Genomic DNA, 1,153,433 nt, shown 5'->3' with positions numbered 1-1,153,433 from the left:
AATGTTTTCCTGACAACACTTAATGAGAAATTGAGTCTCTTGTAAATATTTCCTGAAATTCTGAAGAACTATACTATTCGGCTGCGCCAAGTAAAAACACTGTATGTATATGTCAAAAGGCAAAATATTCAAATTCAAAAACTATTTACTAAATGTATGTTCACTTATATCCTTCATAAATATTAAACTGGGTTTATAGCCAACGTAGAAGTTTAAATTCCAATTCAAATGGTGGTGTCGATACTATTATCAGGCATGTCCAACTTCAAATAGGCTGTGATCTACTATCCATTATCAAAACTGGCAGTGATCTACCGCACACACTTAAACAAAATGTATTATATTTGGCTGTGGTCACTGTGGAGAGCAACACTAATCTTTCAACATTACATAGTCTTCTTTTGGACACTCATTGCACTAAACGTCAAATCATTCTATTACTGTGCAAAGAGCCTACTGCGCGGTTATAACCAAACCATCATGTTTCAATTTGCCAACTTACAAAATTCTGGCTACCAAAACTACAACATTTAAAATGTCATTGTTTAAATACTAACGCTTTTCTTGTAATTAAAAAAATTTCTTACATTAATTTGAAAACACTTCTGAGAAAATATATAACCAAAAGAAAAAATATGACACCCAGCAGGAATCGAACCTGTCTTTTTTTTTAGGTTTCGCGCCCACACACATCTACCACAATGCTATAGGCTAAATCTAAATGCGATAAATTTTAACTACTGTCCAACAAGATCTTCTTGGCTACGTGTTAAAACTGTGAACTAACAAGCTCCTCCCATTGTTAACCACCGTCCGATTGAAGCGCCTTCCGGTTAGCGACTAGTTGTCGACGTGTTAAAACTGTGAACTAACAAGCTCCTCCCACTTTTAACCGCACTAGCGACTTTCGGTTATTGCCTAGATCTTCTTGTCGGACAGTAATGGCTCGTACAATTGAGTTACTTAAATTATTAGCAAGTTCAACTTAGTTACAACAAAAAATCATGGAGTGATCCATGACGCCGGTTAGTAAATAAAATAATTAATACCTACTTTCATTTAAAATACAAAAGCCGATTGCCAATAGTAAGTCAATTTGGAAAGCGCTTCAGAGAGTATTTTAAGAGCCATTAGTTAAATTTATCATAATTAGATAGGATACCTATACCATTGTAGTCGATGTGCGTGGGCGCGAAACCCGAGAGACGCAGGTTCAATTCCTGCTGGGTGTTGTATTTTATTCAATAAAGATTTTTTCTATTAATTATATTTTCTCAGTAATGTTTTCAAAATTATATATATGTTCAATTAAAGGAATGTTACATTCTTAAAATCTGGTGAATTATTCGTTGAATAAAAAAAATAAGTATTTAAAAAATGTTCCGTCAAAAATTACTAATACAGTGTTATATTATTTCGAACAGCCGAATTTATTGTTCTTTGTTAATGCTATTGTAAGGGACAATAGTTTGAGGTACATATTATAGCTAGTTTCAATTATATTAAGTAAACACCTAACAGAGCCATTATAAAACTGGAAATGTTTTAAAATAATATGAAAAGTTACGATTTTATTAAATAATATATTAGATATTTTTTTAGCATAACCTTATCATGTATAGGTAGTTATCGTCGTACGATAGGGTTTTTGTCATAAATTAAATTTCGTATTAACATCCATCCTTTTTCTTTATTTGTATCATTAGTAAATTTATTCCAAATGCATTCTTTATGCGTCCCTTTCATTTACTTTAATGAATATATACTATTGAGGTATTATCAACTTTAAGATGTTCGAAATGTTCCTCTGTCTCGTTTCGCATTGGTCGGAGCAATTGCCGAAAAGCTTCCTAAAATGTAACTGAGACAAATTTTGATTAAATATACATACGTAAACCAAACTCTGACAATTATATCATAAATCATAAAACTGTTATTTTCTCGTAGGGTGTCCAAAACTGATGTTTTTCGGTATCTTTGACCCAGTGGCGTAGGGTGGAGGAATCTTTATCAGTCATACTTATTTCTTTTCATCGAACAATGAATACGAATTGCAAATGGTTTTTAAAATTCATTTAAACCCTTCTTAACCAAACCATAAAAGATAAAAACTATCTACTGTGGTTTTGAACATACACAATTTGAAAACATTTCATACTAGAAATAATCTATTTTTAGAAAAAATATGACACCCGAGGACATGAACCTGTAACCTCTAGATTTGCACCAGTGTGCTTAAAAAATTTTTTTCTAGTGGGTATGTGCATGAGATTTCTTCAAATTATGTATGTTCAATATTTAGAATCTTACATTCTTAAATATTGTGCATTATTAGTTGAATAAAAGAAATAGTTTATTATGGTTTAGTTAGGCAGGGTTTAATTGAATTTAAAATCTAACTGCCGCCATCTGCAATTTTTATTTTTGGTTAAATGAAAACAAATAAGTATGTCTGACAAAATTTAGTGTGCACTATTTATGTCAGATCTCCACAGCCTATCTCCTCCACTCTTCACCTCTGCTTTGACCCCTTCACAGTGCTTGCAAGCCTTTCTGTATGCCATTAAACCACCGAATTTATGGTCTTCTCACACTCTGTTTTCCTTCTGTGAATGTGAGATGCTGCAGCACTTGATCATGCATACGTGTGATGTGGCCGACCTATCATGCAGCATTGGATTTTGATAATTAGCTCATTTGCAAAATTCTATTTTCTGTGAACAGCTGAAAGGTATTGTCTATGTCTATGACATGTAGCACAATACAGGTCTCAATAATGTTTCATACAGATGGGCTGTCATGTTTCTTGATAATCTAGAGGATTTCAGATGGCTGTAGAAACTACTTTAACACCTATTCGATTCTTTTTATGTTTAGATTATCTAGGGAATGGATTTCCCATCTGCCCTGGTAAATCGAGTCAATTCTACTTCATTATTGATGTTATATCTTCTTTTATTGATAGATCTTCCGTGTCTTATGCCATATTTTTTGATGTTTCACAGTTTTAAGTGTAAAGTATGAAAAGACAAAGATATTGTTTCGAGAATAATATTTTCACAAGGTATCAGTTCAGTGACCTGTGAGCTTAATGATAATCTTATTAATAAAACGTCGATGAACAAAAAGTAAATGAAAAAAAGACAGTCATGGCTGTATATTTACAATCAAATTCAATAATACATTATTATATCAATTAAACGCTTTATAGAATTTTAATCGGTATATTGTGTCTTTCAAAAATAGCACCGTTTTAGAAAATTATCTTTTAAAATGCCTGTATGTAGCAATAATGGTTACGCTTAACCTAAAACAATTTTGTGTACATGGCAGTCTCTGTTTTTCTGTTCAACTGCTGGTTTCGGTATTATTTGTCTCGGATATTGAATATGAATGTCGTAAAATAGTTTGTTAATAAACGTATTTTTATTATTAACCATTGAATAATTCAACTTGTACTTACTATTGACTAATAATAACATAATTACTGTCCTGTTAATACTGTATGTACATGTACGTTAATTCCATTGTACAAAATGTAATATGTTTGTTTTTAGATGAATATAAAATAATATTGTCTGTTAATAATTTTGTTAATCGTATTTTATTATGTAAATTAACAATTTTATTGAATAAATAAATCTTCCGAATTATTGCTATTCATTTATTACTTTTTCAGCCACACATATCAATTTATAGTTCTGAAAGACCCTGCACAGCAATTTATCTGTGGAGATTTATCGTATGTGTGGATGGTAAATAATATATTAATATTTATTAAATTGTTTACTAATACAATATCGTCAAACACCCCATCGTCGTCGAAGCCGTAGGTGTATTTTTTTTTATAATTTAAAGACTACCCAAGGGAGGTAATTCATGTCACACCTATGGCACCAAATGTACATAGCAAAGCTTAAATCCAGGAAAATGTTTATGGTGACAGATTTTGAGTTTTTTTGTCTTACACTGTTAACATTTTAATATATTAATAGTCATTTTATAAATAATTTAAATAAGTCTTAATTACATAGAATATTAATTGTGCCACCTTATTGTAAGTGAAATAAAGTGACTTTTAGTAAACATGTATGTCGAAAAAAGAGCTGCAAAGAAACCATTAAAATAATATAACAGACAACCTGATTTAATGTAGTAATTAAGATACAAAATTTGATTAAAGTGAATACTTTAGTATTACCAATACGCATAGAGCAATTCACTAATGTTTATGATAAAGCATGTAAATTGGCAACACAAGATTGGATGAACAGATTACAATTGAATCTATTATGATCAGCATCATGAAAATTGGAACCCTCAAATCAAATTACTTATATTATACCGAGGGTCGCACATACAAACTCATCTCGACTGCAATAATTGAATTTGTTTATGTCAATTTGCTGGCATACACGCACGGCATCCATTAAACGTTTTTGATAAAAAAAAAACATGCATGAATGACGCGTGCAGTTTTGACAGGTCGTGTCACTTTTCGAAACTTGCAACATTACAGGCAGTTATGATTTATGGCCATGTTGGTGTCGAGTCAAATTTCACTGTGCATTGCATTGCGCCTACGATTTATAATACCATTTGCTAGTAGAACTTTCAATTAAAATAGGAATAATTTCAATAGACAAAAATATTGATGGAAAATACTGAAATTATTTCCGATTGATTAATTTGTAAGCAGTCACTGATAATTAAACTATTTAATATATTTTCCTGAATGCAAAAAAAATGCAGCATGAATCCTCTTTTTCTATGAATGATGAACATAGTCTCAATTTCAATACATAGTATATAATATTCATATAGTAATCATGATTAGTCATATTTATGTAATATAATCTCATGAACTTAAAAAATAGCATAGCAGCTGCATTACGCTGCATACATAATATCAGTTAGGATAACATTTAGTAATTATTATAAGTAGTAGTGACAAAGTAAAAACTTTAATAACGTAAAAGCAAAGTTACGAGATTTGGTGAGATTTATTAAGTAATAGTTAATTCTAAATGAGAAAATGCATTATAAATAATAATATATTATAGTAAAAAAACTTGTCATGATTTTACAAAATATTAATGAATAAACATCGCATTTCGAATTTTTCATTCTTTGCAATACATAATTTAAATCAGTCGCACGGCGTAATTTTTGAAAATATAATATGCAACATAAAACAAATAAAAGCAAACAAAGAAGTCAAAACAGTCGGCGTGTGTGCACTTTTCAATCACACGTAAAATACAATGTGGGCAATAATATAAATATTTAAACAGAATTACATCAAAACCATAGCAAAGTCGGCATATCTCATAAATTTCATCAGTATAAAATAAAGACATAAATAATTTAAACACGACTCCAGAAGAGAAAATGCATATATTTTTTTAAATACACCAAGATGTATGTTCCGGTGGCGAAGCGTGGAGGTAGGCTGTTAAAATCCAATATAAATAGTGCACACTAAATTTGGTCAATTAAACGTATTTGTTTTAATTCAAAAATTCAATTAAACCCTGCCTAATCCAAGCCATAGTAGATAATAATCAAAAAATATTCGTTTATCTATAAAATATCTAAAATTATGTCTATATATTATGATATTTAATAGATATTTTTTATTGATTATGGTTTGGTTTAGGCAGGGCTTATTGAATTTAAAAAAAACTAACTATCTAAAATATTATGTACCTATTCTTAATTTAACGAAAACAAATAAGTATGACTGAAAAAAGTATGCACTATTTTATAGCATAACTAGAATATATTATGGTTTGGTTTAGGCAGGGTTTAATTGCATTTTAAAAACTAACCAGCACCACCTGCAAATTATATTCTTAGTTCAATGAAAACAAATAGGTATGACTGGCAGAGGTGCACTATTTATGTCTCTCATGAATCTCATCAGCCTACCTCCGCCCTTCGTCACTGGTATGTACGTACTAATTGAAAAATCCAAATGCTTATATAAATTACTAAGTTGAATGGTAAATTTATGGTACTATATTGAATTACCAGACACATATTAGTGCGGCGGTCTGAGGTGCATAACTTTATGGATTACTCACAAGCATGCTTTCATTTATACATATCAATTGTATAAGTAGTGTTGCCAAATGAAGATATTAGTGTGCTGCCACTGAACAATTTATATTTTATCCAATTTCAAAGTAGCTAGGTACTCTGTAGTAACAAGAAAACGATATATATAAAATGAGTCGCAAGTTGATGGTGGTAAAAATATGTGTGGTACATAAAAAGGATTAACTGGGCACATTTACAAGGCTAGAGAAATGTAAGGTGTTCTAAGCCTATGGTTATTTACCAGCAGATACTTGGTGAGAATTTTTTGAATCTATAAAGCGACTTGATCCAATTGTGTCAACGGAGAACTTCATTTGGAGCTTGTGAGCTTAATCATTAACAGTTTTTCTTCTTATTTAAGTAGATCTACTACATACATAATATTCTCGAGTTTGCCTCTTGGCCCTCGCCTGCAAAATTTACTACTTGGTCCTTTACAAACAATGTTTGCCGACCCCTGATGAGAGTACCGATTAATACTTATGCATGTTGTCAGTGCCGAGACGTGGGTAATTTTTAAATTCTGGACTATGTCTCGTTATTCAGTATAGACCCTGCGTCAATGTTTATTAGATAAGACAAATATTACACATCTTATTAACAAATTACTTTGACTATCATTTAAGTTTGAAGAAATTAAATAATTAGCAAAAGTCTAACTTTGATAAATATATATATTGGTTAGAGTGCCTATACACATGCATGGATTTACTAGCACCAAGAGTATGTAAATTAAACTGTCATGATAATAACTGTTTGGATGTAAAAGTGCTGACTGTCTCGTCAATCTCATTCTTCAAGCGTATGCGAGACACTTTGTAGTCGTTGTGTGGTGCTATTTGACAGGTCATGAAAATCAGTAAATGTCAAAAATGCTCTGCGCGGAGTAGTTCACATTTCTTCTGTCAGGTTCGCCACTAATTTCTACTGCGCATGCGCAGATATTGTGCAAGTTTCAACTATCGCATGAAAATTCAAAAGCTGCTGAACTTGTCCATGCATGCAGTCTTGCAACTTGCATGATAATACGTATTGACACTTGCATTTTGTTACGGCTGAGATAATACATCCAGCAGTAAATCCATTCACCTGTAAACGGGCTATTATATCGCGAGACATGAATTCAATTTATTGTAACTTCTGCCACTACTGGCTGCAAGACTGTAATATCAGATGTAAGAAAATATTTAGTTTCAATAATATGTTATAACAAACAAAGCCGAATTACACTTGAAGCTAATACATAATAATAATTTTTTCATAGTTTTATAAATTTATTTTTCGCCCTCGACAAAAGCCACTTTGGCCCCCCCATCTGAAATGATCTTATTATGGATCTATTATAGCAAATTTGTAAAAATCAAAACATGAAATACTTAAAAAATAACCTAAACGATCATTCTAACTCGACCCTTCACCCGAATACCTGAAATACATTATTATAATTTGTAAGATAAAGACTAAAATATGAATCTGATTCTAAAGCTTGCCATTGTTTATGTCATTATTTTATATCTCATGCATTAATGATATTGAAAATAAACCGTTTCGGTTTGTCAAGCTTTAAAATATGTATTCAGAATTCGTTTGCTTTTTATTTTTGGTTTTCAATAGTCATGGAGAAACAGCCAACGTTTGAAGTTCACGTAAGGTCAACCAAATGTCATATTATGATTACCCAAAACCGTCACCACCCCAAAATCACCAGTGAAGAATACCACAGAACAATCCTACCCAAATAGTATCATTTGCCTGGCATAAGAGAATAAATATCAAAATTTATTTGTACGAGATTACTGGATACATATTACAAAAATGATATCTGCATACAGAACAGAGAACAATCTTACCTTTTGTATGTACAAATTTATCAAAAGTAGGATAAAAGGATTAATAGCCTTTTCAGCGGAGCATCAGGGCCAGGCAAATAGAGGAAAGAATAGCTTTAAACCACAATAAATACAGTCAAAACCCTTTAATCTAATACACTAAAAACAAACAGTACACATTTAACTTTGTCTCGAAACTCTCAACCTATAATAACATGGTCAAATGCAAAGATGTCACAGTTAAATTAGCCTGATATTCTTATTAAAATATATTGTCTCCTTTTCTCAGTACACACAATTCTGTCGCCGATTGTGGCAGCGTAAAATTCAGCATCTCATAAAGCCATTTAAATATGACTATGCATTTGGCCAACAGTCATAAAGATGTAAATTTCGAATGTAGATAATTTTGTTATTAACATTACTCAGTATCTATGATTCATACCTTACTTTAAAAACAAATTAATCGTGTTGGTTAGTTAATGAGCATTTATTCATTAGTATAACCCTGTAACCCATGGCAGCTCATGGTCATAACAACAGGAGGGGCCGATTGAGTCTTATAGTTCCTATATACAACAAGTATACAATGATTCAAAACTATTGAGGTAATTATAATATTTTGTTCTACTGGTGGTTTCCCACACTAATATAATCTTGATCGCCCTTAAATTTGTATGAAGAGTGTTAAAATCAGGATGAATTCCAGACTGCGTTGAGTCCACAGTAAAGTGTATTCCAAATGTCAATTAAGTCCATCAGACTGTGTAGACAGCCAATCAGCGTCAGGCATTTGCAAAAATCGCCATGTCCACTCGACAGAAGTGAGAAACGAAGACCGGTAAGTCACAGGTTAGTGAGTTTCTAAATACGTTAATTAAGTACCTTAAATTTGACAGTTTCAAATTCCGATAAGTCGGTCAATGTTTTTTTAAATTGCTTCTTTACTACTACGAAAATGATGCATTTTATTGTGAATACACATACATTACAAACCATAAAAAATCAGTCATAGGTTTTCATAAGAAGTTAAATGAAAATATTTAGTTTGACAATATTTTATCAAAGCGGATCCATGATATACATATAGGTACTATACGACTCCATTTATTTAATTATTAATAACACATCAAGTTTCTTGATCTTTCTAATTTTGCTTCTGCTTTTAAAGGTATGGGTAGTTCAACCAATTATCCGCTTTATTCGTGATATCAGATGGGCAAAGTGTTGGTTCAATTCAATACACAAGCAGACATGCCCATCGCTGGCCCTCCCATCCACTTGTACTGTGAGGTCACAACCCAATTGCCATTATTAGTCAGGGTACAAGTAATAAATAGGTAAATATTTACATACTACGTTGACTATAAAAATGCAAGATTAATAAATTCGAAATTTTGAATTATATGGATGAAAATAAGCAGTCAACCGTGTTTTATACACATTAGCAAAAATATTGCAAGAGGATCAATGACTATAATATACATAATAGTCCAGTCATATTAGGTCAAAATACCCCTAACTCCAATATGACTGGACTATAATTATTTGGGTCATAAATAAAATATTTTTTCAAAGGTACATAACAAAATTAAAACAATATTTCTTGAAAGAAAAATTACATAATTTAATGCAAATGCTTGAACAATTAATGCTGCCATTGGGATCTTTAGTCATTATTTTGCTGCGGCAAATAATAGTGAACAATTAATTAGCTGGTCAAATACACATAAAGTAACTTCAACTTAACTACATTTAGTTGGGGCACCAGCAATTTTAGCCTATAGACAAACGTTCGGCAACCTTCGGATTACGGCTTAAAAAAAATACTCAAATAAATTTGTCTCATCAGCTTTTAGCTACCTGTATCATTTCTCTCTCACTCACCCTGCCTATAATGTATCTCAACATCAAAATTAATACCGGATGTTATAGACCTGTCAAAAGTGACCCATTTGAAAACCCACATGTGTTTAAAAGTTTTAAAGTGGAACCTTTACAAAAACCACTAATCAAAATTAGACAAATATAACAATTAGTATTACTTTATTTAAATAAATAAATCAATCTCACACACAAACAATAAATTATGAACAATTTCCCAAAGATCATAATAATTGATTAACATGTATGAATATTATTTATTGGCGTATTTTACAAAAATAATAGATTTGATTTGTCACTACGTTTAGTGTTTTTGATCTTATCATTGCTTTTGAATGCATACATACTATTGTATACTTATGCATATATACATACCATACTTAAGCAATAACATGTTGAAAATCGCGGAACGCAAGTCTATTTCTGAAATCACTTTTAAAAAATACACCCCCACACATTCAATTTAACCCTTTACTGCATAGTGTCGCAAATTTGCGACATTTCAAACTATTTCGATATAGCCAATGCCATCTGTGTAAATTATCAAATAATATCCTTTTTCGATGCCTAGAAAACTGTTTTACCATAAACATCCTACTTTACCGATTTTGTTTGGACATTTCAAGAAATAAAGCATTTCTGCATTATAGTCTCTGCATTTCTGCTTTGACAGTTGACGAATTCGTATGTACGCGAAAATCCGCATTTGTAAATAAATAAAAAAAAATATACAGAAGATCGAAATTGGTTGAATAAAAATATTTACGCATCAAATAAGGTGTGTACATTAGTTTTTTATAATTGTTTTCATTTGGTTTTGTATTTTGTCATACTAAAATGTAAGATTTCCAAATGTCGTAAAACTGCGACAACACGCAGTAGCATACAAAATTTAATGAAATTTTCGAAAAATATTTTTTTTATTATTTTTCCTTCATTCACAAGGCATTTTAACACCAAGAAAAAATAAAATTTTTCAAAAAAAAAAAATCATGCAGTAAAGGGTTAAGATACATTGAAAGTAGGTGCCAACTTTGACAAAGGATTCTTGTTAATTTTAATGAAATCAAAAGATTTCATATAATAGTAATAAATTATTACGAATAGCCATGAAAATTGTCGATGGATTTAAATTAGCAAAACGTTATCACATTCATTAGTTACATTTATATATTATATTTTCTACATGGCACAAAAGCGATTGGGATCAAGTGACTCAGTCCATTTTGGGAGAGGAGTCGTCCTTTTCGGCTTGGTTGTAGGTGGAAGGGCACCAGTGGAACGGAGATGGGCCGGGAGACTCCTGTTCCGTCGGCTGCACGGATGACGAGGCTCCGCCGAGATCATCAAGATGTAAACTATCCATTAGCTGATCAAACGTAGGATCCTGTAATAAATTTTTGTACAGAAATATTAAAACCAGATCTCGACATATATAAAAAATATTCTTGATGAATATTGTTATAGGTAAAAACGTTGAAGAAAACCTTCTTCACTATAATGGTGTTATGTTAAATTCATAAAATTGCCGAATCTGGGATTCAATTCTATATGGCATAATGTGACACAGCTATCCTGAAATCATTAGGTTACAGATGAATTGTCAAATTGCTTCTCAAAGTAGAATAAAGCGAATCATCATTGAAGTGCTCAAAATTAAATGAGCACAAGTGATATTATCATCATCATCAGCCGGGGTCGATCCACTGCTGGATGAAGGCCTCCCCTAGCTCACTCCACTCTCCTCGGTCAATACTTCTTTGCTGCCACGGACATGAAGCCCATTAAGAAATTACGTGTGCCACATGCCAGGAATTTTCATAATGAGTGGAATCAGATGTAGAATCGTTCTCGCTCACATATAATAGATTTAAGAGCGCAAGTGAAACAAAAGTAAGCCGATACATAGCAGACAGAGGCCAAGCAGGGTAAACTAGATTATTCCAAAGTTAACATTTATTTTATGCATGGTGTTTATTTCGTTATTTAGTTTATTAATAGTGTTTTCGTATTATAAATTGTTTTTTAAATCCCCCACTTGAAATTGCACTTATCGCAACTGTGTTGTAAACGTACCACCGAGATCAACATGTGGGGGGTAACCTGTATATTTTTGTATGCTGTCTGGAGTTGAAATGCTGAGAAAATATGCTACTGTAATAAAGGAATCTGAGCTCACTTGGTCGGAGTCACTCAAGGAGGATACGGTTGAATTGAGAAACATGGGAGAGTCTGAGAGGCGATTGGAAACGTAAGCCCGCGATGACAGCTCAAATCCTGGTGAGGAGAGAGGTCGGCTTCCGCTGCCACTTCCATAGATGCACCTCAGGGGTAGCTGCCCTTGCCCTTGTCCCTGACCCAGCCCATGATCGCCGCCCGATGGTATCTTTGACTTTTGAACAACTTTTCCATTGCGCTTGACTGGACGGTAGCTACGCATGGATGCTTGCACTGAAAGAATTGATTGTCGATCAGTACAAACTACATACTACTTCACGTAATTAATATTACTCATTAACGAGTTACATTGTACATGTGTGTACGAAAATATGTGTGTGATCATGAAATTAACTGTGGTATGGCATATCGACCGATATCTAAGTTAAAGGCAAACCCTTCGAGAGCTCCTTACCCTACCATGCCCACATCCGTCTCATTCTAACGACTTGAGCTCTACATGGAGAATGAACAATAGCCAATCATTGTATGAATCATGAAATGACGTATGTCTGAATGGAAGACTATTATTAATTAATTGATCGATTATTAGAAGGATAAAAATTTGTATGTGCCATCTATATATGAATTTCTAATCGCACAGAATACAATTGAAACTACAAACCTTTCGACGGATCAAAGCTGTTTGAGAAATTTTTGTTATGATCGGTTCCAAGAGGCACACTCGTGGCTTTCATGTTAGTTTTTGGAGGATTACTTGACGTCCCCGCATCCATTTGGAGGGCGTCCAGTACACTGGTCGCAGTAATTGGCTGAAGCCATTCTTTTTTGCCTGTCAAATAAATATTACTTTTTAATTATTTCAGAAAAGTCCAAAATTTACTTTTTAACGTAGCCTTCAACTATTTCCATTTCAAATTGTTTATTTTATGCATTATACTTATAAACACATATTTTTACTGGCACAAAAATCATCCCGATATCTAAATTATATTTTTTTAAGCCGTATGTATATTGAAAAAAATTGAGCCATACATCAAAATTGCACTATAATTAAAACAGGCCTGACATCAAATATTATGTGTATTCACAGAATTGACTATGTATAATGTATTACCTTTGGGAGGAAATTGGATCGGACAGATCCAGCCGTTCTTGTTAAAGACGCTCAAGAACAACACTTCGTTTGCGAGACCCATGTCATCCGAGTGGTCCAAGCTTCCCGAAGAGACGCTTGAGTTTGCCCGCTTTATGCTCCACGCTCTGTCCTCTTGTTTCATGGGGGCTTTCGAATAAGACGACGATGCACAATTTTCACCCAGATTACTACGATCTGATGCTTGCAACAAAGATAATTCTGCATATTCTATGTCATTTTCACCTAAAAACAATAATTAGTTTCATTCGTCTAAAACAAAATTATGAAATTTTAGTATTAAAACAGTTAAAAATTCTAAATGAAAAAAGGCCATATGACCCTCCACAGAGTGGAGGTTACAGGAGGGTAGTTGTTACCATTCCCCCAACTTTCACCGGATCAATCACACATTGGAGATACAACATGCACTTTTTTTAAAGCCAGCCGCGGAATTGAACCTTGGTGTCAGAGACGTCCGCTCTACCAATTAAGCCACTGTGGGTGCAAAGGTTCAATTGGTAGCCAAAGTAAAATTGATACTTTGTAATATTAATACTATCGACCGACGGTACTTGATGGAATTTGAATTTAAATCCATCAGAATTCGATATTTTGTAAGTAAGTTGGTGTATTGAAATTGAAACACTTTTGATGTTTTGAATTTTTATAACTGATAATTTACGTGCTTCAATTGTTATTTGGCAATATCTATATGTACAATATGTTCTGATGAATTCGTGAACTTGTCTAATATGTTGATAGGTTTCAATTCTATATTGAGAAGCTCTTTGAGAATCCACCTATTATCTGATCATTTCAGGGTAGCCTACATCACATTTTCACTCATCATAGGCCACGTACTGTCATATTATTCCTATGTACATAGATTCAGCAACTTTATGAATTGGATATATATTACATAAAATAATAATTTACTGTAAATCTAAAACGATTTCGATATTTGATGCGGGTAAAAATAGTTAAGTTTGCTTCCGAAATGATTCCACAATGCGAAGATCTTTCATATATTTAGGCTCTGTCTGATAGAGAAGGTTTTCTTCAATGTCATTGTTTTCACTATTCAATGAAACAGTGCAACTTTTGTTTTCAAAATTTCATTAGTTATTATTCATTTTCTTCTCAATTATTATTATTAAAAGTCTGAGTAAATTATAAAATCAGTGGTCATCGTTACCTGCCATTGTTTCATCGTCCACATCATTCTCTTCAAAAATATTGTCACCAACATTTATAGAACGGAGGTCGTCAACATAAGACTCGAGTACGCTGAGATCCTACAATGATAAATTGGAAAATTCAACATACACATAAAACGTATTTTTTATCGGCGCTACAATTCGACATTGATGTGGCCACCTTCCGAAAGAGTTTACATAACAGATGTTAGCTGTCACTTCCTCTAGATCTATGCTCTGGATCCATCAAAATACAACATGTGAATTTGTCACTCGGGATACGAAACTGCGACCCATGGGCTACGGAAGTGGACCATTGCGAGTACCAAGAAATTTAATATTGTAAAATAGGAAGAATTTTGAAAGTTATTTTTAATAATTATACTTTAATTGAGTCATTTACGTTGACAGTTGTCTCGGGCTATAAACCCACCCTCGAAACAGATGACTATAAAAGTTATAGTAGACCATTCCAAAGATGTTTCAAAACCATTATAATAGAGTTCTACCACGTAAACACCAATTAGTCATATATGATATATTAATATTAACTTGTAATGCTATTTTTTGCTAATTAGTGTTGGACATTGTGGACACATTTAGTTAATGTCAATTTGTAGTTAACCAAAGACTTTTTTCAATCATATCTTCAGCTACCATCTAATATACTAATATAGGCATCCACTATGGAGTTGAGGTTAAATTTCTAAAAAGCTGTCAATCAACTTACTCCGGTATCATTATTTGAGGATGATATAACCGGCAGGCTCAAATGAGTGTCTGCGTTGTGTGATTTGTCGACAGGTTCCACGGAATCCTCTCTGTCGGTGGGCTGAGAGTCAGGTGAGCTGGTGAAAGCTGGATGATACCGGCTGTCCTCTAAATGCTTCAAATGCTGCGCCGTATAAAGGGTACAGCTGGCGAGCTCAGGAGACGACAGCGAGCAGCTTAAGTGTCCGCGTCTTTTATCTTCGTTACGGAAATACTTGTTTTGATCACTTGCCCCTGTACGAAGTGCATTCAAAAAATATATAACAAGATTATCATAAGAATGTAACAAACACATGTCTCCCGTGAAATCTTGCATTAAATACAATATAATATTATGTGATAGCACTCAATGAACATAACGTATAAAAATGCATTCGATGTAGTACTTATAATAAAAACTGAAAGATATTTATTTCAAACTCAATGCCATATAATAATTGACGTGTAATCTTTACTTACGTTGTATCTCTTTTGGAGATTTCCCTTGCTTTTTGTGATTTCTCACACCAAAATTGGCCTGATGAGACGAACTGAATAAGGTATTAAGGCTAACCGGCAGAGGGGCCGCTCTTGAGCTTATCAAATCGAAACACGCTGAAATTGCCTGGTTTGATCTGTTGACAATGCAAATATGTATTTAGTTATGTACACTATACAGAAAAAGGAACACTTGCGAAATAATAAAACACAAATCACTAGATTCATCATAAATCATTATGTTAGACACAAATTTACATAACAACATGTTTTACCACATTGATTCAGTGTCTGTGCCATGTGCCAAACTTCCCATTAAATTTGCCTTAAGTTTTTGAAGCATCTTTTGTACTTTTGTTATAAGATCTGGCGTTATTGTGATAAACAATGAAATCTCTTCTGTTGACCAGGGTTGGCCTTTTTTCTTTAATCAATTGGCAGTCTATGGCACATACCCGAAGCGTAAGTCAAATAATTTAATGAAAATAAGTTTGAGAAACACTGTTAGAATTGTATATTTTAGTCCTGATGTATGTGACATTGTTTCAAAGGGTGTGAGGGGTTACTCAAACCATATTATTTCCATGCCTCATTCGCCCACTGGAACAAACTCACATGTTTCAGGACTAAAAAAAATACTAGTCTACATTATTATTGTCGATAATTTACCAACCTCGACGAAGCCGGAGCGCTGGCCACTCTCCCGTTAGCACTGTCTTTGGTGAGACGAGCACTTAGACACGTTTCGGGAGGCGTACTAAAACTTGAAACATCCAGAGGCATGGAGAACGCCGAACAATTCCGTAAGTTACTGTTCGGCCCGATCAACTCCTCCAGAGACTGACACTGAGCTGTGTCCGGGGGACCTGCATTTGGTGCACAGTCCTGATCACCGGGCGGCATCATCACTTGGGCAGAAATTCTCGACCAATGGGACACCCCGGGATTCTCTTGCGTTACGAGATCGTGATCGGGGATGGAGTTACTTTCGAATTGATTTAACACTGATTGGTTTTGAACACACTTATTACCGGCTGATTCAGCAGGTGAACATTTAGAGACTTTCGAGATTCCTCTATTGTGAGCTATCGAATTGCGGGATATTTCTAATGCCAGACGCTGTAAAATAAATTCATATTTATGTGGAATAGTCGGTTTTAATTCATATGGAATTATTTATGGAAACTTTGCTGGTTGCAAAAATTTTTATTATTATATTTTAAATTTTTGTAATCAATATGTAACTGTTTGTTTCCTTAATAAATAAAAAAAAAAAAAAATTTAAAAAAAAATGAACATTACAATATTCTATGTCTTGATCATAAAACAAATACCTCATTCAGACTGTTGATTTGAGCCATTCGCTGGCTCTGTATCGCAAGTAATTGATTAATGTACCATTGCTGATCTCGACACTTCTGGAAAAACGTCGGCGGCCGAACTTGGAATCTACGATAAAATTCATAAATCAATATACTATAATATTCATTACCTCTCGGCATAAACAAATTAAAACAAATAAATTTATTGCATACCTAAGAATGAGTGAATCGGTTTCTGAGTTGAAGTAGCCTTCGCTTGCCAACAGATCCAATCGGAAGAATCTGTTATAGCCCCAGCATTCTCCCATTTCAAAGTCCGATGCGAATTCTCTAACTATATTTTTACTCGAATCTCTGGAGCCTTGGTGTATCATTTCTACGCGATATTCATATCTAAAAAAAACCGAAGGAATGAGCTAAACAATTAATGCTACCTCTTTATCTACTTCAGAACTTTTAGAACCACTTTTACCAAAAGCAATGTAAAGAACGACAACTGAATATGTATATTATTTTTATTTGTATTTACTTTGAGGTCTCCGGCAAGCCAGCGCTGAGTTCCAAGAACACAGAGAGATAGTTTCCCCGAACGACACCGTTGCCATCGGGATAAACTTTAAGTCGCCAGCAAGAACCGCTCACGTGAAGAGGTGCAGAATACACCGGATCCGCTTTGTTCCTCAGTTGCGTGAACCCTGTCAGGGCAAACGTGCTGCTGTCGTAACCGGGAACTATTTCACTGTAACAAAATGGTATTAGATATTAAATGGATAATGGAGAAATCTCATACCGTCATAAAAAATTAAGTAAGAATATTATGACTACCTGTGAAAGTCAGCGGGCACCGGAGCAGTCACGAAGCTTCCCATCGGTTTTTTTCTAATTTGGTGAATCATTTTTGTTAATTCTCCGCTTTTTGAAATCAATTCCGATCTGAAAATAATAACATAAATTACTAAATTGCATCAAAACGTATTTGTATTCAGAAAAACAACAATGCGGTTACACAAAACTCCCGTGATACTTATACAGGGTTGAGACATGGACCCTGTGCTCCACTCATTATCAGTTTGTCAGGCCAATCTGTGAAAATGGTGTGAGACGGTGCCGATATAATCAGGTGCCTGCAATGAGCTGAATTTGGTGAAAAATATATAGATACAGACTACGTTGGATGGGATACATAGAAAAAATGGACAATACATAAGCGTCAAACGCATAACATCAACAATTCTGTAGGGATGAGAATACGCCGGGAGACCATGACCATGGAGTATAAATAATCTGACGAGCTTATGCATTTGCAGATCATATGACAAGAAATAAACTCTGAATGACAACAGCTAGTAAAATATTTAATTTAATTAATAAACATCTAATGCTGGATTGACAGTTTTGATCAAACATGACTCGAAATTTTACAGTCAATTATCTCAACTTGACAAAGGTGTCACTAAACTTGATCTATGCGTAATTGCACAATTATAATACTTAAAAATAAACTAGCATATAGTCTCTCAAATGTACTACATAATATTTATCATTACCTCGTGCAAGAATGCACTTGATGTTCAATTTCCTGCAATAGATGCTCTAGCTGTTCAGTCTCTTGGGTAAGTCCATTTTTTTGGCCCATCAGAGTGAGTAGTTTGGATTTGAGAGCCGAGTCAAGGCGGGCGATCATCAGTTCAACAGCATTCCTTATTTCACGAACGCGTTCATCTTTTGCAGCCCTCACCGACTCCACGTTTCTTTCCTATAAAAACTTATTAATTAAATTTAAGCACTTTAAAACTACAAATACAATAGTGTACTTTACAAAGCCACAAAATACCCTTGGCCCCTGGGGACCGTCTGCTTTGAAGACGACGGTGGTTGAGATCGGTCATCATTTGACTGATAAAACAGGTGAGTATCGTTCAATTGAGTACCTGAGACTGCGAATAAGCATAGTAATCCAAAGAGGTAATGCAGTCGGTTTTAAGTACTCTTGAGGTATACAAGGGACTGGAGGAGGTATTTTATATACTCGGGGAAACCTAGTATATCAATAATTTTACAAAAATCATTTTATTAGTTAATTTTACACCTTATTTGCCACTTATTTTATTTTACTCTTTTATATAATTCACAATGTGATAGACAATGTTGTAGACAGCAAATTACTCGGTAGCAGATGAGGAATATCAGTTTAATCGTAGTTTATAGTTAGTGAGAAGCAGGCGACATAAAACACCGAGACCTGATCCAAATTCTATTCAGGAAAGAAATCATAAAGGCAAAGAACAAAAAAAGACTCATTAACTCACAACATCTTGCACGAGGCTGATAAGTTCCATGAGTCGACGGCGTAATTGTGCCACTTCCTCTTTAATCTGCGTGACGTGTTGCTCGTAGACTTCTTCCAAGGGCTTGAAGGTGTGTCCCGAATGGGTCCCGCCCCACAACGCGCACTGATGACAGATACAGCAGCGACATGTCCAACAGTACACACTCAATTTCTCATGGTGACTACCGCATCTGTAGTATAACCAAAATAATTGGATTTATTAGACTCTAGATAGGTGTCTTATACGCTTTCAAAACGAAGAGTTTATCATGGCATAGACTTTTACAATAACTAGTTATAAGCTATCCGCTCAGTCCATTGTGTCCTTGCTTTGGGTGAATCTATGTGTGATTCTACACACTATGTGTGAATCTGACCATGGTACTGAATACACGATTGGCTTTGTAGGCAGACATTCTGCTATATGCAACCATATTCAACTTAATGTAATAATTTAATGGAGAAAATTACATCTCACAATGTATTATCTACAAATAATGATACAACCACTTGATAGTGTTCTTTTAAATGAGATATCATATTATAGAAGACTAGCATTTAGCTCATTTCGCATACATAGGTTTTATGGATTCATAGTTTTTAACATTCTAGAATAATTTTGGTCTTTCGAATAAGGCTTATGCCAGCTGGTGTCAGGAGGTTATAAGCTTGAAATGGACAATTTTCATGTGTAGGGCATCTCCAGTAGCAGCAGTGAAATAAAATCCACTATCTAATATAGATCAGAACACTTGTCCATTGATTTGATAATAGATAAAAGTGTACTTGATTTAAGATTATAAGCTACTCTAAAGAGCGGAAAACGTTTGATGTGGGACAGTGACCTATCTCTGTGAAAGTCTCTGTGGGACGCGTTGCCGCCCTGCTGCATGGTCTCGATCTGTTGGGTAACCTCCTCTACCCAGCGGCAGTTGACTAGCTCATGTAGATGCAACGACGCCCGGCAATGTGGACACTGCGACCTCTGTTCCGTCAGCCACCGCCGCACGCACCGATAGCAGCACAGCTTAGAGCAGTGTGGACACAGGTGAGCGTCCACCAACTTCTCCATGCAAATGAAGCATCGGAATACTTCAGCCAGGGTCTACAATCGTAAGGACAAAACAATAAAAAAACCATAGAAGATAGACTGTAGAAAGTATAACGTGAAGCATGGCCGTTTCGAAAATTACAATCCTCTCTATCCCTTCCCTCTCCGTTCCTCTCGCCATGCAATCATTTGACGTTCATTATTTGTGCATGCTGCAAGTTCGTGTAAAGTGTTTAAACGTGTTTATAATGCAAAAAGTGTTGAAAAATGGTAGCAGGAGGATTATAATATGTCGGGACTATAAATAAGGTTGATGATAGAGTCGCTGCAATCACAGCTAGATATTCTTTGACATTTCAGTATTACCATATAACTAAGAATATCCCGACAGATTGGAAAAATATTGTCGTCTGGTATTGTCTTTCATTGTAGGTAGGTAGCACATTCTGAACCAAAGTAGGGGAAAAAAGTCTCCTAATACTTGTAATCCTTTCATAATATATTGCAGTGCAACGATGGCGGCCATGACACTTCAAGTTATGTAATTTTCGCACTGTAACTGCCCTGGGGTGGATCGATGACTTGAGATCGGCCAGGGAAATTTTCTGGTCCATCAGCCCAAAATAATACGTACATACTTATATGAAAAATGAAGAACAAAATATATATCTTTTTCAAAACAAATTGTTGACATGAAACTGAATAAATTCTATTGTCAAACATCGGACAGCTCTAAAGATGATAAAAATGTAATAAACACACCTTGACAAGGTGCCAAGAACTATTGCATAATATGATCTTATTCAACAGTTTTGACGGGACTTGAACCTGTAACGACTGGATTCACACAGTGTGCGACGGGCATCCTACTTAATAACGACTATTTTAACTAGTGGTTCTTACATGAAATACTTGTCAAATTATGTTACAGTGTTGGTTATCAGTTTGTGTATATTAAATCAAGGTAGATCAATTAAATGCCTTAATATGCATAAGATGTTTTTGACATTATAAGGTGTCTATTTACTCTTTATACTATTTTTATGGGTAGCGTTTTTCTAATACTACTTACTATTTCTTTGTTTTCTCGAGTCATTTTGTGAACATCTTGAATTTGTAAAGTTCACTAAGTATAATATGTAAATAAATAAAATTGAATTTGAATCATCATACACATGTCATTCATTGTCGGTCTTGGGATCGATCCCGCGGCTGGGCAAATAAAAGTGCATGTTATCTTTATTTAATGTTTATCAGTAAAATACTGACAATGAAACAAAGTTAAACTTCAAGTTCAAAGTATAACTGTCCCAACCCATAGCCTACCTCACACTAACAGGGATTCTTCACCACTATAAAATCCATCGAAACATCACCAAAGTAGTGTCAGGATAAGTACTTAGTAATCATATATTTATTACATTACATCAAACAAAAGGGAAATAGGGCCAAACTCTAAAAAAAAAAATGGTCTGACAGGACAGCAGTAAAACCCAGAGATAAATTAGAGGGAGATGACTGGAGAAAGGAAGGAAATAAGAAATATTTCGCTTGATGATAATATTATGATTTAAAATGTCAATCATGCCCCCCAACCAGTGTTTTATGTCAGAGTAAGTACTACAAGAAGCTAACACATTCAATAACCAAATACACCCATTAAAGAGTGCGAAGATACGCCCCAAACAACTAGTTTGCCAGGGAATTGATTTGTTTTAATGGTGACAATTAATTAAAATTTTCTTCTATCCATGTCTATTTGCAGACTATGAATAGGTATATCAATATAAGTAACTATGTAAGATACACAAGTTGCGCAAGACAAGGTGTTATTTTCCTTGGAATTGTATTCAACACGAAAGTAGAATGTATGGTTGCTAGATCCCCATTACTAACCTCCACGATGTGTTCCTCATTACTACTACTGCCTTTGTCCCTGGAGGCCATCATATAACAAGACAAGTGCTCCGCGACACTCAAAAACTTTGGAGGATAAAATGCATTACAAGATAATACAACTATGGAAAATTTAGCATTTTCTGTAAATGTATAGAAAACGACGCCTCTTTTCTGCGGGATATAAATATTAGAAGACTTCCGCGTTCAAATAAAAACAACCCAAAGCAAAACAAGTAAACGTCAGCGCTAGCAATGTCACCAACTGTACAATGTAAAAATTAAAAATTAATAAAAAATGAATAGGTGTTGCAGCATTATTAATAATCAAAGCCAGTCTAAAATCCAATGAGATTGGTGGAGTCCAAGTGGAGTCCAAAAATAATCAAAATTGATGTGATTTTTTTCATAGACTTTATCAATTAATGTGTATTTTTGAATCCAGAGTAGATGAGCAAGTGGCTAATTATGATATAATTCGTAAAAACAATAATTAGCTGTTAATTCAACCTCCACTCTATGTAGGCATATGCTGCCCATGGTGAACATCAAAGACATTGCACGGTCTAATGTCTTTGGTGAACATTATGTTCGGAAATTTGTTTTTGTATTAAAATACAGGAGAATTAATTTGCCAGACCCGGGAAACGAACCTGGGACTCAGCCATCGCGGGAACAATATTAAGAATTAAGACTGACCACAGAGGTTGAGAGGACGTTGCAACGATCAAATCGTCAGACGGGGTAACTATGTGCCAATATCTACTCATTTATTATTTCTCACTAAAATGTACCTACAGCTGATATTAAGTTTGTATAATATTCTGTAGATTTTTTTTATTAGCTTTAGAATTATATTTTGACAATGATTTATTTTTGTATTAAAAATAATGGGACAATTTCATTTTATTGGTGCCATCGTTATGAGATTATCGCTCACCTCATAAAATTTGTAGTTCACAATATTTTGACAGTTACATAAGAAATTCATTGTCTATGTTCATTGCAAAGTCAAAAACATGGCAGCCTTCATCCGAAATTCTGCGATATTGAGACTGAAGAATATAGTAATTCCTCAGGCATCACGACACGTTCGACTTATATCGACTTCTAAGAAAAATAGTGAAACAGCAACAACAGTCACCCCGACAACAGTAGAGGACTTCGCCGATCCATCTAAACAGAACTGGGTTAGTTATGGATTCGAGGATAAAGATCAAGTGGCAGACAACAACATTACCCATGCCACAATGTTTGCAGCAGTCTCTCTCTGCTTGGTCGTTGGGGGAGTTGGATTTGCATACTTACCCGATGTCGCTTTGAGAGACTGGGCTTCTAGAGAAGGGTTCCTGGAACTGCGCCGCAGGGAGTCATTAGGATTACCACCCGTCGACCGCAACCTCATTGACCCAGCTAAGATTGTTTTGCCTACTGAAGAAGAATTAGGTGACACCAGGATTATTATTTAATTTATCATAGAGCCACATTCATCACTATATCATTTATATTATAGTCTAGGAGAATTTATAAATCTGAGAAGTAATATTATGTAATATAAACTTGATTTCAATAAACAAACACTTAATTTAAACAATAGCTGTACATATATTTATCATTATCCTGATTGTCCCATCTAAACTTAAAATATATATCCGTATTGAAGATTTGGGTAAAGATACAGGGGCCCTATGTTAGAACTTGCGAGTGCAAGCCGCCCGGTCGACATGACGTCATATGACATCATTGTGACGTACTACCGGAGTGATAATAGCATTCGAGAAAATAATGCTGGTCAGACAGTGGCGTTATTCATTGTCACCATACACATATAGGTGTTTCATCGTAATAATATCTATGGTGAGCACTGTGTGCTGGGCGGCATGCCTCGAGCGTGTATTGGCTGACGTCACAATTACATCATGTCGTCGGCTGACACACGTGCCGATAGTTAGGAAATCGCGTTGCAGTACCTACTCCATATCAAAAAAAAACATTGAAAAACAGCCTGTAATTTAATTTAGATCTAGCAATCACAATAAACATATCAGTTCATGCGATTTAAAAAAATAAATTTCATTATGTACCAATAATAAACACGATTCAATTCGAGCTATCGACAACAGAACCAAATGGGACAATGGCGGTCACCAGAATTTATTTTTTGCAACCTGCAGGTTGAATTCTAGGTAGCTCTATTTTTTTTTTTTTTTTTACCATGTCCGATCCTAAGATCATATGGAACTCCATAGAGTGGAGGTTTGTATTAACAGATTTCTGTTTCTTTACGAGTAATGGATGTTGGCCACTTGCTCAACCTATTAGGTCCATACTCTTGAATCAAACGCAAATTGAAAAACAATGTGTATTTGCCAGACCCAGGATTCGAACCTGGGACCCACGACGTCATAGAAGGCGTTATCTCAGGAAAATAAATGTAAAAGTACCGGTGTAAATATTGCTATGAATGAACTTGCGATGCGAAGTGACTTGCAGTTAATTTAATCATCGGCCTTGGTAAATATACTATCAGTTGTTTCACATTCATATTATGTAGACGTTCCATCTCCATAGAACAATTTTCTCTTGATTTTCATATTTTGTAATTATATAGATGGATGTCCATTGGCCAATTTTAGAGTTATAGCTACCAAAAACTATCAAAATAACTGTCAAACCTTACTACGAATGAATCTGTAATGCAAAATCCTTTTCCAGCATCAATTTCATATGTATAATATATGTGTCGCTAGATTTCAAAATCAGCCAAGTCCTCCTTTAGGTATTTTTGACTTTTTTGTGATTTGCGGAAGAATTAATGCTTTCTAACATTTCTGCATTATCACAACCATCCAAATCCGTCTGTATAATAAGTAAATGGAAGCCAAAGATTAACAGTTTTTTCAAACTCATCCATATCCACTGAAGTAATTATATCACACTCAACCATGTCCATTCAGGCCAATCACTGAAACCGATTACAACAACATGGCCGTCAGTTGTTTACGAACCATTGAGTGAGTGAGTGTCAATAGTGTCTTTTTCAACATTTTTTAATAAAAATACTGTTTCAAATATCAGAAATGACCCCCACTAAGGCGATAAAACGAATAATTAAGGCAGAATCGACAAAACGCTCCAAAGATAGGGATAATCGGTAATAAGTTTTATTCTGTCTAACCTGCATCCTAAAAAGGGTCCGGTGTCAAGCAGGGTCGCATTTGACATTTTTAGGCATAGTATTGAGAATATAAATTTGGTTTTATATAATTCTAATTTACGAGACTTATAGAACCCTTTGTACTTCTTAAAAAAACACACCACCGTACCACCTACTCCTTAATTAATTTAAAGATTTTAATAATAATAATTATTCGTGCATGTTTATAACAGCGTACTTCAGTGAAACGGCAAATAATTTTCAACAGCAGGTGCGACGAAATTTCTCACTAGTCGCCAATCGGAGATGGACAGCGAGGTGTTCGCAGATTGATTTGTTGTCATGGCGTCGAATGAAAATATTCTTAAATCATGTAAAGATGACTTTACTTAAACTTTACATATTTACTTAAAAAAGAAAACATGTCAATGAATATACTATTATTATTAGTAATATAACAATAAACATACCGTCAAACCCCCTAACTTCGCCCGGTTTTTTAGCAGAAAGTCGTTTTGCCACCAATATGAAGTCTTATAGACGTTATGTAATGCACAATGATAGTGTTTATTTTTATTGAAGTAACACCCTTTTCATACTAAATAATACAATAAATCACAATTTTTTTACCTAGTGTATTTTAGTAGGTCCAGTACAAAATTATTGTCTATGGATACTCATGAAATTCATTAAAAAATGACCTCAAGCAAATGTAGGTCTTATGCCAGAGATAATTGGACATATTTTAAAGAAATATCTACTTAGGTGAAGATAGGAATCACTTCAATGACTGTTTCATACAACCTACGAGTTTATGTTAGGGCTGCCAAAACCCAAAGCATTATAGTATCATTTTCATGTATTGATTTAGATCAGCGATTTAAGCTTTTATGTGTGGCCCGAAACACATTTATTATCAGGAATTTCGTATATCTTGAGATTCGTTTCGACTTTGACGCACAGATAGTGACACCCGAAGAGGATTGTCACATCAGATCTGGTTTAAGAGTGTTGCTATTGCACACGATTAATTTAAAAAACACTCATAATTTTTAAAATCTCAAAAATGTTTTGTAAAAAAGGGGGGGGGGGGTTTCATGATTTTTTTCATCACACCAGTAGTGATGCGGCCCGCGTTACTTTACAAATATATGTATTTGGCCCGAAGAAAAAAAAGGTTGAGTATCATTGATTTAGATAGTACATTTTTAATAAAAATATTAACTGGTGATTCAAAGTGATGAATAGTTTTTAGTCTAAAAACCATAAAAATAAAACACATCTATTTCAAGAAAAGCATTTTTTTGTGACAACCTTAAAGCCAGGGGAAGTTTAGGAACAAGTAATTCACAAAACATTGCATACTCAAATAATTGATGTTTTAATATAAATATTGGAAATCGAACGTTACATTTGGCAAGCAGACTATATCACTATATTATAGTAAAAATATGAAGAATCTACCTCTACAAGATTCGTAGAAATCAGCAAAAGTTCAGAGGTATTCCGAAAAAATCTCTTCAAACCGGACTCGGAAAAACGTTACTAACACAAACACGGCTAAAATAATGGCGGTTTGAAAATTGTGTGTTGATAGGACGAATATTATCATTAAATCGCCTTAGTGGCTTAAAGTGGTGCAATAACAGTAAAAACATGACTTTCTAGTGTTCAATTGATTTAGGTGAAGTTAGGGACACTTGGCGAAGTTAGGGGGTTTTACGGTAACATTAAATGGACGCATGTTGGATTTTTACGACAAATTATACTTAGTTCAGCACGCGTCATTTGCACAATCCGCGCATCGCCTAGCCAGGATCTTTTTAGACCATGTCTCAACTGAAGTATAGCCTAAACAGCCATGTCCATATAAAAAATCTATTTTTTGAAGAATCTACGAAAATTATATGAAAACGAATAATGTGGATCTTATTAATTTTAAACATTCTATAATTGCAATAATATAAGCTTTCACCTTCATGTGCGTATACATGAGGAAACAAAAAAGCTGTTTTTCTCCTTTTCATTCATTATGGACATGGCTGATTTTGAATATATCTGCAAAACAGTTTTTCTTCAACATCTTTCTTTGTGGCATATTTATATGTAGGTATACCAACCTACAGCAAAGAATAAGACATGTTTTGTAAAAAAGACTTTTTATTTTATAACAAGAATCATGTGAACAGATTTCTTTAGTAAAGTAACATAATATAAATTCAAAAAGCCAAATAATTATTGTGCTTATTTTTATTGAGTTTGTGAAAAAACAAAACGATTATAAATTTTAAGGAGATGATCATGACAAATTTTCTGATCTATAAAAACTGTGATCTATTATTTTACAAGCCCAATGAGAATACTGAATTAACAATATCCTGAATATTATCTCGCATTATTGTATATTCACACAAAATTATGTACTAGATCCAATTTTGTGAAATTACCAATATCTGTTCCCAAGCACAAAGAACTTCATAAGATAATTTTTAATCCAGCGTTCTCAATAAATGAACATAATTATATCGTAGTCGAATTAATTGGATCGATAATGTCGATTAAAGAATAGTTTAGTCATAAGCTATAATATATTGTAAAACTTATTGGGTTTTAATGGCTGCAAATATGACTTTGGGAAATTCTGCTTCAGAGCAGAGTTAAAGGTTAGAGGTTACGAAGACATACTTTTTGATATGTCTTGTATATTCATAGAAAAACAATAAAAAGCTGTTTTTAGAATAATTAATTCATGTATTTGCACTTCCTTAAGAATATGTAATTGGCGCCCAATTCAACAATGCTGTACACTCTTAACTAAAAAATAATAATTTGACAATCTTTGCACACTTATAATATAAAACCTCAATTGCTTATCCTCGACCGCTAGTTTCAATAGTTTAGAATAATACCAAACATGCGTAAATGCTTTCTGGGCTCTCCGACGTGTGGCAACAACAATTCATGTCGAATGGTAAATAGCTTAAAAAAATATTTTTGATTTTAAGAAGGCATCTGCGATTGATTGACAGACGTGTACTGTGGCATGGCTTCAAACGCAGCAGGCAACGAAGCGCTCACTGTGATAGGAGGCATTCCAGGTAACGATAATGAAGTCAACACGGGGGATATATAAGAAGGTTGAGAGTCAGCGATGCCAGAATGTGGCATATTTGAAGGAATCATCTGAGGGGGCAAATTGCTAGGTGGAAAGAAATTCGGGGGAGGCTGCGTGTAGCTCGGCATCATGGGAATATAAGGTTGCGGTTGATTCATTGGCAATCCTGGCAAACTCGGTAACGGAGTCGGTCCTTGCATATTCGTCGAGTAAATGGAACTCGGGGGTGGCATGCTTCCGATATTGGATAGTGTAGAATCAGCAATGCCTATGAAAAGAAAAAAGATTGTCATTATTTATACATCATCAGATATTTTAAACTCGATAACATTAATGATAAAAATAATCCTAACACTACATCCCAGCCAAAACTTGTGATGCAGTCACTGCGTTATCAGCACACATCGCAAACGTTTGCAAGAATTCGGAGGTGTCCGATTAGAAAACAGTAAGTGAAAATTTTTATGTTGGCGTTTATGTCAATTATCTCAGAAAATAAATCGACAGCACTCGTAACGTTTTTACATTTCTATCTAGAAACTAGACAAGATTTCAGACCTATATAAGCACTAACAAAAAAGTTAGTTATCTTGATAAAAAGGTTGAATGAATTAAATAATCGGATGACAACTACAGTAAAAAAAACAAACCATTTACATTTTCAAATAATGAATGCACGCATGTTATACTTAATTTGAATATGCTCATTTGATCCAAGTAGTTTTATTGTTGACGTCTTCCATATTACACGCATGGTACTACTCACGTGCAATGATAATCCGTCTTTTGTAAAAAAATTACGAGATAATAAATTCAAGTTACATATTAACACAATTAATTGTACTGTAGATAAACAAAAAAATTGATTAGCTCACTGTTGGACAATGACGTCGCAGCTCCGACAAATGATTGCATAACACCGGGCCCAGTGGTGCTGGGAACATTAGACTGGAGCGGAAGTTGAGGAACCATCGGAATCCCCGACAGGAATGGCGGTGGAGGGTAACTGATCCCAGAAGATACGTTGGCAGATGGGGTGACATTTGTGGTGGCGGCCAGGCTCGGCGGCTGCTGGCTCACTCCAAAGAGTCCATCACTTGGAGCTGAGGCGGGAGTGGGGACCGTGTAAAACAGTGGCTGCGCCGCTGTTTCAACTTTATTAGCATCAGCAGGATTGCTGGTGTATGTCGGCTGGGGGGCGGTTGATTGCGCAGTGGACACCTGCTAAATATAAATAATGTTAATAAATGTATGAAAACTACACTGGCCGAGATTGAATTAATAATATTGTATTACAGGTAACCCTCACGATAGATTTTCAATATTTATTTATCTGGTTTTTTAAATAGTAAGCCAATGTAATATTATTTCCCTGCCCCAGTATCAAAATAATTGAAAGGCCTTCTCTCTTCACAATCAATGCACGTCAATGCACGGAGTTATTAGAAGATTTTAAGTCAGTGAGTGCTGTAAAGTGTAGTTGCATCGGATTATTTGACAGATATTGACAAATATCGACAAATTTTACACAATAAACACAAAAAATGAATGCTATTTTTTCAGTATATTGCAATTACTTTTATTTTATGTATGACTTTTATTTTGTTATTTAATTTATTAATTTAGTGTTTTTATATTTTAAATTGATTTGTTTTATCACCGATTGATTGCGATATTTCGCTTTTCGTGACCGTGTAGAAAACGTATTCCCCGCAAAATACAGGGTTATGTACGTGTAGTGATACTGAATTAACATGTTCAATGACGATATTTACAAAACTTAGAGGTCATCTATGAATGACATACCACAATTTTCAGTATTTTATAACCCCCTTGCCCCTAAATGTATTATTTGATAATAATCAGTGATGATTTTAACGGTTTTATACAAATTTTCCCAAGAGCTATTGTATCGTTATATTCTGAATCCTCATTGGTCGATGTGCTCCAATATAGTGTCAACAGAAGTCAGTGCCGTGTTGAGCGATTGATGTTATATTCTTTTTCACTTGGATCCTCAATTGTCTTCTTTTTCAGGTTCACTGACGGTGGGAAACAAAAGTCTTCTACATTTGCCATCAGTTCACATATCACATGTACACACTATGCACGCATCTAGTTCTATGACAATTTTTATAAAAATATTAGCACTTTATTTATTTCATGCACAGATAATCTGCAAACCGGATTATCTACAACGACGATAATCCAGTAAAGAGTCAATTACATTGAGCTACTTTACAAGCTGTTTGTTGTCGAATTTAAAAGCGGGCGATTCAGCTACTGCGATTGTGATGATGATACACAAAACTTTCCATTCGCTGAGAAGCCAACAAGCTATTTTGACAGAACGTAGTTCTAGAACGCTCTACTACGCAGACGCAGTAGGCCCACACGCCGGCGTGTAGCGTGTAAAGCTGACCGGCCTTCAACTTTTCTCGGTAGATTGTTTACAATCCGCTTGTTAGCTTGTTCGATGATGACACTGGGCGACTTTACTGTATGTATTTGCATAAAAAATTGGAGGTGGGAATACGCATTACTAGGGTAAATGCACTGGTATCCGGACAGTTAACTATTTTCTCACCTTATTTTCGATTATCTTTTCCATTTTTAGAAGAAAACAAAATATGTTATGATTTATAAATGTTTACATATATATTCTTTTGGTTTATAAATATTTTAAAAATCTATATTTAGGTAAATTACTATTATATTTCTCATGTTAAGAAAAATGGTTGGTTTTTTTAGTCTCCGGACACACAATCTTAGTTTCTGGACGTACTATTTTTAGTGGTCGGACAGATTATTTCGTATAGAAAATAAGACAAGTATTGGTGTTAAAAAAATATTTTTTCACGTTTAAACAATTTTAGTTAATACAGTGATGCAATAAAAGCAGAAATAGTTCACAATGAGCACTCAAGCAACTGCTAATTTGAAAAAAAAACATATTTTTATTTATTCAATGTGTTTCTTTCATATAGTTCTGTCGAAGTAATTTTGAGTGCAAATTGAGCAAAGCAAAATGAAATAAAAAACTGAACTTCATAAATCAAATGGTAAAACTAATAAACATCTCAAGTGAGTTGACCAAATTTTGACATTAATTTTTATTACATCCAAAAAATCTCAAACTGTGTAACTTTTGTTTGTGTTCTATAATATGCAAAGCAGGCTTACAAAAAAAAAACATACTTGAGAACTGCTGGCAACTAAATTATTGCCATTGATAATTTTAAAAAGGTTCAACACTTCAGTCACCATAATTATATTTCCAAACACACTAAAATAAATTTCAATACTAATCCTAATCCCTTCTATGACGAAAAATAAATGTTTTCAAGTGCTATTTTCAATCATAAATATAAAAGAGAACTAAGTGTAAAAAATCCATGCTTGAATCAAGCACTCTTCAGTAGTTTTACAGAGAAAAAAATGCTTCAGTGCTATACCCCCAACCCAATAGCCTGGATATGTGACTTAATGTCTAATTTTACAGTGAAAAAAATGCTTCAGTGCTATACCCCCAACCCAATAGCCTGGATATGTGACTTAATGTCTAAACACCTACAAACCCGGAACCGGGGTTCAACGTAAAACGGGTGTCTGAGTGATTATACGGGTGATAAACATATTAATTTAGGTCTAAGTTTAAACAAAAATTACATACAAAATCTTTTAGTGATGCTTCACTATAAGATAACATAGACATTGTCCTGCATTTAAGGTGAAACCAATGAACACATCCATCACAGCCAATGTTCTTTAATAAACCATCCTCAACATCACTTTCTAATTCATCAGAACAATTTTGGCAAATCGCCTTTTTCGCTTTCCTTTTTTTTATTTTTTTATTTGTCTTCTCTTTTCTAAGGAAGACCTTTCATCTTTTATGAATTGCTGTACTTTTGTCATCATTCACTTTTTCTTCTATGATCTTCCTCCACGCTTCCGAAGAAATGGCGCTTGGTGCTTTGACAGTGTCTTATTATTCTATTTTTACTCCCAAATTGAGTAGGTTTGGGGTAAAAAAGATGAGATTTTAATGTTAAATTGCTCACACTTGATGAACTGGTGCTTGCATTTGACGTACTCGTACCAGCTATTGGAGATGATTGTGTAAATACATAATAATTAATTAGAAAATAGCTTTGTCCGGTCATTCAATATTGAATTTTAGTCGCCGGACAGCAGGATCAAAATTATAAAATCGTGTCCGAAAACTAAAAATATTTACAATTCTATGTTTGTCCTTTTCTAACGTGTATAAAACCAAGCAAGCCTCGATGTGATACTGTACACACACAAATACTCAATGTCTCTTATAAATTCAGTGCCCGGACACTGCGTCCGACAACTAAAAAAAGATAAAATTTTGCACTTTAGTTGCCGGACACCAAATATTTAACTAAATTTAACAAAATACATTATTTTTATCATTGAATAATATACAAGAACATATTACTGAATAATATGAAACATCTTTGAAGCGAATAAATGAAATAATCATAGTTTTAACGTACTTTTTGTATCCTTCGTTCACTAATTGTTTTTTAAGAAATCGAATATTTTTTTGTTGAGTTAGCATGTGCACCACTACTAATGTAATACTATAGAATGAATTCTTTTGTGCGTGACAAATATAATTTTATTGGTCAAGGAACAATACAGGCACAATATGCGAGTCATCCTTCATATGAAACTCTCATACTTTGCTTATTTTCGTTATATTTGTACAAAACTGTCCGTATACTGAAGCTATCCGGGGACTAATGCAGTTACCCTATATGCATATCAATGAGAGTAGCATAAAATTTGACACTTAACGTCACATGACAAGAACTAGGTACTTGGTCGAAAGTTAATCTCGAAGGATTTGTCAAGAGCGTTCTCGCATTTCGAACAAGGAATGAACATCCTACTCCAAATTGATAATGATGATTAGGGCCCGGATTTATATGCTAGTGCATGTTTTGTTAAGGTGTATGCACAGCTATGAGAGTTGCACAGAAATCTGTTTTGAAAGACACAGAATCCAAAAATAAAATTTTATTGTGCATATAAATGCACATTTGAGACGTTAGAGCATATTTGAGGCATTTCATATTTCATAAATAAATTCATATTTTAGAGCTTTTGGATTTATAATTTTAGTTTTTTTTAATTATTTTATCGAAATATAACTAAGTTAGGAAGGTAGATAGTTTAGATGCACTTGCATTTTTAATGCCATCTCCGAGCTGTGGATTTATCAGAAAAAGTGAAGTCAACTCCCCTGTGAACACCTCTGTGAACGTTGAGAGGTCGTTTTCCGCATATAAACAAAATACTGACAGATACCTATGCAGAAAAATTTAATGCCAGAGCATAATATTGAAAAAAAATATTGTAATTTTTTTTTCAGGCAAAAAACAGAAAATAGTATTTAGGAATAGTTAAGTGTGTCGTTTTTGTTTTTTAAGTTATGTTTGGTTTACATTGCATTTATTAATCAATTATTTGTACTTGTGAAAAAACTATTTTGAAAATTGTAATTGATTAACTTTATATTCATTGTTGGTGTTTTTTTGTTCTGCTATTGTATTATGTTGAAAAATTATTAACTAGTTATTCGATTTTTTGTCAGTAATATTGGGTAAAGTGGGTGGGTATTTACAATTTTTTCCCACAAAAAATGTCAATTTTTAACTGCATATTTCTTTGGTTTTAGTGCATATTTTATTGATTTTAAGTGCATACGTGCATGCATATAATCATGTTTTTTGTTGCATATAAATCCGCTCCCTAATGATGACGAATACATTTTTTTTGTAATAAAGATGTGATTTTTTTAATATGTATGTCAATTAAAAATCGAGATTTTTTTTGTGAAATTGAATGGAAATAAATGATTCGTTATACAGCATTTCGCCTTACGGCCAACTTCACCGAATCATAGCTGTGAAGTGAGGTTTTAGTGTACATTCTCACATATATTTGCATATATAACAAATTTGCAAATCTAAGGATATACCTCAAATCTGCACTTTTGCCATTCAGTAATAATATAAGTAGAAAGGGCCTCACCACATTTCCTGCCCTAGGGAATGGTATCATCGTGGGTTGTTCTGGCAAAGTCCTAACCGGTATCCTGTGAAGATATCCATAACCAATTCCACAACCGAGACTACCCTCCCCTCCCCAGGAGTTATTTGGTGTTATGACGACCTCCCGACAAGAGTCGTCGTTGGTGTTGTATACATAAAGCTTGAGCGGCCTGCCCTCGTGGGCTTCTATCAACGTGAACAGGTCTTCGCTTTCGTGCAGTATGGAATCGGCACCGATGATGTAGTCCGAGAACGGTTTCAGTCCGGCCAATTCGGCAGGAGAAGACGGATGGACTTCCTGTAAGGAATTAATTTTAATTAAATGTTGAAATAAGTAAAGATCCCACGCATATTATTATTATCGGCTTAAGTATGACTGTCCAAGTGTGCACAATTTTTTCGTTATGCATCAATTATATCTTTCCCACAGGTACTATTCGCCACTATTAAAGAAGAACCCTCAATGTAAATATAACACTGCTTGATAATCAGCATTGAATTTAAAAAACTTAAAAAAGGTAAAAATTATTATGTGACCTTGTCATAAAAATTCTTTAATATTTACATTGGGCCACCTGTAACATTTTTACGCCTTGTTTGTCATATTACATTGAATAAATTATGTTTCAAGTTTTATTTGACACAAAGATTGAACTGCAGTAGAATCTCATTAACCCAACACTTCAAAAATCTGGCAGTTGTTTCACGTGACTGTATTAACCGCGAGCTGTCAAATGTCGTTGAGTAACACAGTTGACATGTCTTGGAGATCCAATTGGAGATTCTAATCAGATGCATTTGGAATCAAGTAAGACGCAGTGCGATGTATTAATATTTATTGTAGATAACCACCTTGTTTATGGAATTTTTCCGAGTGATATCCGTTTTATTTTGGAGCAATAAAAATAATGGAAAACTGTTATCATGTTAACTATTTAAAATAGCACTGCAGCGGTTTTAACAGATGAAGGATGAAGTGTAGGGAATACATATTATTATCTTTATTAAAATGATTGTACAGTAGGAGTTCGGTAATCCGGCACCCATATTTTTGGATTTCTGTAGAAAATAATTCTATACACGTGTTTATCTGTCAAGGTCAGGCACCAAACTGCCGAGCGAACGGCTCTCCGCTCTGTAATCCGGCAGTTTAATATGAAACCTGCCGGATTATAGACCATGAGGGCTGAATTGCATAATGCCAGACTATTGGACGTGCCTGTTTGGTGAACGCCGGATTACCGAGTGCCTACTGTACTTAGAAATATTAATGTTTTTTTATTTTCCATTTTTCTGTAGGCCAGGTTTTATATAGCTCTGGATTAGTGAAATTCTACTGTACTTTAATAGAGGGAGCAATAGGAACTATACATATTACAACATTTTGCGTTCGCTTAGTGATTCCATAACGTTTTTCGTATGATTGAATTGATGATTTTTTTAAATTCTGTATTGGCAGTATTGAATGCATTGTTTGTAATTAAATAAAAAACGAAATAGCAGCCTGCTGCTAACATTTTTCTTTGGTTAATTATCTACGTTCCGGTATTTGAGATTTTACATGATTGTTCATCAAAATAATTATGTAAATATAAAACTACTTTTAAACTCGTAACACGGGTGAGCATGGCATTTTTCTCCAGTGTCACGTGTCTGGCTAGTTTTTAACCGGCTCGCACATTTAAAATCGCTTCGACTGCAACATGTTGAATATGTCCATGTGATTTTGTCGGTATCTACAAAACACATATAACCTAATGGACTTCCACACACTGTTGAAATGTGACATTTTATTTTGAAAAAAGACAGCTGATGTCTTGCTAGCAATAAATTTCACTCGACTCAGACCGCATGTGGCATGTCATGTCCTTGTTGTTGCAGTTTCACATGCGCAGATGCTACGGGTTGGCCATTTCTAATTTAAACGTCAAGCTCGCCAGTCACTTTCTACTTACCCATGATCAAAATGGCAGATGAGCGCAATATTTATTTCGACAATGGATGCACTGTCCATCGATATGTGCCTAATTGACGGATGAGCCCAATACTTTCACCTTAGATTTCTACGGTACCAATACATGATAACCGCTGATTCGGCGACTGATGGCATTATTGAGCAATGACGTTTAAATTTTGTTGATGATATTGATGTTTCGAGAGCTTGCGCACTCGATTTATGGCTATGTCGCAGATGAGACGACTTTTTATGTGAGACCCGGCTTAGCCTCTGTACTTGTTTTTAAACGATTAAATAATTACTGTTAAGTAATAACATATGCCCAGCTTTATTTTCATATATAAAAGCTACATCTACATAGGGAACAGTATTTTCTTTAACATCATTTGACATCAGCCAAGAAGTTAGCAGAAGGGTTACTCTGGCAAACAAATCTTACTACGGTTTACAGAGACACTTCAGATCAAGACTCCTCTCAAAGAAAACTAAGATAAAGTTATACAAAACCCTCATCAGACCCATATTAACCTATGGATCGGAATGCTGGGCTTTATCAAAAAAATATGAGAGGAAGTTGGATATCTTTGAAAGAGAGATATTAAGAAGAGTCTTTGGAGCTGTATGTGAGAAAGATGTCATGTGGCGAGGAAGGTACAACCATGAACTACATGCGCTGTATGAAGATCCCCCTGTAGTCTCACATGTGCGACTTCGTTGGGCAGGCCATGTCTCAAGAATGGAAGACACCCAACCATCAAAGAGGCTCCTCTTCAACAGACCAGAAGGGAAAAGGAGGGTCTGGAGACCTAGACTGCGGTGGCTGGACTGTATAGAAAGAGACACAGCATCCATGAGACTAAGGCGGTGGAGGGAGCTTGCAGCAGACAGAGGGGAGTGGAGACGTTTCCTGGAGGCGGCCAAGACCCACATTGGGTTGTAGTGCCGATGATGAATTTTCTTTAACATATTCAGCCTAGGGCAGTCATATCGAAACAAAAACTATTGATACTTAGTAACGGAATCGTATCAAATGAAAATATCAATACTTGCAAGTATCGAAACTGTTTAATATTACAAAAATGTGTATTTTCTTGAACAACAATAATCATGTCATACTAATTTTTAACAAAATTTAGGGCTTAAAACATTTCTGAAAATAGCAGTGGTCTAATCACACCCCATTCTACGTCAGGTACGTATTTATATTGTTAAACATTAAAAAATAATTCATGTTATTGATCACAATGCGGAGGTTCAAAACAGTGTACCTATTTATTGATCGATATTATATAATATATAACAAGGAAAATTAAAACAAAACATTTTCACATCTATATCCTCCAAAATAATGGCTAAAGTACTGCAAATTTTATACGGGAGTAGTATAGAATGATTCCATGTTGACAAAACAGTAGTGATACTCGTATCGTATCCCTATTGCCCTGTTTCAACAATATTCAATTCTGGTCGAAAATATGTACCTATTATTAATCATAATGTGTGCATTGTGTTATTAATTTATTTCAATCAAAATGAAAACAGCAATAGACAATCATGCTTTGGCAAATATTTATAGCGATTTTAGTTCCGCAAATAGTACCGGTAGTGTAAAAAATCTATGGCAATGTCAAATTATATAGGTAAATAAAAAGCTTCAAAGTTGAATAATTACCAATATGTGCCACACATTTTCGTTGGCACCTTCGAAGGAACAGAATCGGATGCTGACACCTAAATGTCCCTGTCCACCCCAGGTCGTACTAGGAATAATACTTATTTCTCTGACGATTTGTGTTTTGCTACTGTACACTGACATTTTGACATTCTTGTCGACTCCATTTTTCAACAGTTCTTTAAGCGTATCGTTATCCTGGTCTAGTCTTGTATTTTCTATAGCTACTATGAAGTCAAAAAATGCTTCCAACCCTGCATGTTGGCCAGGAGAACCGTCTTGGACCTAAAAACACATATTTATTAAAAGTCGAATTTAAGGTTAGACGAGTACAAAGACACCGCAAAACAGCAATTCAATTTACTCTTAAAACATGATAGCCTTCAGATCCTCCTCCCGGAACTTCGGTGCTATGGGAAGATCCCATTATTATGAAGACATGAAAATTTACAACAAATTAGACCACTGACAGCTAAAATTACGTGGCACAATACACGCCATCTATAATTTAGGATTTATTTCAACCAACCATAGCAAACTAATCTACCATAGACTAAAATATACAATTGGGTATTGCCAATTTTTCAATGACTACACTCCAAAATCTTACAAATTATGGTACAAACAAGGTACCTACAAAGACCTATAAATTTATATTCCTAACATATTGGATTTTATTTCAGTCTGATTCTCTTTATATTGTGTCATATTATTATAAAAATACTGCCCATAGACTGGTAATAATAATTATATGCTGAATGTGATATGTGAATAATTATTCAGATTCTGATTGATGATGGACAGGAACGTTGCAATAATATATTATTGTCCATGACATTAATCTTCACAGTCTATGGTCTGTAAATGTCAATATTTACGTATTATTTTGACATATTATATTTGTCGTTGTCGGGATTTGTTACGTTTAATTTAGCATTTCATTAAAATGACAGGTCATTAGCCTACGATATTTTAGATACTTACGCTCACTAGAATTTATTAATTTGTAAAATGAAAATTTGTAGACTCTGCCTTGTCAAATCTGCGAAATATATCAATATATTCGAGGATGATTCAACTTTATTACTAACTAACATAACAACATGTTGTAAATTACAGGTCAGTAATAAAGAACCGATTGAAATTTATTTTTGTAATAAAATTGTGTAATTTATAAGCTAGCCTCAAATAATTGTAATTTTGGTAATTTTTATAAGTGCATTTTTATTTAATTCCAGGTTTTGAAAAATGACAAATTACCAGAAAATATATGCGAGAGATGTGTTCGCAAACTGAATATTGTTGTAAAATTTATAACCCTATGTGAAGAGAATGATAAATTACTCCGTAAAAAAATAGAGACAAATATTGTTAAAAATGAACAGTCTGTTGTAAAAGAAGAGCCAACCGCAGAATATGATAAATACGGCATCAGCTGTTCAAGTGATGATGATTCAAATTTCAGTGATAAACTACTTCATTCTTCGCCAGATCTTACCACTAAAGAGACGACAATAACCAGGGAATGTTTAACATTTGCAGGCGTAAAAATATATGTCAATAGATCAAAGATAAAACAGAAACCGGTGCAAAAAAAGCCAAGAAGTTCCGATCGACTGTGTCCCGTTTGCGGGAAATACATTTCAAAGGGAGAAACTTTCAAAATGCACCTGGATTCACACGCTGAAAGAACGTATCCATGCCCCAAATGTCCTAAACTATTTCAGTCTCCGCAAAAAGTCGGGAAGCATTTGATCTATCACTCGGAAGACAGGAATTTCAAATGTGAGTTCTGTGAAAAGGCGTTCAAAACTAACAACCACGCTAAATTGCACATGGAATCCATGCACATCAAATCTAAAACGTATCCCTGTTCCATGTGTGATAAGAAATTTAGACGTGGACCAGCGCTTAAGGTTTGTATGTGACAATAATAGTATTACATATTGCTTAAACTGATGATAATATTATATCAGTCTATCCTATAAATCTCGTAATTTCCGTTTTATAATATTTTATGTAGGTACATAATTTGAAAACGACTCGCCTACTAAAAAAAATCTTTTAAATGATTCCCAGTGGGACTCAAACCCTCATTCCCTGGATTCACGCCAATATGCATCCTATCTAATTACGACGAAATTACCTAGTAGTATTTATATTTTAAAGCGCATCACAAATTTCGTTAAATTTGGCAATCGGCTTTTTGTGCCTTAGCAAAGTATCAAATATGTACTTGAATTATTAGCCAGTAGGATTTTCCCAAATTTTAGTTACAACATACTTGCACTGGCTAATGATTTAATAAACTATTTTTTCTAGTAGGTATATAATTATTATCTGAGGTGTTTTAAAATAATGTACTTATGTTCAATAAAGAATGTTATATTCTCAAATCTTGTGAATTATGTGTTGAATAAGAAAAAGTTGATAATACTATCCAAAGATTTTGAATAAAATTTTATTTTCTATGACAAAAACTTTGAAGCAAAATATTATTGTTTGCTAAGAGGGTCTTAGCCAGAGCTTCGAACCGGAACTGAACCTAAAACAAGAAAAAACCGTTATTTTTGTCGGAATAAAAACCGGAACCGAACCGAAAAAACCAAAATATTTTTGGAAACACCAATTCGACAAGCATAACACATATGTGTACGAAATAAATATGCTATCATTTTTCATTTGAAATATGTGTGTCAAATTTAAGGCACATAGAAATCATTCACAATCGTGTGATGCATGTCGACATATCCTTATTTATGTAAAAACATAGAGATAGACATACTGATTCACTATCTCTATCTCAGCATGACAGAACGTGGCGTGATAGTAATGTGTTCGGGCCATTATAACATGTCCGCTGACACGACATGATGGTAATTTGTTCCTAGTATGATAGTATTGCCATTCAGCCAAATAGAATTCGAAAATAACTTAGATGACAATAAAAATTGCTAGATTTTCTTAAAATAAAATAAATCACATATCCTTTCTGATTATAAATTTCTTTTTCAGAGGCACTACCTTACTATACACATGGGAGAAAAGGATTATGAATGTCACTATTGCCTCAAAAGATTTGCATATAAGAATTGTTTGGAACTTCATTTACGAACACATACCGGGGAGAGACCATTCGCGTGCCAATACTGTGAAAGTAAATTTGCTGTCATAAAATCACTCAAGGAGCATGAAAGAATACACACTGGAGATCGTCCCTTTGTTTGCCCAGTGTGCTCAAAAGCATTCTATCAAAAAGGGAACATGAAAAGCCACTTTCGGCACAATCATAAGGGATCTGAATTTGAATCATACAAACTGTAAAGGATTAGACTTTTAATATTCCTATTATGTATCGGAGAATGTTTGTGGAAATGAAACTCGTATCGTGATATAATCAATAATTCATTTGAAATTCGGATTGGATCCAAAGGATGCCACGTATTTCTTTTCATACAATTACAATATTCCCTCCTGTTAATATTATCAATAATAGTAAATAAACCAGCATTGTTATCCATTTACCTACTTGTTTTTTTATTATTTCAAAACTACAGCAAATTTTTAAAACCTTATCTCCATTAATAAACTTTTCGACCACAGCTGCGCTGCAATCAAAAATCTTGTGCCCATCAAAGGTTGTTAGCCACTATCCGGGCAATTTGCGCTATCAACAGTATTCATGGTGAAATTAGACATTTTCGATGTAGATATCATGTTATTCAATTTTGGTAATTAAAAAAAGATTGTACCTAGATTGCAATTATAGGTAGGTATTATAGGTACCTACCTAATTAATATAGAGACGGTTTTTTGGGAAAATAAATTTTGCTGTATAAAAATCTTAAAATAAAAATGAGTTTTCAGGAAAGAAAAATATGTACGTTTTGAGAAAAATTCGTAATATTACTTATTTAATGATATAATTTTTTCATAATAATAATTATAACATCGGATTTTTAGTAAGGATCAAGGTAAGATTCAAGTTAATTTCGTCATAATTAGGTCTGCCGCAGGTGGCTAAATTGGTAAATCACATTGGCTGGAATTCGATGGATGCAAGTTCATGTCGTGTTCGGCATATATTTATTATACTTTCATAAAATGTATGTTTTTGAGGTGTTTCCAAATATTATTATTTAGGTAGGTATATCAAAAATATTTAAACATGCAAAATATTTTTTTTTTTAAATCTGACTCTTTAAACCGGTTAGTTATTCGTAAAAAACCGCTAACTGTGTAGCATTTTTTCTCCGTTTAATTGGATCAATGCAAATTAGTTTAGCACATTGGAAGAACAGACATCAATTTATTATTTTACAACGTTTTTATTAGGTCGTATTCGCAATTGATTTTTAACTAACTTCCCGACTAGCTAAACATTTTAAACTTTTAGAATATATCAGAACATGATGTTAATGCATTTTTTTAATAGTTTTAGCCATTTTTAAGTAGAATTAAGTTCATTTTCAGTTAATTCTGTTTTGTTTGAAAAGTTATTTCGGAAGAAATCTGTAATCCAATCCACTATTATTGGTTGCTAGAGTCCTAACTTATCTGAACTTAACTGAATCTTCCCTTGTTCGGTTGAAAATGTCCCTCTGATGCGAACGAAACCGGTCCTAATTTATTGATTAAAAGTGGAGTACTACAAAAAAATGCGTTTTTTTAATTAAACAACAATAAATAATAACGTAATACAATCACTAAGTGAAAATCTGAAGTATTAAATGGGACGGCGGGACTTTTTTTTAACGTTACACACCTACAAACTTACCTGTAGAATGGCCAAAAATGGAACTACGAACTACCATAGGACGCCATTTTGAAAATTTCATTCGAATGTCAGATTTTGTCCAGTTACGAGTCTTGATTGGGTAGTTTTCGACAATGGCTCCATTTTTTTTGTAGTACTTATTCCACTTTTAATCAATAAATTAGGACCGGTTTCGTCCGCCTCAGAGGGACATTTTCAACTGAATCTTCCCTTGTTCAGTTGAAAATGTCCCTCTGATGCGAACGAAACCGGTCCTAATTTATTGATTAAAAGTGGAATAAGTACTACAAAAAAATGCGTTTAATTAAATTAAACAACAATAAATATTAACGTAATACAATGACTAAGTGAAAATCTGAAGCAATATTATATTGCAAAACCTTTAAAAGAATGCAATTACGGCTTACGCAATACATAATATTATAATAGTAGGTTCAAACGAATATTTTCTGTCTCGCATCTACAGATGTACGCCACTGGTATTTTGAAGATGAAACTTCTTACGATCGATTTGATGAAATTCTTCAATGTCAATAGTTTATAATCAAATAGACCAGTTTGGGCAGAGCATCCTCAAAATACTTAAATATCTAAAGAAATAAACAAGTATGTATGTGACTTTTTTATCGATATGTAGGTACGGTATTGTTGCTTGGTAATACTAATAGGTATCAATATGATACATTTAGAACATAAAACGGGTCAGCGGACAAAATCTTCCAATATTTGTATTTATATTAGTGGTAGGTACGCAAAAGCTATTCGATATTTAATTATGAAAAAACATATTCTACACGCATTTTATAAAAATGGTTTACCATTACTTACCTGCAATAAAACAAACCATCAATTTTGTAATGCGACCTTTTTAATTGCATTTTGCGAATTTGAATTCGTTTGTCGTGGCCGCAAGTCGCGTTATAATATTGGCAAGACGATTATTTTAAAAACAATAATTACCATCGCACCTGAGCTGCCATAAAAAAAAACTGACAAATTGTAGAAATCCATACTAAGAATCATTTGGGCAAAAGTCTCCTTAGGATATTGGATTCGTCCACCATTTTAATGTGTTTTTTTATGGGTTGACGGTTAAAAACTTGAAAAATCCGGCCTTTAATTATTATATACTTATAGTAAAATCTTGTTTTTATGTTGCCACCATTTAAAAATGTGTGTATTAATTTATAAAATAAGAGAGGAGGCGCCTGATAAGATTTTTTAAAAGGGGGGCGTAGTAACATAAAGTTTAGAAACCGCCATACTACTCTGGATTAGACCCACTTAACCATACAGTCTCAAGTGACTTGATAAACATCATAATTATTATCTCCTCTGTTGATAAATAAATACAAGAATCCTATATTATGTGAAATAACTAACATAAAGATGTAATATTAATTAATTCAACACAGATAGTATAATATTATTTGGATCCTATTATAAATTATTATAAATTTAATTTTAAAAACTCTTTGGGTAGGTAATAATATGAACAAAATTCTCAATTGCTATCAAAACGTTTTTGACATAACATCAAAATAAAACTAACATTCAAATAAATTGTACGCACTTATCTTATCAACATGTGTGCTATCTCTTGAGATAGCAAATAGAGCAATGTATTTCATTCAATATTTTTAGGATTTTTAACCTTTGATTGGAAGTGTAAAGTGAAAATGCCTGTTTCTACACCACATCTTCGGATTTTGGTATTGGGGTATGACATCATCTTTGCGGTGAGATAATGTCAAATTTAAAATGATTTTACTAGGCTAGGCAATGTTATAAAATCTTAAATCGCCTGTATACGTGCATGGATTTACTAGCAGCATTAAACTGTCGTGACAATAACTATTTACACATATAAGTGCTGACTGTCTCTCCAATCTCATGAATATATTAGATTCAATTACAATTCATGATGAAATATATGAAGTACCTATAACATGTTGTGTAACTCTGATGGGTGGCATGTCTTGCCAATGAACGGCAGATTGAAGAATGGATAGAAAATATATTTCTTCTCTTTAATCATATCCGCTCCTCAGTTGTTGCGTATGGATACCACACGACGCCTACAAGAATCTCTGTCACTCCCCAGTCTACTTGCATCTTTCCAAAAAATGCCAGCATCCCTTAGCTCTGCCGTGTACACTTCGTAGATGGTATTTAGCGGCCTCCCAGGGTGCCAGAAAACGGTTGGCCTGAGGAACTGGCAAGTCAGGTTGAAATTCTTTTGAGGTATTCGTTGCACGAGGCTGAGCCAGGTCCAATGTTGCCTCTTCACTTTCAGCATGATAATAGGCTACTTGGTCTGCTCTCTTATCTCTTTATCTTCTAAAGTTATGCCACCCCACCGCACACCTATATACACATACCACACATATACATATACACACCCCACCGCACACCTATACACACCATATACTATATAATATTATTCTGACAAGACGTGCAAGTCTGCGCTCTAAGTTTAAATTCAATAATTCACTTATAAAACTGCATTACAATGTCTAAAAACATCGTCAATACCGTGGAAAATGTGGATTTGTTGTGTATTATAAGAAAGCAGTCAGAAATGATTGCCATTTTGTTAAAAAAGGTAGAATCAATCGAAAAAATTCTAACCGATCACCAAATTTATAATAAAAATAAATCAGTGTCAATAAAAACTGCAATTAAGCCCAGTGTAATTAAGCCCAGTGCAATTGTAGTTGACGCACCATTGCCAGCAGCGCCACCGGCAGCGCGTGCACTAGCGAAAGACACTGTTTGCTTCTCGCTCTCGCCTCCTGTGCCGGCACCGCGAACAACACCGCCACCAACCTATGCAAGGACGACACGGTCGCAATCGAAAATTAAAACAAAAATACTATGTGAAGGATCATATATTAAACCAGGGTACAGTACCGTGCCAAATAATGTAGAAACATCTTCACAACCTCTAATAAAAAAACCGTGTGATAAGGCCTCAGATAAGACCTCAGCAGCAAAAACAAAAACAGACGACGGATGGGCTACCATTTCACGGAAACGCCGAGTCGCCGTACGTGGAAGTCTCGAAGGACGGGTTAAGCCAGTGATGAAACACTATCATTTTCACCCGTTTCACCGAGACACTACTAGCAATGATCTCCTGACATATTTAAAAAAGTTATGTACCGCTGAATTTACAGTAGTACGGATTAAATCAAGAGGGGACTACGCATCATTCAAGGTGGGTATCCCTTCTGACGTTACTGATACTGTTCTGAAGGCTGAAAATTGGCCACGTCACTCATTTATAAAGGAATGGGTGGCAAATGTGGAAACCCCGAGGTTACCAAGTAGCTGACTTCGGAATAGTAACCGCTCTAATGAGCTATTTTTCTACTACCAAAATGTCCGTGGCTTGAGAACTAAAACTGTGGAGTTTTCGAGTGGCGTTTTGGTTGATGATTATGATGTCATAGCATTAACAGAAACGTGGCTCAATAACAGTGTTTTCAGTCATGAATATTTTGGTAGTGAGTATACGGTCTTCAGAAGGGATCGAGACTCCGGAACAGGCCACCGGCAGGGTGGAGGCTGTCTTTTGGGAGTTAGAAATATGGAAGGGTTACGGGCCGAACGTTTTCATGTTTTGGAGACTCTTAATGAGGACCTTTGGGTAAAACTAACCTGTAACGGAGTGACCACGTATGTTTGTGTCGTGTATTTTCCTCCAGCGAGTGAATTGGAGATGTTTAAACTATTTGTTGGGAAAATGTTGTCTAGCGACATCTTAATTTAGGGATAGAAGGATTATTGTAATGGGAGATTTTAACCTGAATTCAGCGCGCAGCAGTGAAAGGGTCAAGAGCGAACTCGAATTTCTGTGTGCTGTTTTTGGATTTTCCCAGTACAATGATGTTCCTAACTCTGCTAATGGGTTTCTAGACAGGATTTTTAGCAACGTTAAAATATCGATTTCGAGTGGAGAACTACAGGCCGGTGGCTGTTCTCTCGGCACCCGCAAAAGTTCTTGAGATGATCATGCATAACATGATTTATCCAAAAATTGAGTCATTTATAATGAATGAGCAGCATGGATTTAGAGTTGGCCGATCAACGGAAACTAACCTGATGGTATTTGTAGATTATGTGTCGTCAGCACTAGATAGAGGCCATCAGGTTGACTGTTCCTACAATGACTTCTCAAAAGCGTTTGACAGAGTCGATCACGACATCCTGTTGGAAAAACTCCAACTAATTGGATTGTCCGATCGTTTTCTGAAGTTATTCGGGAGCTATTTTAGGAATCGTCAACAATACGTATCGTATGGCGTCTATCAGTCACAGATGTTCAATACAATTTCTGGTGTCCCTCAGGGCTCAAACTTGGGGCCATTGCTGTTTACGATTTTTATAAATGACATAGCAATGGTCATTAAAAATGCTATGTTTTTGTTGTTCGCTGATGACCTGAAACTCTTCATGGAAGTTGTCACCTTGGACGATTGTCGTCAACTCCAACTTGATATAGACAATATATTAGATTGGGGCAGGCGTAACAAACTGGACTTCAATATTGAAAAATGCAATATTTTATCATTTACCAGAGCCTCGCGAGTATTATTTTTCCAATATTCGATGAATGGCAGAGTTCTTTCGCGAATACCATCTGTAAGGGATCTTGGCATTACGTTTGACAGTAAGCTGTCATTTAGTGGTCATATAGCTATCATTTGTAAAAAGGCTCTACAAATGTTGGGCTTCGTCTTGCGTACTTCCCGGGTCTTTTCGGATGTTATTGTATTAAAAATTCTTTATAATTCCTTAGTGAGAAGCCGGCTTGAGAGTGGGTCGATTGTTTGGGCCCCGCATCAGTTGAAATATGACCTTATGGTGGAGCGAGTTCAAAAGAAATTTTTGAGACTCCTTTATTTGAGGTTATATGGATACTATCCGTGGCTTTATCCAACTGACTTTCTCTTAGGTATGCTAACATACTGTAGTTTAAGTGCTAGAAGATATCAATATTTGGCCACGTATTTTTTTCGACTAATACGTGGTGTGAATGAGAACTCTGCCATTCTTGGTAATATTGACTTGTGTGTCCCTGATAACTATCTTAGAAATCGGGAGCATCAGTTGTTTGTTCTCCCGAGGAGCAGAACTAACCTGCCATTGGTGATGCCAATTGGTAGAGCAATAACTCTGTTCAACCAAATTGCTTCGGATGTTGATATATTCCATCTACGTGAGAATGAGTATAGGTGGACGTTATTTTATAAATTCTTAAAATAGGGTCTGCTTAACTCATCCGGTGTACTTCCTTGTACCTATATACTTAATATTTTTTGTATTTACACATTTATACTATAGAATAACTTAATATTGCATAATTACAATATTACATAATATTTTTTTTAATAATATTTATTTGTTTCTAAATGTCATGTTGTGAACGTCTTAAACTTATAATTTGTAATGTCCACAATATGTAAAATAAATTGAAATTGAAATTGAACACCGCTCATCAAAATATTTATAATGTAACAAATTATGTTGTCATTTTTCACCGCAAGCAATTTTTTTGCTATCCATTTAACCAATTCATTATATTAATGCCCTACACATATCGTCGCTGTAGGATTGGTTTCCTGAATAGACCAAATGTTCAGGAGACGAAAAACAAATTTCATAATCCTATATTTAAATACATGGAGATATTTAAATTGTTATTTTTACAACATATGAATGATGTATTCATTACCATTACAAAGTAATTTAAAGAAAGGGATGGTTCTCGTCCAATTAGATACAAAAAAATATTCTGCATTAAGAGGTCGATTTCGACAAAAACGGATATTCGGTAAACCAATCCTATAGCGACGATATTATAGCTTAATGACTCAGTTAATATCTTGGATATTATGATTGGACACTGAATCATTCTATGAAGACTTTGAAAGGATGCTTTTCAGTATATTTTTATACATTTATGATGCATGTCATGAACTCATAAATATGGTTATTATTACATGCCTATGTTTATAGATATATATATAATATACATACAATTATATAATATAATGTGTTAATTCTGTCACCCTTTGCTAGGATACAACACACAGATATTTCATATAGTTCAATATCAGATTTAGTTTATGTATGTATGTAATTGTATTGAATATTATAATTTAATAATGAATATTAGGTATTATAAAATATATTTTCTGTGAATTTTGTCATTCCCTAAATCCGTGTGGCTCACATCCCCAACACACCCGCTTGGAGCGTCCCTGAACATGCAAAGAGTAAAAAAAACTTGAATTCCGCCCATGTAAAATCGAGGTTACACTGTATTGCAATAATTTTTCGTTTCTTTTATAAGTACCTATTTGATTTGTGCAGCAAATTTGTATTAGCACTACATTGGGTGAAATAAAATCCATATTCATAATATTATGTGTCAATAAGAGTTTTATGCGTTATTCTTATGCTTAATCATAACTACTTATATTTTTTAACAGATGTCAGGTATCGTGGTCCTTATCCTGAACTGCTATTTTTTAAATACTCTTTTACATTACAAACAATTCATCGGCATAGAAGACTGCGGACCCGCAATTACATTGATCATGATCGGATTAACTTCATGTTTTCTATCATGGCTGGGTTGGAGAGCAACATGGAAACAAAACCGGTTCTTCATAGGAATGGTACGAAACTATTATCATATTATATATTAAATTTGTAAGAGGTATTTTCCCATATACAATTATGTTTATATCATTACATATAATAATATGTAACCTTTGTAACCTCTCATTCTATACAAGATTTCTATACATGAAGGTCGCAAATACTGTCACTTGCATACTATCCACCAGTGGCGAAGGGTGGAGGTAGGCTTGGGTAGGCTGTTAAGATCCGACATAAATAATGCACACTAAACTTTATCAGTCAAACGTATTAAATTTGTGTTCTTTGAACTAAGACTACAATGTGTAGATAGTGCTTGTTAATTTTTAAAATTTAATTAATTTTTAAAATTTAATTAATTTTTAAAATTTAATTAATTTTTAAAATTTAATTAATTTTTAAAATTCAATTAATTTTTAAAATTCAATTAAACCCTGCGAAAACCAAACAATAATAGAGAATAGTCAAAAAATACTCGTCTATCTATAAAATATCTAAAATTATACAAATAAATCATAAATATAACTTTGGATATTTTATAGATAGAATAATATTTTTCTATCTATTATAGTTTGGTTCAATGAATTTAAAAAAATGAGCTAACAATATGTGCATTATGTATTCTTAATCCAACGGGGAAAAAAAGAAGTATGAATGAAGACTGTGCACAATTTTATTTTTAGTTTTTTTCAGTATTCCAAAACTATTATGGTTTGGTTCGGCTGGGTTTAATTGATTTTTAAAAACTAACCAATACCATCTGTAAATTGGACGCATATATGCAGAAAAGATCCAAAGCTCATTGGATCTTTTTTAAATTTATTCATTAATCCGATTGAGGATATCTCATTTATGTATATGCAAATAAAATCCAGCCCGTAAAGTTATTCCTTTCGCGTCAATCCATTTCTAAAATAATGCCAAAATGCAAATCTTCAATTTTCCATTTTGCGAAAAGAGTCCAGTGATAATTGGTCTTGATTCCAATGACATACATTTTTGTATAGAAGATCCAATTGGCTTTGGATCTTTCTTGAAACTAACTTTCGCAATGGCAACATTTTGTCTATGGCATTGGATCTCTAATAAAGGTTCAAATAGACTATATGACGATCTGGCACATATATGCTAAGAGCGTTTTAGTGTCTATGGTCAAATCTATGCCATTCCGACATATTATACATACATATTGTATGACAGCTGTGACATCCTATTTACACTCTGTGACACCCTATGACACAGGACGCCAACATAAGAAACGGGTTTTTCGACATATATATGACCGATCGTCATAGAGTGTATTTGAAGCATAACCAGAAAAAATTGTATAAAAAAAAGACCAACCCTTTTATATTTTCATAAAAATGAACGGTTCCGAAGCAGAAGTTTGCTTAAAGCGAATGGTGAAGGGCAGGCCGGTAAAAATCCATGTTTAGCATTTGATTCCACTGTGGCACAGGGAAAACGTATATTGTCTGCCAAACTTAACGATATTAAGGGGGTACATGCTCAGCGTAGGTCAAAATGGAGCTTTTGTTCTATTTTCAAAGCATGATCCTGGACATACCTTAAACGTTGTAGATAATCTATTTATATAATTTTGAAGCCTTATTATCCTTTATATTTATTTTAAACATTTAATGACTGCATAAAGTATTTTTATTACATAAAATAGTATTCTTTTAAACCTCTAATGTTTTAGAATATAGTCATATTTCAGTACATAAAATGTGCAGTGGTGTTAAGATTTTTTACATTTATTAATTTTTAAACGCATTTATAAAACCATCAGTATAATTTATATCGGCATTATTATAGTGAAATATTTACGATAAAAAATTATATTGATAATCTCTGTGATCCCAAATTTGACAAGAATTGGGCATTTTATTATTCAAAAAATGGGCAAGATTAACACATTTGAAGATAATTCTAAAGATACTCATTATAAGCTATGTGTTTGACCATTCAAGTGTGATAAACATCCTACGAATAATGATTGCTATATAATAATTATTGACCTATGAATAAGGTAGTGTTTTTTTGAAATACGCCATTTCTTTTGGCATTCCCAGTGATTAAGCTACAACATACGGCCGTAGCCATAAATTGACAAACTATAATTGAAGTAGGGAGTAAAATGATGTTAACGCGCGTGTTTGAACATGTACCGTTTAAAAAAAAAAAAAAAACTCTGTTAGGTGGTCCATTAGACTTTGTCCTAGAAGATGAAGCATTCTGATATTTTTTAAATAAAACATTTTCATAGTTTGTTTACCAAATAAGTTTCATATAAATAAACCTTTTTTATTTTTAAAGTTATACTTCTTTTAGGGCGTTTGGTAGAGAGTGAAATTGAGAGCTGCGCGCGCACACCATTACGAAAGTGCGCGACAGCATGAAGTTAGCTGCGAATCAGTCAGCTGTATACAAACGCAAGTTAGCAAGTAGAATTGTTCCGTTGCCTAGGCAACGAATTTATTATTGTCGGCCAGTTGCAATTCCTTACGTAAGCAAACGATTAAACGTCAGAGTGACAGTTGTTACTTGAAAAATAAAAACAAAGAGAAATAATTATATAATTTAGTAGGTAATATAAGTTAAAGTGTATAGAAATAAACCAACGGCGTTCCAATAAGCGGCCCTTTTTCTTGAGTGTGTAATTTAACAAGATAATATTAAGAGCTAGTCGAAGAATTTAGGTTATCACAAGTTTTGTTTGGTTACGCCAAAGAAATATAACTTCTAACGCGCGTACATAAGTACACACTGATTTTTTGTATTTTAATAATTGTTTTATTTAAAAATATCCTGTTAAAAAAATGTTGGATAACATCAAAACAACTTTTTTACATAATATTAAAAAAAATGATTGAGAATTTCTGTTGTTAGGTACTACATACAACAAAACGTAGGTTATGGATTGGATCTTTCACGCATGTTTCCAATCATAATAGAAATTCATAAAAGATCCAATTCTCATTGGATTCTTTCTACATTTTAAATTGTAAAAACACATTTAAGCAATAATGATCCAACCCCATAAATTACTATATAACTCATTAATGAAATGTAATTTTCGAATAAACTGTACATCATTAGCAAGATAGATATTTATTCCATTATTTACGATAACTTTTGAAAGCTGGCAGTTTACTGTGATTTTTTATTTATCCAATCTTCTATTAAATTTCCTCAATTATCTCAAAACTAGTAGGTTGTGGATTGGATCTTTTCTGCATATGTATGTCCAATTGTAGTCTTAGTTCAATAAAAACAAATACGTATGACTAACAAAGTTTAATGTTCACTATTTATGGCGAATTTTAACAGCCTACCTCCACCCTTCGCCACTACTTGCCACTCATTTTATTGAAGATTGAATGAAATGAAAAAATGAATACCTATTCCATCTACGGTCACTTGCATACTAGTTATGTTTAATAAAATATTCTCTAGTATAATGTCAGAAAGTGCCAGTTTTAAAAGGTATTTTACAACGTTTTTCTTAGCTCATATTCTTATTTGTCCGGTACAAATCTTGCAATCGATTTTTAACTAACTTCCCGACTAGCTAGACATTTGAAACTTTTAGAATATATCAGAACACGATGCCAATGCATTTTTTAAATACTTTTAGCCATCTTTAAGTAGAATTGATTTCATTTTCAGTTAATTCTGCTTTGTATGAAAAGTTATTTTGGAAGAAATCCGTAAAAAGTAAAACTATTATTGGTTGCTAAGTGGGTCCTAGCAACTAAATTATTAATATTAATATATATGTGCGTTACTATGGAAATCAATATGACATTTCAGTATTATTTCTATCAAGTACAAATTTTTTTGATCATTTAAGCTAGTCAAGTCATATGATTCAACAGAAAATTTAAAAACCTTGTATGTAAAAAGTTTTTTTTATCTTGTAATTATTTGTTTATTAATTGCTACAATTTTTAAAACCTATCGGAACAACTTGGGTGCACTGAAAATTTTTTAAATGTATTTTCTTTGTCTACTTGTGATGAATTTTCATTCAGTTTTTTCCGAACATAGTTAGATCTATAAATTATTGCTTATCTAACAGCATTGCATGTAGAGTGGGCAAAATAAAAAACAGACTGTTTCAAAGAAATTCAAATACTATACAGCAGCATATACATTCGCAATTACATCGAAGTGGTTCGACCGACCTGCAGGCATGTGATGGTATTATTGGTTCAGCAGAATATCTTGGGTGCCCTCAGATATATTTTTTTGGATTTTCTCTATCGTACACGTACACTCATGTGAAGTGACAAGCTAAATGTTATTAACTTATTTTAAAAATACTTTTAATAGATACCCATATTATATTATTAACTTTTATTTTTCATTAACATAATAGCAAATCTCACACCACATTTGCTCCCATATTGTAGTTATTCTGGGCAGCTAGTAATATATTAACATCGAACGAATTACAATAATATTTTCGTCATGTCAATATTGCAATTATGAAATATTACATTATTTCTACTGAATATTCAACAAGATTTTAAAACTAATTAATGTATCACTTGCTGTCATTGCTTGCATGTAGAATGAGTACCTAAACAAAATTTTATTGGCCGCACGGCTTAAGCGTTGGACTATCACGCTGTGGGTCTCAGGTTCGAATCCTGGGTCTGGCAAGTACACATATTGTTTTGCAGTTTGCGTGTGAGTCAGGGTATGGACCTAATAGGTTGAGCAAGTGGCTGACATCCATTTCTCGTAAGAAAACTAAATCTGTTAATACAAACCTCTACTCTGTGGAGGCCCATATGATCCTATTAGGATCGGACATGGTCGAAAAAAAAAATTTAGAAAATAGTTTGATTATAAGATTATTAAATTAACTAACAAATAGTACCTAAGTCCCAATCTACATCACATATTTTGCTCATATATGGAGCAGTACCTACCGAGTGCATGGTATTATTATCATTAAACTGATATCACTTTTGTAATATTAAAAACAATGTGAAGTTGTAGGGATACTCCGATGACTCCGAAGGAAACTGCAAAAATGTGATGGTCTGTCTAGTCTTTGCAATCAGCTGCATCGATGATGTTTAAAGCCAATGATTCGGCCATTACAGTGGCCAAGGCATGGTTGGGAAGGACTAGGCGCATCTCTAGCACTGACACAACAAAAGAAGAAGACTTTTAATTCATGTACCTATTTCTGTATATATAATACTCCTTTTAGATATGCATAATTATCTTATTATATAAACTAATGTTATTCATCACGTTAGTTGTACATTTTAGTTTTAAAAAACCAGCTGGGGTCACATGCAACAAATTTGATCATACATGCGGTGCAGGTGTAATAATATCAAAATGCCATCATTCATGACATGGCATCACCTATGCGCACGGCAGAAAATTGGAATGTTGCACACAGTATTAATTTATGAGTATATCCCTGTCGAGACGATTTTTAATATGCGACTGAGCTTACAGTAACCTTATATTATATACAGGCTGCGTAACGCCTCATAACTATGGGTATCCCCAATTGCAAGATATCAAAATCAGTCATCAATTTCAACGTGTCTTTTCGAAATTAGTAGATAGCGTCTCCTATACAATATGTATGATCTCAATGAGTATGATCCATTTCTTTTAAATAATTATTACTTAATTAAGTCTATTTAAGTTGGTCCATTCTTTAAAAAGGAAGAATACTGTAACAAAAAAATTCTCTATCATTGTAGGCAGATTTATACATAATGGATATAGCAATTTGTTAGGTTAGGTTAGATATTTTATAATATAGGTACATCAGTGTTTATCAACCATTTTGGGTATGTGATACACTTTAAAACTAATTAGGATTTAACGATACACCAATATTGTTGAATCAAAAGGATTTGTTTGAAATAACAAATAACAACACATATTATGCACTTACTCCATATGGTAAGCCTACCAAAGTAAATAACCTCTGAAACACTGACATAAATAAATAAAATAAAAAATCCAAAATATTACCAAAGTTGGTTACCTACTTTTGACGAATCAAAAAAAAAAAACATAATTTACAGCATTAATGCAATTTATTTTAACTTTTATTTGGTTCAATAATGTAAAATAATAATGTCTTTTTTTTATTTAATAAAATTATTTTTTATTCAACTTTCATTTCAGTTTGGAACTTTACTGTTGGCTGTGGTGGTAGTTGAAATAAGTTGCTGGGTGTGGTCATTATCAATATGGGATAACTTGCATGATCAACTAATGATGTCGACGGAGAAAGAATTCGCGTTGGCTAACAAAAACAAGACTGAAATATCTATACAAAATTGGGAAAGAACGCAATCAGAGGTAAAAGAGAAAACATTTACGCTAATAATTGACTGTTGGGGCAATTGTATGGATTATAGTAACGGATGGACTCACAAGATTATTCAAATCACTGTGATATCGAAGAAAGTTAAGGCAATGTGCAGAGACTGCTGGATCAGCCAAATGCATAGAATGCCGGAGGAATAACCAAGAAGGTGGGCTATGTATGAATTACCTGAGGGCAAGAGGAGGCCTGCACAGCAAAAACTGAGCTGGATGGACTGCATCACAGGAGATTTAATCATGCATGGCTAAAGCAACTGAAGTGTATATTGTCCAGGATGGAGGAAGTTTTTGAAGGAGGCCAAGACCCGCCAAGGGTTGTAGTATCATAAATGATAAATAATAACTAATAATTATTGTTAACCTTATCACTGCCAGCCAATTTTTACTAGGTGGACACTTGTAAGCCAGCTATTGTCGGAATAAAATAAATCCTTTAAAAATATGAAATAGGAATGGAATGATAAATATTTGTGAAAACTTACCAACACAACATGTTTATCGAGTTTATCGTGAATATTTTCACACTAAAATGATAAATATTGTTTAGAAAATATACACAGAATGTTTATTCAGAATTTATGACGTTTACAAGAACCCGCGAGTTAATTTGTCCGTGGCCTAACGCGACAATCATGCTTTAGCGAGTTAATTCGTCCATGGCACGAATCAGGTTATTAAAAGAAGGAAAAGAGTTACAAAGAAAATTGGCATAATGACAATTTATAATTTAATTAAATAAATTATAGAATATTTTGTTGTATTTTACTAACTCTGGCCCCACCTGTTTTATAACCATGAGTTGCCACTGCCTATAGGGCGTAAATATTACAATTTTTAACTCTTTCAGCTGAGTTGCTGTGGGATAGGAGGTCCTTCCGACTACCGCAGTTCCAGGACTCTTCCGTGGTCATGCTGTACGGGGTCTAAAAACAGTGCAGACTCTTCTGCAGCCGAATGTGGAACCATTCATCAGCGGGGATGCTTCACGCAAATATACGATGTAACGCGTAATATTATATTGAGTGCTGGAATGACTGGACTAGTTGCTGGGTTAATTCAGGTTAGGAACATTGTCATAGATAAGTAATAAGATAAATTTTTGAGCACAATCTTTGACCGGATCATATGTTGGTAAATACTAAAAGAGTTGAACTGTATACACGCGTTTAATTATAATCAATGATGGTTTGTGATCGCAACTTATAGAATGTTTCACGAATCTCAGTATCGTAGCTCAAGTCTACGGACTTTGACTCTGCCGACCAGGGTCTCTTGAATTTCAAACATGTTTAACACAGGACCAGTCGCAAAGGGTGGAAATAGGCTGTTAGGATCCGACATAAATAGTACACACTAAACTTTGTCAGTGATACGTATTTGTTTTCTTTGAACTAAGACTACAAAATTATTGATAATGTAGGTTAGTTTTTAAAATTCAATTAAGCTTTGCGTAAACCAGAAGTCATGTACACATCAAACCTATGCGAATTTAATAACTAAAAGACTATCTTATATACCCACGGTGGCCGTGTGGCTTAAGCTTTGGACTATCAGGCCGTGGGTCTCAGGTTCGAATCCTGGGTCTGACAAGTACACATATTGTTTTTCAATTTGTGTGTGAGTCAGGGTATGGACCTAATAGGTTGAGCAAGTGGCTGACATCCATTTCTCGTAAAAAAAAAACAAAATCTGTTAATACAAACCTCTACTCTGTGGAGGCCCATATGATCCTATTAGGATCGGACATGGTCGAAAAAAAAAAAATATGGTAAATCAATGTTTAGTAGGCATGAATATGGAATATATTTAGATGAACATTGCTTGCTTACTTTTCACTCTCTTGAATCTTGTAGGTCACTTCTGCTCTTGAAACATTTTTACCTGTTATAGCGAAGGATTGTTTCCAATCCTAGTGTCCTAAAGAATTTGAATTTGCATGCGCCTGTCAATAATTACTTACGTGGTCGCGGCCATGATTTATTTTGGATCGGAACCGTTTCCTCGTGTCAATCGTATCGGGCACCATTAGTGAGGGGTGCAAGACTAGTCAATGCGCTCTCCAAAGACGTAAACATTTTCAGTGATGTGTTATGTATTTTGTATTCGACATTTTATTTTTCTGTATAAAATTGTACTTATGTTTTTGTTATGTTATGTTATATATTGTCGTCTCCTCTCTTGTGAGTTTAATATTTGTTATAATGTAAATCTCATATTGTGAGCGTGTTGAATTTAGATTTGTTATATTCACAATGTTTCGTTTTCTTAAAAAATTCATAATATCTGGAATCGTTATAAAGTTTCCTACAAACTTAATTTAAAGCGTGTCCAGAAGAAATTTCTTCGATGCCTTCATTTTACCATGTAAAACTATTTTTTTTTGCGATAATTATTCTCTAAATGACTATCTTTCTTCAAGGCCTGCTCGGTTTTCACTGTCTTGAAGCTAACACGACCAATTCTGATATTCTGATAATGCTGAATTCAGTGGGTCAAAAGCAAAAGAGCTTCTCTCCACTTACTCTCACTTACTCTTTGAGATATGTGCATAAAAATAATAATAGATACCTACATAAGGTACTTACATAAGTTTTGTTATATTATATTAATAAAGTGTACTAATTGTTGTTTAAATTAAAAATATTAGTGTTATTTGGTCTAATTTGAACATTTCAAAAAGTGACTGTTGTGCATTTCAAAAATGGAGAGAAGCCCTATTACTTCTTATCTACTCAGTATGCACCTGTCAATTATCTGCGTGATCGTAGCGATGATTTTTCTTCTGGATCAAAACTATTTTATGGCATCAAACTTATCAGGCATCAATAGCGACGGCTGCAAAGCTAATTAATGCACTCCCTAGGGACGTAAAACTATTCAATAGTTTGCTGTGTATTTTGTTTTAATGTGCGAAATGAAAAAGGTGATAAGTTTAAAATCACTATTTCTCGGGAAAACCAAACGAATATTGATTTTTGGATCACTTTGCATGGGAACTCCAATATTTTTGTATGGAATTTAGTAATTCAGAGGCATTGATTGGACTCATCCTGTTTCTCATTTTTGCATTAAATAATATGTTTAATGGTTCATATTATTATGGTATATGTATTTATTATTAAACTCAATTTTTGAGACTTATCGCCCTTTATCTTTTACACTCAGAAGTTTGCTTTATGTTTATTATAAATTGCTTTAAATACTGTTATTTTTTAATCTCAATATCATGTTGTGAATGTCTTGAAATTGTAATAATTTGTTATGTACCTGTAAAATATGTTTTTTTTTTAATAAATGAATATGGTATTGTTGGTATCCCTAATGACTCAAACTTGTGGGTCATTCCTGTTCACGATTTTTATAAAGCAATGGTCATTAAAAATGCTTTGTTGATCGCTAATGACTTGAAATGAATGCTTTTTGCATATTAGATTGGGACAGGTGTGACGAACTACACTTTATATTGATAAATGCAATCTTTCGCATTCTCAAGAGTACTGTTTTTTACAATATTCGATGCATGGCAGAAATCTCTAGCAAATATCACGTGTAAAAGTCATCTTGACAATACGTTTGAGAGTAAACTGGCACTTGGTGACTATCCAGTGGATCTCATGAGCGGCCCTGGTGGCCACATACGGCTACCAGGGGATTTTGCTGCGGGCACCAGCGCTTTATAGAATAATATTTCAAAAAAAATATTTTTTAAATTATGAAGTTGATTGAATACACAAGACATGACTTGTCTTAAATTTTTTTCCACTCTCAAATGATCCATAATGTGTTCTTGTTATGAGACTATGTGTGAAATAGTCCATTTCTGACTTAACGAAATTTCTGCCGGTATACAATTTCATTCATTTGTGGGACCAAATATGGAAAGACTCATCACCATTTTATTTAATACTTATCGTATTCGTGTGTGAGATATGAGGTAATACTATTTTCAAATTTATTTTCTCCGGACTCTTCGGGATGCAGTACAATATTTCAGTCAGTTGCACGATAACCTACGCTTATTCATGTTGTAATCGTGTGATTATCTTCAGTAAGAGTTTATCTAAAGATGTTCAGTTTTACAGTGAGTCCTTTTTGTTTGTTTTTTTTTATATTTAGGAAAACATCTGTATATTAATTTATTCGTAAATAAAATTTAGCTTTAATTTTTTCAATCATAACAAAAGTGAAATTTGGTGCGGCCACCAGACGTTTCCATAGAACTGTCGATGTCAATTGTGCGGCCACAGTTAAATTTCATGTGATAACCACTGGGCTATACGCTTATTATTTGTAACAAGGTGCTACACATGTTAGAGTCCGTCTTGCATACTTTCCAGGTCTTTACGAATGTTATATTAAAACTCCTTTACAATTCCTTGAGAGTGGGTGTATTATTTGAGCCCTGCATTAAGTACAGCCTTATGGCGGAGAGGGTTCAAAAGAGTTGAGAACTCTACTCATGGCCCCCACAAGGGCATAATAACGGCATATAAACGCATATAACAAACTTCCTTAATAGCCTGCGCCGGCGCTATTTAACAATAACATTGTAAACTATGTGGTTGTGCGATGAAATTTTTGATTATCGTGTATTAAAAACAGAAAAAAATCGCTAAATATACACTGAATATCCTTGATTTTACGCCTGTCACACTGCCTTTAAGCTTAGCGATAGGTAGGGGGCTCGCTAAAGATCCTAGCCTGGGGTCCCGCTTCAGGATGTGGGGGCTATGACTCTGCTACATATTTATGATGGTATTGGTCCCAGATAACCATCATAGAAATCGCAAGCATCGGTTGTTTGTTCTCCCAAGGTGCAAAACTAACCTACCGTTGATAATACTAATTGCAAGGAAATTCACATCATAACAAAAAAATGTGGCATATTTAACATTCAGAATTCTAATGTGTAAATAGCGGTTTGAGCACCTTGTTGAGCACCTACAATTTATTAAAAAAATATCTAGTAGGTAAAAGACAATTGTGCCGCAAGAAATTTTTTTACTCTCCATGGAAAAAACTTATGAGATAAAGATCTGGCATTTCGCCATACAAAAAATATAAATATTATGTTTGCAGAAACACTTTATTTATTATGCTATATACAGCGCTCAAAATGGAAAATTTTACGAACCGGAGCACTTTTTCAATTTTACGAAAATATCAACATACTGTCGAACAAGAACTTCTTGTCCACGTGTTAAAACTGTGAAGTAACGATCCCCTCCAGTAAAGCTAATCGCACTTACGATTTCAAATGAAGAACGCCCCCAAATTTATCATTTCATTTTACGCTCCCGTGGTGTATGGATCTATCAATTTACGTAATTTGAAGCTTTTTATAATAAAAATATGACTAAAACGATCATGAGAATCATGTTAAAATTATTAATTATTAGTAAATTTTTTGTTTATTGCTAAGAAGAAAAGGAGTCGCATCTGAAAAGAGAGCCGATACATTATTTAAACATACCTCTAGCACGCGTTGCCACCATGACAGGTACGGCACTGAGATGTCTACTATATACGACTACAGCGACTTCCTGTTATCGCCGATTTCTTGTTGTTGGACAGTAGTTATCTAATTTTATATGTATTGTAGCGGCGTGACTTTGAAAAGAAACCCATAGATGGCGCGGCCCATTGACTGCACGCCGCAAGCATTATGTAGACGGATTAGGATTTAATTATATGTTAACTCCGTAATTATTATCTCTCACAGTCTTATAGCCAGTCAGCTTTGTCTGATTAGCTCTGACCCTTTTAATCATACAGGTCCTCTATTTTGAAACTAAGCACCTTACACTATCGAGATACGTTTCTAGAGATAAGTGTGGTTTCTAGTTGTCAAATGTGATACCTAAATGAACTGAACTAATCCTTTGGCAAGTTCATCTGGTTATTTGGTCGTTTTCGTGTACCGTTTGAAGTATTTACTGTTATTGTTGATTAACGTCTGTGAACTCTGAATAAATACTAAAACTGGAAATGTTTCTATTTTTATAACTAAAACTACTATAGTATTTTATAAATGAGGCATCTAACTACAAAAAGCGACAAGTCCACAATTCAATATTTTCGGGAATTTTTTTCATAGGGTTATGTCGCGTTTTGGAATTTATAGATCAATACATATTGTGTAAAATTATACAAAGAATAAGTGCGTATTTTTTTCTCGATTTTGACCAAATGTGGATTTATCGCTTTTTGGAATTAGACGCCTCAAATATAAGTGTGTTAGATTTGTTGTTACATGGCCTATCTAGCTCAGACGGGAATTTTATGAACCGGAACGGTCCATTTCAAGCGCTGGCTATATAACACTGACCCATCCTATTGAGACTTTGTATAAATGCTTTTTGGTAGTTCTCGACAAAATTGAGATGAATTAGTTCCATATCAGAGATGTTTATAAGAATCGGAATAAAGTAATATTTTTATATTTTACTCTTCGATTTTCCGCCCTGTGGGAAGCGCCGCCCTTTGGAAGTAGGCAGCATATCTACGGATGTTTTTCATAATATATCTCATCGTAAGATTCAGTTTATTTAATTGAATAAAATATACTTTTACTACAATCATTTAGTAATGTGTTTTTTCGGTGTTTCATAGCCCCTTAATCCTGGCACACCCCAACACCCTCGCTTGGCGCGTACCTGTATTCCACTTGCATGAGTGTCAGTTTAAGTGGACGTTGTTTTTTAGGATTATTATAAATATGCTCTTGTCTTATTACACAGTTTTTGTTTGAATATTGTTAATATATTATTTCTATACATTTTTCATGTCTCATTGTGAATGTCTTGAATTTATAATTTGTAATGTAATATTGTATATAAAATATTTTAATTTTAATATGTATGAGAAGGCTAGAGCTTAGAAATATCTTTGAATGTAAAGGAGTGCAGTAAGGCAGTGGATAATGATGAGCTACATTCTGATCATATTCCAATGTATGTTAGTTTCATCTGTTATTCAAAATGTCATTGGATGGCCTAGTTTTCAGGTCATCACATCACACTCATCAAATATCCAGTAATTACTATCATAATAATCCAATTAAAGACATGAATAATATTATATGACATCATTTTGAGCTTCCAAGAATATAGGTAAGTAACTTTATACAGATACATACCTACTATGCATTTGAGGCAGTGGCGTAGCCAAAAAAATTTGAAGGAGTTGACTTAATTTGACCGAGCTTAGAATTAATCTAAATTGGGTTTGGAAAGAGTTATGTAAACTTTTTGTTGACTCCTTCATGGCGAGTTTATGTTTTTATTGTATTTAATTAGTAGCCAGATCAATGGAATGATGAGCTTGGAAAAGTATGGTGCCGTCAATGGCAGGCATCATAGGTGAGGAACTTCTATTTGGTGATAGAAACCAATGGTAGAACTCTCAGGAACCCAACTCCATCACAAATACCCCACTTTTATATGTGTGCGAAGAAATTGAAACTACTGCGCATGTTGTCCTGCATGCATTCTTCGAGGGGCTTTCTCCCATCCAAACTGACGAAAACGCACAGATATGGATTGAGGCTTCACCGGTGCCTCTCTAGAGATAACGGTTTTTGATAATGCGATTTTGTGTAAGTGGCTGTGGTTTTGTTTCTGTGAGTATATCTATTGTCACACCTTTCCGTCGGTGATGCATCGCAGTGATTTGTTCATCATAGTTTAATTAAGTTATCATCATAATCTATTTAAGTACCTTAGAACCCATGTTACATTGTAAGAAACCTAGTTGCTAGACAATCATCAAGTTTCGCTACATTTCAAAATCAGCCAAGTCCACCTTTAGGTATTTTTGCGAATTGCTGAAGAACTACTGCTTTCTAACATTTCTGCATTATCAAAATGTGGAATTTATTAATTTTAAATATTCTATACTCGAAATAATATAAATTTTCACCATTGTGACTGTGTATTTGAGAAAACAAAAAGCTGTTTTTCTCCTATTCATCTATTATGGACGTGGCTGATTTTGAAATCTAGCGACACAAATATCAATATTGAAAGGTGACGGCCTGTTTTTGACGTTTTGTTGCAATGTACACATTGTGTTATACTATTGCTTACAATATACAACATGGTAAAACGTTTTCATCTATTAATTGGGGCTGTTAGTTTTTGAGACAATCACAAAAAATCGTCAAGCACATTTGGGGCTGCAAATAGAACATTTTTTTGCAAAAATATTATTCAACAATTAGGGAAAGCAAACGACAAAATAAAATGTTCTTAACATCATTAAAATTAATATAAAAACATGTTTAAACTTAGTTGTAATTAATACCTATATAAAATTATGACGGCTGATGAATGACTTTGCAATCAACCTCCAGTTTAATTATATTTAATTAAACTAACGAACGGAGCTGGGTTTGATATTTTATGAATATTCCTACATACGATGCACACATAGATGCCTAAGAAATCACTTACAGAATTAGAATCAAGAAAAATATCAAAAAAATTTAATCTGAAGGTAATCGAATTTCGAATTAATAGCCTCAATTATAAATTGTAAAGTTTGTTATGTTGCAAAAGATATTGATATGTGTACGACGTATGTTACAGCTTAGTGTGTGGCACTTATAACATGTGCATCAATTGAAAATTTACAAAATACACAGTTACTATTCAGTTCCTATCTGTTCAATTAGGGATTGCAATACAAATACCGGTATTTCGGTATTTTCTATTTAATACCGGTATTCGAAAAATAATTAGAAAAAACTGAAGTATCTACCAACAAATTAATATAATATATGTAAACATCTCTTTAAAATGTTATGTGTCATAGGGCCACGGAAGTAAACTAGACATCGCGTAACTTGACAAAAATGCAGTCCTGTTAAGCCTTTTATGTTAATTAATACACTTTGTTTCCACTGTCAATTCCGAATATATCGGTATTGTCTGATTATTAAAACCGGTATTTCGGTATCGAAAAATACTGGGGGTTTTGAAATACCGGTATTGCAATCCCTATGTTCAATGTCAGCAATCTCTAAAATAAATGAAATAAAATAGCTATTGCTATTTGTTACGACAACAAAATATTTCCGAAATGGTTATATTACTCATGGCCCCCACATCCTGAAGCGGGCCCCCAGGTTATGATGTTTTGCGGGGCCCCCTACCTATCGCTAAGGGTAAAGGCAGTGTGACACGCTGCAGTAGCGTTTTCCAAGGTGTATATTTAGCGATTTTTTGTATTTTTAATATATACTACATCCAGTGGCGCACCCATGATTTAATATTGGGGGGGGGCCCAAGGAGGAGAATGTAAATTAGTCCCATAGGATCTTTTTCTTCTTCACAGCCTAATTTCTCGTTTATCGGTCTTTTGTCTATTGCACTCGATGTACCTACACCATGGTCCCCACACCTTGAAACGGGCCCTCAGGCTACGATATTTGGCGGGCCCCCTATCTACCGCTAAGATTAAAGGCAGTGTGAAACACTACATTAACGTTCTTCAAATTGTGTTTCAGTTCAAATTAAGGGTACTTATACAATGAATTATTGGCGATTTTTAATACATTTACTTTAATAATGGAGCTGTCGAGTATCGACACTTAATAATCAAAAAATATATTGCACAATTATATAAGTAATTGAAAATGTTCATGGCTATGAAGTATAATAGCGCCGCAGGCGACTTTTTTTACTATTAAAGCTAATTTATTATGTGTGTTTATCTCACTTATCTGGTCAACCCGACACGCCGGGCCCCCCACAGCCCGGGCCCCCAGGCTAGAGCTCTGTCAACCCTCCCCAGCCATGACCTACACCACTCCGGAATTCGGGTGGACACCGAGAATTTTTTGACAGTTCCATTAGGGATTGTGTTTCTAAAAAAACCTGACATTAGTGTTTCGGGTGCTGGAGAATTATTACAAATCATTTTTTTGCCGTGTCTTTATTTGTCTAAGCCCAAAGGTATAGTTTATTGGCTTTCAATTTCAATGTTTAAAATCATTCTGATAATTTTCATTTTTGGGGGGTGCCAGGGCCCCTTGCCCCCCCCCCCCCCTGGGTGCGCCACTGACTACATCCATTTGAATTATAGAGTTGTCGAGTATCGGCAAACAATTAAAAATTGCATCGTACAACCAAATATATTGAATTATTTATATCACTGAAGTAAAATAGCGCCGCGACTTTTTTTTACCATTAAATCAAATTTGTGATCTGTGTTTATCTCACTTATCTGGTCGACTCGTCACGCCGGGCCCTTCCTGAGCCCGGGCCCCCAGGCTAGAGCCCTGTCAGCACCCCTTCCATGATATTACCTACTTCATTTTCGGCATTTCTCTGGACTTCTCCAATTTCTTCCAAAATGGTTCTTAAATCTACTTATATTCTTTGTGTCCAAATCGAACTGGATTGAAATTCCACCAATTATGCATTAATTCAAAATCATCTATCAAACATTGTCAAGTTTACTTACTGTTGGTACGTTGTAGTTTCTTTAAATTGCCGAAAATTGTTATAATGTTGCTTCTAAAGCATTTTCAAATTTGTTCTGTTATTTTTGCTACATCCGACTTTTCATTCATTTCTAGATCTGATAAGTATTTGTTTAGGTTAGGAAAATTCTTAAAATTACTGTTTATTATACCTATCACGTATAAAATCTGTAACTCAGCTTCAAATGCTCTAAACAAAGTAAGCAAACTTAGCCTTTTTGCTCTGCATGAAACATAATATGCAGTGACATGGCGATGGGGATAGGTAGGTCATGCATTGCTTAGGGGCGGTAAAATATAAGGAGCAGCAAATGAAGGAACGTATCTATACGATCATTACAAGTTTTAGAAGCAGTGGCGGTTTTCCATGAAGCGGACAAAGAGGTTTTATAAAATCATAGGTTTTAAAACATCACAAGGGAGCTCCATACTAATTGTCAGCACCTCAGAACTACGCGTACCTGAAGCCACCGCTATTATTTGAGAGTAGTAATTCTGGAATATTATGACATGTAAGCAAGATGCCAAACACGATATGTCCGTTTTTTTATTGCAAATTGAAGTATGTACCTTCAGACTCTAGGTACAAGATATCAAAATATGGTATGTCTATATTTAATAGGTTTGGAGAAATAAGCTGTGGTATGATATTATGTCCATTGTTTGAATGTCTTTCGAAGTTTAATTGCTCTCCTAAACAATTTAGAAAAACAGACTTATCGTGTTTTGCCATACAGATATTATGTAATTTTAACGCACCTAACAATTTTACATACAATTTTAAACATTAATTAAATAAAGGGAGACGGCATTTTTCATCTAATTAAGGACGTCGCTGATAAGAAAATTGTAACAAAATATGACTTTTTATCAGAATATTCAAGATGGATAACCTCTTGGCTATAGCATGTTGTGACATTTAACAATACTAACAGAGCCAGCTGGCGATGCTCTAATACTAATGCAATACTTCTCAAACTGGGGCCGCGAAATATTTCGGTACATATTTAAAAAAAAAACATAAAAACGTGGACGTGAACGTCACTGGACGATACCTGATACAAATCAGTAAAATTCTCGGGGTCGAATTTTCACACGATCACAATACTTTATCGGCTTTATCCGATATGGATAAATAATCTACTAATATCATTTGTAAATTATTTTGATTTTTAGTTAAAAAATAGTGTTTTCATTATTACTGATGTTACTGATCACATGTCGTCTCTTTCAACGGAGACTTTAGAGCAAATCCTGCGAATTAGCATTTCAAGCATTGTACCGGATATTGATTTATTATGTAAAAATATGCAATTACACCCCTCTTATTAAATTGTTTTATATGCTGTAGCTGTAATAAATTTTAAGTTATTTTTTTTTTTAAATTTTTGCTTTATAAGCAAGTAGGCACCTATGTTATATTATTTTTAACTCATTCGCTGCTGACTAGATAATGATTTTTTAATTACCACATTTAAAATGCACGTTAATTATATCGATCGGCCGCCTGGTCACTACGCGCCAGGTGCGTCTTCAGCGTCCAAAGTATTAATAAAAATGTACCTATAATAATAATTATTAATGGTAAATAAAGACGGTTCGACACCCACGGTGGCCGCGCGGCTTAAGCGTTGGACTATCACGCCGTGGGTCTCAGGTTCGAATCCTGGGTCTGGCAAGTACACATATTGTTTTTTAATTTGTGTGTGAGTCAGGGTATGGACCTAATAGGTTGAGCAAGTGGCTGACATCCATTTCTCGTAAAAAAAACAACAAAATCTGTTAATACAAACCTCTACTCTGTGGAGGCCCATATGATCCTACTAGGGATCGGATATGGTCGAAAAAAAAGTACTGTTGGTCACTAAAGAATAATATTTTTGAGGGGCCTTGGATTTTTTCTGATTTAGGGGGCCGTGGTTTGAAAAGGTTTGAGAAGCACTGTTTTAATGCACCTAGCATTTATGTTTACATATTATTGTAGGTATAATAGATTCTTCCACAACCACCTTGTACGAAAACGCAAGGACATGTTTATTAATAATTCTAAAAAAAAATAGATTCTTACGAATGTCTATTTTTTTACTTTTCAAAGCCTCTCCCCCCAAATACGCAATGTAGTTCCGCCACTGTTATAATAATATCATTTGTACACGTGGCGATGCTTTTTGTGCTTTCAGACGTAGTCACGTCACAAGCGACGTCGCGACGCCACTTTCCAATCGTATCTATTGCGTCTTAATGGCGCCAAACAAGGTCGCACACGGGGGAGGAATTCGCCCTTCCATTGGAATTAATCCATGGCTAATTTCCTACGCAGTTAACTTAAAGTACTTATATGTAGATATTCTTCAATTCAATTACTTAATTATTTTTTTTTTTTTTTTTTTTTACATATTGTGAACATTACAAATTATAAGTTTAAGACGTTCACAACATGACATTTAGAAACAAAGAAATATTTTTAAAACAGTATTATGTAGGTACATAACAAAAGAGATAGATCAGTATTAAGTTATTCTACAGTATAAATGTGTAAATACAAAAAATATTAAGTAGTATATAGGTACAAGGAAGTACACCGGATGAGTTAAGCACACCCTATTTTAAGAATTTATAAAATAACGTCCACCTATACTCATCCTCACGTAGATGGAATATATCAACATCCGAAGCGATTTGGTTGAACACAGTTATTGTCCTCCCAATTGGCATCAGAAATGGCAGGTTAGTTCTGCTCCTCGGGAGAACAAACAACTTATGCTCCCGATCTCTAAGATAGTTATCAGGGACACACAAGTCGATACTACCAAGAATGGCAGAGTTCTCATTCACACCACGTGTAAGTCGAAAAAAATACGTGGCCAAATATTGATATTATCTTCTAGCACTTCTCGTGTCCGATATTCCGATCTTGTGTCTTATGAATAATAATATTTTTACCATTGTACTAAAATGACATATTAATTACTTACGTTCTCTAAATTAAATTTTTTACTTACTTTCGTAATAATATTAAGTCGAAATGAAAAGAATGTCGTTTATTTGACTTGTTGAATTCCACATTCATTATCAGTAATAGTTTGAGATAAAAAAGCAGCTGACGTTCTTTTAAAAATTACCCATAAAAAAAATACAAAGATATCACTATCTATGGACCACATGTTTTATCAGACCAATCTGTCATTAACTCATAAGTCATTAAAAATATTATATATAAATAATTATTTTTTGATTATTTTAATTATTTTAATTTGTAATATTCCATAGAATTGGTGGGAATAATATAATCATTATACTTAGTAAGCGTTATTAGTAATTACTTTAATAATAATAGAACAGACGTAGATTGACATATGTATATATTTATAACTTATGAGTTTGTTTATGAGATAGACCCGCCGAACAAACTTAGGCCCGTTTCAGACAGGACACCGGTGTCGCGATCGATATAATATAGGAGGCCTTTGTATTCGAATAAAAGGGCCTTTGTATTATGTTTATGAACGCCCCTAGCTAATGAGTTAAAGCGTGTCCGGTACACTTTTCTATCGGCCGCTACATTCTCAAGCCGCCGATACACATGTTTTTATGACCGCAGCCAGTTTTATGTTCTAATTTATATCGCGAAATTATGCGTTGACTCATTAGCTCTGGGCGTTCATAAACATAATACAAAGGCCCCTTTATTAGAATACAAATGCCTCCTTATTATATATGAGCGCGACACCGGTGTCCCGTCTGAAAGACTCGTACGGCATACTCTCTATCACTATTTACTCTACTCATATTCCTTACCTGCGTGCTCACACGTGTTGCGTGTGTCGTGAAAAAAAAGCACATTTAATATAAATGTAGGTACTTAATTTTGGAAAACCTCAGATCTCAAATCTTCGGTCATATCCGCCGCTTAGTTGGAGCATACGGACAACACGCGGCGCCTCCAAGAATACCTGTCGCTCGCCAGTCTCCTTGCATCGTTCCAGGTCAAATCAGCATCTCGTAGCTCCGCCGTACCTATACCTATACTCTATATCTCCTCGTTACTCATAGAGTCATACCGCACACCCAGTATCGGTTGCAAACATCATTGTTCTCGAAACTCAGTATGCGGTTGTTCTGGACCTTCGTAAGGTGCCATGATTCGCTACCATAAAGCAGCGCGGTCGAAATACAAGCGTCGAATAGGCGGCATTTGGTTTTGACCGAGTATAATCGTGAGTCCCAGACACTCCGCATCGAGTTGAATGTTGCTCCACCCATTACCATCCGGATAGCGAGCTCTCTCTGCAAAATGCCATCTCACGTGATGTGTACCTCCAGATATTTGAAGCTGTCAACGATCTCGATGTTTTTCCCGTCGCTAATCAGAGGGAAATCTGGATCAGGACAGGTGCTATTACACAAAACGTTGGTTTTCTTCGCGTTTATTTTCAGACCAAGGCGAGACTGTCATGCAACCTGTCGATTGTCTCTTGAATACCCTCGATCGAGTTGTCGAATATAACAGCGTCATCGGCGTATTCCAGGTCGCATAGCACAGAGTCAGTAACGTCCCATGGAGGTGGGCAGATTGAGCATCGCTTGGGGCGGCAAATCGAAAAGAATCATTAGGTATATATAGAAATAGGTACCTACATAAACTTAGTAATAACGGAAATATCTTTCCATTAAAAAAACCACCTCACTAGTTGGAAACACAATATATTAATTAACATAAAAGGTTTAGCATAACTGTAATTTTTGTCGGGTTTGCGATGTCTAGTTTACTTTCGTTGTCCTTGGACGTAACTTCCTTGATGACCAGCAATGACACATGCAGATTTACGAAATATATTTGAATTATAGGTAGACACATACTTACTTAATTAATTTATCTGAATATTTTTGCCAGTCACTCTCGAGTTTTGAAAGTTATCATATTGTGTATTTTTTAATGTATCTGAAACCGTGAACTCGTAAAATTGTCAATTGAAGTGGTGATGGCATATCAATTACGTTGAGTGACATATATTTTGTTAGTAATGTATCCACACAACACATTTCTTAGATATTGATATCATGAAAGGGTGATAAAAAAAAATACTGAATAGAAAAATGGGGCGGCATTTAGGCGCTGCCAAGGGGCGGCATTTTGTGTAAGGACGTCACTGCACAAAGTGGAGGATTTATTAACAGGGTTTTATTTGTGTATAGAAACCATTTACTGAGCTGGGGTTTAATAGCTTACATATTATTAATAGGCCATCCATGGACTAAAACCGTATGCGGTTATGAACCGTGTGCTATACTAAGCTTATCTTTTCTGGTCATGGAAATATATTTCCACAAAATATATTATAAGCATCTGATCGTATCCGTTATACCATACACTTACACTTACAAATTTAGTGAAAATATATTTTCATGAACAAAAATCATAAGTTCAGTATGGCACACGGATGTAAACCGCATACGGTTTTAGTCCATGGATGGCCTCTAAGTTCAATGTGCATAAAATACTCCAGGATATGGGTAAAACATAAATGATAGGTAATATGATTCACTAAAACAATGCAGTATTTATCATTGGTGATTTATTATGAACTTATTACGATAACGTGAGTCATTATCTCATTAATTTTGGTAAATTTCAAATTTGTAACATTTGAAGGGAGACAGTTTTGGTAAAACACCTGAAAGAATACACCTTTAATGAAATAACGATTGAGAATTTTGTTAAAACGTTAGCAGGCCGTGTTCGTTGTTTTTATTAGGTCAGAATTTTATATCGAGGACATTACGCGGGAAACCAAGAACAGTGTTGTTTTCGTCACATAACACGCCACTGAATTATAATAAAAAAATGACGTGTGGTTGATTTCACCGAAATATTGGGTAACCTCTGTGACAAACCAATTAAAATAAATTGTTTCACATGATTGCAATGTCGCGAATTAAGGCTACGCAACTCAGTTCAACGAGGTAAAGGGCGCTTCTTTATATTTAAAAAATAGAATTGAACGTTCAACAGGTTATGTAATATGCCCATATGCCGGATTTACTTTTCAAGAGGCCCTGGGCTAATATGTATTAGGAGACACAAAAACCCAACTAATTTTAATTGCAATATGTGAATTTTATTGTGTTAATGACAGAATGATTTCATTGATGAATGCCGCTAAGCTATTAATTTAGTTAGTAATACATAATAGTTTTTAAATACATAAACTATACGGTCATCTCTATAGCACCGAGATGAAAAAATACTCGTTCGTGGAGCATTGCAGACAATAATGTTCCTTCAAGAATGAAAACCTAACCTAACTTAACCAAACCTAAGAAAATATAATCCAGTATATCGGCTATTTCAAAAAAAATGTTTGTCATTTGCTTACCGTCAAGTGTAAACCAACAAGAACCGTGTTTTATTTAGACATCTCAGCAGGTACTATACGACCCAAAGAGGTTGGACGGTCTTTAATATACGACCATATATTTCCGATACAACATTTCACGGTGAAGTCTGATACGGCGAACTGCATACGTACAAATTTCCGGACACGGGTCTACCTATGGAAATTTCGAATGTCACCTGTAATAAGGTGTATAAGAAAAAAATAACTTCAAGACTCGCGACGTTCATATTAAATATTTGCGTATTATTACAATTATTCACTTATATTACCTACGTCAGGGTTTGCGAACCTTTTTACGTACGCGTGCCAAAATTTCCCAAAATATATTTTTCGACTGTCTGACGTGCCAAAAAATGGCGAATTTTTTTTTAAGTTTTCTAAAAAAATAGTTTTTAAAAAGTCTATTAAAAAAGTTTAAAAATTACAAATTGAGTTCTTGATATTCTATCTTTCATCGTATTTCTAGCTGGAGGCATATCTTTTATTATTTGAATATTTTTTTCGTTGTTTTCAAAATTCTCAAAGAGATCGGGGAACCATTTAAAACGACTGTTCTTTCATATTATATTCTCCATCACCGAACGGTTTTCCATTTTTAGAGATTATGTTTGAGGCAAAATAACAAGCAGTTAGTAGAGGTACTTTCCTATATGTATTTAAAAGACTGTCGATAAATATTAATTTCATAAGGAATTTGATTGAATATTTTTATTTTAATAGCCCGATACGAAGGAACGACCTATGCAATTGTATATTTACATTAATCGTAATGATTATTCTTGAAAAGGATTTGCCTGCTTTTATTTTTACAATGCGACTTGTTGTTTATGCTTGAATTTCTTCGTTTCGTTTGCGCATCGATTGGTAAACATAATATGAAAAACCGAAGAAAATACTCATGGCTATGTCGTCATTATTTTTTAAATATTATATAATATAAGGAAGTACTTATTATGTATTTATTTGTAAAAAAAAATATAAAAAAACACTTTAAATATAAAATAGTAATTTCTTTTCTCTTCAAAATGAAACATTCGCGTGCCACTAGTAGCACGCGTGCCATAGGTTCGCTATCCCTGACCTACGTGATAATAATTTTATGTTTTACAATATTATAATTCAGACTGCAGCGTCCGTTTTTTTAAAATTCGACCTTGCCTCACGCTTGGCGGCACAGTGGAAAACTCAGATTCGTCAGCTGATGACCCTGTATTCCTTTCATGGGCTGACATTTCTATTCTTACCGACGTGATGCCCTACACAAGAATGGCAAACACCAGAAACACCAACGGTGAAGGTTTGGCCCACTCTTTGTAAAATATCGTAGTTTTTTCATATGCAGAATCATCATTGCTCCCTGTGCTATCTTATAACATTTTAGTTGGCATAAAAGTTTTTTTTTTACTATTTAGGTAGTTACCTATCTACTTACTTTTAAATTCTATAGATTGAACCTTTACCATCCTTCTTTCGCGATTGTACTTCATTTATAATAATTAAGGGTATCTACTGTTAAGGCGATACTTCAGTGAAACGGAAAATAATTTTCAACTATAGGCGCGACGAAATTTTGGACTCGCTGGGCGAGTGTTGCCATGTCTACTGAAATTTTAGTAGATCTACTGATATTTTTAGATATTTTTGGCAATATACTGATTCTACTGATATTTTATGAAATCTACTGATATTTCCTCGTTCCACAAAATTCCCACCATCCGGGAAAAAAACCAGCCGTCTTTGAAAATTTGGTAACTACGTAAAAAAAACGAGCCAACTATGAAAAATTGGGAACCTGCTGCCCGCGGCGATATTTCTCTTTTAAAAAAAACGTGCCAACTATGAAAAATAGGGAACCTGCGGCCCGCGGTGAAATTTTTCTCGTCAAAATTGAGAAATAGAAATCTACTGATATTTTGTCGAATCTACTGATTTTTTTTTCCATATTCTACTGAAATTTCAAATTTTGACTTGGCAACACTGTCGCTGGCTCTCGGAGACCGAACGTCGAGGTGTTAATACGTCAATTTGTTTCGTGATGGCGACGGGGGTATTAATTCTTAAATCGTGTAAAGATGACTAAAAACGTCACCCATTTACTTGAAAAAGAAAACATGTCAATGAATATATTATTATTGTTACTAATAGAACAATAAACAGAACATTAAATGGATGCATGTTGGATTTATATGACAAATTATATTTTGGCATGCGTCATTTGCACCCGCGACGCGCAATCCGCGCATCGCCTAGCCACGATCTTTTTAGACCATGCCTCAACTGAGGTATAGTATTAATAGCTTCTCGTCGCTTTAATCGTGGATCCCTGCATGTTTCGGGTACATCCTACATATCCAGACACTTCGAATTTTGAGTCTAGAGTGATAACTATCTGCTACACGTGGTTATCGAATGCGCGTGGCTCAACAATCATAATTATTAGGCTCGTTAATGTCCGTTTGCGTCGTGGGAAGGAGTGGGACCAACTCGTTGGGAAGACTTTTCGACAGCCAAATTATCCGGGACACTATACGCAGTCACGTGGTCCGGACGAAGAGGAATAAATAAAATTCCATTCGTCCCTGGGATGGGGTTCGGACTCGAAACGGCCGAAACCACCCTCACCCCCATGTGCGCACGCACTATAACGAACAGTAGAACCTCAATTTTATTATCATTACCTTAACTATGAAACGTTAAACATCATGTTGCTTCACAATACAGCTACCAAATTTAAACGTAGTTAACAATACTTTCTACTAAATTAACTCAAAATAATTACCACTAACTTTATATTTAACACATAAACAATAAATTTCAGCAATACGTGCTCGCAGTTTTTAAATTACTGTAGTCATAAAAAACAGTAGGTATTTACCGGCGAAGTCTACAAAAATATTTAATTCAGCCGTAGACAGTAAATCTTACTCTAACGCATATTGCGTATATATAAGGGGGCCGAATGCTTTCTCGCTAGCGCTTATGGTTCATTTTTGTTCAGTCCTTGGTCGCTGGATTAATACATATCATATAAAAAAAACAAGTTAATTAAATAATAATCTTCTTGATTTTTGTTGGACAGGTACTTAGTCCCTGTCCCATAATATCACGAGTGAAACTCAATCGGGACGCGCAATGTCCCGAAATTTTAAAGGCCACGGCTCAAAAAAATACCAAAAAAAAAATTATATTTGTCCCGGAATATTTTCAGGAAATAGTTGTCAACCCTGCTTAGATCTGGAAAATATACCTATGCTATTTGTTCCAGATGGTGGGGGTACTTTGCTCGTTGCACCTAGTTGTAAAATTGGGTCGCAGGAATGACGAAGAAGGAGCCGACACAGAGATGACGTCCCAGACAGTCACCATTAATCATCAAGACAGATTGGAAACATTCAATCCATTGCTAGACACACCACTGTACGCTGAGCCAAATATAACCAAGTCTGCTTTTGCAAATAGAACCTAGCGAAGGACATTCTAAAGCCGCATTTAGACCAAGCGAGCTAATGTTTGTTCTTCCCCCACTCCAGTGAAATTCTCTTGACGTAAACGCTTTTTGTTGAGCGAGCACAAGAATATCAGAAATGGACAGGAATGCACCGGGGCGCAGTTCCTGTTTGTGAAATTCCCGAGATTATCGCTCCGTCTCGTGGAAAAATGGAAAATTGCATTACGATTCGTGAATTATTAAAAATTAATATAATCATTTACTCACATATTCAATTTTTTTAAAGTTTATTTACACCCACGAAACTTATCGGAATTATATTAAAAAATAATGTTTCATCTGCGGCGCCAACAATATTATACCCAAATCTTGCATGTCATAAAACTTCCCCACTAGTTTTATACTTAGATACTTAATTAATAGGTATTTACATATAATTATTACATAAATATGTCGATCCTTTCGGAGAATTATCGAGCGCTCCGGTTCGTAAAATTGTCCATTTCGAACGCTGCCTCCAAGACACGCCCTGATACGCATGGACACAATTTCATAGCGCTCTCTCATTACTTTCTCTATGTTATAAAACACCTCTGAATTATTGTAGAATTACATAACATTATATAGGTATTTATATTTTTGTTTCGGAAAATTTGTCCCGGAATTTTCAAAATAAAATTGACAACCCTAATTTATGACTACCGTATGAATCTACTATGTGCCTACAATAAAAACACCAATGCATAATTAATATTCAAACAAAACCAAGTTTGTACCAAATGAATAATAATTATCATGTAAATATGCAGTGTGAAGACGAGATTGTTAAGATATTTATTAAATAAATTAATTTTACTAGGTACCTATCAAAAAATTTGGACTATAAATAAAAGGAGTCTTGTTATTTCTGTTGTGGCATTTGAAATTATTTTGCAACAGTGTTGCCAACCGTACTATAATTATAGTATTTGTACTATAATTTTGGCCCGCGTACTACGTACGATATAAAACAGGTATAGTACGCCCAAAATACTATAATTTTGAATATCGGAAAAAATACAAAAAAATACTACAATTCCGATATATCCGTACCATAAATTGGTGCAAAGGACTATAATTTCGGAATATCCTGGAAAAATGCTCGAAAAACGTAAAAAAAATCCGTTAAATTTGGTTTAAAATGAAATATCTTGAATTCATCGGTAAGCGCTTTTTTGTCAAAAGTCCTTTTGTCTAAAAAAAAAAAGAGGTGAAGTTAATCACCTTTCATTTCAATTTCGTCTAAAAAACGAGACGTTAATAACTTTACATCCGTATTTTGTCTAAAAAAAGCTCTCCTTAACCACTTTACGCGGAATTTTTTACTCATTTAATGCGTACTATATTTTTTGCCGAAATACTATAACTTTGGAGGCAAAGTACTATAATTCCACTTTAAAAATATGGCAACACTGTTTTGCAAGCGCATGGAAACTCAGTTGCCATTCCGATTTTCGTACATATGGACGTAACGGCGTCCATTTCTTTATGTTCATCGTGATTACCAGTGACGTCCCTAGACAAAATACCGCTCCTAGGCAGCGCCAAATTGCCGCCTCATTTTTTATAAAGTACCTATTTGTCATTATCCTTTCATGACTAAAATATCTAAGAAATGTGTTGTATAGATTACATTACCGAATACCGACAAAATATATACCACTAAATTTAATTTAAATGCTATCTGCTTCAATAGAAATATTGCGAGTCCACGGTTTCAGATACATCTAAAAATACACGTGGCAACTTCCGAAACTCGTGAGTGACTGGCAAAAATATTTGGATAAATTTTAAATTAGGCAAGTATGTACCTACCTAATTAAAAAATCTGCACGTGTCATTGCTGGTCATCAAGGACGTGACCTCCAAAGACAACGGAAGTAAACTAGGCATCGCGAACCCAACAAAAAATACAGTACTGTTAAACATTGTATGTTAATTAATACATTTTGTTTCCAACTAGTGTGCTGATTTTTTAATGGAAATTTATTTCCGTTAATACTAAGTTTAGGTAGCTATTTCTATATAATACCTACTTAATGATTCTCCTCGATTTGCCGCCCTTTGAGTAACTGCCACCCCCAAGCGACCATCAATCTGCCTACCCCCATGGGACGTCACTGGTGATTATGCCGAAGTGTAGATTATTGACTGCATATCAACTTAATATGACGGCTTGTCTTTTTATATGCCCTGCAAATTGGCAATTATTTTTTTTTCGTTTTTCCAATGAAAAACTGCTCGGCACGTCAGACAGTCGAAAAACAACATTTCGGAAATTTTGTCATGCATACGTAAAAAGGTTCGCAATCCTCTTTTTATGAACAAAATCAGTGGCGCACTTAGGATTTAATATGGGGGGGGGGCAAGGAGGAGAATATAAATTAGTCCCATAGGATCTTTTACTTCTTCATATAATTATTTTTACATATTTTCACAATACACGGCGGTATATTTGTACAGTTTCTCTTAGATTTTATTAAATTGGAGGCATAGTGGCGGTAACCGTTGAGCGTGTCATCAGCGACTGGCGGATTGGAAGTGACTAACAGCGACCATGCTGGACATGTGCGCATAGTGTGCTAAAACATACAACAACTCAAATAATATCGGCTGTGCTACCCGCTTGGCCTAGAGCAGTGTTTCTCAAAGTGTGGTACCCCCCTGGGGTACCAGAAGAGATTGGTGGGGGTGCGCGCTGCACCGGGCTACAAGCATTAATACAACATCCATGCTAGAAGGTTTATCGCATGCGGAAGAAGAGCAATTGTTGGAATTAGCTTCAGACGGATTCTTGCAAAATAAATATAAGGAGTGTACTTTAACATCATTCAGGTTGCAAATGCAACATGTGTATCCAGTTTTAACAGAGAAATTCCTGAAATACATCTTGCCTTTTCCAACTTCATAATATCTATGTGAAGTTACTTTTTCAGCATCTGTAGACATTAAGTCAAAAAAAGGAACAGCTTTTTGGGTGTGGAACCGCATCTCAGATTAAAATTAATAACCAGGGAACCAAATTACGATGATCTGTCGTTTCAACATAAACAATTTCATCCTTCTCATTGATTATAATGAATGTTATTTTTCGTTTATTATTTTGTTTATGTACTACAAAAGGAAAATATAAATATATTTTGATTGTTATTAAAGTACTTTTTTGACGAGGGGTACTCGGTGTTACGAAAATTATAGAAGGGGTACACAGATGTCGAAAGTTTGGGAAACACTGGTCGAGAGAGCTACAATATTTACGCCGAATTTCACTGAAAAAAATGTTCTTGATTTACACCACCACCGACTGTGGTGGGCGTAGTCGTTCTTTTTGCCGAATGTTTATCGTCGATTTTTGTTTTTATAATATTGAGGTCCCAAAATATTACCTAATTGAAAATGGACAAAAAAAAGTATTATTGCATTTAACTTGTACACAAACCTACTCAACACAACACAGCCAAATTTCTCGTTGATCGGTTTTTTGTCTATTGCACTCGGTGTACCTACACCATGGCCCCCACATCTTGAAACGGGCCCTCAGGTTAGGATATTTGGCGGGTCCCCTACCTACCGCTTAGATTAAAGGCAGTGTGAAACACTACATTAACGTTTTTCAAATTGTGTTTCAGTTCAAATTGAGGGTACTTATACAGTGAATTATTTGCGATTTTCAAAACATCTACTTTAATAATGGAGCTGTCGAGTATCGACACATAATAATCAGAAAATTTGCACAATTATAGAATTTAAAATGTTCATCGTCATGAAGTAGTGTCTTAGCTTATTGACACGGCAGCTTCGGTGATTAAGGTAATCATGGAGAGACGCTTTACGACCTTTACGTGGCTAGGACAAGTGTTCCTGATGCCGCCAAAGAGTGTGACACTGCGTACCCTTATGGCACAGCTTCAAGGGTTCCGTTTCCATGGCCGGCCCTCTCTCACCCTGCAGCGGTGCTACAAAAGCGACCTACGTGCTGCAGGTCTGACATGGCGGGAGGCGTAAGAGTTGGCGTTGAACCGAGGGAAGTGGCGTGAACTTGTGCTTGCCCTATGTTCCAATGCTGGGTATAGAAGGTAAACCATTGCGCACTACCAGAAAATGCTATTCTGAAGACCACCGGCCGCCACTGGTCCTAAGCACACATTAAATTATACCTGATTTGCTGATACAATTATATCAATATCACTATATAGCCATGTATGCTCCTGTTGTTTCATTGTGTTATTTAATTCCTCAGGCACCGGCATACATTCGATACATTGGTACATATAGGTACACACCTATATACCTATATGATGGTCAGAAATTTGATTTCCTTAAATTATATAAACTACAATAAATATCTAAAGTATTTTCAGCTGTTGGAGGCAACAAAAAATGCTAGTAAAAACGCCACAAGCTAGATGCGTTTTTGCTAGTTATATATTATTTATAGAAAATGCTAGATCTGGCAAGAAAAACTAAGTTGGCAACGCTGCTGTATTTCAGGTAATATACCCAGCGAAAATATTGTTTACGGTTGGCAGCGCTGGTCGTGTATAAGGATGGGTATTTGAAGTATTGATTCATGGTATCGGTAAAGTATTTAAAAATAAAGTAACATTATCCGTATTGGTTCGTCCATCGGATATAAATGTTTTATAGGTAAAAGTAGAAAGGATCGCCTTTTATTGTGTACTATCCTTCCAATCTCTGGGGTAATGCTCTTTCTCCCACACTTCGCATAGAAGGTAACACAAGGATGGCAATATGGTGTTCAGTCCGCAAAACAGACATTCTGCATGGCTGCCGTCGTCACCGAGTGCTTTCTTGTGCTTCAGTCCCTTGGTTGCCATTTCAAGTTCATCAATTTTACTACTACTAAATACCCTATTACCGATGAAAGAAAAGTATCATCACAGATATAAAATAATATGACCTATTTCTGGCATAGTTCTTATGGTTAAGGAGATAACCTTTCGTGGGAGGTAGTTAAATAAACTTGATACATTAAATTAACAATAATCACAATGAAAATATTTTTCTCACTTAAAAGTATTGATACTACAAAAACTACCGAATATCTACCTATTTATATCGTCACTTCTCTAATATGTCCCTGCTCGTGTGTTGCCAACCGTACTATAACTATAGTATTTGTACTATAATTTTGGTCCGCGTACTATGGTTCGACATTAAAAAGGCGCGCGAATTTCATCACTTATTAGGTATACGAAATAAAAATAATTTGTTATGTTCATTATATGTAAAATAAATTTGATTTGATTTGAAAAAATGTATTTTTTATTTTTGCGTCACAATATTATTGAATCACTTAGGTATTTAATTTTGGTACCTACGCATATTCTGTATAATATTCGGTATCACAAAAAAAGTTTTTTTGAAGGAAAATACAGGTAGGTATATTATCGTAAAAACAGTTTTTATTGAGAAATTTGTACTGGCAACTTACGGTTTTTTATGATTAAAATCAATTAGGTATGTATTAAATTATAGGTACATATTAATTATGAACTAAGTTTATTAACTACATAGATAATAAACAGTATTGTTGTTTTTTTTTTAAATATTGTTGGAAGATTGTGTCGTCTCGTAATTAATGCAACATGGCGAATGTCTTGACGGTAGCATTATTTTCCTCTGCCCATTTAATGGTAACGCATGGGTAACGCGTCAGTCTCGGCTAGTGCATCTTCTGATTTAACTGTATGAGCTGCGATCGGTTGACAATTATTGCCTTCATCCTCAGAATCCAAGCCTCTTGATGTATTTATGCAATGACATTATTAATGGACAACGCACTCAATATAGTAGCTAGCAAGTAAATTCGTGCATAGCGACATTCGCACATGTCACGCAATTATGCGATATCACGCATCGGGAATTTATAGCAATATAACCTTTATTGCAATGGCGTTAGAATAGTGTTTCTAGTGTCAATTTTCATTTGAGCGAACCCGTTTGAACCGAATCGTTCGGTAGTCCCGACAAAAAGCATCGGGAATTTATAGCAATATCACTTTTATTGTAATGGCGTTAGAACAGATTATGCCATTCGGCAGACCCGAAAAAAAAGTGAGTGTCATTTTTTTTTCAGATGCTTCGTCCATATTAATGTCATTGTATTTATGAGCTCGACTTCAGTCGGAAGTGGCGCATACTCTTCAGAACATTCCGTTATCTAAACAGTTCGCGTTAGCTCTGAGTTTTCAGTCGCCCTTTGAATCAATTCTTCTAATGAATCTAATGGAACTAGTCTTCCGGTTCCCGGTTTTCATCATCTTGTTTCATAGAGGGCCACAGCTTTTTTCACTGTTATATTATTGCTCGTACCGGTAGGTTGTTATATGCCTCGGCGACGGCAGACAGCTGATATAGGCACACGGCAGACTACTGAATTTTACATACATACCGGCGAATTATAGAACTTGATTTTGTGATTTTAACTAGTAAAAATAACGGCGGATTATAGTAGGTGTCAGCAGTGACGTCTCTAGACAAAATGCCGCCCCTAGGCAGAGCCAAAATGCCGCCACATTTTCTTATACAGTACTTTATAATATCATCCTTTCATGTCTCCGATATCTAAGAAATACGTGTTGCATGGATACATTACTAACAATATAAATCTAATTTAAATGCCATCTCTGCTGCAATAGACAATATTGCGAGTCTACAGTTTCAGATAGGTACCTACATTTAAAAATACACTTGACAACTTCCAAAACTCGCGAGTGACTGGCAAACATATTTGAATCAATTTTGAATTAGGTATGCACGTGTCATTGGTGTTCACCAAGAACGTGACGTCCAAGGACAACGGAAGTAAACTAGACATCGCGAACCCGACAAAAAAATCCCTATTCGTACCTAATTAATACATTTTGTTTCCAACCGGTAAGCTGAATTTTTTAATGGAAAGATATTTCCGTTATTACTAAGTTTAGGTATCTATTTATATATATATACCTAGTGATTCTCCTCGATTTGCCGCCCTTTGGGTAACTGCCGCCCCCAAGCGACGCTCAATCTGCCTACCCCCACGGGACGTCACTGGCTGTCGGATAATCAAGCGACGGACTACTGAGAGAGTACTGTACTATAATTTCTAGAAGAAAACTTGGCGAGCCTATAAAAAGTTCTTCGAAAGAGGTAAAAAAACGTTCTCGTTCTTGAATGAAATTTCTCAAATTCACATATAAACATTTTTTGGCTGGAAGAGGTAATTGAAAGAAAGCTACGGAATTTTTCAAATTCCCTGTTATTTTTTTTTTTTTTTTAAGAAACAAAACACCTTTAACACCAAGATTTTTAACTGAATTCAACGCGTACTAAATTTTTTGCCAGAATATTAGAATTTCTAGACCGCGTACTATACTTTGGTGACAAAAGATAGCAGCACTGTGTTTGAGTTCTTTTATTTCGTTCGAGTATTTTTTTGAATACATTTACATACCTAGTTGAGTTTTAGGCGCACCGATTGTCGGTTGTCCGCTTGTTGTGTTTGAGCCAATCCGAAATTTTATAAACCCAAAGCTTCGCTTTGAATCTTTCAGTGATTAAATTTATCGTATAGATAAAATAACGTCAGTTAAAAATGGGGTGTGGAACAACTTTTGTGAAATACGTGCTGTTCTTCTTCAATCTCTTCTTCGCGGTAAGTTCTTTCAATGTTGTTTTAGTTTTGTCAGAATGTTGTGAATGGAATGCCAACAGTCGTACATACTGTACCTAGTTGTAGTCGATGACTAAAGTATATAAAATATTTTATTATTTGCCGACTAATTTAACGTGGTTTAAGGTATTTGAAAGGTAAACTTTAAAAGTGCGGCAAGAACGCCACATAAGTTATATAGAAGAAATATGGGCGTGTTATACGAAAGTTTGCTAGTTCGTCGCCTCGCTTACCTGTTTGGCGCTAAAGAAACATTCACTTTTGAGCAAATCTATGTTTCGCAGGAATTCCAAATTTTTTTTAACTATATTCTCAGCATGGAATGAAGAAAAAGACAACTTCACATAATAATGAAACTCCCAAAAACATTTTACACACCTAATAATAGAAACAGATAATGCGAAGCGAATAGGATAGGAAGTGTGTCTTCGCACGAAAATAAATGTGTGCCTAATACTTTTACAGTTTTTGTTACACAGTATTTTGGTCTTATTTCGTATGTCGATAGTGCCATACAAAACAAGATTAATATTAGGTACTAGGTACTTCAATTTGTAATAATTAATAATACAGCAGCATGTAGCTCTAAAATGCAACAGGTGCCAATTTCCTTGTCAACAACGGATTCATTGTTATTTTGACAATAAATTGTTCATGTTCTCAGGAATGTGACTAATTATCTTTTAATTTAAACTAAATTATTATTGTTCCTGTTTTACCATAATATACAAATGACCGTAGTGCGAAATTCCGAAGGAAAGTAATAAAATAATAATAAACAATTACATAGCTTTTATTATTTCACCTGTTTTAACTACATACTCACTTCCAATAACATTATTATCTACCAATGTGTACATTGTATGTAGGATTCTTTTCTTTTCAAAGACGCTTGATTGTATTATTAATCAAATACCCGACTACCTATATAAAACCCACATTGTGCTGAATGTAAAAACTAAATTAAATATGACATAACACAATCATCATAGATTTGGGTTATTATTAAATTTCGTCATTTTTGATACTTCCTTCTACAGAATATTTTACGATGACATCATAACAGTTTCAAGTAGTAACCCAGCAACTGCCAACCGCTATTTTGAATAACATTATTTCTGTATTCATTTGTCTGTCTGTTTTTGTTGCTTCGTCCAGTTGGTATACCTAGTTCTAGTACCTCCACTTTTTTTATAATATCACGGCGTGGCGGGCTTTGTTTTGTTTTATTTGGAAGCAGACCCTCCCAATAGTTCGACCTTGGAATTCAACTAGTGAATAAAACAAACGTAAATAGCGAAGAAGATTATGATATTGATAATATTATTATGAATGTACTTAATTTCCTAAAATATTATTGTAATAACAATAAATTATACTTCTGTATATCAGTGGCGAAGGGTGGATGTAGGCTGTTAAGATCCGACATAATTAGTGTACACTTATCTTTGTCAGTCAAACATAGATTATTTTATAGAAAGAACATTTTTTATCGATTATGGTTTGGATGGGCAGGGCAATGAATTTAAAAGATACTAACCTACACCATTTCACTGTAATAATATGTACTTATTCTTAATTCATCGAAAACTAATAAGTACGATTGAAAAGGTGTGCACTATTTTTGTCTGATTTCCTAAGCCGTAAGGCTTGAGCTTAAAGCATACCTAAACCATTGTGGTTTGGTTTAGGCAGGGGTTTAATTGAATTTCAAAAACTAACCAGCACCATCTGTAAATTGTATTATTAGTTCAATGAAAACAAATAAGTATTGCTGACAAAGTTTAGTGTGCACTATTTAAGTATGTCTAACCTTAACAGTCTACTTCCACCCCACGCTACTGCCGTATTTACGTAAAAAAATGTCTTATTATAAAAAGTTTTCATATTTTTTAGGTGCAAGTGTTTAATTATTTTCCGATTTGGAATAAAAATGCGCCAAAATAACATTTTTTTAAATTTTTTAATGTTTATGTTGCACTGAGAGAAGAACAATGCAATATTATTCAGGAAGTATGAGACGCATGACGTAAGAGAGTTAGTATGCGAGAGTGCTTATTAATGTGATTACAAGTAAATTGATAATTCACCTGAGAAATGAAGTGACTCACATGAGTCATTGAAGTCTCATTCAATTACTCAGTTAATTGTCAAAGGCTATGCTACTGGCTTAACACTGATCAACTCCTGTTGGGCTGTTGTGCAACTATTGTCAAGAATCTGCTGAATAACATGGAAGAATGTCACTGAACTGTCAGTAATTATTACGCCTATAGTATGAAAATAATACCTATCATCAGCCGGGGTCGATCTATTGCTGAATGAAGGCCCCAAGGAACTGAAATACCTAACGGGTAAGAAGTAGCTGGCAACCGAACTCGAGTAAGGAAGAACCCGGGATAAACTTAAACACGTCATACGTCGAGTACCTACCGACAACTCGTCAGCTGAATGCAGAACTATTCTAACTTACAATTGAAATATTTTGCAGAAGAGTTTTTTGAAACAGCCTACTTCAGTTATTTATTGTTTATATGGACAGTACGCACCATTTTTTCATCAATAATCCTACTAAAATATGATGCATCCATTTATCCATAAAGATAAGTAAGTTAGAATAGTTCTGCATTCAGCTGACGAACTGCTCTCAATGTATGCATTGACGCTCATTTAATATTGTGTACTACACACACTATTGTAACGTGCACAATGCGTGTTTCATTTTCGTAGGACACTCACATTCAAAACACTGCATCAAAATGTAGTGTATTGAATATAGCCAATCGGAATTCTATTTATTAATCTGTACTGTGGAAGGCCCCTAGCTACCACCACTCTTCTCGGTATCTAGTTCTTCGCTGCCACGTACATCCATCGAACTATCCAGGGGTTTTTTTTTGTCCTGCGTACATACTATTGTGGTCGTTTAGTTGTATAGTATACTTGGGTACAACTTACTGTACGACGGCAATGATAAAGTGTCCTGTGGTTGTCCACTCGCCCAGTGACTGATTAGTGATTAGCGACCACTTTTTTTGGATTCGTTTTCCCTGTTTAATTGCCACAGCCGCCGAGTATTTTTCCTTCAATATATTTTGAAATACCTCTCTTTTAATCGTGTAAATATTTGTCGAGAATAACCAAATGGCCCGCGAAATATTCAATTTGTAAAGTTTATTTAACATGGCAACATTTATTTTAGTTACCTACGTTGCGTCAATAAATCAAACAGACTGCGTTACGTCTTGTTTTCATATCAAAATATAGGGCACTTGTGGATAGATTTATTTCTTGGTCCTAAATGGTGGAAATTGTGTTACGTTTCGCCGATCTCCGCCACACTTGACATACCAGACCACTAGAAGTGTGTTATTATTATTCTAAATGTATAGTTGGGTTTATGTAATTTTCAGAATATGTACCTACTTAGAATTTATATCTGTGTGAAACCAGTAGTCGGTATCGACATGCCAAATTTATCATTTTCTCTTATTTTTATCTTATTATCTCTCAATTTTTTCCTGCAGACTTACCGGAAGAAATTTTGTCCATTAAGTTGTGATTATATTGAGATCCACGTCGCGTACTGTCACGCTGTCACGGTGACAAATTTAGTCTATGGTTGTGTCATTTTGCAGAATATTTTGAACGATAACCATCTCTAAATTCTATGATGGAGAGTGCCAACTCTAATGTATAGGTGTTTTGAATTATTTTTCATTATTCATGTTAATTTCAATTAATTTAAACAGTTCCTACGTGTGCGTACGTTAAAATTACTTGCGATATTACATCCATAGATAATATTTTGTACAGAACCTAACCTGGATATGTCTGGACCATGGATAATAGACAACATTATTATGAAAAAATACATTGTTCCAACCGCTAAAAACAAAAAAACACGCGATTTTGACATGAGTCGAAAATGTGTAGGCATGTAGAAAATTATAAAAAAAACGTTCATTGAGTCATGCAGGTGTCGATACAGTGCGGTACAATATGAGGTGACCTCATTCTTCTGGAGATTTCGGCAGATTTTGCTAACTGACAATGTTCGTTTAAAAAGGTTCAAAATGTGCTGCGTGATGGGAGCATCAGTCTGATAACATTTTAAACATCAAGAAAACGACATTGCACACTTTCCCCCCGTAGCCGCAGCTTACTGTGAGACGTTCTAGACGTGACATACATTTTATTATTTTAAATTTAATTTCTACATATGTATTATTATTATTTCTACCTACCTACTTAATAGGTATATTGAAATAGTGAAAACAAACCTATCGGACGTTAAATATTATGATTATGAATCATATGACCATATCATAAAAATGTCATCCTATTGTGGATGTTATTCTCCTTCCATTGTTGTTATTTATAAGATGTACCTAGGTATCATTGATTATTTTCTAAACGGTGAATATATTATCAGCTGTATTATGCATATCCAATCCGGGCAACACTGACGTGTCACCCCTTTGATACCTAAATTGCCGTTATTGACGGTCCGCCATCGTGCATGATACTATATTGATAGGCACAGTACAGTTAACAGATACAGGGCATGTTGTATAGGTACACAACTATGTCAGTGCACGAGAACACAGTGAAAACAGTAGGGTCCGACCTGGTTTAACAAAAGTGACATAACGATCCGTTTGAGGGCAATAGCCGCCCTACTAGTGCGTAGGGATGTATTATTATTTCTTCTCATTGACGAAACAATAATTTCTAAGCACGTTTTAAAATAATACTTCGGCGTTCATCACTGTTTGTTTAAAATACTTAGTGTCTAGCTACGATGGCACTGCAGGCGAAATCTTTTCATGTTTTGAAAGGAATTGGTTTATTTTGGCGCCATAAATGCCGCTTGGTTTCTGCTGGATACTAAATGAAAGTCGGAGGCAAGACTGTTTTCAACCGGTTTCGTCCGCTTCAATAGGACATCCTCTGCTGATCCTAATAATTGACAGGCACGCTGTTGCCATCATTAAAGTGATTATTATTGAAACACTTATTTGATTGCCTAATATATAATATGTACACCACGCGGCGCCTCGAAGCATCCCTGTCGTTCTTCATCTACCAGCAACCCGTATCTCTGCCATATTATACACTTGTGGAAACAGCTTTTCATGACACTTATCCGGTTGGCTTGACGACGAGGCATAACAGGTTAATAGTTTTGAGGGATCCGTAGCATGTGACCGAGCCAAGTCCAATGTCGCTTCTTCACTTTTGATGTGCCACGATACTTCATGGTTCATCATGTTAATTTTATACATTTCATCATTGCGGTTTCATTTTTTGTAGGTACTTAAAAGAAAGAATTAAACCACCAAACTCTTAGCCGGCTCGCACATCACAAATCGCCTCGTGTGCCTTACCGCCATAAATCAAAGCTTCCGAGAACAGGCGGCCAGTGTTGCATGACACAACCTCGCACATCTATCTACCGACAGTCGCGCGTAGCCTTCGAAACGTATTGATATTTCAATGCGGCGATCGGCGAGCCGGTATAGGAATGACCAATTTGCATGTGTTTCTTTGTGACTTCGACCCACCGACTCGGAGCCCGAGAAGGATGCAACATGTCGAATGCAACAGCCAGATGTTTTTTTCAGACGAAACAGTTGCATTCGATCGATCTGCGAAGCTCCATTTGGCAACACGTGTTATGTTGTTTCGTTAAATGACGATGACGTCACATCGACGTATTCGATGCGTTTTTAGGCGAGACGAGTTCCAATGTGCGAGCCGACTTAGAGTAACTGTAAAAATATATGTAGACTGTAAAATATATGTAGGAGCGCAAATGTATGAAATTGAAGCAAAATGCTTGTTGGTCCATTGATTAATTCAGCTACAAGTTAAACTTCCTTGCAGGTTCATTTGAAGCTTATTTTTTTACTATTAAATTCCTCTATAATTTCAGATTCACCCAATAAGCCTTGAATTCATAGGGTGTCTACTGTATCTATATATAATTATATTTGACTTCAATTTGACATTTCACTCCTCTCACATATTGCCAGAGCAAACATTTCAGATCTAAACATCTGTGGAAGAAGAAGGATACTCCCTAGTCAAATTAATGCAGCCAAAAGCAATACATAGGTAAATTCACCATTATTAATTTGTAAGATGCATAATCATAATATAAACACTAAGAAATGCTTACGCACATCATGTAAACAAAGCAACATAGTACCTACTTAAAGCCAGAACGTGAACCGCAATTTTGATATTGGTACTACCAATAATAGAAAAAGAAAGTAAATAACTTCTCAGGTACCAATCCAACTATATGCAATATTCAAAAATCTTAATATGGAATGCGAATTAGAACTCCTTTCATTGGTATACTTATGGATATATAGATAATATGGTAACTATTATTTTTTTGTTTTCCTTATATACGGAAGTTATTATGGAGAGATTCAAGGATGCAATGATTGCATGATTGTTATTCATTTTATTCTCATGACCAGAAATACGAAATCTAAAACAACCTAGTGAAGATAATTTAATAATAATAATATATGCCTAATAATTATTGTTTTTTTTGCAAATTGTTTGTAATAAATTAATAATATTATTCTTTTACAAAGACGAATCCAAAAGGTGAGCGCTGTAGATTTGTGGACACGTCTTATCTCGTTAGTTTTGGGCAGTTTTATAATGATATAATCGAGTATTTTTTTTAAATAGTTGGGACCTAATACGAGTAGATGGCATATTATAAACGTTCAAATCGCACGTTTGGAATATTGTAGTAGCATCGGAATTTGTGCAAGTATATGTGTGGCTATTAAATTAAATATAGCATCAGAAAGTGTAGTAATACGTAATAATGCGTGAGAGCTAGCGTGAGATTTTTTTCAGCTGTAGCTTACTACAACACTCTGCTGTGCCGTATATTATTAATCGGTTTATAGACCTACGCATAAAATATGTAAGCTATGCACAACGTATTATGTATTATCACTAGGGAAGACCCCACTATGTGATTATTTAGTGTTTCCTGAAAATCAATAATCGTGAAGCATCAGTAGCAAACGTTTATCTCGACTTTTGATATTGTTTAAAAATTAACGTTCATGTTTAGACATATTATGCTAGCGTGTCAACTTTAATATTATGACTTTCCATCCGAGCGTGTGTCCTGATATAACCCAATTACATGCAGACATGACTTTGCTATAATATTATAATTTTGAATTCTCGAGTTTCGGGATTTCCAGAAAAGAATTCTCGAGATATCGGGAAATTGAAAAAAAACCTGTAAAAATCCTAAAATCAGGTAAAAACAGACAAATTCGAAAAAAATATGATTTTTTATTATTTATGTAAGAAGACAAACAAAATAAATGTAGGAAAACAAAAATAATTCAAAACATTACTTATTAAAATAGACTTTCAAAAAACACAGACTGTCAATCGCTGCGTCTGACAATCGCGTACGCTTTTGAGACACAAAATTCCCTGATGTTGCAAAAATTGCGCTCATTTTGAGTCGACGTTAGCTTCATTGTGTTGAATGCCCCGCCCCGATCAGCCTTTGAACGTTTTGTGTTTTCTGGTCCCTTTTCCATATAGAAAATCGTTTTTCAATTAATATTTGATAATGAAGAAATCTCGAATCCCGAGAAAAGATTCTCGAGATCCGGGATTTCCCGAAGTGTTAAAAATTTCAATTCTAGAGATTCGGGATGGAAAATCTCGAGAATTCCCGTCGGGAATTTCCCGAAACCAAATGATTTATATGGTATATAATGCATAAATGTCGCCCGGGCATATGATAAATATATTTTATATTTTGACTGACTATTTATTATAATATTTGAATACTTCTTTTACGCAACTGATCGAAAATACATTTTAGTATAATACTAATGGCGGCGAGGGGGTGTCCGTTAAAGCCGAACGTCCGTTATATAAAAACAAAGTCCTGTTTATTCGCCTTCTGATGGATAATGTCGACGCGTTCGCTTTCGGTAATCCTGCTCTGAAAAAATAATAAAGTTTTGTTTGAATTTTTGAAATCTGCTGTTTTTATTATCAACTCTCTAAAATTACGAAAATGCGTGTAAATATAGTTGAATTTCGTTATCTGACCAATAGTCAATATATGTTATTAGATCGTCGAGATACGATCTTATCACTGATGGCTCTGTTTTTAGGCGTGTTGTTTCTCCTTTCTCGCTATCTTTCTCCATCCTCATTTTCTAAGATCATAACTTTATCTGCTATTTCACTTTCAGCCATGATGTGATACTCAGTGTCACCTTTATCTACTTTACCATTGTAAATTTATTATATATATGTTAAATGCATCCATTCATTTCGAGTAAACAAATTCGAGTGCAAGGGGCATGGCGTGATTATAATGCCTGGTAAATCAATACATTTATAATTTCTACTGAAAATATAATACATTATTATAATAATCGACAGCCAAAAACAACGGTTTCGTTTTCTCTGGGCGGTGCAAGGTATTATGAAATCGACTTTGATTTTGCAAATCCGCAATCGAGGTTTTGTAATATTATAAATTATAACATATTATTAAATCCGGCGTTGGTTGTGACCCTCGACGAGAGTGACAACATCATGCCATTACGTTGGCGGGAGGGCCAATTGGCAGTTCAACACTCCTTGCTACTGAGGATTTCTATAATCTATCCTAAATGGGATGAATTGTGTCAGCCAATTGAGGCGTCTAATTACAAAAAGCGACAAGTCCACAATTCAATATTTTCTGGATACAACGTTTTTATGTTTCTAGCTTCAATTATTTGTTTTAACGTGAGATTTTTTCCGTTGTATTCTATGTCGAAATTAAAACCAAATGGCAATTTGTTTCAGCCAATAAACTCTTAAATGTAATAAATATAGGCAAAATAAAATTGGACTTAGCGCTACTTGTACCTCACTTTTTAATGTATCCCGCATAAGGCACATATTTCCGTGGCACTGTCATAAGTTTACCAGATGCTACAGCATGGGAGACGCCCTTTTCAATATTGAACGTTCCCTTATTGGTTGACTTAAACACGCGCGAAATCAACCAAGCTTTAAATAATATGAAAAACGGACTTGGCGCTTTTTGTAATAAATCGAGACTTAAAATATTTTTTTCCGTAGGGTTATGTCGCGTTTTAGAATTTATAGATCAATACATATTGTGTAAAATTATACAAAGAATACGTGCGTATTTTTTTCTCGATTTTGACCAAATGTGGACTTATCGCTTTTTGGAATTAGACGCCTCAATTAACATCCACAGTTTACATCAGTATAATTATTATGAAGTGAAAAATTGATATTTTTATTGGATATAATAATATGCATCATAATATGAAGCCGCCGAGAATAGATAGGCGTTAATAATATTCTTGATAACGTACACATACTATTACACGAAACACGTGTTGTATATAAATAAAGTGATCGTGTTAAAAATGCATTATTTTTTTATTAAAATATCTTACATATTGTTAGTTTGACTAAAAAAAATTGTGGAATCGAACGTCAATTTGGTAGTGATGCACGCCATTCTTTTAATATTTATTAAGTACTTGATACTTACTTTCTAAGTAAATATTAAAATACATTTTTTTTTATTTACTTGCTAAATTCATATTCAATATATTCTGAACAGGTAACAATTTAATTAATATCCACGATATATTCTAACAACCTGTTGGTTACTATGTTGTCTAATATGTGCACCTACTATGATATATTTTATATTAGTTTGTAGATTTTGAGTTTCGGTTTAGGATACGGTACGGTGTTCATGACAACTTTACTGTCAATGTTCATATAATATGTTGAAAATAAATTAACGATATGTACTTGATTGAAAAAAAAATTCTAATGGAATCAACATTGTCATTCATCGTGACTTGTAAATTAAGTATATAGGTAAGTGATGAATGATGATTCATGTATAATAAATACGTACTGGATCGTTTTATCTCTCTCTGTTGACCATGTGATGTTCAAAATAAAATAATATAAAAAGTTTCGCGTCCAAGGTCGAGTGACATTACTGACACGCCATCTTCTGGATTTTTTTTGAACGTTAGTAAATTAAACCACGTGTTATTATTTTCATTCTAATCTCGAATCGACATTGAGCCGGCCATGTTTCCTGGCAAATGTGAGATTGGCACGCGAATTGCCGAAAAACCACTGATGGGGGACAGCGTCAGAGTATTCACTACTATTTCGCTTTTAGCTGCCATCACAAAACAGCACAAGTAAACGCTCTCCAAAGAAAATGCTTTATAGGTAAACTTCAATCGGTAAAGTTAGTTAGCATTTTTCTTTATTATGTTTATCTGTATTGTTAAACTTACATAGGTATTTGGTTATCATTTTTTTTTTGGAAAAATGAGTGTGTTGAACATATCAATACAAGGGACCACAGATGTTAAAAAGACAAAGTGAAAGCATTCATAAAAATAGAGATATGGAAATCACAATTACAAAAAAATAAATTCGACATGTTTCCAAGGGCCACAGATGTTCAAAAAGACAAAGTGACAGCATTCATAAACAATTACAAGATAAAAAGAACTTTATATATTTTCCGAGCATGTCCGATCCTAATAGGATGGGCCTCCACAGAGTAGAGGTTTGTATTAACAGATTTTGTTTTTTTTTTACGAGAAATGGATGTCAGCCACTTGCTCCACCTATTAGGTCCATACCTTGACTCACACACAAATTGAAAAACAATATGTGTACTTGCCAGACCCACGGCGTGATAGTCCAACGCTTAAGCCGCGCGGCCACCGTGGGTGTTTTTACCACGTTTTTAAATTTTCTATTGAATCATATAAACTTGACAATTCTATGTATTAATAAATACTTTTTTTTCTACTTAATTTATTTATTTATTTAGAAAAAAGAGTATTACGGCATTACAGCGATTGGTCAATGCGCCATAATACATAATAAATACAAAATTATAAAAATGTCTTAATTACAAATAACAACTAATAGGTATAACAAGAAAGTAGAAAAGACAGCATGTGTTTATGTAAATATTAAAGAAACATCAAATATCAAAAATATTGATGGGAGTGCAAGTTATTGCTCATACTTCTAATGAATCTAATGCAATATGGTAAACTGTTCAAAATGATGATTTTTGCATTTTTAAATAAATGGTAATAACTTAAACGAATTATGCAATTGATAATCTTAATTGATTGCGAACCGATTACTACATGGCATTCGAAGGTAATCAATAAATATAGCACTACCATCGTAATTCAGTGCCTCGGCCTGAATATAATCGGCCTTTGGCTCTTGGTAGTCAATAGCGGAATGTTGCAGATGTCGTATATAATAATATGTATTGTATTGAATGACTTCTTAGGCTCGATTGAATTATTTCAATTATTAGTGTTATTATTACCTATTTTCAGTATTTATTATGTCAGCAAAAGTCATGTGGTTTATTATTTTGTGGTGAAACCGCAGTTTCACACTCGATTACTGTTGTATTATACTCAATGACAATCGGATATGACTCGTTTCCACGAGTTCTAATTTTTTGTTTTTTCCTGCGAAGGCGTTTTTTAATCATCGTGAAATATGGCAAATCATTAATCTTGTACAAATAAATATGTACCTACGATGACTCAGCCTCGCTCCTTCGTGATTATTTTTGAATGAGACTTTTACACTTCTGGTCTCGAATGCGGTACAAATAATGTAGATTTTAGGGCATCAGCTGACCTACGCAATCATCAATTATGTAAAAGCGAGTATGCAGTAAATCAGTTGTAATCTACGATTATAATATGAAATTGAAGCAAAAAAAAAAAAAACCACCTTGTTCTTCTGATTTAAGTGATTTTGCACTGCAGTTTCATTGGAAAATTACTTCACACTTCCAGTGTATGTGATTTATTTGCCAATTTGTTGGGTGTATGCAAAAAACCATCTGTCATGATGAGTTGACAAGTAGATAATAATACAACATTATTGCACGATGCCTGCAACTGCACGCCAGTAAATGAACAGCGTAATATACCGAATATCAAAAAATTACAATTTTGAACACATTACACTGCCCGCTCTTTTTATGTGACAAACCGTCCTACGACCGTGCCGAATGGCATGGTAAAATTAATTGCATTTTTAATCGATCCGTGATTCGGTCTTGGTTTTATTGAAGAACTCGGAACAATTTTCGGTGGGTTTAAAAAAAATTGAAACCTCAATAAAAAAAAATTACCACTAATATCGCCCGGCAACATCGACATTATATATCTTTAAGACTCCTATATTAATTGTCAGAATGCGTTCCGCATATTATGTATACGAGATATCGCTAAGATCCTGGACGTTGTTTACCTATAGGGCGTGTGAATTAATATTATTTCTGAGTTCCCTAATTAATGCTCACCGTAGATTACATACGTTACTTCCGTTACTTCAGTATGTAGTATGGCTGATATTATGGTAGTTTAGCTGTGTACATTGAATAGGTATGCGATTTACTCGTCATTTGCAACTTAGGTATAAGTTGATTAATATAGATAATTATTATTCCAGTCGTATTCAATGGGCTGTATCGTTGGTCTTCTCGTACCTATATCAAATAATGTTATGTTTGCACCACAATGAAATAATTCATGATTAAAAGAATATATTGTTGTAAAGACAATTTATTATAATTTGTAGTTTGAATACGCACAGACTCGTACCTTTAGGATGTAATAATGTTATTGTTTATTTTCCCACATATCCGAGTTGATAGTTGTAACCACAGAACAGATAATAAATAGAATACCGATAGGCTATATTCACAGAAAAGAAAAATAAATTATTTCTGAGTTCCCTGGCTATATTCAATACGCCGCATCTTGATGCAGGGTTTTCAGTGTGTGAGTGTCCTACAAAAATGAAGCACGCATTATGCACGTGCAATAGTGTGTGTAATACACCAACATTAAATGAACGTAAATGCATAAACCGAGAGCAGTTTTCAGTATTCGACGTAAAACGTATTCTTGACACGTGTGTAAGTTTAACCCGGGTTCTTCCTTACTCGAGTCGGTTACCTGCTATCGCCTTACCCGTTATGTATTTCAGTTCCCATTATTTCTGAGTTCCCTGGTTGTGACGCATTCTAATCTTTACGGCATGTGGCATATTAGGTATATATAGGTAAATCGTTTTACAGTGGCACCATGGGTATGGCAAATGCGGCTTGCAGTTGTAGTGGTATTGTTTGCTAGCATTGAAACAGGCATTGTCGCAAGCAATTCAATACACGCGCGAATCGCCTATGGTGCCACTGTAGAATGATTTACCTCTACCTACTAACAAACCGCCTTCTGACTCCAGTCGAATATGCTAGGGGAATCGCGGGAGCGAAGGGGTGTAATTTTCTAATTCGTACACGGGATCAAAATTATATTACAATACTGTAATTATAGTGCGGTTTGGCAACACTTGTGATCGATTGATTATTTACTTTTGAGTGAAATCTTTTTGGCGCTAACTTTGTCAGTTTTTGTCTCATTGTTACTGGGTCGTGCAATAAATTTTAATAATAATTAGTAATGACCACACGGGCATATTTATGCAGAAAGCGACCAACTCACAATATTGTGTCAAGGAAATTGAGAACAGGTATGAAATACCGATACTATCTATTTCCGTTTCAATAATTGAGATGAACAACGTCTGGTTTATTGGGATGCTGCAGATTTAATATTGCAGTATATTAAAACGTACAATTTGTAGATAAAGATTAAAAAAAAAACTTCTGAGTCTGATGCTTTCTGTAACAATGGGTTCATAATATAATGGCTCACTTGTTGGATCTTTAACGGCCGGTTCCTAATATAACTCGAGTCTAAATCAATTGACCTTTGAGTTTTCGCTTGCAGCGGTAAATTCTGAATTGAAAATGTGTCTTGTCACAAAAAACGTTAATTTTATATTACCTACATATATGTAGGTATAATTTAAACAGAGTGACTGCAGAATTGACACAGTTAAATTATAATATTATAAGGGTAGGTAACAACACTTACCCTTTTATTTCAATACCAGTAGAGTTTCGCTCCGCTCACCATCATCGGCGGCATGACCCTCATTAGGGGATCAGTTTTTCATTAGAGAGCTCCACCACCTCCCCAAAAGGCTTCGTACCCTGGCCGTCATCGACACCCCGCCCCGACCCCATGCAAGAGCCTACTCGCTACTAACTACAATGCGCACTAATGCAATGTTTAAGTTCCATTATCTTGAAAAGTAAATCGAGGATACGGCGAGATGTATTAGTGACAGTTTTAGATCGATAATGTAAATAACCGAAGAGTTCGTTTTTTAATAACAATATAATTATTATATTAACGTGTTAAGACTACCGAACTGCCACCAAATTTTAATCGAATACTATTACCGCATTAGCATAATACGCCCGATCCTCTTTTTGCACGGCATTTTTTGCACGGTTTCGAAATAACACGGTTTCAAAAAAGTAGCGATTAATTTTTATTTACACTGATTTTTTTTGCTTTAACACGGTTTAAAAAAACTAAAAATAATAAAATACGTATGTATGTACATATTTATCAAAAAAAAAAAAATGTTGCAATGGACCGCACGCCACCGGTGCATACATATGTTGTCACCGGATGCCGCCCAGATATACATACGTACATACATGGCGCCACTAGTCAGTCACTTCGGGTTCAATACGAGAGACGCGACGTGTGCTTCGGCGTCGACGTCATTAAATATTTCCAGCGATGAGAGTGATTTTTCGCCAGGGAAAGACAGCAGTAAACGGGCATGTTTATTGTCAAGTACCGACACTGAATGAATATTTTCTCTATGCTAAATTTAATTTAAATCGAAAACTATGTATTTTTTTGTATAAATATTTTTATGTATAAGTAATAAATAAATTCGATTTATTTTTGAGTTCAAGAATTTCATATTTTGAGTTGATTTTGTAATGGAACCTATCTACCATTTTTGTATGGCCACCTTATCTTTTTTTACACGGTTTTGTATTGCACGGTAGTCTTTGGAACGTATCCCCCGTGCAAAAAGAGGATCGGGTGTATGTGTACGTCTCTTGGTAGGTATACTAACTGGAAACCAGGTCAGTATGACCTAGGGAATCTGTTCTGTGAGATGAACGTTGGAATTTTTTAAAACATCTTTTTAAATGATACAATTACGATAGATATACTGATATACATAATATGTGTATATTTTGATTCGATTATAAATAATATATTATAACAACGCAAAGGATTTTTTTTGTATCAATCTTATCACTTTTTTAAAAATTGTATCTTATCAGTTATCAGTGTTATCACCTTGTGTCTAATTTTTGAATTCATATTATAATTTATTATTAATTGACTGCGGCGTAAACGTATCGTAAATAGAGGTTATTTATGCATACAGAATATAAATTCATATATAAATAAAAAATACATAATAAGTATGTAACAATCTACCAATTTTTAAATATTTGTATGTCTTTACACTTGTCCGACACAGCCGTATCACGTGTATTTTCAGTTTTATCCAACCAATTTAAGATTGTGGGCCTCACCTAATATTTTAACCTATTGAACAAGACTGATAATATTATTGAAGTTCTACTTTCTTCACCAACCAGTTTATTTGCCACTTATAGTGCTAGAGCATTATTATCACCTTATGACTGTGTCACACGGCTTAAATTTTACAATATTAACACCATGCGTTGTGGAACAGGGGGATCATTCGTAACATAAACACTTATATTTAGTATTTAACACTTTATTAACAATCAATACAAATATATACATATCGACTTTGTTTATGAAAAAGGGCGTGGCCCTCGATTTTTCAAAAAGTGCTTTTATTAGATATTAACCATGTACCTATACAACTAAATACACGTTCTATTAAAAGGAAGTAAGCCGCAAATGTCGAATTATTATCTAAATTCAGGTTTTAATTGAGATTAATTAAGTTTTAATTTAAAGAAAAAAGCATTTACCCTCAATTTTAATGATGTTTCTGTAATAACCTTTAATTATTATTAGATAGAAAATATATTATACCAAATCATCAATCATCATGCACCCAATGTCTGTGCCTATTTAAAAAAAATATCAAACTAAAATCATTCAAAAAACGTTTTTTGCCCCTCCTGTAAAATTTGTTCTGTGAGGTTACCCGCTTTTTCCTAAATTTTATAACCTAACTGATTTAGATAACCTATTATGTAATATACGGACATCAATACTTATATTGAGTATTTAACACTTCATTAAAATCAATACAAATAAAGACATTGGTATATTTTGAGAGATTTGGATATGTAATACATATATGGACAATAGTAAACTCTCTATAATGAGTAGGTATAAACGTCAGAATGACGTTCAAACAACAACTGACTTACCGTGATGGAAGGGATGAATATAATATAGTCGGTCTATGACAATAATAGAAAGCGACCCTTGGTGCATTTCATGTTCTGCATGTGATGTTACGGTTAGTTAGTGGACTTTAATACAGTCAGTGTTCAAAACACGCCTAGCGTGTGGCCATTAGAAACATATACATTCACTGCCGACCAGTTAATTTCCACATTTATTGTTTTTATCATGCTAATTGCTACACGCCAGGCGTGTCTTGGGCACTGACCGAGTTGTGGTAATTAACTGGTCAGCAGTGACTGTATTAACAAAGAGAAATTAGTGTTTACTATATCACTTTGAATGTGTATTTAGTTATCATTAACAAATGAACAATTACTTAAATTCAGTCGTCTCTTGACTACTTATCAATAAAAAGTATTGACAAGAGTTTGATATTGGTAATAACTTAATAAGCTAATAATTATAGAGAGGCAGAGGCGTACAACTGTGGCGCTATAACACATTAAGTATTAAGATATTTTGTAAATTTTCGATCTTTCATTATGCTGAAAATGTCAGGTGGAGGGTTTTGGTTTTAATAATAAGTGCCTTGCTAACAGATTTACTGTTCAGGAAACGTAGAAAGTGCTTGTTTTTCTGATACACAACGTTTATCGCATACGAAGCTGTCATTTTTTGAGTAAGCACATAACATGTAATGCGTTCAATAACAAATAATAACTGCCCTGTAAATTATTCAAGTCATTTGGTGAAAAAATACTTTTTTGATAAACTTATTGGAATACAATATTTTATATTGCATACTTTAATAATCGAATGCTTAATAATATTTTTACTATTCTGTATCATTTGTGTTCATATTTTGATAACTAATCGATATCATTTTTTGGTGTTTCATACATTGTATCTGTATTAATACACGAGCGCGTTGGTAGATAATCGGCTTTATCTCCCCCACTTGGATTTTTGTACATAGTATATTGTATAGGTACCTACTTGTATACGAGAGGTCGACACATTTCGTCTTATTCGTTATCCCAATATCGATTGCGGAGCGTCGGTTGCTCGTTCCTTTGTCCGGCTCGGCCGTCAGTTTGACGTAGGCTACATTCAAATTGACTGAAAGCACCTAAGTACATATATTGCGTGAGAGTATTCATGTAGGGTTGTCAACATGTTTGTAATGACCCAATAACCACACACCACTTTGAACCCTTCAGTGCATCATGTAGCATAATATAATATGCTACAGATTGAATTTTAATTCTGTACTTTTAGTGACACGGAATTTTTAGAAGTAACTTATATTAGTTAATGACTTATGATATTTTTTTAGTACTTAATACATTTTTAAACTAACATAGATGATACTGGGCCCGAATTATGTTGGTACTTATCAATTTTACATGTGAGAAAATTGAATTTTACACGTTTTCGCCTGAATAAATCATTGTTATTTTTGTTATTATAAAACTAATTGCAGCAAAGAAAAAAATATTTTCACTGTCATATAGGTAAGAACCCACTTTCATATTATAAACTTATATTTTCACGAAATATACTTTAAGGAACGGAATGCACAATGTATCATATGAAACGACTCGTTTTTTTTTTAAATTATTTTTCCCATTGTTAAAATACGTATTGGAATGACAAAATATGTATTATAACTAAAAACAAAAATTCATGCATTTAATTTAAGGGTTAAACCACTCGCACACTTCTGTAAACCTTATTACAAGACTATTACTAGAATCTATCAGAATGTCAAGTTTCTTATTTTAAATTTTGATAATTATACCTGACTGTTTAAATTTTAAACTTGTAAATATGGAGGTAACAGAAATATCAAGCTGTTGATCAGTGTTATATAAATGTGTAGGACGTGTAGGTACATTAGAGATAAAAGTCTGGAAGTCACAGTTGGAAATATTTTTTAGGTCTAAATAGTAATAAATTGGACAGTTGTTTTACAATGCTGCATATTTATAACCAATCAGCTCATTTTTTATAGATGTCAGAAATCACTAGATCTGTATAGATAGGGTCTGATTTGTCTTATTCTTCCATTATTCAGGTCATCCTAGTGCTTTATAATGAATGTCTTGCAATATTATTAACGATAGGCTTTATACAATCACCAAGTCAACATCCGGTCTTTATTTGAATAAAATGAATTCAAATAAATTGCTTACATTTCAATTTATGGGTACACTGCTGCTGCAGGACACTGCATTTTTGTTGCAGCCTACGGTATGCGTGGGCCAACCAGTTGGTCATATAATATACAAGTGGATGGATTATTACACGTCATATTATAATATTATGTGCGATGAAAAAATCTAGATTTGGAATGTAACCGAGATACGAATCGAGTTGCACTTCTTCCTTAGTGATAACTGATAATAGTGATAATATAATACATAAAGGATATAGATTCAAGACGGATAACAAAATGCTTGTGTTATGAGTCGTTATAAGTATTTTGATACAGGTACCTATTTGTAATGATTTCATTATTGTTAATATCGTTAATGTGAAAAACAAATCACTGATTAGGTTGTCGGAAAAATTCTTTTGTCAAATAAGATAGTACATAAACATTTCTATTTATTTTAGATGATTTTAATCGTTGTCTTAGGAGTGTTATGCCGACGTACTAGTGGGTGTGTACTGTGTATTAAGTTAATATATTAAATTCGTAGGGGGTATTTTCCGATATAATATATTTATAATGTAACCATTCCAAATTCAAAACGAAGTCTTCTGATATCCACTCATTTTACACAAGATTAAAAAATATAAAGGGACATCCCGTTTTATGCCATCTAATATACCAACTATCCAGTGGGATAGTATGTAGTATGGATAGTATACACTCATTTTATACAAGGTTTTAAAAAAGAAAACAAACTAATACCTATTCCATCTTCTGTCACTTGCATACAGACTATGTTTATATGACAATTTATTGTCTAATGTCTGAAAGAGTCATTTTTACAACGTATTTTTGTTTATTGATTGCTACGAATTTAAAAACCTATCGGAACAACGTGGGTGCCCTCACAATTTTTAAAATGTGTTTCATCTGTTTACTTGTGATTAATTTTCGTGGACGCCCATATGATCATAATACTAGGATCGGGCATGGTCGGAAAAAAAAATTCATTGATTTTTTTCCCGGGCGTTCAGTTAAATCTAAGAATTATTGCCATAAGAAAAATTGCACGTGGAGTGAGCAAGATTAACAAGCTGGTTCAAATAAATTCAAATGCACCACAGCAGAATTTTGTAATTATATCGAGGTGATTGGGCATACCTCCTCCAGGTAAGTGATGGTATTATTGGTACAGCAGAATATCTTGGGAACCCTCAGATTTTTTTAATGGATTTTCGCTGTGGTCTTTTTTACGTTTTATTCAGTTTTTTCAAAGTGTGTGTGCTCACTTGCAAGCTAAGTGTTATTAACTTATTTAAAAAAACATTTTTAACAGTTACCTATGTATTATTCCACTTTTATGTAATTTAAAACCTAACTTGAAATTTCCGCTAAGTATACCAATTTTATTTTTCATTAGTAAATAGAAAATTTTACACCGCACCATATTTGCTCCCGTAGGGAAATTGTTCCGGGCAATTAGTATTGTATTATAAATTATATTATAACTTGCGAGGTACACACTTCAGACACCAATCCATTATTAAAACTTAAAGTAGTTACGAAGAGTGTTGTTACTTACTAAGATCTTGTCTGAAGGGATAGGTCGACAAATGCTTTAATAATTGCCATCCGGGAAGTATTAATTAAAAAAAAAACACTTCTGTGGGTCTATTCTATACTTATCGAACACTAAATTGATAAATAGTATCAAACTTAGGGTAGGTTTGTATCAAAATATTAGCACTTATTGTAACAATTACACGAAGCCGGTTTTTATTGTTGCAATAAGTGCGATATTTTAACAGCAGCAAGATAGGTGCTGTTAAAATATAGCACTTATTGCAACAATAAAAACCGGCTTCGTGTAATTGTTACAATAAGTGCTAATATTTTGATACAAACCTACCCTAAGTTTGATAATATTTTTCACTTTATCACTTTAGCGGTCGATAAGCATAGAATAGACCCACAGGTCTCCCCAGGGTCGTGCACCCAATATTATATTTATTGTTATCGCTTTCGTTTTATAAAAGCAACACCCCTAACCTACACAGATTGTAATTTTGAAATGTAACATAATTTGTAACTAATTTAATCATTAGTAACTTAACCCCCTTTAAAGTTTCACCGTCATATAGATAGTTAGTCCCCGCCTATAGATTGCAGTGGCAAAGACTCTATACTAGGCGATTATTTAAAACCTATCTTCAGACAAATATTTGTTAATTGCATATTAACGTTTTTAAATAATCAGTTATATTCTATAAACATAATTTAATTTGCCAATGACATCTGTCGTATATATAGGTAGGAATGTATTATTAATAAATACACTTTACAGCATCACCTCTTAAAGGTTTTACAAAATATTCCACATCGCGCCATCTGCCATTAACTAACGTGCGGATTATTCGCCGTAAATGATGACTTTTTTTGTCTGGATTTTGTGTCACGTGACATAAGCATGTCTATCGCGATGTATGCAAAACGATAGGCTCTGATGCGTAAAGGTTCAAATAGGCTATACGACGATCGGGCACATACATGCTAATAGTGTTTTAGTGTCTATGATCAAATCTATGCCATTCCGACATTTATACATACATATTGTATGACAGCTATGACATCGTATTTCCACTCTGTGACACCCTGTGACACAGGACGCCAACATAAGAAACGGGTTTTTCGACATATATATGACGGATCGTCATAGAGTGTATTTGAAGCATAAGCCTAAAATCTTTGCGTTTAATATCATTGTCTATGACTGCAGTTTTGACCAAAAATAATTGATAATAGAATAATAAAAAAAATATCTATGCCATTATAAAAATATAACATTTTTATCTAGTGATGTTTGATGTGTATACATTATTCATCGGTCGTAATATAGTATCTTCTTATTTTCTGTAGGTAAGTATATGTACCTGACAACTGTGTTCTTTTTCTCTGATATCCACAGCCTACCTCTTTCCAAAAGGTTCCCTTCGCCACAGATAGATCGATACGGTTGTCTTCAACATTTTGTCATTTATTGTAAACGAGATTACTAGAATAGGTCCAGAGATATTTCTCAGAATAATTAATAAGGCATCTTGTATAGTTGTCATTTTAATATCAATTTCTATCAGATGACTACGCTAACATTTCACTCGCCACTGGAGAGTAACAAAATCACTTGACGAAATTATACATTTATCAAGTGCGTCGTATCTTTGGGGTCTTTCTTGACCTGCTCGCTCACATACTGGTGCAATTATGTTGTAATTTTGCTTCTATGTAGACACTTCCATGGGATGATCGACTTCTAGAAGGTGAAATAGATATCAGTGAATATTTGTTTATGGTACCAGTGATTCGAATTAAAGTACGTTTTACTAACGAATTTGGACTCTGGCATCTTATACCTACATACACAGTCCATATTAGGAATTTTGAAGGCAGATCGATTTTCGAATCGAATGATTGCATGTGTGCTTCTATTGGTAATAAGTTCATTATTTTCTTATTCTGTTGGCAGCCCCGAAAATAAAATGGCGGTTCGCCATCGCGTGGTATGATGTATGTTGCTTTGTTTGCATTTCTCGATGTTTTACGTGATTATTCATCTTAGAAATAATGGTTTTGGCTGCCGACATAAAATTTACGAGGAAGTATCTTTCCACGAGGCGTTTTTATGCCAGCCCTGCTAATTATACATATTAATATATTATTAATAACACAGTAGAAGTGTGAATTTCTCTTCAAATGAAACTGCAGTGCGAAGTCACTTGTCCAGACCAAATGTCATTTTTTGGTTAAATTTTATACAATAAGGTTTTTTTCTAACATCATTGGATTTAGCCCATTACTTGGTGGGTTAGAAAAAATGTGGAAACTGCAAGTTTCATCTGACGAGTGTTCTTTGTACTGATTTTTAGAGGGCACCGTCAGTTGGTATGTTTTTCGTTGTTCCGATACGTTTTAGTTTAAATCGCCTGCAAAACTATGATACAATCTTTTTTACCATTGTAAATATGATAAATTATCTGCTGACAGCGTGAGAATTTTGTGCGTGGTGTGTGTGTACGACTGACGACTTGTAGTGATCGCTCGCATATCGTTATGTAACGGATTGATGAGAAATTATTCCGACTATGTTTATCGTACCTACGTAACATCCATTGACTATAAAGTTCTCTCGGTTTCTTGATTGAAGGAAATGAACTAATCTGCCAGTGGGTCAGTCGGTTACTTACGCCTTCTTTGGATGACGCTCTGAAAACATCGTCCCACGCAAAAATGGCGGACGCGATCGTCAGATACTGGACAAGACAATGTCGAACATAACATCATAATTATGCACGAACAATTAAGGAAGAAATATATAAAATACCAATTATGAGGAATTAACAACTCGGGAATATAAATGTTGTTAAAATGACTTATCGATATGCGCGAAAAAGGAATGATTCATATTATATCAACGTATAAAAAATCCTCATTTTGAAGACAACTGAGATGACATTGCGTTAGTTTAGTGCTTTGATTATTATTTTCATAGCTACGTATAGGGAACAATTATTTAGCCTTGAGATTGTGCAAAATGCGATTTTTTGTAAATTATTGTTACAGATGCTTATTTACGACTGTTTTTACATTTGTAACTTATTGTATCGTTTTCTCTCGCTCGGCGCCGGTCCAAAAACGTCTCATTTTCTGCCAAAACTATCGAACTTCACGAGTACCTATGTGGTGTGTTTATAAATTGCGTGAATTTTTGACTGAATCTTGTCTACCATTAAAAATTAATAAACTGCGCAAAGTGGTAATTTGTCTTTTTACCAAAAATAGTGTATATAGATTTTAAATGAGTGTGTTATTGTTATTACTAAATAATATTATATATAGTCAATTAATATAAAATACTTATATATATATTATTAGTCATTATTTTTTTTATGAAAATTGGAATCCCAAATACCACGAAAATTTTGTACAAACATTTTTAACAACGTATGTGCTAAGTATAATTAGCTCAAATTCTATTGAAATACTCAGGCCAAATTTAAATATAATTGCTGTTTTCACTGTTATAGATTAACAGTTAAGTACGAATAGTAAATACCAACCAACATACTACACACTATCAATGAGTAACACTCGATTACAATATAATATGTTGGTACCTACATAACGTTATAAATCGCGTTGATTCATAGATTACAATAGTAACTGATACATACCCACAATCAATATTTTATTCTAATCTTACTAAGGGGAATGCCGCGGGTTTATTTGATTGTTTGGATACACAAAGAAATCCAAAAATCAATCTCGAATTCTTGAGAATTATTATATTCTTGAATTCTAGAATTCTCTATTGCTGAGGATCAAAAAAGTAGAAAAATCACTAGCCCCTAAATGGAGATATGGTTGATTGGCGAATTCTGTGGTTGGTGGAACTGTCGTTCGCAAAATATGGCAGATGGGGCAGAAAAAATCCTAGATTTTCTCAAAATATTAAAAGTGTTAACTAGCATTTAAAAAAATATTGTAATTATTATTATCATTGTTTTTACAAGAAAAAAGATCGAAGAAGAATTTAGTATTTCACATCTCATAGAATAAGCCATAAAATTAAAATTGAATAAAGGTAAGAAATTTAGTTATCATTTTGTATTTAACATTTATTTTATTTATATGATATATTTAAGGTACAAATGACCAGAATGTTGATGTTAAATAACTATAAAACGTTGTAAGCGGTTTGCGTTGTCGAAAAACGCTAGATTTAACGCCATACGCCAGATGCGAATTTTGCAAGCTAGATGCCTATTCAAAGATGGTAGATCTGGCCAATGACATGTCATTGGATCTGGCTATAAAACGCTAAGTTGGTAACGCTGCCAGTGACTATAGTAAGAAGATTTGTGTATAATTCTTTTATCTCGCGAAGGCGTGTTCCCACCCCATCGACCGCGTGCGCAGACCAATTTAATATTATTTCTCCTTTGAATATTGCTATGCATCCGGTCCAGCGGAGTCGGATGGGCTTTTGTGAAGTAGATTTAAAAAAATGTATTTTATCGATAAGTCATAATGTTAAAAGAATAACAGATATTGAATAACTACTTACGGCCATTCAATTAAATATAACATGTCCTCATAATAGGGGGGTTAGTCGTGCATTAGACAACATTGGTCTGAGATGTAAGTGTATGAGAAGAGCTTGTTATTTATAGACTTTTTCGTATCTCGAGATCTTGAGATTTCTCAAAAAATATCTTCTTCATTTATATCTTCATTTTCTTCAGGATTTTCCGTCCACAATTCCGACCACAGCTTTGTTATAACAGCTAATTTAACTACCTACTTACTTAATTCCGTTTGTTTCAGTATATTTTTTTCTGCTGTCAATTTCTCGAATTCTCGTAATTCCATATTGATATTTTAGAGAAACTTATGAGAATCTCAAGATTTATGAAAAATTATTTCTCAAGATTCATCTTTTCTTATTATTTCCTGAGAATATTCTCGAGACAAGAAAATATGACGATCACAACAGATGCATGAGTAGGGGTCGCGACAAAAGGAGCAAAATCACATAATGTTGTCATCACACGCACGCAAATACAGAAATCGTTGCGTTATGTGTCATTTATTAAATATTTAGAATACACTTTATTATTATAATGCAATTTTAATATTGTAATTGCTCATATCCGGGAAGATTCGCAGTATTATAAATATTATTTTAATATCTTCAATTCGATTTTGTATAAGCGATCATAGTATTGCGTAATATTTATTATAATATTGGAATCCATTTATTTTTGTTATAAAACCTAGTATCAAAATTCATTCGAAGTCAATTTATTACCATTCTTATAGTGCCAAATATTACAATATGTATGTAATTATTTTAAATAAATAAATTATTTGCCAACTGGTGGTTTAATTTGCTGGAAAACGCGATATGGAATGTAATATCAAAGCCAGCCGCAGCGGGGTACAATATTAACGTATCCTGTCCATCTGCTGGTGTACGCCGATGATATCTTCATCATTCATCGGAATCGGCGCTGAAAAAGGCATTCACAATACCGGAAGCTTTGGTCAAAAAATGTGCTTGGAGAATAGTGTTATAAGTTATAAGCTACGCAAACATTTAAATGTATATAGCCCGTCTGTCTATGAAAACCGTACCTAAATTGGACATTGGTGCTTACGTGTAGTACGTATTTGATATACATACAACGTATTCGTATATTATCGTGAAATAGGTACCTAAATCGCTTGTCAAATAAGAAATAGGTATTTAATCCGCCTATATGGTGATGACTGATGACTGATGGTGCATGAGTTTCAACAATGAATGTGATAAGTATTATAGTCTTTGAACAAAAATAATATTATTTGGCCAAGGGCACTGCGGTGTTTCAAATTAACCAACACTAAACTTGTCTTTAATGTTTGTCGTGAAGATGACGTTTGGGTCTTCTTTTGGGCACTCATTGCACTCATTGCACTCATCGTCGAACTTTTCTACTGCGCGACGGTAAAAGGGACTACGCCTGAAGCGCGTGATTCACATATTCTATTTCTCTCACTCCTGTGGGGCAGTGAGGTCACGCGGGCTTTCTCGCGATTAATTTGAAAATTACGTTTCACGTAGGCTGGTTACAGACAATCAATACTACCGGTTAATTAACGCATTTCCTTCGAAATTTCAATGAAACACAATATTACAAATGAATGAATACGCGTGTAACATTTTAATTGTTTATACATTCCGCGATCGACGTGTTGGACATGCCTGGTCTATATTATTATAATAATATTCACATCGATAGATTTTTTTCGAATAATAAAGAAAACAATGAACAATTAAATACCTAACCAAACGATATCTTCTTTATTGTTGCAATATGTAATTTATTATGGTTTTTTGTGGATTGTTATAAATGCAAGTGCGGATGTTATCATAGTAAGCATTAATAAATGAACAATCATAAAATAAGAGACGTATTCAACTGTTTAAACACGACAATAAATTATTGTACAGTAGTAGTGAAAATAACAATAATCATTATGTACCTCAAAAAAAAATTTTTAACACGCATGTTTGTTACCTGGGTTGGCGACGAATTGCCTTTTCAATGAGTGTGTGACACGCAATTCCAGGTGATGGTCTGTGTCATACAGGTACCCCGTTCACAACAATTACCGTCGTTTGGGGTGAATAGAGACTGTGGGGTGAAAAGAGACAAAAACATGGTATGAATTTCAACACAACTTTAATAAGTATCCTACGTATTTATCATGAGTATGTGAATATTTTTTGACTGCTGGTAATCTCATATTTTGGATGACAACACCAAACCAAAGCAACTCTATAATCTGTCAAAATTTAAACAACTGCGTTAGACTTCGGTGTCCGTGAATCGTTACTTTTCGACTGCTCAAAAACTTTGATATTATTCCAGAAAACGTAAGTATAACTGTGTTAACATAATAATTTACATTTACTGCAAGTGTTTTTTATACTATAAACACAAGTTTGTATAGTATTTCATCGAATTTCGGCATTATTGGGCTCTTTTTACAGAACTTGAAATTTTCACATATTTTGGGGTGAATAGAGACGAGAAGGGGGTGAATAGAGACGCCATAAGGGGTGAATAGAGACGCAATACGGGGTGAATAAGGACAGCCTGTGGGTGAATAGAGACAGTGATGATACAGAAAACTTAAATTTAAATAGTTTGAAAAGTGACTATGTTTGGTATAATATTTCTTCTTTTTCTTTTTTTAGAAAGATCACTGTACAATATAAACATGCCAAGTGTTTTAAACCAGATCCCCGAAGCACCAAAAGACACCTCAAACACAACCCATAGGTTTTGAAGAATGCTGTACAAGCTATTATATTGGGAAAACTTCCAATAATACTAATTAATGTTAATAACTAAATAATAATGATTTTATTCATTGATAAATATCTTTTTAAATAGTGCACATGTAAAATTAATAATTTCATTTAATACCTAAACTCCATAGATTTGAGCATTTTTAATTTTCAGTTACCTACTCATCTACTTAATAAACTCACAATATTAATTTTATGTAACTAGATACCTACCTATTTTATAATATTTTCATAATTGATTGATAATTATCTTTCAAAAAGAAACCTAGTGCAATAATTGTAAAATAAATATTTTGATTTTATAAATTCCATAAATGTATGTAAAGTTAGTGTAAGGAAACCAAATGCTTATATATTTTATATATTGATAAATATTATGTTTTATAAAATTGCACTTGTAACATTATAATTCGATTTAATAATCTCAAATGTATGAATGTTTATAAATGACCTACATCTACCTACCTTCCTATACATTTTGTCTCTATTCACCTTCCAAGTTTCTATTCACCCCCCTCTCGTCTCTATTCACCCCCCTCTCGTCTCTATTCACCCCAATTCAAGTTAAATAGAGACATCGAACAAAATTGGCTGTTCTTTAATAACCTTAAAGGATATTTGAAAAATATGTCCATAAACATGTAGAAGGACTATAAAAACAAGTTTTAAGCTAATCGTGTTGATATAATTTGGAATAAGTATGCAGATACAGTCAAGGGAAAAAAGTGTCTCTATCCACCCCAAACGACGGTACATCATTACACCTGAATTATCGCTCAGCAGAAAACTATTTTACTATTGTGGGGGGTATAGACAATAAGGCCATGATGGAAGGTCAACAGCTACTTCACAATCAGTGCATGTGCGGACGTGAACATACCCAAAATTACACCGAATCTATTCGTAACATGAAATGCATACGTCATAGAGGTTGTGACAGAGAAATCTGTTCTCGAGAAATAATCAGAAAACAGCAATCTTGGACTCTCGAGAAAACAGATATTCTTGATTTCGAGAATTCTTGATTCTCGAGAAATCACAGGCTTTGATACGTCTACATTACCTCTAACCGTTTTTTTCATTTGTAGGTCTTACGGTCAAATTTTTGTACCGGGAAATTTAAAAAAAATCATGCGTTTTTTTTAAATTCCGGTTGCGGTATGTAGTTGCCTAGACTAGCTTTAATTTTCGATTTCTCGAGAAATGAGAATAATTCTCGATCGGCCTTAATTTTACCACCTGACACATGACATGTAACGTGTCATCGCTCGATACTAAAGTGTCATCGCCGTCATCGGTATTCAAGATTTAATAATGATATTTGGCTGATCACAACAAATTATTAGTGTATGACTCGACTGATTTCCCAGAACTGATTTACAAACGGTTAAACTGGCGGTAAAACTGGTGGTATTGCGATAACACTGATTACGCACTTTTTCCGGGTAGAAGGGTCCTAAAAATTGTATTATGACTAAATACATTATATTTTAATTTTATTCCGGCTACAAATTATTTAATATTACAACGTTATTTTATTAGACTCTTCACTAAAATTTACGTCAATTATACCATCATTCCGGCGTGTATGGCATGGCATGTGACAATTAATCAGAACAATGCTACAAATATCCTGGGAGATAAATTTAAAATAAATGAATTATTTAAACATTGTGTACTTACTAATTCTATTAGTTTTTAACCCGAGATAAGACTGGAATTTATTATTTTATTACCTCATATTTTCAATCGATTATCAATATAATCTATTCCACAGACTCCGAACCTTTTTCGATATTTAGCATAAAAAGTAGTTTTTAATAATAAATGGTGAAGAAAACACAAAATTTTACATCTGGATTATCAATCATTCATGTTTTCATGACGTGAATAATCATCACATTATTTTGTTACGTTACGTTACAGTTTTTTCATTGATATCAGATTTATATTGTTTGTCGGTTTACTGTAAAAAAATTTCCAAAAAAACATTTTTTTTTATCTTTTCCACCTGTATTATAACTCGTGGTTTTTATTTGTATTTACATGTAGGTATGTATTGTTTGTACAATTATATTGTACTTTAATTAAATTAAACTAAAACTGTTTATTCTCACTTCAGCCGAATTATTAGATTTCCAAATAGGTATATTCTCTAACTAATTCTGACATTACATAATATCCGAAGGGGGTCATATTTGGCCTACGAAACTGTCCATATTCGTCCGTGATATCATAATATTTTGAGATATTTGAAATCAAAGTTAATTGTTCGATTGCTAATATAGAAATAATTTCGTGTTAGGTATTACCATTTTTGATATTTTTTAATACTAATAATCGCAATAATATAATGGCGCCTGTACACGTACATAGATTTACTGGCACGAATAGTGTGTAAATTAAACTATCGCGTTAATAACACTGTTTACACGTATCTACATTAGTATTTTTTCAGTTTACTAGTTAGCTGATGATGAGTGATGGACTCACTTGGAACATCTTTGGTACATTCCATGAGCAAGGAATCCTTGATCCGCTCAGTGGATTTATTAGTAATCATTAATTTGTAATGTTCCTTTGTCATTGTATTGAATGCTATGGGTAAAAAACCTAGCCATATAAGATTACCGCCAATGGCGTAATAATTTATTATTATTGATTGACTCACTCCAGTCATTGGTATTTTATTTGTTAACACTTTTGTCATTGAATAATAAAATATAGAAAATGCGGCCTTTAACACGTAGTGGGGTATATAATAAGTATTATTATATTATAGCCAGAGTGTAGGTGGCAAGTGTTGCACTGAATATCGTACCTACATTATTGGTAATAATATCGCAGGTGCGTTACCATTTCTATTGAACAATACAATATTGCAAATTGCAACAACAAAAACATTGATACGTGGTGTTTCGTTTTCAAATTCACGCGCTCTTATTGTTTTCTGTGGTTTTTTGTTGTTGTTAAATGGCTGCAAGTGCTACGCTATAGACCAGTGTTGGCAAACCTTTCGTGCCAAAATTACCAAAATATTATTTTTCGACTGTCTGACGTGCCGAACAGTTTTTCATAGGGAAAAAATGAAAAAAAAAACGTTTTTTTAACAGTTGACAAACAACCTCCAATGATAACAAAAATGCTAGTGTTGCTAGCTTCAAAATATATAAGATGTACGGAATGACGAAATATAAACAGTGGCGGCTCGTAGATAAGAGGATTATATTTTACTATTAACATCAAAATTAAATAATTACCTAATTAAAATAAAGAACTTTGCATAAATTTCTTGCAGAAATAAAATTTTAATAAATCATTAAGGCTATATTTCTTTCCTCCGCCGTCGCGCGCGTGCTCACGTACAATCGCAGAAACGGCGATACACTGTCGGGTCTGCAGTACCGATCAAGCTCCCAGCTGCATGCCCCGCCCTCCCCCCCGCACCCCTCCTGCGCCCTTTCGAGCATCTTCGTTTGAAAATGGTACTGCAGTACCGCGGTGTGTGATAATTATTGGATGTATCGGTGCGCGAGCGAGCTTAATTCACGCTTAAATAATATTGATATTTTCATATAATATACATTAATTTTTGTATAAGTATTATAATATTCCATTTGCTTGGGGGTGCTGCAGTTCTACAGTGCATGTGGACGAGCCGCCACTGAATATAAATGAAGAGTCCGGAAATACTATCCATAAAAAAATTGTAATTTGGAAATCGTTCACGTTGCCAGCTAAATTTTCGTACGTGCCATCTCTGGCACGCATGTCATAGGTTCACCAACCCTACTATAGACTCATAGAGTCCTCATTATTTATGTGTATAAACAAATGCGCCTGTCGAAAATAGTATGACCCTGGTTGGAATAGAATAATGGAAGTCTAATTTGCTTGCTGACAAAAAGACGTTGCAATTTGCAAGGTCAGCAATAGATGGTCATTTATTAATTATTCTGGCTATCCCTTCCATCGACAAAAGTTCTTTCACATAAATTATAACTGACAGTTAGTAGGTACTAGGTAGGTATCTGTAGGTTGTTTTAGTATAAAAAATATAAATAAAAGTCGTATCCAAGCATTGCATAATAATTAGTTTTGCATCCTTTTCACAATTATTTTCTCTTCGATACAGGAATTTGAGAACAGGTTTCAAGATTTCCGAAAAATCACATCAATATTTTAGCATCATCTACTGTGACTCCATTTTCAGATTATATTATTAAATTCATGAAATTTTAAATGTAGGTATCTCATAAAGTCGTAAAAATAACACATTCAAATGGGGGGATGGAGGGATTCACGGGATGGAATGTCCGTGAGGGGTTATGAACGGCTTACGCGATAGTTAAATTAGAGGCACAGACCTATAAACTTATCTGAAGAATGGGATGGGGGAGCCACTGTCGAAAACTACCCAATCAGGACTCTATAACTGGACAAAGTCTGACATTCGAACGAAATTTTCACAATGGCGTCCCACGGTAGTTCGTAGTTCCATTTTTGGCCATTCTACAGATAAGTTTGTAGGTCTGTAACGTTGGCCAGTATTTAAATGAATCATTATCTAAGTAGCTGTGTATATTTTTTTTAAAATTAGTATTTTAGTAGAATATCAAACACACTTGTATTTTTTTAAAACTTAAGTACAATTTAGTTTATAATAGATATTAAACGTACCTTACCTACTCTTCGTCTCACTTAGCGGCTCAAGTGTGAAATTATTTATACCTAAACAATATTTTTGACAGCCGATCACGCACCAATGGACGCAAGAAGTCAACCGACACCGGCATCCAGGCCGCAGGGCTTTGATCGCCTAGATAAAAATACGATCATATTATCTCAATTTGATTACTGTTTAAAGAAAATCTATCATTTTCGTTGGTCGAGCGAATTTCAATATTATCTTTATATTATATTATTACACCATTTTTTATTCTTTCTTTAGGTGCCTACTTGAATTAATTAACATGATATTTTCATTATGTCGATTGTGTACGTATTAGGGCCAAGACACATGGCACACTGCAATTTGCAAGCAAATTGACGCACAGTTGTTCTTGGTTGATTCCAATTAGGTAGGTAGATGCTTGGGCACTTCGGTTCGCGCCGATTTGAAGTGCCATGTGTTTGGCCCTTGGCTGTTTACATTGTCATTTTTAATAATGTATGAGTATATTTTTGATAACAAACGCTGAAAAAATAATATTTTAAATGAGTGATATACCTACACCTTTATGTCACCCGTTATTTCACATACGTCACCCTTCCTGTCAAAAGTCATTATTTCTGAAAAATATATAATTATTAATATCATTATCTATTTCCATGTAGGTATACGATTTAAGTCTGTAAATATTATAACGTTAATGTTTACTTTATGTAGTAACTCTTTGCATTAGTCGGTATTACAAAAATTGTTGTATTAATAATTAATACAATGAGTAATGTGAACATTGATGTGTCACATATTATTGAAGTATGTAAGTATGTGAATAAAACACTAACATAATATAAAAAAAAAATTATCTGTCCCGAAGTAAAGTCTATATTTTATTATTATTTTGTAATATGTGATCACTGATCAGATAAATACAGATGCAAGTAAAAGAAACAACTCAACCTGCTTTAGCCGCAAAACCGTAAAGTACCGAGAGTTATAATTACATTAGGTATGTATAACTGAGTTCTACCTACACTGCAACTGCAATAAAGGTGATTTTTACCACGTTTTTCTTAGCTCGTATTCTTGTTTGTCCGGTGGTTGTTTATCCAGTACAAATCTTGCAATCGATTTTTGACTAACTTCCCGACTAGCTAGACATTTGAAACTTTAAGAATATATTAGAACACAGTGTCAATGCATTCTTTTAATACTTTTAGCCATCTAGAATTGAATTCATTTTCAGTTAATTCTGTTTTGTATGAAAAGTTATTTCGGAAGAAATCCGTAATCCAATCCACTATTATTGGTTGCTAAGGGGGTGGTCCTAGCAGCTAAATTATTAATATATACGTGCGTTACTATGGAAATCAAAATGAAATTTCAGTAAGTATTCTATATTTTTGTTTGTTGCAAAATAGCAAAAAAATGATTTGTTGACAATGCCTTATTTGTCCTAAATTATTAATACATAGAATTATCAAGTGTATATGATTAACAGAAAATTTAAAAACGTGGTATATAAAAAGTTCTTTTTATCTTGTAATTATTACAGATTTTTGTCGGGCCATAACCTTTCTGTTGGATATTGTTTGCAATGATTATTCTGTATGTGAATGTGAATGGCAATAACCATTTTTTATTTTGACACGAACGATAGCCCGCGACTCCGTCTGCGTGACAGACGGAAATAAAAAGTAGATGGATATATTAAGCTTGGCAAGTTTCATCAATAGTTTTCGAGTTCTCACAGAACAGACGGACAACAAAACATCTGCGTAATTATCATGAAAATAATTCGAATTCACACACATCTTTATAATAACACCTATTCCGACGGGATGAATACATCCATGAAGATGTTTTGTTTTTATCTTATAATTGACAAAATTTTTCGAGCTCTATACATTAACGGGTGATTTAGGTATAATAGTATGCATATAATGCCGTTTATCTTCTTAAACACACGAAACAAATACAACAATATAATACTAATAACCTCTCATTATGCCTTAATGCACTTCTGCCAATTCCTATAAGATATTTCGCTTAACAAATTGAAATCAATCAAATTTGTGCAGACTCAGACCAGGGTCATTAATGTACCTACAATGTAATTTTTTTTATTTACCTTCCATATATACCGACTTACGCAATACGCATGACATATATTTTTTTTAAATAACATGGCAACACATAAACAGTTATCATTGGGTTTAGTGAGCTGTGAAAAAAAATCTTGATTTTTAGTTACATAATAATTTTGTAACTAATCACGGTTCTGCTGAATAATTAGCATTGGTTCTGTCTTATCATACAACTGCATTAGCTTTTTTTATCAAAATACAAATAGTATATTTTTATTATATTGTTTTTATTTTATTGGATTGAACAAATGATAAATAGTAATGTACATATTAATTATTTATTTTCAGAATTATTTATTCATCTCAGTATTTCACAATAGTGTAATGCCTTAGTTACCCGGTGTATCAATAAATAAATAGATTATTGTAGAAACAATAATGTAGCTTTTGAAACAGACTACCTTTTACAAATTTTACATTCTTACAATGTTTCATTTGTTTTATGAATAAGCAGTCTTTTTTTTAGTGATCCACAAAGCGCCGGCATTCTGTTTGTTGATGACGTGCCAACTAATTTTCTGCCGTGTTATATTATGTATGACTCACGACAGTTTTTAGTGCAACTAAGGAAAAATATTTTTGTCATATGACATCATTTTTGAACTGGACGAATGGTACTAGTACGACTTCATAATGCACTTACTTCTACGATGTTCTTCCATTGAATGGGTAATCATAATATTCGCAAGTTGTTGAACAGGTATTTTTTCTAAATGGTACGGTATCTACTAGATCTTCGGATTGCGCCCCTGCAATCTGTCAGGATGACTAATATGTTAGGTTAGGACAGTGATGGCGAACCTATGGCACGCGTGCTACCAGTGGCACGCAATTGCATGGCACGCGTTTGAAGGGGAAAAAAACCTATAGTAATAATAAATGACAGATCGCATTGTATAAAAAATAGCAGGCAAATCATTCAGGATTGCATAGGTCGGTCCTTAGACGTTATGCGTCACATATAATATTATCGCACTAACCTCACGAGGCGGCGGGGAATGCCGTGCCGCGAACTTCTAATTTTGATCAATTTACACTCAATTTACATTTGACCGGAGCAATTCTGGTATTAATTTGTGCGTAAAGAACCAGGCTAATTACATAATACATTAACTGACAATTTGATTTCTACCCACAAAATGACTAATGAGATGAGACGAATAAGAAATAAAAACTTGTGAAAGTAGTAGTAATTCTGGGAGACAGTTTCAAAATTGGTGGACAGAAATGTGTGGCGTAATTGAAACAAGGGATATAGCTATATGTGTGCTATGTTCTGTGAGTGGTATTTAGAATATCATCAGTATTTCAATAGAATTTTTAAAACTATTTTATAAAACATTGGTTTTCAAACGATGTATTTCGTTTCACAGCGCTCTTGGCATGTAAGAATTCTTTCGCGGTATCATAAATTTCTTTCCACCCAGAATCGAGAACGAGAGGTTTTATTGTCTCGTGTTTGTCCGCCTGTGTGCGCGGAAGAGAGTTGCAACATTGCCGATTTTATTTATGGCCATGTCGCTGTCGAGACGATTTTGTAACTTATGACCAGGCAAAGACAGCGTCCGGTTCGGTTGCACTTCTTGCACCGCCTTTGGACCGTCCCTGTATACAGTTAGTTGTACATGCAACGTAAATTGATTCAATTAAGGAAGTAGCCCACATCTCCCCAATGATCTTTGCCTTTGACATTATTATTGTGAACAACCCATATTTTGCACTTTTAATAATTCAGTCACCACTTAAAGTGTAAAGGCGTAAGGGTCTTATGCCGGGTCCACACTGGCAACATGTCGCGCGACAACCTCGATAAATTTTACGATAAGTATGATAATTATCGTAAAATTTCTTAAGCAATTATGATAATTATCGTAAAATTGAACGAGGTTGTCGCGCGACATGTTGCCAGTGTGGACCCGGCATTATGCTCATACATATATATGTACCTACATACATACTTCGTAAATACGCCCACGATGTCCGAGCGGCTTACGCGTCATGTTTTAGTGTCGTGGGTCCCGGGCTCGATTCCTGGGTCTGGAAAACACACATTGTTTTTCAATTTGTGTTTTCGGGATGGAAATTAATGTGTATTGAATGTTATTTGAACGCGTTATCCCACTATACATAAGGCACTAAGAAATTATTATGATGATTTTATTTATATTTATGTTAGTAAATTGTACAATCATGCGTGTCGTAACGTAAACTGTTGTGCAACTGTCACGTAAGCAGCGTTTTCCAAATTTGCTTCGTGCAATGTCAACATTATGATCTGGGAAAAAAATATGTCGGATCACTATAAGGTACGTGGATGAAATGTACATTAAATGAAATTTAAGTCTCCGTAACGTAACTTGACATCACAGAACAGACAAGGTTAATTTTATATCGTTACAGCAGAAAGGTGCTACTGTCACATTTTGGTATTGATGCACTCTCTATCTGCGAATAGGTAATTCCATTTCCATGCTATTTACTTCTAAAACTGATTTGGCATCTACAATCACCTGATGAAAATATCACATTGCATCCCTTGAATAATTTTAGTTATATCGAGTGAATCTGCCGAATAGTGTATTAAATTAAATTCAATATTTATTTATCTGTCTCATCAAAGAGATACTGTGCCGTGAAGTTATGTGACACTATTTATTTGTGCGATTCAAATTCATTCTAATTTTTCCGGATAAGGGTCTGTTGTGTGAATGGTTTTTGTAGCTTATTTCTTTTCAGCAGGCGTTCATGCACATCTCTTATAGAGGGGGTAGTAATTAAAATATTTGCCACAATGTGAACTGTTTATTCGTTTTTTTTTTTTTTAGAATTATTAATAACCATGTCCTTGCTTTTTCGTACAAGGTGGTTGTTAGTAATTTTTGAACAATCACAAACACCCAGGCTTTGAGAAAAACACATTAATGTTTTTGTCATGACCGGGAATCGAACCCAGAACTCTCGGGTGGAAGGCCAGCGCTTTACCCACTGCACCACGAGAGCCGCCATTTCGTTGCAATTAATTTTCGAATAAACGTGTGCTGTGCAGTCACTTTTCGTGTTGTTGTGGCGATCAAAGAGTTCGGTGAGGTCGCGGTTAATATTATTTAATTATTTTTATATACATTTTTCACCTATCGGTTAGTGCTCAGCTCACTCAATGAGAAACGCTGGCGGCGAAAATACGATTGTTTGGTACCTACATACATTTTTAGCATACAAATTTCAAACGAATCTAATTACCAATTGCAAATAAGAACTTTTACGTCAGTGATATTTATTATGTTAAAATGCATTTCTCACCGAAGGCATGGGATACTCAGTGTCAGCATATTATTCAATCGTGATGGGTTCAAAATAATTACAAGATAAAATAACTTTTTATACACGTTTTTAAATTTTCTGTTGAATCATATAAACTTGACTGACTAGCTTAAACGATCAAAAAAAAATTGTACTTGATAGAGATAATACTGAAATGTCATTTTGACATGTCATATTTATTTCCATAGTAATGCACGTATATATTAATAATTTGGTTGCTAGGACCCCAGACCCCTAGCAACCAATAATGGTGTCGAAATAACTTTTCATACAAAACAGAATTAACTGAAAATGAATTCAATTCTAATTAAAGATGACTAAGAGTATTACAAACATGCATTGACATCGTGTTCTGATACATTCTAAAAGTTTCAAATGTCTAGCTAGTCGGGAACTTATTTAAAAATCGTTTGGAAGATTTGTACCGGACAAATAAGAATACGAGCTAACAAAAACGTTGTAAAATAGGCTATCACGATTGAATGTATATCTCACTCCGCTTTTATCTTGATCGTGTAACAGTCACTCGGTATTGCCAAGTCTCGGGCTACAAATCTCACTAGTTTTTATATCTTATATTATTCATTATTGCCTTGTATCTGAGTAAACTGTACTTGCCAATCAGTAAATAAACCACGCAACCCAGACAGCAACCGTTCTTCACTCACTCCTCTATCATTCATCATACTGCACGCTTCATCACCTCAAAAGTTTTTAATAATCCATACCTCCAGATGGGCGGGCGGGAGGGGAATAGTAAACACTACATAGGTACTAAAATACAAAGTAATTTTGCTCAATATTTGTCATCAGTGTCATCACGCATTGAAAGTGGCTGTCTCCAGGTTGAATCTAATACGTCATTTCCCTCGGTTTGCGTACATTGTTTTATTAAAATATGTTACTTTTATCTTTTCTGATTACAATGAATTATGACGGATAATCACTTTCCATGTCATGAAACGATATATTGATCCACTCTTTGACTATATAGGACATGGACCACCTGTCGGTTTGCAGCGCGATATAGATATGAATAGTTTGTATGTACGCGGATGAAATAAAAAAGATTTAATTATTGTAATGTGTGCGGAATCTGCCTTTATACACACGCCTTAAAACTAAATGATGTCATTTCTAGCCGAGGAGTCTGAAGCGGTCCGGTGTATTTCTACACGTCCTCAACATATTATTACATTACGTCAGCGTTTATCAAAGTTTTTGTAAAGCCACCCCTCTAAATGAAAATAAACATCGCTCGCATAAATATTTCAAGTTTGGTACTTACGTCGACACAACACTAACAACACTTTTAAAATAATCGTCATTCTGATTATTAATTATATTAAACAAGACAGCAAATCGCCTCAATATTATTTGCCTCTTCTGTCAAAAAAGTGAAGTTATTTATCACTCGGTAGTGGTGCCATATCTCAAATAATTCCAAGTGTTTCAAAGTGTCAAAATATACCATTTTCATTGGATTTTAGGACGAAAATTTAATAATAAAAAAAAACATCCGGAGCAGTGGAGCACTACAAATTTTCGGTGCTCCGAGTAAAATCCCATTGCTCCAGTGCTCCGTGCTCCTGCTCCGAGCTCCGCTCCAACGCTCTGCTTTCAACGGTAATAGTAAGTTATGTAAAAGACAATAGATGAACAGCCGTCTACAATATTACGTACGAGATTAAACATCTGATATTAGCGAGTATTAATGAAAGTTTTTTAATTAATAATATTATGTCTTGTGCCCCGGCATCACCATAACCGTTTCTAGTGAAGAGCCGCGCTGCGTAGTTTGAGAGGCGTTGATTTACGCTATTTTAGCGTTTGCTGGAGTGTTGGCCAACACGCGAGTTCTCAATCGACTAATTTTTACTATTTGCAATCAAAATATCCCGCCATTTGGTTTGTGGGCGTTGTTTCATATTGTTTCGACCGAAAGCGAGTTCGTATGGGATGTCGATAGGTTTTTATTCAAAGTTAAACGACCAAATTGAAGTTATTCTAAATGGCGTCCGTGCTTTGTTATAATCTACAATTCATTATGAAGTATGTGTAATATTATGAATCCATATCTTAAGATACTATTTCTATTGCTCTTTGTCTCTTCTTCCCTCTGTCTTGTATGTCGTATGTCATCTTTTTGAGCCTTGTCGCTAGCCTTCAGGAAATACCATTCAAGACATTGCTGAGACCTGAATGTTGCTTCAATATTCATGCTAAATGCGGTATTATGACATGTTATTTACTTGGTTTTTATTTTGTACACTTTAAATCCGCCCTGATATAATATATCGTCACCTCAATACTAAAGATCTACCATCGTAAGTTGGCAGCCGGTCGAATTTGAAACTAAAATTGTCTATCGAGGATAAATTTGTTACAAATGCCATTTAATTTTACAACATGTTTCTCGAATTATGGATTGCATAATATTTGTACATTAATCTACTACCAATAAAAAAATATAAATTACCATTTTTTTGTTAGTTATGGTAATATTCTCAATGTCGCTAGTATGCCCTCGCTGAAATGCCAATTTATGATGGTAGATCTATAACGAGAGCGTTGGAGCGGATCTCGGAGCAGGAGCACGGAGCAGTGGAGCAATGGAGCAATGGGGTTTTACCCGGAGCAGGAGCGGAGCTGGAGCACCGAAAATTTGTAGTGCTCCACTGCTCCGGATGTTTTTTCTATTATTAAATTTTAGCCCTATAATCCGATGAAAATATTATATTTGACACTTTGTAACTCTGGAATTATTTTAAACACTGCCGAGTGATAAATAACCTCACTTTTTTGACAGAAGAGGCAGTTAATGAAAGACGATTTGCTGCCGGTTTTGTTAAAAGTACGAATAATAAACCTTGTCTCAATACTACTTATTTTTAAAATTGTTAGCATTTGCATACATATAACAAGTATTAAAACTTTTTACCCGGAGCGGAGTAGACCCTGGAGCGGAGCTGGAGCAAGTATTTGGTCCCGGAGCGGAGCAACTCAAAAAAGGCTCTGCTCGTATCTGTGGTCTGCTCCAACGCTCTGATACTAACACTAGATAACTCTGATTTGGTCATTGTTGGGAAAATGAAATTTAAACGTCACATGTACTTTATATATATACCTAGGCGTATTGTGGATATTTTAAATATATTAAATACAGTAACATGTCTATGCCGCTTCTTATTTTTTTTATAGATATAGTCCACGGAATTGTGAGTCATTGGTATTTGCTAGAAATATTACATATTATCTAGATTCTAGGATTATCTGTTTTCCCCGTTCAATAATTTTCCTTGTGAAATACTGATTGTACCGTTTGCGCAACTAGAAAAAGTATAATATAAATAGCTATTATCTATCTATATCAGTGGTACACAACCTATTTGAAAGAACGACTATTTATGTCGGATCTTAACAGCCTTCTCCACCCTTCGCTACTGGCATTATGTGCATATGTATTTCTATTTATACGATAGAACTTAGTATATAGGAAATTAGAATTTTGACGTATTCAATGAAAAATTTGGTGATAAAGTACTTGTTAATTTGGGCCCACTGGCCTATGTATAAGTATAAAGACTCTAATCTTTATGATTAGCAAATACATGTCATATTGATTTTGTGAATGATATCAATGTTATCGGCTAAAGGATGGGTGAGTTATAATCTACATTCTACAATAATACAGGCTCGACCACTCGTCGCTGCTTGGCAAACCTATTACATTTAATAGCTCGATATGTTTCTAGATTTTAGAGCCCAAACAGATAGGGCAGGGCGATCAGGCGTTCTGCGTTCCGCGTCCCGAATTCAGCGTTCTTTTTAGTGTATTGACTTCATCAAAACTGTGCACACAGCAAGCGATCAGATCGCGGCGGTCAATGAGAACGTATGCGTTCTAGAGTTATATTGTCGCCACTACAAAGAGCTCCGTACTTCTCGGAAATTGCAACATTTTTTGGCCAGTTCAAATTTCAAAATGATACAGCTACCCACCCGTACCAGTAAAGTATACCACAATATTGGAATACGTCGGATTCATCGAACTGTTCTTTGTCTGTATTATCAACCAAAACACAGCGGAGCACTTCAATTACCATCGATGTTTCAGTCAGTGGCAATCACCCAATCACACTTGATGATAATGTTAATACCTACTCATCGTTAACTTAGATAGTAAGTATTAAGGGAATATCATAAAACAATAAAAAATTGCTTTAAAAAAACTCAGTCTTTTGCAGGAATAGCCTTTCTCCAATTGCTATCTTCTTTTTCTGTGTCATATTTAATTAGATTATATAATTTATCGAAGCTTTGTATTAAAGTAAATAAAAATCGTTCTTCACCTTTAAGCAATCGCGGAATAAGAACATTGAATTCCCCTTCTTCTCGCTTTGTGTTAATCGGATGCACCCAGTGCATCTGGTTTGTCTGCGACGCCTTTAGGCTCCACAAAAGCAATGCTTCGTCTTCCGAAGATGAGCTTTATACTGTAGAGCAGGGGTTCCCAACCTTTTTGTACTCTAGAGCACATTCTAAAATATCGGTAGGGTGGCGGGCACCACCTATTTTTAATCGACAAACTCCTTCCATAACTTCTCATTTTCTCATATTGGTTTTCTTATATTCATAATTTATTAATAAATAATAAACAAAAATGTTTCAAAATAATAAAACTATTATTCACATTGCATACACACAGAGAAATGTATTTACAAAACGTAAACAAAGTAAACAAAAAACACAAATACAAAGAAAACATTTTATAAAAAAATAGAATATCAATATATCAATGTGATCTTTGGCATTGCATATCATTGGCCAGTGCCTCATAATTAGGAGAGTATGACGATAATCCTGTTAGCAAACAATCATAAAAATGCTCATCGGTGAGTCGAGATCTATATCTTGATTTTATTAAGTTCATGTTTGAAAACAATGATTCTCATAAATATGTCGAACCGAAAAATGATTCAATTTTATATGCCGCTTTTTTCAAAAATGGGAACTTTTCTCTGTCCACTGTATTCCAAAAGTCCTCTGATATTAAGGATTTAAGCAAAATATCATTCTTAAGCTCCAAAATTTCTAACTCTAGTTGTTCTGTCTTACCTTGAACAAAATCTGCAATACATGCGGCCATTTCCATTACATTTATTTGGCAGATAAAAGGATTGATACAGAAGGAAACAATTGGCTCGATATCTGTAAACTGCAAAAATCTCTCTTCAAATTGTTTATTTAACACTTGAAGATGCTTAATAAATAATGACCCGTTTAATTCATTGTTACCTAGCATTTTATTCATATGTGGGAAATGCACGAGAGAATTGATCTGCAGATGTGATATCAACAAATCCAATTTAGCTTTAAATGACTTTACAGAGCTTATCATTTCAGCTATGTTTTTGTCTTTCCCCTGCAACTCCAAATTTATAGAATTCAATTTTTCCATGATGTCTGTGAGAAATCCCAAATCTATCAGCCATCGAGAGTCAGCTAGTTCATCATAATTTTCCTTTTTATCGTTTATAAATGTTTTTATTTCTTCAATTAAACTCACAAATCTTGTAAGAACCTTTCCTTTACTGAGCCAACGTACTTCAGTATGCAGAATAAGATCATGTTTTTTTATCTTCAGTATCTTCTAACAGGGCCTTGAAAAGTCGGTGTTGCAAAGGAGCTGCTCGAATAGAATTGATTATGTTTGTAACTATTTTCATAACGTGTTCAAATGGCAATATTTTACAATACAGAGCTTCTGGTGGATAATACAGTGGTAGAACATAAAGTTTGAAAATGATTCATCCTTCTTGCAGAGGGCAATAAATCCTTTGTTTTTACGTACCATTGCTGGTGCCCCATCGGTGGTTATCGCAGACAGCTTGTGCAAAAGCATATTTATTGACTTGGCGTATGTTCTGAATGTATTATAAATATCCTCACCCCTTGTCTGTCCTTTCATAGGTAATATTTGCAACATATCCTCTTTTACTGTGAAGTTACTAAATAGCATTCTCACCATAACTGCGGTGTCTGATATATCTGTTAACTCGTCAAATTGTAGCGAGAACCAGTCACATATTTCCAAGGCAGTCTTTAACTGAGTTTGTATGTCTGTTAAAATTGCATGTATTCTTCTTGTGACGGTGTTATTTGACAACTGTAAGTATTGTATTGCTGAGACAATCTCACGTTTGTTAGAAAATCCATCAAACAAACAATCGGCACCAGTCAAAAATAGTTTTTTAAACAACTAATCAATGAAAGGTTTCTTCATTTTTGCGAGCATGTGAGAAATTTTGAAAGAAGCAATGGTGGCCTTTTTAGAATTTTCCATTTGTCTAGTGAAAACAGTCTGTTGTGCAGTTAGACTTGATTTTAGTTGACATATTTTTTTCATTCTTACTTCAGATTTACACATCAAAAGTGGCATGAATTGTCTGAAAGTGTCGTTCAACATTATGTTTTTTTGGCACTGCAATACTACTATCACACAACAAACAGACGCATTTATTTTTCACATTAAAGAAACAATATGATTCCTCCCAGTCAGTGTTAAAATTATAGGTTCGTTGTTTTTTACTCGGTCCACTTATTTTAGAACTACTATATAGAAGGAATATCAAAACTCCTAATTCGTGTTTCGTCAGGCAAAGATGTCTCCTAGCTAACTGTCGCGACCCGAACGGGGTAACAATCGCAATGACAATGACAACAACGCGGTTCCAGGCGGGGAATGCTATTTGCACATCACTCCTTGTACACGCCGAAAACCCGAACTGAGCCGATGATCGCCGAAGCAATCGAGTCGGTACGAGCACGTTCTGTCACGTGCTTCGGCGTTCATCGGCTCAGTTTGTGGCGTTCGTTCACTTCGGGTTTTCTGCGTGTGTCAGACTAGCGTGAAAATTCTGTCTCTGTCGAATAGTGGCGGACACATACGAATCGATCCGCGGGCGCCATGGTGCCCGCGGGCACGGGGTTGGGAACCCCTGCTGTAGAGCGACATGTTACACGTTCAACTTTGTTTAAAAATGGAACGCATGTTTATTGACCGCCACCTGTGTGTCGGAACTCGTATTGAACGCTACCGGTCGACCGTCGGTTGAACGCAGAACGCTTGACCGCTCTCTGTCTGCTCGTTGCCCTATACTTATTGGCTGTAGAATATAATGTGGAAAGCGTTTAATTTTTTGTAATTTTTTATGCAACGAATGATACAATTATCTCAAGCAGGAAGAAAGTATCAATTGCCAAAAAACAAAGTGTCAGCTGTAGCCTGTGGACCTCACGCAAAGTGACAATCTCCAACGCACGACTGAATCGAGCAGGTTTGTGTCATGCCCACTTTCTTCATTCGGAAGCCTACTTTTGACAGTTTTTGAAGTGTTTTGCGCACTTTGATTTAGGTACTGCAGTGGTAGGCAACGCGGACGATTCTCGCGCATTATAGACATTATATTACATCCAAACCCCAATTTTAGTAATTGTTTTTGAAAGGTACCTACCTACATTTTAAAGCAATATATCAGAAGTAATTAATGCAGGTTAAATTTACATGACTAAATAAACATACATATTACATATTTTTCATTTTTGTGAGGTTATATGATTTATTAAGATAATAATTATCATTTGTGGTTAATGGACAATATTACAATTACTTAATAGTAAATATATTTAGTTTAGTTTGTGGTGAGGACTGTTTTATTATTATGTTCCTCCGTGTATTTGTGTATGTGGTAAGCAGCTTTCCAAATTACCTGTATTTTAATAAGGAGGAATAAGAGTTCATAATTACAGATTCACATTCTTATGTAGGTATTTGAAATATTTTGATAACGTAGGTATGCATTTTGATTTTGACTTGGGTATATATTTTGACCTACAAACCCTGTGCAGAATGGGGTTGCCATTTGGTAGCTTGAAATTTATTTTTTTCCAATGTTATACGTAAATCGAGTGAATCTTTGTCAACAGAAAGAACATGGTTGTTGAAGAATCGGTGGCGCGTGAATTTCCAGACTCGTTTCTGTGTCAATGGTATCACTCTTGGGAGCATGGGAAAACCGTACAGTCCAGTTACACAACATAATGTTATATGTTACATTTTACCCGAATCAAGTGTGATATTTCCATATGATTAAGACATAAGCAAAACTTTAAACTTCGTTTGTCTATAATAACAGAAAAATTCTAATTTTAAATTGGGTGTTCCAGCTAAACGTTGGTTCACCCAATGTTGAAATTTGAACTTTTTTTGTGCGTTCGTTTGTGCACGCACATTAAGGAGGTTATTCGAATTTCAATTTGGGTGACCCAGCTAAATGCTGGATACTTCTGACACTACACTTGGGTTTTCTTAAAATGTTTAATTGTAATTACACTTGTGCGTCGGTAGTGAACGTTGGTGCACGATTCTTTTTTGCTTTTTCACCTATATTCAGCGCGCTATTTGAATTTTAGTTCTCTCCGTCACTTCATATTGGGATATGCGCATTAAAATAATACTGGCACAGTTTCGAGGGGTTTTTGGTTAACTTATAAGTTTTTTTTATATTATATTAATAGCGAATAGTGTACTTTTGAGAATTTCAAAGAGTGACCTTTGTACATTTCAAAAAATGAGTGAAACTTTTTATATTGAGAAGGTTAACATCAAACAGTCACTCTCCATTTTTTTACATGCACAACAGCAACTTTCTGCAATGTTCGAATTAAACCGAGTAATGTTAATATTTTTAATTTAAACAATGGTTGAAGTAGCTCAGTACACTCTCTTAGTAGATATATTATCTCCTATATATTATTATCCTACAGCTGTGCCCGTTTTTGCGAGCGATTGTGTGACTTATTCGTCATGTCCAATAGGTTTAAATGAAAAATTCAGTAGAGAAACGTTCTTTATTCAAGTATAAAAGTATGGAATTTGATAAATTTCGTTGCGTTTTAGGGGTTTTTAGGGTTATTTTGACTGTTTTACAATAGATTTTCGATCGGCACGTGACTTTTTTTACAACACATATTAATTAGGGAATTTATTTTTTCGATGTGTTTGCAACACTGAAAATATTATATTTCAAAATGGCGGCTACTCCGTCAATCGTAATGACAATATGATAAATAATGCCTTTGTATTAGAAACAAAAGATGTTTATTTAGGTTTTGGTGACTTTTAGAAACGGATACTACTCTCAATCAAGTGATTTGGCGAATTGTTTATGTTTTAGTGAATTTTTAATCCGGATATTATTCTCAATCAAGCGATTTGGTGCGATCTTAATTAACATAATATTACCCTTTCAGTAGAGGTTAAATAAAACTACCTAATACATGTGTACCTATATTATATTAAAACACTATACTTATCCTAATAATACATTCAATCGTTTGAAGTTGTTATTATAATATTAGATTCATATTACCGGCGAAGTATACCATGTCACATCAATCTGACAGCTGCTGTATGTTTATGATGTGTCACCGTCACCATTCTAATTTAAGTTGTGAAGCAAATACCTATTGTGTATCTACTGTTGATGAAGTTATACGCCAGGTAAGTGCATATGCTCCTGGTTTAAAACATCATTCTGGTTTTCTGGTCATTATGACATTATTTTAATGCAACACTTGACGTATATTATTTACGGTCACATTCATAACTGATATTATATTTTTAGACCGTGAAAAACAATATATGTATTTGTCAGGTCCACGACATTATAAGCCGACATGTTAGCCACTCAGTCATTGTGGGTTTCAAAAACCTGAATCAATCCAAACCTTCATCAAACTGTTCAAGCAAAGTAATTCCATTCCTTTCGTTCACAAATTATGTTATCAAATTTGTGATAATATTTACCTAGGTACCTATTCAATTCATTATTATTATCACCATCATCCTCGATCAATCTACTGTTAGATGAAGTTCTCTCCAACCTAATTCTATTTATCTGGTAATATAGTAATTACGGTGAGTACGTAGATATGTATATATTAATGTATAACGATGGTATTTGAATTTAAATTGTAATGGATTTAATATATAACATATTTTGTGATAGGTACGTTGTCTTGACTTTGACTTGAATTATTAAGTTATTTAAAATAATAATATTATGCACTATTCTGCTCACGTTTTTCAATTATGGTTGATAGTACCGATCAGTGTTACATTTTTCAAACTGTTTGAAATTGGACCCACTGAAGTAAATTTATTTATTATAAGTATTGAGGTCAATTATTCTCTTTCCCCAATTATGAAATGTGGTGATAAAACTAACTATTTTCACTCTCCAGGTTAGGTTTGGTTTGGTCTAAAAAGAAAGTTGTAAAATCTCATGTCCACCTCTGCGGCACATTTACTACAGATTTTTTTATGTTTACGATAAATGGATGTTAGCCACTCGGTTAACCTATTATGTCCATACTGGTACAGTTCGGTTATGAGGAATACAGCGAAAAACACATTTTGAAAATAGCTGAGATACTGGATTATTTGTTAGGTTAACCTAACCAAACCTAACATATCGGCTATTTTCAAAATGTGTTTTCCGCTGAATACCTCATAACAGAACTGTACCGCAGAATCTTATTAATTGCATTTTTCGACATTTATCCGACTGTCATTTATTTTATCAGCTTCACAATAATTCACAATAACAAACATAGACTAAAATATTTTTATTCGAACTTTTATATTCAAAGACAACGTAAACATAATTATTTTTAGGGAGGTAAATTATTAAAAATGACATTTACTATAGGTAATTATTACACAACGTATATAATATTATTTCATTTTATATTGTAAATATTTTATTACATAATATAAGTAAAATGCATGCGTGCGTATAAGCAAATAAAATAGTGAATTATGTTAATTTCATACCCTAATCACACTATGAGTCGTCTACGTCGTATTATCCATTATTTCCATTCGCGTGGTTATATAGAAGAATTAATATGTATCACTATGCTTATTCGCATTCCACTACTGGATGAAGGTTTTATCAATAATCCTATTGGTCATATGAACTGCTATATCTATTAAAATTGGTGATATTAAAATTTACCTACCCATTTATATCGTCATTATTATCATGAACCAGGATCAATCCACTGCTCGATGAAGGCCTCTCAAAACTAATTCCATTCCTGTTTCATATATACATTGCTGCATTTATCAAATATTTCAATATAATATATTCATTTCATCGTTATCATCATTAGACCAGGTCAATCCACTGCTGGATGAAGGCTTCTCTAAGCCGATTCTACTCTTTTTGGTCCTATGAATAATCGCTATATAATATACATAATCTACCTATTTATAATGCCATTATCATAATCAGTTTATATCAATACACTGCTGGACGAATTCTTTTCCAACCTAATAATTACTTCCTCTCAGATCTATATGTTTCTTCTTTTATCAACATTTGTTTCGATATGAACGTCCCGCAGCGTGAAACATATTATCGCTAAAATTTTAATTCAAATTTTATTTTTTTTAAATATTATTCTATGGCTGCAAGCATTTTTTTAGACAATGAAACAAAACAACTTAATAGTTTAAATTTATTTTTTATATGGCTAACCTTCTTCTATTACATTATATTCAATCGCAATCAAATTGTCAGGTATTATGCTAGGTCTAGCAGCCTGGGATGGTATCAGATGACATCCTGAAGGCCAAAATCCATAATAGACTATACATATGACGCTAAATTTATATCGACAGTAACGACTTGCAAATTGTAAAAGTAACAAATCAGCGACATGCCAAACGGCGCCGTCTCTGCATACTTCACAATTTTATTAAAATCCAATATCATTTCATTAGGACGCCAAGCTGTCTGCAAGACCTAGCGAGACAGACTGGCGAGAGCCAGCTGGCTCAGCTAGTTATAATCAAACTTACAATGTTACTAAAATCCCCTCAAAACTGTATGCACATTTCTCAGTGTGTAGGTAGGTGATGGAAGTCGTTCTTTTGCTTCTCATATAATTTGAAATAATTACAAGATAAAAAGAACTTTTTATATATAACGTTTTTAAATTTTCTGTTGAATCTCATATAAACTTGACTTGACTAACTTATTTATTATTAACATGTCATATTGATTTCCATAGTAACGCACGTATATATTAATAATTTGGTTGCTAGGACCTAGGACCCCAGAAATGTGTCGCTACATTTCAAAATCAGCCAAGTCCACCTTTAGGTATTTTTGACTTTTTTGTGAATTGCTGAAGAACTACTGCTTTCTAACATTTCTGCATTATCAAAATGTGGAATTTATTAATTTTAAATATTCTATACTCGAAATAATATAAACTTTCACCATTGTGACTGTGTATTTTGAGAAAACAAAAAGCTGTCTTTCTCCTATTCATCTATACTTGGCTGATTTTGAAATCTAGCTACACAAATGGTGTCGAAATAACTTTTTATACAGAACAGAATTAACTGAAAATGAATTCAAATCTACTTAAAAATGGCTAAAAGTATTTAAAAAATGCATTGGCATCGTGTTCTGATATATTCTAAAAGTTTCAAATGTCTAGCTAGTCGGGAAGCTAGTTAAAAATCGATTGCAAGATTTGTACCGGACAAAGAACCACCGGAGAAATAAGAATGCGAGTTAAGAAAAACGTTGTAATATACAAAAAAACTCCCGGTGTGGAAGATACAGAGTAAAATTTTCTTATTAAAGAAATCCGTGTTTTGTTGACTTGACGTTTGAAATTTAAATATAACCGGTCATTTATGCAGTTTTTCCAATGTTAAAATGCGCATTCGATTACAATAATATTTCCTTTTCCTAATCTACTTACTGACTACGATTTGCAAGGATGTTTTTAAATATGATATCTGCATCGTGCTAGAACGGTGTAACATAGGTTTGTTTTAATTATTTTATTTATAATAACTAGATGCGACGTCGCAAACAGGTTTTAGTGCGGTGTGCATACATATTTACACCTCATTTGTTAGCCACCAGCTCTGACAACCGTGTCAGCAATGGTATATCACTGAAAAGTTGTAAGTAGCTATACGCTATAATATTATAGTATACTAGTTTAAAAGGCGTAAGTACGAATGATATTATATTATGTACTCTTTATTGTTATAAAATCTCCGTAACAAAAGATTAACGTTTTGTATTCAAGGACAAGCGACTTCGCATCTGCGTCTTTTCTTTCTTCGCATTGTAATAGGATTGTTAATGGTTGGATAAGGTGATCAGTAGTGATTTTGAACCTTTTTTGGTTGGTTGACACACTTTAAAGTCCAGGTGATGGATTAAAAAAATGGCCGTGCTAAGTGCATCCGTAAGCAGACTCAAAATGCCGTTCTTTACTGATTTACTCTCAAATCTAAATTTATTAACTACATACCTATTACAATTTCTGTGTTGCTTGCTATCCAACAGTTATACCTATGCATAGATAATCTACTACAAACAGATAGGTATTAACACCGCCGTTTCACATTTTACAAGTTTTAATTTAGGTATTTTATACTGATTTGAGTTTTGTACTATTCCATTTGAGTGTTTTTTTGGGACCCGGGTTTCGCCTTTCGGCATCTACAGCCACTGTGCGCACTCACTCGCCAATGGAAAATACACACAGACAACGATTGAAACTAATTCTAGTTTGTATAGCAATTTAATACAATAAAAGAAGGTATAGTCTTACTACCTAAGTAAAGAATGACGTATAAAAACATTTTTTTAATATTTCGATTATTTAAAGTGTTTGTAAAATCCGTATAATTTATATAAAAACATTCTGTATGTAAGCACACTTGAAACTTACGTTACTTGCAATCTTTGTAGTTATCCAACACACTAAAATAATGTAGTAAATGAATTGACCTACAATTGAAGACATGTGTATAAAAATATGCTTATGCAAAAACAAAAAAAATCGGGATAGATGAAAAACACTAAGCGAAATAAATCAGAGAGTTGGAGCGGACCCTTTTTGAGTTGCTCCGCTCCGGGACCTAATACTTGCTCCAGCTCCGCTCCGGGTAAAAAGTTTTAATATGCATTATATTATAAGATATGTAGCGAAATAAATCAGAGGGTTGGAGCGGACCCTTTTTCAGTTGCTCTGCTCGGGGACCTAATACTTGCTCCAGCTCCGCTCCGAGTAAAAAGTTTTAATATGTATTATATTATAAGATATTATGTAAGTATACAAATGTTCAAAAATTAAATAAAAGAAGTAGGTTTAAATAAGGTCTATTATTCGTCCTTTTCATTATTAATTATATTAAAGAATTATTTAACAAAATTGTCGACTGTAGATCGTAAATTATCTGCCTCTTCTGTCAAAAAAATGAGGTTATTTATCTCTCGATAGTGATCTATTTCCGTATTTCATATAATTCCAGTGTTGCAAAGAGTCTAATATAATATTTTATTGGATTTCAGGACGAAAATTTTAATAAAAAAAACTTCCGGAGCAGTGGAGCACTACAAATTTTCGGTGCACCGGGTAAAATCCCATTGCTCCACTGCTCCGTACACCTGCTCCGAGCTCCGCTCCAACACACGCTCTGGAATAAATAAGAATAGTTTCAATGTTTTATCGGTATATTTTGAAAGATAAGCACTACATATCTTATCTTAAAAGTTATATTTTAAGATAGTGAATGTATTATATAGATACCTTTTATACGTCTTCAAATATCGCCACATGATGTATTTATCTCCCCACATGGGATATAAAAAAATGCCAAATATTGGTGTCAAAAGTTTTGACGGCCCTACGTGCATTTATGAGTTCTCACTAAAGTAGGTAACCATAATTGAATGTCAATATTATTGTAATTAATCTTTCATGCGAACGAAAACTGCTAAATTGCCAGAGGGAAGCCTTGACATTTCGAAAAGGGGTTGCCTTTGTTATTTTATAGTGTTTATTAGCAGGTCAATGTCTTCCTAATCGTCGGAGGTGATACTAGTACACGAAAACGGGTAACATATTACTCGAAACTCAGATCACACACACATGGGCAGATCTCAGATTTCTTACACTCGAGATTCACTCTACCGCGTGTAAAAAAAACGGTTAAATACAGTTGGTACGTTCTACAAACCTAACGGTTGGGATTTTACCACGTTTTTATTAGCTCGTATTCTTGTTTGTCCGGTACAATTTTTTTCTTGTTTGTCCAAGATGTTTAACTAACTTCCCGACTAGCTAGACATTTGAAACTTTTAGAATATATCAGAACACAACGATAATGCATTCTTTTAATACTTTTGGCCATCTTTAAGCAGAATTGAATTCATTTTCAGTTAATTCTGTTTTGTATGTTTCGGAAAAAAATCGTGAAAAGTAATTTTTACTACTCACTATTATTAGTTGCTAAGTGGGTCCTAGCAACTAAATTATTAATATATACGTGCGTTACTATGGAAATCAATATGAAATGTCAAAATGACATTTCAGTATTCTATATTTATTAATTGTCATTGATTAATACATAGAATTGTCAAGTTTATATGATTCAACAGAAAATTTAAAAACGTGCTATATAAGAAGTTATTTTTGTCTTGTAATTATTTAATTCCTTTATTTATATTCATTGTTCATCATTTCACAAAAAAAATATTTCGATCTGTACGTTTTGACAGGTTTGGTTTGCATGTACCCTAACGAATATGCATAAGAGATAAACTGCCAATAATATGTTGTTTAAAACATAGCAAAATAGTAAAGTTATGTTACCATTATTTTTTCATTGATTGATTTTTATACTAGGATTGTGCACATGTTTGGCACTTTTTGGTAAAGCAACCGCCTTATCCGATAACTAGAGTAAATAAACTAGATAAAGCAGGCGTAATCTGTTAATTATGCTTAGACGCGATTTTGACTAAAAAAATGTTTTTTCACTTCACCTACACACGTTTTTACACACGTAGACCGGTAAAATGTGAGAAATATTTCGAGGACCGTTAACGCAGAAAGACTATTGTTAATACAGTATTATATATCAGTGGATACCAGAAAACCTGGATTGGAATGAGGCTATAAAGAAAATGGGCCAAAGTATGTGGATAGATTTTCACCATAGGGCATCATTAGAAAAGGGGAAATGGAGTACGTCTATTCTACCATCACCACGAGAGGTGCCTTGGTTTGTAGTCTCCTTTGACGACGAATGAGCTTAAGTTAATACTGAGGCTAAGAACAGGGCACACAATGGGCAAAAGATTTGATGTCCTCGTGGGAAGAAGCGAATCGCAACTCTGCGATGTATGTCATGTTTTAGAGGACATTGTACATATAGCACTACAATGCCCTAAATATGAACTTCACAGAGTACACCTGCGAATTGCGGATATCTATGAGAATGTCGACGAATTGAAGGATGTCCTGGCGGTGGGTAAGACGGAAGAGCTATGAAAAATTGTAAAGTTTTTTAACAGAATAGGAGTGAGGACCTGATCGACGGATCCCCTTCTAGAAGAGAAGAGGCGATATGTCAGCGAGTCGCAGTCAAAGCCAAAGCCTCGGTAAAATCAAAAAAAAAACAGTATTATGTTTATTAGTTTTTAAAACTTATATTATAACAGATATGATAATCATTAATGACAGTCAGTCTGATGGCGAATGGTGGATAATAACCGTGTCGTGGAGAGACCAAGCTCTGCATTGACATCAATTCGGTTTCTCTGTTTACTGTCTAAAAAGTCTTCTCAGATATTACATACCTATTCGAAAATATGGGCGATACCTTAGACTATAGATACATCTAGACGCCACCCGTTGCATTGCTAAATGAAGCTGCGTGCCTTGCGTTTGGTTTGTGAGCGAGCGAACGCATTCGTCTAAAAATGTTCGAGACCATAGACCATTTCGCTAGTGCTCGCCCAAAGTACTCGCACTAGACGCTCAGAATTAAAATATAATTTTCTATTTTTTTACGTTATATAGTATTTTTAAGCGGTCAAAATGCAACCATTAGATAAAGATATCTATAAGTTAAGTTATTTTAAAGAAACACTAGGTCACTGATATTATAATATATAATAAAATACAAATAAATTATCACGAACATGTATCAACTTACTTATGAAACGTAATACCATCTTCTTGCTTATCAGTACGGCTACCACATTTTAAGACAACACACAGAACCATCTTTTCTACTTAATCAACCAAAAATATTTACCACTGACTTTATGTTTAACACAAAAAATATCAATTTTAGCAACACGAGCTCGCAAGTTGTCGACGCTATGTGAAGCGTTTCGCCCCGATTTAATGGCGATACGTTTGGAAACTGGCTTGTAGCTAGTAGACCTTTTATCTTACTCAAGCACGTGTCGCAGAGATTGTAAGGGTGCCGAATACTTTCTCACTCGCACTCATGCATCGTTTTTGTTCTGGCCTTGGGCGATACTTAATTTGACCATGAAACTAACAATGTGTGTATTGTATGTCTGAATACCAAGGTCATGGCCTCCACAAGGGGGGGGGGGGGCTGACAGGGCTCTAGCCTGGGGACCCGGGCTCAGAAGGGCCCCGTCGTGGCGAGTCGCCAGATAATTGAGATAAACACATATCACAAATTTGCTTTAATGGTAAAAAAATCGATTATTTTACAATGGGTACACAACACTATTCTACACAGGCCTTCAATCGAATGTTCAAATAGGTACAATCTCAAATAATGGGAGGCGTCGGGTAATTTCTTTTTATAAAACTTCGTGGTCACAGAATAAACTGACATATTTTTTGGTGAGTACATAATAATACCTAATGTAATATTTTTCCATCTTCCAGTGTTTTGTAAATATGTATTTATTTTTCTATCGCTGTGAACTTATTATTTTTTTATTAGTGATAAAAATGTGAAAGTCTGCACTGGTGTATTATACAGCGAAAGCCGATTGCGATTATTAGGAGCGAAAGTTTTTTCGCGTCAAGATGACCGAGTCTTGTTTTTCTATTATTACAATAATATGTCGAGCCATCAATCCAGCTTCGTGCCATGTTTTAGGTATCGCCGAACCGCAGCACAGCTTTTGACTAGGCTGCTGTAATTATTATCCAAAATTAGTAATTAACGATTTTATATTATTAATATACTTTACTCGATTCAATTAATTGACAATTATAAAATCAGGTATTAACATAACTTATCGGTGTGGCGTCTGAAACAAGTGTCCACTATTCACTAGATGCATAATATACCTACCTATTATATGTTGAATACTGGATAGAGATTTATTGTGCTTGCGATATGTTTCCACGGACAAGGGCCAAACAAGCTGAGAATATCTAGGGATAATTATTATAATCTGAATAGGGGTACAGCAGATGTTCCACAAAAACATCATAAACTGAGGATTTTATGATGTGAACATTATCATTCATATTACTACACATTGTTGGAATATAGCTAGTTCACAATAAATCCTCATCTAGTTCGAATCGGTACGTAATCAAAAGGTACCCCTTATTTACTTATATAAACACATCCCTTGCTATAACTATTTAACAATATGACGTAATACTGTGAGAATTCGGTCAGTCATAAATTTATTTATTGACTCATGTCTTATATCTAATAATATTTATAACAGTATGTAGGTAGAGTAAGGAATTATTTTAGAACATCAGAAAGTATATTTAAAAAAAAAATACCATTTCCGATCCTAAAAAGATCATAAATATCACAGAACGGAGGTTGAATTCAACATTTTTTTTTGTTTTTACGAGAAATGGAAGATAGCCACTTGCCTAACTTTATATGTACATTCTGGGTCATACATTTCAAAACATGTGATTTTTTCGCCAGACCCGGAATCCGAACCCGGGATCCACTACATTACAGGCCGACATGTTATACGCACGGCCATTGTGGGCGTAATAACATATTTTTGACATACATTGTAATTGTAATTACGTGCAATTATTTACATGTAACATTTTCTCCACACTCGAGAATCGTACCGTCTTAAAACCATAACCAGAAGGTAACGTACCTCCCATTATTGTTAATAATATTAATATGTTCCCTGGTACTCATTTTTGAAGGCATAATTTAAAAGCTTAGCAGAGAATAGCGTATACATACATGTATGGGGAGCGTTTATTATGGTTGATAAAACAAAATCCCATTTGTATTGAGAAATAATACATTCTTTTTTCTTTTAATAGAATATACAATTCTTTCTTCAAATTCGTAGCTGGGGAGAGATTGACTATTTACTATTATTTATTCATGTGAAAAGTGAATGGCACATTATTGATTTGTGTCAACAGCCATTATTATTGGGAATAAATAATGCAGTAGCAGTCTTGTAGTTTAATAATTTATTAATTCCTATTATTTTTCTTATAGGTAATTTAATGAGTTTGGCTATGTACGTACAACGTAAAAGTGCGGCCACACCGAAAACAAGTCGCGCGACAACTCGTTAAATTTTACGATTAGCATGATAATTATCGTAAAATTTCTTAAGCAATTATGATAATAATCGTAAAATTTAACGAGTTGTCGCGCGACTTGTTGCCGGTGTGGACCAGGCATAACGTTTATATACGTATATGCGTTTAAATCCCACGTGGCCTGGCCCATCGACTACCTACAATAATTTGATTATCGTCATTCTTCGTCAGATCATATTATTATCAGCTTGACTTTTTCGGCTGCTTTTAAACGCAAACGACAGACAAGACCTTTAATGTAGGTACGCCTGACTAATAATAATATCTATTAATGCAATATTTATGTGAAATTTGGGATATGTTAAGTGCTGAAAAAAGATATTTGCATATCAATTGAAACTACGAGCGGTTATCAATTTAAATAAATATCGACTATGTATGCTATTTAAAATAAACAGTTTCACACCCACTATTTATTGTAGCTATATTAGGTAGGTATATATTACATATGGAAGTAGATTGTAGATGACTGTCTTGTACTAAAGCAGGTCGGTATTAGTATATTTTATATTGTATCATTTATATAAAATTAAATTAAAGATTGTGATTTTGCAGTAGGAAGATTATTCAATATTTTGAAACAAAATGATTTGTGTCGGCTGACACGATAATATGAATGTTTTGACATTTTTAGATGTGTTAATTTTGTTAATTTCTGGTCCGCCCCCTCCAGAAATGGATAAACTAATTACACTGATCTTTCACAGTATACAGTAGTAAAAAAAATCGACAATATTAATAAAGCAATTGTTGCCAATTCTTTGAATTGACTTGGTCAACGTATAACTTCGACCAAAATTTTTCAACCGTGGTCATAGAAGACCGTGGTATTATTAAAATGGTTTAAGTAAGTACTTGGTCATGACTCATTTCCAATAACGCATATTTAACGTCAGCCCAGTTAATTAAATTAAATACTGAAAATGATGTTAATCTCGTTTGCAGTCCTATGAAATTTTCATTTGTCATCATCTGAAAAGGCGAAGTTACGAAAGAAAGTTTTAAAAAAAATCTATTCTTTGAACCTTTTATCAAGTTCCAGATTTAGAGATAAAAGACACTCTTATTATTTTATTAAACTTTAATTTTGAATTAAAACCTGTGTTCGTAATTTTATCTATGAAATCGCTAAAAGAAGAAAAAATAGAAAACTTGGCATTTTTCACTTCTGACAAGAGACTTTTCACTGTGTTTTTTAATTTGTCTATGTCTATGATGAACACGGTTTCTATTATTGTTAAGTTACTTATATAAAGTTGTTTATTTATCGAACTAATACGCGGCAAAGATCCTTTAGGAATAAAATTGACCCTTTTATAATCACTTTAAAGCTTTTCACTTAAATCTTTATGGTTTACGCCCAAAGAAATTTAAGACAAGTCATGTGTATTCAACCAATATCATACATTTTTGAAATATTATTTTGTAAAGCGCTGGTGGCCGCACCAAAATCCTGTGGTGGCTTTAATATTCCGATGCGGCATATCTAAAAGTCAAAACAGAGCGGACGACACAAACAGACACTAACGATCCTGATAATTATAACCGTTAAGCCGCACGCATTTTATAACCACTTGCTGATGCAACAGTTCGTAATAACTACAAGCCAGGTTGTTTGTCGCTAGACTCGGAAATGTGGAGTGTTTGGGTATGGGAAATACACCTGAAAAAGTGTGGTATTTCGAGGTTGAAATAAAAATAATTCAAAATTATATTTTATAATAATGTAATAACTCAGAATAAGATACATTGGACACACTGTTGTCAGATAAAAATATTCACAATAAACAATAATAAAAAATGTATTGTTTTAATTGTCTATTTATTATCTGTGGTTGTTTATTATTATTCATTATTATACTAAATGCGCACAGTGTGTAGTGTCATATAGGCGTCATCGCATAATAATATTATTAATACATACCTACACCTATTTTTAATAGTGAGTTTTTTTTAATTTATGCACTATACGGTATGAGTGTTTCCTGTCCCATTGTTGTTGAATAATAATGGCCGCAACTCTATGATGGTAGGTTTTAATGCCCGTTATAATAGTGCATTGCGTCATGCAGGCATGCCGGTAGGTTGGTGTTCACTCCTGCTTTGGAAGCTCGACGAGGAAATCACGCGGCGTGACCGGCTGTCCAATAGACTGGTCTGCAGGAACCGTCTTGGCAGGCTGACTGGAAATGCGTCGGCGATTTTGTGCGTTACAATTTCATCAAGTATCAGTGTAATTTAAAAATATTTTCTAGAATGGTAACTGTTTTGCGATATCCGTTTCCGGCGTCTACAAATTCGATATTAAATTTGAATAATAATTTGACAATTATTATTATTACTAATAATAGACACTTGGCACTAGGATACCTATGCTTAGTATTTACCTATGTAAATCCAAGTTATGCACTAATATGGGAATGCATTTAATCTAATGCATATATGCTAGAACAATCAGAATATTTGTTTATAAAAAATCCACAAAAATATGTGTGTCAATTAAATGTCATTTGTAGCTCCCTTTCAATCCACTAAAAATGAATAATATACGTGAGAGCATGTGAGGTTGGTGGTGTGGCGTGATATGCATGAGGTGATAGTAGTGTGGTTATGATACTTTTGAGTAATATTGCCAACTGACACTATTCGTTTTCGCTTTAAAATGGGGATGGGAACATCATCTGTCTGTTAACATCATCTGTCTGTTAACAGTGATAACATTTTAAATAAGTACCAATTAAAAAAACGATATTGCACAGTTTTTGCTTGTGAGTGAGCTCACATGACGTGATCATAATGTGTTTCTAGCATTAGTAACGTAACGTTCCATAATAATTCCCATTCCAAGTTTCATACTAAACACGTAAATCCATGTATTTGTATTAGGATGACTATGCGTAGGGTCCTAAATATTGGCATATTGTTATTGTTTGGCTCTCCTTGGGAATAGCCGCAGTTTCAGTTATTTTTTATGGAGTTCATAGTGGCTACCAAATCTTTGAATGTGCCAATAATAAATCAGACCCAGCAGAGGATATACCAGGGGTTCTTAACCTATACGTCGTGACTCAAAATTGGGTCGCTTCGCAAATTGATTGGCAAGCGTAAATGTATGTTTTTAGAAGTAAAGCTAAATAAAGCTCTAGCTAGACTTTAGTTAAATTGGTTTTTTCTTGAGTTGCAAAACTAAAACTGTTACCTAAATTGTTGGCGTGCTTCATTCAGTTGTATGAGTAAGCCGATCTCTTGCCCTTCTGTTTATTTAATACCTCTATGGATCCACTGGTTTAGAGGCATGTAGATTGAAAAAGATACACAGTTGGACAGGAGATTAAGTGTGAAAGAAGCAATATTTTTATGTAGCCATCACATATTATCTAAGATTTTTTTAAAAATAATGTACTCATAATTTCCATTTTTTTTTTACAGATATGTGGCCTCGCCATCTTGGGTATCGGTATTGCGTTCAAGTTGAAGTTGAAGGAAATCACATCGCTGTTGGAAGGAAAGATTGACACACCGCCAGTACTCTTCATCATCATTGGTTCAATTGTCTTCATAGTAGCATTCTTCGGATGCTGCGGCGCGGTGCGGGAGAGTCATTGCATGACTGTCACGGTAAGACAACACTATAGCCATGTCAACATCTAATCACTTCATCATCCACTTTCACTTCAACTTTTAAATTCTGGTTTTAAACTGAGTAGTTTTGTACATGCCTCAAGCAGAGGCATTCGTCTCGCTGTCTACATTGTTCATCAAAGTTCTCATTTCGTCAAGTCATAGATAATACACGTAAATAGATTCGCAAGTCACAGACAAAATTATTCGGGTAATGCAGCGCCATCATGGAGTGTACTTGGAAAACTACTGAATAAAGTTGGAAATAAACGATAAGATTCTGAATAACAAACAATTATATTAGTTATTTTTTTTATTTATGTTTACAATCACATTTATAATACAGTCGAACTTGGTTATTACGAGATGGGACCGACTGAATTTGCTCTTATAAGCGCTACTCGTTATATCAGAGAATAGGTATTTTTAAATGAGCGGTCACATAACAAATAAAGTCGAAAAAAAGTCGAAAATAAAAAATCTGAAAACCATCATAAAAATCCCCGAAACAAGTATGGCCTTCATAAACTACAAAAGAAGTTGTTTATTGTAATGAACGGTCGAAAATAAAAAATCTGAAAACCATCATAAAAATCCCCGAAACAAGTATGGCCTTCATAAACTACAAAAGAAGTTGTTTATTGTAATGAACGCTGGTAGGTACTTACGGACTTCACAAACCTTGGATTTTTCAACCACGTGCGTGGATACTTTTTCATTATTGTCAGCGAAAAAACAACAATTAGGTAGGTACTTAGACACTTAGCTAGTGTCATAAACGTAATCAGTCCCCGGTGGCATCCTGTCCGATCGGATTTTATTGCTTAGGGTCGAAATGTTTTTAAACGATCGACACATTAACAGTATTTTAGCTCGGTATATCCGATAAGTTGCTCGTTATAACAGTGATGTAATGTATGGAGAATAGAGTATGGAGAAAATGTCAACGAATGTTTCCTCATTACATCCGAGATCTCGCTATGTCCGAGATCGTAATAACCGAGTTCGACTGTAATTAAGAATAATAATTGAGTGTGCTCTAATGACAAAATCTGTCTTGGAACTAGTTTACTGCCATCTAGTCAGTGTTCTTTGTATTACATGAATGATAGATATTGTTGTATGAATTATTCACCTTCGTAAATAGTCTTATGTCTAAATTGTTGACTTTGACTTTTGAGTATGGACTAAGAATATAGACTAGCAACTCCACATAGATCTTCCTGAAAAAATACGAAGTTGCCGGATTATTGAACAGAAATCCACAGGTGTTGATCTACCGGCGCTAGTAACATCACAAATAACGGCCATTTTGAAACTTTGAGGCACGCAATACACAGACAACGTATGCACTGTGATGAATTAATGAAACAAACGGAAAAATGGTATGTTGACAGGGCTTATCATTAGATTACTCATCTTTCACATTGAATCACTCATTAAAGTATTAAATTTGATATAATTGTAATAAAAAATCATGAAAATCACATTTCACTTACTGAGTGAATGCCTTTTAATAAATAACGTACCAACTCAAATATCCTCCTTGCAAATAATTGATAATAACTACGGCATCTAAGGTATTTTAAATTCCGTCACACAAAACGCTGCCATCTATGTAATTTAAATAAAGATACAACAAAAAACTGTATGTTTTGTGTGGGAGCTCGCACATTATACAGTCCATCAAATTGGGCCGCTTTAGATAGTTAGGCCATGTACACAGGATGGACACATCACATGTCGTGACAAATTGACATTCATTCAGAAGGCAGATCTGGTCGACCTTGTACGAGATGGAGGGATTTAAAGACCTTGGGCTTCCTAAACTGGAGCAAAGTGGATTTGGACAGACTTATATGGAGGCAAATGCTGGAGGAGGCCAAAACCCACTCAGGGTTGCAGCACTAAGAATAATGAATGTCCAATATAAGTTTCTACATCTAATTCTCTGTATTTCATCTTAATTATTGTATTTGTGCACTCTTAAATTTTGTTTTAATTGCCATTTCAGTATGCCATCTTGATGCTTGTGATAATCATCGTGCAAGTAGTCGCTGCCATCCTTGTGTTCGTGTACATCGGAGACATCGAGAAGGCCATCAGTGAATCTCTCAAAACCAGCTTCAAGGAGGTGCAAGCAGGGAACGAAGCGGCCACCGAGGCTTTCAACACCATGCAACACCAGGTCAGTGAATAGTTTTTACATGACGTCAGCTTATTTACATGAAGACAGTTCATTAAAGTGATATATATTAGTAAAGTAATACTCCAAAGTTACGCAATAGGTGGGTCCGATGAAAATCGCTCGAGTCGAATTTGCGTAAGTCGGGGTGCAACTTTGCATATAAATACATATAAATTTTGTTTAATTGAACTAAATGACTAATAACAACACTAGTTTAGAAGAAATTTATTTAATAAATTTGTAGTTCTTTGTCCATATTAATATGTACAATATATTTAAAAAAAAAATGAGTTATGTAAAAAAGTTATTTCCATGTTGATGGCTCCATAAAATTTTAACAAATTCGTCAAAATCCTTGATAATGTTAATAGGGTATCCATGGAATTAAGCAAAACCGAATGGTTTATGACGGTCTCACCTTACGCCGGAACCGTTTATTGCCGCAATAAAACTTGTCGAGTGTTCACCCACTTGTCTGCGGATTTGTATATATGGGTGCCGCCGTGTTCCATTATGCTCCATTCAAATAACGGTGTTTGTACATGCGCGTCTATTTGAAACAAGTATTCCTTATATTAAAACAGAAACATATTTTTTCTCTATGGTCAGTTTTTGATGTCTATGTGCACTTAAACTGTCAAATAAACGATATTTTTTCACATTTTGCCGCTAGGTAGCCCTAGTAGTCCACATATTTTCAACTCGCTATTCAATGACATTAATATGTCATTGTCGCTATTACATACTTTCATATTATTTCTTTTATTTTTCGATTAATACTATGTACATTATGGCCGGATAATCCGAATCCTAATGCCGAATAAACGTTATTGAATAAATATAATCATTACAATATAAACAAATGAAAGGAAATGGTTATCGTGATAGTATGCCTACCTACCATATAATTATTATGCATAAATCGATTCCAGCATAATCATGTGAATTGAGTTGTTAAAAATATTATATTATATTTATTTGATTTTCATGAATCTGCGTTTGATGTGTATTTACTAACGAGACTCTTAAATTCGAAAGCGTCGCCGCTTTTACGAAATCTTACGAAATCTGCGGCATTGTAGATTAGCTTCATCTACGAAAGCAAAGTTTAGTACCTATAAATAAAGCATTCATGATTGAATAAAATGAAGCACCAATTATAGGATCAATTGTAAAATAGATAATACCATTAGACAATAATCAAAATAATTCACTGAATCATAATGAAATACGGAAGAAAACAAGTACCTAGGTATGACAATTATCAACAAACGCGGGCTGTCAGTTGATCTGTCAAACATCGACTCTGACAAATTTAGCAATCGGTTCGCTAAACTTATGGTAGAGGGGCATTCGGTGTACGGATTCGGCGAGATGCTTATATTCAAAATTTGGATGAACGCAATTATACGGGCGTATTATATATCTGGCGTAAAATCGCATTCGAAAATATTGGATGAAAGGGGCCTAAGTTTACATTCCAAAGATATCGTTTTCCTTTCCTTACTAGGTGCAGGAGAATCAGATTTATAATTCTTTAAGGATATAGAAAACATAATGACACACGTCGAATGCATATTACAGCAAAAGAAACACTGAAGATAGCTGACGGCAGTGTTACAAAATGAAAAAATCAATAACTCCACAAGTCGGGGTATTACTGTATATTTAATTGACCGAGGCCATTGATGGTAACAAACCTCAATCTTTTTGATTTGATATTCGAGGGTAATGGAATTGCTCGTCTGACATATGTAATTTAGAGCTGACCTATTTTAAGGTTGGACTGGTTTTATCCAAAGTTCTTGGACTAATACAGAGGAAGCTTATCGAAAACGGATATTTTCTGCTATGGCAACATTGATTACATTGTTTGTAAATAAAAAAGGCAATGGCGGCCTACTATGGACGACTCATTTTCGTTACTTACATACTGCCATGAATTACATATTTTTTCATTGATAAAAAAATCTTCTAGGCTTGTTACAATAATGTGAGATATCTTTATTTAAGTGCGCGAAAATAAATATCAAAACACACCACAAAGACCCCTCCAAACCAACCCGCCCCACACCACACTCAGTCTTAATCGAACATATCACGAAGCACTACGTTTGGATATGAAACATCAGCAGTTTTTTACGCCTGGTACCCAATGTACCACGCTCTCAAGTGAGCTTTGATTGAGTTTACTGATTGACGCAATTTAATAAAAGTGCCATTGGAGAAAAGCGCGGAGAATTAACACAAATAAATGAATTTAATGGTATAAATTCAATACAAAAAAGAAAGCTAAAACAATACGGATATACAAAATCTATCTGAATAGATCTTCATGTCCGCAGTTAGACGCAGCAAATTTTTTAAATGCTATAAAGTTGGCCTTTGTGGCGACCAGGACTGACTTGGGCATCTCTTCCCTCTCGGAGCACATTCTCAGACATTCTCAGAGGATGTGGCTTGCAATATGATACTAAGTTGTGTTTAAGAATACCAATTTGAAATTAGTCTCATCCAAAATGATTTTATTAATAATATTTCTCTGACGTTTGGCTACAGCGTCGCACTGTCTTCTTAATGATGGTTGATTGAACTGTTTTGGTGTTTCAGTTGGAATGTTGTGGACTCACCAGCACAGCTGATTACTCAGGCAACCTTCCCTCGTCATGCTGTGCCGAAGTACCGGCGTTCGCGCAGACCTGCTCTCCCAACTGGGCTTACGGAAAAGGGTGCATCTCAGCTCTCAGCCGCTTCGTCAACACTGCCGGAAAGACAATTGGCGGTATTGCCATTGGAGTTGCTGTTGTTGAGGTACAGTGAAACCCCATTAATTAAAATTTTGAAAAAAAAATTTATTACAAATTAAATCTTGACATTGTAAGGTATATTTCGAGTGCTTAAAGTCAGACAACGTTATCTACAAAAAAGTGTTTTTTTTTGAGATAACGTTATTTTACATTTACGGCTACATGATAGTCAAACAATGTTATGTCAATCTTTTCTAATTTCTTATTAAATCGTCAGTAAAGTTTAACGCTAACTACATATAAGTAACCCTTGTTTTCATATTTTTTTAAAACTATCCCTATAAATTTTAACATCATCATAAGCAAGATAAATGTACAATACACGATAAATTATAAAATATTAACATTAGGTTTTAAATAAACATTTCCCTTGTTGAGTAACAAGAATCTAAAAAAACGATTTTTGGCTCTCCTGTAAAGTTGCACTTCTGTAGATAGTGTTGTTTGACACTAAGCCCTCGATTTAGCATAAAACAATAATAATTATTGTTGATACATAATATAACTTCAGTTTTAAATATATTTTTAGTAGGAAATTTAGTTATTGATTTTTGCTTAAAAGGAATATTTCTAATATTTTTAAATCATCTGGGATTCTTCGATTTTCCAATGAGAAACAGCGGGGTCTGTCTGTATACTGTATTGGTTCACACCATTATGGTGACACATTCTTTGCTGGTTTTGTACCCCGGTGCAGTATTTTCATGTTTTGACGCTAAAGGAGTTGTTGGGAAGTTCCAATTTAAACGTCTCATCAGCACTATAAATAAAATATACTTTCTCCAAAAACACCTTTTGCATGTCAGCTGAAGGCTTTTCCCTGTGAATTTTTAATTCTTTAATACCCTGTCGCCTTTTAAATTTTTCAACCCAATCCAAACATGCTCAGAAGTTTGAATCTCGATTCAATCTTGTGTAGACCTTTTCTATGCCTCACAATATTTCTATGGCAGTATCTGACAGGCCGCATATTTTTAACGACACGTTAATGTAGTAGAGCGAAGCTCTTACTTAAATTGCTGTAATACTGATAATTTATGGCTTAGTATTTCATAATTATTCAAACAAATGTCACTGTGTTTAATATTTGGATTATGCAAATCAATCGACAGTGGTTAGTAATTTAAAAAAATTTAAAAAAACCGGATAGTAGAGGTTCTATTGTATGGACAAAATTTTGAAGAAGGTGAAGCGATTCTGATTTAATATGTCCTGTTGTTATTTTTCAGGTGATCGGTGCCATCTTCGCGTTGTGCCTCGCCAATTCTATACGGAATGCAGACAGAAGGTCACATTACTAAATATATTTTCAATGGATTATTGTATTTATAAAAAAAACTCTGAAACAGATCCAATCTTGAACGATAGCAAAGTGGTGTTTATCGAAGTTATTTTTGCATTTAGACGTTTATACCTTCATAGGGTCGATAGTTTTTTATACTATACGAATATCTTCCGGAACTAGCGGATGCACAAAACATTTTGAATGAGTTTTTTTTTCGATCTGACTGAAAGTGAAATATGTACATGTTGCATAAATGGGTACAAATAAAACTATTGGATTTCACAGCACTCGGGTGTTATACACTTTTCACTCTAATTACTGTTATTATTACCATTTGTATACTAAATTTAATAATATCTGGTGATGTTTTTGTCGTAAATTGTAATAAACACTAATAATACTAACAATGTATGGCTTAAAAAACCGGGAAAATGATATCTTCTATGTGTATTTTGCAGTGGCGAAGGGTGGAGGTAGGCTGTTAAGATCCGCCATAAATAGTGCTCCTTAAACTTAGTCAGTCAAACGTGTATGTTTTTATTGAAATAAGACTACAATTTACAGATGGAATTGGTTAGTTTTGAAAAATAAATTAAACCCTGCCTTAACCAAACCATAATAGTTTTTGTATATTTTGGGCGATACGACAAAATTGTGCACACTTTTTCATTCATACTTATTTGTTTTCGTTGGATTAAGAATACATATTACACATATTGTTAGATCATTTTTTTAATCCATTAAGCCCTGCCTACGCCAAACTATAATAGATAAGAATTATTATTCTATCTATAAAATATCCAAAGTTATGTATGATTTAATTGCATAATTTTAGATATTTTATAGATAGATGAGTATTTTTTGACTATTATCTATTATGGCTTGGTTTCGCAGGGTTTAATTGAATTTTGAAAACTAACCAATACCATCTGTAAATTGTAGTCTTATTTCAATAAAAACATATACGTTTGACTGACAAAGTTTAGTGTGCATTATTTATGGCGGATTTTAACAGCCTACCTCCACCCTTCGCCACTGGTATTTTGTCTCTCCACAATTTTGTGTCCTTCAGCTTTTAAATCGTGTACATTTTGAATGAGTATTAAAAGTTTACATTCAAAATCGAGAGCAGCTTATTGTATAGTACATTTATACCGTAATGTTGTACGTTGTGTGGTCGATTTGTAAATATCTTTATTTTGCCAACATAATAATATTATTGCTTCGTTACATCAATGCATATATTTTATTAAAGATTTATGACCAGTTACGAATACTGTAAACATGTTAGGATATAAAGTGCCTTTACACATCTCAATGCTTATGAACATTTTCAAAAATACAATTTTTAATCCGTGATAGAAACATGCACGTATCAAAGTGCCTTATAATAATATAAATTATACAAATATATTTTAACAAATTTTATTGGCATACATGAAATGCCTTTGCTTATATTAAAACATTATAAATATTTATGTATTTTTAATTAAGTATATTCTAAATGTGAACTATATTTGTATCTGAAGCACTTTAAATAAATTAAAATATATTTAGTCATGTATTTAATTTATGGCAATCCCCTTTTTGCTTCATCACCCTTTATCATTTTACTATTTATGAAACCCCATTTACATTTGGGATATTAAATCGTAAATTTAATTTTAATTGCACTAAAAACTACATATACACTCATTTTATTAGACTGTGGAAGAGGGTAATGCTGCGTTCTCACGTGTCGATTTTTGTTGCTCAACGATGTTGAATGTTGAAAAAAAAATTAAAAGGAATGATCCCACGTGTCAATTTTAGTTGATCAAGATGGCGTCGAGTGAATCTGTTGGTTCGTTAATGTCATTTCATCCGACCACTTTAAAACTATTTTGGATGACAATAACAGTCAACTATGTAATCGCATGCCAATGTAAGCTGTTATCACTTGGTTACTGCAAATGACTGGTTGACTCCAATGATGATTCACTATTGAATCAACTAAAAGTAGAAAGGACCTCAACTTCGTTCAATTCAAATAATGAGTTGATTATCAATTAGCTTTCAACTTATATTCAACATACAGTCACAAAAACACGCCGCGAGAACTCACATAAATGTCTTCATTCAACTGGATGATGCATTATCAGACCAAGTGACATCTAATTTAATGCCAATTGCAAGTATCAAATAAGAAAAAAAATGCATATTGCATAAAATATCATTATGCCGTTAATTTCATATTTTTTTACAATATAAATTTTTTACAATGTGCTTCATTAAGCTATTCATTTGTATACTATAAAGTATAAATGTCATTGAAATAGTGTGAATTTCAAAATACATCACTTGAATTTTTTAATGTCATTAAAACATATTTTATGTACATAACAATTTATTGCAAATATCTCATTAAAATTCTAACTGTATTATTTAATTTCAATTAGATTATTAATTTCTTTTACTGTTATTTTTCGGTGGTATGACAAGACAGTTAAAAGATTTTACAATAGTATCTATACATATTATATTATGTTTGTTAAATATTTTAATTCATATATGAATTACAATGATTAAAAAATATTGAACAAAACTAATGATATTTGTGTCATTTCTTTTAACTAGAATTACATTATATTGCTTCAAATGATTTCATGAATATTATATTATATCTATAACAAATATTGAAAAATATACTGCTTTATGGGAGGATGCATGGCATATGAATGATGTAGGGATGTCCATAAATGACATGACAAGATTTTTGTTATTTTCGATCACCTCTTTCCTTTGATATCTAAATGATATCACATTTTTGAACCCCCTCCATTTGAATTTATTGAAAAACTCATTGAGAATTAAGAATACAAGAGTTGATACTAATTCTTTTATACAATTCTTATCACCTACGGCATAAATCGCCGCATTAAATCAGACTCCTTCCCCCCATTAAGGCGTGATGTCATATATGGACAACCCCTTGGCAGGTAGTGGTATATTATATTTTATTGTATTGCAACCCATAGTCATAAAGGAACTTTTTCTCAAATTTAATAATACCCAGCCCATTTGGAATTGGCAGGTAGAAAGCGTGTCCGGAAACTTGTACGTATGCAGTTCGCCGTGTCACACTTCACCGTGAAATGTTGTATTGGAAATATATGGCCGTATATTAAAGATCATCCAACCACTTTGGGTCATATAGTACTGGCAAAAAATTCATGTCTAAATAAAACACGGTTCTTGTCTGTTTACACTTTACAGGAAGCCAGCAGCAAATGAATTTTGAAAATAACCGGTATACTGGATTATTTGTTAGGTTAGGTTTTCATTTTTGAATTCATGAATGTTACCAAAATCAGCTATGAAAACTGAATTAATGTTCATATTGAATCTAATAAAATTGTAGACTTTATAGTATACGGTCATCGTTTTCCGATAAGAAAGCTTACGGCGAACTGTGCCACGGTGAGATGTTTTACGTACAATATACATGTAACCGGTAAAAAGATATGTCGTAGTCCATCGCAGTGAATTAAAAAAAGCAAAACACATTATTTCGAGACTGTTGAAGTGTAAATCAAATTGGTAGGCCACTGGATAATATTTTAAATTTCCTCTCTTAACGTGTTATGTGTTTTCAAACGAAACTCTGGAAGCGCTTTCATTGCAACTTTTCTTGTTAGACGATTTTTCAGAATGGTCCTTAAAGAATGTGAGCCCGATATTTATAACGTATATGTATATACCCATAATATTATGAAGCTAGCGGGTCATCAGTAATACTAAGTAGGTCCAGAAATTTTACAATTTATATCGTCTATTAGATGTTTAGATTATTCAGGAAAGTATTACAAGCTCTCACGGTGCGTATCCTTTACCTAAGTGATGAGGATGACGATCACTGTAATTATGTACGTCATGCTTTGCCGACAATCAATCTCGGAACATATTGACCGATCCTGAATTGATACGGTTGGTTCAACTATTTGTTGTCACATGTCACATCTGGAACCCGCATACCCTTGTGACCTCAGGCTACATAGTTGCACGTTGAAAGATTACTTGTGGTTGAGTGTTTCAGTGAATAAATTAAATTTAGTATTTTAAAGTACGTAGTAATTAGACATAATATGTTTAGTCATACAGTAATATCCGGAGTACAACTATGCATATAAATATATATAAATTTTGTTTAAGTGGGACCAAGGACTAACAAAAACACTAGTTTGGAAAAAAAATGTTTAATAAACTTGCAGTTCTTTGTACATATTTACGTAAAAAAGTTATTTCAATGCCGATGGCTTCATAAAATCTAACAAATTCGTCTGACGACATAGTGCCTCCTTTTTGTACACAGAATTTTTTCGTAGCAAGCTAACGCGTTCTTCATTGAAGTCTGTGTTTTCTAAAAATTTTAAGCCCTTATCAATTGAGCTTGACATTTTGTCACGCTTGCAATTGTCATGTGGTTTTCTGGCAGAACTGAGTCTGAAGTGTCGGATAAAAAACCGCATAATTCGAGTTCATGTAAGTCAGGGTATTACTGTATACAAAATAGGTACATTACATTTTAGTTTCCCTGTACTTTTTTTCCAAAAGGTGCATTAAGCGAAAACATAAAGTAAATTACGATTTTCCACTAAGCGGGGGTTTGTTTTATATTAACAAACTCTTACGAGGAATAATGTTAGGTTGCCACACCCATTGGACCCATACTCTTGATCAAAACACACGCTGAGTGCTCCACTGTGAATTATTGTTGGAAAAGTTACGGAGGCTATAATTAAATGATGTCAAGTGATTGAGAACCTATGGTTGAGTCAAACGGCATGTCTGAAAATGATGTCGGCATCCATCAATGAATAAAGTGGTGAGCCAATATTTAATTATAAATAACCACTTTAATGCAAACCGTAGTTTGATTGTAAAAAAGCATATTGCACTATGCTTTTTTACAGCTACAATAAAATGCATTTTATTGTCTATCTGTATGAGATGATTGTCGTTATGTGCGGGTAAAATATGCTAATTAAAAATCAGTCAAGATTATACCATTTATACGTCACGTCATTTCCTGCAAAGCAGGTGCTTACGGAAAAAAAAAACATTGTGCATTACTATATAGGAACTGTGTCATTTTATTTGAAGAGTGCAGTTTTTTAGTTTTGGTATTAACTTAATACCGGTCAATGCATTTATTCAGCGATATCTATTGGTACAAGAATTATTTAAGTATGCTAGATAACAGTGGTAAAGGGTGGAGGTAAGCTATTAAGATCTGACATAAATAGTTCACACTAAAATTTGTCAATCATACTTATTTGTTTTTATTGAACTATAAATACAAATTGCAGATGGTGTTAGATTTCAAAATACAAGTTACCCCCTACACCAAACCATAATAGATGTAAAATATTCTTCTATCTTTAAAATATTTACAATTATGTGTGATTGAATGGCATAATTTTAGATATTTTATAGATGCGTAAATATTTTTTTACCATTATCATCTATTAATGGGTCGGTTTGCGCAGGGTTTAATAGTATTTTAAAATCTAACCAACACTATCTGCAATTTGTAGTCTTATTTTAATGAAAACAAATATGTATGACTGACGAAAGTTTATTGTGTAATATTTATGTCAGATCTTAAAAGTCTACATTCACCATTTGCCACTGATGGATAATGAATATCGATTAATTGCGAATGTTTTTTAAATGAGATGATGTCTCTTTTTTGACATGATTTAAATAGTATTCCAACCTTCAATTAGCCTTTCAACTTATAGAGGTTTTTTAAAATATACAATTAATCAAATAATCTGAATAGTGATATAAAGATGTCTTGCCAATATGTACTATCTAAAATTATAGATATGGTTTGGTGGGCGATCGATGTCACACAATTATTGCAATTGGTCCTAGGTGCTCAATAAATACCCGTTACGGAAAAACAAATTTACCTTATCAAGAACATCGCGTATGCATTGTTATCTTCTTTTTATATAGTTACAATTAATATAGACCGAAATGTACAATTGAAAGTACAACAATTCAATATAATTGATAAATACATTCAATTGTGTTGGTCTCCTGTAAAGTTAGTTATTTTGTCGGAATGTTTTTTTTTTGGTTTGCATGGCAATCATTTCATATAATATATGACATTAATTGATACCAAAAAGTAATCCTGTTTCCACACACAAATACCATTTATAATATATTTATATGGCAGCACTTAATGAAAGGCAACATTTCGTTTGTATCCGTTTTCACGAAATCACGATGATAAAACGACCTGCGTATAATTCAAAGATGTAAGTATGCACTGATAAGATAACGGTAAGATTACGGACTGATTAATCTCATAAATGTACACATCCAGGGATTTAAGTGATAAGATATGCACGACATCAGAGTATAATCAGCTTTTTTAATAGTTTTTGCATATACCATGGATTAAAATAGCTTTGCATGATTTTGAACTTTGATCTCGGTATTGCCATTGTAAAGTGCATTTGGACAATAATCATAATATATTATGCTTTGCTTTTTATAAATGCTGTGGCTTCGTAGTATTATTTTAACACTTTTAATGTTTACTGGTTTTGGTTTTATTATTATTTTCTATTTGCTTGTGTAACATTTTTCTCAAGGTTAGGAAAGCTAAATTAAATTGACAACACTTGTGTGATATCATTATTTTTGACTGGCAAGACACTCAATATTTTAGTGGTACCAACTTGATTAATTAGGTTAATGCAAGCTTGTCTATTTTTTCATCTGACTGATACTCATGATAATTCAGCAAGCAACTGATCTGAGCAAAGTACGTATCTGACTGTGCTGTCATTGTAAAAAATCAATTCACTGATATTATTGTATAGTTTTGAGTTTGGGGGGGGGGGTAATATAAATTTAATTACTTGAATAAAACTTAATAATGAGTGAATAAGATATATTTTTTTGATTCAAAGATAACTTAAAAACTGTTTTGTAATAAGTGTTCGCTGTGAGTTTAAATGTTTGTAAGTTGTCTAAAAAAATGAGTATTAATTCTACGAAATAAAATTCTTTTTGATTATAATATTGATATAATTTATGTCCAATCGATAACGATGCCGAGCGGTAACATGTTAGCCTGCAATGTTTGGGTTCCGAGTTTGAATTCAAAATTTGCAAAAATTGCATATTTTTTTAAAATGTGTAAATGGCTGACATCTATTTCTCGTAAAGACAAAAATCTGATGATACAACCCCCACTCTAGAGGCCCATGTGATATTAGGATCGAACATGGTATTAAAAATAAATAAAAAAATAAATTAATGGTTTCTAATTATTTTAGATGTTTTTTAAATTACAATCTGGAATACTTAATAATAGTCCATCTGTTGGCTCTACTCTGAAACAATTTTGTAAGCAATCTAGTAATGTTGGGTCAAAGTTTGGAGTAAATTGTATTTAATTGGTGGTGTCGAAAATTGTTACTAGATGACTCCAGTAACTTATTTGTGTCAATTTTGCAACCAAGATAATCCTTCAATATACTCATATTTCGAGTACCTATATAATAATATATCTCGCAATGTGTTTTTGTATATAAGTAAAAGTGCCTGTGGTGGATTACGCATCCACCTGATTGGTTGAGTTAAAGGCTAAAGTTACCACATAGTAAAATTCGCAGAGTGGATATTGTAATTTCTCTTTGTGGGGTTTATAGTAATTTGGTTCAATCTTTTTTCTTATCTTGTATTGTGAATATTTTTGAGTTATCCTATTATGAAGACATCCTGTTATCATCCACAATATAAACTGATATAGCGTTATGTTAAAAAAATATTTTAACTCCCAGTCTCCATATCAATTTTTTTCCTACAGGTTATTAAATATTTGTCAAGTGACACTTGATATTGCAATTTTTTTTTTAAATATTTCCCGCCGGAATTGGTGTTTTCACAATACAACTCTTCTAAATAGTGTGGTAAAACATAAAAATAGTCGTAACTTCTTTGAACTGCGGTGGAAATACGTCTTTCAGAAAGAATCTCAACTGATTTCCATGACCTCGGATAAAAAAAAAGTTTTAAGGAACGAAAGGGTTAATGATGTCAACTATCATTATTCAACTTTAGTTTTGCTTTCGTAATTGACTTAGAATACTGATTAAATAAAATATGTGAGGTTTAACGTTTTACCCTAATTGACTAACCAACTTTTTCACATCTTGTATGTCTTGGGATGTCATTTCGAAAGAAAAATTATTGATACCGTGTGTTTCAAAAAAACTCCAAGAAAAGTATCAATATTTTACTATATTTATTATACTAATATTTTTAATGTCCAGTCCACCAAATAAATTATCCCAATGATAGCTAGTACAGTAAAACCCTGTTAATACGAACATAGTTAATTCGAAATTCACCTTAAATCGAAATACAATCGAACTCAGTTATTATGATCTGGGATGTAATGAGGAAACATTCGTTGACATTTTAGATTATGATTTTCTCCATACATTTATTCACTGTTATAATGAGCAACTTATCGGATATACCGAGCTAAAATATCGTCAAAAATTTTCTTAAAACTGTTAATGTGTCGGATCGTTTAAAAACATTTCGACCCTAAGCAATAAAATCCGACCAGACAGGATGCCGCCGGGATCGAATTACGTTTATGACACTAGTAAAGTGTCTAAATACTTACCTAATTGGTGTTTTCACCGACAATATTGAAAAAGTATCCACGCATATGGTTGAAATAAGTAAAAAATCCAAGGTTTGTGAAGTCAGTAGGTATCTACCAGCGTTCATTACAATAAACAACTTCTTTTGTAGTTTATGAATGCCATGCTTGTCTCGGGGAAAATTCTAATTTTGTATTTTTGTTTGATTTGCGACTTTTTGTGTTATGTGACCGCTCATTTAAAAATACTTGTTCTCTGATATAACGAATAACGCTTATAATGAGCAAATTCAGTCGGTCCCATCTTCTTCGTAATAACCAAGTTCGACTGTATTCGCTAAAATTCATAAAATTATAAATTCATAAATAATCGGAAACGGAAGTAATGTTACAAAATTGCAACAAAGAAAAGTTTTAATTTTTTTTGACATATATTTTGTATTTCGAAATTAGAATTATTTTTCAATTTTCGTTCTCATCGATTTCAAATTAACGAGGTTTTACTGTATCGGTATCGTATTGAAAGAAAATATCGATATTTTTCTGACATTCATATGTGTATTGTACTAAAATGCAAAAACATGTGTGCAAACTTTCTTGTAATGTTGATTTCATATGCACTTTAGTTTAATGTCTCAATTTTGCTATTGCGTTGAATGCATTCGATATACCTACATCAATAAACGCATCCGTATCTCTATGTACACGTGCGTCGACACGTATGTGTCAATATATATGTATGTATAGGTGCCTTACATACTCCATTTCAACTGTGTTTTTATTGTTTGCAGATATGCCTAAAGCAAGATCCGGCAGTGAGGCTCGCCGTGTTGTACAATTATTTTTATAACCATTACAGCATCTTCATGTTGTTATCTGATTCGTTTGTAAGATTTTTAAAGATTATTCAAAGTTGTATCTGTATCTAAGACAAGAAAGAAATAAAATATATTAATAAATAATGATTTTTACCTTTCACTAAAAGAATTACACCGGGTGGTTGCATGGTCTCACATTAATAATCCACATACTTACACAATACCTTTCTACCGGTAAGCATTTGGGGAATGCATCACAATTAACCCATTGGAGAGATCCCCAGCAATCTGTGGCAGGTTGCAGAAAGTGGTGAAAATCGACTACATACTAAGTATTTTTTAAGAATTCTTTCAGGTTTATAAGATCAATTCATATTTTTTCATTTATCAAAATGACGACCAGTTTGGTAAGCTGTTGAGAGAGTAAAAGACAAAATGGTCCTCCTCCTCCTCCGAATATCTAAACTCAATGTTTGCGGGGTGCAAAAAATTGTGTTTCTGCTAATTGATTTTCAAATGCAAATAATATGTTAATTAAAAGTGCCCACAAGCATTGTGTTAGGAGAATACCTAGGTACTGATTTATCCAGCATAATCTCTTTTACATTACGATTTTTATAATTTGGTCATTTTGATCCTACTACATAATAAATAGAAAAATTCGATACTGTGAAAAATTTTAAAGTACCTGAGAAAACATAGAAAGGTAGACCAAATGGAACTCGAACCTCACATTATTCAGTGTCCGGTTGAGTGCTCTTGAGCTATCAGTCCGATGACTCGTGCAAATTGAATCTAATATTTACAAGTTTGGAGGTATATCAAGGTTCATTGAGGTGAAGGGCTGGCTTTGTAATTAAATTGAAGCCTACATGGCCGAGCTAAAACTCATGGGTCTCGGGTTGGAATCCCGAATTTAGAAAAAACTTACATGTTTAATCAGTCTGTGTTTGGACCCAGAGCATGGACCTAATAGGTTGAGCAAGTGGCTAATGTCCATCTCTCAGAACAAAAATCTGTTAAATACAAACCTTTACCGTGGAGGCCCATATTATGTAATGTATTGCAAAATACATATTACATAATATATTATGCAAAATAGAACTTTTCAGTAGTACGATTTTAATAAATTTTAATGGCACCACAACGTTAATTTAAATGCTGGAATCGTAATTTTTTAGTTATGCATAATAAATATTGATTAAATTTTTGTTTTTTTTTCGGTGTCATCATTTTATTATCATTAAAATTATTCAATTAAAGTAATTAAGTAAGTCAAAATAGACAAAAATGCAGTTCCGACGTAAAAACGTATGAGGTGTCAACATGATATTATGATCAGATATGTTAAAAAAAAAAGTGATGTCAACTTACTTACAAGATGAGGGTAAATAATATTTAAATGTGTATTTGCCAAACCAAGGATTCAGACCTGGGACCCACGTTATAAGCTGACGCGTTAGCCACTCAGCCATTATGTGTGTGACATCACCACATTAAACCATTAATTGATAGCATCTGTGGCTGTTTCAATTTCCTGCCTGTACCTCCTTGAAGCTGTGTTTAATACATTGGACGCTAAAGACGCACCTAGCGCGTAATGATTAGGTGGCCATTCGATATAATTAGCATGCTATTTAAATGTGGTAATTAAAAAGTAATTATCTAGTCAGCAGTCAATGAGATTCGCTGACGGCTGCCTCGATGTCTCCGATTACCGCGAATGAAGCGAATATGCGCAAGGATAGCGGTCACCACAAGCATCATGATTGCATACTGTAACACCAATAAACAAAATTAAAGAATGCGCGACTGCAATAACTAGGGAGAGAGAAATAGAGGGAAGTATTTATTATTTATATATATATTTTTTTTTCTTCTATTAAAGAGTCTTGATTATCAATTTAAAATGTATACAATGTTTTGTTTATCAATAAATAAATAAATATAGAATGTTTTTGCGACAGTATGCTTAACCGGTTAAGTGCCCAAAGCTTCTTTGGACGCCCTAATTACACTAATTCTTATGTTAATTACTATCAATTAACTAATTGCGGCATAGAAAGGATTAAAATAAGAATTTAAGATGTTCCATAGATAAATGAATATTCAACAAAAACAAATATGTATGAATGACAAAGTTTAGTCTGTACTATTCGTATTGAATCTTAACAGCCTACCTCCGCCCCTCGCCACTGGTTTACGTATATGGTTGCTGCAAGCAGCCACACTTTCGGGTTATTGGAGACTAGTCGACAGTGCGTAAGGGGCCCAACAGGATATATTTTCGCCCTGAGCCTGAGCCTCTCGATCTGAGTGTTACAATTCGACTGCAGGTTGAAGTTTGGTGGATCGAGCCCACACGGGCAGGGTCGTGTTGACACTTTTATAGGCCTCGATCACCTCTACAATTTACAACATAAAATTTCCTCAGGTATTTAATTGCACACAATATGTCAATGATATCATTATGAGTGGCATATCAAGTATTAAGAAACAACACCTCGTGAGTGATAAAATAGCAACTTTACAGGAGAGAGAAAAAACTTGCCTGCATACTATGGTGTTTGATATTGTTACAAATTAATGTTTTTGTCATCTATAGTGAATGTATGTATGTAGTATGAGAATTACTTAAGTCCCGTTTACATGGTTCACTTTTGACGATCATCGCGGAGGAATCATCCGCAGTGACTCGTGTAAACATACATTCATCAACGAATCATCGAAAGTGATCATACGGAATCAAAAGTGAATGAAGTTGAACTTGTTCTACTTTGGATCATTTTTTGATCACTACGGACAATTCCGCGCATGCGCATATGACACGCGTTCGCACTGCGCCCCTGAGTACTGTCATAATATTTACATAGGTATGTTAACTGTCATTTTGAATAATTGAAAACAAATCGGTTAAATAGAAAGATATTTAGTAAAAATATTTTTTTTGAGTAATTTTTACTAGCAAATTATGGTATTATTTATAATGAAAATCTTGTATTTACTAAATTATACATATTTATAAACTAAGTTTATTAACTAAATATTATAGTAAATCACTTGACACAACCAGTTGTTCAGTGAGGCAGATATTCTTAATGGCTTAGGATTCCTGGTCTTCTCTATGACCAATAGCTTCAGTTTGTGTGTCAGCACGGCATAATTATTGTGATGCGGTCATTGGGCACTTTCCTCCCTGGTACATTACTTTCTTCGCGATGAACGTACGTTTTACGAAGTAGAAGTTTCCAAAATAAACCCGTGTCACCTGCGTTGTATACTTGTACGCGGCGAACTACTGAAATTGACAATCGAATTATAGAGTGACACGAACAGAAACGCCGACCTTCAGTTAGTGTTTGTGGCAGAGTATGGTTTAACGACATAACTATACAAATCTAGCCTTGTAGTCAATTCTACTTCTCAATAGCCGTGCGACAACCTCACGACAAGGTACAAACAGGATATATAAGTCCCATGGTTCTAAACTATGGAAGGAGCAGGAAAGAAATGGTCGAAAGAGACCATGAACAGGTAACCAGTAGCGTAATCGTTTAGTAATAGAAAGTAAATGTATACTGTTAACCTTTTCTTTTGTAAATGTAATAAAAATTTTACGTAAAAATTTTCGCCTCAGAAAATCGAGACTGCTCAAGTGTAATTGGAACACACACACAGGCCTCGAAATGTCACGTCGTGAAATTTCAACGCGATCTATTTTGAATATAAATTTCCGGGTAATCTCCATTAAACTTAGAAAATAAGTTATGGGAAAGATTGTTTACGTAAAATTTGACAAGTACATGCTTGAATAATTTTTATATGAGTAAGGGAAATGTATGAAAATTGGAAAAGAAAATTCAACATTTATAAATTTATGTACTGTGCAATTATGAGCGATGAATTTTAACACTAATTTTATTGAAACAAGATAGAAGCGAACTATCATTATAAAAATACTGTAAACGCGTACCTATATTTATAGACGCGTAATTATAACTATAGATTTTGTTAATACTATAACTCGCTAACTATAATAAATGTTATAAAAGTAACAATTGGAAAAACTTGAGATTCTGGTATAGATGGGTTTCTACCCATAAACAATAATAAATCTTAGTCGCATCCTAGGTAAATAAAGGAATCAAATATCGCAACTAAAAACACAAATTAACACGCAACCTTGAACTTTAAAGAAAATCTATTTCAATCAAATACGCGGCCCAGCTGTGTTGACTTGCGAGATAAAAATAGATTAAAGGTTGCATTCAAATTACTATGTAAAAGTTACCATGAAAGATTAAATAGGTTAGTAACTGCTCATAATTAACATCTTGTTAAGATCAAACATATATATACTTAAGTAGAAATGTTAAGTGTAATATTATAGTATTTTCACGTAATAATATTCGTCCGAAAGGTAAATATCGAATGAGAAAGTTTCTGCGGGACCAAATAGTTTTATTAAAACTTAGTAAAATTCTATTGGCCTAAAAAGGCCAAGAGTGGTGGAAAGGACCAGGACGTGGGTGTCACCCTTTCGTTCTGACGTTTTAAATTTAAAGACTGCCATCCCCTTATCTAGTACACGAATACCTATTCCGATACCTCATTGGAAAGCTAAAAACTTTCCCCTTCGTTTGAATACGAAAAATTATATAAAATCAACTATTTTGCTTACGTCATCGTAACTACGCATTTGAGAAACTTGTTCTAGAGGGTGTTTAAAACACCCCTATTGAGATTTAATTTTGCGGAAATAAAGTAGAGTAAATTTAACCCGACTAAAATAGAAGATATCTCTATTAGAAAGTTGTCAGGAACAGGAGATATACGTAAATTTATCTCGTGAGAGAAAGATATAGATCTGCTATCCTTTACGGACTGTTTCTTATTAAAACTTCATCCTGAGGGTATAAAAGGTGACACTTTTTCCCGAATATTCATTAGTTTTCTACACTTCTCACCAGCGATCTCCTACAAAGCAGCAGTCCTTCCGCGGATACGAGACATGGTTCTCAGTAGCATTCGTGAAATTTACATACAGTAAGTCCCCATCGGCGGGCAAAAAGTAACGCGAATACCACGTATCTGCCGGTAGTGACGTGTCGCGGAGTAATTTCTTTTTCATTACGCATCATACGAGGTGACGTAATCGGAATAAATTACGTGATCGGATTTGTTTTATAAAAACAAATTAATAAACTCAGTTTGTAATAATAAATTTTACAAATCATTTCGGAATTATAAAATAAATTTTTGAAACTTTATTAAGTAAACATAATTATAAAAACAAATTTTAGTAAATAAATTTGTAAACATAAAAACAAATTTTAGTAAATAAATTTGTAAACATTAACAAACCTTTTGTAAACAAGTTTGTAAACACAAATAAATATTTGTAAACATGCTGTGAACATAAATAAATTTTATAAACAACAATAAAATAAATTCTATTCTTTTTATAAACCCAATACTATGTGACTAAAGAATAATTTATATTTTTTTTCTTACGGGAAAATATTTCATGAAATAAAAATATTCAAAGAATATCTGCGTATACATTCCCCGAGTTAGGTGTGACTTTTTGGAAACTTGTGAAAGATTTCACAGAGATCCTATAGTGAACAAATAAATAGTTTACTGAAACTTTAATGAGATTTAATTACGGGATTAATGACAGTTAACTTTATTGTGAAACCGTGAACTCTAGAACCTGAATAAATTCGGTACCACACCAGCTGAGAGTTTTATTTGGGAATTCAAAAGTTGTGATACTACAAAGGAGATCCACCCTCCTAGTTCATCCCTAGTCTCCTTAGTGACAGCCCGGCCACATTTAAGAGCTAGCCGCGAGCCGGGTCATGTCAAGAGCTTGATTTTATGCTTTCCACTAGTAAAAATAACGGTGGATTATAGTAGTTGTTGGATAATCGAGCGGCGAATTACTGAGTGTCTGTACTTAGTTAAAAAAAGGTAAGACCTCTAAATCAAGTTAAAAAATGTGAGCAAATCATTGAAACGATAAAAGGGTATTGTCAACATGGAGTGTAATAACTGTACAAAAAAAAAATTAAACAATAATCAAAAACAATTAGTTAATAATAATAGTAAGATGGATCGATCGTTTTTCCAATATTTCATTTTTCTGCTTTCTATTCTTAAAATTTCCCGAGATGTGAGGACACTGCACTGATGTTTGGTGAATAATTTCCTACTAAATTATTACCTACAACAGCGATTTCCCAACTGGGGAGGCGCAAAAAGTTTAACACAATAACGTAGTCATAGGTTTGCAGTTTGCAAGTGCATAGTTTATAAAACGGCAAGTTGTTTGCAAACTTGTAGGAAGATATGGAGACTAATTTTATTATACCTCATTTCTATACTATTGTGCATGGCCTCCACAGGAGGGGAGCTGACAGGGCTCCAGCCTGGGGGCCCGGCGTTGCGGATTTACCAGCTCAGTGAGATAAACACACACCACAAATTTGTTCTCTTAATAAAATAAGTCGCCTGTGGGGCGCTATTTCGGTTACAGAATATTAAAATTTTATAATATAATATGTGTGTGTGTGATACAGTTTGATGTGATTGTGTGGTGTGTGTGATTGATGATAATTCACATGTAGAATTTTATAATTATTTGTAGTGTATCTATAATAAAAATGGCTGTATGAAAACAAAAACCTTTGTTCAATTTTGGTTGAATCGAACTCAAGAATAATATAATACTTTGTCAAGAAAAGCAATGCAAGTAGGTACTGCTACCATTTGTAACATCATATTATATGCAAAATGGAATTTTCTGCATTAGATGCAATGAAATCCATATATCAAGTCCGTTTAGTAGAAAAAAAGTACTGTGTAAAAATGTATTTAATGAAATAAAGGGGGGGGAGGGGAGGCGCCAAGATTAGATTGTTTAAAAGGAGTCGTAGTAATGTAAAGTTTGGAAACCACTGACCTACAAGCACATGTTAAATTCCTGTTTACATATTATTTTTTCTTTATACTAACCACAACTATAATAATTAACATGGTAAATTGGTAAGGCAGATGTTCAATAAAATTAAATAATATCTAGTTATTTAAAATATCTAAGTAGGGTGGGTACTGAAAAATTTGGTGCCCTATTATTTATTATTTAAAAGTAGTTTTTTCTGGGTTTTGCCGTCCCCTGAAATCTACCTCCTGGGTGCTGCGCACTCCCAACACCCTTGATTGGGGCGTCCTTATTATTTTGCATAAGATTTACTGCATAACATTAATATAATAATATGTAGTTAATAAAGCTCTAAAGCAGAGATTGCTAAACTTATTTGGCTCACCACCTCCTTTTCAGAAAAAAAACTTCTCGGCACCACCCTGGAAATTTACCTTCTTCAAATGAACAAACAAAAAGATGCCATGAAAAATGGACGGTTTTTTTATGTAGGTACTTATGTGCATGTATTTCTACTTACCGAACATAGTAAAGAAAGATGTAAATAAGATACCTGATGCTTAAATTATAAAGATATGTGTTTATTAAAATTAACCATATGTAATAACATTCACATTAAACAAAACTTTTGTAGGTACTGTAGCCCATAAACCAGGATAAAGTGTGGTATGTATTTATTTCGTTTTGCAGTCATAACTTTTTGTGGCCCTTGAAACCTTATTTCAATTCCTCTTTTTTGTCGCTATACTTCTTCAAATGCTTTATTTATAGTTTATACCTTCTTAAGTGTTTTTCAACATTGGGGTTTTACAAAGAGATTGGACAATCTCTTCTCCTCTTCTTTTCAATCCTTTTGGGGTTTTATAAAAAGGGAAAATGGGTTTTTAGGGGGAAATTATAGGTTTTTATCCTTTATTACGCAATTATAACCGCAATAATTATAACGGAAATATTACCGACATTATAGTATTTTTGGCGTACTATACCTTTTATCTTTTATCGTACCTACTTAAATAGAACGAAGACCAAAATTATTATAGTACAATAATTAATTACTAGAATTAAAGTACGGTTGACGTCACTGAAGAGTAATTTGAAGATTTTTTTTCTTGAGGTGGTAGTAGAGGTTAGAAGTCACGAGGGCGGCAGAAAATCCTCCTTCGGACCATCGACAAAAATATCTACAATTCTCGAGAAAATATCGGCCGCAAATTTATTTTTCAAAAAATATGCGTTTTTATGAAAACCAAAAAGTTAGTTGTGGGTAATTTAAAAAGGCACGTGATACATGCTATTTTAGCATTCTATTAGAAAAACATAATCAGTCTCCATGATTCAAAACTGGCAAGAAAATCAATTAGGCTACGACGCTATAATTGTTCATTTCTGCTCTATGGTCTTTTTTTTTAATTAGTAATCAGTGCTGCCATGTCTACTGAAATTTCAGTATATCTACTGATATTTTTTGCAATATACTGATATTTCTTCGTTCCACAAAATTCCCACCATCCGGGAAAAAAACCAGCGGCCCGCGGCAAAACATTTCTCGTCTAAATTGAGAAACAGAAATCTACTGATATTTTGTCGAATTTACTGATTTTTTTTCCACATTTTAGTGAAATTTCAAATTTTGACTTGGCAACACTGATTCGATTTCCGTTTGTGTTCGTCTGGCAAGGTGGACGTGTTGTGGGTTGCTGCTCAAATCTGTTAAATTCTTTGTGCAACTGTGAATTGTTTGTTAAAATGGGAGTGTGCACCGGTATTCTATCTGGCCTGCTGGTCTTAATAAATGTTATATTCCTGGTAAGTACCCACCGATTCATTTTATTACAATGTCCAAATGTGTCCATAACAAAGTACCTACACATTTCTTTACCAGACCCAAACAAGAAAAACATTTAAAACGGATCGATCGAAATATTTCCCTTACTGATTAATGAGACATTCAAGAATGGTTGTATTACTCTTAAATAATGCTTTTCTATGATTAAAAAGGCACGAAACACAACATGAAAAGTATTTTGTAATTATTGTTGATACTTGCTGATATATCAATCTACCACCATAATATTCACTTATTACTCACATGTCATTACAAAGAAATATGACTAATCAACGTATAATTCAAGTATAATATCAATAGTGAGTCTTTAGAACTTGCCATTACAGGCTTAAGTAATGAACGCCCTTCGAGAAAGTAGGTAGGTATCATTCAGTGCTGGAAACTGAACAGGAACCGAACCCATACTTGTTTTAGAACTGATCCCTTTGCCCGAACCGAAACCCATAAAAATTGCAAATTAAAATATTCCTTGGCTTTTTACAATATTATTCATTCATAATTATTAATATTCGCTGGTGGCAGTTATTCTAATTATTAATCCTACTATGTAAGTACAGTAAAAACAAAACAAAGATTCGGTTGGTCGATGGTGTGCGTGCGGATGTTTACCTCTACTAGTGCTACTAATTTACCTGGCAGCCGATGTACTCGCAGCGTTGACGACGGCATACGTATTCGTACGCATACAATCCACGAACCGAATCATTGTTTTGTTTTTACTGTACCTACATTAATATTATATTTTAGTTAATTTTATAATACCTACTCGATATCGTTTTTGTGATCGAAGTCTTTTGAGACGAAAAACTATAACAAAACCTCTCAACTCAAAAATAAAAAGGTTGTGTTAGGTTTATCTTGTTTTTCAGTAGATTATGTTAGGTTAGGTTTTTGGTCTAAAAACACATTAACCATAATGACGATATAGATATATGTATACTATAATATATTACCATATTTTGTTCTGTCCTAAAATTAAATAAACCGTAAAGTTTAATGCTTTTTGGACATGGATAATATTATTTTGTAGTTTATTTTGCAGTTTACATTTGACTTTGCAGAATATCCCCAGCATAATGTAATATATATTTTCATATATTGTGGAGTTTGAAAAAAACCACACCGATGACTATATAATATTCTTTTTAATTATGGAGCAGTAGGCGGCTCTCGTGGTGCAATTGGTAAGGCGCTCGCCTTCCACCCGAGAGTTCCTGGGTTCGATTCCCGGTCATGACAAAAACATTTATGTGTTTTTCTCAAAGCCTGGGTGTTTGTGATTGTTCAAAATTACTAACAACCACCTTGTACGAAAAAGCAAGGACATGGTTATTAATAATTCTAAGAAAAAAAAAAAAACAATTATGGAGCAGTGAAAAAAGTAGATAAATTATATCTTTTCTAGTGGGTATATACTATATACCTGTCTGAGGTGTTTTCAAGTTATGTATGTTCAATAACTGGTTTGATTGAAATGAGAGATTTTTGCCAATAACCTAAATAACAAATAAATAATTCGGAAAACCCGCAAAAGAAATGTGGAATGATGTAATTGAATGTGCAAAACTAATAAATTAAAAACCGGTTTGATAATGGCGCTGTAAGAAGTTCCTGAAATAATTAATTACTTAATAAAGAAACATTTCTCACTGTTATTATGAACAATATAATATCCATTGTCTAGCATTTAAAAAGAAAATATATTTATCACCCAATAATACTAGTATGGGTACATACATTATTGTAATCTAATATATAAAAATTAATATTTGTGTGTTTGTTTGTTCGTATTTAATGCGCAGCCATACCGTTCATCCGATTGCAATAAAACTTTGTAAACTTATTGCTTGCACTTGCGGGAAGAGTATAGGCTATACTAATATATAAAAATGAATGTCTGTCTGTCTGTGTGTCTGTCCCGTATGCGTTCCTATACCATTCATCCGATTGCAATGAAATTTTGGTAAGTGGTTGTATGTACACCCATAAAGGTTTCTAAATTAGAAAAATCATCATCTTCTTCTTCTTCATTCTATCTTCTTTTATTCGTATGGTCCCTATACCATTCATCCGATTGCAATGAAACCTTCGTCAGTTGTTGTGGTAACACCCTCAATGGTTTTTGAATTAGTACAACCATCTTCTTCTTCTTCTTCTATTCTATATTCTTCTATTCGTATGCGTTCCTATTCCATTCATCCGATTGCAATAAAATTTTCGTCAGTAATTGTGCCAACACCCGCGAAGGTTTCTGAATTAGTACAACCATCTTCTTCTTCTTCTTTTTCTTCTTCTTCATTCTATCTTCTTTTATTCGTATGGTCCCTATACCATTCATCCGATTGCGATGAAACCTTCGTCAGTTGTTGTGGTAACACCCGCAATGGTTTTTGAATTAGTACAATTATCTTCTTCTTCTTCTTCTTCTATTCGTATGCGTTTCTATTCCATTCATCCGATTGCAATAAAATTTTCGTCAGTAATTGTGTCAACACCCGCGAAGGTTTCTGAATTAGTACAACCATCTTCTTCTTCTATTCTATCTTCTATTCGTATGCGTTCCTATACCATTCATCCGATTGCAATGAAATTTTGATCAAGTGTTGTGCTCACGCCGCAAAGGTTTCTGAATTGTTACAACTATTTTCTTTTTCTTCTATTCTATCTTCTTCTATTTGTATGCGTTCTTATATCATTCATCCAATTGCGATGAAATTTTGACCAGTTGTTGTGAGTACGCCCGCAAAGAGTTCTGAATTAGTACAACCATCTTCTTCTTCTTCTATTCGTATGCGTTCCTATACCATTCATCCGATTGCAATGAAAATTTGACTAAGTGTTGTGTTCACGCCCGCAAAGGTTTCTGAATTGATACAACCATTTTCTTCTTCTTTTTCTTCTATTCGTATGCGTTCTTATACCATTCATCTAATTGCGATTAAATTTTGACCAGTTGTTGTGCGCAAGCCCGCAAAGGTTTTTGAATTAGTACAACTGCCTTCTTCTTCTTCTTATATTCGTATGCGTTCCTATACCATTCATCCGTTTTTTTGGATCCATCCGGAACTTTGGTGAGTTGTCGTGCGCACGCCTGCAAAGGTTTCTGAATTAGTACAACCATCATCTTCTTCTTCTATTCGAATGCCTACCTACACCATTCATCCGATTTCAATGAAACTTTGGTGAGTTGTCGTGCGCATGCCCACGAAGATTTCTGAATTAGAAAATCATCTTCTACTTCTATTCGTATGCGTTCCTATACCATTCATCCGATTGCAATGATATTTTGATCAAGTGTTGTGCCCTTGCCCGCGAAGGTTTTTGAATTAGTACAACCATCTTCTTCTTCTTCTATTCGTATGCGTTCCTATACCATTAATCCGAATGCAATGAAACTTTGGTGAGTTGTCATGCGCGTGCCCACGAAGATTTCTGATTTAGAAAATCATCTTCTTCTACTATTCGTATGCGTTCCTATACCATTCATCCGATTGCGATGAAACTTTTGTCAGTTGTTGTGCGCACACCTGCGAAGGTGTCTAAATTATTATTATATAAAATACAAAGTTTGTTGTTTGTTTGTTCCATCCAATTTTGATTTTTTTTTACTACATATTAATAACATTAATAACGTTTTCATATTTTGGATTCGATTTTAATTTAGTGTTCTTATGTTTGACCTTTACTCCTATTAGAATTATTTTCATATTGCCATATTGTATTACAAAGATATTTTAATATTAAAAAAATAATTACCTATTATTATTTTTCAAATATCTAAGATAAATATAACCACGAAGCGACCCTGTGCGAAGCCGGGTACTTCAGCTAGTTATTAATAAAAATCTAATTTATGTCTATTCACCTATTATAAATGTTACGTTGCGAGTAATGGTTGACATTTTTTTTACGAATGTGGTTACCTGCAAATTGTGGTGACCATATTCTCCACTTGAAAAGGATATGATGAAGAACATTTTTATGTATACCCTACTGATATGTTTATGAGGATAATTTATACATTACATATTATATTTGTACCTATTTATCAGCTATTAACTCTGAAATAATAAGTATTGATTTCAATTTGTTAAATTTGATGGCATTGAAACTAAACCCTGAATGGAACCTGTATGGTAAAAGAGCCGTTTCACACGGGACACTTGTATCAAGCCACCGGTGTGTCGAGCGGTTGCATTTACGCATAAATGAATGGGCGCGTTCAGACAGACACTCGTGCCACATTACACGTCCCGTCAGCGGCTTCATTCTCGGGTTGCCGAAACACTTTTACCGCAGCCAGTTTTTATGTGTCCATTGTTTGTATTTCTAATTTACGACACGAAAATATTATGCATTGACTCATTCGCTACTGAGGCGTTCATACAAATAAAACAATAAAGGGAATGTGACTCGTGCAAAACCGTGGACATGTAATTTTAGCTCTGACGCCAGAGACAAATTAGCTATTCGGTGGCTACATTAGCCACTGCGGTGTCGAGTGGTTGGATACTTTGGTGTCTAGACACCTGTGTCAAAACCACTGGTGTGTCGAGCGGCTGCATATACACATAACTGAACGGGTGCGTTTAGACAGGGACACACGAGTGTCGCATTCATTTATATGTAAATGCGGCATCCTAACACCGGTGGCTGGACACAGGTGTCCTGTGTTAAACGGCTCTTAAGGGTTCTAATAGCTGTAGTTTGCATCCACTGTCATGATAATAAATGGTATTATAGATAAAAGTACTGGCCACATCAGCACATCACAATGCATATTACTTAGTATTATTCTTATGACAGTTTGGTCTCATCTTTCATTACAAATTGATTTGTAAGAATGTCAGTACCTATCTAAATATTTTTTTCTTTAAATAATCATCATCAATCAGTTCATCAGTCATCATCACTGAATACTTAAACAAATATTATTTCTAACTGAAATATGAACTGCTGACAACATTATTTATTTATAAGCCTTTGTACTAGCAGTAAGGTATATTATTCTCCTTATAGGTACACTTGTTTATATTATCTTGATTTATTAATTTACATAATACCATGTTTAAAATAAAATGTCTCTTGTAAATGATCAATCATCTCACTCACTCAGCATCTGTTGCAAGCAAACCTCACAGAGGGAGTATAAATATGTGCTACCGAAGTCGCTTGTCACAACTAAGAATCATCTTGAATATGTCAATACCTACTTATCCAATCATATCGATCTTGAGAAAGATAATAGATAATAATAGAGAGAAAGATAATGAGTGTCATAAAGTCTCTCAGGACAGATACTGAGAGTCTCGACAGCTTCAAATACCTGGCGGGCACACTGCGGGAGATGGCATTTTGTGAAGAGAGCTCGATATCCAAATGGGAATGGCTGAAGCAATTTTTAATTCGATGCGGAATGTTTGGGTGTCACGACCAGCGGCGGCTGGTCTAACATCATACAAGTGCACTGCACTGCCTGCACTGCCTGCATTGCTATGAAACATCGTTCAACATCGTAAATTAGATTTTTTCTTCATAGGTTTTTAATATTATCGCTCACTTATTGTAATGCAAACCATAAACCGATGTGCCCATATTGCCAATAGGCGATAATACAGGCACTATGCACCGTATACATCATCCTCACTGAAATCATTTGCGGCCCGCCCCGCCCCGGCAATATATTTAGTTTACTTAAAATGAACACAAAGCTTAGTATGAACTAAAGCCATTATAAAACAACTTAAACCGTGCTAATCATTTTCGCCATGCGTAAGTTCCAGAATTACGTGAGGCCGACCGGGTAAAATGACAGATTGGTCTGAGTAGAGAGCAATTACAGATTTGAATTATGGTTTATTATTATAGACGCTGCAGCTTACTGTTCACAGTCAAATTATGTTTAGTATCATATTTAGCAATCTTGTATGTAAAATGCATGTAAAACTAAAAATAAAATTCATTATTTTCTAAATTTAAAATCGGTAAGAAATACAATGTTGGTAAGATATTTTGATTTATGTGTACTCCAATTTAAATCAGTGAAGATAAAAATAATTTTGCTACCTACCGCATATCTGGAAAATTAATATTTCATTATCATGTGTGTTGACTAAACGCGAAATGATGTCGGTTATTTATAATATAGAAAATTATTAATTCATGAATTCTAGTGATAAGCTAATAAATCTTAATACTATTTTCACAAAGTGCAGTTTCATAATAATCATTATTCATACAGTGTACTAATTGCTAAAGATACCTAATGTACTTATATTGAATAAGATGGCTTTTGTTAAAAGTAAGAGGTATTTATCTACTATAAGAGATACAATCGTTTCTTAAAACTAATCTAATAAAGATTTAAGTAACTCGCATCATGCTTTATTAAAAATATAAAATATACAGGTAATTTCCGAAATGTCAATAACGTTTTGTCAAATCAAAAATAACGCCGAATTGCTTCAATTTTGCAGGCGGTCGGAATAACAATTCTAGCGGTGGCTGGAATCCGTGGATACTTCTTCCAGCTGTCGATGTTCATATTCATTGCTGGAGGAGTTCTCCTCTCGGTCAACTGCATCGGAGGCTGCTGCCTTGGCTTCAGGAGGAAAGGGACAACGGCTTCTGTAAGTGTATTTAAAATCTAATTATTACAATGAATGGCGTTGCAGTCCTGTGTGGGTCTCGGCCACCTCTATCTATCGGTGTCTTCATCATAAATATCGAACGGAGAAGTTAAAGGGTAACCTGATGATTTACATTTAATCTATTTCAGTTTGATATAAATGTCAGTTGATCTCTTTATGATTTTGTGATTGTTATTTTATTAATTACATTACCATGTTCGATCCTGAATGGATCTTATGCGCCTTCACAGAGTGGAGGTTGTATTAACAGATTTTTGTTTTTATAAGAAATGGGTATTAGCCACTCGCTCAATCTATCTAGACCTGAGATTTGAATCTGCGACCCACCATATTATAAGACGACACGTTACCATTCGGCTATCGTGATGGTTTGTTTAGGTACCATTTAATGAGATACTGAATATATTTTTACAATTTCAACTATCAAATCATTCTACCGTATTCAAATGATAATGCGTAATTCACACAAATTGAAGTATTACCTTTTTGTCATAACATAACGGATGTGAGTATTACTGATAAGGATAAAAATACATGAAGAAACAGTACAGTTCGGTTATGAGGAATACAGCGGAAAACACATTTTGAAAATACCCGATATACTGGATTATTTGTTAGTTTGGGTTAAGTTTGGTTAGGTTAACCTAACAGTATATCGGCTATTTTCAAAATGTGTTTGCCGCTGTATTCCTCATAACCGAACTGTACCGAAGAAACTTGTATTTTTTCAACTTTGATATAATTTCAGGGAAATTATGAATGAATTTGAAGTTCTGGTTTGAGCGATTCACGGGGGAGGCGGTAGCCTCGGAAACAATCGGGGGGCGTTGCATATAAATAAGGGACTATGGAACCAAAAAAAAGCTAAAGAATGTTTTGAAAAACAGTTTGCACGTATCATGTGTTGTGTAACATTGTCATTACTATATTTTTCCAATAAACATGGTCACAAATCTGTTGTCTAAAAAACGAAACCGACTGCAAATAACTAATCAGGGTGATTTTAATGCCGCTGACACAATAGAGCCGAACATTAGTAAATTAGAAGTCACATACGAGATTCATTCTTCTTTTTATGATTATCTTTAATGATATTCGCAATGTTACTATGATTGATTTTAATAAATAATTTTACAAAATCTTATTTACATCTTTCTTTACTATGTTTTGTAAGTAGAAATATTAGATAGGAACCTAAATAAAAGAATACAAAGTTGTCATATGTATGTTGTATCATTCTGTTTGTTAGGTGGATTTCCAGGGAAGTTTGGGAATCAGAGTCAGACTGTTATATTCGGAATAATGTGACATTTTCGTGATAAATGCACACGGAACTATGGCATTTTTTTTTTCAAATATTCGTCAAGACATAAAGGCAGGGTCGGACTATGTGTCAGAACTTGTTGGCTGGGTTGTGCATTCAATACATTGTGATAACATTCTGCATAAAAAATCATTGGGTGTATTATGACAATACAGATCGATGTTATGGGTATCCAAAAAGAATCGAAGATGCATATCTAGGGTTGTCTGTAAAATAAGGTCTCCAATTTTTTTCACAAAGAAAAACACATTTATTTGCAATGAATTATATATTGTTGGAAAGCCTCGACTTTCTAGTATTTTACTACATAATCCCTGTTGCGATTGATGCATTTTTGCATGGGGTGTAGCATTATTTGTATACCTGTGTCATAGAACTCTCATGCCTCAGCGTGCAGGTAGCGTACGGCCTCTTCTTAAGACTCCTCGTGGGTCCTGAAATTTGTCCCACCCAGGTGTGACTTCAACACATGAAAGGGATGATAAAAACTTGGTGCTATATCCGGGCTGTAGGGGGGTGTGTGACGTTATCCCATCCAAATTAGTTGATGTGGTCGGATGTTGCACGTCAACTTGTTGCTGTTGGTGATCTTTGGTGAGCATTTTGGGGACCCTCTTGTGATAATGCAAATGTTCTGTCAAAATCTTGTCAATAGTAGTCTTACTGACATCAGGAATCAATTTGCACAGCTTCCGAATTATCACCCGTCGATCTTGAAGCATTACCTTCTCCACTTTTGCAATTGTTTCGTCCGAAACCGATGGCCGTCCGGCACGCTGTTCATCATGGACGTCTGTACATCCGTTTTTAAACTCTCTGCACCATTTTCGCATGTTTTTGATGTCCATACACTGTTGTCCACATACTTCATATAACTGTCAATGAATTTCTATAGGCTATATATCCTTAGCACACAAAAAACGAATAACAGAACGTAACTCATACCTGGTGGTAGCGGCGAGTGAAGGCTCCATCGCGAACGGTTACCAAACCAAAACTAAGCATTGTAGACAGCTCGGAGTGGTGGGGATTTGTAGGCGGAGAACCAAACTACACACCAGTGTTGCCGGATCTTGCGTTAAAGCGTTCCTCGCGACTCCAGTGCCTTGGAGACCTTATTTTAGGGACAACCCTCGTATATATATATATCTGCAGGATGCACCCTCACACGTTTTGCAGAATAGGTCAAAGACAGTTTAACTAAATTATATCAATATGTACATGAAACTCTAGAGGTGTGCCTAATTTCAGCTGTCTTTTATGTGGGATTTTGATTTATGTTGGACATTCCGTTACTACTCGGGCTAATATACCAGTTTTCTTAACTAGTTTGGATTACCACCTTATTTTAAAGCATATTATCTCAAGTACCTATCATAATATCAAAATAAAAGCCAGTTTAAAAACTATTTAACATAATATTATGTTAGTTCTTATAGAAGCAGAATGTATCTTTGCCGTCTTTGTTCTTTAACATGCACAAAGCCTCATAACTTCAAATACATAGCATCATTCGGCTATCAAAACATTCTATGTGATAATTTTGTCAATTTTTTTTTATATTAGACTGCAGCGTCTAAAACCATTACTGTTCTATAGACCGCCAAAATTAAATGTTACATGTCGCATTTTAATTAGACTATAATATCTACAATATCGTCTCTCTTCTGGCAGAACACACTAACTGGAGAATACTAGTTTTGAGTGATTTGACTTTGAAGTTGTTAAAATGTTTGAAATGGTCTATCATGTGAGTTTATTAAGTAATCGTAAAAAGGATGACTTTAAAATAAAGACTGTTTATTTATTAAGAAGGTTTCGAGACGGTAAAGTTTGAAATAAGGAACATTTTGGTATAACTAACTCAATATGTCATTTTTTCGAATTAGTGTCTTCTGCCAGAACAGTGACGACATACTAGTCATCACATTGGAGCAATAATTATTACAAACACTTGATTATGACGAGCCTCCCATTAATTGTTATTTTGAAAAATCAAGTCATTCAGAGACTTAACTTTTTGTGTTCATTAGCAGTTTTTTGTCTCGGTTGTAACATTTCAATATCTTTACATAAAAGGTTTTAACAGCATGATAAATAATTGGTACATATTGGTTTGTATTATTATTATTTTTATTATAATGTTTCTGCATGCTAAAACTGAGTTAAATGAAAATAATGTTGGTAGATGATAGTTATTATCCTAGAGGTATTTTGAGACATATACTAAAATTACTGGTGTCTTTTTTCAGTATGGCTTCCTAATGATATTAATGATCGTCGCTCAAGTGTCCCTGATCGTTTTCCTGATTAAAGAGTACGGAGACATGAACAACGTGCTGGACGAATTACTCAAGGTCACCTTCGAGAGCGCCAAGAAACATGACACCGGCTCAGTTGTGTTTGTCGACGACGTCCAATATATGGTAGGTGGCAAATTATATCTGATAATTTATTTCGAAATATTATTTTATGAAGGACTAGTGTGGCCCGTGAAATGATTCTTTATCTCTAGGCTACAGAAATGTATAGCTATAAAATTTTATAGGATTTCATAAACGTTGGTTTTTCATCTACCTACTAAATCAAAATTTATTTTGGTTTTCTTGTTTGCATGTTTTCTTTTTCGAGTGCAAGCTTAAAGTGTTTAAGTAATGTTTTAATAATTTTCTACTAAAGTTTTAACATGACAGTTTTGCTAGACTCTACTGACGTTTTGATAGACATCTCAAAACAGGTAAATTAATAGTTTAATAGTATTACGATACAGTAGGTAACTATAAATTTTTTTTTTAAAACGTTTTTTAAAATTTCTTAAAACTTTGAGAAACTTTTGATAAATAATCAAAAATTCGAAATATATTTATTAATTATTCACCAAAATATATCTACCAAATACATTATTTACATTTTTTAATCTCCTTCCAATTTATATAAAAAAAATTGTGATTGATTTCAATATAAATTTTATTATGCTTATAGAATTAACAAAAAGCTTCACTCTACCACCACGTAAATGCGGATTTAATTATAAAATTTTATTCTCTGAAAAATATGAGTTTACTTTTGGTTGGTTTTGCGTCTACAGATTTCCTACAACCCACTTATCACAAATCTGCACATTACATATTATGTCATTTGGACGTGACGTCAATTGATGTCGACTAAATTACATGGAAAATATTGTAAAGCTGTGGTTGTTTTTATATCGCAATGTGTTTATCTATATGTCCACTTATTTATTTTTTATTATCCAATCAATCACCTTATCATTATTCCTCATTTACACTGACCACATAAATTAACATATCAATATTATATTAAATTTATCAATATATTACAGTATTTTCCTTCTTTTGCATTGTTCAATCCGCAGTGTCCTAATTTGCTATATTGCGGTTAGGTTATCATTTCATTCACATGATTGTCGATATTTCAATACACCCACCCCTACACATATTCATTTTATCCATCATTTTTTTCCCCGACCATGTCCAAAGATAAGATAAGATCATATGGGCCTCCACAGAGTGGGGGTTTGCATTAACAGATTTTGTTTTTACGAGAAATGTATATCAGCCACTTGCTCAACCTATTAGGTCCATAATCTGACTCATACACAAATTGAAAAGCAATATGTGTATTTGCCAGACCCAGGATTCGAACCTGGGGCCCATGATGCTATTGGCCAGACGCTTAAGCATCATGCACCATGGGTGTTCATCATTTTTAGTGAAGACTAACTAATTTAAGCATAATTAGGTAGTGAGTGGCTCAATTGGTAAAGTACATTGGTCGGAATCCAATGGATCCGAGTTTAAGTCCTGCAATTTTTTTTAGTAGGTATATTATATCTGACGTGTCATATCCAGCGATTAGGTTACTAATCAGGGGTAGATGCTGATTTAGGACGGATCCAGTTAAAGGAAAATTGCGGAGAATGTTTGTTCATTTGGAAGAGCAATATTATGAGTGTGAGTACTGTATAATACTTGAGCAAGTGTCTTGGAGCTCTAGCGATCTCAAGCAACCTCGAGATCTCATTTATACCGTCCTGAGATGTTTGGATAAAAAACGTCTCCCATTGGGACATGTGGGTGAGAGGTACTAGTATTGGATGGGAGAGGTGCCGAGCGAGATAGATGGATGCCACGATACCGATTCAGATACTCCACACCGAGATTGGTTCTGTACATTGCAAACATAGATATTAGTTGTGCTCCTCTCCGGAATGGTAGCATTGCCCTAAAATTTTTTTTTTTTTGAGATAATAGCGTTTAAAACGATGCACAAGTTACGTATTGTATGTCACTACTCTTAATACCCCTAGTGCCATCTGTTGTCGATATTAAATAATGATTTTTGGCTGATATGTATGTCGTGTCATTTGCAATGATTTAACAAACGGAATGCTGGTTCTGGACTTATGTCTGGTGGTCCAAAGTGAGCTTTTGGAACATAAAATGCTCTCTTCTTCGTGGTTGATTCTTACAGCGGCTTCAAATGATGCTCTGATGTTTGTTAATTTTCCATATATTTGATGTAACATGAGTATCTTGGTGGTACCATAGGCCTGACCCAGCATTTACACTGATGCATTATTTTCTTGCAGTTTGAATGCTGCGGAGTGGAGACATCTCTGGAATACCCTCTGACCCAAGTGCCGGATTCGTGTTGCAGTGGCCGCAGCACTGTTAAGGATTTCATGGACCTGTTGACCAACGTCTGCACTGCCATCACATCACACAAGACTGGCTGCGGTGCTGCCATGTATCCCTACATGAAGTTTTTCGCCATTGGGATCTTCTCACTCGAGGTATAGTATAACAATCTGTTCTGTTATAGTACAACAGCTATAGACATGTTACTTTATCCACTTATTACTGTATGCATTCATTTAATTGGAGCCAAACTGGTGTGTTCGTTCAATAGGAATGGAAGTAAAATGAAAGTTTAAACTGTCTGGTTTGCTAAATCGTGATCTCTCTGTTGCACTCGCAGTGTGAGTAAGTTGAGTGAGGGGCCAACATCTACAATACGCATTGCGGACCAATGAACTACCATTTGTTTACTACAGTTCAAATGAGGTGGATTATGGCGTCGGTCCCTATTAAAAAATTCGGATCTGCAAAATGCTATTTTTCAGTATGAGCAATCAAAGATGTTTCATCAAATATCCTTTGTGACCTATTGCTTGCCATAATGAATAAAAATACGGGCTATAGAAACTTTTCTAAACGTTTATAAAAACATCTGTCTGTCCGGTGAACATAGCAGCAACTGTCAGATTCGACGCATCTTGCTCACCCACGCCCAGACTACAATGTCGGTTGGTAAGAACCGACATTGTTATTCGGACACTCTCGGTAGATCCGTCATTTTTAACTTAAGTATCTCGAAATTTTTCAAACAAACAAAAAAAACTGTGATTGTGGTATAAATGTTTAAAGCGTTTAAACAACTTTTACGTAATAATCCTAAAATGACAAAATTTCAGATCCGACTTTTTTAATAGGGACCGACGACGGGTAACTCAGTATTTACTAGATATTTATAATAATTATAATCAATGAGTTATAACATATTTTAGATATCATACACTGGTAATCTCATATTTAAATTGATGGCAAATGAATATTTCCTAATAGAATTTAATTTTCAATTATTATTCTTTATGACATGTATTAGTACATTTACCACTACATATCTGATGGTTACACTCTCCCATTTATATTTGTCGTGCTTTATTAATTAGCAACAATTGCATTACCAATGTCTAAATCAAGTACTTGCTACACAGCGAACTAAAAACCGGCATGGTCACTACCAATGTGTGTAATCAATACACCATTTTTTATTAAGTTTAGGAAATAGTTTTATTTTCACATTCAATATTACTGCCACATCTGACTGCTGACTCCTGGACTAGACCAAAAATAGTGCGACTTGTCTGTTCGTCTTATGTCAAGGATAAAAGACCATTTGAGAACAAGATCTCGTTTTACAGAATGTTAAAAACGGTTATGATGCATTTCCAATTGCATATGTAACCTTTAAGTCGATTCACTCAACATTCGTCACCTGTGTACAGTGGAACCCCGACCTTTTCCCACACGGATCGTTCTTTTTTGAAAGTCCCGCCATACACCCATAAGAACAATGTTAAATACTCCCGCATTAACTTTTCCCCGATTTATCGTTTTCCTCGATCTATTGTCTAAATATTATGGTCCCGTCACAAATATCCTGATTGAACGTTTTTGAGTATTTTTCATTTTGCTTTGGTAGAATTGTTTATGATTACAGACTATTACAGACCTTTCAGTCGCGTCGCTTTGTTTGCACAGATCGGTCGACGTTCAGGCTTGCCTCGCATCCTTGTATCACGAAGTTTTATAAGTCGCAACTAAAATGCCCCCCATGAAGAAAACTAGAATTCTAGCCAGGAAAAAACGAGCTTTTTTTTTTTAAATTTTTTATATATCCCGCATTTATCATTTTTTTTCTAAGGTCCCTTGAAAATCGTAGAATCGGGGTTTCACTGTACTTGTATTAATTCAAATCTCAACACTTAAATATTAATCTTCTCTACAGTTCTATAAATTTATATGTCAATGGTAAAAGTAATCTACTTCGGTATGTAATTAATTACATCTAATTCAAAATCATCTAAGCACCAATATGTAATAATACCTACTATGCTATATTATGCCGGGTCCACACTGGCAACATGTCCTGCGACAACCTCGTTAAATTTTACGATAATTATCATAATAGCTTAAGAAATTTTTTGTTGTTGCCAGTGTGGACCCGGCATTATATTTATTCAAGTCAATCCATACTGCTGTTTAATGAAATGCCTCATTGCATAAAATTATTTAAAGATAAAGACAATCCATTTTATAAATGAAACCATTGTTATTATTAGTAATTTGTATAAACATGGCATTGTGTTATTTTTAACAACATGATTAACCAAAGCATTTGCAGTTATTATTTCTAAGAATATATTATGCAAACAACATCTGGCAAGCTTCACTACCATAGAGGAGTGATTTCTAACCTTTTCTGCATCATTGCATACTATTCCAATTATATAAATTTCATGGCATAGTACTGAAGAATACATTTTTTTTTAATTCAAAGATATACTTTTATAAGTGAACTGAATTATTTTTGTCACTAAATGCAGTTTAATAAATTCTACATGCTAGCACTATTTTAGACAGTCCCACGATGGCCGTACGGCTACAGTGTCGACTTAGAATATTAACTTACCAAAGAAATGTTATTGATTAATTTAATAAAACGCAAAATTTTTTAGTAGTTAATTAATTAAATTAATCAATAATACGATGCAGTTCCACCATAAATTGACAGTTACCACAATAAAAGAAAAACAAAACAAATGTTACATGATTAAGTTGGTAAACTCTACAGATATTAGCTTCGCGCAGTTGGTATTTTGGATTTTTTTTTTTTTTTTTTTCCGACCATGTCCGATCCTAATAGGATCATATGGGCCTCCACAGGGTAGAGGTTTGTATTAACAGATTTTGTTTTTTTTTTACGAGAAATGGATGTCAGCCACTTGCTCAACCTATTAGGTCCATACCCTGACTCTCACACAAATTGAAAAACAATATGTGTACTTGCCAGACCCAGGATTCGAACCTGAGAATTTGGGATTTAGCTGACCGCAAATAAAACAATGGCTGCCAAGTAGTATCTGTAATGTTTTTTTTTATAGTGGAACAATTTAACCTTGAGCTTTGCTGCACAGATGCGATTCTAGTTTATTGTTTCCAATACTATTTCAAACATGAAGCCTATTGCATCGTTTTCTCTCATTCGGTGTTACTTTAACTGCGTCACATTTTCTGTCAAAAATATCTAATTTCACGTTTATGTGGTAGGTTTGTTTAAATTACACGCAAGCAGTTATATTATATTCACAACTGTTTGAGTATATCTAAAATTGTGTTACAAAGCTTTCATATTTTGACAGATGAGTTGCCAGGGTCGCACTATTCTTTTTGCTCCCAAAATGCTTTACACGCTTGCATCATAAATACAAAATAATATTTTAATGTATTTTATTTTTAAATTTCATTCAGGTTATTGCTGGAATTCTCGCCTTCACAGTGGCCATAATTCACAAGAGTGGCGGTGACAGGTAAATAAATCAAATTTTTTTTAATACTTCCTAGTTTGATTTGTGAAACAGTAAACAATTTGGGCCTTCTGTCCGTGTCGATTGTAAAATGTACGTACGTACCGATTTGTTAAAAGATACATGCGTAATTAATTTAGAACACGTCTCTGATACATTATTTATGAATTGATTTATTTTTAGATTTTAATGCGACGCGATCTGCAGCTATAATTAGACGAAACGGGACTATTTCAAATGAATCTCATCAAATCATCAGTATTAATTATTCGTTTAAATTCAAAACGAAAATAAAATACCGATGGAATGCAGCGGTCTTTAAATTATTATAAATTAATCTATGATTTTACTATCATTTTTTAATCATGTATAAGTTTTGTGTTAAAAAACATTAAAAGCCATTTTGAAATTCATAACAACTTCTGATTTCAAAAATGCTGAAAGTCCATTGTGTAAAATAGTTTTTAAATGTGTAATATCCTCATGTACCTACATTACACAACATGTATATAATGTAATTATGTAATATGCCATTAAATAAGTGCACATTGCTTTAATCATTCCTTAATTCAAGATATTTCAATGGTAAATGTTGTAGAATATTTTTAATTCTTTGAAACCAGATCAGTGACTCCCAACCATTTTCACGTCACGGCACACAGAAAAATACCTATAGGTATATGTAGATATCTACATCATCACATTGTTTAGTCTCTTAAATCATCATATTTGTGAGTAAGTAAAAATAAGTACCTAGGTACATAGTTTTGAACTATAACTAGAGGTTACCATTTAATTTCTGTTCCACAACATTTTTAGTGTGGATGAATAAAATTGGTAGTCATACAAAAATTAATATTCTTTACATTGGCACATTGAAAGATGGTGACTATAAACTTTTATTTTTCATCGTCATCTTTGACAACACATTTTGACATTATTTTAATAACATGCGGATGAAATACTATTGGTTGCAAATTATTGAGATCGTTCCATCAACATACACACTACACAAGTTAAACTCAGGCTGTCAATGTTGTCAAATGAAGTTTGTAAAATAATATCACAAAAATAGTAAATTTTCAACGTTAAGATGAAATGTGCTTGACTACAGTTAAAAAATAATTGAAAAATTAAAATAAAACAACATGTAGTACTTGTTCCATACTCTTTTATTACCATCGTTACCTACTTCGATGGGACATTGACTACTAATAAATAAAGTGTATTTCCACTAAGAATTGACTGCATCAAAAAAAAAGAATACTTAAAAAATACATACTATCGTGCATGCCCAATGTATTTTAGCCCGGTCGTATATACAAAATCGTCTCGACAGCAACATGGCCATAAATCATATGCCAGTAATGTTGCAACTTCCTCCCACGCACACAGCTGGGACAGTGACATGCTGACAACGATGAGCAGCATCTGCGCATGCTTCACTGCAAAACTTGCTATATTGAGCTGATTTCGTTGCATGCGACAGTAATGTTTTTTTTAAAGAAAAACTGTTTTACATTAAGTTAAATGTGTTTTGTGAATGCCGACAAAGTCACGAGCTTGTATGTGTAACCCGGCTTAATGTTAACACCAATACCAAATAAATTTGTACCATAGGCAAATTTGCGAGAAAATTATGTGAAAGTATTAATTTTACAGAATTATGAAGGAAATGAAATATGATCCTACAGCACACTGGTTGGGAATCACTGATTTAGACCCTATGTTAGTTTACTTTCACAATCTAATTGAATTAAGTGTCTTTCTATTTCCAAAGTGAAAGTGAGTTAGAAACAAAATTTTATTTAATAACTATACCTACTTTTGAGGCTCAGATGAACTACTATGTACTAAATTATGTAATTTTTAATGGGCTAGTTTCTGTTAAATTATATCATCTGTATATGTATATATTATGTCAATCTTAAATTCTATGAATAGGTAAGAGTTTGGGGTGTTTGAAATCGTTGTGAATATGTATGTATCATTCGTTTTATATTTTGTGAAAACAATAAAAAAATAATGACTGCTTGTCCGCACTGAACTCTACAAAACCAATTGCGTTTTTTAAGTCTCAGGTTTGCTGCCTGAATGGGATGGAGCCCAGAAACCGGTCTCAAAAGTAAAGACATTTTTTAAAAGACTTAAATGTTATATAATATATTTTTATAACTATAATTTATTTACTTCATCCCCAAAATTATTTTTCTGGATGCTGGTTTTTATTTGTCTATTTTAATTTAAAATAATACATATACTTAGACAGTTTATTAATTTATTTATGATATGTTTTTTTTTTTACTTCGCTAACTGTTTCATGTGAAATTTTATGTTTTTAATACTCTACGCATTAACATGAATGTGCGCTTGATTTGTAATTTTTTATGCTAGACACCCGCGGCGAAGAGCGGAGGTAGGCTGTTGGGATCCGACATAAATAGTTGTCACTAAACTTTATCAGTTATCCGTATTTGTTTTCATTGACTACAAATTACAAATGGTGTTATGTAGTCAGTTTTGAAAAAATAATTAAACCCTGCGAAAACCAAGCCATAATAGATAATAGTCAAAAAATACTTGTCTATCTATAAAACATCTAAAAATATTATGCAATTAAATCATACATAACTTTGGTTCATTTGTTTTCATTGAACTAAGATTACAATTTGGCAGATAGTGTTGATTAATTTTTAAAAACTAACTAACACTATCTGCATATTGTAGTCTTAGTTTAATGAATGAATTAAAGATTGATAAAGTTGTGTGCACTATTTATGTCGAATCTTAATAGCCTACCTCCATTCTTCGCCAGTACTACACACAAAAAAAATGCATGTTATCTTTTATAACCATTGCTTGCCTCCATACATATATGTACATTTCTCTATTTTATTACCAACTCCATAATCAATTTTAAAGGCTATACAATTTTAAATTAATGTAATTATATAGAACTCTCATCCGTACTATACTATACACTTCTTGTGATTGTCTTATAAGTTAGTTTTATTTTTAGTTAATCTAATGTCTATGGTTAGTTTTTTTATTATTTGCTTTTACCAATATGAATATTTTTCTGCACAGTTACTGAGAAAAATGTATTTACATACTATATTCGTTAGTTTACATTTGAACTGCCCAGCTGAAAATACTGGGTATAATCTCTAAGATGAAATATTTAACAAATGTTCATAGTAAGAATATATACATAATATTATGGAGTGCGACAAAATTGAATTTTATACATAATTTTAGTTAAAAGCCGCGTAACATATGTCATACGTCACGAGTAGTTGACGGGTTGAGAGACTCAGGACCCTATGCAACGTCATACTAATCTAAATAAGTGAGCTTAATATGTGTAATATGACTGATTCTCTGGCTCATAAGCACATACTGAGTGGGTGATGACAAATAACGATATGTTGTAATCAGAAGTCATAAATCAAAATTGTATTGGATACCAATTATCTACATAAACACGAAAGACTGGCAGCATTTGAAATGTCAAACTATTGAGCAATATGTCAGACTATTGAAACCAGTTTGATATAAATGCTAGGGACACTGTATCCGTGTTTTTCTTAATATCCATTCAAGTAAATTATTTTTGAATCCACTATTACGTTATTTAAAGTTTAGTTTTCATACTTTTCTCATTGTATTAAAAGTAACATTGCCATGTTATTTATTGTTTTGCTCAACTGACAACTATGCATAGGGTTCATAATTAGTAATGATGTTGACATCTTTGCATTTGACCCTTACTGATTAAAAAGTAAGTAGTCTTACAAGTTTGTGATAAAATAACGAAACAAAAACTAATTATCCCTACATTCTCTTTTAACACTCACATTACGAAGCTAAATGTCATAAGGCTAAGTGCCATTTTTTCGTCTCAACATAATTTTTAAAAGCAAATATGAAACCTAAATATTTATACTTATTATAATATATAGGCATAAAATAGAGTGTTCTCTTTTGCTTTCCATGTACTTGCCACTGACCACCGTAGTTGCCACTGAATGTTCATTCTGCCAATTTGTTAGAAACATATTTTAGTCCTCGGCAAAATAAATCCCTCTTTTCGACATTTATTATTTGGTTTATGTTGTCACTTCCATCCATTAAAATCTTTAATATATTCTCGCTATTATAGTTACTTCTAAATACCTTGCGTACCTCGCTTAACTTCAGAGCTGTTATACATTAGCGTTTTAGCGGTGCCGCTGTGTCAGGTTCCTTATCACCATTTGAGACATGTACATATACATAACTCGAGTGTTTCAATGAAACATCACACTTGCTGTGAGGTGTGACTACCCACAGTTGACAAAGATGTTTTTATTGCATTTCATTTATATAAAACTGTATCATTTTAACTAGCCCTTTATTTTAATTTTTTAATTTACTTTAATTTTTGACGTGTTGTTATCGATGTAGATATCGATAAAACAGTTGAATCTCACTAATCCGGTAATATATAAAACCTCATGTCGGATGAGTGAAGTATATCAAAATCATAATTCTTACATGTTAATCTTAAAAATCAGTCCAGTTTTATCAGTAGCAAAACATAAACCGGCACTCACATCTAAACTCGCCTCGTCTGCCGCACAGACATAAATCAAACCTTCCAAGAACGTCGATCCGGTGTTCCATATGAACACCACGCACATCTACCTAGCGACAGTCACACGTAACCTTCGAAACGCATAGATATTTGGATGCGGCGAGCCGGTATAGGAATGACCAATTTGTACGTGTTCGTATGCGTCCTGGCGTCTTCGACTCGCAGCCCGACAAGCATGCAATTTGTCGATTGCAACAGTAGATGTTTTTTTCAAACTAAAAAGTCGCATTCGTCTAATCTGCGGAACTCCATTTGGCAACGTGTGTTTTGTGTATAACGATGATGTCATATCGACGTAGGCGAGACGAGCTTTTATGTGAGAGCCGGCTAATGTTTACCAAAATAATCTATTATTGTATATTGTTCTCTCAGAATGTAACCTTGTTTAAAAACTCCCATAGTTTACGTAAAACAGGATGTGCTCGACCTCCGAATTGCCAGATCGTGGCGTATTCATTGAAATTCTTATTTTTGAAGATAAAATTTATGAGTTTTACAACATTATCATCTTTATGAGCTGTCAGTCATAAAAAATATCTCTGTGTTCAATATAGTAACGCATGAAGGCACTGTAGATTACACTTTGATTAAAATTCTATATTCAAATATCGCATGCCCGCTTCTGCCATCTTGTACTGAGTGTAATATCATCAATTTTTCATGTTGTATTCTTACGTATTTATTTTTTTTAAGTTTACCAAATTGATTTTTGATTATTTTTGCCCATATAGAGAGCAGCAACCAATCCAGCTGCAGTATAAATACCAACGTAGTTTTACGTCTCCAAGGTAAAGCACAATATTATATAATCAAAATGAAAACAACTTTTACGTACATTTTTATGAAAAGTAAACATAATAGATTACTAATTTATGTCAGCTAATATTAGGGCCAGAAAAATAACGCTCAATATTAAAAAAAGGTTGACAATTATTGTCATTTTATTTTTGTAATAAGGTTAAACCATTGCACTTATTATCTATTGAGGACTGCATAATATTTTCTCAAATGAAAGGAAAATAAGTAAGTCAAGCCCAGATGTTAAGTCTCTTCCCATGTTTCCGTATCTTTTGAATTTCACCATTGGTCCTTGTTAATAAGACTCAACAACTCATTGAAGACATTGGCGATAAATATGATGCCACAAGGTTTCCTAAAACTCGACAACTTTACCTACATATTTAAATAGACAATTATTATAAATTGAAATGATTCACATCTGCACCTGCACAATTTAAAAATATATGATGTAATTAAATATAATATAATATAATAAAAAAGTTATAGCATCTAAGCTATCGTAAAATTTACTACAACATTAAATCTGTCCATTTTTTCCCCTTTTAAATCCGTCTTCAATGGGTTAAAACATGACTCGAATCAATAATTCTAATTTTTAATAGTCAAGCTGATGATTATGTAGGAATGAATATACTTTTTTTTGACAATGTCCTATCCTAGAAATTTTTGTTTTTATGAGAATTGGATGTTAGCCACTTGCTCAACTTATTAAGTCCATACTCTGGACTCCGAACACAAATTAAAAAACCTTACATATGTGTATTTGCCAGACTCAGGATTCAAACCTGGGACCCATGAAATTATAAGCCGATGCGTAAGCCGCTCGGTTATCGTAGGCGTCGACTTCCTTGAAATTATGCTAAAACCACTGAAGTTATTTCAGTCTTTGATGTGATGTGAGTAATGAAAAACCTGAGTCCCAAGATGAGCGTAGAAAAAAGATTATTAAAACTAAAACTTACAAGGCCAAGATAGGAAGTACTCCTAGATTTAGGACTATTGTCCCAACAAGCCACTAATAATATATTATATTAATTTGAATAGTGTTCGATTTGCTACAATGCATCGTTTATAATATAACATCTACAGTTGAACTTGGTTATTACGAGGAAGATAGGACCGTCTGAATTTGTTCGTTATAAGCATTACTCGTTATATCGTTATATATAACATTTTTCGCGCCACGTTCTATTTAAGCATAGAACATAAAAAATCTGAAAACCATTGTAAAAATCCCCGAAACAAGCATGGCATTCATAAACTTCGAAAGAAGTTGTTTATTGTATGAGCCGCCGGCGCTGGTAGGTGCTACTGACAAAGCATGGATTTTTTACATACAATTTCAACCATATGCGTGGATACTTTTTCAATGTTGTCGGCGAAAACACCAATTAGGTAGTTAGACACTTAACTAGTGTCATAAACGTAATCCGATCCCGGCGGCATCCTGCCCGGTCGGATTTTATTGCTTAGGGTAGAAAATATTATTAAACGTAAAAACGTTTAAACGTAAACGTTTAAATTGACACATTAAAAGTTTTATGAAAATTTTTGACGATATTTTTGCTCGGTATACCCGATAAGTAGCTTGTTATAAAAGTTAATAAACGTATGGAGAAAATCATAAACTAAAATGTCAACGAATGTTTCCTCATTACATCCGAGATCTCGCTATTTCTGTGATCGTAATAACCGAGTTCGACTGTATTTGTTATTACAGACTAAGAGACAGGAGTATTTATGTTCATTCATCATTCATCATGCATAGTTTATAATATGCATTTTTTTTGATTTTCAGATACAGCCAAATTTGAAAAATCTGCATGTTTGCTAAATACGCTCAAGATTTTCAACTAAAGCATTTTATTGAATTCTTCAGGCGACAAATATAACTATTTTTCATTACTTATTTTAATAATATTAATGTGTAAGCAAACTGAATGATGCCGTATTGAAATAATATAATTATTATGTGTAATAGTTAATGTTCCCAGAGGGTTCACGAATCATGGTCACGAATCACGTCTTTTTGTCAATAGTTAATGTTCCCAGAGGGTTCACGAATCATGGTCACGAATCACGTCTTTTTGTCATGGCTTGTAATATTATTAACAGGGTGACGTGAGGCTTTTATTAATTCGGTTCCATTCTGTATGTCAGTGTTTTTACTAATTTTAACTACAGCATTTAAAAAGAATCTACGAAACGTTACAGTATTACGTACATTATTTTATGTTTATGTACATATCCATATATGACATGCGTATATTGATAAATCGAAAGTGATCAATGATAACAGCAGATTTTTTTCCCCAATGCATCTAAAATGAGCTATTATGTTTTTAAACTAATTGAATTGTCTCATTTAAAAAAATTTTGGTGCATAAATTTTTGAAAAATTGACATTTTGATTTATCAACGCATCACTTCTATAGTGTACATGGATATGTCTGGATTTTGCTTGAGCGTTTAATGCTCGAGTTCTGTGTTAGTGTCAATTTGCAATCTTATTTGATGTGTGAAATTTATACGAACATGTTCTCTCCAATGTGAAAATGCCTACACTTGATTAAATTGTATTATATTTGAGGCTTCTACTATCAATTTTCTAAAAATTTCAATACTTTATGGTGTTGTATAAGTTTTAATATTTAATACGTGGCCAAGTCAAATACATACGTCGAGTTATGATAACGGTCAAATCATGTTTGAAATTCAGTTATTCGTATGTCATTATTATTGCCTGACATGTAGTTAACTCATTTAGTGCTAACACCGCGTCTGGCGCGTTTGGAGCAGTTGGCCATTAGATATAATTAACCTGTTATTTAAAAGGTCAGCAGTGATTGTAATTGACATTTATTTTAGTACCTTTGTTTTTTATAGTTATTAAAGTTAATTATCATTAAAATTAAATCAATACTGCTGAAATCACTCCCGGTAAAGCGAGAGGACGTAATCACACTTTGATCTCAATTTAGTAAATAATTATGTGATAAATTTAATTCTTTCAACAACATACCCATGATTGACTAATATCTTGCTGTAAAACTTCTTTGTTTATATAAATAAATATGTAGAAAAAAAATTGTCATTTCAACTCATTTTAGTTTCGAAATTGACCAAGTAACTATTTACTTTAGTATCAAACGCGGACAAAACTGAGTACATAATTTCAGTTGTAATTTATTTTTTCATTAGTATCTATTAATTATTATTTAGAAACTGAGTTGGCGATGTTTGATAGTTGAAGCCTCACTTATATTTAATAAGGTTCTCTTGAATGCTTAACACACTGAGGTGTTTCACTCGAGCGGAATGCTGGATGGATTACTTTTATAACTTGACTATGACATAATTTTTGTGAAATTGTCAGCCTTTAGAGACTTCATGAATAATTGATCTTATAAAGTAATTATTTACTTATTATAACTATTTTTTAATAATGATAATAATTAATTTAAATAATGTTAAGCGATTGGCAAAAATTTATAAATGTATAATTGCTGTTGTAACTTGTTAGTATTATTTTTGATTGTTATTAAGGAATCTCAAAAGAAATTATATAAACCATGCTTTATAAAACTGTTTTAAAGATATTTTAATAAACAATTTACTAGTTATTTCTACATATTGTGATAGTCACTGCCTTCGAAATATTAAAAAAAAATACCCTTATATTTTATTTATAAATATATTTTTTGTACCTATTAAATGGAAAAATAATTATGTACCTATATAAAAATGGATTTTGTGAAAATTTAATTCTGTAGTTCTGTTCATTACTAGCACAATATTATCTAATAAGGGATCGTTCATATATGACGTTACATCTTAATAGCGCCTGTACACATGCATGGATTTACTGGCACCGATAGTGTGTGAATTACAAAATTGCTGACTGACTTGCCAATTTCATTCTTCAAGCGTTTGCAAACGCGTTTGTTGTCGTTGTATGGGGCTATTTGACAGGTTTAAACAGGTTGTGAAAATTGGTAAATTTCAAAGAGCTCTGCGCAGTGTAGTTGGTAGTTTTTCTCTCAGGTTCGCCACTATATTTCTAATGTGCATGTTCAGATATTGTGCAAGTTGCAACTACATATTGTATGAAAATTCACAAGCCGTTGACGTTTTTTGATCCATATAGTCACGATAATACGTGTACATATACATTTGCATTTTCTTGTTACGGCTGCGGGGCAATACGTACTGCCAGCAGTAAATTCATGCACATGCAAACGGACTATAACGGAGGGGTGGGGTTTGATATGATGTCATGGGGGTTCAAGAATGTTACGCAATGTAGACAGGAGTTAAAAGGTTTTGTAACAATGGGCGAGGGGGATCAAAAAATCTCGTAAGTCGTGTAATGTCTATGGGACGACCCCTAATGTTTTAAATGCAAAGTATTAATATTTAATTCAGAAAATTTTAAAAAATAAGCCTGATATATTTAGAAAAATAAAACTAATAATTTTGAACACTGGTGTCGTTTTTTGAAAAATACAAAAGACTGATCCTGGACTCATCTTTTACAATAATTCTTCCAAGTGCTAAATTTTCTATTAAGTGCGTCTGTCTCACTTTAAAATGTTCCAATTCTTTGAGATCGAGCTGTTTTTTGGCCAGATCTGACCGTATGATATTATATTACGCTGAAAAGCACTATTGTATTATGAATGTATGTATGTATTATAAATATAAGCTTTCGATGTACCGTTTAAGCATTTAATTTTTGATGGATCCGTGTTTAAAAAAATTCATGTATTTAATTTTTATACCTTGTACTTTATTTTGTCGCAAATAAAAAAAAATTATTAAAATTTTGGTGCCGTTTGTTATTTGAGAAACTAATTCCTCTTATCCTGCTGGAATATAAAGTTACCAGCCTATGTCAACTATGCCAGTATAGTAAATAGGTTATCTAGTTTGGCAATTTGTGAGGTAAAAGATTTTTGTCAATCTGGGACAATTAGCACTTGTATCTCACACTCTACGAGGAAATGAAGTTAGACTTTGTGGAGAAAATTAGCAACTTCAACGATCCTCGAGAAAAGGTACTGGTATAGATAGTTTTGTACATTTTGTCTTTGAATATGAATGTTAACACTATACGGTCTGCGAATTTTCGCGACGTACCTACACCAATATCCGGTATTTTTAAATGAAAATCAACAAATTTCGATCACGAAGTTAAAAATGATATAACTTTTGAACCTATTGATATATTTCAATAAAATTTTCAGAAAATACTCAAAATATATCAATGCATCAAATTGTGTCATTTAACACTTGTCAACCTCTGGCCCGCGTTCCATAAAGGTAAAGTATATAATTTGTAAATTTTCGTAATTTTTTTTTTATATGTTATTAGATTAGTTCAATTTGTTAAATATAACATAAAGGAAACAGCCTATTGATATAAAGCAATCACAATATATTATTTTTTAATTAAAAAATGTAATAAAATATTCAAATACAAAATGTTTTACACCGCTATAGAATACGTATCAATTCATTTTAAGCGCTACTACTCATATCTCTGATTATCAAATATAATAAAATAACAAAGACTTCACACAAACTGTGAGTGTTTAAAAATAAATGCACATTCATTCCCGAACGAACTGATTTATTGGTTTTACGAGTTTTATGGCTGAGGCCTAGCCGATAGAGGCAGTGCAGTGGCGTGCATATTTTCGCGTAAATTCAATTAAATAAAATGCACGCATATACATTCCCACCGCTTATTACAATTTGGTATTTTTGTAGGAATCGAGACAATCCAATAACAGTGCAGAGGCGTGCGTAAAAAAATCATATAACAAAATCTAAGAGCAATAAATTGTAAAACAAACATCCATATTCCACAAAAATATTTGAATCAACACTCAATCTTATGGATACCTTTAGATAACTGGCTAGGCATGAAATAATTATTGGCACATAATAAGTGTACGAGTAAATTTAAAACAAATTAAACACTAAAACTGAAATTATTTGAAATAGTTTATAAAACTATGAATGTAAATGAACTAACAACTAAAACACTTTTTTTAAATGATACGAAAAAAAGCAATTACCAATATGTAGATGTAGAGGTACTTTACACTCTTTGGACATGTAAATAGGTTCTTTTCGAAGTTTATGTGAGGAACACACTTTACACTTTCTTCTTAAACGTTTACTAGTTGCGGAAATCCCCGGAAATATTTGATTGTGACTGAAAATTGCGGAGGTATTTGATGTTGTTTTATACTGCCAGAGAGTCTTTGTAATGAAGTAGGTGAACTGGTTTTATGGGTTGAATCTGTATCAGAAGATGTAGAAGGTGCATGCGTTTCCGCAACATCAATTGATTCAGATGTCTGTATATCCTCGATCCAAACTATGTTCAACAAAAAATCGTGAAATTTCATTTTTCATTATTAGTGAAATGTAAATAACGCAATATTTGAAAACCGCTTACGTGGTATAGTTTTCGAAAATATGGGAGTCTCTATAAGTGGATTTGTCGACCAATAAGACTGAGTCGCTTTTCTGACAATGCCCATTATTATCACCAAACCGAACCACTTTTTTTAACTCCGACATGGTTATGTCCACTCATTTTTTAGATTTAGCTTCAAGACTTAAATTATCAGTGTCAAATGTTACTCCTGATAATCCAAATCAAATGGCTTGTTCTCTCTCGGCGGATCATCATCGTTCCATCATTGTCGGCCTCAGTTTCTGAATCCTCAGAATCACTCGCGAAATATGTTGTACGTGGGCGTGTTCTCAAAGGAGCAAATGAGTCTGTTTCAATATCACTAAAATCTCCGATATCTTCACAGTCACTGGGAATATCTGACATACAATCCGCATAGTTTTCCTCTAAAAACGATTGGTCCTCCATTTTAAAAAGTTTTTTTGGAGATACTAATAAAAAATATATATCCTAGCTAAAATATACTTAGATTAATTATTTTTTCAATGAAATTAGTGCAACAAATATAAATAATAATAGCTATTATTTATGCAGTTACACAAGCAATAATCTCCCGAAAAAAGCGAACGAAAATGACAACGCGATACAAGTTCACGTTTATAACTGTTCTCATTTTCAAGTTAAAATTTCTATCATGGATGATGAAGCATGGTGGACGTTTCATGGGTAGTAAACCATTAAAGACAAAATATCAAATAGCACGCAATTTCATAGCTAAAAATCGCGTTCATTTTTTTAAAAAAGAATGCAGGTTCATAAATGGTTGACTGCCACTGAAAAGGGTCGACAATTAAATTTCGAAGTTGAAGTGACGACACTGGAATATAACATTGAGTGTATATTACCTTTTTTGTTTATGTCTCGTGATTCACCCGCCTAGAAACGGGCTTGTAACTAATTAAAAAAATGGTATAGGTACAAAAAAATACTGAATGGTATTACGTCCGCCATCTCTGTAAAAACCCCGAAATATTTTTTTTCCATCGTGATTTTACTTCTTGCACATGTCATTCAACCATCTGTCGATAGATCTTGCAACCAAATATTAAATTTCATATTTATTTTTCACAGTAAAGATATGCGTAAGTCAAAACACCACGTTGGCGTCGCCGTATCGTAACGTTCGGCTCGATAAGGACGCCAATGTGGCGTTGCCGGACCGTAAAGTGTTAAAAACCTTCTTAACTATTGTCATTTTATGGTTTTCTGCATGGGAATTCACTAGGCAAATGAAAAGTAAGATTTCACATTAAAAAGGTGTCTTTAAGACAAAATAAAGTGATATTTCAGACGATCAATAATTCCACGTCTGTTTGGAGCAGATTTAGTGCTGGGTGTGACGATGAAAGGGAGCGAAGAATACGACATTTCAAAAAAATGCCTCATTCTATGGAGGTCGATAATTAACAATAACGTTTATACGATAATAACGCTTAAATGGTAAAGGACATAGCTTGTAATCAGTATCTTTAGAATTATCTTAAAACGTGTTAATCGTGCCTATTTTCTGAATAACAAAATGCCTAATTCTTGTCAGATTTGAGTCCACAGAGATTACAAATATAATTTTCTACCATAAATATTTTACTATATTACAATTTCAATAATAGTATTATGCATGCATTGAAAAATTAATAATTTAAAAAAGTTAAAAAATCATAGCACCATGGATGTACTGAAATATGACTACATAATATTCTAAACCAGGCCTGGGCAAACTGGCCTGCCAAGTGTTGTGGGGCCCGTGAGCTTTAATCATATTTCTGATTTTTTTTTTTAAATATACTTACATGAATTGCACTGTCGAGAAGAAAGTTGCAAATTTTACAACACTCTTATTCGGACAAAATCGAACAATTGGTTCTGCTCGAAAAATTTTTCGGATCAACCTACATAAACATTTTCAATTACGAATATCAATAAAACCTCTTTATGATCAAGCATCACCGATGAACATTTATAAACAGTTTTAAGAATCTCAACTACAAAGTTAACACCTGAAATAAAAAAAAATGTTGAAAAATGTAAAACATTCTTATCTTGGCTATTAGAGAATCATTTATTTTTTTATGTTCCATGTTTTATTGTAATACCATTTTTATGATGATAAATAATGTATGTTATTACCGCCTAAAGAACAGTGGTCCTCAAACTTATTTTGACCACCGCCCACTTTGAGATTTAAAAATAATTATAAGATAAAAAGAACTTTTTATATACAACGTTTTTAAATTTTCTGTTGAATTTATTATGCTTAATGTACTCAAACTTGTACTCGATATGAAGTAAATATAATACAAACAAATAAACAAATATAGAATACTGATTGACATTTCATTTTGATTTCCATAGTAACGCACGTATATATTAATAATTTACTTGCTAGGACCAACCAATAATAGTCTTTTACTTTTTACAGATTTTTCTGAAACAACTTTCCATACAAAACAGAATTAACTGAAAATAAATTCAATTCTGCTTAAAGATGGCTAAAAGTATTAAAAGAATGCATTGGCATCGTGTTCTGATATATTCTAAAAGTTTCAAATGTCTAGATAGTCAGGAAGTTATTTAAAAATCGATTGCAAGGTTTGTACTGGACATCAACCACCGGACAAACAAGAATACGAGCTAATAAAAACGTAATAATGTATGTTGTTACCACCTAAAGCACAGGTTCTCAAACTTATTTTGACCACCGCCCCTTTGAGATTTAAAAAAATCTAGTGCCCCCATATTTTTTAACTTAACTTTTTACATTACCATCTGTTCTTGATCTTGAAAACAGTTATTACAAATATAATTTTTAAGCATGCATTATTATATGGATAGGATCAATGACATTAATATGGACGAATCATCTGGAAAAGAAAATGACACTCACTTTATTGTCAGGTCTGCCGAATGGCATAATCTGTTCTAACGCCATTACAATAAAGGTGATATTGCTATAAATTCCTGATGCTTTTTGTTGGGTCTGCCGAATGGTTCGGTTCGAACGGGTTCGCTCAAATGAACATTGACATTAGAAACACTGCTCTAACGCCATTACAATAAGGGTCATATTGCTATAAATTCCCGATGCGTGATATCGCATAATTGAATTGGGTGACGTCTACCTATACATGCGAATTTACTTGCTAGCTACTGTATTGAGTGCGTCGTCCATTAATAATGTCATTGGATAGGATAGATAGGGTGTGGACCCATATCCTATTTCTGAGATCAAAGAATGTTTAAATGAGAGGAAATAAAACTCATACTTAACCATATTTAGAAGTATTTTTATAAGAAGGCTTTGAATTTAAAACTTATCTAATGTGAAGGATGAATCTGGTGCATTTCGACGAGTTTGTTAATATCTGGCTCGAATTCACTTAGAAACAGCCATAAGTCGCCGCGCGTTAAGTAACTTGCAGCCGATTTCTCTTTTTAGTTAGTAACGTTGCTACAGCACTAAATCCACGTTTCACACAAATATGGGAATTCTATCAGAAATCGTTAAACAACCGACCATAACTCAGGGTACAGTTGAGAGATTCACTTCTGCAGCCAAAATTCTTGGTAGCCTTTCTTGAATTTAATTTTTAATTCTTCGTTTGTTGTCAGTTCTATAAGTTCTCCTAACTGGGATAATCCTGCTGTGTTGACATTTGAAAAAGAATCCAACACCCAGTCTGGTATGTCCATGCATAAAATGTCCTGGAATCGTTCCTTAAAATCATCTTGGAGGTTCTTCAAGTGCTGACAGTAAATAAGCAAGTCATCGTTACTGAAGGGTACTGCTGATAAATTGCGGAAGTTATTAAATTCATGTCTACCGATATTCCTTTTGTACAGTAGCACAGGTTGGCTACGAAAGCAGCAACGATATTTTTTGTTTTGATTAAGTTTAAGTCGTCGCCTTGAAGCTGGAGATTCACACCATTAAACAATTTCAACATCATCAACTGTCAAGTACGCAATATCATTCTTTGATGTGATGAGGTTGCCACGCAATTCTGTATCTTTGTTTTCCAGGAACTCTATCACAGTCAAAACATAGTCAAACGACTCTTAGCATTCAAGTAGTAAATCGCATCTCAAGTGGTGCCGAGTCTATATTCCGTCGTATTTTTATAGATAGAATTTGTCTGCCGTCGCCCCTCTAGATTTCCTTAATGCCCCCTAATTTTCTTTACTGTCCCCCTGAAAGCCTCCAGCACCCACAAGGGGGCGTCATCGCCCACTTTGAGAAAGACTGGCCTAAAGCATGGCATCCTCAGAGGATCCAATTTCATGAGGCCAGAACGATAATCGAGCGGATTCACAGATATGAGCAAGTCGACTACGAGACAGAAATTTCTAGCCCGTAAGAAATTTTATAGACACCCTTTTGAAACTTAGCCAACAAAGCCTAAATTAAATAGGTATTATTTAATAAATACTTACGTATTCATGATAATTACTTTTCTCAGCCTTAATAATTTTATCAGCAGCCTTGTCATTAAATTCGTACCTACCTATCTAGCGTTACAATCATTGACCTAAACTCTAAAGCTTCATTAAATATAAATTCATACATCCCAAGCCATACAATGTAATATAATAGTATTTAGTCTTGTCTTAACTCTAAACTGTTTTCATATTATCTTGTAATAATTATGTCTGGTCGATTTTAAGTAACCAGGTATACCAGTGCGAAGCGCCTTTTTTGTGATTGTCAGGACAGAATTTGTTGTATTATTACATTTATTGCCTACTTTGTTTTTCGGAGACTTGACCCGAGCCCGTAGAAGATATTTTCATTCGGGTTTCGGGCTCTCGAGACGTCGGCCGCATCTGGCCAGCGTCTCCACGAAATTGAATTTATTTTATAAATATTTGCTGTAATCAATTTATTCTAGAAAATAATGTACGCCGTTATTCTTGAAATCCGCTTTGTCAATCAAGCATTGCATGTCCCCGAAAGAAGAAGCAAGACGATACCTACCTCATCTGCCACACTATCACAGGTCCGGGAAGGGTATCAGATCCTACGTCAGACCCCTCCCGCCTCTTTCGGAGGTCACAATGTCTAAAAATAGATTTTACTTGCGGCCCCCGCTCATTTTATATTCCTAATGTGACCCTACATCCAAAAACATTGCCCAGGCCTGTTCTAAACCGATCGAGAGGTTTAAAAGAATACTATTTTATGTAATAAAAATACTTAATGCAGTTTCACTTTCACATTTTTATCTATATGCCTTATAAAAGAGCTAAATGAAAATAAAAAAATGTCGAGGACGTAGTGACGTCCCAAAAGAAAATGCCGCCCAATTTTTTTATACCTACCGTATTTTTTATCATCATTTCATTTCACCAATATCTAATAAATGTGTTTTATGGATACATTACGAAAAGAGATATATAGGTAGGTACCACTAAATCTAATTTAAATGCCATCTCTACTTCAATAGACAATATTGCAAGTCCACGGTTTTAGATACATTTAAAAATACACTTGACAACTTCCAAAACTCGTGAGTGACTCTCAAAAATATTTGGATAAATTTTAAATCAAGTAAGTATGTACCTACCTATAACTCAATTGTAATTCGCAAATCACCACATGTTATTGCTGATCACCAAGGACGCGACGTCCAAGGACAATGGAAGTAAACTAGACATCGCGAAACCGACAAAAAATTACAGTCCTGTTAAACCTTTTTATAGTAATTAATACATTTTGGTTCCAACCAGTGAGCAGATATTTTTAATGGAAAGATATGTCTGTTATTACTAAGCTGTTTAGGTATCTATTTCTATATATACCTAACGATTCTCCTCGATTTGCCGCCCTTCGGGTAACTGCCGCCCCCAAGCGACGCTCAATCTGCCTACCCCCACGGGACGTCACTACAAGGACAAGAAGTTCTTTGAATTAAATTGTATTGTTTTCCACTATGAAGGTGGTTAAAAGTAAATATAGAAACAGACTCACAGATGTACATCTTGATAATTGCATTTGGATGGGAGTGACACGGTACTTACCGAGAATTAAAAAAATTTTGGAGGAAAGTGAATGCCATGCTTTTCACTAATTATTTTTACTTTTTTCTTTCGACCATGTCCGATCTTGATAGGATCATATGGGCCTACACAGAGTGGAGGTTTTGTATTAACAATTTTTTTTTTTTACGAGAAATGTATGTCAGCCACTTGCTCTACCTAGGTCTATACTCTGACTCATACACAAATCGAAAAACAATATGTGTACTTGCCAGACCCAGGATTCGAACCTGGGACCCTCGACACTATAGAGCTCAAGCCACGCAGCCATCGTGGGTGGGTTTTTACTTTTACTCATACTTATTTCAAGATAGTTTTCAATTATTATTTTGTTTATAAATAAATAATTAAAGTACTTACGCATTTTATGTTATATTGGAAGTCTGATGTCCTAATTTATTTTAAGTAATATAATAATATTATGTATGGTACAAATTTAGGACGATGATAAAAAAATATAAAGAAGGAATATGTATAAGTAGCTCACCAAACAATTTCAATTTCTAAAAGTAGCTCACGTTCTTACTGAGTTTTGGAGACCACTGGTATAGGGTAATCAGGCAAGATTGTGTTTAAGAAAAAGGGCGTAACCCTCACAGAACAAATTTTACAGGAGAGACAAAAAACGTTTTTTGAATGATTTTGGTTCAATATTAAAAAAAAAAACTAGCCACAGACACACATTGGGTGCAAGATGATTGATGATTTGGTGCAATATCTTTTCGATCTAATAATAATTAAAGAAATTATTACAGAAAATTATTAAAATTGAGGGTAAATGCTTTAAAGCTCAATTAAAACCGTAATTTAGATAATAATTTAGCATTTGTGGCTTACTTCCTTTTTACAGAACGTGTATTTAGTTGTATACATTGTTAATATCTAATAAAAGCACTTTTCGGAAAAATCGAGGGTTACGCCATTTTTCCCAAACACAGTCGAGATGATAGGGGGTAACGAAATGATGAAATAAAACAAGTTTGTTAGGAACAGAATACTTTTTTTATTTATGTACCTCTTCGAATAATAATTATTGTTATTATTAAGTATGATTAATTATTAATGTGAGGAAAGTAGAGTAATTTCTAAACATTTTGTACTATGAAGTACCTATATAGGTTTAATAGAATATATATATTTTAGTCCTATACAAAAATACATGACTATACCACAAACACAAAATGCACAAGAGTGTTGTAATACAATATTATTTTTATGGTAAACATTTTTTTGCAATAAGTCAGTGGAAAAAAATAGTTTGTAGGTATCAGAAAAATATATGGTACCAATCAAACTTATTAACATATTCAACAAAACATTACAGAACCTTGAACCGGAGTCGTCATGGAAATATATAATTATTTTTTTTTCATTACGTTTTCACTTCAATAATAAATGTATTTTAAAAACAGTTTACAGGTATTCCTCGACATATTATGATATTTCGTTCGACACACAGTAATATGTCGTAACAAACCAATTTGGATAAATTTACATTTTTGTCGATTCAAGTGAAGGAGTTGTTGTATGCAGAGTTGCCAATTTAGCGATTTGCCAGATCTAGCATTTTTCGCATCTGGCTTGTGGCGTTTTTACTAGCATTTTTTGATGCCTCCAATAGCTTTAAATGCGCTGAAAATACGCTAGATATTTAGTTTATTTATTTTCAAGCGCATCAAAGTTTTGACTATCAGATACTTACTTAATGCTGGTAGGTCGGTATCTATTTTAGTAACGTCAGAAATAAAATAACATATTAACATTTTAAACAATAGAGGCATTCATGAAATGGTATCATATAATTTAATGTGTTCTTACGTATGTGACATCAGTTTGACTATTATCGGAATGGCATGAAATGAAACTTGACCGCCATTGATACAAGATAGGCATTTGTCGTCTTTTTGTGTGGTTTTACACGTATAGACATTTTTTCGATTTTTTAACTTTTTTTCGATACAGGAAAGGTATTGACTTCGTTTTTGGTAGATTAAGTAAATTTACTTGCAATTTTATTTTCACAAAATCTAGCATTTTTTTCCTGCTACATAAATAGTGTACCCCGTTTGGCATGTTTTTGTCAACGACAGTTGGAAACGCTGGTCGTATGCTACAAAAATGTACAGAAGAAACTATTTACAGCTTCATCATACATTCCATTATATTATAAGTCTCCTGTAAAATTTGTGAACTGTGGGTTACGACATATTGCAGTTTGTCTAACGATTTCTCATTTGTGAGTAAAAAATAACTAAATAACATGTTACTAGGGCAGAAAAACTGATTTTATTATTTTCAATTAGATAATTTTGCATTTAAACTCGAATTGCGTAAGAACCAAAGCGTATGTCAAAAGAATACCTGTAAATCATTATGATTTATGAAATATGTGTACAGAGTCACGGTCTAAAATAGCCACCCATGAAATATCCAACACTATTATTTATTTTTCTAGATATGGACGTCCTGTCTCATAGAGCATAATTCCATGTGATATTTAAGTATACGTGTAGTGCTGGCTTAAGTTTAAATGGTGATCTGGTATTAAAATATAATGTATTAGCCACGTGTATATTTAATTTGCTGTATCAATGGTAAGCTTTGACCACAATATTATGTGTAAAATAGGAGTTGAAATACTATCTGTAGGTATGCGAGAGCTTGGAGAGGCCTTCATCCAGCAGTGGATGACTGATGGTGATGTGAGAAGACAAGGGAGATGTTTAAAATCACTATCACTAGAGGTGTTCATTCGACTTGTCTCTTTTCTCATCTATACATATTATGGATTATGATTAATTTGGCATAATGTAGTCATTTTTAAAATTTTCAGACTAATTCCACTTTTCCTTTTGCACATACAGTAGACTCCCCATTATCCGGGCTAATGGTGGGGAGAGGCGGCACGGATAAACGAAAAACACGGATAATCTAAACTATGGTTTTTTCTTTTTAAAATACTACATTATTAAACGTTTCTAAAGCAGACAATTATTTTAACATGTTTAATACTCGTTATTTATTAAGAAAATTTATGATTTTGGTTTGTTAGCAAGAATCTTTTAATGATTTTCTAAAATCAGTTCGAATTTTCTTAAGAGCTATTATATCGTTGTATACACCGTATCGTGCACAGATAATCCGCACACGGATAATCGGGAGTTTACTGTATATGTGTGAGCATGTTTTATTTATTGAATGTTAGTTGAAATTTACTTATAATCTTAAAGTATTCTGGTGAATCACATTATTTTTTACGTTAATGTTGTGGACAAGACTTTAATCATCGATTCTGCATCTTGCACAATGTTATTAACCCTGTTGCTATCATGTTTTTAAAATTCTAGCGAAAAATGCTATCATTTATAATTATTGTTCATAAAGAAAATGGTATTATTGTTTAACACTGAGCGTGCGGGAGACTAATAACAACTCGCGGTAGGTTGAATTGAGTATTGAGTAATTTGGCATTAAGACCCTTACCACCCTATTGACCACATTCGCATAACAAATATGATGTCTACTTTGAATTTTAGTGTGTGCTGCGCATCCTGTTTAGCAGAGTAAAGTAAATGAATTAGGTATACACCTTTACAAAATAAAATTATCCACATAATAAATATTTTACCTCATTATGACCGTGACCGTGACCAGTAGTGGTATCTTCATATTTCTTCATATAACAAGTTACTTGTTTATATTTCCTTGTAGTTTTAAAGAATAACAAACTCAACAATGCGGTATCCTCAATATTTTACATAAACATATCGATGAAAAGCGGTAACAACTACAAACTGAAATAAAAAGTGGCACAACTCATGGAAATGCCACCTTTTAGCTAATTAGCTTATGACGGTTCACAATGGCGGTTCAACGCATTTTTTGGAGTAACCACTTTCTGCATGGATGCATGGATGCAAGGATGGCAGACAATGTGAATATATCTATGTAAGAAAAGAAAAGAGAGATATGTCTAAAATCTTTGAATGGGTATAGAGACTTCTATGTAATATTTATCGTCGCCGTAGATATCAAGGGAGCCAGTCCACAAAATCATATTGTTGAGAAACAGGCACTCAAAGATTTTGTGTAACAAAGAAAAGTAACAATTTTTTGTTTTTAAAGATATAACGGTGAAACTTTCAACATAGAATATACTTCGTGGTGTAATCTTTTTATTATTTTGTACAAATAACTAAAAAAATTTGTATCTTAGAAGTTATGTGTGTTATATCTCTTGACCACTGAATATTGAAATGTACAGTTGGCACACGTGTGTGGTAGTCTAAAGAGTTTTGTGGCTTAAATCCATTGACCACTGCATCTTTGATGATTTAAAAATGCTTTTGTGTACTTTACTCATTGTCGCCAAATTTGTGGCTTGGCTCCCTTGACATCTACAGCGATGTAATATTAAGTTAGTGGTGTAGATTCAACCCGTCCTTTATGCAAGTATGAATTATGATGAATTTGGCATGTTTAAATGATTTTGCAATATTAAGATTTACCTCATTTCTTTTTGCACAAAAATTAAATTGATGAGATATATAAAGTATGTTATATAATGTGTATGGCAGTAGTAAAATATTTAATTCATAATAAAATGTTTAAATTCAAAGATGTTTAAACTTCTTCACTCTTCATAAATCACTCAAGCAATTTTTAGTTTAATACAAGATTAGAGGTACCACCAGCAGGTCTATTCCAACATGACACTTCATTTAAAAATCATGGAAAATTGTGATAAAAATGTTATGATTTGTTTAATATGAGATAACACTTCTAACGGCTGGGTGTATTGATTAGATACTGCTCGAGCTGTTATGTTATTGTAAAGTTGATGGCACACTGTGCAAGCGTGACATCGCAGTGCAGTCAACTTCAGGTGAAACACATAGATACGCCTTTTATTTAACCATTTTGCACACAGAATACGTCTATAACATATTGGGGTTATCTAATATCGTGGTAATGGTGTTATTGGATGTTATGTTATTACATAGTTGGAATAGACCCGCAGAAGTCCTTTTTGCCTAATTTTAATAATGCTTAGGTTCCATCTCTATAGAAGGTTTTCTTCAACAAATTTGCTTAAATCAAACTCAACTAAGCTGTGATGAACAAATGATGAGATCCTTCTAAGTGATTTATATAATTTTAAATGATTTAGGTACGGTAAGTATTTTTCCAAAGACACAATTAGAAGAAAATGTTTTTGTACACTATTTATTTTTGTTAAATAAATTCATGAATTTCATAGTGAACAGTAGTTTATTTTTAAAAAATGTTCATTCAGACATATTTATATTTTGGTCAGTACTGAAATATAACATAATCATCTGAAATCATTTAATTTTAAATACAGTAAAGTTGTGAAGCTATTTTCTATAAACCTTATCATGACAATGAATTTTGAAAATAGTGTTTTTCCTGTACTGATAGGTAATCTGTTAATCCAGCGTTTAGAAAGTGATTTTTAAATGTTTGGAGATTTTCATTTTAAAATAAAATTGCTATTACAAGGTTCTATGTTACTTTTTTAGCAATGATCAAAAAGGTCTACAAATCTTTAATAATGCAGATAGGACTTTTTTTTGAAGGAAAAGTAATGTTTGTTTCAGTATACAATAATATATAAAGATAAAATTATAAAAGTGTTACATATAACGTTGTTATTGAAGTAAAGAGTTACAGCTGGTGCAAGGAGACTCGACTAGTGAATAAATACAAAATAAAATCTGTACCTGAGAGACAGTGTATCTTAAATCAAAAAATAACACTTTCAGGAAACGCAATGTGAGGTTTTACAGTATGGATTTACCGCTTTATGGTTTCGCATTTTCACGTTTCTTTTCTGAATTGCTCAAAAAGTCAATTGGCTCTGAAAGTAATGATTATAAAAGAAAAGCAAAACCTGACTTAGGACACACTGGCTTGATGTACAGAAATAAAGATAGTTAGTTTACTGTGAAATTAAAATTACAATAAATACTCCAATGTATTCTATATATAAATATATCATTCTGGTGTGATTAAATATTATCATATTGTAAAATGTACAACTATCAAAAATTCTCGACAAGAAAGGACATATTATGTATTTATACAATTTGAGGATTTATTTTGTTAATCTACATAAAGTCATTATTGCATTTAACATATTACTTTATTCTAATATATCTATGGACAAAATTATTTCTTAATACACGGTTAAAACCATTCTATATTAAATATCACATATTGACAACTCGCGAGTGCAGAACAACAAAGTTCTATGTGTTTATTTTTTGAGAAACAAAAGTTAAAAAAAAGTGAGGCAGCTTAGAATAAATACTGCTTCATGGTTTGGTTTGTTTTGTTAAAAATAAACACTTAGAACCTTGTAGTACTTTAGGCTCGCGAACTCTTTTACCACATAATAAAGTAATATGATGAATATTTGGTGGACCCCATCGTAACTAGCTTATTTTTGTTGGCAAAAAATGGAGAACATTGGAAGGCACCACCGCGGATCCGGGGCAGCAAATAATCATCATATTATATCGAAATGACGGTCGTCGGTTTCGTTGAGAAAATAAAAAATATTCGTAAATATCTACAACGCTACTCCATGAAAAATGAGATTACAATATTAAGATTTAATAATTACTATAATATTTATTGATAAAGTGATCTTTTACAGTCTTACTACCTAAGCTCAAATTCCTGAAAAAATTCTAATGTATTAATTTGTTTTATTCATTGGAAGCCATTTTTGAATTGGACACTATTATTAACAAGGGGATTATAATAGTATTATAAAGTATAATGCGAAAAATATTCTGTCAAATGAAACAAAAATAATATTATCGTATGTAGTTATTTTTTATATTGTCATTAGGAATGCAATACTGCGATTGTGTAACATAAAATATTGTTCTGTAATTTGAAAATAAAACATACAGGCGGCCCTCCACTTCGTACGTTCAACTTTTGTACAATTCGCTATTTCGTATGTTTCTTAAACATAATAAACATAATCAACATAATGCAAAAACTATGCGCTTCCATGCAGTCACAATTGATAAAGACACAGCATGTTATACAACTCTTTAACGAGATAAGAAAAAAAAGGCGGTATATCAACTATCTCTTGACAAGTTTATAAAGAAAACACTTGATTGCTAATACGCCTCGTTAGCTTTATTATATCCATTGATAAATAAATATTTTAAAATACACTTTTTGATGTTTTTTTTTTTAAACATTGTTCTACATTCGTACATTCAACATTCGTCCACATTTTCAGGAACCAATTACATATGAAAGTCAAGGGCCGCCTGTACGTACTATTATTATTATGATCATGTTCAGAAATTTTAGATTTTATTCATTGCATACAAGTTTCGTGTATTTATGATAAACAAGATTAAGACTTGTAAAAACTTGTACGCACAAATGTTTACAACCTCCGCACACATAAATTTTGTAGAAATAAGTACGCAATACCAGATTTTCGATTTGCCTAAATGGACTAAACTATGATCAAAATTAAAAAGATATTTTTTTTTGTTAAATATAAATTATAATCGGTTGACCAACTAGACTCTGCTGGGATAAAGCACAGAAATCTGGTAAATAATAATATTCGTAAAAATAATTACTTACTCTCTTTCGCTACACAGTAATTTGACGAGTTCATTTATATACGCATTTTTTTTTTTGAATATCTATGTGGATATTTTTTTTTGTAAGAGATTTACTACTCTGACTAGTTTATGATTCAGACACGCAATAGAAAAATCAGAGAGAACGTTGGTCACAAAGAAAAGTAATATATTTGCACCTAAGCGGAGCATATTCCACAAAGTTGAGGTTATATTGCAGTTAGCCATCTGACCAACCTATTGGGTTTGTCCTCTGGATCAAACACAAATTGGAAAGAAAAATATTTTGCAATTTATTTTTTGGTAAATGCGAGATTCAAACCCCCACTCGTGGCTTCAGAGCTTTTTTATTTTAAAAAATTAGCAGTATTGCATGTGAAATGGATAAAATGAAGTGGTATGTCATTCAGGGTACTTCAAAATATTTTCTCAAATAAATATTTAAATATCTATCATTTATTTACACACGCATACATTCATAGTACAAATAAATATGTATAATATATTATATAGATCTATATAACGTATCAATTTACATTAAATTATAATGGTTCTTAAGACTAATGCAACGTTCATGGTGTATTTTCTTCGAAGCTTATATCTGACCCTGAAAAACTGACAGCGCACGAATCACTGAATGTCACTTGACTACTATTGTCACTGTCTAGGCCTTCCCTGCCGCCCGCGGTGGACCTCTGAGAGACTTTCCCAGAGTCCTGAGACACCTGATTCTCTAAAATGCTTTTGGTCTCTTCGATCGTCGGGATCAAGTTGACGCTGGTCGACATATCTTCGAGAAAATCGAAGCATGCGACCGCGTCTCGTTCTTGCTTTCCGTAACGCACAAAAAAGTCATTTCTGCCGATGATGCTGGGCCGGTGGAAGCACGAGAACCTCAGCACGGCCAGCCCGCGCTCCCTCAAGGCGGCAGCTATGGAATGAATGCATTCATTCGATCAGTCGGCTGTTCGTAACGAGCTACTCCACCCGACATGCACAAATGCGACACATAGTGAAGTGGCGTTGGCTTGAAGCGTGAGATTTATGAGATGGTTTCCGGCAAAGAAGGTGATAGTTACATTTAGAGTGCATGCAATGTTTGATTAATGGGCGCATCCCTCGGAACGATTGCGGACAACAGTGCACTTGATGATTCTTCTTCTTCTACGCGTCGGATGGGCTGACGGGGGAGTCTGTGTGATATACAAAATCTAAGTATTTCTGTCATAAAAATGCAAAATAAACTTTCTCTCAAAAAGCCATTGTCTTAAAGAGTTTAATAAAACAGGGTCAAACTTCAATGATAATAATTCTATTACGACTGAAAAAATGCCCATGATTCAATAATGTAGTTTCAGCAAATAAAAACAAAAATCTTCATATCTCAGTGAAGTTGATTTTCATTTTATTTAAAAAAAATCATTAGGTCATGAATCTCACTACTTAATTATCATGGTATGGTAGGTACCACAGTGCAATGACAAAAATTAAAAACAAAGATATGAGTAACTATTTCCAAATATTTGTGTGTCCACAAGCCTGAATAAGGGTTAAATTTGGTTTCTTTTTTTCCATTGTGTAGTATTTTCCAATTTGAACAATATGCCAGTTTTATTAACCAATACACACCTTCAATTGCAATAAATATAAGCAAAATGAAATTGGACATACGAGGCTATTAGTTTCAAAGTTGGTAACCTCCATATTATCTACTTTTGTTGATTTTTCTTGATTCTGATTCTGTAAGTATTTTTCCATCATTATTATGACTAAAAATATGAATAAAATATTAAATGGGTTTATTGGAGTGCTGCCATTTTTTTATGTTTCATGACTAACTTTAAAGATGTTTTTTTTACTAACATAAATTTTTGTAACGCAAAGAACATTCTATTTCGCTATTCGTTTTATCTAATCTGTCTAATATGTTTGCAAAAAGAAAATATTCTATTTGTAGTCTTAAAGGAGCTTGATAGTTTTCTATGATTATCTCAAAATGGGGGAATAATAATACGGGGGGTTACCTCCTTTTAAACTAATGGCGTCATATTATATCAGCATTGTGGTATTTTTTTGTATATCTTTGACGGGTTTACATATTGTACGAAATTACATTTAGAATAATATGTAAGTCTGTAGTTTTTGTTAGATTTTGATCATATTATGTGGACTTACTTATTGGATTTTGAAAATGGAACCCTCATAATATAATAATTACAATTGAAATCTATTACTTAGTATTCGACCGTTTGTCAAGTATTATTCTTGTCTATTCATTTTTATTAAAATCCTGTTCACTTAAATTGATTATTGCAGTATATTTTGAAGTGGTTTGCAAAATACTATGAAGATTGCAATGAACGGTATTTATGGAAATGTTGAGAAGCAAAAGCAAAAAGCGTGTTAAAAACAAAAAAGTGATTTGTACATATAGAGAATTAAGACATGAAGCCCACAGAAAGTAGCGAAGAATTAATATACAGTGTTGAAAATAATTGTGCAGATAGTCCACCGTGCCTGTAATCCAGAGTAAGAATCATATCTGTGCGTCCTCCAGCCATTTTCTGTGAGCTATACAGCTTAAATAATACATTTCTAAAACAGCACCATCTGGAACTGTATTATCGAAGCTGTCTCTATAGCTACAGTCGTAGGACTGTATAACTAAAAAAGTTATATACCCTTTTTTTGTCTCCTGTAGCGATGGAGGCGATGCAACTTGGAGTAGTCCGCTCTGTCGTCCCCAGAATCACTGCTGAACGATCCAGCGCACGATGAAGTGGGCGAGGGGGAACTGTCGCTTGATGCTAACATCACATCTAGTAAATTCGCTCGAGCCTGGAAATGAAATCCATTATTAGAATTATTAGACAGTAAAGATGCAACATTGAAGCCAAACTTTTAGACTATCAAAATTCCAGCACCCTGGTAGGGTGTTAAAAAGTATCCACAGGATATATTTGGCGGAGCTAACGGATGTTGTCAGGACTTGCGAGGAAGATAGGAATTGTAGGTATCGCATTCTGGCCCTCTGGTTGAGTTAGTAAAAGCTGAAAAAGACTGAGGGCTCTATGCATAGTCATACTTATGTAAATATGCATATGAGGTAAATGGAATGGGAATTATTATGGAACGTTATTTAGATGAGTTCCCATTCCAAGTTATGCATAATGCATAACCCCACTTATTTGACTATGCATAAGACCCTAAATATTTAACCCCATAGATAGATTGAAAAAAAAAATGGTTTTACTGTTTAAAGAATTTTGGGTTTCGGTTATCAATAGACTCAAAGACCCAAAAATATAGGTCTGTACATAATTATTGAGACACAATGATGTCTTTAATTATATTTTGAATAGTACCTTAGGATCGCTGAAATCGATTTCACGCTCGACATGTACCCAGCCAGTGGGGCACCACAGCGCATTGTCCAGGTTGGGATTTACTCCGGAAGCTTCATTGTCACTACCTCCAACACCGTCTTCCCCTTTCCGGATCATTCTACAATTAAACATGCAATTATAAACCAGGAATTTTTTATCAAATGATAACAACTGTATAACTAATAAAATATAATAATTATATGCATGCATTTTTTTCTGAAATTATCAAATTTATTTTTTGAAGAAATTGAGGGTTCAAAATGTGATGTAATTTAAACAGGGGGTTACAATTTTTATGACAAAATGTAACTTCCTGGGGTTAAAAAATACCCAAAATCATGTGATGCTTCATATTTTATTTAACCTTTCGAAAAGAAGTTGACTTATAATTTTTTATAAAAAAAAAATGGTGACCCCACCTATTCAATTCGTCAATGACATCCTTAGAAGTGGCCGCCTCATGAAAGCTGATCATCCTGGAGTGCGAAGGCCCCTGACTGACGATGATACTATCCTGTGAAACTCCGTTTGATTTCACAGAACACTCTCCGACATCATTACTCTTTAACATCTTATTAAGTCCAGGAATTGGTATTCTAGATTTTGATTTGAGAGGTATTTGTGATTTTCTAGCTGATGCTGAAATCGGTATTTTACTTTTCTCCGTTAGCTTTCTTTTGCTGTTGGAAATTTCCGTCGCTATCGTATCAGATGTCGATACGCTTGTCGTCATCGAGTCACTAGTTTGTGTCAACGAGTTATCCATGCTGGCTTCTTCTTCTTCGGGGACCGTGACCAGAGACCCACTGCTTCTTTTGCAAGCGTTTAAAACTTCTTCAAGTAATGAGCATTCTGCTTCACTAGAAACTATAATCGCCGATGTTGAAGATGCTTCGGAAATGCACGTCATATTTTGGATTGCTTTCACATCTTGTAATGTTCCATTGCAAGCGATTCGATTGTGTTCAACTATTGATTCACTTCTATCACTGTACTGGGAATTTGTATACATAAACTTAGAGCTATCAGATAACTTTGGACTAGAAGGTGTTATTAAAGTAAGGCGAACGTCTCTTTCGGCGGATACGGAACAGGCTACATTACCCACATTATTAACATCGATATTTTTGTTTATTTCATTCTTTTGGTGGACTTTCAGAAGGTGTTGTTCGTCTATTTCGTTCTCTGCACTTTGGATATCTCTAGCGTTTAAATAGTTATCGGAATCAGAGAAAAAGTCATCGTTCTGGTTGTCGATGATACGGGGAACTTTTTTCAAATCGGGAGAAATGTCACTATACATGGAATTAAAGTCATTACTTAAAATAATATCACAGGATTCATTTTCAGAATAAATCATTTCACTACCGAAGGAATTGCGACAACTTCCTTGAGAGAATTTTGTTTCATTTACTTGCTTAGAATGCTCATCAATGTTGAAATCCTGGTGATCGATGTACGGTGGAGGGAGTTCGCGTATCTCTGACGTAGGTCTGGACGGCAACGAGTCTAATTCTTCTCTATTGTGACAATATTTTTGTTGCTCGGCGATAAAATTCAAAACATTTTGCAAGGCTTGCTCCCTGTCTTGCTTCATGGGGTACTGCAAGTCGGGTATTCTCAGGATCGGTCCGGGGTTTTCTGTCCCGCCTCCTGCTCCCAGGCCTCGAGAAGAATTCGATGCTAGACTTTTCGTGCTCTCGAATTTTACCAGACGGTAAAAGTCTCTGGTGAAATCGGTTCCTACGGCTGAAGATTCCGGTTCATCACTACAACCGCTCAGAGCGGCGCTTGAACGCTTGGATGTGTCATTGTCGACTAGATTATCGGTATTGTAAAAACAGTCATTGTTCACGCAACAGTCTTCTGAGTTATCTATGCTCGACCAGCTTCCTCCGGGTGAAGCCAAACCTGAGTTACCGACGGGAGGGTATGGCCAATGACTGCCTTCCCGTTTAATATTTTCATCGTCATTTGACAACGGTGCAAATTTATCACTGCAATTATCCATCATATAACTAGAGTTATTCCATAAACATTCGCTGGCGTCTTCTTCTAATTCTAGTGCATTATTTTCTTGAATGCTGGGAAGTGTTGATAAAGATATTTGGCCTGGAGTGATTGCGTCTCCCAGGGTTGTTCTTTTCCACGTTCCGTCTTGAAGGTCTTCGCATGACAGGTTGAGACTCCAATCTTCGAGTTCGGCCTGGTCATACTCCAGTTCTAGTAGATCTCTGTGGTGCTGCTGAAGAGCTGACCTCGTGTCATCCAATTGCAGCCAGTGTTGAACATATTCAGCGTCATACTGACACCCGTCCACTTGCTCGTCGATGTTACTGACCCACGATGTTCTGCTCTGAGAAGCGTTTTCCGTTGCTTCCAAGGTTATCGTGGAGGGAGAAATGAGACTTGCGGTGCCTCTGGTTCTCCTGAGAGGATGATCTTTTTTCTCTCTGGGCAGAATGGAAGTGACGTCTAAGAGGAGCATGCTCGGAGAACTCGACAGTGGACTCGAAAATGAGAAACAGTTTTCGCCGCACGGAGTACTGCCAGCTGTCAGCTTGAGACATAAGTGTGAATCGGAGAAGCTTCTCATGATATGTTGGAAAGGGAACATAGCCTTTGTTGGCGGGTAACTATTCCTCGGGTTTAAACTAACGGCTAAATTTACAGGAATGTACAAAATGTCTGGCTCGGTGTTGTCTTCTAACAGTATTGCGTTGTTTATATTGAGAAGCACTTGGTTGTCGGTTTCGTCCGAGGCTTCTTTCAAGTCTTCCAGTTCCCTGTTGGGCTCTCCCTGTCTCAGAGGATCGGCTTGGACGTCACTGGACATGGTGGAGTAGCCTTCGTCTCTGTTGCCACTCTCGGGGGATTCCACGGCCGCTTCGTCTTCCGCCGACTGCTGAGGTATATGATCTGAAATAATATTACAGTGAATTAGACACAAGGTTCAACAGAGGGTCAAAAATAATTCAATGATTTTTCATTTACACTGAAAAAGACCACAGAATCTTAAATTATAAGAGTCAAAAATATTTCTATGGCTTGGATTGTAGGTATCTGCTTTTTTTATCAATTGTTATATTATTAATGAATCGAAGCCAACATTAATTTACTTACAAATAGAGAAAATATTTCAATTTAAAAATCATTTCAATGTAACAACAGAACAACGCAAAATTATGTATTAGATTAATATTATAAATGGGTTTAAAATACAGTCGAACTTGGTTATTACGAGGAAGATGGGACCGCCTGAATATGCTCGTTATAAGCATTACTCGTTATATTGTTATATAACATTTTTCAAGCCACGTTTTATTTAAGCTTAGAACATAAAAAATCTGAAAACCATCGTAAAATCCCCCGAAACAAGCATGGCATTCATAAACTACAAAAGAAGTTGTTTATTGTAATGAACGCTGGTAGGTACCTACTAACTTCACGGTTTCAATCATATGCGTGGATACTTTTCAATGTTGTCGGCGAAAACACCAATTAGGTACTTAGACACTTAACTAATGTCATAAACGTAATCCGATCCCGGCGGCATCCTGCCCGGTCGGATTTTATTGCCTAGGGTCGAAAATGTTGTTTTTAAACGATCGACACATTAACAGTTTTAAGAAAATTTTTGACGATATTTTTGCTCGGTATATCCGATAAGTAGCTCGTGATAGAAATGAATAAATGTATGGAGAAAATCATTAAAATGTCAACGAATGCTTCCTCATTAAATCCGAGATCTCGCTATTTCCGTGATCGTAATAACCGAGTTCGACCGTAGTATGGTACCTGGTAGAGTTTGTGATAGCCTATGTAAGCAATGTGACAGCAAATTGGGAGCCGTCATCTTGAGATTCAAGGTGAGGGGCCTCTCAGGCGGCGCCCAGAGAGCAGGATCGACGGCCCTCAAGGCCTGCAGCAGGCTCTGCGGAGTGACCTCGATGCCTTTCAGCTCCGTCCACAGATCGGTCAGGATCTGATGCCTCCTCTTGTCATCGGCCGACAGTTTGTATGCGTGATTCGACGAGACGCACACGCTCATAATATCGCCGAACGACTCGTCACGAAAGGACATAATCGATTTGGCGCAGCATAGTCTGTCTTCATAGACCGGGATGATGAGGTTCCCGGCCGAGAAGCGCTTCTTCGTGTCGTCATTGTCGACGGAGGCAGACGTGGTGATGTCGTCATTGCTCTTATATAATCTGCCCTTCCGCGAGCACTTCTTCCCGGAGAGAGCGATGCTGTCTGAAGTCAGCTCATTGGAGCTGTGGGTTGAAATCGTGGTAGATGTATAGCAGCTTCCGTTTATGGCAGCGTTGATATCTTGTGCTGAAAATAAATAATCAATATTCAATATACATAATTTGAAAACATTTCATGCATATCCATGCATTGTAGAAAAAAATACGACACCCGACGGGACTTGATCCTGTATCTGCTGGATTCGCGCCAGTATGTTTTTCCAATTAACCTACGGGCATTTTAGTTAATTACGACAATTTTAACTATTGTCGAACAAGAACTTCTTGTCCAGGGAGTGGGACAACTGGACGCCAGGACAATTGGATGTAAATAACAATTGGACGTATATACATAAACAGAACGTAGACGAGGAATTTTAATCAGTTTCTATCTACTATTTAGTAGTTTTAATTCATTTTACTCTTAAGATAATGTTTTTTATTGCAGGTTGAGAATTACCATGCCTAAGGCTTTATATAAAAATAAAAAAAACTCTTTTTATTGTTGGAACTTAAACATATCCACGATTAAATCATTATTTACGTGTGCATATTTAAATTCTCACCGACTATTAAATCATAATATATTAATTTAAAAATAAATAATAATATTAAATATTTTTTTAAAAAGTACCTATAAGTACATAACGTCTATTTATTTTCGAATTGCGTGCCGTCCAGTTGTCCGGCGCCAAAACGTCCTAGACACCCTTGTCCACACGTTAAAACCGGTAATTGCACATCCGCATCAAATGAGGAACGCCCCTAAATTTATCATTATATTTTACGCTTCCTATACCTGTACCTACGGATCTATCAATTTACGCAATTAGATGCTTTTTATAATAAATATAATATACTTATACATAATTTTGAAAAATATAACCAATAGAAAAAATCTATTTGAAAAAAGTGAGACTGTTCAATAATTAAAATTGTAGGAGTCGTCGATGTGAGGGTCGATAGTGTTGTAGATGAAGGATGATCATGGTTATTCGTGATGATGGAGGAGTGAGCGTTTATTTATGGTTACATAAGTACAAAGGTACAATCGGTATAATAATATAAATAAACTGACAGTACATAGACTGAGATAGTAACGGACCAGGTACTTAGATTCGAGTGAAATATCCGATGAATTATTATTCGCTATTTATACAATCAAAATAATATCTACGAAATAACTATATTAATCGAGTCAGCTACTTACTGTCATTCACGTCAATGGACATACGAATAGCTGACGATTGTATACAATATAGATATCGCGGAAATAACATTTGCCGTAAGCTATTTACTTATTGTACTATAATTTGAAGCTACGGAAATGCACATTAAAGAATTTTTAATTGCGGTACAGTATTTAATATCGCCGATCAATCTGCTGATACAGGTAATGAGTTGTTTATCGCCATATAATGTTACATTCTTAAATCTTGTGAATTATTCGTTGAATAAAAAAAGTAATTAAATATAAATATATATATAATATATATATAAAACGATCAGGAGTGATATTAAAATTATTATTAGTAAATTTATATGAATATTAATATATAATTAAATTGATTGCGAAGAAGAAAAGAAGTCACATCTAAAAAGATAGCCGATACATTATTTAAACACGCGTTGCCGCCATGACAGGTACGTCACTGAGAAGTCTTCCATATGCGACTATAGCGACTTCCGGTAATCGACGAGATCTTGTTGACGGACAGTATGTATATTCAGTATATAGAATGTTACATTCTGAAATCTTCTGTCTTATTCGTTGAATAAAAGAAATAGTTTATTAAAATCAATATTCAGTTAATGGTTGGTACAAAATTTGCTTAATACCCTATCCAATCGCTGATAGTTAGGTTAGGTTAGAGTAGGGTCCATTAATAAAACTTTTTTTTAATATAAATGGAATTTCTGAAGTCCCACTACACCCAAAGTGTTTTTTTATACGCATAGTACCTATTAATAATAAAACTATTACACCTAGATTTATTTAAACCGTGTCTATGAGTGTAGCTGTAGATTGTTGAAGAAGGAGAAAGATAATTCGATATGTATCTATTGCAAAAAGGATTAAAATCTTTCTACGATTTACAATGAGTCAAAAGCGATTAAATAGGCTGGCGAGATTGAACGTATTTTACAACGTTTTTATTAGCTCGTATTCTTATTTGTCCGGTACAAATATTGCAATCGATTTTTAAATAACTTCCCGACTAGCTAGACATTTGAAACTTTTAGAATATATCAGAACACGATGCCAATTCATTTTCAGTTAATTCTGTTTTGTATGAAAAGTTATTTCGACACCATTATTGGTTGCAAGGGGTCTGGGGTCCTAGCAACTAAATTATTAATATATACGTGCGTTACTATGGAAATCAATATGAAATGTCAAAATGACATTTCAGTATTATTTCTATCAAGTACAAATTTTTTTGATCGTTTAAGCTAGTCAAGTCAAGTTTATATGATTCAACAGAAAATTTAAAAACGTTGTATATAAAAGTTCTTTTTCTCTTGTAATTATTTGATTATTCCGACATACCTAATTACAAAAATTGCTGGTGCAAAATGTAAAATAATTTTTGAATATAAATAAATAGGATTAAATACCATGAACAAATTGAACATTTAGGGATATTTTCTTCCTCATAGTTTCGAATCCTAGATAGATCTTGTATCATCAACGTCATGACAATGATAGCCCGTGGTGGGTCTTCGCCTGGCCAAGCAGAGTTCTTCATTGTGCTAAGAAAACTAGAATCCGACATTAATAATTACCGTTGGGTGGCGAAGCAGGCGAGGGGGCAGCACGCGGTCTGAGCTGCCGCAGGAGCAGCGCCCCCAACGCCCTGTTCTGAGCTTCCAGGTCGCGCGCTCTGCCGCTTAGGCGACCCAACTCTTCACGAAGACCCTGTAACAACAAGACAACAATAAAATTAGTCATATTGTAAATTGAGTTTCATTCAAACAGAACATTTAATATGTTATGAATTATTTTATTATTATTTATACAATATTGAAATACTGGAAGTCAGAAAGGACAGGGATTATCAGCTGAACATATTAGCTAGCTGTTAGATGGATAATGTTGAGTTAGAAAACCTGGGTTTAATAAGTGGTTGAATATTATTAGATATTTGACTATTGATATTGGTACTATCTATACATGATTTTCCCTCCACCACACGCCACGTCTTCACACCCATCATGGAAACGTATACCGTGACGTAACGAGCGTTGGACGTCCATACAATTTTCTCTGATAGTGTCCGAAGAGCAAACTTCCAGGATTTTGGTTTGCGTGTACTGACAGTGTGCATGATTCCTATTATGATTGCTCGCAGTAAGACACCGCAAACTTTTTGAAAGTTGAAATTTTAAATAATTAATTACGTCACAATGGCCGATCGGCCCGACTGAGGATCGTACCGACTATCTGTGTCATCCGCAATATATGCGGTAAAGTTTTACCTACTTCTTATTAGTTACAAGTTTTAATAAAACTGTCAATATCTTTTGAATCTCCAATATTTTGGCGCCATCCGTTCTCTCATTGTCATAATATTATGTTGTGTATAAATGACACCAACGTCTCATTCATAAAATCATAACTAAATAAAACGTATTGTGAGCCTGTTACGTTGGCAACAGAGACAAACTGCGGAAACGTTCTTGTTTAAAACGAGAATCATGCACATTAAACATCTTAAGGCAATTCATTTTCTCATTTAGTTAAGCGAACCAGATTAAAGTTTCAGCGTAAGTGGTTGGCAGTCAGTAAAAGCGAATCAAACTAGTGTGTGGTTCATGAATATTTGCTATACAGTATACCTATACACCGATATATTTTAGCCTAAAGCTCAAATTACACTGGAAGATTCTCAGGCCAACCGTCTGGACCGAGTATCTGCCACGATCGCCCCCGATCGTGAAAAGTCACCTTCGAGTCGTTCCCATCGCAGCTATTCTTAACAGTTAATATTTGAGCACGTTTCCGTTATTTTCATTGGTCCAAATTAACACGGAAGCCATTCCATACATAATGCGGTTATCGCGGCGATCGGCGATCATTTAGAATAATTGGTAAATTCGTAATATGGCGAAAATTTTCTCGTCTCATATTCGGTCAAATTCGGGAATTTTCGTATTTATCTTGTTTCCGCCCGAACCTCGAAATGCTCGAAATTTTCTATTGAAACGTCAAACAACTAACATAACCTACAATTATATTAATCACGTCATTGCAGTATGACAATGTAGTAAAACAGATATTATGATTAACTACTAGTCACTCGATATTTGATAGCTCGCGGGAAACAATAAATTAAGGGGGCGGACGTGACCTATGACATAGATTATTTTTGATAAAAGTTAACACAGCCAAGAGAGGGGATGTTAAAAGAAAGCAGTTTTTGACAGTTTAGACTTATTACAACGTTTTTCTTAGCTCGTATTCTTATTTGTCCGATGGTTCTTTGTCCGGTACAAATCTTGCAATCCATTTTTAACTAACTTTCCGACTAGCTAGACATTTGCAAGTTTTAGAATATATCAGAACGTTATACGAACACTCATGTTTCACGTACAACGGCACACGAAGAAGTGTCCTGCGGTGAACTGCATACGTACAACTTACATGTAACCATGAAAATTGTAGGCATATGTTTTTCAGCTTAATAGAAAATAAGTGCGTAGTGATTAATTAAGTGTTAAGCCTACTCCAGACCAAAATGCCGGTTAGTTATATCGAAAATATATCCGCACATTTAGGGCAAAACACACTGCACACTTCCGCAGACTAAGTTGCCACAACGCAGATCTTGCTCGATTCCAAGTTGATTAATAATTATTGAAATCAAGCAAGAACCATCACATGTTGTGTCGATTTACTGCAAATTAAAGCGCCGTGTATCTTAGTCCTAACACGTCATTTGATTAAATGTTAATACGAACACTCATGTTTCACGTACAACAGCACACGAAGAAGTGTCCTGCGGTGAATTGTATACGTACACATTTCCGGACACGAATTTTCATACGGTGACATATACTTAGATTCTATAGGTACTTACCTATTTATGATTCTGTTCACTATTTCATCAAAATACCCTATATTACGTATAAGGGTATATTAATCTAGTTATATCGGCGTATATTCAACAAAGTATCGAATATCACATTATAACGATGCAAAATTACAATAGGTACGTAATAAAGTTGATAATTTTCACTTAGGCGATATCCAAAGCGAGGAAAATGTAATTAAATCCGAAAACCCCGAAACGACGGCAGTTGCCTCCCCAGTTAAGCCGTGTTTAACAGTTAATTAGACTAATTAATGGGCCGGCGGTATCTGAGGTTAAACTAAGATGCATTACCGCCTTTCTAAGATTGAAGACTCGCCCCGGGGATTCCAAGTTTTCGCTGAGCCGACACAGAGGACGCAAACAAGGCGAAAGGTATTATTTTGTCTATGGTTGTGTACCTATATGGAATGGTGATACCGAATTTTCCCGCAGGGGTGAAATTACTTATAATAGTCAGATTAACCATTTAAATTTGAGTTTTAGACATGAAAATTATGTTCTGAATGAGAGTGGAATGAAAAATTTTCAGCCTCGAAAAAATAAGTGGTGATATTACCTACATATAAAAGTTAAAATATATTTTGTTTGGTTTAATTTTCCCACTTGGCCCCAACTGAAATATACATAATATAACATATACAAAGTTTGTTTGTTCAATTTCCTGCCAATTCCAAAATTTGAATTTTCACGATAAAGATAATGTTTGCATTATTTTGGATTCGATTTCAATTTGATATTTGACCTAGCTGTCAGAATTATTTTCATTTTTACATGTTGTATGCCTAGATACAGATAACTTAATATTGAAGTACACATGTTATTGTTGTTGTTTTGTAAAGATAAAATATGTATGTCGATAAATAAAGCGACCTAGTGCGAAGCCGGGTACTCCAGCTAGTAACAAAAAAAACCAACTTTTCGATGTTCTAATTTTTTATGCACCTTTTCCACGATTAATTTAACCAATGAAAATATACGTGATGACGAAACTAGTCTTTTGATAAAATTATAAGTCAATTTGTAGAAATCGATAGCGGCGATCCAAACACTGTCAACGATAGCGACCATATACAATGCTTAAATACGTCATAATCTAACCTACTTTCTGAGCACAGGAAGATATCGGATCTATGCATCTTCATTGTTCAGATTCATCAAAATAATGATTAAGTTAGCTGCAAGTCATTTCGCATTGCCGATTTAATTGTAACAAACTATACATATATGCTTTGAGATGTATTACAAGACTTAGAGAAGCTTTTTTTATAGAGTGAACAATCACGTAAACTCGCAAATTGTATGTAAAAAACAGGCAATGTAGATAATATAAAATATTATACAGTAACCATTTAAAAAAATACTTTAGAGTTCGAATCAAATATTGGAAAACAAAAAGGTGCTCTAGGAGTCCAAATTATTTTATAAAGATGTATAAAAACCAGTAGCGCAGATTGCCTGTTGGATGGAGACCAACAACACTAAAACAGTATAACAATAAATACACAGTGATCAATAGTAGTTACATCTGCAGAAGATAGCAACGGTCGGCAATATGTTCTATAAAATTCAACTAAAATATTCCGTATTAGTTTATGTTTTTTCAAATATTAGTTACGATTACAGAATCAATAATGTATAACATTTAAAAGTGGTTCTGTTTCTCATGTTGTAATGGCAGTATTTAGAGTGGAATACTAAATAAATTTAAGTACCTAACTAGGTTTAGAAAATTCTCATAATTAAAATATTTTTACGTTTTATATTTTTACAAACGTTAAATTTTAATGATCTCACATCGAAAGTGATTCAAAGTGTGGGTGATTACAAATTGATACAGCAGATTTGAATTAAGAATATAAGGTATAGTCTGTCCGATTTGTCCTGAAAGCGATCCAAAAGTTAAATCCGGAATTATCGCTGGGCTTTCGGTCGGATTAATCTAGACCGGGCTTTTGGTTGACGCTAGTTATGTACTAGTCCCCAGTAGGTAGTGAAGGCAGACTTAACTTTAATACTGATAAAGGAGTTTGCGGAATTCAAAGCAAGTCCGCTCGTACTACGTACTAACAGATAAGATAGCATGAAATTTAGTGGTCCAACTTGTTATTGGTAATAATATTATTGACTGTTAAATTCTGATATTTAGTTGGATGTTTATGATTTATACTCGCATCGATTCAGAAATGAGAAACATTCTGTGGATTCTCTACATTGGATCAAGATGCGGAATAATAATTTGCCTGTGACTAACCGAAATTTATATTAAATATACGTAGTCCTACAAACTTATCTGAAGACCGGTCAAAAATGGAACTACGGACTATCATATGGACGCCATTTTGAAAACATCATTCGAATGTCAGATTCTGTCCAGTTGCGAATCTTGATTGGGTAGTTTTAGACTGTGGCTCCCCCATCCATTCTTTAGATAAGTTTGTAGATCTGTACCTAAAATTTTTCGGGCGCAATCTTGGTAAATTTCATGAGCTTCCAAATGAAAAATAAATTCAGTACAATAAAAATATATATACTGAAAATCAATCAAATTAGGTGATAATTATGGAAAATATAATGTTTGGTCACCATCTTGGTATGTTAAAAGCTTCCAATTGAAAAAATTCTATTCACCACAATACAATATATGCCTATATTGAAAATCAATAAAATTAGACAATAGTTATAGAATATTTAATTTTTCTGTCATCTTGGAATTTAGGAAGTGGGTTTAAAATGAACCATAATATGCCTATTTTTCATGACGTCAAAGTTTAATAATTATACTTTTACACAAAAATGCACAGTTTTTATCTAACCGCTGGACTACTTGGTATAGTCCAAAATGTTTTGAAATTACCAATAACAATTATGGCCCTAGATTGGAAGGGAGTTGTGACTCCTAAGAGTGTGCAGGCATCTTTACAGGTTACGACAAAATAATGGTTGCTAGCTGTTTACTAATTAGTTATATTATGATCTGTAATCAAGTACATAATATAGGTATTTATGACAAAGAAAGATAACATGCATATTTCACCCAATCAAGAATTTGGAGCTGATTTATCATAGTTAGTAATTTGAAATCTGCGGTAGAAAAACGGTAATTTATCAAAATAATAATATGCAAAGAAGAGTGGTGTCAGATTTTTCTGGCAGTGCAGGCGACTGACTTATTTAGGTGTTGGTATCGTTAGTTTCAAATGACATTAACACAGTTGCAACGTGATTTTGTCGTGGCCGCAATGCCAGAATAATATGTCCTTCAAGAGTGATGGATCAAAGCCTGAACAAAAACGAACCATAAATGCGCGTGAGAAAGCATTCACCACGCTTATATCTACGTAATATGCGCTAGATTCATAGATACATTCATTTAAAAACTGCGAGGACGTGTTGCTGGTTTTTGTCTTAAATATAAAGTTAGTGGTAATTATTTTTAGTAATTTAGTAGAAAATATGGTTAACTATGTTGTGTTTAAATTTGGTTGCCGCACTGAGAAGCAACACGATGCTATAACGTGTTTCATAGTTAAGTTAATAATAATAAACTGAAATTCTAATGGATTTAAATTCAAATTCCAAGCACCTTCGGTCGATAGTATTAATAAATAATATAATAAAATTGAGGTTCTACTGTCCGTTATACGTAAGAAACATGGCTTTATTTTGCCGAACAATACCTACTCTCTTTATATTATTACTCTGAGGTATGGTTAAATAACATATCTAAATTTTCCGCAATATTTGATTATTTATTTCACGTAACTGCCTACTTTGCATAAAAATAGCGCATATTTGTGTGTACGCTTACCTAATAATTGGATATTAAAAAATGTTATTCCTACCTTTTGGGAGAGCAGTGCTCTCACAACCTGGTTGGCCACATCATCAAGGCACCTCTCGTATTGTCTTCTCGTCGAGTCGCCTCCCTCCGGTAGGGTCTCTCCCTGGTCCTTAGCAGGTTGCTCTTCTGCGACAGCTTCTGCCTTTAGTTCTGCCACTTGCGCCCGCAGGGAGTCGTTTTCTGAGGATAGTTTGGAAATGCTCGTCTGGTAGTGGATGCTGCGAGCCTGGAAAGAAATCAGAAAAAAATATCTTAAGATTGTGAAACCACAATATAATAATATTATCATTTACATACATATTTTTTTTATGCAAAGAATATTTCACATGATTTTAAAAAGTAACATTTTTATTTGACAAACATTATTTTAAAACGCCTCAGAAACATACCTACCATTTTTTTAAAATGTGATTTACAAATTGAGCCACCTGCGTCCAATTTAATTACGACGAAATTGACTAGTAAGTATTCATACAGCCGAAGCTCTTCTCAAATTGCTGGCAGTCGGCTTTTGTGATCCTACCAATGCTATGTATTACAATATAACATTGATTTCTAGCCGACGCCAGGATCTCCAAAATTTTTAGTCTTAACGTACTTGCACATGCTAATAATTTAATAAACTATGTTTTATATTGGATGCAGGTTCGACTCCCGTATGTTTCTTAAGTGTTGTCAAATTATGTATAATTTACATGGCTAGAAGCAAGTGAGAACCACTCGCGACTAGATAAATAGCTTCATAACTCTGTATTGAATACTGAGATTAAATTCTATTAGTACTTATTGTATTTTATGATATTATGTTTTTCAGGTATGTTTTAAAACGGTATTACAGGTTACCAAGAATACGGAAGCTACATTTTAGGCATCGCTGATATAGTCTAATAAATCTGGTGATATGCGATACTTCCAAATTAAAAAAAAACGTTCCAACATTAGTTTATTTAATTTTGAATTGCCATGGCCAATCAAAATGTCGAATTGGAATTTAAAAAAAAACATGTCAACCGGAAGTCATATAAATATTTTTAAACGATGGAAACAGAAGATCTAAACCTTTTTTCATTAGAGAAAAATGTCAGTAAAAATGTAGCGCAGTTAAATTCGGAGGCATTTTATAATGCAAACAGACATAAATTAGGGGAGGCCATTAAACGACCGCCTATTTGCAGTTTTCCAAGCCAGATCGTGGAATATGCTTTTATGAGGGAGGATTATATTGTAGGGTTCGATGCCTTGGAGCTATCTCAAGAGGTAGATATTATACATGTAATTCGATGTAGGTATACTGCAATATAACTGTAGTGGTTGATCAATTCATCATTAAAATTTTATTCAACATTAGAAGAAATTAACTTTGCACATGCGCAGATGCGATTTCTTTTAGTGCGCACGAATTAGACAAGGCGAATATGATTATTTCTACGGTTTTTATTGTCTACTTCACATACAGGCATCACTTTCTCTTTGCTAGTTAGTTACTATGTTTTAACGTGTGTTTGGAGTAGTATGGACTCAATAGGTGGAGCAAGCGATTAACATCCATTTCTTGAAAAATGAAAAATCTGTTAATACAAACCTCCCTTTTGTAGAGGCCCATAATAATATTATAATCTTCTTAGGATCGGACATGGTCAAAAAAAATATGTATATATATATATATCTGTCTACTCTTTTCCGTATTTCACGAGGATGAAGTTACAGGCGATCTCAAATGATTATTATTTTACTTATTTGTTTTAAATGTTGCATTTTAATTGTATGAACCAACAGCATTAGTTATTATTATATATTTATTAAATATAATTATTATTATTAACCTTATTACTGGCAGGGATTTTTTACTAGGTTGACACCGGTCAGCTATTTTTGGAATAAAATAAATCCCTTGGAAATATGAAATAGGACCAGAATGGTAAATATTTGTAAATGTGAATATTTTCACACTAAAATGATAAATATTGTTTAGAAAGTATACACCAACAGTTTATTCAAAAGTTATGACGTTTACAAGAATGCACGAGTTAACTCGTCCATGGCCTGTCGCGACATACATACTTTGACGAGTTAACTCGGTTCTGGCAGTATTCAGGCAACTGATTCTACAATCCGATGTGAATCTCGGCCACTTCCCTAAAGAGGTTAAACAGGTTTTTTACAAGAAACGGAGGAAACTTTCTGAAAGTATTAGGTCCATGCATTGGACACACACGTTTAAAAATGCAACATGTGAAACTTGACACATGGTTTTAGAAGCGGATATTCTACCACGTCTTGTCCATCGCGGACACTATACACAAATTAATACATGGAAAAAATTCATGAAATTCTCGATATTAAAAAATATAATATATTATATTATATTAATTAGTAGACACAAATTTATTTAAAGTGTTTGAACGGATGTCAAAGCGGAGAATTTCCCTATTTACAGGGAGAAAACTAAGTTCAATCGGAGGGTCATTCGACACCCTAAATGGCGTATTGGTCGCGGGGATTTGTGTGTGCGGTTTTCTACAAGAAGGCTAAGGGGTAGTTGCGAAAGCTTTCTGCTTTCGCGACAATCGAAAGCTCCCTATCTACATTTTGGTCTGCAAATAGTGCAGCGGGTTTCTTCTGCAAACTTGGCCTGGCTTGACTCGGCTTCTCATGTTTGCTTTTTGGCGGAATGAGCCCGACGTCTGCAGTAGGCGGGAACCAATTTTATTAATGGATGCATGTAGATATACCACTAGGTAAGTGTATTTAGAAATTTAAGATTTATTTAAGCTTGAATGATCAATGGTATTTTAAACACAGTTATTTTTAATTACAGTTATTGACATAACAACGGCCAAATGTAAATATAGAGCTGAATAAAACAATAAACTTTAATCCATGACAATTCAAATTTATTAACATAATATATTGAATAACCCCCGTGCTGGAATAGTAGTAAAGTTCTCGTCACCATATTCACATATCATTCTTTCAATGGATCTGGGGATTAAGTAAGTATAAGTGACATATTATACCTAATTAAAAAATGTTTAAAGATAGGTTTTCATAACACTACATATTTTATTATGCACGAAACAAAATTAGATTCAAACATGTAATTGATTTGTGTGAAACGTTATTAGCATACCTATTAATTTTAATATTGGATTTTATAATATAAAATGTACCTATAATATTTAGTTATTATTATCCGTGTCCGGAAACTTGTACGTATGCAGTTCGCCGTATCATACTTCACCATGAAAATGTTGTATCGGAAATATATGGCTGTATATTAAAGACCGTCCAACCTCTTTGGGTCGTATTGATATAAACTGACACAAAATTCATGTCTAAATAAAATACGGTTCTTGCCGGTTTACACTTTACAGGAAGCCAGCAGCAAACAATTTTTGAAAATAGCCGATATCCTGGATTATTTGTTAGGTTAGGTTAGATTTTCATTCTTGAATTCATGATTTTTGCCAAAATCAGCTATGAAAATTGAATTAATGTTCATATTGAATCAAATAAAGTTGGCATATCCCATAGAAATCTCCCATCTCTTTCCGATAGAAAGCACACGGCTAACACCCGCCACACATCCACACCCGTTTTGCGGGCGCAACGAACGTTAGGTGACCTTCAAAGTTGTAAAAGTTGTGTGCGATTCATATTCTAATATAATATTACATTACGGTCAATTCTCAATGAAAAAAGACTTTCTCGCTCGCCGTAAAATGTCGATTTTTGAAAGTTGAGAAATTTTCATTCGTAGATACCAAGTAGCAATGGACGACTGGTCCAACTGAGGGTCGTACGGATTTGAGAAGCTCTTCTTTTTCAACCGACGTATGGGGACACTCTCTGAACATGTGATCGCCGTCCTGCAATTCGCCACATAGTTAAGACAGAGATTCTATTAGGGCTAGGGCAAGCCCCGCACAAGCTAACACAACTTGGAGGAAAAACGGACATATTAGTAATTTTCTGTGATACCAAAGACGTTTAAAAAGTGTCGTACCATTCAAAGTTCATAAGAAAAGGTTATCTCTTATTATAGTCAAAATTATTTGACTTTGGTGAGTTTTTAAATAAAAAATCTGCTCATGTAGGTATTTAGTTCGGTGGTGAATTCATTCATTAGCGACACTTTCATGTATGCCGAGTCTCGGTTTGTTGTGCACATCCTGCACCCTCACGCCCTGGCCTTCGCGACCCTCGAAGGGGGTTGAATTATTGTGCAGAGGGGGTGGTTATTGTGTTTAAAATGGAAAACCCCTGCGAGGATGTGGGGATGGGGAAGGTGCATGTGTTAAGCGTGAAGTACCGTGGACGAGGCTTGGACCCACTCGGGAAATCTTGGTGTAAATTAAAACACGGATTTTATAAACCTGAAATTAATAAGCTTCATGAATGAATTATATTATCGTTACATGTTTTAATATCGAAAATATCCTGAGCAAAATTCTGAACGAAAGAATGCTCATATTTTGAAAATGAACTAGGTAATAATTAATGAATGCTTTTATAAGGCGTATAATTTTAAAAGCTGATAAATCCACAATTTAATTATTTGTGGTAAACCGCGTGTCTGTGTTTCAAGCGTAAGTAGTTATTACAACGTTTTTAACCGACTAGCTAGACATTTGAAACTTTTAGAATATATCAGAACACGATGCCTATGTATTTTTTAATACTTTTAGCTATCTTTAAGTAGAATTGAATTCATTTCCAGTTAATTCTGTTTTGTATGAAAAGTTATTTCGACACCATTATTGGTTGCTAAGCGGATGGTCATAGCAACTAAATTATTAATATATACGTGCGTTACTATGGAAATCAAAATGAAATGTCAATATGACATTTCAGTATTCTATGATCGTTGCTAGTCAAGTCAAGTTTATATGATTCAACGGAAAATTTAAAAACGTTGTATATAAAAAGTTCTTTTTATCTTGTAATTATTTTTAATGTTAGTTTCTTTTCATTGTAATGGAATTTAAATTAGAAAAATATGCCCAGTGGCGTAGTACTCAATAAAAAAATGCCGGGTCGCAGTTTTTACATATCCTAATTTCCCCCACCCTCCCTGCCCCAAATTTTCTAATATTTCGAAGGATAAGTGCAGAAAATTTTATAACAGCAATGACAACGTTTAACGATAGACAAAAATCGAAGCGACGGAATGCTGAACATACTTTTCCCTATAATCACTTAATAATTGAACTGAATAATTGTTTATAAACCATTTCTTTTATTCAACGATTAATTTACAAGATTTTGAGAATATAACATTCCATATATTGAATATACACGTTGAATAAAAGAAATGGTCTATTAAACATTGTTCAGGTAGTCGTTATAATTAAAATATTTGGCGAGAGCCGTGCGTCGGTTAGTAATTAAGGTAATTAATATTCCTTGATGTAATACACAAAAAACCGATACTCAATAATAACGAAATATGATAATCATTCCATGTATGACTAGGTACTAATTTAAATTGTAGCAATTAGATAGGAGGCTCGTAGCATAATTGGTTAAAGCACAGTATAACTATACGGGTTCATATCCCGTCGAGCATTGTATTTTTTTCAAATATGTTTTTTTTCTAGTGAGTATCTGAGGTGTTTTCAAGTTATGTATGAATAATTATTATACTTTTTACGCCCAGTTAACTGGTTTTTGTCAAATATATCAAGGTTTTGTAAGGAAAGAATAAAACGTGTTCTGCTGTCAAAGACTTAAACGGAAGTGAATTATTTCTCTTCATAGACAAGTTTAGTTACAATCAATAAGTTTATATATCTATATCATAGATGTCGTCAGATATAAGAAATGACATTTTGAGCATATTTCAACAGTTTTCAACTAAAACATCATTTTATTTATTCACGTCACTCAAAATTATTTCGTGAAGCATAATACTGGTGAAAACTGTCTGGAGTAGTACAGGTTCTGTTAACGAAATAAACAGATCCTCTTTCGATATACCTAAAGAAGCGTTCGAATTCAAACATTTTAATATAAGAATGGCCTCTGAAACGAGTCTGAAACGAGTCCGAAACGTCATAATAACGAAATTTGAGAAACGCTTTAGTCTGTCTGTCTGTAATGTCTCTGAGGTGTTTCAGAAATGTGTAAAATTATTATAACTGCATACTAGCCATTACAAGGTTAGCAGAAACTAGAGAATTTATGTTTCAATAAAAACACAATACCACCCACCTCTCCATATTGCGGTGCTTGCAAATTTTACGTACGCGAAATTCGGTCACCACATTTTTATTTTATTTCAGCCATTGAAATTGCAGAAATAATGGCGGGGCCTTAAAAGGGGCCCCAGGGGCAAACCGGGGACTCCGGCAGGGGTGGCTTCGGGTAAAGGGGGCGCCAGGGTGGTTATATTTGTTAAGTGCAGCGCCACGGGGATGGATTAACAACTAAACACTGAAGGGTGTTTGTGTCTCTGTATTTAAAACGCGCATACAATTCATTTAGAATAGGCCGAGGGGTCGAAACTCAGTTAGACGTAAGCGATGTCCTCCTCTATAGCTATACAATAGGCACCTGTCGTTTTGACAATTAACTAATGCTACGATGGTTTCGATCTCAAATAAATACATATGTTTAAGGAGAAGTATTTTATAATGCTGACAGAAAATAAACATATCATCACTGTATAGGCCAATTGTCGTAACCCCCACTTTTTATCGAAGTGACATTTTGATGGCAATGGACTTATTACATACACACGAACTGGACAAGTCTCATAAAACCCAAAATATCAAAATAATTCAAAACTATTTTTTAAGGCATTTGTAATTTGACAAAACATATTCAAATTGAATGCTGTAACCCCTAAACGCAAGCCATTGTTGTGTCAATAAAAAAATTCTCAATTTGTAATAAAATAATAAATAAATATTTTATAAAATAATAAGTAAATCCAATGCCCACAGTTTTTTTTCACTTTTTTCACATTTGATATTTGAGGGTTACGCCAATTGGCTTGTACAGTGACGATGTAATGTCTTTATTTATAATGGGGTAGGTACGTAACAAGCGTAGTACTCTAATATTCTAAAGGAAACTTGAATAATAAAATTGGAAATAAATGTCCAATTTTCATTATTTGTGTGTGCATATTTAAATTTTCACCAAAAGTATTAAATAATAATATAATAATTTAAATAAAATTAATAATATCAAACGTATATTTTAAAAGTGGGTACCTATAATAATCACGAACGTCTATCAATTTTAGAATTTCATTCAATTGCGTGGTGTCCAGTTGTCCCGGCGCCGAATCGTCCTAGACCCGATAATTTAGTTCTAAATAGTCTAAGTTACCATTGATTTATAAATTATAAGTGTTCTTAATACGGCATAAAACTGATACACTTATTTCCGGTTCATTCACATTGGCACGCCCTTCTCGACTGAAGGGGAAATTAATGGATGGTAAATGACGTCGTACTTTTCACTAAATGTGAATTAATCGAGATATATACGAACGGAAAACGTGCGCGTTAAAAGTTATCATTATGTACACTGTTATAATGTTCTTAACAGTCTCCCAGGCGAGACAGTCATCAATCAACTTGTTTGAACGATTTCTCCATTCACGACCTCTCACCTCTCAGATTCTATAATTTGTTATCAATTATTATTAGTTACTAATATACTTTTCTATGCTCACATAAGTTCACATCTCACGGAAAACATACATGAGTGATTTTAATTAACTTTCATTAATATGGTTATTTTCGAATGGACGCCATAATAATATGTATCATACTATGATCTAGTCTAGTGAGATTTAAACGCGGGAGTTTGGTTTATTTAAAAACGTTCCTACGTGGTCAAAATGTTTTTTATTTATAGAATTAATTTATGTTAGAGGTTAAACAATATTAAACACTCAAATAGAAATTGACAACGTCATATAAAACGTTGATACACACCGGACAGATGCTTAGAATATAGTATTGGAAACACAAAATAATAAAATATTGTGATTACATACTTACTAAAAATAAACCTTAATTCTACTGTCCGACATCAAGAAATCGGCGATAACAGGAAGTCACTGTAGTCGCATATAGAAGACTTCTCAGTGACGTACCTGTCATGGCGGCAACGCGTGCACGGCATGCGTGTTTAAATAATGTACTCTTTTTTTAGATGTGACTCCTTTTCTTCATTGCAATAAACCAAAAGTTTACTAATAATAATTCTAAGATCACTACTGATCGTTTTAGACATATTTTTATTGTAAAAAGCTTCAAATTACGTAAATTGGTAGATCCGTACACCGCGGGAACGTAAAATGAAATGATAAATTTGGGGGCGATCCTCATTTGAGTTCGATTAGCTGCACTGGAGAGGGTTGTTAGCACACAGTTAGGACAATTGTTTAGTATATAACGAGCGTATTACGGATTCGGTGAACGCCATCGACACTTGACTAGATTTCCCAAATAAAAGTTCTCCCAAGGTTATCAAATAAGAGTGTAGAGCTAAGCCAAGCGTCTGCGATTAGAATGGCGTCTATTGGTAATTTTTTGAACCTTGTGCTCCTAAAATTGCGTGACTTTTAAAATAAAAAAATTGGCGCTCTTTTTTGGCCAAAACTTCAAAATACAATTACAGCACAACGCCTGACATGCTCTGACAATGCATGGGTTTTAGAGTCTATGCGATGTACGCATTTAGAGGCAGGCATTTTGTACACTACACTACTGTGTTCAAAAACATTCTAAGTACAAATCTTGTCGTTGGAAAAATAGTGTCAACTGACATTTTTTTACACTGACACATATTTTGCTTGAACAGTTTGAAAATACAAAAAATAGAATTATATAGTTTCATATGGATAATATACACGATGCCAAAACCATCGAGATAAGACGTCTCGCACGGCAAAAGAACTGAAATTTCGGAAACCAGATGACAGAAGAAGTATTGGCCGATGACATGTAAACTGTATGAACATTGTTGAGTGTAACCTCAGGGTACTGAAAATTAAAACTTGATGGAAGCTGCAAAGAAGAAGAAGCAGATTCTAGAGGAAACTGACACCCACATATGGATGTAGTATGGATGTAGGATTTATCGATTGGCTGAAATTTATTGATACAGATTCAATTAAATTTCACAAGCAGCTGGTATCTAAATAGTTTCATAAAGTAATCAATCTCGTAAGTAACTAGTTTATCTCCGTGGTTCTGACGTTGTAATCTAGTATTTATAATTTTATTACACGCTATAATAACACCAATAAACTTGTTTTTGTGTAGAAGTTTTGGGTGAATTACCTAGGTAGATATATTTTCGTATACTACCGTATAACCCAAAATTATGTTTAGTTTGGTTAAATTAATTTAAACATAAATTGAATTAACTAAAACATAAATCATCTCCATCGACACTTCAATGAACAATATTTTAATATTTAGAATGATGTGAGGTTAGCAGCTTATCGGAAATGTGCTGTCGAAAATGTATGTACTATTTATGAACACGATATTATAAAGTTGTAATGTATATCAAAGTTTTCCCGTCATTCCGTTCATTCAACCCTTGCCTTCTGTCATAGACTAGACTAGAGATTTAGATCATAGTGTGATTACATTATAGTCTAATTTCCCTTTGTTATACTTGAAACTTTCAATATATTATATGAGTAATGTATTTAGAACGATAGACAATAGAGGCGAAGACTCGATATTTAAAAAAATAGCGTTTTAGCTCAAAGAGATTGGACTCCTCTCTTTGTTTTAGCTTGTATTATTTAAAATAATTTTAATTCGAGAATTTCCTAAACACAATTCAGAAATTGAGCGAATAGATTTATTATTCCATCCGTAAGAAATTAAATTACAACGTGTGAAACTAGCGTCATCATCAAATATTATAAAATTATCGGTCTGTAATTGTAACGAATATTAATTATATGAAGATGACCAGCGACACACTTTGAGAGAAATACGAATGCTTCGAAGCATTATATACAACAGTGGTATTATATTAATGAGATCATCAAAGATGTAGTTGTGAAATTATCATTAATTATTCCTGGCGACGCAAAATTACGGTTATAAAAATACATTGTACCTACATAAGAAATTCTTAACATTTTCGAGTGTAAGCGTAGAGTTTTCAAATGTTGTTTTAATAATTTTATTATTATAATTACAACTATACGTATAAATGTGTGATGTCGACTTAACTAGATGCCGCATTGCTAGACGTCGCCCTTCTAACGAATGATTGAACAGACGTCTCGCGGAGTATATTTTTAATTACATGTCATTGTAAGTAGTCCCCGCCTTGTGCAACGATTTATATATCGATCTAATTTATAAATAAATCAAGATAACGAAATTATACACACAGTGTGATATTCTAATTATATAGTAGGCATAAACGTACGATTACCGCTTATATTTCTTCAATATTTCGACGAAAACTTTTGATATTTTATTTGAAATGAGTTTAAATAACTTCTGGACATTTGATAACTAAACGACAATTTCAAAAAATACTATTCACCGAAATATAACTACATATCTTTACAACGATTTATATTTTGTTTCAGCTATAGTCTTTAGATGTTTGGTATGCCAGAATGTTACTGGAAGCTCCGCGATTTTATTTAACTATATTATGTAAAAAAATAAATAATTTGAATTAGATATTTATGAATCTACATAATATTATATAGGTAGGGAATTATGAAATAAAATTCAAATTAATAATGAATGTATCACTAAATCAATGATTAATAAATATTTGTGTATTGTATATTTCCATCTGTATATGACTATATGTGAAAGTAGGTATTGTTATTTTTATAATGTGTATCAAAATTTAAAATGTTTTTTATTCAATACTGAATGTATAGAAAAAAATATGTGTTTCCAATAAGATGGGTATTAAATTATTCTTGAAAATAAATATTTATAAATCTATATTTAATTTGCATGGGACCGATAGCTCAAGAGACAAAAGCACTCACCAACAGGGACGGCTCTAGTAAAGGAGCAAAGTGTGCAGTGCACTCCCGTCATAGATTAAATAAAAATATATAGGTAATATAAAACCCCCATGTATTCAGAAAAATGCGATATCGAAAACTTATGCGAAATCACTCATTTTAAATTCCGCGCGTTTTCGAACAATGGTGACGCAAGCGTTTCAACACTTCGCCTCAGCCACCCATACACACAAATGTCGAAAAAACAATGTCGATGAGACGCGACCAATACACACGTAATAATTCCATCGATGCAGGAGCATTATTCGAAGTGTTCCTTGAATTTACGCACATTTTTCACGCATACATTTATAGCGGACAACCACAGCGACAAAAGAAATGAAGCTTGTAGAATCAAAATCACCAAAGTTCTATAAGACTACATGAGTCTTCGTTGGAAACGATGTTTTTCATATTCTTTTCATTTCAAGTACAGTGCACCGGCCGAAAGCACACACACATAAGCTAGTCATTTGGACTTTATACACAAACCTCACAAACCAATATGAATATTCCTACATATAACTCAGGCGACGCGTCGAGGTACAGTTGGAAGCCTAATTATTATAATGAAATGACGAACTTCATGTCGATGCATATTGTGTCAAAAATATAATCATATTCACGACTGTTAGTTTGGTTGATATAGTCTATGGGTTGATCGTTCGACAGTTGGGTTTATAATATAGATTTAATAGTATTTACAATGAGTACCGTGTATTCAGTTGCATATATTAAGGACAATCGTCACGATTTTTCCAAACGAATTGATATTAAAGTGGCAGGCCGTCCTTTGCCATGTATAAATTTAATTCAAAAGTGTACAGTGAAATCGAAGATTGTTAATCGGAAATTTAATGTGCAAATGTACTCAAAAACACAATGGCTTTGCGGATGTAATATTCTTAATACCCTATTTTGTTTTCCGTGTCTGTTGTTCGGCGGAGATGTTAACTGGACGGTCCATGGGATTCAAGACTTGGTCCACCTGTCAGTAAAAATCAAAAAACACAGTGGTTCAGAAAAACATATTTTAAATGAAATGCAACTTGCAGTCTTGGGAGAAATAGATATACGTTCACAATTGGATGCAGGGTACCGTTTATCTGTGAAACAATTTAACGAACGTGTTGACAAAAATCGTTATATTTTATCCAGATTGATTGACTGTGTGAAGTTATGTGGTGCATTTGAATTAGCTCTTAGAGGACATGATGAATCTGCAGATTCAAATAATCCAGGTGTTTACCGAGGGCTTATTGACTTTGTCTCGGAAATTCACATAGCCATGAAACAGCATTTGGAGAGCAATAGTGTTTTTAAGGGTACGTCAAAAACGATTCAAAATGACATTTTAGATTCGATTCTAGAGGTGTGCCGTAACGAAATTAAAAATGAAATATCACAAAGCAAGTTTGTAGCTATACAAACAGATGAAACAACGGACATATCTACTACAGAACAACTTGTTTTGGTCATAAGGTATGAACTACGCGGACAGATACATGAACGATTCTGGAAATTTATGACGCCGAAAAACCACTCTGCGGCAGGTATTGCATCTGAAATTTTGAAAGAACTAGAAGTTCTCGACATTAAACAAGCACAACTAATTGGCCAGAGTTATGACGGCGCATCCGTGATGAGTGGCCGATTAGGTGGTGTACAGGCTTTGATAAAAGCTTCGTATCCACACGCACACTTCATACATTGTTATGCACATCAATTGAATTTGATAATGGAAAGAAGTGTTTCAGCTAACACCATAGTCCGAAACTTTTTTGCTAATTTACGAGCGTTTCCAATTTTTTTTTCGAGGTCTGCGAAGCGAACTGATATCTTGAAAGAAATAGTTCATAGAAAAATACCAGCAGCACCAACAACGAGGTGGAATTTCAATATAAAAACAGTTACTGTTGTGCATACTTATCGCGATCAGTTAAAAGAGTGCATGGAACACATTTTAGAATCTGAAAATTTAGACGCCGATACCATTAATCAAGCTGGAATGTTGTTACGGTATTTAAACGAAGACAATTTTAACTATTGGTTAGATTTCTTTGCCAAAATTATGCCAAACTGTGATATACTTTTTAAACAACTTCAATCGAGGTCAAAGGACGTGTTGGAGATAAATATGGACATTGAACACTTTACGCGTGCTATACAATGTATTCGTCAAAATAATCATATGTCACAAATTCAACCATCAAAAAAACGTCGTCCCAATGATTTACCTCATTCTGTAATATGCAATGAAGTATGCGACATTATAGTGAACCAAGCGAAAGATCGTTTCGAATATAAAGGTCATTTAGTAATAGCCAAATTGTTTTTTAGTGAAAAGTTCCGGGATTATCATACAAATTTTCCAACTACAGATTTTAATACGGTAACCACATTATACGACATTATTGACAAATTTAAACTTAAAAATGAACTAATAGTCTTATACAGTAGAGAAGATTTCTACGTTACTGATGGAGCATTGTCGATACTTCAACTTTTCACTAATAATAATTTACTGGAAGTATTTAGTGAAAGTGTTACCCTATTAAAAATAATTTGTACAATTCCGATGACTTCAGTGGAAAGTGAGCGTTGTTTCTCAACTTTAAAGAGGGTTAAGTCATTTTTGAGAAATACCATGTCTCAAGGTAGGCTAAATGCTCTTGCGATGCTTAGTATAGAAAAACAATTGATATCGTCAATACCAGACTTTAATATTCGTGTTATTGACGTGTTTTCAAAATCCAAGGATCGGAGGATGGACTTCTTGCATAAATAGGTGAGTCTTTTTTGCACTCCCTCATATTCTTGTCACCGGCCGCCACTGCTCACCAACAGAGTGAAAGACGTTATGTTCGAGTCCCACTTGGTCTACCTTTTTATGTTTTTTTTTTTGTAATAGGTGTATTTTCTGACATATGTCAAAATTATGCATTTTCGTATATAAATTAATATAATTTATTAAAATATTGTCATAATGTAGTACTTGATTCTCACTTATTTAAAAGCGTATTAGCAAAAATATAGTAGTCTACAATCTGAGCCCTGCTTTCGAAATTCAAGAAGCGGGGAGGGTAGCCAGCTTTTAGATACGTGAAAGTTTAACCGGTTTCCGATGACCTTTTAGCCTTGAAGCCCGCAGAAGTCAGGAGAGGAGTACCGTTCTGCTATCCAATCGGCTACATAAATCAAAACTTCGCCATCGAGTTTCCTTCCTCTTCCTCCCCGAGGCTGACATTACGGGGGAAGTCTTCATTGGGTCAGAGGACATCCGGACGAGAGGGAAGTTGCGTAACTCTGGAGAAGTAGATGCTATTTTTTCAGCATTAACTTTTTCTTATTTCAACAAAAATTGTCATCATGGCGTATATACTGATTTTTATCATCATCATCGTAATCGGATGAAAGCCTCTTCTAGTTCCTTAAATTTAATCGGTCCCTAGTTTTTACTTAATGCGTTCGTCATTCCAGTGGATTTTAGGGAGTGGGTACCTATAATCTTGCCTTGAGTGCCTCTTGGGTAACACTTTATGATTACATATTTTGTCCAGTGGTTGTCCATGTCGGTCAAATGCCATTTAATCAGCTTGGCGACCTTTATTACATCGCGTACTCTTATCAGTCACCTTATCTATCGGTTTATTTTGTGTTCTCTACGCATTATACCCAACATGCACATTTTCACGCTACTCGTAGTTTTTGAATTTCTGTTTTATTAAGGTTTCGTGTTTTACATGTATACGTGATCACCGATAGCACACATTGGTTTATATAAAGGTGGCTCTCGTAGTGCAGTGCATACGACGCTGGCCTTTTATCCGGGAGCTTCGGGTTCGAATTTCGGTGAGGACACATTTTATATTTATGTGATTTTATCAAAGCCTTGGTGTTTGTGATTGTTTCACTTCTATTACTAAATACACTATTGTAAAACTACAATATTGTCATGGGGCCACTAGTTGGCTAGGGGGCATTAATAATTTAGTTGCTAGGACCCCAGACCCCTAGCAACCAATAATGGTGTCGAAATAACTTTTCATACAAAACAGAATTAACTGAAAATGAATTCAATTCTACGTAAAGATGGCTAAATGTATTAAAAAAATGCATTGGCATCGTGTTCTGATATATTCTAAAAGTTTCAAATGTCTAGCTAGTTGGGAAGTTAATTAAAAATCGATTGGAAGATTTGTACCGGACAAACAACCACCGGACAAATAAGAATACGATCTAATAAAAACGTTGTAAAATGGTAACACTTTCGATTTCCAAAAGCGACGTTAAAGTTTTATTTATTGCTATAAAATGTGCATACTATTCATAATTAATTAGTTATAACGTCGATATTTTTGCAGTTGGCTATAAGGCTCTCCATCAAGGGTTGCCGTGAATAATCCAAAATGCAGGATATACAAATACTGAATAACCATAATATAAGTAGACTGACATTCCCTAAAAGTTTGTATCATATTCCCTCAAATATTTTCCTCCGTGAAATATGGCCGCGGGCACGGGGTAAAATTAGGCGGTGGAAAGTCACGTAAGTCTGTCTACATTTAAATGGGTTGTCCACAATAATTCATGTTTGACGTCCCCTACATGTGACCGCGATGGATATAACATGTTTATATTAATACTAGTCATATGCCATGCAGTGTGGCAGTGGATGGAATTGAGGGCTGTAACAGTAGGGTTGTTATATCGGAAGAAAAAGGGTTTCGATATTTGGTATATTATTGTATCGACATCATGGCATATTCTTCACCCACAATATTCTTGGACCACAATTATTATTCTCTGACTGGAAAATTCTACGCTGTAGATAAAAAAAAATGATAAAAATGTCTTCATTTGTACTTAATGACATTTTATGAAATGTTTTATATTTTATTATTATTTTTTTGAAATGGTATCAGAATTTTGTTACATACATAATATATTTCGGATGGTTTTAATCATATTACGCCATATAATTATTATACATTACATTATCATATTAGATCCTAAGAGGATCATAATGGGCCTCCTGGGTTTTAACAGTTTTTTTTTGTTTTTACGAGAAATTGATATTACCCACCTGCGCGTCTCTTCTATACACAAGAATGCTATCGGCCGCTATCGGCGGCTATCGAGGGTAGTTTATCATATTTATGTATTGGCGTACTATAATTGTTACAATAAGTTAGCCTTCTAATGGCTCGATGACATTGAGATACTTTACAAGCTACAGGCCAGCAAATTTACAATCTGCTTGTAAACTCGCCCAGTGTCATCATCGAACCAGCTAACAAGCAGATTGTAAACAATCTACCTAGAAAAGTTGAAAGCTGGGCTACTTTACACGCTACACGCTGGCGTCTGGGCGATCTGCGTCTGCGCAGTAGAGCGATAGTGGCGACCTCCCGGTAAAAAAACGAACTACTCAATACGTCTTGTCAAAATAGTACCAAAAATGACGGTTTCAACTCGCTAGCTTATTGGCTTCTGAGCGAGTGGAAACTTTTGTTTGTCATCATTACAACCGCACTAGCTGACTCGCCCGCTTTTAAGCTCGCTGACAAGCAGCTTGTAAAGTAGCTCAATGTCATCGACGCATAAACAGTCAAAACTCACTCTAAAAGTTAGCACAGCCAAGAGAGGTGCTGTTAAAACATAACATTTATTGTAACAATTACAACTAACTTATTGTAAAAATTATAATCAATAAAACATATGAAAACTACCCTCGATAGCAGTCTTATGTATATAATAGATGCGGTGCTTGACCTATTAAACTGGGTCTAAGTCCATTGAAAAATATGTAAATATAAAGGTTTATAATATAATTGTGGGATCGAACAAAAATATTGTGAGTGGGAAAATTGTGGACGGAGAATGTTCATAGAGTCATTGATAACAGCGTATCTAAGTATCAGCAAAAAGGATGCTTTGTGACATGTCTAGTAATCGGTATAAAAGTATTCATTAATTTTATTATGTAAGCTAATGGATAGATTATTTTTATAGAAGGAGCATGATGAAAAAAGTGCATATTGTATGTAATAAGATTTAGAGGTCAAAATTAAATGATTCACGACGAAATGGAACGTTCTACTCTATGCTAATGTTGTATATACATACTTTAACATTATTGTATAGATTTGCTGAAAACCGAACACATTGAATTGTTACTAAACGGCATTCTGTACTTAGAGTGGCCATATTTATTTTAATACCAAAATTATGTTATTGAGCTTTCCTATAAGTGAATGATTTATAAATTTTTGCTTTCTGGATCACATAATGATTTGTTTTTCCTGGGCGGCCAATCGTTATGTTACCTGTTGGAATCATAATTGAAAGTTTCCATAACAGATAATAATATGTAACATAATTTTTGTTAGTGTCAACGTGTACGGAGTATTTTTTAGTTATAAAATTTATAGTATTTCAAACAGAAAATATAGTAAAACAAAATTTTTAAATGAAAGTACCGCGCTAAAACATAAGAAGAATGATCACCGTATATTATTATACTGATAATCAATAAACAATATAATATACGAGTGGGGAATTTCAACAGTTTTATATATTCGACTTTATCTTGTTTATACCTATATAGAATTTTCCCATTATGCTTGGTAAACGATGTAAATGCTTTTTATCGAGTTAAAGAATATAATTAAATATATTAATGCAAGTAAATTGTATTGATACTAGTGTTCATTGATAATTATTGTTTTATAGCTGTAACGTTTATTTGTATACGTTAATAACGACGTCATTTGAGAATAAACCCGTGTATCTTATTACGATCGAATAATATGTGTCGCTACATTTCAAAATCAGCCAAGTCCACCTTTAGGTATTTTGGACTTGTTTGTGAATTGCTGAAAAACTACTGCTTTCTAACATTTGTGCATTATCAAAATGTGGAAATATTAATTTTAAATATTCTATACTCGAAATAATATAAACTGTCACCCTTGTGAAACTGTGTATTTGAGAAAACAAATAGCTGTTTTCCTCCTATTCATCTATTATGGACTTGGCTGATTTTGAAATCTAGCGACACGTATAATGTCTTTATAAAAAGGAATTGACAGTTACCACTATTAAAATCATAAATTAAAAATATTTATTTTTATACAATACGATTTTGTCTGTTAGATGGGGTAGAAAAAAGCTATCAATGTCTCCAATTCCTTAGGTACCTACTAGTCTTTTTATAAAAACCTCGAGTCGGTTCTGTACCCTTGAAATCTCACTGACAGCAAGAAGGGGTGGTTTTTATGCGTAAAACCTGTCAGCCAGCCTTCAGGGGATAATAATACAGGCCGCAACTAACAGTCAAGTTTTCCAAAATTGGCAGCCATTTCGACTATAATACTCTAAATGTCTATAGTGCTTCTCCCTAAAAAAGGGACTCTAGGATGGGTAGTATGTGCAATATTCAACGAACATTGTTAGCAATGACTCGAACAAAACCATTATATTATACATACTTAACTTCCCTTTGAATATTATACATTATTATTTTGAAATTATATTATTTTAATGTGAGTTCACTAATTAGAATTGCTATACATATAATATAGTATCTATATAGGAATGCACATAATTTATATTCTCTCTCTCTCTCTTTTGTACTTCTAATGCGTTCTATGCATCAGGTATTTGCAGCAATGGCGTCGCGAGTGACAGGTGTGAAATTCAAAGTGCGGAACCAGAGACATTAATTGATTGTTACCGGCAGAGCAAACCGCAACTGACTGGTACATAAGCTCGGAGAGATGGAGAGAGAGAGAGAGAGAGAGAGAGAGAGAGAGATAGAGAGCTCAGGGAAATGCTTCCGACAATACAAAGACAGGAGACGGGAGTCAACATCCACATCTTTCCATACGATACACCTTTGAAATCCTACACCATCAATCTAATAATATGCAGTGAATATTGCCACTTGAAAACGGTAGTCTGGGAATGAGAAAGCATGCATTGGTGGTCCATTTATTTAAATTTGAATTTAATTTAAATAACATTGGCTATTAGCTTACAGTTATGAGATGCATTTTTTTGACATGCTATAATATAATGATTAACAGGAAATTTTTATCGGAACTCGGCAATTACAATAAAATAACTAAAAACGATAAGTTCCAAAAATGTAAAAATGTCAGTATTATGTTGTTACGGTTAATTATATTGTATATAAAAAAAGAATTAATATTTTGTTGGTTTTGTGGCGTGACATTTACTATAACTTCCCTATCCCCTTCCTTGTAAATGTTCACATTACACCAAAACTATGGCTATGGTCCAGTGGCAAAGGGTGGAGGTAGGCTTTTAAGATCTGCCATAAATAGTGCACACAAAGTTTAATGTGCACTATTTATGGCGGATCTTAACAGTCTACCTCCACCCTTCGCTACTGCTATGATCATACCTTTGTAGTGGCAGCTTACATATCAAATATAATTCGATATCTAAATACCATTCCTTCCCGTACACAAGAAGTAAGTGGAGCTAATTTATAATAAACGGTCGTTATCGTTGACAGTGTTTATATTATGACTATTGTATGCGCTTATCTCTCTATATAATTGGTTACAACAATGTTACAAAGAATATTAAAAAAAAGAACGGATGTTAATTTATTATTCTCCCAAACTATCAGGCCTGTGCTCTGAATCCAAATACTTACATATTGAAAAAATAATATTTCATTTTGAGCGTGTAAATAAAGGTCTCTTCATTTTAGTATTATGTAGGATGGTATAAATTTGTCGTATGTATTCACCTCATCACAATTGATTAATCAATGTTGGGAAAGGACAAGGTTAGGTATACTATTGTATCTATAAGAATGCATGCGATCACACAGTCGGTTTGCATGTTGATTGATGGTGGCGCCACGTCGCAATTGGCGACAGGGAGTGAAAGGTGACCGGCAACTGACTCGCAACCGCGTCGCCACCAGGTGAACCATGGAGACACCGAGGCTCTGTGGCGTTGGGGGAGGGAGGGTTAAAAGTGACACTCGTGGGATTTCCCAATTACAAGGACACTGCCAGTGGCACGGGGAGAATTTTATTTGGATGCAATAAAAATAATAAAGAGAGTTATTTTAGATAATATAATTCCGAACGCATGAGAATTTTAGCGTTCTACTGACGAACATAGCAGTACTATTACTAAAATGTTAGTAATTGGTAGTTTACTAATTATAAATTCTTGTAAAAAAAGTTTATTAATTATTAATAAATACCTACCCATAAAAATATCGTAGTTCAAGATGCAACGTTTTTTTATAAAATAAATGTTTTTTGGGCTAATGTTCACAGGACCCTCTTTTGTGAATATTGATGGAATTCTTCTTAAATTGTCAGACACAACTACCTATGCACAGTCCTACAAACTTATTTAAAGAACGCTCAAAAATGGAACTACGAACTACCACATGGACGCCATTTTGAAAACGTCATTCGAATATCAGATTCTGTCCAGCTGCGAGTCTTGATTGGGTAGTTTTCGACGGTGGCTCCTCCATCCATTATTTAGATAAGTTTGTAGGTCTGTACAGGAGTAATTGCCCCCCCCCTCCCCTTTTGACGTTGAAAGATAAGGGGCGGTTCGGAAGCGTTAGGCTGCTCAGAAAAATCAAATAATACGAATCGATATCTCAAAACCTCCTACGCATGTATTCGGATATGACGTGTAAGAAGTTAATCTGACAATAGTGTTTTAAAGTGGCGACGTGTCTGATTTCAAGTGTTGTGTGGGGGTGTGTCACATTCTCTAAAACGGGGCGGTAGGCCAAACAATTTTGAAAATTCTGGTATATATTGAATTTGATACTTAATATAAATGTGAGAAATCAGTCTAGGTTTATATATATTTCTCGGATGCAAGTCGGTTATGGGGAACCCAGCGGCAAACACATTTTGAAAATAGCCGATATACTGGATTATGAATTGTTAGGTTGGGTTAGTTTAGGTTAGGTTAGGTTTTCATTCTTGAATTCATGAATTTTGCCCAAAATCGGTTATGAACATTAGCGCGGTTCCCGCCTGGCTCCCCCATAACCGACTTGTACCATTTCTTGTTTTTATGCTGCTATCTTTTTTAAATACCGTACAAATAACAATAATTTTGTTGTAGATCTATTTTGCGTGTTCGAAAAACTGTATGCAATTGACTGTATTATAGTTTACCGTGAGCTAGGTACTGTATCGGAAACCGATGACCGTATAGCACTGAGTGATAAATTATGTATATATAATTCAGAATGATTGAAAAGTAAGCTATAAATTAGGTTATAGTAAATATCTAAGCGTACCTACCTATCATATACTTGATTATAATGTCAGATTTATTATCAGATATTTGATTCCAATCAATATTAAATGTAGATATGTTATTATTGAATACAATTGAAACATTACTGTGTGAAAATGCTTCATGAACAATGTCATTTTTAATATGAATATTATAAAATAATGTAATACATACAATTTACATGTTATCAGTATTTTGACAGTTCGTAGTTAAGAGTTTCCTCGTCGGAGGGCGCCACTGTGGTGCGCTTACTACGAAACACTTTCTAGAGAGCGTGGAAAATCAAATCAACAAACACGACGCTAACAATTCAACGGGAATTTTGTGAAACGCATAGTTGAAAGTTTTAATATGTATGCAACTTTACGCCGCGCCGCTCGAAGAAGCGCCGGGGAGGGAATTTTACTTAATTTGTCTGCGTCGAGAGTATTTGGAATAATTCCGGGAATTTGCGGGAAATATTTAACGAGTTGCGTGTAGTTTTGCGGAGGCTACGGCACCTATGTTTTCTCTATGGAAGAAAACTACGACCAATAGCGTATTAAACCTGCAAACATGGAACAGAATAAATAAAGAATTTTGAAAACAATCTTTCACATTGAATATCGATATTAGACTACAATCTACAAACGTTGTATGTGTTGTCTTTTAAGAGAATCGAATGCAAAATTAACGTAGGTACTTAGATTTTATAATGTACATATTTGAAAGACACTATATCTTTTCAAACAGGTACGCTATTTGGAGGTACAATGATGGTGGTACAGAGGTAATGGATCCAGTGACGTCCCTAGACAAAATGCCGCCCCTGGGCAGCGCCAAAATCTCGCCCCATCTTTTTTATACAGTATTTTGTATCATCCGTGCACGGTGTCGTTTCTTGTCACCATGGACGTCGAAGAGCAACGGAAGTAAACTAGATATCGCGAACTCGACAAAAAAATTACAGTCGTTAATTAATACATTTTGTATCCAACCAGTGAGTTGAATTTATTAATGGAAAGATATATTCGTTATTACTAAGTTTAGGTACCTAGCTATTTCTTTATAATTATACCAAATGATTCTCCTCGATTTGCCGCCTTTCGAGTAACTGCCGCCCACGAGCGACGCTCTATCTGCCTACTCCGACGGGACGTCACTGGATGGATCTACGTGCGCTAGAACTTTCATAACGAAAAGTCATAATTTTGAAACCGGTTTGAGGCAGGCAATGCGCAGGCTACGCATGCACTGCGATGCATTCGTCTAGCGCAGTGGTCGGCAAACTCATTAGTCAACAGAGCCAAATATCAACAGTACAACGATTGAGATTTTTTTTGAGAGCCAAATTTCCTAAACTTTCTATATAGGTAGATACACTGTTAACGTCATATCATTCTTAATACACAATGATCTTATTTATTGTTAAAAATTAAATTGTAGGTAAGGTATCTATAAAATTAAATCATGACAATGACTAACAAACACTTAATGTGAACAATGGTTTTGCATCTCCTTGAAAAGTTTGGATAAGTCAGGTTTGTATGTTGTTAGCATACTTAGCTCATACTTGCTGTTGAAATTGACACAATTTTATCGAGTGGAATATGATGTTTTTCTATACACTCAATTATAGCATTTGCAATATCCTCTCCACGTGTTTGATATTTGAATGGCAATAATCCTACAACTTTTTCCTTTGGACCTGTAAATGAAATAAATTGTACAAAACGTGAAACTTGTGGTGTATCATTTATGTCACAAGAGTCACGTTAACTACTATTGATAAAGTTGAAATCAATTTAAGATCTTCGACTTGCTGGTTGGTTATATTTGAAGACACGTTGACTGTTATATCTTTCACTGTTTTAGCCCGTACGTGGTCATTTGTGGCAGAGCCACACCAAAGGGGCCAAAGAGCCACATGTGGCTCGCGAGCCGTGGTTTGCCGACCACTGGTCTAGCGAATGAAAAAATGCCCGAATGTAGACAGGGTTATTAATATGTTTTGTGATTTTGTCAAATTATGCGGACTAATATAAAAGAATAGAAAACAGAAAATATATTTTAATAAAACTGTTAATAAAACATCTAAGGTAATAATATCTCAACGACGATTTGTTTTATGGTTTATAAAGAAAAAAAATACAAAATATATTCTGCTTGTGTATTTGAAACATAGAATGTTCAAAAAACCTTTACAGTGAGTTTTCTGAAAAAAAAATTACCTAATGAATGTTTTCAAAAGGCACTCGGTGTTCTTTGAACCGAGAAAAGAGAGCTATTGTAGTAACGAAGGTGAAAGAAACAATAGGAAAGAAACAAACAAAAAGGATGCATTTTTTTCCTTACCTCCAGAGCTGCCGAGAGTGAAGACTTTTCCAGCTTCAATGCCTCGACGCGAGTTTTGTACTGCAGCAGAGACCGGACTGTCTCTTCCATTCTGCAAACAACAAGAAAACAAAAGATTATTACCTTTGTCAAATAAAACTTTAGGTAGATGAACTATTAATATTTACGGCGCTCTATGTTAGCAAATTATTATCAATAAAGATAATGTTACTCTTTATTTTATATAATTCCTGTCCAGTGTATATCGTATGTATAAATATAACATTTTAAATTTCTGCTATGAATGTGAATACGAGTAGGTTCTGAAAAATATGAATCCGTACGCCGTAAACTATGCTATTACATTAAATGTTATAATTCTTTGTTATTGTGAAAATTATAAAAAATCAAACGACAAAAGAAACGCGATAGCAGCAGTTTTTTGATACTATCTTGAAACAAAATGTTGAATTTAATTCTACAAAAAAATTTAATGTTGACCAAACTGAATTTACTGTTTTCGGTATGTATGGTAAATAAGTAAGTTTTATTAATAAGATTGATTACTATGGGGTTTCTATGGCTTCATTAAATTATTTGATAGAGTTGCGGGGGGGGGGGATATTCCAACGAAATTCGTTCATTTTATTGTAATTATCGATAAAAAGACCGATTATCTTTAGGGTTACAAAGATCCCGTGACAAATCGTATTTTTTACTGTAAGAAAAAAATATAAAGGAATTAATTTAAAAAAGGTAATAAGCGAGAAGAACAGAACAAAAACATATGTCCTGAATCGAGGAGATGTCGTTAGTAGTGATAGATTTTATTAAGTAGTTTTTGTTTCACAATGCATTTTATGATTTGATATTCTGATCGTAAATGATGAGCTAACGGGATTTGAAAACTGACGCACAGAACATAAACGCAACGAATTAACCACTGCTTTAAGATTTTAACATCCCAATCAGAGATTTTTTTGAATAGTAGTTTAATTCTGTATCCATTAGTAGCAGAGCTTTTAAAAGTTGAAGATCATTATAAGTAGATATGCACAAAGATGGGTCTCTTCAATGTCCAACCACAAGAAAAATACTTCATGCAAATTAATGAGACACCCGAAGTTATTTAAATATAAAATTTACTTTTAAAAATAATACACAAGTAGAGACGTTTCAATGGAATATGTTAATGTCATACACTTTTAAAATGTAATTTAAATCTCATCCGATAAAACATATTATATTTTAATTTTTTTTGTGGTAAATATATCAGAAATTTTAAAACTAGCGAAGACAGGTAGGTACATAATTTCTATATTACTAGTAGAGTTTTCGGCAGCTACCTATTTTTCATGTATGTACATATTCATATTATAGTAAGGTATAGTTTCTATTGAAGATACATTATTTGAAAACACTTCATAAAAAAGAAGAATCTTCCAACGGAATTCGCGAAATGTGCTTTACCAATTGACCTACCTATCGTGTCCGGAAACTTGCACGTATGCAGTTCACCATATCACACTTTACTGTGAAATGTATCAGAAATATATGACCGTATATTAAAAACGGTCCAACCTCTTTGGGTCGTATAGTACTGACATACAATTCATGTCTAGATAAAACACGGTACTTGTCGGTTTACACTTAACAAGAAGCCAGCAGCAAATAAGTTTTGAAAATAGCCGATATAGGTACTGGATTATTTGTTATGTTAGGTTTTACTTCTTGGATTCATGAATTTTGCCAAAATCAGCTATGAAAATTGAATTAATGTTCATATTGAATCTAATAAAATTGGAGACCGTATAGTATACGGTCATCTCTTTCCGATAAGAAAGCTCAAGGCGAATTGTGCCGCGGTGAAATGTTTTACGTACAATTTACATGTAACCCCCCCCCTCCATCTATATCCTACATAATTACGACAAAATTAACCAGTAGACATAAAAATGAAGCGCTTAGTACCTAGGTATATTTCTGATGTGTTTTCAAATTATGTATATTCAATAAAGAATGTTACATTATTGAATCATGTGAATTACTTGTTGAATAAAAAAATGGATTCTTGTTTATACTGGTGTTTTTCCACTTAGGTACTAACAGAATCCTTGTGTTCATGTAATATAGTGAAAAATAAAGATACATTTGATTTACAACACTTCATTTATTTTAATATACTATGTAATATTTTTGTGAACTTATTTCCAGCAAAATATCGAAGAAGTTGTCACGCCCGTGTTTGCAATACGAGAGATGCTGTGTACAGTCTATATCAAAGTGTAAAATATCATCTCATTGAAGTTTTCTGAGAAGGCAGCCTTTCAATTTTCCTCATTTTCCTTTTCGCGCTAGCCTGTAAATGTTTTAATGAGTTGGAACATTATCTATGGCAACATAAAAGGTTGACGAGGAGGGGCGAGACGAGGGTGGGAGAGAACACGACAGCCCGAAGGGCGGAAAAGGTTTACCTAGCTCAGTGATAGCCAAGAAAAGATTTCAGAAAACAATTATTATCATCACATAAGTTTGAGTATTCTTTCATAGTTGATTTTATAATAATTGTAAATCATTGGAAAATTAAAATTTATCTAATACTGATGATTTTTCACGAGGTAAGTAAAAAATCAGAAGGTATATAAAATATGCATATTATTCACATTCTGGAAATATTATTGCTGTATTTTTTAACACGGTTTATATGCATTTTTCGCGAGGGGACTTCGGTCGGTCTTTCATCCAACATCGGCAGTGTCACTGCAGTAAAATAAATAAAATAAACCAAACATATATCCAATTTAAAATATTATTACATGTATTTTGAATATAAAATACAATTACATATAGAATGCTTGCTCACAAAGCTCAACAGCACAATCATAAACCTCTCCAAACCAAACCACCCCGCAAGATAACCGGTCTTAATCTAACAAGACTGCTTTCGGCCGCTACGGCAGCTATCTAAGGTAGGTTTGTATCGAAGTATTAGCACTTATTATAACACTTACAATAAGGTAGTTGTAATTCTTACAATAAGTGCTAAGTTTTAACAGCACCTCTTGGCTGTGTTAAATTTTAGAGCGATATACATAGTTTTGACTGTTTATAGGGGTAACTTATTGTAATTGTTACAATAAGTGCTAATACTTCTTATACTTCGATACAAACCTACCTAGAAAGCTGCCGTAGCGACCGAAAGCAGTCTTGTATATATAGAATATAATGCGCTAGCGTATTACGACGCCATACATTTAGATGATACGCATTGCCAATTATTTACGGATGGGAATGTCTCAAGAGTAGATACCCAAAACTGAGGTCACCAAGCATTCAAGTGTATTTTGAATGAATTTACATCGTTAAGTTAAGCACGAAGCATAAAACCTTTTGATAAGCCTACTAATAAAATAAGGTAACCGGATTGGATGTCTCGATTGGTCCAACAGCTAGATAAACAGGTCTTGCCATTCACAGAGGATATGGTTTGTATCCAAAGTCCAAACTGATAAACTTCACAACGCCCGGCCAGGAAATCAGGCTTAACCATGTAGTTATGGTAGATATTGAGTCTACTATATTAGTTAGTTAGTAGTTTTATTCTCTCTAGTCTAGAATAAAATTACTAAAATGTATGTACCTACCATAGAGGTATTAAATATCTACCAACATAAGATAATAGTGATTTTGCGAACATAACCAATATTTGTGGCTATGAGTTTAACATGACTGCTCGTGGTGTGTTCGCTACTGTCTTGTCTGCGAACATCCTCAGGATATTAAATTAATAATGCATTGTATTGACAGGATTTAAGAGGGCGCCCCACCCCCACCTATTCTCCGAATTGTTACGTCTAGCTTAAAATGTTCACAGGGAAGTATTATTAATTTTTAATTGCGAAGAAGGTAGTAGGTATACAATATTTGAAACTGAAATTGATATGGCTTCTTCAATATTAATAACTAAACTTATATTAATAAACTAATTCATAATATTATGTAATTTCAATTAATAATAACAAGTCACTTCAACAATACCTAGTGGTATATCGATTATACGTAGATATATACGTTAATGGCAATGATTGTTTTGGTAATACATGCATATGACAGCTAGTGTAAAGTCTACAAAGAACACTTTCGGAAAAATGCAATTTTAAGATTATTCAAGACTCAAGGTGAATTGGCTCTGAAAGATGGTTACGTCATGTATCGTCGAGGATGTACCGAAAACAGATGGTCATATAGCATTTAGATTGCGTTGCTAATTACATTGCCTAAGAATTTTATAAATTAAAATTATTTGTTGTAGAACACGTTTACATTCTAATGTATTAAAGTTTTTGACGTCTTGTGTGTGATATCCGGGGTGGGTCCATATTAATATGACCATCTGCTGGCCCACACTTGTGTTTATCATGTTAGAATACTTATGTAGGTATTGCATCATATGACATGGCTATTTTTTATTAACCTGCAAAGTTTGGTACGAGTAGATAATATAATAATTACAAGATAAAAAGAACTTTTTATATACAACGTTTTTAATTTCTCTGTTGAATCATATAAACTTGACTTAAACGATCAAAAATTTTCGTAAATTCGGTGTCAGTGAAAGAAAGGCGAAACACGGGTCGCAAAAAACGACTTAAATGGAATAGTACAGAGCTTGAATCCATTAGAGATTAAATTCAAATTCCATCAAGTACCTTCGGTCGATAGTATTAATATTTAAAAAAATTGTACTTCATAGAAATAATACTGAAATGTCATTTAGACATGTCACATTGATTTCCATAGTAACGCACGTATATATTAATAATTTAGTTATTAGGACCCCAGGCCCCTAGCAACCAATAATGGTGTCGAAATAACTTTTCACACAAAACAGAATTAACTGAAAATGAATTCAATTCTACTTAAAGATGGCAAGAAAATGCATTGGCATCGTGTTCTGGTATATTCTAAAAATTAAAATGTCTGGCTAGTGGGGAAGTTAGTTAAAAATTGATTGCGAGATTTGTACCGGACAAAGAACCACCGGAAAAATAAAAATACGAGCTAAGAAAAACGTTGTAAAATACTCTGAAACTAGGGACGTTATTTAACAGAACTAAATGCGTTATTTTCGAAGCTCTTTATTAGAATGTATTCATAAGTTGGAAAACATAATATATATAAATAATTATGTTTAATATCTATTCATAAAAAATAATAATGACAGCTTTGAAATCTAATAGATTCAATCATATTTTATAAATTGTTTACGTGGAAAAGTAAGTAAGGGTCCTACCCGATAATGGACTGAAATCTAATAGCACCTTTCTTCCAAAATAAACTCAATTACGACACATGACATGTCGAACAGTTTCAAAACATTCATATTATCACAACATAAGCACGCGCAGCTGTTAATAGGACGCCATTTTATTATTCTGTGTTTGGCAGCTATTCGAGGGGTGTGTCAAACGCAAGACTTGCTTAAAGCTAAAATGCCTAAATAAACACGATTTAAAAAACTCATCACGGTATTTTATAATATGTCATGTTTCTTTACGACGTGTACGGTCAATAATTGGATGTAAAATAATATTATATACGAAAGAACTTCCGCTCATGTTGGCCTAGTGTGGCTGTTCAAAAAAATGCTTGTTATTTTTTCATTAATATTTATTTAAAAAGACACATTGAGCACAACACAAATTATTAATTCAATACGTTCACAACATGATATTTATAATAAAAATTACAGGTATATCAACTTATTAAAGAAAACAAAACAACAATAATTCAAGAAAAATACAAATTAAACAATAAAATAGAATTTTGAAAACAAAATTGCTAAAAATGTCTACGTCTCTAGGGAGTGCATTGACCAGCCTCACAGCCCTCGTTATCGGTGCCTGATGAGTCTGGCACGAGGAAACAGCTTTCACCCAAAATAGGTCACGTTTGCGATCACGCATGTGATTGATGGGTGCATAAAAATTCATATTTTCCAGAATACCGGGATTGGAAACTATACCACGTGATAGTAGGGAAAGATGCTTTAAGAGCAGAAGTGACCTACGAGCTTCGAGAGAATGAAAGGCGAGCATGCCTTAAAGAAAGTTTGTCGGAAAATACTCATTTGAGAAACTGTCACATGTCTTTGATTCAGTGCAAGCATCCAATGGATTGGCCAAATAATAAAACAATCTAAAAATCAAATCATTACTTTTTACACTCCAACGTTAATTTTTATAATTTGATAAAACGTTCAACATTTTAGTGTGCATTATATCGACAATAAGATTGTATACAAAATAAACGAAATTATTGTTTTTTTATTGCAAGGCGCTGTGGGGCTTAATAATTTCGATCAATAAAATAATAATAAATATTGCAATGCAGCTGGCAGTTAAAACGAATCGTTTCTGCCATTACCGAATACTGCTATTTCTCTTTTTATTTCGTTCCGATCGCTCGCCATCTTGATGGCTTTTGATCGTAAACCATTTCCGCATATGTTCCTAAAATTTTCACTCATAAAATACACTGCACTATTTCAGAATTATTACGGATTTTCACCGCGTGGCGCGCGCGTGCCGCCAATTCCCTCCATATTTTAATGTATTTTTATTGGTTGATTACTCGAAACAAACCAAAGACAATATTGTATAAAGAAATAATTGCCATAAATTAATTATAAATGTAAAGCACAAATACGTAAGTTTAAACCTCTATGTTCCAAATTTAAATTAAAAATATAATTTATTACATTTTGTGGTTAAGAGGTATTCTATTCAACTTTATTTTACCTATAAATACTTTTAGATAAGTGTTTTATATACATTCTATAGCGCTTCGTAATATTTGTAAGCTTTGATGACTGTGTGTGTGAGTCATGGTAAATATTACTGACGACTGATGACACCGTTATAGTGACAAATATTTATAGCGTCAAAATCTAGTCCGAAATAAAATTCGGCGTACAAAAATATGGGATCGGTTCTTTTGCTATAAATTATTCTTTATTTTGAATGTGGAAAAGAGATTCAATTATACAAAAAAACCCGATATAAAAATACAATAATAAAATTAGGTTAGTGTAAATCAATTAATTATTAATTAATAATCATGGAAAATAATGCATTATATAACCATCTAATTGTGTAGTTTAATCAAAGTGGGATATCTTACAGAATCAATTTGAATCAGTACTTCTTGGATTAATGATTTATTCTTTATTCTAACCTAAACTATTATTTTAATTCATTATGTCATTTTACAAAAGTGAGAGATTAGAGAGGCAGAAGTTCCACACAGTTTAGAAAACGGCAATATGTACTTATTAATAACGTAACATAATATGAATGGTATATCCTCCCTCTCCAGTTAACAATAAAATGGCGAGAGGGCGTGATTCAAATTAGAAGTTAGGCATATTTAATAACAAACAAAATATCCACGTGGTCCTCTGAGATTTGATAATTGCAACAAAGCAAAGTATTATTTTTACAATATCTTTTATTTAATTTAATAAACAATTTAAGCGAGGCCAAATAGTTAATCGTTTTGCCTCAGAAATCTGACGGAATGAATTTACACGAATAGTAGAACTTGGTAAAACACGTTGTACGGAATTTTCAGAGGAGCGACTTGCCTTTGAGAAATGATCAGTAAAGAACGACACAGTTCGCACGGCTATTTCTGATAATTATGATTTTTTTAAAAATCAAACAAGTATGTATGTCACAAAATTAAACTCCTCTCCATAATAATGCATATCAGTGTTCATCAATTACCGATGCATTATTGTAAATTACTGGTGCTAAGTAACACGGTATGGAAAGATGCATGTTGGACTTTGCGCGGAAATATTATAAAAGTCGCTTACTAATACAGTTAGTACATAAATCCACTAGACAAATACAGTGATACAGTGGTAACCAAGTGATCACTAAATTGTCACTGGGTCATGCTAAAACCTATTGGTTCGACGATGACCTTGCAGTTTGACTTGCGTATATACCAATGAAACGAATTGAAAAGAGTAGAAGGAGATAGAGGAGGTCTTCATCATTTAGTTAGTGGAGCGATTTTGGCTCACGATGATGCCATAACATTAGTTTTGAATGAAAGCGTTATTCAATTTCCGATAAAGTTAGAAGCCTATCGAAGTGGTGGAAGGCACCAGCTTATTATATTAAATTCAATAATAATACGTATATTATCAGCACCCAATATCAAAATAAGCTTTACTGGGTATTTGATAGTAGGAATTACGACTCTTTATACGCACTTGGAACCAGTTCATCCATGAAAGTAGCCCATTCATATGCGCAGTATTTTTCATAAAGCAATCGTTATATTTCAACATATCCCCCTTCTGTTATACACGTTATACTGGTACCAAACCACCCTACGTAGAAATATGCAATAACTCGAGTCGTTTTATTTTACCTGTCTATTCCGGAGACACTCTCAAGGTAAGAAAATAGATCTGACGAAACGGAAACCCACTCTAGTTCGCCGTAGAGGATTCTGGACTCAAGTGGATACAGTTGACACCCGATTTACCGTGGTCATGAGCTAAGCTTTGTGTTTATGATAAGTAAGTATGAATAAGTGTAAAAAGTGCTAAGTGATCCACTATTATTGTAGTTTTTTTTTGCGGATAATCCATTTTTGTGCAAAATGTGCGGTCATATATTGGTGAAGATTTGAGTATTTTCGTATAACGTGTCTCTTATAAAGTTAATTGGGAAAACTACAAAAAAAAAAAAAAAAACAAAATAAGCTTAAGCAAAGCAAAGGAAGATGCAGTCCACCCCAATATTATTAAACAATAAAACAGGCAGTATTGAATTGATTATTAGTGAATATTAATAGTTAATTTAAAAAAAAAAGTTTCCGATAAAAAGGCATGAAATAGACAATCTCTAGCAAATAGTTTGGTGATACTATAAAAATGTCCGATAAATTGTTATAATACAGTTATGTAGCATTTTTTTTGACCATGTCCGATCCTAATAAGATCATATGGGCCTCTGCAGAGTGGATTGCAGGTGGATTGGAAAACAGATTTTGTTTTTACGAAAAATGGATGTCAGCCACTTGCTCAACCTATTGGGTCCATACTCTGACTCATAAACAAATCGAAAACAGTATGTGTACTTGCCAGACCCGAGATTCGAATCTGGCACCCACGACACCATAGGCAGACGCTTAAGCCGCGCGGCCCAGTGTGTCATGTTAAAAGCTTATGAAATTTTACAAAACTCCTAACTTTTAAAATAAAAATACTCGTAATTTAATAAATGGTAGAATGGTTTAGAATATTATTCTTTAATTTAGCTTTATGAAATTGGATAAAACTATGGATAAATTATCGTTGAAAAAAAGGAGCAAAATTATTATAACATTAATGTTATATCTTCATTGTGGTAATATACCAAGTTCGTCGTTTCAAGCCCACAAACGGGGCAAATATCCAATTTGCATCGTGTCAATATGGTATTCAATTACTTTCGTCGTGTCAATATCATATTACAGATCCATCTGTAATACCAGGTAATGTCCCGGCGGAGCTTTTTTTAGAAATATTTACATTGTGCGTGTTTGAAACTCGTGAGAAAGGCTTTCACTGCACCTAAGCTTTCGAGCCAACGTAATATTATGAACAAGATTACCGTAAACTTGTTATACTTAACAAAATATTTTATTTAACATATTTTTCACAAAAAAAATCACCCGATTTTTTAATAATTAAGTCAGCTTAGCGTAGGTATTATAATAAAATTCGTAGTGTTGTATTTTCAATTGTTATATAATTATTTATAGTGTAGCTCAAATGGAAAAGAAGGCACAATTTTATTCAGTTTAAGGGTTATTGTAGTATCATTAATATTCCTACTACGATTTTTATTCTCAATTAATAATTTATGTTTCTAGAAGAATCGTATGAACCATTACAATATAGAGTATCTATACTTAAAAAGAGAGGATTGCTTGTTAACTAAACCCCTATTCCGGAGATATTTTTGGAAGAGGAAGAAGTAGAAAGATCAATAAAAAAATCTAAGTATAGACAAAAAGGAAAATAAATTATTCTCACAATAAAATCAGTTTATTATCAAATTCAAAATGGAACAGTCGACAAATAAACATGTAGTTGCCTAATGGAATATTTTTTCAGATCATATCGCACTCGCTCACAATGATGTTATTTTTTAAATATATTTTTTTAATAACCATGCCCTTGCTTTTTGTAAAAGAAGGTTGGGAGGATTAGTTCATTGATGCGCAGTTAATTATGCTCCTCCATTAGACTGCAGATAGTATAACGTGAAGCGTGGCCGTTTGGAGAACTACAGTCCTCCTTGGTCATTTCGCGTGCAATCATTTGACGTTCGTTATTTGTACGTGTTGCAAGTTCGTGTAAAGTGTTTAAACGTGTTAATAATGCAAAAAGTGTTAGCAGGAGGATTATAAGTAGTGTTGTAACCTACTGCGAAAAAAAAACAAAATGAGCTCATTGGGCCTATAAAATTTATATTTATTTAACAAGGTCGATGATAAAGGTGCTGCAATGTCGTCAGGGAATCGAATTTAGAACTAAACTCAACACAGTATAAAAAGTATTGAATGATTTATGTCAAATGTTAGCATGTGGCGCCCTCACTCAGCGGACAACTTATAGGGTGAATCTATAGATTGGTAGATATTCTTTGATATTTCAGTATTACCATAATATAAATAAAAATATCCCAACAGATTGGAAAAATATTGCCGTGTGGTTATTGTATTCGATATTCACATTCTGAACCAAAGTAAGGAAAAAAGCCTCCTAATACTGGCAATCCTTTCATAATATATCGCAGAGCCACGACGGTGGCCATGACACTTCAAGTTGATATTTGTATTCAATCTTCAAATTCGAATAATTCTAAACTAACAAGTCGCACTACATAAAAGTTTAAATTAGGAAACAACTAAGTAAATTTAACAAAACGTAGTGTTTTCGAACAGCCTGTGGATTTTCCCATACCGTCAGTAAGCGGCTGAAAAAAATGCACGGGAAGTGTAATTTTCCTTTGAAGGGCTCGTTCATAATTCAAATGGCTATGGTCCCGCAGGTTTAAGGCTCCGGCTGATGCTTCCTACACATGAAAAACGAATGACGGAGCAACTTCGATCACATAATTGATGCATCCTAATTATTGAAAGCCGGGAACTTAAAGGCCTACCCGTTTTCGTATAATTACTGTTAATTTTGGTTATTTTCTCACATGGATATTTTGAAGTTAGAATTTATTACAAGGAAATTTAAATTCACTTAAAGTATTTTTTATAACTATCATGAATTAATAATATGGTACTTATACGTATAAGCCATTTTTATCCAATACGCATTTATAAAAAAGTGGTAATAAAACTTAAAACAAGAAACTAACTTGGTAAATGCTTTAATTGTATATTATAGTTTTAAAGTTAAACTGTCTAGTTCACAATCACTGCTAATCTTTTAATTACCACATTTAAATAACACGTTAATTATATCTAATGGCCAAGTACTCCAAACGCGCCAGTCGCGGTGTTAGCACTAAATGAGTTTTAATCTCCAAGTAGATTTTAATAGTAGGACGCCAAGCTGCTAAAATTAGTGTCACTGATATAAATTATTAAATAAGCTACCAGTAAGTCATTTCGCATAGAACATTAATTTATTGTATACTTTCCACTAGAACCAAAATGTTCACAATATACTATAGACAGACGTTACAATAACTGCTTATAAAAGGATAATTCTCGTCAATCGCTATAATATATAAATATATAGGCAACAAATACATCGAACCGTTATTATTTAGAACATTTAGATGAACAATCATAAAAAACGCGCATAGCATACGTACATAATAACAAAATGGGATAACAGGTAAAATAAACAATTTTATAGCCGCCTATAATGGGGAAAAGTACGGAATATTATTTTTATAGGACTAACAATTCAGACATACTTACTTACTAAATTGAAATCAAATGTTTATTCTTGTTATCCCACACAGTCGCAAAATGTAGGCGCCTCTAGGTGAACTGTGACTCTATCTAATTTTATGTGTTCCCAACTAAAACAATCTTCACCGAAACAATAGTGAAACCTCAAAAAACGGTCCATAAACTTAATATTTTAGATATGATGCTTCTGTTTAATGTAGAATATAATATATAATAATATGAAATAAAAGAGATTGCTAACAAATCTTGATGTCAAAATATTAATTATTCTTTGAAATTTACAAATATGTTGTGAAAACGAGTCATAAAGTAAAATGTTGCTATCTTGTAAGGAAGTCAGTTCTTCCACGTAAATACATTTTTTGTGTGAACTCTCCTACCTCTGATAGCGACCAGGTACCAGCCAACTGTAATGATAAAGTCCAGCATATTTGACTTTTACGGGATCCAGTCACGAAAACTTTGTAAATACAATGTTATCCTCTCGGTAAACCAAAATAATTTGTTTACCTCCCTTCCCTCTTTCTTTATAGTGTCTATGTATAGTCTAGTATATAATATGTAAACTGTCACTTTACTACGAAATGTATTTCTTTATTAAATATGTTTACAATTAAAATTAATTTTATTATGTTGAACAGAAGTAAATATTTGTTTAAAGACTAGAAATATCTAGGTACGTAAATACTATTATACCCATTGATTGAATGGTAGCACAAAATCAGAATATTATATTTATAATATTAATACTATCGACCGAAGGTACTCATTTAATGGAATTTGAAATCAAATTCTAATGGATTTAAGTTTTGTACTATTCCATTTGAGTCGTTTTTTGCGACCCGGGTTTCGCCTTTCGGCATCTTTAGGCACTGTGTACACGCACCAAAAGGCAAATAAACACTGACAACGAATACTGTTAACTCTAACTTACACAACCAATCAATGCAATAAAGTGGGTAAATACTCCATTACTTACCTATCAAGACAAGTGAATTTCCGTAATGATATTGAGTAGGAAGTATATGACGAGATAATAATAAATTATTATACTAATTTATATATATTGTGGTAAATAGAAATAAAGTAATCTTCCAAATTATTTGTAAATTACAAAGATCAATAGGAAGTTTTATCGAATATATTACAGTGAATAATTTTTAGTTAAAATTTAGTTTAATGTGTAATTAGCGTGTTAACAAAAGAATTATTTTTAAAAAAATCAATGGAAAATTCCAACAGAAGGTTTATCCAGGAAATCCAAAAAAAAGGGAACTGACTCACGCTATTACGTGTGGTATATATCAATGTTTCTTAACCTTTTTACATCCGCGGACAACAAAAAAATCAGTCAAATCACAAAAAAGTATTTATATTTTTGTTTTTATACTATTTTTGAAACACTTGTCGAAATATAATACAATCCCACTTCAAATATAGGGTTTCTAGGTAAACCACGCCCCCGTAGTTCTATGAAACGATTTATGACTATATTATTATACAATAGATTATTATACAAACGCCCACGGTGGCCGCGCGGCTTAAGCGTTGGACTATAACGCCGTGGGTCCCAGGTTCGAGTCCTGGGTCTGGCAAGTACACATATTTTTTTTCAATTCGTGTGTGTCAGGGTATGGGCCTAATATGTTGAGCAAGTGGCTGACATCCATTTCTCGTAAAAAAACAAAATCTGTCAATACAAACCTCCACACTGTGGAGGCCCATATGATCCTATTAGGATCGGACATGGTCGAAAGAAAAAGAAATAATTATACAATAATGTCATTCATTCCGTAAATGACTAACTTGTTAATTCATTGTGAACCCTTGTAGGTGCACGAGTTCTGAAAGATATTTATTACTTGAATTTTAATATACGCTTTTATAAATGGATACTAACTATTTTTGAACTGCAGACAATTTTTGCGGCCCACCCAAAAATCTTCGCGGACCACTGGTTAAGAAACTATGGTATATATAACATGCAATTGGTCTCGAATAGTAATACATGTAAGCACGTGTCAAGGAATATGAATTATAGGTTGTCACGTAAATGTAACGCGCATTCAATATTTGAAGGCAGTCGACGCACTTTGTTTCACTTGGGTTTCATGGCATGTCATAAAGTACCCTGCTATAAAATCTTTATACATGGCGGTAGATTTTACATTTCTATCGTATTAATCTGTTCCGTAGTGTTATTGAGTACAATATTTCACTGAATAATGTTTGGTGTTAATTAAGTTAAATGTATATTTAGGCGTTAACAAAAGAATAATTTAAAATGGTGCAATAACTCGAAACATAACAAACTATTAGGATTCCGTCAAAATTCACGCAGTAAAACATCGTTAGCAATAACGTCATATCATCAAAATTGCATACAGGAAATTCGATGGCTCCAGCACAAAAACCGTCAATCTAAAAGTTTCAGTCTTAACACAAAAAACGTGGTACTACGTGATAAGCGAAGGCATACGCAAGTGAGCAGGCAAGGCTTTTTCATGGCACTTTGTACTACGCCGTGGCGGAGCGGGCGGAGGGTGAGAAAGGCTCGAGTAATATATATGGCGCTGTAGGCTTTCCCTGTAAAGTGGCACTTCTGAAAATATTATATCGCTGAAAGAATAGAAAAAGATGCGAGTCAGCAACGAAGGGGTAGAAAAGTGGAGATGGGGTGCTATCTAGGAGAACGTTTCGTGCAATATGCCTGAAATGTTGGGTTTTTTTACTGTCATAATAATATCGAGTGGAGATAAATCACGGTACTGCGATATTGGAATTTGATAGAACCTGTGTACATTTTACATAGGCAAATCATTATAAAATGTTAAAAAGTATCTTGCCATTAATATCAAACAATCGCTGTTGGGAACAGTCAATTTTATTACTGATCAAACAATATATTATTCCAATCGACCTGATATTGTAATACATATATACATTTATATAAAAGTCAAAATATGTTTGATTTCCTTTTCTACTAACTTGGCCCCAACTGACATCTATCTATATATAAGAAATACAAAACTTGTTTGTTTAAATTACCTTTCCTGCAAATTCGAATTTTGAATATTTACGACAGATGAAGTTTGCATGTTTTGAATTCGATTTTAATTTCTTTTGTTTGACTGGGCTGTCAGAATTATTTTCATTTTGACATGTAGTATGCATCGATAAAATTATTTTAATATTGAAAAATGTAATTATTATTATTTTGTTAAGTAAGATAAATGCATATCAATCAATAAAACGACCTCGTGTGAAGACGGATAATTAGCTAGTAATAAATAATGAACAAAACCTCCAAAAGAGTGAATGAATTATTATAAATTTTCTATTCAATGATACTCTGTGTGGGTTGATAAAAAAACATGGTAGTAATGAGTGTATGAATATCATTTTAATATATATATGTTTTAAAATTTAAGCCATGTATGATTCTAAGAAGATAATATGGCATCCACAAGGTGGAGGTTGTATTAAAAGATTTAAGTTTTTACGAGAAATAGAGTGACGTCCATACTCTGGGTCCAAACATATATTGAGACACCACACGTGTTTTTGTTTTGTTGCCAGACCTGGGATTCAAACCTGGGGCCCACGACATTATAGGCTGACACGTTTCTCGCTCGGCTATCGTGAGCAAAATATATTAACTCAAATAATAAACAATCCTGTGTTGGTTTAGTTAAGTTATTCTGTCATGCTCAATTTTCACTAATTTTCCGTATATCAAGGAACTTAAAATTCGGTACACTTGTGCCAATGCGGCGATATTTTATTATACTAATCAACTTTGGAAAAGGTCTGGTACATACTGAGACCACAATGTATCCATACAACATTCTAAACAATTAACTAAATTTGAATCTGAAATCTTTATAACAGATTTCGGATAGACGGTTTTTAGTGGAAATGTCAAAAAAAGTTTGGGTGTCGCTGATTTATTTTTCGAGATAATGGAATTTAAATATTATATAAGGGTGTGTAGCGAAGGCATGGAATAGGCAGGAGGCCCCATTAGTAGTTCTATAAAAAAGAATAACAGTATATTACATAGTATTATGTTTATTTTTTAAGAATTGATTCGTAATAAAAAATGCTTCCTCTATATTTGTTAGAAGTAAAGTGTCAGAGTAATCTGTGCTTACCTGATAGAAAAGGGAAAAAAGTTTATAGGCCGGATTGAATCGAATTCTTTCTCAAATCCCATTCCGGCAGAATGCAGTTTTAATGGGAGATTCGGAAAGTTCCAAAGCGCCTAAATGGAAAAGAAGCATAAGACAATAATGGGCAGGGATCGAAGAACTTATCAGTCAGGCATCGTTAAAAACAATCTCGGTCCTTCCTTTTTAAAAAGGGAGTCGCAACTTTTGGAATTGGTTTTGGCGGGAAATGGATTTGCTAGGATAGGAAGGGTCCCTTCTCGTTTTCGTGAACTCTGCTGAAATTCAGTAACTGAGAGACGCTGAAGTTCAAAATAATTTCGTATAATAACGATAATCAAATGAATGATCGAAATTATATGTTTCGATATTTTTATGTGAATAAAATGATATATGTAATAATCTTTTTAAAATCAAATACCTACGTATGACTAACAAAGTTTAATGTGCACTATTTACCGCGGATCTTAACAGCCTACCTCCACCCTTCGCTACTGATGCCATACATATAATATTATCTTAGGACATAATATTTCAATCGATTTCAGAAAAGTAGTATGAAATAATAACAAGATAAAAAGAAATTTTTATATACAACGTTTTTAAATTTTATGTTGATGTATTATGCTCAATATGCTCAAACTTGTACTTGATATGAAGTAAATAAAAAACAAACAAACAAACAAATATAGAATACTGAAATGTCATTTTGACATTTCATTTTGATTTCCATAGTAACGCACGTATATGTTAATAATTTAGTTGCTAAGACCACCCCCTTAGCAACCAATAATAGTATTTTACTTTTACGGATTTTTCTGAAATAACTTTCCATACAAAACTGAATTAACTGAAAATGAATTAAATTCTACTTAAAGATGGCTAAAAATATTTAAAAATGCATTGGCATTGTGATCTGATATATTCTAAAAGTTTCAAATGTCTAGCTAGTCGGAAAGTTAGTTAAAAATCGATTGCAAGATTTGTACTGGAAAAAGAACCACCGGAAAAATAAGAATATGAGCTAAGAAAAACTTTGTAAAATACGACAACACATCGCGTCGCATAGTATTGTCATGCCTAAATACTTAGATTAAGAATGCTGAATTATTAATTGAACTTATTGAAAAATTAATAATGTTAGATATCTACCACGTAAAACAATTTATTTTCAAACAGACAAAGCTTCCCAGACGTAAAAAAATGGAATGAGCTTTTAAGTTAAGACCCACATTGTGTTTAAGTATTAATAATAAAAAATACATTGGACGTATTACTTAATTATAAAAACAAATAGAATATGTTTACTCTGGTATATATACGTTGTATTGTTACATGATTTGGCTGGCATATATTCCTACGCTGACTTGCAGAATTTCCTTTTAATCGAGAAAAAGCGTCGACAGGACGACACCCACTTATTTTCTGTGTTACAGTAACAATGAAAAATGCGCTCGGAAAATAATTTTTGATGAGTTGTCATATTCTTATTTGCCGGAAAAATAACGAATTTAAATTACATTTTAATAATAAAAAATAATATTAAATAGAGTATTTTATGGTTGATATAAAGCTTTATTATAGTATTTGGTAGGTAGGTCAATATGGGTTTTGAAAGAAATTGAATTGAATTTGTTTTATTCAAAACGTTAATATGAAAAAACTTCAGAAACATATCGAAAATCTTAGCAACGTCTTGAACCGAGTGGAATTTGACTCAGTTCGAGGGGTGGAGGTAGGCTCATTACACTTTGATAGTCATACGCATTTGTTTTTATTGAACAAGACCATAATTTACAGATGGTATTGGTTAGTTTTTAAGAATTAATTAAGCCCTGCCGCAACCAAACCATAATAGTTTTGGTATATTTTCGGCGATACGACAAAATTGTCCCCATTTTTTATTCATACTTATTTGTTTTCGTTGGATTAAGAATACATATTACACATATTGTTGGTTCATTTTTTTAAATTCATTAAGTCCTGCCTAAACCAAACTCTAAATGGATAAAAAAATATTCTATCTCTAAAATATTCAAAGTTATGTATGATTTATTTGCATAATTTTAGATTTTTTATAGTTAGACGAGTATTTTTTGACTATTATCTATTATGGCTTGGTTTGCGTAAGGTTTAATTGAATTGTAAAAACTAACTAACACCATCTGTGAATTGTAGTCTTATTTCAATAAAAACAAATACGTATGACTGACAACCTTTAGTGTGCACTATTTATGGCGGATCTTAAAAGCCTACCTCCACTCTTCGCTACTGAATTCAAGCAAACAACTTTAACTTCCTGTGTGAGAGCTATATCCATTAGTTTACCATGCCAAGTGTCCTATTTGCGGATAATTTATAATACCTACCTACATCACTGATAATATTAAAAAAATCTGACAATACGAATATCAACTTTTATGACTTGATTCAAGGTAAATTAACGGCAAAAAGAACATTTGACTCTTTCGCTCAATGATTTATCAACAAAATTTATTAGAATATATATGTAACCTATGTTTTATGTTGGTTAAATCACTGATAGAGTACGGAGGTAAATCAGTTATTAATTTGTGAATCTAACAAGTTGATAAGATCTCCTAGAGAGGTCACAGGGGTCATAATTTGTCTACGATGTATCAACCAGCGGCGTCCCGACGCCCCGGTCCCGCAGCGGGTAGGCGTCGCCGGGAAAAACGACCCAGCGACGCGCAGCCTTGCCGGAAATTAGACACTAAGTCTTGCGTTAACTTTGGCGCCGTCTTAAGTTCGCAGGATGTCCTTTCCAGTGACGGATTCGTTCAAAAGAAAAGGGATGGTAGGAAACTGCAAGGAGTAAACCGAGTCAGTATTTATAGTAGTTTTTAATGATTTCATATAGAAAATCACAAATGATTTGACACAAGATAATTATTCAAAAATTGTTTGTATTTACGTTATTAAACCAATTCTTTATTAAGAACTTGATAATAATATCACATATTTTGAAATTTAACTAGTTAAGCTCAGAAGCATTTCAGCGATCAAACGTATAAACTAATTGGGGAAGTTTTCACCATCCTATATGAGAGATATAGGAACGTGAATAGTGGAGTCTCTTGGTTTAAAAAAAATGAATATTCCAGAATAGTCTAGACTGAAAATTAGCTTATCTGTTTACATGCTAATATTTAATCCATATTTTTTTTTTGTAGAAAAATGATACATTAAGGCGAAGTCTTCACTGAGCGTTTTTTAAAGAGGCACCTAGCGGAAAAATACGAAGCTTGCAATTTGAGACATTTTTTTGATAATTTACAATTTTAAAATGCAATGTTTGCTCTTAAAAAGCAGAATGTTTAATCACTTAACAAAACATACACCACGCCACGTTTACACACCTGTTATGCAGGCCTATACCGTGAAGTAACGAATGTTAGACGCCCTTCAAAGTTATGCTGAGAGTGTCCCAGGAGCAATTTCCCATGACTATGGTTGTGCGTGCATTAGAGTGTGCGTGATTCCTGCTTTGATATAGTAAATGAATGTCAATTCTCGATGAGATAATGTTTTCACAGATTATGGAGAAAAACCATTTAAATGTGACGTTTGTCTTTTACATAAAGTGTTAGAACTTAAAATAACGTACGTCTTCTTTGTTTCTTTTAAGCATCCTAGCATTCCTCCATTTTTTTTAGAATCATTGATAACCAAGTCCTTGTTTTTTACAAGGTGCAAGGTACAATGTGGTTGTTAGTAATTTTAAACAATCACAAACATCCAGGCTTTGAGAAAATAACGTAAAAATTGTTTCCTCACTGGGAATCGAACCCAGAACTCTCGGGTGGAAGGCCAGCGACTTACGCATTCAACGCAGAATGCGCCATTTATTTTGGGAATCACTGCTTTACAAAAATTGAGAATATAAAAATAATCGTTTAATGCCATAATATTAGAAAGAAAATCATTCGTTCATAACCACAAAAATCAAATTCTTATTTAAATATTATTTGTGTAATATTACACATGTATGTATGTATGTATGTAATATTACACATAAATTAAATATCTCGTGATATATCGTAAGCATAAAACTGTGGCTATTAAATACTCAAGACTGACTCTGACGACAGGGTGCAAGGGCAAAAAGGAGAAAGTCATCACGCGCCGTAACCTGGACTACGGTACAATTAATTTAAACGATAACGGCACAATTAAACGTAATGAGAGTTTGCGAAGATGAGATATTGTAGCCGCTGTAGTTGTAATGTTTTGGTGTAAGCGACATTAACATAATAGATTCATCAAATTTATCAGCCACAAATGCCTAATAGAAAAGGAAGAAGAAAATTTGACATAGACAACGAAAATGTTTATATTATTCGTGAGCGCAACACTAGTGTTATTCTACAGTAGCTACATTGTAAACCAAATACTTTTGACTGAACATAACTAGTTTAGTGTCAAATTATGAACTTATTGTCACTCCATTTGTTGAACGATTTGAGTGCGGTAGAATTGGTTGAACTATTATTCTAAATAAGGGTCTAGGGCGATTTGGCGCCGGGACAATTGGACGCCACGCAATTTGAAATTAAATAGACGTTTAGGTTACCAGGTTGCTTGTTCAAACATATATAACAAAAAAACTATTCTTCAATAAAAATTGTCCATATAAAATAAAATCATACTTTGGTTCAACTTATTTATGCAAATCATTATTTTCAACATAATAAAATGACTGTTTAACAATAGGAATATCCACATACATTCCTAATTATGTAAAAATGATAGAAGAAATTCAATGTCAAATATCATACTAATGGTCATTCTTTTATGTAATATTATATCTATCGTCACCTCAATACTACAAATAGATAACTCTGATTTAGTAATTGTTGAGAAAATGAATTTTAAACTTTACTTGATTGATATCTAGGATATAATTATTATTTAAAATAAAAATGGAAAATTGTGCTCGTCTAATTGGAAACCATTGTATGGAGAAATGTAGTAGATCTATTATTTTAACAAATAAATAAAGTTCACATTAACGTATAACTTAACTAGTTTTATCATTTTGTAGAAAAGGAAACGTAGAATCATATTCAATAGCTATCTCATAAACAGTGAAAATCAAGTTATCTAATTCATTGTAGTATTGAGGTGACGATATATATATATATATATCATATTTTTTTCATACAACTTTCAAAGATATTTTTATCAATAAAAACCTAATTATATTTAATAATGTTTATAATATTTATAGCTTCATTAATACAAGGCTATTGACTAGGAATAGAACTATGACTGACTGGTAAAATTATGTGAGTTTTTGGTTGTAAATATGCTCCTGTCGAAAATAAGGTTAGAAACCCCTGCTCTAATGTATTAAGATTCATGATGTGGGCGATTGGGAGGAGAAAATATGCTAACATAATGATTATGTGCACCAATTAAACCAGTCAAGAATTAAACTAAAACGTTGTGGCAGGAATGTTCTATCATCAAACTAAAACATTATTAAATTATTGATGAAAATTAATAATTAGGTTTTTATAATTGAAAATGAAATTATGTTGATTTCGCTATAAAATTATTAGGAAACTGCCTAAAATTTTAATTAATCGTAAAAATGAATCCATAAAACACGAAAACGTTCATCCAAATAACGCCGGAGGTGGCAGGATACTCAATTCTCACGGTCTTCCCTGTTCTGCAATTTTAATAAAAGTGAAACGCGTAAGTGGGAATTTGTTTTCTACGCGCCTCAGCTGAGATGCCTTGCAAAGAAAATGCACGCCATGAAACGTTTGCGAAAGAAAAATTAGGCTGTGTAATTCAGTGAAGTACGAAAATTTTACAGCATATATGTTAGCAATAAACTTGCCTATAGCATTATTATTTAACTTTCTCGGCACTTCATCCCAGAAAGGGATTTGGCATAGTTTATTGCAAATGATTTTTGCCAAATATTCTTCACATTCTAGTCTACCCCATCCAGCTTCAGTTCTTCGCAATAAACACAATCTACCTCTTTCTTACCCCCGTTTTAGATGGGACACCGGTGTCGCACTCGTATATTATAATGAAGAGGCCTTTGTATTTGAATAAAGGGACATTTGTATTATGTTTATGAACGCCCAGAGCTAAGGAGTCGACGCATAATTTCGCGTTATAAAATAGAACATAAAACTGGCTGCGGTAATAAAAACATGTGTATCGGCGGCTTGAGAATGTAGCGGCCGACGGAAAAGTGTACCGGACACGCTTTGACTCATTAGCTCGGGGCGTTCATAAACATAATACAAAGGCCCCTTTATTCGAATACAAAGGCCTCCTTATTATATACGAGCACGACACCGGTGTCCCGTCTGAAACGGGCCTTAGTCTGTCTTTAGTTAAATACCGATTGGGTATCCACCTGGTCAGGATCTTTATTGTTCTATCGCCTGGCATTCTCTCATTTATGACCTACATATTTCAATCCTTGCGACTTACCGAATCCAGTAAGTAATTGGTCCAGCGCATATTTATTTTATAAGCCCTATTTTCTTGTATGCGTTCAGAGATTTAACTTAATATTGTTTTTCATAGACTATATACTTGTCAAAATAATATGTCGGTGAATTCATGTTATAAGCAATAAAGAATCCATCAAAGGTATTAACGAATGTATTAATATTATGCTGGAGAACCAGTTTTGGTAATACACCGTTAGATTTTTTTTAGTAATTATAGCTTCAAGCTCTAAAACAGTTATTACTTTGAGATATGCGGTATTTTTCTCTCTAGTTATTATTATCTAGCAGTTTTGCACTCCACCAGTAAGTACACCCTCTCTATTTATAGCTTGTTTTATTAATTTGTTAATTGCAATTATTGTAATATATGATACCGCCATTTTTTAAGGGAATAGATTTAAAATAAAATAATTTATTAGTCGAACCGTGTCATGTTAAAATATTATAAAAATTATCAATTACAGTTTTATATGAAGTATGTGCCTCCATTTATTTTTTAATCATTTTAACCGCCATAATTAGATATTTCGTGTAGTGTTATAATAGCCATTCGTCCCTTCTTCTAATATTGAGTAGTCGTTGATGACATGACACAGTATTTGAGATATGTAGCCGTCACATGGAAAGTAGTAATCATCCCTCAATTTAAATCTGATTAGATAGATTGTCAATGTTCCGTGGCTTGTTGTATGACATATTTGAGTATGGGTATATAGTTGACGTAGCTTGTTAGGGCATATAATTTTATTCCTTTCCTAGAATACGATTTTAGAAATTACATTATCAAGTAAGTAATGCTAATTATAAAATTGTTTGCATATTCAAACTAGTTTTTGTTTGCAAGTTGAAATCCCTGCTTGGCTCTCTCTTACCATCACTGTGGAATAATGAGGGTTGTTAACAGTACCTATTAAGTGTAATAATTTTGAATTTACTAGTTGCAAAATGGTAGTATCATAATTCTAACTGTTTGACTCAAATTCTGTTATATAGTGAACATATAACTAATCAGAATAAAATAATATAATTTCTGTTAGATTATTCAAATATTATAATGTTGTGAAAGAGAAAGAAGCCGATTGTAACAAATTCTCTATCACGTTAATTCCTATTGACACGAGAATCGATAGTTACGTACAATGCCAGTTTTGCAAAAGCTATTTAGGATGAATACATATACTGAATAAACAGAAAAATGTGACCGAATAACAGCTAACTAAGGCACGCCTTTGAAAGAAGACCTTTCGGTTATACCTGCCTTATAAACGAGGGTTAATCCAGGGGGTTAATTAACTAAATTGAAACAACAGGTAGAAAGGTTGGTACAGTACCTACTCTAACATCACTGTAATTTTCATCAAAGCTGTAATATTTAATGAAAATTATGGTGTAGCAAGATTTGGTACCTATGGGTTCTCTAGCTTCTTCTTAAATGGTCGATAACAATCATATATATAAACCAAATCAAATAGTAAAAAGAAATACCATAAAGTAGTATGTAGTTATAGTGCCGAACGCAGGTCAATTTGATAATACTGTACTAAAATAAATTATATTGCATTGTAATAGGTAGCAGTTTTCATCATAATTATATTTACCATATGTCTTGGTTTGTTTATTTTATTATATACGTATGCTTAAGTGGATCATTGATCACTGAAGGTTTTATATAATACGAAAAGATGCTATCAGCTATCGGAATAAAAAAGCATATAAAATATTGTCTATAATACGATAAAATAGAATTATTTGAAATTAATTTCTAATCCAACTTTTAAGTGGGACATGTTGCACTTTCGGGAAACATCCGGAACACATCATACGACCGTGTGGCACAGCTGTATGGATTTCGGCGTCGTGGCGGACCGCCAGAGTATGATGCATCGTTACAAGAACAATCTACGCACCGCGTTTTTACAAAGCGCTAAACCAAGAAAATTCCTGCTTTTTTACCGTAACAGAAGGGCTAAATATTTAAAAAATATATAACATATTAAAACACAGTTTTTAACACAGTGTGCATCCGTTTTATACAATTGAATCCACACAATATTAACAGTAGGTATTGTCGAAAAAGCTTTATTTATACAATAATATTATTTTTCCCTTAATAATTAAAATATGGTAAGAATTTTAGTAAACATAAACGATACTTATCTCCCTTCCCGTAATAATTTTGGTTGTAACGCGCGTTCCCTTTTGAAAGTAATATCAAAATTAATTATTACTAATTGGCTGTTTACATGACCAAACTTGAACAAGTCTGTGATAAGATTTATAATAAAATACCAATAATCATTAACTGAGATTTAACATGAAGTATCAATTATTGATACTAGATATTATAGGCACTTACCTAATTACTCAATATCAGAGTGAAATATAAGGTAAATTATTTAAGACATTTTGAGATATTATAATTATTCTCGGAAACAAGATAGATGTTATAATAACTAATTGTCTGTTTGCGAAGGTTACGTCTTTGTAATATAATAGGCTTGTGACAGAATTTCAAATGAAAATTACCAATTATATACGAGACAAAGTCGGGTGTTAAAAATTCAAAATGCTGTAAACATTATTGATCGACTGCTCAGAGAGGGTGACATATTTCAGAAGAGCTTGTGATTGAACATTTTCAATTGAGAAACCTCCCACGCCCCATATTATCCAACCCATCACAAGATGACAAAAACACAGGTGGTTTGTAACCCAGAAGGTATATAACCTTTATATCCCACCCCTTTCTTAGGGAAATTCACAAATGCGTTTGCAGCGTGTAAATGTTTATAAATTCCTTGTCTCACCTGAAGAAATTTACGAAATGAATGATAAGTCACGTTCCGCCAAGTGTAAATAGCGTACCCTAGTATTTGAATTATTTTACGAATTGAAAACATGCTTCTGAATGAATGGATGAATTCTTTTCGAAATGGCTTTAAGACACAAAAATATAAGTTAGTATCTACAATCAGTGTTTTCTTTCATGAGGAATCTATGCTAAAAAGCAAACCTTTTTTCTTCAAGAATCAACAAACTGTATTTTGTAGGATCAATTTAAAAAAAATGTACTCTTTTTTTATAAATATATACTAATGAGATTTTGAAGTTGATTATCACACAGGGTTTATTGAACTTTTGTGCAGATGCCCTATTTTTTTTTTGTGATTTTACCGAGGCTTTGACTGCGACTCGCTGTTATATCGCCTCTTCTCTTCTAGAAGGGGATCCGTCGATCAGGTCCTCACTCCTATTCTGTTAGATAGATTTACAATGTTGCCTAGCTCTTCTGTCTTACCCACCGCCAGGACACCATTCAATTCGTCGACATTCTCATAGATATCCGAAATTCGCAGCTGTACTCTGTGAAATTCATATTTAGGGCATTGTAGTGCTATAATTATGTACAATGTCCTCTAAAACATGACATTAATCGCAGAGCTGCGATTCGCTTCTTCCCATGAGGACATCAAATCTTTGGCCCATTGTGTGCCCTGTTCTTAGCCTCAGTATCAACTTAAGCTCATTCCTCGTCAAAGGAGACTCTACAAACCAGGGCTCTCGTGGTGATGGTAGAATAGACTTACTCTATTTCCCCTTTTCTAATGATGCCCTATGGTGAAAATCTATCCACATACTTTGGCCCATTTTCTTTATAGCCTCATTCCAGTCCAGGTTTTCTCGTATCCACTGATATGGTATCCCTAAATGGCGAGCTTCCTTTGCCAGATCATCCGCCCTTTCATTGCCCTAGATCATAAATTAATATATGATATAACGTAAATTTTAACAAAACTAATATGACAACGATCTAACTGAAACGTTGAACACATGATACACTGATATTGATCACATTACAAATAGTACAAGAATTAGCATCAAACATAAAACATGAGTAATAAAAGCTCTAAGTAGTATCTCAAAAGCTATTTCGAGAAGAAAATCAACATAATAGTATTATGATTACGTTATTAACTCTACGGTATAGCTTATTATATTTTCACAGTAATTGATCTCACAGAGCTTTGGTACAACTTTATTATTGAATTAGGTAATACATTTTTCTATTGACTGTTTATTATATCTCGGTAGCCTGAGATGAATTAGTTGACTGAAATTCCTGTTTGTAAATTCGTAAGTCACGGGTTCCAATCCCACGGTTAGGTCACATATAAATGTTATTTTCAAATCTTATGTGTTAGAACATAGGCCTAATGACCATTTTTTTATTATTATGAACCACACCTTTGTCTTTGCTTGGTGGTGCAAACAAGGTGGTTCTTTTTTCTACCGTTTTAATAATAATTTTCATTTAATATATTCTTGCGAGGTAATAAATAACTAATGAACAGGACTACTGTTACAACACAATATATATGGAGATTTTTTTTGGTAAAATAGTACACTAATAATGAATTAAGTGTAAAATACTAAAACTTTATTTTGATACAATTGTTGTTGAGGGTACATTTTTTCATAATGCGTGTGGAATAATAAAATTATAGTTATGTTTAAATACATAACACATATTTTGCATTTTTGATAAGTTATACATTTAGACATTATAAATGTTGGATTAATGAGTTGAGCCAGGGCCGGATTTTCAGTAAATGGAGCTTCAAAATTGGTGGGACACTGGATTAGAAAAAATTGAAAACTAAATTTATAATATATTAAAGCGGATAAAGCAGCCGACTACGCGCCGAACTCGACAACTTAAACGTAATTTCATTCAAATATAACATTGAAATCATAAAAAATACGACATCGGAAAAAATATTTTAAATGTAGGTATAAATATATTCCGCAACCACACGGTTAAACAAATATCATTTATATTGAGGAAATTTTGTATTAAATTTCAGGAGTTCTTTTTATAACGGAAGCAAGCGTAATATAAATACTATTAAGCAAATATATAAAAGTTTCCAGTACACGTGTAAACAAATATTAAAAAAAAATATAATTAAAAATAACGTTATAATTAGTTTGGTTTTTCTCCCCTACTCCCCAATAAGTATTAGCCCAGGACCCCTTCAATTTAGCCCCGTGTTGACCGAATAACTAGCAACCATTATTCATACAGATATCTATAAAATGGCAGCTCGATTCCACACGGGATTGAATTCCATAAAAATAAAAAAAATACCTCATTCACGTTAAAGATTTACAAATAGTTCATTCACTAATGACATTTATTCTGTGTACGTATAACTGTAATATAATCAAGTTAAATATTACGTATGTAGCAGCCAGTAGGTAGAGTTAATATAACTTTAAAATATGTCTACCCATACGTTATTCGAGCTTTTAAACAGCTTTTACATCGTCAAAAGTGGCAGAGAGCTTTGCGCCGAAGCTTCGAGAAAACTTCACGCGTAACATATTATTTTGCAAATTTAAATTAACAAGACGTGACGAAAATTTATTTAATTTCCTCGCATTTTAAGTGAGAGGCGTTTTATTATGAACACGAGATTCTCCACACTTGACAGATACTTATTGTCGTTTTATTAACTCGAGCGGTACGAGAGAATCTCCTCTGAAAGAGGGAATCGAGAGCAGATGGGAATTATATAAGAGCGCTCTCATCGTATTTGCGAAAGAGGAATGCACTCTTCAAGGGAGGAAATTATTTACGTTACTCTATATGAGAGGTTCAGAGAAAGATCAAACGAAGTCAGTAAATATTGCGAAAATAATGATATTATTTTATTACATTATTTACATAATAATATACATATTAATAATATAATAATATACTTATTATTATGTATTTTATTACTGTTATTTGTTGATGGAATGCGATAATTTTGAATGAAATACCAAAGAGTAATTACTACTAATTATGTTTGTTTTTGAACTGAAACTTTTTTGCGCGCGGAATAGTCAATTTCGCTGATTTGTGATGAAACGTCATCATGATTTAGTCGATATATATACCTTTCATTTAGTAAGTGCGTACAATGCGATTGCGCTATTTCGACAATCGGGTGAGTGAAATTTATGTTTTTTTTTAATATATTTTTTTATATAATTTTTTACCATGTCCGATTCTAAAAAGATCGTAATATGGGCCTTCACAGAGTGGAGGTATTAACAGATTTGTATTGTTACGAGAAATGGATGTTAGCCACTTGCTCAACCTATTAGATCCATACTCTGACTCCAAACACACATTTAAAAGCAATATGTGTATTTACCAGACCAAGAATTCGAACTTAGGATCTACAACGTTAAAATCTGACGCGTCAGCCGCTCGGCTAGGCTTAGTAAACGATTGTAAACCCAAATGCCAATTAAAATTTTTTAAACGATTTTATTTTGAATAAAAATATTAACTGCATTAAAACACGTCAATAAATAAATATAAGCGATTTATTATAAGTAGGTGCTACTGATGTGCATCAACCTGTCCTAGAATAACAAGATATCCATAAAGTTTCACTTTTGTTACTTGTGTTAAATAGTAATTCTAGTACTTGAAAATTTGTGAAAGTGTTGTCTTCTCGTCAACTAAAAATTAATGTTATACAATATATTGTTTCGTACTTTAAGATAGATTTTCTGAAAAACGTAGTTTCTAAATAATTATTTCCCATAATAATACTAATATAAATATGACTGAATACTTATTTTCATAATAATATTATGTTGGTGTAAATTATAAAATATAAAAATTAATGTATGCCCTTGAAATTTTAATTACACATTTTACTGTACTGAAAGATTAATCTTAAGTTGTAGTAGAAGCATTAGATACGTAATTAAGTAGACGTTTTCTACCCTACAAAGATTTCTAAGTAAAATTACAGCGAAGGAGAGTCGTCAGTGTCATATCGCTAACACAATTTGTTTCCAATTAAGGTGTTCTTTGCAGAAATTAAAATCAAAGTAAGTTTTAATATACATACTAGGTAAAAAGGTCATCGAAAGATACAAAATAGTTTTTTTTTTGTTAATTATTAAAAACCACCGGACAAATAAGAATACGAGCTAAGAAAAACGTTGTAAAATACTCGATTATATCATTATAAAACTATCCAAAACTAACGAGATAAGACGTGTCCACAAATCTACAACGCACACCTTTTAGACTCGTCTTTGTAAAAGAATAATAATATTATTATAAACAATTTGCAAAAAAAAACAATAATTATTAGGCGTATATTATTATTATTATTATTAAATTATCTTCACTAGGCTGTTTTAGATTTCGTATTTCTGGTCATGAGAATAAAATAAATAACAATCATGCAATCATTGCATCCTTGAATCTCTCCATAATAACTTCCGTATATAAGGAAAACAAAAAAATATCGTACATAAGGAATATAAAAAAATACCATATCTATATATCCATAAATGTATACCAATGAAAGGAGTTCTAATTCGCATTCCAAATTAAGATTTTTGAATATTGCATATGGTTGGATTGGTACCTAAGAAGTTATTTACTATCGTAGTATATTCTTGGGTTTCCACCGTGTCTCCTTCTTCCTTCTTTACTCGACGTTTAGGGCTCGTTGCAGAGGCGTGTGAGTGAACACGAGAGAGCATACCGACTTAGAGCGGAATGCACAATCTAAGATTTCGATCCTAAGGATAAGTCGCCGAAAAGCATGACTTAACTATGGACAATCCTGAGTATAGAGTTAAGGAATCCTTAACCATAGACTACTTTTGTTATGAACACGCCCCCTTCTGTATTACCATTTACCACTGACAGCTGCTGTCAAAATAAATTCGCATGTCTATAAAACAGTCCATACACTCAAATTCATTTAACAATGTATCTCAATATGGATATTGATAGTGTTAATTCGTTTGGCATGTACTTGCAGAATATTATTTTACTTTTATACGCCAGCCCGCAGAAATACAAGATGCCAGATGATAAAATGACACTTGACGCTAGTGTTACCATGTTAGAAAAATATCTTGCGATGCCTGTGGAATCACGTATAAGGACTTATAACGGAAACATAAGAGTATTATTATTAAATATTGATATGTATTTATAGTTATTGCATTTATAAAATGCGGTTGTCATATTGTTGTCATCGTTTAACAATTATAAAATAATTTACCTAAACTATAGGCAAGAGAATTTTTAAATATGGTATTATTTTCAATAGAAATGATCTTAACTAAGGACAATGTTTCTGCATAGTGTTTTCTGCTAAGGAAATTTTAGTTATGACAAATGTTTCTGCATTCCGCTTTTATATTGTAATCTATAATTTAGGAAAGTGACTCTAATATAAAAATATCCAAAGTCTTTTACTAATTTGGTACCAAATCCCACCATAATTTTTGCCACTGCCAAGAAAAACGTGTTGTATAATATAACATATAGTATAATTGCTGCTTCAAGTGATGTGGCTTAAGAGCGTACTTCAGTGAAAAGTCAAATAATTTTAAACAATAGGTGCGACAAAATTTCTCACCAGTCGCCAATTGGAGACTGAGAGTCAAGGTGTCCGCACGTCGATTTGTTTTGTCATGGCGTCAGATAAAAATATTCTTAAATCGTGTAAAGATGACTAAAAAACTTTACGTATGTACTTAAAAAGAAAACATGGCAATGAATATACTATTATTATTAGTAATATAACAATAAACATAACATTAAATGGACGCATGTTGGATTTTTATGACAAATTATATTTCGTTCGGCACGCGTCATTTGCACAATCCGCGCATCGCCTAGCCACGATCTATTTAGACCATGCCTCAACTGAAGTATAGCCTTAAAGAAAACGATGGAAAAATATCAATGGTATTTATATGATTTTTCTTTCTATTCAGAAATATTATCAGTGTTTTGGGAATATTTAAGACTGTCAAGAAAGTGTCTTATAAGTATTTTTTTTTGAAAAATATATAGAAACTTTACTTCTAATACAAAACCGGTACAAATAACAAGAACTAATGAATTTCTTTAACTAAAATTCCCTCCCTTTTTCTCTAAGTACATCTAAATAAATAGTATCCAAACAGGCGTGTCCTATACTTTTAGAAAAAAATTAAGTAACATATTAAAAAATCTTGTATTGATTGGAATTCCCAGTGTTTTACCAATAACAATAATAATAATGCTACCTACTGAAGTCCATGCAAATATTTTTCAAACAATAAGTATGCATCTGAAGAGGTTTCAAATTCTATGTAAGTATACAATAGCTGTGGGTCAGAATCCTACACGTTCCAAAATTTAATCAGAGGTTTTTAAATACTAGGTATATTTCTGAAACTGTTCGAAATTACATATTTTAAACGAATTTATAATTGAATAAACTAAATATTGTGTACACAGATAAGATTATTAATAGCAATTCCTAGCAGAATAGCCGGCAATCGCCAAATGTTTCTGCCAGTTAATATATACGTACATACCTACAAACTTATCTGTAGAATGGCCAAAAATCGATCTACGAACTACCATAAGACGCCATTTTACAACGTTTTTCTTAGGTCGTATTCTTATTTGTCCGGTGGTTCTTTGTCCGGTACAAATCTTGCAATCGACTTTTAACTAACTTCCCGACTAGCTAGCATTTGAAACTTTTAGAATATATCAGAACACGATGCCAATGCATTCTTTTAATACTTTTAGCCATCTTTAAGTAGAATTGAATTCATTTTCAGTTAATTCTGTTTTGTATGAAAAGTTATTTCCACACCATTATTGGTTGCTAGGGTCTGGGGTCCTAGCAACTAAATTATTAAATAATATATACGTGCGTTACTATGGAAATCATGCTAGTCAAGTCAAGTTTATATGGTTCAACAGAATTTAAGTTCTTTTTATCTTGTAATTATTTTGAAATTTCATTCGAATGTCAGATTTTGTCAGTTACGAGTTTTGATTGAGTAGTTTTCGACGGTGGCTCCCCATGCCATTCTTCAGATAAGTTTGTAGGTCTGTATGTATATCGATTCCATTTTCAAATAATTTCATGATGTTATCAAAATAATGTAGATTTGAAATTGGAACAAAACATTAATTTATAAAACAACAGACACGTTACTATAAATGATATAATTTTATTTTATTATGGGACATTATACTAAGTATTAAATCTGAGTGGAAATTCCCATTAAAATTACTATAAAGCTGTAATCAGACGTGGTTTACTGCCGCCGTGCTGATACAGCGAATGGTTACATTTTGTCAAAGATTCAGTGTGTTCGTAAAATAAATGCTGCGGTGTAATAGCAAGCAAGTTAGAAATTAATTCAACGATGCCATCATTAAACCGGCTTTTGGATATCGTAAAATTAATAATATCTCGGCCCAAAAATTATGAGCCATTACTACGAAAATAAAAGGCATCATAATTTGGATGTAAAATATAATAATAATTGAAATGGGAATTATAACTGAAAAGTGAAACCTTCGTCCTCTGGTTTCCTTTTGTCATTTATTATGAGAGATTTTAGAACAATTTATAAAAAAAATTTAAATGTGGCACTATTAAAGACCCCGGAAATAATGGCGAACTGGATTTACATATTGTTAAAAGTGTGAAAATATGTCTTTGTTGAGCAAAATTTAACAGAGCAGAACGAGCCGTCTACGATTTTTCAGAATGGTTGTGTTAGTTTTTTCAGTCGATCAAACGAGTAATCTAATATTAAGATTTTATATCTACTTCTGAATAGACTCAAGTCATTGAAAAAAAATCCAATCCATAATATTACATTAGTCGTTCGCTAATTTAAGTTTTTTTTTACCATGTCCGATCCTAATAGGATCATATGGCCTCCACAGAGTAGTGGTTTGTATTAACAGATTTTGTTTTTTACGAGAAATGGATGTCAGCCACTTGCTCAACCTATTAAGTCCATACCCTGACTCACACGCAAATTCAAAAACAATTATGATTACTTGAGACCTGAGACCCTGAGACCCACGGCGTGATAGTCCAACGCTTAAGAGTGTACATAAGTGAAACGGCAAATAAATTTCAACTGTATGTGCAATGAAATTACGGCCGCGTTGCCATTCCGAGAGCGATAGTCGAGGTGTCTGCACGTCGATTCGTTTTGTCATGGCGTCGGATGAAAATATTCTTAAATCGTGTAAAGATGACTAAATAATTTACGTATGTACTTAAAAAAGAAAACATGTCAATGAATATACTATTATTATTACGAATATAATAATAAACATAAGATAAAAAGGACGCATGTTGAACTTTTATGATAAATTATATTTCGTTCGTCTTGCGTCATTTGTACCCGCGACCCGCTCTGGTTTACCAAACTTTATTTTGTGTAAGTGGCATTATTGTATGGAAGAAAGACATCATAATAATGATATAGTAGAGAGCATTGAGATTTTGTATGAGAATTAGATGTCCCAGACGTTACATTTTTGTTCACTTTCATACTTTTAAACTCCATCTATAGAGACAAGAAAGATTTTTTCAGATACATTTTTTACAGTATAATTTTGTAAATTTATAACACTTAATTAACTTAATTTCATACATTTTATTATTATCTAAATAATTAGATAACTCTTGAAACGTGCTTTGAATAATTTATATTAGCTAGATAAAATTATTTTATTGCGAATAAATTTATTTTGAATATTTCTAAAATTCTATCGTAATTGAATTTTCGCTCCGTAGATTAAAAGTATTTTTTAATTTCAAAAGTATTCAAATATTCCACTGCGCCCCCCACCCTCGAACGGTGGGCTTTTCCTTAGAAATGAGTTATACAATGCCGCCCAAACCGCGTTATTAGGCTTCCTGCACAATGCAAGTCTTGGGTCTATCCACCTTCCGCCCTGGAATCCGCCCACCAGCCAACTGTTACGCTGATTACAGCCGCCCAAAATAAAGCAATCACACTGATGTCCCGCTGTTTGTTAAATTGTTTTAGCACTTCAAGTATTTCACTGTTTCGACGTTGGTAAAGCCGAATGGAGTGACTTATAGCTTCCGATTTATGCCGTTAATGAGTTATTTAATTGAAGTAGAACTCAATAATAACACGTGAAAACTCAAAATATAATTTTTTCGACGAAATATGCAATAATAGTACGGATATATGTTGTATTTCTTATGGACTAAAATACAGTTAATAAGTGCATCCTTTAATTAATTCTAGTGAATATAAATAGGGTCAGTGCCGGATTTACAGTAAGGCTATGATAAATACAATAAATTTCTAAAAAAACTCATAGTGAGTTTTAATAATATGTGATAGGTTCGTACAAGACAGTGGCGAAGGCTTTTTTTTAGAATTATTAATAACCATGTCCTTGTTTTTTCGTACAAGGTGATTGTCGTACAAGAAATCGAACCCAAAACTCCCGGGTGGAATGCCAGCGCCTTACGCACTGTACCACAAGAGCCGGAAGTGGCGAAGGTTGGAGGGAAGGTATGGTGTTAAGATCCGATAAAAATAAGGGACACTAAACTCAGTCAGTCATACATATTTGTTTTCATTAAACTAATATTACAAATTGCAGAAAGTAAATCCTGCGTAACCAAGCCATAATAGATAATAATCAAAAAATGTTCTTCCATAATTATATTATAGTTAGGTTTAGGCACAGCTCGCTATATGTATTCTTAACCCAACGAAAAAAAGTAAGTAAGACTGAAAAAGTGGGCACTATTTTTATCGGATCGCCCATAGCATACCTAAACTATTATGTTATGGTTTAGGCAAGGTTTAATTGAATTACAAAAAAAACTAACTAGCACCATTTGTATTCTTAGTTCAATGACAAGAAATAAGCTTGACTGAGAAAGTTTGGTGTGCACTATTTATTTCGAATCTTAACAGCCCACCTCCACCCATCGCCACGGGTAGTCACAATATATTATGGTTTGGTTTAGACAGGGTTTAATTGAATTTAAAAAAACCTAACTAGCACCGTTTGTATTCTTAATTCAATGAAAATAAATAAGCATGACTGACAAAGTTTGGTGTGCACTATTTATTTCAGATCTTAGCAGCCTACCTCCACTCCAATCCTTGCCACTGGTATAAGTATGTGACACGAAAATGTTGTTAAACATTTTTTTAATATGAATATAAACATAACTCAAAGACATATTAATAAGCTCGACATTAGAGCTCGGTCAATATAATATGCATTGTTTCATTGGAGTTGCATTATCAATTCTCTTATATTTTATAATTATAGTTTTAAAATTATTCATCGTATCGTATATGAACAAAAAAAACTATTAATACAAATTCTTGCAACACTGATTTAAAAAATGTCTTCTATGAGTACCTAATCAAACAATGAGCTTATTTTCATTAGACGTAAAAAGTGTGGCGCTTTCGAACGAATCCATCAGCGTAATAAAAAAACATGTAATGGAATGGGAATCCAATTTCTTCAGCTAATAAAGAAAATTGTAAACGCACACAAAGCATAATTGGACTAAAGAAGATCAAAACGTTATTTCCAGCCGCCCCCTTAGGTAGCAAAATATTCCACGATAATTCTATGGCAAACAAAAATATTTCTGAAAACAAGATTATTACTATGGCAACTCGGTGAATGGGCATCGCAGGAAAACATAATATCTCCACGTCCCACCCCATTCCACTTTTTAACGTTAACATCATGGGAGTACAACCTTTTTACTATTTATAAATTTGAATGATACATCACCTTTGAAAATAAATCACCGGTTTCTAAGATATATGCGCCAATATGCTTTACGGCATAGATAAAAATATACGATCCAATATGAATTGCCATAAGATTCGAACCTGCGACCGAATGCTGAGAAATTGATAGTTAACATTATCATTTTGCAAACGTAGCCATAATAACTACATAAACATACATAATTTTGAAAACACTTAAGAGAAAATATAGCCAATAGAAAAAATCTTTTGAAAAAAGTAAGACACCCGGCAGGAATCGAACCTGGGTTCTTGGGTATCGCGCCCTGTGCATTACCACTATGCTATGACTGCCATGCTTAATTTCAACCATTGGCCTTTTTAATACCTGCTCATATGCGCTCTCCAAATTGAATTACGCCGAATTATTATATATGTTCAATAATTAGAATGGTACATTTTTAAAATCTTGTGAATTATTCGCTGAATTAAAGATATAATTAATTAAAATTATTAGCAAGTTCAAGTAAGTTACAACAGAAAATATTGGGAGTGATCCGTGACGTCGGTTAGTAAGTAAAGTAACAAATACTTTAGTTTAGAATACAAAAACCAATCGCCTACCGTAACTCAATTTTGAGAGCGCTTATGAGCAGGTATTAAAAAGGCCAATAGTTAAAATGTGTCGCAATTAAGCATGGCAGTCGTAGCATAGTGGTTATTTTATTATTTTGTTTCTATAATAATAACCTGTAATTCAAACCGGTATAAGAAATTTCCCTACTTACAAATTAGGATGACAATTTTCTAATAATATCTTTTTATAATGATAATTTACATTTATTAAAACACAGTTTGCATGTATGTACAACGTATCCACGGGATTCTGACATAACCTAGGAGCGACAGAGATTTATGGACGTATTGTCCATATGTTTCACCGGAAGAGTGGACATGGATTAAAAAGAAAATAATGTATGTAAAGTCGTGTAAATTTAAGAATCTAATGAATATATCGAAATTGAAACATACAAATATAAATCTTCGTATTTGTGAATTGAAGCACTGCTTTCCACTGGTAACATTTTTAATACTGTTTTAATATCAATTGAAGATGATCACATGATCAACTGGTTGGACATCCATGGTTTACACCGAGAAAAAAGAGCCGGGAGAGCGAACGAATCAAATTCCATCGCAGGGAAACTTTACGCCGAACGAAGTATGTTGACGTTCGGTTGTTGCAACCGGACAGCGGCGGGAACGAAGCCAAGAAAAGTCGTTTCCCTAGTAAACAATATTTCTTAACATTAATTATCTACTAGACATGGCATTTATTAATTTTCGGCAAAATTTATTATTTTGGTATTTTTTATATCGTATAATCTATCAGAGACAAAATGACGCAAGTCCAATTTTTTAGAAAATAGATTTATCATTTAAATTATCATATAATATGTCGGACTGAATTCACACTTTGAGTACATTCATAACAAAAACTTGAAATTCGAATGTGATATTTTTGGATGAGATAGTCTAGGTTTAAGATACATACATTATTAAACACTAGCGATTACTTTTTCTACGTTAAAGATGGTAATAAAACATAAACAAAAGGATAGAATGATGAAATAGGGTGATTCTCTTTGATTCAAATCAATATTATAGAATATAGATGATGGTAGGGTAACCTGTACTGGATATACCTACAGTACGTTCCTAACCCGCGTTGACACGATTCGAGTACACTCGGACCGAGCGCACTCATACGAGACATCTTCATACTAATTACTCCTACACGAACTACTCGGACCGCGTCCTACTCTTCCGAGCTAGCTGGTATAAGACTTATAGGAATAATTAGTATGAAGCTGTATCGTATGAGTGCGCTCGGTCCGAGTGTACTCGGATCGTACTTGGATCGTGTTAACGCGGCTTTAGACAGAAACGTTAGTATCACAATGAATTAAGAACTCGACTGACATTGCGAGATCGAAAATGGTAGGAAATGGATCCATAATCAGAAAATTAACTTTTACTAAGTAATTTGGGGTTGATTCGTAGCACATACAGCTAGGCCACCATGTCACCAAAAGAGCCAAGAGCAGAATTTATTTGTCACTATCATATTAATGGAGTTTTATGAACAGGTGGTTTTAAAAAATATGTTAATGGTATATAATGTAGATACGTATATAGTTCAGTCATACAAAAAATATAAAGAATAATACAGTTTGTTGCTGAAAAGCAACACCATGCAATTAAGGGTTAAAAATATTATTTAAATATTGTACTTATTTTTTTCGGACATAATCGTGATTTGTCAAGATAACTTATTCAAAAAACTAGAATTTAATTTAAAAATAAATACCTATATATAAATTGATATGACGTTTATTTGTAAATATAAAATGAAAAACTGCGACGTCACGAGTCGTCAGGGAAATACAGGTATTCAAATTAATACTGCTCCTGTCATATTTGAAAGCTCAGGAAGGGGAAATTCCGCCGTGGCGTATGATGGATACATTTCGATCGTGGAACTAGGGTTATTATTTGTTACAATATAACATATTATATTATTCGACTTCAAAACGTGAAAGTTTTTGAAGTGAACGGCGTTATTAATCATTTGCCAAACGTATGCTTACAACGCATGAAGCATGACATTTTTGGAAAAATAAGGGATGCATTGAATTAGAAAGCTTTATTCAATATGTTTGGATACGACACAATGCTACATTGAGTACCACCTGTGTCAAATAATTCAATAAGCCGGAAGTTAATAATTCAATTCAATTTTTAGGTGCGTGAACAAAAAGCTTAGTTCACACTAAGATACACCGTGGACCGGTGGACATTGTATAAAAAAACTGTTAACAAAGATTTACTAAACAATTTCATGAAAAAAATACATAATTTTGAAAAACACTTTCTGAGAGAGATTTGCGACAAATTTTTAACTATTGGTCAATTTTAATACCTACTTATCAGCGCTCTTCCAAATCGTTAAATAATTGTAAAAAATCGTAAAATACTAATCGTAAAGGACCACTGGTCCACTGATTAAGTTAGCAGCAATTGACTTTGCAATGCAGAGAACTTCACACTACTGCGATTTGCATTTATTTGCCAATTTTCATGGCGTAAAAAAAAACAATCTGCCTCAATGAGTAGATAACCGGCCAATAATACGACACTTATTACGACTATTATTCAGTTGAAAAATCATGTAAAATTTGTATAAAACCGTTTTCACTCGAATAAGTAATAACATTGAACATAAAAATGGCCGCCATATTGTGTGGATAAGAAAATCGGAATGACAATTAAGCGATGTTCATATTTGTGGAGTTTACCAACCCAATCATGCTTTGTGCGCTTGCAAAATAGTTTCAATTGTCATAAAAAATAACGTACAAGGTTCATGTATTTATAGTCAAAATTATTTGACTAACATACATCATATTATTATTTAAAATGTTCCGTTATATTTAAAAAATGTTGAATGTAGGATCCGCGATAAAATTTTATTGAAAACTTAAAGGTTATTAGACATAAAATAAATCAAAATTTATGCACATATTTGTACACCGGCAATTTATTAAAGGTTGCAGATTTTTTAATCATTTCACTCCGGCCAAAGTAAACACGGGGGATATTTGTTTGACTTATACTAAAAGAGGATCGGTCAGCACACAAAACTGGACGGACTAATGTATACAGGTCGGTTCATGTACATGCATATACACAAAAAATCTGCTGGACTTAAAACCTTATTAATTCTAAAAAATAATTAACTTTTTGATCATAATTTGAGCATCAAATGAAGCAATGTTACTCACAAATTTTCATTTGAGTTGTATTATGAATAAGTGACTTATGATCTGAAATTATTTCTTAAGCACATAGTGTTGTGTATGTAGTGTATGCCAAACTGTGTGCCACGAGATGATCCAGGTATGTCGTGAAAGAATAAATCTGTTAATATTATTTCCAGCCGTAGACGCTTCTTCAAATAAATTTGTCTGAAGTGTAAAACACAGTAAAAAACCTATCTGAATCATTTACAAAGTATTTTCGATCATTTGATTATCAATGTACGAGTAAGTTATCAACCCTTTCGCAACGATATATACATGACATTAACAGTGGAAGAAATTTTTATAATTGAATAACGACCCTGTACACAAAACCCCATTTCCTGAGTTAGAGCTGTCAGAATTTTGGACTTTGGTTTGGAGTCAATATCCTGGATGTTATCATTTATAGTCATTACATTTCTGTTGCTGTTTGGATAATCGTATCTTTGCGAATTAGGTTATCAGCGCTCACGGAGATGAAATAAACGGGAACGATTGCAGATGCAGATGCATATGATAGATGCAGATGGTAGATTGCAGATGGTAGATGAGGAGCAACAGTTGCAACCTTCTCACTAATAAAATTATTATTTATATTACTTTAGTGTGTACATATATATATTATTGTTCTTATTGTTGTTATTATATATATATTGTTCTCTATACTAAGATTTTTTTTATTCATATTAACAAAGTAGATAATTTTTTTTTCTGGGGATTTTTGTTAAGTTTTTATTCTGGGTGTCCCAAAACACACACCCCCACAAAGTCCCCTCCCATAGTGTGTTGTCAGGTAAAAAACTTTTGACAGACATTGCACTAATGGACTAATGTGTGCATTTAATGGTTAAGTTAGTATCGGCTTGGATCAATCTATCTCTTCATGAAGGCTTTTTCAGCCCACAGTATTTTATTTTATTGCAATGTTTTTTTGTACATACTTATGATAATTTTGAAAATTCAAGAGAGTAAGTAAAGAACTGGACGTGAAGCATTCAAAGCAGTGAGTTTTACCATGAAGCTGATGATACAATTAATAATGACGCACAAATTTTACACATGCATTTGAGATGTTATGTAAATTTACTGTAGGTAGTTAAAATTATATAAGTTCAATAAAAATAATGTTGTTTTATTAAATCTTGAGTATTATTCATTGAATAAAATATATTTAAATTAGGGAATACAATTATTTAATGATGTGTTTTTATTTAGACATCTTTCAGTCTGTGGTTGGAATGGGGTGGCCACATACTACGCAACGGGGGTTGCAGCTTTGAAGCACATGAGCCACGAGCTACGAATGGCTGTGTAAATAATCCGGCTGCTTTGCCAAATTACTGTAATTAAAATAATGTATACTCACTGTCTCTTGGCGTAACATGCCTATAATACCGAGACTATTTCACTTTATATGGTACGCACTTCAATAATAGAATACCTATGCTATTGTAAGTTTAGCTTAAATGCCGGACTATAAAGAAGATTAATTAGGTACTAAAGGTAATGTGTGTATACTTAAGGTGATACAGGCGTAAGTCACTAAAAATCAATGAAAATGGAAAGAGTTTGAGGTAATACTATGCAAGGTATCTACATGGAGTTACGATAATCTGGAGAAATCTTTGAAGAATATTGTCCTCTCGTAAAATTTCGTATGGGGCATGCATGTCGACAGTGACTTCCCTAGACAAAATGCCGCCCCTTGGCAGCGCCAAAATGTCGCCCCATTTTTTTTATACAGTAGGTATTTTGTATCATTCGTGGATGGTGGCGTTTCTCATCACCATGGACGTCGAAGGGCAATGGAAGTAAACTAGACATCGCGAACTCGACAAAAAAATTACAGTCCTGTTAAACCTTTTATGTCAATTAATACATTTTGTTTCCAAACAGCGAGCTCATTTTTTAATGGAAAGATATTTTCGTTATTACTAAGTTTAGGTAGCTATTTCTATTTATACCAAATGATTCTCCTCGATTTGCCGTCCTTCGAGTAATTGCCGCCGTTAAGCGACGGTTAATCTGCCTACCCCTATGGGACGTCACTGCATGTCGATATCATAGTGAGAAGGTGGGCCTTTTCCTAACAAATAACGTAACGTACTGTTATACGATGTCCAAAGTTTCAGAGCATGTTATACCTACCAAACTTTGCAAGTAAATGAGGGTTAAAAAAATAATAGCCATGTAATATGGTGCAATACCTAATGAATTATTCTAACTCAGTGTTTCCCAACCTTATTTGAGCCATGCCTCACTTCAATGTTTTAAAAATCTCCATGTCCCCTATATTTTTTTTATAATTACCTAACTAATTCTGTAAAGAAATGAATTGCTTCAAAAAAATAGGCAACACTATTTTACAACGTTTTTCTTAGCTCGTATTATTATTTGTCCGGTACAAATCTTGCAATCGATTTTTAACTAACTTGCCGACTAGCTAGACATTTGAAACTTATAGAATATATCAGAACACGATGCCAATGCATTCTTTTAATACTTTTAGCCATCTTTAAGTAGAATTGAATTCATTTTCAGTTAATTCTCTTTTGTATGAAAAGTATATTCCATTGCCTCCCAAAACATTCATATTGCCCCCCCCGGTGGGGCGTAGGCCCCACGTTAGGAAACACTGCTCTAACTTGATAAACACAAGTGTGGGGCATCGCACCGTCATAAGACTATGTATTTACACAGGATATCACACACAAGACGTCAATAAACTAATTAAAATGTGTAAAAAAGACACGCACCTCGCGCTCTTTGTCTATTATTTTACCACGTTTTTCTTAGCTCGTATTCTTCTTTGTCCGGTGATTGTTGATCCAGTACAAATCTTGCAATCGATTTTTAACTAACTTCTCGACTAGCTAGACATTTAAAACTTTTAGAATATATCAGAACACGATGCTAATGCATTCTTTTAAGACTTTTAGCCATCTTTAAGTAGAATTAAATTAATTTTCAGTTAATTCTGTTTTGTATGAAAAGTTATTTCGGAAGAAATCCGTAATCCAATCCACTATTACTGGTTGCAAAGGAGGTGGTCCTAGCAACTAAATTATTAATATATACGTGCGTTACTATGGAAATCAAAATGACATTTCAGTATTCTATATTATTGTTTGTTTGTTTGTTGGAAAACAGCAAAAAAAATAATTTGTTGACAATAATTGCCTTATTTGTCCTAAATTATTAATATATAGACTTGTCAAGTTTATATGATTCAACAGGAAATTTAAAAACGTGGTATATAAAAAGTTCTTTTTATCTTGTAATTATTTAAATCTTTGTAACGCGTATAATCTTGTCCGTTGTATACGTACTCGCATTTTCGTTGAATAAGCTTTAATGTATAATGTTTTAAATTTTTGTAAACCGTATTTAAAAAAAACGTAGTAGATATACGAAAATAAAATATGTGGATACATTGTCTTCATATTAAAAAGTTTTGCTTCAAGTACCTATATATTATTATTATCATTTTGCATTTCAATGAAGAGAGTTTGCGTGAGTGGCACATAAAACGGAAAATAATAATAATATCGAATTTGCATAACCTAAAAAAAATCACGTTCAAAAAGATTGACGGGGACATAAATTCCCAAATGTCAGCTGATATATTTAAAAAGTAAACATAATATTATGCGGAGTATCCGAAAGCAGACTGCGGAGGAATTTCTTATTTTTCGCCGACATGTTTTATCCATGCGGAAAAAGAAACTTAAGAAACCGTAGGCATTGTCTACGAAAAAGGAGATTTTTTTCTTTGTCACAGAAGAAAAGTTTTTCGTGTTTTTCAAAGATGTGGGTCGGGAATAAAAGATTGCAAAAATCGTGCGGTATGTAACTCATAGCTTTTGTATTGCTATTTTTAAAAGGTGGGTAAGTAAGCAGGTTGGTAGCAAGATTCGAAATATGGTGTTATAAAATAAATATTAAAAATGAAATGGCGAATCAGTAGTAAAAAAAATATGCATTTTAATTCTATAGTCATTATTGTGTGCTGGTCTATGATTCATTCTGAATGACATATTATAACATAACGTTGCCTCGGTACAAACAAAAACCTGTTATGAGAAAATGGCTGTCAAAGTTTTTGAATACGAATAAGATAGTAAATAGATATTTTTATAAAGCAATTAAGTATATATTATTATTATGTAAATATCCTAAAAAATGAACATTTTATCTAAAATTATAAAGGACCACCGTAAATACCCTCCCATATTTAAATTAAATCAATTTATGTTATAAACTATAGTATTGCACTAAAACAATTATACTCCTTTGATAATTAATCATGTTGATGTCATTGGTTGATGTCATACAAATTTATCTGAAATAATATTGTAAAATAAATTTCTACAAAAATCAGTGCAGTCTCGCCCAGAAACTTCAACTGACTCTCCATATTTTGTAATTCCTAAGTGAAAACTGACGTTTTGTCAAATAGTGAACGCTTGTTAGTACTGAGACAGCGATGATATGATTTCTGTCATATTGCACCTATATTATTAGTGTATTTTATAGAATTTAAATGTTGTTACTAACATTATGCACAATTGAATTATTTAGATAGTTGTATTAACTTTAAAATGGTATTACAGATAAATTTATTGTCTACAGTAATTTAAACCGACAAACAAATGACTGGTTAGTTATATTGAAAATACTGTCAATTCAATAATAATTATTGACTGCTTCGAACTATTGAAAATTATCCAGATTCGTGTCTCCACTAGACAGGCGAGACAATTATTGTGATTCTTTTTTACGTTGCTATTTTGAAAACCCAATTTCTCTTATCATTTTTCAATAACAAGGATTCATTCTCCTTCGACTAGTTATTCTATTGACATGTTAAATACCTCCATTTAGGCTCTAGCAACGCAGTAAATTAACTTTTTTTTGTGCACCTAATCAACTTGTTTTTGATAAAATTATATAAATATTTCGTGATTTTATTACTTTGTTCTTAATTTTTTATTTCTAATTTAATGATAATTCATTTGTATTTTGTTATAAGAACAAATGTGTCGCTAGATTTAAAAATCAGCCGAGTCCATAATATATGAATAGGAGAAAACAGCTTTTTGTTTTCTCAAGTACACAGTCACAAGGGTGAAAGTTTATATTATTTCGAGTACAGAATATTTAAAATTAATAAGTTCCACATTCCGATAATGTAGAAATTTTAGAAAGTAGTGGTTCTTCAGCAATTCACAAAAAAAGTCAAAAATACCTAAAGGTGGACGAGGTGAATAATCTAATTCAAATAAATGTAATATTAATTTAATCTTTTACCATTTTATATTATAAAAATGTCTTTCTTAGGTGCATATTAATTGTGCCGTTTATAAATGAATAAATAAATTAAAATAACTCATTACTTTGTAAAGGCTACAACATACTATGTAGCAAAATTATTATCAGTTGAAAAATGTCGTGGTAGTACAAAACAGTAGTAGGAAAACAAACAAATTCATATAATTATACAACACAGTACAGTTCGTTAACTGTCAGATGAATCCATTCCTCTCGATACTATACGTTGCATTGCCATGTATTTTACAATTAATCTCCTACTCAGCTCACAGCTACACGTAACAAAATTTGTAGTATTAAACATTGCCTTTGTGAAATAAACTTGACACAAATATTTTATCGCTTAATTGAACATACGAGTATACAAATATCGAAAACCTTTTTTGTGACTGCTTACTTCAAAAGTAATCCAAACGTTGTTTACCTGTAAACAAAACGAAAAAAAATATTATTGACACAAGTTATTACGATTTATACTTACATCTCATTTATATTATGATCATGTTCGATTCTAAGAAGATCTTTTTTTTCGATATATGTATGTTAACCACTAGCTCAATCTATTTTGTGTATTTTTCAAACCCGGGAACCTGGGACGCACTACATTACAAGCCAACACGTTACACGCCATCGTGTGTATTCTTATTAAATTTCACATATTATTATATAATATGTTGTTCGTCTGAAATTGAGATTATAATTGTTGAAATCTATTGAAGCGGACAAAACTGGTCCAGTTAGTTAATAAATAATGTGAAATAGCGTAATAATACATTTTTTCCACTATAAATTGACATTAAATGCCACTAAAGAAAAATACACCATTCATCATGTTGGATTAAGGCTGAGTATAGTCAATAATAATAAATAAATCCCACCTATTCAATGTTTACGATCTGGCGGTGATTGTTTACAGTAGCGAGTCAAGGCACTGTATGAAGACTGAGCTTATATCTATAGCGTTAGGAGTAACTCAAAGATTTGCGAGTGGGTCAAGCAGCCGCTCACCACACTGTTTCTGGATTCCGGCATCCCGGAAGGCCACTAAATACCATCCATAGAGTGTATACGGCGGAGCTGCAGGATACTGGTATGACATGCAAAACAATGAAGACGCAAGGAGGCTTGGAAGCGCTGTATGGTGTCCATATGCTCCAACTAAGGGGAGGGCATCGTCAAAGAAGAAAAGGATGTCAGCCTCAAGCTAATTCCATTCCTTTCGGTATTACGTGTTGCGTTTTCACGCACTTCTACAACAGTAGTGAATAATTTGGACAGGCCTTTCATTCATTTCAATCACTTGGCCACCACTTGATGAAGTAGGTAGATTGTTATATTGGTTGTCTCCAATGACATTAATAGCCTTTTAGAAAATGTGAATAACATACCTCGTTTTTTGTATTACCTATACAACAGTGGCGAAGACTCCATACTAGGCGATTATTTAAAGCCTACCTTCTTAAGAAAAATATTTTTCAATTTTATATTGACATATTATCACAATGCTTACGGGCCCTTTTAATTAATTTTGTAATTAACGTGTTAATTTGCATTTGAAAAGTAATTAGCAAAAACACAATTTTGTGCGGCCCGTAAGCTATGGGTTAAATAATATAATCACATAATAATATATTCAATATGCCCAACGACATCTATCGTATAATTGTCATAATATTTTTACGATCTTTTCCACTATTTCAATAAGCACCATTTATGGCATGTCTCGAAGGTTTAAAAAAATAAGCGACATATCGTTTCGCTTCACATATTGTATGGATTACGTTCGCGTGAATCGAAAACTTTTCTTATATGAAGTTTGTTTCTCATAATTTCAAGACGTCTTCGGCGGCCCATATAAATTGGTAAGCTATTTAAGGAGCACTTAAATTTTACGTAAGTGCACATTTATTCAAAATAATTTATAAGATAATTTAAAAAAAATATTTCTAGGGATTCAATAACATATAAATATTGATTGTTGTTAAAAATAATAAATAATTTATCTCGTGATTTTTATTTGTCAGTTAGTTTATTCATAGACTAAGACAATTTATTCAGCCAATTACGTAAGTTGAAATCTGATATTGTACTAAGTCTGTATTTTAAATATAGAAGTATTTTAAAATGTCTAGTTTACGGGTTAAATTATAAATTGTTATGAAACAGATTCACAACAACGGATATTTTCGATATATTTTGAGCGTATCTTGCGTTTATATTTAAGAAAATACATAATTCAAATTAATTGCTTAATTTTATACCTTCAGTAAGCTTTTGAAATTTCATCGGTTTTTGTGTACCTACCTATTCATCAGTAGTTATGTCGGATTATCTTCTCGTTTCCCGTAAATATATCTAACAAGTGTGCTTTCTCCACAGCCTACCTGTTTCCAAAAGCCACCCTTCGCCACTGCTATACAATAATTAGACAGTTTTTTTTATCTTTGCTTAACATGTACCTTTTAACACCAAGATTTTTTACTATTTTTTGTGTGTTTCTGGACAGCTACTTTATTGAGGGTTAATGTTTCACATGTATATATCATAACGGGGAATACACATTGATGATACTCTGCATTGTAGCCATACAGAGAGGTCACTTTGAAAGACATCATTCGGGCGGGTAAAAGAAAGTAATACACCAAAGTCACATAATCGTGCACTTTTTGACACAGTAAAAAATATCGAAGACAAAGAGTAAGGCTTCGAGGTGGCTTCCGTTCTGTGCACGGCCTTTGTTTCAAGCCGGAAGTACAAGAGAGGCGATTGTATAATATTATTCCTGGAAAAATTATTCACCGCTCGGGGGTTTAGGGGGAAGAGGGTGCAGTCTCTTTAATCATTTAACCCACAGGAAGCCATCGTGGGTTGAAACCGGAAATGAAATCGAGGCACTCATTCCATTGGTCTGTTTGTATGATACGCTGTTTTTTTAATATGATTAGTTAATTAGTTTAAATAACATCATTGTAAATTACCGTGTTGCTACAGTTATATCTCATCTACGTATCTATGTACGTAGTGCTATCATATATTGATCGAATATACATTAATATCATGGTGTTACACATGACTTAGACAAATGTGTATCTTGAAGTTGTATGTACACACCATAATAATAAATTTACTTTGGTTGTGATCAGGCTATATCATTTGGGTATAGATGCAGTTTAGTTTATCATGATTTTAGGGTTACATGTAAATTGTACGTATTACATTTCACCGTAGCATAGTTAGCCGTGAGCTTTCTTATCGGAAAGAGATGACCGCATACTATACGGTCTTCTATACTAACTATAACTATAATGTCCCTCCGAGGCGGACGAACCCGGTCCAAATTTAATTATTGAAGTGGAATAAGTACTACAACTAAAATTGCGTTTTATTAAATCAAAAAACAATAAAATAAATCGTTTTATAATGAGACAAATACGAGTGTGCGATGTGATCGAGGTTGCTAAGCAAGTGAAATGGCAATAGGCTGGAAAGTCGCTCGGTGAGTGGACAACTGCTGGATAAATACAGTCAGACAGTAAATACATAAGGAGCATTAAATGAACTAATAAAGTTCGATGGATGTGAGTGGAAGAAGCTAGGTGTTGCCTTAATATAGGAGTGGATGATATCAGATATATTTGGATCAATCTATCAAAAAGAAAAATATTTTTAACATAGGTATGTATAATAATAATCTTATTTAGTTAAATATTAAATTTGATTTTTTTTAACAATCATGAATCTGACATTTGTGAATTAGAGGTATGTGCGAAAGACAATCTATTATAGATCTACCATCATAAATTGGCATTTCAGTGAGGGCGCTAGTATGACATTGGGAATTTTACCATAACTAACAAAAAAATGGTAATTAATAATTTTTATTGGTAGTAGATTTCAGTACAAATATTATGCAATCCATAATTCGAGAAACATGTTGTAAAATTAAATGGCATTTATAACAAATTTATCCTCGATAGACAATTTTAGTTTCAATTTCGACCGGCTGCCAACTTACGATGGTAGATCTTTACACGGATATTATAAAGAATAAAAGTCCAATTTAATCAACCTAAATGTTATCGCTAATTAAAATATTAAATTTATTTATACATTTGTATTAGTGTAATTCATCAAGAAAAGCTGCAAAGCTTTGTATTGGCCATATAAAAAAAAATCGAAAAAAATATACAGAAAAACTTTTGCCTACTCATCGTTACGAAATTAAATTACGTCTAAGAAAGAAAAAAAAATGCCTAATCAAATTCGCTTTGATGGCAACTGGAAAAGGGAGGAAAAAGAATGGACAAGTTTATTGCTTATTTCGTTACTTGCATATTTTAAAATATTAAATCCAACAAAAAAATCTACTCGAATTTCTTTTGGAAACGGGTGAAAAGAACGTGTCAATTTCTTCACATCGAAATACGAAACTTTGCTTCAGATATTTTTCCGCATAGTTTATATAACTACCCTTAATATAATAGGGTCAAAGTGTATTACGATACAAGTGAATAACTAAGAAATCCAAGTTTACTGTTACTTACTAAAGACGATGAATCATCGTTCTCATTTTCAGCTCTACAAGTCTATCTTGACTGATCATTTTGAACAAAGATATGTTTACTGAATAAGTTAACAATTATTGATTTTGCACTGTAGGTTAATTTGAAAAAAGATTTCACGTTATTCTACTATAATTTATCTCTTTTTGGTCGTACACTCATGGCTGAGAATCGTTCATTTAATTTTGCCATTCTATGAACAACCAAAACTTTCCATCTTTTTCGATCTTCCGCTTCTCTCAGGACAGAATGAATGGTGCCCCCAGTCAGCTTTTTCACTTGGTCGCTCCAGCGCGTAGACGCTCTTCCTCTGCTTCGCCTTCCCTGGAAGCCACTCAACATCACCAGTCTCTCCAGGTTGTCCGGTCCGCGCCGGACAATATGTCAAAAAAACTGCAGAATTCGTCACAGACACATTGTCGAGAGCCGTTCCTTTATCTGCAGTCTCTGGATAATTGACTGGTTTGTCCTGCACTCCGTCCAAGAAAGATGAAGCATTTGGCGCCAATACCACATTTAAAAGGCATCAATTGCCTTCCGATTCCTTGCCTCCAGGATCCATGACTCCGTATACAAATATATTGAACACTAATGTTTGCACAAGCATCATTTTTGTGGCAATCGAAATTCACCCAATTATTTTACAACATACACGATTATATAGGCAGAAATTGCCAAAATAACAGTGAAATTTATAGGATTGCACATAGTATAATTAAATTTAATTTGACATTTCACGCGTTTCACAATATATACCCGTATCAAAAAAGAGATTTAAATAGCTTTAAATATTTAATAGATTTAAATATTTAATTTAGAAATAAATAGCTGTAGAAAGATATTTCCTCGCCTAATGTATGTAGGAAGCCAAAAGCAATACATTGATCATTATTTTAAAGATAAATAATCACGTAAATATCGAGAAATACATACGTCGTTTATGTATATACAAAGTAATATACTTCAAACCAGAATGTAAGCCGCTATTTTATTATTGGGGTTGCCAATAAAAAGAGAAAAAAATAAGATTATTACCGATAAAACTTCACGTACAATGTTTCGATTCAAAAATCGTTATAATTTCACAGTCTTTTGGTTTTATAGAAACTTGATGGTTTCATTGTTAATTATATCGACTACCTCATGGAATAATACGCTTACTCTAAATTATCAACTTTTCAGGAGGGCAAAAAAACCAATCAAAAAAATGTGTAGCAAAATCCGTTTATTTTATGCAAATATTATTTAAATTATAATTTATATCTTCAAAAATAATAACAATAACTTGTGATACCAACTACATGTGGATTATTATTCCATGTTATTTAAGATATTACAAAAAAAAATAAATAATCATAACTCTAATTATTTTAAACAGTATTTTGGGTGTTTTTCGAGAAAACAATCCAAAAAAAAATTGGCTGGTGTGGTATTTTTCCTATGCAACAATAGCTCAAAAACATAAAACACACTATTTTGAGTTGGTGTGTTATTCCACGAGGTGGTCGATATTGTGATTTAAATTTAATATTTAATCACAATAGATACCCCATTATACCCGCCGGTATAGGTAACGGGACAATTTAAAATAGGTACGATCTCTGATCTCTGATATACGATATGAAGCTGTCTAGAGGGATGAATATTTAACGACCCTTGAACAGAGCGATGTAGAGATACATACACACACGGTGTTGCGATAAACCCATCCTAATCGAAGAATAATTCCACCCTTTGGTGTAGAAATGCCCCTGCCTAGTTGTTGCTGAACAGCGATTATTAACAATTTGTATTCGTGCATAAATTAATCACGCGTTTTTGATTCTTCAATACACACAACGAACATTTAGAAGAAGCAAACGGCGAAGTAAAATATTTATTAATGTCATTAAAATTAATAGATAATCATGTTTAAAGTTGGTTATAAAATAAAAAAAAAATGCCGGCACCCAGTACCTAAGTAGTTTAGCAATCAAACTACTGAAACATTTATACTTAGCAGATAACTTAAGTACTTAATATTTTGTTTGTAATTTCATACTATCTTAAAATACGCATTTATGCATAATAATATACATGTTTAAGTTTTATTATAATATTAAGTCGATAAAACGCTGAAATATAATGTTATTTTCATTCTAACATCTAACATTATTTTTAATATTTGTTGTAACTATAAATAAGTACCCATGTATAGACAATAAATTAATTGATTATGCACATCTTTAAGTTTTAACGAGGGAAGAATTATTTTCTTTTAATAAACATCATAAAGCATAATAATTATTCTCAATCTATATTAAAAATGTGTCAAGCGCGAAATGTATAAGGTACAACTACTGAGAAGATAGAAGCATATTAAACTGACTTGCTTATTTACTCCAACAAATCGTAACGTACGTCTATTCCTTTGCGCATTTAATTCAACTGTGCGGCGTCCAATCCTCCCGGAGGCCAATTGGGTCGGCGTCGAATTGGGTCGGCGTCCAATTGGGCCGGCGTCCGATTGTACCGGCGGCCAATTACCGGAGGCCAATCGCCGGAGGCCAGTTCGCCGTGTCAAATCGTCCTAGATCCCTCCCGTGATGTGTACGAATATACACGAGTTAGAAAAATACCTGAAGAATCAGACGGAGAAGAATATCAATAAAAAATAAAAGTAAAAACGGATGTGAACAAATTTGAAATAAATACCCTCAAATAATAATTCATAGGTAATTAGTATAAAGTGAGTATAGTTATTTATACGAAGTGTGGTGAATGGTTGTTGTTTCCTGATGAATAATTCGTTAACTGGACGTCAGTGGGTGGGAAAGAAGGGCGGGGCCTGCAATGTTGTTTCGTTAATTAAGGGGCCCCCGTCTAAGGCACTAAACCAGGCGATGGCTCATCCGCCGCCCATTGATGAGTTTCTAATGAAACCTGGAGGGCGGCTGGCTTTGGGATCGGACCAATATAAGGGAACTTTTTGTCACATGGCGTTGGGCGGAATACGTTAAAAGTGTGCGATTAGTAACTAATTGGAGAGTATAGGCGACTTTTTTTTTAAATTAAAAGGGATATGCGAAACATAATTATTTTAAGCTCAAATTATTTATTTTACTTATAATGAATATGACAAATTATAAATTTAAATTAAAAACGACATGACATAAAAATACGCAATATGAGTAAAAATTAAATAAAAAAGTACATGGAAGCACACTGAGTGAACTAAGTAGTCCTTCAAGTAGTTCGTGATATCCTGTCGTAGGACGGATGTGATGTTTCATGATGCTGTGTATCGTGCAATTAACTTATTTGATGGCACTATAAAGCTTGATTTATTTTTATTAACTATATCATGTTTGTGGACGTGTTAAATAGGATTAATAATTTATAATTGTATTTATCATTTTACTTTAAGGTTTGAAACGGCAAATAATTTTCACGACGAAATTTTGGACTCGCTTGCATTCTGAGAGAGAACGTCGAGCTGGAAACACGTCACATTGTTTCGTGATGGTGACGGGCGTATTAATTCTTAAATCGTGTAAAGATGACTAAAAACGTTACCCATTTACTTTAAAAAGAAAACATGTCAATGAATATATTATTATTGTTACTAATAGAACATACGTTAAAGTGCCCACCACCACCGGTTATATATGCAAAGCCGTGGATATGCACGGCCGTTTTCTATGACGCTTTAAACGTGTCTGAAAGAAGTGATTTTAAGTACGCATTCCGTATAAACAGAACATAAAATGGACGTATGTTGGATTTATATGACAAATTATATTTCGTTTGGCATGCGTCATTTGCACCCGCGACCCGCAATCCGCGCATCGCCTAGCCACGATATTTTTAGACCGTGCCTCAACTGAGGTACAACCTTAATATCTACATGAGCACATACTTTCTTGTTATATTAGTTGTTATTTGTAATTAAGTCATTTTTATAATTTGTATTTATTATGTATTATGACGCATTGGCTAATCGTGTGCAAATATGTGCAAACTTATTAGCAGAATAAATATTGTAAATACATAAACGTGAAATCTCTATATCTCCCTGCTCACACAAGAGTAAATATAGTGAAATTTTCAACCACATTCATCTGTATGAAAGAATGAAATTGATATAAGCATAAGTATATAATATTTATGAACATAGCCATCTATTCGTGAGATGTTGTGTTTAATAGTAAGTCAATGATATCAACACGTCTAAAACTACTTGCATAGTCTGTTCACCAAAAGTCCTTCCACCCGAGTTTAAGTGTATCTAACTTTACTATCAAAGGCGAGAAATGTCATCGGACCAATTCCAGTGCTTATGAGGCTGTCAGTAACGAGATTAGTTGGACGGGTAAGGTTAGAATGGCTCTCTGGGGACGCTGTATGTGACCGGAACACCTGTTAAACTCCGGTCAAATGAGGTATTATGACGTCATCCCGTGACGTCACTGCGACTAGTTTCTATGATGAAACTAGTTTGGAGTTTGTCGAGCTCGTTCATGGGGTAGGCGGGTTTAATTATTCTGGTATAAAAATAATTAAAAATTTAATTAACGTTAATCAACATAAGTGGGACTTGGGTACAATTACGTGTAATTTAATTTGCACGAATACATGATGCTCGAAAACCATTGAACCCGTGGAATATGGCAGAAGAGTGCTGAGAACGAGTGACATATTCATCGATAGATCAGCATTTCATCGAGTGGTGATTTGTAGGATTTTTAAAAACTCCATTTATTTGAAATATACAATTTAACATTAAATATCATAAATGTGAGTGCATTTTGATGCCTGAATAATACCTATCTTCAAAGTGACCTCGCATTGTGTCTTAAACGTTCAACCAATGTGTACTACCAACGCTCATGTATGCGTGTAAAACATGGACTCTTAACATATCTAAGAGAAATGCATGGTATTATATATATTATATTATATTATATATAGGTATATGACATGGCATGGAAAAGAGCAGATTGGGTATTACGCGGAAAGATCATAAAATAAACCAATAGATAAGGCAGCAGACAAGAGTACGCGATATTATATAGGTCGCTAAGTAGATGAAAATATAGCAATGAGCTGGATATGTCACTCGACGAGTGGACAACCTCTGGATAATTGTCGTCATACGGTGGTATCCAAGGAGCACTAATCGTCCACAGGGACGCCCTAAAACCCACTGGATGGACAAATTCAGTGGATTAACGTGGCAGTGAAGAACTAGGTACTGATAAGAGTGGAGGGAGATAGGGGAGGCCTTCAGCCAGCAGTGGATCGACCCAAGCTATGAAATATAATGTAATATGATAATAATAATTATGGTAGGTACATATCTACTAGGTACTTCTGAAGAAAATAAAAAATAAATAATTATCATGTTAGATTCTAAGCGGAGCATATGGGCCTCCTAAAACAGGAGGTTATATTAAAATATTTTTTTTATGAGGAATGGTTGTTGCCCAAGCGATTGGGATCTTGGACTGGATTTTCACCGGCCGCGGGATGGAACCTGCTACCCACGGATTGATAGATGGCCGCTGTATTAATCAGACCACTGTTTTTTATTATAATAACATATTTGAAGATATTGGAAAACCAAAGCAATTTATTGATTCGAAGAGTATGAATTTATAATAATGACAATATGAATATTATTTTTGGACTGACTCTTACAATGATAATATAGAGCGATTAAGTAGAGTGTAGACGTATATAATTTCTATTTGCGTTTTAACTAGGCTCTCCAGTGTTCTTGCAAGTATTCTAGTATAACATACCGAGCCGAGTTTGTTAATTTATTTTTTATTTGTCAAAGAGCAGGCTGGGTTGTAAGCCTACAGGAACATTTAGAGAAAATTAAACTCCTCCGGTGGCACTATTCGTAGGTTGTTGCCATTTTCATCTATGTCGTTTTCACTAGTCTCTCTCCTTCTCTCTTTGTTTTACATAGCAGATTCAACATGACGCCTCTCGAGATAACTGTGTCACAAAAACAGTGGCAGGACCGTTGATCTCACAGAAATCCTTCCATCAATGCAGATTGAGCTTTAATATAATATGAAAATGAAACTAAAAAAGAATATGCATGGTAAAGCTAATAAGAGATTAAGGGCATACTTATATCAATACGTGGGATTATTTATAATGTCCATGATTATAGCTATACAACTGTTCTAAAAAAGTGTACTTGGTAACGTCCTATTTATATTACAGATCAGGGGTTCTTAATCATATTGCGGTGGCGGGCCCATTTCAGATTTACGATAATAGTAGCGGATATAAACCGGATTTAAAAAAAAACCTATTATGTGTTACATTTATTAAATAATTTTAGGTCAAAAATATGTCACCAATCACTTTTTTGATTATTGAAAAATATACAAGAGAATTTTTCGTCAAATTATTTATCCAAAACTGTATTTTAGCTTTGAAATGTTATATAGAGGTAATAATTTCTGCTATTATGTTTATTTTTCTCTTGCCATTATGAAGGTAAAATCTAATTGTTCAAATGTTTGATCTTATGAAATGAGAACATGTTTAACCTATTCTAAAAGATCGAAAAATCGGACAACAGCTTTGCCCTTACTTAACCATCTTACGAGTATATCTGTATGTAAAATAAGGTCAGCTTGTGAGGATTTTTTTTTTCTATGAGAGGGTTTTAAACATTCAGTGTGATAAAGGACTTGTTGGAATAGTGTTGATTATTTTTAGAATGACATTCATCACATGTTTAAGGGGGGACATGCTCAGCGTAGGTCAAAATGGAGCTTTTGTTCTATTTTCAAAGCATGATCCTGGACATACCTTAAACGTTGTAGATAATCTATTTATATAATTTTGAAGCCTTATAATCCTTTATATTTATTTTAAATATTTGATGACTGCATAAAGTATTTTTATTACATAAAATAGTATTCTTTCAAACCTCTCGCTCTAATGTTTTAGAATATAGTCATATTTCAGTACATAAATGTGCAGTGGTGTTAAGATTTTTTACGTTTATTAATTTTTAAACGCATTTATAAAACCATCAGTATAATTTATATTGACATTATTATAGTGAAATATTTACGATAAAAAATTATATTGATAATCTCTGTGATCCCAAATTTGACAAGAATTAGGCATTTTATTATTCAAAAAATGGGCAAGATTAACACATTTGAATATAATTCTAATGATACTACTTATAAGCTATATCTTTGACCATTCAAGTGTGATAAACATCCTACGAATAATGATTGCTTTATAATAATTATTGAACTAAGAATAAGGTAGTGTTTTTTTGAAATACGCCATTTCTTTTGGCATTCCCCAGTGGTTAAACTACGCTGAAGACGTCCGCCCAGGATAATATTTTGATACATTACATTTCTTCATGAATAATACAATGATAACATATAAATAATTTATATGTTATCATTGTAATTATTACATGAAGGATTCATCTCTAGTGCAGTGGGAAATGAATCCCACCATTGCTGGAGCACCATCAGTTATTGTATTATTGGTGCTAGCTTGGGCGCATGAATATAGGTCAAAAACCCATGTTCTATAATCTATATTATGATCGACAGATATTATGTATGTCTGTCTCACACAATATATAATATATATATATACATACTTTGATAATTTTTGATAGTTGATATTGTATCAAAATTTATGTTCTTTAGATACAGTAAACTGACAGATATGGCACAAGAACGTCACTGAGTAAGTATTAGTGTCGCCGATTGTTTCCGCCTCTCCCCAATAATTCCGGTCTTTGTTTTAGGATTCGTGTTTAGTTTCGTTTTTTCCCGTTCGATTCCGGTCTTATTTGTTTTGGCTGCTTTCGATACGAGAGGCTTAGTTGTCTTATTTACTTTGTAGACTTCGGTATTAGCCGATCAAATCATGAGGGAGTCACGTGGCTAATCGTGCTATTTAATTATAATACACTAAAAAGACTGAATTGTTGAAATTGTCTATTGTATTTATTATTATCTAAACATACATAATTTGAAAACACTTCTGAGAATGTAACCAATAGAATCTAATTGCGATGAATTTTGACTAATTGTTCTTACAATACTCTCTATGGGCCTATACTATACATAAAGCGGCTATTGGAGGCTATAGACGGTAGTTTATCATATTTATGTATTGAGGGATTATAATTGTTATAATAAGTTAGCCGGTTAAACTGTCATAACTGTCTATCTTGCTCTAAAAGTTAATACAGCCAAGAGAGGGGGTGTTAAAACATAGCACTTTTTGACGATTTAGAGTCTAGTGACACTTTCCTAAACTTTTTCATGGCACAGCCCTCAAAATCTGAACAAATAATCCCCCGCCCTTCATGCGCCCAAAAATTACACAGAAAAACAATTCTAATATCAGTAGATTTATGGAGTTGAATTGCATAGAGCTTGTTTCGTACCAAAATATTGATTGACTTTTAATATTGTCTCAAATGAATTTAATTCTTTTGATATTATTTTCGGTCAATACAAAGGTTGTAATGAAAAGTGTGCAAAATGTGTTCATATTATATGACACATTTTATTATATACGTGAATAATTGTAAAAAAATAATCATAAATAAATACATGCAGTTCTACTAAAACATGTCGGTGACTTATGAGTTTAGGAAACTTAAAAGTGACCCTACACTACAATAATTCAATGAATAATGGTGACATATTAATCATTTTATTATTTTTTACGCACGTATTGTCTATAAGACACAATAGAAGAAGTATTTGGTGAAGTGATTTATTGAAGTGTGTGCTTTGACCGCTAAACTATATGTGTCCTATCTAATCGTGACAAAATTAACTAGTGGTTCTTAGAATTCTCACTTAAGCACTTCATTTATTCAACAAATATTTTAACAAAATGTATGAATGGTATAACAAAAAATTGGAGAGATTCTGACAACGGTGAAGTCGATGAGTGAGAAAATTCCTTTCGATTTTTGTTCAACATTTAAAAGACAGTTAGACGACAAAAATCGCAATGTGAGAACGCGGAATAAAATGATTGATCGGAAAAATTTCTCATTTAAATTTAGAACATTTTGCTAACATAAAAATAAAGCTCAACGCGGCAAGGTTTCGAAATAAATAATTTAATAAATAGCGCGCCGAAAAATTTGAATTCATCACTTTGCCGAAATAAAAGCTACGCCGGATATAAGCGCAAAATAACAATAATAAACAGGGGTGCAGAAACATTGCCTGAGGCTGCGTCTCACTTACAATAAGCAGAATGGCCGCCCCTCGCGGATTTTGTTTACTCGGTTTATCCCTTAAAATGTGACGCGGGGCGGAGGGCCGCCGGCCCGGAAACTGGGTCACATCGGATATATCTCTCAGACTAGGCGGGATTATTCCAGGGCGGATTATGCACGGAATCTCTGCTTCGGCACTGTTGGCTGCTTCAGTTCGTAAGGTGTAGGAACATTTGCAAAGCCTAATAAAGCCACCGTAGTGATTATTGCGTACCTTTGGTATAAATTAAATAAACACAAACAGAATAAAAAACGGCAAAGAAAATAAAGGGTCTAAAATTCAAAACGGAATTACATTTATATCTACACAATGCTACTTAGTAATCGAATTTAAAGAAATAATTGCTAACTCAATTAATGGATAGTTTAATTTATTTATGATTACTGTAAGAAATAAAAATCCACTTGTGTACTGGTTGCGCCAAAAACTGTCGCCGTCATCCTTATTCCTTACCTACTCAAATCTCCTTATTTATTATTGTCACAAGACCAAGTGACCGACAGTTACGGGTCATGAATCGACCCGTAATTGCGAAGAATATTGAGTCATCTCAAATGATATCCAGAAAGTGGACTTGGGCAAGTTTGTTATAACTTTACCGTCGCTACCTACAGCGTAACTCATACAAAACATATCTGTTCGACCTTCTTACGCTAAATCTGATACGGTTTGAGCAAACGTCGCATCTATAGCATCCATCCTGAACGTTATCAACCTCATATAATATCATCCATCTAAAAGTGTATCGCCCGTTTACTAGTCCGTGAGTGCGTGAACACCGAACCAGTTCCAGTGCGCGCCAGCTCTCTCAACATCAGATCAGTCAGAACGGTCAGTGTCTGATATTATCGTGTAACCCCCCCCTAGATCCGTAATCCTATAACTAATATAATAATGATACTATTTAAAGAAAATGATTGTACATAGCGGGTGGCGAACCCGCATGCATTGGATTCCGGTCTAAGTACTTTAAAAATTACGCTATCCATGCTATACCTAAATAATATGTATTTTTCAGTATTGGGCTGTCGTTATAGGTACGACACACTGAGAGGTGTTCCCGTCACATGGACAGCAATAATCTTCCCTTCATTTGAATATTTTTAGATAAGTGTTTAGTGCTCCGTGGCCTGTTGGTATCTGTGTGAGCTCGTGTGATGTTTTCGCTCCTAGCTAGAGTGGTGGCAGTGATTATGTATTTAAAAAAATCCGTGTTATTGATCCCGTGGCAAATACCTATTACTGCATTTAGTGTTTCATGATGAAAGGTTTTGTTTTAATATGATGAATTCAGATGATAAATTACATATAATCACAAATAACAGTACGTAAACACGCAACTATAACAAAATGTCACAATTTCTTTTTCTTCAACCATGTCCGATCCTAATAAGATCATATGGGCCTCCACATAGTGAAGGTTTGTAGTAACAGATTTTGTTTTTTATGAGAAATGGCTGTTAGCCACCTGCTCAACATATTAGGTCCATACTCTGACTTATACACAATTTGAAGAACAATATGTGTACTTGTCATAACTAGGATTTGAACCTGGGACCCACGACGCTATAGGCGGAAGCTTATGCTGCGTGGCCATCGTGGGACTGTCAAAACAATTTAATTTGACTAAAACATTTTGGAATCGCTGTTAATTATTAATTAATGTCGTAATACAACAAAATCATATAATTCCTTATACGTATGTTCCAACGTTTATAGAGTTGAATATATTATTATTATAAGCTTAGAATAAATAGTACAGCCCTTACAATACGTCACAACTGTGCAGAATTTAATAAAAAAAATAATTCCTTAAAATAGCTTTCGTATATTATTCCTGAGAGGAAGTACGGCGTAGGCTTTACGGGAATAATTCGAGTGTTTTTAACAAAGGAATATTATATTAATTCATATTACGGAATTGAATACAGCGTAGTCGAGGCTTAAACATCATTAATAGGATTCTGCGCAGGAAGTATTAATTTTATTGTTCTTACTGTGGTGGGATTTTCAGGCTGCGTCGGTGGAAGTTATAACAATTTTAATCTCAATAATAATATTATTGTTTCGTTTGAACGGTTCCTCGTATTTTCGTTCAGTTCACTGACACATGCTTTAAAGATAACCTCTAAATTTGCACACAGAATGATAATTATTTTAATATACTACACAAACATAGAAACCAAAACAAACCCGCCACGTGCCACTCCCGGTTGTCTTCAATTTCAATTTATTTTAAAACATATTATGCACATTACAAGTTATAAGTTTAAGACGTTCTCGACATGACATGAAACAAAGAAAAAAAGTAATAAAAACGATAAAAATTAAAATATAGAAAGAGAACATAATAAACATACAAAAGCAGTGAAAATACAATTATACATCTATAGAAGTTCAAAGAAGTGCACCGAGTTTGCTAAGGAGACCCTATTTTAAGAATTTATAAAATAGCGTCTACTTAAACTTACTTTCACGCAAGTGGAATAAATCAACATCCAAAGCAATTTGGTTGAACATAGTTATCACCCTCCCAATTGGTATTACCAGTGGCAGGTTGGTTCTGTACCTTGGGAGAATAAACAACTAATGCTCCCTATTTCTAAGATAGTTATCAGGGACATACAGGTCAACACTGAGGTAGAATCATGAAAATAACGTGACTTGAGCATCTTGAGTTTTTTTTTTAACTTAAAGTTTAACTGAATTACTCAACTTTAAGGTAATTCTGCCCATTGAGAAGAAAAGCACAAACAAACTAAATGAAAGCTTATTACATATTATACCAGAAAGCTAATACAAAATTACCGAGCAGACTAGATGCATAGAGGCTTGAGCGACAATTTATTTTACGTACACATCTGTAATTCCCAGTCCCATTTACACGTCGACCAAGCAATACGTCCAAGCTTATGAAGCTTGCCAGCGAAGCCACCATAACCACTAAAAAATTGTCTGGTGTGGTGGTTGGTAGAAGATTTATCTCCATTTGACACTTAATATCGGGAAAGAATGTATTGTATTAAGTAAGCTGCCTTTGGAAGCATCCTATCAGCTCTTTTAGGTGAAGAAAGTTCACCGATGATTCTATTATGTACATAAAATGCGGTGACGAAAGTCGTTAGTAGACGACACAAACATTAACTTATACATATCAATCCTCCCCACACCACACTAGGTCTTAATCGAGCGTATTACGAGAGCCTATATTTAGATGTGAAGCACCCACCAGTTTGTCACGCCTGGTAATGTATTAGGAGCAGATATCCCAGATTAAGGTTGCCACACACCCAAGTATGCTTTGACTGAGTTTAAACTAACCTAATACGGACATTCAAAGCTATGTGAAGAGATGTTCACATTCGCATCGTTTTTAAAAGCAACAAAATTGGCCTCTGCGGCGACCAAGTTCAACGGCCCGATAGATACAATAGCTGGTTGGACCAACACTTGAGCATTTATTCCCTTTCTGAGAAAATTCTCAGAGATTCTCAGAGGATGTGGTTTGAATCCTGTAGTACTCTGATGCTCGAAGAGCTTGGCAGCGAATCCACCGCGGCAAAAATTGGCTTTTAGTAGACAATAAGACAATATAAAAGAAAAGGTAGTTCTATATATTATTCCATAGTATCCGCGGAATTACAAAAAGAAAACACTGCAGTTGTTGGTAGCAGCTGAAGATGTTAAAGAAACCTTTAGTATTCCAAAATTGCATTCGGTCGTGTTCAATTTATCAAGCAAATTCCAGTTTGTTTGCAATATCAATTACTAAATGATGATATAATTGTTTAGAATGTGTATGCAAATTAGTATATGATTGCGGATATTTTTTTATTGTTCTTTTTTTGGTAAGAAAGTCAAAAGAAAGACGTAATAAAATGTACACAACTGAACAACTGGTAAATCTAACGTGATTATGCAAAATAAACACGTGCCACATACACGTAAAATACCTTAAATAAATACGAAACAATTTAAAAATAATATTATTAAACGTCGAATTCAATGAAAGAGACCAATATTATTATAAAGTGGAAACATTTTAATAACAGAAAGTTCTAAAACCTGTCTAGGGTTGCTGTGGAAGCAAAGATAATAATGCTTATAATAATATCATGTATAAGCTTACGTAGTTTGTCAGTATATTTACTAATTGAAACCTACAAAACACTTGATTCAGTATTTTGATAAAGTATTATTCTGTATAATATACTATGTTATATGTACGTCTTAATACAGGGGAATACTATTTTGAAAGACACGGGACACATCATACATTAAATTTAACGCTCAGCGTTCCCTGTTTGCATGTCACATTCGGGAAAATCCTCCAGCGACATTTCCCGCAAATAATATTCGTTCGAGGCGTTAGAAATGTCAATATTATTCCGAAACGGCGGGAAATTTTGGCGGGAAAGATAATGCTAGGCGCCGAAACACTGCCTGCAGGCTCTCTTTCTGTAGGTCCATTATAAAACGGTTCATCCCCTTGGATTATTCGCAATGATTTATTAAATTTTATTTATACTCCGGTAGGTAATCTTTAAGTGGGTTTTAAATTTTATTATGGTACTTATTAAATGGTTAACAATATTGTATTATTGTAAAAAAAGTATGACACCCAGTGGGATTCGTGCCCATGTGCTCTAATCACTAAGCTATGTGTGTCCTATTCAATTACGACGAAGTTTACTAGTGTGTTTAGAATTCTCACTGAAGCGTTTTGTAAGTTTAAATTATGAATATTTAATAAAGAATGAAAAAGAAGAATTACTTATTGTGAATTATTCGTTGAAAGAAAAACATAGTTTATTAATATTGTATTATCTTTAGAAATTTATTCTTTCTCTTTAAAAGAAAAATGATTTTATTAGAAATAAATTATTCACATATTGGAAAAGTTATTTTTGTTTCATGTATATAATAATAATAGTGGCGAAGACTCCATACTAGGCAATTATTTAAAACCTACCTTCTTAATAAAAATATTTTAAATTGCATATTGACGTACACTTTATTAGATAAAAATAATTTAATTCGCTAACGACATCTGTCGTACATGTAAGAAAGTAGGAATGTATTATAAATAAATACAGATTACCGAACAAAAGTTTAAAACAATATGCCTCGGTGCGACACGTCTTAAACACATTTGTCTAATTATTTGCTGAGAAAAGTGATGTTTTCTATATGGACTTTATGTCACTTGACCTCAGGATGTCCGGAGCATTGCATACAAAACGATAAGCTCTAATTGCGTAAGCCTAAATCTTTACGTACAATATGTTATTAAAATAATTATTAATCAGATAATTAACAAAAAATCTATGGCATTCAATCACAGATAAATAAATATAGATTATTTTTAAAAATGATTTTTCATGTGTATAAATGTTTAAGAAAATACATAATTTAAACTCATCGCTCAATATTATGTTGTCAGTGAGTTATTGGAATTTCATCGAATTAGTGTATAGTTATCATCAGTGTGTACTTATTCGGAAAGGGGGGACATGCTCGTCGAAGGTCAAAATTGAGTTTTTATTGTATTTTCAAACCATGATCCTGGACACTCCTTAAACGTTGTAGATAATCTATTTATATAATTTTGAAGCCTTATTATCCTTTATAGTTATTTTAAACATTTGATGACTGCATAAAGTATTTTTGTTACATAAAATAGTATTATTTTAAACCTCTCGCTCTAATGTTTTAGAATATAGTCATATTTCGGTACATAACTGTGCAGTGGCGTTAAGATTTTTTACATTTATTAATTTTTAAACGAATTTATAAAACCATTAGTATAATTTATTACGAGATAATTTTTGTAAAATATTCACGATAAAAAATTATATTGATAATCTCTGTGATCCCAAATTTGACAAGAATTAGGCATTTTATTATTCAAAAAATCGGCAAGATTAACACATTTGAAGATAATTCTAATGATACTACTTATAAGCTATATCTTTGACCATTCAAGTGTGATAAAGATCTTATGAATTATGATTGCTTTTTAATAATTATTGACCTAAGAATAAGGTGGTGTTTTTTTGAAATACGCCATTTCTTTCGGCATTCCCCGGTGGTTAAGCTACAACATACGGCCGTAGCCATAAATTGACAAACTATAATTAAAGTAGGGAGTAAAATTATGTTAACGCGCGTGTTTGAACATGTACCTAACCGATTTTTTTTTAATTTTTTTTTAAACGGCACATGTTCAAACATGCGCGTCAATATCATTTTACTCTCTACTTCAATTATAGTTTGTCAATTTATGGCTACGGCCGTATGTTGTAGCTTAACCACTGTGGAATGCCAAAAGAAATTGCGTATTTCAAAAAAACACTACCTTATTCTTAGGTCAATAATTATTATAAAGCAATCATTATTCGTAGGATGTTTATCACACTTGAATGGTCAAAGATATAGCTTATAAGTAGTATCATTAGAATTATCTTCAAATGTGTTAATCTTGCCGATTTTTTTAATAATAAAATGCCTAATTCTTGTCAAATTTGGGATCACAGAGATTATCAATATAATTTTTTATCGTGAATATTTTACAAAAATTATCTCGTAATAAATTATACTAATGGTTTTATAAATGCGTTTAAAAATTAATAAATGTAAAAAATCTTAACGCCACTGCACAGTTATGTACCGAAATATGACTATATTCTAAAACATTAGAGCGAGAGGTTTAAAATAATACTATTTTATGTAACAAAAATACTTTATGCAGTCATCAAATGTTTAAAATAACTATAAAGGATAATAAGGCTTCAAAATTATATAAATAGATTATCTACAACGTTTAAGGAGTGTCCAGGATCATGGTTTGAAAATACAATAAAAACTCAATTTTGACCTACGACGAGCACGTGGGCCGTTAACAAGTGTGTTTATTTTTCTCTGATCTCCGTAGACTACCTAGTTCCAAAAGACACCCTGCTCCATTGTAATAGAATCATTATAATATAGAAGAAACTGAAGAAAACTTATCATAAAATGGTAAATAAAAGTATGCTGATAACATAAAACTACGAGAAGAGTTTTCTAAAATACAATATGACCTAATTGATAACATGTATACAAAATGTGTTGTGCTTAACAGCTTTAAAAGATAAGATAAGACGTTAGCTGTCTAATAAGGTCTGCAGGAGTAAGTTCTCAAGACTTATTGCGGCAGTGTTGTGGCTCAGGCAAGCTGCAATAATTAAAGATAACGCCTCAGAATATTCGGGGAAGCTGGGAGAAATGAACGGTAAACACTAATACGTCATCAGGAGTTTATTGCCTGGAAGCATGCTTGCTTGTCTTATGACACCACGCTGTACTCCTGAAATATCAGTATCAACCGGTGCGTTAAAAAACAAAAGAGCACCATATATAAGATGGCGGAGAACTTTTTGCTCATTGAATTAATACAATTTAACATAAACTACTGAGTATGTCGTAGAATTTATATAATTGTCGTTGATGATCTTGTATTTTTGCTCATTGCATTGGTAATGGTAATACATTATAATACAGTTGTGGTACCTATGTAATATTCAATTTTAAATAATCAATATAGTCACAAAGACACCAGTTGCGTCCTCGCTGTTCAGGTTTCAGGCAGAATGTCAAAGGTAAAAAAAGCATTTGGAAGTCAAAACACAATGATGAACGATATTCACTTTATATGAGCGAATTGATCGCATGTGCGTATGTAAGTACTGTTACCACCGTAATAATACATCGTTAAGACTTGTGACCTGAGAAACAGAGCTAGTTTGATTTTTGTTTGAAATTCGCGCCGTTTTAACAAGACGAACTGCTTTACGGTGAAGGGGGGAAAACATTTAAACTTTTTCAATTCATATACCTCAGAAGGAACCAGAACCAAACACTTTCCCACTTGCTAACACAAACAAGCATTATATTCAAAACATAACTTCCCGAGGCTTGGACGAAATTGCGTATTGTAATCTCAAACCTCTACCAATATGTTAAAAATCAACCATAACCGTAGAAAACTATTATACAAATGTGGTTTGCCGAACGTGTAAATTAGTATCGAATAAATGTGTTTGATGTGTATGAATCCATAGCTCGTGAAACCAACATAAAAGGATGGGTAGATAACAGTACAACGCAGATGTGCGCTTCTGCTGACGACATAGTAATTACAAGCAGATCCAAACAGAGGATGATCGACCATGGTGGCACCATGAAAATAAAAGCAGAAAACGCTGGGCTGCAAATAAACCAGTCAAAAACTAAATATATGGTCAGCACACGCGATCAGGTACCGCTGCAGAATATAGACATATGACAGCATGCATATGAAGGGGTGGACAAATTCACGTATCTCGGATCCAGCCTAAATACCCAAAATAAGACAGCAGAGGAGATAAAAATTCGCCTTATCTGCGGGAATAAATGCTGGCATGCCTGCAAGCGACTGGTGGGGTCGAAAATTCTAGGCCGAAGAAGTAAACTTCTAATTTATAAAACGATTATTAGGCCAGTGGTCACTTATGGCTGTGAGACTTGGTGCCTAACTCAAAAAGAGGAAAACAAATTAGCTGTCTTCGAGCGCAAAATACTCCGCAAAATCTTTGGACCCACGTTGGAAAATGGGAACTATACAATTAAAATGAACCACGAGTTGGAAGAGCTGATTGAACAGCAAAAAATCATAAGATACTGTAAGTCCCAAAGACTACGATGGGCGGGACATGTGGAGAGAATGCCTGAAGTTAGAGCGCCAAGGATCATGACGAAGTGGCTACTCCAACGGAAGAGACCCAGAGGCCGTCCAAGAAGGAGATGGGCTGACGCCGTAGAAGTGGACTGGCTTCATATAGGAATACCCGGTAACTGGAGAAGTGTGGCGAGAGACCGGAGGGAGTGATAGCGGTTGTGGAGGAGGCCAAATCCCACCCCGGGATGTAGCGCCGTGGAAGAAGAAGAAGAAGAAATGTGTTTGATCGGGTTCGACGGTAAATAATGTACCTATTATCAATTACCTACCCCTCAAATCGAAAGCATGTCGAGTTTTCTGTAATTCACCGCAAACTATCACGCGACTAGGTCGACGGTTCAGACTATGAATGCATTCCCTGAGCGTAGAAGTGCTGGATAGTGGCGACTAAAATAGCTAGATGGTTTACTAAAAGAATGACTTGAGCGATGGATTGTCCAGGATGGAATATATTTCTAGAGTCAAAGTTCCAGAGCCATACATGACAACAATAAATAAGTCCCTATTTAGAGAAACTAATTAGTTGTTCTTTAAGGTTTTTTTTGCAGAGGGAACGGAAATCCATAACATAGCATGAATGAAAATGTAGAAAATTAACACTTAATAGTTTTTAATTAAAGTTAATAGCTTTTTTTATATATTTAAACCGTTTTTATATATTCAAAATAAACAAATAAAACTAAAAGTGTACATAGCTATTTTTATATATTTTTTATCAAGCAGTGCGGTGCATAGTTGTAAGTTTTATCAACCGACTCGCGCGAGCCCTTGAGGCACATCACCACTCCGACGTCACGATATACAATCTGGGTAAACAGACGCAGCACAAAGGAGGAAACGAAATAATTTTCCCGGCGCGCTTCCTCCGTTTCGCGTTGATAAGATATTCTGATGGAGGAAAAAGGATTTACCAGCAGAGGAGGACGACGAAAATTTTGAAATACGTTTTAATGAAAAAAGAAAACAACGTTAAAAAATATGTATCGTTTTAATTAAATTCTTTTCACGAATTTTTCAGCGAAATACTTAGGCGTACATATTTTTCAGCAACAATTTAGCTGAACATTCTTTTTGTAATATGCATACGAGATAAAAAAAGAAACTCGTCAGGAAGTTTGAGGTAATACAGAATAAATCAACATTTTATTGTACCTATATAACTATTTAGTTATAAACAGGGAACCAAGAAATATTATTGTTGTTTAATTTAATAAAACGCATTTTTTTGTAGTACTTTTTCCACTTTTAATCAATAAATTAGGACCGGTTTCGTCCGCCTCAGAGGAAAATTTTCAACTGAACTGAACTAGATTCAGTCTCATTCTCGGAATGGTAATAACAATATTTAATTCTAGAATGTTGTTAGAAAATAGTATATTATAATAAGACACAAATCAATAAAGTGAGTTAATAACTGACCCAATTCCCACAGTAATACTATTATGTTATATTGTTATAATATTACTGCAAGGGATGTTATTGTATAAATAAATAAGTTATAACTTTAGAATACGAGCAGGATCGAATAGACTAACTTAAGATTTATTGTGTAAATTTAAGGGGGGACATGCTCAACGTATGTCAAAATGGAACTTTTATTGCATTTTCAAACCATGATCCTAGACATTCCTTAAACGTTGTAGATAATCTATTTATATAATTTTGAAGCCTTGTTATCCTTTATATTTATTTTAAACATTTGATGACTGCAAAAAGTATTTTTATTACATAAAATAGTGTTCTTTTAAACCTTTCGCTCTAATGTTTTAGAATATAGTCATATTTCAGTACATGAATGTGCAGCAGTGTTAAGATTTTTTACATTTATTAATTTTAAACGCATTTATAAAACCATTAGTATAATTTATGACGAGATAATTTTTGTAAAATATTTACGATAAAAAATTATATTGATAATCTCTGTGATCCCAAATTTGACAAGAATTATGCATTTAATTATTCAAAAAATGGGCAAGATTAACACATTTGAAGATAATTATAAAGATACTAATTATAAGCAATGTTTTTGACCATTCAAGTGTGATAAAAATCCTAAGAATAATGATTGCTTTATAATAATTATTGACCTAAGAATAAGGTAGTGTTTTTTTGAAATACGCCATTTCTTTTGTCATTCCCCAGTGGTTAAGCTACAACATACGGCCGTAGCCATAAATTGACACACTAAAATTGAAGTAGGGAGTAAGATCATGTTAACGTTGAACATGTACCTAACCGAATTTTTTTTATTTCTTTTTAAACATGCTTTGAAAATAGAAAAAAAGTTCTATTTTGATCCACGCTGAGCACGCCCGCCCTTAAGAACTAGCAATATTCCTATAATAATAATAATATATTATCGATGAATTGTTACATTACAGGAATGTTTTTACATCAATAAATAAGAAATACCATTAGAGACAAATATTGTGTAGAATGTAATATCGACTATGAACTTAATGCGATGTACATATTTTATGATCGTTACATTGAACACCTGCTTATAGGTTATCTGGATATTTTCATGGTGACCCTAGTCCATGGGAACATCGCAAGTACAATAATATAATCCGGTTCAGTACTCAACCTATATATTGATCATGTAGTCAATGTAAAGAGGACTTTTGTACCAGACTCCATATCGCTAAGTTATGTTAAATATCTGATTTACAATTATTGTCAATTAATTGAATCCAATAAAGTATTTTAATAATATAAACACATTAATTACTAATTTTGAATAATTATAGCAGCCTGGGATAAGTGATAAAGAATATTTTATTTTCAATAGTTACGTCTGTATGTATTCATATTGGTGATATTATTTAAGGATATTCCAGATGATTTGTATTTAAAGCACTTTATAAATTCAGAAACCAAATTCGAGTTCGGAATCTTGGTCTATTCACTTTGTATTTCTATAGTTATACGTTGTAACAAGTGCACGTCAAATTTCCGCTTTCTGATTCTGATCTGGAGAAAGATCAAGGGTTTGTAACCCAAAGGCGAGTGTTTAATTCAAGTGTGGTTTTTCATCGTCCATACGTGTGATTTACTCAAGGATTGATCCAAGGGACCAACCATTAAAAACCTATTAAGATTTAAAAAAAAACATAACTAACCACGTTCACTCTTCAGTGGAGAAAATGAGGCTCCACATATTCTTATAAAGGTTATATTAACAATTATGTATGAGAAATGGTTTTTAGACTTGTACTGAATTAAAAAAACATTTTTATTCCATATTTATATTTATACTTACATGATACGCGATGTATGTCCGATCTTGGAATACATAAATGGAGAATGACTTTTGTAGTTAATTATTAGTGTAGTTAATTGAGAAAGTGGTAATTAAAAATTGATCCCCACAAATTTTAGAAGTCTTTATTATTAAAATCGTATAAACTACACGTTAGTCAAAGTGCTGAATGGTGAAAATAATTCCATTCGGGTAGTATGATTTCCTGCCATTTGAGAAACAGACTAATGGTTTCCGCCAATTCCTCTTCGTATACTCTTAAGTATTTTCGTATTTTTTTTTAATTCATTCTACAAAATTTCTAAATACTAAATAAAATAATAAGAAATCTTTAGCATAATGTTGATAATTTTCTTTCCTTTTGTCGCAGAAAATTCCCGCTCTTGATGTTTTGCGGGTCTGAGATGAAATATTACATTTTAATTACAAGGCGCATCAGCACTTTGACACAATGGTGCTAGCGGTAACCGTTCATCCCCGGAATAAGGGTTGAATTATAAAAGTGCCGAGCTCTGTCATTTTTACTACCAACTGCATAAAAAGCACAACGCCGTGGTTATTGTTCACCGCTTTAATACCCGCCAAAAGTCCCAGCGCGCGTTCCGGCGGCCATTTTCCCCGTTTCCCGACGTTGTTTTTACGACGCACCTGGCAATGGCGTCTTTCAGCTATTCATTTTATACCTTTATGATGCAATTTTACGGTCCCCACATAAATAGGCCGTGAAACCCCGGGAATGTCGTCTCGGAATCAAACATGATCGATACAGTTTGTCGGGCTCGCGTTTCTTGGCCCGGCTTTTATGGGACTGTAAAAACGGTCCCAGAAAACGGCCCGCGATTTGACATTTTTACTGGCGCAGTATATCAAAGTACTGATTTGTTTGTTTATGTGTGCTTAGAATGATTCTAACGTGTACTTTAGCCTTCATTTATACGTTATTTCTTTGTTCGATACTTCGACATGCAGCGTCTTATGGTCTCATTTACATTCAATACAGTTCGGCGCTCTGTTTCCTTTTATTAGGCAACAAAATGTGTAATTCAACCCTATTCAATAAAGCACAAAGCTCTATAGTCTTTATGGTTTCGATTGATTCAATTTAACGATACGACGTTACACCACTGACTTAAACCCGATACTATAAAACTATCTAACGTTTACCTTGCTTATAAATATAACTAGGCGGTGTTACCTGTTACCATTTTTATTCTTGTCGATTCACTCAATAATACTATATTTTTATATGATAACCAAAGCAATATAAAGAAAAAATATTCATAGCTAAAAAACGCGTCGATTTACATACCAACATAGATTGGTAGGCGTCTATTTCAATAAAACCGGTGTATATTTCATGATTTTTATTGTAAATGTTTTAAAATATTTTTTTAATGTGAGTCAATATAGTAATAATTACAAGATAAAAAGAACTTTTTATATACAACGTTTTTAAATTTTCTGTTGAATCATATAAACTTGACTTTATAGCTTAAACGATCAAAAAAAATGTACTTGATAGAAATAATACTGAAATGTTATATTGATTTCCATAGTAACGCACGTATATATTAATAATTTAGTAGACCCCCTAGCAATCAATAATAGTGGATTGGAATACGGATTTCTTCCGAAATAACTTTTCATACAAAACAGAATTAACTGAAAATAAATTCAATTCTACTTAAAGATAGCTAAAAGTATTAAAAAAATGTATTGGCATCTTGTTCTGATATATTCTAAAAGTTTCAAATGTCTAGCTAGTCGGGAAGTTAGTTAAAAATCGATTACAAGATTTGTACCGGACAAACAACCACCGGACAAATAAGAATACGAGCTAATAAAAACGTTATAAAATAGGCGGAGTGCATATACGTGGTTAAGCGTTTGAGTACAGTGCGCAGTAAAAGGATGCAACGCGGGCATTTTATTTGTGCGATCGCGCAACAAAGACGCAAAATATTTCGCATGTAAATTTACATGCATCAGAGAGACAGCGTATTGTTAGCTGTTCATACCTTTGGCACACAGAGACAGTGTGTAGGTGTGTTTGCGCTACGTTACATATAGATACATCAAGAGAAATATTTTATGTAATAATATTTAATAAGTGTAATAAATAAACACAATACTTATAACCAATAATTGTGAAGTTGAAAAAAAAGTATTATATATTAACAAGTGCAAGTAAGTACATAATTGAAATTCAGAGAGATCTTGATTATAATGCATTTGAATTAGATAGAAGACACGTGGCACTATTGGTAAAGCACATCGTATTTTAAAAAAAGTTTTTTTTCTAGTAGGTATATTACATCTGTGGTGTAATTATGTTAAATTAATAAGTGTAGGTACATATATTTAGATATACTGTGTAATGTGGGTACCTACATAAAGATATAGGTTCAAAAGAATCTTTAATAATATACCGTATCTTGAAAATAAATGTAAAATATTATATGTTAAGTTGGTACTGTTAAACTCGAATCCCAACATTTGCTTTGTTTGTCAACTTGGATAATATTTTGTAACTGAAATCTTTCTGAGATCCGTCAAGCAAAACTTTTCCGATAGAAAATTATCGACACGTCCCGGCGCGGGTAACTTAACTTTAAGTATACAGTTTAGCCGGGAGACTTTTAGGTCCCGGGTACCAAAGAATACAATTGGCCCAGTGCTGTGAGGTTCAACGGACTCATTTAGTTGAACTGGGTCAGATAATACGAATGCTCGGGGATGGTGCGACGCAGGCAGGGTGGTGGGACCATATGCAGCGTGCCAAAATACATTGTAACAGCTAGGCGAATGTACGGCATATTTACCGGTCGTTAGCGTCGCTTTTCTTTGGCTTTTTGATTTGGCATACAGGTGTTTGAATGGGTAATGGAACACAAAGAAAGTTCCAAATTCAAATTTGAATGAGTGATTCGAAATTCGAAACACTGATTTCGGAATCGATTATGTAATTTTGCTCGCTGATGTTTGAAGCTTGACGAATTGCTAACAACGAAAACTATACATTTACACTGTGCACTGATGGAAGTTATTATATATTATAACAATTCTTAGTGTGGTTGAAAATAATACTAAAGAAATAATATGCGTAGCAATATATATTGTGTTGCATAATTTACACAATATGAATATTGTTATTAACAAAATTATAGCCTGTTCTGTCATTCTACTTTGATTACTAATGTATTAGGCGTCTAATAAATAAACCGATAAGTCACACATATAGGCAAAATCAATGAAAAAAGTTCGAATATATATTTTGTATGAGAAATTTAACACAATATGTTTTGCTTACATAACTTATAAAATATGACAGAATACAGTAAAAATAATGATTATTTTACTATGCACAATTTTATTTTTAATATATTTAGCAAATATATTATGCATGTTGTACTAATTTGAAAAGAAAATACGCCAGAAAAATATACTAATGTTATATCGATCAGTTGTTGACGAACAAAAACGATGTTAACTAATACTACTGAATTGCGGATTTATCGGTTTTGTTGTTATTTTCGATTTCCTGTCATTGTTTATCCAAATATTCGAAATAATGATGGCTCATTGAACATACAACTTTTTCACGCTTGGAATACTAAAACGGTGCATTGATAATGCTACCCTTGAAAATAAATCTCTGAGTAAAAAGTGCGAATTTTATTACAGATAAATCCGATATACCTAGTTAATAACTTTCGTATGATAATTAGTTTTAGTAAGCTATTTTCAGCTTTAATTTTATATATTTAGTCTATGTTATGATAGAAAGATATTTTTTAAACATTTTTGGTAGTTAAATGGAAGTGAGCACATAATAAAAACCAGATATATGCAAAGAGTGAAGATTGGTTAGCGAAGGTTTGGAAATATGTCTTTAAAACCAGCTATATATATTTGCACAACTATACCAGCAAGACAAGGCTGCTATCAGCATACAACAATGTAGTTTATAATATTTATGTATTGAGGTATTATAATTGTTACAATAAGTGCTATATTTTAACAGCACATCTCTTGGCTGTGTTAACTTTTAGAGCGAGATATACAGTTGTGACAGTTCAGACGGCTAACTTATTGTAACAATTATAATACCTCAATACATAAATATGATAAACTACCTTCGATAGCCGCCGATAGCAGCCTTGTGTAGAGAATAGATGTGCTGGTATATTTTTGCAAAATACATATAGCTGGTTTTAAAGACATATGTATTTCCAAACCTTCCCTAACCAACCTTCACTCTTTGCCGTCAAGAATTTACTTGAAATGGTATTATGTTACTCAATGGATAAAAGAATTATTCCTCTCACTTAGTCCATGTCCGCTCTTGGACTGTTTGGACATCATGCGGCGCCTTTAATAAACCTTGTCGTTCTTCATACTTTATGCATCTTTTTTAACCGAATTTTAGTGACATGCACCGCGGAACATGGAAATATATTTTGTGTTTTAATTAAAAAATATTATTCACGTTCAAAGACACATTTATTAAAATTACTAATGTTTTTCTTCTCTTGGGTAATTTTGATAACATCACATAGCCGGCTTAGAGACTTTAAAGCGTGAAATATATTGAGGTGTATGTCGCGTAAAATTACGTGACGTCACAGGAAGCTACCGCTACGGGCAAAAAGTTTGTAATGTTATTTGTCATGGTGGTTAAAATGCCATCAGGCTGATGCTCCCATCCACATTTTGAACCTTTATAAGAACATTGTCAGTTAGAAAAATCTGCCGAAATCAACATAACAACAATGAGGTCACCTCACATTATACTGCACTGCAGCGACACCTGTATGACTCAATAAACGTTTTTTTTATCATTTTCTAATGCCTACACATTTAAGAATCATGTCAAAATCACGTGTTTTTTTGTTTTTAGCGGTTGGCACTATGTATTTTCTATAAGAATGTTATTTATTACCTATGGTCTGTGGGTTAGATTTTGTTCAAAATATTATTAAATATTATTGAAGGTATTCTAGGTTACTGTGCGAAAACATGCTTGAGCTTGTTAGTTTATAATGGAAGTGCGGTTAAAAATGGGCGAAGCATGTTAGTTCACAGTTTTAACATGTAGCAAAGAAGATGTTTTCGCACTATACTTTATCGTTGAATTTACAGATATAGTTTTCGTTCAAAATATTCTGCAAAATGACGAAATCATAGACTAAATTTGTCGCCTTGACAGCGTGACAGTACGCGACATGTATCTCAATATAATCACAACTTAAGAGTATGTACCAAATAAATTTGAGTAAATTCATTCAGAATTAAATTTATAATGGCTGCTACTTCTTAAGAAGCATTTGTATGGTCGTGTTGTATTGGTGTAATAGGTTTAACAATAAAACAGTAAAACGATAAGAACAGCAATAACTGTAGGAATTAAAAAAAAATACATACCCATTTTAAAGTTTAAGCAGAGATGCGCTAAAGAAAACTTAATGTCTAATCCAAAAACTACGAAAAACTTTCGAATGTCTTTTACTTCTGTGTACCTTTCCGCGGCCATATTGAAGTTTGGATTCCGTTGTTGGAAACGTCTAGAAAGTTACTAAAGCACAAAGGAAAAACGGGGCGGAAAGTTTTCCCACGAGTTTAAGAAGAGAATGACTGTTTAGAAAGAAAATAAAATAAAAAAAACGCTATAAACATTCGGAATCATTTGCATTCCGTCTTAAACTGTCACGGAGAAAACTTCGGTGGTGAATGCTGTTTGTCAAAAGATGGCCTCGGGAGGATAAGATATTATATTTTGAAACGATCTTTGAGACGTCGAAAAATGATACAAAATATATCAAAAGAGTTGTTTTTGTTTAAAATATAGACGGATTTTTTGGCGAAACATATTAATCATATATAAATGTGTGTGAAAATTATAAACGACAAATAAACCATTTTAAACTTGTTAGCAAACGATAAAAAAAATTTTGGGTTGTAATCAATCTGTTCATCTGACAGGAAAATTCATTTCACTTGTTTCAAATGTTCGTCATTGAGCTGGTAAAACCGCCAATGTGGAAACATTTTAATTCATGGGAGATACAAAAAACTGCTTTACACGCATAAAATTGTCAATAGAACATGGTTTATCTAATTATAACATAATATGGGACTTGTTATTAATGTTTTTAAGTGGACAGAATTCGGCTGTAACACCATTATTCAGACTTCTGTGAGTCCATTAAATGGAATTCCAAAAAGTAAATAAACGCTGATTTTATAATTAAAGGGCTCATTATCGATTGTATTGTGATTTATCCGATGTACCATGTAGATATAAGTTAATACAGTCTTATTAAAATGACATGTGTTGCTTTTGTTAAATTTGGTCGTACAGAGAAAATTGAGAGATTGACGTCTAAACGTCGTCGCAAAATACCTCCTTGCATATCTTTTGCCTCGTAATTTTGTGCGTAATATTGGTTTCATGTTATTTTACTTTACATAATTTTAGTCTACCACAGATAAAGTAGTTTAACTTTGAAAATATAATATATGACAGCAAATTTAAAAAAATACGGTTACCTACTGGTTACTCGAAGAAAAACTAGGTAATTTTAGGAGTTTTTTTGAAATAATTTTCTATTTTTTCCAGTGCTTGAATTTATTATTAACTTATGCTGAAAGCTCGCTACAGAAAGCTCGTGTAATTCGGAAACGATCGCATAATGGATAATAGATTGCTTTCCAGTTTTAAACGAAACAAGAATTCTTAATACAGTTGGCTTAAAGCTAAAGGAAAACTTTGCGCGGCAAAAATGTTTCGCGCAAATTTATCTGCATACAAAATGCAATATGACTCAATATATGAAAGCTGAACCATAAAACTGACAAAATATAACATACATAGTAGGAGTAAAAAATAATTACATACTTTACATATTTTTCATTGTAAGCAATGTATTTATTTACGTTAAAAAACTATTAAGACATTATTCTACAATATTACTAATTAATAATGTTGACGATAATGAATTTAAAGATGTTATATAATAATATTTACATATTATGATATTATTACACGTTACAAAATACAAGTTTAATAACTGAAAAACTGAAATGTGTAAAAAATAATATATATAATGATTTATATTATGTATCAATAAAAAAGATGAAGTAACTCCAAGCTATTAGGTGAATCTATAATTGGGTATGCTTGTAGTTTTCAATAAATACGAACGATAGCAGTGTGAAATTTGTTAAAAGTGAATATTATGCAGCTAATTTAATCATAAGCCTAAGTATTTTTTACGTTTCATGTTTATAAAAGATTGTGTAAGAACGATAGTAAAGAAATGATGAAATGAATGATAGTCACATTAATTTTTTTTAAATCTTGTGCGTATTAAGTATTGAACAAACAATGAAAGGATATAATTAATACATTTTGTTGTGACCGAGTAATAGTGATTGTTTAATTACAAAAATTGATTGCTTTTCTGTTGGTAAAATCAAAAACTATGAAATAACATAGTTGTTAGAATTAATTCGCATGATTTATTGACGAATTGCTAGCTTAAAGGATAAGAATACACACATAGTGAAAGGATTTTGTACTATACGCACATTTTTTAGGTTTTTCGATAATATGATATTTTTTCATAAGAATCAAACGGTCTAAAATATTGTGTATAAGTATTTAGTATTGAAAAATAAAAAATATTAAATAAATGATCACATTTAAAATGACAATTGTATTTCAGGGTCGTGTGTTAATTTAAATAAAGTTTTTTTTTATTCTGGTCATGCTATCTTCTAACGGAGGTAAGTCAACATAATGGAAATTTTTGCTTTATCATCTGCTACCCGTAATAGTTCGGTGGAGCTGCTATCGTAGCAATAACGAAGGTTATTATGTCACGAAATGCGGCGTCGTTCTCCGTAGTTTTCGATGCGTCCATACAACCACGTCTGCGTCTGTCAGCGTGACATCTCCTGGCTTAGCATCCATATATCCATTCTATAGAAAATGATTCAGAGAATATAATAGCAAACCATACGTAGTTTTAGATCTAATCAAATAAAGTTGAGGTTCCAATATGTGTTTGGTTCCAGAGCACGGATGTAATAATATACTAAGTGGCAGACAACAATTTATCGTAAACACAAATTAATAAATCTCTTCTTAAAGCTGTCAAGAACTTCGACAGATTGCAGAACAAATACATATACTGCATAATGTTTTAATAAGATTTTTTTTATTAAATAAACACTTTAAAGTCCCGTTCACATTTCAAAGTCAAACTTTGTCAGAAATATCGGCATGTATGTTTATTTGGTTGTTCGTGCTAGAGTTGAATAAGCAAAGTTGGTCTATTGAAACTTGGCCTGCCGCGGTGGGCCGTTACACTTACAATATCGTTAGACTGCGGTTTACGTTGCAGTCGGAGGAATTTCTTTATTGTATCTCGAGTTAAGCGGTTTTGAGGTTTTTAATGTTTACAGGTAATTGAGTAATAATTTAAGACTAACAAAGGCTTGCGTTTTCCGTGTTCATGAGTTATATTTGCAAGTAATATTTAGTAAATAATAACAAAGAAAATGATATTATTAATGTCTCGGAAATATTTATAGAGTTTAATATTAGTTTGTTATTTTGTAAGCGTATATCCAAAATGGTTTCATCAACGGCAAAGACTTCATACTAGCTATACTACTAAAAATATAAATTTAAATAACCTATATATTTCAAAGGAAAAAATACAAACAGAGCCACCCGTTTCTTATATATTGAATTTAGTATTCACATCCACACCAACATACACATATATATTGTATCCACGTCTATCGAATCTTCTACTAACATATGAAAACAAAAAGCTTGGTTTAATCCACAGTATTTTAGTATGAAGTTTGATGGTGTTTGTCCTTGAGATCTAAGAACTGTCTACTTCATTATATTATGAAATGACTAAGCTTTGCGCATATTGTGTAATGATTATGTTATTTTGCACATATTATACAAAGTCCAGGTGACTTACTGGACAAGAAGCTCAACTAACACAATAAACTGTAGATTTTTTTAATGCAAGTTCAATTCTCGGTTGGGTATCATTTTTTTGTTGTAAAATATCAATTTTAGTGCATGTTATCTTTTTTATAAAAAGTGAAATAGTAAAATACTGAAATAAATTCAAATTCAATTCCCGTAAATATGGCTGTTCTAGTACTTTTTACAGTTATCTATGATGCTTTTTCGTACAAGGTGGTTGTGAGTAATTTTGAACAATAACAAACACACAGGCTTTGAAAAAATTACATAAATATATCGTCGGTCCCTATTAAAAAAGTCGGATCTGAAATTTTGTCATTTTCGGATTATTACGTAAAAGTTATTTCATCATCATCAGCCGGGGTCAATCCACTGCTGGATGAAGGCCTCCCCAAGCTTTCTCCAACTCTCTCGGTCCTGTGTCGTTCGCTGCTACGTATTTCCGCCGAACTTTACTAGTTCGTCAATCCAGCGGCTTTTAAGGCGACCCTGTGGCCGTTTCGTACCCCTTGGGTACCATTGGAAGACGGCATTTGTCCAGCGGCCGTCCTTTCGGCGAGCAATGTGCCCCGCCCATCTCCATTTCAGCTGTTTGGCAACGTCTATTACATCGCGTACTCTTGTCTGCTTCCTAACCCATTCGTTTCTCTTACGGTCCTTTCGCGTGATGCCCAACATGCACCTCTCCATGCCTCGCTGTGTGACTCTTAAGTTTTGGACATCTCTCGTGTTGAGGGTCCACGTCTCGTAGTCATAAGTGAGCACGGGTAGCACACATTGGTTGAACACCCTACGCTTAAAACATAATGGTAGGTCACTCTTGAAGATACTATTTAGACGTCCGAAAGCTCTCCATCCCAGCTTTGTTCTTCGAGCAATTTCATCGTGCATGCTTCCGTCTATGGACACCTGCTGTCCGAGATAGATGTAGCTGCTGACTTGCTCGAGTTGGGTGCCAGAAATACAGATAATCGCAGGGTCCGAAAAACAGTTCCTCATCACTTTTGTCTTTGAGACATTTATCTTTAGACCGACCGTTTGACTGACATCCGCGAGTTCTTGCATTCTACCTTGGAGGTCTTTCGGGTCTTGTGAGAGTATAACAATATCATCTGCAAAGCGCAGGTGACTGAGGTGCTCCCCATTAATTGTAACACCTTTTTCCTGCCAATCAAGTTTCCTAAATAAGTCCTCAAGAGTAGCGGTGAATAGTTTAGGTGAAATGGTATCACCTTGCCGGACACCTTTGTTAATGGGGAATTTACACGACCGTTTGTGGAGTTTCACGCATGCTGTGGCATCACTGTATCATCATCATCATCATCAGCCTGAATCTATCCACTGCTGGATGAAGGCCTCTTCAAGTTGCTTCCACTTCTCTCGGTCCTCTGCATTGCGTTGCCACGTACTTCCGCAGAACTTTATCATTTCATCGATCCCGCGGCCTCTAGGTCTACCTTGTGGACGTTTTGTACTTCTTGGATACCACTGGATGACTAGATTTGTCCAACGATTGTCTCTTCTTCGAGCTATGTGTCCAGCCCATCTCCATTTAAGGCTTTTAATAAACTCTATTACATCGCAAACCCTTGTCTGCTTCCTTATCCACTCATTCCTCTTTTTGTCCTTTCGCGTTATGCCCAGCATGCACCTCTCCATACCACGTTGTGCTACTCTAAGTTTCTGGATCTCTCTTTTACTTAGGGTCCATGTTTCACACGCATATGTCATCACGGGAAGCACACACTGGTTGAACACTTTGCGCTTTAGGCACAGTGGAAGGTCACTTTTGAAGACATTATTCAGGCAGCCAAATGCACTCCAGCCTAGCTTTACTCTGCGAACAATTTCATCAAATATACATCCATCTATAGATACTTGTTGTCCCAGATAGATGTAGCTTTTCACCTGTTCGAGCTGAGTGCCATTGATGAGGATCTCTTTTTGGCCTGCAAAGCAGTTGAACATGACTTTCGTCTTTGTTACATTTATTTTCAAACCAACTTTGTTGCTTACTTCAGCGAGTTCCTGCATTCTGCTTTGGAGGTCTTCTGAGTCTTGCGAGAAAATTACTATGTCATCGGCAAAGCGCAGATGACTCAGGTATTCTCCATTTATGGGGATCCCTTTGTCATTCCAGTCAAGTTGCCTGAATAAGTCTTCAAGGGTAGCTGTAAATAGTTTAGGTGAGATTGTATCACCTTGTCGGACTCCTTTGCTGATAGGAAATCTGCGCGATGGTTTATGGAGATTTACAGATGCTGTTGCGCTACTGTATATATTATTGAAAATATTTATATAGCGTCCAGGGATTCCTTGTTTTCTGAGTGCGTCGAGCCTATAATTGAGAATTTTTTGATGGAATCAAATGCCTTTTCATAGTCTATAAAACCAAGATATAATGGCAGTTTGTATTCCTGGTAGCGCTCTATGATTTCCCTGACGACCTGTATATGATCCATAGTACTGGAGCCTCTTCTGAATCCGGCTTGCTCTCTTGGTTGGTTCTCGTCTAGAATTGTTTCGAGACGATTTGAGAGTATTTTCGTGAAAACCTTATACAGAATTGGCAGTAGACTAATAGGTCGATAGTTTTTCAGATCTTCAGTGTCTCCTTTCGTATGGAGAATAATAATGGAGGCATTTTTCCATGACTCTGGGATGTTCTCTTCGTGCAGACAAGACGTGAACAGACGTGCGAGCACTTCGCTCACCATCCTCCCGGCCCGTTTGAGAACATCGATAGTCAGCCCATCTTCTCCTGGGTCTTTCCCACTCTTCATGCACATTATAGCATATTCCACCTCTGTAGCATATTCCACCTCTGTGGTAGTAACCTCGGGAAGAGGATCTCCATATTCTCCGTTCACCGGAAGATCTGAATTGATGTCAGTGTCATCTTTGTATAGAGCGCTGTAAAACTCTACAACAGTGTCCAGTAGATGATCCCAGTTACGCACGATACTTCCATCTTGCGCTTTTAGTGTCGTGATCTGCCGTCTCCCTATTAACAGATGCTGCTTGTTCTTATGTAAGCTCCTTCCTGACGCAACAATTGATTCTACAAGGTTCATATTGAACTTACGAAGATCCTCTCGTACGTTTTTACGTAGAGTTTTGCACAGCGTGGAGTACTCGAGATCATTTGCAACTTGTTGCTCGCTTTTCGTACTCCTACGCAGCTTCATAAGATCCAATGTTTCCTTTGAAAGTTTGTTTACTCGTTCAACCACAGCAGCAACTGTCTCTTCCGAAGATTCTATAATGATTTTTGTTATTGCTTCGGTGTTTTGTAGGGAGATGGGGTCATTTTCAGCCTAGAAAGCCGCTAGCCTATTCTCCAGCTCTTGTTGTAATTCGACTCTGCTTCTCAAACCTCTGCGGACTCTGGGCTTCTGCATCAGTTTGGATCTCTCACGTTTGATGTTAAATCGTACTTTACACCTTACCATTCGGTGGTCGCTGCCAGTATTAAATCTGTTAATGACTGTGCAGTCTAGAAAAATATCCTTCTTGTCGGTGAGGATGTAGTCGATTTCGCTGGTTCGTTTTGCTGGGCTTCGCCATGTCCATTTTCGGGAAGGCTTCTTTTTGAAGAATGAGTTCATGATGTAGAGATTGTGGTTTTCCGCAAACTCCACTAACATGTCTCCTCGGCCATCCCTGGTGCCATGTCTGAAGTGCCCGACCGCTACATCATCCTGGTTAAGGATTCCAATCCCGGGATCCCGAGCTATTTTCGATACCTATGAATCCCGGGATTGATAAACATAATCCCGGGATTTCGGGATTGATTTTTTTATCAATTTTTATGGAAAATAAAATAAAAGCGAAAATATAACAGAAAAAATACTTTTAATAAAAAATAACTACATTAGAAATAAACTGAGTTTGAATGAAGTTTGATTTATACCCATGTGTAGGTTGCCGATTCATTTTATTTTTTCACATAAATTATTAAAAATGAGAAAGATTGGAAAAAAACAATACTTCGCACTTTTAACAAAGTAATTCCTCCATGATATCATACGTTTTACAGCAGTTTCATATTTGGCTGACTAATTAGATTTATGAAGCGGAAAGGCCATAAGTACGCCATGATTATTTGCTTTACTATTTTAAATCTCGCTAATCCATTCATTATGTCTTTACTGTCAGAAACAGCAATCTCATATTAAATTCACATTATTATTTATATTACAATATTATTTACTCCATTAAACTTGTGTATTTCCAAGATTGAACGTATACAATATTTACAATAAATGTCTTAAATAGTATAAATTATATTAGATTTATTTTTGACCGATTTTATCAATGTTATTTGTAAATATAAAATTTTTATATTAACAATGGAAAAAATGCCAATCCCGGGACCAGTCCCCGGATCCCGGGATTGTCAAATTGTAATCCCGAAATCCCGAGATCAGAATTTTGGGTCGGGATTGGATTCCCTAATCCTGGTGTTGAGATCCGATTCGTGCATTAAATCAAAGTTATTTAAACACTTTAAACATTTATACCACAATCACAGTTTTTTTTTGTTTGTTTGAAAAATTTCGAGTGACGGATCTACCGAGAGTGTCCGAATAACAATGTCGGTTCTTACCAACTGACATTGTTGGCTGGGCGTGGGTGAGCAAGATGCGTCGGATCTGACAGTTGCTGCTATGTTCACCGGACAGACGGATGTTTTTATAAACGTTTAGAAAAGTTTCTATAACCCGTATTTTTATTCATTATGACAAGCAATACGTCACAAAGGATACTTGATGAAACATCTTTGATTGCTCGTACTGAAAAATAGCATTTTACAGATCCGACTTTTTTAATAGGGACCGACGATATTGTGTCCTCACCGGGTCGATCCCAAAGCTCCCGAATGAAAAGCCAGTGCCTTACCCACTGCACCACGAGATCCGCCTACATAATATTATTACGACTAGACTAAAGCAAATAAATTATACAATTACTGAAATTTTCACGCTATACTTAATGGGCCTCATCAATAATATTAGTTTGAAACTCCATGTATGTCAACCGTAAGTTGGATAGTCCACGATGAACGAATTTACACAATTTGATTAAAAAAAACAACATTCCATCACACCACGAGCTACTTCCGGTCAATAGGTGTAAGTCGAGAGTAAATTTTGTCCGCAATGTGTCTACACTTCCTTGCTTGTCTAATACATGGGCATGCTCATAAAAACTTTTTGTTAAAAAATAACGTCTTATTTTTACCAGACGATTCGATCCTGCATACGATTTCAAAGAAGACACTCTCCAGCTACATTATTGTCAAGTGATACTTTGTTAAAATTTTAATAAAATAAAATATTATGTCTAAATTCTAAAAGGTACCGTACCGTCCATTTCGAAATGGACAGGCAGGTCAAAAAACGCATAATTTAAAACACTTTTCAAAGCACTAAGCAGGCGCATATGTTGTAATCACACGGCCAATATCCATGACTTTCGCCTTATCAGGACATTAATCCGCCAAAAAAGGGGTTGGGTCGGGCCATAAGTCATTTCCGGGACGTTATCACGAGGCGGAGCGCCCGGGGGACAGAGCTGGGGGGCGACGCACCCCCGGTAAGTGGCTCATATGAGAAGCTTTCCCGTAATGATGGAGTCAGTCGAAAGCAAATTACTGGAAGCGGGAATGGAGTAGGGGGTGAACGGTTCGATTAGGAATCGGTTTTTGGGGGGTGGGATTTTAAAATCAGATGCCGTAGAGGTGGAGTCTAAGCTGATTTGATCTAATTGGCTTTATGTTCCCGCTTTTTAGCTTTGATTAAATTGTCTCGCAAGCAAATCTTTATTTTTAAAGTACATATTCACAGTAGATGTGATGTTTATATGAAGTACTGTATTTATTATTGCTACCATGGTGCAGAAGACAGATCACTGACTTCAAATTTCATGGAATAAATTGATCAGAATCCTTTGTTATGATCCTCCGTACAAACTAAAGCAAAACGAGAAAGATTTTTTATGTGCAGTTAAATTATAAAATAATTAATAAACGGCGTAACGACGTGACCTACTTAAAATGTCACACGTTTTTAAAACACTTACATTGTAACTGAAAAGGATAAGGTACGGGTTCCGAACGAATCGGCCACCAACTACTAAATAGTAAAATGAAAAAAAACATTAAAAAAGTAGATGTTTGGTAAACGAATACAGACTTTATTTAAACGGATTTTCATTTATTTATTTGAGGGATGTATTTTCAAAGTTAACTTATTCCACTACTTGACGAAAATAATTTATGAATTCCAGAATTTAAGAGATAAGTTTTTAACAAGTATTTTTTGTATAGAAGAACCTAATAGCATTCAATCCAGTAGAAAAATCAACTTCAAAATCGGTGTTAGTTACAAATGTAACTTATTGCTATACAAAAAATCAACACCGTAAACAGATTTTTGGCTTTTGACAAGAATTTGTTGAAGTAGAATAAGTTCACTTTGAAAATGCACGCCTCATTTTTTGTCATTATGTGATGAAAATGAGAATCGACAGTTCCTGCTTTAAAAATAAATAAAATTACCTATGTACAACGGAAAATATATTAATAAAACAAAAACAGTCAGTTACAAGTGAACAATATGAAAACTAGCCGTTAAGACTTTTCAGTTTTTCAAGAAGGTAAGTAAATAAAAAATGTAATGATTGGTTAGTCATATGGAACAAAAAACAGTAATCTAATATCTGTACCTCAGAGCCAACTTGACCCAAGAGCATTTTTATCGAAATTGGGTTAAGCTCAGTTTGAATATCTACATACCTATATCCTCCAGTATCACTGATTCCCATCATTCTATTCGCAATAAAAAAAAAACCATTATGTATTAACTGACTTTCATTTACAGTGCATTCTTCGATGTATTATTTATACATTTTTTTAAATATTTAAATTAGTCCCAAGATATTTTTGGATGATCATTCCCTGCTACAGTGGCTCTTATAGCTCGGATATTTCTCAATGTAATATTTTGTAGAACATAAGATAATCTTAAACACTGGTTGATTATAGACGATATAATCGTAAGTAACATGTTAAGAAAATGTATTAGAGCCAAAACGTATCTTGTGAATTGAGGACAAGTTGGCTCTCTGGTACAGATATAATAAATAAACACAGTAAAAGAATATTTTATTTAATAATTATTTTTAATATAATATTATGTAAAATATCATTTGGCAATAATGTTTTTTTATATATAAAAGGGTCGCGATTGGGAATAGCTTGGTAACCCGTGAGACACAGCATACCTACTTATATTCAGTGTTTAGCATAATTTTATTAATCCAACGGGAAATGGAGTTAAGTATTTACTATTACGAATCTGATAATATAATATATCCGTTTTTTTATATTACAAGACCAAGCCCAAACGCCATAAACGGAGTGTGATTGTAAAGTAATGAACCTGTTTAGGAGTCACGAGAGCGCTAAAAGCTTTTACTTTTTACGCAACAACATTTATTTTAATTAAACGGCACTTTAATCACGCTAACTGCAATACAATGCGAGCCCTTATATTTTCGTTGAGGCCACAAATAAAACAAAAAACAAAAATGTTAACACTCAAATGCAACATTGTTTCAGTATTTCAAATACCATTTATTTAAATACAATTGTTTTACAAGATATCATGAACATACAAATATTAATAAATTTTAATTACCTAACTATTTTTTTTGTTCAACGAGTAATTCACAAGATTTAAGAATGTAACATTCTAATTAGGTATTGAATATACATAAGTACAACGTATTTTTACATCATGGTTCTGTTAAGTTTAATTCTAATTTAATCTAAATGACTAATTGTGAAAGAATTAACCTTACTAATATTTAACATACATAATTTTGAAAACACTTATGAGAAAATATAATCTTTTAAAATAAAATCTTTTTTGAAAAAAGTAAGACACCATGCAGGAATCGAACCTACATCTCTCAGGTATCGCGCCGACGCACATAGACCACTATGCTAAAGAAGCCATACTAAATTGCGAGATTTTTTAACTAATGGCTATTAATACTCTTTGAAGCGTTTTCCAAATTGAGCTACTATTTTGGCCATATTTTCTATGAAATGTTTTTGAAATTAAATGTATGTTTAATAATTAGAATGTTACATTCTTAAATGTTATGAATTATTCGTTGCATAAAAAATAGTTAATTAAAAATTATTAGCAAGTTCAAGTAAGTTACAACAAAAAGTCTTGGGGTGATCCGTGACGTCGATTAGTAATTAAAGTAATACCTATTTTGATTTAAAAAACTAAAGCCGATCGCCAATAGTAGCTCAATTTAGGAAAGCGCTTCAGAGAGTATTAAAAGCCATTAGTTAAAAATTTTCGCAATCGAGTATGACGCCTTTAGCATATTGGTATATGTGCATGGGCGCGATGCCCGAGAGATGCAGGTTCGATTCCTGCTGGGTGTCTTACTTTTTTCAAAAAGATTTTTTCTATCGGTTATAATAATATATTTTCTCAAAAGTGTTTTCAAAATTATGTATGTTAAATATTAGTAAGGTTAATTCTTTCACAATAAGCCATTTAGATTAAATTAGAATTAAACTTAACAGAACCATGATGTAAAAATACTTTGAGAAAACTGAGGAATTTACTAAGTAAGTTGTGTGTACATAATTTAATATACTTTTAAGTTAGTACAAATAGCTTCTAACTTTGGGATGTTAGTCACTTGCTGAACCTATTGGGTTCATACTTTAGATCAAAATACACCACGTGAATTCGCTAGATCCGAGATTCAAACTCACGACATTATAAGCCGACGCAGTAATCGCTTGGCCATCGTGGTAATAGTGTTTTATTACTATTTTGTTTGTTCAACGACTAATTCATAAGATTTGAGAATGTAATATTTTTTATTGAACATAATATGGTAACATACATAATTAGAAAAAAATACAAACAGCATCGGCAAAGATTCAAACCGACGTGCTTGTTTGAGGAAATTTGTAAAGCGCTTTAATTGCATGACTGTTAGTTAATTTTCACATTGACTGGACTTCCGAGTCTTGTCCGGCTCTATAATGTTTTAAAAATTATGTATGTCTATGGGGTGTTTCCAAATAGTCCATGTAGCATTGTTTAGTCATTAAAAAAAACAGAGCGTGGTGGTAGAGCATTAATATTTTATATTATAAAATACAGCAATAGTTAAAAAAATTTCTAGATCGAAAACTGAGCTATCGGTTGAAAGCGGAAAATCAATATTCTAAAGGAATTTGATAATAGATGTACTGAAAAGCCTCTCGTATTTCAGATATTTCAGTGTATTTACGAATTAATTAATTTTTTCACTGGAATAAGTATTTGTAAAAAAAAATATTTTGCTAAGCCATTAAAAAAGCCGGACATCGCAGGCACGGCTATTATTACAGGAGCAGTAAAAATTGTCTATTGTCATCGCTGTGGCTTCTTTCTATCTCGAGTGCATTCATGGTTACTTTTAGTGTGTTCGTGAGAGTACTTTACTTTAGTGAAGAAAGAGGAAATGCACCATTATCATCATTACTTAATGGCATGTGATGCATTTAGCATTAATGGCGGCCGCGGGGGCAAAAAGGGGGTGCCGGAGACGCCAAGGTGAATGCCGTGAAGCATTTTGTTAAATTTGTTACACTTACTTCAAGTGGAAACGTGATACTGACAATGGCAGAAGATGCGGTGGTATTTCTCCAAAGCACTTGTACTTAAAGGTTTTTATGTTTAACTAATAAGAAAAAAATACGAAAGAAAATAGTATATTGTAACTAATTAACTGGCTTAATTCACTTGGGCAATTGTTCAGGAAGGAGAAAAACTTAGTAATTTAAGAGCATACTTCAGTGAAACGGCAAATAATTTTCAGCAATAGGTGGGACTTAATTTCGGAAGCGTTTCCAGTGGTTATATGTAAGTTGTACGTATGCAGTTCATCATGGGACACTTATTTGTGCGCCGCAGTACGTGAAAAATGAGTTCGTATAACATTTTATCAAATGACGAGTTCTTCATTGAACATTTCACCGATGAATACATTTGTACGTATCTTACAAAATGCGGCGATAGTTTGCAAATAGTACTGTTCCAATTAGATTAACCCTAACCTAACCTAACCTAGTAAAGACATCTCATAAAATTTGCCACATGTTGTAGCATACGTACAAATATACTCCACGGTGAAACGTTCAACGAAGAACTCGTCATTTGATTAAATGTTACACGAACTCATGTTTCACGTACTACGGCACACGAATAAGTGTCCTACGGTGAACTGTTTACGTAAAAAATTCCGGATACGGTTGCCAGTCGAAGAGCGATATTCGACCTGATAGTAGGTGAATTTGTTTTGTGATGGCGTCGGAGGAATTAATTCTTAAATCGTGTGAAGATGACTAAAAATGTTACATATTTACTTGAAAAACAGAACATGTCAATGAATATATTATTATTATTACGTAAATAACAATAAACATAACATTACATGGACGCATGTTGAATTTTTATAACAAATTATGTTTTGTTCGTCAAACGTTGTTTGCACAATCTGCGCGTCGCGTAGTCACGATCGTTTTAGACGGTGCCTCAGCTGAAGTATAGCCTTAACTATCGAGCGGAATTTAACAATTCCAAAAATACACTAAGATTTTTTTTTACAAATAAGCTGCACTATGAATAATTGATACAATATTTTTACATAAAGAAAATTTATTTAAAGAGCGGAGTTCTGTTTCATTTATGATATTGTAAATTTGGCACCTGCAGTTGGTTGTTTTGTGTGAAGAACGATAACGCATTTACTTATAGGTTTAGGAATTTGAAATTTTATGTGAGCATAGAAAACATGCTTTATAACAAAATGCCATCAAGATCTCATTTTTGGTCAACAGTGTAGTTATCCGATTTGTGGATTAAGCAGTCGATATGTAGATTTGTTGGCAGTGGCAATTTTACTTAATTGTAGAAGGTGCTTGGTTTGTAAGCATGTTCCAAAAATTTGAACAGATACGTATTTTTTATAGTACATAGCAAGGGGAGTCATGGACCCTGAGAGCAAGCGCGGAATGTGGCACTGGATCAAGAGTATTAGGGCAACATTGTACTTGTCAGCTACATCGGGCAGAAGAAAGGATCCGCCAATACAGCTGCCTGATTAATAATAATATAACCAAATTAATATTTATTGATCGGGATAGCTTATGTCCTACAGTAACATCTATCGATATAAAATATAACTAACGATCTCAGTCGATAATGAAGTTCTCGTCACAAAAAAGCAGTTGACATAAACTTTATATATAATATTATATAGCTTATAAGGAGTAGTCAATATCAAACCTTTTAATCAAGCAGCTCACTAATAATCTATAATTGTGTAATCGTTCCTCACACACTGTGTTTAACTGTGTAAACTACCAACATAATAAAGCCATAGTATCATGTACTATTAAAATATATATACAACTATTTATAAACAACCATAAAACAATGTTGTGTTTTTTAATCAAATATATTATATCCATATAAAAAAAGTAAACGTAGTAATTGGACGTAATACCAAATTAAAATAACGAAAAACAACATGTCTGCCACCAGCAGAGCGTATATTCCGAGATATAGAAACAGTGGACGAGTTTGTATATCTGGGATCGATCATTAGTGGAAAAGGCGGATGTGAAGCAGAAATAAGAAGGTGCACACATATTGCGAAAAATGCAATGGCACGGATGTGAGCCGAAGGAAATTGTTACCTTTGAAATATGGTGTTGGCGCCGAATGCTTCGTATTTCTAGGGCAAAGTACAGAGAGAATCAGTTAGTCATACAGACTCCAATTAAAGCCTTTCAATAATATGTCTGAGTTTTAATTTTCATTAAAGTATTTAACAGTTGTTTTTTTTGACCCGGGTTACGGCTTTCGGGATCTATGGCACTATGCGCACTCACCAATGGTCAATGCATACTGAAAACGAATGCAGTTATTTCTCGCTTAAATAATATGCTGAGATTCATTATGCAGCTTATTATTCGGCTTGAACCAGATAGCCTGGAAAGACTGGTGGTTTTGAGTAGCCTCCAGCATAAAGGAGTTTACTGGGGGTAGTTTTCACTCTGCTGAAGCAAATAACTTTGAAAGTTGGTCATGGTCATGCATAAGATGACTATAATTCAGGGTGATCACGATCGGAATTAGCAATAAAATAGGTTTTAAGTGTCAAAAATTATTGCAACGGTATTAACAAATGTATAGATAGTATACGTACCGCACAGGTTATGTCAATTTTTTAATATTTCCTACCGTTATGCCTGATCATTTTTGTGATGTTGCTCTTACCTGAAACAAATAAAAAAAATATATATTAGAATATTGGAAGTAAAATAATAAAAAAAATATTTTTGACTTCAAGAATATTTCTTATGTTTACGACTATCATAGTATCTACTTTTTTAGTGGAAGTGGCTTGTTGTGACAAAAACTCTAATATAGATGTTATATTGTGAATTCTTATTATGGTACCTCTGTATATAAAAATTTATTAGTGTATGCAAAGGTTTTATCTTAGCCCTACTCGTTTGTTCATTATTTAGTTTTATTTTAATATACTTTTGCATTCATCTTGTGATCGAAGTCTTTCATTCGAGCCATCAAACATTGGAATAGGTTGGATGGTTTTCTATTAAATTATAATATGGAATTATATATATACTTATAATAATAATATATGTATGACGAGATTGCTTGCAGAACCAAACTGGCATGGAGTGCATTTGGGCGCATGAAAAGCATCTTCAAAAGCGACGTAAAATGTTCAACCAATATGTGCTACTAACGCTCACGTATGCATGTGAAACATGGACTATTAATATAAAAGAAATTCAAAAATTACGAATAGCGTGGTATGGAAAGGTGCATGCTGGACATAACGCATAAATATTGCAAAATACACCAATGGATAAGGAAGCAGAGTTGCACGATGTGATAGAGGTCGATAAGCAGATGAAATGGCAATGGGGCGGACAAGTGGACAACCGCTGGATTAATGCCATCATAAAATGGTAACCAAGAGACACTAAACGCTTACAGGGACGTCCTAAAACCCGCTGGATAGACGAGCGCATAAAGTTCGGTGGATGTACAAGGCAGCAAAGAACTAGGGATCTAAAAGATTTGATAGAGCTAGGTGAGGCCTTCATCTACTCATCTAGTAGTGGATTGACCCGGGCTGATGATATAATAATTAGAGTAACTTGTATTTAAGTTATCAAAGACTTGAAAGTTGAATCGAATAACAATCAGCAGATATCATTCTAACGAAACTATCTAATTAATGTAACCATGTATATTTGAAGCAGATACTAAGTTGTCAATATTCATGGAAATATCATTTTTGTCTACCAAAATACACACAATATATAATATAATATTGATCGTCCCTTTCGGCATGGTATATTATGGTATAGAAATTATTATTTCTACCAAATTTCGTACAAAGTCAGATAATACTTATCTTATTTATGTACAAAATATTGTCTACAATAAGAAAATTTTGTGAAAAAAAATTAATTGCCTATATTTTATTCACTATTATGCTCCACCAATTAAAGTGAAACATAAATAAGTATAATGGGTAGATCTAAAAGTATCAATTATTTAAAGAAAACTTTCTTTGAACGCAAACTGCGTAGGAAATGAAAACGGATTGCTAATGGTTGAAATCCCTTTAATTTATTCAATGTCTAATTGAATGATATTACCATCTGATCAGTCGCACTGAAAATACAAGCCAGGCTTGTATGTAGCAAAACGTATTATTTCCGCGAAATTAAAATGCAAATCCGGTCGCAGCGATGCACAGGGGTCTGTCCGGCCTGCCCTTCTCCCAAATAGCACTTTAGAATATAAAACAGATTTAAATTAATGAAATATTATTCAAAATATGAAAAATATAAACATGTAAAAAATTCAAGGCTTATATTTTGTAAAAATATGCTTACATAAAACCTAAACTGAACTTTGCTGAATATATGTGATGTGGGATGGGAAAATTCAATAATCTACAAGAAATTGACAGCGGAGTCGGAGTACTGGAGTAGTATTTATTAAAAAAAGACAATTATAGGCTATTGTAATAGTTATGATTATACATGTATGAACAAAATGCCATCTTACTAAGGGACAGGAGTCGATTGAATTCTTATATGCGCAACCTCAAGTGAGCGGCTAGTGACGAAAAAATGAATAATCACCTAATCTCATTTTAATTTGACAATATATTTAACTCAATGCCTTCGCTGACTGATGTCTGTGTAACCTTTCTCAGAAATGGCTTACTGCTAACATTACACTATGTTTCAATTTTACAGTAAAGTTAATGCACTTTGGATAGAAAGAAACATACAATAAAATATACAACTAAATCTTAACATTATAATTACTTGTTACATTTAAGCCAATTTCAGTTATAAGATCATCTGAAGACAGTTCCAACCTAACTGTCGAAAGGGAATCAATATAGTCGGTGTCAGTGAGTGTAAGGTTAACTAACAATCCCTGTAAAATAACCTGTTGAGGTAGGTACTTCTATTTTATAGATTTTTTATCGATCCAGTTGACATGGTGAAACTGATACATATTAATTATTTATAAGTTCGTAACTCCAGTAATGTTTAGTAACGTTTTGAATGTAAATTTTTCGTAGACGCCATAGTAATCGGTAAATGTATCAATCGTAATCAAAAGTTAATTACTAGAAATATCTTTCAGAATACGTATTGGTATCATGGGTAAAACAATTAGTGAATAAGAAATGGGATCTGGTTATTTTTTGTGAATACACTGTGAATACATTACGCCACTGTGGTAGTAATAAATAATTACAGGATAAAAAGAACTTTTTATATACCACGTTTTTAAATTTTCTGTTGAATCATATAAACTTGACAATTCTATGTATTAATAATTTAGGACAAATAAGGCAACTGTCAACTAATCATTTTTTTTGTTATTTTGCAACAAACAAACAAATATAGAATACTGAAGTGTCATTTTCATTTCCATTGTGACGCATGTATATATTAATAATTTAGTTGCTAGGACCACCCCCTTAGCAACAAATAATAGTGGATTGGATTACGGATTTCTTCCGAAGTAACTTTTCTTACAAAACAGAATTATCTGAAAATGAATTCAATTCTACTTAAAGATGGCTAAACGTATTAAAAGAATGCATTGGCATCGTGTTCTGATAAAATCTAAAAGTTTCAAATGTCTAGCTAGTCGGTAAGTTAGTTAAAAATCAATTGCAAGATTTGTATTGGATAAAGAACCACCGGACAAACAAAAATACGAGCTAAGAAAAACGTGGTAAAAAATAAAACAATGACAAAATAAATTGCGTTAGTTGTTATCCCCATAGAGTGGGAAAAAGGCTTCATTCATTGTTTTACAACGAAAAATATAGAAATCGTCCTTCATAATTATTTGTGTCTTCCGAAACGAATAAATTTGTCGATACAACGGGACATCCTTTACGCCACGGGATAGTATCAAAAATAAAATCGGCACTGTTGCAAGAATTTCAATCACTGCGAGCAGACAAACTAGCCAAATATTTCATAAAATTTGAAAACGTAACGAATTCGTGGGATGAGGCTGTTTGAGCCTTCGCCGGAAGTTCGCAATGAAATGAAACACATAGCATGTAGAAAGGGAAAGGGGTAGATTGCCATGCAGACGAGAATTGGATAGATTATAACAGTTTGGACTAGGAGTAATAATAAGAGAGTAATCATTCAGTGAGTTTCTACAGCTTTATTTAATTTAATTGTCGATTGGGGTAAGTAGTTTAAATATTGATAAATAACTTTATTTAACAAGATGAGTTACGCAAGATTTCATGGTGAAGAAGTCTATTTAGTATGACACAACACAACTACATAATATACGATATAATTATGAATATTACTTATTAGATGCCAGTCATATTACAACGCAGAGGTTTATAATGATTTGTGAAACCACGTACGCAAAAAAATGTGAAGGTGTGCAAAAAATTAAAAAAAATATCAATTTTAGTAGCAAAGCGTCGCCTTGTTTGTAAACTGCTTTACAGGAATGACTTTTATGAGCTATGCTTTGATATGAATTTCCACTCGCCATTTATAATATGCATTTGAAGGCCATCTTTCATGAAGCTATAAACGTATCTGAATGAAAGGATTTTAGTGCTACACTTCCTTATCCCGAGACGAAGCCACACGGACTGATTTAACAACAATGCACAGTATGAGCTATTAGTATTACATTCGTTTATTAAATTTGAATTATGCGCGAAATAGTTGGTCATTAAACTGTAGTTTGACACATGGTTGGCAATCTAATGTTTTGTTATTAGGTTATTACAATCGCGGTTTATGTCAAACGAATTTCAATAATGATGGTTTGGTCTACTTGGCTTGATTTTATGATAAATATTAACCGACGTTGCGGATTTCTTAGGCAATTATAACTTACTTTACTATTATCAAGTAACAATTCGCTAGTGTATGATATTAACGGTTAAAAAGACGTACAAATTATGGGTAAATCAAATTAAGCCCTGTGTTCATTTTCCTACAGTATTTAACCAAATTTAAGTTATTCTTTTTACAACTTATGCATGCATAAAAGGTTTAATAAAAATATCATTTACGTCATTAGACGAACGAAGATCTCCACGTTTTGGAGATATGCGATGCAGATAGATAATAGGGACTTAGTAAAATATTTTTATGTAAATATTAGCGTATTTATACGAATAGGTACCTACTTAGGAATTATTTAAAATATTTAAACCAAATTTATTTAGTCCGGCTTACCAGTTCTCGTCTGCTTGTAGGAGACTGAAGGGTAGTTTTGTTTATTTCAACATACGCAGGGCCATTTAATATGAGGTTTATTGGAATGGGACGATGCTGCCCAGGCTAGGTTTTGAGTGTGGGGATGAATTCGAGTTGAATATTAAATTGTGGCCAGATCGTATTTTAATGATTTTGAATTCTGATTACTAATAAGTTATATGATCTATAACCGTATGATAAAGGGGTAAACATAATATAATATGTCAAATAACGTTCACAAACAAGCGGAATAATTTATGTAATAATAAAACACACATAGTTACTAGATGTTGTTGTGACAAATAAAATACTTAGTTGAATCGATTTGAATATGTTTGGATAAAATCAGGCTCGCGCACAAAGGGGGCGGGGGTTTTGGGCTCAGACTCCCAACTCCCAGAAACGAAAAGAAATAAAATTATTTAAGTAAATCGATTATTAGTTTTTCTTATTTTTCATCAGGACCTCATGACTGAGGATTGTGACCTGGATGATTTGACTGTCTTCTCCACGGGTTGGCACCATTATTTTCGGCATTTCACGATACGCAAGACTTGTGGCCATTTGAAGAACCGCAGCACTTAAATTGTTGCAATTATCTGAGGCATCCTTGCAATACGTCGAAAAGACAAGACAGCGCAGACGACACAAATGAACGAAAAATGACATAGACAATAATAATAATTATGATTGTTAAGCCATGCGCATTCGATAACCACTTGTGGATGCGACAGCTAGTGATAACTCGTAGGTGAACACCCTTAGTTATACTTGAAGGCCAGGCGTTTATTGCTTGAATCAAAGTGGACAGTGTCTGGGTATGGGGAACGTACACGGAAAATGTGCTATATTTTACGATTGAAGCGACTAGAATCTAAGGGTAAATAAGCTTTAGATATGGATAATTGGAAAGCCTAGCTGAATCGTCTGGGGTGGAATACATTACTGGCTAAGAGTTATACAGTGAGAAGATGATAATAAATCATGTAGGTATAACAGTTATAGTTTAATTGTATAAAAAATACACCTATTCATGTAATCATACAAAAATATTTTAAAGCCCAATTTAGCAAATAGATTTGTATTAAAGCGACATTACCAACAATCCAAAGCTTTTACTTTATTCTAAGCGGTCGAATTTGAGAAATGTTTCAGTCACACGACTATTAGTTAATGTCATCGTAATTTGGCAGGGTACAAGTGGCTAAATTTGTAAAGCATATTTTCCGGAATCCGATGGTTGTGGGTTCGACTCCTGCCTGATACCCTGTTTTTTAAAGATAGTTTCTAATAATTATGATTCTGTTTTTAAAAAATTCTACTTTTAAAATAATATTTATATTCTTCAACACTATAACAGGCCATGCGGCCTAATAACAGCAGTGTAGTAAAACAGTCACTAAAACACACACACAAGAAAATTATATTGTGACCTCACCGGGTATCGAACATGGAGCCCCCAAATAAGAAGACAGTACCTTATGCACGAGTTTCCGAATTATGTACTTATATATTTGTTTTTTGAATTATTAATAACCATGTCCTTGCTTTTTCGTACAAGGTGGTTATTAGTAATTTTGAACAATCACAAGCTTTAAGAAAAACACATAAATATTGTGTCCTCACCGGGAATCGAACCCAGAACTCTTGGATGGAAGGTCAGTACCTTACGCATTGCATAACGAGAATCGCCTTATGTACTTATATTCAATAAAGAATGTTACATTCTTAAACTTGTAAATTATTTATTGAAAAAAATAATTAAGTATATAATCATATTATTTTAAAATCAATAAATATAAAAAATAATTTAAAAAAAGTAGCTGGAATGATCAATGTATTATCATTAACAACATTACACTCACGATGGCCGCGGCCTATAGAGTCGTGGGTCCCAGGTTCGAATCCTGGGTCTGGCAAGTACACAGATTGTTTTTTTAATTTGTGTATGAGTCACATTATGCACCAAATAGGTTGAGCAAATGGCTGATATCCATTTCTCGTAAAAACAAAAATCTGTTAATACAAACCTCCACTCTGTGGACGCACATATTATGATCTTATTAGGATCGGATATGGTCGGAAAAAATAATAAGTATCTACTATTTAACACATTGAATTGCTCATTATAGAAAATATTAAATTAATAAAACTCTCCGTGTACATAACATAAGGCGCACGCGTCTATAAAAAGGTAGTATGCAAAGCTGCCCTTACCAGAACCCTTCAGCATCCTACTACCCGTGTAGAATTTGCAAATATTTAGGATTTCCCGCCACCCTCAACTCGCCGCTCGTAGTCGGAGCCCCCCGCCCTACTCCGCCTCTCATCAGACTAGTATTAATTACTTCCCTGGATACACCGCTGTTGTTATGACTATCCTTCGTGAATTGTGCCGTGCCGAGGTAACCACACGTGCCACCGCCATGTCAACATTTACATAAAGTATCTATTGACACGTATAAGTTATACGATATTGACTTTGTAATCTCTTAGATGTCCAAACGAAATGAATCTTAGTCGATCGCAATAATAAAATATAAGCCCATTGATTTATACATTGATATTTTGAAGAGGAAGCGTTTACCATCCCTATTTTACCATGTTTTTAATAGCTCGAATTCTTGTTTGTCCGGTACAGATTTTTTCTTGTGTGTCCAGTATAAATTTTTTCTTGTTTGTCCAAGATTTGTATTAGACGATTGAAGATTTTTAACTAACTTCCCGACTAGCTAGACATTTGAAACTTTTAGAATATATCAGAACACGACGACAATGCATTCTTTTAATACTTTTAGACATTTTTAAGCAGAATTGAATTCATTTTCAGTTAATTCTGTTTTGTATAGAAAGTTATTATTGTTGGTTGCTAAGGGGATCCTAGCAAATAAATTATTAATATATACGTGCGTTACTATGGAAATCAATATAAAATGTAAAAATGACATTTCAGTATTCTATATTTATTCAGTATTTCTATCAAGTACAATAAAAAGTAGAATTGTTAAGTTTATATTATGATTTAACAGAAAATTTAAAAACGTGGTAAGTATATAAAAAGTTCTTTTTATCTTGTAATTATTATTTCTTAAACGAGCTTCCGCGAAAATTGTTTTAATGTCAATTTTTTGAATTATTTTATACATACGGTGAACATTACAATTTATAAATTTAAGACGTTCACAGCATGGCATTTAAAAACAAAGAAATAGTATTAAAAGAGTGTAAAAAATAAATAAATATATATGTAGTATCACAAAATGTAAAACAGTATGAAAAGTAGATATGTATGTACAAAAATTATAAAGCATGGAAGCACATCAAATGAGCTAAGTGTATTGTTTTTTTAAATTAACCACGAGGAAACTCATGTGACCTTTTAATATCACTTGGTTTGTATTTCGTCAGTTATGGACTACCGCAGCAGAAGTGAGAGAAAGCAAATATATGAAATCCCACGCTTTAAAATGAGGCATAATTTTCTTTTACCATCGCGCAATAGTATACTGGGTATGCGGTGGTATGACTTCAGGAGTAACGAGAAGATAACAGAACGCACCAAGTAGCCTCTCATCAAGCAGGCGACTTTAGATCTGGCTCGGACAAGTGCTACGGATGCCAGGAGATAACCTCAACCTGGCTTGCCTGTTCTTTAAGCTAAGGCTACTAAACGCTATCTGTACAGTGTATACATCGGAGCTATACGGGATGCTGGTATGACTTGGAACGATGCAAGAAAACTGGCTTACGACAAGGATTCTTGGAGGCGCCGTGGTGTCCATATGCTCCAACTAAGGGGCGGATATGGCTGAAGAAGAAGAAGATAATTTATTTATTTTACGTGATCTCTGAAAGTAAAATAAATGTGATGTTTCGGGTATATTATTATTTTAGTTGTAATACGTATATCGAAAATATCTATCTAGTTTTAGGACGAACCGATAAGCCAGGAAAACACGCACATCATATGAAAAATTAATTTTGTTTTATGGATAATAATTTTTAACGGCTTCAAAAGAATCTTTATGTAACAACGGTTCATTCTGGGTAATTATTTATTTATTCTTTACTAAGCTACAGTGTTTTAATTTATATTTTAATTAATAATTTATATACATTGGATCTAAAACATTTTATATAGGACAAAGTACTCGTAAAAAGCTTTATTGGCGCGTGTCTAGGGTTGTAAATGAACAATATTGGGTGAAAGACGACTTTCTAAGGTGAGCTCTGCGGATGAAAGAAAATGGATTATTTTCAGATAAATTATTTTTGAATAATTAAAGAGAATGTAAAAAAACTAATTTTGACAAGAATTTTGCTATAATATAAATTAAAAAAAAACAAAGACTATATAAATATTTATAATATGATTACATACAGCTTTATATTTTTTTGTAGCGTTCAGTTTATCAGAATTGGACTGCTATGGTACGTGTTAAGTTATGTGAAAAGCAATGCCAAAAATCGACATTATACAATTTGGGTAAAATGCGGGTAGATAATATAAGGTACCTACATATAATTAAAAATAAATATTTTTGAAAATATTAAAAATATACATGTTATTGGAAATTGGAGATTGACGGGTCAAATAAGAATCAAACTTCTGCCTCTCACTATTTTGGAGAGAACTTTTATCTATTAAGCTTTCAAGTATCGATCCGTATAATATGATTGATGCGAATTAATTCCAATAACTACGTTTGAGGTGTTTCAAATTCTGCCAATGAAAGAGCATCGCGTTTCATAATTAAATCAAGGTAGCTCTCCAAATTATTGACTCCGTTATGGCACATCACAACGTCTTAGATTTCTTAGATAAGCTATTAACGATATTGTGAAAAAGACCAAAGAAATAATGCGATACAAAGTTGGTATACTTTGGCCATATCATGAGGTATCTTGAAAGATATCAATTATTTATGGATCTTTTCATTTAGAAGAACGTCATGGTCAACGAGTTACATGTATGAACAAATAATTAAAACTATTATCTTCTTATGTGTTCATATTAGCTGTACGACCCACATCCTTTGGAAATGTCCTGAAATGTGTAAAGAAATAAGATGCTCAATTCGATCTAACTAGCTGTTGGGTCCATCAGGCCATCCGATCTATTTTATTGCAATAAAAAAATAAGACGTCTTACAGCGGACGTGAAGATTTCTTCACATTGAGTCTTCGAAAGTTTTGAATTACTTTATTAAATAACTTAATTTGAACTCAATTAAATCACACTTGAGTGCGTAGCATCTTCAGTCTTGAGTAACTATGCTTGATAGATTTCCAAGCGTAAAAAACTGCTAAGGCTTTACATCTAACATCTAAGAGTAGGCTCTTGCGATACGCTCGATTAAAAACGAGTGTTGGGTGGGGAGGTTTTTTTTACCACAAGGCGCTATCGAGAAACCTTAAGAATAATATTTTTTTGTCCATAATAGATAACATTTAATGTCTATAAAATATATTGCCAGTAGAAATTTCAAATAGCTAAACTTCGTAGATAAATAAATCGTGACTCAAACGTTCATTGTAGTTCTGTTCTAATTTTGAATTTTGAACTTCGAACATAAACCGGAAGACTCATCCCAAAATAAGTTATTTACGCACGTTTGAATTGCAGTTCTAAACATAGTCTAAGCACAGATATTCTGTTCCAAAACAATTGTTCAAGAACTAACTATGCATGTAAATCTTTGCTTAGGAATTCAACTCAGGATATTCTCAGTTGCTTGCCGTTTAAGCCGTGTATGAAAACTGAATACAAAGGCAAACACCACGTACAAAAATCTTGTAAGCTATTTCTATCTCTTTTGTTAGGCTTTTCGGCAAGGGAAACTAACAACAAAATACACGGGATGAAAACTCACAGCTTTAAACGACAGAGATGGAGCATTTGTAGTAAGTTATGTCCATAAAATAAGTAAGGACTGCTTTTGTTTTATGATCACTTTGTCTTAAGTTGTAAGAGCGAGCCAAATCTTTGAGAGTGACCTACTTCTTGGGAGTTTGTTTTGAACATTACTCTTATGTTTGTGTGCTTTTATGCAGTGTTTGCTTATTTTCCCCATGCGTTTGTTGACATACCATTACGAGCATGAATTATGCAATACATATTAAGGAATATCCATATAAAATTATAATGGGTTTCCTTTCTGTAAGATAAGAAAAATACATAAAAGGGTCATATCTCTTGACGGTTTTACTTAAAATGTTTATATTCAAATTCAAATTTTCAAATTAAATTTATTTATTTTACATATAATGAACATAACAAATTATAAATTCAAAGCGTTCATGACATGACATAAAATAAGTGTTTTTAAAAATAAAAATACAGAGAAGTGTGAGTTAATAATACAATAAGTAATAAAATAAGAAATAAAATAAGAAAATAAATAAAATAAATAACAAAATAAAAGTAGATGGAAGCACACAGAGTGAACTTTGATAGAACCTATCTTAAAAACTTATTAAACAACGTCCACCTAAATTCACCCTCACGTAAGTGGAATATATCAATATATCAATATCCGAAGCGATTTCATTAAACATGGTTACTGCCCTCCCAATTGGCATTACTAATGGCAGGTTAGTTCTGCACCGTGGGAGAACAAACAACGGATGCCCTAGATTCTTAAGGTAATTATCAGAGACACACAAGCCAACACCACCAAGAATGGCAGAGTTCACATGTACGCCGCGTATAAGTCTGAAAAAATATGTAGCTAAATAAAGATCCCTTCTAAATTTTAAGCTACAGTATGTAAGCATCCCTAAGAGAAAATTAGTCGGATATATTTAAGAGTCTGCAAATAAAGCATAGACAATGTAATTTGACATTTCTATAATTAGCCAATTTGATAATAAAATAAACATAAGAAATAAAGTCGTAATTAATCGAAATAAATTATCCACTATGTGAGTAGTTCGAAAATTTACGAAAAATATTCAGTACAATGTAGAATAATATAAGAATGTTGTCAATTTTGTTATCATTTACACAACTATATGTCATTATAGCTCATGCCAAGATGACATATGTATGTAAAATAATGATAATAGCTATATAAAGCTATGAGGTATTACTAACTATCACTATTAAATATATACAGAACACACTAAAAATATAAATATTAGAAATAAAATATAATATTAAAATGAACTTGACGCCAATTTTCTTATCTGAAGACTAGGAGAGATATTTAGGCATTCCCCAAGTTTGTATTTAAGTTTTAAAAGTATATATTATAGCCCTGTACAAAATAATATATTTGTAAGCTCGGAGCAGGACCACGGAGCAGTGGAGCAATGGGCTTTGAGCACCAAAACTATGTAGTGCTCCACTGATCCGGATGTTTTGTTTTATTATTAAATTTTCGTCCTAAAATCCAATGAAAATAATATATTTGATACTTTGCAACACTGGAATTATTTGAAATACAGAAACACTGACGAGTAATAAAAAACATCACTTTTTTGACAGAAGACGCAAATAACGAAAGACGATTTGCTGTCGGTTTTGTTTAATATAATAATTAATACCAAATCAAAACTAAGTACTTATTTTTATATTTTTTAACATTGTATACATTGTATTTTTACCCGAAGCAGAGCAGAACCCTGGAGCGGAACTGGAACAAGTATTAGGCCCCGGAGCAGAGCTGAAGCGTCGCAACTCAAAAATGAGTCCGCTCCAAGCCTCTGATTATAATAAATAAAAATTCTTCTCTTAAATAAAATCTCGTGGGTACTTCAAATACACCAAACTCCAACATTGAAATCTCGCATGACCCAAAGTCGTCAATGAAATGTAATCCAAAGTTCTAAAGCTAAGGTTACACTAACAACAATAAACAATACTATTTTTAAAGAATACACTGTGTCCATAACAAACGACCAGACATTAATACTACTACGTATTCATGTCACAGCTTACAAAGCAACACATATTGTAAAAATATTTTTCAAGAGATAATGGTGGAGAATTTTATTTTCCGGTCATAAATTATATTGTTGAAATGCTAAATATAATATTATGTGAAAATTTTACAGATAACCGTAAAATACTGTTTCGCAAAAAAAACCAACAATCAAGTTGTGATACGCTTCGCTGGAATAGCTGAACGAGACGAAAATTGTGCTATAAATTTACAAAATATTATGTGTTTAAGTATTTTTAACTGGCGTGCATTGGACGTACAAAACTGACAGTTTTATTCGGACAAATTGTAACGGGTAGTGCAGAAGTTAAAACTGTAACGATTATTATGAAGTTTTATGACTGGTAAGAGTGTTATTGTTATGGCTGTTACGTTGTTAGCTTTGGTAGTTTTCGGTTAGAGATGGGCCGTAAAATAACTATCAGCCGGTTCGCTAAAAGACATTCAGAAATCAAATAATGGTGTTATGTAAATATCAATGATGAAAATACTAAAGTCATTTAAAGCATTAAAAATAATGTAATGTTATAAAAGTTACGAAAAAACAATACGAATATTGATGACACATTTAATCATAGACAACGTAAGTAAGACATATTACGAACTAAACACAAATTTGTAAAAAAACGTGTTTAACGTCAAAAATGTGCACTATTACTCTGAGAGAAAACTTTTAAAGAAGGTAGATCACGTACAATGTTACGGTTATCGTATACAGGACAACTGCAGCTTAAACTAAGAGATCAGGGTTGAAATTAAGCTGTCAAGAAGTACTAAAAATGATACATTTATTCTGCTATGATGGCATACTGATTTACTTGGCCAAATATATTACCAAGGGTTGAGGGTGCGCTAATGAACTTATAACTATTATCAAGCGCAGAACAGCTGCATAAGTCGGCCGTATATTTCACAATAGATAGTATAATTTACTTTAGCTTATAATTCAATGAAGATATAAGGCAGAACGAGGTTTTCTTCAATCTTCATGTTAAAGGCATTGATAATCTGATATAATAATTAACAACCGATACTTACCTGAATTGAATTGACACCACTCGTTTTGGAGTAAGTAGTATTTTTGGCTGCCTATTTTAAGGGTGATATCAGTAGGTACTAATCATATTTATCCTAATATTACCCATATTGATAGTTTCGTATTTATTCAATAAACTCACTAAAATACAACCACAGCTCTCGAAATAGTGTTTAATCAAATTTATGAACTGAAGAGCACAGATTTTAATATTTAAAATAATGTTATTTATATGGACAAACCTTGACGTTCAAAACATGGTATGAAATTTCACAATAGATAGGTATATGTAGTGTGCACTAATACAATGACTGGAATATACTAGATATATTAGAATGTCTGGAATATATTAGATATTAACTGGTTTATAGAACGTATATAAAGCTATTGTTATATTATAATAAATTCAAACTCCTAGATAGGTTTTAATATTAGCCAGTTATAGAAACTAACCAGTGGCGAACATTGATGTATCCGTTACTGGAATCAAGTCATTATTTTAACAAATTTCGCAGTGGGCAGTAATAGAAATAACTGACATATAATAATAGTAAATATTAACTGGTTTATAGAACGGGTATAAAAAAGTGATATATTGTTATGTTGTAATAAATTCAATCACCTAGATAGATTTAAATCTTAGAACGTAATCAGTGGCGAATTGATATATCCAGTATTTGGATGAAATTGTTATTTTAAATACCACAAAGCATGCAAAACTTATTTTAAATACACATGATTTTTTTATATTAATTACTGGTATTTAGAATAGTTTCGTAGTGTCATAGTTTATTTTATCAACAGGCTCGCAAGAATCAATGGAAATGCTATAGCTAGATACAACTCAACTCTCTAGTTACATCAAGGAGTCGAAAGCACAGTGTGCCGAATTTTGCTAATGTGGCTTATGGTGTAGTGACCAGTTTAGCACGGCTGGCTGCGTAGGTCAGATAAGGTTATGTCCGGTAATTTATATTCCGGTGTGCCGGAGGTCAGGGGAGAGAGAGACCCACCCGACCCACTCTTTGTCGTCTGCGTTGTGAGGTGGAAGAAAGAAGCCGTGGTGAGAGTTTTAAAATATTAAATTTGTAATAAATTACTTTTCGATATTATGTTAAAACAGATAATGGATGTAGCATGGAAATTGAAATTGAAAAAGCAAATATAACTTTTAATAAATATGTTAAATTTAATTCACCCTTAATTAAAATTTAATCTATTGAGGGAATTAAATTCGATCGTTTCATTTACTGTATTCTTAAGCTCATTTATTTTTAATGTTCTACTCGTAGATAGTAAGACCAGCGCTCGAAATGGAAAAGTTTACGAACCGGAGCGCACGACAGTTTTCTGAAGAACAATACATAGTTAGCATAGTTAGAAGACGTAGTTATCATTTTTTTGTGTATTTCATAAAAATAAGTATGTTAGATTTTCTATTATATGGCCTATCTAGCTCAGACGGTCAAATTATTTTTTCCACGAGACGGAGCGATAATGTTACCGATTTCAGGAACAGGAACGGCGCTCCGGTGCGCTCCGGTCCATTTCGAGCCCTGAGTAAGACACTATAAGTAATGATACATCAGATACATCATGATTATATTCTTCTCTTGGTAACGTCTTCTGGCAAATATTGGCGATCAAATAACGGTATATTGAAGGCCCTACCAAACGACATCTGCCCTTCATCACGCTCGGTCTTAATATGACCTATCAGGGGACCTTACGTTTGATTGTAAAGCATTTTTTTTATAACTGGGAATGTCTCAGAAGTAGTTATCAAAGACTGAGGTCGCCATGCACGCAAATGTGCTTAGACTTAATTTATATCACTTTTTTAAGAGTGCCCATAATAGATGAGAGGACACGTAGAGGCAAAATTATAATAACTAAAGCTAATACAAAACTGTCGAACAATCTAAGTGAAGAGATCTTCACGTTAACAGTATGACGCCCCAAACTTTCTAAATCAAACAAAATTGCCCTTTATGGCCGGGAAGGTCGGACGGTACGACGGATCCAATGGATATGCTGAACGGGTAACAATACCAAGTTTTTAGAGCCTGCTAACAAAGCCACCATGTCCGGTAAAGAATTGACTGGCGTAATTGTCTGAAATCAAAACGGTTATCTCCATTTATCGTTTGATATTTGAATCCTGGGTCTGGCAAATACACATGTTTTTTGCATGTGTTTGCAGTGAGAGTATGGATCTAATAGGTTTAATAAGTGGCTAACATCTATTTCTCGTAAAAAAAAATCTTTTAATACAAATATTTACTCTGTGGAGGCCCATGCGATCTTCTCAGGATCGGAAATGGTTAAAAAAAACTCCTAATGTCTGTATCCGAATTTTTATATCATGAATGATTTTTTTAATTAAGGAAAGGTGAACCGGACTAAAACGGCGATATATTCTAATTTAAATTCTTACCAAATGCCACCTATTCGACGCTTGCATTCTGACGGTGCTACTTTACGGTAGCGAACCATGGCATCTTACGAAGGCTCAGAGCAACCGTATACTGAGCTTCGAAAATAGATGTTTGCGACGTATACTGGGTGTGCGGTGGGTACGAGGAACAACGAGGAGATAAGAAAACACATCAAGCAGCCTCTCATTAAGCTGAGAGTGAAGAGGCGACGTTGGACCTGGCTTGGCCACGTGCTGCCATAAGAGAACCTCAACCTAATTTGCCTGTTCTTCAAGCCGACCAGATTCCGGCATCCTAGAAGGCCGCTAAATACTATCTATAGAGTGTAGGTATACGGCGGAGTTACGGGATGCTAGTTTGACCAGGAACGAAGCAAGAAGACTGGCGAGTGACAGGGATTCTTGGAGGCGCCACGTAGTGTCCATATGCTCCAATTGAGGGGCTGATATGGCCAAAGAAGAATAAGAAATAAATATATTTATTATAATATTATATACCGTTATAATACTTTGACATTAAAATTTGAAATTTAATACTGCTCAACAAAAAAAAAACACAATTTCTAAAATCATTGCCAAAATATGTTTTATAGTAAATCTTTTGTTGCCAAAATTATACAAAGACAGCAAAAAAACCTCATATCACCATGTCCTACTCCGCGGCTCGAACAATGAAGCACGGTTCACCAATTAGCGCCGTGACGCTCTATTGTTTGGCGGAGTGTAGAGGGTTCTAGCGTAGACCGTGAAACGTAACTGCTACGGGCTACGGGCGGAGTTTTAACTACGCGACGGTATTCCGTAGCAAAAACAGCGTAGAGCTTACGCTACGCAGGATTACTACAATGTAGGTATATGAATGTTTGTATTCTGGGGAATTTGAAATTGGAACATAATACGGAACATGCGATATATATCTATTTAACAGCGTAATTTGTCTGCTGGGTAAGGGCGCAACTTGCTAAAATTCGGCACATCATTCAGTAATTTATATATTATGTACTATGGTAAGCTTTTTCAAATTTAAACAGCGGAAGATTTATGTTGGTATATAAACTTATTATTTTTATTAATGATGTAAAATACAATATGAAATAATTCTTTTGAATATCCATTAAATCTACAATTTACTAGACAGACTACGATTTCGCCCGGAAATAAAAAATATCTTTCAAATAAATGAGATAGGCAACTGTTGGATAGGGCCGCGCGCCCTTATAGCTGCATATAATCTCACCGCACCACCACCGTGATGTGATAGATTTAATCACGCGTGCTACAATTTTATTATTATCTACGACTACGCTCGTGCGATAGATAGACAACGGTTGAATGTAGGCACGCATCTCTGTTCACACCTCACCTCACCACTATGTCTTAGTTGTTTGACTAAATTACCTAATTTTGATAAATTGCAAACTTGGAGATATCGAAATTAAACCCTATAATGTAGGAGGATAATGAAAAAGGTGAATAATAAAAAATCGTACTATTATCCTTACCTTACTTATCTTATTTTGCTAACGTGTTCTGATGTGTCTAAATAACGAATTCCATTATTACTGCAAAAAAATGTTTAAAACCCACGAATTCTATCATGTAAATACCAGTTTGATTAATAAATAAAATCATCCCTATGTGATTATCAGCTCACCCCCCTCAACATACGTGCACATAAAATAGGAAGAGAGTAAAACCAGACAGCGGTTTTAAGGCACCTTTTCAAAATAAAGTAATCCGGGAAGACCGTTATATTGTGGAAAACAATGTGTTTTTAATGCCCGATGTCTTTGTGTTGTGTATAAAATTAATTTATAACGCGCAATAAAAAAAGAATTATGGGGTAGGGAGGTTTGAATCTTATCTTATAATGGAAACGTTAAATAATTTTAGCAAAGTTCTTTACCTGAACTACAGTTGGGTAGGGTGTTATCAGCTTTGTTGGGATTAATAAAATATACCACGTTTTTGTATGTCTTTAAACTATAGAATTAATGCTAATACTAAATTTATATTGATTAAATAAAGTAGGTATATTTTACCTAATTATGTAATTATTATACTTATTTTAATTATGAACAAAACCGGATTCGTCCGTTTATTCAAATGTTATAACTATCCGTTCACACAGCAATTTATACTAACAGTTTAAAGACAGATGTGTATTGTAGACATGAACACTAATTAAGGCGAAGTGCAGTGCTGCTGTAAATATACTTGATGCATCTGGCAACAGAATATGAAAGATATAATTTAGTATCCTATCCTAACCTAGCTAAATATTATATTTCAAATAATAAAGATTCAAACTGACGACTTATTACAAAATGCGCGTTTCATTATCAGCTTATGGTTATGTAATTTAATTGTATTTCTTGAATTTAAAAAGAAAATTATTTTAATATATTATTTATTTATTAAAAAAATAAAATATTATATAAAGAATGTTTATCTTTGACGCTTTAGTTTTATATGAATAAAGCGTTTGTATTAATTTGTCTGTTATCGCTCAAAAATAAATTATTTTTATTTTTATGATGGTTTGAAATTTCTTCGATTTCGTATGTCGTTAGGTTAGAATATTTCTTCAAATTGCACGTACCTATCGTTTACTCTTTTTCACTTCTGTACCTCTATATTATGTAATATTATTACACCGACTGAGTTAACAACTACGTCTATCTTGGACAAGAAATGACAATCGACGGTGGGGTATGTATAATGAGATTGCTTGCAGAAGTGCATTTGGGTGGCTGAATATTATTTTCAAATTGACATTAAGAAAGTGATATGATAGAGGTCGCTAAGCAGATAAAATGACGATGAGTGAGTGAACAACTGCTTGACAAATGCCGTCATATTATATTGGTACCCAAGAGGCACTAAACGACTACTGCGCATCTATTCTATACGCAAGACTGCTTTCGGTCCACTACGGCAGCTAAACAGGGTAGGAAAGTATCGAATTATTAACACTTATTGTAACAATTACAATAAGTAAGTTGTAATTTTTACAGTAAGTGTTATGTTTTATCAGCACCTCTCTTGACTGTGATAAATTTTAGACCGAGATAGAGAGTTTTGACAGTTCAGACGGCTAACTTATTGTAATTTTTACAGTAAGTGTCAATATTTCGATACTTTACTACTTTATTTAGCTGCTGTCAAGTCCAAGAGCAGTCTTGTGTATAGAATAGATGCGCTGGAATGCTCGAAAACTGCCTAGACATTCGAACTTATAAAGTACGGTGGATGTACATATTATAATAATTATGGCAGCAAGAACTAAACACCAAGAAGAGTGGAGAGAGCCAGGGGAGTTCTTCATCAAGCAGAGGATTGACCTCAGTTAATGATGACGATGATGATATAATATTAGTTAACACGTTGAATGCAAGTATTAACATTTTCAATACAAATTATTACTCCTCACCGAAATAATAAAAAAAGTCCGAAATGAACACGGAGAGTAAAAATTAGCATTTAATTTCGATAAACTGTGCCTTACGGCAAGTAACAGTGTGTCACAATAAAGTTTGCCGACCAGTTCGCGTGTCGTGTGGCTATTCCCGAACTAAATTCGAATATAATAATGCCAGGATGCTTTACAATAATTTATGGTGGGATACGACATTACCTCATATAAAAATATATTATTACAAACATTAATTAAGAAAAGTATCAGTATTTAAGTGTAATTTGGGATTATACATTATAACGTTAATGTTATCTCCGTTTTTTTCATATTATTTAGTTACATAACGCACGGAAATCTCGGTATCGTCAAGTAGTAACTAGTACGGTGATCCTACGATGCCTGAAAGCTTTGATCCTTTGGCACCTTTCAGACTCGCTGTATAATATGACTGCTAGACTGTAACGAACAATAAACGAAGGAAGTCTCAGGTTTGGTGTTCAATGCAGGGACAGTTTTGATATAAACAAATCGGGCGCGGTAACGCGCGGGTGTCGTATAGCTTTGCATATACGCAACTAGGGATTGCAATACCGAATGACTAATGAATATCACTACCGGTTTTTCGGTATTTCTTAATGAATACCGGTATTCGTTAAAATATAAGTACTTATCGGTAAATATAGCTATTACAATCTCTTTAAAAACATCATTTTATAGAAAAAAAAACCTACCTGCCCACATTTATTATGGTGACATTAAAAAATATATATTAATCATAATATTCTAGAATTGGTGATTTTTACAAATAATTTGAATATATTGATAATATCAACTAAAATCGTCAAAAAGGCTAGTTCATTAAGTGTAAATAAGCGCGGTCGCAGGAAAAGCTTCTTCAATTCAACACTTGTACAATCATCCATAATGTTATAATAAAATAATTGAACATTTGTCACGGATGTTTTTTATTTCGAAATAATATCAGTATGTTAATTTATCGAGACAATTTTATAAATGGATATATTTAATGAATTGTGTTTATTGTTATTTCACCAATGTTGGATTCAGTCAATATTTTGCATTTTATTAGAACATAACTTATACACTCAATTGGATAGGAAATACAATACAAAATAATGTAAGAAATAACATTAAATTCATCGTCAAAATCGTAAAAGAATGTGGTCTCTTAATACCGTAAATTTTGGTATTTTGGATTTTTAAAACCGGTATTTCGGTATTGATAAATACCGGTTTTGAAATACCTGTATTGCAATCCCTATACGCAACGCATGGTCGGAGTACACACACATAATGGGAAGTGGGTTGTTTTCTGAGTGAAGCATTGAGAAATAATGGTTAAACCAAGGCCCATCTTTTCGCATACGACTTCAACAGTGACGAAGTGGAGAGGCAGGCTTTTAAGATCCGATGTAAATAGTGCATAATAAACTTAGTCAGTTATACGTATTTGTTTTCATTGAACTAAGACAAAAAATTTCAGATAGTGTAACTTAGTTTTTAAAATTTAATTAAACCCTGTGTACACAGGTTACATGTAAATTGTACAATTCAATTTTATATAGCTGATTTTGGCAAAATTCATGAATTCAAGAATGAAAACCTAACCTAATATTATATCGGCTATTTTCAAAAATTGTTTGCTGCTGGCTTCCTGTAAAGTGTAAACCGACAAAAACCGTGTTTTATTTAGACATGAATTTTATGTCAGTAATATACGACCCAAAGAGGTTGGACGGTCTTTAATATACGGCCATATATTTCCGATACAACATTTTACGGTGAAGCGTAATACGGCAAACTGCATACGTACAAGTTTCCGGATACGGTGTAAACAAGTATGATTAACAAAGCTTAGTGTGCATCATTTATGTTGGATCTTAACAGCCTGCATCCACCCTTCTTCACTGGACTTTAATACCTCTAATCTTTCAAAGTGATCAATTTGAATATATTCGTGATGTAATATTATGTATTTGAGTAATAAGAGAATATTCCAATTGACATTACACATTAAAAAAAACCAAGTAACCCTGTATATTATTATTATAATGTTATGGCTACAAATTCTCTACTATCAATGCGTTATCTGCACTTTTAAATAAAGCGAACACACACTATAATATATCAAGTTTGTAACGCGTCGGGACATTTCGTACACCTGTGTTCGCGATATGCACTCCTGATACATTCGACCCCTTCCCCACTTAACGATTAGTCACAGGCAATTACTGTGACGGGGTCCGAAGGGTTTCCTTTGCCAAAAAAATGCAATAAATAACATATTAAAAGCGGACCAGCGAAAGTTTTAAATACTGCCCCCCTCAAGGGATAAAAAGTATAATTCTGTCTCGAAAACACGGCTCGGATATAAATATGACTTTTTATGATTGAGGTTATTATATTCATTTTTACTTTGAAAAACATCTGTACATATGCGAATGGAAAAAAAGAGATTTGTCTAAAATGACTACTTTTTAGGAAAACCGAAAGAAAATTGAGATTTGGGCATCTTTGTGTGTTCATTTTAATGTTTATATGTGCTATTTCATAATTCAGATGAGTTGATTCGACTCGTTACTCTTCTAATAATCCATAATAGCTAATTTAGCATTTTCAATTCATTTTTATTTTGAAAGGATATATCTCCCTTTTTATTTTGCACACAGTAGAGCGCAAAACCCACATAAAGCAGCGGGGTAATGGGGCATCCATATTTTTTTCGAGCTGTGTGACTACTCAACAAAAATACAATGCCTGCTAAGTACGGCGGGTCGTGATTCTATCGATCTGGAAATATTAATAACCAATTCCTAGTGGTTGGTTTCTAGGGTGAAATTTATAAAATAAATGCCGCCTATTTACTTTTCGAGATAATGAAAGACATATATTTAACAACATGGGCAGTTTATCTGATTATTGTGTGTGATGAGTAATACCTTGTAAACACCGCATGTAGAATTTCTGTAAATGACTTTCAGTGCTTGAAACGATTTGGCTATATAATATTATACGAAAATTATTAAAAATGGGTGCTCTAATTTAACTTAAAGTATTTTAATTAATTTGCGCAATTACAAACAACGGTCATCAGATACAAACATTAAAAATATTTAATTTAAAAAAACTTCGTTTATCTTTATAATGTTATAGTTCTCTCACACAGACGACTTAAAAGTAATTGTATCAAATAAGAGATCAGAATTTCAGTTAAAACGGTCATAATATGAGTTCGTATATAAACGTATCATTAAAGTTCTCCATCAAGAAATGATCGGTAATCTCTCGGCGACGCAAATGTATTAAGATAAAAAAATCAGATTGTAATAAATAGAAAAGCTTCTTAAATCGTGATTTTTCGACTTAGATTCGAACACTTTACTAACTAAAATAAACTGAATACTTTATTTTACGAGTGAAGGCATTTTAAATAATGTTCATTCATTTTAAATTCAATAGACGTCTTGACACTGCAATTTTTTGCATGTCTGTTTCATTCTAAGTTATCCTAACTGCTAGCTTTTTGTAAGAATACATACATAGCTATATCAACATTAACCTTGTTACTAGGCTAATGTTGGAAAAGCTTTGTATACCTTGTCATATAACATCTACGAAAATTGATTGAAAGTATGATAAAACTATAGAAATTTTATAACGCAAAGCTCTTTAAAAAAATTGATTATTTTTTAAATCATTCAACCAGTTTATTAAATTGAATATTGTCTTTGAAAGCTTTACATAGTTTTGGCGGTGGTTTTAATTTCCGGTATAATAAGGATTTTATATAAAAAGAACCAATTGAATAATTGAATAATTGAAAAGCAATTCCATTGTGCAATCGCACAACCGTTATGGTGACAGGAAATGATGTCTGAAAGATATTATATTACTTTTACAGTATCAAAAGTTTACAATAATTATAGTAATTTGTCAGATATTCTACCTTATATCTGTGAGTCGCGAGTTCAAATCCCACGTCAGACAAATTCGCGTCACGTATGTATTGGGATTGGAGCGTGAATTTAATAATATGTATTCTTCTGTCGTGTCGAGAGATGTGCTTAAACTTTACCTAACCGCGTCCTGGCTACTGCGATGGCCACAGCATTGGCTTTAAACATATCATCAATGGTAGAGCTGGATGCACGCTGGACGAGTGAATACGTAATCACGTGTTCCGCAGTTTCCGCCCGACCACATTTACAGTTTGAAGAATTATCGGAGTATCTCGACATATTTATATTGTTTTTGGTTCTAGTTACTCCAGTTCATATCCAATTCATGGCCGTTTAAACTGAGATGGTACCCAGGTGGTAGCTTCTAGTTAGACACCAGTGAGAAGGCTGTATATTTTCAATTCGCTATTCTTCTGTTGATCGAATGGCTATCAAACATGGATTATAAAACAACACTGATAAAAAACAATGGGTCTTAGAACGGAAATACTGAAATAAAGAAAGAAAAGTATATTCAAATATAACGTCATTACAATCAATATACTACAAAGATAACTTTGATTTGGTCATTGTTGGGAAAATGAAATTTAAACTTTACTTAATTATTATAAATAAAGACTATAATTATTAATTAAAATAAAAATGGAAAATTGTGCTTGTTGTTTTGGGTACAATTAAATAATTTTCAATTGTATGAAAAAATATTGTAAATATATTATTTTATTTATTAAATGCATGTATGGTTTTTAAGTAGGTAATAAAATATTTTCAAAAATAAAATTAATACAGTTTCCATTAACTTTTGATTTACGTAGTTTTATCATTCTGTAGAAAAGGAAAATTAATGTAGAATCATCATATTCAATAACAATCAAAAACAGTGAAAATAAAGTTATCTAGTTGCAGTATTGAGGCGACGATATAATATAACGAGATAGAACGTCCTAATACTTTAAAATAAAGAATAACGTTCATTGGCTATTTCAGATTAAACGGGAGAAAACGATAATCGAGTTGCGTAATGGATATCCGTTATATTAATTGAATCAATAAACATAATAATGAAATTTGAATCTCGGAAGTAATCCTAGATGGCGTAGAGCAGAGAAAGCTCTCCGAAGTTAAGTCGGAGCTTTAAGTTGGAGGTACTTTTCGAGAGTTTGTTATCTTGTTATCGAATCGGGAGGTAGCGCAAAAACAAAAGATCGGGAACGAAGAGCGGCGAGGATAATGAAATAAAAGAAAACGATCTAATCTTCGACTTCGATGAGAAAAAACGAAAGTATTTATGAAAAATAATTGGTTCATAAAATTTTAATACGTTTTAAGGATCTATGAACGAGCTTATAAGCTGGTTAATGTACGCTAAGAAATAATAAAGTATCAAAATATATTTACTTAGTATAAGTATCACACAATTGTAAAATTAAAAAACAAAAGGTAATATCATTATTTTCTTAGCAGATGTAGAATAGTATAAAAACTGTTTATAAATTAATTGTACGTTTTAATTCATTTCCACTACATTACGCAGGACTACACTGACGCTATCCAGTCTTTCCAGGACATGTCAACTTACCTGTAGTTAGCAGTCTTCAAGGTTGACAGAATTTGGTTTACTTTGAAGAAAAGGTAGACAAAGTCTAATAATATACCAGATGATGGGAGTTTGGATGGTCAGCTTTCTTATAATCTCGTTGCTAGCACGGCTTACGGTTACACTATTCATATTGTGTTCATAAAAAGTTAATTTAAAATCGAATCTAATTTGTAATTATTTTTTTTGGTGCCGTTTGCAATCGAATATTGGAGACCGAAATGCAGTTCATCTAGATATCATGGACTAATCGAATCAAATCACCAACGGTTGGAAAATTGAACCCACTCAGAAAGATTGCCTAGCCAAGAGAATATACATTATTTCTGCCTTCAATAATTTCCTAAATTATTATTCAATATAATATATATTGGTATACATACAAATTTGGTACGGTGGACAGTTTCATATACCTTGGTTTTCTTGTAACTCGACATAATGATATTACAGAAGAAATCAATAAGAGAATCATGTCTGCGAATAAATGCTACTTTGGCCTCTTAAGACATTTTAAGTCCCGCATACTATCTCGCCGAACTAAAAGCACTTTTTAAAAGACACTTGTAAAGCCAGTGCTCACCTACGCATCGGAAACCTGGACATTAACTCTGCGAAATGAACGAGCCCTGAACATTTTTGAAAGAAAAATTCTCCGCCGTATATATGGACCGATCAGGGACGGCACCAATTGGAGGAGAAGATATAATGCTGAGCTCTACGGGCTGTACGAAGATTGCAGCGCAGTTCAATCAATTAAGATTGGGAGACTGCGATGGCTAGGTCATGTGCACCGTATGCATGACAATGCACCGGCAAAGAGAGTGATGTCCAGCAATCCAATAGGGCGTAGAAGAAGAGGCAGGCCAAAGATTCGCTGGTCGGATGGAGCTGCCAGTGACTGCCGTATTTTGGGAGACAGAATTGGAAAGTAGCCACACTGGATAGGGACAGGTGGGGGGAGCTGTTGTAGGAGGCCAAGACCCACACCGGATTGTTGCGCCCCTGATGATGATGATGATGATGATAATAATAATATATATTGGTACTTTTAACAATCACCACCAGAATTTAGGTATTGAACAAGTAAACATAATAGAAAATAAGCAGAAAGAATTAATTGCTATTATCAAACAAAAACAGCTTTATCGCAATCAGAAATACTATGTTCACCAACTCATAATGTAATAAACGATAACATGAATATACACTCATCCAAACCAACCCGCCCGAGTGCGTTCGGATGGATCAATGAGGTCACATATGCCTGGAATGCGCGCGAGTTAAAACGCGCTATGTGGACGAAGAATAAGATAATGCACTGCGAATTAGTCATCATTCCAGCGGAACATTTGCGGATGATTTGAAATTTATGCACCAATTCGCATTGAGTTGGACTGTTGCATATTACAGCGAAATCTCTGTTTACTAGAAAGTTGGTCAAAAAAGAATAAATTAGAATTTAATACTGACAAATGTTTTTGTATTACTTTTTCTAGGTCAAGAACCCCGATTAAATATAATTATACTTATTATGTCAAAAAAATCATTAAAGCGTCAATCTGAGGCGAAAGATCTTGGGATAATTTTTGATTCTTCATTATATTTTCACTCGCATATAACTTATACGGCTCTACGTGCGAGTAAGCTTCTAGGATTCATCATGCGACAATCCAAACCATTCAAGAATCCAAATGAATTACGTATACTCTACGTCTCATTAGTGCGTAGCATTCTTGAATATGGGTCGGTTACCTGGTGTCCTTATGAGGTTTCCTATAAGCTTATTTTAAAACGCGTCCAGAAGAAATTTCGTCGATATCTTTATTTTAAAATATTTAACTATTTTCCTTTCGATAATTTGTCAGATGATTATTTTCCGACTGCCTTTCTACAAGGCATGCTTACTTTTCACTATCTTGAATCTCGTCGGTTTCTTCTGCTTTTGAAACACTTTTGCCTGTTATTGCGAGGGATGGTTTCCAATCCTGGTGTCCTAATGAATTTGAATTTACATGCGCCTGTCAATTACCTACGTGGTCGCAGCCATGATTTATTCTGGATTGGAACCGTTTCCTCGTGGCAAGCCTATCAGGCACCATTAGCGAGTGGTGCAAGATTAGTAAATGCGCTCCCTAAAGACATAGACATTTCCAATGATGTATTTTGCATTTTGTTTTAGAAACTGTATTTTTATGTATAGAATTGTATGTTTTTTGTTTTCAAAAATTATGTTTTTCTGTATTAAATTGTACTTAAGTATGTTTTGATTTTTTTTGGTATTATTATTATTATTATTATTGTTATTATATATTTTTTTCTATATTCTCTTCTCTCTTGTGAGGGTAATGTTTGACTTATAATGTAAATCTCATGTTGTGTACGTCTTGAATTTAGATTTGTTATGTCCACAATGTTTTGTATTCTTAAATAAATAAATAAAGAAGACGGCACCAAAAGAAGAAATAAACTAGTTAAAATCTTTAATACCTAGTGATTTAATACTTTTTGGGAAACAAAATAATGGTAGTACTATAATATTATACGAAGTAAAGTACCCCAGTATACTATGCATAAAGAGAAAACAAATAAAACACAGCGATTTGATTATGATTTCATTTGAATAGTAAAAAAAAAATACGTGTCGATATGCAATAAAATAACATTGCCTCAACTTATCAGTCAATAAAACTTGCAACGATATATTTCCAATGGTGGCAAGCTGCCATGAATCTCTCTGGAAGACCGTAAAAAGGATTATTGCCACGTTGGCCACGGGTTTATGGCCTCCCTGGCCATAAGTAACGTTATCGCTTACGACTCTGCCATAGGCCTGCCACGCGGCGTGAGAAAGCCTTCGGGAATCTATATACAAAAGAATTGAATGTTAGCCACGTTTCGACTTATCATTTTTCAAACCAGACTCCTGTAACCTGGAACTGCATGGTTTATTTATAACTACTTAAGTTTTAAAATGCTCATTTACTGTAAAACTGCATCACTGTACCCAAGAGGTAAATTAGATTTCAAAAGGACAGTATTAGATTTGGAATTTAAATCATAAAACGTAGTAAAATAATAGTGTTTAAAAGGCTATACAGTAGATATACAATATTAACAATAAATGTCTTAAATAGTATAAATTATACTAGATTCATTTTTGACCAATTTTATCAATGTTATTTCTAAATATAAAAAAATATATTAACAATGGGAAAAAATGCCAATCCCGGGATTGTCAAATTGTAATCTCGAAATCCCGGGATCAGAATTTTGGCTCGGGATTGGAGTTAGAAATACTGTAAGATATTGTGTATGGGAAACTGGTCTAGGGAAATAACTGGAAAGCTACATAGATTCTTTGACGCATGGTATTTTGATCATAGTATTGTATTGATAATGAGGCGAAAATATGATAATATTAATACATATAATTTTGCAATATTGATTTAATATCTGTAGGATTATGACCGGTGAAAATGATGACATTTAATAGTACACCATGATTGCATTATCTATTCCCTATACTAACCTAGTATCCATGTTATTTCCTTTTGTATCGTATAAAACTCGATCGATATTAAAGCGATCTCACGGTTTCAAAAATAAATTGTAGAGCTTTTATAAAGGTTAACCAAACAACGCCAAGGTTTCCTTTAAAAGCTTCCTAGAAATAGGTTTCCGTACATACGACTTTCAAGATTTCTTTCTATATAGGTATTACGTTATTTATTTTTAAACGAATTCGATTTGGCTGTTAAGTTGTTAAATATACCAGTGTTTCACAACCTTTTTACATCTTCGAACCGGGGAAAATAAAGGGCTAAATTAAAGGTCCGCCCTTTTAATACATTTTTTTATTAGTTTTTATTAGTATTTTTTATATTTTATATTATAACAGATAGCCATAACAGACAATTAACAGTCTAATTTAGAATTCAAATATTACATCTTAAATCTATTGTATTTGCTACAATAGTTGATAGTTTTAGTTTTGTTTCAGAGAGATGAAACGCTGCATTGACATCCATTCATTTTCTCTGTTTCAAAAGTCTTCTCTCATGAATCTCAAAAATACTGGCAATAATACAATGGCCTTGTAACTTAGAGATGTATATTATTCTTCCAGCGATATCCAAAACTGAGAAAAAGTTTGTATTTTATATTTGGATACCAAATTAAACTCAGTTTTCATTTTTCTTCAGGAATAAGTGCGCTTAAAATGTCGTCTTCGGTTCGATAAAGGATTTTATTATTATTAATATAATATTTAAAATCTTCATTTTTGAGATAATATCGATTAATCTATTGAACTTATACTTTTAAATGTTGACTTATTGTATTTTTAATGAATTTCCTCTTTACGTAAGCTGCATTTAAAAATTCTTGCAAATGTGGAAACATTTCTCTTTCTTACTGTTTTTACTGATTTTTGTTAAACGCATCCACTTATTTCTCAGTGTAAAAATATTTTTAAAAAATATCAGAAGAGAAATATTACAATGGTAATGCTTAATTTTTGGCATGGGCGTTTTAAAATTGCCATAACTATTTGCGGACCGGTGGTTGGGAAACACTGAACTAAACTGTCACACTGTAAAAATCTTGGTTGATGTTAGACTTGAAATAGCTCTTTGACATAATTTAGATAAATAATAATAGTCGATGACATTTTCTAGATGATAGTTTTATTAAAAGTACTACATTTACGTTTTATATTTTGCAGATAAAGAGGGTTATATGTAAATTATACGTAAAACATTTCACCGTAGCACAGTTCACTGTGAGCTTCCTTATCGGAAAGAGATGGCCGTATACTACATTCTCTAATTTTATTAGATTCAATAATGAACGTTAATTCAATTTACTTCGCTGAAAATAAAATTCACGAATTCAAAAATGAAAACCTAACCTAACTTAACAAATAATCCAGTATGTTGGCTATTTTCAAAATTTTGCTGCTGACTTCCGGTAAACCGACAAGAACCGTGTTTTATTTAGACATGTATTTTATGTCAGTACTATACGACCCAAAGAGGTTGGACGGTCTTTAATATACGGTCATATATTTCCGATATAACATTTCACGGTGAAGTGTGATACGGCGAACTGCATACGTACATGTTGCCGGACACGATAAAGAGTAGGGCGGGGGTCGCAGCTTGCTTGACTAATCTACTCCAAAATAGTGATTTCAATTCCATGAAAAACAACAAAAAGGTGACACCGGATGTACTGACAATTATTATTCAAGAAGAAATTCGAATTTCTTTGACAAGCATAATGGTTGAAAAAGCTTTCCTTGTGACATATATTATGGGGGTAAAATTTAAAATGTCTTAAATCCTCTTTTACCTTATCGCTTTCTGAAAGACAATGAAGATCGCATAAAGCAACGCTCAAAGGAGATAGCAGATGTTGGTAACGTAACAAGTTTTCAGCCAATAGCATTAGCGGTGCGGCACGAGAATTTTCCGTGAGGAAAAGCGTTCCAATAATTTTCCCAAGCCTGAAAGAGTTATTAAAACTTGAGTGTATCCGCCGAAGTTCTTAGGAATTAGCTCTCAAAGCATTTGGACTCCGAGTTTTGAGCACATACTCAAAAAGCGACGCCTTTTGATTACTGTGAACAGGAAGTAGCTGCTTAATAAAGTTTTGGACTGCAGTCGAGTGTATATTATAAATGATAATAATATTATTCAACTGAGTTTTAAGCTAAGAATTATTTTAATCCATGGACAAATAAAAGGATTATCAAAATCTTTGAAAATAATATTAAACGTATTATTAACAACCAAACTGGAATTAAGCGCATTTGAGCGCAAATATAAAAATTGCGAGTAGCGTAACGTAGTATGGAAAGGTGCATGTTGGATATAATCATTACCCACTAAAGAAGGAAGCCGATACATTAAACGACTGGTCCTATTTTTCGCCCCTCTCGTTGTCTATGGATGAGCTGTCATTGTTTATGGAGTGCTAATACTGACGCGTCTGTCGTGTTCACTTGTCGGAGTATTCTTAGTTTCAGATTTCTTTCAGATTATTTTAACGTATCTTGGAGACCTTGGAGTTCATCTGATTTAGTGGTTATGTGTTATTAATAATTGGAAGTGACGATCAAAGTAAGTAAACTTCTTCTGTGTATAATAATATCATAATACACTAGGTTATTATACAATGTGACAGTCGATTCTAAACGACAATAACTAATAACTAATCTATACTCTTCAGTCATTATAGAATACCAAACTCTGCTTGCAAGCACGTTATCAATGAATAGTATGGCAGTAGACTACTGGTTGCTTGCGCAAAAAGTTATGCTCAGGTTTCATTAATCTAAAGATGGCGGTGATATAATGCAAAAAAACACAAAATAAACCAATGAATGATGAAGGTAGACAGCTCGTTATATAGATGAATTGGCAATAGGTATACGTACCGGATATGTCGCTCGGTGAGTAGACAACCGCTGGACAATATGTCGTCGTGATTATAGGGCACTAAACCACCAAACAAACGAAGAAAAAAAATAATTAAAAGAATTAATTGTGGAAAGAGCTAGTGAAGATATTCATCGACCCCGGCTGATGATGATTATTAAAAAGCATAACTTTTTTTGAATATTATCATATTATTTAGCCAAACTGTATGATTTTACAATCTCCGACATCTTACGTAGTAGATCTTTAAGCTTACTAATCCATTGGTGTATATTTTGTCGATTAGAGAACGTCCAACGTGCATAAGAAGCAAGACTATTGACAACTATTTAAGGTACCCGGGAATGCACATCGGTAATACAACGTAAAAATTATAATGGATCAACTGTGAAAGGAGTTATGATTATTTTTTCTCATCAATGCTTTGGGCGAAAGCCATCTTGGTTTTAATGTCACAAAATCCACGTGCCATAATTTAAAAAAAATACTTAATTAATTATTACATATACCCCAGGATAGTAGGTTGGACATGTCACTCGGTGACATGCTGTCGCACAGCGGTATACATGGGGCATTAAACGCACACAGAGATGAACAAAAACCGGTTTGGTAGGTGTACGTGGCAGCTTAAAACTCGGGACCGAGAAGAGCGGAAGGAGCTAGAGGAGGTCTTCAGGCTGATGATAATATCCTACGACTATTATCATTTACAAAAAAGAAAAATAAATTCATAAACTATTTACAACCAAGGTAGAGTATTAACGTAGAATTCAATCCATCGTGAAGTGGTATTATTTTTTTATGTTGGCATTTAACACAGTGCCTTCAAAATGTGCGAAGCGTACAATTTCGGGGATTCCCGTTCGCAGGTGCGCCAAACTCACAAATACTCGCGCTGTGAATTTCTACGATCACATAATTTATTATTCATTGTGCCATCACAGACTATGTGCAGGTGTTTATTGAATATTTCAAGCAACGTGATCAATAACATATTTTTACCTTGGCTTATCTTCTTTGTAAAGTATAGAAGAATAACTTATTTTGTAGCTATTTTTTACACACAACCCCTTTGAAGTTGTTTGTTTCCATTTATAGTATCGTCATTAAGTTGTTGAAACGTCCGATGTGACATAATTGAATGTCAACAGGAGAAACAAGGCATTGTTTAATAAGCACACAAATGAACGTATACTAACATCATTTAAAAACATCTCGTGCATATTATACAAACTAGAAAAAATCCACCCGACGGGACTTGAACCTGTATCTGCTGGATTCGCGCCAGTATGATTTTCCAATTAAGGTACGGGCATCTTACTAAATTACGACCAAAATTATTTTTTCTAGTGTTATACACACTAGTGAATGAAATATTTTTAACGTACGTATCTTCAATATACAGAATGAAACATTCCCAAATCTTGTGTCTTATTCGTTGAATAAAAGACATAGTTTATTAACTTGATTTATTCAAATAGTAGCTAGGACATATTATCATCATTGAGTATTTGTAATACCGCCGTTGTGATGACTGATTACATTAGGGGTAACTTTATTAGGTGGGGGTAATTTAATTACTAATTAAATAAAACATGAAAATATCTATAATTAAGCACCTACATTTAAAATTTAAATTTTCCAAAATACACGTGACCGTCAAAACGCGGCATATATATGACACAATGCATACTACCGATGTAGCGAGTCAACAGCTTAGTATAATCTAGTGTAGTTTGATTTGCCAAATTTCCGCTAGCGGGAATGATGCCTCCCGAGGCGTTCCAACCGGCCTCTACATTTCTAATTATATACCTATGTGTATATTTAATGGCGCGGTCAGAAGCGGGTGATCTGGCTGTATAAATTGCCCCTAAGGCGGATCGATACCTAACATAGTAAGAGTACTCCCCATTGACATATAAAATATTTGAGGTTAAAATGTCGTATAGTTTTCATACTATAGTCCAAATAAAAATCGTTTCCAATTTATCGTTACCATCGATTTATATTTGTTAAACCTTGGATTGGTTTTAAGAACTACACTTTTTATGAAAAGTTTTACAGTTTTAAGTAAATATTAATGAAGTCGGTATAAACAAACTTTAAGTAGAGGTAATGGTCTGTAGTAATGAAAAACAATGACAAAGAAAAAATATATTATATTATTATACTCTAATAATAGACTTGTCTTGAAAATAAAACAAATTGGTTCGTAAAAAGAGACGTTTTACAGATCTATTTAATATGTAGCTTGTTTAAAATGTATTCTTTATATGTATAGTTGATATAATATCTTGCCTTATGTTTATGCAATGTCATGTCACAACACTGCTGTTATAGGCAATGGTAGTAATATTATTCTTTTGTTTTCTGGGACGCCTACCTAATTTGAATAGGGAAATATTCAAATCGTTACAGTTGCCATAAAAGAAAAATATCTCCTTTGATGGTTTATTTAGTCCGCCGATAACAAAACGTCTGTTTTTGTTATGGTACAAAAATAAAAGAAACATTTGAATTTAGAACCAAATTATTTATGGTCGAAAAACGAGAAGAAGAAAAAAACGAAAATGTACGTTTAAACATTCAACGGGAAAGATTTTTCTATTCTAACAAGCAATATTTTCATATTTATAGTGATTGCATTATGCAGATGGATAGTTTTATTATTCAAAAAATATACATAAAAGCTCATACTAAAGCCTCAATTACATTGAGCTTCTTTACGAGCTGTTTATTGGCGAATTTACAATCTGCCTGTAAAGTCGCCCAGTGTAATCATCGAATAAGCTAATAAGCAGGTTGTAAACACTCTACCGAGAAAAGTTGGAAGCCGGTCAACTTTACACGCTACACCCCGGCGTGTGGGCCTACTGCGTCTGCGCAGTAGAGCGCAGTACCAACCTCCCGGTAAAAAAACGAACTACGTTCTGTCAAAATAGTCACTGGCTTGTGGCTTCTCAGCGAATGGAAAGTTTTGTGTGTAATCATCAAATCGCAGTAGCTGAATCGCCCGCTTTTAAATTCGCCAATAAACAGCTCGTAAAGAAGCTCAATGTAATTGAGGCTTAAGAAATATTATCCACTCACTGCGGTATTGTAAAAACGAAAGAAATCGCCCATGATGGTTATTCAATTAAATTGAATAAGACATTATAAAATTGTGTTTTATTTTTTTATGAATATAATCTATATTTGACAAAACTGACAGTTAACTATATTAAAATAATTTGTTTGTTGATGATTCTATGAATAGCTAAAAGTATGTAGATGTAGTACAGCATATTGATATAAATATAATACCTCATTGTTTGCTGGGATTTTTTAAAGCGAATTCATCGAAATCATACTAGAATGATTAAGGTAAGTACTGATACATCTTAGCCTGGGCATTCATAAAGAGGACGGGTGAACCCCATTGTCAAAGTGTTAGCAAACATTTTGAGAACACGGTTTATTATGTAATGAAAACATGATATTTGGCGGCGCATCGTGGTTTATTGAGTCACTTGATGTAGTTATAGATACAAGAAATATTGTGCTAAGCTGTGAAAAACGCAGATTAGACACATTATTTATTTTATCTCCGTGAGCAGACATATATGTCAGAACCGAACCGCAGAGGAAGGATGCCCGACTGTCATGGGAAAATAAAGTCAATCTCTTCCACATTAAATAAAGAAAAGCAGCTAGCTTTCTGTGTGGACAAAGGCGGAGTGTTATAACGAAGGGAGAAAGCGTGTCACCGGGTGTAAACCTACGCGCTCTTTTATAAACAACAAGTTACTGTAAGCACATTGAAATAAATTACAAAATTTCACTGTATATTAAAACTGACTAAAATTAACATTGTATTATCGACGATATCATGGTGTATACATTTGGTGACAATACCTATACCAAAGAAGATATCCTTAACCTTGGCGATTCTGTGATGTCAACCCAGGTTACTCAAGTTCTTAAAATTGTTAAATAATTTAAATTGGCGGACGACATACATAACAAAAATATTAGATAAGTAACAAAAACTTTTATTTAAAACCAGTATAATTGAATCTATTATGGAAATGCCAGTTTAATTAAAAAAATAAGTATTTTTAATGAACCTGTGTAACGTGACGTGGTAACACAGAAGGCACAAGGTTAAAGTTGTTTCTTTTGGTAAAGGTATGCACTTACTTTAAAAAAAAACGGCATTATTTTGACGAATTCACTTCAACAAAGCCCAGCCGTCATTAATACGCGAAGAAGTACAGAATAACTGACACTTACATTTACGTCCAATAGCAATTCTTGAAAGAAAATCTCCCCAAGACGTGAAAACTTATTAGCCGGCGGCGTTAGCAGTATCACTCACTTTTCCAGCCGTAAAAAGTAAAACCATTAACGTGTTATCCGGCGGAATCTGCTCACGGTAGGAAAAAGTTGATACGAAAGTGAAAAAGTGCATAAAGAAAGTTACGCAATAACAGGCGTAGGAAAGTTTGAATTGCAGGAAAGCATAGGCTCTCCGCCTGGTCGAGAATTAATTTGCAATTTGTAGGATAATACTAAAAGCTCAAACGTCTAAAGACTATTAAAATGAGACAAGACTCTTGGCGGGAAAGATTCAATTTCAATTAATATATATCCATTCTAATAGCTTTCTGCATTTGAATCAGGTGTGTATAAGGTATACTTTCAGAAAGCGTGGTATTTTGCAACACTTTAATGCATTATGAATTATATATTATATAATTTAATTAGAAAACCATTGTTTATGAGTAATGACATTTCAATAAGGTTGATGAATGTATTTAACACTAGATTATATTATATTTAGTTCTTTACTTAGTTAATAAGAGTTTGAGGTTATTTTTATGTATTACTGTGATAAATTAACAAGAATTAAGTTAAACCTAACCATTTTTTTAAACGGTACAACAAACGGTAAACACGCGCGTTAACATCATTTTACTCCCTACTTCAATTATAGTTTGTCAATTTATGGCTACGGCCGTATGTTGTAACTTAACCACTGGGAAATGCCAAAAGAAATGGCGTATTTCAAAAAACACTACCTTATTCATAGGTCAATAATTATTATGAAGCAATCATTATTCATAGGATGTTTATCACACTTGAATGGTCAAAAACATAGCTTATAATTAGTATATTTAGAATTATTATCAAATGTGTTAATCTTGCCCATTTTTTGAATAATAAAATACCTTATTCTTGTCAAATTTGGGATCACAGAGATTATCGATATAAATTTTTATCGTAAATATTTCACTATAATCATGTCGATATAAATTATACTGATGGTTTTATAAATGCGTTTAAAAATTAATAAATGTAAAAAATCTTAACACCACTGCACATGTAATGTATTGAAATATGACTATATTCTAAAACATTAGAGCGAGAGGTTTAAAAGAATACTATTTTATGTAATAAAAATACTTTATGCAGTCATCAAATGTTTAAAATAAATATAAAGGATAATAAGGCTTCAAAATTATATAAATAGATTATCTACAACGTTTAAGGTATGTTCAGGACCATGCTTTGAAAATAGAATAAAAGCTCCATTTTGACCCACGCTGAGCACGTCCGCCCTTAATTATATTTTGCGACAGTGTATATTTTCCATTGGTAGTGTATATCGTGGATAAAGAATCCGAAAAGGTGAAGCACACAATTACTCAAATCGAATAGTAAAAAACTTAAATCAATTAGAATTTAAATTCAAATTTCATCAATTATATTCAGTCGATAGATGTTTTTAAATATATATCTATGGCATTACAGTCACCCGATATAATATTTTTACGACTTAAAATGGTCATGCCTTCAATTTTCATTTCTTCAACCCTGTGAATCTTTGTGATTACAAATTTAATTTAATTGATGAGAGTTTTATACTTTTCTGTAGGAATTGATTTTAGGAATGGGAATATAATGATAATATTATTGTAACTGTAAATGAGTCAAGGCTAGACCAGGATTTACAGCGAAACAAACAAAAAGAAAGTTACCGTTATCTGTTTCTGGGCGGACTAAGGGTCGAGAGTAGGTAGTACGGTCAGTCGGTTACCTACCCTTGAGCCTCTTACGTCGCCTTTAAATACGATTTGCTACTTTTTTCGTGCCAAAGCATGCGTTTATAAAATAATGTTGCTAATAGTTAATTGTTACTTGTCAAGCGAAATATACTGAAGTAATACTTAATGTCCCTGAATCAGTGTTTTTAATAAGTGAAAAGTATAAATCAACACCTTACACCCCTACCCATCAGTATGCATGATATATATATACGTCATATAGTCTGAACAAGCCCAGTTTATTGAAACCGAATTCAAATCAAATATTTATTTACTATTGGAATTTAAATTAAATACTAATCGAGCACACACAATAAAAATTGGACAAAATGTGTACGTACTTTGTTAATGTTATAAGAATTACATACCCTAATTAGCACACTGTAGTGAACGAAAATTAATATATAAGTTATTTTAATATATTATTATAAAGCCATTTCTCCCACATAATGATTTTTGACAGGCTCCGAGAATATTAAAATAATATATAATGTAGGTACATACTAATTTAACGTATTATTATGAATTTAGCAATAAAAAACATTGAAATACTGAGTAAAAATAAGACAGAAAGACAAATACATAAAAGTGCTACAATGCAAAGTGATAAAAATCGCTTTTTATCACAAATTTCATCCTTGAAACAAAATGACGCAGAAAATATTGCAGAAATATCCGGGATCAGATTTATCTAAATAGCGCCTCTTTATTCAGGAAAAATCCCTGTCACCCGTCCAGAAAATCAATGTAGGGAAAGGGAAAAGGACACGAAAAGGAAAGGACTGCGTTTGATAAGTTCCCATCATTCGGGCGGTGCCTCATTCCAATAATGGATTTATTCCGGGAAGGACGAGAGAAAGGGTAGAATTGGAGGGTGGTAGAGGACTGATAGTGCTACAGCCTGAGATAACGGGGTAGTAAACAAGCGAGACACCTATTTTACCCCTCCGTGCGGGAGGTATGTATCATTGGTATACGAACTGCGGAGAATTTTTTATGTTAGTTGTATAAAAGAGTTTCAATAATTAATTAAATACCTGCCACATATATCACACATTTCATCAACTTGTTTTGAATGGTGCAGGTAGATGTTATATCTATTTATATATTATCATACCATAAAATTATTTGTTCGTTTTGTATTTAATATAAGTTTTATCACTTATGATAGACATGTTTCATTAGGTATCTAATGTTTATACAGTTTCCTTTCTTGTGACTTTTCTATTGACAAGTGTGGGTAGTACATAGAGATGCCGAAAGTCAAAAATGACTTAAATGGAATAAGGCACTACTTAGATCTATTATAATTGAAATAATCATTTATGATCATACAACTTTAGTTAATAATCGTAATATTAATACTTTCGACCGAAGGTACATGATGGAATTTGAATTTAAATTCTAATGGATTCAAGCTCTGTACTATTCCATTTAAGTCGTTTTTTTTGCGACCCAGGTTTCGCCTTTCGGCATCTTCAGGCGTCGTGTATACTCACCAAAGGCAAACACACACTGACAACGAACACCCTTAACTCTACCTTATATAATAAATCAATACAATAAAGTAGGTAAAAACTCCATTACCTACCTATTTAGTCAAAAATTACAACAAAAAATACAATAAACAAATTATGAATAGCTGAAGTGTCAGTAAAAAACCTAATTAGTAAAAACCCTATCTTATTAATTACAATACACTAGACAGCATATTATTATAATAAATCGTCAAACCTAATAATAGGTCAAAATTCTTTATAACAATAAAAATACTACACTCAAGAGGTGTAAATCGTCAATTCTAAGAAAAATAATTAATCGAGTTAACTAATGAGATATTAGTCTTTAATAATACTCTTACAAGGTACCTACTTTTAAAACATTATTTTTTAACAAAAACAAAATTACACATATGAACTCGCTTAATATAATATAATATATAACTCGCCTAATATAATATATATATATATATATATATTATACAACTATACATACTTAAATCCTCATCCATAGACTCTCATACAAACATATATAATCTCATATAAACATATATACATTTGACCACAATGTAGTCTCATATGTAAAACATCATATAGGATTATAACAAAGGGCTACTAGGAAAGCTAAGTTGATCGTTCAATATAGGTAAGCTCTGCAACTGTGCTCTATTTATTTCTAATAATTCTACCAAGAAATATTGGTGTTAATTATATAATATAGTAATATAGTTATATATAACTATATTATATAACTAACAGATAGTTATATAGAAATATTGGTGTAGTGTTAATACACTTAAATGTGCCTTTAAAGGAATACGGTATGTTTTTATAGATAAAAAATATACTCATAATATGTCATAAATAAATATACGAGAAGAATATGAAATGTACTCAATTATTGTAAATGTCTACATTCAATTGTTGAGAAATATTATGATCTCTTTGCATATATAATATATTAAATACAAAGAGCGATGCTGAGGTCTACACCACAGTAAAATGTTGTCTACGCCGTAGCACTGCGTAGACACTTCCTCAGAGCCTAAACGGGCGAGAGATGGCACTGGCGAGTGATAAATAATGATGCTACGGCATTGTGTATCGCAGATTATCTTTTATGGGGATAAAGTTGTATCGAGACACGCGTTTCTGAGTTGTGTTTACGACTGGGATACACACAATTCCGAAATGTACTCGTTAAATGTGATATTTTTATGTTCAAACTTTTGCTATTATTCATTGAAACATAGCTACAACTCTTAGCTGTATAAAAACGACATAAATGGATTCGGCGTAGCTTAATAATGTTATATAAATAAACAAAAATAATAATATATTATATTCAACTAATGTTTTCACATAAAAATAATTAACCCTGAAAAGATTATTATATTCGATATATAGACCAAAATAAAGTAAGGTCAGTTGTGAAAAAAATTTCAGCACTGAAAATAATTTAGATATCGTAATGGTACAGGGTATTTCGTAAAGAGAGTAAAACATTTTCTAATTATTTGTGGAATATATATTTTGCAGTATCGATCAAATGTTACGGTATATTAGATTAGGTTATATTACATTAGATTTCAACTCCATTACTATATGCATTAACGCAGGCATACCCAACGCACTGGTGGCTCATAAGAATTGATTCGTGACAAATTGAAAAGCATAAAAAATATTCAGTTACTTTCAAATAGACCATGAGGAATCCCGGGTGGCCTCACTGTATTACTCATGCATATTATATCACTTACGGCCTACATAACAGCAGGAGTGAGAGCAAGAAAATGTGTGAATTACGGTAATAAAGTTTGATAAAAGTCCTAACTCCTTTCAGAGAAGGTAAAATATCTGAATTATATAGACTGTAAACACGGCACTGAGAGAAAAAAAAGTATGATGCGTGAATATAATTATATTATCCGAAGAGCATCGTATGGGCGTCCACTGAGAGGAGGATGTATCAACAGATTTTTGTTTTTACGAGAAATGGATGTTAGTCACGTGTTAACTTATTAGGTCTACATGTTTTCTATAAGTAAAAAGGCAGCTATTTGCCAAAGTCACATGTTGAGATATTGAGACATTCACGTTTTTGTTCAACTTTTCTCAAGAATTTTTCAATAATGTGGTTGAATCTTTTGATTTATGGTATAATTAAAAACCAGTATATTTTCAATCAATGCTGTGTTTTTTCTTATGAATCTCTTTATACTGTATTCTTGTTTAGAATAACTACAGTTTTCATGAAAAAAATCGAATTTTATACTGAAATAAATTTTATACTGCTTTTCACTTTATGTGAAATGGTTCAGAAATTCACGTAGTACATTATCTGTACACTAACTCAATTTGTGATTTTTATCGAAAAGCTGTCTTTTTCTGACACTCTCGAGTCCAAACACATATTGAAAAAATAACATGTGGGTTTTACAGACCTGGGATTAGAATCTGATACGTTGCTGCTCGGTCATCATGGCAAGGAGAATCCACTGCAAGGGTATTTATTTTACGATTCTTTTTTAATTTCCATCCGATCCGAAATCAAGTTTTATAATGATAATTAAATTATTTTTTGGAATGTTACAAATATTATATTCATTTAAAATACAATCATTTTTGGTTACCTATCATTCCGGACATAATATATCAGACCGTGTGACAAGATGTGGTCTCATAAATTTTCGCTCTGCTTTTGTGCGACTGATTTATTTCAGATAGAAAAGAAACGATTTCATAAATCAAACGTGCGGTTGACAGGTCGGCAGAAATGTCCGGGACTGGACTTCCAGTAATTGCGTACGTATAGTAATCTCTGTCCAACGGGCACGTATCGATATGGGCTACCTCGTACAAGTCCGGTTTTGAACGAAATATAATTGGATATTATATTTTACAAAAGCAGGCAGTATCTCACGAACCAGTTATCAATTATTTGAGCAAAAATATTACAAATAACAACATAATATATTATACACATACATAATTTTATAAATATACCTATACATACATTTTAAAAATGTATCTCCAGAATACAGTGGCGAAGGGTGTAGGTAGGCTGTTAAAATCCGCTATAAATAGTGTACACTAAACTTTGTCAGTAACACGTATTTATTTTGTTTTCATTAAAATAAGACTTTAATTTTAAAGTCAGTCAAACCCTGTGACAACCAAGTCATAATAGATAATATTCAAAAAATACTCGTTTATCTATAAAATATCTAAAATTATGCAATTAAATCATACATAATGTTTTATAGATATAATATGTTTTTATATATATTTATTAATATGGTTTAAGCAGGGCTTAATGAATATAAAAAAATGAAGCAAAAATATGTGTAGTATGTATTTTTAATCCAACGAAAATAAATAAATATGAATGAAAAAGTGTGCAAAATTTTATCGTATCACTCAAAGTATACTAAAACTATTATGGTATAGATTAGGCAGGGTTTAATTGATTTTTAAACACTAACCAACGATTTGGTTAAATACAGTTATTGTCTGTCCAATTGGCATTACATTATAAATATGACAGGTTAGTTTTACACCTTGAGAGAACAAATGACTGATGTTCCTGATTTTTAAAATATTTATAAAGACACACAGGTCAAAATTTCAGTAATGACACAGTCCGCATTGATATCCCGTATAAGTCCGCAATAAACAATAAGTAAATCAAGGAGACTCAATAAATGCAGATAAATTTAATACGTGTTCTTCTATTAGTGATGTACGAGTATAGCATTTAAAAAATAAAAATATATTTAGCTAATAAGCGCGAACGAAATGAAAACATGTCTACGTACAGCAAAATTTAGTTTGTTATATAATATATACGATTGATATTTGTTTATTCTAAACATGCTACAAAGCCATAAACCGTAGCGATAAGCGCGCAATGTTTCCCCGAAAGCCTCCGTCTTCCACCCGCGCCAGTCTCCTCGAAAGCCTCCGATGAAAATAATAAAAAGCGCAGCGCTTCTTCCGGAGGTTTAGGCAAGACTTCCCGTCGCTTTGGGGTAAATCTCGAACAAGGACTCCGCTGGTTGGAAGGATTTATGTGCATACTGTCACACTAGGATGTGAACGCACATAGTAAAGTGACGCGATTATGTTTGGTAAGGAGCGTGATAGGGTCACATATAATTGATTTGTCATTATGTAACCAACACTGTTGAGCCACGACTGGTTAATTAAGTAATAATATCTATTGGACATTTACTACATGTATTGACCCCTCTTCGAGGATTTGGTTGGAACCGTCTTCTGGCAGTCTCATAACCAGGAGTTAGCTCCAGTTAAGTAAATAATACTACTAAGTTACTGTATGTACAAATTAACTATACGATTTGTAAGAAAAAAATGCCTGCCTAGTCTAGTATGATCTGACAAATTTCATGAAGGTAAAAACAACCTGTTATCGTACACTACAATCGGTTAATACGCATCGTTACCTGGGTATTCAAATACTGCCAGCATGCTTGGATGTTTCTTCGAAACTGCTTGTAGATTGTTTAATTAAGTATCTTGAAGTTCAATTAAAAACCGTTCTCCGCCACAATTTCTAATTATTGCACTCACCCTACAGTATAAATGAAATAAACGTGAACTACCTCAATAATAATTTAAATAAATGAACGATATAAAGATATATTTTTATTTAAATAAAGTATTCATTAGTTATGTTATGTATAGAAGAGTTTATAAATTGCCGATAAAGCGTTGACCGAAGGAGCACCGCAAATATCGCTCTCCATTGCCGCTTCGATTCACTAGAAACGCACTCTACGCGAGTAGTGAAATATGTTTTTACTTAAGATAAGTGAAAAACACTGAAGAATGATTCTGTTTTGCGCGGGGAACGGTTGCATATGAATTCGTATGTTTGCTGAAATCGAATAAGTCATTTTGGGGTTTTTATGCGTTGGAAACTGGGATTGTACGAAAGATATGAATCATGTTAAAGGTACATAATCGAGCTTGATGTATGTACTCGTATATATTTTGTAGGCAATGAGCTGTTTCTTTAAGACTATATTATTTTATTTAAAGGCTTGCTGATGATTAATTAATGAAAATACATTCTCGATTTTTTTCTGTCTTTAATTTGTTGATATTAAATATGATATTATCTGATTTAGTAAAGTGATGAATTGTATTATACCGAGCCTTAATCTTCTGAAAGTATCTTCATTTTTAAATGAAAGAAAAGGAATTGTAAAGTTGGTCCGAAACTCAGTTGGACCGGTCGATTATTGCAATTAAAATTATACGTATTTCAGCTTTTCAAAAAGTCTCTTCTCATCATGGATTACACATAAACGATTACATAAAATCAGGAATCAGGCAAACTTAGGAGGTTGCCATTCAAATTTTGGCGCCATTTCTAAAAGCGCCTAACGTGCAATATGCTACAATGTAACCCATAATGGAAGTGGACATATTACAATTAGCAAAGGTAAAAGTAAATGTTAGATAAATTTGAAACAAAATATATTTACGAATTTCACGACTAGTTATTTTTATTTTCTACCTAATTTAGTTTGTTAGTAGTTTAGGTACGTGAAAGAATTACTTAAATCAAAATCGATGTCGATTTGTATTGTTATCAAGAGTATAATATCATTACTCACGACGATGTGTCATTACTAAAATATGTTATATAGATAAACTAGTAGAATTCAATAGCTCACAAATGTTTTTTTGATAATAAAAGCAAATATATGCATCTTCACACCAGCCTTTTTGAAAATATGTAAATCTTTATAACTGAATCATTATTAACGTGTCATATAAAATAATAAATAATGTCATTACATGACCTTTTAATATAGGAGAGTTTATTGAAAAACCTTTGAAAGTAGTAATCAAAGCTTTCGTTATATCCGTATGAAAGCTTAGTGTCGGAGTGGACTATGCTAGTTAAAAATAACTGAGTACTTTGTGGTACAATTTAATGTCACGGTGGTTCTTTGTGCGGTTTTTAACTGCTCTACTGAACCTGCTAATGAAATGAGGTTTTAATTACCTACCTACTATTTTTATATACAGTTTTGCTAGCAAACGCTTTCCACGATTATTTTTGAACGTATATGACGTGCGAAATATGTGACATTTCTATTTGTGGTGCCATTATCAATTTTATTATTTATATATATTATAGATATTTATCAACATCGAATGATATTCCATTGTTGTTGGATTTATCATTTAACGACATTTATTTAAAGTTTATTTCTTTGACAGTCACCGTATTTTTTGTGAATACATCGCATATTTGCAACAATATAATCTCATAAAGTCACTGTATTCCTGTATCACTGTATATCCCCATCACTGTATATCCGTTTGTTTTAAATAGTGGTAAGATAAAACTTACACTATGTTAACCGACGAACAAGTAGGTAGAGCACTTATCTTTGAAGCCACGGGTCGCGACTTAGATTTGGCGGATGGTAAAATTGTGATTTGTGTGTTTGATTAAAATCCAAATTTTACAAATAATAAATGCTAAATATTACAAATTCAAAGCGTTCACATGACATAAATTACACATAGTAACACGTAGTAACGAAAACATAGTTCTATAAGTCCTTGATAAATTATATTTTTTGTAATAATACATTAAAAAAATAACATAGATGGTACTGGACCCGAATTATATTGGTTTCAATTTGACATATGCGAAATTTGGATTTTACATGTTTTTGTCTAAATAAATTACAACAGAGAAAAAATATTTCCATCATCATAATGGTACCCACTTTTACATTATAAATATATGTTTTCACGAAATTTATATTTAAGACCTATATGAACTATGTCTCATATGAAACGAGTGTTTTTTTTAAATTATTTTTCCCATTGTTAAAATACGTATTGGAATGACAAAATGTTTATTATAACAAAAAAAAATATGCATTCAAAGGATAAAAGTCTTTTATTTTAGCCTTCACTATGTGGAGACCCGAATACCCTGTTTAAAAGCATAGGTGGTAGACAAATAATGTTTTTATTATATTATTACACTACTTATGGCTTCTGACCAAACTTAAAGGTATTTTTGAGAATCGATGGGAGTTCACAAAATTTTAGGAGTATGAATATTTATTTATTCGACCGCATTATAAACACGTATTGTTTACTTTACTTTGTTTATTTACATACAAGTAAACACGAGACATGTAAATAAAAACAATATAATACATATAAACAACATATATTTCAACGTAGTCGTAGATAATGATAACACTGTGCTATCGGGTTGTACAACAGTGCGTATGATATGATAGTAAAATACTAGGACCACAGTAAATAGTAGGAGGTAAACAAAATTCGGATCTTTTTCCCATCGGGCCCGCTAGAAGCAGGTGTGAGCGAACTTTTTAGGAGCAACTAGAAAAGTCTCAGCTCCTGTACGACAGGAAAGTGGACACAGAAAACACGCGACAATCTATCTACCCGGAGATTGATTACGGAGTGTTTTTCTGCTATCCGGGTAGTTTTTTTCTGTGCGGGGATTTCTTTACAAGATTTGAGGTGACAAATGTTTTTTGGATGGTATTTTAAGAGATTGATGATTATTTGTTTTGGGGTTTATATGCAATAAATAGTCCATAAATGATAATAATAAAATAAATAACATATTCTGCCAAATAAGAGAATCATAGTACGATATAATTAGTATTATAATATCATATACTGTGTAGATCTAGTAACTTTAACCAATCGGTAAAGAATTTAATTTAATGTTGCCATAATCAGCTGTTGATAAAGGTCGTGGTTAATTTTTTGAATAGGAAAGAATGAACATTGAAAATAATACCGTCATAAAATACATATTATATTATTGTAAATACAAAAGGCAGAAGTCAATTCCAAATTTAAATGGAAAATTTAGGTAACATATTTTACTATATAATATTACTAAAAATTAAATATGTACATATAATGCAAACTGCGAACATCTTATGTCCCAAAATATAGCTATATTTTAATAACCTATAAATATTATATAGGTACTGCAAAACATGATCAATAAAATAGTATAGTTATAAGAATGTAAGATGATTTTTTAATGATAGGCTATAGTTTTGTGGTAGGGGTAAGTTGTATATCGTCAATTTTGTTATAATCAGTTGATACAGTATAAACATTGTATACTAATAGAGTGATGTTTTATATTTCTGGTATTACACTTTGACGTATGTGCTAATTTAAATAATTCAAACATATATAAACATAGACTAATAAATATGTTTAATACGTCACACATGACAGTTTTCTCCTTGACCAATCTTTGGCAATGATTATTATTATACCTGCTATTATGAATGTTGTCGGATGACAGTCAAAGAGGCTTATCATAAAGCACGCGTGCACGAGACACTATTGTTTTTCTATTTCCATTATCCCTTTTGAATTCTCAGGGTTAGTGACTTTCCTGATAGAAAACGCACGTCAAAATTACATACTATACAAAGTCTGTGCAGTAGACAGAGGGTACATACGTACGTAGATACCGATGAAGACTTTAAAGTACTAGCTTATACTAGATAGTAAATGCAGTAGCGTTTAATGAAACAAATATATAAGTTATCTAATAAATAACTATAAAAATATTAGTGAAGTTCACAGTGCGCCCGTATCTGGACACATGGGGATAGGTTTGATCCTGTGTCTATTAAAAATACAATATGTTGTTTATCAATATATGGCGTCAAGCAGAAAGAAGGTAATGAAGCGGTCAAGCAGCGGACAATGCAACATTTTCTCAACAGGTTTTCAAGCATACGATTCAAAATGTAGCTTTTCCATGCTTGTTTGTAGGGCTAGAGAGCATTTTTAATAAGTCAAAATCAATTTTTCAATCGTTTATAACTATCATATTATTATAAACATGTTTTATTAAATCCTAAGTGTGTATAAAAATATGTCTCTGAAGGTCCTATGGCGTCAAGCAGAAAGAAGGTAAGAAAGCGGTCAAGCAGCGGACAATGCTACATTTTCTCTCAACAGGTTTTCAAGCATACGATTCAAAATGTACCTTTTTAATGCTTGTTTGTAGGGCTAGAGAGCATTTTTAATAAGTCAAAACATGTTTTATTAAATCCTAAGTGTGTATAAAAATATGTCTCCCAAGGTCCGACCGTAAATGAAACACCTGTTATCAGTCACGACTCTACTCTCTAGAAACAAATTCACGACGAATAATTTTCTGCCGTTGATTGTAAAATTATATAATGGACAACTATAATAACTACCAGTGGCAAAGGCTCCATACTAAGCGATTATTTAAAGCTTACCTTCTATTTTCAAGTATTTAATTTAAATAAATAAATATCTATATTAGGTTATCTAGGTTATAATAAAAATATTGTTTGTCATCTATCGTCGGTATTTAGAAGTAGAGCGTTTAATTTAGTCAAGCTTCGAATCAAAAATAAATGACGGAACGTCACAACGTGAGTGCTATTTTTAGAATTATGTCGATCATAATCCAAGCCGAATTTTCTACCGCAATTCAGTTGCCAACTTCATACATGTCTACGTTTTTGTTCCAGACTTGGAAGCGTTACAGGACAAGCTTATGCGCTATGTTGATTTTTTTATTGTCTATGATTATCTTTTTAAGCAAATAATAAATAATAAGGATGATTTAAAAAAAAATAACTATTGTGTTCGATCGCATATAATTTATAAATTGTTATTAAAAATAAATATTGTATTAATTCGCGATTATTATTTAGGTTACTTCAGTCATAGACACACATAACATGCTATTCACAGTTCATGTTATATTGATATTTCAAAGCGGTGATAAAGTTTTATTTTATAATACAAAATTCAGTGTGTTACTGTGTTTTGAATGTGGATAAATTATCTCATATTGTACCGAAATCAATCGCCAGTGCTTTAAATATATAAGCATTTATTAAATTGTGTAGTGTCCCGATCGAAGATGTGCGAACGATTGCATTTAAAAAAAAATCATTTCCGAGTTTGACGTTTCTTCAAAAATTAAAAATTAGCAAAGCTTGACCTTCCAAGGGTTCATTTAGAATTTATATGATAAATATTTGTTTTTAACTGGCAGTTATACATTAAACAAACTTTTTTCTTGGCAATGCGTATTGTTTGCTAAAGAAAAGTCTGCGTGAAATTCTACTGCCATAAGTGATTTAAATAATTTGACAAATTCAGCGGTGAAACCTATGACCAGTGTGTCGTTGTCATTGGTGTGCACTTATTCATCAGTAGTAATATTGTAAGTATTATCTTCTTATTTCCCGTAAGTTACCTGACAAGTGTGCTTTTTTTCTCTGATCTCCACAGCTTACCTCTTTCCAAAAGTCACCCTTCGCCACTGATAACTACACACCAATTAATAATATATACGCTCATATTTTAGTTCCTTGAATATGATCATCATAAATATACACAACGAAAATTTAGAACATACGCCAGTAGGTAAATGAATGATTTTTATAAAAAATAGAAAGTTAATAAACGTTTTCATTTATTACTTTATAATATTTCATGAGCCTATATGATTAATTATGTAGGTACATATTTACGATATTTACAAAATAATCGAACGCATTATGTACCCTTCCGTAGAGTAAGGCACTGGTGCAGACAGTTATGGTAGCCCTGTCAGGATGTTTCGCAGTTGGAAGGGTGACGCTGGGGTGTATTTGTCTGCACAATATCAAGAATAGACATCAAATGACACAAACCATGTGACACTATACAATACGAGAGAGGGAACACACTTGGAATCATTGAGTGATTTTTTGTTATGATTTCACTGATGTTGTTAATTTTATTCACTGTCATTTTTTGGTGAAATCAGCTTTAAGATTGTATAAATGTGGGTTGCTAAAAATAAACGTATAAGCATATTAAATATGTCATATTTTTCTTTGAGAATGGTTAGAGGATATGGACACCACGCGGCGCCTCAATTGGAACTTTAAAAAAAATCCAATTGATGATTCTAATCGGATGCATTTGGAATCAAGTCCGGCTTGTTAAAAATATGTTACATTACTACTTGACGTTTGACACGTCGCGGTTAACGCGGTCATGAACGGCCGTATTAAAAACATCACGTGTGACAGTTAATATCACGGGATAATTAACTCATATTGTCGACATAGTGGTTCTCGTGGTGCAATGCGCAAGGCGCTGGCCTTTCATCCGGAAGCTCCGGGTTCGATTTCCGGTGAGGTCACAATATATATATATGTGATTTTATCAAAGCATGGGTGCTTGTGATTGTTTCACTTCTGTTATTAAATACAATACTGTTTCACTGTAATATTATCATTGGGCCTTGGTGTTATAAAGAATATTTATCACTTTTTGAAGTTATACTTCTTTTGGCGCGTTTAGTAGAGGGTAAAATTGAGAGCTGCGTACGCAAACCGTTACGAAAGTGCGACATGATGAAGTTAGCCGTGATCGGGGTATACCCAAAGCGCATGTGCGAATCAGTCAGCTGTATATAAACGCAAGGTACTCAGCATAACACGTGGTTATTGTTATTTTGTTTAATTGTGTAACAATAATTTAACTGTGTATAAATAAATATCATTTTAATTTGATTATGCTTTTTAATCAAAACTTTATTCATTGCATTACATATTTTTTTTTAAATGATTTTGGATATAAGTGAAATGTTAGAATAGCCTTGCTGAAAAAGAGATTAAAAACAAGTAAAAAATTATGTATAAGAAAAATTTCTCGTAGGATGCAGGCGCATGAGAAGAAATAGTGATACATATTGGAAAATATCCTCAAGTTTAAGGAGACAAGGATAATATTATATTATCATGTTATTATGTCAATTTATTTATTAGGTTTCGGTTAATCTGGGTCACAGAATGTTTTTAATTTAATATTACAAAAGCCGAGTTTTATGCCAAGCCGTTAAAATAAGGTAGCTAAATTTTATTCAGATATTGAATAAGGGTAGATGCAAAGTACGTACTTAATGTTTAATGTAGTATAACGAAAGAATTTTTATAGAAGAAAATTTTCCGATAACGTTGAAAAAAAGCGTATAAAATTCTTTTACGAAGGCGGTTAAATAGAATGATTGGGATTGTTTAATTAAATTTAGTAAAAGATAAAATTATTTTATACTAAATAGATTTAAATTAGTTTCCGATGTGTATTAAATTGAAAAAAAATGTTTTATAATATTATTAACGGAACATCAGTTATATTTAGAGTATCGGATATAGAATTTTAATATCAATTGTTATGAATCTCTTACTCAGATCATCTCCAAATAAATTTGCAGATATAAACACATAGATATCGATACAATAATTAAACATATTATATATTAGATAGTTATTACGGTTACGACAATTATCACAACTAGAAATAAGTCGTAGAATGAGTCGAAAAGATCTCTCATATATAAGTTATACTATCATGTGTAAAACGAAATTCAATCAAGTAAATGTTCACTCATTTAATTAATAAAACATATTATTTAAAGAAATCATGTACCTTTTGTAGATGTTCAGAAGTTTTAAATAGTAATCCAAAAGTTGCTTACCTGTAAACAAACGAAAATAAATATTAGTGACATAAGTTTTAATAATTTACATAAATATTATTAATAAATAACGTTTGAATCTTTCTCAATTTTTGGACTTTCACACAATCTTATTCGATTAACTTCTTTCTTCGACATTATCTCTTGAGAATAGTTTCTGCAAAAAGCCTTAAACTTTGAGGCAGCAGTGAGAAAGAACAATAAACATTTATGGTCTAAGTACAGAAAAATCCAAACAACTACAATGGTAAGTTAATACATTTGAAATATAATGGTTTTGTACTAGCATACACTGAATTGTGTTGCTAGATTTCAAAATCAGCCAAGTCCATAATATATGAATAGGAGAAAAACAGCTTTTTGTTTTCTCAAATACACAGTCACAATGGTGAAAGTTTATATTATTTCTAGTATAGAATATTTAAAATTAATAAATTACACATTTTGATAATGCAGAAATGTTAGAAAACAGTAGTTCTTCAGCAATTCACAAAAAAAGTAAAAAATAGCTAAAGGTGGACTTAGCTGATTTTGAAATGTAGCGACACAATTATATTGTATAATTTTATTTTTGAGTTGATATCTTAATCAGCTGTCTTTTGTAAAATATGATTAGGGAGGCATAAATTGAAGATTCAGTGGACTGCAAAAGAACGAATGTGTCAGTACAGCAAAAAATAAAGGTGAGTGGATGGGTCTGTGACTTCAGAGGCTTCTGCAGTTAATTGGAGAATATAGGGTAAGAAAGAGGTATCGTACAAAAAATACGTTATTGGCCTATCGATACCTTTAGCCATGCATACAGCATATTGGTGGTATATAATAAGAAGATGCCTTTGAATGGAGATACAATAATAAATAATGTTGAAAGAATAAAAAGGATCGGAATGCTGGTATTATATTCTTCAGAATTATGCACTTAAAATGACATAAAACAAACCCGATATTTACGGATACATGTAAATTGTACGTAAAACATTTCACCGTGATACAGTTCGCTGTGAGCTTTCTTATCGGAAAGAGATTACCGTATTCTATAAGAATCCATTTTATTAGACTTAATATGAACATGAATTCAATTTTCATAGCTGATTTTGGTAAAATTCAAGAATTCAAGAATGAAAACCTAACCTAACAAATAATCCATTATATCGGCTATTTTCAAAATTTCTTTGCTGCTGACTTCCTGTAAAGTGTAAACCGACAAGAACCGTGTTTTATTTAGACATGCATTTTATATCAGTACTATACGACCCAAAGAGATTGGACGGTCTTTAATATATTATTTCATATATTTCCGATAAAACATTTGACCATGAAGTGTGACACGGCGGACTGCATACATACAAGTTTCCGGACACGATATTTTAGATGGTTGTGGAAAAGCTCACAGGTATACTGTGCAGTGTTGAAATTTTGAAAAATACAAACTCGATGACAGATTTTAAAAACAAATGAAAACAGATTCGCAATAAAAATTTATTATGTAATATTATATTAGAAGGTGAAAAACTTATATATTTTAATGTTGATTCAACTCATGTTTTAGTAAGTGACAAGTTGTAGACTATTGCTAGACGTATTTGGTTGGGTTTTCCAGCAAGTACTCGTAGTATGCAAGATAATGGAAAAAGTTTCATTAAATCTAAACAATGGCTACGTTCATTGGGGTAAATTTTTGAAATATAGTCTTAAAGTGTACGCGTTCTCTTTGTCAAAAAAAGAGAAGATACTTTACCATTAACATAACTTTTTACAGGCGACGAAAAACGGGCGAGTCGAAAAAGAAAAGAAAAGCAATAAGCCCAAAAGAAAATAGGATGAGCAGAACGAAGAAAAACTGTGTCAATTTCTACTTTATGGCGTCGTAGTCGTCACATCAAAATGTAAATTGTTTTACGTCGTCGAGAGTCTACGATCTCGTAGCACAGCGTAGCACTATCTACGACAAATGAACGGATCATATTTTCCATGCTGAGCAAACTTTCGAATGGAAACTTTGGTGAAATAAAAAGAAAATTAAGGGTATTGAAATATTTTTTTATATATAAAACATTTGATAAACAAAAAAAAAACATATTTTTTCCGAATTTTCGTGTATTTATTAAGTGTAGAAGGTTTTTTTATAAGCCATGTCAAACGCAATAGCAAAACTTTGTATCTATATTGAAGAAATAAAAGCGATTATTGTATGTTTTTTTTATTTATCGATATACCTGTTTGGTTTTTAAATTTATTATAAATTAGACATTATTGAATTTTACAAAATGATAATATAAATTATATTAAATTCTACGGGACCAAGTCGTACTATTAGTCTTGATAATGGTTTTGTAATGTAATATAATATAAATTATCGTTTTGAAAAATTAGATATGTGATGGTCAACAACTCCAGGTCGTACCAGCAAACACTGCGAGATCGCAGCAACGTGATAGTCAGAGCATTACCCAATTATCGTATATTACTTCATCAACAGTCAGCACATTCTTAAAGTGTGACATACGTCTGTAAGGATCAACAACCGTAAGTCTTGTCAGCAAACGCTGCGAGGTTGCAGCAATGCGACAGTCAGTGCATTACCAAATTGTAACATATATCAAAAATAGTTTACCGCAATTAGTGTGTTAGAGTGTTAATTTTCAGCATAAATCAATTGCGAGTACTTCAATAAATTACAACTGAGGGAATAGCACTCTCTATCATCGTGCCTCGGATTGAGCATCTCTCATCTTGTACCTCTAACTGTCGCACATGTTATTGTAGTTATTCATCCAGTAAATAAACTCTGGAGCTCAATCCACTCAAAAGCCACCAGTCTTTCATCAACAATACTATCACCCCAAAGATAGATATATGAATTATTGTAATTTGCCGGGACTACTTACAATTACAAAATTGCTCCGCAAGAAGTCTCTTCGATTTTTCAGCCTAGCATACAGGTATGACGTAAATACTGTATCAAATATTTTCACGCGCCTGATTGTACATAATTATAATATTTGTAACAAAATTACCAAAATATAACATAGCAACTACCAATACTATAACTTAAGTAGGTATGGAATGCAAAATTTATCACTGTTAACAACGAGCATGTCTCGTGGTTTAAGCTATAGGAAAACGTACTTTACTTAGTACCCACTCGTTGCTCTACGCCGTTCTGCATATTTTACATGATTGCTTTTTAAGTGTAAATAAATGAAACAGCACTCTAAGCATTAAACTTTAACGATATTGGTAGGAAATATAACGTAAAATAATTATTGGAATATACAGAATGATAGATAAATGAATCAACTGTGAAATTTTGGAGATTTTATAGTGCACAATTTAAAAATGTTATTTTATTAAATGGTCTTTCACGAATGAAAAAATCGGCAAGTTCAAAAGAATCGCAACTTATCATAATATAAAAAATAGAACGTTTGTAATTAAACATATTATTTTAATTTGACAGAATTTATTTATAAATATGCTGCCATTTTAATATACATCATATATATCAGACTACTTATTTGATACTTTACTTGATAAAGAAAGAGGCCAGTAAACGAGCATCAAAAATTGCAGATTGCCAAAAAGTGGTGAAACCATTATCCAGTTCGTCGCTATAGTACTTGTTTTCCGAATAGACCAAATGTCGATTGTTCAGGAAACGAAAAACAAAGTTCCCTGTCTTATATTTAAATATCAGTTTATATATCAAGCACTCTGTCTCCTTTTTATGATTGCCATATTATCCAAGAAGAGATTTGATGAATAACATATTAGTATAATTCATTAAACTAAGAGAAAATACGTTTTATTTACAAGTAAGCAATGTGGATATACGGATCATTCTCAGCGCTGGCTCCGAAAAGTGGATATTCGGAACAAAAAAAGGACATTCGGAATGTAAGACCGTAGCGTATCGTTGCATGGACCACGGTATACCGTGTGGTCAAAAAGTACAAACTTAAAAACTTAATATTTATTTACGTAATTTTTAATAAATTTACTGATAGGTACATGATTTTGTGTAAATAGGTGATCAAGTTGTATCAATGATCGTTTTTACCTAATTTCATAGGTAATTATAAAATATGCCATTCACCATTTTCTGTTTACAAAATTGGGAATCAACATAAAATTATATACCTAATTATAGTTATAAAAAATCTGTATCCATAGATTTACGTAATAATAATGTAGGTAGTAAAATTTTCCTAATTTCTATATTAAAACGGTGGCAATGATATTTTTATTGGTCACAAATAATGCTTCATTATGGATTTTAATCGAACTTGATACAATTAAACTTATTACAAACCATATATTGCATATTAGGTATTATGTTTTATTGGCATGGAACAAAAAATAGGGGCATGTGTTATTTAATAACCATTGATTGCGAATATATTATCCTGAGTATAATATTATTATATAAAATATTCACTCACGAAACCAGAATTAATCTTAATAGATCGTACATTTACTAAAATATCTATTGGATAGCCAATAGTATTATAATTATACTTAATGAAAATACAATCAAATGTACTATTCAATGGAAATCCACCAAAAAAAAAGGTATAAACATACATCTTATTAATAAATGAGATTAAATATTCGCGTACATTTTAGCATGAATAGATATAAAGTAAATTAAAAACAGAAAAAGTTTTGATTATAGACATTAATAATTATTATTTACCGAATCACACTGTACAATTCGTATGACCGTTGGGATATTATCTCTGTTTCTCAGTACAAAATACAGTAATTTAGGTTAAAATACTTACTTCCATAACTCTGCTGTAAGTTCAGAGCGAACTGGTGATGTACTAGACAAGATTGATAACTTTAAATTTGATAAATTCACTATTTAAACGATAGAAACTTAAAATAACACAATAGTAGTCAAAATCGCGCGCTTTGAAAGACGAAAAACAGATATCAGTCACATATGAAGTGAGCGACATTAGAAGTAGACAGCGCTATATGAAAGCGATATGCGAGAGTGAGACCGAGCTATTCTATTTGACATTCGGAAAATAAGCACAAAGCAATCGTTGCGAAACATGGCGTATTCGGAGTTTTTAAAAAAATATCTCTGTTTCTACATGAAAATATACAATTTTTATAAATGATTTCGGTGTAGTTAGACAAAAGAAATATAACTGCATTAAAATGTCGATTTTGACAAAAATGGATATTCGGAAAACAAGTACTATAGCGACGAGTTGCTGGGCAGTATATGACCCAACATCATTGCCGGGCAAGTGAGGCCGATGTATTTTGTGCGTACTTGTGACATCAATGGCCGACACTGAAGTTGTAGGTTCTCAGACAATTATTTTTTTTAAAAACTTCATCACTGTTTATATCAAAATTAATGGTAATGGCGGCCCATGTGTCTCTTTTCATACTAAGATTTTTATATAATACGCCTTTTACGTCTCATAACTAGATTTGTCTATGAATTATTGTCGTATTTTCAATTCCTTTCGATATATCGACCAACCATGCTGCCAGAAAGTATGGACAATAGATGGTAAATTTCGGCAGCGTAGACTACTATTTTCGAGTTTTGCGAAACTATTAACGGCAACACAACTGCGGTATCATATTGCCGTAAATAGTTGCTCGTTTACGAGCCCCTTTATATGCGAACGAGAAACTTGTCGTAAATACATTTTAGATGTATTAAATACAAAACTATCATGAGTAACCACCAAGTAAATTCTGATTAATTTGAAAAACTAACATGATAGCATATTATTATGATTAAAAAAAGTATTTTAATTATTTCAAAATTCAATTAAGTACCATTTAATTCTTTTTACCGTGCCATCCCCTAATGGAAGTTGGCCACCTTCAGGGCGAGCTTTGGTTTATCATTTATTAATCACGGAGGTTCTTCAGGCCTGTTAAGGGATATTGTAGTTTTATCCTGTCATAATGTGACCGAGGTACTGTGGTTTTCTGTATTTGATATTATGCATAACTTCTAGGTCCTTTCCAATTTAATTAAAAACATCAAAATTTGTCACATGGGCAATCCAAGGAATTTTCAGGATGCATTTATACAGTCACATCTCGAAAGCCTTAAATCTCGGTGAAATAAGATCATGCAAATAGTATACATAATTACTAAAATAATCAACACAAAATAATGCGTTCACGTCTGTATACAACTAATTATGATCTAAAATTCAAATTTACCGTTTCAATTTAAGTTATAAAGTATACTTAAACCCCAATAAAAGTTATTTTCTTCTACTCAACAAATATAATAAACTGCAAGGATCTTGGCGGTTATGCAAAACGATGCGAAACTATTAAAGTTCGAGGTAATGCATGGAGTTCATTTGGCAAACGAGAGGTTTCATTTGGGTAATATGGAATAGTGATATAAAACCATTTCAGATTTAAAAGATAGCTCAAATATTATTTTGAAAATTTCAATGGGCGCCTTATTCTAAAAAGTGACACATTCAACGGAAACGTACTTTTTAGCACTCCCGTTATTGTAATGTAACCTTAAGTTATCCAGCCCATTAATCTGCAAATATTTCGGTTAATTTGCATTTCGTCATCTTTATATTTCAGCTATTCATAGAATCATCAATATTAGGTACATTCAATTAAAATGACATTATTTTAAAAATCGATAGCTTTATCCATATCCGTCAGATTTCATTTACCTGTCATAAACTATAAATGCATGTTGCAAAGTTGGAAACAGAGGATTGCATTCCATTACGAACAAAATAGATAAATCTAAAATTGTATAAATGCGACAAAGAGAGACATACTTAATTGTGACAAAGAGATAAGCGATCAAGTATTACGACTAGCCTTCTTGTAGGCTGTATGCATATAAATACTCGTACGATTAATATAATGAAGTTTTGATGTCTTTATATCATTTTATACTGATGATAACCAATAATGATGATAAAATTATTAGACTTATCTATATTGCCAAAATAGGCATTTCTTGTTTACTTACCTCTCAATCTTGTAAAATCTCGCACAGTAACCCAAGATGACATCACAAAAATGGACGGAATTTATTAGCATCGTAAAGAGTAGGTTAAGGACACAAAACGATCCATCATTTTGTACTTTGCAAGATTACTGCGTAAGCAATTAACAAAGAAGCGTTCGACTAGAGAAAATAGTGGGAACTTGTATTTCTCCGTTTTGTTCGTAGGCTTAAACGTTATTCATGTAGTAAGTAATTTTATGTTTAAATGTATTATGCCGGCTCCTAGCACTTGGAAATGTCATGGAACTCTATTCATATAGTAATATCGTGGTCTCCAAATGATTGGTCCACTTTTAAGAGTACGAGATATGAGGTGTTCTGTACGTCACCATCCATCTGTGAATGATGTCTCTGATCCAACCAGTGCTGAGTTTTGATATGACTATGTATTTAATTGTAAAAAATCTTTCCTAAGTTAAAACTAATGGATACCACGCGACACCTTTAAGAATCTCTGTCACTCACAAGCCTTGTTCATTAATAATAATGTATAAGCCAGAATTATACATGTGTGGATAGTTGCTCGTATATTTACAGGATGCTGGAACAGGCAGACTAGGTTTATATTATATTTAGATATATGTTGTATATGGCCATATCAGGTCCAATGTCGCTGCTTCACTTTCAAAGTGACAATAGGTTGCATGAATTATTGTCTCCTGGTTACTCTCAGCTTTCATAAAGTAGCACTGTCAAAATTCAAGTGTCTAGTAGGCGGTATTTAGTATTAACAAAGTATAGCCGTGAGTACCAGATACTTTTCATTGAGTTAAATGTTGTATCAGGCATTTCTATTTGGGTAGCAATTTGGAGATGGCATTTGGAAAACTCTTTTTTTAAGAATACTTTACTGCTTGGGTAAATTTATTATTTTTTTTTAATTTGTAAAAATTTTTAACGTTATAAAATGGCATAACGGGCTACTGAGCACCATAAAGCCACCGATTATACATCACTGCTACGGAGTAATGGTTTCTTATATGATAGCAAACAGAGTGCAACATAACCGCGGGAATAAATAAATTGCTCTCCATGCATATTGACGCTTCCGTCTCGTATGAGAAATGTTGCGCGGTAAAGACGATAGATGGCCTCCCGGAAAATTTAAATTACACTAAACAAATAGAAAGGTTTGCGGGAATGGCGCCATTTTGTTTACATTCCGAAATAACTTGGAGAATCATGCATACAATAAGATCGAAGTAAATTACTTAGGATATAAGACACAGAATAGTTACGATGCCAAACATTTGCACATTTAACGATACGGGGTATAAGGGTTAATAATATTTATTATGTTGTGATATTTACACTACCAAAGGCGGTTTAAGCTACGCAAATATACTCGTGCGCATTTATTATATACAGAAGACTGCTATCGGTGGAAATCGATGGTAGTTTATCTATGCATTGAGGTGGTTAATTGTTACAATAAGTTAACTGCCACAACAATCAAAAAGTGCTATATTTTAACAGCATTTCTCTTGGGTTTGTTAACTTTTAGAGCGAGATAGACAGTTTAGACAGTTTAGATGGCTAACTTATTGTAACAATTATAATACCTCAATACATACATAATATGATAAACAATTCTCCATAGCCGCCGATAGCAGCTTTGTGTATAGAATAGATGCACTGGTGGTGACTAATTTTGAGCCATCCACAAAGTATATTAAACCAATAAACTTTTAGTAAAATAGTTTCATATATTGCATTTAAAATTATACATAATTTATAAGTACATAATATTTCGTCATACGTAGCAAAGAAAATATATTTTAAAAGTTTTCAGGGCACCCAAGTTGTTACGATAGGTTTTAAAACTCACTAGAATCAATAAACAAAAAAACGTTTTAAAAATGACATTTTCTCACATTAGAGAATAAACTGTCAAATAAACATAGTTTGTATGCAAGTGACAGAAGATGGAATACGTATCTATCGCTTATTTTACAACGTTTTTATTAGCTCGTATTCTGGTTTGTCCGGTGGTTGTTTGTCCAGTACAAATCTTGCAATCGATTTTTAACTAACTTCCCGACTAGCTAGACATTTGAAACTTTTAGAATATATAAGAACACGATACCAATGCATTCTTTTAATACATTTAGCCATCTTTAACGCATTCGCTGCTGACTATATAATGAGATTTTAATTATCACCTTTAAAATGCACGTTAATTACATCGATCGGCCGCCTGGTCATTACGCGCATGTGCGTCTTCAGCGTCCATAGTATTAAGCAGAATTGAATTCTGTTTTGTATGGAAAGTTATTTCAGAAAAATCCGTAAAAAGTAAAAGACTATTATTGGTTGCTAAGGCGGTGGTCCTAGCAACTAAATTATTAATATATACGTGCGTTACTATGGGAATCAAAATGAAATGACATTTCAGTATTCTATATTTTGTTTGTTTGTTTTTTTTATTTACGTCATATCAAGTACAAGTTTGAGCATATTGAGCATAATAATTCAACAGAAAATTTAAAAACGTTGTATATAAAAAGTTCTTTTTATCTTGTAATTATTTAATATTGGCTTAGGTATAATAAGAGCATTTAATTCGAACAAGTAATATTACAGAATCTGTTATGTAATATTATGTATTAGCTGACATAAACTCACAAAGAATATGACTCCACGGAAGGACTTCCTAGGACTTAGGGTCATTAGTAAAGAGAAGCTATTTTTATTTTGTATAAAATTAGTCGATAGTCTGCAGGTGACATAATATGGGAAGTATTTTGTTTTTTTAGGTCTTGTATAAAATGAGTGGCTATAATAAAATGCTTTTTGAATTTGGAATGGTTAAGAATTCAATATAGATATCAATAAAAAGCAAAAAATGCATGCAAATCCAAATAAGCCATGGAAAAGTATAATCCAACCGAAGTACGTGACAGTTTCAGCATGCGGTCTTGTTTTGGCGAAGTAAGTAAATGTTTGGTTAATATTTGGCGCGTGAAATTGCCACTGTCAAAAACAGTCGCCGGGTATTTGAGAGAAACGATTTTTCCGCGAAAACGTGCGACGAAAAAAAATACACCCTTTTTATATAAAATAATGTAAAGCGTTATTTCACTCGTCGCAGTTGGGCTTTGACGAATTGAATGCAGCTGAAATGTTAAAATTTAAAAAAAAAACGTTAAAGCAAAAAGTATTTCGGTTTTGTATGGAAAATCGTCTAAACACATAAAAAAGAAAATATCTCATTTAAGGCCTTGTCTAGATGGCGCGATTTGACTCGAGCGCACTCCAGATACACGTAACCTCATTGAGCCGTCAACATGTACTCGCGTCGTGTCATTTTTCGCGCTATAAGTGCAAGCATACGCCAAACTCTCGAGTACGCACGTAGTACGGGTGAGTCAAGGTGCTATAGGCGTGCGTGTAATTTTGAATACTATCTAGTATTTATAGTAAACTGACGCTTATGAAACGTGTTATATGGACACAAACCCACATTTATTTGATATTCGAGCCCAAAGTGCGGAGAGACACTCACCACCTGGATAAGGTCTACCATGGGCAGAAGCGATTTCTTCCATAACGCATGAATTATTGTTACGGTTGCAATTATAAAATCGCTTTTGGTCGCTAAGTGCCCCCCCCCCCTCTCGTTATGCCTAGTTTTTTCCCCTGTCAAAACTATCAAACGTCACACTAATGTGTTATATTTATGGTACTCTGAACCAATCATAACGGATGTCGAGATAATGCAAATGGTCTGAATTGTTGTGTGTAATAATAATTGATATATTTTAAGATGATTGGCGATTGTCGTAAGTTATGGGTCTGATCGTGTAGTTAAGTCATGCTGGGATTATGTCGTTAGCTGAAATATGTACACGTGTATGTGAAAATAAAGAAATAACCAGAGTCTAAAATGTTCAGACGTTTCTCTAAAGCATTTATATGTTAAGATGTTGGCATCTGCCTGGAGGCGGTATTAAGTTGTTACGCATATGAAAATGAAACATTAAAAGGATCCTGTGAGATGTAACGCATGAAAATTACGCCTAGTTTGCCATTCGAGATTTACTGCCTGTTTCACGTGACAAATTTGAGTCGTAATGAAATAAGCTTTCCGGCAATGCATTTACTCCACTCTCTCTCGCTGCCACATGTAAGAAAATTATGGCCGTGCCGGAAAGCTCGGAGGAAAGCGATTCTCTCGTAAAAAAGCGAAAAGAAAATAATAAAAGCCTCACAGGCGATGGTGTAATTTTATTTTTTAACAACCGGTTCACGCTTTAACTTAACCTAAGAAGTAAACAATTCCTTTGTTAAGAAATGTATCGAAAATTCTCTTAAAACACTATCGACTCTAGAGAAGGAATGCCGATAAGTTGTAAAAAAGCGATGGAGAAGCAGTCAAGCCGTACTGTCATTAAATAATAGATTACAGTTAGTCCGAATATCATGGTCGCGTTAAATTCTATTGTTATTTTATAATAATACAATATAATATGTACCTGTTTGGGTACAGGTAATAGACATAACGGTTTAAAAATGGCTAAAAATAAACTCCGTTATCGAGTAAGTTAAAGAATGTGTTACTAAATATTTATATTATTATCCTGCGATTAGGTTAAAATAAATAAATCAGATAGAAAATAGTTTATTTGATATATTTGAATATTATGTATTTAACAATGAGGTAACGTTACGGATATCTTCGAATATACAAACAAATTTTGCTAGTAGTAATAGCATAATAATAAAAAAATGACTCAATGTGAATAACCAAACAATAAACAATAAGAAAGTTAAAGAATATAAATCATTGATAATATGCTTGAATAATCCTCTTTATTTGTGAAAACTATTCAAATAGGTATACGTTGTTATTGTTAATAATACGAGTATGTTGGAATGATTCACTTGAATATTTGAATGCGTCCCGTATGGCTAACAAAGCTGGTGAAAATACGCTAGTGAAAATTAAGGTTCTGCCGGTTCTAGTGATAACTAATTATTGACAATGTAATGCTTGAATAACTGTGGATATATTATATAATTTATGATCTCGTGCGTATTTACCAGGTTTATAAATAAATGTTTAGAATAGTTTTATTAGTGCGTATTTACGGAGATATTTTCCAGTAATGTGCCATCGCGTCGGTCGTTAAATAAAATAATAATGTATTATTTGAAATATTTTTTGGTACGAGTCTGTTTATTGGAAGCCAGATGGGAAAAGCGGCAATTTTCATAGACGATTTCGGCAAAATTCATGAATAAAGAATGATAAACTAACCTAACATAACAAATAATCTAGTATACCGGCTATTTTCAAAATTTCTTTGCAGCTGGTTTCCACTAAATAGGTGAGAAATGGATTTTTACTGTGGTATGTCGTCAGCCACTCTGTAATGATGGTCAAAAAAATATTACATTAAAATTGCTTATAACTTTTGTAAAAATAAACAACGAAACAAAAATTATATCATTATGTAGTTGTATATAAAGGAGTCTGATGGCGGTAAATAACGGCCGTAAATCCCTCAAGATCGGCGAGACGGTTGTGGGAAACTAAGGTTAAACTAAGGCAGTCATTTTACCAGAAAATTTTCACTGACAAATGCAGTTTTACGCCAATAAACTCTCCGGCTCACTTTACTAGTAAATCTATTTTCTGATTATTAAACAATTGCAGTGGTTGGTATGAATTATTATTTCAATGCCAATTACAGTGGAAAGAATTGCAAGGAAAAACATAATAAGAAAAGTTTTGACGTATTTCTCGCATAGACACACCTGATAATAAGAATATATTATTTTATCGTGTATCATCGATATCAACAACCAGTACGGAAGCATTGCATAGTCCAACAAACGGCTCGAGAAAATCGTATAAGAGACGACATCACAACGCACAGGGAAACTTAAGAAAAGTGGAATATAAAAAATAAAGCCCGGCGGATTTGCTGATATAGCGTTCGCTCGCATCTCGTGGAATTTTTTTTAGCCTGCGGTAAGAAATAACGTATTAAATAATATTGTTAACTTTCTCCCTGCTGGGAATACGGCTCGTAAAAATACTTTTAAAGCAGTTTTGAGTGTCAATAATTATTTTTCCCGCCGTATAACTAAGCAACACTTCATGGCCATACTAATAAAGATGCTTTTCATACACTTGGTATATTTGAATACAATCAACTTGCAAAGAAAGATTGGAATATAATATATTATATTATCTGTTATAGTTAATTTCGATTTATCGGTTAAATAGTGTACTAAATTATTATATGCTTATTTATTTGATTTCGTTATATCAATACGTATAGTTCAGTAGACATATTTTAATTTAGTAAAAATTACTTAGCTCAACAGAATTGTACAGAATTAACAATATACTAACTATAATAATAATATAATACCAGCAATCACCATGTAGCACAATATAAAAAAATAGTATGTACGAGTATAACCATAATATAATTCATTAATATAAACATCTTTTTTATTTTGACGATGTCCGATCATAATATAGAGGAGGCCTATAAGTGGCTAACACCAATTTATCTTAAAAACGAAAATCTGTTAATTCAACCTCCATTATGTGGAGGCCCATATGATTATCTTAAGATCGAATATGGTTATGTAATGTAATCTTATATTACGCGGTTTTATATATGAAGTTTTTTAGTATCGTTGGCTTAGACGCAATAGCATTCAGCCAGAAAATCAAAGACGTGAGTTCGAGTCAGAGTAGGTTCAACATTTTTTCTAGATTTTCCAAATATGTAGGTATGTATGTTTCTGAAGTTTTTCAAAATTGTTTGAAAAATAAACCTTATTCACAAGTACAAGAACGTCGATAATAAAATACATGGCTCACGCCCAGACATATGTTACGATTAAGTTAGCAATGTAATTTAGCTGAATTGGTCACAAAGGATATTGCCTTTCTGTGTATTGTAATTTGAAATACATCACTTAAAACATAGCTATAAGAAATAATTCGTATGAGGCAATAGCAATCACCCGGAAAGTAAAAGACGTAAGGTCAAGTCATATTCGATCCAACCCCTTTTCTAGATTTTTTTTTTCAAATATGTGTTACTTTGGTTTTTAGAAATTATATTGTTAATGATAAAATATATTAATTAAACTGACATTTACAAGAGATTTTTTTTAATTGCTTTAAAACAAAGTTTTTTTTGTGATTTTACCGAGGCTTTGACTGCGACTCGCTGTCATATCGCCTCTTCTCTTCTAGAAGGGGATCCGCGCGATCAGTTCTTCACTCCAATTCTGTTAAAAAACTTTACAATTTTGCCAAGGCACCTTTCAATTCGTCGACATTCTCATAGATATTGAAACAAAGTTATTTTTGTTAATTCTAATTAAATTAAATAATACATAATATAACTTTGTTTCAAAACCATTTAAGTATATACATAGTTTTTCAGTATATTTAGAAGTAAATAAAATGTAAATAACAATATTATGTTACATATACATTATAATATAAGATCAAACCAGGTTATAAGAGTTAACAGTCACTAACGTTAAAGGTGGTCAAAAGAATGTATTTTTCTGTAGTTAAAAAACGTCGTCAAACCACTATCAAAAGTTATAATACTAAAATTTATATGAATCCTTCCAGTCCAAGGTTTATGGATTTAAATACCTACACATATGTTATACTAAATAGTGTGTAGTATGTATATTTAATGAAAGCAGCGAAGGGAACATTTCTATTTCGTAAGCATTACCGGTAAACGAATCGGGAGAGTCTTTTAGTTCTCGGAGTGCATAATGACAACTCTACTTTGAAGTGGCAAAGAGCTGCAAACAATTGTACGCCGAAGATTAGTTGTTAGACCCATTGTTCTTAACGCCAGCACTATTTCAAACATTGGGGACAAAGCGGCCAAAATCAAAACGATAACGACTTAAAGGAGACGCAAACCGCAGGGGAAAAACAACTTTAACGATACACCGGTTTCGGGACATTTTCACTTATTCACGCACAGAGTTGACTTCAATAAAACGCACTGTCGGCATATATTCTAGTAGAATACTGTTGCACCTGTGTTCAGTGGGATACCTTTTAAAATTTGAGAATATTTCGCCGTGGGATTTTAGGCTTAACGGTAGTCTGTATTGGTTGTATTATTGCGTGGGGTTCGGATACGCATTAGTGAGGGTTTTCTAGGAGCAGGTCTTGGGTGATTGATCGTCGTCCTACGGTTGCCGGCCTTTGTTTGGCGCTACGCCCCCTCTCCGCCCATCGACGGGGCTTCCCCACAAGGTTTGAAAAGAAAACCATTAGTTTGGGTTGTACTCTAGCTTTCAAATCGGTGACAACTGTATTGTTTCTAATGGAAAGAAAACTCCAAACGAGAGACGTGTATACAGCTCGTTAATAATATATTATATTGTATAAAAAGTAACAGTCACACTAAATATGACTTAAATTTATGACGTTGCATAAAAGTCGACGTAACTCTTTAAGGAAGGCGTCTAGAAACTTTCACAATTAAAAAAGCATTATCTCAAAGACAATAAACGGTGTTCGCGTGTGTTGCATAACATTAAGCTGAAATTCTAAATAATATATCACAAAATACATGAAGATACTATTAATAAATTTTGATTGACAGGTTATGTGTCTATTACACTATTAGATTAAAAAATGATTTAAATTATAAACAAGAATAGAACAACGTTGTATTATTATTATAGGTAAGAAAAAGGCGACTTACAGTAGTTATAGCAGTATTGTTAATTTGCTAGCATTAAAACAGGCATTATAGCAAGCAATGCCAATACACATGCGGATTGCATATGGTACTATTGTATAATGATTTACATATAGTTAGATTTATTTTATTATCTCCCAAAACAGGTTTTTCATTGATTTACTAATTAAGACTACTATATATTAATATTAGTTTATAGGCTAATAAAAACAAAAATATTTTCTAATTCCAAAATAAAAAACCACGTAAGACGAAAACACATAAAGCCGTTTATTAGAAATATCGACTTATTGACTTATCGGAAACTTACATACTATAATTATTTATCATTCATACTATAATTATTTATCACAACTCATTAAATTAATATACATAGTTTACCTGGAATACTAATTTTATGCATACTCCGCAAAAACATATTAAATATTGATGTGACTAAAGTAGTTTGATTCAGGATATATTATTATGTACATATGTATCTAATTAGGTTTATATTAGTCGTATATATTTAACTCAAAATATCGTATAAAAAATCATTAATAATGTTACATAATAAAACTTCATATTTTTGTGGTTTTGTACAAAAAAGGATCAGTTAAAAATGACATAATAATATTTAAAATTATTTAGGATACAATTAATATACTTGAGATTACTTAAAGTAGGATGTATTTCCCTTAAGACTATTTAACAGTTCATGGGTTTTCATTGAAACACATAAAAGAAACGACCCAACCATTATTTATAGTCCATTTTACCCTTAATTAAGTTGGAAGTATCGTACCTGGCAAGTGACGTGAGCAATCTGATCAAATAGCATTTGTAACCCTGTTAACTATCACCTCAGCCGTGATCCAACATGAGCTTTGACTTGATTTAGCTTTAATTCAGATTCATATCAGATTTATGCCAAGCACAAAGCATTAGCTACCCTCTAGTAAAGCTGACGGATTCATTGTTGGAACAGGAAGTGGAAAACGCGAAGGTTGGGGTGGAGCGGAAAATGCACAACACTGGAGTCGCGTGAAAAGCCACGTCGGGAAATTCAGAGAGACAATGGCCATTCTTAGACAAAGTGCGCGTTTCTCCTGTAATAATATAGATGTTTTCCCGACGACAATTGATTGTTTGTGCGATACGATTTGGCAAGGAAGCTTTTGTGGTATGAATAAAATTCGTTATAATAATATTATGACAGGAAATGAAATTTGCGATATGAAAAGAATTTTGCTCACACCACAAAAATAATGAAAATAATAAAGTTTTAACAATGAATTTGGTTTTAAAATATAATGATATAGTAATTTTTAACACTACAATCACAGTAAGATACACAGGTTTCTGAAAATTGCATAAGAATTTTTATTGTGATGTCGCCGAGAATCAAAACAGGAACCCTCGGTATGTTACTCATCGGACAATCAGGGAATAAATTAAACGAAATACGATTTATTCGTTTTAGCCAGAACTAGATAAAATTTACTATTAGTATAATAAATAACAAAAAAAAACAATGCATACAGTTTTTAACCGATTTAAGGTATTCTAATATATACGTTGTAATTCTTTGTAGTAATTCAAAGCTAGATTATCTTAAAACTTATTTTTTTTTGTGAACATCCATTTCTCGTAAAAAAACAAAGATCTGTTAAAATAACCTTCACTCTATGGAGACCCATTGGGTCATTGGGAGACTCTTTGGGTTGAACATAGAGTGTAAATATTATATACTTTTTATATAGAATTTAAATAGCAACGATTATGAAAATATTTTATTATAATGGAAAATACACGGTATGATTTTTAGTGTTAATAAATATGAAAGTAACTTTTTGAAATATAATAAATAATGTAAAAATAACTTAACAGTATAAATCTGGTTTTGATACGCAGATAATTAATATTAAGCTGTTTAGAAAAGTAAAAATACATGTATAATTATAATCTATATTATGATTTATATTTTTGAAATAATTTCTGTGAATTCATATTATTAAAATAGGGAAACCAAAAGTGGTTATAATAATATGACTGTAATAATAAAATTGGTCTCGTAACGCCCCACGTAAATCTAAAATAATACTCGAAACTTCAGACCGCCATAAACCGATTAGGAGTCAGCATTATAAGTCCTATAATAAAAAGCAGAGAAAACTTAGCTGAAGGCAGGTATGTACAGTAAGGAAAACCGAATTTGGAAAACCTCCTTTTCCAATCCGAGCGGGGAAATTAAGTCTATTAAGTGAATGGGTAAGGCAGGGTTATATGCTCAATTCAAAAGGTAAACTATCGTACCGATATGACTTGAAATGTATAAGTATCACGTTCATTAGAAATTTAGTGTTCAATTTTGATTCATGACAAGTGTGTAGTATGTTTTAAGTTTCGGTTTTACCAACTCGGGTACCACTTGAAAGTCAAAATATATTAGATAATTCATTGTATTGTATTTAATAAAGAATATATTTTGACGTAATATATATGAAATTTTAAAATTTAATATGAAAGTTTAAAATGTTTGCAGAATTAAATGAAAATAAATGTATATGTGATACATGAGAAATATCCCATTAATGGCAGCTGCACTTTTTGCAATGAGTGTGTTTGACAATACATTTTATCCATGATTTGCTGCCATAGTGTAGGTATCCACCTGTGGCGATGGTAAGCTGTTAAGATCCAACATAAATAACGCACACTGAACTTTCTCATTCAAACGTATTTTTTCATTGAATTAGGACTACAATGTGTAGACTGTATTTGTTAGTTATTAAAATTAATTTAAACCCCGCCTAATCCAAGTCATAGTAGATAATAGTAAAAAAATATTCGTTTATCTATAAAATATCTAAAATTATGCCATTAAGGCATTCATTTTTGATATATTTTTATAGATAGAAGAATATGTTTTATCGATTGGTTTAGACAGGGCTTTAAAAAAACTAACCAGCACTATCTGTAATAATATGTATTCTTAATTCAACGAAAACAAATAAATATGACAGAACAAGACAGTGTGCACAATTTTTATCGGATCGCCCATAGCATACCTAAATTGTAAAGGTTTGGTTTAGGCATAGTTTAATTGAATGTTAAAAACTAACCAGCACCATTTGCAAATTGTATTCTTAGTTCAATGAAAACAAATTAGTATGATTGACAATGTTCAGTGTCCACTATTTATTACCTTCGCTACAGGTACCCACAATATAATGAAATACAGGCGATTTAGAATATTTTGCTACATCTATACTGATAAATTATAATAGTATATACAGAGGCTATATGTTTTTGAAATGTGGTGCTAGAAACAGATATGTCGAGAATCTTCTAGATCAATGATACTCAACCTTTTTTTTCTTCGGGCCAAATACATATATTTGTAAAGTAACGCGGGCCGCATCACTACTGGTGTGACGAAAAAAATCATGAAATTTTACAAAACATTTTTGAGATTTTAAAAATTATGCGTGTTTTTTAAATTAATAGTGTTAATTAATCTCAAGATATTCGAAATTCCTGACAATAAATCTGTTTCGGGCCGCACATAAAAGCTTTAAGGGCCGCAGGTTGAGTATCGCTGTTCTAGATGGACAAACGTACCAATGATCATATAATCGGCAAACCCCAGATTCGAGAGAGACTTTCCTTAGCTTGCCTTTGCTAGACTTTTCAATTAGAACTAAAAAAAGCTCTTTCCAGATGGAAAGACAAAATCAAAAATGCTACAGGTTTCACAATGAAAAAAAACCTATGCAGGTAGCTGAATGCCGAGAAAGATGGCATCAAATTGTGGGAAACGCTGTCAGTTGGCTAAATCAATTTGATTATGATCCTGTCATGAATAAAAGATTATACTCCTTTTTTGACCAGACAAAATGGATATAACAAAAGTGGGGTAGACGTATCATTCGACGGATACCGTGACATATGAGAATTGACGAGAATAAAATAGCGGATGATCTCACATAATAAGCTGTTCAATCATAGACACTATGCCAATGAATCTCAGAATATATAAACTGTAAAATTATTCATAGATAAGGGGAATCTAGTAAATCCATTCTACCTTTTACACGCAAATAGCCATGGTTTATCAAGTCTAGTTGCCATTGAGTAGAAATGAGTCCAAGCTAATATTAAGACTAAGATCAGGCCTCACATAGATAAAAAAAATTGATGTTCTCATGGCAAGGAGTAATTTGAAGGATTGCGATGAATATGTACAAAGAGCGATAATATTCCAAATGAAGGGTTGGCGGAAAGAAAGATCGTTGTAATTCAGTTTTGAGATAAACTGAAAAAACTTAATTTTTAATTTTTGTGGACAATAATCTTTCTCTTCGCCTACTCTTCAAACATGAGAGACAGTAGAGTTGCGATTTGCAGATATATTTGAAAATGTCGAAGAACCAAAAACCGCGGGCATCGGAAATGAATAAGAAGTAGTGAGATTCGCGGCCATGTACTCTACCGTGTAAGCTATGTGCATCTTATCTAATTTAGAATAATAGTAATTATTAAGAACTAGTAATTTTTACAATACTTTCTGAAACGCTTTTTAGATTTTTTTTTATTTTTTGACAGTCGACTTTTGTATTTTAAAACAAAGTATTAATTACCTTATTTAGAGTAGGTATATGTTTTATAACTTTACATTCTTTACTATACTGATACACCTCGTTGCCTGATTACCTCGCAAAAAATTAGATACAATGATATTTACTAATATTAATACACGTAGTAATAAATAAATAGACAGATAATATATGTATAAAATACATTTTTAGAATTTATTGCATCATTTTTATCCTAGAGTCGAAGTGCAAATTTATGAAGCATGTACTCTACCAAATCAGGATCTGCAAATTAAAGTTATAACATATAACGTACTTGTTCTTGCTAATTGTTCTAATATATTTTTGAGGTATTTTGAAATGGTGTATGTTTAATGTAAATATAATTTTAAAAAAATCGTTATATTGTTGTGTTCAGTAATATTTACGATCGTTTACCAATTGAGAAGTGAACACAAGCACGCACCTTAGACCATTAAACGACCGTAACGTTTGATTCGGCCAATGTAGATAATGGCTCGAGCCAAGTTCAACTCGTGTATGGAGATAATGACTTACAAACAAAATGAATGGTAATGATTTATGGGGAGGCGTTGACGGAGAATGTCAAGGGGTGCCGGGGAAAAAATATTGTGGGGTCGTAACCGCACGAAATGTAAAACGTATTTAAAAAAAGAGTATACTTAGTGTTTTTCAAGGTTCAAAGTATTCGGTAGTTCTTATTTATTACCTAAATCTATGTATACATATTAATACCACTTAGAAATTTCCATTTTTGGAAAATTCCCAGTAATTTTATTTTGCGTTAGCTAGCTACGTTTGACAGGGGATGAAATTAGTAGTTTTAAATGTTGATATTTTAAAATTGCATTATTATTCAGAATATTTTTACTTTAACAGTAAACCTAATTATTGCGATCAGTGTTGCTGATAAAATATACCGGATAAAGTGGTTTATGGTTTAAAAATGAACCTCAAGAAAACAAAACTATTACTAGTATCAAAAACAGCGACACCAAACACCAACACAAATTTTGTCATTAACAGCGAACCAATCGAACGTGTGAACCATTATAAATATTTAGGTACATGGGTCAATGAGAAATGGGACCAGTCTCAGGAAATAAAAACTAGAATTGATATCGCAAGGAGTGCCTTTCTCAAAATGAGACGCCTCCTTAGCAATCGAGATCTTAACCTAGGTCTGAGACTACGTATGGTACGTTGTTATGTGCTCTCAATTCTTTTCTATGGTATGGAAGTATGGACGCTAAACCAAGAGATGTCACGGAGACTTGAAGCTTTCGAGATGTGGCTGTATAGACGCATCTTAGAAATTCCTTGGACTGACCGGGTGACAAATGTTGAAGTCCTCAATCGAATGGGGAAGGACCGAGAAGTTCTACGTAGTATCAAAACCAGGAAACTACAATACCTCGGCCACATTATGAGAGGACAAAAATACAGCATTCCCCAACTTGTCATTTAAGGAAAGATCAATGGGAAGCGTAGCAGAGGACGGCGCCGCATTTCGTGGCTTAAGAAACCTCCGTGATTGGTACGAGTGCAGCTCCACTGAACTGTTCCGGGTAGCAGACGGCAAAAATAAGATCGCCTTGATTATGGCCGACCTCCGCTAGGGGATGGCACAATAAGAAGAGAAGAAAGTTAGAAAATAAGCTAGATTGCAGAAAAAGATGTTCAAAATAAAAAAAAGAAATATCTAGAAGCTGCCACTAATTATAGGTAAATGAGAAAAAAGAAAAGTCAAATCGATAACTCTTGAGAAGTGGCGGTATTGGATTTGCTCACTTTTCCTATGACACATATAATTATAAAAAGTGTGTGAATGATATTAAATACTAAAAAAACAAAATATTGTTTCAAAACTAATAAAATTATAAGTCTGTCATACAATGAACATATTAGTACTCATATATCACATGTTTCTTCGATTTTAAAGTTAATATATATTATATAATGTAATTTTCAAGCAAAAGGGGTGTAATGACTTTTTAAGAGATATTGAACTGTTTACATCAGTTGCGTAATTCTACTTCTCCTAGATCGTTTTAAAAATATCCGTATCTGATAAATCAATGACACGACATGAAACGACATTAAATTACATAAGTAGTATGATCGGTGTTATTTAAAGTATTTTTGAACATTTTTATTTCGGCTAAGTTAAAAGTTTTTGGAGAAGGCTACCAACTATAGCAGTATCATAAATGAATTAAAAACTATATAGTTCACCAACCTTGGAGGCAAAATGGGACGACTAACTGAATAATAATTTGAAAATAATGAACCAAGGTAAAATTCTATTAATGCAAAGAAACATTGTTTTTAAATCCAAAGATTTTAAGCTCGACTTTGAAAGGGGCCTAATTTATGCATCAACATTCAACTGGACTGTGTTATTTGCCATAAATCATCGATAAGTACACTGGAAAATTACCGAACGATTCGAGAACCTACTGCTATAAGATGACACCATAAGTACTGGGCTCATGGGATTGCTATGGCTAAATCAACCTATACTTTATAAGAAATCAGGAACATCAGTTATTCGTCTTCCCAATGTCATGCGGACAGTCTTCAGTGAGACGGTTAGAAGTATTTATAGATGTTAAAATAAGCATAATTTATTGGATTTAATGTTTGTTTTGTACACGTTCTAATACACTTACTGCTGACTAGATAATTACTAATTAATAACCACATTTAAATAACATGGTAATTATATCTAATGGCCACCTAATCGTTACGCACTAGGCGCGCCTTTAGCGTCCAATGATGAGAACCCATGCATGAGGTAGTTTAGATCCTAATAATAACGCGATGTCATTAGTCTAAATTAAACACACATATATATATATATATATATATATATACATACATAATAATATATCACTGGAATTATTGTATCGCATCCGCACTATAACACTCAGAGCAAGTGTAGCATTAAATTCGATGAAATTCACGTGAACGTCGCCAGAGGGCGTTTCATTAATTCGTTGTTTCAACACAGGTCTACAACGTAAACGCCTCCCTAATAATACAGGTGTGGATTTTCATTAATGAAAATTGAACTGAAAATTGATTGTGAATTAAGTTGTTAACAATCGACATATAAAATAATTGATTTTTTAATATATATAAATATATATTCTATGGTTAGTAGAAAACAATGAAAGCTCTCAAAAAATTAATGTTTGTCAAGACTTAAATTTTTCTGACTGGTAGTGTGTATTATGAAATAGATTACTGAATCGTGGCCGAGATTAACTAATAGTGTAGCGATGATACAAAGATAATCTACGCGCTGCAGTGTTGAAATGTGCAATAAGCGCGTTATATCTATAAGTAACTAAACCAATATAAGTAGAGCAATTTTGTGCCTACGAGGCGTGATTTGATTAAAATATGTGTATATAAATTTACAGTTCCTGCATAAGATATGTTGATACGTTCAATTTAAATCATTTTCATCGTAATCACAATGTAAAAAAAAGGTTACCATGTACAAACGAAGCCGATTGAGTATATCAGTATGGTTACATGTAAATTGTACGTGTGGACCGTGAGCTCTTGTATTGAAAAGAGATGGCCGTATAGCATTGAGATCAAAATGACGCGTTGTTCTTGGAGCATTTCACCGTGAAGTAAGTTGTACATGATATGCTAAAACCACGCGACGTTTGTTTGTACCAATATTAATGTCCCAATTTATTAAAATACAATAAGAACGTTGAATTTATATTGATAGGTACAAAATTATACTTACGAGTACCTACATGAAAACCATCCTTTGAATCATCCAGAATTATATATAATTTTTAATATTTACCATTGAATTGTATTTATAATTTACTAATTTATTTTTTTAATTTAATTTAATTTACTCAAGGAAAGATCAATGGGAAGCGTAGCAGAGGACGGCGCCGCATTTTGTGGCTTAAGAACCTCCGTGATTGATACGAGTGCAGCTCCACTGAACTGTTCCGGGTAGCAGACGACAAAGATAAGATCGCCTTGATGGTGACCGAATGGCAGAATGGCACAATAAGAAGAAGAATAATCTTAGGAATATTGCAGCAGGTGTATCTAGCTGGCAGCGAAGATCTAGGAATCAAGAAGATTGGAAGGAGATAAGGAAGATCTTCATCCAGCAGTCAATCGACCCTGGCTGATAATGAGGTTGTCTCATGTGTTGCATACTATCGACATGTTTAGTCATATTTTTAACATAAAATATACATGTACTTGTGGTATAAATACTTTATTTAATAAAGTAAAGTTTCAAAATAATTATTTTTGAACAATATTGATTGTAGGAATCCAAAAAATAATATTATATCCAACCAATACGTTCCAGGTTCGTTTCCTTTAGCCCCCTTTGTGCAGGAAACCACCGCGCCCCGTCGGGGAATTATAAATTCACTCTGTTCAAACTGGAAAACCCGGGGTGTTAATTCCAAAAATAAATATTGCCACTCCTGATAATTCCCGTTATGGTGTAGCGAGATTTCGCAGATAGACGACGCACGACTGGCAATACCTTCTTGCCTGCAATCTGTTGCCACAGTGTTTTGCCACCGGTCCGCTTGTGCTAAATGCTGTTTTCAACTGTATGTCGTTTGGAATTTATACGGAAGAATGGTTTCAGATGATTTAACACAAATTTCCTGTTTTGAAACAACCAATATTGCACAACACTGAACGATTTGTACAAAAACCCCTGCGCATCTATTCTATCCACAAGACTGCTTTTGACCTTTACGGCAGCTAACTAGGGTAAGAAAGTATCGAAATATTAACACTTATTGTAACAATTACAATAAGTTAGCCGTGTATATTATCAAAACTGTCTATCTCACTTTAAAATTTATCACAACCAAGAGAGGTGCTGTTAAAACATAGCACTTATTGTAATTGTTATAATAAGTGCTAATACTTGGATACTTTCCTACCGTAGATAGCGGCCGAAAGCAGTATTGTGTATAGAATAAATGCGTTGCGACAGTAAAATTAAGTTAATATTTCTAGAATCTATTAAGTAAAAAGATGTAAATAATGTTTTATTATTTAAATTCAGAAGTATGTTATAAATTATTAACTCTCAAATAGACTTATAAAAGTATAATATAACTAGGATTATTCATTCATTATAATGGGAAAATTTCACTTTGAATCTGCGCAGATGCGATTTCTTATAGTACGCATGAATAACGCGGTGTAAAATTAATTATATCGCACTATGACTTATTTTCTATCAAAACTACCAACCTTTATACTACTATAGTATGTTTATTTATGTTGTCATTGGCTCTATACAATCCGGTGTGGATGACAGCCACCTCACGAAGAGGCTTCTTAATATTTTTTTATACGAGAAATGCATATTAGTCACATGATTGACCTATTAGGCTCGTACTCTAGGTTCAAACACACATTGGAAGTAACAATATGTGTATTTTTCCAGACCCAAGATTCGAACACGAGGCCCGAAAATTACAAATCCAATATGTTACCAATCGGCCATCGCGGGCGGGTATGTCTATAGTGTTATTATTTATTGAATATTTATATTTATTATGTAATTAAATATATATTAATATTCGATTACAGCTGTATTATAGTGTTTTTATTTCGTTCGATAACTGAATTTAATATCTTGAAGTTTGGCTAGAACTCAGCTACTATTTATCAAAGATTAGATCAGTAAAAGACTATAGAATCTTCTTCTTTCGACCATGTCCGATCCTAATAGGATCATATGGGCCTCCACAGAGTAGAGGTTTGTATTAACAGATTTTGTTTTTTACGAGAAATGGATGTCAGCCACTTGCTCAACCTATTATGTCCATACCCTAACAGATAGAAATTGTAAAACAATATCTGTACTTGCCACACCCAGGATTCAAACTTGAGACCCACGGCGTTATAGTCCAATGCTTAAGGCGTGCGGCCACCGTGGGTGTAAATCTTAACACAATGCTTACGGGCCCTTTTAAATAATTTTGTAATTAACGTGTTAATTTGCATTTGAAAAGTAATTAGCAACAACATAATTTTGTGCGGCCCGTAAGCTCTATTCGTGTAGTATTCAGGTACATACTAAAGATAGTTTAATAAAGTGTTTGTAGTTTATACTCTCCAAAAGCTTGTACATACTCATATTCAAGATATTCGCGTTACGAATATCGATTGAAACTATGACTATATTTTGAAGATAAAATAAATAGCGCAGGTGACATTGAAAATGCAAAGCTTCCGCGAGTTAATTGGACACAGCGAGGATAGGAGAAGCAGGTTTGGGTGGAATCGTCAGGAACATTATATCATCCCCCTTATCCACTATGAAGGGAGGCTGTATGCAAAAGCATTAGGGTAGGAATGCAACTAGGGAAAGATGAATGCTTTTTACGCGGGGTTGCTAGTTTCATTGTTTGCATTCACGGAAATGCAGACTGCTGACTTTTCAACAGTTTTCTTATTAATTTCCATAAAACATGTCGCGCAATAGAGGAAACTTAACGAGGATGGGAGGTATAAAAGATGATTCGAGTGTTTAATCCACTGCTATTTAAGAGACAGATGCAAGTAATTATTTCAGCATTTACTAAAAGCCTTATATCAACGTCATTATTACATATACCGAAGGAGTGTAAAAAGGGCGTATGTATAAAAATAAATTAAAAGAGAAATATATCAATTGGTTCGATTTATAAACGTTTAATTTCAATTAATATTGATAAAAAAATCTGTATCCGTTGATACATTCAGATAACACTGTCTTAATGTTAATACACTACAAGAAAATAAATGTTATTGAAAGAATATTAAAACATATATTATACAAATGAACACATATTATTTAAAAAAAAAACACTTTCTGATAGAGTATATAATAACCAATAGAAAAAATCCTTTTTGAAAAAAGTAAGTCACCCCGACGGGGAATCGAACCCTGTATCTCCCGAGTATACGCCTCATCCGTCGCATTAAGCCATTATACTACGGCGTGACATACTAATAGCGAACAAATTTTTACTATTGGTCAATTTCTATACCTACCCATCAGCGTTCCTTCCAAATCAGCTACTTTGGCAATCGATTTTTGTTTCTTAAATCAAAGTAGGTATATTACTATTACTATATTACGATGGATGAGGCGTATACTCGGGAGATACAGGGTTCGATTCCCCGTCGGGGTGACTTACTTTTTTTAAAAAGGATTTTTTCTATTGGTTATTATATACTCTATCAGAAAGTGTTTTTTTCAAAATAATATATGTTCAATAATCAGAATGATATATTCTTAAATCTTGTGAATTATTCGTTGAATAAAAGAAATAGTTAATTATATATACAAATATCTCATGTATGGACATAAAGACTACAAAACACATGTGGCAGTGACGAAGATGCCATAAAAAGTTCCATAATTTAAAGTATACCTTTTTAAGGTGATTCATCAGTGACACGGCAAATAATTTTCAACCATAGGCGCTACGAAATTTTGCACTCGCTCCCATTCGGAGAGAGAATGTAGAGCTGGAAACACGTCATTTTGCTTCGTGATGGCGACGGCCGTAATAATTCAAAGATGACTTAAAACGTTACCCATTTACTTTAAAAAGAAAACATGTCAATGAATATATTATTATTGTTACTGATAAAACAATAAACAGAACATTAAATGGACACATGTTGGATTTATAAGGCAAATTATATTTGGTTTGACATGCCTCATTTGCACCCGCGACCCGCAATCCGCGCATCGCCTAGCGACGATCTTTTTAGACCGTGTCTCAACTGAGGTTTGGCCTTAAGACAATAATTGTTCATCTAATAATGTATTTTAAACCTTATTAAGTAAAATACACCAACATAGCTTTTGCAAGACCTATGATTCGAACACAGGACCCACGACATTCTAAGCTATCGTCGGTGATTGTATATTAGAATAATAATGGATGTTTCTCTTATTTTCAATTAAATATTGCTAAAAAAAAATATTAAATTTTCACAACCAATATTCAATTGCACAATAACACCTTCCATATTATGGAAACATATACTAATTGAATAGATTATAAAATAAAATATGACTTTTAACATTGTATGTAAATTTTATGCGTTATACAACACTTTATAATATAATGTACATTCATTATTAATTAATACCATGAATTTTTCATTATAATGGTTCTCCATAGCTATATTAAATTAATTAAAAATGAAGCATTCGCCGACATAATATACAGACAAATTTTCAGCCATAAACAATATTTATATAATCGGATAAAAAGAGCGCTATTCGATTTTCAAACAGTGATAGTGTATAATGGATGAATTTTTAATGGCATATTAATTTTTCAGCATATTTCATCCAATTATTTTATACAACGCTTTGACTCGGCAATAATGGTATTTATTATACAGCCGTTTTACATAGAATATAATATTATTATAGTCGATACATAAATTTAAAAAAATGCTTTTTATGTAATAAAGAAAAAAATGCAAATTTAAAATTTGGCAACACTGTCAAATTGTATGCGAATCAAGCCATAAAGCAATGAATTAGATTCAGTGGTTGTGGCATAATTGTAAGAATAATTATTCTAAGTTACAAAAGATTTGTTTTTATTTCGGTTTAAATTTCTTTTTATAGTAAAATCAACCGCCACCAAATTACAAATCAACAAACAACAATAATACAAGGTGAACGCGCACGAAGGTAAATATGTAATTCAACCATATTATAACGCAATTCGATAAGCATTTCACGTAGCAACCACTATTTAAAATAGTCGTAATTAAGTAGGATGCCCGCAGCTTAATTGCAAAAGCACACTGTCGCAAAACCAGCGGATACAGGTTCAAGTCCTATCGGGTGCCGTAAGTATTTTTTTCTACAAAAAGATTTTTTCTAGTGTGTGGATCCAGGAGTGCTTCAAGAGTCCAGGAAGACTTCCTCTGCTCACCAAACCTTAAAGGTTAGTGCCTGGCAATTCTGGCATACCGAACTTCATCGTATCCATATAAACTCAACATTCAAATATACAGCCCATTATAAAATATCGCCACCTACAACGTGGTATTACTAACACAATTATTTAATAAAAAACTAGGCATGTTTTGATTTACAATAAAACACCCCAGTTGTTATTGATGTTTTTGACTTTTGGTAGAACTCTTGTTGTTCACGTTGCTTATGGGTACGGTAAATAAATAAATATTAAAATATACGGAATGCTTTTACAACTAAAATATAATTCGGAATAGTTATGTTAAATATGAAATGTGAGGCAATACTATAAATTGCCTGGGTTAAGATAACGTCTGTTAAATGCCACATTAAAAAGTAAAACTAAAATTAGCTGACAGTCGACCGCTAAAAGAGGCACGCTAGAATGAAAATTACTACCTACCGAATACCCACGCAACATAATCCGGGAACGGGAGATTTTATAAATTTATGAACAATTCAAATTGAGGGGCAGGGTAACATCAAGAGTCTATGGATTAGTCGCTTGGCAATTCGTCCAATAACATATTTATTTCAAAATATTTTTATGATTTCAATTTCGTTAATAAAAGTTTTTTAAATTAGAACTACGCAAAAGGCTACTATAGTTGTTTGTTATTTTTCAATTTGATGCGAATCAAAAAATCAATGTACACAGGTATAATTTAATAAATATATCGTCACTGTTCTGGCAGAAGACACTAATTCGAAAAAATGACATATTGAGTTAGTTATACCAAAATGTTCCTTATTTCAAACTTGACCTGGAAAACTTCTTAATAAATAAATAATCTTTAATTTAAAAGTATCCTTTTTACGATTACTTAATAAACTAGACCAATTCAAACATTTAACAACTTCAAAGTCAAATTACTCAAAACTAGTATTCTCCAGTTAGTGTGTTCTGCCAGAACAGAGACGATATTGTATGTGGAAAAAAACACTTACATTTGTTGTAACTACAGCTTTAAAATGAGATAATTTATTTTTTAATATTAGAATAATACTAAGTTCTTTGTAATGAAAAGATATCTGTCAGTATATCCGTTTTATTTATTATAGCTCAATAACTATTGGACCAACATTGATTAAACTTTTCCATCTTAAACACTTTATTATTCATGTTCACAGTGACCTATTGAATCGAATGAAACCGGTCCTAATCATTATGAAAATTATGTGGTGTAATAATTACATATAGTATTTTATTTTGATTAATACAATGTTATCTCACCAAGGATTGAGAGTTAAACGCATTAAAGAGATGTATCTTTATTAATAGCAGGCTACATATTGTAAATAGCTTTTTATCGAAAACATAATATTAGGAAAGGCAATAAAAAAACAAGTCGCAGATATGTAGCGTTATATTTTTAAATATAAAAGAAACATATTAGTAGTTTTGCTATAACTTGGTTAGAAAATATGTACTACGATTTTTGATTTCAAAGAGATTCACGAATTGTCCGCGGTTTATCATCTAGAGGGGTAGAGTATAGGTGGGGTCGGAAGTGCCCCTTCACGGGAGGAAGCTAACTAGTTTTAACTAGTTAGTTGGTGAGGGTGGTCCCCAGGTGCCCGCTTCGCCAAACTGGGTGGTGAAAGACTCACCCCTATTCTGAGAAAATTGCATAAACATGTGAAAAGTGATTTCCCTTGTATGGTAATGTAAACAACAAGGCAGAGACTGGAGGATGGATTTTTTATGCTAACTTGTTTAGCGTTCATTCAAGATAGAACCTTCGCGTTAGCAGTACTTTGATAATAATACCATATAAACGAAACTATTGGAACAATTGCGTATTGTAACTACAAATATTGGAAGAAGATAAAATGTTGAAATTTATATAACTTGTTTTATAATATTATATTAGTGGCATACGTTGATTCTTTCTTGTAGGCATGCTGTTTGAAAAATACATACTGTTTGTTACAAATTATGTAATTAAGGTTTTGTAAATAATTAGGTCATGGTCAGTAACCGGTGAAGTAGTATAAGTGAGTTATAGTAGAGTGGTATCACTGCATAAGTCATAAGATAAGCAATGTATAATTAATTATTGAACCATTTGAAGTAATATAGTTTAGTAAATATTCCATACAATACATAATATTATTAATAATCATTTATAGAATATTTCTGGGGATGCTCCGCATCTATGAATTGCACGCCACTGATACATAATATATTGGGCGGAAAACAGTATATAACAAAGATCAAGATAGACAGCGTACAATTTATAACTATTATAATAAGTATTATAAATTAGAAAATTAAAATGGCGACGAGCAAGCTCTTGACTGACTTTACCAGCATTAATTATCAGATGATAAAAGGTGACGATAATATCGAATCTTCAGTCCTTCCTGCTGCAGAGCGCTGGTGTGACCTTTACGGAAATGGCTCAATGACAGAGCATTCAGATAAAGGTTAGTTACAATCTTATGCCTAGTTATGGAAATTTATAAAACTGTCTACTTAAGTAATAATAAGTATACTATTGATATTTGTCCAAGTTGCAGCCAAGTCCTTGCTATTATATAGTCAGAAGCCAGTTTCGGACAAATCGCCAGATAAAGGTAAATTTAGTGGATGTTAATACAAAATACTAACATATTATTTTAATCCTAACAACTTCCATATTATGCTAGTTTTTAATTTAATAATAATTTTTCACACGTATTTCCACCTATAAATTAATTGTTTTACCAAACTCTAAACCAGATAATCTGTAAATATATTTTAATTCTATGTCAATTGTACTCCTGTTTCATGCCCAGTATCTCAATTAATGGTCAACAAAGTTTTGTAAATACTACATTATTTGAGTTGTTTATATTGACAGCTGTCTCAAGCTAAAATGCATTGTCATACCAACTGAAATACGATGTTTTGCCACGATCACTTGGCCAATTAATAAACAAATAATGAGTAAACTATTTCGATGACAACCGCTATCTTTATTTTTTAATAAATTATACATCACTTGAATTCGTTTAATCATCAGTACCTGAATTACTATTCGGGTGATATGGGATGAATGGGATATGACATGGTATAATAGCTGTTGAATAAAAACGAATTAATCTGACCGCATAATAATTCGCTCTAAATTCCTTTAATAACACCGTAAACATTACATAATCATATCGTCAGAAGGATCAGGGTAGTGGATACCAACCTCACTTGCATGGTTGAATATTGTATAAGGTACCGGAAACCACATTCTCCGGTCGCCATCTTTGGGGGAAGGGACCCAGAGGGGGGCCTTGCGGGCCTCCAGAGGGGAACACCGGGATATTTTGACGGGGGGACAGTGGGGCTGCGCCACTTTGCCGGGACGGAGGGCAGGACTTAATGCAACGGAAGTGGCGAGGATCGCATTGTTTGGAGTACGCCGCATCGTGATCTCGACAAATTTAGCTTTGTCCTTGTGTTTACCTACAAGGTACCTGGATAAAATATTCATACATTACATACCTTAACCTTAAACGGTCGCGTGTAGTAGCGGTCAAAATATCATACTTTTTCTCTGTACTTCAGAGCATTATGTCTTAAGTCCGATGTTTGTCGAAATCAAATTAGGTACGTAAGTACAAATTTTTTACCAAAATTATCATATCTTTCAGAACCATGTCATTTTTTGAATCTATTCATAACAGAAATCTGAAATAGTGCTGAAGCCTTAGACTATAGATACATCTAGACGCCACCCGTTGCATTGCTAAATAAAGCCGCGTGCCTTGCGTTTGGTTTGTTAGCGAGCGAACGCATTCGTCTACAAATGTTCGAGACCATAGACCATTTCGCTAGTGCTCGCCCAAAGTGCTCGCACTAGACGCTCAGAATAAAAATATAATTTTCTATTTTTTTACGTTATATAGTATTTTTAAGCTGTCAAAATGCAACCATTAGATAAAGATATCCATAATTTAAGTTATTTTAAAGAAACACTAGGTCACTGATATTAAAATATATAATAAAATACAAATAAATTATCACGAACATGTATCAACTTACTTATGAAACGTAATACCATCTTCTTGCTTATCAGTACGGCTACCATATTTTAAGACAACACACAGAACCATCTTTTCTACTTAATTAACCAAAAATATTTACCACTGACTTTATGTTTAACACAAAAAATATCAATTTTAGCAACACGAGCTCGCAAGTTATCGATGCTATGTGAAGCGTTTCGCCCCGATTTGATGGCGATACTTTTGGAAACTGGCTTGTAGCTAGTAGACCTTTTATCTTACTCTAGCGCGTGTCGCAGAGATTGTAAGGGTGCCGAATACTTTTTCACTCGCACGCATGCATCGTTTTTGTTCAGACCTTGGCTGAAGCTGTAAGTTCATGTATATTAAGCGCCTAACAATCTGATATAGCGTTTGTTAAAGTGTTTTAAATAACGACGCCTAGCGAGACTTGAACTCACATCCACTAGATTCGCGTCAATGTACTTTACCAATTGAGGCATGTGTGTACTATATAATTATGACGAAGTTAACTAAAAGTTGTTACATCTTGAAATATATACCTACTAAAACATACATAATATTATCGTAAATATATTTGGAATTCAATTTGTGGTAATTCACAATACAGCTTACGATGGCCAAGTGGTAATGTGTCGGCAAATTCACATGTTTGTTTACATCCAGAGTATAACCTAATTAGTTAGGCAAGTAACTAGCATCAATTTCTCATAAAAAACAAAATATGTTATTACAATCTCCACCCTGTGAAGGCCCATATGATTAGAATCGATTTAAAATCGGACATTTTAATGTCATGTAATGTTATATACACCCACAGTGGCCGCGCGGCTTAAGCGTTGGACTATCACGCCGTGGATCTCAGGTTTGAATCCTAGGTCTGGCAAGTACACATATTGCTTCTCAATTTGTGTGTGAGTCAGGGTATGGACCTGTCTGGAATGAATGGAAATCTGTCAATACAAACCTCCACTCTGTGGAGGCCCATATGATCCTATTAGGATCGGATATGGTCGAAGAAGAAGAATGTTATATTATCAGAAAAATTCTAATTAATTTACAAAATCTGACAATTTTCCTCCCAATATTATTAATTCGCTTTTAAGCGAACATGTAATTTGTATATAATTTGAATTTATAAATATTTTGTTCGAGTAAAGATTTGTCTCAAAAAGATTCAAGTCGTGTAAATTTATTTGCATAAAATGAATATTTTTATTTCTAGTAAAGTATTCCTTTAAAAGGGAGAAAAATACTTGAATAGTACTGAAAATAAAGAAATGAAGAGAATTTTCAGTTTCTTAATAAGCATAATAAAGCACTTCAGGCAAATAATAGTAAGCAAGGAGATTTTATTTTTAAGACTCCAGACATAATTATTCAAGTGCAACAGACAGTACAAAACATGGTCTCAATTTTCCTCAAGACGATTCGCTCATTTTTATCATAGTCCTAAGGAACACGCATTCTAATCACGTTTAAAATGAACTTAAACGTATTTATCTAAAAGACGTATTGTATTAGATTAGTAAAGATCTTTGACAAGAATATATATATTGGAGAATATTGGATATTCAATTCTAATAGATTCAGTACTAGTAGGTACTTATATAATTGTAATTTATTACATTAGTAATCTTCATGAAATTCCCAATACATTACCAAGTAATTACGATTTTACGCCTATTGATCGAGTTATTAGTGAGTATTTTGACAATTTCTATGCATCTAGAATGTAATATTAGTATATATATATATATATATATATATATATATACTAGCTGACCCGGCAAACGTTGTTCTGCCATATAAATTATTTCTAGTGAATATTTTGGTTGTTAAATAAAAAATAACGAATTTATCGTAAGTGTGTGGGGATGGGATCTATGACAGAAAGAGGAATGGAGCGCTGTAGACGATGACCGCCGATAAAAACAAAAAAACACCAACCATTCATTTTTTCAATTCAAAATGAGTAATGATGTTCATAATGAATGAACTACCTGTAACAGGATCTCATTGTTTAATGTTTATGCAATATCCGTCTTGTCCCTACCAGAAAATTAGCGGATATTGGAGAGCGTCGTATGAACGGTGTGTCAGCGATGAACTCCAGATTATTGTTTGTGGTTTTATTCCTTCGACGGCCTAAATGGCCCCCTTGCGTCTTGCTGGCATTATGCACTGTAATACTCGCACACAAAAATAGATAAATTAAAATAAATCGTACAAAATTTTGCACGCACTGCGTTGTGATATGCCGAATGAAATGTCAAAGTGACGCAACGCTTTTCTTGAATTCTTTTCGGACGTAGCGCCATCTGTCATTCAACAACATAAATAATTTCGTTCTGTTTGAAATACGAACGGCGGTTAAATTTGTTCATACAAAAATAATAAAATCGCAATTAAAAAAATGGGAGGGTGGGGGTAGGAGGGTGAAAATTTGGGGTTATAGGTATTTTCTGATGCCAAATAATAAAAAAAAATACAAAAAAAATGTCAAAAAAATAAAAGAAAATTTTTTCTGGATAGAGATACCCTAATCACCTAGCGGTATGAAATATACTTGTTGACCTATTCTCATACCTAACAAATATACATTAAAAAAATCATAAAAATCGGTCGAGCCATTTCGGAGGAGTGCGACCACAAACATCGTGACACGAGATTTTTATATATATAGAGATAGGTATTTTTACAAACACTTAAACTATTCATAATTTATGTGTTATATTTTTATTGTGATTCTTGACTTGATATGTATGTAATAAAGTTTTTAACTACTTTATAGTATTAATTTATTATATACGTTACAATTTACTGCGTTTTTCAGTTAAGTTTGCTGCTAAGTCAATGGTATATAGTATTTTGCAATGTTGCCAAATGAAATTCGAAATTCAATAGATTCACAGAATTGTACAAAAATCAACGATTTTGCTTAATGACAATTAGATAAGTGACCTTCAAAGCGAGCTATTGTTATGATCTGTCTAAGTGTCTTCTAAAAAATCATGTAATTCCAACATTTATACAAGTAGATTTACTTAGACACTGGTTACTGTGATGACAGTTTATTTTTAACTGGAAAACGGCAAGAAATTAATCAACAGACTTAGTATTTGTAGAACGTAACAAATATGAATTGTTATTTAATAAATGTCACTCAGAAAATAGTAATAAAAGACTGCAAACGTATAAATGTACAAGTGAACCGAGATTCGTTGTCCGGTTTTTAAGCTATATAAAAAACCTTTTATAGTCTAAAACTACTTTTATACATATTGAAATATACGACGAACACTAATATGCTGAAATCGTAATCATTAAATTATGTAGAATACGTAATAACATACTGCGTTTCATTTTATTTCGTTCATGTACATATTGTACTTAAATCGAAATAGATTAAAAGTAAACATACTATTATGTTACAGTTTACGTAACGTTTTATATGTGTTGTATATATACGTAAGTGAAAAACGTTGTAACCTTGACACAAGATAACGACGTGTAGACCAGTAACCTTCGTCGGATCGTGCGACTGTCGTAGACCCGCGTCGAGACGGCTTCGAAATCTATAAGACGCTACGCCGCGCTACGTGAGACGAAGTTTAATGATCTACGTCGGTTCTACGGTATCTATTCAGGAGACGTCCGCATATAATGGGCCTTCGTTCGGAGCTTTATGCTCACTTGAATGAAGTGGAAATAGATTCGGGTGGATTCAATAATATTAGTTGGTATTATTAGTTTCCTGACGTTTATTATTGAATTATATCTAATATTTTTATCTCGACAATCACAATTAAATACTTGCATTGTATTATAACTATATTTTAGCCACATATTATCAATAAAGCAGGTATTACATGCATTTCAGATATCCATAGGTGAAGCTAATAAAATCTTAACACTGAAATAAAATGATATGTAAATAAAGCTGTTGCACTTTCAGGATATCTGTGAGATATTGTTTGAAAAAAAAATAAGAATATAAAATTTCTACTAGGCTAATAATGCCATATGGGATCGAAGTCAAAGCAGACACAATTAAAACAAAATGTTAAGGAAATAACAGGTTCAAGTTTTTTGGCAAGTCGTAAATATGGTCAGATGAAGATAAAAGAAGAATATTTTTTGTCCATGTCCGTGTCCGATCCTCAGAAGATCATATAAGTCTCTCCAGAGAGTGGAGGTTGTATTAATAGATTTTTGTTTATACGAGAAATGGATGTTAGCAACTTGCTCAACCTAATAGATACATACTCTGGGACGAAATACACATTGATAAAACATCATATGGATTTTTTGTTACCAGACCCGGGATTCGAACCCAAAACCCACGATATTATATGCCTAAACGTTATCTGCTCGGCTATGATGGGGGAAGTTTTAAAGCATGGATAATATCTATTATTCTATTATATATTATGATATATATTATATATGAGACAAACGGCCTTTTATCCACCTCATCTGTAGTTCTCACATTTGTATACCCATTAGCGAAGAGTTCGTGGCCCTTCGTTATGGGTTTGAGGGATGAAAGAAAAAATAACAGAAAAATAGGGGTTATACAGTGGTTTCTCCTTCGAATTAACGGAGTCAGCACTGCAAAATATTTTATTTTTATATCTATGCAGATGGCGTGGGAACTAAATTGCTTCTTTTTTGTCTCCTAATGTATGAAAATATTAAAATATATATAGACTAAGGACGCTTTAAAAGCTATATTGCTTGTGATCTTGAAAATTCGATGGTGATGGCTGGATCGCAATTGTTAAGATCTTTGATCGACTGGTTCGGGAAATCTGCTATCACGAAGCACGGATAAAATTAGGATTCACATATCGTGATACGTGGTAAACCCGATTAACCCCTCCCTCATCTCCCTCATGTAGGTCTATGAAATATAGCAAAAATATAGGCACCTAAATAAAAACAGATCAAACGGTCTGTAAAATAAAATAACAAGATATAAAAAAGCTGTCACTCGATATGCATGTATATTATGAATTTAATTAGTAAGGCAAGGCACTTATGTATATTAATGAAAGTCAAAGGTAAAACTAAAAAGCTTGCGTTATCATTAACCTGGAAATTTAAGGCCACCGAAACATTGTGTTAATTTCAAAAGAACGCAATAAAAATAGACCATTTTCACCATAACAAATGGGCGTTAACGGTCTCTACTTTTTTCTAATTAACAAGGTTAAATAAATTTTAAAAGGACAAAATGAATTTCCAGCGTGACCCAAAAGGGGCTCCATAACTCGCCCCGTAAAATGAAACAAAATACTGCCGGACTCGATTAAAATGTACGGGAATTTATATTTTTATATTTAATTCTGTCGCATCGGTATATGTTCCGGTCAAATCCTGGAATTTTATTAGGCCAGGGTTAAACCTTTATGGGCTGGAACCGTCATCAAAGATTGAAATATATTTCTTTGGCGTTTTGTTGAAATTCGGAGCGTAAATTTTAATTTAAAAACATTTTCTAAAAGAGGAAAAGTATTTTACCTTTATGCTCAAGTACACATTAAATTGTGTGTGTAGTACATATTTAGGTGTACATACGTTTAAAATAAGCGACTCAATTGAAGTTTAGACTTTATTATATAATAATACTAAAATAATATATAATATACAAATAAAATCAATGGTAATATGGTTAAGGTAATATTATTAATAGTCATTAGGAATAAAAATATCAAATAAGTATGGGACTTCTTTTGAAAATAAAATATAATATATTCGTACAATATACTCTCTTAATAATACTAATTTATTAATAGAACTGGTGTTTACGTGGTAAACTCCATTATAATGATTTTGAAATAATCTACTTTAACTGAGTCATCTACGTCGACTACTGTTTCGGGCTATAAACCCATATTTGTTACAGTTCACTACAGTCGATATGAAAATAACTTAACTTTGTTCCAAATCCGGTAATATCAATTTAATAATCATTGGAATCATTTAAAATACTTTTAGTGACTCGTGTCAATGTTTAAGTTGGTTTTCATAATTAGGCTTTCATAAGATAACATATATATTGTTATATATAAGTTTTATATGAATACTTATAAATTGACACTAAGATTTATTTATTTATTATTGATAATATCTATCTTTATTATTACAGATATTGTTAAGTATATATAATGCTTTTTATTTACATGAATTCGAGCTTTTGTATTGTGACCCTATAAAAATCATTTCCATATACCTAAGTGAAAAATCAAGTTATATTTACTTTTTTTATAAAAAATGAAAAGAATTTATTAAGCTACAATTTAATGGTGAAAGTTAAGGTACCAAAGTTTATTTATTTACTAAAAAGTTAATTAAAAATATTTTAATGTTCTTAGAAGTTATCCTTAAAATGTATTAAATTATAGTTTTTGCTAAAACGTTATTCTCACTTTCAAGCAACGTGCGAGGTATATGGGTAATAATAGTGAAGCGATTAACTCACCATATACGTGGTGAATAGATAAATTATAGTAGAATGCTTGGAAACAGAAAGTTCAAAATAACACAATCGTTAGGATATAGGAAGGAATAGACAGTTAGTAGTATCATATATTAATATACACAATATAAACACGCCAAGTAATTAACAAATATATTAGATAGGGAGTTACATTTATCAATGAGTACTATATACACCAGACGACAGATAACGTCATGTATGATAATAGAAAAAGGTGTTCGCCTATAATAATAATTATTTTAGATTACGTTTAAATTCACGTGAAACCGCCGCGAAATATCATTAAGTTAATTAAACAATGACAATAAAAAAAGACATTGGGCGTTACGACTCTCTGTTCGGTTCTGGAAATTGGGTTGGGCGGAATGAGCCCAATTCTTAACCGTGAAATACGAGCGTTACGCATAGGTCACTCGTTTTTACACGTGTTGAAAAAAAGCCTTCGTCGAAATTGTGTAAATATGTACAAGTATTATTTTGTATTCATAATCTATGCAGATTTTAAATCAGAATAAGAAATAAAACTTACTGCAATTGCAAATACTAAATTAAAGTATCCATAAGATACAAGTATTTTATAATTATTTATTTTATAATAGGAAAATACACACAATGAGAAGATGTCAATATTTTTAGGTTGCCTTTGTAATTATTGTATCTATGATATGATTGAATATGCTTTATATTTAATAATATTGTGGCATTATTTATTGAAAATACAAAACCTGGAAGAATATGTTCAAAAAAGATATTAGAAAAAGTTAGGTCTGAGTAGGATTCTAATATTTCGAAATATTTCAAATTCCGAACACAATTTCTATACTTGATAAAGACGTTTTACTGTTTTTTTTAATTGTATTCATTCGTTATATAAACGAGAACTAATTATTGTATTATGTGTCAGTGTGCATTAAATGTGCTACTGGTGAGTGAACAAGTACATAGTGCAAGATGCTGGCAAAACTCAGGTAGCAAACAATTACTCAAACGGAATAATACAAAACATAAATCAATTCTAATTTATATTCAAACCCCATTAAGTATCCACAGTTGATAGTATTAGTTTATTAGTGTTATAAATTCCGAATTTAAGTCAAGGACATTATAACTATAATTGAAAGAATCATAGCTACATCAAATTTAGTAGTGAGACTATCTATTCTTGATTTAAATTATAAATATTATATGGTTTATTATTTCGACGGATTTTTAATGCATCCTTGGGTACGTAGCTATTAAAAATGATTTTAGTAGATTAATAGTTAAAATAATCGTCAAGTAATACAACGTTTTATGTTGAAAATTAAATCGGTTTAAGATATTTTTTGGGTTTTTTTATATACTACATTTGTGTGTTTTCAATTATGTAATAAATAGGCTGACGAATTATATTTTTTTACGATTGGATTACTATAAACTGATTAAAATGAAGACGGGTTTAGATTTAATCTCACAACTTACGTAACTCAACAAATTGTTATCAATATTCGTAAATTACAACTTTAACAAGTGTTGCCACATGCAAAATTTGATCAAATTTCGTACTTGTGAGAGAATAATATTGTATGCGTTCGTTGATAAAAAGATTGTTCGGGGTGATACTAAAAGAGCAAGTGTTCCTTAGTTAATTTAGCGCCAGTGTTCTCTCGCAGCCGGCTGTAAAATACATTTTATAGAGTCGATTGCAATCAACGCTGTTCAACTAACGAACGGGATCACATGAAGCAGACTGACGCCGCTATTTTATATTGTTTGCTAGAAAATGAACGAATCGCAATTAGTCAACGTTCAGTTAGTGAACGGACGTTGTTGCATCTCTAATTGAATGAATAAACAATGAAATGGGTCATTGTTACGAAATTCGATTGAAACGAAGTAAAAAAAGAACAGTTTTCAAAATTCAAACTTTAGAAAATGATGAATGAAAAAAAACACAACAGATTGATAAGATAATAGAAAATAACTCATAAATAATTACAAGATAAAAAGAACTTTTAATATACCACGTTTTTAAATTTTCTGTTGAATCATATAAACTTGACAATTCTATATATTAATAATTTAGGACAAATAAAGCAATTGTCAACAAATCATTTTTTTTTTTGCTATTTTGCAAACAAACAAATATAGAATACTGAAATGTCATTTTGATTTCCATAGTAACGCACGTATATATTAATATTTTGGTTGCTAGGACCACCCCCTTAGCAACCAATAATAGTGGATTGGATTATGGATTTCTTCCGAAATAACTTTTCATACAAAACAGAATTAACTGAAAATGAATTCAATTCTACTTAAAGATGGCTGAAAGTATTAAAAGAATGCATTGGCATCGTGTTCTGATATATTATAAAAGTTTCAAATGTCTAACTAATCGAGAAGTTTGTTAAAAATCGATTGCAAGATTTGTACTGGATAAACAACCACCGGACAAACAAGAATACGAGCTAAGAAAAACGTGGTAAAATAAAGTTACTGGAGATTCCAACATACTTTACACATATTAATTGGTGCGATCAAGGTATATTAGAGAAAGATGCAGTATTATTAACTTTGTGAGATTTGTCGTTCAATCAGTTCAAATTATTGAAAAAATTATGTGTCGATTAATTACGTAAATTTTTGTTTTATTACAGTTTCGTTTCCCAGTTTATATGGACAGATTACAGATTCAAACTCTTTAACAGAAAAATATCAATATTTAAATTTACTATAAACTATACATTTTTAATGTAACAAAATTATTGACACTTATCGAAAATACGTTACCGTTGTAAGCGAGGATTACTTCTCGCAAGTTTACCACAAAATTAATTAGAAAGGCATATTTTGTGATATGTTATTTGAGATTAATATTATAAAGATTTTCACACAATTAATAAAAATATATTAAGTAACGAACTATCAGCCAACATTTGTTAAGTCGTACCGCAAACCTTTTTATAATATCTTTGCGGAAATAAGCAGATAATATAATTTATAATAATATATCAATGCATCATACTAATAGTTTAAGTCAATAACAGAAACTTTTTAGTAGAACAATTTCAAATGTTTGAACTGTGATGCTACTATTGGTGCTACAATCCAACGTCAATCTTAGCCGCTTCACAAATAGGTTATTTAATAGATTGTTTAAAACAATACTTAAACGATAACCACTTCCTCAACCTATTAGGTATATGCGATGGGTTCAAACACGCTTTGAAAAATAACTGAAACCCACAACTTCATAAGTACAAATTTATTGTCTTTAAAATATGAATTGATTTACGTTATGTATAAATTATCGAAATTGATAAAGTAAAGATGGCCGAGCTGTAATGTATTATTTTAATCGAATGTTTTTGTAATAGAATACAAGATTTTACTTGTACCCTTAATCCCATATCACGATTAATGACTCTTAATATATTTTTATTTATACTCTTAGTACATTGCATGATAGCTAGGCAGTACCTATGCTGATATAAAATTTTATTGACTTTTTGTTTGGTTGATGGTGGTACTTAACAGTAGATGCAATAACACTTTCTTCATGAAGTATCTAGCTGGAGCTTTGGTAAAATGGTTAGAAATTTCTGCGAGCATAATAATAATGTAACACACCTGATACGTGGTGAAGCGAGGATATTGCAATCCATCTTTATGAATTGCGAATGGGATGGAATGCAGTTAGCGCCACCTGGCGAAGAACAAGGGGCTACGTTTGGAGACGTTCGCGAACGATTCTCCAATATCAATCCAAACATTTTATAAAAAAATGGACTCAAAATCTTCCTCTATATCGATTTACGTTAGAAGATTTATAGAGCCTCAATTTACATAATATATAATTTAATTCAAAATTTTAATTCCATTAAAAGCTATTAGAAACTTGACTAGTGTATCCAATATTATTTTTTTTATAATGCGCCAGCTAGACGGCAGCGACTTGTCTGTGCGGTATAGTTTGTGAAAATAATACGGAACACTTATACAGCGCTTTTCGGTTTGCGCGAGCTACAGTTTTCCCGTTCATACACGCGGGATTCCCGATACAAACCGGTTTGCGCAGGTAAGCTTGTGGTAAAGTATGAGTGTCTAACCGGTGCTTAAGGAATGTTTGGGAAGTAAATATGTATTAATTGAAAAAAATATTGGGTTCGGCAAAGGTACGGCCATTGAACAATTTCAGTTTTAGCCATTTTAAACGGTAATATTTTATAATATGTTTTAAATTACCTATAATTAATAATGGTCCTATTTTTTGCTTCAATTTCATACATTTAGGTTCTATGTCTAAAAAGGTTTTTTCAACATCATGTTAGCTCATTAATGTAAAATAGTAGTGTAAATGCCAAATACATTATTGAAATATCTGAAAGTTATACTATTTTAAGGGAAAGGCAGTTATACGTTTTGCTATATTTTACGTCACAAAAATAAATGCAAAGCGTGTGATTAATATAAAATGATCAAGTTTATGACTACTACGTATCCTCTTTTTGCTTCAATTTCATACACTTAGGCTCCATCTCTATATACATGCAGGCTGTAGTTATCTCCTTCGGTGGTGAATAGGTGATGCAGATGAAAGACGAACGTGATTATTCGTGATGATGGAGAAGCGTAAGTTTATTTACTGTTACAATATAATAAACACAATGACAATACAGTTCGATGTGTAATTAAATTAATTTTCAATCAATTGTGATCGACGTACTCACAATCAAAATAACATCTAAAAAATATATTTAGGAAATAACTATTATAATTTATTTAGTCAGCTATTTTATACGGAGTTTGCGTCATCGGATATAGCTGATAATTTTGAAAAACGGATATTATGCGGAAATTATAATTGCAGTAAGCTATTTACTGAGTTTGCCATAATTTGCACTACGGGAAATGGATATAAAAGAATTCGTATTTGCGGTAATGTATTTAAAATCGCTAATCAATATGCTGACACGGATTGAGTTGTTTATCCCCAGGTTTTCAATATCTTTGGTAGTATAAATGTGTTTTTAATATAAATTACTGGATAGGGGATACGATGAACTACATGTACGGTTAAACAATAAGAATACATAAATGATTACATTTTATTTATAACTTGATATATGAAGCGCATAGTTTCAAAAACCTCTAAAACGATTTTAGGTAGTTCGGAGAAAAAAATGAGAAAAACGATTTTAGGTAGTTTTGAGAAATCATATCTATTAAATCTGTGAACTTTATGTATTTATTATTTAATTCGTTACATTCTAAAGAGTATTTTGGTTTTCCATTTAAGCGGTATTTGAAAAGCATACCCAACCATTTTAGAGAGTTTTGAAATTTACCCTAATTTCTGATCATACGTATTGACGAATTTCGGCGTTTTTTAAAGTTCAATCTTTGGCCATCATATAGGTCACAAAATATCCATCTAACTACATAATATCTAACTCAAAAAAATTCAAAAACCGTTTTAGGGGCTTTTGAAAGTAGGCGCTTCATATGAGAAAAACGTTAATGGAGATGAATTGTTAAGAGATCGACGTTAAAAATTGTACTGCTGGTAACGTGGGAAGGAGACTTCTTTTTTTATTCAGCGAGCCTTAATTCGCTTTCTACGGGAAATATTTTTTCCTTGGGTTGTTTTCTTTAGTTTATATTCGAACTCAATAAGTATATTGAACATACGATAGGGTAAGAAAATTTAATAAATATTTGGGAATTGCACCATTAAGTGTTGTTTGAAAAATGTTTATACTTCAGCAGTAAAGCGAGAGTAAGAGTAAAAATAAATCTTTGAAATTACGTAGACAAGATATTGTTAATCAGAATCAAATAGTTAGCATATCTTTTTGAATATAATTTACCTATTTTCGTTAATTATATGAAAATTTTTAGTTTTCAAATTGTATACATCCGCAGGCTTTTCTGAAAGTCGTTTATTCATATAAGAGCTAAGCATATTATACTAATAAAAGAGGTGAACAAAAATTTAACATAATTATTGTTGATAAGGTATATTTAATAATTATAATTTCATTAAAAGTATTAAAGTAAAAAATGTTGTTTAAAATTAATTTTTATTTAGATATCTGACATTGTGGTAATATAAAATGACGTGGAAGTCACGTGAATCATAATGGGGTAGTAATTTATAAAGATTAATATTGAATTACATACAGCACATCTAATCGTATTATCGTTTATTACGGTTTATCGCCACATCTCGCGCCCTATAACCATGTGTGTGTGTAGATCACCATAGTAGCAGCGCTGCAGGATGGGGGGGATCGGCTACGGTGAAATAATCTATTGTGCAGTGCCACGAGGATACGGAATGTCGTTCTCTCTTGTGACACCCAAAACATTCATTGTGATTAAACCTGTCGCAAAGACTTATTATATTATCTCACAGTCTCGAGTGTTTGAAACGCGGTCGTTCTAGTGTACCTACTTTTATAAAAATTGATATTTTGGAACTTGGCAAGATGTCCCGTTTCACAACCATACAGGAACAGATATTATACTATGTTAGATGTATTTATTTCTTATACAAAAATAAAATGTTAACCCAATTTCATATGTATAATGTATGTAATTGTATTTCATATTTCTAATGTCATATTGGTATTACTATCTCACGTAAGTACGACTGTTCAAATGTACATAACATTTTACCTCCATTCAAAATGCACTCTTGTACAATTTCAAGTTTCGATGATAGCTTAATTTCGAGTACAATGTGGTAATCTGTTCTCAGTAAATAAAGATTTTCAATTGCATATTTCATATTATTAGTCAATGTATTTAATATAAGCAATTTATCATATTAAATTCCATCCACGATGGCTTTAAGGCTTAAGCGTCGGCCTATAGCGTTGTAGATCCAGGTTCGAATCTTGGGTTTGGCAAGAACACATATTGTTTTTCAATTTGTGCATGAGTCAGAATATGGACCTAATAGGTTGAACAAGTGGCTGACATTCATTTCTCGTAAAAACAAAATCTGTTAAAACAAACCTCCACTCTGATGAAGCCCATATGATCATATTAGGATCAGACATGGTCGGAAGAAGAATTCGAAGTATAAGAAATAACATTAAAATCGAAAATCATGATTTTGTACCGCGGTGTGATTAAAGAAAGCCTGAGTATACACCATTTTATTATTATCTCTTACATAGTACCCAACATTTTAATGCAACAATATTGCATTTGGCCTAGGATTTATCGTCATACAACGCTATCCGGATACATAAACCACTTGCAATCGTAACGTAAATATCAGGACTTGGGTATTAACGTCGTAACGGAAAATGTCAACAAGGATTACAATGTTGGTCATAGTTTCGCAGCAAAAACGTCAAGAAAAAGCGTCCGCATGAAACGGATCCGGCCGGTGTAATTGAAACCTACAACGGTAGAAGATAATGGTTTTATTGTCCGGCAAATTGGCTATTACTTACTACTGTCGTTTCCCTCTCCCCCATAATACTGACCACACGATCGTAACTAAGACAACTGTCTAGAAGAAATTGTGTAATCGTTAACAATCAAACATAAGTATTACAATGTTTTTTTTTTTGATATTTGGTATACTTAATCAAAGAGTTGGATATATTACGCGTATAATACGAACATTTTCAAACATATAAATAAATATTACGCATATTATACTGCCCTTCTAAGGAAGAAGGCAGTAACTGACTCTCACACACTTTCGAAATAAATTACATAATGTAGTTTTTTTCAACTTTAGTGCTGTGAATTAATAAAAAACGGTGATAATTATTATTAGTAGGATGTTAAAATACAAATAAAGTAATAATAAACAACCAGTAACTGCAATAAATAGGTGCAATTACTGGCTTTTTGCTAAGAAATTTGTATTATTTTAGCAGATGTCCATTTTTTCACTACGGATTTTAACGGAATTTTAGTGATAATTCTGATTTTAAAGTGAACAGAATATACAGCTTTCAAAATTACCTAACGGATGGCATTCATAACTCAATTTCACAAATTTTGCGAGTTACTGCCTTCTTCCTTAGAAGGGCAGTTATAGTACTCAGTGGCGAAGGGTGGAGGTAGGCTGTTAAGATTTGACATAAATAGTGCACATTAAACTTTGTCAGTCATACGTATTTGTTTTTATTGGACTAAGACTACAGTTTACAGAAGGAGTTGGTTATTTAAAAAAATCAATATCAAACCCTGCCTAAACCAAACCATAATAGTTTTGGTATGCTTTGGGCGATTCAACAAAATTGTGCACACTATTTCATTCATACGTATTTGTTTTCGTTGAATGAAGAATACATATTATTACACATGTTGTTTTAATTCATAAAGCCCTGCTTAACCAAGCTATAATATATAAACTATCTATAAAATATCCAAAATTAGTCATAATTATAGATATTTTATAGATATACTAGTATTTTTTGACTATTATGTATTATGGCATGGTTTCCGCAGGGTATATTTGTGTTTAAAAAGCTAACCGACACCATCTGTGAATTGTAGTCTTAGTTCAGTGGAAACAAATATGTATAATTGACAAACTTTAGTATCCACCATTTATATCGGATCTTAACAGCCTACCTCCAACCTTTGCCACTGATAGTAGTCATATAATGAGTTTTATCAGGTAGTGGTGAGCCTCGCAGTTTAATATGTTGAGCACTGGCAACTCATCCGGCGGTTATCGTAGATTCTAATTTTACAAAATGACAATATAGATTAAATTTTCGTATACGATGTTGGGTGAGCTTTACAGCGCGTTCCCAAATAAATAAATAAGTATTTAAATCTTGATAATTCTTCCAATAGTCTCGGCGTAGCACCCACGCACATCCAGCCCATGTTGCCTACTATTTTATTATCTTATCACTACGGCTTTGTGAAAACTTCACACATACTACAGAAGTATCACCGAAAAGTTTGTCGATATCACGAAAGTAAAATTTGACCAATAAAACCTATTAGTAGATTATTATAATTTTTTATTTCTCACATACGATGTTACAAAAAAGCTTATTATAATGCATGTATCAAAGAGACGAAAAAGATCTCACGGCCATATCTTTTTCACTTTTTGGTTATCATTTATTAGCATTTTATGAAAAAATAGCTTAATAAAAATAATTACTATGTACTGGGCCATGTCTTGCCAAACCCTACTTATCAGAGAGTAAGGTAGAAGGCCTACATCGATGTAGCTTTTGGCGACGTCTCCCATACAGACTACAGCTCTAAACCCTATTTATTGGAACTCGGTACATTGCAGCAGTTTTTGACACAAACGCTGTTATGCGTTCATATTGCATCTAAAGGATGTAATACCAAATACTACTTACGAGCAATGGAGAAAAATGAAATGGTTTGGCAAGCCACAACTTGGTGCCCCCGGATGAGTCGCCAGACCTTACGCATTAAACTGCGAGATAATAATATATATGTTTTAAAAACTCCAGCTTTGGCAATGAGCCTCCGGGTATAATTTCCGGTGAAATGTCACAACAGATAATATTTATATGTGACTGTCTCGAAGCTTGAATATTTTTGTAATTATTTAACTATCATTAAACCTCGTGGCGTGTTGTATAGATTATTTATTGGCACTACAATCCAATGTAGAACTTTACCACTTTCCCACATTCTCTTATTTTTTATTTTCTAACATGTATTTCTCATATTAAAAAAATCTGCACAGTTTTACAGCGTTATAAATTCAATTTAATAGTATCCATTAAAATTTTGTAATCAATTTTCGAAATACGCATCGCAAGCAATGTGTTAAAATTTTATGAATACGAGTTGTCACAAATTATCATAAATTATTACAATATAAATTCTAAATCACATGAAAAGAATTTATATTGTCTTTAATATGCATATTATACAATAATGTGACAAAATTGTCTTTTCATCAGAAAGAAATAGGCTTGGAATATTTTGATATACAATCATGTCAGTGGCAAAGATTTCATAGTAGGCGATTATTTAAAGCCTACCTTCTCAATAAGAATATTTTTTAATTGCCTATTAACGTATTTAAATAAAATCTTCATCATTTTATATTCTAAACAAAATATTTCCGACGACATCTGTCTTAAGGTATGTATTATAAATTCATGGTCGACTTGGTCAACCAGACGGCACGTAGAAAGTCTACTAATGCGTAACGAGCAAGAACACAAATACAATCTAATAAAGGCTTTAGATAATTTGCTATATTTCACGCATACAATACAGACAAACGATTATACAAGTATTGTAAAAAATACATGCACACAATATCAAAACCTGATGTTGGTATAAAATCCTCGCATGTTTACAGTGTTTTTTTTTGTATATATTCATTTCGCATGTGTTTTGATGCAAAATTCTCCCTTTGACAAAACGCTGAACTACTGAGACTGTAGAATTTCTAGAATAGCCCGAGTTCGAATCACGGTTGGGCATTACTTTTTGTAAAGTACAGTACAATTCTGAAGATGAACAAAATTTAAATTCAGGTTCTGTAAATATGACTGTCTCAGGACTTTTTTTCAATTACATACTACCACAGCTAACAAACCTTCAACAGGAACCCTTTGCCACTGAGTCGTATTTAGGTTCACCTAAAACCTAACTTAACCTTATTTAACCTATAGGTATGTCTGGATATTAGTTTCAGTAGCAAAGGGTGAAAGATGTGAATCTGGATCAAAAGAAATTGCGCGAACCTGTGCTTGCCGTAATAAAGGAAATTTAATCCTAATAATTGCCTATTTAAATATTTGTAGAACAACGATATCTTGTGTTAAAATATGAACAAAGTATTTAAAAAAATGTTTCAATTAATATTATACACTATAATATAAAAGAAGAAATTGTCATTTTTTGTAAGTTTATAGTAAAAAACTAAATAAGTATTTTCTGTGACTATATTTTTGTATTTTTAAACTATCTGTAAATAATGGATTGTCTTCTTTATAAAGAATTAAAATATTGATGTAGTTTGTAGTGATCGCGATATGCGAGGAAAATTAGATTGTTTGAGAGTATACGACACAAGTTTATATCTTCCAATATTTATTTATACTTCGGTTGCAGACATAAAATGTCTTGTGGAAAATTATACGACTGGAATCAAATGCATGAAAAGTTTATACGGCTAAGTAAATATTGTTCCTTACTTTCTGATTGAAACGTAAAATATACAAACTGTTCGCAAATTCAACGAACAACGAAGTAAATTTAAACATTATATTATTTTAGTATTTATTTGGAACAGCGTTTTTGCACTCGATTTTGTTATTACCTATTTATTAGTATGAAGGCAAGATGCATAAGACAAAAATATAATGTCCTATCATCATCATCATCATCATCAGGGCGCCACAACCCGGTGTGGGTCCTGGCCTCCTCCAACAGCTCCCTCCACCTGTCCCTATCCAGTGTGGCCGCATTCCAATTCGGTACCCCCAAAATACGGCAGTCACTGGCAGCTCCATCCAACCAGCAAATCTTTGGCCTGCCTCTTCTTCTACGCCCCATTGGATTGCTGGACATCACTCTCTTTGCCGGTTCATTATCATTCATACGGTGCACATGACCTAGCCATCGCAGTCTCCCTATCTTAATTGATTGAACTGCGCTGCAATCTTCGTACAGCTCATAGAGCTCAGCATGCCTTATATAATACATAATCCAAAACTATAACTATAACTACATAAGTATACGGTATAAGTTCCATTAGAGCCATTAGTTAAAATTTGTCGCAGTTAAGTATGGCATCTACATTATAGTGGCATATGTGTATGGGCGCGAAACCCGAGAGATGTAGGTTCCATTCCTGCTGGGTGTCTTACTTTTTTCAAAAAAGATTTTTTTCTGATGGTTATAATAATATATTTTCTCAGAAATGTTTTCAAAATTATGTAAGTTCAACAATGACATTATGTCAGTATTAATGTCATTGATGTTCAACTAAAGAAATCTTATTTTAAAATTTTCACGTAACTAACAGCATTGTTTAATAATTTAAAATAATCTGTATTCATAAAACAGATGTCAAAGATTCAGAAATGGAACATCGTAACTCAGAAACAAATAAAAAAGTTCATTTCAGAATACAAAAAAAAAATGAAAAATATCGCAATTCCCCGGAGATTACCTGCCGTCATAAAATACGTTTGATAAAAAAACGGATCGGGGAATGCTTCGAGTAATTTGTCATGGAAATTCAACAGAGGGGCACGGAATAGACAGAGAGGTGGGGTGCGGTGAAAAGTTTTACGGAGGGAAATTGTATTAGGATCTTAGAAACTTCAGGAATGTGTTTTCCTACGATTGAACCTGCAAAAAGCAAAGTTTCAACAATAGGGCTGGACTATTTTCTAAGGATACTCTGACGTAACTATAAACTGCCATAGAGCATGGTTAAATTTTTAACTTGAAATTTTGACAGGACTTGAACCTGTATCTTCTGGATTCGCGCCAGTATGCTTTACCAATTAAGCCACGGACATCTTAGTTAATTATGACGATTTAAACTAGTAGTTGTTACATGAAATGCTTATCGAATTACGTTATAATGTTGGCTATCGGTATAAGTATATTAAATTAAAGTAGGGATCAATTAATTCTTTAATTACTAACCGACGTCACAGGTTACTCCATTATTTAGTTTTTATAATGTACTAAGACTGGTAATAATTTGATAAAATATTTTTTTATTCAGCGAATAAGACACTAGATTTCAGAATGTAACATGTTATATATTGAATATACATAATTTGAAAACATCTCATGCATAAACCCACTCGAAAAATCATTTTGTAGAAAGAAATACGACACCTGACGGGACTTGAACCTGTATCTGCTAGGTTCGCACTAGTATGCTTTTTTATTAGTTTTCATATAATAACCATTTAAAGTATTATAAGAATTTACGAAAAATTAAAATTATAAAAATTACACTTATAATCTATTTTAACTACAACTGTGTTTATCTGTCTTTCTACTTTATTTTATGAATAGCGTTGTTAACTAGTAAGTTTAAATAACATCGCTTTACTTCAGGTCTTTAGTCATTACATACGATCATTAAAAATCTAATTAAATATTAATTGTTGGAAACGTTGTTACGGTAATAAACGTGGCTGGTAGTCTTATATGAATGTAATTAAAAGAAGGCGTATTACAAATGACTGCAGGTAAAAAATATTTCAATTAACACATTGAAGCCTGCATGAAAACCTGGCATACTATAACATTGAAAATCCAATTACAGTAGGATGTAAATTTACAGTAATAAAACTGGCAGATAATGAATGCATCGCGATGATGGCGTCACTAAAATTGTCCGCCGGCGCTAGAGGGGTTGTTCCGTTGCAGCCCTACCTGATGATCATTTAGCCGAGACGTAGAGGGAACTATCTGCAGTAGGTGCTACAGTTGTATGCAACCGTTTTCCAAAACGGACGTATTTAAATTAAAAATACGAAGTAAAATATTTAAATTAATAAAATCTTGAAGATTACATTTGACTAATTATTTACTTAAACGACCATTTCTCTGCATATTGTTAGACTTTTTAAAATTTAATATAAACTAGCTTTTGATGGTAGTTTAATGGTGGTGTAATGTATCATATGACTGAGATACAGTTTTTATCACCACTGTGAAAATGTGTGACGTGAAATTTGACGATAACTCATTTTCGAAAATTCTGTCTGGAAATTCAAGAGACAGGCTACATAACAATAAATTTGTCTAGTGTCGCTTTGAAAATAAACACGAAGAAAATCATTGTTTCGTGCAATAGATCGTGTTCCGATTGACATTTACACCAGAATATCAACAGCTTTAAATGACTGGAAATGCAGATTTCATGGATGAGTAGCAATGTGTCCGCTATATACGTATTCGAATGCAGAACATACACGTAATAGGTTGAGCAAGTGGCTAACTTCTAATATTATAGAAGCCATTTCTTGAAGTAGCCAAAATCCACATAATATTAGATAAGCAGTTAATTATGTTAAGACTGTGACATGATACGGCGATGCAAACGTATGTGGTGTGAAAACGTAATTATGTATGTCTTATCTTTTTTTGTTACTGTTTTTGCGTTGGGATAAATATTTAGTTTATTGATTTATTTTAGAAATGCAAGAATACAGTTTTTAAGTAATAATTCAGCAATATTGTCTTTAGAATTACTATCTGGGGCACGTAAAAATGTCTGCTGCAGAATAATTGACATCGTGCAATTTAGCAAGACGTCTGTTAAATCTGTCACACGATTATACAGATCATGGAATAATATTTTGATGTCTAGAAAATGCTTAAATAGATAAATATATATACAATAATACCGCATACATATTTTTGAAACAATCACTAATAGCTATTATGGACAAAATGTCTCGCATATTCTGTTGTCAACACACTTATTATTATTAAGAAGTTATTTCAGAAGAGTAAACAATAAGAAGATTAATTTGTTTTTTACTTTTGATAATAGATGGCGTGATAAATAGAAACTGAATTATTAAAAAAAAAATGATTTATATCACCAAGTAATAAATTATTACTAAAATTATTATCATCCATAGTTTGAAGTTTTATTTAAAGGATTTTTTACGAAAACCACGCGTTGAAAAGGACTATCACACAGCGATGTTACAAACAGTCCTATGTGCATTGTACTCAGCATCAACATAAAATCGTCGAGCGTGATATGGGATTACCAATTTTTGAGAGGAGTTTTCGAGTAATTGGGGGAGGTCCACCGCTTTGCGAGGCGAACAGACTGAGCAATTATGAGCAAATGTTTAGCTGGGGTAGTTTGCAATGTCACTACCAGGTAGGTATACCAACTGTTAGAAAATGCGAGAGGAAAAAGATAGGTGTGCATCAGGTAACTTTTGGGAGAGATATGTAAGGGTGGAAAATAATAAAGCTTCTGCTTAATGACAAAGTGAAATATAAATTTAAATGAAAAACTGATTTGAAAGAAAGTTTAAATTTTCTCATAGATTCTACTTAATATGAAATTACGATTTCATAATAAGGTAAATCAAGATAATGATAAACAGATTATGCAAGTAAAACAATGATACCTACAAGCATAGTAAATACTACAAAAAAATGCGTTTTATCAAATTAAAACAACAATACAATGCAGTTCCACCATGAATTGACAGTTAACAAAATAAAAGATAGTAAATACGTCTTTTGCATGCGGATACATACATATATTGTTTATTGGATCAGTGTTGACAAAATATTTTTTTTATAAACTAGTGGCTTTTATATTCAATTATGAATTTACCAAAAAATACTATAAGTTACATTATTATCGTATTCCGTCAACACTGATGTAATGGGTTACGTAGTTTATGTAAACCAGATACGGGGAATGCATCGGAGAAGATTTTAAAAAGCATGCTCGGTTAATTTTGCTTATTATGGCCGTGATCATTTATTAAAACCACAAATGAATTTGAACAAAGATTGTGACCGGATGACACATTTTAAAAACATCTAAATGCACCTCAAGTGACGCTTATTTTAAGACAGTAATATTTCATTAAAAATGAATTATACTACTATATTATACTGTCCATAGATGGTGGATGCATGACGAAATTATTATCCGAATAAAGTTGGGATGCATGCATTTTGAATGTCATTTTCAAGTGAGACCGTTCATTATGCCTCAAGCGCAGGCTATTTAACCAATATGTAGTACTCAGGAATACATTTAAAATGGTCTCTTAATAACAGAGATTAAGAGTTGCACAATACAATATTTTTCATTTGTTTTTAACATATTATGGACATTACAAATTATAAGTTTAAGACGTTCACAGCATGACATTTAGAAACAAATATATATAAAACAGTATTACATAAAAAAGAGATAGATCAGTAGATAAATTAGATAGGTACAAGGAAGTACACCGGATGAGTTTAGCAGACCCTATTTTAGGAATTTATAGAACAACGTCCATCTAAACTCATTCTCGCGTAGGTGGAATATATCAACACCCGAAACAAATTCGTTGAACATAGTTATCGCCCTCCCAATTGGCATTATCAGTGGCAGGTTGGTTCTGCACCTTGGGAGAATAAACAACTGATGGTCTCTATTTCTAAGATAGTTATCAGGGACACATAGGTCAACACTGCCCAGAATGGCAGAGTTTTCATTTATACCTCGTATAAGTCGAAAAAAATACGTAGCTAAATAAAGACTTCTGTAGCTAAATAAAAATATGGTAAAGTGTATGTTAGCCTTCATATACAAAGACAGAAAAATGATCCAATGGATGAGGGACCAATTGACAGTATGTGACATGATTAAGTAAGTATGTCAAAAACCTTCAAATTGAGATGGTATTTGGATGAATTTGATAATCCAACACGAAACTGTAAACTACGATGGTAATTCAAATGATTGCTTATAATTACAATTAAATATGGTAAACTGTTTGTAGAAAATGATGATTGTTGCATATAAATGATAATAATATGAACGAAATATCCAATCAAAAATCTTTATTTATTGCAAACAGGTTATTGCATTGTATTCGAAGATCATCAAATACTACTACTATAGTAATCTGAAATTCAGTGCTACGGCCTGTATCTATATAATCCAAGGAATGTAATACGACTGGCTTTTCAGTCCCCACTCCCCAAGGTTCGTTAAATTTATAAAATAATTACCTGGCTACAAAGAACAGGTTAAGAACGGCTAGATTTTTTTTTTAGTTAATAGTGATTTTTTATATAAATTATTTGTGGTGCTGAAATTATTTAAATTTATGAAAATTTGATCAGAGTGCAAACAACACGTCCAATTATAAGTTTGTTAAATGTCATCAAAGTAGTGATTTAGTACCAAATGCCAGGAATCAAATTTAACTACCAACAACGAAATAACTATTGCAAGCTTTAGCTCCGCACCATCTGTTACCAATAAGAAACAATTTCACCCTAAGTAAACGGATTCCTCATCAAAATAGGGGACCGTTACTAAGTTAGTTTCACTATTATAATGATATACCGAAATTAAATTCCAATTCATAAGAAAATCCGATTTCTGATCATGAATACCAATTCGGGATCATAAATATCAACACGACGGAGGCAAATATCTTTGACATCTTTATTGAATCGTAAAAATAATTTATTCAGCCATCGCTAATTTAATATAATTCAATGAAAGTAATGGATAGGTTGATACTATTATTAAATTTATCGTTTTATAAAACAATTTCATAAATGTATAAACTTAAAAAAAATGATTCATAATAAACTCAGAGTAACCATTGCTAGTTGAATCAATAAAAACGATTGTAACCGCAGAAGAAGTTAAATACAGGCTGAGAACAAGGCTTTTGAAAAAACCTTCTTCCATAGCGATGGAACCAAATTTACGAGGTTGTATGGATACTATCCGTGGCTTTATCCAGCTGGCTTCCACTTAGGTATGCTTATATACTGTAGTTTAATGACTAGACGTTATTTATATTTGGCCACGTATTTTTTTCCGATTTATACGCGGTGAAAATGAGAATTCTGTATTGGTAGTATTGACCTGATAACTATCTTAATAATCGGGAGCATCAGTTGTCTATTCTCCCAAGGTGCAGAATTAACCTGCTATAGGTAATGCCGATTGGGAGGGAAATAACTCTGTTCAACCAAATCACTTCGGATATTGACATATTCCACCTACGTGAGGATGAGTATATTATATGGGCATTGTTTTACAAATTATTAAAATAGGGTCTACTTAGGTCATTCGGAATACTTCCATTGTATCTAATTTAAAATGTTTGAATGTACACTTTTTACTGTTAAATAACTTCCTACTTATCTATTTTTTTTTATATATATAAACCAACACTGTTTTACTAATTTTTCGTACTTTGTTTTTAAATGTGTTGCTGTGAATGTCTTAAATTATTAATTTATAATTTTCACTATAATATGTAAAATAAATAAATTTTGATTTGATTTGATTTTATGAAATTAAAGCAAAAAAAGGACCACTGGTCTACAAGTGAAATCACATTGTAGGTTCATTTGCAATTTACAGAGAACTTCACACTACTGCTAGAACATGTATGTGTTAATTGTTATGCCCTTTAAAAAGTCAATCCATCACGATGGACAAGTAACCAATAATATTACGCTTTGACAATATTATTTAGTTGAAAAAATCTGTAAAATTTAGTATAAAACTGTTTATAACTGATCATAATGAACATAAAACATGGCTACTATTGGTTGGGGAAAAAATCGAAATGACAACTGAACGATCTTAATATTTATTTGTGGAGTTTACCAACTTTACCATACGGTCGCAAAATATTTTAAGATGTGTTTAAAAAAAAATTTATAATGTAAAATATTTAAAATAAAATTGAACATTTACAGGGAAATTAAAATAACAATTGTAAGTAAGACAAATCGCATAAAAATCCGTCCCTTTTTGACATATTAGATTTTTTATAGCCAAGACGTGTCGATAATAAAACAACTTGCACGTTATTGGGTATAAGTTACATAGATGAAAATATTTCCCCTAAAGCATTTAACCTCTCACTGGCACCTGTCGCGTTTCCATAGGAAACCCTCCCCCATGGCACAGAAGCTGGGTGCATGGTAAAGCAATTAATAAAACAAATGCTCCTATGCCCAGGCGGTCGACACTTGGCACTATTTGTGACTAGTTGGTCAACAACCGGGCGATACAATGTGTTACTAATATTTGTGTTTGATTGTAATTGCTCTTTCAATTATATTATTGTACGTAACTGTCGAAGTTAAACAAGAGCAGTTACTCTGATTTTAAACTCCAAGCAAAGTTTAACAACATATTTTGATTATCAAGGCGCGTAATGTTATTGAGAAATATTTTATTGAATTAATCAGGTAGGTATATTAATGAATATTTTAAAGTATGTTTGACAGTAAAATAATAAGGTTGTATGATTATTTTATGACATAAACATAAATGGCACATTAAGACATAAATAGGTATTGGTTGCACCGATTGTGAGCGATTATCATCCTTATTTCCCCACCCACCTCCTAATCCCTAGTGTTATTATCACCAGACAATCAATTAGCAATTATGGGTCATGAGAGACCGTGTTGCAAAGAGACATTCAGTTACATCTATATAGCGGGCGTGAGCGGGCTTCTGATAGCTTACCGTCGCTAGTAATTCAATAGAAAATACAAAGTCAGGAGTAGCTTCAAGTGAGCCGTTGCGCGTCAATCATTACTCAAGACATTCGTACATACAAATCATTATCATTTATCATAATATATCATTAAATCATCCATAAACTGTGTACCAAGTGCCGCGAACCGGGTGACCCAAAACAAACAATACTGCCCGAGTCAACCAGACCACGGAGCCATCATAATTAAATCTCCCCCACCCCTAGATCAGAACTCCTCACCATACTTCACCAATGGTACAGTCCACTTGCGAAAAGCGCTACCAGGTATAATACACCAAAATCATATAAAAAATATTACCATGTATTAAGGAAAATAATATAATTACGTACCAGTTAGGGATTACAATTCCAAAAATCCGGATCCCGCTATTTATTCATACAGAAATACTTGGTTTAATAATCTAAAATACAGTATTTTTGATATTTAAAAAGCAGAAAAATTTAAAATTATGTATCTTAAACAATTGAATCACTCGAGAAAAGTAAAATAGGTAATAAGAAAAAAAGTTCAGTACTGAACATATTTATTTCGGACAGAATTTGTCAAAACCTAAATGAATCTTGTTGATTTCGGTTTATCGATAGAATTCAGTGCTCGAAATGGAATAGTTTACGTACCGAAGCGCTCTACAATTTTCTGAAGATATTTACATAGTTATCAAATTTTAAGTGTATTTTATTTTTAGATTAGAGATTAGCTCAGAAAGTCAAAAAAAATATTCCACGAGACGGAGCAATAATTTTACCAATTTCACGAGCCGGAACGGCGCTCCGGTTCATTTCGAGACCTGGTGGAATTTTATTTCAGTTTTTGCAGAAAAGTTGACGGCACTGATGAAATAATTGGGGTCCCGTGGAAGAATTATCATTGCTTGTTTTTAACGAATACCGGTATTGATACTGGTATTCAATATGGAATACCGAAAAACCGGTATTACATTTTTTATTCAGTATTGTAATCCCTAGTACACTGTCCGGCTGTTCAAAACGTTACCAACGTCAGATCTTTAATAACTATCGTAAAGTGAACGTCTGTCTGTTGTATATACTTTCTTATAATAAAAAGTGCATCCGAGGGAAAATAACTACTCACTCCTTGTATTGTAAGACGACAGATGCCGAGAAACAGAGTAGGGGATGAAAAGACAGGGATGCAACGCAGTTATTGCAAACTCGCAGACTTTAAGATAAATAGGTAGATATTTTTACTTGATGTTGCATCGCACTAATCTTAGAAATAAATAGGAATTCGTAGTATGGCTTTCCTTTTATTATTCCCTCGGAGGTAATAGGGGATGCAAGCCAAAAAAGCACTCCGATTTATAAGATTATCAAAGTTTATTGTGGAAATAAATTAAAGGTTTAAGAAGGGTTCATGCCATTAACCCGAGAGTGTATGAATTTTAATGAAAACTATTACAATTCAGTTACCCTCAGAGAATTCGTGTAATATAGATAGGTAACCGGGAACTAACTTTTCATATACAGTTACACGTTAATTATTATACTGTTGTATAATATGCAAAATGTAGTTTATTTTAGATAAATATTTATAAAATTATTCTAAACCGATAATAAAATAAAATCTGTAGACATTTTTACGATAAGAAAAAAAACAAATGGTAGTTTATTGCAATATTTTAAAATTAATTAGAATAAATTTAGTTTATATGAAGTTTTGTTACATTTATATTTAGGTTCAGTTGTTTTGAAACAGATCGTATCGTTCTCAGCGTCGGCCTATAGCTTTGTGGGTCCCAGGGTGGAATCCTGGGTCTGTTTTTCCCCGGAATTGTTTTTCAATTTGTCTATGAGTCAGAGAATATACCTAATAGGTTGCGCAAATGGATGACATCAATTTCTCGTAAAAACAAAATATGTTAATACAAACCTCTACTATGCGGAGGCCCATATATGATCTTATTAGTATCTGACATGGTCGGAAGTATTATTTTCAAAGTGGCTTTTAATAGTAGGCGAAGATCACTCTTTGATCCTTTTTTATATCTAAATCCACAGTGTCCGAAAACGACTGTGTTATTCGACAAACTTAATAACACAACGAAATTCTGTTATTATTTGATGATTCATATTCGTACAATGCAACAAAAAAGATGACCAAGTCACATCGCTCGACAAACAAATCGTCACTAGATAAGATATGCATAAGAGATATTATGACTTAACATATTATGACCGAGAGTTTGTTGGATGGATGAGGTAGTTTTAGCTGAGTGAATGCACCAAATAAAAGAGGACTTCATCCAGCAGTCGATGGAAATTGGCTAATAAATATGATAATTCGTATTTATTGAAACCTTTCAACCTTCGGTAACCTGACACTAGAGGTCCGAAGAATGGAGTTGTAAATAGTAACTCGTAATTTATTCACACAAGATTGACTTTAACATTACGGTATACTTAAATGAAGATTACTATCTTACATTTTTTAGTTATTCAATTTGTCAAAGACATCAGAATACTGATTAGCTAGAAATAGCTAGCCAAGAAACGACCAGTCATCCTTTCGGGATATTTGTAAATTGTTACGTCGGTGATGTGACCTACGCGAAATTTCAAATTTACAAAAAATTTCCGAGCGAGTTTAGGATAAATTACTTACAAATGAAATAATACAACAATACATTGACTCACATTCCTTGACGATCTATTATTGTGTCCGTAAATGTTATTTTTTTTTGATTCTTATCTTATAAGAAAGGGTACCTACAAATCTAGTTCACTATACAATTGAATATATTGAAACCATATTACAAAGGAAGATCACTCCAAATTACATTTAAATCTGCTTCAGTAATCACCAATAGCATGGCTGTATTCACCGTTTTGCTTTAATTCATCCCCATTAGCGACATTACCATATTAAGCAAAAGAGGGTAGGTATATATCTAGATAACTACATCAAGGGATGATGCCACTATATCGATTTCTTCTGCCGGTGCATCGTAATTCGCAGGTCGCAGTCTACCCAGCTTCCTCCAAGGGTTGATTTGTATTCACGGCGTGCCGAGGGTGCATGGGCAGGAGGGCGCGAGGGGACCGGAAGTGCAAGTGATGCGCTTGGGACAGGTGTTGCCACAGCGGGGAATGTTGTTTTATTTATTCATTCAGAATATTCATCCATCATCCTTCCTCGGCGCTATGAAATTTTCTCTAATGCTTTTTATTGCAAAGTTTTGTCTTGAGCAAAGCGAAGGTGTGCATTATTGATGTGATTCACATGCGGTGAAATAAGGAAAAATCATTTTCTTCAAATATGTTAGCACCAAAAAATCGACCTTGAAATAATAATATATTAAACCTCCATATATGTGTGTGTACATATATATTATATCATGGCAACAATATTATGGTACTTATGGGTTTTAATATTAATTTGATCGTTGAATATTGATTTGCATTGCATTGCATTACACATTACGATGTTCGATCCTAAGAGGATCATATTAGCCTCCACAGAGTGGAGGTTGTATTAACAAATTGTTAATGAGAAATTGATGTTAGCCGATTGCTCAACCTATTAGGTCCATTCTCTGAATCCAAAGACACATAGAAAAACATCATATGAATTTGTCAGACCCATTATACGTAGGTACATAATATAATAATATATTCTTTTTTTAATACGATAACAGGATATGAGACCAAATGACAGTATTGCAGTTAGTAATTGAAGATAAACCATCAAAAATCTCATCTAAATCAGTGGGCTTACTGGGAACGAACCCGGAGACTACGCCTTACGCACTGAACTACGACGGCCGCCAAGATATTATAAACCAATTCGTCACCACTCGACCATCGTCGGTAATAAAAATACTGAAAAAATAATTAGGTAAGTAAAATTTCACTATAAAAAATGATAATATAAAGTAAATTAAATCATACAGGACGTTTTTTAAGTCGATGGCTATTTCGCTTGTAACACCGTTATCAAGATTATAATAAATTTACTTGAACAGTTGGAAATTAATCGCGAATTATCCAAAAGTAATCACATAATTAATGAAAATTTGGTAATGTATTCGTCGCCACTATTAAATATAATCTAAGCACACGATTAAGACAATTATACTAATAATATTTTAATTGATTAATAATGTCAATAAATAACCATCGAACACTGTAATTTTGATAAATTTTGAAAATTTCGATATCCATTTTAAAAAACCCACTTAGGGTTTTCAAAGTATTAATAATATTACAATTAATAATAATGTAAAAATTCATAATATTGCTGGAACGAATAAGAAAATGTATTCTGTCTCTATCTATACACGTATAGTATTTAAGCAAAGGCAAACGGCCTATGTGAATAGTCTTGATAATGGTGTTACAACCGAAATAGCTATCGACAAACCTTTTTAAAAAAAAAAAAAAAAACCTGTAGAATTTAATATTAATTATATTTTCATTTCTTGTAAAATGGAATTCTACCAAGTAAATGCTAACTCAATTAATAATAAACGACTTGTTAACGCTTAAGTATATAACTCATATAATGAGACGGATCTCTATCTATGCCCCGACCTATTTAAGACCAATGGTTACTTACTTGGAAACCATAATAATTTAAAAAAATATGTGATGTACAAGATAATATTAATTATGTAGTCTAATCTCATGGGTGGTTTAAGGTAAAATATTTATATAACTTAGTCTGAAGTTAAATATTAAGAAAACTGTAGTCGCATACTCGTTAGATATGTAATTCATTATAAACCGATAATATGAAAATTCTTCTGAAATAAACATTGTATTGTAATTTTATGTGTTATATTTTTCACAAAATTCAATGCAATCATATTTAAATACAAATAAATAAAGTTATATTATAATATATATGATTGATAAATGGTAGTTAGGATTATATGATCTATCGCCGGTATGGCAACACTTTCCCTTAGGGGTATCAGAGGCACGACGTCCTCTAGTGGAGAGGTCTGGAACGAACGATACAATCGCCTCCCAAGACACAGTTTTTATTATTCCGCACTTGTCACGGGGGTGCGTTTCTTTCAGGGTCTTTCGCGGGGATGCAACTGGCGTCGGGAAAACTCGGAAAATTTCGGAAAATTCTCGCACTCCGGTCACGTACCGAGCTTTCTCTATTCAAAAATAAAGCTCAGGCTATGATGGCCACCGCTACTTGGTTTAGGAGTTTAGGAAGGGATGCAGTGAGTTTATGCCCCGTTTTATTATAGTAAGGGTTGATGGATTTTCATGCGAGAAAATTGAGATGATTTTTAGGCATCGCGGTTGTTTGAGATAATCTCGTTATATATATATTGTTGTGATGCATATTTGGGGAAATAGTTTTTTATGCCACTATATGTGACCGCGTAGTAAACATTGATTGGTAAATAAAAAAAACAATTTTACGCAATGCGAAGATAACAAGTTAGTTTAACGGAGTAAAAAAACAGGTCAATATTAAAAAAAAAGGATAGAAGATCAACTCACTCGTATCCCGAGAATTAACGCATCAAACCTATATATAAGCAATATAAAAAAAACATTAATAATTACAAGATAAAAAGAACTTTTTATATACAACGTTTTTAAATTTTCTGTTGAACCGTATAAACTTGACTTGACTAGCTTAAACGATCAAAAAAATTTGTACTTGACATGTCACATTGATTTCCATAGTAACGCACGTATATATCAATAATTTATTTGCTAGGACCCCAGACTCCTAGCAACCAATAATGGTGTCGAAATAACTTTTCATACAAAACAGAATTAACTGAAAATGAATTCAATTCCACTTAAAGATGGCTAAAAGTATTAAAAAAATGCATTGGCATCGTGTTCTGATATATTCTAATAGTTTCAAATGTCTAGCTAGTCGGAAAGTTTGTTAAAAATCGATTGCAATATTTGTACCGGACAAAGAACCACCGGACAAATAAGAATACGAGCTAAGAAAAATGTCGTAATAAAAAATACTCCTTACGATATTGAAGACAAATTAATTTAGATTATAACAATACCAAACAATACTTATTGTGGTACGAGGGTGGGTCAATAATTCCTTAGAAAAAAGCATTAAAACAGTTTTGATTTTTGTATTTTTTTTTTATTTCTCAACATAATCTCCTTGGAGCTCAATACACTTGGTTAGACGTTTCTCATTTTTTTTTAAACCGTCAGAAAAATAAGTTTTCGGAAGGTCCTCAAAATAAGCATTTGTCCGATCGATGACTTCTTCATTTGAAAAAAAACGTTGTCCACTTAGCCATTTTTTTAAGTTTGGGAAAAGGAAAAAGTCACTGGGGGCTAAATCTGGCGAATACGGTGGGTGGTCGACCAATTCGAACTTCAATTCTTCAATTTTAGCCATTGATCGTAAACATGTGTGAACACGGGCATTGTCCTGATGAAAGAGGATTTTTTTCCTGTTTAAATGAGGCCGTTTTTCTTCAATTTTGTTTTTTAGCTGGTCCAATAAAGATGCATAATAATCCCCTGTTATTGTTTTTCCTTTTTCCAACTAGTCAACGAAAATAATTTTACGTGCATCCCAAAATACAGTAGCCATAACCTTACCAGCTGATTTTACGGTTTTCGCCTTCTTTGGACATGGTTTGCCTTCGCAATCCACTGCTTTGACTGTTCTTTCGTCTCGGGAGTATAGTGGTGTATCCATGTTTCATCTACAGTCACAAAGCGACGAAAAAATTTATCCGGATTGCGTTGCATGAGCGACAACAGGGTTTTAGAGGCCACCACCCTATTGCGTTTATTGTCGACTGTGAGCAAACGCGGCACCCATCTTGCAGAAATATTTTTCATGCCCAATTTGTCATGTAAAATAGAAATGACGCTACTTTTTGAGATCCCTGTAACCTCAATTATCTCACTCAACTTTAATCTTCGGTCACTTAACACCATATCGTGGATTTTATTGATCATTTCTGGTGTAGTCACCTCTACAGGACGTCCTGAGCGTGGTTCATCCTTTGTTGATGTACGACCACGTTTAAATTCATTTAACCAGTTATAAATAGTTGCAAGTGAAGGAGCAGATATGCCGTGAACTAAATCCAACTCATTTTTTATTTCCTTTGCTGTTAACCCTTTTATATTAAAATGTTTAATAACAGCTCTAAACTCAATTTTCTCCATTTTCCATTTTTCCATTTTCCACAAGCAAATTTTTTTTTTAAATGTACGAGAAACACACAACAACCCGACCAATCTGATTGAAACTTCGCAGCATACTGAATCGGTAGTGCCGCTGCATGAAAACAAACCGCTTACAGTACTAGTCGCGCCACCTGTCGGCTTTTCTAAGGACTTATTGACCCACCCTCGTATCAATTTCCAAAATTCAATATTATATTTAAAATGAGAACAATAATTATTATATTGTTCATTTTTATTAGCGGATATTTTATTGCAATAAATATAAGCAATATAAAAGTTTACATAATATTGGCTTCATTTGCTTTTTAGTCAATTTTTCCATATACTTTTGGTGTCATGTTGTAGATTAATAATTGAGCGTAGTTATACGCAAAGCAGCCAGTCCACACAAACCTCAAACAGAGATAGAAGCACTTTTATGTAAATTGTGTTTATTTAAATCCACAACGCATCTGTATACTGTTAATACCTTTTGAATAATAGATATTATATATATATATATATGATTTTGTGTAACTTATAAAGAGATAAAAGCATAAAATCTATGAAATTTTGGTGTTTTAGCAGTCCAGGCTGTTTTGTGCAAAACGGGTTTTTTAGAATGTTCATTCTTAAATGCAGCTAACTCTTATTTTTATAAGAAAAATTATATTATTTTTGCATTTATTTTCTTAAAAAAAACCAAGTTAACCAAAAAAAAAGTTATTCAAGTATTATGGGAATTTCAAAATTCTGAAAGTAATTCTAAAAACTTGTAAATTATACCTACATTAATATTTAGCTGCCTGGCACTAATTTTTACACGAAAAATCTATATATTATTAACTTGTAACACTGACTTAACTTGTCTTTTGGTAAGTGTACACAGTGCCTGAAGATGCCGAAAGGCGAAGCCCGGGTCGCGAAAAACGACTCAAATGGAATAGTACAAAACTTACATCCATTAGAATTCAAACCATAATAGTTTAGTTATGAGCGATTGTACAAAAATATTGCACATTTTTTCAGTCATCTTTATTTGTTTTCGTTGAATTAAGAATACATAGGTACCTATTACAAAATACTGGTGTCAGTTAGTTTTGTAAAATTCATTAAGCCTTGCCTAAACCAAACCGTAATCGATAAAAAATATTCGTTTATATATAAAATATCTAAAATTATGTATGGTTTGATGGCATACTTTTAGATATTTTATAGATAAACGAATATTTTTTTACGGTTACCTACTATGGCTTTGATTACGCAGGGCTTAATTGAATTCTGTCTTAGTTTAATGTAAATAAATACGCTTGAATGAAGTAGTTTAGTATGCATTATTTATGTTGGATATCAACAGCCTACATCCATCCTTCACCACTGCTGTATAGCTGTGAATATTTCAAATAATATATTTTATTATAAAACCAATAAATCTATCGTGCGTATTTGTCAATGAAAAATTTATAGATAAACACGTACTAACGCATGTAGACTTCATGTCAAACATTTCCGTTCATAACATACCATTGGGATTGGTGCGGGTGTGTCTTTGAGGTGGTAGCAAACAAACCACATCATAGTACACATTCCCGGGGTGGGAATGAAGCCCAGTGCCTCTTGTTTGCAGGCCAGAGACTCAGCCCCTGATGTGGCTGGTGACGGTTAAGCCTCGGAGGCAATTTGTCAACAGTAGCCGCGTAGTTTTGGACATACTATTACGTGATATGTTTAGATACATTTGCATTACAATATTACACGCCAGTGATAGTGTAATGATAATTATATCATAATAAATTGTTACCGATGATAAAAATATTGGTTTCTTGATATACCTACAGAATAGATTAACTATATGTAGTTAAGTAGTAGTAGTATTAGATGTAAATATCGCAAATGTAAATGAAAAACTTCTATAATAGAAGATTTTTTTGAGAAAATTATAATATAATTTAAAATAGTTTCATTCATATCGATTTAAACAAGTATTTTGGTCGAAGTAAAGCTTTATTTGATACAAATACACAAATCAAGTTATGCACATCTTTATTGACATTTAATTGGTTTGGTCAACTAGTCTATGGGTATATAATCGAAATTAATTTTATTATACAGGAGTTCAAAAAAAAAAATTACGATGAATTCCATAATTTGTAGAGTACATATTATTATTTCCATTTAAATCTGATTTAGAAAGTGGAAAGATTGCAGTCAATATCAATGAATATTACTCATTGAGCAAACTATCTCTAGATAGTATATTAAGTATAAAACAATGTAATTTTTCTGACGACTCAAGCAGGAATAGAATCATTACGGCAAAAATTATTACTTAGAGAAAATTCAGTGAAATTCTAAGCTTGTGTTTCAGTTCAATTTGTTTTTGTTGAGTTGCATTTTCATATATACGTACATATGTAATACGAAGAGTAAAGAACGTTCTAACATCTCTGATGACCACCTTTGGGCTTCCTCGAACCTGATCATCACCTTAATTTCTTTATATATAATGGCGGAGGGAAACAAGTATTTTCAAATAAATATTGATTCAAAACAAACCTATTACCACAATCGTATCTATTAATAGGTTTGTTGATGACACTGGGAGAGTAGTTAATCATTGCTATTGATATTAAAAGATAGACCACAGCCTACGTGAAGCTAGACATGCCTGCCTTATTTCGTTGAAAACAGACAAAGAGTACACTGCATTATAGTATTGAAATAAATAATAGTATTATTTAACTACTGAAGATCTACCATCGTAAGTTGGCAGCCGGTCGAATTTGAAACTAAAATTGTCTATCGAGGATAAATTTGTTATAAATGCCATTTAATTTTACAACATGTTTCTCAAATTATGGATAGCATAATATTTGTACAGAAATCTACTACCAATAAAAAATTATAAATTACCATTTTTTTGTTAGTTATGGTAAAATTCTCAATGTCATACTAGCGCCCTCACTGAAATGCCAATTTATGATGGTAGATCTATACCTGTTAATACTGCACTGGTTTGACCAGCGACAATTATTAATTGAATACTCCCTCGATATTACAATACGTCACATCAAACGTGTCTGAAATATAACTATGTATGTGCATGGATTATATCATACACTCACATATAAATATTGTATGCCTGAAAACACAAAGCAAAGAGATTATCGGCAGATTTTGACAGAAGGGTGTTTTTTTTCAATCATAATTAGATAATTAATTAATAATTATAATTTATTCTGTTTCATCATGGTTTATGAAATATTTCATATTGGTATATAATAATAGTTAGGTTCTAAATTAAATTATTTTATAGGATATTGGACAATATAGACAAATAATTAATCATATTTGACGTCTCGAGACTGCATCTTTACGACCGTCACTATAATATGATGTATTATTTACTGTACTATACCTATATTCGTGATAATGGTGTGATACCAGAACCAATATGGCCATAGAAATCGCATTCCTATTTGCTGTCTTATCACTTGACAGTAAAAGTAATGTACTCTCTGTTGGAGTTTATAATAACCAGGATAGTAAACAAAAAAGAAGATATTTAGGACTAATATTGTCAGTTTGAATTTAAATTTCCTACATTAACACTCTCGTTACTGTGATGTCACCTTAAGTTATCCAGTCTAATAAACAGAAAATATTTCAGTTAATATGCCATTCATCATCTTAAAGTCTTAGCTATATAATAATATATAGTTATAGCTCTATTAAATAAATACAAGATAAAAAGAACTTTGTAAATTTTCTGTTGAATCATATAAACTTGACAATTATATGTATTAATAAATACTTTTTTTGTACTTGATAGAAATACTGAGTAAATAATATAGAATACTGAAATGTCATTTTGACATTTCATACTGATTTCCATAGTAACGCACTATATTAATAATTTAGTTGCTAGGACCACCTTAGCAACCAATAATAGTGTTTTACTTTACGAATTTTTTCCGAAATAACTTTCCATACAAAACAGAATTAACTGAAAATGAATTCAATTCTGCTTAAAGATGGCTAAAAGAATGAATTGTCATCGCGTTCTGATATATTCTAAAAAAATTCAAATGCCTAGCTAGTCGGGAAATTAGTTAACAATCGATTGAAAAATTTGTATTGGACAAACAAGAAAAAAATTGTACTGGAAAAACAAGAATACGAGATAATAAAAACGTGGTAAAAATAGATAGTATTATCCTGTAAATATATATAATTGATAGATATCCGTCAGATTTTATTTACCTGTCATAAATTATAAATGCACATTGGAAACAGAGCGTCGCATAAAAGTATATGCAATTAGGAGAGACATACTCAATCGTGAGGAAGAGATATGATGGTAAGTGTTGCGATCAATACAGTATTATGAACGGCCTTCTTGTACGCTATATAGAAATATTTTTATTATTTAAAAATTTTACCTACCGTAATATTATATTGTCAATCTCGTGCGGTAGCTGAAGATGATATCACTGGAGCAGACGAAATTTATTAACATCACAACGGGAAGGTTAAAGAAGCCAACTAATTAAAGTAGCCTGGTTTATATATATTTTTATTGTTTAAATTATAAATGGTAAAATGCATATTTTTTTGAAAATGGTCAAATTTTATTCATTTTTATTCATTTATTCTTTTTTTTTTTAAACATATTGTGGACATTACAAATTATAAGTTTAAGACGTTCACAACATGATGAATTAGATAGGTACAAGGAAGTACACCGGATGAGTTAAGCAGACCCTATTTTAAGATTTTATAAAACAACATCCACCTAAACTCATTCTCACGTAGGTGAAATATATCAACACCCGAAGCAATTTCGTTGAACATAGTTATCACTCTCCCAATTGGCATTATCAGTGGCAGGTTGGTTCTGCACCTTGGGAGAATAAACAACTGGTGGTCTCTATTTCTAAGATAGTTATCAGGGACACACAGGTCAACACTGCCCAGAATGGCAGAGTTCTCATTTATACCTTGTATAAGTCGAATAATCAGTAGGTACCTATGAAATGTGGCCAAGAGCATATTATTTAGATCTCATTTTTGAGCTATATTAAAACAAGTTACACGTAAATTTCCCATTTTAGAGTAGTCAACAATATAACGACATCATTGTCTCCATCATACATACAACATTATGGTACTTTTGACCATCCATGATACCTACTGGATGTCTCATCTGTTGAATTTAATAACATTATTTTGGAAAATGGAATTTCACCAATAAAATGCCAACTAAATTAATTAATAATTAAATATCGCGTTTGCCATTTTGTTAACATGTAGCAAATGGAGTTCTACCACATAAACGCCGGTTAAATTAATTATTTAAATATTTTTTTTTGTTAAATCTACGCTGTTTGAGTTATCTATGTTAAAAGCAGTTTCTGGCTATAAATAGTCGTTATAAACATCCAAATACAATATTTTGTCACTGCTAATACACATTACTACACAAGTATAAATAATATAATTGGGTAAATAGTTAAGTTTATAATAGCTTTAATATAATTTATTCCAGCGTTATATGATATTGTTTTGTTACAAAGAAAAACTCTAGTACTAGATTTGTATTCAAGAGTATTATTTTCCTTGACGCCTTAAGTGTGAGTTGCATCAAGGGTAGGAAAAACAAAAATCCTGGCACCCCCCAACGTAGCCCAGGCACAAACGAAGACACCATAAAAGAAATAAATAATAAACTTTTTTTAGATATAAAGTCACCTCAGTCCTTAGCAACACCCCTTTATTACGCTATGATACTTGTACAGCTCACGTATTTCTACCGAGACTTCTTAGCGAGGAACGGATTTGGGAGCTATATTAGGGGTGAAGTATTTGAAAAGCCAATGTAGCAATTAAAAATATTTTATTTTACGTCGTAAAAAAAGAATAAAATACAATATTCACCGAGAAAAAAAAAATAAATACCAAACTATACCGATTTGATTATAAATCTATAATTTTTAATTAACTATTTCTTTTATTCAACGAATAATTTACAAGATTTAAGAATGTACCATTCTAATTTTTGAACACACATGATTTTGAAAAACACTTTTGAGAAAATATATTGTAACGAATAGAAAAAAATCTTTTTTCGAAATTGTCCACAATTAAAATAGTAGGTACCTACTTTGCCTTAATAAACAAAAACCGATTGCCAAAAGTAGCTTGATTTGGAAGAGCGCTGATGAGCAGGTATTATAAAAGCCAATAGTTAAAATTTGTCGTAATTAGTATTAGTATGTTACCTAGTAGCACAGTGGACAATGGGCACGGGGCGTAAACACAAGAGATGCAGGTTCGATTCCTGTCGGGTCACGGGTGTCTTACTTATTTCAATAAAGATTTTTCTATTGGTTATAATATATTTTCTCAAAAGCGTTTTCAAAATTAGGTATGTTCAATAAATCTATAAGTTTTTAGGTGTTATATCATAGTATTGATAATGATAAAGGATCCGAAATTTATATTGATTACAGATTCGGTTTGCATTATATTATAATCACAAAATCATGATGACTATTGATAGAAAATAGAGCTTTTCACTCTACCACCTACCATATCTCCACACTCATGACACAATTAACGTTAGGTGATAAAATAGTTGACCTAAGTGTGTCCAAGGAGTAACCTCCCAAGACCTTAATTGACGTGTACGTGATTCCTATTCTAATTTAAATTGTTATCGCGAAGCTTTGACTTTGAGAAGTTTTCTCGATCGGTGTAAGATGTCACATTTTTTTTGAATGTTTTGAATTAGAAAATACTATAATGTAAGTAGAAATGAAACAATCATATTTTGCCTGATTTATGACATATATTTTTAACAATAATAGGGCCAAGGTTTCTACTCAATCATGTTAGTTACATACTATAGCATTAAAAGCAAAATTACTTTATATTAATTAACCCCAATGGAAACCAAATTATGATAGCAGTTTCTTTACTGTCTTTTAAAAGATTAATTTTTATCCAGTTTTAAACTAACTAAAAATGATGTAAGTTATTGTATGTCAGCATGTACGAAGTGTACCTGCGGTGTAAAGCCTCTTCGAGCCTTTTATTTTTTCCATAATAACCCATCCTTGTTTTTCCATTATTCATCAACTTTAACGTAAACATTAAAGTGAATTTTAATGTAAGTAACTAATCATCTATTTTAGGCTATTATTAAAAAAACTATATTTATTATGGAAGTAACTATCTTAGAGTTAGTTACCTTGTTATTTAATATTATTTTATATGTAATATAAGTTTTCAAACAGTTTTGTGAGAATTAAATTGTGACCCTGTATATTCTTTGTTACGGAGGGCTAAGAAAGAAAACAGAGGCAGTGAAGAATTAAAAAGGCCGGCGGGAAAACGCAGTGAGGCTGTGTTAGCCGTGATACGTCTCCAGGTGGCATATTCCTCAAGAAAAGCGTCGGGAAATTCTTCGTTGTTTTTCATTTTGTTTTTGATGCGAAGTCTGGCCGCGCGCCAAGGCAAAAATGATATGTAAATGTCTGAAACAATGGAAACGCGAGACATTTCGCGGGATGGAAAAGCTGTTCATTTATTTCTGGTATATGAAAATTGAAATGCAGCACCGGTGAATTTTCTCGCTGCAAAAATAAACGAATGCATCAATAAAGTGCAGTATGAATATGGAAGATGGGTTCGTATTTATTATTCAGTATGAGACTCTTGAAGAATACCAGGTAATTTGAATTTATTAAAGAATACACCATTTATTTGCATTGAAATGATGAAAAAAATCTAAATGTTAAATTATTCTTTATCTCAGTGGCTGGAAAGGCTGGAGTAACATTCAATTTGATGCGGAATATTTTATAACTGTATTCAGTTAAAACCAAATGCCGCCTAATTTGACACTTACATTATAATGGTGCTGCTTTACGTTAGCGAGTCATGGCACTTGTCAAAAGCTATTAGTAAACATATACTGAGCTTTAAAACAGATGTTTGCGGTGCCTCTCATCACGCTGACAGTGAAGAGGCGACCTTAGAACTGGCTCGGAGACGTGGTGCGGATGCCGTAACATAATTTCAACCTGGCTTGCCTGTTCTTTAAGCCAACTGGATTCCGGGGTCCTAAAAGCCCCCTGATACTATCCTCAGAGTGTATATAGATATATGATTCTGGAAAGATTCAATATGATTATCGAGCGACAGGGATTTTTGGAGGCGACGTGTGTTGTCTATATCCTCCAACTAACAGAACAAAGAAGAAGAAGAGGAAGAATAAATGAATTACATTACGAACTGCTGCTTAAATTAACTGTAATTATGAAGAGTCTTTAGACAACATAAATAAATTGAATTATGTATATGTTATACTTATAATATTGACGCTAGATGTAGTTGATTGGTAAAGAGAAACGGAGGTCCGGACAGAGTGAAGGTGTCTGCCGACTAAGTTCCACAACAGATTGCAATGTCGAATAACAGCGTAAGTAATGATACATACCTTGCAAGTTCCTTGTGGGCTGCGCGCAATCTGGTTCCAGCGCGTTCCGCTTCGAGTTCAGCGCGCGCGAGTTGCGCGTGCACCTCGCCCCGCGCACGCGCGCGCTCCCCATCGCGCGAGACACTGCCTTCGCGCTGAAACAAAAGAAGATGAACAAATAAATAAAAAAAATTAATCAACAGTCTGATTTATATATGCCTCAAAGACGTAGACGGCAAAAGTGGGAGACAGGAAATGACTAGACGCATTTTATTACGAACATCAGAGCTTTTTGATCACATGAAAACCTCATGAAATTTGTCGGAGCGAACGAGGAAGAGCTCCTACTGGGTAGGTGAGCCGAATCTGCCCTGCATACTGCAGCATGTTAAGGGAGATGGAAACAATCCATTGGCAATTGTATTAAGGCTATACCTCAGTTGAGGCATGCTCTAAAAATATCGTGGCTAGGCGATGCGCGGATTGTGCAAATGACGCGTGCCGAACGAAATATAATTTGTCATATAAAACCAACATGCGTCCATTTAATGTTCTGTTTATTGTTCTATTAGTAGCAATAATAATATATTCATTGACATGTTTTCTTTTTCAAGTAAATTTTCAAAAAATCTTTACGCGATTTAAGAATTAATACCCCCATCGCCATCACGAAACAAATTGACGTGTTCACAGCTCGACGTTCGCTGTCCGATAGCCAGCGAGTCCAAAATTTCGTCGCACCTAGTTGAAAATTATTTTCCGTTTCACTGAAGTACCGTCTTAAGTCGCATTTAGACCAAGCGAGTGAATGTTTGTTCTTCCCCCACTCCAGCAAAATTCTCCGCTATTTTTTGAGCGGGCATAAGAATTTCGATGGAGTGGGGGAAGAACAAACATTCGCTCGCTTGGTCTAAATGCGGCTTCAGATGTCCAAATCATCCGTATCACAATTATCATGTCATGTGGTCTAGACGAAAAATATGATCAACTATCGACTGTGATACTGCCATGATCAGTTCTTAGTCATTACACACCCCCTTCCACATAATTTTAAATTTAACTTTAATTTAAAATTACGCCACTTTTCTACAAATGTGAAGTAAATGAAAGTATTTGACAATAATTATTATGAATTGTATACCTACTTATATATTTTTTGTCAACGTCTGATCCTAATAAAAACACACGGGTCTCCATAGAGTAGATGTTATAATTACAGATTTTTGTTTTTACGAGAAATGGATGTTAGCCACTTGCTCAACTGATTACGCCCATACTCTCTGACTCCAAACACAAATTGAAAACAATACCTATGTGTATGTTGTCAGACCCAGGATTCTAATCTGAAACCCACGACTCCAGCCAACCCGCTCGGCCATCGTGAATATATTTTTTTATTTTTTATTTGTTTCTTTATTAAACACCACAACAGGCCGTGAAGTCCAATAATAGTGGTAAAACTCCCAGGCTTGAGGAATTAGATTATGTAAATATATTTTGACTTCACTGAGAATCGAAACCAGAACTCCGTGACGGAAGGCCAGCGCCTTGCGCACTGCACCACGAGAGCCGTATATATATATCAATATATAATAAAATATACACCAGAATAAATTATTTTATGAATCATCATATTGTAACATTGCTTTTTGGTAATTCGCGTAGTAACGCAAATAAAATGATTGCAATCAATTCCTGGAAAGTGTGTTTGTACGATAAATTAGATTTTATAACCTGACAAGCATATAAATAATACATTGACAACATCAAATAATACATATCGACGAGCACCCTACGCACAATAAATAAATATTGTTAACAAGGCAAAGCTACTATTGACTATTGCTTGTGCTTTGTGATTCATTAGTTAGTGCAGCAAAGCTCCGCGCTACATCAGCGCTCTTGACAACCTGTCACTTCCGTTACGCAGAATTTTTGCAAATATTTGCAGACATTATTTGGCGCCGGAACCCTCCGACGACCAAAAACGTGATGGTTAAACCAACACAAGGATAAGTTATGGACTTAAGCCAAAGACTGGGTCGGTGGAAAGGGGTGTACTGATAAATAAACGAGTCAGTTGTCTGGAAAACTATTCCTCCCGTTTGACTCCATTTTTTTTTAAATGGCGTAGACTTGTATGATATCGTATTATTATAACAAAAAGAGTAAAAAAAGTAAATATAATGTCTTGTACACATTTTGAAAAATCATAGATAAAAAAATAGAATAACCAATTTAATTGTATGATAAATCATAAATGTTTCTTAGCGATAACATTGCTAGATCTTATAAAATATAGATCTCAGGAAATGTTTAAAATTATACGTTAATAATTACTTATGTGATGTACACAATAATTACTTATGTGGTTTGACACCCACAGTGGCCGCGCGGCTTAAGCGTTGGACTATAATGCCGTGGGTCCAGGTACGAATCCTGGGTCTGGCAAGTACACATATTGTTTTTCAATTTGTGTGTGAGTCAGGGTATGGACCTAATAGGTTGAGCAAGTGGCTGACATCCATTTCTCGTAAAAACAAAATCCAACAAAACAAAACAAAAAATATGATCCTATTTGGATCGGACATGGTCGGGGTGGGGGGTGTACGTTTTTAAAAATAAATTCAACCTAATTTGTTGAACAAATAGCTAATATCCATTTGTCATAAAATGTATTTACTCTTTCTGAACCAATCATGATTTAGACTATTTAGAGAGTAATTTTCATAATAGTTTCTTTATGCATTGGCATTTTTTAGAAGCGTCACAATTGCCGGATTTACATTTTTGATGTGACGCATACAGTATACTTGACAAAAAAGTGGCAACAACCGCTTGAGCCTCACGCGTATTCTGGCGTTAGTTGAAAAAACCCCAATATGTTAGGATATTATTTTGTATGTATTTACAGATTAGACAATTTTTTATTACAGATTTTTAATGAAAATTTTATTTACATTAACAGTATGCCAATTAATTCAATTCACATAACAAAATAATAAAATATAAATTATCAAACTGAAACTTTAAAAAACTGTACCTTTTAATATAATAATATCTTTCATTTTAATCACTAAATTTCATAATTAAAAAGATTGCTGCGATGCGTCCGAAAAAATAATATTTGAATTTGAGACCTTAAATTTGGTGTACCTGCCTGTAAATACTACCCTTGCAAATCGAACGCACCCTGCATATTTACACTATCTTACACTATTTGTACACACCACTTGTTCGTGGGGTACAGAAGGTGACTCGGGGTGGTTTTTAAGATAAGGGCGAAACGTATTACTGCTACAGCTCTGACAGCCAAGTGACAGATGGAAGGAAAACTCGGTACAAGTGTAAGGTGGGATTGGTCGTGAAAATGTATATACCATGGCTTGTGTCTGTGTAAACTTTCAGTATTTATGTTTATTTTCTGATGCTCTCAAACTATAATTTATTATATAAAAATGTGACAGTGAAGTGCATATGATTACCACACTCATATGATGTCGACTTAATACATGTACCTACCTTGGATTATATAATTATAATACCAACATGCAAAACAATTGCTAAGAATATCACCGATTGATTTATTATTCCATTTTTTAAAAAATAAATTATAATAACTATATGAAATAAGAGACATTATGAAATACTATTAAAAAGTACAGGGTCTGCAATCGTAACTAATGTTTATTTACGTAAATAGATTACTTAGAAAAAAAAATATTTAATTTAATAAACTGACTATGTATAGAGATTGATCCGAGTGTATATTGTTTGTTATTTAGGTTAATTAAATACATTTAATTCCGTCCAATAGGCAGTTTTTGTCATTGCAACATTAAACAATGACGTCACAAGTGTTTGGGTATTTCGACTTCCCCCACTTGAAACATTTAATACGACACATTTATCGTATTAAATGTAAATGTATTAAATGTATTCAAAATATTAGCGATTTCATTTTTCTATTCTCAGAAAAATGAGGTTATATTTTCAGGGTTTTGTACATGATTTGGGTTTACCCCATCTCCACCCGCCACGTATATGCAACCGCGATTGGTGCACGGCCGCCTTCCATGACGCTATAAACGTGAAAGAATGAAAATATTTTTCTGTTGCACGGTACTGATGTAGTAACCTTAGTGTTTGTCATATTTACTTCAACCCCTTATCTACTTCATGAAAAATTATCAAATTATATCAGACCCCATGATGGCCGAGCGGATAACGTGTCGGGCTATGCCGTGGGACCCAGGTTCGAATTCCGGGTGTGGCAATAAAAAAACACACGTTGTTTTTTTTTACTGTATGGTTAGGTTAGGTATATACGGTATATCGTAAAAACAAAAATCTGTTAAAATACGTCTTTTACTCTGTGGAGGCCCATGTGCTCTTCTTGGGATCGGACATGATTTAAAAAAATCAGACCACCTCCCTCCATCAGGACATAATGTCACATTATGGAAGACTCTTATTAAAGTCCGTATTGAATAGTCGTTTTATTTCGATCAACGAAGCCAAAAGCATAATACAAAAAACCATATATAAAGGTATTTTTTTTTTGATTAAATTAACTTTCATATAAAAAAATCCGAAATTTTAAAAAACCTGAAAGACTTTTAATGGTGCATGTCTGAGGGCAGTTTTGATTACCCCCAGCGGTGAAAAGTGCAATGGCGAAGGTGATTCTTCGTCAAATATTTGTAAAATTTGGGGGACTTGGCTTGAGATAAGGAGTACGCCACAAGGCTAAGTTGTGTAAGGCTGATAGACGCGCCACCACTGGCTGAAAGGGGGATTTTAGAGATAGTAATATAACAAATAGTTTTACGTGACTTTTCCAGAGACACTGTGATAAAATAAATACCTATGCATTCGATGAATTTTTGATGCCATTGAATGGAACGCATAATTTATACTGCAATACAATTATGCAATTTGAACCTCACAGACTTTGACTCTAAAAAAACACACTATTATTGCCGTAAAATCTTGGTAGATGTATGTTTGTTAAGTGATATAATTTAATAAATATCACAACTATCTTTCTATTTTGAGTTAATGCCACCCTTAAAACACAATCACTGCTGACATTTTAATTACCACATTTAAATAACACGTTAATTATATCTAATGACCAAGTACTCCAAACGCACACGTCGCGGTGTTAGCACTAAATGAGTTTTAACCAGAGTCGGTCTTAATCAGGCGGTTCTCTACGTTTGGATGTGAGGCATCAGCATTTTTTTATAACTAAGAATATCTCATGAGAAGTTACCGAATATTGAGGTCGCTACGCACTCACATGTATTCTAACAGAGTTTTTACTTTGAACTAAGTGTGTGCAAGAGAGAAAAGAGCAAGGAGAACAGAAAAAAGTCTAATATAAAACTGCCAAAAAATCTAAGTAAAGAGATCTACACGTTCACAGTATGATCTCGCTAATTTTCTAAATGTAACAAAATTGGTCTTTGCGGCGACCTAGTCGGACGGCGTGATGGGTTCGATCACTCTTTATTTTCATCAATATTTTTACACATAACATAGGTATCATAATATCTATGCCATTGTATTTTAGTCATAGTTGACGTCGCGAAGGTTTTCCTCATGTGCAACTACCAGATATGATGAGTACGAATCATATCTCACGTTAAAACTGTTCTTGAAATGAACACCTGGCATTTGAGTTTCTTCGACTTATGTATTTATTGTGATATTAGATATAAATTCGGAATAAACTAAGATATCACTTTGAAATAGTTATCCGGTAACTATCTATAACTGTACCATGAGCTGCCTTACCGAAAAAAGACGGCCGTATATCATTCAGATCAAAACATATTGCGTTGTTCGTGGAGCATTGCAGACAGTAATGTCCCATTTTTATAAGATTCAATACGAACGTTAATTTGATATTTGATATGTGTGACTTCATACTTACGAGAACCTATCAGAAATTTATATACATAATTACGATATGATTGTATTTATAATTTACTTTCCTATCTATTTTATTTTTTATTTCTCTTGTATCTGGTGGATTTTATAACGTATTTTTAAGTTCTAATGGATTCAAGCTCTGTACTATTCCATTTAAGTCGTTTTTTGCGACCCGGGTTTCGCCTTTCGTCATCTTCAGGCGTCGTGTACACTCACCAAACGTAAACACACACTGACAACGAACACTCTTAACTCTACCTTATATAGTAAATCAATACAATAAAGTAGGTAAAAACTCCATTACCTACCTATCTAGTCAGAGGTCACAAAAAATACAATAAAGATTGTAAGTAAATAAATAAGAGTGTTGGTTGTCAGTGTGTGTTTACTTTTGGTGAGTGTACACGACGCCTGAAGATGCCGAAAGGCGAAACCCGGGTTGCAAAAAACGACTTAAATGGAATAGTACAGAGCTTGAATCCATTAGAATTTAAATTCAAATTTCATCAAGTACCTTCGGTCAATAGTATTAATATTGTATTTTGAAGTGTTTTATTTGAACACGAAAATATGAACGGCCACCTATTTCCGATAAAATAGCTCACGACGGAAACGATAGATACTTACTTACCTATATATTACGAGTATGTTAGTTAATCGCATACAATACAATATGATAGCTATATCAATATTGTAATTTAATTACCTGACAAAGACTAAACATTTGAGATAACTATAATAATATGTGCTTTGATAAGTGGTGGATCTAATAATTTAATGGATATCTCAATGACTTACAAGATAATTGAATTGATATGCAAGCAATTTAAACATGATTGAATTAGATGGTAATGTGTTTCACCGCAGGCCCCATAAGCCAATAAGTTAACTAATACTAATTGAAATAGCAAGAGGAACAAACGGTATCACCTATACATATTATTACATTTACCTCAATTCACTTCAACAGTGATTACTGATTATGCTTGTATTATGTTATAGCTTAGATAATATTATAACGTCATTGTAATAGCAAATTAATACAAGATATACAATCATTAATAATTTAATCGTAGAATTATAGTATTAATACAATATACATAATAGTGTATTGTATATATGGTTAAGAGGTGTTTTTTATAATATACTGTAGCATATTCAATGATATAATCGTATTGCGACAGGTTATATAAACAAAACCAACACACAATTATTATAAAATCCTTACTAGAGTATCACCAGTAGGGTTTTTAACATTTTGGTTATAGTCGAAATCTATACCCGGGATCCAAGTAACACAATTTATTTATTTATTAAGCTAATTCAGCCAGATTCAAACACGTTACACATCCTTCGCAAGAACTTTGCGATATTTCTGCTTTACAGTGATCCATGAATTATTGACATATATTATTATAGTTTTACTAACATTTACACATACTTTGCTAAGTATTGTGATACTTGGATGTATGGTACTTTACGGTGAATAGGATAAAACTCGATTTGATTTAGATTCGAAGTGTAGGTAATTGATAATACGTACTTCATTTAAGGTCAGATCCGACCAAACACATTTATCTTAGTACTAATTTACACATTCGACAATGCACATATTTATATGATAATTTTATTATACATGGGCTTTGGAATTAATTTTTAACTTATTGAAAGGAGCTTGAAATTACAACATGTTATCTTGCCGTGAAAAAAGTATGTATAGAAAAGTAACATTTTCAATAAAATGCTTGTTCATGGTAGCATGAGCGAAAGACAAACTGCCTTCAGTTTCGGCAGGTATACAAATTCTAAAGTCTAGCTGAATGGTTTGTACAATTCATCATGATTGCAATAGTAAATCGTTTCACACATATTAACAATCTATTATTACGATGGTAACCGTATACACAAACACCAAATGATTATTTTTTCTTGTAATTCCCTGACTAAGTCTAATAATAGTCTAATACTAAGTATATATTTGAAAATTCGAAATTTGAATTTGAACAGAAAAAGAAGATATTTGAAAATAAAGTTTTTTCAATGTTTTCTAAAAGTATCAAAATGATTTTAGGGATTCATTCTTTCAAAGATAATTTTATTTAGTTAATTGTGTTAGCTCAAAATGGGCCAAACGGCTAGATAGGATAACATTTAAATGATAAGTAGGTAGGTATACCAATATATATTTGAAAAGAAAACATCATTAAGGAATAAATAAGTCTTAAAGATGAATAAGATATTTGGCGTGTTTACTAAACACATTTCCGATCGGCACTTTCAATCTAGCGCTTTTCCCCGGTGTGAAAAAAGTCTCGCGGGGCCCGGTCAGAGCTTAGGGGCCTTCTTTCGCGTTAAAAAGCCCCGCCACGATCAAGGCGCTCGCCCAAAATGCAAGTCTGGCGCACCCAGCGTCCAGGATTAGGCTAAATCGCCAAACAAAATGCTGCACCATCCCAACAGGCTTAGGCTTGATTGACAAATCCACCCTAGGGATCGCGGAGGCAGGAAAATCTTCCCGGATTTCGTTTCAGATTCATAAGCGTAAAATTACCTAGTAAAATACCTTGAGAGTAAATATGTACAGATGGCTTTAAGCTTCTCATATTCCCACAATAAAGCACGGATAAACTTGAAAGCTTTTATAATAACAATTGAATATAAAAAATCAAGAAATTTAATATTTTCAAAATGGCTGAATATTCTAAATACAATTATTACCTCGTAATATTCTTCGTTATATTCTATTAAGAATTTCTTTGTTAAATTCATTTTAATTGTTTAAAATAAGTCTTATACCTACAGTGTTAGTATGCATAATAATTTATTATATTAAAATCGTAAGCAATATAAGTTTATTGGCAGAATAAAAAAAAAACGTAATACAGAGATGTCACGTTTTGTTGTAAACATCTTCTTTATTGACTACGTACAAATTTACTTTTGTGCGGTTGCGAGTATCCGAAATCGTGCTGATAGAAACCTTGTCGCGTTGAAATCGCGCACTCAGCCTCTAGACCACCGGTGTAATTGGGTACCTGCCGCAATTTTTTCTGTAATAGCGCCGATTCAAACAAAAATATTTGTTATACTATAAATAAGCAGTAAGTTATTCAATACACTATGTTATCGTGAAAACTATATTTATATTTTTTGTCATGCGGATATCAGAAATCAATGTAGTGTTGCCGTCATCCTTAAAACATTCTGAAAATTAGTATATAATTCAATTATATATATCACTATATAGGTAGGCACTTATTTTATTTTTCATTCCTTAACCCTTAAATGCATGGTGTATTCATACGAATACACAGCATAATATGGCATCTATTGTCTAAATCTTCCAAGATTTAGTGTTGACGTAATACTTTTAATCATTATCAAAGTCTATGCTTCCATTTAGTTTCACGTTTGACAACCAGATGACACAAATTTATTTTTTATTACGCTTTAACCACACCAATCTGACATTTCATCGGATCGTGACGTTTCTCCATGTTTGAAGTGCTATATCTATGAAATAATAGATCTTCCAGTCCTATAAAAAATCATTTTATACTGAATGAAGGTCAGTCAAGCAAATTTTTATAAAATATTTCAGATTTTTTTGTATATTTCTAGAATAATGTGATATTTACGTCTGTATTCATTCGAATACACCATGCATTAACGGGTAATATTTACCACATAGGAAGCTAATTTTTGTAAACATATTTTGGCCTTTTTAGATCAACCATGGCTCGCCGACACTATTTAACTGACAAGGAACTTGAAGAGTATGCTAACAACTTATCTGACAGTGGGGATGGAATGGACTTCAGTGACGATGACAGTATTGGGGATCCAGAATTTCGACCAGAGATAGTTGGAGGATGCAAGATGACGAAGCGGAAGTTTCCACTTATGATCCAAATGACGACCCACCATTGCAAATGGATGAGTCCTATGATCAACCAATACCTTCAACTTCAAGACTTCCACCTTCAAAAACTAATCCCCTAAAACTATTATGGAAAAGGAAAAATATAACACTGGATGAAGCCTGCTTATCTTTTTTAGGCAGCACATCACTTCTTCAAGAAACATTAGAGCTCAAAACACCTTACCAATTCTTCACTTATTTTTTTACCGATGATATAGTTGAAGAAATAGTTGCTCAAACGAATTTGTTTTCCATTGAAAAAGACCCGAGTAAGCCAGTGGGAGTTTCTTGTATTGACATAAAGGCAGTATATAGGTATAATTATTTTCGTGTCTGTCTTTCGATATCCTGGCACTCGTTGATATTGGTTGATATTGATCAGATGTATATCCGTTTTAACCAATAAAATCAACAATGCCTATAAATAAATTTGAAAAGATTCGTCACTTTCTGCTGAACCAAAATGCAACGCTTCTTCCCAGAACTGACTCTAACTACGATAGGCTACATAAATTAATTAGGCCTATTTTGGTAAATTTAATCAAATGTTCTGTAAAATTCCTATGGAGCAGAGGTTGTGTGTAGATGAACCAATGTGTTCGTCAAAAATTGGGCATTACATGAAGCAGTACATGCCTAAAAAGCCAAATAAATGAAGCTTCAAGTTGTTTGTGCTGTGTGATGTGTCAGACTTTGCCTACCTATTTGAGATATACTCTGGACAAGAAAATGAGGCAAAAAACAGACTTCCGTCTGAACCAGGCCTGGGAGCAAGTGGGAATACTGTCGTCAGATTATTAAGAAATGCTTCAAAAAACATTAATCAAATCGTGTATTTTGATAACTACGAGATAGGACAATATTATATTGTGAAAAATGTGGAATCATATTGTGTTTTAATCAAGCAAAAATTGTTTTAAATTATTCCATAATGTATTATAAGTTGTTTTGATAGTAATTATAAGAATTTTAATTATAATATTATAATTATAAGGTTTTAATTAAGTCTTTCAATTTTTCCATTTCATGTTGTAAACTTTCACTTTTATGAGCTAAATGCATGGTGTCTTCATATGAATACAAATGGTTTTTATATTAAAATTTATCCAAAAAATATTTTTTATTTTTTTTTATTATTTTTCCCATGTTATAGACAATCAACTACATATGAATATATTTTTTTAATCAAAATCGGAAAAATCATGCATTTAAGGGTTAAATTTCCACAACATGTGTTTGCTCTACTCGTTGCAGCTATTCTAACTATTATCTAATATTGATATTCATTTAATAAATCCTACACCTTCTTTTAAAAGCGCTTTTCTTATTTATATACAATTAGAAAGTGCTAAATTATAATTCAACGTAGTGAAGCTTAGACAATCATTATTTTCATCCATGATTACGACGATAACGATTGAAATAATAAGGATTTGGTAATATTTTTGTATTGCAACCTTTTGAGAGTAGAAGCAAGTGGGTTAAGTTTACGATCAGTATGTCAAGACTGGAATGAAACTGGCTGGTGTATCAAATTAATTATTGTTATTTGTATTTCCTTACAACTTGGATACCGTCTAAAAACTAATATTTATAATTACCAATGGAATAGTCTGTTAAATTACATTTATTTTTTTATTTATAATATTCATCTGTATACTCGGAAGCAAAAAGAGTAATTTAAATAATTTAAAATAATTATTTAACGTGCGGCAATGCTAGAGGTATTTTATCGTCGAGTGATATTTATAATATGTATATACTATATAGGTATTAAAACAAAGAAAAAAATATTACAATAATGATCCATTCTGTTTTCTTTTGATAATAAATAAATATAATGGTCTGACGTTAATCTTCAATAGTTTTATTAATTCTTTTTATCTATTATTATCAAGGTCAAGTAAGTATATTATTGTATTAAATATGAACAAATATAATAATTAATACATGGAATTTATTTAAGAATATGTGTGATATTGGGTGTCACAGTCTAATATTACTTTTTCGTATACGTTTTCCCATTATTATTCTGTCAATCACAAGATTGTGAGATTATCCAGAGATTCGATGATATCGACGTTCAATTATTTTTTCCTTTATAATGGTATGATAGAATGTGAAGCATAGATAAATAGCTAAAGAAAAAAATGTACGAATAAACATGTCCGTAAGGAAAAAAATATTGTGAAGACGTGTTTGATTATTGGAAAAGTTTTATATATTAGGATCATAATGGCTATATTTTTTATTTGTTTTACTGTTACAAATTAATATGATACATACACTTCTAAGAAAATATATTATAACCAATAGAAACAATCTTTTTTGGATAACGTAAAACACTCAGCAGGAATCGAATCTGCATCTCTCGGGTTTCGCACCCATGCACATAGACCATTATGCTAAAAGCGTCATACTTCATTGCGACAAATTTTAGCTAATGGTTCTAAATACTCTCTGAAGCGCTTTCCAAATTGAGTTACTATTGGCGATCGGCTTTTGTATTTTACATCAAAGTAGGTATTACTTATTCATTCCAAGATTTTTTGTTGTAACTTACTTAACATGTTAATAATTTTTAATTAACTATTTTTTATTTAACGAATAATTATAGTAAGAATGTTACATTCTTAAATCTTATGAATTATTCGTTGAATAAAAAAAAATTAATATGAAATATTTTTAAATTCAGATTGTTTTATTATACACTGACTTCTATTATTACTTGCCTATCTTAATTTCGCCATGTTGTAAGGCTTGTCTATAGGCCGGGGAAAAGATAACAATAAACGGAAGTGGGTGCAGCGGACCAGCCCCGTTTTTTCAACCCTCGCCGTGCCCGCTACAACCCTGGTCGATGATTTAACACAAAGAAAATGCATTAGGAACACTCAAAGTAAACTTCATCTTTGCAACTTGTTGGCCAGAATTCAGGCCTCGGATTGATGATAGGTTAACCGGAGTTGGTGATATACCAATCGGAACCGGTGCATTCTGGGTCGTTAATTATTTATTATAATTGGATATTTATAAAATTAGGTTTAATATACACATTATTTTATCAGCTTTATAAGGCTTGTATCAGTGAAACTTATGAATTGGTACAACCATCTGAAGCATCCGATGTTTGCTTTAATATTTACACTTACATGGTGCACACAAATAAAAAGTAATGATCCTCCCACAAAGTGGAAATTATATTAAAACTTTTTATGATGAATGGTTGTTAGCCATTTTATCAACTCATTGGGTAGGTACCTACTGAATCGATCACATCGAAACAATCGAAACATCAAGCATTTTTGCTATCCACAATTAATCTCGTGATTTACGTCTCCTATGAAATGATATGCATTTTGCGAGGCTATGATTTTTTACAGCATTTCGGTCACATTATGAGAGAACAAAAGTACAGCATTCCCCGGCTTGTCATTCAAGGAAAGATCAATGGTAAGCGTAGCAGAGGACGCCAATGCATTTCGTGGTTTAAAAACCTCTCTGATTGGTATGAGTGCAGCTTCACTGAACTGTTCCGGGTAGCAGATGTATAGGTAAGTATAAGTATAGGATGTATACATAGGTAAGATCGTCTTGATGGTGGCCGACCTCCGCTAGAGGGTGGCACAATAATAAGAAAATGATTTTTAGCTGATACACATAGGTACTGTCACAAGCATCAATATACTCTAAACATTTTTAGAGAATTAATTGTTATCTATTTAAAAATGATTATCAATTTTAAGTGTAATGATAACAAGATAAAAAGAACTTATTATATACCACGTTTTTAAATTTTCTGTTCAAACAAACTTGACAATTCTATGTATTATTAGTAATTTAGGACAAATAAGGCAATTGTCAACAAATCATTTTTTTGCTATTTTGCAAAAAACAAACAAACAAATATAGAATACTGAAATGTCATTTTGATTTCCATAATAACGCACGTCTATATTAATAATTTAGTTGCTAGGACCACCCCCTTAGCAACCAACAATAGTGGATTCGATTACGGATTTCTTCCAAAATAACTTTTCATACACAACAGAATTAACTGAAAATGAATTCAATTCTACTTAAAGATGGCTAAAAGTATTAAAAGAATGCATTGGCATCGTATTATAATATATTCTAAAAGTTTAAAATGTCTAGCTAGTTGGGAAGTTAGTTAAAAGCCGATTGCAAGATTTGTACTGGATAAACAATCATCGGACAAACAAGAATACGAGCTAAGAAAAACGTGGTAAAATAGTCAGTGAGTCTTAGAATATAATTTTTGGTTCCACTTTTCGAAATTCGCCATTCCGAGCCCGCTGCCCGAGTCACTCGTTTGTGAGTTTACAAGATGAGATAATGCGAAAGCTTTTGTTGCAAGAGATTAACTTGATTACGTCTTTGAGGGTATTTGTAAAAATTAACAAGAACAATCTACCAAAGGAAAACGAGATTCACTTCATTAAAACTGAAACAGTTGAGGCATTTAAAGAGAAGTGAAATATCGAGACGGTGAAACGCAAAGGAATTATAATAAAACCATATTTTTATCATGCTTAAATGACATGAGAAAACGTAAAAAATTACCATTATATATCATATTCTTTTCAATCTATTTTTATAACACCGCCTTTTTGTTTTTTTTTCAAATATCATTTCCTTGTTGGGAACGTCTTTAATTTATAATTTGTAAAGTTCACTATATACATTTGAATTTTAATACGATATATAGAGTTGACAATTATTTGTAGGACTATAAAGTTTTTCACTAATCATGTTTATATAATATATCACATAGTGTGTTATTGTCTTCATTACTAAGAGATATACATGTTTAAAAGTTTTTATTAATATATTTCTATTACATAAACGCAATGACATTATTAATGGTCAACGCACTCAGTACAGTAGCTAGCAAGTAAATTCGCACATAGCTACATTCGCACATGTATATAGGTAGACGTCACGTGAAAAAATTTCCATTATGCGATATCATGCATCGGGGATTTATAGCAATATCACATTTATTGTAATGGCGTTAGAACAGTGTTTCTAGTGTCAATATTCATTTGAGCGAGCGATATTGATATTAAAATATTAATTATGCCATTCGGCAGACCAGACAAAAAGCATCGGGAATTTTTAGCAATATCACCTTTATTGTAATGGCGTTAGAACACATTATGCCATTCGGCAGACCCGACAAAAAAATGCCTGTCATTTTTTTCTAGATGCTTCGTCTATATTAATGTCATTGCATAAACGTCTTTATGATACTAAATAATGATTTAGATTTGTGTTGAAAATTACACTAAATTACCAAAATACGTAAATGTGTGGTCAAGGTTTAGTTATGAGTCAATATCATAAACCTAAACAGTAAAGGTAAGTACAAATATGTTTGTTTAACATTACTTTTAATCTGTTATCGAAGAAAAGAATTAAATCGAAATGAAAATATATAAAAAAAAACTTGTCTTTTTAACGCTAACAAAATAATATGAAATACTGCGGACTGTTGTCGTGAAAAAATAACAAAAATGCGTCGCATTGTTGCGACAAGGTCCTAAATAAACACTTTTATCTAACAAAAAAACGTCAATCTATGGCTAAAAGGTTGACTTAACAAACTAGCGTGTTTATTTTACAATAGTGAGGGTTTGGAGGGAGGGGGTGAGTTGACAACGGCCAATTGTAAACATCGGATGCGTAGACTCTGTCGAGTTATGTGAATCGATCTCAATACATGAATACAAAGTGATTTTTGGGAGGGCTTCAATTGGACGTCGCCCGCTGCAGGAGCGGCGTCGCGACGCGCAATATCGCCGAAGTAATTCCGTGATGCGAAGTTACGAGCGTCTTAAGTAACGAGAATGCGCCCTGCTGAATGGTGGGCGCTACTAAAATCGTTACTTTGTGACAGAGTTTGTCGTTATTTGCCGAAACTGCGGGACTTGTCTCGATATTGCCTCAAAAGCTGAACGCCGAATTTATATTGAAAAATTCTAACCAGTTTCAAATATCTGCTTTGAACATAGTGTAAAAGTATCAAACAGCGTTTCGGAATTTAATAAAAAAGCTTTAAAGAAAAACGACAAAAAATTTATCAAAAGAATCAATTTGAATAATTCTTTACATAACAACTTTGAACGACATACTGTAAAAGGTATTTTTAATAACATAAATAAAAAGGAGAATTATTAAAAATAAAATACATGTAAAAAGAGCATAGTATCTAGTTATATTATTCTACGCGTGTCACTTAGCAAAATTTTCAAGCCAGTGCACAAGGATTTGGTGGCACTATACGTTTCAAAATATTGTACATTATTTTAACATGTGACATTTACAATCTCTCATTGGGTGCACTACATTATTAAGATACTATTCACCTAAGGAATCGCTTGATAGATACAATCATTCAGTAGTACTTTAGAGCATGGGTTGGACAACTTTTTGGGTATTACCCAGACAAATATTTGTAATAAATGATCTTTAATTCCCTCAGTCTCAAAATCATAGACTTTAGAAGTAACGAGGAGATAATAAAGCGAAAGAAGCAGCTTCTTACCATACTGAGAGTGAAATTGTCAAAAGTCAATCGGATTTTGGCATCCTGAAAGGCCACCAAATAATATATATATAGTGTATATGGTGGAGTTACAGGATGCTGATAAGACTTGCAATTTGGCAAGAAGACTTGCGAGCGACATGAATTCTTAGAAACGCCTTGTGGTGTATATAGCTCAAGCTAAGGGACGAACATCGACGAAAAAGAAGAAGGATTCTCACAGACTTTAAGCTAAATAAAAATATGGTTTTAAAATAAAGCATATTTTTTTCTTAAAGTTAAGGATTACTAACATATTTAAAGTATAACCACACTATACAACGCTGTGATATGAAAAGTGCATATACAGAAATGATAAAATTAATTAAATGACTGAACCATTTCAATGAAACCGTCCCTACATCAGTTTTTGGTGCTCTTTCATTTTTTGTAACAAAAACTTAGAACTAAGTTTTTTTAAAGGTCAAATTAACTAACATTGATATTCTCTTCGGCGTTCCGTTTTTAAGTTGATAAAAGTAAAAAAAAATCTTATACACAGATTTAGCTTATTACAAAGGGTATCAGTATCTACGTAGCTTTCACGTACCTACTCAATTTTCAAAGGGGTAAATTTACCCTTGTTCCCTGACCTCTACTCGATGGTGATGAATCAACTACAGAACTTTCGATAAAAGATGCTGGATTGATAAGATTATGTTTAGTAGAAATGAAAGAAATATACGGAAATGACGACAAAGAGATAGGGCAGGCAAATGGATTGACTTCTATTATATCTGTATATTACAAATTAATTTCCAGTATTTTTAAAATTTGTATTGAAATTACAAAAATAATGTTGTTGTCAATATTTACGAAATTAAAAATATGCCAACATTCAATTTAAATAAATATGAATTTAATTACAAGCGGAAATACAAAAAACAACGAAAACGCTTGTTCGAAATACTCGAATCGTATTTAAAGAAGATTTTTCTTAAGACGCCTTCTCCCCTCGATAAAAAATCCCCTCTTAAGTATTTGAGAGATTCCGAGAGGAAGAGAAATTTGGGGCCATGTACAAATATTGCTCATTAGTTCGCATTTGTGTATTATTACTGACACTGAGTAAGGGATGAAAAATGTATTTTACGGCTGTTTTGCGCTGACAACTTTTTTAACGGTACGCACTACGTTTTATAATAATTGTTACTACTGACTATTTATATCCACTAAATATACCTCTCTTTGGAGGTTAAGCCGTAACTGTCTTCTGATGGTCTTATAAGTAGGAGTTGGCAACAATTCAGCTAAAAAAATAATATATTTTTATTTTATGTTTCTGTATATATTTGTTTAGCTGTAAGATACCTTTACCGAAATGTTCTACCAAAGAGTCATTTCCGAGAAAACCACACAGCACTTCAGTGGCTGCAGGTAGAAAACAAAACGGGAAGAGGAGATGATTAGACATTGTCGCCACTTGCCGTTTACCTGAGGTATATAAGTAATGTCGCAGTTGTCTTTTAGTAGGCCGGCATAGTATGCAGTTCGAATTTTACATTCCAAAAATATATACTACGTTATAATTGTTATATTTTAAAAATAAATATCTCTTCGACTCAAGTTCTTGTCTATTGGATCTGCCACTACATATCAATTATTTTTATAAATTTCTTCAAGAAACTCCAAGGTCAAGTTTTGATATCTTTTAGTTTTTCTTGTGCAAAGCAGGTAGGCAAAGCTTCATGCTCCATCTCAGCTAGAAGAATGAATATTGAATTCCTAAAATTTCGAAAAGCCTAAAGACTTAACCAAACAAGTTAAAACTAAGATGACATTAATACTTTGCCCAAATAGTGTGATATTCAGAGAAGTGCCATTCACGGGAAGATTTTTGGTACGCAAAGTCTTGAGCAAAACATCCTGGTTCAGAGTTCTCTGACAAGTTTGAGATCAAGAATCCATCCCATACAGACAGGGAAAACCTATCATTATCACCGATATCCGATAATAATTATTAAATAAATGGTATAAAAACGATGTGTCAATACACGTGTTTTGATTAAATCTGTATGTGTAAATAACTCGTAATTGTGAGTGTTGGTAGATATATCTGTTTGCAAAGGACAACAGTTACTAGAAGCAGGCAGAAGAGGTATTCATTTAATAGTGGATTAGTTCCAAAGATACTGTTAGAAAGATAATGATATGTCTATTATCTCTTTAATTATTAAAACTAAAATGTCTGTCCATTCCCGTTTGTTAAGTTATATTTAAAAAATAACTATTCCAGCAATATTGTTATCTATGTAGTGAAGTTCCACGATGGTCGCGCGGCTCAAACTTCGGCCTATAGCGTCGTAGGTTCCAGGTTTGAATCCTGGGTCTGAAAAATACACATATTGTTTTTCAATTTGTGTATGAATCAGAGTATGGACCTAATAGGTTGAGCAAGTGGCTGACATCCATTTCTCGTAAAAACGAAATCTGTTAATATAAATCTCCACTCTATGGAGGCCCAGATTATTATGATCTTAGGATCGAACATGGTCAGAAAAAAAGAAGTTCCATCTTCTTTAGATGACCCGATCCAATCATATGCATAACTTTCTTTAATTTTGTTTTAATGATTAGATATTTTATATTTATATATACAAAAAAAAATATGGACTTCATCGATTTGCTTTTCAAGATGATTAACTTTGAAGAATTTACTATTCGATATCTCAAAATATACAAAAACGCGCGACTATCAAATATTATTAACAGATAATAAATCACACCGTCGCAAAGTTCTTGTAATATTCTTCTGTATTTTTTTGGTTAAGTATATAATAACACTCAGGTACTTAAATATAGGTTTTGATATTAGTATTAAATAACTTTCTGTACTTTCTGGTTATTAAACAAAAACCTAAATCTCATCAATTTAAAAGTATTTTTTACTTATGTAATAATTTTAGAATTAATAAAGTTACTTAGGTACAACTATTTCCACTACTTGAATTTCCCTCATCCATTGTGGTACAATTGCGAGGGACACAGTAAACTTTAATTGTCTTTCTGATCTTTTCTTGCCACTGCTGGCTTTACCCCGGGATTACTTAAAGTTTTATAGTTCACCTTATGACATTAGACATAATTACTCTGGGCCAAGTTTTCATTCCCTACTTTAGTTACGGATTTTCATACTTGCTGCTTTAACAACGGTGTCGACAAATATGTATACATACATACAATGTTCACCAGAAAAATGTTCGATATTAATTAATTAGTTATAAAAAAGTGATTTTTATTTTTCAACAAAATGACATGAAAAAGTATTAAAAAAGTGAACCACAGAGTACCTATTTATTAAAAATAACGTTATTATTATAGTCTAGTTGTGATAGAAAAGAGATTTTTTATTTTATTATCAGCAACGTAGCCACTCTTGATCCACAGTTGCACTGAGTTCTCTTGACACATTCATTTTATTCTGTTCTTAGTCTTATAGCACGTAATACCGATAAACATAACCGTTCATAATTTTTTTTAAAACATTTTAGATCCTAAGAAGATCATATGGGCCTCAACAGAGTGGAGGTTGTATTAACAGATTTTTGTTTTTCACAAAAAATGAATGTTAGCCACTTGGTCAATCTATTAGGTCCAAACCAAAGATGTTGAAAAAAACCTTTTTCAATAGACACTAAGCCAAATGAATGAAATTTAAGCAAACCAAAGACCACTGGTCCTCTGATCAAGTTACCTGTAAGTGCAGGTTCTTTTACAGAGAACTTTACACCATTATTATGACATTTTTATTTGCCAATTTTCAAGGCGTATAAAAGACAATCTGTCACAATGACCACACTTCGACATTATTATTTAATTGAAAAATCATCTAAAATTTGTGTAAAACCAATTATAACTGCACTCGAGTAAGTAATCACAATACTATTTGTGGAATTTAACTTAACGATGCTTCATACACGTACAGAATAATTTAAAATGTTATAACAGAAATTACGTATTTGGAGTCTAAATTCTTTGGTCTAAACACACATTGAAACACAATATGTGATTTTTTCAGACCTGGGATTCGAATCCGGGACCCACGACTTTATAACTCCGACGCGTAACCCTTCGGACATCGTGAAATTGTCCATTTTAGTTAGAATTAATTTAGTATTTTTTAGTTTTATTTGCTACCACTGTTTTTGAAGTTTTTATTCGTAAATTGATTTACTAGTAGACGATGCATCTGTACAATTGTGATTGAAAAATGAATCCTAAATACATTAAAACTTACGATAGGTATACGAAAGTATATATATTGAAAATTCACGGCTTGACAAGATTATTTTTGTATTTTAACATACGTTGTATGTTTTAAATAATTAATAATTACGAAATAAAAAGAACTTTTTATATACTTACAGCGTTTTTAAATTCTGTTGAACCATATAAACTTGACTTGACTAGCTTAAACGATCAAAAAAAAATTGTACTTGACATGTCATATTGATTTCCATGGTAACGCACGTATATATTAATAATTTAGTTGCTAGGACCCCAGACCACTAACAACCAATAATGGTGTCGAAATAACTTTTCATACAAAACAGAATTAACTGAAAATGAATTCAATTCTACTTAAAGATAGCTAAAATGCATTGGCATCGTGTTCTGATATATTCTAAAAGTTTCAAATGTTTAGCTAGTCGGGAAGTTAGTTGAAAATCGATTGCAAGATTTGTACTGAACAAACAACCACCGGACAAACAAAAACGTTGTAAAAATGAGCTCTATCTGAATGTATATTGCGAAATCGTATTAATATCTGTGATCTATTCTGATAATGTAAGAGAAATAAAAAAAAAATACGAGTAGTGCAACGTGAAATCGAAAGGTGCATGTTGTGCATAGGGGAAAGAAAGGTCATAAAATAAACCAATAAATAAAAAAGCAGGCGAGAGTATTCGGTGTGACGGGTCGCTAAGCAGATTTGTGTATAATCACTTGACAAATATCGTCATATAGTGGTACTAAATGACCACAGAGACGACCTACAACTTACTGGAAGAACTAGGACCGAGAAAAGTTGTGGGAGCTAAAGGAGGTTTTCATTCAGCAGTGGATAGATCCCGGCTGATGCTGATATATGACATAAGAATATAATAATTATATGAGGTGAATATTAACTTATCCATCAATTTATTAAAAGAAAGATATGTATTCTACTCTTTAAAAATACAAAAAAAATATGCTTCATCATTTTTGTTTTCTCGTAAAACTCGATGTTGTTTTATTCGCTAATGTGAAATAAATAACAACATTTAATACGCATTTTCGTAGAGCTTAAGTCCAATTTGAATTGTAAAGTAATGAAAAAACAAACACTATCAATCGGGTCGTAAAATTGCGAGCGATCGGATGAGGAAATGCGAGAGGGCTCCGCAGGATATCGGAATATAACGCTTCGTCGATTTCTCGACGTCTCTGTGCCTTCTGCAGTACATATCCTGCCTGTTTTTAAATCCACCCTCATTGTTTTTAGTTTAAGTCTTCGGGGGTGGTTACAAACCGATATAAGGGTGGAAGAAGAGACAATTCCAGTGACGGGCGTTTTGCAATATTTCATAACTCATATGCAAGTTTTTATAATTTCATTACTTTAAATTTGTATTTAAGAATTTAACACCCAACAAAGTTTGCACTACTGAGATAACTGGACTTTAAAGTGCCGACTTTTCATTAAACAGATAACCATCTTAAAAAGAAGTGAATTCTTTTTAGCAATTCCCCATTATTTCTACAGATATTAACAATGCATTCTATTGAAATTTAGGGGCGGTGGCTGTGCAGTACTCCAAATATAGATTCTGCATACGACGTTAATCAAAAACATTTTTTTATTAATACTTCTATCGATCTGAAACCTTCACTAATATATTACTCATAGACGATGGATCCCCACTAGTAATATATAATCAAACTGTAATGAATATAAAATAGTTTACATGAAATATTATTACCTATTTATTATGTACGCTACTGTTTCTCTGTAAGGGGTGTACATTTCAACGGTTCATTGATTATTAAAATTCGTTTGGTCTTAAGTTTCGCGGGAGACAGTGAAGTACGAGAAAAATTCTGGAGTTTCACGTAAAGTTATGTAATATATCAATCATATAAATGCCAGAGTATTTTCAACGAATTGTGCAAGAGGATAAATGTCAAAAGTGAAAAACGAGATCTTCTTTACAAGAAAAATAATAATGATGAGTGTGGGTTTACCTTCTGTTCTATTTGGTATTTAATATACATAATATTATATCATGTAGGTACTAAGATAATACGGGTATATAATATGAGGCTCAATGAACATAAAAAAGACAGTTTCTATTTTTTTTTTTAATTTTGGAAAGTTAATAAAAATATCTTATTTCTTTCTTATTATGTACAATTTATGTTAAAATAGATGTAAAATATTGTGTAAGTACACAAAAAATATTTAATATTTTTTTTCAAAAATTTTACATATAAGAAAGAATTTGCCAACATTTTACGCAAATAGAATCTGTCGTTTTTTTCTAGAGCACTCATATTATCACTAAATGAAGACATCAGGGATTCCAACAGCAAGATTTTTTAGTTTAAGCCAGTTTAAATCGTATAATGTTTAAACGTGTTGCAATCTGTTTAGCCCAATTATCTTTATTACATCAATAGACTGAATTTGTGTTATTTCTATATAGTTATCCGTATCTTCAAAATGTTTCCCTAAAAACTTGGCAAATAAGTACCTTCTGTTCTCGTCCCGTCGTCTTTTGCCGGGGCTAGGAAATATCACTATTCATTTATTATTTCGTAGTAAGTACTCTGTACAATTAAAATACCAACGAAACATTTTCACCATCCAATTAATAATATTCGTATACATGTAAATAGGTGTGCTGGAAAAACATTAATTATTACTATGTGAGGAAAATTTGACGTGTTTGTGATAATAGTAATATACTGTGAACACTCCACGTCAAAGGAGCCACTGTCAAAACGCCTATTATGAAGCGCTTGTTGGCCACGTTGACACGACGGAGTACTTGCTCTGACAGTTCGTTGATTTGACAGTTTGACTAATTATAAAGTAAAATTATTAGTCAAACGGGATTGTCATTAATAATAAACACTCATGTTGAGTGTTGTGTAAAATTTAATATGAGTTTGCAATATTTTCTTGCAGCTTTGAAACTATAATAACAATCAAAGCTGGATTGGGGTTTATAGTTATACGTAAATATACTTAGAACGATTGAATACAAAATTATTAAAAAATTCGAGTATAATTGACATATAAAAAAGTTATAAATAATATTATATTCCTATAAATAATATTAAATTATCTTCCATTCCACGGATTTGATAGTGTGTGAGTTATAATTATAAAATTTAGTCCTTCACATTCACATAAATAAGAAATGAAAACATATTTGCTTTGAAAATGTAAGTTTTGTCTTCCACAGAAATCGTTTTTGGAGATTCAGGTTTCACTTATAAATACATAATTGACGACGACTATGGTTTATTATTATTTATATATATATAGTAAGTCAAAACATTCCCAATACATTGCAAAAGGTTACATACTATTTTTTTGGAATATTATATAGTAATAAACTAACAATAATTAGCACACACATACACACAACCTCTCTATCTATCTAGCAAAGGTATGGATAGCTAACAATAACCTGTATATTTCTGACGCATGTATATTTTAATATGACGTGTGGGCGTCTTTGTTGCGTAATCGCATAAATTGAAATCCCTCTCATACGTACTGCACTCAATCGTTTATTCCCGTATTTGGATTTTACACTCGTGTAGAACATACCAGTTTTATCGAAATATATACCAACCAATCTATAGTTGGTATTGAAGTCAATGCGTTTTTTAGCTGTGAATGTTGTTATCATATACCTATTGTTTTGCTTATAAAATAAAAAGTTGGAATTATTGTATTATTGAGCGCATCAAGTAAATAGGCAAAATAATTTGAATCTATTTGAATTCTAAGAATTCTATTAAATTTAATAAATTAATATCGTAATCTGATAAGTGGACTGTTTTTGTAGGTAGCTGTAGGTCGGGAATGTTTATGAATGTAGAATTAGAATTGAATTGAAAACAAGCCTCAAACAAAGGTGTCACCATTTAAAATTTAAATTAAAATCACACAGTACAAACTAGTACGAGGTAAAGTGATTTTGTACGATTTCAACACGATCATTGTTGTCCACAGTGTCGTGCATTATGTAAATTTCGCTTTGTGATCCAACGACGCCTGACGTGGGTTCATCGTCCGAATGAACGGAGGTTGTATCGCGGGTGCGGACAGCCTCGGTTTGCGTATTGATTACATTTAACGGTACAATTGATTTTAATCAATGGCCACGCATCCGTCACTGACGCGCCGTTAACGATGGCCGTTTTCGACGTCCCGTTACCGGCGTCGGACTAAAGCGTCCGTGCGTGCGTCGGGACGCTGTCCAACGAATCGAGGATTTGGCAATCGTTACGCGCTCACAAAAGGATTATTAATGACGCCAATTGCATGCGAATGGCATGTGAACAATTCGATGGAACGGATATAGCAGATCTGTGAATGACAGTAATACTATACAACCACTGATATATACTATTATGCAATCAATATAATACTTATACACTACGCAATAACTTATTACTACTATACCTATTTAAAAGGGTAATATTTTAAATTGCTTATATTAAAAAAATCCTATTCACTTATCGCCCTCTCTAAAACTTTTCGAGGATATACTATTATAGAGATACTATAAAAGAGACAGAACGGTAAATGCATTGATTAAATAAAAACAAAAACTGGATAGTTTAGATAGAAGATGACAGTAATTAGTATAGTTTACACGCTATCAAAATAAAATAGTTTATAATATAGAGATAATATTTTAAATATAACTGCGACCCAAGCATTTCTAGTAATTGCTTGACAGCTAAAAAAACTAATCTAATTTCTATAAACTAAATAAACAAAAGATGTCAAATCTGTAGAGAGACGAGTATGCGTCATTATAGCAAATAGAGCAAGCACGTTACGAATGTTACCATTTATATTGGTATATAAACATTTATATTATATAAACATGAAATCGTACAGTGGTCTCGTATTGTCGTTTTTATTTGGTGACACTATAAAACACTATTGTATTGAGGTACTATTTTATAATCTTTTTTCCAATGCATGATGGGTATCACTACAGTGAATCCAATATTTTATCAATGATACACTTAAACAAACAAACAGCACAATAAGATAATAGAAGATAACCATAATAATAAATAATAAGAATACCAGGATAGTGAAATATAGGAGTTTGAATTATAATAGGACAAACTTTTTTCAAAGATTGTTGTAATATGTATCTATATTTCGCAGGTTTTTCAAAATTATGTATTAGATAAATTATGACATTTTTTCAAAATGCAAAGTTAACAGGTCATACCCAGTTTAAGTATTCCGTTGTAAATAAAATGAAACGATACAAATGAGAATAGTAACTATGTTATAAATACATAGTTTTACATTCTCTAAAACAATTGAAATTTAAAACGAACACGGGTTTTCTGCGTAGTTCCAATTTTAAAAACATTGTTTTGGATTCGATGACAAATGAACGATACAAATAAAAATAAAAAAATAGTGTCATTCACATAACGCCATGAAAAATATTTAATAATTTAATTATATGTGCATTTTATATTGTGGATTGTGGCTAAAAAAATATGGGATTAGGTGCCAACTTTGTAGGACTTTAGGTAATAATATGTTTCTGTATTTTTAAATAAGGTATGCTCCTAAATTATACATGTCAGCGTAACCGCCGTAAAGTTCCTAGTTTTTAATAATTAGCAGGAATTTATGAATCTTTTGTACATCCTTGGAGGATAAATTTTCAACTTAGTTAGCTTAGCTATATCATTTTATGTTTAACACGATATCAGTCATTATAAAAATAAGTTGTGCAGAAGCTTTGTTGTAAATAGAAAATATTGATTTTCATTAGTACGTGCATTGCAATGTCAAAAGAGTACTTAAACTTTTTTATTCGAACTGACAATGCAAAAATGGTTTATAAAGCTTTGCGTTTAATCAAAAAGCTCCAAGTGCATTCCCCGCAAACAGCGAAATGAAAATCGTCTGTCCAGCTAATGCGCAGATAATTGAATTTTTGTATCACAGTTACAACAGTGCTTCCTCCACTTGACACTGGAACATATTGCTATAAATGGATGAAGTTTTACAAAAAAAAACACCAACTCACAACAATCTAGGTATATATCAAAATATATCACAAATAATTTATGTAGAAATACTACTTTTAAGCATACAAATAGCTAGGTATTTCTTTATTGATACAGTTAATAGTTGTATGTGGTAAAACTTTTGAATAGAGATTATGTGTAGGTATTTCAAATATTGTTATTTTTTGTTTTTATTAAACGTATAAAGAATAAAAGCGCTTGCGATGTTTTCAATATATAGATCGATTATTTAATTATATTAACAAATAAATCAAATGATAAGTTATCTTTATAATTTCAAAAAGTTTGCGAACCTTAAAGAAATATTTTAAATGTAAACTATACACTAATTTTCCATATAAAATAGTATTAATATGATATGATATTTTAAAAAATAGATGGTTTTAATTAAGAAAGACCAGTGATTATAGTTGGTACAAGAAAATGTTTGTTTGTTTGATTTTTAATTAATAAACTCTTTCAAAATTTAACAGTTATATACCATTTAGGTTCCTTAATAATCGTAATATTTGTATTATTAGTAAAAAGTATACCTAAATGGAATAGAATAAAAAGAAACTTATCATATATAACAAATCAAAAACAATGACATATTATTATAAAGTAATAGTATTTTTATTATTTTAGTTTCAGGTATAAAACATATTGCCAGGAGGGATAACTGATTTTTGAACAACTCTGTCAGAATTAAAAAAAGCTCTCAGATCAAATTGCGACCAGTATTTTTGAAAGGATTTCTGATTCAATTGTATGAAATTCATTACACAGCACCGATCTCTAATCAAAGTGGCACTTGTCGGTTGGTATTTATAATTGTTTTCAATATATTTTATTCAGTGATCCGGACTCCAATTGAAATACAATACAGTTGAAATAATACATTCAAGTCTAATAGAATAACACGATTCGAGTGTTTACAACACATTAACTAAGGATACACTCATATATCGATTTTGTTTATATTACAGTGGATTCAAATTATGAACTTTGATTGGTATGTATATAATTCATTTTTCAGACACAATTTTCTTTGCACCTACTGTTACCATACAGCTATAGTCTTATTAATTAAAATAGATTAGCAATCGAATACGTAGATACAATTTAAATATTAGCGAACGATGTCGTATTGTAAGCAGATTATTACATCTCTTCGTAGTAGGTGATAAATCCTTTTACATTGATTGTCTCCAACTTGGAAGTAGGTAATCTCCATTGAGATAGAGACGCAGAGATGCAAAACATCCTACCTCTGGACCGACTGGCTTACCGAGGAATAATCTAGACATTCAAATCGTAAAAATTCCACAAACTCTGTAAGATATTCCGCAAGATTTCACTAATTAACTAACCGAGAATCAAAACATACCGCAAACCAGATTCGAGCCCGTAATCTACGACATTATAAGCCTGACGTATAACCGCTCGGCTATCGTGGGCGTATTATTACATTGTCCAATCATTATGCTAAGGTAATATGTATACTAGTAAATTGATTTAAAATTAAAATATTATTTTGTATATATTTATCGTTTTTTATACAGCTTGTTTTCTTTGAAGTGCTAATAGTAATATGACAGTAACTATTTTGAGTTATTATTATATTAAATATTCACGTTGCATTAAGCGAAACGTAATTGATTAGATATCCATAACATTGTACTGTCAGTAAAGAACTAGTGATATTATGTAAGTAGATATACTGTACAGTGCGTTTCTGAAGTTTGTGTACACATCTATAACGTAGCATTAAATACAAGATCTAGAAAATTTTCTAGCTTGCGAAAATTGTATTAGTAATATAATGTTAAATCTGGCGGTTTTCGAAACTAGATTTAAACTTTTATTAAAACTTTATTATACCATTCATTAAATTGTGCAAGTAAGTTATAACTAAAAAAATATCGTCGGTTGAGAATTAAGGCAATGAATGATACATTAATTTAAAATAAAAAAATCGATAGTCAACATTAACGAAAATTGATAAACATTTCATGTAAGAACTACTAGTTAAATTCATCATAATAAAGCAGAATGCCCGTAGCTTAATTGATTAAACCACATTGGAGCGAATCCAGTGATTATAGGTTCAAACCTGTCGGGCGTCGTATTTAAAAAATTTTTCTAGTAGGTATACGTATCTGACGTATTTTCAAATGTTTTATTATTTAATAAAACGCTAAATGTAATTTAATGTCTGTTTTTTAGGCAGAGCAATCTCACAGATTTTAGTGGCAGAACGTTTTCCGATATACTTATATATAAGTATATAAAACTTTATAAAGCTGTTATATTTATTTCTCGTAAACTTATTTTCAACGACAATAAAAGATGGGTGAGGTTTATTTTCTTTCGTGAATTTCAGATTATTTTTCTGTCGAATATGTTATCTTAGCGCGTCTGACATAGTTTTGTTTAAGAGTAGGTAACACTGCTTATATAATCGTAGTAATTTAGGTCGCTCTATGAATTAAGGTCATTTTCTTTCATGTCTACTCACTAAGTGGATAAAATATGTGGCGCATTGGCAAACACTGCGCGTAATTCTAGAAGACTATTTACTGAAACAATAAATAAATAAATATTACACAATAATCAACTGCGTGTTGCATGTATATTTTAATATCAGGATATGTTTTCTCTACAAGTTAATTACAAAATGTACTCAGTTATACATCCCACTTTATGATACTAAGAAGCCATACAAATGAGTCAACAGCGTTGTGTGTCACATGTATTGTATAAGCACTTGTATCTATAAGCGGTCTCAGGTATGATTTATACTATAAAAGATTAAATTAATATGTATATTTTACAAAACATTTCATTAGAAATGAGTGCATATAGATAAAATACCATTACAAATTGCATCGAATGGAACATAAACTAACAATAATTACAAGATAAAAAGAACCTTTTATACCACGTTTTTAAATTTTCTGTTGAATCATATAAACTTGACAATTCTATATATTAATAATTTAGGACAAATAAGGCAATTGCCAACAAATCATTTTTTTGCTATGCTTATGATATATTCTAAAAGTATCAAATGTCTAGCTAGTAGAGAAGTTAGTTAAAAATCGATTGCAAGATTGCACTGGATTAACAACCACCGGACAAACAAGAATATTAGCTAAGAAAAACATGGTAAAAAATCCGAATATCCTATGCCTGGATAAAGTGCGTTTCCATTGTATCTTTGAATTTAGAATATGTACCTATTACGTTGTAAGACTGCAAGAAAATCCTTTAACGTAAAAATAAATCTGTTTATAAAACGCCTTAACTAAGATTCTTTCCGGATTGTAAATTAGCTAATTCAAAAAACATTTATATATTAATTTTTGATTAGAGTAAACCGGATGCCATAGTAAATGAGGTTACATAGTCGAACATCTGATAAGGTAAGATATGCCATAAGTTTATTGCCACCTAGTGATATTAGTTCCCCAAAATGTGAAGCAAATTTTAAGAAGGGAATTGCACAATACACGTATAGCAGAATGGACATTGATTGACAGTGAATGACAGGTTATTGGACACGCGATGATATAATCCAATATTGTTGTGAGCTCCTCTATCCAGCTTGGGATATTGATATTTTCGGTAGGGGAGAAAAAAGGCTCGGTTATTTTTTTTCCACGTCGGGAAGAAAAAAACCAAAACGGGGGAAGTGTAATCTAATTATTTATTGCAGCGGGGTCGCTGTGAGAGATTATAAAATAATTATCTTTTTAATTATTTTGTATTCTTATACGATGTTTACGATCGAATTTAAAATACATTATGAATATTAAATAGACAATGCAAAGTACGCATAGCGTAAGTACTGACGTTTTATAGATGTGTAGTGGTAATAGTACAAAAAGTGATAAGTTACAATTGGTTGAGTTTTTCACCGTTAAATAATTATTGCAAACAGAAATTGTATTTGTATTTTCAATATCTACTAACCTAACCTAACCTTACCCATCGCTCTGTATGGGTGTAATACCTGAATCCTAAATCATATGGATTTACTTAGTACTTGTACATTCTATTAAATAATACGGAATGTTTTTTTTTAAGTCGATGGTTATTTCCATCTAGACCATTCTATACGTTTTATACTTCAGCGTAGATAAATCGGTTATTTTTTTAGTCTTGATAATGATGTCGAAGCCAAAATAGATATTGACTTAAAATACTGTAGAATTGAATAATATTCATAGTTTATGTCTAATTATAATATTGTCTTTTCACCAAGGCCTACTATGGTCACGAAACTGTAAACTTTGTTGGTAGTGATAGTAAGTGCTCATAATTCAAATTCAATATAGGAAACTGTTTGTAGAACATGATGATTGTTGCATAATATTGAAATAAATAGTAATAATTTTAACGAAATATGCACTTATTCTCTTATTATAATATAAAAATACATAAATATGCACTTATTCAAAATATGCATCTTCACTTATTGCGACCAGGTTACTGCATTGTATTCGAAGATAATCAATATCTAAAACTATCATCGTAATTCGCAATTCAATGGCACGGACTGTATAATATTATTGTCGGTCTTGCTTTTCATCAAGGATTTATAATTATTACCACCATTGTGATGGGTGCTAATGTCTCATGCATAGGTACACATGGAGAGTACGTATTATCGCGGCCATAACAAAAAAAATGCACGTGTTTACGCATATTATCGTGCAAATTGCAAGATTGCATGCATGAATCAAAAAAGTTCAGAAGCCTCTGAATTTTCACGCGACAATTGAACCGTGCAATATTATCGCACCCCCAGTAAAATACTGTAGTAATCCAAAAAATGGCATTTTGGAGGAGAGCCATTTGAAGTTTCAAATATTCTTTGCAAATACATGAAAAGTCTAAATGTAAAAATTATTACTCATTTTTATGGAAAAACATGATATATTTTCAACTGTATTCATCGTTTTTCTCTAAAACATATACAAATAAAGATATTTAAATATTTCTGAGTTACGACAGTATTTTATTAGGATATTTGAAAATTTCATGGTAAAATTTGAATCAACTCAATACTTTCTATGTAAATTTCCCTACCATCACTCTAATAATTTCTACTAATTTGTTGGTCACTGTAAATAAATGTTTTCAAAATATTAAGTTATGGTACAATCTTTAAAGATTTATTGAAAAAAACAAGAAAAATACAATTATTAGTTCAAAACAACAAAAAAATACGTAATTATTTTATTTAATGGGCAAATAAAAATTCTAGGTACGATTTTTAATTTTTAAACATCACTTGAAAGAGAAGCAAAAAAATCATTATACAATTTACGATGGTTAGCAGTGCAGAGAGAAAGCAAATCCTTCTTTTTAATTGTCGTTATTTTTGGCCGCTCTTGATATGCTTTGGATAAATTGAGACCATCCATTGGTAGCGGTTTACCTATTTGCCGTTGATGAATATCAATTTCCTACATTCTTCATGATAACTGGTTTAAAAAAAAAATAATGTATGGATAGTCTCTGTCTACTTTTATAACTTTAATCTTCTGCCACAAAATTTTTTCTCCATTTTCATCCGTGTTGTAATTTTTACCGATTTCATCTGCTAGTTTTTTCATGTTGTGAAAATTATTTGTCGTCATGGGTTTAACAATGTATGGTTGTCCTGTTTTCTTACTTTTTTGTACAATGGTAATCATTTGACTGGGCACAAGTATTGGTCCGCTTTTTAGAGCCCTAGTCTTCTGCTGCTCAATTGTAGATTGGACAATAAATTGCCTTCATTTTGGATATACCCGGTGACCAAAAACTTATGAGAGATCGTTTTATTTGTTTGTGAATTCCTGATGGCATATAAATACATTGCAGCAATGTATTTATTTTTATTCTACCTCACTGTAAAAAATAAAATGCTCAATGTGGTGATATTTTTCACATGCAATGTAATCGAGTACACAGCTACCAATTTCATTGGATCCTCATGCAGCTTGACCCACATGTATCAGTTTGCAATATTTTCATTGATATTATAGACTTTTAAGATTGTACATTGCCAACTTTCGTTTATAATAGAAAGTTGACACATTTCCGCAAGGAAGCGGTAAAACAGCCTGCAAATCATATACAGCTACGTTAATGATGCTATTTTGGCCATTAGTTCGGGACTCTGCTACGTCTTTGGTCTTTTCATCCCTTGCCTCTTTTTTCCAGGTTGATGTGTCTCAAACTTTACTTGAAGTTGTTCTTTTTCTTCTGGTGAAGAATTATTTTATAGGTCGCATTCAACGCACAAATCTTTTTTAGGCTTAAAGAAGCCAATATTAAATTCGTCATTAAATATGGATGCGTATTATAATAGTGTTCTTTTCCAAATGGCATATTGCTGTCAGCTTGTTGTTTTTTGTATAACCGATACATTTCAACAATTGTTAATTTACCGTCTAAATACAATCTAGATGTCTGTGCACGCAAATAATGTTACTCGATCACTGGGAGAGACTTAATGTGAGCTCTTTTATCATTTTTTAAATCATCGTCAATTTTTTTGTGATTGCCATGGTGACCTCTTTGTTCTGGAATTGGCGTTCCGGAAAGGAGATCCCTTGTTTTCCACGCAGTAGAGCAGTACTTTTCACTCACCCCAAATGTGTTGATAAAGTATTTTTTGCATACTTCTTGTATTTGACTTCCATTTAATTGAAGTTGATAACAAACATTGTTGCCTCTGGTGGTTCCAGTTTTTTTGTTTGAATACTTTGGAACAATAATATCCATACAACTAGTGAGAAAATTACGCTGTATCTCAAGATCTTCCTGAAGTAACAGAGTTACAACAGTATTTTTTTGAAAAATATTGTTTTAGTTTTTTAGAAAGCTTCTTGTAAAATACTGTCGTAACTTAGTTACAACACTATTTTATTATCGATTTAACAGTTTTCGGAAAGTAATGTACTGTATTAAGTGCTTTCTCTCTGACAATATTTGAGTTTGAGATACGACAATATTTTATTAAAATAGCAAAAAAAAATACGAATCCAACCACATCCATAACTCAAAAACGCCGATTTCAGACTTACGACAGTATCTTACTGGGGGTGCGTTATTGCCTGTGCAGTAAAACGATAGTAGCGAACTTGCCGGTAAAAAAAACAAATGTCAAATAGTACCATAAAATGACAACTGCGTCTCGCTTACTCTTGAAGAATGAGATTGGAGAGATAGCACTTTTACGTGTAAACAGTTATTATCGCGATAATTTAAAATACACATTATTTCCGACCATGTCCGATCCTAATAAGATCATATGGGCCTCCACAGAGAGGAGGTTTGTATTAACAGATTTTGATTTTTACAGGAAATGGATGTCAGCCACTTGCTCAACCTATTAGGCCCATACTCTGACTCATACACAAATTAAAAAAAAAACAATATGTGTACTTGCCAGACCCAGGATTCGAACCTGGGACCCATGATGCTATAGGCAGACGCTTAAACCGCACGGCCATCGTGGTAGCATATTGGTGCAAGTAAATCCATGCAGTGTACAGGCGGTATAATGCTACTATCCGAGTTAAGTTGAAAGTTGACAATTTCTTTATTACAGTGCAACCTAAGTGCAGGTGCAATGCTTTTCTTGTAATGTTACAATGCAGATAAATGCAAAAAGTTGCAATTAAAGCAATTCTAACTGAGTTACATTCTTTAGATTCTTTAGAAGTTAGCAGCATTGCACTGCCACCTGGTGGAAGTTAGCGTGCGATGCGGAAAACCGTCTCAGACGTTCACAATGGTCTTAAGCATCGGCAATCTAATTAAATTCTTTGAGGTTTTCACCTTTGTCCTTCGGAGTGTCCTCTCCGGCGTCGGGGCGCTAATTACGCGGCGCTGTCTGCGGCTAATTGCTTCTGCGGGGCGCCGACCGGAAACGGAATGCCACGACGAGTGGGAATGAAGTGAAATTGTAGCGGGTGAGGTAACGTCGCGTCGCAAGCGTGGCGAATTTTTGAAGTACAGTTGGATAAGGTGTATGCGCGACAATTACGGATGTAACCTTTTCCGTACTCAGGTAAGGTTGATTTTAAAGTGGATTAAATATAAGTAGTACTACCACTGAGAAATTCTGTTGAATTATTAAGATGCAACTAAATAAATTGTTTGACCTAAATGTCATAAACAGACTTAGTTTAATTTAATTTATTTCAAAATTCCAGCCTTTTCGGGATAATATTCGTAAATATATCGATAGTTATTAGTAGCCGCTTGGTCACAAAACTCCTTACCTAAGGGTAGACCCTTTTTCAAGATAGTCAAGATGGGACCACTAGGAGTAAACACGCTACATTTATCTATTCTGCCCGGAACGTAAAATCATATATAAACAAGTGCAATCAATGAATTTTGCTACCGGACGGTAAGGGTACCCCGCTCATTCTATGGTGATTTATTATGTAATTGTGTTTAAAATTGTATAAGATTTAAACAGTAAAGTTGGTAAATGCAGGTTTTTAATATATCGAAGTCATAAGATTACAGAAGTACTTAATTTTTTAACCACGGTAAAATCAAATAACACTGCAAAAAAACAACACTAATTAAAAGTTCTTAACAGTAACCTAATAAATTACAATTGTCGCTACAAATCAGAGCATTTGTGCCTCCATAGAGTGGGGTATAATACTTTAATAACCGCCTTTTTTACGAGAAATCATTACCGAGCTATTACGGTTATGCAGCCTAACTCAATAATTGAACAACACGTCTGAAAGTAGGAAGATATCTTTAGGAGATCTGCAATGCATCTCTACTCTGTGTCGTTCGAATTTACGGCATTATACCACAATCTGCCCTATATGTTATTTATATTAATTGCAGAACTAATGATATTAAATCTTTTGCTCCTGATATGGCCTGATCTTAGTCTCAATATCAGCATAATGAAGGTAGTATGGAACCCATTATCAAGAGATGTCCTGTGGTAGGAATCTATCCAAATGCTTTGGGATTTTTTCTTCATGCAGTCATTTGGATCAAAGAATTCTGGGATCCATTAATATTGTGTGCAGTCAGGTTCTTTGCTAAATCATTCGAGTTTTCATTTCTTTCAATTCCCACATGTGATGGAATCCCTTGAAGGCATAATATGACTATCCCACTGTTTTGGTTGCATTGCAGTTAGTTTTACACAACGTCGATAATCTATGCATCAGGACAATACATATAATAATAATATAAATAATTTTCTGAAGAATTATTAAATTTGTAACTTAAAGAAAATATCGGATAGATATAATAAGAAAAACTAATTTCGTTCAGTAAACAGATATGAAGAGATCTTATATTTCGTTCAATGGATAATTCTATAAACCATTATTTTTTTAATATGAAAAAATAAACATAACATTATCTAATATTAATGGATGTTATTCTTGTAAACAATTCTATTAGGCGTCTAACAGTCTGAACTTTAGTACAAGTGAGTTTTGGCAAACAGAAATTCTAGACGGAGACATAGGTACATCACATTATCGAATGCCTACTGCCATTTAGTTGCCTGTTTACTAGTCTTGTGAGTACAAAAGTATTATTCCCTCTACCCGTGCACCTCCTTCCTCGAAGTCTTATCTCAAGGACATACAATGTCCTTCAGACGGCGCGCCAGGCGATCAACTATTTCACTTATGATTGCTTTTCATAATATGCAGTACGGCGCTTTTTGAGATATAGTGCATCTAAAGTTGTTCCGTAATGCACGAGCACGTATTATTATTATTCTTACTATTAAGTGTTTACTGCAGATGCGCAATAAAATAGAAGTAAAAATTATACTTTTAAATACACATTATAAATTAAAATACATATAATAATTTTAAATACATGTTCTAATGAGAGTTTCAAAAATTACAAGTCCTTTAAATGTCAAAAATTGAGTTATCTTTGAAAGCTTAGTCTGAATAATTTATAGAGTATAGATAGACTACGTAGGAAAGAGCTATATGCCATTATTTTACCATAATATCGTGTCTTAGTCTGGAAATAAATAATAAATAAAATAAATATACCAATACACTAATGTGTATAAAATACACACACAATATAATATCTAGTATGAACCTACTTATTTTACATTTTTGGCTGTACAGTCCGACGTGGTCATGGTCACTTCACAAGGAGGTTTCGTTACATTTAACGAAAACTTGCCCAACCTATTATGTCCATGCTCTGGGTGTAAACACTCATTGAAAAACAACATGTGATTTTTCCAGACCGAGATTCTAACTCGAGACCCATTACATTATAAGCCGACATGCTATTGGACGCGCATCTAAGGATTTCTCTGTTCAAAAAGAATTCAAAAAACACAAATTTTTGAACAGAGAATTTCTTAAAATGTTTAAAAAAAACTATTGTCCATTTCTAATAAACAATTTTACGTTTATTAACAATTTTGTTAGTATAAATAAACGCATTGGTTGACGATATTCCATTGAAGAAGACGAAGCCGGTCCTGATTATTATTAAACTATGTGGGAAAAGTACTACATATTGTATTTTATTTCAATTATTATAACGTTGTAGGTACAACCAAGAATTGACAGTTAAAAAAATATAGGTACCTACTATTACCATAAAAAGATATTATTGTAAGCGTCGTCGTTTGAAATTACGTATGAAGCCATGTTTTGTTACATTATTTTGCCAATACGTGAATTTTATTATAGCTCCAATTTTTTTGATAAATAACATAGTAAAATAATATATACCCACCCCCAGAACGATCGTTGGTCAGTAATTTTTATTTTAATGGAATTTTTTATAAAATGTTTAGGTATATTAATATAGAATGTCTTGTGTGTTCGTAACCATTCCTGATCATTATTAATTTATTTTGAAGAAGTGCTATATTATCCCCATATAGTCAATTTATAATAGGTATCTAATTAAAAAATTGACGCTTTATTACAACAGTTTCCCTGTAAACCAAGCACAACATCTGCTAGAGTATACAATAAAACTTACCATAAATTCTGTAACTATTTTAATACTTTGGATTGACTCAATGAAAAAGCACAAAAAATATACGTACCTACTTATCTTCAAATTCCCAATTTGTACTTACCGTAAATTAATTACTGTGTTTTATTTTAATTAATAACTGAAGTTTAACGAACCATCGTAACACATGTACTCGATTGTTATATATTTATATCAAAAGCTTAAAAGTGCGATAAAGTTATAAAAATATTTCAAAGTTAATCCTAATTTAATCAATATACCCCTGTGTGGAGAACTACGCCGAGACGTGCAATATACAATTCAATTAAAGCGATCGAGAATTCTTCAAATGTATAAGAAATAACTCGCCAACTAACCCCCCATACTTTCGTGTCGGCAGCAGTATCGGTGAACCGAACCGGATATTGAATTCCAGACCGCAAGTCTGTGCAGGAAGTGTGTAACCAAGTGTTTGTAATTATACTCTGTGCATGGTTTTGGGAACGAGAGCTTTTGGTACGTAACAAACAGTATCGAGATTGCATACGTTGAGATTAAAATGATATATTTCAAATATAGCAACGATACATTCTGATATTTTCATTATTGTGTAATCATCAGCCAATATCGATCCACCGCTGGATGAAAGCATATTCTAACTACTTCCACTATTCTCAGTATCCAGTACTTCACTACCACGTACTACCATAAAATGTTATGAGTTTGTCGAACATTTGTTATGTCATAACAGTTGCATAATAGTATCATGGCATGGGCTATTGGTATTTTACTTATTCATAATTTTATTGAAAGTATAACTATCTATTTTTAAAATGCAACGGATGTGGTCAGGCGCGCGCACAGAAAAATGGAATGGGTCATTTAAAAAAATATCCATTTTTTAATAATTATCAATTTTTACGGTGGCGGGAGAAGTATAAGTACTCATCTGGAAATTTAATGATGTGAGTTCGGGTCCTATTCCGTCCATTTTTTTTCCTAAAGTTTTTTCAATTAGGTGCCTAGTTCTAGACGTTTTTCAATATTATATTATTTCTATACTTATGTTAATCAACAATCAACAAAAATGCACCGCAATCGACATTTTAGGCATAAAAAATTGACTTTATGAGAGAAAATAAGATACAATTCTAATGTATTAATTTCTAATTATAATGGCCATACTTGAAAGGACTGATGAAATAATTTTAGGAACGTGTAATTACTATGCTGCTCGATAGTTAAATTATCCAGATCAAGATCCTTAGACATGATGACCCGGCAACGGAGAAGAGAGGTAATATTATTACATTCAACTAAATATTTGGTATATTTTAATCGAAGGGGGGAGGTCCGGACCCGAGACACTCCCCCACCTTGTTCCCACTTTTCTTTTATTCAATGAATAATTAACAAGATCTGAGAATGTAACATTCCATATATTGAGCATATATAACATGTCCCGTCGAGCATAATATTTTTTTTTCAAATGTGATTTTTTCTAGTGGGAATATCTGAGGTGTTTTCAAGTTATGTATGTTGATAATTTTCATTAAAAAAACATCATACTCATAAATAAAAAGACTTCATGAATATTCAAGTGTACAAGATAGATAGTATAGAAGTCCTAAAAGTTTTGCCGATCCTAAATACTTCTAAAGTAATCCTCATTCCATATGTCGGAATAATATTAACATAAAGCATACGACAAAACAAAAACATATTATCTGAACTGCATGGGGTGCGGTTTGACCCCCTAATAAACAATATTTAGTTGTCTGGTACAAAATTTAAGTTACAAAGGGATTTATGCGTCGTAATTACGATGGGTTGAATTTATTGTGTTCCAGGAATTCTAATTTATAACACATGTTATATTATTATTGTTGTGTTTAATTATTCATTTACACATCAACATACTATTCTTGTAATATCAATTACAATATTATGTTGACTGTTAAAAGGAAAAAAGACTTAACCACACAAAAACGTTTTTATTATGGTTTTCGGTTAAAATTAAAATATATAATAAATATTATACCTTAAGTGCATGATGATAATTAATTTGATGTTTCATTTTCTCAATCTGATATTAATTATTGACGTAATTTAAAAAAAAAACACAATAAAAATCATGGTTAAGTCTTTTTTCCCACTTAATTTCCTTCTTTATTAAAAAAATATAAACTAAATTTAGATCATAATTCGGCATTCGCAGCTTTTATTATTTGGACACGTGTAGTCGCGTTCAATGTTATTATCCAATAAAACCTATTTTGAAAAAAACTGAGGGTTAACTCGTTTTTACTTTCTAAAGTCGACGATAATAGAAATGCAGTGACATCCCTCGGCAAATTGTTAGATTATTAGATATGTAGGTACATGTACATATTATGTTATTATCTACTTTTTATGAATTTCAGATATATTAAAATACACAAAATATTATATTATACACACCATCTACTGAGGATTCGAACATTTCCACGACATATACTCTCGAACAGTGTTTGGTTTTAGATACATATAAGTCTGAAACACGGAAAATTTTGGAGGCCCCCTTGCAATTAAAAAAAAATCGGTACATATTTTTAAAAGAAACAAACACATCAGCCGCTTGATAGAAAATCGTCACTGCTCACAAAGGTTGTGATGATGGTATCCATTTATTTATTTTGCAATGTGCCGCCGTTAAGCAATACATGACCTGCTTACCCCCATGAAATGTACCTTTTATGAAACATTTATTTTTTCAATATAGCATTTTATAAACAGTTGGTTAAATTTGTAGATTGAGTAATTACTAATTACATATCCACAAAATAACAGCTGTCAAGCCCGTCAAGTCAAGTCAGAAGCCAAGACACACACATAATTGTAGCGCCAAGAAGAAGAAGAAGTAAAATAAAACAATATAATATTAAGACATATTATGTGATGCATCTGTGCTTCGTATTTTCATATTGAATCGATATATGTACTCAATATAATGTACAATTGACGGAACAAGTAAATGACATTTATAACAATTGATTTAATTACCTACGTCTATACGTACGTACTATTTTCATTATTTAATATTGTGTAAGCATGTATAACTGTTATACTAATGATTTTCTTATTCTGTCAAAATAAACATTTTAAACGTTTAGTATTTTGGTTAGGTATCTATTTACGATGTGGTCCGAACTGAGATTGGTCCCGGGACTACCGCAGGCTTCCCCAGGTTTACGCCCCCGTTCGGTTGCAGCAATAAACTGTGGCCGAATGTAAATGAAATGTGCCCTCCGCGTATGAATTATTCATATCAATTAGGTTATTGGACCGGGCCCTGTTTCAAATTAAAACAAGTACAAATGAATCACGCCGCCGAAAGTATTGAGGAGATTTTTCGTCGAATGAAGACCTGACTTTTCTTTATTAACTAATAGTGAATTTCCCACATAAACGTGTGTAAATATACAGAATATCGAAAAGACATATTGAATTTATTTTATAATAAAGTGCCGATATGCCGGCCACAGACGGACAGTTCTCGTAACAGGTTGAACATGCCAGTTAATAACCATACAGTTATCTTTGGTAGATAATCTGCTGCGCCCATAGACGGACACTTTTCGACCTTTCAGATGTGTGCCATGTTCAAACTGCCAGCGACCCCCCACTCCCGTGTTTTTGTAAAACTGTTGGAATTTCAACTAGCCGAAAGTTCTCGAGTGACATTAGATGTCGGTAACGTAAAGTAGAATATACCGCGCGATACAACTACGGCTGGTGTTGCTTGTTATAAAATACAAATTCATTTATTATTAAAAATATAATAATACTATGTACGCGGAGATCGCAAATATTATCTTTTATTTATTTTTACGAGAGTAAAACAAAGTAATAATTATTTATGTAAACATATTATTTTATACAATATAATATAAATGTTAAAATTTGAGAGAGCATTATAAATATTAAGTTATTGTGAAAATAAAGACTAATTTTATTTATTGTATGTAGTGAATATTACAAAATATTAATTTAAGACGTTCACAACATAAATTAATATACCTAATTGTGAATGACAATGTCGCTAAATCTAAATAAAATTTAAGTATATATTTTAATAATATCATAGTAATTAATTATTATACTGATGATTGATGTAAATATAATTTTGTGGCTAATTGTATATAAAATCAATACCTTTATAAATATTACCGTTTTCTTACCTAATTAATACTGTCCATTAAAGGGAATAATTTATTCAAAAGAAAAGATTATATTTTATATTTACACGAATGTGTATAATATTGTTTCGGTGAATCGATAAAATACACAATCCACTAGCGAAATCATGATTTATTTTACCAACGTCATAGGTGTGTATTTTATGTCAATTTGTTTCTAATAAAAATAATTATAACCATAATAAATTCAAAGATTATTCGTGTATCATCGTTCAAGTATACCCTACCTAAAACTAATTTAAACAATACCCCTGTGTATTATCTCCGCGAACATAACCTCCATAGTTTTTGACACTTGCTCTGCCACAGACAATAACTGTACGTATATGGGCACGTCTGTTGACAGTTCGACAGATTTAAATGGGGTAGTTAAACTGATCTGTGGTGTGTCCACTAACGTACAGTTATTGTCTGTGCCATGTTCAAACTGCTACGAAAACTGTCCGTCTATGGCCGCCTATAAGAAATTGGGATAATATCTATTATAATTATATCATATCTTGTGAGTATTCAGTTTTTGAGATCCGTTGAAAATAATGACAACGTTCAATAGAAAAGAGTACTAAAACATAAAAAAAGGTTATTTAAGTAGCCATATTATAATTCGCCACCTCGATACTAACACTAGATAACTCTGATTTGGTCATTGTTGGCAAAATGAAATTTAAACATTACTTGATTAAAATAAATCTAGGCTATAATTATTATTTAAAATAAAAATGGAAAATTGTGCTTGTCTAACTGGGAAAAATTAAATGATGTTCAATCGTATGAAAAAATATTGTAGATATATTATTTTATTTATTTAATGCACTTATGGTTTTAAAGTTTTCTAATATTTTAAAACACAAAACTAATACAGTTCCCATTAACTTCTGACTTACCTAGTTTTATCATTTTGTAGAGAAGGAAATGTAGAATCGCATTCAATAGCTATCTCAAAATAATGAAATCTAGTTGTAGTATTGAGGTGATGAATTCTATAAGCCATAAAATCCACAATCCAGAGTTTAAAAGTTGAGATAGCCAACGTTTGGACGTATCTATTTGACCACTTTACCTATTTGTGATGATCTGTTATGCATTATTATATATCCAGGGTTACGTGCAAATTGTATGAACACAGTTCATCGCATCACAGTTCACCGTCAGCTGTTGCACCGAACACAGATATGCTGTATAGCGCTAAGATCACGTTGTTATTTAATCCCAGGAGAATTTAATTCAGCGTCAAATCGATACATCAACATCAATTACAAACATTACATTACAAACTAATAATTAGCAATAATACAAGGGGATCGTACACACGAGTACATAAATAACCGAACCATATAACATAAAAAGTGTGCAAGTGAATGACCAGAGATCCAAATACAAAAAGTACCCGCCGTCCCGAAGTCCATATAAACTCATCATCCAAAATAAACAGTCCATTAAAAATATCGCAAATTTCTTATTCACTGTCATAAAGATATTGTATATCAGCAGACATAATATAGCTACTAAGTTATAAGTTATAATACTAACTATAACTAGTATTGTAGTAGTGGATACAGCATGAATTTTAATTTTAACATTACCTTCATCAAGTTATCGCCGATTATCGCATTGCGAATTAAATACCAAATTTACGTAGGTGTCTATCCACTACATATTCTACAATATAAAACAAACATAATTAAAACTATTTTCATTATCACTGTTTTAAAATAATGTTTTGAAAACCCATTACCTATGAATGGGCATCGTTTTCCCATTTGAGCTTTGACAGGGAATCGGAAATGGACACGCCGCAAATTCTCATTAAAATACCGATGTTGGAAATGCCTATTTGCAGTAAATGACAACAAAATGAAATCACAAATTCAAAACACACTATTAATAAATGTACATTTTAAAAGCGGATATAAATGATGATTTATCTATTTTATATGCTAATAACACAATTACAATTCATCGGAAAAATGACTATTATCTGTGTGTTTCTTTATTGAAATATAAAACATGATAATCATTATTTATATTTAGCGATTGCGATACCGGTATTCCAGTATTTATCAATACCGAAATACCGGTTTTGAAAATCCAAAATACCGGAATTTTCGGTATTAAGAAAGCACACTCGTTTACCTTTATGAAAATGAATTATAAGTTATGTGCTGGTAAAATGCAAATATATTGAGTGAATCCAACAGATGTTAAAAAATAATAAAACAAATTTCATCAAATATATTTATATAAGTAATTGTCGCGATGAATCATCATAATATTATTTCGAAATAGAAAACACCCGTGACAAAAATGTGCAAAAATCCTGCAGCCGGACTTATTTGCACTTGATGAAATTTGAGGGCTTTTGTTAAAATTATCAATATATTCAAATTATTTGCAAAAAATCACTAGTTCTACAATTATGATCAATATATATTTTTAAATGTCAACATAATACATGTAGGTATGTAGGTTTTTGATATAAAATAATATTGTTAAAAGATTTTAATAGCTATATTTTTATTGATAAGCACCTATGTACTTCTGTTTTTTAATGTTTAAGAAATACCGTTATTAATACCGGTATTCAATAAGAAATACCGAAAAACCGGTATTGACATTTTCATTCAGTTTTGCAATCCCTATCTATATTATATTATACAAATTGTTATATATTTTTTTACTACAACTATATTAAAGGGGAGTGTAGTGTGGATACATTGAAACGCAAATATAAAACATGCAATTAAATGGTAGTTTAGTGAAAATTTATATTTGAGAGAATTTTCCCCATTACCTAAAAATAATATAAAGAGACAACCAATTTCAGTTTATTAATAAATTTTTAATATTAACTTTAATCATGAAAATGTAGCTAGATAAGTTCCCACGAAAGCACACAGGAGAATTTTGAATCATTCATAGAATTAATGTAGTTTTTTGTTTAATTTAAAACAATGATTTTTCAGAAAATATGAAGGTTTTTAAATAATACATTATTTATTATACTATTACTAATTATATTATACTTATTATATTTATTATATTATGTAGGTACGAGTATCCTTAGAAAATCAAATAGTTTCATAAGATGTAATAATTACTAGTTTTTTTATTTATAAATCTTTTAAAAATATCCATCCTGTCTGCTAATAGATACGTATAATACAATCCTTATTTTCTGAAGTTTTTTTCTTCTCTGATAATTTTCTCATTGGTATTTTTTCATAAAATTATATTTAGATAGTTACAAGTTTCTAATATTGATTGCATTTTTATTTAAATCCTCGGAAAATCAAATAGTTTTATAAGTTTCTTACAGTAATTACTGGGGTTCATTATTTATAAATGATAATAAATCATCTACCCTATCTTCCAATAAGTAGAATACAATCCTTGTTTTAGAAGTGTTTTTTTCCCTCTGGTTATCCTAAATGAATGGTTAATTTATATTTAATTTGTAATATGCATTACACACAACGTACGAAAATTACTATAAGGATATTTTTCAAGAAAATATAATTGAAATAGTATTAGAAAATAATTCTCTTAAAATCAATATTATTTTTGAGCATTGTCAATAAATAAATTGCGATACATTCGAATAATTCTGTGTGTTGTAATAATTTATTACCAACAGAAGTGTTGCTAAATAATTAGAAAATATTGTGTTTTGTTTTGAAATTGAAAGCCGTTAATTTACTCTTGTCATTGTGAAGGGACCATAATAAAGCAAACAAATACAATGAAAACACAATAAAATGCGCAGCAATAAATTATTCACGATTTCCGTAGATAATTGTAAAATACTTTGATTATTGTAAACAGAAATATTCGTTAGTGCATGGTTATTTGTTGTACAATAATTTCACAAAATAAATTATGATAATGAAATGCAGACACAAACTAATTCAAGGTGTTTATAATATTGTTATTATAGTTATTATCGCTATAATAATATTACGAAAGTATGTATTATGTTAGAATAATGATAACGAAAATAACACAATCATTAAAATTATATACTTATATTTTTTTTACCATGTCCGATCCTAAGATCATATTGGCCTGAGTGAAGGCTTTTATTAACTGATTTATGTTTTTCCGAAAAAAAGACGTTGGCCAATTGCTAAACCTATTAGGTCCATACTCTGGCTCCGAACACAAATTGAAAATAAATATGTGTATTTGCAAGATCAAGATTCGAAGCCGGGACCCACGTCATTATAAGCCGACGCGTAAACCGCTCGACCATCATTTGCGAATATCTACTCGTTTCATGGATTAAAAACTTCCGTGATTGGAACGTGGAGAGCTTCAAAGAATTATTCCCGGCTGGTGAAAGTCATCCTGACAGTGGCCATATTCAAGTGACGATGGGATGTGAAGAAAAAGAAGAGAAATATATTAATAGAGCTTATTTAACTGCATAGAGACCGGCAAGTTTAACGTGAGGCTCCCCGGTAACGCGGCAGCTATGCAGCGGAGACTCACGTTAAACTTGTCGGTTTATACGATGCTAATTTTATTCATTTTATAACTATGAATTTGAACGCCTAAATTCATCGAATGTGACCTTCCACTGTGTCTTGTATCTTTAGTATAACGTGTTCAACCAATGTAAGTTATCAGTGCTCACGTATACATGTGAAACATAGACATTTAATGTATATAAGAGAATTTACAAGTTATACAACGTGGCATAAGAATGTGAATGTTGGAAATAACGCGGGAAGACCACAAAATAAACCAATGGATATGGAGGCATAATATGTGGCAGAGGTCATCAACTTCATTAAATGGTAAAATTAAAATAATTTAGTAATGGAATATGGTGAAAACAACCCTTATAGTTATATTTTTTAAAGTGTTTGTTTAAGTGTTAAAGTGAGTGTTTTTTGAGTAAAAGCTCAATATAATGGCAGGAAATAAACATGTAAAGTTTTCATCGTCATATCAGTGGACGATTGACAGTAACATTATATTTAAATACACAGTGAAATATTAATAATAAATTCCGGAAAATAGTTTCATAAAAGTTCAATAAACGAAATGAGTCCCTAGGTACACTTAGAATTATTATAATACCTTCTACCTGTTCGTTAATGCACATTGTTATGTAAACAGAGTCTTAGGTTTTAATACATTTCGGGGGAATATATTGTTACTGCGGCTTTAATGTCGGATTTCTGGCACTTTGCCGATGCAGATAAGGCTGCTAGGCCCAAAAAATAAAGATATTCGTGGTGTAATGTGCCCAAACTAGGTCAATATACTCACGCCTAGCCCTCTATTGCCCATGCACAGGGTGTAACAACTGAAATGGCTGTAACTTACAAGATATACTGGAAATAATAATATCATCCATTGTCATACAAAAAACTCTACTCTATTCAGAAAAAAAAATCCAACCATTTAGATGCGCAGACGTAAAACCCCAATACGATGCGGCTATGTGCCCTAACCACTAAGCTATGTGTGTCCTATATAATTGCGACGAAGTTAACTAGCACTTTACAATTATTCTCACTAAAGCGCTTTGTAAATTTCGTTATTTATTGATTATTTTAATAAAACACAAAATTTTTAGTAGTTATTCCACTTTTAATACTTTGGACGCGGAAGACGCACACGGTGCGTAATGACCAGGCGGCCGATCGATGTAATTAACGTGCATTTTAAAGGGGGCAATTAAAATCTCATTATCTATTCAGCAGCGAAATCGTTAATAAATACATTAGGACCGTTTTCGTCCGCCTTAGGACATTTTTAACATTGAAAGTTGAGTTTAAAATATCCCTTTAAGGCGGACGAAACCGGTCCAAATGTATTCATTAAAAGTAGAATAACTACTAAAAAAATTACATTTTATTAAATTAATCAATATTACAATGCAGTTCTACTATAAATTGACAGTTAACACAATAAAAGAAATTTCGTTATTGTTTGGCAGAAGGATTTTGAAGTTTGAATTAAAGTATTAATAATTACCTCAAAGCAAGCCGGTTAATATATATATATATATATATTTCTCAGAGGTGTTTTCAAATTATGTATTAATTAGTTTCTAGTTTCCACAATAATTATTTTCTGTATATATCATTACGGTTGATATATTTTATATTTTATTAGAGTATACGTTTTATAAATTTGCACTTTTTTGCACTCTTTACTATACTGATACGCTTCTTTGCCTGATTACCTCGCATAAAATTAGATCAAATGATATTTACTTGTATTAAAATGTGTAGTGATAAATAAATACACAGATATGTCAAATATATATTTTTAGAATATATTTATATTTTCATTCATTTTCATCCTAGAGCTGGAGTGCAAAGTTATGAAGCATATCTATTCTACACCCTATACATTTAATATTTTCTAATAACGTGAATACCACAGCTGTATAGAATTTTTTACATAAATAAATTATTAAACATACAATCATCCACGAAATACGGCTTCTCGTAAGACTGGAAGCATTGTTAAGTTTATGATCGTAATATGAGAAAAACTACGACAATTTAGATCTTAGATATTTTTTGTATTTCTGTGCATTGAAAAGCTTATATTGCATATAATTAATTAATTATATTGCAATCGATGGGAAAAACGATAAGCCTTAGAATTATTATGGCAGTGTATTATTTAATATATTATATGAAACTGAAATGAACAGTGCCTAATAGTAGTGATATAATAATCCACTTATATTTAAATATCTACGTTTTTTCCAAACTCCATATTAAATTACCAAATTAAGGCAATTTTTATAAAAATGAGTTGGGAAATTCTTAAATATCAGATTGTTTGTACGTAAGCCGGCTCGCACACCAAAACTCGTCTTGTCTGCAACGTATCAAATACGTCGATGTGACGTCATCGTGATTTACAAAACACACGTTGCCAAATGGAGCTCCGCACATTGGTGGAATGCGACTTTTTAGTTTGAAGCAACTAGTGCTGTTAGCAACAAATCGCTTGCGTCTCAGGCTACGAGTCGAAACCGCCAGAATGTATACGCACACCTACGAATTGGTCATTCCTGTACCGGCTCGCCGGTCACCGTTTCCCAATATATCTACGTTTCGAGAGGTTTCACGCGACTGTCGCTAGGTGCCTATGTGCGCGGTCTTCATATGAAACATTGGAGCGACGTTCCTAGAAGGTTATAAGACGAGGCGAGTTTAGATGTGAGAGCTGATTAAGCGTGAGTGATTATATACTACCAAATAATAAGTTTGGCATGTAATTGAATATGGACGCTACATCTTTATGTCATTTTTAGTCGACACTGATGTAAACAAAAGGCAAAGAACAATCCACGTCTATAACAATGGCGTATTATAATATATTATATCCCTGATTTACATTTCGAATGTATCTCAAAATTGATTGAAGTTATTACGAGATCGTTATTGTACATATCTATTAAATGAGCAATTTTATTACAATATACCTACAATAATTTCATTATTCTGAAGTATTTTATTACAACGTTTTTATTAGGTCGTACTTTTATTTGTCTGGTGTTGTTTATCCGGTACAAATCTTGCAATCGATTTTTAACTAACTTCTCGACTAACTAGACATTTGAAACTTTTATAATATATCAGAACACGATGCTATATACTTTTATCCATCTTTAAGTAGAATTGAATTCATTTTCAGTTAATTCTGTTTTGTATGAAAAGTTATTTCGGAAGAAATCCGTAATCCAATCCACTATTATTGGTTGCTAGGGGTCTGGGGTCCTAGCAACTAAATTATTAATATATACGTGCGTTACTATGGAAATCAATATGAATGTCAAAATGACATTTCAGTATTATTTCTATCAAGTACAAAATTTTTGATCGTAAAGCTAGTCAAGTCAAGTTTATATGATTTAACAGAAAATTTAAAAACGTTGTGTATAAAAAGTTCTTTTTATCTTGTAATTATTTATGAATAAGATAATAATATAATGTAACATACGAGTACAGAAACCTCTAGCGCCAGACGTATGTTGCGGTTAAGTTAGTAATGTTATTTACGTTGATTATAAAGCAGATTGCCTCCTGATTGGTGAAGTTTGAAGTAATTTAGTTTAAATGTGAGTATTTATAAGAATCATAGACGGATCGATAGCTTAGAGGCGGAAACATTCATTGATCCAGAGTGAAAAGATGTGAGTTCAAGTCCCTGTTGGTTCAACTTTTTTTATAACTTGTATATTTCTCCTGAAGTTTTCAAAAATATGTTTTTTTCTATAATAGAGTTTATTTTAAAAAAAAACCTTCAATTGCAGAAAATTTCTGGATAAATCTGGCCATTTTATTGTACTTACACAATAAGAAAACATCTCAAAATTAGATGATCTAAACTCTAAAGGCTAGCGAATCGACCAGCCAGTTAAATTCTTCAGAAGTTGATAACAATGCAATGTAGGTACATGGCTGAAATGAATGGTTTTAGTTTGACTAAGCCTTCATCCAGCAGTGATGATGATAATAACATAAGAAATGGGTAAATAATAATTCAAACTTTAAGACATATTATAGTCAGCCTGCTGCACGAAATTGTGAATTTAGATAGTAGTGGTAATTATTTGCTTATTCTTTAAATGCAATATGGTAACTTGTTTGTATAAAATGATGATATTTAAAAAATGGTAAGTAATTAATAAATATCACTACCACCGGTATTCGTAATTTAAAACGTAACCTAACAATAGACCTCAAAATTTGGATGCACATATTTTGAAACATAGGTAGGTACTATATTTAATTATCAAACATGGTGATTTGTTAGACGATGATTCCCTAACAATATTTACAAGTATATTACAAACAGTATTGTCTTGTATCCAAATAGATACTGCCTGCGGGATTCAAACCCTACACTGGCCAACATATATGCATTATATGCGATAGCACCGTGGTAGGTTCTTTAAAAATATTCAAAAGATAGTCCGCAATTCCAGTGCAGTGCAGGTATTTTGCGAATAGTCGATAATCTGAGCGGGGTGAGTGCATAATAAATCTGCTGCGGAAATGCAGCTGCCACAAAATGCGGCTGGGAACACCTATGCCACCCCCTGTCCCTTCCGCGGAAACACATTAGAGCGAAATCATGCAACACCAGTGCAACATCTGTCAATTCCGTGTTTCATTATATATGTACGTATGACTATGAGAACGGAATATGGTAGGTGAAGTATTCTTTTGACAAACTGTAATTTTTCGAGAGTTAACTAAATATGTAGGAATTGATTAAAATAACTAAATATCTAAAATTAACTTTTTTTTGTTGAACATACATATTTTGAATAATATATATATAACCACTAGAAAAAATCATTTTGAAAAAAATAGGACATCCATCGAACGACCTGCGCCCCTAGGGATTCGTGCCCATGTGCAGTGGCCACTATGCTATACATGTCTTATTGCATTGCGACAAATTTAACTAACGGTTTTAAAATATTTTATGTATTAAAATACTCTCTAAAGCACATTCTAAATTGCGTTACTTAATAGCAATCGGATTTTGTATTTTAAATCAAAGTATACAATTTCTTTATCTACTAATATTTACTAACCGATATCAAAATCACTCCAAATTTTTGTAATAACGTATTTGCACTTGCTAATAATTTAATAACCTATTTTTTATTCAACGAATAATTAGAAAAGATTTAAGAATGTAACATTATTTTAAATGCATGAACATGTATGTTCAATAAATGAATGCAACACGTAATGTTACTCACCGAAAATATTTAAATATTTTAGAATAAGTCATTTTATTATACTACTTAATCTAAAATAGCAATGCAGTGAGTTGGAGAAAAAATATTATTATTTTTTACTTGCCATTACACGGTGCAGATGACAAAAAATATAAAACATTAAGATAAATTAAGTTTTTATGACGTATGAAATCAAACATTTGAAAGTTTCTACGGAAAGAGGTATTTTTACTAATTTATACTATTGAAAAATCCATAGTTTGACATCATAATGATATCATAGTCGATATTGATACAATTAGCAAAGATAAAGCACTTAATTATAGCGTTGATATATTAAGGATGTGAATATAGGCATGTAATCCAGGACTTATAAAAAAGCCGTATCCCATAATTTTTAAATTCTTCAACAGAATCATTTCGCGTCGTTAAAATGTACGTCGCGCTGGAAAATTGCATCAAAACACGTACGTCATAAAGTGTCATGGCGACACACGTTGCAGATATGTTTTTGCAGTGATATAATAATATGACGGATGCTAATAACGATAGGTGGTGGTGTTGTGGCCATTCTGCAACGGCCAGTATTAATATAATTTCGGAAACGTGGCAATCATAGACAAACGAAACCCTTTAAAACGATTTGATTTAATATGAGATCATTTAGAAATAAAGTTGGCATACACTAAAAATTGTGTATTCCATATTTTAAAAAAATATACATGTACAAGAAAAGTAGATGGTTATACTTTTTAAATAAAATAATATATGTCACCTTTTTAGCGAGATAGCTTTTATTATATTATTAATTTAAACTTTGAAATAATTTATTGATTTAAGAAGCTATATAATATATCAGTAGAGATGGACAGTTAAAAACCGGTAAAAAAAGTGCACAGAAAACCTTGTCATTCAAACGTATTTGTTTTTTTTTTTTTAAATTATAATGGATTTAAATTCAAATTTCATCAAGTACCTTCGGCCGATAGTATTAATATTATAATAGTATTTGTTTTCATTGAACTAAAACTACAAATTGCAGATAGTGTTGGTTAGTTTTTTTAAATTAAATCAAACCCTGATTACATAATATAACAAGCCATAATAGATAATAACAAAAAATATTCTTTTATATATAAAATATTTGAAATTATGCCATTAAATTATACATCATTTTAGATGTTTTATAGATACAAGAATATTTTTCATCTATCATGGTTTGGTTAGAAAGGTAGTAATGAATTAAAAATAAACCAACCAACACTATCTGTAATAGGTATGTATTCCTAATTAAATGAAAAATTAGTAAAAACACTAATTTTGTCGAATCGCCTATGGCCCGTATTATACCAAAAGTATGGCTTAGGCAGGGTTTAATTGATTTTTAAAAACCAACCAGCACCATCTGCAATCTGTATTCTTAGTTCAATAAAAACAAATAAGTAAGACTATTTCTGTCGGATCTTAATAGCCTACCTCCACTCCTCACCACTGATTATATTATATAGGTACCTATAATATTAATAAAATGTGTCTGGAACATATTTTTTGAACTGACGTTTACGTGGTAGAACTGCATTACAATGGCCGAAACAACTATAAACATAAATATTTGAACATTGTAAAATTAACAAAAATTACAAACAATTACGTTTAAACATTTTTTATCGTTGAAATTATTAAATCAAGAGTAATTTATTATGATATTTTAATAAATTATGCTATGCTGAAACTCCACAAATGAATTAATATAATACAGTTAGTAAAATAAACTCAAATCCATATAGGTATTTTATAAACATACGAAGCTTTTGAAATGCTGAAAATATTCCTAATATTCAGTTTACAGTGATCATAAAAACGATTAGAAGTCATAAAGTTTTACAATGCAATCGAAAGCTGAAAGAAAGCGGTAAAGATAAAAACACACATACAGAGAGAAAGAGAGAAAGAAATACAAAGCAGTAGACATACGTATTACATAATAATATATCAAAATGATGTACTTACGTGATCAACTTCCGTTACCCTAGACTTGTTCAATTTTGTGAGATTGGTGCCCATTCGTTTCCATGAATTAACACCAGCGTCTTTTGTTCTCAAACTATTTAAAACACTTTTTTTTATTAATTTATATAACACGACTCAATTTTATCAGACGTGTTTTTTTGTAAGTCAGTTCTGTCATAGAATACGTACACTTTTGTTATTAATTTTCAAACGCCACAAATAGATAGTCCATTGTTATTGATATAAAAAAAAACTGCCAGTCAAAATTTTATAATAATCTGTTGAGTGTGAAAAATTGTAGAGTATTATATTATAATATATATTACATAAAACAAATCGTTTTAATATATGACATAAGAAATAATCCTATACAAGTATTGGTGACGAAAATGTAAGAAAAACATAGGTCTGTTTAAGAAATAGGTTTATATTATTTCCACTAATAAAATATGTTTAGAGAAAATCGACATCGATACATTTATGCGACATATTTACGTTGGTACTACATTTTATATTATTTTTTTTATTAACAAATGCAATTACCCACGTACCCGTGAAAAACGGAAAGAAAAAGAAGGCAGTTAAGCTCTGTGTTAATGCTCTAATTTTATCATAGTAAGTACCTGTCTATAGTGATATTCTGTGACTGCTATTTTCGTACTTTGATAAATTTTTATTTACAGTACACTCTCAGTAATCCGCCGATCGATTATCCGACAACTACTATAATCCGCTGTTATTGTTACTATTGAAAGCACAAAATCAAGCTCTATAATTCGCTGGTATTTGATTGTCAAATTCAGTAGTGCGCCGCGTACAAGTATACAACGCAGATGAGACGGGTTTAGTTTGGAAACTTCACCTTCTTAAAACGTACGTTCATCGCGAAAAAAGTAATGTACCAGGGATAAAAGTGCCCAAGGACGTCATCACAATATTATGCCGTGCTCCAATGCAATCGGGATACACAAAATGAAGCTTTTGTTTATAGGGAAAACCAGGAATCCTAAGCCATTCAAGAATATCTGCCTCGCTGAACATCTGGTTGTGTCAAGTGATTTACTGTTTAATAAACTTAGTTTATAAATATGTATAATTTAGTAAATACTTGATTTTGATTATAAATAAAACCGTAATTTGCTAGTACAAATTTCTTACAATTTTTTTTTACAAATTTGTATTTATGCACTATAATAGTCCGCCGTTTTCACTAATTGGACACTTGTCTGGTTTTTGGGGTGCGGATTACTGAAAGAGTACTGTATTTACATTTTCGTGACTATGTTTGCGTGGTAGGCATTAATTACTTTATTATTAATGATTAAACAGATTTATAAATTTATTGTCGGTGTAAGAAAATATATTTTAATAATTGTATTTATATATTCCTGTTATGAGAAATATTTTCAGCCCACTGTCAATATCAGAATAACATGTAAGGCGTATTAGATTGCTTGTCAAAAGCTGTCAATACGTCAAATACTTAATGACGTACATTATATTATTCGAAGTTATTGTATAGATATGTATGAATATTTTAAATATAAATATGAAATCAATATTGTTATGATGTACCTATATTTTTTTTTATTGGAATGGAAAGAAGGTTAAATTTAATATTGTATTGAAAAACAACATTACAAATTTAGTCTAGTAATAGGAATAATTATAGTAAATTGAATAGAGAAAAATTGGGTTATATTGAGATGCGTATCAAAAATGACAAATATAAATATTATTTTTCCTCATTCTACGTCGTAAAAAGTTTATCAATGAACACAATCAATCACTTAACGAAGCTTTCTGGTACGAAAGCTTTTATGCGTTTTGATGGAAAAAAACACATCCTTGAGTGCGTACTATTTAGGAGGCTCTCACGGAGAATGTCAACGAGGCTCGTATTCTATACCAAAAGGTCGCGCAGTATAGACGAATGTAGTGAACGACCTTTTGCTGATGCTTTTGTTTTTCTTATCAATTTGACTGGCGCCAAGAGTCTAAATGTTTATGAACCGTCCCGTTTTATGAACCGTTAGGGCTCCAAGAATTGTTTTTTGCACATTTAAATTGCATATTATTTTCTGTTATAAGGAAATGCGCCTCGCATCTAGAGCAAGTTGTCTGTAAAGGTCTTGAATTAACCTGATTCTTTGGAAGCTTACATCCGAAATAATCATTTAAGTTTTTGAACCAATTAATTTTTTTCAAATGTGATTTGATGATTCAATAATGATTTTGGTCATTTAAAGAGAGTTATACATGAACGACTGGGCTTAGCAGTGGCGAAGGGTAGAGGTAGGCTGTTAAAATCCGACATAAATAATAAACAATAAACTTTGTCAGTCATACGTAGGTATTTGTTTTCATTGTCTATAATTTACAGATGGTATTGGTTAGTTTTTTTTCAAATTCAATTAAACATTGCGAAAACCAAGCCATAAAAGTAACAGTAACCATAACAGTCAAAAAATAATCGTCTATCTATTAAATATGTAAAATTATGCCATTAAACCATACATAATTTTGGATATTTTATAGTTAGAATATTTTTTTATCTAATATGCTTTTCTTTAGGCAGGGCTTAATGAATTACAAAAAACTACCCGAAAATATGTGTAGTAATATGTATTCTTACTCGAACGAAAACAAATAAGTATGAATGAAAAAGTGTGCACTATTTTGTGAAATCGCCCATAATATAACAAAACTATTATGGTCTGGTTTATACAAGCTTTAATTGACTTTTAAAAACTAACCGGCACCATCTGTAAATTGTAGTCTAAGAGCGCGATGCTCAATTCGTACTTACCATAAAATAACAGTAAAAATTGTAAGTAGCCGAAATCCATCTGTTAACTATAGATTATAGAGATAAGGAATCCTTAACCATAGACTTCTTTTGTTATGAACTCGCCCCCTTGCCCCCCTTCCGTATTGCCATTTACCACTGACAGCTGCTGTCAAAATAAATTGACGTGTCTTTAAAATGGCCAATACACTCAAATTCATTTAACAATTGATCTCAATATGGGTATTAAACAACTATTAAATATCCGTGACATTTAATACGACATATTCCTTTACTTTCTTGATTCTGTACATGTCTTAATTTAGTAAAACCGATTATCGAATTGAAATGTCAGTGTCAATGAATTATGAATTAACTTTTCTTATTCAGATTTAGATATTTATGTAATATTAAACCAATAGATAGGTAGTTGAAATATATAAGTACTTAGTTACCTACACACCAACATGGTAATATTAGTTTTAATCACTCTATATAATTATTCACATCATGGCATATATTTGTAATAATTGTAAATGACAAAATCTGACATTTCAACGGCAAGTGTTACCGTATCGGGCAAAACATGGACAAAAAATAACTTATATTATTCACTAATTGCGGAGACATTTAATCATTTTTATTAAATATTAATTGTGTTTTTAAAGTTATTGAATTTATTTTGTATATTTTTCAAATTTTTGTCATCGTTTAACAATTACAAAATAATTTACCTAAATTATGAAAAAGAGAATTTTTATATATGGTAATATTTTCAATAGAAAAACAGAACGAAGCTATTGCAGATTTGGTGGACCATAGACAACTCGATCATAACTATGAAAGGCTTTCTGGATAGTGTTTTGTTGTAATTATGACAGACGATTGTGCATAGGGCTCTTAATTCAATAAAACCAAATACAAATGACTGACCAACTTTAATGTGCACTATTTAGGTCAAATCTTAACAGCCTACCTCCACCCTTCGCTACTGGGGCTTAGTCGTATACATAGGTTAAAGAAGAAACAATAATTATTATTCTTGGACATATCTAGTCAACTAGTAGGATGCAAACAGTAGATATCTTCGCTCGGAGATATAGTTATATTTTGCTGAAGTACGTAGTAACGTAACACACGTAACCCAGAGAACTGGAATAAGTTTGGAGAGACCTTCTTCTAGCAGTGATTTATATAGGCTGATATTTTAAAAATTAATGAGTGATGACAGCTGAATTATTCAATGGGACATGGAGTAGCGAGGTCTGTTGGCAGAATTTAAACAATTAGTAACCGAAAATAACAGTTCACACCTGAACTTATGAAGTATGTGTCAGTATTTTCCACTGGGAGGGGGGGTATTCAATACGTTTTTCTACTATGTGAGAAAAACAATTGAGGAAAAAAGTATTGTTATTTTCTATACACTTTATTGATTCATGTATTAATCATTTATTATGTAGGTAGGTACCAAATATTATCAATTAGATTGCTAGTAGTAAAAACTTGCTCTAACCAGTTTATTTTAACAAGAATATATAGCAATTAGTAAGTAATCACAATTGATCATTTTCGTGATATGAATGTGTTATGGAAGATAATTTTAATATATAGATAAGGTAATAGTATATTCCGTAATTCTAAATAATTGAGCTTTTTTGTACTTGAGCTTTTTTGACACGTTTCGATGTTATGTATAAAACCTATGCTAATTAATTCGCAGAATTAGTAGAAATATTACTATGAATATCAGATACATTAATAACAACTTTGCATATGTGTTGTCTCATATCAAAGATATAATCATTTCACAAAGTTTTTTTTACGTATAGTTGGACCTTTGATACCAGATAACTTGTTGAACAAATATGATTTATTTGTTGCCAGAGCCAGGATTTAAACCTGGTACCCACGACATTCTAAGCTAACTCGTAAGCCGCTCGGTCTTGATAAAGATTTGAGAAAGTCAATTTACAAAGTAGGTATAGTATCAGTATTATAATATTATTATATATTAATAATAATAAAAAAATAATGTAATTAACGAAATATCAGTATCATTGATCGTTGGCCCAGAAATGTAGGTACTTATACGCAGTTGTGAAAACTGGATAGTAACCAACTGATTCGAGTTAACCTATTTCCACCCATGTTGTATATTCAGTTCGCGATTTGTGAACGGCCGCCTTCTATGACACTATAAACGTGTAAGAATGAAAAGATCTTAGAACCACACTTCCTTGTCTTGAAACGAAGCAGCACGGGACTGGTGTAGAACCATTCACTTAGGTGCTTAAAGAAAGAGTTTAGAAAATAAAAAAAAAATCTTGATTTGCTTTGCCGTCATATTTAGTGACATGAAGTGTCCTCTGTACCCGTGTACTGAAACTCTACCGAAACAGAGAAGCCCGGAGTTGACAGTGATGCATCTAACGAGATCGGAATTATTCCGTTTTCCATATGGCGCGGAAAACTTTTCAAATGCTTCAAAGTTGGTCTTGGTTGGTATTGGGATCCGTGTATAGACGGACCTTGGCAAACAGCTCCGCTCGGTTGGATCGCTCGGATCCTATCAGTGGGCAGTCCCAGAGGACGTATTCAGCGTCTTGATGCTTGTGTCCGCATGTGCATTACGGTCCATGTCTTATCAAACAAAAACCGTGTAGCTTATGTATTTGACATTTACCTTAAGTCGTAAAAATAATCTAAATTCAAAACCGTTCTTTACATAATATACCTACATTTATGTACCACCTTTCGATATTATGAATTTATCGACTATTTAATCATAAGTAATATTTGTATGAATATTAAGTTATTATTACCGCATTTTGGATAAATAAGAATAATTATTAACTGAACTAAAATAATAATATTTTACATTATTCAGTTAATTCACTTAATTCTGAAATTATTAGCGAGTTTAGAACAACTTACTATTGCCATTTGCGTTATATACCTATAGTGAAGTTACCTATAATGTATTGATCACTGTCTACGTGGGGGGTTAAATATAAATTGTACGTAAAACATTTCACTGTGGCACAGTTCGCCGTGAGCTTTCTTATCGGAAAGAGATGACCATGTACTTATACGGTCTCCAATTTTATTAGATTCAATGTGAACATAAATTCAATTTTCATAGCTGATTTTAGCAAAATTCATAAATTCAAGAATTAAAACCTAGCCTAACATAACAAATAATCCAGTATATCGGCTATTTTCAAAATTTGTTTGCTGCTGGATTTCTGTCAAATGTAAACTGACAAGAACCGTGTTTTATTTAGAGATGACTTTTATTTCAGTACAATACGACCCAAAGGTGTTGGACGGTCTTTAATATATGGCCATATATTTCCGATATAATATTTTACGGTGAAGTGTGATATATCAAACTGCATACGTACAACTTTCCGGACATGCTACGAGTATGTGGGCATTGTTATAATCGTTCAATTCCGTTCAGTCAGTAATTGCAACTATATCTATTTTATCGAATACTTATTTGTATATAATATAATTATCATTAACGGATGTTTTAGTAAGGCATTTAGGTGAAAATGAAGCGTGAAACAAACATTCATACAATGCATTTTAAAAGCGGCAGCAATCCAAGTGTAACAATTCTGTTGTTTAGGGTTTTCAACCGATGAAGATTTTACAAATATAGCATCATTTGAATTCATGCAAAGCAGTGGGTGGCCAGACTTAAAAATAAATCGTGGCGAGAGGGTTGGTCGCGACCCCTCCCTTTCGACAGCTGCCCCCCACCCTTCGGAGGGCTGTGCGCCCCGCAGCGGGGGCCATCTGACTCACCACTGTAGCCCCCGTTCTGTTTACTTAAAAATGTTAAATTACAGTTAAAGCAATATGTCAGCGATAAAATGCAAAATAAACGCATGCAAGCGGGGTTAAAATGCCTGAAAAGATATTTTTTTGTGTTTGCTTATCAACAATTAAAAAGCTCTAGAAATAATGAAGCTTAATCTTTATGTAAGAGTAGATAGAAACAATAACTTTATTATATTATGTCTACATTTAAGAAAAGGTAAATAAAATACACATTGTTTAGTTTAGATGTAAAATTTATATTAATACGCGATATAAGGCACCAGTTTTTCGATTCGGATGAAGTCACAATACATTTACGTAATTCTGAAAGTCTCCGTATTTATGTATTGTTTCAGTTTTACTAATTCAATACTGTTTGACAACACTGCTGTCATGGACTTGCATGGCGAATTGTAGTATTAACAATTCTAAACAAATCATCTAAGCAAATGTATTAATTTAAATAATAATGGTTTTTGACCATGTTCGATCTTAATAAAATCATATAAGGCTCCACATGATGGATGTTTGCATTAAAATACTTTTGTTTTTACGAGAAATGGATGTTAGCCGCTTGCTCAATCTATCAGGTCCATTCTATAACATTAAACACAAATTTAAAAACATGTGTATTTGCGAGACCTAGGATTCGAAACTGGGACCCACGACATTATAAGCCAACGCGTAAGCCACTCGGCCATCGTCGGTTGTCAATAAAATTACAGGAAATAAAATTAATTTTGCTGGACAGGTTGTGTAATGGTGTGAAAAAATAAATAGGGTACAGTTCGGTTATGAGGAATACAGCAGAAAACACATTTTGAAAGTACCCGATATACTGGATTATTTGTTAGTTTGGGTTAGTTTAGGTTAGATTAGGTTGGGTTAGGTTAGGTTAGGTTATGTTAGGTTTAGTTAGGTCAATCTAACAAATCCAGTATATCGTTAAAATAACATATCCAGTATATCGGCTATTTTCAAAATGTGTTTGCCGCTGTATTCCTCATAACCGAACTGTACCCTATTTTTTTCTTACACCATTACACAACCTGTCTAGTAAAATTAGTTTTTTATTCCTGTAATTTTATTGACAACCGACGCAAAAATAGTTAACAAATAAAAATAATAAAATTTGAGAAATTTAATGATATTATGCTAGTAGAAAGTTAATATAAAATTAGATTAAATTGAGCATATTAAGCTAAGTTTATTTTAGAAATATAAAATGGTGATCTTGTAATAAATATTTGTAATGAGTATTATTTTTTAATAACGTAAATAAACTGACAGCCATACCGATATTTCAATTATTTGACATCTGTTTTGCTGGTAAAATTGAGGACAGTTAGTGGGTAAGGTAAATTTTAGTTAACATTTAAAGTACCATAGTTTTTGTGAAGATATGATTGAATCAGCTTGTTATTTTCTGAAAAGAAATATTAAGACATATTTGAATAGCTGGTATTCAATTTTTTTTAAATTTATTTATTAAGGGGAAAAAACAGTTATATTTGACTACAAATATATATATCAATGTATTAAGGAAAAGATATTGCACCAGCTAAGTTTATCGATTATATTACACGGGAAACGAAAAAGCATACTAATTGCTCTGAAAGTTTTTGATATCCATTTAATATCGAATCGATAAAAAAAACCACATGCTAAGTTACAAGTAACGACGTCTGATAGGAAAGGTATCAATATACGAGTGATGTGTATCGAAATACCGGCGTACAAAATATGCCAATCAAAATAGAATATCACATTTCACTAATGTCACGGAGATACGAGATTCGATGACAAACACGACACTGGCGAGTTGAATATATTCGCAATCAGATAGCATCTGTCTACCACATTTTATGCAAGTTTGTTTTTTTGCATTTTTAAAAAACAAACACACAATACAATAAAAGTTAGACGTAATTATAAGTGGGTACCTAAGTCTTGAATAGAGATATGAGCCAATTTTTTTAAAATTTGTTATTGATTAAAATACCCTTTAAATATGTAGGTATGTAGTAGAGTTACTATATAAATCATTTAATGATTACATAAACTTCTGAAAACTTACTTTTTAGTACTTATGTACTCATTATTACATATTTCGGTTTTTAATAATATGATACTATTGAAAAAGCAATAAACAAAAAAGGATTTTGTGTAATTTCATAATACAAAATAAATGAATTGTACAATTAGTCTGTTTACTTGAAGCCAGACGAGAATAGCAGCAAATTTTCATAGGCGATTTCGACAAAATTCGTGAATTAAAGAATGATAACCTAACCTAACAAATAATCGGCAATTTTCAAAATTTATTGGCCGTTAATTTCCACTATGTCAAGAAGCAAACGAATTTTATTTGTTATAATAATTAAGTAAAACGTGTTTTAAATAAATAATATATTATATTATAATACATGAGTGTGAAAAATAAAATTTTCTGTTTAATAAATTTACATAACTAAATAAAACATATAAAAACAGATTTAAGCTTAAAGCACACTGAAAACGATCCAAGTATTTTTTTATATGTGTATTAAATTATTTGTTGCCTTTTTAATTTCAGCTCAAAATAAGTTAAATGAACAGATGTAGTATTTCTATTAAAAAATACAAAAATACTGCGAAATAATTGGCAAGAAAATTTCAACTAATTCCGAGAATCGCCATATGGTTCTTCCTATTATTGATTTTCTTTCATAATTGACAATATGACTCTGCCAGTACATTGCAAGTGAAATAATAAAAATACCTCATTGTCAATCAATATAACATGCTCCGGACTTTTTAGGTGGATTTATTTGGTTGAAACATAAAACGATGTAAATTTTATAATAATTAATAATTTTGAGAAAGAATTATTAAAATATAGGAAATATAAAAAAATGCAGTATTATTTGAATACTTATTAAGCATTACAAGGCAATTGATTAAATAATTATCGCCTAAAACCAATATCATAAATTAGAGCTTTATATGAGATTTAAACACAAATTTTAGTACCTAAAAGACGATTTTGCGTAGAAATGAAATATGTGTACCAGGCATGTATATATCCGGCAGTGTTGCCAACCGTACTATAATTATAGTATCTGTACTATAATTTTCGTCTGCGTACTATGTAAGATATAAAACAGGTATAGTACGCCCAAAATACTATAATTTTGAGAAATCGGAAAAAAAGTTGCCAATAGAAGAAAAACAACGCCAAAATAATCCGTGAGAAGCAAAAAAATCCCCATGTCTTAAAAAAAGTGACGTTAATTACTTAACACACAGATTTCTAAACTGGGAGGCGGGGAGTGTTGCAAAGGGAGGCGCGAAAAGTTTAACACAATTAATGTAGCCACAGATTTGCAGTTTGCAAATGCATAGTTTATAAAACGGCCGCTAGTTATAAACTACACAAAAAAAACAGTCCTATAAACGGTTGTTTGCAAACCTTTCTGCAAGTATTGAGACTTATTTTATAATCTCTCATTTCTATACTATTGTGAAACGCAATGGCTATCTCGTAAAAAAATGAAATATAAGGGTCAAATTAATCATAATGTTGAAATTTGAGGCAAATTTGTTTAAGAACGATAATTTTGTTGTGAAACTTGTCTATTTGGTTGAAATTAAAAAAAAATTGAGTGAATAAATTAATCCAAGGACCATTAATGTATTCACTGATTGAAAACGACAAAGTGAAGGCATTCATAAAAAATTGGAGCTAAGGAAATCAAAACGACAAAAAAAAAGTTCGCCATGTCTCCACTTTTAAATGATTTCTACGCCAGATATATTGAAGCAAACAAAAATTTATTTACTGAGTTCTTGGTTAGTTTGCTAATGTACTTTTCACATTATTTTATTAATAGCAAAGAAAGTTAACATTTGAATTTTGTTCGAGAGAACGAGACGTTAATTACACTTCATGGATATTTTGTCTAAAAACAACAAGACGTTAATTACCCCATGTTTAATTTTTTGAAAATGCAGAAAATTATTGTTCACTCAACGCGTACTATATATTTTGCCGAAATACTATAATTTTGAAGGCCCTGTACTATAATTCCATTTTCAAAATATGGCAACACTGATATCCGGTTCTACGCGTCTAGCATATAAACATGTCAAAGTGAGTATTATTAGTTTCATATGGCATCCAAATGTAACTTCATAAAGTGTCATGTTAACTTGTCAGGTTCGGTTGGGGGGTTACCATGTGACATGTCATGTGTGGGATCAATCGACATGTCATAAATATGACCAATCGTTATGATATCGGCGACAGAAATGGCATGAAACTACATCGGAAACGGATAGAAAATACATTTTCGTATACTACAAAATTTTATGAATATTAGATATTCTCTGATGGTTCGGTTAGAAAAAAAAAACCATTAAAATTTTATGCAAGTTTCAGTAGGTAGGTATCTACCATTAAGTTTCTAATTTAATTATCCTGAAAGTAAATATTTGATAATGAAGGCTACGTTAAAAATATAATCCCTAATCTGTTTCCAAACAATACTATATTTAGATTATTGTAAATTTAATATTATAATGATTATCTGATCGTTGTATACCCCTTTTCATTTATTTCCTTAAAAATATCATGAGAATGAATCGTATTTATAAAAGAAAAGCTATGTGCCACATATTATGACATACCAATATTTACATTTACATCAACAAAAACGAAAAGATTTATCGTGTCAAATCCACCTATCGTATTCTATTCGTACAAACTAAAAAAACGTATCCATTTTAAAATTTAATTAATAGGGACGTAAATAAGTAAATATAATAATTTTAATGTAGTAATGTTAATTAAACAATGAGTATCAATTTAAAAATGTAAAATGATTGGAAAATTTTTGTTGTCACAAGGAAATAGCAAGCCATGCGATAATAAGCAATATAATTAGCAAAAAATATTTTATAAACAAACCTAGAAAAGCAGTATTAGTTTCAAAATATGCAAATTAAACCAACACATAATGAAAGCAGAAGCTAATTATCTTCATAAAAGACTTCTATTTATAAAATATCGAACCAGTAGAAATGACTACACGGTATTCTCAATGTCAACACTTGAATCAGCTGTCACATCACAAAATTTCACAGTTCAAAAGTTCATATCAGTCCATTTGCCACTTGATTGAGTAAATTCACACGTGTAATGGTTTAGTCAATTTATTTGTTTTGTTTAAAGCGTGATATTTGAGGTTGGTTTAATATTATTTTCGTTTGGAAAATGTCCGACGCGCGAAACGCCTGGGTGAAAATTCGTCCGACAACCGCACAGCGCGACCGTCAAAGCGATACTGATTTGTACGCGACACTCCAGTATTTTGGTGAGTTGTGGCCTCTCACGATTTTACTATTTCACTCGGCATACCGAAGACTGTCAGTGACTGCAGTTCAATGCAAAAATGCATTACCCTATAAAACAGTATTTAAACAATAAAAAAAATTAGATACCTACATAATATTCAAATTTATTGTTCAACAACGCTCACTACTAATTATTATTATCAGTATTTTTTCATAAATCGGTTATAAACCTGATTAAGGCCATGAAAAGAGTGCCCTCACAGCTTTTTCGTATCTTCATAGAGAAGAAAAAGAATAAATCTCACCCTCAGATAGTTATTGTAGTTATTGTCAGGATCATGGCCCCCACAAAGGGGGGGCTGACAGGGCTCTAGCCTGGGGGCCTGGCGTGGCGAATCGACTAGACAACACATCACAAATTCTCTCGAATTCAATGTTATTATTATTTCAAATTATGTGGTTGTACGATACAATTTTTAATTGTGTATCGATACTCGACAACTCCATAATTCAAATAGATGAATTCAAATATACAAAATACACTAAATATGCACATTAATTTTACCGCGTAGGTACACCATTTGGAAAACGCTACTGTAGAGCGTCACACTGCCTTTATCTTTAGGGGGCCCGTCAAAGATCCTAGCCTAGGGGCCCGCTTCATGATGTGGGGGCCATGGTCAGGATCCAATGGTCGCATCGACCTTTATGTACGAACGTGACAAATATTTATTTGAATATGTAGATGTTGAATTTATTTAAAATTTAAGACAATTTAAATGAATAGGCATTATTTAAAATGAACAGTTTTGAGGCTTCTTCCTACGCGGCCTACCCTGAGACTTCTGCGACACACAGTTTGGCAGACACTGCTCTAAGGGAACGCCTGCCAAATATCTGAGGGTCGCGGAATCGTCCAGCAAAAATTAAATATTGTTTTTTAAATGTACGTATGGTTGTTCTAGACTCTAGAGAAAGAATCTAATAATAACCGTTCATCATAAACAATAAAAACATAAAAAAATAACACTAAATATAAATTTACTATTTACAAAAGTTTCAAAGTTTCGTGACCTTACTTAGCTAACTTTTCTATTGTGTGTTAGTTTTTTTCTATCAAATTAATTAAAAATAATATTTAATCGAATCTAATTTTTAATACTAAAGTATTGTTTCGGAGGTTGGTTGCAAAGTGAGTTATTTACTGTTCAATAAACTTGAAACTCTGTTTTCTAATAATTTTATAGCAAACATACATTATTTTGAAAACACTAGAACCAATAGAAAAAAATCTTTTTTTGAAAAAAGTAATACACCCAGCAGGAATCGAACCTGATTCTCTCGGGTTTCGCGCCCATGCACATAGAACACTGTGCTATAGGCGTCATACTTATTTAAGACAAATTTTAAACTTTAAACTTTCCGAAGCACTTTCCAATCTGAGTTACTATTGGTGATCGGTTTTTGTATTTTTTAAAACAAAGTAGTTATTACTTAAAATTACTAACCGATGTTACATTCTTAAATCATGTGAATTATTCGTTGAATAAAAAAATAATTAATTAAATTTTTATAGTGGCTCACATTATTTTATAACTGTTCGTTTTTTATAAAATTTTAAAAAAGATATCTTTTCCAGACCGTACGTGTTTTTTTGTATACAAGAAAGGTTTGATTTTTCCAAAACGATAGCAGAGCTCGACAAAACTTACAAAACGAATAATCTGTCCACGACGTTTTGAACATTGTACGTATTCAAGGGATGGTAGCAGTATTCACGGCTTGGGGGTAAACTGAGCCTTGCTGGATGGGGATGGGGGTAGTCGCGGTGAAGGTTGGAAGGGGGAGGCTAGTCGCGTGCGACGCATGCGCGCAATCTGGCGGTCTATCAAAAGCTCGCACTAAACAGCGGATCATTTGTGAAGGTCTCAAAACAAAGAAGACATAGGTACTATCAAAAATCATACAGCAGAAGGCATGTGTATTTAACTAAAATAACTATAATTTAATATAATAATTCCATAAATAAAAAACAAAAATTTATAACGTACTTACAAGTGCTATTAATTTTATTCAATAAATAATTCACAAGATTTTCAAACGTAGCATTCTTTATATTGATCATACATAATTTGAAAACACGTCAGATATTACATACTAGAAAACTAGGTACAAGTGTAAAATCTTGTGAATTATTCGTCAAATAAAAGAAATAGTTTATTGAATTAATAATATATATATAAGTACATAATTAAAAAACACTTCTGAGAAATATATTCTTCTTCTTTCTTTCGACCATGTCCGATCCTAATAGGATCATATGGGCCCCCACAGGGTGTAGGTTTGTATTAACAGATTTTATTTTTACGAGAAATGGATGTCAGCCACTTGCTCAACCTATTAGGTCCATACTCTAACTCATACACAAATTGAAAAACAATATGTGTACTTGCCAGACCCAAGATTCGAACCTGGGACCCTCGACACTATAGACCGGCGCTTAAGCCACGCGGCTATCGTGGGTGTAAGAGAAATATATAACAATGGAAAAATATTTTTGAAAAAGATACGGCATCCAGCAGGAGTCGAACCTGCGTCTCTTGGGATTCGCGCACATGCGCATTGACCGCAATGCTATATGCATCTTATCTAATTTTAACTTATGGTTCTTACAATACTCTCTGGAGCGTTTTTTAAATTTTTTGTGTTTTCAGATTATGTATGTTCAATAAAAAGAATGTTACACTCTTAAATCTTGTGAATTATTCGTTGAATAAAAAAAACAGTTTATCAATATATAGTAAGTAAGTACGTTACAACTAAAATTGAAGTGATCCGGGCATCCGGGTTGGTAATTAGGGCGCTTAATTGACACATTAATTGAAAACACAAAAGACGATAGTCAAAAATTAACGCAATTTGACAAGCATGTCAACATGTAAAAACTACTAGTTAATTTCGTCGTAATTATATAGGATGCATGTGTTTTAATTGGTCAAGCATATTTGCGCGAATCCAGTGAATACGGGTTCAAGCCACGTCGGGCGAAGTATTTTTTTAAAGGAGTTTTTATTGTAGGTAGGTCTGATGTGTTTTCAAATTGTATTATGATGGATATTAATTTATTAAAAATATGACGTATCCATCATTGTATAGTTGACATGGCGGGGTTCCTTGTTACCGGCGTTTATTTATGGAAAATTGTCAACTTTAACGTTTTTTCCAAACAGTTTTATGAGTGTTTTAAAATCAGTGGCAGATGCGTGATTCTATTTCCGAAATTATTGTTGGAGTTACTTTGTGTTTATTTTAAACTTTTTTTTAATCCTTTCAGCGCTTTTTAATGAACTCCGTTTTAGACATGTGTGCCAGTTTATTTTTTTTATGAATGAACACAAAGTCGGCACTCGTTAAGAGATTCATAATAATATTATATTACGCAATAAACTTTATATTAGGAATGGTAAACATTGAATGACATATAATGAGCAATATATATAAATGTTATTTATTTACAAATACATTTCATTTCAGTTTTTTTTATATTTCCTTTCTGATTATAAGATTAAAATAATGTTAAATAAACTTAATAATTAACCATAGAGTAGTAGAGAATATTTTTCTCATTAATTTATTCATTATTGGATATGATTATATAATTGTGTAAATGATCAACACAGACATGTAATTTTTCTACTTTTCTTATTAAACAAGATCGCTTTCATTCGTAGCCTTAGATGTAAAAAAAAATATATATATCATAATGAATCGAAAATACATCATCGCTATAGATGGGGATTTTTTCTGAAATTACGTCAAAACTGTTAGTGTGAAGATGGCGTTAAAAATTATTTATAATATATCTTTTTCATTACGTATCATTATATTGTACTCATAAGCACTTAAAATAAGTTTAATTTAATCTCAGTGGTATTGGCAATTTAGTTAGATGAAATCAGTCTAAAGTTATCTGAAGGTATAGCTTAATAATATGTTATTTCTTGAGAATGGTCTTCTTAATGATCCCGAAACGTCAAAATAATGAAGGAAGGAGGAAGAACACGCCATGGTGACAAAGCAATAATTAAAACATGTAAGCTCCGTTTTTCTTAACAAAAAAAATATAACATAGCATTGATGTTATCTTGATTATTTATTGATTTGAGAGGTAATATTATATTTATAAGTATTTTTACGGAAACTGTTTTGGTAGGGATAACATGATTGGTATTTCAATTATAATTGCATCACTGATTTTTTTCTATTAACCCAGTTTATCTCTCTGTTACAGATTCAATGGATTCGAAAAGACTTATTTATATCTTTCTAAACTTTAATTATTGTTATTATAGAATTCGATCTTTATCTATTTCATTTTCATCTACATTCATACAAAAAAGTGACACTATTGATTCGTTGGAAGATATTATTTATTATTCAGTATTATCGTTCAAGGTAAACGAAAACACAAACTATTATATAATACCACAACAACTGACTGTTATTGTTTCTCCAACTGTACGCAATTCGCGACTGCAATATGAAAATGCCATACTTTTCAATTTAGCTTACACCGCCTGGGTTCTGACCGCAGTAAGTGAATTTATGGATTTTCTCGATACAACTGAAAAGATTATTTATTTATTTCTTATATATTTAAATTAGTTTTATACATAAAACAATGTATTAAAAACCTTTTCTAAAATATGCTATGTCAATTTTACTATTGAAACATTGAGAATGATCTTTCGATATTAGTTTTTTGACGATACAACGTATTTTAGTTTTGATTGATGACCAAAATGTAGATAATATAAAATTTAGTAGGTAAGTATAAATAAAATAAAACAAACTATGTGGTGAGTAACTTTTCTGCATAAATTAATAATAATCTGAGCCAGCTTTGTTCGATTCAATATAACATTGTCAACTTAAACAAACTATACAATCTTACAGCTATTTACACTAACAAATTTTAAATAAATCAATCTAACATACATAACTTGAAAAAACCTCAGATATACCCACTAGAAACAATCACATTTGAAAAAATATGATGCTCGATGGGATATGAACCTGTATCGCTCCAATATGCTTTAACCAATAATTAAGCTACGAGTCCCATACCAAAATGCGATAATTTAAACTAGTTAACTAGTAGGTCCTACATGAAATGCTTATCAAATTGAGTTATTATTGACTATCGGTTGTTGTGTTTTAAATCAAGGAATATTAATTACCTTCATTACTAACCGACGTTCGGCTCTCGCCAAATATTTAGTTAACGTCTACTTGAACTTGCTAACAATTTTTAATAAACCATTTCTTTTATTCATTTTTCTAGTGGGTTTAGGTATATAATATCTGAAGTGTTTTCAAGCTATTTATCATCGATATATTATGAGATGTTACTTTCTCAAAGCTTGTGAATTATTGGTTGAATAAAAGATATGGTTTATTAAAAATCTATCTAAGTTGTTATACAAAAGATAAATTAATATAAGACAATGAAATCCTTCGATGGGTTTCAGATATCAGTATTATGTGGAATACGGAATAATTTTAATACACATACATACATAATAATGATATATGTACCTATTTTAAGAGAAACAAACAAAGAAAAAGGTTATGGCTGTTGATTACAAGATAATGTATGATGCTATTAAGGGGAAGTAAAAATATTGATACAATGAACACATAGCGACGGAATTACGAAATACACAATTAAAAATAATTTACTTTTAAAAGTAAATTATTAATCACTATATTATAATATTATGTAACACAATAAAACGCAATATTAAAATTATTTTAAGTTAGTGAAAATGAACATACAATTAACATTAAAAAAATGCCTGGTTTCAGTTCATTGTTAGATATTTTTATTATTTAAATTTATTAACACTATCGACCGAGGGTAATTGATGGAAATTGAATTTAAATTACAGTTCAGGTTTGTACTATCCCATGTCATTGAAGAGTGCGCATAGTGCCTAAATACGCCGAAAGACGGAACTCGGGTCGCAAAAAATGACACAAATAGAATACTACAAAACTTAAATACACTAGAATTTTAATGTAGTTTAATAAATTTTATTGATGTGATTTTGGATAATTCAAAATTTAAATGTATGTTTGAAGATTTTTTACTTTAAATCCGTTATAATTATATTATATAATCGAACTTTAATATTATTACATATAATTCAATTTTATATATTAATTAGTCAGTTAGTCCCCACAGTTACTCTGTTGTATTTTTTAAGTTAAGTAAATTCATTTTTTGTAAGTTTGGTATTACACAATTGTAAGTATTCTATATGTCATCTGGGTTCACTAAGGCAAGGATAATTTTTAATTTATTAAACGCACAATAAGTAAAAATTAGTGATTACGTGTTATTTAAATTTCATAACATTTGTACAAACATAAAAACGAAAGCACGACATCGCGTATGAATAAAAACAAACTCGAGTCGTAATAATGGGATGAAAACAGCGTAGAGGTGATGATTGCAAATGCAACGTTCATACAGACACGCAAAAAGCTCGCGAGTAGAAGAGTGACAGAGGCAAAATGGAGGCCGGTCTTATCGGAGCATCACAGCTGAGTGAGCTTTTTGGGGGTGTGGAAAGGATTCGTACGTAGGCCATAACGGCCTCGCGTCAGGACCAGATGATCGAATTCAATGCTTTGCAATAATCACAGTAATGTATACACTGCGTTTTCTATAGCGGTATGCAGTACCGGAATACATATATTATACATAATAATATGGAAAAATAAAATCATTTACCCTCCCCTAAGTAGAACATCTGTTTCCAATGAGTGGAGGTTAAATGATCACACTTTTATAAAGTAAAATGCTTGTCGGTCAGTTACCACAACCATATTGTATAGCGATTGGTGGATGTAGGTTGTTAAGATCCATCATAAATAGTGCATATTAAACTTTGACAGTCATACGTATCTGTTTTCATACTACAGTTTGTAGATAGTGTATGTTAGTTTTTAAAATTGAGTTAAACCGTGCCTTATTGAAGTAGTAATAGTAGATACTAGTCGAAAAATATTCGTATACCTATAAAATATCAAAAAATTGCCATTAAACCATATTATAATATTAGATATTTTATAGATAGACGATTCTTTTATGGAGGTTGGTTTGATTTAGGCAGGGCTTAAGAGCGTAAATAAGTGAAACGGCAAATAATTTTCAACTGTATGAAGAACGAAATTACGGCCACGTTGTCATTCGGAGAGCGATAGTTGAGGCGTCTGCACGTCAATTCGTTTTGTCATGGCGTCGGATGAAAATATTCTTAAATCGTGTAAAGATTACTAAAAAACTTTACTAATGTACTTAAAAAAGAAAACACGTCAATGAATATACTATTATTATTACGAATATAATAATAAACATAATATAAAAAGGACGCATGTTGAACTTTTATGACAAATTATATTTCGTTCGGCTTCCGTCATTTGCACCCGCGACCCGCATTCCGCGCATCGCCTAGTCACGATCTTTTTAGACCATGCCTCAGCTGAGGTATAGCCTTAATGAATTTAAAACACCATTTTTTTTATTTATGTATGGTCCCAATATTGAAGCTTGATTTGATATACATAACAAGGATTTCAAGTTATACACATTTATATGTTTTATAAAAATCGATGTTTTTTAAAATAGATATAAAAAATATTCAAACTATGAATTAGTCAAAAATCGCTTAGGTGATGCTTAGAAAACTTAATAAACTAAATTTTAATAATAAATATGACCATAAAATATATGTAATAATAGGGTGCGGTCCGATTCAACAAATTCACATTGTATTACATTTTTTACAATTGTAAGTTTATCTTTGATCTTATCTTTTTTTTAATGTTTTCAGATACATAATATTTATTAATTAATACAGTTGAAATTGTAAATTACCAAAAAAAATCTCAAATTGCAAGCTTCGTATCTTTCCGCTAGGTGCCTCTTTAAAAACGGCTCAGTAAAGGCTTCACCTTAATAGAGATATATAATTCATATTTCCATTAATATGATTCTAAAGGACTGTTAACATGATCAATATAATTTTTTTTTCAATTCGCTACTGTTTTTGGTGGTGTAGAGTCGAGGTGCAAATACAAAAAGAGGGGTGTGGGCGGGAACACCAGCCGCATAAAGCAGCGTCATTGTCATTTTTCGACACCCCTAGTATTTATGTTATTCCGATATTACATACACGGTGCAGATGAAACAAGTTCGAATCCGACATATCGATAGAAATTAGATTATATACCAATATCAACAATATATCAGTGTCTTAAATGCGTCGTAGTCACCGTCTTAAATGTTAAAATAATTTCATCGAACTCTACTCACGTAGGTGAAATAATATATTAATAACTGAACCATTTTTATTAGAAAAAAGGAACATTGGTTTCTCAAGAATCACTGGTATTAAAAATCAATCAATACTAAATCTTTGATGTCTTCTAAAATAGACATCATGCTATAAATACTAGTATTTCCTAAACATTAAATACTATTCCTAGCAATTACTGACAACAGTACAAAACAAATTCAAACCATAATAATTATATTATTTTACTTTTATTTACATTATCTATGTAAGTGAAACCCTATTCTGGTCTAAAAAGGACCGTATTATATATTTCTATAAGATGAGTTTTTCTAGAACAGTATAAGGCTAACTTACAATATACTAGCACTCTTTTACAGACATGCATTTTACCAGTATCTTTCTCTCTTAACGATGAATTATTAGTATATTCACATTCTGAAAACTTCAAAATTTTCTATTAAGAGTCAGATTGGAGACGTTTCTTTTTGTTTTTGAAAAACTCATACCACTGCATACACTATGTATATGCGTTGTTCATCTGTTCATAAAGCTCAGGATATGGCTGCTCCGAGTTTTTGTAAGGTGCCTTGAAGTTATCGAGTCATCGTAATACACCATGAAGAAAGCAAGGCCGACTATATTTAGATCATGGTACTGAATTGCGAATTACGAGGATGATGTTACTTCTTGTTTATTACCGCAATAAATTGCTACAAATGCCAACGTTATTAGGAAAATATTGCAGGCTTTTATTGCGGACGTGAAGATCTCTTCGTATAGTTTTTGTACTTATATATTTATTATGTAATTAAAATCATCAATTTTTGGTAGTTCAATATGGTCCTCTATGTCAGAGGCACTTTTATTAGAAAGTCTCAGTAAACTCAGTCGACGTCCACTTAAGTACGTGGCGACCTAAGTCTTGGATATCTGATCCTGAGACATTCTCAGGCATAAAAAACTGCTGATGCTTCCCAATCTAAACGTAGGTATTCGTGATATGCTCGATTAAAATCAAGTGTGGTGCTGGTGGGTTGGTTTGGAGGCGGTTTGTGTTAGTAGTGTCCGCAATAAATGAAGATTTTCGAATAGTATATTTCATTCACATTATTACCATATTATATTTTAATATGTAATAATCATAATTTTCTACAAATATTTGACAACTGTTACAAATGAGTATGGTCAATAACTAGTACTACCATCGAATCGAAGATTAAGATTCGTCTCACAGCCTGATTATAGTGGGTATTGCTTAAAAAATTATAATAAGCTAGAAATTTTGAACAGGCGGTATTTAGTTTTGAATGAATTCATTCCGTATTCCAAAACTGAACTCTTGGACAAGCATTAATAAAATATTAAATACACACTAACAACTGGGCTTTTTATAGTTACTAAATATACGTTTTGCCTTATAAAATTTGTAACTGGCGACGAACTGTTAAACGATTAAACATCACCACAAGGTGATAGAAGAGTAATGTTTCGTTTTTATAGTTTACCGCGGGAAGGTAAAAAGTTTTTCGAAAAATTTATATTCATAGATTGTGGATATTATTTATACGCGCGTACATGAAACGCCGCAAAAAAAATACGGGGGGTAATTCAATTTTTGCAAAAACCAGCGGATGTTAAAAGTACACCGCACACTCGATAAAGTGCAGGTGCGGAATTTAAATTAATAATGCAACCAAGAGATTATTATCGTTTCAATAAAACATGCATGAAAATAGGGGACGCAATTTGTTAAGCAGTATGATCGCGATTATGGTATCGAATTTCCGGTGATGTCGATTTAGTATACAATAATAAAAAAATAATATTATATCAGTAATTATTTTACTAACGATCAACTGTATAATTATCAAGACAGGCATTTAAATATCTCTAACATAAATCATAAATACTTTTAACGATTTAAAATATGCTTTCGGTTAAAAAAAAAACAACGATACGATACTTACGGCAATTTAATTAGTGTATTCTTGTACAATATTTTTCCGACCATGTCCGATCCATTTAAGATCATATGAGAAGTTTGTATTAACAGATTTTGTTTTTACGAGAAATGGATGTCAGCCACTTGCTCAAACTATCAGGTCAATACTCTGACTCTACACAAATTGAAAAACAAATGTGTGCTTGCCAGACCCAGGATTTGAAATTGAAATGAGATATATCTTTAAAAAAATCTCGTGCTCAGGAAAATATAATACAATCACAGAATAGGGAAAGTTAATTATTTAAATTGATAGTGTTCACTGGTAATTACAATTTTCAAATAGTATAATTATTAATATAAATTATATTAATTTCTAAAACAACGTTCTTGTAGTTGATAATATTATCAAGGTTGGTTCGGTGACCAAAAGCTAATTTTTAGATATTGAAAATTGTGTTATAAATTTTAACAGATAAACAATACTCAGAGTTACCATTAATAATTATTAACACTGTATTTTAAATATGCTTTAATCTTATTTAGTTATTAAATAACTAATTTTGAAGTTATACATATTATATATATTTTTATATCACTATTATTATGATACTATTATTATGATACGTCTTTACTACAAGGGTAATAAATTTTTTTGCAAAAGGTTTGCAAGACAAATTAATTACAGTAAACTTGGTGTCAAAATATAACACTCCGATTTAAAAAATATTTTGCCAAAAGTTTGTAACTAAGTATACGTATAAAGAGTTTTATGTAATATGCTTTTTTCAACCCATTTTGCCATCTCTGGAAAACATAAATAATAGTTTCATTATAATAGTGGATAAATTTAAACATTATAACAAAGTTGTTAAAACTTCTTTAAAATAACTTCGCTGACAACGAAACCACAATGATAATGTCATTCCTTGATACTGACAAGAATGCACAGTAAACTATCGAAATATGTAAAAAATGTTGTCTGCCAAATGTTGGTAAATATTACAGTGTAATTCTTAGATACTGTGGATTATTTAACATACTGAAATATTAAAATATACTTCAATGTATTTAAAAAAAGAACATAATTCAATTAGGTTTAGGTTGTGAGTGATTCTATAGAAAATGTCATACTTTAAAATAGAGATATCTCAATAACTAGTTTTTAGGACTTACAAACATTTGGCAGTAACTCCATGATATCGGTAATAAATATTGTCGATTAATTATTCAAAATTTTGTGTAGTATCTGAAATATTAGTAATCGTAATATGAGCAATTTATTATGTATACCTACATTACTGGTCACTGCAATAACTCTTGCAGCCACATCAGTCAATTGCAGTGATTGTGTGGTGGGTAAAAGACTCCCCCATCACATAGCTTATCTGTGCACTGAGAAATATCACGGACCTGTCCCTCCAGGCCGGGCAGACAAATAGAGTGATCAATCAGATTATTGGACGATAATGACAATGCCAGTTCCAAGCACTACCCACGCGTCACAGGGAAACCTTTACGGGGATTAAAAGCTCATAGAAAAGCATCGTTTTGATTGGGATTGCATTTCTCGCATTAACAATGCTCAGGGGTGGAAGAATTCAGATGGTTTGAGTCATCATCATCATCATCATCATCAGCCTGAATCTATCCACTGCTGGATGAAGGCCTCTTCAAGTTGCTTCCACTTCTCTCGGTCCTGTGCATTGCGTTGCCACGTACTTCCGCAGAACTTTATCATTTCATCGATCCAGCGGCCTCTAGGTCTACCTTGTGGACGTTTTGTACTTCTTGGATACCACTGGATGACTAGATTTGTCCAACGATTGTCTCTTCTTCGAGCTTGGTTTGAGTATGAGCTTTAATTGCAGGTTAATTAATAAATTTCCCTGGATACTCGTATGTAGGTTATTGTCATTCTCAGTCATCATAAACTCAAATGAAAAATTTACCGAATATGTTTGACTATATTATTATATTTTTATTCTGATTTAACATAAAAAATTTAGATATACATAATGCACGTTTTCACCAAATATGATAATTTGAAAAAATGCTATAACCACGGACATCTGCGGAGCTATTCAAACATATAACTGAACTAAAAAATGACTTAAAAAGTGATAAATATGATAAGTCAGATAGTTAATTATCCCAGAAGTTAACTGACAGGAGTGATGTTTTTTTAACACAGCCGTTCATGACCGTGTTAACCGCGAGCTGTCAAATGTCGCTGAGTAGAACTGCAACACATTTTTAACACGCCATAGGTACTAAGTATGGCGTCATCTATCATATCAAGTCTTGATACCAAATACATCCAATTAGAATCTCTAATTGGATAAAAAAAAGTCTAATTTGAAAAATAAAAGAATCGTTTTTTAATCAGGTCGTGAGAGACAATAAATGACAGGATACTCTCGGTCTCGTAATATTTTGATAGATACTTACAGTACATATCGAGTAGGTATATCATGGCCACCACAAAGGGAGGGCTGACAGGGTTCTAGCCTGGGGGCCCGGGCTCAGGAGAGGTCTGGCGTGGCGAGTCGACCAGATAAGTGAGATAAACACACATCACAAATTTCATCGCATAGTAAAAAAAAGTCGCCCGCGGCGCTATTTTCCTTTATTAATGCTGTTTCTTTTAAATTATGTGGATGTATGATGCAATTTTTAGTTGTCTATCGATACTTGATAACTCCATAATTCAAATGGATGTATTAAAATATACAAAAAACACTGAATACCTATATGTACACATACATTTTACCGCGTACACCATTTGGAAAACGCTACTATAGAGCGTCACACAGCCTTTATCCCTCACGATAGGTAGGGGGACCGCCAAATATTCTAGCCTGAAGGCCCGCTTCAGGATGTGGGGGGCATGAGGTATATAGAAAGTATTTAGTAAGCCGGAAGGCAAATACAGATCTGGTTGACCTCGTGCAAGATAGAGTGATAGTGTCGAGTTAGGTTTAAAGACGTTTGGCAAAATAAACTGGAGAATAGCGGCTTTTGACAGACCAGGATTAAGACAGGTGCTGAAGGAGGAAGACAAATACAGAGATGTAGCACCAGGAAGAAGAAGAAATTGAAAGTATTAGACGACTTTACAGTTATATCTAATAATAATATTGACAGGTGTATTGGCAAGAATAGTATAGACATATTTTATCAGGAATTAATATTATTTTAGGAAATTATATTTATAATAATTGCACTTATGATAAATGATAAAAAAGTAAATAGTTTGCCATGGTATTATTAATATTCTGAAAGAATAATAATTCAGCCCTGGTTAGGGCCATTGGTCTATGAAGGGATACCTCAACAAAAGGCCCCTAGCGAGGTTCTGTACAGAAATACGACGAGTAGTTATTAAGAGATTATTTTTTTGAGACGATAGATTATTTCAAGCTGGCCTTGTTAGACGGGGGTGTTTTGCTTTTCAGATTCATTCAATACAGCTTTGATCCGGGTAATAATGTACCTAGCTTTGTATGAAGCAATATACCTATATAATGTGTACTAAAAAGCGTAGGTAAAAAGTAACAGGTATGTTTTAATGGATTTTATTGAAAATACATAACTTGCGAAAATAAATAAATATAAAGAAGTCTTAGGCTATTGGGATTGGCGTATATGCCTTTTGCTATCCGAATGAAACCTTTTACCAACCCATGCACCTACCAACATATTATGCTGGTTAAATTTAATAAATAACGACGCTATTTAAATTTGTATGCTGAAATTCTACTGCGATCAAATATCTTCTTCCTAGCGATTCACCCCTATGTGGGTATATTGCCCTCTTCCCGCGTCTGCCGCCATCCAAAAATCCAACTTGTCAATATCCCTTTAGTTTGTACGTGGTCGACCAGGTTCTGTGTATTTAGACCAGCCATCTAAGGTGGGCCAATTTGATGAACTGTACAATTTTCGGGGCCTCGTACAAAAAGGTACAGCTCGTAATTATTTGTTTGGTTAAAACTGAGTTCAAATCGGTGTGTAGGTACATTTATGAGGCTTTTCCAAGTTATTTTCAACGATGAATAATTAATACAATTTAAAATTTGTGTATATTCTATTGTCTTGTCTACTTATAGTTTAATATAATTATACTGACTTAGACAACAGACCATGAATTATTTGATGAGGTATTTAATTTTTGAAAACATTTGATAATTATTATGGGCCGTATGTATGAGATTCCGAAATTCTTTATAATTAAACGATTTTCCACCATACAGCGTATAGCACTGTTTGTGAAGTAATCAATCTGACGTCACACGTCATTCAAAATGGCTGCTTCATCTGTCACTTTCAAATGTCATTTTAATAATGCATTCATTACAACAAACGTTTGCTTCAGGCCCTCGTTCATTTTGTAGACTCTGTAAAACATTTGCGAACTTTAAAAGCAGTTACTAGTGGTGCTGTTTATTCATTTCATTCATTCATTTATTCTTATTCCGTTTTGACATCTCATAATAGAAGTGATTGAAGTGAAGTTAGTCATAATATTACTGTATGTATTGCCACCAAATGGAAATGTTTACTGGGAATACTCTATCCTTTCGTACAGTAGAATCATAAAATGAATGTGATAAAATAACTGATAAATTATTTAAAGTTCATAATAATTATTTATTTATAATAATTAAATTTATATAGTAACGTTCGCACACTTTCAGACACATTTACAATTTCAAAATTTTAAATAAATGATCGGGGAATGAAATTTTATAAGTTTGCCATTATATGGACGCCATGACACATTATGACGTCACATCGTGACGTCGCTAACCAACGTATTACATTTGCACTCATGCATACAAATGAGCAGTATTTACCCTATAAAGTATTTGGGAATCTCATGCATACAACCCTATGACATTAGCTGATATTGTCAAAACTCAGTTAATACTGTAACGCAAGTTTCATTAGTTACTATCGTTGATTTATTGGTAACTATTTCACATTATCAAGCATCACATTGAAATTTAGAGTAACCACAAAAAGCAGACGCGCACACAAGGGTCCGGACCCCCTTAGGACTGAAAAAACACAATTGTTGATGTGAATAGAATATTACTTACATATTCTACTTCTTCGCAACTTCCGGACTGAGGATCGTGATCCAGATGATTTTGCGGTCAAATAGTCATTTCAACGGGTTGACCCCTCTCCTGATGTAATTCTACGACACACAATACCTGTGTCATAGATTGGGAAAACCAACTGAGGCATCCAATGTTTTCTTTAATATTATGACAAAAGACAAGACAGTGCAGACAACATAAACGGACACAATGATCCTAATAATTATAACCATTAAGGAACACATATTCGATAACCACTTGTGGATGCGACAGGTTGCAATAACTCGTAGATGAGCACCTGTGGTTTTAGCTGCGGCTAGGTATTCATAGTTAAACTAAAAAAAAAACGAAGTGTCTGGGTATGAGGAACGTACCCGCGGTTGAATCCACGAGAAGCTAAGAGTAGTAGGCAGGGTAAATGTCCCAACGAAAAACCCTACCTCCTCCCACCACCTTAAAAATCATTAAACATATGTAAAATTTGGAATGGCTTCATATTCTTTTCTTTTCTCGAGATTCAATAGGTAAGTCGAGTCATGTTACCATCTTTATGATGTTGGAGTATTACATTTTCTGGTGGCATTCGACACGCATTTTGATGACACTACATATACGCCTTGAGGATTTAATGGGTACCTTTATGTATTACCTACAGGAAAGAGTTCATAGAGTAGACATGTAGACAATACAAAATATAAACTTCCAATAAAGATTATAGAGTATGACTCGAAAGTTAAATTATATTCTGTTGATTTGACCAATTGTTTTTAACATGAAATTTCAAGTTAAAATGATAAAAGTTTGTATACATAAGTATGTAACATTACATAAAAGCATCGCAAACAGAAAAGCTACGCAGATAAAAATAATTCATTAAATAGAAAAAAAGTATCCGATAAAGGGACTAAAAGCTCCTTTAAGTGAATACCTCGTACTTAAGCTTATTATTTATCAGTGCGTTAAACTTTGTCGTCAAAAAGCTGCGGAGAAAAAGTCTGAGGTAACCGTGAAAACAACTCGCCCCTAAATAAAAATGGAGAGGCGAGAAGATACAGACTTGCAGGTATATTCCAGCCCTCTTGCTACTAAAGATTATATATTATCACTGTGTATAGAGAAAAGTATAACACGGTATACAAGAGTGCTTTAATAGTACAAGGGTTGCAATTCAATAGATATATTATATGTATATTAACGTATATATATATTTTTTTTTACAAGGTTTTTATTAGCCCGTATTCTTATTTGTCCGGTAGTTGTGTGTCTGTTACAAATCTTGCAATTGGTTTTTAACTAACTTCCCGACTAGCTAGGCATTTGAAACTTTTAGAATAAATCAGAACACGATGCCAATGCATTTTTTTATTACTTTTAGCCATCTTTAAGTAGAATTGATTTCATATTCAGTAAATTCTGTTTTGTATGAAAAGTTATTTTGGAAGAAATCCATAAAAAGTAAAACTATTATTGGTTGCTAAGTTGGTCCTAGCAACTAAATTAGTAATATTAATATATACGTGCGTTACTAAAGAAATCAATATGACATTTAAGTATTATTTCTATTAACTACAAATTTTTTTGATCGTTTAAGCTAGTCAAGTCAAGTTTATATGATTTAACAGAAAATTTAAAAAAACGTTGTATATAAAAAGTTCTTTTATCTTGTAATTATTATTATGTAATTGGCAAAATAAAAATAAATAATTCAATGAAAATATTATTGTCTTGAAATTAATATACCTATCAACAATAAATTTTATTACTAATTTAATGTTGAATGTCACCTATGCTTGTTAGGAAAGTATTCGTCATTTTTATGGAAATAAGTGAATAAAATCTATACTTATTACCTTATCTTAAATATAATTTATTCGTACTAGAGTTTTTTTTTACTTTAATGAATAAATCATAGAAAAGTTTGTATTTCATTGAGTAAATACTACAATCAGCTAAAATTAAAAATATTCCCCTTACAAAGAACCTTTATAGTAACTAAGATAATATATATGATAGTTGACCGTGTAGCCTCTTGCTACATTTAACGTGAAGAAGCGAAGTTGGATCTAGCTCAGTTACGTGCTTCGGATGCTTTAAGAGCCGACGCAACCGGTCCTGATTATTATTATTAAAATAAAAAAAAATCTATATTCGATACTAATAAGATCACAATGGGGCTCCACAGAGTGAAGGTTTGTATTAACAGATTTTTGCGTTTTACGAGAAATGGGTGTTAGCCACTTACTCAACATATAAGGTCTATACTATGACTCCAAATACGAATTGAAAAATAATATATTGTAGGTATATCTATATTTGTCAGACCCAGTATTCGAACCTAGAACCCATGATATTAAAAGTCATTCAATCATCACTACATACTATTGTATTATATTTTAATTAATACAGAGTATTTCCACTAATAATTGAGTCGTTGAGTCGCAAAACCCTCTCTGGATATTTTTAATACCTCCTTTTTTATAAATTTTACTTGCGAATTTGGGTATTTCTAATCTCCGTTACATGTCAGTAAATCTGATGAGAAAATAAAATTATATATTTTACCTACTAGATATGAAGTGAACACCGTTTTTGTGACTTTTATCCTAAGCTGAAAAAGTCGAGCGGGTTTGTGTCGAGTCACAACACCATAAAAGAAAATATTACTTATACTTAATTAATAATCAATATTATGTTTGAAAAAGTTTACTTATACTTTGTTTATTTTAACTACATCGTGGACACAAAATTAAAACAACAATTTTTCACTTTATTGAAATAATTTAAAACGCTGATAAAATGTATGTGACCAGCGGCGTCGCGTTTTTTATTGGAAGTCTGAGTTATTTTCCACTAACCACAACCCTGTTTACCGCGCACAGATATAATCCAATATAATATAAAGCCAATGAAATCGGCTAAGTGCGGGTGTTCATGACGTTTTTACGTAAAATATCGGCCGTTTAACCATTTACGTTTTCTGTCTCTTCTCCTCGCCCGCCCGTGTGTTGTGTTGTTTTGTTTTTGTTGTGTTATTTTCACTTTTTTATTATTTTATTTTTATTTTGGTGTCGTTTTGTACATTCGTTGTCTGGCGGCTGCGGCGGTGGCGAATTTCGCTCGCTTTATTATATTTAAACGGTTTTATTACGAATGTTAGACTCGTGTTTACTGCGAAGCGAATTTTAAATACGGGGGATATATTTTTTGTACATGGTGTACTTACATACCTACACTGCTTCTTTTAAATGATATTTTATGATTTATATTTACGTGTCATGTTTACTGTTCAGTTATATTCAATCAATATGAAAACATAAGAAATTGATTTCAATATAGAATGTTATACTTATTAGATTATCAATTGTATCTGTACCTGTACCCATGGGCCCCACATCGTAAAGCGAGCCCCCAGGCTAGGAGCTTTGTCGGGCCCCCTACCTATCACTAAGGATAAAGTCTGTTTCCAAATGGTGTACGCGGAAAAAATAATGTGTATATTTAGTGTTTTATTGTATATTTTAATAAAATCATTTTAATTATGGAGATGTTGAGTATTGATACACAATTAAATATTGTATCGTACAACCACATAATTTTAAATAATAATATTGTTGAAGGAAAATAGCGCCGACTTTTTGTTTTACTGTTAAATCAAATTTGTGATGTGTGTTTATCTCACTTATCTGGTCGACTCGCCTCGCCGGGGACCTCAGGCTAGAGCCTTGTCAGCCCCCCCCCCCTTGTGGGGGCCATGCCTGTACCTGTACATGCAAAATACATTTTACCTATATTGCTGACGAAGTTTCAAAAGAGTGTCTCAGGAACAACATCCTGTAATCTTCCGTGTATCTTATCTTATCACAGTTTTGTCAATCCTTTATCCCCTAAGAAACCAAGTCACAGTAGCTGACCAGTTAGATGACTTGAGCACTTCTTTTTCTCTCAAATTATGTGATTGGTATCCTGAAATTCGTCACATAAGCAAACACGAAATGCTTTTTGGCGAAGATGACACAGCTAAGAGTCAAAACTACAGTGCGACTTTTACGTCACAGCGCTGCATGTGAGTCGCATGCTCTTTGCGTGTTGACTTTTCATAGCAGTTAATCTATCTCTGGCCCTATTGAGAGAAAATAAAAGCTTTCTTTTGTGTTTCTCCTCCTCACAATACTTCTACATTAAAAATAACGCACTTCGTCTGCTTCCGCAAAGGTTTTAATATTGTTAATAAAACTCCACGCGATATCAAACACATGAACTGTAGTAGCGGGGAAAGTAAATACAGGGGGCGGTTTTAGTTTCAGAAACGACCGTGGTGGCGTAGAAGACTTGTATATAAGTCGCACTGTAGTTTATTCGATTATAAATTCAGATGGTATGGATCCAATCTGGTATTTTTAAATATAATTTATAAAAAAAACCAAGCATTAGTTTTGCTCTTTACAGACGTTATCGATGACATTATATTATTTCGATAAATAGGTAGAAATAATTTCTTTTGTTTAATGTTATTTTTTATAATTAGAGTATAACAAAAATGTTATAAACGAAATTGAACATAAAGGCTTCTATTAAAGCTATCGGTATATTAAAGTATTGATTTAATCTATATTTATGATATAAAAGTTGTTGATATTGAAAATACAACGCAACGATGTTATTGAAAAGAGAAGAGAACATTTATAATATATGTATATTGTGTATATTGTAAGTATAAAAATGTCGACATGGCATAAAACATTGTTAAGCATTATTTTTACCCCTCGCTTTGGGGGTATTTTTCCTTTTCAATCTGAAAATATTACACTGTATTGTTCATTTTTCATTTTGTACATTTGAAGTTTACTCTTTGTAAACTGCGTAGGAAACATTATTTGCGAAGTACCTATGTACTAAAATTGGAGGAAACTAAACAAACAAAGTTGTGTAGAGGATTTTTCATTCTTTATACTTTCATGCATTTTATATACTGAGAAATAATAAGGTGGTTTACAATGTGGAAAAAAACTGATCGTATAAATAGCATAGTAATATCGAAAATACTTAACCAATAAAGCGTGATTAATAGTTTTCATTTTAAAATGAAAACGATTTGAAATGTTTTTCATTGGTTTTGTTATATATTCTTCAGTAACAATACTACATTTTTTGTTATTTTATCATGGAAAAACTTGAATATAGAGGAATGTTTATATTCTAAATTTTTAGTCTAATAAAATTACATGGTATATTTAGTGAAGCTATAAGATTTAGAAAAATAGTCGAATTAGTTGTTGGTACACTTTTAATAATAATTAGTTCCTTGGATATACATATAAGAAATAACGATATATGTGGGTTTCTTGTGGGGCATGTAGACTAAATAATTTTACTATCAAAGTACGTCTTATTGTGTTATAATTAAATATTTCAGATCAGTAATACTATCAAATAATAATATTCATACCTACTCAAACTGAAAAGCTACGCCGAACCGCATAGGGAATGTAGAAAACTGTAAAGCTAATACTAACCTCAAAAACCAATTTATTTCTCAAAGAGCTTTCACAGCAACTCAGACGACAGTGTTGAGCTTTGGCTGAGACTACCTATCTGACAGCTTGTCTAGAAATTTGACCACACTCACCGCTCCGAAGGTTATACTGCGATTGCCTCAGTATTAAGTTTGCGAGTGCTGAACTTACTAATGAAAAGCTTCGGTCAGAGTAATTAGACAGGTATCTATGTAGGTACTTTGTGAAACAGATCACAATTTTATATTCTAAGGCGTAGAATAAAATAAAATTGTTACTTAATTATTTGCAATATATTGATAAAATTTATTTAGATTATAAATAAATTGGTCCACTTTTAAACTAAACATTTAATCATTATACTCATCATTAGCCGATTTTTTTGTTTAGCCGTTTATCCGCCGAACTTAAGGCGATGTCTTTACTTACCAGAGGCTCCTAATTTTAATTGTGTTGGTGAATAAATATGTATCTGAAAACATTAAAAAGATACATATTTTTTATTTTTAGTCAAAGATAAACCTACAATTATTGTAAAAAATGTAATAAAATGTGAATTTGTTGAATCGGACCGCACATTATTATTACTTATATTTAATAGTCATATTTATTATTAAAATTTAGTTTATTAAGTTTTCTAAGCATGACTTAAGAGATTTTTGACTAATTCATAATTTTAACATTTTTTATATTTATTTTAAAAAACATAAATTTTTGCGTTTTTGAAATCTTGAAATCCTTTTTATTTATCTCTTTCTCATCTTTTATTATTGAGCTCTCCATAAAGTGGACGAAATAATCCCTGTAGGTACTATCTCTTTGGGCCGCTCCCGGAGGAGATGAGCGGATAAAGCCGTGTTGACACGGTCCAAGTACGATCCAAGTAGACTTGGATAGGAATGATTAGTATGAAGATGTCACATCCAAGTGACAGCTTCATACTATTTATTCCTATCCAAGTGACAGCTCCACACTATTTAATCCTATCCAAGTTAACTTGGATGAATAGGACGCGGTCCAAGTAGCTTGGATAGGAATAATTAGTATGAAGATGTCACATACGAGTGCACTTGGATAGGAATAAATAGTATGAAGCTGTCACTTGGATGAGACATCGTCATACTAATTATTCCTACCCAAGTAGACTTGGATCGTACTTGGACCGTATCAACGCGGCTTAATGCCAAGAAGGACGCAGAGACGTTTAGTTTGACAGACTGGAGATAGAGTTGAGGATAGAGATTCCTAGAGGATGACTTTACAGTCAGGTAAGGCCCTGAATGGTTAACTAAATAACTAACTTTTTACTCAAGCCAAGCATTCGCACTTTCCCATACGGAAAAATAAAAAAAATCTATAATTGAAAATAGTTATAGTGTAAATAAATTAGTCAATAGTAGTAACTTAGATTTTAAAACTAGTTTAAAAATTATTAAAGATAATACTATATAAATATACAACTACAATAATTCGACCGATAACTAAATATTTTCTTTACATAATGGTACGATCTTCTAAATAAGGGTTGACTATTATTATTTTAAGCTTCGTCTTATGCATTACAGATCTGAAGAGAAGTGAATCTATAATTCGACGTCCTTTAAAATACAGGTATTTTAACCAACCAATTCGACTTATTCATATTCATATGTACGTCTATATTATCCCCTTCATGATCAGGTAACCAAAAACAATGCATATATGTAGCGAAATAAATCGAGTTAGTTTGTACATTAAATATTAAGAATAGTTATAATAAATACATAGAATTAAGAGAAAATATAGTATAACAGCGTGGTATTTTTTTAATTACCAGAAATGCGGATCAAGTCATTTACGCGTGAATCGTTCGCTCTGCAGTATAGCGATTTTTCATTGGGAGTAAATCGACCGTAACGTTTAACGTCTGGACAATTTCGTTTATTGCAAGAAAGCTTTTGCGGTAAACTGAGTATTAATTGAAAGGTTTCACGGAACCAAAAATAGGATGTTGTAAAACATCCGACACTAATGATTATATTATTATATTATATGATTGGGCCATTTATGTTCCCATTCCACTCCTTATCTCCTCACCCACCTCCTAATTCCCAGTGTTATTGTCATCAATAAGGTGATGAGAGACGGTGTTACAAAGAACATTCAGTTGCATCTCGATAGCGGGCGTGAGCGGGCTTCTAATAGCTTTCCGTCGCTTAAGTGATTGACTTAATAGATACAGACTCATTCAGAATCTCTCATCATCATTCATACACCCTCACATATAATCAGTGTCTGGCATACTGTTCCATCGCCCCCACCCCTAGATCCGACCTCCTCATCTTCCCACAAAATAATTACAGTCCACTTAAAAAGCTCAACCATTATATTATATAGAGTATTTAGGCATAAGACGATATAACCAATTTAATATTAATAAAAAGTATTGTAACTCAAGTAATCAATGTCATCAATATTGCTATTATTGAAATAACTATTATAAACATACCACATAAGCGTGAAGTGTGATAGTTTTGAGAGAAAATATGACGTAGTTATAGCGATGCCGAGGAAGAGAAAATGAACAGACTTTTTTTCCAGTGGCTCGACTCTGCAGAACCTTGAATCTGTTTATATGTTTTGTTCTCTTGCCTCTTTCAAATTAAGTTGCTCCAAAAGCCATGACACTGTATCTGGACGACTGCTTATTTTTATTTTTATTGTATTTTTTTTAATTGTATTTTTCCTTCCTTGCATTGCCTGTCTTATCGACGTATATAATTTTTTATGTTTTTCTGTTTTTTTCTCTACCTCTATTTTTTCTTTAATGATTTTTAACTTGACTGAACTGACTTCAATCATATTCATGACATACATAATATTTGATTTTGATTTATTCTCTGATTTTTCTCTATATTGCATGCATATGTATCCTATGTGAGCGATCCTATTGGTTGACCTAAATAAATTTAAAATAAATGTAAGAGCAGACAGAAATAATGACAGTAACAATAATTAAATTTACCTTCGTGCGCAGTAGAAGAAATCGTATTCTGCGCAATTTCAAGGTTACGTTGTTCCACTTCCAACTTGATGATTTATTATTATTGTATAAATTTACATTTTTTTCTTATGACAGACGTGAGTCATAGACATACCGACAAGCTCAATGGACAAAGCAGTCACTTGGATAGTGAAAATGTGTGAGGTTTGATTCTCATTTAGTCGAAGCTTTTTTTCTATGATTTTTTTTATTCTAGATACCTATATTTTTTGAGGTACCTATTTAAAACATTTAAAAATATTGTGTATATTCAGTATTAAATATAGAATAATGATTTAAGGAAGACAATGATTAAATGTATTGATATCGTAAAGCAATTAATATGGTTGAATTATATGTTTAATTGCCGTTTACATATTTCAATGACATCCAATTATTACCAGTAGCAGTCCGATACATTTTTAAATTTAACAATGTCAGTCGATATTCTGTCTGTGAGAGCTCCGGCTATTATTTGCTCTACAGTCTGGCGGAGAGCAATCGTTCAGTAGTCTGTTACTTTTATAACCGTTCGACGTTTATTTTTTTCGATTGCAATAAAATTGTGAAAAGCTATCTGCTTGCATTTTATTTAGACGTTCACCCTATTAAAATGCGCAACCGTTCATTTTATTACATGGTAGGATCATTAAATATTGTAAATACCTGTGTATTTAAACTAAATTAAAATAAACAAAAATTTTAGAAAAATAATTAATTAATGATATTTGTATTATTCGTAAGTCATTTTTTTGAGGCCCAAGTTAACATTTTCGTTATCTTCAGGATTAATCTATACTAATGAATATGTTTTTTTTGACCGTGTCCGATCCCAAAATTATCATTTAAGCCTCCACAGATAGACGATAAATGGATGTCAGTCATTTGCTCAACCTATAAGGTCCATTTTCTGACTCCAAACACATTGTGACACAACAAATACATTGTGTATTTGTCAGACTCAGGATTCGAAACTGGGATCCACGACAATATAATTCGATGCGTGAATATTAACGTTTCTTAATATTGTAATCTAACTATATTAATATATTTCAATAACGTAAAATGCCATTATTCATCAGTGAAGAGATTACTGTGGCATTAGAAAGAATTAGTGAAAATGAAATGAGCTTTAAGTATATTCTTTAATAATATAATTCCTATAATACTACCAATTATAATAATACACTAAATTTCAGATGTCTAGAATATCAAGGTGACGATAAATGATAGATTTATTTATTTTAATAACCATGGAAACAATGCTTATGATATATTTTTTTGTCATTTTTTAACTCAGATTTGTCAATAATGATAAAAATATATTTTAATTGGCATATAATAATAAAACCATAAAATTGCACAATGTACATTGGATAATAATGAATTGTTAGTTAATATTATAAATATAAAATATGTAATTTTTTAACGGTTGATTTATCATTGTTTTAATATATTATTAAAATGGCCTCTGATGACATAATATTTAGATGTCAATCTATTGTCGATTCGATACAATATAATACGAGCACTGTAGATATTTAAAAATACATATTTAATACGGATAAGTAGTCTTTCGTATTTGCGTATATAATCGGTAGATATTCGAAAAATGTTCATCATGTTGGAAAGAAATACACATTAAAAATGCTGTAATTATTTGATTTCTGACCAGTATACCTGATTGTTATGATAGCTGTCAGATTTGTTTCACTCTTTGGCATTATGATAATCGATGCAAGCGCATAGTGTGTAACACAATTTGCGCACGCACATTCGTTGTGCATTAAATACTATCACGACAGCTTACTAAATTGTTATTTACTAATATTCTATGCATATTGACATAAGTGCAATATATATACCAAGACAATAGCTCAAGTATTCATTTTTATGAAACAAATTCCAATTTCAAATCGAAACAAATATAATATATTATATTGTGAAGTAAAGATATATTGTGAAGATGGTATCGCTCTCTATGTGACATTAACAATATCCTTCCGTAGCGAACAGTGGTTAAGTGCATAACGACTGTTGGAACCGTCTTTAACGATACCCGTGAGTATTCGCTTTTTATTCTGGTATTTTTTTTATCTTCTCCGGCAGTAAAAAACCGAAATATTCATTTCATCGCAACCGAGAAGAACAATAAGCTTTCAGACGAAACAGATCAACAAAACAGTATTTACTAAGAAAGCTTCGAACGGATCAATAAAATATTATAAACCATAACCTGTGGAATAGATAATACTACAAAAATAGAATTATAATAATATTATTACATTTGACAAAACTAAAATGTCTGGCTTGTTTGATGGTCCCATGATACATTATTTATTTATTTATTTATTTAAGAATACAAAACATTGTGGACATAACAAATCTAAATTCAAGACGTACACAACATGAGATTTACATTATAACAAATATTACAATATAGAATATAATCATAATAATAATAACAGAAAAATAAATTAAATCAAAACATACTTAAGTACAATTTAAACTAGGAAAAATAAAATTTTGAAAACAAAAAACATACAACTTTACACAGAAAAATAAAGTTTCAAAAACAAAATGCAAAGTACATCACCGAAAATGTATATGTCGTTAGGGAGCGCATTTACTAATCTTGCACCCCTCGTTAATGGTGCCTGATAGGCTTGACACGAGGAAACGGTTCTGATTCAGAATAAATCATGGCTGCGACAACGTAGGTAATTGGCAGGCGCATGTAAATTCAAATTTATTAGGACACCAGGATTGGAAACCATCCCTCGCGGTAACAAGCAAAAGTGTTTCAAGAGAAGAAGAGACCGACGAGATTCAATAGAGTGGAAAGTAAGCATGCCTTTTAGAAAGGCAGTCGGAAAATAATCATTTGAAGAATTATTGAAAAAAAAATAGTTAAATGTCTTAAAATAAAGACATCGGAGACATTTCTTCTGGACGCGTTCTAAAATAAGCTTATAGGAAACCTCATATAGACACCAGATAATCGACCCATATTCAAGAATGCTACGCACTTATTATAATTACACTTATTATAAATTACATAGTAACTATTCGCCATTTATATTATAATTTTTTTAAAGTTGACAGCTGAAGTAAAAGTTATTATTTAACACGGTAAAGTATTAAAAAATAAAATTGAAATACGCCCGCCTGTTCACGACGGCTTGATAGCTACTCTCCGACAAGAAGATCTACGCAATAACCGAAGTCGCTGGAGTCGAAGTGCAATCAACTAAATAGGAGGGGCTTCTTAGTTCACAGTTTTAACACGTGGATAACTCGTCGATAACCGGAAGTCGTTGCAGTTAAAGTGCGGTTAAAAGTAGGAGGGGCTTATTAGTTCACAGTGTTAACACGTTGACAAGAAGATCTTGTTCGCCAGTAGTATATTAGTTACGTTGTCAGTCGTGGAAGTATTGTCAAATACTGTTTTATCAACAGATTTTTGTAGTGGCATCTATTGTCTGTTTGGTGAATTATTTATTGTTTTAATTTAAATTGTTATTTTATTCATTAATTTTCATGCATTTCATGTATTTTGTAATAAAAAATAACTATGAACCTTTTTAAAGAAACATTTATTAAAGGATGTGAAGAATGGCTGTAGTAAGTTGTACTGTATTACCTGTAACAAAAGAAAAAAGAATATTAAACATGATATCAAACAAACAAAGGTATGTATTTTAAAAATTTCTAGTACTTCTCTAATACTTGTAATAATAACTGATGTAATAATTCAAAAAAACCTTTAATTACTAAATATATATTGTGATGTTAACATTTTCTGGTTTTAAAATAAAATAATTGAACGAAAATATATCTATAATATTATAATAATATAACTTCGAGTAACCTTCTCTGTTCATTTGACTTCAGACCAAGATTATATACATAATATAAATTTAAGGGAGGGATGGGGTGGAAAATCCAAAAATCAACAATTTTGGTGGACAGCAACTACGGCTTATATTTTTTTAAATCGAGACAGACAGCGTGTATTATACAATATTACCAATGTTATATTTTTAGAATTAAAATCAAGTGAGTTATCTCGGTAAGGAACGAGGTCCGAATGCCCTAATTTTCTATTCCTGACGTACAGTGCTACCTGAGCCCTGATTTCTCGGAATATAGCCAGGTAATATATTATTTATTACATTCACTATAGTTAATATAATTTTGAATAACTGTAATAATCACAGTTTAAATAAAATGTGATGTTAATATTTTTTGTTTGACGTGCAGCCAACTCCTCGTTATAAGAATGTCAGTAGCTCTTTTTTTCACCTAATCTTCCAAGGAGATTCGGTTTAGTTATTTGGCGGATATTTATAGTAACATCTATCGGAAGAAGATAAAAATAACTGTATCGGTCGATAATAAATATACACATCACCAAACAGTCAATGTAACTAGACGTAGTCCATCCGCAAGTGATGTAAAACTAATTAAACTTATTTCGTTGTATTATAAAACTGCAGGTTAAAATACATTATCTGTCTTTAACCAACAATAAAACAATAACGTCAACATAAAAGATAAGTCCCGTATTTCAATATTATGTATTCCTACCAAAATAAGCAAGTACGTAGTTGTGCGTAATTACTTAAAATGAGATTTTATTTTAAACCAACTACAAGTAATAGTAACTTAGACGAGAGTGAATAAATGAAGAGAGAAAAACGACGAGAGTGAAGAACTTTAGTAAAAAGAAAAATGAATTAAGAAAACTAGGCTTAAAACATAATGGTTGTGCGTGAATAGTATCATAATAGAAAGTAAAGTGTTTAAAAGATAAGTAATTCGTGTTGTCTTTAATATTCGTCGCTACTATGACCTAAAATAACACAATTTTCATAGTTATGACTAAAACTTTCTAGAAACAAAGGTTGTTGTTACAATTAATAATGGTGCCCACAGAGCGCGCTAAAATAATCACCATCATTAATTACATAGTATCATCAAAGCTAGAAATACAAACGGGAAAGAACTAGGTATACAAAGCTTCAGTTGTTGTAATATAGACTGAGAGATTGATAAATGGACGGTATATGAAAATAATGGAAGATACGACAATAGAAAGGATAAATATAGGACAAAGAAGTTATGTTGGGATCACAAAGGCACGTATAATTTTATTATGATGGGGAAGTAAGAGTTTTGTCGATGTTATTGATTTGAATACAAACATATTTGACTGAGTAATACAGAAAATATTAAGTATAGTACGCCTATGATAATGCAAACATACAATATACCTATAAACCATTTCTTTTATTCAACGAATAATTCAAACAATTTGAGAATGTAACTTTCTATATAATCTCTCAGATAATATATAACTACTAAAAATATATATATTACGACGCCCAACGGGACTTAAGCCTGTTACCACTGGATTCCTGCCACTGTGCTTTACCTATTAAGATACGGGTATCCTACTTAATAACGACGAATTTAACTAGTAGTTCTTACATGAAATGTTTATCAAATTGCGTGAATTTTGGCTATCAGTTTTTGTGTTTTAAATCAAGGTAGATATCAATTATGTGCCCTAATTACTAACCGACGCCCGGATCACTTCAAAATTTTGGTTGTAAAGTACTTACACCTGCTAATAATTTAATAAATCACTTATTTTATTCTCACAAGATTTGAGAATGTAACATTTTATAATATTGAATATGTACCTATACGAAATTTCTCAGATTTACTAAAAAACATCTTTTTTTACATTGCCCGACGTAGACTTGAATTTGTTACCACTGGATTCACGCCAATATGCTTTGCCAATTAAGTTTTAGGCATCCTACTTAATTATGGCTAATTCAACTAGTATTTTTTACATGAAATTCGCGTGAATGTTGGCTGTCAGTTTTCGTGTTTTAAATCAAGGTATTAATTAAGTGCCATAATTACTAATCGACACTTGGATCACTTTTTTTGGTTATAAAGTACTTGCACTTGCTAATAAATTAATAAATCATTTATTTTATTCAAAGAATAATTCACAATATTTGAGAATGTAACATTCTATAAATTGAATATACATAATTTGAAAACACCTCAGATATGAACACTAGAAAAAATCTTTTTTGAAATAATTCAACGTCCTACGAGATATTGGCGCAAATCCTGTGATTACTTAATATACAGAACATAATATATTATTACCTAATATGGTTATTATTTATTTAATTGAAAATTGTCGTAATAATAAAATTCGTAAAAAATATTTAAATAACGATTAAATATATTAATAGTGACAATGGACCAAAAACAATAATATTATATCAACTATTTAATGTATATTATGTAAGATGTACAAAATAATTCATTTCAAGGTATTTTGATTGTCAGTAGGAAATAATGTGGTTTTACATAATATTCATGATGAATTTAAATAACAGTAAAAATACAGTTGAAATTGTAAATTATCAAAAAAATGTCTCAATTGCAAGCTTCGTATTTTTCCGCTAGGTGCCTCTGCTGGTATGCCTCTCCCCCTTAAGCGTCTGAATATAACTTCGTGGGGCCCATATTCGAATCCTGGGTCTGGCAAATACACATATTCTTTTTCAATTTCGTTTTTGAGTCAGAGTATGGACCTGATAGGTTGGGCAAGTGGCTAACATCTATTTACCGTTAAAGCAACTCTGTTAATACAAACCTCCACTCTGTGGAGGCCCTGAGGCCCATGTGGTCTTATTAGATCGGACATGGTCAAAAAAAAAAATTAGTTACGACAAATTACTGTGGAGAATGGATTCAGCTGAAGTACCAAGTTTGAAGCTAATAATACGTATAATTAATCTATGTTGACAACTTTTGTTAGTTTGGATATGAACTTTATAATTATTGTAGTTCCATATTGTAGGAATGTATTCTAGAAGTGGACATAGGTAAAGTGTACGATTCGCTCACATAACAGTAAAACCATAGCATACCACATCATTGACCAGATCGACGCCAAGAAAAATAGAGGAGGAGATCTATGCCTTCAATGGATCCCATCGCACATGGGTATTGAGGGCAATGAAAGGGCGGATGATCTGGCAAAGGAAGCTGGCCATTCAGGGGTACCATATCAGTGGATACCAGAAAACCTGGACTGGAATGAGGCTATAAAGAAAATGGGCCAAAGTATGTGGATAGATTTTCACCATAGGGCATCATTAGAAAAGGGGAAATGGAGTAAGTCTATTCTACCATCACCACGAGAGGTGCCCTGGTTTGTAGAGTCTCCTTTGACGATGAATGAGCTTAAGTTAATACTGAGGCTAACAGCAGGACACTCAATGGGCAAAAGATTTGATGTCCTCATGGGAAGAAGCGAATCGCAACTCTGCGATAAATGTCATGTTTTAGAGGACATTGTACATATAGCACTGGACATTGTACATATGAACTTCCTACAGAGTACAGCTGCAAATTGCGAATATCTATGAGAATGTCGACGAATTGAAGGGTGTCCTGGCCGCGGGTAAGACGGAAGAGCTAGGCAAAATTGTAAAGTTATTTAACAGAATAGGAGTGAGGACCTGATCGACGGATCCCCTTCTAGAAGAGAAGAGGCGATATGACAGCGAGTCGCAGTCAAAGCCTCGGTAAAATCACAAAAAAAAAGTATACGTTTTATAACTTTGCACTTTTTTGCACTTTTTACTATAGGTACTGGTACGCCTCTATGCCTTGCATAAAATTAGATCAAATCATATTCACTAAGTATATAATAATATGTAGTAATAAGAAAATAAATAGATAATATATGTGAAAAAAATGTTTTTAGAATATATTACATCATTTTCATCTTAGAGCCGGAGTGCAAAGTTATGAAGTAGCAACTCTACAATAAAAGTATATAAGAGCGATTCAACTATCGAATATATTCCATTAATACGTTACATTTAAAACCTACGATAATAATTGTTCATTTGCAATCAAAACACTATTTGCCTTGAAAATAGTATTTTTGTATACTATGGTGCATGACAATTCAATGTAAATGGTTATTTTATTCAATCCGCAACTTCAGTGTGACTGTTCTTTTACATATTCAGTAGTTTTTGTCTCGGAATTTTTACCAGGAGACCATAAGCATATACCGTGTGTAAGATAAATTTCTGAAGGCGCGCAAATATCTTTACCGAGATTGCGAGCTTTACTCGCCCTCATTACGGCGCGTTTCTGTAACAGCCTCATCGATCTAGTGAAAATGCCCTGCGGGAGGAAGACAGGGCTATGCAATAAGACATGGTAAGAGAGAGAGGTGTGTACACAACAAGCCCGCACAAGGGCCGTGTGATATATCGACACTAAATCATAATGCCCTATTACTCTTTTGTGTCATGTACGGGGCCGGTCGGTAAAACAGAGCGCAGTGAGATTTTATTTTATTTTTTTGGTTTGTTGGTAGAAGTGTAGCCTAGCTACGGAAGGTGGGAGCAATAATATTATCATAAGAAAATGTAACACTATAAACATATCACATACGTTTGACAGTTTTGACAGAATATATTATTATAACTTAGTTAGCGATAACGATGCAATAGACTGCATGTAAGAGCAGTCGGAAATAGTAACGATAACAATAATTAAAATTACCCTATGTCATTCTTACACAGTAGAAGAAATCGCAATTTGAGCAATGTCAAGGTTAAGTTGTTCCACTAAAGCACTACCATGAAGCGTGCATAAGTGAAGTGTGGTGTTTGCATTTTTTTAGGACAGAATATGTGTCGGGAGCAGTCACTTAAGACTGAAGTAGCATGCCACTCAAGTGTGATATGAGTAAAAAATTATTCGTAGGAAAGGAAAGAAAATAATGGTGTAAAAACTAGATAAATAAATAAAAATTATCTGTCAAATTGACTATGCGAAGAGGTTCATCCAATTATCGTATGGCCAACCATTTTTTCAAAGAATTACGATAATTGGTCTTTGTGGCAAACAGGTCAGACAGTCGGATAGGCTTACTAGCTGACTAGACTGGAATAAATAACCAACAAAAGATTGAAGAGCTTGCCAGCAAAGCCCCCATGACCAATTAAATACTAAGAGTAGGAATGTACTCGAACGTTGATTTAGAGTCACAGCCGTTATCTCAATTCACTATCTAATATCTAGTACCTACTTAAACAAATAATTTTGCGTATCTGTCTGTTACGTACGCGTCCCACCTAGTCTGGCAGGTTTCCATCATGTTCAATTTCTCACCATCCAAGTAGACCCTCCGAGAGGACCTCCTCCTTGCCTCTCAGGAGCATAGAAAATTAATTGATAACATGTGACACCATTCAGGGAGTCATAGTGGCATATCATGTAGGGCTCTTTTTCTGAAAGGTTAAGTGTGGGTTAGATTCCTCCTCTAGTAAAAACTATATGTTTTTTGACAATGTGCATTTGATCACAGTAAAGAGAATTACTAACCAACATTCCCAGTTTATCAGAATAAATAATATCATGTTACCAAAAATTCAGTAAAGTTAGCCCGAGAGTTTATGCATTATATACGTTTGTCAACGAGAGCGGTTCTGGGCGAAATTGATAACATAAATGTCTTTTGAATTTGTTTTGTATATTGAATGAATGAATGAATAAATAATAACGTCTGAGATGGATGAGGTCTCCAAAAATTATGCGCTTAAAATGGCCGACACAATGCAGTAATCGAGATTTTTTCCCCCACTCATCTCATCAGCAAGTCTTAACTTGATGTTTGCTATTAAGGGATAATACTCATTTATCTACAGCTACACAGTACTTTAATTTTACAATGAAATTGTAATGGAACATTTTTTGGACATCATTACAGTGTGGTTGGCAATATATCTTGTCAAATTCTTTTTTTTTTCTTTTATTTCGACTATGTCCAATCCTAATAGGATCATATGTGCCTATTACAGATTTTGTTTTTACGAGAAATGGATGTCAGCCACTTATTCAACCTATTAGGTACATACTCTGACTCATACACAAATTGAAAAACAATATGTGTACTTGCCAGACCCAGGATTCAAACCTGGGACTAACGACGCTATAGGCCGCCGCTTAAGCCGCGCGGCCATCGTGGGATACAATGATGTAGGTAACTAGTTTTACGTAAAAATACTATTTAGGCTGAAAATTTTGTAAACATACACAATATAGACTTTCCTTGGTCTACTCAAGATTACGTATGCAAACGTTTTCACGTGTTGGGCTTTATGAGGGAAAATTCTCTCGATTGCACTTTACGACGCTTTTCTTTATTGTGATGGAAATTTCATCGCTGATAAGGGAAAAGCGGCCTAAGCGCTCAGAACTTTCCTCTTCCGGAACATTTTAAGTGCGTCATATTTGATTTACCAACACGTGTACGCAATAAACAACGGCGAACCGTTGATTTATATAGAAAGTTTATTTTCTTATATTACCGATAGCCTATGAAAGTAAAAGAGTTTTGTCGTGAAAGATAGTCTTTCACTCGTTTTTATTGAGTATATATTTACTAAATAGTTGGCAATGGCTATTTTTTGTTTGCAAGTAATACAGTTTTCGAAATATGATGTTATTTGCCGATAACTTAGGATATGATACCATTATATTATAGAAATAACATTATCTCGCTTTACATGATTCTTCTTCTTCTTCTTCTTTCACCCTGTCACGTCCCAACATTGGGGCATAGGGCAAGCACAAGTTGGCGCCACTTCCCTCGGTCCATCGCCAACTCCTGTGCCTCCCGCCATGTCAGACCTGCAGCACGTTGGTCGCTTTTGTAGCATCGCTGCAGGGTGAGGGAGGGCCGGCCACGGCGACGGAACCCTTGAGGCTGTGCCACAAGGGTACGAAGTGCCGCACTCTTTGGCGGCATCCGGAATACATGTCCCAGCCACGTAATTCGTCTCTTCGTGATAACTTCAATCACCGAAGGCTGTTGTGTCTGCTCACGAACTCGGGTGTTTGTAACGCGGTCGTACCAATGTACCCCTAAGATTCTGCGGAGACATCGATTCTCTAAGCTCAAAAGCCGAGACTCTTGAAGCTTAGTAAGATGCCATGTCTCACAGCCATACAGGAGCACAGGTAGCACGCACGCGTTAAACAAACGACATTTGGTCCTCACAGAATACAGCCTTGACCTCCATGCGACTCCAAGTTGGTTGAACGCAGAGCCCGCCACACCCATGCGGATTCCAAGCTCACTAGAAATACCTTACATGATACGTTTGTGTATATAAAAATGATAGAAAAACGTAAAGATAATTTTATTGTAAGGAGCGAAGACTCAATAATGCCAGTTGTTTTTTTTCGGTATTTTAATTAGGCACATAATTATCACTATTAACTCCTACATAGAGTTTTTCGATCTATACATCTAGAGTACCTTATAATTTAGGTAGGTACTTAACTACTTTGGTGCTAGGCGCATCAAATTGCGTTCGCTCTGCTAACAAATAACACTACACAGTGTGATACAATGATAAATATGTCATACGCTGAAATAAATCGTATATTGCAATCTTGTGAGCCACCGATGATGCCCGAAAGATAAACTCAAGAGTGAGGGACGTGCTTTCCACCTACAACACAAGGTGAGTGCCCGGGGTACCTTATTCATACCACCAAAAATTACTACAGTCCACTAATTTATCCACCAGCGACATATATAATGACGATTTTTATGTATTTAAAAGGTGCGATTGCGACGTCTAATGGTGAAATAAAAGTATAATCGTAACGTTTTAACAAATTTCAAATGACTCGGAAATCAACTGTAAAGAAAGAGAGCCCGGGATCCCTTATTCCCACCATCAAAAAATAATACAATCCACTAATTATGTATGTAATTATATATGTATTTAAACAGTGTGATTGCGACGTCTAATGGTAAAATAAAGGTATAACCCCATCGCTTTAGCAAATATTAAATGACTTGTAAAGAATGAGAGGCATCACTACACCAAATTCATATATTTAGTTAATTATGGAGGCCGGTACTCACAGGTGGATTAAAAAAAATGATGCACTCAAGTAAACTAATTAGAAACATTTTTGTATGAATAAAAAAATCAGCGATAATTTGATTAACACATCAGCTTTTCTGGTTTCCTTTCATTTATTCAATTGTTTGTAATTTATCGTATGACAGGAAAACGTCGGCGATGGGATTGAGATAAACATTAACCGAAGCACATTCACCGGTTCGATCTTATCTGCACTTATATAAAGTTGAGGGATTTAATTCCTACTTATGCATAGTATAAGTACATCAGATAAATCGGCAGTATATACGTTTTAGATCTACAATGTATTTTCATGGGAGTTGGGCTCCTGTAAGCTCCATAACTGAGTTATTTACCCCAAATTCATAGCACCAAAAACCCTGGCTCTCCGTTCCTTTCAACCATGTCATCATATGCCACACAAATGGTTTTCTGTATTTTAGTCGGCATGGAATATATGTGGAGAGATCATATCAATATGAAGAGGGCTTCCCGTATATGATAGTTCCTGAATGGTTAATTTTGGTGAATGGTTGATATGACAGATGAAATATAATATGTATAGTAAAAATGAAAGTATAAAACTGAATTCTTTCATGTAAGGTCTACCTAAAGTTATAAAATATAAAATATATACGAAAAAATTCTTTACCGTTAAATGGTTAATTTCTATAGCTAAACAGTTAACTTCACTCAATAAAACAGGCTTAAAATATAATATCTATTATTTGGTGGTGCCCGTGAAAGCCTTTTGTGTACAGTAGATATATTTCATTAGTTGCCTAAATGCACCCGAATTTAATATAGAAGAAAACATTAACTGCTGCACGTGGCCAAATGGGTTTTCCCAAAAAAGACATTTGTGTGTGATATATTAACTTGTTGTACCTACATACACACACGTGCGATAAATCGTCAGTTTATTCTGGGTCATAAGGTACACCGTAGTGACCGAAGCAAGTTTTTCACCAGCCGGAAAATGTATTTGATCTGTACCTACAAGTACCCATGGATTTCACTAAGGGTTTCCTATAAAATATTTTTTACACTTTATTCTGTAATATATTATACCAATGGCAAGAAATAATACGCAACTATTGTATAAGACTTATCTACCGATCCATTGGGATCTCTCATATAATATAATTGTTACCATCAATCATTTCTTATATCATTATATCATTATCTAAATGCTTGAAAATTGTAATCTCATATTTTGATATTAAATAAATGGTTTTAAAACTAGATCGTATCATCAAGAATCTATTGAAATTTTATATAACAATATATATTATGAAGATATTTAAACCACTTGTATTGCAATTATTCACATTTCATTCAATGTTAAACCATTTGCCACTACGTGAGATTTAAAAAAAAATAACACTTGAATAGACGGGCAATTCCTGTGTACTATTATGTAAATATTGTTGTTTATGTCATCGTTTCTATTAAAAAAGAATCAGTATAAATATAGAAACAAATGGCATATTTTGGTCAGATGTATTATTCCTAGCATAAGAAAATATATGCATTTAAAACCAATTCCTTTGGATCAGTATAGAACTCTCACCAATTAAGATTATAATTGTATTGAAATAGGGTTTTTGGTCGAAATCCCGAAGACCGGAATCCCGAAGGCCAAAATCCCGAATGCTGAAATCCCGATTGGCCGAAATCCCGAAAGCCGAAATCCCGAAGGCCTAAAACCCGAATACCGAAATCCCGAACGCTGAAATCCCGAATGGCCGAAATCCCGAATGGCCGGAATCCCGACGGCCGAAATCCCGAAAAATAAAAAAAATACAAACAGTAACAATTGCGCAATCTTAACACTTATCTTGAATTGCTCAAATTTTACAAGAGAGACAAAAAAACCATTTGTTTGTGGAAAAGTGGGTTTTTGTCTTTTGTAAAATTTGCGCAATTTAAGATAAGTGTTAAGATTGCGCAATTTTTACAGGAGAGACAAAAACCCATTTGTTCTACAAAAAAATGGTACATATTGTTTTTGAATCTGTGTATGACTCAGAGTATGGACCTAATAGGTTGAGCAAGTGGCTGACACCCATTTCTCGTAAAAAACAAAATCTGTTAATACAAACCTGCATTATGTGGAGGCCCATATATGATCTTATTAGAATCGGATATGGTCGGAAGAAGAGGAAGGTATTAAATGTAATAATACAACTATGCTTATTGCTTATATTTTATTGTTCTTATTCATTTAATCATATTATTAAAAAGCTAGTAAAATAACAAAGCTTTTACGAAATGTCTTGATAATATAATTCTAATAATACTTATATCTAGTCAAAAATATTATGTCAGCAATAGGATATCAGAGATCAATATATCAACCAGGTAAATAACGCTTTTAGATCCTTGGTTATTTTTTACTCGATTTGGATATCCGGAAACCCTATCCGGGGAACCCCATGTCAGGCGCTACCGTTACTCGGTCCGAGGAAATCATTCATCCATTTCTTCCGAATGATTTCCCACATCATCGTTATATATGAGCCGGCGGGGGGTGGGAGCGACGTCGGTTAAGGCTGGGAGGCTTTCATACAATCGACGCGGTCAGCGCGCAAGGGACGAAGGATCTACGCCAGATGTGGAAAACAATATTTCAATCAAGAATTCTATTATGGATATACGTGGAATATATACGAAATTTTACATATTTATTCATTGTTAATCCAGTTGCTAAAATATATGTGGGATATAAATAAATTAAGAGCCGCTATATTCTGTTTCCAAAAGAATAATCTCCGTTTCATACGCATAGAATATTATTGAGTATTATATTGTTTTATCGAATATAATAATAGTATTCAATTAATTATTTTTGAAGTTATACTTCTTTTGGGGCGTTTGGTAGAGAGTGAAATTAAGAGATGCGCGCGCACACCGTTACGAAAGTGCGCTACAGTATGATGTTAGCTGCGAATCAGTCAGCTGTATACAAACGCAAGTTTGATAGTAGAATTGTTCCAATTGTCCAAATTTATTATTGTCGGCCATTTGCAACTCCTTACGTAAACAAACGATTAAACGCCGGAGTGGCAGTTGTTACTTTAAAAATAAAAACAGTGAGAAATAATTATATAATTTAGTAATATAAGTTAAAGTGTATAGAAATAAAACAACGGCGCTCCTATAAGCGGTTTTAAGCCCGTTTTCTTGAGTGTGTAATTTAATAAAATAATTAAGAGCTAGTCAAAGAATCTAGGTTAGGTTAGGTTAGGTTTTTTTTTTACGCCAAAGAAGTATAACTTCTAACGCGCGTACCTACATAAGTACACACACCGTTTTTTTTATTAAATGAATATAACATTCTAATTATTGAACATACATAATTTTGAAAACACTTCTGAGAAAATATATTATAACCAATAGAGAAAATCTTTTTGAAAAAAGTAAAACACCCCGCAGGAATCGAACCTGCATCTCTTGGGTATCGCGCCCACGCACATTGACCATAATGCTAAAGGAGTCACTTTAATTACGACAAATTCTAACTGGTTTTTAATACTCACTGAAGCGCTTACTAAATTGAGCTACATTGGCGATCGGCTTTTTTTAGTAATTAAAGTAATACCTACTTTGAATTTAAATTCTAATGAATTTCAGTTTTGTACTCTTTTTGTTGTGTACTTTATTATGTCTTGGTGTTTGTAATATATTTTCCATAATTGTAATATTCTATTTTTTTATTTATACCGTTCTGAGTACTTAGTATCTGAAACTTTATACATTGTTATTTAAATGTGCACTATTAATTTATAAATACATAAATTATAGTAAAATAAAATAAGTAAGTGGTGAATAACATAAACCATGTTAAGTAATATATCAATATCTGCAAGAATATTATGCATACGGTAAGTTAAATGTTGTAGATGTAGAACGTAACTCGAATAATAAAACTCGCAGACCAAGATAAAAACTTGTGCTACGAGTTTGCTACGACTGGTCTACGGTATCGATAAAGTTTGATTTGTATCCTGTAACTTGTTCAGTGGTAGGCACTGTCTCAGTGCTACGCTGGAAACTTTTGACGGCGTCGTCTGGCGAACCTTTTTGTCACATTGTTCGTAACTGAAGGGAAAACTACGACAAAGGTTGTTCGCTAACTAACTGAAATGTAGAATTTGACAGGATTATCGGTGGTTTGGAAATTTGGACGTTAAAATAAAAGCTTAAAATAAAAGCTCATATTATAACGTATCAATACCTAAACCATGAACATTTTTTTTAAATTATAATATTATATGATCGTATTTTATTAAATTTGATGTGTTTTTAATACATGATAATACAAGATGACGTAAACTACTACTCACAGTGGCGAAGGGTAGAGGTAGACTATTAAGATCCGATATAAATAGTGCACAATAAACTTTGCCAGACATTCTTATTTGTTTTCATTAAATAAGGAATACAATTTGTAGATGGTGTTAGAGGGTTTTCAAATTTAAATTAAATCCTGCATAAACCAAAGCTAATAAATAAAAAATAAAAAAATTATCTATCTATAAAATATCTCGAAGTATGTCAATAAATTATACATCATTTTAAGATACTTATTTTATAGACGGAAGAGTATTTTTCATCTATTATGGTTTGGTTGGGCAGGGCTTAGTTGAAATTTTAAAACTAACTAAGGCCCGTTTCAGACGGGACACCGGCGTCGCGCTCGTATATAATGAGGCCATTGTATTCGAATAAAAGGGTCTTTGTATTATGTTTATGAACGCCCCGAGCTAATGAGTCAAAGCGTGTATGGTACACTTTTCCGTCGGCCGCTACATTCTCAAGCCGCCGATACACATGTTTTTATGACCGCAGCCAGTTTTATGTTCTTATTTATATCGCGAAATTATGCGTTGTCTCATTAGCTCTGGACGTTCATAAACATAATACAAGGGTCCCTTTATTAGAATACAAAGGCCTACTTATTATATACGAGCGCGACACCGGTGTCCCGTCTGAAACGGGGGTAAGGCCATCTGTAATTTGTGTTCTTAATACAACGAAAACGAATAAGTCTTACTATTTATATCTCCACAGCCTACTTCCACCCTTCGTCACTGATTACTCATTAATATTTTTTCATTTTATATTGCTTAATGATTATGATATGTTACATTATAAGCTATTTACTTATGTACGTAAAATATTACATGCCTCATATTTTCTATTAATAATCGACCTTTGATTCTTCATCCAAGGATAACAAGCTTTTCTTGCGTATATTCAGCTAATTTATTGAGTAAACCAACAAATCATTACGCAAATTGCGTTATTGAATCATGGTATAGGGTGGTATAGGGCGGTATATCAAATTCAACCTTAGATTTTGGGATCCCCCTAACACAACACCATTATCCAGGTACGTCCGTAACATCTTAAACAGGTAACGGCGTTTTAGGTATCCATTAACGTGTTTCGTTGGGCTATCATTTATGTTCACCTCAAAGACAGGACCGAAATTAATCACATTGAAATTAGCCAATAGAAGTATCTATTTCATTATGGTAACATATAGCACTCTACCCAGGATTCATTGGCTATTCAGTACGATATAGCAGACATTAATTATGTAAGATTATTAAGGTATTGGGTAAACCGATTAAATAATATTTATATATAAGTTACTAAGCTACATATTTCTATTTGTACTACATAATAATAATATATTTTCTAATAAACTTGAGACTGAAAAACAGTCAGATGTCTAGCACCATAATTTTTTGATTATTATTATTAAGTTAAGAAATGTCAGGTGAGCCTTATTTAGCTGCGCAATTATACACAATGGGTATATTCCGTTTATATAAAATTAATGATTACTAAGCTTCAAGAGTCTCGGCTTTTGAGCTTTGGGAATCGATGTCTCCGCCGAATCTTAGGGGTACATTGGTACGACCGCGTTACAAACACCCGAGTTCGTGAGCAGACACAACAGCTTTCGGTGATTGACGTTATTACGAAGAGACGCTTTACGTGGCTGGGACACGTATTCCGGATGCCGCCAAAGAGTGCGGCACTTCGTACCCTTGTGGCGCAGCGTCAAGGGTTCCGTCGCCGTGGCCGGCCCTCCCTCACCCTGCAGCGGTGCTACAAAAGCGACCTACGTGCTGCAGGTCTGACATGGCGGGAGGCGCAGGAGTTGGCGATGGACTGAGGGAAGTGGCGCCAACTTGTGCTTGCCCTATGCCCCAATGTTGGGACGTGACAGGGTGGAAGAAGAAGAAGAAGAAGAATGATTATATTATATTTTAAAAAAAACATGGGTAGGTACATAATAAATATTATATGTTAGAATCAACCAGCTGGTATAATAATTTTATGTATACCTGTAGGTAACATTCTCTCAGTAACATTTGGATACACAAGAATGCTTTGATGTTTAGCTGAGCTACTAACATCTCAAGATTACGTGGTAATTCATAATTTGGACTTCTTAAATTTTCAAGGAGCTTTCATCTTTGCCCATCATAAAATCGTGTTATGTCATTTATCGACAGCCACTTTGGCATTCTTGTATTTTGTATAATCCATTACGCTTAAGATGACCAACGCTAGTATGTATGTATTTCATAATTGAACAATACATTATTATGCTGGTATGATAGGTGTATGGATAATATATTTATAATTATTATTCTTGATTCCGCTCTGCGCCATGGTAGCTGATGCAGGGGTCGCGGTCCGCCGGCAGCGACTCAACCCTCGATCGTGTCTTATCTCGGCAGGTGCTTCGCACGCAGGTTCGCGATCGGCGAGTCACATTGACGTTCAGTATTATGTTTGCGGGTGCAATGAGTGTGTAGATGATTCTTGATTCGCTCTTGCGTCGATTGAAGACATTAACAATTAACATAATTATTATGTATTTTTTAAATATTATATCACTTGAATTAAACCATACTAATACTCAAGTATTAATTCATATCTAGGTATATACTTTTGATAATCTACCTGAGATTAACAATAATGGACTCAACCTAATAAGTAATAATATAAGCAAAATAATATTCCATTTAAATATACTTAAGGTGACTGATCATTTATATTGATTAAAACCATGTTATATACAAGCTTATATAATATAAAAAATATAATACAGGGGTATGTTCCCAATAAAAAAGGTAGTATTACTGCCGTAGTAAATAATCACTTAAGAAATAGAGTACATACCTATTGAATCTTAAGGATTCACGAAAAATGAAATTTACTGAATATATACATTAAAGAGTTTTATGTACTTACCTAATTAATACATAAATAGTTTTAAAATACTCCAAAAACATACAAATTATAAAAAATCTTTAAAAAGATTAATAAAGCAAATTGGCCAAAATTCAATGGATTATTGGATCATATTCGATTTCTATCCCATAACGTATTTTATAATTATGTGTGTATCTGAGGTGCTTCCAAATTATTTATGTTTAATACCTAAATCTAGGGAATTATTTGTGGAATAAAAAAAGTAGATAAATTTAATATAATATCTTAAAACAAAATAAGAAAACTAAATAATATAGATAAATAAATATTTAAATTAACGATCGTTGAACCCTAAAAAATGTCTCAAAGATGTATGTAGAAGATAGTTCAAAATAATTGTTTGTTAATTTTAACATATTGTTTATATTGCTGAAAAATGCATCGTTTATTAATAAAAAATCAAAATTAATAACGACGTAATGAATACTTTAATTTATTTATAATTAGTCAAAATAAACGTTAAATATTTTCGTGTAAGAAGACTGCATAATATATATATTAAAAAAAAAAACTATGTTTATTAATCACCGCACACTCCAAAGGGATTATTATCTCACATGAAAGGTGCGCTTTGAGTTTAGGGGAACTTTGTGTCAATTAAGTCTTCAGGCGCACATACGCATTTATTCATTATGCATACGTGTCGAACAAAGAAATGGGCCGATCGCTGAGATATCAACTTCGCTCCTGTCATTATTTTGGGCCACATTTTGTTTGCGAATAATTAATTTATTTTACCGTGCACATCGTCCTTAAAACGCTCGGAAGGTAAGCCTTTGTTATCTTTTTTAATTATTCAAACAAGATAAGCAAAGTATGCTTCTTCGCTAATGTCCCTTTGCGTGGTTCTACCATAAAGACAGATAACGCATATTGCAGAACCTTAATTTATTCAAAAAATAAAATATGTGATGTATGTCTGCTATGGAAAAGTTCATGTTGGGAAAAATGCGAAAAGACCATAAAACAAACCAATGAATAGGGAGATAAAAAAAATGATAATGGGTTAAAATGTTGATCAACGAGTGAATAACCCAGTCGAATGCAGTTATACAGCGACACCTAAGGACTATTAAATGAGTACACAGCCGTCTTGAAACACAATGAATAATTATAAGCTATAGTAGCTAGAACTAAGGGAGGACTTCATCTAGTAGTGGATCGACCTTGGTTGATTATAATAATGGTACATGATATGAAGAGGTAGATTTTGGCCATGTAATGACAAACCACGGAATAATTTATTGTACAAGGGACAAAAGAAGGGTATGCGATATATTACATAATTAAGCGATTTACTAAAAACTTTAAATGGTAACGGGACAGGCACATAATTCGAAAAAGAAATGATAATTTCTGGATAAATCTTATCATTCTGTGTTATTCAAAGAGTAGAAATCATCCGAAAGGTAGACTTAAACGAAATTTTATGGATAAAACGTGGAAACGAAACGCATGTTACAGACAAGAATGAAATTAAATTAAGGAGGCTTTCATTCACCACCGAATAATAATGATATACTAATGGCCGAGCGGTTAGCGCGTCGACTTATAATGTTATAATATCATGGGGTTCTGGGTTCAATGTGTTTTTGGACCCAGAGTATGGACATAACAGGTTGAGCAAGTGGCTTACATCCATTTATCGTATTAAAAAAAACAGAATTGTTAATATAACTTCTACTTTATAGATGCCCTTAAGGCGTATGGGTTTATTCGCAAGAATCAAATTTGACGTAAGCGCCATGAAAAATAACAATGCTCGAAGCGTAAAAAAACAAAAATCGCTTCGCTCTGCTTCTCGTGTAGTAGATACGAAATCAGAGGTTTTAAAAGTGTTGAATTAATAATATTTTTTTCCTAACAAATTTTATAAACATTTTTGTAGTCGGTAGAATAAATTATAAGAATAAAAATAGTAGACCTCTAAATAAGAACCTCATATTATTGATATGCTGAATTTGTGAAGTGACACCTTTTCTTGAACCTATCATATTTAGGTTCAAATTCAGTGCAAATATTTTTCAAAAAAAAATCTAATACTAAAAAACACGAAAGTGTAAACAAATATAATTTTATTCATTTTCATAAGCTAACATTACAAATTATAAGTTTAAAACATTCACAAGATGGCATGAAAGATTTCTGTTATTATTGCGTTTTTATTAAATTATAAAAAAATGACTCATAAAAGAAAGCAATTCAATGAATATTTGTCGAGGAACGTTTTTTTTTTTTAAATTTAGTACACAACAATTATGATTTAAGAAACAATTATTATAATAGCATGTATTTGACGGCAGTACGTTTTGGTCGCCGCGGAGGATTTCGGAACATTAGTGTATAGAAAATTAATAATTGGTTCCTTAATTAGTGTATTGGTTTAACGGTATGCAATGTATTAGAATAACTATTATAAATTGTTTTTTTTTATAATTTTATTTTCTTTTCTATTGATAGCTATTAATTGATAATTGATATTATTATTTGTTAACTTGATAATTATTATATTGAGGGTTTCTTATATCCATCGACCGTGTAAGTCTGATCAACGAGTTCAGGCAATACACAATTCATATAAATCTTGTCACTTGTGATGTGAAGAGTAATATTGTTTTTATTATTCAATGAAATAGGTTCTTACCTCAATATATGTTTTACTTGAGTTAAATAATTACTAATAAATGCCTAAGGTGATTCCATTCAATTCAACTCGGCATTAAATATATTAAATTCTAAAAGTTTTGTACTATTTCATTTGAGTCGTTTTATGCGATCCTGGTTTCGCCTTTCGACATCGTCAGGATGCGCACTCCTCAAATATACACTGACAACGAAAGCAGCTAATTCTCACTTAACAATAAATTAATACAATAAAGTAAGGTAAAAACTTTATCACCTACCTATTAAGTCAAAGTGCACAATGAAAAATTTAACAAACAATTAATTATGAATAGTTGAATTGTGGCAGTATGAAAAAAAAAGATTTTACCACAAACCATCTGAAAAATACATACATCATAAAACATATACGTGATTTTGTGCCCCAAAACACTTATTTTATTATTATTTTGACGATTAGGAAAATTATGACACATGTTTCAGTGGCCATTACTATGACAGCATTCGAAAACGTATTTTACTTTAAATTTTCTACAAATTTACTATTTGTGACATAAACCACTTAAGATCGATAATAAATAGACCTTGAAAAATAATATTATTTTGTTTCTATTGATAATGCCAATAAACATACTCCTGGATACATCCCTTTGAAAATAACAAAACATGGCGACCCAGGTACATAAAAACTGTATTAAGCCCAACCAAGTAGGTATTTATCAAAATAATTAAAGTCCACCTATATTTTATCTAAACTGCTCAAGTCCAAAATATTTTTTTTTATAAATGTTGCACCGAACGAATACCTTTAGGACTTCTTTGTAGCCATCGTGGTTATAAGATTCAATTATCTTACAATATCTCACATGCTGCAACCATTTGTATTACAAGATAATAAATAATATAATATAACTACATTTTTCTCAGTTTGACATTCACTGGTATTTTATGATGTTTGATTTGTTAACACAAATTATAACACCTGGTTTACGTTATGTGGTCTTGCCAATTTGATTGTTACTGCAATGCGAGTAAAGGTCATTTTTCTATGAGTTAAAATACTGTTCGCGACGGATAAAATTTTGGAAAAAAAGACGTCCTCACCCGTTGAAATTCACAAGCCTACTAAGGTTAGAAATGAGAAATTAGAAAAACTATATGGATTAATCGATCAAATGGTCTCTTTTTGTTAATTTTGCAAAATAATTATATATCTAAATTGTCTGAAAATAGGATAAATACATGAAAACGTACGACGTGTTTTGGTAATATAGCGTCACTAATTGTACCGAATTTATAGGGTTTTATTTATTTTTTCATTGTTAATTATTATTTATAGTATTACGGAAATGTTATATTATAATAAAAAAATATTTTTATTGTGCAGTATATATTATTTTGTGAGAAAAAATCATTCAAAATTGGCTGATGTATACTCAAACTAAAATGGCTTTAAAATCTTTATTTTTCTGAAATTAAAAAAAGTACGTGAGTTAATCAATGAAATGTATTGTTTTACCCATTTCTTTCATACAATATATACCTGCAAAACTATTATTAAGTTCAAAAATTCACTGTGGCGTGACAGTCGTTTTGGCCAATTTCGAAAACAGGACCGACTATTTGTCATTTATTTTAAAAAGTAAAGCGAATCAGAAAATTTTAATGACACAAAAAGTGTTATTTGAATATTATTTATTAGATTTTAAATAAATAAAGTGTTTATTATGTGTCAATTCGTGTTAAACGTCCTTGCCATTTCCACGATTCTGAGAAGACAGGAAAAAACGGGTGCAATGGCATCCGAGGATTCAAATTAGCAAAAAATTAAGTTAATATTATACGGTTAGTAAAAAAGCAAAATGTATTTATTTTATATATTCTTTGAGGCATTTTAGATGTCTTTAGTGTAGGAATAGCTAACTTAGACTATAGATACATCTAGACGCCACCCATTGCATTGCTAAATGAAGCTGCGTGCCGTGCGTTTGGTTTGTGGGTGAGCAAACGCATTCGTACACAAATGTTCGAGACCATAGACCATTTCGCTAGTGCTCGCACTAGACGCTCAGAATTAAAATATAATTTTCTATTTTTTTACGTTATATAGTATTTTTAAGCGGTCAAAATGCAACCATTAGGGAAAGATATCCATAATTTAAGTTATCTTAAAGAAACACTAGGTCACTGATATTAAAATATATAATAATATACAAATAAATTATCACGAACATGTATCAACTTACTATGAAACGTAATACCATCTTCTTGCTTATCAGTACGGCTACCACATTTTAATACAACACACAGAACCGTCTTTTCTACTTAATTAACTAAAAATATTTACCACTGACTTTATGTTTAACATAAAAAATATCAATTTTAGCAACACGCACTCGCAAGTTATCGACGCTTAGTTAAGCAACAAACTAAGATTTGGCGGCGACACCACAGCAAATCATCTCACACATCTGTAAACTTTTTATCTTACTCTAGCGCGTGTCGCAGAGATTGTAAGGTTGCCGAATACTTTCTCACTCGCACTTACGCATCGTTTTTGTTCAGGCCTTGCTTAATAATGATATAAAATTACCAAATAATGAAATAAGCACCTTAACACCTACTCTGGTAATCCACCAATCAATGATAATGATATAATATATATCCAAAATGTAGTTGATATTTATTATAAGGTTACAAAAAAGTCAGAATAAATTATATTTAAATATTTTTTGTCGAATTTTAGATGTCCTTAGTGTAAGAATAGGTTTATAATGATACAAAATCACCAGATAATGAGATAGGTATCCAAGCATCTACCCTGGTAAACATCATTAACAATTTCCCATACTCAGGGCCGTATTAACATGCAAGCGGCAAACCTATCATCGTGACGTTGATAACAGTCGCCTATTTGGATAAGAATGATTGAGCTTGAACGAGGTTACGCATAGCAACGGGGAATTACCGTCAGGCGTATATCCACCTGCCTATTTCTAATATCGCAGATAGATTCTGCTAACAGCATCAACAAAATGGCGACGTAATCGTATTTTCTTTTTTTAATATTTTGCTGATGTGTGGTGTGGCATTGACGTACACATTTTTAACATAGATGTTAGAGTACTCGACTTTTGATCAACAGCAGCCCTATGTTCTAACTAGTTATATCAAGTCACACGACGACATGACGTAATTGTGACGTCAGCCAATACACGCTCGAGGCAAGCCGCCCAACACACACTGCTTACCATAGATATTATTACGCTGAAACACCTATTTGTGTATGGGGACAATGAATAACGCCAGAATTTGACTAGCATTATTTTCTCGAATGCTATTATCACTCCGGTAATACGTCACAATGATGTCATATGACGTCATGTCGACCTTGCGACTATAACTCGTAAGTTCTAACATAAGGCCCCAGGTCGTGGGTACGATTGCAAGTATTCATATACAACTAGGGCTATAATAATACCCTACGCTTATTTCGACCAGATTACTCACCACAGCCACAAGCCTCCTTTTGCCACATGTGCAAAACGACGACGCAATATTTAATTTCTATAATCTCGAAAAGGATATCGACGACACTAATGTTTTTTTAATATTTCTATCTGGAAATCCGATCGAGATGAAACTTTAAATTGAAAGCATCGTTAGCAAAAGAGTTAGTGTTTTGAGAGCAGTGACGGTTTACAATAGAAAGTTAAAAAAATAATCAAAGTATACAAAATATAACTATAGTTGTATTGTAATACCCATTGCAATATATATTTTAATGGTGGTTTAACGCATAAGCAAATTTTTCACAAGGTTGCCATCAAACCTGCTAGCGCCACAGACCTTCACGTAGTTAAAACCACCACTGTTTGAGAGTGAATTTCATGGATATGCTCTAATTCTCAGTTGTGTACGAAAATTTAAATATTTTTTGTATATTTAAGATAGCTGTAAATATATTTTTTTTAATTATTAATAACCATGTCCTTGCTTTTTCGTACAAGGTGGTTGTTAGTAATTTTGAACAATCACAAATACCCAGGCTTTGAGAAAAACACATAAATTGTTGTGTCCTCACAGGGAATCGAACCCAGAACTCTCGGATGGAAGGCCAGCGCCTTACGCACTGAGCCACGAGAGCCGGCAGCTGTAAATAATTAAATAAATACGTAAGAAGGTACTTAATGGATTGGTAGACAATTTGTAACTGAACATGAAAGGGCACGGTATTCTAAGTCTGCTTAAAGGCAGCACTTACTTTGCCTAGGAACGTCTACTGATCGGGATAGACATATGGAAATAGATGAAAATAGAACGTGACAGAAAAACTTTGTAGTACCTACATACAATGTTGCAGAATTTAGTATATTACTTTTTATAATTATATTCAATGCAATTCAATCTAATACAATCCAAGACAATTCAGACGACTCAAGCGATTGAGCGAATTGATGCCCGTCCTTATGTAGGTTGGGGTTGGTAGTATGGTTAAATATACAATATTATTATATTAATTGTATTAATCCAAATGGTTATAAGGACATTCTGGTGAAAAGTACTTTAGCTCAGAGTGTTATCTTCGCCGTCGACGCCATCTGGCCGAAAGTCCATTAGCAAGAGTTATCCCGAGAAGAAGTTACAGCTATTTTTAGGTAGGGTAGTCATCAAAAAAATAATGAACCGAATAATATTATTATTTTAAATCACTCTCTTGTAAACTTTCAAATTGACATGGTTGTAGACGTATTGGTGGCGATTTGTGGAACTACATATCGTCGGTGTTTTGTAAAAAAGACATATCAACCATTTTGGCGTAATCGCGATTTTAATGAAAAAACAATATGTAGGTACCTCACTAGCTTTGTTATGTAAAAATGACGAGTTTGTATCTCCACTGGAAAGTACTTAAAAACGATAATCTTAAGGGCGAATATCCACTTAGTATTACGAATAAAATGCGAATGTGACATATTAGGCTTTTAAAAATATTATATTATAATGCCTTCTATAAGGACAGTATTCTTTCTAAGCTTTATTACAAACTTTTTACACATTTATAATCATCCACAGGCAGGGACGGCTCTAGTAAAGGAGCAAAGTGTGCAGTGCACTCCCGTCATAGATTAAATAAAAATATATAGGTAATATAAAACCCCCATGTATTCAGAAAAATGCGATATCGAAAACTTATGCGAAATCACTCATTTTAAATTCCGCGCGTTTTCGAACAATGGTGACGCAAGCGTTTCAACACTTCGCCTCAGCCACCCATACACACAAATGTCGAAAAAACAATGTCGATGAGACGCGACCAATACACACGTAATAATTCCATCGATGCAGGAGCATTATTCGAAGTGTTCCTTGAATTTACGCACATTTTTCACGCATACATTTATAGCGGACAACCACAGCGACAAAAGAAATGAAGCTTGTAGAATCAAAATCACCAAAGTTCTATAAGACTACATGAGTCTTCGTTGGAAACGATGTTTTTCATATTCTTTTCATTTCAAGTACAGTGCACCGGCCGAAAGCACACACACATAAGCTAGTCATTTGGACTTTATACACAAACCTCACAAACCAATATGAATATTCCTACATATAACTCAGGCGACGCGTCGAGGTACAGTTGGAAGCCTAATTATTATAATGAAATGACGAACTTCATGTCGATGCATATTGTGTCAAAAATATAATCATATTCACGACTGTTAGTTTGGTTGATATAGTCTATGGGTTGATCGTTCGACAGTTGGGTTTATAATATAGATTTAATAGTATTTACAATGAGTACCGTGTATTCAGTTGCATTTATTAAGGACAATCGTCACGATTTTTCCAAACGAATTGATATTAAAGTGGCAGGCCGTCCTTTGCCATGTATAAATTTAATTCAAAAGTGTACAGTGAAATCGAAGATTGTTAATCGGAAATTTAATGTGCAAATGTACTCAAAAACACAATGGCTTTGCGGATGTAATATTCTTAATACCCTATTTTGTTTTCCGTGTCTGTTGTTCGGCGGAGATGTTAACTGGACGGTCCATGGGATTCAAGACTTGGTCCACCTGTCAGTAAAAATCAAAAAACACAGTGGTTCAGAAAAACATATTTTAAATGAAATGCAACTTGCAGTCTTGGGAGAAATAGATATACGTTCACAATTGGATGCAGGGTACCGTTTATCTGTGAAACAATTTAACGAACGTGTTGACAAAAATCGTTATATTTTATCCAGATTAATTGACTGTGTGAAGTTATGTGGTGCATTTGAATTAGCTCTTAGAGGACATGATGAATCTGCAGATTCAAATAATCCAGGTGTTTACCGAGGGCTTATTGACTTTGTCTCGGAAATTCACATAGCCATGAAACAGCATTTGGAGAGCAATAGTGTTTTTAAGGGTACGTCAAAAACGATTCAAAATGACATTTTAGATTCGATTCTAGAGGTGTGCCGTAACGAAATTAAAAATGAAATATCACAAAGCAAGTTTGTAGCTATACAAACAGATGAAACAACGGACATATCTACTACAGAACAACTTGTTTTGGTCATAAGGTATGAACTACGCGGACAGATACATGAACGATTCTGGAAATTTATGACGCCGAAAAACCACTCTGCGGCAGGTATTGCATCTGAAATTTTGAAAGAACTAGAAGTTCTCGACATTAAACAAGCACAACTAATTGGCCAGAGTTATGACGGCGCATCCGTGATGAGTGGCCGATTAGGTGGTGTACAGGCTTTGATAAAAGCTTCGTATCCACACGCACACTTCATACATTGTTATGCACATCAATTGAATTTGATAATGGAAAGAAGTGTTTCAGCTAACACCATAGTCCGAAACTTTTTTGCTAATTTACGAGCGTTTCCAATTTTTTTTTCGAGGTCTGCGAAGCGAACTGATATCTTGAAAGAAATAGTTCATAGAAAAATACCAGCAGCACCAACAACGAGGTGGAATTTCAATATAAAAACAGTTACTGTTGTGCATACTTATCGCGATCAGTTAAAAGAGTGCATGGAACACATTTTAGAATCTGAAAATTTAGACGCCGATACCATTAATCAAGCTGGAATGTTGTTACGGTATTTAAACGAAGACAATTTTAACTATTGGTTAGATTTCTTTGCCAAAATTATGCCAAACTGTGATATACTTTTTAAACAACTTCAATCGAGGTCAAAGGACGTGTTGGAGATAAATATGGACATTGAACACTTTACGCGTGCTATACAATGTATTCGTCAAAATAATCATATGTCACAAATTCAACCATCAAAAAAACGTCGTCCCAATGATTTACCTCATTCTGTAATATGCAATGAAGTATGCGACATTATAGTGAACCAAGCGAAAGATCGTTTCGAATATAAAGGTCATTTAGTAATAGCCAAATTGTTTTTTAGTGAAAAGTTCCGGGATTATCATACAAATTTTCCAACTACAGATTTTAATACGGTAACCACATTATACGACATTATTGACAAATTTAAACTTAAAAATGAACTAATAGTCTTATACAGTAGAGAAGATTTCTACGTTACTGATGGAGCATTGTCGATACTTCAACTTTTCACTAATAATAATTTACTGGAAGTATTTAGTGAAAGTGTTACCCTATTAAAAATAATTTGTACAATTCCGATGACTTCAGTGGAAAGTGAGCGTTGTTTCTCAACTTTAAAGAGGGTTAAGTCATTTTTGAGAAATACCATGTCTCAAGGCAGGCTAAATGCTCTTGCGATGCTTAGTATAGAAAAACAATTGATATCGTCAATACCAGACTTTAATATTCGTGTTATTGACGTGTTTTCAAAATCCAAGGATCGGAGGATGGACTTCTTGCATAAATAGGTGAGTCTTTTTTGCACTCCCTCATATTCTTGTCACCGGCCGCCACTGTCCACAGGTAATTAATACATAAATGTCAAAAGTTAAAAATCCTTCTCCTGTAAAGTAGAATTTTGGTTAATTCGCCCTTTTTACAAAACACCGAAGATATACTCCAACTCTTTCACGTACCTACGTATATATAAGTATAGTATAAAGATCAATTTATTATCGATGGTGCTGTATCTATAACTTTACTTATTGATCCAGATAAATTGAAGTTTAAAAGTTTACGATTGGATTAGAATCCCGAATATGAAAAAAAAAACATTCTTGACGTCCTTGGAATATGGTTATATGATCAAAAATATCGTACTATGATCTTACCTTGTGTTTTGATTGTAAGCTGGGCGTTGCATCGAAAGTGCGTCATTTTTACGTACTTTCAATAAAAATAGATTTGTTGAATAACTATGCCAGTCAATCGTTTCTTACCTGAAACAAAAATAAGAAAATAATAAATTAATATAATATTTTAATGAATGTTATACACACGATTTAAAAATGTAAAATCCTTTTTACAATGGCTCGTGGTTTGAAATCAAGGGTCAAGCAAATTCACAATCTTATGTTATTTTTTTCAATATGTATTTTTGATCCACAGGTTTTTTTGACCTATACGTTTGAGTATGTAACTGTGATGAATGCTTATTCTAAAAAATATATTAAATAATATTAGATACATAACGTAGCATTTATATAAAGAAGAATAAATTGTACACAGCAAAGATTAGTTTAAGAAAAAACAATAAACAAGTAATAAAAATATACTAATAAGATACACATCACTGGACATTTTATACATCTCTACGAGCAAGTAGTAAAATAGTCTCGAAAATTTGGTGTTAGTACCTATTCGATAAGCCTAACATGAGGATATAGTTAGGTCAATATACGTGAGAGTAAATAAAAATGCTTTAAGTGGCTTAGACAACTTCACGATAATGAAAAACGAAATATAAAAAGATATTGTTATTACAGTGTTTGAAATTACGCCTTGTTGGCGTGTTTTCAGCAATTTATCGTAAACTGAATATGGCTAGAAAATTGAAATTGAGAGAAACTGGTAAATAATGTACATCGTACTAAAATCTATAGAATGTTGAACTGTATACTGGAAGTAATAAATTGTTATAAAACCACTCATCTCTGATTCTGAAAGCAGATGAGTTGTCATCGAAACGTGAAATATTGTGTTTACACAGCGTCAATGGACGCGTGGCGCCTGAGAGCACAACATGTATGAAGTAATAGATAGGAAATTGAAACGTTTTTGAAGAAAGCTTTCGAATTTTCATATACATTTTATTTGTATTAATAAAATATTTGTCATCCATGACGTAATTATATTTTAAATTAAGAACATGGTTATATTATAATATGAATTAAATCGTATTAAATACGTCACGTGTGACAGTTTTTGTTTTACAAAGAAACTATGTCAACATTCAAAGATTATCTTCGAGTACATTTCATTACTTATTTAAAATAGTCGACCTAATGCGTCAATGACATTGAGCTACTTTACGAGCTGCTTGTTGGCGAATTTACAATATGCCTGTAAAGTCGCCAGGTGTCATCATTGAACAAGCTAATAAGCAGATTGTAAACAATCTACAGAGTAAAGTTGAAAGCCGGTCAACTTTACACGCTACACGCCGGTGTGTGGGCCATACTGCGTCTGCGCAGTAGAGTGTAGTAGCGACCTCCCGGTAAAAAAACGAACTACGTTATGTCAAAATAGTCATTAGCTTGTTGGCTTCTCAGCGAATGGAAAGTTTTGTGTGTCATCATCACAATCGCAGTAGCTGAATCGCCCGCTTTTAAATTCGCCAATAATCAGCTAGTAAAGTAGCTCAATGTAATTGACGCATAATCACTAGTAAGCGGATATATGTGCAGGTGGCGACGCTGACGGCAAAAAAATGAAACAAAACTGAGCTGTAAGATAATTATTATGCCTTGTAAAAAGAAATGGTACCTACACATAATTTTGGACAAAGCAAAATTTGTTTTGAGTACCTACTGATTATCTACGCAAACATCGATTAAGTGAACATTGAGTTTTACCATTAACTTAAGCATGCATTCACTATTAAAACACTAACAAAGTAGTTACTGAATTATTTAAAGTTCATTAATCATTCAATTTTTATTGTGCAGTTTTTCTTATTTGTTATTGCTTTTTCTTCTATTACTGCATATCGTTGTTAACTAGTGAGTTGTACACTATGTCAACATTATATACGTTATCAGATTCATAGATTATATTTCCAAGATAACCAAAAACAAAAAAGAGAAAACGTATGATGAAATTTTATTTTAAATTAAATATAAGGTTTCTCTACAATTTTGTGTATCGGTAGCTGAAAGTGATAGCCTTCCTTCTGCCCGATCTAAATAACAAAGTGTTTATTTTCTTTTCCACCAGGCTCGACGGGAAATATATGAGAACATATTATCGGCAATACATCGCTCGGCGGGAATAGACTCGAGTGTTTCCTTGCTTTTTTCTATTGTATGCAAAAAATAAATGTTTACAAGAGGAATGAAAAAATGTTTTATTATAATTTTTTATTGGAAGTCAAAACGAGTTTGTTTTCCTGAAAAAATCTGTATTGTTGTTTACCGTATTTATAACCGGAAAATATTGACATCATTTAAAGCTATTTGAGAAAGAGTGGAAGGTCATAAAAATATATTGAAAATACGGTATTTTGATACTCAGTTGTCTCAATGCAAATGTCTCACAAATTTAAAACCTAATAAACTATTTTTATTATTCAATGAATAATCCACAAAAAAATGGAGAAATCTTGACATTGGTTAGTAATTAAGGTAAATTATTATTAATACTTTGATTTAAAATACAAAAGCCGATTGCCAAAACAATTACTTAATTTAGAAAGAGCTTACGTGAGAATTGTAGGAACTACTAGTTAGTTTAATCACAATTAGATATAACACACATACCCTAGCGGTCAGGGCAAAGGGGAGCGCTTCCCAGGGGGTTCAAATTCCGCTGGGTGTCTTATATGTGTATTTTTACATTTTTTTTTAAATTATGTACACAATATTAAATATAAAATCAATCAAAAAAAGACTTACTTGGTTATATGTACTCGTTTTTTAAAATCAGTGGGTCTATTCTATACACTAGGCGGCTATCGGTGGCTATCGACGATGGCTTATCATATTTATTTATTGAGGTATTATAATTGTTACAATAAGTTAGCCGTCTAAACTGTCAAAACTGTCTATTTCGCTCGAAACGTTAACACAGCCAACAGAGGGGCTGTTAAAACACGTTTGGACAATTAACTTATTGTAACAATTAACTATATCAATACATAGATGATATACAGACATAGAGACATAAATACGATAAAATACCGTCGATAGCCACTGATAGCCACCTTGTATATAGAATAGACACACAGGGGTCGTATTTTTATATTTTAAATCACATATAACATAGAAAAATAAATAAAACGCGGATTTCCAACCGTTTTCTTGTTAGGAATCCGCCTTTTTATAATTCAGTAACTTGCGACACACCACTATATTGCCATATGAAGGCGTTAATAATAGGGTGAAGAATACATATTAAAAATATTTATACACTTTTCCAGTTTCTCGGAGACTATTTTCTCTTTTTCACAGGTAACTGATCGTTTGTTTACGTTATGTATTTTATTAATTAAGCGTCCTAAGATATGTTGGTTTTTTAACAAAAACTTTGAATAAACTAAGCTATCTAGTAATCGAGGTGTACGTATTATCGATACCTTGATTCAAATAAAAAACCGAGTGGCTAATATTAGTGAATTTTGTAAAGCTCTTCAGTTGCATGGTTACTAGTTAATTTCGACGTGATTATGTAAAATGCAAGTGGCTGAACTTGTAAAGCACATTAACCATCATATTTTTTTCAAGATTTTTCGAGAGAAATTTTTGTGAGGTGTTTCAAAACAGTTAGGCATTTCATTATTTATTATACTGTTATTACTTAGTAGAATGATTCAGAAATAACAAATACATGACTTTGTTGATTAGTTTATGTTTATTAAACAAAAATATAAACCTTTTCATTGTTCGAAATGAGAAATATGGCAAGATTTGAAAGTTCTTATGCCTATTATATAAGGCGGAAATAGCAAGTATAACAATATATTATTATAATTTAATATGAAGCAATGAAATTATTTATTTCAGTGAGTTCCACGATAATATTCCATATGAATGAGCATAGTAATACGTAAAAGCAACTCACACAATAAAACGCCAAGCAAAGAAATATTAAAATAGAGATGGTAAAAATATTCATAGGATCTGAACTATTTGTAGACCGTTGAATCGACTAGTAATAAAATATGTGTGCATTTTCTGATGGGACGCACTAAACCATCAAGAATTATGGTCCTTGAGTATGAGTTGACTCTTACTTGCATCTGAAGGATATGTCTCAAATATTTATGGTCTGCACGTCTAGACTTACATATTTGATAATACATATATTATGATATATTTCGTATGACATATTTTTAAACAGAACGTGAATCAGTTTTTTATGTTTACGGTAAATCAACTATAAGGAAACTCTACCGATAATTGGACAGTTTTTTTTATAAACTATTATACAGTGACTAGAGGGATCGGCCTTCGGGAGATGGTCAAGTAAATTTCTTCCTACCATGCCTCTGCTGCCTTCTACTATTTTTCTACTTTATGAGTTGGAATAAACAGTAATCTACGTTTCGGAAAATTTAGCAGAAGTATCTAGCTTTTCTCCATTTTATGGCAGCATTGATTAACACAAATCTTCATCCAAGTGGATAAAACCTATGTTAATCTTTTTAAAAAAAATTACTAACTTTTTAATTTGTCCATACCAGTAGAGTACGACGATGCATTTTTTGTACGAGTGCAGCTTCATCGAACTATAACACCAAGAATATATTGTCCTGACCTACGTTAGGGAATGGTATGAAGAAAATAAGGAGAACAATAATAAGTAAATATTTAAATTTCGATTTCAGGCAATTCACGTTTATCAAAAATATGTATATTATGGTCTACAACAAAATGATCATACTATGAATTCACTAATTTTGTAAATTGAATATAGGTAGGTATATCGGTATATTTACTTAAATACAAATATTGTTATAAGAAATTATAAAAGAATGCCATATTATTATTGTATGTATACAAAATATGGCGAGGAGCAAAGACTGTACGTTTAATTCATTACACCGTCTTTTCTGAGATGATTTTTAAGGGATGCAATTTTTAGCATTGGTTATAAAATGTAGATTGTTCTGAGGATAAGACGTGTATACTTTGAAATAGCTGTCTATATAAATAACTCAAAAATATCGTGTAAATGATTAATAAAAACTTTGTTTCAAAACCATTATATAAAGTAAAGTTAAAGTAGGCTCAGCTGAGAAAAATTGCGTAATGATATATGATTGAAGGGTTTAATAAAAAGATAAAAATCAACTGAAGTTTATTAGATTACAATTATTATTAGGTATCGGTGATTGAAGTTATCACGAAGAGATGATTCACGTGGCTGGGACACGTATTCCGGATGCCGCCAAAGAGTGCGGCACCTCGTACCCTTGTGGCACAGCCTCAAGGGTTCCGTCGCCGTGGCCGGCCCTCCCTCACCCTGCAGCGATGCTACAAAAGCGACCTACGTGCTGCAGGTCTGACATGGCGGGAGGCGCAGGAGTTGGCGATGGACCGAGGGAAGTGGCGCCAACTTGTGCTTGCCCTATGCCCCAATGTTGGGACGTGACAGGGTGGAAGAAGAGAAGAAGAATACGTATAAAATATAAAGTATAGGGTAGACGGGTATGTCTTTTAAAGTTACAGTACGTTTATTTACTATTAAAAAATTCAGTGAGTATATTTCCAGAAAATGGCAGGTGGCAATATCCGGCGCAGGCTTCTCTTCACGGAATGCATTCGCGGAAAGCTGACATTTGTTAGGATTGCAGCTAAAAGCAGACCGCGTCTCGACCGGAAGTCACGCGGAACCGGAAACGTGTATGCTCCGCCATTTATGAATTTATAGATTGGTAAAAGCGCGCGAAACCGTGGTCAGGAAATGCAATATTGCGTTGGCGACTGCTCATCGATGAAGTCCTGTACGAAATGTACAAATGTTTATTTCAACGCTATACATTTGATAAACTATTTCTTTCGTAACCTGATACACTGGATTCACGCCAGTATGCTTTTCCAATTTAGCTACGAGCATCCTATTTAATTATGACGATTTTTACTAGTACCTAGTTCTTATGTGAAATGCTTATCAAATTGCGTTACAATGTTAGCTATCGGTTTTATATATTAAATTAAGGTAGGCATCAATAAATTCCTGAATTATTGTACTACTATCATCATTTATCGAATATTCATTTCAATAAAAAATAGCGAATCATAGTTGATGGGATATGGCACTCTACCAACACGCCTCGGACGTCACACTTCACACCTGTCATCGTATTTATTTATCAGTAAAATAAACTTTCTCCTAGAGCAACCTCCTACCAGTCTTTTATTTAACGAATAACTCACAAGATTTGAGATTGTAATATTCTTTATATTGGACATACATAATTTGAAAACATCTCATGCATATACCCATTAGTAAAAGTAATGTGTGTTCAACGCTTTACGTTCATCATATTTACTAAAAAAGCTTCTACCATAATAATATGCATTAAAATTAAACACAATACTGGTTTAAAAAAAACACTACAATACATACAACGTCTTTTTACTAAGAATTGACAATGATATTGTGCCTGTGATATCGATCTGGCGAATTTACTTCTCTTTTTTCAATGTGTATGACTTAGAATATAATATTATACCGCATATGTTAAGCAAGGGGTAACATCCATCAGTAACGAAGAGTGGAGGTAGGCTTTTAAGATCCGCCATAAATAGTGCAGATTAAACTTTGTTAGTCATACGTATTTGTTTTTTATTGAACCAAGAGCGGAATGCACAATCTAAGATTTCGTTCCTAAGGATAAGTCGCCGAAAAGCATGACTTAACTATAGACAATCCTGAGTATAGAGTTAAGGAATCCTTAACCATAGACTACTTTTGTTATGAACACGCCCCCTTCTGTATTACCATTTACCACTGACAGCTGCTGTCAAAATAAATTCGCATGTCTATAACACAGTCCATACACTCAAATTCATTTAACAATGTATCTCAATATGGATATTGATAGTGTTAATTCGTTTGGCATGTACTTGCAGAATATTATTTTATTTTTATACGCCAGCCCGCAGAAATACAAAATACCAGATGAAGAATGACACTTGGTGCTAGTGTTACCATGTTAAAAAAAAATCTTGTGGTGCCTGTGGAATCACGTATAATGACTTATAACGGAAACATAAGAGTATTATAATTAAATATTAATATGTATTTATAGTTATTGCATTTATAAAATGCAGTTGTCATATTTTTGTCATCGTTTAACAATTATAAAATAATTTACCTAATTTACCTAACGAGAATTTTTAAATATGGTATTATTTTCAATAAAAATGATCTTAACTAAGGACAGTGTTTCTGCATAGTGTTTTCTGCTAAGGAAATTTTAGTTATGACAAATGTTTCTGCATTCCGCTCTAAGACTATAATTTACAGATGGTGTTGGTTAGTTTTTAAAAATCAATTAAGCCTTACCTAAACCAAACGATAATAGTTTTGGTATACTTTGGGCGATACGACAAAATTCATACTTATTTATTTTCGTTGGATTAACAATACATAATATTATACACATATTGTTGGTTCATTTTTTTAAATTCATTAAGCTTTGCCTAAACCAAACTATAATAGATTAAAATATTATTCTGTCTATAAAATATCTAAAGTTATGTATGATTTAATTGTATATTTTAGATATTTTATAGTAAGACGAGTATTTTTGACTCTATTATCTATTATGGCTTGGTTCGCAGGGTTTAATTGAATTTTAAAAACTAACCAACACCATCTATCAATTGTTCAATGAAAACAAATACATTATGTCTGAGAAAGTTTAGTGTGCACTATTTATGGCGGATCTTAACAGCATACCCTCCATTCTTCGCCACTGACATCCATTTACTTTTAAGAAATCTGTTGTGAAACCTCTAGTTAAAAGCGTAGAGCTAAAAATGTCTAGTTAATACACACATCCAGTCACTTTATTTATATAGTCAATTTGTCTCAAAGTGCAAGTAAGTTCTCAAACAATGAAATAAAGATACTAATAAAATTGTATAATTAACATATAAATAGTCGTGCCCATTCCAAAACAATATTTTTTTTAAATATACTTGGTTAAAAACATCCCAGATATTTTTCAAAAACTATCCCTTCATATAGATTAGTAATATGCTAAAATCCAAAGACATTTTTGGGAACGTTCCAGCTAGAATAAATTTCAGTTTTGGCTTGGCAGACACAAAGGAGAAATTCAATATAAATTAAAATTTGTTGAATCCTAAATGCCAAGTTCAAGGCGCATAAAAGAAAGTGAAAAATTATTCTCTCTCTCCTCCTTTGACAGTTTTCTTCGGCGATTATATTTTTTCTAACATAATTCTTCACCCTTTTTCCGTGTTTTTTTTTAAATTATATTAAGTTGCAGTTACTATTGTATACTACAATTATGGTTATAAAAATTAAAATATAGTACATACTATATAGTTTTAACGTGGCATATAAATGTGCATGTTGGGCATAACGCGTAAAGATCACAAAATAAACCAATGGGTAAGGAAGCAGAGAAGAGTTCGTTAAGCAATTGAAGTGGCAATGAGTGGTGTATAACGCTATAGTAATAGAATTTTAAGACGAATAGTTATTATTATTATTAACTAATCTTCCAACATATATATATATACAAAAGATTTTTTTAATACCCACGGCTTAAGAGGCGGCTGCTCTATCGACTAAACTACTGTGGGCGCAAATCATTAATGCTTATGATGTCACAATAAAGCCGCATTATTAGAATTTCATATTAGATTTTTTTTCGTATTGACTGTCATCTTGACCGCCAGACGAAGAGGCTTCGTAACACATTTTTATTACGAGAAATAAATGTTAACCACGATCTACAAGGAGGGAGGGGGGTTGACATGGCCTTAGACATCAGAAATTTGCATCACTAGTAAAAAAAAAAGTCCGCTATTTTTCTTCAATATTATTATTATTTTAAATTATGTGGTTGTATGGTACAATTTTTAATTGTGTATCAATACTCGATAACTCCATAATTCAAATGAATGTATTGTTGTTTTAATTTAATAAAACGCATTTTTTTTAAATACTTATTCCACTTTTAATCAATATATTAGGACCGGTTTCGTCCGCCTCAGAGGGACATTTTCCAATGTCAATGAGTTGAAAATGTCCCTCTGAGGCGGACAAAACCGGTCCTAATCTATTGATTAAAAGTGGAATAAGTACTACAAAAAATTGCGTTTTATTAAATTAAAACAACAATACAATGCAGTTCCACCATGAATTGACAGTTACCAAAATAAAATAAATCAAATGAATGTATTAAAATATACAAAAAAACACTACATACACATACACGCTAATTTTACCGCGTACACCATTTGTAAAACGCTACTATAGAGCGTCACACAGCTTCTATCCTTAGCGATAGGTAAGGGGGCCCGCTAAACATCCCTGCCTGGGGTCCCACTTCAGGATGTGGTGCCATGAATACTATAGTCACATTAAAAAACAGTATGTGTTCTTTTTTGGTTTCAAGTCCGAGATTAATATCATTCCTCTTCTTGTTAACTTATATTCAACATCTTTATTATAATATAGAAACATATCCTATACTTTCACCAGATTTGCAAAACACTAAAAGCGAAAAGTTTAATCACGGCAAAGAGCAAAAAAACATTCATTCGCTGATAAAGCATAATTTAGAAATTGCGGGCCATTCGAAAGCCTGTGGGACTCAGGCCAAGTCCTATATCGTCCCTCGGAAAGCTTTCTCTAGGGGCCCACTCTCGATGCTAAAAGGAGATTAGACTTTCCTCAGAACTTTCACTTCAAGTCTGTTCGACGTCCTCCGGAGATATATTGTCTTATGCGACGTCAGACGGCGGCGTCGTGTGCGAAATTTGAATGGGACAAAAGGAAAACTTGTAGAGTGAAATGGGAACTGTCAAATATCAACGATAAAAGAAAGTTTGAAGGGACTTATTTCTTGCCGAATAAATGAATCGATATGTCGAGAAGTGTTGAAAGTTTTAATATTATTCCACTAGACATTTGAATATTAAACTGTAATATTAATTTTTTTCATTTGGTATATTTTCAAGCATCTGGTAACGTTTTAATTAACATTGATCTCGTAATAGATTTTTAGATTGTCACTACGTGTTTTCTTCCTTCTTTTCTCGATATTTCGGGCTTGTTGCAGAGGCAATTTTCAAGATAATATATTAAAGTGTAAGTGAATGCGAACGCCGTTCTAAGTGAGTTAAAAAAGAACCTGTTGAGCTGAGACAAATATTATATTGTCATTGACTTCATCAAGAGATGCGCTACCACAAAAATATCAATACTAAAGTAGACACGTTATCAGAATAGGTCAAAGACATGAACGCGAATTTATTATTTGCCATTTTTGTAAAGTTCATTTCTGAACTACATACTCATGTATTTTAATTTGATGCTGCAATATTTAATCGGTATTGTGTAGTGTTACGACTGGGGTTGGCTAATGCAATAACGATAACTCAGGAGTAGATAAATACTTTTCTGCTTTGAAAAGGACGACTATATCGAATGCAAGCTGTGATAATAGTGTAAATTTACGTGTGGACGCTCTTAAGTCCAGCCGGCATGCTGAAGGAAAGAAACAGAGTGACTTGTTAACTGCGCGACCTCAGATGCGTGGTAAGTCACTACAATCTCTAATTAGTGTACCTTCCCGCTTTCCCCTCTACCTGGTTCATTGGATGAGTTGCCGTGTGACCTTTCTCGAATGGCTCACGGGCAGAACATTAAATCTAGTCAAATCAAATTTGTATACATACATAACTAAAACATTATATTATTTCATAATATATATTGCCACCCACGGCGGCCACGCGGCTTAAGCGTTGGACTATCACGCCGTGGATCTCAGGTTCGAATTCTGGGCTTGGCAAGTACACATATTGTTTTTCAATTTGTGTGTGAGTCAGGGTATGGACCTATGAGGTTGAGCAAGTGGCTGACATCCATTTCTCGTAAAAAACAAAATCTGTTAATACAAACCTTAACTCTGTGGAGGCCCATATGATCCTATTAGGATCGGACATGGTCGGAATGAATGAATAATATATATAAGCTAACTCCTAGTTATGAGATCAGCAAGAGACTATAGGTTCAAAGAGCAATCAACATAGTGCTTGTCACTAGGTATGGTTATTTTTTTAAGCTATATTCATCGCTATTTATATGTTTAAGAAAAGGTAGTTTCAGATTTTTATGAGTTGGTTAATTTTTTAAGTCAAAACGTACATCGGTTTAATCGAAAATAAGTGAAATAAATTTATTAATTTATTTTTTCACGTTGAACATTCATTCACAAAACTATTCAATATCAACACAGCCAGCCATTTTCGTTTATGCAGTCTGTGTTTTTCAGTTTGCCAACGTTTGCGAGTTTACTGTTCATGAATTATGATAAACTGGCTGTCGAGTGCAGCGAAAGTGCATTGGAAACGAAGGCTAATACTGCAACGCGGGGCACCGGAAACAATGCAATTAAACCGCATTATTCCTTACCGAGTGAGCAGTGCATAATATTGTATTTCGTATACTACGTTAATCCAACTTATTAGCTCTCTCGTTTTCAATAAAATCGTTAACCAAACAAATTTTGATTTAAATTATCGTTTATTAAAAAGTGTATATTAATAAATTTTACACTATATACAGTAAATACACTAAGTACAATAAGTACAAGTAATACAATAAGTACAGTATAATAGTAACTGCAGTGTTTTAACTACCTACGTCCATTTAAGCCTTATAACGGATTATAAAGTAGATCGCCCATTCCTGAAGCCGTTGGTATGAGCATAATTACAGGCAGTTTTTTTCCAAATAGGATGCTCATTGTCATCATCCTCATCCTCGATGTCATTGGAAAATGGCTAATAATCATAACTGTTAAAATAGGTATCACATGCATTATGTGAAAGGACATAAATACTTCGCTCACAAGTGAAAACGGTTTACTATTATTAATTATTGAACTGCCGTATACGTGATAGAACTCCATTTTAATAGTTTTGAAACAAGGTTTTTTTTTAGGTTGACAGATATTTCGAGCTAGAAACCCATCTTCGGAACTACTATAACTCGACCGTAACTAGTAACAGCTATCAACATAAATTACCCAATTAAAGTAGAATTAACAAAAAAACTGTGCTTCAAAGTCATTATTATTGTCTTAATTTGAATACTAAAATTATCATTTATATGTACCTACAACACCATTACAATCTTGCACATCCTTTATATTTTGGTTGATTGCGGTCAAAACGGTGTACCTACTACTATAAGACTTAGTGTGAAAGAATTGAAGCGAAGATTTGGATAGAGATATACTTGAAAGAACAGGAACGGTGGTGGAATTTTAGTTCCCAAGATCGCCGTGATGGCGTACCAGTCGCATTATATAAGTACATTTATTACAAACAAAATAGAAAATATAGTTTTTTGTTTTTCGCCAAAATCTTGCTCAATTGTGTTAACAACAACGACACGTTGGCTATCAATTTTAGTTTTTTTTGAATCGGTGGGTCTAGATTAGAATACTGTAGAATAGTATTATAATATTACGTTTGTATTTATTTATTTAGAAGCCGGTTACGAGCATTTGTCATGTACTCTTTCTTTCAGCATTCTTCCAACATTAGAGATGTTTTTTTTTTATTTTTGTTTTGTGTTGTGAGGCTTTGACTGCGACTTGCTGTCATATTGAGTCTTCTCTTCTATGAGGTGATCCGCCGATCAGATACTCCTATTCTGTTAAAGAACTTTACAATTTTGTCAACCTCTTCTGTCTTACCCACCACCAGGGCACGATTCAAGTCGACAACATTCTCATAGATATCCGCAATTCGCAGCTGTACTCTGCGACGGTCATACTTAGGGCATTGTACTGCTATATGTACAATGTCCTCTAAAACATCGCATTCATCGCAGAGCTGTGAATCGCTTCTTCCCATGAGGGCATCAAATCTTTTACCCATTGTGTGCCCTGTTCTTAGCCTCAGTATTAGCTTAAGCTCGTTCCTCTTCAAATGAGACTCTACAAACGAGGGAACCCACCGTGGTGATAGTAGAATAGACTTACCTACTACATTTTCCCTTTTCTAATGATGCCCTTTGGTGGAAATCTATCCACATGCTTTGGCACATTTTCTTTATATCCGCATTCCAGTCTAGATATTACAGATGTTCATTTCATATTATGCTCCATCTGTAGTAAATATAGTAAGTCGACTAGTGATATCCATAATGGGAGAAAATATTTAATCTTTATTCTGCATTAAAGTCAATAAATGCGGGAAACTTAACCAGATGATTCAACATTTTGCGGGTTTAACATTTCAACTAAACTAAGCGTTGTGTATTTGAAATTTGAATGCAGTGACTGCCTCAACGACCAACTTTGCGTCGCAAATGCTACTGCCTTATAATTATTATTTGCAGACGTCTCGGAGCGCCTGCACTTTATAATTGAGAGGAAATTCAATTATTGTTTTGTATGTTTACACGATAAACGTATGCAGTTTTAATTTTGTTCACTCTTACACTTTACAGGAAAAGTTTCACTGTGGGTATCATTCTACACCACGTTTTTCGTTCATGATACGAGCATATTACTATGCATGCACAGCATTTATATTATAACATAAATATAATGATTACATTATTCAATATTATAATGTATGTATCTAGGTATAATACAACATGTCAAAATGAAAATAATTTTGAACACACAAAAGAAATTAAAATCGAATCCAAAATATGAAAACTTTATCTGTCATAAAAATACGAAATTGGGAATGGCAGGAAATGTAATTTAAATAAACAAACTAGATAAGAAGATAATTTTTATATTAGTTTTATTACAGTCGGGGCCAAGTAGGAACAATAAATCAAATAAACATTTATTGAATTTTATTTATATAGATAACTAGGTGGAAAACTCATCAACCAAGTACGATAAAAAAATCTAAGCTCTTGAACATGAATAATTTGAAAATACTTCAGATAGGTATAAACATAGTATATTAGAAAAACACTTTTTCAAAAAAAATACTACCTATGTCCAGCGGGATTTGCGGAATGTGTGAGCTACGTATAAAATATCTGAAATATTTTAAAATTATGCTACGTTCTTGTGAATAATTATTAGTTGAGCAAAAAAATAGTTTATGTTTATGTGAAATGATTTATCATTAACAAGTGAAAGTACGTTATAACTAAAATATGGAGAGATCCTGACACGGATTAGTAATTTAAGTAATTAGTACCTACTTTGTTTTAAAAACACAAAACTCGACTGCCACAAATTAACGCAATTTGTGGATAGTTTTAATATATAAAACCTACCAGTTAATTAATTAGGAAGATATACTTAATTTTCTATTAATTTATATCGAATGTAATATGATTGTAAATACTGATTTTGATCTTTTTTTACTTTGCTTCATTTGATTTCACTAAGTTGCTTATAGTTTGCTCAGTAACATAATATTAGGATGTATCTACACTGAAGAATAATTTTCTGGTTAGTTTAATATCGTAATATAGTCAATATTAATGAAATATTGAAAAAAATAGTAAATCTACTTTATAATTATAAAACTTCTCGCAAGTGGTCAAAAATCTACTTATAAAACTCCTCGCAAGTGGTCAAAAGCTAACGAATCGATAAAGCTCGAGAAACACACCGTGAAAGCTGAGTAAACTGAAATGTGCGATCAAAGCTTATGAGTCTTGTTTGCTTTTCTATTTTACTCATGCCGTATTTCGTTTCTAATTTCTATGACAAAGCTTTGCCTCAAAAAAAATTGTAGGTAATAAATTCCTATATGTCTAAGCAAACTATATAACTAGACTGGAACTAGAAATATTTAAGATGTGTCATGTTCGGTATATCATACGATTAAATTAAGTGTATAATATATTTATTTCAAGGATCAGTCACCATCGACAGTTTGATATGCTTGAATAAAAATGACTTGTCGAGCTTAAAAGGAATCCCGGATCTTGAAAATTCACACACCTAAAGTATGTGGCTAATGTTAATTTTTTGTATTGAGCCAATTAAAAAATACTATATTTAAAAGGTGTCATAAATAACGGTGTTCAGCAAAGAATTAGCTTATGATTGGTTATATATATCTAATAACGTTTTGAGGTTGAAATGATTCAAAATAATTAACTCATTATACATACATAATCTCATATATATTATATTTGCTAATTATAATATTGTACAATAACATAAGGTAATGATAACCGATTGTAAGAAATCACAAAGTTTTCAGATCAATAGCAGGCATCATTAGAAAAATGATGTGTTGTTTATGCAATTACTATAACCCCTGATAATTAACAATACCTACACGATGAAAATCAATTGTATGTATTCATATATTTCCCAATATAATAAGTCAATTTAAGTCTATGAAACGAATTGTCATCAGAATATCGACTATATTGAATTGTATTATAGACATGGACCCCACATCGTGAAGCGGGCCCCCCTACCTATCGCTAAGAATAAAGACAGTGTGTACGTGGTAAAATTAATCTCTATATTTAGTGTTTTATTGTATATTTTAATACATTCATTCGAATTATGGAGATGTTACGTATTGCTATAAAGCAAATTTGTGATGTGTGTTTATCTCACTTATCTGGTCGATTCGCCTCACCGGGCCCCTCCTGAGCCCGGGCTCCTAGGCTAAAGCCCTATCAGCCCCTCCCCTTGCGGGGGCCATGATTATAGATATATATTATTTATATAGTCGAATTTGGTGAAACTAATAAATTAATTAGGACAAGATTTTTTAATTATTAATTAGGTATTTTTTGACATATTGTGGTAATAATAATAAATTGCTATTCTTTTTATATGAATTTGTTATAAAATAATTAACGTATAAATAAATAAATTTTAATGAAAACAGAAAATGTATTAAGTTTCCGTTAAGAATTGTCATATATTATAGAAAGGTTAGTTAAATCAAATAGTCAATAAAGCATGAGAATTAGTACGATATTGTGAACGCCGTTTCTATTGATGTTAATAATATAATATTCCAAAAGGTTCCATCATTTGTGAAATATTTCATGGTCCGTCGCCCGTGCCTTTGAGGGTAGACACTTGGTAGCCAGACATGCAGACAGACAGATATCTGAAGACGTCGAGGGGCAAACAAACACCGCAATATTGTGTCCGAGGATTCCCCTTAGCGCTGCATATTTGTTTGCTTCCAGTGAGATTAGAGTACTGGAAAATATAGTGAAATTGGTTGAGAACGAGTACATTCACGACATATACATTGGTACGAGTATACTATTTGAATATTGTAAGAAATTTTATATTATTATTATAATTATTATAACGTTGAATTATTATAATAACATAAATCCCCTGCACCTACAATGGTCGAGCTATAACTTGTCGCCTTATAATATCATAGGGGTTCGAATCTCGGGTCAGGAAATTTCATAATATGTGGTTTTTCAATGTATATGTGGACCCAGAGTATAGACCTAATAGGTTAAGCAAGTGACTAACATCCATTTCTCGTAAAAATCTGTTAACTCTTAAATTGTATGGTGTTGCCTTTCAGCAACAAAGTGTATAAATCTTTATATTTTTTTTTGTAAGAATGAAATTTTATAAACTTGCAGTTCTCTGCAGTTGACAAAATGTACTGACAAAATAGTTATAGTTTTTATTCAAATGCGCCAAATTAAAGGATTGTCATCATCCATTTAAGGGGCAACCTCCACTCTGTAGAGGATCATATTCTTTGGATCAAACATGGTGATGATATCTTATAATATTCTGTATATCAAATTAATGCAAATAATATAATATTAACGACGTTGAAGAAAACCTTTTCAATAGTCTCCATATACTAGGGGTAAGCAAACGTTACTCCATAAAGGGTGCAATACAAGATTTGAAAATTGCCAAGGGTAAATAGATATAATATATTTTGACAGATTCAAAATTTGAAAATATGTAATATTCCGCACACACTTTATAAATATACCTATGTATTTATGTATGTAGCCACAAATTTATTAGAACCGCATAGAAATATTATATAATCTTTTTACAAGAATTTACAAAATTTTAGGTAAAAGATTTAAAGGAAAATTTTAATCTACTATTTTTTTCATGTCAAATAGCTTTTTATGTACTCCGAAAATTGACATTACTGGTTGCCCTGTAAAACAATTTTATAAAAAAAATACAGGCAGAGAACATTTTTAAATTTCCCTCTGAAAACATTATTTCGTTGAATCGATTTCCCATTCTTGTAAGGTATTAAATATCGTCGGTGGAAATTTCTACATTATTTTTCGTGTTAGCCTAGTACACCAAATATACCACGCATTTTACAAATTTTCCACATTTGCTATAGCCGCTTTGTTAAAGCTTAGTCGACTGTATCTATAATAATACACATCACATGACCGGCCCATTGCAGACTAACTAGAACTTCTGATATATAAACAAGACTGATTAGAAATCACATCGAGAGGCGTTTAAGATCGTCATCGGAATATAAACCTAATACAAAAACTCCAATTATTTATGTAATACATATAAACTTTCTATAGTCTTTAGAGTAAGTCAGAATTGTTCAAATTGAAGTAGGCTATATTCCACTATCAAGTACATATTAAAACTGGTAGTACTCACATTATCATTATCACTTGAACAAACGTATTACATCTATTTAAAGACACCGAGGCATCATAAATTAAAATATTAACACCTGTGCCATGTATCTCTATAATATATCCCCAGTGACAATAAAGTGTTTTTATTTAATTCATCGACACCCTAAGTAACTAATTAAGTAGGTACCAGTTGTTAAGAATATTCAATTGGTGTGATTTATATTATTGCAGTGCACCTACTCGTACAGTACTAGTACACACATTATTATTTTGAAAACATCTTTCACGTAAGCTGGTTAGGGTAATAAAAATATGAATGGTTAATTCTTTCCGGCTACCCCTTTAAAATCTCAATGAAATCATATTATATTTTAACTGAACGTACACGCTTATTACATTTTCATGACACAATTCTCTATGATCTATAGTGCGATCGACGGACACGTCTGAAGAAGGTATTTTTGAAATAAATTAATTGTTTTATTATATTTTATAGTAGGTAGCAATTGTAGCAGAGATGTAAACAATGTAAGGATATTCTGAGTACAAAATTAATTTGACGTGTAAAATTTAATTCTAGCCATGCTAACTGCAAATAGAAAAGCTCATGTTTTCGGAAAAGTTTACACTGCGAGTGTTGTAGGTCCCGTGGGATAATTAACGCGTCTGGAACGATCGCTCATGCCTGCCGGGCTACCTGCACTGGGGAGAAAGCTCAGCCGGGAAAATACAACCACATAATATTATTATAGTAAAATAGTGATAAAATGTAACAAGAATTACGAAGTACCTAAATACTAATATTAAATTAAAAAAATATTTTATGTATTATTTTTATTATATAATATGATTTGAAAATATAACTGCTAACATAACGACTACCTCATGGAATAGCACACCAACTCAAAATAATGTGTTTTATGTTTTTTGAGTTATTTTTGCATAGAAAAAAATAACACACCAGCCAATTTTTTTTGGATTATTTTCTCGAATAACACCCAAAACACTGTTTAAATAATACTCGTAAGTAGAGTTATGATTTTATAACATTTTTTGAAATATCTTAAATAACATGGAATAATAATCCACCTGTAGTTGGTATCACAAGTTATTGATATTATTTTTTATGCGACACTGAATATGACACTATGCCGAGTTGGTGTTATATTACTCGAAAAAAATATACATGTCATTTTCACACAAATTATTTTAGTGTTATTATATTATTAATATTAGAAAAAAACATTAAATAAAATATAGGGTGATTATGACTTGAATCCACATTCATCGCAATTCGGAGATTCTGATGCCAGATGATTCAATACAGACGTCCTGACGCCGTCATCGATTCAAAGGTACGAGTAGTACTGCAATACGTTGATTTAAAATTATATAAGATATTGGTGTAATTTAAAACACATTTAAGTATTTTAGTTTATTAAGTAAAGCGTATATATTTGATTCTGATAGATTTGGATGTAATCTCATTTTGTCTTACTTTTCTTAATCATCATCGGCCGGGGTCGATCCACTACTGGATGAAGACCTTCCTTAGTACCCTCCACTCTTCTCGTTCTATTTATTTGCACCCACGTATATCGACCGAACTTTGTGAGTTCGGTATTTTTATAATGAGTATACTATTATAACTGATGACGTTCATTCATATTTTAAAATAAATAAAAACAAGCTTTCAAAAACTAAACTCAAATTATTTTATTTTTCAATATACTTTTATTATTTTCTTTTCAAATTATAAATTTAAGAAGTTCACAATATGATAGGAAAAAATAAGGTAACAATATTATCAATATTTATACAAAAAATATATCATAAACAGTACATATAAGCCGGCTCGCTCATTTGAGCTCGTCTCGTCTACAACATGTCGAATACGTCAATGTGACGTAATCGTTATTTACAATACACGTTATATGCAACATTTTAGTTCGAAAAAAAAACAGCTGATGTTGCTCGTAACAAATTTCATGGACACGCATCGCATATCGCGCACCCCTCCGTGTTGCAGTTTTGCATGCGCACACTCTACAAGTCTTTTATTGTGTTCAACTATTTCAACTTCATTTATGTACCCAGTTGGTGTCTACAAGGCTCTTATATAATTAATAGAGCATTATTAAGTTACAATAATTAACTTATTGAGATCTTCCACCACGAAAATTTAATCAAGCAGATAATATTTAATAAAGAATTGTAATTTATAAAACGACATCTCTATTTAAATTCACCCTCAAGCGAGTTAATAAATAATCAAAATCACACCATTATTCCAAAATAATACAATGGAATAAATTTAAGCTAAGATAAGCGATTTAATAATATTCTGTAAATAAACAAATACACTGTAAAATAAATTAAACAACTCGTCCATCATAAATATGACATTACTATAAATGAAATTATTTTTTGTTGAATTTTAAATGTGTCTAGAAAAATTTGTTATATTTGATATTTTTATATTGAATATTTTGTAAACTTCGACATATTAGATACTTTATTATGTTGTATGTAGTACGTATTGATTTTTCAGCTATATTTTCGGGAACCATCTGTCGAACGTCTGCCTAATGGTTACAAATAATGGAGTAACGATAGTGTTCACATCTTTCTTCGGTAGCCACGATACATTTGTCTGGATCAGTGTCAGAAACTGTTGGGAACAGGATAATCTGTTAACCCGAGTAGTTCCCCACGACGCCGACTGAAGTCTTATTCCAATATTCGTACTTACAAACCATATTGAACCATTCACTAAGTACTAGTAAAAATATTACTAACACAGATTATATAGAGAGCATTAAGACTACATTTTTTACAATATTAAATAACAAGTTATTACTGTATTAAAACGATCTTTATAATGGAATAAATTTAATTCTCAATACTCTAAATTCATATCGTAAATTATAGTACTGAGAATTTTATTTCAAAGGATATAACCAATTTAAACAATTCGAAACACCATAGAAACATAGCTAGTAGAAAAATAATGTTTTTTAACGGGACTCTAGTCTGCATCTCTGATTTTGGTCAATTTGCTTTACCAATTTATTCTATCTGTACAAAATTATGTCAAAGTTAATCAATAAGTACCTAATACGTACGACGTTGTATTCTCTTTGCGACCATTTTTGCGATTTTAAATTAAAGTATTAACAATAGGGAAACTTTGATTCCTAGGTGATGTCAGGATGCCTCAAAATTTTAGTTTTCGTTTTGTTTAAGGATTCGTTATTGAACATACCTACGTACGGTGGGTGTTACATAAATTAGACAGGCAATAGCTATTGGATTAAATGACTACAATTTTAACTACTTGATAGTATATGCTGAAGTGATATAGAAAAGTAAGTACACCCTTATAAAAAAACTTAGGGATAAATAACTATTATTATTACGGGGTGGTACTCTTGGCAAATGGCCATTTAATAAGAAACTTTCTAGTATAATATAACGGCGAATAGGTAACAAACATTATAAAGGTATTATAATATGAAAAATAGAGTGAATAAATGTTTGAAATTGACACATCAAATCCGCATTCGATTGCAAACGAACGATGCAAAGTGGTTTTCTCTTCAAAAGTTGAATGAATTTTCACCACTAAAAGTTGTTGGAGAGTGTTCATTCGATGAAAATGCTTCAGGACTTTTCACTTGCAATCTCATGTTTACAGAGCACTTGGGGATCTTTTGGATACACAAAAGTTTGGAAACAAAGATTGCTATTTCAATTACGACGGTTTCCATTACAATTGTCATCGAAAATTTCAAAGGCTAACGGTGAATATAATACAATTAATAATACATAAACAATTCAACATTTATTTACATATTATTTTGATATACCAATGTACTTAACAAAATTTTTAATTTGAATTTAATATTAAACCAAATAAAATCGATTATTATAGTAAGATATTAAAGATTGTATTTTTATTTTTAAAAATATATGTGGATATTGCAATGAAAAAATTAAATAATGCAATAGTGTTAATACAATTAGTTGAACCTATTCCTGTTTTACGCTTCGATGAAGGCATGCAAAAATGTAATGGCTTAACATCAATCCACAAGTAAATATATCTTTTTACAACGTATAAGGCGACCTTTGTAGTCTAGTGTAGGGTTTCCTTAAATTTTCCTGCGATGGAATACTTAAAAAACCTGCAATTTTAACGGAACACTTTTGTAGGGTAGGTAAATAATAATATGTAATTAATTTAAAAAAAAAAATAGTAATTATTTATTAAACATAATATATAAGTGAATGAAGTTCTTAATGACTTCGATAATTGTGGATCCTTAAATTGAAAATCTTATTGATATCGGCTATAGTAATATTAGAAGGTTGAATTCTTAAATCTGGTGTAGCGTCGAGCCTGTTCCTGAACTTTGTCTTCATTGCAGCTAAGAAAATCCTGCTTTACATAAATGTGTCGTAGTAAACAGAAGTAAAATAATAATTGCTTGTTTCGACACACTGGGTTACTCTTCTGATAAATTCGCGGAACACCTATTCACGTTCCGCGGAACATAGTTTGGGTAAGTAGTGCGTAGTTGCGTTGCATTGGGGTAGTAGTGCGTAAGGCGCTGATTTTTTATCCGGGGGGCCCGAATTTGATTCGCAGTGAGGTCACAATATAAATATATATATATATGGGTGATTTCCTCAAAACCTGGTTGTTTGTGATTGTTTCTCTCCTATTACTAAATACACTATTGTCATTGTCATTTTGGCATGTTGTAGTTTTAAAAAACAATATTATTATATATTTATATTATATAATTTAGAACAACGTTTGTAACATATAATATGATATATGATTAATCCTTTGTACCCAATAATACTTGAATCTATATCCATTGCAAACCGAACTGTAAACTCTACCTACCGAATAAATTATTTGCATAATTACGAATCGTCCATCTGCTAAATCTTAACAACAATGAATTTATTCTTTCCAATGCCAGAAATGTTGGCCACCATATTTCACTATCTTTAATAATAAATGTATTTACATAATACTGAGGTAAGGGATGAGTGAGATGGGGTAGGTAGGTTCCAATGAGTAGAGGGATTTGTGCATGATAAAGTAGTCCCAGTTTATTTAACTTTAACCATCAAAAAGATACAATCGTTAATGCAGATTCGTACAATGAGATTAATGAATTTTACAATTTATATTTTTTTTTTTTTAGAATTATTAATAAACATGTCCTTGCTTTTTCGTACAAGGTGGTTGTTAGTAATTTTGAACAATCACAAACACCCAGGCTTTGAGAAAAACACATAAATATTTTTGTCATGACCGGGAATCGAATCCAGAACTCTCGGGTGGAAGGCCAACGCCTTACCCACTGCACCACGAGAGCCACCACAATTAATAATTACGTAAGTGTGTTGCGAGAAAATTACCAATCGAAGATCGTGGATGCGACTGTAGGTTAGAACGACGTTAGTACTTGTGTTATTTTGATCATACGCCCTCTTGGTTTTTACAGTGAATTGAGACAAAGGAAACGCCTGTTAAGCCTAAAAAGTTAGCATGGGACGAATGATCGATGAGTGCAATGCATAATTCTTTCGTAAATTATAAACAATTGAATTCAATTTGAACAGTTATGCAGTTTCAATAATTGAGGAAGATTGATTTTCATACAAACAACTTTTGTGCATATCATAGCAAACGTACATAGCATTATTTCTTAATTTGCGATATTATTGATTTATTAAATTATTATATTATTTTGCTAAATTAGCTTTCTGTTGAAATTTGATTGACTCACATAAATCGCTTGTTTTGTAATTTTAAAAATATTATGTTGCAAGGTACATTGTAGTTATAAATTAATGGTTTCCTGCCAAGTCATGCTGGATGGTAGGGTATTAAAACAAACTTAAGATGCTAACTTAAAAGTACAATCTGTCTGAAGATCTGTGTAGCACCCACAATACTAACTTAAAAAAGGGGGAGACCTTTATCCAGCAGTGGATCAAACCTGGCAGATGATTATGATGATATAACTAAAATCATTTAAATAAGAACGCTCTTGTTTTAACATACATTATTTTGAACATTCTTTAAAAAATATAATATATAGCGAATCGGACATCAAAAATGTTATGTTAAGCAGAAGGTCACATATTGGAGTGATAATACCAATCGTCTCCTTATTGCAGAACTAGCCTAACTGATTTTTTGTGATTTTTTTTTATTTGATAGAAAAATTCCTTTTTTGATTCTCTATTTGGAGTCAGAACAGGCGTATCTGAATTATTAATATAAAAAAAGTTATCAGCTTAGATCATTCCAAGCCTAAATTCAATCTTAAAAATATTTTGGAACTAAATTAGCCTAACTGACGTTAAGCTAGTACACCTACACGTTGGCAATATCGCCTCTTTCTATTGCAGTTAGGATTTATTTGTACTAGTTCGCTGTCAATGTCAACTGCCAACGTAATTACGCTGATGCTGTAATTACCGACAAGTATTGCAATTATTCTATGGACCATCTAGTGGCTCCTTCCACATCTAATTCGGTTGATGATGATGAGATAGTTAACACATTTTCTACCGAAATCAGTGGCATGACTGGAGTTCAATCAACACCAAATCGATTGATCCCGCTGACTCCAAATAACGAAGGAGAAATCAGTGCCACAGCGGCCCACTTTACATTAGAACAACGAGGTAATTATGAGTTTTATTGTTCACTTTTACAACAAAAATAAACACTTTCTTGACTGAAATAAGAACTGCAATTTGCTTCTATCCCGCACATTAGCTCAATGATGTATATATTTTCAGACTCTGTAATCATCGACAAGGTTTGCAATAATTTTATGGATGATCAAGAGGTTCTTTCGACATCGGATTCCTTTGAAAATGATGGGAAAGTGGACCCATTTTCTACCGACAGTGGATCAGACTACGAACCACCACAGCATTCACTATCATTACACAGTGATGAAAACTCATCAAATGGTATTGGTAATATTGTAAATCGACTTTCAGCACCTGTCCTAGAGGTGTATAACTCAAGTCAAGCAGGAAAAAAAGACTAGGAAAAGACATCGTAATGAAGCTCTGTGGCGCAGAAATGTAATAAAAAAGCAGCGAAATTCTGGAAACGAATTTATAAACTGGAAAAACAATGTAATATGTGAGCGTCAAATGAAGGAACCCTCTCCTCAAACATGCAAATTTGGTTGTTCTATAAAAATTACCCAAGAACAGAGGGTTGCAATATTTCATCAGTTTTGGAATTTATGTGATATAAATCATCAACGTGAACCGCTTCGTTGAATTTAATAAAAAAAAGAACTACAATTGATATAAGTGAAGGTCGAGAAAGAAGTCATCGTAAAATGACTGATAACTCAAATTTTCTTTCAGAAGATCTTAACAAGATTAAAATATGCCAATTGTTTTTAAACTCATTGAGCATACGTTATCAAATGGTTAAGACTGCTGCAAAGAATTCATACCACCTTAATTCAAGCACAGTTGCTGATGACAGCAGAGGGTCGCAGAGGATATTTGCGGTAAGCGACCACATGAAGCAAAACGTGAGGGATCACATTAACAGCTGTTCTACAGTAAGCAGCCATTATTGCCGAAAAAAGACCACGAAGCAGTACTTGGATGCAGCATTAAATATAACAAAGATGTTTGACCTATATAAAAAGGACTACGAAAAAAAAAGTTTGACAGTAGCCATTGCTTCAATGTGCCTACATATAGAGGCATATTTTGTAATGAATTTAATTATTCTTTACTCCGAAGAAGGACCAGTGTGACTTTTTATTGAAATATGAGCAGAGCAGTAATGAAGAAAAAGATATTATGAAAGCAGAATATGATACTCATCTAAAAAATAAAGAAATTACCCGAAAGTTAAAATGCCAAGGAGCAGGCAAACTTAAATAAAACGTTCCTATTGCACAACAACAAGTCTTACAAATCCCAGAGCAGAAGCCGCACAACTATACTATACGCATAAACGAAAGTATGCCACATACAATCTCAGTATTTATGATCTAGGATCACAACAAGGTCATTGTTTTATGTGGCATGAATCAATTGGAATGAAAGGAGTGTGTGAAATTTGGAAGCTGTGTCTTTGATTTCATCAAACAACAGGTATCGGAAGGGATAAAAGAATTCATATTTTTTTCAGATAATCGTGCTGGAAAAAATTGTATCCATTTCATGTACTGTATGTACATGTTCTGTGCGGCCAATTTCTCTTGTAAAATAACACATATCTTTTCAGAAAAAGGTCACACGCAGAATGAAGTTGATTCGATTCATAGTGTTATTGAAAGGGCTGCCAAGAAAATACCAGTATATACACCGAGCTAGTGGTATTCAATAGCACGATCAGCATGTAGGAAGAGACCCTACGCCTACATTGCTTGAAATCAACAACCAAAAATTGGGATAAGGATGAACGTGGAATCAAATTTTCTTGGCAAAAGATAAAACGAATCTCAGTAATGCCAGAAAATCCACACACACTCCAAATCGAGTACAACTTTGAAGATTCGCCTGCACCAGTTAATACAGCTGAGCGTAGCCGTGGACCACTAATTCAAAAGATAACTGACTTCAAATTGATGCCAGTAAGAAGTTCGGTCATACCAATAGCTAAGCTAAAACATTGTGACCTAATGTATCTTTGTCCGGAGAAAATAATCCCTGTTGACTACCATTCTTTCTATACAGGACTGATCACCTCACCACAAGAAGTGAATAGGGATGAAACCGACAGTGATTAAATTAAAAATAGTGCTTATGAGTAATAGGTTTTATTGCCTTTTCATTTATATAACTTCTTGAACTTTAACTTTCATTAATAACTACAGTATATTATAAGTACCCATGTTCATTAAAGTGTTTGGTAGATTTTGTGAATAAAAAAACTATGTCGTGAGATTTAATTTTTATTTTGTAGTGCTATACAAATTTAGCCTAACTTCCTAATGCGCTTAAGGTACCATTTTTTATTGCCTTATGTTCGCGTTCAAATACCTTAACTCAATTAAGATAGTTCTGATCTGAATTATTGTAGTACAACTATATCCTAATAGTTATGCAGAACAAGCTTAACTCAAATAAGATAGTGCTGATTTCAAATACTGTAGTGCAAAAGTAGCCTATCTGCATAAAATATGTGACGGAATATACTTTTTGGTATTTTTTTTTTCCACATAAACAAAGCATTTAACCAATGCATTATCATATATTTAAATCAATTTTTTTATATTTACAGTTTTCAAATTAATGACGAAATAAAGTTTAAAAGTGCTCTCCTGTAAAATGTCTAAAAATCAGTTAGGCTAGTTCTGCAATAAGGGGACGCAATGTCAATATAGGAATGAATAATTAATATTATTGAAATACAGGTACTTACTTAGTATATCATAATATATTATGTACCTCTTTATAATCTGTGTTGGAAAGGAAAAACTTTAAAACAATATAATAAGGACAATTTTTAATTAACTCATTATTCAAAGTAGCATTAATTATCTCTGCGGTATCGTCTTTTAAGAGAGTGCAAGATTTCTTGAAGTTTTTTTTTAATACTTGAAATATTAAAGCTCAACAATAAAGGATGAAAGTCAACAATAGAATATCTCTCCGGATAGTCTTTAAGCACGCGCCTGAAAGTTATCAGCTTGAAATAATCTCTGCGTTGCTTTCATTAACCTTAGAACTTTTTCAACTGAAATAATATACGATAGGTACTGTGTATTAAGAAGTCACAGCCCAAAGCTTCTGTCACAATATATTTGTCTTGGTAAAACATGTAGACTATAATAGACTAAAATAAATACAGGGAAAAATATTGTAATGACTTAGCAATTCGTTTTTATTGTTATAAAATGAGAAAAGGTGGATATGGCGAAAGCATGAATTTAGGTTTAGGATTTAGTAAAGGAGAAAAATACGGTTTAGAAAATAGGTAAAATTTGTGCTTAGCAGTAAAACCAAGATTAAGTTGACCCTTCATATTATCGAGTAGCGAAATTGCACTGATATCAATTGACAAAAAAGGTTATTAAATATGCATGACGTGTGTAAATATATTTGGGCACCTTGTGTTTTCTTCTAAATGGTATAAAACATTTCAGTTATGTATGCAGTTTGTAGAGAATACTGTAATTTAGGTTAATTGAAAAACATTTATTACAAGATGACATATAATATATTAATCAAATATACATAATTTGAAAACATCTCATGCATATACACACTAGAAAAAATTGTTTTGTAGAAAAAATATGACACCCGACGGGACTTGAACATGTATCTGCTGGATTCGCGCCAGTATGTTTGGCACATATATGGGAGACCTTCTTATGATATTTTCTGTGTCCGCGTGTTTATTAAAACCTAATACTTTACCCATTTGTTTTATGTCTAATAGGTACTCGTCAAATATGTTTGATTGACCTTAATAAAAAAAAACATGTTGCCTTTTTGACGAAATAGTTCAACGTGTGACAATGTACGGAAATGCAAAGAAAAAAGTGAAAGAATAGGCGCCCGCATTAATTTTAATGGAGATTTCTCTCAGCGAGATGGCGCGACGAGATTTTAAGGGAGAGACTGTCGTCTGAAGCAAAGTCTCGCATTTCCAACGCATCGCTGAATGCTAAATGAATGTTTTAGTAGACATTTTACGCTCATCAAGTAGAAGATTTTTTATTCGGAGGTATGGAGATGTTTTAAACATTTCAAGATTGTATCAGATTTCGTTTGCACTTTTTTTGTTTAACTAAAAGTGTAAAGCAGTTTCTGCAAATAACATAAAACTGCATTTTTATAATGTTAAACGTAATCCATATTAGTATTTATTTTATTTTTATTAACCTACGAAGTATTAGCTGAGGCTAATTTAAATTTACGTTTATACACTGTTGTTAATAGGTGCATACTATTTATAATGGGTAGGTATATAATATTACACGTTTGCTTCAACCGTGTGGTGATATTATAATTGATACTTGCAAGTTTTAATTTTTTTGTTTGAAATTCACGCCTTTTTAGCAATACGTGCTACCCTCCAGCGAAAGCGATTATGTAACATTAACGCTTTCACATTCTTATACATGAGAAAGGATCAGTGGTCATTTGACAATATTAACAAGAATAAGCATTCGATTAAAAATGTGACTTCCCTAAGTTTATTATTGCATTCGGTGGTGAGAGAGCATATTGTAATCTCGAGCCCCTTTCAATAAGTTAAAAATCAATTCCATAATCATATAAATATATTTTGTTGAATGTGTAAATTGGTATCGAAATAAATGTGTTTGGTCGCATCCGACCGTAATCGAAGTATCTATTATCAATTACCTATCCCTCGAATCAAAATCAAATCGAGTGTTCTGCTATTTACTATAAAAGTACGATAATCCCTTGTGTGATTGGGGTCATTTGTATACAGGGTTTATACTTTTTTTCATTTTCTTTTTACGAAAATTACGAAAAATCGTTTTTACTGCCGACATAAGTAAAAAGTATTTTTTTAGTAAAAATACACCATTTCGAAACGTTTCACAAACACACCTTACTTACCTATCTTTGACAAGAGTTATATTAAATTTAAACATACATCTTCCATTGGTACCGGTTTCTGACAATGTGATTTTCTATTGATATGCATTGTTTTGTTTATCTGAATATTTCAATCCAAACAGTATTTAAAGTATATTACATTTTGATTAATAAAAAACAACGAAACGTGAGAGACATGGTGTGATGGATGAAGAAATCGAAATTTGGTGGTTGCTCCGATGGATGGAGGAGCGAGTTTTATTTGCAGCGTAAACTGTTATGTTACGAGTACAATACTTATGATACTGTTCCGTGGTCCGACTATAGGTAGAATGAGATATTGTGCGGAGCGATAAAAAAAACTGAAATACTACCAGACCGGGAACTTATATTGGAGTGACATATTCAATGAATTATCATCCGCTATTTATTGACGTACTCACAATCAAAATAATGTCTTGAAAGTAATATTTAGGAAATAATAATTATACTTGAGTCAGTTACTCTATGGAGTTTGCGTCACCGGAAATAGCTGACTATGTGGAAAAACGGATATGCGGAAATTATCATTGCAGTCAACTATTTAATATCGCCGATCAATATGCTGACACGAGTTGAGTTGTTTATCCCCATAGTTAGTTTCATAGATAAATAATCTTATCTATCAGCATAATATAATATTATATAGGTACACTGAATGTTCCCATAATTGCAGTTTAACTATAAAATCCGAGTTTTAAAGAAAGACGTACATTAATGATAATACCTCACACAGAAAATGCTTGGTGTTGTAAAATATACAACTTTAAATGGCGAAATAAAGTTTCTCTCTTTTTTCAGCAGGATGTGCTGAAACTCTGTCGTTCTGAGTCTAGACACCACTTGAACTGGGGCGTCCGTGAGTGGCACATTGCAAGGATCTCACGCATTGCAACCTACTCGTGCCGCTAATATCAGTAGACATGTACGCTATGAGATTTACGGACGTCACTGTGCAAGGGTGCAAGGGATGAAAATGCACCATTTTAAAATCTTTTAAAAATAAGTCATGATTACTTTTGAAATTTACAATAAAATTACAATGACCTATTCAGGAAAGTATACTGACATATTAATATTATTATAGATTTATTAGTAACATTATAAATATTAGCATCAGTGGCATGCGGTGAGGTTTGCTTATGGGCATGCTGTTGAAAAAATCCACATATACCCATAATTTACTAGAAATGATCAACATTCCTGAACTTTATGGGTCTCTTTTATAATATGTAAAACTATATTCAGTTATATACATCATTAATTGGAAGACCGAATTCAAATGGACTTTTGTAACAGAAAATTATACAATGTAACAAGCATAGGTACAACGTCGTCGGAAAAAAATGAATTTAAATGAAATGTGCCATTATATAGTAATTACACGTAAATATTATTGCATACTATGTTATCGAGTATTTCTTGGCATGCTCCGCATTCACAGCATCTGTCGATCGCACGACATTGATTGAAATCTATTATGAATTGTATTACCTACTACCAAATATATTTGATATTATCTATATGCATGCGGCATTACAAAGAATTTAGAATAAAAATATGGATATAGAGAAAAAGACAATAATTATATAAACGTCGATTTTAGTATAGTTGAATTCGTAACTATAGAAAAATTGCTAAAAAAGCGATTGTTCGTCAAAACTATGACGGTGCAATGCATAAAAGGCACTTCTAAAATATATTACTAAACAAGTGTGAATTTTGCTACACATAAATATGCAATGCGGAATGACTTGCAGCTAAATTAATCATTAACTTAAGTGACCTTTTTTGAGCATATAAAAAAACCACTGCATATAAGTTCAGGGTTTTTCCGTTTTTAATATCGTTTTTATATATATGAAAATTAAGTAGGTATTTATCAATGTTGTATCATTGATTTTTTGAAAGACATTTCAGTAAAATACAGATAAATGATCATTATTTATAAAGCAAAAATTTAAAATTGACATTGAAATATGAAATATGAAACGGCAACTCATTTTTTTAATAACTGCAATTTTCTTAAAAATAAACTTATTTTTAAAAAATATATATGAAACGTAATATCTGCGAGTAGAAGTTAACTTCATGTTCAAAGGAGGAGAAAATACCTATATTATATTTTATAATTCTATCCGTTTTATACTTCGAGTGCTCCGGGCTAAATCGCTAAATCAAACAATATGATTTTTCATTTCTTGAGAAAAAGAATAACCATTTTCCGCAGTAATAGCAAAGTAGAATTTGTAGACACAATATGAAAACGGATATTTGATATTATATATAATTTTAAGCAGGAGTCTTAACCAAAGAATATTTGATTAATAAAAATAAAGAATTATATGAGGTGGTACTTTGAAATTGAATATTAGATTAAGATTAAATCATTAATTAAATGCAGGTTCTACGAAACGTATTTATGAAAATATAAATGCAAAAAGCGCATATTTATCATTTTGTCATTGTATATGTATGTATATTATATCAGTCAGCTCCAACGCGTTGATCGCGATTGGTCGATTGCATAGGAAATCTGTCGTGAAAATATTAACCATTTCCATTATTATTTTCTTAAGCAACTTACGTGAAAGTCGTTTTCAACTTAATCATGAGGAAGGCCGCGTCACCTCTTCTTAGTATCAGTTGATTCGTAGTGCATCACTCACGAGTCACGACCTACCGCAGATGTGAGAGAAAGAGAAGACGTGAATGACTTCGCTTTAAAGCAATTTTGTAATAGCTTTTGTACGAGTATCTACTATTTTTTTTTCAATTTTGCCTATATGTGTTTCAATCTCGCAAGGACAATTTTCAGGTTTAACTTAAAGTCATGTAAATTTAGCCTAGGCACACTTGAGTGCATGGCGAACTAAGTCTTGGATAACTAACTGTTCCTGAGACATTTCCGATCATAAAAAAATACTGATGCTTAACATCCAAATGTAGGGGTTCGTGATACGCCCGATTAAGACTGTGTGGTTTGGTGGGATCATTAACAATATTAACATCAATGAATACGCTTCAAAAATATGAATTATGGCCCCTTTTACCAACACGCAGTAGGCTCTTTCCATAGTCGGATAATAGTTTGACAATTATTAGTAGAATAAGTATGCGTAACTTATAATTTTATAGACGAATAGGAAATTGAGTATATATTTTTGATAGTAAAAGACATTTAGTGTCATTTAATTTGTAAAATATAATACATTTGTTTAGTATGAAGAATTATAAAGGAAGAGTATCAATTGTTGTTCAATTTAATAAAACGCAATTTTTTGTAGTACTTATTCCACTTTAATACTTTGGACGCTGAAGACGCACCTGGCGCGTAATGACCAGGCGGTCGATCGATGTAATTAACGTGCATTTCAAAGGTGGTAATTAAAAAAGCATTATCTAGTCAGCAGCGAATGAGTTAATCAATAAATAAGGACCGGTTTCGTCCGCCTTAGAGGGACATTTTCAACTGAAAAATACAGGCGGACGAAACCGGTCCTAATTTATTGATTAAAAGTGGAGTAAGTACTACAAAAAATGCATTTTATTAAATTAAACAACAATACAATGCAGTTCCACCATGAAAATTGACAGTTAACAAAATAAAAAAAGAGTATCAAAGCAAGCTTTGATACTGGATAATCGTAAAATAACGTACTTGCAGTAAGACATGCTTGGTATAGAGTATATTAATAAATTTAGTTATTATTATGTGCATGGTTTTGTATGAAGTTTGAATAATATAATAATTGCAAGGGATAATACATATATCGACAAACCCCAGATAACTACAACCTTACTTTGAATTAATAACCTATTCTGTCCAAATATTATGACATGACCACTTACGCCCTGCCCTTGCAAATGGCACCGAAGACAACGATTTAATTTGGGCTCCCGAAGCATTATTATGACATGGAGATATGTTTACCCTTGCCACTGGGCATAACAATTAATCAGGTGAAACCATTACTGCTGTGTTATCATTGGGGCTAGACCGGCCCGGTCGTAAAGAACAGACGTGACGTGGATTATTCTGATACAGGCGAATAGGTAGGTGCCTACTGATATTATTTTGTGTTGTACTTTCACTTGTAGCGGACATTATCGGAGCTGTAGTGATATATTCATATTATATAGCATCAGTTGTTTGTTCTCCCAAGGTTCAGAACCAACCTGCCATTGGTAATGCCAATTAAGAGGGCGATAACTATATTCAACCAAATTGCTTCGGGTGTTGATATATTCCTACGTGAGGATTAGTATAGGTGGACGTTGTTTTATAAATTCTTAAAATAGGGTCTGCTTAACTCATCCGATGAACTTCCTTGTACCTATCTAATTAATATTTTTTGTATTTAACTTTTCTACTGTTTAATAACTTAATATTGATCTATCTCTTTTGTACGTAATACTGTTTTATTAATATTTATTTGTTTCTAAATGTCATATTGTGAACGTCTTAAATTAATAATTGGTAATGTTCACTAAGTATATGGAAAAAAATGAATTGAATTTGAAAAATTGTAGTTCAAAAAGAAAAATACATTAGAAAACAAAATCACAGAACTAAATTAATATAACATGTCATCATGGTACTCACAATGGGGGGCTGACAGAGGTCTACCCTGGGGTCCCGGGCTTAAAAGGAGCCCACCGTGGCAAATCGACCAGTTAAGTGAGATAAACACGCACCACAGATTTGCTTTAATAGTAGTGGAATTTAATTTTGTAATTACTTTTAGTGTTTCCTGATTTCCTGACTAATAAAAATGACTATTTATCCAACACGGCAAAGGGTTGCATGTTACTTGGTTATCACAAAAGGGCGTACTACTGTAGAACAGTACACTGCCCTTAACCTAATCAATAGGTTGGGAGTCCGCCAAAAACCGTGGTCTGGGGGCCATGCAGGTCATAGTCACAGTGGGACTGGCAAGGCACAAATCTACTCAACAGCCTCCAGTTAGGTCTGATCAATGGATGAAACTCCTCCGCAAACATGCTGTATTACTTGGTTTTCCCTCCATCACGTGCTACATCTTCACATCCGTTATGCGAGTGTGTACCGTGGCGTAAAATCCCTGTCTTTCCAGGTCATACTAGCATCTTGTAACTCCACCGTATACACTCAGATGGTATTTATAAGGGATGATTTTATTTTATAAATGAAAAGAATATAAAATTGCATACATTGTACCACAGTGCAATCGATTGGCTACAATAAAAATCAGTTTCAATCAAAAGCTTCGCTGTTAAAATTTCATTCGGCGAGAGTGTCAGTTCGGTTTGAATAATCAAATCCTCGGCTCAAACAAAACAATGTTGATTTGTACAAGAGGCTTTGCAGGAAAAACATGAGGGAATTATTTGATGTAGGGGCAATGAATCTGTCACAGTGAACGCCTGGCGAAAACTCTTTGATCCGACAGTGAAACAGCCCGGGCTTTTGATCACTCTCAAATGGATAATTTACTAATGCACAAAAGACTTATATTGTTGTTTTTTTCAATTGACGTTTATATACAAATGAAGTCGGTATTATTGGAGTTAACTGGGAAGTTCAATATAGTTAAATAATGATGGTTAATGGTATAAAAAACGTTGATTTTAATAATGCAAGGCGTTTTTATTTATGGAAAATAAGTCTTAGAACGAACTTAGCTTAGTGTTTAACGACCCACATGCTCAGCGTACGTCAAAATGGAGCTTTTATGCTATTTTCAAAGCATGATCCTGGACATTCCTTAAATGTCGTAGATAATCTATTTACATAATTTTGAAGCCTTATTATCTTTTATATTTATTTTAAACATTTGATGACTGCATAAAGTAGTTTTATTATATAAAATAGTATTCTTTTAAACCTCTCGCTCCAATGTTTTAGAATATAGTCATATTTCAGTACGTCCATGTGAAGTGGTGTTAAGATTTTTTATATTTATTAATTTTAAAAGCATTTATAAAACCATTAGTAAAATTTATGTCGACATTATTTTAGTAAAATATTTACAATAAAAAATTATATTGATAATCTCTGTGATCCCAAATTTGACAAGAATTAGGCATTTTATTATTCAAAAAATGGGCAAGGTTTATACATTTAAAGATACTTTTAAAGATACTGATTATAAGCTATGTCTTTGACCATTTAAATGTGACAAACATTCTACAAATAATGTTAGCTTTATAATAATTATTGACCTAAGAATAAGGTAGTATTTTTTTGAAATACGCCATTCCTATTGGCATTTCCCAGTGGCTAAGCTACAACATACGATTTGACAAACGATAAATGAAATAGGGAGTAAGATCATGTTAACGCGCGTGTTTGAAGGGATCATGCTTTGAAAATACCATAAAAGCTCCATTTTGACCTACGCAGAGCATGTCCCCCCAATATTTTTTTCAATAGTATCAGTAATAAAAGCTGTTTGACTAACTTGAGAGCGATTCCAAAACACGACATTTTAATAATGTATTTGTTTAGTCAATAAGTAATAAGTGTTTTAATGTAAAAAAATTAGGATTTTCTAAAGCATAGATATTTTTTAATTTAGAAATAGTATATTTTTATGATTTTTTTATATGTTAATTTAATTCATTAGTGTTCTCCATATTTTCGTACGATGTCGAGTCATGGACCCTAAGGGCTGAGGCCAAGAAAGTGAAAAGCAATCGATACAATTTAATGTGGTGTTGATGGCGAATGCTTCTTATTTCTTGGATAGAGCATGGTACGAACCAGTTAATCGTCCAGAAATTAGAGATAAAGAAATGACTCTGGATTATGTGTTTGAGATGCAGACAGTTTTTTGGACATATTGTTCAGCGCGGACCAGATAAAATGGAGAGACTAGTGGTTATGGGTAGCCCACAAGGAAAGCGAAGCAGAGGAAATGCGCTAGACCAAGAGAAACAGATAATCAAGAGGTGTAGATAGTCTTGGTTGCGCAAAAGATGACAACACTTCAAGGTGGTCACGATCCTTGCTATGAGAAAATGACCAAGATGATGAAAAAGAGTATATAAAAAGTAATTAACTATATTTTGTGTCAGTTCTACATTTTATTTTGGTGTCTTTGCAGTGTCTAAAAATCTGTCGCAAAAATATGGAAGAGTATATAACTTTGGTATTTTAGTCCTTATGGTTGAATTGATAAAAATGATTTACAAAAACATCATAATAAATGGTTGATTGCTATGTTTAAAAAAAATGTATATGCCTACTCTTGACGCTTCGCTTCAGTTTTTTGAGATATTACGTGATTTTTGATAAATATAATTTAAAAAAAAAACTATTTATGCAAGCTTTTTCTAATCATTTTGAGAAATTGTGCAAATAACTCTAAAGTCTAATGAATCTACACCGCGAAATAGTAATTTGCAGCTAATCACATTATTGACCATTGTAACTTTATTTTTAGCAATAATTTGTAATCATTTAAATACATGCATTTTTGAACATATATTATTTTGAAAAAAACACTTTCTGATAGAGTATATAATAACCAATAGAAAAAATCTTTTTTGAAAAAGAACGCTGATGGGTAGGTATAGAAATTGACCAATAGTTAAAATTTGTTCGCTATTAGTATGTCACGCCGTAGCATAATGGCTTAATGCAACGGATGAGGCGTATACTCGGGAGATACAAGGTTCGATTCCCCGTCGGGGTGACTTACTTTTTTCAAAAAAGATTTTTTCTATTGGTTATTGTTATTATATACTCTATCAGAAAGTGTTTTTTTCAAAATAATATATGTTCAATAATCAGAATGATATATTCTTAAAATCTTGTGAATTATTCGTTGAATAAAAGAAATAGTTAATTATACATGCATTTTTATTTATGCCAACCACGAAATTTGTAATTAACCTTTTTATATTTAAATAATAATCAATTCAATAAATAGTAATTAATTTAATATATAATTCAACCTTATATAATATAATATATCATAGTATATTTTATAATACAATTGAAGGTCACTACATAATATGAAACCAATATACATTGTTACCTATTATTATATTATGTGAGTACTTATGCTGAAAAGCCTTAAGGATATTTATTACCCTGACCCACATATAAAAAAAACTCGATCGAGTATTTTCACGAATATTACATATTGTGGAAACTAATTTCCATTAATGGTCCATTAATTTTAGTATAGTAGTCAAATTACGGCCCCATAAAACAAATTTTAGTACATTAGTGAAATTGATCTCAATGAATTAGATATTCTAAACTTGTGTACGTGTAGAATTTCGAGCTTTATTGCTTCTAATTAATTATATTATTACATTAAACATAAACCCTTAATATCGTTTTAGTAATCTATTGTATCTAATATTGGAACGCTTTTATTATCATATCATAACATAACAGTACATATTGTGTCGATGTAATGTTGTACTCATGACCCCCAGAAAAGGGGGGCTGACAGGGCTCTAGCCTGGGGGCCCGGGCTCAGGAGGGGCCCGAGTGGCAGATCAACTAGTTAAATGAGATAAACACACCGTAAATTTATAAGCTCTAATAGTAAAAAAGTCGCCTGCGGAGCTATAAGACAAGTAGAATTTTATTTTATAATTATTTTTAGTGTCTAACTCACTCACTCTCACTAAATTATATTCATATGTAGCATAAAAAGACCACAGAATAAAGCAATGGATAAGGAACCAAGACAAGAGTTCACGATGTTATAAAGGTTGCTAAGTATATGAAATAGCAATTGCCTAGACGTGTCGCTCAGCGAGTGGAAAACTACTGGTCAAATACCGTCATACAGTGGTACCCGAGGGGTACTAAACGACCACTAGGACGCCCTAAAACCCGTTGGATAGAAGAACTCACAGTGTTCAATGGATGTACTTGGTAGCGAAGAATTACGGACTGAGAAGAGTGGTAGTAGGTGTGTGAGGCTTTCATGCAGCAGTGGATCAACCCCAGCTGATGATAATGATATTTTATTAAATTTGATTGAAATTATTGATGGAAATAAAGAAGCTATTTGAATAATATAAACACTTATAATATTATATAAGAAGGCTTTCTGTTCGCTTTTAAAAGAGGTAAGTTATGTATCATAGAAGCGTTAAAAAGTATACTGAGTTAAAACTATTATAATTTTCTTTATAACTTTTTTTTTCGACCATGTCCGATCATAATATGATCATATGGGCCTCCAAAGAGTAGAGGTTTGTATTAACAGATTTTGTTTTTTTACGAGAAATGGATGTCAGCCACTTGCTCAATCTATTAGGCCCATACCCTGACAGACACAAATTGAAAAACAATATGTGTACTTGCCAGACCCAGGATTCGAACCTGAGACCTACGGCGTGATAGTCCAACGCTTAAGCCGCGCGGCCATCGTTCTTTATAATATATATCATCACGGTAAAGTAACGTTAATGTCCCCATTTCTGAACTCTGAAGTAATGAGTGGCTAGTATCAATCCAGCATTTGAAATATATATCTATTTTATTTTTCTCAAAACGTTTAGTGAATTGCTAACATTATCAAGCTAACAAAGGGATGCATTGTAAACTATGTTATTATAACCACCACACACTTGAGGCATATTATGCTCCGCTTAGGAACAAAATGGTAATTTACATTTATTTGTATTCCAAAGAACTTTCTATGCGTTATTCAAACACTAATTAGGACCAAACTAAAACTGAGATAGAAATACACGCCTGAATAAACACCCGTATTCCAGGACGACGAAAATAAATTCTAAAATTTTACTGTGGAATATTTAACATTTTAAAATATTCTCACTTCTAAACTTTGTTCATCTATAATTCTATAGTATCTATATAGAATACACATATAAATTGAAACTGTACGGTTTTATAGTTAGTTAGTTAGTTAGTTACATATTGGATTCGGGCTCACCAAGTCAGAGTAAACATTATCTTTGTCTGAGTAAACGTAATTAGAAATCGCGTGTGTATCGCTTCGGAAGTAATTCGTGGATTCAGACAAACAAACAAACAGACTGTGTGATACAACAAACACGTGTTTAATTCCAAGCATGTGCCCCCACGTTAATTTTCATATAAACCAGTTGAAAACATGTGTATGTTGATATTAATGTTATGACTTTGCGAAAATTATTTTTGAACATTTGAATTTAACGATAATAATCGTTGACATGTCTGTATTTTATTTCAAATGAAGAGCTGTTAAGTAAATCAATTTCAAAGTTAAATAATATGTGAATGTTTTATTTATTTATTATAAGAAAAAAATTTTTTTTAATGTAACAACGGTCCATGAGGTCAAATGACAGTAATGTTAAGTATAAATGAAATGATCACGTAAATACCGAGACATAGAGAAAATTTCATATATAAATATATTGTGACCTAACCGGGAATCGATCTACATAACTATGTTCATCATTCTGCTAATGAGATATTGTTCTCAAATTATCTGTTTATTACTATTTATTTAATATTGTTTTTAGTGTTTGAAATGAATGAATGAAATATGAAATTTGAAAATGAAATAAATGAAATTACAGGAATATACATTTAAATAAAATTAGATACGTTGTTATAAAAATACTATCACTTTTTGTAGAAAAAAAGTTCATGTTTGAATTTTTTTCAGGTATGTGAAAACTGCTCCTATCTATGTTTACAACGTTTTTATTAGCTCGTATTCTTGTTTGTTCGGTGGTTGTTTGTCCAGTACAAATCTTGCAATCGATTTTAACTAGCTTCCCGACTAGCTAGACATTTGAAACTTTTAGAATATATCAGAACACGATGCCAATGTATTCTTTTAATACTTTTAGCCTTCTTTAAGCAGAATTGAATTCATTTTCAGTTAATTCTGTTTTGTATGGAAAGTTATTTCAGAAAAATCCGTCAAAAGTAAAAGACTATTATTGGTTGCTAAGTGGGTCCAAGCAACTAAATTATTAATATTTACGTGCGTTACTATGGAAATCAAAATGAAATGTCAAAATGACATTTCAGTAATCTATATTTGTTTGTTTTTTATTTACTATATCAAGTACAAGTTTGAGCATATTGACCATAATAATTCAACAAAAATTTTAAAAACGTTGTATATAAAAAGTTCTTTTTAGCTTGTAATTATTTAAACTTATATTATATTTCTTTTACAATTTTTTTTTGAATTATTTAATTTTTTCGTTTAATTTCAACCAGCATTTAGGAAAATGACACAATGATGAGTATTTCTATAAATGTTTTAAACTATTCAATAGTATTGGGTACATCAGTTAATTAGCATAATATTAAATTGTTTACATGTTTTTCGTGTTATTGACGCAATATAAATGCCAATCAATATCAATCTTATGACATTCATTAATAAGTACCTACTCAAAAACAAAGAAGTTTTTTTAATCGAAATTATATTAAAATACAAAGTGACAACATGATATAATTGACAACACGGCTCGATTCGCTAATTAAATCACGGATAAATGCATTAAAAGAGAAACTAAATACCGTCGAACGATCGACTTTACTTAATTTAATTTAAATTCTAGCTTATTTTAATTTTGTACTTTTTATTTGAGTAGAAACTAAATTTGAGGAATACTTAAATGAACAGTAGAAAACTTAAATCAATTAGTATTTTTAAAAGATGTTGCTGTTTATTTCTACAAATGTGTATGGCGTACGAAGTTGACAATAGAAAAGTTGCTAATAATTTAGTTCTATAACCCATTAAAATAATACTTCTTAATATAATAAACTAGTATATATTTTATTAGGCTGGCATTTTTTTTCTTTATGCGTACAAATCATAATGGAGTATACAGTGAATTATGAAATTGTGATTTATTACGCATAGAATCAAGAAAAACAAGTTTTTTCTTCGAATATCCGAGAACTGAAAAGCCAGAGTAATAAATTAACTCTACAAAAGCGATATAATTATTGACATAACTGGGTACTGCTATTCAATTCCATTTCTCACATTTGTTTCCTTCGTCCCCTTTGAAAAAGGTTACATACAAAAGCCTTAGATAACATATAATAGTGTCGACGGCCTTTCTGTTTTCCCAGAACAATGGTCGAAATAAGAAGAGTTTGCAGAAAATAACTAACCTACAAAAGTAAATTATTAAAACATTTTTTTTATATACTCCAACTTTTATTTAATATAGTTATCTATCACATAAACGAAGATACATTTTACAAGATCAATTATTTATCATACCAATGGATGTGATACTCTCTCATATTAAAAAAAAATTGTTAAAGATCAGTAGATATTTTTGCAAATCTCTGAAAATTTAATTTTGAAGTTTAAATAAGATAAATAGTTTTAACATGAAACTAGTTTTATATTGCAGCAATGTAGATGATTTTACGTTGATCTGACAACTGGTAGGTAACCGGTTTCAATCCTGCAAGCTAAAACGGTGTTAATTTAGTATCAACATATCTTTGGATCCACGGTATTAAAATTTATAATATTTGCTGGGGGCTTCTAATCTCATATTTAAATTAAGTTAATAATTAATGAGGCAATATTTTATGGTCATCAAATCACCTAGGATTCAGGAATCCTAATAATACATGAATAATTAACGAAAGAATAATATTTCTAGAGAGTTCTGAATTTATAATACTAATACTATATTGTTAACTTTCTCTAATTATCATGGTACGAGTATTATGTTAAATAAATATAAGATTTTGACTGTGTTCTTTTTCAACTAACTAACTATGCATCTTTTAATATTATATTGTCTCATCCTCAAAATATAATTAGTCCATGGCAAATTTATATTTAAATCCGGTCTGGCCAATTTCCATTGCCTGAATCCTTCCTCAAAATATCTCCGATATACATATCCACGTGATCCATATATCATAGTGAGGTTCATTTGCCAAAACATGCCATGCATTTAGCTGAAAAAAGGAAATAGTCTCTTTATCAAAAGGAAACTTTGAGTTATTTATTCCAGTAAAAGAAAAAAAATATTTACATTCGAAACAAAAAATCAACTGCTCAAAATAATATTTTTATTTTCTCATTTTTCGAAACTATGTGTGATAGTTTCTTTCTGCGCTACTCCGTCAAGTTGATTCGATTCAGGCCGTGATGTTATGACAGTGGATTATTTTTCTATCTAAGTGAATTGATACGCACGAGGACTGTCACAGAGCACCGCTGAGTATTGTTAGCTGGAGTGGTACGCATCAGTCAAGTTACCCCGCCTAGGCGCCAAGATTCTGGGGCAGTTATCCGGTGAGGGTAAGGTTTTAGTTCCGGGAAGGGACGGGGAGCTTTACGAGGCAGCATTTTCACAACTTTTAACGAGCTGAAGTGTTCGTGGAGTATGAGAAGATATTCTTATACTTAATACTGTTTTTCCTCTGAGGCTTTAAACGGAGAATAAAAACGAAATTTATCACAGTTTTAATGATATATCTCTTAAGATAATGTGAAACTTATTAATAACATAATTTGACAGTATCTTATACTGGTAATGCGAATATATTTTATATTATAGACAAGCAAAAAAACAATATACGATTAACTTAACACTACTAAAATAAAAGTGAATATAATTAGCAACTGCAGAATATATGTAATTATTATAATAAAGTCTTCGTCAAGACCTCGTGACAGAATCGTAACCTGGATGATTTGACAATTTGACAACCTCTTGACATTCAGCAGCAACCAGAACCTATGTCAGTGGCAAACCCGTGATACTCCTGATTTGATCTGTACTTTGAAGGTATCTATCTATTCCCCGTCATCTCCCACCTTAGAACTAACCAAATCTCACGAGTTTTTTTAGATTGTTATTTTCCGGATATATATATATGACTAAAAATTTTAAAATCCAGCGGAAACGCTGGCATGAAGTTAGAGTTCACTGATTATTCAATTGTATGTTAGATTCATTAATCGGACGACACCTTGCAAAGTTTCAATAAATCCTTGTCACACGTTTTTAGATTGTAAACGTTGGCCGCACAGCTTAAGCGTCGGCCTATAGCGTCGTGGATCCAGGTTCAAATCCTGGGTCTGACAAGTTCACATATTGTTTTTCAATTTGTGTATGAGTCAGAGTATGGACCTGATAGGTTGAGCAAGTGGCTGACATCAATTTCTCGTAAAAACAAATTCTGTTAACACAAACCTCCACTCTGTGGACGCCCATATGATCCTATTAGGATCAGATATGGTCGAAGAAGAAATTTAAATACGCAATTATATTTTCTGAAACTCTGATATATAATAATAAATAATAATATAAATCAAAACATAGTTTTAATTTACTACTTATATACTATCGTGTATTTCTACAGTTGTTCGATTGCATCGTTGGATTACTACCTAGGTACTAGTACAGTCAAAATTGTGCAACATAATGCATCAAAACTTCTGAAGTGTTAACGGAGTGAATATTAAATTTAGCAATAGCATTATGTAACAGTGAAAGAAAAAGAATGTAAAAGCTTTCTAATACTTTATTGTGTGTGGTATGTATAACAGAATACATTGGAAAATGTGGGATGTACTTAGTGTTAATGAATTTGTATATAGGTATATATATTATGTGTGTCTCATAATATGCATTAAAGTTTGTCACGCAAACTTAATACGGATTATTTGCGAACATTTGACTCGCTTTTAATCCTTTGATTTTATGGCCCAAAATTATAAACTGTTCCCTGATCAAACCTGATCGAACACCATTTTTATAAACAAAAAAATCTATTTTTTAACACAGCTAATCTTAATTATATTAGGTACTTATAGATAATTCTCTAACACTACAGTATTGTATTTTAGAATGTATTTGTAATTAATTGTATATCTTTGAACAACACTTGTGCAGAAACAAGGAGACGCGATGTTTGGCAAACGTTTTCCGGAAATTGTAACACCCGTCAACAGGGTGGAGATGATGCATTTATTTAAATATATCGTTACTTGTACTTGTACTTACCAGCTTACAAGTAACCCTTAAATACTCGATATGTACAATACTTAACTGTACGCGTGAAGTAAGTTATTGTTGTTAATTAATTTGAGGTTCTCACACTGTACACGAAACATTTAATTGAAAAAAAGTCAAATAATTACAACATACCTACACATGTATGAATAAACAGGTAATAATTGTTTTGTGTGAAAAATATTGGAAGGTATCCCATGAATTTGGTTTACCTACAAATTAATGTTGATATTGTCAACATAGCAACATTTTGTTGTTAGTTCAAAGACTAAACATATCAGTACACATCACAGAACAGATTAATAAGATATAAATTAGAAATAAATATAAAGACTTTTAAGCCAAATTTTGCGAACGACTTAATGATGGTCAGGCCATAAAATACATGAATTACAAAGCCCACATAATATCTGAAAATACGCGTCTCGATTACGTGATAAACTTATTGCATATTACGATACAGACGTAGCTATTGAAAATAACATACTATTCTTTAACGCGCTTTTAAGTTCATCCTCGATTATTATGCTTTATTACAGCCACACCCTGAGGGTAACCCACTTTCCTTATTTTCGTATTCCTTGGTAAATATGCTAATATAAGACCTCGTTCATAAATTTCCCTTCATGAAGTTCACTTATTTCATTTTTGAATTGATTCACTAATACTAATCATCTTAGCTATATAAAATGTATATACTCTCTTTCCGATAAAAAAGTTGTTATTTCTTGTCGGAATTCTAAAACTTTAAATAGGCGAGTTATTTAAAAGTATTTGCAAAGAATATAGACATTCGAAATACGTTCAAATTAGGATTTTTTCTAATAAAAATATGTTTCTTATGTATTTAAAAATTACGTTGTTTATTTCGATATACATAATGAAAACATTTATTTACTTAATTTTAGTCATTTTATGGAACGTGAAAACTATTTACTTAGCAGTAGATTGATCCATAACACTGACAATGGTGATGCAATTAATATAACAAATATATGAAAAACGCCTGCACCGACCAAAGGAGAACTGAAAATTATGCATTGTAATATTATGACGGCTAAATAAACTGCTATAATTATGACTATTCCCTACTTAACTAACTACAGGAGTTTGTATATCTAAAGTCTGTCGTGTATTAATTGCGACCTTTCAAAATTGACACGACGCGAGCATTTCTAATTATTGTTAGGCTATTTTCTACCTACTGTATTTCACCCCCAAGTCATAAAATAGACAATCAGGGATTGTCGTAAATAAGGGTTCAGGTGTGGTCGCCGTGCGTATCTACGTTGCGCTAGATCGAATGGGATAACCCAATCGTTAAATCTACATTATGTTATTGTTTAAGTGGGGGTTTGAGATCCGTTATTCACGTATCAAATGGAAAATAAACTGTGTATTACCCAACGTTGTATGAATGCCTGGATTAAACATGTAAAATGATTTTGAAGTACTGATATTATCTATGAAATGTAAGCCATTCGGTCAAAACTGAAAGGAGGTGACATAGGCATATTATGTATTCCGAATCTAAATTATTATAGTAGTATTTGAAAAGACAATAATATGTGACATTCAACCAAACGACCGAATGTAAACCCTGGCTTCTTGTATTGCAAGCACAATTATAAAGCAAATATAAGACCCTAGTATGAAATATAATGTATATAAAATGAATACATACTTTATAGGCATAGCATTTTAAATTTTAAATTCGAAATTCAAATATGTATATTATTATATACATACAAAGGATATGAAATAAATCGAATGAAAAATAATATATTAATTATTGTAAGGAATAAATTAATCAGTAGTATATATGTCGAAGACAACCCAAAAGAAAAACAAAACTAAATATGTATTGTTAACGTGACATTGTTATAATAGTAGTATTTATGATACCTACATCACATCGAAAAAGCTTTTAATAAAGTCCATGAACCATAATGGAAAACATGGGACCTTGCGTTTAAATGAAAGTGGGTTAGAAAACTTCAACTGTGCATTTTCCGTGACCTGCTGAAATGGCGCTTTGCAGATGAGTTCAAGGAAGAGAACTGCAGATGACGTGTATATTTTAAACTGCATCGTAGCCTTACCTACATTCAACATAAATGCAGCACGATTTATAATATTAGGTATGTTAATTTAAAACAATGTGAACTAAGTATAATTTTGATTATGAAACTGACTTTATTGTTCTTTTACAAATATTATAAATAGGTATATAGTTTATCAAACTATTAAATCTTGAAAAAACATATATGTAGTTTTATATGACCAGAGGTTAGTAAACGTGTGTCTCTTTGTACACAGACTACCTTCCTTACTTATTTACGTAACCTTGTCACGTACCAACATTTGGACATGTGGCAAGTACAAGGTCGCGCAACTATCTTCGGTCCATCGTCAAGTCTCGCGCCTCCCGCCATGTGAGACCTGCAGTGCGTAGATCGCCTTCATAGCACCGCTGCAGATTGAAGGAGGATCGACCATGGTGACGGAACCTTTGAAGTTGTAGGTACCACAAGGGTGTGAAGAGTCACACTCTCTAGCGGTACCCAGAACTACCTTTTGTACTTATCTTTTTGAGTAATTTTATGCGACTCAGGTTTCATCTTTAGGTATTTTCAGGCGTTATTACTTAAGTGAAAAACTTATAGAAAGTAACCTAATTTAATAGTATGAATCACATTGATTTAGTTCATTTGTCATGTTGTTTATATTAGTTACTGAGACAAATAGGCGTTAGTGACTATTTGTAATATTACGAAAGAGCAATATGAGAAAAAAGTTTTAATTGAAAAAAGATAACAATATTTTAATTTAAGTAATATAATATGACCCCATAAATAAATAAATCCTTTTCACCATATTGTCCCTTATGCTTTTTTGGTTTAGCAAACTCGATATGATTATTATTTTGTATATCTCATATTAATTCAATTGATACGATTCACTAAAATAAGGATCTTAATCTTAATAAGCTTCTGTTACAATTCATTATGATATTATTATTATTATTATAACTCTCAACTGGAAATGTTTCCCAATAAAGTTAAACGGGAAAACATTGTTTGTAAAGTTGCAACACAACTGCTTCGATCGACTTATTTGCATCGACAACGCTTTCTAAGTGGCCACTCAGGATGCATTTTTAGCGAGAATATTTATCGCGGGCAAGTGTTTACACCTCGCCGAAGTTTTCCGGAGTTTCCTGCCGTTTCCTGGCGTCCTCAGCGTCGCGACGGCCGTTTCTCGCATAATAGAGACGTAACTTTCCTCACCGTTTTGTTCTCGAACAACTTACTTGCAACGATATTTAAATTTAGACGGGGCGAATTATGTAGATTATTTTTTATATAAATTTTTCCATAAAATTATTCGTCACGGCATGCTTTGTAATCTGTAACTTGGGAAAATATGCTTCCAAAGACAATAGTAGTTACGCATTTAGTAGTGGCTACTAGTTTATTGAGATAACTGAAAATTAATTCCATTAAATAATGGTATTGAAGGTTATTCTATCTTGCGTTTTGGCAACGTAAATCAAAGTGTAAAACATAAATAAAGTGACACGACGGGGATATATTTTTATTTATTTATTTATTTAAAAAAGACACGTTGACCACATAATAAATTATTAATTCAAGATGTTCACGACATGACAATTAGAATAAAAAGTACAAGTAAATCAACTAGAGAAAAAACAAAGCAAACAATAATAAAAAACAACAATAATTTCAAAAAAATACAAATTAAACAATAAAATAGAATTTAAAAAACAGAATTTATAATGCATCGCTAATAATGTCTACACCTCTAGGGAGTGCATTGATCAGGCACACAGCTCTCGCTACCGGTGCCTGGTGAGCCTGACATGAGGAAACAGCTTTCACCCAAAATAGGTCATGGTTGCGACCACGCATGTAATTTACGGGTGCATAAAAATTTAAATATACCAGAATATCGGGATTTGAAACTGTACCACTTGAGAGCAGGGAAAAATTCTTTAAGAGCAGAAGTGACCTACATGCTTCAAGAGAATGAAAGGCGAGCATACCTTGAAGAATTGAGAAGAGAAGAATTGTTGGATTATTACAAAAATATTATAATTTGTTCAGTTATCATAATTATAATTCTTTTTTTTCTTCGACCACTTAGCTGGAGCAAATGGACACCACATGGAACTTTCAAGAATCTCTGTTACTCGCCAGTCTTCTTGAGTCATTTCAGGTCATGGAGCTCCACCGTATATACTATAAAGATAATATTTAGCAGACTTTGTAGACTCCAGAATTGAAGGCTGCTTGGTTGGGTCTCTTATTTTCTCGTTACTGCTAAAGTCATATCACCGGATACCCAGTATCCATCGCAAACTAATATGTACTCGAACCTCAGTATACGGTTGCCTTGACCCTTCATAAGATGTCAATGTTAGTATATTAAAAAATCTAGTCTGAGTCATATCTTTAATTTGGGAAAATTCTATACGTCCGAATACGAAATTTGAGACGATATTGTCTCATTCAAATACATAATAATATTATATCCAGTTTGCCTTCAATTTTGAATCGATTCGAATCATTCAAGTTTTACTATACTATACTTACTTATGTAATTTACTTTTCTTACAAATAGAATTTTACAGCGCTGCTCATATTCTCATTGAAACATATTATAATGATAGGTTTTGAATCAATTAATTGAAATTCTAATTGCTACCCATTTCTTGATTTAGTACTATATCTCTCGATATTTTCTTTACGTATCAATACAAATCAAGTAGTTGTAGTAGGAGATGCCGTATTTAGGTAGGTAATGACTATCATTTCTACGAGAGCACTTCACTAACATACGTAGGTACGTAAGTGATACGACATCTATGTACTATTATAATAGTTTTATACAATTTTTATTTCTGTTTTTAGTATTCCGTCAAAATTTTCAGAAATATTAATACACAGTCGTCGTTCAAAAGAATCAGTTCTCTGGTATCCCTACCACCCAGTGATGCCAACCGTACTATAATTATAGTACAATACTATAATTTTAATTACGCCAAAAACGTAAAATACTATAATTTTACGCCAAATATACCAAAATACTATAATTTTAAAGGATTCAAGACAAAAAATTTTCCTGTACTATATATTTTTTAGAAATACTATAATTTTTACGCCTTTGTACTATAATCAGCATGGAAAAAGATGGCAACACTGCTACCACCATTATCTTACCAGGTATATTTCGGTTTTTTATGTTGAATGCTGAAGTCGCTCATCCGTTGCAGGTATCCTACCTCTATCTCACAATCGGAGAAATGTTATAGATATAGAGTTCCAGATCCTTGGATAGATTAAACCACGTATCACTGTGCCAAACTTCCATACTATTCCATTATTCACGTGTCTATATATATTTATATGTCAACATAAAACGTATTTCAATTGACATAGTAGGGTAAAATCCGAAGAAGTAGAGTTTTGACAGCGATACATAAATCAGCTGTCAATGACAGTTTTCATACAAAATAATATTTTTAGTCTACACTGAACTAGGGATTGCAATACCGAATGAATATATCAATATCGATATTTCGGTATTTCTTATTGAATACCGGTATTCCAAAAACTATATTATAGTAAAAAAAGAAAGTACCTATCAATAAATATTGAAAACACTATTTTATAGCAAGGTAAAGAACATACATACATTATTATTTATTACGTCGACCTTTATAAATATGACAAATATAGATGATCATAATATTTTATAACTGCTAGTTTTTACAAATAGGTACTATAAGTCCAGGTACAAAAAAATCTCTCTCAAATTCAACGTTTTTTGAATATACTATCAACATTGGATCAATAGTTATAGAATAATAATTGGAAATATTTGAAACGAATGTTTTCTTTTTCGAAATAATATGTTAATTCATTGCGACAATTCTAAAAATATTTGAAAGATTTTATATTATTATGTAACTTTTGTTGATTTCTGTCAATATATCCGCGTTTTGGCAGCATTAATCTTATACACTAAATTTAATATACAATATAGTAGTAAATAATGAAAAAATCACATTAAATTCATTTTCAAAAAACATAAACGTGTATGCTTTCTTAATACCGAAAATACCGTTATTTTGGATTTTTGAAACCGGTATTTCGGTATCGATAAATAATTGAATACCGGTTTTGAAATACCGGTATTGCAATCCCTACACTGAACGATGCCTGAGTGATTGAACGAACGATCCATCTTTAACTACGGATCTGTCATGCGTGAACTGTCTTTGTGGAATCGTAATATAAATCCGATATTTAGGGAAATGTTTTTGACAGAGTGTGTATATACAAACAAAATTAATGTGGCCTAAATAAAAGAAATGTGATCCTTACTGTAAACAATATTTTGTTCTGCTTACGTCTTTATGGAACTAAATGATTAATTACTATTTTTGTTGACAGTCTTGTCAAAGTTTGTTTGTAACCATGTACTAAATAAGCATAATTAAATTAAACGAAAAAATAAATGTAATAGATTGTCAATAACATTATTATTTGGTTGAAGAATATTATAATACAAGACACTCTTATGAAGATTATAAATATATACAACATGACGGTAATAGGTAATTACTCTCTAATTGTATTTTATTAGTAGGTATAGAAAATATATTGTTTATAAAATAAGTGACATTATTGTACATTTAGCAAGCTAACGAGATGGTTGTGTTTATTTAAACATTTACATTATCTCACAAATCGTAAAACTTATGGTTTGCTAATTCGAGTTAAATTTCGAAATTATTATTGTTATCGGACCAGTTCTCGCCTGGACGCAGATGTTGCCAGTTAAGCGCATTTAAATTTTCCCCATACACTTCAAACAAAACTAAAGCCAGTTCGCAAGCAATTTTCAAAGTCTAATCCTTGACCTTACTGGTTTCGTGCACTTGCTACCTAATCGGCCTCCAGCCACCTTGCGTTGAATTACGTACTATTATTAATAATTTTATTTATTTATTTATTTAAGAATACAAAACATTGTGGACATAACAAATCTAAATTTAAGACGTACACAACACGAGATTTACATTATAAGTCAAACATTACCCTCACAAAAGCGAAGAAGAGAATATAGAAATATATATATATATATATATAACAACAATAATAATAACAAAAAAAAATTTAAAACAATTAAAACATACTTAAGTACAATTTAATACAGAAAAATATAATTTTTGAAAACAAAAAACATACAATTTTACACAGAAAAATAATGTTTCAAAAACAAAATGCAAAGTACATCATTGAAAATGTCTATGTCTTTAGGGAGCGCATTTACTAATCTTGCACCCCTCGCTAATGGTACCTGATAGGCTTGACACGAGGAAACGGTTCCAATCTAGAATAAATCATGGCTGCGACCAATTGTGTACATAGATAAACAATATTATACAATAAAATCACATTTTTAACAAATTTGGTTGAAGATGTTTTAAATAATATAGACCCGCGAAATAATCCGCAATTCACAGGCAACCAAAATGTACGACTGTAAACTCCACGGTAGGTATATGGTTTCTTAAATCTCAATTTTTCGTGAATTAATTTTAATTTGATTAATTTTAATTTTATATACTTACATACTATATATTCTTTATAACACTACAACAGGCCTAAGGGCCCAATGACAGTAATGTATATGTCAATAGAACTGAAACAATCACAAATATTCAGATTTTGAGAAAATCACATAAATATATTGTGACCTCACACTGTGGGTCGAACCCGGAGCCCCTGGATGAGAGGCCATCGACTTATGCACTACACCATGAGAGCTGCCATCACTGTTGGAACTGCATAGTTTAAAGGCATCTTTTTATATTCATACTAAATAACAATAATAAAATACGCGAAAAAATAGAGACGGATGACGTCTGGCGTCACAGTTTTAACAAACTTCACTGAATAAAATCAAAGGCCTCGTGAGAACTGCGTTTTACAAGAATAATTATCGCCAAAATATGATAAATTCTAAAAAAATCAGAAATTTACATATTATGTTATTCACTTTTCGCTGCAGAATATCAAGATTGATTGGTCATAGGTTGGTAGTTCGCTATCGAGGAAATTTATATATTGATTTTTCAATCAATATGTGTGTTATATGTTGATTATGATAATCAATATTCCATGTTGGATGCAGTACGTAAAGGAATCAAGAATACTAATACAGCATTTTAAAGTACTTACATATTTATGACATTAAATTAATTAAATTAAACTTTACATAATTATTGTCTACATATTGCTCTGATTTATATGAAATATATTAAGTATTAGTACATTTTCCAGGTGGTCATCAGAAAAATTGAACCTCAACGCCAGTTTTCCCGGAAGCGTCGTTTAAGCATGTTCCCGACAGAGTGCTCTGGTAGTACGCCAAGTACATCCTACACGCTAAAAGTATAATGCATTTCAACACGCTCTTGCATTATAGAAGGTGAAAAAAAGAAAATGTAATAGAGGTTATCAACAAACAGATTTATTTGGTTTTTTTTATATTCATAGTCAGAAGAATGACTTCAGGTTACATCAGACCAGAGCGGGTTTGAAGTATTCAGAAAGTGAATTTATTCCGTGGTCAATTTTTTTTTATTAAAGCAAAGTAATTTACATTAAGTATTAAACATTAAATATTAAACACTATGCTTACAATTATTTTAGTCACTGTTATATAATATATCACTATAGAATAGCTGGCGGGAACAAGACAAAGATAGCAAACAATATTTATTTTTTTTAAATGAATTTACGTTATGGTACGTTCGATAAGATAATCAGGTGACCACGCTTCCTTCTCGAATATCTCAAAACATGTTCTCCTTCAGATAGGTCCCATCACCGTGGCGACTGGTAACATGTCTTTTGGTAATTTTATGAATTTGCCCCGAAACGCGACCCATAGAATCGATAAGGTAATCAAGATTAGCGGAAGTGCGTGGAAAAAAAAAGATTGAAAGACAGTCAGGAGAGGTCATCATCCAGTTGTAGATCGTGAGTAGTTTAGATGAGAGTATGGTAAAAAGCGTAATGATTATATTTGTTTATCAAATTTTCATATTATGTGATTTTATTACCCAAAATAAAAAATAACAAAAGTTTGTGCCGAAACATCGAATATATAGAAAGCAGTAATCTTATGTTTTTTTTTTAAATATACTACTTATATAGTATATAATAATATTGAACAAATGATAATCTATTTTGATTTTTTTATATTTTTTTTCGACCACGTCCGATCCTGATAGGATCATATGGGCCTCCACAGAGTAGAGGTTTGTATTAACAGACTTTTTTTTGGTTTTTTACGATAAATGGATGTCAGTCACTTGCTCAACCTATTAGGTCCATACCCTGACTCACACACAAATTGAAAACAATATGTGTACTTGCCAGACCCAGGATTCGAACCTGGGACCCACGGCATTATAGTCCAACGCTTAAGCCGCGCGGCCACCGTGGGCATTTTATATTTACAAAAAAGAATGATGGGATTATTTACAATTATTACTGTGGGAGACGTCATATTCTGTCCAATCGTGTATCAAATGAAGTTCATTTTGGGGTAGACATTTTTATATCGTATAGTAATATAAACATATAATTCTTTCGTTTTTTGCACCCTGGTATAATAACCAAACACAACTATGTCATGTAACATAGAGGTTTATTGTTACCGACTCGTTCATCGGTTATTTAAGGAATGCAAGACACGAGAAAATAACAAAAGGGAAATACACCTATCAAAATACAAATGATAATCGAATACATCCTAGTGAGGATTTGACAGTGCACAATGATAAAACATATGAAAAAAATTATAATAATTTAGGTAAAAATAATAAATATTGTGTTTATAATATACTTAATACAACGGTTTGCGACTTGTAGATTGATAACTTCTGGTGGTGAGTGGTTAATTTTTATCGATACTAACATGCAACATCACAGTTTAAGCTTTAGTGAAGATATTTTATCCAACTGAATTCCGGGACAAAAAACAGCATTGTTTTAAAATTCACCTTGTAATAAACAGCATTCATAAATCCAAGAGCAATGTATCATAATCCGATTAGGACGAATTTACGTGATTAAACAGTCACGATCCCAAACAATGAACTTTGGAAACTTTGTAGATATATTATAATGTAACTACACTCCGATAAATTATTTTTTTAAAAAATAGTGATTTGCACATGATTTATTAAAATGTAGTAATTGATACAATGTTTATAGATTACTACTATGAATTGGTTGAATATAAAAAAAGAAGCAACAGAATATTTTACTCTAGTTGGTAGAATTTACAGTTCATACGTTATGTTGAATTGTTGGTAAGGAAAATATATAATTATTTTAATATGACTGTTCTCGATGGCTCAAAACATTTGAAAATAAAGAAATCGGAGGATTTACACAGCTCTAATTATAATGTATAAAGACAACGGGCCGAAATTGGCTACAAATAGCCAAAAACCAGTCCAGTAGGACTCTTTGGAGGAGGCCTTCACCCGAAGAGGGGTTCTTACAAACCAAACAAACTAATTACATATCACTGTTTAATTTATAAACAGTATCCAATAGTATTATATACAAAATAATAAACCTTAATATATCCTATATGTATTATACAAAAATATAAAAAATAATAATAATTAATATTATATAAACTAGAAAATAAGTAGATAATACAATCATAGATAGATATATATACATATATATATATATATATATATATTCATAGGTTATATATATATTCATTAGATATAGCCAATTAACTGTCATTTACTTTTGTTTGTAAGAAATAAAAAGGCTTTTTTATTTTATATTTATTATTATTAATTATAATGTGGAATACTGCTTTACCTATAGTACTAGTGGTCAGATGTATTGATTCTGTAGTGTCTTTTAATGCCATATTTCGTTGTTACATTTTACAGATATATTGGTATAAACAGTTACTACAGGATATTCCTCTCTTAGGCACCCATTAAAGCGATTCCTAGGCACCCATTATGCACCTATTTACTGCGATATTTTAAGTTTTAATATAACAAGAAAAGATACACAGACGTGTAGGTACTTAGTACTTAGTGTACGTAGTACTTCTCCCATTTTAAACTTATTGTGAAAACTTGATGGCTTTTTGCTTGGACAGATCGTAACAGATGTGTATTTCTTTGAACGCATTTCATTAATCAAGTTGGCAATCGTGTAATTGTCTCTGTGTGTATTTAGATCAAAATAAGAATCACGCACACTCACGCCAACGTGCACGCCAACAATGGTCTTGAGAAACTGCTCCTGTGATACTCCTAGCACAACATTGAAGGGAGCCTAACGTTCGTTACGCCACAGTGTACGCTTGAATAATGTGTGTGGAGATATGGCGAGTGGTTCAGGGAAATGATTATAATAATATTTTATATGTTAAGACTGTTTTTGGGCATAGCATATTATGTTTGTCAGTAAAGCCAAATTCGTATGTTTCAATAAATATTTTAAATAAAATATTCCTAGCAATTTACCCGATAGTGTTCACTTATTTTGTCACCGACAAAAGCAGCTGTGAAAAAAAATCTCAGGTACCTATTAACTATCGCATGTTCAAAATCCTTAAAGTTTTCAGTACGCCCACAAAGTAAAACATAAAATTCCAAATTATCCATCTAATGAAAATCAAAATCGATTACAAGGTTTTGAATATTAGCTGCCAAGAGTTAGTTGGGTCAATGACACAATTGGGGTTTTTGATAGAAGCATCGTAAGTTTAACTAGGTGTAGCTCAGTTCACACACACTGATAGATAACATAATAATTGTGAAAAAATGTTCATATTCAATGCATTTCTACTTAAATATTAACCACATATTTTTAAATACTTACAATAATGGTTTATTAATTAAGATAATATAACATATTAATATAATAATATATTTTCACTAAGTATTAACACAGTTAAAGAGATAAATATTTGACAGAAGTATAATTGTAAAATATTTCAATAAATACCTACGTAGTTTATACCAAACAATGTAAATGTTAAATATAGGTAAATTTATTTATTGCTAAATATTGTTTAATGCGAGTATCGTAAGTAACCCATGAAATTTACACCTAATGCACACTTTTCGAATGCGACATTTTAGTTTGAAAAAAGCAGCTAGTGTCGCAAGCAACCAATTTTATTCGACACCCTGTATGATTCCGAAAATTCGCACCGGTACACGTCCAGAAGTAGCGATCGTATTCGTTTCGGCTAGCCACGTGACTCGCCGTGAATGGTCTCGCCTAAGGATTCCAATCTCGGGATCTCGAACTATTTTCGATACCTATGAATCCCGGGTTTGGTAACCATAATCCCGAAACTTTCGGGATTGAGTTTTTTTATCAATTTTTATGGAAAAAAATAAAAATGAAAATAAAACAGAAAATATACTTTTAATAACATACAAATACATTAGAAATAAACTGAGTTTGAATGAAGTTTGATTTATTACCCATGTGTTGTCAATTCATTTTATTTTTTCACATAAATTAATAAAAATGAGAAACATTGGAAAAAACAATGCTTCGTACTTTTAACAAAGTGATTCCACCATGTTTTTAATGCACTTGTCATATTTTTAATTTTAATTGAACTTGTATTGTTATCTTTTCATAAATAAATAAAACTGTTTTACTTTCACATTATTATTTATACATATTACAATATTATTTACTCCATTAAACCTATGTATTTCCAAGATTGAAAGCACACAATATTAACAATAAATGTCTTAAATAGTATAAATTATACAAAATTTATTTTTGACTGATTTTATCAACGTTATTTGTATATACAGAAATTTTATACAAACTATTGAAAAAAATACCAATCTCGGGACCAGTCCTGGGATCCCGAGATCGTCAAATCATAATCCCGAAATCCCGGGATCAAGATTTTGGCTCGGGATTGAATTCATTAGTCTCGCCTATGTGCATATAAGAAAGTCGCCACATTACAACCAATTTGGATGTATGATTATATCTCAGACGATACGATTTATAATGTACGACATGGTCCCGGAAAGAGATGGCCACACAGCACTGAGCATGGAGCATGGTTCATGGAGCATTGCATACAGTAATCTTCTAATTATATTAGATTCAATAAGAACATTGAAGGTATACTTGCTGACCTACTTTTGAATCATTCAGAATTTTAAATAAACATTATTATACAATATGATTTTATTTCTAATTTACTTAATTAACCTATTTTTTTGTCTTACCCTTATATTCCGGTGGTTATTATTATGTATTTTTGAAGTGTTTTATTTAGACGTGAATTTTATCTCAATGCGATACAGCAATCGGTTTCCGATACAACATTTCACAATGAACTGTGATATGGGCAACTGCATACGTACAATTTTAAGAATACGATATCTACCGAGTGAAAACTCATATTTCTCAATAATATTATATTTCAATTATAAGTACAAGTACATTTATTATTTCTGTTTATTATTTTATATCGTAAACGTTTTTAATAACTTTACTTTGAAATATTATTAGTTTTATACACGATATATTATTAAAAGAAAAAAACAATTCACATTTAAAATTAATGTTATAAAATATAAAATACGAATACAGAGCTCTCCTGTCGCAATCTTTCCTTTATAAACAGCCAACCAGCACGCACTAGTATGTCCCGAAAACCACCATAATTTTACAGGAACTTCAGGAGGTAAGGCGATGGCGTGGTCCGGGCATATAAAGACGTATATCATTTACCATTTACCCGCCAACCAAACGCATTCATTATCCACAATATTGCAGCGAAGCATATTATGCCAGACGAGAGATTATTATCGGAATTAAGTTTTTTACGTTTAACAAATTTTTGAGGGAATAATCTGACTCTATATGGTAACACTGGACTGAATTTCTGAATTTATGAAAGCTTATACATATATGTTTATCAAAAGATATATAGTGTACTAAACTTTTCTCTCAACAAGTTTATTGTGTCACGAGCTGTATGGCATGTTGTACCATCTTGTTGGAATCATATATCGTCCCGATCAAAATCATCTTATAATTTATTCATGCCAGAAAAAAATAGTCAAATCATGTTTCTGTAACGCTCTCTATTGACAGTGACTGCACTGTTGTTTTCGTTTTCAAAAAACTACGGCCCAATTACATCTCGAGACCATAAACCACACCAAACTATTAGTTTTGTGGATGTAAATATGTTTCAAGAACACAAAAGACGAATAAAACAAAAGTTCCTTTATCATGGATAAAATAAATTATGATAATAATATCAAAATATATGGTTTTATTCTCAATATTAGCACGACAACGTTCGCAATAATACCGATCACAAAGTCATCATCATCAGCCGGGGTCAATCCACTACTGGATGAAGACCTCCCTAAGCTTCTTCCAACTCTCTCGGTCCTGTGTCTTTCGCCGCCATGTATTTCCGCCGAACTTCACCAGTTCGCCAGCGGCTTTTAGGGCGACCCTGTGCCCGTTTCGTGCTCTTTGGGTACCACTGGATGACGGCATTTGTACAGCGGCCGTTCTTTCAGCGAGAAATGTGCCCCGCCCATCTCCATTTCAGCTGTTTGGCAATGTCTATTACATCGCGTACTTCTGTCTGCTATCACAGCGTAATACTCATTTATTAAATGAGAAATAAAGGAAATATGTTGATATCTTTATGCAAAATTTACAGATTATTCAGACTATGCTCTAAAAAATATCCTCACATCAAGGATTTTTTTTTTAATTTTCAAATTATATACGTATACGTATAACAAAATTCGTTTTTTGCTCCAAATTAAACATAGTGATAATAGGGCACAAGCTTGCAGGTTACTGTTATAATATATTATTTTGTGATATGATTACAATTTGACTTTGATTAAGTTTGTCATAATACCAAGCAGTGGGCATAGAAAATAATAGAATGTATGCAGGGAGGGTTTCTGCTCGCACCCCAAAAATGACATCTTCGTCCGCCGAGATGCATTGTTGCCGAATGGCAAGTGGCAAAATGTCACTCACTCAAATGACGTGGCACTTTCACTTACTCGCATTAACATTACGTCATTCAATTTGACTTGCCCATTTTTCCGGCCACACAAGTCGGATTGTTTGTGGGGCACGGCTCGCAGGAAACGAGAAAAGGGATCTTTTAAAATATGACTTTCCATCATTGAATTTGGACAGCGGAAATTTTTTGACTCAAATGACACAATCAATCCGTCAGAAGATTTAAAAGTGGGGCTCGAACCAGTTCAAATCAGTCATGATAAATTAAATAATATGCGTAGGTATTATTTCTCACGAATTGAGTATAAAATATTCCATAAAGCATAACAAAAAACCTGCTACTAACATCAAACGGGTTCATAACATAACCTCTAACCAGTATTAATATAATATATGTAATAATAAGAAAATAAATAGATAAATGAGGCGTCTAATTCCAAAAAGCGATAAGTCCACATTTGGTCAAAATCAAGAAAAAATAAGCACGTATTCTTTGTATAATTTTACACAATATGTATTGATCTATACATTCCAAAACGCGACATAACCCTACGAAAAAAAATATTTTAAGTCTCGATTTATTACAAAAAGCGCCAAGTCCGTGTTTCATATTATTTAAAGCTTGGTAGATTTCGAGCGTGTTTAAGTCAACCAATAAGGGAACGTTCAATATTGAAAAGAGCGTCTCCCACGCTGTATCATCTGGTAAACTCATGACAGTGCCACGTAAATATGTGCCTTATGCGGAATAAATTAAAAAGTGAGGTACAAGTAGCGCTACGTCCAATTTTATTTTGCCTATATTTATTACATTTAAGAGTTTGTCAGCTGAAACAAATTGCCATTTGGTTCTAATTTCGACATAGAATACAACGGAAAAAATGATCTCACCCGAAAATATTGAATTGTGGACTTATCGCTTTTTGTAATTAGACGCCTCAAATGTAAAAAAAATATTTTTAGAACACTATTACATCATTTTCATCTTAGAGCTGGAGTGCCACTTCATAACTTTGCACTCCGGCTTTAGGATGATAATGGTGTAAAATATTCTAAAAATATTCTAAAATATTTTTGAGTAAGCTACGTTCAAACATAATTTTTGAGTGTTTCTTATTCTAAAAGGGTATGATTTCCCTTACATTCAAAATAACACTTAAAATTGCAACAGAACTAGAAATACTCTAATATTATGTTTGAACCTAGCTTACTCAACAAAAACCAGAATGGACTTGGTTCACTATACTTGTGAACCACTCATATTATCTATCTACATATATTAATTCAAGTATATATCATTTGACCTAATTTTATGCTAGGTAATCAAGCAAGGAGGCGGATTAGTATAGAAAAAGTGCAAAGTTATAAAGCATATACTCTATTGGCCGACCAAATGCTCTGTAATATGACAATAACGATAAAACTCTCTAACTAATATATAAACTACTTCGGTGTGTTGAATAATCTTTGAATGTATATAAAACATAGGTACATAGTGTACTAGTCCCACGTAACATCCACTCGGACAGGATATCTACCATATTTGAGGCACAAAGGCAATAATGCGCGGTCGTAGGAGAGATAAAGGTTCCCCTATCTGTGTTTTAAACAGGCAAGGCAATTCGCCTGATGTACGCTGCACTTTTTCGACTTGAAAAAAGAGAGGCCATGTTACATAGAATTGTATATGAAACAACGATGCCTAACAATCCACCACCAGTCTAACATTACCTGATATTCGTATCCGGCGAATTGAATGTATGCAGTTAGCCATATCATAATTTTCCGTGAGTTGTTGTATCGGAGACTGACGGTCGTACAGCATTGAGATTAAAGTCATGACTAAATAAAACACTTAATAAGTAATAAAACTAGTTACATAAGTACATTATTACATAATTACAAGATAAAAAGAACTTTTTACATACCACGTTTTTAAATTTTCTGTTGAATCATATAAACTTGACAATTCTATGTATTAATAAAAACTTTTTATTGTACTTGATAGAAATACTGAATAAATATTATAGAATACAGAAATGTCATTTTGACATTTCATTTTGATTTCCATAGTAACGCACGTATATATTAATAATTTAGTTGCAAGGACCCACTTAGCAACCAATAATAGTGAGTAGTAAATATTACTTTTTTACTTATTTTTAACGAATTTTTCCGAAACATACAAAACAGAATTAACTGAAAATGAATTCAATTCTGCTTAAAGATGGCCAAAAGAAAAGAATCCATTGTCGTCGTGTTCTGATATATTCTAAAAGTTTCAAATGTCTTCCATTCAGTTGTCGGGAAGTTAGTTAAAAATCTTGGACAAACAAGAAAAAATCTGTACCAGACAAACAAGAATACGAGCTAATAAAAACGTGGTAGAATACAATGATACCTATAATAATTACACTTAAAGCTCTTGGATAACACACTAATTTCTTAAATATACACCACTTTTTGACATTTTCACTGCGATTTATGTACTCCCAAAATATATTCAATTTTAAACGATTTCTTAGAGAAATTCTCATTTTCAAAATCGATTTTCATACATTTCGGTGGTTTCCTCAACAATTAATTTCGTGTTATCCAAATACATTTTTAGTGCGCTTAGAACATTCAATATACTTTGTCAAACTTTCGATGATTTCATTTATAGGGTGATTACGATTATAGGGTTAATAAACTTATAAATTCATATAAAACTGCGATATGTTATATTCTTTACACAAATATCAGTAGGTAAATAAATTATAAATGCAATCATATCATATATATTTATATAAATTAATTATGACTGTTCAAAAGTAGACTAATAAGTATCAAGTCGTATCTATCAAAATATTTGATAATAATGACAACGTTATTTTCAGATATTTGATACCAATCAATATTAAATTAATGTTATTATTCATTTATTTATTAGAAAAGAGTATTGTGGCATTACAGCAATGGCCAATGCACCATAATACTTATTTTTTTTTTAGAATTATTAATAACCATGTCCTTGTTTTTTCGTACAAAGTGGTTGTTAGTAATTTTGAACAATCACAAACACCCAGGCTTTGAGAAAAACACATAAATATTATGTCCTCACCGGGAATCGAACCCAGAACTCTCGGGCGGAAGGCCAGTGCCTTACCCACTGCACCACGAGAGCCGCTATAATCCATAATTAAATACAATACAAAATTATAAATAGTAATGAAATCAATAAAAAGACCTTGTCATTAATAACAACTAGTATAAAATACGAAAGAAAAAGAGAATTAATGTTTTTATGTAAATATTAAAATAAAATAATAAAAACAATTAATTATAAATTTAACATATTTAACACGTCCAGAAACATTATACAATGATAAAAAAAATAAAACAACCTTTATGATGCTATAAAAAAGGTTAATCGCACGATACACAACATCATGAAACATCACTTTTTTCACTGCTATTGAATCTAATAGAATTGATAAATTGTCAGCAATGCTCCACGAACAACGCGTAATTTTTTGATCTCAATGCTATACAGTCATATTTTTCGGTACGATAGCTCACGGTAATCGGTGATATGAACATTTTCCATGTAACCCCCGATATTAATTAATAACATTTTAAATATAAAATATCTAATTCCTTTACCACTGAGTGTGAAAATAGTTGTTAAGTTATAATATGTAAATATTTATCGTATTTTATAATAATAATTATGATACATGTTTCTTTTACATTTTGTTATGATGTGAAAACACGAATACTGAGTGATACACAATATTAAAGGAAAAGAAAATGTATACATTTCTTGGCGAAGAACTTAGTGCTAATGGTGATGTTTTCATAGCGAAACTCTTGACGGTGGATTTTGTCTATGTGGAGTGGAGTTTTATCCCTGCGATTCTAGTGGTCGCAAGATGACCCTAACAGCTGACATTAAGTGCGAGAGGGAAAATAATGACGGCGATGAGTAGATAAGACAAAGAGGAAATTGAAGAATGTATGTTTGTACTTACAAATACTTGCAGTAAAAAATGTATTCTAGAAAACGATACTGACCCATTACACATAGAGGTATATTATATATGAAGTAAGGTATATTAAAAATAATTGTTTGTTTACCTACGTAAAAGTTACCCATTTTAATTCAATGAATTTTCTAGTCGTATTTCAAAATGAATCATGTTCTTTATTTTAAAAATGTTATTTGAGCCAATTTGTATCAAAATCCCTACTATACCTTCCGATTCTTTATGTTTCTTGTGCATATTTTAATCAAATGTCAAATTGATCATCACAAGGCTCATAAATCAATTACACAGTTTAACTAATAAATGAAATTAAAACAAATAAATGTGTATTTTTAGTTATTATTTGGAGTGGGGTCGTGGACACTCAAAGGACGACTGGAACGGTTTGTATTATCTGTTAGACAAGCTTACAAATTGTCGAATATGAAAAAGACCAAAGAAATTATCAAAGAAATAAAAACATGAAAATTGGCAGACTTTTGCCACATCATGCGGCATTCCGAAGTCCGGTTTACGTGGCCCAGGTAGAAGAATATGTCCTGGCTCAAGAGCCTCAGAGAGTGGTTTGAGCTCAGCATACTATTCCCATTTAGAGCAGCGATAAACAGGGAGAAAAAAGTCGAACTCATCGCCGACGTCCGATAACGAATGTGGCATGAAAAGAAGAAATAAACAGCAAAATAACAAGATGAATGCGCACACCTGAACAGACCATGCCATTTGAAGCTTTGAGTGATATAACCGTGACAGTGTTTGCGCAAATGACCTGAGAGGTAAGAGTACGAGACTCTGCATCAACAAGGTTAAGTTCACCATACCCCTTCGAACTACCACCACCAACCATTACAGTCCATTTAAATTGTCGCCAAATATATGAATTTTTACTAGTAGCAATATCAGTATCATATTTTTACCACGTTTTTCTTAGCTCGTATTCTTGTTTGTCCGGTGGTTGTTTATCCAGTACAAATCTTGTAATCGATTTTTAACTAACTTCCCGACTAGCTAGACATTTGAAACTTTTAGGATATATCAGAACACGATACCAATGCATTCTTTTAATATTTTTAACCATCTTTAAGTAGAATTGAATTCATTTTCAGTTAATTTTGTTTTGTATGAAAAGTTATTTCGGAAGAAATCCGTAATCCAGTCCACTATTATCGGTTGCTAAGGGGTGGTCCTAGCAACTAAATTATTAATAGGTATATACGTCCGTTACTACGGAAATCAAAATGACATTTCAGTATTCTATATTTGTTTGTTTGTTGCAAAATAGCAAAAAAACGATTTGTTGACAATTGCCTTATTTGTCCTAAATTATTAATACATTTGCGAAAATTTTAAAAACGTGGTATATAAAAAGTTTTTTTTTATCTTGTACTTAATTATTTTACAATAAAATTCATTCATTATTATGTATGCAATAATGGTTTTCCATGAAGCAAATAAGGCATCGCTTTGACAGAATCTTCAAGAGATGTGTAATTTACAACTCATAACCACCATAGAAACCCATTTAGAGGAATAACTAATCCTATATTATTTCTAACGAGTGGCAGTTTATCACGTAGGCAAAGTTTTTCCGAGGGGCGCTTCAAACCTATCAAAACAAATAATAAAGAAACTAGTAAAAATATCTTGAATACTTCATAAACCTAATAACCCTAATAAGGCTTTGGAATCGCATCAGGGGGCTGAAAATGATGTAATTTTTTTAAAGCCTAATAGTTTTTGTGATTGTTTCACTGCTACCACGCTACTGGCATTGTACCTCATGGCCAGCTGTAGTATTAACAATGAAAATTCTATACGTAAGCGACAAGATTATTTCGTGACATAACTATAAAGCGCTGTTATAAATTGACAAATTTTATTCGAAATTAATGGAAGAACTCAATAAATAACTTCCCTGAAAAGATTTTTTTTAAATGCCATTATCGTATGTCAATGTTTTTAAAAGTATTTCCGTCTTAACTGGGGTTATATTTTTTTTACATTCTTCCGTATGCAGTCAGACACTTAATGGTGTCCCTGTATAATATTATTACTGTAGAAAAATAATCTTTTTACGCCATACTTAGTTGGGAGAAACGTATTTTCTTTGCATTAGTCTTAAGAAAACAACCACAGATGACTCGCCAACCGCAGACGCATGCAACATGGCGAGTAATCCGGGCACTCGTTCCTCTTAAGCTTTGGCTACGGCAAACTAACTTAAGGGTTGCAGATCATGTTGCTTTCTTCACAATCAGTGGCGCAGGAGAAAATATATCATAATATATCATAGGTATACCGTGATAAATAATATGTGTGTTTATATGGTTTTATATTAAATGGTCAGTATTTTTATTCACTTATGTAGGACGCAGAATATGAAAAATAAAAGGCTCGATCTTTGATATCTGTACCTATCTGTAAGGGTCCGTTCATACAAATTCAGTAACATCCGATCTTAATAAGACGTATCACGAGACCACGTTTGACTGTGAATCATCAGTATTTTTTATGACTGGGAATGTCTGAGGAACAGTTACCCAAAACTTAGGTCGCCATGTGTTCGAGTGACTGAATGACTGAATTTACATGACTTTAAGTTAAAAGTACCCATGAGAGATAGGGACACATAGAGACAAAATTAAAAATAAAATGGTAAATACAAAATCTATTACAAAACTGTCGAACAATCTGAGTAAGGTGATCTTTACATTGATAGTATGGCGCTACAATTGACAATATAAGCAAGCTGATTTATACGTCTGGGGCAACTCTTCCCTTTTCATACAAATTGAAAAGGTTTTTCGAATACGGCATTCATAATTATGTGAAAATTATAAAAAACAGTTGATCTGTTCATCAAAATTTAAATTCATATATTTATATTCACACGTAGAGATATAATTGGAAGGTTATAAATTTAAATAAAATTTAAGATTTTGAGACGGGATTTTGACACTGCTTACAGGTGGCACATTGCCTAGGGCCGTCGCTGTAGGCACAAATTAAATGAATATAGTTGACAAATGAACTCTACCCACATTACAGCAATAGGCCATTCTATGCACTGTTCCAGCAATCAGAAAGTGAAGCTGGTTGCCGCTACCACGTACACAAACGCTAATTTTATTTATTATGCCTTGTGGTCGCTGGTAACCATGGTTACGGAGACCATTCGACATTGCGTCAGGCCTCTTATGAAGATATCAACATTTTCCAAAACCCTAAATGAACCTGTATTTTTTATAATGAATAAATAAATCTATATACTCATAATATAATATTATATATATTTTAATGTAATATGAGTAGTTTATATAAAGGACAAATGATGAGATAAAAATAATGGTACTAGAAGAAGTTAGGTGAAGCTTTTATCTGTCAGATTAGCATTCCATCTGTTACTGATTAATTATATTTCATATAAAACAAGAAAAACATAACAATTTAATATACTTATAGCAAATATAAATCGACTGCCTGATTATTATTGTTGGTCTGGTATCGCATTGTTTAATACTTCAGTAAAAACATAAATTGAAAATTATCCAAGTAATAATAGGTTGTTTTAATATTATTTGTCGTATTTTTTGTTAGTATGCCACTGACAAAGAAAAGATAGTGCAGGGGCGTTCTTGAAGCTTACACGGGGAAGCCGTGATGCTGCGAGGGTTGAAAGCTGAGCTTCCCACAACGCAATTCCTGCAGAACACTTTCTCTTTGATACTCGTATAACCAAAATGTTTTAGCATTAAAAGTAGTAGGTAGTGTACTCATAAAAATGGTAATACTTTACTTGGAGGTAATAATTGAGTATTTATAAACATGAAAACAGAGCTCAGCAGTTTTTTTTACTTAGATTGGTACTAGAATAGGTGCTTGTTAACAAATACTAGGTTTATTTCGTAATACATTTTGTAATTCTATGTTTAAAAGTGTTTTATATATTATAGTGTTTACAATAAAAAACCTTTTAAAATGGTTTTGTTGTAAATCACTTTTTGTTAATTTTAATGTAATTATATTTCTATTAAAACTGTTTTATTGGTGGTAGAGTTATACATTGGTACCTAAGGGAAACTAAACGACCGCATAGATACCCTAAAACTCGCTGTTAGGTAGATGTACGTGTCAGCGAAGAACTAAGGAAACTAAAACCTAACCCAGCTGATGATGATGATGATAGTAATATTTATTGGACTTCTTAGTCATACATATCCGCCGGGAGGATGAAGAAATAGAAGTAGTTATCTATTTAGACAGTTCCTGAGAGAAGCTGCCTGATGGCCTAATCATCCAAATCATGATCCTCACTCATGAATTTCCAGTGAAAAAATAAGTTATATTTAGTATAATCATGCCCGTTCCTAAAAATATCATACGAGACTCTACAGAGTGGATGTTTGTATTAACAGATTTTTGTGAATTTTCAATTTATTTATTTTTAACATATTGTGGACATTACAAATTATAAGTTTAAGACGTTCACAATATGACATGAAACATTATTATAATGAAGAAAAAGAAGTAATAAAGCGATAAAAATGAAAATATAAAAAGACAACATAATATAAACATACAAAAGCAGTGACAATACAATTATACATCTATAGAAGTTCAAATAAGTACACCGAGTTTTTTAAGGAGGCCGTATTTTAAGAATTTATAAAATAGCGTCCATTTAAACTCACCCTCTCGCAAATGGAATATACAACACCCGAAGCAATTTGGCTGAACATAGTTATCGTCCTCCCAATTGGCATTACCAGTGGCAGGTTGGTTCTGCACCTTGGGATAATAAACAACTGATGCTGAAACCGGCACACCGGTTAGGAATAACTATAATAGAGGGCACACGATGATCACCCAGATAATATAATACACAGAGAAAAAGCTTTATCTTTTGGTTACATTAAGCATACATAATTTCATTAATTAAGCTTGCGTTTGTATAGTAAAAGCTTCGATATAATGGTTTTAAAAACATATTTTTTTATTGATTATACGATACATCAGTTATTTCTGTTGACAGCATCAATCATATTCGTAAGATACTTAACCGTTATCTCAACCTGACAACTCAAATACTGTAGAATTTATAAGAAACACTTTATTTTTAAAACTATACGAGTTTTATACTGAATATTTTTTAAAGTTTTTACTAAAAAGCTGTTTGATTGGAAAACATAAAAATTCACCATGCTCTATTGCATTGCTTGTAGAAATAAATATCATCGGACATTGGCACTTATATATACCGAACTCGCTGAGATAAAAGCACATTTTATTTATCTTCCCTTTAGCCTGCACTTTAGTGTCCGTCGGTATTTTTATAGGTCCGTTAAGACGGTCAGATACCGCTCCCGCAGCAGCCTTGCGAAAGCTCTTAAGAGGGGCTTACTGCACTGAAAAGTGTTTCCGCCGCACCACCGTCGAAGCCTATTTCTGCCAGATAGCCGGAATGGAAATAAAGATATCTAGCTGGATTTTTCAGCGCGTGATATGACTGTTTTTGGTAAAAACTAAACGAAACATTAGATGTATTTTATAATCATAATTTTGAAACAAAGTTATTTTACGTTACTTAATACTAAAAAATCCATCATTATTACCTTGCTTTGTTGATTTTGTCCATGACCGTACCTTAAGCCGCATTTAGACCAAGCGAGCGAATGTTTGTTCTTCCCCCACTCTAGCGAAATTCTCTTGACGTAAACGCTTTTTGTTGAGCGAGCATAAGAATTTCACTGGAGTGGGGGAAGAACAAACATTCGCTCGCTTGGTCTAAGTGCGGCTTTAGGTAAACCATATGGACACCACGCGGTGTTTTGAAGAGCTAGTCAAATTGAGTCCGGTACAATGTCGCATCTTCATCAGAAGTGACAAGAAGCCGCATGGTTTGCTATCAGAAAGTTATACAATCAACCTGCATAAATCCAATGAGAAAGACTAGGCAGGCCTTATCCTGCAAGTACTGTGGATCCTCTCCCCCAGTTATATGGGGAAAAAATACTAAATAACTGACTTACTTCACCCTATCACGCTCCAGCATTAAACCACAGAGCAGGCACAGTGTAGTGTCTTGTATATTGGTCCATTGCCAAGTCCGGTGTCTCCCACCATTTAAGATATGCAGCGCGTAGATTGGTTTTATAGCGCCGCTATTATATGAATAAAGTCAGTCACGATAACGAAGTCCATGGAAGCTAACAACGATTAAAATTGAAATATTATGACCGCGTTTCCAATACAGATATATCCAAGACGACCCTTAGTTTTTTATCTCCATTTTGATAAAATTATTTGAGCTCTATTCGCTTAAGTTTGATATTATGTCATTTATGTTGTCAAACATCGACGGGTAAGAAATAAATTTAGTACGAAAATTTTAAAATAAATGATGTATGTAGCTTCTAAAGTCCGTGTCCAGATAAGAAATAAATGCACTGCGTGTAGAGGAAATAATGAAATTGCAATAACCACTATTGCACCGGTTGGTTATTTGTTGTTTCCACAAATTGAGTTAGAGTAAAAATATGTGTCTCGTGTGAAACACGTGTTTTGGTTTGAATGAAACAATTGCGACGAGAAAAGCGGGGGATAAGAAATAGGGAATATATAAATATTTTACATTTCATGGCAGAACAGTATACGTACAGATTTAGTGTATTTTTAGTGAATTAATATTTTCAAATGCACAAAGCTACGAAATATTTGTATGCGTAAAATCCTAGCTATAAAACTATGTCTCATATATATTTGTACGTTTAGCAGAAAAATTAAAGTAAATATTAGGTAGGTACCTACTCATAAAATATAAACTTTATTGTACTGTCCAAATTTATCTAAATATTCAATATTAATTCGATTGTGTAGGAAAAAGGGCGTAACCCTCGATTTTTCGAAAAGTGCTTTTATTAGATATTAACAATGTATAAAACTAAATACACGTTCTGTAAAAAGGAAATAAGCCGCAAATGCCGATTTACTATCTAAATTCAGGTTTTAATTAAGTTTTAATTTAAGGAAAAAAGCATTTACCCTCAATTTTAATGATTTTCTGTAATAACTTCTTTAATTATTAGTAGATCGAAAAGATATTACACCAAATCATCAATTATCATGTACTCAATGTCTATGCCTATTTTTTTATTAATATTAAACCAAAATCATTCAAAAAAACGTTTTTTGCCTCTCCTGTAAAATTTGTTCTGTGTGGGTTACGCCCTTTTTCCTAAACACGGTCGAATTGTTTATAAACATTTTATTATAATATGTCTCAACATGTTATAGATATATACATGTTGACATTAGCATATATATTACACTGAGGTCTTCGCACCTTCAAATGTGACCTCCCATTGTGCCTGCGTAAATTATTCAACCAATATTTGCTACCAGTGCTCACGTATGCGTGTGAAACATATACCATTAATGTAAAAAAAAAACCAAAAAAATCGAGTGGCGCAATGTGGCAAAGCAGGTGAAATGGTAATGGACTGGACATATCGTTTGGCGAGTGTACAACCGCTGAATAAATGCCGTCGGACAATGGTACCAAAGGGGCACTAAACGACTATAGAGAAGCTCAGTGGATGTAAGTGGCATCAGGGACTAAAGTGGAAGGAGCTAGAGAAAGCTTTCACCGAGCAGTGAATAGACCCCAGCTGATGAAACACTTTATTTAAAAAAATAATACGTAGGTTGAGTCATTTTGGCACATTTTAAGGTCGACAACAATGTTCAATTGAACATTGCTGGACTACGTTAGGTTATGTAGGTTTTGTACGGCTAGGTTATGTTTCGGGAAGGTTTGGTTATACTTATTAACATTTTTTGGCAGTTACGTACTGCTGCGCATCTATTCTATACACATGGCTGTGTCGGCGGCTATCGAGGGTAGTTTATCATATTTATGCATTGCGGTATTATAATTGTTACAATAAGTTAGCCGTCTAAACTGTTAAAACAGTCTATCTCGCTCTAAAAGTTAACACACTCAATAGAGGTGCTGTTTAGACGCACTTTTTGACAGTTCAGACGGTTAACTTATTGTAACAATAATTAACCGCCTCAATACATAAATATGATAAATTACCTTCGATAGCGCTAATCGCTAATCCTTATAATAATGTTTAACGATATGGTGGTGCATATAATTTACCTTGATATTTTGATGCAATAATAAGAAACTTGAATATATTTAATTTACCTGTATTATTGTAGGTATTTTTTTTGTGAATAAACAGGAATCGAGAGTTTAATTCATTCAGTAGAGACAAATAAAAAAAAATTATTGTTTGTATGCAGAATTTGTACATTTATCTATCTATGACTTATTGCGAAAAGCAACATTTTTTAAATAACGTATGAGATAATTTGAAAATGTTGCAATTTTCGAATAATCCAGTGAAATATTTAACCAACTTCTGAATAAAAATCAAGTTTAATTCAAAGTGTGTAAGTCAGACAATTAAAACAGTTAGCCAATAGTAACTCTCGAGCGCAACTATAGTGAAAGTTCGTAATGGTGAACTATAAAATCTAAGTGAATTGGACAAACGTGCATTATTGCCTCATTTCTGAATTCAAAGTGTCTACTACCAGATGCAACGTGCAGGGCGGAAAGCGGGAAAATTGCATTAATATCATATAATTTCTGCTATCGTACGGAGGGCAAAACGTTGCACAAATGCAACTGATGTATTATACACCGTATACACCACATGTCTCGGAAAACTTTGTTTGCCAGATTCGTTGAGAACATTAAATGTTAGGAAAATAGTAAAGCAATTGTTTATTTTTTATTAAAACGTTGATATGTACCTACTAAAAGAATATGAAATATTATTAAAAAAAAACACGGCTCAGCATTACTGTTATGATTAAAATAATATTGTTTTTAATTAAAATATATTTTAAACGCAGAATACATTACCTATTGGACTTGTCCTACTTTGAAAAATCGTAACGCAATTATTGTTTTAGGTGTTTTGTCCCGTATTCAGAAATTTCGACGTATTCAATTGGCCGTATAGTATTGAGATCATATGTATGCCTAAATAAAACACTTAACACATAATACAATCATATCGTATAATTTATATAAAAGTCTGATAGGTGCTCAAATATACTTCAGTTGCGCCATCAAGATGTAGGAGTATCACATTGTCGGGGCGAATCATCGTACGCATTATGGTCGGCCCTCTCCCACCCTCCGCGCTTCTGGCATGGCAGGAGGCACGAGTATTGACGATGGACCGATGGAAGTAGCGCGAACTTGTGCTTGTTCTATGCTTCAATGATGGAACGTGACAGGGTGAAGTAAGTAAAGTGCTCAAGTATCAAGTCAATTATTTGATAAAAATGACAGCGTTGTTATCATTATCAATATTCAAAATAATTTTAAAAACACCTGATAGGTACTTAGGTAATACGGTTTTAACCTTATTTCATTTTATTGTATTAAATTGTTATATAAACGATAATTAACTGTCAATTTATTATCAGTGTGTATTTGCCATTGGTGAGTGTGAAACCCCGCTCGCAAAAAATGACACACAAATGAAATAGTACAAAACTCAGATTAATTTGAATTTATGTTAATCATCAACAGCTGGAGTCAATCCACTGCAGGATGAAGGCCTCCCCAAGCTTCTTCTAACTCTCTCGGTCCTGTGTAATATGCTGCCACGTATTTCCACCGAACTTTACCAGTTCGTCAATCCAGCGGCTTTTAGGGCGACCCTGTGGCCGTTTCGTGCCCCATGGGTACCACTGAATGACGGCATTTGTCCAGCGGCCTTCCTTTTGGCGAGCAATGTGCCCCGCCCATCTCCATTTCAGCTGTTTGGCAACGTCTATTACATCGCGTACTCCTGTCTGCTTCTTAACCCATTCGTTTCTCTTACGGTCCTTTCGCGTGATGCCCAACATACACCTCTTCATGCCTCGCTGTGCGACTCTTAGCCTTTGAATATCGGTCGCGTTGAGGGTCCACGTCTCGCAGCCATACGTGAGCATGAGTAGCACACATTGGTTGAACACCCTACGCTTAAGACATAATGGTAGGTCACTCTTGAAGATACTATTCAGACGTCCAAAAGCACTCCATCCCAGGTTTGTTCTTCGAGCAATTTCATCGTGCATACTTCCGTCTATGGGCACCTGCTGTCGAGATAGACGTAGCTGCTGACTTGCTCGAGTTGGGTGCCAATGTATATTAATAAAACTCATAAATAAATAATGTAGTTTTATTGCCTACATATTGTAATTAATTAAAAGCTTTAAAAAATGATAATATAAGTGGCGGAATTATAGATTTTTAGGGAAAAGAAAGCTAGTGCTAACACTGCTCGGTGAAATAATTTATGACACACCATATAGCCCCCGTTATGAAATTCAAATTGCATTTTAAAGTAACGTTAATTTCATGTTTATATTTACGGCGGAGTTTCACGTGCCGGGAAATTCGCGTTTAAGTGGTGATTAGCTGCGGAAAAAAACGCTACAGAAATTGCGATTACCGTCTGGATTAATAAAAGTGCACGACTTTTCTTGCGCAATCAACCGCTTTAAAGTTGCTGAACGTATTTTAAAAGCACATACGATAAGTTGAATTGAAATTCAGTGATTTATAAAAAACGGTAACTATTTCTATTCGTATATTATTATAGGGAAGATTTTTTTATAATATTGATCGTGAGAGGTCTTTGTATTTATTAATTTTTCAATGATTGTATATTAATATATTAACAATTACACAAAATCCACAAAGAATAATTATAGAGCCAGTGAACAAAAGATATTTAAATTCATTGTGGTCTTTAATTGGTATGATACATTAATTTGTGTAGTCTGGAAGTTAAAATAACCCAATAAAAGAAAACTAAAGGTTCTCGAGACGTGGCTGGATGGGTGTATGATGTGGATTTCCTGAATTGACCACATTACCAATGAGAAGGTTTTAAGAATTAAAATTAGACCATAAAACAGCTGAGGTGTATTATTTACTCCAAGTCATATTGCTGGGAAAGATAGAAGCCAACATATTATTAAGCATATTGTGTAGAAAAATTTTCGGTACTGTTCGGTTAGGTTAAACTAACAAATAATCCAGTATATCGGGTATTTTCAAAATGTATTTTCCGCTGTATTCCTGATAACCGAACAGTACCAAATATTCTCTATTCGCTGAATGTCCAATGAGTTGTTAATGTAATTCGACTAGCACAGGATTGAGAGATTCACTGCAATTTGGTCACCAAAAGATGAAAACAGACGACACCCCCCCCCCCCCCCCAGATCTGTAATCCACAAGTATCTTCAAATTCCAGTCCACTGCAAAAAAGCGCAACCAGTCTATTTTATATAGACAAAAAAAATAATATGATAGGCAAGTAGGTAAGTAGGTAATCTAACGAATTTACAGATTTTTTAAATTAAAAATGAAAGGGGGTGGCATAAAAGCGGCACGCTGCCTAGGGACGTCACTGCATGACCAGACTGATTAAAAAAACAGCCTTTTGTTATTGCATTCAATCCCAATCAGAGTGAGACGTCAATGTGAAAAGGGACAAAAAACCTTTACTTTCCACAAAGCGATATTTCAGCCCATTAAGACGTCGTATATAAAACATCCCATTGTTTTGCGTAGAATTAAATACAGAGACATTGAAGAAGGTTACAATGGTGTAGAAAATTTCCAATTGCGAAAGGGATACTCTTCATATAAATAAGAAAATGGTTTTTGCAATTAATTAAAAATACTTCGGTACACATCACGATTATTATATTTTTTATATACTCTCTAAAGTCTCGAAATAGTTCTGCAGTTTCTCGGTCATAGACAGAAAGAAAAAAAATGATTTGAAAAGCTTATCGTGACCGGAAAGAAAGCCGCCACGAAACGGGGGTAGTTTACAAAATAGTTTGACTAAGACGACGCTACGGGACTCTAAAACACATTCAGCTGCTATACAGATGAAGGCATAAAGGGATTGCTAGAAAGATATAAATAGGACAAAAATGGTTTTCTTAAATTTAAAACTAATTTCATAATAATTACGTTTATTTCTAATTGCAATTGTAAGAATTTTTCAATGACTACCCACTAAGTGTATTTCTGGAAACACTGCCGAAAGTAGGAGATTTAATAATCTTAGGTACCATAGTCTGGCAACCTTTATTTACGGTAAATGACCAATTTGGTAGCTGCTATCAAGTCTAATAAACACGCCACCATATTTACAACAATACTTTCATACTATTATGCATTATGGACAATTATTCTGTGATCAAGTATGTCTATATTGGGCGGCGCCTAGTTGAAAAGCCGGTTTACCTTTTCATAATCTGTCGTATTCATCGTAATTCAGGTAATAATGACTTAATTTAATCATATTTTAAAAAAAAATAAGAATATTATTTGTTTATTAATTACGTCAACTACATTGATTGTATCTACGAGTGAAAATTGGACATAGTTGTGCAGAAAGTAGCCAGTCCACAAAATATAAAAAAATGAGATATGATATAGATCAGATGCGAGAAGGTTTTCTCTACGTTTTGCTGAAAATAGCCATGCCGCAAAAAAAATATTCTTGAAATAAAATACTATTTACAATTTTACATACATTTTTAATATCATGTTGTTGCTAAAGTGCCATTATCTCAGCTAGACATTATTGTGAACTGGCTACATTCTGCATAACTACGTTCAATTTATCCAATTAGCGAAGGTATACCGGAAGATAATTTTTCATCGAGGATTGACAGTAATATAGTATATCTACGAAGGTCTAGGGAAGTCGCTCTTAGGACACTCTCACCATAATATTATTGAGAAGCTTAACGAGTGTGGAGACGTGGAAAATGGTGGAGGGAAAAGCAACTGTTACCTAGTACATTTTTTTTATATCTCGCCTTCTAGGCGACTCTCGCTGTTAATAGAGGAATTTTTGACCATCTCAAAAGCGCTCTCTGTACAAATAATATTTAATTATGCCATCACCCCCTTAATTCGGTACACCAATGGTATAAACGCTTTGTAAGTGGAGGCTTGGTGGGCTACCGATAGAGGGAAATTGCGCGTATGAGATTTATTGTCGTCTACGATCCGCCTCTCACTTCAGTAATTTCACTTTGCTGTTTTTCTTATTTCAGTCCCACAAAGAACAATGCACCGGTTTCATTTCGATTCTAATGAATTGAGTTGATGTCGCATTTGAAAAGAAGGATAATTTGTTTACAAACTACCACAACTGTCAAACGAACCTAGGTAAATATATTTATTATACATATATTATAGTCCTTGTTTATCTGATAAGCTTTATCAAATTGATCGTATTTATTTATAAGTAAAAAGAATTATTCGTTATACCTATACCAAAGATGTTGGAGAAACCCTTTTTATGTCCAAACATGTAGCTACCTCAACGCAAAAGAATACAAAGTATTGGGTCCCAGCTAGACAAGGGGCCCCAAATCTCAGCCACATATGCATACATAATTTTAAAACATCTCATGGATATACCGACTACAAAAAATCAATTTAAAAAAAATCCCGACGGGACTTGAAACTATAACCGCTGTATTCGCGCCAGTGTGATTTTCTGATTAAGCTACGGACATCTTATTTAATTACGACAATTTTAACTAGTAGTTCTTACATGAATTCCTTATCAAATTGCGAAAAATGGATATTTTTACGCATGAGATGTTTTAAAATTATGTATGTTCAATATTTATTATAGAATGTTACATTTTCAAATATTAACTTATTCTTGACTAAAAAAATAGTTTATTATGATATTAATTATACCGTCTCATCATTCAAAATCAGCGGTTGGTTACGTCAGAACATAGACGTAAGATCCATCGTAGAATACATCATTACAAAGATGCTAAGTTACAGGATTTTAAACAAAACCATTTATCTTCGGGTTAGCTGCGGTAACTGGCACCTTTTTGTATTCCTTAGGCTGTGCTTTATTTGGTTGATGGCGTTATGTCTGATGATAATATGTGCAGCTTATATATTCAGATATAGTTCACAAATGTTCGGGGCTCTTATAAATATAACTCGTTGAGACAAATTTTTGAAAAGAAACACAATCGTAGAGATCGGTTGCATACTAAGTGCACTACAGCCGGTGGAAATCGGCAGACTGGTATAATTGTAGAGTATCAATTCCTTTTTACTGGTACCCTTTTTAATACTAACAAGTAAAGATATTTTTTATACAATACCGATACTAGGTATCGATAACCTTTTCTTTCGATATTATGACGGCCCTACGCATTTGGCGATAAGCTTTCTCGCTCCGTATTGAGCACCCCAAAAAAGCCAAAATTCGTAACCCTAAACAACCCGGTTGATAGTGTTTGTTTGTTTTCCTATCGGCATATAGTTTGCAATTATGCCTAAGTTGGTCAATGTAAAATAGCCGTTTACAATCTCTAATAACTCCGTGACGTTGCTCCATCATTTGTGGCACCCCCCTACGAAGCCGATTTTTATGAAGTATATAAAAAAAAGCCAAAAAAGCTGAAAACATCAAAGGAAAACTAAGAAAGCTCTCGAATTTGATTTAAGAACATTTTTTTAAAACACTTGCGTACCTATTAACGTAGTAATTTTACAAGTACCTACATATTATTATTATATTTGAGGTGAAAATAAAACGCTTACCTTAGCTAGTTGTTGCTGCAGTCTTGCAACTGCGAGGCGATCTTTCTGTGCACTCAAGGCTTCTGCTTCCAGCCTTTGTTCAAGTTGTCTTATTCTTTCCTCCAAAGCTTCCTGTAAAGACAGAAAAAGAAATTTCAATTAATATGATCAGGTATTAAAATGTTAGCCTAGTTAACCTAGTTATAATTTTACAATTTGATGATAAGAGTCACAGTCGTGACACTGGATTATGCTTCACTTGCCTTGTGCTCTGAGACTGGAGTGATTTGACACTGCAATACAATTGAAAAATAAATAAAATTATACTGCTCATAAACAACTGGCCGAACACCAGACGTATGCATTTTTTTTCATTCGCACACATCATTTTATTTAAGAAAACAAAACATTGTGGACATAACAAATCAAAATTCAGGACGTTCAAAACATAAAATTTACATTTTAACAAATATTACTTTCACAAGAGAGAGGAAGAAAATAATAATAAACATAAACAATTTTATACAATAAAATAAAGTTTCAAAAACAAAATTCAAAGTTCATCATTGAAAATGTTTGTCTTCATAGTACAATGGTGAGTTAATTATGATTAAATATTAATTATACATACAATGTAATACCTAAGGGTACACATTTAAATTTTTCTTGTATGTTTTGAAAGCATTGTTGTCCCTTTCTGTTAACGCGTTCAATTAAAAAAATGATACATATTTATATTATATATATTACATATATTTTAAATTAATTTATTACGAACCATACCTTTGTTTTTTCGCATAAAGTGGTTCAAAGAGATAATTAAAGATATCTATAAGCTATGAAAGTTTCATGAATATGTATTGGTTAAGTAGTTTTTTGAAGTTATACTTCTTTTGGCGCGTTTGGGAAATCAGATCAGAGTGTATTTTTGGAATGTGACATGTAACACATAATTCATTTTTTAACACGAAAAAAAACGCACTCGATATCACTATTATAGTTAGATTGGATGTTGGTGAAAACTAAATTCTGCCTATATTTCAATAAAGTTGGGTACATATTAATAATATTATGCAATCATTACCTTTACTTATTATACTAACGTGTCTACTTAAATATTGAGATATTGTACACAATGCTGCGTCCACAATGGTTATTATATATTATAGTCCACCCAAAATAAAACTAAATAAATACGCACCTATCTAGTTTCAAAGTATTAAAATTCTTTACATTACGACGATAAATTGTATGCAATAAAGGTATTATAGGGCAGTGTATAATTTCAGCTTACAAACAAAAACAAAAAAGTTCAACCAAACTTGAAAGTTTATATACCTACCTATTTAAAGGTTCTTAACCTAAAAAGACTTCATAATACGCTAACTCAAAAAACTTGATAAGTATCTTATAAACTTCTTTGTAAATAAATAAATACCTACATAAGCTTTGTCGAATTTCATTTTTTTTCTTCATATAAACCTTACTTGAACTAGGACCTCGTTGAAGAGCTTTTTCGGATGTTCTGTACGCTACCCTGTTACACAACATGTTGCGTAAGATCAAATTAATGTTTGAAGAGGATCAACCAATTCAACTCGCGCATAGTCGATACAATCTCGAATCCTTTAACTTTAGCCAGTCCTTGGTCGGATGACAAGATAACGTGCGCATGGGAGTAGATGGTTTGCGATTTAAATAAACGGAATCGAACCGTCTAGGTACAAAATAAAAATTAAATATAATTTATTACATTTTAAGGGAGGATATTTAGGTACATGTGTAATAGAAGAATAAGGATTCCGCCCAACTTTTACAATCTACAGCCTCTTCATTCAGCAAATAATTATGCTAGTAAGTATGGTTTTTGTTTATAAATTACATGACTACATAAACATAAGACTAAAAAGAAATCTTAGCCTCTTTACGGATATCTTCACGTTTTTTTTTGTCTAATCACTCTAATCCAGCATCTTTCAAACTTTTTTTTACCTGACGGCACATTGGAGAAAGTGAGATTTGTTCAAGAGCACACCAATTAAAAATCTAAAAAAATATATAATAATATGTAAGTACTTTATTAACATGAATAAAAAAATCTTAGTGTTTGTAAATTGTTTATTAATGAGAAGGATTCAAGTTTCAATTGATTTTGAATTATGTAAAAACACGGATCTAACTTAGATAAACAAAACCGTAACTCTCTATAATATAATATTAATAATCCGTTACATATACCTAAATATATAATATTGTTTCTGTTTTTAAATTCTATTTCCATGAGCGATGAGAAAATTAATTCGCAATTATATGACGATTCAAACTGCAGCAGAGGTTGTATTAGCTAATCGATGATATTGTCTCCAAACCGAAATCCAAAATACTGACAACTCTAGCTCAGAAAATGAGTTTTTGTGTACGGGATCGTTGTTAAAATATATTAAATTTTCTTCCACTGTATAAGTCAGGTGTGTACTGACGTAATTTGCGAAAGGATTAATGACCCACTTGTATATTTGCTAATTGAGTGATGGAAAATACTGCAAATAAGCTTTCTACAATCTTCTGCACTTCTCATATTTTTTTTGAAAATATGTTACAAAAACGAAAAAGAAGCTTCGGTACTTAGGAACCAATCAAACTGTGAGTTTTAGTGTAAAACAATTTAATATATAAACAGATTCAGATATCTTTCTTCGCGGCACACAGTTTGGTAAACACTGCTCTAATCCCTTGATTAAAAAAAACTATTTCCGTAATTCCGGGAGTATATTGTCGGACAACGAGAAATCGGCGACGACAGGAAGTCGCTGTAGTCGCATCTAGAAGACTTTTCAGTGACGTACCTGTCATGGCGGCAACGCGTGCTAGTTGCGTGTTTAAAATAATGTATCGGCGTCCATTTAAACGCGACATTTTTTCTTCTGAACCAAAAGTTTACTAATAATAGTTTCAACATAATATCTGATCGTTGTAGACATATTTTTATTATAAAAAGTTTCAAATTACGTGAATTGATAGATACGTACACCGCGGTAGCGTAAAATGAAATGATAAATTTGGGGGCGTTTCTCATTTTAAAATGGAAATGGGGTTAGCTACACTGGAGGGGATTGTTAGTTTACAGTTTTAACACGTGGACAAGACGTTCCTGTTCGACAATATGTATATTTATTAGGTACCTACATTACATTATGATATTTTAAAAAATCTAAAAATCGCAAGCCGGGCGTACTCCACTGGCAGGATCGCATAATAATAATAATAATAATAATAATAATAATAATAAAAAAGAGTTTTCACCCCCTCCCTACAACGGATTTATTTGCTATTTGCATAGCCGACGTTCCGCATTCCGTTTCTTGCATTTGAGCCACCACGGGACCACTTCTAGAGGGGGAGTAGGGGGTGCCGTAGACCCTCCGCCATACTTTATGTCTTGTAATTGAATGCACGATCACGCCTCGGCGCTAAATCGGGCGGCTGGAGGGACAGGATATCAGCGACTGCCATCTAACGGCGGAAATGCAAGAATGCGAGATTGACGTCGTGTAAAACTGACGCCGACGCTCGAAAGAAATAAAAAGTGTAGGGTAATTCCAATTGAATGCGTTTATGACTATCCGTTAAAAATACTTATATAAATATAAAATCTATGTCTATTAGATATCATTTCAATTCATTATGAAGCTTTAAATATATTAAAATCTATCAATCCCTATAAAAATAATCAGACAAATCAAAAATACAATTTTACAAAATCTGCTTAAAAAATAGGGTTCGACTGTAGAAGATTTGGTTACATGTAAATTGTACGTAAAATATTTCACCGTAAATAAATAATATCACAGTTCGCCGTGAGTTTTCTTATCGAAAAGAGATGACGTATAAATACTATATGGTCTCCAATTTTATTAGATTCAGTATGAAAATCAATTCAATTTTCATAGTTTATTTCGGCGAAATTCGTGAATTCAAGAATAAAAACCTAACCTAACCTAATAAATAATCCAGGATATCGGCTATTTTCCTAATTTGTTTGCTACTGGCTTCCTATAAAGTATAAATCGACAAGAACCGTGTTTTATTTAGACATTAATTTTATGTCAGTATTGTACGACCCAAAGAGGTTGGACGGTCTTTAATATACGGCCATATATTTCCGACACAACATTTCACGGTGAACTGTGATACGGCGATCTTCTCGTATCCGTAGACTTGTAAGTAAGCAGTTAACTTATCACAGTTTACTGTGAGATGTTGTATCAGAAATATATAGCCGTATCAAAATCATGTATAAATAAAACACGTAATAAAAATTACCCGAATAATATTATAAGGAAAAGGCAGAAGAAAAAAATATCTGCATAGATAACTAAATTACAAATACAATCGTATCGTATAATTTATATAAAGCTCTGGTAGGTGCTCGTTAGTATCAAGTCGAACAAATATCTGATAATAATGACACCGTTATTGTCAACCAAATTACTGTTCTTGTTGAATCTAATACAATTGGGACTTTACTGTCTACAATGCTTCTCGACCAATGCGTTTTTTTTTTATCTCAATGCTACACGGTCATTTCTTTCCGGCAAGATAGCTCACGGCAAACTATGGTACGGCGGAACGTATACATAAAATGTAAATGTCACGTGTTTATTATTTATTTTTCAAATTAAAAAAAAAACAATTTTTACCAAAAAACAAAAATTAATTATTCGGTTGTCTTCATCAATTGTCACATTTTTAGATTATTTTGTTTTACTATTTTCTCATATTATTATGTATGTAAAATAATATGCTAAAAGCTAAGCGATATATTATTTTAATACCTATATTCCAAACAACTATTTTAGGATATGGATCTATATTTATGTTTAGTCAATGAAAGAAAATGTATTTAAAAAATAAATTCCCTTGAAACGAAGAAATGAATCTATTTGCAAAGATTGAAATTTCGAAATGGTTACCACATTTACATATTAGGACATAATGTTGTATCACGAACTGTTGTAAATATTGTCACTAAAATGTCAGCGATCAAGAAAATAGGCATTATTATCGGCCATTTATTTTCGCTACGGAACGATTTACCAAGCACCGCCTGATTTTCAGCAGCATGCAACCCGCCTTGCAGAACTATGAAGTTTATTGCCTGCTCGTCCCATGCCAAGGCGTTAGTTTGAACGGATTTATTCCGGGAAAGCGGTCAGGCTATCTGCATGCCTGTCGACACTACAATAATAATTCTATTTAGCGAAAGCTCAAACATCGGGCGGGTATAACATTATTGTACACTGCAGTGGCGTTACTATAGTTTTATAGTTAGTAAGATCCGTATAATATGTGGTCCTTCAAGTAGTTTTGCTAATGCCCCATTCTCACGTGGCAATTTTTATGGTTCAACTGTATGTTAAATGACTGTCCAATAATGCCTACTTTTTCCAAAATTTGACTTAAAACCAGTTTATGTTATATATTTGAGATTAAAAAATATTAATCTTGTAGATTCATTCAGATGTTGGAATCCAAAGAAATGAGAAAGCAAATAACAGATAAGCGAATACAGCAACTATCAATAGGAGCATAGTTAAACTTCCCATACCTTATAATAACTGTTTTAAATTACTTATTCAAGAAAACAGCTAAAATATATACACAGAAAATACGTTTAACGTATTTAACGAACATGGTATAATAAAGGCGAAACGTATTTAGGCAATCGAATTACAGTAGTCAAACCAGTGCTCGGAATGGAAAAGTTAAGGCCATACTTGGCTAACTATACTAAGGCCAGTTGGCATATATGATCCCCCTTAAGGGTAAGCTCTACAGAATTGCCCTTGAGAATTGAAAATATGATTTTTTTATATGTGGTCCGGAATTGTTGGTCTACTAGCAATATACAAAGGTCGCCGACAATGCTTGTGTCAAATGTAAATGGTCTCTAAATTAAATTTAAATCATAAACACGGTCGACGTGAAGACAGAATGGGGTGACCAAAAAATAATATCTTCTAATATAGGTAGGTACGTAAATGTTACTAAATTCAATTTGTTAATCAACTGTTTGGGAGAAAGTATTGCAACCAATATGATGGTGACATTTTCAATTATGTGGTTGCCACAATATAAACTTAATAATATATTAATAACTTTTTAACCTGAAATTGTCCGAGAATTAAACATACGAAGGATGTTGAAATGCATATCTACCTACATTTTTATTTCATGTGCTATCCAAAAAACATTAATAATGAATAGTGTTTATTTGTAATGTTTAGGACCTACGTATTAAAAATAATAGGTATTGTTTAATTCTAATGCATATTTTTTAAAACGTAGAATTTAGTGTCTGCCTATTATAAAAAGAAAGTGACTTTTTATTGACTGCTCAACTTCACTTTCATACTAGTGAAACAAGTGGTAGGTAGAACCATTATTGCATGTAAAGGCAATGGGCGAAATAATTTATATCATGAGTGCCTAAAAATAATTATTAACATACAGTCACTAGATACATTATTTTTTTATTAGTCCATCCGACTGGCGGGCGACGCCAGGGCTGTCGACGCAATTAATTATATTGTACTTTTTAAATTTTATTTAAGGTGCATTGGGGTAATTCCGAATATGGGTATATTCCGAAAGTTCAAAAATTCTACCAATCGAAGCGATATTTTCCTATTGGCAACATTTAGTCTAGACACCATGTTCATTGTGCTCGCCTCGACAGTCGTCGCTAGTCGCTAGTGTCAACAATGCGTGCATACCATCAAGTTTTTTCGGAGAAGTGTTTTTCGCGTCATTTTTGCTGATTCGTAATTACCCCAACTTACATATCTCGGAATTCTGGTAAGTTATTTGAATAAGTGATTGCTTTTACGATAGATTATCGTTTTTTACGAATTGTGAGAGGAATACAATGTCCTAGCTGTGTTTTTAATTTTTTTTCGGAAATACCCCTTTGGGGTTATTCCGATATATATTCATTCCGCAATAGCCCACTTAACTTTTTCATTGTAATTGGCAGTGCTTCTCAATCTGTAAAGATACTAAAATTATATCTAATTTAGATGTACATAATATACTTAATTAAATTAATATTAAAGTAAGTAAATTTAGCGTCGTCCTAATAAGAAGCTATCGCACGTCCTATTATATATAATCTTGGGTAAGTGCGGTAACACCAGCCTTCACTTAACAGCATAACTAGTGTATCCGACATCATGAGCGAATATAACGATTCTGATATTATAGATTATCTTGATTTTGAAGTATTGATGGATGAATACTCTGAAGATGATTTTAAAATATACATGGAAGAACCAAGGTCACAAAAAAAACAAAAGATGTGTAATATGGTGAAAGTTTAACTGACGAAAAGATGCTCACCAACAACGATTCAAATTCTCTCTGTACTAAGAGTAAAGGTGTTTGCAAAAAAAGTAAAGGTAAAGAAAATCAAGCGGATAAAACAGACAAAAAAAACGAAGAGAAAAGACACATTGATGTTTTTATAAAAGGAAAAAATATCACAACTAGAGAAGACTCAAAAGAAAAGGGCAAAAATGAACAACTGCTACTAAAACTGAAAAATAAAGATATAGTATACAAAACTCAAGAAAAAGACCCCCAAGAAGAAGGAAAATTACAAATTAAATGATTCAGTGCTTGTCAGATATTCAATCAGAAAAAAATGGAGGTACTATATTGCGTTCATAGAAGAAATAATAAAACATGAGGAAACATACTTCTCTATCAACTTCTTAAAAACTATGAGACCGCAGCAGCAGCTAACCTTTATTACGACCAAAAGAAAAGATAGTGACAAAGTTCCAGAGTCATTATAGTGAAGAAGATAGATATACAAAAAAAAGTGCTGATGAAAAAGAATATTACTTATGTAATGATAAAGATAGAATTTATTTTGACTGATTGCGTACCAAACCAATAGATCATTATTATGTATATATGAGGCTTTCAGACCGTGTCTTAATCAATTCTGTTATATTTTTTTAACAGTGTAGCCCGCATTTTAGTTTTAGGTTTGCAAGCAGGAATAAATTATAAGTTTATGCCATAAAAGTAGATGAAAATGATTAAAAAGACAAGTTCCAACTTTGATTTAACATTTTTTATGTTGACTAATTTCATTGTATGGGTATGAAGAAAGTTTATTTTGCTATGCAAAAAGCAGTTAGTAAACAAAAGACATCTTTATAAAAAATATTGTTCTATCAAGGTAAGCAAATAAGAATGTAGACTCAAATAAATAAAATAAAATAAAATGATTTTTAAAATTATCACTTTCTTTGATTTTCCCCGTCTTTATTTTATTGATTTAAGGTGGTAGGTACTTGTGTCATATTGAGATATTTTTTCTCATTATTTGTCACCGGTGGGAACAAAACTGGTAGTGACAACCGGGAATAAACCTGCTCTGCTCCATCCCGTTCCACAATCCCTATAATCCTAAGTACTTAACTGAAATGTTGAGAACCACTATCTTTTTTTGGGGTAATTCCGAACTAATAGTATCAAAAGTTAGGGATTATGGAAACTATTAACAAAAATGATGATATTTTGTGTTAGGAGTAATTACGGTCGAAAAAGAAAGGTAAACCTTCGGTCAAAGTGCAATAAAATCAACTTTTGAATAATTTCGGAATTACCCCAAGATAGTTCGTAATTTCCCCAATGCTAAGAAAAAATGACTCAATATTTCAAATTCTCAATTTAAAGAACCCAACTATATATTCAAGAATCTAATATATATTTATCATACATCTTTTCTTTAAGTACACAGGGGTAAAACAATAATGGCAGTAAATATAAAACACTTTGAATAATTAACCGAAATATATAACCTCTAGTCATCTCATAGAAATTCCTGTCGGAATTACCCCAATGCACCTTATAATATATTTTATTCAAGTTTTGTGCATCTAATGCCGGGTCCACACTGGCAACATGTCGCGCGACAACCTCGATAAATTTTACGATAATTATCATAATGGCTTAAGAAATTTTACGATAATTATCATACTTATCGTAAAATTTAACGAGGTTGCCGGCGACATGTTGCCAATGTGGACCCTGCATAATATCCACTGTGGTTCACGTAGTGGAATGGACCTGTTGTTTCTGTGGTCAACTAATTCAAGAAGTAAACACCCATGATAGAATTTTTCTAGTTTTAGTTGCATTATATTCCAAAACTCATTTTGGATTTTATAAATGGAAATTTCTTGGTGTACATAGTTAACAAACCTACGAATAAAAAAAGACAGGAAGGAACATACTGATTCATCGCCATAAAAACTGGCAACCAAATTCGCCATTTTGGAAAGCGATGACTTTGCGAAAACAAATATCGTGTGGTCTGCACGTGTGCGGTAAACTTAAATAGGTAATTTTGTGTATTTTATGTTTGTGTATCATGCATTGTTGGCCATATTTTCCGGTCTTTCTTGATTGCCGTGACACAATATGTTCCTTCCAGTCTTTTTTATTCATAGAAAAAAAACAGTATGTTGTATTAGTTATATAACGTATTATGTATGAATCTGTAATAAAATAATACACAATTAAAATATTTTCAAATTGAAAAAAACACATTTTCATAGCTTTGAGCCGTGCTCACTCATGAATGTCGAATATTCTTCATTTAGGTAAGTATATACAAATTTTGATGTTATCTTGCAAATTAAACTGGTATCTGACCTTTTCACTATATTATACATGTACCTACATGCAAATGTATTGTTTTCAAATAATTGATATGGATTATATATCATCGTATTATTTTCTCGAAATCATAAACATACTATAATAGTATTTGAGTATCAACCTACGCTCAATTTGAATTAGGTAATAATAATACTATGACGAAATTAACATTTTAAAAATATTAATGCATATAATATTTTGACAGCCCTGTTTTCTGATCGGCGGACACGTGCAGTTGTTTATCAAATAATAATGTGTAAGACGGCCGACAATGCCAATAATATTTTTTTTTTTTTTTAAATAAAATCTCCGATGATTAGTGATTTTTGCGAAAATGTCGATTTAAATTAACGTCCTAACGACGCCGATGTCCTTTTGATACTAGATTATATTTCAATCTCCTCCTCTTGAGCCCCCTCTTAAGGGGGAGAGGCATGCCAGCAGAGAACCTAGCGGAAAAATACGAAGCTAACAATTTGAGATTTTTTTTTGAATCGAGCTTCAATATTGGGACCATGACTAAAATAAATTTTTATATAAATAAAAAGGATTTCAAGTTATACACATTTATATTTTTATAAAAATCGATGTTTTTTAAAATAAATATAAAAAATATTAAAACGATGAATTAGTCAAAAATCTAAACGACAAAAAATCTAAAACTTTAAACTAAATTTTAATAATAAATATGATCATAAAATATAATGTAATAATAAGATGTGACCCTGCAACGAATTCACATTTTATTACATTTTTTACAATAATTGTAAGTTTATCTTTAAATTAAAAAAAAATAAAAAACCTTTTTAAGGTTTTCAGATACATATTTATTAATTAATACAGTTGAAATTGTAAATAATCAAAAAAAAACTCAAATTGCAAGCTTCGTATTTTTCCGCTAGGTTCTCTGCTGGCGTGCCTATCCCCCTTAAGAAAAATAAAAATATCATTTTTTCCCGACAGTGTAAATCGCAATTAATTATTAGTATTTTATTAATTTACTATTATAAAAAAAAACTATTTACTTATCAATAAGCATAATAAGAATATAAGAAGTACGAACTTATTTTGTTTGACATTAAATAAACTTGAATGGAATATTCGTCGCTTTCTACACGGGCGATGGTGGTGTAATGGTCAGCATAGTTGCCTTCCAAGCAGTTGATCCGGGTTCGATTCCCGGCCGTCGCACACCTTTTTTTATATTTTTTATTTATTTTTGTTATCTGTCCATTATTATTGCTATTCATCATATTATAATACAGATTTAGTTAGTAAAATAATGTAGTTATATATATCATATTACCAAATGTGTTACATTTTAAAAAATATTTTTATTTGATTCGAAATGATAAAAATTCTATGGTATAAAGTAGTGATTTTTAGAACGATTATAATATTATTATTGTACTTACGTACTTGCCATATTTAACGTGTACCCTTTTTTATAAATGATAAAATGTCAATTGCATGAACCAGTACTAGGTACATTTCTTTACCGACTAATCTCCCAAAAATCCTGGATTCAATAAAAGGTACATACGGTTATTAGTTAAAACAATACTGTCAGCCAAAGTTTAATTTTTAAAGCATATCACAAAAAAATCATTAACAAAGAGCACTGGCTCATTAAGGTAATCGTCGAGATAAATTTTATAATATATAGAAGTACCACTTCTTACACGTTCTTCCACAACCTTGTTTCGTTGCAGGTAACTACTACACTATGTTTTATAACAATTATTAATAACACAGTAAGACCCCGATTTAACGTGCCCGGATTTCAAGTTTTCCGCTTTTTCTTTCATTTAATACCCAATTTTATATTTTTATTTCCCGGAATTTACGTCTGAAATATATATATTCAAAATTAAATAAAAATTAATTAAACACATTCAATTGAATATTGAGGTGGCGACGCATATGAGCATTTCTTTTACAGACACTTCTGCAGCATCCAAGGAAAAGTTTACAAAACGTAATTGATTACTTTATCAGGGTGGTCACACACAACTGTGTAATTCTCCGCGTTGGCTCAAATGCTATGGTTAGGTACTTGTTGCTGAATATTGACATAACTACTTTTACGTTTTGTTTGTCAAGTAGCCTGTTGTTTCTTCTTTTATTCATTTCTGTGCATATTAGTATTAATTATGAAACCTTAAAATCAATTTATTATTGAAAAAAAATAATATAAACAAGCCAAAAATAAGCACGAAAACAATTGTATGATTTTTTTATATTTTTTTTTTGTATCAGTCCCTTTAAAAACATTAAATCAGGGTTTCACTGTACAACAAAATATGTAGCAATGTGGCACCGGCCTAATAAACATTGAACAGTCCTGTGCATGGCCCCCACATCCTGAAACGGGCCCCATGGCTAGAATCTTTGGCAGGCCCCCTACCTATCGCTAAGGTTAAAGGCAGTGTGGCACTATACAAGCATTTTCCAAAAGAAATGCTATTCGAGGTAAAGTTAAAAAACATCTACTTAAATTACTACACACAATAATCAGAAATTGTATCGCATAACCACATATTTTAAAATTTTAATATCTTTTTACAACTATTAGTGCAAAAAGGCCAGAGCCCTGTCACCCCTCCACCCCTTGTGGGGTCCATGGTCCTGTGTGTTCTGATTGATAAGTTAAAGAAAACCCTTTTTAGTGGGGTTGAAAAATTGCAAAAAGCAATTTGGTGTATGCGAGGTCTTAAGTAATTTAGGGTAAACGGGATTTTGTCTATCAAAGTCTCTTTTAATTACGCTTTAATTCCCCATAAATTAAAACTTACGAAAGAAGAACGTCTCCGTGGCAATATGCTGGGACAGTTTTCAAGTAAGTTTTATGAAAATGGTAAGAGATGGCGCTTAATTTACGTGTAAAATAAAATATAAGTACATATATACTACCTTTTCACAACTCGAACAGGCGAGCTATGAATTTACAACAGCGATTCCCAATTAAATTCAGCTTCAGCAAAACGCTTTTATAGTTTAACTATAAAACAACACTTAATATTTTGGTTCTAGGTCAAATATCTGAAGGTTGAATTTTTATAGAAATGTCATGTCCGAATCAGTGACGTCCCTAGGCAAAACGCCGTTCATAGGCAGAATTTTAACGCCGTCCCCTTACAGTTTTAGTTTCAAATAATTGCAGCGCTAGGAATGGAGCAGAACGCACCGAAGCGCCGTTCCTGTTCGTGAAATCCTTGAGAATACCGCTCCGTCTCGTGGAATCCTCGAATATACCGTTCCTGCTAGTGGAATCCTAGACGATAGCGAGACGTCTCGTAAAATTCTCGAGCCTCATCAGAATATGAAAGAAACGCGAATCCAGCAGATACAGGTTCAAGTCCCGTCGTTTGTCGTATTTTACAACGTTTCTCTTAGCTCGTATTCTAATTTGTCCGGTGGTTCTTTGTCCGGTACAAATCTTGCAATCGATTTTTAACTAACTTCCCGACTAGCTAGACATTTGAAACTTTTAGAATATATCAGAACACGATGCCAATGCATTTTTTAATACTTTTAGCCATCTTTAAATAGAATTGAATTCATTTTCCGTTAATTCTGTTTTGTATGAAACGTTATTTTGACACCATTATTGGTTGCTAGGGGTCTGGGGTCCTAGCAACTAAATTATTAATATATACGTGCGTTACTATGGAAATCAATATGACATGTCAAGTACATTTTTTTTGATCGTTTAAGCTAGTCAAGTCAAGTTTATATGGTTCAACAGAAAATTTAAAAACGTTTTATATAAAAAGTTATTTTTATCTTGTAATTATTTTCTACAAAAAACGATTTTTTTAGTGTATATATGCATGAAATGTTTTCAAATTATGTATATTCAATATATAGAATGTTACATTCTGAAATCTTGTGTCTTATTAATACAACTAACTTATTGTAATTGTTAAAAGAAGTGCTAATACTACGATACAAAAATATGAAACCTACCCTCGATAGCTGCCGATAGCAGTCTTGTGTATAGAATAGATGCGCTACAATAGTTATTCCGTGACGAAGTTACAACTACTTAGAAAATTAATACTATAGACCGATGGTACTTCATGAAATTTTAATTTACCATTGGTGAGTGCGCATATATTATGCCGGAAGGCAAGTGGGAATATTACAATACTTAAATCAATTAGAATTTACAACTATTAATTGTTGGCAGAGTAGTTTATGGAAAAGATGTCACGAATAAATAATTAAAAAAAAAAAAAAATTGTCTCCAATAAACTTGCAAATTAATTGTTAATTTCGTTATTGCAGATCTTCTGGCATAGAAAACTCGAAATTGCTTTTCGTATAGAATAAATAAAAATAATTATTACCTGGTTAATAGCATGGTTTATAAGTCAATATTGTGTGAAGACAACGAATATTTTGTAATGACTTCTGAATAAAAATGCATTTTTCTGATTTAATATGCTAGGAATTTTCGCTAACAAACAACGCCTAAGAAAGCTCGGATGATAAAACTTCCCTTTTAATTATTTTTAATTATCTTTGCACCCATAATTCCGCTCAAAGTATTTAGTGAAACGCTCAAATTCTCTACCTTAAGTAAGCGCCCGCTCGGTGCAATAACCTAGGACCAAGGTATCCTCCTACTGGAAGCCTTCAGGGACTTGAAAAGGACACTTTGTAAATTTGGTATCCACTCAAAAGCTTGCGAGGGTTATTAACTAAATGACGGAGCTTTCGGAGACGGCGAAAGCTTTCAGTCACCTCATTGTGCATTTGATCTCTGAGAGCTAATTTCCGGAAAACGTATCCGTCAAATTAACTTTAATATTTAAAACCCATTAGACGATTTATAACGAGGGAGGTTTTATGAGAATAATTATTCCGTTACAGGTCGCTGAGAGACATTTTTGATGACATAAACAGCCTGCAGTTGTTGGAAGAATAATGATAAAATGTTTTAATTCAGAAGCTTAGGAATAAAACGAACTAAATGCACAAGTAACCAAGTTAGAGTTAAAAGTTAAGTAGGTATGCGATTATAATATGTACATTGTTGACAAATTTAGGTACATATTTATTTGTATTTATTGGTATTTGAAGAGGTATAAAATTAAACCAGATATGTACATACACACTGTAGAGTTGGGTATTTCCCGAGAAAATTTCAATCTCGAGACTCGCGATTCCCCGAAATGATAAAATTTTGAATTCTCGAGATTCGGGATTTCCGGAAAAGAGTTTTCGAGAATTCTCGAGAAATCGGGAAATTTAAAAAAACCTATAAAAATCCTGAAATCAGTGTAAAAAGAGACAATTTCCAAAAAAATATGTTTTTTTTTATTTATATAACAGAAGTAGGAAAACATAAATAATTCAAAACATTACTTATTAAAATAGAATTTCAAAAAATACAGACTGTCAATCGCGTACGCTTTTGACACAAAATTCCTTGATGTTGCAAAAATTGCGCTCATTTTGAGTCGAAGTTGGCTTAATTGTGTTAAATGGCTCGATCAGTCCTTGAAAGTTTTGTGTTTTCTGTCCACTTTTTTCATATAGAAAATCGTTTTTTCAATTGATATTTGATAATAAAGAAATCCCGAATCCCGAGAAAAAATTCTCGATATCCGGGATTTCCCGAAATGTTAAAAATTTCAATTTTCGTACACTCGAAACTCTATGTACATGTAATGGTAATAATAATAATACTGGTTACTTAAGAATTCATACAGTACAATGCAATATTAGTAATTAATGATTATAATTTTCCACTTTGATATTAAATTGTTATTCTTGATGGAAATAGACTGTATAAAGTATTTTACATACATAATTCAGAAACACTTCAGAAACATACAAATTAGAAAGAATCAAAAAATATATAGCGTCAGGCGGAACTTGAACCTGCATATATCGGGTTCCGATTCCGAAGTATTACAACTATTCCAAGTGTTTCATTCTGAAATCCAATGAATTATTTTTTAAATAATAAAAAAGTTTATTATTTTACATAATTGCACAACGACCAGTTTCAATAAGTAATACAATAAAATCTCTATTTTATTACATTGTTTTCGTTCGTTTGAGCGAAGGCTTTATAATAAAATTTCATAAAAACTGATAAAAAAAATCTATGCTTGCACTCAATAGTTTTTCCAGCATGAAAATAACGATTAAATAAAGAAAATAGTTAATTATAGCGATTCCCTAAATTCTTACGTTCGTGCATTGGAGTAGTATTATGAATCAGCTAACGACTACCGGAGACCTTATGGGGGATCCTATATGCCAACAGAGAACCTGGCGGAAAATACGAAATACAATTTGAGATTTTTTTGTTGTTGATAATTTACAATTATTTCAATTGTATTAATTAATAAATATGTATCTGAAAACATTAAAAAGATTTTTTTTAATTCAAAGATAAACTTACAACTTACAATTCGTTGCAGAGTCACATCTTATTATTGTATTATATTTTATGGTCATATGTATTATTAAAATTTAGTTTATTAAGTTTTCAATTTTTTGACGTTTAGATTTTTGACTAATTCATCGTTTTAAACTTAATAATTCGTATTTTCGTAGCTTCGTATTTTTCCGCTAGGTTCTCTGTTGGCATATAGGATCCCCTTTGATTCAGTATATAAATAAAATGCAATAGCATAATTCAGTAGGCGATTGACAAGTCTTTAAAAATAATTACACGCAGCGAGTTCATTCAAGTAAACGAAATTAGTAATTTTAGAAACATGATAATATTGATTTCGGTTTAATTCAGGAAATATATGGTGACAAAATTTGATAGTGACGATGAAACAGAATACATCTTGCAGGATTGAATTTCATTTCACGATACCCAATGCTCTAAGATTAAAATCTACAACTGTATAATTTAAGATAAAAAATATCAGGCAGCTAGGCTCTTAAGTAACTGTCATTTAAACAGATTCAATTTGTAGATAACAAGAATTAATATTATAATATATGGGTACCGATTGAGTTACTAAATGTCGGAATCAATTATTTAAAAGTTTCGTAAATAATTATAAGATTATCGGTATAAAAAACAGAATCCGTAGCAGTGTTACCAACTGTCATTCACAAAACTATGCCAGAAGAAAATAGATAGATTTTCTATACTCATATACTTATGTAGATTCTGTAGCAGCAAATATATGCATGTAAAATTTAATTAGGTAATGACAGTAAATGATATTTTCATTTGTTTTCAAAATCTTGCAAAAATGACTATAAAAATAATTTGGTGCAAGTCGGTTATGGGAAGCCATCGGCAAACACATATTGAAAATAGCCGATATACAGGATTATTTGTTAGGTTGGGTTAGTTTTGGTTAGGTTAATTTAGGTTAGGTTAGATTTTTATTTTTGAAATTCATGAATTTTGCCAAAAATCGGCTATGACAATTAGCGCGGTTCCGGCCTGGCTTCCCCATAACCGACTTGTACCAATAATTTATTTCTTAATAATAATATCCGACGAAAAGTAATGCATAGGTATATTATTGAATTAAGTATGTCTCAAATTAACTACCATTTTTGATTTAAAAATATTTATTATAATAACTCCAGAGAACGTATTTCTACACATAATTAATTATTTCTCCCGTTCTTGAAATATATATAATCTATATGAAAACGATCATTTGCGCAGTGCAATCCAATCTGCGAATCGAAAAGTATCTGAATATCATTACAGTCCCTCAATGAAAGCAAATAATGGTAATTCAATACGGACGTTCTCATTCGCCGCGCTGATACGCCTGATTTATGCCATGCAGATGTTTTAGCTTTACTACACTAGAGTGACTTCTCTCTGTGACTGTGACTGGATTCTCTCATACTCCACGGCACTGGTATGCGGGTCAAAAGAGCCACAGTAAGGATATTTTATAATTGGCATTCATATTTGATTATTTACTATGAAAGTGAGTAGACGCTTTCGAGATTTATCCTCTCAATTACCTAAACTTATAGCGTGGCAAATTTTAACATCGTCAAACGAATGGGAAAGAGACGAAAAGTTATACATAGTATTATAAGCAGAAAATAGAAAACCTTGACCACATTATGACATAAGTACAGCATTCTCCAACTCATTATAAAATGCATGAGCATTGAGAAACTTAGCAGAGGATGACTCCACATTTTGTGGTTTAAGTATCTCCATGATTATAGTGCAGCTCCATCGAACTCTTCCATGTAACAGAATAAAGATCGCTTTTCCGGTGATGTGCCATAGGAGATGATATGAGAGAAACAATGAGTGTATAAGCCAAAGAACAAAAAGCACACATATTTTTCAAAATCAAGAAACTGGGTAGGGCTAATGTGATTTATGTCACGATTGCTGACGTCGACATTACTTACACTCGAGAGGCCCTTCCAGAGATGTCCCGTGAGGGTAGGCAGATTGAGCGTCGCTTGGGGGCGGCAGTTACCCGAAGGGCGGCAAATCGATGAGAATCATTAGGTATATAAAGAAATAGTTACCTAAACTTAGTAATAATGGAAATATATTTCCATTAAAAAATTCAGCTCACAGGTTGGAAACAAAATGTATTAATTACTATAAAAGTTTTATCAGGAATATATTTTTTTTGTAGGGTTCGCAATGTCTAGTTTACTTCCGTTGTTCTTATACGTCACGTTCAGCAATGACACGTGCAGATTTGCGAATTATATTTGAATTGTAGATAGGTACATAGTTATCTAATTCAAAATACATCGAAATAGGTATGTTTATCTGTCGCTCGCGAGTTTTGGAAGTTGTCGGGTGTAATTTTGAATGTATCTGAAACCGTGGACTCGAAATATTGTCTATTGAGCCAGATATGGCATTTAGATTAGATTTAGTGGTATATATCCATACAACACATTTCAAGACATTGGTGTAATGAAAGGATGATATAAAATACTGTATAAACATATGTGGCGGCATTTTGCCACTCCCTAGGAGCGGCATTTTGTCTAGGAACGTCACTGGGCCCTTCCAACAATGTTTTGTTTTCTACACAAAATTATCGATTCTGACGCTAATGTGATACTATAATTTTCATTTTTTGTCTATCCACTAATAAATCTATGTTTCGCAACGTTTTATATATGTTTATAAGATTTAGAAGGTGAACATAACCTTATTACGGTCCTGCACCCGGCAAACACTTGGACAGTTTATGTGAAAACGCGTGAAGGATGATATTTATAAGAGATGAACGTAATCAGACAGTATTGAAATTCAAAGACGGTTCGTTACCTATGTGATTTCCTAATGCACATAGCCAATAAGTAAAACGTAACGTGCTGGTCAAAATATTTGTTTCTTATAACATAATAAACTATCTATAATATTATAGTTAGGTATATGACATATGCATGTCAACTATTATTTTGTATTAGAAATATTAATACAAGTTCTTTTATTAACGAATAAGTACATATTTGACGCGCTTACCTAGTGAATGCATTAATAGTATCTGAGGTATTTAAAACTACGGGTTTTTAAAAACACTTTAAATATTTAAAAATTGTTTTTATACCTAATCCATTACATAGTAGGTAATAAGGTTTTTGACTTGTTACTATATGCATTTGAAAGAATTGCATTCGTGGTGTGTATTATTTTGTCACAGGTGAGTGCGCATAGTGCCTGAAAAACATTATTCAAATAGAATAAGTACACAACTTAAATCAATTAGAATTTAAATCAACTATATTTTTTTGTTTTTACTGTATACCTATTACCAGATATGTACCACTAAAATGTGAATATTAAATTGAACGATTTTGTAAGACGTGGGCGGCTGAAATTGAGATGGCCAAGGAGGATTTAAGGATGCTCGTTCAAAGGAACTGAAAAATATCGGTGATTGACTACATTATAATTATCACAGAGAGGATATATTGGATATCTCATCATATGGACTTCACCATTTACATAGTACCTACCTATATAAAAATAATTTATAGTGGCCAATTTCGGAAACGTGGCCGCCATTTTGTGTTGTGGATAAAATTCAGGTGCCTCCACTTCCTGGACGATGAAGTATGGCAAGTTTGATGCTCTCCTCTAACTAATCCTCCACTAATCGAACAAAGATTAAAAATAAATGAACTAGAGTGAATACTTTCAAAATATAGATTAGTAGATCGAGATAATAATTTGAATTTATGTATGTACATTCAATATTGACATACTGAACATTTAATAGCGGGTATTAATCATAATGGCACTAAAATTTGGCAATTAAAATATTATTGAGCGTTTATTACTAAACTCCCATTACAACAATATCAGTAAAGAAATCAGAGATTTACAACAATCTGCGAGAACTGTTAATAATAGCCACTATAAAGATATAGTGTAATAAATTTATATGAGAATGCTATATTTTATCATCTCATAGAGTTGTTACTTAATTTCTTTTTGCATTGCAATAAAAGTTCTACACAGACGTATGTAGTGTATGTGAGATTTGAAATAAGATAAAGTTGCGTGTAATGGTTATCTGACAAAGATAAATTACTCCGCGGATAAAACTATTAGAAACAAACAAAATGTAGGTACTATGAAATGGCTTCCTTTGTGAGAGGCTACATTATTGCGAGACTATTTAATCCGATACTCGGGAAATCCTCTCGCAATAGACATTCAATACTAGTTATTACATCCTACTGTAAGTAAATTCTTGTAAATCAGTTTGATAAATAATCCAGGATGATAATCAATAATGCTTTGTTTGATAATATCGCATATATTTGAGCACCGCTTGTACTTAATTCAGTATTATAATAAATTTAAAAGGTTGAGATATTTTAAATAAAAAGAGATTATTATTATTGTGTTGCCAATGTTCGGAAGTATTTAAATTAATTATGAAAAGTTTACATCACAATTTGAACAGCATCACAGATAAACCATAAACGACATAAAATGAAGACTTGATGCCTAAGACCGAGATGCATGAAATATCACTATTTTGCTGTTTAGCGAATAACGGGAAAAAATAAATAAACATCTAAGAACATGAGCATAGGACAAGTGACAGGTGATATCTGACATTCGCGACCTACAAGTATTGATGCAAACAACCGGAAGGCTATTGTTACCTTTAAAGCATTTTACGTATTTGTTTTATAATATCGAATAAATAGGCAAATATGCTTAACTAGCAGTATTTGATACAATTCATTGTATTATCAACAGTGTTGACACTGTATCATGACCCCCACAAGGGGGGGGGGCTGACAGGGCTCTAGCCTGGGGGCCCGGGCACCACAGAAAGGACCCGGCGTGACGAGCCGACCATACCGAGATAAAAAGTCACAAAATTGCTATAATGGTAAAAAAAGTCTTGTGATAATATTAATAATTAAGATTATTTGGTTGTACGATGCAATTTTTACTGTGTGCCGATACTTAACAACTCCATAATTCAAATGGATGTAAGTACATATTAAAAATATAAAAAAATGTTAAAAATACACCATTAAATTTGGATAACGCTACTGCAGCGCTCCACCTGACTTCACCCTTAGCGATAGGTAGGGGGGGCCGTCAAACACCCTAGTCTGGGGGCCCGCTTCAGGATGTGGAGGCCATGTACTGTATTTACTGTACTACTTTACTGCTTACTAGGTATACTGTATCCACAATGGGTCAATTTATTGAATTGACAATTATTGATAAAGCAACGAACTAATTATTTAAACTTAATAATAACTACATATTAATTTATAATTATTCAATTTATATTGTTGCCATTCGCATACCTTTACTATTTATTACAGATAAAAATATTTTAATAACAATTATTGGGAAATCAAAATTTAAAATAGTGGCAAGAATTCTGACTTCCTATACGCCATGCGTCGTTGCCGAATAGGACGTGGGTAGGTACGTAGCTAATTAATTCACAGCTGTCATTATGTTTTGATATAAGCATGTCATTTTGATGTTGCCTCGTTTTAACGTATATCGATATTTCTATGCAACCCTGGCTACGTTCCCAGGGGTTATAAAGCTAACTGCATAATAATATGTTGTTTATAGTTCACTATATTCTCATTTATTAAAAGTGTCATTTAACATCAACATTGCTTTTTTTGTTTGACGTAAAAATCATTTCGTAGAAACAACTTCGCGTCGTCTCAATTGTAGGCGCAGGGCTCGAAATGGACCGGAACGCACCGGAGCGCCGTTCCGGTTCATGGCATCCCCAAAATTAGGTATCTCTCCGTCTCGTGAAAAAAATAATTTGACCATTTGAGGCTAGGCCATATAACAAAAAACCCAACACATTTATTTTTATAAAATTAGATAACTGAATATTTTCGGAAAATTATTGAACGCTCCGGTTTGTAAAATTTTCCATTTCGAGCGCTGTGTAGGCGTTTGTATTATTTACAAGACGGAATCCTAGGAGAATCATACCAATAAATATAATCATTCGTACGTATTTACAATATACAACATTAGATTTAATACATTATTGTATAATACATATACATAATAAATTCTCCGCCGTATATATGGACCGATCAGGGACGGCACCAACTTGAGGAGAAGATATAATGCTGAGCTCTACGGGCTGTACGAAGATTGCAGCGCAGTTCAATCAATTGAGATTGGGATACTGCGATGGCTAGGTCATCTGCACCGTATGAATGACAATGAACCGGCAAAGAGAGTGATGTCCAGCAATCCAATGGGGCGTAGAAGAAGAGACAGGCCAAAGATTCGCTGGTTGGAAGGAGCTGCCTGTGACTGGCGTATTCTGGGGGTATCGAATTGGAAAGCGGCCACACTAGATAGGGACAGGTGGAGAGAGCTGTCAGAGGAGGCCAAGACCCACACCGGGTTGTCGCGCTCCTGATGATGATGATGATAATAATACATTCAGTAATTGATGCTATCTATGACTGTTTATTTTACAGGTAGACCGACTCTTTTATCAAAGGGAATGGGAAGGGTTACCCTTGACCCTGTGCAAATTCCATTAAAACCAATGGAATCTGATAATGACCGTACCAAAGTGCGCTATCTTTGAAGCGGGAAAATACATGTTCGAAAAATATTTTGAATACTTTTCGTCGACACAAAGTCTATGAAAATTTTATTCACCACATCATAAATTTTAAACGTAAATTTTCTATAAATAATATTTTACAGAAATTATAAATACTACGTAATTACATTAAAAAAAACTTTAATGACGTGTTAGATATCACAACGATAGGTATAAATTTGTTTTTTGTTCATTGAATTGATTAGCACTCCTGTATCACTATGATCTTAGATTCAATTAATCCAGTTTATACGTAAATAAATAATAAACTTAAGAAAATACGTCATTGTCGTAGATGAGGAAGTTTCTTAAATTATTGTAGCAGTTTCGACCAAATATGATATAAGATTGTCGAAATTCATGTACTTAACCGAATTTTCATATACTATAATGAAAATGTATAATGCATTAGCACGTGTGTGCCAAATTCAATGGTTATAGGAGGATCAAACGAAATATATGAAAAAGTCGTGACGGTTTAAATTTTTATGATTTTTGTACCTTTTACTTTACTTTTCATACTGTTTTTGTGATACTGCATATATTTATAAATATATGCATATTTATTTCTTTTTTACACTGTTTCATTGTTCTCAAATTCCATGTTGTGAACGTCTTAAATTTATAATTTGTAATGTTCACGGTACTTATGTAAAAATAAATGTAAATGTAAAAAGAAAAATTAAATTTAAAAAAAAATACCTATTGTATACTTAATATAGGTACGAGTATTATATAGATCGCAAAAAAGTTACAATAAAATTAGTAAAAACCAAATTAATTATAAAATTAATATCCAGCGTTAATTTTAAGAGGTAATTAATTTTTTATATTTGTATCCACATTTTGATTATAAATCTGTAAAAACGATATACCTAAATGCAATTTAAACGTTGCAATCGCCTTAATGCCAATATACGTAGAGTTGGGTATTTCCCGAGAAAATCTCAACCTCGAGATTCTGGATTTCACGAAATGATGAAATTTTGAATTCTCGAGATTCGGGATTTCCAGAAAAGAATTCTCGAGAATTCTCGAGGAATCGGGAAATTTAAAAAAAAACCTGTAAAAATCCTAAAATCAGTGTAAAAACTGACAAATTCCAAAAAATATATATATTTTTTTTATTTATGTAAGAGAAACATAATAGAAGTAGGAAAACAAAAATAATTCAAAACATTACTTATTAAAATAGAATTTCAAAAAACACATACTGTCAATCGCTGTGTCTGACAATCGCGTATGCTTTTGAGACACAAAATTCCCTTATTTTGATTTTGATTTTAACGTTGGCTTAATTGTTTTAAACGTCCCGATCAGTCTTTGAACGTTTTGTGTTTTCTGTCCCCCTTTTTCATATATAAAATCGTTTTTTCAATTAATATTTGATACCTAATAAAGAAATCCCGAGAAAAGATTCTCGAGATCCGAGATTTCCCGAAATGTTAAAAATTTCAAAACCCAATTCTAAATATACGTACGCCTGTATAATTTTAAGAATTTCGTTTATCTCTTATGTTTGTTTAAACGACGGCTTTATACTTTAGTCTGGCCATAATACATGTGAAAATTATATCAAAAGATCGTTTCGTAAAATACTTTCAGCATTTACTTTCAATCGCCCTTCCCTTAAATATACAATTCCTTAGTGAGAGATCGCTTTCGGAGCCCGTATGGAATTTTCCGAGATTTCCCCAGCTAGGGTCATACCGTATTACGCCAATAACTAACGATCCGCAGTTAGAGATTACGGTTTTTCCTCCGCGGAGGCTTTGCGTAACGACTAACGAGCGGCATAAGGCTCTCCCGCGCTTAATTCGGCGTAATGGCTAGCAGAAAATCCACGGCACACATTTTCGTGATCTAGCTCTGACTATTTAGTTACTCAGCGATAAAATAAACAATCAATAAATACACGATTTTTACAATAATCTATGTGATTAACTGAGGTAATAGATAATCTATATATTATAGGTACCTATATGTACAAGAAATTTGGCGATAATGATTGTCAATAAAAAGGTAACAATAACAATAATATTAATGTTTATCTGTTTTCTTGACTGAAAAGAGATTCACATTCATGGCACTCAGCTAAAGGTGAATAACTACGTATATCTGGAACAACAAATTTAATGCCTATGGAGTATGGGTAGATGTATAGTATTTGATTAAATTCTCCGCAGAACAAAGCAAGTGAAGGAATTCACTGCAAAACCTTTAGCATCCACTACAATCCTTGCAGAGGTCAAGAAAAAATGGAGAAAGCTGATCGAGCGCATCAATTCTATACACAATACTGCTATCGGCGGATATCGAGGGTAGTTTATCATATGTTTGTATTGAAGTATTATAATTGTAATAATAAGTTAGCCGTCTAAACAGTCAAAACTGTCTATATTTAGCACAGCCAAGAGAGGTTCTGTTAAAACATATCACTTATTTTAACAATTACAACAAACTTATTGTAAAAATTATAATACTTCGATACAAAAATATGAAAAACTACCCACGATGCGGCCGATAGCAGACGTGTGTATAGAATAGATGCACATAAATCATTCTGAAATATTTACACAGTAAATATTTTCGAATGATTGTAATATTTAGTTATAAGGGTGACCACTAGGAAAGTAATATTAAAATTAGTGACATTTTAAAAACTTCCCAAATTTAGAAAATAACCAAGTGAATAATATTAATAAGATAAAATAAGCTTCCTACCAGCTTTTATTATATTTTCCTGTTACTCTTATCTAAACTATATAGTTTGGACTAATTATTAATATTATAAGGGTTTTAATAAACCGTATTGTTGTGTTCCCCCCACCCTTCAATATTCCGTTCAGGTACCCCCCACCGGCTGATTCCTATATTTCCTATGGCGGAATGGTCGAAAGGCATGCGGCGGGACCGACCGCAACGTCTTGTGTTTATTGTCGGCGGGCAGCTTAATTTAAATAAACTCTATGTTACTTGTACATGACGCCATGTACAACTGAATTATTGTCGTTGACTTTGTGAGGATTATATATTGGAAACTTTAATAAAAATACCATATATTAACTAAAATTCTGGTTAATTTTAAATCATAACTAGCTGACATATCCTTTAAAAACAAGCTTAAAATGTTGATAAACATTTTTCAAGGCAAATAGTATGATATAGCGAGAGTAAAGATTTCAGGAAGCACCCCGGACAACCTCTGCCCGCCGGAAGAGCGTCGCGACGCCTGAAAAAATATCACTCTGCGCTGGCAGACGCCGTTGGTAACTTATGACTTGCAATAAGATTCGGATGTAGAGTGTTGCGGGTGAACTGTTTGCGATTAATCAATTTGGGAGATGTATCGAGAATATACGACAACAACAAAATAGTACCTACATAGCGTTCACGGTTAAAGATAAAATATAACATATTAAGCTGTCTTATGTAGCAATTGTGAATTTGAGAAAAATATACATACATATTATTTCACTGTAGTAGTAGATACAGGGAAACTATATATATATACCTTTAGCAGGTAGGAAATGTCAATATTTATTCAGGATATTCGCGAATTTTCCGCAAATATAACCGTGCTTCCTTTGCTATATTGACTCAAGAATAATAAGCTGCTTATGGGGTTGCAGTAGCCTGTTCAACCCCTTTTAGGGGATGAAAACCAAGGGCAAGGCCAATTATCAAAGGTTTCATATTCAAACATTCAAATTTCATATTACCTTATAGTTATAATTTGATAATATAACATCGTGTAATATAATAAAATAATATTTGTGAAGTGGAGATATTGGTTAATTGCCACGAGTTACAGACTAGCATAAAGGTGAATGTAAAATTCAATAATAATATTATTTAGTTAGAGTAAATATGTATTTGGTCCAAGGATGTTGAATCTTCTTACAGATGGACCCTTCTGTAGTTTCCCTATGAAAATCTTCCCTAAAATAATAAAAAAAACAGTAAGATTGAAGGAAGTATATTAATAAAATTAAAAGTTGAACGTCTGGCTAGATTGTTTTATTACCTGTCGTAATAACGACGCGCTGTAGTTGATAAAGTATTTTTTATTCATGATTGATTTATGAGTCTTGAAACTTTCATGGCTACGTAATAATAATAAAATAAAAAAACAATACGACACGTTACTTTTGGGGAAGTGAAATATGAGTTTTTTCAAGTTTTACTATCCAAAAATAGAGGACGTAGGAATCATAAACAAACATAAAAATACAATAAGAATTTAGATAAAAATTTATAGAACGTTATGAATATATTATTGATTATCCAAAACAACAAGCTATTAGTATTCTATTTACCTCGAGTTTATTTTGTAGTCTATGTAAGAAAAAAACAACAATAAAAATGTAAATTCATTCTCAAGTTTATGAATGGATGTAATAAAATTTAATGGTTGTAATTTTAATGAAGAAAAATCAATAAATATTTGTAAAACAGTTGGATTTAAAATTTGTTTATTTAAGTGGATATTATCAAAACATTAAATTGTTTATAACTGTTATGAAACGGCGGGATCAACTTCGTATAAACACATTTTATATTTAAACTGGCTAATCTATAATAGGTATAATAGATTATGTTTTAGATTTAGACAATGACTTGTTAAAAGTCTGATTTGATAGAGTGATAGAATGCAGTCAATGCGTTCTTCTTTAAGGTTGAATTAAAAAGCTATTTTGATTCTATATAAAACAAACATTAATATTATGAATGGCATTCTCAGATATTTAGTTTGATAAGAAAGTGGATACATTTAAAATAATATCCGTTAGAAAGAAATTTAGAAAAAGTTTAAAAGAAATGAGCGGTGAAGATGCATTGCATTCCAGACGTTTATAAGATTGATAAAAACAATGGTGGGATAAAGCATATCTTTATCAAATAAATTCCCAGCCATTCATTATGCATGCTTATTAATACTTGATAAGAAGACAAAGAAAGAAAGAGAATTCAAGAACTTAAAGCTGCGGGGCTTTAAGACAACATAAGAAATATAATATGTATATGTAAAAAATACATAAGTGTTATGTATTTTGATTTATATTAAAAATGAATTACCATATAGAATAGTGCCTATAAGTTTTGGGAAAATTCAAGACCCAAAAAAACACTCTAATTAATATTATTTATATTATTATCATTATTATGTAATATTATGTATCACCTATTTGTGGAAACTTCACTGGTTACAATTAGTCGTGTCCGGAAATTTGTACATATGTGTCGCTAGATTTCAAATTCAGCCAAGTCCATAATAGATGAATAGGAGAAAAACAGCTTTTTGTTTTCTCAAATACACAGTCACAAGGGTGAAAGTTTATATTATTTCGAGTAAGTATAGAATATTTAAAATTAATAAATTCCACATTTTGATAAGGCAGAAATGTTAGAAAGCAGTAGTTCTTCAGCAATTCACAAAAAGTCAAAAATACCTAAAGGTGGACTTGGCTGATTATGAAATGTAGCGACACATATACAGTTTGCCGTAACACAGTTAATCATGAGATCTATAGGAAATAGAAGACCGTATAAAATATTAAAATCAATTCCTTACAAAAATAAAAATACGTAGATATATGTTCATATAGATACTAATATAATATATTATATAGAATTAAGAACCATTTTTAAAGTAAATGTTTCAATAGACCTCTGTCTTATTTTTGATGGTGTCTGGAAACGTATACGTAAGTAGTTGACCATATATTATGATAATTCACCATAAAATAGGTGGCCGTATAGTATTGAGATCAAGTTCATTTCTAAATAAAATAAAATACTTCAAAATACGCAATAAAAACCACCGGAATACAAGGGAAAGACAGAAAAAATAGGTAGCTAAGTAAATTAGAAATGCAATCATAATATCGTGAAATTAATATAAAATTCGAGTAGGTAGGTTCTCGTATCAAGTCATACAAATATCTGATTATAACGACAGCGTTATTATCAAACATTTGATGAAAAACAATGTCAAATTAATGTTCTTATTGAATCTAATAAAACTGGAGTACTGTCTGCAATGCTCCATAAACAACGGGGGGGTTTTTTTTTATCTCAATGCTATACGGGATTTTCTTTCCGGTAAGACAGCTCACGGTAAACTGTGCTACGTTGAAATGAAATAGGTGCAATTCAATAATTTTGCAATAATTTCTTCATACCGTCACCTTACTATTAAAGCCACGTAAGTCTGTTTGAGAATAATGTTGAGGAGAAAGAAAAAACGTAATAAAAATAATATTTTAAACACCTCTCTTATCGATGAATCTGCTAACACTGGTTCGGAAATACGATGTTTTAATTACATGTTTGAAACCACGAGACCTAAGAGTTTTTAAAATTTGTCGATATATTGACAGCATACTAGTCTAGACTCTAGAGAATCGAGGTTTTGATATGATTTAAAATGTGTTTTTGTTTAAATTTTTTCGAACAAACTTCATTTCTCCATAATATCGAACTTACGAGGCCTTAATAGTAAGGTGACGATATTTAATTTGTATTTGTATAAATTGTTTAACACAAAAAAAAAACAATCAGAAATGTAATGCAAAATCTTCATCATCTAACTAAAGTGTCAACAGAAGCTCAGATAATAGTGATTAAGTATTTCAACATGACGTCAATGCGGTCTTGTATTTCTATTACAATAATAATTAATTATCAAAATAAAAAAAAATGTATTTGAACACGAGACCAAACCAGTAGCGGTGTTTTTCTAACAAGGCGATGAGAAGCAAATTGTACAACAGCACGGTAAGTTAGAAGGTATCTTGGTAAGTAGGTAAAGTTACAGCGCTCCGCTGACATCTCCATCGACCGCGATGCAAAATGATGGATGAGTAGCCGACACGCGCAAGAGAAAACTCTATTAAGACAACTGCGTCGATGTCATAATGGTTAATTAAGGAATATTACACCCCCGAATGGTCCTAATTTGGGGATGTCTCTGTGTATCTGGAGAGGCCCGAGTCGGTATCAAATCCAACAAATAGTAAGGGCTGATTACGAAAATAAATAATAATAGAGCCGGCAATGCCGTAGATTACGACCGAATATATGCAACGTCGCCGTTTTTCGACAACGCTCTCGTTGAAAGCGAAACACAAGATGGCGGGTAATACGTCCCAGACGGCCAGAAAGTAAGCACGCACGTTTCGTCCTCCGCATAAAATAAATTATTAAAAAATGTAACCATTTAGTATATAATTAACTTAAATAAACCCCGCCGTTTCTGATCACAATTCCGGTGTGTTATTTGTCCACCTCCAAATCCAGAATCCAGACGAAAAAAACCACAACGAAGAAAAGTGACAGCATGCTTGTCACTTTCGAAAATGGAGGGAAATGACAGGAACTATTATACTATTTTAAATAAATTCCTGCAATTTTGAGAGTAAGTTGGATATGTTTGAAAGAAAAACATTGACAACGGTCTGCGCAGCCGTATACGATAAAAATGACACATGGTAAGGAAGTTACCAAGACGAACTATAAGTATTCACTTCCATGATCAGAAGGAAAAAAATAGATCGTTGCGAGACCTATACTACGGTGGTTGGACCGTGTGTAAAAAGAAACAGCGTAATTGAAGCTAATACGGTGGGACAAGGTTATGGCAGGCATGTGAGAATGTAGACATTTATTTTCCTGGTAGATGTCATTAGAATGTAGTGTTGATAATGAATGAATTTTCTATTCAAGTGATTCAGCTTTTGAGCAAGATTTAATTGACGGTATTTTTGACAACATTTTTTAAAAATATTGATATCATTTCCTATATTTTCTAGAAAGAAAAAAAACAGCAGTAACGTAAATAAATAAATAAAACGTTGTTAATCTAAATTGATCCTCACTTCTTACGATTTTCCCTTTAAAAATTTCTACCCTCATCGAATCTGTTGTATTAAAAAAACAAAATACAGCCGTCCTTTCTTACACTCAGTAGCGTTAACAATTATTATAATATTAAGTGAAAAGTTTTCTACTTGATGTAGACATTTCAAAAAAAAAATGTGGTAAATAATAAGTGATACATTAACATTAGAAAATATTCATATAATGTTGTTTTCACATTTCAATGAAAGAATTTAAGACGACTAAACAATATATTAAAAAACCACTATGTAAGTTAGGTGAAATCAACGGAATTGACAGCGTCGCAGGATCTGGGAGAAGTATAGAAAACAGATGGTGGAATATACCCAGCAGTTGAAAAACTTACATGTTGGATTATTATAATAATGATGTCTTTGTATTTATATACACAATAATACTACGAGGACTTATTTAAATTAATTAGATGTAGGAGAAAATGATTAGAATAGCATATTTAACAATTTGTAACCTAAAGGTCGGAATATGGTTTTGGAGATTTAAAAACATTTATAAAGTCTAAAAGTAACGTTTGAAAATGTAAGTATTTTATTACACATCCGCATGTTCTATAAAACATACATAATTGACCATAAAGATGTGAAATTAATGTTATCGTTTGTGAAAATATGAATAATAAACGATGATAATGTATGATGTGACTATAATGAAAAAAATCCATCACTAAATATAGTATAAAAAGTATTCAAAAACCATTCTTCTATAAAAATTTAAAATTAAATGCTTTCATTGCCTTCAAAATTGTAAAAACAAGAAAAATGTACAAAAAAAACAGTAAAACAAGTAAGTGGTAAATTGTAATAAATGAACTAAGACTATCTAATTATCTAAGATAACACACGCAACCAGAATTTGGGAAAAGGAAAAAAAAAACTATTGGTTGTTATCTAAATACTTACTGCCCACTTATCATAACGCCTCTCCTGAAAATAAAATAAATCAATAAGAATTTGTTAACGAAAGATAAAAATGGTTTATATATAATATTATGTATATGAGGAGAATCGCTGTTTTGTCCATTCTGTTGTGTAATGTGGATATTATTGTAGCATGCCCACATATACTATAATTAAAGTCTAATGAAAATATAATAATATAAATTTCAATACAATCAAAAACATAAAAACGATACTGTAAATTTAATCGACGCACGCGCATTTTTTGTGAATTTTTCGTAATAAATTAAAAATTCCAAACGCTGAGCTGAAAGTTTTCTCGAGATTTGTGACCGAATATTCCACGGCTGCGAAAATTCCCATGGGCCTAAAAAGTTTTTCCAACATGATAAAATAAATGAGGATGTGTATGATCTCCTGCTGATTAAAAGTACATACTTAGTACGAATAACAATTCTACTAATATAATGTTTTAATATAGTGTCAACTCTTAGTTTATCTATCGAAAAAAATATGTTTGTAACGTTTCTTTTGTCATTATAATAGGACCTGTTAATACATCGGACGCTAAAGACGCGCCTGGCGCGTAACGATCAGGTGGCCAATAGATATAATTAGAATGCTATTTAAATGTGGTAATTAATTAGTAATTATCTAGTCATCAGTCTCTACAGTACAGTGGTTTTAATAAATGTTCGTTTCAAGGTGTCCTTACCCTTAGCGCATAGAGCAAATCATAGGTACTCTTCTCATAGCGGGAAACATGGCCGAAGTATGCAGCTTTTCTGCCCTTGACAGTAAGTAGGCTATAAATTCACTTGTCTAATTGCCTCGTCTTAAAACCTTCTCATTGGTAATGTGATGAGACCATGATAACAAATGCAGCTACTTCTACTATCTTCAGTCTTCTTATGGTCCGTTATTTTAATGTCCAAAGTTTGACTTTGTATGCCATTAATGGGTATGATGTATTCAATCCTAATCTTGAACTCGTTGTCTGGACTCCACTATTTTGCATTTCATAGCAAATCATTTTTTTGCATCCAGAATTGACGCTGGAAGATTGTTTTAGTTCTTCCTTAAAACAATCTCAGTATTGTCGGCACCCAGGACCGCCAAAAACCAATAGACGTTTTTCATTTTTTTTTGTACAGCGTGAGAGCATCTTACCATCATGTCAAAAATGTATTGTCGAAATACCAGAGCGGCGCACATTGTGAATGTGTCAAGGTAAGTCTTCGCGTCAATTATATTCCATATCTCGTTCTTACTGATTAGGTCATTTGAGACACGAATAAAAAAAAACGCTTTGACGTAAATTTCTATCATCAGAGCGTTCATAATATAACCTTTGATTTGATCCTATCTTGAGAGAGTTCACTAAAGACATTGACTGGATGAAAACGTTTATAGCCATGACATTTGAAACAGCCATGAGTGTAAGACTTTCACGGGCAGCCTCTGGCCCTCTAGGCCTCTGGTTCAAATGTCTCAAGTCAGTCGTACATGAACGACGCATGTCTACACTAACAGCCGTATTCATACACTTTTGAACCGCATTCAACGCAGTAAGCGGTTTATTGGCCAAATAAGAAAACTATAAAAATACATACGTCATGAAGATGCGTACAGGATTGCGCACCAAACTTAAAATGGCGGCGATCTGCGCGAGCTGTCAGTGTCATTTTAATATACGTCTAAAATGAGTTCATCACAACAAGCGTTTAGTAGAAGACTTGAAACGTGCCGTTGTGCTATAATAGGATTCATGATGATGCTTGTAAAAATGTATACATATCGTGGATCGACGGAGATGTATTTAATAATTGTCAATGAGTCCGCGAAGTTGTATTGCCATATTATGGAAATATTTACTGGGTATACTTTATCATTTTTGGCATTAAGAAGTATAAAATAAATATGATTTTATAAAAAATAAATTATATTATTAAGTTCATGATAATTATTCATTTATAATTATTAAATTTATATGGTACCGTTTGCACATTTTTACACCTATTTACAATTTCAAAATTTTAAATTAATTATCGGGAAATTTAAATTTAAAAGTTGGTAACATTAGCCATGGTATGACGCGTATTACGTCAGCGACGTGACGTCACTATTCGACAGATTCAAATTAGGTTTATGCATGCAAATTTGCAGTAAATAGCTTGAATGCAGTTTGCTGTTATATGCATACGCCAGTAAATTAGCAAGTAGAATTACATCGTTATTAGCGGAAAAAATAAATATAATATTATACGAGTGCAAGCGCATTGTCAAATTTACCATTATATTATTATATTGTGCTTATATGAAGACGACTTTAGTTTACAACAAATGCATAAGCGATAATTTTGTTTTACCTGGAGGTCTTCCTTAATAACGGTTTTGGGATACAATTCAATGAATATTTAATAAATCAGTCGTAAAAAGTGTTGCCAGGCAAGGCTCTGTGGGTGAAGCATCCCTAATTAAAAATGTTTTATGTTTATAGACTTTGGTTCTCGGTGCGTGCACAGGTCGTTATAAAAACATACCTGTGAATATAAATTACTCCCCAGCGATTGACGTAAAAACTCATCGCGGCCATTTTAATGCATATTGTATTATTTTAACAATAGACTATGTTTATGCTTGTTATCACAATACAAGGAAACAATATAACGTTAAAGTTATTATATGTGCGTCGAATGCCTTCATGCAGTGACGTCGCGTGGGGGTAGGCAGATCATGCGTTGTATAGGGGCGGGATATTATAAAGAGCGGAACGAATACAATATTACAACTTATGACAGCAGTGGCGGTTTTCAATGAAATATACGATGCAGTAGCTTCTTTATAAAGTATCTAAGTTTAAAAAATCCCGACAACATAATTTATTATCTATTCTTGTATTTTAATACATATTGTAATGGCAGTTTATCGCAGTCAAAATTTTAACAAGGGTGCCTCCAAACCTGCCAGAACCACAGACCTCCATCCTCCACTGTTTCCGAGTTGATTTCGTGGAAATGTTCGAATTCTCAGTAGATGCTGTGAATTAAATTTAAATATATTTGGTGTATTTGCTTGTTTAGTCAGCCAAAATAAATACGAAACTAACACATTTTCAGACAATTTGAAACTAACAATGAAAGTAGACGGCATTCTTATGGGCGGCACTTTGCCTAGGGACGTCAATGGCTTTATGTCCAGTCCAGACTAAGATACGCTTGTGCGTGAACAGATAAAATGTTGTATAAAAACTGTTTGCAATCATTTGTATAAAACATTTTAAATTATTTGATATACAATGTCCATTTATTATTATATTTCACCGCGGATGGAAATTATGTGCGAAAAACAATCCGTGGAGGGAAACCGACAATGATATTCACGAATTGACTAGTTAGGCTGCGGGAACTATTATAGTTGTACGTATTTAATCGATACCTATTATAAATATTTCAAATGCTTGAAGACATTTTTGGATGTTTGCGTGTTGCAAATGGCACAGTTCGCCTATTACTAGTCATATGCACCTCGTCTTCCACGCACCATGTTTGTTTAAGTAGGTACATTGTTTTTCGCTATCCGTTAAAATACCCGATAGTGACTAAATAGCATTAAGCGATACGTAACAATCCATGCATCAGACTCTTAAACAATTATATGTAATGTAGGTAGATACTCCCAATAACTAATGGGAACGTCGGTACAAAAACAAGTAAAGTACTTTATGTTACATAAGCAATAACGGTTTAATCAAAGGGAGCAGGAAACTGAAATACCTAAAGTCTAACGGGTAAGGAGAAGCAGGCAACCGATCTCGAGTAAGGAAGAATACGGGATAAATTTAAACACGTGTCAAGAATACGTCATACGTCGAATACTGACAACTGCTCTCGGTTTACGCAATGACGCTCATTTAATATTGGTGTATTACACACACTATTGCACGTATATAATGCGTAGTTCATTTTCGTGGGACACTCACACCTTCAAAACCTTGCATCAAAATTCACTGTATATATAGCCTATCGGAATTATATTTATTATTTGTTCTGTTGAAATGAAGATAAGAGACAATGAGTCTCCACAGCGTATGTCTTTGAACATGCTATACGGGGAAGCGATGCAGCTGGATGAACAGGATTTCAAGGGCCATGCTGAAAATCTAGAACTGGCAGAAAATTTTTAATGACAGAGCCCAGCGGAAATAATATCTATCTACACTCATACGCCATAATAATATACAAATATTATTTTATATATTTACAAGATGTAATCCTATGGGTAATATCAATATCCATTGGGAAGAATAAAGCATTGACTGTCGACAAAGAGTAAATTACTAGACCACACGATCCTTCTTGCTAAATTATAGACCGGCATATGGAACAATCCCGCCATCTTGATCCTCGAGGAGTCAAAAGGAACGAGATAAGAGCGCATGCGTGATCTCCTGGCATGAAATGGGTTATTACTTATAGAGAAACATGCTCACGAATAAAATATTAAATTGAACATATATGAACGACGTCTAGTTTATTACAAACAAAACGAGTCGTGTAAAATATTGTTTTCTCATTGCATACACAGATGGAAAATAATTATAATTTGTTCGAAACAATTGATTTACTGATTCACATGATAGAACTAATCGAACAGATATAGGTATACAACTTTTCTCTCATGAATAAAACATATTTTTTACTTTGTGTATTAACAATATTTATTAATTTTATTTTATTTAAACGATCAATGATGTGAGTTGCCCCATCTCCACCCATGTTTGTACATGGTCGCCTTCCATTTTGCTATAAACGTGTCAGAATGAAAATATTTAAATGCCACACTTCCTTGTCCCGAAACGATGCTGCACGGGACTGATGTAGGAACCATGCACTATCAGTAGGGTGCGCAAGGAAATTGATTTTTAAAATTTGTGTGTCAACTTTTATATACTTACATTCAGTGACAATACGTGGAGGTAGGCAGGCCATGCGTTGCATAGTGGCGGCATATTAAAAAGGGCGGCGAATGAAAGAACGAATACAAATATTATAACTTTTGAGAGCGTTGGCGGTTTTACATGAAGCAAACTGTGTGGTCGCTTCATTAAAAAGTATTGACATCTTACTTTAATAAAATAATCGAAACATAAATAATTATAACTATTTTGTATTGTACCTAATGTCTATTGCAATAGACATAATGTGATGGCGGCTTTTGTACAAGCAAAATTTTCACAGGAGTGCCTCCAAGCCTGTTAGTGCCACAGACCGATAAGTACTTAAAAATACCACTGTTTGAGAGTAGGTTTCGTGGAAATTTCTCATTAGTGTGTATGTCGATTTAGAGATTTTTTGTGTGTTTGTCTGTTTAAGATAGGTTTAAAATAAAAAGGTACGTACCTAACGAATTTTAAGACAATTTGAAAATAAAAATTAAAAGGGGACTTTATGTAGTCAACAAATGTTTGAAATAAATATAAAGGATAATAAGGCTTCAAAATTATATAAATAGATTATCTACAGCGTTTAAGGAATGTCGAGCGTTATGCTCTGAAAATACCATAAGAGCTCCATTTTGACCTACGCTGAAGATGTGGGCCGTTAACGGCGGTGCTTTACCTAGGGACGTTACTGCTTACTTTCCTGTTAAAAATACACAACGTCCAGAAAGCTTATATTGATTAATTCTTGAATATGATAATCTCTTATCTCATGAATGAATCCAACATTGATAAATATTAGCATTTTTAATAAGGAAAATTACACATATTAAAATTATTCACGGCAGGCCGAAAGAAAGATCATTGTCCACAAAAATAGCAAATTGAGTTAATGATGCCAACTTGTGGATAATTTTGTGAGCTATTAGATGGCATACTTAGAAAATAATAATAAAAATCATTGTTCAAACACTGACCTCAGAAAGAAAACGTTGAAATTCAAAAGAATGATCATCACCACAAACATTAAATTTGCAAGAATATTTATATATGTATGTTTTTTTTTTCTTTCCAAAACTATATACCAAACAAGAGTGAATTGTGATTGTAATTAATAATAAACTGATATGTAAGAACTTTTAATTTTGAGTTTAATAAATAATATAATTAATAAGTAATTGAGATTTTTCAATTTATCTCAAAATTGAATTAATGTGACAATGATCTTTCTTTCCGCCAACCCCATTATATGAATGACTTATTTAACGGTTTAAATTCAGTTGTTTTTTTTTTCGTCATAAAATACTATTTCTCATAAAGTTGCTAAACAAATTGTTCTATATTACTGCTGTTTCCATAAAACATAAGAGCAATCAGAGAATCGTTTTTCATACGGTGTGGATCAGTTTTTTCAAATTGCAACACCATAAATATCAGACCATATTGTATATCTTTGTTTTTGTATGCCTTTGGATACATTGTATGAAAAACCTATTGAAATAATTAGAATAAAGTAACGAGCGAGCAATATGTTACAATTTACAATCAATTGTATGCCTTTTATCGTAGACTTTATACTACTTCCTATACGTACCTATATATTATTATAACGTGAGTCTCTGTTAATATTTTAGCACCAGATCTGAATATCACTATATTATTATTAAGTTTACATTTTTTTTTATTTATTTAGATTGGTATATAATAGCATACATAATAAAAAAATTCTAAAGTAACGTAGTTTTATAATCAACATTCTTCTAACGACAGAAGAGTGTTTTCTTTTTTTTAAATTATTAATAGCAAACTAGAATATTATAATTAGCATGCCCCACTACGGGGCTGACAGGGCTCTAGTCTGGGGGTCCAGCATGGCGGGTCGATCAGATTTGTGAAATAAACACACGTAACAATTGTATTATAAGTAATAGTAAAAAGTCGCCTTCATAACTACTAATATTTTAAATGTGGTTGTATAAAGTATTTTTTATTAGATACTGTATATTGGTACTTGACAACACCATTGGTACTTCAAGTGGTTGTATTAAAAGTACACTGAATAGAATACACATCATTTTCCCCGAACACCATTTTTGGAAAACACTACTGTAGAGCATCACACTTCATTTAACCTTGGCGATAGGTAGGGGGGCCCACCAAAGATCCTAGCATGGGGGCCCGATTCAAGATGTGGGGGTATTGGTAATTAGATATTATTTGGATATGAATGAATTACAAAAAATAAACATAAATCTATTTTAAATAGTAAAATTACTTAAAAACAAAATAGAAATGCTAGAAGTTAAGATAATTACATTTTTTCCTGTACTGCCGTTTTCGAGTTATTGAATTATAGTTACGTAGATGAATTTATAGCCCAAGACATCTCTCAACATTGTTCACAGAGAACTTTATTCTGTAACCATTATATTTAATATCTTTGGTAAATTACAATTAACTATTTTTAGAAACACATGTATAGTTGGAAAGTAATAATATTTTTCAATTTTCTAAATTAAAATATCTAAACCCCATAAAAATTCTTTTTTGTCATTGGTTCGACAATAAAATTCAATGTGCATTTCTTGGAGGTTTTTAACAGATTTTTTTTCCACTTTGATTCCAAACACAAATAAAAAAATAATATGCGAATTTTCCAGATGTGGGATTCAAACTCTTGGTGAACGGGCTTCAGAAAGAGAACCAATACGAATGGTGTAAATTTAAAAAATATATAATTTTTAAATGACATTCAATTTAATTACATTGTGGCGCCCAATGTGGGGCATACACTAATATAAAATAATTAAAATAGTAGCACACATTTTCTGAGATGGCGGGAGTTTAACCAGGCATTTTAAATCATCAAAGGCTGAGCGCTGTCGAATAAATCCGATAACAGCATGATGCCTACTTGCAGAACGCTCGGCTGACAAAATATATTATCCGAAATGCAAGTAGGTACAGATCACCTGGTCATTGTCCGACCGCGAAATAATATTGCGAAATATCGATATAGACCACAGTTTCTCAAACTCAAACACAGATGGCTGGATTGTGCCACGGCAGATTTAAGAATACTCGGTCAAAGTAACTAGAAAGCGTCGGCGCTACATTATCCACTATGGAAAAAAGTTTTTGGAGGAAATCAAGACCGGCCAAATGATAATTGATGGATATATCTATGTTACACGCATGGATATGTTCAAATGAATCTTCTTATAATGAAAACCGATAAGTCACATATTACGTACTTGCATAATATTATTATATAACCTCTAAAAATCGCTAAAATCATACGAATTTTTTTTAAAACTGAACGATTTACAGAAAGCAATAATTATTTTAAGTAAGTAGGTATCTACTACACATAAATTTAAGTAGACCAATTTAATTTTTAAAATAATATAAAAAAAAGAATTATCAGGTACTTAGGAAGATAGAAATATGCATACTCAATATTTTCTAATTTGAAAATAAAATACGTTAGAAAAAAAAAAACTAACGTTAAAACCACCGGTTACGCTTGACACACATAACTGTGGAGTTATCGATTTTTGTAATTAGACGGGTTCAATTATTAACGTTGATAAGAACGTAGATATATGACCAAATCCTTACATTTGAGATTCTAAAACGATAGGATGTAACCCTAGAGTCTAGCTAGGGTTACATGCAAATTGTACGTATTACATTTTACCGTAGCTTAGTTTGCGCGAGCTTTCTTATAGGAAAACTTGGAAAGAGTATACGGTCTCCAATTTTATTAGATTCAATATGAACATTAATTCAATCTTCTTAGGTGATTTTGGCAAAATTCATGAATTTAAGAATGAAAACCTAACCTAACCTAACAAATAATCAAGTATATTATCGGCTATTATCAACATTTGTTTTCTGCTGGCTTCCCGTAAAGTGTAAATCGACAAGAACCGTGTTTTATTTAGACATGGATTTTATGTCCGTACTATACGAACCAGGTTGGAGAGGTAGGTTGGACGATCTTTAATATACGGCCATATAATTCCGATTTCACGGTGAAGTGTGATACGGTGAAATGTGAAACGGAGAACTGCATACGTACAAGTTTCTGGACACATGGTCGAAAAGGATATGGAACAAGCCAATACAAATTATTATAACATAACGTAGCGAATTATTAATAAGTATTGGTTTGTTCTATATCCGGATATGGAACAAACCAATGCCATCTTTTGTATTATTTTTATGTATTTGGAACAAAAATACCCTTAAAACTAGTTTATTTCAATATTGTTTAGTCTTTTTTCACTGGATATGTCACATATCAATGCCTACTTAACGATCGTTTTATGTAAATAAAGTTTTTTTTTGATAAAAATTGTCTGTGTCACAAACCAATACTAAGGTAGCGATGTCTAGCTAAACTGCTAGACAATAATTTTGACACGCTAGTGTTACAATTGGAAAGTATGAAGTGGGAACCGAACGATTGGGAAACACTGATATACATCACTATCAGATACCTAAATAAGTACACGATGGATATTCGAGTACACGAAGAGATGCGAGTGGTCGATATTAATTATTGTTGAAGAGACACACAATGCGATTCTTCTAACGCGAATAGAAAACGTTGCGATAATAATTGCTTATATTGTGACTATTGTGATTGGTTAAATAGATTTTATTGTTGTTGAAATGAGAGCAACAGTGTTCTAGGTACATTGAGTGTTTTCGGGTGGTCTTATAATAATGTTTTGCAAATAATCTATTATATAAATGGAGTGTGTCTTAAAATGTATGTAGGTTTAATCCGTGATCACTGTGATCAGTGACCCGCTTACATTTACCCAGATCAAAGATTTTTCCAATACTCAAATAAATGACGTCACAATATTAACCCTTTGACTAAATTATATCGAATTTTTAACTACCTCAATTCGTTGAAAATTTGCGATTTAAGTTCAATGCTCTCAAAGAATAAATGGTATTCTCAGAAAAAAAAATATGTTGTTCTTGTGAAGTCACATTTTTATTTATACATCCCCTCTTCCCTTTCATCGTACATACTATATTTTAAATTAAAATAATCTGCAAAATTTTGGTGACTATCATTTTAAATGCCAATCTACTTGTTAAACCTAATTAAAAAAAAAACAAGTAACCGTTAAAAAGCAAAGGTGCTTTCCTACTGCTAATATTCGCACAATAAAATAGACTGTTTTCACAAAGTGCCAACAGCATTGAAAAAGATTTAATTCACATCGCAAACGGATGGTTTTCACAAATGATCGACATCAGCTGTCAAATTGTAAAATTTCACTATGGAAATAAATAATAATTATTTTTGACACGTGAGAATAATTCTCACGTGTCAACAGATTATTGAAACACTTAAAAGTTAATAGGTGTATCGACGGAAAATACATTTTGTTCTTCTTTGCTGTTCTTAAATGAATTAAAATTATTAAGTAAGCTATGAATAAACTCATTAAAAAAGAAATGATCAATTTTAAGAAAGGTTATACTTAATTATTACATATATAGAGCACAAATTGTATTTTGTACGTCTTCAAAAACATATAATCAATCAATATTCTCTTATGTTTGGTTTTATTGAGATATATGGGGATATTAAAACAACGTTTTCTATAGATCCACCAGAATAAGTTGTCGGCTGAGTGAGGGCATCACATGCTAACATATTTGACATAGTATAATTATTCAATACTTTTTATACTGTGATGAGCTTAGTTCTAAATTCACACACCTGACGATTTATGATGGTATATAATTATATACAGTAATATTATGTCTCGAGCAATGACGTGACCGTAGCTGACCATGGTGACATTAGGCACTAGTAAATATTATTTTGTTAATTTCATAAATTTCATCCTTTTCCTATGTGACTAGTTGTGAAAACTTAGTTTAGTTGTAGGTATTTTTAAAATGTGATACGCTATTTTTTGTTTGGTATTATGTGGTTTATATGTGAAAACTATTTTCTAAGGCTAAGGCCACATAGGCAGGTGCCTTGCTTGGAGGCTACGTGCTAGGTGACATATCCTAGCGAACGGACGCACACTATACTATCGCAATAGCTTCGCGCCTCGCTACGTGATTATTAGTCACCTCGTGAGTCTCCCGGCGAACAAACCTGTTGGTTATTTTTTTATTGTGCCGCCTAGTGATTTTGCAAGATTTTATTCAGTATGACAAACGTCAAACACCGTATATTTTGAGGTTATGAATAATGACGCATATGATGAATTGACATTATATACCCAACAAGTTCGAATTTGAGACATTCGAAATTTTAAACATAAATTCTCTGTGAGAAGTAGCTTTCTGGTTAGTTTTGAGAGTGACATCGTTGTTGACTTGAGCGCTCCCAAATGTCAAATGAATTTGTACCTAAACACGTTGCGTGCAATGTGGCAGTAGTGTTTTTAGTAGACAAGCATAGCACCTACCTAGATCAGCACTAGCGAAGCACCTACCTATGTGGCCGAAGCCTAAATGTTTGAATATTTTTTGTGGATGTGAATTTTAACTAACGCGATGTGCGATTGAAATTCTCACCCCTGTTAAAATCATTACTATCGGTTTCAAAGAATTTTTTTGTTGTATCATTAACAAGACTCACGATGTAGTCCGATAAGATTTGTTAGACTGGCAGTCTCCACGAGTATCGCGGCCCATGAATGCAGTAATAATAATATGTCGGTTAGGAATACATCCTTTCCATAAAAGGACATGTTGATCGCCCTTGGGGGCAGTCCTACTCTGCAATATATTATTACAACTCGGTATTGATTTATCTGTGGTATCTGACCGCCTGGACCACACTCCGAGATCAATGCGAAACGAGTAAGTACCAGTTATCACTGTTACCAGTTCAGTGCAAAGGAATAACTTGTGAATCTACATAAGTACATATATTGTCGGCTTGCTGCGAATGTCACCAACACAAAAAAGGGCATTGAAGATAATGGCATTTAAATTGTTGTAAAATTTCATATCCTATATACAAGAGCTTAGTTATTATAGTATGTATAGATTTTAATAGGACCCATGCAGAGTAAGGTTACATGTAAATTGTACTTATTACGATAAGAGGCCATCCATAGACTGAAACAGTATGCGGTTTAGAACCATGTGCCCAATGACATTAATATGGATGAAGCATCTGGAAAAAAAATGACACTCACTTTTTTGTCGGGTCTGCCGAATGGCCTTATCTGTTCTAACGCCATTACAATAAAGGTGATATTGCTATAAATTCCCGATGCCTTTTGTCGGGTCTGCCGAATGGTTCGGTTCAACCGGGTTCGCTCAAATTAACATTGACACTAGAAACACTGTTGTAACGCCATTACAATAAAGGTGATATTGTTATAAATTCCCGATGCGTGATATCGCATAATGGAAATTGCGTGACGTCTATCTATACATCTGCGAATGTCACTATACACTAGCGAATTTACTTGCTAGCTACTGTACTGAGTGCGTTGTCCATAAATAATGTCATTGCATGTGATTTTTGTTCATTAAAATATATTTTCACTAAGTTTAAAAGTGTACAGTATGTATAAACGCATTCGATCAGAAGTTTATAATAATATACATTGTGAAAATATATTTCCATGAACAGAAATCATAAGTTTAGTATGGAACACGGTTCTAAACCGCATACGGTTTCAGTCTATGGATGACCTCTAATTCGCCGTAGCACAGTTCGACGTGAGCTTTCTTATCGGAAAGAGATGACCTTCTGACCATAATTATACGATAGGGTCATCTCTATAGTACCGAGATGAAAAAAAATACGCTTTCATGGAGCATTGCAGACAATAATGTTCTAATTTTATTAGAACCTAACCTAACCAAACTTAGCTCAATCTAACAAATAATCCAGTACATCGGCTATTTTCATTATTTGTTTGCTACTGGCTTCCTTTAAAATGACAAGAATCGTGTTTTATTTAGACATGAATTGTATCTTAGTACTATACGACCATTCACGATACAACATTTCACGGTAAAGTGTGATACGGCGAACTGCATACTTACAAATTTCCGGACACGACAGAGTAAAGCAGCAATGGCGTATGTACCTATATGACCTATATGTATGTCATGGGTCCTGAGTCTGGCAAATTCACATTATTATGTTTGGACCCAGAGATTGTACTTAATAGATAGGGTATGTGGGTAATATCCATTTGTCGTCAAAACGAAAATCTGTCTATACAACTTCCATTTTATGGAGACCCATTATGTAATGAACCTTTTAGGGCGCAGACACAGGTCTCATTTGTTTCCAAATGGATCCGATTAAAATCACTAATTGTATTTATTTTATCCAATTGGAAAGTCTAATCGGATGCATTTGGAATTAAGTAAAATCTACGTCGACGTACGACTGCAGACTGCAGTGTCGTGTGTCTGAGCCTTTAGGATCTAACATGGTGATGTATTGTATTGTATAATAAACAATTTAAAAAAAATGTTATTATTTACTTATATATTTAATAATAATTATTTAAAAAAAAATATCGGTTCCCTATAAGTAAAATATGTAACGACATTAAACAATTATAATAATTATTATTGTAGTCCCAGATTTCGTAATAGATGTATGTTCAAAGGACTCATCCACCTCATTCGAACCGTAGCAATCAAGAGAGAGCACCATAACAAGGCCCATGGCTGCAATTTCCGTTTCATTTCTTGGATAGAATTATTTCACTACAAAATGTGTGAAGAATTAAAAGAGAATAGGTGAGCATGTAAGATTTTATATGAACGAAATGCGCATACAGCCATCTTTTATTGTGACTGTCCAAGCTTCAATTATTTCTTATATTAAATTAAATACAACATTGATTCGAAGATGTACGGATATTTTCAATTAAATTGATTTGTAAATAAACTAAATTTAAGTTTTAAAAAATGCACGAAGCTCGGATCGTCCCCATACAAATTCGCGCCCACTCATGAAGGCGTATATTCAATCTAATCTGAACCATAACTGCATACTATGAACGCGTTTACTTGTGTATAGTATTATGTATGAAATATAATACGTAGGTATCTAAAGTCGTCTTTGAAATGAAATTGATGAGCATAGCATCGATTAAATAAAAATGTAGGAGATGTTTCGATGCAATCAAATCGTGAGTTGTTGGCACGATTCAAATTTTAGCGTAGATAATCTACCATGTATTTATTTAGTTATGGCTTACGTACAATAAACACTAATGAAACACGTAAGTATATGCTTTTAATGTTAATTTTAGAAAGCGAGTTTATAGTGAGATTCGTTTTTAAGACTTATATAGGAAAATACCGCCACGTGTTGCTTAGGTTAAACTTTCTGAATATATTTAAAATTTGGAAAACTTTTAGTTATTTTCTATTTAGTGGAAGCCAGCGGCAAAAAAAAATTGAAAATAGCCGATATAGGTACTGGACTATTTGTGAGGTTAGGTTAGGTTAGGTTATCATTCTCGAATTAGTAGAATTTTGCCGAAATCGGCCATGAAAATTGCCGCTGTTCCCGCCTGGCTTCCTGTAAACCATGTTGTACCAAACTTACTTATTAACAGAACGTCCCTAGCCAAAATACCGCCCCTGGGCAGCGCCAAAATGTAGCCCCGTTTTTGTATACAGTATTTTGTATCATCCGTGTATGGTGTCATTTCTCATCACCATGGACGTGGAAGGGCAACGGAAGTAAACTAGACATCGCGAATTTTGAAATGGAAAGATATTTTCGGTATTACTAAGTTTAGGTATCAATTTCTATATAATATACCAAATAATTCTCCTCGATTTGCCGCCCTTCGAGTAACTGCCGCCCCCAAGCGACGCTCAATCTGTCTACCCCCACGGGACTTCACTGCTTATTAATTATTATATATTGTAAAGAAAACACAATAAAATAAATTACTGACAGGGTCACGCGTTTACACATAAGTACATCGATTTACCAATGATAATATGCAAAGGTAAACACATATTATCGTGCATATTGCAAGACTGCAAGCATGGATCAAACAAGTTTAGCGGCTACTAAATTTTGCATGCGCATGCGCAATAGAACGATAGCAGCGAACCTGCCGTAAAAATACGAAGTGCACCGCGCAGAGCATTTTGACGTTTACCAAATTTCTTAATATTTCAAATAGTACGATACAATGGCGACAATGCGTTAGTTTACGCCTGAAGAATGAGATTGGCGAGACAGTCAGCGTTTTCACAGTTATTATCGCGATAGTTTAATTTACACACTATTGGTGCCAGTAAAACCATGCACGAGTAGATACGTCATGCGCCATTACCGTTCGACAACCCAAATTTTTCGCCCCCATAATATATAAATAGTATTGTTTCGTGTAGTATTTACGATTCTCAAAATTGGCAGTACAGAGTTTGTGCATAGAAACCTAGAAACACTACATCTGTTTAATCTGACGATGCAATAAATACCTACTTTGATAATATTGTATTGGATTAGAGATATAACAGGCCAACAACAAAATATTGAACATATTAAAAATCGATTGATCAAAAATAATATCATATTATTATTTTTATTTAGCAACACTATTTACAACTGATATGATAAAACGGCGGACTATCGAGAATATCGTAATCATAAAAATTATGTTCAGATTGTATTTTAAGTAATAAACTAGTATATTATTATTATATAATATGTAGGTACTTACACATATTTTATTCAGGGTACAATGCCTGTGATATATTTTTAATTTGATTGACGATGAGAGATGACAAAAATGAAAAACCAAGTAGGTACCTACCATCAAAAATATAAACATACAAAATATTGAGCCAATGTCAATGAACTCAATCTCAAGAGGTATGTAGTACATATTATTATGTATTTTTCTATTTTTTCTAAAGATTTTCTCTTGCTAGAAATAAAACGGCAATGATCTTGGATAGAAAAAAAATCCAGAGTACTATGCCGTGTAACGAACACCATCTCTCTGTCATTTGAATCTAAATTTTGCCACTCTCTCCACGGGCGATGGTGGTGTAATGGTCAGCATAGTTGCCTTCCAAGCAGTTGATCCGGGTTCGATTCCCGGCCGTCGCACTCTCTTTTTTTATTTTTTTTTTAAATGTTTTTTATTAATATTATATCAGATTTTTATATTAAATAACACAAACTTGCTGAAAATAATATGAATTGCGAGATGTGTGATGAATACTATTTACTGAATAATTATTTTTAATTTTATTAATAAATAATACAGGAATAATTTAAAGTTCAACTATTTATTATACCTACACTTTCAGTTAAAAAACTGTTTGTATATGAACATTAAATTTATTTAGAAAAATAGTTCATTCTAAGTAAATTTAATATACAAACTTGGAATATTTACTAGAGTGTGGCGATCATTATTACATAGGTACACAGTGACGTCCCGTGGGGGTAGGCAGATTGAGCGTCGCTTGGGGGCGGCAGTTACTCTAAGGGCGGCAAATCGAGAAAAATCATTTGGAATATATAGAAATTGCTACCTAAACTTAGTAATAACGAAAATATGTTTCCATTAAAAAAATCAGCTTACTGCTTTTGTCGGGTTCACGATATCTAGTTTACTTTCGTTGCCCTTCGACGTCCTTGGTGACCAGAAACGACACGTGCAGAATTGCGAATATTTAGTCTGATATTTTGTTAGTAATGTATCCATACAAAACATTTCTTAGATATTGGACTCATGAAAGGATGATAAAAATAATGTATAATCAAATGAGGCGGCATTTTGGCGCTGCCTATGGGCGGCATTTTATCTAGGGACCTCACTGTAGGTACATAATATTATGTAATTTGGTAATCAATCTTCAATATTGGAACCATACCTAAAATAAAATTTGATATAAATAAAAAGGATTTTAAGTTATACCTATAGTCTATGAGTTATACACATTTATATTTTTATAAAAATCGATGTTTTTTAAATTAAATATAAAAAATATTAAAACGATGAATTAGTCAAAAATCTAAACTTTAAAAAATTTTAAACTTAATAAACTAAATTTTAATAATAAATATGACAATAAAATATAATGTAATATTAAGATGTGACACTGCAACGAATTCACATGTTATTACATTTTTTACAATTGTAAGTTTATCTTTGAATTAAAAAATAATATCTTTTTAATGTTTTCAGATAAGTACATAATTTATTAATTAATAAAGTTGAAATAGTAAATTATCAAAAAAAATGTCTCAAATTGCAAGCTTCGTATTTTTCCGCTAGGTGCTACTTTTGGCTGAGTAAAGACTTCACCTTAATTAATACTTTTATGATGTAGTTGAAAATAAATAGCTGTTGCTAAAAATAGGATCAACAAATAGTCCATAACACAGATTAGTATTACTATTCTCATATCATTTGACACCTGTACAACACATCAATTAATTATTATAAAACCGTGATAAATCAAAATGGCCGGTAAATCAAAATGACATCCCTAGGGCGTGATACGTTTCTGCTAATATTAGGGATAGTCAAAAGCCTGCATTACACCGTCATACGTGTAAAATTAATTATTCCCCGATCGTAGGCAGACAAATGCCTCATAATCCTCGATAACAGTCCTGCCGATACATAATATTATTATGTAATATGGCAAGGGGAGGGAATTATTGAATGCGAAGGGGATGGCTTTATACATGGATACTGCGTAGTGCGTACACCTGGGTCCTGGACGCCAGGATTTATAGTTAGTAAGTGGTAGTTTACCTGGAATAGCCTACCTCCTTTAGTCTAGCATTATGTATGTATTGATTATCTTATATCCAACATACGTTCATTTTGGGGGTGTAGTATTATTAATTTGTAATGCTTAACTTTTCTGTATATCTATATAGATAATTGGTTTAGATAAAATTGATAGTAATTTAAGCTTTATTATATTATATCCGAGGAGAGTTTCCCAAAGCGCGTTTGGTACCTATAGTATTAATTGAATTCTTAAAAAATGTACCTATTAAGATTTTAAAATATTAGAAACGAACACTATGACGGTAGTTTGCACATTCCTCCCAACTGTTTTATCCAATCAATGAAAAAAGGTCTTCTTTTATGTATTGCTTCATTATTGACGATCGTGGTATAATGTCTTCCTATTCTACTACCGATTCTCTTGCAGTTGCAAGTTGGATAAAAGAAATCCAATTTGTGATTCAAATATTACATTTGGAATCAAGTAAGACCTGCCTGGACGCGCCACAACTATATTGCTGTGTCTCTGAGCCCTAAGGCCTTGCCCAGATGGCACGTGTCTCACCGCACTTTACACGCGAATACCAACAATATGCTGCGCCCATATAACGCGTTTCATTTGGCACTGAACAAACTAGGTAACGTAATTGATTTTTGAATAGGTATAAAAAACAAGCGCAAGTGCGAGAATAAAGACTAACAACTCAATCGTGATACACGGTTCCTTTAAGATTGTATATATCGCGATAACTGGCAAAAAGGTATTCTTTGCAGTGTGACGAAATTCATTTTGGAATGACCATAAAAACTGTGGCCTCAAGCGTGAACCTGACGTTATTCATTTTGGAATGGCGACATAGTCGAGAATCTAGCGAGTAATTGCTCTTGTCGCGAAACAGATGATACGCCGCGAGTGCATGTGTACGGTTCAATGAGATCTCATGTACCTGGAATGCGCGCGAGTTTTTACGCGTGAGTCAAATCGTGCCATCCAATGTCCATTTATGAAGAGTACAAAACGTTAATGTTTGACTAGGTATATATATATATTTAAATATTACGACGAATAACAAAACCCATAAATGTTTCAAATTAACACGGTTTCGGAGCCAATTAAGAGTAGGAATTGACAGGCACTCATGTGTGATGTCAGGGGTACACAACCTTTGGTGTTTATCACTGCATCCGAAATGAATAATGCATCCCGCGTGTGTGATAATGACACGCGATGCGCCCGGCGCACTTATTATTGCGACTGAAATTGCACCGAACTTTGACACGACAACCATATCCGAATAATGTAAAGTGAATACAAACAGATTTTGCATGCGTTTGATCACAAAGCGAATACGCAACGGGCTCGTCGTCGTGAATACGGCATCATTGACAGCATTTCCAATCATTGTGTTTTACCCGATTTGTAATAAGTCATAGTACCTGCCTAAAATATTATGATTGCATTCAAACCAGTTTAAACCGAAACTTTTTAACCGAATAACCGTGCGATGAAAAAAACGAAAACTGGTTAATTTTACTTGGTTTACCGTTTAAATTCTTAGTAGGTATTTGGATCAAAGAGGTCGTGGGTCCCAGGTTCGAATCCTGGGTCTGGCAAGTACCTACACATATTGTTTTTCAACTTGTTCATCAGTCAGAGGGTGGACCTAATAGGTTGGGCAAGTGACTGACATCCATTTCTCGTAAAAACAAAATCATTCTGAAAATCTCAATAATGATACGGCACGATGCACTGTGGACAGAAACATTTTTTTTCTAAACGGGATATGATTCTCAATTTTTTAATACTACGCGCCACATATTTCCACCTATATGTGGCGCCTATTCGACGCTTGCATTTTGACGGTTCTGCTTTGCGGTAGCGAATAATGGCACCTTACGAAGGCTCAGAGCAACCGTATACTGAGCATCGAAAACAGATGTTTGCGACGAATACTGGGTGTGCGTATGACTTTAGGAGCAGCGAGGAGAGCGCACCAAGCAGCCTCTCATCACGCTGAAAGTGAAGAGGCGGCGTTGGACCTGGCTCGGCCACGTGCTGCGGATGCCAAAAGAGAACTTCAACCTGGCTTGCCTGTTCTTCAAGCCGAAGTGTCCTGGAAGGCCGCTTAATACAATCTACAGAGTGTATACGGCGGAGCTACGGGATGCTGGTTTGACCTGGAACGAAGCAAGAAGACTGGCGAGCGACAGGGATTCTTGGAGGCGCCACGTAGTGTCCATATGCTCCAGTTAAGGGGCGGATATGGCCAAAGAAGAAGAAGGAAATATGTTCTTTTAATTAAACTAATAAAACTCAAAATAATTTAAAAAAAAATATTTTTAATTAAGTTTTATGCATAATCTAAATCTTGTCTATATGTTTAGTTGACAACACTATATTTTACTTAAAAACATACATGTTAAGGGGGTACATGTCATCTTCAAATGTGTTAATCTTGCCGATTTTTTGAATAATAAAATGCCTAATTCTTGTAAAATTTGGGATCACAGAGATTATCAATATAATTTTTTATCATGAATATTTTACAAAAATTATCTCGTAATAAATTATGCTAATAGTTTTATAAATGTGTTTAAAAATTAATAAATGTAAAAAATCTTAGCACCACTGCACAGTTATGTACCGAAATATGACTATATTATAAAACATTAGAGCGAGAGGTTTAAAAGAATACTATTTTATGTAACAAAAATACTTTATGCAGTCATCAAATGTTTAAAATAACTATAAAGGATAATAAGGCTTCAAAATTATATAAATAGATTATCTACAACGTTTAAGGAGTGTCCAGGATCATGGTTTGAAAATACAATAAAAACTCATTTTTGACCTTCGACGAGCATGTCCCCCCTTAATAAATTAAGTACCAACACAAAAAAATAATGATTTGTACTATATGTAAAAAAAAGTGATTTTTTTTGTGAAACGCTGAATACTGGGTAATATGTGAATCCATTCAGATTCAAATTCGTAAGTAGAATACAATTTCCAACTTCCTTCAACACATTCAGTCCCAAAATGGCTTCGTTAGAGTCGTACAATTTCGGAAATCACGTCGTATTTCGATTAAAATCACCGGATTCGGCAGTCTACTGCATGACGTGCCAATCCAGACGCCCATTAAGGGCAGTGGAAATGAGAATTTCAGTAAATTAATATAATAGACTGTACGGAAAACGAAATATATTAACATTATTTTAAGTCAGAAATTAGCGGTGAGAACTTTTTATAAAGCAATACTACTCTATTTTTTTTATTATTACAACGTTTTTATTAGGTCGTATTCTTATTTGTCTGGTACAAATCATGCAATCGATTTTTAATTAACTTCCCAACTCGACTAGCTAGACATTTGAAACTTTTAGAATATATCGGAACACGATGCCAATGCATTCTTTTAATACTTTTAGCCATCTTTAAGCAGAATTGAATTATTTTTCAAGTAATTCTGTTTCAGAAAAAGACTATTATTGGTTGCTAAGAGGGTAGTCCTAGCAACTAATTTATTAATATATACGTGCGTTACTATGGAAATCAAAATGAAATGTCAAAATGACATTTCAGTATTCTATATTTGTTTGTTAGTTTGTTTGTTTTTTATTTACTTCATATCAAGTACAGATTTGAGCGAATTGAGCATAATAATTCAACAGAAAATTTTAAAACGTTGTATATAAAAAGTTCTTTTTATCTTGTAATTATTTACCTATATGAGATCAAGATGGGGTAACGGGGAGACAACTAATAATATTATTATCCATTGTTATGGAGAAACGGTTAGGTATCAATGAGACAGAATATTATGAAATAGAATGCGACAACTTTAACTTGAGGTTTGGTGCGGCGCTCGTCTTGTTATCGAATTATTGTGAGAGTATTGCCAGGATTGGAAGATATTATACCCCACTTTCTTAATATAAACAGAAATAATATAATACAATGACTTATGACATTTTTTCCTCATTAAATTAGGATATTATTATTATCGAATTATTATATAAATTAGTACTTGTAACTTGTAATATTGTATTTTACCTACATACATTAGTGTTATAATATAAATATTTCATGAAGCCTATTAAGCTAAATGCAAAATGTATAATATGTATTGCAAGACGGACATATTATTTGTATGTTTGCCACTTGCTCAACTTATTAGGCCCATACTCTGAACACATTAAAAACAACACGTGAATATGACAGATCTGGGATTCGAACCCGAGACTCACGATTTCATAAGACGATATGTGACCGCTCGGCCATCGTGGGATGGACATTATCGATTTTACATATGTTTATGAGTCAGTGAGTGTACGAAACCGGTCTCGATCATTATTAACTTACCTGTGTGGATAAAATACATTGTACATATGGATTAAAAACCCTGTATTTCAAAACCGGTATTCCGGTATTCCAGTATTTATCAATACCGAAATACCGGTTTTAAAAATCCAAAATACCGGAATTTTCGGTATTAAGAAAGCACACTCGTTTACGTTTTTGAAAATGAATATAAGTTATGTGCTCCCAAAATGCAAATATATTGAGTGAATCAAACAGAGGTGAAAAAATAATAAAACAAATTTCATTAAATATATTAGTATAGTATAGTAATTGTGGCGATTAATTATCATAATATCATTTCGAAATAGAAAACATCCGTGACAAAAATGTTCAATTATTCTATAATAATTATTGATGACCGTAAAAGCGTTGAATTTAAGAAGCTTTTCCTGCAGCCGAACTAGTTTGCACTTTATGAAATTTTGAGGGCTTTTGTTAAAATTATCAATATATTCGAATTATTTGTAAAAAATCACTAGTTCTTCAATTATGATAAATACATATTTTTAAATGTCAACATAATAAATGTAGGTATGTAGGTTTTTGCTATAAAATAATATTTAAAAAAAAATTTAATAGCTATATTTATTTATAAGCACCTCCTTTTTTATGTTTAAGAAATACCGGTATTAATACCAGTATTCAATAATACCGAAAAACCGGTATTGACATTTTCATTCGGTATTGCAATCCCTAATTGTACAATAATGTCTTTCCACCAAGAATTAAAAGTTGACACTATTAAAGTGTGTGTTACGTACCAACTAGGTATGTATTTTTTGGTACCTAATAATATCACCACCTGGCTGATACTGCTAGTTATGGGGGCAAATATGGTCTGATGTGTTTATGGTCTGACTATTTGGTAGTATATTTTTCATGCTTTGCAAGCACTCTACCTACTCCATGATTTTAAGGAAGCAAAGTCAACTACAATATGCAAGTATAATAATTTAATTATGAACTTACTAATGACAGCAGCATTACTTGTATCCTACTTACCTATTCTATTACTTCTATTGGTGTTTAGTAGAAATAATGTATTTGCAAATTAGAATTTCCGGCAAGACAAAATAATATGCTACGCATCAAAATATCCGATATAATTACAATATATTATATGATCGCTTTTTGTTAACAATTATTAACAGTTTACAGCGTTTACACTAGGGATTGCAATACCGAATTAAAATGTCAATACCGGTTTTTCAGTATTTCTTATTGAATACCGGTATTTCTTAAACATTAAAAAAACAGAAGTAGGTGCTTATCAATAAAAATATAGCTATTAAAATCTTTTAAAAATATAATTTTACAGCAAAAACCTACATACCTACATTTATTATGTTGACATTTAAAAATATGTATTGATCATAATTGTACAACTAGTGATATTTTACAAATAATTTGTATATATTGATAATTTTAACAAAATCTCTCAAAGGTTCATCAAGTCCGAATAAGTCCGGCTGCAGGAAAAGCTTCTTAAATTCAACGCGTGTACAGTCATCGATAATTATAGAATACTTGAACATTTTTGTCACGGATGTTTTCTATTTCGAAATAATAGTACGATAATTCATCGCGACAACTACTTATGTAAATATATTTGATGAAATTTGTTTTATTATTTTTTCACCTCTGTTGGATTCACTCAATATATTTGCATTTTAGCAGCACATAACTTATAATTCATTTTCAAAAGCTTAAACAAGTGTGCTTTCTTAATACCGAAAATTCCGGTATTTTGGATTTTTAAAACCGGTATTTCGGTATTGATAAATACTGGAATACCGGTTTTGCAATCCCTCGTTTACACCATTAAAATAATCGAAGTAAATACGTTTTAGATATTTCAAAGTAATATGAAAATAACACAACACAATATTATAAAGATGGATAACTAAAGTAAACCAAATCTAAGTAAACATGTGAATTTATTCGTCGTACACATTTTTCATCTTCTTCCGTAGGTTTACTGAAGCATAAAGCTTTCTTCCGAGGCGAGAGTAAGCTTTGAGATTGAGTCTCTTTTCCTTTTCCATTGAAAACTATATCCTGTCAGCTGTCGGCAGACGATATTACCATTATGAATAGAAATGCAAAAGCGTTTTGAAAATCCGCTCTCGATCAATGCTTTTGGCAAGTAATAATTGGAAATTTCGACGCTTTTCAATAACGTCTTACTGAATAATAAGTCAGCGAACGTCTTATTTTCTTTCACTGTGAGTAGCTATGACAAAGAACTGAAAATAAGTCTTCATAACACCCACAAAACTATTGTTTAATAGCGAGAATTCTCATGTCAATATGATATCAGAGTAATTGACAATTTCGATGATGTATCGTGTTAATAAGACCTTATAATTTTAATTCTATAAAACATGACACTTTCATAATAAATAACTATCATATTATTGGTAGAAATACATTGTATTGATGTATACCAGTGGCAAAGGGTGACTTTTGGAAAGAAGTAGGCTGTGGAGATCTGAGAAAAGTGCATACTTGTCAGGTGTACTTAGGACTACGAGAAATAAGAAGGTTATACGATATTACTACTAATTAATAGGTACACAATAATGACAACGACACACTAGTTATAATTCAATAAAACTTCAAAAACGCACTGACGATATAAAAATGAGCGATGAGTTTAAATTACGTATTTTTCAAAACATTTATACACATCAAAAATCATTACATAAAATTTCTTTTTATCTTTAAAAACAATCTATATTTTATTAATATGCGATTAAACGCCATATAAATACATTTTTTTTTAAATTATCAAATTAATAATTATTTCGGACAAAGTGCAGTCATGACAACAATAATTAATATTATGCGCGAAGGTTTTAGGCTCTGCGATAGGAGCCTACCATATGTCATACAATTCGATAGACTGACTGAGGTTACGTGACGTAAAGTACAATTTATACATATACGACACCTGTCGTTGGCAAATAAAATTATTTTTATAGAATATTAAATAATCAAGTGATTATATAAATAAGTAAGTACCTATGTCAATATGGGATTAAAAATATTTTTTTTAACAAAGTAGGTTATAATTAAATAATTGCCTAGTATGGAGTCGTCGCCACTGATAAATACAGAATACTGAATAGTATTTTCAAGAGTGTTCAACCAATGTGTGCTATCAACGCTCACGTACGCATGCGAAACATGGACTCTTAATGAAAGAGAAATCCAAAAATTGCGAATAGCGTAACGTTGCATGGAAAGGTGCACGTTGGGCATAACGCGTAAAAATTATAAAAGAAACCAATGTATAAGAAAGCAGACAAGATTACGCGATGTGATATAAGTCGTTAAGCAAATGAAATGGAAATAGGCTGGACATGTTGGTCGGCGATTGGATAACTAACTGCCGGACATATGCCGTTATAGAGTGGTACCTAAAGGGCACTAAATGACCACAGGGACGCCCTATAACCCGAAAACATAAACTTTGGTGGATGTACCTACGTGGCAATAAAGAACTAGGTGTTGCGAAGAGTGGATGGAGCTAGAGGAGGTCTTCATCCGGCAGTCGATCGACCTCGGCTGATAATGATGACGAAGTGCAATTAGTACATCCTGCATAATAATTGTGTTTTATTTAAATTTTCTATCTATTTCCCTAGAGGTTGCTTCAATTGATTATTTGCATAATTTCGTAAGCACCAGTGGTGGCTAATATAGTAGTGAAATTCGTTTAATTGAAGAACATGTCACACTTGCATCAAATTAATTTATTATAGTCCCCGAAGCATTGTAACCCTTTTATCTTATAGAAAAAGGATTAGAGCAATTTCTGAAATGCCATCGCTCCGGGAGTATAACTCTTCTTTTGGATCAGTAGCGTACTTAAATCTACCAATAACAAATTATATAAATGAATTTATATTGTTCCGGTGAGGTCAGTAAAATATATTTTGTAAACCAATAATAGTATAATAATGGTGAGGGAGGACACCGAGACAGTTGGAGTTATTAGTCGCACAGAATATGACAGAATTTCAGGCAGGTAATGATCCTCAGTCACTAGAGAACGACCAAGAAGAAGAATAATTTAATAACCGATATGGGGTCTTTTATGTATTATAAAGTCACGCCCTAAGGGTGTGGGGGCTGATATAACATGAAGATTGTGAAGAATGAGTTAGGAGCGTTGTATAAAATGTAACAACACTTCTTCATGGTCATTCCCGCATGGCTGAGAATTGTGACCACCTTGAAATTTTGTCATCTTTTGAGTGACCAAAACTTTCCACCCCTTTCGATCTTCTTCTTGGCTGCTCCCAATCAGCTCCTTCACTCTGTCAGCCTAGCGCACCGACGCTCTTCCCTTGCTTTGCCTTACCTGGAGGCAATTCAAGACTTCCAGTCTCTCCAGTAGCATCGCAAACTCAACGAATTATATACTCATATTTTTCCGAGAATAAAATATTCTTTGATAACATAATATTGAAATCGACCATTTTTAAAGATCTTTGGAACGAATGCAGGAGGGGAGTTGAAACATGTGACTTTGACAGGGGTGACGGTTTTGTGAAATCGTCTAACGTCATTTATGGACGATTCATATTATGAATTATGATAATATGATAAATTATGATAATTTTCTAGAAACTTTTATGATCCAATCAGCATTCTCTCTGGGGCTTCTGAATGAACTTATCAATCTGTCATATCAAATAGATGACAATAGCAAGTCTTAATTTACTAGTATTATTTTACTGATTTGTGAGAAGATATTAACAAAAATTAATTTACGAGTATCTTATAATTATAATTATTCTAATTTTGAAGAATTTCATTTATGGCATCTTTAGGCTGAAAGATGAATAATTATGGGTCACTAAAACCGATTTTCATTATTGTATTTTTTGAAACTTATTTAAAAAAAAAATCATTCAATAATTAATAAATACACATAATCTTCTCTACTCTTTATAGTATTCTCTGGTAGGAAGCTCAGGTTTTGATTCCCGGTGTCGCAATATGTTTATGTGGTTTTCTCAAAGCCTGAACGTTTATGTCATCGATTCACTTCGACTACATAGTGCACTACTAACTGCAATAATTGGGTCTCATGCCCTGTTGTAGTGTTAATAGGAATATTACACGTCATTGTAATAAGTTAACAAAGTATTTATTATTTTTGACGTATGTAGTTATAATATTTAGATGAACTGTCATTTATTGGTGTTGTGGAGAGAATGTGAAATGCGTCTAACAAAAAGAATAATGGTGCCTATTGATCATTTTCGGTCGACACGCCACTGGCGAAAAAGGCGGGAAAGGGTTGGGATTGTCACAGGTGAATTTGCATTTTCAATTGGATTTGTAGGGCGGGAGACAAATTTCAAGCTTGACAGAAAACGCGAAACGCCAATACATTTCAGTCTAATTTTTATTCAGCGTTGACAGTAATTTACTAGAGATAAACTAATTAGACGAGTAAAAGGAACACAAATAAACTTACTGAACGAATAAGAAAGCTAATTATATTAAGACGAAGTGTATTATGGCAGTTGTGACACTAAGTATCTACATCTGGTGACGAAATTGCGCAACATGAAATTAAATGAAATTCATATTCAGTCAAAAAACGACTTGGTACCAACTAGAAAAAAAACTACCACAAAAAAACTGTAAGAAAATTTTGAAGGTTTTATCGATAACGCAGCATTATTTTCCGTATTTATCTATCTACTACATATTATTTAGGGCGATATGAATCCACAGTAATACTGGGGTCAACGATTATAATCTTGCCGGATGGAACATTTTTTTACGGCCTCACTATCTCCACTATCTGCAGGGCTATTCTAACATATCATTTTAACTCAAAAAGCAATAAAAAGTGATAAATATGATAATATGTAGGATTCCGACAGTTAATTATACCGGGAGGTTAATTGTCAGACGTGATATTTTTTAACACTGCTGCCCATGACCATTTACCATAACCCGTGAGTGTTGTTAAATGTCATTAGAATCTTCTAATAATTGGACTTATTAAATAAACAATTGGAGATTCTAATGGGATCCATTTGAAATGAAGGAAGGTGTGTTAACTGTGTTAAAAATAATATTAGGATAACCACATTGTTTATGGAATTGTTCCGAGTGATAGCCGTGTTATTTTTGGAGCAATAAAAATAACGGAAACGTCTTACCGTGTGAACTATTTAGGATAACTCCTGTTGGTGTGGTGTAAAGTGGCGCATATATGAATACTGTTACATCAGATCGTCATCTCGGATCTTGGAAAAACAGCATTCGATGTAAGTACTCAGTTGTTTTTTTACAGGTATTTGTATAAGTATAACATAACGCATTTATTAGCTTTGTAACCCCTAAATGGCCTAAATAGAGGACGAGCGAATAACATTTTTCGAACAGAATTATTGATGACCTTTATCTTTCTATAGGATTTTACATTAGCTACATATTTGGCTTAATGTATACTTGAACATGCTTTTTTAGTTGTCTTTTTAACTGTTTAGAGTTCTTCTCTTTTCTATTTAACCATTACCACTCCACAGTGACGTCCCATGGGGGTAGGCAGATTGAGCGTCGCTTGGGGGCGGCAGTTACTCTAAGGGCGGCAAATCAAGATTTGGCATACTTCTAGAAATAGCTAAAAATATTTTGTTTACGTGTTGCACCTACATACAATAATAGCTTTGTAAAAATGGTGTGGAAATAACAAATCTGTGTATTGCTAAATGGTACAAACCAAATGTGTCAGAAATATCAACCAAATACGACATCAGACTTTGATCTTTTGGGTAAGTGTCTAACTTAATTATATTTATTCGCTTTTTATATCTAAATTTAATTTTGTATGCTTTATTGGTGTATATTTTGTTAGTAATGTATCAATAGAACACATTTCTTAGATACTGGAGTCATGAAAGGGTGATAAAAATACTGTATAAAAAATGGGGCGGCTTTTTGGCGCTGTCTATGGGCGACATTTTGCCTAGGGACGTCACTGCCACTCCAGCAAGCAGTCAACACTCGATACATAATGTGGGAATCAACAAAAACAGTTTCTAAATGCTGCTCTAAATTTGTATTACAAGCAGATGATACAATTGAAAATCAATATTTATTGAATGAATATATTTGATCGTTGCATAATAAATAAATTAATAATGTCAAATTTACACAGGTGCTTCAGTCAAATGATTACATTTTCAGTCTGGTTTGAATAATTTACTTCGGCAGCCATGTAATCGGTTGCTATCACGCCCCCCTACAGGCCATTTAATAAACTAATCGCAGACGTAAAAGCCGCACATCCCTAGACACCGTTTATAGCCAAGTTCCGAACCCGGCGACATTGAATGGGGATATTATTGGAAAGGAATAATTTGCATATCTAAAGACTGGCAACCGCCTGTGACAGCGCCACCATCTGACGGGCATTTAAGTAATTAAAAGTGTGGCGATGAATTTCAATTTTTCCGAAAAGAAAATGGAAGTATCCTAGAAGATTTCATAATACATATTTCGTTTATCTTATCGTAGATATTAGTATATTTTATTTAGAACGTTTATCCCATAACCAAACCATATAATAACTAGGTTCCACTAAAATGTTTATCGTTGCATCCCTAAATACAGGTTTATTATGTAATCATTTATGTGCCTACTACAATAATTATTGAATTTGATTTCCTATACGATCAATTAAATTATCCCTGTATAGGTAAACACGTTATGGCCTGTCCTTTTGTAAGTCGCAATAAATAATAATATCTAATCATATACCTAGTAAGAATATAAAAATCTCGTGATAGAAAGTCATGGAGGACGATTGTTAGCAGAAATATGCAAGCAACCGCTACTGACTTCATTACAGTGTAGAAAATATCCCATTACACCACCCGCATGCTGCGGTCGTAGTGACTGGCAGATGACCATGCTTATCAGTCCATCGCTAGAATTAAGCCGTGAAGTGTCTAGACATCAGTCAAGACGGTAAGATAGTGTGCGAGGTAACAACTGTCAATCAGTCACACTGAACGTCTCATACAAACTATATGCGAAATGCAGTCAGCAGCGTTTGGCTCAGAGGCTTCTGGATCTTTCGCATGCCCCCTCCCCTACCAATCGCTACCAATGCAATTTGATGTAGTATGATTATTGATGTAATTAAATGATAATTCACGTATAGAATTTATTTTAAGTATGTTTCCTGGCGAAGGGTTGCATGGTACTTGACTACCAAAAAAATTCTAATATTCGATATATAGGTAAATTGTGTAACTATGTCGAAATTACAATTAATGTGTACCTACTTAATTTTTTTAGAGGTGAAAGACATAATAATATTATATTATTGTCGTTAATTCGATTTTTTTGTGTCGTTGTGTTTTATATGTATAAAATATCTGTTTTCAAAATACATAAATACTTACGTAGGTATTTGAATTTAAATTAATTAATAATAATTAATTAATTTTAATTAATTCACCATCAATATATTATACACATTGGCAAGTTTGGTAGCTACATTAAAAAATCTTTCCATATTATGGTCCTTATTTTAAATGTCACTGAAAACTATTGAATAGTGTATTTGCACAAGAAGGTAAGTGATTGAGTCTGCGAGTCTGATAATGAGTGAATGTTACTAAAATGTATCTTATTAAAAATACAGTATTATTATAGATAATAGATCTTATTGACAATAAAATAAATACATAATGGCAGATAATATTTGACGTAAATTTAGTTATAACATCACGATGTTGCGTATGTGCACAGTGCCGGCTTTGATATAAGCACATAATCTGTACATACTACATAGCATCCAAGGGATATAGATTCAATCATTCAACATGTCAAAGCCAGCAGTAAGTCATCAGTTCCGTAAATATTAAAGAAATTACAGGAAGTGAAATAAAGCGGGCGGGAAAATTTACCGAAATTCCCCGTTTAAAATAAAATTGCTGGCTTAGCTGTAAGACTCAATCTCGGGGGATTACCTATATTAGGAGCCGGCGCCTGGCAATCTTTCTTCCCATATGATTTATGGATTTACGGGAATACGCGAGCGACGTAATCTCACAAAAGTTGAACGGAAAACAACAAGATGCAATATCACGAACATTATTACGCAAGTACACAGAAAACACACCGTCAAGCCATGAGAAGTTAATTATTTACATGGTAAGTATTTTTGCTCTTAGGTAGGTATATATATTTTTTTTCATGAGTTACATTACGTCGAAATATAGTCAAAATAGAAGAACAGGGGCCTTATGTTAGAACTTGCGAGTCCAAGTCGCCCGGTCAACATGACGTCATATGACATCATTGTGACGTACTACCGGAGTGATAATAGCATTCAAGAATTAACGCTGCTCAAATACTGGCGTTATCCATTGTCCCCATACACAAATATGTGTTTCAGCATGTTTGAGCCGTGTGCGTTGGGCGGCTTGCCTCGACCGTGTATTGGCTTACGTCACAATTACGTCATGTCGTCGGGTGACTTAATGTCACAAGTTAGAACATAAGGCCCCAGGTAGAAAACTCATGTTTGAGCCGTGTGCGTTGGGCGGCTTGCCTCGACCGTGTATTGGCTTACGTCACAATTACGTCATGTCGTCGGGTGACTTAATGTCACAAGTTAGAACATAAGGCCCCAGGTAGACAACTCATAATTAGTGAAGTCACCTTGAGTTCCGTCATCATTATTGTTGCCAGTTTTTATATTTAGAATTCCAGATAGTTATTGAGATATTTTTTAGTTAACATACATAACAATGGTAAAAGTACCTGTGAAAACTGCGTAATATAAATTAAATAATTAGTAATAGTAAATAGGTAGTATAAACTGATTTAATCGTAGCTTTATCAGTGGTTAACTAAATCAATTGACGCATTTCAGATACAGTATTGTTAATAAGGTATAGGGTCATTGGGTATGGGTACTGGATTCGTGTATATTTTATTGACATGCAAAAAAATCTGTGAGATGTCTGTTTACGAAAGTAGGAGTCAACGTTGTCTATATGAATAAGAATTTGCGTTTTTAATCGATACTTTCAAATGGTTCATAACCATATTATGCTTTTCGGTGTTTGTTTGCATATTATCTAACATTTCGTGATTGACAGATATCTGTCACTAGTCCTACGCGCATGTTCTAATACGCATTACTTATGTTTTTCTCCGTTGTTTCGATATACGTTAAACAGCCGATAAACGGGAATATAGCAATTTATAACATTCCATGCATCTCGGCTTAAATGAATTGTCATTTGTAATAATAAATATCGATTTATATAGGTTTATTAGATAAATATTTACGAAAATTACTCACAACCAATACAGAAATAAAACTTCATATTTTAGGACATTTCGGCTAATTCCATATGTATATTTAGGATATTAAATGCTGGCTCTTCGGAGGGTGCTATAAATATATGTATGACTAGGTATAAGGGAAATCTTCCCCATGCCGTTGTCAAAATAATTCTAAAGAAGATAAAGTCAAAGCATTTTATAGAAACGCAGAATAAGACCTTGGCATTTTATGAATAGGGGTTTTAGCATAGTTAATTCGCCTTGGGCGCGGTCACCCCTGATTTTTAACACAGTCTATCCTTTACATAACGCAATTTATTGCACATCATGGGCATATGACATAAAAAATGCATACAAAGGGGTTCCCCGGCACAAACTCTCGAAACTTGCAACTCCCCCCCCCTTGCATTTGCATATAAATGCAATTCAACTGAGTGGAAAAACAGATTTTGCAATTTTTTCTATGAAATACTCTTAACGTGTTGTGGTGTCTGTCTGGATCGACGGAATATTTTGAAATATAACCATAAACAATTCGTCCATGGCTATGCCAAATAGTTTGCACTAGAACCAGAGAGAATCATCTGAACTTATTATATTTCAATAATAATTATTGTAATAATGAATTGATAGCCATTGATAATATTTTATATGTACGTATATGCGATTTTTCTATGATTGTACCTTCATTAAAAAAACGATGGTTCGATGTAGATAATACCTATAATATAATATGATATTTTTGTATTTTAATTGACCGTTTTTATTTCCTCAAATTTAGTGCTAATCACATTTTTTCATTCAAATTTTAGTTACGATTACATTACCAATAAATTCTTAGTATTTAAAGGTGTCGTTAGCTTCATTCATTACCTACATATTTCATTAAATATAAATGATTATAAATGAAATATGCATAAAGAAACCAAATAATATTTAGAAAAGGCTGTACGTTATTTATAAGTAATTACCTACATATACTTTTATATCTGAATATTATATACTTACACTGAATTTTCCGATAAGTCGGTAAGTATAATAATATTATAAAAAAATATATTTTGCAAGCAATTCATTGAAATATACGAACATCTAGAAAACACTTATTATCATAATGTGTAATATTATAATATATCTGACAGTTACAATTACGAATTGTATGAACATCTCTTCAAATTTAGTGCTAATGGGGTTCGTGTACAATATGCCGACATTTTTTATACTGTCACTAAAAAGACTGGAGTAGATTCACAACTATGTACCCTCTTCTCTGTAATGCGGCTTCATTCAATTTTTTCTAGACAGTTTTTGCAGCAATGAAAAATGAATCTGATTAACATTTCAAAGAATAAATTCAATTTAAATTCTTTATTATAAACTGCAAAAAAATACGACTGACTACTGGGGATTGAATTGAAATCATAAGAAACCGCAAAGAAAGTATCTGCATGGCGAATAAGAGATGACTTTGCATAATCATATTATTTATGAATAGTAGTGAACGAGTAAAATAATTTTATCATTATTAGTTTTATACAGTGCAGTATTGGCCTGATCATTTCTACCTTTCATTTTCATTGAATTAAAAATACAAATTGCAGATTACATTGTTTAATTTTCAAAATTCAATTAAACCCTGCCTAGACCAAAACATAATAGAAGAGGTAGGATGTGGATATCCGACAAAAATAATACGCACCTTTTCAGTCATTCGAATTTTGTTTTTACAACGTTTTTCTTAGCTCGTATTCTTATTTGTCAGGTGGTTCTTTGTCCGGTACAAATCTTGCAATCGATTTTTAACTAACTTCCCGACTAGCTAGACATTTGAAACTTTTAGAATATATCAAAACACGATGCCAATGCATTTTTTTTAAATACTTTTAGCCATTTTTAAGTAGAATTGAATTCATTTTCAGTTAATTCTGTTTTGTATGAAAAGTTATTTCGACACCATTATTGGTTGCTAGGTGTCTGGGGTCCTAGCAACTAAATTATTAATGTATACGTGCGTTACTATGGAAATCAATATGACATGTCAAAGTGACATTTCAGTATTATTTCTAAGTACAAATTTTTTTGATCGTTTAAGCTAATCAAGTCAAGTTTATATGATTCGACAGAAAATTTAAAAACGTTGTATATAAAAAGTTCTTTTTATCTTGTAATTATTATTTAATTAATAATACAATAATTGTAGATAGTTTTTAAATTTCGATTAAACTTCGCCCAAACCAAACCATAACTGATAAAAAATATTCTTCTATCTATAAAATATCTAAAGTCTTTTAATGATGATTTAATATTATTAATTTAGATATTTTATAGATAGAAAAATATTTTCTATCTAATATCTATTATGGTTTGTTTTATGCAGGGTTTAATTGATTTTTAAAAACAAATCAATAACATTCGCAATTTGTATTACTTAGGTACAACAATGAAAATAAATAAGTATGAATGTCAAAGTTTAGTGTGCACTATTTGTAATTGCATCTCCACAGCCTATCTATAAAATAGGTATGTACGATTAATATCTGGTTACAACTAACTCAATCAAATTATGTGTCCCGCCTATTCCTACTAAAAATGTATGAGTAGTGGGGCAGAGTGAAGGGTTCATATGAATATTGATAAGGATATAAACAAACGCTTGGTGCGGGGTGGAACAATGGCTTTATTTCCCCCTTACAAAAAAGCAATAAATCTCACAGTTTCTTGATATTTTAGTTTGTAGGCGATCGTTATATAATACTTAGTAAAAATACAACGAAACCACGTTAATTGCGTTATGGATTTTTGTTTTGGTGTAGATTTGTAGTGTAATTCAGTTTTATATTGCTGCCTGGGTTTACATGCGCATGAAAAAAAATACTTCAGGGCTCAACTGTTAGAACCCACAATCGTATAAATGGTTCGGTTCTATCAAATAAAAAATTGGAACCATGGTCTCGTGTACGGTTCCGGTCTTTTAAGAAACCAATATACTGTTAACACCGAAATAATATATCGATAATAACTGTAAATCGATGAATTCTTGTAATTTCAAGCGATTTACCAAAGCAGATCAGTTTGATTTTGTTTGGAATTGGCGCAATTTTAACAAGATGAACTTTTGTCCCTGCGAGAGCGTTCCGATTCCAGGGAAGTAGAGGAAAAAAGATCAATTGCCACCCGCCTATCTTGACAAGTAGCCTATACACAAATGTACGTTTCTGAAGTATTTTTTGAACCGAGAGAGCATGTCGTAATCTTGGCCAATACGTTCAATTCAAATCAAAATCAATTTTATGATAAAATAATTCCTTAATAAAACAATGCAAGGTGAGAATGAAAATATATTGACGTGATCTGATAAATTAGAAAGATTTAAGACAAGGATCTCTACAAATGTACCAAAGCACCCACCAGACCACTAATGAAAACAAGTAATTAATTTTGCATCCGTCTCAAAAACATTTAACTTTGATCAAAAGAAATGTCATCATTACTTTCATACAATCAATACGACTGGATTCGAAACCCTTTTGCAACCAATGCCAAAAATTCTATAGAACCGCTTCTGGTATTTTCTGAATTTCGGTTAATAAAGAATATCCTTGTATTTCTGACAAGGCTACCAAACTAACTAAGTAAGGCTAAAAACTCGTACGATCATTGAAACAAGCTGTTTATTGATAATACAAATACATGGTAATAATAATGTACATTTGGTTCTTCGTCATGTGATATGTTTATTTAATTATTTATCAAATAAGTAGGTATGTAATGTAATTTTGGTGCCCTGGGGGCCCAAGCTCAGAGGGGGTGGCGTGGCAGGTCAAACAGATAAGTGATATAAACACAAATTTGCTCTAATTGCAAAAAAAAGGCAAACGATTGTGGGATACAATTTATTAATATTGTGTCAATACTCGACAAATAATTATTGTTCACCCGACAACTAACCGTAGTTCAAGTGGATGAATTAATAAATACAAAAAATCGCTAAACATAGAATCAATACGATTTATTTTACTTCGAACATCATTTCAAAAACGCTATTTTAAAGTATCACACTGTCTTTAACCTTATCGATAGGTAGGGGGGCGCCAAATATTTTGATCTGGGGTCCATGTGTTGGTGTATAAAATGTTTTATGTGTGGTGTGCCGCGGAATTTTGGGAAGACCTTTTGTCATGACTAGTTATGTCATATTTCTTACCATTTCCCGCCAAGTAGCATACGCCCTAGTTCTAGTGTATATCAATATTTTATTTAAAATACGGACTCACAGAAATGAATGTGTGCTATTTTATAAAGTCTTTTTGGGATGTTGGGTACCTACGACAATTTGTAAGTATTCAACCACATTAGTAAAAAAACATATTATATACTATATAATATTATGTATTCCTTTCGTGTTTAATTTTATATGGAATACAAATCGATCAATACGCGTAATCATAATAACACCATCTAATGATCTCGCAACAAAAAATGCATAAAAATAAGATGTAGCCTACATGAATAAATATCACGAATTCATAAGTTCACGGGCAGCGCCTCGAAAAACTGCTAATTGCTATGTGAATTATTTACGTCGGTATAAAAACAGTAATTTATATTAGATAAATGGCCAGTTAACACGCTATTCTGGCATATTTTGTGTCATAATTTTGTTTAAAAAAAAAACACAATAAAATGTAATATATTACATTGTCACAATTTTGGATGAGGTTTGTATGGGAAATCTTTTTGTCGTATACTGCGGAAATTACTAATAAATAAGTACGTTTTTTAAAATTTATTTCATTATTATTAGTGTTCAGTTTCCTGTTGGCCATAGTTCAGTAGTAAATTCTTTCAATAGCAGAATACATTGTGTTTAATAAATGGCAGTTTGTAATTTGACATATCACGATTACAATATTTTAAATTTGTATTACACGCGTACTTCTAGTTAAAGAATACAAATTTTTGTAGGTTTTAAGTACTTAACTATTTTTATATCGAGGTTGATAAGCCATAAAGGACATAAAGTATAGTAATGGTACGTCTAATGAGGTTTAAATGTTTTGATTTAGTTAAATCATTTTCATAGTCCCAAACAATCCATCAACAAGTTATAAAAGTGCTTATTGGTAGGGCCGCGTTAGTGAAAGAATATATATAATGGGACCAATGTGAATTCAATATAATTATCATATCACTTTGGTCTCGTATAAAGTTGAAAATTGTTGTTTCAATATTAATATAATAATATATATAATGATTATGTACAATATGGCCGTATAGTCGCAGTCAATATATAATACATTCCTACATACAGTATAACCCCTATTTTACGTTTTTTAAGGGACTGAAGAAAAAAACCTAATTGGAGGGAAAATTTAAGAGGGGGGTATTGAAAAAAAAGAACATTTAAATTTTATGTTTCTAAAAAAATAACGTTTTATTAAAAAACAACATTCAATTAAAAATTTTGGTACTGTTCGGTTATACCGGAGGCAGCGGAAAACGCATTTTGAAAATAGCCGATAAACTGGATTATTTGTTAGGTTAACCTAACCAAACCTAACCTAACCTAACCTAACCTAACCTAACCTAACCTAACCCAACCTAACCGAACCTAAACTAACCCAAACTAACAAATAATTCAGTTTATCGGCTATTTTCAAAATGCGTTTTCCGCTGCCTCCGGTATAACCGAACAGTACCAAAATTTTATTAAAAATCGTTCGAATGTCACGACCCAATCATTGTCAAGTGCGCGTAACTCGCATATTTTGAATATTTCCGACGTAAATCGCGGGAAAGAAAAACGTAAATGCGGGTATTAAATGTACTGAAATACATCGGGACTGAAATACACGCAATTGCCGGGAAAACGTGAATTCCGGGCACGTAAAAACGAGGTTATACTGTATTATACTCCAGATGTCATTGACAAATTAAAGTATTTTTGTAGAATATAAAATAATTAAGTTAATTATTATTTAATTAGTATTCTTAAAAAGGTAGGCTTTAAATACCCGCCTATAATGGAGTCTTCGCCAATGATTGAGACATATTGTTTTAGACTTTCTTGATTATTATATAAATTCTAGAGCACATTTGAGTTGTCTCCGTTCTAACAATATTCCTTCTCTATCTTTTCTCGTTGTTTTAGACACATTGCAAAAACCATTCATTTTCAAGAGATATCAATAAAAATTGTCAGTTTTTTTACCTATCATAACTTGACCAAATATTTAAAATATTATAGTATCATACACTACACTTGTGCAGTAATATATTTCCAAAAATACGTTTATATGTACTTAATGTTTTTTTGATTAACTGTGGCGACATATAATTGACGAGGTATTGCCATGTGCAGTGAGCGTAATATATTAAAAGTTATTGTTAAATTTATTTTCACTGCTCAACACACCATTAATAAAAGCGTAAGTTGATAAATGAAATGCTTTCGTGTTGCGAGTCATTGCCTCAAGAAAAATGCCTCCGTGAAGTGCAGTATGTGTGCTGTAAGAAAAACTTGCCCCTTAAATACTTAGTAAATTTGTGTGGCATGTAATTATTTAAGGTGATGCCTTCACGCCCATTAGAGTTTGCAGTTACCCATTCAAATACATACAAAATATTGTCAAGTTTAATATAATACGATATCAATATCACCCGCTATATCTGAGAAATGGTTAGGTACCTTGTAAACCAAAAAAATAAAAGAAGCCTATCGAATTTATAAAAGTATACAATATAAGCTTCACAAAATAAAAATAAATAATTAAATACATAGTATCCTGTGGCGATCTACGAGTCCTGTGGGAAACAAGCATTATCAGCAAAATCCGTGACATACGAATCGATCGCGAAAATATTATTTAATTTATTTTATATACCTTTTTTCACAAGCCTACAGCGGTATCGATTAGTGCTTACTCAGTGAGAAAATAATGCATTTTCTTAGCATAAAAATTTCACACGAATCTAATTACCACTTGTAAATAAGAGTTTTTACCTCAGTAATATTTATTATGTTAAAATGCTGTTCTCACCGAAAAGCATGGGATACTCAGTGTTAGCATTATTCAATCGTAAGGGATTCAATAAATAGCCTATAACGATTAAATCAAACTCACCACGCTTTTATCTTGATCGTGTAACTGTCACTCCATATCAGTTATTCAGTCTTGCTGAGTCTCGGGCTTAATATCTCACTCGTTTTTATATCTTATATTATTGCCTTTATTGTAGTTGTGTCAACTGTACTTATCAATGCGTAGATAAACTCGCCATATCCTTCAGCAACAACAAAAAGTCTTCATTCTCCGTTCATCACACATCATCATCAATCCTCATCTCCACACGCTTCACCCCAAAATCTTTTATTTACTAGTAAGTACTGATAGGTACCAAAAAAACGCAATAAATGCTTAGAGTTAGGACGAAAAACTCGTACACTAATGGTAACTGTAAATAAGACGACGGAGGAATGCTATAACCGGGATGCACAACAATACAAAGAATTACACGAATCATGATATAGTGAAGATAATGTACCATTACTTGACTCTGCATGACTGGAAAGGTAGTGGACAGTCGTGAAGCAGCCCTTGAAAACCGCCTAACCTAACTCGCCGCCTTTATTTCCCGCGCCAAAGTTTTGTTAAGTACTTCATTATAATATCCATGTCTAATTATATTTTTGAAAAGCCAAATACACGTAATATTTAATTTACACGAATCCTTGGTTATAATTAAAGTGTAACACTCCAACATAAACCAATCCATATTCGGTATCTATATAGGAAATAATACTCAAAATCGCATCTTCAACTAATGGTTTCGTTAGTATGACTATTATGAAAAGGATGAATTATATTATAATACACCGCCATATTATTTGCCATACTTCTAAATTTAAACAGCTACAAGAATACATTATATGTCAGTACCTACTTGATAAAGGGCACAAAACGTGCCCATCTGCAAAATTAAAAAGGTTGTATAAAAAGTGTCTTTTAACACCACAGGCGACCAAAAAATTGAAATCGCGTAGGAAACGGTCGAATTCTTAATAATTTATGGTTTAATTCAATTAGGAGACGAAAAAGAAAAAAATGCTGCAGTTTCATTACTCTTAAGAAACGAGTGATCGATCATTGCAGCCCACAGAATAAAACTACAGCCGGTCGACTGGCCGCCCAATCTATATAGGTAGGTAATCTCGACTGCTCTGGAAGCCAGGGACAGACTGGGATATTAATTTATGTTTAATAGTACAATACAATAACTTCGCTGATTAATGACATCAACATAATCGAGGTTTGTAGGGTCTCTTTTGAATTATTCAACAACCATAGCTGGTGAGGTGTCTAGGACTCGTGGCATTCTTTACTGTACTTTGAGTAGAGCATACTATAAGCCACACTGTTCCTCTTCCAAAATTTGATGCTCGTGAGTCTTCTTCCGTCGTACAAGATCATTCTAGCATTTCGTGGCCCCATCGTACACACCATGTCAAATTGTAATTAGTGGCCTTCTAGGACGCCAAATTCTGGCTTAGCTTCGAGAAATGGTAAACCCGGTCGATAATTATTTCTTAAACCAAATTAATCCTTAGATGTGACATAAACTCGAATGGTACGCTTAGTTATCACATTTTGCTTGATAAAGTCGTCTCATCGCTCACACTTGCCACAAGTATGAGTTATTCTAGAAGTTCAGAATAATATGGCAGTTACATCGTGTGAACCGATGTATTGTTGAAATCATGATACATTGACCTAAGTAGAACCATATTATTTTTCTTTAAAATTCGTGCCTTTTAGCAAGGCACAAAAGCTGAAAGCTGCTAACATAACCGCTTTCTCATTCGTATACCTACCTGATAAGGGATCAGTAAGATGTCCTTCGAGTTTCGACCGTACAAACAAGCATCCGATTCAAAATGTAACTTCTGCAAGTTGATTTTGGGGCAAGGGAGCGTGTTGTAATATCGAGTCCCTTTGAATAAGTTAAAAACAGTTATAACTATTATATAAATGTACTTTGCCGAATGTGTAAATTAGTATCAAAATAAATGTGTTTGGTAAGATGCGATAGTAACTAAAGTACATATTATCAATTACCTTCCGCTCCACCTCCTCAAAACGTAATCATGACGAGTTTTCTGCCGTTCACCGTAAAGTAAGTAGGTACCCTTAGATTATTAGGTACCATAAGTTTTAGTGTGACAGCAGGTACCGATTTGTTGAATGCGTGCTTCTGACGATGCTTGTTTACGGTAATACACCAAGGCAGCTTGCTAGAACTCAAAACAACTTTACTATATTATTATACTGACATTCGAAAACAGACACCCGCAATGGATACTGGATTTAGAGTGATATAACTTTGTCAATAATGAGGAAACAGGATACTACTGGCTTGTCATCACAATTAAAGTGAAGATACAACGTTTGATGACAAGATGAAAAGATTGACGAGCGACGAGTTTGTATTAGATTTGATGAAATGCTACTTTGTAAAGGTTATTATTTTTTTGTGATTTTACCGAGGTTTTGACTGCGACTCGCTGTCATATCGCCTCTTCTCTTCTAGAAGGGGATCCGTCGATCAGGCCCTCACTCCTATTCTGTTAAATAACTTTACAATTTTGCCTAGCTCTTCCGTCTTACCCACCGCCAGGACACCTTTCAATTCGTCGACATTCTCATAGATATCCGCAATTCGCAACTGTACTCTGTGAAGTTCATATTTAGGGCATTGTAGTGCTATATGTACAATGTATTCTAAAACATGATATTCATCGCAGAGTTGCGATACGCTTCTTCCCATGAGGACATCGAATCTTTTGCCCATTGTGTGCCCTATTCTTAGCCTCAGTATTAACTTAAGCTCATTCCTCGTCAAATGAGACTCTACAAACCAGGGCATCTCCCGTGGTGATGGTAGAATAGACTTACTCCATCTCCCCTTTTCTAATGATGCCCTATGGTGAAAATTTATCCACATACTTTGGCCCATTTTCTTTATATCCTCATTCCAGTCCAGGTAGGTTATTATTAGTAAGTAGTGTTTGTATGAATCATTATTAACAATGTCAAATCCCCATGCGGCCCTGCTGTCTCGAACGATAATTTATAGGCTGGCCATTCATTCATCGGCTGCGGATAGCGCCCGCTATAGCCCGGCGCCCGTTGCGGCGGCCGCGGGCGTCACGCGAACCGGAAAAACGCATAGCTCGAACGTTGAGAGTCAAACGCTTTGCACTCACACAAAAGGTACGTTCTACTATGGACCGAGCTTTCGGGAACGGATGACTGCTCAATGTGAAAAGTTACTGTGGACTCGTATTGAATTTATCAAAAATGAGCTAGAATCAATTAATTATGGAATTGTTAACTACAAACATCGTCAGTTAACTAAAACTTAATTATTCTAAATTAACAGTGAGAAATATACATACATACGAAATATACACACAAAACGTGTCGCAAAATTAGAAACATCTTTGTCTAACTACATTAATTATATTTTTCAATGTTTTCTTATTATTATAAAACCATGTGATATTGATTTTTTTTTCAATAAGCTGTATGAATCATGTTTTAAGAATATACTGTAAACTCACCGCTTATGTCGATATAAATGTACCTAATGATTTTTATATACTTTAAAAATTGACTGTCACACATACATAATAATTACGATATGGTTTTTAATGCTGAATTAAAAAGAATACATTCTAACGGCTTACTTGTTTGAAAAAAATGCGTTCTAAACATGTCCAATGCTTGTAAGGTTAGGTTAGGTTTGATCGTTATGCCGGGTCCACACTGGCAACATGTCGCGCGACAACCTCGTTAAATTTTACGATAATTATCATACTTATCGTAAAATTTAACGAGGTTGTCGCGCGACATGTTGCCAGTGTGGACCCGGCATTAGATTGTCTAGTGATTCATCAAAAGAATAAACATTGATATTAATACTATCGACCGAAGGTACTTGATGGAATTTAAATTTAAATTGTAATGGACTTACATTACTTCATTGAGCACTCAAATGGAATAGTACAAAACTTATATCTATTAGAATATAATATAGAATAATATACTATAGAGTATAGAGAGTATAGAGTATAGAACTATATAGAATAAACATTGAATTTAAATGTGTTTTCTTTGACATATTGTGTCATTTGATATGTTTTAAGTAGTCAAAAATTTTCGCTTGTATATGAACGAACATAATTTTGTTTATTTTAAATGTTTATGTCATTAAGTTAAGTGCTTGTATTTATAAACATCGCATTTTAAATAAATGTTCTTTTATTCAAAATACATTTTCAATAAGTACCTATATCATTTTTGATTAATTTTTGTTGATTAAGTGTTGAAGAAATATAATGTGTACGTAGGTACTAAAAGAATTACGAAATAGTTTGGGAAATAACAAACTATGATTTACTCACACGACGAGGAGCTCACGTGCTTCATCTTGGAGCGGCGAAAATGCTACTTTAATAATTGTTATATAGTAATATTATCGTACTTTTGTAAAAAGAGCTTTATTGTACGGTCGAAAAGGTTGCGAATGTGCGGGCGATTTGTACAAATGCGACCGTTTTCATTGAAAAGCTGCGGTTTGCTTTCACTCCGTACGTGAGACGTTTTGTAAAGGATTCAATAAACAATATATTGGGCCACGAACATGGCAACACTTTATATTTCCTTTGTATTTCACAGTGACACCGTTATATTGAAAACCAATCTTCACTACAATTTCAATCAGGTAGGTAGGTACATCAGATAAAAATGTGTTTCGAATTAACTGATAAATTTTACTGCGTTATGTATTTATCTTTGTCGTTCTGTCAATTTATATTACAACATACAATTCATAAATATTAAGGCTATACTTCAGTTGAGGCATGGTCTAAAAAGATCGTGGCTAGGCGATGTGCGGATTATGAAAATGACGCGTGCCGAACGAAATATAATTTGTCATAAAAATCCAGCATGCGTCCATTTAATGTTATGTTTATTGTTATATTACTAATAATAATAGTATATTCATTGATATGTTTTATTTTTTAAGTACTTTTAAGTTTTTAGTCATCTTGACACAATGTAAGAATATTTTCATCCGACGCCATGACAAAACAAATCGACGTGCGCACACTTCGACTATCAGTCTCCGATTGGCGAGTCCAGGCGACGAGTGAGAAATTTTGTCGCACCTACTGTTGAAAATTATTTGCAGTTTCACTGAAGTACGCTCTTAAATAGTAGAAAAAATATCAGGTGGCAGTGATTGGCAACTGTACATGTACTGATTTGTAAAAGAATGCGTCGATTTTAATAACAATATAGATTTGTATGTGTCTATTTCGATGAAGCCGATGTATTTGTCATGCGTTTCATTGGAATTTTCCTAAAATTGATTTTTTTATTAATAAAAAATAGGGAAATTCTATAACGATACAGTGAATGTGTTAGGAATCGTGTGAACTAGATGCATATACGTAATTAAGCGATTAAATTCACCGCGGATTCTAGGGATGTAACATGTGTGTTCTATTTATACGATCGCGCAACAAAGACGTAAACTAGTTTGCGTGAAATTTTGCGTGCATAGAGAGAGATAGCGTATTGTCATATCGTCAGCAGACATTAGTGAGTGTGAGACAGATAAATCAAGACGTTAAATTAAGTAGATTCATTAAATTATGAATATTGATAAGATAATAACTACGTGATGTAATAACACAAATTCACTATTTATAGTACAGTAACCAGGGCCAAAAAGATGTAGTACCATGCGAGAGGTCTGGCCTGATTTATGGACGTGTTTTCTAGTTTGGAGCTATAATAAAAAAAAAAGTTTTAACCTTAGTGCATATCGAAAAGCCGCCGACATCTTGAGAAAAAGGCGCACAACACCGGTTTTTCACAACATCTCTTCACCACTAGGTAGGTACATATATATACACAGTTATGGCAGTTAATATTATTATCTCAAATATTGCGTGACATATTTTTTATACCTACATCTACTAGATAGCACGCTACAGTACTTCATAGTGAAGAAAATTCTTCAAATTTACAAACACTTTGGGTATATTTTATGGTTACTATTGTATATTAATTATAAATGAAATTATAACACATATTTTTCAAATTACGACGACTAGTATTAATGTGATAACAAACTATACAAAATATACATTGTTAGAGCTATTTATTATTAAACGTATCTAGAGATATTATAACCGTTATGGGTGAACAATATTATTGTTTCCATCATTGAGAAAAACTAATGCCACCTACCTTATCACCGTCGAACTTTTCTTCCTCGTAAAACCTCATGGACCGCGCGCCTAGCGGCGAAGACGGCGGCGTCCCGACGCCGGCGACGCTACCGCCATCCGACGCCGTCTTCACAAACTCGATTCTGCCGCCCTCTACGCATATATTCGGCGTCATGGGGTAAACTGGGGATGACGGAACATTTCTATTCGCCAAGTGATTCATTAGGTTTGCGTCTTCGCTAGATTTCAGTGTTTTGGTTTTCCGCCGCAGCGTGGCGTCGTAGGCGTGCAGTTGGTTCGGTTCTGCGGTTAGAGGGTGGATTTGTCGCGTTGCAGGCGGTCGTAAGGGGCGCTCGGGCGGTTCTGGAGATCGCTCTTCTGGGACGGCCGGTCTTACAGAGTCGCTGGCAACCCTGGAAATAATAAAACATATACATTAACATAATTTATCATTGCATAATGCCATACTAGACATTTTATAGTTATGTGTCATTCGTCATAATATTTATGAACTATCTACACAATTAAAAGTCTATAGATAAAGCAGTTTATCGTCTCTCCTATAAAATATATATTCTGGTGCATCGAAGGCTTTAATGCATATTCATACACTACCTACCTACGAAAAATGTTGTTTTTAAGTTAGTAGAAGTTAACAATCTATATAATATTATTACATAGATGAACGAAAATTACAAACATGAATTAATATTTTTGTTTTTAATATTTATACACTAAATACTTGACAATAATATATTACATGCATCTTCAGTGGCGCGTTTAGTGATGTAGAGGCTCGACGCACTGACTGATTTTTTAATTGTTGAATCTAATAATCTTATTTTAATTTTCCAAATAAATCCATTCATTCAAAGAGTTCATTGTTTTATTTGTGTATAAATTACATGGTCTAATCAATCGAAACAGTCTATTTTCTTACAAATAATAATACATAAGTACAGCAAGCAGTATTTACCAATTTTGTATGTAAAATAGCTGTCATGAATTTATATTAAGTATATAACACGAATAGAGCGGAAGTAGACGAATTACAACAATAGAGATACATTTAATCAAAACATTTAAAATTATATACTTACCTACATATTATGTACTATTATTCATATTACAGCTTCTGGCGGTAGCACCACTGGCGAATAAATCTCACAAAATCACGGAATCTACGATCAAATATGTGTGTAATATTCATATTTTTTCCCTTAATTTTCAGCCTCTAAAGAACACATGACCTGCCTACTCCAATGTGAAGTCACTGTTTTTATAATATAATAATATACTTATATTAGTTTACTAAATTATTAATGTAGGAATTTTGTTTTGTTGCGGGTAACATTTTACACTAGGATATAATGTAATAACTTTGTGACTCGATTTAACTCTTCGGAGGTCCTCTTTAAAAAAAAATTCGAATCAGTTGCCACTAGGGATTCCAATCCCGGCATCCCGAGCTATTGTCGATAGCTATGAATTGGATTGATTTTTTTATCAATTTTTATGAAAAATAAAATAAAAACGAAAATATAACAGAAAAACACTTTTAATAACAAATAACTACATTAAAAATAAACTGAGTTTGAATGAAGTTTGATTTATACCCATGTGTAAGTTGCCGATTCATTTTATTTTTTCACTTAAGTTAATAAAAATTAGAAAGATTGGAAAAAAAACATTGCTTCGCACTATTAACAAGGTAATTCCACCATGATCTCATACGTTTTACGGCAGTTTCATATTTAGCTGACTAATTAGATTTATGAAGCGGAAAGGCCATACGTACACCATGATTATTTGCTTTACTTTTTTAAATCTCGCTAACCCATTCATAAAGTCTGTACTATCAGAAACAGCAATCTCATATTAAATTCACATTATTATATATATTACAATATTACTTACTCCATTAAACTTATGTATTTCCAAGATTGACCGTATATAATATTGACAATAAATGTCTTAAATAGTATAAATTATACTAGATTTATTTTTGACCGATTTTATCAATGTTATTTGTAAATATAAAAAAATTGGTACAGTTCGGTTATGAGGAATACAGCGGCAAACGCATTTTGACATTGGACAATTTTTCGATTTAACGGAACTTGACTACACATCTTGGGATAAGTATTTTACTACAGTCATGCACATAATTTCTTTAGAAGCAGAATACAATTACAATTGAATTTAGATAAGACAGTTAACAAACAATTTGATAATTAATGATTTTATAACGATGTTGTAAAGTTAACGAAACACTACATTTTTAAAAACCTACTATAGAATTAGTCCCAGGAAAGCGATCAAATTTAAATATAAGATAGGAACAAGTTTGTCTTTCGTATGTAATTATTTTTTTCGTGAATCATTTTTATCGATACGAAACAGCCACATTAATTAAACATTGAAATATTTTTTTACGTGTTTTTCATTTACTGTCGATCGACCAAATCCATAACATTATCTAAATATTTCCGTTATAATAATGATTGTTGTCACTGTATTCAAAAAGAGTATACGAGAACCAACAGGAAATTCAATATAAACATACATAATGGTGTTGATTATTGAATTTGATTTTATCATTTTCCATCAGGAATGTTGACGGTGTTAGAGTCGCTTGACGATAGAAAAATGTGTGTCCAATTTATCATAGTTTGACAACGCGCCATAAGCTAAATATAAACAGGGGTCCTCATTAGTGCCGAAATAACTCGATAAATATTGTTTTACTAGCTTATTAATAGTGTGGTGACAATATGAACAGTTACATAGGCTATAATATAAACCACACCACATAGATTTATTGTTATTATTATAATGTCGAAAAGGTAACGGTTCTAAAACTTTTTAATATCTTAGCAATACAATTTTTATTTTTGGACACAACGAAAAATATATTAAAGGTACAGGGTAAGAAAGAGGGATGTCAGTTTTGTTAAAATGTTCAGGAGACATAATTTAAGATTGCAAAACTCATATTGACTTCTTTACCACTTCGTTTTACTGTGTATTTGGTGTAAGTAAATTTACTGGAACCATGGAAATCTTTTACTTTTGAAGATATAAAAAAAATTAGACTAACCCCAAGTTTACAATGCAAAAGGGGAGGATGTCGTTCGACATCCTCCCTTTTTATTATCACAAGATGAGGTAAATGAAAATAATAAAAGTTTTTTTGTGAATTATAGCCATTGTGAAGTAGGTACATGCAAAAGAATGGTCATCTTAATTAGAATGATAATGATAATTTCTTGAAGTATGGTTCAGTTACTGGTAAGGAAGAGTCGACAACTACCCCTTTTGGCATGTGTGTCAAAATTTTAAAGTGGAATATTTTATGACTTATGACGATGAGCTTTTCTGCTCTTTAGTTTTACAAGATTTTAAAGTACAGAAAATTTGCTACTAGGTGGGATTCAAATCTTCATTTTCGCAAATTTAGTGATAAATCATTATCATGACTTTTTTCCTGTAGCCTTCATAGTTTATTTTAATACAATTCAAAGTTTTGAAACAGATATAAGCCCGACACACATTACCGTGGTCAGATGCAACCAAAAATCGTAGTAAGTAGCAGTGTAGGTTTAGTTTTCTGGAACAGTTCTGGCATGAGTAAATTTCGTGAGAGTATGTGAAGTGTCACACACACGCAATCCGCGGAACAATCAAATGAACTGCGAGTGATGCGGATAGTTGGGCGTGTAACACCTCCGAAACCCCCCGTGAAATAACTTCATATCCGAACCACCCCAAAAATGAATATGTAAACTGCCACTTCCTGCGATTTGTGGATGCTTCTAACCATAGTAATGGGCAGCAACCCTTAAATTTATTACCACGTAATTAACAGTACGTTTCTATGACGAAAATCCTCGTAGATGACTAGCATGAAGGACAATTGGACACCTCAATATTATCTGTAAACATTGCCTACCATTTTATTAAAAGTGTAAGGTGTTCAACCAATGTGTGCTGCTGGTGCTCACGTATGCACATGAAACATCGGTTCTTAATACAAGATACATTCAAAAACTAAGATTAGAGCGATGTGACATGGAAAGGTGCATGTTGGGTAGAATACAGAAAGACCAAAAGATAAAACAATTCGTAAGAAAGCAGACACGAGTATATACGAAGAGATATATTATGTTGACTGTGTAATAGACGCATTACGATGTCTAATATAATGAAATATATATTAGGTATATTATCAAAAATATAGATACAGTTTGGGAAGCCCACGAGTTTTTACTAAATAGTGCACCCGCATCCTAAAAAATATCCAGTAATACATTTTTTCAATAGTTCGAATAGCACTAAAGGCCCCCTTAAATTTTTTTTATTGTTAGCTTCCGATAGGGTTAATCCATCACCCTAACAACTAGTATAGGAGCTGACAGCTACATAGTATGTTTATAAGAAATTAGGGAGATATTTCGAATATATCAGCTCCTCGTAGTGTACCGTTATTAAAACTTGAGCATAAGATGTTTTTTTTTGTGTAAAATAAGATCAAAATTAATCCTCCATTTTATGTGTAAACTGAATAAAACAGACCGGATAACTAAGGAAGCCATCTATAATCATGTTAGTTATATTATTATTTGGATTTAAATTATGAAGGTGGTTGCTTTTGTTTGCCAGATAAATAAGTTATTACAATTATTTCGCATGAATCATAGACGAATCGATAGCTCAAAAGAATTAAAGATGTGAGTTCGAATCTCACACAGATAATTTCGGCAAATTTTTTTTTTCATATTATCTGTTCGTTTATTAAATAGATCGCTGAAAACCATCAGTGGTCTATTATTTATCACTAAAATAAAATATAATGTATTATTATATACATACCTCCAACGTACGTAACAATAAGTATTTTTAATATGACCGTAATACGTGCTAGTCATCATAACTATTTTACAAAGACACGAACCTTCCGCAACAAACTTCTAAAGAGTTTAAGACTATCTTCATTTGTTTTGTTATGTTTATTTTCACAAACTACACGTTATTTAATTCTTCGACGTAGGTACGTAGAGTCAAAATTATAATATTGTATTATTGGTAAAAATTCTTCAAATACAGTTTGACGAAACACGCCACATAGGTACCGACACCCCCTTTTATGACAGACAACCATATGTACGATTTTCATTTGTTTTGTAAATCTGTCATCGAGTTTTTAGGTAGAGTATACACTTCATAACATTGCACTCTAGCTCTATGGTGATAATTATGTAGGCACTTAATAATATTCTTAAAATATTTTTTTTACATAATACGTATAGTATCTATTTATTACTACGTACGTTAGTACAAATGAATATAATTTGATCTTATTTTATGCGAGGCAATCAGACAAAGAGGCGTATCAGCGTAGCAAAAAGTGCAAAGTTATGAAGCATACCTATACTCTACTTACTCTACTATAATATAGTAGAGAAGGTATATTAGTATATTATAAGTAATGATGTAATTTGTTAAAATTGGAACGCTGCACAATGAACTTGTGCGCAATCTTTGCGTCGCGGAATTAATTTAAAATATTATATATATAACTTGATACTTCGAAAACCCATCTAAGGACGTACGAAAAATAATAATACACACTTGTTAATTATTTAGAACTTTATACTAGCATCTATAATTTTGGAACCTGCCTCACGTAAAATAATATATAAGGTACAACCACAAAATATAATATTCACACTTCACAGGATGGTACTATTTTTATTTGATTTGTTCATTTATCATGTTATCACTTCAAAATAATCTTTTTGAATTTGGAACAGCGCAGCAGACCTGTGCGTATTTAAGGCTCTATAATTTGAAAAATATAAAATGATAAAAGTATAAGAGAAAAATTATATATGACTTCTAAGATTTTTGGGGGCGATAATTCGTTAAGTTTTTATGTTCGAGACAGTTAATAGTGTAACAACGTATGTAGGTTTAACTATAAAGTTCAGTAGGGTAAGTTTTGAATTTAGATTCCAATACTGATCCGAAATCGAATTCTCGATTACCTACAGTTGGCTCCAGAAAATACAAAAAAAAATACTTCAATTTAGAAACTAGTGCACGCTCTTTCGTCTGCGTTGAATTACGTGTTAACTGTAAACAGATTGATTCCAAGCCCTGGGATCTTTCATCAAAATGGCGCCGCATGTAGAAAATTACTTCGCCAATCCGCTCCATAAATTACTCCAGTCGGAATAAATCGAAGGAGCGTGGAAATCGTGACAGTCTCCAAGCGAAATACGACTGCGAAAAATGGATCTAGATTAGTCCCTAACTTAAAATATAGCATAGCATACAAATGGAGAATTGCGGAAGGAATCATTTTCCTAACACAAATTGTCAATTATTTATTATTAGAGCATGCTTTACCGGTATATATGACTTCATTACCGAATAACCGGTAACTTTATTAATTATAATAACAGGTATTTTTTTATCAAATTAAAATAATAGTATTTTTACTATTAATCTAATTATACTCGTATTATCATAGTTCATTATATTTATGAATATATAATTTTAAGACGGTACTTCAGTGAAACGGCAAATAATTTCCAACTATAGGTGCGACGAAATTTCGGACTGGCTGGCAAACGTCTGAATGGTAGGCTGATGTAAAGGACGCTGAATGGACAAAATAGTTAAGCTCAGCCAAATTACGTAGCAATACAGTGCACAGGAATGAGAGGAATGTAAGTAGCTTTAAGAATACTTCATTCAGCAGTTGATTTAGGCCCGTTTCAGACGGGACACCAGTGTCGCTCTTGATATAATATATAGGAGACATTTGTATTCGAATAAAGGGGCTTTTGTATTATGTTTATGAACGCCCCAAAGCTAATGAGTCAACGCATAATTTCGCGTTATAAATTAGAACATAAAACTGGCTGCAGTAATAAAAACAAGTGTATCGGCGGCTTGAGAATGTAGCGGCCAACGGAAAAGTGTACCGGACACGCGTTGAATCATTAACTCTGGGGCGTTCATAAACATAATACAATGGCCCCTTTATTCGAATACAAAGGTCTCATATATTATATTGAGCGAGACACCGGTGTCCCGTCTGAAACGGGTCTTATTTTATAGTTGATTGAGCGATCGAATTTCAAGATTTGCCGCTAAGTACTTTTGGTTTAGGTATATAATTTGTTTAATTAATTACTATTTTTATGAAAATAAGTAGATTATTTGATACATTATACAACATATTTATTAAGTTAGGTTAAGGTCGCCTGTTAGAAACTGTTTTATGAACTATTCATTAAAATTATATGACGCATTCCACAAATCTGTTCGTGTATAGTGGACATTTTTGGGGCACTTTTATTTAAAATCGACGGGAAGACAGAATGACAGTCATTGACAGGATATCCGGCTGATAAGACCATTGGCGTGCTAAGTGCATGATGCGGGGCCAAATTAAGAGACTGGAACAATATTTTCAAAACTACCTACGCGTTAGTTATTCTACTTGGCACTTCCATAATAGATTAATGGATTATTTATCAAACTGTACGCGCCTCAATGGCTTCCCGCTTGAAGAATTTAACGGTTTTGTCTTAATCACATGAATTAAGTCACTTTATTTCACATAAATTTTATAATAACCACAATCTTAAAGCACGAACCATAAATTGTATATCTAGTATTTTAGAAAATAATTATTATTTTTTCTGCGTATGTGCTGTTTGTTACCTTATATTTTTGTCTTGAATTATCTGTAACGCATGAGAAAAAACGTATACAAATGTGTAAGGGCGAGTGAGTCGGGAAGAATAGATATTAATCATCGTGTTCGGAAATTTGTACGTATGTAGTTCGCCGTATCATAAATATTGTATAGGAAATATATGGTCGTAGGTATAGTAAAGACTGTCCAACCCCTTTGGGTAAAACTCATGTCTAAATAAAACACGGTTCTTGTCGATTTACAGGAAGCCAGCGGCAAACAAAGTTCCAAAGTAGCAGATATACTGGTATATTTGTTAGGTTAAGTTAGGTTTTCATTCAAAATCTGCTATGAAAATTGAATTAATTAATGTTCGTATTAAATGTAATACAATTAGAGACCATACTGACCATAGTATACGGTCATCTTTTTCCGATAAGAAAGCTCACGGCGAACTGTGCTATGGTGATTTTTTTACGTACAATTTACATGTAACCATTAATCATACACGTCATATAAACGCAAATTCTACATTTGAAACATCGGAGGAATCTTTTATTTTAATCGGATCGTGAAAGAAAATAAATTATACTCTCAAAATAGTTTGACAGAAAGGTACGTGTTCATCAGTTGTGCTTGCCGGGATAATAATATAATATATAATTTTATACTGCATAAAATATGAATTTACTTTCGAGTTATTGGATAGTCATATTTAAATCATACATAATTTTGAAAATATATATCCAACTTTGAAAAAATACTACACCCAGCAGGAATCGAATCTGCGGTTCTCGGGATTCACGCCCGTCCACATCGACCATAATGCTTTAGGTATCCTATCTAATTGCGACAAATTTTAACTAATGGCTCTTATAATACTCTCTGGAGCGCTTTCTAAATTAACTTTATGTGTGTAAAAATTATGTGTGTTCAAAAAAACTAATGTTAGGTACATTCTTAAATCTTGTGAATTGTTCATTAAATAAAAATAATAGTTCATATTTAAATCAGATACATTATAAAGGTAGTTCATTTTTGGTTAATCATTCTATACTATCTATCAATTTTGGCAAACAATGTTATGTATAACTGTTGATCCGTTCCGCAGACGAGTTTACTAATGATTTGCCTAGTCGGTGATGGGCAATCTATTGTTATGTTTTTTTTGCTTAAAACTTGTCTAGATCTTTTGTTAAGAGATTACATGTAACAGATTGTGCCAATAATGAGATCAACTAGATTAAATTGACGACCCAGTTTTCGTCAAAAACATTCTGAGGTCAACCCAAATACACAGTGTTCATAAATTCATAGTATAAATAATTAATCATATTGGCTCATAGCGTAGTATAAAAATGCCTCCAGCTATTCTAACATATCACTTAACTCCAAAATCAATACAAAGTGATAAACATGATATGTCGTATTCCGACAATGAATTATCCCGGGATATTAACTGTTAGGCGTGATCTTTTTTAACGCTGGTCGAGATGATCGCTTTAACTGGTTTGAGAATTGAAATGCTGTAATTTTGTATGTTAAATACTAATTTCCGACACTACTTAACTACGGTCGCTGTCTCAACTCAACACCATACATGCATGCACGAAGCTCCGCACGAGTCCACGCGCAGGTGGTCAAGATCTGCTAAAAAGAGATGCAGTTCACACGAGATACGTACCAACTTAACTTTTTGTAATATTCGCTGATCACTGTGTTGCCAATTATTGTAGATAACCGCATTGCATATCAAAAAAAAAATAACTGAAACGTGTTACCTATCAAGTTATTATTAACAAGGTAGATTAGTCCTGCAGAGAGAGGAATTTATATTAGCAAACTTTTTTACGGGGAATATTTGTCGGTAATTTTAGGCTTAGCCAATTGGGGTTCGCTTGAATCAAAGGCGATATATTTTTGCCAGAGCGGGATCAAATCTGCATCTATAACTTTAGAGAGTAACGCTCTACTGACTACACCACTGTAGGATATATTGTAGGTAACCATCTGATGTTTAAAATGACACAATAGCGAATCACATAACACATTTTTTAGATTAGAAACACATTTTTTTTTCAATAAATATCTTATGAATAAAATCAATATGATTCTTCATTATTAGTTTATTTATTCCAAAGACGTTGAAGGAAGCTTTATTATATAGAATTGGAGCCTAAAAGTGAAGCATAAAACTGGTACCTATAATTATTATTATACAAACTCTTGGGAATTATGGCACATAAAGGCCCCTTTGTGAAAAGGTTCAATATATATAATTTATTTAACCCAAGTAATTTTTTTAAGCAACGCAAATCAACTCATAAAAATATGAAAAGCTTCCATAGAAATATCAAAGAATTAAATATTGCGAGAAACGCATATTTTTCTTATATTATTATTTCTTATATCATCTACCATATTGTAATAATACTTAATTATTCGTAGATATTTTGTTTTGCTGAATCACTTCGAAAGTAAAACGATAATGCATCATCAATGATAGGGAATATAAATTCTGTGAAAGGCGACATTCGACAGTAACACGTGGGAATGCATATATGAAAAATATCACACGTTGGATCTCAATATTGTAATAGCAAAAATACAAAATTATCACAAAGATTACATCAAAAAGCTATGCTTGCACTCGAAAACGAAAGCATTCTACTTAATATGTGTACCGGGATGAAACGAATGAAAAAGAGACAACGATAATAAAAATTAAGTAGGTATGTATGCAAAAATTAAGATTTAAGAAACCATATTATTACATGCGTTTGATGGCTATACGTTATTAACCCAAAGGGCGCACGATGTGTCCTGTAAGAGTTATTTGTAAGAAATATATATATTTAAATTCTAATGGATTCAAGCTCTGTACTATTCCATTTAAGTCGTTTTTTGCGACCCGGGTTTCGCCTTTCGGCATCTTCAGGCGTCGTGTACACTCACCAAAGGCAAAAGGCGAAACCCGGGTCGCAAAAAACGACTTAAATGGAATAGTACAGAGCTTGAATCCATTAGAATTTAAATTCAAATTCCATCAAGTACCTTCGGTCGAAAGTATTAATATAATAATATATATATTTGATAAATGATGTAGGTAGGTACCGAAATATGACTTTATTCTCAATTTCAAACGAAGGCGTTAACAAAAATACCTTTTTTATGGTAGGTTTTAATATTATTTTTTTAATGACGATAAAATGTTAATTTATAGACGAGTATTATATTAGTGGCATATATTATTATCTTTCCTAGTAAGTCTACAGATAATTGAGGATTAGCTCGCAAATATACTTTTACTTTCACAAACCACCCAGGCTCTTCAGAGCATACTTCAGTGAAACGGCAAATAATTTTCAACTATGGGTGCGACGAAATTTCGGACTGGCTGCCAATCGGAGAGCGATAGTCGAGCTGTGAACACGTCAATTTGTTTTGTGATGGCGTCGGGGGAATTAATTCTTAAATCGTGTAAAGATGACTAAAAAACGTTACCCATTTACTTGAAAAAGAAAACATATTAATGAATATATTATTATTTTTAGTAATAGAACAATACACATACCATTAAATGGACGCATGTTGAATTTTTATGACAAATTATGTTTTGTTCTGCACGTGTCGTTTGCACAACTTTCGCGTCGCGTCGTCACGATCGTTTTAGACCGTGCCATAGTTGAAGAATAGCCTTAAGATAACATTATTAGTATGTATCCAAACTCACGTGCAATATGCATTACTTGATGTCGTTTGTGTGCAGAGCAATGTTATCCGGAGTCCTTGAATATCATATATTGTATTTTATGTGATTTAAAAATTAGTTATTTTTACATAAGTACAGTGAACATTACAAATTATAAATTTAAGACGTTCACAACGTGACATTTAAAAGCAGGTAAATAGTATTAAAACAGTGTAAAGAAGAAAGAAATATAATAATATGTAGTAGCATAAAAAGAAAAGAAATATTTACAAAAATAATAAAGCATAAAATATTTTAAGAATTTAATAAACAACGCCCATACAACTATACATAGGTGGAATATTTATCAGCATCCGAAGCTATTTGGTCATTACCCTTCCAATTGCCATTACCAATGGCAGGTTAGTTCTGCAGTTGTATGTTACACCACGAATAAGACGTTAAAATAATACAAGGCCAAATATTGATATCTTCTAGCATTTAAACTACAGTATGTAAACCTAAGAGAAAGCCAGTTGGATAAAGCCCTACGGCGATCAATATTAAAATAAAAAGAATAACTAAGTATTATGTGTTATACAAAAAGTGTTCACGATATTCTGGGCACCTTATAGATTGCCAACTTTTAATGTAACTAAACGCCATGTGCTGTACACATGAATGCAATTTTATTGATGCGTTAAATTGATAAATAAGTAGTACCTGACAATCTAACAATAAAATTACTTAATAGTATTACAATATTACGATTACAAGCTGTAGAGACGAATTAAAGCCGGATTAACGGTGTAGTGAATTCAGATTTGAGTCTTCAGAATCAGAATATTATCAGACATCTATCCATTGTGGTTTTTTTTTTCAAATTACACTACATGATAATATTATTATGATTATTCTATTCAAGTATGTAGGTACTATATTATGTTGTATTTGGATATGTTTAAAATCGCTTGTGCAATGAAAAATATGCCAACATATCTGAATCTAACATAATATAATATGTTGTATAGAAAGTCCGAAATCAAAAATATAATTTGGATATTAAATAAGAGATCACGCTAGGGATGCCCAGGTGAGACCTGATCTAAAGATATATTAAAAATCGTATCAGCGCATATTAATGATTTAATGTCCCCACACCTATTATGAAGGCGTACACCGTGTGATATCGAACGTTAGGCGAACTTCAACGTTGTGCTGAGAGTATCCCAGCAGCAACTTGCCAAGACCTTGGTTTACGTGCACTAGAATGTGCGTGATTCTTATTTTGATATAATATATTACGGCCAATTTTATTCGCTCCGCTTGCTGTTAAATGTCGAAAATTTTAGCAATCCGCCAATCGTAGTGAAGTAAATCAATTATAAAAATAGTAATTACAAAAATATACATAATACTTGTGCTTCTGTGAAGATATAGTCCAAGATGAAGATACTGTGAAGTCATACTCACTCAAATGGAAAATGTCGATACTCGAATCAATTTTGTTGAGAGTTATTTATCTTCTTTACCTGGTATAATAGATTATTCGAGACAGCATCGAGAGATCGAGATTGATATTAGATATTATTACGTTCTGAATTATAATGTATAGCGTTTTAAATCAATAGGTAGATGGTAGATGGCAAATGAACCACGGAGGCATAATTTATAAAATATTGTTTATTTTGACATTAAAATCATGCAACGTAGGCGAGTTTTGTCACAATAAAAATCAATTTATGTACATAATATGTAATTGACATATTATATTCTTTTAATTCTATGGAAATGTTTTTGTCAGACTCATGCCACCCCCTGAATCTTGCCGCCCGGGTGTTTTCGCCCCTAATTCATTCGCTTTGAGCATCCCTGCATTTACATCCGCGAACATCACAAAGTATCATAAGTTTAAGACGATTATGACATCCCTGGAAAAATACAAAGAAAAATATATAGCTAGAATACAATTATTATTCTACGGTACAATGAGAAGGATTTAAAAGAATAAAGTATTATAAAAAACTGTTTGTTCAAAAAAAATACGTAGTTTTCTTATAGGGATTCAAACAGGGCTCTCTAAGATTATATGCTTACATATTATTATTCGCCTCATTTCTTTTAGAATTTGGAGATTTTCATCCTTCGAATGGGTATATACCTGAATATGTCACTTTCTCGAAATGATCCCCTTAAAATATTCGCGTTGTCATCTCATACGGCCATATCAATCTCGTGGGCTAAGCAAAATAAAAGGCTTTGCCATAAACAGCGGTTCCGCTAAGCCAAACGAGAACATGCTCCGTTTCCTGCATCATAAAAATTCAATTCTAATAAAGTTGGCCCGAATGCGCGAAAAAACACGAATAAGTGACAGGGGTGTGCATCACGACATTGGCCATCGTGGCAATTTGGAATTTTTTTGAAAGCAGAGATCTTGTGACCTCTTCATTATGTATTCAATTTCATTTAAAGTTTTACGATAAGCGATATGATAAGTGTGAATCTTTATATTATTGTAGTTATGATCGATTGACCACAAGCAGAACCGATTTGATTGTATGTGAAGTTGTTGCCTTTTATCGAGACGCGCGCCTTTGGTGAAAAAAATAACATAGTCTCAGATTTCCAATATTGTTTAAGATACCTGAAGAAGCCCAGTTGATCGCCGTCCACCACTCTTGCGAACACGAACAAGCATTCCATTAAACATTTAACTTTTCTTATTTTTTTAGGGGTGAAAGAATCTATTGCAGCGAATTTATAATTATTATCAAATGAATGTGTTTATGCAAATATATTGTAATTAATTAATACCGAAATAAATATGTTTGTTTGAAAATGAAGTGCCGGTTGTCAATTACCTACTCCTCGATTCGAGGTTGTGTCCATTTTCCTGTTGTTCCCTGCAAAGTACCACATGCCAAGTATCATAGTAGATACTTACATATTATTACAATACGAAGAATATTGTTAAAATATCAAAATTAATTCCATTATTAAAGTAATAAATTTTATTTGTAATCTGCGGTGGCTAAGAACTATATGCTTAGTCATTTTAATGCGACCTTAACTGGCACTTAACATTCGGCGGCTGATATCATCCATTAGCTATGGCAGTGAAGTTAGAGCAGATATCACAATAATTAGATAGGTATATCGTATATATAATTATTCAATAAAATATAGTATTGTAGTGTCAATCGAAATTCACGTTCGTTTTATCTCGTCTACCTATGAATAATCAAACTACAATAGCATATATACTTGAATTATGTGTACAATATATCTAAATTATGAAACTATGTTGACAGTAGCTACCACTTTCGTTTCTTATTTCTGTCAATGTTTAATAGTAATGTCAATTATGTAAACATGTAAGTATTGTGTTTATTTTACGGCAATATCTCTGCATCGGGCCAAACGCTTTTGCCCCAAATGTCGTAGCCAGTAAAAATCTCGTGATTGGGTGAAATGCACAACTTTGTTTTTTTAGCAAATATGCATCTATGTTTGGAATCATTGCATTGGATCAAACAAAGTGCAAATAGTCTTTATAGGTTATTTCAATCAGTTATACATGATATTGTAAATAATTTACCTTAAATCAGTGGACCGTATTAGAAGATGGGGCTACAAAATAAAAATGAACCGTAAGATGGACAACCTCGTTGAACAGCAAACCATTTGTAGATTTTTACGTTGCAAAGACTACGATGAGTAGGTTATATTTAAAAAAAAAATGCCAGATGACAATAATATGATACCAAAGATCTAGAATAGGTGAGTGCACACAGCGACAGCGGTGAGGAACATAAGTGAGTGAAGTCCTCTTGTAGATGTAGATGTAGATATAAAAAAGAAGAATATACTATTTTAGTTATTTGTTTTGCGATAAACAAACTAGATAAATAATAGCTTACTTAGATATTAAGATAGTTATCTAGCACGCATTCCGTTGTTCCTAATACTTTGCCACAATGGCCAGGAAAACATTACAACCATACATTTGGAATTTCGACAGAAGTCTTGGAGAGAAAGAAATGGTGTTGCAGAGCATGGGACGTGTAAATGTTTCATCAAATTATTTTTTATAACCCTCCGTCGATTTTGAGGAGGCAGGTTGAACCGAAAGTGCGTTGTCACTCGTGACGTTTCAGTTTGCGCGCGCATTAATCATTTGACACGACGAGCGACAAGACCATCTATAAAGTAATGACATCCAGTGACGTTGCATGGAAATTTTCCATATATTATGTACTAATATAATATATTATTTTGAATTAAGAACCACTTTTAAACTTACTGTTTCAATAAATGTCTGTCTTCTCTTTGAGAGGGTCCGGACATGTATACGAGTATTGAGAATTCATTTCTAAAGAAAATACGCAATAAAAATAACCAACATGCAAGAGAATGACAGAAGAAAATGGTTACATGTAAATTCTACGTAAAACATTTCACCATTGCACAGTTCGCCGTGAGCTTTTTTATCGAAAAGAGATGACCGTATAATATACGATACGGTCTCCAATTTTATTGGATTCAATATGAAAATTGATTCAATTTTCATAGCTGATTTTGGCAAAATTCATGAATTCAAGAATGAAAACCTAACCTAACCTAACCTAACAAATAATCCAGTAAGTATAACATAGGCTATTTTCAATTTTTTTTTCTCTCATGTAAAGTAGCAGGTTTTGAAATACAGGTATTGCAATCCCTACTTGTGTATGAGCATTTAAATTATTACGTGTTATAAACATATTACCATTGTTTCAAATCATCATACAATAAGTATAATAAATTATTGTGTCGACGCCCATGGAAAAGATGAGTAGAAAGTAGAAAAAATACTTTGTCTTTACCTTGCAGCTTTTAAAGCTTCGTAATAATAAACAGTTCCCGTTTTTCTCTCTTCCCACTCCCCTACTGTTACCTTTTACAACAAAAAGCTCGTTGAATAGCTATAAACGTGAAATTATTATTACATCATTTTATAAGACATCGTTACTAATTTTAAATTACACAGGAAATCCCACTATTGCTATAACGAATTCGTAGCTATTTTATAGTGACTTTTATGTTTTGTGTAAAAGATGAATTTATAGGACGTATGAATGATAAAACTGTGTTTTCTTCCGGTTTTAGCAAGTTTTACGGGAATATTTATCTTTAAAGTAAAATTATGGATAAACGTAGGTACATACATATTAAAATATCATTTCTATAGTGTTTATATTTGAGAAAAAGATTCACTGTGGTGGAGTTTAATTGATGGAAAACGTATATAATATTATTTTTAATATTAACTTATTATTATAAATAGACACTTTTTGTTTTACAATTCAGTACCTTATACAAAACATCTTTTAAAGCCGTAAAGTCATTAAAAATATTAAGTAAGTATATTTCTTTTCTGTTTAAAAAAATGTTTTCTAATAATTTCACGATTAAATTATGATAAAAATGAATAAGGATAAACTACATAAAGTCTACATATTATTATCATATGCAATTGAAGCGCCGAAAATTTTTGAGTTAGATAATGTATTTAAATGGATATTTTTGTTACCTATATTATGGCCAAAGATTGAACTTTATAAAACGCCAAAAACCTTTATGGCCGTATAATCAAAAATTAGGGTAAATTTCAAAACCCGCTAAAATGGGTGGGTGTGCTTTCAAATACCCCTAAAATGCAAAGCCAAAATACGCTTTAGAATGTGACGAATTAAAAAATAAATACTTACATAAAGTTCACAGATTTAATAGATATGATTTTTGCCCATTTTTCTCAAAACCACCTAAAATCGTTTTTCTCATTTTTCTCAGAACTACCTAAAACCGTTTTAGGGGCTTTTGAAACTAGGCGTTTCAATTAATCCCATTCTTTTTGTGCAGTCTTGTGCTACTACTGCTGCTGTGCTGTGACTGTCCTCAAATACTGAACGCGTGCATATTATGAGATATATTCGTTAACGCGTGTTTAAGTTTATCTCTTATTTTATTCGAGATTTTTACCATATTATTCCACACCAAGGCCAACTATATTTAGGCTGTGGCACTGAATTGCGAATTACGATGGTAGTTGCTAGTTATTGATTAACTTAGAATGAAATGCAGTAATAAATGAAGATTTTCGATTTCATATTTCATTCAAATTATTACAATTTATTTAAATATAATAATTATCATTTTTTTACAAACAGTTTGCTAAATTGCATTCGAAGTAATAACAATAACTAGTACCTACAACTATCGCAGTTTATAGTTTCGTGTCACTGCCTGACTTATAGTGGGCCTTGTACCTACCACACCGATAGGCTAAGCCAGTTCCAATTAATTTTGTGTCCCCTGTTTATAATATAACACCTATACCACTAGCACTCTTTTAAAAGTTAGCATCTCTAATAACTTCATCCTTCATATTGACCTCTGTGGCAAAACAAAAGAGAGGCAAGAATGAATGAATGAATTGGTTGCCAGGCAACGCGATCGTTCGTCGATTTTTTTTCGATCGCAATTGCACGTGTTGATCGTAAAACAATAAAGGAGGCACCTACCTACTCCATCAGCCGGCACTCAGTCCTCTGAGACTGATTATTGTAAAAATGTCGTAAAGAAATGCGGGCGGACCAATTATATTGGCACCAGAAAGTGGCTGGAGGGTTTCGGAAACGATGTGGTTATGCAGTACGGTTGCGAAAACGTTAAAATTATTGTAATTTTGTTGAATGTTCCAAGCTCATATTATTACAGTATATATAATTAATATACCTACATACATTTTTAAGAAATTTGGACAGGACTCGATCATTCATCTGTCGGGTTTAGGCCAATGTTATTTACCAATTTATCCACATGCACTCTAACTAATTACGATAAAATTAACTTATAGTCATTAGTTAGTAGAAACATCGAGGATTGATATTTCTATACAGTTCCAATCAGTTCGTCCGTGATGACGTCAAATTAACTTAAGTTAATAAAAATTAACATTTGAAACTTTTTTTAATATAGCATAAATTACTATACAATATAGCAAGAAATTGTCATGTATAGTTGAAGTCTTCGATATGTGACTGCATGGCCCCACAAGGAGGGGGGTGACAGGGCTCTAGTCTAAGGGCCCGGGTTCAGGGGGGCCCGGCGTGGCGGGTCAACCACATAATTGAGATAAACACACATCTTAAATATGTTCTAATAGTAAAAAAGTCGCCTGCAGCGCTGTTTTAATTTGGGGATATTACCATTTAAAAATATATTGTTGTGCAATGCAATTTTTGGTTATTGTGTGTTGAGCCTCGACAACTCCATACATAATTCGATGTCTTAAAAATTGCTAAAAATACATTGAATTTTTATTGACCTCGAACACCATTAACGACAAAACGCCACTGTAGAGCATCAGACTGCCTTTAACCTTAGTGATAGGTAGGGGGCCCCGCCTTGTTACAAAAAACTAAATTCACTGGATAAACTATATCAGTTAAGCTAACTAACCGTTACATAGAGTTCCGTGTAATCAATTCAGTTAACGTATTTCTTATTTTTTTTTGACCATGTCCGATCCTAGGAAGGTCAAATGGGCCTCCACAGAGTGGACGTTTGTATTAACAGGTGCTCCTTCACGAGAAATGGGTGTTAGTCACTTGATAAACCTATTAGGTCCATACTCTGACTCCAAACACATATTAAAAAACAATATGTGTATTTGTCAGACCAAGGATTTGAACCTGCATAACGGGTTATGGTATACAAGTATGTTAATAAAAAGTCCTGTCAGTATATTGTAACCACCCGCCGGGAAAACCTTCAAAAATACATTTCGCTTTTGTAGCACTGCAGATGGTCTATTTATTCTATTCTATACTAAATCGCTACTGCAATAAACAAAATGCAGGGCATCACGGAGGATTTACTTTGGTCATTATAACGTATCATATAAGTAATAATGTTAACGTTAATTTTGCCAAAAGTTGATTACCAGCCTGCCTTACCATACTTTTTTATATAACCTGCCTGCTTCACCATACTTTCATATAACCTGTCGCCCCTAGATTCTATACTTATCGACCGCTTAAGTGATAAATATTATCAAACTTAGGGTAGGTTTGTATCAAAGTATTAGAACTTATTGTAACAATTATATTAACAATACGTTGGTTGTAATTGTTGCAATAAGTGCAGTATTTTATCAGCACGTCTCTTACTGCTTCGTTGCTTCCTTGCCGCCCATTCGACATTTTTTTTGTATTCCATTTAATAGGTATATTATGACAGTTGTTTTTAATTATGTATATTATATATCAATTTTATCTAGTTTAATTATTACTACTCAGATATTTAGGTACGTACTTATTTTGTCGTGATTCAGGATATATTTCATGAGATAACACGTGTTAATAAACGTGTAACTTTTCTCTAAACCTTTTCATGTCACGGTTTTATAATTCGGTTATTTTCGTGAACGCCATGCCGTAATAAAAACATTATTAAAAATCGCGGTCATTTACCCGACGATTATTCAGAAAAGTCCACTTGCATCTGTCACCAATACATCATATCAAAAAAAAGAGACATCTCTTCCTCAAAAGAGAGACATCTCAGAGATTAGTTTTACGTCTTCTAGAATACTCTTTCCTCTCTTATCCTCGCGATGCCCCATTAAGAAAATGTCGGACAAACGGGCCGCCCGCGATATTAAAATATAAAACAATAAAAATAAGGTAAAATAAAACTAACACAGTATTTTCTAAAGGAATCTTTCCATACATCATCTCTTGTATCTGTTGGTGCAGTTTGAAATGTTTGACGCGACGCCAGAGTAACAGTAAACTAAGCTGTATCAAACATTTGGCTTGATATCATCATCATCATCAGCCTGAATCTATCCACTGCTGGATGGAGGCCTCTTCAAGCTGCTTCCACTTCTCTCGGTCCTGTGCATTGCGTTGCCACGTACTTTCGCAGAACTTTATCATTTCATCGATATATTCATCGATCTACCTTGCGGACGTTTTGTACTTCTTGGATACCACTGGATGACTAGATTTGTCCAACGATTGTCTCTTCTTCGAGCTATGTGTCCAGCACATCTCCATTTAAGGCTTTTAATAAACTCTATTACATCGCAAACCCTTGTCTGCTTCCTTATCCACTCATTCCTCTTTTTATCCTTTCGCGTTATGCCCAGCATGCACCCCTCCATACCACGCTGTGCTACTCTAAGTTTCTGGATCTCTCTTTTACTTAGGGTCCATGTTTCACACGCATATGTGATCACGGGAAGTACACACTGGTTGAACACTTTGCGCTTTAGGCACAGTGGAAGGTCACTTTTGAAGACATTATTCAGGCGACCAAAAGCACTCCAGCCTAGCTTTACTCTGCGAACAATTTCATCAAATATATATCCATCTATAGACACTTGGCTTGATATATGAGAAATTAATTAATCCCGTAATAGTTCTACTTTGGGTTTGATTCGTTGACTGGACCATTTGACTAAACTGGAATAGAACTAAGTGGGCGCCTGAATAAAATCTTCAAAGTGACCTCTCACCAGTTTACTAACCGTACTATAATTATAGGATATGTACTATAATTTTGGCCCACGTACTATGTACGATATAAAAGTCTGAAAATACTATAATTTTGAAAATTCGGAAAAAAATTCGCAATAGATGATTGAGATAAAGTTGATTGAGATAGCTGAAAATAAAAGCTCCCCACCCTGAGTTGCAAGAGTTGAAGTCGCACATTTTGGGTGGAAGACGACCTAAAAAATAAAAAGCTCTTAACTCTCACTATAAACGGAATTACTTGATTTTGCCGGTAAGAATTTTTGTCTAAAAAAAAGCTCTCGTTAATCACTTTAGGTGTATTTTTTTGAAAATGCGGAAAAGTATTTGTCATTCAACGAATACTATATTTTTTGCTAAAATACGATAATTTTTATGTCTGCGTACTATAATTGCGTGACAAAAATATGGCAACACTGCTCGTTGAGTCTAGCTAGAGTGTAAAATATAGATAATATTATATTGAGTGAAAATAAATGGATATTTTGAGAAAATTCGACAAATTCAAAATCTTTCTAAAACAGGATTTTTTTCAAATTAATTCACCCTATCTACTTAATTTTGTCAATCTATTTTTTTCCGAAAATTACATAGTTCCTCTTAGCTAGGCAATCTCCCACAAATAATATTAAAAATAATTATAACATTAGATAAGCTCAAATGTAAAGTTCGGTAATCATACTTGATATAGGTCAGTGGTGAATGGGACAACTGGACGCAAGGACAATTGGACGCCGCACTGTCGGAAACACGTATACAGATCGTAGACGAGAAATTTTAATCAGTTTATATCAACTGCTTAGTAGCTTTAATTCATTTTACTCTTAACATAATGTTTTTTTTATTGCGGATTGAGAATTACCATGCCTTAGGCTTTATATAAAAATAAAAATAAAACTCTTCTTTCGTTGGAACTTAAACATGCACGATTAAATTTAATAGTTATTTACGTGTGCATATACCAACTATTAAATCATAATATAATAATTTTAATATAAATAGTAGTATTAAATATTTTTTTAACAGTACCTATAAGTACCTCACGTTCAAATTGCGTGGCGTCCAGTTGTCCCAGCGCCAAATCGTCCTAGATCCAAGTTAGTGTGTTAACGAAACGTGTTTAATAAAACAATAATTTATTTATGTTTATTTGGTGGATTCCATCATCACGTTCGTTCTTAAGGTGTGTTTCCACAGAGTGAAGGTTATATTAACAGATTTAGCCACTTGCTCAACTTATTAGGTCTATAATCTGAGTACAAATACGCATTGAAAAACAACGAGGTGCCGTATAAGTTACCACTTTACCGTTCGGCCAAGGTGGTCATACATTTGTGATAAATACATGTTATAAATTGATTGAAATTTATTGGTTATATTGTTGCATATCCCTTCTACAAGTTATCGGGTTGTGTCTTGGCGAGAATGGCGATAAAAAGAAGAAGACGTTGCTGGCTGTAGGCTTGCTGCGATCGCATCTGCGGTCGAACGGAACAACGTGGACCAAGTCAATGGTCCATTCATGACAGTTCAACCATTCAGCCTCACATACTATTTACATTATCCTCCAAGTAAGTATTTATCTTCATTCAATGGTTTTTGATCAATACGCGATTATTTTATATTTAAATTAAATAATTACAACATAAAAAGAACTTTTTATACCACGTTTTTAAATGTTCTGTTGAATCGTATAAACTTGACAATTCTATGTATTAATAAATACTTTTTTTTGTACTTGATAGAAATACTGAATAAATATAGAATGCTGAATATTAATAATTTAGTTGGTAGGACCCCCTTAGCAACCAATAATAGTGTTTAATATAAATAACTTTCGATACAAAACAGAATTTATTGAAAATGAACTCAATTCTGCTTAAAAATGGCTAAAAGTATTAAAAGAATACATTGTCATCGTGTTCTGATATATTCTAAAAGTTTCAAATGTCTAGCTAGTAGGTAAGTTAGTTAAAAATCTTCAATCGTCCAATACAAATCTTGGACAAACAAGAATATAATAAAAACGTGGTAATAAAATACATAAGACTTAAGAATATATCAATCAGTATTGAATCATTTTTCTTCTTCATTAGTATCGCTATACCAATGGTAGAAGTTGAATAATTTTGTCTATCACAAAATTTTTAAATTAAACTGTCAATACTAACTGGAAAGATATTAATATAAATGAAAATAAAACAAAACAAAATAACTAATAGCCATTGTCACCCATCACGTCTTGACAATACGAAATTTTATGAATTAAGTACCGATTCTTCTACATAATTTAAATTTGTTAAATTATTGCGATATAATATGTCTAGATAATTTTAATTGCATACGATTAAATGTCAATAATATTATAACATGTTAACTAATACTGATATTTATTGACATAACTACTAGGTATATACATAATTTGAAAAAATCTCATTCATATACACGGTAGAAAAAATCGTTTTTGCAGAAAAAAAAATACTACGCCCCACGGGACTTGATCCTGTACGGTACGGGTGTCGTTTCTTTTCTGCAAAAACGATTTTTTCTAGTGTGTATATATGCATGAGATGTTTTCAAATTATGTATATTCAGTATATAGAATGATACATTCTGAAATCTTGTATCTTATTCGTTAAATAAAAAAATAGTTTATTAAAACTACTATAAATAATATCTAGAATAATTCAGTGAGATTATTTCTTCCAACTATCTTATAGTGATACATATTAATTATTATTGTAGTTTGACAAAGATTTTTTGCACTAAGGCTCGAAATCGATGTGTCTAAGTTTGTTTTAAAGTGGTTCAGATGTTTTTTGTTATAGACTTACCTAGTTCAGACGGTCATTTGGAGTAACAGTCCTTAAACTTGTGGCATGCAAAAGTTGTCAGCTCTGCAAGCGAAAAATGGGGTTTACGACACGTCATAAAGTTTCGTATTAGATTTTAAATTTAAATATAGAGACGAAGCTATAATTTCTGGGACTTCACGAACCGGAGCTCCGGTCCATTTCGAGCGCTGAGTGTCAACAATAAAATTAACATGATCTACAGCAACAAGCAAATTTCCTAAAATTTTGAGTTTAAAGTCGTATTTTTTGTAATTTACTGACAAATGTTTTGTTGTGTTATAAATGTGTGTATAAATTAAATACCTAATATTCTTTTCTTTCTTTCTTTCGACCATGTCCGATCCTAATAGGATCATATGGGCCTCCACAAAGTGGAGGTTTGTATTAACAGATTTTATTTTTACGAGAAATGGATGTCAGCCACTTGCTCAACCTATTAGGTCCATACTCTAACTTATTAACTTATACACACATTGAAAAATAATTTGTGTACTTGCCAGACCCAGGATTCGAACCCGGGACCCTCGACACTATAGACCGGCGCTTAAGCCACGCGGCCATCGAGGGCCGCGGCTATATATTATACCTAATATACTCGTGCTCAATTTGTTACTCGTAGTATTGTGGGTAATAACTCACTAATGTCAATTAAATACTTAATTAAAACATGAGAATGAGAAAGCATAACAACCCATAACGAATAAACTACACTAGTATTAATTAATTAAGTTTATTAAACGAAAACACGTGTTCATATTTTAATTATAAATCAAAAAATATTTGTGCGTGAAAATTAATAGCTATGAGGAAGAATGAGACAGTCTTTTTTCGATTACTGCAAGTTTTCCCATTTTCGATTCGTTATTACGATTTTTATCGGAGGCTTACTTGCTATCAATTAATTGATCAGAATGCGTTTCCGAAATTTGGAGAAACACTGCTTTAAAGAGTGAAAAGAGATTGGTTGAAACGTAGGCGATGCAGCGTAGGTGATAAGGCATTCTGGCATTACAAAACAGGGACTCGGTAAAAGCTCGACGTATTCATTTAATAAAAACTTTCAAAAGTGAATTAAGTTTAATATATTATTCCGGTGAAATTTTCACATATTCATAAGTCAATTTGTGTGAAAAACATGAGTTTTCACTATATAATAAAAACCTAAATTATGTATATCAATATGCCTGCGGTGAATTAATGGTAGAACGACCGCCTTTAAAGCGGTGAGTCGCGAATTCGAATACCACTTTCGTAAATATCACATTTCAATGTGTATGTATGATTTAAAGCACTGCACCATGGGTTTGAGATAAATGCGTACAACTATTACTTGCAAAAAAGACAATAATTACGATCTCTACACTTTGGATGCCGATTTTACTGTCATCGTGATGTGATATTAATTATGAAAATAAAACAAAAAATACATACTTCTAGCGCTTAAAACCAGAGCATAGACGTAATAGATTGGGCATTTGGCTATTATTTATTTGTCGTAAAACCAAAAATCTAGATCAAAATAATAAATAAAATAAAAATAGGTAAGATAAATAAAAATCCAGAGGATGTAATCGGCATACTGTATTTTTTCTCCACATACGCAAATCAGAGATTCTAAACCTGATCCATGCCACGGACGAATTAACTCGCCAAAGCATGTATGTCGCGTCAGGCCACGGACGAATATATTCGCGGGTTCTTGTAAACGTCATAACTTCTGAATAAACATTCTGTATATATTTTCTAAACAATATTTATCATTTTAGTGTGAAAATATTCACGATAAACTCGATAAACATATTGTGTTGCTAAGTTTTCACAAATATGCATCATTCCGTTCGTATTTCATATTTTTAAAGGATTTATTTTATTCCGAAAATAGCTGGCCTACAAGTGTCCGCCTAGTAAAAATTGGCTGACAGTGATAAGATTAAGAGAAAAACCACAGTGTCTAGTTAAAGAGTGAGTAATTCCAGTGGACATATGTATGTATTATAACATTTCGATTCAAGAAATCGTTGATATTAAATTTTAGTATACGCCAATTTGAAGACTAAGATGTCAAGTGCCAGCCCTGTCCATTGAATACGACCGATGTGGGCAGAAAGATATCCGGTAAATTATTATATCACAAAGAAGAGTGAATTGTCTGCGCATATATCGGGATTGTAGGCTAAAATCCGACAGTCTATTTTAGATTTTCAATGATATTTCCATGCCTGGTCTATTAATGTCTTACTAGAGTGGTATTATGCCACCCACGTTTGGTAAAAAAAATCAGACTTTGATAAAGATACCTTGCTTTTAAATGGCGACTAATTTTCTAAAGATTCATACATTAAATCACAACATGACTGGGCATAATTTAGTAAAGAATAATTGTACACTTATGATTAAAAAAAAATGTGTAAGTATAGTAATGGTACAATACTCCAGTGCAGTGGCACGGAGATGTTTCATGTTGGAAGGCTACGTTAAGTTAGATATTATAACCATCGAACTATAATCGATAGACGAAATATTGAGAAATAAAATGGCACGAATCTGACCAAACCGCAAACACTTTAGTGCCCAAATCGTCTGATACAAAACATGCATTTTAATAAGGGTAAAATTTAAAACAGCGTTAAAATGTATACGTCGTTATTATTTTATTCTCTCAGACGTGTCAGAGCATCGTAAAAATAAAATATAAATTGTATGTGCCTACTTAAAACTGAACTATACATACATTTCAATAAACGTCATTCACACAGTTTTTTTCAGAGGTCTATAAGTATTTCTGGAAAAAGTAAGCATTTTTGTGTAAACATACCTATTGTATGGAATGATACTGTACCTATATCAACGGACGTAACCTAATATGGCCGCATTCATACATCTTCTACTAAATTCACTTTAACATAATATGTATAAATTATTTGGTAAAAATTTAGCTACTGCGTACTTAGTAAATAACTTTAAAAAATGAAAATTTGAATTCATTCAATAGACGGTCGCATGCTCCAATGATAAGATCTAATGAATATCAGTGAATACCAGAAAACCTGGACTGGAATGAGGCTATAAAGAAAATGTGCCAAAGTATGTGGATAGATTTTCACCATAGGGCATCATTAGAAAAGAAGAAATGGAGTAAGTTTATTCTACCATCGCCACGAGAGGTGCCCTGGTTTGTAGAGTCTTCTTTGACGTGGAATGAGCTTAGGTTAATACTGAGGCTAAGAACAGAGCACACCATGGGCAAAAGGTTTGATGTCCTCATGGGAAGAAGCGAATCGCAGCTCTGCGATGAATGTCATGTTTTAGAGGACATTGTACATATAGCACTACAATGCCCTAAATATGAACTTCACAGAGTACAGCTGCGAATTGCGGATATATATGAGAATGTCGACGAATTGAAGGGTGTCCTGGCGGTGGGTAAGACGGAAGAGCTAGGCAAAATTGTCAAGTTTTTTAACAGAATAGGAATGAGGACCTGATCGACGGATCCCCTTCTAGAAGAGAAGAGGCGATATGACAGCGAGTCGCAGTCAAAACCTCGGTAAAATCACAAAAAAATCTAATGAATATTAATTAAATTCTAATTGATTTAAGTTTTGCACTTTTTCATATTTTCAGCGACCCGGGTATCGGCTTTCGGTATCTTCAAGCATTATTTACATTCATCTGTGGTATATTTCACAGCTGATATCATATAGTTACTTACGTCTTTTATATCGAAGTAACACATGATAATAATAATAAGATTTTAAAAAGGCATTAAGTACTGAATTAATCGGCCATTGGAGTTTAAACGCAATAGCTGGTGGTTTGTGTCGGCAGGCAGCTTTAGTATGGTAGATTCATAAGATTAAAATCAAATTTTGTCGATATGGAACCGATTGATTTTTAGATGTCTATATAAAAGGTGAATATGTTTTGTTGAATAATAAAGCTCAGGTAATCGTAACTCCATTTGCAACGATATACGTCTCCAATACTGAGTACTTAACACGGTACTTCAGTGAAACGGCAATTAATTTCAACTATAGGTGCGACGAAATTTTGGACTCGCTGGCAAACGGAGAGCGAACGTCGAGCTGTGAACACGTAAATTTGTTTCGTGATGGCGACGGGGGTATTAATTCTTAAATCGTGTAAAGATGACTAAAAGACGTTACCCATTTACTTGAAAAAGAAAACATGCCTATGAATATATTATAATTGTTACTAATATAACAATAAACTGAACATTAAATGGACGCATGTTGGATTTATATGACAAATTATATTTCATTCGGCACACGTCATTTGCACAATCCGCGCATCGCCTAGCCACGATCGTTTTAGACCATGCCTCAACTGAGGTATAGCCTTAACTGTAATACAAATGAAAAACTCAATGTCGAAAGAAAAACTAGTTAGCTGCGTTCAGTTCGATTCAAAAACCCATTTCACCAAAAGGTATTTTTAGAGAGCGAATAAATCTCCGCGAACCGAAAAAGTTTGTAAAACACTTTTGCATTAAACATTTTGATAACCATTACAACAGCAGTATAATCTAATTATTAGTCTGCGGAGCAGACTGCATAATGAAATGATATCAGACAGTTCCAGTTATTGGAAATCACGTACAAACAAATTATTGAGTATCAGGTCACGCCGCTTAGAAATCACGATAGATCATTGTAGAGAAGAGGCGGTTAATTCAATCGATAGATACGTATCGATCACATGGAGTCAAATAAACTTAACTTCTTAAGGAGGTACATGCTTTAAATAGGTCTTAATTAAATTTAAAAATAATTACAAGATAAAAAGAACTTTTTATATACAACGTTTTTAAATTTTCTGTTGAATCATATAAACTTGACTTGCTAGCTTAAACGATCAAAAAAATTTGTACTTGATAGAAATAATACTGAAATGGCACTATGTTTTCCATAGTAACGCATGTATATATTAATAATTTAGTTGCTAGAACCCCAGACCCCTAGCAACCAATAATAGTGGATTGGATTACGGTTTTCTTCCGAAATAACTTTTCATACAAAACAGAATTAACTGAAAATGAATTCAATTCTACTTAAAGATGGCTAAAAGTATTAAAAAAAGCATTGGCATCGTGTTCTGATATATTCTAAAAGTTTCAAATGTCTAGCTAGTCGGGAAGTTAGTTAAAAATCGATTGCAAGATTTGTACCGGACAAACAACCACCGGACAAATAAGAATACGAGCTAATAAAAACGTTGTAAAATGAACAATTTTATTAAGATGCTGAATCTATAATATTTATGTAAATATGATGCCATGTCGTTTCTTGATATATAAAACGTTTATACGGATAAAAATACCATGTAATATGCAAGTTAACAGACTTAAAGATAATGGTTGTTGGCTATTCGCCGAAACTATTGGGAACATACACTACATCAGATATTCATTAAAAAAACATCATAATATTTTGCCAGAATATGCTTAAATTTTGATAAACTGCACATACATAATATACATAAATATACAAGTAGTTAACTCACAACTTCATATAAATTCAGATTGATTGATTTTTTAGTTATATTTAAATTTAACAGAATAGGTTACTTGAAATAAAAATCATAATATAAAAGATAATACTTGAATTGAAAATTTAATGCTGCATTCACAATGAAATCAAGTTCGCTTCAAACTGCTGTATCAGACATAATATAGCCGTACAGTATTGAGATCAATTGTATGTCTAAACCAAATACGTAATAAAAACCACTGAAATACAAGGGAAAGACACAAGAAATTAAGTTAATTACAAATATTAAATACAATCGACCATGTCCGATACTAATAAGATCATATGGGCCTCCACAGAGTGGTGGTTGGTATTAACAGATTTTGTTTTTACGAGAAATGGATGTCAGCCACTTGCTCAACCTATTAGGTCTAAGCTCTGACTCATACATAAATCGAAAAACAATATGTGTAGGTACTTGCCAGAACCATAGATGACCGCGCGGCCATCGTGATTATTGCCAATTATTGCGTGAACATTCAGAAGCTTCTGTACTTTTTTGATGCATACATCAAATCTTGCAACTTGCACGTTAATACGTGTTTACATGTGTATTTTCTTATTATGGGCGCGATAATACGTACTGTCAGCAGTAAATCCATGCACGTGTAAACGGAGTATTACACGACGAATTTCTTTACATAATTTTATTACAAATACCTACTAACAAGTAGGTATTCTAATATTGCTAGAATATAACGTCTCTGTTCTGGCAGAACACACTAACTGGAGAATACTAGTTTTGAGTAATTAGACTTTGAAGTTGTTAAAATGTTTGAAATGGTCAATCATGTGAGTTTATGAAGTAATCGTAAAAAGGATGACTTTAAAATAAAGACTGTTTATTTATTAAGATGGTTTCCAGACGGTAAAGTTTGAAATAAGGAACATTTTGGTATAACTAACTCAATATGTAATTTTTTCGAATTAGTGTCTTCTGCCAGAACAGTGACGAAACATTCATAGTCGTTTTAATAATACAGCGGTCTCCATATAATTTGAGATAGTTTTTTTTTTGTTTCAGATCATAATTACATAATATTATTCCAATCGAATTCGCCTTGTTCTGCCTTCTGGTTCAATGAATGGAATCGAGTATCGAATGCAGTCAATGAACGGTAATATATTCAGATGTATCGTATGCAAGCAGGACAAGTTTTTTTTTGTATCCATTGTGCCAGTGATTTAATTATTGTCGTATATTGTGTAAGAGAAGAGCGAGTTTTTTGGAATGAAACCGAAATCAGGTTCTTGTAAATGTAAAACATTTTGAATGAAGTTACTTTTTTACAAACTTTATATTATTATGTCGATACTTCACTATATTGACGTTCGAATTTATCTTTAAAAAATATCAGAAATACTATGCATGACGTAGGTAATTAGGCATTATCATAAATTTATTTCTTTTTAGTGCCTATGCCGATATAGATAAAGACTGTTTCTATGCTTGTTGCTTAATTGTAGGCATAAATAAGTATATAAGTCATGGCCCCCACAAAGGGGGGGCTGACAGGGCTCTAGCTTGGGGGCCCTGGCTCGGGAAGGACCCGGCATGGCGAATCGACCAGATAAGTGATTTAGACAAACATTACAAAATCTTTCGAATAGTAAAAAAAGTCGCCTATTATTTTAAATTATGTGGTTGTACGATAAAAACGAAGAGGCGACGTCGGACCTGGCTCGGCCACGTGCTGCGGATGCCAGAAGAGAATTTAAACCTGGCTTGCCTGTTCTTCAAGCCAACCGGATTGCACGTCCTGGAAGGCCGCTAAATACTATATATAGAGTGTATACGGCGGAGCTACGGGATGCTGGTTTGAGCTGGAACGAAGCAAGAAGACTGGCGAGCGACAGGAATTCTTGGATGCTCCTCATGGTGTCCATATGCTCCAACTAAGGGGCTGATGTGGGCGAAGAACAATATATTAGATATACTAGATCACAAACTGATCAGTGATCACAAACCAAACCAGCGCATGGGCCGCACGTGGTCCAAAATGGTATTTGTTGCGGCATCGTGTTTAGGGCTTGTCGTGTTACTTCAACACCAAATTTGTCGTTGAATACGATACAATTCTAATTTTATATACCTATACTAAGTTCTATCGTGCAAATAGATTATGTACGTATTGCAGAGTGGAGAGTGGTTGGAGTAGCTGATATGTAACTATTAAATTTAAAATTAAAAAAAATTCATATCTCGTCTAGCACAATATACCACTGTACTAGATACTAATAGGGGTATATCATTGAAAAGAAAAAAATCTCGTCTACAAGGGTGACATATCGATTATGGATTAGTCATAACAACTTATTTACTTATTAAATTAATTAATTACCACATATAAATAACATGCTAATTATATCTAATGGCCACCTGATGGGCAACGCACCAGTTGCGTTGGCCGGAGCGAATGGGCGCTACAGACCATTTCGGTGCATTTCCGAGTATCCAACCGTTCTTCAGGAATCTCCAGCCATGTGCTGCGAGGTGTAGTTCGTTCTTTTTATGGCAGATTCACCACTATCATTCTACTGCCAAGGCACAGATATTGCAGAGGTTCCAACTATCGCGCGAAGGTACATGAACCGCTGAGATTCTTCGATCCATGCATACAGTTTTGCAACTTTCACGATAATACGTGTTTACATATTTGCATTTAATTGCAATTAGGGAATCCAATCCCGAGCCAAAATTCTGATCCCGGGATTTCGGGATTACAATTTGACAATCCCGGGATCCCGGGACTGGTCCCGGGATTGGGATTTTTTTTCCATTGTTAATATAAAATTTTTATATTTACAAATAACATTGATAAAATCGGTCAAAAATAAATCTAGTATAATTTATACTATTTAAGACATTTATTGTTAATATTGTATACGTTAAATCTTGGAAATACACAAGTTTAATGGAGTAAATAATATTGTAATATAAATAATAATGTGAATTTAATATGAGATTGCTATTTCTGATAGTAAAGACATAATGAATAGATCAGCGAGATTTAAAATAGTAAAGCAAATAATCATGGCGTACTTATGGCCTTTCCGCTTCATAAATCTAATTAGTCAGCCAAATATGAAACTGCCGTAAAACGTATGATATCATGGTGGAATTACTTTGTTAAAAGTGCGAAGCATTGTTTTTTTACCAATCTTTCTCATTTTTAATAATCTATGTGAAAAAATAAAATGAATCGGCAACCTACACATCAAACTTCATTCAAACTCAGTTTATTTCTAATGTAGTTATTTTGTATTAAAAGTATTTTTTCTGTTATATTTTCCATAAAAATTGATAAAAAAATCAATCCCGAAATCCCGGGATTATGTTTATCAATCCCGGGATTCATAGGTATCGAAAATAGCTCGGGATTGGATTCCCTAATCTATGCACGTGTAAACAGGCTATAATATTACATTACATCATTATAATATCTAATTACATAGTAAGTATTAGCATTGTAAGTCTCTATCAGATCTATATTATATTATATTTTCTTTTGGTCGTATACAAAAATAACGAATACCAATGTAAAATATGGTGTCATCTTTCGAGTGACACATTTAAAAAATATGATATCACAATATGTAATTACAATTACTACATTAGCAATCTGTATTGAATAACAATTACGAAGAATAGTGAATGATTTTTGAGAAATATAAGAACTAATCAAAATAAATACTGTTTTACAATGCTAAGAAATCAAACGATGCAGGATAGAGTTACGATTTATCATGTAAATATAATTTTAAAAAAATGTTTAGATTATCAAACTAATATCTGTTATAGGTACGTAATATATGAATGAACTTTAAAAGGGACTGACAAAAATGTAAATAAAGGGAAATATATTATATTCGCACAATTAAATTATCACAAAGTGCCGACCTTAGACTATAGATACATCTAGACGCCACCTATTACATTGCAAAATGAAGCTGCGTGCCGTGCGTTTGGTTTGTGGGCGAGCGAACGAATTCGTATACAAATGTTTGAGACCATAGACCATTTCGCTAGTGCTCGCACTAGACGCTCAGAATTAAATTATAATTTTCTATTTTTTTTTACGTTATATAGTATTTTTAAGCGGTCAAAATGCAACCATTAGGTAAAGATATCCATAATTTAAGTCATTTTAAAGAAGCACTAGGTCACTTGATGTTAAAATATATAATAATATACAAATAAATTATCACGAACATGTATTAACTTACCTATGAAACGTAATACCATCTTCTTGCTTATCAGTACGGCTACCACATTTTAATACAACACACAGAATCATTTATTCTACTTAATTAACTAAAAATATTTACCACTGACTTTATGTTTAACATAAAAATAGCAATTTAAGCAACACGGTTATCGACGCTTAGTTAAGCAATAAAGTGAGATTTGGCGGCGACACCATAGCAAACCATCTCCTACATCTGTAAACCTTTTATCTTACTCTGGCGCGTGTCGCAGAGATTATAAGGGTGCCGAATACTTTTTTACTCGCACTTATGCATCGTTTTTGTTCAGGCCTTGGTGCCGACATTTAAAAAGATGAAATTCACATCGGAAATGGATGGTTTCACAAATTATCGACAACTGTCAAATAATAATGTTAGATTTTCATTATGGAAAGAAATAGTTCTCACCTGTCAATAGATACCAGTTTATAACTATTATATAGGATAGACCATGAATGGTATTTTGTAGGTCGTCAAAAATATTATATTATCAATCCATATTCTCTCATATTCTATTTGACGACAAAACGACCATTTCTAAAGTATTATCATACTTTATTTGACAGATCTGGCCGATTATAGTGACCATAGACTAAGGATTATTTTATTTGGTGAAAAAAATATTGTTTCGCTTTGTGAATTTCCCCCCTTTTCTATGTGACTAGTTGTCAAAACTATGTTCACTTATAGAGTGCGATCCGTTACTTTTGTTTCGTATTATTTAGATTATGTGATAATTATTTTTTATGTAAATGTTTGAATATTCTTTGTTGATGTTAATTTTGACTAACGTGATGTGCGATTCATTTCCACCCTTTTTAGTATTATTGATAAATCATCCACATTGTTTTAGTGCATATTTTTCGCTTGATATACTTAATTTGTAAATCTTGCAAGAAGAGATTTTTATTAATTAGGTCGCATATATTATTACAATTTTTATGGGTATGTAAAATTTAGATACAAAATTACAACACGAACAGTTAAATTCAAGTTTCACTGGAATCACCAATTGAGCCAAATTATACATTTATGAACTATCAAAGATTTTACTACTCTAAAGTTTTGCCTATCAATAAAGACTCTCTCAAACAGGGAACACAGAATTAGTAATCTAGTTAATAGACTAGTCTGTACTCTCAAACTTAGTTGTCTACATATTTTTGGCTGTTAGAAATTTTATTATTTAATTTAAAGGTTTACAACCAGCTGTTATTAACAACTCAATTATTTAGATAATATGTATGCCACCTGATTTATGAAATACTACATACCCCGGGGTCCTATAGATGTTGGTTAAATTCCTTTATTGCAAAATATACACTTAAACGCGTTGCAGAGGTAAGCATGGTACATTCTATGTATCAGAACACCTTCAATATTTTTATAAAGGTACAAAATTATTTGAATTAGATTCATTTAATATACCAACCAAAAATCCACCCCTAATTTTTCAAAACTTAGTTTCATATACCTAACCATATTATTAAGACACCTATATATACCTATGAATTATCTTATTTTAAAGATACATAATTTGAAAACACCTCAGATATATACCTACCTATTAGATAAAATGTTTTTTAAAAAAATCGGTGTGTGTATGTACGCGCGTTAGAAATAGTTATACTTCTTTGGCGTAACAAAAAAAAAACAAAACTTGTGATAAACTGCATTCTTTGACTAACTCTTAATTATCTTGTTAAATTACACACTCAAGAAAAGGGACCGCTCATTGGAACGCCGTTGGTTTATTTCTATACACTTTAACTTATATTACTAAATTATATAACGGTTTCTCGTTGTTTTTATTTTTAAAGTACCAACTGTCTCTCTGACGTTGAATAGTAAGGAATTGTAAATGGCCGACAATAATAAATTCGCTGCCTAGGCAACGGAACAATTCCAAACTATAATATTATACTGTATAATCGTCACAATTGCAGTACCATACCGTAGCGTAAAGGCTGATAACCGAACAATCGGTGGTTCGAATTCAATCGAGTGCGTTTTTTGTCGTGTGAAAAAAAATTTATGCGTTACACGCCAAAAATACACTCTGATCTGAATTCCCAAACGCGCCAACTTCAAAAATGTATACGACGCCCGACGGTTCTTGCACCTGTAACCACTGGGTTTGTAATCAACTTCCCCAACTGAGTGTAATGACCGTGTGGGGGAAATTTATATAGTATATATTATGTTTTATATTATAAATATATATAACACCCCGCATATTTTTCAAATCACTCCAAGATTGAAGATATATTATTCACGATGTTTATTCTTTATTAGTAATAATAAATAATCAACCCAGCGAATGATATAGGTACCTATATGAATTGCGCGATAAAGAAATATCTGAATGATCAAAATGCAATTCTGCCATCATTTAAGATGCACCTGCAAGCGAATCTTCCCAGTCCTTTGTAAATATTTATATTATTTATTATGCACATGTACGAATGCAGGACAGTTAATAAATTGAATGCATCAGCCACCCACATCGCGCAATGGACAGTCACAAGAAATATTGAATAAATAAATATACCTAATTATTTTCTTTATATTTTTATTAAATTATACCTGTCTCTTATTACTAATAGTAATCATAACATTACAATATTTTTTACGATATAAAAACTGATAATATGTACCTATGGACGTTTTTTTAAAGATAATATCCAACTGATATTAATGAATAGTCATCATTATATATTTATAAATTATATAAGTAAAAAAATGACTAAACCAAATAACCAATGACGAAAACAAGCTGAAAAAATCAATTTTAATATCATTTAAATTGTAGGTGCATGTTATAATACTTACATAATTTAGTATTATTTAGCCTTGAAATTAATTTAGATAGGTACAGTCATACTATTAACAGTGTAAGAATTAATGCAAATAGTTCTCAATTTGTATGGTGTATTTATTATAATGAAATGCAGTACCTATCTATCTAAAAAACTGGGAAATTGTTTGCGTATGTATTTAATTTAATAATATTAATTATTATGATAGGTACATTAAGCATGCAATCATTTCGTATGGGTTGAAAATATATATTATTTGTATTCTATAGTTTATTATAATATTTACTATTTAGTTATTCAACATAGTCATATATGTATATGGTAGTGGCATGCGGTCCATATATGCTGTGGATACAGCGCACCCCTAAATCATCATGCCAATTTAAATAAAACATATTTGAATATTTAACACATTCATAATATGTAAAATAAGTAAATAACCAAAGGTTAAATCATTGTATTCAAAGTCATGGAAATATTGAAAAAGAATATTCCCTATATCTACCTACCTACATTTTATCCATATTTTATTGCGATCATTGCGTACGAATATATCAGTAAAATAAATATTTTACAACATGTATTTTAAACCATTTATTTTGTAGAGCATCCCTCAACTTATCAATACATAAATATGATAAGCTACCCTCGATAGCAGTCTTGTGTATAGAATAGATGCGTTGGTGTACTTCCGTGTAGGTAATTTATTACTAACCTTACTACCCTCTATTCTATTTAAATATATCGTTTTTTATGTCATGTTGTGAACGTTTTTTATAAATTAATATTAAATTCAAAAGCTCTAGTTTCGTTAAGTCTTCATTTAAAGTGTTCAATTATCATCCATATTCTATTATCTAACTACAGTTTGCATCATTGACGTAAGTACTTACCAACTTACTATGCAACTCGCCGATATTGATTTCAAATCAACACAGTATCCGCTTAATCCAGGGGCGGACGAGTGCACAGCTGTGTGGGACCCCTCCCATTGTGTGTTTGTTTGAATAAGTGCAGTAGGCCACACTGCGCATGATCGGCGTAATCCCTTTTATGTGCGCCTTTGTCCTTTTCCGGCAGCCAAATAAAAATGATCGGAGATAGGGTTGGCAAAAGTGACTTGGTTTCAATTTAATTCAAACAATTAGAAATCTTTACTTCAATATCGAATCACCATAACACTTATCGCAACCAATTTGTATGAATTAATTAATTAATTTTTTTAAATAAATTTTTTCGACAATCGTTTATTCTCATCTTTATGTACTGACTAAATTTGGTTGGTAACATTGATAATGATTTAGATTTAAACTATTTCAATGCGTCTGAAATTATTATCACATGTTTCAAAACGGATAAATTGAAAGTTATAAATTAATAAATTGCAGGTAATACATAATATATAAGTAGGTACATAGCTTCCTGCTGACCTACCCAACCTTTGAAACAAGGCATGGTGTGAGGGGAGAAAACCAAACAATATAATATAATTAGGACTTCCCAATAATCCTATATAATATTATTATGGGACCTCTTTATTATACGAACGACATACCATTATAATCAGCATATCAATCCGTCTATAGTCAGGCCGCGACACTAAATTGCGAGGTAGTGCTAGTTATTGCCTAAATTCGAATGCAATGCAGTAACCTGTTCGCAGTAAATGAAGATGTTCGATTAACTATTACGTTCATATTAATAAACATATTACGATTTTTTTCCATTTTGAAACAATTATCATTTTCTACAAAAAAAATAGTATGCTATTCAAGTATGAGTAAAAACTAGCATAACAATCGAAATTTACAGTGTCATACCGCCCTGGTAATTAATAGAGGGCCTTTGTTTTAATGGATATTATGAATTATAATTAATAGAATTTTCGTAAAGAAATCGACAAAATGAATATTATGTAAAAAGTGTTGCCAATTTGTAATAATAAGTTCCAAACATAAAGTGTTCCATAACTATATAGGTACGCCATGTGGCTCTTGACTGATATAGCAAATAATGCAAAAAATGTTAACTGGAATGCATCATTCTACTTGATGGAATCAAAGTAATTGATTCACAACACAAAGTCCACGTTTCAATTATTTTTCGCTTAACTGGCAACCATTACAATCAATGTTATTGGACGTCGAACGCAGAAACAAGATGGCGAGACCCTTTATTGAAAAAGAAACGCCGACGAATAATAATATTGTTAGTTTATTTACACACGAGCTGTGACGGATCAGTTGCTTTTTGTAAAGAGGGACAGATATATTATAGTATATTAATTTATTCAATGAAATATATTCAAATTAACCGACTGGTAGATTACTTTTCTATTACTGAAATAATTCAGAATGGGTTCGATTTACGATCGGATCGAATTTTTAAACCGTAATGTTATTATACCTAATATTAATACTATCAACTGAAGGTACTTGGTGGAATTTAAATTCTAATGGATTTAAGTTTTGTACTATTCCATTTAAGTCGTATTTTGCGACCCGGGTTTCGCCTTTCGGCATCTTCGGTGTTTACGTTTGGTGAGTGTACACGGCGCCTGACGACTTAAATTGGAATAGTACAAAACTTAAATCCATTAGAAGTTATTATACCTATTGACAACACATAATATTATTATACACCACCATCAATAATTAATCATTGTAAAAACTGGTAAAATATAACACATATAATAATACTTATGTAAATTGTAGATATCAATACCTCAGTTCGAAAGTGTAACAATAACTCATAAAGCATAGTTCTGTGGGTCTATTCTGTACTCATTGACCGTTAGAGTGATAAAGTGATAAATATTATCAAACTTAGGGTAGGTTTGTATCAAAGTATTAGCACTTATTGTAACAATTACAATACATTGGTTGTAATTGTTGCAATAAGCGCTATATTTTAACAGCGCCTCGCTTGCTGCTGTTAAAATATAGCATTTATACAACCAACGTATTGTAATTGTTGCAATAAGTGCAAATACTTTGATACAAACCTACCCTAAGTTTGATAATATCTATCACTATATCACTTTAGCGGTCGATACGGATATAATAGACCCACTGACATAATGAAATAAGATTTTGGGCAGGTTTAATCTTCTACTGTATACCTACGTAGTTTTTGTAGATTTTAATGACATTCTATGATTACTCTAAAAATATATATTTATATTTATAATAGTGTTATAAATATAATTTTATGTTTTTTTTTATATATTAAAAATAAATGGAGTTTTCAGAGGTTTCCATTCATGTCATTCAAAAATAGTCACAGAGTATCACTTTTTATATTTTGGAACTGTTAGATATCGGTATTCTAAGAATTTCCTCATACTTTATTCAGAACTGCAAATTTTTGACTTGTTATACTTTGCTGTAACATCCATAATCTACCGTACATAGTCAGGCCGCGGAACTAAATTGAGATTTCCGTAGGTAGAGCAAGTTATTGCTTATTAACTTCGAACGCAAAGCAACATGTTCGCAGTAAATAAAGTATTTCGATAATATTAATTAACATAGGTATTACCATTTTTTTTATTATAAAACAAGCATAATTTTTAACATACATTCTACCATACTGCATTCACAGTATATGCAACAAGTAGAACTATGATCGAAATAATGCTACCTGGAACCAACAAGTGAGATAAAGTTAAAATGTCGATTTTGAGTTAAGTATGTCAACCAATAGCTGAAAGCTATATCTACATAATGAATCATTGCCATTTAAAAATAGAATGTAATAAGTACCCCATTAAAAAAAAATATCAATGTTTCATTGATCAAAAAATATCCTGTAAAGCGTCAATTACATTGAGCTTTTTTATGAGCTGATTATTGGCAAATTTATAATCTGCCTGTAAATTCGCCCAGTGTAATCATCGAATAAGCTAATAAGCAGGTTGTAAACACTCCACCTAGAAAAGTTGAAAGCCGGTCAACTTTTCACACTACACGCCGGCGTGTGGGCTTACTGCGTCTGCGCAGTAGAGCGATGGTGGTGGAAAAACGAACTACTCATTTTGAAATTTACATTTTTGACGTTTAATGGAAACATTGTTATGGAGCGTAGCGACCTCCCGGTAAAAAAACGAACTACGTTCCGTCAAAATCGCTCGCTGGCTTGTGGCTTATCAGCGAATGGAAAGTTTTGTGTGTAATCATGAAGTCGCAGTAGCTGAACCGCCCGCTTTTAAATTCGCCAATAAGCAGCTCGTAATAAAGCTCAATGTAATTGACGCTTTCCTTCAAATCAATAGTGGGATAACTGAAATAACCCATTGTTAATAATGTTTTAAAAAAATCTTACCATTTCATCTAAAATAAACCGCAGAAAAAAACAAATAAACATATGGGTACTCGACGATTTAATTTGTATGAAACAAAGATTAAAGTTAAATTATCACAAAACTAGAATTTTTGACTTATCCCAATTTTGCTTTCTAGTAGCGATAAGTAGTTTCGTCCCGCGACTAAGATTAAAAAAAAGTAAAGTATTTTTTTGACTTAGGTATAGGTACTTTGATACTTTAGTAGTAAAGTGAAAACTGAAGATAGCCTGTAGAGTGTAGACTTATCAAATTTCATATCAAATCAAATTTATTTATTTTACATATAATGAACATAACAAATTATAAATGCAAAGCGTTCACGACATGACATAAAATAAGTGATAATATTTTTTTTAAATAAAAATACAGAGAAGTCAATACAATAATACAATAAGAAATAAAATAACAAAATAAAAGTAGATGGAATCACATAGAGTGAACTTTGATAGACCCTATCTTAAAAACTTATAAAACAACGTCCACCTAAATTCACCTCACTTAAGTGGAATAAGTATATCAATATCCGAAGCGATTTCATTAAACATGGTTATTGCCCTCGCAATTGGCATTACTAATTAGGCAGGCACTTATGATTACAGTATGTTCGTCAATTCCTCTCTCTTGGATTATCGTAGAAATCAGTGTGAATTCGGGCTAATTTGTATTGCAAAATAGCGACATAAAATATAAAATTTATGAAAAAACAACTAAAAAGCAACATGTTTATTTTAAATCTTCTGTACTTTTACTATAGACGGACGGCACTGTTCACAGACAATCAGCAGAATTACCGTGACATATTCAATACGATAAATGTTAAAACACAACAATTGTCATTCCGGGTATCAAACATTACTTTGTATGTTAATTTATTTAAGGGAGCGTATGTGCGCTTTTCTTTGAACTTCGCCCCTATGTTTTGTGTGCAAATATATAATTGAATGTTAAAGAGAAAAAGACCAATATCCTTAATGCATTGGTACTATTGGTACTTAATGCACACAGGCTAGGTAGTTATTATTATGTTAACTTTATATTACTATACAAGAAAGGCAAAATAAATCTAACTATTAATACTTTTGATTATAATATGGAATTGTAATATGTACCTCGAGTATACTAAACTGGCCCTTATGGGTAAATCCAAAGCCGTATATTTCTCTGAGGTAAAAAATCTTGGATAGTGGAACCAAAATTATAATCTGGATTGCGGCTTATTTAAAATTGGAATATACGTGAAATAGCTTATGTACTTAGAGGTTACATACTATTTATATTATTGTAAATAAAATACTACGGTTAGTGAAATTTATCTACAGGGTGTTCGCCGGGAAGGTTTACTACTTTAATTATAATAACTTTATGGAAAATGAAAACAAAATGGTTTAATGCTGATAAATGTTTTATTAAATGTTAGGAAATACGTATGGAAGACAATGTCAGCTAAATGTCTGCATCTGTTAACCTCACAAATGCGGACTCTTTCTACAACATTTTCATCACATTTTCACACATTTTAACCAGTATTTCATTAATTTAGTCACGAATGTTTTGTTTAAGTTGCTGAAGTGTTTCTGGTTTATTGGCATAAGCCTTGCTCTTTAGATATCCCCACAAAAAGATGTTCGGGGCTGTTAAATCCGGCGAGCATGGAGGCAAATTGACATCATTTCTTGAGACAATTTGTTGTGGAAACAGATCTCTCAGTAATGCCATTATAACATTGGCTGTACGTGAAATGGTACCATCTTGTTGAAACCACATGTCAACCAAGCCCAAAGCATTCAATTCTGGTGTCAAAAAGTTGCCAATCATGTTAAGATAACGTTATCCATTAACAGTTACCGTAAAGCCACGTTCATCTTTAAAAAAGTAAGAGCCAATGATTCCTCCAGACCACATAGCGCACCATAGTCACTTTTAATGGATGCAAAGGTGACTGATGCATAATTTGGCCTCTAATTATCTGTAATCTAGCGTCTTTTTTCAAAATCATTCACTAATCGATAAATAGTGTGTTTTGATGGCACTTAGATTTCTCTACTTAAGAACATACGGGTTCTTTCCTTATGATAATGACAATAAAATGAATTTCCCGACTCGCTTTCTTCTGGGTATGCTATCAATGCAATCCCTGTCTGCCCGAAGAGTGATTGTTCTTTTAAAGCATTTCTTTTTACTTCTTCGTGGGTTCATTTACAATCCGTATATACTGGCAAATATTAATTTTCATGTTCCCACCAATATCACTCGTAGCTCCACGGTCTTCAAGATACCTCGTCGCAGGACAGATGTTATGTTTCATGATGCTGTGTATCGTGCAATTAGCTTATTTGATGGCACCATAAAGGTTGATTTGTTTTTTATTAACTATATAATGTTTGTGGACGTATTAAATAGGCTAAATTTATAATTGTATAAATTATCATATTTCATTAATATTTACTCATGCTGTCTTTTTATTGTTATTTTTAATTAAGATATTTTTATACATTTGTATTTATTATGTATTATGGCGCATTGGCCAATAGCTGTAATGCCGTAATACTCTTTTTATAAATAAATAAAAAAAAATATATTTCTACCCAAAATTTAACATAATTTTCTAGTCGTCACAATAATTATTGATGATTGATTTTGATTTTGATGAAATGTTTTTACGATTAAAACACATTGATTTAACGAATATTTTTCCATAATTAATTTGCCACGTCTATACTTCACGATTTCCAAATATTAACTGTCAAGTTAATTTTTATCTAAGTAGTAAAGCTTTCCGGCGAACACCCTGTATTATGGAAACATGCAATAACTATGCTGAAAAGTAACACATTTTATGTGTTACATTGGTATCATTAAATTTAATGTACGCAATGGCAATTAGTATAACCATTATAAGAATGTAACAATCTAATAACTACTCAGATCATTATGAATGTTTTGAAAATATTCGGGCTTTACCATTATTTATTTAATGGCTCAATCGTAATAATTATCATTGGATGACTAAACCTAAGCAATTAGGTAACTAACTCTCTATTAAAATAAATGACTGAATAATCTCTCCAAGATCTAATGCATTTGACACAAAATTAATGGAATACTATGCATCTAGCCAGTGGTTTCTAAACCATAAAATAAAATGATAACTAACATGATAATTTAATTATTTAAATGTATACCTAGTGTCTATAAATAGACACGTGTCTGATGAGATACAATGAATAAATCATAAGATTTAAGAATGTAACATTATAATTATTGAACATACATAATACATACAACACATACATTTGATATAAATAAAAAGGATTTCAAGTTATACACGAGTTTTTTTTAAATAAATATAAAAAATATTAAAATGATGAATTAGTCAAAAATCTACACGACGAAAAATTGAAAACTCAATAAACTAAATTTTAATAATAAATATGATCATAAAATATAATGTAAGTAATAATAAGATGTGACCCTGCAACGAATTCACATTTTATAAAAAAAATACAATTTTATTGTAAGTTTATCTATGAATTAAAATAAATCTTTTTAATGTTTTCAGATTTATTATTAATACAGTTGAAATTGTAAATTATCAAAAAAAAATCTCGAATTCCAAGCTTCGTATTTTTCCGCTAGGTTCTCTGCTGGCATGCCTCTCCCCCTTAAGGCGTCAATAATGTCTCCGTTTATATTGTGTTACTCACTCCAGTGTACTCTGCATCAACTCAATGTGCATGTTATTACTTATATGGAGTTTATTATTATTCTGGCTAAAGTCTACCCTTGTGATTGGTATGAAATTTGTGTTACCATGACGACCGGATCGCGTACCAATTAAAAAACGTGTTGTGCGTCTGTAATCCGATTTCGGGCGGTAACGTTGTAAGTCCCACTTTTACAAAGCTCCGGTGGTATTTTGACAATGAGATGTAAGCGCTCCTTAATTGTTTAGGCGGCCTACACACTGACGCTCGTGTTCAAATTAGAATAATCTGAGCTTAATGGTCTTAAATATCAGTGGCGCTGCAGAAAAACCATTTGATAATTTAGGATATTACGTTATAAATAAACTGATTTTCAAATGCAAACAATAAAACAACTTAGATTTGATTGTTGGTGATATTGCTATGTCTTTTCAGTCCTATTATATGTAGTGAAGGCGTGGACCATGGCCCCCACAAATGGGGGGGGGGGGTAACAGGGCTCTAGCTTGGGGGCCCGGGCTCAGGAGGGCTTGACAAGGCGAGTCAACCAAATAAGTGAGATGAACACACATCACCAATTTGCTTTGATAGTAAAAAAAAAGTCGTCTGCGGCAATATTTTCATTCAGTAATGTTATTATTTTAAATTATGTGGTTGTAGATACAATTTTTAATTGTGTATCGATACTCGACAACCCCATAATTCAAATGGATGTATTAAAATATATTTAAAAAAAAAAAAAACGCTAAATATACACATTAATTTTACCGCGTACACCACTTGGAAAACGCTACTGTTGAGTGTCATGTGGGGGTCATGGCGTGGACATTCACATAAACAACGCTCAGTTGGAAAGACAAAATTACAATCAATGTCGAGGTGATGTCGATAATGAAAAATACCAAAGAAATATAAACAAGAAAGCTGGCATACATTGCGTACCATATTATCATGCAGCATCCCAAGAGATATCAATATCTGCATCTTATCATTGTCAGAAAGATATTCAGTAAGTGAGGCTTTTTTAGAAGAATTACATCTTGGTTCAAGAACCTCAGAGACTGGTATCAGCAGGGCAGGGAGAAAATGGCCGAACGCGTCGCTCGGTAAGCTATGATGTTCGATAACGGATATAGCACAAAAATAAGAAGACAATTTTATGAAATGACATGACGTTAACAGAATAGATCAAATCCACGAACGCGAAATTTCAATATTGTATATGGTTGTCGTTATCAAAGTATATAATATTCCAACATTTTAACCGAAGGGATTATATGTCTATAGTTTTGCGCATACAGCATCCAGTTACTTACTCAAAAAAATAAAATACGACCCTTTCCCGTGGATAATGCTTTGATTAAATAACATTCAGGTAAGTATCGTGGAAAAAACTAGGATAGCTTTGCAACTGTTATGTACCTATGTTTTGACTTTGGAACCGTGGGAAATCAAAATATTGCATCAAGGGCGCCGTGAACAGAATAAATTTGGGAATAAAACAGCGTGTGTATTAATTTTGCTAACGTGTCCACTTTCAATTACATTTTGTACATGAGGAGCTATTGAGGTAGACATACAATGGTCTGATAGTACATCGTTGATAATTGGGTGCATATTGAATTTTTTAAGTATATAATTAAGTGTCTATGCTAATTGATTTTCTATGAAGAAAAAAAGAAAATAACTCCACGCCACTGGCAGGAAGAGATGTGCCATTGAGAGAGGAAATGATTTATCGTCAATGTAGTATGAAAGTATAACATATATTCTTGTTTGAAAGAGTATAAGAGGATCACATTCATAAATGCATACTAAGTGAGCATTCATTTCAAAACAGAAACAATTAGTTTTCATATATTGTTGCATTTTGTTGCTTATAAAATGATTACTGCCAACTGATGGTATGAGTGACTCTTGAATACAATAATTGTGTATAGAACCTGCCAATAATCAAAGTTCTTGCGGAGAACGGTTTTTATTTGAAGATGTTACAATATTTTAAGCAGTCTCGGAGATACTCTTAATTATCCAGATATCGACACGTTCTGTTACACCAATCCTACTGGGAAAAGTAGTATCGTCTTGTACCTGCGACCTGCTTTCTTGGAATTTGGCCAGCTAACTCACAGCAGGTAAAATATTTGCTACAATCTTACAGTTGATTTTTACAAATAAAACTTAATATCGTTACATTATTTTGCAGCTAATTTATAAATATAAGACAGCCAGAATCTGGTGCGTGATATTAATGTTGGTCTACGGACACGGTAGTGATGATGAAATTCGCAGCTCGAGGGCTGAATGCTACTTACGGTACAGAATCGTTTTTTTATAATAGTTACTCTGGCATGTCAAAGTACTAATACAATTTTATGGTTCTTTAATTAAGTCCTGATGAACGCAATGGTTGATCAACGATCCATGGAGTCAAAACCTGGACATTAAAGGAACAGACCATAAAAATACTAGATATTTTCAATATGTGATTGTACCGGATATGATACAAATTTCCTGGGTGACCATGACGTCAGCAAACTTGTATGTACCATAAAAGATTAAAAAGCTACATTTATGTTAGCCTTCTTTTTCGGAATGTGCAATATGTTTTCGAATATTCAGCTTTAGTTTTCATTTCCTTTTTTAAGAGGTAATTTTCAAGAGAATTTCTCGTCTTGAAAATAGCCTCTGGATGCCCTACAACTAGAGTTGGGTTTCGGGAATTTCCCGACGGGAATTCTCGAGAAATTTTCGACATTTTCCATCCCGAATCACGAGAATTGAAATTTTTAACATTTCGGGAAATCCCGGATCTCGAGAATCTTTTCTCGGGATTTCTTTATTATCAAATATTGATTGAAATAACGATTTTCTATATGGAAAAAGTAGACAGAAAACCCAAAATTCAAGGACTGATCGGGGCATTTAAGATAATTAAGCCAACGTGGCCTCAAAATAAGCGCAATTTTTGCAACATCAGGGAATTTTGTGTCTCAAAAACGTACGCGATTGTCAGACGCAGCGATTGACTGTCTGTGTTTTTTGAAATTCTATTTTAATAAGTAATGTTTTGAATTATTTTTGTTTTCCTACGTCTATTTTGTTTGTCTTCTTACATAAATAAAAATTCGTATTTTTTTGGAATTTGTCTGTTTTTACACAGATTTTAGGATTTTATACGTTTTTTTGAAATTTCCCGATTTCTTGAGAATTCTCGAGAATTTTTTTTCTGGAAATCCCGAATCTCGAGAATTCAAAATTTCATCAACTCTACCTACACCAAAAAAAATAACAACAAACTTTGAAAGAACCAAGAAAATATATTCGTCTGAAATTCATAATGTGGGGAATGGTAGGGTGTAGTAGATACCTACCTACGAAAGCAGAAAGAGATTCTATTAGGTATAGGTACAAGTAGGTACCGTAAGTGGCTTAATCGGATATGATTCACCTTGAATAGGAAGACGTAGGTACTGTAATTACGAGTAGATCACCAACTTTCGATAAAAGACAGCACCACCTGAAGAAAAGATGAAAAAATAGTGTACCTACATACTGTTGATTGATGTAAGATTAGTGAGTTTTTTTATAGAGAAACTACACATAACTATTTGTATTGTCGTATCATTATGAGAAATCTGCAATAACGGTTCATTACGGCAGGCAATGTTGAAATTTACGACCATGAAAGATCGAAATCTTGAAAAATATAATACGTTAATAAATACGTTTTTCAACTTTGTTTTATCTGTGCGTTGTTATCATCGAAAATAAGCTGACTTGTGAAAAACGGTTAAAGTAAAATAACACTAAATACTTTTATAAATGAAAACAAGATATTTTTTTTAAATAACTACATAACTACTAAAACTATAAATAATACAAAAATAATTGTTCCTATACTGCGAACGGCATTTATAGGTGGATGTGCACAGTGCCATTAAATGCCAAATGCAAATTAGGTACAACAGCTTAAATCTTTCAAATACAAAATTTTGAAGAAAACACTTCTGCCGATCGCCAATAGCTTTTGTATTTTAAATCAAAGTAGGTATTACTTTAATTACTAACCGACGTCACGGATCACTCCAAGATTATTTGTTGTAACTTACTTGAACTTGCTGATAAATTTTAATTAACTATTTTTTTTATTCAACGAATAATTCACAAGATTTATGAATGTAACATTCTACTTATTTAACATACATAATTTTGAAAACACTTCTGCCGATCGCCAATAGTAGCTCAATTTGGAAAGCGTTTCAGAGAGTATTAAGAGCCATTAGTTAATAAAATTTGTCGAAATTAAGTATGGAGCTTTTAGCATAGTGGTAAATGTGCATGGTCGCGAAACCCGAGAGATGCAGGTACGTTTCCTAACTGTTTCAAAAAAGATTTTTTCTATTGGTTATAATATATTTTCTCAGAAGTGTTTTGTAAATTATGTATGTATAATAATTAGATTGTTACATTCTTAAATCTTGTGAATTATTCGTTGAATAAAAATATAGTTAATTAAACCTTTAAATTTATTTAACTTCCGTCAAATAGGTACTGTCAGTCGACAGTATTATTAGTATATATTATTTTATGGAATATCATAAAAAGGTGATATTATAATATATAGAGACTTTCTGATGTTTTTGGTTGCTAATTATTAAATAATAATCAGTTCGGCGTACAGGTACAGGTAAGCTGCGATTTTATTCCACTTGTAAAGTATTGTGGAGTCACAAAAACTTTGATAACGAACAATTCCCTTGATAAGAGGCATTAAATAATGTCATTACAGAGCACGATCCTTTGGATTAGCAATTACGTGGAGCGTTCTGGAAAGGAAATTTACGACGTTAATAAAATCTGTATCTTGTTCACATATTAAACAGGCCCGATGGGTAAGATCCGGTGTTGCCAGCAATACGTCTATTCAATTCTAAACTATCCTAAACACCAAACCATAAAATGTGCTGGAAAGCGAAATTTATAAATTACGATTCGATTTTAGTTCTGTAATATCGAAATATAAAAAAAAAACAGTTTTTGTGTTCCAAATTACGATTAATTTTGGGGAATTTTTTCCAATTTCAAATTTATGAAAAAATCAATACATTGGCAAATAATGTCACTTTGGATACTTAAAAAGTGGCATGAAAATAATTGTTTCTTAAATTAAATATAATCCTATGCATTTAGGCTTATACAAAAATTAATGTTGGAAATTTCATAGAGAATCGATTGATGTAAAAAACGTATTTCGAAAAATTGGCGTTTAGGATAGTTTATAATTGAGAAGAATAGACGAATGTTGAACTGAAATAAAATATCGAATGAATAAATGTCACTGTGTACGCAGGGGCGATTTTCTTTGATGCAGATGATGCAATCGATTCGTTAGAAGAGCATCTAGCTAGAGACAGTTCAAACCTGCCATAAAAATATTAAATTATACCAAAATATGTTATTATTTTGAATAGCATAACAAAATTCCTAAGTTTAACAGAAAAACGGCCAAGAACATAATCCACCAAAACAGATATGTACCACTAATGTTATTGTATATTGTCAACAGTGTCATCTTCGATAAAAAAATATTTTTGATACAGGATTTAATTCAAGGAAAAAGATACATTGATATTTTTACCGGGTAGGTTAGAATTTATGTTTTTTTTAATATTTTTTTTTTATCGGAAGGGGCTTTAAAATAAGTCAGTACCTCGCTCCACGTCCCTAAACTCGCCGCTGTATGTACATAACTAAATGATATGAAATATGTCGTGATATGTAATTCACTATGTAAATAGATAGTGAGCTGAAATCATTAGGGTGTAATAAAAAATAGTAATTAAAATATAAATACATAATAAATGTAAGAATATTTTGTAAAATTAATTGTCCAAAACTCAATCTTATTATAGCAAGTCGTGATTTTAGACGTTCCTTAGGTATAACCCTTTTCCTTTCACACACAGATAACTTGGAAAAGTCTGAAAAATATACGCTTTATAAAATTAATTACAAAAATGTTGTACCAAATCGAATTCGATCGGGCATCTATCGCTTGCCAAGCGAGTGATTTAATCAATTAAGTCACTGACTCAAGTGCCCAACTTGCGGATAATTGTTGCTAATACGGGTATTTTGGAGACACAACCAAATAACTTCATTCTTAAGTAGACCTACCTAAATTAATTATATTATATCTATAAAATTAAAATAATTAGTTAAAGAAACATGACTGTAGATTAGATAAATCATGCCCCCAAAAACATAATAAAACAGTAAAAACTTAAGTTAAGTTGCAACAAAACCGAATTAAAAAATATTTTGAACGAACAATTTCAGTTTGAATTAGTAAATCTAATTTTGACATAAACGGTGGAATTTATTAATTTTGAGAAACTTTATTTAGTGTGTAGAATTATTGTAGATTGTAGAAGGTTGCGTCAACAATATGGGACTAGTCCGTCCCAAAAATGGATCCACTTAGATCAAATTTGGATTTTTATAGAGTAATCCAGACGCGCTGTATGAATCGAATGTAATAATTTACTTAGTTACTTGCATTAAATATAAAACAGTGATCTTCTATTGACAAACATTCTCAGTTGCCATATTTATTAATACGAATCGGCAAGGATGACTGGATCGTTAGCTTAGTAGTTGGAGCTCTCGCACGGCAATAAAAATGCGTGTGAAATCCCATTCGGTTTTCGGATGTTATTCCAAATTATCTATATTAAACATTACGAGGTTATACTGACAGAACGCATTAACTCAGTTTTTGCTGTTTTAAATGCCAAAATGTATACAATTTTACGCTCTACGTCCTGGTAAAACGCACAAAGGCATAGGATATAATGGTGAGAAAATAGAAACATTATTAAATCATATTGTTCTTTTTTATTCTGATAGAAAGCATGATAATGACCTAATGCGTTCTGCGTATACAAAATACAGGACTTGTAACATGTCGTATATTGTGTTTGCCATAAAGGTTAGTCTTTATAATGTAGAAAAAATGTTTTTAAATCATAAAAAAATCTACGTGGTAGAACGCTTTGAAAAAAAAAATAAGTCCTTTTTGCGATTATCTCAGAACTTGTCTTAATGACTTAATGCTTTCTGTCAGTACACCCTCTATTATTTGAATATTGTAGATTAAATAAGATAATGTGGCAACACTGATAAGTGCGGATTGTCAGGGAAAGCACCCGACTCAGATAGAATCTTCCAACAATGACCCGACAATGAAAGGGCTTATGAGGACTCTACACTGTAGATAATATTCGCATACATACATAATATATATGTTTACTGTGTATATACTCAGACAAAGCTGATATACTTAGTAAACTAGTATTATATCCAATATCTATTGATATTTAAAGTATAAAAAAAACATTTTTTTTATATAATATGAAATAAAAATAGAGTTGACTAGTCGTTGATAGTGTCCACAGTGTAGTAGTGGCTAGTCGCCACCTCCAATTAGTAGACTAATTCAAGTGCCAATGCTGCACTTTGGAACGGATATGATCATTTATTTTAACCGACAAAAGTACTAAGATGCCATATTGTCACTTGCCAGGTATCAGGACGTGAGTATAATAAGGTACACAAAATTAACAATATACTACCTAAATAAAAAGATCAAATATTGATTAAGGTTATACTTCAGCTGAGGCATCGTCTAAAACGATCGTCACTACGCGACGCGCAGATTATGCAAGCGACGCGTGACGAATAAAACATAGTTTGTCATAAAAATTCAACTTGCGTCTATTTAATGATATGTTTATTGTTATTTAAGTAAAAATAATAATATATTCATTGACATGTTTTGTTTTTCAAGTAAATACGTAACGTTTTCTAGTCATCTTTACACGATTTAAGAATTAATTCCTCCGACGCCATCACAAAACAAATAGACGTGCTCAGAGGTCGACTATCAACGACTGGCAACGCATGCAAAATTACGTCCCACACAAATTATTTGCCGTATCACCGAAGTATGCTCTTAAACAGTCTCGCTGGTTGTTTGTTATTAATATCAAATATTTTCACATACACTATTGTATATTTCCGGTAAGCTTAATACAAATAAACAGCATGCCGTCACTCGATAATATGAAATAAATTCTGACGTTATCGGGTGATATAAATGTTTTGTATACGTAAATTATTGCCATTACTGCAGATAAAGTATAATACAAAGATAATAGAAATATATACGTGTGCATTAAAAAACACAAAATCTTCTAAAAATATTTAAATAAAGTGATCAACAATTAATTCAAACTCTATATATTCAAACTCTAAGGCATCCATAAGAGCTTTTCAGTAGGCCTAGATAAGGGCAAGTATACGTAGGGTAGATTTTCATTGAGAGAGAAGGCTTTAGAAGTTAACCTAGATCAGGACGTAGGATAGTTATATTATTATTCTCTAAGGTAGGAAGGATACCTTCGTTACAGGCATAAGTAACAGAATCATACAAGCTACTTAAATTTTTGAGAATTACAGATGTAAGTTTTCTGATACTTATATACAATAGCTTTATGTATTCGATTACAATTAATTGTAAACTACGTTCATAAATTTTTATAATAATATGTATTATTTTATTTGTGAAATACGTATTTTCTTACTTACCTTGATATATTATCGGCGAATAACACTTTTACATATTTGTCGATCTTACCTGTAACAAAAAAAATAATTGGTTATTCAGAGAAATATACAAAATGAAATCATTGAGAAGTATGGTAAAATAGTCTTATTAAGTCAATGACGATGCTTATTTTAAATATTACGAGGTTGGGTCAATAATTCCTTAGAAAAAAGCATTAAAACAGTTTTTATTTTTGTATTTTTTTTTTATTTCTCAACATAATCTCCTTGGAGCTCAATACACTTGGTTAGACGTTTCTCAATTTTTTTTAAACCGTCAGAAAAATAAGTTTTCGGAAGGTCCTCAAAATAAGCATTTGTCCGATCGATGACTTCTTCATTTGAAAAAAAACGTTGTCCACTTAGCCATTTTTTTAAGTTTGGGAAAAGGAAAAAGTCACTGGGGGCTAAATCTGGCGAATACGGTGGGTGGTCGACCAATTCGAACTTCAATTCTTCAATTTTAGCCATTGATCGTAAACATGTGTGAACACGGGCATTGTCCTGATGAAAGAGGATTTTTTTCCTGTTTAAATGAGGCCGTTTTTCTTCAATTTTGTTTTTTAGCTGGTCCAATAAAGATGCATAATAATCCCCTGTTATTGTTTTTCCTTTTTCCAAATAGTCAACGAAAATAATTCCACGTGCATCCCAAAATACAGTAGCCATAACCTTACCAGCTGATTTTACGGTTTTCGCCTTCTTTGGACATAGTTCGCCATTCGCAATCCACTGCTTTGACTGTTCTTTCGTCTCGTGAGTATAGTGGTGTATCCATGTTTCATCTACAGTCACAAAGCGACGAAAAAATTCATCCGGATTGCGTTGCACGAGCGACAACAGGGCTTTAGAGGCCACCACCCTATTGCGTTTATTGTCGATTGTGAGCAAACGCGGCACCCATCTTGCAGAAATTTTTTTCATGCCCAATTTGTCATGTAAAATAGAAATGACGCTACCTTTTGAGATCCCTGTAACCTCAATTATCTCACTCAACTTTAATCTTCGGTCACTTAACACCATATCGTGGATTTTATTGATCATTTCTGGTGTAGTCACCTCTACAGGACGTCCTGAGCGTGGTTCATCCTTTGTTGATGTACGACCACGTTTAAATTCATTTAACCAGTTATAAATAGTTGCAAGTGAAGGAGCAGATATGCCGTGAACTAAATCCAACTCATTTTTTATTTCCTTTGCTGTTAACCCTTTTATATTAAAATGTTTAATAACAGCTCTAAACTCAATTTTCTCCATTTTCCATTTTTCCATTTTCCACAAGCAAATTTTTTTTTTAAATGTACGAGAAACACACAACAACCCGACCAATCTGATTGAAACTTCGCAACATACTGAATCGGTAGTGCCGCTGCATGAAAACAAACCGCTTACAGTACTAGTCGCGCCACCTGTCGGCTTTTCTAAGGACTTATTGACCCACCCTCGTATAATAAAATTTAGTCCTACGTTTTGAATTAATAAGATTGGACGTATTAAAGATGTACCTACCTATATTTATCATTATATTTCGCTTAACAATCCAACGAAATCTTTCATGTATTTTGTGTAATATAACAAGAAAAATAAACAGGATTAAAACTGTCCATATTCAATATATTCTTATGTTCATAAATTATATCATTTCTTAAATCGTTATATTAATTCTTAAATCGTGTAAAGATGACTAAAAAACTTTACGTATGTACTTAAAAAAGGAAACATGTCAATGAATATACTAGTATTATTAGTAATATAACAATAAACATAACATTAAATGGACGCATGTTGGGTTTTTATGACAAATTATATTTCGTTAGGCACGCGTCATTTGCACAATCTGCGCATCGCCTAGCCACGATCTTTTTAAACCATGCCTCAACTGAAGTATAGCCTTAACCGGTTAGTAACTAAGGTATTAATTATTAATACACTTTGTTTTGAAATACAAAAACATTCTGCTGAAAAATAACGAATTGTAGAAGGCGCTTCGGTAAGAATAAATTGTTACACTAGTTAAATTCGACACAATTAGATAAGACACACATAGCTTAGTGGTTAGTGTACATGAGCGCGGGTTCGAATCCCGCTAGGTGTCGAATTTTTTTTCAAAAAGAGGTTTTCAAATTTTGTATGTAATTATTATAATAATAAATTGTTATTTAAAATTTTTAGTTTTGACTATAGTCGAATAATTATTACGACTTGTCAGATATATTTTATAATATCGATATTTACGGTATGTTAGTATTATCATGTTTTACATTATTATGAATGTCCAATCTGCATAAATTATGATTAAAATGTTTATAATAAAATTATTTTAAAAATCACCATCTGGTGTGTACAATAACTTGGTCGTCATTATCCTCGTGAATTATAATATTATTATATTATCATTCATATTGCGACAGATTATCAATGACAAAATCACACTAGTCAAAAAACTTGGTAGAATACTATTTTTATCATATTGTCACTTTATTTATGATTTTCATTGGGTTGTGTTTATATTGATGAGCCCGGGAGATTTAATTATGCGTTTGATTTAATTTTTAATTACTATAATACTTAATTAAATACTATTTGTTAGATATTCAGTAAAACAGTATTTTATAATATTATTCAAACAATATTCTCACGGTCTGATAATTATTAAACACATAATTAAAACAAAAGGGAATTTAATTATATAAAATTATTATACTTATCACCTATTATAAAATATTACAAAGGGCACCAAGACAAGTTTTCCTTGTTTTTGATAATTATTAATAATTATTTTAATATCTACTTGTATTATTATATTTTTCTTATACGTTTACCTGTCAAAATTTCGATCTTAATAAGAATGATTATTATGATAATACCTATGTAATTAGTACTACATTGACTCAGTCTAATTAGAATATCTTTACTAAAGAAGAGTGTCAAAATACTTATAGTTTAAAGTTGTAGGTATAGATAATTATATTTAAAAATAATAAGTTAATTTACATAATTATTTAAAATTGCCTCAAAAACACTCATGGAACTGCTGCCTCAGTATATAAACTCAAACATACTTCCAGAATGCGGGGAAAAGTTTATACCATGACAACACTTTATCTACAATATTGACATACATTGTGGGCGTTGATATTTTAAAAGCGGCAACCACGTGTGGCGAAAATGGAAGGGGTAGCTAGTTTATAATCTTGCCATTAGGCCAAATTATATGATGGTCGATGAATAATCTTGAAACTTATGGGACTTGAACACGTATATATCTCAATCCAGTCGAGACCTTTCTGAAACTTGTTGTTGAACTGAGACTGTTTCTGAAACTGAAGTTGTTCCCAATTACGTATAATCAATGAAGTATGTTATATTGTGTCTTTTTTTAATAAAATAATAATAAATTATAATTTCGTAACTACTAATATAATTACTACGAAGTTAATCGTAAGTCATGTGAATATTAGGGGTGTACCTACCTATTTAGCAGTGGCGAAGGATGCAGATAAATAGTGTGCACTAAACTTTGTTAGTCATATTTATTCGTATTCATTTACCTAATAGGTAATACAAACTGGAGATGGTTTTAAAATCCGATCAAATCCTACCTAAACCAAACCATAATAGATATAAGAATATTATTTACCCACCTAATTTGTATTATGGTTTGCTTTAGGCGGGGTTTAATTGAATTTTAAAGTTTAGTGTTCATTATTTATGTCGGGTCTCCAAAGCCTACCTCCACCCTTCGCCATTGCTATCTAACTAGACAATTCACTGCTAAGCTTTAAATGTGCGTATATTATTCACAGATTTCCATCACAAATAGCTTTTGACAATACAGATTTGTGTGTGCCGTATATAATTTTGAATAATTGTAGTAGGTATACCTACCACTTATTTAATAAAAAATGCCAGTTCAATGCGTAAATGATTTATACAAGTGGTCTTCAAGCTTTGTCGACTCACGGAATCCTTAGAATTATAAGTTTTTTTCGGGGAACCATCCTTATCCCATCCTTAGAAAAATATATCTTAAAATATTTAAATTGTTTCACACATTTTTTTTTGACTCGCGGAACACAGTTTGAAGACCACTGATTTATACCAATGGATTTTTCTTTTTATCCCTTTCTAAATAATATTGTAACCATAATGTAGAATAAAACCTTGAACTTAAAATAAATATTGTTTTAATTCCGCGGTAAATTTTCCATCAACCCGATAAGAAATTTTGATTTTTATTACATATTTATAATAATGACGCAATATCCGGAAAATTATAATAGAAAAGTAATTACTTATACCCTAATCTTAATGACATCGCACGAAGTAAAGCCTGCGCTAGTGTACCAATTATCATAATGTTTTATAGTGAGTACATTACCTGTCATAATGTATAAATACAATGTTAATTTATAGATACGACAACATCATGGAAGTTTTTACAAGGAAGATGACAAGAAATTAAAGCTTGAAATTTGTTAACCGTGGCGCGTCAGTGTGGCAAATCGATTAGCTGAGTTTAATAGGCATTACGACGTGATCAAAAGGCGGCTTATACAGAGCTTTTTATTATTTTATTAGGTACTTAAGTAGAATATAATTATAACCGTTACATGACAGTTATAAAAAAAGATTTTTTAAATTACATACACACTTAATAATATCAAGGATTATATTATAACTAAAGATATTTCAATTTATTTATTTTTAGCATATTGTGGACATTACAAATTATAAGTTTACGACGTTCATATGTCATGAAAGATTATTATAAAGAAGGAAAAAAAGAAATAAAAGCGATAAAATGAAAATATAAAAAGTAAACATAATATAAACAAACAAAAGCAGTGACAATCTATAGAAGTTCAAATAAGTACACCGAGTTTGTTAAGGAGGCCCTATTTTAAGAATTTATAAAATAGCGTCCACCTAACTCACCCTCTCGCAAGTAGAATATATCAACACCCGAAGCAATTTGGTTGAACATAGTTATCGCCCTCCCAATTGGCATTACCAGTGGCAGGTTGTTTCTGGACCTTGGGAGAATAAACAACTGATGTTCTCTATTTCTAAGATAGTTATCAGGGAAATACAAGTCAACACTGCCCAGAATGGCAGAGTTCACATTTATACCTCGTATAAGTCGAAAAAAATACGTAGCTAAATAAATATCTCTTCTAAATTGCAGACTGCAGTATGTAAGCATACCTAAGAGAAGGTCAATTGGATAAAGCCACGGATAGTATCCATACAATCTCTCTCTCATAGCATAATATGGAGCTTTTATAAATGAAATTGAAGATGAAAATATGTAATTTGATCTAATGATTACGCAAGCTGCATAAATACAATTAAAACTTTTTCAAAGTAAAACAAATATCTTCTTTCAGAAAGATACAGATAATAAACATTATTCTAATGCAAATTTGACTGTGAATACGCATCTAAGAGAAGATAAAGCTTGACTAAATATTCACCAGATTCACCACCCCCTTGCACTACAAAGAATTTCACAAGATTTTTGCAATGCGCGGATCTTCTAGTGAATGCAAAACAGCATTAATTACCCTATGCTGGTACAAGAATGATTTCCATCAAGGCATTCTTCACAGCCGAAACACCCTTTTAAAAATTACGATTAAGCTACCGCTATAAGATCAATACTACTATTAGTACCATACAATATTGATAGCAATACTAATCGTGTACATATATGACAACAGTCGAGGTGGTTGGCATCCACCAAGGGACGACAAACGTATCTGTTTTTTCGGACGGAATAATTCAGATCCCTCCATGACGGTAGAGCAAGTCAAGATTCTTTGTTTATTTTCTAAGCTCCTTCATTAAGCACCAAGATGCATGGTTGCTACTTCAGTCTTACGCACCTTCGTTTCGGGACAAGGAAATGTGGCACTAAAATCTCTTCATTCTGACACATTTATGGCAAAATGGAAAGCGGCCATGCAAAAATCGCGGCTGCATAATATATATGACGGGTGGAGATGATGTAACTCAAATTACACCGTTAGAATCTCACAATTTTTATTTAGTAAAAACATGTTAAAAGTGTTTTTATTCAAATATAAATATCAGTACATACCGACATTAATACTGATATTATAAGGTTAATAAAACATGTATGCCAGTATCATAAATACTTACATTATTACTGATCGGTATGTATTACTGTCAGTGATATTAACCGTGTAGGGTCTACTTTAAATAGAGTGTTAAACCAAAAAACCTCGATAGTAAACTTGGGGCATCCATAAATGGATTTAGAAAAGAACATAACGTTATGATCCTGTAGCAGAAAATTCTTATAGTCTTATTCACTGTGCCGAATTGGTATTCCGAAATAGGTTTTCTCGTAATGAGTAGTTACAAAGTGTGCCTACAAAGTCGACACATTATCATCATAGTAGCGGAGATTAGTCATAATACCAAATTCAATTACGCTCCTGGCATCAAGTTAAACACCTCCGATCCATCATCAGGGAGGGGGGGGGGGCATTTGGGAAAGATTACCGCGAATCACTCTCGGTTTTAGACTATTCGCAAAGAGACGGAAACGCCTACAAATATTTGATACAGTGATATAAAACCATATAACTAACAAAGAGAATTTCACTTCGACATAAGCTGAACATACTTTGCCTGGAACAGTGAAATTAAGGCTCTTTTAGGCGAGTCACTGCAGATGATCATCCGCAGTGAATTGAATGCATGCGTTCATTTTTTGTTTACATGTGTCACTGAAAGTAAAATACACAATTCATCCAAAACAGCGTCAAGTAAAATTACGCTGCAGGTTGGAATTCAAACACTTTGTGATTGTTTGTTATATGAATGCAGAAATTTCATCGAGAGAAAGAGGAATAGGAAAAAGACTCGTTTGTGGATGAAACCATAGACTTATATACTACTATACATGGGTAATGTGACGTAATATCATGGGGAATAATTATTATGATGACAGTACTCAGGGGCGCAGTGCGCATGCGCAGGACTTTTGAAATTATCCGCAGTGAACACAAAATGATCGAAAAGTGGAACCAGTTGAACTTCATTCACTTTTGATTCCGGATGATCACTTTCGATAATTCGTTGATGAATGTGCGTTTACACGGGTCACTGGAGATGATTCCTCCGCGATGATCGTCAAAAGTGAATCATTTAAACGGGACTTTAGTTACAAGGGAATATTTTATTTCATTTTCCGGTTGATTGAACATTACCAACTAAAAGTGGTCATAACATTTGCTCATGTTATTACGTAACAACTTACCACTACAAGTGGGTGCTATGATATATTATTCATACTGGATCCCAGTTCTCAATTAAAATATTTTTATGAATGAACTTTACAAATTGTACGTATAAAGTTCATAAGATGATAGTATGAAATATATAAGTAAAGTATTTAATTAACATAAGTACCTACGTACGAATAAAGCCTACAAGAAAAAGGCCCGAATAAAATAACGTTCCCCTAAACTCACTCTCACGCATGTGGAATATATCGATACCCAAAACGATTTGGTTGACCACAATTATATATATGTCTATATTATACCATCAAACCACTAACTAATCTCTCAACTTTAAATGGTATAAGCTAGACCTGTTTTGTAATATCTGTTTACAATAAGGTGCCTTACTTGGGAAACGTGCTTTCTCCCTTCATAATAATGATCCATCTTTATTTCTCTAGTGAGATGTGATGTGACGATTTGGTGTGATGTCTATCTCATTCTTCACGATTTAGACTTTGACGTTCGGTGGCGGAGATAAATAATGTATAGTAATCAACAATTTTTAAACTCAGAAGGCACTGAAAAAAAACCGTATTTTCACTTTATAATAACCAGAATCCTCAAAACGTTTACCAACTGTCTTGGCAAAGAAATACCGCCAGTTTGGTCTTTTTCGAAATGCCGGACAGCAAAGTATACATATTATATATATCTAACCAGATACCTGTCCCAAAAGTTGAGTATAGCTGCATGAACGAAGCGGCAGCAAATAAGTTAGGTTAAACCGAGCGCAGGTTAATTCTGACAGGAAGCTCGGGGCTACATTCGCCTCATTTATTTCCAAGTCTCATGTGTAGTAAATCGATGATTAATCTGCCCATTAAAACTTTGGCTCGCGATACATATTACGGGTAGCGCAGGGAGGTGATTCGCATTTTCTGTCACGTTTTCTTTAACCCTTCGACCTGGATAACGGCGGATTTAAAGTGCTCGATTTGACACGGGACTAAGTTAGTATAATATAAAGAAATGAATCGACACTATAAAAACGGGGGAATGCCTGCAGTGACTGTGTTATTTATTTATTTTAAATAGCTGGATGTAAATACCAACATATTTACTTATATTATACCTAACAATGATTATGCTAATGATCCGGTTATATTTTGAAGTCTAAAGAAAATAAAAATGAAAAGGCAATGGTATAACTAACAGAACGACTGGACAACTGGATGCCGCACGGATGAATGAAACGCACAAATAAATGCACGTACGAGGGTGGGTCAATAATTCCTTAGAAAAAAGCATTAAAACAGGTTTTATTTTTGTATTTTTTTTTATTTCTCAACATAATTTCCTTGGAGCTCAATACACTTGGTTAGACTTTCTCAATTTTTTTTAAACCGTCAGAAAAATAAGTTTTCGGAAGGTCCTCAAAATAAGCATTTGTCCGATCGATGACTTCTTCATTTGAAAAAAAACGTTGTCCACTTAGCCATTTTTTTAAGTTTGGGAAAAGGAAAAAGTCACTGGGGGCTAAATCTGGCGAATACGGTGGGTGGTCGACCAATTCGAACTTCAATTCTTCAATTTTAGCCATTGATCGTAAACATGTGTGAACACGGGCATTGTCCTGATGAAAGAGGATTTTTTTCCTGTTTAAATGAGGCCGTTTTTCTTCAATTTTGTTTTTTAGCTGGTCCAATAAAGATGCATAATAATCCCCTGTTATTGTTTTTCCTTTTTCCAAATAGTCAACGAAAATAATTCCACGTGCATCCCAAAATACAGTAGCCATAACCTTACCAGCTGATTTTATGGTTTTCGCCTTCTTTGGACATGGTTTGCCTTCGCAATCCACTGCTTTGACTGTTCTTTCGTCTCGGGAGTATAGTGGTGTATCCATGTTTCATCTACAGTCACAAAGCAACGAAAAAATTCATCCGGATTGCGTTGCATGAGCGACAACAGGGCTTTAGAGGCCACCACCCTACTGCGTTTATTGTCGACTGTGAGCAAACGCGGCACCCATCTTGCAGAAATATTTTTCATGCCCAATTTGTCATGTAAAATAGAAATGACGCTACCTTTTGAGATCCCTGTAACCTCAATTATCTCACTCAACTTTAATCTTCGGTCACTTAACACCATATCGTGGATTTTATTGATCATTTCTGGTGTAGTCACCTCTACAGGACGTCCTGAGCGTGGTTCATCCTTTGTTGATGTACGACCACGTTTAAATTCATTTAACCAGTTATAAATAGTTGCAAGTGAAGGAGCAGATATGCCGTGAACTAAATCCAACTCATTTTTTATTTCCTTTGCTGTTAACCCTTTTATATTAAAATGTTTAATAACAACTCTAAACTCAATTTTCTCCATTTTCCATTTTTCCATTTTTCCATTTTCCACAAGCAATTTTTTTTTTAAATGTACGAGAAACACACAACAACCCGACCAATCTGATTGAAACTTCGCAACATACTGAATCGGTAGTGCCGCTGCATGAAAACAAACCGCTTGCAGTACTAGTCGCGCCACCTGTCGGCTTTTCTAAGGACTTATTGACCCACCCTCGTATCTACGTCACGAATTCAACTAGCAAGTAGAAAATAAATTCGAATATGAGGTAGGTAGATGGTTACAAAGACCCACTATATTCAGGTCGCGCACCAAACTATGAATTTTGATCGTAGTGCTAGTTATTGCTTTTACTTATGATAAACTGTTTGTAGAAAATGATGAGTATTTTATATCGACAAAAATTAGTAACATAATTAATATGAACGAAATACGCAATTGAAAATTTCCATTTACTATTAACATGTTACCGCATTGCATTTGAAATTAAGCACTACCATCTGAACTCACAATTTAGTGCCGCGTCTCACTACAGACGACCGTGAGCATGTCGGTGGTGTGCTTTCACACCTTTCAAATTATCCTGACAACTGGAGGAAATACTAGGACACACCTAGATCACATAATTTTTAATATTTTTTTACATACAGGCATGGAGAATAAATATCATAGTTATCTGAGATAACATCTCTATATTATAATATAATATAGTATTTTAATAATTCTCTGCGTTATTATTATTAGAATTATATATTTTTTTTAAATAGTTGGCTTAAAAAATTTGAAAATAGCCGATATACTGGATTATTTGTTAGGTTAGATTAGGTTTAGTTAGATTAAGTTTTCATTCTTGATTTCATGAATTTTCCCAAAATTGGCTATGAAAATTGGCGCGGTTCCCGCCTGGCTTCCCGTAAACCGACATGTACGAAAAAAAATAATTAAAAACGAATTTGTAGCATTTTAGATAATATTGTAGTTTCTGCTTACATCTATACATTTTTATTGTAATGGACATGTTATATTTTATCTTCCAAAATCATTACCAATCTACTCATTATACACAATACCTTCTTAGGTAACGGTTCTATTACTAAAATATGGCAAACGAACGGTAGATATTGGATTTCTTTGTTTAAACACTTAGATCAATAAGATAAAAATATTGTACATAGATAAAAGATAAGAAAGTAAAAATATTATAATGAATACCTACATAGTAAAAGTAAAGTGACTTGTCTTTTGTAAAAGGCAGGTATTAGGTATCTCCAATCTGTGATTTTACCCACTCACAGTAAAAAAAACTGCTACCAAATATTGAAAGTCGTATGTAAGTGTCATTTATTTATGATTTATGGACTGAGGTTAATGATCAGCATAAAAATATACACTATTTCCGTTTTTCAATAATACACCTGTTAATGTTTTGTCGTTCAGGTTTCATAATACTGGCAGCTATTATAATTTTCGACTTGTACCTAAGTCGATTGGTTAATATATATTTTATTCAGTGAACATATTAATTAAAACAATAAAAATGTGTAACGGAATTAAAATATCAGATTACTTTTGTTACACGAATTTAAATAAAATTATGTTTAATTAATTAACTGACAATTACGTACCATGGTATTATGTGGGGAAAATGGTATAACATCGTGTTTATTAAAATCATACGGGGTGTTTTGAGATGTTTGCAACATTGTTTGTTATGCCAAAATTCAAATGATTCGATATAACTCGGAAATTAAATGGACAACACCCATATTTTTAATATACATACGATCGTACCCATCCGAATGAATAAGGGATTTATTTATGAAGGTTTTAATTTTGGAAAATCATTGTAGGTTCAAAGACCATAACGCGAGTAATACAGAACTTTTTTTATTCCATGTATGTATGTAATTCTTCTCTTCCAAAATATATTGTAATAGATACATGATAATATTTTTTCACTAATGTAATAATTTTATTTTTCAATACCAAATAGCAAGCTCCTCACATCACCATATTTGTTGCCATCTGTAGCAGTAACAGGCAGCTATCGGAGGATGGCCACAATCGTAGAGGTCTTTTCCCTATCATCTTCTGCCCGGAACAGTGCGGTGGAGCTTTACCCGTACCAATCACAGAGGTCCTTAAACCACTGCAGCGTCGTAACATAGTATTACAATCATATTATTATTAAGTATTGTATGTTTATATATATTATTTATTTAAGTAACGTCTTTTGTCGCAATGACAAATTTAATGAACAAAACAAATTAGTTAACGTAAGGTTGCTGTAACCCAATTAAAGTTTAATTGACTTTCAATTAGTTATACTAATAAGTTACACATGTTTTCTTCCATTGAAAACCCGTACCGACATCCACTTAATGGTTAAAGTATTTATTAGCTGATAATAAAACACATACTTATACTTGCAAAACTACATGTATTTATATTGTCGAAACTATGATAGATACTCTCGAAAAATAAAGTTGTTTAACATTTTAGCTAGGTTTATACTAAAAAAAATTCTAAGTGAATATATCTTCATGTCGTCAATCAAGCTTAGCGGAAGTCCGGTGGTTGATGCTGTAAATAACTGCATAATATACTGGATGTACCCCTTTAAGATTATAAGGATCTAAGCCATTAGGAGATGATTCCACGGTTTCTTTTGAGCAAACACTTTTATAGGAGATACCTAACCTATTTTAATGCTCACTGAGTTACAGTGTGTACAAGAAATATCACGCACTATGCAACAATGCATAATATAATCTTTTTAACAAAAAACAACTTAGTTTATTGTAAATTATTTTTTCTAAATAAATAAATATGTGTAGTATTGATTGATGTATTCTTGACTGGGCGTTATGAATCAAATTTAAATATTTTTGATTGCAATATGCACTATAGACTTACCATTATATTATTATAATGGATGTGTGTACTCGCACTAATACCGATACGTTGTAACAGGCCGAATACTAATGCTTATTACTAATTCGGCCTGTTCACACGTGGTGGTATTAGTGCGAGAAATGATGAACACCCACGGTGGCCGCGCGGCATAAGCGTTGGCCTATAAAGCCGTGGGTCCCAGGTTCGAATCCTGGGTCTGGCAAGTACACATATTGTTTTTCAATTTGTGTGTCAGGGTATGGACCTAATAGGTTGAGCAAGTGGCTGACGTCCATTTCTCGTAAAAAAACAAAATTTGTCAATACAAACCTCCACTCTGTGGAGGCCCATATAATCCTAAAAAAAATGATTAGCACTAAGCCCGTGTAACGAAGCATTATGGCTAAAATTATACAAGACGAGTGTCTCGCTGCATGGATATCATATTATAAAATGAAAAGGTGTGTATCTATATTTATTTATTTATAATTATAATATAATATATTTATAATAAAAATATTACGGTACTGTACGGTTTATACAATAATAATTACAAGATAAAAATAACTTTTTATAAACAACGTTTTTAAATTCTGTGGAACCATATAAACTTGACTTGACTAGCTTAAACGATCAAAAAAATGTACTTGACATGTCATATTGATTTCCATAGTGACGCACGTATATATTAATAATTTAGTTGCTAGGACCTCAGAGCCCGGGCAACCAATAATGGTGGCGAAATAACTTTTCACACAAAACAGAATTAACTGAAAATGAATTCAATTCCACTTAAAGATGGCTAAAAGTATTAAAAAATGCATTGGCATCGTGTTCTGATATATTCTAAAAGTTTCAAATATCTAGCTAGTCGGGAAGTTAGATAAAAATCGATTGCAAGATTTGTACCGGACAAAGAACCAACGGACAAATAAGAATACGAGCTAAGAAAAACGTTGTAAAAAATACGATTTATTGTTAAATTGTAAGTGAAATAAAAGAAAAAAATAAATTATAAAAGTAGCATATAAAATTATGAAAAGAAGTTGAGTAAGTAGACACAAGTAAAAAATAATTTATTGCAACGCTCGATAGCTTGAACGGAGAGGTATCGAGCATGTCAATGGAAGAAGTATTTGAAACTATACGAATCCTTGGTTGTGAAGAAGAAACAGAGAAGTTGGCTTAAAAACATGAGAAGGGTCGCAATTTTTTGTCTGCCTAGTAAAATATAAAACGGGAATTGTGTGGAAAATGGGTAGAAATAACAGTATTATAATATTATAGTCCGGTGGTGCAGTGATTTCACTAATTTTGCTGGGATCGTTTAGTTTAGTTTAGTTTTGTGGACAGCTCGCCTGTAACGCTCAGCATTTCAAACTAAATTAAGATATATTATCCTATATATATCCTATACATATAAATAGGATGTTATCCTATTTACTGCAAACAGTATTTAACTATATTATTTGAATGAATATGACTTATCCTCATTATATTATTAATAGTATGTAACAAAAATACTACATTATTTAATGCAAACGAACCTACACAATATGAAAAAGAAAGGTGTTCCTAAGTAGTGATATTTTAATTTGTCTGTCATTTGTAACATGTAAATATAATTCCTTACAAATATACATCCCTACACTACACAATACACTATACAAGACACCGTCTTTAAGGCTATACTTGAGTTGATGCATGGTCTAAAAAGATCGTGACTAGGCGATGCGCGGATTGTGCAAATGACGCGTGTCGAACGAAATATAGTTTGTCATAAAAATCCAACATGCGTCCATTTAATGTTGTTTATTGTTATATTACTAATAATAATAGTATATTCATTGACATGTTTCCTTTTTTAAGTACATACGTAAAGTTTTTTAGTCATCTTTACACGATTTAAGAATATTTTCATCCGACGCCATGACAAAACAAATCGACGTGCGGACACCTCGACTGTCGGTCTCCGATTGGCGACTAGTGAGAAATTTCGTCGCACCCACTGTTGAAAATTATTTGCCGTTTCACTGAAGTACGCTCTTAACACTACTTACAGCGCAAGGCTGACTATTTTTGGACTGTAGCACGATGCTTCATATTTAGATCGTAGTGCTATTTGTTGCTTATCCTTCGAATGCAATATGGTCTGTTTGTAGAAAATGATGGTTGTTGTAAAATGGTAATAATTTAAACGAAATATTAAATCGAAAATTTATATTTAGTAAGTATTTCGAATAGGTTAGCGCATTGCATACGAAAATAGTCAATAACTAGCACTACCATCATAACTATTAACTCGTCATTATTTAGTGCATACACCCCTATAAAATCGTAGTCTTCTTCTTGATTTTAGACTAAGTAGGCACCTACATTATTGAATTGTACAAATAAACAATCTGTACATAACTTAAATCTAAGTATAAAAAATTTATTTCTGAATAAAATAATCAGTATTCCATGATTTAATATTTTGTATAAATAAAGATATAAATATTATATAAAAATATTATAGCTATAAATTAACATCGCCAAAACTCCTCGCTAAAATATAATATTGCTCCAAACATAAATAATATTGCCGAAATATAATATCAAACACAAATATAATACTTATAAAGGATTTTATTTATTGGCGAGGACTTGCCAGGCAAATTTATGTTATTGTCGTGTCCTTTCGTATAATAGACTTTGCTTTACAAAGGTATACATTCATTCACAGAAATATTCCAGTAATAATTGGAAATATTTTGATAAATTGGGCTAATTTATCAAATATTTTTTATTATTAAACAATAATCGTACCTATAGACTACATTATAAATAATTTACAGAAAAAATATATCTTTTAAATAAGTAATGTAAATTATAACTGGGTGTAAATATTTGTACAAACGGAATCCTTAGGTGAAAATGAATTTTCACATACATCCTGATGGCAGATTTTTCTGTCTTGTCACAAACCAAAAGTTATATCCCAAACCAAACTTGACCTCTTGAATGTATTTTTAATGGCGATCGCTGTGAGGGCCAAGGGTAAGGAATTCTGGGTATCTTTTATCTCTAATATTGAATATTATATTATAATAAATGGATATAATATATTATAGCATACAAAATATATGGGTAGTAGATAGTCACGTTTTTTGTAAATAAGTGAAAATATAAAAAAATGAAAATCATTTTTTCTCTATACACATTGGCGATAATAATATAGGTAGGCATACTAAGATCTGGTCAACATAGTACAGGATGAAGGGATAGTGTCGAAATGGATTTAAAGACCTTGGGCATCCTTAACTGGAAGAAAGTGACTTTAAACAGACCTTGATGGATATTTCAGTGTTTCTCAACCGGTGGTCCGTAGACATTTTCTGCTAAAAATTCAATAAAATCTCTAAAACGCATGCACTTGCAAGTGTTTGTGTACCTACTGTGTTTTTATTTTTAAAATAGATTCATGATTTAACATGACAAAATCAATCGCGATCAGGCGGTATTATACGTTACTACATAAATCATATTTTTATTTCTGCATTAGCAGTCCGCAAAACGCTTTTCTTATTTTCAGTGGTTCGCAGATGTAAAACGGTTGAGAAACAGTTGTAGAATCTACAACTTCGATAGTAATATATACATTTAAAATAGAGCTTTAAAAGTTCGCTTAACTTTTTCAATTGGGTATGGAAAGCTCACTTATCCATCTACCTACCGGCTAACTACTTTCTAGGTTGGCGATATGAACTTCCTTTCCCCGCCTATCTATAGTAATTTAATACATAGGTAAATTTATTATTGTTGTCAAAATAATTATCTAGATACTTATTCGTTTTTCTTAGTTATTTGTAAACTGTAAAATTTATTATTAACTAGGTAAGTTAAATAAAACCTTAATTTACAAACAAAATATTAATTTTATAAACGTATAGGTATACCAAAGTACCTACTTATTAAATTTGATGTGACGTTACATATTTATATGGGTAGTAGATAGTCACTTTTTTATAAATAAGTGAAAATATGAAAAAAAAATGTTAATCGTTTTTTCTGTATGCATGTACACATGATAGACAAGTCACGCATGATAGCTAAGCCGATGTTAGGGAAGCCGGTAGGCATACATTACGAAGATCTGGTCAACATCGTACAAGATAGAAGGATAGTGTTGAATTGGATTGAAATACCTCGGTCGTCTTTAACTGGATGAAAGCGGCTTTAGACAGACTTTGATGGATGTAGATACTGGAGGAGTCCACGACCCACACGCCAACCACAACCACATTCATATTTTCACAAAAGAATAAAATTTCTATGTGAAAGCTCAGATGTTTTTAAGTAAGTAAGTTTACGACATCCATCTATTTGTCAGACGTACTGTTTAATTAAGTATTCATTGCCAATGATTGGAGATGGGGTGCAGATGATCGAGCTGGTACGAAGCCAGGAGATAAGCGACGAATGAGGTGAAGGCTTGTATCGATCTATTTATAGCGCATTAAGAAAAAGAAGGCCTATCAATAATTAATTATTAATTGGATTATTTTCCCGTAAGAAACGGATATAATAAAATGTGACATTTATGAACATACTAACGACGCTGGGTTTCTTGTATATTGTTTTTTAATTAGATCTAACCAGTCAATAAATAGATAATATAGAATTTAATAATGTTCTACAAGAAATTCCGGATAATTTAAATACAGCAATATTTTCAGCCTATGATTATAAAATCATACAATGTCCGGTTTTACGGGTCTCATAACAGAGAATAGATGATTGAGTAATAAATAAGAAATTTAATTAATAATGAAGAAGCGATATGCTTATGGAGGAAGGCGCATTTGACTTGCTTCATTATAAAACACCGACGAGAATGACGGCTTTTGAAATTTATTTATTAGGAGGTAGTTATTTTGTATTTAATTTTAATTTTTGTTTTGTTCACAGTAAAATTATTATTAAAAATAGCGATTTAAATATTTACTTACCTGATAGATATAAATTTGAACAAACTTAACTTGAAAACTCCTCAGATATATACCTACTAGTAGGGAAGGGTGGAGGTAGGCTGTTAAGATCCGACATAAATAGTGCATACTAAAATTTGTCAGTCAACCGTATTTGTTTTCATTGAACTAAACCTACAATGAGTAGATAGTATTTGTTAGTTTTTAAAATTAAATTAAATCCTGTCTAATCCGAGCCATAATATTTATTTATTTATTTTATTTATTTATATATAAAAAGAGTATTACGGCATTACAGCTATTGGCCAATGCGCCATAATACATAATAAATACAAATGTATAAAAATATCTTAATTACAAATAACAATAAAAAGACAGCATGTGTATTAATGAAATATGATAATTTATACAATTATAAATTTAGCCTATTTAATACGTCCACAAATATTATATAGTTAATAAAAAACAAATCAACCTTTATGGTGCCAATAAGTAGATAATAGTCAAAAATATTCGTTTATCTATAAAATATTTAAAATTATGCCATTAAACCGTACCTACATAATTTTACATATTTTATAGATAGAAAAATATTTTTTATTAATTATCGAATGGTTTAGGCAGGGTCTAATGAATTTAAAAAAAATTTGACCAGCTCCATCTGTAATATGTATTCTAAGATGACTGACTAAGGTTAGTGTGCCCATTTAGGAGGCCTATATGATCCTGTTAGGATCGGACATGGTCGAAGAAGAAGAAGAATTTATATCGAATCTAAGCAGCCTACCTCCTCCCATCGTTTTTGATACATACTATAAAAGGTATTTTTAAAAATACAACAAGAACCTTTTTATATAATAAATTTTGAAAAATACTTTTACTTTTGCTGACTACTATAATATATCGTGATGGCACATCATTATGTGAATGCCAAAACATTTTTTTCTAGATGCTAAACTACTAATGGACCACATAGAGCTATATGTTGTGATTACATTTCAAGAGGTCAGGTTAGGTTGGTACATAATTTATTCATACACGGTCCGCCAATCGTATTTCCAATATTACAGTATAATTAATTACAGATAAAGGGTCATGAGGATAATTGCATACTCCTCCTAGTCTATAGAACGACAAAATCTTAGATAAACATGCTTATTATCGTGTCTACCATAATATAATATTATTCATATAATCCATTAAAATTTATAGGTTTTGGCTTCTGACGGGTGCAATAATTTGCAATAAACAATAAATTCCGAACTATTCTATCTTGACATTTGAAATATTTTATAGAAGTTGTCTTTGAAACATCTTATTTAACTTAATTATCATTATTTTCATCAATAGTCCTTCTAAAATATGATGTACACTTTTACCTATCCATACAAATCATAAACAACTTAAGTATGTTGAAAGAACTCTCTTCTTAAATATTTCAAATGTGAATTAGAATATTTTTGCATTCAGCTGATGAATTGTCCAGTAAATCTATCCTTCCCTCTTTCATAACAGTGTTCTACTCAAAATTCAATGTGAAACACCTCTTATAGTATTTACATCTTAAAACACACCATAATATTCGCAATTTCTGATTTCGAATGCACGTTCCCACATAAAATACACCATGTCTCTGAAATAACGATGTCTTCTTGGTACTGCGAAGATCATTAGACTTGGAGCGAATGAAGTATCCCCAACGTGCCAGTGGTACGAAATAATTTATGTAGTTTTTCAAAGATTTTAATGACCAAAGTTCAGAAATTGCGAAAAACAGCATTACAAATTAAAATCGTTTACAGGTTTACGAGTTTCAAGTTACATAATTAATATTTCCAATCTTTGTTCATAAAAGATTTCAAATTAAAAAATATATATATAAAAAAACTGGTATTCGTGGATTATTAAATATTAATTGATATGAATAACTTCTCGTATAACGTTTTTAATTAAATCCAACATAAATGTTTGCAGAATGAATGACTGTTTTTGGCTAAAAAATATATTCAATAGTTTAGCCATGTTCAAAATTGATGAGGCGATTATTAACTGTTTGTATAATCTCTTAAATTCATTATTTTTTTTGGCATAATTTAGTAGTTTCAAAATGAATAACAACAAAATCATAGACGATTTTTAATTTGTTTTAATGAATTTCATTTATTGTTGTTTAATTTAATAAATCGCAATTTTTGTAGTACTTATTCCACTTTTAATCAATAAATTAGGACCGGTTTCGTCCGCCTCAGAGGGACATTTTCAACTGAATACATTTTTTTTAAAAAACAATATTTATCAACCAAATCCAAAGCGACAGAAATAATATAACAATAGGTACATAAATTATCCGTCCAATAATACCTTCCCAATAACAAATTAATTTTAAATTAATGAGGTTGGACATTAATATTTCATACTACATCAGGGGCACTAAACAAATTATTTAAAAATCTTTAAAAATATTTCATTTAAATCAGTAATGAACAATCCTCACCGTGCACAGGAAGGTTTTTTATAATAATATGCCAAATAATAAATAAGATTTTATTCAAGTAGGTATATAGGAGAAAAGTATATAAATACGGCCGATTTTTATTCAATACCTATTTAATTTATCTCACGTAAAAATAGAATTTTCACTGATTTAAATAATAATAAGAACCAACGTATTTATTTAATTATCGAATGTTCACAAAAATGAAACTAAGTCAATTACAATGTCGGGACAAGGATTGTTGCCAAACCGTGTATATAAATTATTTTTTAATTGGAAGTAGATGAAATCATTATGTCAGTTTCATCAAAAAAAATTACTGTAGCAAAAGTGTTACTTTTATTACAAAAACGAAAATTGCAGGTTTTTTTTATTATTCTTGAAACAGATGCATTATATTATAATTTACACAGTAAATATCCTGGATACATACGATTATAATTTTTCAGAAACATTTAAATTAGGTACCTACGTCTTTTATGATAGGATACTAAACCGTTCTATTGAAACTTCGAGAGAATGCTTTTCGGTATATTTTTATACAAGTTTGACGCATATCATTAGTTTGAGATTATGTATCTATGTCATTGATATACTACTGGATGAATCATATGCTTCTTAAAATGACGCCCGATTTTCAGCGACTCGGCCTTTGTTAAAACATACTGAGTAAGCCCGGTCTAGCTTGCATCTTACTCTAATAGTCAGCGCATGACGACTTGCTCTGTCTGTTTTGCGTTGCAGCCACCCAAGAGGGCTCGCACATCAGAACTCGCCGCATGCGTCTTACGACGAATTCGTCGATGTGACGTCATCGTAAACCAAGAAACAAACGTTATCAAATGGACCTTCGCAGATTGGCCGATGCAACTGCAACTCTGCGACCCTGCGACATTCGTCTAGTTGCAATGGCCAAAGCGTGCATGTCGATCTCGGGAATGTCGCCTCCGCGCAAGCGCACAGCTTGCGGCCATCGGCCATTTCTGTTTCTGTCTCTGTCTACACTGTCATTGCTCGCTCATCGCGGTGAGCGTTTGACGTTTGTTCATACAATCAACACAATAAAAATGGCAGACGAGAGACTTCTCCTTTTTCACGTTTGACGTTTGCCGCTAGGCAGATGTGCGAGTTGTAGCATACAACATTCGCCGGCAGTCTCAGAAGTCTTTGATTTATGGCTGTCAGGCACACAAGGCGAGTTGCGATGTGCGAGCCGGCTTAGGTTCACTATTCCAAGAACGCAAATTTAGTTTTACAGCCAGGGCAATACGGGTGAAATTCGGGAATCCATGTTCTTCTCATCATCTTAACGCATTATACCTACAAGGAAATATTATAAGACGATATTCGTTATATCTTTTGTGGTACATTTTTAAAATGACACTTGTATGGGAACTGCTCATCTAGTAGTATATCAATGATATATGTATAAATTTAGTGATTTGCCGACCATTGGTAATTATTTAACATACGTGGGTACTTAATATATTTTAACATTAGATTCAGTTTATATAGTGCAATATTGAATTGAACATATTATTCTAATTCAAATAATATGTATTAGGTATTATAAAATGTATTTTCCGTGTGTTTTGCCGCCCGTACTATTTTGTCGTACTGCGCATCCTTAACACCCCCGCTTGGCACGTCCCATCTATAAAAGCCTCATCGAAATATTATTAATGAAACAAAATATTTTATGTCTTTTTTGTGGCTCATATTTCAGCCGGCAGATGCAAGTTATATCCCGTGCCGTTGCCACACAAAATAAACCAAAATGTATTCCTCTTTTACAAATTGGTCGTATTTTTGCAATAAATCCAGGAGGATTATGAGCAGACGAGCATTGCCAGACCAACGACGTATATTCGTGACAAATATTACGGCGGTGCTGATGTTATAACATCGACAATGGCGAGGGGTGCCCATTGACATATTTTGTGGTATCATGGCTTTATTGCCTCCTGCCACGAAGACATTTTTATAATTTTTATAATATACCTACGTATTATGTTAGCTATCCAACTTACTTTCTCTAGGGAATTTAATATATTACCTATAATTTGAAGGTTAAATATATCTTTATTTTGATACTTAATTTTTATCTTGACAGCTCTGCAGCCATGGTATAAGAACAATCGACCCAATAAAATTTAGCCACGACAACAAGGAAATTGAAAGAGAACACAAAGTTAATGCGAACTGGCTTACCCTATCAGCGCATCTATTTTATACACAAGACTGCTATAGGCCGCTATTGAGGGTAGTTTTTCATTTTTAGTATCGAAGTATTAGCACTCATTGTAACAATTACAATACGTTAACCGTCTAAACAGTCAACACTATCTATCTCGCTCTAAAATTTAACACAGCCAAGAGAGGTGCTGTTATTGTAACAATTACAATAGAAATATAAATATTTTATATAAAATACATAATATTATTATTATGATAGCAGTACCATGGGGGCACTTATACTTGTAGGGATGTTGTTGTAATACCTACATATTAGTACTATTTACTACATATTATTTGTTTATTTTCTGTATTGATGTAATAAAAAGAATCAACATAATAAAAGGTCACATGTAACAATGGTGCCTTTCAGATACAGTGATTGCAGTTAAGTTAAGATAAGTATATGCTCAGGAACAGCGAGTCTAGGACGATTTGGCACCGGACAACTGGACGCCACGGAATTCGAAAATAAATAGACGTTAGGTACGAGTACTTATAGGTACTTTAAAAAAAATATTCAATATTATTATTTATATTTCAATGATTATATTATGATTTAATAGTTAGTGAGAATGTAAATATGCAGTCGTAAACAATGATTTAATCGTGCATATGTTTAAGTTCCAACGAAAAAAGAGTTTTTTATTTTATATAAAGCCTTAGGCATGGTAATTCTCAATCCGAGATAAAGAATACATTATGTTGAGAGTAAAATGAATTCAAACTACTAAGTAGTAGATAGAAACTGATTAAAATAGTTCGTCTACACGTGTCTACGACAGTGCGGCGTCCAATTGTCCGGAGGCCAGTCGTCCCATTCCCGGAACAGCGACTATGCGACATTTCTTCTTCCACGAAAAAAACTCGACTATAAATCGAATCTCAGTTCCCAATGACTACGACGAAATATTCACCAGAATCACAACCGCCTTGCGCTAAAAAAATTTTCAGGGTTTTTGCATGGTTGCATCCGCGTAGACGAATAGTTTCAATAAGGCATTTTTCTTAGCTGGCAAAAAATCCTTTGACTTAGCATCAAGTAGAGCAGTTTGCGTGCCAAATTACTTAAAAAAAACCTCGATAGTAAATGCGAGTATCTTCTAAAAATATTTACCTATGTAATATAGATAATATAATATACTCTTTACAAGAAGAAATATAAGTAAGATTTACATAGAACTTTGTCGATTATTTCTGGGATGCCTCGCATCTACATCATCTATGGACCGTACACCACTATATAAAAGGTAATTATTTTTACACAGTTAATAAATTACTATGTTTACGCGAATACGATGATTCAGTAAAACTTTGATAATGAAATGGAGTTACTAACAACTTACGGTAAACTTTACGATCATATCGTAGCATCGGTTATTTAATGAGGGAGAAGATATTGCCTGATGTTAACAAGCCGGTGACGACGTTTATATATATATATGCTCGGAATTACAAGTGGCTTATTTAAATGTTTCCAGTTAGAAATCAAAATAGTACCGAATATCGTAAGACGTAGTCGTAAATAAATATTGCCCTGCTAAGTAAAAAGATAGTGTTTTAGTGAAATGAGAACCCAAGTTTTAAACTACGTTTTCTCTTATATTGTGTAAAACTATTGAATTGTTTTGACATAATCTCTCATAAGTTCTAAGTCAACAGAATCTATTTTTCTGTCTTTTAACTTAGCAGGGCAGAATAGATATTGATAATAAAGGCTGAATAAAAACTTTTTTTAACTAAGAACGTGCCTATTGATATCAAGGTAAAACATGTTTAAGTCCCGATCACTAATCCTGTAATCGACAGAATTTGGAAGAAAAATATTATATCTAACTCGTATGTTGTTAGTACCTATAGTTATAACTTTTAAATAAATGAAACGATCGAGGAATGCTAGACCAGGATCACGACGAAATAAAGAAGTGAAAATAGTACCGTTGCTTGACTTTGCATGGCTGGCAGGATGGAGGGTTGGTAGTCGGGAAGTAGCCCTTGAAACCATCTTAACTCTTTTTCCCGCGCCAAAGATTCATTAGTTCGATCAATATCTTTATCTTATCTCGCATAAAAAGCCAAATATACCTACTTAATATTTAATTTTTCCGAATCCGTGGTTTTAATTAAAGTGTAAACAAACCCTCCGACATAACCCCTTCCATATCACTATCTATTTTTTTTAATATATATATAGGTATAGCTCTACTACCAATATTATATTATGCATTCATGCTTCCATATAAAATAATATATTAGAATATTCCCCCATATATTATTTTTGGCGTATATTATTATAACTGTCAAATTAATGAATTCGTAATGATTAATGTAAATTCTACGTTTCAATTAAAATATTGTGGCGACGTGGGAACTTCTATTTTTAAATACTTCTTATTTTCGTGCCATATACGTTATCATTATAAGATGCAGTGGATGTCTCTCGGGATGCCGCATGATGTAGCCAAAGTATGTCAACTTTCTTGTCTTGATTACTCTGTTTTTTTTTTAAATATATATCACCCATCAGTTTCATCACATTTGATCCTCTGTCTTCTATCCGAAGCTATCTTGCAGTTTTAAGATTATATTACAGTAGACACCGAGAATGATGGTTAATCGGGTAAACAAATAAAGATAAATTTACCATCAACGAATTATATATCGATATATTTAAGATTAGTTGATGTCATAATATTGTGTATAATATATTGTACAGGAATAAGCACATTAAACGCTGTGACAAGATATTTCTCAATTTAAAGACTTTAGTAGGCAGTACACGTGCAGCACATGAGTGTCATAAAGTCGTGCCAATATGTGTATCCACTACGACTAGAGTTGAGTTTCGGGATTTCTCGAGAAATTTTCGAGATTTTCCATCCCGAATCTCGAGAATTGAAGTTTGTAACATTTCGGGAAATCCCGGATCTCGAGAACTTTTTCTCGGGATTCGGGATTTCTTTATTATCAAATATTAATTGAAAAACGATTTTCTATATGAAAAAAGTGGACGAAAAACACAAAACTTTCAAGGACTGATGGGGGGCATTTAACACAATTAAGCCAACGTCGACTCAAAATGAGCGCAATTTTTGCAACATCAGGGAATTTTGTGTCTCAAAAGCGTACGCGATTGTCAGATGCAGCGATTGACAGTCTGTATTTTTTGAAATTCTATTTTAATAAGTAATGTTTTGAATTATTTTTGTTTTCCTACTTATGTTTTGTTTGTCTATTTACATAAATAAAAAAAATCATATTTTTTTGGAAATTCTCTCTTTTTACACTGATTTTAGGATTTTTACAGTTTTTTAAATTTCCCGATTTCTCGGGAATCCTCGAGAATTCTTTTCCGGAAATCCTGAATCTAGAGAATTCAAAATTTCATCATTTCGGGAAATCCCGAATCTCGAGATAGAGATTTTCTCGGGAAATACTCAACTCTAACTACGACTAGACGAAAAGGATTTGTACTTCTGAGTCTTCCATGGGGTGGATAATATTATATAGGATAGATACATCGGTTATTAAAAGTGGAATAAGTACTACAAAAAAAAATCCGTTTTATTAAATTAAAACAACAATAGATGCATCGGTATCCAGGATTGGCGCTTGGCAATAGAACAGTCGAGCTTACTAGGTAGGTACACGAGGAGTCCGTAATGTTTGAGGTTACATGGTTTTACATCACATACATGCGATTAAATCGCACAACATTATACAATTAAATTTTAATAATTTTGTAACAATTATAAATAATCACTTACACAATAATAATCATTCTATAACTACCGTAAATTATAGGTATACTGTAATAATTTATGTATACGTTAATGACTATCGTATCAGCTAAATGTATTATTAATTTTTTTGAAATAAAGAAATGTTTACCCCCGTTTCACACTTAGTTAATATTAACGTGCTATAGCAGTGGTGGCAAACCTGCGAGATGATTTTTCATGGCACGTGTTTGAAGAGAGAAAAAATAATGCACTAACCTCATCGGGCGGCGGGGAATGCCACGCCGCGAACCACTAATGTTAATCGATTTACAATGTTTGAGACCACTGTAGAGATAGAATGCCTCATCTGATCAGGGCAATTCTGGTGTCAATTTGTGCTTAAAGAACGAAACTAATTAATACATTAACAAACATTTTTGTCTACCCACAAAAATGACTGCACCAAATAAGAAACAAAAACTTGATAAAGCTAGTAGTAGTAATTCTCGCAGATGGTTTTAAAATTGGTGCACCGAACTATTGTATGGCGTAATAGAAAAAAAGTGATATAGATATATGAGTGCTTTGTTCTATGAGTGGTATCTAGAACATCATCATATTTTTAATGGAATTTTTAAAAGTTATTTTTCCATATAACTGCTTGGCACGTCCGACAGTTGAAAAATAATATTTGGGAAATTTTGGCACGCGTAGGTAAAAAGGTTCGCTTACCCTGTCTTGCGACTTTATATCGCGCGATGATATTCGCTGCGTGTGGAATGAGAGTAAGTCACACCTCTTTAGTCCGTCATATAAAATCATTGATATTATGTTATAATAATATGTCAATGTACAAATTAATTATATTCAGAACTTTTGTGCAACCATCTCAGTAAGAAAATCATTTCAAATAAAATTAGATGACTAAAAAAAGTGTTGCCGTCCGTTTTGTCGTCGAACAGCGTGCCATAAAACACTCGGTGCGAAATTATTATGAAGATGGGCAACACCAATTCTAAAATTAACGCGCGAAATTCTCAGCTGAATTTATTGCGATCATAAAATGTGTCGCGACTGCATTACCAAAGGATCAGTCACTTTACTTTTGTTGTTTCGGTGGGGCGGTGATAACTTCATGCGGCGGGACGTACTGAATTATAACTGACTTGCTTATTTGCCAAAAGTTTATTGTGAAAAGATGACATATGCTGGGATAGTCGGAATATCGGAACAAAATGGGACGAGTAACTGCATACGGTAAGAACGGAATGTCTCGCTGGACCAAGGGATATAGTGCAAGCATATACCTACCTACATTTTCTATACCAGAAGTGGCGAACCTGTGGCACGCGAGATGATTTTGCAGGTTACATGTAAGTTATAGGTATGCAGTTCATCGTGGGACACTTATTCGTGCGCCCCAGTACGAGAAACATGAGTTCGTATAACATTTTATCAAATGACGATTTCTTCGTTGAACATTTCATCGTGGAATGCATTTGTACATATCTCACAAAATGCGGCGATAGTTTGCAGATAGTACTGTTCCAATTGGATTAACCCTAACCTAACCTAACCTAGTAAAGACATCTCATAAAATTCGCCACATGTTGTAGCATACGTACAAATATACTCCACGGTGAAATGTTCAACGAAGAACTCGTCATTTGATTAAATGTTACACGAACTCATGTTTCACGTACTGTGGCGCACGAATAAGTGTCCTGCGGTGAACTGTTTACGTACAAATTTCCGGATACGGATTTTGCATGGTACGCGAATGTTTTATTTCGAAGAGAGAAAATCTACCTATAATAATAATAAATTACTGATTGCATTGTATAAAAAATAGCAGGTAGCACTCCTAAAGAATAAGATTTACGTTTAATGTAAATATATAATTAAATACGTCGGCTTTATTCGTCACATATATTATCGCAGTAAACTCATCAGGCGGCGGGAGAAGCCGCGTCGCGAACCTCAGATTTTGATCGATGTACAATTCTTGGTATCACTGTAGTGAGAGAATGCCTCATCTTATTGGATTCAATTTATGTGTAAAGAACCATACTAAGTAATGCAGTAACAAACAATTTCATTTCTATGCACAAAAATGGCTTGGAGGAGCTTATAGTAGTAATACTGGCAGACAGCATCACATCTTACGTCTGTCCAAACTATTCAGGTAGGCAAGGTGCAAGGATATGAGAGTTTAAACAGCGAAAACGAAACATAGAAAGAAGGCATATTTAATGGATCAAAACCCAACCAGATAGACTGGTTCTAGTATAGAAATTAGTATTGCCTTTAGAACGATGATCCTAAACCTCAATAATTACATCGGCAGACTCACAGGCCGATCGCCTGCACCGATTGCCTCCGGACGTGAATAATTGTCATTTTGGATCGCTCCCTAAAGTCAAGGCCAACATAAACTAATTCCCATTTTACCGCATATGTTAATTGTTGTTCATCGATCTTTGATTGAGTCAAGCAAAAAATAGGAATTATTCTATTTTGGCGACCATTTCAGTGAACGATCCAACATATCATGATCTGGGGGATAATCATGCTAGACGAGCGGCGTCAGAATCTGCTAGTGTAATTGGCCTTTATTTGAAGAGAAGAAGCACGAAAAAAAAGTTTGGTAGTAATAATTAAACCGATGGAAATCATGAAAAAACGTTCTAGGATTTGCGACACAGCTAGACATTAAAACATATAAGTTCTACATAATGGGTAAGATTGTTAAAAATTATACGTTTGTATTAGAGGTGAGTTAGAAATACTGTCACCAGTTTGCGTACTCAAGTCTCGGCATGTACTACCCATACTCAGTACGCGTTGCCCAATATACTTGTTACAAAATACTTAGAAGTTCGAACGCATGCTACGAGTATGAGATCTCTTTGTCCGCGACTCACTTATGTATAAACAATAGGTGATAAATTTTGTGTAATGTAACAGCTCAAAACATGTTTGAAATAAAAAAAAACATTGTATATTCATTCAAGAATATTATAACAATTATAATTATTACATAACTTATAAGTTACCATAAAAACAGTTCATAAATTTTAAATGTGTTTAAAATCGACTTAGCGCTCTTTGTATCTCTCTTTCTCCCCAATTGTAAAGTTGGTACAGTGAAGGATAGAAATGGTGACTATACTGTAATAATATGGAGTTAGTTTTAGTTCCAGTTGAGTATGAATTACTAGTAGGTACCTAAGCATTTTAGAACAAGTTTCGATACTAAGTAATCTGCCCTTCTAAGGAAGAAGGCAGTAACTGACTCTCACACACTTTCGAGATAAATGACATAATGTGGTTTTTTTCCAACTTTAGTACTGTGAATTAATAAAAAATGGTGATAATTTTTATTAGTAGGATGTTAAAATACAAATAAAGTAATAATAAACAAGCAGTAACTGCAATAAATAGGTGCAATTACTGGCTTTTAGCTAAGAAATTTGTATTATTTCAGCAGATGTCCATTTTTTACTAAGGATTTTAACGGTATTTTAGTGATAATTCTGATTTTAAAGTGAACAGAATATATAGCTTTCAAAATTGCCTAACGGATGGCATTCATAACTCAATTTCACAAATTTTGCGAGTTACTGCCTTCTTCCTTGGAAGGGCAGTATTTTTTTTATACTGGTAGTAAGTATCTATACTAATTCATTTAGTTTTCAAGATCGACCAGTTTTCCCACCTCTAATTTGTATGTAATATAATAATAATATTAAACACGATTACTTTCTGAAGTGCACGCATGGAATTTATTCATATTTTACATGACTCACAGAATGCAAATTTAATACGAAAAGTAAGCAACCGGTAACGAGATCACGATCATAATAAAATAATGAATATTTATTGCTTGTCTTGATAATATCGGCCGATTTTAAAACGGTCCCGACGAGCCGATAAAAACTGGTCTATAAATAGTTATGATCAGGTGCATTTTTAATCACTCCGAAGGAACGTGTCGAGGAGCAAATTGCTGTCATTCGTTCTAGGTTTGACATAATAGCCATTAAGAGTCTCTCAATTAAATGCCAATTAGTTTTTATAACAGCTCGCCTGCGATGAAGATCGGGCGGAAGGAAATCAGTGTGATATTTTGGAGACGATTTGGGTATAAATACTTTAACATTTTAATATGACGAGTACGTAAATGAATTAATTTGAGGTTGCGGTGTCACATGGATACATATTTATTTTTATTATACTGTGTAGATAGAGCCTAATCATAAGTATGATAGTGAAATAAAAGAACCTAGAAGAGATAAACACACACCAGAAATTTGTTATATTACAAAAAAATCGCCTGCGGCGCTATACTACGGATACTTCATCAAAATTAATATTAGAACATATTTGCGCAATACAATTTGATGTGATATGTCGATAGGATGATGGATAGAAGTACCTACACAATAATTCACGTGTATCATTTTAAATTACACTTATTTTTAGTGTTTCCAGAATAATAAAAATGGTTATTTATCCAATATTGAAGGATCTAATGCTACTTGGCTACCACAAGAGGGGGTCGCGACCAGTGGTTCATAATATATATCGACTAATAATGATATAAGTGCCGACAAATCAATAATTCAAGGGTTTTACTTAAAAATATAGATAAATACACGGAATACCTACTATAATATATGGGGAACACTACTGTAGAATATCACATTACCCTTCACCTCGGTGATAGGTAGGGGGCCCCGCCAAACATCCTGACGTAGGTGCCCGCGTCAGGATGTGGGGGCCATGTCTAGCCCATTGCCATTTGATCTGCTTGGCGACATCTATCACATCGCGTACTCTTGTCGGCTTCTTTGTCTATTGGGTTATATTGCGGTTTTTTCCACTTGCAACATGCACCTTACCATGTTACGTTGCGCTACTCGTATTTTTTTTAATTGTTTTAGGAACATTAAGGGTTGAACACTTTACATTTAAGACACAATAAAAGGTCACCTTTAAAGATACCTACTATTCAAACTCCCAAATGCGGTCTGTGCTAGTTTAGTTATGCGAGCTATGAGTAGGTATGTACATAATTATACAATCACTTGTAAATTTCAAACGTCCATTTCCTAACAATTATATCTTCGAATAAATAAGTAAATACTATAAGGTGTAGTGCTTATTCGTTTAGTCAGGCACGCCTTTAAAAGGTCAATGATATTATCTGATCGGACAGTGTTGCATGCTATCAATTATTATTACGCCACTTTGGTGTAATGGGTGGTAAAGCAAGTAACAATAATTGGCAACAATCATAATTTATGAAACTCTCAATAGTAATAATTGCAATAGCTTCAATCAAAAGTGTTTTATAGCCCGAAATAATGGACGCATAACTACTATTACCCAGTCAGCAGAAAGGTATTATTAATTGTATTTATTTGTTTATAAACGGCGCAGGCAATGTCTGGAAATAATTATAATTTCCATGTGAATTAGTGTTAAATAAATAATATACTCACGATTTTTTTAAGTTACCATACTATTATTTTAATACATACATCTTTTTTATACAACAAATACAACTGACGACTATTAATGTTATGGAACGGTGGGATCATTTTCATATAAACACCTTTTATATTTAACTGATTTTATTAGAAGGTTATTAATTATTAGGTATATACTCGTCAGTGTTGCAAACCGTACTATAATTATAGTATTTGTACTATAATGTTGGTCCGCGTACTATGTACGATATAAAACAGGTATAGTACGCCCAAAATACTATAATTTTTAATATCGGAAAAAATATCTAAAAAGTACTAAAATTAAGATATTTCCGTTCTATAAATTTGTGCAAAGTACTGTAATTTCGCAATATAAGAAGATTTGGAGAACTTGGAAAAAAAAATCTTGAAAAAACGTAAAAAATCTGACTTTGGTTTAAAACGAAATTTCTTGAATTCGTCGGTAAGCATCTTTGGTCGGAAGAGGTACCTAAATAAAAAGGGGTGTCGGAGTTTCTCAAATTCTCCGTTATTTTTTTTCTGAGAAACAAAAAACCTATACATCTTCAACAGATGACAACGCGTACTATATTTTTTTCCCAAATACTTTTGAAGGCTCTGTACTATAATTCCAATTTGAAAAGATGGCAACACTGATACTCGTAGCAGATTATGTTTTCGATAAAAACTTGTTAACAGTCTGATTTGATACAGTGATTGAATGCAGTCGATGCGTCCTTCTTTAATGTTGAATTTAAATTGAATTTAACAGCTATTTTGATTATGTATAAAAAAAACTTTAATATTACGTAATATGGCATTCTCAGAAGACAATATCCGTTAGAATGAAGTTTGAAACAATAAGCGAAACATGTGCATTGTATTTCATTCGATTAGATTGAGAAGAACAACGGTGGTATAAAGAAAATCTTTATCAAATGCAATCTCAGCCATTCATTATGAATGCTTTTTTAACATTATTATTTTTTCTATTACGATTGTATATGGCGACAGAGAGCACAAACCACTGTATTATTATTATATTTACGATCATTGACTCTCATTGGCACTACCAGTAAGTACCGGTAAAATAAAAGTTAATATATTATTAAGCAGTATCCTTAGTTCGAAGCCGCCTTGAGAGTGGGTCGATTGTTTGACCCACGTACCAGTAGAACGGTCTTATGGTGGAGCGAATTCAAAAGAAATGTTTTACACTGATTTACTTGAGGCTGTATGGATACTATCCGTGGCTTTATCTGACTGACTCTCTCTTAGGTATTTTATCCAATTTATACCTGGTGTCAATGATGACTCTGCCATTCTTGGTAGTATTGACGTTTGTGTCCCTGATAACTATCTTAGACATCGGGTGCTTTAGTTGTTTGTTCTCCCAAGATGCAGAACTAACCTGCTATTGGCGATGCCAATTGGGAGAGCGATAACTCTTTTCAACCAAATATATACCACAGAGGTGAAGGTATAATACTATTTTTTATATCGATTGATTATGAGTTATTCACCAAACCGATTGGCTCCGTGCACTAAGTCAAACATTCGTTAAATGCACGCATGCATTTTTACCACCAGCGCAATCGAACGGCTTCAGTCACAGGAAACACACTACTAACAAGTGGGTGTAATTTTTGGTTAATAAATAATAAGTCGTAGGTAACGTGATTTTTTTACAAAGTTAAGTATGTACCTATGAGTAAGTACCTACTTACTTAACCGGTTTAGCATTTTTTTCTTGATTGCGTATAAACTGTGTGTCAAAAATTCATGCCCACAAAATCATTATGTTCAATTTACACCATCTCAAAAGCCTAAATTAATTAACTTCCAATGTTTCTTAAAATTCAAATTTCGCGCCGGAATATTATCGCGCAAGATTAAAACGACGCATAAAACAATATAGGTAAACTTTCAGAAGTTTTCCCAACAATTTGAAAACCGCCCGAACCCGGGGGGATTTAATTTTCGCGCGGCGGCGGGGATTTTCTCCTCGCAGGCCTGGCAACTTTACTCTCTGTACGTTCATTAGCATAAATATTATGGGAGTTCGTTAAAAATTAAAACTTTGCATAGCCTTCATGGTCGGGATGTACCATATACAGGTTGATATTATGTTGGGATAGTTTTAATAATATTTTGTATTGTCATAACAATAATAATTATTATTTCAATATCTTATTAGAATCTCCGGCTTGTTTGTTTATTCGTCGAATTTAAGAATGACGAGTGTGTCCCCATATTATGTCGTTTGAAAGTGAAGAATTTCAAGTCGGTGAGAACTTCAAGGTCAGCCATTTTGACTTAGTATCATCAAGGGAAAATATCTCAGCTTTTAACAAGTTTGTGACATTTGACGATGAGCAAAAAGGTGTTTTCTCATGGAGAATTCACCTTTACATATTATATCAGAGTAAGGTCCGTTTCAGACGGGACACCGGTGACGCGCTCGTATAAAATAAGGAGGCCTTTGTATTCGAATAAAGGGGCCTTTGTATTATGTTTATGAACGCCCCAGAGCTAATGAGTTAACGCGTGTCCGGTACACTTTTCCGTCAGCCGCTACATTCTCAAGCCGCCGATACACTTGTTTTTATTACCGCAGCCAGTTTTATGTTCTAATTTATAACGCGAAATTATGCGTTGACTCATTAGCTCTGCGTTGTTCATAAACATAATACAAAGGTCCTTTTATTCGAATACAAAGGCCTCATATATTATATCGAGCGCGACACCGGTGTCCCGTCTGAAACGGGGCTAAGAATCGCCATATTAAGACAGAAAAGACACTATATCTAATGTACCGAGCAAGTCTTGAGAAGTTGCACGCAGCGTTGCCAGCTCAGCGTTTTTCTTGCCAGATCTAGCATTTTTTGATAGGCATCTAGCTTATGGCGTTTTTTGTTAGCGTTATTTGATGCCATCAACAGCTTTAAATGTGCTGAAAATAAGCTAGATATTTAATGAAGATTGATCGGTACTTGTGAAATAAAACAACACAATGAAACAATATGAGCATTCTTGACGTTATAGTGATATAATGGTATCAGATATTCGCATCGGATTGACGATTATCGGGGATTCCACTCTCCGATATTACCAGTTAATTATTACTTATCATAGGTTGTTTGATTGATTAATTATTTTTTGTCAATTTTGAAATGAGTTTCTGGGAAAATGTGGTGTGATGTTTTTACACATTTTTCAATAGGCAAAAAAAGGTATTGAAATTTTATTTTCAAAAAATCTAGCGTGTTTTCGTACCCCGTCTAGCATGTTTTTGTCAACGATAGTTGGCAACACCGGTTGCACCTGCACGACTTTTAATGGCGCCTAATATTCAATACGCTATGGTATACGTCCGCAAAACAGGTGTGGAGACGTGGTGGGTGGTGGAGGAAAAACCAAATATCATTTATAATATTTTTTCTGTAAATATACTCGTAACATTGTTATCAATTTAAAATGTTTCCAAGCAATTCACTTAGAAAACCACATCCACAGGTGGTATACCTCAAAGCTACGGGATACTGACATGACACGAAGAGACCTTAACTGATTGGCGAATGACAACGAGCCTTATTAAATGCGCCGAATTGTATCCATATGCTCGGCCCCATGAACGTACGAGTACCTACATGATCTAAGAAGAAGACTATTTTTCAATTAAAAACTGTAGCTTACTTGCCATAATTCATAATTAGTGACATCTCGTGAGGGTGGGCGTGGCACGTGTTGCTTAGGGGCGGCAAATGAAGGAATGAATATGAACATTACAACTTTTGGAAGCAGTGGTGGTTTTTCATGTACTGGACGATGCGGTCTTTTTGTTAGGTTAAAACATCACAGACATCCACGTACCTAAAACCACCGCTATTTGTGAGTAGGTTTCGTGGAAATGTTCTAATCTTAAGTAGAACTTCTTAAGTAGAGTATCTAACCTTATGTGTACCTATGTAGTTTTTTTTTTAAAGATTTTGGTGCATTTGTCAATTGAGTTCAGACGGTTAGAGCGGACCCTTTTTTGAGTTGTTCCACTCCAGCTCCGCTCCGGGTAAAAAGTTTTAATATGTATTTTATGTTTACAAGTTGAAAATTTTTAAAAATAAGTTTTTCTGAAATAAGGTTTATTATTCGTCCTTTTCATAATTAATTCTCTTTAACAAATCAACAGCAAATCGTCTTTCATCACTTGCCTCTTCAGCCAAAAAAGTTATTTATCACTCGACATTGTTGCCATATTTTAAATAATTCCAGTGTTGCAAAGTGTTTAAAGATATTTTCATAAGATTTTATGACGAAAATTTAATAATAAAAAAACATCCGGAGCAGTGGGACACTACAAATTTTCGGTGGCCCGGCTCCGCTCCTGCTCCGGGTAAAACTCCACTGCTACGTTATCCTGCTCCGAGCTCTGGTTTAGTTTAGTATTTAGTTAAGATGATAAAATGTCTAGATATTCAACCAACAATTTCGCATAAAATTTGAAACTAAACATGAATGGGGGACGGCATAAGGACGACACTTTGCCTGGGAACGTCGCTGACCGCAATTATCACATCGAATCATTATAAAATATTACATTCACCCTGTAGAAATTGCGAAAATTCTCCGGTGTTGCCAGGTCCTAAATTTAAATGGTTTACGATGTTAATTAATGTTAGCTGGCTGCTGGCTCTAATCCGCGTCCGTAGTATTAGAGCTTCGCAGCTTTCTACAAGTAAAGTACTGTACCTACCACGGTAGCTCTAGCATTCGCATGAATATGCAAACTGGTTTCATTAGACACATTTGTTGTTTATTGGTAAATTGTCTTGAAATTCTAGTAAGACAAAGTGTGTCATTTTACTTAGGTAATAATTTTTTTTTAATTATAAATAAAAATATGGATGTTGCATTTATTAATTCATTATTAAAAACCTATTAAGTTAGCTATTCTGAAATAATATGATGTTGAACGAGTAAAAAACACACGATGACAACCCAAATACCTAATACGATTATAATATATTTTTCTATGGCAACCACGCAATAATTTATACGTTGCGAAATCCACTATACACGAACTTTTCAATAGCAATCGTGACGGTGACTTACCTACCTATTAATAATATAATTAACTGTTTATTTTATTCAAAGGTTAATTCACAAGATTTGAGGATGTAACATTCTGTATATTGAACATACATAATTTTAAAACATCTCATGTATATATTATAGTCACTAGAAAAAATACGACACACGACAGGACTTGAACTTGTATCCTGGATTCGCGCCAGAGTACCTACTTTTCCAATTAAACTACGGGCATTCTAATTAATTACGACGGATTTAACTAGAAGTTCTAACAAATTATGTTTTAACATATTTTGGACATTACAAACTATAAATTTAAGACGTTCATGACATGAAACATTATTATAAAAAAAAAAATAAAAAAAACGATAAAAATGAAAATATAAAAAAAAAAACATATCATTAACATACAAAACCAGTGAAAATAGAATTACACATCCATAGAAGTTCAAAGAAGTACCTACACCGAGTTTGCTAAGGAGGCCCTATTTGAAAAATTTATAAAATAGCGTCCACCTAAACTCACTCTCACGCAAGTGGAATATATAAACATCCGAAGTAATTTGGATGAACATATTTAACGCCCTCCCAATTGGCATTACCAGTGGCAGGTTAGTTCTGCACCTTGGGAGAATAAACAACTGGTGCTCTTTATTTCTACGATAGTTATCAGGGACACACAGTTCTCATTTATACCTCGTATAAGTCGAAAAAAATACGTAGCTAAATAAAGATCTCTTCTAAATGCGAATTGCTTTCATGTAATATTTCGTTTTATTTATTATCGTTTTAGTATATTATTAAATACAGATAGGTACATATCAATTAAATGCATTAATAGGTCCCGTCGGGTGTCTAGAAAGGATTTGTTCTAGTGGATATATGCATAAGATGTTTTCAAATTATGTATGTATAATAATAATAATTGGTAAATTACATCCGTTTTGTAATTTCATCGTAGAATCTTTTACATCGTCCGAGAGAGGTCGGTACGTGCGTAATGATTTTGACTCAAAATGCTCGTATGTTAGGCATTCGAGAAAGAAACTTTGTAATCTTGTTTTCCCATCGTTGTTTTCGATTTGTTTAATGGCCGCTTAATTAAAGAGCAATTGAGTAAAATTATCAATACGTTGGATACTTTACGATGCAGGATATTTGGAATGCGACGACATTCTTTGGTGTAATTCCAATCAACACAAATTGTACGTTTAGTACAGAGGAAATACGGGTTTTAAATAAGTTAATTGTATGAAGAAGTATAAAGCATTTATAAACATAACGTAAATTATTTGTTTTTCTGATTTATATAACATAACAAATTGGAAAAAAAATGTTCATCCCTAGTTTAAATACAATTACTATATTAATTGTGTTCAATGGAAATGTGGCTGTCATCGGATTCCTGTAACCCAGATGCCAATTATAATATTATTTGTTAAATATTCATTTTTCATGTACAAGAAGTCACTATCAATATACCTATAATATGATTTCATAATGTTATGTATGAGATAGCGGATCTGCAATTTCATAGCATTACGAATTAATATTATTTCATAATAATTTCAACATATTATTTCATAGTGCGCCTGTCAATAAATAGCGGGTCAGAATCGTTTGGACATCTCACTCGATTATAATTTTCCGTTAAAGACACATCGCACGGAATTACCGTTATATTTATTATATTTCATCGATTGTACCCTTGTAGTTATTTGAAATAGTAAATAAATTCTCGAATTCTCCATCATCACTAACAGCTACTACCGTCTTTCATCTGCAATACTTATCCTCCGCCGTACGAAAGAATACTACATAAATTAGATGATAGTTTTAAAAAGTCTTAACATAAGAAAAGCCGTCAATATGGTTTGTGCTAGTACACAAGGTATCTACCTACATACATATCTTATTCACTCGTATATTATGTTTGGTTGTATTGTTAAGTTATACAATTTTTACTATAGTGAAATGTTACAGTAGAGAATAATTAGCAGTACGGTGTCAATCCCGAGCTTAATTAAATCGTTTTACATACTGTGTTGATTAAATATAGGTAGTGGGTGCCTACCAAGAAAGACCATAAAGAACATTAAAGTAATATTGAATGCAATTCTACTATTAATTGGTACTGTAGTATCGAACAAAATAGCAAGCACAATGGCGAGCCCCTTCCTTCTGTCTAATAATTTTTATATGACTGCTACTGGTGATAGAGGTGTTTGTAACGCGACTGTACCAGTGTACTCTGAGATTCAATCCATTGATTCTCAAAGCTGAGAAGTTGATACCTCCGGACCCTGTTATGATGTCACGTCTCACAGTCATACGGAAGCACAGGTTGCACTCACGTAATGAATAAAAATGGCCCTTGGTTATCACAGAATACACCGCTCGCTGATCTTGCCATGTCTTTCAAGTATTTATCTAAACCTGGTTATCAGCTCGACAGTAGACCAGAAACTCTCAAAGTAGTATCAATGTCAATGCATGAAGCACTGCACAGTGCATATGGATTTGGTGTTCCACATTCAAACAGAATACATAATGTCATGGTTGAAGCAAGCCTTTTCTATAATTAAGAAGGTCTTCTATTCTGTACTTCAGACCCAGTGTGACTCAAGTCCGATACCTTCCTCCATTCATAACAGGAACGCGATTTTTTTTAATACATAAAGCCTTTAATCTAAACTTAAGCACTAGAAAAAATTAAATTTTTAATTCAATTTTCGCTCATTATTTCTAAATTTCTTTTATCAGATTTTTACCTACATGTTGCTCATTTGATAAAAAAGTTAAATGAATATACACATTCCAATATATAAGTGCAGCAATGCACATATTATGACATGTCTATCATAAACAATATAATATTTTGTTTAACGCATCAGGTGTGATTATATGTATGTTTATGTAAATTTGAGAATTAATTAAAAAATAATTACAAGATAAAAAGAACATTTTATAAACCACGTTTTTAAATTTTCTGTTGAATCATATAAACTTGACAATTATATTTATTAATAATTTAGGACATATAAGGCAATTGTCAACAAATCATTTTTTTGCTATATTGCAACAACAAACAAACAAATATAGAATACTGAAATGTCATTTTGATTTCCATAGTAACGCACGTATATATTAATAATTTAGTTGCTAGGACCACCCAGCAACCAATAATAGTGGATTGGATTACGGATTTCTTCCGAAATAAGTTTTCAAACAAAACAGAATTAACTGACAATGAATCCAATTCTACTCAAAGATGCCTAAAAGTATTAAAAGAATGCATTGGCATCGTGTTCTGATATATTCTAAAAGTTTCAAATGTCTAGCTAGTCAGGAAGTTAGTTAAAAATCGATTGCAAGATTTGTACTGGATAAAGACCCAACGGACAAACAAGAATACGAGCTAAGAAAAACGTGGTAAAATATATGTATATATTCTAAAAAATGTGTTTGAAAGAAAATATGGTAAGTACGTATTCTTTTGTTATGTCCTAAAACAGTACTATCATTTAGCATAATATCCGTAGAAATTATGTTTAATTTATGCAGAATGTCAGTTATATTTACATATTTTTTACACAATGACTGTTTATTTTCCGCAGCTTTTATCTTTGTTTCGTTGCAGTTCAATTCGTAATAAATTCAAACAACTGGGTTGAGTATAGCAGTTATTTTTTCTTCTTCAATTCATTCATTTACATTGATAAACGTACGTTAATATATTCTACAGGTGGTTGCACCTCGCAATTAGCTTATCAATACAGACGATTTTTAAAGCTTGTATCACACGGTACATATTTTTGTTAAATATAAATAATATATATTATGACGTTAATATACTTAGATACTTACTTCTTTTTTCAAAACTCTTATTCATCTAACTATCCCAATCATTTAAGGTGAATACTTCTACCAGAGGCACATAAGGAGAATTTTACATTTTAAAGTGGGTATTTTAAATGTTTAAAAACATTAAAAAGTTATTTTTTATTTACAGTCATGGATAAAACTTACAATTAAAAAAAACGCAATGCAATAATTTCGATAAAAGATCTGATGTTATTATTACATATTATTTTATTGCCATGTTTTACATAAATAAAAAGGATTTCATGGTATACCTACACATTTTTTCCTATAAAAATCGATGTTTTTTTTAAATAAATATAAAATTTATCAAATTCTTTTCTGAGGGCGAAAAAATAATTTTAATAATAAACATTACCGCAAACTAATAAATATGTAATAAAAATATAGGACCCATATTTAAAAATTGTTAGTTTATCTTCGACTTTAAATAAAAAATATTTTCATTTTTAATAATGTATTTAGTACTTAATTGAAACACTGCAAAATTTATATTCTCGAAGAAATGTCTCAAATTGCAAGCTTCGTAATTTTCCGCTAGAAGGAGTATTCGCTGTTAAGAAGCACTGCTGAGATATAAATATTGCATATTTGCGAAGGAAAAAATGTCATTACGTTTATGTGTAAATTTTCTATGAAAATGACTGCAAGTAAGCAAAACACAATATTGTGTCTGCATATTTGAGACAATAGACTGATCTGATTGCAGTTTCAATGCAATGCGTTGCAACCTCGTTAGAGCATTACATTCTATTGCATAATTTGAAATTAAATGAACGTTTTACTATCAATTACTATTTTAGACATTAATATTTTTTCATTCATGGCTACAATAAGATATTTTTTGTATTAGGTATTCCAATCAAACTGGTTGTTAAAGTAGGTTGATTTAAGAACTTTGAATTGGAATGTGGATTTTTAAAATACTAAATTCTAAAATTGATGTAAAATATCTGCAAGTCATAATGTTTATACAATATCGATGATGGCAATCTATTATTTATTATTGGGAAAACATTTTTCTTTGTATTTCTCCACGTACTTGAAAGCTTAAATAGATGTAGGTATTTATTTATTTTCTTCTAATCTCTGATTACGAACATAACTACCAAGGCCTAGCGCGAGTCAGACACGTAATAAATAATAGCGGATAGTCGATAGTATGTGTTCTCGTCGCACTCGTTCGACGTTACGACGCTGTGTTTAGAATTGTACCATGCAAACAGTATGCGGCTGTAGTTAGTGAGCGTATTTGCGCGTGACCTAATCTTACTCGAAACTAACAACGCAATGAATAATACAACTAATATATATAATTTATTTCATGTTTGATTTGAGTAATCTGTCGTTGACTTTTAAGTTTATATTATTACTCCAACGTTGATATCAATACTTTATTAGCCCGGTCGCCCATTGAAGATCCTTTCGACTGGGATATAGTCATAAATCAAAACCGAGCGCATTATTGCAACTCTTTTCCGTAGCGTAGCGAGGACATGCCGGGACAGTGACGTCACGCAACCAGCCGAAACAGCTTCTACACAAGCGCCAATAGGCGGCCATAGACGGACAGTTTTCGTAGCAGTTTGAACAAGGCACAGACAATAACTGTTCAATAACTGTACGTTAGTGGACACACCACAGATCAGTTTAACTACCCCATTTAAATCTGTCGAACTGTCAACAGACGTGCCCATATACGTACAGTTATTGTCTGTGGCAGATCAAGTGTCAAAAACTATGGAGGTTATGTTCGCCGAGATCATACACAGGGGTACCATGTGTTAAATTAGTTTTAAGTAGGGTATACTTGAACGAACGTTTGATATACGAATATTTTTACTTTGTTAGATTTATTATGATTACAATTTATTGTTTGTGTAAATATATGTCCAGATTCTTTTATTTTGAATAAATTATTCATAGTATACTAATTGTTGTTTTAATAAAATTTAATTAAGATAAAATACATACGTTTTGTTTTATTTAAATCAGGGTTATATACATTAAATTTATGTAATATGTTTTATTCAATCACCAAAACAATTTACTTATTACGTCTTTCCGTTATCATCGCCCTGTTATGGACATACATTGCACAAATTGCAAGTTGGCGTCTGTTTCCATGATACCTAGTAGAGGTGAGTTGGAAATACTGTCATAAGTTTGTGTACTTAAGTTTCGGATGAAACTACCCATACTTAGTATTTGTTGCCCAATAAACTTGTTTCAAGAAACTTGAAACGTATTAGATGTTCGAATTCGAACGCATTCGATAATATCTGCGCCGTGACTCGCTATTCAGCGCTATTGATATTAAATGCGCGCGAGCGAGATATCATGATACACGTATGTCTAGCCGTGATATTATACTCAACTGTCATTGTTCTCCCTTTCTCCTCTGTTGTAAAGTTGGTATAGTGAAGGACAGAAATGGTCACGTGTTCGTTTTTTAGGATACTTTTGAGTTCGCCTTAGGGTTTTGGGTTTAAGAGTTTTTGGCTTCAGTTGAGTATGAAACTTTATCGAGTCCATGAGTTCGACGCATGGTATGAGATCTCGCCGACCGCTAGCTAGTTCGTAGTCTTGCCACGTATGAAATCATCGCCTCGGCGTCGCGACTCGCGTATGTTTAGTATGCGACGGGTTTAAATTTTAGTTTTAGTTGAGTAAGACATTTACATCGAATTGACGTCAGTCGCAAGCCGGAATAACGGAGTTCTGATAATGCTAACTGACTTCGCGTTTATCTGGTTTCGTCACGTCAAGTTTCTCGATTTTTTAGTGTTATAATTGTAATTTGTAAACATAAACTGAATTCAAATTATATGCGTGATTGTATAAATGGATAACTACTGAAACATGAGTGACTAGCGCCACAGTTCCAGCTGTACCTGTCTCGAAAATGGGACATTTCAAAAAGCCGACGTATTTTTAACGATTCTATTAAAGCTGATATTTCAAATACTAGTAAGTATTTTGGAACAAGTTTAGATACCAAGTATTTTTTTATACTGGTAGTAAGTATACTTAGTCTTCAAAATCGACCAGTTTTCCCACCTCTAATACCTAGACATATTTTTGTATTTAAGTAGTGGAAAATATTGTTTGCGGTACCTAGTTGACACTTCACAATATTCGTAATTATATTTGAGTAGCAAAAGAACTAATACGCAACAAAAATAATATACTTCTTATCGAACGAACTTAGAAGTATGACAGAACTGTCAAAATTTGCCGCCAAATCGCGCCAGCTACTCCTTCTTTACGACATGGCTAGCTAACGTCACCCGAAAACTTTCGGTGAGTTGAAATTCCAACAGTTTTACAAAAACACGGGAGTGGGGGGTCGCTGGCAGTTTGAAAATGGCACACATCTGACAGGTCGAAAATTGTCCGTCTATGGGCGCAGCAGATTATCTACCAAAGATAACTGTATGGCCGCCATTACGTATTAACTGGCATGTTCAACCTCTTACGAAAACTGTCCGTCTATGGCCGCCTAATGGGATATTTTGTTACTTTTCACCCCAAGTCGAGTAAAATTCGTTACACGCGGCAAGCAGATTTTTTTTCTACCAAATATGTGCAGTAGTACAGTTACATATCGTGTTTTGTGAATGACAATAAAATATCATTGACAAACTTAACGCGTTGCAGTCGATACGATTTTCAATGTGCGACCATGCTTAGAGTTGTTGAAGAATAATACCAACAAGGGTAACACCCAAATAATGGGTCTGAATATTATTAAGTGGTCCGGTTTCGGCAGTCGAAACAGCGATAAACACAATATTAAAAATAACGAAATATTAACAGTGCGATGAAAAAAATGACAATATAATTGTATGTTTTTTTTGTTGTGAAAAACCACAGTGTCAGTTTCATTTGCTATTGACAAAACTGGTAATATATTAATATGACTAGTGATAAAATACATTTCTATTAAAATATATTTTTACAATGATTATTAAAAATTTGATCGTCTTGAGTTGATTGACATTTGGTGATAAAGATCAAAAATAAAATTTGAAATTGAAAATCTTACAAAGACTTTTCACTCGAAAGCTGAAATTGTATTATTTAATATCTTCCGAATTATAGCGGTAATGATGCGAAAAATTGTTAGCGTCGAGTCGAAATTGAAATATCTTGAAGAGAATTTTCAAATCTCAATAATACCTAGGTACCTACTGCTAATGTTGAATTTTACGCAAACCTCTGCCGAAAGAAATTAAATTTTGTAGAAAATTCTGTGAACTCTGTTATGCTCTGATATTAAAACAAAAGTTTCGTAGACCAATTTTTGGCGTATTTTCTAACAAATTTTAAGTTTATAACATTATTGAGATTAATTTAATTACTAAGTTAGAATAACTGTGTTGGCTTTAATTACATAAAAAAAACTTTTTACTAATACGTTAAATAATTAATTTATTAACTACATTTTACTTATTCAGGTAACAGTTAAATTTCGCATTTCAATATACCTTTAACATGGCAATAATAATTTAAAATATTTTTCTGCAAAACACTACTTGCAGCGTACGTTTTCATATTATGTGTATTTAAAGTATATGATAACTGAAATATAGAAATCCTCAATGGATGGCAACAGAGCAGTTGGTTCAAAGTAATAATGAGCTAGAAGAAGTCTAGCTCATTGATTACAACAAAATTCTAATTTCTTAAGGGGGTACATGCTCAGTGTACGTCAATATGGAGCTTTTATGCTATTTTCAAAGCATGATCCTGGACATTCCTTAAACGTTGTAGATAATCTATTTACATATTTTTGAAGTCTTATTATCATTTATATTTATTTTAAACATTTGATGACTGCATAAAGTATTTTTATTACATAAAATAGTATTCTTTTAAACCTCTCGCTCTAATGTTTTAGAATATAGTCATATTTCAGTACGTCCATGTGAAGTGGTGTTAAGATTTTTTAGATTTATTAATTTTTAAAAGCATTTATAAAACCACTAGTAAAATCTATGTCGATATTATTATAGTGAAATAGTTACGATAAAAAAAATATATTGATAATCTCTGTGATCCCAAATTTGACAAGGATTAGGCATTTTATTATTCAAAAAATGGGCAAGATTTACATATTTTAAAATAATTCTAAAGATACTGATTATAAGCTATGTCTTTGAACTTTCAAATGTGATAAACATTCTACGAATAATGTTAGCTTTATAATAATTATTGACCTAAGAATAAGGTAGTACTACTACCAATTGATTGAATACCCTTGATTTGGAAGAACGCTATTGAGCAGGTATTAAAAGGCCAATAGTTAAAGTTTGTCGTCATTAGTATGTCACCTCGTAGCAATGCGCGGATTAGAGCGTAAACCCAGGAGATGCAGGTACGATTCCTGTCGGGTGTCTTACTTTTTTCAAAAAGATTTTTCTATTGGTTATAATATAAGTGTTTTTCAAAATTATGTATGTTCATATATTATAATGTATGTAATGCAGAGTGGAGATTGGAGTAGCTAATATTTAACTATTACATATTAAAAATAATAAAATGTAGGTATGTCTCATCTACTACAATATATCATTATTTATCATATATCAACACTTTTATCCACTGCGACCCGTGAAGAAGTAGAAAATGGATAAATAATTGGGCCTGGTTTCAAATAGACTGTGCACCACTGCCGTATACGATGCGGATATACCAGATATGTGTATGTATAACATGCATATGTGGGTGTGAAATCTTTCTCATGTATGTGAGTGCGGATAAATTTATACCGCTGAGCATTTTGTTCAGATCTGCGTCCGTATGTCTTCTCTGGCGGACTCTCTGTCAACCACTAAGCTGGTATGGATTGAGGCCCTACCGTGGTCTCTCTAGTGCTGGTGTATTATTAATGTGATTTTGTGTTTGTGAATGTGATTTTGTTTGAATTATGTATAGTAGATGTAGGTACCTATAGTCTAAGGTTTGAATACTTATATCACTATGGTCATGGAAAATTGGTTTTGACTCCAGTGAAGTAACGTATATTATATGTTGTTGATAGTAAATGAGTTACCTATTAAAGACAATACAATATTGAGATAACATAGTTTGTAAGTGAAAGTACTTAGGAAGGTTCTTCGTAATATTAATGACAAGTGCTAGTAAGTTAGTTGGACAAAATCCAAAACTAAAGAGATTAAAAGAAAAAGCTCGCAAAGAATTTTTCTTTGTAGGATATGTCTTTATTTATCATTGTTGACACTAACTTCTGAGTTAGACAGCAATTAACAGGTCCGCATTCAATAAAGAATTTACTTCATTATTTTTTGGTAACAAAAAAAATAATAGTTATTACAACTAATAACTATGTTAATTATAATGGTCAAATAATTAAAGTAGGTATAAAACAAAACAAATAAAATAATAAGGAGGCATCTAAAACATAAATTAATAAAAAAAAACTGGATAATATTAGGAATATTTTCATTTTATTATGATGAAATAAGGAAAGTAGATAAATATACGGACTGTGTCAAATACATACGTCAGTATCGCGCCATCGACAACAGTTGGATGTGCCGCTGACCACTTTACCCACTCGTGTATTTGTTATTTATACTGACTTATTCGAACTTTATGTAAAGATGTGAATAGGAATAAAATATGGAATTAACACAATTTTGAAAAACCCTCAGAAATATGCATAATAATTAGAAGAAAATCTAGAAAAAAAGTTAGACCGAGTGGGACACGAACTCATGTCATTCACATTCGGGGTAAATGCTTTCACCTCTAAGCTATCAATCACTATATGATTCATACGAATTATTTCTTATATTTTTACGTATGACCTGAGGTACCTGCTTCAAATTCCACTAATCAGAAGACAAGTATTATTTTCATATTTTTATTCATGATCAAAATATATATTTTAATGTTATTATTTCCGAATTGATTAAACAATATTTTGCTGTTTCGGTTCTGTGGAAGACAATATTTTAGTTTGTTTTTATTCAACCGAACATAAACGAACTCTATCGATAAGAAAGCTACCATTACTCGCGCTAGTGGTTATATCTTTCTATAAATCGGCCTTTGCAGTGGCGTACGAATCATATTATATTATATATGCGACCAAATAAGCTTAAAATAAAAAGCTTAGAGAGTCAAAGGAAATCGTGTCTCATTGAATTAATTGATGCGATTACGAACGATCACAGAATACATTGGAAATAGTTCTTAAATGTAAACCAACGATAAAAGCTATGTAAATTTGCAGGGGATTTCATGGCTCATGTATCGGGTTAATTGAAATACGGAGAATGATTGCTAGAAATACCAAAATATCGCAGCATTTTCAAGCCATTTTCCGCAAAGCACATATCTACTAAATTTAAAAAAAAACACGTACATATTCTCTTTATAACAAGTTAGCTAATTAAACATTTCATTCATTTTTAATATTCTTTCAAATTATTATTGAGATTAAACGAAAGATGCCACCGAAAACAGAAATAAATGAATAGTTCTGTTCGTTTTAATCATACATTGATGACGAATTGTCCATCGATACCTACATCGACCAATTGAAATACCCCTTCCCCCCTTAGCTCTTGTAGTCTATGGGCCGTATGTATGAGATTCGCAAATTCTTTATAAGCTATTTAACCGATTTTCCATCGAATAGCTAATAACACTCTTTGTGACGTAAGCGATCTGACGTCACGCGCCATTAAAAATGGCTGCCTCAGCTGTCACTTTCAAATGTCATTTTAATTTTGCATTCATTGCAACAAAGATTTGGTTGAGGCCCTTATTCGTTTTGTAGATTCTGTAAAACATTTGCGAACTTTAAAAACAGTTCCTAGTCGTGCCGTTTACAAAATACGTATAATTTTGATCCCTAGTCTATAATCTAGATAGTAGGTAACTAATAAAATGCCTCGTACCTATTTCACTTGAAATATTTCTCATGGAGACATAAGATGGACTTACGTAAGATTACGATAAAATATCTCCGCTAAACCACCGCAAAAATATGTATCTACTGCTGTATCTGGCATTAAAATATACAATTGTAAGCATTCTGCGTTCTTCAAAATATTACGGTACCACCTACCTACCTAGTTAATTATTGTAAGATAACTGTAATAAACAAGGCACAACTCTCAAATACACTGGAAACATCAATAGTATCATACGGTGATTGGTATAAATGATAATATTATAGAGATCATTACATATTATTGTCTTAAATCATTTGCATTTTCTGTCATTTATTCTTATTCTCTTTTGACATCTCAATAATTAAAGTGAAGTTAGTCATAATAATATTCAGTATTGCCACCAAATGTATTCAGTGTTGCCACCAAATGGAAAAGTTTACTGGCAATACAACCTTTCGTACAGTAGAATAATTATAAAATAGCTGATAAATTATTTAAAGTTCATAATAATTATTCATGTATAATTATTAAATTTATATGGTACCGTTCGCACACTTTCAGACACATTTACAATTTCAAAATTTTGAATTATTTATCGGGGAATGAAATTTTATAATACGAACACCATGACACATGATATGTCACATTCGTGACGTCACTTAACAGCTAATCACGTTTGTACTCATGCATACAAACGTGCAGTATATAGCCTATAAGGTTTTTGGGAATCTCATGCATACGACAGTATATTTTCATTTTAAAATCGTTAAAACTATTGATGTGCCAAAATTGAAATTTTATATAAGACAACAAATTGCTTTAGATGCACAAAAAACTTATGTCATTATCATTTTTTTTATTTGAAAGTAGTGAAAGTAATTGATTTACCTAAAGAACAGATAGTTGGTGTCTAGTCCATTAGAAGGTTTTTTAGGATTCTTCTTCTTTCTTATCGTGCCATCCCTTAGCGGAGGTCGGCTACCATCCGGTCGATCTTAGACTCATAATCTGCTACCCGGAACAGTTCAGTGGACCTGCACTCTTACCAATCCAGGAGGTTCTTAAACCACTAAATGCGACGTCGTCCTCTGCCACGCTTACCCTCCTTTCACAGCATACGGTTTTTGCCGTCACGGCAGGAAAACGAACGGCAATATTCCATTAGTGGCGCGAAGAAATGAATAGCCCTTTTCACATTACACGGTGACGGTTAATAGCCGTTTGATGTTTAGCCTTGACGGCAAAAACCGTATAGTGTGAAGCGAGCCTTACTGTTGATATTTCTTTGGATAACAAGTTGGGAATACTGAACTTTTGTCCTCTCGTAATATGGCCAAGGTACTGTACTCGTAGTTTTCTGGTTTTGATACCACGCAAAACCTCTCGGTCATTTTCCATTGTATTGAGAACTTTAAAATTTGTCACCCGGTCAGTCCAAATAACTTAAAGATTCGCCTATACAGCCATTTTTTTAAAAATACATAAGTACTGCAATGACATGACTTATAAAATAATTGTAGGTTATGTTGATATGTTAAATTCTTATTTGACGTTTCAAAATAATTTTTCGAGCATTTTGAGGTTCGAGTGAAAAAACCACGAATACGCCAGCACGAACATACCCGAATTTGACCGAGATCCGAAAATAAGAGATGTATTACGAATTTACCAATTATTGTAGATTATCAGTGTGTATAGAATTGCTTCCTTATTAATTTGGACCAATACAAATAACGGAAACGTGCTAAAGTGTTAACCGTTAAGAATAGCTATGCAGAGGGTTTACCGGCATAACGACGATATTTTTATTTAGTTGTGTTATGTATGATTTTTTTTTTACAATTTTGGTGGTTGGTAGTGACTTTATTATTAAGACTAAGGGTACTAAGGGACTGTACCTATCTAAAGACTTTGGTATTATTTACACTAGGTAAGCCACTGGAGTAGAGTGAATAATGTCAGTGTTTTGGTCGATCCACAACGCTGCCCTCTGGTTCGGTAAATTATTGACTATCCACTCGGCTGATGTTGAAAGAACGAGATTGATTTTTATGATGATGATTTCATGTTTGTGAACGGTGCTTAGAAGAATGTTTACTGCATGAAAGATTCTTGTGCAAGAATAAATTTAGTCAACGAGTGAATAAAATATGCTTTGGAATACTTTCTTTGTCTAATGGTAATGCATTTAAAAATCAATTTTATTCTAAGATCAGAAGATATTAAATTTAAAACAATTTTATCAGTAAACTATTAATTCTATGTATTGATCAATTGAAAATATCCATTATAATAAAACCGATCTTGAGCATAATATAATAATAATTTCGAAATAAGTACTAATACATAATATAATATATGTGTGTTATTTCAGACTAGCATTTAGCGTTATGCTTAATATTGTTCGATCAATCAACCCTTGACGGACTTAATTTAAAGTAAATAAGACCCCAGATTATTGAGTTAAGAAAAGTTCTAATGGACAGTAAGTAGATTAATTTAAAAAACTAAGTTTTCAAAGTTAAATCGGTCACTACAAAGTTTAAATTTTCTAAGCTAAGAAACTTACTCATTGAATCTTTATATACAATAAAGATTACAAAAAAAAAAAAAAAAAACAATAAAACAATGACCAATAGCTTGTAAATGATTATTTTTTTAACTCTTTTTATCGATATTAATAAAATATTAAACAAAGTAGAAGCATTATGATCAGTATTATTATATTGAATTCAAAATTCTACAGTCTGTCAACACTGAACATAATATAAGACACCTTCTTCGGATATTGGGATAATGAATGTCTTAATCTATGGCTGCATGGAAAATATAATAAAGTGGCTATGGCAGTTATAGCAATAAATCATTTTTTACTTTAATAATTTCAATGTTAAATCGAATAAGACTACCGTTATTTTATACAAATTTATCTATAATATAATATTTCACTAGTTTTATCATCTTGCCTATGTGGCGAATTGCCGCAGTATCCCCAAACGTTAGTTGAAAGGGAAGAGCTTCTCAAGTTGATCCGACCATCAGTTGGACAGGTTAGCCATTGTGACAACGAGGGAAAATTTCTCAGCTTTCATAAAGTTTACGGCATTTTACGGGGACCGAACGTATTTAGACGTTGCTCCAAGGATACCTCGGCACAATATTAATGGGCGCACAACGTTCATTACTACACGGTGTACATCTACATAACGGCTTTCGAGACATAACGGGGGTGGAGAGAAAAGCAAGTTCGTTAGTTATATTATTACATTGTTTGTTTTACTGGCAAAATAATCAAGGAAATTAGGTCGGTTCCTACCTACGTATAAAAAATTAATTTCCCAATTTTATCAATGGAGTTTTGTAAAAATACATAATAATATATGAGTCAAAACTTTAATAATATAATAATGGTATAAAAGTCATTTTCAATACACACAAAAACTCTTAGGTGTATGGGTGTATGCAATACAATATGGATGCTTAAAAATATTAAGTAAATTATTATTAAAAATGTAGACCATCCAATATCGTTAGTAAAATGCATTAAAATTTACAAATATATTTTTATAGAATTATCACAATAATGAATCTACTCACAATAAGCACGCTTAGTATGATTTTTTTTTATAAAATTATAGGTTAAAATGTAAAATGAAACTTGCTTTTAATATAAAACTTGCCAACATCAGAATGCACGTGTATCTTTCGACCGATAATAACGTGGTTAATATTGAAATAGCCATTATAATTTAGTATGTACAGTAATCCAATTAACTGTAATTTTAAATTACTTTTTCCTGGTAATATTGTATGAAATTTAAACGAAATTATTATGAGACTGTATTATCGGATCGGTCGAATTTTTTAAAAATCAAACTGTTGGTAAGCCCTTTAACTTAATTAAGACGATTGTAAATAATGTGTATTGATTTTTAAAGCTGATTGTTTCAATAATTGATCTATTGTTTACGAAGGACTCAATTATAAGCACCTATCTTGAAGAAGATAAAAAAATGTTTACTAGGTAATAAGTTAAATAAGTTTAAAATCATTTCAAGTTGCAGACTCATTTGTAGCATGTTCATATACATATGCTTTGAGATTTATTATCCAGAAACGCACTAAGAGTCAAATAATAATTGCATTTTTATCACAAACGCATATAGCTATTATAGCCACTGATGGGCTGCTTTCGTAGTTCAGTGCGTAAGTCGCTGGCCTTTCATCCGGGGACGATTCCTGGTGAGCTCACAATATATTTATGTGATTTTCTCAAAGCCTGGTTGTTTATGAATGTTTCACTTGTATTACTAATTCACTGTTTCACTCCCAGTTTCACTGCACTACTGTCGTTGGACCTCATGGCCGTGACGAAGGGTGGAGGAGAGCTATTAAAATCTACCATAAATAGTGCACACTAAACTTTGTCAGTCATACGTATTCGTTTTCATTGAAATAATACTTTAATTTACAGTAAGTTGTAATCTTAGTTCAATAAAAACAAATACGTATGACTAACAAAGTTTAATATGCACTATTTATGGTGGATCTTAACATCTTACCTCCACCCTTCGCTATTGCCTCATGGCCTGTTGTAGTATTAAAAAACTTACATTTCGCTATGACATGTTGCAACCACAGATGCTTATAATAAACGTATTTAATGATCATACTTATTAGAATCGTTTGTGTCCATTTTTGTCGTCCGTGCCGCACTGTTCCGTATTTTAGACATACCAAACGTTAACATAAAAAACAAAAAAATCTTTAAGTAGGTACGTTTGTGATAATTAATGCTCCATTAACCTAATAACTAACGTTCTTGGAGAGTCCGGACCCAACACACATAACAACTATAATTAACCTACATTTACAATTTAAAAAAATGTATTCACTGAAAAGTATAATTATTTTACTACACTTATTTACAATTCAATAATACCGTCGTGGATAAGGTAAGGAATGCATAATATAATATTATATACGTGCCATACGTGCATTTATATAGAAAATATACTTTTAAACTATAAAATATTATCTCCCCTATAATAAACTAGTCATAACAAACTACATTTCATGTCGCAAAAATTGTACCTGAATGCCAACTGGTCAAATTAATCTCCAATAAATTGCAACGTAAATAATTCTGCGTAGTATCAAATTAATAAGCAGTAGATCACAATCAAGGTGTAAGGTTAAGTCTGTCTAGTCACCCCTCCGACAAGAAACACGTGTACCTACGTATTGCACTGGAAGTTTAGTTATGCTGCTTTTACTTTTATCCAAGGACATACATAAACGTTGAGAATTAAAACGCTATAAGTCAACATACCAAAAGACGAACTCTCCTTTATAGAACAATTGACACGATTTGTTAACCACAAAATATAAAGGTTCAGTTTTGTTGTAATCCTTAATCTTTTTTAGTGTACGGAATTTTGCCAGATATGTATCTTTATACACTTACTATGCAAATTCGCCTTTAACTAATAATACTAATAATAATAATTACAAGATAAAAAGAACTTTTTATATACAACGTTTTTAAATTCATGTCATATTGATTTCCATAGTAACGCACGTATATATAAATAATTTAGTTGCAACCAATAATGGTGTCGAAATAACTTTTCATACAAAACAGAATTAACTGAAAATGAATTCAATTCTACTTAAAAATGGCTAAAAGTATTTAAAAAAATGCATTGGCATCGTGTTCTGATATATTCTAAAAGTTTCAAATGTCTGGCTAGTCGGAAAGTTAGTTAAAAATCGATTGCAAGATTTGTACCAGACAAAGAACCACCGGGCAAATAAGAATACGAGCTAAGAAAAATGTTGTAAAATAGATACGCCTTTTTCGGTTTCGAAATATGTGCATTGTAATCACTGTTTTGACTAATTTTATGATTTGCACAAAATATAGATTTTTTTTGTCTAATTTCTATCCGTTCGATCATGACTCACAAACTACTGGAACAATATTAATGAAAGTTTCACAGCTTATTAACTATATTGTTAGTTGTAACGAATTACAAAACTTTTATCTTGATACCTCAAAAGGTTCTGAAGTTATAATAAACCTTCATAAAAATAGCATACTTGCAATAATTCATCACGAATACGTAAAGTGGTCAGATAATAACGGTGGAGTGGTGAGGTGGGGTACATATATATGTATAAGATCGGGTGCCTAAATTCAACTCTTGTCTATCTCGTTGATTTAACAAAGATATATTTATTCATTCTGGATATGTGTGCTCTTTTTACGTGCGTACACATAATATACCTACTTAGTTAAATACTTATAATAAATAACGAATGTTGGATCGGTAAGAACAATTCAAATGAAATAGAATTAATCTTAAATAAAGAACAACTAATATAACTTCATTAACAATTAGCAACTATTGGAAATTTAGGTGTTATTATTTTCAATATGAATATAAATCCATGTTACATAAGGTGCATTATCCATTTTCAAATTATCTGGACTTATACCGTTTTAGTCGTAACTCGAACAAATAATGTGTATTAATTAATTGTCGCTACCGCTTTATCTATTGCAAACAAATTGCAAAGCAAATGAAGTGAAACATAGCCATGGAATAAGGTACAATGTACCTTGTAAATGAAGTAATTTTCAAGATAATTGAACAGTTTTTATGTGAGATAAGTCATTAATTTTTGTCAATATTGCGGCCATCCGAAAAAAATATACATGGTTCTTTCGTTTCGATTACCGGTTAATGTCGATTTTCTAAATTTTGTCATTGTTTCTGCTGTGAATTGGGAGTACAATATAATATGCAAAATAATCAGTGGCGCGTTTAGTGACGAAGAGGCCTGACGGACTAGCTGACTAAAATAACATTTAAGATGTTTGTTTCGAGGCCACTTTTAAAATATTAAGACAAATAGACTGCGTCATTAAAAGTTGTCAAAGAAAACTACTGCTGATAATAATTAGCCCCTATTAGAATTTCCGTTACCTGTATTAGTTAGTCATGGACATATTATCACGAAAAAAGATTTTTTTGTAGAAATAATCAGTCCTATAATATATATATCTGTTATAGTTGAGATACTAAAATGAAGATTTATATTATGCTCTCTGTGCAATACATATTATAAGAAATATATTAAAATAGGGAATTATAACTAACTAGTGATTTGTTGAAACAATAGCAAAAAACTTGGGGTACCATCTTGACTTTGCTCGCACGCATTTGATTTATATTGTAATAAATTATATTTTTTTACTCTTCTTGGGACCCAGTTCTTTCATTCAAGCCATCAAACACCGAAATATTATGTTCAGTGGTTTTTCCAGAATTACGTGTGGCGTATATATTATAATTATTATTTTGTATGAACATTAGAGAAAAATAAAAGGTAAATTAATTTCGCTACTTAGTAAAACGAACACTATAAAAAAATCTATGCTTGCACTCAAAAATATATTTTTTTAAGATCAATGGTTGTCCCTACATAAAAGTGACAATAAACCAGTACCTATGTTTAGTTTATAAATAATGCACCAAATATTTCATTATCAGATTTTTCTTTGTCGAAATTTTTACGTCTAAATGTTTACATCCACGGTGGCCGCGCGGCTTAAGCGTTGGACTATCACGCCGTGGGTCCCAGGCTCGAATCCTGGGTCTGGCAAGTACACATATTGTTTTTCAATTTGTGTGTGAGTCAGGGTATGGACCTAATAGGTTGAGCAAGTGGCTGACATCCATTTCTCGTAAAAAACAAAATCTGTTAATACAAACCTCTAATCTGTGGAGGCCCATATGATCCTATTAGGATCGGACATGGTTGAAAAATTTTTACAGTCGTGCATTTGATTTAGCAACATATTATCATGGATCATTATTTGACAGCCTTCATTTTCGATAATACTACATTATATTAATGTAATATATGTCATGATTTATATATTTTATATATTTGTTTATATGAAACGCATGAGAGAAAACATTTGTAAATGTGTAAGAGAGAACAAGACAGGGATAAGTCGTATTAAAGGGAATAAAGTAAGAGAAAAAACTTCAAATTCTAAATTTGAAATGGAAACTGACATGCAAAGTAAGAATCTTAGATAGTTTGACAGATGCTTAGGTATAGTACAGTCTTAGCATGTTGAGTATTATATAGAAAGTATTAATCGACGTTATAATTAATTTGTGACAGATTAACGGAAAGGTATAAAATAGTATAGTGTCTGATAGGAAACACGACTTTGAAAATGTCAAGATATGTGTTCAGAAAGGTTTTCCAATAAAGTCTAAATGTTATGTTAATCAAAATAATTTCTTTTAAAGTTTAAAGTTTATAATAATAACAAATATTTCCGTACTCAGTATTTCTGGGCATGTCTACCTGTTATCGGTAAAGTAGATTTCTACTGCATCACGACACTCGCTCATTGGCGATTTATTATATTTGGCGGTGTGCTAAGAAGCATTTATCTGGCATCCATCGTTATGGCCCACGATGCCGTGCTTTATTGTACATTATTTTATTAAAGTTAGGTTCTCAGAATGCGGTGAGAACCTGTGAGACGATAATACACTTCGACCATTGCGTCTTACATAACATTTACTCTTGATTGGATGGAAGTAAAGATAGAATGGCCTCATAAAATTGCATACAAAGAAATAATAATGTTATTATGTAACTTGATTAAATTTTATTGCACGCCTTTGGGTGTTAGATAGTTTCATTATGAAGACTGAGCGATGAATTTATAAACCAGTGGCGAAGACTCCATACTAGGCGATTATTTGAAGCCTACCTTCTTAAAAAAAATATTTTTAATTGCATATTGACTTATTTATATAATTACTTTGATTATATATTCTATAAAATAATTTATGTTGCAACGAGAGATGCCGTATGTGTAGGAATATATTACACAGATAAAAATATATAATATGTACCTATATATAATAAAAATATACCACAGCGCACCATCTGTCTTGACGTTAATAAAGGTCGGATTATGTTTCAAATAACTCTCATTTTTTTTCATATGGACTTTACGTCACGTAGCCCCGCCCAGTCTGTCGAATTGTATGAACTAAGGTAAACTCCGATCGCAGAGCCTAAACCTAAATAATTAATAATCAGAAAATTAAAAAAAAATATTTCTATGGTGTTTAATCGAATATTAATAAATATGGACTGTTTTTAAAAATAAAAATAATTTTTATCTAATGATTTTTGATATGTATAAATGTTTTGAAAAAATGATTAAACTGATCGCTTAATTTTATGTCGTCAGTGAGTTTTTGAAGTTTCATTAAATTAGTGTATCGTCGTCATTGGTGTGTACCTATTCATTAGTAATAATATCGTATTATCTTCTTATTTATCGAAAATACATATACCTGACATGTGTGTTCTTTTTATCAGATCTCCACAGCCTATCTCTTTCCAAAAGTCACCCTTCGCCACTGCCATGTATTTTACCCTTCACATACGCACTGAAATTTATGTAGTATTCTTTCAAAACGTCACCTCAATACTACAAGTAGATAAACCATTTCTTTTATTGAATGAACGATTCACAAGATTTTGAGAATGTAACATTCCATATATTAACATACATAACTTAAAAACACCTCAGATATACCCATTCGAAAAAACCATATTTGAAAAAAAAAATACGAAGCCCGACGGGATTTGAACCCGTATAACCAACCATTGGTGTCGCGCCAATCTGTGCATTAACCAATTATGTTGTGAGCCTCCTATCTAATTAAGACAATTTAAACTGGTAGGTGTATTAATGCTTATTAAATTGCGTTATTATTCACTATCGGTTCACATCACATAATAATATCACGATACGATACTTCAGTGAAACGGCAAATAATTTTCAACCATAGGCGAGACGAAATTTTGGACTCGCTGGCAGTCGGAGAGCGAACGTCGAGGTGTGAATACGTCAATTTGTTTCGTGATGGCGACGCGGGTATTAATTCTTAAATTGTGTAAATATGACTAAAAACGTTACCCGTTTACTTGAAAAAGAAAACACGTCAATGAATATATTATTATTGTTACTAATAGAACAATAAACAGAACATTAAATGGACGCATGTTGGATTTATATGACAAATTATATTTCGTTCGGCATGCGTCATTTGCGCCCGCAACCTGCAATCCGCGCATCGCCTAGCCACGATCTTTTTAGACCATGCCTCAACTGAGGTGAGGGAGAAGAGGAGGCAAAATTTCATCGCGGCTATAGTTGAAAATTATTTGCCGTTTCACTAAAGTATCGTCTTAAACAAGTAAAGTTTAAAGTTTCATTTTCCCAACAATGAATGAATCAGAGTTGGTTATCTAGTTGTAGTATTGCGGTGACGAAATGTAATAATACCTGTAATATTATAATATCAATGACATGGAAATACATGGTAAAGCAACGTACAGGATCGATAGGAGTGAACTACGCTTGGCGAAGTCTTCATCCAGCAATGGATGGATTTAAACTGATGATAATATGCAATATGTCCAATCAGACTGCATTTAGATTCTCTCATAAGGACAGTAATCGTTTCTTTCACTGTAAATTAGTATGATTTTATTTACATGAAGTACCCACTCAGTTGATAGATAGTATTAAGGCCATGCATTAGTTGAGGCACGGTCTAAAAAGATCGTTGCTAGGCGATGCGCGGATTGCGGGTGGCGGGTGAAAATGACGCCTGTCAAACGAAATATTATTCGTCATATAAATCCAACATACGTCCATTTTATGTTCTGTTTATTGTTCAGTAACAATAATAATATATTCATTGGCATGTTTTCTTTTTAAAGTAAATGGGTAACGTTTTTAGTCATCTTTACACGATTTTAGAATTAATTGACCCCTCGCCATCACGCAGCAAAGTGACGTGTTTCTGGGTCAACATTCTCTCACTGAATGGCAGCGAGTCCAAAATTTCGTCGCGCGTACAGTTGAAAATTATTTGGCGTTTCACTGATGCGTCACCTTAATACAAATTATTTAATTTTGAAAATTTCACCTGGCTACACTCAAAAACAACCTTTACCATAGAGGCCATAGACTAATTTTAATAATAGGTAATGTCATGTGTACCGACGGACGTCACGGTACAAATTAACGACCATCCACATCTGAATTTAAACTATCCAAAGTTATAATTTAAATATTATATTAGACATAATAAACATACGGGTTTCTCTTCCCTGACGGAGTTGGTATTGACTATCAGAACGGCGTGTCTCCAGTCATTGTTTTCAAAGTAGGCAAGGCTATTGAAGTACACACCACGGCAGGCCTGGTAGCGCAAGATGACAGGGTGATTTTACTTAACAATAAAGCTTTCCAGCCGTACAAGTATCACTGCCTATCGTGATTTATTTTTCCGTTCCAGGTATGCTAAACTAAAGAGAAAACTGATGATAAAATATTAAATATTGCCGAAATGAATTCATGTGTCGCAGGACTGTCGCTACGAAAAACTAGCTTTAGAATCCATTATATTTTTGAACATCAAATCATATGTTGACAAATTATAAATATAACGGCAGTATCAGTCTGGTTGGTGCTCACCGGTGAACCGGGACTTGTTTTCCAGGACGAAGCTTGAATATATATTTTTTTTATATTATTATGTCACACAGTTGTTTTCAACAATCTGCACTAAACTTGGCCCCTCGGTGGTGCACGGATCGGATGGGCGGATAACGTTAAGAGGATCGCATAGTGGCTGAGTGTGGCCGACTGGAAAAAGAGAGAGAGCTTGGGATAGATATACCCGGAGAATGATTGTGCATTTGGCTATGGACCTTAATGGTCTGTACCGTTAGCTTAAATAAGTATCAGGGAACTCAGAAATAATGGGAACTGAAATACATAACGGTAAGGAGAAGCAAGCAACCGATTTCGAGTAAGGAAAAATACGGGATAAATTTAAATACGAGTCAATAATACGTCATACGTCGAATACTGACAACTGCTCTCGGTTTATGCACAGGCGCTTATTTAATATTGGTGTAGTACACACATTATTGCACGTCTATAATGCGTGGTTCATTTTCGTAGGACACTCACACATTCAAAACCCTGCGTCAAAATTTACTATATTGGTACATAGTATATCGGAATTAATCTGTTCTGTGGTAAGTATTCTATTTCGGTCAAATTCAATCTTTAGCATCGTATAACTTTTTTACGAGTTTTTTGTCTGATGATGTGGGGGCGTGGGGGGGGGGGGTAGGTGATTTAATTTTTAAAAACAGCGACAAGACATGACACTACTTTAATTAGCATTACATGTTTGTATCGGTGTGGCGACAGGCGGAGACATTATTCTAAGCCGAAATGTCCATTTTTACAACAAAATTTAACGCATACAACGTTAAAAACTTCAGTAAGTATACATAAAATGCACTTCCTCTTCAGAAAAGTATGCTGTAATCGTAAATATAGAATACCGTGTCACAAGGGCTTAGTGGCTATGTGCAGCACCAAGTCAGTATTAAACACAAAAATAACGCCGACCAAAGAGCATACTTCCAGGTTTATTTTGGTATTTTAAGGAGTGGAGTGAATGACGTTTCGTTAGTGTGTGTGTAGTAACTGACTCTTTTCCTCGTTAATATATCGAAGATTGTTATAATTCTTACATTGATTATAACTACGTATAAAATATATTAGAGTGAAGTTATTACAGCCACCAATGTTTCCATATATAAATTATATATAGTAAAGCCTTACAAGATAGCTATAGCATAAAAAAGAAGAAATTATAGGACAAAAATAGTAAAAACAATATTGAATAATTATAAACGAAAAGTGACATTTTTTATAATAATATAGATATCAGTAGGTGTGTTAAGAGAGAACAGAAAAAGACACACATTTTAAATTCGAGTAGACAGTGTCATATACACAAATTAGGAGATGGCGCGTTTAAATGAAAAAGTGAGTTATTGAATCGATCGACGGCGAGGAAATAACTATCATAATAATTTAAACGAGAGCGCCGAATAAAGGATTAATTTTAATATTATATTTTCGGATAAGTAATAAATCTTTTTCGAAACGCGCAGGATATGATACCTATACTCTCATTGTACACACAAATAAATGTGATAGAAAATAATATTTGAATATAAAAATGGATTCAAAGACTTACAAACAATTAATACTAAAATCACACTTGAGTGCATGGTGACCTCAGTTTTCCGTAACTGCTCCTGAAACATTTTCAGTTATAAAAAAACTGGTGTTTCACATCCAAACGTAGAGCCTCGTTATACACTTGATTAAGACCGGACGTAGTGCGGGGCGGATGTGGTTTGGTAGGGCAATTGACTTCAAAATGTCACTGTTACTACTTAACTATACACTAATGTCATCGGTGCCCATAGCCTATTGTAGTATTAAAAGGGGGAAAAATATGTACCGTACTCTTTCCGATGTGTAAAGTGAGAATATAAAAGTTTGTATGGAAACTAAAAAAAAAAAATTTATATATTTTATCATCAGTTTTTTTTTTACATAATTTATAAAGGTACGAGTAACAATGTGTTCTATATAGATTCTATTGTTGTTTAAAAATTACATAAGCATTATTATCCTTTCGTGTGTTAGGGTAATCAATGTGTTATTAATGTTATTAGAAAAATTGTAAACGGCGCACAATGTGTATGTACGAGTATAATGTAGATATAAATCTTTTGTGAAATCTATTGATGAATTCCATTGTTAAAAACCATCCACGAATATCCTTAACGCTTTTATGATACTAGGTTCTAACTATTGTAAGCGAAGGGCTCATTAATTGTATAATAAATAAACATGTCCTATATTTAGATGGCCAAAAAGACAGCTATCTAATTGGTTAAGGGGCCTCGATTTGTTTTTAGTAGGTTATGTGCATCCGCTTTCCACGCATCACTAGCCGAGATGACTTGCTACTTGCAACAAGGGATTTAAATATTCAAACTGCAGTCAAAAATACTAGTAAAAAATAAATCAGTATATTAAAACTATCTGATGTATTAATTCACCAACATATTCAATAATGCTAAGTTAATATTATAATATATATATATATATATATATATATATATATATATACCTAAACCTCTGTATTTGAATTTAATATATTATATAATAATGATCAAATTTATTTCAATGTCAATACCAATGAATTTGGACATTATATAGAAGGAGATACGCATTTTGTTTTAGGAATTTTGAAGGATGTTCGATTTTCGAATCAAAAGATTGTAGGTGTAATTGTATTGGTAACATGTTCATTTTTTTTTTAAATGGCGGACAAGTAAAATGAAGGCTCGCGTTCTGGTTTGAAGTATATTGCTTTGTTTATATAACCAAAGTACACATTCAGCGGTGTTTTACTCATCTTAAAAGTAATGGTTAATGTATTGCTTTTGGCTGCGTACATACAATTGATGAAGGAGTATCTTTCCCCATGTATTTATAGCTAAATTTTAGATTCAAATGCCTGCTTACACCAAAAACTGCAAATTGAGGGTACCTACGAACATTTTATTTTTTTATGAATGCATCTAATATTTATAATAATTGTTGGTACCCACTAATTTTATTGTGATACTTATCTAATTCGTATTATTTTACCTCAACTGTTGCTGCATAGTTACATATTCACCTACCAGTGGCGTGCGGTGACTTTTGTTTATAGGGATGTTGTCAGAAATATACATATTATTAAAAATCTACTATTTGCTACATAAAATCTACTCAGGGTTTATAATTGTAACAAATTGAATCATGTCGAACAGCTGATGAAGTAGTCCGGTGTGTGTTTATTGTACAGCGGTAGCTCTGCGATATTCTAAACATATGCATGTGTTAGTCATAATATTATTATATAACCTGAACAATAACATCCAGCTATGAAAGTCTCTAGCAATATAATAATATGAGCCACTAGAAAAAGTAAGTATCGTTAAGTAAAATGTACAGTACGGCTGTCTAATAAATATGTGCATAATATTATTATATAATTATTTACAGAATATTTCTGGGAGTGCAATGCATATACAGTATCTATGGACTGCACACCACTACCACCTGCATTAATACTCTATTTGTTTTTGTTGTAAGTTTTACGTTCTATTTGGTTTTACATTACGATGTATGTGATATTTTCTGAATATTTAAATTAAAATATGAATATTAGTATTTTTTAAACATTTAATAAATATATTATCAATTTACCTTTATTACTGCTTCTTATGAGTATAACACACGTTAATAACTTGAATCATACCTGAAAACAAAGAGAAAAATATATATTAGACAAACAAATTATTAAAAACAAACAGTTTACATTTAAATACTTAATAAAATTAATTATATTTTAACATCAGATAACATAGTATGCACGTGCTAGATATGCGTACATTCTGATACCCAAAAATAAGATATTAATGAGGGTTCTTCCTTATTATTTTAGTTCTAAAATCCATCTTTCATCGTGTCTTCAAAGTTCAGACAGATAGAAGAGCTGTTCTATTCCCCCTTAGACTTGAAACCTGTCTCGAAATAAGAGTCCTTCCATATTGTTGTTGAAGGGTGCATATACGGTGATTATCTATTACTGGTTCAGTTAAAAAGCTATTTATAATAATGTATCTTAAACAATGATGACAAAAACACTCGATGGATACAGGACACAATTTTGACTTTGAAACCAAGATATTGCGTCGGAATAAAGGATATTTCGCACGATTGGTAAATGAGGCCATTGAAATCCATAGAAACCCTGAAAATAAGAATTGGGATGATGGATTACGGTTAAAAACGTCATGGCTTCCGGCACTATCAGTAAAATCTAATATTCAAGCCCGTATCCCTGGTCGTAACGATTGACAGATTACTCTGAGCAAAGTTTGCTCTTAGCTAATCGGATTCCTATTGACATTCTTAGAGCAACGTTTACATTCACATACCTACACTACATTTTCATCTCTTAATAATGGCCTCTGCAACGAGCCCGAAACGTCGAGTAAAGAAGGAAGAAGGAGACATGGTGAAAACCCAAGAATATACTACGATAAAAAACAACCGTGAAAGCCTCAAACATTATATCTTAAACAAGTTAAATTCATCTGCATTAATTAACGTACACATTTTAAAGCTAATATTATTTCATATTCAGGAGGTACTTTTAAAAAGTAGTCAATCCTAAGTCACTTTCTAAAGAGTGCTTGACATTGTGTGATTTTCAGAACTACTTGTCAAACTCAACATCAAATCGCTTATAACACCTACTCAATATGGGACTCATTTTCAAAAGTGGATAAATCCGGCAGGTTTATTTTTAAATAGCATTGAATCCATTTCAACCGATCACATCACAAAGGCAGACGTTATTAATTTTGCTAAATTACATACATTGGTAATATGTTTCAATTTTATTTCAATTTAAATTTATTTTACATATTGTGGACATTACAAATTATAAGTTCAAGACGTTCACAACATGACATTTAGAAACAAATAAATATTATTAAAACAGTATTATGTAATATTGTAATTATGCAATATTAAGTTATTCTATAGTATAAATGTGTAAATACAAAAAATATGAAGTATATAGGTACAAGGAAGTACACCGGATGAGTTAAGCAGATCCTATTTTAAGAATTTATAAAATAACGTCCACCTATACTCATTCTCACGTAGATGGAATATATCAACATCCGAAGCAATTTGGTTGAACAGAGTTATTGCTCTACCAATTGGCATCACCAATGGCAGGTTAGTTCTGCTCCTCGGGAGAACAAACAACTGATGCTCCCGATTTCTAAGATAGTTATCAGGGACACACAAGTCAATATTACCAAGAATGGCAGAGTTCTCATTCACACCACGTATTAGTCGAAAAAAATACGTGGCCAAATATTGATATCTTCTAGCACTTAAACTACAGTATGTTAGCATACCTAAGAGAAAGTCAGTTGGATAAAGCCACGGATAGTATCCATATAACCTCAAATAAAGGAGTCTCAAAAATTTCTTTTGAACTCGCTCCACCATAAGGTCATATTTCAACTGATGCGGGGCGTGGTTGTTTTGGTGCACGCAAACCGTTTAGGAAGGAAGAGTGAAAATATCACAGTCCACATCCTTGTTGCACAACCCTCACGATTGCGTCACTCTGTAGCGATATTAAAATATGTATTCATTCGTATTTGTAGACATATTCAATATTAAACAAAGAAATAGAGACATTCAATATACTTCATATAATTACAAAATGACAACCTTTTATATGCATCAACAACCTAATTAATACCCCGGGATATGAAATAAGCCACCAGTTCATGGAAAAGTTATACTATACTTATGTCTCGGTACAGAAATTGATAATCACCGATAAAACATCAAGTTATGGACGCCCTACAGAAGTGCTCTTATATTTTTCTCCGTTCATAATTACATACATACAGAAATACCCTAGTACTCAGTGCTCGGAATGGAACGAAAAAGAACCGGCAGGGCTACAGGAAACAGAAAGTTGATATGGTATATTACTATAACGAGTACATTAAAATGCTTAAATTGTTCTATTTTTAAACCATCGTGATGATAAAATACGTAGTATGAAAAATAAAGTAGGTAGTAATGATTTCAGTTATGATTTACGCATTTTGATAATATAATATGTAGTATGACAGAAGTAAATTAATGGAAGATTATCCTCCTCTAAGACTGTTGGCCACAAGTTTAAATTGTACATCTGGAAAAATCCCCCGTTTTCTAAATAAGTATTTAGAATATTTAGATACGGAAGTTGAGTCATACATGTTGAGTAAATGGAGAATAACTACCATTACCCATAAAAATAGTTCAGGCAGGATTTTATAGAACCAATAAAAATAAAATGTTTGAAATCATGCAGCATATGTATATTTTCAATATGCTGTCAAATATTGTTGTCATTTTTCTTATTTTGTTGTTTACGAAAATAGTCTGCACCAATAAATGACCTTACTGTAATATTGTCTTCATATTTTAAAGAATTCAGAAATAATATTTAGAATATCAGTCTATGTTTTATTTTAGTAGAGACAGGAAATAATATATAACCATTAATATGTCCATTATATACTCAAGAAATGATATATTCCACATAAAATGCATTGTCTTCTTATTATGACATCCCCTAGCGGAGGTCGGCCACCATCAAGGCGATCTTAACTTTGTCAGCAGTTCATTAGAGCTGCACTCGTACCAGTCACATTGACTGCTGAGTAGATAATTACTTTTTAATTTCAAATTTTAATTTAAAGTCACATTTAAAATGCATGCTAATTACATCGATCGGCGATGATCAAAAAATAAAAATTACGTATATTAAAAATAGTTATATGCTTGATACACATACGTAAGCATTGCTAATATAGATTTGCATACACAATATATACGTTTCGGTAAAATATAACTACATTGAAAGGTGAAATGTGTGTCACTAACAACGATCGGTATTGTAATATCGAAGTGCACGAGTTCTTTAAAACAGGTCTACTAATTTAAATATATTATACAAGGTTATAATTCCATCATGAAATTTAACCAATGCAATATTATTTAATATGCGACGGCATGTAATTCCGTCAAATCCCGTCCCACTTCGAGCACTGTCATCGGTAATAACATCGTATCGCATCGCCGGTGGCGTTCTCTCGTCCCTTTGCTCGTGTTTTTGTCGACTCGTCTTCTTGTCTTGCCCAGCACGCGATCACAGAAAGTTAAAAAATGAATACAACTATAAAAAAAAAACCTTGCCACTAGCTTCCTTCCGGCCGCAACCGGCTCGCGAGTGACGCTTCGTTACTTCTGCTTTTAATACGAGCTTAAAAAAATAATACCCAGCGTATGGTTTTTAATTTTAAAATCCTACTATAATAATAATCGTAATAAACAGCTGCATATAAATATACAATACCATAATGAACTGGGTAGTGCTGTTAATAGTACATATCTAGATATATCGCTGGTACAGTTAGCGTTAGTGAGCAGTTAGTTAGTTACGTGTTAGCAACCACATCGTTCATTTTTTAGGCTTAGCCTGGAAAGACCTAGACATAACATGTAAATTCAGCAAGTACCTATTGATTTTTTTTTAATTCAATACCGAATTAGACACATAATTTGAAAATACATATTTAAAACAGCTGGATCGCGTGGAAATTGAAGTCACATCTTTCATTGTTCAAGCGAGTGCTCTAAGCCAGTGGTCCCCAACCCCCGGTCCGTGGATCAAATGGTACTGGGCCGCCAAGGAACCCAAGGAAGGAGATTGCCACCACAGCACTTAAATCCCTATTGCCATTTCCGACATCCTATCTGTGTGAAGCGGGGTTTCCTGCAATTAAAACAAAACAACGTAATATACTGGACATAAGCAACACACTTCGGGTGTCATTGTCTCCTATTACCCCCAGATGGAACCGTCTCGTTGCAAAGAAACAAGTTCAGGATTCTCATTGATTTAGCGTATTAGTGAATTAAAATGTTAAATCACTTTATATTCATTTTTTTGGTGTAACTGTATTTTATTTTGAAGGCATGTTTAAATACAATAAATTTAAATTATTAAATCTAAACAATCTAAAATATAAACAATCAACGTCCCCCCCTCAGTGGGCCGCGGTAAAATTATCAAACCTTGACCGGTCCAAGGCGATAAAAAGGTTGGGGACCACTGCTCTAAGCCATTAGGTTATCGATCCATCAATAATTTATGAGAATTGTAAACTTTTCGCCTTTTTCCTTGGAGTAATTTAAAATACATCAAATCGAACTGATTAAGTGAAGTATTATCTTAAACAGTACGTATGTAATTACCACAAAAAATGCAATTTAAAACTATGGGACTAATCAAAGGAAAATGAACCTCCAAATATCTATTAACATTTATGTTTTATTACTTCGGTTGAAGATATTACTAGCAGATTGCATACATAATCATCTTAAATAATATAAAATAAGTACTTTGTTGTGAAAAAAATATAATCACCTTTTAAATATATGATTACCTCTTATTATATTTTTGCCATAAATAACATCAAATAATTAGTTATTAGAAACAATAACAAAAATTTATTTTCAAAATAGTCTTGGGTGAATGAACTACATATTATATAATATGTGTAAAGATTAAAAATATATGTTGGTATGTATATAAATATTTTTATTGCACAAGCATTGTATTATGAAATAAAAAACAGACAGGTGCCAATTACTGTACAGCTTCAAGGGTTTTATATCGAACGGTCACTGCTTGATTCTTAAGGGGGGTCGCGCAGTCGGCAAACACTATTAAGACGAGGCAAATATAGAAAATAATATAAGATTGATTTGATTCTACACTCTACAATTATAATGCGCGAAATCATCGTAGAATATGGATACATAGCAACGAATTGTAATAATTTATCTGATATTACGAGCAAATTATAAACTGTGATACAAAGCATAACCGAATAATTTTCATAGAACAAGGCTTAATAGTTATAAAATTAAATTTACTGTACACAACTACACATACAATATATACTTACCCAAATGATAACTTAAAAGGTGCAGTTTTAAGTGCGGTAAATGATACTTATCCGAAATATAGCTTTTGGATTCTAGAACGACGAGGTTTAAGATAATATGTACTATGTTACTATGAGTATGAATCGCGCGAGAAAAGAAATTCAGCACTACAGTGGCAGGTAAATATCACTTTTCCTACCATTTTAGATTTATTCAAGTCAAATTTTTTTATTTATTCATTTTTAAATTGTTAAATCCTAATAAAATCATATAAGCCTTCACAGAGTGGAGGCTCTATAAAGGATTTTAGTTTTCACGAGAAATGGATTTTAGTTACTTGCTCAACCTATTAGGTACATACTCTGAGTTTCATTGAAAAATAACATGTGATTTTTTTCCAGACACGTTACCCGCTCGGCTAGCGTTGGCGACTACCTCAACTTCACCACAAATTATTTATGAATTTTTGTTCTATTAATAGCATTACAGCCCTTAAATGAAAATAATCATACTATTATGCTATGCACATGATAAACTTTATATTCGACTCTTCAACTACATATTGACATAACTAGATAAAACTTTGACTGAGAATAATATTATTATTAGGTACACTAGTATATTTAAATACAATAAATTATATACCGTTGCCTCTCTGTACACATCACTTCTAATAATAATATATTCAATAACTAATACAATGGTCTACCATTTTTACACTTTTCTTATATATTTAGTATTTATATTATTTTAAATCTACAATAATGAAATACAAATCATTTGTGTCATTTACGCACTTCGAATGAAACTATACGGAATGTCCCTATGTATTATAAACTATTTACGGCAATTTATTTGTTATATATATTTTTTTTCGTTACCTAGTATATTCACTATTATTTCTATTAAAGCGAATGCTCATTCTACCAGAGGTACCTAGCGGAAAAATACGAAGCTTGCAATTTGATACAATGTATTGATAATATATTATTCAAATCTTACCCATCTTTACATTAAAACTAACTATTTACATGTTAAAGATTTTCAATAAAAAAAACAAGCTTTCAATTACAAAAAACATTATAAAATGTTAATTCGTTAAGGATGATTGTAACGATTTTACAAAAACCTGCAGTATTTTAATACACTGTGCAACTTTCATTTTAAATAATCAATACGCATCTAAAAACAGTTTTTTGTATAAGTACTTGTAAATTTATTTCAAATTAGTGTAAATTATCACAAAAACGTATTAAATTCTTAGAATAAAACCTTACAATGGATTTCCGATCACCCTAAAGGATCGTATCCTATTATTACATATTATTTTATGGTTATACATATTTACCATGAAAATTAAATTTATTAAGTTTTCTCTGATGTAGCAAAAATATGTTTGAACAATCATTAAAAAATATTGATTTTTGTAAAAAGTGAAAATATATATAAAGTAACCAATCGTCTGAGAGCAGATCAATTGCATCAAGAGACGAAGTGGTGACGATGTTGTTTAAACTGGCATTTGAGTGCAACCAGCCCTATTCTGGTAGTCATGTTTACTGGTAACACGAAATTAAGCACCTGGGCGCGCACAAAATAACGATAGTAATAAAATAATAGGCATTTACTTTTTAAGTGCGCGCGCAGGTGCTAAATTTCATGTTATTAGTAAACACGGCGACAAGAATATGGCTAAATAAGTAGAATAGATACGATTGTTTCAAAAAATACAATATTTAAATTTAGAACAAGTTTGACATGGGATCGAATGTGCTACCAATATTTGAGGTTGATTTATATTTATGGAATCAAAATATTATATAATTTTGGACTTAGTGTACCTACTTAACAAAAAACGCACTTATATCCAATACAAAATATCGTAATTTGCATAATATAAGAGCCTCCACCTATTGCAACGGCTGATCAGTGGGTTAACCACCAGACTTTTTCGACGCTCAATGAACCCCTCTTACCAACATGCGGTACTCCCACTTAAGCGATACATATAGACCAGTGATGCACAAACCGTGGCCCAAAATAGCAAGTAGGTACCCACCTACTTCATCACCAAATTTTTCATTGAATACGAAACAAATCTAATTTTTTATGTAATAAGTTCTATCGTGCAAAAATACATATGATTGGAGTAGCTGATATGTAACTATTAAATTAAAAATAATAAAATGTATGTCTCGTCTATCATATTAAACATTTTTACCCACTGCGGTCCGTGAAAAATTACAAAATGGATGAATTGGTCCTTCGTTCAAAAAGGTTGTGCACCACTGATCTAGACAGTATATAATCTGAGCAGACTGCGTGTGGTTATGCTCACCCACTAGCCGTTGCGTCGAGTTGCAGCGACTAGTCATCGTAATGAGCGGAGGCTCTAATACTCTATCAACGTTTAAATGTTTAAGAGTTTAGGTGTTAATAAAAAAAAAACAGTGTATCAAAATGACCACCTCGTTAAAAGTGAAATTAGTCGTTTTTCTTAAGTGCGAGATAATGCTCAAAGAAGTATGATAAAATGGTCTAATGTGTTGACCTTTGACTGATACATTTCCATGTTTGATTGCTGCATTTTAAAAGTAATTTGGGCAATTATTCAATTCATGTGCTGGGAATGGTAATGCACTAAGCATGATAAGTGCATTACTCGTATGTTGATTAACTGGCTTTATAGAAATCTATAGACGATATTAATCCAGGCGAGCTATTATACTATCAATTTTTTGTGAATACTATTCGCTGACAAATAACTGACAAGAAGTAATTAAGTGACAGGATTACATACTGTTGATTTTGTATCACATTGCAATTACATAATATAAAAATTACAAGATAAAAAGAACTTTTTATATACCAAGTTTTTAATTTTTCTGTTGAATCGTATAAACTTGACAATTCTATAATATATTAATAATTTAAGACAATTAAGGCAATTGTCAACAAATCTTTTTTTGCTATTTTGCAACAAACAAACAAATATAGAATACTGAAATGTCATTTTGATTTCCATAGTAACGCACGTATATATTAATAATTTTGTTGATAGGACCACCCCCTTAGCAACCAATAATAGTGGATTGGATTACGGATTTATTTCAAATTAACTTTTCATACAAAACAGAATTGACTGAAAATGAATTCAATTCTACTTAAAGATGGCTAAAAGTATTAAAAGAATGCATTGGCATCGTGTTCTGATATATTCTAAATGTTTCAAATGTCTAGCTAGTCGGAAAGTTAGTTAAAAATCGATTGCAAGATTTGTACTGGATAAACAACCACCGGATAAACAAGAATACGAGCTAAGAAAAACGTGGTAAAAATAGTATAATATATTATATTGAAATATTTACATAGTAGTTTAAATATAAATTTATTTCTTATACAAATGAGAGGTGAACCTAGCGTTGCCAACTTAGCGTTTTCTTGACAGATATAGCATCTTTGAATAGGCATCTAGCTTTGACTATAGATAAATGCATCTCCACCTTATGGCGTTAAATCTAGCGTTTTTCGACACCGCAAACAGCTTAAAACTTCTCATAATACAGCTAGAATACTACACCAGATTTGCTTGAAAATCAACTTGCATGTTTTACGTACTTTTATATCTTACTAGAGTAAATACTAGGTGGCAGTGCATCCTGTCAACGTTTTGTTGATGCGTTGAATGCGTTCAGTATGTCCAACGCGCTGTCAGATATAGAGTATGTGTGTGCGTCTGTGTGTGTGTGTGCTGCGTTACAGACATATAGTTAAATAAAGATAAATATAACACATATATCTTATAATTAAAACACTAATTATTACATATAAAATGACGACTAAATTTCTTACCTGCATTAATTTAAAATTTTATGACATATTCTATTAGTTTGTTGTAAAATACTAAATTCTTTTTCGATCTTTCTTCTTGCAAAAACGATGTTTATTATATTGTGACACATTTTATGAAATGCTAATAATTTCTAGACACTTTATTTAATTTTCAAACAATCTACCTTATTTTCTTACTCCATCTCGCATATTTTTATGAATGACAGTTAGCAACACTGGGTGAACCACTCACTGTATTCTTGTATTGTAATGAATAAATTAATAAAAAATAATCACAACTCATGTTGATCTACGACACATCATAATTCTTTTAGACTATTGTCCCCAATTAATATTGAAAGCACGTTATATTAACGTGACAAACTTTAATACATTTTACTGTTATGAAACAGGCGTGTTCTTTAACAAGTGTTTAAGTTTATATGATATTTTTCACATTCGAGTTTCCTAGCCTTATCCTATTAATTTTGTGTTTCCTGGTTTCGACCAAAGGTAGTAAATATAAGTTCATTATTTAGTTTCGTAACACTTTGATAAAACTGTGGTGAAACATTTTACTACCGTCCGATACGGTATTTTGTATTGTTTAAATGTTAGTTTATTGTGTTTGTAAATTTGAAACAAAATACTTTTATATGACCTCTGTTGATAGATTTATAAAGGAAATTATCATTGTATACTTTCCACGCTAAAAAAATATAAATATCAAGTATATTTATAGAGGCTATTACAATGTCTAAAAGCTCCGATAAAAATTGTAAAGCATGCATCGTCAGCAAACTAAATAAGGCAGTGCTATTACTTTGGAAGTTGTAATCTTCCGGTTCTCAAGATCCAGTTGATAAATTTAATCAGCTTAGTCATTCTAAAACTACACAATTTTATTTACCGAATTTTGTAAAAAAAAAGGCAGTATATGTATTGTAATAGTGTATATACTATAAGTATATTAATACACCAATGGGCGTATATATTAAAATACTAAATTAAGTTTTTTCAAAAATAGTCTCCATCTAAAATATAAATCATTTACGTACATAAAAATAAAAGAACTACATAAATTTAGTCTGCCCTAAAATTTAGTTTATCAGAATCATTCCATATTTTTTATTTTTTTCGGACCGACTTGAGAAAGTTTTCTCATTCTACCGACTTCTCCGACTTGCTTACGTGGCGAATTTTGATTCCGATCAATTCCTTCATTGATACACATTATATGCACCAATATCAAGCATGTGTATCAATGGATTTGCAATAAGGATCGTAAAGCACTGGCTTTCGTCCGGAGACCCCGAGCTCGATCTCGGTGAGGTCACAATATATTTAAGTGTGGTTGGTTATTAATGATTGTTTCTCTTATATTACTAAATATACAACTGTTTCACTACACTATTGTCAATGTACTTGCCAGACCCAGGATACGGACCTAATAGGTTGAGCAAGTGGCTGACATCCATTTCTCGTAAAAAACAAAATCTGTCAATACAAACCTCCACTCTGTGGAGGCCCATATGATCCTATCAGGATCGGACATGGTCGAAAAAAAAAAATTGTCAATGGGTATCATGGCGTGTTGTAGTGTTAGAAATAAAATAAAAATGAGCACGTCATTATGATGAACTTTGTTTACTATGACTAATCGATAATATATCATATTTATTATTCCTCCTGATACATAAATTATCGAATCGCCATTTCAACTGGTTTCGGCATTCGTCAATAAATGTTGAAATTTATTAAAAAATAAACCAGAATATGATAATAATCTTATTAATTTGTTTTTATTAATGCGAGAACCGGTTGACGACATGTAATGTTAGGGACACTACTGAGACAAGGTTTATTTATACACCGAGATAAGGTAGACAGTAATGTGGGCGAAAACACAACATGGGACTTCTCTATTCCCGAGCCTCGAATGCCTGACAATCCATGCGAGCGTGGAAATACTAAACTAAATGCTTATCTCGTTGTCAAATCAGTACACAGGAGCTGGTATGAAGGAAAATAAGACATAATAAAAACGAATTAAAGTTTAAGTGACGATATTTTTATCTGAATGCATATGAGGAGAATAAATATTTATATTAGAGTGGAAGGGCTAACCGCTTGGCAATAAGGGTTTATTGTTACTGTGTTTGTAAACAAACATGCACCTAAATTTTAAGTTTATCTATCCACTTATCTCGTGTAAATAATACGGTAAGTTTTGCTACTGAAAGAATTTGTGTTTAATGTGAGGTTTTACGAACTACGCTGATAGTCAGTGTTTTCCAGCCGCTGGTCCGCAGAAACTTGCGGTCGGTCTGCAAATAATAATTGTTCTCTATTTTAACACACTGAAGACTTATTTAAAAAGGAAAAAAGTTGACCAATAGCCATATTACATTGTATAGTACTCGTAAAACTTCTTATTACTTATATCGACTGTAGAAAGGAAAAAGGAATTAACCCTTAGTGTTTTTTTAAATATATTTTATTGTATAATTGTATTAAATAAGACTGTGTCCAAAAGGATGGACTCAAAAGAGGTTTAGTTTTCAGTGGAATATCACTGAAAACTTAACCCTTTTTGAAGTTGATGTTGCCGCTCGATATACCCTCCATATCATTGGAAGCATTCCACTTTAAGACCAAACAATGTTTTCGGGAAGATATGTTTAGCATTGTAAGATCTTTTTATTATTTCGCGGCAGATAAAAGGATGTAAAAAACTGTCGTCTTCAATACTGATGGATAGTCGACAAAAAAATCTTCGAGATTTCGGTGATCACTTAAAATTTAATCCTTATTTCACATCATATGATATTTACTCCACATGGTGGAGGTTTGTATTAACAGATTTTTGTTTTTACGATAAATGGATGTTAGCCGTTCGCGTTAGCCGCTTGGTTATCGTGGCTTGATATAATGCTTATAAATTTGTATGTTGTATAACATATATTTTAATTTAAATTAAAATATAAAGCGAAAGCCTGTTTAGTCTTTGATCGTGAACTTCGCATTGACCTTAAGATCAAAAAAAATCAACTTGTCGGAACCATAATCGTTCATTAACAATTTTTTTTATTCAACGAATAATTCACAAGATTTAAGGATGTAATATTCTAAGTATTGTACAATTCGCCTGTACCTACGGCCGTAATAAATCAAATGTAGGATCACAGGTTGAACAGCGCTGATTTAATCTTATCTTCGATATGTTAAGTTACTTATTTCACAAACATATGTATAGTCCGGTAGCGTATAATAATTCTGTACTTTTCTATAAAATCATGAAATTTGGTATGATTGAGCCATTTTTAATTAATCCTAATTTACTATGAAAACTCCTAGAAAAATTATTTTAAAAAATGATTTTGTCCGCCATTTTGGTATTTCATAGGGTTCCGATTGAAAATATCAATTTAAACTTCAAACATCAGTATTCAGCGGCAAAAAATACAAATCCTAACTGAAAAATCAAACAAATCAGACGGTAATTAGTGAAAATTAAATGTTTCGCAGATATTTTATAATGTATGGGCTCTTGCTTAAATTTTGAAGAGGCTCAGACCCATACGATACGTCTATTCACCATACCGAAGTGCATGCTTATATACAATCTTGCACAATTCGTTGGATTTTCCGAGCTATGGCGTACTAATTAATTAACGTAGATATATACAATGAAGCGTGGTCGAGTTCTGCGGGTAAGCCGGAATTTGTATGTGCCACAATTTTCATATTATTAGTAGCAGACAGTAAACGATTTTGTAAAGATCGAAAACTAACAAAGTGAGGACTACTCAGAGACCGCACCCCGAAAAAACAAACTAACTATACATATATATATGTAGGCATTGAGTACATTTCACAGAGTATTTACTCGACGTCCTATGACGCTCGTAAAATACTTACTACTTACGAAGGCTGGTTCAAATAAGCACCAGGTGGGTCCATACGACTTGAAGAGAGTGAGTGTTATTTCTGCGATTGCTCCGCCGGCATAAAAAAGTCACTGCGACTTCGGGCGGAAGCTTTGAAATGAAAGCTTTCGAACGTTCGGCGTTTGAATGAGAGAAGCTTTTTTACAGTGACGTGTCGGTTAAGGGTGGACTTTTAATTATTAATTGAAAATGTCGAAGATTGAAGGAGTGAAAATAAATAAAAATGACAGCTTCCATTAACTCACCACACACCTACGTATTTATCCATAAAATAGGATTCTAACATTAAATAAGAATTTATAAGCATTATATCACGCCACGATAGCCGAGCGGCTAACGCGTTGACTTATAGTGTCGTGGGTCCCAGGTCTGGAAAACACATATATTGTTTTTCAGTATGTGTTTGTAGTCAGAGTATGGACCTATTAGGTTGAACAAGTGGCTAACATCCATAAAGAATTGTCAATAATATTTGGTTTATTTTAGTAGTAGTAAAGCATTATGTAATAATAAAACCTCATTTACCAAATGTTGAAAACAGATATGTAGAATGAACTAACGCATAATATTTAAAATCAAATTGAATTAATTTTGTAGTAGGTACTATTCCATTTGAGTACTATTAAAATATGAAATTATTTTACTCAACATGGTAACCAATACTTTTATATGTCTTTAACTTTTGAACTGTTCCTTTATTCATTATTAAATTTATCATTATATATACATGAATTAATCTTGAAGGTAACCTTAAGTAGGTAAATAAAATACTGTTTTCAAGTTATGTTAAGTTTTTTTTGATCACGATAATGTAATATGTTTGGTATTTTGACTACGGCACTGAGCCCGAAGGTCGTAAAGAGTCACATAAATTGATAAGTGCGGACAAATAGCTGACGAGGCAATCGACCAAATCGCCAAAATCAAAGGGACAGCTTCGTCATTTCGATAGAATTTTCTTTTGTTACATTTCTGAATATTTCACATTGTGAATATCGAAATTGTCGATAGCTTCGGTTACATGGGGGTGAACATCGCGGGCAATGGCACATCGTAAAGAAATTTTGATATACAAGTGGTAATGACTAAAGTAGTATTCACACCAATGCGAAATGTCTAGGACTCCTAGTTGCACTCGAGCCGAATGAACACATAGCAATAGTTATATTATCAGCATTTCTAGGCTTTGATTATTTTAAAACTGAAATGTCAATACTTTCTAATGAAGCGACCGCATTGTCTGCTTCGTGGAAAACTACCACTTATCTCAAAAGATGTACTATTTTTATTCGTTCCTCCATTGGCTGCCAATTATTTATCATTTTTCTTACCAGATCTAGCATTTTTTAATACACATCTAGCTTGCAAGAAACGCATCTGGCTTGTTGCGATTTCACTAGCATTTGTTGATGATTCCTCTAAGAGCGTTAAATGTGATGCAAATACACTAGATATTTAGTTCATTTATTCTCATGGGCATCAAATAATTTCTGACAATCAGATACCTACTTAATGCAGGTAAATGTTTACCTCTTTTAGTAGTGAGGAGAAATAAAATAACTTATTAACACTTGAAACAATACTAGCATTTATAGCCTCATAGTAAAATGGTATGATATAATTCAATGTGTGTGAAATCAGTTTGACGATTATCGGAATGACATGAAATGAAACTTGAACGCCGTTGATACAATATAGGCATTTGTTGTCAATTTAAAAATATATTTCTGTCAAAAAGTGTAGTTTTTACACGTATAGACATTATTGCGATAGCAAGAAAATATAATTGCAATTTTATTTTCACAAAATCTAGCGTTTTTTCCTGCCAAATAGCTTGTTTTCATACCCCGTCTGTGATATTTTTGTCAACCATAGTTGGCATAGTTGCCCCCTATGCAACGCATGACTTGTCTACCCTACGTAATGTCATTTATCGTGTCCATATGCTTCACCTAAGAAACTATTATTGTCAATGAAGACAATGAGTAAAATTACAATACGTACATAGTAAATCCGGCTGTTATATTTTCAAATAATACTTACATAATACCTACTACTTTGTTCAGTAGGCTACGGAATAGTTGAGAGATAAAAAGATCCCGTCTGAAAATTTTCGTAATATTGACTTTTTATGGTTAGTTGGGCTTTTTCAGTTTTTGAATGAATTTATGTTGGCTGATAAAATTCGGGTATGCGCGGTTTTGGTCGAGAATAATTTTTGATAAAAATTAATGTCAGAGAAGGAAAGATTTACTGCTGAGATAGCTTTGAGTTGGGAGTGGTTTTTTGAACCGAGATAAAAATTCGATTATATTTTATAATACCACAATAGGGAATAATATAAATTGATGCTGGGGTTGTTTTCATAATAAGCTTTCAGCTCAAAGCTCAAGCTCAAGCTTCAATATAAATAATTTACATAATATCTACATACCTATAATTAAAAAAAAAACCTCAGAAATATATCAAGACAACTCATATATTTTTAAAACCAACACGAACACACATTAACTCACAATAATTAATTAAGCTGCCGATTGAAATGTCTTTATTGCGAATAATTTGTAATTTCTATCAGGTTATAATAATTATTATCATCGCTTATGGCACTATTACCTTTGGTAAGTTTTGGTCTCCTTCATCTTGGACAATCCAGCGATAGTTGCTTTCACGTAGCATTCTTTAATTTTCTACGGCGCCGTCCAGCCGTCTTAGTTTTGGATTTCCAGATTTTTTCTTACCCTCAGAGGCTGCGTACATAGCCAGTCTTGTTGATCACTTCTCCGGTATCTAACCTACCCAGTATTGGACGTGATCTTTTCGCCCCCATAAAGTGTGTACAGTTCCTCACTATACATTGGCCACCAAATTCCATTTTTTTTGAACAGCCTCAAATTCTCTTGCCATGGTACATTTTTAGACGTATTTAATACTGCTAGTTTTTCGCATTTGCGTATTTAATGGATATTTACCTACCTACAATTGCATAGTTGCGTGATTGCGTGAATTATAATTATATTGTGAGTCGCAACTGACACGTATCAACTGTGACTAGTCTACAGACATGTTCTTATTAGCATTACGTATTTTAGTAATTATATCCTTTTTTTCAAATTATAAAGTCATTTTAAAGAAGTACATAGTCATTAATATGCGAGTATTTTATGTACTGATTAATAAATCAAACCGATGAGTCAGTGTGCTACAGAATATATATAATATAATATGGTAAATTGAAATGACAAAATTAAAACATATTTTATACGTAAAATTAATTATAGTGATACATGTAGCCATCATATCGCTTTCTTATAACAAATAGATACCTGCAAATTGTTATGTTTACATTTGATATACGGCTAAATAACAATATACATATTTGTATTTATAAAGGCTAGCAATTTCTTCGAATGAATTGACAAGCGCCAATTTGAACGAGAGCTTTTTCCAAACAAAAGCACGTCAACAGCATGTAATTGAATGTAGAGAAGATTATATGCATTTATCTGCATCCGAGCTTAAAAAAACAAGTGCTAAGCGTTGTACCGGCGTCGGCTAATGTAGAGCTGTCATTCAGATGGAACAGGTGCACCAACATTACATTTCGTATTATCATTTTATTGTATTTAAAAAAAAAAAAAAATTTGCAATAATATAGTGATGTCTTTTTTATATATGTATCTTCATATTTTGTAGAATTATCTTAGTATTTTAACATGTTTAACTAATACTAGTACAACATATTACCTTATATATTTATCTGTAACGCATGTAAATAATAGAATAAATTTGTAGAAGAGAGTGAGACAGGGAGAAGGTGTAATAAATTGTGTAAGGTGAGAGAAAACATACACATAATTCTAAATTTAAAAAATAACCTGACTAATAAAGGAAAGTTGTGAATGAAAAAAAATATAGGATAGGTACTCTCATAATAGTTTGACAGATGCTTAACTATAGTGCAGTGCTAGTATATCGAGTATATAGAAAGTAACGATCTTAAAATTAATTTGTGACAGATCGGTGGAAAGGTATAAAGAAGTGTGGTGTTTTTTGGTGGTGGTGGTTAATCAAAATAACTAATGTTGCATAACTATGCAAACTTTAAGAATGTTGACAAATGCCGTCTGGTTTTTTTTCGAGTATTACATATTATTCTATTAACAGCAAATCCAGAAAATGTGACGTGTTGGCGTAAAATTTGGAAAAGTAATTTACAGAAAAGCGATTTTCAATTATCCATAAACGGTACAATATGAAAAATAGTCCATAATAATTTCACTTTTTACAATCCTAACCAGGAATAACTACTTATGTAGTATCGTGCAAGCACATATTTTGCATGGGGGGATCTTGGATACGCATATGTTTATTGGTCACGACATTGGGGCTCTATTCTGACATCATCGAAAGTAGGTTAGGGGACATTTAAAAATAATTAAAGGCTTTCAAAGTACATTTGTTGTTTTGCAATATTTTGATCACTCTACAAACGCCAATAAAAGCTTTTTTAAAGCTCTAACGGTGCCTAACATCTTTTTTCTCTCAAGATTTATCTCTATAATAATTACAGAATTTCTTTTTCCTCTTCTTTTTTGACCATATCTCATCAGTCAGAGCATATTCATATTCGTTTTTTAATACTACATAAGTCACGAAGCCCAATGACAGTAGTGAAGTGAATAAGTAGTTGTAGTTAGTAATATAAGTGAAACAATCACAACCATCCAAACTTTGATAAAATCACATAACTATAGGTATTGTGACCTCACCAGGCATCGAACCCGGAGCCCTCACCTGAGCGCATTACGCGCCTGACTATGAGGGCCTATGGACATCACACGGCGCCTCCAAGAATCCCTGTCATCCTGCGGTTGGTCTCAATCGTCAGTCAGTCCTTCGTAACGTACCGTAAACTTTACGCGACTTACTTCGTATACCACAAGTCATGACTGACCATTACAGAGATATAAACAAATCTTTTTTCATTTTTCCCTTCCGTCACTAAAGCTGTTAAAATATTTTAATGGGTGCAAAAATATCATCAAGATATAAATTTTCGGCGCAACGGTTTACGTACAATTTTCAATTCAATCATACAGTGCGTCTTCTATATCAAGTCGTTTACATCACTACGGTCATTTCTGGAACTAAACCCAGCCCCAGCATTTATTTTCCCCACTATTACATTCTCCGCTCCCATAATTCAGCGCAAGTTCGACATTACGTGGAGTTTTTTTAAACATTAAAATACCTACATCTTTACGGAAGAAGTTGAAGAGCATTATTACGAATTCACATGTAAGAAGGAGAATCATAAAAGAAAGCTTTCATCTTAATAGTACCCGAGATAGAGTATCTGCTATGACAAGTAAAAATGCAAAGAGCACATGACATATTAATATAAGCGCGTAAAAACCACGTGACGTCGCTGACTTCGAAGACTTGATATAAAATTCGCAATGTAGCCCGAACCCCTGCGATTTATTTCGGATTACAGTAAATATAAACATGTCAGCCATAATCGTGCAATTCCAACGTATGCTTTGTTTAGTATTTGACATATATCAATGGATTATTGTTGTTGAAAGCCCCTGATATGGCTCTACGGTTGGATTCTGCTAGAGATGCAACTTACCGCGGTAATGATCGCGTGTTTCCTCGCAGTTATTCCATACTGCTCTCATTCTTTACAATAATAGCGGCTAGAAGATGTTGCAGATAGCATTGGAATCGGTCTGGAAGCCGAGACAAGTAAATAATGGTTAGATCGCGCGGTTTCTGAACCCGCGTTTCCTGGTTCAGATAGATTTACCACGCTTGGATAAAATCAAACACGGCACCGGGCTTTAACACTGCTTAATTATTATGATATCTCTTATATCAAAATATAGGGTAAACTGAGCTATCTTGGTGACAGCGCTTACTTGGTGATACGAGGGTGGGTCAATAAGTCCTTAGAAAAGCCGACAGGTGGCGCGACTAGTACTGCAAGCGGTTTGTTTTCATGCAGCGGCACTACCGATTCAGTATGCTGCGAAGTTTCAATGAGATTGGTCGGGTTGTTGTGTGTTTCTCGTACATTTAAAAAAAAATTTGCTTGTGGAAAATGGAAAAATGGAAAATGGAGAAAATTGAGTTTAGAGTTGTTATTAAACATTTTAATATAAAAGGGTTAACAGCAAAGGAAATAAAAAATGAGTTGGATTTAGTTCACGGCATATCTGCTCCTTCACTTGCAACTATTTATAACTGGTTAAATGAATTTCAACGTGGTCGTACATCAACAAAGGATGAACCACGCTCAGGACGTCCTGTAGAGGTGACTACACCAGAAATGATCAATAAAATCCACGATATGGTGTTAAGTGACCGAAGATTAAAGTTGAGTGAGATAATTGAGGTTACAGGGATCTCAAAAGGTAGCGTCATTTCTATTTTACATGACAAATTGGGCATGAAAAATATTTCTGCAAGATGGGTGCCGCGTTTGCTCACAGTCGACAATAAACGCAGTAGGGTGGTGGCCTCTAAAGCCCTGTTGTCGCTCATGCAACGCAATCCGGATGAATTTTTTCGTCGCTTTGTGACTGTAGATGAAACATGGATACACCACTATACTCCCGAGACGAAAGAACAGTCAAAGCAGTGGATTGCGAAGGCAAACCATGTCCAAAGAAGGCGAAAACCGTAAAATCAGCTGGTAAGGTTATGGCTACTGTATTTTGGGATGCACGTGAAATTATTTTCGTTGACTATTTGGAAAAAGGAAAAACAATAACAGGGGATTATTATGCATCTTTATTGGACCAGCTAAAAAACAAAATTGAAGAAAAACGGCCTCATTTAAACAGGAAAAAAATCCTCTTTCATCAGGACAATGCCCGTGTTCACACATGTTTACGATCAATGGCTAAAATTGAAGAATTGAAGTTCGAATTGGTCGACCACCCACCGTATTCGCCAGATTTAGCCCCCAGTGACTTTTTCCTTTTCCCAAACTTAAAAAAATGGCTAAGTGGACAACGTTTTTTTTCAAATGAAGAAGTCATCGATCGGACAAATGCTTATTTTGAGGACCTTCCGAAAACTTATTTTTCTGACGGTTTAAAAAAAATGAGAAACGTCTAACCAAGTGTATTGAGCTCCAAGGAAATTATGTTGAGAAATAAAAAAAAAATACAAAAATAAAACCTGTTTTAATGCTTTTTTCTAAGGAATTATTGACCCACCCTCGTAGTTTGTATTTTGTCAATATCCAAGTTACTTCAGTTTCTATTTAATAAACAGCACAACCTAGATGAAAACCATTGAATTTATACAGGCATTGGTATAATTCTTCACTACATGGACATGCTCCAAAGCTAACACTGTGTACTTCTTTACCGACTGACACATTTTTGATACAACATTCAGGTGACAACGTGCAAAAAAATTCTTTCTTCGAAATCTGTTGTAGAAAATTGTTTAAATTGCGCAAACATTATAAGTAAGTATTTATTTATGTACCGCGTGTATTACAAAAAACGATTGTTTTGTATATTCAAACGTAGGAGCCTTGTCATGTCATGTCACCAAGTAAGCTCGATTTAACACCAACATTTTAAGTATCCTAAAATAGTAGTGCATGACATTTTTTTATGAGTTATCCTCACAGAACAGAAGTTCCCTGGTTATCCTCGTGTCTGGTAGGAAAACTTCTTTAGAATTAGTAAATATATCAAGGATAAAGTAAGTATATAAGACATTCCAGAAATTGAACTTTGTGCTTAGTATCACCAAGTTAGCTCAGTTTGCCTTACGTAAGATTCTGTGTCAACACTACTAATCAGAAGTAAAGGGAGTGGACACCTACTGAAATATCTATATGGCAAGGTCCTGAGCTGGTGACTGTTTATTGTAGGGGATCGGTGTGGGGTGGATCCATGAATTATACAACGTCTGATCAATGACATTATTAATGGACGACGCACTCAATACAGTAGCTAGCAAGTAAATTCGCGCATTCGCATGTATAGGTAGACGTCACGCAATTTCCATTATGCGATATCACGCATCGGGAATTTATAGCAATATGACCTTTATAGTAATGGCGTTATAGCAGTGTTTCTAAAGTCAATGTTCATTTGAGCGAACCCGTTCGAACCGAACCATTCGGCAGATCCAACAAAAAGCATCAGGAATTTATAGCAATATCACCGTTATTGTAATGGCGTTAGAACAGATTATGCCATTCGGCAGACCCGACAATAAAGAAAGTACCATTTTTTCCAGATGATTTGTCCATATTAATGTCATTGCGTCTGATAGACAACCGAATTTATTGAAGATTATTACAGTAAAGCGTAATGAGTCTACAATATATTATCATTCTAGCATATATACGACTGACAATAGTGGGCTGAATCTTAATGATATACGTGATGGCGATGTATTGTCTGCCTTCTCGGAATTTTGTCAACTTGATTTCGACAGTTAATGGTTACAAAATAAAACTTAATATCAAAGATATTGCTGTTAATTCCGCTTATTTGAACACCAAATGATGGTTATTGCTGCTAGGCTCCCTAAACACACACAAATACTATGATTCGTTAATTCTTAAAAGGTAATAACATATCCCAAAAGGCACAGAATCAACTATCTACTCAATAGTTTCCCTCTTTTCGAAGCCTTGATCTACATCGAAACGGGTGGCAGTAATTAACAGACACCGTGGCCAGAGCCTAATTAAGACATTAGAGAACACTGAACTATGAAAGCCTTCCAATAATTAAAATGAAAAATAAGCATAATATTTCGGAAAAATTAAATTAATACTATTGACATTTCGTGGGGTTGCTACCGAAAGTTGGTATGTCTCTAAAGTAAATCATGCTATGGAGTAATTGCAATTTCAAGTTTGACATGCCGTCTAAAAAAAAGCATAATTTTAAATTCTTTGTACTTTATGTGCATGTTCTATATATCGGATGACCTTGATTTTTTTAGCATACATATTTATTTATAGACACATAATCCGTTGTTAACTTTCCATTTTTTATGTTTTGGATTTTACAATACCCGATTATATGGAATGAAGAAGTTTGGAGATATTCTCTATAAGTGGAGGAAGATAATTGTAGAAGAAGAGAAAATAAAAACCTACATACACCTACGCATCGGATTGTAACCTCTAAAATAAATTTCTTAAGTCGGTCCACGCCAAATACGATATAGGTAGATAGGTAGGTATTATACACAATAGTTTTCAGCCATCGTGTTTAAATGCGGCAACGTTCAAAATATTAATTTATCTATTGCTACCGATTATTATTAAACTATCTGTATTTTAATACAAAAAATCTTTTTTCCTCTTATGACCATGTCCGATCCTAATAAGATGATAATAAAATGGGCCTCCATAGAAAGTAGGTTTCTATTAACAGTATTATAAACAATATAATATTATTGTGTATTTGCCATACCCAGGATTCGAACCCGGAACACACAACAGTATAAGCCAACGCGTAAGCAGTTCGGTCATCACGGGAGTAAATCGTGGACAAAAAAAAAAAACACTAAGTACTCTTTTATTACAGTTGTTTTTGCCGAATACGTTGAGAAAATGGTTGCGTGGTAAATATCCGTTCATTAATATTCTAGACACCACTATTTATTGTGAGTCTGAGTGATAAGTATTTTAATGGTAAATATCCATCTAATATTAGAATATCAAAACGTTAAACAATCAAAGATTTAGATAGAGAGATATATTTCGTCGACGAAGAATTTGTGTAATGGACGACATAAATCAAACATATTTCTCTAAGTATGTTTTTTATTCAGCAGTCTCTAAGATTCGTCCAATGAATTACCAAAATGCAAAATATAAATCATTACTGCCCTCAGAAGTGACACGAGACAAATGAATACGAATTAAATGAAATGGTCTAAAGTAGTTTAAATTGGAAAGAAACAAGACAATTAAAATTTTGTCTTAATCGTTGTAATCATTTGTAGTTTTAAAAAAATCATCCGGGCGGTTTTCGAAATTTAAATAATTAATGTGGCCCTGTTAATTAATTACTTCCATAATTTATAGTGTTTGAATTAATAAATTTAGACGTTTAATACCATCAACTGATTCTTTGATTAATTTTACAGTATGTACCTACCATTAATTAGTTTAAAGTTTAATCGAAAAATACTAGGTTTCTTTAAATTATTAAAACGTGTTTTATTAATGACTGAATTAACACATTATTTGATAACGTAACATTACTTTTATTGATAATATAGCACTTTTAAAAAGCTCATAAAGATACATTTAAGATAAATCGTAAACAAATTCAATCAGTTAAAAGCACTGTGTCAAAAAAGAGGTGTTCGAATACATTTGATTCAAGATTTTTTGTATGATTGTTCTACTAGGTGTAATTATACATATATAGTAAATGTAGTTAAATTATACAAATTATAAGTCTTTCGATGTCTGGATTTTTAAATATTCTTTTTGGTGATATGTACGTACCTACACTGTCTCCAAACTCAGCATGTAGTTTAAAGGAAACTTTCAGACATTCATAAGGGACTTAAAGGACATAAGGAACATAATATATGTTCGAATCGATGCATCGAAGCTCGCAATATTCCATTCAAACCAGACGATATTCGGCAAAATCACACTATAGCTGTTTTTTTAATCAGAGAAATTTAGCATACCTTTTAATTTCTTAAATGTACGAAAAATTCAAAAAAATTGACAATGCACAATCTAGTAACTACTGAAGTGATCATTAGGGTTTAAAATTCAATTTGTTGAGCACAGATTCCGGAAATTGAGGATTCGTTTATAAATGATTTTTCAGAACAATAAAGCGTAGTAATTTAAATAAATAAAATATATTTTTAATCTACTAACTCTTATGGTATTACGAGAATTTTATCAGAAAAAATATGCGTTAGTAGTTAAAAATTAGATCAACAAAATTATCATCATCATCAACAGCCGGGGTCAATCCACTGCTGGATGAAGGCCTCCCCAAGCTTTCTCTAACTTTCTTGGTCCTGTGTCGTTTGCTGCCACGTATTTCCGCCGAACTTTACCAGTTCGTCAATCCAGCGGCTTTTAGGGCGGCCCTGTGGCCGTTTCATGCCCCTTGGGTACCACTGGATGACGGCATTTGTCCGGCGGCCGTCTTTTCGGCGACCAATGTACCCCGCCCATCTCTATTTCAGCTGTTTGGCAATTGGTTTCTCTTACGGTCCTTTCGCGTGATGCCCAACATACACCTCTCCACGCCTCGCTGTGTGACTCTTAGCCTTTGGACATCTCTCGTGTTAAGGGTCCACGTCTCGCAGCCATACGTGAGCACGGGTAGCACACATTGGTTGAACAAAATTATAATAATATTAAATTATACAGATTTTTATTAGTCGATAGCTATTTCGGTTATCAAAATAAACGTTTTATCTCTAAATAAGTACTTCTCTATCTGTCTTATTACAGCATCTATTCAAGAATAATACATGGAATTTTGGAAATCGTACTATCTAAATTAATTTTATTTTCTAACAAGTGAATAATTAATATCGTATTGTTAATTTAAATATATTATGAGTTTCTAACTTCCATATAAACTTGTTATCAATCAAGAATGTGCTAAGTATGGAGTTTCTTGTATATTTCTGTTGCGGTTACATGTTACAGCAGTACCAGAGATTTGTGTTCTTAATCGCTGAATATAAATACCTAATCTGTATTAATACCATGAATACGCTTAACTAATGCCATGGCATTATTTATTCAGACACTCGATTATACGATCATAAAAAACATGTTAACCACACATGTATTCAAGAGAGAAATTTATAAGAGAATACAGCATTACTTTTTCATATTCTAATGAGTTAACTTGTTAATAAGCCTTGCCTTCCGGTAAAACACCAAGTATCCAATCCAGATAACCACATACGCAGATGTTCTATTTTACTTAACATAAATTATTTACTACGTGTTTCTGTTTACAACGAATAAGTGATAAATAGCGTGTGTTTTATTTTAAAAGTGATAGTCCTCCTCGGGCAAAATAGAGTGTTACAATGTTGTAAATATTATTTACTACAATTTAATTAAACGGAGACGTGAGAACATGTAAGTGATTCATCTGTTTTAAATCAAATAAAATTTGCCAAAATTTTTCGCTTTCAATAAGACCTACATTTTATTTACGCATTTTCAATCGGATATATTGAACAACGTCATTATATTATTTTTCATATGAATTTCCTCGATTAAAATTCGCATGTTTTCTTTCCTATTTTGGAGTCTTTGAATTCGTAGTGCGTCTTATATAATTGCTGTAAAATTTCACGGTTGTGATTGGTGAAACCAATCCCGAGCCAAAATCTTGATCCCGGGATTTCGGGATTACGATTTGACGATCCCGGGATTTGCAGTTTTTTCAATAGTTAATATAAAATTTCTATTATATACAAATAACGTTGATAAAATAGGTCAAAAATAAATTTAGTATAATTTATACTATTTACGACATTTATTGTTAATATTGTGTACGTCAAATCTTGGAAATACATAGGTTTAATGGAGTAAATAATATTGTAATATGTATAAATAATAATGTGAAAGTAAAAGAGTTTTATTTATTTATGAAAAGATAACAAATAATGCAAGTTCAATTAAAATAAAAAAAATGACAAATGCATTAAAAAAAACATGGTGGAATCACTTTGTTAAAAGTGCGGAGCATTGTTTTTTCCAATCTTTCACATTTTTATTAATTTATGTGAAAAAATAAAATGAATTGGCAAATAAATCAAACTTCATACAAACTCAGTTTATTTCTAAAGTATTTGTATGTTAATAAAATTATTTTTTCTGTCATATCACACCGTGAGTGTAAAACCATGGCATCTGCAAAAGACATATTTTGGATATATTTGGGTTTGAAGTCTTCGTTTTGTTAAGAGAAATAGAGTTTCTAAAAAAAAACATAATATTTGGTTTATATCTACATTATATTGCATGTTCTTTTAGTTACTTCACTTTAACATTATCAAGTTCACGACTTTTGCAGTTGTTTTGCATTTAATCTCGAAATTGAAAAATTTTCAGATACCTTGGTTTTACACTCACGGTGCGATTTTCGTTTTTATTTTATTTTCCATTAAAATTGATAAAAAAAACTCAATCCCGAAAGTTTCGGGATTATGTTTACCAATCCCGGGATTCATAAGTATCGAAAATAGTTCGGGATCCCGGATTCATCACTGATTACTAGTAGTGAGGGAGGCAGTTGGGCCAGCGCGGTTGGGCAGGTATTTAGTATGATATTGGAGCGATGGGAATTCAAATGTAAGTCTGGAGTCTTATTAGGGGATTGCCAAACACTATTTATCCGCCAGGTATCGGGTTATCACTTCTGTATCGATGTAGCTTTTGACAAGTACATTTCAACACCGCCCATACAGAGTATAATACCAAACCCTACTTATACCTAAACATTAGAATAAAATTAAATAATATTTTTATTGGAAACATGTCGAAAAAACCGTATTGTATAGAGATGGGCCCTAACCCTTAAATGTGTGAAATTTAAGCAAAAGATATATCACTGGTCCAATAATTAAGTTGACTACAAGTGATTTTACATTACAGATTAACTTTCAGAGAACTTCATACAAATTCTCCTCTATAGCATTTCTATGTTATGTAGATATGTTAAATTAAAATATGTAAAATTTACAATATTGTCCATGCACTTTTCCTATTGCATCCAGAGCTTTTCAGTTAAGTACAATTTTACATTGACATTATAATAATTATTAAGGTAAATCGATATAAGTATGTATTTGTTTTTGTCATAATATATATATATATATGATATACCGTTGACAGTGACAGGTTTTATAATCCAAAATAATAGAGTAATAGTTATTTTATTGACTGAGGTAAAATAAAATATCATTCTAAATGTTTATGTGATGTAAGAGATAACTATCAAAAAATACATTTGAACAATATTCAATTTATGTTTAATAGCGATATAAAATTTATGAATACGTTCGTTTATTTACATATGTCAGAAATACGTTTTCAATAAAAAATAATTAACAATACTACAAACAAGGTCTAAATCAACATAACATCATAAATAATAAATAATAATATTATATCAGGGTCATTTATTTAACAACCAAAACAAATAAAAATTATACTGCTAAAAATTCCAGCTTTATTCACTGTTCAATATTGTATTATATTATTACATAGCAAACAATTTTATTCAAAACAAATAAACGCGGGAAAGATAGGTGTTCGCGGCATGTGCGGTATAAGCAAAAGAAAATAAGTCGGATCCAAAACAGATGCTGTTTTTCCGGCTCCGTAGCAAGTTCTGATCGAAAATATAAAACCGAATGGAAAGTTTGCAAGATTATAATATTTTATATTTTAACATTTATTTGTTAAACAAAAATATTCTCTCCATAACAACAATTAAAAGAATGGCAAGTATTTAATAATCACAATTAGACCATCAAAGACAAACCCGAATAATATGTAAAGGGGTTTTTTATTGTGTTAACTATCAATTCGTGGTGGAAATGAATTGTATTATTAAATTTATTTAAAAAAAAAACTTTTTTTAGTACTTATTCCGCTTTTAATTAATAAATCTGGACCGGTTTCGTCCGCCTCAAAGGGACATTTTTATTTTTTTTATTTATTAAAAGTGGAATAAGTACTAAAAAAATATATTTATAAAAATATCAAATGATCACTGGTATTAATAGGATGTAGTATTAAATAAATAAATAGATAATATATGTAAAAAGGGTATTTTTAGAATATATTACATCATTTTCATCCTAGAGTCGTAGTGCAAAGTTATGGAACGTATACTCTACTAACTCCTGTCTGCTTCCTTATGCATTGGTTGATCTTGTAGGTTGTCTTTCCGCGTTATGCTAAGCATGCACCTTTCCATACAGCTTTCACACAGTATTGACAGTAATTATAATCCGACATAAACTCAAATGTAATTTTTAGTAGATACGTATAAAAACTCACGAAGTAAACGAAATACATGTAGAAATAAAATCTATGAATGGTTATGTGGTGAATAACAAGTCAAGTGCCATTACAAAAATACGTATTACGTTAATTTTGCTATACGGTTTAGTATTGTGCACGAGGCAGTAAAAGTGTTGTGCAGGGCATGATGTGGATTATGGAAACTAGACATTAGGTTCACTTAACTCGAGGCCGGTAATTGGAGTCATGCGCCGGAGCAGCAATTTAGAGAAACGTTCGAGAATGCTATCCTGGATCGGAATGGTGGCCGAAGGGGTCTGAGAGACCGGGCGGCGTCACGCTCTATGGTGTTGCATTAATCACGCTTTATAGTTTATTGCGTTGTTTATACTGTCTACTGCAACTGTCAGTGATTTACATCAACCGGTTCGCACGAACCGGTTAATAAATTATAAATATTCGTTGCGAACATGTAGATAAATAAACCAACGTATCAAACTAGCAAGTTGTTAATGATATTCTTGAAAATTAATCAATGCATTTTTCGCTTTAGATGTTTCAGTAGATTTATAAAAATATATTTTCAGTGTTCTAAAAGTAGGCTTAACATACGTCCCGGTTTCACACATTGATCCCGGCGTCCCGGCCGGTTTGGCATTATTTCCCGGCTGTTGTTCTACGTATGAATGATTGTCAATAATAAATTGTCATTATTGGCCGTAGTAGCGTATATGTGATGATACGGTCGGGAAAGGTGCGAAAAAAGTTCATTCCAACTATAAGTACGACTGGTACAATAAATAAATAAAATAATTCAAATTTTTGCTGCAGCAGACATTCTCCATTCTTCTTTTGTACATACTTTTAATAATAAAACAGTTTTTGGTGGTTAAATTTGTTTCTTTGCCCTATCTCCCGATTCTGTCCCGGTTTAGAGTTTCATAATTATTATGGTAAGCCTATCTAAAAGTGATGTCAGCAAGAGCTATTCCATGAAATATGTTTGGTAGAGTCAGCGAAAATATAATAAGTATAGACCAATGATACTCAACCTTTTTTTTCTTCGGGCCAAATACATATATTTGTAAAGAAACGCGGGCCGCATCACTACTGGTGACGAAAAAAATCATGAAACCCCCCCTTCTTTACAAAACATTTTTGAGATTTTAAAAATTGTGCGTGTTTTTTTAAATTAATCGTGTGCAATAGCAACACTCTTATACCAGATCTGATGTGGACCATAATGACAATCCTCTTCGGGTGTCACTACCTGTGCGTCAAAGTCGAAACGAATCTCAAGATATACGAAATTCCTGATAATAAATGTGTTTCGGGCCGCACATAAAAGCTTAAAGGGCCGCATGTGGCCCGCGGGCCGCAGGTTGAGTATCGCTGGTATAGACGATAATATATATATTTTTTTTTCTTGAGATTAAAAATTATCCTTTTATGCGTTATATCTGAAACTGCACAATTATATTTCTATATGCTAATTCCATAACCGAAGCTACCATCCCTCACATCAGCGATGCTGTAAGAGCGACCTACGCACTGCAGAGTCGCTGAACTGAGGGAAATATCGCAATATTGCGCTTACCATTATCTTCGTGACACAATATTAGTTATGTCATTTTAGGTATGCTTTCGAGTGGGCAGTATTTATAAATTCAGGGTTTCATAAATATTATATAACGACATTTCCTAACATTAACATTGTTGGTGAAAAATATTTCTTAATTCTGTAGAAATATAGTAACTATGTATGTACCTATATATGTCCTATACTCCACTATTTTCAATTCACTTGATTGGCGTCAACTGCATTGGAATGTATGAAATTAGCGAATAATAATAATTATTATAAATATGTATTTTATAGCTATTGATTATCTCTAATGGCTGGAATAGTTTGCACGAGGAAGCTAAAATTTATCATGGGTTAATATTTTGTATTGCGTAAAAGAGTGTGTAATATTATATTAAACAATTTAATACGAAACAATGGCGATACAATAAATACAATAATGTCTATATTTTTATGTATTTTTAAGATTTTATACCGTCTACATAAAAAATAGCAACACTTGTTCGAAGTATTTTTTTTTCATAGCGAACCGGTTGATACTAATTTCATCAAAAACACCACCACTGTGGAAACTAGTAACTGCCTACTGGCAACACCGATCCGATTCGGATATTGCTCCATTTCAGTAGTAAATCAGCAGATATATCTTATCTTCTGTCTATATAAGGTGTATTTACCGTGATCTGTAAGGAATATTCAAATAGATAATAATATTTGGTAGTCATGAAAACTATTGGCACTAAACTGAGCCCTAGTGGTGACTTTTTGAACTGACGTTTAATAATGACAAGAAGTAAGTATGTCATTCGAAATACAATGCCCCGGATCCAAACATTTTTAACTTTAACCCATGATTCAAAGACATTTTTTACTTCTATTCCACTGTATTCTTACTTAGGCAGAACTTAACTATTGTATTGAACGAGCAGATATACTTTCGGGCAATTTCTACGTGGACGATTTGTCCAGAAACTGTCCCTTTTCCGTTGACTTGTGTATTCGTTTGAGGTTTTCAGCTTTTATTACACCCCTCCCCCCCCCCGACCATGTCCGATCCTAATAACGTCATATGGACCAGAGTGGAGGTTTGTATTGACATATTTTGTTTTTACAAGAAATGGATGTCAGCCACTTCCTCAACCTATTAGGTCCATACTCTCTGACTCACACACAAATTGAAAAACAATATGTGCACTTGCCAGACCCAGGATTCGAACCTGTGACTCACGACGCAATAGGCCAACGCTTGTTGGTATATTACATCACACAACCTTTTTTGGCTACGGTAAGAAAACTTAAAAACACCGACTAACCTGTCAGTGTGACAGACAGCGTGGTGTTCCATATCGAGAAGCTTCAAATAAAAATCTTTTAAGTAAGTATCAAAGTAGTAATAAACCAAATTAATCACTTACAGTAAACAATATATTATGTACGTATATACTATTATTAGATAAGTAGATAGACAATTATAAAATAATACATTATAATATTATCCAATTTTCGGATTACTTATACATATACCTTACAGTACCTAATACCCAACCGGGGCTCTGCGAGAATTCGCATAAATTTCTTGACAATAGATACAGTAAAAAAAAAAGGTTGACACAAACCTTAGACTATAGATACATCCAGACGCCACCCATTGCATTGCTAAATGAAGCTGCGTGCTGTGCGTTTGGTTTGTGGGCGAGCGAACGCATTCGTACACAAATGTTTGAGACCATAGACCATTTCGCTAGTGCTCGCCCAAAGTGCTCAGAATTAAAATATAATTTTCATTTTTTTTACGTTATATAGTATTTTTAAGCGGTCGAAATGCAACCATTAGGTAAAGATATCCACAATTTAAGTTATTTTAAAGAAACACTAGGTCACTGATACTAAAATATATAATAATATACAAATAAATTATCACGAACATGTATCAACTGACCTATGAAACGTAATACCATCTTCTTGCTTATCAGTACGGCCACCACATTTTAATACAACACACAGAACCATCTTTTCTACTTAATTAACTAAAATTATTTACCACTGACTTTATGTTTAACACAAAAAATATCAATTTTAGCAACACGCGCTCACAGGTTATCGACGCTTAGTTAAGCAACAAACTAAGATTTGGCGGCGACACCACAGCAAATCATCTCAATCATCTGTAAACCTTTTATCTTACTCTAGCGCGTGTCGCAGAGATTATAAGGGTGCCGAATACTTTCTCACTCGCACTTATGCATCGTTTTTGTTCAGGCCTTGACACAAACGCTTTTTCAACAATAAAGTAAGTATTTTGACAAATTTACCTGATTACAACTGTCAAACGTATCATTGAAATATCTAGCATCAAATTAAGGAATAATAAATTTGCAAATATGTACCTAATAGGTATAGGTACCTACAACTTTTTTGAGTAAATTTCATGAAAAAACAAAATTTTCGCCTGCAGCACTAAGATCGTTTGACGATGTGTAATATTAGTATTTTACAGAATATATTTGCATATGAGTACCTTGGTATCAAAGTGGGACATAAGCCATTTACAAAATTTTACAGGAGACTCACAAACATGTGTGAAAAGTGTCTGTTTTTCATATAACATACCAACTTTAAACTCAGAAATCTCTATGAAAACTACCGTTTTTGATACTTTTGGTGGATTTTTTGAAAAGAGCATCACTTGCACTACCATAATCAATTAAAACATGAATTTAGTGGGAGGTGGCTTTTGTCCCACTTTGATACCAAGGTACTCATATATCCATTTAAGGTGTAGAATGTACTACTTAAATGGAATTACACACAACCTGGGGCTATCTACAAATAATAATCTACTCTGCGTATTGGCGCCATTTTGCTTAAGCCTATCACAGCTGTCTGACATCCAGGTAGGGGCTTGGAGCATTATATAAAATGCTCCAAGGGTACCACCAATCAAAAAAGGTTTAAAATAATTGACATTATTATAGTGTAACGCCATTATCAAGGCAATCAACAAATAGTTCTTATAATTATATTTTATTTAGTGCAGGATCCCATAGACTTTTCGTATACATAATATGCGGAACGCATTCTGATAATTGGAATAGGTTTTAGGGGAATAAAGTTGTGCTGAAGCCTTTAAACAGTGTAAATACAATGAATCATATTTTCATATCACTCTTGACAAATTTAAACTAAATCCAATATTTTGTGAAATAAATTTATATCGAAGTTCATCCGCTGTTGTTTTTTGTTTACATAATAAGTAAGTGCATACTTTTTTCAAGTCTTGAAACTGCTGTGGTCTCACACAATATATTTCCTAAAGATGAAAGTGCATCCTCAACAAAACTCATTGACGAGATGGTTAAAGCTTGTTTTTTTGTACCTATGCGACGAGTGGTGTCGCAGCCGGTTAAATAATGTAATGCTGGCAAAATATTACAAATATTTTCGCCAAGAGATTCAGCTGCCAAATGGCATCCTAAAACACGGGATTTCTTCTGAGATCCTCAAACCATAATCCACGGCAACCAATCGTTTCAAGTTTATTCCAGAAATAAATGCCTAAGATTAAAACATCTGTATCGGGACTGTGATAATCTCCAAATTTTGCATTTTTACAGCATGAAATATATGACAGAACATTCTAGAATCTATAGTCTGCTTCTAAATGATTTTGATTTTAAATCAATGGCGTCAGTGAAAATTGATCCCTTCAATTTAAACCATTTTTGCAAATAAATTCGACAAGCTGTAATTTATTTTGAGGGCTCACAAAAGAATCTTTGCAATTAATCCACCACATCTAAGGGACAATCTCCAAGGCTTACATCTTATTAAGAATTTAAATATAAGTATTTACATTGTTTAAGGGCTTCAGCACAAGTTTATTTATGGAAAAGCTCATCTCATCCACTATTTGAGGCTGTTGATTTCCTACAACTTGGCTATGAGTTACGAAAAAATAATTTGTATCCAAGACAAATGACGAATGAACCTCTACCAAAATATTTAGTTAAACCATGCAAATGTAATTCTAACTGCCGTACATTATCATGTAGTTATAATAAATCGACTTTGACATCTATATCATTGTGCAAATCTGTAAGTAGTGTTTGTAAAAACTGTGATCATGATACTTAAAGCCGTTTGAACACTTGACTTGTTTTTTTTTTTAATAAAGTACACTTAGTGTGGTTAGTGGTTATCGTTATTTCATTTATTCACCTACCTATATATGCAACCTACACTGTTTCTGGATTGACCATAATACTAAAACTATGTCATATGCATATATATGGCAAAGAAACTAATCTGGGTGATTCTATACAAAATTATTACTAAATAAAATAATTTAAACTAAGGAGGATCCTAAGAATCGATAATTTTTAACACATTGCACTACCCGCTATTTTTATTTTTTCAAATGCGACGAACCGTTCTACGACCATGCCGATGGCATGGTACAATTATTGCATTTTCAATCAATCCCTGATTCGGTCTTGATTTTATTGAAGAACACAGAACAATTTTTGGTGTGTTATAAGAAAAATAATTAAAACCTCAATAAAAAAAAATTACCACTAATATCGCCTGGCAACATCGACATTATATAATTATCTTTGTGACCCCTAAAACCTATTCCAATTGTCAGAATGCGTTCCGCATATTATGTATACGAAAAGTCTATGGGATCCTGCACTATATAGAAGAGATGATCTGACGAGGAACAGAATTATTAAATTAAAATACAAAGCACCATAACATAAACGTTATGCACAATAACAAAAAACAATAAATCACAATGCTATATAAAATACGTAGGTCATTCTAAGCTTTTTATTGATGTTTGCGTGGTTTTATAATAAATAATAATATTATTTTACTTTATAGGAGGGTCACGAGGTGTCAATGGTTGTCTATAACAATGAATGTATAAATATAAATTGTATATAATTATACGGTACTATGTACACCCAAAGAGTTTGTTCAACATTTTGGTGTAGTTGGTAACCATAGCAAAACTTATATTTTATACGTTGGAGCATGAAAAATGGCGGCAATAAAATCTTCTTTATTAGAATAAAATTGTCCTCGATAACCTTTTGACGTTACAACACATTATGTATTATTTTTCTTTCGTGTTCATTTAAATTATATATTCAAAATAATGACAGTTCAGTTTTTGGCTGCCAATCTACATTTATGTATAATAATTGATGAGATCTACCCTTTTAAAGGCATACTATTTAAATTGAATATTTGTATTATAATATGAATGACGGTACAAGTCGAACATGTTTCAATATAATAATATGTAGTTATTAACAAAACAATACCATCGATTTGTAACAAATTAAAAATTCAGGGATTGATCTTGCCAATATAATAATATGTAAATTAAATAATGTAATAAATTGATTTAGGGAATAAAAAATAATTTAATTCTAATGCTTTCAGCAATTAACAGATGCAAGTAATAAGAGTGTAAAATTTTCTGCAATCAAATAAAGCTATAGTGAGGAAACAAAAGTACTTCTCTCATTTTTTAAATTCACGACAGTTACTCTTTGAAATGTTCAAATTCGAGGAAATAATGTTATTATTTTAATTTAAGCAGTAGCCAAAGTAGCTCAGTGCACTCCTTATAGTATCTACCTAAAGACCCTCAAAACTGTGTCATTATTTTTATGTGTATATCTGAATATGTATGTGATGGAGAGAAGCCCTTTTGCTTTTGACCTACCTACTCATTTAACCATTCATCTTGTCACCCTTTTTTAAATTCCGATAATAATTATTTAGGTCCCGTCATGTTGTACTTAGAATGTTTTGAATTAAGTTTCAATGACATCAAATGTTTAAAACGAGTAAATAGCTGTTATTCAAAAGGTAATAAGTAAACATAGTATATAACAATTTCTCAGTATTGTATTATTGTCTCGTACAATGTAAAGCAGTGTTATCACAAGCAATCGTTTGAATTGACATTTGAACATTGGAGGCAGAAGTAGTAGGCGTCTAACAATTCCTCTTTTTCAGAGAAAGAGTGGGGTCTGAGATACCGAAAGGCAAAAGTCGGTAGGGTCAGACATAATGCCACATATTATCAACGATGCAATTGCAATTTTACTGTGGCTTTTTTAAAAATTTATAATGAACCATACCCTTGCTTTTTCGTACTGTGTTATTATATTCCATCATTTATTATTTTTTTTTAATGGCCAGAAATAGATATATTGTGCAGTGTTCGTGTGTTATGTACTCTGCTAAGAGATCCGAGAGTTCATCACTAATTTTCTAATATTGGGCAGTCGTTAATGACATGATATACTGTTTGAGGTGTGTTGCCGTCACATGTAATGCAGTCATCTTCCCTTGCCTTAGTTTGATTCTGTAGTGTACCTATGCATCACTTGACTTATTCTGTAATACATGATTTCACGCCGTAATGGGGGAAACAGTCTAATAAAACGTGATGATTTATGACGAAGAGAATAGGGGGGGGCTGTAGAAAATGTGACGTCACAAAACCAAAAAAATATAAACTCATATTTTCACTTATATTGAAATTCATCATTTTCAACGAATTCAATATTGTGACGTAATTTAGACAGTGTAAAACTTTTGTAGCTAAGTGTAAGTAATGATGGGGAAGGACATTGCCCACTAAAGAAGGAAGCCGATACATTACACGACTGGTCCTACTTTTCGCCCCTCCAGTTGTTTATGGATGATCTGTCATTGTCTATAGAGAACTCATACTGACGCGTCTGTCGTGTTCACTTGTCGGAGTATTCTTAGTTTTGGATTTCTTTCAGATTATTTTAACGTATCTTGGATACCTATGAGTTCATCTGATTTAGTGGTTATGTGTTATTAATAATTGGAAGTGACGATCAAAGTAAGTAAACTTCTTCTGTGTATAATAATATCATAATACACTAGGACGTTTGTCAATGTGACAGTCGATTCTAAACGACAATAACTAATAACTTATTTATACTCTTCAGTCATTATAGAATACCAAACTCTGCTTGCAAGTACGTTATCAATAAATAGTATGGCAGTGGACCACTCGTTGCTTGCGCAAAAAGTTATACCCAGGCTTTATTAATCTAAAGATGGCGGTGGAAAAAGTCAACAATACAGAAAAACCACATGACGTCATTTATGGACGTCCCCTAATGCAACAAATGTATATGTCAAATAACTCTTATTTAGACACTATATTTTTGTTATTAATAAAATATTTACAGTAATACTTTATAAATATTACCTACGAATTAATTTAGTGTATAATTTCTCGTGTTACCAAACTGATCGTATGTATATACTTAGGCATTTCTTGAACGAACAATAATTAGTAATATTGTTTTTATTTCTGCACTTCTCTACTTCTGCATGTTAATAATTAGTTTATCCTAGCACACACATTTCTGTATAGATAAGCACAAATTTGCACTAAAAGTTTACTTGAACTTAATAAAGTATATAAATTAATAAACTTTTGTACAAATTACTGCAATATTTACGTTTTAATTTGATCCTGTCGATTAATTTGCAAGTGATATCTCTGTTAGAAAAGTGTGTTCAGCTAATGAAATTATGGTACTGTTCGGTTATACCGGAGGCAGCGGAAAACGCATTTTGAAAATAGCCAATAAACTGGATTATTTGTTAGTTTGGGTTAGTTTAGGTTCGGTTAGGTTGGGTTAGGTTAGGTTAGGTTAGGTTAGGTTTGGTTAGGTTAATCTAACAAATAATCCAGTTTATCGGCTATTTTCAAAATGCGTTTTCCGCTGCCTCCGGTATAACCGAACAGTACCGAAATTATTTATTGATTTATTGTACTCTGTCTTTCCGTTTCAATTAATAGCAACACTGATAATAATTTGTCGCTTACAACCAACCATATAAATGTGACTGCGAGAAAAACGAGTTTTGAGTATTGAGCATAAAGAAAATTCGTTGAAATAAAGCCAATTTGCAAAACGAATAAAAATTGTAAAATATTTCGACATGAACAGGAGGGACCACACGCACGCAAATAAAAGGTGCAACTCGCCGATCAATATGGTGATTAAACCCTTATAAGCCTGGTTTTATATTTACACTTGTTATGAAAACTGAACTATTGTTACAATGTATTTATACCAGTTGCGAAGACTCCATAGTAGGCAATTATTTAAAACCTATGGAATGATTTTTTCTTTATTTATATCGTAGGAACACTTTGGACCCACGTTGGTCGCCAGTTATAGTATGGTTTTAATGTTAATTTAGAGTTCACAGAGATTAACCAACAATAATAGAGAATATTTTAAATGGTACACGAAAATAGATTAACAAGATAAGATGACTCGCTCGACCAAATAATCAGATGAACTTGTCAAAGGATTAGTTCAGTTCAGGTAGGTATCACATTTGACAACTAGATAACACAATTATCACTAGAAACAAATCTCGATAGTGTAAGGTGCTGAGTCTCAAAATATGACATGTATGATCAAAAAGGTCAGAGCTAATCAGACTAAGCTGACTGGCTGTAAGACTGTGAGAGATATCAATTACGGAGTTAACATAGAGTTAAATCCTAATCCGTCTACATAGTGTTTGCGGCGTCCAGTCAATGGGCCGCGCCATCTATGGGTCCCTTTACGAAGTCATGTCGCTATAAGCTTAATCATATTCTTAAGAAAAACTTTTTTTGCCTATTAATGGATTTAAATAATAACTTCATTATTTTATATTCTACATAAATAATATAATTTTCCAACGACATCAGCTGTATGTAGGTATGTATTATAAATTAATTATCCGCTTACATAACCAGATCGACACGTACATGACACCAAGATGTAACCAGCTATGACACTATATTATAATAGACTAATCCAATCAAAAAAGGTTATTAAGTAATTTCGAATATTACACGCATACAACAAAGGAGAAAATAGTGGGCCATCAGCAAGATTAAATTGTGTAGTAAATTTAATTAGAATTTACTAAACTTGCTACAATCTTTTTATTATATGATTAATTTCAATATTTTTTAAAAACTTAGGTAGGTATTGAAATGCTTCAATTGAAATTTTTTACGATTTACAGCGACGCTTAATTGACACCGATTGTCCAGAATTACTTAGTCAACAGCACGTCGAAATTGGCGCCGTTTGTCTCCAATGGGTTAAAATAAATATAAAATACCTACATAAAAAACATTGAATTATACAAAAATATTTTCGCTACATTTTAGAGAAAACTTAACTTAGTTGAATGATTGGCACTTTCTTCATCGAGTGATCTTTTTATTATGAAGTGATCTTAGATGGGTATGTGCCCCACTGATAATTCCACCAAATGTTTTATTAGTTTATTGTACTTTCATGTCTAATGATAACGGAAGTTGACTGGAATCGCGTAATCCGACAAAAAATGTACAGTCCTGTTAAGCCCTTTATGTTAGTTTATTCGTTGTGTTTACACTATCAATACTGAATATATCGGCATTGTCTGATTTTTAAAACCGGGACTTCGGTGGGGAAAAATACTGAGATACCGGTTTTGAAATACCGGTATTTCAATCCCTAGTTCAAACCAAGGCCTGAACAAAAACGAAAAATGGATTAGACTGATTACTTTCATTTAAAAACAGCGAGCACGCGTTGCTGAAATTTACTGCTCTTTAAATATAAAGATAGTGGTAATTGTTTTTAGTTATTTTAGTAGAACATATTGTTAACTATGTTGTGTTGTATATCCGTACTGAGAAGCAACACGATTGTATAACGTTGCATAGTCAAGTTGATAATAATAAAATCGAGGTTCTACTGTACGTTATACGCAAGAAACACGGCTTCATTTTGCCGAAAAATGGGTGCTCTGAGGTTGAAACGATTAACGGATGTAAGAATTAGAGGAGTGCTAGAAAGCTAGGGAAAGCTTTCATCCTGCAGTAGATCGACGACGGTTGATGATAATGATTACGACAGAGACGTAGCCAAAGGTGATTTCAGTCAGGTTGTATTTTATATTAATTTACTATTAATAAAACAAGCATTATTTATTATTATGACATTTATATTTAGTAAAACAAAATGTCAGCTATGTTATTTGATCACGACCTTTCACCGGCAATAAATTTTATATATCAACAAGAAAATACAGAGAACGTCGTTGCAAGATGATTTATTTAAATTCGTTACATAGCTGCAAAGTTATTCTTATCAATTTCATAGAATATAAATACTCTATGAAGAATGTTTGCAACATGGCCCGTATAAGGGAATATACGTGAAGGAATAATCAATTTTACACGGCCCCGATGATATAAAATATGAAATATTCACAGTAGTTACACATTTTAGGATTCTTGCAAGGAACATAATAAGTTAAGTCTCAATCGTTATCTTAATAAGTTACTTTGTAATCACCTCCAACTGTTTACCAACACGTAGAACTGGATTTGATAGTTTGTATACATATTATTATGGAAGAGTGATTAGAGAACCAGAATAAAAAAATTAGGTAACCGACTTTGATACGAATAGTCTCAAATAATGTTACAACACTAAGAGTCCAAAAATTGCAAGCGGATTGTGAAGAAGGCCAAGACTCCTACAGTATTGTAGTACCAGGGTACAGGAGAAGAAAAGACGATTCAGTACTTATGTACCTAAATATTATTAAAGTTTTTGATTTTAATATTAAGATTTTTAAGCCACGTGTCCATTGAAAAACAATATAATATGTATTTGCTAGACCCAGAATTCGAAACTAAGGGCCATCATATTATAAGCCGACGCGTCAACCGCTCGGCCAACGAGGCCTCATTTTTTTTCGACCATGTCCGATCCTAATATGATCATATGGGCCTCCACAGAGTAGAGGTTTGTATTAACGGACTTTGTTTTAAAACGTGGCCTCATTTCTATACTTATTCTTCTATGATGGATATTGTTGGTTGATCTAAATTTCTAAATAAATCATTAAAAAAACCTTACCAATAAATATCGTTTCTCCTTTTTATAAACTTCCGAATTGTTAGTACTTACTTTAATATTATATTACAAAATAACATGGTTAACGGTAATCATATTTACTTATATATTTCACGGTGAAATTAGTGACCATATTATGATTATCCAAATATCCAGCCACGAACGTTGACTCCAAGGCATCCACAGCCATAATGATGATGTCAAGAGTGTTAAGGTTGTTAAAGCGAATCCGTTACATGGTGTAAAATATAACAAAGGGGCAATCAAATATGGCGGAAAATTTTGCATTTTATTTTCGAAATTGCTACAAATTGTAGTTGTTTGCATGCTTATCTTCGGTCTCTTTCGAAGAATGCTCGAGAAGTACTTTAGTGAGACAAAATCTTTGAACCTTATTCAACTAGAGAAGTGTTAATTCAAAATTAATGTAAAACTGATCATTTTTAAATATCCTCATTTAATAAACCATTTATTTTATTCAACGAATAATTCACAAGATTTTGAGAATGTAACATTCCATATATTGAACATACATAACTTGAAAACAACTCAGATATATTATATCCACTAGAAAAAAACATATTTCATAAAAAAATGGGTTATATTCATTAACTCGTCGTTTTTATATATCACCCAACTTAAAACATGATTTTTTTTATTAAGTAATTTTAATGACTGTTCTGAAAACGAGTATGTTTTCAAATAATTTTGAGAATATTCTATTTGCAATCCTAAATGTGCTTGACGCTTTTTGCGATTATCTTTTAATAAAATGTCAGAAGATGGAGGTACCCGACTTTGAAACTAACGGCCTCGTTTATTAATTACATATAGATTATAGATGGACCACCGTCTTTTGGTCAATTTTTATAAGTAAGTATTATTAACTTATAAGTATAATTAAACTGTACCTAGGTATACATTCTAAGGAAAATTGAATTCAAAATAGAAACGTAAATACATGACTATGAACCGCTCTTCAAGCATAGAGTGGGTATTTTTTTACTATAGGTAACAGTTTGCAAAATGGGATACTTCGGTACATCGCGGAATCTCAAACGCCTGTCTAAGCTCAAATAATAATATATTCAGAGGAGTAAAAAGAGACTGGATTCGTTCGATAAATTCATTCTGAACTAGAAGTATAAAGACGAACGCTGTTATAGTACATAATAGTAGATACCTAGTATGACAATTTTATTTTGAAACCTTAGAACAAAATCTTTTATAGAGGGAATATGTTATAAAATTAATTATTATTCAAACAAAATTCCTAGAAAAAAAAATATATATATATTCTGCATAGAAATGGAAATTTTCATATCTTTATTCAACATGGCTATTCCAACAAAACACCAAAATAAAAATAAAAACGTGATGAATGTGCTATGTCGTATTCCAAGAGTTAATTATTATCTCAAGATATAAACTATCAGACATCGTGCGAAAAGTATAATATAACAATAATTAATAACCGAAATATAGGGCATACATATTTCAGTTTTTTTTTTTTGAGTTTTTGAACAAACAAAGTTTAAAGTGATCTATACAGAATTGATCCGAGAGTTATCTGTGTTATTTCGCATCAAGAAAAATAACGGGAAGGTGTTATCTACCGTGGTAACCAGTTGGAATAACCCTGCATGTGTATTTTTAAAATCAAGAGTAGTTTTACAAATTTAATATTGTATTTTCAATGAATTTCTTAAATTTTCTATAACCACCTATATTCAGAAATTAATGGATTTAAATAATCAAATCAAGAATTATTAGGAAGTACAAGAGCGTCAAACGAAAACTATAGCACGCCTGACGCCATTTATGTATCACGTAAGTAAGTTATCTCGTCACCTTAATTTAAATTGTAGGATTTTTTTTCAATAATTAATAATCATGTCCTTGCTTTTTCGTACAAGGTGGTAATTTTGGACAATCACAAACACGCAGGCTTTGAGAAAACCACATAAATAATATATTGTGTTTTGACCAGGAATCGAACCCAGAGCTCCCGGAAGGAATGTTAGTCAATATCGACAGAAATTGAAAGCGTGATATTTATTGAATCATATCTATGAGACTTGTACCTACTTGGGTCGGTAACCTGGTGGTTAACCTTTTTTAAATAATATGTTAAATTTTTTTTCAAATGATCTCTATTTGAGATACATGAGAATATGAATGATCGTAGTGATTTCACTAATTAACCTATATAAGGACCTGAATTGCATGTCTTTATTCATAAAAAATGGTAAATAAACAATAACCATTTGTATTGCCTTCTGTTAATACTGACACAAAAAAACAGTTTTAAAATCAATAATTTATTGGTTTATGTCTAGAATAATGGGAAAAGAATAATAGCTAGAATAAATGTTACTCACCACCGGAATAGCATAATCGGCAGTGTGCGCGCTTACTAATCGAAAGTTCTAGTCAAGCCTGATTCCTTAGAATCGTATTGCATTATTTGTTGAGTAAACCGTGACGGTTTTTAACAAGGGAGTTTTCGTGTCTCGCGCATTATGAAGTATTTTTGAAATTTTTAAAAAATCTAATAAGGAATTTGTTGGTTGCATTATTTTTCCTCTAAGGATGCTAGTGACAAACATCGAAATACCTGGTAGGCGCTAGGTATTCCTGGCGCAATCGTCATAATATAGTTGCGCCATTCTAACGCATAGCGTGTTAGTATGTTTTATCTCTTTTACAGTGTGTACAACCAATGTTTCTCATTTTGGCATGTACATTTCGTGTCGAAACATAAACACGCGCGCCGTATTCATTTACTGCCGGTATAGCACTATGGCAGCCATACAAACTAAAACAGCGGCGCTAAAACAACTCGTATAAAAGAATTCGCAGATTTTTATCAAAATCATTTTCGTCTGGAAAGACTGCGTCGTAAAAGCAACCCGTTTCTTTATTTGGCAGTCTGTTTGTACCATCTGTGGGTAAGGGGTATTAGATGAAAGTATGTACACAGTAAGAATACTACTTTCATATAAATAAATTATTAATACTGACTAAAGATATAAAAGGTTTATTGCGGAAACTCCCAGAATGTATTTAATGTTGAAAGGATTGGGTACAATAAATGTAAAAAATCAGAGCGAATATGATTGCAAGATCATGTGTGTAAGCGACGATTAATTCACATGACGACGATTTATCATAATTATCATCAGCCGGTGTCAATCCACTGCTGAATGAGGGCTTTCCCTATCTCCTTCCACTCTCCTCCGTCTCCAGTTCTTTGCTGCCACGTACATCCACCGACGGTGATATATACCAATGCACAATAAAATAAAATCAAAACAATGATTTTAGATCCACTAATGAGCAACAGTTTTTTCAACGAAGCTTGAATTAAATTTTTAAAACTTTTTATGAAACATACTATTACGATAATTATCGAAACCGATTATTTTGCAAAACAATACAATTTTATGCGGGTTATCTAATCATGGCTTAAGAATATATTTTATACCATTCAGGACGTGCGTCGACGCAGGTTCCTTGAAACCAAATGCATCCGATTAGATGATAATTTCTAATTGGATTTTTTATAGAATTGCAAATTTTAATCGGATGCATTTGGAATCAAGTAATACTTGTGTAAACGCACGCCAACTCAAGTGTCGTGTTTTGCCCTTAATCGGGAACCTTTGACACATTCCTATAATATTAACGCACATTGTTCATCTATATTTATTTATAGTACCTACTTATCTCTACATCATCTCTTATAAAATAATAGAGTTCAGCTTACTAATTAAATAATATAAAATCACAGATTAACGAGTAGAATATAATATATTTCCTTTTCATATATTCCGGGGAAATTAATTGCATTCATTCATTCATTGTTTCGTCGCTATATGATTGGTTTGTCGAATATCCAATATTTTCGAAATCGACCTTTGAATGCAGAATGATTTTTTGAATCTAAATGGACCAGAACCATCGTTTTCTTTAAATTAATGTCATTAATTTAATTACTTTGTAATGAATGCAGCATTCATATGCTGTTAAAACAACAATTTAAATACCTCCTTGTATTTAAATATAGGATAATGAAATTTGTTTTCGTCTCCTGAACATTTGACATTTGGTCTATTCGACAAACCAATCCTGCAGCGACGGTTTGTCGATGATATAATATGTTAATTTTTATTTGTACCTACCTACGTACATTTTCTACAATGACTATCGTTAGATCATTTAACTATCACATCCAACCACGTTTACTAGTAAAATAACGTTAATGTTGTAATATAGTTTCAAAGTAGTTAACATCGATTAAACAATATTAATGTATTAATAATTACACACAACAAACTGTTTCTAAAAAATATAATTATATTTCAAGTCATTACATATAATATTTCACTATTTATATTTGTAAAACCAATCATTTAACTGGCAGCCTTTTGTATTACTGGTGTTTTTTTTACGAGAATAACGTTTCATGAATATGAACGACTTGGAAACTAGTACCTACATTCAATTACATTCTGACTAGGTAAACTAATGTCATAATATGATTATTGATTCCGATTCAATTATCTAAACTAAAAGCATTAATTTTATCATTAGCAACAACCTACCATTGTGTCTTAATTAAATTTGATACATTATTAAATTTCATTATTGAAGTTACTCTCGGAGATTTAAAAAAATATATATCATTGTGGTTGTTCTTTAGCTTCTAGAAGTAAACATTTAAACATATTGTTATTCATGCGGTGTTTGTTAAAGATATTATTATAATTTATACATTATATCAAAACAGGCTACTCTATTTATATACTGTGCAATTCCCCTATCGAAATATAATAATTAATAATGGCAAATGTACAAATGTAAAGCAAAAAGACTAAGACATTTGAAGCTTTCATTTGTGCCCACTCATTTCATTACATTGCATTCATTCCGCACTTGAATAAACTTTATATGAATAAATCACTTGGACCTAGTTATACACAAAGCAACCAACCCACAAGTTTATCACAATTATTTTATAATAGCAAGCTATTACAAAGCATGTGTATTTTCAAATTCTGCAATTATTAAAACTCAACGAAATACTGTTTGTATGTAGTAATTGAAATCAGTATTAAATTTAATGATATTTTTTTATGTGTTTTACAATATGCCATAGGGGCCCATTTGAGTATTACTTAAGCATATTTTTGTTAATTCTGGATTACCCCAAAGGCATTTAAAAAAAATGTTTAGAAATTCAATAATGCAATAAAAAAAATATTATTAATTCATCTTGTGTTTAATAAATCTAATGTAAATCTTACATATTATGACATCTTTAAATTAGAAAACAAAAACTAGTAAACCGAAAAACCCCACCCTCTAAGCATTCCTACATAGTATTCATAATAATATTAAATATATCCAGTGGCAAAAACTCCATACTAGGCGATTATTTAAAGTCTACCTTCTTATGAAAATATTTTTTAGTTGCATTTGACATACATATTTATATAATCACTTGTTTATTTTATATTCTATATAAGTAATTTAATTTCCCAACGACGGATATCGTATATGTAGGATTGTATTACTTATACAGATTACAAAATAATCTGCAAAGGTTAAAAAATAATTCTTACCACAGCGCGCCATCTGTCTTGACTTCAATAAATGTTGGATTATTTTTGAAGGAATTGTGATATTTTTTCGTATGGACTTTACGTCACGTAACCTCAGTCAGTCTATCGAATTGTGTGAAATATTGTATAAACCCATCGTAGAGCCAAAAACCTTCGCGCATAATATTGTTTTCATGACTGCACTTTGTCCAAAATAATTAATAATTGGATAATTTAAAAAAAATATTTTCTTTTGCGTTTAATATAGATTGTTTAGGTTATATAAATGTTTTGAAAAATACGTAATTTAAGCTCATTGCTCAATTTTATGTTTTAGTTTTTGAAGTTTCATTGAATTGTTGTGTCGTTGTTATTAGTGTGTACCTATTCATTAGTAGCAATATCGTATTATATAATATTCTTATTTCTCGAAAGTATACCTGACAAGTGTTTTATTGTTGTCAGATCTCCACAGCCTACCTCTTTCCAAAAGTCACCCTCGCCACTGACTATATTATGTTAGTATTAGATGTTCAATGCATCCGGACCTAAGCAAGAATATAAACGTTATGGAAATAGAAATTTAATGCTTTTTTTTAAGAGTTGGTTATTTTCTCTATAAATAGGTTCACTTTTCTTTGTGATGATAAAATTACTTAGAAAAGTCATTCATACACACACTCTGGTGAGTTATTAGATATATCTCGCGAGCGTTGCGTACGAGTTCCGCTTTATATGATTTAACTGGGCAATAAAACCCGCGGTTCTTTTGTGGATTCTGCCTTGAATGGGTTACTATGTTATGTTCCCGCAACACTACCGCCGCTCTTGGCTAATAATAAAAATGATATGGTAATAATTTTGAGGATGCCATAAAAAATATAGCAACGGCCGTATTTTTAGAATGAAATGGCCTATTTTTACCCCATCTTCAATATGATAACGTGATAAGATCAAATTAACACTTATTTATAATACAACCTACTTACTTTACTGCACATGTCAGAAGTTCTTTGTTCCAACAAAACATACGGCTATCTTATTGCCACGGGTCTGAGGCATAAAGCCCATTGACGCAGCGAGTGCGGCGCTCGCGCAAAATTTCTACAAGTGGCGCGTAAATCATCGAAAATACAACGTAATCAAATACGCCAGCGCACACTGGACTTGACGATGCCTTGTGTCCCGCCTGCCGCATGAGTCACCGTTTTTCGCTTCTCGGCGATACGATTTAATGAAAATACAAAGAAGTCCATTCATTGAACACGGCTACCAAAATCACGCTGCTCGAGGCGTCGTCGATCGACGGGCGAAAAGCAATTATTTAATAACAGAGAATCATTGTTTAATTTTATTGCGTGTCCAGTTTATCGCTGGTTGAATAATGTCGTCGTAAATATTAATTACAAGCCCCGAAATTATATAATATTTTTATTGCTTTGTTATGAGAGGCGCTGTAATAATAATTATTTTGTGCTGCTTGGGCCGCTTGGGCCGCTTATTACATAGGTGAAGGGTAATGCGCGGCACGAGACGTGTGATTATGGTTATGAATAAACGCTTCATATGCGGACTTCGCCCGCTCGACGCGTTCTATGGGCACTATCGCTGATACTCTGATACCTACTATACTAATGTGAATTTCGATCCTAGTACCTACTAGACTAGTAAGTAGTAATTTGGTAAACTTGGCAACATCATGCAACTGATTAAAAAACATAGACAGTTTAATACCCCTATATGATTTTATACTTTATTGACTATCAGAACACTTTCTACTGTGTGTGTATAAGATAGATCTGTATGTGGAAGGAAATTCTGGAAATGGGAGTTCCAGCACATCTTACCTGTCTCATCTTCCGATCCGAGAAGGGAGTCCGTCAGGGATGTGTTTTATCTAACCAGTTGTTCAATATATTATATGGAAAGCATATAATGGGTAGAGCCCTAAGGCATAGGCCCAAGATCATTGACAAGGCTGAATAACAATTGGTAGCCACAAAATAAACAACTTAAGATTCGCAGATGATATTTCAGAAATACATACCAACAAAAAAAAGAAAGAAATACTGAACTTTTGTAGTATAATATGAAGATATCATTGCTTCCTAAACTGTGGCATGTGTGCCCATCTTGTTACGAGAAAGATGTAAAGGGGTGCCGTTGATATTTTTTATGGAAAATAGTTGACTTATAAGTAGGCTTACCATAATTATGAAACTCTAAACCGGGACAGTAACGAGAGATACCTACGTCAAAGAAACAATTTTACCAGTTATTTGAACTGTGTACATATGAACATATTAATTATATATTTTCACAACAAGAGCTTCAATGTCGATTGGCAGACCATCCATCCACATCAGATTGAAATATATTGTGCATATTAATACCAAGTTCTTGTTCGAGTCGGCTGTAAACGTCATTTTGCCTTCTTCTATGTACGCCTCCGAAATTCGGGTTACAATATTATTGTCACCACAAAATACATGAATCTTTTTATCGATCTCATGACGACCCAATGTTGAAATTTTATTTTCAGTGAATATTTCCGATGTCTCGCCGTGAACAGACTCAAAATCCAGTAGTTTTACGTGCACACCTTCCAATGGTAAAAAATATAATACAGGAAACAGCTGGCGCAAGTTTTACATCTTTTCTATTTGAAGTGTCGTTAGTAACACTTTTACAAAATGCGTCTTCTGTCTGCGGTCAATCATGACAATTCTTTATTGAGAATCATTAATAGGTACGCGAAATAACAGCCGGGACAAAATGCCAAATCGGCCGGGACTAAAATGTGAAACCGGGACGTATGAATGGTAAGCCTACGTATAAATGATCCGTGCAGTATTTCCCAGCATTGTTATAGGAAGTCTAGTAAGTACATATCTATATATACTATACAGAGTATATAGAAAACTCTAACTCTGGATTTTATATAATTTTGACAATCGGAAAATGAATTTGAAAAAAAATCTAACATCTTATTCTGAGACTCGTATTGTAAGTTTAGGAAACGATGTTCGAGAATCCCAAGTAGACATCAACTTTATTATTTAAATCACCAAACATTTTGTAAAGCATCAGAATTAAAAATAATAATCAAAAGCTAACAGGATATTTTTGCATTGAACACGTTTTGAAATCGGTTTACAGGTTTTAGAGAATATGGTCCAGAAATGCTAAGATTTCTTTTGTTTTTTTTACTGCAAAAACATTATTAAAATACTTTATAATACAGCGTCAGAATTAAAAATAATAATCAAAAGCTAACAGGATATTTTTGCATTGAACACGTTTTGAAATCGGTTTACAGGTTTTAGAGAATATGGTCTAGAAATGCTAAGATTTCTTTTGTTTTTTTTACTGCAAAAACATTATTAAAATACTTTATAATACAGCGTCACTGTTCTCGCAGAAGACACTAATTCGAAAAAATGACATACTGAGTTAGTTATACCAAAATGTTCCTTATTTCAAAGTTTACCGTCTGGTAACCTTCTTAATAAATAAACAGTCTTTATTTTAAAGTCATCCTTTTTACGAATACTTAATAAACTCACATGATAGACCATTTCAAACATTTTAACAACTTCAAAGTCAAATTACTCAAAACTAGTATTCTCCAGTTAGTGTGTTCTGCCAGAACAGAGACGAGATAGTCTGTAATTTTATAGATATATTTTTTCGATTATGGTTTGGTTAGGCAGGGCTTAATGAACTTTAAAAAACTAACCGACACCATCTATAATAAATATTCTTAATTTAACGAAAATAAATAAGTATGAATGACGAGTTTACTATGAATTTAATGTGCACTATTTATGTCGAATCTTAACAGCCTCTCCACCCCTCGCCACTGCTTTACGCAAATGAAAAATAATGTAAATAAACTAGTTATACCTATACAATGGTAAGCTTAAATGAAAACTGTACGTAATTTCTCCATACTTTCTAATGATAACATTAGCGTGTCAAAAATATTGTCCCGGGTTATCTGTCCTTTGGAATCTCGGGTGTAAAGATGTGGTCACAAAAGATCTTATCATCCTTAATTGGACGCATACATACGCGTACGAATGTAGCATGTATACACACATACACGTCTTAATTACACTCTCTAAATCCCGGGGAGAATGAAATTTTCAAGAGATATCATCACTTCAGTAGATTCCTTGTGACAGTGTTCACATACCGCGGGCTTTCAGTCTTCTCACTATGCTGTGACCTCTTTAATTATTATTCCAGACCATTTTGCTTTCGGACGGAATCTCCAGGGTGTACTCAGTGACTGTGAAAGTAAAGCTGTCTCTATTATTTTACTATGAAAATACTGATACCATTACAAAAGAATATAACTAATATACATACAGATAAATTTATATTGCTATTATGTTAATGGTAATATGGTGTACCTATATGTTGTCTAAGGGTAATAGTAAAGTTATTACGTTACGTATAATATAATATTATCCATAATATCATACATACAGTATAACCCCTATTTTACGTTTTTTAAGGGACTGAAGAAAAAAAACCTTATTGGAGGGAAAATGTTAAAGGGGGGGGGGGTATCGAAAAAAAGAACATTTATATTTAATGTATCTAAAAAAATAACGTTTTATTAAAAAATAACATTCAATTAAAAATTTTATTGATTATTTTTTTTTCTTATTAAAAAAAACATGTATATTAGTTTGTTGCATTTTTGTTTTTTTGTTATGTTAAGACCAATCACCGTGCGCCGTTCTAATGCCGGGTCCACACCGAAAACAAGTCGCGCGACAACTCGTTAAATTTTACGATAAGCATGATAATTATCGTAAAATTTCTTAAGCAATTATGATAATTATCGTAAAATTTAACGAGTTGTCGCGCGACTTGTTGCCGGTGTGGCCCCACTTTAAAGACACAGAGTTTTCCCTCCAAACACCTTACGCCGTTTGAATGTCACGACCCAATCATTGTCAAGCGCGCGTAACTCGCATAATTTGAATATTTCCGACCTAAATCGCGGGAAAGAAAAACGTAAATGCGGGTGTTAAATGTACTGAAATACATCGGGACTGAAAAAATTACACGCAATTGCCGGGAAAACGTGAATTCCGGGCACGTAAAAACGAGGTTATACTGTATAACAATTGACATATTATTATCTCGTTACCATAAGGTTTAAAATACATATTTACGAGACAACGCTGAGATTTTTTAAATGTAAAGATATAATAATTATAAAAAAAAATCGGTGTGTGTACTTATGTACGCGCGTTAGAAGTTATACTTCTTTGGCGTAACAAAACAAAAACAAAACTTGTGTAAACTAGATTCTTTGAATAGCTCTTAATTATCTTGTTAAATTACACACTCAAGAAAAAGGACCGCTTATTGGAATGCCGTTGGTTTATTTCTATACACTTTAACTTATATCACTAACTGACGTTTAATGGTTTGTTTTCGTAAGGAATTGAAAATGGCCGACAATAATAAATTCGCTGCCTAGGCAACGGAACAATTCTAAACTATAATATTATACTTTATAATCGTCACGATTGCAGTACCATACCGTGGCGTAAAGATAGTGCGTTCGGCTGTTAACCGAACAATCGGTGGGTCGAATCCAATCGAAGGCGTTTGTTTTCGTGTGAAAAAATAAATTATGTGTTACATGCCAAAAATACACTCTTATCTGATTTCCCAAACGCGCCAAAATTTGTATAACTTCAATAAATATTTATATCTATCTAGAAATGCAAACATGACGTGTATACACAGAGGCATACAGTACCCAATACCTAGTGAAAAATTACACAAATATTTGTGCGCAAGCATTTGTTTGAAACCAACGAATGTTCGCACCGCATCTTGATCCGAAAATATTACTATCAAATTAAATATAGTTTGGACAGTCTACATCGTACAATTTTGTGCGCTGTGATAAAAACAATATTCTATAAGACGACGTATCACTAATTTAGATAGACAGAGACACAATAGATTTTTCTCCGTACTTTTACACTAGTTTTCTATTCGCGGTGAATATAAATAATAATTGATATTAACATCAAATTATTTTAAATGTTATTTTAAAAATATATGTAAACTCTAAACTGTTTCTTCATATATAAATATTTTTTCATTGGCTCTATAATCCGGTGCGGATCTTGGCCGTTTCAAGAAAATGTTTAGTACCATTTTTTTTACGAGAAATGGATGTTAGCCACGTGGTCAACCTATTAGGTCAACGCTCTGGATTCATATTACACATTAAAAAACTATTAGTGAATTTTTTGTCAGGCCCGGGATTTGAACCAGAGACCTTTGATTTACCAAGTGGATACATTGCCACTAGGCCATCGGGGGCGCAAGTTTGTAAATATTCGACCGAAAAAATAGTAGATATTATAGATGTGCTTAAAGATAGTATACATACGTGATATTCTATGATTTATCTGATATAAATTATGTGCCTACTAATTGACCTCTGGATGATGATTTTTATTTAATAATACAAAATGATCACGTACATTAGGTTGGAAAATTATTAATATTGTTTAGGTTTAGTATAATAATATGGTACCTACAGTCCTACAAACTTATCTAAAGAACGGTCAAAAATGGAACTACGAACTACCATATGGACGCCATTTTGAAAACGTCATTCGAATATCAGATTCTGTCCAGTTGCGAGTCTTGATTGGGTAGTTTTCGACAGTGGCTCCCCCATCCATTCTTTAGATTAGTTTGTAGGTCTGTACCTATCATTTCACCCATTTCGATCACTCTTAAGTTCTATCAAGCAATGAATGCAAATCTAATAACATAATAAAACAGTCGAAAGAAAAGTTATTTGGAAATACTTACATTATAGACTCTTGTGTAACGTAATATATATCTTGATTCAAAGATAAAAGTACTGTTGTATCTGCATTTATAGCAAGTAAGTACAATCATACAAGTATCTCAATTGTAGCTTTTACGAAACTTGTCTCATCAACGTACCTGAAACAAAAAGAAAAAAATAGTTGTTTAGTACAGCATTTTACTTAGAATCGGAATATGTCTGGGAAAAGAAAAAGATTGTATGTAAAAAACAATATTTTTGATAACTACGCGCTTCACTCTGCATAGTGCATATAGTAGGTAAAAATTAATGTAAAAATGATAAAAACACAAAAAGGCGTGCTCTGAATTCAAATACGCATATTTTTGAGAAAAGAAAAAACATAAAGACATGAAAATGACACCTAGCTGAAAACCTAGGGTACCTAGATCAGTAGATGTACTATGCTATGTATGAAAATTTATGAGAACGGGACCCTGCAGGCAGAATCACAGATTTAGAGGAAAAAATCTCTGAATGAAGTAGTATTTTATAACTGAAAATCTCCGTGGATGGTGAAACTTACGACACACAATTTCTTTTTAGGACAGTCGCCGTGGAGAGGATACTGATTATAGTATTATTATAAACACAAAGAGAAAAAAAATCATATTTTCTTGCTACGTTTAAGGTCCATTATATTTAAAAAATAATATATTGATAGTTTCAGATCGATGTTTTAAAGAATGTTGTAAATAGAGCAAGTATGCAGCAGTACCTACTGAATGAAATTGAAAGTTTGTAGATATACAGGAAGTAAGCAATAAATCGTTATCAAAATGTTTTTTGTAATATGATAACACTACAACAGGTCAAGAGGTCTAATGACAGCAGTATAGTGAAACAGTAGTGTATTTAGTAATAGAAGTAAAACAATCACATAAATATATTCCTCACCGCGAATTGATCCCGAAACCCCCGAATAAAAGGCTGTAAGTACTGGACCACGAGGGCCGCATGTTATATAGGCGTATATTTAGAGTTCAATTATGTACATATTAGGATAATTAACTGTCAATTTGTGGAGGAAAGATGATTTAAATTTAAATTAAATTCAATATAATGTTTAGTACCTACGTTTTACAGAATGTGCTATTCATTCGGATGAAACTGGTTCTGGTTGATAGTAAATAATGTTTAAAAAAATCATTTGATATATAATATGTATATGGTAATTGATTTCAATCAATACATATGTAGTTTATTAATTACAATATTTTAAATCGTAAATTTCAGTGTCATTAATTATTCTAAATGATGTAATGGTTAGCAACAACAAACAGTATCCGAACCTCGACCAGTCATATAATTGAATCAAATGATACCAACTACGATGGTAATATATTGAATCATTGAATATAATATTGAGATATGTATAAGTAAAGTTTGCTCCAGAATAATACAAGCAGATTAAATAATACTTTGCTTTGTAGAGGAATAAATGCGCATGTATTCGAAAATACCGCAATATTTTAAATAATCCCAAATGATTTAAGTCGAAATGAGCTTTTTTATCCGTCCAAGTTTGTTAATAAATAAGTAAGTGTCCATAAAGTGCGAATTTACATTTAAATTTAAACTTTACAGCTCGCACCATCCGCTCCTAACTCGCGCGCGCGTAAAAGGAAGAAACACACAGATATGAAAAGAGTCGAAGGAGAAGAAATGAAAGCGCTGAAAAACTAAAAAAAGAACAAAAGTGGCCTTTTTACATTTGAGCATCGCGATGCTAATAAAAAGTAACGACATCACAAGTCCCCTGTGCATTATGTAAATCTCCAAACCGGGCTCACCACCGTTTTCAACAACACTCCGGGACAAAGTCATAATGAAAATTCTCTGCAATGTTTTCTTTAATACCCAACTGAGAGATCTCTTCCCTTTTCGCAGCCGCCAGCTATATTACGGCATACCTACCCCTATATTGTTTCAGTTTTGTTATTATTATATTCAACAATGACAAATAGTTTTCGCAGTAGACACGATAGTTGAAATTAATAGCGTTGGCGTCGTTCTGTTAAAACAAAGGTTGATTAATTTAATTCATAATCATAACGGCGTAAACCGGTATAAAGACACACATTTAATTTAATTAACAGTCTAGGATGACACGTGTGTGTTGTCGTAAATAATCAAATAATACAATTTGAATGAAATATAAAAAAACCACAGAGTTTCAAGATATTACGTTTCATAACAAACATCTTATGAATAAAACAGTAGAAAACTATTATATACTTATATTTCTTTGTATAGAATAAAAATGTTTCTTTTTTATTTTAATATTTGTTTATTTAGGTAACTGATCGTTCCAAAAATATCAACAATAAAAAATCGGTATGGTCACAATATTGAAACTCGATTTCATATTATATAAATAAAAAGGATTTCATATAATGCCTACACATTTAATTTTTTTATATAAATCGATGTTTTTTAAATGCATAAAAACTATGATTTATTTTTATTAGATAAAACGGTACTGTTCGGTTATCAGGAATACAGCGCAAAACATATTTTGAAAATACCCGATACACTGGATTATTTGTTAGTTTGGGTTAGTTTAGGTTAGGTTAGGTTAGGTTAGTTTTGGTTAAGTTAATCTAACAAATAATCCAGTTTATCGGCTATTTTCAAAATGTGTTTTCCGCTGTATTTCTGATAACCGAGGAGTACCGATAAAACTTATAAATGAAATTTTCAATGATAAACATACTTACTCTAAAATAACATACATATTATTATAATAATAGTATGGAATCCTTAAGCGAATAAAATTCACATTTGATATCGTTTTCTTTAAATAATTATACGTTCATATTGGAATTTAAATAAAAAATATCTTTATCTTTAATATTTTTAGATACGGATTGTTAAATGAAACTATGAAGTTAGGATAATGTAGCAATTCACTGCAAATATAATATTAATGAGAAAAAATATTGATAATTTATATTATAAATCTAAAAATATTATAAAGAAAAACAATTGTTATTTAAAGACAAAGTAAACTTACAATAAAAAACGGGATCCCTTTTTTAATTGAACGTTTATATTTGACTCTAAATAAAAAAATATTGTACATTTTAATATTTTTAGATACTTAGGTACTAATTAACGAAAACTTTTAAAAATGTAAATTGTCTGAAATTGTAAGATTCATATTTTTCTGCTAGCTGCCTCTGGTAGGCGGAACATGTGCCTTAAGCATTTAAATTAGCTTAAATTCATCCTGACGGGTTGCATAAGTATTCTAGAATAGTTTATAAACAAATAAATAAATGGTTTATAAAACAATACTAACATTTGACATTTGGACCCTGGGGACCGTCTGCTTTGAAGACGATGGTAGAGATCGGTCGTCGCTTGACTACTAAAAAAGGTGAGTGCCGTTTAATCGAGTATCTGAGACAGCGAATAAGTAATGTAGTCGCTGTTTTAGGTGCTTTTGAGGTATCGGGAGACTGGAGGAAGTATTTTATATACTAGGGTAAACCTAGGATACCAATAGTTTTATAATTATTATTTAATTTGTCTATATAAATTTGTACTAATATCATTTAATTTTAAACCTTTTATCACTTATTTTGTTTCACTCGTTTATTATTATTGTTTCTCTATATAATTAGTCAATTCTATATAGAATTCTCAATGTAATATAATATGTAACTGTTTGTATGTAATAATATAATCAACATAGAACAACGAACAATATAACAACACAAAACAAATGATTGCATTGCTCTTTAGACAAATTACTCCTAAGTAATTCGTCTGGGTAGAAAACTTAACACATTTTCAAGAGTCGTGGAAAGTTTGCCCTCTGATCAATTCTATGCGAACCCATATTACGCCAGCATCCGGGGCTTGGAGGCAGGGGTCATAAAACCGGGACGGTCCCGGATAAATTGCGACGGCCGGTTGTAACCGACACAATGTATCCGCGCGCCTGCGCCCAATTCAACAGAAGGCGCGCGTGCGCTTTTAACAACTCACCTGGACACCAATCTGCTGTTAAAAAGGAAATGAAAGATTTATTTTCTTATTGTTGATTTATGTTTCCGTATTACCGACTGAGCGCGGCTCTACTAAAAACACACCTGGCTTGGAATGCTCCGTAATTTCAAAAATTTACCAACGGTAAATAATTAGAGCTAATTTTTAGTATACTTAATATCTAGATTGTATGATTTGATATGTAATGATCGTATAAATTCTTAACATTTTCTGATTACATTAAGTTAATACTTTTTTTTTTTTTTAATTCGTTGGTCCTTTGAAAAATTAAACAAACTAATGATAATAATAATATTATCCCGAACAATTATTAAATTAATAAATCATATGGTAATAATCTATCTCTTATGGTCGTCATACAGTTTCATACCTTTGAAAGAACATTAATTTAATAATATTCGATACAGCTAAGGCCCACTTTGGGCTGTAGTGTCATGTCATAAATGTTTACTAAAACATTATATTTTATTGTCGCTCTGAAGATAATTTTATAGCTGGAAACCGGTGTCAACATAAATAATTCAAATATTAAAAAATCAATAAAATACTTTCTTTATAAAAACCATTAAATTATATATAAAAAATATACTATGGTACACATGGTATACATGGTTAGTATTTTGGCATATTTCGCGTAATATTATAGTATTTTATTTAAGTACACATAGCTGGACATATACCTCGAAGAAGGGACATTCGTTAGACAAATTTAGTCATCCAGTGGTACCGAAGAGGTACAAAACGTCCGCAAGGTAGACCTAGAGACCGCTGGATCGATGAAATGATTGAGTTCTGCAGAAGTACGTGGCAACGCAATGCACAGGAGCGAAAGAAGTGGATTCAGCTCGGAGAAGCCTTCATTCAGCAGTGGATGGATTCAGGCTGATGATGATGACATTTTTCGCGGAACACTGACATCCATAGACAAAAATCATATTAGTCCTATGCATCTGTGCATATTCATCATTGAACTATTCCATTTTACCTACATACATTTCTTTTTAAAGATATAATAATTATATTTTACCACATGTTTATTAGCTCGTATTCTTGTTTGTCCAGTATAATTTTTTTTGTCCAATACAAATCTTGCAATCGATTTTTAACTAACTTCCCGACTAGCTAGACATTTGAAACTTTTAGAATATATCAGAACACGATGACAATTTTATTTCTAGCATTCTTTTAATACTTTTTGCCATTTTTAAGCAAAATTGAATTCATTTTCAGTTAATTCTGTTTTGTATGGAAAGTTATTTCGGAAAAAAATCGTAAAAAGTAAAATACTATTATTGATTTTTAAGGAGGTCCTAGCAACTAAATTATTAATATTACGTGCGTTACTATGGAAATCAATATGAAATGTCAAAATGACATTTCAGTATTCTATATTTATTTAGTATTTCTATCAAGTACACAAAAAGTATTTATTAATACAGAATTGTCAAGTTTATATGATTCGACAGAAAATTTAAAAACGTATATATAAAAAGTCCTTTTTATCTCGTAATTTTTTAAATCTCATTTAACAATATCAAATTACTGATTACTAGAATATTAGTAGTACCTACTGGCATTCGCATAATATGACGATTTCAATTGAATATCTCGAACATGTCTCACAAACAAAGCAAGGAAATGTAACTTGCGAACAAAGTTAGCAACTTTACTGCTGAAGAATCCAATTAAAACTTGTTTAAACATGGATCGGATTACGTTGCTACATTTTCTACTTCGGTGAAATCAAAAAAAAACGGTAAATTACACTTCTCGTTGATACGGTATGTTAATCTGAAAATTTGGATATTGTTTCGTTTTGAGATTACAATATAAATTTATTATAACAAGCAATATAATATCACTGGATAACGTTTTTGATAGCTACGTATCACCCCATTGCTTATATTATATAACTCATGCCCCAGTGGCAAGGGGTGAAGGTAGGCTGGATTCGACATAAATAGTGCACACTAAACATGTCCTTGCTTTCTCGTACAAAGTGGTTGTTAGTAATTTTGAACAATCACAAACACCCAGGCTTTGAAAAAATCACGTTAATAATGTGTTTTCACCAGCGGCCCTATGTTAGAACTTGCGAGTGCAAGCTTTCCGGTCGACATGACGTCATATGACATCATTGTGACGTACTACCGGAGTGATAATAGCATTCGAGAAAATAACGCTGGTCAGACAGCGGCGTTATTCATTGTCACCATACACATATAGGTGTTTCATCATAATATCTATGGTGAGCACTGTGCGCTGGGCGGCATGCCTCGAGCGTGTATTGGCTGACGTCACAATTACGTCATGTCGTCTGGTGACACACGAGTCGATAGTTAGGAAATCACGGTGCAGGAATCGAACTTTCGAACTCTCGGGTGGAACGCCAGCGTCTAACGCATTGCACCACGAGAGCCGCCATAAGTCATACATATTTGTTTTCATAGAACTGTGAATAGGTACATATTATTACAAATAGTGTTGATTAGTTTTTATTTTAAATTAATTAAGCCCTACTAAGCGAAACCATAATCGATAAAAAAATATTGTTTTATCCATGTACATCTAAAATTATAATGGCATAATATTAGATGTTTTAAAGATAATCGAATATTTTATGAATATTATCCACTATGACTTGAATTAAGCAGTGTTAAATTGAATTTCAAAAACTAACGAACACTATCTACACACTATAGTCTTAGTTCAATAAATACAAACACGTATGACTGACAAAGTTTAGTGTGCACTATTTATGTCGGATCTTAACAGCCTACCTCCACCCTTCTTTCACTGTCATGGCCCCATATCCTGATGCGGGCCCCCAGGCCAGGATATTTGGCGGGCCCCCTACCTATCGCCAAGGATAAAGGCAGTGTGACAGTCTCTACACTAACGTTTTCCAAATGGTGTTCGAGATAAAATGAAGGGTATTCAGTGTACTTATTTTTAGCATTGTTTTAATACATCCACTTGAATTATGGAGTTGTTGAGTATCGACACACAATAATCAAAAATTGCATTGCACACCCAGTATTTAGTTAAGGATAGAGGTCACTTTCCGACAACTTTATATTCAAATTATTTTTATTTTATAACATTATTGAACACTTTAAAAAGCTTCACCAAAATATAATTTATTAGACAGATTTGTTTTTGTATTATTCATTGCATAGAAATAGTCTAGTTAGATACGCTGTTTTGAATAAAAATGATCTGAAAATTTCAACGAGCCTTCATTTGAATTTTAAGATAGTAACATTAAGCGATTTTTAAGTCGCCTCTTGGTTATAAATAATTGTAGGCTGTCTTTATTTTGGTACGTGTTATCTTTCAAAAAACAAAATGCCTGTTAACTCGAGGCCGCATTTTACCGAAAACCGAAAAACCTTTAGGCTAGCTATAAATTTTCGGGAGCGAAATGGATTTACCCACGCGTGAAATTTTATCAATAAATATCGTTCGCTTTAAAAGTAAACTAAAAAAAACCTACTCATTCAACCGGTTTTCTGATATTTGATCTGATATAAATGGTGTATAATAAAAACATTTACAATCCACTATATTTTATATGAAAATATATGAACTTTTGACCTCGCTTAATTTAACTTAAGGTTCGTAATATATTATCTACTCCATAATATATAAAAGTAAACTAAAACATACATACAACGTTTTAATATTAAGTTTTGCCGTCAAATCGCACCGTGAGTGTAAAACTAACGCATCTGCAGATGTTTCAATTTCGAGATTAAATGCAAAACAACTGCAAAAGTCGTGAACCTGATAATGTAAAAGTGAAGTAACTGAAAGAACATGCAATATAATGTAGATATAAACCAAATATTATGGTTTTTTTAGAATCTCTATTTCTCCTAACAAAACGAAGACTTCAAACCCTAATATATCAAAAATATGTCTTTTGCAGATGCCTTGGTTTTACACTCACGGTGCGATTAATGAAACTTGTTCCATATATACGGATTTCATCTGGTAGGATTCAAATTTTATTTATAAGTATAGTGAACATTACAAATTATTAATTTAAGACGTTCACAACATGATATTTAAAAACAAAGAAATATTATTAAAACAGTATTATATAAAAAAGAAATAAATCAGTATTAAGTTATTAAACAGTAGAAAAGTGTAAATACAAAAAAATATTAATTGTATAGGTACAAGGAAGTACACAAAATGAGCTAAGCAGACACTATTTGAAGAATTAATAAAACAACGTCCATCTATACTCATCCTCACGTAGATGGAATATATCAACATCCGAAGCGATTTGATTGAACAGAGTTATTTCCCTCCCAATTGGCATCACCAATGGCACGTTAGTTCTGCTCCTTCCGAGAACAAACAACTGATGCTCCCGATTTCTAACATAGTTATCAGGGACACACAAGTCAATACTACTAAGATTGGTAGAGTTCTCATTTACACCACGTATAAGTCGAAAAAAATACGTGGCCAAATATTGATATCTTCTAGCATTTATTAGCATCTTGGATAGATATATTGAGATACCCCAATGTTAGATAAATACAAAGGTGATTTGTTAGAATAAAATAAGCATTAAGAGTATAATACCGCTAACGTGAATTTTTCCACGATTTAAAAGAAAAAACTTCAGTGTTTATTTATTTGTCCAAGATAATGTCACGACTTCACGTGCGCTATGAAAATTCACTTTGCCTAATTGCCGCTTGGCCGAATATGACTTTTTTAGAGAAGCGACGATTTAACTGAACAGTTAAGTAATGAAACGCAAGAGACTAAGCCCACGCTCAAACATTCTGTATTATTTGATGATAAGATAACTGCTTCCATGATGCAATAAAAGTGAGAAAAATACCTTTGTTATCCCAGACGTAAATCCTCATAGAAAGTTAAATACCTCGAGTTTCTACTTAACGTCATAATTTCGTGATGGTGGTATTATGTGCAACGTAAAAAATGACGTTATGTTGCAATTTTATTGCTTCCTCTGAGTACTGAATGCAATATTAGATTAGGCATTGCATATGAATAATTATTATTTAACTAATGCCGAGATGCATGGAACATCATGAATCGCCATACGATATTTTGTCATTTATCTGCTAATTAAGGCTTTACTTCAGCTAAGGCATGGTCTAAAAAGATCGTAACTATGCGACGCTCGGATTGAACTAATGACGCGTGCCGCACGGAACATAATTTGTCATAAACATTCAACATGCGTCCATTTAGTGTTATGTTTATTGTTATTTTAGTAATAATAATAATATATTGTCACACTGAATCATGCCGTTACTTAAAAAATATCCACTTGATTTATTGGGACAAATTATTTGCGAACCAAACAATATTATTGGATAGAATAAGAAATATAAATATTTGTTCAATGGGTCTAAATCTAAATAATCGAAAGTATTATTAACATGCTAGTTTTATTCGATGAATAAACTAACTATTAAAATTCATATATATATTTTCTTTGAGCTAGAGTCTTGAATACTCGTAATCAGAGATGGGGAACCTATCCATGTTGCAAAGCAGCATTGAAGAAATTTCAATGACATGCACTTAAAAATGGACCTACATTATTTTGTATTCACGTCCCTAAGTAAAATTCCGCCCTTAAGCAGTCTTAAAATCCCCTTTCATTTTTGTTACAAATTTTCTGCAAATTAGTTATGTACCCACTTATCTATTTAATTATTTATTTTCGGGTTTCTTAAACAAACAAAAACACGACAAATTGTTAAATTGACATTCGAAATCTACTCTCAAAAAGTGGTGGTTTTAGGTAAGTACATATTATTTATTCTATTCAATAAAACGCAAATTTTTATTGTACTTATTCCTCTGTTATTAATTATATCTGGACCGGTTTCGTCCACCTCAGAGGGGCATTTTCAAATTTAAGTATGTGGAGGTTTGTGGCACTGAGAGGTATGGAGGCACCCTTGTAAGGATCTTGCCTATCTGATAAACCGCCATTATATTATATACCTATTACAATATAACATTAGTTATGTATGACACATTATATTTTTTCAAATGAAGAGTCTGCAACGTCTGCTAACCTGAAAACCACCAATGCTCTCAAAATTTGTAATATTTATGTGTTCCTTCACTCACCACCCTTATGTAATACATGGCCTGCCTACCTCCACGACACGCCACTGACCTAACCTAACTAAGTTTTTTTTAAGTGTGTGTTGCCAAAAGCGTGAGTATACTATTTCAATTGAACATTTTTTAGCCCCAAATAAGATCTCAACAAATACTGTATTGTAATAAATATTCTACCGATGCTCTCTCAGTAAAGTTGTTAGCAGAGCATAGCGAGTGTCAAAATAACACTATAATTCGAACATGTCTGATCCTAATATGATCAAATAGGCCTCCACAGAGTGGAAGTTTGTATTAACAGATTTTGTTTTTACGAGAAATGGATGTCAGCCACTTGCCCAACCTATCAGGTCCATACTCATACACGTATTGAAAAACAATATGTGTACTTGCCAGACCCAGGATTCGAACCTGGAACTCACGGCGCTATAGGCCTACGCTTTAGCCGCGCGGCCATCGTCGGTGTATTATATAATAGTATGTATAGTATAATAATTATGTACACTATAATGGGTTACTAATATTATATTTTTGGCCGTCAGTCGGCGATGATTACTTGAATGAATCTTCTTTTACTCTGTTATTTTTAAAGATTAAAATAAAAATAATACAATATTAACAAAAACGATTTTTTCTGCAATATTTTTGTTCATTAAAAAGGTTGAAAAGTCTGTATGTGACTTTAATGCCGCAGGTTCCCCATTTCTGCTTTTGATGATTTTTTAGGCTATTCTGATTTATAATATTAAATTTACATAATATTATTAATTAATGAGGGGATTATCATAATCGTTAAAAGTACCTACTTAAGTGGCTCATTCACTGAATATTGCCAATTAAATTGCAAGTCAGCAAATTATTTTACAATAGGCTTGAATTATTTTTTTGTTAAGTTAAAAAATATTGTAATTGATAATCCGTGTTAATCGTATTATGGTAAGCTCGAATGTAGTCATTTTGATTACGTTTATTTTTCAAAGCCCATGCGTCCGATTCGACAAAAAAAAATGGGTAATAAATTATCAATTCGTTCTGTCTAGTTAATTTTGTTTACTCTCACGTACTTAGAAGCGGTTTGACCTAACAGGACACCTAGAGAAATTCCGGTACATCAAGGAGACGCAAACAATTAATAAAAATTCTAAATATAATATAACTGAAATTTTAAACTGTTGAAGAAGATACATCCATACCTACTTAATATATTATGTTTGTTAAATTGTGTTTATTATATTTTTATCATCCTCTAAGCCGTTCAATATTCCATAATAAAATTTATTCATGATCATCTCAACAATTCGATTTTAAAAAAATCTAATTGTGTTCAAATAGTATAAACACTCACCAGATGAAAAAATTAGTGCTCCGTTGCTGTGCAATTTGCGTTTTATCCAGTTATCTAGAAATAATGTTAAGTAACGTGATTTTTTTTATGAACGACACCTACCCAGTGACTTGCTTCCTCTCCATATCATAATTACCTATCCTTGTTTGGTTGGATCTCATCGTTTTAGTAATTGATATGCTTTCTCCGTTCTATCATTCATTCACCGTAGGTACAATTAGATATTTTATCGTAAAACTTAATTGGTTTTAACTTTCAATATGTCGCTGCCTCAGTACAAGGGTACACTATTTGACAAAAACATGTTAGGTGAAAATGGCTGTCAAAGTTTTTGAATACCAATAATAGAGTAATTAGATATTTTTATAAAGTATTTATTATTATTATTATTATGTAAATATCCTAAAAAAATAACATTTTATCTAAAATTATAAAGATCCACCTTAAATTCTCTCTCACGCATAATTTAAATCAATTTATGTAATAAAGTGTATTATTGCACTTAAAAAATTATACTCCTTTGATACTCATGTTGATGTCATACAAATTTATGTGAAATATTATGGTTAAATAAATTTCTACGAAAATAGTGCAGCCTTGCCCAGAAACTTCAATTGATTCTCCATATTTTATAATTCATAAGTGAGGCAGCGATGTAAATTGTCCAAATAAACCAGGGCGGTGCTTCCAAATGCCGTGTTTTGACTTTACAATAACGTCCAAATATCAGTATCTAGCACGAGCATATTTTTTTGGCAAATAGGTATCTGTAAATCGATCCTTTTCCGTCATCTTCATGGAATAACTGGGAGGCAAAGAATCAGTATATATGTATAATTAAAGATTTTACCGTATATAGATATAGACAATTCTCTGGACAGGTCATCAATAAAATTCGCAACTGCACGTAGTTATACTTTAATCCTCAATTTGTAATAAATCAGCCTTATACATACTAAAACCACAAAATGATTTTAAAACAAACATAGTTAAGTATAATATAAAAGCTGAGAGAATATAATATGTATTAATTGCCATCCTGAACATACTGATTTCTATCAACAATCAAAATCATAATCTTTTTTATGTTGGACAGAATAAGAAAATACATTTTTAAGTAAATTGGTAAGTATATATTTAGACTTAATGTCTCAAATGTACATAATATATAATATTATAATAAACATTAGCAGTTCTATCAATGAGACGTTTGCCAGTGAATGAATAAGTACAACAATTTAAGCAGTAATCCGTAAAGCATGCCAGCTATAAGTAAGGACTGAAGACCTAGGTATATTATAGGAGGCCTGTATCCAATAGCGAATTGGTGTCAGTTTTTTTTTGACAGTGAGTTGAAATATTCCAACATTTTCCATTAATTTATAATTTCTTAAATTTATGAATGTACTACATTTCAATCATAAAAATAAACTGATCGGTATTAAAATTAAACTGTTATTTTTTTAAACCACAAATTCGTGTTATGTAAACGGATACCTATATCATACATAATTTGAAAACATCCGATGCATATACATACTAGAAAAATCATTTTGTAGAAAAAATAAGTCACCCGAATGTACTTGAACTTGTATATGCTGGATTCGCGCCAGTATGCTTTTCCTTAAGTAATTATTATTATAATATGCAAAAGTAACTCTGATTTGTAAATTTTATAAAGTAAAGTTACTTCCCTACTATATAAATCACCATCACTGTGGAACCGGTGGGCGGTTAGAAAATTTTACTACTAACAGAGATACAAAAGTGGGCAGTAGGTATAACAAAGTTGACTACCCCTGATTTATATGCATGCGTCTGGATGAGAAAATTAATTTAAATTGTTTAATATGATATTCTAAAAATTAAATATTCTAAAAACTTATCAAAATATTCAGCCTCTATGCTAATTAAAAGGCTAATGACCGATGCTTCTTTTTTAATGTACATATTATAATATGTAACATTGTATCAGGTACACCTGATCAAACCGGACAATCGAAGCGGACGAAATAATGCGAGGCAATCAACCGGAACACGCTAATCGCCAGTCTTATAATTAGGTACACGCAACGAGATTTCCGATATGCCTTACAAGAAATTTAATACGGGTCAACCGTATCTAAAATACATCCGATATACGTAATAGTATTATAGGTAAACGACTGCACGCACTAGATTAAGGCAGGTGAATCCACCCTAGGTTAGCATGCTCGTGATGGTATGAATCGTGCGGACACCTTTTTCCATATGCTATCTCTCCGATGGTCCAGCGACTATCGTCTACATGTCCAAATACAATAAAATTCTAACTTAAGGGGGATGTTTCTACTTACCAGAGGCACCTAGCGGAAAGTCGACGTTCTATATCTGATCAATATTTTCTTTTTAAAATTATCAATGGTTTTGTTGACTCGCCAAACATACTCGAAAGGGTGGGTTTCCATTGTCCATCAAGATTACGCGAAACCAAACGTTGTAGCATGTCAGTCGTAGCGATTCTAATTATGCACAAAACTCTTTTATTTGGCGTTCTTGTTTAAATTATAATATTTATATAGTATTTCTCCCCCGTTGATCCTTTTAATAATTCACCTATTTCATTTAAACGCGCTATCTTCAAAAATTTGTATAAATAGATATATATACTTATATATATATATATATATATTTTAATATTACTTTTTTTGTATATTATTTCATTATTCATTATTCTTCCTCATTTTTTCTCATGTAATTTTCTTATGTAATTTCTTAGGCTTAACTATATTATAATGTATACATGGAAACTTTGCTGGTTGCAATAACTTTTCATTATTATATTTTAAATTTTTGTAATCAATATGTAACTGTTTGTTTCCTTAATAAATAAAATAAAATAAAATTAAATTCGTAGCTTGCAATTTGAGACATTTTTTTGATAATTTATAATTTCAACTGTATTAATTAATAAATATGCATCAGAAAACATTTAAAAAAATTGTTATATATTTACGAACACAGTTGTGTTATTATTACATTATATTATTTTATGGTCATACTTATTATTAAAATTCAGTTTATATAAATAAAAAGGATTACAAGTTATACACATTTATATTTTTATAAAAATCGATGTTTTTAAAACTATGAATTAGTCAAAAATCTGTACGAGGAAAAATTAATAAACTAAAATTTCATGCACTTTAAAATTTAATAATATATTTTGTATCAAGTTTGATAATAATATTGGTGAGTTGCGTAAATGAATCTCAGTTAAAAGTTCCCATACATATTAATAGTAAATTGTTATATTATTTGAGCGAAACTGAATCAAATAAACAATGAAAAGGGAAGTAGGTTTCATTCAATGTTTTTTTTTTTAAATTTAATGTATCATTATTTAAATAAGATTGTCATCGTCATCAGTAAATTCGCCGCAATTCAATTTATAACAAAAGCAGATCTCATTAAAATATTGGATGGTGTAAAAATTCAATCCGGCATTTGATTTTTGTATTTTGTTATACCTCAGTAGAAGTTGTTTATTATTTCACGGTAGGTGAACTTGTGAAAGGGTAAAAATGAGTGATATGAAACATTTCCCAATCGAATATCTGATTTATTTTTATGGCAATATTAATCGCTTCGCACCTCTGATTTAGGCAATCTTTTAGTGCTCTTCCAAACAAAAAAATAATTTCATACTAAGGCAATAATATAAATATTTGCACCAAACGAAACCACAACCATCGCAATTCGGGCACTTTGCATTAATAATGCATCTAGCCGGTGTTAATAACTAAATATGTTTCAGAAGTTTATATAGGTAGATATTAATATAATATTGTCGAACAAGAACTTCTTGTCCACGTGTTAAAACCGTGAACTAACAATCCCCTCCAGTGCAGCTAATCGCACTTTTTCAAATGAGGAACGCACTCAAATTAATCATTTCATATTACGCTCCCGTGATGTACGGATCTATCAATTGATGTAATTTGAAGCTTTTTATTATAAAAATATGTATAAAACGATCAACAGTGATGTTAGAATTATTATTAGTATACTTTTGGTTTACTAATATAATATTATATATATAGGTATCTATATAATAGAAATAATATCATATATTAAAGAGTCGCATCTAAAAGGAAAACCAATACATTATTTAAACATGCCTCTATCACACGTTGCCTCCATGACAGTTAACGTCACTATATGCGACTACAGCAACTTCCTGTTATCGCCAATTTCTTGTTGTCGGATATTATGTAACTGTTTGCAATAGTTCAACTTTATAAAAATATTTAAAAATTTCGAAATTTTATATTTAGGTATACATTATTTAGAGTTTATTCTATTTAATATACCTACCTATCTCCTATTTTATATTATATCCATTATATGTTTATACCAGTTTCTATACGAGTCTCTGGAATGTATACACCGTTCTTATATTATAATCAAATGTATTTTACCTTCAATAGATATTATTTTATCATATCGCTTAATACTAATGATTTTTACATATTTAGTATTGTACGTACGTCAGTACATTTTCTTGTTTTTTTTCTATAAGTAAGTAGGTACTATACATATGCGGTAGTTTTGGATAGCCTGCGGGGAAGTGAAGAAACTGTCCGAGGACAGCATTCATTTTGCCTTGAGAGTAGCAGAGGATCAAAAGGGGTGGAAAGTCTTGGTCGCTCAAAAGATAACCGATTTTTAAGGTAGTCACGATCCTTAGTTACGAGGGAACCAAGAAAAGACATATTTACATTTTATAAAACATAGTTCTTATTAATCTTCCCACCTAGATGATTATAGAACAAGTTTAAAACGAGAGTGATTTTATACTGACGGACATTTTTAATTGGTGACAAATACAATAGTTAAGTGATTGATTTGATTTCCATCAAGTATTAAGAGCGAAACATTTATAATGTAAATAAAAATACATTTGAAGCTACCAAACAATAATTCACTATGCAAAGTTGGCATGCCAGATCGTTCACTATCCGAGCATTGTTCGGCTCACCATTGCGTTTCGTCAGAGTCTTTTTCGCAGTTGAATGAATCATTTCACGCAAGGGTGGCAGAGAGGGGCTAAACAACCATTATTATTGTTGGCTGCAGAGGCCAGCAGTTTGAAGAAGGGAGGCGAATGCGGCTTTGTTGATTTGACAAGGGTCAGCGAGTAGCGCAACAATGGATAACACCTACAAAAAGGTTCGATTACCAAACACGGCAAGGTAGATTGTTCAGCGATGGATAGCCATGATAGATCCTGGGATTTTTGTCTAAATACCTTCGCCGTATTTTGCTTTTATATTGTTATCTCTTACGCAGTCTTACTCAAGTTAATTTATTTATACGCAATATGAGATATTAGTGATTACAGAGGTGTAGCAAGGTGTTTTATCGCTACCTATATTAACTTTACGCGTGTTCGGATACCATTTACAGATCTAAATAATACGAATTATGCGCATCAAAAGGATTAAAGAATGCTATAACGTTAAAGCCTCATAATCACTAGATGACAATCTGTCCCTCAACACGATATTATGCAACATAGAGTCTACGTGACGCTGCAACGTTACGCACTGTCCCTCAACGTTGCATGCAACATGGTGCGTCATTTCTACGTGACGTTAAAAATGTACGGATTCACAAAACGGTAACCGGACAAAACAGAACATGATATAACAGAACATGGATAAGCAGAACATGAAGAAACAGAACGGTGACAACACAGAACAGTGACAAAACAGCCAGGGGAAAAATAAAACATTAATTTATGTAGTATCTATTTATTAATTAAATTCTTATAAAACTTAAGTTTATTAACGAAATATACCTATATAATATTTAAAATATGTTATAATCACTGCATGTTGGCCATTCGGCGTAAAAACCTCAATTTATCAGCTTGATTTGATAATCATGCACAACTCCACATTATTATTAAACTCATTATTTCGTTGTACCTAGTCACCCAAGCATTATTTGATTGTATTATTGATTAATTTAATATAAAGTCCCTTTGAGACGGACGAAACTGGTCCAATTTTATTATATAAAAAATTGGAATAAGTACAAAAAAATTGCGTTTTATTAAATTAATCAGAATCAATGCAGTTCCACTATTTATTGACAGTTAACATAATAAAAGAAATTATTATATTGATTAAGACTAAATATACCCAGTTTTCCTGGAACATCGAGTTGAGTCCCGTTTATTTAAGGCTTTCCAGTGATTAGGAATGCAGAAATTAATTAATTTGATCTTTTACGGCGTATTGAAAACGTATGTTATTAAAAATCTATGCAACATATAGAGATACGACAATTTCAATATTAAATGTTATATTTTTCCTGAGAGGTCATAGTTCTATTTAACGCTGTTCTGTTTTGTCACTGTTCTGTTTCTTCGTGTTTTGTTTATTCATGGACCCCCAAAACATGTTCTTTTCCACTTAGGCATTCTAATAAGGATAATATAAGTTTTTCTCACTGAACGTAAGTCGTCGAAGTCGGTCTCATAAAGTTAGGCGCGTATCTTAGGGACTTACGCACCTAAGTATGATTCTGCATCGCGCCCTAAGAACCTGAACTAGGTACGCGTTAACAAATGTATGTGTTCGATGTGTTACCTTAATTTTTTGGTAAAATTAAACTATAATATAATAATATAAAATTCATAAAAATAGTACAAATAATATTATAATGGTAATTCGTAAATAATTGTCTTTCCAATGCCATTTATCGGATTTCACTAAAATTTCAACTTGTGTGACAGAATTTTACCATCGAGAATTAATTAATGAACCGAAACGGTGTGGCACCAGTGAATATTGTGTTTCCACATCGAAACTGACGCAGGCAATTTAAATTCATTATGATTGAAAAACATCCATTTCCATTTGCATTCTATTCAGTAGGTATAAGACAATTCCGACCATGTCCGATCCTAATAGGATCATATGGGCCTCCACAGAATAGAGGTTTGTATTAACAGATTTTGTTTTTTACGAGAAATGGATGTCAGCCACTTGCTCAACCTATTAGGTCCATACCCTGACTCACGCACAGATTGAAAAACAATATGTGTATTTGCCAGACCCAGGATTCGAACCTGGAACCCACGGCGTGATAGTCCAACGCTTATGCCGCGCGGCCACCGTGGGTTACACAACCAATATACGGTGTAACGTAACCTATCTGATGTGTTTAACATAAAAATAATTAACCAAATCGACACTTGGAACCAAATTAATAAATGTGAGTGATAAAGAAGACGGGAGATATAATCTAAAATCAGTAGCATTAGAGCCTAAATAATTTCGAACAATTTTGTATGAGAACGTCTATATTTCAATGTGGAATTTCCAATAATAGATACATTATAGTTAATTGGCCATGTATCTATGTTTTCCGTATTAAACTATTTTTTTTTTATTTTTCCTTTCTAAACAGATATAAAATATATTAAATTCATTTGACTGAGCTTGGAAGAATCATAGACGTATCAATCAGTAAATCTTGAATCAATACTCCAACACACGTATTTTGTTTGCCGGACCATTAAGCCACGGATTCATGTAAGTACTAACCTTACGCTATTTGAGGTGTTTTGTTTTAATTTCTATCAATAATGGTTACCATTGTATATAAATGTATGTACTATATTTACGATGATAATTATAACAAACCAAATATTAATAACATAATAACTAACGTAGCTAACCACTAACGAGTATTATTAATTTTTTACAGGTTTGCTGTTATATATAAAATCTCTACAGGAGAAGTATTCTAATTATTTCAATGTTTTCCAGTTTTTAGACTTTTAATAGTATACCTGTCATTAATTCAGCCACTTGATATCGTTAAAATTTCAATAATATATTAGCGGCATACGCCTGCTTCCATAAATATATAAAAATTATGGGTTTCTATTTTTATGTTTCCTATATATTATTTTATTTATTTGTCATTTTAACGAGGCGTGAAATTGTAAAGGCGCAGTAACACTATACACTTTTTTGTAGAAAAACGGGGCATCGTAAACCACGAGTAAATAAATATTCCACCTACTGTGTGATTTAATTCGATTATATGGTAGAATGGTTCCAACTTGTGACGTGTCATGCATCGCAACGGGAACTTAATATTTGATCAACCGAAAAAAGACAATTTTTATCTCTTCGATGCACTCAGCTGTTTTTTAGTATTCCGCTGTCGATAGTTTTTAAATGAACTAATCTCAAAACAAGACATTGCATCTTACTGAGCTTCAAAGGTCTCGGCTTTTGAGCTTTGACAATCGATGTCTCCGCCGAATCTTGGGGTACGTTGGTACGACCGCGTTACAAACACTCGAGTTTGTGAGCAGACACAGTAGCCTTCGATGACTAAGGTAATCGAAGAGACGCTTTACGTGGCTGGGACTTGGGTGCCGTCAGAGAGTGCGATACTTCGTACCGTTGCCGTGGCCGGCCCTCCCTCACCCTGCAGCGGTACTACAAAAGCGATCTACGCGCTGCATGGCGGGAGGCGCAAGAGTTGGCGATGGACCAAGGGAAGTGGCGCCATCTTGTGTTTGCCTTATCCTCCAATGCTGGATCGTGACAGGGTGAAAAAAGAAGAATCTCAAACATTATAGACTATGTCTCATTTGCGGTCGATAGTCTTTCATCTGGTCTTTGCATTCACATGAGCATGGTCTGCGTTCATGCAGTTACTTGATTCATATCACTTATAGTCTGCAGCAGGAGTGAGAGAAATAAAAGATCCAGCGCTTTAAACTGAAGCTTTATTTCCCTTACAAAGAAGGAGAGCGTAGTAGATGACTGCCAGTTTTGATACTGAATATTAGATCACAGCCTATTTGAAATTGGACATGGTTGCTATAAGTATATAAATTGCACATAAAAACTATTTCAAACAATAGCCGTTATAAAGTTATTATATTACATACTTCAACTAAAATAAAATGAACGCTTGGCATAGTTTCCGAGTAAAACCTACTGACAAATTGATGATACAGCGATCACATAGTATCAATTTTCTTTACATTTCGTGTCACTTTGAAGGCGTAATATGAGTGTCTTTGATGTAAGCATAATATATTTATAACTGTTCCTGTGAAACCACTGTGAGTAACTCTTTAGTGATACACTTTTTTGTATTAGGAATAGTTCTTACTATTTTTTAAGAGGGAAAAATAATCAAAATAAATACATTTAAGAGTGATATTCACAAAAAGGTTGGCTTATACATTGTTATCATCATCAGCCGGGGTCAATCCACTGCTGTATGAAGGTCTCCCTAAGCTTCTTCCAACTCTCTCGGTCCTGTGTCATTCGCTGCCACGTATTTTCGCCGAATTTTACCAGTTCGTCAATCCAGCGGCTTTTAGGGCGACCCTGTGGCCGTTTTGTGCCCCTTGGGTACCACTGGATGACGGCATTTGTCCAGCGGCCGTCCTTAAGTGCAAAACAGTGTGCTTAAGTGCAGTAACAGAGCAAAGTGCCCCGCCCATCTCCATTTTAGCTGTTTATATTAATTATTCACTATTTATGTAACCACATTTAGAACTCAGATTTCTAGACGATTATCATGATTATCAAATACAAAAACCAAAGAATATTTAATGACAATAGTCACTTATCGATATTTTTTAAATATAATATCTTTTAATATTAATATTATCGACCGAATGCACTTGATGGAATTTGCATTTAAATTCTAATGGATTTAAGTTTTGTACTATTACATTTGAGTCATTTAGTGTTAGTGCCTAGTGTTTAGGTTTAGTGCCTGAAGATGCCGAAAGGCGAAACCCGGGTGGCAAAAAACGACTCAAATGGATAGTACAAAACTTAAATCCATTAGAATGTAATATCTTTTATTTTGATGTGCAATAAAAGACGTATTACATCAATTAAACGATCTCAAAATGCATTCGTATGTAATAAAACGTCAATAATTGTCAAACATACAAAGAAATAATTATTGTCTCAATCATCTTTCAATGTACCAACATACTGAATACATATTATTATTTTTTTTATATTGCCACCGATTCAACCCCTAATTATATTGGTATGCACAATTTGATTATAGTCCAAACTTTTTTAAAATAAAATATGGTATTTTTTTAATCTGAAAACAGTGATAATTATTTTTATAGTTTGAAAAGTGTGTCGTAACGTGAAAAGGTTTGAAATCACTGCTCTACAACCTAAAAACGACTGATAGTCAATGCTATGTATGGAATAAATTTGAGGGTGGGCTTATTGATTAATTTAATAAAACGCAAAAATTTTAGTACTTATTCCTCTTTAATTATTTAATAAATTTGGACCATTTCAAAATAGGTCATTGATTCATGCAACACTATTTTTTTTTTCAAAAATATAAAATAATACAATTTAAAAGAATCTTGAAATTCGACGAATGTGCTTGTTCCCCCCGGCTATCGATATATTATACCAGTAGATACTTATTATAATTATTATGAAAGTGAATGTTTGCGGTGTTTAGTTGGCTTTAATGTTCACGATTGATATAAACACCACTATTATCATATTGCCATGATGAGGATACAGCTTGTCAGTCACGGCATGTCATAACTATGAGAAGAAGAAAAAACAGCTGTTTTGCTATAACACTACACCCAGTGGCGTGGTTGACGGATGCAGGAGACAGGGTTCGTATCCGCCGGACCGGTTTAAAGAAAAAACTGTGCGCAATCGATTCTATGAATAGCAGGATGGACGGTCAATAACCGATTTAGAATTAAATCAAAGGATACGTAGTTTTTGTTTTTGTATATTATTTCAAAGACCACCGACAAAATTATACAATACAATAATATTGTAAATTTAATATTACATATTAATATGTTCAGTAATTGAGATTTCATTTATTTATCATAATTCCAGTGAACAGAATAACAATAATTATTAATATTCCTTTGACTATGCCCGATCCTAATAATAATCATATGGGGCCCCACACAGTGGAGGTTTTGTGTTAACAGATTTTTGTTTTTACGACAAATGGATGTTGGCCACTTGCTCAACCTATTAGGTCCGTACTCTAATTCATACACAAATTAAAAAACAATATGTGTCCTTGCAGACACAGGATTCGAACCTAGGACCCACGATCTTCTATAAAAAATATTGTTACAGAGCGGTACTCGAACCTGCAACCAGCTGCAACCATCGGATTCCAGACAATGAGCGTTATACTTAAATAACCTGCACTTCTAATCACGCCCAAAGTAAACTTGTTTTACAATTGAAAAAAAAAATTAACTATACATTATTAAAAAATCTTCCTACAACGTACGAGAGAATTTATTAAACTAAATTTAAATAATAAAAATAAATATAAAATAATATAGTACTTATATTAAGATGAATTTATACAACGAACGCACATTTTGTAACAGTTTTTTTTTTAATTTTTGGTTTAATTTTTAATTAAAGAAAATCTATTTAGTGTCCTTTATTTTGTTAACTGTCAATTCATGGTGGAACTGCATTGTATTGTTGTTTTTATTTAATAAAACGCAATTTTTTTTATAGTACTTATCCACTGAAGCGGACGAAACCGGTCCTAATATATTAATTAAAAGTGGAATAAGTACTATAAAAAAAATTGCGTTTTATTAAATAAAAACAACAATCTATTTAGTGTATTTAAAAATCTACAGTTATGTTATCGTAATTATTCTCAATGTATTATGACTATTTTGATTTACTTAAGAAGCCACAGTATAATGGTTAATACAATTACTGTTTAAATTGAAATGTACAAATAGAGATATGTTTTAATAATATTAATTATTTATAATCAATCTTCCACGTCATAATAACTCTCGTATCATATCCACTCACAACTTACTGTACTGTGATAGGGTGGAAATTAAAAATAAACATTTGCGCTATGTCGTTATGTAGATTGGTATGAAGCATTATGAATCATCCATCAAAAGTAAATACAAGGGTGATCAATGTATACGTACATTTTACTTTGAATTTTATTATAGTATATAGTCCAGAGTTTCCCAACCGCCGGTCCGCGTAACTTCCAGCCGATCCGCAAATAGTGCACATGATATCAAGTGGATAGCCACTTTGGTATCCAGATATAAAATACTAACATTTTTAATTAGACAACCATTAAATTATCGTCCACATTTTGGACTAGGTGAGAGTAGACTTGTTGAGAAACAGAATGAATGTAAATGCAGTGCTTCGTCTTTCTGAAATAACACTGAAGCCATGGTTATCAAAATATATTCTATCAGAGATGCAGCATCACATTTCGTACTATTTTTTGTAAATTAGATTTATCAAATTTGCAGTACTGTCCTTAACAATTTATTTACAATAAACAATAGAATGTTCGTGTTATTTTTTTAAATGGTTTTTTTGCATTAACGTTCCCCGAAATATCTCCAATTTTTACCGGTCCGCAGGTGTAAAAAGGTTGGCGAGGACTAGTACATACCATATAGTATATACTATAGTCTCTAAGCATACCTATTTTGTATTTTATCATTCGCATATTGACGACTAGGGGGCTTTAATTATTGCAAATTTTAAATATTCATTAAGTTGAAATCTGAATTAAAAATCAATTTTTACCAAAAATGCTGAATCTTCTTTCCTTTAAGTTTTTATGATTTTTAGATAAACATCACTAATAATAATTTCAGTTTGACAGCAGTGCCATTTTTTATGTAAATATTAGTATTTTATCATTATTTGTATGAAAATAATTAGTGTTCCTAGTTAAATGATCCTTATGATTTGTTTGTATAAGTTTGTCAAACAATTACTATTTCTATATGTTTTAAAAGCATTATTAAACAAATTAAAATTTAAAAAATGCAATTAGCCAGAAATGCGAGATAGCCTAGTAATTTTGACATAGCCTAGTAAAATCATGATATTTATTACATTAAATAAATTGATTAAAATATCAACTGCCATACAATGAGAAAGATATATAATTAGAAATTAGTAAAGATCAACAAAAAAAAAGTATAGGGTAGGTAGGTATCATTGGGAACTATCTCTCCGATCTTTATGTAGAAAGCATTAAAATGCCTTATCTTTTCTCATCTTAAAAAACGACGCAATTTATAAAAAACCACAAATACCATATTAAATGTAATATGTAATGCCTTAAAGAGGTATTCATGTAAACGTAGTTGGTTGAAAGTAGGAATAAAGCCATATTTTGGTATATCAGATGTCAGTGATTCAAAGATTTTTTTTAGATATTCATATTCATATTTAAAGATATTCTGTGAATACATGCAATTTGCCTGTAAAATATTATTGTGAGATAACAGTTATTATAATATTATATACTTAGTAAAATATATTCGATAAACTTTTATAAATTCGTATTTGCAATGGAGTAAGTCGCAAGGTTCATTTTTCCTAATTTTAAAAATATTATTATAATAGTAGGTACTAAGTATATATAATAATAATTTATATACATTGTTATGTTTTTGTAAATAATTAATTATTCCAAGTCGGTTATTAATGCGTACGGTAGTAAAGATCATTCATTAGATAGGGCTTATAGACAAACAAAGCAGATTCATCATCATCAGAACGGGTAAAATGTAACTGTTCGAAGACAGTGAGAAACAGATGTCAAAATCCACCCAACAATGGTAGAGGAGCATTGAATATTATAATATACTACGTATTGTTTTCTACAAAAAAACGACAGCTTTGAGAATTCCACGGCGTCTCTCCCACACAACATGTCGCTCGTAAGCTCCTATGATTGATGGCATGGAAATATTCGACTGTCTACGGAGAGCTTTTTCTATCAAGATATGAATGGACTTATTTATTTGTTTTTGGAAACAATGCCATATTATAGCTTTTTGGTCGTTTTTCTGTTTCTTGTTTTGAAAAACATTCTGCATAGATGCAACGATTTTTTAAAAATGTATACTTCTGAGCTTTATTTTTCATACTTACGCCCCAATAAAAACGTTAAAAAATAAATAAACACTTGAATGAAGTACTTACTCAATTAATCTAAAGTAATAAAAATCGCTCACGGAGACCTTGCACAGTGACCTATTTATTCAAAATCGTAGTAAAAATAGATCAACACATTTACGCTAAATTGAATTTCAACGTATTTTTTAGAAGAAATGAAAATATAAATATTTTCATTACCTGTAAAATGGAATTCTACCAAGTAAATGCTAACTCAATTAATATTTTTTAGAATACTTAATTAAATACAGTTTTGTAAGAAATTCATACATTTTTTTTTGAATTTCATACTTGTGTCATAATTGTCATATAACCTAATAGAAAGATTAGCTACTAACCATTTGTCGTGTTGTTTTTATCAAATTATGTAGTCTTTCGAGCCAGTCACTATTAGACAATTATGAATTCGTTTAGTCCCATGTCAACACTTCCACATGCATAAACATGTAACTGGTTAAGGCTATACTTCAGCTGAGGCATGATCTAAAAAGATCGTGACTAGGCGTGACAAAGATTGTGCAAATGACGCGAGCCGAACGAAATATAATTTGTCATAAAAATTCAACATGCGTCCTTTTAATGTTATGTTTATTATTATATTCGTAATAATAATAATAGTATATTCATTGACATGTTTTCTTTTTCATGTACATGCGGAACGTTTTTTAGTCATCTTTACACGATTTAAGAATATATTCCTCCGACGCTATCACAAAACAAGTTGACGTGCTCACACCTCACTTTCAGTCTCCGATTGGCGACGACTGCGAAATTTCGTTCCACATACTGTTGAAAATTATTTTCCGTTTCACTTATGTACGCTCTTAAGATAATCAACACACTCTTATAATTATTCAAGAATGTGTTATGTATAATATTATTATTCGTTATAAAACCTCTACATTATGATATTTTACAATGTATTAAGATTATTAAATTATTGGTGAGTTTCAAGTCGTATATTCCCTTTTTTATATAATCCTGAACAGTTATTATATTATTTTAATAAAATATTCACGATTAAAATAATAAAATATATTATAATATTCATTTAAAAGTTAACTCACATAATTATTATAAACATGAAGTCTTAATAATTTTACAATTTATGATAATTACTATTCATTAAGGTACCGTTATCAAGGGACGCAAATTATCATTTAAGTACCCAAAACTTTTCGCAATTATTTATTTGTATAATGTACTCGGAAGATGTAAAAACAAAGCCCCAAATAGTCGTTACTTACAATAACTTTTAGAATTCAAGAATTGTACACTTTTAACAGGTACTTTGGTGATTCATAAATATCATGTCCCACTTCCCATTACAACTGGAAAAGCTAACAAACCGCTAACTTTACTTTGTTGTAAGCCAAGAGAATCAAAATATTAGGTATACATACCTTTAGGACAGGGGAGGGCAAACTGTGGCCCGCCGGGTATTTTTTCGCGGCCCGCCATCGATAATTGTACTTGTGATAACGAATAACTTTTTTATAATTTTTTAAAAAATATTGATAATAGATCATAATTTGAAGAATTTGTTGTTTCGTAAATGTATTATCTCAGTACGTATTCCTTGCGTCTCGTCTCACACTATGTAGCCACGATTTTCTACGTTGAACATCGATTTCAATAGATATTGATAGTGTACCGACAGAGCTACAACTTGAGATTATTAATCTGCAGTGTGACACTGATTTAAGAGAATTGCATCGTCGTGAAGAAATCTCCAAATTTTACAATGCCCTTAATTCAGACAAATTCGACCAACTTAAAGAGTAGGTATGCAAGAAAAATGTTCGTTATTTTTGGATCAACCTATATATGTGGACAAACATTTTCGATCATGAACCTCAATAAAAAATCTTTACGATCAAATATCTCCGATGCCCATTTACTAGCAGTTTTGAGAATATCAACTACAAAATTCACCTAAATTTAAAAAAATGTTCAAAAATGTACAACAGTTTCATTTTTCTCATTATTTTTTTTGTATTCTCTATTTTTCGTGATAATAAATAGTGTATATCTAAAAATGGTATTTTACTTGCGGCCCGCCGCTCATTTTGAATTCTTGAATTTGGCCCTCCATCCAAAAAGTTTGCCCGCCCCTGCTTTAGGACCTACAATTCTTTGTTATCATACTATTTCATTTACATAAAATCATTAATAACGTTTCTTCCAGAAGAATAATCAAAGGCGTGGCAAACTTGAGTATTTCATAGTGATTTATTAACCACAAAAGTGTACTTTTTCTTATGATTTATTTTTATAGCTGATGTCATAATAATAATAATTATAAAATTTTGTGTTACATAATATTACAATTAATAATAAAAAAAAATAAAAATAGAATGAATTAAATTTATGTGTATATTTTATAACTTCCTTTCAATTAAACTGAATATACAAAAGGAAATATAAATCTTTTTTAACGATTGTTTTCACGCTAAAAAATCTGGTTAATATGCTTAATCATAATAATAATAATATATTGCATGTATTTAAAAATTCATTATTGTATTTTATAATAACAACATTAGTACTTCAATTCTACGTAAAAATGAAACTAGTCATAATATAACAAAACATAATATTAAAAATATTCTTCTTAGAATGGGGCCATACTTAAATATACGGTAAACTGAGCTTTCTTCCTGATAGTTGCTTACTCCGCGAAAAATAATATCTGTATTTGTTAATAAATCTTTAACAGAAATAAATACTTTTTTGATTGTAAAATCTATTGAGATCTACTAGATACGTCCAGCAATTAATAAGTTAACTTTGACCCATTTATGAATATTGTCGGACATTCATTGAACTTCTATGGATCAACATTAAATTTGGTGTCGAAGTGATCTATTGGTATTTTATTTTTTTCGCTAGAGACCGACACAGTTTACAAGTGGATGAAACTAAGCAATAATTATTGTACAATTATAGGTATTATTACAAATGATTTATTCACAAAAATGGTCGACTGAACTATCTATCTATTTTATGATACTGATTACTATTTTTATGTCTCAATATCTGCTAAATGCAGTTTAAACTTCATTATATTTTGTCATTAAGATAATTATTATTCTTCATCTTGGTCATCCTCTCATAGCTGAGGATCATGGCCACCTTTGAGTTTTGTCATCTTTTGAGAGACGAATTCTTTCCACCCCTCTCGATCCTCTGCTTTTCTCAGGGTAGAGTGAATGATGTTACTGGTCAGCTCCTTCACTTAGTCGCTCTGACGGCCTTCCGCTGCTTCGCCTTTCCTGGAGGCCACCCAAAACCACCAGTCTCTCCAGGTTGTCCGGTCCGCACCGAACAATATGTCCAACTGCAGAATGCGTCTCAGATATATTGTTGAGCAGATAGTTGTTTTAGCTTTGTTATGTGTAAATATATATATATCTCATTAAATTCATTTATTTCTACTCCGTGCCTTTCTGTCCCATGACACATTTTACTATATTACGTATTTTAGTAAACTCAGCCAAAGCTTATTTGAGAGCGTGGCGATCTCAGTCTTGGGCATCTGCTCCTGAAACATTCCCAGGCATAAAAAACTGCTGATGCTTCACATCCAAATGCAGGGCCTCGTGATACGCTCGATTAAGACAGAGTGTAGTGCGGGCAGGTTGGTTCAGAGATGTCTTTGTTTATGTTGTTGAGCATCGTTTATTTATTATTAAATAATATATAAAAACTATTTTTTTTCTACTGGACACCCTAAAATTCTTAGTATAACGGAATAAGCATAGTTTACCCTACTTACCGTGGTACACATAATTATATAGAATAAGCATTCTGTTGCCAATATAATGTAAACAAAAATTATTTGAAATGACTAGGTACGTGTATAAGTAATCTTCGTAATAAAACGGTCATCCAACATTTTACTTAGCTAAGTAGATATGCTGTAATTCCTTGTATAGTTTACCGTGTCATTACGAATTCGCACATAAAACAGTATTATCTCACAAGTTTAATAGTGCGCAACATAAAGAAGTAATATTTTGCCTCAGCGCACCTTAATATCAGGTGCTTTGTGATACTCGTGCATTTCAAAAGCGCATTAACTCAACAGCAGATGTGGTGTTAAAAGTGAGATATTTTAAAACAACGGGTTGAGTACTGTAATACTTCCACATCGTACTGGGAATCTAAACGCGATAGGATCGTTAATGCTATCAAGGATATAATCTACATAATAATATTACCTCCCCCGGGCGTATGATCATCATTTTAATGGCATTAGGGGTTAAACTTTAAAATTCCAACGGTAAGTTTAACTAGATAGGTACTTACCGTATAATATTAAATACTTATGCACTATATAAGTATATAAAATAAAATATTATATTATAATATGGTAGGTATGGAGTATGAACTAAAGAATTTTGACAATAAATAGAAGAGTATTATACGCTATTATTTATGCAATGACTAGGGATTGCTATCCGGTATTTAAAACCGGTATTCAATTATTTATCGATACAGAAATATCGGTTTCGTAAAACCAAAAAACCGGTATTTTTGAAATTAAGAAATATTTTTCGAAAATGAATTTAATTGTATTTTTTGACTAAGTTTATTTTATATTAAATTTAGTGCATAAATTTTATTCTGCCAAAACGCAAATATATTTACTGAAGCGAACTAAAGTTAAATAAAAATAAAACAAAATCCCTAAAATAAACTTATAGAATTGTCGCGATGAATTAACATATTTCGAAAAAGATAACATTCTTGACAAATATTTCCAATTATTCTATAACTAAGCATTGAATTTGAGAGAGATTTTCCCGCACTAGACTTAATAGTATTAATTATATAATATTTGTAAAAATCAGCAATTTTTCAATATTATGATCTATACATATTTATGATGTTCAACATAATAAAGGTAGGTACTTAGGGTTGCTATAAAATGATATTTTAAATAGATTTTAACAGTTTTATTTATTGACATGTACCTACCTACTTATTTTTTATAACGCTATTTGTTGTCAGTGTGTATTTATTTACCATTGGTAAGTGCGCTTAGTGCATGAAGATGCGGAAAAGCTACGAGTAAATCCGGGTCGCAAAAAAACGACTCTAATGGAATAGTACTAAACTTAAAAATATAAGAACATTTTAATGTTCATTGCGATTACTTACTCAAGTGATTTTTCAGCTAAATAATAAGTGTAGTTATTATCGGCAGCTTATCTACTTATCGTGTATTTTAATAGGCCCTGAAAATTGGCAAATAAATATCATAGCAGTCATGTGAAATTATCTGCATATGAAACTGCAATGCGAAATCATTAAAAAATGTATGGTTCTTGTCGGTTTAAGGGAAGCCATCTGCAAACAAATTTTGAAAATAGCCGATATGCTGGATTATTTGTTAGGTTAGATTAGATTTTCATTCTTGAATTCATGAATCGGCCAAAATCGGCAGTGAAAATTAGCGCCGTTTCCGCCTGACTTCCCGTAAACCGACTTGTACCAAAATACATTTAGGTTCCATCTCTACAGAAGGAAGTTTTTTTAACATCTTTGATACGGACCTAATTCACATTTTATAATCATGGGGATTAATAAAAGGGGATAAGTATATTAATCTATATAATAAATTATCTTCACTTTTAGTATTTGACCCAACCAATCATTATCATCATGACATCATCATATGTGGCTCCAAACCCCAAGGTTCATTAGTGGGAACACAAAAAAAATGGAGATTATTTTTTTTAATCTTACATAAATGTTTGTAAACTGTTTTTATACGTACAATGTTAATTTGTATTATGTACAGTAATACTATGTTTTGAACAAATTTAATATCGTATCTTTGGCGTAAGAATAAATGAATATCCTACAAGAGAAAACATTTTTGATCATGCTAACATAAAATAAAAATGTCCGATGAAAAGTAAAAATGTAAACAATTTTTCATGATATAATATTACGAAGGAGGCGTCTCATCGCAAAAGTAAGACGGATTGTAGGCTTACAGAAAAAGTAACAAAAATAAATAATAAGCAAGTCATAAATATTCCAGGATTTCGGGTCTTCAACGTAAATGTTGTGTTTGGTTTTGTTTTCACCTCCTCTCGGGTCGGTCCTCCCCGCGAGAGGATAAAAATAAACAAAAAATATGCTTACATAATCTTACGTTGAACTTAACAGGATATTACGAAGTAAACCATTGCTAACGACGTCAATATTTCATTATAAAGTCATCTCTATACAACCTATTATCGGCTTATGTTACTTGCATACAAATTGGGCGCACTTATGTTACTAGTAGGATTATATTTTCGTGCTGCCGGATTACGTTTGTTTAGAATTGATGAATAATATCCACCACTAACCAAGCAAGATGGTTATATAATTATCATCCTTGTAATGTGCGTGAAAACTTACATACAGTAATACAATGTTTATACTGAATAATAAGAAGGTATTGTGGTAATGTTAATGGTTATCGACCGGGGTAACCTTCTCCCGCAGCAAATAGCTATAGTCCGAGTTAGAGAAAAAGCGTGTCCGGAAATTTGTACGTATGCAGTTCGCCGTATCACACTTCACCGTGAAATGTTGTATCGGAAATATATGGTCGTATATTAGGACTGAGATAAAATTCATGTCTAAATAAAACACGGTTCTTGTCGGTTTAAAGGAAGGCAGCGGCAAACAAATTTTGAAAATAGTCGATTAATAAAATTGGCGACCGTATATTATACGGTCTTCTCTTTCCGATAGAAAGCTCACGGTGAACTGTGCAATGATTTACATGAAATTTACATATAACCGAGAAAAAGTGGATGAGTTTGTATATTATCTAGGATCGACCATTAGTTACAGCGCTCGAAATGCAAAAGTTTACGAACCGGAGCGCTCGACAGTTTTCTGAAGATATTTAGTTTATTTATCAAATTTTATGTGTATTTCATAAAAATAAGTGTGTTCATTTTTCTATTATATGGCCTATCTAGCTCAGATGGTCAAATTATTTTTTCCACGAGATATTACGAATTATATACGAGAATTAGCGATAATTTTAGCGATTTCACGAACAGGAACGGCGCTCCGATGCGCTCCGGTCCATTTCAAGCCCTGCATTAGTAGAAAAGGTGGAAATAAGCAAATAGACTGCAACAAATGCGATGACACGTCCTACCACTGTATGGAAATATCCAGGAATTTCAATTGATATGAAAATGATGCTAATGCAGGCATGAGTGTTCTCCAAAATGTTGTAAGTAGGTTGTCGAGTCATGTATCCTGAGGTCAAGGAAAAATAAAGCAATTGATGCCTTCGAAATGTGTTGTTGGCGTCGAATACTTCATATTTTTTCTATAGAGCACAGGATTTCTGATAAATCAACGTCTGCATTTATTTTATATTATTCTACGCGAATCAGATAACCTACGGCTGAAGTAACCAAGTGACGGATCATACAGGGGGTAGTTTTCATCCTCGGAGCACCTGAAACCTTTTTTCCAGAACGGAGCACATTCCTGTACTTTTTCAAATAGTTATCATCAATATTAAGTTACACACGATAATTTTGAATCACGTGAATATAAAAAAAATATTTTTTTGTTATTTTTAACTATGGAAAAGTTAAATAATCGTTGCATTTTTAACATGGCGTAGGCGTACCTCACCAACTGGCTACTACATTTCGTATAGCGGAAAGGTTGAGAGGAAATCGGCGGAGTCAAACTCTAAGACTGGTGATTCGGCGAACAGCTTAAACTGAGCGTAAAAAGTGAGAGAAATGATTAGTCAGCAGGATTTCGAAGTGATCATTGATAAACATAATAATAATATATGGTATTTGCCAACCACTAGGCTAACAAATAAACACGCTTCGATATACGACCTTCAATAAAATATGCAATAAATAACAAAAATAGTTTTTCAAACAAGTTCTGGAAAAAGGTGAAAGTAAAAAAAAACATCGTATAAGCCATAACTTTCTGACATGAAACATGAATTAACCTTAAAAAATACCACAACATTAATAATATAAACTTTCACAGGCTTACATTATTCAGCAATATATTTTTTCAAAATATAATATTAGCTAGTAAAGGTCTTCCGTGATATTCTCCATCACGTATGCCAGCCTAATACCCTAATGACATCTATCGTAGTCTTTAGGGTCGTTGTTTTGACCTCGTGTGTACCCTAGGGGCAATACGTGGAAACTTAATGACATAATATTTCAAGTATCTTGCGATATGTGCGTCGATATATCACGAGAGATATCGCTATTTATCGTTAAACGACAGTGTGTGGTGTATCTTGATTTATTATTCCCTCCGGGATAGAGAGACTTATCAATAATGAATGAAATTATGGAAAGCTTCTAAAGCTGATTAAGGAAGCTTTTTCATCAAGTTATATTGTATATTTTAAACTTTTATAGACTATTAAGTAGACAGTGATAAAGTAATAATTCATGGAGGGGTAGATTATAATATATTATGTTACATACATAATTTTTGTTACATAAATATATTAGGTATAACCAATAGAATTTTTTTTTTTTGAAAAAAGTAAGACACCCGGCAGGAATCAAACCTGCATCTCTTGGGTTTACGCCCTGTCCGCGCATTGTCTACTATGCTACTAGGTGACATACTAATTACGACAAATTTTAACTATTGGCATTTTAATACCTGCTCATCAGCGCTCTTTCAAATCAAGCTACTATTGGCAATCGGTTTTTATTTATTAAATCAAAGTAGGTACCTATCACTTCAATTACTAACCGAAGTCACGGATCTCTCCAATATTTTATGATGTAACTTACTCGGACTTGCTAATAATTTTTAATTAACTATTTCTTTTATTCAAAGAATAATTCACAAGATTTTGGAATGTACCATTCTAATTATTGAATATACATTATTTTGAAAAACACTTCTGAGAAAATTATATTATAACCAATAGAAAAAATCTTTTTGAAAAAATTAAGACACGCAGCAGGACGTGGCGTCAGTTAGTAATTGAATAATTAGAACGGAACATTCTTAAATCTTGTGAATTATTCGTTGAATACAAGTAATAGGTAATTAAAAATATATTATGTTGTTTTAATATTAGGTTTACACATTATTATTATTATGTAGCCTACATTAGTTTTGCATTTTGTAGGTTACGTGTTAAACCAGTGTTTCCCAAAGTGGGGCGATCGGGAAAATCCACGGGGTGATTGTAGACACGGAAGCATTTGAAGAGCGTTGAATATAAGTAAGGGGGTGGTGGAAGAATAAAAAAAGCATTTTTATTAAACTCTTCGTACATGTTTCATGTGTTGTTAAATTCGAAGTGATTGTTAAATTGTCTACCTTTAGTTCGAATGCTAATATGGTTAATTGTATTAAATAATTTCATAATTGAAGTATCACATCTTATTAATATCAATGCAATCTTTCTTTAGTATGAACGGTAAGCAGAAATATAAATAAGTACATGAAAGAACGCAAAATGGTCTCTGCATATTATGTATTTCTGTTTGGTAGCTTAAATAATTTATATATCCTGGGGGGCTTGAGTTTTTTTTTCTGAAAGGGGGGTTGTGGATCAAATAAGTTTGCGAACCTCTATGTTAAGCCGTGGCGCACTGAATTCTATAAATTACGTTTTTTGGTGAATAGCTATTTCGGTTTTTATACCGTTATCAAAATATCAATAATTACAGTTCATGATTTAGGGACATCGAGGCCCAAGGTACTGACTGATTTTGAATCCCTCTACGGTTAAATCAAAAACTCCAAATACCAGCACACTTAATAAAAATAACAATGTAGGTATTTCTTTCCTGTAAAATTATTATTGAAGATGACACTTAACAATAATAGTGGGTTCTGTGGTATCTGTTTAATGGTTATGTTATAGAGCTTTCGATGTTGGTTATAAAGATTTTCTTATGCTTAGGGTATCTAATATCGGTTAATATCGAATATCTAAATTTGTGAGAAATACGCATCTGTTTAAGATTTCGATGCAACTTGTAAGAATGGTTTGAACTGTTTCGAGGCCCCTCTTTTAGATCTTAGGGAATCGATAGCGTTATATGCGTCAAAAAATCGCAGCTACATTAATAACAGTAGGTATAAAACTAGACAAAATTTCCAACATCCATCCCGCGATCGACGTTGGACATGCTTTAATTATCAAATAATATAATACTAATCATTGCAATAATGATAATATTATCTACGTATGGCTACTTACTATAGTTCCATAATTATTATTAATGTGCTATCTTATTGTTGATGAACGTGAACTTTCTTCGAAATTGTCCGAAAATTGTTAATTCTCATGACAGGACTGCCCGTGAGAAAAATTGCAACGAACGTTTCGCTACAAATCTATGTGTCTATTACTAAAAATAGGCTAGTGTTACAGTTCCAAATTCAAATACCGCGACTGGCAAAAACATGTTATTACCACCTTTTTATTAGCTCGTATTCTTGTTTATCCGGTACAGATTTTTTCGTGTGTGTCCAGTACATTTTTTTTTCTAGTTTATCCAAGATTAATTTGTATTGGACGATTGAATATTTTTAACTAGCTTCCCGACTAGGTAGACATTTGAAACATTTAGAATATATTGGAACACAACGAAAATGCATTATTTTAATACTTTTTGCCATTTTTAAGCAGATTTGAATTCATTTTCAGTTTAATTCTGTTTTGTATGGTAAGTTATTATTGTCGGTTGCTAAGGGTGTCCTGGCAACCAAATTATTAATATATACGTGCGTTACTATGACAATCAATATGAAATGTCAAAATGACATTTCAGTATTCTATAATATTTATTCAGTATTTCTATCAAGTACAATAAAAAGTTTTATTAATACATAAAATTGTCAAGTTTATATGATTCAACAGAAAATTTAAAAACGTGTTACCTATATAAAAAGTTGTTTTTATCTTCTAATTATTTTTTACGTTCGTTTGGTACAATGCAAGAACTAACTAGATTAAGAAAATGGCTGATAACTATTTCATATAAAAAAAAAACTTTTAAAACACAGGATATGGTATAGTAACATATATCGACATAAAATAGAACCAACGGTCTTAGTCGATATCAAACCTTTCAACCAAGCAGTAAAAAATAATCGTTCCTCGCTTACTGTGTTTATCCGAGAATGGTGTAAAACTATTAAATACTACATTCACATAGATAACTAAACGTATATTATCTAAATATATAGGTAATGTAATACAATATAAAATTGCATACAATAAAATAACCATTAAAATAGTTATGTACTACAATAATTAATGCTGATCCCGACGGAAAGTGATGAACAACTACAATGGTAAAGATTTATACGGTATCGTAGAGATAATAAAAAATGTTATTTTGTGTATTTTTTAATATTATTTAATATTGTAATCGACACCTCAATGTTACAATTAAGTAACTTTTATTTTTGTATTTTTGGGATATCTAACTACCTAATAACATTAAGATTAGTTTAGTGGTATACTTCTGATACTATGCAACTGGAAGTATGAACCCCTCCAAATTATTATGCAATGAAAATATAAAGACGGCGACGATAGAGAAAAAATAAAATTCTAGTTCTGACTGCGCAACTTAATAATTTGCTTAATTAATTGGCTGAATTTAGTTCGGCTGTGGAGTTGTTTCACGTATCCCACAATGAAAAGCATTTCCAAGAAATAGCAAAACAACTCTGTCAGAGTTAAGAAGATGACACCTGATTTCTGAACTATATATACACAGAAGAAGTATTTAACTGGATGGTCCCAAGTCTTCATGCCAAGCATAAAAGTTTTTAGTCAAATTCATCATCGTTCATTTACAAAGTGAATTCTATCATTGGCCCCACATCCTGAAGCGGGCCCCTAACCAGGATCTTTCAATCACATATTTAAAATATTTAATAGCCTTGAAATAAAGCAGCGCCGCAGGCGATTTTTTTTACTCTTATTAAAATAATGTAAAAATTGCATTAGCAAACTAACCAAGAACTCAGGTAATAGATTTTTGTTTGCTTCAATATACCTGGCGTAGAAATCATTTAAAAGTGAAGACATGGCGAACTTGTTTTTTTGTAACTCACTTTGAATTTTTAAATCAGTGAATGCATTAGTGGTCCATGCATTGATTTATTCACTCATTTTTTTTGTAATTTCAACCAAATAGACAAGTTTAACAACAAAATTATCGTTCCTCAACAAATTTGCTTCAAATTTCAACATTATGATTCGACCCTTTTATTTAATTTGTTCACAAGATAGCCAGCACGCTTCTTAATAGTATAGAATAGAAGTGAGGTATTATAATTTTGTCTCCATATTTTCGGACAGGTTTGCAAACAACCTTTAATAGGACTGTTTTTTTTGTGTAGTTTATAACTACCGGCCGTTTTATAAACTATGCATTTGCAAACTGCAAGGTTGTGTCTACATTAATTGTGTTAGACTTTTCGCGCCTCCGGTTTGGAAATCGCTGGCTTACAATATACAATTCCCATTGAGTTTCAAGAGAAGAAAGAAATGCATGTATTAAATTCATAAATATTCCTAAAAACAGAATTAAGCAAGTTACCTAATTGAAGTATTACGGCGACGAACCAGTTTTTCGATAAGTGTACAAAAATAAGTTCACGAAACCTTTGCAAAGGTCGACTCAATAATGAATATACGCACCTAAACGTAACGTAATACCTGAAGATAAGATCCAAAAGTAGATTATAAAAATTATACGGTATCTCTTTAAGAGGGTGATTGCCCTTTCAGAAATGTGAATTGAAATTTTAAAATGCTTCAGAGGTTTACCGGCATATTAAAATTCGGAGAGCTTTTTGCAATCAATATCGCAGAGAATGATATCAACTTTAAAGTATTATGGTTGTGGCATAATATTAAACACAATATACTGTCCGCGTAACTTAGCTTTAAGCTCGGTAAGGCATAAAATAATATGGACTATATAATACAGAATTTATTGCTTTTCATTATTGATACTGATCTATACTCAGCAGTGGTGCGTTGATAATTTTAGACTATTCAGCGGGTCTATTCTATACACAACCCTGCTTTCGATCCGCTACAGCAGCTAAATAGGGTAGGAAAGTATCGAATTATCAACACTTATTGTAACAATTACAATAAGTTAACCGTCTGAACTGTCAAAACTGTCTATCTCTATCTAAAATTTATCACAAGGAAGAGAGGTGCAGTTAAAACATAGCACTTATAGTAACAATTGTAACCAAATTATTGTAATTGTTACAATGAGTGTTAATAATTTTATACTTTCCTACCCTATTTAGCTGCCGTAGCGGACTGAAACCAGCCTTGCGTGTAGAATAGACCCGCAGATACATTAAAAAAATCTCAAATTGCAGGCTTCGTATTTTTCCGCTAGGTGCCTCTTGTAGGTAAAGACATCGCCTTAAGGCTATACCTCAGTTGAGGCATGGTCTAAAAAGATCGTGGCTAAGCGATGCGCGGATTGCGCAAATGACGCGTGTCGAACGAAGTATAATTTGTCATATAAATCCAACATGCGCCCATTTAATGTTCTGTTTATTGTTCTATTAGTAACAATAATAATATATTCATTGACATGTTTTCTTTTTCAAGTAAATGGGTAACGTTTTTAGTCATCTTTACACGATTTAAGAATTAATACCCCCATCGCCATCACGAAATAAATTGACGTGTTCACAGCTCGACGTTCGCTCTCCGATTGCCAGCGAGTCCAAAATTTCGTCGCACCTTTAGTTGAACATTGTTTGCTGTTTCACTGAAGTACCGTCGTAAACAAAGCATTCTAGACTACCTGATCGTACAAACATAAAATAAAACCACGTCAACATACTAGATAATGCCAATAAAATTATCTTATGTTTTTCTTTTTCTGGCACTCTGTATGAATCTGCCTCCAAGAATCTCTTCCTGGCCAACTTCCATCCAGTTTTCCTCCCGTGAGGCTCACTTGTCTGAGGTCGTTCTCAGCATTACTTATCGATATATCCATATATTATATTATAATAGTATAAGTACGTATGTAAATTTCTATTGCAAGGAAATATGTGTATTTTTATACAAAGCCTACTTGAATATGTTTTTTCTTCGTCATATTTTAACGTAAATCTGAACATTTTTAAGCATAGGCACTTTCTTGTATGGAAGTTGTATACAAATGGGCTGAAAATCTGCTTATTGGTCCCATTAGCCTAGAAAGGTTGGCATTTCGAAAAGGAGGGAAAATAAAATGAAAAAAACGTAGCGCATAAAAGGTTAAAGTAGAAGTTCGCTCGATTTTTTTTTCGTAAAGAAAACATTTTAGTAAAATATACAATGCCCACATTAAACCTAAATAACGTATATATTTTCGGCACTGAAACTTTTAACAGCACGGTTCAAAAACACCCTTTTTCAATTAAGTACGTGTAGGTACAATTGCTTGTTTTATTAGTAAGTAAGTATTGCACTCCTACATTGAAAGATTTAAAAATAAAATAACTATTCATTTTTATTTACACAATGACTAGGCGATGCGCGGATTGTGCAATTGTGCAAATCGCGCAATCCGAACAAAATATAATTTGTCATAAAAATTCAACATGCGTCCTTTTAATGTTATGTTTATTATTATATTCGTAATAATAATAGTATATATTGACATGTTTTATTTTTCAAATACATGCGGAACGTTTTTTAGACATCTTTACACGATTTAAGAATATATTCCTCCGACACCATCACAAAACAAATTGACGTGCTCACACCTCGACTCTCAATTTCACAGTCTCCGATTGGCGACGAATGTGAAATTTCGTTCCACCTTCTGTTGAAAATTATTTGCCATTTCACTTATGTATGCTCTTAAGAATCTGTGACTGAATTTATGTACGCCAGTAGGTGTGAGAAGGTCAGGAAAAGACTTTATTATATTTTATGAGAATATATGAGTCGCTTAGAATCATAACTCACATATTCCAAAAATCAAGTTTTGAGATAATCGCTAAAAACCAACAGAGCACTATTTTTTGTAATTAGAAGAACAGTATTGAACTCCCTAGAATATTAATGAGTGAGAGAGTCGAATAACTTTTTTTTTTAAATATATATACCTAATACTCCTAACGTTGCAGACATACAGCATACTATGAGAAATAGAGCTCCTCAATTGGTTAGGAAGGCGTTGGTGACAAAACTCTATTCTTTGAAATATACGACATATTACACCAACAATGAACTTTTTCAACGATTTTCACATGGTTTAAATTGACTTTTAATACTCTACTATTTTTCGGTATATAGATTAATTCATTTAGAATCACTTGGCATATTTAACTAAAAAACGACAAAATTGCAATATGTGAGTTATGATTCTAAGCGATTCATATATTATTAGCACTACAATAGGCCATGAAGCCGAAGTAGTAAACAGTAGTGTAGTAATACTAATCAAATACAAATTATAAAGAACTGCAAATGACGTTGAACGCAGTGGCGGTTTTGATGATGCGGACGCTTCGTTAGAAAGTACCAACATATTGTTTTTTTAATCTTAAGGAAGCCTTTAAACTTGTCATTACCTAAAACCACCGCTGTTTTAAAGTAGGTTTGATAGAAATGCTCTAATAAATTTAAAGATTTTTTTTATACATTTGTCAATTTAGATGAAGATATTAAGATAATAAAATAAAAATTAAAAGGAATGACATTCTAAGTCTGCCCAAGGACGCACTTTGATTAGGGACTCAGTGGCCCAGGCCCAGGCCAAATGTATCATAGAATATGACTTGACATCATTCTACCGGCACATTATCGAAACAGATTGGTAATACGTACTAGAGCTCAGCGCTTTTTTATTATCAGCCTTCCAGCCAGTGATGCCAACCGTACTATAATTATAGTACAATACTATAATTTTGATTCCGCGAAAAATGTAAAATACTATAATTTTACACCAAATATACCAAAATACTATAATTTTAAAGGATTCAAGACGAAAAATGTTCCTATACTATATATTTTTCCGAAATACTATATTTTTACGCCTTTGTACTATAATCAGCATGTAAAAAGATGGCAACACTGCTTCCAGCTAACAATGCAAATTATTATTAATTAGTCTCGTAAGAAAGTTTGCGCATTTTTTTCGGATTCTCATCACCTACATATTCTTTATTATAGAATATAGTTCCCATTTGGTCGCACACATATCTTTATCAAATATATATAGTTCACACTCCGTCCTTGAAAATTACGACCAGTTCTTATTAAAATACAAAATGCTTTAAATGAGCTTAACAGAGGGCCATAATCTACATTGTACAATATTGCATAACATTTTCAGCTAAAACAATAATGCCAGCATAACCCGCGCAAGCACTCCATAAAACAAGAGAGACAATATAATATTTCTCTCACCTGGGTATCAGCTGTTTATTATTCAAAGCCATTTTTACATAATGTCCTCATCTAACCGCATTTTAATATTTACGCTTTCAACTTGGTGCGGCCCCCGCTAACGAAGTCATAATGTTTTTACAGCGTTATTTCGTTTACAAAATGGCGGTGTATGAAAATTTATTATGTCATAATAAAGTAAAAAATCGCGCGTTTCGACCACAGGTAGGGGACTGAAAATACAATTGTGTGGTTAAGACGGTACTTCAGTGAAACGGCAAATAATTTTCAACTATATGTGCGGCGAAATTTCGGACTGGCCGGCAATCGGAGAGCGAAAGTCGAGCTGTGAACACGTCAATTTATTTTGTGATGGCGACGGGGGAATTCATTCTTAAATCGTGTAAAGATGACTGAAAAGCGTTATCCGTTTACTTGAAAAAGAAAACATGTCAATGAATATATTATTATTATTATTAGTAATAGAACATTAAATGGACGCATGTTAACTTTTTATGACAAATTATGTTTTGTTCTGCACGCGTCATTTGCACAATCTTTGCGTCGCGTAGTCACGATCGTTTTAGACATTTAGACCGTGCCCCAGCTGAAGTACAGCCTTAATAGATTGGCCACACAAATTAGTTGATCAATTGACAATAATTTAATTTATTCATGTCAAAGGTCATGACGTGTCCAGTAAATTGTACGTATAGGTACAATTTGTCGAACAAATTATCGCCTTGTTAAAATATTATAACTTTACATCTCATTCGGACGCATTACAATATAAAACACATACGCACTGGAATAAATTAGGTAGGTAGACTTTAAACGATTGTGGATATCGTAGATTAATTGGTTAATCAATTTTTTTATTTTTCTGGAATTATTAATAACCATGCCTTGCTTTTTCGTACAAGGTTAGTAATTTTGAACAACCACAAACACCCAGGCTTTGAGAAAAACACATAAATATTGTGTGTCCTGACCGGGAATCGAACCCAGGAACTCTCGGGTGGAAGGCAAGCGCATTGCGCATTACGCACTGCACCACGAGAGCCGCCTTTGGTAAATCATATTGTCGCGAATCCAGTGATTACAGCCCGTCGGTCATCGTATTTTTTCGAGTGGGTATATAACGATAGCATATTTCTTTAGGAATCCAAATCAAAATTTCAAGGTTTTGAGTTAATAATGCCATTCAATATAGAAAGGTCTAATCAACAAAAAAATAATCAAAAATTTCTTCAACGGGTCATAAAATTGTGCTATCACGGCGCACCGAAATGAATGTTACATACACACATTGTATGTGTGTATTTTTCAATACGTCTGGAATCCTATGTATGCGTTGTATGCGTGAAATATACCAAATTAATTGTATTGGTGATGTTAGTGTAATAACTGAATAGTATTAGTGACCGGCAATCAATTTATAATGCATACCTACAGACAGATGTCGTTAGCAAATTATATCATTTTTGTAGTTATTATTTAAACACGTTAACTAATAGGTTTACCTAAAGGTAGGCTTGAAATTTAATAATCGCTTAGTAAGGAGTCTTCGCCACTGGTATATTGTATACGGTGAAGTCTAGGGATGATGGAATGAGCTGGGAATACGCAGTGATTATTGAAGGCACCGCGTGGTGTCCATATTATATTCCACATAACAAGGATATGCTGAAGATACTTACCCTCAAGTATTCATAATGCACAAAAAAATTATATCGTGAATAACCGTATAAAAAACAATTTTGCATCATATTAATTTTTTTGCGCACAGTGTTTCACAACCATAAACTTAAATCTCTTTCATTGAATTCAGCTCTGTAAGCATACAAAAAAATTAAATCAAGTGTTTACGAAAGCAGGAGATTGTAGGTCGCCGATGATACAGTTATATCTACAATTTACTTACAACTGAATAATAACAATCGATCGCAAAGAATCCCAGGCGGCTCGCACACAAAGATTGCATGTCACGGCAACTGGGTTATTGCAATAAAATTTCTTGCTTTCCATTGATGTCTACCGATTTCGGTTACGGGCGAAATATAGCAAAATACTCATTAATCAAAGAATGTTTAAATATATTTCTACTCGTATTACATACAGTGACGCTCTAGGCCAGGGTTGGCGAACCTTTTTCCGTAGGCGTGCCAAATTTTCCCAAAAATCATTTTTCGTTATCTGACGTGCCGAGCAGTTTTTCATGGTAAAAAATGAAAAATAATTTAATTTTTTTCATGTTCAAAGAGATCGTGGAAGCATTTTAACCACACTTTCTTCATGTGTGTATTCTTCTTTCCTTCTTTCATTTCTAGCGATTATATTTGAGCAAAAATAACAATCAATCAGCTGTTTCTATTTGAATGACTGCCGATTAATTTCATCAGGTTTGATGAATAATTTAATTTTTAATCGCCTGATTGGTCTCAACCATTGTAAATCGATCAAAATCAGTGGTTGACGACGCAGCTTCTTCCGCCGCCTGATGAGGTAAGTGCGATAATATTATTATGTGTGACGCACAAAGCTTAAAGATCGTCCTATCAAATTTTATATTCCGCAACGTCCGCTTGATGAAAACCGCCACTGCTTTCAAAATTTGTAATGTTAGTAAGTAGGTACCTATTCATTACTTAATTTGCCAACCCTACGTAACGCATGCCCTGAATACCTTCACAGGATGTCACTGAGTATATAAATACACACAGTTTTGGAAATTTATGAAAGTAAATAAACGAACAAAATTAACAGTATTATTATTGTTTGACCCATCAAGAAACAGTTATATGTATAGAAAAAAGTTACTGCAACATCTCTGATGCAAGCCATTTATTATTATTTTAGCACAGAGCACATTTTATCGTCTACTCTATACTATAAAAAAATAAATAGTTTTGTTGTTAAAATTTAATATTGCACTTAATTTTCGCCTAGTTTCCGTATACACACTACACAGTGACTTGAAATTTTGTACACAGATAGGTACTTATGTGGTGACAGAACATTTTACGAAGCGACTACACAGTCTTTTCAATCATGCCCAACAAGAACTGCCACCGGGGGTACGCAGGACAATGAATCGAATACGAACCAACAAAAAAAAACTAGGGCCATGAACAATATGAAGAGATATGGATAATCCAATGATCCAATCTTTGAAAGAGACACAACGTCATTTGGGCGCCACTTGACACCACAGTACGTTTCATCTACATTTAATTAATTCTTTTTCACTTAACTCGGCCGGGAGTTGGTTAAGGTTCATAAATGAATATAACTGATCGTGCGAATTTAACTAATATATTGTTCAGTAAATAGATACATTCACAGCTTACGTCTATATTAATACTAAATCTTCTCTTTCTTTCATTCAACTCTTATAAACATATAATATTTTATCATGTTGGGTGACTCGTCGACGGAAGTCTATTACGTTAGAAGATGATTAGATTAGATGAGCTAATTAGATTAGACCATGCTACTTAAAGATAACAATGACCGTACTTTTCACTATATTAAATACAATGAGAATGTCTCACAATAATATACACGTTTACGGAAGGCAAATATATGACAATCTATTATAACATGAATACAATTAATTATTGGTACAGCAATTTCTGTGCGCAAGCATACTAACTGCCGCGTTATCTTGCAAGGATAAAACGAGATCTTTGAAAGAGACACCGCGTCATCCTGTTGTAAGGTCGAGAACCTGCACAGGTCGGGTCAGACGCCACCAGCCAGCTACCTGTTCCACTATTCCCAGGTATCTCACAGCACTGATTCTAGCTACAATTACGGCGGTATTGTTTGAGGGTGCTTCTCAAAAAAAAGTCTTATTTATACGTTGTTTTTATTTTAACGTTTTATTATGATGACGGTAGCGTAGATGGCAGTGACGTCCCGTCCGTAGGCAGATTGAGCGTCGCTTGGGGACGCGGAAAATTGAGGAGAATCATTAGGTACTCGTATAATATATGGAAATAGCTACCTAAACTTAGTAATAACGGAAATATCTTTCCATCAAAAAATTATCTCACTGGTTAGAAACAAGATGTATTAATTAGATACCTACTATAAAAGTTTTAACAGATTTTTTTATCGGGTTCGCGATATCTAGTATACTTCCGTTGTTTTTGGACGTCACGTTCTTGGTGAGTAGCAATGAGACGTGGAGATTTGCGAATTATATTTGAATTATAGGTAGGTACTTACCTCATTTAAAATTTATCCAAATATATTTGCCAGTCACTCACGAGTTTTGGAAGTTGTCAGGTATATTTTTTAATGTATCTATCTGAAACCGTAGACTCGCAATATTGTCCATTGAAGCCAATGATGTTTTATACTCATTGATTGAAGCAGAGAATTAAAGAAGAAGATTGAAGTTGAAGACGATTGAAGATTAAAGAAGAGGCATTTAAATTAGATTTAGTGGTATACCTATATCTTGTTGGTAATGTATACAACACATTTCTTAGATATTGGAGTCGTGAAAGAATGATAAAAAGTATTGTATAAAACAATGTGGTAGCATTTTAATACAGCCATGGGGCGGCATTTTGTCAAGGGACGTCAATGGTAGATGGTAGAGCGTCCTTCACCGAAGTCGTCAGTGAGGGTTCAATACCGTACCTGGCAACAGCAAAAAAACAACGTGTGTTTGATCCAGAGAAAACGATCCAGTGATTTGGGCGAATGTATATTCTTCATAAAAATGCAGTTAATATAACCTCCACATAGCAATTATTTGACTGGCCATTTGAATTAGAATCAATCTGTCTCTGAAAATATATGAAGAAAGTTCATATAGAGCCCGACTGAAGATTTGGGTAGAAATAGTCATTAATAAAATAAACTATTTTTTCATTCAACGATTTGAGAATGTACATTTCTATGACAGCATGGATAAGAGTTCAAGTCTCGTAGTGCATCATATTTAATGAAAAAAACAGTTTTTCTAGTGGGTGTCAAAATATTATGTAAGTATGTTAAATTCTAAAATTTTGAGAATTATTCGTTAAATAAAAAAAATGTGCAAGTGCAATGCATTATAATAAAAATTTGGAGAAATCCTGACGTCAGTTAGTAGTTGGTAACTAACAGGGAACTCAGAAATAATTGTTCTATGATCAATCTCTTCTAGATGTAAAAACTACTAATTAATTTTGTCATAATTGGATGGCTTAATTGGTAAAGCACATTGGCGCGAATGCAATATATTTGAAGTGTTTTAATCAATAACTAATTAAATGATAATATATTATATAATAATGAACAGACTAGTAATATTTTTTTAATTAATTAATTATCAATACCGTCCAACTCCTCTGTCGGACTCTCTATAATGTAGATTTGTTTCTTAAGTTAAATAGTATATATTATAATCAGAAACTAATACAATTTTTGAGAATAACTGCACCAAAGCAATCAACAAGGCGCTTTAAGTCTGTGCACTGTAACAAATGCACTGCTAATTATCGTTCGACACAGAACACTTAAAGTTGCTTTTAAACTGAGCGGAGAATCCAGTTAGAGATAAAACTAATTTTTGTCAGACAGCGAATGCACTTTACTATTATTGTGCTGAATCAGTTTTAATGAGATGGCACATAACATTACCACCGATGCGAGCACCATAATTTGAAATATATTTTTTAAAAAAAAAAAAACTACCAAAGAACGATCATAATCAAATAATATGTTTAAAAAAGGCCTTCTTCCACAATAACCTTTACTTGGATGTCACACAAGTAGAGTTGCCACTTCATGACTTTGCACTCCGGCTCTAAGATGAAAATAATGTATGACGATGGCCGCTAGAGAGTCGTGGTTCCCAGGTTCGAATCCTGAGTCTGGCAAGTACACATATTATTTTTCAATTTGTGTATGAGTCAGATAATGGACCTAATAGACTGATCAAGTGGCTGACATCCATTTCTCGTAAAAAAAATCTGTTAATATAAACCTCCACTCTGTAGAGGATCATACTATGATCTTATTAGGATCGGACTATCAATATAGTAAAAAGTGCAAAGTTATAATGCGTATACTTTATTAAGATCCAATTGTGTCAATCAGTAAGCAGTGACATAAGTACTTTAGCAAAGTGTCTTTCATTGTTGTTTTTATTTAATAAAACGCATTTTTTTGTAGTACTTATTCCACTTTTAATCAAGAGATTAGGACCGGTTTCGTCCACCTCAGAGGGACATTTTCAACTGAGAGGGACATTTTCAACTGAGAGGGACATTTTCCACTGAGTTGAAAATGTCCCTCTAAGTTGGACGAAACCGGTCCTAATCTCTTGATTAAAAGTGGAATAAGTACTACAAAAAAATGCGTTTTATTAAATAAAAACAACAATACAATGCAGTTCCACCATGAATTGACAGTTAACAAAATAAAAGAAATTAAAGTGTCTTTCATTAATATGCGTAGCTTAACATGTTAAATATACTTGCAGAAAAAATACAATTTCTTTTATATTCATCCACAAAAAAAGAATGTCGCCTATACCTACTAACTGTCACCTGCATACAATTTATGTTTATATTACAATAATAAAATTGTCAATTCAAACCAAATGAAAAAAGTGACATGTATTATACCAACATAATTATCAAGAAAATATGTTTGAACATATTGTGAACACTTTGAATTTGAAATTTCAATTAGGATTTTAAATACCCAGTGTGTTTCACGATAAATTTTAATTTCGTAATAGTACCTAAGTATCGCGCATGAGGAAGTTAATCATAAAAAGACACGAAAATAAAGATAGAAGATATCAATAATGATATCCTAACCAGAATCTACCAATAAACCTGTTAACTCAAAATTGTTTCGTGAAAATATTTAAATCAATCACTTTGTACCTAGAACATTTTTACATGGGAAAGAACCCGGCAGACATATTTTGAATAGTCTACCTACGGAAACGGGCCGACGATCAAAGTTTCAACGCCAATTAAAATTTACTTCAAACACGAGGCTGTAAAATCCTACGACCAGAAAATTTCGAAAAACTTTCAAATAGCTTTTGACGTAAAAATTGATTGGTTTCCGAACAAGATGCAAAGCTTGGCGACGTCAAAGGAATATCGTGCATTCCAATATAAACGTAAACAAGTGAACTCCACCACATTAAAAATGATTTTTACAATTTTAATACCTACACATTTTTACTACTTATCATATTTAGTATGTACCAGTGGCAAAGGGTAAAGGTAGGCTGTTAATTTCCGTCATAAATCACTAAATTTGTCAGTCATATGTATTTGTTTTCAATCAAGACTACAATTTACAGATAGTGCTAGTTTTTAAAATTTAATTAAACCCTGCAAAAACTAAGCCATACTAGATTCTTAATAGTAAAAAAAATACTCATATATTTATAAAATATCTAAAACAAGGTATGCAATTAAATCATACATAACTTTGAATATTTTATAGATAAAAATATATTTAATATCTATTATAGTTTGGTTAGGCAGGGCTTAATGAATTAAAAAAAATGAAACAACAATATGTATAATATGTATTCTTAATCCAACGAAAACAAATAAGTATGAATAAAAAAGTGTGGACAATTTTGTCATATAGCCCAAAATATACCGAAACTATTATGGTTTGGTTTAGGCAGCGTTTAATTGATTTTTTAAAACTAACCAATACTATCTGTAAAGTATAGTCTTAGTGCAATAAAAGCAAATACGTATGACTAACAAAATTTAATGTGCACTATTTATGGCGGATCTTAACAACCTACCTCCACCCTTCGCTACTGGTATGTACCCACCAATAAAATTCATTAAACTACGAATCTTGTACCATGAATGACCAGCATCTTAGGATTTTTTTGTAGGGACGTTTCCATAGCTGCTTCACATACACTATAATAACATAGCAAGATACATTTAAATAGTATGATGTGAAAATAATAGTATAAGCCGCAATATTTAAAACGCCTTTTTTTAATCTTACAGAAAGCTGTAAAAAAAGCTCTCATAGCTTTACATAGCATAGCGAACAATTTAAACCCAATATAACCGATGCTTGAGCCCTAGTTATTAGATGCGATGGATGTGGAGCTCGACATAAAGTTTATGAAGTAACCCCTGTATGCACTTGACCCCTGAGCTGTCCCAGAAGAAGATGGGCGGATAACGTAAAGAGGGATGCAGAGAGGTTGAGTGTGACCTACTGGAAAGAGAGATCGGGGTATAGATTACTGGAAGACGTTTTACCATCCCTTTTTTGTCTATCCGATTTCTATTCACAACGATAGGACACGATTTGCGCCCTACCATTCCCTAGATACCTTGGAGTTCATCTGATTTACTGGTTCTGTGTTATTAATAATTGAAAGTGATGATCAAAGTAGGTAAGCAAACTTCTTCTGTGTATAATAATATCATAATACACTTGGACGATTGTCAACGTGACAGTCAATTCTAAACGACAATAACTAATAACTTATTTATACTCTTCAGTCATTATATAATACCAAACTCCGCTTGCAAGTACGTAGCATACGTATTAATAAAATTTATTATTTAATAGTATGGCAGTGGACCACTCGTTGCTTGTGTAAAAGTTATGTTCAGACTTTATTAATCTAAAGATGGCGGTGGCCATACTAATACAATCAACGGCCAGCGGCAGTGATTTTGCTAGCCATCCCTTCCTCATACGAATCTGCAGCATTGATGATCAATAATGTATTATGTACAATGATATACGTGTATAGAGCTTGAAAGCTTCGTGTTCATTTATTTGATAGCACGATGGGAATTTTTAAAAAAAATCACCATTAAAGCCACGAAGACACTGTCACCCTTTTTGTATATCATTCCGATTCAACGTATCCTATAGGTTTCTTATAATATTGCATTTATATTTATGTATGTATGCCTGCATATAATTTTACCTTATCAATAATATCATAATCAGCCTGAATCTATCTACTGCTGGATGAAGGCCTCTCTACGCTGATTCCACTACTATCGGTCCTTTGCGTTGCGTTGCCACATACTTCCCCAGAACTTTATCATTTTATCGATCCAGCGGCCTCTAAGTCTACCTTGCTGACGTTTTCTACTTCTCGGATACCACTGGATGACTAAATTTGTCCAAGATTGTCTCTTCTTCGAGCTATGTGTCCAGCCCATTTCCATTTAAAACGTTTAATGAACTCTAATCACATCGCAAACCCTTGTCTGCTAACTTATCAGTCATTCCTTTTTTGTCCTTTCGCGTTATGCCCAGCATGCACTTCTCCATACTACGTTGTGCTACTCTAACGCATAAAGTCCACTAAAGCAGGCTTGCGGGGCGCTCGCGCATTTTCTATGTGAATCATTGAAAATACAACGTAATCAAATACGCCAGCGCACACTGGATTTGACGACGCATTGTGCCCGCCTTCCCCATGAGTCACCGTTGTGTGGCTTTTCAGCCGGACGAATTAACGAAAATACAACGTAGTCCATTCATTGAACACGGCGAGCAAAATCACGCTCTGGAAGCGTCGTCGATAGACGGGCGAGAAGGCGTTATTTAATAACAGAAAACTCATTGTTTAGTTATTGCGTAATTACAAGCCCCGAGAAATAATATAATATTTTTATTGCTTTGTTATGAGAGACGCTGATAATAATAATTATTTTGTGCTTCTTGGACCCCTTATTACATTGGTGAAGTGTAATGCGCGGGTGGGAGGAGGCCTACTCAGTAGTGAGCACACCGAACGCTTTTTTGGTGGGCTTTATGCCTAAATATTATATTATATACCACTACTAATAATATTAGATATTAAGTTAGTATGTTTGAAAACATTATTATAATGCGGACATGTATAAATTTAAGAAAATAAGGGATTTATTTATGGTATGGAATACTGGTTTCTTAATACCTGACCCCGCCATCTGAAAAGTGCTAGAGCCGCCACTGACCATCGCTATATAATTATTAATATCACAGGTCATTACAACACACCTATGACAATGAAACACGGTGATCGATGCAGCGTGTTGCAGTGTAGTTTTTACATGGCTCACCGCAAAAATGCGAAATAGTTCCAATGACCTTTTGCGTGTCACGCAACACACGGAATAAATTATTGTCTGCGGTACTTCCTACTCAGGTCGGTGTACTTCGAAAAACGCAACGGCCGTTATGATAACAATAACTCTGCCGGTCGCATGAAAATGCTAATATTTTATATGCACTTTTTTGTAATACAATGAACGAACCGTATACCGTGAGAAATCAATAAAACTGCCAACACTATCGAGGAAATTCAAATAAAAAGAGTGTTCTAAAATTCGTAATGTTAACCATGTCAGAATGTTAACAAGAATTTATTATTTTTTTATTCTTTTTATAAATTTAAAAAATAACAGTATAATAAATTATTGATTCAATATCGCCACAAACTGACATTTGATTAAGAAATATGTTATAATAAAAATATAAAATACACCTGGGTATCTAAAATCTTTAGAGTAAGAAATATTTTTTTGACAAAATACTTCCACATTTCTTTTATTTTGTTAACTGTCAATTTATCGTGGAACTGCATTGTATTGTTGTTTAATTTCATAAAACGCAATTTTTTTGTAGTACTTATTTCACTTTTGATCAATAAATTAGGACCGGTTTCGTCCGACTTAGAGGGATATTTTCAACGCTCTGAGGCGGACGAAACCGGTCCTAATTTATTGTATAAAAGTGGAAGAAGTACTACAAAAAAAATGCGTTTTATTAAATTAAACAACAATACTTACACATCTTAGACGTGCATGTTTTTTTTTTGAATTATTAATAACCATGTCCTTGGTTTTTCGTACTTAAGGTGGTTGTTAGTAATTTTGAACAATCACAAACACCCAGGCTTTAAGAAAAACACAATAATAAATATTGTTTCCTCATCGGGAATCGCACCCAGAACTCTCGAGTGGAAGGCCAGCGCCTTACGCACTGCACCACGAGAGCCGACTAGAGGTGTATTTATAACTCTGTAGCTATTTCGGCTGTCATACCATTATCAAGACTGAAATGGTAAACAAATCGTCTCTACTTACACTATTCAAGCTAAATTTACTATAACAGCTTAAAATTAATAATGAATTATCCAAAAATAAAGATAATATTATTAATAATGAGATTATGCTATATGCTTATATACTATGTAACTCAGAATTAAATATTATTACTATGAAGTGGATCTAACTTGATAATTTGAGCTTAAAACCTTTAAACTCGAAACTATTCAAGCAAATCATACAATGTGTATTTAATAATTCTTATGTACATATACTTCAGTGATGCCAACCGTACTATAATTATAGTACAATACTATAAATTTAATTCCGCGAAAAATGTAAAATACTATAATTTTACGCCAAATATACCAAAATACTATAATTTTAAAGGATTCAAGACGAAAAATATTCCTGTGCTATATATTTTTTAGAAATACTATAATTTTTACGCCTTCGTACTACAATCAGCGTAGAAAAAGATGGCAACACTGACATATCCGTAATTATAATGTCGATTTGAGTAGACATCTTAAAATCGTAATCTAGTTACATATTACAGAACTATCACTTTCATCATTTTTGCCATTCCTCTTCCTGGTGCTAGAACCCTTTGGACAGACCTGGATGGAGACAGATGTTGAAGGAGGCCAAGACCAGTTGAGGATTGATAAGTAGATATTATATTCTCAACAAAAAAGAGAAATTAGGAACGTTCCCCGATGCCTACGCCCTCCCGTCCATGGGTTCAACTAGATAAAGCAGGGTGCAGCAATTACAAATAAAATTATCTAATACTCCCACCCAGGTCATGAAAATACTTCAGAATTTATGCAACGCAATATAACGTAAAATGTCAGTAATATAATAATATTGTTATTTATTATGTAAGTAATAACTTTGTATTAACAATAATGAATGAGTGCTAAAATTTATTATACTTTGCCAGTGTTTCCAGTTCTTACAAAATGCTAGAATAAGAGCCTCAGTTTAAACGACTAATCAAACATTCGAACATTTTCTTTACAAATTTTGATCTACATTTTAAATAGAATTTTCATATTACTTTTTAGATTTTCAAAACTATAGTTATCTGAATAAATGATAGGGACACTGCAAAATTATTGTATTTGAGCGTGATATATACATGTATTTTAATAACACAAAAATTCCATGGTTTCCTACGATAGAACCCTTTCTAGTAAACTTGGTTTCCGCATAGGCGTGGCGGGCTACTACATTTAGGCAACTTAAGTTGTAATAATTATATTGAGATGCAAAAAAAAGATGCAATTTGTACACAAAATAAAACACATGAAACTTGTAATCTCCCGTGTAATCCCTGAATTTGGATCAATTTATTAATGGATGTCACCAGACAAAGCTACCACAGTTAAGGATACACTGTATTATTTTAATGTAGGAGTGTTAATGAAGGTTTAAATCAGTTATACAATAAATAAAATTTATGTATTTCTTAACAACAACAACACTGGCAACTTTCATGAGCACAACTACTTGACCTGTGTTTAATTAACATAACTGTAAAGTTAATGGCCATGTCTATGAAAAGGATATACACGCTACGTATATACATAAATGTATTGTTAACTATGTTATAAATAAGCTATAACAAAGTCCTAAGTGGCTGAGGAAGTCTCCGCTTAGAATATCTACATATTATTATATTTAAATTATATATTTATTAAACATGCTAATTGTTTTGTATTATTGCACCACAATAATTAGTATTACAGTATGTTAGTAACTGGTTAGCAGGTTCCCATACAATATAATAAATAGCCAATTTAGCATACCTACGCAATAATAATATAATAGTTTGTAGTGGTTTTTAAAGTCAAATTTATTTATTTACATATTATAGTGAACTTTACAAATTGCAAATTCAAAAAATTCACAACATGGCATTTAAAAACAAATACATAGTATTAAAACAACATAACAAAAAATCAAAGAAATATACGCAATATTAAAAAAAACAGTATGGAATAAATACAAACATTATAAAGTAGATATGAGTTGCCTAGAGTCATAAATCACATATTCCCGAAATCGAGTTTAGAAATAATCGCAAAAAACCACCAGAACACTGTTTTTTTGTAATTAGAAGAAAAGTATTGATCTCCCTTGAATATTAATGAGTGAGTGAGTCGATTAACATTGTTTTTTTTTTAAAAAAAAAATAGTATTTATCTATAATACTCCTAAGGCTGCACACACACAGCATACTATAAGAAATAGAGCTCAGTTAGGTGAGGTGAGGTTAGGTTATTATTCATCAATCATCAGACACCAAAGTGTAACTTTTTCAACGATTTTCACATGGTTTAAAGTGACCTTTGATAGCCAACTATTTTTGTTTATAAAGATTAATTAATGCCTTTAGTATCACTTATCACTACATTTAACTCAAAAATGACAAAATTGCAAAATGTAAGTTATGACTCTTTTTTTCGACCATGTCCGATCCTAATAAGATCATAACTCAATTTGAGATTTTTACCAGTATATTTTCAATCGATGCTGTGTTTTTGCTTATGAATCTCTTTATACTGTCTTCTTGTTTAGATTAACTACTGTTTTCGCGAAAATAATAAAAAACAATAAACATGTCGATTTTTATAATGAAATAAATTTTATACTGTGTTAAATGCTTCAGAATTTCACATAGAGCATTATCCGTACACTAGTTTGTGACTTTTGTCGAAATTTTTCCTCATCCACATATAGGTGGAATATATCAATATCCGAAGCTATTTGGTTCAACGGAGTAATTGCACTGCCAATTGACATCACAAATGGCAGGATAGTATGAGAACGAACAATTATTGATGCTGCCGGTTTCTAAGATAGTTATCAGGAGCACAAGTGTATCTGGCATGAGTAGGTGTATATTATGTGATCCATCTACAATAAAGAAAGTTTTTCTTTGCAATAATCTGAATAATCCAATACCTATCATTGATTTTAACAATTGTATTATAAATTATATTGCGTGATATTGATTGAAATGCGCCGTAAGGTCATATTATTATTTCGACAACCGCAATGTTTGACAGGTTGTGATGAAAACCATCGACAATTATTTAGATGTGTCAAAATCATAAAAGATATGCAGCAACTTCGTGACGTTTAAAATAATTTGGCGAGAGAAAAATCGCGGGAACAAAGATGCATAATGCTCGACAATTATTAAATTGTCGAAATTATGGCGAATAAATCAGAATGCGACGTGCGCAAAGCAAATAATACTTACACATACGTGTCAAACCTTTTTAGCGCGAAGAGTTAATTTTATTTTTTAAATTTTTGTGATCACTTAACAGGTCTTAAATAGTTTTGTTTTCAATGTTTATAAAGATCCTTTCAAATCACAGAGCAATAATAATAAAGAAAGAATTTTGTTTGGCTACATGAAACCGTTGTCTTTAGACAGTTTTATTATTATTGACATATAAAACGTTATAGGTAGGTACCATCAGTTTGTTGCTCAGTACGGCTACCAAATTTAAACATCTTTTCTACTAAATTAACTAAAAATATTAACCAGTTACGCATATTTCAGCAAAACGTACACCCGGTTTTTCCCTAAGCACATAAATCAAACCAATATTTACCGGCTTCACTTCTAGATTCAGAAAGTCAATTATTACTGTTTGAGTTAGTGAGTTAATCATTATGGTGTAGTCATACGGTCATATTTGTGTATTAAATAATTAAAACATTATTAAAAATAATACCTAAATATCTTAAAAATGATATTATATATTTGTCTTAAATTATCTGTAACGCATGAGAGAAAATATATGAACATGAGTAAGAGAGAGCGATACAAGTATAAGACGTATCAAACGCAAATTTACGCAAATTCTAAATTTGGAAAATATGTACTCATTTATTTTAATCGGGTAGTGAAAAAAAACAAATAATACTCTCATAATAGTTTGGCAAATACTCGCAGTCCGGTAATAGCATATCGAGAAATTAGTATGTTACCTTATTATTTGGTTAATGACAATATGGATAGTGTGCTATAACCTTATGCTGTGACCACATTGGCAACAAGTTGCTGGCAACCTCATTAAATTTCGATTAAAACAATTTTTGGTCAAACAAATTTTCATAATTATCGTGAAATTTAATGAGGTTGCCAGTGTGGACGTAGATATACAATCAATTAAAAATAGAAACAATATGGATGAGGAAGAGCCACTAGCTTGGCGTCACCACTTGACAAATGAATGAGTTCAGTGATCGCATGCTCAGCATAGTCAAGAGACTGTTAGGCTGATGTAGCAGCTTATATATATAATTGAGTCCGAAACATCAGCGCAAACACAGTATGACAGAACGTAAACGTATAAGAAAGAGGGTAACAGGGAGAATACGTATGAGAATATTAACATGTGGTCCTGCCATCTAATGATAGTTGATAGTTACTAGTAATTACTACACCATACACGCTCTATCATCTGAGCATAAGACAAATACAAGGTCGCGCCATTTCCATAGCTTCAGCGCCACGTTCTGCCTTTCTTGCATTGTGATTAAGTAGTGTTATAAAACCACAACAGTCAAACTATATTATTTATGGGTCAAAACGAAAGTAGTATTTTCTGTAAGTATATAATATATAAATGGCTAAAAAAGGAGGGCGATAAATCGTAAAAATCGAAAAATGAGTTAAATATGCTGAAGCCGCGTTGACACGATCCAAGTACGATCCAAGTTAACTTGGACCAAGCGCACTCGTATTAGACATCTTCATACTAATGATTCCTATTCAAGCTAGCTTGGGTGAGTAGGGCGCGGTCTAAGTAGCTTGGATAGGAGGAGTAATTTGTATGAAGATGTCCCGTACGAGTGCGCTTGGATGGCGCTCGGTCCAAGTGTACATGGATCGTACTTAGACCGTGTCAACGAGGCTCAAATGAACCATAATACACATATGCACAAATGAGAAATAGGATAAGTCAAATCAACACCTCTGAATTAGTAAATTCCATACAGAAACATCCCACCCATACAAACACCCATACAAAATGGTCTAAAAATTTATCTTCTTTTGGCTGTCTTGAAAACTAGCAATTTAAGACATAATGCCTTCTTCCTTGCATACACAGAATATGTGTGTAAGTCAGTGATCGGCTGAAAATGGCTCTGCTACCGAACGGTTGGGCACCAGCGAATATAAGCATTTCAAACGGCCACGGCTCATCCCGTCAAAAGTACGTGCATTCAATTTGCATGCCATCCATAACTTTCTCACGGCGCGAAGCAATTTATGGATTCGAGGCAATTGCAGAGTGGAGGATTTCGCGTCTCAACGAGCGAGAAAAAACCAATAAAACAGAGCGAATTTTGATTAATCGGCGACATTTTCATCCGGATGTGCCGAGGGGAATAAATAGACTTGTAAGAATTTAGATAAAATTTGGCATCGTATGTTGAAAATATGAGACGTCTAATAGTAAAAACGGATTTTCACACATAATATGGTCAAAATCTAACAAAAATTCGTCTATATATTCGACGTGCAAGTTCACACAATATCGATTGTAGAAAAGAAAAAAGAATTAACCCTCAGTTTTTTCAAAATAGGTTTTATTGTAAAACAACATTGAACAGACTAAATACAAGTCCAAAGGATTTAAGCTGAAAATGTAAAGTAATTATATAAATTAAGCTTACTTGTAAGTAAGTGTAAAAAAGACTAAACCATGTTTTTTATTAGTTTTTCTTTGATTACTTCAATAAATTTATTAATATTATATTGTTAAAATAAACAACAAAATAATTATCTTTTAAGGTTTTTGTCTATTATATAATTTAACTTTTATCGAAAAAAACAAAAACATTTATATGCCTCTTGTAAATTTTGATTTATGTGGTTTAAGTCCCTTTTCATTTCCATAGTCGATATGTAGTGGTATATACTCTATAGTCAATAAACTTCTAAAACGACCCAAAATCCCATGAGAAAAGTGTTTGAAAACAAATAATTTACAGCAACCGATTATTTAAAGTGACATCAATAAATATTGACATATCCAATTGTATTTTTCATGAATTTATTGCATGAATGGGGTTCGTCGTCTAATATAATAATATGCATATTGTACTACTTAAAATATGATAGAAAAAAGAAACTAATGTTACAACCAATCAATTACGCTTAATGCATAAAAACGTCATTTCCCACAAATATTTTTCATAGTGGACTAAACATATCGGGTTATGATATTAGACGCCTTATACGTAAGGTATTTTGAATAGATTTCGCCGTCGTTCGTTTTTAAACGAATAAAGACTATCTCAAGAAATAGCTAATAGTTACAATAAATTACACGAATCAGAATCTAATCAAATAATTACAATCATTATACTATATTTAAAAAAATATATATATATATTTCGGCGTTTTCTAAGTGTTGTAGTCATTGGTCTTAACACAATATCAATGGTTGTAGCATATTATGAGAAAAATATGACAGCATTTAACATAGAAACATCCTTTTCATGCTTTTTTCCTTTTCCTTTCCCGCATACGAGCTTATATAAGAATATCTGAATCATTTAAAAGGGTTATATTATTTTTAATTCAGCCTATATGTTATCTATGGAAAAGGAATGTCAAATGCCGAGAGTTGTGGTGATTCTGGCTAGCATAGTCAATAATTAATTTGGAAACAGACTATTTTATTTTTCTAATCGTATATCGGTAGTCAAAATATATTATATATACCAAATTTTCATCCATAATAAAAACCATTTCTTTTATCCTACAAATAATTCACAAGATTTGAGAATGTAACATTGTATATATTATTGAATATATATAATTTGAAAAACCTCAGATAAGTATATACCTACTAGAAAAAATACGATATCTGATGGGACTTGAACCTGTAACCACTGGATTCATGCCAATGAGGTTTACCAATTAAACTACAGGCATCCTACTTAATTACGATGAATTTAACTAGTAGTTATTAAGTATTAGTATATATTATTGAAATACTTAGTTGGTATACTTATATCTGAGGTGTTTTTTTTTTAAATTACGTATATTCCAAATAGGTACTTATATTAGGTAAATTACTAATTGCTTCTAACACAAATCATATTATAAAACTACATACCTATTTTATATTGGAATTTACGCTCAGAAATTGGTTTAATATTGTAATAATAATTGCTGGGTTAAGTTGTGCACGACTGTCACAAACCAGGGAGATTTAAGTTTAGTAGACAATATTATATTAAAGGCGGAAACATAAAAAGAGAATACAATTAGCATTGCACAGAATATTAATTTAATACGAAAAAATTAGCAATGTTGCCGTTCAAATGCTGAGAAACCTCTATAGAAAGCTGTACATAATAATAGAACAAAACTGACTATGTGATAATACTGCGGAAATATATAGTGCCTATCCTACCCTTATTCAAGAATGGAACATTTTCAAGAGATAAAATATTCGGTACAGTGATTTTGGTAGAAGGGGTGTAATACGAAGTTACATTTAAATTAAATACCTACCTAGTTGTATTATAATAAAAATCGTAAGGCCCTTTAGTGGTTGTGCTTTATAATAATTATTATGAAAGCGAGTATTATTAATGTCTACAAAAGCATAATAATTAAGTCACTGTAATTCGTTTATATCGTTTCAATTATTTTTGAGGCAATTAAGCAATAATGAATAATGTAGATTAGTCTTATTATATATTTTATAGATTGCTAAATATCACAAAACACATTACATTATAATATATTGTGTGAATAATTCTAATGAATTTGGATAATTGGCTTATATTTTCATTACCTATACATAATTATTTAAATATTAACTTAGTTATTCAAGACTTAAAGATATCAAATAAATTAACTTAAAAAGGTGATTTTTAAAATACAAAAACAAAAAAACCATACCAATGACGAGTTTTCGACATAATACTTAACTTAAATAAAAATATTTGTCAACGTTACAGCCAACTCCTTGTTATAAAATCGTAAGAAGCTGACTTCGCCCTAATCCATATTTGAGTGTCAATTTATAGTATTGCTACATAAATAGTTTTAATATTAAGTTTTTCGTCACTAGAGAAAAAATGTCTTTTGCATGTATTTTTTAATTGTTAATTTACAAACTAATAACTGCCTTAGCTAAACCCAGAATTCTGAGACTGCAACATTTTTAATACCGTCATTTTGAGATCGAGAAATTCAACAGAATCCCGGAATGCTAAACCTTGTAATGATGCTTTAAGCATACAATGGCGCAAAATTATGTAAGTACTGATACCTTTACAAAAGGTAAGTATATTGCAGTGGCATTTGAATGATAATAATATAATAATGGCCTTTATTTCCAGCATTTAAACTCCCACTTGATTTCAGATGTCCATAAGGTTTTATTATCTCTCTAATGGTAGCTAAAAGCAACGTTTTCCCGACGTCCCGTACTATGTAAGCCAGATTTCTAATGCATACTTTTATGGCTCGTTAAGATAGAATACGCGGAGAATAGTTTTCACATAAGAAAGGTAATAATGTTACAACTCTCGTTTAATCTCCGATTTTATTCACAGTCACAGCTGCAATAAAATATGAGATAAAATCACAGTTATTGTGTTTTTATTATGCCACGATAAAAAATTACAAAGCGTGTTCCGCTTCAAACAAAAACACTGCTGATTTTACTACGATCTACGTACATTTAATATTGTTGATCGCAGTGATTCCCAACTGGTGTATTGCGACCATTGATTTACTAAATAAGATTGGCTTTTAGTTAAATTCACATAGATCACGTAGACAATAATTTCTAAGAGTTCGTAATGCAATCAGGGCCCATAGACTAATATACTATATATCAGGGCCTTTCATTGCATGGCTTATTGTCAGCGGCATGCAGTCAATGAGGTGTCGACTGATTAGTATTGAACTGTTTTCAGCCAATAAAATTTAGATCAAACTGAATTTGGACTCTGTTGTATTTTCAGTATTTTATTAGCTTGCTTTGACAATAATTCTTCATATTAAATTTACCACACGATAATTAAATAAAACAAAACATATTTATGTGAATAAAAATTAAATATTTTTTCTATTTCTAATTAGGTTATCAAATAGCCATGTCAAACAAAATATCAAAAGTTTTACACAAATACACGTGCACAAATATTTGTTTCAAATTGAACACACCCACGACTACAATGATTTTCAATTGTGAGTAAACAGTTTTAATATTATAATGTTTATTAGTTTATTTAGCAGATTTTTCCTGTCATTGACATCAATATATTAAAAATTACTAAATGCAATGATTAGTAATTAAAGAACATTCCTAATATTTGGTCAAACTTTAGTGACATTTGTGGAAATGAAAAGTGTTTGTCTATTTAAGTCTAGTCTAAGTGCTTTTTGAAAAACAGAATAAACCAAAAATGATTTAAATCACTATTTAATAATAATATATACAGGCAATATGTCAGACATCAATGGTCAAGTTATAAAAATTTTCTTCTTTATCTTCATTTTGCAGTGTACCTCTACTAAATGCTACTTTTAAATTCATCGCCCGCCAACGCTTACAATACAAGAAGTTACAAAATGCAATGTTTAGATAATACTATGTTAATGCATTCACACGATATTCACATCGTATAAAGAGACAATTAAATTTAATGTATTACTTACTTCGGTTGCTACAAGAAGTCAGCACTTGTAGCATAGCCAATAAAAGAGCCTGAAGGAAATCATTCTTCAAGTCCGAAGGCTTCATTAAGGCTTTAATTCGATTCAAAATGGTGGCGCGCATATACTATTGATTCACGTGGTTGTCGTGACAAAGGAATTATTGATGTACCTTAACTAGACATTGCATTAAGTATATAAATTCCAATAAAACGATAAAGGATATAAAATGAATATATATATAACATAATTAATATTATTTACCGTTAATTCTTGAGGAAATATCCTGAGAAATGATGTGTCTATTTCTAAATATTTATAAGTTCACAATAAAATTTTTGTGATACACGATATTTTTGTATTTCAGACGTAACTGGTTGGTTTTAAGGAAAGCTTGTGATTTCTCAACTTTTTAGTTTTTCGAGAATCGAGAATAATTATTGTCGAATTCAGGATTTTTTTTTCGAGAATTCGATATTGGTGAATTATTTTTTCAGGATTCTCAAGAATTCTCAAGAAATTCCATTATTTCGTTTTTTTATCTCAATCGGGCTATACTGTATGCCATAATTCGTTTCGATTCAAAATCGGAAGCTTTTTTAGTTTTCAATTTATGAGTTTCCATTTCAGGTCAAAGCCGATGACTTTCTTTTTGCGATTTAAATTATCTTTGTTATTGTTTTCTAAGTAATTTTTTCAGTAACAATAAATTCTCGTTGCTAATTTCTCGAGAAATGAGAATTCTCATAATTTTGGGAAAAAAATAGTTTTCGAATATAATAATAATTCGAGATTCACATAATATTCTAATTATTTCTTGACAATTCTCGAGACGACTTAACTTGATCACAACCTCGAGTTTTTAACATTATTTTCTTTTTACATAGTATTGTATTTTCAAATTTAAAAAATGTGATAAAATAAAAGATTTTCTATCTTCTTATCGGCGATTACCTTGTAGAAATCGCAATATATTTTATAATAAGATATTGGGTAGGTATAACTAGTACTATGTTGTACACCGATGCTTATTATCAGTTTATTTAGGAAATAAATTAAAAATATAATGTAAATTGAATAGAATTTTAATTGGACTGACATAAATAATAAAACCGATTTTTTGGTGATTCACTCGTGTATTCTTTAAATAACTGTTTATTTCCCACTCGATGCTTGAAAGAGCTACGTGTGATTTCTTGTTTAAAAATCTTTGAGATGACTTTTTGAATTCTTTACAGTGATCATCGACTGATCATTATTATAATACAACAATGTATAGGGGCACATCGGTTGGACGATTGGGAAGGTCTGGTCTAAATTAAACTCGCCCTCAGTAAAATATAATCATGTTATTATTGCTATATGTAATTGAAAACAATGATTCAATTGCCTCAAATTTGCAATACAATATTTACACCATTTATCATTCACCTAGCGTGAATTATCACACAGGTGCGTCGGAAAGGGCAATCGTCCCGGTCAATGATTGAAACCATAAAACTATTCACGTAATAAAGTCACGCACACCAAACTCCACTTTTGATTAATAAATAATAATAATCTGGATTGCTAACTCACATCTTGGCGGGAAATCGTTGTAAATCGACATTAGTTATAACTGCATAACATGTTAAACAGAAATTTAATGATTTGATTTGTTTTAAAAAACGTATTGTATATTTGTTATCAGAATTCAGGACGTTCACGACATGACATTTTAATTTAAAAAGAACTCGTTCTAATCAAATGAGTTAAATAAAAATACTAATAACATTACAATCAAAAGGCACAGTATAAAAACATAAATAATGTTAAAGAATAATAATTATACAATTTCGAAAACAAAATAAACAGCACTGAAAATGTATATGACTCTGTAGAGCGCATTTATTAGTCTTGCATCCCTTGCCAATAGTATCTGATAAGCCTTATACTGTCGGCATATAAATTCATTTTTTTCAGGGCCGTCATAATTGAAAACCATTCCTCATGAAAGTCAAAAAATATATTAAGGTGACGCATCAGTGAAACGCCAAATAATGTTCAACTGTACGCGCGACGAAAATTTGTACTTGCTTCGCATTCATTGAGAAAACGTGGAGTCGGACGCACGTCACTTTGCTGCGTGATGGCGACGGGCCAATTAATTCTAAAATCGTGTAAAGATGACTAAAAACTTTACCCATTTACTTTAAAAAGCAAACATGTCAATGAATATATTATTATTGATACTAATAGAATAATAAACAGAACATAAAATGGACGTATGTTGGATTTATATGAGAAATAATATTTCGTTTGACAGGCGTCATTTTCACCCGCGACCCGCAATCCGCACATCGCCTAGCAACGATCTTTTTAGACCGTGCCTCAACTAATGCATGGCCTTAAAGGCAGAAGTGATCTATACGCTTCGACAGAGTGAAAAGCGAGCATGCATATTCTCCTACCTATATACCAGAAATATACTCTTTTAAATGTTTTTTATCATATTCACCATCACATGCCTTCTGTTACGCCACGAACAAATATTATATTGTGAAATATTACACTTGCAGCGCCGTGTGTCGTAGCCCTAAGCCATATCGCATAATAAAATCGTCTCGACTGCAACATGGCCATAAATCTAAACTACCAACAACATTGCAACTTTCTTCCGCACACATACCAGGGACAGTGGTGCGACAGTGCTCATCTGCAACATTTCGAATATATCGATGTGACGTCGTCGTTATTCAGAAAATACACGTTGCCAAATGGAGCTCCGCATATTGGTGGTATGCGACTTTTTAGATTTAAAAAAACATCTAGTGTTGCTAGGAACAAATCGCACGCGCCTCGGGCTACGAGTCAAACCCGCCAGTACGCATAATCACACGCTACGAATTGGTAATTCTTATATAGACGTCGAAGCTCGCCGGTCGCCGCATCCAATACATATCCGCGCTTCGAGAGGTTACGCGAAACTGTCGTTAAGTGCTTATATGCATATGCAACATCAGTGTGACTTTCCTAGAAGGTTTGATATATGGCTGTGCGGCAAAAGGTGCGAGTTTAGATGTGATATCCGACTTAATTTACATGGGTATTGTGAATACTAACAAAACCACATTGACAAATTCGACGTATTGCAGTCGGACGATCTTTTATGTGCGACGGGGCTAAGACGCAAAGTCGCTGCGTCTCCGTTACGATCGACGACAAAGACATTGCAGCTGTTTTACCATCGAGTGTAGCGTTAAGCGTCAATTACATTGAGCTTCTTTACGAGCTGTTTGTTGGCGAATTTATAATCTGCCTGTAAAGTCGCCCAGTGTAATCATCGAAATGTTAGCTTGTTCGATGATTACACTGGGCGACTTTACAGGCAGATTATAAATTCGCCAACAATCAGCTCGTAAAGAAGCTCAATGTAATTGACGCTTAACGCTACACTCGATGGTAAAACAGCTGCAATGTCTTTGTCGTCGATCGTAACGGAGACGCAGCGACTTTGCGTCTTAGCCCCGTCGCACATAAAAGATCGTCCGACTGCAATACGTCGAATTTGTCAATGTGGTTTTGTTAGTATTCACAATACCCATGTAAATTAAGTCGGATATCACATCTAAACTCGCACCTTTTGCCGCACAGCCATATATCAAACCTTCTAGGAAAGTCACACTGATGTTGCATATGCACATAAGCACTTAACGACAGTTTCGCGTAACCTCTCGAAGCGCGGATATGTATTGGATGCGGCGACCGGCGAGCTTCGACGTCTATATAAGAATTACCAATTCGTAGCGTGTGATTATGCGTACTGGCGGGTTTGACTCGTAGCCCGAGGCGCGTGCGATTTGTTCCTAGCAACACTAGATGTTTTTTTAAATCTAAAAAGTCGCATACCACCAATATGCGGAGCTCCATTTGGCAACGTGTATTTTCTGAATAACGACGACGTCACATCGATATATTCGAAATGTTGCAGATGAGCACTGTCGCACCACTGTCCCTGGTATGTGTGCGGAAGAAAGTTGCAATGTTGTTGGTAGTTTAGATTTATGGCCATGTTGCAGTCGAGACGATTTTATTATGCGATATGGCTTAGGGCTACGACACACGGCGCTGCAAGTGTAATATTTCACAATATAATATTTGTTCGTGGCGTAACAGAAGGCATGTGATGGTGAATATGATAAAAAACATTTAAAAGAGTATATTTCTGGTATATAGGTAGGAGAATATGCATGCTCGCTTTTCACTCTGTCGAAGCGTATAGATCACTTCTGCCTTTAATATATTTTTTGACTTTCATGAGGAATGGTTTTCAATTATGACGGCCCTGAAAAAAATGAATTTATATGCCGACAGTATAAGGCTTATCAGATACTATTGGCAAGGGATGCAAGACTAATAAATGCGCTCTACAGAGGCATATACATTTTCAGTGCTGTTTATTTTGTTTTCGAAATTGTATAATTATTATTCTTTAACATTATTTATGTTTTTATACTGTGCCTTTTGATTGTAATGTTATTAGTATTTTTATTTAACTCATTTGATTAGAACGAGTTCTTTTTAAATTAAAATGTCATGTCGTGAACGTCCTGAATTCTGATAACAAATATACAATACGTTTTTTAAAACAAATCAAATCATTAAATTTCTGTTTAACATGTTATGCAGTTATAACTAATGTCGATTTACAACGATTTCCCGCCAAGATGTGAGTTAGCAATCCAGATTATTATTATTTATTAATCAAAAGTGGAGTTTGGTGTGCGTGACTTTATTACGTGAATAGTTTTATGGTTTCAATCATTGACCGGGACGATTGCCCTTTCCGACGCACCTGTGTGATAATTCACGCTAGGTGAATGATAAATGGTGTAAATATTGTATTGCAACTTTGAGGCAATTGAATCATTGTTTTCAATTACATATAGCAATAATAACATGATTATATTTTACTGAGGGCGAGTTTAATTTAGACCAGACCTTCCCAATCGTCCAACCGATGTGCCCCTATACATTGTTGTATTATAATAATGATCAGTCGATGATCACTGTAAAGAATTCAAAAAGTCATCTCAAAGATTTTTAAACAAGAAATCACACGTAGCTCTTTCAAGCATCGAGTGGGAAATAAACAGTTATTTAAAGAATACACGAGTGAATCAAGAGCTGTGCGGCAAAAGGTGCGAGTTTAGATGTGATATCCGACTTAATTTACATGGGTATTGTGAATACTAACAAAACCACATTGACAAATTCGACGTATTGCAGTCGGACGATCTTTTATGTGCGACGGGGCTAAGACGCAAAGTCGCTGCGTCTCCGTTACGATCGACGACAAAGACATTGCAGCTGTTTTACCATCGAGTGTAGCGTTAAGCGTCAATTACATTGAGCTTCTTTACGAGCTGTTTGTTGGCGAATTTATAATCTGCCTGTAAAGTCGCCCAGTGTAATCATCGAAATGTTAGCTTGTTCGATGATTACACTGGGCGACTTTACAGGCAGATTATAAATTCGCCAACAATCAGCTCGTAAAGAAGCTCAATGTAATTGACGCATTAAACTGCTTCGCATTTATGCCTTCTGTGTGTTTGTGTATGGATTTACATATTTTTTGTGTTTCTAAGCTTCCCCACCCCTGGTCGAATAATAGGTTTAATTAATCTATAGAAATATCAGTTTACTAGTTAACTTCCTAGATCAGTATATTTTTTACTTATCTTAAAAAAATGCCTGTACCTAAATAGCAACCCGGAAATGTTAAGTAATCAAAATGCATTCATTGATAGTGTCTATTTAAAACTTTGCTAATATTGGCTTATTCAAATGGTTTATCTAATAATTGATTATTGCATTCATAAATAATACACAAAAAGTTTGAATGCCAAATGTATACACTGGTTAACGGTATATTTAATTACGACTATTCATAAAAACACAAGTTAGTCAAGTTACAATCAATCAAATTGTAATTTCACAGTTGCAATACTACCGGGTGTTTCAGACATTATTTAAAAGTAAAAAAAACTATCATATTTTTAATATAAGAGATGCAGGTTCGATTCCTGCGGGATGTCTTACTTTTTTTCAAAAAGATATTTTCTATTGGTTATAATATATTTTCTCAGAAGTGTTTTCAAAATTATGTATAATAATTAGAATGTTACATTCTTAAATCTTGTGAATTATAAAATGAATAAAAAAAATGGTTGATTAAAAATTACAACAAAAAATCTTGGAGTGATCCGTGACGTCGTTAATGTAATAAATACTCTGATTTAAAAATACAAAAGCCGATCGCCAATATTAGCTCAATTAGGCAAATGCTTCAGAGAGTTTTAAAAGCCATTAGTTAAAATTTGTCGCAATTAAGTATGACTCCTTTAGCATAGTGGTATATGCGGGTGGGCGCGATACCAGAGAGATTCAGGTTCGATTCCTTACTTTCTTTCCGTCCTACTTTTTTCTATTGGTTAATATACTTTCTCAGAAGTGTTTTTTTTAAATTATGTACATTTTTTATATCTTTTTTTCAGCGGAATACAAGATTTAGTGTAATCAACAATCACTCTGCGGTCAGCTGAGTCAACTGAGAGAAATTCATATGCAAGAACTGACAGGGAAAACCACGATCGCGATCGACCACTCGATCGCGGGTTGCATTTTGTACGTGAAAATATAAAAAGCGCGTTCATTCAATTGTAATAAATAATATATGATTTCATTGAGATTTTAAAGTGGAAGAATTAACCGTTACTATTTTTATTTTCATAACAAATTTACATGTCGTTTTCAATTCAACTATAAGGAAGCCCGTGTGGCATTGTGGTATCATATAATTCGTATAACATCATTCATAAACTGCCACAGGAGTGAGCGGAAGAGAAGGTGTGAATCCCCGCGCTTTAAATTGATGTGTAGTTTTGTGTAGTAACACCGTGCAGTAGGCTCTTCCACGCTAGGATCATAGTTTGCTGATGAGTGCCTAAAAGAAGACCAAAATCTATTGACGACGAATGGGAAATTGAGTATTTCTTTGTGATGGTGAAAAACAACTATTGTTGTAACGCCTCGGTGTCAGCCAAATACAACACGCTTGCTAAGTTCAAAATGATAATAGAAGAGTGTTGTAGATTAGTAAAATAATATGTAGATAAATTGAATATGCCAGGTATAGTAGAAAAATACGTATAAATTTAAACAAGGGAAGTAATTTTCTGTCGAACAGCATACAACTAAAATTAAAATAGTATATGTCATATTCTGTAATGGAAACATATATTTTAAAATACCCTATACTTAGATATGAATCATAGGCAAGGTTATTATTGCATCTTGTCCAATTAAATCAAATCGGGCAGAGTCGTATGGAGGCATTTTGAAACGCCCGTCGACCTTGCAGCGGAAGGACGCACATGTTGTTATTTATTTATTTATAAACACAAACAAGTTTCAATATAAACCTTACAGAGGGAGGAGACTTTAGCGTTCTCATTTGACCATTTATGGTGCTTATATTCTACTCCACGGATACAATGCAAATTTAAACTCCACAGCCAATTCAGGAAGTATATTTAATTACTTTTAGCTTCACGGTGTTCAAATTAAATCATATAGTTTTAAACACTGCAATTACTTTAATTTATGTGTGGGTTAAAATGATATTAAGAAATAAATTGTATGCTTTTAAATACAAATTGATAACATAGATAAGTTTTATGAAACATTAATTATTAATCATTAAGTTAGATTCTATTTCTGTATTTGAATATGTTTTATTTCGAGTCATCCAAATAAATTATGGGCTTAATGGCAAAGTTTTCATAAAATATAAATAGTAATTATTCTGCATTCGATGGCCATCCAACATGAACCAATCTTGAATACCGACGCAGACTAGCATCGGCGCTAAGACAATTATTAGCCCATCGAAGCTTCGGACATCCAACGCGTCTTTGAAATTTGAAGCTTTCAAAAATAAAAATAAGCTGTATGGTTAATGCTTTTTCTGCACGTGTCGTGCCCATCGAAGTCATTCAATCGAGATATTAATTGTGTATATGTGATTAACACGTTAACTTAAAAACTCCTGTGAAGCATTAACTAATTTTATAATAATACAATATCCCTTGAAAATGTATACAAAGTCTGTAATTTATAATAACATAGAAGGCATTTAAAAAAAAATACGTAATTAAAGAAAATTTCCATTATCAATTCCATACGTTGAAATTTAGTATAGTAACTCATTTTCTTTAGTTAGTTAACAGATGTTTTTAACTAATGATGGCTTTTCACCAATAATATTATTGACAGTAAAATTAATAAATTAAAAATAATTAGACACGCGACTGATTTATTTTGTATTTGCATATTAGTGAGTTAAACATAATAAATTAAAAGAATCATTATTATTATTAAAACAATGTAGAATTTAAACAGTTTTTTATTCAACGAAGAATTCGCAAGATTTGAGAATGTAACATTCTTTATTGAACGTTATATAATTTGAAACTTACTAAAATTTAGAGAAATCCTGAGGTTGGCTAGGAACAAGGTAATTAATTACCTACCTGTATTGGTACCTTGATTCAAACCACAAAATACGATTAACGTAATTTGAGAAGTAGTTCAGTGGTATGAATATTAGTTAATTTCGTCGTAATTAGATATGACGCATGTGGCTCAATTTGTAAACCACGTTGACTGGAAACCGATGGATGCAGATTCGTGTCTCGCTCGGCGTCAGATTTTTTTCAAAATATTTTTATAGTAGAGGTGTTTTAAAATGTAAATGATGTAAAATGATGTAAGTAGAATTGTTACAAAATTAATAGCATACACATGGGAAATTAGATTAAATCGTTAAAGCATAATGTTTACAATAAAAAATAACTTAATTTATAAAATTATATTGTCAACAATTTATATAAGAATACTAGTGACTGGTGCTGTTACATAAATACTATAGATATTAAAATATATTTATTACAACTTGTAACTATATGTTTATATTAAATTGATAATGATCATGCTTATTATTATATTATGTATATCTGGTTTTGTTAAATTGAATTGTATACTGCGTTTAAAATACATTTAAATTGATTCTTTGTATTCGAGATACAAAATAAAACAGAGTAAAGTTATTAATGCATGCATAAGAAAATGTTATGATTTATGCATGCACTTTTCAAAATGGATTATCATGAATCTATAAATGGCATATTGACAAAGATGAAACATGTTTCAATTACAACGCTTGTAAAATACATAAGTATATTATTTAAATGCTAAATCATATAAGATCATATAAGAAAATGATTAGTTGGCGTATGACGTGAAATGAAAACGAATCGATTCCTGTTCACGAACCTAGCTGTGCCAATCAGTGTGAGCTTTAAGAAGCACATTATCAAAAGCTACAAATTGCATATACTGATTATATTAATAGTTTGCAGCTTTTGATTTTTAAAACATAATCCAATTCAAGTTGAAAACATCACGACTTTGACTGTACGTAAGTGGTATGCAACCTTTTATTTGATTTCTTCATAAAATGATTCCACGTAATTACATACTAACTTCAATAATTAATCGTATTCTACATGAAAATAAACATCTGGAATTCCAGTGCCAGACCATTCTTAGGCATTTTTATTAGATTATGTGGAGTTAAGTGTGGGTTATTTTAGATGTCAACATGTTTGATAGTATTCTCCTCCAATTATTTTAGTATGTACTCAAAGATATTTAAATCCCAAAAATAAAAATAAAATAAATGAAAACTTCGTGACTGTTGTGAACGAGGAGAAAAACAGATAAACATAATAAAATACTCGCAAATTCAAACGCTAATTTGGTTTTGGTACTTTGAATGTGGCGAACATCTTGAATTGATAATTTGTTATATACATAAAATGTTTTTCTTTTTTAAATAAATATCGGAATTGTTGTACTTACTTAAAACCGAATTTGTTTTTCAATTATTTATATTTTTATGAGATGGAAATGTTATAATTATTCTTATCTACATTTTGCACACCCTATCGATACCTCCTATGATGTATCTATTTGATTAACATAATTATATTATATATACGTATCTCTAAAAAAAATGTACATACATATCTTATAAATTTATTTGGTCAATAACTATGTGTTTAACATATTACGATTCGTATGCCACGAGTTGCCGAAAACCATTATATATTCAATGTCAGGCAGATAATATAAAAACAGGTACTTGATAGATTGAGCCCATTTAAGGCAATGCCGGTAAACTATTTATATACAGCTATCTACGTATAGTATACCATGATGCACTTATTACTACTGGCTGCACACTGGTGCACGCTCAGAATGCAGCTGCCGAGAACCAGGAAGCGGTGTTAAAGAATAAATTAAAATGCAACTATTCGCGGGCGCTTTGAGCACATTTTTCAATGGCGGCATATTAAAAGGCTGTTTGAAATTTAAATTGCGAGGTTTTAATTGAAATTTGGTTTTATTATTGCGAAAAGGAGAAATGCTACTGGCAAAAATCTGAAATCAGAAATAAATGATTGATATAATACCGAAATCAATGCATTCTTACATAAATATAACTAATGTATTAAGGAAATAACAGATAAATACTAGCAGAACTATTCCAACTATTTAAAACCATAACACATTTTCGTTATTATTTCTTGACTGGAGATAACCGCGTTGTGTTACGGATGTATTCCATAAGCAAGAATGTTATCTAAAATAACTGGTGGAAAATAATATGTTATTGTCAATAGTTAACTACGTCTGTATCATAATATTATCCATTAAAGTTTGTCACGTAAACGAAACGCGCATTCAATGTTGGTAATATCTGAGGATACTTAGCGGGCTTCGTTATTCTTGCATTTTCTGGCTTCAATAACCTGGTCCATGGCGACCAGATTTCGCATTTTCTTATTAATCTGTTTATGTTTCAACCATCGTGCTAAGCACGTCCGCTATTAATATGTACAATGTTATGTGTTTTATCTTGCCCATTAACGCCATTTGTGATTGCGTTTTACGTATGTATGCTTTTTATATACCACGCGCCGTCATACTGCGCCGACTGTCTTTTATTTTTCCTACGGAGGAAGGGTTGACAGTTGAGCGGGGCAGGGGGGGTTAAACACACCGTTCCATGGTCCATGTAGGCGCAGTCAACACAATCACTGCTGAAGTTTTAATTACCATATTTAAATAACACGTTAATTATATCGAATGGCGAACTGCTCCAAACCGCGCCAGTCGCGGTGTTAGCACTAAATGAGTTAAACGGTGATAGGCACAGAACAGATAATAAATAGAATACCGATAGGCTATATTCAATACGCCGCATCTTGATGCAGGGTTTTGAATGTGTGAGCGTCCTACGAAACTGAAGCACGCATTATGCACGTGCAATAGTGTGTGTAATACACCAACATTAAATGAGCGTAAATGCATACACCGAGAGCAGTTTTCAGTATTCGACGTAAAACGTATTCTTGACACGTGTGTAAGTTTAATCCGGATCATTCCTTACTTGAGTCGGTTATTTGCTATCGCCTTACCCGTTATGTATTTCAGTTCCCATTATTTCTGAGTTCCCTGGTGATACGCTATGCTCGCATAGTAAGAAACATCGTATTTAAATGTTTATTTACCAATGTGTCACTGTATGTGTTTTTAAGTGGTTATATATTTTTACTGACTTTTTGAAATTAAATATAATGCTTCAAAAAGCGGCGGTAGTCTGAAAAAGTTTGGGAATCTTTGGACTGTTTTATGCGTAATGGAATGATGTTCTCGTACCTCACGTAGTGACTTTATTATTTTGATTAATACGGAGTGGCGCACGATCCAAATAACGCACGGGGGATATGAAAATAATAATAACGTGGACCGCAGACTCGATACTTTAAATGGACTGTGCGATGAATCAAAATTATAATTTGTGGTTGTGGCCAATTGATACGGAGAAATCATCATATTTCAGAGCGAAACCTACGTGCGGCGCACTATCGACAGTTTCGATTGCGCAACCGGTCATTTTTAACGATACAATTATTTTTTACTCACCGATGGACGCAGAAAAATGAAAGGGTCCTCCTCGTAAGCAATCATCTTCATAGACATGGCTTACTTATACAAATTTCATTATTTTCATTTCATTATTCGTCACCTCAATACTACAACTAGATAACTCAGATTTGGTCATTGTTGGGAAAATTAATTTTAAACTTTACTTGGTTAACATAAATTTAGGCTATACTTAATTATTATTTAAAATAAAAATGGAAAATTGTACTTGTCTAATTGGGAACAATTTTATTAAATAATGTTCAATTGTATGAAAAAATATTGTAGATTTATTTAATAATCCATTTATGGTTGTAATGTTATCTGATATCCTCGAACACAAAATTAATATAGTTCTTATTAACTTCTGACATACCTAGTTTTATCATTTTGTAGAGAAGCAAATGTAAATGTAAATGAACCATGTCCGATCCTAATAGGATCATATGGGCCTCCACAGAGTAGAGGTTTGTGTTAACAGATTTTGTTTCTTACGAGAAATGGATGTCAGCCACTTGCTCAACCTATTAGGTCCATACCCTGGCTCACACACAAATTGAAAAACAATATGTGTACTTGCCAGACCCAGGATTCGAACCTGGGACCCACGGCGTGATAGTCCAATGCTTAAGCCGCACGGCCACCGTGGGTGCAAATATTCAATAGCTATCTCAAAAACAGTGAAAATCAAGTTATCTAGTTATATTATTGAGGTGACGATATGAATTGTTGAATATGAATTATGATATGATTGGGTTTATGTTGGAGGGTTATTTACACTTATTATTAATTAAAACCAAGGATTCGGGGAAATTAAATATCGGATATAAGTATTTGGTTTTTTTTCATACGGCATAGAATAAACATTGATTGAAGAAAGTACTTAACCAAACCTTGGTGAAAATTTGTTTAATAATGATTGTCGATATTACACGGGGCACTTTGTCACTATTATTGATGGAACACTATTTTATGCGTTTATACTTTATGTTATTATCAAAACTAGGCAGGTACCTACGCGCACTTTGGCGCGAAGAAAAGTAAGACGGCGAGTTAGGTGGTTTCAGGGGTTGGTTTCCGACTTGCAACTCTCTAATCTCTCAAGCACGCTGTATTCTTTTACACTATTTCTACTTCACTATTTTGCTGGCATTCCGGCATTCAACGATCGTTTTATTTAAAAGTTACACATATTATTAGTATATATAAGTTATTTTCTTCCTAACTCAGTCAATTTCAGGATTATTGATGGGGGATTTAGGCATTTATTGTGATATTTGGTATCTTAATAAATTCCTATTAATATTAAAAATTGTTTAACGACACATGTTTCTCCCGCATGATGAGCCTTGTCACGTACCAGTTTATGTAAAGTTATAATTATGATGCTGAGTATTAAACGAATACAAGTACACCGATGAGTAAATCGAGTTCAAAGTTCAATATACAATTAGGTATACCAGTAGCGTACGGTCCATAGATGCTGTAGATGTGCAGCATCCCCATAATTAATTGATATGTATTTTTATTATTACGTATTATTATTATTATATAGGTATTTATTGTGCAAATTATAGGATACATTTTACTTAACTTTACTTTTAAATAAGTATTCTATTTTTTTATTGTGTTGAATAGTTTGCGACCCATTCAATTTTCTAAACGACCCAATTTTGGGTCATGACAATATATAGTTTAAGTACCTCTGCTTTTGAATTCGACCAACCCTGCTTGAAAGCCTTCAATTATTTGAATTTCAAAAAACCAGATGTTAATATAAACGGTGAAAGCGTCAGTTGAATTTTATGCCACCACAAACGAATAAACATAATTGATATAGGTACCTACAGTACAAAGTTTTACTCAACATCCTTCACTGCAATATTGCATAAAAAATAATATATAAAATATGATGAATTCGTAAAGATATATTATATACCAGTTGAATAAAAGAGCATTTTGGATAATTCTATTATCACACTGCCTTACTGCCTTAAACTGACTAAACATTTGGCATCGAATTAGATAATGTGGTCATCTTCATGCAATGTTCTTCAATTAATTAAAATTAATAATGTGTACTATAAGTATACAATTTGTACTATACTATTGTTTCACAGTATGTACTATATTTTTTACCCACTTTTCGTTATAATAAATCACTATAATACATATATGAAGAAAAAACGCCTACACTCACACTCAGTGGTGATTTTCCATAAAGCCACGTCAGAAAATACAAAATATTTTTCAAAGCAAATTGAATGTAAACATCAATATTTTTTTACTCCGTACAAGAAGTAGGTATTGCTATATTTTATAACGCAGTGGCGATTTATCGCATATATATATATATATATATATTGAAACGGGGGCTACAAACCTTTCAGCACCTCAGGCATCCACGTACCTAAACCGCTACTGGGCACGTGAATTGACATTGACAATGATATTAACAAGGTGATATTGAGGAAGAAAGAGAGCAAAGAAATCATCATAGAAATTAAAAAAAAAAAAACTTGAAAGTTGGCATACTTTGGTAACATCATGCGGCAGGGTAGCCTGAGAGATAAGAACTTCTGTATGTTATCATTTCCGGTGTACGAGTCCCTACCAGAAGAAGAACTTCCTAGCTCAAGAATCTCTGAGACTGGTTTGAGCTCAGCACTCCATCTCTACTTAAAGCAGCAACGGGCAGAGAAAAGATGACCGTAATCATCTGATATTGGAAATTACAGAATGTAGAAGATTTGTATTTATTTACTGGCCCTCAAGAATACCCGAATCCAGTTGTCTTGAAGAAAGGAAAGGCCATGTCAAAACTACGTTGCACGTAGTTAAATTAGGTCCAAACGCGATAATCCCGAGATCGTTGAAAAACACAATTAACACGTCGTGTTACCAGATTTTAATCGGATGCATTTTGAATCAAGTAAAACCAAGTGCAGTGTGTTAACAATTATTGTAAATAACCGCCGTGTACATGGAATTGTTCCGAGTGATATCTGTGTTATTTTGTAGAAATAAAAATAATGGAAACGTGTTACTGTGTTAACTATTTAGAATAAACCTTGTGTATCTTATGTAAATGATAATCACAGAACAAATAATAGAATTCCGATAGGCTATATACCAATACAGTAAATTTTGACGAAGGGTTTTAAATGTGTGAGTGTCCTACGAAAATGAACTACGCATTATAGACGTGCAATAGTGTGTGTAATACACCAATATTAAATGAGCGTCAATGTATACACCGAGAGCAGTTGTCAGTATTCGACGAATGACGTATTTTTGACACGTGATTAAATTTATCCCGTATTTTTCCTTACTCGAGAACGGTTACCTGCTTCTCCTTACCCGTTGGGTATTTCAGTTCCCATTATTTCTGAGTTCCCTGATGATAAGAAATTAACTTATTAAAATTATCACGATTGTATCCAAAAGACCCGGTTTGTAAAATATTATGAAAGCCCCTAAAACGTCAAATGATATGCGACGTGTATCTCATTAAAGTTAGTAATTATTTTAAGCCTTTAGTCGGTGTATCAAATTTTCCATTCATTAAGAAAACAAATACCTCTATTAGTTTTCCGCGTTATAAAAATACATCACGGTGAAAAGTGAAAATAAACTTAATTATAAGTGATGGGTATTTTCATTCTGAGGACTGTGCGCGATAGGAATAAACAAAGAAAAAATAAATTCGTCTACAGAACTTGGCCAGTGTCCAACGAAGTGAAGAGGAATGCCTGACAACTGGAAAATTGTAAAAATTAAACGCGATGCATTTTTTGTGGAAATTACATGGTTATTTTAGTATCAATAAATATCAATATTACACGCCATCAAAGAAGAAACGGTGGACGAAAGCTTTATTTCCCGGCGATTTCAAATAAATTAACAGTGAGATGTACCTGATGATAAATGGATCCCTTTTAATTGTAAGAACAGTGATTTACAACCTTTTGATGGTTCTAGGAACCCTTAGTGAAATATTTTCATGATATAATAACTAACTAATAAAATGAAAATCCTACATGGCTTAAACTCACTATATTAGATAGGAATATATATAATTAATAATTATTAATATTTTTCAGTAGAAGGGTGTAAAACATTTTAATTTCTCTATTACTAACCATCAAATACGCCCACGGTGGCCGCGCGGCTTAAGCTTGGACTATCACGCCGTGGGTCCCAAATTCGAATCCTGGGTCTGGCAAGTACACATATTGTTATTCAATTTGTGTGTGAGTCAGGGTATGGACCTAATAGGTTGAGCCAGTGGCTGACATCCATTTCTCATAAAAAAAAGAAATTCTGTTAATACAAACCTCTACTCTGTGGAGGCCCATATTATGATCCTATTAGGATCGGACATGGTCGAAAAAAAAACCATCAAATACTATAATTATTTCAAAATGTAAGCTAGTTTGTCCAAACGAAAAAACTCAGAGAAGTGACAATATTGTATAGGCGATAGGGGCTGAAAGGTCTCTAGCCTGGGGGTCCGGCGTGACGGATTGGCCAGTTAAGTGAGATAATCACACACAACAAATTTGCTCGAATATAATTAAATGAACATAAGTAAGTATTACTGAAAAAATGCGCACTATTTTTGTCGGATCGCCCATAGCATACCTAAACTATTATGGTTTGGAATAGGCAGGATTCAAATGAATTTGGGACGTGGGCCGATAGATTAGTGATAATTCGGCAAACTTAAGTGTTTTTTTTTAATTTCTCTAATAAGTATGTAGGTATGTATGTTACTGCGGCTTATGTTATCGACGTTCAATAAATAAATCTGCATTCTTAAATCTTGTATACCTAAATATATTACGAAGACATCCCACTTTTGTGTGGCAAAGATATTACTTAATTAATTTTGCAACAAATTTTTGATGCTAGCATTCCTTCGAAATAGTATCGGAATATTATTTTCTCTCGGCATAAATGAAGTTTACATTAAAATACTGGCACAAATGCATAATAATAATTATGAATTTATAACGCAATATTTTGAGCGTAACTAATTGAAAATAATCTAACAGAACAGTTTCACAATTTATAATTAACGAAGTGTGCTTCGTTTAATCCAATTACACTCGTAATTTGAACGGTAAAGTATGATATTTGTAACCACGATTCCAATACGCATTAATTTGTAGTCAGCAATACTTTTTTGGGCTCCCCTGAATATAAGCCATAACCAGCATTTCGCGGCCTAATAAATAAAGTAAGCTTTATTTTGTTTAAATATTAAGTGTATTTTTTCCTAACAAGTTGCTCATAATGTGGCTGTCCAATTCCGGGTAGGCAGACCGTTTTTTAACACTACAACAAGCCCCAATAACAGTTCTGTAGTGAAACAGTAATGTATTTAGTAGAAGTGAAACAATCAGGCTTTGAGAAAATCACATAAATATATAGTAACCATATCGGGAATCGAACCCGAAACGTCTGGATGAAATTCCAGTGACTAATGCATTGGACTACCACCGTCATACACCGAGTTTGGCTAATATGAAAACGTAAGAGCGATATCGCTGTAATACAAAATTAAGGACATTATGACTTTTACGTCGGCCTACAAGTGCGGCCACACCGGCAACAAGTCGCGCGACAACTCGTTAAATTTTACGATAATTATCATAATTGCTTAAGAAATTTTACGATAATTATCATGCTTATCGTAAAATTTAACGAGTTGTCGCGCGACTTGTTTTCGGTGTGGACCCGGCATAATACCTGGTGTCCAGTCCACGCTGTGATTGTATTGATCTTCAAATAAATACCGTTCTCCGCTACGACTCTTGATTATTGTAACTTGCCTTCTGATCAAACCGCGCCACCGAATAGTGACATATTTAAACGTTATTGAAGTACAAAATTAAAAAATAATATATCACAATAAATACAGTACACATTGGTAAATAAAAATAGCAATGATTCTGTATTTAAAAATTATTTAACTTGACTTATGAAAAATTCAATTTCTAGAGCTTTTAATTGCTAGAATATATTATTATTCCAATATAATTGATATAAACAGTTATAATTGATTTACTGTTCTGTACCTACGAAAGTATTGAAATTTTATTGAAGTGCGAGAAACTAATGACGACTAATATTCATGTATGCAAGTATCCAATAATCATGTATGGCAAAAAATGCATGGAAAGCACTATCACCATGCTGTGAAATTATTTTATTTTCAGCTGATCTGTTTTTCTGAACTCTTCCGAAGCCGAATAAACGCAATTTGTTTATGCTAGTTACTTTTACTAAGAACTAACTAAATACTAACTCAGTGAAACATTTCTAATAATAACTTACCATTCTGTACGATGCCAATAGCTTGACGATATAAATGCAGCTTACCTGTAAAAATAAAATTATTTTCATTAATATTTCGGATGTTAACATATTAATAATAATTACAACTTAGTTTTCTTACCACTTACTAATGAAAGAAGAGAATGTATATACAGTTACTATTTGAGTAAAATAAAGATTTTGACATTCTGAATATTATCACAGTTAAAAGAAATAACAACATAATTTATTTTGTTATCTGTGATTTAGTTTAAATTATTTGACGAATCGAATGCAAAGCTCGCCGCCGACAATTTAGTATTGACCACTTTTCTTACAGAAATTTTATTCTGATCGTTAATTACCACACAAGGGGTGTCACATAGTTTTTGTATGTTAAACGGTTTTACCACAATTAGAAAAAAATAATTTTAGCATTTAGCTGTCTTCTCATTCTTTCGATTTGTATTGCTACAATAAAGCAGCTTGTTTGATTATTTGTCGTCGTTATTGACGTCCTCAAGCGCAATCTATCCATCTCGTTGCTTGTTCTTCACTGCAACGCAATTCCACTGAACCTTAATATCCCGTCAATCAAGCATACCTTGCGATGGTCTTTCAGTCAGTTGATGGCCCTCAAATACCATTGAATCGATGAAGGCATCCATTATTTACCATGTCTATGATCTTTGTATCCGACACGTCATGTCAATTTAAGGGTTTTGGCATAATAATGTATTATTGATGTTTCGCGGACGCAGAATGAGAAAAGGGGGATAACAAAATTAACAAATTCACCATACCCAGACACTCCACACTTTGAGTCTAGCGATGAACAGCTGGCCGGATGCTCAACTACGAGTTGCTGGGCCTTCCGTTATTTTATTTTATGTTAATTACCATTGAACTAAATTGCGCCGCAGGCAACATTTACTAGATTGTGAGAGGAAATATTATATTAATATACTGATAGTTTTATTGGCCCTGGGGAATGCATAGTTTAACAAATTTTAGGGATATCAGCCTACTTATGATGTAGCTATGGTTGCTCGACGGTCATAATCATCAGGGCCATAACCCTTAGTCAGGACATTCCGAAGAAGGAAAAGAATTAATATGCAAATTCACTTTAATACTTTGTGTTTTTTTTTCGTTACTGATAACCCCTCGTAAATTCTTTGTACCTATAACTTCTTCTAATTAATAATATTAAACAAAGTGGAGAGTACAAGTAGAGGCTTTCATCCAGCAGTAGATCGAGAGTGGCTGAGATTGATTTAATGAGACAATGAGTTTTAATAAGTTTTAGCTATAGTACATTTTTTTTAAATTCTGATTGACAGTCACGTAATCATTTTTTCAATAAGTATAAAAATATCTCATTGCAATTCGATAGGATTTGATATAACAAAAAATATTGACATCCATCAATAATCGGAAATAGACGCGATGAAGTTGTGTATCAATAAAATATTAAAGAATTAATTTATTTTGGTCATTAATTTAAAGCCATTTCGAGCCGCCTGTCAATCAACGTTAAAAAACTAATAAGCTGAGACACTAATTAAAAGAGTCTTCTTTAAATATTCATAGCATTCGCTGCCTACTAGAGGTTGTGATCGAGAAATAAATTCAGGGGAGGCCAATCTCGAATTTCCGGTCGAGAAGTAAAAAAAAGATTTCTAGAACCACGATGTTTTTAAATACAATTTAAAATACCTACATTGAAACTAAATATTATTAAATATCCTCTTCCATACGTTCATGAAAACTGTTCATCCAATATTTTAAGAGCATATTTCAGTGAAACGGCAAATAATTTTCAACGGGTGGCACGTAATTTCGCACGCGTTGCCAATCGGAAAGCGATAGTCGACCTGTGAGCACGTCAATTTGTTTTGTGATGGCGTCGGAGGAATTAATTGTTAAATCGTGTAAAGATGATTAAAAAACGTTACGTATTTACTCTAAAAACAAAACATGTAAATGAATATATTATTTTTATTACTTAAATAACAATAAACATAACATTAAATTGATGCATGTTGAATTTTTATGACAAATTATGTCGTTTGCACAATCTGTGGTAGTCACGATCTTTTTAGACCATGCCTCAGCTAAAGTATAGCCTTATTTCGTGTCTCCCGTGATTGGTAAGAGCGTAATTCCACTAAACTGTTAAATAGTATATATAATAAAGCAAAGATCGCAATGATGCTGGTCAACCTCCGCTAGGTGATGGCACAATAATACAAAATTAACAATAATAAACAGAACAATATTTTTCTTGTGTTAATGAATTAAAAATTATCACTCACTCGATGTTTGGAATAGCGTAATCGGCAGCGTGCGCGTTTGCTAATCGAAAGACCAATATATCGATCGTGCCTTTGATTTTTATTTTGTCTTTCTGTTAAATAGACGAATTTTCATCAAAGATCAGTGGGATTCACTCTCCCGGCCACTTTCATTTAAAATAACATTGTAGATATGCTCACAAAATCGTAAATAAATAAATGGCTATATAATCAGTTTATGTGCGTAATGTCTACGTCTCTAGGATAGCCACAAACAGTCATATATAAAAACAATGTTTAAACTTCGGCCTATTATAAACAATCATTCAAAAACGACTACAGAATATAATCAATGTAACAGTACTTATGCCAATCTAATATATAAAAAATAATATTTGTGTGTTTGTTTGTTCGTATTAAATGCGCAGCCATACCGTTCATCCGATTGCGATAAAACTTTGTAAACTTATTGCTTGCACTTGCGCGAAGAGTATAGGCTATACTAATATATAAAAATGAATGTCTGTCTGTCTGTCTATCTGTGTGTCTGTCCCGTATGTGTTCCTATATCATTCATCTGATTGCGATGAAATTTTGGTAAGTGGTTGTATGCACACCCATGAAGGTTTCTGAATTTAAAAAAATCATCATCTTCTTCTTCTTCTTCATTCTATTTTCTTTTATTCGTATGGTTCCTATACCATTCATTCGATTGCAATGAAATTTTGGTAAGCGGTTATATGCACACCCATGAAGGTTTCTGAATTAGAAAAATCAATATCTTTTTCTTCTTCTACATTCTATCTTCTTTTATTCGTATGGTTCCTATACCATTCATCCGATTGCGATGAAACCTTCGTCAGTTATTGTGTTAACACCCGCAAAGGTTTCTGAAATAGTACAACCATCTTCTTCTTCTTCATTCTATCTTCTTTTATTCGTATGGTCCCTATACCATTCATCCGATTGCAATGAAACCTTCGTCAGTTGTGGTAACACCCGCAATGGTTTTTGAATTAGTACAACCATCTTCTTTTTTTATTCTATATTCTTCTATTCGTATGCGTTCCTATTCCATTCATCCGATTGCAATAAAATTTTTGTCAGTAATTGTGCCAACACCCGCGAAGGTTTCTGAATTTTTACAACCATCTTCTTTTTCTTCTTCTTCATTCTATCTTCTTTTATTCGTATGGTCCCTATACCATTCATCCGATTGCAATGAAACCTTCGTCAGTTGTAGTGGTAACACCCGCAATGGTTTTTGAATTAGTACAACTATCTTCTTCTTCTTCTATTCATATACGTTTCTATTCCATTCATTCAATTGCAATAAAATTTTCGTCAGTAATTGTGCCAACACCCGCGAAGGTTTCTGAATTAGTACAACCATCTTCTTCTTCTATTCGTATGCGTTCCTATACCATTCATCCGATTGCAATGAAATTTTGATCAAGTGTTGTGCTCACGCTGCAAAGGTTTCTGAATTGATACAACTATTTTCTTTTTCTTCTATTCTATGTTCTTCTATTTGTATGCGTTCTTATACCATTCATCCGATTGCGATGAAATTTTGACCAGTTGTTGTGCGCAAGCCCGCAAAGGGTTCTGAATAAGTACAACCATCTTCTTCTTCTTCTATTCGTATGCGTTCCTATACCATTCATCCGATTGCGATGAATCCTTTATCAGTTGTTGTGTTAACACCCGCAAAGGTTTCTGAAATAGTACAACAATCTTCTTCTTCATTCTATCTTCTTTTATTCGTATGGTCCCAGGCAAAGGTTTCTGAATCGATACAACCATTCTCTTCTTCTTATTCTTCTATTCTATGTTCTTCTATTTGTATGCGTTCTTATACCATTCATCCAATTGTGATGAAATTTTGACCAGTTGTTGTGCGCAAGCCCGCAGAGGTTTCTGAATTAGTACAACCATCTTCTTCTTCTTCTATTCGTATGCGTACCTATACCATCCATCCGATTGCAATGAAACTTTGGTGAGTTGTCGTGCGCACGCCTGCGAAGGTTTCTGAATTAGTAAAACCATCATCTTCTCCTTATATTCGAATGCGTACCTACACCATTCATCCGATTGCAATGAAACTTTGGTGAGTTGTCGTGCGCATGCTCACGAAGATTTCTGAATCATCTTTTACTTCTATTTGTATGCGTTCTTATACCATTCATCTGATTGCAATGACATTTTGATCAAGTGTCGTGCCCTTGCCTGCAAAGGTTTCTGAATTAGTACAATCATCTTTTTCTTCTTCTATTTGTATGCGTTCTTTTGCAATTCATCCGATTGTGATGAAATTTTGACCAGTTGTTGTGCGCACGCCCGCAAAGGTTTCTGAATTACTACAACCATCTTTTTCTTCTTTTATTTGTATGCGTTCTTATGCCATTCATCCGATTGTGATGAAATTTTGACCAGTTGTTGTGCGCACGCCCGCGAAGGTTTTTGAATTAGTACAACCATCTTCTTCTTCTTCTATTCGTATGCGTTCCTATACCATTAATCCGATTGCAATGAAACTTTGGTGAGTTGTCGTGCGCACGCCTGCGAAGGTTTCTGAATTAGTAAAACCATCAGCTTCTCCTTATATTCGAATGCGTACCTACCCCATTCATCCGATTGCAATGAAACTTTGGTGAGTTGTCGTGCGCATGCTCACGAAGATTTCTGAATTAGAAAATCATCTTCTTCTACCATCCGTATGCGTTCCTATACTATTCATCCGATTGCGATGAAACTTTTGTCAGTTGTTGTGCGCACACCTGCGAAGGTTTCTAAATTATTATTATATAAAATACAAGGTTTGTTTGTTCCATTTAATTTTGATTTTTTTTTTTACTACAATATATTAATAACATTAATAACGTTTTCATATTTTGGATTCGATTTTAATTTAGTGTTCTTATGTTTGACCTTTACTCCTATTAGAATTATTTTCATATTGCCATATTGTATTACACAGATATTTTAATATTAAAAAAATAATTACCTTTTATTATTTTTCAAATATCTAAGATAAATATAACCACGAAGCGACCCTGTGCGAAGCCGGGTACTTCAGCTAGTATACTAAATTATTAACATCCAATACAGCTGCAAAATTATGGCATTTCAGGATAGAAAGGTCGACGTTCCTTGGCGGGGATCAACAAACGATTAGGGATGTCAACCGATAGTTCGATACTTTTCTACCGATACAATACCGGTATCAATATTTTTTTTTTGTCGATATCGGATGATTCCATATGATGGCTGGCGATGATGATTGGCGATTACCATGCATTGGAATATGTGCAATATTTTATTATTTATTTTCATCGTTGTTTTTTCTACGTTTTTGTTAAGAGCGTACACAAGTGAAACGGAAAATAATTTTCAACTGTATGTGGAACGAAATTTCGGTGGCGTTGCCATTCGGAGAGCGATAGTCGACCTGTTTGCACGTCAATTTGTTTTGTGATGGCGTCGGAGGAATATATTCTTAAATCGTGGAAAGATGACTAAAAAACGTTCCGCATGTACTTGAAAAAGAAAACATGTCAATGAATATACTATTAGTATTACGAATATAATAATAAACAGGACTATGTTGAATTTTTATGACAAATTATATTTCGTTCGGCTGGCGTCATTTGCACAATCAGCACATCGCCTTGTCAGAATCTTTTTAGACCATGCCTCAGCTGAGGTATGGCCTTAAGTATATAATATATGAAGAAGTTATAATATTGTAGATAATATTAATAATAGAATTGTTATTTTAATGTTCGCCGATACGCATAAAAATACACTATTTTGAAGCTAATGCATTATTTACAGATGTTTTAGTCGATGTGTCAAAAACATCGTGTAATCAATAACACGACCGTCTTGTAATGTATAACGAAATAAATACTTATTATATACCTACTGTGAAATGGGGGGAAATTAGACCATTTCTATTTTTAAGACATATTATACCTACGTAATTAATATATAAAAATAAAATTTAAATAGCCATTCCGGATGAATTCAATCAATAATATTCGAATATCGAACAATTATTCCACCGTTTTGAAATTATCATGGTTTTGAGTAGATTTGTCAAAAACCTAATAAAACATGTACAGGTAAATAGGGTGAGATTGTACAAATGCTATTTAAAAATGAGTCAAAAAAAATTACAAGATAAAAAGAACTTTTTATATACCACGTTTTTAAATTTTCTGTTGAATCATATAAACTTGACAATTCTATGTATTAATAAATACTTTTTTTTGTACTTGATAGAAATAGGTACTGAATAAATATTATAGAATACTGAAATGCTATTTTGACATTTCATATTGATATCCATAGTAACGCATTATAACGTATATATTAATAATTTAGTTGCTAGGACCATCCCCTTAGCAACCAATAATAATATTTTACTTTTACGGATTTTTTCCGAATTAACTTTTCATACAAAACAGAATTAACTGAAAATGAATTCAATTCTACTTAAAGATTGCTAAAAGTATGACATACAAATGTCTAGCTAGTCGGGAAATTAGTTAAAAATCGATTGCAAGATTTGTACTGGATAAACAACCACCGGACAAACAAGAATACGAGGTAAGATAAACGTGGGAATAATTAATACTTTAAGCATCAAATTTTATTAAAGAACTATCCCGCATGTCTATATAAATTTAGTACTTAGGTATTATTAGTATGATATTAGCATAATTATTGTTTTACAAAAAAATATTGCAGTTTTTGTAACATTTGTACGTAATGATACTTTTCTTTCAATACAATACCGATACCAGGTATCGATACTGTTCTTTCGATATGACAGCCCTACGAATGATAAATGTTATTTGTCAGTGAATAACAAGTGACCTCTGACCGATACTTATGGAGATCGAATGATTCTCATGATCTCTTTCAAACAAGGGATTGATTTATCGAAGAGAAGGTTGGCTGCCTTAAACTTATTTGACAGGACTGAGTACCTAATAAAATATATTATTAAAATTATTCATCTACCAGGAGGGTAAAACTTATCATGATCAATGCCTGACTATTTGATACGAATTTGATAATAACACAGAGTTTGGACCATGACTAAAGGGATTCATACTTTTTGTTTTTATATTACCTTTACATTTTATTAAAAATAGAATTATAAAATGTAAAAGACACAATATCATCAACTGCGCAGCGATATAAAAATGGATGACAAACTTTAATGTACATATTATAGTATCATAATGCAGACGAATATATTGAAAATTCGTCTGCATATCATTAATCTTTAACATGAGTTAAAGTCACACTAGAGAATCGTAAAGTTCTACGACCATACCCAGAAGATAACACTCCCCTTTATTTTGTCCCCTACTACATAAATAATAATATCATTTCGTCTAATATAGTTTTTAAATTAAATTTCTATTTTTGTACTCTTGGGGCTTGTTTACAAGGGCTTAGTAATAATCATTAGTGCTCGCTACTCGTTACTCACACTAATACCGACACGTGATAACAGGCCTAATACTTATTCAATACGGCCTGTACATAGATATTCAATTGATATTATATTTTTCAAGAATCTTATTATCTACCTAACAATTAATTTTAATTATGAACAAATGTATAATATACTTACATAAATATTAATGTTAAGCACTTATACTTTAAAATAAAAAAAGAAAGTTATTAAATGTTATAGACAATTTTTTAGGAGAATTGTTATAAATACATATTTAATGTATTTAAAACTGCACTCTGCATAATGTAGCAATACAAGTATTTCTTTCACGGTTTTGTCAGAATATATCCATGACATTTTGGTGTATTCTTATATTAATAAAGATAGCGCATTGACAAAACGACAGCCCGTTTTGGAATTTGATTATAATGTAGTTACATACGTATGACATAATATTATTCTGTGCCATTTTATTTACTTATTCGAGGCGTTATTACTAACTTCTGGATAACATAATTATTCTAAAACAAGAAAGTGTTACAAACAAAATTTCATTTTTAAATCATTTAATATTTTATAATTAGCCTTAGGAACCATTTCTTTAGCTACATTTTCATAATAAAATTAGGCTTCCTATCTATACAATACGGTTACATACATAAAATGATCAATATCTTTAACCTTTTTGAATAACGGTCCACGCACGAGAATACGTTTTTCTTTCAAGCATGTATGTAGGTATTGCTAAAGCCAATATCGTAGTCTAAATTTATTTAAATTTAAATAAAGTTAATGACTAAATTTAATTTATAAAAAAATAGGTTGTCTTCGCTTGCATTGAAATGATCATTATTCAAATAGTTAGACGTCTTCAACTAAATTTGACACCAATTAAAATACTATAAAATTTTATGAAGTGTTTAATATAAAATGCCAACATTTATCACATATAAAAATAGTATAAAATATCTAATAAACTCCAAAAAGAAAATACTTAAAGGGGGATGGTTGTAGCATACCTACAAACCGTATGGGATGCATATAAATTTGACGAAATTACTTGACGCCGAAAGTGCTAAAAGCCAACGGATGCGGCCTATTAAATATCTAGGCGAGGATTAGGCCAATTCGTATTACTTAGCATTGTATGTTGCACGTAATTAAATAAAACCACTATTTTAATAAACTTTGATTCGCCTTTGAGATTTCTTCATCCTTCAACATTGCAATTACTGCAGTTATTTTCACTGCAGGATGCGCATTGGAATAAAATGCAGTTAAATAAATAAGATAATCACGGTGTACTTTTTCCAAGTGTAATTATTTTCAAACCGACAGCGGTGCCATTTTTAAGATCAAGTTCATTAAAAAGATGATCACGAGATCAGAGATGAGCTGCTCACCTGCTGAGTCTGTCATTACACACCTGTCCAACGATTGAACACTCTAAGAGCTTCAGCGTTTTTTTTAATTACATACAATTTTATTTAAACTATCATTAAATTAATTTCTCATAGTCTGATGGATGAAAATTAATAAAAAAAAGTATGCCGGTAGATTTATATTTAAAATATTTTAATTAAGAATATATTTAAATAAAACACAGATTACAGATGTATTACAACAATATGGAATTGATTTTGGAGTCAAGAATAATAATTTTTTAAACGAATTAGTAATTAAGTGTTTTGTACCTATATGTGTACTTACTTACTTATATAATTTAAAGTATATAATATAAATTAATGTTCTATAAATACGACGGGTATCTCCAGACGAAGTTTACTTTTTTTCAATTCAGTGAACTTTACAAAATTATAAATTCAAGACGTTCATAACATACAAATAACTAGGCGGCTCTCGTGGTGCAGTGGGTAAGGCGCTGGCCTTCCACCTGAGAGTTCTGGGTTCGATTCCCGGTCATGACAAAAACATTTATGTGTTTTTCTCAAAGCCTGGGTGTTTGTGAGTGTTCAAAATTACTAACAACCACCTTGTACGAAAAAGCAAGGACATGGTTATTAATAATTCTAAAAAAAAAAAAACATACAAATAACTGTGGTGTAACAACATTAACAATTATACAGAGTACCTAATTAGATAAGTAAATCGAAACATCATAAAAAAATCTACATGGACGTACACCAAATGAGCTCAAATATGATTTATTTAAAAAATATATACATATTATTATTATAAAACAACGTTCACCTCAATTCATTCTCACGTAAGTGGAATATATCAATATTCGAAACGATTTGTTTAAACACAGGTAATCGTGTCGACTGGCAAATGAATAATTAATCAAGGGACGATTTTTCCGCTAATTAAGCGTGCCTACAGTAACTGTAAAATATTAAAATATTTAAATTTTACTGAACTAGAATTTGAACTTATATTTTTTACGAGATTGTGGTATCGAAAAAAATCATGGTACTTTAATTATAAAACGTCATAAACATAATTTCTCGCCTTTTCCCACTTTGGTAGGTAGGTAAATAGTTGATTGATTTTTCATATTATGAACTTGGTCAAAAAAACAATTAGATAATTTTGTATAAAACATGAGTTACTACCAAAATGTAGGAACGTACCTAACTCCGTTTTAAATCTAAGAATACTTGAATCAAAACATTAATCAAGAAAGAGATACTAAATTTGAAGTTTATTTATTGTAGGTAAGGTATGTCATAATTATTATTGTTTGTATACATTTTATTGCCTCAGAGTGGCAGACACCTAAAAAGTACAAATTGCAATCGCTAACTAATATCTGAGAGGAACAAAACCCTTATAAAAACAACAGAATCTATGAATAAATTTAACTACGTTCGTGGAAATATGAGGCAGGAAAAAATAAAGATTGCCAAGTGTCTAATGAATATGTGGAGACCTTCGTACAAGAACGGAAAGACCTAAGATGGAAGAATACTTTATTGGTAAATATGAAAACGACAAAAGCAAAATTAATATCGTCGGAGTGAACTTTCTGAGTTGCATAGTTATTTTGTCGTGCGGAAATAAATAACGTATTTTTTTTATTTTCCATTGAACTGTCAACACTGAGACATTATGAATGGCGGGCTCCCTCTGGGATGCGCAGTCACGCACGCGCACTGATGCGGCACACCTGCGCGCGCATCTCAAATCATTCATAAGATAGAGATGGGTATAGTATTCATAAAAACATTATTTTTACGGTATTTTTATAGGTTTACTACTATATCTATAGCAAACACAAAAATAACTACGACTTGAGCACGTATACGTGGTTGCTTTTTATTACATAGGCAATAGCGGTTACGCGTCAGGCCTATAATGTCCTGGGTTCACATTCCGGGTCTGTAAAATTAACATGTTGTTTATCAATGTGTGTTTGGGTCTGCCAACATCCATTTCTAGTAAAATAATGTTTACACAACCTCCCTTCACTCTGCAAAAAAGCAATGACTGAGAGAATTAGATGAGAACAATGAATTCAGAAATAAGGGGAACTAAAATACCTAACGAGTGTGGAGTAGCAGGCAACCGATCGCAAGTGGGGAAGAATATGAGATAAACTTAAATACGTGTCAAGAATCCGCTTGTAATTCTGACAACTGCTCTCGGTGTATGCACTGACGCTCATTTAGTATTGATGTATTTGAAGGTTGCAACACACACATTCTATAATGTGTGATTCATTTTCGTAGGACACGCACACGTTCAAAACGTAGTATATTGGGGTATAGTCTATCGGAATTTATTAATCTGTTTTGTGGATGAGAACTATGAAAAAACTTTCACCCAGAGATAAATCGACCCCAGCTATGTATGATGGTAATGACACGATATTAAACATTTTCTCAATCTTTGAATACTGAAGTAGGGTAGGTAAATATTATCAGAAACGTACATTTCCTGCCAAATAAATGTTGTATTGATCGAAAATATTTTAGTACTTAACAGATAAAATACGTTTCAATACTGTAAGAAACCCACTGTAAGGAACTAATGTATGGATAAGCTCTCAGATACTTATCGACACAAATAACATTTTCTGGAGAAATATTTACTTCACATCAAAATACTGTGTTGTATTTCTATAGATTAACAAACACTATTATGAACACAATGATAACACATTTTTTTTACATAGTAAACTGTCTTTTATAATAATATTGTGTCATATTAACAATATCGATATATTTTTGTTTAAAATAATAATAAGCCCATCCGTATCTTGCATAACAGGTGGGTCTGCCAAAGTAATGATGGCCGATCATACGAAGTAAGTATTTAAAAAAAAACTAATAATGAATTTCTGTGATTTCAATTATAAAGTATGGGAAAAATATCCGTCACGACTTAAGAACTATGATTTACCGACAAACCCACTTCAGCGTTTAAATAAGGTAGAATTTTAATTTTTCTAATACACTAGAAAGCTTTTATAAAAAGCTCGGTAACAGATAATATTAATGTACACCGTGCTAATAACTCATTATGTATGGATAGCAGCGCCGATACAAGTAACTATTTTAAGTACATAGTGTTATATTATCAAATACCTCAGTGCCAAGATACATATTGTGTTCCTTATTATAAAATATTCTATACTTACAACGTTTTATAAGTATAAGTTTCACAAATAAAATATCATAAAGCAAAATTTCAAAAAATGTAAACTTTTTTGTATAAGTAGGTGGGTTACTTACTTTATACTTTTACAAAAAAAAATAATCAATCAAACCCGTTTTACAATTTAAGTATTTTATTAGCTTCCAATTATTGTAGAATGCTAAGTTTAAATTCACATTAATATTTAGTATCATAAAACACGTGTTTAAACTGAAAATCAATCAACGGTAATTATAGAAAAACGTTTTAAAGACTCATCGGTGGAAGACGCGTTCTGCAGAATTTTGGACATAATATTGCTCAGTGTGGACTAGGTAACTTGGAGTGACTGGTGGTTTTGGATGGCCTCTATGGAAGGCGAAACGGAGGAAGAGCGTCGGTGGTCTGGGTAGCATTCACTCCACTCACAAAAGCCAATTGATTTAAAGTCATCCAAATTAATTCAAAGCTCATTTGAGTGTATTATTACCTCAGTTTTGGGTAACTGCTCTTGAGACATTCTCAGTCGTAAAAAAAATAATGCTTCACATCCAGTGATACGCCTGATTAAGACCGGATGTGGTGCGGGACGGATATGATTTGTAGGGGCCATTAACTTCAAAACTCTGAGAGAAGCAGAGGTAGAAGATGAATGCATTTCAGAGTGGTCACGATCCCCCTGATACCCTGTTTTTGTTATTTTAATATTATTAACACTTATTTTTTCTGCCGTGTCTTGAACGATTTTAATTTTGTAATTTGTCATGTTCATTATATCATATAAAATAAATTAATTTCAATTTCTAAAGTGGCTCAATATCTTAAAAAAATATCCTACATGCCCATTCATCAATATTCATGCTTAAAAAAGTGCTCAATTCGATGGATTTTCTAAGCTATGCCCCGAACTATTAAAAATATTAGTTAGGTAATTAAAAATGGTAATGCACATTTTAGTATGAATTCGATTATTCAAAAGTTAAAAGTGCACGTGTTATGTTCTATCGGCTATCCTATTAACCTACATATTTTTAGTATACATCGCATTAAATTTATTATAAAATATGTGGAATCTGGATATTTAGTAATAATTAGAGTACAACTGTAAATATTTAAACAAAATAGCCGTTATTTATTTAAGAATTAACAAGTCATATTGTTTGGATGAACAAATGGTTCGTCTATTCATGGAGGTAAGTATGTATCTACCCTAAATAACTGCATATCACTAAGTAGATAATCAACATTGTTTTGATGTTACTGTGAACTTGAAAATATTCAGATGTGTTATTTTGTGCCCTATTCAGCTGTCCATCCAATAGAAATAATAATGACGGGCATGCAATGGAAAATAATAATATGTACTCTAATATTATTTTTATTGTGAAACATTTCAAACGGGTTACTTCAAAAATAATAATTGTTGAATACCTAACTGTGGTACAAGTTCTGTCAAAAAATGATTGGAATGTTACAATATTATTAATTGTATACCTATTTATAGAAAGCGTTGACACATAATGACTTCAATCGGTTGTTAAAAAAATAAGACCAAGTTCAATAGAATGCTTACCATACTCACAAATTAACATTTTCCTAAAAAAAACTTAATAACTAGAGTCACCCAATTAACGTCTGCTTTCGGGATTAAAGTATCAGGCTGTACATACGGACAGTAAATAATTTACGTGTCAAAAGTATCACATAATATCTATAATAATATCATAAAGGAACTTCCAGATATATGTAACCATTTCTGTCGAACCCGATACTCTACATTCAAAATACATTATTTGAAAACACGTCAATATACCTACCAGAAAAATCTTTTTAAAAAATACGACGCATGCGCTTTATCAATTGAGCCACGTACGTCCTACCCAATTGCTAAGAAATCAGCTTTGCTGTTGAAATTTGGTTTAGACATGGTTTAATTGAATTAAAAAAAAAACTAACCAACACCTTCTGCAATTTGTATTAGTAATTCAATGAAAACAAATAAGTAAAACTGACAAAGTCTATTATATAAATGTCGAATCTCCACTCTTCGTAAGTACGGCTACGCCATTTAAACACAAAACAGTTAAAAAATCTTTTTTACCAAATTAATTTTAAATATTTACATACCACTATCACAATTCAGTTATACGTAGGTAGCTACGTAGGTCACATCTTATAACCTAATTAATTCTTTCATTCTATCTCACTTTATGGATATTGTGTAGATTATACGCGTGTCGAATGCTTTCTCACTCGCACTTACAGCTAATTTTTGTTCAGGCCATTTTACTGACATAATAGTACTACGTATTCAAGTTATTTTTATTAGTCAAGTACATAATTCGCAACTGGCTAGTATCATAATACGAAATTCGAAAGAAAATGAAAACGACACCCTTATAACAGACGTCTGAGTTAGTCTTTCAAATTTGATATTTTGATAGTCTGACAATTCACATTTTCAATAGGCATGTTGTAGGTATATATGGGTATTTTTGGCGGACAAAATCATATCAAATTTACGACAGAGGACAAAACAAGAACAGCTGCAATGCGGTAAAACACCAGCACAAGTTAAAGGTCATAAATTTTCCACCTCACTTATTTTTATTTTTTTGTTTTGTTTTTTTTTTAAAAAATGCTCAAATTTAATGTCGAAAGATTTATGCGCTTTTTTCCATGCTCACTGATGCAAAGATAGAGTAACTGAATGGACAGATCATGTAAAAATATGACAATATAATTATCATTCTGTGAATATAAGCAATAAACTGATATTATTTTGTAAATAACATTTTTTGAGCGCATGTACCTATATCAAAATCTGCCAAGAATCGAGGCGTGTAATATTTCAAATAAATAAAATATAATCCAATTACTTGTAACATGTACGGACTGGGCCTTGGTCCAGACCGTGTTTATACTCCTGTAGTGCTGATGACGTGTACCCATTAATATCTTACAAATAGACCATTATTTGACATTTTAATAATTTCAACAAAATGTTAAATAAATCATAAATAGTAAGCAACAGCTACAGACAACACTTTTTGTAACTTACTTACTGAATATATTACGTATACGTCCTGTCATACCATCTCATCCAGCTACATTCGTACCGATTACGGAAATTCTTAAGCCCCGAAATGCGGCGTCTTCCTCTGGATTAGAAGTTGAGAAATGCAAAAAGAAAGAGAAATGAAAGCACCTTTGTCGTCGATGATATGAGGAGGATATTATAAGTATGGCCCGGTGCATGTTTTGTTAGGGTTTATAGGTATGAGAGTTGCACAGAAATCTGTTTTGAAAGACTCAGAAACCAAAAATAAAATTTTATTATGCATATAAATGCATATTTGAGACGTTAGAGCATATTTGAGACATTAGTGCATATTTCATAAATAAATACATATGTTAGAGCTTTTGAATTTATAATTTTAGTTTTTTTAAATTATTTTATCTAAATATAACTATGTTAGGGAGGTAGATAGTTTAGATGCACTTGCATTTTTAATGCCATCTCCGAGCTGTGGATTTATCAGAAAAGTTTTCCCAATCACATCTGTGGACGTTGAGAGGTCGATTTCTGCATATAAACAAAATACTGACAGATACCTATGCGGAAAAATTTAATGCTAGAGCATATTGAAAAAAATATTCGGACAAAAAACAGAAAATAGTATTTAGGAATAGTTGTGTCGTTTTTGTTTTTTAAGTTATGTTTGGTTTACATTGCTTTTATTATTCAATTATTTGTACTTCTGAAAAACCATTTTGAAAATTGTAATAGATTAACTTTATATTAATTGTTTGTATTTTTTTATTCTGCTATCGTATTATGTTGAAAAATTATTAACTAGTTATTCGATTTGTTGTAAGTAATATTGGGTAAAGTGGGTATATACAATTTTTTCCCACAATAAATGTCAATTTTTAGCTACATATTTCTTCGGTTTTAGTGCATATTTTATTGAATTTAAGTGGATACGTGCATGCATATATATAATCATGTTTTTTGTTGCATATAAATCCGCTCCCTAATTATAAGGCTCGATAATAGTGGAAAGAGCTATATGGAAGTCTTCAACATGCAGTCAATTGCCTCCTGATAGTGGAGATACATTTTTAAACTAACTTTATAATATCTCGCATGTCTTTCATAATCCATCGTGTACATTAGGAAGTGAATGTTTTTCGAAAAAATCCATCCAAACAACCATTAACATGGACACTTGATCAAATATTAGCAGATAAAATTTGAGAGTCCACAGGCGTACACGAACGACCTGTATTATGGAAATTAAAAATTGTTGCTCGGTATCTGACGCAATGCGAAGGTAAACATACAAAAGGTGGGTAGTTGAAATTGGTTATATCAATATTTGACCAAACTAAGCAGGTAGTTATTATGCAAAATCACGCCGATGAAAGCCTTCTTTCATTCAAAATATCTCTTATAATTTCAATGATCGGTTGCAGATGATTAAATTTGTGAATACAAAAATTCAATACAATTACCTCCCTTTGTAAAAGGTCCTTTATCCAGATTGAGAATTTAGAAACGAAATAATAATTTTATATACTTACTTACATAATATAATATGGTAAAGATAGTAAAAAAAAATTCGGAGTGTGTACTTATGTTCGCCCGTAGAATTTATACTTCTTTGGCGTAACAGAACAAAACCAAAACAACAAAACTTGTGATAAACTAGATTCTTTGACTAGCTCTTAATTATCTTGTTAAATTACACACTCAATAAAAATGACTGCTTATTGGAACGCCGTTGGTATATTTCCATACACTTTAATTTATATTACTAAATTATATAATGGTTTCTCGTTGTTTTTATTTTTAAAGTACTAACGGCCACTAACGATTAATCGTTTGTTTACGTAAGGAATTGCAACTGGCCGACAATAATAAATTCGCTGCCTAGTCAACGAAAAAATTCTAAACTATAATATTATACTGTATAATAAATTCGCTGCCTAGGAAACGGAACAATTCTAAACTATAATGTTATACTGTATAATCGTCACGATTGTATCATCATACTGTGGCGTAAAGGCAGTGCGTTCGGCTGATAACCGAACAATCGTGGTTCGAATCCAATCGAGTGCGATTTTTTTCGTGTGAAAAAATAAATTATGTGTTACATGTCACACGCCAAAAATACACTCTGATCTGATTTTCCAAACGCGCCTAAAGAAGTATAACTTTAAAAAATATTTGGTAGGTAGGTGGTAACCAATGATGTTATAATGGTGGTAACTAATTCTGCATTTCAAAGGCGAACTACATGACGTGTAACTCAATTGGGTATAACTTCTTAAAATATGACATTATACATACCACAATTGATTTAAATTCACACTAATTTATTAACACATAGTGAACTTTAAAAGTTATAAATTCAAGACGTTTAAAAACAAATAAATAGTATTAAAACAGTAAAGAGAGTTAATATAAAAATTATAAAATACACCGAATGATCTACGTATCTCTCTGATCTATTTTAGGAATTTACAAAACAAGGCCCACATATAGGTACCTACTCATCCTCACGTAGGTGGAAGATATCTACATCAGAAGCGATTTGATTGAATAGGGTTATTTCCTTTTCATGTGGCATCACCATTCAGTTTATGGATTACACGTTAACATCATGTTTTTGTTTTTTTTAATACTTATATTTAGTGATATTTCTCATTCCCCAATTTTATTAAATTTTGTGTTCGTTGTCAGTGTGTGTTTGCCTTTTGGTGAGTGTACACAGTGCCTGAAGACTTGAGAGGCGAAACCCGGATCGCAAAAAAACGACTCAAATAGAACAGTACAAAACTTAAATCCATTAGAATTTAAATGAGAAAATATAGTGTCGTTTGGCCTTGGTGCTTCATATTATACTTATTCTAATAGAATATAAATATTGTCAGTATCATTTGCCGATAGTGAGAGCATAATGTATGTGAATTGGAAGTGCATTACGCTGACCAGAAAACAAAATAGAGTTGTCGTGGATGAACCCAAATCCCGACCCGAAAATGTAACCACACAAAAAAATATATTGGCTAGTACATTACATATTTTTTAAAAATAGGGTAACAACGATCTACTGTAAATAAATCGAATAGATTAGTGTAAAAACATAAGAACCTTAGAAATATACTTCCAACAGTCAATATTGTCACTGTTCAAATATCATAATCCATACCTACAGGTAGCGTGCAGGTTTATATTACATAGGTATTAAGACTATAACTACAACCTACTTATACGGTTCTTTAATCGGTTTTGTGCTTCGGTTTCTTTTCTATCGGATTAAATCGTCGAAGTAAGTTCTCTAACACTCTTACAGGTAATTGGATTTGAAAGCATTAGCTTCATTCACCTCGATCGACATTCTGTCAGTACAGATGCCATTTTCTTTCAAATTCTAACATAGTGAATGCGACTTACTTTTCCCGTCGACTCCTATAAGAATATAATTCCGTTTCAATAGGGCCCGTCATAAATCATGAACGGCGAAGCATTTACTCTCCAGAGTGTTAAAAAACCTTCTTGGGGCATCGTCTTTCAAACTGTGGGAATAACCCCCCCCCCCCCCCCCCCATAAGCGACGGAAGATCGTGAGACCTTTTCACAAGAAGGGCGAAGATTTTTTCCTTATTTAGACAATATTTTCGGCAAAAGGTTGAGTTACGTTAGTGTCCAGAAAAATGATAACATTAGACAACAAAAATGCCATATTTTCAAAATAACATTAAATTAATTACGAAAATCTAAATATTGCAAAAGAAAATTTGTTTGGACTTCAAAAGATATCAGCCTCAAAAGGACCTAACCTAACCTAACCTAACCCTTCCCTCTAGAATCTTATTTGTAAAACATGAGATCTTGTGCATGGTTGAGTAATACGAAAGTACGCGTCTCTGAAGCTGTGGCTAATTAATAGTGTGTATTAGAAATCCAGAGTAAATAACAAATAATGATCTATGCCAGACAATGACATTATTAATGGACGACGCACTCAATACAGTAGCTAGCAAGTAAATTCGCATGTATAGGTAGACGTCACGCAATTTCCATTATGCGATATCACGCATCGGGAATTTACAGCAATATGACCTTTATTGTAATGGCGTTAGAGCAGTGTTTCTAATGTCAATGTTCATTTGAGCGAACCTGTTCGAACCGAACCATTCGGCAGACCCAACAAAAAGCATCAGAAATTTATAGCAATATCATCTTTATTGTAATGGCGTTAGAACAGATTATGCCATTCGGCAGACCCGACAATAAAGTGAGTGTCATTTTCTTTTCCAAATGATTCGTCCATATTAATGTCATTGATGCCAGACAACCAAACTTCAAGTAAGCTAGCTATAATCATCGACTATCCCGTATCAAACTCTAACATTGTCAATCTAGTCATATTTAACTGACGACAATAATTAAATACACTACTTGTATCTCACCATTACAAAGATATACTCGTCCTATTCGTCGTGAAAATGATAAGTTTAGGTTTTCTTTTGGGCACGCATTGTCAAACTATTCTCTTACTGTGCAAAGAGCTTACTGCGTGACGGTAAGTGAAAACAATACCTCAATCGCGGGGATTTACATCTTCTCCTTCTCTCACTCATGCAGCAGCAGGCTGCGATTTATAAGACGAAATCTTGCGGTCTTCTTCGTTGTTAATTTGAAAACGGCTTCCACGTAGGCCAATAATAAGCTCGGCTTCCAATGCTTTTTATTTAGATATTTTTTAATTGATATTATATAGGTAGTACCTATGTACCATGGCGGGAGGCATAAGAGTTGGCGATGGATCGAGGGAAGTGGCGCGAACTTGTGCTTGCTCTATGCCCCAATGCTGGGTCGTGACAGGGTGAAAGAAGAAGAATAAAAAAGTACTTATGTAACTTTAAATGTCATCATTGTATAATAAGGCGAGGTGCGATTTTTTTGAATGGAAAGAAAATATGGGGGGCGGTCACCCAAAAAAGTTTGTAAAACACTATCAAGAGGCACGACCAGGGAACTTCTATTTCGTGTAATGTGAAAATGTTCCCGCTCGCTTTTTTGGAAAGTGAGTGATTGCGGAAACGTGAACAGTGGAATTGGATTTTCAACTAAAGTTAAAAGTTAACTGCGTGCTTTGTTAATTTATTACGGAACTTTCCGTTCCTCTAATTGAGCCGCCACAAGCCAAGAACGCCACCTTTACGAAAATGATTTGAAAAGAACTTTCAAATGAAGGTGTTTCCGAGTAATTTACATCCAGGAAACAGGATGTACCTCATCATGAGTCATATTTAATATAATGGTCAAATTATACAACCAGTTTTCCGACTCGCAAACTCGCTAAGCGACGATCAGGCCGACTGTATTTGAGCTAGTTTAATATTCTAATATTGTCATATGAATCTAACGTAAAGCATAAGCATAACCACATTCTTGTTACCTGTACATTGCTATTTTTTTAAATATGTGTGCATTGCAGCAACTTAATAAAGAATATATAAATAACTTATTATGTATGAGTATCTAGTTCTCTACAGTATTTGCTGATGGCGCTATAAGTAGGTTATTCGATCCCGGGATCCTGAACAATTTTCCATACCTATGAATCCCGGGATTAGTAAACTTAATCCCGAAACCTTCAGGATTAATTTTTTTATCAATCACAATTAATTAGTACGTGTACAAAATTATATTAGTGAAGTGTATGTACATGCACATGTCACAGGGGGAATCGCCGGATGCTCACTGAAAATAAATTACCATTTTTTGTTGTCATACGCAATCGTACAAATTACATCAGAAAGCTAGACGAAACTGACGTTCTGGCACGCGAATAACGTCTAACCGCCAGTACCAAGGACGTGCAGGCAAGTACTTGTTTCTACGCTAAATTTTATGCATGCCATCTTTTCTTAAATAAATTTAAAAAAAAACTGTTTTACTTTCACACTATTATCTATATTACAATATTATTTACTCCATTAAACCCATGTATTTCCAAGATTGAACGTACATAATATTAACATTAAATGTTTTGACCGAATTTATCAATGCTATTTATACAAATAAAAAAAATGTATTAACTATCGAAAGAAACGCCAATCCCGGGATCGTCAAATTGTAATCCTGAAATCCTGGGATCAAAATTTTGGCTCGGGATTGGATTCTCTGGCCACAAGTAATATTCTACTTTGTCTTCGATTCGAGCGACCGACTAACACATATCTGCCATTTTTATGACACCTGTCTGCATCGTTTTTTCGCATCTGCATTTTAAAGACCTAATTAATAATAACATTTATCGTAAAATCAGATTTAAGCTACGCTATTTAGATACCTTGATTTTTCCGTAATGCTACCGAATTAGTATGAACCTTGACCTTACGGAAGTCGAAAAATTAATTGATTTAATTAACTATTAAAAATCCCAAAATAACACGGTCACACCGATACAATTTGTGTGCGATCAAATCATACACATCGAGTCTCGTGTAGCATATGAGTTGTTCTTTTTAGAATTTTGACATGCAGATATATAAAATAAAATACTTAAATAAACATTGTTTCAAAAATTTACGTTTTAATAAGTTGGGTTTTGGGCCCTACCAATAAGCACAATTCAAGTGTAAATGCAGTGGTGATTATTTATACAGTATTTACACAGATTCAATATAAAATTAATAATAAACTCCATTTTAGCTTAATTTAAAATATAAATAACTGATGATTCGATTATTATATTGTTTCTCCTGTAAGGTTACCTAGTTGCTTTGTACATTTCAACTCCTTAATCTGCAAACCGGCTAACTCCATTTGGGCATTTATGGCGAAAAAACATTAATATTAATTTAACTATCGACCGAAATTTAACAATTCCAAAAATACACTTAGAATTATTTTTTTAACAAATAAGCTGCACTATGAAGTAATACACTATGTTAGTTACCCTTTTATATACTTTTGTAAAGAAAATTTATATAAAGAGCGGAGTTGTTCCATTTAAGATATTGGAAATTTAGCACTTGCAGTTGGGTGTTTTGTGTGAAGAACGGTAACGCATTTATTTATAGGTTTAGAAGTAAATTTTGTGCGAGCACAGAAAACATGTTTTATAACAAAATACCATCAAAAAGTGCAGTTAGCTGGTTTGCAGATTAATCTGTCGATGATAGTTGCGTCTCTTCTTGTGATTTGTTCATAAACAATTCTGCTGAATTGGTTCACCATTATTTCATCTCACTCACAGGAACTCCAGAGCCACTCCATACGATACCATTTTGTTAAAGTTAAATGGATGGAAATAATTCTCAAATAAGTATAATCATTTATAAAATGTATGCATTTGTCACTTATTGTCATTCGTCCTGGCTGTCCTAAAATGCCAATGATGGCCGAGTGGAGTGCCAGCTTGTAACGTCGTGGGTCCCTGGTTCGAATCCTGGTAGTCTAGGTAATACACAAATTGTTTTTCAATTTGTGTTTGGAGTCAGAGTATGGACCTAATAGGTTGAGCAATTGGCTAACATCCATTTCGCGTAAAAACGAAATCTGTTTATACAACCTCTACTCTGTGGAGTCCCATGTGATCCTCTAAGCTTCGAACATGGTAAAGTAGTGGTAGTAGGCTGTAGTAAAATTCTTGTTTGTCTTCAAATATCAATTTTCAATTCAAATATTTTAATAAATAATTCACCCCATTCAACATTTTTACAGATTTATTTTATTGAGTCTCAAATACGTCAAGTCGTCGTATAGTAATTTCTATTTGTGGTGAATATGGAGTGATAGATACATTTTATGAACATTACTTTTTTAATATTGCGTACGCAAGCCCTAAAGGGCATAAAAGCCCAAAAGTCGAAACACCAAGACCTACCACAAAGGTCGAGCGCATTTCTCTCAAGATATTCATATTTTTTTTCGTAAAAAAAACGTGCCTGTCGAATAATTTATAGCCGGATCATATTTCATCCACTACATTTATTTTGTTTCATACCGATGATGAAAAAAGGGTTTTCGGGTTGGCAGCCTTGCACGAGATCTTTATTAGAATTGACGTGTAAAAATGAATTAAGGCGCGAAAAGAGATTAATGTTTTTTTCGATTCAATAGCATGAAATTCTTTCATCGAATTCGAGCGCTATTCAATTTTCTAGACACGGGTCTAATGAAATATAAAAAAAAAACATAAATTTCCTCTATAAAATTATTAACAGCGTAGGAATAAAAAACATGTATTTTTATTTGTCACCTCAGACTAAGTTAAATAAACAGATGGAGTGTTTACATACAGAAACACTATGAAAAAGTTTGCCATTAGGCTTAAGCCAATTTCGAAAATCAAAACATGAAGATACATTTCTATTTTTTCATAACATACTTCTAATGATATTTTTTTCAACCATGTCCGATCCTAATTGGATCTTAGCAATAGAACTCCACTCCTCGCGCAGAGTAGAGGTTTGTATTAACAGATTTTGTTTTTTACGAGAAATGGATGTCAGCCACTTGCTCAATCTATTAGGTCCATACCCTGACCCACACACACATTTAAAAACAATATGTGTACTTGCCAGACCCAGGATTCGAACCTGAGACCCACGGCGTGATAATCCAACGCTTAAGCCGCGCGGCCACCTTGGGTGTACATAATAATTATCCTACGGATATGCCAGTAAGTGTAAATTGCAAGTAACCTACATCGTTATCATTCTCAACTTATTGTATAATATGGAAGAATAGACCGCCACTTAACTCAATAAAAAAGTGATAAATATGTTATGTCGTATTCAGACAGTTAATTATCACGGCAAGTTAACTGTCAGGCATGGTATCGCCGATACACCACCGTCCATCTCTGCGTTAACCGCGAACGTCATTGAGTAGCACAGTTAACACGTATTCCTTGATTCCAAATGCATTCGATTAGAATTCGATAGATTTGGAATCAAGTAAGACCCAGTACCGTGTGTTAACAATTATTATTGTAAATAACCGCCTTGTTAAGACGATACTGCAGTGAAACGGAAAATAATTTTCAACTATAGGCGCGACGAAATTTTGGACTCGCTGGCAATCGGAGAGCGAACGTCGAGGTGTGAATACGTCAATTTGTTTCGTGATGGCGACGGGGGTATTAATTCTTAAGTCGTGTAAAGATGACTAAAAACGTTACGCATTTACTTGAAAAAGAAAACATGTCAATGAATATATTATTATCATTACTAATAGAACAATAAACAGAACATTAAATGGACGCATGTTGGATTTATATTACAAATTATATTTCGTTCGGCATGCGTCATTTGCACCCGCGACCCGCAATTCACGCATCACCTAGCCACGATCTTTTTAGACCATGCCTCAACTGAGGTATAGCCTTAATGGAATGCTCCAAGTGATATATTATGTGTTATTTTGGAGCAATAAAAATAACGGAAACGTGTTACTATTTAGAATAGCCCACCTGAAATTCAAAAATGATTGGACAAATCATACTCCAAGCAAAAAACATTTTTCGAGTAGGTACCCACCTTTATTATAAACTACAAAACGTCATTCTAATATTTAAGTGGAATGTAATGTATGTAGAGTTATGTACAAATACTAACATTTTCTGTTACCATCCAGTTTGTACTAAAAAAAACTGTCATTCATTTTACGGTAGTTGACGCCTAACAAAAAGAATAATATGATACGTACAACTGTTTTCCTCTTGTTTCTCGTCAATTAACAACGGTCATATCTGCCGTGTAAAGTTTTTTTTTGTTAATTTCCGGTAGATTCCAATCAGAAGATTGCTGCCAGGTGAAATATTGCTATTCGAAGAGAAAACGAAAAAGTTTTCTAAAAAAAGTAATACACAGTAATTATTAACAACAATTTCACACAATTATACCTACAACGTCTTCCTATTGAACAGTCGTGTCCAACTTCAAGTATGCTGTAATCTACTATCCAGAATCAAAAATGGCAGTCATCTATCACACTCCCCCAATGCCATTTCTCAACTTAGAGGCCATCCATAGACTGAAACCGTATGCGGTTTAGAGCTGTCATACTACACTTATGATTTCAGTTCATGAAATTAATATATTTTCACTAAGTTTGTAAGTGTATGATATAAACGGATACTATCACATGCTTATATATACTTTGTAAAAATATATTTTCATGAACAAAAATCATAAGTCCAGGACAGCACACGGTTCTAAACCGCATACGGTTTCAGTCTATGGATGGCCTATTAAACACTTTTAATTATTAAACACATTTAGCCGAGTTTATGGTAAAAATAATAATAAATAAGTTTATTCCATAAAATTTAAAATGTGCAATATAAATAAATACACGCGTGCGTGCTACCTGTGATCATGTATGGCTGTGAGACATGGCATCTTACTAAGCTTCAAAGGTCTCGGGTTTTGAACTTTGAAAATCGATGTCTCCACCAAATCTTAGGGGTACATTGGTACGACCGAGTTACAAACACCCGAGTGAGCGGACACAGCAGCCTTCGGTGATTGAGGTAATCACGAAGAGACGTTTTACGTGGCTGGGACATGTGTTCCGGATGCCGCGAAAGAGTGCGATATTTCGTACCCTTGTGGCACAGCATCAAGGGTTCCGTCGTCGTGGCTGCTCCCCTCACTCCCCTCTTTCCCTCACCCTGCAGCGGTGCTACAACAGCGATCTACGTGCTGCATGTCTGGAATGGCGAGAGGCGCAAGAGTTGGCGATGGATCGAGGGGAGTGGCGCGAACTTGTGCTTGTACTACGTTCCAATGCAGGGTCATGACAAGGTGAAAGAAGAATACATAATTCATTATAGGTATTCTGAAACAATAGTTGTATTAAATACTATATCAGGTAAGACACATGCTTGCGATCGAAGAAACTATTTTCCCACAGTGCAAAGAGTTTACTGCGTGGCGGTAAATAAACTACGCCTCAGTTTAAAATGTGGAGATTCACATAATCTCTTTCTCTCACCCATACGGCAGGCCATAAGTGATGCAATACGAATACAGCGATACTCCGAGGTCACGAATGCTTTCACGTAAGTTGGTTGAGGACATAAAAATAGGGATGGTTAATGCTTCCCCTGGAAAATCTTAATGAAATAATATTATTTTATTTTATATAACAACGTGTACAAGCGTTTTACATTTTCTCGGCTCAATTCCTTTGGATAGATATATGGTGCGATCCACGCGTTGGACATGCCTGCTATAGATAAGTATTTAAAATTGTATATTTTTTAAATTACTTACACTCTTACAGAAATCACGATTTCCATGAAAGTGTTTACCATATTAAAAGGATTTGAAATTGCGAAGTACTTAGTAATGCAAGATTATGTGCAAATTGAGTTATCAATTTTTTAAATAAACAAACAAATTACTTTCAAGTTGTAAGATACTTAATAAAATTAATTTTTAAAAACGTTTATCGGTTATTATCTACCATATAAATTAGGATGATTTTTGTATCAGTAGTGAATTTTAAATATGTTTTACTGTTGCTAAGAAACGTTACATTGAACTCTATATGTAGACAAGTAGTCATCCAAAGTGCAAATTGAAAACTGTCATTTTCCGCAGGCTCTTTTGAACAACTGTTTCATTCCGAAATACAGTTTTTTTTTTATAATTAGTTTGTAATAACCTCACAAACATATATTAGAAAAAAATCAACGAAAAATGTACGAAATGGCATTTGAATCAATACCCATCACATACGTATCTCTCTGAGCTATTTCATAATTATTTAGATATATTATGTTCAATAAAGAATGTTGCAATGTCTTAAATCTTAAGTATTTTATTCGTTAGATATATATAAAAAATTAACGTCTATTATTTGTATCTAATATCATCATCATCAGCCGGAGTCGATCCACTGCTGGATGAAGGCTTCCCCTAGTCCCCTCTACTCTTCTCGGTCCCTAAATTTTTGCTGCCACCTACATCCACCGAACTTAATGAGTTCGTCTATCCAGAGGGTTTTAGATGGGCGTTTAGTGCCACTTAGGTACCACTGTATGACAGCATTTGTCCAAGGTTGTCCACTCGCCGAGCGACACGTCTAATATCGCTATATTTATTTATTTAACGTACCTACGTTCCGACCTAACTTAAGATACATTAATTTTACATCCAGGGTATGTGACAATCTTCGGAATCCTGCGTGTTTTGCAATGTGTGTTTAAGGTTATACTCCAGATGTGGCACGGTCTAAAACGATCGTGACTACGCGACGCGAAGATTGTGCAAATAACGCGTGCAGAACAAAACATAATTTGTCATAAAAAGTCAACATGCGTCCATTTAATGTTATGTTTATTATTCTATTACTAATAATAATAATATATTCATTGACATGTTTTCTTTTTCAAGTAAATGGGTAACGTTTTTTTAGTCATCTTTACACGATTTAAGAATTAATTCCCCCGTCGCCACCACAAAACAGATTGACCTGTTCACAACTCGACTTTCGCTCTCTGATTGCTAGTCAGTCCGAAATTTCGTCGCACCTATAGTTGAAAATTATTTGCCGTTTCACTGAAGTGCCGTCTTAATACAAATAGAGGGAACAATGTTTTGGTCAAATCGCTTATATATGCATGTCGCAGACATTGTTGTTCTAATTTCTGTAAATAGGTGTTTTGTAAACATCTATCCGAATATAAATGTCCGTGTACACTGCATAGACCACCGTTTGAAAGTTTTAAAATTCAACACACGCCCACACCTACAAATATTTTTCAAATTAAATTTAATTTAGACAGTGTGTGTTGTAAAATTCTATGCATCGCTGATTCCGATGAAACTTGCTTGTTTGTTAGTGTTTTTGCACATGTTTTTATCCAAGGCGGAATACAAACAATAATTATGATAACAAAATATTTTATGTAAGTATATACATCGTTGAAACGGCTTATAGGTACAATTATCCATTTGTTTATGGTCAGTTGTGTTTTGGTCTGGACAAGGCATTACAAAAACATTCTTTGTAAAAATGAGCTTCGTAAAATCAGTACCTCATCGTATCGATATGAAGAAAATTCTTATACGAGAATATATGTATATTTTTTTATATTATATTTCTATAAGTTTATATAAGTAATGTCAGTATTCAGATACTCATACCAAAGCAATGTTTTATTTAATATTATATCAATCAATCAAAAATAAAAAAAGGTTTTGTAAATAACTCATTTCCTCCACATTTTGCTTTGTGGAGTTGGTCATATTGACTAATGATAGTCTCTTATACAAGTCGACGTCTTATAACATCGATGGATACTTGCCTTCATATACGTACCAATTTAGCGTATAATGATTGTAATTAAGTTATACGATTACCGGATTAGCGAGACCTCTCTGATTGGGTGGGGCAAAGCTGTAAGCAATAACCAACGAGCCAATTCTCCGGCAGCATTTCGATACAATCTAAGGAAAGTAATTGCAGACCAAGTATGCTCTTACGTTGTCAGTAGCTTATGGTAACAGAGTTTGGCTGGATTGAAATACGCGTTGTATAAATACTTTGAAGGAAGAGATTATAGTTTAATAATAAGTTGATATTGAGTTTTGTGATCCGCGCGTGATTAAGATAAGCGTGTCAATGAGTATAATAATTGATTTGAGACAAACTTTTACGTCTCAAACGAATGGGAAAGGATCTGAAACTTCTATCAATTATTATAGAAGTATATTAATTTAACTGCCGTTTATGTAGTAGAACTCCATTATAATGATTTTGAACCACTTTAAACAAAAATAACTTTGAACATAAATAACTTGAAAATACGTCAGATACCCACTAGAAAAAATCATATTTGAAATAAAATACGATGCTCGACGGGATTTGCACCCGTATAACCACTGGAATCGCGCCAACTGTACATTAACCAATTATGCTACGAGACTCCTACCTAATTGCGATAATTTAAACTAGCAGGTCATACATGAAATGCTTATGAAATTGCATTATTATTATTCTGAAAAAAATAACTTTGAACATAAATAACTTGAAAACACCTCAGATGTATTTATAATACCCATTGGGTGTTTTCAAGTTATGTATGTTCAATATATGGAATGCTACATTCTCAAATTCTTGTGAATTATTCGTAGAATAAAAGAAATGGTTTGTTGAAAATAGCTTTGTTTTAAAACCACTGTTAATTACGTCAAATAACAAAAAATAATTGTAGAGTAATCTTTGAACTTTTTCTTCTTTTTAATGTCTCTTCACATATTACTGATAATGGTGATCAGTACGATTACATGCGTTTCCAACAATCTCCTTCCATCTGGAGCAATGATGCACAAACCGCGTCACATGCGCCCTAAAATAAGAAGTACTTCACCATCAATTAATACGTAACAATTAAATTTAAAATAATGAAATGTATGTTTCATCTACTTCTAGTATGATATGTATATCATTGTTTATCAATACTTTTACCCACTGCGGCCCGTTAAAAATTATAAATTGGATAAATTGGATCTTCTTTAAAACATTTTGTGTACTTTTGATCTAGATCGATCGAGCGCTGATCTTGTTGTTTCAGTTATTGTTGATTCCATCTGGACGGCGCACAACCTCGCAGCATCCTCCCTTCGACGCCATCAGAGATAACTCTTCTCTCCAGGCTACTTGAATCTCTTCTTATACTTATACATAATTTGTAAAAATGTCTGAGAAAATATATAACCAATAGAAAAAATCTTTTTTTGAAGGAAAAAAAAAAGCAGCAGGAATCGAACCTGCGTCTCACAGGATTCGCGCCCACGCGCAATGTCCACAATACTCTAGGCATATTATCTAATTGCGACGAATTTTAACTATTGTCTCTTACGATACTCTCTGAAGCTAGTAACTCAATTTAGAAAGCACAGACGCAGGTTCGATTCCTACTGGGTGTCGTACTATGTTCCCAGAAGTGTTTTCAAATTATGTATGATCAATAAAAATAATGTTCTATTCTTAAATATTGTGAATTCGTTTGAATAAAAAAATAGTTCTTCTTATATATCTTTTTAATGTATTGATTGATATATTAAATAAATTACTTTGTGTAAATTTTGAATAACTTTAAAAAAATTGCATGGTGCGTTGTTTGGTCAGTATTAATTATATATACATATATAAAGATTCCTTACAGTTTAGTAACACACTTTGCTATATTCAATAATTATTTGACATACCAACAGTCTTCCTGGTTATTAGGAAGTAAATTTGACTGATAAAAAAATAAATATAAGGCTTAACTACAAAGTTGTCTAATTTGTGAATGAATTCTGTCCCTAGGGAGAAATCGTATTTACATAATTTAGTTATTATTGTATCATGTTTTTCACAATGTTCACACCTAAAAATTAAAGGCTTGGTCAATGGGGTGGTTGTATGTTTGTAGAAGAAAAATTGGGTCACAATAATAAATTTACACGCCTCGTATTTTAAATAAGTGGATAACCATTACCCATCCCTCGCCAAATAGTTTTGTGTCAATTTAAAAATCAGGTTAATTAATTTTGTATTAAGATAATTAATTACTTTATGTAGTTACACAGCTCAGTTTTTAAGCGTATTTAGGATATATTATGTAGTTGTCGGTACCATGATATTGATAATAATACACACATAACAATATAAATGACATAAACACTGGAATAAACTAGGAAGTCAGACGAATCCATTTGTGTAAGTACCTACCTAGTTAAGGAATGTCACATAGTTATAATTTATAATATAATATTTATAATAAGAAGAATTTAAGTAGGTACCTGAAGAATTATTCTGAATGATTTAACAGTTGGTATTAGAGATGGGAAAACTGGTCGATTTTGAAGACTAAGTATACTTACTACCAGTATAATATACCAGTAGAAACTTGTTCCAAAATACTTACTAGTATTTGGAATACTATATAGAGCGTTTGGCGTGCGTATGCGATAAAAGTTTCATACTCAATTGAAACTAAAACCAACTCCATATTAGTATTTGAAATACGTATCGGCTCAGGGAACTCTGACTGTGTATCGGCTTCAATAGAATCGCTAAAAATACGCTGAGCTCTGCTTGTCGAAAATTCCCATTTGTTATAAAATTTTAAACACATTTTAAATTTATGAGTTGTTTTTCTGTTAGGTTACAATATTCTTGTTAACAAAAATGAATAAGAGTGATTTTTTTTTAATTTTAAACATGTTTTGAGCAGTCATATAACAAGCCGCCTGTGCGTCATCTCACCACTTTGCTGCGACACAAAATGTATGACCTATTATTCATACATTCGAACGCAGTAGACTAATAAATTAAAATATACCTATATTCAAGTGCTATCTCGATCGCGCGCATTTAATGTCAATAGTGTTGAAAGTCTACCAACTGGCGAGTGCACAGAACAGCGACTCGCGATGATATTATCATCACAAGTTTTTTGGAATAAGTTTATTGGGCCACACATACTGAGTATGGGTAGTTTCATCCGAAACTTGAGTACACAAACTGATGACAGTATTTCCAACTCACCTCTAGTAGGTATATACCAGCCGTGTTCAAATGCGGCTTTTCGTTGAGTTAAGTACGGCTCCCAATATCTCTTGATAAAAATATATGTATTTTCTTTCCCCGTTATACTTGTATTTTTGTGAGTTTTCCTTTCTAAATGTTGTAAGAGACAAGATGCGCGTATTAAATTTGAATTTGTGTATTTACTAGTACATGAGAACGTAGAACTCAGTAGTGATAAATCTTATATACATATTCATACAGAACATACTAACAAAACGGAGATCACCGCCACCTAGCGATCTCAATTTGTAAACAGGTAATCTAGTGAGCGAGCAGTGAGCCTCGTCCCCTATCGGTTGCGCACACCCCATCATCTCTCTTAATAAAAAAAAAGATGAACAAAAAGACGCTGATGATGATGGGCCTTTGAGAGACCTTCGCCGCGGCGCAGCGCTTGGGGGAGCCGGATGAATAGCCCCAATTTTCAATTTGAGCCCCCCGGGGGGTGTTCATTGGAGGAAGAACCCTTGCTTGCGATAAGGTTTGTGCGAAGCCGATTTTATATAAAAAGTAAATAAATACAACCGGCAAAAAAATGTAGAAGTGTACATTATTTTCGTCGTAATTAAAAAAAAAATACCAGAACGGATTAGTGGCAGAAAGTTCATTTCCAAAAGTTTGAGTAGTTGGTTTTAGTCTAAACCGAATTCACATTCTTTTTTATACATATTTGCACCCAGTGCAAGAACTCAATAACTCGTAAAAATGTCTGTTAAAATAATCTCCGCTATATGAAGGCCTGTATGCTAATCACCATATTATTGTGCAAAGGTGGTTTTCAATGACTCTTATGACGTAATCGATTTATCAGAAGATTTAAAATGTGGCCTCGAAACAGCTAAAACTAGTAATATAATTTTTATTATACACAATGAAAATCTTTAAAAGATGCGTATTTTTGAAGATTTAAAATAGGGCTTCGAAACAGCTAAAACAAGTAATACAATTATTATTATCATATTATACGAAAATCTTCGTTTCATCACTTTTTACAAAATGAATATAAAATATTACCCAAAGCATAAGGAAATCCATATACCTAACTAACATTACATAGGTCTTCAATATAACCACTCTTGTTTACTACTAATATTATTATGTGTCATCAATGTAATCTTCCATAATAATTATTTTTAGTAATAAGATGTGACTCGCTTTACTAGATAATATGCTAATATGTGCTTATTACTTATTTTTTTCAAATAAATCAGTTCCTCGTGCTTCCACATCCCAAAACCCGTTGAAACAGACTATGTAGCATTCGTATGCAGTATTTTTTTAAAAATTTATTGTGATATCGGTAAGTTGAAATTTTGTTGTTAGTTTTAGTAGTACAAATTAGATAGGTAGATGCTTACGAATGGTGTTCGATATATTTTGAGTTCGTGCATGCTCTTCAAAAGCATATTCATTTAAAGTAGTATCTAGGTATTTTGAGACACCTGTCAAGCCAGATACTTCAATTTTTAAGTACATAATTTTTAGAGAATACTCGATGACAAATTTTCAAAATTGAATGTTTCTAATTAAATTATACATTCACGATTCTGTCTTAAAATAATGAGGAAAAATGAACAAGATACTACCTATATCCAATAGCAAAGTTCCACACGACATCATATTTACTCCGGTAAGTAGAAGTATCGGGTAACTAGAATGTTATTAAATTTATTTATTCGTTTTAATTGTTACTAATACCATCAAAATACATACCTATTTTGAAATAATTAAGGCGTGCGCCGCATCCACAGCTTCCATGCACCGCACGCCACTGGTGCCTACCTACTAGCATGAATTTTATATTTACAAATCAATAACAAATGAAAACAATGTTTTAGCAAATTATCGTGCAGCGAAAATAAACCAGAAATATTCATCGCCTACAGTAACAAGCTGTATAGTTTTTTTTTTAATAAAAAAAATATATATTTCTTTTCAATCGTTGTACCCTAGATTTCGTAAAAAATATATGATATCAACAGCATTCAGCCAGCAACCCTTGTGCAGTAACGCGGACACGCGTATGAAATTTCTGCCACAATACATCCCCCTAATATTTGGGGTAAAAGGTGAGCGTGTATCTACCTATTATAATAGTGTTCCTATGTAGCTTCGAAATAGCTTGGCTTTATTAGGATGATTACTCCTAAAAATTTAATATCACTATATTTTATGGTGTTATTTATGACATCTATTTCATAGAAGCTATGTGGCATATTGTTTAAAAATACATATTATGTATAATTGTATAGATATACAATACTTTAAAAGCCAGAGATTTTACAATCTGTGACTATTCTCATGTATGACTTAAAGAATTGAAGGCACTTCACTGTTATGTTATGTGATTAGGAAATCGGACTGTCAAGATTTTTAAAATGGTTGTTAAATACCTAAGTACATAAAAATATTCATATTCCATCAAACACATTAAAAATTAATAATAAAATTTATTCGAAAACGAAAATCTATATATACCTACTTAGTATTTACTCAATCCAGATATTTTTTTTAATAATACTAATCGTATAATATGGTACAAAAATCTCTTGTATATATAGTTGTAAATAAATAAAGTTGTATATAAATACAGTTGGTATTTTTGATAAGCAATATTGTAAAACTATAGGAAACAATAATTATTCACAACCGTTCGTTCGAACAATTAAAGTCATTACTATAAATGTTTTCTTCCGATATATTTTTTGTTTTACTATATCCGATCCTAAGAAGATCATAATAATAGGCGTCCACATAGTGGAGGTTTGATTTAACTTAACAGATGATTTTTTTATGACAAATGAATGTTAGCCACTTGCCCAACCTATTAGTTCCATTATACCTACACTGACTCCAAACACATCGTGAAAAACAATATGTGTATTTTCCAGACCATAATATATTCGAACCTCGGACCCACGACATTAAAAGCTGGCGCCTTAGCTGCTCAGCCATCGTGGGCGTAAATAGCAAAGGTATCAATATATTGTGCTCTTTCCGATGATGTTACGAAGACAAAATAGTTATCAATGATACTTTAAAAAGGTTTAAATTCAGCTACATTATACAAGGATTTTGTTGATGGGTAAGTTCTCGAGGATTTTTAAAAGTATGTACGTTGTGAAAGTACATACATTTTAATCTTGATTAACACTCCCGTTACGATAATGTCACAATAAGTTACCCAACCCATTAAATTGCAAATATTTCCGTTAATATGCAATTAGTCATCTTCATATTTCGGCTATTCCTAGAATCTTCAATATTAAGTATATCGAATTAAAATGTTATTATTTTTACAATCGATAACATTATCCAGTAAATACATATATTGATAGATGTCCGTCAGATTTCATTTGCCTGTCATAAATTATAAATGCACATTGCAAACAGAGCGTCGCATTCCATTACAAACCAAAGAGATACTTATTATTATATCTAAAGTCAATAGTCCAGGGTTTCCCAAACTATGTTCCGCGGAACATCAGTATTCCGCCGAACCTGAATAGGTGTTTCGCGATAATTTGGAAAGGTTTTATACACTGCAACATATTTAAAGATCTTCTACGAAGTAGAAGTAAAATAAGTAAAGAATCTACTTCATATTGAAAGGCGAGTGATGATCAATCTCCACTGATGTTTATGACGTCAAGTATCTAGATACAGGCGGAGGACCATCTTTTCTCACATCGTTCGCATGCTGCAACGAAGTCAAAGTGCAGGAACAGGCTCGACGACACACCAGATATTAGAATGCAACTTACCAATATTGTGCTTGATATCAAGAAGATATCCAATTCAAGACACAAAATCATTAAAGTCATTACACAAGTACTGTTTTACCTATTCATATTTTTATATTTATATCATATTATAGTTTTATATTTTAAAATAATTACTAATTAAACAATGTGTTTTGTTAACATTTTATTTTAATTTTTACTAGTAGGAATTACCCAACCTAAAAAATAAGCTAACTGTTCCGTTAAAATTTCCGGGTTTGCGAAGTGCTCCATTGCAGAAAAAGTTTGGGAAACCCTTGTCTGTACGAGCGATAAAGCGAGACATACTCAATTGCGAGAAAGAGATTTGAAAGTAAGGGGTGAGATCAAGATAGTATTATGACTTGTAGGCTGTGAAAATGTTTAGTAATACTAATATGATTATAATTAAATTTTGATGCATTTTTAACAATTCAATAGATAAAACAAATAATGGTACTTAAATATGTTGCCAAAACAGACATTTCATTTTTACTTATTGTCAACCTTGTACGGTAGCCCAAGGTAACATCACCGGAATGGATGGAATTTACGAGCATAGTAAAGGGAAGGTTAAATAAAAATATGTTTAATTTGAGTCAATTATATTCAAGAAACACTACACTATTATTACAGTGCATATTATAATATGGTATATAGGTACACATGGAAATATCGGCTAATTCTGACATTTTTATTACAAGTAAATCTTTAGGTAAATATCTTTAACTACCATGGCTTAAAATATACAATTTAAGTATTCAATTAAAGTACAAGATTACATATTTCCTCTTTAGACCCTAGAATAAAGCTTCATAAGGAATAAGTATAAAATACCTTTACAGGTGTATACTTATATTTTCTATTAAGTGTCCAGGTAGCGTGGGAATTGTAAATAATATATCCTATAGCCCGCCAGTCAACAAACCTATCTACCTCCCTCGCCACTCATCCGAGACCACTCAGCGTGGCTTTTAAACTATCTTCTCGGCATACAAAAGAAACAATGCGATGATAAAACACCAACTGACAGATTATATTATTATTATAATGCTAGTACTAAGAGTTATTTAATACAAACATGACAGTAGCTATGTCGGTAAAAGGAAAATTACCGTTGTGTTTCTAAGATGAAGTATGATTATAAATTATGACAATCAATGCAACTTCAGTTCAAAACTATATTAAAATCTTTTATATTCAATCAACACCCAACTCATACGACTGGCAACATTCTATGACAATATTAATACCTTTCATCGTAACCAAAATATCATCAGTCACAGACGAGAAACTAGTATCGTATTATATACTTACATGAAATGTATTTTACAAATGCATCCAAAAGAAAACTTACCACAAACTACTTTGCGAACCCGAAAGCAGTTATTATTGTTGTAAATTTTATGATATAATACAGCTCAAGTAAATCGAAAATTAGGAGTATCTTAGAAATAAGATAATAAATATTAGAAGTGAGATGGATTTTGAATAATAATAATTGACCCGATACCAAAGTTGGGATGTAGGTAGTAGGTAAATTTGGGTGTCTGAATAAAATATTCTAGAATGATCTCCGACAATTCCCGATTAATACAATTTAAATTTAGAAAAAAGCTAGAAATTTGAATTAAAAAAATAAATAAAATGAATACGTGTATTAAATAAGGCTCTAAGTACCAAAAAGTAGTATTGCCTGTAGTTACAAAATACCGAGTCATTGCAGTAAAATTTCATGAAGCAGACCTTTTGAAAAATGTGGTTTTACAGTGTGAAGCAATCACGGCAGCTTCCATAATTTTAGGTATTAGGAACTCGCAAGTATCAACACACCATCGTCAGCCATTTTATATTAAATTAGGTTGACCACTGTAGTGCTATTTTCACCATTATAAATAAAACAGGCCAACGGACTTACAACGTCGACAGGTTTAAATATTTTGCTGTATTTTTTTGACTTGCTTGAGGCATTTAGACCATAGTTGCAGTTATTGGCGTTAGTATGTAGAACACTTTTCTATAAAAAAGTCAGTTTTTTTGTTTTTGGTACTTAGAGCCTTAATTAATACACGTATTCAAATGTTTAAAATACATTACTGATTGTAAGGTGTAAAACCCACTTAACGCAACAAGTGGCGCGTAAATCATCGAAAATACAACGTAATCAAATACGCCAGCGCACACTGGATTTGACGACGCATTATGCGCGCCCGCCCCATGAGTCATCGTTTTTTGGCTTCTCAGCGATACGAATGAACGAAAATACAATGCAGTCCATTCATTGAACGCGGCGAGCAAAGTCACGCTCTGGAAGCGTCGTCGATCGACGGGCGAGAAGCCATTATTTAATAACAGAAAACTCATTGTTTAATTTTATTGCGTGTCTGATATTTCGCTGGTAGAATAATGTCATCGTGAATATTAATTACAAGCCCCGAAATAATATTATATTTTTATTGCTTTGTTATGAGAGACGCTGATAATAATAATTATTTTGTACTTCTTGGGCCCCTTATTACATAGATGAAGGGTAATGCGCGGGTGGGAGGGGGCCTACTCAGTAGTGAGCGCGTCGAGCGCTTTTTTGGTGGGCTTTATGCTTAACACAACGCGGTCTGGAAAGATGTATGTTGCACATAAAGTTGTGATTATATTGAGATGCGTGTCGGCACGCTGTCAAGGCAACAAATTTAGGCTATGGTTTCGTCATTTTATATCGTCGATTTACTACTCGAATGCTTGGAGTCCCTCCCGTATAGACGGTTAAATTAGAGAATGTGAATATAAAATAATATTAACAAACTCGTCGAAATACATCAGATTCATCATTCACATTAGAAAAGTTTTAAAATCAAAGCCTTCTTTTAATGGTAATAAAAATACTTATAAATATGATTAAGTAGGTATGAGTTTTATTTCCCCTCATTGAAATATTCGTTGATCTCAGAAATAGGACATGGGTCACAACCTATCCATCCTATCCATATAATAATGCATGTTTAAAAATTATATTTGCAATAACTGTTTTTAAGATACGCAACAGATGGTAATGTAAAAAGGTAAGTTTAAAAATATGGGGGGCACTAGATTTTTTTTTTAATCTCAAAGTGGGCGGAGGTCGAAATAAGTTTGAGAACCTGTGATTTAGTAGATAATTCCAGCTCGACGATATTTTATATGTTAAACAAACATCAAAAAGACAATAAAATAAATGTCATTTACACTACGCATGTTGGTACGTTATTATGTTTTAATTAGTGTTAACTTTCAACTTTGTTACAATACAATTACAATATAATATTGATCTGGGAGTTATTGGAGTAATGGAGTTATCATTTTAGAATAGCCCCCATTTAACGTATGTTAGGTTTTTTCGGACGCATTTCTCATTGAACTATCATTTAATTTTTTTTTTAGTATAATATTATAGGTATGTATTATTTGGCAACTAATAGCATGCAACTATCAATAGATCTAAAATGTTTGAACGAGTAGAAGAATAATTTCCTTTGAAATAGCTTTCATACAAAATACTTACTAACCCACATTGTTTCTTTTGGCTTAATGTTATTCTTAGATGCGATTTTGATATCAAAAAGTCCTCATAAAACTCCGCAAAAAGTTAATGTCCATGCCAAAAATTAATATCGTTCCTCAGTATCTTAATATTACCCGGCCGTCCGGAATATAGCTCTTGGTACTTTGCCCGAGGCAAATAATAAAACAACCCTACTATTTGCGTATTAAAATCCATCATAGAACGATGCGTAATTCTAACATCTAGTTACATTATTATGCCATGCGTGCTTTTATCGATCGAAAATATCATACGGCTAATAAACGCGGGCATTGAAAGACTTGTTAAGAAAAATATAGTGAATATTAAATGCCTCGTCTTATAATATGTAGGATGTTTACTTTGTGTTCGAATAAACGCTGATGTGTAAGAAATGATTGGCCGTATAATATTGAGATCAAATTCATGTATAAATAAAATAATTAATAAAAACCTTCGGAAAATAAGGTGAAGACGGAAGAAGATGGGTGATTAAATAAATTAGAAATAAAATCATTATTAGATATTTGATACCAATCAATATCAAATTAATTGTATCCAATAAAATTTGAACATTACTGTCTGCAATGCTTCATGTTTTGACCTCAATGCTATACGGCTATCTGTTTCCGGTACGACAGCTCACGGTGAACTGCGATACGGTGAAATGTAATACTTACGGACAATTTAGATGTGGCCAGGTATATGACGGGAGTCGTTTACGATAGCCCTTTTATTCAACTGAGGTGCGGTGATTTAGGAAACTAATAAAGGTGGCGCATCAAGTTATAGTCGTCGATTTCAAGTAAGTCAACGTTTTCTTATTGATTTTATATACGATTTATCAATAGATCAGTGTGATACATTATTATTCATGTAAATTCATATACTGATATAATATAGGTAACACCAGTAAGTACCAACACGGAATAAATAAGTACATAGTTCCAACATCTTAGCATGCTCTCGAGAGAGTAAGCAAAATACTTTTTATTATAATAATATAATTATTTATAATAATAATAATGTGACCTTGTGTCATATATTAAAATTAAACACGTACCATAAAAAATGATTACATACCATTATGATTATAAAATTGATATGAAATTTGTTATGAAATATCTAAAATTAGTAAATACTCACTGTCAATAACAATTTTACCATAATAAAAAAAGTTATTATTGTGGTATTTTTTTAATGATTATTATTTTATTACGACTTATCGCAATTCATGTATTTTATATAAAAAAAATATGTTTATATAGGTATAACAAATTAATTGATAACGCGATTTTAGTTTACTTCAATCGTAGGAAATGCAATACTTTGGTTGATAATAATAATGTATTATCCCACGCGTAAAGTACGTTTGTTCTAAATAAAAATTGTCAACCTTTTGAAACATTGACCATTCTATTTTATAAACAGCCACATAATATGTTATAGTAGTATAGTCTATATTATAGTAGTGGTTAAAACGTGAACAGAAAATGTATATTTACCTAGACACCAAAATTGTAATCGTAAGTGCTTTGTAAATATATTATTATGTATATTTCAAGATGGCCACTTTAAATGTATAGATGGCCGCCGGATGAAGTGGTTTATATCAAAAATTTAAAGCTATGACCCTAAGGAGCAAGCGGAAAAAATGGTGCTTTTGTCGTTATCTAGAAATTTTATGCCAAACTGCCTGACTATTTGAAGTACGTACGCTTTTTTATTTTTAAGTTTCCGATAATATCCAAGCTGAATTATTAGAAAAGTTTTCACAAGTCGTAAAACACCTGCCATTATTTTTAATGAAAAAATATATCTGGAAAGATATCATAACTTTCTACCGTTGTTTAATGCCTGCCCATTGTCAAGGTCTAAAAAATACGAGAGAGCGAATGTCATTTACATTTGGCACACTTTTACAACAGTAACACAATGGTAGATATTATTATTTTAGTTTACTTTTTCTCATAGTAATAATTTGATAACAATATAAATATAACAAGTCATTAATTTTTGATACTCTTATCAGTATTGTACACGTTTCTCAAATATTCATTAAAATTTGACATTTACCTTTCACGAATAGGATGACAAAGAGAGTTTGATTTAGGTAATTTTTAACACAATTAAAAATAATAAGCACTGTGATAATTTCGCAATGAAAATAAAATCAATTCAGTATATATTATACTTTGGCATTGCTCAGGCATCCAAATTTTAAATCAAACAGTGAAAAACAAATTAACAAAATCAACACATTCGAAAAAATCGTGTGTTTTAAATCAAACTGGTCAACAGCCGATGTTATGATAAAACCTAGAGAATAATTAAGCAGATTTATGTAACATCATAAAGCTTGGCAGTCCACGATGGCGCTTGGCCTGATCAAGTAAAGATCTTCACTCCTTGGAGACTATCTTCTATTTCCAGATGTTGGGTATGGCCATATCTTTGGTGTGGTGATACTGTCAAATCTGTTAATAATTGAAGGGTTGAACTAGAAAGTCTACAAGGTCTAAGTGCCAAAAAAAATCTATAACAAGTTTTTAAATTCAATACAATCTATATGCCAAGCTTAATAATGATATTCTGAAGGGTCTAAGTTCCTAACTCTACTATTTTTGTCACACAAATACGTTGAAATATGGGCGGCGCTTATGTGCCCCTACATACCCCTCTACATATAACGTTTGAATATTGTCCATGTTTAAATATTTTATTCTTCCTTTGTTTATTTTATTTTTCTTCATAAATGTGTAAACTTATCATTTTATACTGATGTTCTTCTCTAACTTTGAAAAAATAAAAATGTAAGTTTTCATATATTATGTACTTATGGTTTTATTCTTTTTTTGTTATACTTCAGTTTCACATTCTTGGCACTTAGACCCTATATACTTTCAAACCTTCACTTTTATATCAGATCATTTTGCTTGTTCATAGAACCTAATATATACATAAACAGCAGGATATATATATATACTAAGATTATGAAAGTATTATTATTATTATTAACAACATATAGGTATATATCATTTATAACACTACAACAGGGCAAGAGGCCCAATGACAGTTGTGTATTTTAGTAATATACTTAAGTGAAACAATTAAACAAACACCCAGGCATTGATAAAAATCACATAAATATATTGTGACCTATCTCACCGGGAATCCAATCCTGAGCTCCCGAATGAAACGTCAGCGTGTTACGCACTGCCCCACTTGGGTTACCAACCGTCCCGGAATGGAAGTGCTTGTCCAGAATCCTGGCTTGGATACAAAATATCTCGGATTTTTTAATAAATCAACCAACCAATACCATTACACTTTTTATGAAGGCTGTTTTTATTGCACATAAATCTTCGTAGTAATCTAACCATACATTTTGCGAATTCGTCCATATTGAGCATAATATGCGTCATATGATCAATATCGTTAACACTTTTAGAACCTGTTGAGCTGATAATGGGCATGTAATTGGTCAATTGAAATTGAAAGCTTATTTTACATCGAAATGAAGATAAAATTGTTCTGATGTAATCAGTCTATAAAACTGAAGATTTATCGGAATGCAACTTATTATTTCTCCATAGTTATTTATAATTTAGGTAGGTATGTAATCGCTGACGTTTGCGACTAGGGAATCTTAAAATATTAAATATGTAATATGAATTAAAATTTATATTTTGTACCACACACCTATCCTGGAATCACTTCAAACATAGACGGCAGCCCTATCTACAAACTGGTGTGTACCTATATTGACTGCACATGAAAAAACAATTCGTAACAATTAGTTTAAGTATATGGCAAAATGCTAGTTCGTTTAACCTGTTTAAAACCTACATGCTGTCATCTAAAGTCATATAATAATGTTTAATTCGTAATAAATAATGATACAGTTGTCATTAACTTTTCGAAGTACGTGTATCTTTGTCAAATAATGATTTGTGAATGTCTCGCCGTTACTTCATTATAAATTGTGATGTTAATGCTTGAACACTGCTTCGTTTAAAAAATGACAAATAGTTACAATATTATAATATCTTATTATTTACATGTTTTATTAATATTACATCGAATGTTCAGTCGAAAGAACACACACGGAGGATAATTTATTATATTTACATTAATCATTCAATTTTGTTTATGTCACGAGACATAACCAACAGGAAAAGATATACGATTAGTGTCTCCATCCAGAATATCCATTATATATATATATTTTTTTATAGCCACAGGAAAAGGAAATGGCCACCTGTTGAATAAATCTGTAAACAATCGAGTGTTGGCGTGTAAATAAACATATTATTCGCGACTGTCGTATTCTCAAGTGGTAACCATAGAGAATAAACATAGCTTCATGATTTCAACCAATTATTTACTTCTATAAACGCACATGTGCCAATGAACTATGCTGATGGTGTCTTTTGCATTAATTTTTATTCAAACAATTAAATTGTGACAACGTTCGTCAAACCATTTTATTATTTAACTTATTTAAAGTAGTTTTGTGCAGACACAAGTCAAAAGATTCAATAATTTTTAGATATTCAATAATGTGGTCACTAAAATCAATCATAAGATAGAATAATGTGAAATTGTTAAGTAAAACATGAAAATATATCACAGCATTTGGAGACATTAGTTTTCATAGGAATTATCTCACGAATAAAAAAAATATGATTCGTACGAAAGATATTTATACTTATTGCTATAAATAGTTAGGTAGTAAATATTTTTTTAAATTATCAAAATATTATCTATCAAATCTTTAGATGTATTTTTATATAAGCTATGTCGAACAAAATGTTAAAATTTGGCGTAGAATTAATTTCCTGTTCATACCAACCTACTTAAACGTAATAATAGTTGACAATGTATATAACTACAAATTTTGTTTTTTGATGCACTAAGAAATTAGGCGGACGATTCGACAATTATTATTACAATTTTCTGGGACTATTTACGATTTAAAAAAATCGCTCCGCGAGAAGTTCGCCACATTAGTCAGTTACGTTAGGTATGTGTGGTAACGGCGCAGGATGTCAACTCTGTATACAAAATCACGCATTTGATTGTAATTAAAATAATAAAATAAAAATCACTTAAAAACTCTATGCTTGCACACGAAAAATAAATCATTCCAATAAATATTTGTCCCAGCACGAAAAAATGATAAAACAGCGCGATTAATTTGCGGATTTAGATTTTGGATATTGTGTTTTAGGAGGAAAACCAACCATACCAAAAAAAATGTTTTGAGTTAGATTCTGGATGTATTTTTTTTGAAAGAGACATTAGTAATATCTTTACTTTGATAACTGTTATTATAATAATTATTTACGAAGGCTTTGGTGTGTTTTCAAAACGTTTATAACATGAATCCCGTGTACCGTTTGGCAGTACTGGTAGGTATAGATTAGTAAATTACTGAAGCAAGCCACAATGTTTGTTATTAGTGTTTTTAAAATACACAAATTAATAAAAAATAATAAACTGAAATTATTTTATTTGTATTTACAAAATATATTAACTAATAAGATAATGTTGAATACTATTAAATGACTGATAATTCTATGTTTACATAATATCAATATCATAAATGATGTATCTACATGTCATAAGTAAAGTTATGTAAATATTGAAAAAATAATATTGTTTCTCTGAAAGAGGTTTGATTTGTATGCCCGTGCTTCGATTCTATACAATATAATATTATGTAGATATGGAATGGGAAGTCAAAATGAATATGCAAAGCTAATTATCTCGGCACACAAAGTATTGATTTTGGACTACAAAAGAAATTTGTTACATAACGACTAATTGCTTACTTGCAGTATTTTTCAATTTGTTTTGCCTTATTGCTTGACTTTTACTTTCGTTTCTATGTTATTATAATATTATACGGTTTATCGCTAATTACAATCTATATTCACCATACCAAAATATCTTTAATATAAAAACGTTTTCCACGCAACTGTTTTTTTTTAATGAAAACTAAACACAATATGAAATCTATAATTTTTGCACGCACAAAATATCTCTCTTTTAATCGAAATAAAATATAAATATTATATAATATACATACATAATTTTTATTCAATACTACTAAGACCGGATTCGTCAACTTAGCAAGGCATTCTCAATCGATTGAAGATGTCAAGAATTAACTCAGTTGATAATAATATTATAGGTAGGTACTAAATGGAAGAGACCGGTTTTGATTGTATTAAATTATGTTTGTTTGATGACGACTAGCACGAAAGGCCATTAAATGTACAATGTGCTGTGGTTTCTTAAATCTTATTTTTTTATAAACTTAATTCAAAGTTATCGTTTCATTATTTTCGTACTGAGACAAATATTTTTTTTCAGTGCAAACATAGAGTTCTTAAGTAATGTTTTTATAATTTTATTATTACAATGAAACGCGTGGAAAGAATTGATAAGATTGTCGTACAATGTGAACTGTGCTTCATCGAGCGTCACTGATACTAAAATAGGTCTTCCAAACTGCTCCACAAATAAGTGTATATTGTAATCCTGTAATATTGTAATAATGCGTTGTAATTTTGTTGTGAATGAAAAAAACTAATAGATAATAATAAATCAAAAATGAAATATTTTTTTACGATATTTTAAAACGTGTAATAAATCAGATTCACGATTTTATTTATTCGATATTTAAATGTCTTATAAAGAAACCTCTGAATATTAGATCTTTTAAACAAAATAATACGTACATAATATATTGAAATAATATCTCGAAACACCACAATTTTTGTATTTTACTGTTAACAATAAATAGTATCTTTCTATTTATATAATGAAATAGAACAAACATTGTAATTATATGTTGTTGTTTTTTTCTGATTTTACCGAGGCTTTGACTGCGACTCGCTGTCATATCGCCTATTCTCTTCTAGGAGGGGATCCGCCGATCAGGTCCTCACTCCTATTCTGTTAAATAACTTTACAGTTTTGCCTCGCTCTTCCGTCTTACCCACCGCCAGGACACCTTTCAATTCGTCGACATTCGTATAGATATCCGCAATTCGCAGCTGTACTCTGTGAAGTTCATATTTAGGGCATTGTAGTGCTATATGTACAATGTCCTCTAAAACATGACATTCATCGCAGAGTTGCGATTCGCTTCTTCCCAAGAGGACATCAAATCTTTTGCACCTCCCGTGGTGATGGTAGAATAGACTTACTCCATTTCCCCTTTTCTAATGATGCCCTATGGTGAAAATCTATCCACATACTTTAGCCCATTTTCTTTATAGCCTCATTCCAGTCCAGGTTTTCTGGTATCCACTGATATGGTACCCCTGAATGGCCAGAATTATGTGTATTGTATCTGTTACTTACAAGATATTATAAATTAATTATTGATAATGGAGAAATACTTATTTATTTAAAATGAACTGACAATAAATTTCTAGTTTCAACTAGTTGAATAGATATACATTCGACAGTAAATTTTGCCGATAAGAATCACTATTATTATTTTGTTTTATTTGTACCGAGGTTTCGCGATTATAACTACTCCCACCCGCCCACTTTTCTTATACAACCTTGTCAATTGAACGCGATTCTGGCAAACTATCGTTAGATTCATTTTACCACGACGATGTTTTAGTGAGATATCGACTAATGTAATCTATGTGTCCATGTTAATCATAAAAAAACACTAAATCATTGGTGTCGCAATACTATCAACACAAGTCCATTCCCAAAGATAATAAAAACAAATCATTACCAACAAAATTTGTATGTGGTTTCAGAGATGCTTCTCTAAATATTATGTAAATGTGAAACATTTATTTGTAAGTATTGTATTTATATATATTATTATAATAATAATAATAATTAAAAAAATTAAATTGTCTAATAATAATTGCCCTTATTGTAATAAATAATAATTGCCTTTATTGTAAGAAAAATTCAAAAATTACGAAACACAGTGTGACATGGAAAGATGTTGTGTATAACCACAGAACAGATTAAATCATATTATAATTTCGATAGGCTATATCCCAATTTTCCGATACACTACATTTTGACGCAAAGTTTTGAAAATGAACTACGCATTATAGATGTGCAAGAAATAGTGTATGTTTCAACCAGGGAACTCTTATTAATCTGTTACGTGGTTTCAACCTTCAAATACACCAGTATTTGAAGAGCGTCATTGCATAAAGCAGTTGTCAGTACAGGACGTATGACGTATTCTTTACACGTGTTTAAGTTTATCCCGTATTCTCCCACACTCAAGATCGGTTGCCTGCTTCTCCACACACGTCAGGTATTTCAGTTACCATTATTTCTGAGTTCCCTGAAATAAACATACCATGGGGCATAAACCATGTGAAACATTGACCTTTATTGTAAGATAAATCCAAAAATTACGAGAACCACAGCACGGCATAGAAAGGTGTTGGGCGCAACGCAGAATAAACCAATATATAAGGAGGCATATATATACGACAGAGATCGCTAAACAAATGAAATTTCAATGCACCATGATCAATCATGATCACATATGTCCATGGCCCCCACATCCTGAAACGGGTCCCCAGCCTAGGATCTTTTGCGTCCCCCCCCCCCCCTACATATCACTAAAGATAAAGGCAGTGTGGTGACGCTCTACAGTAGCGTTTTCCAAATGCTGTAGGTACGCGGTAAAATAATTAATGTGTGTAATAAGTGATTTTTTGTATATTTTAATACATCCATTTGAATTATGGATTTGTCGAATATTGATACACAATTAAAGATTATATCGTACAACCACATAATTTTGTATAAAAATATTACTGAAGGAAAATAGCGCCTCAGGCGACTTTTTTACTATTCAAGCAAATTTGTGATGTGTGTTTATCTCACTTATCTGGTCGACTCGCGTCGCCGGGCCCCTTCTGAGCCCGGCCCCCAGGCTAGAGCCCTGTCAGCCCCCATTATGGGGGCCATGCATATTTCATACAGTGGTAACCCAAAGGGAACTAAACGACCACAACGAGGCCCTGAATTCTCGTAAATAACTAGGAACCGAGATGATTCGAGAGAGCCATGGAAAGGTCTTCATTCAGTAGTCTATCGCCCGGACTGATGATGGTAATTATTATTAAAGTATTTACTGGCATTTGTTGATTTTGATCCATCGATTGATATCTTAAAATGAATGTAGTATCACCCGTTATTTTTTTCATTGGTAACGATCTTTCTGGCGGTAAAAAGTGCCGACGTATTCGGACTGAAGTACGCGTCTAGTTGTCTGGGTAGATAAGTCGGTCAAAGCACTCACTCCGGTGTTATTATAGTTTTATTTTTCATTATTATGAATCACCCAACGTCCAACGAGTTGGCGTTCCGTGCGAACAAAGTCGTTTTAGGCAAAGAGAACGCAAATCAAGTGCTGTCTGGTATTGAAATCACTATTAATAAATTTAATATAAATACCTGCTATGAGAAAATTGGGCAAACACATTTTAATGTGTTTTTTAACAGGTGTCGGTGCCACCTGTCAACGTTTTTATCAATGCGCTCAGTAATACCATTATTTAGTTAACAATAATATTATTTTTCTATAGCATAAGCAAACCAATATAGGATGGATTGGTAGGTATCTATTTCGATAAATCTTGTGTATTTTACGTGAGTTTTTTTGCTAGTTTAATTTTTTTATTTATATAAATAACGAAACTTTATGGGTTGAAAAGCGAAGCACGATAAGTGATTAAGTGCAGCGCGCATGAGATGGGATGCAACGTGGGTGTTCTATTTATGCGATCGCGCAACAAAGAGACACTCTGCTGCATGCAAATTTACGAGCGTCAGAGAGAGATAGCTTATTGTTAGCTGTGCATACCTTTGGCAGACTGAGAGAGTGAGTATGTGACATGTGTTTGTGATGTGTTGCAATACGTTACAGACAGACAGATAAATCATTACACATATTTAATTTAATATTGCACGCGATTTCGTCTTGTAAAAATACAGAAATAAAAAGCAGACAATGAATAAATAGACCGATTACTGACTTACACTCCATATTTGCTATTCGATCATTTCACCTAGCGATGATAAAGTGTCGCTAGATTTCAAAATCAGCCAAGTCCATAATAGATTAATGGGAGAAAAACAGCTTTTTGTTTCGAGTATAGAATATTTTAAATTAATAAATTCCACATTTTGATAATGCAGAAATGTTAGAAAGCAGTAGTTCTTCAGCAATTCACAAAAAAGTCAAAAATATCATAACTTCGGAACCTTTTATGAAATCGAGATGAAACTCTAAATTGGTAGGTACCAACAATGAAGTCCACTGGTATTCAAACCCTGAGCCGCGGCGCTCAGAGGCGCTTGAAAAGTTTAATAATTCCTGACAATCTTAATACAAGGTACGTAATGTAAGGTTATAATACAATGATAGTCTCCATTGTTGCACCAATTTATGACCTCTAATGCTTCCCTTCACGATTTTTCAATAGCACGTGTATGACATCAGTAAATAGTTTCATAAAAACTGTCAGGATGCTAATACTATGAAGAATTTAGATTTAAGATCTGAGAGAAATGAGGATAGATATGTTCTCATTCGTTGCTTGGAGGCTAATTAAGGAAGGGACCTAAATTACACCACTGTTGAAAGTAGATTCCGTGGAATCGACTATTTTTTTCGCCTGCGTTGCTAACGATACATTTAAGTAGACTTAGAATGCCATCCTATCAAATTCTCTGCAAGTTCGTTAAGCGTCAATTATATTGAGCTTCTTTACGAGCTGTTTGTTGGCGAATTTAACAGCGGGCGATTCAGCTACTGCGATTTGATGATTACACACAAAACTTTCCATTCGCTGAGAAGCCACAAGCCAGCGACTATTTTGACAGAACGTAGTTCGTTTTTTTACCGAGAGGTTGCTACTGCGCTCTACTGCGCAGACGCAGTAGGCCCCACACGCCGGCGTGTAGCGTGTAAAATTGACCGGCTTTCAACTTTTCTCGGTAAAGTGTTTACAACCTGCTTGTTGGCTTGTTCGATGATTACACTGGGCGACTTTACAGGCAGATTATAAATTCTCCAACAAACAGCTCGTAAAGAAGCTCAATGTAATTGACGCTTAAGTTACCTAGGTACTTACCTATATTATTATACATTTTCGGCTATTTTAAACATATACATACACAAACAATCATAATATCAACAATATACAACATCATTGCACACGCTATCTACTGAAAATTAGAGCATTTTCTCTAAGCCTACTCTCAAACAGTGGTTGTTTTGTGTAGGTACGTGTAGGTCTGTGAAACTGGCAGGTTTGGAGATCTTGTGAAATATTTTCCTGTCCGATAAACCGCCATAACAATAATATGTATTGTAATGGTATTTTATATGCTTTTATAATATCTATAATTATTTTTTAAAGTGATACTCATGTCGATACTTTCTAATGAAGCGACGACATCATCTGCTTCTTAAGGGTTGCGGATATTAAAAAAATATTTAATAATAATAATCTTCATTTATTATTATCCACTATTTTATAACATAATAATTACATTATAATTAAATTTATAAATAAGAAGTTAGAATATTAAAAATATAGCAGTCGTTGCTTCTTTAGAGTCCAACAAATGAGCGACCATTTACAAGTCTGCACCTGTAAGCATTCACGATGAAAAATAATCAAAATCCTTCGGGCGAGATCGATATAAACAAAAAGAAATAAATCAATAGTTTCCTGCTGTCAAGGAGAATCGAAGGTTAAACGTCAAGGTCTGCTCGCTTGAGGTTGACATTGAATTTTGAGTGTACATAACAGTTGTAATATTATTGTATACTTACGTTCCTTTAGTCGCCGTCTTTTATTACATAGTTACCACTCTTATGCAAGGAAGTCACCGTTATGATAAGATGTGTGTACATGTGTATGTGAAAAAAAATCTTTGCCGATATCCGTTTAAAATAGCGAAATAATGTAGTAGACGGCAGAAGTAGGTAATAACTTTTAGAGACTATATAAAAATAACATTAAGGTAATCTAGGTAAATGTCACCGAGTAGTTATGTATATTTTCAATATTATTAATTAAGAAATTCCGTGGAGAACAGCGCACTCGTCCATCCTAATAATAAAAAAAAAATTAGGACGCCGAGACGAAAAAGTTTGATAACCATTGATATAGCAATAAGCCGTCTAAGTATATAACCACTTGACGTATAAACCACAATATGTATAGAATTTGCTCTATTATGTAGTTTGGATTAGTATTTGGTTGCCTACTTATTTTTTTCAAGCGATTTCACTTGTTATGCAATGAACATATTTTTTTATTTCAAAAACATATTAATTTACGATACCATATTATGCGCCATCTAGTAACGTTAACCATTATTTTAAATAGCCGGTTCAAGTTAATTTTATTGAATAAAATTTTAATATTATTAATATTATGTAAATATAAAATTATAATATGAAGTTTGCAGTCTATAAATACACAATTAACTGCTTTCATAATGTATATATTTAATATTATATTATTTTTATGGCTGTCATGTAATACAAGATTATAATCATTTTGTTTTCTGTAAGTAGATCTTGTATACAATATCTAACAAAATGGCCTCCAAAAGACCATAAACAAAAAAATATTGACTAACATACTATTAATAATATTATGTTCGCATAGAATATATTATAATATAATATATATGGATGTATTGAAAAGCGATATAGGTATTATGTTTTGCAGCTCAAAGCAAATGCAGTGAGAGTCAACCTGGTGCTGTGTGGGAGGGCCTGTAACAGCCGGTCGTGCCAAGAAAGTGGGCTACGTTACCGGAGTCAATCCAATTGTATTGACATGGCATATCAAACTGCCTATTGTTTCGATATTACAAAACTATCTTGCAATATTATGAGTTGTTTTTTTCATTGACTAAATTAAAAAGGTACATAAATATTTGTCCTATACGTAGGTACGTAACAATCCTGTACGTATGTAAAATCTGGCTTTAAATATCTAAGTACAGGTTTTGTACTTCAATTATTACATCTATCAGGCTCAGGGAATACACAATTTATTAATGGGAATTGACGTACCTACCTTGCCGGATATAGTATGTCAAGGTAAGGATCTCGAGTGCGGCAAAAATCTAATAACTATAAACACCTACTATGCATTAAGATACCCAAAATAAGACAGCAGAGGAGATAAAAATCCGCCTTATCTCCGGGAATAAATGCTGGCATCAAGGCCTGAACAAAAACGATGCATGAGTGCGAATGAGAAAGTATTCGGCACCCTTTTTATCTCTGCGACACGCGCTAGAGTAAGATAAAAGGTCTACATATTTTTGAGTCAGTTTCCAAAAGTATCGCTGGCAAATCGTGGTGAATCGCTTCACGTAGCATCGATAATCTGCGAGTTCGTGTTGCTAAATTTGCTGTTTTTTGTGTTAAACATAAAATCAGTGGTATATATTTTTAGTTAATTAAGTAGGAAAGGTGGTTCTGCGTGTTGTATTAAAATATGGTAGCCGTACTGATAAGCAAGAAGATGGTATTACGTTTCATAGGTAAGTTGATACATGTTCGTGACAGTTTATTTGTATATTATTATTTATTTTAATATCAGTGACCTAGTGTTTCTTTAAAATAACTTAAATTATGGATATCTTTACCTAATGGTTGCATTTTGACCGCTTAAAAATACTATATAACGTAAAAATTATATTTTAATTCTGAGCGTCTAGTGCGAGCACTTTGGGCGAGCACTAGCGAAATGGTCTATAGTCTCGAACATTTGTAGGCGAATGCGTTCGCTCGCCCACAAACCAAACGCACGGCACGTAGCTTCATTTAGCAATGCAACGGGTGGCGTCTAGATGTATCTATAGTCTATGGCTGGCATGCCTGCAAGCGACTGGTGGAGTCAAAAATTCTAGGCCGAAGAAATAAACTTCTAATATACCTATAAAACAAGTATAAGGCCAGTGGTCACTTATGGCTGTGAGACTTGGTGCTTAACTCAAAACGAGGAAAACAAATTAGCTGTCTTCGAGCGCAAAATACTCCGAAAAATCTTTGGACCCACGTTGGAAAATGGGAACTACAGAATAAAAATGAACCACGAGTTGGAAGAGCTGATTGAACAGCAAACAATCATAGGATACTGTAAATCCCAAAGACTACGATGTGCGGGACATGTGGAGAGAATGCCTGAAGTTAGAGCGTCAAGGATCATGACGAAGTGGCTACCCCAACGGAAGAGACCCAGAGGCCGTCCAAGAAGGAGATGGGCTGACGCCGTAGAAGTGGACTGGCTTCATATAGGAAGACCCGGTAACTGGATAAGTGTGGCGAGAGACCGGAGTGAGTGGAGAGCGGTTGTGGAGGAGGCCAAATCCCACCTCGGGATGTAGCGCCGTGGAAGAAGAAGAAGAAGATTCATTATGTACGAAGACCCGGAATTATTAAAACAATAAAGCCGTAAGTAAAATAACACTCAGGACATGAAATATATTAAATTATTGCATTTTCTCAAAACTGTTATTTTGTATTTAGCGTAGTCTAGCTGTCGGCTAATAGATATGCTAACTATGAAGGTGAATGCATCTATATATTGTGATAGTATCAACGTAGGGTTTCGACTTTCAGGTGAGTTGGTTGCAACCCATTCAGTCAAACAATTGGACCCATGCTTCAGATGTAAACAAACGTATTAAAAGAACAACATGCATTTAATCTCGAGAGACGAACCCTCGACCTATGGAAAAAGGAGCGACGGTTTTAGGATCTACTATATATTGAATGCTTAACATAGTAATATCACATCAGGTAACTAATGCCCGATATTAATATATACACCTACATAATTATTATCTGCAATAGTTTTAATTGTACATCTACAAAAATGTGATGTTTTGGAATATGGTTAGTGAAGTATTACAATATTACAAAGAGCATACGCCACAGAAGTGAAAAATCTAAAGTAACAGCAAGGGACCCTTTATGAGTTAGTCGTACGTTTTGTTTCGCGATATTTTTTCAATCATTTTGCGACTGATTTCGGCATAATAAAAGACGGAGAAAATGAACGGTCAATACACAGTTTAATTTACTTTTACTGTGCGTCTGAGAGCGTCATTCGTGGTGTAGTCGGTTGAGTTGCATTGCGGATACGTTTTTTTAGGAAGTTTCAGATAATATTCTGAAATCATGAGTTGTCGGGAATTCCCGTCGACAATGAACCGAACTCTGACAGCGATTTTGCTGTACTATACGTAAAACAGCTTCACTTTTAAAGTAACTTCGCCTGCGCTGCCATTTCGCTGTGTATATTTCAATGACGCTTAGACAACCAATTGTATAATATAAAGTAAGGCATATTAAAAATATTATGGATTTACAAATAAAATCGTTAGAATAATCAAATAATACTACCACGTATATCATGGCCCCACATCCTGAAGCGGGCCCCTATGCTATGATGTTTGGCGGGGCCCTCTACCTATCGCTAAGGGTAAGGGACGCGCTGCACTTTCGTTTTCCAAATGGTGTACGCGGTAAAATTAAGGTGTACCTGTAGCTTTTTTTGTATTTTGAATATGTAGGTACATCCAGTTGAATTACCTATGGAGTTGTCGAGTAATGGTACACAGTTAAAAATGGTATCGTGCCTAGAACTAAATATTTTGAATTATTAATATCATTGAAGTAAAACAGCCCCGCAGGTGACTTTTTTTTACCATTTGAGCAAATTTGTGATCTGTGTTTATCTCACTTATCTGGTCGACTCACCACGCCGGGCCCTTCCTGAGCCCGGGCCCCTAGGCTAGAGCCCTGTCAGCCCCCCCCACCTTGTGGGGGGCCATGATGCATATAATTACTCAGTAATTGTAACTTTATACGAAAATGATTTTGATAACCGTCGCTGACACTTGCTCAAACTGTACTCAGTCGTGGCATATTTTGTTATTACATCAAAACCACAAACATAGCATTATATCTAGCAATATACGACTTGTTCCATACGGCGATATCATTATTGAGTTATTACGATTATTTTGTGACATATATGGAGTTTCTCGATGACTTCAAGATATAAGCGATCAATTGGGTGTATAACAGATCGACCCGGATGCCACACAACAAACACGAGCTATAAAAGCTCAATTTACTATGTTGACGAGCATGAAATATCCTTTATTTGAATTAACGGGAACATCACGATATACCTAGGTATTTCCAATACAATTCGCGCATACAATATTCCTAAGTATTTTCCTTGGGAAAATGTCAAACATGTCAATCTTTAGTTTTATGATATCGTATTCACTATCAGGGGTCGGCAAACTCTTAGACTAAAAGAGCCAAATATGAGTATCACAGCGGTTAAAAAAATTTTCGAGAGGCATACAAATATTTTTATAAATATGATTTATTTCAGTGAATTTTATTATTTATTTATCAAATAAAGAAGATTTTGCGAATAAAACTAACGTAAATATAAGTTTTTTTATTGTTGAAATTATAAATATAATTTTTACAGAAAATTAGTTACATACAATTTTCACGCATTCCTTAAAACTAATGTGAACAATGAACTTCCTTGGATTTCTTTGGAGAGTGTGTGTATGTTTGGTATATAACTTGTAGTTTTCAATTTTAGGCGCGACTCCAAATTCTCATCGGTTATTTGGCTTCTTTAAATGCTATTTTATATTGTTCATGTTTGAAAATAATTGTTCACATACATATTATGTAGACTCGAATATGAGTTCGGAAAGCTATACCATATATTAAAAATCGTAGTATCTACCTTATTATGTAGATCTTTTAGAGCGCTCCGCTGTGTTGTGAAACTAAATTGCATTTTTCTCTCTCCAAATCTTCAATTTTGGTAGCTACAAATTTGGAGCTACATAACTCTTTGCCACCAAATAATAATCCACCAAAAAAATATATTTTAAAAGTGCTCGTGTCAATATGAAATGGAGAAAAATTTAATTTGTCGACTTTTGCAATGGGCGGATTTAAAACGACAACAATTATACCTCTTTTGTAAAAAATATAAATTGGGAATTTGGCAAAGAGCCGCACACCAATACCCAAAGAGCCGCATGTGGCTCGCGAGCCGCGTTTGCCGACCCCTACACTATACAGTATTACCTATATACTATCGTAAAATTTTCGCTGTAGTTGTAATTTGTACTTAACCAGCAAGTATAAAATATGCACATATTCCGCTCCATTTTGAGTGTTCGTCGGTAGGAGGAACTACCCAGCGTTGACAGTGGTAAAGTCAGTTTTAGAGGGTATAATATTGTTATATTTAAATTATTGCTAACAATGGACAGCAGAGAGCTTGTAATTTCTCGACTTTTTTCTCAATTGTTGAGATTTTAGGTAGGGATTTTAGGAGTGTAAGGTAGGTACCTATTACACAACCATTTTTTTGTGAATATATGTCAAGAACAGCTTTCATCTACGAATTTCAAAAATCCTCGTAAAAATGAGAGCGTAAATCTTTTTAGGCTTAGGTCAGAATCAAAATCGACAACTTTTTTTATATTTTTTAATTCTTCCGGCGAAAGTCGTCACTTGTAAAATTACTCCAAAATGCTAAGTTGGCATCGTTATGTTCCGGTTTTTCAAAAATCGTGATAAAAATTCTCTAATTCTAGAGATTCCCTCCCATTGATAATTTCTCAAGAGATAAGATCAATTTTTCGCTTTAGAGACATTGTGTTGTCTTTTCTTTTATTTTGTTAACTGTCAATTCATGGTGGAACTGCATTGTATTGTTTTTTGATTTTTAATAAAACGCTAAATTTTTTGTAGTACTTATTCCACTTTAATAAATTTGGCTTTTTATTTAATCAAACAACAATACATTGTGTTGTATTCTGCACCCTTCCTCCATACGAAAAGAAGAAGACGTACGTTTTACCAGGTTTGTTTGAACACCACTCTAGTGAAAAACTATTTATAGAGGAAGAATAACTACAAGCAAAGAATCACAGTAATCATAATCTGCGTCCAGATATTGATTAAAAAAAAACAACAATAAGCATAACCTTCAAACCCAAAAAAATCTTAAATCTGGAATACCTACCTTATTACCAACATGATTTATTAATAAGATAAATAAGTACATAAAAAAGTACTTATGTATAATTTTAAATTCCAAAATAAAAATAAGTAACTTTTAACCACTCGATAAAGAATATCGTAGAAAAAAAATATGGCTTAGTGGTACTCGAACCTCACATATTTTCACTGTCCGTGCGACTGCTCTAGATCCTGAGCTATCAGCATGCACTCACACGAATTAAATCTTCTGAGGTATTCCAATATTCTCTGGCTTAGTCATTACATCGATGTAATTATATTACTGATAGACGATGCTAGGTGGTTAACCAAATTTATTTATGACGTCTTTATACTAGTGATCAATTTTATTTTGCTCTTATTAAATTTCCAAACTTTATATAGGTATACTGCGTACCTATATGTCTCTATCATGTACCCACAGATGATTGAAATATTAATTCGTGAATCAAAACCGCTTATGTCCAATTTGCACGCTACAGCTGGTTCTTTTTTTACAATCCGGTTCTTGTACTTAATCCTGATTTGCGTATTCGGACTGACAATGTCGCGTGTCGCTCGACTGGTCAGCGGATCGTCCACGCCGCGTCTTTAGCATACCCGTCCGGCGACATTATTTTGTCAAAACGACATTATGTCGTGCCATCGTGACTGCCTGTACCTATACATCTAAAAGCAGTTATGTACTTAAAACAAAGATAAATTTTGATAAGCATAATATATTATCAAATATTAAAATGCCCCCCCCTTAGGCCCGTTTCAGACGGACACCAGTGTACTATAGATAAATCGATATAATATATGAGGCCTTTGTATTCGAATAAAGGAGCATTTGTATTATGTTTATGAACCCCCCTGAGCTAATGAGTTAACGCATAATTTCGCGTTATAAATTAGAAAATAAAGCTGGCTGCGGTAAAAAAATAAGTGTACGGCGGCTTGAGAATGTAGCGGCCGACGGAAAAGTGTAACTGATACGCGTTGACTCATTAGCTCTGGGGCGTTCATAAACATAATACTTTACCCCTTTATTCGAATACAAAGGCCTCCTATATTATATCGAGCGCGACACCGGTGTCCCGTCTGAAACGGGCCTTACAGAGCGTGCGGACTCGACTACCGGTGACAACGATACGTTGTGGACTGATAGAGTAAAGATAACCCTGATGGTAGCCAACCTCAGATAAAGGATGGCACAATAAGAAGAAGATTAATATGTTATGGCGTTTCGTCACTTCCAAAGGTGACCCCGAACTTTCCCCAACACTTCATGCAATCAACACCATGGTTCAACTATCAATCATTGCCAGGAGTCATTATCGTGTGTGGGTAATTTTAATGTCGGCCCACATGGACAACGCGGTATACTATGGCTGTCTGCGGTTACTTGCGGCTGCCTGTATTGGTCCCAGGCAGCCAAACTCGACCGCAGAAAATGCTACAAGAAACTGTAACAGTAAGCAACTGCAGACCACGTACTGTATTTTGGTTGATCGCTGTTATTTGAGCTGATCCTTAGACCCCATTGTGGTTGCATTTTTATGAATATATTTTCATATATACCCCGTACAGGTATATCGTGCTGACATACTTCTTCACTTGGCACAGGTGAGCGGGGGATCGAACGCAGTGTTTCGTGTTTTATGTTTTTGGACAGCCTTCAATCAAAACTACGTGAAACATGGTTAGTTATATGTCGAAGACTTATCCGTGATTGCAATATTACTGAATAAAGAAGACAAGAATCCGTAAAAAAACATACCAAAGCACTCCATTGTGAATCATTAATAATTTTCGTATGAGCTGATTTCGCATTAAAACTACTAAACTGAGCTTGCAGATAGCATAGCAAAAGCACGATCCATGTCTGCATGTGCAAGTGTTCATCTTGAAAAGATATATTTTTTATCATCTTGTCGACGTTACATGTCTGGCACGTTCGATGTCTGTATATTATGAATGGACCTTTACTCATCTTATAATCATACATATTTCACTCTATGGCATAAAGCCCACCAAAGCGGCGCTCGGTGCGCTCACTACTGAGTAGGCCCCCTCCCACCCGCGCATTACCCTTCACCTATGTAATAAGGGGCTCAAGAAGCACAAAATAATTATTATTATCAGCGTCTCTCATAACAAAGCAATAAAAATATTATATTATTTCTGGGGGCTTGTAATTAATATTCACGATGACATCATTCTACCAGCGAAATATCGGACACGCAATAACTAAACAATAAGTTCACTGTTATTAAATAATGGCTTCTCGCCCGTCTATCGACGACGCTTCCAGGAGCGTCATTTTGCTTGCAGTGTTCAATGAATGGACTACGTTGTATTTTCGTTAATTCGTGCCGCTGAGAAGCCACACGACGGTGACTCATGGGGCAGGCGGGCACAATACGTCGTCAAATCCAGTGTGCGCTGGCGTATTTGATTAAGTTGTATTTTCGATGATTTACGCGCCACTTGTGAAATTTTGCGAGAGCGCCCCACTCGCTGCGTTAAGTGAGTTTTACGCCTATAGTCAAAATTAATATCCATACTACTATTGAAGAAAACAATGCCATCAAATAAGCATAATCTATCAACTCAATGACAAACGACTACTAGTATTAATAATAAATAATAAATATACATACAAATAACAACTCTATCCTTCACCTTTTATTTGAGGTGGGTACACAATCAATCTAAATGACATCGTATTAATAATTAAATTAATTCACTTATCTCCCTAGGAATTTATTTCATTCAAATATCAAATCTATTAGCATCAAAATAGGCCAATAAATAAATAACTTGTTCTATAACATCTATTCATAATGGCGGATTTCTAACCTTTATGTCAATGTCGATCGTGACATCTTTATAAAACTTATCGATCCACTTCGTATAGAATTATTATTTTGTCGCATCACAAAAAAAAAAACTTTTGTAAGGTTATGTTTGTATTCCGAAAACTATTTGGAGCATCTATTTATTTATATGATCGAAATAAGAATTATATGCGAGTTATATGGCATGATATTTTTTACTGTTTCTTGTTTCTTCATATGGTCAGAGTACACCAGAGATCGGATATTACCGATTCGAGTTGAAAGTTTTAGCCTTAAATTATTCTAAAAAAATATATAAAACAAATTAATATGTCTTCTAAATTCAAAATAGTTTATTGATTCTATCTGTATTGAGAATTCAGTAGAAAGTATGACTTCTTATAAACATTAAAAATAAGATATAAAATAATCACATAAACTGTACAAAAATAATAGATAATAAATAAGAATCTCCTTATGAAACTAAAGAATTTGATTAAAATCATTTTCATTTCACGTAAAAATTCAAAATTGGAGTGTTTTGGTGTCAGAGCACTTTTGATACTGTCTTCTAGGTTCAACCAATTTCTGTACTTACTGTTTTTACTTTTACGAGAGTGGAAAATCTTTGCTCACAAAGCTAGGTTGCGACAAACAGCAACAGAATTTTTATTACTTCCTCGTATGTAATATTTTGAAAGCTTGCATCTCTTCGCTTTGCCTATTAATTAGAATTTGTTGTGCAATTTTATTTAATACCTATGTTTATTGAGCCTTTGTTACCCTCAAATTTTCATTTTTACCCCAATTCTCCGACATCTGGCGTATACCCAAAACAATAACAAATTGTTTGCAGTCACTATATATTATCTATAACTATATGTACACTAAAATGATACCACCTCTGGGATAAGGCCGGAACCGACTTCTGGCAGTCCTTTAACCAGGACTCAATGAATATCCATGAAGTTTTAAGAATGTTAGATTACTTATTACCAAGAGAAAAAACAAAAATTTGAAAAACCTCCGAAACAGACACATTAGAAAAAAAGTTAGACCGAGTGGGAATTGAACTCGAACTTCCCAATAGGTCTGGTTTTTCAAACTTTATCTTTTCTATAATATATACTTAATAATTTTTTTTTTTTGTTTATTAGGTATAGGTATATAATATATGATCTTCTCAGAATGGCTCACTGGCAAAACATTTTTTCTCAGCCGGTAGTGTTATATTTTTACATCCAATCGATTTTACATCCATCCAATCCATATATGTATATAAATTCGATTAGATGTAAAAATATAACAGACTACCTACCGGATGAGAGAAAATTTTCTGTCAGTGAGCCATTCTGAGATGACAATTCGACGGCTTCAAGTAGAAGGGAAAACGGGAAGGGGCGATGATTACAACGGTCGTCACTTACCGCATCCCGTGCAAATTTACAATACATATTATTATTATTAATTGTTGTATAAGCTGTCTTCGCCATTTTTAAATAAATACCTCGGAACCACGGAAACCAGTACATTGACACTTTCGCTGATGACATCGGAGAGCGTACGAAAGAGTAAAATTTCAACATGCTTTCGGTTTAGATTCACTCTGAGAATGTTACAATCTTTGAAGGTACCTATTTACTTAGTAAGCTCGGCGGTAAATAAATAATAGGTGAGCTTTGGTGATTATACTTACTCGATGTAAAAAAATATTACATAAACGTAAAAACTTTCCTTCATAAATCTCTCGTCTGGCGCAGGTGTTTGGACAAGATGCATATTAAATTTACGAGAGTCGAATGCAAAAAATCGTGGGAGTAAAGATTGAAGTTAAAAATATATTCTCAGTCAATGGAGGGCGTGCGATCATATCGACGAGGTCTGTTGGTATACCTAATTGAAATTTAACTCGTAAATTATTCACAAAATGCGTGAGGTGGACCATATTATCTTCTCTTAGCAAACTCGTCCAGTCCTCTCTACTTTGCGCCTTTGGTGCAAATTGATTATGCCAGAAACTCGACTTCAAAGACACAGTCTAAAGCAGTCCGTTTTCCTTCAGACAGACAACCTTAAATATTATGATGAACCTCTTCGCAAAATGGCCATGGCATGCTTGCTGACAATGGGTACAGCTCAGGCGCGCACATGAAGGGGGTTTTTCGGGTCCTGACCCGCCCCCAGAAAACGGAAAAAAACACAAATAATTTAAGTGAATGGAGACCCACTCCTCTCGCCATCATACAACACGCAAGGCCTGTGACCATTGGACGACCAATGGCACGCATAAATATTGGGTGCACCCAGCTTTAATATTCAGATGCGAGAAAGACAACATAGAGTGAAAGACATAAGCGAAAACAAGCGATCCTAATAATTATGACCCCTAGGCCACGTGGATACAACTCGTCGCTATATTTCGTAGGTGAGTTCCCGCAAGTATAGATGCTGACCAGGTGCTCATCTTGTGTTGCGGAGTGTCTGGGTATGAGGAATTTGCCAGTAAAAGTACGGGGGTGTGCGCCTGACCTCCCTCCAAACCGATTTTCTGCGTCTTAGCCAGCGTATTAGCTACCAGGAAATGATATTTGCATAAAAGCATGAACTTTGGCATGATGAATGGACATCCTAAGGATTATAATATTACGTTAGAAATTGTAAGATATTGAGCCGCCTAAAATTAGTATTCAGCACCACAAAATACATGGTTACTATAGGAAATTTAAAAAAAATTCTCCGCCATTTTGGAATTTAGAGGCTCATGAGTAAAATTTGTAGCGACTCAATATCTCAATGTTGTCTTATTCAATATCCTTCGCTTTATTTTCTGCTTCTTGAATGTGCTGCCCCTAAGCAGTACATGCCCTGTTCACCCTCGCGGAACGTCACCGTGCAACAGCATGTGAAACGCAGTGAGTTTCAATACCCAGCGCACAGCGATTTCTTCTGTAATGAAGATATAACATAATACCGCAATTATTACAATTAAAATAGAGCAAAAAATAATGATTTACTCACACGGCTTTCTTTTTCCGGTTGGTTCTTGCATTCACGAATGTATAATAATAATAATATGAAAAGTAGTCAGTCATTAGTCGCACGCTGTCGACGTGCTATTTGGGTTGCGTCTTATTCGAGGCGGTCGCGTGGGTGGGTCATACTACTCCACACAGTCATACCATAAACACTCGCGCACACAAACACAAAAATATAATATATACTTACGTTTGCGGTTGCATAATTACCGTGACAGACAGTCTACCAGCGATCGTTTCTGCACACGTCATATTGTTTTGGTGGACCAATTTCTTGCGGTGTGGGCATGCCTTGATTACCATGACGTATGAGTCGCTCTTTTGTGTGTGGTAGTATTATTATTGACACTACGTTAAATTCAATTACAAGTTACAACCATTGAAGCAATAATCATCAATATTATATTATATTAGGTTGGTATGTTACATACAATAATTTTGAATCTTCGCCTTTCCTTCGACCATGTCAGATCCTAATCTATACTATAATTAATTCGAAAATATATTTGGATGTTTGTTTATACCGTCGTGTCGGTTTTTCTTTATACAAATCCACACGCGCAGTCGGATTTAGACAAAATTTGGAGGGTAGACGGAAGCCGACGAGCCGGAGTGCGTGGTCGGGGTCTCGAATTCAGATTTAACCCGTTGCACCCCGAGGACAGTTTTACTGTTTTTGCGGAAAAAGGCCGCCGCGTACAGGTCCTTGAAACGTGGAAGTTAATGCTGCAACCCCTATTTTTTATTGAAAATGTCGCTAGAATGTGTACATTTAAAAATATTGGCGTTTATTTCAGCTCGATCGGATGTCAAATGGAAAAGTTAGATGCAAATAGTTGTGTTATTAGAATCGCTAATCATGTAGGGAGCCAATCGAGCCGGCGCGGCGCGGGCGACGCCGTGCTGCCAATTTTTCTAATGAATCCAATTCAAAAAAGCTCAGCTAGACTATATGCAATTTTCAGCTCTGACAGATTGCATATAGATAATTTGATGATTTGGCGTAAACATTTCCATCGCGTTTTCGTGTTTTTTAAATTCAATCCTTTGCACTATAAAAATGTATAAAATTTAGAATTTTTAATTTTCAAATATTAAACCATTCCACTCCCGTGCAGCGCTGGGTGATATGTACTGCTAGTAGGATCATAATTATGGGTCTCCGCCAGGATTGTCAGACATCCCTATTTGAGCGGGATTGTCCTGAGTTCAACTGACAAATCCCGAGTCCCGCATTTGTTCCGAAAATCCCGACTTGTATTATGTACAAAAATGTACATTTAAAAGCTCGCTGAACTTTTGTAGACAGCCTGACGTACCACCTTTTATGAATAAAATTTGAAACTGTCTAGAAGCTGGGAAAAATACTTTATAAAATTATATTTAACAAAACTGTTATGATTGTATATTTTTTTTCATTTAAATCAAAATGTAATTCCTGTAATTTGTATCTAATCAATATATTTTAATAACTGTGATTATTATTTGACTATTTTTTATATTATGTTCTCCTCTGTATACATAATATGTACTTATTTACATATATTATAATTTAATTAAAATTATGTATTTTTTCTTAATTTCTTCCTTAATTGATCGTTCGAAATAATGAATGTCCAGATGTGTGATTTTGGAAATTTGGCAACCCTGGTCACGACAGATTGGAGGTTTATATTAACAGTTTTTTTTTTTGTTTTTACGAGAAATGGGTATTAGCCACTACCTCAAACTATTGGGTCCATACTCTGACTCCAAACATAAAATGAAAAACAATATGTATAAATGCCAGACCCAGGATTCGAACCTGAGACCCACGACATTATAAATCGGCCAAGTTAAATCATATGAATACTTATAAATAAATGGGGGAAAATCTAGAAATTGGAAGAAAACTGGGCATAACGTATATAAATATATAAGTGTAGCGATTAGTCAGTTCAATACCGAAGTGATTGTCTTTTCTACTTTTCTACATATCTTGTAGATACCTAAACATCGAAATATTGGAAAATGTATTTTTGGAAAATATGGGTGATTAAGATTTTTAAAAACATATCTAAGTGCCATTATATTTCATACATTTATTACGTGAGTTTTATTAAAATTGTCACGAGGAGTAAACGGGGGGCTTAAAATAAAAATAAATAATGCACGTAATCGGCTTTATTTTTTTTCATACCCTCGACTAAGTGGCCCACGTAATCCTTCTTCTTCTTCTCACCTGGGAGTTTTGCAGGGGTGTTGGGGGTGCGAAACACGCGTCATTGAAAATGATTCTATTAAAAAAAATATTTTATTTAATAACATCGACCGTATCTTTTAATTAAGTACTTACATAATAATATATAATATGTTGCATTGTGCCGAGTGGCGAAACATACCAAAGAGCTTCAAATCGAAGAGTCAAAGCGAAATATTAACTATATTCTTATTTTGCCGTTTAAAATTTTCGATCTGTAACTAATTTATTCATCACATGTGTATGTAGAAACATGTAAAAGTATTCTTTCATAGTCTCAATAATATGGGTAAGTGGCATAGCATAATAGTAAATAAAACGTTTCTGCAAACATGAAACCAGAAAATGAATTGAGTCATGAAGGTACCATTTGCAGATAAAGCAATTTGTCTCTTTAAGTTTGTTTCTCTGATAGTAAAAAAGGCAATTATGTGTCATGTCATTAAATATTTTTTGTATATAATATTGTGCTCGATTCGGTTATTCACTCACAACTCGTTATTATTCAGAAGGTTATAAAATTAATAGGTAAAGACATACCTACGCCATAATTTTTGTTATAATATGAATTTATTTTCATAGATTTTTGTTAATTTCTGATATAGTTTCTCGGCCCTGTCCATGGATAATAAAGACTGTAAAAAACTGGTTTAGGAGAAGATACTCGTACGATAGTGCAGGGTTTCACAAACTATGTTCCGCAGAACTTGAATTAATAGGTGCTCAGCGAATTTATCAGAAGAGTACCACAGTGTGTCAAAACAAGTTATTATTGTTTTACTTTCGTTTACCACGAAATATTTATGAGAAGCAGGATTTTCTTATTACATAAATGCTGCAACGGTGTCAAAGTTCAGAAATAGGTTCGACGCCACACTAGATAAAAGAATTCAACTTTCAAATATTGTGCCTGCTATTAAGAAGATTTGCAATCCATGGACCCAAAATCATCGAAGTCATTAAGAACTTCATTCACTTTTATTTTACAACGTTTTTACTAGATCGTATTCTTATTTGTCCGGTGGTTGTTTATCCGCTACAAATCTTGCAATCGATTTTTAACTAACTTCCCGACTAGCTAGACATTTGAAACTTTTAGAATATATCAGAACACGATGCCAATGCATTTTCTAATACTTTTATCCATCTTTAAGTAGAATTAAATTCATTTTCAGTTAATTCTGTTTTGTATGAAGAGTTATTTCTGAAGAAATCCGTAATCCAGTCCACTATTATTGGTTGCTAGGAGTCTGGGGTCCTAGCAACTAAATTATTAATATATACGTGCGTTACTATGGAAATCAATATGAAATGTCAAAATGACATTTCAGTATTATTTCTATCAAATACAATAATTTTTTGATCGTTTAAGCTAGTCAAGTCAAGTTTATATGATTCAATAGAAAATTTAAAAACGTTGTTTATAAAAAGTTCTTTTTATCTTCTAATTATTTATGTGTTACGTTTAAAAAATAATTACTAAATAAATAATTAGGTAGGTAGTAACCTAATTTTTTTTTCTCATTTTTTTTATTGATTACGTATTATTTACCTATCCGACAAAATAAACAAGTGTTCCGTTAAAATTTCACGATTTTCGAAGTGCTCCGTCGCAGGAAAGTTTGAGAAACCTGCCGGATAGAGTATAAATTTTTTAAATGTTATTTTGGACTATGATCAAATGAAATAAAATGTAATTGAAATTAATTAAGTATTTATTACTTTTCAATGCATTCAGTATATTGTAAAGGAAGCCGCACATATTATAATTCTTGTTGTCTTACCGACAATAATTTTATTTTAAATGGGATAAAGTACCTACGATAAACAACGCGAAGACATCATGGAGTCGTTATCGCCGTGGAGAAGTCGAGGACCGTTTAAAGACGATATCGTGGACATCTTTTTTCGTTTCGGACGGAAGATCAGAGCACAAAGCTGCGATTTTAACTGCCACTCGTTAGCTGGCGGGTCTTTGACTTCGTTCCTCGCTCCTGGGAGCGTAATTAGTGCACCTTGGCGTCTGCACCTGTGTCTCAGCGATTTTCGCCGAAAGAATGTCGGAAGTTCCGCGCTATTCGATCAAAAGTTGGAGATAAAAGGCACACGATAATATCCAAGACGCATCTTAAACACCGCTCGTCTGATGCTGTTCGCGAACATAGTGTAATTAAATAATATTATTATTTTATCCAATCCATGTAGGTAAATGAAAAGCTATAACAATTTTGAACATACATAATTCTGAAAACATTCATGAGAAAATATCGCCAATAGAAAAAACCTTTTTGAAAATAGTAAGACACCCGGCAGGAAATGCACAGCCGGATGTCTTACTTTTTTCAAAAATATTTTTTCTATAGGCTATATTTTGTCATGAGTGTTTTCAGAATTATGTATGTTAAATAATTAGAATGTTACATTCTTAAATCTTGCGAATTATTCGTTGAATAAAAGAAATAGTTAATTATAATAATTATTTTAATGTTATGAACTATCAATTCTTGGCAGAAATATATTATACCCATAGCTTACGGGCCGCACAAAATTGTGTTTTTGATAATTACTATTCAAATGCAAATTAACACGTTAATTTCAAAATTAATTAAAAGGGCCCGTAAGCATTGTGTTAATTAAAATAACACAATATTTACGCGATAATTTATCTAAATTCTAAATAATAATGATACAATGAAGCAAACCTTGCACACTCTAGCGCACGGTATACGCAACCCAAAGACTTGGGAAGTTCTTCCTGGTACACTCGCAGCGCACCTTTAAAGGGTGTTCTTCGTTCGTTACGCCACGATATACGTCCGAAGGGGAGTGAATACGTAGCGTGTAACTTGAGTGAGAAGTTTTCTGAATGGCAAATGAATGAATTTATCGAATCATTTGCCCTAATAACCGTTATTTTATTTTTACTTTAATATTAATATGTACCTACCTACCTACTCACATAATCGCTTCTTTGTATATGGTTTTTTCTCTTTTCAATTCCTTAGACTACGACTACACCTACATAATATTAAGTATAAATTTATACTGCACATTAAACTACTTACTTAAATCAAATTAAAAACAACGTTTACTACCATTTAAGTCTAATTAGTAATTATCCTTAGATTAGCCAACAAAGGGTTACAGCTAACGATTTCAGTCAATTTGACACAGTTCTGATTGTTGTGCACCTGCCCACATTGCCCAGCCTACCCTATTGCACACCTTTGAGGCATGTGCACTAAAATAAATTGTAATTTATTATTAATGAGTGCCAGGTTATTCGCAAATGAGTCACAGTCGCGTAATTATTATTATGCTTTATGGGTAGGGTTGCCATAAATGTAGAACATATATGGCACAGTAATGAATTGAGAATTAAATTTTTGGGTCGTTGGAGGAAATGGTCGACAATCGACAGGTTCGCCTATATTATTGATCTCTCATAAACTGATACGATGGTACAATTAATAAAATAATCATTTCACCGAACACCTCGCCAATCTGAAATCACACTTGCAACACCTATGCTCAACTACACCTCGGAAACCTGGGCATTACGAAACGAGCGAATCAACAGAACGATTGGAGGAGAGAAGAATTCAGCGCTCGAAATGGAAAATTCTATGAACCGGAGCGCTCGATAATTTTACGAAAATATTAACATAGTTATCTAATTGCATGTGTATTTTATAAAAATAAGTGTGTTAGATTTTTACAGTATATGGAAAATCTAGCTAAGACGGTCAAATTTAAATTTTCACGAGGCGGAGCGATAATTTTGGAGATTTTACGAACCGGAACGGCGCTCCGGTACATTCCGAGCCCTGGAGAAGATACAATGTAAGAGCGTGATGCAGAACCATACTTAGGCGCGTAAGGCGACCTAAGTCCAGTGAGAAGAACATATTATATTATTCTTAACACAATGCTTACGGGCCCTTTTAATTAATTTTGTAATTAACGTGTTAATTTTCCTTTGAAAAGTAATTAGCAAAAACACAATTTTGTGCGGCCCGTAAGCTATGGGTTAATAGAACGCCTAAGCAGAAGAGAGAAAGAACATTTGACGTGTTTCTTAATATTATTCAACGTCGATAACTCTGCATTAAGCTCTTAAGCTCTACGGTCCGGAAGAATATTTCAGCGCTGTTCAATCATTTAATATTGGGAGGCTATGCTGGCTAGGTCATATGCACCGTATCAACGACAACGAACTGACAAAAAGGGTAATGTCGAGCATTCCATTAGGTTCAGTACAATTACTTCACTCGCGCTCGTAACATTAATATGTGTCAGCGAAAGGTCAAACCTATGTGCTTTTATTCATTATGATGATTTCTGGGACGTGGCACATATCAAAACAAGCTCGGGATGATTTTTTTTTTAAATCGATCGCGATATTACAAATTTGCACTCGCGACGAACGAGGGTTACCTGTGGGTATGTTCGCCCCCCATTATAAGAAAAAATTGGAGCTCATGATTTCTAAGCTTTACTGAAAATACTTTTAACCATTTCCAATAGTAATATGTACCTTTCGTCCAATGAAATCAAAGAAAATATCCTCCATACTTGCATTGATAGGAAATATATTCGCACAAGCATTTTCCAATTTTGTAGTAATTTGTTTATTTGTATCGCTTTCAATGTCATTTTTTATTTCCATATAATTTGTAACTACTTATACAAATCAATCAAAATAAATGTGAGAATTTTTCAAGTCGACATACTTCTACTGATAAAGAAACCAATTTCAGTAGGTATCTAACCTTACTGGAATTATTAAATTTCTTCACGTGTCTACGTGGTTTGATTTTCTAAAAAAATTCAAAATAAATGACAAAATATGGGACAGAAAAGTAAAATACGATGACAGTCCCGTAACCACGGGATGTATGGCAACCCTAGTTATACGAGGCGTTGAGGTCGACAACTTTTGTGCACTTATTTCCACATTAAAACATTAACAATCGGAAATGCAACGGATAGTCATTAATTGCAGTATATTGCACTCACTGTCTACAAAACGATAAACTTATATAGGTAATATATTCGGAGTTATGAATGATAAAACTTATTTTTCTAGTTACTTACTTAAATACTTGGGAATATCAGTTGTAAAGTCAATAGTAAACATTTCACTTATTTATTTGTTTAACATATTTTTTCTACAACTTTCTCGTTAAAAAAACTTCATTAAAACACATCGAGAAGGTTGATTTAAGATCCAGTGAAATAACAATAATAATAATATGCTCTTTTGAAAATGATAATTGTAAGAATAATGATTGAATTATAATAAGTATTTATAAATAAAAATTGTACATACATACCCTATCCTGATTTGTTACATAATATCTTTTTTAGCGTCTGCCGAAAACTTGGATAAGTTTCAAAACAACATTCTATAATCTGATATCCACGAATGCCATAATTTATTATGATATGAACACTAAAGGTGTAACCTTCCAAGTTAGATGAGTAATGCTTTTAAAGGTTGAATTCTTGCCAAAAATTCTATGCCGACATGACATATTTAGTTCCTGCCAAATAAAGATATTATTACTTAGGTATATTTCATCGGGTTACGTACATTTGTGAATGTCAGAAATATGTCAAAGCAAAAGAGTATTCGTATTTTCAAAGACGTTATCAATGTGGCATCAAGTGAAGGGGTTAGTCGGAACAATATGAAATTGACATAATATGTATATTTACTACCATTTAATGTTCAATAACAAGGAATAGGAAAATGAATCATATTATACAACAGTATTTTTTGTTTACTTAATACCTATATTGTAAAAACAGGATAGAGGGTTGCTGACCGCCCGCGACTTATGCGGCTATTCCCGGTATTCTAAAACATCACGGAAAATTGTGACATAAATGATATAAAGTGCAATTTCATCATCACCATCATCATCCGAAGCAGATCCACTACTGGATGAAGACCTCCACTAACTCCTTCCACTTTTCTCGGTTCGTAGTTCTCCGCTACCACGTACATCACCGTACTTAATGAGTTCGTCATTCCGGCGGGTTTAGGACGTCTCTGTGGTCATTTAGCTCTCTCGATAGCACTATATAACAGCACTTGTCAAGCCATCGCCATTTCATCTGGATTGCGAACTTTTTTTGCCTCTTTATCCATTAGTTTCTTTCTGATCTTCCCGCGAAGTAGGTACTTAACATACCCCATCCCATGCCACGTTGCGCTACTAGTCATTTGTGGATTTCTCTTATATCAGGGGTTCATTTTTTAAGATGCATATGTACATGAGCACTAGTAGCACACATCGGTTGATTAGTTTATTGTTAAAACACAGTGGGAGGTCACCATTTAAGATAACTGTCAGGCGCCCAAGTGTTCAGTTTGCCATCGTTTAATATACTTACATACAATTATTTTTCAATAATAATCCACGCAATTAATTCGTTGGGCTTCCCCGCGCATAGCACAAGTAAAACAATCATGCATGTGCACGTGCATGGATTTACTGATAGCAATAGCTTGTAAATTAAACTGACGCAACAATAACTGCTCACATACAAAAACACTGGTTGTCGAGCCAATCCAATTTTTCAAGTATTAGCGAAACAAGTTTATTGTTGCAGGAATGTTTTGTCACACAAGTAACAACTATCGCATGACAATTCAGAATCCGCTGTACCTTTTGTTTGATCCATGGATCCAGTGTCACAACTACTTGCACCTACGACAATAAGTGTTTATATTTGCATTTTATAATTATTATCACGACAATACTGCCAGAAATAAATCAACGCATGTGTAAACGGTGCACATAAAATTAATCATTAAAAAGGTACTAAACGGATACAACCTATTTTTAAAGAACAATATTATTCTGTAAACATGTTTCCAACACGTTGAGCAAGTGGCTAACATCCATTTCTTTCACTAAAAATACTGTCAAGAAACCTCTTCGTAGGTCGGCCAAAATCGACAACGATTAGCTGAATCAATGAAATATAATGAAATCGTCCACTTTATACTGACGAGATATGTATGTAATATCAAATATGAACATTTATTTGTATTACAATAAATTCATTGATCTGACAGGAAAATTCATTTCACTTGTTTCGAATGTTCTATATTTAAAATATTTTATTTTTATTTTTGTCGGTTGTTTTCGTCAAAATCGAATACCTTCTCCCATGTAGCATGCTACCCTGATTACATTATGATGTTTTGTCATAAATAATGTTGTCTTTCATTCCTTTCTGCAGAAGTTTAATTTAAAAAAAATATTTCATTGTGTTTTCGTCGACAGAGGGTTACAAAAATGTTTCACAACGGCGTTAGGTGAGCTCTGATAGAGACCGGCTGGTAGTTGACAACGGCAACGCATATAACAAAATAATTTGGCTGACAACACTGAGAGTTATCTTCTTCAGTGTTTCGTAGAAAATTATTTTAGGACCCGGCGACGCATGACTTTACAGCAGACAACGCGGGAAAGCAAGGGGCAGGTAAATATGAAACAACTAAAGTAACTCGGCGATTGAAAACGTATTCATATTTTGTTGAAGTTATACTTCTTTAGGCGCGTTTGGAAAATCAGATCAGAGTGTATTTTTGGCGTGTGACATGTAACACATAATTTATTTTTTCACACGGAAAAAAACGAACTCGATTGGACTCGAACCACCGATTGTTCGGTTATCAGCCGAACGCACTACCTTTACACCACAGTATGATACTCCGATCGTGACGATTATACAGTATAATATTATAGTTTAGAATTGTTCCGTTGCCTAGGCAGCGAATTTATTATTGTCAGCCATTTGCAATTCCTTACGTTAACAAACGATTAAACGTCAGTTAGTCATATAAGTTAAAGTGTATAGAAATAAACCAACGGCGTTCCAATAAGCGGTCCTTTTTCTTGGGTGTGTAATTTAACAAGATAATTAAGAGCTAGTCAAAGAATCTAGTTTATCACAAGTTTTGTTTTTGTTTTGTATTCAATGGGCAATAAACGGGCGACGAATATACGTTGTATTGTATCGAAAAACTAATGAAGTAGGTAGGTAGGAGAGTCCTTTATCCAGTAATAGCTACATCCCAGCTGATAATGATATATTTGTTTGTTTACATGCGATACTTGTTTACGGTTCAAATTTCAAATTCAAAGTTATTTTACATTGTTATACCCCCCCGCAAGCTGAGCTTATATTCTTATCAAATGTTAATAAGCAGTACAATAAATGCCTAGCAATGCGTTTGATAACGATTTGATGTATCGCTTATTGTTTCAAACTTCCTTCCAACGATATTGTTGTCTGAGAATGTATGTAATAATGTTTGTTTTATAATTTACTTAAATCAAAATAGCTTTACAATTCCTTATTCAGTTTAAATCAAAATCCAAATCGACTGCGTTCACAGTATTAAACCATACTGTAACAAGTTGTCTAAAATGCAATCTGCTTTATATATTATATTAATTAGCTTCAAATAAAATCAGTTTTAAATATAAAAGGTGTTTATATGAAAATGATCCCACGGTTCCATAACAACATAATATAATGAACATGATAAATTACAAATTCAACGCGTTCACAACATATCATAAAAAAACAAAGAAAAAAAAGTATCTTATTAATGTAATATGAATAAAAATGTACATGGAAAAACATCGAGTAACCTTATTTTAAAACAACGGCACATTTAGATACATTAAAACACAAAAGAATAGCGCGCGCTGTTTCGGGTCCGGACCGAAAAAGTGTGCGAACAAATACAGAATTCTTCAGGACCCATGACTGAGGATCGTGTTCCGAATGATTTGGTTATCAAACAGCCTTCTAAAAGGGTTGGCCATACTCCAAGCAAAGACTGTAAGTGGAAGACTCTTGACACTCATTAATTAATTGGTTATCTTATGTACATACCTACTGCAAATAGGTACACAATTCCAATCTTAAGTGAATCATACCTTATCAGTCTTATCACGTTATCAGTTAACCTTCGATTCTCGCCGGCAGGAACCAGTCAAAACTCTTTTGTTCATATCACAATATCGACTCTCACTAGAACGAAGTTATTAAGATTATTTAGATCTTTATCATAAATTCTTATCAGTAGCAGACATGCGCAGCTGACCAAACCAGCGTCACTTTTATTTTGGAATTGGACACAGGCGACACAGCCCCGGCAACTGATAACACTATAAAGTGTATGTATTCTACCTTCTTACCCCCATTTCAGACGGGACACCGGTGTCGGACTCGTATATAATAAGGAGGGAATGGGACGACTGGCCTCCGGACAATTGGACGCCGCACTGTCGTAGACACGTGTAGACGGGGTATTTTAATCAGTTTCTATCTACTACTTAGTAGTTTGAATTCATTTTACTCTTAACTCAATGTATTCTTTATCGCGGATTGAGAATTACCATGCCTAAGGCTTTATATAAAATAAAATAAACTCTTTTTTCGTTGGAACTTAAACATATGCACGATTAAAGCATTGTTTACGTCTGCATATTTACATTCTCACTAAATATTAAATCATAATATAATCATTGAAATATAAATAATAATATTGAATATACCTAACCTAACGTCTATTTAAATAATCACATATCATTTTAAATCACTCTTCACTCAAATATTGATTTTTTTTAATGTTACACGTGTGGGTTGGATCTTGTTTGCAGAAATACGTCCAAATACGAGGGTGGGTCAATAATTCCTTAGAAAAAAGCATTAAAACAGTTTTTATTTTTGTATTTTTTTTTTATTTCTAAACATAATCTCCTTGGAGCTCAATACACTTGGTTAGACGTTTCTCAATTTTTTTTAAACCGTCAGAAAAATAAGTTTTCGGAAGGTCCTCAAAATAAGCATTTGTCCGATCGATGACTTCTTCATTTGAAAAAAAAACGTTGTCCACTTAGCCATTTTTTTAAGTTTGGGAAAAGGAAAAAGTCACTGAGGGCTAAATCTGGCGAATACGGTGGGTAGTCGATCAATTCGAACTTCAATTCTTCAATTTTAGCCATTGATCATAAACATGTGTGAACACGGGCATTGTCCTGATGAAAGAGGATTTTTTTCCTGTTTAAATGAGGCCGTTTTTCTTCAATTTTGTTTTTTAGCTGGTCCAATAAAGATGCATAATAATCCCCTGTTATTGTTTTTCCTTTTTCCAAAAAGTCAACGAAAATAATTCCACGTGCATCCCAAAATACAGTAGCCAAACCTTACCAGCTGATTTTACGGTTTTCGCCTTCTTTGGACATGGTTTGCCTTTCGCAATCCACTGCTTTGACTGTTCTTTCGTCTCGGGAGTATAGTGGTGTATCCATGTTTCATCTACAGTCACAAAGCGACGAAAAAATTCATCCGGATTGCGTTGCATGAGCGACAACAGGGCTTTAGAGGCCACCACCCTATTGCGTTTATTGTCGACTGTGAGCAAACGCGGCACCCATCTTGCAGAAATTTTTTTCATGCCAAATTTGTCATGTAAAATAGAAATGACGCTACCTTTTGAGATCCCTGTAACCTCAATTATCTCACTCAACTTTAATCTTCGGTCACTTAACACCATATCGTGGATTTTATTGATCATTTATGGTGTAGTCACCTCTACAGGACGTCCTGAGCGTGGTTCATCCTTTGTTGATGTACGACCACGTTTAAATTCATTTAACCAGTTATAAATAGTTGCAAGTGAAGGAGCAGATATGCCGTGAACTAAATCCAACTCATTTTTTATTTCCTTTGCTGTTAACCCTTTTATATTAAAATGTTTAATAACAGCTCTAAACTCAATTTTCTCCATTTTTGTAAACAAGCAAATTTTTTTTTTAAATGTACGAGAAACACACAACAACCCGACCAATCTGATTGAAACTTCGCAGCATACTGAATCGGTAGTGCCGCTGCATGAAAACAAACCGCTTACAGTACTAGTCGCGCCACCTGTCGGCTTTTCTAAGGACTTATTGACCCACCCTCGTATAATATATACTTACATTTATTTTTCTATTCAGCTGATTTATACTTTCCAAATTATTAATCCATAAATTTATGAACGGACAAGTTAACCTGGCATCACTCTACACAGACATTGTAATATATTACACCTATTATGACTGCCGATGCTTTTAAGTATGTGAGAAAGTCCTTATGCACAATCGACTTTAGCTGTCGACATCGCTACAAATATTCTGACAGTTAAATATCAAAGGAGTTTACTTGCTGCTTGGACAAATTGAGGATTTTAATTACTAAATTTTCTTCATCGTTAACTAACTAAACTAAATCAGTTTACTGAGCTATATATACCAATGGTTACGATTACAGGCTGACAATTAAACGGATAGACGTTTAATAAATGGACTTTAAATTTAAATATTGTACTTATTGCAAACTCTACACAAATCGATAGCTGAATACAGCGGCTAGTCTCGCATCCTCTCCCATCGAACTAAAAATTCAGATGTACAATACGCGGATCCAACAAATACTGACCTACGGGTCGGAGTGTTGGACTCTCACCAAGGCCGATGAGCGTGCGTGGAATGGACCCATACTAGATGGAGAAGAATGGCGTATTCGGCACAACCTAGAATTTTACCACCTCTTCCTAGAAGAATGTATATTCGCATTAGTTGAACTAGCAGGCTCCGATGGGCGAGCCATGTAACAAAAATTGACAGTGCCCAATAGCCAAGGGGAATCAAGGTCGGTTGGCAAGCCCAGACTCTGGTGGTTGAACAATGGCAACGGAGATGCTAGAGCGGACTGGGTAGACACCTGGAGGACACCAGGATAGATGGAGGAAGTTCTTGGAAGAGCCTAGGACCCACCCTGGGTTGTTTAACTACTTACGATGATGATAGGAGGTGGGTACATGTTTCAATGGGTACATGCAAGTGGCGAAGAACGGAGGTAGGCTGTTAAGATCTGACATAAATAGTGCATACTAAACTTTGTCAGTCATATTATAATATCATATTTAAACAGACTGTTAAAAACTAACCAACACTATCTGCAATTTGTAGTAATAGGTCAATGAAATTAAAAACATGTAGGTATGACTGACAAAGTTTACACTATATAAAGTGAGATCTTAACACCCAAACTCAACCCATCGCCACTAGTGCATTCATGTGTTAATCCAATTAATACACATTGGACAAATGTAATTTGGAAAAGAAAGGAAAGTAGAAAATTGTTGTGTTATGTATGTTTCTCAGGATGTCTAAAATTATAATATACAGTACCTACTTAAGTATATTTCAATATATTCTTATTCAAGGCTTCATGAGCTTACTTACTCTTATCTAAATCCAGTATTGGTTAACCATTTTGTTTTCCATGGCCCATGACTGTTACCTTGGTTTACAATTTAGTTACCATTTTGCTTTCATAGTAGGTACGTATTGTTTACTTTGTTTTAGTCATTCTTAAGGAAATCATATTACAATAGTTTATAATTATTGTCGTTAACGTCACTAGTAGTAAATTCCTGTAATTAATTTGATTTGAGAAATTTAATAATTAATTACTCTAAATATCAACGGAAATAAAGGTCTGGTTAATTATAAAATTACTTGGTAACGTCATTAATTCGTCATGAGAAATTTAATCTACATTTCATGACAATTTCTCAATCACATGTTTTGATATCAGTATAAAACGCCCACATTATTTATGTACAGTGTACAGTCGCAATTTTTTGTTAAGGAAAATATTATTCTGACATAACAAAACATGCTTTTACTTGTTAGTACAATTATTATTATTTCCTAATATTTAAAAATAAACGTATTTTTTAAGTAACATTTTACAGCAGCTATATTTTATTATTTAGTTCTTTATATAGGTACTTCGATTGTTTGGACCATTTGCGCACAAGTCCCATGCAAATAACTACTTTATAGTGTCCATTTACATTTATCCCGGGAACCTCCTACACTAGTAAGTGTCAATCTAACAGTACGGACCCGGACATTAAAGCATACGAATTCTTTAGATTAATGAAATATTACAACTTCCTGTCCTGGAGATCATGGCCTGAATGATTTAAATATCGAACTGTCTTTTTAACGGGTCGGCATTCTACGACACACAAGGCGTGTGTCAATGGAAGACCCACAGCACTCGTGAATTCGTGCAATCATCTGGGGCATCGGGCATCCAATGTTTGCTTTGGTATTGCGATCCGGCATGTCGAAAAGACGAAACAACGCGCGCGACAAAACGGTCACTAAAAATCCTAATAACTTGTAGGCATTTTGTTTATCGATTGACTGAAATTGCGGAGTGTCAAGTATGGGGAATGGACCCGGAAAATGCGGGGATCCACGGTTGAAGCGACGAGAAAGGGAATGGGACGACTGGCCTCCGGACAATTGGACGCCGCACTGTCGTAGACACGTGTAGACGAGGTATTTTAATCAGTTACTATCTACTACTTAGTAGTTTTAATTGATTTTACTCTTAACATAATGTATTCTTTATCGCGGATTGAGAATTACCATGCTTAAGGCTTTATATAAAATAAAAAACTCTTTTTTTCGTTGGAACTTAAACATATGCACGATTAAATCATTGTTTACGTCTGCATATTTACATTCTTACTGACTATTAAATCATAATATAATCATTGAAGTATAAATAATAATATTGAATATCGAATTCCGTGGCGTCCAGTTGTCCGGTGCCAAATCGTCCTAGACCCACGAGAAACTATAGACAGTACGCAGATAAAATACGGAAGTCACTATTACCTGCTGGACTTTGTTGACGCCGCCACTTCTTCCGCTTTAAAAATTCAATAATAAATTATTAAATACTTATGGATATTCTTTTCGAAGTGGACCCCTCCATACGATTGTTATGTGTGCGCGCCTGGTTAAGGAACGTAACTGTATGAAAGTGAAGATTAGAAAATGTTATTAAAGTTGTGATTATATTGAGATGCACGTCGCGTACTGTCACGCCGTCATCACGAAAAATTTAGTCTATGTTCAACAGTTTCTACGTGTGCGTACGCTAAAATTACTTGCGATATTACATCTATATATAATTTTTTGAACAGAACCCAACCTGCAGACCATAGAAGAAGAAAAACACGCGATTTTGACGTCGCAGAAGATTGGTTTGTCGAATATCCGTTTTTGTCGAAATCGACCTCTTAAAGAAAGAATGATTTTTCGTATCTAAATGGACCAGAACCATCATTTTCGTTAAATTACTTTGTAATGAATACAGCATTCATATGCTGTAAAAACATCAATTTAAATACCTCTATGTATTTAAATATAGTTTAATGAAATTTGTTTTTCGTCTCCTGAACATTTGACATTAATTTAGTATATTCGACAAACCAATCCTACAGCGACGATTAGTCGAAAATGTGTAGGCATGTAGAAAATGATAAAAAACGTTAGTAAACTTCGTTTAAAGGTTCAAAAGGATGGGAGCATCAGTCTGATACGATTTTAAATACAAAAAAACGACATTACACACTTTTTCCTGAAGCGGTAGCTTACTGTGACGTCACGTGATAGTACGCGACGTGCATCATAATATATATGGCGCTTAAGGTTTATGATTAACCTTTTGTGCTATGAGTAGTGTTTACTAAGGTTAAGCTCCATCGTCATTGAACATAATATGACTGAGACGAACAATCAGAAAAAAATCTAATATCAAACGTATATACAGTCCAAAAAAACGTTAAAATATGCCCTGATTTTGTTTATGCCACTATGTTGCTATGAACCAAGAACATAAATCACAACAAAGTATTCCTCTAGGCGGGTATAGTATCCAAACGACGGACTCTTTCTTTCTAAGTAATGGCGTAATTTTAATGAATTTACTCTCCGATGCAATGGACGTATAAATATGTCTAGTACTTAATGCTTTGCTACCCTTGTAAATACAAACGCTATAATAATAAAGACACCCTCAAAATTAATATTAATATATCCCTACATAAAAAAACATGTGCAGAAGCTTAATCACTAGGAGTTATTATAATTGCCATGGCATAAAAGATAAAATTAAAAGGATTACATAAAAATACCCGAGCGTTGAAACGGCTTTCTGTTCAGAGGGGAGGTCGTTAGACTTGTGTGTCTTCAAGTGGAATAAGCAGTAAGCACCATTAGTGCTTTAAAAGTAAAGATTTGTTATCTGACATAACTACAAATATCCCATAAACAGCTGAGCCTGATGGGTAAAAAATGTCACGCGTTTAAAAAAAGCGCTCAGATGTTTCTGAGAATGAATAAACAACATTTGCCAAGTTTACGATGGCCTATCGGAAAAGTAAACGCACTTCACAAGATTTTACTTCCGTATCACAAGACGCTTAACTGGGACTATGATATAGTACTTAATACTTAGATTAAACGATTAACGAATAAAAATACTAATCGAGAAATTAGTAAGTATAATATTGTGTTTTATGAATTCGATAATTTTTTTGATTTAAAATCGAGAATTCTAAAAAGTACTTCGCGCTGTCTTCTATTCAGTTGTTAAAAAAGAGACACATAGGTACAATAAATATCTCGGTGTTGCATTAGTTTTTTTAATAATATGAGTAAGTACTTATATTATAAAATTTATTAATTAAAGAGTTTTTGAAGTTATACTTCTTTTGGCGCATTTGGGAAATCAGATCAGAGTGTATTTTTGGCGTGTGAAATGTAACACATAATTTATTTTTTCACACGAAAAAAACGTACTTGATTGGATTCGAACCAACGATTGTTCGGTTATCAGCCGAGCGTACTACCTTTACGCCACAGTATGATACTGCAATCGTGACGATTATACAGTATAATATTATAGTTTAGAATTGTTCCGTTGCCTAGGCAGCGAATTTATTATTGTCGGCCAATTGCAATTCCTTACGTAAACAAACCATTAAACGTCGGAGTGACAGTTGGTACTTTAAAAATAAAAACAACGAGAAGCCATCACATAATTTAGTAATATAAGTTAAAGTGTACAGAAATAACCAACGGCGTTCCAATAAGTGGTCTTTTTTCTTGAGTGTGTAATTTAACAAGATAATTAAGAGCTAGTTAAGGGCGGACGTGCTCAGCGTGGGTCAAAATGGAGCTTTTTTCTATTTTCAAAGCATGATCCTGGACATACCTTAAACGTTGTAGATAATCTATTTGTATAATTTTGAAGCCTTATTATCCTTTATATTTATTTTAAACATTTGATGACTGCATAAAGTATTTTTATTACATAAAATAGTATTATTTTAAACCTCTCGCTCTAATGTTTTAGAATATAGTCATATTGCGGTACATAACTGTGCAGTGGTGTTAAGATTTTTTACATTTATTAATTTTTAAACGCATTTATAAAACCATCAGTATAATTTATATCGGCATTATTATGGTGAAATATTTACGATAAAAAATTATATTGATAATCTCTGTGATCCCAAATTTGACAAGAATTAAGCATTTTATTATTCAAAAAATGGGTAAGATTAACACATTTGAAGAAAATTCTAAAGATACTAATTATAAGCTATGTCTTTGACCATTCAAGTGTGATAAACATCCTACGAATAATGATTGCTTTATAATAATTATTGACCTAAGAATAAGGTAGTTAGTTTTTTTTTGAAATACGCCATTTCTTTTGGCATTCCCCAGTGGTCCAACAGACTGGGCCATATAGCTCATTGCAAAACGTAGTGGTAGAATTAATTGTTTGTTTATTAATATTATGTTTTCGCTTTTTAAATTAAAAAATATACTGACGTACCATATCACTTTATAATTCTGACAGGTAGTGATACAAACCAGTTTGATAAAATACATTATATTGTGTTTAGTCGACATAGTAGGAAGCGATTTTGAATACCAACAAGCTGTTATTATGTTACTCAAACATATTAATTTTAAGTCGCGACCTATAGATTAAGAATCTATGAAGTAACAAGATTTTATTTTATTGACTGGTGAACGATCAGGTTATACTATATTTTCGTTATTATGTATTTTCAGCTTGCAATCACAAATAATAAAATAATTATTAAGCTCTGTCCAATACAATTATAATACATCAATCAATCATAATATCTTAATTAATATCGACTATAACAGCCTCAAAATTTTCAAACTCTAAATTATTATTGTATAAGGTACTATATTGACAATATAAAACAAATAACCAAACAATGATTAATTTGGAGCTGCTTCTAATCAATCACTCGTTTTATGGCAGAGATTACGTTTGGTACCTACAGTTAAACTTTTACTTAAAATATGAGTCGAAAATATAATAAATTTACAAAATATATAACATTGTGAAAATTATGTTAATGTAAATACACCTAGTAGGTAAGAAGATAGATAAGGTAATTTGGGAAACCGTGTCAGTCAACTACACACGTGCATAAATCCAGTGGGGTAACGCCTTATCATATCCGAGTCCTTATCAGTCACATTATCACGTCTTATCAGTGACAAGCGACAAAATTGTTATTATTTGAAAGATGATGATAATTTTGAATTAAGAAGTATTTTGTTTAAGATAGGTAATTACTAGTTATAAACAACAGCAATAAGTACGAAACTCTCTCTCTCTCTCTCTCTCTCTGTATGCATATAATATTATATCTTCAGACGCACACACACGCACTCATGCACACTAACTCAAATACACAAGTGCAAGGACACATACATACACTATGTATACAAACCGGTGGCGTGCGGTGATTTTTGCTTGTCGGTATGCTGTTACTATTCTCTACGTATTATAATCTGTATTTTTTAAGAGTGTCAGATTTATTATAACTATTCTAAAAATAATAATGTAATATTGATATCAATATTATAGAACATAAGAATACGTAAGTAAGAGTCAAATATACCATGTAATTGTACGGTAAATACCTTCATAAATGTTATCGATTATTTCTGTGGATGGTCCACAGCCACAGCATCTCTAGACCGCACCGCACGCTACTGAATTATAAATACATACAAACGGTGTGCCGTAATAGGTACGATAACAACCCTCTTTACGGGGATTGGTTGTATGTTATTAGTTTAACACTTTGGCTCGATGTCCTGGATCCAAATACCTGGGAACTCAGAAATAATGGGTACTAAAATACATAACGGGTAAGGCGATAGCAGGTAACCGACTCGAGTAAGGAAGAATCCGAGTTAAACTTACACACGTGTCAAGAATACGTTTCAGGTCGAATACTGAAAACTGCTCTCGGTTTATGCATTTACGCTCATTTAATGTTGGTATATTACACACACTATTGCACGTGCATAATGCATGCGTCATTTTCGTAGGACACTCACGTTCAAAACCGTGCATCAATATGCGACGTATTGAATATAGCCTAACGGTAATCTATTTATTATCTGTTCTGTGCCAAATAACCATCATAAAATAATGACTTTATATATAACAGTATAGAGACGTACCTACCTTTACTATCTTAGGGGATGATGAGGTGTGTAAAGATAAAGTCGTTGTTGCTTGGATGTTATGAGGAGGGAGTTTATTTATAGTTACAAGAATAAATAAATACAATGATAAAGATGACAGGGTGGTGTTATAATCGCGGGTACGGATGTACTAATGAGATTAACTATGTTATTGAATTTACTGGCGATTTACCGAGAGACTGGACTCGAGATGAGGTAGTGCGCCGAGTAACGGACTCGATGTAAGAGAGGATTTATGGATTGTCATAGTCTATGGGATTGTCCTTGGTATTTATACAAATGCAGTTCGTACATTACAAGAGACATTGTTGCAATTAATAAATCATAATAAACCCTATTGATCAAGAATTTAGATTCTTTGTTGTTTTTGACAGCAAAACACACATATTAAAGTGTGTCACCCTTGTAATGCTGAGTGGTATGATTGCTACATATGTAGCGCCTAGTTTCAAAAGCCCCTAAAACGATTTTAGGTAGTTCTGAGAAAAATGAGAAAAACAATTTTAGGTAGTTTTGAGAAATATGAGAAAAAATCATATCTATTAAATCTGTATGTATTTATTATTTAATTCGTTACATTCTAAAGAGTATTTTGGCTTTCCATTTAAGCGGTATTTGAAAAGTATACCCAACCATTTGAGCGGGTTTTGAAATTTACCCTAATTTTTGATCATACGTATTGACGAATTTTTGCGTTTTTTTAAAGTTCATTCTTTGGCCATCATATAGGTCACAAAAATATCCATATCTAATTACATATCTAACTCAAAAATTTTCAAAAACCGTTTTAGGGGCTTTTGAAACTAGGCGCTTCATATCTACTCCACGGCAGAGGCAGTTTTTTTTAGATGACTGATAAAATACCAAATGCTAATCTAGCGATGTCAATCTCTGTCAAGAGAAATCGGTCTATAATAATATAATGTACCTACTTAGTAGAAATCCAAACGGTTAAGTATGTAGGTATGTACTTAATATTTACTTATTATTATATAACAAAAAATTATACTGATCAATTGGTCGTTATTTGATACATTATAAATAAGATTCTGGCTTGCGATAAAACAAAAATTCCAACATCTCATTTTTCCATACGTCATCAAACCTTCTATGGCTGTTATAATAGAAATGTGTACGCTGTACACAACAGAGTATCACTTACAGTTTTACATGCTTGGTTAACATTATGCACGCAAGATTTTTACATTAATCTGTATCCCAGAGGTACAAGTGTCGTAGTTGCAGAAACTAATGTTTTCCACCAAAGATGAAAAACGAATACCTCCTGCCATTATAATTCTTTCGTTTATTTGTAACTGTAAATGAATAGATACTTATATCTGTTAATAATACCACATTTAAATTATATGACTGAAAATAAATATCTTTATCCGAAAATAGTTGCAGAAACAAACATTTTCAATAGTGGTGTAGTAATAGCTGTTTCGCTAATTTAATGGACATTTTTTTGGTTAGGTAGGTAATACCCAAAAAAAATTTGAATTAAATGATTTTGACTCTCCCACATTCAAACCACAGTAAAACAAGTCAAGAATAATTGTCTCTCAAACTCAAGAATAAAATAGTAAAAATATTTACCTACTTAAAAAGTCACACATGTTGTAATAAGAATAGCACACATACATACAAGACTAATGAAAAGGATGAAAAAACTTTAAAAAATCATTTAAAAAATGTCCACTTCAAAAGTGCCGTTTCATTTTGACGTAGCAGAAAAACAAGTAAGGTGTCAAACGAATCGTCTTGACGAGTCCTATCCGTATATATGTATATACCATAGAGGTATTAAATAAAAAGAGGGGCAAGGAATCGGCTCTCTCATACAACTTAATGAAGCAGGCCAATAATAGCCGACAACTTACGAGAAATAGAGACTCGATAAAAAAAAATTCAGGGCATCACGGAGGATTTACTTTGGTCATTATAGCGTACCCATATAATATAATGTTAACGTGGAAATTTTGCCGCAACTTGATTACCAGCGCGCCTCACCATACTTTTTCACCATACTAGCCTGCTTCGCCATACTTACATATAACTTGCCACCCCTATATATATACATTATGTATAATGCAGTACGTATGTGGAAAATACGGTTGTGCTTCTGCGTGAATTTTATGTCAATGTGAACTAAAACACAATCACAATCAAATAAAACATGTCCTACAAGAAAGAGCGTCTCCAAGTAATGTAAAAAGGTGCGACTGACTACTAACTGCGGAACGTTTTACAGACAGACAAAGAAAAAGGGGGACGCTCACGCTAACAGCGACATTGCATCATCAAACGCATGGAGTCAGACGCTACAGCTACAAATTTAATGAAAAATAATACATCAGTTGTAATAACTTAGGTATAACAGACGTAGTTCTGCGATAAACCTCAACGGCAGTGACACCGAGCACCACCGCGATTTGGTAATAACCAGGTAGGTACCACAATATTGATGTCAGTGTAAAGGTGTTAGAGTAGTTGTTTTCAGGGTCCACATTTGTAATAATTTGACACTGCTCCTTCATCCAGCTTATTTGTAAATAACTATTACCAATATTTTCAGTCAGTTATGTGAGATAATCTCGAAGGACAATAATTGATTTATTTTATGATAAAATATTAATTTCATTCATATTCTGCCAGTACATTAATTTCCTGAAAATAGAAAAAATCATTTTCAAAGCAACATATGGATTTGTTATAGTTCAAATCGAACTATTTTTTTTTGTTCAAAATATTATGTTTTAAGTTTTTCTTCTGGTTGATAAATATTAGCCTACTTCTTATAATGTAACCACTGTTTCTTCTTGAGATTATAGTAACTGAAGTAACGCCAAATAGGTACAGACAGAGCCATGTGGTCGGAAACAAAACTACTGGCGTCCAATTTAAAGTGACACGGTTGCATTTTGTAAATGATTGTTTTATTGATCGACGCCCACATAAATGGGTACCCTTTGAAAGTTTTCAAAGAACGCGAGCCAAGTGGGACATGCAGCCAAAATGGCATTCAAACCGAGCGACGATAAGTAATATGAATATGTCAGTCAGTCAGTGTGTCATTTAATTAGTATTCTAATTTTCATACAGGTTATAATATGCTTGTTTGAGATGATTTAATGATCGGCTATATGCTACGAATGCCTTATTAAGATAAGTTAAACCTAGCTTACCTATTCTTTAAACCAACCTGATTCTGGCGTCCTGGAAGACAACCAAATACTATATTATATAATGTTTAGGTTTACGGTGAAGCAACGTGATGCTTGTATGAGCTGGGTAGATTTGACTAGCGATCGGAATTCTTAGCCGAGTCGCACATCTAAATTAGTCTCGACTGCAACACGTGGAATATGTCGATGTGATTTTTTTGGTGTTTACAAAATACATGTAATTTCGTCGCAGGCAAAAAAATCCCCGACATGGGGAACAGGTACAATACACCGGTACATGTACAGGAGCTGCTTTTTCATACATTCACTCTGTCCCGGTATGGCATCGCCTATGCGCACGCAAAAAGTTGCAACAAGACGTGATGACTTCAACATTCTTAGAGGTCGCCCATATATGACATCACGTCAATGGTTTGTGACGAAAGGTATAGGCCATGGCCCTCACAAAGGGGGGGGGGGGCTGACAGGGCTCTAGCCTAAGAGCCCGGGCTCAGGAGGGGCCCGGCGTGGTGGGTCAACCAGATAAGTGAGAGAAACACACATCACAATTTGACCTTCATAGTAAAAAAAGTCGCCTGCGGAACTAATTTACTTCAAATATTAATGTTGATTATGCTTTTAAAGCATGTAGTTATGAGATGCAATGTTTAATGTGTGACGATTCAATAATTCAAATGGATGTATTAAAAAATATTAAAAATCGCTAAATATATAATAATAAACACTTTTAATTTTACCTCGAACACCATGTGGACAAAGTTACTGTAGAGCGCCATAATGCCTTTAAGCTTAGTGATAGGTAGGGAGGCCTACCAAAGATCCTGACCTGGGGGCCCGCTTCAAGGTGTGGGGGGCATGGTATAACTATGGGCCATAGGGGGTTGCAGAAAACGTCACTCATTTAAATTCAAATTCTACCAAGTACTCGGTAGATAGTATTAATAATATTATAAACAGAAATATTATCAAATATAAAAAATCCTTTACCTTTTGGGCTTCCAACGACGCTTGAAAACGCCTAGCATGACGAAAACCAGGGCATATGCAGGTTACAATCAATGTGTCAACAGGAACTTGTAACAGTATAGCAGGATAAAGGACGTTAACACTTAAAACCACAATATTGACACTAAATACACTATCGAAAATGTTCACACGATAGTTACGTATAATACTTACTACACAACAATTTAAAATCGAAGTTAAACGCTACTGAATACTATTATCATTAATCAAATTATTAATCATATATTATATTTTAATGAGATTATTTTAATATTAATTTATTTTACTACTTTTAAACACTTAGGACTTAAAAATAATCTACTGAGTGTTAAAAACTACACTCTACGTTGTAACGTCATTTCATTTGAATGCGTCTATCACTTAGTAAAAAGTAATAATTAATCAAAGTCTCGCGATTTCACTTCGCGTTAGAGAGATGTATGTGTGCAATCACTGGAATAATATAATATGCAAGTGCTCGTTTGCAGATTATTCTCTCACTATTGTGCAGCTGAGACGACGGCGCTGATCTGCAGAAGATGTTCTTTGATCATGTCTGCGTCACCTGAAAAGATACAGAGAGTAATTAACAATACGGCCATAAACGCTTTGTCGTATTTTAATTGCCAAATGCCACTTTCTCGATTGTAAATTATAATAGAAAATGGTGGAAGATTTTATGGATGTTATGAATGAAACAAGAAATATGAAAGTGCATAATAATACATACAAATTGCAACCATGTCTTCATTTTTTTTTTTTATAATTTCCTATTTCTGTTCTGATTTCTACGAAATATACTGTTATCTGCAGACCATAAACAGTGCATAGTCTGCGTACTGTTACGGGACGTCACTACTTATTATAATTAATTATATTATTCAATATAGTATTTAAGACGATGTCTTTACGTACCAGAGGCACCAAGCGGAAAAATACGAAGCTTGCAATTTGAGACATTTTTTTGATAATTTACAATTTTCTGACTGCTCTGTTTTGGCAGACGAGTACAGAGGACACTAAAGATAAATGACGATAGATCAAGTCAAGATTCTTTTTATTTTCTAAAACTCTTTCTTTAAGCACTAAGGTGCATGGTTGCTACAACCGTCCCGTGCAGCATCACTTCCGGACAAGGAAGTGTGGCACTAAAATCTTTTCATTTTGACACGTTTATAGCGTCATGGAAGGCGGCCGTGGACAAACCGCGGCTGCATATACATGGCGGGTGGAGATGAAGAAACTAAAATCATTGCATTAATTAAGTAAGTACTATCTAAAACATTAAAAAGAAAAATATTTTTTTAAAGTCAAAGATAAACTTACAATTATTGTAAAAAATGTAATAAAATGTGAATTTATTGAATTGGACCCCATCTTATTATTACATATATTTTATGGTCATATTTATTATTAAAATTTAGTTTATTATGTTTTCTAAGCATCGCCTAAAACATTTTTGACTAATTCATAGTTATAATATATTTTATATCTATTTTAAAAAACATCGATTTCTGTAAAAATATAAATGTGTATAACTAGAAATCCTTTTTAGTTATGTTTATTAAGATAATTTAGTAATGCATTCGCTCACTCGTATGGCGGTAGCAGATACAGGATAATAAATTTCTGACGCCGCACATTAAAATTCTTTCGAGACACCACCGAACCGTACAATACTTTCTTTACACGTTATACCCCGTTTATACATGCATGGATTTACTGTTGGCAGTACGTATTATCGCGACCATATCAAGAAAATACACGTGTAAACACGTATTATCGTACAAGTTTCAAGATTGCATGCATGGATCAAAAATGTTCGGCAGCTTCTGAATTTTCACTCGATAGTTGGAATTTGTCTACGATAGTGACGAACCTGCCGGAAAAAAACGTACTACACACGCAGGGCATTTTTGACGACACAACCTGTCAAATAGTACCATGTCCATATTACAATGACAACATCGTTTACGCCTGAATAAAGAGCAGAAGAAGCAATCGACATTTTTACGTGTAAACATGTATTATCGAGATAGTTTAAAATACATACTATAAGTGCAAGTAAATCCATGCACGTGTACAGGCGCTATTATGTTAAGTAGTAGTTAATAATATATGTACCTATTTACTTATAATACATCTACAGAAATATAAGATATCGGAAAGTAAAACCTGCGACACTAAAACTAAACTAGTACCAAACTCTCATTAAAATCAAACACTCGTTAATGGAAAATCGGCCATGAAAATTGCCGCTGTTCCCGGCTGGCTTCCAGCAAACAGACTTGTACCCATTATTTTAATGAATAAGAAAGTTACCTACATAGAATTGTAATTATTTTGTTTTATTCATTAATTATTTCCCTAGTTACAGAGCCACGGCCCCACATGTAAGGGTGACACTTGAGTCGGTAGTATAATTTGTTAATTTCGCACCTCAATCAATTCACTATGATTTCCTACATTCATAAATCTTGTGTTTGAATAAACACATATTTTTATTTTAGTTTTTGTATGTACAAATAATAAGGCTGGCAACACTGTAATTATTTATATACCTATCAAGAAATAATTACAATATATTGTTAGTATTTGTCAGCATATCTGTGCATACAATATACCACTTATTCGTCAGACACGATTTTATAGTGCATATAAAATTTATCGGTTATATTCGATCTACGGTCACATCAGGTCAATGTCACTTCGCTTTCATCACACTGATACGGGTAATCGTGTTTTTTATATTAGAGTTTTATCAGTTGGTTTTCATTCTGCCTTCGCTCTCCCAACGAACGCACTGCATAGTATACAAAACATTGTAAATAAAAATATTACTGGAATACCTACTATACATTGTTGAAATTTTATTTAGTTAGAATGAAATCGGAAACTGTTTATGCCTTAATATCGGTTGTTATCAAGTAATTCAAGCTTATTAATATTTCGTTATGTTTATCTTATCATCACAATCCGCTTTGGTTATTTATAGATATAATATTAAATGTATGATTAATACAATTCAATGGCACTGGGATAAGTCACACGGAATCTAATAAACTGTCAATAAATCAATAAGAGCCCGATACATGGAATGTCACTAATCGTTATTAGCTATTTACCTGTGTATCCGCTGTTTAAAGAATGGCGAAAAAAATTAAACAAAACGTTTGCGCATCAGACTAGTAAAGTTTGTCAACATCTGGTACTTAACCTAAAAAATATGACGTCTGTCATTTTTAATAAGAAAGTAAATAAACAGTTTGTGATGTCGTTTACTTTCGACAAAAGAAAATTATAGTAATAGCGCCTGTAAACTTGCAAGGATTTACTTGCAGCAATAGTGTGTATATTAAACCGCGATAATAACTGTTTACCCGTAAAAGTGCTGTATGTTACCCCAAAATGAGTCTGCACGGTGTAGTTAATTTTTTTACCGCCAGGCTCGCCACTATCGTCCTACTGCGCAGCCACAGATATCGAACAAATCCAACTGTCGAATTAAAATTCAGAAGCTTCCGAACTTTTTTCATTCATGTATGCAATTTAGCAACTAGCATGATAATACATGTTTACACGTATATTTTCTTGTTATGGCCGCGATAATACGTACTGTCAGCAGTAAATCCATGCACGTGTAAACGGGGTATTAGAATCGATTTAATGCACATAATATACAATATAATATTATCAGTATAAAATACGTCTTATATTACTTATATTATTTTCACTACATATGGCATCAAATAAACAAAAGGGGCGTTTTTAAAGTTTGTTCTATCATAAGAAGATCATAATATGGGCCTCCACTGGGTGGAGGTTGTATTGACAGATTTTTGATATTACGAGAAATTGATAACCACTTGATCAGATATAATAAACGGTATTTTTAGTTTGACCATCTGATAATAATGTCTAGACTCAAGAGACAATAATAAAATATTTTTTATCCGCATAACTTGTACCCTGTGCGGCCCGGTTAGATATTTTATAAATAAAAAGTGTGTACCTTACAAACCCTATTGTAACCACTCACTATCGCAAATAGGTAGCGCATTGCACTAGTAATTCGAAGGCAATTAGTTCCGTAAAAGCGCATATTGTTTTAGATGTCCAATAAATACGCTTATTTATCTAGAACCAGGGCGTCAATGATTGATAGATAACAGGGTAACATTATCCATAAATTATGTATTACTGCCATAAGTCGGTAGGTTTCGAAATTATGTTATGGAGTAATTGCATTTTGAAGTTTGACATGTCTTCTAAAATCAGGCGTAATGCTGATTTCTTTGTGCATTATGTGCATGTTCTATAAATATCGGATGACATTGATTTTTTTTCAAGCATACATATTTATATATAGAAACATAATTCGTTGTTAACTCTGAATACTTAAATTAATCGACTTATTAACTTTTGACAGCAACCCCACGTCAATTATAAAGATGTAAAAAACAGTTTAAATCGAAAAAATTGTAATTTAAAATTTGTTATTTTGTTACAAGGATAGAAATCGATGAAATATTAATTCGTAAAAGCGTACGTAATGTTGAGAAGGACATCATTTAAATTCTACAGATGAACATCCCGACCGGAACAATAACCACGTAAGAATAATTTAATTTCTATCTGTTATATTCGTATGGCAACACATTTTTTAAGTTACACACGTCATACATATTGTCACAGGCATCATTACATTATTATTTAACAAATTTAACAGCGGGATTTTAATGCATAACAGTGATTCCCAACCAGGTTCCCCAGAACCCTCGGGTTACGTGAGCTGTGGTAGAAGTTCCACAATAATTCGGAAAAAAATTGAGGAAAATATTATACAACTTGAATGATAACAATATTTATACGAAGGTAAATAGAAGTTGTCATTACGCAATAGTTATTGAATCATAGTACCAGTTAGATACAGAGATTTTCGGACAAAATTGAAGGACATTGGCGACCATCGTAGTCCAGTGCGTAAGGCCCGTTTCAGACGGGACACCGGTGTCCCGCTCGATATAATATAGGAGGCCTTTGTATTCGAATAAAGGGGGCTTTGTATTATGTTTATGGACGCCCCAGAGCTAATGAGTCAACGCATAATTTCACGTTATAAATTAGAACATAAAACTGGCTGCGGTAATAAAAACAAGTGTATCGGCGGATGAGAATGTGGCGGCCGACGGAAAAGTGTACAAGACACGCGTTGACTCATTATCTCTGCGGCGTTCATAAACATAATACAAAGGCCCCTTTATTCGAATACAAAGGCCTCCTATATTATATCGAGCGCGACACCAGCGTCGCACCGGCTGAAACGGGCCTAATGCGCTTGCCTTTCATACGGGAGTTCAATTCAGATTCCCGGTGAGGTCACAATATTATATTTAAGTATATGATTTTCTCAAATTCTTGGTGTCTGTGACTGTTTCACTCAGCGATCGAAATGGACCGGAGAAGATCGAAACGCAGTTCCGGTTCGTAAAATCCCCGAGACTACCTACCACTGCGTTTCGTAGATTTTTTTAAAAATATTTTCTAATTCGTGAATTATTAATAAAATATTTAATTTATGGACCTACATCACATTATTTTGAAATGCATGATATGTAGGTATATAACAGAAAAATCGAACACATTTTAATAGTTTATAAAAATTATCGAGCGCTCCGGTTCGTAACATTTTCTATTTCAAGCAATGGTTTTACTTATATTACTAACTACACTACTGTCATCGGGCCCCATGGCCCATTGTAGTATTATATTGTATATAAATAACAAATATTACTATACAGATTTTTAACACTTGTAATTCAGACTGCACAAAAAATCGATAGGTGCATAATGATATTAACCGGGGTATATTTTGATTAATAAATTTGTATATGGAATATTGTGAGATGGCTTTTGAGATTGAGATATAATATTTAAAAATAAAAAAGAGATTCTTTAGTATAAGTAGATACTCAACTGGCCCAATATAAAAATATGATAATATAAGATAATTCTACCGTGTGAATGAATTCGATGAAACAATATACTTAATGCAAGAGATTGATTTATACATCGACTAGATTGTAGGTATAGTATGAATAATTTAGAGTGTGATTGATTTAAGTATGCATATAGTTAAATCTATATATTATTCAATGTAGAGCAAGACATTGTTTCGATAAGCTAAGAATCGACGAGCTGGTGAACGCTGGTCGGTGTGAGAATATCATTAGCATTTATTTAACATTCTGTAGTAGGTACTATGACAACCTACATGCTCCTACTTTCATAAAAACACACCGGAAAACAATGTGCAACATTTTTTTTTGTTAACAGTTAGGCCCGCATCACACGGTCATATTTTATGGCCAATACGGTTGCAAAATGCAGTCTGTAGTTGGCATAAAATTCCGACTGAATACATACGGGCGTTTACTCTATCAAAGAAGACTTAATCGGAAATGACTGTCACGTCGGTTACTTTTGGTGTATACAACCGCAATAAGCGGTAGGATCTCAGAGAATAGTGGTTTGATAATATTATGAGCACACAATGGATTATAACTGTTTACTTGGATACAGAAGCATTCCAGGAAAACGACAGTGAGGCGACGACGGTAATTGTTGGTCGATACAACCGTAAATTGCAGTTTTACTGGGTCTTTACAGAAATTGGCCTAAAATGACGAAACAATGCGAAATTCCAGTATAAGGTTTTATAAAAATTCCCATTACCATGATCATCATAATAATTGGCTCCATAATTCTGAGTGGATCATAGCTGACTCTCGAAGAAGTTTCTCAAATCTTTCTTCAACGAGAAATAGTTATTCGATCTACCTATTAGTTCCATGCTCTATTTTCTGTAATGGAGACGTCTTTTCTGACGAATTATGCGTAGAAAAATACAGAAGCTGATGATTACTTACCAGATCCATTCTGAAGGGTTCATAGTTTATACTTATGACTGGCACAGGATAACGACATATATTTCAATTAGGTCAACAACCCAGTGGAGGACTTTGGAGGTCCATAACTGACTTTGAGTATAACATAAAAATCAAAAATATCAAATACAACAGTGATGACATATTAATATTATTGGTTTATTTGTATGTGTATTTTAATAGTTAGATTATTATAGTCTCCCAAATACGCATCTTTTTAAATTGTGGTACAATAATTTAATGACAGGTGTGAACGGTTTCGAGGCACACTTTTAAATTGTCTGACGAATGGATTGCGTCATTTGCATCAAAGAAAATCGCCACCACATCAACCTTCGATATAACCACAGCCACAGTATTATTTTTTTAATGTTGTTCTGACTGTATTCTAATCACCGTCCAATGGTATATTTAGAAGCTATGGGGCAAAAGGGCTAGAAGTATATTTCTGCAAAATACCTAGTTGCATTAGTGTAACGACTGTAGCGTACCTAGTGCTACTTAATTTTGGACCTTTTATTGCCTACTTAGTTAATTAGAGTTCTGAAATTTACGCGGTCAGTAAAATTAAAACTATCCATTCCATCGAACCGTTTTATTGTTTGATTACTATGTCGAATAGCCTATTAGACAAACGTTTATAAATAATTGCGACCACATGTGTGGTCTTTGATATACTGAAATAAAACGCGTCATAAAAGCGGTTTTCCGTGGATCATTTTCTCCTTTGATTAATTTTCACTACTTATCGTCAATCTAATATATATATATTATATATATATCATCATCATCAGCCAGGGTCAATCCACTGGTGGATGAAGGCCTCCCCAAGCTTCTTCCAACTCTCTCGATCCTGTGTCGTTCGCTGCCACGTATTTCCGCCGAAATTAACCAGTTCGTCAATCCAGCGGCTTTTAGGGCGACCCTGTGGCCGTTTTGTGCCCCTTGGGTACCACTGGATGACGGCATTTGTCCAGCGGCCGTCCTTGCGGCGAGCAATGTGCCCTGCCCATCTCCATTTCAGCTGTTTGGCAACGTCTATTACATCGCGTACTCCTGTCTGCTTCCTAACCCATTCGTTTATCTTACGGTCCTTTCGCGTAATGCCCAACATACACCTCTCCATGCCTCGCTGTGCGACCCTTAGCCTTTGGACGTCTCTCGTGTTGAGGGTCCACGTCTCGCAGCTATACGTAAGCATGGGTAGAACACATTGGTCGAACACCCTACGCTTAAGACACAATGATATATTATATATAAACCTCCTGCGCGGGAGAGTATGAATTAATTTTTCAGTTTTAATTGGTAAAATTAATTTAATTGAAAGCGTCTCTATAAAAAGTCTAAAATTATAGGTACGAAAGGAATCCCCAAGCGTCCGTCTTAGAAGCTTGTTAGGAAGGTGTCAGTGGGTGTACTAACAAATCAGCTACTTTTCTTAGGTGTTTTCTTAATACATTGTATATCAGTAGCATGCGCTGACTTTTTTTGTACCTAGTGGTATTGTTGTAAAAATACATACATGTAGTATATATATTAAGTTAGATAAACATACCACAAATTTTCTCTAATAGCAAAAAAAGTCGCCTACGGCGCTATTTCACAGGTGGATTTTTATTATAAAATTATTTTAGCGTGTTTCCTGATTAATAAAAATTACTATATAGTGATGGGTCTTATGTTACTTGGCTATCACAAAAGTGAGTCGCGATCAATGCTTCATAATAATAATATGATGCCGATAATATTAAGTGCCGCCAATTCAAGTGGATTTATATAAAAATACCAAAAATCGCTAAAAAAAACACGGAACAAAGAGTTCCACGGAATACCGTTTGGGGAAGAAGATTGTAGTGCCCTGAACCTTAGCGATAGGATGGGGCCCGCTCCAGGATGTGGAGGCCATGATACCTATTATTTGCTAGATATTACATATTAAGTGTTTTATAACTACTTAAGTTATTGAATCTTGGCGGCAAATACTATGATATGTGCAGTTGCAACGTGGTAGCTCTGAATTCTGATTTATTCTAGAATAAGTAAATTTAAGTCAAATTTACTACCTATAGGTACGACTGCATAATAAATACCTACACAAAATTATTATAGGTATATCACTTTACCGACTATTTCTGAAGGTGCGCCGCATTTGCAGCATTTATGGACTGCATACATGGAACCATACCATCAGTGACGTCCCGTGGGGGTACGCAGATTGAGCGTCGCTTAGGTGCGCCAGTTACTCGAAGGGCGGCAAATCGTAGAGAATCATTTGGTATACAGAAATATCTACCTAAACTTAGTAATGATGAAAATATCTTTCCATTAAAAAAATCAGCTCACTGGTTGGAAACAATTCGCGATGTCTAGTTTACTTTCATTGCCCTTCGACGTCCATGGTGACCAGAAACGACACGTGCACGGATGATAAAAAATACTGTAAGTATTAAAAATGGGGTGGCACTTTGGCGCTGTCCAGGGGCGCCATTTTGTCTAGCGACGTCACTGCATACCATACCACCTAAAAAAACTATAGAAATACGTTTCTACATAGTTTGTACACAAAAAAAACCACTAATATTATTATATTTTTTATCGTGGGGCCTCAAAATCTATTAGTTTGTCTGGCCTCCACGTCGTTAAATTCGCCAGTGTCTGGACCGGTTTCGTCTTCTAAACACTAGTTTCTTCGATCATTTATTAACTTGAAACAATATAATTCAAATATACGCGATCATAGATTACGACTATAAGTATTAAGGTACCTAAATAAGTCATACATTTAAATGTTGATTGAATCGACATTAGCTCGTTCCAAATAATCTGTACATAATACATACCTGCGCATATTTCGATTGAATGAGTTTATGGCAATTGAGCAATCATGGGTCTTATCAGGAGATACGAAGCACCCAATACTGCTATATCTGTGTACAGTGACGTCCCTAGACAAAATGCCGCCCCTAGACAGTGCGAAAATGCCGCCACATTTTTTTATACAGTACTTTTTATCATCCTTTCATCACTTAAATATCTAAGAAATGTGTTGTATGGATACATTACTAACAAGATATATGTACACAATGACATTAATATGGACGAATCATCTGGAAAAGAAAATGACACTCACTTTATTGTCGGGTCTGCCGAATGGCATAATCTGTTCTAACGCCATTACAGTAAAGGTGATATTGCTATAAATTCCTGATGCTTTTTGTTGGGTCTGCCGAATGGTTCGGTTCGAACGGGTTCGCTCAAATGAACATTGCCATTAGAAACACTGCTCTAACGCCATTACATTAAAGGTCACATTGCTATAAATTCCCGATGCGTGATATCGCATAATGGAAATTGCGTGACGCCTACCTGTACATGCGAATGCGCGAATTTACTTGCTAGCTACTGTATTGAGTGCGTCGTCCATTAATAATGTCATTGTATGTACACCACTAAATCTAATTTAAATCCCATCTCTGCTTCAATAGACAATATTGCGAGTCTACGGTTTCAGATAGGTACATTTAAAAATACACCTGACAACTTCCAAAACTCACGAGTGACTGGCAAACATATTTGGATAAATTTTTAATTAGGTATGCACGTGTCATTGCTGTTCACCAAGAACGTGATGTCAAAGGACAACGGAAGTAAACTAGACATCGCGAACCCGACAAAAAATAAAGTCCCGTTAAAACTATTATAGTAGGTATCTAATTAATATATTTTGTTTCCAACCAGTGAGCTGATTGTTTTAATGGAAATATAATGCCGTTCTTACTAAATTTAGGTAGCGTTCTATGTATAACTAATGATTCTCCTACATTTGCCGCCCTTAGGGAAACTGCCGCCCCCAAGCGACGCTTAATCTGCCTACCCCCACGGGACGTCACTGTCTGTGTAGTCATTCACATTTTATATGTATCTACGGCGAAAAGCAGGAATTTCCCGGACAGCCGTTGTCATAGTATCGTATATTAATAAATTTATCGGAATGTTTTTGCACAGTGGCAAAAAAATATACAGAGGACATAACTGACGTATTATTATAATATATTCTGCCACGATTTAGATTTAAAAACGAACTACTATTAATTTTATTATATTAATACTTGGTGGAGTTTGAATTTTAATTATACTTTTGTGATTTAAATTTTGTATACAGTTATTGAACAATCAAAAGTGTTGGAATTGTGTACATTAAAAAAATTACCCACGGTGTATCTATACTATACTAAACAAACACATCAAAATGTCGTAAAAACAGCATTACTAGTATGTATCGGAACTGCCCATATAAATAATTCTTTAATTGGAATAAAAATGTACTTTCTAATGTTAATTTAGTGCATATGTATATTTCAGTGTACATACCTATGTCTAAACGGTTAGTAATTACATATAGGTATTATGTATCAGTTGTGCGTGGCAAAACCCGGGTCGCAAGAACTATTTAAATTGAAAAGTACTTACCAACTTAAAGTGTTAATCCAAAAAATTTCATATTATTTATTACATTTTGTAAACATAAAACAGTGACAAAATCTATGACACACTTGTGTATGTACTCGTAATACCAAGTGGTTCAGAACTTTTCAAACGGTGTGCTGCGAGTGATGGTGATGTGTGCCTAAAAATATGTACCTATGTGGTGCCTACTATAATAAACGAAGAGTTTTCGTCTTTTGAAAATGATCCACAATAACCATATAGCATTATTTTTTCATACGTTATATGCGTTTTTTTTATATAATTAAATATTAGATTAGGGGAATATAATATATTCGCACAATTAAATACACTGTCTTCACATCGGAAATGGATAGTTTCACAAGTGATAGACAATAATTGTGAAATGGTAGATTTTCAATATGGAAATAAAAATACTCAAAAATGAATAGATGGATCGACGGAAAATATATGTAGCTCTTTTGCGTTTAAATTAATATTTTAATCTGTGTACATAATATACTTAATAGTATTGTTAAAAAGTCAATTTCTACAGTAATGCCATACTTTATTTGACAGATCTGAAATATTTTGACGTCTCGCGCAATGGCGTGACCATAGCCGACCATCATTGGTGAAAAATATTGTTTCATTTTCTGAATTTCCTCCTTTTTCTATGTGACTAATTATTGTCAAAATTAAATTCACTTATATCAGGTAAGTCACTTTTGTTTGGCATTCTTTAGTTTATGCGAAAACTATTTTCTAAATGTTTGAATATTTTTGTTCATGTGAATTTTGACTAACGCGATGTGCGATTAATTTCCACCTATATTATAATATATTAAGATAAAACTTTATTACAAAAAAGTAAGTTATTTTACAAATAGAAGTTTGAAAAAATTGATAGGTAGGTGAGTACCTACGTAAGTTATTTTCGGTGTGCTGTGAAAGTTGTATAATTTAAATAGTGTGTCGTACGTAAAAAAGTTGAGGAGCCGTGACATAAGGTATAGATAGACTATGCTCACATTATTTACAAGGAATTCTAGAATGTAAAATAATTTATTACCATTATAGGTACACACGTTAGTATGTAAATTTATTACTAATTTTTTGAATATACCTACATATTATTATGTAAGTACCTGTATATCTAATTTTAAAACTAGCAAAGAGGTCAAGATCCCATACATATACACACAAAATATTATTGTGTTACCTTCACGGGTATAAAATAAAATTAACGAAACGTACTTTCATTGGCAATTAAAATTACGCAATTTGCTAATTTTAACGACTGCTTCGCATCATAGATCATTGAAAAGTCATTAATCTTTAAATTTAGATGGATACGTATTGAAATGTGAAGTTACCGAACCTAACCCCGTAATTAATTTGATTTATTCAAATTGCTTGTCTAGATTCGGTTTAAGATCAATCGTTTTGTTTTAACTTAACGTATGGTGCGATGTATTAGTTTTTAGTTAATCAAAAATTCAAAATTGAATATATGTAATGATGGTAAGAAAAATACGGCAGATTATAATTTCGGCTAGCGAAGACTAAACTTAGGAAGAAGCTTCACCGAAACGTATAATTGCAGGACTTAGAACGGTGATGAACAGAATATGACATAAATTATGATTATTTCAGAATGATTATGACAAAAAGTATGATTATTTTGTAGCTGCAGAATAATAAGCGATCGAATATCTATTGTTTATAAAAATATCAAATTACTTTGCAGTAATATATTCCCAGCGAATCCATTTCCAGTAAACAATTCAGCTAGACCAGCAAGTCGATTGGCGAAATTAGAGACGGTGTATTATTACATCATATCACAGCACATTATACCATTACGGTGTATTAGCTGAATAATCATTTTTCATAGTATTTTCTTACAACTGTAATAACAAATAATATTTCATTTCGCCACTCAATTTAAAACGCTGACTCTATATTTAGTTTAATATGATTATGTAACAGAATTTAATGTTAATGTACTACCTTTTATTGTATAAATAACGAAGAACAATTTATCTCAAGGTCACTCGAATCAGAGTACTTAGCTAGTAACTATCATGTATAATATACTATTGTACCGATACGCTGCTAATAAATCTCACCCTGCTACATCGTAGACTTCGTCATTATCATCATCCTCTACCTACACATCGAACACCACACTAGAGTGACCCCAACAATTTAAAAAATATATGGTTTCCATAAAGAGTAACTAAATATGTTTTAATTAAAAACCATGCCAATCGAAATAACAAAAGTTTGCGTCTAAATATAGAAGAAAGAAATAGGCTTATCACATGACGTCTTTTTTATATCTAATGTATTGTCTCTGTATTTAAATATTTAGAAACCTATTTCGGTAACCTATTAAAAATAAGATCACCAATAAATTTAAAAAAAAAAAATGAATTTTCTAGGACTATTTACTAAAAACACCCCACCGCTCTTTATTGCCATCTGAATATTTGTGAAGATTAATCTTGTAACTTTGGAACCTTTTGTGATATCGTGATGAAACCATACTTAATTGGAACCTATTAACAAGCTTTCCAAGTTTAGCTAAAAAAACTTATACTTAAAGGAAGATAAAAAAAGATAGCCGGACTAATTTTAAAAATATATATACTATAATATAGTAGTTCTTCTTCTTCTACTTTCACCCTGTCACGACCCAGCATTGGATATAGGGCAAGCACAAGTTCGCGCCACGTCCCTCGATCCATCGCTAACTCTTGCGCCTCCCGCTATGCCAGACCTGCAGCGCGTAGATCGTTTTTGTAGCACCGCTGCAGGGCGAGGGAAGGCCGGCCACGACGACGGAACCCTTGATGCTGTGCCACAAGGGTACGAAGTATCGCACTCGTTAGCGGCATCCGGAACACATGTCCCAGCCACGTAACACGTATCAAATAAATTGGAATAATAGTTACGTGGATAAAAATTAATGAAGTATTATTTTTTTATTTGTGTCATCGTTCTCGTTTCGAAAATCACACGTTCTTCCAAAATAAACATCCATGGTAGTTTAAAAAAATGTTTTCATTTTTGTACATTGTTTGCGTTGTTTTATAAATAATTGTGTACTCAATACATTCATTAAATGTACGGTAGGTACATATTCATTGACAAAGCCGGCATTTTGAACGCGCGAAGTTGTACCTCCGGTGTGTGCAAAGGTGTTTACGTGCCTGACAAAATTATTATATAACGTGTATAATGTACATGCATACATACTATTAATTTGTTATCAGCTTATATTAATACAATACAGCGGTTTCTTAACTCTCCGCCGAGAAGGGCACAAACCAATGAGTATCCTTTTAGAATTGGAATTTAATCCGATTTTAAAAAGTGTTTGTAATTAAAATGAAAATGAGTAAGTATGTATTTAGGTAATTATAAAATAAAGATGACGTCACATCCACGAACTAGGTGTTGTACAGTGACCCTTTCAACCGGGCAGGCCACGTATCAAGGATAGAAAACAACTAACCATTCGAGAGGCGTATCCTTAATATATCAGCAGGCCTATTCCAACTAGTTAACACAATAACACGTTTCTGTTATTTTTTCTTAATCGCAAATAACACAACAATAACTGGAATCATGTATGTGCTATGGCTCGGTTAGTTTAATTGTTGTATTATATACGGCGCTTCAATGCTTACGGGCCCTTTTACTTAATTTTGTAATTAACGTGTTATTTCCATTTGAAAATCAATTAGCAAAAAGACAATTTTGTGGGCCCCGTAAACATTGAAATTATTACATTATAATATGTTTAAAGGAATACTGCTTTTGCAATTTGTTGAAAATATTACGCGTAATCAATGACATTTACAGCTAACGAGTGTGTAATACGAAAACTTTGTCTTGGCAGTGACGTTAGCTTCGCATTGTTAGTATTAATTTTCTAAATCGCCGCATCTCAATATGTAGGTAGATAATTGTCATCATCTATCTCGCTCTTCAACGGGTAACGCAGCTATCCAAACCCGCGTTAAAACCAATTACGCCATTATATATCCCGGGATAATTAACTCTCGGAATACGACATAGCATTATTTATATTTTTTTATTGATTTTGGAGGTGATCTGTTAGAATACCAACGCAGAAGCATTGTAGTATATCAATGCGCAGAAGAGAAAATAAGGATTGGGAAACCTAGACTGTGCTGGTCGAACTGTGTGGAATAAGACACAGCATCCCTAAGGATAAAATAGTGGAGGCAGCTTACTGCAAACACAGGCGATTAAAGACGTTTTCTGGTGGTGGCGAAAACCCACATTGAGTTGGGTGTTGATGGTTAGAAAATAAAATTTATGTACCTACTCAAAGGTACTTGATAAAATTCACAATATTATGAGCGAAACACGTAGGTACTAAACGAATACCAAACGAACATATTTTATATAAAAAAACTCGTTGTGTGTACTAATGTACGCGCGTTAGAAGTTATACTTCTTTGGCGTAACAAAACAAAATAAGTCGTTACTCCTGAGTCTATTAATATTACAGTGGATTAGGTTGATGAAAACGTACGCGATTCATCTGTGTTTCATATAGCACATGATAATTGTAATTTAATTATTGTATTGGACCAAAACTCATCTTTGCCATATAGCGGTTATAATCGATTCAGAAGTGCCCATGATGAATTAATAAAAAATCAAATTTTAATATATTTTTTGAATTATTTAATTCAACATTCAACATTCACAAAATTTATTTATTTATTGATATATAATTTTATTCATAAATATAGCCTCAAATCTTAAATCACAATCTTTACAATGAAAAATAAATATACACTCCAATACAAATAAAGTTTTATGAATATAAATTAACAGTGAAGAATGTCAGTCTCCAAAAATTTGTTTATAAACATATATACTTATTTATTATGACACAATATTGGTTATGTTTACAACACGTGCTCTCTACTTGGTTGTATTGAACTACTAACTAAATGACATTATGCGCATGCGCATGTACCATTGAGACCGAAATGAATATAATCATAATAATAAATTATGTGTTACATCGGCGCGAGCAACTTCGTCACAAGCTAAAAATACACTCAGATCTGTTTTCCCAAACGCGCCAAAAGAAGTATAACTTCAATAAAACCGACGTTTCACTAAGGTCTAAGTAAGTACATATTATGCACTAATAAACTAGTTTTATTAATTAAACAAGATTCTCCTAATATCCAAAACGTCGTAACTGAATCTTTCTAATTTGTTTATTTACATTTCCCTATAATTACTAAGATTATACTAGTATAAGAATATCGCAGTACAGTACAAACAGCGCGGTGTGTGGCATTCTCTAAATTACATTCGAAATTCATTTTGATAATGGCTCGTAGATAAGCCTGTTTTATATTGTATGGTATACTATACTGTATACCACCTACAGGGAAAATCATACATAGGAAACTAACTACTAATAGGTACTTCGCTCTTAAATAATAAATGAATGTAATAATAATTACTTATTGAGAGATAAAATTTTATATTTTTACCTACTTATGGGCATCATGGCAAAGAAATATAATATACTATAATATAATACATCTAAATCAACATAATACATAACATCTTCAAATGTGTTAATCTTGCCGATTTTTTGAATAATAAAATGCCTAATTCTTGTCAAATTTGGGATCACAGAGATTATCAATATAATTTTTATCATGAATATTTTACAAAAATTATCTCTTAATAAATTATGCTAATGGTTTTATAAATGTGTTTAAAAATTAATAAATGTAAAAAATCTTAGCACCACTGCACAGTTATGTACCGAAATATGACTATATTCTAAAACATTAGAGCGAGAGGTTTAAAAGAATACTATTTTATGTAACAAAAATACTTTATGCAGTCATCAAATGTTTAAAATAACTATAAAGGATAATAAGGCTTCAAAATTATATAAATAGATTATCTACAACGTTTAAGGAGTGTCCAGGATCATGGTTTGAAAATACAATAAAAACTCATTTTTGACCTTCGACGAGCATGTCCCCCCTTAAGAGATTTTCGTCGAACCCATCTATCGCGTAACTTCGGGGTATTCCTGCACTGCCCATTACGTAGGTTATTATATTTTTCAATAATTTCTGAATACGGCAGATAATCGGGAATTCAATATTAATTTGAGGTAAACGTATTGTAATATACAATGACACGGTTAGCTAAATGTTGTGTCGTCTCTATTATAATATTGTATGGAGTCACGGACTGTCACTCAAGCAATGAGTGCAAAATACTTAGTTTTGGGTCCACCGCAGAGTCATTAGGATATAGAAACAAAGAGTGCCTAACGATTTAGTACCTGCTCCATATAATAGGTTTAAAAATCAAGAATCTTATTCATTGTGAGGATACGGAAACGTGAATTCTTCAGTGACACCATGAAAAATGACAAATAGGTCAAAAGAAGACCTCCGGTTAGACTTGAATAAAGAATACGCGACAGTGGTTTGAGTTTGACCAAAGGACAGTCATGTCTCCGAACCACAATGAATAAGACATACTTACCTACATTAAACTACGATAACATAATAATATTATAAATTCGTAAAGAAAAAGGTTGCCTAATCAGTAACATTATTTTAAACTTCAAATGTGTGAATTTTGCCAGTCAATGGCATTTTGAACTTGGTTTTGCAATCCAGCGCATCTATTCTATACACATCAGCGGCTATCAAGGATAGTTTAATCATAGTAATTTTAATTGTTACAATAAGTAAACCGCCTGAACTGTCAAAAAATGCTATATTTTAACCATGGCTCCAGCCTGGGGGCCCGGGCTCAGGAGGGGCCCGGCAAGGCGAGTCAACCAGATAAGTGAGATAAACACACATCAAAAATTTGTAAAATAGTAAAAAAATAATTAATTTTGATACGATCGACATCTCCATAATTCAAATGGATGTATTAAAATATACAATAAACCACTAAATATACACATTAATTTTACCGCGTACACCCATATACCATTTGGAAAACGCTACTGTAGAGCGTGACACTGTCTTTATCCGTAACGATAGGTAGGGGGGCCCGCCAAAGATCCTAGCCTGGGGACCCACTTCACGATGTGGGGCCCATGGTTTTAACAGCACCTCTCTTGGCTGTGTTAATTTTCACAGCGACATAGACAGTTTTGACAGTTTAGACGACTAACTTATTGTAACAATCAATATTATAATACTTACCTCAATACATAAATATGATACATTAGGTAGGTACCCTCGATAGCCGCCGATAACAGCCTTCTGTATACAATAGATGCGTAGGAATCCCGCTCGATTTCTTGATCCCAAAATCCCGGGATTAAAAATTTTAAAATACCGACCTTTGACAAAACAGAGATGTTTTTTGTCAAGTAAATAAGTGTAGTTTATGAAACGATCGGTTTATAATATATAATATATAAAAAATATATAGGTAAGTAATAAAAATCTATAAACCATATACTACTTGCATACAACTAATCAATATTACTGCTAAATAAATGTAAGATTTCAAATATAAATGTCGGTAAAAATGGACAAATTTCACCCGTTTTGTCTAATAATTCCGGGATTGAAATTTTGTCCGGAATTGCAATCTTCAATAATTATTATTAAAACCCGGTTCAAGTTTTGCGAAATCGTTGCTTAATATATAAATATGTCGAATGCACTTAATAAATGGGAAATTATTAAGTACACTCGGCAAACATAATATAATTTATCAAATTATTAAGTATATAGGTAGTTAGCTAACCTATGAACCTCTTGTAGTGGTGATCCGGAATATTTTTCAAGACAGAGTGTGCTCCAGAACTTTTACACTTCTCATATAATTATTATTGTTGCACATAAATTTTCCAGCGTCCCTGCACTATTTTATTTGGCACTACACACTGCTACTAATTATTGATTTGGTTAGATAAATTGATAATATATTAAAACGATTACAATAATATTATATAGAGACACCCATTTCTGTACACGCAATGTTACGTCATAGTATATTTTAATTAATTCAGAATACTTGCAATGTCTTTGTTTAGTTATCAGAGCTTTAAGTTTTATAAATTTAATCACAACACTGTCTGAATTGTTTAAAAGCACGCGAATGATAACGATAATGCAAACTTTACGTCTACAGAATAACACTTTTAACAGTTTTCAGCGTAAGAAAGCTTTTTTTTATTTTTCTTACAAAGTAGCTTTATGAACTTTAAAAGCTTATACGAGCTTGATTAATCGTAGCAGATAACTCATTGTTTATTCTCTCTATTTGTTGATTCTTTTTTATTGCGATTTTACGCGAAAGTAAAGAAATTACAGAGTTAAGTAACACGTAAACTTTGCAAATTTCCTGATACTTTATTATTACAGCAAATCACAGTTTTACATCTTGACCTAAAGACATACTGACGACGACAGAGATGCCGAGATAAGTAAACACCGACGATGCATCTATTCTATTTTGGAATCGATAAAATAGTAAGTTCATATCGTATCTTCGACTTCATTACAAAACCCGATAAACACAAGAGAGTAACGATCCAACAAGTACAAATGATCATTCGGTGGAGTTTTGATACAGTTCTCACGGAATTGTGTATGATTTCTCACATAAACAATGAATATCGTGTTTGGTTTTGACGCAGTGATAAGGCGCATGCGGCCATCACTACCACAAGCGACGTGCAACCAACCCGAATTACGGTTCTATACTGAGTTATTTTCTTTTGCTTCTGGGCCGAGGCGGAATAAGTCGCCAGCTTTGCGACGCACAGCTGTTCGAACGGTAGGCGGCCATCTTGAATTCGATATTCGCGGTTGTATAATAAATTTGTAAACAATCAACTAATGCACTAATTTACGCACTACGGGTGCACTAACTTACAAAAACATGTCATGTATTACATAACAAAACAATCTATTTTTTTAACGCTTATATTAAATTTATTTATTATTAATAGGTACCGATTCTACAATTTATTAATATAGGTATCACTGTTAAATACTATACCTTAAGCTATTTAACACTAATAAACTTAGCAGTGGTATAAAACAGTGCTCGAAATGGACCGGAGCGCGACTCCTTTTTGTAAAATGTCGTGGAAAAATTAAATATTGCGTTCCGGTTCGTGGATTGTAAAGTAATAAAATTCACTTACTATTTTATATTTCTTTCAAATATCATATTTATGACGTTTTGTAAATCCCCTACGGCGCTGATAATATTTTCATACCTACCCTTGTATGTCATACGTTTAAAGATTGTTATTCCATTTCACTGTTTGAACTAGGTGTATTATTACAGCAATATTTAACATCCCTGGGTTTCGATACATTTGGACCCTAGCGAACTTTGGTCTAAGACGGTGGCTGAAATTGGTCATCGCTTGACTGATTAAACAGGTGAGTGCTTTTCAACTGAGTACCTGAGACAGCAAATACGCATATAAGTCCAAAGAAATAATGCAGTCACTGTTTTAGACACTCGTGAGGTATCCAGTGGACTGCAGAAGGTATTTTATATAGGTAATTAGGAAAAGTTAAGACTAGTTATATCAATAGTTTAATTTAATTTATATTTTGTATGTCAGTTATTATTTTTTTGTATTGCCGTTTGATTTGTTTGAATGTAGATTATAATATATTGTCTCTATGGTATTATTATTATACTCTAGTAGTATATGTTATGTAAATGTTCTTATTGAATCAAATAAAAGAAATATATATAATAAAAAAATCTAACACTTATTTTTATGTAGGATCTACATAAAATTACATACATAAATATGTTAATATTTACAGAAAATTATCGAGCTCTTCGGTTCGTACATTTTCCATTTCGAGCGCTGGTATGCAGGCCCGCCTCATATAAACGAGGGAGGCAGAATTTAGCGGGCCGCTAAAATCGTTTATTTTCTATTTTATAAGCAGGTTCTAAATAACTGGCTACAGCATGAATAAAATAATATAACAATGCAATCTCCGGAAACTCGTGATTTATAAGGTTCGGATTCGGGGTTCTTGAAATCCGTAATCAAGATTTTGGGTGCCGATTCGGGCTTAAAATAATTAAGGGTTCTCAGAGTTTCATGATTTGATTCCAATTCTATTTCCAGCTCCGATTAAAACCAAAGCCACCCATTGTTGGTATGGAAGTCACGCGTTGCTATGAGTTTCCTAGAGTCATAATTCACATATTGCAAAAATCGAGTTATGAGATAATCGCAAAAAAACTACCAGAGTACTGTTTTTTTGTGATTAGAAGAAAAGTACATATTGAACTCCCTTGAGTGAGTCGACTGACATTATTTAAAACAATATATATTATAATAATGGCTGCAGACACACAGTAGGTACCTACACTGTGAGAAATAGAGCTCCCTGGTTGGTTAGAAAGACCTTGGTGACAGAACTCACATTATTCATTGAATCAATAACTAATAGTCAACTTTGTCAACGATTTTCACATAGTTATGATGATTTTTGATACCCAACTATTTTTCTTTACATAGATTAATGACTTTAGAATCACTTGGTATATTATTTAACTCAAAAATGACAAAACTGCAAAATGTGAGTTACGACTCTAGGCGACTCAAATACATTATTACACTTCTTAACATATATTCGGGATACACAGTTACATGTTTGTACTAAAATATAAAGGCTATACTTCAGTTGAGGCATGGTCTAAAAAGATCGTGGCTAGGCGATGCGCGGATTGTGTAAATGACTCGTGCCGAACGAAATATAATTTGTCATAAAAATCCAACATGCGTCCAATTAATGTTATGTTTATTGTTATATTACTAATAATAATAATATATTCATAGACATGTTTTCTTTTTTTAGTACATACATAAAGTTTTTTAGTCATCTTTACACGATTTAAGAATATTTTCATCCGACACCACGACAAAAAAAAAATCGACGTGCAGACACTTTGACTGTCGGTCACCGATTGGCGACTAGTGAGAAATTTCGTCGCACCTACTGTTGAAAATTATTTGCCGTTTTACTGAATTACGCTCTTAATATTACATCAAATACAAAAGTAGATTTCGTTTATATAGGTAGGTATCTACTTCTTAAATTATATTTGCAAGAATTTTCTTCTTCTTTCGATGGCACTATTCGAATTTTGTCCTTCTTCATCGACTTCCTCCAATCAGCGCAATCCTCTCCAGTCAATATATTTGATTTTATTATTTATCATCAGCATTCTTCAATCTTCTGCATCATTATTTTGATGATTAGATAGTGAGTTCCGTCTGTCATAATAAAATTACATTTGTGGTTTCTCGTTCTGGCAACGCTATCAATAGGTATACTACCTACCTATCACTTGATAACAACATAGAAATTTTGAGATAAGATAACTAAATCTAGAGTCTACACCAGAGATGGCAAACTTATACTCCAATGTTTAAACATTTTTTGCCATATTATTTTATTTGGTCTAGGACGATTCGGCGCCTGGACAACTGGGCGCTACGCAATCGAATGAAATTCGGAAATAAATAAGCGTTCGTGAATTATAGGTAGTTTTAAAATATATATTTAATATTATTATTTATATTTAGATTAATATAATATTAGGTATTATATAATACTTGGTGAGAATGTAAATATGCACATGTTAATAATGATTTAATTGTCCTTATTATGTTTAAATCCAACGAGAAGAGAGTTCTTTTACTTTTATAGAAAGCCTCATGCATTCCGAAATAAATAATATTATTTTAAGAGCAAAATGAATTAAAACTACTAAGTAGTAAGTAGAAACCGATTAAAATTCTACCTTTTGTATAAAATCGTAACGAACGTCTATTTATTTCATTCGACAGTGCGGCGCCCAATTGTCCTGGCGCCCAGTTCTATGCCCCGCGGAGGCGTTACCCACCAGCTGGCTTCTACACTTCATACGGCGGATGGGTCGAAAGGTATGCAGCGGGGTTAAGCGCAATGTCTAATCTATGTGTCAGCGGATGGTTTAAGGGGGAGAGGCATGCCAACAGAGAACCTAGCGGAAAATACGAAACTTGCAATTTGAGATTTTTTTGATAATTTACAATTTCAACTGTATTAATTAATAAATATGTATCTGAAAACATTAAAAAGATGTTTTATTCATTTTTTAATTTAAAGATAAACTTACAATTGTAAAAAAATGTAATAAACTGTGGATTCGTTGCAGGGTCACATCTAATTATTACATTATATTTTATGGTCATTTTTTTTATTAAAATTTAGTTTATTATGTTTTCAATTTTTCGTCGTTTAGATTTTTGACTAATTCATCGTTTTAATATTTTTTATATTTATTTTAAAAAACATCGATTTTTATAAAAATATAAATGTGTATAACTTGAAATCCTTGTTATTTATGTCAAATTTTATTTTAGGTATGGTCCCAATATTGAAGCTCGATTTTATCCAGGGTCACCCTGGAACGAATTTAAATTTTATTACATTTTTTGACAATTGTAAATTTATCTTTAAATTAAAAATAAAATAAAAATTATTTGTAATGTTTTCATGTACATATTAATTAATTAATACAATTGAAATTGTAAATTATCAAAAAAAAATCTCAAATTGCTAGCTTCGAATTTTTCCGCTAGGTTCTCTGCTGGCGTGCCTCTCCCCCTTAAACAAGTTTTGCTAAAAAAATAATTACTATTTAAATTAATAATTGCTACAATTCCGGAATTTAAAAAAAATGTGATCACGAGATCACAGAATTAGGTTGTTATGACAAAAAATGTTTGAAAGGAGCTTGGAAAGTACTAACATTTATTTTCTCGAGATTACGGAATCATCAACTTTCTTAAAGCTACAGAATCTAAATCTGACCTACATTGATTGATACAGGAAAAATGGGGGAAAATCATATTTTTGTAATTATATTTTATTGGCACGTGAAGAATATCGTGTCCGGGAATTTCTACGTATGCAGTTCGCCGTATCACACTTCACCGTGAAATGTTGTATCGGAAATATATGGCCGTATATTAAATGGATCGTAAAGGTACTGAGATTTAATTCATGTCTAAGTGTAATACGGTTCTTGCCGTTTTACAGGAAGCCAGCGGCAAACAAATTTTTAAAATAGCCGATATACTGGATTATTTGTTAGGTTAGGTAAGGTTTTTATTCTTGAATTCATGAATTTTGCCAAAGTTGGCAATGAAAGTTAAATTAATATTCACATGGAATCTAATACAATTGAATCTCTTTCCAATAGAAAGCTCATGGCGAACTGTACTACGGTGAAATCGTTTACGTAGGTGCAATTTGCATGTAACCGAAGAATATAATATAAACTAACTTGTGGAGAAAAAGGTTTGCAATCTATGGTTAAGATAGTAGGTATGACAAGTTTAATGAAAACAAATCAGTCGCAATAATTATTTATTCATTACACTTGCTTAACGTATTATTTCAGTCTGATTTCAAATACTTCTTAAATGTGGTGATAATAAAATTTTCCTTTCAAATACGATAGTTGTTTTGCTGAAGTCGTGTAAGAGTAAAATTAATCAAAATGATATTAGCAGTGCCTACGGAGAAGGCTCCAATGCCTGAAATAATCGAGGAATTGCCCAGGCCCCATATCACTTCCAATCATGTCAATATGTTTAATTCTGACAGAATTTCTAGACAGTTCGCAGCTGATAAAGAAAATTTAAGAAAATGGGGCTATCTGCTTTTCTTCGTCAATTCGTTTATATTGGTAGGTATTTTTTTAAACAGTGTTTATTTCAAAATTTACTGTGTTTTCCGTTGTTTACCAAATCACATCCCAATATTCTAAGGTAGGTACACGAATAATACATAGTTTTTTGAAGTTATACTTCTTTTGGCGCGTTTGGGAAATCAGATCAGAGTGTATTTTTGGCGTGTGTTACATACACATAATTTATTTTTTCACACGAAAAAAAGGCATTCGATTGGATTCGAACCACTGATTGTTCGGTTATCAGCCGAACGCACTACCTTTACGCCACAGTATGATACTGCAATCGTGACGAGTATTCAGTATAATATTATAATAGCTTAGAATTGTTCCGTTGCCTAGGCAGCAAATTTATTATTGTCGGCCATTTGCAATTCCTTACGTAAACAAACTATTAAACTTTAGTTGGTACTTAAAAAATAAAAACAATGAGAAACCATTATATAATTTAGTAATTGTATAGAAGTGTATAGAAATAAACCAACTGCGTTCCAATAAGCGGTCTTTTTTCTTGAGTGTGTAATTTAACAAGATAATTAAGAGCAAGTCAAAGAATCTAGTTTATCACAAGTTTTGTTTTTGTTACGCAAAAGAAGTATAACTTCTAAAGCGCGAACACACACCGATTTTTTTAAAAATAATACTATAGGATGCCTCCATACGTATTCTATCTGAGTCATTTTTTGCGACCCAGGTTTTATTCATATGTTTTTATACCTAAATTTTTACTGAGGTAAAAATTTGTATACCTTAATAATAGTAACCTATAATATTAAATTGCTATATAAACTATAATTAACTATTTTCGTTGTCAGTGTGTATTTGCCATTGGTGAGTGCCCGTAGAGGCTGAAGATGCCGTAAGGCGAAAACTGAGTCGCAAAAACATTACTCAAATAGGATAGTACAAAACTCAAATCAATAATTGAATATATTTTTGAATATGATACTTGCGATGAAACTTTGGTAAGTTGTTGTGCGCACGCCCGCGACGGTTTCTGAAAAAAATCTAAAAATTAAAAAAAATAAAATTTTTAAAAACATATAGCGGTTTTCGGTGTTGCTTCCCATTGATCATCAGTTTCGGACGAACAGGCTTGAGCAGTGCGTACTCGAACGAAAAAACAAAAAATATTGTATATCCAAAACAGTGTTGCCAACCGTATTATAATTATAGTACAATACTACAATTTTTAATCCGCGAAAAATGTTAAATACTATAATTTTAGGTAAATATACCAAAAATACTATAATTTTGAAGGATTCGAGACGAAAAATGTTCCTTTACTATAGTTTTTTCAGAAATACTATAATTTTTACCCTTTGGTACTATAATCAACATAGAAAAAGATGGCAACACTCATCCAAAAGCACGTTAATAAACAGAATTAAAACACAAACACTTTCTTTCTTTGAGTGGAATTGCAACGCATGCTGGGTACTCGCTAGTTGATTATAAAAATATAAATAGTAGCCATGACATAGATTAAAAACTACTTAATTACTGATAACAATAAATATGAAAGAAGAAGAGGAAGTAAGTTCTTATGTAGATAATAAATGAAAGTGAAATAATAAAAACTATAATCAACCTATTTAACACGTTGACGTGCATTATAAGATAAAAATATAGGTACGAGTATCAACCAGTTTCGCGTGGTGACATTTTTTTAATAGGGATGCTGTTGACAAAACCCCGTAATATTTGTGACATATTATCTACTCAAGTTTTGTAAATAAATTAGTCATGGCGGGTGGCGCAGAATTAGATTGTGTCAGTTGTGTGTTGTTGCAGAATGGTAGCTCTACGATATTCTTAACATATTTACGTAATATTCATAATATAAAACGTGAATATTAACAACCAACCGTATAGGTTTAGAATAACATATTACACCTAGTATAAGAAATACAGCTAAATAAACTATGTATATGGCCGCGCGGCTTAAGCGTTGGACTATCGCGCTGTGGGTCTCAGGTTCGAATCCTGGGCCTGGCAAGTACACATATTATTTTTCAATTTGTGTGTGAGTCAGGGTATGGACCTAATAGGTTGAGCAAGTGGCTGACATCCATTTCTCGTAAAAAACAAAATCTGTTAATACAAACCTCTACTCTATGGAGGCCCATATGATCCTATTAGGATCGTACATGGTCGGAAATATTCACAAGATTTGAGAATGCAACATTATATATATTGAATATACATAATTTGAAAACATCTAATAAAAAATCCTTTTTAGAAAATCCTGTCCGGTGTTTTTTTCTAGTGGATAATATGCATGAGATGTTTTTAAATTATGTATGTTAAATATAGTTAGATACATTTTTCCTACAGCACAATTATTGTGCAACAAACACTAATGCAGCAATTTCCAAACTGGGAGGCGCGGAGTGTTGCAAAGGGAGGCGCGAAAAGTTTAACACAGATGTAACCACAGGTTTTCAGTTTGCAAATGCATAGTTTATAAAAAGCTTGGGGACCCGGGCATAACACATATCACAAATTTACTCTAATAGTTTTTTTTTAAAAAGTCGCGTGCGGCGCTACTTTGTTTCAGGTTTATTAAAATTTTTAAATATGTGGTTGTGCGTTGCAATTATTTGATGTGATACCTATCTGATGATTAAGGGGGGACATGCTCGTCGAAGGTCAAAATTGAGTTTTTATTGTATTTTCAAACCATGATCCTGGACACTCCTTAAACGTTGTAGATAATTTATTTATATAATTTTGAAGCCTTATTATCCTTTATAGTTATTTTAAACATTTGATGACTGCATAAAGTATTTTTGTTACATAAAATGGTATTCTTTTAAACATCTCGCTCTAATGTTTTAGAATATAGTCATATTTCGGTACATAATTGTGCAGTGGTGTTAAAATTTTTTACATTTATTATTTTTTAAACGCATTTATAAAACCATTAGTATAATTTATTACGAGATAATTTTTGTAAAATATTCACGATAAAAAATTATATTGATAATCTCTGTGATCCCAAATTTGACAAGAATAATGCATTTTATTATTCAAAAAATCGGCAAGATTAACACATTTGAAGATGATTCTAAAGATACTTATTATAAGCTATGTCTTTGACCATTCAAGTGTGGTAAACATCTTATGAATAATGATTGCTTTATAATAATTATTGACCTAAGAATAAGGTAGTGTTTTTTTGAAATACGCCATTTCTTTTGTCATTCCCCAGTGGTTAAGCTACAACATACGGCCGTAGCCATAAATTGACAAACTATAATTGAAGTAGGGAGTAAAATTAAATTGACGCGCGTGTTTGAACATGTACCGTTTAAAAAAAAATAAAAAAAAATTCGGTTAGGTACATGTTCAAACACGCGCGTTAAGATAATTTTACTCCCTACTTTAATTATAGTTTGTCAATTTATGGCTACGGCCGTATGTTGTAGCTTAACCACTGGGGAATGCCAAAAGAAATGGCGTATTTTTAAAAAAAACTACCTTATTCTTAGGTCAATAATTATTATAAAGCAATCATTATTCATAAAATGTTTATTACACTTGAATGGTCAAAGACATAGCTTTTAATAAGTATCTTTAGAATTATCTTCAAATGTGTTAATCTTGCCGATTTTTTGAATAATAAAATGCCTAATTCTTGTCAAATTTGGGATCACAGAGATTATCAATATAATTTTTTATCGTGAATATTTTACAAAAATTATCTCGTAATAAATTATACTTATGGTTTTATAAATGCGTTTAAAAAATAATAAATGTAAAAAATCTTAACACCACTGCACAGTTATGTACCGAAATATGACTATATTCTAAAACATTAGAGCGAGAGGTTTAAAAGAATACTATTTTATGTAACAAAAATACTTTATGCAGTCATCGAATGTGTAAAATAACTATAAAAAATAATAGGCTTCAAAATTATATAAATAGATTATCTACAACGTTTAAGGAGTGTCCAGGATCATGGTTTGAAAATACAATAAAAACTCAATTTTGACCTTCGACGAGCATGTCCCCCCTTAAATAATAACTCTCGTGTATAATTTAGGAAACACTATTTCAGAGCAGAACACTGCCCTTAACCTCAGCGATAGGTAGGTGGGCCCGCCAAAGATCCTGGCCTGGGGGGCCGCTTCAGGATGTGGGGCCCATGATAGAATCCATTTGTCAATGAACGATGATGAATTTGGATTGACTACTATTGAATATGTATATGGAAACGTGACAGGTTCCATTCGGTTACATTTATTATCGTTTTGATTTATATTTTCTCCATTCCAGGTTGTGACCTCAGCCCTCATTATAATTATCACAAATTTAGAGACGTACTGGAACTACTATGATCCGTTCCTTCAGATCTACATTCAGTCGCCAGGGCTTACCCTCATCGTGATGAGCTGCATCCTGATAAGTGCCACACTTTTTGGTTACTACATTGCAATTGCCAAAAAATACTATCTCTGGGTAATAAAATAATAACTACTTACTATATTTGAATTCATATAACATTACAATATTTATCTGTATGCCGGTACATCAGAGCGAGTTTGTGTTATGAAACGGTGACGTCCTGTGGGGGTAGGCAGGTTATGCGTTATGCGTTGCATAGAGGCGGAACTAAGAAAGGGCACCGAATGACACAACAACTGCAATGGCGGTTTTTCAATAATTGTTCAGCAGAAAATTGTTCGAAGATACCTAACCATCAAAACAATGTTTATAGTAGAAGTCGATTATGATTAAAAAAATAATTACCCGGCACTATTTTATTAGTAGGTATCTACCTACTACAATATTAGTTTTATGTGTGTCCGATTTTGACCAAAATGACTTAAGTACAGTTTTTTACCTACAGTATCTTTCAGAGGCATTCATAACTGAATCCCGAATTTATTAAAACTATACCTAACACAAGCATTTGAAAAACCATAAGTTGTATTTTTCTGAAGGCGTTCTTTTTGGACTAACCTCGCAGCGTCAAAGGTTTCTGAACTGATACAACCATTTTCTTCTTCTTTTTCTTCTATTCGTATGTGTTCTTATACCATTCATACGATTGCGATGATTTGACCAGTTGTTGTGCGCATGCCTGCGAAGGTTTCTGAATTAGTATAACCATCTTCTTCTCCTTCTATTCGTATGCGTTCCTATACCATTCATCCGATCGCAATGAAACTTTGGTGAGTTGTCGAGCGCACCCCCGCGAAGATTTCTGAATTAGAAAATCATCTTCTTCTATTCGTATGAGTTCCTATACCATTCATCCGATTGCGATGAAACTTTTGTCAGTTGTTGTGCCCACACCTGCGAAAGTTTCTAAATCAGTATTATACAAAATACAAAGTTTGCTGTTTGTTTGTTCCATCCAATTTTGAATTTTTTTCTACATATTAATACTATTAATAACGTATGCATATTTTAGATTCGATTTAAATTTAGTGTTCTTTTGTTTGACCTTTACTCCTATTAGAATTACTTTCATATTGCCATATTGTATTGCACAGATATTTTAATATTAAAAAGATAATAACTTTTTGTTATTTTTTATATATCTAAGATAAATGTATCCACGAAGCGACCCTGTGCGAAGCCGGGTACTTCAGCTAGTAGTTAATATTTTCGTTAAATTATCGAATACTTCAGTTCGTAAAATTTTCCATTTCGAGCGCTGCTCTTCGGAAGACAGTCCATTTCCACATCGTATTTTTCAATCAAATAAAGCTCAGTTTTTCTACAACATACCTACTATAAATATTTGGCGTGTGGACACTTACAGATGCCATAAATACATAAATGCAAATTTTCAATAATGATCCTTATTTCATTATAAGTAGAGCTCATGTTTCATCCACAATGGTGTGTATCTATTTACGATAGACTAAAATCTGTATGGGCAGATATTATAATTATCATGAGTTATAGACATTATTGTTCACACGTTGCGTCGAATAGAAAGTCAATAACATCTATAAACACATAGGTATTATTATAAGTCATGGTTCCCATACACTTTATATTAGTATACATATAGATATTTAAAAATAATATAAAAACACATAATGTAATAATATAATCTTTGTCAATCGTAATACAATAATATATAGTCATAATTAGACATGTAAAATTTCTCGATTCTCTTTATAACCGAATATATTATTTAAATTCAATAATCGATTATTCAATTAAGCTGTATTTATAATTTTGGGTGCAAAAATAGAACAAGCATCTTTTATCCCGCACCCTATTGAGGTTGAAGAATATTGTGGTACCAAATACTATACATACATCTTATATTATAGACATACATACTCGCCTGGTAACTTGTATTTATGGAGTAAATTGTATGTAATATTGATAAGATCAGAACATTTAAAATGGGGACATTATATTGTTATATTTTAATTGAATTAAACAATGAAATAATATATCGGGTAATCACCACCATATTATGTAGGTATGTCGATTAACTGGTTATTCGATAAGGGAGTTGTCATAACATAATTATTCGTGACACAAATACATAATGTAAAATAAATAAACAATGATAATGTTCACGTCATGAAAGTTATCAATGTTATCATATAACATACAACCATCAGTATTCGAACCCCCAATATTTGTTATATACAATTATGTAATAGGTACTGTACTTTTCTTCTATTAGCACTGCTACCTGGAAGATCCATTCCATTACAATTACATATAATTATAGATCCAGTGATATCGATCGATTAAAAAAAGAAACCATACAAAAATTGCATCTCTTTTGTTTCGAAATAGAGGCGCTTCTCGAATGGTGTCTTCGATAATTCATGTTATTGTTTGAAAAACTCAAATCTGTCAGAAATGTCACCGAGTTCTTTACAAGTTGTTTGATCTGTAATATTATTAACCTTTTTAATAGTGGAATAATTTAGTGGAATTCTATTCTTATAAACATACTATCGAAGCGTAAAATTCGATAGACTTGACAAAAAGATCAGTCAGACCATAAAACTCTAGAAAATGCATCCCTTAAATATTATATGCCCAATATTGAATGCCCGTTAAATGCATATAATGAGACAGACTTAACTATTGAACATAATAAAATTATTCTTTAACGCATGTTTAAGTCTATCCTATATTTCTCCACACTCGATAATTAAACCTTGTTACGGCGTCACGCAGAAGGTAACCCACATCCGATTATTTTTGCATCCCCTGGTTCCACTATGTCCAGATCCAATGATTTGAGACGTCTAATAACAAAACCCGATTATACATGTGATATAATATTATGGTCAAAATCTAATTCCAGTCACACTCTCAGGTTCGCCGAATCGCTCGGCGAGACTTTCCTTGATACTATTTTGGTACATGAGAGGAGGCAATCGCGCCTACTACACTCTCGCGCTCGGGAAGTCTCAGCGAGAGTGTGTATGGCATAACAAAAACACGTACATAATATTATGTGATGATCTATACTTTCTAAGAATCAACGATTTCCAAGAAACTGTATAGGTAATATTAGATTTTTTTAATACCTATATCCAATTTTATTTTTCAAATATTTATTACAAAAAGGGGCGTATCAGTTAATTTTAAAATAAAATACTGTTGAAAAAAACAACTATACACCAACCAATTATTCCTGAAATATTTATTGCTATCATTGAATTGGGGACTGATAGGTTTTTGATTATTTTATTGCGCCTTATTTGTGTAAAAATATATTATGTAGGTATTTATCTATCTCTTTCAAAATTTGTGCCCCGTAAACTTTGGCGCTCTGTGCGGTACCCGGCTAGCTCTGCTCACGGGCCGGTCATGTTGACTGACATAATATTTGCTGCCATAAGAATACATAAATATTTTAAGTGTTTTCTTTCAGTTTGCAATTTCTCTGGTGGCGATAATCATTTTGGAAGCGAGATTCGTAATCGCTGGTTTCCTCTATCTGGACGACGCCGCAAATCATGTCGAAGAATCATTAACATATGCTATGCACTCATATGGAAATAACTCATACCTGAAGATCAGTGTTGATATACTCCAAATGACGGTAAGTGGCATGACTAAATCTTCACTTTACGGTTAAATATGATAGGTATTAGTGACATATCACAGAACAGGAGTTCCCTGTTGCATATTGCGCTGGAATTTCGACACTTACAATTGAACATAGGCGTCAGCAGAATACAGAACTATCAGATAAATTAAAAAAAAAAACCTGCAGATAAATGTATAAATCATATTTTATTAGGACTATTGATGCAAATAATGATGCATAAATGCATAAAATAATTACAAGATAAAAAGAACTTTTTATATACCACGTTTTAAAATTTTCTGTTGAATCATATAAACTTGACAATACTATGTATTAATAAATACTTTTTTTTTGTACTTGATAGAAATACTGAATAAAATATAGAATAATGAAATGTCAAAATGACATTTCATATTGATTTCCATAGTAACGCACGTATATATAAATAATTTAGTTGCTGGGACCCCCTCAGCAACCAATAATAGTGTTTTACTTTTTACGAATTTTTGTCCGAAATAACTTTCCATACAAAACAGAATTAACTGAAAATGATTTCAATTCTGCTTAAAGATGGCTAAAAGTATTAAAATAATACATTGTCGACGTGTTCTGATATATTCTAAAAGTTTCAAATGTCTAGCTAGTCGGGAAGTTAGTTAAAAATCTTCAATCGTCCAATACAAATCTTGGACAGACAATAAAAAATTTGTACTGGACAAACAAGAATACGAGCTAATAGTAATAAAAACGTGGTAATAATAAATAACTTAAATAGGATGTTTCAAAAAACACTTATATATAAAAACTTATATAATATATATATCAAACATTTCAAATGTGAGTTCTGTTCAATTAGTTTACAGAAGACTTAGCGCGGTCGCATATACGAAAAGTCTCGACTGGGACAATGAAAACCGTTGGCAATGTAGGAACTCTCTTCCGCGCGGACAGGCGAGACCATGCCGAGACGGTCACGCGGCTAACCGAAAATAATTCAAAATCAGCTTTTCCACATGAGCGATAAAACATTTTGCTATTCTAACTGCAGCCCATGACAAGTGATATTTGTTTCACGCTATAAGCAGACTTTTCTACCAAAAATGTCACACCGACGCTATGTGTTATATAAAAGATGAACAAAATCAGATCGACCAATTCGACATGTTGCATTCGAAACAAGTTTGTATGTGCGACCGGCTTATTTTTGACACAACATAATATAATCAACATAATGTAATAATATGGTGGGATTTTATATGGTTTTATTTTTTAATTGTAAATAATTTATCTTTGACTTCAAAAATATTATTTTGTTTTTAAAGTTTTTAAAAAGGTATTTGATTAAAAAGACGTCAATACTGAAAATAAATTATCTAAAATTGTAAGCTTCCTATTTTTCCGCTAGGTGTCTCTAGTAGGCAGAGCATTCGCCTTAACGCCCTTAACAAACGCACATTCTATAAGGGTTCTAGTAATTAGTAACTTTATCTTTGAAAATAAGTCTTCAATAAAGTGTATCATTATATCAGTAGATAGAGTTGCTACTTAATAACTTTGCACTCCGGCTCTAGGACGAATATGGTTGAAAACATTTTTATTATATATTATAATATATATATTTATTTTCTTATTGCTCCATATATTAATACAAGTGAATATCATTTGATTTAATTTTATACGAGGTAATCAAACAAAGAGGCGTATCAGTGTAGAAAGTGCAAAAAAAGTGCAAAAAAAGTGCAAAATTATAAAACGTATAGGTACCTACCACTGTGGGTCTATTCTATTCTATTCTTATCGACAGCTAAAGTGATAAAGTGATAAATACGACGGCTTACTACTAAGGTAGGTTTGCATCAAAGTATTAGCACTAATTGTAACAATTACAATAAGTTGGTTATAATTCTTGCAATAAGTGCTATATTTAAACAGCACCTCTCTTGGCTGTGATAAAATTTAGATCGAGATAGACAGTTTTGACTGTTTAGACGGCTAACTTATTTTAACAATTATAATATCTCAATACAAATATGTAATAAATACTATTACTTATCTTATCACTTTAGCGGTCGATAATCGCCTTGTGTATAGAATAGACCTGCTGGTAGATTTAGTTTAGTGTATCATTGCACCGTTGCAGCACTAGTAAGGAAATCAGAGGGAAGATTTCATAGTCCTTAAAGTCCTTAAAATTTTAATTTCCGTACAATTATTATTAATTCGAAGTAATTACTATTTACATCGAATTATAGAAAATTTCGTTTCTTATATTTTCAGTTGAAATGTTGCGGAGTAAATGGACATGACGATTGGTTGAAAACCCAGACGAACTATACACCGTCTTCATGTTTTCCAGTGGCATCTAGAGAGAAATTGCAATGTACATTTCAAGATTGGATTGATAATAATATATATGAAACTCCCTGCTTGTATAAACTCCAAGAGGTATAAACAACTTTGACGTATTTCAAACAGATGTCGTTAAACATAATTTAATTTGCGAAGGCATAAAAAAACTAAAATTATTTTATTTGATAATAATATTATTATATTATACTGTTTGAATCAATCGACTAATGTTGTTCGTGTGTTCCAGGTTCCTCAGCTTGGAATTGACGTCATCTTTAGTATATTGGGTATTCTAGTGTTGCTGGAGGTAAATATATATATTTTTAATATAAACATAACACTAGGTAAATCAAATAATAAAATCTCGTCATCGAAATTATTGGAAGTACATAATTATTATGAAATGATACGAGTACTTACATACTAGGGACATTTAGCAACTATTACGGAATAATTGTGGCACTACTTGTCTTGTTACTATGCTGAAGTTCGATTGAAACAATTTCAAGATAGGTATATTTTTATTGTCTATATAAATCATTTTATTAAAATAAAAAATACATTTCAACTGGATATTATGAACAATTATTTTACTCTAATAATATTAGAATTTCCCTGACTGTTATTCTTCTAGATAGTGGCATCTAGTGTCAGAATACGAAGCTTAGTAAGTTGTAACCACCGTAACGATACATTATTACAAGTTGGATTTTTTAATTTTCCGTGAAATAAAATTGTTTTCAACTTGAAATTAACTATTGAAGCTGCCTTGTGCTTGTGACGACCAACATTTAATTTTTTTTATAAGTAAATAAAATTTGTTTCTTTTTAAACTATTTTTTTTATTCAACGAATAAGGACACAAGATTTCAGTAATTTGAAAATTTTGTGTCGTATTTTTTTCTACAAAGTGATTTTTTCTAGTGTGTATATTATATGCATGAGATGTTTTCAAATTATGGATATTCAATATAATTTGTAATAATTTCAATCGAAGGTTATACGGCAGGGATGGCGAACCAATGGCACGCGTGCCACCAGTGGCACGCTAAAGTTTCATTTTGAATAGAAAAGAAATATTACTATGTTATACATATTATATAAAAAATGTTTTTTTTATTAAAAAGTTTTACAAATAAATATATACTTAAGGGCGGATATGCTCAGCGTGGGTCAAAATGGAGTTTTTTTCTATTTTCAATCCTGGTCATACCTTAAACGTTGTAGATAATCTATTTGTATAATTTTGAAACCTTATTATCCTTTATATTTATTTTAAACATTTCATGACTGTATAAAGTATTTTTATTATATAAAATAGTATTCTTTTAAACCTCTCGCTCTAATGTTTTAGAATATAGTCATATTTCGGTACATAACTGTGCAGTGGTGTTAAGATTTTTTACATTTATTAATTTTTAAACGCATTTATAAAACAATTAGTATAATTTATGACGTGATAATTTTAGTAAAATATCTACGATAAAAAAATATATTGATAATCTCTTTGATCCCAAATTTGACAAGAGTTAGGCATTTTATTATTCAAAAAATGGGCAAGATTAACACATTTGAAGATAATTCTAAAGATACTAATTATAAGCTATGTCTTTGACCATTCAAGTGTGATAAACATCCTATGAATAATGCTTTATAATAATTATTGACCTAAGAACAAGGTAGTGTTTTGTTGAAATACGCCATTTCTTTTGGCATTCCACAGTGGTTAGGCTACAACAAACGGCCGTACCCATAAATTGACAAACTATAATTGAAGTAGGGAGTAAAATGATGTTGATGCGCCTGTTTGAACATGTACCGTTTAATAAAAAGATTTTTTTTTCGGTTAGGTAATACGGTGAAAGATAGAATATCAATAACTCAATTGTAATTTTTAAACTTTTTTAATAGGATTCTTAACTATTTTTCTAGAAAACTTAAGAAAAAATCGCCATAATAAAAACTGTTTGGCACGTCGGACAGTTGAAAAATATTATTTGGGAAATTTTGGCACGCTTCCGTAAAAAGGTTCGCCATCCCTGTTATACGGTCTAACTCCATTATAAAGGTCTTGTAATTATTGTTTATTTGAAGCAAGTGGTGGGTTTAGAGACGTGGGTGCCCTATGTACTGACTGATTTCAAGGCCATCCACAATAAAAAAATAAAATAAAACCCATAATCCTACTACGTACGTACCTAGTAAAATATCAAGTTATCGCTTATAATAGTTATATTTCTAGAATCACATTCTATACTTACCTAAAAATAATGATTATTGAAGATGACACATGATAATATTAGTGGTTTGTATTATTGAGTACATACAAGTGTTAAAGTGTCAGTTGCAGGGATTTTATGTTTTGGATAACATTTCATATATAATTCGTGAGATATACATTATCTTTTTAAGATTTTAGTATAATTTGACCATGACCATACCATATCTAATCCTAATTAGATCATATGGGTCTCCACAATATATTTGATTTCTATTACGAGAAATGGATGTTAGCCACTCTACCTTAGGTCCATACTCTGGCTCCAAACACAAATTGAAAAACAATATGTGTATTTGTCAGACCAAAAATCGTACCTGGGTCCCACGACATTATAAGCTAACGCGTAAGCCGCTCAGCTATCGTGAGCGTTTTTCATAATTGTGTAACTATTTCGTAGCCCCTTTTTAAATTGTATAGCGAGTCGATTGCGTCATCTGCGTCGAAGAAAATCGCCGTCGTACTTAGCGATTTTCTTCGACGTCATCATTGCATCGCATCTTGTCATCCTTTTACTAGATAATTTATATATCTACTTATTAGACTCAGTACAAATTTATAAGACGGTTTTGTGTAGCTTTTTGTGCTCAAAAATAATAAGTAGTTTAAACTAAAAGATTATAATATAATTATAATATAATTATCTACAATAAAATTTAATTAAATAACTAATAATGCCTACTGACTATTTATATCGGTCAATGGGTGGCCATATGAAGCAAATTCTATCGGATAACAAATATTATGTTGGTGTTATTGACCGTCTTAAATATTAAATTCACCTCTACCAGTGACGCATTTCGTGACGTAGATGCCCGACACATTGACTGATTGACAATGTCATTAAAATAACATATGATTTTGGTATATTTTTATTATTGTATGACTGGCCTGAACTGTTTCGGGGTCCCTTTTTTCAATCATCTGACGAATCGATGGTGTCAAAGAAAATCGTCGCTGCTTATTACATTCACTTTACAAAATAATTATATACGTACCTATCTGCCTAAACAAAATCAATAGAATTTTAATTACTATAAAGTTTTCAGACACATAGTTATTCATTTTATAACATATAATTAGGTCATATTAGTGTAAAAGTTTCGGCGAACTTCCAATGAATATTAAAACAAAGCGACATCATTAGTGTTATAATTATTATTATTTGACTTACTTAATATAAACACATTGAACTATTTTTTTTTCTTTACAGGTAATCATGATACTGCTTTTACGTATAATGGCAATTCTATCCCAGAAAATCAGAAGATGAAGATGTTTTGAAGAACTCCTAACATTGATATTATTTTAATTATACATATTCATTAGGGGGGGGGGTGTTAACGTCAACTTCATTTTATATCATTATAAAATATTATAGCAATTATTATAAAGTAATTATTTTGGCACAAGTCTGTTTAATGGAAGCCAGATGGGATCACTAAATTTGTTTGCCGCTGCATTCCACTAATGACTAATCACTAAACAGACAAGAACCGATATTTTTATATCGATTTTAATGAATCTCTTTTACTCAAAATAAATAATTTTAAGTCTTAGGAATGTTACAAAAAGTATTGTGAAATACATATGAAGTATGTTCCCATTTTATTTTCATCTGTTATAATATTTTGGTAAAAGAGATTTAATTGTGCATCTCACAAATGGCATGTGTTATCTTTTCCCTAAAGTAATATAAATAATAGTATATAAGTAACAATTGTACCTTATGGGGCAAGCCGTGTACGTTTTAATATTTTTTGTCATTTCCGAATCCTCGAGATCTTGAGAAATCATTAAACTAATCTCTAAAATCGAAAAAAAGTTCTACTAACATGACTACAGGTGGTGTCAGGTCAAATTTATTAATGACGTCCTTACATATGGGATTAATTAAATGTTTTTCGTATTAGGATTAATTCGCAGCATCTAGAAATCGATAGATTTTTTTTCTAATAGGTAAGTTTATGTGGTTTTTCAAAACAATGTATATTCTTTTCATATGTACCTATGTATGGTATCCCATAAAAAGATTTTCACAAAATTCCTACTATCGTATCTTACCGTTTTATGGATATAAATTGTTTAAAATACCATTAGAGCGAAAAAACCTAATTTATTAGCCACAAGTATTTAATTTAAATCCTCATTTGATGTTTGTAAAACATGTCAGAAACAATGTTAGAACATACTTTACAACTCATTAAATATTAAAGGTGAAAGTGAGACACGTTTTATAATTCATTTGACACATATTTGGTTATGCTAAGGGACAAACTTAACATATTATGCACGTAGGTACATATATTTAGGTTAAATTTTCCAATAGTTTCAAAGTCATCCCAAGGTACACGACTTGCCCCTATTGTTATTAGAAATTTAATGGTTATGTTCTGCTTACATTTTTGTTATTAACTTAAGGGGGATGCTTATACTATCAGAGGCGAAAAGAGGCACCTAACGGAAAAATATGAAGCTTTCAATTTGAGATTTTTTTTGATAATTTACAATTTCAACTGTAGTAATTAATAAATATGTATCTGAAAACACTAAAAATATTTTTATTTTTTTTTTTAATTTAAAGATAAACTGGCAATTGTAAAAAAATGTAATAAAATGTGAATTCGTTGCAGGGTCAAATCTTATTATTACATTATATTTTATGGCCATATTTATTATTAAAATTTAGTTTATTAAGTTTTAGATTTTATGTGGTAGAGATTTTTGACTAATTCATCGTTTTAATATTTTTTTATATATATTTTAAAAAACATCGATTTAAAAAAAATATAAATGTGTATAACTTGAAATCCTTTTTATTTATATCAAAATTTATTTTAGGCATGGTCACAATATTGAAGCTTGAGTTGATATAAATAAAAACGATTTCAAGTTATACACATTTATATTTTTATAAAAATCGATGTTTTTTAAAATATATATAAAAAATATTAAAACGATGAATTAGTCAAAAATCTACACCACATAAAATCTAAAACTTAATAAACTAAATTTTAATGATAATTATGATCATAAAATATAATGCAATAATAAGATTTGACCCTGCAACGAATTCACATTTTATTACATTTTTTTACAATTGTAAGTTTATCTTTAAATTTAAAAAAAAAAAAAAAATCTTTTTAATATTTTCGAATACATATTTATTAAATAATACAGTTGAAATTGTAAATTATCAAAAAAAAAATCTCAAATTGCAAGCTTCGTATATTTCCGCTAGGTTCTCTGCTGGCATGCGTCTCCCCCTTTTAAGTATTCCTGTAAAATATTTTACGTCAAATAATGTCAAATTAATCGTCTCTGTTCTGGCAGAACACACTAACTGGAGAATACTAGTTTTGAGTAATTTGACTTTGAAGTTGTTAAAATGTGTGAAATAATGGTCTATCATGTGAGTTTATTAAGTAATCGTAAAAAGGGTGACTTTAAAATAAAGACTGTTTATTTATTAAGAAGGTTTCCAGACGGTAAAGTTTGAAATAAGGAACATTTTGGTACTAACTCGATATGTCATATTTCCGAATTAGTGTTTTCTGCCAGAACAGTGACGTTATGAAAAAATAAAATAAATGTTACCTACTTAATCTGGTTATTAAACGAACGTTTTAAATTAAACATCCCCGCCTATGTAATAAAACAATCTTCCAGCGCTCGAAATGGACAATTTTACGAACCCGGAGCGCTCGATATATTTCCGAAAATATTAACATAGCTAATTTGTAGCGCAAGGGGGTGAGGTGATTCTGATGAATATTTTGTCGTATTCATTGGGAACTGAGAACTGCGATTTATTTATTGCCGAATTCAAGTTAGCAATACTCGATGCGAGTAGACGAATGGTTTTCAATAAGGCATATTTCTCAGCTTTCATGGATTATCACGCTGTAGGTCTCAGGTTCGAATCCTGGGTCTGGCAAGTACACATATTGTTTTTCAATTTGTGTGTGAGTCTGGGTATGGACCTAATAGGTTGGCAAGTGGCTGACATCCATTTCTCGTAAAAAAAAAAACAAAATCTGTTAATACAAACCTCTACCCTGTGGAGGCCCATATGATCTTATTAGGATCGGACATGGTCGGAAAAAAAATATATATATTTCTCAGCTGGCACAATTTTCATTTGACGACCATCGTGCCAAAGTCCCTAAAGAAACCTCGATAGTAAATGCGAGATATCCATAAAGGCATCAAGGAAGAAAAAAACATAGCCACTTATTTATTTGTATGTATATGTATTTAAATATTATAAAGTATGCTAGATTTTTGATATTGAATTTGTCTACTTCAGAGGTTCAAATTATTTTTTCCACGGAACGGAGCGATAATTTTGTGAATTCCATGAACCGGTACCATTTCGTGGCCTGTGTTCTTCTAGGTATTCTTAGTAATCATTTATAGTGATTAATAATGACGAAAATAAAATTATATTACATATTTACAATCAGTATAAGTATATATTATAATATAATACCATTCCTTGAGTTAATTTATATGGAAGCTACGTCTACATAGAGGCAAGTCCTCTAAAGGCGTGTGGGCCTACTGCGTCTGCGCAGTAGAGCGATAGTAGCGACCTCCCGGTAAAAAAACGAACTACTCAATACGTCCTGTCAAAATAGTACCAAAAATGACGATTTCAACTCGCTAGCTTATTGGCTTCTGAGCGAGTGGAAAGTTTTGTGTGTCAACATCACAATCATACTAGAGACTGTATTCTATAAACTGGCGTTCACGTCACACGGACAGCATTGTGCCATCGCGTTCAACTGTCGCAAATTTTCAATGGGAGGGAACGAGATGGATCCTGAAGCGGGGGGGCAACCGGCACGCCAGCTTATAGAAGACAGACTCTAGCTGACTAGCCCGCTTTTAAATTCGCCAACAAGCAGCTTGTAAAGTAGCTCAATGTCATTGAGGCTCTACCAGCCTGTTGTCTCTATTGGATGCATGCTTCGTCGATAAAATAAAATGTATTTATATTTTTTACTGCATTAATCCAAATATCCGAAAAAGAAGATTATCCTCATTATTATATGAAAAATATGTGAAAGGTAATCTTTTCATATTACCTGAAAATATTTAAAAGGTATATCACAATTCATTGTCATGATCGGTAGTCTGGATCCACTACTGAATAAAGGCCTTGCCAAGCTGTTATATTGAATAATTGGCGATTGTCAGTTACAGATAGAGTTGGGTTTCGGGAATTTCCCGACGGGAATTCTCGAGAATTTTTCGAGATTTTCCATCCCAAATCTCGAGAATTGAAATTATTAACATTTCGGGAAATCCCGAATCTTGAGAATCTTTTCTCGGGATTCGAGATTTCTTTATTATCAAATATTAATTGAAAAAACGATTTTCTATATGAAAAAAGTGGACAGTAAACACAAAACGTTCAAAGACTGATCGGGGCATTTAACACAATTATTAAGCCAACGTCGACTCAAAATGTGCGCAATTTTTGCAACATCAGGGAATTTTGTGTCTCAAAAGCGTACGCGATTGTCAGACGCAGCAATTGAGTCTGTGTTTTTTGAAATTCCGTTTTAGTAAGTAATGTTTTGAATTATTTTTGTTTTCCTACTTCTATTTTGTCTGTCTTCTTACATAAATAAAAAAAATCATATTTTTTTGGAATTTGTCTGTTCTTACACTGATTTTAGGATTTTTACAGCTTTTTTTACATTTCCCGATATCTCGAGAATTCTTTTCTGGAAATCCCGAATCTCGAGATTGAGATTTTCTCGGGAAATAGCCAACTCTAGTTACAGAGACAGCTGTCTCTGCTAGTAGACAATGAAAATCACTAAATTCTATTGTTACGAATTTAAAAAATTCAAATAAGTACCTATCTAATGTCAGACGTATCATGCGTTAGTCAGCAGGATTTTATTAACAAAAATTATGACGAAATCAATCGATATTGAAAACAGTTGAGTGCTCTGTAAACAAATGAGGGTGTCTTTCTAGATTGGGAGATTGTATGGCGTGGCGAGCATTGACGCAGTGTTGCCCTCTCTAACCATGCCAACGGAGACCACAACAAACCCCCGAGGATTGGCCGTAATCGATGTTTACTGTCAACATTCAGATGCACAATGTCAATGAATGTTACATGTTCTATTTTCAAAAAAATTACACATTATCATAATATACACTACACACTGAAAAAATGTCCGAAAAATCAATAGCAACCAAATACGAACTTGTTTCACGGATCTTTTAGATCAATTAATGTTTCCTATACATATTAATATACTACCTAATAGTTCCCTCCAAACCAACTCGCCCCGCACCACGCTCGGTCTCAATCAAGCGTATCACGAGCCCCTATGTTTGGGTGTGAAGCATCAGCAGGTTGTTTATGCCTGGGAATGTCTCAGGAGCAGATGCCCGAGACGCACTTAAGTGTGCTTTAACTAAGGTTACTGAGACTGAAACTGTATAATAAAACTGCCCATGTGAGAGAGGAACACGGAGAATTTACAAAAATAATTCTAATTAATTGAAATATAATATGTAAAAACAAAGCTACTATATAACTTCACGTATTAATGTATATTTATATTATTACTCTATTCAAGGGTCGGCATAGGTTTATTTGTGCAGGGCCTAATTGTAAACGTCTTAGGCTCTGCGGGCCAATAGGCAAAATTGAGTATATTTATCAGGGAGCTGTAATACCTAACGGGTGTGGAGTAACTTATATCAAATCGAGCTTAAATATTGGGACCATACCTAAATAAGATTTCATATATATATAAAGGATTTCAAGTTATACACATTAATATTTTTTATAAAAATCGATGTTTTTTAAAATAGATATAAAAAATATTAAAACTATGACTTAATCAAAAATCTAAGCGGTGAAAATTTGAAAACTTAATAAACTAAATTATAATAATAGACATAACCATAAAAATAATGTAATAATAAAGAAAGCTATGTACCAAATATGTGACAAATTCACATTTTTTTTAGAATTCTAAGTAAAAAATAGTTGATTAAAAATTATCCGTGATGTCAGTTAGTATGTAATTAAAACAATACCTACTTTATTTTCTCAGAAGTCCATACGTGTTTACACGTGGATTTTATTGATATGGCCGAGATCATACGTACCCTAAACTGTCAGCAGTAAATACGTGCACGTGTAAACGGGTTATTATATATATATATATATATATTAATATGTTTATAATATGAAACATTTTTTCATAAATTGCTTATGCATTTTCAGTTATATTTACTTTTAGGTAATAATTATATTAATAATTATAATAATTACTAATACATTATTTATTACATAGTGTGTATTTTATTCATACGCATTCGCAAATAATAGTTATGTCATGACATTTCTCTGAATAACATAATTAGGTAATATGCATTATTTAAATAAATTATTTACAGTGACTTCAGTCAGGCTATCAGACCTAATTTTATTCTGCAGAAGTAATACGATTTGACAATGAATAACTGAATGTTATATTATTGCGACTCATATTGTGAACGATATATTTGTTTTAAATTAGTGAATTTATATTTTTTCACTCCAGACCTTTTTCGTAGTTGTTTGAGGTATGTGCAAGTGCACACATAAAAGAGGGGGGGGGGGGCTTTGGGTCCGGAATTTGAATTAAAACTACTAAGTATCTACGTTCTGTATACGTGTCTAAGACAGTGCGGTGTCCAATTGTCCTGGCGTCCAGTTGACCCATTCCCTCTATCACACACCATTAGCAATGGGTGCAAGCACAGACTAGATAATAAATAGAATACCGATAGGCTATATTCAATACGTAGCACGTTGAAGCAGGGTTTTTGAATATGTGAGTGTCCTACGAAAATGAAGCACGCATTATGCACGTGCAATAGTGTGTGTAATACACCAACATTACATGAACGTAAATGCATAAACCAAGAGCAGTTTTCAGTATTCGACGTAAAACGTATTCTTGACACATGTGTAAGTTTATCCCGGATTCCTCCTTACTCGAGACGGTTACCTGCTATCGCCTTACCCGTTGGGTATTTCAGTTCCCATTATTTCTGAGTTCCCTGGGTGCAAGACTAGTCAATGCGCTCCCCAAAGACGTAGACATTTTCGGAGACGTGCTATGTATTTTGTATTCTAAATTTTATTTGTTTGTATAAAATTGTACTTAGGTAAGTAGGGTTTTAATTTTATTTTACTTTTTTTATTTATTACTTATTATTATTTTATATAATCCCTTCTTCTCTCTTGTGATGGTAATATTTGTTATAATGTAAATCTCATATTTTGTTTTCATAAATAAATTATTATACTTAAATATTTTCTCTAGACGGACCCCCCCCCCATACCACTTTTTGTGTGCGCTCCTGGGTATACGCATACTAGGGACTGCACTACCAAACAGGATTTTCAATAACGGGAATATAATATTTCATAGTCTGCCTATTGAAAACTTTATTAACATTTGCGATCATATATTGTTTTTTCGTTTTCAGAACCGCCCATTATTGAACATTTTTCCCTTCAGAAAGAAATTTCAATATTTCTAAATTTAAACTCAATTAATAAAATATCGACAATACTTATTTATTTAAATTACATTTTTCCGTTGAGAAAAACAGATATTTTGTTAGAAATAATATTGTAAAAAAGTTATCCGGGTTATCGTTATTATGATTCGAACAGCGACGTCCCTAGACAAAATGCCGCCCCTAGGCATCGCCAAAATGCCACCCCATTTTTATACAGTATTTTTTCCATCATCCTTTCATGACTCCAATATCGAAGAAATATATTGTATTGATACATTACTAACAAAATATATTAGATCACAAAATCTAATTTAAATGCCATCACTACTTCAATAGACAATATTGAGAGTCCACAGTTTCAGATACATTTAAAGATACACCTGACAACTTTTAAAACTCGCGAATCACTGGTAAAAATATTTAGATAAATTAATTAGGTAAGTATGTACCTACCTATAATTCAATTATAATTCGCAAATCTGCACGTGTCATTGCTGGTCATCAAGGACGTGACGTCCAAGGACAACAGAAGTAAACTAGACATCGCGAACCCAACAAATGAAAATATTACTTACTTAATATACTAAACATTTACCAACCGGTGAGATGATTTTTTTAATGGAAAGATATTTCCGTTATTACCAAGTTTAGGTATCTATTCCTATATTATATCTAATGTTTCTCCTCGATTTGCCGCCCTTCAAGTAACTGCCGCCCCCAAGCGACGCTCAATCTGCCTACCCCCACGGGACGTCACTGGATTCGAATGCCCCTACGATAAATTTAATAATAAATAACCCAATCAAACTACATGCAGTAACAAATTTAAATTCAAAATTTCATTTTTATTTTGTACAATATTGACAAAGCTAGTTTTATGGAATTTAACATCATTGCGTAAATCAATTTACTACCTTTTTCGTGTAATTTTTGCTAGAATTTTATGTCAAGTTCGGAGATTCTCTTAGATTGCCTGATAAGCCGCCACCGAGTTTAGAATAGAGTACTTAATAGAGTATTGCTGCAATAGTTTTCAACAATCGCTGAAAAAGCACAGATAGTGAAAAAATCGACAAAACTAAAACAAAACAAAACTACACGTTTTAAAACTATCCTTAATTTTCAGACTTCATTATATTTTATTTCTATTTTGATCAATACATACATGAAATCATGATACCTTTAACATATCATTTGGAGATTAATAAATCTCTCATAATAATATTGCATAAATCAACATGACCTTAGCATAACATTCTGAATTTCTTTTTCAAATTGTATTACAATAATTAATAGCAATCGATACTTGGCTGAATTAACCTGACGCAATTGTATGAATCGGCTATTCCTTGAAAACGAAATCGTTTCACTATAACTCTTCGATATACGCGGGAAATAAATGATTTTTCAAAATGATTAATTAACTTTCTTTCGCAAAGCTTTCTATTGTCCACCGCCAGGCGGTGCCGAAGTCTCCAAACACACAAAAAATTGCCCTCTACCTATGAAGTCATGGTAAAATGTAGGTTAAGCCTTTGACGATGACGAAAGTGTTTCGATTTTCCATGGAACTTTTGCGGCAAATGAGTAGGGAGGTGAAAATTGGCCACAGTTCGACCGACGCTCACTGTTAAAGTCGACGCCTGGATGTTGACCGCCGCGACGCCACGCACAGCGCCATTTATAAGTGACAAAGAAAACCTGATTTAGCTTCAAAGCTATCTATAGAACAATCAGAGATGCTACGCTTAATTACCCAAACTAATAACTCTTGTTAATAACTATTTTCAACCTAATTAAAATCTGATAATATACTCAGTTTAGATGTTGTGGAATTATAAATTATTGTGAAATTTAAAAAATATTTGTTATTGATTTTATTTCCTGTGAAAAGGTTTGTGATTGTTTTATACGAACAGCATTAAACAAAATCTATCAATATGGAGTCCTGTGGAATGACTGCAATCAAATATCTACTATTCTTGTTCAACGCAATATTTGCGGTAAGTTTTCATTATTAGTAATAATATAATATCTAGATTATAGTTATTTTATAAGATTAATATTTTTGTTCTTTTAATAATAATTTTTCAAAACACGTAGTTTTTGATATTCACATAATTAAAATAGAGTAGTTTTTTGTATGCACACAAATATTTAATGGTCTGAACAAAAATATTGTGTACATATAAAAAGAGTTCATGAAAAAAATTGGTAAAGCATGAATAAATTCAACATCGAGGGTGTTAGGCATAGTATAGCGAAAATAAGTGTCATCTTTAGTATCCTAAAACAGTGTCAGTAAAAGTTATTCCGTGCAGAATTCAAAACATTTTTTGGGAGGGTAGCTAGCGAACAATATAATACAACTAAACCAATAAAAACACTGAAATTGTTATACTTAGTGTATAATTTTATACAATAACTAAAAGGACATTGTTTGAGCACAATAAAAGTTGACTTTGAAATTAATAAAGTATTTAAATCATGTATGAATAATAAATGATTCATTTACGAACCAATTCCGCACTCTAATTCCGAATATAATTTAATTAAGAGAAAGCAGGAAATTAGATTACAGTTTAAAGTTTAAATAAATGATAAATTAGTAAAATAAATAATATTACAGTGGTGACCGGTGGTTTATTTTTTCATTTATAAAGTGCATTAAAGCTCTTCAAATATAAAATAAAATAGTATTCTTTTTGGTGGTAAAGAAACTTTCATAACCCACGCATTGAAGGTTGGAATTGCATGCTTTAAATAGTTCAAATTATATCGTATTAAATTAAATAATACAGTTTTTGTCATTAATTAACAAAATAACGTGTTCAGACTTTACTGATTTAATATGTAGTTTGAAAGAAATGGGTTTATTCATTTAAGAGTTCTTTAGCATTTAAGCATACTCACATTCACAAAATACTTACTTACCTACTTATTAATCCTTCATATTATTATACTTCTCTTGTACATACATGAATTCCATGGTAATAGGTATTTTGAAAACCGGCACCGGTTCAATACTGACTGATTATTAACCTGAAATACTTAAGTATATGGTTTTTATAAGTTATTTTATAACAAAATGTAATTTTTTTTTGTTTCTTAAATAATATTATATCGATTTTTTGTTTCTGTATTGTGTTGTTACGAAGCTTAAAAGATCCAACATATCATAATTTTATTATAAGACACAATACTTTATTCCAAGGCGCGTTGCGTAACACCACGTGACGACATATTCGGAGGTTTTTTCGCACCTAAAAACTGTATAATCTCATTCTACACAAAACATTCAACTGGTAATCTTTTTTTAAATAATAATGTGGCATAATTTTGTGAAGAATTTTCTCTATTGGCAACACTATAACAATATGGGCGGGCGTGTGATTGCCTCAGTATTATTTTAATACCATATTATAATATGCAGTGCGATAATGAATGGTGTTTTGTGAATTACATATGCATACATAGAGTTATGATTTAGAAAATTATGAGGAGTGCAGTGCACTTATGTATATGGTGTTAAAGCAGCCACTGATATGTATTTCTCTTCGATGTATGTAGATACTAGTATACGTATACTCATGATAAGTAATTTGCCGAGTTCGGAACTTGAAAAGTAAGTAGTACGTGTCTCATAAAAAAGATTTAACATAGTAATGAAAATATGCCCGCTTCTTCGACAAGTATTACTAAAATTTGAAAGCCACCCCATGGTATTTCTTATATTCCGGATCAATGTGGTCACCATATCCCTCTCCACTAACTTATCTCATGACACTATGAAGACTACCCCTCTCATCTGTTCTCCAGTGAACGCAGTTCACGATGGGGTTATTTCAGCCTCTGGGTTCAAAAATATTGCTGATTTTCGAATTCTGGTACCTACCTACGCATTTCACCATTAGACTTGGTAATACGCAGCCCACCTCTGACCACGGTTCCATATATATCTGCCGTAGATTTTTCTTCTGAAGAGTGTAATAATTAAAAATAAATAATTCATTTTATATGTTTACACCTGGTTTACTTACACAGTCAGTTTCCACAAATCGATCCTGTACGGTACCTTTCCCCTGAAGGAGAGCGTGTGATTTCTCGACTTTTTTCATTTCTTGATACGTGAGAATTCTCGAGAAGCTCGATTTTTTTTAAAAAATAATCTAGGAACAAGGCAATTTTTTTTAGTGTGAACTGTGAGATGTTCAATTCGGAATCAAAATGGAGAGTTTCTTTTAAAGCTTTTATTTTATGCCTCAATTTTTTAAACGACGATTTTTTTAAAATTTCGATTCTAATCGGCAGCTTTTTTGCGATTTTAACTTTTCCATTCGTTATTTATTTTATGCATAGTTACAATTTCTCGAATTCGATTCGAGATTGACGTTTTCTGAATATTTCTCGAAAATTCTCGAGACGAGATTTCTTAATCACAACCTGTAGGTACACTTAACGAATGCAGATACGAAACGAAGAAAATGTCACCCGGTCTCAATGCCGTTCTGCGATCTGCTATTTGAATAAACAACTATAATGTATATTTTCTACATATTATGTTTGCGTAAAATTCACTTATAACGTGTAGTTATGCCACTTTTGTAGAGGAAAATATTACTTACCTGTATTACCGGAAATTAATTTATTCTATTTTCTATCATCAAATTGTCTAAAATTCCGGCTGTTTATTTATATATAATAATATGTACATAACTTTGAAAAGCCTCAGGAATACGCTTATTGTTTTCTACGATCATTCTAAAAATAGTTTTTATGTCTTAAATTCTTTTGAAAAAAAATGCATTTTCAATGAAGAGGAGTAAAAGACAATAATAATTTAAAAAAAACTATGTTTTCATTTTCAAATGACTTATTACACAAACCTGGTCGTATTTAATTGAATTGTCAGAAATAGGTACAAAAAAGCCTAGAAGTTATGGTCGGCCAAGATTGTTAAAATATCAAATCAATCAATTTATTATGAAAAACAATCGGTTATGTATAATAAAATGCTACTTATAAATTAACTTATAATTCATACACAGTAACATACACAACTTAATACCACCTGGCAATGCACCTTTCAAAAATATACTCACGTATTTTACAATTGTGCATGCATATAAACTGACTTAAACGTTGTTTTCATTTCTGAAAGTAGGCTTTTAACTCATTTTCCGTAATACTGAGTACTTTCCTCCCGTTGGATATCAGTTATATTGTAAACCCCACCGCAATTTTTTTTTTTCATCACATGGAGTTGAGTAGACAGATGAATGGTCAAAACCGGGTGATCGCATTTTTAACCAGAAAGACTCGCTGTGATCGCAGTTTGACTTGGTGAAATGTTTGCAACTTTACAGAAATCTTTCTTTCATTTTAGAACCAGTTATGCTACTCAAATATACTCAAATTTTTCATACTATCATCATAATACGCCACGTTAAACGGTTACCTACATCGTTTCAGTAGAGGTTTTTTTTACGATTTTTACACAAAATTTGATTTGAAACCAGTTTTTATGTCAAAGTGCACACGCAGATGTCTGTTTTCTCTCCGATAGCCAATATACAACCGACGCCATCGGCTTGAAAATTACGCACATATTATTTAAAATAATATAATATTATAATCAATCACAAATTCTCAATAAGATAAATCAATTCAAATTTCATGTGTATAGCTATCTATATACATTAAACCTTAAATGCGTGATGGCAACCCTTCAATTTACTTACATATTACTTTTCTAATCGATCACATTTAATCTGTAATTTTATTATAAATTAATAGTGGCACCTATTAATAAAGACTATAACGATTTTGTCAGTACATTTAGTCAACTGCAGAGAACTGCAAACTTTTAAATAAAATTTCATTCACCAAAAAAATAAAAAGAATAATACAGTTTATTGCTGAGAGGCAACACCATGCAATTAAGGGTTGAAATATATAGTCATATATTATAGAGTGTCAGGTTTAGGGATTTGGAGACCCGAGTTACTGATTGATATTAAGCCAATTCCAACTACCAACCTACTTACCTACCTAGTAAACATAAAAACGTATGTCTTCCCTATCCAAATATTATTGAATACGATAGCGATGACACACAATAATAAAAGTGGTTGATTTATTGTTTTGTATACAAGTAGGTAGGTACTTACGTGTGTCTGATATAATAGTGATGTTATAGCCTCTTTTGATATTAATTTCAATATTTTTAAGAATATGGTATCATTTAATGACTGTATGACTAATTTGTACTGTTTCGAGGCCCCCTTTTGTATATTCTGATAAATCAATTGTGTCATATAAAATTACCGCTGGGCATATGTAATTATTATGTCCCGAAATAAGTGCGGGGACTTTTAGTGAGACGAAAATTCAAACTCAATAAGTAGGTATATAATATATGTGTATGTAAGAATAATGAATTAATAGATCCACATAACAGATTAATACATATTATAATTCCGATAGGCTATACCCCAATACACTACATTTTGACGCAGGGTTTTGAATGTGTGAGTGTCCTACAAAAATGAACCACGCATTCATTATAGACGTGCAATAGTGTGTGTTGCAACCTTCAATACACCAATATTAAACGAGCGTCATTGCATAAACCTAGAGCAATTGTCAGTATTCAACGATGACGTATTCTTGAAAGATGTTGAAGTTTATCCCGTATTCTTCCACACTCGAGATCGGTTGTCTGCTTCTCCACATCTGTTAGGTATTTCAGTTCTCATTATATCTGAGTTCCCTGGATACACCATAAACAATGTTGAGTAATATACAATGTGTTTCTTTTCTCCACAGATCCTCGGCATCCTTATAATAGTGGCAGCTTCAATAGACATCTCGTATGTCAAAGAGTATTCGAATATGGGAGATGTCAGTGGGATAGAAACTGACATCATCCTCATAGTCATCGGAATACTGATTGTCCTCATAGCAGCATTCGGGTGCTTCGGTGCCATCAAAGAAAGCACCAAATTATTATATCTGGTAAGTGCTAAATGATCAAACATATTTTGTTTACTGTCAACTCTCTAATGCCAAAAAGTTATTTATATAAAGTACAATGAATTCATTATAATGTATAATTCTAGATGGTAAAACATGATAGGTACCAGTAGCGAAAGGTGGACGTAGGCTGTTAAGATCCGACATAAATAGTGCACACTAAACTTTCTCAGTCAAACGTATTTGTTTTCATTGAACTAAAACTACAGTCTGTAGATAAAAAATATTTGTTTATCTATAAAATATCTAAAATTATGCCATTCAACGATACTTAATTTTAGATATTTCATAGATAGAAGAATATTTTGTATCGATTATGGTTTGGAAAGGCAGGGTTAGTGAATTAAAAAAAAACTAATCAACACTGTCTGTAATAATATGTATTCTTAAATAAGTATGACCGAAAAAGTGTGCACTATTTTTGTTGGATAGCCCAAAGCATACCTAAACTATTATGGTTTGGTTTAGAAAGGGTATAATTTAATTAATTGTTTTTTTAATGAACATAGTATTCTGACAAAATATTAAAATGTTATGATATAGATCTACCAGTATTAGTTGTCTGCTGAGTGAGGACGTCACATGCTAACATTTGACATATTATTCAAAACTTTTTATACTGTGATGAGCTTAGTTCTAAATTCGAACACCCGACGATTTATGATGATATATCTTAGGTAATTAAATAATTTACATTTAGAAGAATATTTTTTGTAAACTTTCAAATATACAGTAGATAAATATTTTCTGTTATTCATAAAACAGCATTATTTTCAGGGAGTTTCGCAAATAGAGTGCTTATTGAAACTGTCTTAATAATATGTTATTATTAAAAACACTTATCACGGAACAACCTGAGATATCCTATTAGTCATCAATTCACATTACTTATGGGACCGAGGGCAATTCGAACACCCAACCTTTCCTTATCGCTCGAGTGGTTTATCCAACATACCTAACCTGGCTAAATAATTGACTCACCTTCTAAGCAAAAGTATATGTTCAAATTACACTCAGTCCATGTTTTTTATAATATATGTGTTTCTGAGGCTGCTCCAATGTTTGGTGCCGCCCATGGCGAACCACACGTCGCAACAACTTTTCCACCTCTGTACACCGCTGAGAACCGTTGCGTTCGACCCCGTCCGCATGCCTATTCACCTATTTCACCTTTCCACATTAGCGATTGCAGGAGTAATACGGTCGAGTGTGTGTTGCACGGTATACAAGGGGGGAGGTTGCTACAGTTGCTGCGACGTGAGTTCAACGTGGGCGGGTAGCCATAATGTACAATAATTGATGGTGCATTCATACATTTTCCATGTACTCAGTATTTGAATAAAATATAATTAAATATTATACAACAGATTATAATCGTTATTATAGTCATAATCTCACATTGAATAGTGTGTTGCTACGGACATACCATTTTATTAGTTTTAAGTTGAAATTCATTATGATTTTATGGAATAATAAAACAATATTGTCGTTATGAAAAAATCATATATTATTTAATAATATAATAATAATTCACCATAAAACATATTTAATCAGTTGTATGGCCATATTTATCCATATTTTCCGACCACTATTTTCACAGTCGGTACTTTAATACAAGGGCCTTGTAAATTAACTACGTCGAGAAGTGTTGCCATTAATGATAACAACAAAAAAACTTGAGTTGCCTGTTGTAAATTTTAATACAAAAGCGGCTCTTTCAACGATGGCAATACAGAATAATTATTTATACGGTATAAATCTTTTGATAACGGCAACATAATTTGAAATTTCCCATTCCATATGTATGTGACTTGCACAACATGTTTGGCATATCACGCGAATTCAAAAGCACACTTGGCCAATGCTCATTTTTTGCTAAATCATGTGAAATAACCATAATCATATTTGAAGTCCCCAGTCGTTCAGTAAAGTCAGTTTTCCTTCATACATCATGATATATTTTAGAAGGAAATTTCATTTTTATTTAATAATTGTTGTTATATCTATATGGAGTAACCCTAAGGGTTAGTTTATAATTGACGACAGAGAGCTAGTAGTTGGGATATCCTTACAAGGGTTGAGTAATAAATCATATTACGCCATTTTTCTATACCGTCACTATCTCACAATCGTGTTTATTTATACAAGTGTTAGTACTTAAACACAGCCAAAAACATAAGTCATCATATTGTTAAACATACTTACCTTAAATACCTAATTTCATTACGGGATCTTCCCTAGTCACTGAACAACAAAAATGACGTGATTAAATTTTTAAAACTTTTTTTTCACGTCTAGCCGAAGAACCAAAGGCACTCGTGTCGCCCGATATCGTTCTCTCGGCGTTTTGCGTACAGTTCAGTCAGGCAGCGCAAATGGCGCGAAAATTGAATATTATAAAAAATAGCCAGGCATACTAATGATAAGAAAACATAGAAGTATTCTTATTTTAATTAATTTTATATCTATAGGATGAAATACAATGCTCCTCAAATTACTGATGTGAATTATTCTTCTTCTTCTCTCTTCTTTCTCGGCACTACATCCCGGGGCGGGATTTGGCCTCCTCTACAATTGTCCTCCACACGCTCCTTTCCCTGGCTGCTCCTCTCCAGTCTCCAGCCCTCCCCATCTTTCTCCAGTCCTCTTCGATACAGTCAGCCCACCTCTTCTTTGGTCTGCCCCTAGACCGTTTCCACTGTGGGATCCACTTGGTCATGATCTTTGGCGTCCTGTGCTCAGGAATTCTCTCAACGTGTCCAGCCCACCTTAGTCTTTGGGATTTGGGCGTTTTGCGTACAGTTCAGTCAGGCAGCGCAAATGGCGCGAAATTTGAATATTATAAAAAAATAGCCAGGCATACTAATGATAAGAAAACATAGAAGTATTCTTATTTTAATTAATTTTATATCTATAGGATGAAATACAATGCTCCTCAAATTACTGATGTAAATTATTATATAATATATTATGACATGCTGCTCGTTACTGATAATTTTATGGTTTATGGATACAGATAGTAAAATCGATTTCGGTGTAGTTAACTTTCATAATCAAAGTCTTTAATCTACCCATTGTGTTAAATAATGAAGAACTTTCAGACTGATTTTTGTTTGTTTGGTGGTGATTAACAGATCTTTCGATGTTTCTGGATTTGATATATTTAAAAATATACCTATATCTTCTCAAACACAATATATTTTTCACAATAAATTTCATAAATAACAATATTTCTCAATTGATGAATATAAAAACATTAGGCAGTTAAACCTTTTATAACATATTATTATAATGTTACTACCATACGATTTTGTTGGTATTTAAAAATATGGTACCATTTTTAGACGTCATGCATGGAGTGGGGCAGTTCACCACCAAGCAGTGTTGCCATATTTTTCTGTGCTGATTATAGTACAAACGCGTAAAAATTATAGTATTTCTGTAAAAAACATAGTACAGGAACATTTTTTGCTTTGAATCCTTTAAAATTATAGTATTTTGATATATTTGGCGTAAAATTATAGTATTTTACATTTTTCGCGAAATCAAAATTATAGTACGGTTGGTAACACTTCCACCAAGGCAACGATTGTATCGGTGTATATTTATAATAATCATACATTATAATATATGTTATAATTATTGTATTCGACCATTGGTTAATAATTAAGAAATTCCAATTCTCTATTGTGATTTTAATTTCTATACCTACCTGTAAATCGGAATGTTATGTAATTCAAAACGTTTATTACTTATATAAAACGGAAATTTAGGTTTGTACATAATTTTTTTATTAAAAGTTAACCATAAAAATGAACTGAAACAACTGAATTGTTACTAAAACAGTTTGCTGGTTGTCTCATCCTGATCATCATTTTGGAACTGTCGGTGGCAATCGCTGCAGCGGCTCTGCGACCTCAAATGGAAACCACCGTCAAGAAGCATCTCAGGGAGTCATTCATCAAACACAAAGCGGCCAGCCCTGGACATCAAGGATTCTGGAATAACCTGCAAAAGAATGTAAGAAATCACGATTTAATAATATAAATGACAACTAGACGTCAAACAGACTAATTATATGTATGTAATATTATCATAAGTTCATAATATAACACGTATCAAATTAAAGCAAGCCTTTACAATGCCAAGCTAGAACACGAAGAATGGGATCTATCATAATTATTATGCAGATGAATTCGATACACGCTAGTGGTTCTCACCGAATACCAAGCTACGGAGGTCAAGAGTAAGAGCCACGATCGCTTCCGGACTTTGCACCATGGCTTTACATATTTTCTCAGGTAGATGAATCACAAAAAAATTGCGTTTCTTATATTGTTATGTATACGAAAAGCCACTCAGCATCTAATATAAATATACGTCACTGAAGGATAGTGAAGTTATTAGTGATCGTTATGGATTTATCACGACAGGGTGAAAACATATGTGTTATGTATCAATCATAGCCCCCACATCCTGCACCGGGCCCCCATGCTAGGATCTTTGGCGGGCCTCCTATCTATCTCTAAGGATATAGGCCATGTGATGCTCTCATTAGCGCTTTCCAAATGGTGTACGTGGTAAAATTAATGTGTATATTTAGTGTTTTTTTGTTGTATATTATAATACATCTATTTGAATTAAGGAGTTGTTGAGTATCGATACACAATTAAAAAATTTATCGTACAACCATATAAATTTAAGTAATAACATTATTGAAAAAATAGCGCCGCAGACGACTTTTTTTACTATTAAAACAAATTTGTGTTTATCTCACTTATCTGGTCGACTGGCCTCGCCGGGCCCCACCTGAGCCCGGGCCCCCAAGCTAGAGCCCTGTCAGCCACCCCCCTTGTGGGGGCCATGGTATCAATACTTACTAATGTGAATCCAGGACACTGGTGTTTGTGAAGTTATATGATAACTCACAACTTTCTGGACCATATGTATTAATTTAACGAATAATTGAACTAACTTAAAAGTATGTTTAAGTGTTAAGACATTTTGGAATAAAATCAATTAACGTTTCATTATTTTGGAACACATAATAGGATAAACTGGTTATACCATCTAACCTTCCTTAAATTTAGTCGCTTTATAGTTTATATGGTGAAATGATACTCCATACCTTCATAGCTTGGATGCTGTGGAGTAATCGGCCCAGAGGACTACAACGAAGTCACCAACAACGTGCCCGTCCCACCAGCGTCTTGCTGCCCAGGAAATAACGGCGGTGGAGACGCTCCGAGTGCTAATCAAGCACTGGCCAATGAACAGGCCCGTCGCAGCGAGTGCGTGGTCCAGAGAGCCTACTACATGGTGGGATGCGAAGACAAAATACTTGAGACCATACACGGCGCTGGTATAGGAGTCATAGTTACGGGAATCGTTTTTTGCTTCATAGAGGTACGTAATCATGTGAAATTTTGATGCTTTTGAAAACATAGTTAGCACCAATGTTATAAGTAAGAATTCCGACGAAAAAATATGTAAGTACTTATATAAAGAAGATGTTTCTGATTCCATAGTGGAGTTATGTCCTGTAGTGGACATTGGTCAACGATTTCACTTGGTCTCCGCTTTTCTCCTACAGTTATTGACACATTGTGGATTTATCTCATTCAGTTTTTCTTCTGATCTTATAAACGTGGTGTAATTTATTATTCACACGTATCACGTAGCCGACCGTATAGGAATCGCATATAACTGATCCATCACAACCTTTACATTATGTATTAATTGATTTTGCATTTGCTAGAAGTCTCACCAAAAAATCCTCTCAACAATCCTTCACCTGTAAAATTCTTCGCGAATACATTATATGTATGTGGATATATTACTTATACGTCTATATGAAGAAGGAATGCACAACAATATGGTAAATTAAGTTCACACAAATTTATTTAAAAAAAAAATGTTAAGTGTAGGCAATCCATTAAAGTCATAGAGTTAGGATAATTGAGAGGTCATTCTCGGTTGAAGGGTATGCACTTTTGAATCGATTAATCTCTCGTAACAAAAGCATCACCTTTTATTATTTTTCTTGATTTATCTACAACGCATAAGAGAAAATGTGTATAAATGCGTGGGAGAAAGCCTGAAAGGGAGAATACGTATTAAGTGGAATAATGTGAATGAAAAGATACGTATCAAACTAAATATTAAATTTGAAAAATGAACCGGCACGTAAATAAAAGAATCGTTTATTTTAAACGGGTCGTAAAAGAAAATAAATGATTGGACACTCTCGTTATAGTTTGACAGATGCAGATCTAAGCCACATTAAAAAATGTTGACAATTGGCATTGTCGCAGATACGTAGGAATTTCCATTTTGGACAAATGTAAAACAGTCCTTTATAAATGGAAATATTAAGTCAAAAAAAACAATACATTAAAATAATTGTGAGATAAAAATTATGAACACAAAAACTTGTGTGTAATGAATGATCCGGGCACACTTAAGAAGATGCTACATACCTACGTATGATTATTTTGAGACAATTTTCATGCGGGTTTATTAAAAATGGCTTTTTACTCAAACCCATGGACAAAGGAAAATTGTTTTATACCGTCTACAGAACACTTATTATTACTATATTTGGGATAAATCATTGGCACGCCCCTTAATGTCGAATGATATAGTCGTATACTGATGAATAATTAAGCTAATAACTATAACTGATGATTGTACATACCCGTCATTCCATAAAAACTAAACATAAAATATGTAAGTAATCGATTATTGTATTGTATAGAAGTTAAAATGTTGTACACAATCCAAACAAAATTAAATATGTAATGATTGACTTCACCGTGTTTACATAATACGCGTAATAGTAAAATGATTTGTATAATATTTATTTTATTTTTCTTACAAATAACTGTATGAAAGCTATTATACTTACAGAAATAAAACGTTTAAAGCCTGCTTTTCCTAACCTCCTCTTTAATAAACCACTGTAGGTACGTACTCTCAAGGGACCACTATTGCATGTCAACGATTACTGATTATAAATGATTTTATTTGTTTAACTTTTTCATATAAGTTTTTATGTGCTTTCATTGAGGCAACTTTGTTTAAATCTAATACTAACACGTACATTGTACACGATATGTTTTACCCTATTATAAATGGCAGTAGGAGAGGTGGAGGTAGCCTGTTAAGATCCCACATAAATAGTGCACACTAAACTTTTTCAGCCATACTTTTTTTAACCAAGAATAAAAAATGCAGGTGGTGCTAGTTAGTTAAAAAAAAAAATTAAACACTGCACAAACCAAACAGTAACAATTTTGGTATGCTATGGGCGATCCAGCAAAAATAGTCCACACTTGTTCAGTCATAGGTACTTACTTATTTTCGTTAATATTAGAGATGGTGTTGGTTAATTTATTAAAATCTATTAAGCCCTGTCTAGTCCAAACCATAATAGATACACAATGTTCTTCTATCTATAAAATATCTAAAAGTATGTATGATTTAATGGCATAATTTTATATACCTATTTTATAGATACTCGAATATTTTTGACTCGGCATGGTTTAATTTAACTTTAAAAACTAACTGACACTATCTGAAATTTGTAATCTTAGTTCAATAAAAACAAATACGTATGAATGACAAGGTTTAGTGTGCAATTTTTATGTCAGCTCTTAACAGTCTGCTTCTACCCTTCGTCACTGATATATGGTAATGGTATAGAACATTTCATTTGTCATAAAACCACTTCGTCATCACTCTAGCTTAGTGATATCCAACTTGTTTCATGTTAAAAGTGTTTTGATTATCTTAAACCGTTCAAGTCTCCTTCGTTCTAAATCCATAAACAATAAGAAATCAAAAATAAATATTGGTATTTTATTTTAGCAATAGGTTCCCAAAATAGCGTTTTACAAACTAATTTCCGCGGAATACTAGTATTACACCGTAATAATGTAAATGTTATACAATTGTGATTGCTTTGAACCTATTCAACAAAAAACAACTATAAAAACAAGACATCATTGTACGTTAGTTCATGTCACGGAAGTACGCAAGACGAAGCCCAACATTGAATTGTAGGGCCTTGTTACAAAATGGAAACTATATGGCTATTAAACGTCAGTTTACTCTCAAACGTAATGTCGAGATCCTACATAGATAATATTCGCGAGGGAACTCTGCCATTCATAGAATAATGAACAAACGATACTCTTGAGGCTCTATTAGTTACTAGCATAATAAACGATAAAAGATTGCATTATTATCAAAATTGTTACTCTTGGTGACATCGTCCAAGGTGACAACTTCGAAGAAGTTCTTACTTTAAAAAAAGGAAAGCAAGTATACATATTTTTTGTTGTCCACTTAGGTACTTGGTCTGCATTACTAGCTCTCTAGTAGGGCTTAATACACTGAGTATTAAATTTCTGCCATCATCTATTTGTAGATAAGTGATAGGCTGATAGGCATATTATTATAATATGTTAGTTTTCCAGTAATCTGATATTTTGCGATTTTCTCAACAGGTGGTGGGGATAGTTTTGGCTATAATGCTTGCCCAGGCCATCAAGCGTGACGGGAAAACGGAAACTGAAAGTGGAAGGACCTCACGAGCTGGGTAACCACCTTCATCAGCGCGTTGGCCGGGACATGTTACTGCCTGCTTTCATTCGTCTTTCCTTTGATATTTAAGAAAATGTAAAAATACCAATAATCTATATTATTATATAATAATATATGGTACAAATCCAATATTTAACCTGATCTAGTGTTTCATTATTAATATCTCATTGAAGTTATTTATTGATTGTTTAGTATGATCAAAATAATATTGAATTCAACAAATATTTTGTAGATAATTTGTTTTTCGGCTTGTTTTCAATAATTATCCACCTCTCATATCGTGGGTTGCTGCCAAAAGTTGGTAAGTCGATAATTTAATTATTTATGGTTAATAACGGATTGTGTGTCCATATATAAATTTGTATGCTAGAAAAAAATCCAAGGTCATCCGATATATAGAATATACGCATAAAGCACAAAGAAATTAGCATTTTGCCTAATTTTAGAGGGCATGTCAAACTTCAAATTGCAATTACTGTTTACTCCATAACATGATTTTGAGACTTACCAACTTTTAGCAGTTTACCAAAATAAGTTTGGAGTGTAAATGCGTATATATATAATATATTATATTATAAAGAATCTTTGTTTGTTGTTTTTTTGTTTGCTTAAATGCCTTTGAATAAAAGGGTTTCAATCAAAATTATTACTTCTACTGAATGTAGTTGGTTTTCTTCATTTTCCACTTTATTTTTAATGTAGAAAAATAGAATTTAGTCACATTCCCGATTAAAATTTCTCAGTCCTTATTTATATAACAAATAATAAGATTTATATGATATGTAAACACATAATGACGTACAATGCATACTTCCATATCAAAATGTACGTAATGACTACTTTCTTTTTTTAATATTTTTATGTATCCGCCTAATAATTTATAATTATTATTGATGACAATTCAAAAACAATCTTTTTAAATTTAAAAATCGTAGTTTTGTATATAAACCCTCATGCGTTTCTTTAGTATTAAAAATAAATTAGTTGTTAACAGCATTTTCCGTTTGACCAAATTTTGGTTTTTGGATTCATATACATCTCGATGCTGATGTATGTGTTACGCCGAATGTGCGAAATTGAATATTACATGAAATGGGCAAAATTTTGCCTAAATCATGAAAAATGCAAGCCCGTTGCCTTATTCATGAATTAGACAAAATATCTGGAGAGTGCGTGAAATCGGCAGTAATTTTTCTGCCTACTTCATGTCTTGGACAAATTAGATAGTAGCGCTACGGTGGTATTTTTTGCAACTAAACTAAATGTATCAAATGCTCATGGATTGGTCAAAATGTACACTTATATTATCTATGGTCAAAATAGATGATCGCGCTCCGTGATGTTTTTTGCAACTAAACAAATGTGTCAAATGTCATTGATTATAATATAAAAATATACCAATCAATAACTAAAATGACGTTCATATCCATTTACTATGCGCAAAAAAAATCTAGAACTATAATAATTATGATAACGGAAGAATTTTATTGACAAGTATTTTCGCGATTTGATTCGTGCTTGGGTATCAATTGTGCAATGGTCGATTGAATGTTTGTGATAGTTTGTTGACACTTGATAGCTAACCTCAAAATGGACATTCAGTTGAATAATTTAATTCAGAATTACAAAACCTAACCTAACCTAACCTAATAATAATAATATTATATTATGTCCAATTATAACTAATAAAACCATCCGTATTAAATTTACTTTTTCTTCTGTCATGTTGACAGTTCAAGAATTCCATACCGTGGCGAATTCATGTACTCAGCAGAAAAATTACCTAATTCATGAATAAGGCAACAGGCTTTTGACTATTACATGAATTAGCCAAAATTTTTCACATTTCATGTAATAGTCAATTTCGCACATTCGGTGTAACATATGTACTTACTAATGATAATTTTCCTAAAACTGAGGACTTTGTACCCTCCTACCTTATTATACCTTTCTATAATTTATTAAAAATAATCGAATACATTATTATAATATATTATAATATTATAAACACACAATCAATCATATTACAGATCAGCGCATCTATTCTATACACAAGGCTGCTATCGGCAGCTATCGATGATAGTTTATCATATTTATGTATTAAGGTATTATAATAATTATTGTTACAATAAGTTAGCCGTCTAAACAGTATATCTCTATCTATATCTTTTGGCAGTTTCGACGGTTAACGTAATTTAACAATTAACCGTCTAAATACATAGATATGATAAACTACCCTCGAAAGCCGCCAATAGCAGCCTTGTGTATATAATAGATGCGCAGAAATATAATTACGAATACTTATCTAAAAAGAAATACAATTACATTACCATAATTTATAAGTGTTAAAATATTTTCTTATTTCTTAAATTGTATTAAGTATATCCTTATTTATAATACCTAGATATTAAGAAATAATGCGTTATACCACCATCGTTAAATTATTAGTAATATTAGATTTTAAATTGATATTATATTACACAGTTTAATTTTCTAAATCACTCTATTGTATAGTTTTAAAACCCCCATATTATGAAAAATACAACTATTTCAGGTAGGCATACAAATATTGTATCATATAATGTTCGCACAAGAAAGCTTTTATATTCCAATGTATAATATAATAATATTTAATAGATATTTATTTAAGCTAGTCTTTATAATTTCGTTTCAAACGTTTATTATGTAATCATTTAACATTTATGTTAGTTTACTGTGTCATATTCAAATAATAATTTCGTTTAAAATTAAACGATTATTGACTTATTTAAAAAGGGTTGCAAAGGTTTAAAGAAAAGTATCATTGAAGAGCCTATTAATTATTTTAATAAAAATAGAGTGCATATTTATTTAATCCAATTTGTATATATTTTTTAATGAAAATTGTTACGTTATATTAAACAAACTACTAATTCTTTTATCGTATACTTTAATAAAGAGTAAGTGCCTAGTTTATATAACAGTTAAATTATAATTAGTATAATATTTTAAATTAAATAAATATTGTCTATCGGTACAAAAATATTATTGTTTACAGTTTTATCGTATTTATACTGATTTATATCTTAATGTGCATTAAAAAATATTTCAATAGATAAAAAGTTGTTTTATTATCTAATTAAGCCTCTCAACATTATTTCTTTGATTTCTGTCATATTAATTCCACTTTTTTTTTTAGGGTCGGCAATTTTGGATTGCACCCGGGCGGCGGCTACCCTTACCGTGTCCCTGTAAACTGTATTAAATTTTATGTTTCGTCATGCCATCAGTAGATGTCTCAAGCAGCGGCGGCTCCTCTAATACCATCCAAGTGCTACGCACCGCCTGCATCTTTGAAGACATCGCTCAACTTTTCATTGTTATTCATACGTGTATCACTCACTTCGCGAACTATGAACAATACTCCGTTCGTGCGCAAAGCGATTACGATCCAAGCAGATTTTCAGTTTGCACAGGATTACAATGAGGTCATTATATACTTCTTAAACCGTGGTCGAATGTTCCCGTAATGACGTTTGTGTAGATTTTTTACAAACTTTTAGATCGGCGCACGAAATTAGGACTCTAGAAACAAAAACGCCAGTTTCTGTTTTATAACAATGTTGGCGAGTTATTTTTTAACAATTTCACATTTAAGATTTAATGAATCGCCAAACTTTTACGAAAATACAAACTACCGCATTTATTTCTAAGCCACTCAAATACATTCAATAAACAAAAAAACATATCAGCGGTTATTTATTTGGCTGAAGCATTGTTTGCCCAGGGCGTAAAGTCACAAACCGTGACATTTATTTTTCTTTATTGATATTAAATCATTTGAACTGTTTAAAAACTCTTTTTAAGAAATATAATAAATAAACAAAGACATATTTAATTTACCTTCTGAGAAGTTCAACGTTTCGGTCTTTTTACACTAATATATTATCTTAGCTTATTGACACGGCAGCCTTCGGTGATTAAGGTAATCATGGAGAGACGCTTTACGACCTTTACGTGGCTAGGAAGTGTTCCTGATGCAACCAAAGAGTGTGACACTGCGTACCCTTATGGCACAGCCTCAAGGGTTCCGTTGCTATGGCTGGCCCTCCCTCACCCTGCAGCGGTGCTACAAAAGCGACCTACGTGCTGCAGGTCTGACATGGCGGGAGGCGCAAGAGTTGGCGTTGAACCGAGGGAAGTGGCGTGAACTTGTGCTTGCCCTATGCTCCAATGCAGGGTATAAAAGGTAAACCATTGCGCACTACCAGAAAATACTATTCTGAAGACCACCGGCTGCCACTGGTCTCAAGTACCGCAACACTCCCCTTAATATAATACGTGTATAAACCATAAACCTAATAACACTGATACATATTTCTCATAACAACCTGATCACGTACACAATTTAAGATATTAAAATTTAGGAAATATACATTAAAGAAAATTGAACACGAAAAAATGATATAAAATTTATGTATAAAAAAGGTGTGCGACGGCCGGGAATCGAACCCGGATCAACTGCTTGGAAGGCAACTATGCTGACCATTACACCACCATCGCTCGTGCATATTATATATTAATAAAGAATTAAAATTTATATGCTAAAAATTATTTAGAAAGTGATTTAACAAGAAATTAATGTAATGCATAGGCCAGACCAAGAAACATCTGTCTGTCAGCAATGTAAACTGTTTACACAATGTATTTAAAATGTTTTGATACAAATGTCCATCCATGTATTTTGGACTTTGGTATTCCGCCGATAGTGACAATCATGTGCAAAATTACCTACTGACCAACAAGTAGTTAGTTTGTTGTTTTAATTAAAGCACGGAAATTTGTACGATATAGACTGTCCAAACAATGTTTAATGTTATAGCAATGTGATAGCAACGGTTTGGGCGTGATGTGAGTGTGCGTTAGTTTCTTGAAATTTGTGTTAGGACAGTTGTTTACAGATAGGTATCTATATACGTTGGTCACAGACAGATATACATAGGCAGACATATGAAATGTTTACTCTAACTTTATTATAAAGTTAATAACTGAAATACATCATGTTATGGAGTATATTGTAATATTATGATCCCTAGAGAGACGGGAGCTCAGATTAAGTTAAATATACAGATGTAGTGTTTCTATACAAAGATACTTTGAAATAATTGAAACAAATTCCAATAATTCCCACAGTCAGTGACGTCCCTTAGGGGGAGGCAGATCATGCGTTTCATTGGGGCGAAAAATGAGGGATTTAATTCAAAAATAATAACTGTAGTGGCAATCGATCTATGCTCCGGATTTATTTGAGGCTTATGATATTATGACTATGGTGTGGGAATTTCTACATATTACTGTAAATGGGACAACTGGGCGCCGCACTGTCGAATGAAATAAAATAGACGTTCTTTACGATTTTATACAGAAAGTAGACGAGGAATTTTAATCAGTTTCTATCTTATACTTAGTAAGTAGTTTTAATTAATTTTGCTCTCAACATAATGTTTTTATTGCGGATTGAGAATTATCATGCCTGAGGCGATATATAACAATATAAAAGAACTTAACTCTCTTCTCGTTGGAACTTAAACACATGCACAATTAAATAATATTGATGTGTGCATGATATTAATTAAAATTTCCAATAATTATGAAATAATAATACTTATAAAAAAATTAAATATAAGTAGGTACATAATAATATTAAATACTTATATATTTTAAAAGTACTTACCTCTAATTCACGATCGGATTTTTATTTTAGAATTTCATTCGATTGCTTGGCGCTCAGTTGTCTCGGCGGCGAATTGTCCTAAATCTAGTTCCATAATACTGATCCAACCCAAATAACTCGACATAATTACCCACAGTCTCTAATTTATAACCTCTGATAAAACTTGAGATAAATTGTAGTTTATAAATGATTCATCATCTCGTCTTTTTACACGATAATAACAAGGCGCAAAATTTCCGTAAAATGCAAAAAGGAAAGCCAACGGCACGCGGTGTTCCCAAGCGGCACCCATCCAAGTACTATCCGCGCCCAATGTTGCTTAACTTCGGTGATCGGACGAGAACCGGTGCTTTCAACATGGTATGGTCGTTGGCGAAATGAATTGTTTTTTGATTTATCATATAGAAATAAGCCAACAATGTTCTATTTTTAACAATAATTTAAAAATTATTTAATTTAAAATATTTGACAATAATATAAATAAAATTTAAAGGTATTATTATAAGTTATACTTATAAAATAATTAATATTCAAAAGAAATGGAAAATCAACTTGTATTCAAATCTACACTGCTTACGTAAACTGTTTTGTTTATTT

The 1,153,433-nt window shown here is 32.8% G+C and overlaps 10 protein-coding genes and 4 non-coding genes across 21 annotated transcripts; 9 read left to right on the top strand and 5 right to left on the bottom strand.

The window, feature by feature from the left end:
• Positions 1 to 9,539: 9,539 nt before the first annotated feature.
• Positions 9,540 to 22,442, bottom strand: LOC147064833 (uncharacterized). Of its 2 annotated transcripts, XR_015071936.1 has the most exons (17): positions 22,174 to 22,442; positions 20,072 to 20,331; positions 19,207 to 19,417; positions 18,445 to 18,653; positions 17,723 to 17,830; positions 17,427 to 17,636; positions 17,111 to 17,290; positions 16,910 to 17,024; positions 16,249 to 16,694; positions 15,558 to 15,712; positions 15,058 to 15,332; positions 14,327 to 14,426; positions 13,111 to 13,374; positions 12,658 to 12,825; positions 11,995 to 12,266; positions 10,830 to 11,202; positions 9,540 to 10,284 (listed from the first exon to the last, which is right to left on the bottom strand). XR_015071936.1 is itself a non-coding variant. In XM_085958146.1 (16 exons), the coding sequence occupies exons 1-16, from the start codon at positions 22,225 to 22,227 to the stop codon at positions 11,032 to 11,034; spliced, it is 3,198 nt and encodes a 1,065-aa protein (XP_085814272.1). In that variant the 5' UTR covers positions 22,228 to 22,418; the 3' UTR covers positions 10,642 to 11,031. The 2 variants fall into 2 exon arrangements, 1 of the variants encoding a protein (XP_085814272.1); XM_085958146.1 differs by lacking the exon at positions 9,540 to 10,284 and having other exon boundaries at positions 10,642 to 11,202; positions 22,174 to 22,418.
• Positions 22,443 to 23,133: 691 nt separating this feature from the next.
• Positions 23,134 to 23,767, top strand: NP15.6 (NADH dehydrogenase [ubiquinone] 1 beta subcomplex subunit NP15.6). Its single transcript, XM_085957504.1, has one exon. It carries the CDS (start codon positions 23,193 to 23,195, stop codon positions 23,640 to 23,642), a length of 450 nt encoding a protein of 149 aa, XP_085813630.1. The 5' UTR covers positions 23,134 to 23,192; the 3' UTR covers positions 23,643 to 23,767.
• A 3,705-nt stretch (positions 23,768 to 27,472) lies between these two features.
• Grasp65 (Golgi reassembly-stacking protein 2) lies at positions 27,473 to 38,668 on the bottom strand. 2 transcript variants are annotated; one of them, XM_085957633.1, is made up of 5 exons: positions 38,528 to 38,668; positions 38,164 to 38,448; positions 34,515 to 34,832; positions 29,321 to 29,669; positions 27,473 to 28,713 (listed from the first exon to the last, which is right to left on the bottom strand). In XM_085957633.1, the coding sequence occupies exons 1-5, from the start codon at positions 38,588 to 38,590 to the stop codon at positions 28,331 to 28,333; spliced, it is 1,398 nt and encodes a 465-aa protein (XP_085813759.1). In that variant the 5' UTR covers positions 38,591 to 38,668; the 3' UTR covers positions 27,473 to 28,330. The 2 variants fall into 2 exon arrangements, with proteins under 2 accessions (XP_085813759.1, XP_085813761.1); XM_085957635.1 differs by having other exon boundaries at positions 29,321 to 29,666.
• Positions 38,669 to 39,039: 371 nt separating this feature from the next.
• Positions 39,040 to 41,690, top strand: LOC147064830 (uncharacterized). The gene is made up of 3 exons (XM_085957636.1): positions 39,040 to 39,282; positions 39,402 to 40,079; positions 41,179 to 41,690. The coding sequence occupies exons 1-3, from the start codon at positions 39,175 to 39,177 to the stop codon at positions 41,485 to 41,487; spliced, it is 1,095 nt and encodes a 364-aa protein (XP_085813762.1). The 5' UTR covers positions 39,040 to 39,174; the 3' UTR covers positions 41,488 to 41,690.
• A 2,802-nt stretch (positions 41,691 to 44,492) lies between these two features.
• Positions 44,493 to 77,224, top strand: TM4SF (Transmembrane 4 superfamily). The gene is made up of 5 exons (XM_085957637.1): positions 44,493 to 44,679; positions 49,441 to 49,629; positions 55,787 to 55,963; positions 56,838 to 57,050; positions 76,140 to 77,224. The coding sequence occupies exons 1-5, from the start codon at positions 44,620 to 44,622 to the stop codon at positions 76,338 to 76,340; spliced, it is 840 nt and encodes a 279-aa protein (XP_085813763.1). The 5' UTR covers positions 44,493 to 44,619; the 3' UTR covers positions 76,341 to 77,224.
• A 6,598-nt stretch (positions 77,225 to 83,822) lies between these two features.
• Positions 83,823 to 160,721, top strand: LOC147064828 (leukocyte surface antigen CD53-like). Of its 2 annotated transcripts, XM_085958145.1 has the most exons (6): positions 83,823 to 84,021; positions 144,605 to 144,793; positions 146,811 to 146,984; positions 149,595 to 149,795; positions 151,021 to 151,079; positions 160,548 to 160,721. In XM_085958145.1, the coding sequence occupies exons 1-6, from the start codon at positions 83,962 to 83,964 to the stop codon at positions 160,555 to 160,557; spliced, it is 693 nt and encodes a 230-aa protein (XP_085814271.1). In that variant the 5' UTR covers positions 83,823 to 83,961; the 3' UTR covers positions 160,558 to 160,721. The 2 variants fall into 2 exon arrangements, with proteins under 2 accessions (XP_085814271.1, XP_085814270.1); XM_085958144.1 differs by lacking the exon at positions 160,548 to 160,721 and having other exon boundaries at positions 151,021 to 151,241.
• Positions 160,722 to 169,171: 8,450 nt separating this feature from the next.
• On the top strand, positions 169,172 to 195,759 carry LOC147064827 (uncharacterized). 3 transcript variants are annotated; one of them, XR_015071869.1, is made up of 8 exons: positions 169,172 to 169,326; positions 175,843 to 175,995; positions 179,593 to 179,766; positions 181,953 to 182,156; positions 185,458 to 185,516; positions 187,589 to 187,638; positions 190,881 to 190,937; positions 192,749 to 195,759. XR_015071869.1 is itself a non-coding variant. In XM_085957414.1 (7 exons), the coding sequence occupies exons 1-7, from the start codon at positions 169,267 to 169,269 to the stop codon at positions 192,762 to 192,764; spliced, it is 723 nt and encodes a 240-aa protein (XP_085813540.1). In that variant the 5' UTR covers positions 169,172 to 169,266; the 3' UTR covers positions 192,765 to 195,759. The 3 variants fall into 3 exon arrangements, 2 of the variants coding, with proteins under 2 accessions (XP_085813540.1, XP_085813541.1); XM_085957414.1 differs by lacking the exon at positions 187,589 to 187,638; XM_085957415.1 differs by lacking the exons at positions 187,589 to 187,638; positions 190,881 to 190,937; positions 192,749 to 195,759 and adding an exon at positions 185,697 to 187,579.
• A 15,793-nt stretch (positions 195,760 to 211,552) lies between these two features.
• Positions 211,553 to 1,085,231, bottom strand: LOC147064824 (uncharacterized). 2 transcript variants are annotated; one of them, XM_085957379.1, is made up of 12 exons: positions 1,085,059 to 1,085,231; positions 745,714 to 746,107; positions 668,379 to 668,489; positions 470,454 to 470,587; positions 251,379 to 251,469; positions 227,697 to 227,921; positions 221,546 to 221,678; positions 218,304 to 218,846; positions 214,925 to 217,424; positions 214,485 to 214,623; positions 213,801 to 213,957; positions 211,553 to 212,050 (listed from the first exon to the last, which is right to left on the bottom strand). In XM_085957379.1, the coding sequence occupies exons 1-12, from the start codon at positions 1,085,094 to 1,085,096 to the stop codon at positions 211,692 to 211,694; spliced, it is 4,824 nt and encodes a 1,607-aa protein (XP_085813505.1). In that variant the 5' UTR covers positions 1,085,097 to 1,085,231; the 3' UTR covers positions 211,553 to 211,691. The 2 variants fall into 2 exon arrangements, with proteins under 2 accessions (XP_085813505.1, XP_085813506.1); XM_085957380.1 differs by lacking the exon at positions 211,553 to 212,050 and adding an exon at positions 212,232 to 212,312.
• Positions 679,212 to 679,283, top strand: TRNAG-UCC (transfer RNA glycine (anticodon UCC)). The gene has a single exon. It is a non-coding gene; the product is annotated as a tRNA-Gly (tRNA).
• TRNAG-UCC (transfer RNA glycine (anticodon UCC)) lies at positions 715,968 to 716,039 on the top strand. Its single transcript has one exon. It is a non-coding gene; the product is annotated as a tRNA-Gly (tRNA).
• Positions 1,085,232 to 1,109,942: 24,711 nt separating the features above from the next.
• LOC147064823 (leukocyte surface antigen CD53-like) lies at positions 1,109,943 to 1,125,556 on the top strand. Its single transcript, XM_085957742.1, has 6 exons — positions 1,109,943 to 1,110,263; positions 1,114,551 to 1,114,733; positions 1,118,143 to 1,118,313; positions 1,120,579 to 1,120,746; positions 1,120,898 to 1,120,957; positions 1,124,142 to 1,125,556. Exons 1-6 carry the CDS (start codon positions 1,110,075 to 1,110,077, stop codon positions 1,124,199 to 1,124,201), a joined length of 831 nt encoding a protein of 276 aa, XP_085813868.1. The 5' UTR covers positions 1,109,943 to 1,110,074; the 3' UTR covers positions 1,124,202 to 1,125,556.
• Positions 1,125,557 to 1,130,414: 4,858 nt separating this feature from the next.
• On the top strand, positions 1,130,415 to 1,147,727 carry LOC147064822 (23 kDa integral membrane protein-like). Of its 2 annotated transcripts, XM_085957766.1 has the most exons (6): positions 1,130,415 to 1,130,533; positions 1,133,376 to 1,133,484; positions 1,138,310 to 1,138,498; positions 1,142,363 to 1,142,536; positions 1,143,653 to 1,143,922; positions 1,147,027 to 1,147,727. In XM_085957766.1, the coding sequence occupies exons 2-6, from the start codon at positions 1,133,422 to 1,133,424 to the stop codon at positions 1,147,120 to 1,147,122; spliced, it is 792 nt and encodes a 263-aa protein (XP_085813892.1). In that variant the 5' UTR covers positions 1,130,415 to 1,130,533; positions 1,133,376 to 1,133,421; the 3' UTR covers positions 1,147,123 to 1,147,727. The 2 variants fall into 2 exon arrangements, with proteins under 2 accessions (XP_085813892.1, XP_085813891.1); XM_085957765.1 differs by lacking the exon at positions 1,130,415 to 1,130,533 and having other exon boundaries at positions 1,133,108 to 1,133,484.
• A 3,866-nt stretch (positions 1,147,728 to 1,151,593) lies between these two features.
• On the bottom strand, positions 1,151,594 to 1,151,665 carry TRNAG-UCC (transfer RNA glycine (anticodon UCC)). Its single transcript has one exon. It is a non-coding gene; the product is annotated as a tRNA-Gly (tRNA).
• Positions 1,151,666 to 1,153,092: 1,427 nt separating this feature from the next.
• Positions 1,153,093 to 1,153,210, bottom strand: LOC147064820 (5S ribosomal RNA). Its single transcript, XR_015071967.1, has one exon. It is a non-coding gene; the product is annotated as a 5S ribosomal RNA (ribosomal RNA).
• Positions 1,153,211 to 1,153,433: the final 223 nt, after the last annotated feature.

This window comes from Rhyacophila brunnea, unplaced genomic scaffold (genome assembly GCF_057557595.1).
Source record: "Rhyacophila brunnea isolate RB1 unplaced genomic scaffold, BYU_Rbru_1.0 scaffold_7, whole genome shotgun sequence".
NCBI classification, from domain to species: domain Eukaryota; kingdom Metazoa; phylum Arthropoda; class Insecta; order Trichoptera; family Rhyacophilidae; genus Rhyacophila; species Rhyacophila brunnea.
Note: the sequence above shows the minus strand (reverse complement) of the source record. Positions and strands in the feature narration are given on the sequence as shown.

Excerpts from the sequence above, each read along its gene's own strand:
- Grasp65 (XM_085957633.1), bottom strand. The coding sequence starts at position 38,590 with ATGGGATCTTCCCATAGCACCGAAGTTCCGGGAGGAGGATCTGAAGGC. Across the intron at positions 29,670-34,514 it reads TCCCTAGGGCAGGAAATGTG|CAGGTGTCCACTGCGCAATC; the intron begins GTGAGGCCCTTT and ends ATTTATATTTAG. Across the intron at positions 28,714-29,320 it reads TGCGACGTCATTGTCCAACA|GCATTGCTGATTCTACACTA; the intron begins GTGAGCTAATCA and ends TTCTTTTCATAG.
- LOC147064827 (XM_085957414.1), top strand. The coding sequence starts at position 169,267 with ATGGGAGTGTGCACCGGTATTCTATCTGGCCTGCTGGTCTTAATAAAT. Across the intron at positions 179,767-181,952 it reads TCGACGACGTCCAATATATG|TTTGAATGCTGCGGAGTGGA; the intron begins GTAGGTGGCAAA and ends ATTTTCTTGCAG. Across the intron at positions 182,157-185,457 it reads TTGGGATCTTCTCACTCGAG|GTTATTGCTGGAATTCTCGC; the intron begins GTATAGTATAAC and ends AATTTCATTCAG.
- LOC147064833 (XM_085958146.1), bottom strand. The coding sequence starts at position 22,227 with ATGATGGCCTCCAGGGACAAAGGCAGTAGTAGTAATGAGGAACACATC. Across the intron at positions 17,831-18,444 it reads CAAGTGCATTCTTGCACGAG|ATCGGAATTGATTTCAAAAA; the intron begins GTAATGATAAAT and ends TATTATTTTCAG. Across the intron at positions 11,203-11,994 it reads CCTTGAGTGACTCCGACCAA|GATCCTACGTTTGATCAGCT; the intron begins GTGAGCTCAGAT and ends AATTTATTACAG.
- LOC147064828 (XM_085958144.1), top strand. The coding sequence starts at position 83,962 with ATGGGGTGTGGAACAACTTTTGTGAAATACGTGCTGTTCTTCTTCAAT. Across the intron at positions 84,022-144,604 it reads TCTTCAATCTCTTCTTCGCG|ATATGTGGCCTCGCCATCTT; the intron begins GTAAGTTCTTTC and ends TTTTTTTTACAG. Across the intron at positions 146,985-149,594 it reads TCAACACCATGCAACACCAG|TTGGAATGTTGTGGACTCAC; the intron begins GTCAGTGAATAG and ends TTGGTGTTTCAG.
- NP15.6 (XM_085957504.1), top strand. The coding sequence starts at position 23,193 with ATGGCAGCCTTCATCCGAAATTCTGCGATATTGAGACTGAAGAATATA.
- LOC147064830 (XM_085957636.1), top strand. The coding sequence starts at position 39,175 with ATGAAAATTTGTAGACTCTGCCTTGTCAAATCTGCGAAATATATCAAT. Across the intron at positions 39,283-39,401 it reads CAACATGTTGTAAATTACAG|GTTTTGAAAAATGACAAATT; the intron begins GTCAGTAATAAA and ends ATTTAATTCCAG. Across the intron at positions 40,080-41,178 it reads GACGTGGACCAGCGCTTAAG|AGGCACTACCTTACTATACA; the intron begins GTTTGTATGTGA and ends TTTCTTTTTCAG.
- TM4SF (XM_085957637.1), top strand. The coding sequence starts at position 44,620 with ATGCCTGTTTCTACACCACATCTTCGGATTTTGGTATTGGGGTATGAC. Across the intron at positions 49,630-55,786 it reads ACCGGTTCTTCATAGGAATG|TTTGGAACTTTACTGTTGGC; the intron begins GTACGAAACTAT and ends CTTTCATTTCAG. Across the intron at positions 55,964-56,837 it reads GGGAAAGAACGCAATCAGAG|CTGAGTTGCTGTGGGATAGG; the intron begins GTAAAAGAGAAA and ends TAACTCTTTCAG.
- LOC147064822 (XM_085957766.1), top strand. The coding sequence starts at position 1,133,422 with ATGGAGTCCTGTGGAATGACTGCAATCAAATATCTACTATTCTTGTTC. Across the intron at positions 1,138,499-1,142,362 it reads GCACCAAATTATTATATCTG|TTTGCTGGTTGTCTCATCCT; the intron begins GTAAGTGCTAAA and ends TTACTAAAACAG. Across the intron at positions 1,143,923-1,147,026 it reads TCGTTTTTTGCTTCATAGAG|GTGGTGGGGATAGTTTTGGC; the intron begins GTACGTAATCAT and ends TTTTCTCAACAG.
- LOC147064824 (XM_085957379.1), bottom strand. The coding sequence starts at position 1,085,096 with ATGCTAGGCGTTTTCAAGCGTCGTTGGAAGCCCAAAAG. Across the intron at positions 251,470-470,453 it reads GCCCACAAGGAACTTGCAAG|AATGGAAGAGACAGTCCGGT; the intron begins GTATGTATCATT and ends TGTTGTTTGCAG. Across the intron at positions 212,051-213,800 it reads CTACAGGAGACAAAAAAAGG|CTGCCGCCTTGAGGGAGCGC; the intron begins GTATATAACTTT and ends TTCATTCCATAG.
- LOC147064823 (XM_085957742.1), top strand. The coding sequence starts at position 1,110,075 with ATGATATTAGCAGTGCCTACGGAGAAGGCTCCAATGCCTGAAATAATC. Across the intron at positions 1,110,264-1,114,550 it reads TCGTCAATTCGTTTATATTG|GTTGTGACCTCAGCCCTCAT; the intron begins GTAGGTATTTTT and ends TCTCCATTCCAG. Across the intron at positions 1,120,747-1,120,897 it reads GCTTGTATAAACTCCAAGAG|GTTCCTCAGCTTGGAATTGA; the intron begins GTATAAACAACT and ends CGTGTGTTCCAG.